General features: G+C 38.7%; 4 protein-coding genes, 3 long non-coding RNA genes and 1 pseudogene across 23 annotated transcripts; 3 read left to right on the top strand and 5 right to left on the bottom strand.

Annotated features, from left to right (window-relative positions):
* Positions 1-7,047: 7,047 nt before the first annotated feature.
* On the bottom strand, positions 7,048-66,444 carry SH2D4A (SH2 domain containing 4A). Of its 7 annotated transcripts, none has more exons than XM_032328770.1 (11): positions 66,319-66,444; positions 60,027-60,407; positions 48,882-49,041; positions 47,104-47,278; positions 33,179-33,307; positions 31,541-31,621; positions 26,948-27,059; positions 25,064-25,271; positions 22,375-22,505; positions 8,865-9,085; positions 7,048-8,376 (listed from the first exon to the last, which is right to left on the bottom strand). In XM_032328770.1, exons 2-11 carry the CDS (start codon positions 60,205-60,207, stop codon positions 8,284-8,286), a joined length of 1,491 nt encoding a protein of 496 aa, XP_032184661.1. In that variant the 5' UTR covers positions 60,208-60,407; positions 66,319-66,444; the 3' UTR covers positions 7,048-8,283. The 7 variants fall into 7 exon arrangements, with proteins under 7 accessions (XP_032184661.1, XP_032184658.1, XP_032184660.1 ...); XM_032328767.1 differs by lacking the exon at positions 66,319-66,444 and adding an exon at positions 65,762-65,850; XM_032328769.1 differs by lacking the exon at positions 66,319-66,444 and adding an exon at positions 65,553-65,696.
* On the top strand, positions 65,494-102,423 carry LOC116582036 (translation initiation factor IF-2-like). Its single transcript, XM_032329411.1, has 5 exons — positions 65,494-65,630; positions 65,698-66,237; positions 66,369-66,488; positions 101,493-101,528; positions 101,922-102,423. The coding sequence occupies exons 1-5, from the start codon at positions 65,494-65,496 to the stop codon at positions 102,082-102,084; spliced, it is 996 nt and encodes a 331-aa protein (XP_032185302.1). The 3' UTR covers positions 102,085-102,423.
* On the top strand, positions 72,552-100,742 carry LOC116581620. Its single transcript, XR_004282139.1, has 4 exons — positions 72,552-72,738; positions 75,476-75,590; positions 96,569-96,707; positions 100,702-100,742. It is a non-coding gene; the product is annotated as an uncharacterized LOC116581620 (long non-coding RNA).
* Positions 102,424-116,055: 13,632 nt separating the features above from the next.
* Positions 116,056-116,836, bottom strand: LOC116581872 (annotated as a pseudogene).
* A 47,343-nt stretch (positions 116,837-164,179) lies between these two features.
* PSD3 (pleckstrin and Sec7 domain containing 3) lies at positions 164,180-891,344 on the top strand. Of its 11 annotated transcripts, XM_032329159.1 has the most exons (19): positions 164,180-164,291; positions 169,392-169,454; positions 233,795-233,843; positions 273,899-274,765; positions 424,216-424,324; positions 469,223-470,303; positions 473,003-473,398; positions 545,214-545,408; positions 545,509-545,589; positions 547,354-547,466; positions 550,202-550,260; positions 583,517-583,606; positions 688,751-688,794; positions 721,082-721,275; positions 788,782-788,852; positions 831,035-831,192; positions 833,729-833,873; positions 844,733-844,876; positions 887,497-891,344. In XM_032329159.1, the coding sequence occupies exons 4-19, from the start codon at positions 274,019-274,021 to the stop codon at positions 887,710-887,712; spliced, it is 3,843 nt and encodes a 1,280-aa protein (XP_032185050.1). In that variant the 5' UTR covers positions 164,180-164,291; positions 169,392-169,454; positions 233,795-233,843; positions 273,899-274,018; the 3' UTR covers positions 887,713-891,344. The 11 variants fall into 11 exon arrangements, with proteins under 11 accessions (XP_032185050.1, XP_032185055.1, XP_032185052.1 ...); XM_032329160.1 differs by lacking the exons at positions 164,180-164,291; positions 169,392-169,454; positions 233,795-233,843; positions 273,899-274,765 and adding exons at positions 414,778-414,823; positions 414,946-415,149; XM_032329164.1 differs by lacking the exons at positions 164,180-164,291; positions 169,392-169,454; positions 233,795-233,843; positions 273,899-274,765 and adding an exon at positions 345,999-346,104.
* On the bottom strand, positions 402,456-416,073 carry LOC116581874. The gene is made up of 3 exons (XR_004282279.1): positions 416,063-416,073; positions 408,311-408,314; positions 402,456-402,585 (listed from the first exon to the last, which is right to left on the bottom strand). It is a non-coding gene; the product is annotated as an uncharacterized LOC116581874 (long non-coding RNA).
* On the bottom strand, positions 455,956-458,726 carry LOC116581873. Its single transcript, XR_004282278.1, has 2 exons — positions 458,584-458,726; positions 455,956-456,884 (listed from the first exon to the last, which is right to left on the bottom strand). It is a non-coding gene; the product is annotated as an uncharacterized LOC116581873 (long non-coding RNA).
* A 98,046-nt stretch (positions 891,345-989,390) lies between the features above and the next one.
* On the bottom strand, positions 989,391-1,047,669 carry LOC116581871 (arylamine N-acetyltransferase 1). Its single transcript, XM_032329170.1, has 2 exons — positions 1,047,588-1,047,669; positions 989,391-990,544 (listed from the first exon to the last, which is right to left on the bottom strand). The coding sequence occupies exon 2, from the start codon at positions 990,536-990,538 to the stop codon at positions 989,666-989,668; it is 873 nt and encodes a 290-aa protein (XP_032185061.1). The 5' UTR covers positions 990,539-990,544; positions 1,047,588-1,047,669; the 3' UTR covers positions 989,391-989,665.
* Positions 1,047,670-1,054,840: the final 7,171 nt, after the last annotated feature.

Below are 1,054,840 nucleotides of genomic sequence, written 5' to 3'. Positions count from 1 at the left end.
CCTAGGCATGTCGTTTTGGAATGTTGGTGAGGTCCAGAGCTGACAGCCAAGCCATCTTTGGTGCAAAAAAGGGTGGTTTTATTAAAGCATGGGAACCCATGGGCAGAAAGAGCTGCTGCCCCAGGATTGTAAGAGGCAACTGATTATATACTTTGGGGTTGGGGGACATAAAGATTAGGGAATTCAATGAAACCTAGTGATGTACTGTATGTTGGTTAATTGAATTTAAGTTAAATTAAAAAAAAGAAAAAGGCTCACAGGATCCCAGAGGACTTGCTATTGTCAAGCCAAGGCCGTTTTTCCCTCTAGCAAGGCATTACCAATAAGACACCTGGGAGCTTCCTGGGGGAATGTTACACTCTGCGAGCCCCCAAGGGTTTGTCAATGAGCTGCAGATTCTAAGGACATTTAATGTGCATTTCCTTCTGCCTTTAGTATGCACATCCCGCAGTTAGGATTCACCACCAGGTCCACACTCACAGCTGTCTGTGATGCTTCCCAGCACACCCAAAACCTCCTGGGCCGAAGTGGGCTGCATATTAGAGATCATGAGCCCAGCACATGGCATGGCTGTCCTTTATTTCTGTCTTTCTGAAAACAAGTTCAGTCTATCTGAATGAGGGTGACTAGGAATGTAAAATATAATGGATAATTTCTTCTTTAAATTCTGTGCTCAGGAATTTGGTGTCAGTGACCCCCTAGGCAGCTGAGGAGCTTTAGAGGTTTCTGAGGTCAGAGGCAGAGCCAGGCACCTTCTGTATGGAACGCCACCCTGCTGAAGCAGATCATATCTTTTTCCAGGTGGGGAAACTGAGGGACTTGCTCAGAGGGCGGGGACAGACAGTGGCTGGCTTCAGGCTCTCCCGTTCTCACCGCCAGCTCAGAAGGGCTTGAAGGTAGAGAAGGGAGTTTGGCCTCCAGCAAGTCCAGAGTCTTCTCTTGTGCCTCGATTTCCCACCGCTGTTCTGCTCTTCAGCCCACCTGAGAATCCCCTGGTGGTGAATGAAAACACCGTGATCCAGGAACTCGGAAAGCATAGAGCAGCCTCCCTCTAGCTGCTCTGTGAGCCCCTGAAGTTTTTCCGGGGCTCTGCAGCTTCAGACGCAGCCCTGCAGCCCTCTACCCTCTGCAGGCCCAAGGCCTTGGACTGAAAGGTTGCCTGGAATGGGACAGGAGAGCAGGTGGGAATACTTGCCTTTTGAAAAAGATTTGACATTGTTTCTGAGAATTGCAGATCAGAGATAAATGCCCTTGGGCGGTCCCTGAAAGGGTGGGTGTGTTTTACTCCCAAGACCCATCAAAGAGCCTGCAGCTTTGTGTGATGCATATTCCGATTAGCCTTCTATTTGAATTCAAAGCTGTTTCTCCAGGCAGGACCCAGTCAGTGCTGCCAGAAACTGTGGTGACTGTGCCAGCTGCTGGGGCAGGAAGGGGTGGGGGTGGTTTTTTCAACACACAGAAAATGTTCTCTCAGCAGAGGTGCCTTTCAGAATGCCTCTGGGATACTATACTGATCCTTTGCGTGTGCCCTCTGCAGTGGTCACCCCCTGTGCCCTGTGGCTGTCTGCCTTGACTGCTCTTCCAAAGGAGGGCACAAGTGACAGCCTAGGGACAGCGGGCATGGCCTCTGGGCTGTCTCTGCCCATCACCCAGTCACCCAGAGGCTCAGGGAGGGCCAGGCCACCTTCAGTGACCTGTGCCCAAGACTCTCCAAATGTCCTTTGGTGGCTGATGGCGCGGCTAGCCTGCCCGCTACATGCAGCACCCACGCGGGACTGGACTGGGCTTACTCCTGGTGGACCTGAGCGGCAAGACCTCAGCTGGCTCCTCCCTCCTCCCCAGCTGTTAATCCCCTGTAAGGACCTATTGAGAAACTGTCCCTGCTCCCCTTCCCCCAGGGGATTTACTTGGAGACAATCCCGGAAACCAGCTTCAGGTAACAAAGCCCAGATACAAAGGTGGGTCAGGCCAGGTGGAGACAGCGATCATTTGGGGGATGCATACTGATTCCCTGGTTTCCAAGGAGTATGGGCCCCTCCCTTTGGGAGCGTTTTTGGCGCCAATCCCAATCAAGGTGTAATCCCAACCAAGGCTGGTTCAAATGTCTACTAGGGTAAATTGTAACTCAGTTGGTCACCTAGCATCACTGTGGAGTTTCCTGGGTGTGTTACAATCTCATTGGTCACCTGTGCGTGGCCAGGCCCGACCGCATGGCCTTTGCCCTTAAAAGCTAGACTGTGGGGGTGCCTGGGTGGCTCAGTTGGTTGGGCAACTGCCTTTGGCTCAGGTCATGATCCCGGAGTCCCTGGATCAAGTCCCGCATCGGGCTCCCAGCTCCATGGATAGTCTGTTTCTCCCTCCAACCTTCTCCCCTCTCATGCTCTCTCACTCTCTCTGTCTCAAATAAATAAATAAAATCTTAAAAAAAAAAAAAAAAAGCTAGACTGTGAAACAGAGAAGGGTCACCCTCTCTTGTAAGAGGTGCGGCCCTGAAGTTTCGGTTAGATTCTTGATGCTTGGCGCGAAATAAAGCTTTGCTTGGCCTTCGCTTTGTATCAGTCTCGCTCTTTTAATCACAGACCCATTATTAGGGCATAACATCCCCCCCACTCCGTTTCAAACCCCACCCCAGTCTGCTCCCAGACAACCCCCCTCCAACCCCAGTGTTGAAAGAACCACAACATTCACCATCGCCTGGACTGCTACATTGCGGAACCCCATTTGAAACAGTTAAGAAAAATAAATAAAATGGAAAACAAACTGCAAAACCCTCAAGTTACATTCAAGGGAAGGCTGAAGAGAGAATGTATTTAAGTACTTGTTCTTTCTTCCAGTCATTAGTTCAAAGAGAACTGGGTAGAAGTCACCCCTACAGCGTGGGGGGCTGTCCCGAACAGCAGAGTGGTGGGTTTGGGAAGCCCTGCCCAGAGCTCCACCACACCACCCAGAGCTCCTGCACGAGATAAGGTACAGCACGTGCTGTTTGGTGTGGTTGTTGAGGGGCCCTGTGGTGTTGCCTTCCAGGATCTTGACCCAGCTGGAAGGAACAGCCTTTTAGCTGAAGGAAAAGAAAAGCTGATTTAGACTGGCCGGAGAGCAGGGGCTAAAGGCCCTCTCCCCCACATAAGTCTGGGTTAGCACTGGCAGGAGCTGACCTATTTGGGAGACAATGCAGTTAATCCCAGAAGGATTTGGGTTTGTGGTAAATCCTCTGGTCAAAAAGGCAGGTGAATACTTGGGGATTTGTGATCAGGAGTTCCCGAACAACTGAATCAATTTGTCAATGACCAATTTTGGGTAAAGACAGGTCACTGCTAACTTTGGGGTTGTCAAAATTCGACATTAAGAGAATGCCCTCCCTCTGCCATTTCTAATCCAGACTAAGGTAGCCGTCTCTCTGCAAGCCATTTCAACTGGCTAATCTACTGTGTGAGTCCCTAGTATAACCTCTACAAGCTTCCCTTCCCCCCTGAAGATTCATCCCAGAAGCTCTGGCAAATGGGCCATTGGCATGCACAGCCCATGGGTTGTACAAGCTGAGCTCATGACGGGAGCACAGAGTGCACGAATCCTGGCTTTGTTGGACCCAAGAGACTTTATGAGTTTCTTTTCTAAGCCTTGGAATCCAATGGGTGACTTGAGTCACTCCTGTTTGAGAGCTGAAGCTCAGACAAGCTTAGTATTGTTCTTCTTTTAAGATTCCACACAGCTAGGGGGCACTGGGTGGCTCAGATAGTTAAACGTCTGCCTTCAGCTCCAGTTATGATCCTGGGGTCCTGGGATGGAGCCCTGCGTGGATAGCCTTGCTCAGGGGGAATCTGCTTCTCCCTCTCCCTCTGACTCGTGCTCTCACTCTCTCAAATGAATAAATAAATAACCTTTTTAAAAAAATAACTACACTGCTGGTTAGTGATATAGGCAGGATCCAAACCCAGATCTGCTAGACTTTCTACTATGCTGAGCTCACTAACAACCCAACAGTGTGTTTTTACCACACACTGTGCTTTAATAAACCACCATTTTGCACCAACGACGTCTTAAGAATTCTTTCTTTAGTCGTCGGCTCCGAACCTCCTCACCCCACCGAACCTGACTTAGGTTCTGGGACTTCATCACTACCACTGCCCCAGACTGAAAATGCTCCGGAGCCTGACAGGACAATAGTGCTTTTTACTGCTCCATCCTCAGCCAGCCTCCTGCTCCCTCATCAGTAGGAAGCATGAGGATGAGGCAGAGGACAGAAGGAAGCATGGCAAGTGCACTGGAAATAGAACGCTCACGTCCACACTGGGGGCCGTGAGAGAAGAATTAACACAGAATGTGGAGTCTGTGATGCGGAAGGGAAGGCGACGAGCAGCTCTCGGAGAACACGGCAGAAAGGGAGGGAGAGAGGAAAAGGATGGGGAGGAGATCACACAAATGGAAAGCAGAGGGGAGATGTGCAACTCAGATTTGTGGCCACTCCTGAGGAAGGGAAAGCGCAAGTCGTCGTGATGAAGTTCTAGAACCTAGGTGAGGTTCAGTGGGGTGAGGTCCGGAGCCGATGACCAAGAAAGAATTCTTGAGACATCTTTGGTGCAAAAATGGTGGTTTGTTAAAGCACGGGGACAGGACCCGTGGGCAGGAAGAGCTGCGGCTGCCCCGGGTTGTGAGGGGTGGCAGGTTATGTACCCCGCGGTTGGGGGAAGGTGAGGGGAAGGGAGGTTTCAACAGAGCTGTCGTGTGCTAAAGAGGGCCTACAAGGTGCTGGATACGGGAGGTCTTGCAGCTTGATCAAGGTTGTCTTTCCTTTTTAGAGCAAGCCATTAACATCAAGATAGTTGGGGGAGTCCTAAAGAATGTCACGTTTGTCCCACCCAGGAGTGGTGCCTACGAAGGGGAGATTGCGAGGTGTCAGCCAGGCTTTGCTCCCTCAGCCAGGCTTCTGCTCCCTCATCAGTGGGACAGGTGTCTTCTTTAAAGACGTAATTGTAGAGACTTGCCTCCTGAAAGGGAGACCCCCAGGGTGCAGTGTGAACATCCTCACCACACTCTGGGCAAGAAGGAAAGCCCAGAGGCTGTATCTAATAGCTGAGCTAGGATGAGAATTCAGGCTTCCTCAACCCCATTTGGTTTTAATCACTTTTCCCTCCCTAAGAATTTCAGGTAGCACTGCTGGCCGTCATATCATCAAACAGTACAGAACTCAGATCTGCTCCCCCTTGTTAATTCAGTCAGGTCTTTTCCCGCTTACTAAGTCATCCCACAGTAGGATGTTACTTAGTGTCATTACGTCTGCATAGCACTGTACTTACTTCCTCCAAAATCGTTTTAGGCAGGGGGAGATGCTGGAATCATATGTCTTCATAACGATGAGTGACTATAAGGTACTTTTCTTTTCTTTTTTTAAGATTTTATTTATTTATTTGCCAGAGAGAGAGAGCAAGCACAGGCAGGCAGAGTGGCAGCAGAGGCAGAGGGAGAAGCAGGCTCCCTGCCGAGCAAGGAGCCCGATGTGGGACTCGATCCCAGGACGCTGGGATCATGACCTGAGCCGAGTTGAGTTGGTTAAGGCAGTCGCTTAACCAACTGAGCCACCCAGGCGTCCCATATAAGGTACTTTTCTATTTATTTTAGAACCTTAAGATTACAGAACTGGATGAAATTAATAAAAATCAGCTAATAAAAGCACCTTCTTTTAATTAAAATAGAACTACCATGTGACCCGGCAACTCTCCTTTCCAAAGAAAACGGAAATACCAATTCGAAGAGATACATGCACCCCTAGGTCCACTGCAGCATTATTTACAGTAGCCAAGATGACGGAAGCCACCTCAGTGTCCATCAGTAGATGAGCGGATAGAAAGAGGCGGTGTGTGTGCATGACAGAATATTACTCGGCCACAGAAAAGAATGAGGTCTTGCCATTGGCAACACAGATGGACCTTGATGGTGTTATGCTAAGTGAAATAAGTCAGAGAGAGGCAAATACCCTATGGTTTCACTTATACGTGCAATCAAAACAACAAATGGATACAGAGAACGGATTGGTGACTGCCAGAGGGAAGGAGGGTTGGGGGGGGGGCTAAGTGGGTGACGGGAGTGAAGAGGTACAGACTTCCAGTTACAAAATCAGTAAGTCATGGGTATGTACAGCGTGATAACTACGGTGGATAATGCTAGAATGCATAGTCAAAAGTTGCTAAGAGAGCAGAGCTTAAAAGTTATCATAAGAAAAAAATCTCATGACTTTGTAAGGTGGTTGGATGATCATTAGACTTACAATGGTGATCACTTGACAGTTCACACTTCAAGTCGGTTATGTTGTACCTGAAACTAATTTAAGGTTAAATGTCAAGGACACCTCAATTAGAAAAAAATACTTTTTTATTAGAAGCGAAAACCTAAGCTTAGAGAGGGAACGGTGGGAAGACGTGGGTCCTGTGTGGTCTCTGCAATTCTAAAATGTCCTGACCGTTGAATCACAGTTAGAAATGACAGCTGAAGACAGGTCCTCTTGGACAAATGTCTCATTGATAGGTGTCTCTCGGACTACAGAAACACACAGGATATTTCAGGAATCACTTCATCATGATAGGTGTTTAAAAACTCTCTCATGGAAGCGCACACACGCACCCAGACACACTCCCACATACACACGTACACCGCCCTCTTCTCCTGTTAACGTTCTACACAGCCTGCGAGGGCTACACAACCAGCAACCTCGTGAACAAACTGCCACAACGCCTGCTTCCTTTGAGAAAGGAAGTTTTTCCTTTGAAAAACCAAGGTGTCAGCTGCGGCAGGGCAGCTGGTCTGCCCACAGGCGACCCCCTGGCTGGGCCGGCCCGAGAGTTGCTGGGAGTTGGCGGCGCAGACGCAGAGGGCAGAGGGCATGGGATTCCTGACCGAGCAAACCTGCATCCCAGAGCGGAGCCGAGCCGGCTTCCTTTACTCTCAGGAGGCCGGCTGTGCAGCCACGCACGGTATGTAGCACCATCAGGTTCTGTAAGGATCCTCTGTGTGTTTCCGAGCGCCGCTGTAACAAATTACCATAAACTCAGTGGCTTAAGACAACAGACATTTATTCTCTTATAGATTTGGAGGCTCAAGGTCTGAAACCAAGGTGTCAGCAAGGCCACATCCCCCTCTGAGGCTCCAGGGAGGATCCTGGCTTGTGGGGGCGGCCAGCACGCCTTGGCTTTCCCTGGCTCGAAGCCGCATCACCTGTCTCTGCCTCTGCGGTCCCACGGCCGCCTCGCCCCTGTGGGTCTCTGGCTCCCGATCCCGCTCTCCTTGTTAAGGACGCCAGATGCCGGAGGAGCGTCCGCCTGACCCAGCAGGAGCTCATCCTCACTTGATCACATCGGCAAAGACCCTATTCCCAGCTAAGGTCACATTCGCAGGTGCCAGGGTTGGGGACTTCAGCCTGTCTTCCCCGGGACACCATCCACCCCAGAACAAGGTGGGCATAGGTGGGAACCTATGGGGGTTAGGTGGCTTCTGAGTCCGGTAGGACCCTTTACAGGTGTCCTGTGCTGGAGCGTGAGCACGGATGGACAGCACCTCAGGTGTGCGCGGCTTCACCTCGCGGTGCGCTCCCCGACGGAGCCAGAGTACATAAGGCCAGCACTGTCCCCGCTCTCCAGAACGAGGAGACTCGAAAACGTGCTCTCTCCCCTAGAGTCCGCAGTACTTCGTGACGCGTGAAGCCTCTCCTCCTACAGTTTTAACTCCTCATTCAATTTGCATTCCCAACTTTTGTTTTTCTATGTCTCTTCCTTACATCCTGGCTCCAACATGCATGATAAGTGAAGTGTGTTTGCAGGCCACCCGTGAAGGCTCTTCTGCCAGCTCCCCAAAGCCAACATGGAACTTAATATAAACACAGTCCTGAGACATTTCGAAATGATGCAAAGAGGGAACGTAGAGGTCATAAGATAGTTCACGGGAGGTATTGGTTTTTGAAGTATGTCTTAATTCCTAAAAGCTTTCCATTTCTCCTTTGTTCATTTTATATACATCATTAAAGTTGTATCCTTCACGTTAGGTAGTTGCTGAAATTGGGGATCGTCTCCCTTTACTTTTGGAGTGAATATGGTGCAGAGTTGATTTTCTCTTAACGTTAAACTCCAGCATCTGCACAGAAGAGAGATTTCCACGGGGCTCCAAGGACACTTGCCCGTTGGTCAGCGCTGGCTCTGCTGCAGGCTGACTTTGGCCTCACACGCACAGGTCTGTTTGAGCAGTGTTAACCCAGAGGAAAGCCCAGCTGGAGGGCGCAGGACACCACGGGGGCCGCTGTCACTTGAAGAGCTCCAGGTAGTCCGGCGGCTCGCCCTGCTGACCACAGGGGTAGAGGAGGAGCTCCTTCCCCAGGGAGGTTATGGGCTCCACCTGTGAATCAGAAGGCAGAGATCAGGCTGCGCTGTGGTGGGCAGGTTGTCGAGACAGTAGAAATAAGGAGGTCATGCCCTTCCCTGCCTCCTCGGAGCACACGACTTCTTGTTTGCCCTTGATTTACGTGAAGCTTTATCAGTTTATGGCAATCTTAGAAGAGATTTTTCTCATCTGCAAATTGCCATGTACCCTCTTTCCCTCCCAGGCTTGAGTTCTAAGTGTGGCCTCAGTTGCAAGCAGCGTGTGCACAGGCTTTTAGCATCTCCTCCATTCTCGGCCCCAGTGCATTCTCCCTGAGTATCTGAGGAAGAGCTAGGTTCAACGATAAAGGAATTGTAATTAAGAATCCTGATTATCCGGAAGAATTATCAGACACTAATCACCCATTACTCGTCTCAATCTCTTTTCTGATAATTGCCTTTCACTGCTAGAGCTGCTGTGGGACAACAATTCACAGAGCAAGTCAAGCCTGTACACCAGGTCACCTTGTGGTAGTCCACCAGCGCAGCCAGGGTGGCGTGCTGCGGCCGGTCCACGCCCAGGAAGCTGTAGGAGTCCGTGGAGGCATCTATGAGGAAATGCTTACAGCCATCCTCGGACAGATAGGACAGGGCGTAGCCTTTGATCCTTTCACTGACGCGGACCAGAAAACTGCCCGGCTCGCAAGTGCTCAGAAGCTCATTTGCTCTCTTTAATGTCAGGATCCCTGCGGGAAAGAAAAGCAGGTATTTTAGCCAAATCATTTCCAGAACTGTCTTCAGTTAATATAGCTGCATGCATAAAGTTTAGGAAAAAGTAAGAGCAACTTCAAGTCCATTTTGGACTTCTTAAGAATATACTACAGTATCATTCATCTCCTAGTACTGGGTAACTGGGCGAGCAGGCGGCTGACAGCGGCCAGTTGATAACATAAATGAGAGCATCAAGATTTAGCCTTCAGAATATGTTCCCACCTATGCCCCCGGTTATAACACCACAGGTGTTAGGTGGCTTCTAAGTCTGGTAGGACCCTTTATAGGTGTCCTAGAAGCATTCCATCTGGAAGGGGACTGGAAAGTGTCTTCCTCGGTTTATTTCTGGGGACTCTGTGGCCTGGAGCATCTTCCTATATGGTCTTAGATGGTGGTTCTCCACCAGGACAACCTCTGGAAATCTGAGAGACATTTTTGGGCAGAGGAGGCTACGGGCAGCCAGAGAGGCCAGAGATGCTGCTAAACATCCAATAGCGCAAGGACAGCTTCACCTACAAAGAATCCTCCAACCCAAATATCAGTTGTGCTAAGCTCAGGGGCTTGGTCTAGGAGTCAGCAAGTTAGTAACAGAACCGGGAGGGACCGAGGTCTACAAGTCTTTCTACTTGGGTTACTTTCTACTGGGTTACTCCTAAATGATGCTTCGGTGGCAGTTAAAGGAATAAAATTATGTACATGTATGTATATATGGATACACATGTGCTCATATATTTATATCTTCATATATGTTTGTCTTCATATATATTCAAAATGAAACTCTTCATTGACATGAAGTTTTTTGTGTGTGTGTGTGTATATACACTTTAGAAGCCTCATGAATTCACACTAATTCAGACCAGCCTTTCCCCCAACTAGTCCAAACTCATGAGGTTTCACTCCTATTCCCAATTTCCCATCTTAGTCCTGTTGCAGTTCCTCAGATGAATCAGTGACGTGGTGAGACCTACAGAGAGTGCACAAACACATCTCGGAGAGATGGTGAAGTCATCCACTTAACCAGCAGGTTCGGATCTGGGAGGAGGAGCAGAATTCTCCCCACCATCCCTTTCACCACGCAGACAGAAGCTCTTACTTCTGTTTCAGGGTTAGCTCCATACTGATGTTCAACTCCAGTGAAACACAGGGATGAGAACTGGGGGGTGTTGCACAGATAGGGAATGTCCCTGAAAGAGAAAAGCCATGGCCTCTCCTCTAGGGCCTCCAGGTCTACCGATCCAAGCCCAGCAAGGCTACCATGATGCCCATGCATTATCTCCATCACCACCTGCTACCTTTCTGTCCTTTCCCTGATGAGACTTGAGCCAGTGGAAACTGCAGGCACCACTGATAGTGAGTGAGTGAGTCTCTTGGGTCAGCTGCTATACCGTCCACTTCAGGTGCTCAAATGATGCCCATCTAAGATCCAACAGATACAGACCACTGCTTCTGTTCGCCCATTTTACCTTTCTAATCACACCTGACCGTATTGATAAATGACAGATGACAACCATAATCTGAAGCAAGGCAACAGGTAAGCAGCCTACCTAGGGACTAAACGTGACTGAAGTTTCAAGACTCTGTATTTGTCTATAAAGGCAGGGATATTTTTCACTGACACTGAAAACTGCCCTTCAGAAATGAGTGAAGGAGCAGGAGCATTCTGGAAGAAAGATTTCTCTCTTCTTCCAGACTTACCGACAGCCTAACTCTGAAATTCCAAGTTACTTCAACAGATGGGGTAGATGTTATAACCTTACCATGTTATCCAGATGGATTTAGATTCCTAAAACGAAAGTTATTCTGGAAAATTATAAACGAACCTGGGTTGTTAGTTTAAATTCTTCCTAAAATTGGATCAGACAGTAGCTGTAAATCAAACTTCCTGAAAGCTTCTCAAACTGTAATTATTACCCATTACACATAGATCTGGGCACTGCGTAATTTCCAGAGACACCAGAACACAATAAAATGATTTTGTGGCAAATCGTAAGTCCTAATGGAGGCTCGAATACTGAGGTTCTGAAGGCAGGTTCAGAGGTGAAGTGCTGTGGAGACCACGCTTCGCTCTTTCTGCTTTACATCAGGATTATCATTCCTGAAGAGAACGCTCGTCTGGCTCATCTGATACTTGTCCACGCACAGTCACGATTCCACTGAAGGAGGGAGGCTTGGCTGTGATTGCTGCCGAACGGTGAGCTCGTCCGCCTGCAAAGAGAGTTCTTGACCGCAAGGCCAAAATCCGGCTGCGGACCTGAGCGGTCTCCTTACCTGACTCTTAAGAATTCTGAAGCAGTGGCCTTCATCCAGCCCCCTAAAGGCAGTGACCCTCCAGGCAACTTCCCTCTGACCAGCTCTCTTCACGCATATTCTAAGAACCAAGCCTCTGTGAGTTCACAGGAGGATTTATGTGCCAGTGATGAAGGGTAAATAAAAAGTTTTCTTTGACTTCATTTCATTTCAATTACTTTGAAAAGACAGATCTTCCCTCAGCACTGCTCCGTTTCAATCTGGGCAGGGGGTGCCAAAACTACCCCAGATGTCACTGAAGAAAGCAGATGTCACTGCGCGAGGTCTTACCGGGCAGCTTCTGACTCTTGAAGAGCCTGGACAGAGCTGCCTACCACCCCTGAGAGCCTGAGCACCAAGCCTGGAGGTTCCCAACAGAGGAGCCGGGGAGGGAGCAGACAGTAATGTCCCATTCCTTTCTCTGTGTGATGCCAGAGCACACTCGCGGACAGTGCTATTCAACAAATTTTTGTGGCAATGCAATGCCTGCGCTGGCCCTGCGGTACTGAGGACCTGAAATGTAGCTAGTATGATAGGGGGACTCAACCCTTAAATTTTATTTAATTTTAATTAATTTTGGTGTAAAGAGCCACATATGTGGAGTGGCTGCCGTGTTGGACAGCAGAGCTTTAAACCCCACTGCAGTGAAGGGAGAGCTGCATGGTAGGCTCTATGTTTTGCACAAAAGAGGGTGAATAGATCCCAAGAGACTTGAATAACTCAGAAACACTACCATGGCCCTTGTTGGAAATCCACGTGGCAGCAACCACCTTACAGAAGGACAGGTCAGTGGGATGCCCTTTCCACAGCCTCCTTCTGGGAAACGCCTACACATTCTCTAAGATGCAACTTAATAGCATGAAGCTTTCTGACTTCCCCCTGAGCAGTAAGTCAAGGTTCCTCTGCACCTGCTGAGCACCTGTTCCCACCTCCACCTGAGACTCCCCTGGTCTATCCAGGCGCCCCCCCAACCATGTGCTATCCACAGCTCCACTGGAGTACTCACAGCACATTCTACTGTCTCTCCCTGCCCCACATCCTTGTGATCTCCTAGAGGCCAACCACCACATCTTATTTTCACACTCTCAGCACCTGCCACTTACAAGATGCCCAGAAACGGTCTAATGAGTAATTCTGTCTTATAATCAGGCCAGAAACGTCTCTCTGGGATGCTTCTATGCAGCCATTGCCTCGAGTCTGATCACTTATGGACAGGGACAAGGGATGCATTTCAGGTTTTTCTGAAGCACTACTAACTTTGTTTATACATCTGTAGCGCCTGTGTCCAGAGTCTGGAAAATGTGTTTAAAAACCAAATGGAAGGTAACCAAATAATAGTAGCATACAGAGTCCTTTACGTCTGCCTGGCGCTCCTCAAATGGTGCCTTACTTCACTTAATCCTTAAAGCAGCCTGACAAACAGGCACTATTCCTTCTCTCAAATCTCAGATGAGCAAAACCTGCACCAGAGAGAGTTCCTAATGTGCTGCAGGTCATGTGGTTAGGCCAGGGGATGCGCTGGTCTTGCACCGGGCAGTCTCAGAGTCCAGGCTCTCACCCAACTAGAATACTCCCCTGAGCTAGCAATTCACATTGCTCAACGTGTCTTCATGGGTTATTTCACTTAATTCCCAAACAACTCAAAACAAACAGAACTGGTATTATTATCATCGCCATACAAAAGGGGAAGCAGAAGGAGAGCAGGTATATGACCAGGGTATAGGATTAGTTAGTGATGGTTTCAGGTCTCTTGTCTCTCACTCAAGTATTTCGCTTTTTAACCCCCTCCGAGCTCGTGAAATTTTCCTGAAATTGGCTGAAAATAAACTATGAATATTTATTTCACAAAGAGGTGTTCATTTCTAAGCTGGGCAACATAGAGTCGGGGGGCACTGGGGGAGAAAGAGAATCCCCAAGCATACTCCCAGTTGAGTGTAGAGCCTGATGCAGGGCTTGATTCTAGGACCCCAAGATCATGACCTGAGCTGAGATCACGACCGGAGATGAAACCAAGAGCCGGATGCTCGACCGACCAAGCCGCCCAGGTGCCCCGACCCAAGCAACGTAAAGAAGATGCATTTATCGTGAAGACTTACGTACAGTCACTTGGGTGTAGAATTGAGGCATTAGTGACCTCTGCCACCTTCCCTAAGCTCAGGATTCCTGTTGCCAGGGGCTGAAAAGGCCCAGAACACGTCAGGCTTTAGCATTCCCCTTGACCCATGTTGGGTCTGCTGAGAGCGGCCTCAGGGCTACCCTTCCCGAGCTCTGCCAAGGAACTCTTACTCCTGCTTTTGTCACCTGTCCTGATTCTCTGCTTCTTGGGCTCCCCAGAATACCCTGAAGGGAGGAGATGGCACCAAGATAACTTTCATGGAGGAACTCATCTCTGCTGTTAAGGTGACCTCAAAGTCCCACACTGCAAAGTGCCTAGATTAGGGGTGAATAAAAGAAAAAACTGAGTTTTAGAAGAACTTCTTCCCACGTAGCAACCGTGCCAAATGCAAACTGCACACGTTACCCATAGGAGGTCTTAAACTTGGACGAGAGCTCTATATTTCCGCACTGTAGCTCCCTTCTACTTTATGCTTTCTTTAACCTGGTCAGTATGTAAAGGAAGTACTTTTGAAGGGGTTCTGGGACCGGCCCTAGATCCTCTATCTAGAGGGACATACACTGTGATACCAAGCTCTCAAACTTCAGGTTTCAGGCCCCTTGGGATAAGGAAGACTAGAGCTCTCAAAATATTATTCTTAATGTTTCCATAATAATTCAAGAATTAATATCACATCATTTGTTCTTTCTTCATTACCATGATGGATAACACTTATTAATTAGGGCTTCCTTTGTGTCACATTCAGCGCTAAGTACTTCACATATAGTAACTAGTGAATCTTTCAAATGACTCTGTGAGACAGGTGATGTCGGTGTCTGCATTATACAGATTAGAGGCAGAAATTCAGAACTCACGGGACCTGCCTAAGGCCACACAGCTTGTTGGTGGAGGCTGGGATTTGGCCCCAGAGACGTGCTCTTAACCACTATACTCTACTGCCTCCTTTGCCAACATAAAGGAGTGTCCAAATTTTATAATCAGACCATGCAATGGCAAAGAAAACTCTGGTGATGAAAGCACAGATTAAAAGTTCTTCTCTAAATATCAAAATCCCTCTTTTCATAAAAAACCTGAAGTCGAACCCCCAAAGCAGGTCACTCTCTTTTGTCCCTCACCCACCCAGGCTCCCCTCACCTTGCCTGCAAGGTCCTTCTAGGTCTCTCCAAGAACACAGTGTAAACTACAAGACTCGAGCCCAGGGCATCAGTAATGGCAATCATGGGGCTCCCGGGCACATGTGGGGCATGACACTCAGTGACTGGCAGCATTAGGGGGAAGACTCAAGTGCATCCACTGAAAAACTCAAGCAAGCAAGGCCTTTGGGGTTAATGGACTACTCCCAACATTAGTGGAAATACATACATTTTTTTGCAGCCAGTTTGCTGCACTGGGTAGTTTATTGGAAAAGTCAGAGTCTTCAAAATAAACCCTATAATAATGCATGGTATGTGCTGCAGAAACACTAGCTCTTTTCAAGATTGAATAGATGGACATAGCTTTACCCTCTTTATGTTTCCTCTTCAGTTACTCTGGCCATCTGAACTAATACTAGGCAGTCAGATGGGAGAACTCCAGAGAATAATTCAAAGTGCTTTGATGCTTAGTGTTGAAGGCTTCATGCCAAAATGCAGGTGAAGTCCCAGGGCTTGGGGCTAATGCTGGGCTAGTCCCTCTTCAAGGTGGGACAGTGACTGCCAGGGGAGGCACTTGTGGTGGTCCTTCCCTGCCACACGCAGATATGACAGATTCTTGCTGCTGGCCACAGCCCACCCCACTCTACCAAGTATATGAATCATATATGTCAATGAGACAGGATGTGCTTAGTAAAGATGGAAGCTTGAAAGTCTCTCTGGGAGAGGGGGGCGGAAGTCTAATGGCCCCACAATGAAGAAATCACCGCTTCTCAGCAAAATAGTTGAAGGGCACATTGTCCCTTCTGAGTGCTGATTCTCAGGTTCATTAAGGTTTTAGCCTGAAAGAAATCTTGGGTGGGCTCCTTGAGACTGTCTGTGGGATCCCTCCCATTGTGGGCATGCAGCCTCAGGGACTGCGGGGCAGGGGCTGTGGGCTGGCACACGCCTGAGGAGTGGGACACAGGATTCTGCCTGGAGGCTCGGCTCTGGGGACCTGGAGTCCCAGGGAACAGCTGCAGACAGAGAAATGGATGGGTCTTGCTCTCCAAGCAGAAGGGAACTTTGGAGGCATGTGTCAAAAATGGAAGCAATCAAAATAGCTGCAGTGTGAACTGTACCGAAATCCCACAGATGTGAAAGGGATTTGCTTTTTAAGTAGCTTAAAATATTGGAACTAAAGCATTGAGAGGCAGGTTCAATTATAAATCATGACAGCAAAAGACAGCCACAAGAAACCGGTCAGGATGGAAACATCTCACCAGCGGGCTAATTATATCCATATTTGAATAAGGACGCGTGCGTTGCATTTCAGAGGCGTAATGATCAGCTCTTGATGCGTAAGCAGATATATGAATTCTCTAACAGAAGCAGTCAGAAAATTCCTAAATCAGAAATTTGTTTATACACTTACTGTTAGCCTTCCCCCCACCTTCCTACTCCCAGGCCCTGCTGAATTCTGAGCTCCTGAACACTGTCACATAGTAACAGGAGACGGGATATGCCAATGGAGAGAATGAAGAGAGGAGTCTGGGGGGTCTGAACAGACTTTCAAACTTCAGTTGTATTTATTTGTTGACCCTCTCTTTGAAGAGGAGTTAGTGAGTAGAGCTAATTATGTATCTACACACTTTGGATACTTAGAATCAGAAACCAGAATAAATAAAATGACTTTGCAGGATATTACATTTACCCAGGAGGGCTCTCCAACACTAATCTCCAACTTTATAAACATTCTAGACCATAGTGTGTGTCTTAAAGACTGCTCTAATGTGGTGACCAGATGCAAGAGAAAATGAATAAAAACAAGGATTGTATTTCAGGGTCAAGACAGTCGGACAGGATGAGAGGAGGGTGATAAAGAGGAAATAAAACCAAACAGAGCTGATAACAGTATTCAGAAGATTCTTTTTTAAAGATTTTATCTATTTATTTGATAGACAGAGATCACAAACAGGCAGAGAGGCAGGCAGAGAAAGAGAGGAGGAAGCAGGTTCTCCACTGAGCAGAGAGCCCGACGCGGGCCTTGATCCCAGGACCCTGAGATCATGACCTGAGCCGAAGGCAGAGGCTTAACCCACTGAGCCACCCAGGTGCCCCCAGAAGATTTTAAATCTAGAAAATAAAATGTTATTTTAGCAAATCTAGGAGTCATTCCCATCTTGCCACACCTTTCCTCCCAACCCCATGCTCAACCTCAACTGGCAATATTCTGCTCAACTTTTCCAAGCAACTTTACTCCCTGTTTTGCCAGTTGTCCTTCTGTCCTTCCAAATTCCTGTTGCCTTCTGGGGTGACCTCCTGGGTTCTGGGATTTTTAAGGACAGACCCTAAATAAATACTTATCAAATCGCATAGGACAGTTTAGTAGTAATTAAGATCTATTTTACTGAAATCCTGCTTATCCCTCATATATGATGCTGTTACAGCAATATTTTGTGGCAAGATTAGGATTATGATGAAGAGAAAGGCAGAGAGAACAGGAACGGCACATTTACTTTTAAGCTCTTCAGTTCTGGTTGGCCATGATAACAGAAACACTGCGTGTCAGGCACTGTTCTAAGTATGTTACATATATTAGATGATACACTTAAAAAAAAAAAAAACAACTACTCTACAGTGTAGATATTATTAAGCCCATTTTATTTTATTTTATTTTTTTTAAAGATTTTATTTATTTATTTATTTGACAGAGATCACAAGTAGGCAGAGAAGCAGGCAGAGAGAGAGAGAGGGAAGCAGGCTCCCTGCTGAGCAGAGAGCCCGATGCGGGGCTCGAACCCAGGACCCCAGGATCATGACCTGAGCCGAAGGCAGAGGCTTTAACCCACTGAGCCACCCAGGTGCCCCTAGCCCATTTTAAAGAGGAAAAGAACATAACTCAAACCTAGGTGATCTGGTCTTGGAGTCTTGTGCCAAGCTTATACTATACAGTTGACCCTCAAACAACACAGGTTTGAACTGTATACGTCCACTTATATGTGGATTTTTTTCAATAAATGTGGTACTACAAATGTATTTTCTCTCTTATGAATTTCTTAATAATGTTTTCTTTTCTCTATTAAAAGATTACAGTATATAATAGATATAACATACAAGATATGCGTTAATCAACTGTTTATATGATCAGTAAGTCTTTGGTCAATAGTTGTCAGTTCATAGTTAAGTTTCTGGGAAGTCCAGATTTATCTATGGATTTTCAACTGTGCAAGGGGTTGGCACCCCAACCCCTGCATTGTTCAAGGGCCAACTGCACTATCTTTCCATGCTAAGACCTAAGAAAACTGTGCTTCTTGGACTTCGCATTTTTTAAAATTCAGCTTGAGATATAATTTACATACAATAAAATTCACCAATTTTAAGTACGCAATTGATTGATTTTGACAAATGTATAGTTAAGTAACCATTACCACAAAAAATATAGATTCCACTTCTATTACTCTAAACTCTTGCAGCCTTGGAGCATTGTATGGGAATGGGGCAAAACTTATGCTGAATGAAGTTTCCTTGACACTTTTACTTCACCACTGGCTGTGAGATTTAGTGAACTCATTCATGTACTGGAGAAACAAATCTCTGTGGTATTACTGTTCACTGATTCAAATTTCCAACTTATATAAAAAGCATGGGTGTTCCCACTTGTATTAGTGCTCAGATATGCTGTGACTTAGAAGTTAAGTAGATCTGGCTCTGAATATTGCCACTGATGGTAGAAGCCTGAAAAGAACTTAACATCTTAGTTCCTAGGTTCTTACTCTATAAAGTGGGAATAAAATTTACTTCCTTTAAAGTGCTCAGTGTAATGCTTGGAACATATTAGACCCTCAAAAAATTACAGCTCCAACAGAATATAATCTGTATCTTATAACATACTGCATCACAGGTAAAACGAATGAGCTAAAGAAAAATCTAGATGACATAATGTTGGGAGAAAACTCAAGCTGCAGAAAAATACCTATAACATGATACCATGTAAATATTAAACACAATATTGCATGTTTGATAGAAGCATATATATACGTGTATAAATATATGTTTTATATATATCTTAATATAGTTAATAAAAATGCACACACATATAAATATATAATGAGAGTATAAAAATATGGATGAAAAGGATAACTTCAAAGAGTGATTTACCTATTGGAGAGAAGTAAATAGAGTCAGTAAGGGAGGAAAAGAGAGGGCCTTTATTCTCTCAGGCTTTATTTCTTAATAAGAGAAACAGATATGAGATAAATATGGCTTCTAACATTCATTGTATCCTAGAAAGTAGATACAACATTTATTACATCATTGGTGTTACTTACAGTTTTCTTTTTTTGTTTGAAATATTTCCTAATTAAAAAAAAGTAATTTTTGAATGAGGGAAGGGAGAAAAATCCTCCGCAATATGGGTGGGCCTCATCCAATCAGTTGAAGGCATCAAAAGAGAAAAGACCTTCCCTGAGCAAGAAGGGATTCTGCCAGTGGACTTTGGACTTAAGCTGCCAGTTTTCCCTGAGTCTCCAGCCTGTTAGTCTACCCAGCAGATCTGGGGGGCCCACCAAGCCTCCAAACAGGTAAGTCAGCTCCTTAAGACGTTGGCCATAGAGGGATCTTCAGGAAGAACAAGTGCAAAGGCCCTAGCAAAGGGGTGAGTGTGGTGTGTCAGGGACGGACGGGAAACATGTGGTGGAAAGTCATGATCAAGGCAGGGTTCTGTGAGGACCGCGGTTTGAGATGGAGCTGGAGTGATATTCAGATCAAGCGTGAAAGTTGAAACCTGATGGCCTCTGTGAGAAGAGCTTGCTGAGAGAGGAGCAGAAGTGGGGAGACTACATATCTACATGTGCTTGAGATCAAGATGCTCACAAAGTAGAGTTTAGTACTGCCTTTCTGGATCTCTCTTGCACTTGGGATTTTCCAAGTTCTTACATCTAGGAGATCAGAGGCAATACCCTACTTGACTGCCCATGGCCAGATACCTGCCTCATCATGACGCTGAGTGGGAAAGGAAACCTGAGACAAAGATGTGGGGCCTCTGCTCCTCTTTGCCATCGCACTGAGTATTGGTACTCCCTGGGGTCTTGTCCTTGGTCTTCTCTTACCTTTCTTCTCACTTCACTCCTGGAAAATGTCATCTCCCCTCCCCTGCTTTTCATTGTGTGCTGAGGGCTCCGATCCATTATCGCTAGCACTGATCTGTTAATCCAATTACCAAATGGATATTTTCACATGACTGCCCCAAAGACATTTCAAGCTCATCATATCCCAAATAAATTCATTTTCACCCCTCTTTTTTAATCCTGGTAATCTCCTGATCCTCCTGTATTCCTTCTCCCAGCTGAGAGCATGAGTTTCCACGCAGCTCCACAAGCCAGAGATCCAGGGGTCTTCATGTCCCTGTCCTCTCCTATCCACTTCCATCCTGTCTAAAGCTAATGAAAAGAAAAGGGCCAAAGTGTGAACTTCTATGGGGAAAAGTTAGCTGACCAAAACAGTAATATAAGAAAGGCAACTTATGGAGTGTATGATAACAAAAGGAAGATGGTAAACCAGTACAGGAGAGCTACCATCCCATTGTTTCCAACAGGGCTCATGATCAATAAACAATTATATTTCAAAAATACAAGATATGATCCATCTTCTCTTTATCATAGAAACGTGAAATTTTGTCTTCTTAAAACAGAAGACTATGGCTTACATTGAGGACATAACTGTGTATTATTTCATTATATTTTATCATATTATTTATTTTTCTTATGACTATCATAAATATCTATATAAGTGAAATTAAATGTATAACAATAGCAACTAATAAGTTATTTATATAAAACTCAAAAACTTATTTTTTTAACCAAAGCTCCAACTGGATTTTTAGTCCCACTTTATCTTCCTAGCTTTTAGCAACTGTTTCAAGTGGAATTGCCTGTTAAAGTACCACGATTTTTAAACATTAACCAACACTTTCAATTTCTTATTTCCTGTTATTAAAATGAACTACCACCCTTGTAATCAGGAATGACACCATCTGCCCAACGACACAGAAACTATAAAGTACTGATTTCATCAGTGCTTATCTTAAAAAGAAAAAAAAAGGCAACATTAAACACTCATCTTTTGATACTGATGTCACTATTTCTTCCAATGTCTTCTGAACAGAATGGAAAGGAAGTAGACTTATGACCCAGTCCTAAGAGGGAGAGGAGATCAGGGAGTGGACAATTGCTAAAGCCTGAATCACCAAAGAATATGTATTTTACAAGGAAAGCTAGATGGTTCCATAATGATCTGACTGTGAAAGCAGCCCTTTAGCAGAAGGCCTACAAAAAAGAAATTTTTTTATTTATATTTTTAAATGTTTAAATTTTTTTAAAGGTTTTATTTATTTGATAGAGATCACAAGTAGGCAGAGAGGCAGGCAGAGAGAGAGGGAGAAGCAGGCTCCCTGCTGAGCAGAGAGCCCGATGTAGGACTCGATCCCAGAACCCTGGGATCATGACCTGAGCCAAAGGCAGAGGCTTTAACCACTGAGCCACCCAGGCGCCCCTAATTTTTTTCTTTTTAGAAGTTCACCATATTATTTGTTTGGGACCCTATTTTTGTGGATATGTTTGTGTGTGACATGATACTAATTAAAAGAGAGAAGCCTTCAGGGCACCTGGGTGGCTCAGTTGGTTAAGCTTCATGATCCCAGGGCCCTGGGATTCAGACTGGCCTTCAGCCTTGCACTGGGCTCCCTGCTCAGCAGGGAGTCTGCTCCTCCCTCTGCCCCTCCCCCCTGCTCGTGCTCATGCACTCTCTCTCTCTCTCTTAAATGAAATCTTTAAAAAAATTTTTAAAATAAAAAAGACTTCAACATGATTCAAACCAAGGTTTAGTCCTTTAGGACAAGCATGCTCTGTGAGAGAACCTTATTTTTTTAAGCGCTTCTGTTGTACATAGAGGCAATTAATCCAGTTCCACCACTGACCCTAAAGAAGCCAAATGAGGCAAGAAACCACTTCTTTTCCTGAAGTTCAAGAAACTGAGAGGACAGTGAAATATGTGCTAGCTACACAGAAGGCTTGAATTAATCAAATTTCTAGGGTCAAATTAAGAAATGGTTTATTAGGTAATATCTGCTTTGGTCTAACAAACCCACCTGGCAGCTTCAACTACTTAATGGAAACACAGATCAAAATAACAGAATTTTTAGGTTAAAGATCATAAAGTTCAACTCTTTCATTAAATAGGTGAGGAAAATGAGGCTCAGATAACTTGACTTGTTGTAGAGAAAGGGTTTGCTCAGTCACTCAACTGGTAATGAAGAGCTGACCATCTGACGGCTGCACCAGTGCCCTGCCCACCACACCCACGGGCATACTGGACTCTCCCCACTGTGCACGGTGGATGAAAGGCATTGCCATTTGAAGGAAGTCGCAATCGAGTGCCTGAGGGTCGGCGAGCAGGAGCCATCGCTTGCCCCGCCCACCCCGCCCACCCAGCGGTGTTTTATTTGTGGTGACATAAGAACTCACGGCACCCGCAGAGACCCCAACTGCTGACTGTTTTCTAAATCCGTCATGAGCCTGCAACTCACGGAGAAACCTTTGAAAAACTGCTGTGTGAAAATAATTTCAAAGACTCTTCTTGGACAGCACAAATAAAAGGAAGCCTTTATTCTTTCTGCCCTCCTGGTGGATTAACAGATGAACACAGCCTCATCTGTCATCTGATGAGGCTCCGTCGAGGGCAGCTGTGTACTCACCGTGGAACCAGGGAGCTATGGTGTCTGAGGTTGTCTGGTAGCCTGCTCGCAGTGGTAGCTGCTCCTCTTTAAACCACCGAATGATGTCCTCCTGGGCAGAGTTGGACGCTGTCCTCGTCACTCCCTGGTTTCTGAGATTTAGAGAACAGTTCCTCAAGTTAGATTGAACTAACTTGAAAACAATGCCTTCGAAAATCATATATATCCTGTATATATAAATCATGTATAAAGGGAGAGAGAATTATATATACTTGGAGATCTAATTACATGGGCTGAGCTAATGCGAAGTTGGACCCCTAATTACTGCCATTATATACCTAACTCCACAAGGGTTAATCAAAAAAATAGGAAGGAACATAAATCTGTCACTTGTCCTTCCAGTCCTTTAGGGCTAGTCATGGATGTGAGCTTCTGCTGTGTTAATACAAAGATTTTAATTCATTTTTAATATGAACAAAAGCTCCATTAACTTCTAATTAAAATTTGAGAAAATAAGCATTAAAAAGTGAAATACACCCCCAACGCTATTTTACTTGGGAGCATGTTTTTGCAAACAAAACAAATGCAATAAAAAAAAAAAATCTCTTTCCTAACATTTTCAGTATTAAATTTTTTCTTCTTTTTGTTTCCAACATCCCTGACTTGCTTTCTTCTCTCCCACACTTTGAAGAGGATTAGTTCTGCTAAAGACAGTCTCAGAAATATGAAGTCAAAGAAAGAAGAGTGTTTGAAGATTGATAAGAAAAAGATACAAGCGGTAGAATCATTTTGAAATACATTCAGTCACAGAACTAAAGTTCTGGGATATAAGTTGATTTCTACTATAAAAAGTAACACTGCAATGTAATAAACACATTTCCAAGTCTCACACAATAACCCACTAATTTTGAGCGGAACTCAGTGTAAAGACAAGGATGAGTTTGGATGAACTGCCAGGACGCCTGTCATGTAAATTAACTTATGACCCTGTGTTCTATGGTAACATGTCCCCACGAGTTACATGTGACATGTATGCCAGATGTACATGTTAAGTATGTACTATTCATGTGCATGCATACATAGAATTTTGGAGAAGACTGACTATAATATTTGACTTTCTTGGGAATCAGATCCTATACACACACGAGATTATATGATGAGTGCTCTTACTAGCTTTCAAATTAGGTTCTTTTTCTTTGGAAAGTCTTTGGAGGTTAAGCAAAAACTCTAAGGACAGCCAGTCTCTGTCTTTTCTTGGGCTGGCTCCTAGCTGACCTTGGTCATACACTGTTGTCCCAGCGCAAAAACCATCCAGTCTGGCTGCCTCACAAGAAGCATTTCATGCAAGTGTGTTACGTTGGAAAAACTTAGCTCACAGCTCGAAACAAAAATTGCCCTTCTTAAGGCCACCTCCACTGCTGTCAATCACATACACCGCGCACTAAAAATAGTGTGGGACAGGCATGTTACACGTCATAGTTACCCCCTTGGAAGAGCCTGGAGAACAGGGGCAGGTACACAAACAGCCCTGCTGGGTATCTGGGGCCAATGCACAGGCCAGCTCAGGCACTGAAGAGGACCCTGGGCAGGAGCTCACACCTTTGTGATGTGTTCACAAAACTGCGAGGATACCTGTTTCTGATTACTTTTCTTGGGTTTTTGTCCGTAAGAAAAAAAATCATTCCCCAAACTGTCACTTTATAGAACATGATCTTTTAGTTCTGGCCCCCACATCCCAAAATGGCAGCTTTCAGTTGAGTAAGTAGAAATAATTATAGTAAAGGAAAAGGTCCACCTTCCTGTTTCCTCTGAGGTCATAAACCCCATTAGGAAAGGCCCTGAAGATCAGTAGTGACTCCAAGCAAAGAAAGATTGGTTTGCTTTCTATTTCTCCGTACGTGTAACAGAGAAGTATTTTTGGTTTTCATTTCAGAAGGCAAGGCTTCTGTTTTGTTTAATGACTATTTGATTCTTCTGGTATATTTTACATAATGTCTTTCTACATATTAGAATATGAAAAAATCCTAATATCCAGGAGAAAATAATTTTATGAACAGTTATCTAACATAAGGGTAAGGGGGTTTCTGCTACGATACCATCATATTTCTCTTCATGGAGTTTACAAAGCAAACTGTTCTACCTAAGTTCCTATAGCTGACAAGGCCAAGGCACCATCATGACCAAAAAAGTGTTCATTCAAAGAAGGAACAGTTCCAGACTCAACATATGAACTTGGCTCTGTGTCCCAGCATGAGGACTGCCATCAAATCTTCAATCCTGAGCAATGAAAACACAACTCGACGATGCTGTCCAAGTCAGCAAGCCCTTAGGTTCCTCCTTTGATATCGTTTCCGACTAACAGCAATACTTAGCGCTGATGAGACCCCTGCCTCTGCTCCTGCCCTCACGGCCCGCTTACCACCACGAGGTGGGGTCGGGGGTGGGTGCACTAGCGGCGCAGGGAGGCACTGAACTCGATGCACACCTTCTCTGAGTTACTGGGAATCTTATTATAACAAACTGTGGGTGTTTTATAGATAAGAAGAGGATGAATCCAGACCAGGTGTCTCCAGAAGACAGGCTGAGGTGGGGCAGAACTGAATCACACAGGCAACCCGCCGGTCTGCCCCGCCCAACGGCCCTCCTGCCATTTGTCTTTAATCAGCCAGTTTCAACCGTTATGTTTAAAGCCATCTGTGTGGCTTCTTACCTAAGAGGCTTTGGAGGGTATCCCGCCCGGTTTAGGAAGTGAGGCTTGGGTGGGAGGGGGGGTCTTTTTGGTTTCTGTAGAACTCCTGGGGGGCTTTGTGGCCCCTCACCGCTTCCTTTCTCAGCCGCAAGTGATAGCCTCTTATAGTCTTCCTGCGCTTGTTTAGCCAAAGAGCGTCTCTTCTCATCAGCGGCTTTGGATTTTCGCACTAGAAAAACAAGGAGGTTTGGGAAAGGCCCTGGTCAGGCCACAGAGATGGTGAGAGGAGTCAGCGGGTGATGAGCGCCGTCTCTCAGGAGACTCTGTCTCCTCTGCTGATACCGAACACTCGCTATCAGCGCCTAGGACGCACATAGCTCAGGCCTGCACATTCACAGCTGCCCAGCGCTCCCTGCAGAATTCCTGCCTTTCTAAGGGGGGTTTTAGGACATCCTAAGAGGGAGAAGGAGGAAAAAGAGGAAGGAAGGAGACAGAAATGGAGAACCACGTGTTTTAGAATTTCCTGCATTTGGCAAGACTAAGTGATGAGTCGCAGCCCGAGTTCGAATTCCATGTGGCCGGGAGCCTCTGAGTAAGAAGAGGTGGTTATCATCCCTCCCGTGCTCAGCTCAGGACATCACTGGCAAAGATCAGGCTCTCAGGAACTCCTCAGTGCAGCGGCTGGGGACGGGGCGAGAGGTCGGCGAGGCTGGCCACAGGTCACACTCAGAGCCCCCGAGAGCTGAACCAAGTGTGAATAGGCCTGCTAGACCAAAACCACAAAATGATTCTCTCCACAATCAGAGAATGTGCTGGTACACATAAAAAGTACGCCAAGGCCACCTTTTAATGTTGCTTTGTAAAACAGAGTGTTTTTTGGTTTTGTTTCATTTTGTTTTTGTTTTAGCAACACAGCAGTAAAGGGCTCTAATGCAGGATGCTAAGACCAATTTTCCTTGAGTGTGTTTGCACTTCAGGTGTTCTCAGTCAAGCCCCGTTATATCTGACTTCAGAGAGAAGCCAAAAATGTTCCATTACATGAGAACGTCACCACATGGAAGTGACTGGGTCTTGCAAATATCTTCGCTTCACAGAACTGTCATGTTAATAGTGTTCGTTGTAATAGAACTGAAGACCAGATTCTCCGCATCCTGCAAACACTGTCACTCCCATTCTCCTGTTTCTCCCTCAAGTGGCCTCAAGCGATAACCTGGCTGGTAAACCTCTTTCGGAGTCAGCTGGAAACCGTCATCAGGTCTCAAACCTGCCATTTCCCCTAGCGTTGCTGAGCACGCTTGGCTCTGGCTTAGCTTGCACTGACCTCTTCCTGAGAGAGTTTATCTCTGGCACTGCTAACTCAAGAAGGAGTCAGGGTCAGGTCATAGGTATGGGAGGGTGCTGATATATCCAATCGGTTATTCCTGGGTTCTTCTATCAAAAAGTTAAGGTGAGTTCACTGTTGAAAATTTAGAAAAGTACAGAATAACAAGAAGAAAAATTCAAATAAAGCTCAAATCCCATCGCTCCAAATAAAAAAAAATAATGTTAACATGTTAATAACCTTCCAGTTTTTTTACTTCTTATACTAAGGCATTTTAAAATAGGAATATTTTTCACACTATTTTATAATTTTTCTTCTTCCAGTGAAAAAACGATATAAGCACATCTCAATGTCATTAAACCCTCTTCCAAAACGTGTTTTTTCAGAGCTGTATACCATTCCATCAAACAGCTATATCACAACTGTGATGGTAGAAAGATGAGTGGAGAACGTTTCTACTCTTCTGCTATTCAAGAAGTGACTCCTAAGCCTCTCAACAACCATTTTAAGTACTTCTTAGATTGACCAAGAGACGGAACTGGCCTGGAGAGTCTAAGGTGTTATGGAGGCCTCTGGGTACTCACGAGATGCCTGCCACTCTGAATCTTCTTTCCAGCTTTTATAAATCTGCTTGGCTTTCTCCTCATCTATTTGTTTTAGTTCTTCATCTTGTGTTTTCTTCACAGGCTCTTTCTTCTGTTAAAAAAAAAAAAAAAACAAAACCCACACACAAAACCAGAAACAAACACTAGTGAGTAACTCTGGCAGTTTTCTGCCAAGAGGAAGAAGAGGAGTGGGGAGGGGAGGAGTCAGGGGCGCGGAGGAGCTGGTTTCTAGGTAAGTCCCTCTGGCCCCCTGGCTAGGGAATTTGTTGTTATGGGAAAAGCTTAGAGCAGGTGAGACCTGAAGCTAACTCTATCATGGCCTAGCTGTGCAACCACGTGGCCCGTTACCGAACCTCTCTTGGGCTATCTCTGCTTAAGTAGAATTAGAAAACTGCAAATATTTCATAGGGTTACAGTCAGGGTTAACCCATATTTAAAAAGTGTCTCCCATAGGGTGCCTGGGTGGCTCAGTGGGTTAAGCCGCTGCCTTCGGCTCAGGTCATGATCTCAGGGTCCTGGGATCGAGTCCCGCATCGGGCTCTCTGCTCAGCAGGGAGCCTGCTTCCCTCTCTCTCTCTCTCTGGCTGCCTCTCCGTCTACTTGTGATTTCTCTCTGTCAAAATTAATAAATAAAATCTTAAAAAAAAAAAAAGTGTCTTCCATAGTCTGTAACACATAGTAAAACTCAATAAATACCCATTTTCCTCAAACATCACTTAACTGTTTTAAAGTGAAATCCCTCAAATAGTGTGTAAACACGGCTTCATGGCACCAGTCTAAACACTGCAGTATCCAATAGGCTCCATAAAAATAAAAGCACATTTCTAGAGCAATCTCAGCCGTACCTCCATGTGCCCTCAAACCAGTGTCTAAAAATGTGGTACTGGGGGCACCTGGGTGGTTCAGTTGGTTAAGGGTCATCATGTCATGATCCCAGGTCCTGGGATCGAGCCCCCACATCAGGCTCTACACTCATCGGGGAGTCTGCATCTCCCTCTGCTTTGCCCCTCCCCACTGCTCATACTCCTGCTCTCTCTCTTTCTCAAATAAATAAAATCTTTATTTATTTATTTTTTAAATATTATTTATTTATTTATTTGACAGAGAGAGATCACAAGTAGGCAGAGAGGCAAGCAGAGAGAGAGGAGGAAGCAGGCTCCCCGCTGAGCAGAGAGCCCAATGCGGGACTCGATCCCAGGACCCTGAGATCATGACCTGAGCCGAAGGCAGCAGCTTAACCCACTGAGCCACCCAGGTGCCCTCAAATAAATAAAATCTTTAAAAGAATTATTTAAAAATGTGGTACTTACACATTTTAGGTGACCCGAAAAGGAATATTTTTTTGTTTTGTTTTTTAAATTTTTACAAAGCATCCTCTTAGAGAAAATATAAAATAAGAAACACAAGTCTTCCTTAAAAAGGGAATTTGTTTTTCAAGTTGTAAATATACAGAACACAAAAATTATCATTTTAACCTTTTTAAACATTGTGGAAGAATACACATAACATAAAAACCATGTTAGCCATTTTGAAGTGAACAGCTCTGTGGCATTAAGTACACTGAAGGGAATTAGTTTTTAACTAAAGAAAAACTCACACCAAATCACTTAGACCTAAAAAAGTACTTTATTTGGGTATTGCCTTCTGAGCGCTTACTAGAAAACTGAATTTAGTACTTGGTGAAGCAGATAAAAGCCGCGGTCACCTATACTAACGAAGGAAGCTGAGAGGGTCAGAAAAGACTGACCGTGCTTCGTTTTGCATCTCAGAATCGACAGGTATTTTTGTGTGTGTGTGTGTTTTCCTATAGAAAGATAAAGACATTATGTTAAATTATCTCACCCCACTAAAATACAAACCTTGATGTTGTGAAACCCATTTTTGACCACTGTGGGAAGTCATAGATCACAATTAATATAGGAGGTGATCATTCACTCACTCTTTCATCTCAGATGTAACTAAACTTTCATGTATTTATTATCTTCATTTTTTTTCTTACTTTCTTTTCCTGCCTAGAGCTAAGCCCCTTTTGTTTCCTCTTATTATAAAAAACAAACAAACAAAAAAACCCACAAAAACCCCACCAAGCTTTTGGTGTTTTAAATGACTGTTAAAATTTGTTATCACCTTACTGAAGCCATGTATAACCCTGAAATACCTAAAAAGTACTGCTAGCAATTTCTAAACTTAAACAGAAAAAAAGCCTTGAAAGTGGGACTCTGTTCATCTTCCACATGCATATTTTAAAATGATTTAAAATGATTAGAAAAGACCTACAACATTAAACCACAATAGCGTATATGGGTGCTTAGGAAAAGCAAAAAGTTTACAAAGTAAGTCTACTTAAGGAGAAATATTCACTAATAATGCAGGTGGTATGTGGTTGAAGACAATCAAATGTTGGGGAGTGCTGTAGCTAGAAAATCACCTTTCTCTTTGACGGGTAGCATCACTATGTTTGGGGCACAGAGGGGAAGGAGACAAATTAACGAGTGTCGCAGAGTAAAGGGTGAGATGAGCCCCGACCACTCTATTCATTCCAAAGCAGCTAGAAAACTTAAGTACTTGTCCTGATTCTCTAAGAATTCCTTCAGAAAATTTACTTTTAGCCAAATCTTTACAGGTTGGTCTTTATGTCCTCTACTTAGGAAACCAAACCATTATTCCATTTTTAGAAGTTTTTGCAAGAAGCATGTAGGTCCAGGATGGGGATGGTAAGCCAAGCACGGGAAAGTCAGGTAGAGACTGAGGGGTGAAGGGGCAACAGGGGTGAGGCTGGACACTGGTCCAAACTCCCACAGGCTGAGGTTTATATACATGAGGGTGGGCAGTTCAGTGTCAAAATATCTCCCACAGAAACCCTCTTATCCCAGCTTGTTAATGGAAATACCACCAGTTTCCTCATTAGACCCTCATTGCCTCCTAAGTCGAAAAGCTCTGTTTTACTATCTTTGTTCTCCAGAGAAGCTGGGTAAGTGATCTATCTGCTCACTCATTCTCTTGAGTTCCCATATAATTTCTTAAGTTAGAGAAGGAATGCATTGGCCCATGGCTTCGCGCATTCTCATGAGAGGGTGTGAAGACTAAAAATCTGGCTGTCTCACATCTAAAAATGCTTGAGAACCTTCTAGGCTATCCTCCTTATTTTGGAGCCAAGAAAGCTTAGCTCTCTCTTTTCCATCTAGACTCACCCTCTAGATGGTCTCATCTTTCATCATGGCTTGATATAACACCAAGATATCAGATTCCTTACAAAGGTCTACATGTTTCTCAACCCTAATCTCCCTTCTCATTCACTTTCCTGCTGTTCTTGACTGTGTCAAGTGTGCTCTTGCTTTTGTGCCTTCATACTCGGTGTTGCCTCTGCCTGGGACATAAGGTCCCCCAGTCTCCACATGGCTCCCTCCCTCATTACGTCGGGTCTCTCTTCCAGTAGTGCCTTCTCAGACCATCTCTATAAAAAGTCAGTCCCCACCCTCCCAGCATTCCTCAGCTCCCTTATCCTGCATTATTTTTCTCCACAGAACTTGTGACTTCATAGATGTGTTTGTTGTCTGTCTCCCTCATCCAGAATATAAGCTTCCTGAGGGCAGGGATTTTATCTGTTCTGCTTACAGTGCTTTCAATGCCTATAACAGAGCCTAGCACACAGAGAAACTCCATGGACATTGGTTAAATAAATACAAAGATCCTTTGTTTTTCTATCATTTAAAATGAAACAACGTAATCCAGGCAGTGTTACTGAAATTTTCCTTCAGATGCTCTATTGCTACTGTTTTAGAAAGGTACATATTATACCAACAAGATTCATACCGGGACTACACTGCAAAAATTCATCATAGTTTCTGGAAGGCTATCCCAGTTCACACATGTCCCTGCAGATCGCACTGTCCACTGGAACGAGGGCCTCCACCATGGCTCCGCCTCAGGCCTGTGGTCACACAGAACCTTCTCTTTACAGCTTCACATCTTACATTACTTTTTCAAACTTTCTGCAGGTCAGAGCTACTATGGTTTCCAACTGCCCATCTATGCTCCATTTTTTGTGAGGAATGTATGCCGGGATACAGTCTAGCACAACGGAGGAAAGAGGCTCTGCCTGGAGGAAGAAGCACATCTGGAAGGGCGTGTGAGAGATCTGAGTGCCCAAAGGAGCTCCTGGCACAGTGGGCATGGATGGTTCATCGAACAGGATCCAGCTCACAGAAACAACGAACACATAAGGAACCTAATTTGAATTCAAGATTTCTGCCAAGTTAAATGCTTCATTTATCGCTCCCTGAGAGCAGTCTTCCCTCAGTGTTTGCTGCAGCCCAAGATGTTGTCTCTGTGTTAGATCTTCCGTGAGGAGTTTAGCAGATATGTCTTGGCATCTATTCTTTCCGTGATACTCAAGACTTTCCCAACTCCACATAAATAGGTAAAAATGAAGAGCTATCTTCACAAGCTTTTAAAGACAGATTTCACATCTGCTGCTTTTATTTCTGCATGAGACTAATATACCAATTTGTGAAACATTAGTGGCAATGGCTATGCATTTAGCCCCCTGAAGACAGAACGTTAAGTCTTTACCTGGTGAAATCCATATGCCTTCATACGATTGATAGAATCTGCCAACATTTGTTGAATATTTCTTGAGGAACTGGAGAGTGACTAAAAATTAAATGAAACACGTTTTTATACCATTTAGAACTACAATGCAATTTCAGCAGATAATCTGTTCATGCTTCCCTTGTTTCAATGTCCCCTAATGTGCTGCACCCCCACAGGTGGATGCACCAAAGCTTCCCACCAGCACCTGAGTTCCTGAGTCATTAGGTGTGCAAAGCTTTAGCCTGCCCACTCAATAGGGCTTAGAAATGAATTATGGCTCGAGATCCTGGAGTTGGTGGTTTACTCATGACAAGTGAGTTTCTGTATTTTGTTCCCAGCTGGCCCCAGGGCCCCTGGGTAACTTCTAGACATCACCATTATTCCTTAATTTAAATTCTCTTCTTCTCTTAATCCCTGCTTGACCTCATCCCCTGTTTTTGGTTAGACCAGAAAAATGCTTAGTCTCTGCCATTTAACTGCACGTGCCTTTCTCTCTCTCTAGGTGGGAGCAGCAGCAGGAATGGAGTATCAGTTCCCTGCCCGGGAGCCCTGCCCACTTGCCCTGCCTGATCGCACTCCCGTCCCTCCTCTCCCAGCCCTGTTACCCAGCCCCGTGTCTGGGTTCATGCCATTCCGGACAGATTTCCCAGGAGGCAGCTCCTGCCAGTGGGGTTCCCAGATCCATTGCCTGGATTCCCTGGTGTATCTCCTGCCTGCCACATGTCAACTGCTCAGGCATCGTGACTGAGCTGGCATGTCACACTGAATGCCTCTTTAGACCAGGTCAGTTATACAGGCCCCTGTCACCGGGTCCCTGGCCTGAATGCAGAGTCTGGACCAAGTCCCAGCGTGAAAAGCCACACATCGTTTACAGCTTAATAGAGCCACCTGCAGCCCATATTACCAGGATTTATGTGTCTTGTGCCTGAGGATTCACTCCTGAATTTTGATATTGATCAGAAACTGTCAGAAAATTTTCAGAAAAATGTTGGTACCAAAATTCAGTGTGGAGCACAGGGGATACTTTGGGGTCATTACTACGCCGTGTAATAAACCAGTGTGGATATTCAATTTTGCCCCCTTCTTAACAGTAGCTACACTGCATTTCCCAGCTGCCCTAGCAGTTAGGTGTGCCCGTGGGAATAAGCCATCTCCACTATAATGCAGGTGATAACTGGTATCTGCCGCTTCTATTCTAGTCCTTAAAGTCTCCTTCCCACATGCCTCTAGGCCACTTCCCCCTTCCTAGGCTTACTGCTAAAAACTGGAGGACCATCAAAAGCCCGAGTCCCTAACTGACTGGGCGGACCTGGGCCCTCCTGAATCAGAACCCATCCTGGATGTTTTAGGAGAGAAAGATGAACTTCTGTTATGTTTTGACCATTGCGTTTTTGGTCTGTTTGTTACAAAAGTTTCATCTATGTTAGTTGATAAAACTGGCCATGGCAGTTGCTGGTGGCACTCTTCAAGCCTTCTGCTGTTTTTTTTTTTTTTTTTTTTTTACTAATCATGGGGAGTGCTATTAGGGCTAATTCCACTGGTGGCTACTAGTCATGGAAGGACCATTACGACCAGGCACGGTGACTTAGTCAGTCTTATTTTTATTACGCACAACACCTCTAATGGATGGGCAACACAATGCCCAATTATCAGAGGAAGAAACTGAGTTGCAGAGGAGTTGTGTATCTTGCTGGCATCACACAGCTGACTTGTGCCAGAGTTTATAGTTTTTCCACTATGTTGACACTGTAACGACAGGAAATAAGCTCTAGGTCAAAAGTTTCTTTATGCCTATTACTTGGCAAAAAATGAATCCTATAGGTTTCAAAATTACTACTTACAATATTCTGTCTTGTTTTTTATTTTAATATTATAAAAGAATACATAGCTTCTTTGCATCCAAAATAGCACAGTAACCAGTTCTTATTTATGAATAGGTTAGGACTATACCAGCAGGTTTTGTGTATGTCTGCTCAAAAGTCCACAGCAATTTTGAAGGGTTTGGGCTTGCAGTCTCTGAATAAATGTCTACCATAAGGAATGTGAGTTTTAAAAACAGGCTCACTCTCCCTTTCTTCAATGCGGTAAGATCTGTGGGGCATCATTTTGCATAAAGGATCAGTTTCTCTATGTTGAAAATTAGGAGGCAGGTAACCACCCTCCCTTGCCTCCTCATGCGCAGTAGATAACTTTCCAGTTTTGGTGTCTACACCCCTGGCCTCCCCACTGGTTTGTCACAGGACCTGGACAGATGCAGCCAGCACAGCTTTGGACCCAGGATTTGTCAGTGGCACCTCCACCGGGCTCAGCCTTTAAGCTCTCCAACAAACTCTCAATTGTTTCCTGAATTAGCATCAGGTTAACAGCCATATGACATGTCTCTTTTAACGTATATTCTACTTTGTCAAATATTTTTCGCCCCATCACTTGCCAATTACTGTTACGGGTATAATGCCTTAAGCATACTGTGTGAGTTATTCTTTATCCCTTAGAATTATTTGTTCAACTGAATGATTCATCTTATATACACATACAACACTATTTTTTCAACACTTGCTTTTTGCTTTATTATCTTAATTTTTTCCCATCATCTATCTATCACCAAAGGCAAACTACCCCGAGATGGACCACTTTGGCATGCAGATTGTTTTTTAACTAAAAGCAATAAAAACACAGCACATTCAGGAAAATCTCTTTACCTCCCCACCTCAACTGCCTAAAAGAATTTAGATAAAGGACCTGCTCCAGGAAGAGAACTATGCTATAGATAACTACATCATACTATGAACTAGATATGGCAAGGCCTGTGTGATCAAAGTCCTCGGTGTCCCATTCTTTCTGAGTGACCAGGCAAACATTTGTTCCCCAGACATTTACTCCTCTTCATCTTCCTGTGAATTACATTCATTCCCTTTAAGTTCCAGGCCCTTAGCCTCTTTCTCCTTAGTTCAGGATGATATATATACCTCATTTTGCTTGACTGTCTTTGGAATTTCCAGGTCTGTGTAGCGTTCCCATACAAATGAAACCAAATTTGATTTTCTCCTGTTAATCTATCTCATGTCAATCTGATTCTTAGTCTGGCCAGAAGGACCTTGACAGGCAGAGGAAATTCTTCCTCCCTGACACCAGCATTTCGACACTCTCACTGCTTTTGTGCTTATCAGAAATGATGAGGTTATTCATGTTCTTAAGATAATTCAAAACTAAGCACAGACACACAAACCAGACAATGGAACGTTTTGTGATGCTGGGGATTGAAGGGACCAGTGTGACCAGCAGCACCACCTGCTGGGGCCAGTCAGAGTTGCCGGCCTTTCTTTGTTGGGAGGTTTAGGTTGTGTCTTCAGCGTACCAAAGCTCAAAGTTGGTTCTTGAGTAGAAGAGTCTGAGCATAAATAATTTTCATTACTTTAACAACCACCCAGTTAACAATCCCATGATACTTCTACTGAAGTACTTCTATATGCCTAAAATATACTGTAAACTCCAAAATTATTCACATATACTAAGAACCACATGTATAAAAATTGTAATTTTCAATGTGAACCAAGATTTGCCACTATTCCAAAGTGCTAAAATAATATGAAGAACTATTCAAGACTTGTGTACAGCATATTCATTCAGATACACTTACATGTTCTACAAATCCATGGAATACAAGGTCAATGTAATAGACTAAAAATAGTATGGTCCAAAAGAGATTTCCTTTATTAAAAAACAAAACCAGATTACTGGCTCAAAGGTGATGATTAATGATGCTAACACCAGATGGACACAATCTGAGGAATACCGCTGCTGCTCTGAGCATTCTCAGAGTGAAGGTAAAGGGGCTTCTTAGAGAGGGAACCACCCCTCTGAAGCTTCCATATGATGCTGTGTTCCAGGGAATATACTCTTTAGTTATTCCTATTTGTAACACAAGAAAGAGATGAAAGCTACCACCTACCTGCATAATTTTTCTTTCAAAGCACTTTCAAGTTCAATACATCATTTGACCTTCATTATCAACCCCAAAAGGGTGTCAAAGCAGGTACTGTCCCCTTTACCAAAGAGGTAAACTGACCTGTTAATAGGTAGGAAAGCAGAGACAGAAACCCATGTCCTCTCGATGACTACAGCTTGCTCCTTCCATGGGGTGTTCCAGAGAGAACATATGTTTGTTCTCATGCATGCAAGGAAGCCTCTGCAGCCCCCTCCCATTTGCTGCATTAAAGATGTGTCTGTAGCTGCTGAAACTATGGGCAGAGTTAAAGCAATCTCATATTTCCTTTATTTTAAAAAAACAACAACACTGCCACTGAATATTTATGCAAAACTCCACAAAATAAAGTGAAAACTTGAAAGCTAGTGACATCAGAAGCTAGACCGAGTCAGAATGGTCCTCTCTAGTCAGTGTAGGCCCGAGTAGATCTGGGAGTGGAGCCCATCTGTACTGACCAAAGGGTGGCATGAATGTGTATGTATATGTATATCTTGACTACCATTAAACTTAAAAGCATGGGAATTCAAATCTATATAATTTGAATTATAGCAATTGGATTATCAATTGCTATATTATCAAAAGATGCTATAGCAACATCAATAGTACATGGTTACAAATTATATTTCCCCCAGAGATTATGTGTCTTATGAGGATTATTCTAATTATATTCACTTTTAAAATGTGATCTGAAAAATAGTTCATTCTGGTTTTTAACCTAACATGCACTCTGTTTAAAAGTAGGGTTATGCAATTTATTAACTCCACATAAACCAGAAAGCTCCAATAAACAGAAAATTTTTAGCATTCAACTTTAATGGTGAAGATGAAAATGACGAGTTAACAGGCTAAAACCTAGAGTTTACTTCTGAAAACAAGCTACTCATTTAAGTCTTTAGCTATCTTGTTCTTACACCTCTTGAATCCACGGTATTCCTCATGGACCACAGGTTAGAATAATAACCTCCATGAAGGCAAAAGACCATATCTGCTTAATTCACTGTTATCTGGGGGCCCAGCAAACAGAACAGTGACTGGCACTTAGTAAAGGCCTCAGTAAGTATTTGGTGCATGAATGAACTCACCATAAATTCTGAAGTACTTTCTTAATCATTAAAAAATATTCCATCTAGTTTTAATATTAATCAAAAGAGACAACCAAAATTCTCTGAAAATTGATGGCCTGTAACTCACCTAGTTTGCTAACCAGGTTACTGGAATAATCAGATCATCCTATTACCAACAATTTTAAATAAAACTTCCCAATGATGACTATAATAGGAAGCATTTGAGCATACTGGGATTTAGCTTTTTTCTTTCTAAAATAATAAGAGAGGCAGAATAATGAAGCTGCCTTGATAAAGTTACAAAGGAGAATAATGTAGGGTGGAGACACCTTCCAAAGGCCAACTAGACTAACAAGATGAAAAATGGGACAACCAATTTTACTCGTGAAAATATGGTACATGGTCCCTATGGGATGATTTTTCTGAAACATGAATTAGGACAACAGAGACCCTAGGGAATCTTTCTCCTACTTTGCTAACATTGTACCTAATAAAATCTATGCAGGGGGACTACTGAATGGCTTTACTTAAAAGTATAGCAAACTCTAATACGGTGTGTAGTTTTATGGCGCATCTTTAAATAACACACTGAGTTTATTTTGCACATATTAGAGCATCAGACTGTCATAGTGGATAAACATCTGTCCATTTCCATTGCACCCTCCTCCGACAACTCTCAAAGCAATGTGCAAACAGCAGAACTGGGCAGGGATATGTTCAGAAAACACAATAATGCAGAACTGGTAAGGGCTGTTAGGGCAAAGCACTTCAGATATGAGAGAGTTCCAAAGGCCACTCTCACCGTCCCACCAAGGACACACATGATATATGTTCCATGAAAAATGAAAAGAAGACAAGCAAGGGAAATAAAGTAATTATTAAATATAAAGTGTAAGGATAAAGTAATAAAGGATAGTTAAGAGAATAGACAGAGTCTTAAAAGTACGATGGCTATGGGAAGTCTTGACACAGTGGAATATAGGAACTGAACTATAAATGATAGAAAACAATATTTATGTCATACATAATACTATAAAAAACATTTCAGTATAAAGGACCTCATGTTTCCAGACTCAGTATTCCATAATTTCTTCCTGGCACACTACTTTTAGTGAGTTAGATAAGCGAATTACTGTAAATATCATGCAAAATAAAGTTATGTTACCGACTTCATAATGTACAATTTTCAAGACTAGAAATGTTTTTCTCTTTTGTCATTTACTTTATAGTAAGCATTTTATACAACAAACTGCTTTTAAAAACACAGCAGCTTAAATGGTTTCTAAAGCCCTAGGATTTTGTAGTTCTACTTTATATAAAATGTTATTCTACAGACTACCATGAAATTCTATTACAGTTACATGGAAACTACCTGGGTAATTGTCTAACTTTCTGATTATGGCTCTACTTTTTAATCAATAAAATGAGAACAAATCCCTTGTCTGTTTTTGCCTAGTTCACCCAACACTTTATCTCTCACAAAAGCAATACTGAAAAGCTTCCTGCAGGTACTAGAAGGGAATATATATCAAGGCAAACAGTTACTGTTTGGGGATTATCCCTCTTTTTATTTCACATCTGTTGAAAAGAAATCTACAGGCCCCAAATGGTGGCACTTAGGTTGAAGCTCCAAATCAGTAAACCAAGACTTAATACCTAACCTAACTGCAGTTCAGCCCCCCAGAAACTGACCTTCCAGCAGTCAACACGGGAATTTCCTGGTCAGCGCTAGGAATTTTACTGATAGACCCCTTCCGTTCCCTTAGGAGGGTGACCTTGCCTAAAACAATGGATTCTTTGCTAATAATTTCCTTTTCTCCACTCTCTCTCTACTTTTCCTTCTCTGTAGCCCTTTGGAGCTCCCCTCTACTCGCTAGACAGATGCTACCCAATTCATGAACCGATTAATAAGCCAGTTAGATCTTTAAAACTTACTCAATTTAATTTTTGTTATTTAACACACTCAATTCAGTCCTCAAAATTCTAGCCTGCATTTCAGGAATACATTTTCCCATTCTGTTGACATTGGGGTTCCTTATTATAAATGTGAACCCAACTCCCTTCAGGGCTTGATGATATAACTGTGTGCAGATAAGAGTCAGGCACCGCCAGCGTGGTTCCGCCACCCCCAGGTACAAGGGCATCTACTCCAGGTGGGGTGCAGACTTCACCCTGCCTACTCACAAAGCTTTAGCACTCCTCTCCAAGGCACCATGATCTAAGACTACTTTACTAATACACTAATTTACACTATTTACAAAAAGTACAAGCCACATATAACCCAAAACTTTGGTTGCTCTACAAGTAGCACCTGGAGAAAAATAAGGGTCCAAAAAACCCAATTCTTTTCTATTCTTTCAAAGAAGTGGTCCTCATCTTAGTATCTTGCTTTGGAATCTCTCCTTTATAGAGGCAAACAACCAAAATGCAGATTTAGACAACTGGTGGTTTCTGAGCAGAGCGCAAGCTTAACTTTTGGTTCGGAAGGGATGTATGGAAGAAGGAAAACCCAAGTGGAAGTTCTTCATCACGTCTGAAAATAGTTTCACAGGGTGCTCCTTCACTGCTGTCTACTGATGGGAACACAAAGCTATGAGTTAGAATAGCACTTAAAAATATAACTGAATACCACCATGGTGTCAAGGTCAAGGTTACAATAAAAATTTACAGTTTAGTAGCTTTTTTTTTTTTTTAAATCATTCTGTTATAGTAAAATGACAGATTTAAAAACATACCAGAGCCTTGGGACAGTGCATGCAAACCCGTGCATGTGCACAAAGTAGGGGTAGAGACGTGTCATCTCTAACTCTCGTTCTTTAAGGATATGAAGAGTAGGACTCTAGTTGAAGGCGTTTTAATCTATGAGCCTCAAGCCTCAAGGTTTTTGTTTGTTTGTTTGTTTGTTTTGTTTTTTTAAGAATGCTTTGAATCCTGGATGTTTGTGTTCTAATTTTTTTAGTCTTCTGTTTTGCAGTATGGTTCACTCTGAAGGCCATTTGTACAAAAATAACAAGTAATTCTCTGGAGATAAAATCTACAAGTGGACGGATCTAGTTTTATTCAAGGTCCCCTTTGGGGCAAGGACAATCAGTCTACTGATTAATGAGTTCCCAGCCTACAGATTACATATAAACAGAGAAACACAAAGGGGCTTAGCTCTGAATTAGCATGCTCTGCTTGTCTCCCAAGCACACTGAGGACCGTTCTGTTCTCCCCCCAATTCTCTGGCACAAGAGTGGGGAAAACTCTGACAGCATGCAGAGGACTGTCTACACCCAGGTCCCTCAGATCTCCACTTAGCTGTGGGAGATACCCAAACACCCAAACTCCCCAGGAGGGGATGCTTCACACAGGGCATCATCTGTCATTTTCTCTGGCTCCTATTAACTCCTCCTTGCACATGCCTTTGCCTGGGAATGGCATCTGCTTTCCGACCCACAGGTCTTAGAACCTGGCTGGGTGACAGCTAAATCCTGGTATTTACTATCACCTCTGGTTCAGTAAGAGCACCCAGGATAACTAAGTGTTCAACCGTGATCCACTGAGAACCACAACATTCCCACTGAATGTTAAGCTGAGCATCATTTCTGTTCTCCATGTACTATCATCACTGCCAAAAACAAGGACAGTAGGTATTTTGCAAAGGGCAATAGCTTTTCAGGATAAGAGTCATACTCTCAGCTCTAATCCAGGCATCGCTTCAGCCTCCTACTCCGACTGCACAAACCATGGAGCATACGCCACCCCCCCACCAGCTCTTCATCTGAACAGTGAAAAGGACCAAGGTTGGGCTCATGATAAAAACAGCATCTTATAACTGAAGAACTTCAGGGAATAATTCTTATGGTTTCTATCAGATGATGCTGGGCAAGCACCCTCATGTTTATAAAATTTCTCAGCTTCCTTTGTAAAGAAACAGAGTTGCTAATTTAATCCCTATATTATAGAAGGAATTGATTCCTTATAGGATACTGCCTGGAGTCACAGAGCTGCCTGGGAGGACTGAAGCCTCCATTCCCAGACAAGAGGTCCTGCCCTGTGTCAATGGTACGGTTTTACAGTATCTGGTACTTAATCGGGGGAGTCTTACCTTTGGCTATCTATTTGTTAAAATGAAAATTTTAAATCACCGTAAGTATATTCTTTAAAAATTTTTTTCATACAGATTATCTTTGTGAAGAAAATTGTTCTGAGACTGGATCCCAAGTTTTCTAAACCCTGAAGTGGGGATCCAACAACTCTTCTCAAAACTCCTCGATTTGCTTCTTATGGCTCTAAGGGTGAAATAGAAATTCTTCAACCTTGGACTCGGGGCAAATCTTTCATTATTCTACAACAGATCTCCTTGGATGAATTCATCTGCTAATGAAGATACAAAATAAATCATTATTATATCAGTATAAAATAATCCAAAGGCAAACCTATAGATTGTGCTATTTAGTGTTCTGGTTCTGTTAGGTGTTAGACAGTTTGGTAGTCAGGGCTGGGGTCCCCAACAAGAAGATATGGAGTCAGGACAGCTAACACAAAACACCACTGATATCCCGTTTTGCAGCTTAGACAGGACCATACTAGCGTTCTGCTTTGGTCTTTGCAAAATTGACTTTTGTAAAATATCCTAAAGTAAAAGAATTAACCACAAAACATTTGTCACCATCATGGGCAAAGGGCAGTTAAGACACAAGCCCCCAGATGTCAGCAAAATAGACCACCCACACATGGACATTAACCTAAATACGTAGACAGATACGTGACCAGAGCCCTGATTGGCAGGACTCTGCACACCCTGATTGCTGAAGATCGTTCTGCAAAACAGCCCCCCCAAATCCCTAAACTTAGAAACTCCAAGGGCATCACTCTTGGGCCCCCTCCCTTTCTGGGAGCTTTATACTCTTGCTCAATAAACTGCTTTGTTGCCCACCACTGTTTGGTCTACCTCTTCATTCTTCAAAGAGGCCAAAGTGACCAAAACCTGCAGGCACTAAAGACAGAAAATCCTGCAATAGTTCTGTGGAGGGAAGGGTACAACTCTCTACATTTTTTATATGTGAGAAGATTAGCTCTTTCCCAGGTGGGCCAAAAGATACAGTTTGGAGTCTGGGGTGAAAGGCTGTGGAAAAAGGCTTGGAACAAGATTAGGAACAGGAAGCCGATTAACTGAGAAAGACAATGTGTACTTTGTCCAGAAATGAGACTGGGGTCACCTCAGTCTTGTACTACTGGCCTTGAACCTCACATCTTTGCCTAAATTCTGCTTGAAGATGAAAGTGCAGACCTCATAGTGAGGCCTATCCATTGAAACTCTACAGAAACTCTCCTTTACAGCTATAGTGATGTGAAAAATATTCGACTTCAGGTCACGCCTATGGATGCTGTTTTAGCGTCATGAATGTTTAGAGCTGGCAAAACGTATGAGCAACCATCCCAGCAAACATCCCATTTCAACAACTGACTGACAGCCAACAATCTGAATAATTGTGAACAGGATTCTTTCCAAAGCTTGCAGGTAAGAACCCTCCTCAGCCTGAACCTTGATTTCTGCCTCCTGAGACCTCAAACAGAGGACCCAGCCAACCCTTGTCAGAATTCTGACCAAAGGAGCTGTCATTATTTGGTCCATTTGGTTTACAATAACTTGCTGTGGCGACAATAGAAAACATACAAGAGACAAGGCCAGCTCTTTGGGTCATGTGGCTTCTCAGCTCCTCAAATGTGCCCCCTCCAGGTCCCAACCAAAGTACGTTCTCCAGTCAGGCTGCTCTCTGCCCTGCACCCCCACACATGACGCTTTCCTTTTTCTCACAGACATTCTGCGGTTCCCTCTGGCCTCGGGCCTTCCCCCGTTCCTTTCTTCCACAAATCCGGGTGAGTCCTGGCCACTCTCCAGCTGGAACTCCTGCCTTAGTACTAAGTGCCTCTCATCTTCTAACTCCTGATGGGTGAAGACCTTGTCTGGTGGCTCCGTTGTGGCTCCATACCACCTCTCACTACACGTATCGGGACCCTGAGGAACACCTGCTCAGAGAAGCACTGATTCAGTCCATCCTGCCAAGCCGTGCAAGATCTTCACACCTGCAGCCTGTGCGCAGGACAGGCTCATATAGAGGAGGCAAGGCTTCAAGCATTTCTAGCTCAAACAACCCCTTGGATTTGTACTAGACTTTGGCTTTTCAAGCATTCCCAAATGTATTATCTCATGTAATTAAAAAAAAAACAAACACCATGAGATAAACAAGGTGGGTATTTTTTAATTCCCCGTTTTTATAGTTGAAAAACAAGAGGCTCCAAAAGGTTCAGAGATTTGCCTAGCTAGGCGGACACACCGCTCTGAAGATCTGGGGGAGATCTGGGAGAGAAACAGCACGACAGAGCCGTGAGCTCTGGGAAGCACCACTGCTGTGAATCAGACTGTCGCCAGGTTTCCAAGCAGTTTGATTTAACCGTGTCTGTTTCTCCACTGCTTCCCCAGTCCTTCTTCTTCCTCTCTCCCCCTGTTTTCTTACAGGAAAAGTTCTTCTGTTTAATTTTAAAGCATTCCTGCTTTAGGGAAAAAATCCCCAAACTCTCATTCCAACAGTAGGATCATTCAGATACTGATGTGAATACCTTCCCTGGGGCTCAGTGAGATGGCCAAGTGCTGGCCCTGAATTAGAGGACCAGGTTTATGGCCCCAGCTCTGCCTCTGATCAGGCTTTGCAAAAACCACTGCCCTTGAGTAGTCTACTCAGAGAGCAAGAGCCTGTTTCACACCTGTGTGTTGTGAGGATGAAGTGAAATGGTAAATCGGTCTTTTGATAGACCACAGGGCTACAGACATTTTAAATGTCAAATTCCTCACCTCCACCACGATCACCCCAATTATTAGCACTAAGGCCAATCACCCTGCTTCACCAAAGAATCTCCTAGGCTCCTGGCTACGTTCTTAGGGTGTACTGATCTCTGATCTCTTCCAGTGAAGCTGGCTGCGGCATTCATTCAGGCTGATTTCATCTTATTCAAAATACTACCGGTAAACAGGGAGGACAGTGAAAGAGTCAGTGTTGAATTTACCCAGAGTCCTACACAGACCCAGTGGGGTTCCTGACTACATTTGCCTTGACCCTTTCATAAGATAATCAGAGCAGAACTGAGAACCGCTGGCTGACACAAATGCAGAAATACAGTCTACGCTGATGCTTCAGTGCAAGTACAAGGGGTCACTGTTCACCGGAAGAATGACTTCCCATAACTAAATGACTCTGCACAAGAGCTTCTACAGGGCTGAATGCACATCAACGTTTGGGTTGAATTTAACTTTCCCCTACTACCCACAGCCCTTCAGAGAACTGAGGTAAGACCAGTAAGGGGTGCTTTCGGGTCTGGAGTTCTCTGATGATGATCTATCATGTGAAACTTATTACAAATCTAGCAAGGCCATTCTACTTTAGTAAATCTATAGTGGGTTTCCCGTGAATATCGTTCATGATTCTGGAAGACTGACTGCTCTTAAACCTGCCCATGGGTATTCAGATAAGCTTCATGATCACTAACTTCAATAAAAACTGCTTAACAATTTTTCTCTTTATAATAAATTTTAGGCCATGTGCAGACAATGAACGTTTAAAGAAAAGACTTCCTTCTAGATATTATACTTTTATACTTATATTATATAATATATATGTTATATATATTATACTTATATTATACTTATTATACTTATATTATACTTAAGATAGATTACGGATGAAATGTGGACCTCTTTACTGTGCAAGCCTGAATTGCAATTTGGAAACATAATCGGATGACTTCCAAAGCTCTAGTCTTGGTTTCTCACCAGAGTTCTCGTCTGAAGGTACAGATAGGGGGAATATGATGAATTCTATTTTAAATACCCCAGGGCTATGATGAGAATGAAAGTAGATAAACAAAAAGGAGAGCTTTCTAACTGATTTTTGGGCAAACCACTTATCTCTTTGAGCATTAGTTTGCATCTGTATAAAATAAATACTTGCATTTTCCATTTCACAGGAATATTATGAAATGAATAACTATATGAGAAAAAGTTTTGCAAACTCTAAGTCAGCTTGTATATAATTTATTATCATATGTAAAATAAACTTATATCTACCACCTAAAGTGGTATGCAGAATCCTTGGTATCTCTAAACTAGACTCTGCTCCTTTAAACCAGCTTCTCCCCTAGAGGCTCCTGTCCGTGCTCACAGCATCCACATCATCCCAGGCATCTCAGCTTAGAAACCTGGGTTGTGCTAGGAAGCTTGCCCCTTCCCCACTCTGATCTATGAATAATCAGCTCAAATTTAAAAATTTCAAAAAATAAATCTGACCAGGTCAAACCTTTGTTCAAAAATCTTTGGCAATAACCAGTTGTTCTTGAAAAAAGAGGCCAAAACACAAAGTTGTCCCCAAGAGCCTGTCCTGTCTGGCCTTGCCCACCCTCTCACTCAATCCTATGCTCTCCTCTGTCCCTTCTGCATTGCAGCCACACAGGCTACTTTGGGCTCTCCAAAGCCCCCTGTTCTTCTAGCTACACAGCCTTTGTCCATGCTGTCCCTTTGTTGGAACCACCGGCCCCAGTCATTCTCTGTCATCATCTCCGGCTCCATGTCCTCTGCAAAGCCACCCTGCACTTCCTGCCATTGCTCAAATTCTAGTGTAATAGGGGTGCACAGAAACATATTCTTTTCTTGAGATCACTCATTATCTTTTGAAATGACGGGTTATATGAAGTCTCTCTCTGCTTTCTAAACTGTAAAGTTCATTCAGCAGTTCTTTCCTTCAACTTATTCTAAGGTTCAGCAGTGATTCTGTCCTTACGCCTCCCTATAATCTCAATGCCTAGCACATAATGGGTACTTCTTGAATGAATGAGTAAATCGGCCAATCTTGAGATCTTCTCCTCTCACTGGGTGTGTGTGTGTGTGTGTGTTATATGTGTGTGTATATAAAATATAATTCCTATAATATTTATGATATAGTAGAACAACAATAACCATGGTATTTAACTTCTATTTTAATCTCTGTCCTGCTTTTGGAAAAAAACTTTTTTCTATGAAACTATTGTAATTCAGGCACAAAGATAAGCATGCATACATAATGCTTTGAGGAAGTGTTTTTTTCTTCTTGCTGTTGTTATTCTTCATTTTAGGGGTGCTAGAAAAGGAGTCTGCTATTTGGAGGGAGTTTGGTATTAAATGTGGAATACAAAACAGCCCTGGGAGGGACTGAATGCTTTACTGCACATGTGGAGAAAGGACCCAGGTCTGACCCTGGTATATTAACTAAATTTTAGAATTTTGTACCTGTAGATATTTTGAGCCTTATATTTGCAGCTCTTTATAAAGCTTCTTTGCATTCCTCATATTAATAAGACAATCAAATGCAATAGTTAAGGAATGACCCAGGGGTCCTACAGATCCCTGTTTCTGTTTGAATCCTGAGTCAGTCTTTTGTCAACTCTAAGTCCTTGGGCAGATCAAATACCCCTATCGAACCTCAGATTCCTTACCTGTAAAATGGACAAATACAGAAACAGTCCCTAGGTCATAAAGTCATTGTAAGAATGATAAGAGACATTCAGCAGTGTGCTTTGCCCCGTCACAACCCCATGAAGCAAGCAGGATAGATAACCATAGCCCCGTGCAGCTGCCTCAAATAGGTCAAGAACACACGCAACTAATGTCACAAAGCTGGGGACCTGAGCCAAAGTCAAACAATTGCAAATCCTCTGTTAATTCTCAGTTTAATTAAATTCCTGGCAGAAGAAGGTACTTCATAATACAGTTTTATTGTCCTTCCAAACTATAATCTAAGCAGCAAATGATGTCTGAGCTCCTTAAACCAACTGAAACATGAGAGAGTGCATACCAATTCTGATTATAAAATTCTATCATGTTGAGGAAATCATGGTCCCTGCAGGCACAGGCAGAATCTATGAAGCCAGAGAGGCATGGAGGTGTAGTCCTCAACAAAACAGGGGAGACTCCACAGAACGTAATCTACTTCACAGATACGCCAGCGTCCTAGGACTGGGGTCAGCGGCAGCCTCGGTGCCAAAGCAGGCTCTGTCTTGGTAAGTAAGGTTTACTGCACCGGAGCCTGTTCATTTGAGTACAGTTGTGACAGTGTGTGGTCCACGAAGCCTCAAGTATTTACCCTCAGGCCCCTCACAAAAACAGTTATCAACCTCTGTTATGGAAGACATATAACAGGGGGAAATAAACCCTGAAAATATCTTAAAATGCACAACTCTGTTCCTAGTTCTTTCTTCACACCTTTGGTCCCATGAAAAAGGAGTGTTTTACCCTTCCTTGTGAAGCAGCAGGTGACCCAAATTCCCCAAAATGAAATGAACATCAGTGCCTTCAAGTTCGGATGGATTTTTCCCAGAAAAGTTTGTGATCCTGATGTTTGACTACATTCATCTCATTGTTCCCAATTCTTTAATTTCCTTAGCTATTAAATTCTGCATACTTATACATATGAAAGACTCACTGGAATTTTCTCTTCTTCAAGGAGTGGTGCTGGTCTAGAGCCCTTCCCCAGTTTTTCCTCTTCTGTTGCTGCTTTCTTGCAGATATTCTGAGTCTCCTGGGTATCTGGTGCTTGCAGATCATAATATTGTGATTTCATTTTCAAGTTATTGGCGAATCCTTTGGACTGGGTTTTTCTGAAGAGAAACAAATGTGGAATTATCAAAAACATTCTCCAACATGGATAGCTTTTCCAAAGCAGATGCCTACATTCAAATCATGTGAAAAACAGTAACAGATACCATTTACCGAGTTCTTACAATATGCTAAGCCCTGTGTGAGTATTTAAAGACATTAGCTTAGGGGCACCTGGGTGGCTCAGTTGGCTAAGCATCTGTCTCTTGGTTTCGACTCCTCTTGTGAGACTGAGCCCAGCGCCGGGCTCTGTGCTCAATGCAGAGTCCGCTTATCCCTCTGCTTGGGCACACTCTCTTGTTCTCGCTCTCAAATTAATAACATCTTAAAAAAAGAAAAGACATTAACTTATTCCTCATCACAACCCCATAAGAAGGGCTTGTTATCCTTGCTTACTTGCAAGAGGCTCAAAATAGTTATATTACTTATCCAAGGCCACACTGTGGCGCAGCTAGGATTTGAATCCGCGTCTGCCCTACTCCCGTCCAGAAGCTAAACTGCTGGGGCATGCTGCCTTCCTAGGATGCGCTGCACACACTTCCTTTACCTCTGTACGCCCGTTTATGGTTTGAGTTACCGGAGGAGGTCACAGGAGCGTCAGCGGCCCTCGGCACCTGAACCCAGGTCTGCTTCTATCTCATCAGCTCAGAGAGGGCTGTCCCTTCTCCCGGGGTGACAGCCTTCACAGAAGTCACCCTGGGCCCCCAACAGAGGGGATCCATCACCTGCCTCACTGCGACCAGCCAAATTACCTTCCTATTTTGGCAGGCGATCATGTCACTTCCTTATTCAAACCTCTAGCGTCCATAGATCAAGGTCCAAAGTCCCAAATCTGGCTTTCAAGGCACTTTAGAGCATGGCCCCCTCTCTGCTGTTACTTGCCCACGCATACCTCAAACATTCAGAAGTCATCATCACCCAAAGAACGAGACGTATTCGAAACTAGGGGTCTTGATCATGCCTCTGCCGGCAATTTCCTTCCTGATATTCTGCAGCTGGAAAACTCTACTTATCTTTCAAGGTTGAATTCAGATTTTACTTCTTTTTTGGATCGGAATATTGGGCTCAGTTAATCCTCTGTTTGTGACTTAGCTGTAGCGTGTATCACAGTCTATATCAGCAGAAGTTAGTTGTGTACCTGCCTGTTTCTCCTCCTCCTCCTAGAAGCTTCTTGTTCATCTTTGAATTCCCACCATCTAGGGCGGTGGAAGTACCTGGAAGGCCTGCTCACTCAGCGTCCCCCTGTGAGCAATCTTGCTGGAAGGCCTAAAGCTTAAACAGTCATTGCATTTCTCACTTACATTCCTGATGCTCTGCTGTGTCAGCTTCGGCACTTTGGCACGACTCTAGGGAAGCCAGGGATCACACAGGAAACCTCATCCAGACCAAATCAGGTGACAAGTAAGGAAGTGAAACAGCTGATCTGATCGCATTGCGGGAAGGAAGGGAACCCCAAAAGTGTAAAGAAACTTGCCGGAGAGATCTACAGTGACTTTTGTAACTCTCAGATCCACCCCACTCTCCCACCAGATACTCTGAAAAAAGAGGCATCTTTGCATCATTTTACAATCCGGCCAGCCTCTCACTGGCTTGCAGATGGCATACCTGAGCTCTTCGGTTTCCCGCTCAGCCTTCAGCTGGGCCCGCTCAGCAATAATCTCATTACAGAGCACATCGTAGGGTTTATCAAGATGGTGTTCGCCCATCACCCAGACCCAGACTTCCTTATCGGCTCCCAGTTTCCAGTGAACAGATTTGCCGTTCTCTGTAAGCGAAACAGAATTTGGGTTGGACAGATATCTTCAGTCATGGGTTATGATGTTTGCCATCATTAAAGTATTTAGGGTCTTCAAGAAAAAAAGATTAGATGAGACAAAGCACTTCCAGTTTCCTCAGGAACCAGCAGCAGTCCCAGGGAGCAATGGAGGTGGGAGCAGAGCATGGCGGCTACAGCAATGTTTGTTTTAAAATATAAATATGAGGGCGCCTGGGTGGCTGAGCGTCTACCTTCAGCTCTAGTCATGATTCCAGGGTCCTGGGATTGAGCCCCTTGTTGGGTTCCCTGTTCAGCGGGGAGTCTGCTTCTCTCTCTCCCTCTCTCTCTGCCCCTCTCCCAAGCTGTGCATTCTATCTCTCTCTCGCTCATGCTCTCTCTCTCTCAAGTAAATAAAATCTTTAAAAAATATGAACATGGTTTTTGAATGTGTCCATTTTATAATTAAAGTAGGAGAGATGGGGAGAAAGCATGCAGTTTATGCTAACATCTGATATCAGAATCTCTAAGGTCTGAGAATCTTCTTGAACCCCAGAAATACACAGCTTCTCCAGGGTTTGGTACTTCCAGTTTAGAATTGGACTGGCTTTAGTTTAAATCCTAGTCCTACCACTTACTAGCTGTGTGACTTAGACAAGTTAATTTTTCTGAGCCTCAGTTTCCTCATCTGCAAAATGGGAATATGATCGACCACCAACAATGCAGGACTGCCATCGGGAGCAGGCTACACCAGCTCTTTCCCCCAGTGCCTGTCACATAATAGGAGTTCATGAGAGGTTAAGTGCTACCATCACCCTATTTAATTCTAGGGCTCCTCAGAGATTCACACCAACTTGTGAGAAGATAATACTACTGGTAGTGTGATACTTAGTGAAGCTACTTAAATGATCCTTGTTTACAGTTGGTCACAGGGTTTGTATTACATTCTAGATCGTGGTCTCCAGAGACAGCCACACAGGTCATACTCCCTGAACCCAACGTTATGTGGAACACATCCAGGAGAAGCCAAGAGGGGCAGTCCCTAAATCTAAAAGCCCCCAGGGCCCAGATCTACCGAGGGCCATTATGGTCCATATTGTGGTCAAGATCCCTGGGCCCTAAAAACCCCAAACTGGCCAGTAGTGTTGAGTGTGGGTAAGAGAGCACCTGATGGAACACATGTGCTTAGAGGTTAGAAATCCACACTGGGATTGTGTCTTGTCTTTGTACATGAAGTAGAAGGTTTCCAATTAAAGCATCTTCTGTCCAGTGAATTGTTAACCTACTTTCTACTGTCGCCCCAAGATACATTAAAAAAGCAGGCTGCTGGGGCACCTGGGTGGCTCAGTGGGTTAAAGCCTCTGTCTTCGGCTCGGGTCATGATCTCAGGGTCCTGGGATCGAGCCCCACATCAGGCTCTCTGCTCAGCAGGGAGCCTGCTTCCTTCTATCTCTCTGCCTGCCTCTCTGTCTACTTGCGATCTCTGGCAAATAAATAAATGAATAAATAATCTTAAAAAAAAAAAAAAAGCAGGCTGCTCAAACCCAGATGTGTTCTTTGGTCTGGCACTTTCCACCCTTCTTGGGGCAATGAAGACTTTGTACAGCATGAAAAAATTCTAACTAGGATACTGGGGCAGCGGGAAGAGGGGGACAGAATCTTCACTCTAAGAGGAGTCAACTGTATCATCCAGAAAGCAGCTGACCTCGCACTGTTTTCCCAAACGGAGAAACAGTGAATGTGGCACCAGGTATGAAGAGAAGATGAATCCCAGCGTGCCCTAGTGGGGCTGGGCCCTGGCCAGCTCTGGCTCGCGTGAGGAGATGCCAAATGGCTCATTAACTGTAGAAAGCTGTCAAATCTCATCAAACTCTCTTTATTACACTCACTCAGGGCAACTAATAGTATTTTTTACTATGCCCATCTCTCAACCTTCACCTAAGTAACTCTCTACCAATATTTTTGATAGCAGGAGACAGTCGCCCTGACAGGAGAGTGGCAGAGGGCCAGGGAGGTGGAGAGGGAAGACCCAGGGAGCCTGCAGCATTGCTCAGTGTGGCAGGACACATTCTCTGGGGAGCCCAGTGGGCTGCAGGCCGGGGTGTCACTCTTAGGGGAAGAAGGTGCTGCCTTGAAGGGTGAGGGGGGGGAGAAACCCCAGGATCGCCTGTGAACAGAGGAGGGGGCTACGAGTAGAAAAGACTGCCAAACAAGAGCCTTGACATTTTAGAAGCAAGGGAGTGGTGAGAATATGGTGGAGGTAAAGAAGCCATGGTTTGGAGGCAAGAAAAAAAGAGAATGTCACATTCAGCCAGATGCCGAAAGAAGGGTTCTTGACAGAATGGCGCTGACAATAACGTCTGTGCTGAGCGCTTCTCACCTTCAGGAGCTCTTCAGTGCACCTGAGAGCAAAGAGGTTGGAGGGCCTTCAGGGGTTCCCCACAATGCCCTAAAACCTTAGTGGAGGCTGCTGGAGAAGTTATTCTAGTAAATGAGTGTTAGCTCTGACACCCTCAATTTTACACCAAGATGGGGGAAGACTATTCAGGCCTGTTTAGTTCACGCCACAAAAACGTACTGAGTTTCTAACTCTGAGCACGATCCGGACGAGCTAAATGCTGCAGGTGCTACGGAGATCAAACAGATGTGGCCATTTTCCTGCAAGTCACCTAGTATCTCAGAGAGAAAGAGCAAGGCATTAGGCTGCTTATTTAATGAATTTTATTGCATATCTACTATGTGTGAGGCACTGAGGTAGACGTGCATAAGCACTTATGAACAAGACAGACCATCTCCTGCCCTCAGGGAACTTATATCCTAGCTGTAGATAGGAATCGAACACGTAATTAATTATAAAAGTAATACAATTTAGGGAAGGGGGTGTGAGAGGGTGCTAAGGGAATGCGTAAGAACTAATCAATTTGAAGGACCAGGGGAACATACACCAAAACCACAACAGATTTTAAGATCAGTGAGGATTTGCAAGATGGAGAAATTGTTTTGGAAGCACACAGAAGGAAAAAGAAGTTCTTTGTATTGAGTTTTGGAACGTGTAAGTTTGGTGACCCGCACAAAGATGGTGTGATCGAAGATCAGAGAAGGAAATCAGGGAAAGGCTATAGGGAGTCAGGGTCTCAGTGAAAGCTGAAGAGAGCTTTGGATGTCGTCTGGCTGTGCACTGAGGATCATGCAGGGGGCGGAGGGCACAGGGCACGAGGCACAATTCCCAGACACCTGGCTAAATGATTTAAGCTTAGGTCCTGCACTGCATAAAGCCAAAAAGTGGTGTTAAAATCCCAGGGTTTCCACCAACTCTTTATGTGACCATGTATAGGATATCTTACCTCTCTGAGCCTGAGCTCCCTCTCTGATAAAACAGAGGTAGTGAGTCGGACCTCACAAGCCTGTCATGTGATAAATGCTCAAAAATATTAGTTCCATGTTTCTTGATTAAATGACCAGTGAAGAGTCCATGATTGTTGCTGTGCAGATGGTGCCAGGGTCAGAAAAGGGATTTAGGAAGTGCTCGGCCACATCAGCATGTGGGGTGGGTCAGGGAAGTAGGAGAGGCTGTCCAGTGGCTGAGCGAGGACAGAACTGGGGAGACGTGCCGGTGAAAGACCAGGAGTGAGGTACCCGGGGCCCGAATGAGGGAAAGGTCGGTTAGATTCAGGTGGCTGGAAAGGAAGGACTCCAAGATGATGCCAATATTAATAATAAGCAGAAACAGTAATATCAAGAAAATAAATTTGTTTGAGCTGTTTTGGAAATGAAGAATAAAATTTTAATTTCACTAACAATCTACATGGAGAGCTTCCATAGATACCTGAACTACGTTCGGCACTGGAGTTCAGAAATATTGTCGAGACGGACAGTGTGAATTTGGGAATTCCTTTATAGTTGCCATTGTTGAAGTCACTGGTGTAGAAAAATTGCAAAGGGAATGAAGCCTGGTGAGAACCTTGGAAAAGCATGTGCTCCATTTGGGAGGCAAAAGGGAAAAAAAAGAACTTCTGATTCCTAAACATGACTTAACATAGGAGCCTGGGGAGAATGCACTGCCATGCGGCCCAGAGAGAGGGCGCTTCCATGCCCTGGAGACACAGAAAGGGGGATGGGGAGCCTTGTGGTGGGTTCTCAGCAGTCTCTGACTTTGGAGAGTATTTTTAGGGAGACAGGTGTGGGACAGGCTACAAAAGCAGGACAGAAAGGATGGTAAAAGGTGGAGGCTGTAAGTATGTGCTCTGGGGAAGTTTATTAGCAAGGAAGTGAAAAAGGATTCAGTTATTTGTTCAACAAATATTTACTGAGCATCTGCTATGTTCCAGGCACTATATTATAGGCCTTTGAGACAGAAAGGGCAGCTTAGGAGTAAGGATGGTTGAAAGATGTCTTTAAATAGAAGAAACAGGGACAAGTTTGACACTTAGGGTTTTGGGAGGGGAGAGCAGAAGGATACCAGGGAACAGGTCAGGGGAATGATGGCAGGAGGAGTGTGCAAAGAACAGGTAAGGAAGAAAATGTTGACAAGAAGAGAAGAAAAGCTCCTGTCTGCCAAGAGCTGAAAACCGATAGACTTACCCACATTTCTGGCCCCAGTGTCCTTCCTCAAAGTAAACGTATACACTGAAGGGATCCTACTGGGGCAGGCACTGCATCTTATTATATAACTTAATGCTATCCACACATTCTGGATTTTTTTTGTCTACTTCACCTTGACATTATGTGCACTCTTTAGTCAGAGGACAGTGAGAGAGGGACCTTTTCATAGCACTTCCATTTAATTATAAGGTTTGCTCCCATAGTACTTGAATCACGTTTGTGTGCTGCAGCACTCTTCATATTTGCTAGCTTAGGGATTCTTGAGAACTTCTAAAACCTAGTTTTCTAGGATAGTAGAGCAGTCCTGCTTCATACCACACCACAAAGCAGTTCTTAAGCAGGTATGGACTCTCATCCATACCTCGTTCACCATATACAGTCTCTGATGAAGCAATGTTGTGAAATATCACATAAAAATGGGGCGACACTTGGCATGGGAATGGCCAGGCTTATCAGCCTTTCATTAGTTAGTGACACTGCTCACATCATCGTGTCTGACTTCTCCTCACATGGTGGGCCCAGCAGATGTGTGGTGGGAGAGACTAGAAGTGTCCATGTGGATCATCTCAGGTTCAGGTCAGTGCAAACCCCAGGGCTCTCCCCAAACTAAGACTCATTCAGAGGGTCGGAAAATGGTCTCCGCTCCAACTAGATCCAGCTCAGAAGGACAGCCATAGTAACAGGCGAGGACGAGAAATGGAGAGAGAAGAAATATATACCATGTCCCTACAAAGAGAAGACCAAAAACTGAACAGAAGTCAGAGCATCAACACCAGGGGCCTCCTAACAAATTTACGTATTAAACAAATTGGGAGTATCATCAGGATTGACAGCAGCACCGACCAATACCCAGGTTGCTGAAATATGATATATTTGCCTAAACTTCCAACCTCTCAACTATTTCCTGCCACTCTGGCCTCTCCTCTAGGGACCCCCACCCCCGCATCCAGAAACCAAAAGATCCAGGCTGGTGGGCACCTCTAGGATGTCCCTTCTAACTGATGGCCATGCCATGTCTGCCATTAAATATTTAGAGTATCACCCAAGGCCATTACTAACCCGATCTTATAATGAGGAAGCTGAGGTTCAGGGAGGGTATTTAACTTGCCCAAGATCACAGAGTTAGTGAAATTGGAACCAGAATTCAAAGCCAGTCTGTGAAATTGCAAAGCCTGTGTTTAAGACAGCCTCATAATGCATCGTCCAAACTGAAATACTTCTGAGAGCAAAAGGGAAACCCACCAGAAGGTACACCGGGACAATGAATGTAGATAGGGCTCTGACACACAAGCTTGGGCGTGGGGCCTCGATCACGTTTCCTCCTGGCCCTGAAGAGCAGGACAGGCCAGGAGAAGGTGAGACCCAGCCCCAGGTGCTCGCAGAGTCCCACAGGGACTTCCTGAAATTACTTACAACTGCTGCTTTCTCCATCGTTTGCTAGACTTGTTAACCTGGGTTCATAATCTTATAGTCGCTAATATTAAAGTCCATCTTTCAAATTTTAAGTAATTGTTATGCTTATATTAGAGACAAAAGGACAGAAAGGAAGCTGGAGAATCTGCATGGTGCTTGGGCTATAGCCCAGGAAAGCAGGTGGTGCTACGGACAAGTGAGAACTTGAGTCAGGAGAGGAGACCAGCTTACAGGGGCTCAGGGAGGTGAACGGGAAGAAGAGATCCATAATTATCCACATGCAGGTGCTCACCAGGGAAGAAGATAAGCCCAGGTAAGCTATCAAGCTCAGAGTTAGGGGAGGGCAGGAGACAAGGCCAGAACCAGTGGTTCAGAACAGACTTGGAGTAGATCTGGACCTGGGTTCAAATAACAGTAACCATATAAGTGACTTTCCCCGTTTGTTTATTTATAAGAAGAAAGGCGACAACACGTACCATCCCAGATTCTTGTGAGGTTTAAATGAAATAGCATAAATATAATGCTTATGTCTGGCACATCCTAACAGACCAGAACCATGGTAAGGGAAAAGCTCTAGGCAAAGGAACAAATGACATAAAATCTATGGGTTCGGTGACTAGCTGTGTGGCTTCCAGGTTTCTGGCTTTAGTGACAAGGGGAAAAAAGCACTGCCACTGATTATAACAGAGAATGAGAGGCAGGGTCAGGCATGGGGGTGGTGAGGAGGACGGAGGTGACACTGACGAGCTTATGGGTCATATGAATGGGAACACTCATTAACGGAATGGACACGGAGGCCGAAGCGGGTGAGAAGCCTGGCTTGGCAGTATGGCTTTGAGCATGGCTGGCATATAGGTGGTGTTTGACCCTAAAAAGTAGAAGCAGAAGTCTCCGGGCTGGCTCAGTTGGTTGGGTGTCTGACTCCTGATTTTGGCTCAGGTGGTGATCTCAGGGTCAGGGTCATAGAATTGTGTTTGGGTCCACACTGAGCACAGAGCTTGCTTGGGATTCTCCCATCCTCTTCCTCTGTCCACTGCAACCCTCATCCCCTGCTGCCCACCACCACTCATGCGCTCTCTCTAAAAACAAAAACAAAAACAAAAAACGTAGAAGTGGTACTGCAGAAAGATAACACAGGGACCTTAACCTAGGATCTGTGAACCTGACAGTCTGTGAACAAGATTTAGGGAGACTGGGAACATTGTGAAACTATACACAAAATGTTGTCAGTGTAGCGTGCATTTTCCCTCATCCAAGCTCTCACTAAATTTTCAAAGGAGTCTCTGAGCCTCTCAACCCCACCTCCAGGTTACAAACCACCACTGCAGAGTGAGGCACCCTGGGGAAATATGGACATTTGGGGGTCAGGCGGAGGTGAAAAAGAGACTCAGAGAGGCCACTCCAGAGTCCGATGATGCTGAGGAACTGACGAGATCAGAGCCGAGTCCTTCCATGGAGTCACTGCCCTGGCTTTAGCAGAGAGGGGAGAAGTGCCACTGCCGGTGGAACACACCTGTGGTCTACGGCCATTTCACGAGAAAGGGAAGGCTCTGCATAAGTTCACCTAGTAGCAACGAGAATGCAGCAAATGAAGTTTCATGAATCCAAGTCCATTTCAAGGGCACACCTAGCCCCTCCTGCACACACACAGCGACCAGATCCCAGCCTCCTGCTTAGGTTTCTGTCAGCTTGCAGGTCCCATGAGACAAGTGCTGGGCTGTCCTCTATGGAGTGAAGGCCTCTACTGTTCGAGTTACCAGAAAGAAATCACGCAGAACAAAGGCAGGGCCCTGAGGCAAGCACACATCTTGGATGTGTGCAAGGCACCTGCAGACAAGAGCAGCGTCTTAAGCTCCAGGTAAGCCGGACATGTAGCAGATTCGTCAACAGCGTCCGCTTTGGGAGAGTCAGACTCAGGGTCTGTTGCAGCTCTGCCCTTACTAGCTGTTGCCCTGGGCAAGCTAGTTAATGTCCCAGCCTCACTTTCTTTCTTCCGTAAAATGTGAATGGTAATTCAGCTTCAGGCGTGGCTGTGATGATTTAATGAGATAATAAATTTAAGACTGAGCTCAGGTCTGATACATCATCAGCTCAGTGGTGCTACCTTTACAGTCTAGAGCAGCACTGTCCAAATGTGAGCTACCTCTGTAATCACACATTTTCTAGCAGCCCCATTACCAGAGCAAAAGAAATAGTACAAAATCATTAATGTGGTTATTTTATATCATTCTTCCAATCGAGTCTTTGAAATCTGGTAATTTACACTTTTGCCAATCCAGACTACTCTCATTTCACTGTGCTCAGTAGCCATACACGGCTAGGGGATGCCCTCCTGGACACCAAGCTCTAGACCTCTGGGTATGTATCCTCCAGCAGCCAGAGGAGATGCAGAATTCTTCCCCTCTCTAAAAATCCCATTTCCCCATTACATTCTGAAATGATTTTTCTGCTCTATTACTAAGTAAAATCCATACTTCTAATTGCTTTTCAGACCTTTCTCCTGTAGCCGTAAGACTGCTAAAAGATTCCTGGTATACATAATATGCAAACATTTTAGTGATGTTCTTTGAAAACTCACCATAGAGGATAGTATAGAGAAGAAAGTGACCAGATGACAATGAAACAACTGCCAAGTGATGAGCTAAAATGGCGCAAAGGAATGAGGGAGAGGGAGGGCACGAGATATATTTAAAGAGCCAAGAAAAGGACAGTCTCTAAAGCTGCGGCCTGGCTAAGAACTGCTATGAAAAAGCAGCACTAAAGTCAGCTGGGTACAAGCTGGGTGGGGTGGGAGAGGCCGGGAGCACAGGCCCGAAAGGAGCAGAAGCACACAGTAGGTCTGCAGTACAGATACACTCCTGGGGAGCACCAGCCGTAACACTCCCTTGTACTGTCTGTGGCTTTATCTTCAAGGGCGGAAGAAGATGAAAGATGGAAAAGTGCTGTCTTTTAGGGAAAGCTGGGAAGGAATCTCAAAACTTTTCTTTTTCTGTAGTCACAAGAGAGAACTAATTTAGTGTAAAATGTATTTTTCCAAGTGTTAAGTTTAAAGGAGTAATAAACTTTTGGCATGAAATTCAGATAGAATGTTCACAGCATATACTAACATAATTTTTTTAAAAAAAGATTTTATTTATTTATTTGACAGAGAGAGATCACAAGTAGGCAGAGAGGCAGGCAGAGAGAGAGAGAGGGAAGCAGGCTCCCTGCTGAGCAGAGAGCCCGATGCGGGGCTCGATACCAGGACCCTGAGATCATGACCTGAGCTGAATGCAGCGGCTTAACCCACTGAGCCACCCAGGTGCCCCTAACATAATTTTTAATTGATCATTTAATAAAGTAATACAGATTTTCTAAGAGGTAGAGTCAAAAAGTCTTCAAAAAGATTATTTAAACAAAGAAATGAAATTGCTGTCTTAAGTAGTCACAAGGAGACCACTTCAGCAAATGTGAGAACCCCAAAGTCTTACAAAGTGTTTGGGCCCCTGACATTAGGGGCAAGAACCCTTCAGCTCTCACCAGCCCCAAAGTTACCCAACACATCAATGTATTCTCTTCACAATGAACAATGGTGCCCAGAAAGGTCAAGCTCTATCCGATAAACTCTGGCTCAACAACGCAGGGAGATGTATAAGCTAGTTAAGAAAGATAAAAGGGCCATGCTTCCATTTGGACATGTTACTTACTGAAATAAAAAGTCTATTTCAGGTCTGTGAAATCCAGTAAATCTGGGTACCTACTGGTGGTGTGACTTTGCATATATTACTTAACTTTTCTAAGTTTCACCACCTATAAAACAGACAATACCAACTTTGCAGACGTTTTGAGAAGAGAAGACCTACTGTATATAAAAGTGCTTTGCGTAGTGTCTGACAAAACACGTTTCTAATAAATAGCTATGCTTGGTAACAATAAATGCAATAGTCATGTTTATTTCTATTTCATTATGAAGGCTTAATTGGAAAGGTTTCAAATAAAGGGAGTATAAGGTAAAGGTCACTAAACTGACTTCCTTTTTGAGTCTGTGTATACCAGCATGCAAGTGAAATTCATTTTCTCCATCTCCGAAACCCTGAATGGTTTTATCACATTTTATTTTTCCTGGCTTAATGAAAAATTAGTCTTGAATGCCTCTGCAAGTGACCTTGAAAAACTGGTTTTTTTTTAAACAACTTAGGTATTCACCCATGACAGAATTTGTGCTAGGGGAGGGCGAAGAGCAGAGGTGGTTACTGTGTGCTTTTCCACGTCTGCATGTGTATATGCTTCAAGTCTTGACGTATAAGAATTCCTCGCTCATGGTCTCAAAAGGATCTCTCAAGCTACCAGGGGTTCCTTGAGTCAGAAGAAAGACAGCTGAAAACTTAACTCACATTAAAAAATGTGTGGTATGGAGGTGCCTGGCTAGCCCAGTCAGTGGAGCCCGTTGACTCCTGACATCGGCGCCACGAGTTTGAGCCCCACGCTGGGCACAGAGATTACTTAAAAAAAATATGTGTAGTATGACTCCCCCTCCCCCCACAGCAGTATTTACATTTTAAGACGGAGTTTTCCTAAGAAAAGATAACGCAAAGAAAAATCTCTGAGAGTCTAAGAAATGTAAACATAATTGCTATATGAATCCTGATATAATGCCTTCGTATGCCGCGTGACCATAAGTGGGAGAGAAGCCCTTCCTTTGGACCCCTCAGATCAAACCGTACAGGTGACTTTTTACTTCAGCTTAAGGTCAGTCTGGTTTCAAGTAGGAGATCTGCTTACAGCTACACAAGTTCATGACAAATGCTGTGCACGTGTGGGTATGTGCATGTAGGTATAAACTTCAAGCTGATAAATTACACTGTTAGAACCTCAACAACATTTAGGGTCCTTCTACCAAACTGGAACTTGCCCCTGACTTGTTTCTGACGAGTGAGAACTGTTAAAACAAGCCAGGAGCCATGTTACTAACACATTCACACAAGAGACTCAGGTAAGTTTACCTTTCTTTGGCCTGGATGTCACTGGCAAGGACTCCTTTTTTTCCATTGCTGCTTCTCTTTCTTTCCATCGGCGGATCTGTTCCTCCCTCATCTTGAAGAACAGGATCTGTTTCTGCTCTTCGCTGAGCTCTGCCAGCAGATCGGGATCTATGTACATCTCTGATAGTATCTGTTTCAGCATCTTTGCAGGCCTGGAGTCTTTTACACCTGTGGCGAAAGTTCTTGAAAATGCCGTCCACGTGTGCCTCCCCTGGCCTGGCACCTGGACGCACCCACGGACCTTCCCAGAGACTTGCAGCAATCCTAGTGACTGGGACAATTCCGAGAACTGGCTCTTGGTTCCTGGCACCAAAGATACCGTTCACAATGGTGTTCGTGAACCTGCAAAGGGGAACCGGCAGAAAGCAGGCAGCGTTAAAATGTGTAGACGCCAGGTAGGGGCGGGCTCGTGAATTAAGCTTGGAGGAAATAGAGAATCGCTTTTCATTTCAGGTGAAGGGAGAAGAAAGCCGAGGCACGCTTTGTTAAGAGTTTGTGTAACCCCATCCCATAATTTCCAGACACTTCATCAACAAAACAAAACAAACCCTAACTTTTACAGGTCAGTCTCAGGGAAACAAAAAAAATTAACAGAGGTTTGGCCTTCTCCCAACTAAGCAAACATATTATTACCTCAGAGCCTAACCACCAACTGTATGGCTGAGAAAAGAATAAAAAAAGAGGCACAGGAAGAAATTAAAAGGTTCTCTCCAAACAACTTATTTCAAAAGAAAATACTGTTTTTGAGATTTCACAGAATTACCTACCCCAAACCTACCCAAAATGGGGCCATCCTCAAGGAAGGAAAAAGAAGAAATAGAAATTAGACCACAAGGCAGTTTTCCCATTTCCCCTTAAAAGCAGCACTAAATAAACACAATCATGTACTTCATTTTCACAGAAGGACAAGGAAATTTCCAGATGACCTACCAGAACCATGAGAACAGTGTAGGTGCAGCAGAAAACATCCGTGTACACTCTGGAAAGTCACCAGGTTTTAAATGTACCTGTTCTATCTAATTTAATAAAAACTAAATTTACATACCAGAAAAACTGGGGGAATAAAGAGGCAACTAGGTTTGTTACAAAAGACCCCTGCTTTACAAAGGAGTTCCTTAGAGGACCCCTTGAATAAGAAGCCACAGACTCGTGCACTCACCAGTGGGTTCACAGTGGTCGGGCGAGGGGGACGATTCCACTGGGGTTTCCTCTAATTTGCACATTTCTGTTTGGTTGATTTGTTTTAAAACTTTTAATTTTTTTTTCAATACACAAAGACGCTTGTATACTGAGACTTTTCAGGATCACCTTTGTTTAAGAAGTTGACTAGTAAACTGGTGCTCACATGCCTCAGATAATCTCACCACCCGGCCATACCTCTCAAATACCTGTTTGGCCAAGCTCAGTGCAAACACTCATAAACTTCAGACTATCACTTAGTCATTCCATGGCTGCTTTTAGTTCCTTCACCCTGTCATTCCCATGGGTCAGATGGTAAAGCTCCCTGGGAGTCAGCTTCCCCTCTTCTTCTCCTTCCTGCAAAGCTGTTCCTTCATTTACACAAGCACGTTGAACAGTTGGGGTCCCCCAGAATGTCTGCATACACAGCGCATAGTTAAACTCACTATCCATCGTGTAGCTGGGACGTTTATTGAGGCTACAACTATTCTTACTAATTGCATCCTATAATCTCCCGCAGCATTCAAATTAATGGAACTCAAATGGAACACAGTATTTAGAGAAAAATTTTAGAGGCGCCTGGGTGGTTCTGTTGGTTAAGTGTTGGACTCTTGATTTCTGCTCAGGTCATGATCTCAGGATTGTGAGACTGAGCCCAACATAGGGCTCCACACTGAAGATGGAGCCTGCTTAAGATTCTCTCTCTCCCTTTCCCTTTGCCCCTCCCCAATCTAAAACAATTAAAAGAAAAAAAGAGAAAAGTTTCAAAAACAATTAAAAGTAGATTTGACTCTAATTCAGTCATGTCCCTCCTACACTCCCTTCCAACTTTTGTATTTGAAAGATGACCCTCAAAGGCTATACCAGCCAAAGAACTGATGTCCTGTAATGCTTTTTTTTGACTCCTGGGTTCCAGCAAGCTTCTTGAGGGGCAGGATTGACTAAATCTACACCAGAGGAGAGTCTGCCAGACTCTTGTCTTCACAGGAACCACAGCGAGGATGTGGTTCCTCTGCACACTAGACTCCAGTGGTCTGAGATGAAGCGGTAAAAAACCAAGGTGAATGACTCCTTGATGTTCCAGTAAATGTCCTTATGTTGGCACATTCCATGCCTCCAGTGATTGACTTGAACAAAAATAAAACATGGTAGAAAAGGAGGAACTCAGTGAAGCCTGAGGCTTTGTGTTCTGTTCCCCATTTTGAGTGGGGTGAATCTTAGCAACAGTGATGGTGTGGCCTAAACACTGAAAGCCCAAGAGTGCCGAATTCCCATGGTTCCCCTTTTCTCCACCCGGAGTACTGACTGTGAGAGCTTACACACGCTGTGCCAGCCGCTACCTTCAGCACCTTGCGTGTTTTAACTCATTTACTTTTCACAATCCCTCTTAGGATTCAGTTCCTCCCTACCCCTGTCTCACAGAAGAAGATGGAAAGTAGCTGAGCTGGGCAGTCTGGCTCTAAGTCGGCTCTCCTGTACTCCACTAGTATAGGGGGGTTTCTTTGTAAGCCCGGAATGAGCACATCGTCAGGATGCCATACCACAGGTGAAATTTCAGAAAGAAGACCTGCACATTTTGGCAGCAACATCAATGCTGACTGGAAGGTGCATGACATAATGCCTCTGAGCGGCAGAAGCCTCATCTAGGGAACTGCAGGAAAGCTGAGGGGAGGCCAGGTCATTGAAAAAACCTCCCCCAGGAAGGGCAGCAGGGAACTGTCATGGCGGCCCAGGCATAGATGTTGTTTGCCCACTTTATTCATCAGGCACTTCGTGTTCTCAGTTTCCCTTCTCAGAGCTGCTAGGAGTTGCATGAACGGTACAGCCTCTCACAGGTGTGAAGGGTTCCATGGCACCTCTGTGATGAGATACTCAAGCTCATTCACAATTTTAATTTGGGTTTGTTTTGCCTTTTCAACAAACATGGATTTTTAGCATTACATTAACTACTAGATCTTGAAGGAAAGACTCTGGCTTCCCTGTGTCCTCAGAGAGTTCCTGGGGGCTCAGCTGGCAACTACTCTGAGGTCAGGTGGCTGAATAGTGTGCATGCCATTCTAAGGCTGTTGATGCCCAGTGGGTGTGAATTAACTCCTTCCTCAGGCTCTCAGACAGAAAACTCAAACAGCACAGGGTGCTGCTCACAGGACACCCAGCAAGGACCCCAGCACGGGCTTCTCAAGAGCTGTATGACTTTCAGTTGTCACTTCACTACTCTGTTTTCTTGTCTATGAAATGAGGGACTGCACTGTACATCTTTGTAATTTGAAGGCTATGTCATATAGTCTTTGTGAAGGTGCAGAGACAAGTGCAGCAAGGGTAGAGGAAATAGAAATAAGGAAACGAACTTGGGTTTTTCCCACTTTCACTCCCTGATAGGACAGCTGCTGACCCTGACTCAAACTTGGAATGACTTTCCCTATCTAACAAACCGAGTGCTGTAAAATTCCAGTTATTCAAGATCCAAAAAAAAAGAGAAAAAAGGAAAAAGAAAAGCTAAGCTAACTCGGTTTTCTTGTTGTATATAGCAGCTTACTCGAAAAAGAGAAATGACAAAAAAGCCCACATCTGCTATTTATTCCAAAAATGAATTTCTAAAGGGTGATAGGATCAGTTGTTTTCCAGGATACCATAGATTTGGCCTCTCACATCTTCCATGGCCCTGTTCAACAAAATAAAAATTGTGCTTTTAGTGATTCTGAGACCCTGGACAGCGGAAGCCAGAGATAAAGCCTAAATCATAGCAGTAACATAATATGGACAGTAAGACTTTATAATGTTAAGAATATAGTTTGGGGATGCTAGGGTGCCTCAGTTGGTTAAGCATCCCACTCTTCATTTGGCTCAGGTCAGGATCTCAAGGTGGTGGGATGGAGCCCTGCCTCTGGCTCCTCACTGACCTTGGAGTCTGCTTGTCCCCCTCCATCTGCTCCTTACCCCCACTGGCTTGCTCTCTCCCAAATAAACGAATAAATAAATAAATAATCTTAAAAGAAAATGAATATAGTTTGTTTGAATCCTACTTCTTTTAAAATGGCCAGCTATTTTCAGACTTTCAATTATCTCGTTCAACTTTACCTTATAAAGTTTATCTGCAAAAGGACTACTTTTGAGGATAAAATGAATTACCAGAAGTGACAGCAATTTGGAACTAAGTTTTGTACATATATACTATTCGTTAGAAATTTGAAGTTACTGCACATTCGGATTTATCTAGAAAACTCCACTCATGTGCCAAATCTATGCCCACATATGACTTTCACTGATTTAAATCCACTAAATGATTATTCCCTTTTAAAAGCTCCAAGTCGCTTCTATTAAGCAGGCCTTTTAGAGGGGTGCCTGGCCGGCCCAGTCCGGTGAGCGCTCAGCTCTTGATCTCTGTCCTGAGTTCGAGCGGACCTGGGGGTAGAGTTTTACTTTAAAAAAACAAAACAGGGGCGCCTGGGTGGCTCAGTGGGTGAAGCAACTGCTTTGGGCTCAGGTCGTGATCCGGGATCGATCCCACGTCGGGCTCCCAGCACCGTGAGGAGTCCGCTTCTCCCTCTGATCTTCTCCCCTCTCATGCTCTCTCTCTCAAAGAAATAAATAAAATCTTTAAAACAAAACAAAACGCTTTAGGAGCCGAGGAGCCCAAGTTTAGAGAGAGGTGCCACTGCTTCTGCCCTGTGACCCCTGAGGAGGGAATGAGAACAAGAAAACCCACGAACTGGCATCTCTACGCCCACCCCTTCCGGCCCCCGCGTGAACCCCGAGGGCAGGGGCGGGAAGGGACGCCCGCTCGGCTGAAGACGACGGTCGCCGGGGGGCCTGGGGCTACCGTCTGTGTCCGCCGTCCCGCTCGCGGGAGGGCGCGACGCGCGGCCCCGAAGCCGGCCCCGCCCGCGGCGCCCGAACCCCACAGGGCAGCCCTGGCGGCCGCGCGCTGGGAAACCGGCTCCTGGGCCTCCCCGGCAGGTCTGGGGCGAGGGAGGTCGGCACGGCCCTACCCCACGTGTGTGCGAGCGCCGGTCCGCGGCTGCCGTCGGGCGGGGCACAGGCCGGGGCGCCCGTCGCGGGCCGGCCAGGGGCGGGCGTGCGGGCTCCGGAGGCCGCGACAGACGCGAGACCCGCGGGGCGCCGGGGCAGTCCTGCCGGAGCTCGGAAGTCCTGGGCCAGCCCAGCCGCCCCACGCGGCCGCCTCCGGCCCGCCCCGGCTCAGCGACGCGCGCGCCCCTCAGGCACACGGGGGCCCGCCCGGCGCCCCACAATGACCCCCGGACCTCCCGAGTGCGCCGCGCCCTCCCTCCGGGGACCCCCGCCGCTCACCCGCCGCGGCTCAGACACCGGACACCGACACCGGACACCGGCCGCCCGCCGGGCTGCGGCGGAGGGGGCCCTGGGGGGGCGCGTGCAGGCCGGGGCGGCCTCCCCCACCCCCCTCACCGCCGCGCCTTCCGCGCGCCCCCTCCAGCACCCCCCGACACCCTGTGTTCTGCCCCCGCTCTCTGTCCCCCGTCCCCTCCCCAGGCACCTACCCGTGCAGGGCCCTGCGCTCCCCTCCGAGGGGGACCGAAGCAGCACCACGTCCACTTGGGCCGCCAGAAGCTGTCGGGGAAGGAGGGGCGGGCGGGCCAGGCAGAGGCGCCGGCGAGCGGCACGGGCCGGCGGACAAACAGCCCGGCCGAGATGTTGGCCAACAGTGTCCCTCAGCCCCGGCCCGCCCGCGCCGCCCCGCCCGCGGCCCGCATGCCGGAGTGGCTGACTGGGCGCTCGCGGCCCCACCCGGGCACCTGGAGACGCTCCAGGGCCAGACGGCGGCGAGGCGGTGCGGCCTGCTGCGTCCCGCCGCGGCCCGGCCGGGCTGTCTGAGCGCCCGCCGCCCCGGGCCTCGGGTGGTCCGAGGCCGCGAGGCCACTGCCTGTCTGCAGTTTGGGAAGGCCTGTCGCGCCATCTCGGGGCCCGCGGAGCTTATTAATATCAGCGGCCCGGCCCCTTCACTTGAGAGCTCCAGGTATCCTGCAAGGGGGGAGCCTGCGCGGGCGGGGAGGCCCTTCTCGGTTACACGGAGTCCCCGCGCGCCGAGGCAGCTCACCTCTCGGGTATCTGGGGCTCACTTTTTTCCTTTTGTTGACATTAATTTAGCAGACACTCAGGCCCTTGTCAGTACAGGTGTGGCTTTGGAGGACAGGGCCTAGGAGGCAACGGGCTGGAAAGATGGAGACTGAGAACAAGAGACCGAGGGAAAAATGAAAAGAAAGGAAGGTAAAGGGATCTTGTGACTTGCAGCAAGAACAGGTTGGGGTGGTGCCTGAAGGGAGGAGCTGACCGAGAAGCAGAGTAGAAACATTGGAGGGTGTTTTCCGTTGTGGAGGAGCATTCAGAATGTGTGCAGAAAAACAGCCTGCTCTGGGGAACCCCCAGGTTGCACATGTTGGGGAGAAATGTAATGAAGAGTGAGCATTCGGTGTTGCTCTCCACAGTCTGCTTCATAAACTCAGGGATCTGATTTGCTTCCTTCAAGAATGAAACTTTCTTATTCTTAACTTCTCCAGACTGCACAAGCAACTCAAAAGTTAGAAAGAGCCTTGGGGGCAGAGATGAGTCCCTGAGACCAAGCTATTTAGGAGCCATTCTGGGGATCTTATCAGGGAGAATTTCTGGTTTAGGTTGTTCCCAGTGCTTATTAAATGAATGGCCTGTGGTACGTTTGGCTGGATTGTCATTTCCCTGGGTAGCTGCTGTGGCCCCCAATAATACTTCCTAACACTGCATGGATTGAGCTCATTGAAGAACTATAAAAGGTGGTTCATCAGCCAGTAAAATTTCCATATGACACTGGTCACAGCCAATTACCTTCCTCCACACTCAAATTCTGTTCATGTCTTGGTAAGTCCTTCTTCATAGCAGTGTTCCCACTTTGCTGCTAACCTCTGGTACTTCAGTTTTCCCTTCTGGATAATAACAATGAAGTTGTTTTGAGGATTAAATGAGATAATACATGTAAAGTGCTGAGAATAATTCTTGGATGTGGTGAGTGTTCAAACATATTAGCTTATATTATTTCACATCACATGCTGTGATTCCCAAGTTACAACTTCACACTCAGACCTTGGGGTTTGCTTTCTATGGCACCTAGACTCCAACTTAACCTCAGTGATTCATCCCTACTCCTCATATGTCACTTCCGAGATTAGGTTATAAAAGACCTGTAAGTTCATGCCAGGCTGGGCCTCCAGCACAGGTCTTGGAGGCGCTACTGGGGGACCACCAGCCTCAGACTTGCAGCATGTGTTGCCTGGGTGACGGCTAAATGTTCTCCAGGTAGGCGGTGGGCAGAGCTGTTGACCGTGTGAGCTAAATGGGAGATGCTGAAGCAGACAAAAAGATCTTTATTTAAAAATGTGCTCAGTGCCACACAGTGGAAAAAAGTAGAAAACAGAGGACTGGTTCAAATCTCTGGGGTCTTTCTGGGTGAAAAATAGGACAAACACCAGGATTTTCTTATCCTATGATAACAAAAACAAAGGTGTTGTCTAGGGAGAGGAAACCAAAGAACTTCTTTTGGGAATTTCCAAAGTAACCAAAGAATTTCTCTCACAGAACCCAAAGAAATATATTCTGGTCTTTGCTGGCCTTAAAAAAAAAAAAAAAAAAAAAGAGTGAGAGAGGGATGCCTGGGTGGCGTAGTCAGTTAATCAACTCCCTTCAGCTCAGGTCATGATCCCAGGTTCCTGGGATCCAGTCCCATCAAGTTCTGAATCTGGCTCCTTGCTCAGCAGGGAGTCTGCAGCTCCCTCTACTTGTGTGTGGCCTCTCTCTCTCTCTCTCTCTCTCTCTCAAATAAACAAATAAAATCTTAAGGAAAAAAAGAGCGAGAGAGAAGATCTTATTCAATATTTGAAATGGTCAACATCTTCATGAAATGTTTTTGCAACTTAAAAAATACTAGTTTTAAGCCAGAATTTTCTAATTTCAAAAATTGCATGTTTAAAGAAATCATACTTGATCTTTCTTGATCAGTCTGTAGTAAGTTTAACATTTAAAAATAAAACTTGATTATGCACCACCACCAGGTTTACCCAACCCCCCACCTCCCTCCTCTCCAAAACCCTCAGTTTGTTTCTCAGAGTCCACAGTCTCTCATGGTTCATCTCCCCCTCCAGTTTTCCCCAACTCACTTCTCCTCTCCATCTCCCAGTGTCTTCTGTGTTATTCCTTATGCTCCACAAGTGAGTGAAACCATATGATAATTGACTCTCTCTGCTTGACTTATTTCACTCAGCATAATCTCTTCCAGTCCTGTCCGCGTTGATATAAAAGTTGGGTATTCATCCTTACTGATGGAGGCATAATACTCCATAGTGTATATGGACCACATCTTCCTTATCCATTCATCCGTTGAAGGGCATCTTGGTTCTTTCCACAGTTTGGTGACTGTGGCCATTGCTGCTATGAACATTGGGGTACAGATGGCCCTTCTTTTCACTACATCAGTATCTTTGGGGTAAATACCCACTAGTGCAATTGCAGGGTCGTAGGGTAGCTCTATTTTTACTTACTTTTTTTTTTTTTAAGATTTTATTTATTTATTTATTTGACAGACAGAGACCACAAGTAGGCAGAGAGGCAGGCAGAAAGAGAGAAAGCAGGCTCCCCGCTGAGCAGAGAGCCCAACGCAAGGCTCGATCCCACGACCTTGGGATCATGACCTGAGCTGAAGGCAGAGGCTTTAACCCACTGAGCACCCAGACACCCTTATTTTTACTTTCTTATGGAATCTCCACACTGTTTTCCAAAGTGACTGCACCAACTTGATTCCCATCAACAGTGTAAGAGGGTTCCCCTTTCTCCACACCCTCTCCAACACTTGTTATTTCTTGCCTTGTTAATTTTGGCCATTCTAACTGGTGTAAGTTGGTATCTCAATGTGGTTTTGATTTGAATCTCTCCAATAGCTAATGATGATGGACATTTTTCCATGTGTCTGTTAGCCATTTGTATGTCTTCTTTGGAGATGTGTCTGTTCATGTCTTCTGTCCATTTTTTGGGCGTGATTATCTTTTTTCTGAGGGTTGAGTTTGAGGAGTTCTTTATAGATCTTGGATATTAGGTCTTTGTCTGTAGTGTCATTTGTGAATATCTTCTCCCATTCTGTGGGTTGCCTCTTTGTTTTGTTGACTGTTTCCTTTGCTGTGCAGAAGCTTTTGATCTTGATTAAGTCCCAAAAGTTCATTTTTGGTTTTGATTCCTTTGCCTTTGGAGACATATCTTGAAAGAAGTTGCTGTGGCCAGTGTCAAAGAGATTACTGCCTGTGTTCTCTCCTAGGATTTTGATAGATTCCTGCCTCGCATTGAGGTCTTTTATCCATTTCAAATGCTGAAACACTGAAAAGAAATAAAATAAAATAAAATGGAAAAAAAAATAAAGTTGAAATTTAAAAAATAAAATGAAATAATAATTTTTCAAAAGACCTTATAGCTTATTTTTGTTTGTCTGTCTTTCTCTCTCTCTCTTTCTCTCTCTCTCTCGGAACTTTCACTCTGAAGGAAGCCAACTGCTACATCATGAGCAAACGTTTGGGGAGGAGCTGAGGACTCCTGCCAACAGGCACAGAATGAATTTGGAAGTGAATCTTCCAGCCCTAGTCAAGCCTTTGGATGACTGCTGCATTGGCTTATAGCTTCAGCGTAAATTCATGCAACCACCTAATTAAGCCACTCTCCAATTTTTGACCTACAACATTGAGATACTAAATGTGTGTTGTATTAAGCTACTAAACTTGAAGAAACCTGTTACATGGCAATGGATAACTAATATACCTCCTCATTGGTCTTGTCTCTAAGCCAGTTTTAGATAGCTTTTGTGTACAGAAAATTTCACGTACTGGATAATTTATTTCATGTTGCTCCAGAACCTCACCCCCGAGCTGGGGAATGTAATGTCCGTGAGGCCCAGGCAGAAAACTCTCCAAGTGATTAGATCAAAGATGGGGTTACAGATCATGCTTTCAGAAATTCTGCTCCAGGCTCTCCAACTCAGACGTTTCTGAATGCAGTTGCCAGATTCATCTATTTTAAACATTAACTCTAATCCTTCATATTTGGTTGCTAAAAATTCTCCTTCTTGTCTCAAGTAAGACTAAACCTCTTGTCAACTTTCAAGGACCAGGACAATCTAGCATTAATCTTCCTCAGCTTTATCATCTTCCTAATACAAACCCTGCATTCAGATAATCTGGCATTTTCCCCGCTTATAAAACTACACAGGCTCTGCAGCTTCACATTGTGGACTTTGTCTAAAATGTCTTGCCCCAGGGGCACCAGAGTGGCTCAGTGGGTTAAGCGTTCGACTCCTGATTTCAGCTTGGGTCTTCATCTCATGGTCATGAGTTCGAGCCTTGTATTGGGTTCCATTGCTGGGTGTGGAGCCTATTTAGATTGATTAATTAAAATGTCTTGCCCTATAACGTGGCTTATAAAAAATCCTACCTATTCTTCGAGCGTGAATCTTTAGGAATGCTTTCCTGTCTACTCTCTTCTCAGCCAGAAGCAATCCCTGCCTCTTCTATGTTTATAGCACTTGTATGACAAGTTAGCATTTAACACATCCAAGAACCAGGTAATGAGCACTTGCTAAGTGCTGGGCCCTGTGGCAGGGGGTTGGGTGATGGCAGAGAGCGACAGCCAGGCCTCCTGTTGCCATCCTTGGCATACATAGCTGTATGTAAGTTTTATGCTTCTTTGAAATCATAAATGTCTTGATTGCAAGGGGTAATCTCATGCAGGTTTGAATCTGACCCAACACCCAGGCACATGATAGGTATTCAGTGTGTGTTAGTGCAAGGATGTTTTGACAGCCCAAATGAATGTTGATTGCACACAAATACTGTAATTGTTCACTCAGTATGGGGCCCGGCATCTCTTCTTTTTTCTCTCCTTGTTTCCCTCCCCTCCCCTCTTGTCCTGTGCCCCTTTCCTGTATTTGTAAATATCTCCCTTCCCCTTCTCTATTACGGTAGTTCTTTTTCCATCTTTACTGTGTCCCCTTATCCTTTAGCACCTTCCTTTTTGTTTCCTCTCTCCTATTTCTCAGTATTTTGTCTTTCAATTGGCATAATCTGAAGCAGAAAATATATTACTTCCCTTAATTTTTTTAATAAAGATTTTATTTATTTGACAGAGCGAGCACACAAACAGGGGGAGCAGCAGGCCGAGGTGGAGGGAGAGGGAGAAGCAGGCTCCCCGCTGAGCAGGAAGCCCACAGCGGGGCTCAGTTCCAGGACCCTGGTCTGATGACCCAAGCCAAAGGCAGACACTTAACTGACTGAGCCACCCAGGTGCCCCCTCTCCTTAATTTCAAAAGTAGACAATTAAAATGTTTCAGATTGCTCTAAAAAACATCATGTGGCTCTGTTATTTACTCATTAGGCCCTCAATTACTTTTACCCTTTTAGACCAGTGCTCTGAATAAATACATTTCCCCCATTCTGTGACCTTGGATGCACTATGGGGAGGACTGCAACCTTCGTGTGCAGGCAACACTCCTGGTAGATGGGAGGTCTGGACAACCAGGCATTGGCAGGGGACTGGTGCTGAGCATCTACTGCTGGCTGGCCATTGGCACATCAGAGACATGCACTGTGTGTGTCCCCAGCACGTGTTCAGGAATGTCCCAAGGCCCATCCATGGCCAGTGTTCCGAGAGACATGCTAAATATCTATTTTCTATATGCTAAATTTTAAAATTTGTCATTTATTTGTAGTAATGGATACAGTGAAACAAAGAGCCTACATTTTAATAGCCATTAACTGGCATTCCTTTTAGAACATTGTTCATGAACCCTGCTACCCAGGCGTGGCACCGTACCCTGGAGGGGTGCCAAGGGTGCCAAGGGGTGCCGAAGTGTGAGGCACCCCTTGGAGATGTGCAACACAGCCTTCCTGTGCTGCCAGAAAGATGAGACGTTTCACTTTCCATAAGTAAAGGTCAATTTAGGTTCCACAGAAATGGAAGTTATCTTCAGATATTTTCTTTGTAAAAATAAAATATGTTAAATACCAATAACCATTTTCCTGTCATATTTTATCATCAATAGCAGAAACCCCAACCACATTTTTTAAAAGATATTTATTTATTTTTTTATTTGACAGAGAAAGAGAGAGCGAGCGTGAGCAGGGAAAGAAGCAGGCAGAGGAAGAGGAAGAGGAAAAATCCAGCTCTTGGCTGAACAGAACCCTGGGATCATGACCCAGATCCAAATCGACTGAGACACTCAGGCACCCCCTTCCCTACCATGTTTTTAATTCTTTTTTTAAATTTAATTTCTTTCCAGTGTAACAGATTTCATTGTCCCATGTTTTTAATTCTTAAAAAAGTTATACATTTGTCCCGTGAAGGGCATGTGAAGTATATGTGAAAGAAAAAGACTAAAATGGCTGAACTTTACTAAAAATTGGTCACATCTCAAAATAAATCTTGGTTAAGTGATCAGTCATAAAGAAATGTATTGAAGGTAAACTGTGATTTCAGTTTTCTGCTAGAAGTTAGGTTTGGTTTTGAACTATTTTCATTTCTTTATGACTTTATGTGGATTTTTTATTTTTTTCATTCTCGTAAATATCAAGATAAATTATTGGTCTTTACACTCATCTTTTTTTTTTTTTTTTTTTTTGACAGAATGAGAGAGATCACAAGTAGGCAGAGAGGCAGGCAGAGAGAGAGGGGGAAGCAGGCTTACTGCTGAGCAGAGAGCCTGATGCAGGGCTCAATCCCAGGACCCTGAGATCATGACCTGAGCTGAAGGCAAAGGCTTAACCCACTGAGCCACCCAGGCACCCCTACATTCATCTTTGAAATATTCTAATTTTAGTGTTTTTCCCTGAATTACCTTTTATGAACGTGTTTCCTCAAAATCCATGTTCTGAGTTGATGATAAGACATTCTGTTTCTTATATTTCTTTTTTTTTTTTTTTTTAAAGATTTTATTTATTTATTTGACAGAGAGAAATCACAAGTAGATGGAGAGGCAGGCAGAGAGAGAGAGAGGGAAGCAGGCTCCCTGCTGAGCAGAGAGCCCGATGCGGGACTCGATCCCAGGACCCTGAGATCATGACCTGAGCCGAAGGCAGCGGCTTAACCCACTGAGCCACCCAGGCGCCCTCTTATATTTCTGTAATGCTGTGTTAAGCAGCCTCATAGTGGCCCAGAGGAACAGCTGATTGGAGGCTTGTGGATGGAATTGAATAACTTCTACCCCAAGTAATATGGGACATCTGTGAACAGTCTATGTTAACCAGAGCTTCCCCCTACCCCCCAGCCCCCCCACAGCTTGAAGCTCTGAGAAAGGAGCAGAAACAAGCTTTTACAAGTACTGTAGCATTCCTGGGCCTTCCCAGGTAGATCTGAGTAGGTCTCTTAATCCTAACAAAACCAAATTCCTCCTTGGAGATCTCCTCCTTGGACCAGATTCAGATCAGATTTTGATTTCCTAACATTTGTCTTCCTGCAATCTTTGCAAAAAGTATATAAATTCGCTTTAGTTTTATAGGGGTTCACTGCCAGTGAGCACAGAAGGAGTCTCAAACACATATGAAAATAACCTGGGGAGATTGATATTTGTCCCTTTGCTGACTCTCCCAAGTGGTTCTTGAGTGATTGGAATGGGATGGCACACAGACATCAACAGTTTTTTCAAAGCATCCCAGGGGACCCTAATGTGTGGCCAAGGTTGAGAACGACTAAAATATATGGAAACAAACTTAATTGGTTATGGATTTTGAAGGATTAGGAATGGCAATCCCTAGACTTTCCTAAAACAAACATGAAGATAGATATTCATCTGTCAGATTCTGATCCTAAAATAAGCCCCACAACTTGTCCGGAAATGGATGGTCCACCAAACCCAGCTTGTTATTTAAATGTGATGCAACAGGTGTCAGAGTCTGGCTCCTTGTGGCTGCCTCAATATATCTAACTTTCACTTCTTTCCTTCCTTTCACTGTTTCCTGGTTATGAAACCCAGATATTGCCTCCTGCCATCTTGTTGAGGAAAGCACTTCCCTCTCTAGTCCAAACACTCCTACCCACACGAGGGCTCCAGGTGTACTCAATCACTTCCTTATCTTTCCTGGAGGGAGCTTGAGTTCTGTCCCCTAGCAAGTCTTGGCCTCTCCACTTAACGATTTCCTCCATTATACTGTTTGCCTGAAGACTGTTCTCTAATTGGAAAGTGGAGCTCATTCTACCCTCGGGTAAGGGGACACACTTTGCCTTTTCCTAAAGGGTATGTTTAGATAAGAGCCAGCTTATGGCCAAAGTGGTGAGTGCCATTGTTTAGTTTATGACCGAAAGTTGGTTTTTATTGGCATGTTAGTATTTTAATGACAAGGAAATTTTTACAACATCTAGCATAGTAGAATATTATGGCCAATAAATGACAGATCATGCTATACAAATAAAGATATGTGAAAGGGGGCAGACTTTCCCTTATGGAGTCTATACCCATATAGAATGTGTATAACCACATTTGCCAACCCTCATTGGGATTTAACACTAAGCCTTTGTAAGTTCTCTTTGAAAGACAATAAATAATACAATGTCCAGAACTAGATGGAATCTGGATATCTGGTCCCCATTCTGCAGCTGAAAGAACTGAGGCAAAAATAAGGTTTAAAAACACAGAGCTAGCTAATCAGTGGCATATTCAGAATTTAAAAATACCATTTCTGACACATAATCTTTAGTTATTAAACCATGTTGAATTACCTAGCTCATTTTCCTAACTAAATTCAGGAAAGCGTGAAGGGAACCACCATCTGTGTTTCTCTCCTAACATAAAGCACCTTTGTGCCTTGATGAAGAGATGTATAGGAACTGCCCTCAAGGCTGTACTACCTTGGGGCCAGCTATTGGTGTAAAGGACACCACTCCAGTCTCTACAGCCCTGGGCTCACAGTACCACATTAAACCTTCAAGCCCTCTCTGGAGGAAATAAAGCTGAGGTTGAGACCCTTTTAAGTATAATAAGGAGGTATTGATGAAACAACAAATCAATTCTGAGGGTTAGGTTCTGACCAAAGGAGGAGGTATAAGGAGAAGGAAGGGAAAAATGAGAAGGAATAAAGGAATCAATACCAAAAGAATAAAGTGAATGTAGATAAATTTAAAAATGAGTACATAATTTATTTCTTAAGTGAGCTTTCCTTTGGTGCTTTCCTGTGGAGCCTCAAATCCACACTCTTTTCTTGTAGGGGAGTGGTGCACACGACAGGGGAAGGAAGAGTGCATCTGGCATCCAGACATGATTTTGAAGAGTGTTTAATGAAGGAAGAAGAACTCTTGGCCAGTACTGGATGACGTGGGCGCGTGCGTGTGTGTGTGTGTGTGTGTGTGTGTGTGTTTATCTGGCATTTATTGAGTGCTTTTCATGGCCTGATTATTTTTTTAATTGAAGTATAATTGACATGTAACATTATGTTTGTTTCAGATACACAACATAATGATTCAACATATGTATACATTATAAAGTAATCCTCATAAATCTAGTTTCCATCCAGCCTTATATAGTTATACAAACTTTTTTTCTTAAGATAGAAACTGTCAGGGTTACTCCTACCAACCTTCAAATATGTGATACAATATTATTGACTAGTCGTCACACTGTACATTCCATCTCCATGACTTTGTTTTATAATTGGAAGTTTGTACTCCTTGATCTCCTTCGGCCATTTTACCTACCTCCCCAAATCTCCTCCCCTCTGGCAACCACCAGTCTGTTTCTCTGTATCTGTGAGTTTTGTTTTAATAGATTACACATATAAGTGAAATCATATGGTATTTAACTATCTCTGTATGACTTGTTTTGCTTAGCATAATACCCTCAAAGTCCTTCCATGTTTCAAAAGGCAAGATTTTAATCTTTTTCATGACTGAGTAGTATTCTACTGTGGATAGACAGAGGGCTGAACACACCAACCACAATTTCTTTATCCATTCATCCATTGGTGGACACTTACATTGTTTTTGTAACTTGGCTATTATAAATAGCACTGCCACGAACCTGGAAGTCCAGATATCTTCTTGATCTAGTGTTTTTATTTTCTTTAGATAAATACCCAGAAGTGGAATTGGTGAATCATATGGCAGTCAATTTTTAAGTTTTTGAGGAAGTTCCATATTGTTTTCCATAGTGATTTCACCAATTCACATTCCCACTGAGAGTACACAAGAGTACCCCCTTTCTCCATGTCCTTGATACTTGTTATTTCTTATCTTTTTGATAATAGGTATTATGACAGGTGTGAGATAGTCATGGTTTCAATTTACATTTCTCTGATAATTAGTGAAGTTGAGCATCTCTTCATGTGCCTGTTGGCCATTTATATATCTTCTTTGGAAAATGTCTATTTGGATCCTCTGCTCATTTATTAGTTGAACTGTTTTTGTTGTTGCTGTTATTGAGTTGTATTTGTTCTTATTATATTTTGGATTTTAACCCTTTGTCAGATACATAATTTATAAGATCTCCCATTCAGTAGATTGTCCTTTAATTTTGTCGATAATTTCTTCCACTGTGCAGAAGTTTTAAATTTGATGTAGTCCCATTTACTTATTTTTGTTTTTGTTGCCATTGTCTTTGGAGTCAGATAAAAAAAAGTGTTGCCAAGAGTCATGTCAGAGAGCTTACTATTTGTTTTCTTCTAGGAGTTTTATGGTTTCTGGTATCTTATTCAGATTTTTTATCTTTATTGAGTGAATTTTTGTGTATGATATAAGAAAGTGATCAATTCTTTTGCATGTGGATGTCCAGTTTTCCCAATGCCATTTATCCAAGAGACTCTCCTTTCCCTCAGTGTGTATTTTTGGCCTCCTATGCATAATTTAATTGACCGTATACATATGGGCTCTCTATATTTCATTGATCTGCTGTGTCTGTTTTTATGTCAATACCATATTGTTTTCATTATTATAGCTTTGTAATACAGTTTGAGATCCAGGAGTGTAATGTCTCATGCTTTGTTCTTCTTTCTCAAGATGACTTGGTTATTCAGGATCTTTTTTTGTTCTATACAAATTTTAGAATTATTCTGTTTCTGTAAAAAATGACATTGGAATTTTATTAGAATTACCAACCAATTTGTAGATTATTTTGCTTAATATGGAGATTTTAACAATATTGATTTAAACATTATTGATTCTTCTAATTCATGGAATACCTATTTATGTCTTCTTCAATTTCTTTCATCAGTGTCTTATATTTTTCAGTGTATAGGTCTTTTGACTTCCTTGGCTAAATTTATCTGTAGGTATTTTATTCTTATGATATAATTGTTAATGAGATTGTTTTCTTAATTTCTCTTTCTGAGGAATGCCTGCGTGGCTCAGTCTAAGTGTCTGCCTTTGGCTCAGGTTATGATCCCAGGGTCATATGATCCCTGGGATAGAGTCCTGCATTGGGCTCCTTGCTCAATGGGTAGGGATTCTGCTTCTCCCTTTGCCTGCCACTCACCTTGCCTGTGCTCTCTTTCTCTTTCTCTCTGACACACAAATAAATAAAATCTAAATTTTTTTTTCTCTTTCTGATAGTTCATTGTTAGTGTATAAAAACACAACATATTTTTATATAAGCATACTTCACAGATATTACAGACCAGTTCCAGACCACCACAATAAAATAAATATCAAATAAAGCAATCCAATTTTTTTTTGTTTTCTAGTGCATATATAAAGTTCTATTTACACTATACTATACTCTTAAGTTTGAAATAACATCATGCTTAAAAAAAGCAATGTACACACCTTAATCAAAAATACTTTATTGATAAAATATGCTATCATTCAAACTTTCAGTGAATTGAAATCTTTTTGATGATAGAAGGTTTTGCCTTGGTGTTGATGGCTCCTGCATGATCAGGGTGGTCGTTGCTAAAGGTTGGGGTGGCGATGCCAATTGAAAATAAGACAATAATGTAGTTTGCCACATGATTGATTCTTCCTTTCACTTGAACATTTAGAGGCCATTCTAGGGTTATTAACTGGCCTAATTTCGGTATTGTTGTGCCTCTGGGAATAGAGGCATAAGGAAAGAGAGAGAGGCAGAACAGTCAGTTGATGAAGCAGTCAAAACACACATTTATTGATTAAGTTTGCTGTTTTATATAGGTGTAGTTCATAGTGCTCCTGAATAATTACAGTAGTAACATCAAATATCACTGATCACAGATCACCACAACAAATATAATAAAAATGATGAAGTTTGGAATATTGTAAGAATTACCAAAGTGTGACAGAGATAGGAAATGAGCAAATGTTGTTAAAAGATGGTGCCAATAGACTTGTTTGATATAGGCCTGCCACAAAACTTAGGTTTGTACAAAACACGATGTATCTGTGAAGTACAATAAAACAAGGTATGCCTGTATATTGATTTTATACTCTGCAAATTTACTGAATTTGTTTGTTAGTTCTAAGAGTGTTTTGGTAAATCTTTAGGATTTTCTCTGTATAAAACCATATCCATGAATAGTGACAGTTTCACTTCTTTCTTCCCAATTTGGATAACTTTTATTTCATTTTCCTGCCTAATTTCTCTGGCTTGGACTTCCAATACTATGTTGAATAAAATTGGCTAGTGTGGGCATCCTTATCTTATTCCTGATCTTACAGAAATGCTTTCAGCTTTTTGCTATTGAATATGATGTTGACTGAAGGCTTCCCCACAGATGGCCTTTATTATGTCGAGGTACATTGTTTTTATACCCACTTTGCTGAGAGTTCTTACACGTGTATGTTGAATTTTGTCAAATGTTTTTCTTGCATATGCTGGGACGGTTATATGATTTTGAATCTTCATTTCATTAATATGGTATATCATGTTGATTGACATATAATGATCTATTTTAAGTTGACAGCAAGTAAAATTTGTAAACATTCTAAAGCTTTGCTCTTTTTTTCTGGGGTGTTATCATGTTTTTTCACTTGGAACATATTCCTCTGTCTCCTTGTTTTGCTGACTATCTGTGCTTGTTTCTATGTATTAAGTGAAACAGCTATCTCTGTTAGTCTTGAAGGAGTAGCCCTGTGTAGGAGATGAACCTTATCTTAACCGTTTCCTAGCTCTTGATTGTCTCTCACACGGTCTCTCTAATTGTTTCAGACCTGCTGAGTCTAGCAGCAGCTACAGGAGCAATAGGCTATGGCAGGGCACCAGCCTGTGGAGGAGCAGGACACTTGCTCAGCAGGTCATACAGTGGGTTGGGGCCAGCTAGGTAGAGATAGAGTGTAAAGATGCTGCCTGCCTTTGTTGGCATAGAAGGTAGAAGGATGGGGGCGCCTGGGTGGCTCAGTGGGTTAAGCCGCTGCCTTCGGCTCAGGTCATGATCTCAGGGTCCTGGGATCGAGTCCCACATCGGGCTCTCTGCTCAGCAGGGAGCCTGCTTCCTTCTCTCTCTCTCTGCCTGCCTCTCAGTGTACTTGTAATTTCTCTCTGTCAAATAAATAAATAAAATCTTTAAAAAAAAAAAAAAAAAAAAAAAAAAGAAGGTAGAAGGAGACTGCCAAAAATAGCATCTACTAGTGCCTTTGTCCCCAGAGAGTCCCTAAAGGCTTTTGGCCTGTTGGCAGATGTCTTAATGTTAGCAAATGAATCTTCCTCACATATGATCTAGGTGCTTTTTAATCTGCTACTTTTGTGCTGGGTCCTGGATCAAAAGAGTCTATGTATGAGCCTTCCAAGAACAGAATTTCCATCTCCTATAACCCTATGTTTCTCTTGGATGTAAGCTTTATTGGTTTTTGGAGGTAGATGTTCTGGGATCTTATCTCTCAGGTTAGGACCCAAGGACTGGGGTGCTGAGTGTGGGGCACAAACCCTTTGCTTCTCAGAGAGAAGCTCTGTGTGTATGAGATCCCTCCCAACTCCTCCTGGTGTGGGTCACATGTTGTGGGTGGGGTTTTTGGAGAGACTGTGTCTCTGTTTTTCTTACCCATCTGGATGTGGCCTTTTAATTCCTGGTTATGGAAGACCTGTTGACCTAGTTCTTAGGGGTTTTTTAGAGGAAACTGTTGTATATGTAGCTACATGTTTGTTTTATCCATGGGAGGAGGTAAGTTTAGGATTTTCCTAAGCTGCCATCTTGAAATGCCTCCTCTAAAAGCATAAAATTTATTGTTTGTTTTGCTACCTGGTGAGCAGCTCTCCTAAATTGGCTGAATAAAAAGTCTAGTTAAATGCTCAGGAACAAAAGACTCAAATCATCTGTTTTTAAAAATAGTATTTCCTAGGTACACTTCAGGAGGTAACACATGCCACTGAAGAGATGACACTTAACAGATAGAAATAGTTTTTAGTCCTCTGTGTGTGCTGTAAATGGTAATGGCATCATAAATCTGTAGAGATTAACATGTCAGAACACTTTCAAACTATTTCATTCAGTGTTCACAACATGTTAGGTGAGACAGGCCTTTGATCTTAATTGACAAATGAAGACACTTAGTTACAGGCCAGTTCAATGACTTGCCTAGTTTACACAGTAAACACAGTTCACTGTACCGTTATATAGTAAACTGGTAGTGGTGGGGCGAAGGCTGGGATTCAGGACTTCTAACATTCAGTCCAAGGCTCTTTCCCCTATGCTCTGCTGTCTCTGTCATTTCCCCTGCATGATGGTAAAGCTGGAACTTTGTCTTCGTATATTTGCATACCCAGAGTCTATCTAGCCCAGTACATGATATGAGGTAGGTCCTTAATACATGTTTGTTGAATAAATGAATGAATCTAAATTTGGGTTTGCCCAGGAAGAATCAGTACCCCTCTGAATAGTCAGGGTAAGCTCAATTTAGGCTTTGTAGCCTGAGAAATTATCAACATATTTTATGGAATTATCTTAATCCCAAGACTGGCTCATTTAACTTGAATGTTTTGAGATGAGATGCTATTCTGTAGGAAAGGAGGGGATAATTTACGGGGATTATATTATTATCTTGCCAGAGAATAATATACCTCTATATTTATTTTCCCTTGAATTTTTACTATTTTTCAAATGATCTTTCATTACATACAATGATATAAATCTTTTATCCTTAGGATGTGAATGACACACATATAAGTAACTAGTGTTTTTAAATACATAGCATTTCTAGGACTCTGGCCCAGAAGGATTATTATTATGCTTGGTATTGCAATTTTAGTCGTGTACCCTCTCAAATTATTATTCAATAGTTTTGTTGTCCTTGGTTATCCAACTAGATTATAAACTCCTTTGGATCAACTCATGCATTTTATTCATTTCATATCTCCCTCCTGCCTAATAAAAGAACTGAAGGCTCAACAAAGTTGGATTTCTGAGCCCACAAATCAGGGCAAAGAATGTAGTACTCTCCTGAGAGAGCTCTTAGTGAGGTCTGAAAACGTTGTGAGAAAATACTTGTTTTGGTTTTTTAAAAATTTTCATCTTGATCCAACTTAACAGATATTGTAGTTAGAATGGAATTCTGTTCTATTAAACTCCTCACAGTATTTCCTAAAAGTATATATTTTTTATAATGAAACTTTTTGTTTCATTATAGGTAGGGCAAAATATATAGACAGAATCAAGAAGGCTACTTCTAGGGTATTTGAAAGAAAAGAAGTCACACATGGGTCTCCTTTTCTTCTTTCTTTTCCTTCTCTTCCTGCTTTTCCTTCTTTTCCTACTCACTCAACATGTTTAAAATCTGCAGGGGTATACTTTCCATTGCTAGAGTGAAAGGGAAATGATTGATTTCTTCTGCTTATCTGTCAAACATGGAGTAAATGCCTATTATTGCTGGGGAGGGAGGTAACAAGAAACAGTCTCTATGGCAATAAGCATGATATCTAAAAAGGAGAAATACTATAAACAAAAACCATTGTAATAACTTTACTAGAGGGGTAGAAAGTATAAATACCATGAAGACCACAGAGACAAAGCCGTGAGCATTCAGAAGACAGATTACCTCAACCTGGAAGGATCTACATCTTGTGTATGGCAAACTGATGGTCATTGATGGGGTAGGGGTCCTCCAAATGTACAACTTTGGCATATTGACTTTTAAAAATTAAAGTTACTTAAGCAACAGCTACTGCAAAAAGACACTTATCCTCCTTTGTATTCCTGAAAGCAGAAAACAAATCTCACATGTGAAAGGCACCCTCCCTGTTCCAGGAAGTAAAGAGAGAATTCAGGGCTGCAAAGACTATCTAAACAAGTCTTGTTACTTCACTAATGTACTATCCTAAGCTCAAAATTCTCTATCCTGTTAATTTTTCACAAATTTATTGTTTCTAAAAGATAGAAAAGCTACCTGCTTTGGTCACTTCTTTGAATATTATGTTTTGATGAGCATATAAATTAAATTTATATTTCTCCTGTTAATCTATCTTCCGTCAATTTAATTATTAGACCATCGAAGAAACCTGAAGTGAAGAAAAGTTATCCTCCTTTACATTATCATAAAGTTTATCTTACATTCCCTCCCTCTTTTTTATAGCTTGTTGGTAAAGGATTGGTAAGAATTCGTGGGGCAGTCACAGAGGCAGTTGGGGTTCTCAGTGAGGCTGAACACATAGTAGGGTTTTAAGGCTCTAGGATTTTAGGAATGTTTCTTAATTAGAAGAATTTATTTCTCTGGTTTGATCTTTCCAGCTTGTATCAGTTATCTTTAATGACAGGCCGGAACCCCTGGACCTATCCCTGCCTGTAGCCTCTTACTTTCAAGGAGTCTTCACGTGGCAGTCGTAGCATTCCCTGGGGCCAAGTCCCCGTGTGTCGGAGCACACGTGCGAACCACACTCTCAGCTGAGGAAAGCTACAGGCCACACCGAGAGTCAACACTGGAGGAGCTACACAAGGGAAGAGACACTGGGAGGTGTGGCTCACTGGAACCATTAGTGTAAGGATCAACCCTGCAGTCTAATACGGAACTCTCTGGAATATGAACAGTATGCCTGAAGAAGCTCAGAGTTGTATAGTGATTTATTCTATGGTGTTCTGGGTTGGTTTATTTGTGCAGATTTCTGATGTAGAGTGACTAGACAACTCATAAATTATAATAAACCCCTGTGGTACTTCCTATAAGGGCCTTTCTTCCTCCTTCCTGCCTCCTACCTCTCTTTCCTTCCCTCCGTCCCTCCCACTCTAGCTTTTCTCCTTCCTCCCAGGAGGGTGATTACTTATGCTTATGCTAAATCAGGGAGCTAAACACTAGATCTCAATCTAATGATCTTAGCACAACCTTCCTCCCCATCTGTCTGCTGTGGATATGTAGTCTTCAGTTTCATTTACTCTAATTATATGTTTAACATTTTATGTGATTTTCAAAGTTTATAATTAATGTATTTGGTATTTCTTTTACTTTTTAATGCCAAGAATGACCCTTATTTACTTCATAATTAATTTATCATTAATTTTGTTTTTATGATGCTTAACATTAACTAGTAGAGCCAGTAAAAAAGGAGTGGCCCCAAACCAGATCTTATAGTACTGAACCCTACATTCCCCAACTATATTTCCTCCTGTTTATTATTAATGTTGATTTAACAGGTAATCTGACTATGAGGCCATGGTCTGATATATGATAACTTGGGTTGCTTTTCAGAAAAGAGGTGATCATTCCACATCAAACAAACTGAGGTTTGTAACTCAGTGAATTCAAAGTATATCTATCTTAAAATAGATTTTAGTTTTCATTAAGCCTAACGATATAATTTAACAAACAATAGAGTCCCAGATTGGAGCAGGATGTTGAGTACTCCTTTCTGTGGTGCCTCTTGTATAAGTCAGAATTTCCCAGTGTGTAAGGCCATTATGTGGGGGATAAGTGAGGCCCCTCTAGAAGCCACGTGACCACTCTGGGCTTGCACTACCTGATTTAAACCAGGAAGTAACCTGGGCATTAGAACTGCAGGTCCTTGAGCAACTCACATTCTTTGTCTTGTATATAAGGTTCAGGTTAAACAAACAAACAAAACAAAACCCATTCATTGCCAACCTCATGAGTGCTAATGTGAGTTCTGTGGGATCTCTATCGCCCATGGATTGCCCTGAGTTTCATCATTTTATCATCACCATTATTATTCATATTGTTCTCCTTACTTGTCATCAATGAGCAAATTTTTGTTCAGGCCTGTGTTCATTTGAAGGACGTGAAGACAGGAAGGGGAGCAACAAAGAAAATGTCAGGGTCTTTCTTTGGCTCAGTGAAGCAATTTTAGGGTGTGCGGAGAAAAGGTTAGATAGTTTCACCCTATTCTCCTTTGTTTAGATCACCTTTAGAATATTTGTTTGGTAGGGGCACCTGGGTGGCCCGATGGGTTAAGCCTCTGTCTTTGGCCCAGGTCATGATCTCAGGGTCCTGGGATCAAGCCCGCATCTGGCTCTCTGCTCGCAGGGGGCCTGCTTCCCTCTCTCTCTCTCTCTGCCTCTCTGCCTACTTGTGATCTCTCTCTCTCTCTGTGTCAAATAAATAAATAAATAAAAACTTAAAAAATTAAAAAAAAAAAAAGAATATTTGTTTGGTATTGAGATAAAATCAATCACAACCAAGTGCAATTCTCCAGAGAAGAATGCATATGTTAAGTGAAGGATAGTTAAAGGAATTGGGGAGAGTTAGCCTGAATAAAAGAAGACTTGGGGAAATATGGAAACATCTTCAAATATCCGAAGAAGTCCCCTGTGGTTTCAGTTGTGGCTTAGTTATTTCTAGTAATAGAAATGCTTTGGATGAAATCAGGGCATTTGAAATTTGAGATCAGCTATTGCTTGCCAGACATCTCATCTGTTCTAATAATCATCATTTATCAAATGAAGGCCAACCAGAACTTACCACCATATTCAACCTCTCCTGGTCCATTTTCTTATGTATTGATACACTGGGTTTCATAATTCTTAGCTCTGGCTCTGACTTCTTTCTAAATATTTTCACCCTCCACTACTGTTTCTAGTTTATCACATTTCTTTTTTTTTTTTTTTATAATTTTATTTATTTATTTGACAGACAGAAATCACAAGTAGGCAGAGAGGCAGAGAGAGAGAGGAAGGGAAGCAGGCTCCCCGCTGAGCAGAGAGCCTGATGCAGGGCTCGATCCCAGGGTCCTGGGATCATGACCAGAGCCGAAGGCAGAGGCTTAACCACTGAGCCACCCAGGCGCCCCTAGTTTATCACATTTCTTATATTAAAACTCATTCCATGGTTTAGAAAACCACAGGCCCAAAATGGCATCACTTAGATTAAGTCCCCAAATTAGTCGACTAAGACTTAATATCTAACTTAACTTCAGTTTCAACCCTGGGGAATATAAACTTTAAGCAGTCAACATATATTTGCTGGTGAAACCAAGGACAATTACTGATAGACCCCTTCCATTCCCCTCAGGAGGGTAACATTTCCTAAACAATCATTCCTTGTTAATGTCTACTTTTCTTTTTCTCTTCACACACTCTCTCTCTCTGTTATTTATTTATTTATTTATTTATTTATTTATTTATTTATGTGAGACAGTGGGGCAGGGTGGGGTGGTGTAGGGGGAGTGACAACCAGAGGAAGAGAGAGAATCCTAAGGTGGCTCCATACCCATTACAGAGCCCTATGCAGGGCTCAATCTAATGACCCTGAGATCACGACTGGAGCTGAAATCAAGAGTTGGACGCTTAACCTACTGAGCCACCCAGGTACCCCACTAATATATTCTTTTCTTCCTTTTTTTAATTTCCCCTTTTGCTTTTGAAAACTTGCTTTGTTTAGCTCAGTGGAGTTTCCTTCTACTTGACAGACAATATGCTGCTTGATTCACAAATCATTTGATAAAACCAATTAGATCTTCAAACTTACTTGGCTGCATTTTGTTTTTTTAACAGATTTGGTGACAGTGTTAGGATCTGAAAAGAACTTCTGATGGCATTTGGGGAAAATGAAAAGCATAGGAATGATGTTCCATGAAGCCCTTTGAGCAGTTTCCTAGGGCTGTTGATAAGTTCCTCTAGTTTTGAGCTTTGCCCTTTTTGTATTTGAGCTACTGACCTTAATTGGCTTTCTAGTCCAGGGTTAATGGGTCAGTCTAGACTAACAGGAGGCTCTGACAGAGTACCAGTTCTCAGTCCTTGGTTCAGTCTGTGATTTCACATGGGAGTCCTTTCCCAATTTGCAGTCCACAGTCCCTGTTTACTGTAGTTTACTGGTTTGGTCCTTCACCCATTTCCCATCCCAGTCTCCATGTACTGGTTTAAATTGTTGAGGGTACACATGGCCTTTTCTTGGCCAGTCCACAGCAACTTCTTTTGTTTACTGCTGGTATGTTAAGGTGCACAGATTCATTTGTCTTATTTTGTGTAAATAAAACTTAGCTAATAGGATGCTTAAAATCCAAAGTAGTAAGAGCATCAACTTCTGGCATACCTGCTTATCTAAAGGCTAAAAACTATGGTGCTAGGAGCTGTGAGTATCTACAGAAATGGCAAAATTCTAGAATTCCAATGGCCACCGTAGGGAATGTTTCAATTAGATAAGATCATTTAAGAAGTGCACTTGACAGTAAGGATTCCTAAATTAAACAGAATGGGAAACAGGCAATTAAAACAGGCAATCAGAAGACTCTGAAAAGATTTCAAAATCTCCAAATAATTTCACTGAAAGGTTCATTGCAAAAACTAAAGAAAAATTGAAGATCTAAGAGGTATCTAAGACAAGAACTTTAAGACTCATATTGAGTCAAGGAAATTAAAGGGATCCTATGAAAAAAAGTGGGTTTTTTTCCTTGCTCCTTCTGCTTCTCTTCTGCTAGGATTTGCACCTCCACCTTACACATACCTTAATGTGTGTCCTCCTCATAAAGATCAAGGAGTTCATGATTTCTTTGGAGTCTTCCAGCTCACTAGATAATACCTAAAGAGTAACTACTGAAGTTGTCATATATGTTTTCCAAGACCACTGACTCATCAACGCCCCTGGCTCCAGGGCATAAGCAATTTAGGCAGAACACCCTACACTTGCTCTTGTCCAACCAGCTCCTAGATGCCTGCAAGGACATGTACACCAGACCACCATCCTCAGTAAAAACTACAGATGCCAAGCAAAGATGAGACTCAGGCTCCTTTTCTTTTCTGAGTCTCCCAGATGCTCTGTCTGTAACTGCTCTCCTCATGTGTCCAATAAACTTTGCTCTTACTTCCTCTCAGCTCCTGTTTAATTTCCATCTTGTACAAAGCCAAGGGCTCCCTTGACTGGTCCTATAGGAACCACTCTGGGTCCTTGGAACCAGCCTGCCTGCATCAGTATCACTCCTACAGCTCCCTTTTATCCTCCTTTGAGTAATCATTCTATTAGTGAAGCCCATCTGAATTGTTTTTCCATTCTGAAAAGATGACACAACCGAAAACAAAAGTCCACCAAGTTAATGGCCTTATAGACACTCCTACACCTATCTTCAAAGGAGGGCTCCCAAATGGGCCCCTCCCAGAGTTGACAAAACTGAGGGATTTTCCGGTAAATTGCTACAATATTCACTTAAACAGCTAAGGGGAAACTCTGATAGCTACCAGATCTGCCGACGGGATCCTATAAAAAATGGCAGAAGAAAGCAAAGGTTAAAAATTCTTACAAGAATAATTTCTTCTAAATCTCTGTCTGTAATGTTCACTTGAGATTGAAAAATAAAATTTCACCTTGCCATTTCCTTTACAAATCCAAACTCGTTTATTGATCCTTCCTCTCCCAGAACTAACCATTTCCTTTTTACTCGTCTCATCTTGCATAACTGGGTTTGGCTTTCTGACTGTCTGGGACATTCAGGTTGTTGCCCCTTTCTTTTGGTTATTTTTGGGAGTGACTCTGGATTTGGGAAAGACAATATTCTTTCACTCTTTTTGGTAGCCCATCTTATACACAAGAGGGGTTATTCAGTACTGCCAGAAATATTTAAGACTATGTACCTAGAGGGAAAGAAGAGTATGTAGAATAATATAGTTTGATATATAGATCAGCCTATGAAGTCATTTAATTTACAGCCTAATTCTTTGAGGAATTGAGAACAACTGTCTTAAAAATCTTTTGCAAAGCAAAAGTCAGCTCTGGAGGCAATTCAAAGTTTACCCATTCCTTTATCAATCTGTTTATCTCAAAAGGCTTGTAAATTTTTGGTTTTAGAAAACCGAAATCCTTCTTGAACAAATTTCCTTTCTTTCTCTGTTTCTTAAAGCTATATATATTAATTATCATGTCTTTGAAAGGTAAACACAGCTTACAGTGTACCTGAGACTAAAGGAAAAAGGGGAAAAGAAGACTTATTAAAATACAAACTGCTAAAAAGACTTTTGTGCCTCAAAAGATTAAATCCAAGGACAAATACGAATCCTAAGGGAAATTAGAAGGGAAGATGAACCATGAGAGACTACGGACTCTAAAAAACAATCTGAGGGTTTTGAAGGGGTGGGGGGGTGGGAGGTTGGGGGAACCAGGTGGTGGATATCAGAGAGGGCACGGATTGCATGGAGCACTGGGTGTGGTGCAAAAACAAGGAATATTGTTACGTTGAAAAGAAATAAAAAATTATAAATAAACAAACAAACAAATAAATAAATAAATAAAAGTGTTTCCTTAAAAAAAAAAAAAATCCTTTCCACAAAGACCCCAAATAGCCAAAGTAATCTTGGGAATGACTGACAAAGCTAGAGGTATCACAATTCTGTGTTTCAAGATATAGTATAAAGCTGTAATAATGAAAACAGAATAGCCCAGGCACAAAAATAGACATAGAGACATAAAGACCAGTAAAAAGGAATAGAAAACCCAGAAACAAGCCCATGCTAGTATGGTCAATTATATGTCATAGAGGAATATCTATGACAAGAAGACAAAAATATACAATGGAAAAGACAGTCACTTCCACAAATGGTGCTGGGAAAACTGGATAGCTATACGCAAAAGAATAAAACTGGAACACTTTCTTATACCATACAATATATAAACTCAAAATTGATTGAAGACTTAAATGTGAGACTTGAAACCATTAAAATCCTAGAAAAAAACATAGACAGTAATTTCTTTGACATTGGCCATAGAAATAGTTTTCTAGATATGTCTCCTAAGGCAAGGGATACAAAAATAAAATTGAACTATTGGGACTACACTGAAATAAAAAAGTGTTTGCATAGTGAAGGAAACCATCAACAAAATGACAAGGCAATCTACTAAATAGGAGAAGTTATTTGTAAATGATATATCCATGAGGACTTAATATCAAAAATATGTGAAGAACTTAGAACAAAATAATCCAATTAAAAAAATAGGCAGAGGACCTGAACAAATATTTTTCTAAAGAAGACATCTAGATGGCCAACAAACACGTGAAAGGATGCTCAACATCACTCATTATCAGGAAAATGCAAATGAAAACCACATTGAGCTAACATCTCACACCTGTCAGAATAGCTAGAATTGAAAGGACAAGAAATAATACATGTTGGTGAAGCTGTGGAGAAATAGGAATCTTTGTGCACTATTGGTGGGAAAGCAAATCGGTGCAGCCACTGTGGAAAACAGTGTGGAGGTTCCTCAAAAAATTAAAAATAGAATTACCATATGATCCAGTATTCCACTAGTGGTTACCTACCCAAAGAAAATGAAAACACTAATTCGAAAAGATACATGTACCCCTATATTTGACAGCACTATTTACAACAGCCAAGATATGGAAATAACCCAAGTGTCCATCAATAGTTGAATAGATAAAGAAGATCGGTACATACATACAGTATATACAGACACACCCACATCATATATGATGGAATATTACTCAGCCATAAACAAGCATGAACTTGCCATTTGTGTCAACATGGGTGGACTAGAGGGTATAAAGCTAAGTGAAATAAGTCAGACAGAGAAAGAGAAATTCCATATAATTTCATTCATATGTGGAAGTGAAGAAACAAAACAAATGTGCAAACAAAGAAAAATTAGATAAACAAAAAAAACAAACCCATATACAGAGAACAAACTGGTGGTTACCAGAAGGAAGGTGAGGGAAGAATGGGTGAGACAGATAAAGGGAACTAAGGACACACTTATGATAAACAATGAGTAATATATAGAATTTTTGAGTCATTATATTATATACCTACAATTAATATAATATTATATGTTAATTATGTTTCCATAAAAAATAAGTGAAAGTGAAATAAAGTATTTTAATAATCTGGATAAGAACTTGGAAACCTCAGTTACTAGTTTCACCATTCAAATACACCTGAAATCCCAGATTGAAGTCATTCTTATAAAAGAACTTTTATTCATTTTTCTGTTCTCGTGATACCCTTCCTCCTTTGAAAAACAAAATAATTTTTTTTGTTTTTTTGTTTAATTCACCAATTTTTTTCAGTCAAAGAAATTTTGTAAGCATGTGCTCAGTTTCAGTTAACATGAAATATCTAATTTTTTGAAGAAAATCCTCTTCACAAATATTAGTAACTATAAAGTCTTTGCATCTATCTATCTACTATATTTTTCCTAACCTCTGGTGGTATTGCTAAAATAATTTGTAAAAGAGCTCAATTGGTTTAAAGGAAGTACTTTTAAGGACTGTGCATTCTACAGCTCTCAGAAAGATAGAAACTAACCCAAATGTTTTTCCAAGTCCATATGACCTGGGAAAATTTCGATATAAAAGTTAGTTTAAAGTTGTTGTTTTAATTAAAATAGACATATCTTAAGAGTTATTGGCAGTAAAATTGAAATTTTTTTTTTCTGCGTGACTTTAAGTCAAATAAATGAATGTTATCTGTCATAAAAATGTTTTTAAGTATCTTGGGAGATTGACTGACTTTGATGTCCCATTAAGTTTTTATGGGCAATCTCAGCATAATTGTTAAGAGCAAATACATTGAATAGATGTCAATAATTTTTTATAATTAGGTAGATTTTAAAAATAGAGTCCCAAAGGGCACCTGGATGACTCAGTCAGTTAGGTGTCCAACTTGATTTTTCAGCTCAGGTCATGATCTCAGAGTCGTGAGACTGATCCCCAGGCTGGGCTCCCCAATGAGTGTAGAGCCTGCTTAGTAGTCTCCTTCTCTCTCTCTCTCTCTCTCTCTCTCCCTCTGCCTCTACCCCTCCACTCTCTCTCTCCAATTAAAGTAATGATTTTAAATAAATAAATAGTCTCCTAAATCTTTCTGATAACCTAAAAACTTAAAGTTTTGCTGAGTTAGGTGAAATGATTAATTCAGTTAAGTTTATTTAAAATGCAGATCATTTCCATGTAAGACAAAATATTAAAACATTACTAAACAGGTTCGTCTACTTTCAGCTTCATGTTACAGAAAAACTAAAAGATATTTAAGTGTGTAAATGCTACACTGGAAAATTTTCAAAGGCATATGTTTCTTAAAACTATGAAATGTATTCATAAATTTGCAAATCTGAAGTATGCTGGGTTGCCTGCGTGGCTCAACCAGTTAATCATCTGGCTCTTGACTTCAGCTCAGGACATGATCTCAGACTTGTGAGAACAAGCCCCAAGTTGGGCTCGCACAGGTGTGGAACCTGCTTCAGATTCTTTCTCTTCTTTTCCCTCTGCCGCTTTCCCGCTTCTCTCTCTCCCTCTCTAAATGAAAAAACAAAACAAACAAGCAAAAATAATGCTGGTGTAACAGTTCACAATTGCTTGCTATTTAATTTTACTTAGTTAAGGTTGCTAAGGATTAAACATTGTACTTAATATGCAACTTAATGCAACTAAAGCTACTGGAAATAGTAAGGGAAAACATATCCATAGGCCAGGAAAGTAGTATGTGTTTTCTATGACAGAAGGGTTAAGAAATGGAGATACATTTTTTTGTTGAAGATAAAGAAAATAATTTTGTCCTAAAGTAAGGCTGTCTGTTTAAAGAAAAACAAACAAATACCAGAATATAAAAAGGAAAGTTATAGAAGGTTTATGAAAAGGGAATCTTAAGCAGGCTCCATGCCCAGTGTGGAGCTTGACTTGGGCTTGATCTCACAACCCTGAGATCATGACCTTAGCTTAAATCAAGAGTTGGATACTGGGATGCCTTGGTGGCTCAGAGGATTAAGCCTCTGCGTTTGACTCAGGTCATGATCTCAGGGTCCTGGGATTGAGTCCCACGTTGGGCTCTTTGCTCAGTGGGGAGTCTGTTTCCCCATCTCTCTCTGCCTACTTGTGATCTCTCTCTCTCTCTATCAAATAAAAAAAGAGAGAGTTGGATACTTTAACCCACTGAGCCACTCAGGTACTCCAAAAAGGGAATCTTTGAAAGCAAATTTTAATGGGTGGCCAAGTTGACTAAGATTAAAATGAATTTATTTAAAAATCAGTTTTAATATCAAAAGTAAGCTGGAGCAAAATTAGAATTTGGTTTTCTCATACTTAAAAGGACTTTTTTTTTTTTTTTTGACTTTTGATCTGCTTAAGTCTTTCTAACTTGGAACATTCCAAAAGATTTGCTAAACTATTAGGCTTATTTGCTCTGTTAAATTATATAGGAAGCATTGTTAAATAAGAAGTAGTACTAAGCCTTCTTTATTTATTTATTTATTTTTAAAAAGATTTTATTTATTTATTTGACAGACAGAGATCACAAGTAGGCAGAGAGGCAGGCAGAGAGAGGAGGAAGCAGGCTCCCTGCAGAGCAGAAAGCCCGATGTGGGGCTCGATCCCAGAACCCTGGGATCATGACCTGAGCTGAAGGCAGAGGCTTAACCCACTGAGCCACCCAGGCGCCCCACTAAGCCTTCTTTATGTTGTAGTTGTAAGACTGTGGTACAGGTGGACAGAGTCCATTCTGTCTCCACAAAAATGGCCCCTCATTGCCAGACTTCTGCTGTCCTGACATCCTTGCAACATGGCCACAGTCTGCTCCTAAATAAAAACATTAACACTGACTGTAAATCAAGCAAATGGGGCTTTAGAAAACCCAAAACAGCTGCTTGGTATTTCCACGCTTCCTGACAAGCCCCATTTTTAAAAAATTTCTGCATTCCTTCATTGACCATAGTGCATTTAAGATGACCCCTAATATTATAGATATTAGTGGGAAAACCTCTATAAAATTACAAAAACAGTCTATTAGCAATGTCTGACTTGTCAGATCCATCGTTCTGGAAAAACTATTTTCGCTGCCCAGAGGCCTCAGGGCTCTTCTCCCTACACTCTTTGAGTACTTGCTGATGGACTTCATTCACCTGCTGCTTAGTATGGATGACCAGTATGTTCCTGTAATTGTATGTATGTTAGAGGAGTTAAAGCCTTTCCTTGCAACATGCAAGACCAATGCCCTCAAAGTAGCAAAGAAACTGTTGGAAAGTGTGTTACCCATTTGAAGTATACCTTCCACAATCTTCAGTGATTAAAGCACCCACTTCTCTGGACCAATCACATGAGCCTTATACAAAAACCTTGCAAACTTCTTGGAATTCTGTTGCATACAATCTTTTGCCAATCCCTTGTTGACTTCATGCTTGTATGACCAGTTAACAGCAACTGCTGTCAGTTGCTTTCAATCTTGTTAGATTAAAAGAGCCTTTCTAGATCCCAATTCAAAGGATACTGCCGGTCACAGTTTACAGCCTGGTGACTAGATATTTTGAAAACACCATCAGAGTAAAACCGCTCTTGAGCCCCGTTTGGAAAAGACTTTAGCAAATGATTCTGACCACTGACATTGCTATAAAACTAAAAGGTATTAAGCCTCAGGTACACATCACACAACTAGAAAAATGGCTCCACACAACCTCTGGTCTTGTGCAGATGTTGGGGACCTCCAAATCAAAGTGACAAGAAGGAGAATGAGCTGATATCAACTAGACTGCGCCCACCCAAGACAACAAATCAAGACTTCATGCTTTAATCGACCATGAGGCCCTTTCTTCTTCCCTTTCCTTTACTCTGGCACACCCTTATCTTTATCTCCCAGACCATTGCTGAGGGGAGTAACCTTTGGAATTTAGAACAAACTTCTGTTTCAGGCTAGGAAAAAAATTTAACTATGCCCTTAATGTTTCATAAATGAAATAAGATATCTCTCAATTCTCGTAAATTCACATTGTGAGGTTAGAAAGGATGTAACAAGAGGCTTTCATGATTCTGGATTTATTCTTTTTGACAGATCCCTATTTCCCTCGTTAGAAATAAATGTAATAAGTCTAACTTCTTTTCTTTCTTTCTTTTTTCCTTTTTTTTTTTTTTTTTTTTTGATACAGAGAAAGAGAAGAGAGAGAGAGAGAGGGAGAGGGATGGGGAGTGGAAAGGGCAAAGGGAGAGGGAGAGAAAGAATCTTAACCTGGCTCCGCACCCTGCACAGAGCCCAGCAGGGGATTTCACAACCTTAGGATCATGACCTCAGCCAAAATCAAGAGTTGGATGCTTAACCTGAGCCATGAGTTAATTAAAAATTAACTTCTTAATTTTTAAAATTATTACAGGATCTGCTGTTAAAGCAATAACTGCACAACAAAGATCCTTAGACTTCCTGGCCAAAGTTTTTCTTGATAATAAAGTAGCTCTTGGTTATCTTTTACGTGGGCAGAGCCATGCCTATGCTATGACTGATACCACCTGCTGTGCCTGGATTAACACGGATGGATTAACACTTGATTACAGAAGATCACAAATCAAGCCCTTGCCTTAAAAAGTGACTCTTTCCATGGGGTGCTTCTTTGATTTACTTGACTTTTATTGGTTTGGGTTTGGGGACCATGGATCGTGAAGTGTGCTCCAAACATTGGGAATTATTCTGTGTATAGTAATCATAGTAACTTCCCTGGTGCATTATATTCATGTGGTGAGTGTGCCATGATGTATAAACTTGTCAAATCCCTAAGCTGTATACCTAACACTAATGTAACTTTGTGTATCAACTATACTCAAAGGTTCTTAAAAAGCTTTAAATGAGTGTTCATTTAGCCACTAATCACCACACAAATGATCTCACTAAGACTCGACTGTCAGAAAAGGAACAGAGGATAACTGACATAAAGAATGTAAAACTACGGTCATAACTTATAAATATCACAGAGATAAAGCAAAAATATCATGACCTGACTGCGTATTAATCCTTAACTCACATGTGGCTTTGACCCTGGAGATGTCTCCTCCTTCTCGAAACTTGCTATTCCTTTGGCTTCTGTGAACGCTCACTCTCCTGGTCTTCCTTGTCTTTGTAATCAACTCTTCTCTTCTTCTTCAAGTGCTGTCCACCTTCCAATTTAAATGTGAAGGTTCCTAAGTCAACAACACCTCTGAATCTAACAACTCTAATGAACTTTGCTTGCATGATTTCATCTACTTACATTTTTTGATCCTCCTCGAAGTGGATGCCTCCTAAATCTGTACCGGAGCCTGGACATCTTTCCTGAAATTTAGACTGGGGTAACACAATGCCTGATGGACATGTCCACTTGAACACCATCCCGGAATGCCAAGTCAATAAAGCACAGACAGAATTAACCTTTTATTCTTTATTTTATTTTATTTTTTTTCAAGATTTTATTTATTTTATTTGACAGATAGAGATCACAAGTAGGCAGAGAGGCAGGCAGAGAGAGAGGGGAGGAAGAAGCAGGCTCCCTGCTGAGTAGAGAGCAGGATGCGGGGCTCGATCCCAGGACCCTGGAATCATGACCTGAGCCGAAGGCAGAGGCTTTAACCCACTGAGCCACCCAGGCACCCCTTCTTCTTTATTTTAATCTCTTTTAGTTGGTTATGTCAATCAGTCCCTGAAGTTATTCTTGGCTTTTCCCTTTTCTTTACTATTCCTCCTCCCATGTTAATTCTGGCTACTATCAATTCTAATGCTTAAATATTTCTCAAATTCATCACAGGCCTTCCAGTTGTGCTATCACTGGCCCAATGTTTCAGCCTATCTTTTTGAATTTCTAACTGATCTAAACTCCTAACCGGTCTCCCTTCTTCCCATTTTGTTCTCTCCAAATCCATTTCCTATACAGCAATAAAAAAGAACATAAATTTTAAACCAACTATATTATTACCTCTTAAAATCCATCACTGAGAGGTAGAGCCAAAGCTTCCTACCCCCAAGGAGGGCTCCTGCCTCCCTCTTTGGGAGGGAGGCAACCCTTACACTGTCTGCCTCACATGTTTGACCTCAACAACACAGTAACTTATCGAGTTTCTTGCACTGCCATGCTATTTTTGGCTTCTCCATCTTTGTATATGCCATCTCCTTTTCTGGAGTGCTCTTCCCTTTCTTCCCTCTATATTGCCTCCAACCTACTCCCCTTCACCCAAACAAAACAAAACAACCCTCCCCCACAAACCTGGTTAACTCCTCCTCATCCTTCTATCTTTATCCTTGCAGGCTCCTCCACAAAGCTTATCCTCACCTCCTTTCTCCTCCACTACAGAGTGAGGGACCCCTTTTGACCTCTGGCTGAGGTGACTCCTTGGTGAGGAAACAAAGACTGGGGAAACCAGCTGAACGGATCTGGCCTGAAAAGGTGAGGGATTTCCCCTATTGCCCTTTGGAGGGATCCTTTCCCCGTCTCCTTTCTCTTTTAGCTTCTCTGCAGCCTAAACTTAGAATTTCCCAGACAACTGAAGATCTCTGACCAGAGCAGCAAACTGGTGTGGTCTGAAGGTCTGAGAGCAAACAGGTCAGACTGTCTGTGCCTGTGAGGATGAAGGACCCTTTTCCTCTGCTTTCTCACTCCATCCCCCAACGTACTGTTCACACCACCCCCCAAGGTGTGGTGCTGCTGGCAGAGGCAGCTCGACCAGGGTGAATCCACACATGTATGGATTTGGTTGGGACCTTTCTTGTTGCTGGCTGACTTTCAGCTGCCTTACTTCTTTTGGCTCCCTTCTCTTTTTCCTTTGTTTCCATAGATCCAGACCCCATCTTCCTATGCATCTGAGTGGTGAGTCCTGCCCCAATTTTTCTGACCTGGTTCAGTTGTCCAGTGCCTGGCTCTCCCTGCTGGAGGGGACACCCAATAGAAAGTACCACCGCTATTTGCTGTGACCCTCTTCTTAGTGACATGCCCTAAAAGAGTTAATCACCCCATATAAAGGCCTTTTTCAGGTCCATGGGATGCCCTGACTGAAATCATGACCACTAATCAGAGCTCCATCACTTTTGGTGGGATTCCCTTTTGGGAATTGGCAGCGAGTCTTCAAACCCCCTCTATGCCTTCGGACTCACTCTTGGGTGGGTGGGTTGTATTCTTAAAAACTGGAACAAATCAACCCTCGAGGCCTGAGGGAAAAATTTCTCATCTTTTTATGTAATGTTTCCTGGCCTCAATACAAACCCCCAGATCAAGAGGTATGGGCTCTCCTCAAGACTCCTTCTTATAATATTATTTTCCAGCTTGACCTCTTTTGCCAGAACTCCTCCAAATGGTCAGAGTTCTTATATGTGCAAGACTTTATGACATTGTCCCAAAACACTGGCCTCCTTAAAAACTATAGAATGAGTCTTGCTCAGTTTCATGGCCCATCTGATCCTGTGAATAGCTATTAAACCTCCAACTCTGAAGTTTTGCTAAGTTAAATGATAGGTTGGATTGAATTCTTTGGATATTGAAGTTTTTTCCAAATAAGATAAAATACTGAAACATAAATGACTAAATATAAGGTTTGTCCGCTTTAAGCTTTTTATTGCAGAGAAACTAAAGATACTTCGGTCTATTGGAAGACATGCTTTATGCTTAATTGATTAATACATTTGTCATCTAAAGAATTCTGGTATAACAGTTCACAATTGGTTACACTTAGTTTTCACTAGAGACTAAGTGTTAAAATGCTGTTAAATGTAACGAAGACTGATGGAAATAAGGAAAGCAGCTCTGTGTGTGGGAAAGCAGGAGATGTGTAAGAAAAATACAAGGAATGGGAATACATTTTTGTTGAAGGAAAAAGAAAGTAATTTTATCCTAAGAGATTGGTTGTTTGGAGAGAAATGTCTTCGAACAAAATCTCAATGTAAAAGAAAATTGTAGAAGATTTGTGAAAACTTTAATGTGGCCAGGATGGACTAAGGTTGAAAGGAATGGTTTTGAAACCACACTGGTATAAGATAGACTCTGTTAAAAGACAAAATTTTCGTGATTTTTGGTCGGTTCTTGATTTAAAAAAAAATGTAAACAAAAGGTTATTTTTCTCTTTTGTCTGTCCAGAAGGCCAAAGTTTCTCTTTTGTTTTTTATCAAGTCTTTGATGATCCCTAATCCTGTTTAGGCACATGCTCCATAACCTCCTGAGGTTTTAACAAAATTATCTGAGATTTGAATTATAAATGAAATCTTTTTGATTAATTAGGGCTTTTTATTTAGTTTGTTCAGTTAGTCTGGAAGCACTGTTTAGCAAATAATGTTATGCCTTAGGTTGTGTTGTTTGGGTAAATGCTATAGCTATTCTAAAGACTATGTGCAATTCCTAAAGTTTTCGTATGTTTTGGTAATGCTCATATCAGATTTTAACCATGTCGATTTTTTTTAGTCTTCTGTCATCTATAGCTATTGTTCTCTTGCAAAATGAGTTTCATCTTCAAGGAGATCCATAAAAAGGACTTTTGACAATTACAGGCATGTGATATCTTTAAGATCATAAAACTAAAATGGGTGAGAACTTCCAGAAGTAACTAAAAGCTGTATTCAAATTGAACAAGAAAATTAGTAACACAGGACTAAATGAATTAAGGAAGATGAGTATAGTTTTTGTGACTCTTCTTTGAAACATTACTGGTTCTCTAATGTATGTCCTTCCAGATTAAGGAAACTTTCTCTTAAGATATCCATGATCTACAGAAATAGGATTAAATATTTCTTTGTGAACAAATTGAAGCATTAATTTTTCTCTCTACCTGAACCCTCCAGAATTCAAAAAGTCTCAGTGACTATTCTTTCCTTCATGGCAATTATAGCTATATGCATAAGTTTAATAAGAATCTGTTTTCCTTATAACAGGACACCATTGGAAACACTGGTTATATTACCAAGGCTTTGACTGGAATGTCATATTTAGAGACTTTCATAGACTCAAGATGTGATGAGACAGCTTATAGGAACTAAGTCTGACTTTATGAAACCTGGAGCCATAAAGCCCCTTGGAAATGCTGGACTGATACTTTGCATACAGCATTACCAGGTGAATAAAGAATGTCACTTCCTGGCAGGTGCAAGAACCTCAGGATACTTTGGGAACCTCAAGAAGAATTTGCCCAAACCTATAGGTATTGCAGGCATATCTGATGGCAGTTACTTGGCTTGGCTTCTGGCCTAAAGATGCTATTAAAAGTTCAACCTAGAGATTCCTTATAAAAAGTTCCAGCAAAGCAGATGCTGAAAGATCTATTTGATCAATCACTATCCTTGTTGAACTTATGTAAACAACTAGGCCAAGTTTTTTAAAAATGGATTTTTAAACAAATTAGTCTTGATTTGGCTATCTTTGATAAAAATGAGGGCAATTATAGAGAAAATGTTTCACTAACAGCTTTGCAGATATTGGATTTTTACACTATTTATCATAAACTAGACTAAATTCTGAATTCTTCTAGTTTCCCCAAATATCTAGCTATGGCTTTCCAAACCAAGGTTTCCAATCTTCTTCCATCTCTCAAAGTCACTGCAAACTAAAACTGCCCTTGTGCCTGGACTGACCATTGTACTTCTATAGAAAATTACCTGAGCTTATTACAATAATTAGAGGTTGTTGATCTTATTTATTTAGCAGATCAGGCAGATGACAGTGGGTTTATTGATAGCAAGAGTTTCATGGAAAGGAGATAAGAAAAGCTGGGTATGTTATAGTCAAACTCAGACTATTTAGGCCACAGACCTCCCAGCAAATATGTCTGCCAAAAGTGGAGTTAATATTCATAAATTTCGAAATAGATATGCAGACCATATTCTCCCTAGACCTTATCTGATAGTTACTAGCAATACACCCCATATAAATCCGGGACACATGGTTTATTTAAAGATATGGAAGTCTAATACAGCAGGGGATTTGATTTAACACCCAAATGGAAGGGCCACCACTGGGTCATATTATGTATTCCCATAGCTATAAGTTTGGGACATTCCTCATGGACTCATATATCAAGAATTGAACTTGTATCTTCCCTACAGGAATCCAGGGTGCCTGTTAATGCATCTTCTTACTCCTGTGAACCTGTGAAAGACCTCAACTTCTTCAAATCACAATGATGGCTGTACATTTCTTTTTCATTCTCTTTTCCCCAATTCATACTGACGATTTCTTCTTACAATGGGCACGACATTATGCTGAACTTCAAAATCTAACAGCTTGCTGGGATTCTACCTGTCTTAAGCACATCTGGTATGCTTTGATGGGTGTCCCTGTTTCGGGGCAGAGTTGGCATTCCTTATGTAACTATGCCTTAGGTATGATCTATGACCCAAATACCGCTCTATTTTGTGATATTCCTTTTTTTTTTTTTTAAAGATTTTATTTATTTATTTGACAGAGAGAGATCACAAGCAGGCAGAGAGAGAGGGGGAAGCAGGCTCCCTGCTGAGCAGAGAGCTTGATGCAGGACTCGATCCCGGGACCCCGGGTTCATGAACTGAGCTGAAGGCAGAGACTTTAACCCACTGAGCCACCCAGGTGCCCCTTTTTTGTGATATTTCTATAACGAAACTAAACCTTACCCTCTGGTCTATGGTTAACACCACCTGGAATCTCTTAGGCCACAGTCAGACCTTTTCATACTCTTAAACCATTAAGGTTCTGACTGAATGCACTCACCCGCAAATAAATGGGGACCAATTCATACTGACTAAGTTGCAAACCCAACTTCTCAGTATACATTGAATGGAATATATTAAATCTAAGATGAATATTTATGGCTTACCCCCCAATGGGACAGTTAAGCCGAAAGGCAATTCTATGCCAGGAATAAAGAAACCATACTTACGATACATGGGCAAATAGCACAGAGTAGTTATATGGCTGTCATCAGAAATACGCTCACAAATCATTGTTCTTCTGGCCACTAATTGGTTGCTACTGACTGGACAAGGAGGCCCAGAATGAGATGGCTGGCTCCTAATGGGACCCAGTGGCTCCGCAGTTCTAACCAACAGCCATGGCTTCCCCCAGGCTGGATAGGCCACCGTTCTCTGGGGTTTGCCTGGATGCACAGATGCATTAAGACCATTACCAACCCAGCCAATCCTTCAAATTTAAAACGACAGTGGACATGTTCCATATTTCATTGCTATGGCCACCTAACACACTTCTTTATTTCCTCGTTAGGACTGGAGGATGTCACTTGGCACATGGACACACTTAGTAAGTACACAGTTGAAGCCCTAAATGACACTCAAAATAATATTTCCTTATTAAATACAGAAGTAACACACAAATGTGTAAAGCAGTTTTACAAAGTAGAATGGCATTGGATGTCTTAACTGCTGCACAAGGTGCAACATGTATTATCACAAAAACAGAGTGCTGTGTATATATTCTAGATTACTACAATTATTTCTGGGTTTTTAACTGACATGAGTACTCAAATTGGTACTCTAAAAGATCTTTCCCTTTCTTTCACTGACTGGTCAAAATCCTAGATAGGGGGAGGGTTTTTGCCAACTATCAAAGGACTCTTATTTGGGCTTCTTTTCCTTCTTGTTATTCTAATCATGTTTTGCTGTTTTCTCCCACGTTTTTCCTCCTGGTGCCAAGCATCCTTCAGCACCACATTGTCAAGCTGACAGGATCCTCTCTGCTCAAGGGAGACTCCCATAGGTCATCAACTCTAGACACAGCTGTCTCGGCCTTCTCTACACCCCTCATTCAGCATGAAGCAGTTACAGAAGACAAGACCTTCTACCTTCCGCAATCTTAAAGATTTCAGGGTCAAAATTGTTCAAGGGGAATGTAAGGGCTGTTTTGGGGCAACCAGCTTGAACAATGGGAAGCTGAGTAAGGTAGAAGGTCCCACGCTGACCTGGCTGAATACCAACAGACCCATCAGACAACCCACCTCAAAATACACATAAGGCCTAGCTGACCAATGGGTTACTTACATCTACCCCAAAAGGAAAATTCCATATGTTCCCATACCTCCTCATACTCCCCTTTAACTATAGTCCCCCCACCCCTGCCTCATAGCAGGCAATCTCTACCTCACTGGCTTGTCTATCCCTCCCTTGCAGTGTATTCAGTAAACTTCTATCTCCTTGGTCTGCCTTGGGTGAATTATTTCACTGCCTGTGCTGCCAGCCTCCACCCACCCAGGTTGCCCCACATTTGGTGGCCTGTACAGAGACCCTTGGTGGCCCCCCACTTAACAGATTACCTTTACAAACCTGGGTCATGTTTTGGTGCCAAGATGCGAACCATCTCATTATTCCCTATTACCACCATGACTGCATATGATAAATGGCTCTACCACCTAACAATCTTATGGTTAAGATTTGCAATTCTACCATAATACACTTCTTTTTTTTTTTTTTAAAGATTCTTATTTATTTATTTGACAGATTGCAAGTAGGCAGAGAGACAGGCAGAGAGAGACGGAGAAGCAGGCTCCCTGCTGAGCAGAGAGCCCGATGCGGGATTCGATCCCAGGACCCTGGGATCATGACCTGAGCCGAAGGCAGAGGCTTTAACCTACTGAGCCACCCAGGTGCCCTACCATAATACACTTCTAATAGCACTTTAAAAGCTAAGTTTACACAGCTCACTCATCCGTATCACAAGTGTGACAGAATCAGGACTATCCTCTGTCTAAAAGTAAGAAAGCAACTCTATGGCCATTGATACATAAATGGATAAAGAAGATGTGGTGTATACACACACACACACACACACACACACACATATACACACACACAATAGAATATTACTCAGCCATTAGAAAAAATGAATATTTATCATTTGCATCCACCTAGATGGAGCTGAAGGGTATTATGCTGAACAAAATAAATCAATCAGAGGAAGACAATTATATCGTTTCACTTATGTGGACTATAGGAAACAGCACAAAGCATCATAGGGGAAGGGAGGGAAAACTGAAAGGGAAGTCCTCAAAGAGGGAGAAAAACTGTGAGAGATTCTTAATGACAGGAAACAAACTGAGGGTTGCTAGAGGGGAGGTGGGTGGGGGGATGGGGTAACTGGGTGATGGGCTTTAAGGAGGGCACGTGATGTAATGAGCACTGGGTTTTATATGCAACTGATAAATTGTTGAACACTACCTCTGACACTAATGATGTACTATATGTTGGCTAATTGAGTTTAAAAAAGAAAAAGGAAAAGAAAAGAAAGGAAAAGAAAAAAGAAAAGAAAGCAACTCTAATACTGACCTGTGGGCTCACTGGATAATCAGAGAATGTCCAAGATAAGAAGGAAGACTAAACCACATGAAAGTGAAGTATCCAACATGTTGCAATCTTTGGGATGAAATTAGAGCAGGTGAGAATGGAAAAGACTGGTTGTTAAACTACAGGATAGATGAGTTGTGGACTAGAAGTACTGCGTGGTAGATATGTCTGGTTTAAACACTCAGAAAAGAAAGGTGTTCTTAACACATGCAATGGCAATGGCTCAACTTTCAAAGGTTTTTTAGGTTTCCTGAAATCATATGCTCCATCCTTAAGTGGTCTAACCCTTATTCAAGGCTATTTTGAAATTCTTCTCAGGGTAATCATGAAGCAGAGATAAAGACCACTTTATATGTTGCCAGAATGCTAGTCTACCAAGTAGGATTCACAGGGTCTCAAATACTCCATCCCTCTCTGTGAAAATGGAACAATAAAAACCACTTCACTTACCAATGTGCAAAATGATGTTGGACCTTTGGAATGGCCAAATACCTAGAAAGAAAAATTTTAGAGACATTTCTTTTCATGTTTCATTTTAATTAAAGAAAATGTTGTATTTTTAATTTTCATTTATTATCTATATTAAAATGGGTCCTTCGAGGAAATACCTCTATTGGTGGAATCTGGGCTCTCAGAACAAATGCGAGCAGATAAAAAGACTTTTTCTCTTTTCTTAATATACAGCTTCCTTCTATGGGTTATATAGCCTGTAAATATTATAGTATAATGAAGATGGCAAAATGTGTTATAGTGTCATAATGTAATGTTTTTAGATATGAATGTTATATTTGAATTGCCAACATATAATTGGCTTTTGCCAAGGTAACTTGAAAAGATTGGTGGGTGGGCATCTGCATGTCTCAGTTGGCTCAGTGTTCTGCCTTCAGCTGGGGTCATGGTCTTGGGGTCCTGGGATCTAGCCAGGGGTTGGGCTCTCTGCTCAGCGGGGAGTCTGTTTGTCCTTCCCCTCCCCGCTACCCCCTGCTCTTGCTCACTCTCTTCCTCTCTCTCTATCAAATAAATAAATAAAAAATACTTTTAAAGATTTTATTTACTTATTTGAGAGAGAGCACGAGCAAGCAAGTGAGAGAGAGTCCAAGCAGGAGGGAGGGGTAGATAAAGCCCAAGTAAATAAAATCTAAAAAAAAAAAGGAAGAAAGAGAGAAAGGACTGGTGGGCTGATTTTATCCGGGAGCTGTATGGCTCATGCTTAATTGGTCATTCTCAATGAGAGCCATGACAATTAGCCTCATGATTGTTGGAGTCCTTTTGTCTTTCTTAGCCTGTGGAATGGCATATACTCTGGTTCCCATTGCTCTGTTAAACTCTGGTATCCCCAACAGAATCACTTCCTTCTGCTCCCTGGGGATATGCCCGCTGTTGGACTTAGGCCACTGTCTCCTCCCTCCTACACTGGCATCAGGTGCTACCCTCTGCCTAGAATGGTGGAAGTTGTATTCATTGCAGTTAGGAGTGTCTCCTTATCCAAATGCCTATCAGCGCGACAATAAATAGCACTGGTTGGCTTAGGTTTTCCCATATCTAAGTGTGTTTACGCTCTTTGGCAGGGAACTACTTTCACTGGAGGACAAAAGGAACTTTTTGCAGTTCCACTTTTGGAAGCAGTGAGTTAGCTATTAGCTAAAACACCTATGGTTCTGGAACTGAGTCCCTACAACCTGAACACTACTCATTTGTAGAAATAGTCTATGGTTGAAAGAGAGATCATAGTTTGGAGTGGAATAAAGACCAAATGAAGAGTGGAAAGAGGAGTGGGGCTATCTGGAGGCTTATCTTGGCTCCTACAGAAGAAATAAGGGGCCCAGGGCTCAGCCACTCCTCCCTCCAAACTCAGTTTTCCCAAGTTTGTAATGAAGGATTGAGAAAGAGAGGACTCTAAAAGTTTAAAATTCTATAGTTTTATAAATCTTAAGAAGTAGACAACTAATGTGAGTTAAATGTAATTAAGGGAATATGCAATCTATTTGCAAGTTTCTATCACTATTCTATACATATTGTCATAAAGAATAAATAGAGAAGATTTTGAAAATGCCAATAGTCTGGTTTTTTTCCCAGCCCATGACAAGATCTCTCCAGTTGTCAATTTCTTTTTCCTTTCAAAAATCAGTCAACTAGTGGTTTGAGCTTTAAATATGGAATGACTCAAGACTAGAAATTCTGGTTGCATCAATAGAAAAAGATGTGTTCCTATAGCCATTCAACTTTTTTTTTTCATTCTTAAAGATTAACGTGAAATCCAAAACTAGGCCAGTTAAATTTAGTGTTGATGGGTCAAACATTTATCAGCAATAGCAGTTTGCTAGAGCTTCTCTGCAAGGGTCTGGGGGTGTATAAATGTCTTCCACTGTTTCTTTTACTGTGCACTTAGACGGATTTCAAAACTACTTTGCCATCTACCAAAGGTCATGTGATGTCAGATTTGGACCCTGTCATATAATGATTAGTGAGTGGCTAGTGACATATAGGGCTTTGGAGACTAGAACCCCTGATAGGTTTCTTTTTTTTTTTTTTTTTTTAAAGATTTTATTTATTTATCAGAGAGAGAGTGGGAGAGAGCGAGCACAGGCAGACAGAATGGCAGGCAGAGGCAGAGGGAGAAGCAGGCTCCCCGCTGAGCAAGGAGCCCGATGTGGGACTCGATCCCAGGACGCTGGGATCATGACCTGAGCCGAAGGCAGCTGCTTAACCAACTGAGCCACCCAGGCGTCCCCCCTGATAGGTTTCTAATGCTTGAATATTTCCCAGCATGTCCCTCTGCACTTGCAAAGGGAGTGGTACAAATGCATGGGCGCCCACGTGGAACTGAACTGTTTGAATTACTCTCAGTGACAAGTTTCCAGGATCTGATCCAATAGTCAGAAAATATGTGCTGAGTGCCAGTATGTTCTAAGCACAGTGCTAGGTGGGAGAGTATGTGGAAAAAAAAAAAAAAAGCAAGATAGATAAGGTTTTTGCCCTCAGGTTTTCAGTCCAGTAGGAAAGGATAACATTCCACAGACTGACGTAATAAAGATTTCAACCAGATTCCTGTGGCAGAAGACCAGGATTATTTGGGCAAAAATACCACTCAAACCAAATAGTCTTGATTACCACCTACACAACTAAAAGGCCCATTGGCCACAGAAAAGTCACAGGACTGATTTAAGTACTTGAAACACTGATGAGGAAGAATCTTTTCTTATCTCTCTAGGAGAATTATCCTGTTCATGATTCTGTGTTCTCTCTTCTCTCTTTGTCTAGCTCTATTTTTGTCCTCTGCCTAATGTATACTTTAGAATGGAAAAATTAATCAAGTGACCTCAGTTTACTACCTCAGTCCTGGAGCCTATTTACCTTGAGAGTTGCATAGTTCTAGATCACATAGCATGAAGAGACAAGAGAATGTAGGCACACATGCAGACATAAATGATATGTAAAGTGGATGCAACAAATTTCCCATGGACTTTGTCATTCCTCACCTCTTCTGTTCCCCAGGTGATTTAACAACAGGATGTTGTCCTAAGGAGAAGCATCCAGAGAACCCTGCCCTCTGTGGACTGGTGTATTGTTTAAGAAATAATTCAAATAGTCTTCAGTTAAAACAAAAAACAAACTTACATTATCTACCGTGTGCCAGGCAGCACGAGTTTTCCATGCTTTAATTCATTTAACCATCACAGTAAACCTTTCGTTACCTCCATGTTACAGATGAGTAAACTGAGGCAGAGAAGTTACTTGTCCAAGTAACAAAGAATGGTAGAGCTGGGATATCAACCCAGACCGTTGGACTCCCAAGTTTGTGTCCGTAACTAGTTCACATTCTGTCGTCCTAGAGTGAAAAACTGATTGGGAATCTTCTCCGTCACATTTCCCTCATTCCTCTTGAATTTGTGTCAACCCAGTGGCATTCGTAAAGTATGCTTGGCATCCACAGAAGCTAATCTATCTTTCGTGCTAGCCTCCACCACCACAAGCCAGCAAGCATGATCCTGAGTCACTCGTGGCGTGAGCATGGGATTGGAGCTTGCGCCTTCTGCACCAGCATGCCTATCTGGAAGTGAAGTTGTCTAGCTGGCTTTTCCACTGACATCACACAGGGAAACACATTATTAAGGCACCTCTGTACCTCTCTAACTTCCTTGGAAATGGTGTTATTTAAGTGGTTATGAAACATGCCTTGAAACGATTCTCTTTGGTTTAAATAGTTAAAGATGTACTTAAGGAAGTATGCCCATTTTTAGAGTCATTGCATAATGTTTTTCCCCTTAAGTGTGCTTCATAATTTTGATGGTTGAGTAGTCAATTGGGTAGAATGCTTTTGAAAGAGAAACTATTCTCTGAAAATCATAAACATATTTATATAATCATCTCCTGCTTTCTGACCTCCATGGGGTGCAAATCTATTCTGGCTTATGATATTATTTAAACTGTTTTATATGTGTAAGACTTGCCTTTACATTTAGCTATTAAACTCCTTAAAGACACATCAAGACATCTGGGGACACAGTAAGTACAATACCTAATAAATATAGCTGCTGAACTGAAGTGAAAATGCATTAGGTATAAAAATCAAGCCATAGATAACAAATAAAACTTCAGAATTAATTTTGAAAACTAAAGGTCTCCTTTATTCCACAAGGGACTGCAAGTCTCCTTTTTCATTTCTGTTTTAAAGTTAAAATTAAATGGCCCATCACTGTGAAGATAATGGAGTAGTTATTGTAAAAAGGCTTTAAAAAAAATCAAAGAATAATGTGAGCTTCTGAAAGATGTTAAATCCCATAATCAAATATGCTAGCTTTTCTCACAGTAGAATTTAAAATTAATAAAACATTCAGATATTCTATTCTATTCTGTTCTGTTTTAATCTTTCCAAGGAGGACAGTTTCTCTTCCCATTCATGTTGCACCCTGGCTTCCCAACCTCCTAAGTATCGGCAGCATTGAAAGTGGCCTGTAAAGGAAGGCTGTCTGAACACGATCCAGTTCCTTGTCCATGGCTTTACAAAGAAGCAGAGTTGAGCTGGTAGTGTCAGCTCTTACCGTCTTTTGTTATGGAAACAAGAATTTGGGTTTTAACTCTTTGGGCTGGTAAAACATGCACATTACTGATGGAGTCTTGTTATTAAATAGTGCTTTTTGCAATACTGGATCTCCACTTAGAAGCTAGTAAACAAATGGCCTTGATAGATGACCAGTGATGGACGACTGTGCAGAGAGGAATGGCAAGAAGTCCCTAAAGACAGCCTCTCAGGAACCACGGCCGTGCAGTTTTGGAGAGGAGAGAGCTGGAACATACTTTGCATATAGTAAGGAGTGCATTTTCCCCTTATGCAAGCACAGGCATGGGACAGGGACAGGCAAGTGGGATATGGGTGTGGAAGGGGACAACAAAAAGGTGAATGACAAGCTAGTGGAAGAAAAAAGAACAGACATGTGCAAAAAGGCCTGAAGGAAGGTATTTCCAGACTTCAACTTTTCTTATCTTTTAAAATGAGAAGATTGAATTTTGTCTTGCTTTGATAGCCATTCGTAGAAGCTAACTCTAGCTGGCTAATGCAAAAGCAAGAATATACTGGAAAGATGCGGGGGTGGTATCCAAAGAAGAGCTAAGACCCAGGCCCCAGAACAACAGGCACCGGAAACCTAGGATTAGTGAATTTTCTTTCTAGAATGTTGCTTTGCACAGGCCCTCTCCCCAACGCCCTCCTCCCCCCGAAAAGCTCTGTGTATTTCAACTCAAAAGTCCCAATTTTTGGAAGAGACCTCCAATTAGCTCAGGTTGAGTCAGTGGTTCACACCTGATTATTCATCTATGACTAGGGAGATGGGATCCTAACAGTACAAACATAGCCATAGGATCCCACTCCAGAGGGAAGTAATTTCTGGAGAATGGCGAATAGATGAGAGCCGAGGGACCATACTATACCCTTCAGTTCCACCTGAAGTTCTACATAAACTACCATAACTCACAAGAATATATAAATAAAATAAATCTTTAATGATGCAATTAAAGCTGGGTAAGATTGATCAGGAAAGAGTTCTTAGAAAGGAGACAGTTCGAATGGTGCTTTCAAAGGGCCTGGTTTGGTGAGGACTATTTCAGAGAGTGAGCAGAGCACACACAGAGGCTCAAGACAAACGTAGACAAGCCATATTTCAGGAAGAAAGAGCTTGGCTAGTCAAAGAAAAATTAAAGACCAAAGTTAAAGGGCATTTAAGCAAATTAGGTTAAAGGTGAGCTGATTTGTCAGGAGCATGGGGTTGGGAGACAGCCTGGAGGAGAGGAAAAGCAACATGTTGTCATGGAAAGAATCAGAGTGGGAGCCTGGGAGCCAGCTTCTGCCACGAATCAGCATTTTCTCCATGGGTAATGAGGTTCTCTTGGCCTTAGTGGACTCACCTACAAAGGGAGTCTACGATTCTATCACTGGCAATTGGGTTTTACTTATTCATTCAAAAAATATTTATTGAGGGGTGCCTGGGTGGCTCAGTGGGTTAAAGCCTCTGCCTTTGGCTCAGGTCATGATCTCATGGTCCTGGGATTGAGCGCTGATCAGGCTCTCTGCTCAGCAGGGAACCCGCTTCCCCCTCTCTATCTGCCTGCCTCTCTGCCTACTTGTGATCTCTGTCTGTCAAATAAATAAATAAAAAGTCTTAAAAAAAAACCCCAACAACTTGTTATTTAAAAAAAAATTTATTGAGGAACTACTGTGTTCTGGGAAGAACTTTAAGTGCTGGCGGTTCAGCAATGAACAAGACAAAGTGTCTTCCCTGATGGAGTTACATACCCAGCTGATAAAGCAACCATCAAAACAGTGTCTGATTCAGACTTGTAATGATGATAAGCCTTGCAGTGTTTCCTTGCTCCTGCATTTCCTGCACATACTTCCTTCCTAGAGCCACTTCTTGGGGTTACATTGTTCCTTTGCTAGCTCTCCCTGCCATATCAGATGGTATTGTCATTATCACAAAATACCTGCCAGACTTATAAATGGAGTGTTTGAAGCGTCCCAATGATAACCCTACTCTTTCCTTTTCCAAGTTGTGAACTGTTTAAGAAATAAGACAAGAGTAAAGCAGATGGGAGTCCTCTGTGATTCCTTAGTTACTGGTAAATGCTAGGTCATGGCTTATATTTGCTGTGAAGAAATCCTTTTGACAATAAGCCCTAGAATTAGACACATTGGGTCAGTTCAGGCCCTCCTCCTGGTGGCCTGCCCTGTGTGGTGCCGTGATGGAGGAGAGAGCAGAATGCATGCTTCTTACTGACAGCCGGTTCCCAGGCAATGGAGAAACCCTGACTTACATACATCCAGTTCCTCTCCCAACTCACAGCCAGTAAGTTGCTCCTCCTCCATGAACTTACTGATTGATATATTGTTACCTATTTTCTGACTTCTCTTCTGTCTGGATAAAGGAAGAAAATTTTATTCCACCTCCCCATCAGAAACAGGGAGAAGACAGGGAGCCCATGAAACATTCCTTGTGTGGCACCGTTACACCCACACCTGACTACAGGTAGTCCTGGTGTCCCCTGTTTAACACTCGTAACTACTATTGCATGTCTCACTTTGGCAAGTTGTCTAGGCTCTTTGTATACTGTTTTTGTAAGGCCTGTGGGACTCTGGTGAGTTTTCTACCAAACACTTAGAAATTAGGAAGATTGCTACCATAAGAGATCAGACACAGGCATATCATTTGAAAGACAAAAAATTACTAAGCCAGCAGTACTTGCTGACTGAGTACTGACTGAGTAAGTGGCTAGGCCTGGGCTTTCAAATATGAGATGACTATATGTGGTGATATCAATTTAAATTAGTGAAAATGAAATAAAATAAACAATTCCATTCCTCAGTCTCATTAGTCACTTTTCAAGTGCTCAACAGACAATGTGGTTAATGGCTATCATGTTGGACAGCGCAGATGGAGGACACTTCATCATCACAGAGAGCTTTACTGCATGGGATTCATCTAGAAAAGCCCCATTAGTTGATTGAAGAGTTAGTCGGTCCTTGATTAACCTTTGAAGTGCAGACAATGGAGAGCTGTCCAGTCGAACTTGGGTGTTGAGATTACATCAATCTGGGTCCTGGGAGAAGACAGATGGCGCACTTAAGGGTTAATTGAAGAGAGTTCAATAAACAGATCTTTTACAAAGTTGTGGATTGGGCTGAGTGAACCAACAAAAGATGGTGAAGCTTCTGGAAGCTTTGCACAGGGAGGAGCCATCAACTGCCCTGGTGATGAAAGGTCTGAGAAGAATGACATCCTTGGACCTGACAGGCACTGCCAAACTGATCGCCCTCCAGTGGACTGCTGGGGAACCACCCTCTTTCTCTTCCTGTTCTTCAGCTGACCTGCAGGTGTCTCCGCTGGCCTCCAACTGGAAGGGCAAAGAGCACTTGGGGATGCAGGCTGCCAAGGCAGACACATGAGACACAGAACAGGACAGACAGAGAAAATGGAAACAGAAAGACAAAGGAGAGGGATCAGTTTACCTTGCAATTGTTGCCCAGCACAGAGGGAGATTTGGTCTAAGAGTGGTGTGAATTTCCCATGTGGCAGTCCTAATGGGGAGATGGATTGCCAGATGGTGGCAGTGATGCTACCCATGGTTTATCTTGGTATCTTCTTGGTTTATCTTCTCTCTAGAAGAATACCCAATGCATGTGGTGCCTGTATCTGTTCATGCGGCAGGTTTCCCTCTCTCTGTAGTGACTGTATTGGTGGTTTTGAACACTTGACCAGGTGTTTCCGAGCCCTGGACCAGATGGGGAGACAGCACATCTCCTTGGCTTGACTTACGAGGAGTGTGTATGCAGTCTGACCTGTACTTTGCAGTGGCCACTTGGAAACATTTGCTGTCATTTAATGAGATTGGTTTCCAAGACATTCCTAAAACATTCAAGAAACTTTTTTTTTTCTTTTTTAGCACTATTTGCACTTAAGAAAAAAAATTAACAAGTGAATAAAGACAAAGGTATCTGAATGGCTCAGTGGGTCAAGAGTCTGACTTGATTTCTGCTCAGGTGGTGATCTCAGGGTCATGGGATTGAGCCCCCCATCAGGCTCTGAACTCAGCAGGGAGCCTCAGCAGCTTGAGATTCTCTCTCACTCTTCCTCTGCCCCTTCCCCTGCACCCACACATACTCTCTCTCTCTCTCAAATAAATAAATAAATAAATCTTTAAAAAAAAAGTGAACAGTGACAGGCCAAAACTTCTTGACATTTAATATGTTTAGTTGAATCACGATAAAGTACACTTTTATAACTCAACTATGCTTTGGCTTTACTTTCCTTTTATTATAGCAGGAAAATTGTAGAACAGTTACTAAGGAGAAAGTCACCTACTATCCTAACTTGAAGAGTGTAATTTTTTTAAACATTTGCTTCTCAACTTTTTACTAGGTGTACCAATAAAGGCTTATATTGTGCTCTGTTCCTTAATGTGATTTCCTGTGCAGTAATTTTACTATCTGCATAATATTCCTTCTATGATATACCATAATCTTTCTCCATTAGTTAGCATCTAATAGCTTCCATTTTTTATCATTGAAATTACTGCAGTGAACATCTATGAGCATGTGGTCCTTTTATATTAGATTATTTCCTTAAAATAGATTCCCAGAGATAGAATTATGGGCCAAAGGGCTTCAATATTTTTATGATTCTTCATACCTATTGCCAAGATGCTTTCCAAAGGATTGATTGTACAGCTTCACAAAGTCACCACTTATAAAGGCGGTAGTCTGATTCCCCAGAGCTCTGCCAGAAGGGAAATTGTATCAACTATACAAATTAACTAGGGGGAAAATTATGTTATTAAATTCAGTCTTGCATTCAAGAAGTATATCTATTAATGGGGCACCTGGGTGGCTCAGTGGGGTAAACCTCTGCTTTTGGCTTAGGTCATGATCTCAGGGTCCTGGGATTGAGCCCCATGTTGGGCTTTCTGCTCAACGGGGAGCATGCTTCCCCCCAACCCTCTGCCTGCCTCTCTGCCTACTTGCGATCTCTGTCAAATAAATAAATAAAATCTTAAAAAAAAGAAGTATATCTATTGTTATGTTTGTTATTGTGCAATATATATATATTATATATTTATAATATTTTGCATACATCTAGCTTGAGGAGAATTGGTAACTCTAGGGGCAGGAAATCTTGGCAGCCCTGTATGCTTTCCAGAAATCCCCACATGTGGCATGGCCTATCCCTACAAGGCCAAGATTTGGGGACCAGCTTCAGAGAGCAAGGATGCTTAGTTTCATGGCCTGTACATGCAAATTCACTCCTATAACCTGCCTAAGGCATCTAAGATCTCCAGACTACCCAACCCCAGCAGGTCAGCTTCCTAGAGCTAGGGATTCCCCCAATTGTAATTCTGCTGCTGAGTGGGGAAGGTCATGTGAGTCAGAGACCTTACAGACCAATGCTGGGAGGATACATGAGCCTTGGTGGAAGTCAGGTCTTATAGGTGTCCCTCAGCAGAATTCCTGGCCATGCCAGGAATGCAAGGCTAACAAGTTCCTTGAAATACGGTTTTTGGGGAAAAAGCAACTGTGTTTTACACTGGGATGGATTTCACACATCACTGTGAGCCCCTAGATGCCCCTATGGGGGTCCAGTCCATCTCCACAAGTCCCAGATATAGAAGACCACCCCAGGATGCCTGCACGTGGAGTCATAGTAAGTTTCCCACATACAGTTTGCTCCAGGTATCAGAACCTCTTGGCCCTTTAGACAGTGCCTGTCCTTGCTGACCAAGCCATCTTCTAGAAACAGTCTTTCTCAGAACTGCACCACTGGTGAAGACACTTGAATTGTTGCTATCTTCAGACCCTTAGGGCCCTTATGGGACCAGGGTCCTGTCTGGCAAATGTATTTCCCAGGTGTCTCCCATACCACATAGCCCTGGTCAGGCCCAGAATGGCTTCTGAGATCCTATGAAATCTGGCATCAGAGGAAAGGGCTACTCTGTTGTAGAATAGAGTGGAGCCTGGCAGCCCAGCAGTCCCTACCTATGGCTCAGCCTGTACCTCCATGGCCTTGAGCCAGGGGCTGATCCTAGAGAGCCTGGCTCTAGGATGGGAGCCACAGGCACATGTGCACTATGATCCCTGCCCGACTCCCACCTCGTGTATCCAGGCCTAAGTGAACAGCTCCGCCACCCCAGCCTTGTAGGCTATCTTCCTAGAGTTGTGGTTCCCTGCACTACACTCCTGATGCAGAGTGGGGAAGGTCTGTGAGTCAGACTCTATTGACCTGTGCTGGCAGGATACATGGGGGGGGGTCAGTTTCCCCAGGTGTCTCTATCAGTAGAATTCCCAGTGGTACCCAGCATGGCAAGGCTAAGGAGTTCCTTGAGATCAGGGTACAGGGAACTGAATTTTGGAGAAGGGTGAACCTTGGCATTGCTGTGAATCCTGCAAAAGTCCCCAGGGGGGGCCAGATCCATCCCTGTTAGTGCTGGATCCAGGGTGCATGGATGCTGAGTCACCAGGTCTGGCATGTGCACAGACACCCCGCCAACCTACCTCCAGGCATCTGGACCCCTTGGTCTTCAGATAGAGCCTTCCCTCACCCACCAGGCCATATTCCTAGGGTAGACTTTCCCATGTGTCATTGATGAGGACATTTGAATTGTAGTCACTATCAGACCCTATATGGCCCTACTGTTCATACAGGGCTAAGCACCGGTCTGGCAGTCATAATTCCCAGATGCTTTGTTTTAGTGGCAAGTTATGTTCAGCGAAGTGTTCATCGTTCCTAGCAATTTATTTAATACAGGTTCACTGTGGGAATTTCACAAACCAGTAACGTACAGGATACTGTCTTTTACTAAGCCAATAAAGAAATGACAAGTCCAAATCAATCACAGATTAATTATACTATTGTTCCAGGCAAAGAAAAACTTAAAGATTAAAGTCCAAATTTAGCAAGGTGTACCTTTATCTGATTTGGGAGAGATAGCTTAGTTAACCAAGGCCTGATGTCCAGGGGCCAACGTCAAAGGAAAAGTCCCTGTTGCAAGAGCATGTTGTTAGCAAATGATGCCACGGGGATTGACAGGAAAGATGATATTCTTCAAAGGGCCACTGTATAGCTTTTGCTGATAAAATAGTTGTCTCTCCTGTTGCAGGAGCCAATTGTCCCAACGTCTCCCCACACCCCACCCTGCTCCTGCAAAAACAAAAACAAAAACAAAACAAAACAAAACAAAACAAGACAAAACAAAACAAAACCCTAAATGTCCCAGATCATTCTCCGGAGTGGATGGAGCCCGGGAGCAGCTTCAATAATCCAAATTCATCTGTTATAGAGTCATCACAAGCATGCCTTGCTTTTAAACAAAAAACAAAACAAAAAAAACAGCAAAATTTTTTTTGAAACAACAAAACAAAAACTAGTACTAATTACTTTTTCTGACAATACACAAGTACTCAAATTAACTAGTACTGAGGGAGAGAAGGGGACCATACCTATGGGCCTTGTCTCACATGAGCGCATGTGGGTAGGTACAGGGCATTTGTCATTATTGCAAAAATGAATTTTAATCTTAAATCTTTAGTTTGATTTAACATTGCTTTTAGTATGACGCTGACACCAGCTGTGTGGAAAGGGCTCTGGAGAGATTTTCATAGCAGCACACACCTGCGGCTGTACTCCGGTCTCGCGGGCTGCAGGGCAGCCAATACTGCTTCGTCAAATACATCCTTGAGGCCTTTCTGTGAGAGTGCAGAACACTCCATGTACTTGACCGCCTTCAGGTCATGGGCTTTTCAGCAGTCTCTGGAATGATAGGCTTCAGTTTGTTCTTGGCAAGTTTCTCAATCATAGAGGGGTCATCTTGGAGATCAGTTTGGGTCCCAACAAACAAGAAAGGAATCTTTGGACAATGATGAGTTATCTCAGCTTCACATTTTCAAATGAGGATGGAGAGACGACTGAAAAACAGACTAGAAATACATCTGTTTGTGGATAACTCAGCGGTTGTAATCTGTCATAATCCTCTTGCCCTGCAGTATCAAAAGGTCCAAGAGTATATGACTCTCCACCAATCAAAACTGTCAATGCATAGTTATCAAAAACAGTCAGTACATAGTCAGATGGAAATTTGTTTGTTGTGTAGGATATCAGGAGACATGTCTTACCAACAGCATCATCGCCCACAACAACACACTTAATTGTCTGCATTGCTGGAACAGTTTTGTTTCCACTTAAAATACTTCAAATTCGATGATGACCTCAGCTTCTCTGCCAGGGCGTTGGCAGCACTCAGTTTTGTGTTTCTTTTTCAAGATTTCCGTCTATTCAGGGTCTTTCATGGTTCCATACAAATTTTAGAATTATTTTTTCTAGTTCTATGAAAAATGCTGTTTGTATTTTGATAGGGATTGCTTTAAATCTGTAGATTGCTTTGGATAGTATGGATAGATTTTAACAATCTTTGTTCTTGCAGTCCATGACCATGGAATATCTTTCCATTTGTTTGTCATCTTCAACTACTTTCATCAGTGTTTTATTGTTTTCAGAGTATGGGTCTTTCCCCTCTCTTGTTAATTCATAGGTATTTATTTTTGGTGCAATTGAAAATGGGATTGTTCTATTAATTTCTCATTCTGCTACTTCATTATTAGTATATAGATATGCAGTAGATGTCTTTGTATTGACTTTGTATCCTCACTGAATCATACTGAATTCATTTATCAGCTCTAATCGTATTTTGGTGGAGTCAGGGTTTTCTATATAAAATATCATGTCATCTGCAAATAGTGAAACTTTTGTTTCTTTCTTACGTATTTGGGTGCATTTTATTTCTTTTTTAAAAAAAAATATTTATTTATTTGACAGAGAGAGAGAGAGAGACAGCAAGAGAGGGAACACAAGCAGGGGGAGTGGGAGAGGGAGAACAGGCTTCCTGCTGAGCAGGGAGCCCGATGCAGGGCTCAATCTCCAGGACCCTGGGATCGTGACCTGAGCTGAAGGCAGAGGCTTTAACCTACTGAGCCTCCAAGTGCCCCCGGGTGAATTTTCTTTCTTTTTCTTGTCTGATTGCTGTGGCTGGGACTTCCAGTTCTATGAGGAATAAAAGTGGTAAGAGTGGACATCCTTGTCTTATTCCTGATCCTAGGGGAAAAGCTCTGTTTTTCCCCTTTGAGTATCATGGTTGCAGTGAATTTTTCATATATGGCCTTATTATGTTGAGGTATGCTTTCTCTAAACTTAATTGGTTGAAGTTTTTTTTTTTTTTTAATCATGAATGGATGTTGTACTTTGTCAGATGCTTTTCTGCATCTAATGAAATGATCATATGGCTTTTATCCTTTCTCTAGCTGATGCAGTGTATCATGTTGAATATTAAACCACACTTGTATCCCAGGAATAAACCCCACTCTACTGTGGAGAATTATTTCTAATATATTTTTGGATTTAATTTTATAATTTTTTGATAATTTTTTCTTCTATATATTTGTCAGGAATATTGGTCTGTTGTTCTCTTTTTTTGTAGTGTCTTTAACTGGCTTTGGTATCGGGGTAATGCTGGCCTCATAAAATGAATTTGGAAGCTTTCCTTCCTCATCTATTTTTTGGAATGGTATGAGAAAACTAGGTATTAACTCTTCTTTGAATGTTTGGTAGAATTGCGGTGCCTGGCTCACTCAGCCCATAGAGCATGAGTCTCTTGATCTCAGGGTCATGAGTTCAAGCCCCACAGCGGACATGGAGACTAGTTGAACAAACAACAAACAAACAAACAAACAAACAAACAAATGTTTGGTTTAATTCACTTGTGAAGCCTTTTGGTCCCAGACTTTGGTTTGTTGATTATTGATTCCATTTCATTGCTGCTTGTCAGTCTGTTCAAATTTTATATTTCTTCCCAAATTAGTTTTGGGAGTTTTTGTTGTTTCTAGGAATTGATTCATTTCTTCTAGATTTTTCAATTTGTTGGCATACAATCTTTCATAATACTCTCCTATAATCCTTTGTGTTTCTGTGGTGTTAGTTGTTTTTGCTCCTCTTTCATTTCTGATTTTGCTTATTTGAGACCCCTCTTCTTTCTTTCTCCATTCTTCCTTCCTTCTTTTTTTTATAAGTCTGACTATAAATTTCTCAATTTTGTTGATTTTTTCAAAGAACTAACTCCTGATTTTATTGATCTGTTCTATTACTTTTTAGTTTTTATTTCATTTATTTCTGCCCTAATCCTGATTATTTTCTTCCTTTTACTGGTTTGAGGTTTTGTTTGGTCTTCTTTTTCTAGCAGCCATTAGGTTGGGTTGTATATTTGAGATTTTTCTTGCTTCCTAGGTAGGCCTATATTGCTATATACATCCCTCTTAGAACAGCTTTGCTACATCAAAGATTTTAGAATATTGCATTTTCATTTTCATCTGTCTCCATATATTTTTAAAAAATTTCCTTTTGATTTCTTGGTTGACCCATTCATTGTTTAGTAGCATGTTATTTAACTTTCATTTGTGTTCTTTCCAGATTTTTTCTTGTGGCTGATTTTTAGTTTCATAGTGTTGTTGTCAGAAAAGATAGATGGTATGACTTAAGTATTTTAGAATTTGTTGAGACTTGTTTTGTGGCCTAACATGTGATCTATTCTGGAGAATGTTTCATGTGCATTTGGAATGAATGTATTTTGCTATTTCAGGATGGAATGTTTTTAATAAATCTGTTAGATCCATGTGGTCCAATGTGTCATTCAGAGCCACTGTTTTCTTGTTGATTTTCTTTTCAGATGATCTATCCATTGATGTAAGGGATGGGGTGTTCATGTCCCCTACTATTATTGTATTTCTATCAATTTATGTTTGTTAATAGCAACTTTATGTATTTGGGTGTTCTCATGTAGGGTGCATAAATAGTTTAATTTTTATATTTCTTGTTGAATTGTTCCTTTTATGATTATGTAGTGTCCTTCTCTGTTCTTCTTACAGCTTTCATTTTATAGTCTATTTTGTCTGATATAAATATTGCTACCCTGTCTTTCTTTTGACTTCTGTTTTAATGATAAATACTTTTCCACCCCTTTATTTTCAATTTATATGTATCTTTAAGTCTGAAATGAGTCTCTTGTAGGCAGCATAGAGATGGGTCTTGCTTGTTTATTTATTCAGTCATCCTTTGTCTTTTGATTGGAGCATTTAGTCTGTTCACATTTGTTGTAATTATTTGGGTCTGCATTTATTGTTATTTTGTTATTTGTTTTATGGTTGCTTTTTGTAGTTCTTCTCTGTTCCTTACTCTCTCTTCTCTGTTCCTTACTTCTCTGTTGCTTGCTCTCCTTTCTCAGGGTTGATTGGCTTTCTTTAGTGATATACTTGGATTCCTTTCTCTTTTTGCAGTACTAGTCCCAGATTTTGATTTGTGGTTACCATTAGGTTTATATGTATCATCTTATGAGTGTAGTAGTCTAAATTAAGTTGATGGTTGCTTAAGTTTGAACCCACTCTAAAAGCTCTAGATGTTGACTTCTCATCCCCCCCATTATATATATGTGTTGTCATACTTTACATCTTTTTATTTTGTGAATACCTTGACTGATTTTTATAGATATTCTTAATTTTACTGCTTTTGTGCTTCCTGCTTTTCTTACTCTTGCTTATGGTCTTTCCTTTCCACTCTAAGAATCCCCTTTAACATTTCCTGGAAGGCTGGTTTAGTGGTGATTAATTCCTTTAATTTTTGTTTATCATAAAAACATTTCCTGGAAGGCTGGTTTAGTGGTGATTAATTCCTTTAATTTTTGTTTATCATAAAAACTTTAATTTTTGTTTATCTTCTTCTATTCTGAAGGATAACCTTGCTGGATAAAATATTCTTGGTTGCAGGTTTTCTTCTTTCAGCACCTTGAATATGTCATGCCATTCCCTTCTGGTCTGCAAAGTTTTGGCTAAAAAATCAACTGATACACTTATGGCATGGCCCTCCTTGCATGTAACTGCTTTCTTTTCCCATGCTGCTTTAAAAATGATCTTTTTATCACTAATTTTTGCCATTTTAATTACTAATTTTTGCCATTTTAATTACTACTAATTTTATGTGTCTTGGTGTGGATCTCCTTGGGTTGATTTTCTTTGGGGCCTTCTGTGCCTCCTGGATCTGGATTTCTGTCCTTCCCCAGATTCAAGAAGTTTTCAGCTATTATTTCTTCAAATAAATGTTCTGCCCCCCCCCCTTTTTCTGTTTTTTTTTTCTGGACTTCCTATAATGCAAATATTATTATGCTTGATCCTGTTGCTGAGGTCCCTTAATCTATTCTCAGTTATTAATATTCTTTTTTTCTTTCTCCTGTTCAGGTTGATTGGTTTCCATTACTCTGTCTCTCAGGTTGCTAATCCATTCTCCTGCTTCCTGTAGTCTATTCTTTATAAATCCTTTGGTTTATTTTTAATAAATAATTTTTATTGACCTCTTCATCTCTGATTGGTTCTTTTTTTTTTTTTTTGTCTTCTATGTCATTGTTGAAGGCCCACTAAATTCTTCCACTCTCTCCTCACATCCAGTGAATAGCTTTATGATCACTTCATTAAATTCTCTATCAGTATGCTACTTATCTCTAGTTCATTTAGCTCTCTTGTTGTGATTTTGTCCTGTTCTTTCATTGGGAGGTATTAACCTCATTTTGTCCAACTCTCCAAGTCTCTTTCTATGTGATAGGAAAGTCAAGTCAGCTGCATACTGCTCTTGAAAGTAGTGGACTTATGAAGAAGAGATTCTGTAGTGCCCTACAGGGCAATGTCTCCTGTTCACGAGAAACTGGTGTTTCAGGGGTATCTCTGATGTGTGTTGCATGCACCCTACAGTTGTGGTAGTGCCACATTTGCCCTCAGTTTAGTCATCCACAATGGTTCACTTTGCCCGTTGTGGACAGGGTTTGGTTCCTCTGTTGTTAGTGGGTCAGTCTGGAGTCACTTTGTGCTTGAGTTGGATCAGACCAGGCACTTGCTAGAGCTGCAGTGGCACCAAACTACAGGGCACTGTCACTCTGTTGTCTCCTGAGAGGCTTTCATTGATGGGTAAAGCCAGTAATCAGACCAGATGCTTTCCTCTCCCCTATCCCAGCACTAGGGTAGCAGTCCAACTGCTGTGTGTGGTTATCTTTCCCTCTCCCTGGGGCAGGAGTCCCTCTAGAGTGTTGGTGGCCCCTGTCAGGGCTGCTTGCACAATTCCATGCTTGTGGTATTTCTTTAAATGGACTCCTGCCTGTGGCAGTTTGAAGGGGACAGGTCTGCAGAACAATGTGGGGAAGGTGTATACTGTTAGCAAGTGAGGTAGACAATGTTTAAGCTGTATTGGTTCCATCAGGTGTCTATGTATCTAGGCTGGGGGACAGGGAAGGGAAATGGCAGCAACCAGCTCTTTTATTCTTGGGGAAGTGTCCTAATGATCCCTGCCCTTCCATCATACATTCTGTAATTATTAAATAAATTTCCTTTCCATACACCCATGATTTTCAAACCACTGCTTATGTTGTTATCAGTGGGACTGTTTCTTGTGTTGACTCTTTAAAGGTGGGGACTCAGTTTCCTATCCCTTCCCACTCTCCTGGAGCCCACTGATTTTTAAAGTTCAGGTATTAAGCCTGACTGATTATAAGAACTCATGAAGTTCAGTCCCTGTGGTTTTCAAAGCCACGTGATATGGGGATTTATCTTCCCAGTGGAGGTCCACGGTGCCTGGGGTGTCTGAGATGGGGCCTGTTTCTCCTCCTTTTCCATGTTGATTTCCCTTCCTCTTGGGGAGAGTCTAGGGTGTCAGTTCACAACCAAATCTCAACTGTTCCTGCTCTTTACGATGTGACCTCTTCTCTGCATGTAGCTATGGTGAGTGTTCTGCCAGGCTTTGGGCTATTTTCTAAATTATTTACACAGATGTGGGTGTTATCTACTTGTATTCATTGGAAGAAGTAAACTTAGGATTCTCCTAGTCTGCCATCTTCCCTGGAAATGCTCAGCTTTTCCTCCATTTTAAAACCTGACAAAAGCTGGAGGCCTCAGAAGTTCCACACAAGCCGTTGTATGGAGCCAACCATGGCCTACTGGTGCCTTACCTGGGAACTGAGCCCATGTAGCTTGGCTGCAAGGTTTGGAGAGCCTGGCACATGTACAATCTGCTTTCTGCCTACCTCCTGCCTTCAGGTTTCCAGCACCTCTAGGCCCGGAAAATAGGGCTGTCTTAGCCCAGAAGGTTGCCTTCCCTTAGCTTGTGCTGCACTAGAGGCACACCTGTTGCCAAGAGGGGAAGCCCATGTGAGTGAGATCTGTTGTGACCCTTTGCCCAAGATGGACTCAAGGTGTCTCTACAGTGTTTGGCAGGGGAGGTAGTCTGGTACTCCCGAAATCTGTTAGGAGCCAATATGACCCCTTGATGATAGAGAGGTTTGAATGGTCATTCTGGCACACCCCATCAGGCCCACCTGTCCTTATTGGACAAGGGGCCTGTTTGGCCATGGTGATTTCCAGGTGTCTACCATCCCACCTAGTACTGCTGGGATCGTGCTTCAGAGGGGCCAACTGTTCTGGCTGGGAGCAGGGTGGATCCTTTTGCCCCCAAGGGAACTCCATAAGCCCTAAATGTGGCCCAAACCATCCCTACCTGGACCTGACAATGGGGCTGAAGCCAGAGAACCTGGCTCCCACCTCAGGATTACCAATGCAAGAGTGATGCCCTCCACATACATTTTCTGGCCTCAGATATCCCAGATGGACTGAGGTCCACACTCAGTTGTGGGCACAGGGGAGAGGACAGCCTTGCATATTACCTTCCCTGGAGCCAGGCATCCTGTTACTGCACTCCTGGGGTTGCTGGGAAAAGGCCATTCGAGTAAGAGCCCTGGTAGCCCAGTGCTGGTGGGGTAGCCAGGACCTCTGAGGGAATCAAGTTTCTTGGGTGTGTCTATCCACATACTTCCTGGCCCCACCTGAGGAAGGCAAGGTTCAGGATTGCCATGCATCTGTCTTGGGTGGAGCACAAAAATGGGTCTCAAAGCAGTGTGGAATTGGACATAGCTATGAGTGCTCTGGAAGTCCCAAGAGGTGACTTAGTTTACCCCATATCCCATAATTAGGGTTGAATACCAGGTGCCAGAATGCTGCTCACAGATGCAGAGTTAGCTTAAGCATGCTTATCTTTCGGCATTAGGCTCTTTTGGCTTATTCAGTAGGACTTGCCTTCCTGCCAAACATCCCCACTGTGGGCTGCATCCCCACTGTAGCCAAAGCTATTCCTACACATCCCTGAGCTGGGGACCAGTCTCAGCATGCGTAGATGCTGAGTCACACTGCCTTTTGCATGGATTATTCCCTTCTGTGCACCTGCCCTCAGATATCCTGTACCTGTTTTCATGGGTAGGGGCTGCCCCTCACCTAGTGAGACCATTCTCACATTTAACTCTTGGTGGGGAAGCTGGAAAAGTCCTTTACCCCCTTGGTCCTTGTGAATGTTTGGGAATAGGGGTCATTCTAAGTAGTCATGCCTCTCTGGTATCTGTTGTGCTACCTTTCTGTCTTGCTGGCATGGCATGGCTCCTGACATCCCACAAGATATGTACGTAGAGTAACTGGCATCTCTGGTTTAGAGCAGGTTGGACTTTGACGGTGTGATGGGTCCCCCAGACCTCTCTGCCGGCTATCTTCCCTATCCCTTCCCATCCTAGACTCAGGGATAGATCCCAGGGAGACTGTGCATGGAGTTGCACCGTATCTCTTTATGGAGTTCATTCTCGGGCACCTATGCTCTGGCTCTTTGACCTGGCCTAAGCTCTCTCACATGGACATACATACATAATCAGATGCAGGAACTAAGAGGGTGCTTGGACCATGCACTGTTTCCTGTCTGCTTGCCTTCCATGTGCTTCCTTACTATTTGCCTCTCTTCTTCCTGCCCAGCACACCCTTATACTTGCTCAGCTCACAAGCCAACATGAAGTCGTAACACTTCACAAAGGCAGATAATTAAAGCTCAATAACCCAATGGCAGAGCTTCCTATTGCGTCCAGGCACGGTGAAGCTTTATGCTAGAGATCGAGTGCCTGGATCATGTGTGTGCTGATTAGGTCACACACACAATGGAATCAGACTGTGGGGAGCCTCAAACTTTCAGCTCAGTGTCTAGTGGTCAGAACTGTGGAACATCCAAAATGAGTGTCACATAGTATGTGAAAAGAATCTTGGTACTTTTGTTGTGTGTGTGTGTGTGTGTGTGTGTGTGTAGGTGTACACACCTGTGCATGTGTAGGTTGTGCATGTGTGTGTGTGTGTGTAGGTGTACACAGACTCACATATCCACATATATTAACTAATAAATGTGAGTTCTAAGCATGTTTACTTAGCATCATTCTCCAGTTTTTGGGGCAAACTGCGTTATTTTTGCAAGATGGTGCTTTGCTGCTCTGGGGCCAAATGAAGGAGTTGGTGTTTGTGATGTTCCACACTTGCCCTTACTTCTGCTTTGCTACTTCCTGACCCTTCTCTCTTGTTCCCAGCCCACGGTTAATGTGCACCTGCACATGGCTCCAAGGTCCTATTTGTAGAATCCCAGAACAAAACAGCACCTTAAAAAATCACTTGGTCCAACCCTTTCCTTTTGAATAGATGAGAAAACTGAGTCCAAGAGAAGTAAAGTGACTTGACCCAGGTTTGTCTAGGGCAAAGCCAGCCCTAGAACCAAGGTGTCCAAGAAGAAAGCTTTTAGATAAAGGGTCAAAAGATAGGGATAAGTCCTAGCTCTTATAGGAGGTGCATGGCTTAGGATAAAAGTCACATGCCCTTACTCATTTCCATAATTGTTTAGCTACTTCTGCTTATCCAAAAGGCTGTTGCAAAGACCAAATTAAAAATGGGTATGAGACAGGGCTTTAGATACTGTTAAACTTCCTATCAATGTATTTTTACTATGTCCAGCCAATGATGTACCAAGGTCAGCCTTGTGTGTAGACAAAAGAAGATATATTTGTCTGTAGAGAATTTTAAAGTAATTATAAAACTGACTAAAAGTTAGGTTGCTTTTTGTTTTTGACATGTTCAGCAATTCTAAATAATGTTGGTAATAAGATATTCTTCCTTGAATTTTTTTTCATTTTGGAGCAGGTTTCTGGCTTATCCTAAGATCAAAACTTTCCTAGTTATAAAATAGCTATGTCTTTACTTGCCAGGCCACCCCTGGGAAATAGAGGCTTTCCTCTTTCCCTCCTCAAAACCTTGTAAGCCCACCATTTTTTGTTTTTATATGGATTAGTTCCTAGAGCAGGATAACGTCCTTGTACTTATTTTAAACAAGACTTATTGATCAGAGATCTTGGCTAAGAGCCTCTTGTTGGCCTACAATATAATATTTATTCATTGTGAAGTGGGCCTGTGGGTTCTATCATCTCACTTTTGCTGTTTCTGTTTAATGGGCATATATTTTCCATAAAATACTTGTACTACTATTCCTAGCTATGTCATAAAGCTGCCTAGCTGTGCACTGGCTTTAGAGATAATATGTGTAGAACAGTTAACATAGTGGTACCTAGATGGAGAGCAATAATCCATTTTCCTGCCTTCCTACCTCCCTCTCTCCACTCCTTTCTTCTTTTGGCAGAATTTTTTTTATAGGCTGACCTCCCATTTGCCTACTATATGTAGGCAAGAGAATGGGGTTGGCCAATGTCTTTTGTATATTTGTTTTTGCAAGGTCACCACATTCAATTTATTAAAGTTGCATAAAATAAAAAGTTCTTCCAGCAGGCGGCACTGTAGGCTTCCAGAGGATCTGGAAGCCACAGGCTCCAGAAATAGGTGCTCATCCTACAGTCAGAAGAGAAGTCTTACTTTCTCGGTCTGTTCGGACAGAGTCACATGCTCAGGATTTCATCCTGGAATCCAACAGCGTTGTCCTGTCAGCCTGTTATAGACAGGACAGTCAGTACCTACAGCCTTCCTGAAGTACTACAATCCTGAAGAAACAGAAGGACAAGTTGGCCGAAGTGTACATGGAAAATAATCCTGGTGAAACACTGTAATGTTAGCTTTATATATTCTGTGTAACAGAAACTGGACTGACTTAAAGGGCAAACAAACACATGAACCAAGGAAACCAAGTAACTTAAGTTTGAATAAAGTGTATGATAATGCACTGGTTCTTAAGCAGAGGTACTCATCAGAATCTCCTCACAGCTTAAAACAAAACAAAACAAAATTCTTTGCTCCCACTCCTGAATGCTCCAACTGGATAAATCTGGGTAAGATCTGGGCCTCTGTGTTTTCTTAAGTTTCATAGATGATTCCAAAGAATGATCCCAGTATTAGTACATGCTACAAAGGTCATCTATATTATTCTTTACCCTTCAGTTAGTGTGATATAATGGGAAGAACATATTACATCTAGTGTGCTTTCAGTTTTCTGAATTAGCTTGCTCATCTGTGAAAAGGGTTAAGTTGCCGAACTGGACTAGCTCCTCAAACTGAATCCAGATATTAGCTATGACTGGGTGCCTAGATCAGATCTCCACATCACTCCTTTCCCCGGAAAAGCCATGGACACACTGCTGAATGGAGAGACGTCACTGTCAAGATTCTTGTTCTCCTTAGTAATCAATTACAATATAGAGATGTCTTTTCCCTAGGGCTGGTAAGTGTTAGGAAATTGAGCCTTTGTCATGATATAGTCTAGGAAGTAGCAAATGAGTCTTAAATCAGTGCTCCTTTCGGTCACTAATTATTTAATGATTTGGGACTCAGAGACCCCTCAAAGAAATAATTAAATCAGCTTACAGCAGGAGGGAAGTAATATATGGTCACTAATGATTTGGTTTACCCTTTTCGAGAGAAGAGTCTAGAAGAAAAACTCCCTGAAAAGACATTGAACCTGAACACTGGGGCAGACAGTCTTCTTGGGAAACTTCCATCTGATATCTGATGAAACAACAGCCAGAACTTCTGTTAAAACTTGTCACCTTGTAAAATCCTCAGCTCCCACCTTTTCTCAACTTCTCCCACTTGACACCCTCGTCTACATCCTTCAAGAGGGAGACAAAGGTGGGCTCCTCTGTGAGGACTTCTGTCTCTCTTGGGCATTTTGGTCCTACTTCCCATGGTCATGTATGTTGTAAATATGTCTGTCCCTTAGACTTCAAGTTCCCTGAGCACAGGAACTCTGAGCCCTTCAAAGTAGAATTAACTAATTGATGATGGAAGATTAATGGATAAGTAAGGTTTTCCTTATGTGCAGGGAATATGGGTGGCAATTTATGGAGTATGTCTGAAATAAACATAACCCCATCACCTCTTACCTCCCAGTATCTTGTGTATCAGCCAAACAGGTATTTAATTTTACCAATGATTTATTTGGGTTAAACATTGCCCATGCCTGATGGTCTCTTAACAAGCTAAGTGTCCTTAGGAAGGATGAGACCACTCACTTGGAGTAAGTGTGATTACCAAATCTTTTTTTTTTTTTTAAATCAGGCAGAAGGTAGGATTCAGGCTGGTTCAGTGACAATGACCTGGGAATGCAGGATTTGAAAGAGAGGTGTCACCTCAGGATTCTGAAAAGGACCAACTCTGGGCAAAAGGATGTGCTACAATGGAGGACATGTTTTGGTACAAGGGAGTATTGCAGCTGGATTATGAACAAGTAGAATGTCCAAGCTGGAAGAGAATCCAATCTTTCATTTCATATAAGCAGCAGCTGAGGCCCAGGGAGAGGAAGAATTTTGCCCAAGGTCAGCAAGAGGACTTCACAATCCACATGCAAAGTATCTTTGGTAGTGATATAAGCAATGCCCTTGTGCAATCCTTGGTGCCACTGGCAAAGCAACATTTTCAATGCCAGAGCTCTGCTCCACCTTCTACCAGCTGCTCATCAGAACTCTCCAGGACTCTTTCTTAAAAACCAAGGGATGATATTTTAACATGAATCTGCATTTTTAACAAATGCTCTCAGGTGAATCCTATGCATAGCAGGTTTTGGAACTACTTGTCTATATTATTAGGACTTTTTATACAGCTAATCGTGGATTTTTTTGTTGTTTGTTTGGTTTTTGGTTTTTTATTTTTTGTTTTTGTGTGTGTGTGTGTGTATGCTTAAAAGAACCTTAGACATAGCATTAATCCTCTTGTTTTTTTCCTTTTAGTTACAGAAAAACTATACATTACTAACCACAGTCCACTTTCATGAAAAGAAATACAGAAATTAAAAAAAAGACAGACTAAGAAGTCAGAGAAAAAGTAAACTTACTAATATAATGTAAATAATGTAATTACTAATGTAATTTCTTTCTTGGCCAACACAAAAAGAAAGAGATTACTATAGAGACAGGTATAATTTACTGTGCTATCATGAAGAGATAGAATGGTAGGTGTGTAATGGGATGGGAAGAAATATTTTTGAAACTCAAGCATTCACTAGGATGCCTCTGGATTCCTATATGTCTAGTGTTCTAAACAAAGAAATAAATGGACAAATGTAACAGCCATTCCCATGGAAAAGGCATGATAGAGTCTCAGATTCCTCACAGATGAAGTTCTGGTTTATCCTATTAGGCAAGCAACCTAGACCAGAGGAATAGTTGGCCAAGGATGAGAGAAGTCTATAGTGGGTGTTAAAGAAAAGATAAAGTATTGCTTTAGCACCAGCCAAACTGCAGAGTCTGTAGCATGTCCAACTAACTCTCTTTGAAAAACATTATATATATGTTTGAATACTATGACTGGCTACCACCTTGAAGAATCAATGATAGAACAGAGTGAACTTAATGTGGGATACAAACGGGTCTGAGTAGGGCAGAAGACACACTGTAATAGATACTGTGGCCATTCCATTCATATCTCCTGGGCATTCATCATCTCAATCCTCAATGACTCAATTGCTTCTAATAGCAAGCACCATGACTTTTTGCCTTAGATGCTTCTGGCTGTTGGAGCATGAATTTAGGCCTAAATGTTGCGGGAATTAATGTCTCCTAGGATCAGCACTGAACAAATATCTGATGGAAGTTAGTGGACACCTGAGTATACAGAGAGTCCTTTCCCTTTTGTTAGGTTATCTGAGGTGGGTTTTTCAGGAATGAGCCCCAATTTCCCACAGCAGTGAATGTCCTGTTAACTTTGTTCACATCCCTCTTTCACCTCCCCTTTCTTGGTATTTCCTGTGATTACCTCCCAGATTAATTATTTACATTCACAACTTTGTCTCAGGTTCTGCCTTTGGAATACCCAATTTAAGAAAAGTTCTTTGATACTCTCCTTTGGGCTTCCAATTACGTGTGTGTGTGTGTGTGTGTGTGTGTGTGTGTTTATCATTATTTGGGTGGATTTCTGTTTCTCACAACAAACAATCCCCATTCAAGCTAGTTTTTGACCTAAATATCACACCATTCAAGAAGCCTCCTCAGATATCCCCAGCAGACCATGTAAGAAACTTTGTAATGCACTTGTATAGACTTTGTAATTTTTGGTTCATAAAACTTAACTGTACCACATGTAATCTCTTATTTGTCTCTGTCTACTACTACACTGATAATCCAATGAGGCCAGGAACAATTGTTTTCTTTTTTTTTATTATTATTATATTCAAGTACCCTAACCCAGCAGAATTTCTCCTAAAATAAGTCTTTAAGAAAGCAATTAAATAAAGGAGAATAAGCCTTGAGTGAGAGAAAAGGATGGCTTTAGTTTAGGACATATAGATATGAAGGGTATGGCAGCTCTTCTTTGAAGACAGAATTGGGTATATGAGTGTGAAACTCAGGTGAGAAGTAAGGACTGAAGGTGCAGATTTTGATTTGTGAGATGTTATCATTTATATGATGGTTGAAAGAATAGAATAGGAACAGTGAAAAAATTGTTGACTTAGCACAAAACCCACAGAACTCTGTCAATTAAGGGATTAATGGAGATAATGGAGATAAAGGGATAATGGAGATTTTTATTTAAAACATACCATGTGCCAAGCACTGGTGTAGGCACAGAGAAAACAGCTAAATTCGGTGAAATGTACTGATGAATAAAATAAAATCCAGACTGCAGTGGTCTGAGGAGAAGCTTTGAGATAAGGAAGTAGAAACAGAGAATGGAGAATTTTTTTTTTTTTTTTGAATTTTGGAAAGGAAGAAGAGAGAGTAAGTAGTCACCATACCATATAATAAAGACTTTCTCTTTACTTATTTTCTTCTCTTGCCTGCTGATCTGTGAGTGATTGGTATTTTTAAAATTTATAATTCATTGTAGTATCTAGAAGGACAGCAGTTTTAATGGTGGTATTTGCCTATTTGGCATTAAAATAGATGTGTTTACAGGAGCGTCTTGTTTGATTTCCATGTATTTGTGGATTTTCCAGGGTTTTTTTTCCTTGTTATTGATTTCTGGTTTCATACCATTTTTGTCAAATAAGATACTTCAACATACAAATGGCTATCAGACACATGAAAAAATGTTCATCATCATTAGCCATCAGGGAGATTCAAATTAAAACCACATTGAGATACCACCTTACACCAGTTAGAATGGCCAAAATTAGCAAGACAGGAAACAACATGTGTTGGAGAGGATGTGGAGAAAGGGGAACCCTCTTATACTGTTGGTAGGAATGCAAGTTAGTGCGGCCAATTTGGAGAATAGTGTGGAGATTCCTTAAGAAATTTAAAATAGAGCTTCCCTATGACCCTGCAATTGCACTACTGCATATTTACCCCAAAGATACAGATGTAGTGAAAAGAAGAGCCATCTGTACCCCAATGTTCATAGCAGCAATGGTCATGGTTGCCAAACTGTGGAAAGAACCAAGATGCCCTTCAACTGATGAATGGATAAAGAAGATGTGGTCTATATACACTATGGAGTATTATGCCTCCATCAGAAAGGATGAATACCCAATTTTTGTATCAACATGGATGGGACTGGAAGAGATTATGCTGAGTGAAATAAGTCAAGCAGAGAGAGTCAATTATCATATGGTTTCACTTATTTGTGGAGCATAAGAAATAACACAGAGGACATGGGGAGATGGAGAGGAGAAGGGAGTTGAGGGAAGTTGGAAGGGGAGATGAATCATGAGAGACTATGGACTCTGAGAAACAATCTGAGAGTTTTGAAGGGGCAGGTGGTGGGAAGTTGGGGGAGCCTGGTGGTGGGTATTAGAGAGGGCATGGATTGCATGGAACACTGGGTGTGGTGCATAAACAATGAATTCTTGTTACACTGAAAAGAAATTAAATTAAAATAAATAAATAAATAAGATAATTCATATGATTTCAGTATTCTTGAATTTACTAAGATTTGTTTTGTGGCCTTAGATATGGTGTATCCTAGAAAATGTTCTGTGTTCACATAAGAACACAGATTATCTTGAGTTTTCTTGATATATATTTGCATTGATCAAATTTCCCAGCTGCAAAAAACAAGGCCAACTCTTTCTAGCAGAAAAGGAATTTTTAAAAACTTGTTACACAGGTATCACAGTCTCTTTCCAAGTGGGCTCAGGTTTGGAAGATATTTAACCATAAATGCTCTTTGACTGTTTAGATGCAAAACTTCACAGACTCTCAACACTGACCCTATTATTGCAGACCTAAGGACTCTACTACCAACATCTTAGCAACTACTTTCTCTGAAATTTGTATATCACTTCACCACACTGTGAAGCTCTTTCCAAAAAGGGCTTCCATGCTGTGCTTGCTTCCTTATAAACATCTATTTCAAATAAAAATATTACACAGGTTCATTTGAAGTTAGAGTTCGAGTCATGTGCCTGTATTATTGCTGCAGTGAAACTAAGGAAATTGAGTTCTAGTTTCTATCTTGAGGAAACAAGACTCAACATTACAGAGTTCCTAAAGATGCAGAGTGATCACAATATGAGAAATAGATATTACAATATCCATATTAATTATGATTAAGAATAATTCTGTATTTTTATTTTAAATATTATGCCATTTATTTTATTTTTTAAAAAATTTTTTATTTTTTATAAACATATATTTTTATCCCCAGGGGTACAGGTCCGTGAATCGCCAGGTCCACACACCCCACAGCACTCACCAAAGCACACCCTCCCCCAATGTCCATAACCCTCCCCCCAACAACCCTCAGTTTGTTTTGTGATATTAAGAGTCACTTATTGTTTGTCTCCCTCCCAATCCCATCTTGTTTCATTTATTCTTCTCCTACCCATTTAAGCCCCCATGTTGCATCACCACTTCCTCATATCAGGGAGATCATATGAAAGTTGTCTTTCTCCGCTTGACTTATTTCACTAAGCATGATACACTCTAGTTCCATCCATGTTGTCGCAAATGGCAAGATTTCATTTCTTTTGATGGCTGCATTGTGTATATATACCACATCTTCTTGATCCATTCATCTGTTGATGGACATCTAGGTTCTTTCCATAGTTTGGCTATTGTGGACATTGCTGCTATAAACATTCGGGTGCACGTGCCCCTTTGGATCACTACGTTTATATCTTTAGGGTAAATACCCAGTAGTGTAATTGCTGGGTAATAGGGCAGTTCTATTTTCAACATTTTGAGGAACCTCCATGCTGTTTTCCAAAGTGGTTGCACCAGCTTGCATTCCCACCAACAGTGTAGGAGGGTTCCCCTTTCTCCACATCCTTGCCAGCATCTGTCATTTCCTGACTTGTTGATTTTAGCCATTCTGACTGGTGTGAGGTGATATCTCATTGTGGTTTTGATTGTATTTCCCTGATGCCGAGTGATATGGAGCACTTTTTCATGTGTCTGTTGGCCATCTGGATGTCTTCTTTGCAGAAATGTCTGTTCATGTCCTCTGCCCATTTCTTGATTGGATTATTTGTTCTTTGGGTGTTGAGTTTGCTAAGTTCTTTATAGATTTTGGACACTAGTCCTTTATCTGATACGTCATTTGCAAATATCTTCTCCCATTCTGTCAGTTGTCTTTGGATTTTGTTAACTATTTCCTTTGCTGTGCAAAAGCTTTTGATCTTGATGAAATCCCAATAGTTCATTTTTGCCCTTGCTTCCCTTGCCTTTGGCAATGTTCCTAGGAAGATGTTGCTGTGCCTGAGGTCGAAGAGGTTGCTGCCTGTGTTCTCCTCAAGGATTTTGATGGATTCCTTTCTCACATTGAGGTCCTTCATCCATTTTGAGTCTATTTTCATGTGTGGTGTAAGGAAATGGTCCAATTTCATTTTTCTGCATGTGGCTGTCCAATTTTCCCAACACCATTTATTGAAGAGGCTGTCTTTTTTCCATTGGACATTCTTTCCTGCTTTGTCGAAGATTAGTTGACCATAGGGTTGAGGGTCTATTTCTGGGCTCTCTATTCTGTTCCATTGATCTATGTGTCTGTTTTTGTGCCAGTACCATGCTGTCTTGATGATGACAGCTTTGGAATAGAGCTGGAAGTCCGGAATTGTGATGCCACCAACTTTGGCTTTCTTTTTCAATATCCCTTTGGCTATTCGAGGTCTTTTCTGGTTCCATATAAATTTTAGAATTATTTGTTCCATTTCTTTGAAGAAGATGGATGGTACTTTGATAGGAATTGCATTAATGTGTAGATTGCTTTAGGTAGCATAGGCATTTTCACAATATTTATTCTTCCAATCCCGGAGCATGGAACATTTTTCCATTTCTTTGTGTCTTCCTCAATTTCTTTCATGAGTACTTTATAGTTTTCTGAGTATAGATTCTGTGCCTCTTTGGTTAGGTTTATTCCTAGGTATCTTATGGTTTGGGGTGCAATTGTAAATGGGATTGACTCTTTAATTTCTCTTTCTTCTCTCTTGTTGTTGGTGTAGAGAAATGCAACTGATTTTTGTGCATTGATTTTATATCCCGACACTTTACTGAATTCCTGTACAAGTTCTAGCAGTTTTGGAGTGGAGTCTTTTGGGTTTTCCACATAGAGTATCATATCATCTGCAAAGAGTGATAATTTGACTTCTTCTTTGCCAATTTGGATGCCTTTAATTTCCTTTTGTTGTCTGATTGCTGAGGCTAGAACTTCTAGTACTGTTGAATAGCAGTGGTGATAATGGACATCCCTGCCATGTTCCTGACCTTAGCGGAAAAGCTTTCAGTTTTTCTCCATTGAGAATGATATTTGCGGTGGGTTTTTCATAGATGGCTTTGATGATATTGAGGTATGTGCCCTCTATTCCTACACTTTGAAGAGTTTTGATCAGGAAGGGATGCTGTACTTTGTCAAATGCTTTTTCAGCATCTATTGAGAGTATCATATGGTTCTGGTTCTTTCTTTTATTGATGTGTTGTATCACATTGACTGATTTGCGGATGTTGAACCAACCTTGCAGCCCTGGAATAAATCCCACTTGGTCGTGGTGAATAATCCTTTTAATGTACTGTTGAATCCTATTGGCTAATATTTTGGTGAGAATTTTCGCATCTGTGTTCATCAAGGATATTGGTCTATAGCTCTCTTTTTTTATGGGATCCTTGTCTAGTTTTGGGATCAAGGTGATGCTGGCCTCATAAAATGAGTTTGGAAGTTTTCCTTCCATTTCTATTTTTTGGAACAGTTTCAGGAGAATAGGAATTAGTTCTTCTTTAAATGTTTGGTAGAATTTCCCCGGGAAGCCGTCTGGTCCTGGGCTTTTGCTTGTTTGGAGATTTTTAATGACTGTTTCAATCTCCTTACTGGTTATGGGTCTGTTCAGGTTTTCTATTTCTTCCTGGTTCAGTTGTGGTAGTTTATATGTTTCTAGGAATGCATCCATTTCTTCCAGATTGTCAAATTTGTTGGCGAAGAGTTGCTCATAGTATGTTCTTATAATAGTTTGTATTTCTTTGGTGTTAGTTGTGATCTCTCCTATTTCATTCATGATTTTATTTATTTGGGTCCTTTCTCTTTTCTTTTTGATAAGTCTGGCCAGGGGTTTATCAATTTTATTAATTCTTTCAAAGAACCAGCTCCTAGTTTCGTTGATTTGTTCTATTGTTTTTTTGGTTCCTATTTCATTGATTTCTGCTCTGATCTTTATGATTTCTCTTCTCCTGCTGGGCTTAGGGTTTCTTTCTTGTTCTTTCTCCAGCTCCTTTAGGTGTAGGGTTAGGTTGTGTACCTGAGACCTTTCTTGTATCTTGAGAAAGCTTTGTACCACTATATTTTCCTCTCAGGACTGCCTTTGTTGTGTCCCACAGATTTTGAACCGTTGTATTTTCATTATCATTTGTTTCCATGATTTTTTTCAATTCTTTTTTAATTTCCTGGTTGACCCATTCATTCTTTAGAAGGATGCTGTTTAGTCTCCATGTATTTGGGTTCTTTCCAAACTTCCTCTTGTGGTTGAGTTCTAGCTTCAGAGCATTGTGGTCTGAAAATATGCAGGGAATGATCCCAATCTTTTGATACCGGCTGAGTCCTGATTTAGGTCCGAGGATGTGATCTATTCTGGAGAATGTTCCATGTGCACTTATTTTATTTTCTTGTCTTATTGCATTAGCTATGACTATCAAACAATGTTTAATAACTCTTGGAGAGAAGGCATTATTCTTTGATTCAGAGTGTATTTACTGAGTGTCAATAAAATCATCAGTGACCTACATAGGAAAAATCCCTACTGTCATGAAAATTATGACCTATTGCTTTCTTAGGGGTTGAGGAGATTATAAATAAAATAAAAGTAAATTTTATATACTTCTATATTAAAAGGAGAGTAGGTTATAGAACATAATAATCCCAAGAGTGGGATGGAAGATATGCAATTCTAAATAGGATGGTTAGTGTTGGCTTTGCTGAGAAAGTGACATTTGAGCAGACTAGAAGTAAGTGAAACAAAAACAAAAACAAAAAACCCCAGTCAATGTAAAGGCTCTGAGACAGGAGTATATTTAATGGACTTCAAGAATGCCTGTGTGGTTGGAACAGAGCACAAAACGGAGAAAGTCGTAGAAGATACAGTCAGAGAGTTAAGAAGGCTCATTACATGGAGAACCAGATCCTCCCTGTGCAGAAGTATGTATGCCATAATAAGAATATGATTTTTACTCTAACCAAAATATGTAACTATTGAAGTTTTTTTAAACTTATATCTTATATGGGTCACTTTGGCTGTTATGTTGAGACTAGACTCTAGAGGGAAAAAATGGAAGCAAGAGCTCAAATTGGAGGTTATTGCAAACATGTAGACCCAGCATGTTGATGGCTTGGACCTGAGCAAAGATAACAGTAGTGTGGGTATCAAAAGTGGTCACATTCTAAGTGACAGCAAACAAGGCAAGATTTGTAGACAGCTTGTGAGGTATAAGAGAAAATGAGGAAGTAAGGATGAATCTAAGGCTTTTGGCTAGAACTGAATAGGTGGAGTTGCCATTCACCGAGATGGAAGAGAACATGGGGAGAGAGATTTGTGGAAAGGAAAAGGTCAGGAGTCTCGTTTTGGACATGTTACATTTGACATATGTCTATATTTGGCATCTAAGTAGAGATGGCCATAGGCAGTTGGACATATTAGTTTGTGACTGAGGGCTGAGGTCTAGCCTATAGATAGAAATATGGCAATAAATAGTGATGATATTGAAAATTATGAATATCAAGTAAATGTGAATATCAAGTAAACTGTGAATATCAAGTAAATGTGCAGAGAGAATAGAATAGAGGTTAAGACCTGAGTCAAATGAGATTCCAAAGTTTAGGACATCAGGAAGAAATAAAAGAGCCAGGAAAGTAGACTAAGGAAAGACCATTGAGTTCAAAGAATCTTTTAAATTCCTGTTCTAGAGCACATGGAGGCTCTAGAGGGATCAAGACTTCTTACAGACATGCTTTATAAGGTACTTCATCTCCAAATCAATTCTGAATACAAAAATGAAAAAATAAAAGGCAACATTTGTTGGAAGTCAAGAGAGGAAAGTATTTATTTTAATAATAATGGCTTTTATATTTCACCCTTATGTACAATGTTTGCTCTTGGTTTTTGATAAGCATATAAATGTTATTTATTTTTCTTTTGTCCCTATTTTACTTAGAGTTTCTGTTTGAAATAGCTACCAAATGCTTTCCTGGAATATGTCAGTGTGGGTTTTGTTTCTTTTTTTTGAAATAATTTTCACATTGATAATTTCCTCATATGAGAATTTTGGAATAAACTTTTCCTGGTCAGAATTTCAAAATACTATTATATTTATTTGTCTAATATTTGTTTATAATTTTTGTACATATATTCTTTTTAAAAAAAGATTTTATTTGTTTATTTGTCATAAAGAGAGAGAGAGAGTGCAAAAGCAGGGGCGTGAGGCAGGCAGAGGAGAAGCAAGGGCCTGAATTCAGGACTCGATCCCAGGATTCTGGAATCAATGATCTGAGCTGAAGACAGAAACTTAACTGAGCCAACCAGGAATCCCTGTACCTATATTCTTAAGTCAATTCCAATTATAGGTTTTTTGTTTTTTTCGTTTTTTTTTTAATTTTATCAGGTTTTGATATGGATTGTTAACTTTTAAAATAAACTAGGAGCTTTCTTTTTTATGAACTGAAATAGTTTCAACAATGTTGGAGTGAGTATTGCAAAACCAACTGAATCAGGTGGCTTTAATTTTGGTGGTATTTGTTTAAGTTTCCTATGACTTTTTCAGTCAATTTTACGACTTCTTATATTCTTATGTTTCCATAAAAATTTTCATTTCTTTGAGGTTTCTATTTATATTACCAGAGAATAGTATACAATAATTTCTCATAATTTTTCTAATTTCTAATCTTCTTTCTCTCTGTGGGTATATTATTTCTCTTTCTTGGTGTTGATACATTTGTATTTGCTCTTTCTGTTTTTTCATCACTCAGGCTTTATGGAAGTTATCTATGTATGCAAATAATGGAGAACTTGATTGTTGTTACATCTGCTATTTTTATTTTTAAAAATTTTTAATTATTTAAAACTCTTATTTTTTTTTAATGGGCTGCACTAACTATATTAATGTTTACCTTTGGGTGTTTTTCACAGTTTTCTCAAGAGGCATTCTTAATTAACTTATTTTTAATTTATTTTATTTAAATTGAAGTTAGTTAGCATGCAGTGTAGTATTGGTTTCAAGAGCAGAATTTAGTGATTCATCCCTTATATATAACACCCAGTGCTCATCCCAACAAGTGCCATCTTTAATTCCTATCACCCATTTAGCACATTGCCCCTACCTACTCCCCTCCAACAACAATCAGTTTCTTCTCTTAACTATAGAATTTCTTATGGTTTGCCTCCCACTCTGTTTTTATCTTATTTTATTTTTCCTTCCCTTCCCCTATGTTCATCTGTTTTGTTTTTAATTTCCACATGTGACTGAAATCATATGGTATTTGTCTTTCTCTGACTGATTTACTTTGCTTCATCTAAAACTCTCTAGATCCATCCATGTTGTTCCATTCATCTGTCGATAGACATCTGGGCTCTTTCCATAGTTTGGCTATTGTGGACATTGCTGCTATGAATTTTGTGGTGTAGGTGTCCCTTAGGATAACTACATTTGTATCTTTGGGGTAAATAACCAGTAATGCAAATGCTGGGTCATAAAGTAGCTCTATTTTCAACTTTTTAAGGAGCTTCCATACTGTTTTCCAGAGTGGCTGCACCAGCTTGCACTCCTACTAACTGTGTAAGAGGAACAGTTCCCCTGTCTTTGCATCCTCATCAACATCTGTCATTTCCTGACTTGTTAATTTTAGTGGTTCTGACTGGTGTGAGGTGGTATTACATTGCGGTTTTGATTTGTATTTCCCTGATGCAGAGTTATGTTGGACATTTTTTCATGTGTCTGTTGGCATTTGTATGCCTTCTTTGGAGAAATGTTTGTCATCTGCCCATATATTGTTTGGATTATTTGTTCTTTGAATGCTGAGTTTGATGAGTTCTTTATAGATTTTGGATATTGTCCCTTTACCTGGTAAGACATTTGCAAGTATCTTCTCACATTCCATGGTTGCCTTCTAGTTTTGTTGACTGTTTCCTTTGCTGTGCAAAAGCTTTTTATCTTGATGAAGTCCCAATAGTTCATTTTTGCCTTTGTTTCCCTTGTCTTTGGAAACATATCTAGCAAGAAATTGCTACAGTCAAAGTCAAAGATGTTGCTGACTGTATTCTCCTCTAGGATTCTGATGGATACCTCTCTCACATTAAGGTCTTTCATCCATTTTGAGTCTATTTTTCTGTGCAGTGTAACGGAATGGTCCAGTTTCTTTCTTCTGCATGTGGCTGTCCAATTTCCCCAACACCATTTGTTGAAGACTCTATCTTTTTCCCATTGTTTATTCTTTCCTGCTTTGGCTAAGATTAGTTGACCATAGAGTTGAGGGTACACTTCTTGGTTCTCTATTCTGTTCCATTGATCTATGTGTCTGTTTTTGTGTTATCACCATACTGTCTTGATGATTACAGCTTTGTAATAGAGCTTGAAGTCCAGAATTGTGATGCCACCAGCTTTGGTTTTCTTTTTCAACATTCCTTTGGCTATTCAGGGTCTTTTCTCCTACCGTACACATTTTTGGATTATTTGTTCCCGCTCTATAAACAAAGTAGATGGTATTTTGACAAGGATTGCATTGAATGTATATATTTCTCCGGGTAGTATAGACATTTTAACAATATTTTTTTTCCAGTCTTTGAGCATGGAACATTTTTACATCTTGCTGTGTCTTCCTCAATTTCTTTAATGAGTGTTTTATAGTTTTCTGAGTTCAGTTACTTTGCCTCTTTGGTTAGGTTTATTCCTAGGTATCTTATGGTTTTGGGTGCAGTCGTAAATGGTATGGATTCCTTGATTTCTCTTTTTTCTGTCCCATTGTTAGTGTATAGAAATGCAACTGACATCTCTCCACTGATTTTGTATCCTGCCACTTTGGTGAATTCCTGTATCAGTTCTAGAAACTTTTGGGTGGAGTCTTCGGGTTTTCTTTGAGTATCATGTCATCTGCGAAGAATTGAAGTTTGACTTCTTCTTTGCCTATTTAGTTGCATTTTATTTCTTTTTGTTATCTGATTGCTGAGGCTGGGACTTCCAGTACTATGTTGAACAACAGTTGTGAGAGTGGACATCCCTGTCATGCTCCTGACCTTAGGGGAAAAGCTCTCAATCTTTCCCCATTGAGGATGATATTCACGGTGGGTCTTTCACACGTGGTTTTTATGATTTAGAGGTATGCTCCCTCTATCCTTACATGTGGAGTTTTTAATCAAGAAAGGATGCTGTATTTTGTCAAATGCTTTCTCTTTGTATCTATTAAGAGGATTGTATGTTCTTGTCTTCTTTTATTAAGATACTGTATCATATTGATTGATTTGCAGATGTTGAACCACCCTTGCAGCCTAGCAATAAATTCTACTTTGTCTTAGTGTATAATCCTTTTAATGTACCATTGGATCCTATTAGCTAAAATCTTGGTGAAAATTTTTGTGTCCATGGTCATCAGGGATAGTAGACTATAATTCTCTTCAGTGGTGTCTTGATCTGGTTGTGGGATCAAGGTAATGCTGGCCTCATAGGATGAGTTTGGTAGTTTTTCCTTCCATTTCTATTTTTTGAAACAGTTTCAGAATAATCAGTATTAATTCATTTTTTAAAAAGATTTTATTTATTTGACAGAGATCATAAGCAGGCAGAGAGGCAGGCAGAGAGAAGGGGGAAGCAGGCTCCCTGCTGAGCAGAGAGCCCAATGCGGGGCTCAATCCCAGGACCCTGGGATCATGACCTGAGCCGAAGGCAGAGAGGCTTTAACCCACTGAGCCACCCAGGCACCCAATTAGTATTAATTCTTTAAATGTTTGGTAACATTCTCCTGGGAAGCCATCCAGCCCTGGACTCTTATTTGTTGGGTGATTTTGATTTCTTCTTCAATTTCCTTGCTAGTTATGGGTCTGTTCATAATGGGCTTTCTAATTCTTCTTGGTTCAGTTTTGTAGTTTATGTATTTTTGGGAATGTATCAATTTTGTCCAGATTGCTTAATTTGTTGGCATATAATTACTCATTATATGTTCTTATATTTTTTATTTCTTCAATGTTGGTGTGATCTTTCCTCTTTCATTTGTGATCTCATTTATTTGGGTCCTTTTTCTTTTCTTTTTGATAAATCTGTTCAGGGGTTTATCAATTTTATGAGTTATTTCAAAAAGCCATCTCCTAGTCTCATTGATATGTTCTACTGTTTTTAAAAATTTCTATATCATTGATTTCTGCTCTAATATTTATTATTTTTTCTTCTCCTGCTAGATTTAAGCTTTATTTGCTCTTCTTTATCCAGCTGGTTTAGGTGTAATCTTAGTTTGTATATTTGAGACTTTTCTTGCTTCTTGAAGAAGGCTTGTATTGCTATATACTTTCCTCTTAAGGTAGTCTGTGTTGCATCCCAAGGATTTTAGACCATCATGTTTTTAGTTTCATTTGCTTTCACATATATATTTTTAAATTATTCTGTAATTTCCTGGTTGACACATTCATTCTTTAATAGAATGTTTTTTAACCTCCATGCATTTGTAGTTCTTCCAAATTTTTTCTTGTGGTTGACTTCCAGTTTTAAAACAGTGTGGTTTGAAAATAAGCATGGTATGATATCAATCTTTTCATATCAGTTGAGTTCTGATTTGTGACCCATTATGTGACCTATTCTGGAGAATGTTCCATGTGCATTTGAGAAGAGTGTGTATTCTGTTGCTTTAGGATGAAATACTTTGAATGCCTTTGTTTCCTTTTGAACTTCTGCTTAGATGATCTGTCTGTTGCTGTGAATAGGATGTTATAGTTCCCTAATATTACTATATTATTATAAATAGGTTTCTTTAATTTTGTTATTAATTGTTTTATATATTTGGCTGGTCTCAAATTAGGAGCACAAATATTTATAATTATTAGCTTTTTTTTTGTTGAATAGACCCTTTTATTATGACAGAATGTCCTTCTTCAACTCTTATTACAATCTTTGGTTTAAAATATAGTTTGTCTGATATAAGGATGGCTACTCCAGCTTTCTTTTGATGTCATTGGCATGATAAATGTTTCTCCACTCCTCATTTTCAGTCTGGAGGTGTATTTGATTCCAAAATAAGTCTCTTGTAAGCAGCGTAACAATGACTCTTGTCTTCTTTCTTTCTTTCTTTCTTTCTTTCTTTCTTTCTTTCTTTATCTATTCTGATACCCTATGTCTTTTTATTCAAGCTTTCCCATTTATTCAGAGTAATTTTTAAAAGATAAGAATTTAGTGCCATTTTATTACTTGTCATGTCACTCTTCCTGTGGAATGTCTCTGTTCCTCTCTGGTCTTTGTTACTTTTGGGCTTTCTCTCCACTCAAAGGATCCCCTTTAATATTTCTTGCAGGGCTGGTTTAGTGTTCAGAAATTCTTTCAGTTTTTGTTTGTCCTGGAAACTCTTTATCTCTACTTTTATTCTGAATGATAGCCTAGCTGGATATATTTAGCATGCTAAATGAATATATCATGCCAGTGCTTTCTGGCTTGCCAGCCTTATGTGTCTATCCTTGTAAGTTAAGGACCTCTTGTCCTGAACTGCTTTCAGGATTTTCTCTTTATCTTTGAAATTTGCAAACTTTACTCTTATATGTCAAGGTGTTGACTTATTTTTACCAACTTTTGAGGGGGATTCTTTGTGCCTCCTGGATGCCTGTTTCCTTCCTTAGATTAGGGAAGTTCTCCCCTATGATTTGTTCAAATAAACCTTCTGCCCCTCTCACACTCCTGGAAGCCTTATTGTCCAGGTATTATTTTACTTTATGGAATCGCTGAATTCTTTAAGTTTCCCTTAGTGATCTAATAGGTTTTTTTTTTTCCAGCTTCCTTATTTTCCATCATTTTATCTTCTATATCATTGACTTGTTCTTCTGCCTCGCTCATACTCTTTTTTTATAGTCTCCATTTGGGACTGTATTTCTGTAATGGCATTTTTTATTTCAACCTGACTAGATTTTAGTTCTTTTACTTCTACAGTAAGGAATTCTCTAGTGACTTCTATGCTTTTTTGAAGCCCAGCTAGTATATTTATAATAATTTTAGGTTCAAGTTCAGACATCTTACTTATATCCATATTGATTAAATACATAGGAGTACTATCTCCTGATCTTTCTTTTGGGGCGAATTTCTCCATCTAGTCATTTTGGTCAGGAAAAAAAAAAAAAAGGAAAAAGAAAAAATAAAACAACAACAACAATGACAAAAACTTCAGGAAGTGTTTCTGGTGTAGGCTGTGTACACTCCTCTGTTGCACTTTGGCTGCTCTTTCCCACTGATCTGTCCTCTACAGAGTTCCTCCTTGCTTATAATGGGGACTGCTTGGACCTTTAACTGGGTGTACTTTGATTTGTTTGTCAAGATAAGCTTGTAAAAGCAAAGAGAAAATAAAAGAAAAGAAGTTAAAAAAAAATAATAAACCTGATCCAATACAAGAAGCATGAAGGGCTAACTCATAAACTGACTTGCCCTTGTAGGGATGTCCCTGCCGGGGGGTGGGGGGTTCAGATTTAGTGTACAGGGCTTCAGCATGCACTGGAGGTACTGTGTTTTTCTCTGAAATCAGATTGTACTATTGGACTAGGGGAGGGGCATAGAAGGGTGACGGAGGAAGAAGAATTTGGTGTCACTTCTCCCTCTTATCCCTGTGGAGTAGAACCCCTGGCCACCACTGTTCAGGAGGTTCTCTGAGAAAAGAGAACAATCTCCTGTGCCCCAGCTTTTCATCAGTTCCTGTCTGTTCCCAGACTGTGGGTGCACATAGAGTCACCAGTTTCCTGTGTTTGATCACTGGCTGGTGGCTGGGATTCAAAACACCAAGTTTTAAAGGGCCTGGCACAGTGTGGGCCCACTCCCCTCCCCCAGAGGAAAGACTTTCTTCAAGCACCATCTAGTCCTGAAAAAGCACAGTGTGCTTGCTGAGGGTAGAGTTTATTATAATGCTCAGCAAAAAGCTGGAATCAGGTTATCCGCCCTCTGCACACGACTCAGCCCCCTACTCTGCTGTGTCCCAGAAAAGTGGTCATACAGAGGCATACAGTGAAAAACAGCAGCCAGCTTAACTGCAGTTTGCCCAGGTCTCTGCTCTCTGGTCAGTTCTGCAGCAGAAAAGCAGCTGCTCTGAGTGCACGCAGAGGTTTAAGACTACTGTGGCTCACAGTGTAAAGTTGTTAAGAGGTTTTTCTGCCCTCTGTGCGTACCTCTGACCCCGCTATTGAGCACCACTCAGTGGCTCCCAGTTGGACTTTTGTCCTTGAAGAGGGCAAATACACTCTTCTAAATGTACTCCAAGAAGGAGAGTGATCTCTTCCTGTGTGACACAGTGGATCTCACACCATGGCTTATTGTGCAATCCCTACCCACTGTGTTCTCTCCCACTTTCTCCCTCTCCCTGACTTTGCTCCTCAAAAAGGGTTCGCTCACCTTCATTGTGGGTGGTTTTCCTGTCCCCCAGTTCATGGCTCCAAAGCTCACAACTGCCACATTCTCTCCCACCAACTGTGTGGATTGTTTTCTTAGCCCTCAGATCACATTCCTAGTTGTTCAAAATGATTGGATGTTGATCTAGCTGTGTTCAAAGGACAAAAGAAGCCCAGAGTCCCCCTATTTTCTCTGCCACCTTAAATTTCTCACTGATGTCATTTATGTTTTTCCCAGATTGATGAATGGATTCATGGTTTTAAATATAAAATGATGTTGTCTACAAAGACAAAAGAATATAGTTACATTTTGCAATGTAACTAACATTTTAAAAATATGTTCTCTGTATTTCCAGTTCTTATATTTCTTCCTTGAATTCCTAACTATCCAAATGACACTTGGATGTATAGTTGTCGTCTCAAACTTAAGTTGGTCAAAATAGAACTACTTATTTCCCCACTTCCATTTTTTATGTTTAACCTATCTCAGAAAATGGCACATTGATCTACTCATTCACTAGGTAAAGCAAATGTGCAACATCTTTGATTCTTCTCTTTTATAGCCCTTATTAGTTTCACTTCCAAAATATGTACAGCCCAAGTCTAAACCACTCTATGTTCCTTGGACTCTTGAAGCAGCCTCTTAACTCGTGTCTGCCAACACTCTTCCCTCTTAGAGCCCATCTGTTCCATCCTCCGCACTTTAACAAGTGACTTTTTAATTTTTTTTTATTTTTTTATTAACATAAAATGTATTATTAGCCCCAGGGGTACAGGTCTGTGACTTGCCAGGTTTACACACTTCACACCATAGCCCATACCTTCCCCAATGTCCATAACCCCACCACCCTCTCCTTACCCCCCTCCCCTGGCAACCCTCAGTTTGTTTTGTGAGATTAAGAGTCTTTGGAGCACCTGGGAGGCTCAGTTGGTTAAGCGGCTGCCTTTGGCTCAGGTCATGATTCCAGGGTCCTGGGATTGAGCCCCGAGTTGGGCTCCCTGCTTAGTGGAGAGCCTGCTTCTCTCTTTCCCTCTGCCTGCCTCTCCACTTACTTGTGCTCTCTCTCTATCTCTCTGTCAAATAAATAAATAAATAAATAAATAAAATCTTTAAAAAAAAAAGAGTCTTTTATGGTTTGTCTCCCTCCCAATCCCATCTTGTTTCACTTATTCCTTTCCTAAACCTCAAACCCCCCACGTTGCCTCTCAACTTTCTCATATCAGGGAGATCATATGATAATTGTCTTTCTTTGATTGACTTATTTCGCTAAGCACAATACCCTCTAGTTCCATCCATGTCATCGCAAATGGCAAGATTTCATTTCTTTTGATGGCTGCATAGTAATACCACATCTTCTTTATCCATTCATCTGTTGATAAACATCTAGGTTCTTTCCATAGTTTGGCTATTGTGGACATCAAACTAGTGACTTTTATTTATTTATTTATTTATTTGACACAGAGAGAGAGAGAGAGAGAGAGAGATCACAAGTAGGCAGAGAGGCAGGCAGAGTGAGGGGGAAGCAGGCTCCCCTCTGAGCAGAGAACCCAATGTGGGGCTTGATCCCAGGACCCTGAGATCATGACCCCGCTGAAGGCAGAGGCTTTAACCCACTGAGCCACCCAGGTGTCCCGAACCAGTGACTTTTTGAAACTTAAATCACATCAGGTCAACTTCGTGCTTAAAACACTGAACTGACTTTCATTACACTTAGAATTAAACCCATCTTGTTTCTTGCCTTTACCTTCACTTCTTCCTGAGAAAGTACTTCACTAGATATTTCTATAGCTTCCTTCTGAATGCCCCTGACACACTCAGTTACTGTACTTTGTTTTCTTCATCATAATTAACAGCACTCATATGAAGCTACTTATTTGTTTCCATATTTGTTGTTTGACTTGCTAACCCCTCCCATGCCCACACATTAAAATGTAAGTTCCTGGAGAGCAGAGACTTTGTTCTCTTCACTAGCATATCCTAGAGGCTTGTATAAGGCCAGACACAGCAGGCATTCAACAAAGGTTTGCTCACCAACTGACTTCCTCTCCATTCTTTTCTCCTCACACATACGGACAAGAGAAACCATACTAACATATACATCATGCTGTTTTTCCTCCTCGGATGTTCTCTTCTTGTTTCTTCTCTTGGTGTTAGGATTTTTCTAGACTCAAATCCTCAAAAATGAGGATTTTTCTATATGCATCTCAACATCCTTACACTAGAGGATTCTCAATTCAGACAGTAGTACCCTTAATGGGCTTATGTTTGCTGAGTTGCATTTATGCAATGTCCTTGGCTTTTATCAATGAACGTTTAATAAAATGCCATATAAAATCTATTACCTTTGTTATAAGAGTGTTGTAGGAGACATGGTTTCTACTATAGTTCTCAGTGACGCTAATAAAATTCCCACTTGAAAACTCTGTTTGAGAAAATAGTTCTAAGACTTGTTTTCCTCTTTATGAACTGGTTTGTATTTTCCTTTGTGACAATAAATATTATGCAATTGACCATGATTTCCTTTTCTCTTTGACCACCAGAGAGCTCATACATGTCAAAGTATGGTGTGACTCAACTCTTACCCTTCTTCTCATTGTTCTTCTCCTTCTCCACCTCCTCCTTTGCTTCCTCTTTGTCTTCTTCTTTCTTCTCCTTCTTCTCTTTCTCCTTCTTCATGTATAGTTAACATTAAGCTGCTATTTTTGGACTAAATTTATTTTTCCTCTGGTCTTGATTTTTCTTACAATATTTACATTTTCCAAACAAAATTCACTAGAGTAAATTTGAAAATCTAATTTGTTTTATTAGGTGATTCATGAATCAGGCACCATCTCATCCAGCAAGTAGAAAGATTCTGCTTAGAGGTAGTGTACAGAATGGAAGATTTTTATACGGAGGATAGGGAGGGGTGTGTGGGTGGCTTAGTTTCTGCTCAGGTCATGATCTTGTGGTTGTGGGAGGGAGACCCATGAAGGGCTCTGAACTCAGCATAGTGTTTGCTTCAGATTCTCTCTCCCGCTGTTCCTCTCTGCATGTGCATACTGTCTCTCTCTTTCAAATAAATAAATAAAAATTTTTAACAAATCTTAAAAATAAAATCCTAAAAAATCTTTAAAAAGTTTTTAAAAAAAGAGGGTGGGGAAAAGAGTGATTAGCAAAAGAAAAGAAAGAATAATTTGGGGCCAGAACATTTTTTCTTGGGTGGGGGGGGAGAAGGGCTAACAGGGTTTTCATCATGCCGATTACCTCACTAGGACTAATCAGAAAATTTTAGATCGACTTAAAAGGTCACATCAGGGGGGGAGGAGTCAATATGGCGGAGAAGTAGCAGGCTGAGACTGCTTCAGCTAGCCGGAGATCAGCTAGATAGCTTATCTAAAGATTGCAAACACCTGAAAATCCATCGGCAGATCGAAGAGAAGAAGAACAGCAATTCTGGAAACAGAAAAACAACCACTTTCTGAAAGGTAGGACCGGCGGAGAAGTGAATCCAAAGCGACGGGAAGATAGACCCCGGGGGGAGGGGCCGGCTCCCGGCAAGCGGCGGAGCAACGGTGCACAAAATCAGGACTTTTAAAAGTCTGTTCCGCTGAGGGACATCGCTCCAGAGGCTAAACCGGGGCGAAGCCCACGCGGGTTCAGCGTGGCCTCAGGTCCCGCAGGGTCACAGAAGGATCAGGGGTGTCTGAGTGTCGCAGACCTTGCGGGTATTGGAACGGGAAAGCCGGCTACAGAGACAGAGCCGACAGTAAGCTCGCAGCTCGGTGTTACCTTGAACTGGTCGCAGGCTCGGAGAGCTCGGAGCGCGGCCGGAGGTCAGGCAGACGGGAGTAACTGGGCGCTGTTCTCTGAGGGCGCACTGAGGAGTGTGGCCCTGGGCTCTCGGCTCCTCCGGGCCGGAGACCAGGAGGCCGCCATTTGTATTCCCGTCCTCCGGAACTCTACGGAAAGCGCTCAGGGAACAAAAGCTCCTGAAAGCAAACCCGAGCGGATTACTCACCCCGGCCCCGGGTAAGGGCGGTGTAATTCCGCCTGGGGCAAAGACACTTGAGAATCACTACAACAGGCCCCTCCCCCAGAAGATCAACAAGAAATCCAGCCGAGACCAAGTTCACCTACCAAGGAGTGCGGTTTCAATACCAAGGAGAGCAGCAGAATTCCAGAGGAGGAGAAAGCCAAGCACGGAACTCATGGCTTTTTCCCTGTGATTTTTTTTTAGTTTTGCAGTTAATTTAATTTTTTTCTTCTTCATTTTTTGTTTTTTTTTTTTTTCTTTTTCTCGCCTTCGGGTAAAAATTTTTTTTTTTTTTAACTGTTACCTTTTTCTTTTTTAACGATTTTTTACTAGTTTATCTAATATATATATTTTTTCTTTTTTACATTTTTCTTAGGTGTTTTCCTTTTTTTTTTTAATTCTTTTCTTTTCTTTTTTCTTTCTTTCTTTCTTTTTTTTTTTTTTCTTTTTTCTTTTTTTCTCTTTCTTCCTTTTTGAACCTCTTTTTATCCCCTTTCTCCCCCCTCACGATTTTGGATCTCTTCTAATTTGGTTAGAGCATTTTTTCCTGGGGTTGTTGCCACCCTTTTAGTATTTTACTTGCCCCTTCATATACTCTTATCTGGACAAAATGACAAGACGGAAAAATTCAACACAAAAAAAAGAACAAGAGGCAGTACCGAAGGCTAGGGACCTAATCAATACAGACATTGGTAATATGTCAGATCTAGAGTTCAGAATGACAATTCTCAAGGTTCTAGCCGGGCTTGAAAAAGGCATGGAAGATATTAGAGAAACCCTCTCGAGAGATATAAAAGCCCTTTCTGGAGAAATAAAAGAACTAAAATCTAACCAAGTTGAAATAAAAAAAGCTATTAATGAAGTGCAATAAAAAATGGAGGCTCTCACTGCTAGGATAAATGAGGCAGAAGAAAGAATTAGTGATATAGAAGACCAAATGACAGAGAATAAAGAAGCTGAGCAAAAGAGGGACAAACAGCTACTGGACCACGAGGGGAGAATTCGAGAGATAAGTGACACCATAAGACAAAACAACATTAGAATAATTGGGATTCCAGAAGAAGAAGAAAGAGAGAGGGGAGCAGAAGGTATACTGGAGAGAATTATTGGGGAGAATTTCCCCAATATGGCAAAGGGAACGAGCATCAAAATTCAGGAGGTTCAGAGAACGCCCCTCAAAATCAATAGGAATAGGCCCACACCCCGTCACCTAATAGTAAAATTTACAAGTCTCAGTGACAAAGAGAAAATCCTGAAAGCAGCCCGGGAAAAGAAGTCTGTAACATACAATGGTAAAAATATTAGATTGGCAGCTGACTTATCCACAGAGACCTGGCAGGCCAGAAAGAGCTGGCATGATATTTTCAGAGCACTAAACGAGAAAAACATGCAGCCAAGAATACTATATCCAGCTAGGCTATCATTGAAAATAGAAGGAGAGATTAAAAGCTTCCAGGACAAACAAAAACTGAAAGAATTTGCAAATACCAAACCAGCTCTACAGGAAATATTGAAAGGGGTCCTCTAAGCAAAGAGAGAGCCTACAAGTGGTAGATCAGAAAGGAACAGAGACCATATACAGTAACAGTCAACTTACAGGCAATACAATGGCACTAAATTCATATCTCTCAATAGTTACCCTGAATGTTAATGGGCTAAATGCCCCTGTCAAAAGACACAGGGTATCAGAATGGATTAAAAAACAAAACCCATCTATATGTTGCCTCCAAGAAACTCATTTTAAGCCCGAAGACACCTCCAGATTTAAAGTGAGGGGGTGGAAAAGAATTTACCATGCTAATGGACATCAGAAGAAAGCAGGAGTGGCAATCCTTATATCAGATCAATTAGATTTTAAGCCAAAGACTATAATAAGAGATGAGGAAGGACACTATATCATACTCAAAGGGTCTGTCCAACAAGAAGATTTAACAATTTTAAATATCTATGCCCCCAACGTGGGAGCAGCCAACTATATAAACCAACTAATAACAAAATCAAAGAAACACATCAACAATAATACAATAATAGTAGGGGACTTTAACACTCCCCTCACTGAAATGGACAGATCATCCAAGCAAAAGATCAGCAAGGAAATAAAGGCCTTAAACGACACACTGGACCAGATGGACATCACAGATATATTCAGAATATTTCATCCCAAAGCAACAGAATACACATTCTTCTCTAGTGCACATGGAACATTCTCCAGAATAGATCACATCCTCGGTCCTAAATCAGGACTCAACCGGTACCAAAAGATTGGGATCATTCCCTGCATATTTTCAGACCACAATGCTCTAAAGCTAGAAATCAACCACAAAAGGAAGTTTGGAAAGAACCCAAATACATGGAGACTAAACAGCATCCTTCTAAAGAATGAATGGGTCAACCGGGAAATTAAAGAAGAATTGAAAAAAATCATGGAAACAAATGATAATGAAAATACAACGGTTCAAAATCTGTGGGACACAACAAAGGCAGTTCTGAGAGGAAAATATATAGCGGTACAAGCCTTTCTCAAGAAACAAGAAAGGTCTCAGGTACACAACTTAACCCTACACCTAAAGGAGCTGGAGAAAGAACAAGAAAGAAACCCTAAGCCCAGCAGGAGAAGAGAAATCATAAAGATCAGAGCAGAAATCAATGAAATAGAAACCAAAAAAACAATAGAACAAATCAACGAAACTAGGAGCTGGTTCTTTGAAAGAATTAATAAAATTGATAAACCCCTGGCCCGACTCATCAAAAAGAAAAGAGAAAGGACCCAAATAAATAAAATCATGAATGAAAGAGGAGAGATCACAACTAACACCAAAGAAATACAAACTATTATAAGAACATACTATGAGCAACTCTACGCCAATAAATTTGACAATCTGGAAGAAATGGATGCATTCCTAGAAACATATAAACTACCACAACTGAACCAGGAAGAAATAGAAAGCCTGAACAGACCCATAACCAGTAAGGAGATTGAAACAGTCATTAAAAATCTCCAAACAAACAAAAGCCCAGGGCCAGACGGCTTCCCGGGGGAATTCTACCAAACATTTAAAGAAGAACTAATTCCTATTCTCCTGAAACTGTTCCAAAAAATAGAAATGGAAGGAAAACTTCCAAACTCATTTTATGAGGCCAGCATCACCTTGATCCTAAAACCAGACAAGGATCCCACCAAAAAAGAGAGCTATAGACCGATATCCTTGATGAACACAGATGCGAAAATACTCAACAAAATACTAGCCAATAGGATTCAACAGTACATTAAAAAGATTATTCACCACGACCAAGTGGGATTTATTCCAGGGCTGCAAGGTTGGTTCAACATCCGCAAATCAGTCAATGTGATACGACACATCAATAAAAGAAAGAACAAGAACCATATGATACTCTCAATAGATGCTGAAAAAGCATTTGACAAAGTACAGCATCCCTTCCTGATCAAAACTCTTCAAAGTGTAGGGATAGAGGGCACATAGCTCAATATCATCAAAGCCATCTATGAAAAACCCACCGCAAATATCATTCTCAATGGAGAAAAACTGAAAGCTTTTCCACTAAGGTCAGGAACACGGCAGGGATGTCCATTATCACCACTGCTATTCAACATAGTACTAGAGGTCCTAGCCTCAGCAATCAGACAACAAAAGGAAATTAAAGGCATCCAAATCGGCAAAGAAGAAGTCAAATTATCACTCTTTGCAGATGATATGATAGTATATGTGGAAAACCCAAAAGACTCCACTCCAAAACTGCTAGAACTTATACAGGAATTCAGTAAAGTGTCAGGATATAAAATCAATGCACAGAAATCAGTTGCATTTCTCTACACCAACAGCAAGACAGAAGAAAGAGAAATTAAGGAGTCAATCCCATTTACAATTGCACCCAAAACCATAAGATACCTAGGAATAAACCTAACCAAAGAGACACAGAATCTATACTCAGAAAACTATAAAGTACTCATGAAAGAAATTGAGGAAGACACAAAGAAATGGAAAAATGTTCCATGCTCCTGGATTGGAAGAATAAATATTGTGAAAATGTCTATGCTACCTAAAGCAATCTACACATTTAATGCAATTCCTATCAAAGTACCATCCATCTTTTTCAAAGAAATGGAACAAATAATGCTAAAATTTATATGGAACCAGAAAAGACCTCGAATAGCCAAAGGGATATTGAAAAAGAAAGCCAACGTTGGTGGCATCACAATTCCAGACTTCAAGCTCTATTACAAAGCTGTCATCATCAAGACAGCATGGTACTGGCACAAAAACAGACACATAGATCAATGGAACAGAATAGAGAGCCCAGAAATAGACCCTCAACTCTATGGTCAACTAATCTTCGACAAAGCAGGAAAGAATGTCCAATGGCAAAAAGACAGCCTCTTCAATAAATGGTGCTGGGAAAATTGGACAGCCACATGTAGAAAAATGAAATTGGACCATTTCCTTACACCACACACAAAAGTAGACTCAAAATGGATGAAGGACCTCAATGTGCGAAAGGAATCCATCAAAATCCTTGAGGAGAACACAGGCAGCAACCTCTTTGACCTCAACCGCAGCAACATCTTCCTAGGAACAACGCAAAAGGCAAGGGAAGCAAGGGCAAAAATGAACTATTGGGATTTCATCAAGATCAAAAGCTTTTGCACAGCAAAGGAAACAGTTAACAAAATCAAAAGACAACTGACAGAATGGGAGAAGATATTTGCAAATGACATATCAGATAAAGGACTAGTGTCCAGAATCTATAAAGAACTTAGCAAACTCAACACCCAAAGAACAAATAATCCAATCAAGAAATGGGCAGAGGACATGAACAGACATTTCTGCAAAGAAGACATCCAGATGGCCAACAGACACATGAAAAAGTGCTCCATATCACTCGGCATCAGGGAAATACAAATCAAAACCACAATGAGATATCACCTCACACCAGTCAGAATGGCTAAAATAAACAAGTCAGGAAATGACAGATGCTGGCGAGGATGCGGAGAAAGGGGAACCCTCCTACACTGTTGGTGGGAATGCAAGCTGGTGCAGCCACTCTGGAAAACAGCATGGAGGTTCCTCAAAATGTTGAAAATAGAACTGCCCTATGACCCAGCAATTGCACTATTGGGTATTTACCCTAAGGATACAAACGTAGTGATCCAAAGGGGCACATGCACCCGAATGTTTATAGCAGCAATGTCCACAATCGCCAAACTATGGAAAGAACCTAGATGTCCATCAACAGATGAATGGATCAAGAAGATGTGGTATATATACACAATGGAATACTATGCAGCCATCAAAAGAAATGAAATCTTGCCATTTGCGACAACATGGATGGAACTAGAGCGTATCATGCTTAGCGAAATAAGTCAAGCAGAGAAAGACAACTATCATACGATCTCCTTGATATGAGGAAGTGGTGATGCAACATGGGGGCTTAAGTGGGTAGGAGAAGAATAAATGAAACAAGATGGGATTGGGAGGGAGACAAACCATAAGTGACTTTTAATCTCACAAAACAAACTGAGGGTTGCTGGGGGGAGGGGGTTTGGGAGAAGGGGGTGGGATTATGGACATTGGGGAGGGTATGTGCTTTGGTGAGTGCTGTGAAGTGTGTAAACCTGGTGATTCACAGACCTGTACCCCTGGGGATAGAGTATTATGCCTCCATCAGAAAGGATGAATACCCAACTTTTGTAGCAACATGGACGGGACTGGAAGAGATTATGCTGAGTGAAATAAGTCAAGCAGAGAGAGTCAATTATCATATGGTTTCACTTATTTGTGGAGCATAACAAATAGCATGGAGGACATGGGGACTTAGAGTGGAGAAGGGAGTTGGGGGAAATTGGAAGGGGAGGTGAACCATGAGAGACTATGGACTCTGAAAAACAATCTGAGGGTTTTGAAGGGACGGGGGGTGGGAGGTTGGGGTACCAGGTGGTGGGTATTATAGAGGGCACGGATTGCATGGAGCACAGGGTGTGGTGCAAAAATAATGAATACTGTTATGCTGGAAATAAAAAAAAAGAAAAAAAAAAAAGGTCACATCAGGGGGAGAGGTTAAAACTGTGATTAAGTCTTGATTGGCTGTTGTGGGGAGTAAATTATTCCATTTGGGGGTTGGTTTTTCTCTTTCAACAGTTGTGAGGATTAGAGGAGTGGATATACAGTAGTTAAAATGATGCCTGGACTATATAAAGTGCTCAGGAAAGTTCGTGATTATTATTATTACTATTGTATTATATTTACTTAATGGGATTGATTCTCCTGATTTGTCCTGAGCTCCATTAAGGCAGAAACTTTGTCTCATTTACTCCTAGTGCATAGTAAAGTGCCTGCAATCAGCTAGGCATTCAATGAATATTATGGAGATTGTTTAGATTAAAATAACAATCTGTTTCATGATCATAGAATATTAGGAAGCAAATTTAGAGAGGCAGGGTGGGATGGATTTTGGAAGGCTTTAAAAGCCAAGTCACATTTTCATTTAATGTCAACTAAGTAAGATTAATAATGGAGTGCAGATCTCATTGTATATGGGGTGGGATAGGGTCACGAGGCTAATGAGCTATATCTCTCTTTGTCAAAGGCCCCACAAGTAATCCCTCCATGTTTCTAAGGCTCTAAGATTTCTGTTGTGTTAAACTTATTCACCAGGACTTGGCTGCAGTGAACTGAAAGTGATGCAAATTCTTTTGCCAGCAGGAGCCAGCAGAGCTTGTCCCAGAGCTGGAAGATGTAAGTCAGGGGCAAGGAAGCGTGAGCAGGGATATGAATAAAGGCAAGACACAAGTCCTCTCCCTCAAGAGAATTGAATGCTTGTGATTAATCAGATTGAAATCATCTCCTATGACAATCCTGAGGATTGGCAGGGGGCGGTGGGGGGGGTGACACACACAAAAAGTTAAACGTCAACCAGTGCTAGTAGAGGACAGTCCCATCCTCTCTGTGGCCATGAAGACTGCTGCCCTGTGGACATGAGCCAAAGTCTTCCTTTAGCACAAGCTGAGACTCTTCTGCCCTGCAACTAGTTTTTTATTACCAGGCCATGAGGGATTTGATTCCTGCACCTAGAAGGTGAGGAGAGATGTGGGCAGAGGAGCCAAGGGGTTATGGATTTAGCAGATTAACTTCTCTGTTCTAGAAAGCTGTTGATGGAGAGGGATTCTCCCTTTTGGTGGTAGACTCCAGACTGTTTAGAGAAGGAAAGGAAGAAGTGAGAGTTAGAACGAGAAGCCCTCCCTCCCTCCTCAGGAGTATAATCTGTTAGCAATCTCTCTGATACAAGGACAAATATTTAAGAAGCATGATTACTGCTAATATCACCCTTTTATTATTTTTTTTTCAGAATGTGAACAGCTGTAACATTTTATAAAGTTTTCTAAAAGTTTATTTTTTAAGTCAATCATTTCATTCATTCATTTTACAATTCATTTAATTCATAATGCAGAAAAATAGTAGCAAATATGTTATATAGTAACCAGAAACAAATAACGACTCTTGGATTTAACTACTCCATACATTATAGCATACCCCATTACATGGTATCTGAAGGTTAGCCATTCTCCAAAACTTGCAAATAGAAGCTCCATTAACACATTAATTTGTTAAAAAATTCACTGATTTAAAAAAAAAATTCACTGATTATTTAAAATGTGTTAATCACAAAAATCAGCAAATGGATTTTTAAAAATCCCTTGATTTTGTATAGAGGCACTCAAATAATCCAGAAAAGAAAATTTTCCTTTTTTTTTTGGTGAAAATACATAAAGGAAACCTCATTTAAAATGGAGTCACGTAGCCCAGAAGGGGGAGCTCTCATGCATGTGCCACACATTGCTGTTGAGCGAACCAGGAGGAAGAAGGAAAACAAGAATCATTTCAACAAAGTAAGAGCACTTTTCTTTTCTTTTTTAAAATATTTTATTTATGTATTTGACAGACAGAGATCACAAGTAGGCAGAGAGGAAGGCAGGGGTTGGGGGAAGCAGGCTCCCTGTTGAGCAGAGAGTCCAAAGCAGGGCTCCATCCCAAGACCCTGAGATGATGACCTGAGCTGAAGGCAGAGGCTTAACCCACTGAGCCACCCAGGAGGACCAGGAGAGAACTTTTCACAAAGAAATTAATCTGTCTTTAAGGAAAGAAGACCCCCTCCCCTGCCTCAGCAACAATGGGTTAGCCACAACCCCCCTCAAACTCCTATTCTCCAATACAGTTTTGTTCAAAGCACCCTTCTCAATTACCTTTTTAAAAAGTCTTTTAAAATATTTTAATTCTAGTATAGTTAACATGCAGAATTATATTAGTTTCAGTTGTACAATATAGTGATTCAACAACTCTGTACATTACTCAGTGCTCCTCGTGATAAGTGTATGCTTAATCCCCTTTACTTATTTCACACACACCCTCACACACACACCCTCACACACACAATTGCTTTTTAAAATGTGATAAAAGCTGACCTACCCTGTGTACATTCAGACTTGCCTAGGATTCATCATGACTTACTTGTTTGGAATTGCAATTCCTCTGTTATTCTCAAATAAACTCATGTCTTTTCTTTTCTTTCTTTTTTAACTTAAAAAAAACTGTCCTTTTTTCTGTTTAAAGGTAAAGTGTCCTAAGTTAAAATCAAAGTGCACAATTTCTTAGGAGCCTTTGCGTTTGGGTTCTACGACTAGACTTGCTTAGATGGTTCTTGTCATGATGTGTCCAAGAATATAAATCACGGCCATCATGATGAGAGGATATTCTATCCTTTGCAGGAAATAGCAATATCCGTTAGTAAAATGCTGGATTTTACAAGGTCAGAAGTAAAATAAGTTTGTTTTAGTTTGGGCCACCTTCATTCTCACAGGATTCTCTGGCACATGTGAGGTCATCAGCTGTGGATTCAGAAGTTCTGTGGGTTCTTTGACATGTAAATTAGCCTTTATTGACCCGTATACATGCTCTGCGAAGTTTGCTTTTTACAGAAGTTGCCGGAAGAAAAGAAGCATTTATCTGTTCTCTGTAACACTTTAAAATATTTAGAACAATGCTGTCCACACTGGGGCTTTTAGCAAATTCTTGATTTACTGAAGAAATCTACATAGATAAGAAGGCAAAGCACTAATAGCGCCAAATTCCTTGACTCCTTGTATTTAGGTAATATGCCCTAGATTTTGATATCATTTCAAATTTGCTATGCAGAACAACCAAACAGAAATGAAAAAAGGGATAGATTCAATTGCTCTCTGGTAGTAGATAATTAAGTGTGAAATTTCTGGGGTTTGGTGACAAACCAGAACATGAAACTCTCTGGTTATAATCTTAAAGTTAACTCAGACAAAGGTGTCTAAAGTAAAAAGTGAAGCAATTTCAGTAATTACATTTATCACATAAGAAAAAGTCAATTGTTTAATTGTTTTCCTTACTTTATTCCCACTAATTGTTTACCTTACCTTACTTCCAGTAATTCTCTTAACCCTGTACTTTGGTTTCTTTACAGGGTTTTGGTCACATTTCAAACACATGGCAAGGACCAGCTACAGTGGTAATTTGGGTCAGATGACAAATAGGGAAAATATTGTTGGCATTTTTAGTTTTTCTACTTTTCTTTAATAACAGTAAAGACGTAACGATAAATACATAATACATAAATTTATGTATGTACATATGGTAAAGACAAAACAATAAATACATAAATACATAAAGTACAAAATACAATACAAAATACAAAAGTACAAATTACTTCAAAGGCCATGACATTAGATTACCACCATCTGTATTTTTAGAAAGCACTCATGTTACCTGTGTTCTTAAAATAATATGTATTGCTTATCTATGGTAAATTAAAAAAAATACACTTTCAAAGAAGATACATGGCTTTTTTGTTTTGTTTCGAGTTTTTTTTTAATTTTTTTTTAATTTCTTTTTTTTATTGTGTTATGTTAGTTACCATAAAATACATTATTAGTTTTTGATGCAGTTTTCCAAGATTCATTGTTTATGTACAACACCCAGTGCTCCATGCAATCAAGTTAGTTTTTTTAAAGATTTATTTTTAAAAGATTATTTATTTATTTATTTAAAGATTCTATTTATTTGTTTGACAGACGGGGATTACAAGTAGGCAGAGAGGCAGGCAGAGAGAGGAGGAAGCTGGCTCCCCACTGAGCAGAGAGCCCGATGAGGGGCTCGATCCAGGACTCTGGGATCATGACCTGAGCCGAAGGCAGAGGCTTTAACCCACTGAGCCACCCAGGCGCCCCTAAGATTTTATTTATTTATTTGAGAGAGAGCAAGAATGAGAGAGAGAGAGAGAGAGCATGAGAAGGGGGAGGGTCGAGAAGCAGACTCCCTGCCGAGCAGGGAGCCCGATGTGGGATTTGATCCTGGGACTCCAGGATCATGACCTGAGCCAAAGGCAGTCAGTCTCTTAACCAACTGAGCCACCCAGGCACCCCGCAATCAAGTTCTTATTTTAATTCCAGTTAGTTAACATATAGTGTCATATTAGTTTCAGGAGTAGAATTTAGCGATTCATTACTTCCATGTAACACCCAGTGCTTACCACAACAGGTGTCCTCCTTGATACCCATCACTCATTTAGCCCATTCCCTGCCCACCTCCCCTCCAGCAACTCTCAGTTTGTTCACTATAGTTAACAGTCTCTTTTGGCTTGCCTACCTCTTTTTTTCCTCTTCCCCATGTTTATCTGTTTTATTTCTTAAATTCCACATATGGTATTTGTCTTTCTCTAATTGACTTATTTTGCTTAGCATAATACACTCTAGCTCCATCCACATTGTTGCAAAAGATAAAATGTTATGCTTTTTGATGACTGAGTAATATTTCATTGTATGTGTATATATCCCACAACTTCTTTATCCATTCATCAGTCAGTAGACATTTGTGCTCTTTCCATAACTGGCTATGGTTGATAATGCTGCTATAAACATTGGAGTGCATGTTCCTCTTCGAATCAGTATTTCTGTATCCTTTGGATAAATACCTAGTAGTGCAACTGCTAGATCATAGGGTAGTTCTATTTTTAACTTTTTGAGGAATCTTCAAACTGTTTTCCAAAGTGGCTTCACCAGTTTGCATTCCCACCAACAAGGTACATGGCCTTTTGAATATGTATTTATTTTGTATAGTATAGAATATGGATTTTTATCTATAAAACATATTCATATATTAATTAATTCATAATTTTGCCCTTGGAACGCTAATAAAAAAATCAAAGGAAGTACAATAGTTAAAATTTCTTAAATCTATGTTTTAGTTATAAATAACTGTCATATTACCTCTCTAAAACATAACTTTGTCTAAAATATTCACCACTCTCAATAGCCTAAAAATGTAGCATTGAGGATAACTCAAATTACATGCTTATTATAAAAACAATATTTTAGAAAAAGGATAAAATGGATCTTTGCTTTTAACTTTAAATTCTGACTCCTGAACTTTGTTAGTAAATTTACTCTTTTCCTTCAATGAATATCTTATAGTAAGCACCACACAATCATTTGAAATTACAATGATGAATTGCACTACACTGGGGTGCCAAGGTGGCTCAGTTGTTAAATGTCTGCCTTTGGCTCAGGTCATGATCCCAGGGTCCTGGGATCAAGCCCCATATTGTGCTTCCCGCTTGGCGGGAAGCCTGCTTCTCCCTCTCCCAGTACTCCTGCTTGTGTTTCCCCCCTTGCTGTGTCTTTCTCTGTTAAATAAATAAACAAAATATATTTAAAAAAAAAAGAGAGAGAGAGAGAATTGTGCTACATTAACACAGGTACTCCTAGAAAAATGCATTGTAACCAGGTGTCTGGACTAAGATTTGTGCAGCTGAACCCTTGTCTCCCATCGCACAATGCAAAATTGTACATGATGCATGGCCCTGACAATTAGGCAAAAGATACTATTACTGAAAGTCTCTCAAATATATTTATTTTTTCATGAAGCTTCCTGGTATTAATTTAATTAAAAAGTTACATCATATAAGTATTAAATATCATTGCATAATAGGGAGGAGGAGGAGCATGTAGGACAATGTTTCTTCCACTATCAAAATTAAAAAAGATTTCACCAACAGAAATGAGACTAAAAGTGACTATGAACTCACCAACTTTGTGATGGAAATGAACAAGACAGATTCCCATTCCACAGGGTTTAAGAAGCAAAGGTGACTCCATAGGCACTTGTGTGCAAAGAAAAGCAAAAGCATCCATTATGAGATGCACCCAAAGATTAAGTACAGCTTCAAGAGGAGGAAGACACATGTTCCTATGAAGGCTACAATTGTGGCTACAACATTGACAGTCAATTAAAATTGAAGGCATATAGAGATGCTGCCATAAACATTCTTCCTCCCACTTGACAACTTTAATTATATTTGTGAGATTGTCATTTTTAAGAATGATATTGGTAGGATATGACATCATCTGTTAAGTGATAGTCCTAGGCTCATTTGATGAACAATGGAAACCTCCATCAGGCAGTTTCAAGGCTGTAGTCATGGATTTCTTCTCTGAGTAGAAGGTATGTACTTTTATAGACTCTCATGTTTGCTTTCCCTGTCCTTCTTTCCTTCCATCCATCCTTCCGTCCTTTCTTTTTTTTCCCTTTCTTTCTCATAGTTCATTTTAAAATGCAGAATAAACCCTAACAACACATATTTTCTTTTATTTCCAGTCTGTTGTGGTAGACCCCTGATATCTTAAAAAAAAAAGTTAGAATTATAAGAAAAACTAACACAATATTTGTTAAAAAGATATTCCAAAATGGGTCTGGAACAGACTTAGATCTAGGAATTGTTTTATAATGATCTCACCAATGTAAGCCTGGACTATCATTCTGTTAATAGTCAATGTTCTTATTTTATCCAAGCAAATGATTACTGCATTTCCTGTGGTTTCAAAAGCTTCCAAGTATCTTAGTAAGTTATCTTTTGTTATTTTCTTTACAGAATAAGCCAAGAAAAGAGGGATTGCAAATGGAAGGTTTTCTAGGATAGCCATGACCAGCACCGTTATTCCAATAGTGAAAAACTGAGCAACATATTCTATGTAAACTGCAGTGCAATCTAAAGTCCATTTGTTCTCCCCAGCTACAAAAGTCCAAGGTACAAAGTTAGTCCTTAGGAAGACAAAGTGAGAAAAGCCATTAGCAAACCGTACTTGCCAGTTGCCTTATGGATAACCTAGAGGCTGTCTTACAGGATCAACTACTCTTTGGTGTTATTAATGTCTCAGCCTGCCGCATTTGTCTTTGCTTTCCTGGATTGTTTTGCCCTCTCTGGTCCTATGAAAATCTGTTTTCTTTACATCATTTTTGTTTTTTGTTTCATAAGTCAGCAAAGACAGGAGGAGGCTACTTTGGAGCTAAGGCCAACTGTGGTCACCTAGGACCCAGAAGCAACATGGGGTCTCAAGTCAGTGTCTTCTTCACCATTTCCTACTGTGTGTTGAGGATGCTCTCCTCCATCTTGAGCTGGTGCTGGAGGATCCACTGCAGACTATTGTTCTAGTGAATCTGCACCATTTCTCCCACTGCTAGGTCCATCATGAGGACCTCCTCCACCTGGAGTCCAGCTGCACAGCAAATCTCTTATGGGCCTTTTTGATGCACTTCTCCGGGCTGCAGAACTGTCCCTCTTTCCTCTCTGGTCATTGTAGATGTCACTGGCCGCACATGCACCACCCTTTTCCACTTCCACGTTCTAGAGTGGCTGGCAAGCACAGCTGTCAACCCAAGCCACTTGCGGCCCATCTTCATGTGCCTGCTCACTGCTGGCCGTTTTTCTTCGGTTCCTTTCCCTTTTCTCCAGTGCACCCTCAGGCCCTGGCTGGAAGGACCCCCTGTGCCCTTTTTCTGCATCCCCAGCTACTTCCAATAAAGTTGAAAGTACCCCTCTTCCAGTTCCAGATCTCACCCCCTCCGCCCCCAACTTCCCCGCCTCCACCTCCACTGCAATGCCAAGTCCTTCTGTCACACATGGCAGGCTCTCAGAATGCTTCAAAGACCACAAATGCCCAAAAGGGAACAAGCAGAGACTGTTGATTCAGAGCTTGCTTTGGCTAGGAAGTTAGTCACTGTCATGCCTAAGACAGACTCAAGGGTAGGCAAGGAGGGGGGAAGACTTTATAGTGGAAAACAAGGAAGGCTTCAGGTGGGCCCCAGTTAGTCTGTTGACCTGGGTAAAGAAGACAAGTGATCAGTTGGGAAGCATATTTGGCTTTCTCTGGTTGGTTCTGAGTTGGAAGCTTTGCACAGACAGGGAAACATTAGGAGAGCTTGCTTTTATTAATCAAATCTTGACCTTTTTGGTCTGGCTGGTGCAGAGATCGTGGGTCAGTGTTCTATTTTTATATGGTCTGACCATGATCCCTTCGAATATTGTCACCCACCAGTCATCCCCTCGCTTCCTTTGGCACCTTCCCAAGTAAAGGCTGTCATTGGGAGTTTCAATAGGAACTCACCTTCCAAGGTGCTGGGGTTTAGCATTTTTTTCTGAGAGAAAAAGCTCCAGATGGTACACCTGGTCCATGTAGCCTGTGCCCAGGGCTGTGTTTTTTAGGCCTTCAGCTCTGTGATGCAGAAGGGTAGTGGACCTCTTTAAGTTTTAGAACTGTGAAACTAGCCCAGCTCTCTTAGTTCTATTGCAGGGCAGTCAGTGCTTACCCCAAACCAAATATTGTCTGTATATGCATTACATTCTCAGGAACAGTAACTAAAAAACTGAGTACGCACCACAGGCAAGATCCACCACATTGGATGAGGTAGGGTGTGGTGGACATTCTGTGGCCACAGCTTTGGTATTTATCCAGTTTCTGTATTCACACAGCTCCAAATTCACTTTTGTTATGGTCTTTTTTCTGTGTCTGAATGACCACCAGGGTATAGGAAAATATGTTACACTTTGTTACCCGGAGCCTTGGAACATCTTACACAACCTTGCATCCTTGAGGAATGATGTTTCGTCTTCATCTTTCCTCTCTCTCCCCGCATCTGGTTAGCAGCAACTGACAGTCCACTGGTGATTCACTGGATGCTATTTCGTTTGTTCAGTCAGCTGTTTATTAATCTGTAACTTCCTGTTAAGATGCAGGGTGTGCTTTTTAAAGAAACCTTACACAGCACAAGTTTTATTTTGGGACTGGCTGTACTAATATAAAAAGAGGATCTGGGAGAGGTACTTAGTCTTGGAAACTTTTTTTTCAGCAAAATTTTATGGGCACTTACCATGTGCCTGGCACTGTTCAGGGCACTGTAGTGCAGGAATGAATGAGATAGCTCAGCTTCCAGAAGTTTACCATTTACTCCAGGGAGACAAGCATAAGAAAGTGTGGTAAGTACAACCATAGACGTGCAAGGTATGGCGTGAGGCAAAGGAGGAACTGGAAAATTCCAGGGAAACAGAAGGGTGAGAAAGTTTTTGTAGTAGAAGCTCTAGAAGGCAATCTAGGAAAAATGTCCAACAAAGATGTTAAAGATGTGACCAAAATGGTGACAGTATAAAAGGACAGATTGGACAAGGAAGAGCTGGAAACTAGGCAAATTATTCGAAGTTTATTTAGATGGCTGTTAAAATGATTTAGGCAAGAGATGATAAGGGCTCAACTGAAGACTGAAAGAGAGGTTGCAGAAAAGATTTGAGAGAATTTTTTACAATGGTGTGGGACAGTGGGAGGTGAGGAAAAAAAGATTTGAGCAACGGTTTTTATTTTGGTATTTCATGTTGCCTTTAAATAGAATGGGAAAGAAGGAGAGCAGGTGAGTTGGGTGATGGCCATGGAAACAATGAGTTCACTTCTGGACCTGTTGATATTCAGGTACCATGTGAGGACATCATTCGTTCATAGCAGATCATCAGCAGACCATCTTTAATAATGTACCAAGATTTCTGTTAAAGATGTCCGAGGGTCTAGCTATTGTTCCTGGATGTCTATAGTACATACTTGTTTCTGCTCTCTGATTTCAGACTGTGTATTTTACATTTACTTAAAAGTTGCTGCAAAAATTTGGTGAATATCTGTGAAAGGCAGGGTCCAAATTAAGAGTACATTTTCATAGACTTCACAAAGGTGTATGCTAACCTTGCTCCCAGTCTTCTAGAACTCCCCAAAGTATAAGACTATCCTACTCCAGAAGACTTACAGAAAGCTGGGGCTCTTTAATTTATATCTAAATCCTGAAGTGACCCATAGCCAGACATGACCAGCTATAACCCATGTATGTTAGACTAGCAGTCATTAAGACAACATGCAGTTTTAGGCTATGGGGATTATAGAAGTAATATATTGTATTCATTCAGAGACTTTATGGCCAAGCTGAGGAAGAAATGATTAACAAAATTAAACAATGAGAGAGTATTATAGGACAGAATATAATTCAGTGCTATATTATGGGTTAGAGAGTTGGATACTGAACAGTTTTAAAGTATGCACAATACCTTCTCTTATCTGTATAACACTCAGCAGCTTACCAAATCTTTGTAACACACATTCAATCTTTCTTAGGATCCTGGGAGGTTGATAGAAGGCGGATAGTAGTATAATTGTTCACATTTCCATATGTAGAAATAGGCTCATAGGAGTTAATTATATTTCCCAATTCTCCCAGCAAAAGCAGCAAAGCAGAGTTTTGAACGCAAGTTGGCCAACCTAAAATCCAGTGGGAGGGCAAGTTCGTCAAATCCAATGGGAAGCTTGTGTTATTTCATGGAGTAAATGAGACTTGAACTGGGCATTGGAGGATTGAATAAAATTTGAAGAAATGGAAAGGAAATGAGAGTATTTTGAATGGGATAAATACTGTAAGGAGAAGACAAGAAGCCAAGAAGGCGATAGTGAAAAAAACAGAGGGGAGTGGGTGAAGTCAGATTGATGGGGCTTTAAGAAAATGGTGCTTTGAGAGCCAGGCCAGGAGTTTATGTTATATGTAGGGTTTCCCTAGAAGTCAGTGAGCTGGATCGTGGCATAAGGGAAGATCCATATAACAGTGTGCGGGTGTACAGGGAGGATTAAAACGAGGAGGTCCCAGAGGTGGGAAGGCCATTTGGGGGGCTTCGTGGTGTGGCTACAAGGAAGGGCCTGGAATGGGGTAGAAAGAGTTCGTGTAAAATGAAAATAAAGGGGTTAAAAAGAGAGTTCAAAAAGATGACATAGTGCTTGTTGAACATGAGAGATGGAGAAAGTGAAAAAAATGGAAGAATTCCAAATTTCAAATAACTAGTTTCGTGGCCTCAGACAAGTCACAGGATCTATCTAAAGACAATGTGACGGCCAAAGGTGACAGCAACCCCTACCTCACAGGTGACTGAAACTTATGTGTGTGTAGAACTATTGGATTAATCAGCTGCTTTAATGATGAGAGGCAATTCTTAAATGTCGAGAAAGATACTCTCAATAATATTACTGAAAATAATGAAAAATTGGGAAGTATTTACATGTTCTACAATGGAGGAAGAAGTAAATAAACTATGACGGTTATGTGGAAATTAAAATCACATTTGTCCAACATGAGGATAAAACTATTTCAAATATAAAGGTAGGTAGAGAAAACAGAACACAATACTATCTGAATATTATTAAAAAATAAGTATTTGGGGCGCCTGGGTGGCTCAGTGGGTTAAAGCCTCTGCCTTCGGCTCAGGTCATGATCCCAGTGTCCTGAGCCCCGCATCAGGCTCTCTGCTCAGCGGGGAGTCTGCTTCGTCCTCTTTCTCTGCCTGCCTCTTTGCCTACTTGTGATCTCTGTCTGTCAAATAAATAAATAAAATCTTTAAAAAAAAGTAAGTATTTAATAGAAAAAAGGACTGAAAGGAAACATTAAGAGTGATTATATTTGGCTAATGGTAATGTGGCTGATTTGTATAATCACTTTTGTACTTTGTACTTTTCTGAAATTTCCAAATTTTGTATAATGAAGCTTTTTCTTTTCTAATAAGAAAAAATATTTAGGAAAAAAGAAAAAAATGAGATCTGCCACTACTGCTTAAAATCTTTAAATGTGTTGTGTCCCTTCTGTTTAAAAATAAAATATAGGGACACCTGGCTGGTTCAGTGGGTTAATCGTCTGCTTTTAGCAGACGATTAGTCATGATCCCAAGGTCCTGGGATCCAGTCCCATATCCGTCTCCTTGCTCAGCAGGGTGCCTGCTTCTGCCTCTGCCTGCTGTTCTCCCTGCTTGTGCTTGATCTCTTGATCTCTCTCTCTGACAAATAAATAAATAAAATCTCTATCTATCTATCTATCTATCTATGTATAGAATAGGTACATCCTTCTCTATCAGACTTGGAAAATATCAGTGGAGTGGAATAGCTTTGAAGGAGGGCCAGAGATAGAGACGTGACCTTCATGGGAAACTGGAAATAGAGCTGAAAAAGATTCTAGTACTCCGCTCACAGAGCAAAGATGTGTGCCTTTAAAGAAAGAATATCAGAATCTCTCTCTGTAAGGTAGTTTGATTTTTGGAAAATGCTTACAGCTCAGATAAATACAAAACCAGCTCCAGAAGTAGAAAAGAACAAGTTATTTCACAATTGCAAACAATGCTTCATCATGCAAAGTATTTCATTATGTTTGCCAACCTGAAGGAGACCTTGGCCAGGACTCCTCTTGGTTTTCCACTAGGACTGCAAAATGTTTTTATTGACTGTGCATTCAGACACAAGTGGAAATTGACTGTCTTGTGCGTTATAGAACACGTGTTAAGAGTTTTTAATACGCATTTGTATAACTAAACAAAATATTTCTAGGAAATAAGACCACAAATGTGCCCTCGAGGAACATAATTGAAGACCAGTAGAATAATTCTTAGAATCTTGATATTGGTAGGAATCCGTGAGAGTTCCTAGCTTCATGTTCAGTAAACAGATAACATGACAGGACAGGGCTACTTATCTGAAGCAATATGAAATGTTACCAGGTTATTTCACATGACCTGGTACTATCGCTTCAGTCAACCCATGGAATTATCTGTGGTAGGCAGAGAAATTTCTGGCAGGTAAGCTCCTGACACTTGGAGCCGTCCTTCGGTTTATCTAGGAATTTACTTCACATTTACCTTTGTGGTATTGTTTTCACTAAATATATGCTAGATCAGGGAACTCTTCTCAAATAGTTTTTTCTCCTTCCTACGTTTCTATTGGCCTTGCTGTGTTTCCCATCGCTGTCTGTTCTGGATGTCTCTCTGCCACGTAAGAGGCAAAGCACACTAAGGTCTGCAGGAAGAGGTCAGAGTTCTCTAAATACAAAGGTCCCTGAACCCCCAAAACGCCAAATCTGAAAAGATTCAGGGTACAACCTGTCTGTCTGGTTTTTCTTTAGGATCAGCTTCTTACTAGACTTCGGGTAGACTCAGCTATGCTAATTTTCTTGGCTGTGCTCACGTGCTCACATTTGTAAAAACGGCATAAAAGAAAAGAAACAAGCGTAGCAAACAGTGGAACAACTTTCCCACTACCACTTGCCATCTCCCAGTGTTTGTGAATTTTGCCTGCATTTTATGCTGCCAAAGTGGACAAAACTGCTTCATGCAGAGTTGGACATTTTTCCCCAGTTGTATGATATTTGTCTATATAGGTTGTCAAGTTAAATACTGTAAGACTGTTTGCTTATGATATCACCGTAGATGATGCCAGAAACCTTAAGAAAACAAAAATTCGCATGTCAATGGTAATTTTTTAAAAGTTAGACCTCAGGAGAGTATATTTGCTCCTTTAAAAATGTCTCATGGGAGGCAATTAAACACTGCTGGGAAGGAAGGGGATGGGTAGCAGAACAGGAACTTTATGGCCTTACTTGCAAAAATAAAATAATTAGGCCTGAGATGGCTTTTCTATTGTCGTCCTGTCACCCTGTAGTTTTATTTGAATGACTGTCAAAATAAATGACAAGTTATCACACTGTATATAATCAGTGTGACATCTGGGGCTCCATAAGAGGCCACTGTTTCTCTAACTTTAGCTAACCAGTGCACTTCCTGTAGCGTACTTTGGCTTAATTGTCAGAGCCAAAGGATCTGATTACCCTTGGATTGTTTTAGAATCTCTCTCTCTTTCTCTCTCACAGCTAGCAGAAGTGTCTCTTGCTGCACTTACCTCATTCCAGCATTGAAAAAGCCTATTCTTTTGACAAATATATACAAGCAAAGAGCTAATGGGGTAGCTCCATCTATTTGAAGAAACGTTTAAATTCTTTTGTAATTGATTCCTAATTTGCTTGGTACGTGTACATTTTACACCTTTTCCTTGACAAGTAAGCCAAGATTGTGTGGTGGTTTTCATCGTGGCCTGAAGTGTAGAAGAGAAGGAGAATGAGGAAGAAAATATTTTTCAGATTTTACAGAGAGAAGGACTGAGATTTTTAATCTGTTGTGGAATCCACTGGAATAAGTGAAGTCACTCACGCCAGGCAGCTTCACTGAACGCATTTTATACTTTAGGTTTCTGACACAACCTCAGAGCAAAGAGGAACCTCTCCAAGGACCTAACCAGATGCAAGCCTGGTAAGTCACTGACTAGCACGGAAATTTTCATGCGGAGCAAAACACAACGAGTAAGAATATGTTTTAGGAGCAAACGTTGGGTCCTTAAAAAAATGCTGTCCTTTTTACAACCAGGAGTGTATAAGAATAGGAATTCTTTCATTGGGATGAGGTGATTTGAGGTATTTTGCAAGGCTACTTTGCACTATGCTTTCCTTGGAAGGAAGGAGACAGAAAAAGATTCTTAGGGTTTTTTTTTGTTTGTTTGTTTTTTGTTTTTTGTTTTTAGATTCTTAGTTTTACCATCAGAATCTGCTCTATCAAATCAGATGGCCAGTGGCTGGGTGTTTGAGGCTCCAGGCAGGTTGATGACCTGTGAATCATGCTTTTATTTCAGTATGCTTTGAAATACTGACTGATTAGATAGAGTTTTCGTGAACAAAAACTGAAGGATAATTTTATTGGAAAACTCAAGTTATATCTTGATTTTAGATCTAGTTCCGTGTGTTTAAAAAACCTTGCTTTCTGTCCTGTATTTAATAATATCTTAGGTGTTGAAGAGGTAAAATCATAACCAAAGCATTGAATTGATGACAAAGAAGTTATAAATAAAACTATAACAGCAAAAATATTAGAATAAGATATGTATTTCCACAGAAAAGCCAGACATTTAAACTTTAAAAAACAGAGGAAAGACAAATTTTTACTTTCCATTTATCCATAGAAATTGCCTTTATTTTTGTAATGAGACCCACTAGGCTGGCCTTCATATGGTCCTTTGCCCTCAAGAAGCAAATACTGATCTGTGAAATGATTGCAGTTCGTTAAATGTCAAAGAGAAACTTGTTAACCAGATAACCAATTGCCATGCCGAGCTGTTGCCCAACACAGGAAGTGTCAGTCTTCCCTTTAAGGACAACTGGTGGCTACACAAAATGCATAGTTTATAAATAATTAGGAAAAAAAGATTACAAAGCATGCCGCTCACGTGGCACTTCTTCTAAAAAGAAGAAATATGACCAGCAGTGTCATTCATACAAATGATTAAGTAACAGTGTGTTAGAAAACTGTGAATGCAGACAATTTCAGCCTAACTCCATAATCTCAGATAGATGCATAGGAGTGAACTTTCAAGGACAAGAGTTGGAGGAGGGGAGTCAAGGTTTGAGATAGTTTTTGAAGGTGTGGATTGAAAAGACCAGTTTTCCAGAAAGAATTCCTGCAGTGACGAGATGGGATTCTTCGCCCCCCGCACCTCCCCCTACCCCGTCTCTGTCCTGGGAATTTCTTTCTCTTCCCTGAGATGAGGGAAGGAATGGAGGCCTCTGTGTCTCTTCTCTGGATGCTCTTTTTCTTTGAAAAGGAGGAAATTAAATTGCCAGACCAAGTTAGAGAAGCCCTTAGGGGTTTTGAAGACTCCAGTGGAAAATCAGAATACTAGAAGACTTGGATCACAGGAAGGGAGGGATGTGGTTCTGATGATCAAGGCAAAGAGAGAAATTGGGAGCTTAAAGTAAAGTCGGTGCTGACTTAAAAGCAGAATGGGCAGCTTGAAAGGAAGGAATCACGAAGGAATCAAGACTCTGAGTTGATGCGCTGTGGGTGCTGGCCATGGCCACGGTGGACTAAAGGTTCTGTAGCAAATCGGACAAACTCTCTTTCCAATACTGCGGGTATGCATACTCTAGCTAAAATATTATGTTGTGGATTAAAAGTTATCTTAAGAAACCTTCTATTCTGACTCCCTTGTTCCATGCACACAGAAAGGAAAGCTTGTGGCACAGTAAACCCAGAACCATACAAGGAAAGAAACTGGAGAAATTAGCTAAATTGACACAGTTCAGAGTCAGCAGAGATGTCTAACGGCCTTGTCACACTTGACATGTCCCAAACTCTATCCCTACATCTTTGTCTGAAACTTTCTCCACTAATGACATCTTCATCTTTCCCGGAACTTCAAGGTCACTCTTGAGTGCTTTTTCTCTCACACCATACATTCAACCCTTCAGGAAGTTTAGTCAGCTCTGCCATCAGAAATATTCTGAACCTGACCATTTGGTTCCAGCCTCTGTAGTTTCCCACCTGGACGATTGTGGTAGGTGCTCTCTCTGCTTATCACATGGCCCCTCCCTGTCTGTTTGCAACACAACAGCCAGAATAACCATGTTGAAGCCCAAGTCAGATCACATTACCCTGCTGCACTCGACAAACAAAAAAACAAAGTGAATGAAAAAAATCTCTCCTTGATTAGTATTAGGAAGGCAAGAGCCATTATTTATGTGATATGTGTCATTCACCTGGGAAAGGGAAGGAGGAAGAGAAGGAAACCGGCATTTTTTGAGAGTCTACAGTGGAATTTGTGTAAAGGAACTTGCATAGTGCTTCTTGCACACCTGGCACTCATTATGAGATAGCTATTTTTATTTTATTTAATTTTTACTGACTTCATGAGGTGGATATTATAGCCCCTTTTTGTCAGGTAAGGAAACTTTGGCTCAGAGAGAGGTAGAGACTGTAGGGTCACTTGACTAGTCGTGGGGGAGCCAGGATTCAATCCCAAGGCCACACCCTTTCCTCAATCCTATTGCTCCTCTGTGATCTTTAGAAAGGACCCCCAGGACCTACAGCAGGTATAAATATGCATACGGGTATGCATTATTCACCACAGACCTGGGTAGGAAGGAAACTGGCAAAAACTCTCCCCGGTGCCTCTTAATGTCTTTTTATAACTCAACTGCCAAGTCCTTTGCCTCACTCCCGGACTCCCATTCAGTGCCTCATATTTTCAGATGTCCTTAACCTCAGTAGTCATCATTCCGCTGTTCAACCTGCCTGAGCGTCAATCTTCTCATCTGTAAAGCTGAAATCATTATATCCCCTCCTGGATTCATTATGAAGATTAATTAAGCAAGAATAAAAGTCAGCATTTATTGAGTGCCTGCTCTATTCCAGACAGTACTATTTTAAGCACCTTTTGTGGATTACTTTATTAATCCTCACAACTACCCTATGAAGTAACTATACTTACTATCGTTGTGATCATTTAATGAGCGAAGAAGCTGAATGTCAGAGATTAAATGACCTGCCCACCCAGCAAAGATTCAGACCAGGGCAGTCTGACTCTGTGGACCTTTTGAGCTATTTCCCCTATGCTTCTTATTCGTAAAACAAAGATAATCTCTAAATCATAAACAATATTAAAATAATCATAAGACAATAATAAAGAATAGCTATAATTTACTAAAGCCAATTGTGTAAAACAGTGTGCTTGCTCCCCTGCACTGGTCCCTCTGTAGGCTTCCTGTATCGCACAGAGTTATTACAAGGATAAATGACATGACAAGTGCTTGCACATTATAGAGGATGAATAAACATTGTCTGCTTTCCACCCAGAGGTAACCAGTATTAATACTTTGACACAGAAACGTCTAGACATTTTTCTATAGTTATTTATAAATAAATAAGTAAGTATGGATTACATTGTACATCCAAAATATGAACATTTTACATGTCAATAAATATCCATCAACAACATGCTTTCTCAGTGAATTTCATATCATCCCAAGTCAGCAAATAGTCTTGGAGGTCTTGGGGCAGGAAAAAAATCTAGATATTGCAATGGTTTGTGACTTTCTAAATATATTTTATTTTTTGTTTTTAAGGAAGGTTCTGCATCATGTGTTGTTAATTTGCAGAGGGTTATTTCATATTTTTCTCTCAAGAACTGAATCTTTTAAAATTTACATGAAGTCTTTAGTTGGTTTCTTTTCAAACACTTGGCATGTACTGAGTAGACCCTCACGGGGGAAAAAATCCCCACTATTAGAGTGACAGACCATAGGCCTGGCCTGGGCTTCTGAAGCTGCTTGGTTTCTTCACAGTGTGCTCCTGGAGTTGGCCCATAGTTTGACTGAAATGTACACTTACTCTATACCATGCCATCCCCACTGATGAAAGCTTTCATTTCCAAGACCTGAATCTCAAGACTGTATAATCAGCACGGTGTGGTAAAATGTTACAGTATTTTACAATTTTTATAAAATGTTGCATTTTGCAACTATTACCAAGAAAGCAGACTGTGACTCACACAGTTTTACTGGAGGCGAGTTCATGAATAATATGATCTCAACAATATTTTGTTGGATGAAGTATCAGCAGAAACTGATAATCTAGAGTTTGAGAAATCTGTTTAGGAGACACTCATAAACATGAAGTCCCTGTACAGTTTATGTCTCGTGTTTAGCCTTGAGGTTTGTTCTATCCCATATACATACATACGTCTGAAGTTTTGATAAGGAGATTTTAGGTCACCACAATCCCTCCTCAGTTTTGTTTTTTTTTTTAAGATTTTATTTATTTATTTGAGAGACAGACAAAGATAATGACAGAGAGCACGAGTGAGAGAGACAAGCAAGCAGGAATGGGGAAGAGAGGAAGAAGCAGGCTCCCTGCCGAGCAGGGACCCCGATGTGGTGCTCCATCCTGGGACCCTGGGATCATCCCTGTTCAGTTTTAAACAGGAGTACATTTTTAACTTTCAAATGACTTCTCAGGAAGCACACACACATACACACACACACACGCACACACACACACTCATAGATTTCTTAGGCAGAAAATACAGACCAACCATCACAACAGATAATCAATATTTTCTTAATCACTCTTGAAATGATAGTAAGAGCAGTTAACATTTTTTTAGTGCTTGTTTACTTATGGTCACTTCTTTAAGGGCTTTATGTTACATGTAATTAATTTATATGAATCCTAGTTTTCACAAATAACTTATGAGGTAGGGACTTGAAATAATGATTGGAAATAAGAAATTTATCTCAAATAAATGCATTTTGAGAAGAATAAAATTGTTTTAATGTACTCATGTGTGAAAATGGGCATAGTCAACAAATCTAATGCAGGGAAAATAATGGAATGGATAACAAAGTAGCTTAAATTATTTTTTCCAAAAATATAATTTAAGAAGTCATTGGATAGCTGAGCTAAAAACATTTTTTGGATATTGTTTGATCTTAAAATTTTCAGGAAAAAAGCTTGGCCCATTTAAGAAGTCTCTTAATCATTTCATGATCTATGTCAGTCAAATTATAATGCTGTATGCCTTAAAGTTCTACAGTATTGTATATCAATTGTTATCTCCATAAAACTGGAAAAGAAAAAAGAAGTCTCTTAGGAGTAAGAGTCTCAAGGTTAAGCAAAGAAATATTTGATGCAGCATAAATTTGAAAATAAAGAAGGAATGCATTCCTAGGAGGTTAGTAACTTAGTTGCCAGGGCAACTCTTTTATGATAAAACAAAGGAAAGACAAAGGAAAATGTAGTGTATGTTATGGGTTTTGTTCTTGTTCCCTACTTTGTTCTGCTAGACATAAGGAAGAGAACACTCAGGGTTTTCAAGCAGAGCGGGGAAAAGTAACTTTCTCCTAGAAAAGAAGATTCAGGGATTTTAGAGTCCTTGAATAATTAAGACTTCGATACAGATAAAGTTCTACTAATTAGAATAAAGAACAATTAGAGGGCTGATAGAGCAATAAGCTTTCTTGTCCAGCAAGATTGTTGCATATATGTAATATACATAACAGACAATTGCCCATGTCTTGGGCAATTTCTGATCTTAAGAAAAGGCTCAGTGAGTCCTTCTTAAAGTCAGAACTAAACTTGAATTCTAGTTCAGAGTACCCAAATATACCTGGATGTTTGAGTTTCTTTAAATCTTGCTCTGTATCAGGTTATGTACTTATGCAAAAGTTAATAAATATTCTCCCCTCGCCCACTCTATTTTCTAGAAAAGAATAATTGTCCGGATTGTAACTAAGTGTACTACTTCTTGGCTGTAAAATCGGTATCGCTCACCTGCGTATCCAGACCTCGTCACTTTTCACCTGGGGCAGCTTGGCTTCCCTTTTGGAAACATAATTAGTGTTCTGTGATAACATGTGTATACTCAAACCTTTTGGGATAGCACACATTTTAGGTATAATATTTTATAAAGGATTGTATACATATTGGGTCAGTGTCTACGTGGTAACCTGAATAATGTCCCATTTCTACTAAAACCCTAGTTTAGCACTTCCTGTTTTCTGAGCTTTGTAGGAAGCAGCCAGAAAGCAGTGTATGTTACCTGAGACGTGTTTGTTTCATTTGGCTTTCAATGTAGTTTGGCATCGTCTTCCTTTTTCCTTGGCAGAAACTGGAAATTAGAGCCTTGAAGGGGATTTAAATGCAGCACTCGGGGCAGGAGCCTGCCTAGCAAGCTGCCATTGACATTGACACCCGAAGTAAGGTTATGACAAGGTTTCTCAACACTTTGGACTGGAAGAGTCCAAGAGTGAAGATAAACATTCACCTTGCTTTGGACTGATGTTACTTTTAGTCCCCTCTGAAACTGAGATGACCATGTCCATGTTCAGATGGTCTCAATTAGCTGTGGTTTCTCTTTCAGGCAAAAGTGGTGCCAATTAACATTATTTCTTCCCCGGCCTGAATAGCTCTTTTTTTCTTTCTTTTAAAGTGCCATTTTACGAGGAGATATAATGAGGGGAGAAAGAAGCTTACATACATAAGCTTTTTCTTTCTTCTTTAAGCTTTGCTCCAGGGCCGAGGCAGGGTGGGGGGGGCAGTGTCCATAACATCTCTATGTAAACTCACTTTATTTCTATTTCATCGCCAATAGCCATGCTTGCTCTTAGAGAGAGATGGCTTCCTAGCTTATTCAGAAAAGAAGCCATGAAGGACCTTCATGCCTTAGTTTCCCTCTTGTCTGCTTCCAATGTAACCATATGTTTACGCATCTTATTCTCCCGCCTATCTTAGAGGAAAAGAAAGCCTTCATTTCCTTCCAAAGCCAATTCTTTTCATCTTTGCTAATGACCTTTCTCTTTTCCCCTCCTTTCCTGGGATTTAATTTCTAATTTTTCTACTCTCTCTTCTAGATTTTCTTTCTCCCTGCCTATAAATGTGTATGAGTCTCAACCTTGCACAAAACCCTTCTCTAAGGTCACACACTCCTACCAGTTATCCCCCCTTTCCTCTGCTTGGTTTCATTGCCTCCTCCTCCTCCTCCTCCTCCCCCTCCTTCTTCCAGAGAGAGAGACAGTGAGAGTGAGAGAGAAGTGAGAGAGAGTAAAAGCACAAGTGAGGTGAGGGGAGAGGGAGAAGCAGACTTCCCACTGAGCAGGGAGCCTGATGCAGGACTCAGTCCCAGTACTCCAGGATCATGACCTGAGATGAAAGCAGGTGCTTACCCAACTGAGCCACCCAGATGCCCCTCATTGCCAACTTCTTCACAGAGTTTTCTACAATCACTACTTTCTCATCTCACAAGTACTTTTCAACTTGGTTTCCATTCTCTTGACTCAATCAAACTTGTCACAGCGAAAGTCATCCCTGGTTTCATATCCAGTGTCCTTCTGAGTTGTCATGTAATTGGACCTCAGCACAACTCTCCCTTCTGACACTCCTCCCCTGGGTTTGTGAAGCAGCTCTCTTCTCCCTATCTAATCTCACCATTAAATGTCCCCCATGGTTCAGTCCTGGCATTGATATTAACTGAGGCTGAGGAGGTGGGCTTGGCAATGGCTCCTACCATGTTCTGTCCAGTGACACTTTAAGGCATAGATTAGTCTTGGGTTCCATTTTCTATTCTTCCTTACAGTATTACAGAAATTAGAATGTTTCAAAAATATTTAACACTTAAATCCCAAAGTTGATCTTTTTGTTTTTCTTCTGTCTCACCCTAAGAAAGGAAGGAAGTTACCTTTGTTGACAAAGGCCTTGGTTATTCTCTTTGTCATATACTGGCTAATTGAAATGGTGAATCAGAACCAAAGAGGGTCTTTATGAAATATGTGAAAACTTAAGATAGTTCTTGCATCTGGGTTCCTTGGATTAAGTAAAAATGACAGTTTGCTCTACATGGTGCTGTGGTGAGTCCATGTACCTCTGAGTCTGATGTCTCAGTGGAAGATATGGCAGCACAGGCCATTCTAATGGAGGGTCAATGAGTCAAGGTTTTTTTTTTTTGTTGTTGTTGTTTTGTTTTTGTTTTTATTTTAAGTTATTATTTGTTTGGGGAACCTGGCTCAGTCAGTTAAGTGGCTGCCTTTAGCTCAGATCATGATCCCAGGGTCTTGGGATCAAGCACCATATCGGACTCCCTGATCAACAGGGAGCCTGCTTCTCCCTCTCTTCCCGGCTCATACTCTCTCTTGCTATCTCTGTCATCTCTGTCTCTCCTTGTCTCAAATAAATAAAATCTTAAAAAAAAAAATCCTGCAAGTGCTGTGGTATATTGTGGATTTAAAAAAAATGTTTTATTTATTTATTTGAGAGAGAGCAAGAGCAAGCTATAGTGGGGGGGGGGGTAGTGAGGAGCAGAGGGAGAGGGAGCAGCAGGCTTCCCACTGAGCAGGGAGCCTGACATGGGGCTCCATTCCAAGACCCTGGGATCATGACCTGAGCTGAAGGCAGAGGCCTAAACCACTGAGCCACCCAGGTGCCCCTGCATAAAGTATTTTTTAAGGATTTTATTTATTTATTTGACACAGAGAGAGAGAGATCACAGGTAGGCAGAGAGGCAGGCAGAGAGAGAGGGGAAAGCAGGCTCCCTGCTGAGCAGAGAGCTCAATTCGGGACTTGATCCCAGGACTGTGAGACCATGACCTGAGCTGAAGGCAGAGGCTTAACCCACTGAGCCACCCAGGTGCCCCTTATGATGAGTAAGTACTATATCTTTTATTTAGAAAATGGTGGTTACTTATTATGCGATATCTCTTTGTCATGGCATTGAGAAATGTCTAGGAAATCACCCAGTGAAGCTTTCCTATAGTTTCTGGGTATATTCCCTTGAAGATTTCTCCAAAGTTAAGGATTCACTTATGCTACAGATTTGTTTGTGGAGGCTGCTGTAGTTACTTGCTTACTTCTCATTTCAACAAAGTCTTTCTTTTCTACTGTTTAAATTTTCTACTCTTCCTTCTTGCTCATGAGAATATTTTGCTGGAAACTATTAATAACCCTCCCAAAACTGCATGTTCAACCTTCTTCTAAAGAACAGAGGAAACAGACAACAGAAGTTGTGCACATACCAAACTGAAAGAGAAAAACACAGAAAGTAGCAAAGAAGCCTGAAATAAAGCGTAAGACATATCTCACAGCAGTATAGGAAGGCGAGCAGAGAAAGATCACAGAAGCTCTAGGAATTTCAAAGACCTTCTCCGGCACTGTGGTACCAGTAAAGAGGGAAACTGATCCCCCCGGATAGGTAGTTGGGAGTTTTAGAGTTTCAAAATTCATTTAATATTGCACCATTCACAGGTAGGTGCAATAAAGCTTATTTCTAGCACTTATTAAAAGCTCAGTGTACTGGAGTTTTTTTTTTGGAGGAACTAAATGTATTGATTTTCTCAGGCTCAAACAGTCCTTCAGTTTTCCTTTTTTTCAGACATAACTTTTAGAGGAATGTGAACACTTCTGATAATTTTCTGAGGAGCATTTATTTACAGTCACCCTTTCAGGTTGTAAAGAATTATCTGGAGACTCTAATCTTTTTTTTTTTTTAAGATTTTACTTATTTGTTTGAGAGAGAGACAGTGAGAGACAACATGAATGAGGAGAAGGTCAGAGGGAGAAGCAGACTCCCCATGGAGCTGGGAGCCTGATGCGGAACTCGATCCTGGGACTCCAGGATCATGACCTGAGCTGAAGGCAGTCACTTAACCAACTGAGCCACCCAGGCGCCCCTGGAGACTCTTATCTTTACCTTACTTTGTAGTTTTATATATTCTAAACAGGCCAAGGGTGTATGCCAGAATAAAACCGCTTGAATTTAGAGTGGAAGTGCTTGGGTGGGAAAGGATTGATCATGCTAATGATATTGTACATTGTTTGTTCTTTTCTTCCAGATCCCAAATATTTCCATCCATCTATACCCAAACAAAAAAGTTGCTTGTTTATTTTTGTTTAGTTTTGCTTCACATTTCTTTTTAATCAGAGTACTCACTAATTACTGTGGGAGTTTAAGTTACTCTTCTAATAAAATATCATCCGGAGTCTGAAACTATGTAACATCCACCCTTTTGAATAATCTACAATGTTTGCAACTCAGAAGCAAAGTTTTTCCAGGATCTAATGTTTCTTCAGAAGTTGAATGGCAAACAGCAGGAGATCTATCATTTCAGAATTCTCTTTCCAGTGGAATGAATCTAGGATTTATGCTTTAGATACATGTGAACACAGTTCCAAAATTATCCAACTCGCTGAAGAGCAGATGAGAGACCAGACAAAAGAATGTGCAGTTCAGTGGTTTCCTTTTGCTCAATTTATAATGATTTCTCTGTAAGCAGTAATAAATAATGACAATGTTTCTCTCAGACTTTGCCTTGAGTCAGAATCAGAGGGCTGGTTGCATACGGATAGCTGAGCCGCACCTCCAAAGTTTCTGATTTAGTGGTCCTGGGGAAGCCGGAAAATTTGCATTCTTAACGAGTTCCCAGGTGACGCTGATGCTACTTGTATAGAGACTGCACTTTGGGAACCACTGCTCTAATTATAATGTTACAGCATGATAATTATACATGGTAATTTAAATGAGTTTCTATTTTCATCTCTGCATATGCAAAAGAACCTGAAAGATTAATGTAGGAATTTCAATTTTTGGTGAAGAATATACACTGAGAAAAATGATATTTTATTCCCTTTATTCCTTCCTTTTATTCCGTATAACCTCAAAAGTATAACGTAATATGTATAAAACATCTGAGACAAACGAAGCCATCTTTTTCTCAGTGATTTGGTGCTATGGAGCAACTCTCTGGTTTTGCCTTTGCAAACAGACCATGAGATTGACGTCAGATGACTCTTGCTGAGGCTGGATGCATTTATATACAAAACCTGTCTCATTAGCAGTCCGGTTTCATTTTCGGTTGGCCTGTTTGATACCACAATATTTAACTAATGGTCATCTGCCCTGGTGACAGGATTAAATCAGTACATACCCCTACAGCCAAAGCAAGTGTCTGTGGAAATTTTACCTTTGGAATTCAAATACAAATCAAATTCCCTGACTCGTTATTCAAAGAATAAGTACAAGCATGCCCCACAATGTGTTTTTATTGGTTTTGCCTCACTTTTTAAACAAGTTTAAGTATTTACGGTTTTTGAAGACAGCCAGTCTTTTCTTTAAATATTCCTTTTGTGATATTTCAACTTTTCTAAAGAGCAAAGAAAGAAGAGCTCGAGGGCTCTGGCAAGCACAACTCACACACTATTAAAAAAGCAAGCGAAGGTGGCATCACCATAATTGAGCCATGGCTGTGGCTGTGGATGCCTGTCCATGGGGGCTGGTAGTCACGTGCCGCAGGAGGAGAAAAAGCCCCATGGTGCAAGAGGACTGTGCTCCTGTGGGACTGTTAGTTCTCACGACTGCTGTACAGATGTTGAGGAAGAGCAAAGGGGCGGCTTCTAGTATTAGATGTGCATGGTAGCAAGGGTGCTTAAATATTTTTCTTTCCAAACAGTTGGTGTCCTACAACACGCAGCCTGAGTCTAAAAGAGCTATGCAATCCACTCTTATTTAGACCCGGGTCTATTTTAGCCAAGTGATCTTAAGGAAAAACACGGGGAAATGTATCAACGACATTGCATTGGGTTATGATTGTCAAGAATGCTCTTTCTTTGGTCTGCTCCATCTGGGTTGCTCCCCTTCACCTTTCGGTGTAACAGCTGCCACCGGGGAGAGGCAAAGAGAGTCAAGGAAGTGCTTGTAGCCTTTGCCTCTTTCATGCTCTTCATTTTTATGCCTTTTGTCGTCCCCTTCTATTGCTCTCCTTTATCCCCTTCCTCTCTAACATAGAAAACGGCTATAAAGTCATAGATGGGTTACCCCACTGCACACGAGAAACAATTCTGTTATTTTATTTTATTTTTAAGGTTTTATTTAATTTGAGAAATAGAACTTGAGCAGGGAGAAGAGCAGAGGGAGACGGACAAGTAGACTCGGTGCTGAGCACGGAGCCCAGCAAGGAGCTCCATCCCTTAACCTTGGGGTCATGACATGAGCTGAAACCAAGTGTCAGATGCTTAGTGGACTGAGCCATGCAGGCACCCCACAGTCCTTTTATTTTATAGGTATGACTAGAATAGATCTAGTCTCAGTTATATTTTCTAGCTTATTCAATCTCACTTTTCTCCATTTCTTTCTTTATTCTTTTTTCTCGGTCTCAAATTTGAAGTGTCCCCTAGTTTTCTCACAGATTCTTAAGTTACTTTCTTTATTACTGAGTGGTGTGTGCTCAATACTAGTTTCTTCAAAATATAACTAAAAAATAGTGATCTGCAAACATCACAGGTAAAAGCCAATAAATACATAATTTTTAATATTATCTGTGATTTTGGATTCTGAGACTGTTCTCCATAACAGATAACACAGTATATTGCCTCATACTTTTAATAAGCATTAGATTATTGACTGATTGATTGTCCTTCTGTCCTGTGAGTTTAATGATGCAAAAACTGAAAGACTGTGAGTGTGGATTTTTATAGTTGTTCTCAACCCAGTGGTTTATTTAGTAAACTGAATTATAGCAAAGTTTCTTAAGCTTGACAAAAGGATAAATTGTTTTTCTTTACAATCTCCTAAGGCTATAGTTTTATCATTATTTTTTAAAAAGATTTTATTTATTTATTTTGACTGAGAGAGAGACATCACAAGTAGACATAGAGGCAGGCAAAGAGAGAGGGAGAGAGCAGAGAGCCCAATGTGGGGCTCAATCCCAGGACCCTGAGATCATGACCCGAGCTGAAGGCAGAGGCTTAACCCACTGAGACACACAGGTGCCCTATAGTTATTACTATTTTTTTTAAAGATTTTATTTATTTGAGAGAGAGAGAGAGCAGGAGCAGGGGATGGGGCAGAAGGAGAGAGAGAAGAAGACGCCCCCACTGAGCAGAGAGCCTCATGGGGTTTGAGTGGAGGATCCTGGGATCATGACCTGAGCTTAGAGCAGATGCTTACCTGAATGATCCACCCAGGAGCCCTTATAGTTATTTTAAAACTATATCTTTTGAGAATACTAAGACTAAAGATCAGTAAGCAAACCAGTAAGTTGACAACTGAAATACATGGATTCAGTCTATTAATGAGTTGTTAACGAATAGCCAGTACAGCCACCAAACTCTTATACTTGAGCTCGAGGTTAAAAAAAAAAAAAAAGTGTTCTCTTTCTTTCCTAAGCATTCATATCTGGAACCACATAAACATCCCATAACAAATTCAACTTGTCTTCACACAATTTGTTACCTTGTTCTGGCTTGACATCATGTCTAAACAGAAACTGAAAAAGTAATGGCACAGAAAAATGACCAGCCATGGAGTTCTATCGTGTTCTGAAACTAAAGCTAAGCAAATCCTGAAGAGTGGAATGTCCCTCCTGAGACACCTTCTCGGGGACTGTTTAGATCTACCTCCCATACTCCCTGCTTGGGAAGGACGTGTCTCATGCCCTTCTGTGGAAAGGAGGCTCTGATTTAGCTACAGAGATTCAGACTAAGACTCTTTTCAGTAAAATCCCGTAAGCCCTAAGAGCTCTCAGAGGTGGAGGAGGGAAGAGTCAGAATAGGCTGGAATTCTAACAGAAAAGATATTTTAGAGAATTGGGCTTCAGGTAAAGACTCAGGGATAATAAGGCCTTTGGGGCCAGGCTTCTCAAGCCAATGTGACTTAATTTGGAAGATAATGCCTATGGTACCAGCCTTTCAGAATTGTGGCTTGGGATCTTCATAACTTTGACTATGACTTGGCAGAATGAGGTAGGATGGCGGTAATATATCAATACATGTTTTCCAGTAGAAAGAGAAGTGAAAGAAACATGAAATCTTGAGTGTTTGGGGTTGGCGGAACACTTAAGACACTCAACAACTCCTTATTGATTGATTAAAGTGTACCTTTTCAATCCAGAAAAAAAAAAATCTGGTCTTCACTGTTAGATGGCCACTCCAGGAAGGGGAAATTAGAAAATCTATCGGTTTTTTCCTCTGGGCTCTAGAATAGGAAAAGACGGGGGCAGGCTGGTGGTGACAGAGAAGGAAAGGAAAGCTTAATCCTTCAAAGCATTTGTATCATATTTTTATTTACTGAAGATGCCGTTAATGACAGCTGAGGAACGGTGAGGGTGGAGAGGAAAGAGCAGGTTGTATAGGTTCGTTATGAGAGAATGCCACCAACACATTGGCTATGTGCCAATCTTACAAAGGAAAGTAGCTGAAGATGCGGATTCTACAGGGAGACAAGTGAGGCACTCTCCTTGGGTACTTAGTTCATTGGGATGCCAAAACCTCAGTCATCAAGATAAATAATGTAGTAGACACAAACTACTTGAATTTTGTGCCTGAAGCAAGTGCCTCACTGCCCTTATCTAGTTCCACTGATAGACTCTCTAAATGCGTTGGACTAATCTGCTGTGAAAAGGGTTATAGAGGTAGGTTTCTCAGGGCAGGGGCCAGGGAGGCAATCTTCAGTTGGCTTTCAACTTGTCATGGGGACATCTTAGATATACATACCATTGTGTCATGTGTAAGGAATTCAACAGGATCTTTGAAAATGGAACCCAGAAATCCCCTACTTTAAAAAAGTATAGTTAGGAAATGTAAGCTTAACTTAATTATGAATGGTAGGGTGAATGGTGGCCCTCAAAAACTTCTGTCCATGTCATAATCCCTGAAACCTATGAATGTGACCTTGTTTGAAAACCAAAAACTAAAAACCAAAAAAAGTCTTTGCAGATGTAATTAAATGAAGAGTTTGGAGATAAAGAGATCATCCTTTGTTATTCTGGTGGAACCTAGATCTAATGACAAATCTCTGCTAAGGGGGAGACACGGGGAGACTATGCAGACAGGAGAGACAACAGGGAAGTGATGAGGCTGCAGTCCAGAAAGGAACCAGGGGAAGCTGAAAGGGGCAAAGCACTGATTCTCCCCTCAAGCCTTCCAGAGAGTGCATCCAGACCTGCACCTTGATTCTGGACTTGTAGCTTCCAGAACTGTGAGGGAGTAAGTGTCTGCTGAGTTAAACCACCAAGTTTGCGGGAATGTGTTACAGCAGCCACAGGAAATTAACACAATACAGCAATGAACTGCCCAAAGATAGCATAGGTATCACAATTGTAGCATTACAGAGGTGCTCCTGGAGGAAGGCTGTCATCTTGAAGATTAGACTGGGGTGGGGGGCTTTAAGTAGCATGAAAACATAATTTATTGGCCAAATGAGAGTGCTTTTGAGAAAGGAAGGGGTACTATTAATTACACCTGGACAATGAGCACAAATCCTGGAACGACCACCCTATGTGACTAAGGGATTACATTGTTAATTTCCAGCCAATCAGTGGTCAATGGTAGTTTGGTATTGGAGCCACAACCTCACTTCATTAATTAGAGATATTCAAGGAGTTCTAGCATATGGTGTTAACTAGATCAATTAGAGAAGTGAGTACTGAGTGGCCTTTAAAGCAAGGTTTTTTGTTTTGTTTTGAGATATTTATTTTGAGAGAGAATGAGAGAGTGGGGGGAGGGGCAGAGGGAAAGCCCCTCAAGCAGACTCCCCACTGACCAGGGAGCTGAAGCGGGTTTGATCTCAGGACCTCGAGATCATGATGTGAGCAGAAATCAAGAGACAGATGCTTAAGGGACTGAGCCCCCCAGGTGACCTTGATGTAAAGGGTTTTATGTTGCAAAAATCACCAAGCAGACATATTTATAAAAGCAGGGAATCTGACTTTGGAAAGCTGGAGGGCCGGGAGTGCCTGTTTTGGAACGCTCATTAGCAGGCACTGCGGAGAGCTCCTGGGCAGGTGCGCCAGTGTCTTCAAGGCAGCGTAACTGATACATTTGTGTGTGTTTATCATTAGCTGCAGCATTTGCCATCAGCCTGAGTTTCATGGTGTTTTAATTATTAAACAGCCAGAGGAGCTTCAGTATTTGGGCAAGAAAAGTAGAACAAAAAAATCTATTTTTCTAATACGAAGGGACATATAAAATCTTTAACTGAATCCACCTAGGGAAGAATTAGAGCTTCAAAATCATGGAACACTATACCTTGACTATGACATTCTTAAACCAACTAGTTTTATGTTTTGGTTTAGGAATTTAATTTCATTATGACAACATAACACTCTAAACTTTGATACTATACAGTTTAAACTCTGTTCAATATGCTATGCAGAGTTAAAAAATGTTTCCTATATTTCTAGGATATATCAATGAGCAATATCTAAGATTCTGAAATTCAAAAAGAAAATTCTGGGCACCAACTATATGCTAGGCACTTTGCCACCTGCTGGGCATGCAAAGATGTGAGCACATTTTCCATCTGTCCCCCTTCCTGCCCTCCCCTCCCATTCTGTGTCCCGGGAGACTGACCCTCACGGACCACGGCTCCCTTGCCTTCTGGCTTCCAGTGGGTGTGGGCCACACCTGTGAGGTGGTGCTCATCTGTCAGCAGCTGTGTCCATATTGTTTTCTCTGGTTCTGACTCCAAAAGGATTCCAGTAACTGGTCTGCGCTAGCGCTGGTAACAAAAAAATAAAGGCAGTAAGGGAGATGGTAAGAGAACGGAAGGGAGGATATTGTATGATTTCTTTCCTTTTTCGAAACCCTATTCACACTTTTGTTAAAAGTCCCTTTGTTAAACTGACTTTGGCTTACTAATTTGAGAGGCCAAGATCCTAACTGATGAAAATATGGACTCAAAGGAGCACACTTCTAGCTGGAGAAACAGACGTATCACAGCTAACTAAAGCATAAGGTAAAAACTTTACAGTGAAGGCCTGTGCAGAGAGATATCAGGGTCCCGAATGAGGACGTGCTCCCCGGAAAGGTAGGGGTGAAGAGAGAAAGAGTCGTTTTCACCCAGAGCATAACATTTGGACTGCGGAGGATTTAGAGGTGGTGGATTTCCTGATATCTTTATGGACCTCAGGTCTCAGAGATCTTGGGTTAGTTAGATAATGATGGTGGCACGGGCTCAGGAAGGAAGAGGAAACTCCTGGAAATCCCGTTATGCTGGGTTTTTCACTATTATTATTTTAGAATAATGATATGTGGTGAGATGAGCAATGAGCCCAAGCCAGAAAACCTTTGGGTCCTAAAGTTGTTGCTAGCTAACTGTATGAACAAAGGAACATTTCCTAACCTTCTCTCTGTCTCAACTGTTTCGTCTACTCAATAAAGACAATAATTCCTGCCCTTTCTCTTACAGGATTTCTGTAAGGCTCATAATGAAGTAGTGTTTGTAAAAATGTTATAGGACTAAAGCACTATACAAAAGTGGAACACATAGGTGTAGGTAAGGATGGAACAAGGTTAGACATGAGTTGGTAATAATTGAAGCCAGATGATAAGCACCTCAGAGTTTATTACAATATTTGTTCTACTTGCGTGTGTGTAAAACACTGTATTTAAAAATAATTGACTTAGGGCGCCTGGGTGGCTCAGTGGGTTAAAGCCTCTGCCTTCGGCTCAGGTCATGATTCCAGGGTCCTGGAATCGAGCCCCGCATAGGGCTCTCTGCTCAGCAGGGAGCCTGCTTCCTCCTCTCTCTCTCTGCCTGCTTCTCTGCCTACTTGTGATTTCTGTCTGTCAAATAAATAAATAAAATCTTTAAAAAAAATAAAAAATAAAAATAATTGACTTAATAAAAAATTGCCAAAATAATACAAAACATTTTTTCATACACTCTACCAGATTCCCCAAATGTTGATAACATACTTCTTGTGCTTTATTGTTTTCTGTATGTGTATGTGGATGAATATATATGTATTTTTTATTTCACCATTTGAGAATAAGTCATAGACATGATGCCATTTATGCCTATGAATGTGTATTTCCTACAAACAAATTCATCCTCTTTCATACCCATACTACAATGATCAAAATCAGGAAATTAATAACTGTCATAAGTATTATAAGTGTATAATGCGTATACATCATTATCTATCTACACTTCATACCTCATTCAAACATCACCAAATGTTCACAAATATCTTTTATAGCTAAAGAAGTATAACTTTTGCTTTCTAGCCTTGCATTTAGCAGGTGTTTGTTTAATATCTTTAGTCTCTTTAAATCTGGATCAGTTTCTGCCTTATCACATTTTTTTAATCACCTCACACTTAAAAAATATATAGGCCCTTTATTTTGTAAAATGTCCCTCAATCTAGGTTTGTCAGATGTTTCCTTATGATTAGGTCAAGTTATACATTTTTGACTGGAAAACCATGTTATGGAAGCCCAAGTTCAGCTGCCCGTTGCTCTAAAGGCCAATACTCAAGAGACAGGTCTTGACTGAAAAGGAATATGAGCTTTATTCAGGAGGCCGGCCACCTGGGGAGAGGGCCTATCCTATCCTCAGTCTCTTCCTGGCCCAGGGATGTTTAAAGGGGTTTAATCAGTTAAGGGAGTACAGTGGTCTGTGACATTTCTTGATTACGGGCAGACTCAATGATGTCAGCTGCAGGATTATCTCCATGCTTGGAGATTTTGCAAGAAGGTCTGGTTCGTTGGTACCCAGGGGTTGTGCAAGAGTACTCTGTTCTTTCTGCAAAGGAGGACAAGGTCTACAGATGTGCAAAGGGAGGCCAGTGAAGTCATTTGTGTGACCTTAAAAAAGAAAAACATTTTTCTAAAAGATTGCTGGGCTAATCAGAAAGCTAAGGGAGCTTTGAACAGACTTGTTGCCCTCTATGGCCTGGGAAACTTCTGGTCCTTCGTTCCCCAAGACCAACGATCTGCAAATCTCAAAGAAAGTAAATTAGCTCTCGTGAAGGGCCTTAAGTCAGCAAGCAAGGGGTGTGTTAATTTGACACAAGATAACCCTTAAGACTGGCTGGAGTACTGTGACAACCACAGAAGTAATATATGCTCTCACAGTGTCCTATCAAGAGTTGCACAATATCCGTTTGTCACATTATTAATGATTAACTTTACTTGATTAAGGTTATTTGTGTCAGTAAAGTTACATTTTCTCTTTGTCATTAATAAACAGCTTCTAAAGAGATAATTAAATTTCATATATTTTTTACATTTTTATAATAAAAATGGGGGTTGTGGGGATCAAGAGTTTGGTTTCAGGTAAGTTAAATTTGAGATATCAACTAGGAAATCAAATATATGAATATGAAGCTCAGAGTACTGTTTTAAGGTAGTGTGGTATAATACAGATGAAACATTGAGTGGACTGAAGAGAAAATAGTAGGTAAGGAAGTCAAGAGCCTTTGTAGAATTTTTTATAAGTTCTGATTGTGAGAAAGAGCAAAAGAATGGGGTTGGTAGCTGATAGGGAATTTAAGGTCAAGGAAGGATTGTTTTTTAATGTTGGGAAATAGAAGAACATTATTATATGCCAATAGAAATGATGCAGCTGGCACGGAGGGGATTGAGGGTGGGGGGTGGGTAAAATGGTGCCACAGGGATATCAGAAGCTGTGGAGTCCCTGAGGATAGTTATCCTCAAGTCGGGAAGCTGGCTTCGCATCCCATCTCTGCCACTCTTGAGCTGTGAAGCTTTGGTAAGTAAACCAAACTCTTAGTACCTCAATTAACCCATTTGAAAAATAGGAAAAATTCTTATTATGAGAATTAAGTAAGATTATATTTATAAAGAACACAGTACAGTGCCTGCTGAGGTAAATGCTATATAAATGTAAAGTTAAACATAATCTTGAACTCACAGTCATTTAATATTTTAGAATTGTTTTATCTCTGAGCTGAAATCTGAGATATTTCCTCAGTTCTTTTTTACTCTTTAATTACATCTGTTTTGTTATTTTAACCCATACTTTGAGTTTTTAACTTCAATAGCTATATCTTGGATTTTTAGTTCTGTATAGATTCTCCTTTATTTAAATAGTGTCTTGATACTTCATATGGTTTCTATTTCCTGTTTTAACTTTTAAATGATTTAAACATAGTTATTATATTTCCCTTTCTAATATTTCAGTTTGGGGGGAGCACATGTTTTCCTGTATATTTCTATCTGCTGACTTTCCCTTATGGTGATTCATTTTCCTTTGTGGTTTGTAACTTCTACTGTGAGTTCATTCTCAACTGTAGTTGTTTGTTTCTCTGGATGTCTCATGAGACTTGTTTTGAGTTTTCTTTTGCCAAATGTTCTATGAGTTTCACTGGTCTGGAAACCACTTTTGTATTAATTTTGCAATTTATTATCCCACAGATTAGGGCTCTATACTTGCAAATGGTGTAGGACTGGGATTCCATTTCTCATAGGAGGATTTGTTGTTGTTCATTTATTTGATTTTTATTTTTTTAAATTGGAACCTTTTCCAGAACAGCTAATACTAGAGTTTTTTTTAAACATTTCTTTCCAGGGACTTAGCTATATAAAACATTTCCCAATTTCAGTTCCCTATTTTGCAGAGGCTTGAGACCACATAAAAATGCCCTCTTTGGGACATTAAAACCTCAGACTTTTGGACCCATATCCAGGTATGATGTGTCCCTAGCCCACCAGAGGAGCTTGTAAGCCTATCACGCTGCCTGAGACGTTTCTTGCTTATTGCCAATAACAGAAGAAAGTCCATTTGTTCTTTCAATCTTCACTATGTGTTTACAAATTTTTGTTATGTTTTATGTTTTTGTAGAAGGGATAGAATTTATTTTAGTCTAAATGATCCTGTTGTAGGAACCAGAACTCTGCCGCTTAATATAGATAGATATAGCTATATAAATGTTATAAAGAGACCCAGCATGAAGATTTTCCTGAAGAATATGCAAGCCATCTTTTTCTCTATACATTCTTTAAACTCATCTCCTAGAGTAAGCTAGATCAAAGATCAAGAGCTGTGTTCCAGGAGTGCATCTCCTCTGCCCTCCTGAAGAACTGCTTTTTTTTTGAATTGTAGTTTGGCATGATACCCTCACCTTATATAGGCAGATTTTTAACAGAAACAGCCTTGTGAAACCCCTCACTGCGTTCACTATAAAGATATTGTTGAAAAGAACACATTATGCCTTTCTGTACTCTTCATGAGGAACTGGATTGTTTTTCTTTTAATGAAAACTCTCAATTGAGTAACTAATAGTGTTCTCCTCTCTGAATGGACTATTAGAAAGCCTAGAGCCAACTTTGTAGCCAACTTCTAATAAGGGTATAAGGTTGTTGGCATGCATTATTGGATCCTAACCTTACTCCTGACTCCATCTTATTTTACTACGCTTATTTTCTCTTTTAGTCTCATATATTTGGAAATGTACTTTACCTCACTATATTTTATTTATCTCTGTAAACTATTTTACATCTTTGATAGGGTGAGGTGAATGATGTGTCTATGAAATAATAATATTAATGTGCAAGGTACGAAGCTAGTTGAATGACACAGTAAATTAACTTCTATGAGTTTCTGTTAAGGGCAGAAAATAATTTATAATCCAAGTGCAAGGGAGTTAAAATACCACAAAATAATAGACAACCATTAAAAATTAAAGTTGAAGAATGTTTAAAGAAATGGGGCACACATAACAACAAAGTATTTAGCTAAGGTCCCCTTCTCATTTATACCAATGGGAGCAATGCAATAATAGGTCAATAATGATTATCTCCTTTAGTAGGATTCTGGTTGGTTTTATTTTATTATTTATGTATTCTTTATTTTCAAAAATTTTGATTATAAACATATATTCCTACTATAATTATAAAATAGAAAAGCAGATAATACCAGTGTATCTATCAGAGCTGTAAGGAAACAGCTTTCACCCCAAATGTTAAACCATTTGAAGAAAATTGAATGCTGGATATTACACAGAGGGGTGTATTGGGCTGAAAGGATGAGCAAAGATTGTTCAGGATCCCCAAAACTAGTAACACAGGGAGATATTACCAACCTCCCAGGGGGATTGGAAGGGTATGAGAGGAAATAAATAGAACAGTAGCCTTGGGGGTGGGAGGTTATTCCACCAGAACTGTAGTCACAGAGAAACACAGACACTTACAGAGACATGGTGCCAAAGCAGGGAGGTAGCAGGAAAGAAATATTCAGGACTTTTTCCCCTTTATCTGCTGTGATGGTCAGTTTTGTGTCAACCACAATGTGCCCAGATATGTGATCAAACATTATTCTGGGTGTTTCTGAGGATGTTTTGGAATAAGAATAACCTTTGAATTGGTGGATGGAGTAGACTATCCTCCATAATGCGGGTGAGCCTCATCCAAACAATTGAAGGTCTGAAGAGAACAAAAAGCTGCTTCTCCCCCAAGTTAAGAGAGAATCTTTCCTGTCTTTGAACTAGAACACTGGCTTCTTCCTACTTCTATTTCCTACTTTTCCTGGGTCTCAAGCATGCCATCTCTTGCAATGGAGCCCTACACCGTTGGTTCTCCTGGGTCTCCAGCTACCGAGCAAGCCTACAGATCTTGGGACTCGGAAGCCTCCATATTCATGTGAGCCAATTCATTAGAATATAAATTACGCACACATGCACACACATCCAGTTGGTTCTGTTTATCTGGAGAACCCCAATACCTGACTAATACATACTCTGATCTCCTGTTGGTGCTTTCCATTGGCCAAATACAGCAGAGGACCTGGGTGATGTCCTAGGGCTCAGAGCAATGCAGCGGATGGTGGGTGATTCCCAGGGTTGTGCATGCTGATGATGTGATGGAGGTTGGAGGTGAGAACAAATGCAGACAAATAAAATGTGGTGGTGGTTCAGAGAAAAGATGGATTGGGACCAATGAGGAAAATTTTATGTAGAGGTAGATTTTACTATTTATCTATGGATAAATGGAATTATGACTGAAAATTATTTAATACCTATGAAGTTCTATAATACTCTAGTTCTTATGAAGATTAAGCTGCATAGTACTACATACCATAGGATGATACTATCTGCATAATAAAAGTTATAATAGCATTGGGGCACCTGGGTGGTTCAGTTGGTTGATTGAGCGTCTGACTCTTTTTCAGCTCAGGTCATGATCTCATGGGTCATGGGATCAGGCCACATGGGGCTCTTTGCTCAGTAGGGTATCTACTTGAAGATTCTCTCCCTCTGTCCCTCCCCTGACTCACCCATATGTTTGTGTGTGTGTGTGTGTGTGTGTGTGTGTGCATGTGGGCGCACATTCTCTCTCCCAAATAAATGAGTAAATATTTTTAAAAAATCGTAATAGCTATGTGCCAGGCACAGGCACTATACTAAATGCTTTACATAAGAAATTGGAATATTTCCATTTTTAATGTTAAATAATGAGGCAGAAATATGAACCCCTTCACAGAGACCTAGATATGTAAAACCAGCAGGTGGTTGGAGGAATTACTGCAGTTTGCTCAGGCACTCTGCAAATAAGAAGTCCCATGGTTTGAAGAGACCATAATACCACTTTGGGTTTCATGTTCATTCAGTGAAGTCCTAGTTACTGCTAGAAAAACACTGACCTTGTGGTCCAGAACCTCACATCAGGAACTGTTTATGTCTTGGCATAAGGAAAGAAAGCTCTTCCTACTCAGATACCCTGCAGGTAATCCCCCCCTGGCTGTGGCACATGACCAATCCTAGAAAGTAATAAAACAAAGAAGAAAACTCAGAAGGGCATATGAGCAAACATGTCAGTTGTGGAAAGGAGTCAGGAGGCACTCAACTTTCTGCTGATACGAAATTTTATTTCCTCTGTTTTGTCTGTGTCTTGCCTACTTTGGAAGAATGAAGCTGGGGGTCATCATGCTGTCAGATAACTGTAGGTCCCTTGATAGAAAGAGAAAAAAACACAAGTGAAAGGAAGCCAAGTGAAATGGGTCAGATCATTCTGGGCAAAGTAATAAGGTCTATGGCAAGGCAGGGTAAGCTTCTCCTCATTGTCCCTAAGACTTTTCTAGGCAGAGCATGTTGAAGGTCAGATAAGGCAGAGTTGACATCAAGTCTGACTTATATCTGCCCTGAGTTGCCTCTTGTCACTAACAGACCAGAAAGGAATGTTGGGACTTGTTCAGGGTTCTGAAAAAGGTTAAAAACAGGTTAAGAACATCCAGTTTCAGGGTGCCTGCATGGTTCAGGTGGTTAAGCATTTGCCTTTAGCTTGGTCATAATCCCAAGGTCCTGGGTTCGAGCCCCACATCAGGCTCCCTGTTCCATGGGTGGTCTGCTTCTCCCTCTCCCTCAGCTGCTTTCCCTGCTTGTGTTCTTTCTCTCAAATAAATAAATAAACTCTGTAAAAAAAATTCAGTTTCATTGCTTACATGATAAAAGACACTGTATTCAAGTCTGAGCTTTTGATATTTTAGGAGCCAAAGTTATTGACATCTCCTGAAGTTAAGTACACAGTGAGTGACTAGATCCTGAAGAACAAGAGGTCAAACCTGTGACACCAAACCTGTGAACAACCTAGGAAGGAAAAGGGTCAACAGTCCAGAGACTGACAAATCCCTCACAGCTTTAAGAGTAATCTATTATGACCAGCCAGGACCTGAGAACAGTGCTGCAGGCTGGCAGTAGGGGAGGGGCCTTCCATTCCCAAAAAACTTCAGTTCACAGGTCTGGGAACCACGGAGTGTGGGTTCTGGTCCTAACCCTGCCTCTGAGTTATCCTATGTCTTATGGTGAAATAGCTTCTCTGGCCTCAGCCTCTTCATAATTAAAATGATATAGTTGTGCAAAAGGCTTCTAAGGACTTTCCCTGGCGGGTGTATAGCTCAATAGTACACCCATGAGTTCCAGAACCTAAGTAGTGGTGCCTAAAACATAGGTTCCTAGTCTTTTTTGCAGTTGCTGATAAACTTCAAAGGAAGATCAATCTCAGTTCCATAACCCTGGTACAGGATATCCACACTGCCAGGGGTATCATGGATTCTGACCTCTGTCTGGGATCTAAGAGGGCTTGGCAAATGGTAGACAAGTTGTCACTAGCTTCTCTTATGCCATGGAAGACTCATTAATGGATCATATTATTTTCCTAAAACCCTTCTCAACTCAGAGCTTCAGGCAACACTACTAACAAACTGGAGTCGGCTTGCTAGGTGAAACTTATTTGCCATCCCCATTCTCATCTTTCTTTCCAGTTTGACATCTTCATCGGATAACATCAAATTAATTGGCTTGCATGGAAAAATCCAGCTATATGAGGTCATGACCACATTTTAATTAGGGCTTTAAGTAATTGAACTCTTTAGGCAACAGTCTTCGTATTTAAGTATTACATTAGTAAAGACATTTGTTCTCATAATTTAGTGGTGTGTAAACAAAGATGCAGTTAGCATAGCATCATGGCATGTGGAGAAAAGAAATAGTAAACATGTGTCTGGACATCCCTTTAGTCTCCTGGAAGAAACACAGTGCAGTTACTCATAACACATTCAGTGATAATATTGTTTTCTCTATGCTGAGTAATAGTATTACTTGTGTCTCCTCTGGGAGATTTTCATAACCTAATGGAGTTTCAGACCATTTGGCCCTAATCATCTTTTACTTAATTTAATTCATTTGATTTAATTTAGATTGCTTTCTACTAAGCTAAGTTTTTCATTCCTTTCCTTGTAAATATACACAGCAATTATTAGAAGGTAGCTAACACATCTGTTCCCAAATGTCACAACTGGGTTACAAATTCTTTTGGTTTTGCATTACATCATCTACTCTGATGTTTGATGCTCTTCCCAGAATCATTTCCAAGGTATCTACAATATGATAAATAACATCATGTGCTTGGGAAATTTTTTCTTCTGTATGTTGTCAACATACAAAGTTGTGTATGTTCTTTGAATTTGTCTGATAAAACTTGTGTCTAACTTTTCATGTTCTTCACTCATTTCAAGATAGTTTCTTCCATAACTCAGAGCAGGCAAGAAGACAAGAAGTAAGGAGCTTAGCTGAGGAAGCCTGAGTTATCAGAACATGCCAGGAGGAGACATGTTTGCATTGAGATGCAACAGACCATCTAGGGGAAATTGAGACCACTAAGACATATGATAGCAGAGCTTCTCCACGCTGATTAACACTTCTTAATAAAAGGGAAGCAAATGGTGCCCATATCTGGAGAAAGAGCTCAGTGGATGAGCATGGAAAGTGCTTTAACCAACCAGAGAGCTGAGGTATCTGTCCATGTCCTGGAACACTGGGTCAAAGCTTACATAGGCGTAGAGGGTGACTTACAGAGAAGCTAATAAAGTTATGCTTTAGGGCCCTGGCTTCCTTTTTTTTTTTTTTTAAAGATTTTATTTATTTATTTGACAGACAGAGATCACAAGTAGGCAGAGAGGCAGGTAGAGAGAGATGAGGAAGCAGGCTCCCTGCTGAGCAGAGATCCCAGGACCCTGGGATCATGACCTGAGCTGAAGGCAGAGGCTTTAACCCATGGAGCCACCCAGGTGCCCTAGGGCCCTGGCTTCTATGGACCACTTCCAAGAACCTCAGGAGGGGCCTTAGCAATGTGTTCACATTGTCAGATATTCTTTTAAAATATGCCTCTGAAAAGGAAAAGAAAAAAGATTTTATTTTTAAAGATTTATTTGAGCGGGGAGGCAGTCAGAGGAAGAAGAGAATCTTAAGCAGACTGTGGGCTGAGCACAGAACCTGATGCATGACCCTGAGATCACATCCTGAGCTGAAACCGAAAGATAGATGCTTAGCTGACTGTGCCATGCAGGGGCCTTAAGAAAAGATATTTTAAACACTGTTGGTCAAGATTTCTGTCTCTGTCCACTTTGTCCTTTTTCTCATATTGAGTGTGTATAAGAGCTCATGAAGTTTTGAGGCTCCATCTAACGGGAAGTTCACTGGGGATACATTTAGCTGGGTTGGTGGGATAGATCCATGAGGTTTACAGTAGCTTCTGTTCAGGTTTTAGTGACTATGAGCTACCCCAGTGTGAGGGGCCTGTGCCCCCATACCTATATATCTGCTGGGATCTGATTGAGACTCTTGATTTAGGCTCAGGTCATGATCTCAGGGTGGTGTGATTGAGCCCCATATTGGTGGAAAAAATTTCAGTGATCCATCCATCATGAGAATCTGGCTGGCCTTTCCCACACTGCATGCATCATTTTGTTTATAAACTATCATTATAAACAGTCATTGCTTCTATCAGGTCAGTTTTAAGACTGGACGAGTATTTTGAAAACCTTCAAAAGTCATATTCTACAGAGCACTAGGAGGTTATGTTTACTTGGATCACATATTGATCAAATAAAAATGTACTATATTTCAAAGAACAAAGAAATAGTATTATTTTGATTGCTAAAAAGAGTTGCATTTATTTTTTAATAGTATTGAAGTATAATTGATACATATATTTGTTTCAGATGTACAACATATTGATTCAACAATTCTATACATTACACATTGCTCACCATGGTAAGTGTAGTCACCATCTGTCATCATACAACATCGTAGAACATTATTACAAATTTATTAAATATATTCCCTGTGTATTTTATAACTGGAAGTTGTACCCCTTGGTCCTCTCTATTTTTCCATTCTACCATGTACCTCTCCTCTGGCAACCACCAGTTTTTTCTCTGTATTTGATTTTGATATTTTGTTTGTTTGTTAATTTATTTTATTTTTTATATTCCACATATAAGTGCATCATATGATATTTGCCCTTTTTTGTCTAAATTATTTCACTTAGCATTATATTCTGTAGGTCCTTCCATAAAGCCACAAGTGGCAAGATCTCATGCTTTTTTATGTTGAGTAATATTTCATGGCATAGCTATGCCATCTTCTTTATTCATTCATCTATCAATAGACACCTGGGTTGCTTCCATATCTGGGCTATTATAAATAATACTGCAGTAAACATAGGGGTGCATATATCCTTTCAAATTAGTGTTTTCATTTTCTTTGGGTAAATACCCAGTGGTGGAATTATTGGATCATATGGTATTTTTATTTTTATTTTTTTTTGAGGAGTCTCCATCCTGGTTCCCACAGTGGTTGCACCAATTTACATTCCCACCAACAGTGTGTGAGCATTCCCTTTCCCCCCGCATCTTCACCAACACTTGTTATTCCTTGTCTTTTTAGTAATAGTCATTTTGACTAGTGTAAGGTGATTTCTCATAGTGGTTTTGATTTGCATGTCCCTGATGATGAATGGTGTTGAACATCTCCTCCTGTGTCTGTTGGCCACCTGTATGTCTTTGGAAAAATGTCTATTCAGGTTTTTCGCCCATTTTTAATCTAATCATTTGGTTTTTGGTGTTGAGTTGTAGAAGTTCTTTATATATTTAGGATATTAATACCTTATCAGATATATCATTTGTAAATATCTTTTCCCACTTGGTAGGTTGACTTTTTGTTTTGTTGATGGTTTCCTTTGTTGTGTAAAAGCTTTTTATTTTGTTTAGTCCCAAGAGTTTATTTTTATTTTTGTTTCCTTTGCCTGAGGAGACATATCAATGAATATGCTATTAAGGCCAATGTCCAAAACATTATTGACTATGTTTTCTTTTAGGAGTTTTATGATTTCAGGTGTTACATTTAGGTCTTCAATCAATTTTGAATTTATTTTTATGTATGGTATAAGAAAGTTATTCAGTTTCATTCTTTTCATGTAGTTGTCCAATTTTTCTGACATCATTTATTGAAAAGACTGTCTTCTCCATTATATATTCTTGCCTCCTTTGTCATAGATTAATTAACATAGGTTTATTTCTGGGTCTTATCCTGTTCTAACGATCTGTTTTTGTGCTAGGACTTTATTGTTTTGTAATATAACTTAAAACCCAGAATTATGAAACCACCAGCTTTGTTCCTTTGGCTATATGGGGTCTTTTGTGGTTCCATATCCATTTTTTTTATTATTTTGTTACAGTTCTGTGAAAAATATTATTGGTATTTTGATGGGGATTGTATTGAATACGTGGTTTGCTTTGGGTAGCATGGACATTTTAACAACATTAAATCTCTCAATCCATGAGCAGAGTATACCTTTTCATTTGTTTGTGTCTTCTTCAATTTCTTTCACTAATGCCTTATAGTTTTCAGAGTATAGGTTAAATTTATTCTGAAGTATCTTAGGCTTTATAGTGTAATTGTAAATGGGGTTGTTTTCCTACTTTCTCCTTCTGCTGCTTCATTATTAGTGTAGAAATGCATCTGATTTCTGTAGATTAATTTTTTATCTTGCAACTAAATTCATTTATTAGTTCTAAACTTTTTGATGGAGTCTTTAATGTTTTCTGCATATAGTATCATGTCATCTGCCAATAGTGACAGTTTTATTTCTTCTTTACCAATTTGGATGCCTTTTATTCCTTTTGCTTGACTAATTGCTGCAGGTAGGACTTCTACCACTTGGGCTGAAGAAAAGTAGTGAGAGTGGACAGCCTTATCTTTTTCCTTATCTTAGAGGAAAAGCTTTCAGGTTTTTACTACTAAGTATTATGTTAACTGTGGGTTTTTCATGAATGGCCTTTATTTTGTTGAAGTGTATTAACTTTGAATCCACTTTGTTGAGTGTTTTTGTCATGAACATATGCTGTATTTTATCAAATGCTTTTTCTTTATCTATTGAGATAATTGTATGTTTTTTAAACTTCCTCTTGTTAATGTGACATATCACATTGATTGATTTGTGAATATTGAACCACCCTTACATCCTTGGAATAAATCCCACTTGATGAATGACCCTGTAATATATTGTTGAATTTGGTTAGCTAATATTTTGTTGAGAATTTTGTGTTTATATGCATTAGAGATGTTTGCCTGTAGTTTCCTATTTTTGTAATGTCTTTGGTTTTGGTATTGGGGTAATGCCTGGCCTCAATGAATGGATTTAGAAGTTTTTCTTCCTCTACTATTTTTTGGAATAGTTTGATAATAGGTATTAACTCTTTTAAAAATATTTGGTAGAATTCACTTGTGAAGCCATCTGGTCCTGGATATTTGTCTTTTGGGGAGTTTTTGATTACCAATTCAACCTCATTACTAGTAATCTGTCTGTTCAAATTTTCTGTTTCTTCCTGATTCAGTTTTGGAAGATTGTATATTTCTAGGAATTTATCCATTTCTTCTAGATTGTCCAATTTATTGGTATATAATTTTCATAATATTTTCTTATAACTATTTGTATTCCTGTGGCATTGGGTATTAATTCTCCTCCCTCAATTCTGGTCATTTTTATTTATTTGAGTGTTCTTTCTTTTTTTCTTTTCTTGAAGATTTTCTTTATGTAGTTGACAGAAAGAAAGAAAGTGAGAGAGTGAGAGAGCACAAGCAAGGGGAGCAGCAGAGGGAGAGGGAGAAGCAGGCTCCTGCTGAGCAGAGATCCCAATGTGGGGTTTGATCCCAGGATTCTGGGGTCAAGGCCTGAGCTGAAGGCAGACATTTAACCAACTAAGCCACCCAGGTGCCCCCTCTCTTTTTTTCTTGATGAGTCTGGCTAAAGGATACCATTTTTGTTTATCTTTCCAAACGTTTAAAAAAAAATAAAAAAGATCTTGGTTTCATTGATAGAAATTGTTATTTTAATTTCTATTTAGTTTCTGCTCTAATCTTTATTATTTCTTTTTTTCTAACAGTTTTGGGATTTATTTATTCTCCTTTTTCTAGCTCTTTTATGTGTAAGTTTAGGTTACTTATTTCAGATTATTCTTATTTCTTAAGGTAGGCTTATGTATCCATAAACTTTTTTCTTAGAACTGCTTTTGCTGTGTCCCAAAGAATTTGGACCATGATGTTTTCATTTTCATTTGTCTCCATGTATTTTTCAATTTCCTCTTTGATTTCTTCACTGGCCCATTTTGTTTATTTTTTTAGGTGAAAAATTATCCTTATGCTGCAATGAGAAGTGGTTTTCTTCAAATACTGGAACTTTCATGGGAATCATTAAGTTGATTGTTGAATTAGATGCATTTTTGTGTGATCAACTGACAGTTTTTGAAAAGCGACTAGCTTATTCAAAATAGTTTACGTTATATTAATCAAAATAACTGGAAATACTTTACAAAATGTGTTAAATGATCAAATAAACAAACCAGGAAACAAATACCTCTCCATAACTGTAAATTCTTCATGGGATATAACAAATGTTTTATCAGTTGGTGATTAAAACTATGCATAATTTTAACTTTTTTATGAAATGAAAACCATGTATCTGTGACTTTATTCTAAAAATTAAGAGAAATGGTAATTGTATGACAGTATATGAAGCGTATGAAGACAGCATATGAAGCATATCATATGACAGTATATAAGGCACCAAACACCCCTTCAAATATTAGTAATTGCATAGGGCATGGGACATACACAACTCATTCCCTAATTACTTTAGAGACAAAGCTGCCCCAATAGTACTGAAGGTGTTGGTTACTGTAATATTTTCACAATAGTTAATAAGTTTGCTTTTCTTGTCTAGTACAGTGCTACCCAATAGGAATATAATCTGAGCCATGTTAAAATTTTCCAGTAATCACATTTAAACAAGTAAAAAGACATAGTTGAAATACATTTTAATGATGTTTTATTTAACCCTATAGATCTTAGCATGCAATCAATAAAAACATATTTAAACATTAAAAAACTTGTGTCCTAAGTCTGAAATCTTTTGTGTACTTTATGTCACACCACCCATATGACTGGCCACATTTCAAGTGTTCCATAGTCACATGTGGCTAGTGGTTACCAAATTGGACAGTGTAGACATACTTGTTGGTTTGTCTATTAGAAAGTGTTCAAGCCTTGCAAGAGGGGTGTAAACCAATAACAAGCTGAAGTTAACTGTGGGGCTAGAACAGATAAGGCTGACTTCTGTGACTGAACCTCTCCCAGGTGATGAACACTTTAAAGTGCACATCAGTCGGGCTCTCTCAAGAGTAGCCAGGCAAGTACAGCAACAGCTGGGCCACCAGTGAGAGCTGGTGACCAAGCAGCTGAGCCACAGGACCTCAGCAGGCTATCTCGAGCAAAGCTTACAGGCTGTGGAAGAGACATCCAAGGCTCAAGGGTGACAGCAGGGTACCCTAGGGAAATAACAGATGAGCAACCTTCTCGAATGCTGGTGCGGGCGTGCCAGGGCCCTGGAACTTTGTATAAATATGACAACAATGAGCCTCAGAACAATCTACAGTTAGGCAATATTACCCTGAATTTACAGGTAACAGCAGTAGGGCTGAGAAAGATGGACAGTTTGACATCACACAGTACTCCAAAAGGAGGAATCAAAAACACAAACATGACTCTTACACCTTGAGGACTTTATCCCCCCTTCTAGCATTGCCTAAGAAGTCCAGAGTTTTCTTACTATTACCACAGTGTCGTTCATCAAAAGTGGCCTGAGAATATAAAGATTACCCCCTGGCCAGATGTAAGCCAGTGCAACAGCAGCTGCTTAGAGGGCTTTCTAAAGATGTCTTTTGTATTGTGGTTTCTAGAAATACTTTATGTTGTAGGAGCAGAGACTGCCTATGTTGTTCAGTATTTCTAAATTCCATTTGAACTGGTACAACTCTTAACTTCCCTCTGACTTTTTGTTTCCCAGAGCTCTTCTTCTGAAAAATTAAATGGATAGAGTTTACACTTTCTTACCTTTTCTCTCTCATAGACGTAACTTTCAAGCAGGAAAATTCTTCTAAAGGAAGAGAGAGTGAAAGCATATGAAGTGAATCTCAGGCTGAATGAACATCCTCCAAGTAATTAAAAGCTGATTGTCTCCTCTTAAACCCGTTAGTTTCTGGTTTCTGCCTAAGGAGTGCAAGGTTTAAGTGTGAATTGAGGGCTAAAATGACTTGAAGAGCAACCTAGATAACTCTTGACTTATTGAGTGTATGTCTGTTGGGAGAGGCATGAATAACCTTGGAGGAGCCTCTTGCTTAAGCACTGATACAAACATTTAAAACTATAGGCGTGGGGCACCTGGGTGGCTCAGTCATTAAGCGTCTGCCTTTGGCTCAGATCATTATCCCAGGATCCTGGGATCGAGCCCTGTATCAGGCTCCTTGCTCAGTGGGAAGCCTGCTTCTTCCTCTCCCATTCCCCCTACTTGTGTTCCTCTCTCCCTGTGTCTCTCTCCATCAAAGAAATAAATAAAATCTTAAAAACAAAACAAAACAAAACACCAACTACAGGCGTTCGTTCTGCCTTAGCTATAAATTTTGAGAAGGTGGGTAACTGCCTAGCCTCGGTTCTTTCTCTGTAAAATGAGAAGAGATCGCTGTCTTGAGGACATTATAAAGGCTCACACACGAGTTGTGTCCTTCTGCAATGTCAGCTTTATTCAAAGTAAAAGCAAAGTAAAATCACAACTAGAAGCAGGTTCAGGATTCCAAACTCAGTGACAGATCACCATGTGATGTGATTCTTACTCAGCACCCACAGCAGGAGAGAAGACAAGCCACGCAAGGAACAAGATAACAGAAGGGCACAGGCAGTGAATGAACCAACTGGAAGTCAGTCTGTGGGCCTGTAGTCGAGATAAGGCCTCGGTCTGCCGGTCAGCTCTCCGCACTCACCGCTTCTTAGGTTTAAGCAGTGAAGGAGCTCGGTTCTGTTCAGAGATCACAGAGATCAAACCCGCAGAGCCTTCAGTGGCAGTTACCATTTTTAGTGGTCAGACATAGAGGGGTCACGTCCAAAGAGTTTGACAGATTGTTGCCAAAATCCTTCCCTTTTTAAAGGGGCTTAATCGGTCCTAGGGTCCATGCAGCCCTCTTCTGGTTCTGCTTGTTATTAGTTCTGGGGTGTCAGCTGACAGGCAATACTTTGTAGATACAGTACCCTTAACTGCTTCCGTCATTGCTTGACACAGGCTCTTGCTTGACATGAGCGACTCCACTTTGCTCTGTACAATTGACCATTTCATGGGACTAGTGGGCAGATTGAATGAGATTGAGACAGTATGTGAAACAAGACAATATGTGAAAGTGACTTGCACAGCTCCTGAGTCATGGTAAATAAAATGTTGATGAATGATCAAATGAACATTTTAAGCTTTTTTAAAAAAATCATTTACAGAATAATTATGCCAATTTATCATAGAAAATATTAAGTCCAATTCTCAGATAGCATTCATTCTTATAATTCGTGGTTTGTTTTCCTCAGTAGACTACACATGACTATACATCTTTTTTATTTAATTAATTTATTTTTTAAAGATTTATTTATTTGAGAGAGAACGTTCATATGGGATTGGGGGCAGGTGGAGGAGAGGCAGAGGGAGAGATTCTTCAGGCAGAGTCCCTGCTGAGCATGGAGACTGCCAAGGGGCTCCAGCCCATGCAACCCATGATATCATGACCCCAGCCCAAACCAAGAGTCAGATACCCAACTGACCAAACCACCCAGGCCCCCCATACATCTTAAACTATAAATTTCACATAACCAAACAACTTCCACCTGGGACGCCTGGGGGGCTCAGTGGGTTAAAACTCTGCCTTTGGCTCAGGTCATGATCCCAGGGTTCTGGGATCAAGCTCTGCATCGGGCTCTCTGCTCAGCAGGGAGCCTGCTTCCCCCTCTGTCTCTGCCTGCCTCTCTGCCTACTTGTGATCTCTGTCAAATAAATAAACAAAATCTTAAAAAAAAAAAAAAACCTTCCACCTTTATTTTCGGTATACATTGATTTTAAAGTTAAGTTAGAAATCTCTACAGCATGGCATGTCATTATCGGCATTGTCCAGAGGTGGAGTCAAAAGGCTCTGAGAGACCCTGCTGTTCGCATAGTCAAGACTTGGGTCTGGACACCTTATTTGACAGTGCTTCTGCTTAGTGCTGCCTGGTTCTCAGTGTACTGAGGGGAATGTGGGGCTCACAGAGAGCTCAGGGATGGCCCTCATTCTAACTGACCCTATTAATGAGAGGAGAACACTTGAATGCCTGCACACTTTCTCTGATGGTAATGAGAATGCATAAGAAAACTAGTGAGCAGTAGTGAGCACTGGGTCCCTTGTTAGTTGTCTGATGTGCATCATCTCACATAATGCTCACACCACCCTATGAGCTAAGTCTCATATTTCCCTCCACTTGCTAAGAACTTGCAAGTGTCACTTTGTTGTAGGAATTCTCTGCCTTCAGGGTCCACGGTTCTTGGTCACAGTGTTTCAAAGAATGAAGAGGTAGACCAAAGAGTGGTGGGCAGAAAAGCAAAGTTTATTGAGTGACAGTATAAAGCTCCCAGAGAGGGAGGGGACCCTAGATGGTTGCCCTCAGAGTTTCTAAGTTTATGGATTTTTATGAGCTGTTTTGCGGAACCATCTTCAGCAATCAGGGTGTGCAGAGTCCTGCCAATCAGGGCTCTGGTCACGTATCTCTCTACCTATTAGGTTAATGTCCATGTGCAGGTGGTCTATTTTGCTGACATCTGGGGGCTTATGTCTTAATTGCCTCTTCTCTGTGATGGTGACAAATGCTTTGTGGTTAACTGTCTTATCTGGGGACGTTTTGCAGAAGTCATTTCTGGAAAGGCTGCAAAGGAAAACGCTAGTGTGGTGCAAAACAGGATGTCAGTGCTGCTTTTTGTTAGCTGTCCTGACTCCATATCTTCTCATTGGGGACCCTGGCCCTGACTACCAAACTCTCCAATGAACCCTTTACAACTTGACTGGTAAGCAGCAGAGCTGGGACCGGAGCTAGTTCTGTAGACAACAAAGCTTTAACGACTGTGCCATACCAGTGAGAGCCGGAAAACACAACATGCTGACCCCACTCTGACCATCTGAAAATGGCAAAGGTGTGTCTGTTACAGACAATGGTGTGTTTGCGGCCCATCACGCCATCTGTAGAGACCTGACTCCTGAACAGAAGTTTTCCCAGGAGGTGATTTTCATGCTTTCGAGTTATTGTTTGGGATAATAAAAATCAACTCTGAGTGCTCCTTAATTAATTGCTACAAAGACTGAAGTTGGAGAACTTGGGTTTAAATCTCAGCCCTGCTACTTACCAGCTGCAGCAAACTGGGCATAATGAATACAATAGCGCATATAAATATTTAGTGTATAGCCAAGCACACAGTAGGTGCTCTATAACCATTAGCTGTTATCCTTTTTTATTATCAGCACATTTTTGATAAGCATCTATTATGGATTGATGTTGTTGTAGTGGTACTAAGTATTGGTTCTAAAATTTTGATGTAGGAGTGATTCAGGGTTAACATTCTGGTTAGGGGAAGAAGAGTAGGCAGAGGACCTATCTTAAAGCTGCTTTACATAACAATTGGCTTCAGAAACATCAGTTTTACATACCAATGATTAAGGAAGGTAGACTGGCAAAAGAGAGGCTAATGCTGCTGGTAAACCACTCCTGTGGCCACAACTGTAGGTTCTATAGAGAATCCATATTCCTGTCTATCTAGCACCATTGTGCTAGAAGAGAATACCTTACGCCACCACCTTTAAGAAAACCATCTTGCTGGAAAAGTGCACATGTAAATAAATCATGTGGTAGGAGACTTTCTGAAGAAGAGACTTTACCAAGCACTGTGGCAGTTTGGAGGGATATAAAAATGCTTTGTGCAGTTGGGTTCAACTTCACAGATATGTTTGAACTGGGTCTTATAGGATAAGTAACAATATGCCAAATAGAGAAACACAAGAGCCAGCTAAGCAAAGAAAACAGCCTGAACAAAGATCCGGTAACATTTAAAGGAGTGGGATAGTCAGGAAAAGGCATCTCGAGGAACGGCATAGGAATTAATGTGCCTACAATTTAGGATATAGGTTGGGTGGCATAAAACCAGGAGATTTACCCCACATGGACAGGTTGGCCAGATAGTCCACCAGAGTGAAGCATTTGTACCTTACCATTTAGGTCACAGATAGACCCTGATAATTTTTAAATAAGGAAATACTGGGACACCTGAGTGGCTCAGTCAGTTAAGCATCTGCCTTTGGCTCCAGTCATGATCCAACGGTCCTGGGCTTGAGCCCCACATTGGGTTCTCTGCTCAGTGGGGAGGCTGCTTCTCTCTCTCCCCCTTTGCTTGTGCTCTCTCTCTCTCTCTCAAATAAAATCTTTTGTAAAAAAAAAAAAAAGGAAATACTATGATCAAATCCTTATTTTAAGGACATAAAAACATCATAGTGTCAACTGAGACTCCAGTTGTTTTAGTGAGAATGTGATAGATTGTGCTATGATAACAAACCCCAAATTTTAAGGTCTTAAAACACATTTATTTTTTGCTCTCACACAGTGTATTCCACATGGGTCAGCAAGGGTTTTGTAACACATGATCCCTCAGTACTCCATTTTGGAGCTGCACCATCTGGATAGAACATGAGTCCGTCTAGTCAGGATGGAAAGAGAGAGTTAATCACTCAGCTTTGCCTCCCTGAAGAAGAGCTAGAATTGTCAATGAGCAAATGGAATGTTTGGTAAGCCTTAACTGTCTCTAATCTGCCAGAAGAAAAAGAATTTTAAAACTATCCGGATATGACAAAATAAGAGTCATTAGAGAGGCGGGGGGTAGGGTTAGATTGCAGCACCTGGAATTTGTAGGTCTCAAGCCAAGCAGCCATGGAACAATTGGTCCTTCTGTAACCTGTCCACATGCTTCCACTCTTCATCTCATCCCTGCTCACATACAGTTATCCACTAACCTCTACTGAGATAGTCGTAGATAATTAAGAAGTAAGCTGATAAATATTCTGTGTCTAGTGGGGGCTGGAAAAACATGGCGTGTGGAGATCTAAGACCATGGTGAGTTATTAACCCCCACAATGTCTCAGGAGTGTGGGTCCCATTGTACCCATTTCCTTTTTCACCTCTCTGCCCTATTTGTGGAAGAAAATAAAGTGGGCAACCTCTGGATGAGATGGGGGAGAACAGAGAAAGGAGCAAAAAAGAATAAAATGTTATATACTGGATGAACACATAACACAATGTTTGCTTGTTTTTAAATTTTTATTTTTTCAGTGTTCTAAGATTCATAGTTTATGCATCACACCCAGTGCTCCATGCAATATGTGCCCTTCTTAATACCCACCATCAGGCTCACCTAAACCCCCACCTCCCTCCCCTCCCAAACCCTCAGTTTCTTTCTCAGTGTCCACAGTCTCTCCTGGTTTGTCTCCCCCTTTGATTTCCCCCTATTCCTTTTTCTTTTCCTTCTCCTAATGACCTCTATATTATTCCTTATGCTCCACAAGTAAGTGAAACCATATGCTAATTAACTCTCTCTGCTTGACTTATTTTACTCAGCACAATCTCCTCCAGTCCCATCCATGTTGATTCAAAAGTTGGGTATTCATCCTTTCTGATGGAGGCATAATATTTCATTGTATATATGGACCATATCTTCTTTATCCATTTGTTGAAGGGTATCTTGGCTCTTCCACAGTTTGGCAACTGTGGCCATTCCTATTATGAACATTGGGGTACAGCTGGCCCTTCTTTTCATTACATCTGTATCTTTGGGGTAAATACCCAGTAGTGCAATTGCAGGGTCATAGGGTAGCTCTATTTTTAATTTCTTAAGGAATCTCCACACTGTTTTCCAAAGTAGCTGCATCAAATTGCATTCCCACCAACAGTGTAAGAGGGTTCCCCTTTCTCCACACCCTCTCCAACACTTGTTGTTTCTTGCCTTGTTAATTTTGGCCATTCTAACTGGTGTAAGGTGGTATTTCAATGTGGTTTTGATTTGAATCTCCCTGATGCCTAATGATGATGAACATTTTTTCATGTGTCTGTTAGGCATTTGTATGTCTTCTTTGGAGCAGTGTCTGTTCATGTCTTCTGCCCATTTTTTTTTTTTGGCGTCACCTGGATATCTAAGATAACTGCCTCATGTTGAGGTCTTTTATCCATTTCAAGTTTATCTTTGATAACACAATGTTAATAATAGTTGTTTGGAGGTAGTAAGATTATTGATTATCTTTTTTCCTTCCTTTCCCTTCTTTCTTTTCTGTATTTTCACATTTCAAAACTAAGTACTATTAGTTTTCATCATTGGGCAACCATGATACAGAAGTTGTAGTGTTTATTCTGCCAACGGCTCTGTGAGATTGACACTTAAAATTTTGATTTGATGTTCTGCATTATGCAATGAAGAATAGAAAAGTTCAGCAAAAAATTCCTCCAACTTCTCGGTGAAACTTGTTTGGGATTCAGTCAAGGATCTGAGGACAGAGCTGGGCTACTGCCTGGAATGAAGATCTCCAGAAAGGAGCTGGAGCCAGGCTTGTGCATGGGGGAGCCACGGTGCACCACTATCCTGAGGCTGAATTGTTAACAATGGAACCAGGTTCTGCACTCCCAGGAACATATTTCTTCAGGCTGGGTCAACCTCTCAGACTTCCATCTGTCTAGAGAAAATTCTCCCTACTCTGCCCATGATTAGATAATGAAAATAATTACTATTGATTGTTAAGAATCTTAAACTGATATGAATATTTTTAAAAACCCCTTTGTAAAGACATAAAGTGTCTTTAATGAGCACATGTGACTGCACGACTGCAGCAGGGAGGCACTGTTAATCTGAAGAGACATAAAGATGAACACTGAAAGGACAAGAAGTTTGGGGTTTGTAGTTCATGCAATGCAAATTGCTTTCCTGTGCGAATAAGGCCGGGACGGTAACTTGCGGTTATGTCACTGTGAGCATTCTTTCCCTCTGCATCATGGGAGAAGTTATGCAGTCATTCTGATTCTCCAGCTGTTTCTAATCAGATTAAATGAAAGCTCAAAAAAAAAACCAAAACAAAAAGACTCTGAACTGAACCCAGACCATCTACGGACAGATCTTGCCTCAAGCAACACTGGGGGAGTGTTCCTATCACCTACTTGCAGCATATTTATTTCATTCCTGACAGAAAAACCTACTAAGAGTCACTCATCAAGCAGAAGATCTATCTCTCTCTGGACCCCTTGTCCTTTGTACGTCCTGCTAGAGAGACTGTCTGCCAGGCCCAGACATTTAGTAGTGTCTTTGAAAGAGGCCACATATGATAACAAAGGCCTCAGAAGACACCAGAGATTCTGAATACCAGGCAGAGCCAACAGGTCGTTTAAGCACCAAGTTTAGGAGATACCTCTGTAAATAAAAAAGCACAACATTCTTTCTTTTGGTGAAACCTCAAAAAAAGAAAAATGCTAGCAAACTGTATTCTATAATGTTGTAAAGAAACAAAATTATATTGTTTCATGTGGATTGGTAACTGAAATGAGTGAGAGCACAGGCGAATCGGTGCCAGGTTTCAGTTCCCATTTACTGTAAGTCTCCGCGCCTGTGCGGAGGTTGCCCCTCAACCTAGCAGTTTTCCCATCAGCATATTTGGGGCAGTACTTCTCTCATTGGAGTTTTGAGTGCCTGGCTCACAGTAAGTGAGGAAACAGAAGGACGGAAAATTCTCACAGCCAGAGAAAGGTAGAATAAGGATTTAGCCTCATCTCCTTTGCATTCAGAATCTGGGCTCCTAACCTGTAAGTTGTAATGGAACCAAAAAGCCAGTGTAAGAAAACACATGGCTATTTTTCTGAACTAGAGTAAGAAAGAATTTTTTAGTAGTATAAACAAATGAATAAACCATAAAGGAAAATGTATAGATTTAATCCCATGACATTTTAAAACTTTTGTATAAAGAGCACTTTCTGAACGTTTAAGAGGTAAATAACCACTGAGCAAAACGTTCACAACATATATCGATTAATATCCTAAGTATATAAAAAAGCCAAGTGTTTAAGAAGATGAATAATCAATTAAAAAAAAGACAAAATACATATACTAAAAATGTACAGAATGAGAAATACAAATGGGCAGTAAACATGTGGGAAAATAGTCTAAGTCAGAAAAATTGTTCAGAACACTTCACAGGTTGAGAGAATGTCCACCTTCCCAGATACCTTCTCTGATTCCCTTTTCTCCTCAGGCTCTCAGCCTGTCATGAGCTCGGAAGGTGAGGGCTCAGGCTCTAGGCGCAGCTCCTAGGCTCCAGCACCCTCTCCTGCCACTCTCCTCCCCGCCGTGTCATCCGGCCTGGGGACACAGTAGACTTACTGCATTCTCAGACTTCATTTTCCTCATGTTGACCATTTGTCAGCTGCTCTGCTGAGCCTTGAATATTCATCATAGCTGGATGATCAGTTAGCCAGTGAGTGAGCCTAACTGACTGCAAAGCATTGAAACAGACCCTGTTAAGTGTTCTTCCCTGAATGTGCCTTGTTTTAGGATTTGGTGCCTTTGCCTTCCTTGTTTTTTACCCTCTTTGCTTCCCTTCTTCTTCACAAGGCCAAGTCCCAGCCCCACTTCCTCTGAGGAACCTGCCCTGCCCATGGGCAGAGTACATCACATCATCTTTGTACTCTCTTCACATTTCATGTATGCAAAGCGTAACATGGAGGTTAAAGGCACAGACTCATGAGCCAGACTGTCTGGGTTCAATCCCAGTTCTGCCACTTAACAGACGGTGTAACCTTGAGTCAGTTACTTCTCTGTGCCTCCATGTCCTTATCTGCAAAATGGGGATAAAAATAGCAACAACTCATGGGAATGTTGAAAGCCTTAAGGTAGTCAACAGGGTGCTTAGAACAGTGCCTGACACATGGTAAGTGCCTTTTTATCATTCTCCTATAAAACTCCCCACATTTAATGGTAGTTAACTATATGCAGAGCAGGATTGAAAAAAAAAAAAAAAAAAGAGGACTACCAAAGCTCAGTTGTGCAGATAAAGTGCAGTTTCTTCAGTTTGTTTATAGATTTTCTAGACTTCCTCTCAAATGACAACTGCTACCTCTACTCCTCTCGCTCTGGGAGATAAAGCCACCAAATATACTCCAGCTTTATTAACCGAATTTGATCCATTGATCAAATTACACCATTGATTGATCAAATAGTATATTGATCAAATACACCATTGATAACGTTGTCTTCAGAATCATTGCTTAGACTCTTACTTGCACTTCTCCAAACCCCACCCAACTCCTCAGGGTTGGGCCTCTGAGTTTTTGGAGGGAGAGATACTGTCCTGCCCTTGATGGGAGAGGTAAATACCTCCTATACACGTAATGCCTTCTGCTCCCCTCTGCTCCCTGCTGACTGGACTGTGCTGGCCTTCCACTGGGGCCTGCTGCTACTAAGCTCACACTCCCCTCTTGCTCGGCTCAGGAAGACCTATTGACCTCTCCTGCTGACTTAGCTCCATCAGCTGTGGCTTCTTCCAAGTCTCTGTCATGTCTTCCATCCTGTCCCCTGTTCCAGGTGGTCCATCCCCAGCTCTCTTGCTGTTAGCTGCCTCTCAGCTTAGTATCCTCACCATGCCAGATGTGCTCAGGAGCACAAACTAGACACTTTCTTGGCCGTAACATACTGCTCTGCCCTGATTTACACCAGAACAACCAGACTCCTAAACTCTCCTCCTGCCTTCAGTATTTCCAAATTCTATCGAACATACAACTACCTCTTTTGATCATCTTATTCCCACTATCCCTGGGAGTAGAATGGGAACTTTCCTCCATTTCTCGTGGATTGGTTGTCTCCCCACCACCCCCACCCCCCGTACATGAAACTAGTCTGGACATCTGGCCTGGAACTCAATATAGCTTTCTTCCCTTCCTATCATATAGGAATACTGCCTGCCTTTCATGCCTATTTTGTAATTGAAAAATCCAATACAAAAATCAGATTCATTAGGGTCTAAATGTTAATGTTTTCTTTTCCCTTTGGCATTTATGCTGCAACAATTTATATTCCCTCAAGGCTGACAAACAAAGGTTAAATAGAGTGAACTACCCCCTAACACACACACACACACAACTGGAAACATCTACCTCACTGTCTGAGATCGTTTCCCAGCCCCCTGAGGACTGCAGAGACAGACTTCATCATATTCATTGAGCTGGGCTCAGTGTCTGTCTCAATTTGAACACTGACCCTACCATCTACTCTGTGACCTTAGGCAAGTTACTTGGCTTGAGTCTGTTTTTTCATCTGTAAAATGCAGATAAGAATATAACTTAAGGGGTGCCTGGGTGACTCAGTGAAGCATCTGCCTTCTGCTCGGGTCAGGCTCCTGGGACCGAGTCTTGCTTTGGGCTCCCTGCTCAGTGGGGAGTCTTCTTCTCCTTCTCTCTCCCTCTGCCCTTTCCCCCCGTTTGTGCTCTCTCACTCACTCTTTCTCAAATAGATAAATAAAATCTTAAAAAAGAAAGAATATAACTTTGTGGGATTGTTTTGAGGGTTAAATAACTTAACACATGGAAAATTTTCAAAATAGTGCCAATTATTGCTCAAAAAATGAGACTCATTGTTGCTATTAGCTCAGCGCTTCTCCGGAGTGGTTTGCTCAATAAATGTTAATTGAAAGATCATACAATGAGCGAGTAACTAAACTTGAGGTATACATCAGGAGTTCTGATCATCAGCACAGAAGTAAGGTTTAATTGCACTGTGTCCTTAAGGAAGCCATTTGTAAGGCAGTTGCAATACTGCATATGTTTTGCAATCGTGTGTCTAATCCTTACTCACGGGGGAAACTGCAATTAGCCTTTCTTTCACCTGATGTCATGCATTTAAATAGTTAAGACTAATTTCCAAAGCTACTTCTAAAAATTGGGCTTAGACAAAGTAAAGAAAAATAATAAAAACACCTGGAAGTGAAAAGAGCAGGGCTCTAAAAATCAAAAGATGGGCATCTCACTTGCAGCTCTGGTTCACAGGAGCCAAATGACCAAGGGTAAGCCGCCATGTTTCCAATCCTCTCCTCTTGCTGTTGCACTGTATGTCTAAGTTCCTTCCAATAAACAATGCTGTTCCTTACTTCTCTGAAGAAAGAGACAAAGCATTATGAACTAGATCTGCAGCACAGAAATTTGCTCACATAGATAGCCCTTTAGTTTGGTTCAGGATTCCATCAAAATTCTCTTGCAAAGAAAGGCATTTGAGTAGTATCCACTGAAAACTCCCCCTGGACTTCGGGAGTCTTGCTTTAAAATGGGTCTCTTGTGGGGTGCCTGGGTGGCTCAGTGGTTTAAGCCTCTGCCTTCTGCTCAGGTCATGATCCCAGGGTTCTGGAATTGAGCCCTGTCTCGGGCTCTCTGCTCAGAGGAGAGCCTGCTTCCCCCTCCCCCGCCCCCCGCTGCTCTGCCTACTTGTGATCTCTCTCTGTGTCAAATAAATAAATAAAATCTTTTAAAAAATGGGTATCTTATAAACCCAGAAAAATTAAAAGGGTCTAGATACATGTACTTTAGATACTTTATCTCAAATTACTTTATCAATTTAAAGATATTGATGAATTTAAATGTAAATTATTTATGAATTAAGAATTAACAGCAAAATTTAAATACTCTTTGAGAAAGAACGTTCTAAGAAAGAAATTAAAGTGGAAAAAATTAAATTAATTCATTATAGTCTTTTTACCCATCATCATGAAGATATTTCTGGTCACACTTGTCAACTTTTCTTCAAAATGTTTAATAAAACCTGGATTTTAATCCTGTAAAAATCCTGGCATAATTTTTGATTATCACTTAAAAATATTTTATAATTGTAAATGCGGATCGCAAATCTTTGATATTATATGCATGTGAATTTATGTTTAATTTGCATATTCTTTTTTTAAAAAAAGATTTTAGTATTTATTTATTGAGAGAGAGAGTAAGGAGATAGAGAACAGAAGTGGGGAGGGACAGAGGGCGAGGGAGAAGCAGACTTCCTGCTGAGCAGGGCGCTGGACAAGGGACTTCAGGATCATGACCTGAGCCAAAGGTAGATGCTTAACCCACTGAGCCCCCCAGGTGCCTCTAATGGGCGTACTCTTTTTGAATGGACCTAAGAAAAATAATATTTGGAGAAAAGTTAAAGAATTGTCTTAGTTCTAGGGCGCCTGGGTGGCTCAGTGGGTTAAGCCGCTGCCTTCGGCTCAGGTCATGATCTCAGGGTCCTGGGATCGAGTCCCGCATCGGGCTCTCTGCTCAGCAGGGAGTCTGCTTCCTCCTCTATCTCTCTGCCTGCCTCTCTGCCTACTTGTGATCTCTCTCTGTCAAATAAATAAAAAAATAATCTTTAAAAAAAAAAAAAAAAAAAAAGAATTGTCTTAGTTCCCCCTCAGTTATCTTAACCTTCTGTTAATTAATATATATGTAGTTTAATTACTACTCACTTATTTATTTAGCTGCCTGAAGTTTAAGAGTATATTAACAAAATACTTAAATACCCTCTAAGAACATAGTTATGGGTTAAAGCACCAAGATGAGAATAAACGCAGTAGTATAGACATACATCAACTATGCTGATGAGAAGGTTATTAGCATTTATGACTTATTTTTACCTTATTTTTCTGTAGTACTAGTTCTTTTCTCAGACTAGTAATTTCTCATTTTCCCCTGTTTACTTTTAGTTCTCCAAATCCATCCTTTTTTATGTTTACTTTTTATTATTTTTTTTCCAGAGAGAGAGAAAAAGATGGAGTTGGAAGATGGTGGGAGGGAAGGGAGCCGGGGAGGGGGAGGGAGAAAGAATCTTAGGTGGGTTACATGCTTGGCAAGGAGCCAAATACAGAGCCGAATCTCACAACCCTGAGATCATGAGCAGAGCTGAAATCAAGAGTTGGATGCTTAATGCACTGAGTCACCCAGGCGCCCCAGTTTACTTGTAATTTTTATATTATATTCTACTGTTAATTGAATAGCTTTCCCCATTCAAATGGTGGATGCTGTTAAACTTCTTTTCTTCCTGATCTTTAAAATTTCTTATTTTTCTTCCTGGTTCTCCCTTTCTTCTCTGTAATCTTGTGGCACTCCTTCCTAGCACGTCATACTTTTTACACAATTACACTGATTGCGATCGTTTCTGAGCTTTATATTTCTGAGCTTTATATTTGGCAAGATTGTGTTTGAAAGCAAACTATCAAGACCGTAAACATACCCAAACTCAATCCTACCCTTGAATCTACCAATAAAGCTGTATGGTAATATAGGGATTAGGCAACAGTTTGTACTGAGCGACCTCTGCTGAGATATAACTGGTTCTCTTCCTAATGGAAAATCATATTCACTTTCTCTTTTTGTGGGGTAGTAATTTTCCTTACTGAGATGTACAATTACTTGCAATCAACAAGGGAGAGTTAATCAATCTGAGATTGAAGGATACATGGGATAGTGCAGTTCCTCCAGCTTTAACACCCCTCCATAGGTGTGAGTATAAAGAAAAAATCTGAATCAATTTTTAGAAAGTTGAATAAAATTAATTCCAATGGACTTTGAATGAAACATATATTACTGGAAGAAAAAAATTAAACTCTAAAGGATTCATTTTTCAATCCATAAGTCTAAAAGTTTCATGAAAAAAGAAGTAGAATCAAAGAAGTTGACAGCTGGAAAAGGCCTGGAGATCATGTTGGGGCCCAACATTTTAAGGTCCACTTCAATGCTCCCACTGGAGTTTGTTGGAGATGCCAGAATCAGTTTTCTGCAATCCATTGCTCAAAGAGATTGTATCCTACTGGAGACCTACTGATTATCCTAAAATTGACTGAAAGATATTGAAGGATATATTTGCCTATTCTTTTGATTGATTTCACAAAAATATACCTAAGTCAAAGTTAACATTCAGACTACCAAAAATGTCTATATGATTTCGCCATGGTTTTGAGTCTTTTTAGTGTATTGATGGTCTGCTCTTTTATAGCATAGTAAGGCTATATTGAAGTTTCTCTTATTATAAATGTATTTTTTTAATGAATTTGGAGTTTCTGAGTAGTGATGGTTTAACAGAAACATTTGGGAGGAAATTCCACATTTCCAAAGCATGCCTTCAGTATAGAAAAACAGCAAATATGTTGATTTTTCTTTCGGGTATGTAGGTTTTGGTTAGGTCTTAGTTATAACACAGTATATGGAAAATTCATAAGACTTTATGTTAGCAAAGGGAATGAAATGAAAGAGTTATATAAAGGAACAAGACATTTGGCCAAGAACCCAGTCACCTGGATATCTAAGATATATAACCTTTCTTAGAATAGTTGTTCCCTTGGGGCGCCGGGGTGGTTCAGTGGGTTAAGGCCTCTGCCTTCGGCTCAGGTTGTGATCTCGGGGTCCTGGGATCAAGCCCCACATCAGGCTCTCTGCTCAGCAGGGAGCCTGCTTCCTCCTCTCTTTCTGCCTGCCTCTCTGCCTGCTTGTGATCTCTGTCTGTCAAATAAATAAATAAAATATTAAAAAAAAGAATAGTTGTTTCCTTCCTGTGTGTATGACTTTCATAGTCACAGATCGAAGTATACATATATAACTGCCTATATGTTTCTATAACTAAACCTAAAGCCTATTTTAAGGTCTCATTCTTCCTAAAGATTAAAAAAAAAAAACCATAGATATTTGCAAATGACTTACCCATAAAGGGTTACCATCCAAAATATATAAAGAGCTTATAAAACTAAACACACCGAAAATTAATAATCCAATTAAAAAATTGACAGAAGACAGGAATAGACATTTCCCCAAAGAAGACATCTAGATGCCAACAGACACATGAAAAGATGCTCAACATAACTTATCATCAGGGAAACGTGAATCAAAACCACAATGAGATATCACCTTACTCCTGTCAGAATGGCTAAAAACAACACAAGAAACAACATGTGTTGGTGAGGATCTGGAAAAAGGGGAACCCTCTTGAACTGTTGATGGGAATGCAAACTGGTGCACCCATTGTGGAAAACAATATGGAGGTTCTTCAAAAAATGAAAAATAATTCCAGTTAGTTAACATAAAGCACAATATTAGTTTCAGCTGTACAATATATGTTTCAACACTTCTATATAACACTTTGGTATTCATTAAAAAGTGTGCTCCTTAAACCCATCACCTATTTAACCCATCCCACCACCCACCTCCCCTCTGGCAACCATTAGTTTGTTCTCTACAGTTATGATTTGGTTTCTTGGTTTGCCTCTCTGTCTCTTTTTTCCCCCTTTGTTCATTTGTTTTCTTTCTTATATTCCACATATAAGTGAAATCATACAATGTTTGCCTCTCTCTTAACTTATTTCACTTAGCATAATACTCTCTAGCTCTATCCATATATATATATGTGTGTGTGTATATAAACACACATGTATATGTACATCCTATACATATGTATACATGTATATACCAATGTATACATATGTACATATATATACCACTCCTTCTTTATCCATTCATCAGTTAATGGACACGTGGGCTGTTTCCATAATTTGGTTTTTGTAGATAATACTGCTATAAACATCAGGGTGCATGTATCCTTTTAAATTAATATTTTTGTATTCTTTGGATAAATATCCAGTAGTGGGATTGCTGAGTCCCAGAGTAGTTCTATTTGTAACTTTTTGAGGGAGTGCCATACTATTTCCACAGTGGCTGCATTCCTATCAACAGTGTTAGACAGTTCCCCTTTCTCGGCATCTTTGCCAACACCTGTTGTTTCCTGTGTTGATTTTAGTATTGATTTGCATTTCCCTGATGATGAGTGATATTGAGCATCTTTTTATGTATCTGTTGGCATATGGATATCTTCTTTGGGGAAATGTCTATTCGTGTCTTCTGCCCATTTGTAATTGGATTATTAATTTTTGGTGTGTTGAGTTCTATAAGTTATTTTATATTTTGGATACTAACCCTTTACCAGACATGTTATTTGCAAATTTCTTATCATATTCCTGTTAGTTTTGTTGATTATTTCCTTCTCTGTTCAGAAGCTTTTTATTTGGTGTAGTGCCAATACTTTATTTTTGCTTTTGTTGCCCTTGTTTCAGGAAACCTATCTAGAAAAATGTTGCTTTGGTCAAATCTAGAGAAATTATTGTGTGTGCTTTTATTCAAGTACTTTTATGTTTTCAGGTCTCACATTTAGGTCTTTTATCCATTTTGAGTTTATTTTTATATATGGTGAGAGAAAATGGGCCAGTTTCATTCTTCTGCATGTGGCTATCCAGTTTTCCCAACACCATATGTTAAAAAGAATTTTTTTTTTCCTATTGGATATTCTTTCATGCTTTGTTGAAGACTAATTGACCATAGAGTTCTGGCTTTATTTGTGGACACTCTATTCTGCTCCATTGATTTATGTGTCTATTTTGGTGCTAGTACCATACTGTTTTGATCACTACAGCTTTGTAACATAATCTGAAGTCCGGAATTTTGACGAATCCAGCTTTGCTTTGCTTTTTCAAAGTTGCTTTGGCTATTTGTGGTCTTTTGGGTTTATTCAAATTTTAGGATTGTTTGTTCTAGCTCTGTGAAAAATGCTGGTGGTATTCTGATGGGGTTGTACTTAATGTGTAGATTCCTTTTGGAAGTATAGATATTTTAACAATATTTCTTCTTCCAATCCATGAACATGGAATGTTTTCCCATTTCTTTGTGTCCTCTTCAATTTCTTTCATCAGTGTTTAATAGTTTTCAAAATATAGATCTTTCACCTCTTTGGTTAAGTTTATTTTTAGGTATCTTAATGTTTTCTGTGCATTTGAAAATGGGATTGAGTCTTTGATTTCTCTTTCTGCTGCTTCATTATTGGTGTATAAGAATGCAACAGATTTCTGTGTATGGATTTTGTATCCTGGAGCTTTACTGAATTCATTTAGTAGCTTTTGATGGAATCTAGGGTTTTCTTTATAGAATATCATGTTATCTGCAAGTAGTATAAGTTCGACTTCTTCCTTACCAATTTTGTATGCCTTTTATTTTTTCTTGTATGATTGCTATGGCTAGGAATTCCAGTATGTGTTAAATAATAGTGGTGAGAATGGACATTTCTGTCTTATTTCTGACTGTAGGGTAAAAGCTCTGTTTTTCCCCATTTGAGGATGTATTAGCCGTGTTTTTTTTTTTTTTAAATAGATGGTTTTTATGGTGTTGAGGTATGTTTCCTCTAACCCTACCTCATTAAGGGTTTTTGTCATGAAGCTATGTTTGTACTTTGTCAAGTGCTTTTCCTGTATTTATTGAAATGATCATATGGCTCTTATCCTTTTTTAGATATTGATATGGTGTATCATGTTGATTGATTTGCCAGTGCTGAACTACTCTTGCAACACAGCAATAAATCCCACATGATCATGGAGAATGATTCTTTTAAAGTATTGCTGAATTTGGTTTGCTAGTATTTTACTGAGGATTTTTGCACCTATGTTCATCAGAGATATTGACCTGTAGTTCTCCATTTTAGTGGTGTCTTTATCTGATTTTGGTATCAGGGTAATCCTGGCCTCAAAGAATGAATTTGGAAGTTTTCCTTCCTTTTCTATTTTTTGGAGTAGTTTGAGAAGAATAGGTATTAACTCTTCTTTAAATGTTTGGTACAATTCTCCTGTAAAGCCATCTGGCCCTGGATTTTTGTTTGTTGGGGATTTTTTGATTACCGATTCAATTCCTTTGCTAGTTATCAGCCTTTTAAATTTTGTTTTTTCCCATTTCAGTTTTGGTAGTTTATATGTTTCTAGGAATTTATCCATTTCATCCAGGTTATCCAATTTGTTGGCATATAGTTTTTCACAATATTCTCTTATAATTGTTTCTATTTCTGTGGTATTGGTTTTTATTTCTCTTCTCTCATATGTGATTTTATTTATTTGGGCCTTTCTCTTTTCTTTTTGATAAGTCTCCCTAGAGGTTTTTCAATTTTATTAATTTTTTCAAAGAACCAATTCCTGGTTTCATTGATCTGTTCTATTGGGTTTTGTTTGCTTGTTTGTTTGTTTATGATTTTTTTCTGTTCTAATCTTTATTATTTCCTTCCTTCTCCTGGCTTTAGGCTTCATTTGTTGTTCTTCTTTTAGCTTCTTTAGGTGTAAAGTTAAGTTGTTTATTTGAGATTTTTCTTGCTTCTTGAGGTAGGCCTGTATTGCTATAAGCCTCCCCATTTACACTGCTTCTGATGCATCCCAAAGGTTCTGGACTGTTGTGTTTTCATTTTCATTTCTTTCCATGTGTTTTTTAGATTTCTTCTTTGATTTCCTGGTTGACCCATTTATCTTTTAGTAACATGTTGTTTAACTTCCATGTATTCATGGTCTTTCTAGATTTTTTCTTGTGGTTGACTTCTAGTTTCATAGTGTTGTGGTCAGAAATGGTGCATGGTAGGGTACCTATGTGGCTCAGTCAGTTGGGTAGCCAGCTCTTGATTTCAGCTCAGGTCATGATCTCAGGGTCATGGGATTGCTTCAGACACCACACTTAGTGTGGAATCTGCTTAAGACTCTCTCTCCCTCTCCCTTTGCCCCTCCCCCATCTTGTTCTCTAAAATAAATAAATAAATCTTTTTAAAAATGATGCATGGTATGACTTCAGTATTTTTGCATTTTTGAGGCCTGTTTTGTGACCTAATATATAATCTATTCTGGAGGATGTTCCATGTGCCCTTGAATGTTTTAGGATGGAATGTTCTGAGTATATCTGTTAAGTCTGTCTAGTCCAGTGTGTCATTCAAACCATTGTTTCCTTGTTGATTTTCTTCTTAAATGAACTGTCCATTGATGGAAGTGGGGTGTTACAGTCCCCTAATATCATTGTATTATTATCAGTGAATTACTGTACTTTTGTTATTAAATTTTTAATATATTTTAGTGCTCCCATGTTGGAGGTATAAATATTTGCAGTTGTTATATCTTCTTGTTGGATTGTCCTTTTTTAATCTCCATTTACAGTCTTTGTTTTAAAATCCAGTTTGTCTGATAGAAATATTGCTGCTCTGGCTTTCTTTTGACATCCATTTACATGATAAATATTTCTCCATTCCCACACCTTTTATCTTCAGTTGTCTTCAGGTCTAAAATGAGTCCTGTAGGCAACATTTAGATGGGTCTTATTTTTTTAACTGATTCTGACAACCTATATCTTTTGATTGGAGCATTTAGTCCATTTATATTCTAAGTAGTTGTTGATAGATATTATTTATTGTCATTTAATTACTTGTTTTGTAATTATTTCTGGAGATTTTCTCTGATCCTTTCTGGTCTTTGTCACTTTTGGTCTCTTTTTTCCCACTCAAAGAATCTCCTTTAATATTTCTTACAAGGCTGATTTAGTGGTTATGAACTCTTTTAAGTTTTGTTTGTGTAAACTCTTTATTTCTCCTTTTATTCTGAATGATAGAATATTCTTGGCTGGATAGAATATTCTTGGCTGCATACTTTTTCTCATTTAACATGTTGAATATATCATGCCACTCCTTTCTGGCCTGCCATGTTTCTATTGAGAAATCTCCAGGTAACCTTATGGGTTTTCTCTCGTAAGTTAAGGACTTCTTTTGTCTTGCTGCTTTTAGAATTTTTTCTTATCATTATATTTTGCAAGTTTAATTACAATATGTCTTGGTGTTGGCCTGCTTCTGTTGATTTTGATAGGAGTTCTCTGTGCCTCCTGGAGCTGAACATCTGTTTCCTTTCCCAGGTTAGGGAAGTTTTCAGCTATTATTAACTCAAATAAATTTTCTGTCCCCTTTTCTTTCTCTTTTTCTGTGACTCTTATAATACAAATGTTATTACATTTGATGGAGTTAACTGAATTCTCTGTCTATTCTTGTGTTGCATAATTCTTTCTTTCTTTTACTCAGCTTCATTTTTTTTCATTATTTTATCTGCTATATCACTAATTAGTTCCTCTGCTTCTTCCAGCCTGCTCTTCATCAAGGGTGTCTTTATCTTGTTTATTATACTCTTCATCTCTTATCAATTCTTTTAAACTCTTTTTTCTCTGTTGTAAGGGTCTCACTGATGTTTTTTATTCCTTTCTCAAGCCTAGTGTGTGTCTTTATGAGGATTGCTTTAAATTACCCATCAGGCATCAGGGTGCCTGGATGGCTCAGTCAGTTGAGCGTCTGATTCTTGATTTTGGCTTAGGTTGTAGTCTCAGTGTGAGACTTACAGTGAGAGTAAGCCCTGTGTTGTTCTGCATTGGGCATGGAGCCTGCTTGGGATTGTCTCTCTCCCTCTCTCTCTGTCCCTCCCTCCCCACTCCCTCCCCAAAAACAAAAATGAAAACAAAACAAAACAAAACAACTCCATTAGGCACATTACTTAGTCTGTTACTTACATCTCTGGCGATGACCTTACCTTGTTCTTTCATTTGGTATAAATTCCTTCATCTTCTCATTTTGTCTAAGTCTCTTCCTTCTTCTTAGAAAAGCCAGTTATGTCACCTGCTTAAAGATAATGGCCTTATGAAGGAAAGGTCATATTGTGCCCAGGGCTTGGCACTTCAGGGAGTGTCTCCAGTGTGTGCTGTATGAGCTGTGGTGTTATGTTTTGGTTACTATATCCTTCTGACCAGTTGTCTGCAGAGGCTTTCCTTGCCTGTAGTGGGCAGTGTTTGGTCCCTGGCCTAAATGTGGTGAGTTTTGACTAGACGTGCTCTGGTTTACTCATGGAATGATGCCTAGTATTCCTTTCAATGGAACTGAAGCCCTGTAGGATGCTTGGTCAGGAGCCATGGTGTGGACAGGGGTTTCTGCTAGTCTTCTGTGGAAGGGGACCACTGCACTGGGATTGCAGCAAGCTATTCTCAGAAGGGAAGTCCGACCAGAGTGCAGAGGTGTGGCACTTGGTGTAAGGAAGTTAGGCAGCCAGTGACAGCCCTGCACTGCTTCGCACAGGTGGCTCTGTGTTTGTGCTGAGAAGCCAGGGAGAGAAATGGCACTGGCCAGCTTCTTTCTCCCTGGAATAGTGTCTCCATGAATGCTGCTCCTAGAAAGAGTAAATAATCTCTCCACTTCATGCCCTAGGTGCTCTTCAGATTGCTATTTCCATGCCGTACAACTGTGGTTGTTTGTCTGCCTTTTCTTTAGGAGATGGGCAGTGCCCTCCATGCTCTATCCAAGCCAATCCCACTGACCTTTAAAACTTCAGGATTTAAGCTCCACTGGTTGCATTAGCTCATATAATTCAGCCCCTCTCATTTTCCAAGCCAATCGCTTTGAGAAAATGTTCTCTTTGTGTGTTCCCCTGTGTGCTCTTCTCTCTCTTGCCCTTCTCTGTGATCATGGCTCTCTCCCCTCTGCAGAGCTCAAGATCCATTTCTCTTCTAAACTATATCTCCACACTTCCTACTTTCTTCAGCATTGCCTCTTCTCTCCCTTTAGTTGTGGAGTTTGTTCTGTCAATCTTCAGGTTGATTTCTGGGTTATTTAGGATGATATGATCATTATCTAGTAGTGTTCATGGGACAAGATAAGTGTAGAGTCCTTCTACTCTTCTACTGCACCTTCCTCTACCTTAACAGACTCTTACCTATAGAGAACAAACTGATGGTTACCAGAGGAGAGGTGGCTGGGGGCATGGGTGAAATAGGTGATAGGGATTGGGGAGTGCACTTGTGATGAACAGAGGCTGTTGTATGAAATTGTTAAATCACTGGAAAGTACATCTGAAACTAATAGAACCCTGTATATTAACTATAGTGGGCTTAAAATAAAAAATCAAATGAGAATATTTTTAAAAAGTGTAGTCAGTTCCAAGTAAACCTATTGCCATAAGTCGTTTTCGAATTTTCCCTACCCACTTCTTCCACTTTGAAAGATGATGTAAATTCCAGAGTCTTGTCTAGCATCACAGTCAGGGCGGACCTAGCATTTGGGGAAAGTACAAGAGCTCTAGCTGTTCTCTGTCCTACAGTGGCACCTAGTGAGAAGAGCAATTTGTTTAGTCCTTGGGTGTGGACTTCTCTGCACCCTGGTGCTTGCATGGGTGAATTCATTGCTATTTCAGTATGGGCTATAGGACCCACACTCCTATCTCAACTAAGAGACACTTTTCATATGCCCTCAAATAAGACCACCGGCTTTTCTTTAAGTGCATGTCCCCATTTCTTTGTTTCTATCTACACTATCCCCTCTATTTGTAAAGGTATTCCCCACTCAATAATCTTGTCTCAGAACATTATCCAATCTTGAAAAAATTCGTAAGTTCTGGCCACAGTGGGCCCTTATGCCTGTATGACTGTGGTCCACCCTTGTGAAGTCACAAGTGTCCTCTTTGGTCCAGGCATATGTAAACTGTCCAGAATCTATAGGTACTTGTGCCCCAAAACTACTTTTACATTCAGTTTTTAGCTTGAACTCACCATAGGCAAGGTAAAAAAAATCTGACTGGGGTTATGACCAATACATATAAGAACAGAATCAAGAATCAAGAGGCCTACTCCCCAGTCCCATGGCTGCCACTTAACAAGCTGTGTGGGTGAATGAGTCTCTCAGCTTTTCTGTACCTGTGTTCCTCACCAGGATAATGATGGAGTGGGATTAAAGTAGTAAAGGCCTCTTCCAATATTAAAATCAGTGGAGACAGCTTTCTAATGGTCCCACCTCTCCTCTGAGCTCTTCCCTCAAGTGAACTTGTAAGTGTTACACTCCATGTAAGTGAACTTGATTTATGTTTTCACTGTGAAGCACATCTGTGCTCAGGGAAAAATAATTACCTCACTCTGGATGTGCTCTGTGGTTTGAGTGTGCTTTAAATAATTGAATGAGAGAGTGAAGAAAGAAAGAAAATGAAAGAGAAATTAGTTTACCTACAAAAAAATTAAAAAGAAAATATTTGTACACAACTGGAAATCTATAGTGTATTAGGGTTCATTCTGTGATATTAAATCAGCATATTAAATTACCTTCACCAATTTATTGGATTGTATATATACAATTGGATATATATGATATAATATATATAATTGTACATATATACAATTTAACATAATATCTTCATAATATCTTTTACTTTCAATCCATATACAATTGGATTTTCATCTTCTAAAATGACTGATTATGGAAATACCACCTCTTGCAAGAAGCTCTGTGATCCGTCTGAGTCAGAAATAATCTCTTTCAGGGGTGCTGGGTGGCTCAGTTGGTTAAGTGTCTGCCTTCAGCTCAGGTCATAGTCCCAGGGTCCTGGGATCAAGCCCCACATCAGGCTTCCTGTTCAACAGAGAGTCTGTTTCTCTCTCTCTCTCTCCCCCTCTGCCTCTCCCCTGCTTGTGCTCTCTCTCTCCAAAAAAACAAAACAAAACAAAACAAAACAAAGCAAAAAAAAACTTTAAAAAAGCAGAAAGAATATCTTTCTGCTCAAAACCTCTTACTATGTTTTATATCTGTCATGTCACTCACTACATATTTTGTATTTTGTTTATTGTGTCCTTTTGTATTTTACCTTCTAGTCTATAAGGGGCTCAACTATGAAAGAGACCAAGTTTTATATATTAGAAAATAACCACAGAATCTAATGCATGGTAGTGCTCAAAATATGTTTTTTCAATGAATAAAATGATAATTGCATTAGTCAGCTTTCACCATGATAAGATGTGTAAAACAAAAGAGCCAGTGGAATACAAACATTTATTTCTCTCTTAAAGGTCGGGGCCTGTCAGGTAATCGTGCTTTGGGCTGATGTTCACTTCAGTTCTGCTCCATGTGACCTTCCTCTGGGACTCACCTGAAAGAGATGCATTTTTTCTGGAATGCTCACTTCTATTGTTGGATAGTTAGAAGAAGGTTGGCAGAAAATCCAGAAGCTTCTTCAAACATCTATTTGGAAGTAGGAGTCACTACTTGCCACGCTACTATGCCAAAGCCAGTCACCCAAGCAAACCCAGCTTCACTGGGAAATACACTTCTCCTAGGTGGGACAGGTTCAGAAGTGACAGAATGTTTACCGAAAAATAATATAATTCACAACAAAGACAGTGAAGGATACAGAATGGAAAATAAGCAGTTGCACAGATCTTCAGTATTATGGCAATAGTATCACCACGCTAAGTAAGTGCATTCAAAAAGCTCTTTCACATTAATTTTCCATCCTTATATACTTTCTAGTTAGGAAGTTGTTGTATATAGCTCTAGCCTGGATGAAAAATATACATAGATGAAGTAAAATTCAGATAAGCTATAGAATAACATGCAGGTTTTCCCCCAGGAGACTAAGAATGAACAGTTCCTTTCTATTTCTGACCTAGGCTTAGAGGAAAAAATGGATAGAGCAGTCTTAATGAAGTTCACTAAGTGAAGAATTAATGAATTAATGAATAATTAATGAAGTCAATTTATAAGGTTTTTTGTCTTTTTGAGATATAATTTTGCATATCATAAAATTCACCTATTTAGAGTATATAATTCAATTCAATGGTTTTAATATATTGAAAGATGTGTGTGACCATCATCACATTCTAAATTTAGAGAATTTTCCTTCTCAAAAAGAAACAGGTACTGATTAGCATTCTCTGCTTATGACCCAACCCCTAACCTTAGGCAACTACTGACCTACTTTCTGTCTCATTAGATTTGCTCACTCTGAACATTTCATAGAAATTGAATCATATGGTATGTTTATACAACGGCTTTCTTTCACCTAGCATCTGTTTTCAAGGTTTATGCATGCTATATCAGTACTTCATCATTTTTCATGGCTGAATAGTATTCCATTGTGTGGCTATACTACATTTTGTTTATCTGTTTATCAGTTAATGAACATTTAGGTTGTTTTTACTTTTTGATTATTATAAACATTTGTGTATAGTTTTTTTTTTTTAAAAAAAGAACTTTTTTCTTTAAAGATTTAATTTATTCATTTGACAGAGAGAGAGGTCACAAGTAGGCAGAGAGGCAGGCAGAGAGAGGGGGAAGCAGGCTCCCTGAAGAGCAGAGAGCCCAGTGCGGGCCTCAATCCCAGGGCCCTGAGACCATGACCTGAGCCAAAGGCAGAGGCTTAACCCACCGAGCCACCCAGGCACTCTGTGTATAGGTTTTTGTGTGGACGTATGTTTTCATTTCTCTTGGGTACATATGAAGGAATAGAGTTGATGGTCAAATGGTAATTACATCAACTTTTTGAAGAACCACCCAAATGTTTTCTAAAGCCACAGCACCATTTTATATTTTAATCAGCAATGTATAGAGTTCCCAATTTTTCCACATCCTCACCAACATTTGTTATATCTGTCTTCTTGATTCTGACATCCTAGTGGTAGCTCATTGTGGTTTTGTTGTGCATTTTCTAAGTGACTAATGATGCTGAATACCTTTTCATGTGTTTATTGTCCATTCATATATCTTTTCTGAAGAAAAATCTACTGAAAGATGTTGCTCATTTTTAATTAGATTATTTGTTTCTTTACTATGGAATTCTTAGAGTTCTTTATATATTCTGGTTTTCAGTCCCTCATCCAATAAGTGATTTGCAAATATTTTCTTCTGTTCTATGGTTGTCTTTTTTTTTTTTTTTTTTTTTTTTTTTTGGCTTTCATGATGGTTTCATAGAATGAAGTGCTTTTGGCCTAGCTCTTAAACTTTACTCCTTTCATGCCAATGCATCTGCACTGCTTTAAGTGTAATAAGATGCTAGACTGAGTGCTGAAGACTATTACTTCACATATCTTGACTTCTCTGTTCATTTTGCCAGCAAAGGAAATTATATTAGCACTGGCTGAGACGACCTTCTTAAACAAACATGAACCCCACTTCCTCTTTTTGCGTACCAGTTACACTTGAATGAGCCTTCAACAACTGGGTGAGCCACGATTCAGTTGTGGCTTGAGTGGAAGCCCCTGGAACAATGTCTGCTCTCACTGAGGTAGAGCTCTTTCTGCCTTAACTGAAATTCAAGGTCATCAATACTTTTCAACTTAAAGAAGAAGCATCACTGCCAATTCTCCTCTGGGTCATATCACCATGAGAATTTGTTTTCTGTTGTATTAAGAATTATTTAACTCTTCACATTTAGTCTCAAATAATTTAATTTGGAAAGGCAGAGTGGACTTTGCATGGACTTTAAATCAAGCATCTCCCTTGGAATGGCACAGAGGTACTCAAGAGAGCTTCATTATTTCCAGTTAATGTTCCATGACCATGCCTGTGTATTCTCAATCCTCTGATCTAAAACTTAAAGATATGAAATAGCCTAATGGAAAATGCTAAACCCATAAATTTCCAAGCATGAATGTGACTTTCTAAACCTGAAATCCCTTGAGAGGCCTTTGTTTCCAATATGCAAGAAGGCTGTTGTGTGCAAAGCCTGCTTTTAGTTTCAGGCAGTCTTTCTGTTAGCAAATTGTAAGCTTGTGTAGAGCTATTACAGGTCAAATGTTCTTAAATTCATTAATAGAACTTACTGGAAGGCCAGAGAATTTAGAACAATTTATGGAGATTTCAGAGCTGTCAGATCTACTGTGGACAAAGTTAAAGATACTAGTTTCATCACCCTTGCTTCCCAATGTCCTCTTTTAATATATTGAAACTTATTTAAAAACATGAAGTTGTATGCAAATAACCAAACCCTGGGATAAGTGACAATCCTTATTGTCTTGGGTAGAATTTCCCAGAAGAGGTCTTGAGATAAAAATGGACTCCCAGGAGGTTTATTGGGTATGCTGTCAGGAACCATTCTCACAGGAAAGGGAAGGATGTGGGCTCACACTCTATTCTCACCATATGGGATGTGATCTTAACCCTACTTATAGGCTGAGGTAAATAGGTGAGGAAGGGTTAGGTTTTGATGGGGATACATACCCTGTGGGTGGAGGTCTCAACACTCTCTTCAAGTAAGGGGGCACACTGCTATTAATAGGGAGGGGGTAGCCCACTTCTATAGCCCCAGAGGGCTCAGAGAGTTAGGAATTTGAAGACTGAAAGAGAAGCTGAAATCAACTCAGATGTCCTTGGCTGGAAGTTTCATCTTTTTTGGAGGTCTGCTGTTCTCACAATTAGTTCCTAAGCCTGGTAACCTCCTTTCTCTATCTTCTCTATCTAGCATTTGAGACCCTATTGTATGGTATGCTTCAAAATGGTCCGCTTGCCTCCACATTTGGCTCTCATTTGCCTGTAAATTGCTTCCAGGTTTCCCTTATCTTTTCCAGAGTGTCAACCTATCTTATTAATAGCTACTGAATTACATTATAGTTACAACTTTCCAAACTGTGGACACATCTGGTACTTTATACCAGCTACTGCATGTCTTTCCATTGGTATACCATTTCAATTTGCTCCTGGTGAAAGTTTTAACAATCAGACCAAATATTAGTTTCCTATGGCTGTCATAATAAACTGGATGGCTTAAACAACAGAAATTTACTCGCTCATAGTTCTGGAGGATGCAAGTCTGAAATCAAGGTATCAGTCAAGCCATGCTTCTTCTGAATGCTTCAGGGGAGAATTCTTCCTTATGTGTCTGGTGGCTCCTGAAATCTCTTGGCTTACAGCTTTATAACTTCATACTTTATGCCTCCAACTTCCTTATTTCTCCCTGTCTTCTTGTTTCCCCTTTTCTCATAAGGATGTCAGTCATTGGATTTAAAGCAATCCTAAATCTAAGATAATTATATCTTGAAATCCTTAGCTAATTACATCTTCAAAGACCCTATTGTCTTTTTAAAAAAATGTTTTAATGTTTCAAGTCTTTATTTAAATTCTCACTAGTTAATTGTTAGGGTAATATTAACATGTAACACCCAGTGCTCATGGTAACAAGTGTACTCCTTAATACCCACACCCATTTAGCCCACTCCACACCCACCTCTCTCCATCGATTCTGTTTGTTCTCTATAGTTACCTGCCTCTCTTAGAGTTTGCCTCCCTCTCCTTTTTTTTCTTTCCCCTGTGTTCATCTGTATTGTTTCTTAAATTGCACATATGAGTGAAATAATATGGTATTTGTTCTTCTCTGACTGACTTATTTCACTTCGCATAATGCACTCTATTTCCATCCATCTCATTGCAAATGACAGGATTTCATTCTTTTCGATGGCTGCATAATATTCCACAGTGTGTGTGTGTGTGTGTGTGTGTGTGTGTGTGTGTGTGTGTATGTGTGTGTGTATGTATGTATATAAGTACATACCACATTTTTATCCATTCATCAGTCAATGAACATCTGGTCTCTTTCTACAATTTGGCTATTCTTGATAATGCTGCTATAAACACTGGACTGCATGTATCTCTTAAAATCAGTATTTTTTTATTGTTTGTTAAATACCTAGAAGTGAAATTGCTGGGTCATAGGGTAGTTTTATTTTTAACTTTTTGAAGAACCTCCATACTATTTTCCAGAGTGGCTGCACCAGCTTGCATTCCCACCAACGATGTAAGAGGGTTCTCTTTTCTCTTCACCAACCTCTGTTGTTTCCCATGTTAATTTTAACCATATTGACAGATGTGAGGTTATATCTCATTGTAACTTTGATTTGTGTTTCCCTGATGATGAGTGATACTGAACACCTTTTCATGTGCCTGTTAGGCATCTGGATGTCTTCTTTGGAAAAAATGTTGATGTCTTCTGCCCATTTCTTAACTGGATTATTTGTTTATTGGTGTTGAGTTTGATAAGTTCTTTATATATTTTGGATACTAACCTCCAATCAGATATGTCATTTACAAATATCTTTTCCCATTCTGTAAGCTGCCTTTTAGTTTTGTTGATTATTTCCTTCACTAGGCAGAAGCTCTTTGTCTTGCTGAAGTCCCAATAGTTCATTTTTGCTTTTGTTTCCCTTGCCTCCAGAGACATGTCTAGTAAGAAGTTGCTATGGATGATATCATAGAGGTTGCTGCTTGTGTTCTTCTCTAGGATTTTGATGGTTTTCTGTCTCACATTTAGGTCTTTCATCCATTTTGAATTTTTTTGTGTGTATGGTGTCAAAAAGTCAAAGACCTTATTTCCAAATAAGGTCACCTTTTGAGGTTCTGGATGGACAGGAACATTGTGATGGGGGAGAACACTATTTAATCCACTATAGGTAGCCAGTTTGGCCAGGGACTTTTTGTGCTTTATTTACCACTGATTAGGAGCTCCTCAGTCCTAGCCAGGTAGCAAGTGATTCATTTCCAAAACCTTGTATTACCTTTGTCATCCCACTCCTGATAACAAACTCATAGGTTGGATTCCCCAGGACACAGACCCTGAGTCAGAGCTCAGCCTGAAGAATGTTAATTAGGGAATGCTCTTGGTACCTGTGGAAGGGAAGAGGAAGTCAAGCTGCATCAGCCTCAACCAGTCACACAGGTTGACCTGTGGTCTGACCTGTCAGAGTCATCTGGGTTTGGGCCAAACTGGTTAGATGTTTATATACCCACCTCTGTTAGTCACTGGATATGAGAAACTATGGGAAAGGCTTGAGCTTGAATGAGGTGGTCCTTTGTAGTCATAAATACAACCAAATTGCTCATCCATATGTTTGAACCAATTTACTTTCTCATTAGCAACATGTGAGTCCCAGTTATATCACATTCTTGTTAAATTTGATGTCAGGCTCTAAAATTTTTGCCACTCTGATGGATATGATCCAGTTTGTTAGTTTAATTTACATTTTGTTTATTACCAGTAAATTTGAGCTCATCTCCTAAGTTGATTAACCATTCAGATTCCCCCCCACCTTTTTAAACTTTTTTTACTTTTTTTTTTTTTTTACCTTTTTTAACTTGCCTTTCATATTCTCCACCCATTTTCTATTTTTCTATTGCTTATATTTTTCTTACTGATTTTTAAGTGTTCTTATGTTCTGGATCCCAACTCTTTTGTATTCTATAGGTTGCAGACATTTTCTCCCAGTCTGTCTTTTATAGTGTCGTCTGTTATACAAGAGTTTTACATTTTAGTATACTCAAAAGTATTTATTGTCACCTTTGTTGATTGTACTTTTCTTTTCCCAAACCTGATGTTATAAAAGATATTTTCATTAATCTACTCTAAGATACAAAATTTTACTTTTTACATTTGTCTTTAATATACTTGAAATGTATTTTTGTGTATGATGTAAAGTTTTTACATGAATAACCCATTTTCATAAAGATAATAAGCAAAATACGTTTGAAGAATATTCTTAATTTTTGACTCAGGAGTTACATGATTAAGATTTATCCCAAAGAAAGGAACAGAGATGTGTGCAAAGATTTACTAGGATGATGACCACATCATTATTTACCATATGGAATAATTGCAGACAATTATGAATTTGATTACAGTTATGTAATGTTATATAGCTATAAAAATAACACATTTGAAGAAAATTAAGTGACTTTGAAATAAATTAATGATAGGGTCTCATGTAGAAAAAGCCAATTAAAACAGTTTATATGTATGGAATAAAAAAATCACAGGGATGGAAGGTACAGTATAGTCAATGTATCATAGTCAATGATACTGTAATAGCATTGTATGGTGACAGATGGTAGCTACACTTGTGGTGAGTATACAATATAGACTTGTCAAATCACTGTGTTGTACACCTGAAACTAATGTAACATTGTGTACCAACTATACCTCAATAAAAAGTCCAGTGTATAAGATCTAATATTATTTTGAAAGGAAAATGTAAATACACACAAAATAAGCTGAAAAATTATTTATTGAACCATTAATGGTTATTGTCTTTGGGTCATGAAATTAGGGATGGATGATTTTACTTAAGTTATTTTTTGACATCTATGTTTTCTACATTTAATATATTTCACTTTTTAATAAAAAATTGGAAGTTATTTTAAAATAATCATTCCAAGAATTAAGGTTGACAAAACATTCTTATGTGATTAATGAAGAATAAATAGTCTTTGTTACCTGGTACAGTGGTTAGAACAATAGAAAGCCCAAAATCTTAATGACAGGACTGAAGTCAAACACCCTGCCCTATGGTATTCCATATTTGTATGACCACATACCTGATCTGGGGTTCAGAAAATGTGATTACATTACACCTCAGGTTATAGGTGCATAGGCTTGTTCAAATGATATACACTTTCAAAGTGATATCATAACCATTTTTAATCCAGATTTATTTTAACACAAGTAGAAATAAATATTGTGATACAACAACTAAAATTTCATGAAGCAAATGTAGGGATTCTGGCAGTTATGAAAGACATTATCTTTTTTGAGAAGAGGCAGGAAGTTTCTTATTGCACAAAGGATGTCATATATGACTTGAAGACACTTTCTCCTGAGATTATGCAAGAAATAGGAAGTCTGGAATTTCTCCCAACACAGATAAACCACGTTTTCTCAAAAGTCAAATAAAACTTGTTTGGTTATAGCTTTCTTAGAGATGCTACTTTTTTTTCATCACCCTGCAAGACATAGATACAGGATGTTTTGTGGACAAAAAATTCTGGAAAAATTAGATTAATTTTTTTTGTATTTTGAAAAATTTAAAAAGCATTAAAAAGTAGTAAGATTAATTAAAAGATACATTGTATCCAGAGGTATAAACAAATGTTAACAACTGACTCTCCAGATGATTTGTAACATTTGCTGATTTCTGTGATGTAAATACTTCCACAGTGGCCAGCTTCATGCCATCATGGTGGTGTCATTGAAAGGGGAGTTGGGGAGAGATGCACAAAATTCACTCTTCCTGATTGTACCCAATAGCCGTAATTAACAAATATTAACGATTTTTGCATGACATTTTCCACAAAAGAAATAAAACATTATGAATAATTTTGAAGTCCTCCGTTTCTCTCCACAGATTCATCTCCATATCTGCCTTCTCCAGAGACACTACTATCAAGAATCTGGTATGTTTTCTTTCAGACTGCATTTTCATACCTTTGTTACAATATATATGCAGTCAAAACAATAACTATGCTTTGCATATTTTGAATTTTACCTAATACTATCATATTGTTCATATCCTTCAGCTTCTTTTTCTCTTACATTATGTTTATGAAGTTTATTCATATTGATTCATATAGATGTGGTTCATTTGTTTTAAATGCTGATTGTGCTCAATTATATGAAAATATCACAACTTATTTATCCATCCTCTTATTAATGGACTTTTAGGCTGTTTCCAATTTTTGTGAATACAAGTGATGTCATAACCACTCTAGATATGTCTCAATATGTAAAGTCACAATGCCTCAAAGTGAAACAAATTAGTTTCAGGGGATGGTTATTTTCTACTTTAGTAATATTGACAAATTGTTCCCTAAGTGGTTGTGTCAATTTATACTCCTGATAGAAATATATGACAATTTCTTTTCCATATTGCCAATTTTTACTATCACAAGATGTTTTTACTTCACAAGATATCGCCAAAACCTTAGAGTATGAAGTGATACCTTGTTTTAAGTTGCATTTCATAGATTATGGGTTAGGTTGAACATTGCATTAGCTAGGATAAAGTCCAAGCTGCTATAACAAATATCCCCTACACCCAAATATAGTAGTTTAAAAAAGAAAGACATTTCTTCCTTGCATAGCAATCTTGTGTTGTATAGTCCGGACTAGTAAGGTGGCTTGCAGCATGCAGTTATTCAGGGACATTTCCATTTGTTATACTGCCATCACTTAGGCTATCATCCTTTTCTTTGTGGTTAGTTAGGTTGTTGCCACATACCAACTTTTGAGGAAAGATTAGAGAATTTTGGGGAAAGCAATTTCTTATAGGCATGTAAGTCAGAAGCTACACACTTTTCTTCCACTCATGTTGCATTAGCACTACTTAGTTTTATAGATGCATCCTTAGGAGGATGCTGGGAAATGTAGTCCTTGGCTGGACAACCATGTGTCTAGTAGGAAGGAAAGACGGTGGGGACTAAACAGATGTTTTTTGAACTTTTAGGCTTTAAACAGATGTTTTTTGAACTTTTAGGGTCACCGTCCATGACCCAGGTGGCAATACATTTTGTCCATTTTTGTGTTGTTTGCTTTTTCTTATTTATCTAAAGGAATTCATTGTATATTCTAGTTTGCCTATTTACAATAAATTTAATCACTTAAAATGTACCAGTATACATACATCAATAAAGATACCTTAAAATATTCTATTATAAATTTAAAGGAACTATTTAAATAAGTCATGTCACATTCTTTTGATAAATTAAGATATCTTTTGTAAAGTGAACAATTCCCACCCATTCTAATTTTCTCTTTTCTGAAAATATGGAATCTTACCTACTCATTTTATTTAAAATGAGGTAGACCTATATACTCCATTGACTTCTTAAAAATCAAAGTTTTATGACAAGTTTTTAGGCTAATATAAGTTTCTCAAAATTAACATTTAGAAAAATGTCATTTCTTAGATTCAATTGAATGTACTAAACCTATAAAGGAACCTGACAACATGTATGATGTTGTGGCAATTTTCCTAACCACACTGAGTTTCAATTATCTCAGTTGAATTAAGGATGATATTATTTGCTCTACCTGCTATATGAGATTGTTATAAGGACCAAGGAAGATAATGTAGGGAAATGCTCTATAGAATCCAAAATTTATTTGTTACAAATAGGATTTGAGTAGCATGCATTAAATTTTATTTGAAGTCTCATAAATCTTGTTTCCAGTTCTACAGACATACTCTATATATTATCTACACATATAATCATACTCCATATCAGGGCCTGGCTTTTGACAGTCACTACCATCTCTGGGTGTGTGTGTAAGGGCAGGCTTACACAGCCATGTGGTTGAGCACATCTATGTGAGATAAGACTCTTTGAAAATTGCTTTTATTCAGAGGTGCTCCTTTTCTAATGGCAACCTAGGAAATGCTTTCCAGATGGTTTTCAAGCTGTTCTCAGCTAAACCACATCATTTCTAGTTGTGCCTTGGATTTTCTTTCTATCACTGACTCAGGTCAACCCAGCTTGTCATTTATCACTGTGTTCACTGAGGAAAATTCTCAGTTTCTTGGAATTTTGTGTCCATCCTGTCACACACAATTAAATCCCGTTGCAGTTAGGTGGAGAGCATGTAAATGGTGTCTCCCTATCTTAGCCTGATCCATCAGCTCCTCCTTCCAGTATCTCTGTGCCACCACAATTCTGCATGGCAGTCCTCAGGTGTGGCCAAGGAAAAAGAGGGCTGGTGGGGACAGAGAGGCAAAGAAACAAGAATGTGCTGAAATGTGAGTTTTGCTTAATTAGTGGTAAACCAATTTTAAAAAGTTGGAAGGAATTATATCAATATGTTGAAAAGGCGAGTATATAGTAGAAGTCTCATTATTTTATTACTATATTTGAATTTCCTTTTAAAATTAGGACAATGGTGTTCTGGTGATGAAATGCAGAACAATTATTTTATGCTCTGTAGCTTACACCTGCAGATGTTAGGTATACTCAGTGGGAAATAAAATGAGAACCTAGGTGATTATGTGGTGGCCAAGATGAGGGAATTAGCCAAGTGATGGTCTCTGCCTTCCTTTCTACCCAAAATGGAGTTAACATTCATTTACTTATTAACCATTTACTGAGGCACTCCTATATATTAAGAGCTATCTTTGGCGCTGGGACATGGCAGAGGTGAAAAAAGTAGAGGTCCTGCTCTCATGAAGCTTGAATGGTAGGGCATGGAGGGGTTTAAAGGGCAAGACTTAGACAAAGAGGCACATGATAATGAAAATAAATAAATAAATACAAGCATATCAGTGGCAAATGCTATGTAAAGATTTTAATGAGTGATGTGGAAGAGATTGGGGTTATCAAAAAAGATCTTTCTGAAAATGTTAATGAGTAAGCTGGGATCTGAATGATAAGAAGCAAATCGTGTAAAATCAGGTGGGAAGAACACATAGCTGGAAGTCTCAGCTAATGCAAAGGACCAAAAGTAGGGCCAAATTTAACAAGTCCCAGTTGGGACAAAGAAGAGGACCAACGGGCATGTAGTGAGATGATGAGGGCAGATAGCAAGGAGGTGGTAGGTACGTAAGTTAGATCATGAAGATCTCTCACAAGTCCAGGGGTTTAGTCCAGATGAGGTCATTTTGGGGAACTTCTGTGGCAACGAATCAGGTATCAGGTAACTGCCACGTCTAGAAAGTTTATCTGGGTTGGTCCAAGGACAGTCTGTAGGGGTAAAGGGCAGACATTGGGAAGATGGAAGTCATTACAGAGACAGTATCAAGCCCTGAAAGAATATTCTAGTAGGTATTGAGTGAATTGGTGGTGGTCTAGGTGATGGAAAGGAAACACCAGAACAAGGTAGGACAGAAATACATCCTCTAGGTAAAGATTTGGTAGGGCTACAATGGCTCTTAACCAATGCAAGCATCCCATAAGTACCAGTTCAGCCCCTCGTATCCCATACTACAGACACAAGGCAGCAAACAGGCTCCCAAACCCACTTGCTTATGTGTGGGAGCTCCAAATGTACTGAAAGGTCTGACTTTGTTGGCTAACATCCACACCAGGTCCAAGCCTAAACTTGGCAGATCATTTTGGTAGGGGCAGGGAAAGTGTAACTTTACAGTACTAGAGCAGACAAAACGACAACCAAGAGGGAAAGAATTTTGCTTTTAAAGATTCAGGATCAAATTCAAGGTTTAGCACCTTTGAGTTTGGGCACCACTCAAGCCAACCAAGGCTTTCAAGATTTTTTTGACACTGTAAGACAACCATCTGGTAAAGGAACAAAGGTAAAATTTCACTGTGAATAAGACTTGATTATGCATCCCGCAGGGAGATATGCCCTGGATTAGGTCAGACACAAGTTGAGGCTTTATATGTCAAGAGATATCTCAGGATAGCAGAAATTGTCCCTGCTTCAAAGGTGGCACACCACATCTAACAACAAGTTCCTTAATTTTTGTAGCCAGGAACATCTCCTGATAGCCTGAAACCCCACACTCTTCTTAGTAGACCATCCTGTCTTCTGAGTAAACACATTCCTAAACTTTCTATTTATTGTAGTAAAATTAGACCATAATCATGAGGAATTGAAATGAAGCATATTTCATAGAGATAATACATAATATTGAATTAAAATGTGTGTGCCTGATAATACACTTGAGTGTAGATAATACACTTGACTATGTACATCACATGAGGATCTTTCTACAAAAAGTTAACAACAAAATCATTTTTTTCCTATTAGAAGCTTTCATTTCTTGGTGCCTGACTATCTTCTAGGCCCTGTGCTGTGTACATTTTACATGATTTCATGTCACCTCTAGTACGCTACTATTTCTAACTAAAAGTATTATATTCAAGGAATCTCAGGGTTTGGAGGGTTGTCTGATCTGACTTATATCATTTGACCTATAGAAGCTTTTCCATTAATGTAATTTTCTTCACCTCATGGGACTTGGGTAATCACTTATTTGTACTTCTCTCACTCTCTTTTTAAAAAATTTTATTTATTTATTTGATGAGACAGTAAGAGAGCACAAGCAGGGGGAGGAGGCAGAGGGAGAGGGAGAAACAGACTCCTCACTGAGCAAGGAGCTCCTCACAGGGCTCAATCCCAGGACCCTAGAATCATGACCTCAGCCAAAGGCAGAAGCTTAACCAACTGGTCACCCAGGTGCCCCTGTACGTCTCTCTTTTTGAGGGGAGGATGAGGTCAACAGTTAATTAACTAAACGAAGTGCTTGTATCATAGATATTAGAGAAAGAAGGACCTTATGAGGCTTGAGCTAGCCTTCTGCCTTCAGATGATTATGCACAGGAAGGCAGGAGAGGTTAAATCATCTTTTAATGCCACACAGCTAAAAAAATGACAGAATGAAAACTACAGTCCTGATCTTCTGGTAAGATCTTGTCACCCGGGTGCCTGGGTGGCTCAGTCAGTTAAGTGTCTGCCTTAGGTGAGTCATGATCACAGGGTCCTGGGATTGAGCCCCATGTGGGGCTCCCTGCTCAGTGGAGAGCTTGTTTCTCCCTCTCCTCTGCCCCTCCCCCACTTGAGCACTCTATCTCAAATACATAAATAAAATCTTAAAAAAAAAAAAAAAAGATCCTCTTACTTATTAAGGTTGCCCTCCTCCAGTCCCGTCCATGGGACTGGAAGAGATTATGCTGAGTGAAATAAGTCAAGCAGAGACAGTCAATTGTCGTATGGCTTCACTTACTCATAGAGCATAAGGAATAACTTGGAGGACACTGGGAGATGGAGAGGAGAAGTGAGCTGGGGGGAAATCAGATGGGGAGACAAACCATGAGAGACCGTGGACTCTGAGAAACAAACTGAGGGTTCTGTAGGGGAAGGGGATGGGGGTTGGATGAGCCTGGTGGTGGGTATTATGGAGGGCACGTATTGCATGGAGCACTGGGTGTGGTGCATAAACAATGAATTCTGGAACCTTGAAAAGAAATAAAACAAAATGGAAAAAAAAGCTGAAAATTAAAAAAAAAAAAAGAAAGAAAAGAAAAAGAAAAAAGAAAAAAAAGATCTTCCTCTCCTAAGCTGAGCTTCCTTGTGAAAACAGAGTTAATGTTTGTTGAGATATGGCACATTTGTGCCATTGGTTCTCCTTGACAAATTGCACTTCCAAAATATAGAGTGAAGAGGTGAGGGTAGAACAAAAAATGGCTACTGCAAATGGTATATTGTACTTCTAACTGGCCAACTTGGAAGAATTTAGGAAAGGCGAAAAACTAAAATCTGTAGCTCAGAATAAGCACTACCCCAAGCAATAAGATCATAACCTTATCCCAGCCCAAGCTGTAACAACATTCTACCCAGAAGATGAAACAAATATGCCTCCCTCCTGCCCACCTCCTCTACTCAAGCATGTCTGTTTCGTTCCATCCCTCCTATCTGCAGATGTCCCAAACCTCAGGAAAGCCAGAGGATGCAGTACAGGATTAAGAAGGGAAGGTGCTAAGGGGAACTTTCTGAAGTGTTTTTTTAAAATGCAGAAATGGTAATTAGCATAAGGAATGCTCCTGTGTGTGTGTGTGTGTGTGTACACATGCTTTGTTGGATGCTAGTGCTCTTCCTGGTGACTGTGCCTGAATGCTGATTTTCTCCAACCCACTAATGAGATTTCCTGCATGGCAGAGAAATAGCCTCTCAGTCCATGAAAGGAGCCAGTCCCAGACAAATCTCTGGAAACACAGAAAGGTCTAAACAAACATAGACCAGACGTTGATGGACTGCAGATGTTGACATTCCCAGGAAAATGAGAAGAAAAAGGAATATTTGGGGAGAAGGAGCAGCATCTTTTGAAAGAGAGGCAAAAGCAAAGTAATACATTAAAAGACCAAGAATTGGCAGGAAAATTATCTTGTAACATACATAACCATGTCAACCAGAACATGTCAAGAAGTGATTCTGGAAGCAATAGCAAAAACATGGAGCTTTAGCAGAGGATAAAGAATCCAATCAAAGCATGAAGCTTGCTCACATCCAAGCTGTGAAACTATAATCTCCCTAGGAAAGAGGGATAGAGGCTCACATTGCACTCACCCTAGCATGATTTGTTTATAGATGAATTATATATCTGTAATCAAGCATATAGATTTAACTGAAATGTTTAGCCACAATATTATACATACCTTGTTTGTTGAATTACACTTGAGTGACCCCTTTGCATTTAAAATGCTGTTAGGGAACTGGGTAGTCAAGGTGTGGTGGGGACAAGAGGAAGAGAGGTGGAGAGGTCTAAGAATAAGCAGTATTTTACATAACAAAAGACAATCCTAGATGGGGGCTCTCTCTACATTTACTTACTTGTTGGAAAGAGGGTTATGTTGGAGTTAATGTTCTCAAGTGGAAGTTTCATCAACAGATTTGAGGGTGTGCTGGTGGACTGAGTCAGTGAGTGAGTCAAATCCCTGCTCCACCCAGGAGCAAAATGACAATAGTGTCTTTCAGGGCATAGGTGTGAGTCATGCTTGAGCATCAACCTCTGCAATGCAACACCATGACATCACCTTTACAACCTACCATTTGGCCCACAGAACAGCTGTGGAAGCAGTGATTGAATCTGAATCAAATTCAACTCTATTAAGTTAACCTTTGCAAGGTCAACATCTGCACTTACTTTTTGGCCAGCCAGCAATCTAGAAAATGAGTGTAGATGACTTGGTTAATGAAGCTTTAATAATAGAAATCTGGGTCCTGATTAAATTTTGTGTAGCATGTCTTTGTGGATGCTAGTAGATCTTGCAGGGTTTCTCAGAGTTGTCAATTATATATCAAAAATTATAACAGCAAATGCTCTTTTAAAAAGCATCCTATAGATAATTAGCATTAAATATGTATATGAACAACTTTGTGTAAATATACATATATATCTATATATACATTTACATACATATACATGTTATAAGTACTTAAAGCTCTTGTATCTGTATATATATATGGATACATAAGCATACCTCTGTGTGTGTGTGTGTGTATATACACAAAGTTCTTCACTGTAGCATTTTTTATTGCAACAATAAATACAATAATAAATGCTCAACAAGAAGATATTTTTAATTAGATTATGGCCCATATATACAGCAGGATGTTATGGAGGTGTTGACAAGAAAAAAAAAGGTGTATTAGTACAAATGATGTTATTACAAGCTATTATGAAAGAAAGATATGTGATAGAAAAAAATATGCAGTAGAGTCCCATTTATGTAAGAAAAAAGGATATATATAAATATAAACGTATATTAAGCCTTAGACAGTCTTTGAAAAAATGGAGCAAAATAGCTATTAAGTGGGTTAGGCTCTGGAAAGAGATTTATGGGCAGATGAAGGTAGAGAGGTGTGAGGGACAATTTTTTTTGTTAAAATGAGTTTATTTCTTAATGTACCTTCTAAAATACAACAAACATTAAAGAAAGACAAAATAATTGCATCCAATATTCAGAGGCCAAGCTGTCATTACTAAGATACTGGCTGCTGAATATATGCTGTAAAAATGGTTCCAAGTTTCCACGCATAAGGATTCAAGTGCTCCCAAAGCAATTTCACTGTTAATGTTTTTATTCTACCATGTTTCTCTTTAGCACCAGTTTCAAGGAAATGGGGCATTCTCTTTCTAGGTATTTTCTCTCTCAATTATTCAGACAATCATTGATCTAATAACAAAAGGAAGCTATCAGTGATACTGTGTGCCAGATATTACTCATACTTGATAAATTGCATGCTCAAGGGAATAGGAAAAGAAGTGCACCAACAAAAATAGAATATAATTCACGTTGATTAAAACAATATGTGCCAAATAGTTCTTTTTGCGGGAGAGGGAAAATAACAACATATATTAAGAAATCTAACCAGTGAACATAGGAGATCATGGCCCTCATAGGTTTTAGTTATTCAGTGGACTTTTCTCAATTGTTTTTTTCACATTAGGCATTATGCTGAGAATGAGTAGTGGGACACTATAGTGAAAGGAACAGACAAGTTAATTTTAGTATATGTGCTGCCGAAGCGAGCACAGGAACAGACAAGTTAAAACAGTAATTACAATGCAATGGAATAAGTGGTAAAGTGGAGGTCAAGGGGAAAATACATTTAGGCAAATGCAAAACAGCATATAGACATGAAAGAATGAGGAATTGAAGGCAAGGCAAGACACTGCTCTTCTTGGGTGTTGAGGACAAATATCTCAAACTGTCTATTCAACATGTCCACTTGGATATCTAATAAGCATCTCAAACTTAATACACCCCAACTGAGCTTCTTATTCCTCCACTCTCCACCTCCACCAGCATCTCCGTGGTCTTCCGCTTCTTAGTTTAGAGCAACCACATCCTTCAGCTGCTCAAGCCAAATGCATGGGAGTCACTGTTGAATCTTCTCTATGCTCCATATACACAGTCTCAGCAAGTCTTTCTGGACCCCCTGAAAGGATCTAGAACCTGATCACAACTTGCCAGCTCTGTTGCTTCCTTCCTGGACCAAGCCCACCATCTCTGGCAGCATTGTGCCACTTCAACATACCTGCATAGCAGACAGAGTGATCTGTTTGTATAGTGAGACAGATCATGTACTTGTCCAGACCAAACCCCACCTTGGTTCTCATCACACTCTGAGTGAAAAGCTAAAGTCCTCACTGTGATTGGTCAAGGTCCTGAATAATCTGACACTTCCCCTCTCATCAGAGAGGCTTGAGAAGGACTTACCTCCCTCACTTTCTCTTGTTGCCCTCCTCTCTCCACCCACAGGAGTCCAGCTCTTTCCCCAGCGTCACCCAGGCATGCCTGTTCTACCCCTCTAGTTTTTATTCAATGACCCTTTTCAGTAAGTCTTTCTAATCCCCCTACATAAATTACAACCTCTACTCTCATACTCAAATCTTTTTTTCAATTTCTCGTATCACATGTACTATCAAACACACCTTATATTCTATGTATTTTGTTTATTATTGGGTTTTTTTCTTTATTATCTACCATCTAAAATCCATCTCCAGAATATAAGTTCCAGATCGATAGAGATTTTTGTTTGTTTGCTTTTGTTCACTGTTGTATCCTTAGAACCTAGAATATATTTGGAATATTATAGACTCTCTATAAATATTTACAAAATTCATGAATGAATGAGTGTGGTGAATGAGGTATGAAATGATCAAAGTTGAGACTGAAGGGATACACAAGCGCCCAGCTCTTAAAGGTGCCAAGGTAAGAACTTTGAAACTCATCAAACAATAAAACACCACAGGAGCAAAAGAGGTTGTTATACCATGTGTGTCTGTGTATGATATATAAATACATATACAGTATAAAGAACGCAATGGGAGGGAGAGAGATAGGAAAAGCGCATCAACAAAGGATTTGACAAAGGATTTGAATAGACATTTCTCCAAAAAGGTATCCAAATGGCCAAAAAGCACGTTAAAATATGCTCAACACTATCAGTCAATGGGGAAATGCAAATCAAAACTGCAATGAACTATCACCTCACTAGGATGACTATAACCAAAAAGAGAAGTAATGACAGGTGTTGATGAGGCTGTGGAAAAATTGGAACTCTCATACATTCCTGCTGAGATTGTAAAATGGTACAGCTAGTGTAGAAAACAGTTTGGCATTTGTTCAAAAAGTTAAGTATATAATTATCATATGACTCAGCAATTGTGGCTTGATAATTCATTTCTTCTTGAAACTGAATAATATTCCATTGTATAGAGGTCTTAAAATTTGCCTATTTACCTATTGAAGAACATCTCTGTTGCTTCCAACTTTTGATAATTATGAATAAAGATTCTATAAACATTCATGTGCAGGTTTTTGTATTGGCATAAGTTTGCAACTCATTTGGGTAAATGTCAAAGAGTGTGATGGCTGGATCATACGGTAGGCTATGTTTAGCTTTGTAAGAAATTGCTAAACTGCCTTCTGAAGTGGTTGTACCATCTTTACAGAATTCTCATCAGCAGTTAATGAGTGTTCCTGCTGTTCTACATCCTCACCAGTATTTGGTGTCAGCAGTGTTTTGGATTTTAACCATTCTAACAGCTGTAGAGTTTGTTTTAATTTGTAATATCCTGGGGCACCTGGATGGCTCAGTTTGTTGGGTGTCTGCCTTTGGCTCAGATCATGAACCCAGGATCCTGGGATTGAGCCCCGAGTCAAGGTCTCTGTTCGGTGGAGAGCCTGCTTCTCCCTCTCTCACAGCCCACCCCCCCTGCTTGTGCCCTCTCTCTCAAATAAATAAATGAAATCATTAAAAAAATAATTTGTAATTTTCCTGATGAAAGCATTGATGAAAAATGTTGGATATTTTGGATGCTTATTTATCATCTTTATATTTATATTAGAGTATTATATAATAAGTTTTCAGTGTCTCCAATCTAAGTATGAATTGCTTTTTTTCTTTTTTTCTTTCTTTCTTTTTTTTTTTTTTTTAGTCTTCTCACATTTCTAACCTTAGATTCCAGTTCATATTGGGAAAAGTGAATTTAAGGAAGTTAAGAACAGACTGTTTCTAGTACAACTGCTATCTGGTATAGGAAATCACTCACTCATGTAACATGTAAAAATTTACTCCTAGCATGAGATTGATTATAAAGCCCAGAAGTCAGTCAGTTTGCATTTTCTCCTGGAAGATAACACTATTGGCTTTTACTACTTTCCTTCCAGGTCATATATTCTAACTTAATTTAATGGTATTTAAACATGACCAAAGACAAAGATTAGAAACTCAGAGCTACCTTTGGGTTTTCCTTCTGTTTCACCTTGCACTTTAATATAGCTATTATACCTTATGAATTCTACTTTAAAATGTTTCTGGAATCAGTGTCATTTTCTTCATCCTCACTGAAAAATATTCCAATAACTTTTAAACTTTTTATTCCCTGCTATAGAGGCCTGATGTGGCAGCCAGAGGCTTCCTATTGTGATCAGAGATCTAAGAGCCCCATTTCTGCTTCACCAGACTACCTTCAATTTTTGTCTGTTTTATATATTGGATTTCACATAGACTTAATTTTTTTTCCAGAGTCCTCCAAGCACAAGCAACCAAAAAAAAATTTTTTTTAAATGAACCTTATCAAAATTAAAACCTTATGTGGATCGAAATACAGAACCATAAAATGAACACAATAGTAGAAAATATTTGCCAATTACGTATTTGATAAGAGTCTTATAACCAGACTATATGAAAAAACTCTTCAACACAATAAAAATAAGACAAATATTCCAATTTTTAAATGGACTCAGCAATTCCACTCCCCGGTATATATCCAAGAGAATTAAAAACATATGTTCACACAAAAACCTGTACATAAATTTTCATAGCAGCAATATTTCAAAATATCCCCAAGTGGAAACAACCCACATGTCCATCATCTGATAATGGATAAACAGAAGATGGCATAACCATACAATGGAATGTTATTCAGCTGTGTAAAGGAATGAAGTACTGATTCATGCTACAACATGGGTGAACCTTGAAAACATCATACTAAGTGAAAAAGCCAGACACAAAAGACCACATATTGTATGATTCATTTATATGAAATACCTAAAGTGGACAAATACGGAGAGAGAGAGTAAAGTAGTGGTTGCTAGTAGATGGCTAGATGGGAGAATAGTGAGTGACTGCTAACAGGTTTGGAGGTTCTTTTTGGAGTCATGAAAATGTTCTGGAATTAGATAGTAGCGACAGTTGCACAACATTGTGGATATACTGAAACCATTGGATGTACTAAAAAAAAAAAAACACTTTAAAATGGTGAATTTCATGTTATATGAATTATATCCCAAATAAACATTGCAAAAAAAAAAAATATGGTGTCTTCTAGAAACTATTATCTGGAGCTTTAGAGACAACTTTGTGATCCAGAAAATAAACAGATGGATAAAGGAGACTCTTGTGGATTTCTGCTGAGGAGGAATTTGTGAAGAATTCTTACTGCCAGACTGAGTGTCCCTCCCAGAGAAGCAGGGCTGGGCTTAGTTCTCAGGTCACCGTACTCGCAGGGTAACTGCTATTGTGTGCAAAGTTTGAAAGCGCAATTGTTCAAACTGAGTGAACACAATGCTGGTGGGGCACATGAAAGCCCACAAGAAATTATACATTGGCCAGTTTAAGGGCTGCTAACCAAATGCCCTTAGCCTGAGGTAGGGTAGAACTTTTATATGTTCTTGTAAAAGTCAGGTAGAAATGCAACTAACTACTAGAAATAAGGAAACAATGACAAAACTAATAACACCGTTATAACTATAAAAGCCCATAGGTTTCATACATCATGGGAAAATAATCTATTGATGCATTGAATGTTTTTTCTCTCATCTCCTGTGGAGTTTAGGATAGGTGATCCAATCAAACCAGCATGCGTTTGAATTCATTTCCAAAAGAAGAACACAGAGGTATAAGATTTGAGTTCAATGGCCAAAGACAAATTTTTTTTTAAACATATGAGCCAATTAAAAGCTCATTACCCAGAAATACATCTGGTGGTATATGTCTTGGGAGGAAATCGTCTAACCAAACTTTTCTTGAAGCCACTCCCAGAACAATAAGAGAGATAGAGAAGCAGTGCAAGACCCAGGCGCCAAGTGGTTGTTGAGGCAAACCTGCCATAAGATAGAAGAACTTGGAGGAAAAGAATTCAAGCGTGGTTCTCAACATACCAGTCTGCTATACATGGAGAAGTCTCCAAGTGTCAACTTCCTTAGGAGACCTGGGATTGTTGAGGCGCCCTGACTGGTAGGTAGCCTTGTCTGGATTTTCAAGTTAAGACCAAGATGACCCAGGCAGGCAGGAGGGATGAAGCGGTCCCAAAGAGACTGACATGTGGAAATTCCCTGTAGTGCACAAGTTTGAAAGATACCTTATATCCTGTGGGTTCTGTAGGCTGACAATACTAGAGTTTTTATTTTAAACTAAAGCAGTAGTATTCAAAAGCAAATAGTAATTTGACAGATATTTGACTGTAATCACTGCATATTGTAAGCTATATATAGAATTACATATTTAACTCCCTCTCAAAGAGAGAGAAATGGATAGAAGGATTTTTTTTTAAGACAAGGAGAGGATGCATCCTTTTGATTAGTTTTCTCATGTTCTGTCATCGTGCAAAATGAAATTTAGGTCCGAAGGGCAGTAAGTAGTCACAAATATGCAACATCCATCTGGAGTGGTACATGAGTAGTCACTAAGGAAACGATTTCAAAAAGGAAACCATAAATGCCTTCACCAAAGCCGGGTAATTAGAAGTGTTAAAGAAACAGTGTAGGATTTTTTTTTTTCCTGGTTAAGGTAAATCAGATCTAATTATATTTTAGTTGTTAATTCCTACCCAAGTTGTTGAAATCTTTCATGAAAATGAATTAAACCAATAATTCTCACTAGGAAATTTGAGAACATTCAAGCTCTCTCAATGTTGTGTAGTTTCTTAAAATAATTTATAATCTTAACAGGAGTATAATATCTTCATATATTATTTTCTTCTCATAACTCATGGGATTCTTTTTCTCTTGATAGTTATACTATATAGATCTTATAGATCCTTTTTCTGTTTTAGTAAGTTTAAAGAAGGCAGATTTAATTACTTCAATTTCATATAGGCTTCCAAACACAGACTGACCCTCATCATAAGGAGACAGCATGCATTTAATCATAGAGTATCTGAATCATATCTGGCAGCCATTAAAATCATCTAAATTACCTTCAAGTTTGCACAGGATTCTGTGAACGAGGGCACACAGGAGGGAGCAGTAACTTTTGGGTGAGAGTCAGAAGAAAAATTGTGTAGGTGGAGAGTTCTGTTGCCTTGCTTCCTGAGCAGTGGTATCCCCCAAATAGTCTCACAGCTCCTTATCTGAAATTCATGGGGTCAGATGTGTTTCAAAATTCCGAATATTTTGGACTTCATGAAGGTAATCTATTTTGAATATGTTGCGTATTCCGTGAGACCCAGGTGGCTGGGGCAGCAGCTCATAACCAAACATATCGGTATGTCTGCAGTTTAATGTATGAACATCACTAAGATCACTAAGTAGAATTTTAAAAATGACAGAAAACAGCCTCTTGTCAATTCCAATCCGGTTTTTACCTTCAAATGAAGTCTGAAAAACTTGGTTTTCAGAGACGATTTTGGAATTGTGGATGAAAGATCATGAACCTGTAATGAAATTAAAGAGATTGGCTTTTTTGTCCTGGTTGTAGCTGGAAGCTCCTCCCGGGTGTCGTTTTCATCCCGTGTCCCCTGACCCTTCCTAAAAGAACTTGAGTAAAGAGCAGCAACGCAGGACCCGAGTGACCCTCACTCTGACAGCTTAGTGCGTTTTGGGAGAGAAATTTGACATTTGGTCAAATACAGAGATCCTTGTTAATTACACCCCCAACTGAAGGATTCTGTGAATTTGGTGAATTTGGTGAATCATGGTGAGTATGTGAATTTCCAACTAATTTTCTTGGGAATCTCTCACCCTCTCATTCACCATTAACTAAATTTTGTGTATCATTTATCCCAGCAGTCCAAGTTTATCTGATGATGAAAAAATGTTTACTTTCCTAGCAAATTTAAATGTATGAGGCATTCCTGCCTATTCTCTTTCTGTTTCTTCTCCCTCCCCACTGAACCCTCTGCCCCCAATCCAAGTTAAATGGATTAAATTATGAGCAAATTCTGAAAAACCTTATTTTTCATAACTGGCATGAACATAACAGCTATAGTCAATGTGAGTCCCTCTGGCTGTGAAACAATTCTCATGCTTGAACTGGCTGAGCTCTTACTTTAGGAACTGAAAATGCCATTTTCTTTGTCTTCAGACCTACTCAGTGGAGGTTCTTAACTGGGAGGACGAAGGACTGTGTCAGAAAGGATGCGTTGTGACTGTACAGACCAGTGCTGTCCAAAAGAAACATGATGGGAGCCATACTTGTCACTTAAAATTTTCTAGTAGACATATTTAAAAAGAAATAAGTGAAATCAATTTTAATAACATGTTTTATGTTATTATGCTCATATATCTAAAACATTAACTTTCTGATATGTAATCAATCTGAAAACTAATGCTAAAATATTCTAGATTTTTTTTCATGCCAAGTCTATAAAATTTTGTGTATATTTTATACTTAAAGAACATCTCAATTTACACAAGTCAAGTTTCAAGTATTCAGGAACCACATGCTATTGGCCACCATATTGGACAGTAAAAGGATTATGAAAGTTTAGAAAGCAGAACTGGGACCCAATCCCTCAAGAGTCTGTGATTCTTCTGGGAAAAGATTACAGATTAATTCTACTGTATATTATAAACAAAAATACATACCATCAACTAGTGAAAATAATGTCTATTACCTCCCATAAACTAATGAAATCTCAGGATTCCACTAAGAATTGTATGTTATTCCTTGTTAAGTAGAAGTCACAGTTTCAATCCAAAACTGGGGTAACAGGGCCATTAGAAAGGTGTTACCCCCGATCTTTTTGCAAAGAAATTTGCAGAACAGGTATCGCTATTGACTTAACCCTGAAATTCTGCCAGTAGCAACTTAAACTGCTCTAAGGATAACATGAACATGGTAAAGGCTAGCAAGTGAATGTTGAAATGATTTAAAAATAAAATTCAAGCATCTTTAGGCAGTTAGACTTCTTCCCTTCTGGAACCAGAGAATTTAGATCTTACAATCTTACTGTACAGTAACGAGTTGCATCTTGATTTTCACAAGAGAATAATGTATCTAGTGTTTATTATAGGCATTCTTCTTAGTATATTACATCTATTTGCTTAGTCTTCACACTAATGTATACAGAAGACACTGTATTTTATTCCCACTTGAAGGATAAAGAAACTGAGACCGAAAAGGTAGTTTATCCAAGATCACACAGTTAAGAAGAAATGAAATAGTATTCAAACTCTTGTTAGTAATCATTATTTTAAAACGTCTTAAATTTATGAGGTGAACATAAAATGAATCCTCATTGCCTTAAATAGAAATTACAGTGTAAGTGCAATATATTAATATTAAAAAATATCTATTAGTGAAATACCGTTGTTAAAGAAAATCCTATTTGGTTTTGTTTTTTAAATATGTGTATTTTTATGTCCTTTTTAAAAATACAAATGTTAGCATAATACGTAGTGTGCTATGAATTTCGCTTTTTTTAAAGCTTAATAACTTAGCCTTGAGATCTTTTCACCTGAACATTGATATAGTACTGAGTAGTATTTCTTTTTTACTCCCAAATTTACTTTATTTTTTTTATCATTTTATTTTGGTTTTTCCTTCATGACAAGTGTACTACTATTTAATTGCTGTTCCTTATTTCCCCCAGTCTCCTCACTCACCTCCCCTCTAGTTTGTTCTCTGGGGTTAAAAGTCTGCTTCTTCATTTTTCTCTCTCTTTTTTTCCTTTGTTCTTTTATTTAGTTCCTTAAATTCCACATATGAGTGAGATCATACAGTATTTGTCTTTCTCTGACTGACTTAGTTCATTTAGTATTATATTCTCTAGCTCTGTCCATGTTGTTTTATGTTTAAATTATACGTAGTCTATCTCATGTTGTACCAAAACAGCTGAAATTTAAACTCATTAATTCATTTATTTTATCCAAATATCATCTATTAGTGAGACTTGCCCCGATCATTTAAAGCAAAATTAAAAAAAATTTTTTCCAGCCCTTGGCAATCTCAGTCTTCCTTAATTTTAAATTTATATGTGTAATTCCTCATTATAAAGATATAAATTATAAATTTATGTATAAATTCATTATTCTAAATTTACTTATGTGTTTGTGCTTTCTCTGCCCTTAATAATGTAAGCTCCACACAGGCTAGATTTTTTTTTTTCTGTTGTTCACTCTTGTGTCCCCAGTACCTGACAAGGATGTTGGGATCTTAGTAAATTCTCAGTAAATATTTATTAATTAAACAAACAATTAACTTTTTATATTTATTCATTTGTTGATGCTGAGACAACATATATAGCAATTCTGTACATAGACTTTGGAACAAAATAGACTTGGATTAGAATCACAGCTGTCATTGACTATTTGTAAAATATTTAAAAAATAATAAATACATTCATCTTGTAAGGTTATTGGGAAGATTAAATAGGAAACTTCTTTCTAAAAGTAGCCTAGAGGCTGGCACAAGGCTATGCTCCATGACTGTTGTTGTTAAATTTTTATTACTTATCCACTCAGTAAATAAACACGGTGCCACACACTGTGCTAGGTGCTGAAGGAGTTTGAGTTAAAACAGACATCTCTTTTGAGATAAATCATTCCTTTTAATACACGGGTGGACTCGTAAGTAAAGGAGCCCTTTAAGGCTTCCATACCCCACAAGCTCCAGCCCACAACCCCCACGTCCTGACCATAAAGTGAGCTTCAGGCAAAGGGGGAGTGTAGTGTTTCCCGATCGGGCTGCTGTCAGGAGCTCAGGCCTCAGCCCAGTATCAGGAGGATAAGGTAAACCTACCAGTCTGACACAAGAAAGGGTCAAAATAGTACCTGTTTCAGTAGTAGCAAAAACAGTCTAGAAGAAATAATGTATGATTTCCATGATTTAAGCTCATGCAAATCTGAGTTCAAAAAGATCACCAAAAACACAAGTAGATGAGCCATCATGTTGCAGAAAAAGGAAATAAACAAGCATAGGCCCCCAAGGATTCCACATTTTAAAATTATTAGATAAACAATACATCATACAGTATTAAAGGATAGGATGATACATTTGATGAAGAAACAAAATGACAGATTTACAAGAGAATCTAACAGAACTCTTTAAATTGAAAAGCATAATTGTTGAAATTAAAAACTCAATGGAGAGGTGAAATAGGGGATGAACAGTAGCTGCCAAGGGAATCTGTGAGGGCAGATGTGGAAACCACTAGAAAGAGACCGAGGCTCGCACAGGAGGGAATGAGAAGCCTGCCATTTGTGCTACCGGGGTCCCAGAAGAAGACGACAGAAATATGGAGAAGAGGTGATGATTGAAGAAAGAAATGGGTTTCTGAGGAGACAAGATTCATCAAATAGGATAAATAAAAATAAAACTACCCTTCGAGAAATCATAGTGAAACTGCCAACTATCCATGCAAAGAGATCTTCTAAGCAGCCAAAGAGAACATGCAAATCACCTACAAAGGTGTGACAATTAAAATTCTAGCAGACACCGTAAAAGCAGCCAGAAACCGTGGACCGATGTCATGAATAGTTGAATGAAAACTTAGAAAAGCTGTTTACAGACTAAGTTTGAAATAACAACCATTTTAGACCATCAAGGCTGGGAGAGTTGCCACCAGCAGATCTTTACCAAAGAAACTTCTACAGAATCCACTTCAAAGTAGAGAAAAGAGATTCCAGAAGGAAGGTTTCAGATGCAGGAAGGAATGGTAAGCAGATAGATTAGAAAACATGTTGTTTGTAATGAAAATTATGTCTAATTGTGAAATAAAGCATTCCAAAAGCTCTTGCATTTTGGAGAGAAGATGAAAATAGTGGATTACGATTAGACTTTGTTTACTCGAGAAAGAGTCCTGAAAAAAATACTAGTAGAATATTTTAATTTGCAAACCAGAAGCAAAAAGAAGATGAGAAAAAATAAGTGACTAGAAGTCATGTTAATATTTTTTAGAGGCAAAGAAGAGGAGGAAAAGACGTGTAGAAAACAAGACAAACAAAAATAATAAAATAAGGGGGAGTAAACAAGTCTAAATTTATCAATAATCACAAGGAATATGAATGTTGTCATCTTAAAAGTTAAAAACAAAGTAAACCAAAGAGAGAGAAAAAAATTCCAGCTATATACTATTTCTGAAATATGTCTAAAACATGAAAACACCAAAACATTGAAGTAAAAGAATAGAAAATGATGGAACAGATAAATACTAATTTGAAGCAATATTTATTATATTAAATAACTTTTTGAATTAAAAAAGACAAAACCTGTCCAAAATCTTAACCACAATTATTTTTCATTTTTGAAAACTCTTCTTTTTGTCCCAAACATCCATATTTGGATATTACTATATTTGTGATGCACATTTAATTTCAATTCAGCTTTTTTCTTTTTAAAATTATAGTATAATATAATTTCCCAAATTTTTAGGTCATTTGTATAATATCTATTTTGAGGGCAATAGTTAACAAATATGTCTGACCTTTTAATAATTCAATTATATTTCCTGCATGACCTTTCCAGTTGTGAATTTTATAAGCTTATTGCCAACTGTGTGAAGTAAAAACTCATTTTATTTGTCCTAAATGCTTAGAATTTTAGAATCTAATTATCATCTGAATAACTCTTGATTTAGGGACTGCCGTGTTCATTTCATGCATGCCACTCAGATTTTATAGATTTTGAACAGAAGCCTACTTGGTCTTTGCAGATTGAAGCATTGCCCTCTTTTGCACGTGCCCACCCATCTTGCCGATCATTTCATCTGACTCTTCTTGTCTCTCTGAAGAGGGCAGAAGGCTGCTTGCTTGGTTGGGGGTTGGAGTTGAGGATAAGGCACCTTTGTACAAAGTCCCAAGATGGAGTACAAGACTGAAATAGAGGTGCTCAGAAATACCAACAGGAGAGGACAACAGTAACAAACGTTATTCATACAGGTCTTCCTATGCGCCACACGCTGTTTAATCATATTCCAGATGTAGTGCTGACTAGTGAGTCCAGGAAGACCTCAAATACCTGTCTGATTCTTCTCTTTCTCCTCCTCCCTTCTTTGTTTCCAAATAAATCAGAGACAAGTGAGTAGGCGTTCAGGCTTCTTGCCTGTTTGCAGAAGCTGTAGTTTGGCATCAATGCTTCCATTCATCTGCCTCTCTTCTGGGTCAAGAGGGTACAAAGACAGTATGGATTATGAAACAAAGGCGTGTGAACTTGGGGGCAGGAGGCCAAAAAAGAAAAAAAGGTCCAAATAAACAAACCATGGAGGTCAATGCTAATGAGCAGAGAAGCAGCTTACAACTAAGACTTTCCAAGCCTTTAAGGAACTCTATAAAATTAGATTATGTTTCAATGACTGACATCACAGCAAAGCTGAATAGTAATAATACAGTAGTGCAGTACATAGAAATTACTTACATACATAATTACGGCTTTACGCAAACTAATGAACCAGAAGATCTTCTCTGTTATCTCTGACACAAACCTCGGTTCTTCTCCTGGGAGTTAGGAAAAAGTCTATGTGTCAGCAATTCATCTATTTCTGCCTGTTGGCTCATCGTGCAGAAATTAAATGAGGTGCATAATGTGAATTTAGATGTCAACATTCTGTTGCATTCTAGAAAGATGTACTAAAATGTTTAGTTTGCATTATAACAAATTTGTGTCATTCTGAGTTTGTTAAATTTGGATTATGGAAAATTGAAGATTTGCATAAATCTAAATTCTACAAAGACCCTGTGTTAATACATTCTTCACATTATTTTTCCAAAGGATAACTTTGGTCTGTTCAATCCAGCCTTTAAAATTTTTATTATATATTTTGGAAAGCAATTCCTTCGACCTCAAATATTCAGCTGTTAATCTTTTGAACAGGTCCTAAAATATTTAGTAGTTTTATCTGACAGTGTAATCATGTGACATTAGCATTATCATGATGTATTAAAAATCAAACAAACCAAAATAAAACAACAAGAAAAGGGGCGCTTCGGTGGCTCAGTGGGTTAAGCCTCTGCCTTCGGCTCAGGTCATGATATCAGGGTCCTGGGATTGAGCCCACATCTGGCTCTCTGCTCAGCGGGGAGCCTCCTCCCCCTCGCTTCTCTCTGCCTGCCTCTCTGCCTACTTGTGATCTCTGTCTGTCGAATAAATAAATAAAATCTTTAAAAACAAAAACAAAACCACAAGAAAAGATTCATGCTGCCAGTCTTTTGGTTGGTCTGAGCTAGAGTCACCCACAGGCCCTCACTGGATCCCCCTGAAAGATGACGCCCATCTGGGAATAGAGGCTGTTCAGGCCCAGAGCTCTGAGCTCAGCCACCGAGCTGAGCACGTCTAAGTGGGCTCTCCTGAACCCTGCCCAACTGATGATGCCAAGAATTATAATTACTAGTTAAACTAAGCAAGTTTTAATATTGTGTGACACAATGTTAAATATAAGCTTATGTAAAGCAACCTGTGGCATACGCTGAATGCGTTTTATCACATTTATGTGATAACTTACCCCAAAACTGGCTCCTCTTAGAGGTAATGGTCTGCTACCATCTTAGATCTCATCAATGTGGATATGAATCTAATCTAAGCCCTCATCACCCAGACTGAGGCCACTGTAACTCTTTCCCCATTTTCTTACCTCAGCCTCATTCCACTTGGACTGCTCTCTACAGTCAAGCTCATTGTCCTCTAATAAAGCTATGTTGTGTTGTACCACGACTAAACAAACTAGAAGGATGTACAAGTGCTCCTCCGTCTGGCTTTACAAACAGTCTTCCCTGTCTGCCTCCTTTCCTTCCTCTCTCCTTTCTTCTTTCCTTTTGACTTCGGACTGAATTGTAACATACATCTAAAAGAGTGCGTGTATCAGTGGATTTTCACACAACTGACTAGCAACCTAGAAACTCCCTCTTGCTCCCTCCCAGGCTCCACCCACATGTCCTGAAGGTAACCGGAATCCCATGTTTTAGGAACAGGAGTTAATTTAGTCAGTTTTTACTTTTATTAACCTCCTACATGCAGGACTCAGGGAAAAGATCTAACTCGGGGTGCAAAAGGATGCTTTGGGCTCCCTGGGTCTTATAACAAATGGTGGCAAGTCTAGTTTGAATCTCTACACTGATGAATCTGAATGTCCTGAGATGTCACTGGCCTTCATCAGAATTTGCCGAGGAGATGCCAGCTGGAGGTGTCCAGGTGACAGCTAATGAGAGATCGGTGGGGAGAGATGGCCAATGGGTAGCATTTGCTGATGACATTCTAAAGCTAAGATATGCGTTTCTCCTCCCTCCTATTTTCTCCATCTCTTGCTCCTTAATCATCTCCTCCGCTTCCTACTCAATTGCATTTCAATCAACAAAGCCACAAAAGGCACCTGCAACCTGTGGCATTGAATCCCTAGTGCCCAAATAATACTCAGGGTCTCTTGCATGTCAAGTGGAATGCCTCTCAGGTGGGAGAGCCTTTGATGCTACGTTGACCTACAGAACATTCTTCCTGTCATCCAGGAGCAAAGATGTGAAACTATTTTTTTATCCATGATTCTTTTTAACAATTCAACAAATGCTACTTGTTGTTGCCTTATTGTGAAGTTGAAATTTTCTTAAGCCTATCTATTGAAAATATAACATAAAAATAGTATTTTAAATATTGAAAAAAAGTCAGTGGTATTACTCACAATGCCAACCTAACTCTACAACTAGCTTAATTTTGCATCTCTTCTCTCAGTTCCTGTCCACAATCAAAATTTGTACAGTTGCTATTGTAGTGCTTCTGTCAGGAGACGACCTATGCATCCAAAAGGAGAGAGTTTTATGGAGTCTCCCTATAAAATAATTTGATTACAGAATCACAAAGCTCTGCCTTTCTTTTCTGATATATTCTCATTGTGTTCACTCAGGGGAGCTGTATGGCTCCGCTAGGACAATGGCAGCTGTGCCAGGACACGAGGAGCCTGGATTCTTGCTCCCACTCTGTCAGTCACCGTTTAAGTAAACATGTGAATGTCTTCGTCACTTTGCTATGCCTCAGAATCTTCAAGAATAAAGTATAGAGGCTAAGACTTATCTTGTCTCCCTCACAGAGTGTTTTATTAACTCAATAAACCTATACCGAGCACCTACTATGCACGCGCGGGGTCCCTGCTGGGTACTGTGGCAAGTAGCAGGGGACAGTGGGCAGTGGACAAGTGAACACTCTGCTTCAGAAGTGGGGACGGTCCCATTCAGGGGGTATGTGAGTCAGGCCTCCGTCTGGGCTCTGGTTCTTGCAGTGCCACTCTCTTCCCCTCGCCCTAGTACTCTATGAGCAGGCTCCCAGGTCTCCAGGATGGTGGCAGGGATTTGACCTCTCTGGATTCCCCCTTGCTCCTTCCTCCCAGCTGCTCAGCTTTCTCCCCAGCTTCCACCACATCTTCCTTAGCCCTTCTTCACCAAAGCCTCATTCTCTGCTTTTTCCTAGGCAGAGGCTCAGGGGTACATCAAACTGGGACCCCAATCTTATGCAACACAAAACTTTTTTTCCCTTCCTGGAAGGGAAGTGTGGGGGCCTTAGAAACCCAAGGGCTTTCCTTTAAGATATATCACCCTCCCTCAAGAATACACAGAATAAAGAATTTCTGCTGAGGAGAGGAAAAAATAGTTTTAAAACATTCCATTTCAAATTCCATATCCCATTCCACTTACCTGAAATCAGAAGCAGGATCTGTTATTTCTGACTGGAGATGTCTTGTAGGATTTTGCAGAGAGTGTGCATTTGGGTCAAGCATTAAAGACAGTTGGGGGCTTAAATAGGGCACCTCAGATGAAGGAGCACTGGAGGCAGAGTTCAGAGGTGGGAGGATCCAGACTGCGTTTGGAGACCTGCAAGGATGCAGAGGCGGATGGGGGACAGCGGTGTGGGGTATCCGAGGAGAACAGCTGCCTGCAATGGCAAGGGCGGGACTATGGCACCAGCCCGCCAGAGCCAGCAGGCCCATTGGCTTGTGCACATCTCCCCATGCCTCATCCCTCCAGAAGTCCCAGTGTCCCCAACATCCACCACCATACTCTCCTTCTCCATTCTCCGTAAGTGCCCTGACCTGTCCAGTCCACCTTCAGTTCCCTCCTGAAACTTCACCATATCATAACCTCCTCTCTGAAATTTGGAGGTTCTCTGAAGACACCTTTCTCATGGCCCTCAGAGACTGTCTTTTCTCTCACATTCCATGTAACCGGGTTCCCAGAGGTAAGGTAGAGATCTTCCTTGCTCCCTCTGCCACCTCCAGATCACTTTTCCCTGCAAAACCCTGCCTTTTAACACTCATGTGATTGGGACACAGTACCTTCCTCATCTCTGTCACCTCCTGGCCATACTTCTTCATTCCCTTGTTCCCAGGCTTCCTTTCCACTCCAAATTCTGTCACTCTTTGTAAATCCAGCATTCCCAGGAAAGACCATTTTACTTCTCTGGCATCTCAGTTTCTTCACCTCTTGGTCTCATATGATCCTTCCTTCCCTCTACTTCAGTTACCTCCACTTATTGCTGCACCCTGGACACCTTGCACCACCTCTGAAATCTCAGATGTCAACATCAAGCTCCCAGACTACCCATATCCTTCTAGTTCAATTATTCATGTATCCTACTAGAAAAGTCCTTTAATCTTATCATGGCTCCCACTCCATTGAGCCTCCCACGTTCTCCCTATCCAACGATATCCTCCTCATGAATGCCTCCCTTGCTGCCTGGGTTCAATTCCATACTCCACCATTTTAATCCCTTTTTACAAATGCCATAAATTCACTTATTGGCCATTGCTTCATGGATGTGTTATGGGCAAGGATCCCTGGTGACAGCATAAGGTATGAATTAAATTAGAAGGAAATTGAAGGCGAAACTGTTGGGAGGATAAAGTGATTCCACAGATACAGATCTATTTTTCGAAAAGGTAAATGGACTATATAAACATATGGTTGTACTAAGTTACATTTAGTAATTTTATTCTTCATGAAGAATTGACAATATTTGACTTGATCAAATGGTTTATCATGCTCAGATTATGGTTTTTGAGTAAATATCCCAGATTATCTCAATATATTTAAGCCCACAAGCTGTAAAACATTTATAGTTTGTGGTTTGGGGGCTAATCAGCCTGAAAGTATCTTTCCACAGTAATTGGAAAAAGCCTCCTATACTCAGCAGGCTATTTTTAAACACAAGCAACCTCTCACTCCTTCCAAATCAGATTGCTTTAAACTTGGAGAACAAGCAGTCTTATTCAGGACATGTGTGTAGCAGGTCTGAAGTTCTAAGGCCCATTTCCTTCAAGTATCGGGATGGAAGGCAGCTATGCTCACTACTATACCACCAACGCAAGTATCGGGATGGAAATGGTGCCTGGAAAAAGTGATACAGTGACAATGAGTTTGAAAACTTCAAAAACAGTCATACAGATTTTAAAGATGTATTTAAAGGTAATTAAACAAAAAGTACTGCCCAAAGTACCTATGAAATGAAGGAGGTTGAGCTCTACTCTATATACCAAAAGAAACGAACAGTGGAGAAAGAAAGGTGTTGAACTGAATGGATGCCAAGAGACCTCTAGCTATAAATGGCTGTTTTATTCATTGTTGTTTCAAAATCCAAAATTCTTTTTTATTGTTGTTGCTGTTTAAGAATTTATTTATTTATTTGACAGAGAGAAAGATCACAAGTAGGCAGAGAGACAGGCAGAGAGAGAGGGGGAAGCAGGCTCCCCGCTGAACAGAGAGCCTGATGCAGGGCTCAATTCCAGGACCCTGAGATCATGACCTGAGCTAAAGGCAGAAGCTTAACCCACTGAGCCTCCCAGGTGCCCCAAAATCCAAAATTCTAAGCGAAGCCAGCACACTCATGTGTTTGGTTCTGTGGTGGTAGTATGTGAGCAGGTCTGGTGATGAAAGCAATTTGCTGCTTACTGAAAAGGAGGTACATCTCAAGCACCCTGTTTCATGGGCTGGGGCATCCTCAACATAGTGGTGACCCAGAGAAAATGATGGAAAAAGGAAAAAAAGAAACAACAAAAAAAATGGAGCCCCTCTGAAAGCATCTGAAAAAAAAATTAGTTTTAGTTTTTATTGTTAGGACAGAAAGCATTATATTGATCCCTGGGTACTTCTAGGACTAGAATGGTTTATTCTAAAAGTGCAGTGGGAAAAAAAGGGAAACTTAAAATAGTTCTAGTTTAAAAAAACAAACCCAAACAAAACTCGATGGATTACTATGAACAGTTATTCACAATGTGACCAGGTAATTTTATGCCAGTATAAACAATGTATTAATGATGTGTATCTGTCATATACTTGGGTCTCTGGGGAGGCATTTGAAAGGCAGCATGGTGGATGGAAAGTGCCCTCACCTGGGCATCAGGAGATGGCTTGGTTCCAGCCAGATCTCTGACTCTTACCACTACTGACTTCAAATAGTCAGCTTGGCAATTCTTTCGTCTTCTTAGACTCAAATGTTGGCAGCCACCTTAGGGAAGAGGAACGACACTCAGAGACTAACCAGGACAGAGTCTCTGGGTGTAGATGTGTTAAAAGAGTGGAGTAAGATGGCTGCCTCCACCTTGAGCCTCATTCTTTCTGTAGAGCAGGAAGTGACTTTATCCACTGGGGGAAAGAGGCAGGGACCCATGTGAAGAGAAAATTTGGAGGAGTGTCTTGGTGAGCAGAAGTAGATCAGAAAAAGCTGGCAAAGTCACAGTAACATTTACAAGCACAGATACATGGTGAACCTGACAAAACAGCTCCTTGCAGTGGCAGAATTTCCCAATGTGCGAAGCTAGAAAATGGAAACCCTTGAGCAGTGGGAGCTGGAGAGAGAGTAGGGATCAAGGGAAGGTCCTGCAGTCAGATCTGAAGAAATATTGCAGAGTGCATTCCCTTATTGAAAATTCATGGGGGCATAATAGCATATTGAAGGCTCTGGGGAGACCTACACTAAAGAAACAGGATTAACTATTTAATCCTAAACTCGCTTGACTACAGAAACTTTTTTATTTTGAGATTTATTCATTTATTTGACAGACAGAGATCACAAGTAGGCAGAGAGGCAGGCAGAGAGAGAGGGAAAAGCAGGTTCCCCGCCGAGCAGAGAGCCCGATGTGGGGCTCGATCCCAGGACCCTGGGATCATGACCCAAGCCAAAAGCAGAGGCTTTAACCCACTGAGCCACCCAGGCGCCCCAAGACTATGGAAACTTTTAAAAATAAATGTCTGTGGTGGTTACCAGAGGGGAGGTAGGTGGGGGATGGGGGAAACAGGGGAGGGGGTTTAAAGAGTACATTTATCATGATGAAAAAATACAATAAAATGAAAAAAAATAATGCTGGAGAAAATATGGTTATTAAAATTTCACCGAACGCAGTAGATAAAACACTGTTCTAGGATATAAAATCCAAGCTTGCTAACAAGGTCTATAACACCCTGAAGGATTGAGCTTCTGGCACCGCCTGCCTCAAAATTAATGTTTAGTGCTACTAAGCCAAACCACCTGGGGCTCATCTCTGCCCATCACCCCCAAGTCGGCACACCCCAGACTGCCTAGCAAACTGCATGCCTCGTGGTTTCTTTACATGTGTTTTACAAATGCTCTTCCACCTTTCAGACTGGCTAGTTCTTATTCACCTTTTAGGATTTGTGTAAGAATTATCCAGGAGTGGGATGCTTGGGTGGCTCAGTTAGTTAAGCATCTGCCTCCAGCTCAGGTCATGATTGGGGTCAGGCCCTTCCCTCCCCCTGCTTCCCGCTCAGCTGGGAGTCTGCTTCTCCCTCTCCCTCTGCCCCTCCCCACCACTTGCTCTCTCTTTCTTTCTCTCTCAAATAAATAAAGAAAATCTTAAAAAAAAAAAATGAAAAGAATTATCCAGGAGGCCATGCTTGTCAGGGATATTTTGTAACTTAAAGGGGAGTAGTACATTCAGAAAATAACTCACCGTGCATAGCAATGTCCATTCTTTCTTTCTTTCTTAGGTACTGTCTCATTCAGTCCTTGCTTCTCTTTTGCATGGGAGACCTTATTAAAAGTTATTAGAAGACCTTATTAGAACTGAGAAAATGAGGTTCAGCAAGCCCCAGTGACTTGCCCACCATTACCCCAATAGGAAATGGCAGAAGCAGGGCATTCCTACTTCAAAGCCAAGGTCTGCCCATAAAGTGGGTATGTGAACCATTAGAAATAGACTCAAAGCATTTAAAGGGCTTCTTGTTAAAAAAATCCTCTGCTTCTCCCTCCTGTCTCTTTCTCTGTGTGTCTCTTTCTCTAACATCATCGCTGCTGGCATCGTAGCATCCGCCTCTTGGATGGGCCCCCAGTGACTGAGAAGGACGGAAAGTCTAGTGGAATAAAACTCATTTGCACCCTGTGCACATGTCTCCTCTCACAGCTGCTGCTGTTCCCAATTTTCTGCTTGGCTGGGTTTTTTAAAGAGCGTTAACTGTGTTTTTCCTATTGCTAAATGCAAAACAAACAAAAAGCAGTCATGTGTGTGTACACATGCTAGTATATTTCTCTTCGAAGCAAATATTTGTAATAACAAGGAACTGGAAGGGATGAAACTTGCCTTTAAAAAATTTTTTTACATTGTTTTCCGTATTTTATTTTTATTTTATTTTATTTTTAATGATTTTATTTATTTATTTGACAGGCAGAGATCACAAGTACGCAGAGAGGCAGGCACAGAGAGAGGAGGAAGCAGGCTCAGGGAGCCTGATGCTGGGCTTGATCCCAAGACCCTGGGATCATGAACCTGAGCCAAAGGCAGAGGCTTTAACCCACTGAAAGTAGAAAGTGACTAAAGGAAAAATTCTCCAACTACAGTTGGAAACACTGAGCCCAAGAGAAACCTGTGCTGTTGTAGGACTTTATCTTCACTAGTTGCACCGCATGCCCTTGACTTTTGTGGAGTTCACTGGGAATAGTGGGTGTAGGTGAGACTCTCTCTGGCCGGCTTAAGGCTCATTCTCCCCGCTGCTGCCCCACTCGCATCTCCAGGAGCTGCTGAACCTGGACAGTGTATAAGGAAGCAGCCTTAGGAAACTGTTTACACCAAGATATTAGTGGTATGGTGGATTTGCTCCTCCAAGAGTAATTAGAATTTTAAAAGAGCATCCAGCCTCATGCCCAGGTGATGAGTGACCCAGAGAAATTAATCTGTAAGGGTAGAGCTTTTGGATCTCTCCCCCTCTAATGAGCATCTCTTTTAGGCAAGGCAGGCCTTCCTGGCATCCTTCGAGTTGTGTCCTATGGAAATGTATTTTCTTCTCCCACTGATAAGGCCGTCCTGACTTCCAGAGCAAAAGAAGTAATGCTAAGTTGAAAAAGAGACCCTAACACATATATGTGTGGAATGGAATAAACAACCATTTTCCATCACTGAAACAGCTACACAGACCTAATGAAAAGCATTCTATTTCAAACAGTTATACTTTTAAGTATTGCTTTCTGCCCTTTACACTTCACTCTTCTTTTTCTCCTTTCAAGATAAATAGGTCTTTTTTCTCCCCTGCTATTAGAAGATTTCCTCTGAAAGGCACAGACTGTGTGTAAGAAGCACATCCATTCATATCCAGCTGAAGTAGTCAATGCTGCCTGGTCTGCCAGGCCCAGGGGAACCGGATCCATGTGCCCCCATCTGTCGGCATCTGCCCACGGGGTATGGCCACGTGCCCACCAAGCTCAGTGCACCATACTGGCTCTGTTCTTCTCCCAGCAGAAAGGGCATTCTATGTCTCCCAGGCAGGGTTTCTCTTTGCTTCCTGACAGGAACTTAGCTTGAGCGTCGCAGAGAAGGACTCGGGTGTCTGGCAGACCACACTAGTTGCTACGGTGGCTGCTTGGCCCAGTTACACTCAGAGCCTCTGTTTACTTATCTAAACCTGGAGGTGCCAGTGTGCATCCTGGGAAGTCGTGAAGTGTGGTCTGTGAAGGGCCTGGCATGCTCACGCCCAGCGTGGTATGGAGAAGTAGCTCTGGCCAGATCCCCAAGAAAGCTTTGTTGCACTGAAGCACCGCACTGTATACACTAACACAACGTCTTTCATAGACTCAAAGTCACTTTCCCCTCAAAAGCCTTAAAAGACCCCCTTAAATATATTTTCAAGGCCTTCCGTGATCTAGAACAACCCCCCCACCATTTCCCATTGTAAACCATGCTTGGCGTAGAAATCCATCATTTTGAGCCACATATCATATGCCCTCAACCTCCTGCATCATGTCCTATTTCGTGTTTTTCCCCTAGTTTCCTCCAGCCTTGAATGGATGACTCCCTCATCTTTACCTATTGTAATGCTGATCAACAAGGCCACCTCAGGTGACTTTCTTCTGGGAGACCTCCCTGACAGCTCTGTCAGAATAATCTCTCTCTGCTTGTACCTCTAGTCAGTATTTATCACATATCACTCTGTCTTGTATTAAAGCTGTGCTTTTCTGTCTTCACCATTAGATTACAAGCTTATTAAAGGTAAGAACTTGTCCATATAGACACCATTTCTTCAGTTAACAAGTATTTATTAGGCTAAGTAGTGTGCTGGGTACTAGTTGTGGGTTGAAGATCAAAATCACGTGGTGCCTGCCTGGTCCTGGAGGACGCAGACCTCAAATAATCAAGCAAATAAATCACTCTGTGATGACATGTGACAATATGTGCTAGGAAACTGATGGCAGAGATGGGTCCATAAGTAAATATTTTCTGAGCTGCCCTCTCTTCCCTACTCTCATCTCATCTTGATCTTCAAAAGTCCTATGTTCATGATGCTTCTAACCTGGCAGGTCGCGCCCATTCCACCACACCCTAAGTTCTCTTCCAAACACATCTCTTTTCATTCAGTGTGCGAATTTTTCAAATCTTCAAGTTCTGGTTCCTTTTGGCTTAATAATTCCATCTTTAAATCATTTCTCTCCTCTCATATTTTACTGTAAGAAGTCAGAAGAAACCAAGTCACTTCTTCAACACTTTGTTTAGAAATCTCCTCAGCAAAGTCCCCAATTTCGTGGGACGCCTGGATGGCTCAGTCAGCTAAGCATTTGCCCTGGGCTCAGGTCATGATCCCAGGGTCCTGGGATCCAGTCCCATGTCAGGCTCCCTGCTCAGCAAAGAGCCTGCTTCTCCCCCTCCCCCTTGCTTGTGCTCTCTCTCACTATCTCTGTTTCTCTCCCTCAAATAAATAAAAAAAATCTATAAAGCATCCAATTTCATCACTGGCAAGTTCTACCTTCCACAAAATACTAGAACACGGACACAGTTCAGTGGCACTCTTTACCATGTTACAACAGGGATGGCCTTTTCTCCATTGTCCAATGACATGCTCCTTACTTCCATCACAGACCTCATCAGAATGGCCTTTATTGTTTGCATTTCTATCAACATTCTCTTCAGGATTATTCACGTATTCTGTAAGATGGAAACCTTCTTTACAGCTCTCCTTTACCTTCTGAGCTCCCACCACAATTGTTTATAAACATTCCTGTATGATAACTTCAGCTTCGTCTAACAGGCAACTAAAACTCTTCCTGCCCTTACCTATAATCTAGCTTCAAAGCTGCTTCTGCATTTTTAGGTATTTGTTGTAGTAGCGTCCCATTTCTTGGTATGAATTTCTGTCTTAGTCAGTTCAAGCTGCTTTCACAAAATACCATAAAGCGGGTGGCGTATCAACAGCAGAAACTTACCTCTCACTCTTCTGTAGTCAAACAAATCAAAGATCAAGGTGCCGGCCAAGTCAGTGTCTGACGAGAGCCTTCATCCCAGTTCACATTGCTGACTTCTTGGTGTGTACCCACGTGACAGGAGGAGAAACAGTTCTCTGGCCTCTTCCTTCAAGGACACAAACCCCACCAAAAAGGCCCACACTCATGACCTGTTACTTCCCAAAGGCTCCATCTGCAAATACCATTATATTGGGATGAGGTTTAAACCTATAAATCCTGGGGGGACCTTAACATTCAGGCCATAATAGCATTCATCCGTTGACTCTCCCCAGTGTCCCCTTCTGAGCCCTGTAGCACTTTGGCCTCACTGCCTCTAAGGACATTTACTTACTTGTGTCTGGATTCAGAGTTTTCCACATAGGCAGCACCCTGCTGGATGGAAGCTGCTTCTGGACACTGATAGTGCATACTTACCTCCGCAGTCCCTACCACACAGGAGATGCTCAGCAATATTTGTTGAAATGGGGAATTTGTGTCCCTTCGTGGCAATGACATATGTGCCACTGATGTTAGAAACCTCAATTGACACAAAACAGAGGCGCATAGAAGAAGGGAAGAAAAATAAAACAAGATAAAAATCAGAGAGGGAGACAAACCTCTTACAAGAGACTCTTAGCATAGGAAACAGAGGGTTGCTGAAGTGAAGTGGGGTGAAGGGATGGGGTCCCTGGGTGACCGGCATTAAGGAGGGTGTGTGATGCAATGAGCACTAGATGTTATATGCAAATGATGAATCACCGACCTCTAGGATATTCACTCTATGTTAATTAATTGAATTTAAATAAGATAAAATTAAAATAAAGCTGCAATTGTTCAATCAATTTGTCTTATCTTAAAAGAAAGCATCTGAGAAGTTTCCAAAAAGATAAGAAAGCATCTTATCTTAAAAGAAAGCATCAGAATTAAAATTCTCCTCTGTAGTCCTAACGTGGTAACTATTCAATAACACTGAGTTAGGGCAGATTTTTTTTTTTTTTTCCACAAATAGAGATAGAATCTGTGCTCCTGGTGAGGTATGGGCTAGACCTGCAAGCTGGTCAGGGCTCTGTTCTTTTTGTTCCTCTTCTCCAAAACAAAACCAGGGCCTATCTCCAGTGACCATCATTCCTTTGACCTGAAGCACCTGTCAAGAATTATAACAGAGGCCCAGAAATGCTAAAAAAACAAAGCAGGGAATCTATTTTGGATAAGTACCCCCAAATATCATCTAGCCTAATTATATTCTAGACTTCTCCCTTCCTATTACTTAAGGGATTACATCATGCCTTTCTTAGGAGAGAAATTGTGTTTAACATTGATCCAGGAGACTGGTTCGATTCCGGATCATTTTGCCCTTGCAGGAATTAGGGAATAGAGCAAAAGATCAGACTCCCGAGGACTGAAGATCACTGTGTTTTCCCATCAGAGCCTTTATGCGGGGGCTTTATTACTGCAGGGTAGAGAGTAGATGCTCAATCAATATGTGTCTAGTAATTGTTTTTATTATTTATTTATAATTTATGTATTTATTATCATAAAACCTCTTTCACTTCCTTTAAACATTGCCTCATTGTGCAAGTTGGTATGCCACACACATACAGTTTTGCAAATTCACTGCTGAATTAGTTATAATTAAATAGTGTTTCAAGTGAACTTATTGTCTGGTATATCTAAAAAATTATCAATATGTGATTCTGATCTAAGTATACAACTAAGCCAAATGTTTTACTTATGGCAGAAGAGTTGTGACACTAAAATATTTTGGATTTTTGAGACTGAGTCAGGAGTTAGCAAAAAGAAAAATTCTAAAGCTTTTTGGAAACTTCTTTCCTTTCTTTTCACTTTCGTTCACCACAGGGAACAATATGTGACTGGCATTAGAATAAATGTTGTTGACAGAAAATGCTAGAAAAGAAAGGATTACTGATGGCTGGAGTGTCTGGCAAAGGTGTCAGAAAGCTGGTAGAATCTATAGAGGACCCCAGAAGGAAGTAGTGTTTGCATAGTTGGAGAAGACAGAACGGGAAGGGGCTCAAGCCAGCATCTCAGTGAAAGCTTTGCATGAGGAACACACCTGCCTGAGGGGGGTCACATGGAAAAGCAGTGGGAGAAAAGTCTGGGAAAAAAGGGGGAAGGCACAGGTAAACCAGTGGTGGAGATTATTTTTATGTTGGGGACTGGTGACCACAGGTCATGGGCATGATTGACTTGGGTTCTTAGAAGACCGATGTGGCAGCAGCTAGTAAAATCTGTTGAATGGGGATGGAGTGAGCACTGAAGGGACTTGGAGTGGTCTTGAATAAGGACAGGGATGCACTGAGAGGCCCTTGACCCCTGTTTGGAGTTAGGACAAAAAGGGCTCAAGTGCTGGCTTTACCTCCTGTTAATGACCTTGGGCAAGGTGCTTCATCTCTCCGGGCCTCAATTTCTTCATCCTATGGCCTCTTGCATACTTACATGGATAGCAAATGGGAAGTCTTTGGCACACGGTGAGACTAGATAAAATTGCAGCTATTATGGAGTTCAGCAGAGATGTGTCTTTTCCTCTAATTAGTTATTAAAAAAAGTACACTTAGACACAATCCCTATTCATCTAATCAAGGTTTTTTGAAGACTGCTACTGGCAAACTCACCACTCCGTAAGGGTGGCTTCACTGAGGAACAATCTGGAACAATTAGAGATGAAGTGAGGGAGGTATAGCCTCTGCCTCTGACCTGGGTCTCAGAACACAAACACCTCAAACCTCACTCCTTATACCACAAACTGTCCATATCCCTCCCTACCGCCTTTGTAAAGTGGAGCCTGCTCCCTACCTTTGACAGTCCAGTGCTTCCACGGTGGAAAAGGCTTCAGAAACCATGAACTAAAAGACAGCCATGCAGGCATGACACAGAGCAGAGCATTTAAATTCGTCATGGCCATCGCTCTCGTCTGTTCAAGAACTTTTTCCATTTACTTCAGAAGCAGTCAGCCTATGTGATCAGATGCTGGGGCAGGCACATACCAACTTAAAACACGAGTCACTCAAAACACATCCGTGTGTGTGGGGTCAAGGTGGCAGACAGTAAAGGAAACAGAAACAGGATGGAAATGGGAAAACTCCATCTGGTTCTTCCAAAAATAATCATCGCAAGGGGGATTGCCTGACATGGTGTCAAGTTTTGAAGAAATGAGCCGAGGTTGCTTTTTGGGGAGAGACAAAACGTGGTCACAGGGGAGTGAGTCTGAAGAAAGTAAGAGGTGCAGGAGTTGAGGGGACCCTGTGCCCTGGTACTTGAAACAAATGTGAGAAAAGTTTTCTTTTCTTTTTTTCTCATCTCTCCAAATCTCAAGTGTTTCTCTGTAAAATAGAATATAAAGTTGGTCCCTAATTAGATGCATTTGGAAGCAACGCGGCAACATGGAAAGAGCACAGACTTTGGAGACTGAAAGACCGGAGTCCGCATCCACTTAATTGCTATGTCACTTTGGGAAAAAAGTTTAACTTCTGCAGACCTCAGTGTCTGCTTTGAGCCAGCGACTCTAATATTTACCTTCTTGTGAAGATTAGATATAAATATATAGGCATATAGTAGACATTCAGTAATGGTAACAGGTAACGTCGGCATTCACACATTCACTATTATGCAAATCTCCTTATATAAGCCACAACTGTGAGGTAAGGTGTATTTCTAACCAACAGAGAGAATAACCTAAAGAATCTTGAAGCCTTATTTGAAATGTCATGAATAGGAATGCTCAGCACTTATGACTGACATTGCTCGGACTCTCCTAGGTGTGTCTTTCAGTTCAGTCCATGTCCCTGCCCTAGGCATACTCTCTCTGGCCTCTTCATGCTTCCTTAGCCATTCAGGTTTTGTTTCTGCCAAACTCTTTCTCAGTCTCATACCCCACCCTTACCTCTGCTTCTCATTCTTTTTTGACTCCAGAATGCATTTTCCAAACACATATAGCAGGAGAGGCTCTAGTTACTACCTTCTTTCCTTCCTGTCAGGCTGTGGATGACCAACAGGTCACAAACACATTGGACACAGTGACCCCAGAAGTTTCCCAGTTTAATTGCAAAGGGTGGACCACTGTGGATGCCACCTTCTGTGAGAATGAATGACTGTGGAGAGGCAGGTTGTGACTCCTTTGACTTAAACTCTGAATAGAATATTTCCAGGAATCCTTGGGATTCCCCGGATTCCCCTCTAACACTCGTTCTCTAGAATCACCATTCCTGGGAGAATTACTTATCTTTAACTCAGACAACAGCTCTTGATTATACCATTTTGTATAATCTTGAATCATTTAAGCTCTTAAAAATACCAGGCAACCTTTAGAGAGTTTCCCTCATCAGCAAATGTAATAATACATGTATGGTGAATAGGTCTTTCCTGGGAATCCAGGCTTTGGAGATGGGAAGTACACATAGGCTGAACAAACTATGTTGATTGGGTCCACCCATCCTAGTGAGGGGAAAGAGCCAGACCTGGATGAAAATCTCAAATTTCTACCTCTCAAACCATGTTGCTCTAAGCAAGTGACTTCATTTCCCTTATTTTCTCTTTTCTGCATTTCTTTTTCAATTTTATTTTATTTGTTTATTTGAGAGAGAGAGAGAAAGCAAGAGCAGGGGGGAGGGGCAGAGGGAGAGAGAGTAGCAGACACCCCGCTGATCAGGGAGCCGCTGACATGGGGCTCAATTGTAAGAGGGGGTCATGACCTGAGCCCAAGGCAGACTCTTAACTCACTGAGCCACTCAGATGCCCCTTTTCTCTGTTTCTAAAAGGGGAGTCATGCTGCCTACTTCCTAAAGTTGTCATAATGCCTAAGTGAGAAAAGCAAGTACTCTGATCTACCTTCCCAGTGCCCACTCCCTACTCCACCCTTGTTAAAATTCTAGAATGTTCTTTTTTCTCTAAATGTAATGAAAAGAAGTCACTACCAGAAATAGACTATAATTTAAGTTCTCTGTTGTTTGCAATCACACCTTATGAATCTTGAAGATAAAGTGGTGTTAGGAGTCAACCTAGAATCCTTTCAGACAAAGAAATCTTGAGTTTTCAGAGAAATCAGAGACAATGACTTAGAGTTATTGGTAATATTATTATAACAAAATCCATGCTGACTTAAAGACCTAATATATTCTTACATAGATTATCCCATTTGACCTTCAAAATAAATCTGTAAGGCAGGAAAGACAGAAATTTATTTTGCTCAGGTAAATGCCCTGAAGTTCAGAAACTTGCTGTGAGTCATAGCTAATAAATGATCACACCAGGACTCAAGCACAAGTGTCCAGACTCCAATTCACTACAGACTCTTCCCTCATCCCAACTAATTTCTTAGCTCTTAAATGCTTACCCATCTATTGTGCTGAGCGAAATAAGTCAATCAGAGAAAGACAATTATCATATGATCTCCCTAATATGAGGAAGTTGAGAGGCAACGTGGGGGACTTAGGGGGTAGGAAAGGAATAAATGAAACAAGATGGGATCGGGAGGGAGACAAACCATAAGACACTCTTAATCTCACAAAACAAACTGAGGGTTGCTGGGGGGAGGGGGCAGGAAGGGGGGGTTTGGGTTATGGACACTGGGGAGGGTATGTGCTATGGTGAGTACTGTGAAGTGTGTAAACCTGGCAATTCACAGACTTGTACTCCTGGGGCTAATAATACATTATATGTTAATAAAAAATAAAAAAATTTTTTTAAAAGATTAAATGAATGAATTAAAAAAAAAATGCTTACCGATCACATGAGAAGTATGAAAATGTGTGTGATTGCCCATCATGACGGAATACAAACATTTAATGCCACAGCTCAAACCATTCCATTGGGTCGACCAGTTTTCTCTAGTAGTGTGTAGCTATAAATTCTAAAAGTTGCTAACATAAATGTTAGACCATTATGTTCCAGCTGCTATGCTAGGTAAGCCCTTTACATACACTTTCACCTAATCCTCTCAGCAACCCTATAAAGTAGGTATTGTTAACTCATCTTAGAGAAGAAGAAACTAATGATCAGAGAGCTTAAGTAACTTGCTCAAGGTCACACAGCCACACAGTGGATTCAGAGAAATATCTGTCTGTCACCAAAGCACATGCTCTCCATCTCAGTGCTATTTACACCACAGCAGAAACCCATGTTTCTCTGGCACTTGTCCCAACTTCTCGTACTCCAGATTCCCTTTAAGGTGCCCCCCAAATACTTAAGAGTGTCCTAGGGAGGTGTCTTACGTGTGTCCTCCAAGTAAGTCCTACCAGCCTTTCTGTCAACTCTATAGCAACATCTGCTATTCCAAGCCTGCACAACCTAGAAATGAAATGAACAATAAATAAATGAAATTAAAAAAATAAAAAGGTGTAAGAGAGAAGTGTGCCGAGCACACCACCACTACCACCAGAGCTCTTTTCTACATAGTTTTCTTTGGAGGTTGGAGTTGAGGTGAGATTTCTCCTCTGCCAGCTCTTTAAAGCCCTGGCCCATCTGTGCTTGTGGGAAACAGGCAGCTGGCAATCATTTCACTTCCCTGAGCTGCACATTCCTCAATTGCAAGATGAAGGTGAGGCCACCTCCTCATGGGACTGTGTTCTGCCTTGAATCACATAAGGCATGCAAAGCACCTGTGGGATCCTTGGCGCCTGTAGAGGCTCAAACAAAATGGTGGTTTCTTCTCACCCAAATCCCTGTCCTGTACAAACACAAAAGTTTTCTGGCCGTCTTAGCAGTAAATCCGTTAACAAACTAATGTGTGCTGAGTGGTTAGTGTCCAAGCGAATACTTTGACAGGAGGGTGAGTAAATTGCATAAGAACACCAGCCAACACTCACACTGGACTTTTATTGAAAATAGTGTGATCACATCAACATGTCATTATTTCAGTGGATGGGAGAACACTGTTTTGCTAAAGCTTTCTCTGTAATGGTGTTTGTTGAAAGGAGTTATGGTGTCCCATGCCTACACAAGACAGCTCTGGCACATTTCTCAGTAGCTGTACACTGAGTCCTTTGTCAACTGTCTGGAAATGTGAGCAGAGCTGCCATCACCTCGGATGTAAAGGTTGTGTGAAGATGTTTAACAATAAAAATAAATGGAGAGACCCCGGCACCCATCCTGAGAACAACCCAAGCTGCGCTGGTCAGCAGTGGTCAGCCAGGGCCATGGCCCTGCATTACTCCAGGGGTGATGCCAGTGGAAGGTAATGGCCGGGTGCCAGGGAGAGGGACAGCTCAGGCTCGTGTGCTGCCAAGCAGCCAACTTTCTGGGCTCTGGCCTCAGTTCGTCTCTTAGCATAATATCCTGGGTCTCTTTCCATCATGTCATCATTGAGAAAGAAAAGACCTTTCCCACCCCCTCCCTCTTCACTCCTCAGGGACAAGGCCACAGGACTCAGAATGTTCTTTTCCACTGTGAGAGGTATTGAGCCTATAGTAACACCCTGCAAGTGAATTACTCAATGAATTTTCAGGTGGATTTCTACGGTTCTCACAAGAGGATGAAGTGTTTCTTTAAAATGAACAAAAGCCCCTTGCATCTGATTTGTCACCAGCTTGTTTTTCTTATTTTCTGGTTTTTTTTTTTTTTCTATCTTTCTGTCTCTCTTTTCCCCTTTCTTTCTTTATTTTTATTTACTTGTGTGTATGATGCCAAGTATTTTGATGTGGGACTGTAGGACTCCTGGGGAACTCCTAAATAACCACAGGATTTAAAGAGGAAATTCATTAAAACATTAAAGTTGTTCACAAGTGTGCATTATCCGTGCAGGCAAGGGAGATTAAAAGGATACTTTGAAGTGTCCTGGAGGTTTCGTCTGTCAATCACAGAGCCTCTCCCATGTCAGACACACGAGAACAGGTGTAGCAAGTATGGAATTCAGGATTCAACGGTGAAACAAGTAACTTCAGCCTCTTCATTTCAAATATAGGGAAGGGGGCATTTAATTAAGACAAAGGGATTCCGTCAGACACACCACGGTGAGAGTGGCAGAGTCTTGACTGTTCCCTCCCAGCCCTCACTCCTAGACTGGGCTCTGTCTGTTTTTGTGATTCTGTGCAGTGAGTGCTGAGTCCAGTCCCAAAGCCAACAGGACCCCTGCTCCTTGAAGACTCCTCCTGGGGGGCTGAAGGTGTGTCCTTTGCTTCCTCAGGCTGTCATTGGAACCATGGGGCCAAGTCACGTCTGCCCGCAGCTGCCAGCATTTGCCTCACTGGGCACCGAGGTCTGAAGCTTGACGCTGGCAAGAGCCAGCCCTACCCTCTTGGAGGAAATGGCGGAACAGCCTGAGCAGCAGCAGATGAGAACTTCCTTCCTCTTCATCCAGCTGCAGGCCCCCCCTGCTGGAGCTCTCCCCTCCCGTTCTACAGCAGCCCCAGGGGGCCCGGAGGAGGGACACATTTTCCCAAGTCCCAGGACTGGCCTCTTGGCAGGCCGGGGCCTCAGGCGCACACAGGGCTTGGCTGCTCCTCCCTTGCGCCTGCTGCAGAAGGGGGGCTCTGGGACTGAGGAACCAGCTGCTTTCAGTTGCTCTGCTCTGAAGGAGGAGGAGAGAGAGGAAAAACCCCAGGATCTGGATGGAAGGAGGGGTGGCGTTTGCAGATCCCCACGTCACAGACCTTCCCTGGCCCCTGCCTCCAGGAAATTTGGACGACTACAGCCCCTGTCATGCAGCCTTCCTAGCCCAGCTCCCGTAATGAGCGATGAAAGCAGCGATTCCTCCATGGGCTGGGAGCACTGGCCAGCCATCTCTGCCCCCCAGGACCTGTGGAGCACGGACCCTTGGTCTTGGGATGCCTTGGGATGTTCAGTTCCACAGGCCAACCTGGCTCACCCTACTGACAGGAGTGAAAGTGTTACGCTGAAGACAGCTGTTGCCACCTGCCAGGTGCTCCCGAAGAGCTATGAGGAGGGCACCGGCACCACAGGGCGAGCCAGGAGAGCAAGGCTCTACAGATACTCTCCGCACATTCAGACCAGCCAGAGCTACCCCGCCCCGCCTGCCACTCTGCCTCTCAAGGTAAGAAAGTGTGTGTGGCTGAATCCCCAGACTCCAGCTGTTCCCCTAGAAGAGGAATCGAGTGGGGACAGATGAGCCCACGAGGGTTCCCAGTTCCTCCATGGAGGGCGTACACCTCAGTAGTGGAGGTAGTCGCCAGCCACAGTCCCCCGGTCCTGGGCCTGTATCTTTCCTCCGTGTTCTGCCACCTTCTCTGCCATTAACAACAACTTGTTTGGAAGGAGAGAGTGAATAACTATTTCCCGAGTTTTCTGCCAAAGATAGGAGAAGTAAAGTTAGGCGAGGAAGTACATACTTTTAGGGGAAGGCCGGAGGAAGGGCAAAGGAGGCATGCAGACCTTTACTGAGCCCTGTGCTGTGCCAGCCATTATGCTAGACGTTTTCTTATATCCCATTTATCCTCACAGCCTCCCAGAGGAATAGAGGCCCATATCCCCAGTCCCAGATGGGGGCACTGAGAAGTGGCTAGGCAAAAATCCTCTTCCTGCCAAAAACAAAAGGGCAAAAGCAAAACCTATTCTCCAGAATAGACTGTGAGGGCTTTGAGGAGGCTTCACTGGATTTTGTGAAGGTTTTCAGAACTGGGGTACAGCTTGGAACTCAGACACAGTTTTACATGCTTGACCTTCTAAGGCCCACATCTACTTCCCATCGCCCTCCCCTGCCCCACTGAGGATATGTAGATCTGGGCACCAGCAGCCTGCCGGCCTCCATTTCCCAGCAGTAAGGGAGCAGTAGGTCATTCTATGTGATCCTCGGGGTATCTTCCAGCTCTTCAGGGCTATACGCCCAATCACAGCCATGCTGACACTTTGTTCTTAGCATCTTATTCTCTGTATCTCTGACCCCACCTCTTCATGGTGCTGGTGCTCTCTCCCCCCAGTTCAGGTGTATGGCTCCCAAAATGGGTGGGCAAAATAAAACCATAAGGTTATGGTTTTATTTTCCTTTTCTTCACAGCATGAACAATTTGCTCTATTTTGCACATACATAGGTGACAGCAGTGAGGGTGAGGAAGAGTCTGTCTGTTGGTGTTGCTGGGATGAGACAGAAGAGTAGGGATTCTTGTTGGGATATGTGGAAGTTTGACATGGAGGGGACTCTCAGGGACCTAACAGGAGAAGTGGATGAAAATCACAACATCAGAAAATGGGTCTTCCATGGACTTAGAAGTGGTGTGGCTTCATCTAGACTCTGTGGCTATCTCCTACATGCTCTGTGGCTATCTCCTACATCTCCTCCACACCATCCTTCCTTTCCCTTTCCCCTTTTAACATGGAGCCTGTACAGTTAAGAATCAGGGAGAAAGGATGAGCGCAAGTTCTATTCAGGGGAACTCTTGGAAGAAGAGAGATGCTAGCATGCTTCCTTAAGAAATAGTTTACATTCCTTCCTAGTTCTTGTATCACTCATTTCCTACAGGGATTTAGAAGGAATGACATACCCATGCGTCAGAGCCCTGTCTCTCTATGTGGGGTCACACAGTAGTTGTTTATGTATTTGAATGCTGGTCTGATAACTTGAAAACTCCATCTTTTCCTACTCTTCCCTCCTGTCTTCTAGATATAAGCCCAAGCCTCAGAACTGTTACCATTTCTCAAGGGAAAGGTACCTTGGGAGTTGGTCCAAGTGGGTAGATTTTTTACCTTGTCTGCCTCATGTAGCCACTTTTGCTAACAGGCTCTGAGATATCTGCCTCCATCTAAAGTAGGGATTGCAAGATTCTGGAACAAAACTTAGATTTGTGTATGAAAGTGTTGAACCAGTAAAAGGGACTGTCAGTAGCTCTGCATTAGGAGAGAGAAGAAGAGAGGCAAATCTGTGGGGCATCAGGGTAGGAGGTCCATGCAGGGTGGGACTTGAGGTGGTTAGGAAGCCTGGCTAAAAAAAAAAAAACCTTGAGTTTGCTGGTCAGATATTGTGATTACCTCCACCATAGGAAGGTAAGTTGGGAAATTAGCACCCTCAGACCACAAGTCCTTTAAATGCCTTATGGCTATTATTAACAAGGTGACCCCTGCCTGGTCTTTTGTGTTAGAGAAAGAGGAAATTAACAGAAATAGATTTTCCATCTGTGTAGTCCTGAGTAGATTAAAGTGTCTGGACTTGATAAATTAGTGCATGAAAATTCTCCAGTCTTCTCATGCTTCTCATAGCTGTATAAGTCACAGCAAAGAGGCAGAAGGGTGATTAAAAACATCTTCTAATCACCTATGAATGGAAAGCCCTTGATTACCCATAATGGGAATTTTGCTTGATATACTCATGAAAAATGTGATCAATTATATTTGTTAAAGTGAAATGCTGGCTATACGGAAGCAAAGCCTACATATACTACATGTGTATGATAGGACTGAGGTTCATATATCAACTTTCCAAGCAGAAAAATCTGGATCAAGTGTAAACTCTCCTCTTCGCAATGCTCCAGATGGCTTAATATATCCTCTCACAGTTGAAACAAATGGGCTCCCATGTGAAAATTATTGACTTAAATCCTTCCAAGTTAGCATAGGGCATAAGCGCAGCAAATCAAATCAAATCAAATCAATTCGTTCCTAATTTATATAAAAAATAATTATAGCACTCTGTGACCAACATAGGGCTTCCAATGCACTATTTCCTCTTATTGAAACCTCAAAACTCTGTGAGGATATATATTATTATTATCTCCCCTTCACGGATAAGAAGACAAGATGCTTAGGAATGGTCAGCAATTTTCTGGGTCCTATGACTAGGACATGGCGGCTCAGGACAGAGCTCAAGTATCCACTCAGACGCCAGAGCTCTTTCAGCCATCTCTCAGTGTCTTCTGAGAGGGGGGGTTTTCTTGGAAGGCAGCCCACTACTTCCTAGAACCTGGGACACTATTCTCCTACTTTCTCTGGTGGGAAGGATGGGAGAAGGACAGTCGGGAATATCAGGTCGAGTGACTAGCCTTGTGTGAATAAGCGCTGTTTTCTAGAAGCAGCGAAGGCCTGGGTTTGGAGGATGTAGAGTTCCAGCTCCTGGCAATGCCAGCTGAGGGCTATAACATTCCTGTGGTGAGTCTGTCAGTGTGAATCAGAAATTGTTCCATGGTCTGAGGCAAGAGGCTGCCCTAACCATTTCTTGGACCCCGTGTTCTGCTGCCTCTCTGTGGGAACGAGAGGAACTGTCAATGTGTGGCTTGAATTTGGGGCTAACTGAAGATACAAAGACCATACAAAGATAACGAAAACAGACACAACACAAGAGAGGGAGAAAAACTTTCTCTATAATGATTTTGTGAAATCTCCAATTTTTAAAAAATTAGGTCTTCATATCTTACGTATTTTATCTTTTGAAATAACAATGACTTTTGGTATATAAATGACAAAATTTCCCCCCAAATACCATTTTTTAAATCCCACAAAATTTTCACCTATAACTTTAAATTTCCCAGAAAGTTTACCTCTCTCCATTGGTCTTCCTTTTTCTCTTCCTCGTCATCTCAAAAGCAATCACATTTTTGAGCTTTTATCACCAGCTTCCAGGAGTGGTCAGGTCTACAAAACAGGATAAAGTGAGCAGGACAGACAAGGAGTCCATGGGAGGTTTATGTGGGAGGGAGGCAGGAATCGGTATTTCTTTTTTAAGGTAGTGGAGGGAAGTGCAGTCCTATTTGTCCTATAGGGAGGCCTTATCAAGCAGACTAGAAAAAAATATTTTTAACTTTCTGTGTCTTGGAGTGTTTTGCATTATAAAAAAGATAAATGTCTGAAATATAAGTCTGTAAAGTGCATTTTTTTAAAAAGAGTATTTATTTATTTATTTATTTATTTGAGAGAGACAGAGTTAGAGAGGGAGAGGCTGCATGCACAGGCAGGGGCGAAGGGAGAGGGAGAAGTGGACTCCCCGCTGAGCAAGGACCCCCCCCCCCAACCCCGCCCCAATGCAGGGCTGGATTCCAGGATCCTGGGATCATGACTTGAGCGCAGGCAGATGCTTAACTGACTGAGGCAGCCAGATGCCCCAAAGTACATTAAATTTTTGATGGGAAGTTTTGATTTAGAGTAAAGTTCTCTGGCACTGGAATTTAAGAGATGAAAAAGGAAGCTCTGGTTCTGGGTACTAACTAGCTAAGTGGCCACTAACAACTCATTGAACAAAGCTAGGTTATCATGTTTATTTTCTGAGGTCTTTCCAGTTCTGACACTCTGTATAAAGTATGAATCTACGAATTGAGAGAGGTAATGAAACTGTGATGAAATGGAAGTATTAAAACAATCAGCTTGTCCCTAAAGATTAATAATTTTGTCAAATGACCTCTCTGCAAGGAAGATACCTAGCAGGCTAGCCTCTCTCGGGGAGATCTGGGACTTCAGTAGACACGAGGGTGTTTATATACATGGTAACATAGTGCCTGGGGCTTAACAGTTAGTTGAATGAGTGAATAAAGGAAGGAATGAAACTTTGCAAGGCTGGTTAACATTCAGTGAAATGAAAGAGTCAGTGCATTTTGAGAACAATAAAACAAATCCCACCATGGAATTTTAAGGACAGAATTCCCAGCTGTCGGTCCCCAAATGACTTATATTTCCTTCTCTGACCAGATTCCAGGTGAATAAATTCCCTTCTGGCATTGAATACTGACCCCTATCCCCTCCTCATATACTTAAGCTGCCCCTGGAAAAGGTCATTTATGTTATCTGGGGTAGAAACTTAATTACCTAAGTCTGTTGACTTTTTCTGGCCTGTCATAAATTTAGAAATGGTTCTGCACATAAAATAGTATTCTGATAATTCTACCTTTAAATTAAACCTTCTTGGTGAGCAATTTAGAATTTTAAAAAAGAAATTAGAACAAAGAGAGAGCTTGCACAAATGCCCATATAGTATTTAAACAGCAATAGAGATAAATGGCAATGGTGTCCCTTTTAAAAGATGTTGGTACTTAGGAGACAGTACTGTTGGGATTGAAAAGCTTATCTTTAGTCCATTTTACACTGCATTGGTTTTGATACAGATGTCTTGATTTATTACTTGAATAAATGAAGTCTGAGATAGCAGAACGGGTTTCAATTCTTTTTTATCTTGTGGTTTGCCTCTGTGTTCCCATGACAACATTTTCTTACTGTTTTTCTTTCCTTACCCTTTCGTTTCACGTTCAAACACAGAAGTCCTGGGGATCATTGTACTACCCTCAATGATCTATATGCTACCCTCCAGTGCTACCCTCAAGGAACTATATGCATTGCGGCATCTTGACCGGGAGAAGAGGGCAGAGAGCACATGGGCCACTTCACGGTTGGGGGTTCCTGCGACATACAGAATAGCAATTGGAATGGGAGCTAGGACATAGAGACTCTGGCCCTCTCTTTGATTTAAGTTAGCTAAGGATGGACAAGTCTCTTCATTCTGGATCTTAACGCCTTGTCTATAATGTGAAAAGAGTAGACTGCTTTCCTCCCATCTAGTTCTATGATTCTAAGTTCTTACCAATCCATGTGTGCCTACTTTAAAAGTCAACCAAAACTAGAGCTTTTGATGACAAATCCTTGAAAGTCCGTCATATTTAGAAGTTACTGTGAGTTGGAAAACATCTTTATTGGTACAATTAAATGTCTCCTCACAGGGTAAGTAAGAACTAAATACTTTCTTTTTAAAAGGTTTATTTACTTTTAGAGAGAGAATGCAAGCAGGGGGAGGGACAGCGGGAGAGGGAGAGAGAGAATCACAAACAGATCCCCTGCTGAGTGCAGAGCCCAATTCCAGACTCTGTCTCATGACCTGAGCTGAAACCATGGGTCAGATGCTAAACAAACTGAGCCAGCCAGGCACCCCAGAACTAAATATATCTTAGAACACTTTACACCAACTGTTAATTGTTTTTTTTTTTTTATAAAATATTAGCTGCATTAGTCAAGTATTAGTTTAGCCTGAGACATTTGGACAAAGAGACTAAAATTTAGTATTTTTTATAGCTCTACAAAAAGTTTTGTTTTGTTTTTCTCTCATATTAAAAAGGAAATAAATGCTGAAAGGAATTGTTCTGTGTTTTGGTCTCTGGAATCAATTATTCAGGAAAGGAATTATTTGGAAATCAATTCTAATCAGAAATTAAGACCCAGAATGGTGAAGAGACTTGTCTCACTTAACTAGTTTGAGTTAGTTCCAACAGATTGCCTCAGTTTAAATTTGAAGGTTTGTTCCCTTGGACAAAAGTGTTCTACTTGTAAGATTTAGTTAAGATTCTTGGTTGTGTATAATTGAAATCCTCAAGGATACTTTATCCCAAATGCAGGGCACTCATTGGAAGAACACATGTGGGTAAGAGTAGAGTCTCATAAAACCCTAGGACTTCAGGACCCTAAGATGTGGAGATGTGGAGATGTGGATGGGCCTCAGGACCAACTGGTGAGGGCTCCTGAGATTTCAGGGCTCTCTCTGTATCTCCTTTCTCTGTTGGTCTCTGAATCATGTTTTCTCTTTCTGCACATCTGCTTCCTCTATTCCCTCTTCTGCAGTGGGGAGGATGACAACCCATAATTCCCAGGTTTGTATCTCCTTTCTTTAGAGACAATTTAGACTAAGACTGGAGCCCTTAGGCCTGCTTCCCAATCCCCCAGGAGGAGGCTCCTTGGTCCAGCACAGGTTGGGTGTCCCCCAGTTTACTATGGTGGGGGCAGGGGCAGGAACAGCTGACGAGACACTATCAGGTCTGCTGAAGCCCAATGATAATGATGTATATGTATATCTTAGAAAGGAACATTTTCTAGAAATTAATGGAACATGGAAAAGAGGGGAGCTAATTTGAATGAACAACCTAAAAAATGACCAAAAACACTTTCATGGAGTTGTCAACTAAATTTATAAAGTGATCACTTTGTGTAAATGTCCTATCTGAGCCTTCTCAAATTTTAAGGAAGCCAGTTTTTATAGCCTTTGGGGAGATTTTTTAAAAAGAGCACAACTGAACTAAGCAATATATTAGAATTAAACTATTACCTGATACGGCTTATGAATAAATAGATTTACTTCTAGAATTTGATACTGGCTATGACGTTGTAAATTTTCTCTTTCAAATATGTTTCTTCTTCATAGACTTTTCGGAGACCATAGGATGCTGGAAGATTACAACAAATCTAAGTACTTAGTGAAAGTGAGATTCTGTACTAGGCAGACTACCATTTCAGATTCTACATGTGATCTCTCCCACTTCATAGCAACTCATTGGGACTCCTGACCCATGTCAGAACAACGAAAATCGTAAAGATAAGCCACATTCCTTGAACTGGGTTATACTGATTCTGTGAACTGAACCATACCAATGAAAACAAAAGGTGGGGGGCACCTGGGTGGCTTAGTCCTTAACCATCCTTCAGCTCAAGTCATGATCCTGGGATCCTGAGATTGAGCCCCTCATGTGGCTCCCTGCTCCGCAGAAAGCCTGCTACTCCCTCTCCCACTCCCTCTGCTTGTGTTCCCTTTCTCGCTATCTCTGTCTCTGTCAAATAAATAAATAAAATCTTTAAAAAAAACAAAAACAAAGCAAAAGGTGGGTGCAAGAAGGAATGATGGTTCCATACAGTTCACATTGTTGGGCTAGTGCGGGGCTACAGGTTTTAGAGGTTCCCTTTCCCTCCTTCTGAAGTCATCAGCAGCTGTGATCCTTTTTTGGCTGCCCTTTGTGTTGTGCATATTTCCTGTGATTATATTTATTCGATTTTAACTTTTTGGAATTTAACTTTCAGTTTTCAGGATGTGTGGTTTTGTATTAACCTTTCAATTACTGGGTCCAGCAGATTATGTGAGCCAAAAATCTTCAGTGCATTACTCAAGCACTTATAGTGTCGTATTATTTGAAGATCCTACTTTATCAGCAAGGAGCTTGGTTTCTTTTTTTTGAATTCTCTAAGTGATTATATGATGAAGGAAAAAGTAAAATGTCACACCATTTATCCCATGCCACAAGAAGAAAGATCTCAGGAGTTTGTTACATTTTTCCATCTTTTTCCATAAAGAATTTCAACTATGGTAGAAATAATAAATAAAAATAATGGTAAAGGTAAATAGTAATAAAGAATCAGGTCTTGGAGGCGCCTGGGTGGCTCAGTGGGTTAAAGTCTCTGCCTTCGGCTCAGGTCACGATCCCAGAGTCCTGGGATCGAGCCTCGCATCGGGCTCTCTGCTCAGCAGGGAGCCTGCTTCCCTTCCTCTCTCTCTGCCTGCCTCTCTGCTTTCTGGTGATCTCTGTCAAATAAATAAATAAAATATTAAAAAAAAAAAAGAATCAGATCTGGGAAATATAAATAAGGATCAAGATGAAGAAGAGATCAAGCGAAAATCAGGAAAAGAACAACGAGAACAACATAAATGTTTACAGAGCTGGTGGTGTTCAGAGTCAGATTGGGATCCGTGTTTTCCAGGCATCCATGCTGTGAAGGACTTGGTTAGCTGCACCTGCCCTTGGTGAGAAGGGAGGGCCGGGAGGGAAGGAGAAGGGGAAATAGGAAGGAGAGAAGAAAGGAAGGAAGGAGGGAAGGAAGTTTTCTTTAACGTGTTCCACAGAAATAATTCTCTCAGAAAACCAAATTCTGTTTGCCCTTTCAAATAGCAATAAAAAATAACATCTTGGGGGCGCCTGGGTGGCTCAGTTGTTAAGCATCTGCATTCGGCTCAGATCATGACCTCAGGGTCCTGGGATCTAGCCCCGCATTGGGCTCCCTGCTCAGTGGGGAGCCTGCTTCTCCCTCTCCCACTCCCCCTGCTTGTGTTCTCTCTCTCTGTCAAATAAATAAAATCTTAAAAAAAAAACAAAACAACTTATAAACCTCAACTTCTTTAATGGAAAGAAGAAGAAATAATAACACCCATCTCATGTAATTAGTGGTTAAGTGCATTAAATAAACTAATGTTTGCAGAGTGCCTCTTATCAGAGGTACTTAATTAATTGCGGCTGGTATAATTCTTAATACTGTGGGCTCAAGTCCTTTCCTTCCACCCCATTTTAAAAGATTAAAAAAATAACATTTTGGATAAAATCTTTTCTAAGAAGCACTTGATATTTACTATTACCTTGTTTCTTTAGATGTATATGCAACATAATTTAACTTTCTTGATAAGTAATTATTATAATAGCAATATTGTTTTCTGGCAACTTTCATCTGTAAGACAATTTGCTTTGTACAAATACTCTGTTCTCTGAGTTCTTACTGTTTTTTAGTCATTTTTCAGTTTCCTTCATGTTGGCCTGTTCCCTCTTACTGCCATTAGCGTGCTGACTTCTAAGAGACCTTTTAAAATCCACCACAGGCCAGAAAACTGACAAATAACTAAACTAACAAATTTGTTAAAATTGTAAAGCAAGTGTGTTAATTATGGAAAGTAAAAGTGAGGGGTTGAGTGGCTCATCTACCAGAAAATCTCATGAGTTTTAATACAGATTTTTGTGTGCGTGTTGTGTGTTCAGACATGATACTTTTGCTCTCTGTAACTATGGTTTCAATCTGGATTAATAATTGCTAAAGAAATAACTTCTGGGTTCATTCATTCAATAACTATTTCTTGATCATTGTTCTAGGCACTGGGGATACAGCAGTGAATAAGACAAGCTCACATACTCTGGTAGGTGCAGCAAATGAAACAAGAAAACAAGACATGAACATACAACTTCTGATTGTGACTGTACCTGGAAGAAAATAAAACAGAAGGAGGTGATGAGATGAGGGGTGTTAGAAAGAATAGTCTAGTTTGTGTGATGAGAACTGTCCTCACGGAGGAGGTGACTTTTGAATTAAGGCTTGAATGACAGGCAGGAAGCAGCCATGGAAGGTCAGGGAGGGGAAGGTTCAAGGCAAGGCTTAGCACAGGAGTCCCACGTACCTGCAGGATCACTAGTGAGCATTAATTACGAGAAAAGTCAAAGCCACAGGAAGGGACAGATCATGTAGAGCTTCACAGACTCAGAAAGAAGTTTGAATTTTATTCTACCTACAATGGAGAGCTGTTGGAGAGTTTTGAACAGGAGAGGAACACTGAAATTAAAGGAAGAGTGGGTGCATTGGTGAAGTAACTTCCCTAGTTAGTCTACAGATTACTCTAGTTGCTACAGGTACCTATAGTTACTGTACAGATTGCAGGATTTAATATTCCTGCCACCCTCTTCCTAATCTTATGGAAAAAATCCTTGAGGCACATAGTTTAACTTCCTCCGGATGATAGGGAACATTCATTTTTCCCTCAAAGTCCTTTAGTTCTGAACTATAGAATCCAAGCAGAGAGAGCAGCAGAGGCAGAAGGAGAAGCAGGCCCTCTGCTGAGCAGGGAAACTGATGCGGGCTTGATCCCAGGACCCCAGGATCATGACCTGAGCCAAAGGCAGACGCTTATCCGACTGAGCCACCCAGGAACCCCTAGTTCTGAGCTCTATAGAGCTATGACGAATTCCTGAAGGAGTAAGTCAGGTAGAGGGGGAGAATACTCCAGTTCCTCAAGCATTCGAGGTTTCCCTGAATGAAACTGCATTCTAATGATAGACAATTGAGCAGACCCTTTCAATATTTGTAACCTTAAAAGGTTTGATTTTGTTTAGGATAATGATGTTTAGGATTTAAACTAATAAAATCTTCTATTATTACAAATGTATTGCACATAATGGGCGCCCCATAAGTATAACCTCTAATTTGTTTATGACATAGTCACTGTAAACAACCTCCTCTTTTACTAATTCCTTCACTTCCTTCCTCATGTCCTTTAGTTCCTCTACTTCACATTTGCAAAGCATTAAACTATGAGGCCTCCAGGCTGGTGACTTGTCAAGCAAGAGGTAGCTGGCACTGTTGGAGTCAATCCAAAGTAGAATAAAATCTCATACTATCTATGGGATCATAACTTTAGCAAAGTGGTATTTTTACAATAATATATTTCTCCTGTGGCTTAGACAGATGTTTAGGGATTTCTTGGGTGGGCCTGTGGCCAAGGAATTACCATAATATTTCTGTTTGGCTCAGCTTGTTGACCTACTTTTCGCAATCTACTTTGCAAATAATCTCTGTGAGTGATGTCCCCTCAATGGTGATAACTATTCTCCTGAAGAATCAGCTTTATTCCATATTTGGAACAACCTACAAAATAAGTATTTTCACCATAAATAATCATTCTTACTTTTCATGCCATCTGAGAAAGCTTAATGGCAAAATTCTTTCTATTTTCATCCTCAATCTGTTTTAGGAAGTGAACTGTTCCTTACAGTTCTCTACAAAGTGCAATTTCACCTTTTTATTCTGTTTTGTGAACCATTTATGGTTGGTTGCCTTCTGTGCATGTACTGGGCTATCTTGTTGTTTGCAGCCTCTGGGGCCCTTTGGGAAAAGAAAAAACATTACAAGAGTCCAACTAGAAGGAATTATACTGTTGACTATTGTAAGTTACTTTAAGCATTGTTAAAAGAATTTTTTAAATGTTTCTGTAGGTTCTTTGGACATAAAACAGGTGGGAGATTCTTCTCCTGCTTTCTATAAGCCTGAAGTTTGAGGCAAATAGACCTATACGCAAAGAGGCATTTTAGACAAATACAAGAAACATCAGCAGAATAAGGACAAAGGCTCGCAACTTTGGGTGATAATAGTGTTGGCCTGAACTCTGGTGATGGCCTCATGATTTGGGGAGAGAAGTCACCACCTCTCTTCCATTTTGTCAGGGGAAGATCCATACTGGAGACGAGCCTCAGGGGCTTTCTGAGTGAAGAAAGGAAAAACATGGCTGACTGATAGACTATAAAGAGGATTTGAGTATGGAGTTTCTCCTGAGTTCACTTGTGAATTTTCTTATTTATTAATAAGGAACATAACAACTAATACAATCATATACACATAGAGTGAATGTTTTCCTAACTGAAAACTAGGATTTCTGTGTTGTAAGTTTACACCTTTTATTCAAAATATAAAAAATAAATTTAAAATAATAGACCACATTTACTGAATAAAAAAAAAATACCATGAAAAGAAGCACATATTTCAGCACAAAAATAAGTATCATTTAATGCAACATTGGAGAATTTGGAGTCAGGAGCAGAAAATCTGGACCTGGGCTGCCATAGTCTGCACTCTCTTTGTGCAATAGAGAGAGGTAGTAGCCTCCCCTGGGTTGGAGATTTCTCCTCACCCTGGAAGATTTCCCTTCCCAGGTGGCAGGCAGTGATGGCAACTGATAAAGGCCACTTTGCAAAGCGTTGCTAAGAGATGGCAGACACACAGGAATGGGTCCTGTAAGCTTGATCAAAGTCAGTGAATCTGAATCTGTTTCCTCGTCAGCATGTGCAGGGAGGTAGGGAGGGGAGGTTGGGCTTGGGATGCCTCTTTGAATGTGTCTCCTTGTGTAAGGACTACAATCTTGTCTATAGCATGTGAAGGATTCTGTCATTTGGACAGCAAACCAAAGCAGGTGATCCAGGCTGGGAGTGAGCAGAATGTGGCCTCTGAAGAAAAATGAGGTTTGGAACTTTGTGGCACTATAACAATATGTCAGTTCACAACAGTAATGTATACATTGGCTTTTCTGCATCTTTCTTCCCAGACAAAATGATTTTGAGACCTCTCAGGCTCCTTAAGCATGAAGACAGGCCAAAGAACCCATAGTGTTAAGATCCCCCCTTTTGCAGGCCTGCCTAGTCTATCCTGCATGTGCAAGAGACTTTGCCTTGTGAAAAAATTAGTTCCTGATTGGTTAAGAACAGGAAAAAGAAGAAAATAAGTTATTCAAGAACTATAACTATAACAGGTATCAAAAGCCATCACCATGTTCATAGAAAGAGCCATTTCATTATTTTTCATAAATCACATTAAAATCTTGCTCCATATCCCCATCTTCCTGCACTAGCAATAAATTCAGTCTGGATATTATCAAAGTTTCCTGTTGACTAAAATTGGGCCAAGGGTCAAAAGATTTCCATGGTATGAAAGCATTCGTGAATTCTTTTTTTTTTTTTTTTAAAGATTTTATTTATTTGTCAGAGAGAGGGAGAGAGAGTGAGCACAGACAGACAGAATGGCAGGCAGAGGCAGAGGGAGAAGCAGGCTCCCTGCCGAGCAAGGAGCCTGATGTGGGACTCGATCCCTGGACACTGGGATCATGACCTGAGCCGAAGGCAGCTGCTTAACCAACTGAGCCACCCAGGCATCCCAGCATTCATGAATTCTTGAAGGAGCATTTACTTGCTCCTTCAGCACATGGTCAGCCATGTTTGAGAGCACAGACCAAGCCAGACTCCACGTATGAGTCTCAGCTCTGCCTACACCTTCCTAGCAGGGTAGGCTTGCTTCGGTGAGTTACTTAATCTTTCTGTACCTCAGTTTCCTCATCTGTGAGTTCCTACCAGATAGGAAAAATGAATTAATTTCTAATTTGTAAGGCACTTGGGCCCATGCCTAGCACAGAATATGCAGATGCTGGGGAACTCCAGCTTCGATCCAACTTCGATGACCAGCTCCGATTTTGATCACCAATACTCCACCCACCCTAACCTTTGCCAGACTGCCTTTCATTCAAGGCTGTGTGCCTTCAGGTCTGGCAGCTCCATTGCTTCTGCGGCCCAGGGCCTGGGGTCTGGACTCCCTCTCTGCTTCTAGAGAAAAGGAACACATAGGAAGTAGACAAGTCAGGAATTGGGTGAGTGGTTGGGGGCGAGCAGTTGAGGTCTCTCTCTACCTGTAGGTTTGAACGATGATTCCTTTCCTTCCCCTCTTCCACCTCCAAGTATAAAGACCAAGGCTATTACTTTCTGTGTCTAATCGTAACTTTTGTGTTATGTAAAACTAGTATGTGAATTCTCCATCAAGTCATCATCTACTGCAGTCCAGAACTGATGGACCTGGAGAAAAGGAAATGCACTGAAGCTCAGGACTACAGGAAAACAAAAGAGAGCTCTCTGTAGTTAGAAGCATGAAGTAATTTGCTTCAGATTCTAAAACAACGTTGGGAATAGGGGGCAGAAATATGAAATCATGCCTGATTTTTTGATAAAATCCTAACTAAGAGCAAGTCATTTCATAAACACACCCACCCTTCCTTTAATTTCTGCCCTCTCCTACTTAAAACTTCCCTGAGGGCACTGCCTCTGAGCAGTCCCCCAAGATTAAACAGGACTCACATTGTACCCCTTGCCAGGCTCAGGCAGCACCCCCTTCTCCCAGAAACTTGTTTTAGGATCTTTAGTGTCTTCTAACAGATGGGAAATGTCTTTAGAGACACTGTGCTTTGACATATAAACTTCTCCAAGGCATGGCAGAAGGCTTGGCTTAAAGGGAAGGGCACTGAAAAAAAAAAAAAAAAGAAAAGAAAATTCACAAATTCATGGCAACAAATTATTCTGCCCATCAAATGGTTTGGAGAGGCTTTTAGTTATTAGACTACCTTCTAAAAACAAAACACTAAGACTGGGTCTGCTTGGCCTAAGTGAAAAGGAAAGAGCTAAAGAAAATTTGGGTTTTACAAAAATTTCTTGATAAACTATGCTGATTCTCTGGATTCAATATCCTAGATTCAAGATTCACGTTGCTTGGTTAGTTCCAGTAGATCCAGTGTCCTTTTTTTTTTTTAATTTTTGGAGGGAAAACCACCCTTTATTTATACTTGTGTTACAGTTCAGAGCCATCTTAAACAGGATAGCAAAGCAGGAGAAAGCACAGATCCTGGGACCAAAGTTTAAATTCAAACATAATTGTATTAACTATGTGACAATTGGAGAGAGCCTCACCCCAGCTTCCAGCAGCTGTTGCAGCTGCCTACCCCCACCCCCACCCCCTCTAGGCCCTCCCTGGGCGCTCTCCCTGCAAGGCATCTTGGCTGAAGGAGCATGGGCTCTGCAAGTCACAGTTCCACTGGTTAGGCTGGGATCGGAAATAGGAACTCTAGAACTGATGCAAGGCCCAAGGGAGAAAAACTGCACATAGGTCTTTGATAAATATTAGTTATCTACAAGTCTTGCCCAGGACAAGATGTGTCCAAAGTGGGCAACGATGTAAAAAGCGGGATGCACAAGACAATTTATTTGGCACCAAAAGAAAGAGATAGTACCCCATTTTATGTTTCTATTATCTCATCTTTTAAACTTTTTATTTTGCGTTTTAAAGTTTACATGATGTATTAAGATGATAGTATTAATTGCAAAGATAATTGGTTCAGGGGAAAAGATTTAAACATTGCTAAGCATAACACACTAAAAATTAATATTAAAAACTTTGTCTAAGTCTTATGCTTTTTGTAGCATCAGGATGCATCTGAAATAGGGCTGGAGTGCCCAGAACTATGATGTACTTCTGTTCCAAATTCCAGTGTGTGGAGCTTTTTCCCACACCACCAAGTGATTCTATACCAGCTGGGTACCATACAATTCAACTCAATTCTAACACTACTGACATGGAGATAGCGTCCGATCCCACAGGTTGAGTGTTTAGTACTACAAGATTGCCCCTTCCTCTAACCCCCCATTTTAGAGGCCAGACCAGATGGTCACCTTTGTTTCTAACCTACTGACTCTAGATTGGAGCTCTCCTTAATCACTCCTTGCATTCAATTAATTTGCTAGAGCTCACAGAATTCAGAAAGACAGTTTACGGTCTCTAGTAGATCTAGTAGATCACCGGTTTATTATAAAAGGATATAACTCAGGAACAGCGAGATGGAAAAGACCATAGGGTGAGGTGTGAGGAAATGGCATGGAGCTTCCTTCCCCTCACTGGGGAGGTGTGCAGCTCTCCCCAAATCTCCATTGTTTGCCTACCCAAAGGCTTTCTGAGTCCCACCTTTTCTGGTTTGATGGTGGCTTAATTGCACAGGTATGATTGATTAAATCATCAACGACTGGTAATTGAATTCAATCTGCTGTCCTCCCCTCCCTTGCAGAAGGGGGAGCTGCACTGTAATTCCAAGACTTATCATAGGTTAATTCCTAAGGGACCAGCTCTCACCCTTCCGGGCTTTGCAAAAGTTACTTCATTAACATAACAAGAGACATCTTTGTGGCCCTCAACACTTAGGACATTCCAAGGGTTTTAGGACCTCTAAGCTGAGGAAGGGACAAAGACCAAATACACATTTCTTACTATAAATCACAAGTTTAACTAGAACTCATACAGCAATTCAGTAACGTGGCAGGATACAAACTCAATGTACAGAAATCAGTGGCTTTATTATACACTAACAATGAAAGTACAGAAAGGGAAATTAGAGAATTGATTCCATTTACTATAGCACAAAGAACCATAAGATACCTGGGAATAAACCTAACCAAAGAGGTAAAGGATCTGTACTCAAGGAACTACAGAACACTCGTGAAAGAAATTGAAGAAGACACAAAAAGACAGAAGACTATTCCATGCTCTTGGATCAGAAGAATAAACATTGTTAAAATGTCTATACTGCCTAGAGCAATCTATACTTTTAAGGCCATTCTGATCAAAATCCCACTGGTATTTTTCAAAGAGCTGGAGCAAATAATCCAAAAATTTGTATGGAATCAGAAGAGACCCCGAATCGCTAAGGAAATGTTGAAAAACAAAAATAAAATTGGCGGCATCACGTTACCTGATTTCAAGCTTTACTACAAAGCTGTGATCACCAAGACAGCATGGTACTGGCATAAAAACAGACACATAGACAGAGTAGAACAGAGTAGAGAGGAACAGAGTAGAGAGCCCCGATATGGACCCTCAACTCTATGGTCAAATAATCTTTGACAAAGCAGGAAAAAATACACAGTGGAAAAAAGACAGTCTCTTCAATAAATGGTGCTGGGAAAATTGGGCAGCTATATGTAGAAGAATGAAACTCGACCATTCTCTTACACTGTACACAAAGATAAACTCGAAATGGATAAAAGACCTCAATGTGAGACAGGAATCTGTCAGAATCCTAGAGGACAACATAGGCAGTAACCTCTTCGATATCAACCACAGCAACTTCTTTCAAGATATGTCTCCAAAGACAAAGGAAACAAAAGCGAAAATGAAATTTTGGGACTTCATCAAGATCAAAAGCTACTGCACAGCAAAGGAAATAGTCAACAATACAAAGAGGCAATCCATGGAATGGGAGAAGATATTTGCAAATGACAGTACAGACAAAAGGTTGATATCCAGGATCTATAAAGAACTCCTCAAACTCAACATACACAAAACAGATAATTGTATCAAAAAAAATGGGCAGAAGATATGAACACACACTTCTCCAATGAAGACATACAAATGTCTAACAGACACATGAAAAAATGTTCATCATCACTAGCCATCAGGGAGATTCAAATTAGAACCACATTGAGATACCACCTTACACCAGTTAGAATGGCCAAAATTAGCAAGACAGGGAACAACATGTGTTGGAGGGGATGTGGAGAAAGGGGAACCCTCCTACACTGTTGGTGGGAATGCAAAGTTGGTGCAGCCACTTTGGACAACAGTGTGGAGATTCCTTAAGAAATTAAAAATAGAGCTTCCCTATGACTCTGCAATTGCACTACTGCATATTTACCCCAAAGACACAGATGTAGTGAAAAGAAGGGCCAATGTTTATAGCAGCAATGGCCATGGTCGCCAAACTGTGGAAAGAACCAAGATGCCCTTCAACAGATGAATGGATAAAGAAAGTGTGGTCCATATACACTATGGAGTATTATGCCTCCATCAGAAAGGATGAATACCCAATTTTTGTATCAGCATGGACGGGACTGGAAGTGATTACGCTGACTGAAATAAGTCAAGCAGAGAGAGTCAATTATCATATGGTTTCACTTATTTGGGAGCATAACAAATAACATGGAGGACATAGGGAGATGGAGAGGAGAAGGGAGTTGAGGGAAATTGGATGATCCATGAGAGACTATGGACTCTGAAAAACAACCTGACGGTTTTGAAGGGGCGGGGGGTGGGAGGTTGGGGGAGCCAGGTGGTGGGCATGTATTGCATGGAGCACTGGGTGTGGTACAAAAACAATGAATTCTGTTAACGCTGAAAAAAAATTTAATAAATAAATAAATAAATAAATCACAAGTTTACATACAGGCAATAGGCTATTTTGTGATACTCCTAACCAAAGGGAATCCCTTCTGGTCCTGAATTCTCTACCACCTAAAAATAGGATCTTATCTTATAGGTTGAGATTTGGAGTAAGGTTCCCAGACTTAGCAAATAAAAACAGCAGTATTTGCAACATACTTTTACTTTTCAGTGTAATTATTTGTTGTTTATCTGAAATTCAAATTTATTGGTGTCCTATATTTTATCTAGCAACACTTGTTTGGAGTCAACTTGTTGCCCTCAGCTAGCTAAGGGATCTTGGACAAATTACTTAACTTCTCTGAGCCTCACTTTCTTTGTGCCCCTGCATTGTTGTGAGCATTCTTTTCATAGAGGATGTCAAGCACTTGCACAGTTCTTGCACATAGCTGATCAAGTCCCTACTAAATTATAGGTGTTATCATAATCACAGATAACCCTGTTACTTGTAGTTTCAATTGTCACCTAGTTTTGCCTAATATTACCTAGTATCACCTAGTTTCAAGTATTTCTATACAAATCTTACTTCTTTTACTGGAAGTTGGGATCCACATCTGCACAGACTTGCACAGAATAAGTACATAATTTGTTGAATCTGAATAAACATAGCCTCTAGCACTTCTGTGAAGACTGGCGGCTTGTGTACTTGGCTGGTCCTTCTTCCCAATCCCCTATTCCCTTCCTTTCTTTCCCTTCCCCCATATGAAGACTAAAGCTTGGTTCCTAAGTTATTTCAAGTAAGCTAGGCCCTTGTGGAAACTGCTTCAGTCACATTTTATGGGCCAAAAGATCCCATAACATGTATAAGATTTATTGTTCATATTAAATTGAAAAGCTCCCTTGTGTAATTCTTTGGAACTACTGATGAAAATGAATGACATTCACTAGAACCGTTGTAAAGATTTAATGACACTTGCGTTCAAGCAGCTGAAAGTAAATAATTATGATGCTGGGTAGCTATTATTCTGCAGAGTTTAGACAGTTTAAAACAACCTGCCCTATTTTAGCTTGACATTAACTCAGGGTGTGTGAAAAATCCCCATCAGAACTGTGGACTTGGGGCACCTGGGTGGCTCAGACAGTTTAAGCGTCTGCCTGCAGCTCAGGTCAGAATTTTAGGGTCCTGGGATGAGCCTTGTGTCTGTCTCCCTGCTCAGCAGGGAGTCTGCTTCTCCCTCCCCCTGCTTTTGGCACTCGATCTCTCTCCCTATCAAATAAATAAATCAATAATCTTAAAAATATTTTTAAAAATAAATTAAATTAAATAAGCAATGTGCCTGAGTGGTACATTTTGAGTGGTTTGCCCTTGGCCCTTACAGCTCCACAGGCAGGCTGCAGAGAAGCCAATATCAGGGGACTGGGTAGTCAGTCTGTATTCCTAGCACATGGACTTGAGCCATGAACAAATGAACTTAAGTGAACTTTTGGGCATGTGGAAGAGCACTGTATTCCATGTGATCATCAGAAAGCATTTCCCAAGTGCCTCGCTAATGGAGGGATTTTCCTTCAGACCCCAGGTGTCCATGTTGAAAGTTAAAGGGAGATCCCTGCAGTTGGCAGAAAAGACAGAATGTGTTGACAGATGCCAGGAGCATTTCTCCAAGCTGGCCAGCAAATGGTACAAAGGGCTGCATTTGATAAACTCAAGGGTCGCCCAGTTGGCTCAAGGGGGAAAATGTGTCACACACAGGCCATCATTGCACCAAGAGTATCTCTCCCGAACAACTCCTAGCAACTCCTGCTTTGCCTAGTTTACCATGCTTCACTTCTCCCTGAGCCTTGTGTGTCACCCCTTGCTACTGGCTTAGGACACACCATGAAACTGTGTCTGGACCACCAAACTGTACTTTCATCTATTTCTGGCTACTCATTTGTGTGGGATTTCCTGTTCTTTCACAGGCTTTTTGAGTATGCTTCAGACTTGTGAGCTCATTGAACGCATTGGTTAGAATCCAAGGGCTTTTCTGAGGTCCTTTCTTTGGGAGGTAGTTTGAAGAATGCAGTGACTCTCGGTGCAATGATGGCTTTCAGTTTCCTTATTTCTCAAGTGAACATTGGATGCGATGTCTCTGGAATGTCTTCCATCTCTAATATTCTGTGAGCCTCTGGTATAGAATGATAGGTATGAACATACCATAAAACACTATAAAGTAGGGTCACTACTCTGTCATGTTTTCCCCTGCATCATATCACAAACTAAGATACCAATTTCTTTCAATAATTTCTTCAAATTGGCCAATTTTTAAAAATGATAACTGAGATAATTGAATGTCTACCCAAAGAATGCCTCAGCCTTATAGCTTCAGCATTAACTTTCACTCATTTAACAAATATGCCTTTACAGGCTCTGTGCTAGACATTAGTTATATTAATAATAATAATAAACCCCAGACTTCTTCTTGAAGTGTATACAATCTAGTTGAGAAAGCAGACGTTGAATATGTAATTAAAAGTATGATAAGGGACGCCTGGGTGGCTCAGTCGATTAAGCTGCTGCCTTTGGCTCGGGTCATGACTCCAGAGTCCTGGGATCGAGTCCCACATCAGGCTCCTTGCTCAGTGGGGAGCCTGCTTCTCTCTCTGCCCCTGCCTGCCACTTGCCTGCTTGTGCTCTCTCTCTCTGACAAATAAATAAATAAAATCTTAAAAAAAAAAAAAAGTATGATAAGTGTTATAAGGAAAGTCAAGATGCTATAGAAATGTAAAATGGGGGTACCCAGCCTGGTTTGAATGTAAGAAAAGCTTCCTGCCAGGAGTAACTATCCAGGTTAATAATAAGAGCTAACATTTTTGAATATTTATTGTATGTCATCATGTTATGTGCATTACTTCATTTAATCTTCACAAGAGCCCCATCAAGTAGGGTCTATTAGTGTTTCTACTTAGAGAGAAAAAGAATCAAAGCACAAGAGGTGAAAAACATGGCCAAGGCTCCCAGCTAACACCTGGATACAAGTGCATGTAGTTGCACATCACATTCTTTCCTGATTCTGGAGTAGAAGAGAAGCTGGACCAGCCCGGAGACAAAGGCTGGGTCAGACACTGCAGAACTGATGGACTGTGTGAAATTGCACTGAAAGAAAGTCAAATGGTTATGTGTGTACTTGAGAGGGAGTTTCTCATTGTCCCTCTGTTCCTTAAGATAATAAGGTGTTTGTGAAAGAAAAACAACCTGCTTTAGAATTCAAGAAAAAAGGAGATGGGATGCTTATATACAGCCAGAGGTATTAGGGTTTGTGAGAAGTAGAGTTTCTCTAAAGTAAAATTTTCTCATAAGTAAGATAGATGGCATAACCTAATTTTCTAATAAGCCTTAAGTAATAAAACTCTATAGTGACCTTAATGAAATTCCACCTGGTATCTATCAGATGACAATAACAGTGGAGGTTGAGTGTTTTAATAATAGAACAACTCTAGCGAAAGTCACAAAGGCATTGACTCTAGCAGGTTCTTTTTCTCAGCACTTGGAATTATTACTATTTAGGGAAGAAGTGGGAATAATAAGGAAATATTACAATGGTGGCACAAATTTAATTTATGACATTTTAAGCATAGCTCTAAAAAGTTTAACTTGAACATTTCTTAGCTAGGAATGACATAACATTCAGGAGATGAATGTGCTGGCCAGCATCTACATTCTTCAGTATTATTATCAGTATTATTAGAATGTTTCCATCTTAACTTCAAAAGAGGCAATTTAACGTGTCCAACATTACTTTATCTAGGTGCATACCAAAAGCATCTTTAATTATTAGGAATCACATGCTACTAAAACCTAAGTAACTAGAATTCAACCTCCTGGACTTCACAATTAACTTGAATTTCTTTTTGTATTATATCTAAGGTTTAAGGGAAATTGCCAGATAATAAGGTGTTAAAAAAAAAAAAAAAACCTGGGGTGCCTGGGTGGCTCAGAGGGTTAAAGTCTCTGCCTTCGGCTCGGGTCATGATCCCAGGGTCCTGGGATCGAGCCCCACGTCGGGATCTCTGCTCAGCGAGGAGCCTGCTTCCTCCTCTCTCTCTCTCTCTGCCTGCTTCTCCGCCAATTTGTGATCTCTGTCTGTCAAATAAATAAATAAAATATTTAAAAAAAAAAAAACAAAAAACACCCAACTCATATATTTTAAGACTAAAGCATGTCATGCTGACTGTGCACCTCAGGCCAGGATCCTGTGCATTCTGATTCTGTTACACTTGGGATTAAAGGCTGAACTTGGAAATCAGATGGACTTATTATACTGCTATTAGTCTCCATGCAAGTTATTTAATTTCTTGATAGCTCAATTCATACATCTGGTCAAAAGGGACAGTACTGTCTTGCTGTAATATGGGAAGAGTTAAAAGGGATTGCCTAAGTAAAGCAGAGAGCCAGATCAGGCATTTGACAGGTGCTCAAGAAACTGAAATCATTTATTACCAAGATTTAGCCATCCCAATATCACAAATAATAATTTTAAAAAGTGACATTACATTTGGTATTCAGTACTCTTATAGAAAACTATGCCTTCATTGTTTCAAAAATAATTTTTAACAATAATGATTAACATTAAAATATTTCCTGGTTAAGCTTACCTTGATAAGCTATAATTAAAATCAAGTATCTAGAATGCCCAATTTAGAAAATACTCAGGTTAATAAAGACTTGATTTTTTTTACATATTCAGAAACTACTGTATTTTATCTACAAAAAAAAAAAAATAGGATGATCTTCTGGAGTCAACAGAATGATCAAGTGTGATTTTAGTGAAGTTTAAAATAGACTGCCAGGTAGGAATTAGTGCTCTGTTTCTCTGCCTCTTTAAGTTAATTCTGAATTTTTAAAGTCTCACTGTCTCATGCATGCCTTCTAATTAATTTCATAGCTTTGTTTTTGCTGAATACCTATTATCACCTTTATTTTGCCAGGGTAATAGACTTTTTTCTTGACTAATGTTCAATGGTTCTGAATTTTCTTTTCTTTTGCATTTGGGGCAAAATAGACAAATCACACAGATATGACTTTGAAAAGACCGATTTTCAAATATAGGTTTTACCATATGTATATAGTAACACCTGTGTAAAAAATACACTAATATATCTGATTTGCCAATATGGTCTGTGGTGTAATGTAATGCCTCCCAAAAATGTAAACTTTAAGTAGTAACACAACTCTTATTATTTTTCTTTTAAAAGTAATTTATTTTAGGGGTACCTGGGTAACTCAGTCAGTTAAGCATCTGCCTTCGACTCAGGTCATGATCCCAGGGTCCTGGGATTGAAATCCACAGTGGGCTCCCTGCTCAGCATGGAGTCTGCTTCTCCCTATATCCCTTGCCCAAGCTCATTCTCTCCCTCTCTCTCTCTCAAATAGATAAATAAATAAATCTTTTAAAAAGTTATGTATTTTAAAGAATACTAGTATATACCTTCTACTTAAAGAAAATAATACTGGTTTGTTATTTATTGATGCTAATTCTAAAGATTCCTCCTTAAATTATTTAAGTAAAAATTGTTGTAGGAATTGAACAGGACTGCTGTAGGAATGAACAGATATTATTCATATGGAACAAAAATTGCACATATGATGTGTGAGGAGGTGAAACTAGGGAAAGAGTGGAATATTGCTTCTCTTAGCTTCACAACTCTGGCAAGTCAACTTCACTTTTTTTTTTTCCACTTCACTTTTCTAAGCTTTGGTTTCCTCATCTACAAAATGGGAATTAGACCTTATGATGACCACATCAACTGTAAGCATCCTGAGCTTATGACTACATTTTACTCATCCTTACCTCCCAACAACAACATAGTGAGAGAAACACTGCTATGTGGCTCAGCGTAGGACTGTGAGATTTAATAAATTAACTGGAACCTCTTCAATTCTACCATTTGAGGTTGTCTCTAAGTCTATGGTAACTAGTATGTCAATTTTCTTTTCAGTTGCTACTCACAGAGATAACACTGTATAACCACAAGCTGAATATCCAAACCTCGTTTTCCTTTCCGTGTGTGTGTGTGTGCACGCGCGTGTGCACACACTCACACACATGTGCCCTGGACATATGAGATGCAATGAATGAAATAAGAAAAATGTCAGAAATAGTGAATGTCCTTGAGAAGTTTACAGGGAAGGCCGTTAGAGGACAAGTTAGGCATGTAAGTGAGCAAATATAATTGGATGTGGCAAATTTCACAGGATGGGGAGGTGAAAATTTTCAGCAAGTTTGAGGAGGAGATGGAACATGACCTGGAAGGAAGAGGAGTTTAAAATAAAGGGTAAGAAGAAGGAGGACATTCTCAGTGGGGTTAGCTGTGTGTATATAGTCTCAGCAGTTATGTTTTTAAATGTATAATTTAACAAATTTGCTAGCAAACAAGCAAAATAGTAGTACCTGTTTACTCCTGCTTCAGGCACAGTATTTGCAAACTGACATGCTTATTGGTTGAGTCATTTGTTAATTTTGTCTTGTCACCAATGATTAGATTATTAACTATGTCCTTTTTAAAATTTTCCAAAATATTCTCTAACTATAAGGATCTTGACCAACTAAATTACTTTATCTCTTTTGCTTGCTTGTTTTGTAAGCATGGTGTGGTTGTGTGTGGGGGGGGTGGCCTTATAAGGACTGTCAACTATGATTTCACTTATTTCTTTTTAAGAAATTCTAAGCTGGTGTAGGAGAATGGGAAGGGATGAAGACAAATGAGGCATGATCAGATGCCCCTGGTGGAGGCTGGCACCTGGCTGATGCCTGCAAATTGTGCCAAGGCTGGATAGGAAAACCTGGCTAATGAATGTGCCCTACTGTGTTTTGGGGCTGATTGAAAGAGGACAAAGAAAGGGCCACTCAGAGGAGGTAGAAGCCAGGAGCCTTCAACAAAGGGCTGTTGTTTCCTTGCCAAAGAAGGTATCTAAATAATCGGGGACAGGCACCTTCCGAGCCACTTGCTTTTATTAAGCTTCATGCCCTTGCATGACCGGCTGCTTCCATTTATCATCTTTCATTTCCTCTTTCCTCCTTTAGTTAACTTCTTAACTAAGGAAATAGTAAAGAAGAATTTCATTCTATCAATAAAAAATAGGCTAACAATGAAACGATGATCAATTTGGCTTCATCAGGGAAGCCTGTTTCACGCTAATAAGATTTATTGACATATATTAATGATAGTCTTGAGCTATGTATAAGATCCACAGATCTCTGTGACTATAGATAAGCGGAAACCAATAATCCTGTAAGTAAAGCTACAGATATTTATGTATTGATAGAAAAAAGGTATAGATAGCAAAATCTCTATATAGATATTTCTAAAGCTGCTTTTTGAAATTCAGTTAAATTTTAAAGTGGTTTTTCTTTTCAGTTTTTCTCTAGTCATCTGAAACCATAGACTCCTTTAATCCCCACGCTTCAAAATGTATTCACTTCCTTCAGCCAACATTATTCACAAATAAGGAGGAAAACAAACCCCAGCTCAAGAAAACCTGATATTTCAGGGAGTTAGGGCCCTCCAAACATCATAATATAAAATAGTTGCTGTCATTTGAAAGGTCATTGAAATTTAGAGCTGTCTTCGGTAAAACCCCTCACCTCAAGCAAGGATTTGCCTGCAGCCCTGGCAGACTTGCTAATCCTTTGGTTCTCAGCACAATTGAGAATGCAGTGCTAAGGCACAGCAGAAAACTAGAAGTTCTCATGGTTATTGGTGACAGAAGGCAGCCTGGGGTGGGTACGCTGGTCCAGAGGCTAGCTATCAGAGCTGAAGAGGAGTCTGGCAGGCTGGAAAAGAAGAAAATGATCCAAGAGAAAGAAAAGCCTTGAACTTCTATGAGTTATTTCTTTTCTATTTCTCTCCTTTTATTGTCTCCATAATCTGTTCTCTAACCTTCCTTCTCTTTGTTGAGGAGTGATTAAAGGTCTCAACTCAACATTCTACAAACATAAAAAATTTTAACTTTTTTAATAACTGATAATATACTTGCTCTCACTGAGGGAGGAGGAAGGGGAATCTATTTGATCTCATCAAAGAAAGTATCCTAATATAATCTGATACTGTTTTAAATCTCAGACTTTTCTAAAAGCTTCTATCTCTCATCCTCCTGCTGAGGCTAGTTCTTCGCTGAAGAGCAGCCACTGCTGCTACTGTTGTGAGAAGTGAGTTGCAGTTTGGCATGCCCTGTATTCCTAGTCCTTCTCATAATTTCCCCATTTTCCCCCCTTGGAGCTGCATCCTTTGCAGGAGCAGCCGCAGAACTGGAGGGGAGTGCACCCATCTTCCCATGAGAAAGAAGGCAGTCTACAGAATCTAGACGCCTGAGTGTGGTCACTCTTTGTTGACCACTGCTGTGGTGCCTGTCCTTAGTCTGATTCCTGGCATGATGATGCAGACTCAGTGACAGCTGGGTCTGTTCGTGTGGAGGGAAGTGCCCATGACTTAGACCTTGATCATTCTGTTTTTCATGGTCTCTGCTAAAATGGGGATTTGCGTAGGTGGCATACAGAATTTGCATGGGCAGCATTCAGCTCCAAAATGTAACCAACCCAAAGGACCACTGGAGGATAGTCAAACTTTCCTGTAGCTCTTGCCAACAGTACATGTTGTATTCCTTCAGGCTGGACAACCTGCTTTGCATAGTGACCACAAAGGCAAGCTATTGGCTTCCCTCCTTCACTTAATCTCATTTGGGTCACAGAAACCAGCTGGGTTCTTTCTTGCCTTGATACCAAATCCCCTGAGAACTGGAACGGCAATCTCCTCACTTTCTCTTTCCTTGGTGTGCTCCATGTATGGTCCGCGCTCATTCTGTTGGCCTAGGTACTGTTGAGCCTCTTGCCATCAAAAATATCCAGATAAATAGCTGGTACCAGTTCTTGATGTCCAGAAACCCTCCAAACTTCAGAGGACTTATGTACAATGTGCTTAGTTACTCCAATTCAGGGAAAAAGAAGGGATACTGGCAGTATTTTAGTTGGGCCTAATTGCTAGTGTAGACAACACTGAGAAAAAGTATCATGAAGAAAAATTAACTTTTGTGTACGTGCATATATATGTGTGCATGTGTACCCAGTTCTATGAGTTTTAACACACACATATATGTAGATAATACATGCATGTGTAAATTTGTGTAACCAACCACCAGTATAATTGGGAAATATAATGGTTACAATCACTTCAAAACACTCACTTGTGCTATTTCTTTATAGTTATACCTCTCCCTCACCCATAATCCCTGGAAATCATGAATCTGATCTGTCTTTTCAAAAATGTCATAAAAATGGGATAACAGGTATGTAACTTATTGAGGCTTGCTCCTTTCACTCAGTTAGTCTCAAGGATTTTGAGGTTCAACCAAGTTCTTAGTTATTGCTTCTATCAATAGTTGTTCCTTTTGAATGCTGAGTATTCCACTGCATGGGTGTTCCACAATTTGTTCATCCATTTACCCTTTGAAAGACATTGGGCTGTTTCCAAGTTTTAGTGATTGTGAATATAGCTGCTATAAACATTCATGTACAGGTCTTGTGTGAACATTAGTTTTCATTTCTCTAGGGAAAATACTCAAGAAAGAGACTGCTAGGTCATATGGTAAGTATATCTTGAACTTCATGAAAAACAAACAAACACCACCAACAACAACCAAAAAAAAAAAAAAAAAAAAACCCTGCCAAGCTGTTTTCCTAGAATAGTTCTACCATTTTGCACTCCCACCAACAACGTAAGAGAGATCTCATTTTTTCCTTTTGCCAGGACTTGGTATTTCTTCTATTTTGTGTTTGTGCCATTCTAATATGGGTGTAGTAGTATCTCCTCCCCGTTTTAGATTGCACTTACTTTCCTAATGCCTAGACTTATAATCTCTTTAGTGAAGTAATTCTTCAAGTCCTTTGCCCATTTTTTCCCTTTAAGCCATTCATTAGGTGAATTTTTTCTTTCTTTTTTTTTTTCTTTTTTGAGTTTTGAATGTTCTTTATATATTCTAGATATAAATCCTTTGTCTTATATGTGGCTTGTAAATATTGTATCAGTCTGTAGCTTATTTTTTCATTTTCTTAACAGTGTCTTCACTAAACAAAATTTGATGGACTACAATTTATCATATTTTTTCTTTTATAGATCAAGCTAATGGAATATGTCAAAAAATTCTTCATTTAATCTTAGATCATAAGATTTTTCAGTTGTTTCTTCTACTAGTTTTATGGCTATAGGTTTTAGATTTAAGCTTATTACCCATTTTAATTTTTGTGTGTGAACTTTAAATTGAGGTGTACTTTTTTTTGTATAAAGATAAACTGTTGCTCCGATATCCTTTGTTGAAAGGACTATACTTTCTCCATTGAATTGCTTTTGCATTATTGTTAAAAATGAAATAGTCATATTTGTGTGGGTCTATTTCTGGACTCTGTTCTGGTCCCTTGAAGTACATGTATTTCTTCATGAATACCACTCTGTCTTATTACTGTAGCTTAAAGTCTTAAGATTGGATGCTGTAATTACTCCAACTTCATTATTCTTCAAAATTGTTTTAGTTATTCTAGCTCCTCTACTGTTCATATACATTTTAGAATCAGCTTGTTTATATCTTCAAAAATATCCTGCTTGGAGCATTCCTCTCAGGTCCCTTCCTTCTTTGGGAGCTTTGTACTCTCACTCAATAAACTTTACTGTTGCTCAATAAACTTTGCTTTGCTGCGCATCAAAAAAGAAAAAAAATCCTGCTTGTAAATAGGTTAGTATTGCATTAAATCTATAGATCAGCTTGGTAAGAATTGGCATCTTTAACATATTGACTCTTCCAATTAATGAACTCAGTATGTCTCGATTTATTTCAGTCTTTTTTGAGTATTTTTAAATGCATATTTCTTAGGTTTGGGATGTAGCCCCAAATATATATATATATTAGACTTTTCCTAACTATTGCCATTTGGGAACTTATTATAGATAGCATATTTTTTGTTTTAGTGGCAACTTTTCTTTCTTATTTATTTACTTAGATTTTATTTATTTATTTGTCAGAGAGAGCGAGCACAAGCAGGCAGAGTGGTAGGCAGAGGCAGAGAGAGATGTAGGCTCCCCACTGAGCAAGGAGCGGGACTCGATCCCAGGACGCTGGGATCTTAACCTGAGCTGAAGGCAGCCGCTTAACCCGCTGAGCCACCCAGGAGCCCAACTTTTCTTTTTTAAATTACAGTAAAACACACATACCATAAATTTTATCATTTAAATTATTTTATTTTATTTAAGTAAATTATTTTTTTTGAAGATTTTATTTATTTGACAGACAGATCACAAGTAGGTAGAGAGGCAGGCAGAGAGAGAGGGGAAGCAGGCTCCCTGCTGAGCAGAGAGCCTGATGCAGGGCTCCATCCCAGGACCCTGGGATCATGACCTGAGCTGAAGGCAGAGGCTTTAACCCACTGAGCCTCCCAGGTGCCCCTAAGAAAACTATTTTCCCAACTTGGGGTTTGAACTCACAATCCTGAGATCAAGAGTCATAATCTCTACCAGCTGAGCCAGCCAAGCACCCCTCATTTTAACCATTTTAAGCCATTTTAAAATGTACAATTCAGTGGCATCAAATACTTTCATAATGTCATACAATTATCACTTCTATCTCATTCCAAAACTTGCTTATTACCCCAAAAGTAAATGGTATTATTTTTTGAAGTTAATTTTCAATTGTACTTTGTTAATATATAGAAATAAGACTCTTGTGTGTTTACTTTGTATTTTGTGACCTTTCTAAATTCACTTACTAGTTCCAGAAGTTTTGTTGTAGATTTCTTGGGATTTTCTATGTAGACAATCATGTAGTCCATAATTGAGGGTAGTTTTATTTATTCCTTTCCAATCCATTGGGTTTTTTATTTAATATTATTTTAAAAATTGCCATTTGGTTCTTCTTTATATCTTCTGATACTTTCTATTTTAATATTTCTGTCAAGTATGTTTCCAATTACTTATTTGAGAGCAGCTATAATAGTTGTTTAAAGTCTTTTGCCAGATATCCAAGTATCTAGTCATCTTATTGGTATCTGCTGATTATCTTTTCCCACATAAGTTAACATTTTCCTGGTTCTTTGTAGACCAAGCAATTTTGGATTGTATCCTGGACTTGAATATTACTTTATGAGGCTCTGAGAACTGTTTAAATCATATGAAGAATATTATTTTTGTTTTAGCAGATAACCAACCTGGTTGAGTTCAGGCAACAGTTCCAACCCTCCTTTTGTGGTTCCAATGCGGCTCAATTTTCAAAGCCTTTGAGGTACTATTTAGATTCATCTCATAGGTGCCCCACTCGGTGATCAGTGGGGGACCTGGGTGGAGTTTACACATTAACTCAATTCTCAAAGTCTTTGACTTGCTAATTAGGATCAAATCCATGCATGGACATGATAGGCTTGAGCTTAGGAGTTCATGAACAATTTTATGTAGTCAGTTTCCCCAGATGCTCCCTTTGCACTATCTCCCCAGTATTTCCCATGTCACTAGTTCCCTCTTTTTGATCCCCTAGCCACAAACTTTCCATTTCCTGCACCGTATCTGTGGCCAAGTGACAGGAGGAGATATGAGAGAGATGAAAGAAAAGGAAAGCCATGAGATTTGATCCCACTTCTGAGAGCTGCAACTCCACTGAACAGAGAAAAATTTCTCTCCTTTTGACTTTTGGGAGTTTGGGCTCCCAAACTTTGCTGTTACCACTGCTATCACCGCTGCCACCATTGCCACAGGATAATCTGGTGGCTGGGAGCTGCAAAATTGGAGAAAATAAAAAAATAAAGAGGTGATTTCCCCCACACTCTCTGAAATTTAGTAGATCCCTTCATTGCTTCTCAAGCCAGAACTAGAGTGCTTCTCCTGGTATCTCTCTATATGCACTTCCGCATTTCCAGCTACCTCAGTTTCAGTTTCAGGGTGCAGCACATAGGAGGGAAAGTAAAATAGTAAACTCACCAATGGGTCAGTGCCTTTGTGAATTAGAGGGTTCTACCTTGATCTGCCGGCTGGTATATATTTCCTTTTTTGGGTCTTCAAATATCTGAACCATGCTTTCTGTCTATGTTTTATACTTGCATTCAGTGAGAGAACGGGTAGCATGTGCTTATGCCATCATACCTAGAAACAGAACTTCTGACAAGCTTTGCACAGCATAATTTTTTTAACCCAGCCAATTTTGATTTGAAGAAGTGTTGTTAATTAAGCCATCATTACATAAAATTAGAATAAAGTATTACTAGATCTATACTCTTTCTATGTTTCAGCTTTCTCTTCTGAAAAGTGAAGATAATAATTTTTACTTTACAGGTTGTTATGACATTTAGATGAGGTAATGTATCCTCAAACATAGTGTTATATAAGCTATAAGCTTTTGGTATGATCATCATGCACCATTAGAAAGACATTAATCATTTTTTTTGTAACATTAGATGTATTTCTGATATTTCAAATGTATGTGCAAATGGAGAGAAAAAGACAAATTTTAAGCAATTTTATGGAATGTAGGGAAAATGTAAGATAAATATAATATCAGTTTTATACTTCTGTGTAAAAGTTAAGCAAGTAAAATACAATGAAATTCAGATCTGAAAATTAAGCAATAAAAAATCTACTGAAGATTCGTTCTTTCTTTCTTTACTATAGATAGATACCAATTTGTAAAAATAAACCATGACTTTCCTTGAAACTTACTGCAAACGTGAGTTTTCTTATTAGGTAAACATATAATTTCTCGTTGTTTCTCTGAAGAACAATTTAGCAAGAATCCAAAACTCATTCCATTCTAAATGCTGGAAAAATTAGGATTCCCTACTAAAGCTACTCCCTCTGTTTGGGAAAGCACTGAGTCTTATTTTTCAAACTAATAACAGATTATATCTGCTGAGTTGAATTTCTCCTGAAAAGTCCTGTCCAAATTGCTTTAGAAGTGTCACTTCCATTCTTGCTGTTGTGTACACAGCAACAGTCACAGTAAAAATTCTGTATATTTTGTCAGGCTTTTTGTTGTTCTCAGACATTCTTGGGGGTTAGTCTTTAAGTCAGGGATGGGACATTCATTTACAGTTCTTCAAAGGAGCATAGCCATAGTTTTAGCTTGGTTGACTGACATCATTCTTTAATTTTGCTCATATCTTCAAAGTGTCAACATAGTCCAACCCTGTTTCTCCTTAGAAATATTTTCTTCAAGTGCAAAGAAAATTAACTTAAAGTCCCCAAATTGTGCCTACTTAAATTACACAATACGCATAGTCCAAATGAAAAAAATGACTATCTCCAAAAGGCAGTCTCACTAAACCTTTCTACTTCTACATTGTATCTTACCTGACACCAGCTCCCTGCTCTCAGTAGCCATCCCCTAACCTGTATACTCCCAAATAAAAGAGAGCAGGTTTTACATCTCCTTATTCTGCCATTATTCCCTATTGCCTGTGGAGCTAGCTCAACAGGAGTCCTACAGAAGACAGAGCAATTTCTGAGTATTGGAATCTATCTTCCCTTATGCCAGAGAGGAAAGGGCACAGAGTGTGTCCTTTATATCACTGACCTCTGAGGAGAAATGACTATTACAATGTGGGCTGGGCTTTCAGGGATTACCTCCAAGACTAGTCTGGAGTCTCCAAATTTCCTTTCCTTCAGACTCCTCTAGAGTCAGCTTTCAGGCCCCTCAACTTTAATTTTTCTTTCCTAGCAACTTATGAGTGTGAGAAATGAGAGGCACAGTACTCTTTTCAGGAAACTTTAGTCACTCATGTATTGTCTTTTGATTTTTTTCCTTAAGTAAATAGCTCTGAAGTCAAGATTTGATGTTCTAATTACATAATTTCTAATATATAAAAATAGATACATCTATCAAAATACATCAGAATCTCTAAGGTAGGACATATGCATCAATATTTCAAAGATCCCCAGGTGATAACAATGTCTGGTCAATGTTGTTGAGACCTCATGCTTTAGAGGTTGTTGTGAAAAGAAAAGGAGATGCTGTGTATGAACCTCCACCCTACTAGGTGGGATGTAAGTGTTGTCTTTCTTATACTTCTACTAACAAAACAGGTATTTCCTTTATACCCTTCCATTGACCAGCAGCTGAAAAATATCAAATTACAAATAAATGTGTTTAATAAGGTGGTGTATTCTAAATATATGCTTTCATTGGCTTCTGTCAGTGAAATCAAGTACCTCCTGATTTCATGACACAGGAGTAAAGGGCTTTTGTTTTGTCAATTGTGGTTACTTGACGCTCTTTTCTGTAGAATGGTATCACCATTAAGCGTATGGCTGAATGGCTAGATGGAAGGTTGGCCATGAAATCCAAAGAAAGTTGTTTTTGTTGTTGTTGTATTGTTTTGTTTGTTTTATGGTTGCATCAAGCTCTTGGTATGTAATTGTGAATAAAAGAGGTATGGTTTTTACCCTCTTTTAGCTTATGGTCTGATGAAGGAGAAAGACCACAAATAAAACAAATAAATGAACAAAGGAACAAACAAACAAACAAACAGAAAATTGAATTACAAATTGAGGAAAGTACTACAAAGAAAAAGAATAGAGAACTGTGGGTGAAAATAATGGGAGGAGGTAGAAGAACATACTTTACATTCAATAGTTAGGAAAGACCTCTCTGAAATAAAAATATTTATGTTAAGACCTAAAGGGTGGGGAGAACTTTACCAAAAGGACAGAAAGAAAGGATTTCAGATTGGGGTGCAAAGTCCTGAGGTTGGATAAAAGCTTGGTAAATTTAAGGAATTGAAAGAAGACCAATGTGATAGGATCCCAGAAAGAAAACAGGAAGTAGCTTGCTGACTTACTTATTATTGATGTATTTTCGTTTATTCCAAATGCTATGGGAAGTCATTGAAGAGTTTGGGCAAAGGGGATACTATAATATATATTTTTAGATCACTCTGACCCAGTCTGGATATAGGCAAGACTGGAAACAGAGAACAAGTTTAGAGGCCATTCAGTGGTACAGGAGAGAAATGATATGAAAGTAGACATGAGATGTATTTTGAAGTAGAATTGACTAATGATGGAAAAGAAATGGAGGGGTTGATTAAGGGTGAAGGAAGACTCCTGAGCAACTTGGGCTATGGACAAGACCCCAGACAAATAATTTGGTGTGTGGGGTTGGGGTGGTAGATTTTAAGAACTCAGTTGGGAAGTATAAAGTTTGAGATGTCTCTGAGTTCATCCAAAAGGAAAGGTTGGGGAAGCAGCTGAACTCTAGGGAGAAGGTGGAGCTGAAGATAAGTTTAGGAATCATCAGCATATTGGTGATATTTAAGTCAACAGATATAGGTGAGGTCACTCACAGAAAGAATGTAGAGGGAAAAGCCCAGAAGTTCAGGACAAAGCATTGGACCTCTAAGTATTTAGAGATGAGGCAGCAGAGGAGTCCAAATGCTCACAAGGGTCAGGCACAGACACTGGCCAATCTGAAGAAATGCTAGTGACATCCCTGTTTTAAGAGGTTCTTGGAAGTCCCCTCCTGTGCTGTATTAAGTAAATGCTTACCAGGGTGCCCAAAAGGGTCCAAGAGAGCAGAAAGCCTGGGGCAGAAGTGGGTCAGGACTATAGCTATTTACAAGTGGCATGAAGTATTTCAATATTTTAGCAACAAGTATAGTCAAAGTGGTACAAACCAATTGAATATCAGTACTGGATCTTGCAAAGTAACACAGAGGAGCAACTAGAGTGGTCGGCAGAGTTTTTGGTGCCTTGGAAGCTCGAAGGGTTAACTGTGTCTAACATTGCTCAGATGAGGCAACATGCAGACCTTGACAAGAGAAATTTCAGCAGAAAGATGGGATGAAGCCAAATTACAGTGAATTGAAGAGTAAATGAAGAACAGTATGCATATGCTGCGTAATTTTTTTTCTCTACTTTGGCTACAAAGTAGAGAAAAAAAATTAAGTAGATGGAGGGTTGTGTAAAGAGATAGTTAAATATAACTGCATGCCAGTGAGAGTGATAGAGGAGAGTAAGTGTTGTGATACAGAGTCCAGGAGAGAACCAAAGTAATACACTCTTGAGAAGCAGAGAGATGAGAAGCAGAGAGTATCAAGAGTTCATCAAAAGCCAGCAAGAGAAATGAGGGCAATGCCAGGCTGGCATGTAGGTTTGGTGAGAGATGAAAGATCACAGCCTTGTCTTAGAGCTTTTATTTTCTTTTTTCAAAATTATTTTTTACTTTTTAGTATTTACTTAAAACAGTGTAATATGAGTTTTAGGTATACAATTTAGTGATTCAACACTTATATAAAACACCTGGTTCTCATCATAACATGTGCATTTCTTAATCCCCATCACCTTTAACCTATCTCCCCTCCTCCTCCCCTCTGGTAACCATCATTTTGTAAGAGCCTGTTTCTTGGTTCACCTCTCTTTTTCTTTTGCTCCCTATATTCCTTTGTTCTGTTTCTTAAATGCTACATATGAGTGAAATCATATGGTATTTGTCTTTTTCTAACTTATTTTGCTTTGCATAATACTCTCCAGCTCCATCCATGTTTTTGTAACTGATGAGGTTTCATTTTTTAATGGCTGAGTAGTATATTTCATTGTATGTATAGACCAACTCTTCCTTATCTGTTCATCAGTTGATGTACATTTGGGCTGTTTCCATAATTTGGCTGTTGTAGATAATGCTGCTATAAACATTGGGGTGCATGTATCCCCTATGAATTAGTATTTTTGTACACCTTGGGTAAATACCTAGTAGTGCAATTGCTGAATTGTAAGGTAGTTCCATTTTTAACTTTTTGAGGAATTTCCATAGTTTTCCACCAAGAGTTCAGGAGGGTTCCCCTTTCTCCACATCCTTGCCAGTACCTGTTGTTTATTATGTTGTTGATTTTAGCCATTCTGACAAGTGTAAGGCAAGGTCTCATTGTGGTTTTGATTTGTATTTCCCTGATGATGAGTGATACCGAGCATCTTTTCATGTGCCTGTTGGCCCTCTGTCTCCTTTGGAAAATATATATTCCTGTCTTCTGACCTTTTTAAAATTGGATTATTCTTTTTGGGGGGTGATGAATTTTATAAGTTCTTTATATATTTTGGATACTAACCCTTTATCAGATATGCCATTTGCAAATACCTTCTTTCATTCTGTCAGTTGCCTTTTAATTTTGTTGATTGTTTCCTCTGTTGTACAGGAGACTTTCATTTTCATGAAGTCCCAGTAGTTTATTTTTGCTTCTGTTCCCCTTGCCTCAGGAGACATATTTAGAAAAAAGTTTCTACATTCATGCCAAAGAGGTTATTGCCTGTGTTCTCCTCTAGGATTTTAATGGTTCCATGCTTCACATTTAGGTCTTTGATCCATTTTGAATTTATTTTTGTGTGTGGCAGAGGACAGTGGTCCAGTTTCATTCTTTTGCATGTTGCCATCTAGTTTTCCCAACACAAGTTGTCCAAGAGACTTTTCCCCATTGGATATTCTTTACCGCTTTGTTGAAGATTAATTGCCTATATAGTTGAGTGGTCATTTCTAGGTTTTCTGTTCTGTTCCATTGATCTATGTATCTATTTTTGTGCCAGTACATACTATCTTGATCACTATAGTTTTGTAATATAACTTGAAGTCCTGAATTGTGATGTCTCCAGCTTTGCTTTGCTTTTTCAAGGTTTCTTTGGCTACTCAGGGTCTTTTCTGTTTCCATACAAATTTTAGGATTATTTGTTCTAGCTCTGAAAAACGCTGATGGTCTTTTGATAGGGATTGCATTGAGTACATAGATTTCTTTGGGTAGTATAGACATTATAACAGTATTTGTTTTTTAGATCCATGAGCATGGAATGTTTTTCTGTTTCTTTATGTCATCTTCAATTTCTTTCATCAGTGTTTTATAGTTCTCAGAGTAGAGGTCTTCCCCTCTTTGGCTAGGTTTATTTCTAGGTATCTTATTGTTTTTTGGTGCAAATGTAAATGGGATTATTTCCTTGATTTCTCTTTCTGCTGTTTCATTATTGGTACAGAAATGCAACAGATTTCTGTTCCTTGATTTTGTATTTTGCAACTTTACCAAATTCATGAATCAGTTCTAGCAAAAAAAAAGTGTTTTGTTTTTTTTTTTTGGAGTCTTTCTGGTTTTCTAGATATAGAATCATGTCATCTGCAAATAGTGCAAGTTTGACTTCTTTCTTGACAATTTTGGGGATTTTATTTCTTTTTGTTGTCTGATTGCTATGGCTAGGACTTCTAGTACTACATTAAATACAGTGGTGAGAGTGGATATCTTTGTCTTATTCCTGACTGTAGAGGAAAAGCTCTTAGTTTTTTCCCATTGAGCATGATATTAGCTGTGGATTTTTTCATAGAAGGCCTTTATTATGTTGAGGTATGTTCCCTCTAAATCTACTTTGTTGAGAATTTTTATCATGAAGGCATGCTTGCACTTTGTCAAGTGCTTTTCCTGCACCTATTGGAGTGATCATATGATTCTTACCCTTTTTTTAATTAACATGGTGTATCAAGTTGTTTGATTTGTGAATACTCTTGCAACCCAGGAATAAATCCCACTTGATCATGGGGAATAATTCCTTTAATGTACTGTTAGATTTGGTTCACTGGTATTTTATTGAGGATTTTGGCACCTATGTTCACCAGGGATATTGGCCTGTAGTTCTCTTTTTCAGTGGTGTCTTTATCTAGTTTTGGTATCAGGGTAATCCTGGCCTCAAAGAATGAATTTGGAAGTTTTCCTTCCTTTTCTATTTTTTGAAATAGTTTGAGAAGAAAAGGTATTAACTCTTCTTTTTTTTTTTTTTAAGATTTTATTTATTTATTTGACAGACAGAAATTACAAGTAGTCAGAAAGGCAGGCAGGGAGAGAGGAGGAAGCAGGCTCCCCGCTGAGCAGAGAGCCGGATGTGGGGCTTGATCCCAGGACCCCGAGAGACTCTTCTTTAAATGTTTGGTAGAATCTCCTGTGAAGCCATCTGGGCCTGGACTTTTGTTTGTTGGGAATTTTTTGATTACTGATTCAATCCTTTGCTGGTTATCAGCTTGTTCAGTTTTCTGTTTCCTCCCATTTTAGTTTTGGTAGTTTATATGTTTCTAGGAATTTATCTATTTCTTCCAGGTTGTCCAATTTGTTGGCATATAGTTTTTCATAATATTCTTTTATTATTGTTTGTGTTTCTGTAGTCTTGTTTGTTATTTCACTTCTTTCATTTGTATTTTTACTAATTTGTGCCCTTTCTCTTTTCTTTTTGATAAGTCTGCCTAGAGATTTATCAATGTTATTAATTTTTTCAAAGAGCCAGTTCCCAGTTCCATTTATCTATCCTATTGGTGTTGGTTTTTTTGTTTTTAGTTGTTATATCAGCTCTAATCTTTATTATTTCTTTCCTTCTGCTGGCTTTAGGTTTTGTTTGTTATTCCTTTTCTAGCTCCTCTAGGTTGTTTATTTGAGATTTTTCTTGCTTCTTGAGGTAGACCTGTACAACTGTATACATCCCTCTTAGGACCACTTTTGCTGTATCCCAAAGGTTTTGGACCATTGTATTTTCATTTCCATTTCCATTTGTTTCCATGTATTTTTAAATTTTTTCTTTTATTTCCTGATTGACTCATTCATTATTTATTAGCATGTTGTTTAACCTCCATGTAGTTGTGGTCTTTCCAAACTCTTTCTTGTGGTTGACTTCTAGTTTCATAGCACTATAGTCAGAAAAGATGCATGGTATCATCATAATCATTTGTATTTGTTAAGGTCTGATTTGTGACCTAATATGTGGTGTCCCATGTGAGGGCTTCTCCTTTCTTAATGAAGAGCAGCAAACTGAGGTGATTGTCAATAGTCCAGGAGATAAGGTGGAATTTGGGGAAGAAAAGAAGCTTCTTCCCCAATTTTTTTTTTGTGTGTGTGTACAAATTTTTACACAGTGAATCCCTTTATTATATGTTTATCCTTCGGTTTCATCTTATTTTTGTCTTTGTATATTTTGATTTGGTGCAACTGAGGAAGAGGTTAGCAAGGAAAACTCAGGTATATTTGCATCAGACAGATACCAGTGTTCACTTAGTTTCAGAATATGAAAACTAGAAAACCAGAGAAGAGGTTTGGAATAGCTGATGAGGAAGTCTGTACAGACACCATATATATTTTGGAGTCTGAGTGGAATGTTTGCTGTCTGTTGAAATTTGAAAATGAAGCAACTGCCTTGCTAACATGGTCTCCACTAAGCCATATCTTGGTTTGTCTAAGCATTTTTCTGTTCTAGTTAGATTGCATGCATGGAGTATATCCAATCTTTCCATCAGGAGCCTTCTCTTTACTTTGTAGTTGTACAATGAATAAAAAATCTGACTCACTTCTCTTCAACTAAGAGTAACAGTTCCAAGACACATTTTAGATTTAATATAAATATTCAAACATCCAGATTCTGCCTAGCCTGATTAATTAAGGTATAAGAGAGTCAAATTTCTTTCTGTATTTGTAAAGCTGCAATATAACAAACTGCCCAGAGGCCACAACAGATTTCTTTTGTGGCTTCTGAGTGTTAAATTTTGCACTGAAATAATATCTCTTGTTCTGTTTGTACTTAAAAAAGATGAAAGGGAAGAAAGTCATCCCAATGATCACAATTGATCACAATTAGATGAGACTAAAACTCAAAGAAGCACAACAAAGGGCCCAGTATTTAACATTAAGGAGGAAAAGAAAATTCAGACCAAGAAACAAATACTTCCGAAATAATAGAATTAAATTTCAGTAGACCATATCTTAATAAGGCACATAGCAGCATTTTTAGTATGAGAGCAAATAATTTTGGGAAGTAATGTGTTCTCTTGCCACATACATCAGCACACAGCATGGAGACTGAAGTTGAATTGTATTGAATTCTGTATCTACCTTCGTTTGGTAGAAAGACTTTCCAGTCACGTTTAAGGTAATCTGAATACAGGAAAGGAACACTGAGAAGATGAAATCTCTGTGGTCACAGGTCACAGAATGGGGTGTGGATTTCAGCAAGCAGGACCTAATTGTGTAATTTTGTTTTGTCAACACACTTTATCTTTAGCATCAATTATATACTCACCCTCTGAGCCCTTTGCCTTTTCTTGCTATCTTGAAGATTGAAATAGTCCTTTTACCCCAGAACTAATGATACAGATCATCGAAGAAGTCTACAAATCATCTAGGAAGTGGACGAGTCATTAGTTATGTATGAACTGCCTCGTCAGTAACCTTCAGCTATTACATTAGACTAGGCTAACCTCTTCCTTGACAACATAGCAACCCCCGAGTCTCAGTGGATTAACACAACAAAGGTTTATTTCTTGCTCATGCAAAATCAAACAAGAGAAGAGAGCTCAAGAAGGTTATGCAAAGGCTTTTGTTGTCACAGTCCAGAAGTAATATATATCTCTTTCACTCACATTAAATAAGGCTAGTCACACTATGTCTCTGCCTGCAAAGGGGATCAACATGTAGTCTTGCATGTGCCCAGGAAGGAGGAAACAGGACAGACAAGCTTCTACCACAAATTTTCTTTCTGTTGGCATTATATATATCATATAACCTATAATATCTATCTATCTATCTATATTATTCTTATTTTCTAAATGACTCAGTTCAAAAGTCCCTCAAGTCTAGAATTGCAGATAAGCCAGAATTAAAAATCGTTGGCATTGTTAGATGCTATCAATGGGAAATTTTATTAGCGTGATTCCTGTTTAAGAGTACGCCTTTTAGGGAAAAAAAATTCCATTTTTATAAAATAGTTTCAGATTCATGTAATTAGCTCACATGTATTATTAAAACTAAGATCACCAAAAATATTAATTCCCTGGACTGCATTTGGCAAATTCCCAAGTGAAGATTCCTTGCTACATTTTTCAGCATAAAGAGAAGTAGGGGAGATGGAAGGGAGAAAACAGAGACATATGGGGCAAAGAAGTTGGATCCATGCAAGATGATTATAGAGTTCTGGAAACACAATTTCCTTGCTCCCTCCCTTCCTCCCTTCCTTTCGCTCTTCTATCTTTCAACAAATATTATTCAATCTCTGCCATATGCCACAAACTGCCAGGCACCAAGGAAACGCTCATAAACAAGGTAGTTATTGTCCCTATATTAGAGTAACACTGGGTGCTTTAACAAACCCCCAAATCTCAGACGCTTAACACAATAGAACTTTGCTTTTAATTCACATAAAGTCCAAAATGTGTGTTTCGGAGAAGTGGGAGGCTGTTTTCAATCAAGTATTTCACTCACATGGCTCCACAAATTTTACATGTGGCTTCCGAAGTGCTTGATGGCAACAAGCCAGCAGAAGGGGAAAGCACATGGATGATCTCATGTCGGAGATTTTTATAGGCCTGGCCTGGGAGGGTCAGAGCAGAAAAGACTTAATGGACCATAGAGAAACAGGCTGAAGGAATCCACTTTTGATTAAGAGAAACAAAAATAAAAATTGTATTTATTATTCACTTGTTCAACAAATAATCATTAGTGCCTTCTCTTTCAGGCATTGTTCTAGGTACAGAAGATACTACAGGGAGCAAGATAGACACAATTCTTCTCTCATTAGACTAATGGTAAAATTTAAAATATTCCTAACCAGAAATTCTACTTTTAAGTCTATACTCTTAAAAAAAACCTTGTACAGAGCGCCTGGGTGACTCAGTAGGTTAAGCATCTGCCTTTGGCTCAGGTCATGATCCCAGGGTCCTGGGACAGAGTCCTGCATCAGGCTCCTTTCTCAGTGGGAAGCCTGCTTCTCCCTCTGTCCGTCCCTGCACTCATGCTCGCTTTCTCTTTCACAAAAATAAATAGATAAAATCTTAAAAAAAGGAAAATCTTCTATATATAAATAAGAAACCATATACAAAATGTTTTACCACATTGTGCAAAAGCAAAAAAATATATAAATGAAAGGAAATAAATGTCCATCATTGGAAAAATAAATTATAATATATTTATTCAAAGAATACTATAAAGCAGATAAACTGAAAATATTTGAGCTACAATTATCAACATGAACAAATCTCAAAGACACAACATTGCATGAAAAAAAAAAGGAAAATGCAGAATGATTACTGGCAGGCCAGGGTTACATTTAAATACGTTTTAGATCCCAGAAAACAATACTGTATACTCTTCATGGATACAAATATATATTAAACATTAAAAACATGCATGAGCATGGTGAACACGGAATTTAGAACAGAGGTTGTTATCTCCAAAAACAAAGCAACAGAGAAATGGATCGGGAAGGGATACACCTAGGTCCTATGTGTATTCATAGATTATGAAACATAATCTCTCTGAGAACAATCTGAAGCATAATGTTTAGATTGGATAAAGCTGGATGTAAGCAGGTGAGTGTTCACCGTAGCATTATCTATTTTTGTTATTACATTTGAACTGTTTTTGGTACCCTCTTTAACTACTCATTTCTTCTATCCTCTTCCCATAATTTCCTTCTACAAATGTCCTACATTCCCCTGGCTAGTATCTCAACTATTGGTCTGCCAAGGGGAGACATTTTCCCTCTCACTTTTGGGTGATGCTTCTGAGGCAGTACAGAAAGACTACTAGCGGGAAGGTGGGAGAGACTGGGTACAGGTGTTATAGGCAACTTTCAAGTGGGGAGGGAGTGGTAGGTAGAAACATGGTCACTGGAGCTCCCTACTTATACTCAGGTCTGTACCTAAACAACTGTCCTCTCCAGTTGGTCTGATTTCCAAGTCCTGGTGCACCCAATGGACCACTCACCATCTCGTAGCCTCAAGTCCTGACCTTTAGCCATCACCAAGATTTCTAGTGACTAAAATCCTCCCACTTTGCATGGGCAATTTGTCCTCTCTTGATATCCCCGGACTCCTTCCCCACCTTGGACTCCCTGAGATTAGCTGTATTAATGCAGATCTTCCACACCATTTTTCAAGCTCTGAATTTAGATACTGAAGCACAGTCAGAGAAATTCCAAGAAATCCATACATATATTTATAGCAAACCAATTCTCAGCTCCTGATACTTGCTTTTATAACTTTCTGGGGTTTGTTTTGTTTTGTTTTGTTTTGCTAACTTCCTGGCTTTATTACTGTAGTAATTTTTCCAGACCACATTTACTCTTTTCAAGACTCCATCTTTTATTCCACCTACCCTTACTCCTACCTGAGGACCTTGTCATGAGAAAGCGGAAACGATGCAAACTGTGGATACCTACCTGGCACAAGTGCTCCATCCCCTTACCTAATTTTATTTCTACATCTGTTCTCTCTTCCTTTGTTGTAGTGTAGAAGGAAGAGATTTTCATATTCCTTCCTGGAGTTTATTTATCAACCTGTGCCCTAAATTTCTTTACATCTAAGCTAAGAGATATTATTTCTGTATCCTGCCATCTTTTTCTAGCATCCTGTGTAGTCTGTCATATTCAGCTAGCTTTTTGTGTGGGCTTTTTTTTTTTTTTTTTTTTAGTGCCTGCACCATGCTAGATGCAGTGAATATAATAAAGAATAAAATGTGGCTCCTGCCTTCAGCTGAGTAGGGGTAGATGGTAACATACTATTTCCCTATTATAATATAGTCAGCATGACACAATGACAAAGAGTTCACCAGGTGTTCACTGGAAGGAGCAATTAATTATTCTGATGGGGGATTTTTATTTCCTCAAGACTTTCAACTGCCCCCAAGCCAATTTTCCCATTCCAGCAGCAAAGTAATAGAGAAGGAGAAAATGCATGCAAATTCATTCATTAATCCATTTAGAAAATATTTATTGAGTGCCTACTATGTGTCAGCACTACTGGGGTGCTGGAGGCTTCCTAATAAGCAAAACCAGACAAGTCCTTGCACTCCAGGAGCTTATAGATAATTAAACAAGAAAAGTCTTAATTACATAAATAAGTATGAGCTATAGTAAGTGCTAAAAGAGACAGTGCTGGATCATGTCAGAGGGCATAATAGAAGATGTGGTCTAATCCCAGGAAGCAAAGAAGTCTTCCCTAGACCTGAGATAGAAGACCCTAGGTCTTCCCAGACCTAGGTCCTGGCCCACAAGAGGTCTTCAGCCCATTTGTTTAATCCTGTACCTTTTTACTTTTCTCTACGCCTCATAGCCAAAATCCATTTGACAGGTAGGGATGTGGGTGAGGGGTATAGACAATGAAGCTCACAGCATTTCTGTGGCTGAAGTTCAAAGAGCTTCAGGCAAACCTCACAGGCCCTGGAGAAGTAGAGTCACTTAAATTAGAATACACTTTTTTCTGATTTCCAAATTACATTCGTCAAAAACTAACTTAGCAGAGCTGAATGGCCTCCTTGACCTACATTGTGAGTAATGAGATCCTGATCTAAGAATTATTGCAATCCCTATCATGAATCGGCTGGCTTGTTTGAGCAGAAGTGTTATTATTATTTTTTTTTTAATCCTGGCTTCTTCAAGACTTCAGCTTTCTCCTAGGTACCAGCTGGAACCAAGAATTTTAATTGTTTCAGTCCTTTCTTTATTGTGATTGTTTTCTACTAATGGGTCAGTCAGATAAGAGGTTAAGCTAATGAGTGGCAGGGATGGGGTCCAAGTGCAGCGAGTCTGGCTTAGGACTTTGGATTTTGCCAGGCCACTCTGCCTCCTCACTAGGCAAAGCAGGCTCAGGGCCCGAGCAGATAAAATACCTAGATTTTTTCCTTCTCATTAAATGAAAGAATAAAGCCATTGTCACCATTACCTTCTCTCACAGATCTTAGAGGCACAGGAAAGTCTGCACACACCTGATTTAGGGTTAAGGGATTCCTGACCTAGGACTCAGGTGTAGGACTACAATGATGGGGGACATTCTCCTCGCTCCTCATTCTCCTCCCTCCTCACTGGAGAAAATCATCTCTTTTTACAGCCCCCGAACCATGCTCCCTTCCCTATCCCCAGTTCATATGCTGAAGTCTCAACTTGCAGTACCTCAGAATGTGACTGTATGTGGAGATAGGGCCTTCAAAAAAGTAATTAAGATGAAATTAGGTCATTTGGTTGAACCCTCATTCAATAGGACGGGTTTCATTATGAGAAGAGATTAGGACACAGGCCACACACAAATCAAGGGGCAATCCTGGGAAGACACGGAGAGAAAGTGGCCATCTGCATGCCAAGGATGACAGGCCTCAGAAGAAACCAAATCTGCTGATGCCTTGATCTTGGACTTCCAGCTTCCAGAAGTGGGAGAAAACAAATTTCTGTTATTCAAGCCTCCTAGTCTGTGGTATACTCTATAGCAGCCCGATCTAATTAATATAGAGCCTCGTGTAGCTCTACCAAATCCACATAAAATGAGAAAACCTGATTAAGTTTCCTTGTTTTCCTGCTCCTATGGAATAAATCAGACTTTGTGACAGTTTTCTATATTGTGTTGAATGAGGCTACCTACAGCTTAAGCAAATTGCCTCTCCATACCTTTCAACTCGACCTCGCACAGGTCTCACATTTATTGACCGTGTTGATGATTTGGAATCTCCTCTCTTTCCTCTCTCTCATTTCTCTCACAAAGATATATAAGCTAGAACATTGGCAGTTAAATACCTTGAGTACACAAAGTATTAATCCAGTAGCTAAGCACCTTTCACTAGTTCATTCATATATCTTTGTAAGCTAAATGTTTTTTGTCATGATCAGTGCTATAAATTGTTTCTCCAGGTATCTTTCAAAGGCGTGGGCTTTGGGGAGACAAAGTACACCCTGCCCTCATAAAAGGATCCCATAAAAGATGTCTCTAGCTGCTTTTGCCTCCAAGGTGATAGGTCTGACAGAACTCTGGCAGCCTATGGGAAAGGGTGGGGCCACTTCTCTTTGAGGAGCCGAAGCCGCTGGCTCCTTTGCCCCACCAGGTTCACTGCTTTTTGAGTTACTTTCAGTCCCTGAGGGCAGCTAGCTATCAAGCCTGGCCTCAGTCTGGCTGCTGTTTCTGACATAGGCTTCAGGAGAATGAATTAGAAACTATTGGCCCTGTTCTTTGAAGTATTTGGATGTGTACATACTGCTTGTTCTAGGTTTAGGCAAGCCAAGGATGCTAACCAGTTTGTCTGGAGCTACTGCATAAGCAAGGATGGAAAGTAGATTTGCAGGAAGATTCACCTGATTTAAAAAAAAATAAGAAAAGAAAAGAAAAAACTAGATCTAACCACAACTAGCCCAACTAGGCTATAAGTAGATGCCACCTCACAGCAGAACCTTCAGAGCAGGAGGCCCACCTGGCCATGGCATTGGTCCCTGGGCAGTGTGGTAACCAACTTCTGCCTGGAGCATGGCACTTTGGGATCCTTATTCTAAGGGGTTCCCAGCCTCAGGAAGGAGAAGGCTGGTTCTCTGCCTTGTTAATTCACATCATTCAACATGTCCCTATTGATGCCTGCCTTGTGCCAGGTATTATGCAAGGTGTGGGAGAACAGTGGTGAATAGACAGACATGGTCCCTGCCCTTTGGGCTCAATAGTATAGTTGTGCAGAAAGCAAAGGTTGTGTTTCCTTTCCCTACCCACACTCTGTATCTCCCTCTTCTTTGTCCTTTCTTCCTTTCATCAGTCCTCTGTACTCCTACTCCCAGAGGTTTGCATCTGAGGAAAACAGCCACAGGAAGAGCGATGCTTATCCCAGGGCAAGAATCCTTAATGGCAATCTTATCATCTGGGTAGAAGATATTTTATGATAAACGAACATCTTGTGGCCCCTCCAGTTAAAAATCCTGAATCCCTTGTTTTATGATGAAGTCTCCACAATGCATTCAATAGTGCTGTAGCCTGGAAGCCTTGTGCAAGTACATGAAGGCTGCTCCAGAGTGCCAAGAGCTATAGAGATATAGAGAGACAACCAGGCTTGCAAATCAGCAGTTCATGTTGCTATTAGCAAATAAACAGCTGAGTGGGACTGCATTTCTCTGCTGAGGCTCTTAAATATTTGTCTACTCAAGCTCCTAGTTTAGTTCCTGCTTCCTGCAAACAGATTTATGTTCCCACATACTCAGGAATGAGAGGTCTGCTGGCAGTGAGCCCCAGAAAGGTAGTGGGATTTACAGAGGATATACTGACAAATATACCTGCTGGCAGCTGTTGGTCCCAAGAATTCCAGCCGTAAGATTTAATTCCTAATTCTCCAGATAGTATGTGAACTGAGGATGGGTAGAGACCACTCTTGATCAAAGATAAGTGTTCACCTGAGGCCCACACCTGAGAATTTTGTTCCTGTTCCTACTAAGTTTGATGTCTTTTCTTCTATTGCAGGACTAACCAATCATTTCACTTGCTAAGAAGTGAATGATAGCAAGCTTCAGTATTACGGTTTAGCAGAGCCAACAACATTTCTTTGAAATACATTTTTTTTTGTTGGCTTCATCAGATCTTACTAAAAAGATTAGCATCTGGAGTTTCTTTGGATAATCCAACACTGGATCAAATTTCGGGAAAAAAGTTCAGCTTGCCTTGAACATTTAAGGCAAGGTTACACTTGGGCATTCCAAGAGGCATAAGGAAATGACAAGACAACTATGCTTAAGTAAGAAGGAGTGGCCATCGCCCTTTGTTAAGTCTGACCTCAATCAGATGGATGGGGCTGGGAACGTAGCTCATATTTATTGAGTAAGTAAGTGATGGCCCAAGAAAAGAAATGGGCCAATGCTAAAATGATGAATAAATCAGGATCCCAATCAGGTCTGAGAAGGTAAGATCTAATTATTTCATCTTTTTCTACACAACGAATTTTTTTTGTCTCTATGGGATAATCCCAGTAAAAGTTTGCTTATGCAAACTAAACTTGAAATTAATTTCAGTTGTCCTTGGTAATCATCTATTGAGGACAGCGTATAAGGGATGATGGTTATGACCTAAAAAGAGTTGTAAAGAAAATTATTTGAGAATCTAGTAATGATTAGATTGATACTAACCCAGAATTCAACTGGGATAAAAATGCCTATGTGGCAGGTTTTTGTGCAAATTAAATGAATTAATGGGTATAAAGCATCTAGCACAATGCTGGCACCTAGGGGATGGCCAATAATTGTTAATAGCCTCTTCTCAGCCCTCTCAACACTAGCTGATTTTTAGTTGAGTCAGATAGCTGGTTTCTTTTACTTCCTTCCTTTTCTAGGATTTCCTTCCCTTTTTAATGGAGATATCACAAAGGTAAGGAAGTACTACCTTTCTGTTGTGTTATAGAGAAACTTCATCTTTGTAAGAGCCAAGAGTTTTCTAACCACTTGGGGGAACTTCTGTAGAGTCAGTCTTAGAGAACAACTACTGAGAACTGCTATGTTCAAGTGCTCTGTGCTATTGCTTAGAAATGCCTATTATTTTTCCAGGAAAGATGCTTGGCCATGTTCGAGGGAGTTTGGCTACTGTCAGTCTCAACTCCCTTAACATTTCTGATATATTTAAGATAAAAGACATATGAAAGGAACATCTAGGCCCTTTGGTCAAGTTTTCCCATGATATTGGAAATCTCTTAGTTTTATATCATCTTCTCCTTAAAATCTTCTTCTGATTGTCTGTGAGAAATGAAGTCCAAATCCCTTATAATGGCATTCAAGGATTTTTGTAATTTAGACCTTACCTTTCTTCAAAGTCTCATCTCCCTCTCTCCTTGGAACATTTATGTCCTTCCCCATCTCTACACCAAACTCTTCTTCATCTTTGGAGAATCTCCCCTGTGAAGCTTTATGGTATTGTGTAGAGCAAGGTTCTTATAGTCCTTTCTTATTTCTTTCAATCCCACAGTACTTTTCATGTTTTTTGTAATTATTTTAATGTGTTTTTGTCCTCACTGAACTACAAAATCCTGGAGACCAAGACCTGGGTATTGAAAGTCATTAGATTAAGGACTATGGAATGAGTTGAAAAGGAACAGTAAATATAGTGAAAAAGAACAGATGAAACTTATATATACTTAATATCTGCTATAAGCTGTAGGGTGCTAGATGCTTTCCAGGATATAATTGATATAATCTTACTTAATCTATTTAACAACTATGCAGGGATTAACCCATTTATAGATTTAGTAAGTGGATTTAAGGATAGAGTGATTTGTTTAGACTAATTAAGGATAGAACCTAGATTTGAGTCCTATCTGATGCTCCAAACAACAACAACAACAAAAAAAACCACACACACACAAAAAACAAAAAAACAGGCTCTTTACATTACACCAGGCTGGCTCGAGAAGGGAAATGCTACAATGGAAGATAAAGGCTGGCATTAGTAAACAGTACAGATTTGATAAGGGAGAAGAAGCAGCTAGGAGACTAGCTAGGGGAGCAATTGAATTGAGGAGTAATGAGGGCCTGGATAAGAGTAATAAATAGAGACGGGGCGTCTAGGTGGCTCAGTGGATTAAGCCTCTGCCTTCGGCTCAGGTCATGGCCGCAGGGTCATGGGATTGAGCCCTGCATCAGGCTCTGCTCAGTGGGGAGCCTGCTTCCCCGTCTCTCTCTGCGTACCTCTCTGCTTACTTACGATCTCTCTTTGTCAAATGAATAAATAAAATCTTTTTTAAAAAAGAGTAATAAATAGAGAATAATTAATGAAAGCGATAGACATTGACAAGGAGTCAAGCTGAGAACCAGGCAAATGAAAAGCAGATTGATAACAATCACCAAAGCAACACAGTACATGGTCTGAATGTGGTTGGGGGCCAGAGGCCCTGTAGTAGGGACAGTACCAGCCCTTAGCCTGGATCCTCAGAGGTAGCGGCTCCTGGCCCTGTGTTGGGATACCGCCCAGCACCATGTGGAGAAGAAAACCAAAAAGACTCAGATTCCACAAAGAAATAATAATCTGTTCAATCATATGTGCATATTTGAGATTTGACATGAGAGGTAGTCAAGGTATTTTCCCCCTAACTATGAGCCTAAGGGTGGCCTGCAAAAATAAAAGGTTGAATCCCATTCTCCCCCAGCTCAGATTCGTCAAGGGGATATTAGCTACTATGAAGAAAGGCCAGTACCTTAGCCTCACAAATGCACTAACAGATGAGAGGGTTATTTGAGTTGTGTTGGGCTGAATATCACAGTATATGGAAAGGTTGACCCTGAACTACCACTAAAACTGTTTGAAATATTGTTTAAGTAGCATGATTCCATACATGATTTTTTTCCTCAGATGTTTTGGCCAAATACGCTATTTGCCAGTCTGTAGTATTTGACAAAATGTGTGGTCTGATGCTGAACACAGAATTGTCCTCCTGGTTCAAGTCTTAGATCTTTGCTCTTTTTTTCTACTCTTTTCTATTCTGCCTGTCTCCCCCTCCCCCACACTTTTTGGAATTTTGTTTCTATAAGGTCAAAGTAGTTTAAGGACAAGAACCAGATAACTGGGAAGAAGAGGTAGGACAAAGTAAAGACCATAATTTTTTGTAATTCCCTTTTATTTGAATTACTGGCCAACTCACTGGTGAAATATTCCTTTATTTGATCTTACCAAGATGGAAATTGTATTTAACTGGAGATGAGAGCAATTATTCTTCTCTTGTAAAGTTGTGCTTTCTTTTTAGGAAGTATGATTCTTTCACAGGCATTTAATTCAATTTAAAAAAGAAAGAAAATAGAAGTTTTGGCAGCAAACTCAAGCATTATGAATGAAATTAAAATGCCCAAGTCTGTGCTCAAGAGCATTTTGTGGATTTATGATACTCCTTTGAGATCTTCATGAATTCAGCTATTTTGAGTTTCAGTGACCCAAGAAAAAGGCACTTTCATGACTGTTTTTTGTTTATATCCTCAACTTTTTTTTTTTTTAAAGAAAACTGTGGAAATTCTGTTAGTGTTCAGACCTGGTCAATTCCATAGACTACCTATTTTTCTGGTATAGAATTGAGGGTTTTTGATATTTCAATCAGTGACATTTGACTGTTACACATGGTTTTTTCACTTTATGCATTATAGAACTAGTTTTATTATGCCTAATATTTTTCTTTTAAATATATGCCGGTTTTGCTTAGAAACACGTTGGGGAATTATATAGGAGCCTCACCCTACATTTCACTAAGCATATGGAAGGGAAATCAGTTTGCAGGATGTAATTCTAGAAGCTAGGTCACCTGCAAAATCACTTTGGAATTTTATATCCTTAGGAAAAAAAAAAAAAGGAGCCCCCAGGGATGAAATACCATATGTTAGGTGCAATGTGGGAATTTGAATCCTTTTCTTCTATTATGTAAGTTTTACAAACCACATGTTCATCCAGCTGCTTCTCATCAGTTTTGTTTTGTTCCCATATAAACACATACACATAAAATAGACAATTTTAATGAAAAGAGAAATTCTCTTTTTCCCTTAAAGTTTCTTTGATGATGGAATTCATATGAAGCTTTGAATTATAAAAATGTACAAGTTAAGATTCCAAAGGAGAATTTAAAATGAAATACATTTTGATTGTCTCTTTGTCTTGTCTCCATTTTTCAAATATGTTCATTCTTTTAACTCTCTAAAACCACATAGGAAAAGTACAATTTTAAAATAATATTAGCAAATAAGGCTTTTGGTTTCTTTTTAATGAAAAAAAGATCAATCAGAACATTTTGCTGACAAGATCAACACAGAGAGGAATACTGGTTGTCCAGAGCCTGTCAGGACATATCCTTACTGTTGTGTCATCTATTCATTTTGTTTTAAATTTTTAAGATTACTTATTTATTTTTGAGAGAGAGAGAGAGAAAAAACATGAGTGGGGGGAGGGACACAGAGAGAAGCAGACTCCTTGCTGAGCAGGGAGCCCAATGTAGGACTCCACCCCAGAATCCCAGGATCCTAATCTGAGCTGAAGGCAGATGTTTAACAGACTGAGCCACCAAGTGCCTGGCCTCAGCTCTTTAAAAGCTGTTTGAGTATATAATCCAGTGTGTTGCTTTGATACATGTTGATGTAAAGCTTTTAGCTGTCTTTGTGTACAGCTTTGGAAAGTTCAAGAGGTACAACATTTCCAGAAGTTACAAAGTAACATAGAAAATATTTGGTTGTACTTTTTATACTGAAATTTACTTAAATAAAGAATAATAACTTAGATATCTATAGAACTTTATAGCTTTATGGTTTTCATATACATTCTCCCATTTAATACAGACAAACATATACTTCTTTTACCATGAATTTAAGGCTCAGGAGACACAGAAAATTAAAATGAGTGTCGAGGGACGCCTGGGTGGCTCAGTTGGTTGGACGACTGCCTTCGGCTCAGGTCATGATCCCGGAGTCCTGGGATCGAGTCCCACATCGGGCTCCCAGCTCCATGTGGAGTCTGCTTCTCCCTCTGACCTTCTCTTTGCTCATGCTCTCACTCACTGTCTCTCTCTCAAATAAATAAATAAAATCTTTAAAAATAAAATAAAATAAAATAAAACGAGTGTCGAGGTCCCTGGGTGGCTCAGTCGGTTAGGTGACCAACTCCTGGTTTCAGCTCAGATCATGATCTCTTAGTCATGAGATTGAGCCCTGCATCAGTCTCCATGCTCAGCACACAGACTGCTTTAGATTCTCTCTCCCTCTCCTTCACCCTCCCCCTCTCTCCCTCTCTCCACTCATGCTCTCTCTCTCTCAAATAAATAAATAAATAAAATCTTTAAAAATAAAATAAATGTGTGTCATACAATGGGGTCCATTCACTTTGGCAGTGTACTCTACCACATTAGGGTCATATGAGCTACTAAAGATAGATTAATTAGTTAGACAGTCCCAAAGAGCCTTGTCCTTCTCTGAGTTAATGCCATTGCCATTTGGCTGGTGACTTATAGGATATAATGGCCATACAAAAATAAATGAGGTAGGTTCTATATAAAATGGGATCAAGTCTCACAATATGTAGAATATTACAGTTAAAGACACTTTATATACCTTGTGGTCTAAGCACTATTCAGACTGCATCCCTAATCCCCATTCCCCCTTCTTTTTGGATACTTCCAATAAGGAGCATAGCACCTCACAAAGTAGCTTATTCAGCAAACTCATCATTTGCATTGATATTCTGGTCTAAGCCACCATAATCTCTTATCTAGTCCACCAAATCTTAGCAGGTCTTCCTGCTATCACCCTTGTCCTATCCCAATCTCCATGATCTCATCTTCATACTGCAACAAGTGAACTTTTAAAAATGTAATCAAGACAAGTTATTCTCAGGTTTTAAATCCTCCAAGGTATTCCCACCATGCTTTAAATCTAAATCTAAACTCTTACTATGGCCTTCAGGCCCAATGACCTGGCTTTCTGCCTACATCTCCTGCCCTCTCCTTCTTAATTGCTCTGTCCTGACCACATGGGTCTTTCTGCTGTTCCCATTTTCATGACATCTGTATGCTGTTTCCTGAGCCTGCTGAGCTTTTCCCATGCATCTGTGTGTGGCCCTCATTCAGTCAGATCAATACTCAAGTATCATCACCTCAGATCACCCTAACTAAAAGAGGTCCCCACAGATCACTCATAAACACTTTACTTGCTTTATTTTTCTCCATAGTTTAATTGCTCTTTTATATTATTTTTAATATTCAATTGTAATTAATATACAGTGTTATATTAGTTTCAATATAATGATTCAGCAATTCTATATGTGTTTATTTGTGTGGATGTTTATTGTCATCTTCCCCAGGGTCCTATAGCTCTATGAAGTAGAGACTTTGTCTCTTTCATTCTCTACTATGTTGTCATATAGTAGGTATTCTGTATATGTTGATGGAATGAATAAATTAATTACTAGAAAAATTTCCTCTCTATTTTAAGACTGAATTTATGTGGAGTGAAAGATGACTCTAAAATTCTATCACTGATTCTTCTCCTACCCACTTAAGCCCCCATGTTGCATCACCACTTCCTCATATCAGGAAGATCATATGATAGTTTTCTTTCTCCGCTTGACTTATTTCGCTAATCAATGAAACAAGATGGGATTGGGAGGGAGACAAACCATAAGTGACTCTTAATCTCACAAAACAAACTGAGGGTTGCTGGGGGGAGGGGGGTTGGGAGAAGGGGGTTGGGGTTATGGACATTGGGGAGGGTATGTGCTTTGGTGAGTGCTGTGAAGTGTGTAAACCTGGCGATTCACAGACCTGTACCCCTGGGGATAAAAATATATGTTTATAAAAAATAAAAAATTAAAAAAAAATTATATCACTGGATAATTGAAAGAAGATGGAAGTGGGACAGCAGGAATTGTAGGACTAAAGAGTTCAGAGTCACCTATTATCATTTAATCTACCCCCTTACCCTAGAGTTAAGTTGAATGATGACCTCTAGACCAGCTAGTACATCATGGACTGGGATCGATATATTGTGTAAATTTCCCTGATTTGTGTTTTTTCTATAACACCACAGCCTCTCATTTAAATCAGCAGAAGTAAGTGATGTTGGGTTATAGCTAAAATGACAAAGGAAGTATGATGAAATTCAGCTTTGGATATGCTGAGTTTGAAGTGTTACTAGATTCAGATGTCATGTACCACATATGTAAAAACTGAAACTCAGAAATGAGCTCAGATACCTGTTTTGATTTAATAATTTCAACTGTGGGAAAGGATGAGATTGCCAAGAGTAGAGAAGGAGGAAAAAAAAATAAAAGAAAAGGTAAAAAAGAGAGGGGGAAAAAAGGCAAAGGCCTGAACCTTTACTTATGGAAGAAGTTTGCAAAGAAAAAAGGATCCACATGGTCTCACACAGTCAAAAAAGAAAGAAAATCAACCCAGGATAAATACTAGGCTGAAGGAGATGCAATTTCAACAGTCTGGGATACAAAGTCAAATTTCTCAGGACTGAGAGAACAAGAGACTGAGGGGCTTAATAGTTATGAGCTCTGGAATTAAACTGTCTGGATTTAAATCCAGAGTTCAGCATTTACTGTATGTCCTCAGGCAAGACTTTAATGTCTCTAAGCCTTATTGCCTCATATATTAAGTAGGGATAAAATTAATATCTACAACATGAAAATGTTATGAGAAATAAATGAAATAATCCCTTTAAATAGTTTAGTCCAGTACATGACACATAGTAACTACTTAATAAATTTAGATATTATTTCTCTTGGTAGAAGTTTAGAATATAAAAGAAGGAGAAAGATAAATTTTGGGAATTAATGGCATCAAGTGAAGACTGCCTTTAAGTGAAAAATCCTGTAAAGAAAGGAAAAAGGATCACAAATTCAGGCTCAGGGCTTAGTTTCAGGGAAGAGAAGATAGATTTTGAAATACAAACACAAAACAGAGTATGAGGATGAGAAGAAATATGGATATTTTGACAAAGAGACGTGTATTCCAATGTCACCTCGATGGATCAGTCCATGGTCTCAGCCTGTTGAGAGCTTTTTAGTCCTTATTTCTTATAATGCTACATGTTAGCTGATAATTCCAACACACTGAAGTGATAAGCTTGATAAGTTTGATAAGCACTGCAAAGAGCTAAGGATAGATTCCTACAACATGCTGTGAGAAAGCCTCTCTAAGCTGCCATTGATCAACATTGAATCAAATGGCTATTGATTTAACACAATCTTTTTAGAATTTCAGGTTGGAAAGCATCTGATAAGGCCATCTGGCCCAATCTCCTCTAAACTCTATGCACATCTCTAGCAGGTTGCTTCATACAATCTGTATTTGAAAAGCATCCTGTTTGATATCTTGCCAGCCAGACCTTTCTTCCTCAGGTTAGATTTTTCAGCATATAAAGTTCTTCCCACTAATTTACCATGGGCCTTGGTAACCTGAACTGGGTACACTTAATCACTCTTTAGGTTTAAGGGACAGAAGGATTATTTTTCTTTTCTTTTTTAAAAAAAGATTTATGTATTTATTTTAGAAAGAGAGAGAGAGAGAAAAGAGTGAGGGGACAGGCAGAGGGAGAATCTCAAGCAGACTCCTCACTGAGCATGGAGTCTAATATAAGGTTCAATCTAAGGACCCTGAGATCTTGAGCTGAGCCAAAACCAGTAGTGTGACGCTGAACAGACTGAGCCATGCAGGTGCCCTGACAGACAGGATTCTTTCAAACAAATACATACCTGGGAATAAAGACACTGATAATGACTGGTATGTAACAGTTCTTTGTGAGTCACAAAGAACAACCTCAAGGATTCTTTTTTATTTGTTTATTTATTTATTTATTAAAATTTTTTGGTAGACAGAGATCACAAGTAGGTGGAGAGTGAGGTTGGGGTCGGGGGGAAGCAGGCTTCCCACGGAGCAAAGAGCCCGACGCGGGGCTCAATTCCAGGACCCTGAGATCACGACCTGAGCTGAAGGCAGAGGCTTTAACCCACTGAGCCACCGAGGTGCCCCAAGGATAGGTGAATTCTGATGTGCAGTAGGAGAGGCTGGAACACAGAAGATGCTTCAGAGCGTAAGATACTGCTAAAAGGGTTGGTCCTAAAGAGTTGCAAAACAAAATCACAAGGTATCAGAGGAAGGGAAATTTTGAAGTCATATTCATCCTTCATCACACCTTTGGCTTGTTCTGACTCTAGGTGGATAATGAGTGCTCTACCATCTAAAGAGGAGCCCAGGCCTGAGCACTTACTCACCACCATCATGTGAAGGAGGACATTTCAATTACTGTCCATGTGATAGCCCATTTAGTCCATTTAAATAGACCAGGGCAGCAGTACATGGATCTGGTCTAAGCTAAGAAAGCTAAAGGTATTCTCAGTCTACTTGTGGATAAGATTTCCAAATCCAGCCACATAATGCCATCCAGCCCCATTCAGCTCAATACTCTTTGAGTTCCGGTAATCTGAACTTTGTGTTTCCTCATTTGTAAATTACCTTACCTACTAGAATTCAGAAAGCTGGTTAAAAGGCATCTGGTCGGTCTTGCCACTTTTAAGTTCCGTGACAGTGGCTCAGCTATAAAATCTCCCTGGAGACTCAAGAAATCATGGCAGGAGGCAAGTAGGCAATGGCAGCTCCAGAATTTCAATCTAGGACACAACGGGGGTCAGTTTTTTGAAGGGGAATGCTGCAGGCTTGTCATGGAGCTGCATCTTCTTGGCAAGTGGCTATTTGTACCTTAACTGCATAAGCACTGGGGGGACTTAGAAGAGGTTATCAAGAATTGGGGGAGGCTAACCTCCCCCACAAACAACCCCTTGTGCCATTTCTGGAAACAGTTCTACATAGATGGTGTGGTAACTCTTCCAGCTCTATACTCCTGGTGATCTCCATAGCCTTTGTTCAGCTTTAAGAAACTGAAAGGTTCAGCAGTGGTATTTGAACATTATACCCACCATCAGAAGATATTCTTTTTTTATCAGGAAAATTTGGTTATCTCTATGTATTAATTTTCTCTTTTGCCCAATCGTGTAATTTGAGTTGGTTAAGATTTGCCTAAGAGAGGTATAAAAGAAAGACTGCACAATTTGTTAAAAAAATAAATAAACAACAATAGCAAAGAAAAGAAGTTTAAACAATTCTCCTTCCTAATTCAACAATGAAATTATGACTGTTAATGAAAAATGAATTGGTCATGGTGCCTGGCTGGCTCAGGTCATGAGTTCAAGCCCCACACAGGGTGTGGAGCCTACTTCAAAGAAAGAAAAAAAGGAAGAAAGGAAGAAAAGAAGAAAGGAAGAAAGGCAGAAAGAAAGAAAAAAAGGAAGGAAGGAAGAAGGAAAGAGAAAAAGAAAGAATGAAAGAGAAAGAAAGAAGGAAAGAAGGAAGAAAGAAGAGAGATGAACTGGTCTGTTTTGGCTGTGAACATTTTACCATTTATGATAATATCACCAGCATCAATACTAAACACTGTAGATCTATTAATAGCAGTTTTCATCTTTATAGTGTTTTACCAATACCTAATTAATTAAACAAACTTATTTTAATTAGTTGCCATGGTAGTAAATAGAGATACACAGAAATAGTTGCCACCATCAAATCTGTTCTTAGTTCCTGAAACATAATTTAGTTTGGGCAATAAATCATCATTATGTAGCACTATAACGTGTTTAGAATGACAATTATGTTGTTACGTTAATTACAAGAAGATTTGCAAGTACACATAAAAACATGCAATAGCAAATATTTATAATTTTTATGTTTGTTACATGTAAAAGTTTTTTTTACTGAATCTGATAGCTAAAACTAAAAATTTCATGTATAATTATTACTCTGTTTATATCTTATCTATTACGTTTCTTTCTGGGTACCCATCCTGAGGATAAGGTCATCAGAATGACAGAGGCTACTAAAAAATATTCTGTTAAATTAACAGTGAGAAGAGGAGTTATGGAGGAAGGGGAAAATGACAGAGTCACCATCTTCCAGTGTCTAATGGTTAGCAGAGGGGAAGAGGAATTGGACTGATGGTTTATCCTCTGAGGTCCAGACCACAGAGCATTGTGGAAGCTACAGGAAGTATGATCTGAAGCATCACAGCATAGTGGTTATGGCAAATGTTCTGGAGTCAGACTGTGCTTAAATCCAGACTCTGTCTCTTCCATAGGTCAGGCTCCCTACTCTCAGCCACAGACCTGTTGCATGGGATCATGTGAGGATTACCAAAGCAGTGTACTGAGAATGCATTCAGGCCCAGGCCTAGTATATATTAAGTAATGCATGAGTGTTACCACTTTATTAGTGGAAGGTTGTTAAAAATGGAATGGGTTGCTTTGTGAGGCAATGACTCACTTCTCTATCACCAGAAGTAATGCTGCAGAAACTGTATGGTCACCTCTTAAAAATATTATATAAGGGCTTCCTGCTTTGAGGATGAGGTTAAAATAGATGATTCCTAGGTCCATATGATTTTTTGGGAAGGGAAAGAGGAAGGACTTCTGCTTTTATTCTACACTGGATTCTTGCTATAATGTAATGCTTGGGGGATTATGTTGGTGACATAGTATTACTGGTTAAATGGTATCGTATGGAGCAAACTTTTCTCTTTCAGACTTTTGCCCTGAAATAGCTTTAATTCTGGGGGGAAAAATCCACTAATTTTGACAATCTATTCTCTGCTGGGTTTTCTTCTGAGACCCCTTAGGTCATTTTCCAAATGGAGATTTTTTTCTAACTGGTTTCCTAAAGTCTGTGGTTCACTGTGTTCTAAAATTACAAAATTACTTCCCTTAATATCCAGAATGCTCTCTGATATAATCACATTTCCCTAAATAATTTATATGAATTCTTACCTTGTTGTTTAACTCTTGAGTCAGTGAGCAAGCAGGGAACCGATCTAGGCTTTAAACACTGGAAACTTCTTTCTCATCATTTTTCTCATTTTTATTTCCTTCTCTCTAACAACACTGTGTGATGACAACTCTGGTCCAGTTGCACAGAACTGCTGAAATCCATAACATTTGGTCTTGTTTGTGGGACATGATGTTGTGTTGGTCCCAACCAGTCATGAGACTGCTACTCCAGGAAGTGTGGCTGTCACTGTGACAAAAGGCTGGGAATAACAGTGAACTGACTAAGAACCTTAAAGAGGGACTGAGACAGAGCCAAGGAAAAGGAAATGAAAAAAAAAAAAAAAAGAAGAATCCTGGAGATGTAACCCAGGCAAGTAAAAGACTGGATATAAACAGTACAGGAAGAGAATGGAAACAGAAGAAAAAGCACAAAGCAGAGAAAGAAAGAAGAGAGGTTTAAAATCTGTTCTTATACTTTTAAACCTTACATCTACATAGATCCTTCAAATGCAACAAAACTATTCTTTTTTAAAATGTATTCAATTAATTAACATATATTATTAGTTTCAAAGGTAGAAGTCAGTGATTCATCAGTCTTATATAATACCCAGTGCTCATTACGTTGTATGCCCTCCTTAACGTCCATCACCCAGTTACCCTATCCCCTTTCCTCCCCTCCCTTCCAGCGACCTTGTTTGTTTCCTATGATTAAGAGTCTCTTATGGTTATCTCCCTCTCTGATTTTGTCTTGTTTTATTTTTTTCCTCTCTTTCCCTATGATCCTCTGTTTTGTTTCTTAAAGTCCACATATGAGTGAGATCATATAATAATTGTCTTTCTTTGATTTATTCCACTTAGCTCAATGCCCTGTAGTTCCATCCCTGTCATTGCAAATGGCAAGATTTCATCTTTTTGATGGCTGAGTAGATATATATATATATCTCACATCTTCTTTATCCATTCATCTGTCAATGGACATCTGGTCTGTTTCCATAGTTTAGCTATTGTGAAAATTGCTGCTATAAACAGTGGGATGTAAGTGCCCCTTATTTTCACTACATTTATATCATGAGGTAAATCCCTAGTAGTACAATTGCTGGGTTGTAGGGTAGTTCTGTTTTCAACTTTTTGAGGAATCTCCACACTGTTTTCCAGAGTGGCTGCACCAGCTTGCATTCCCACCAACAGTGTAGGAGGGTTCCCCTTTCTCCACGTCCTCACCAACATCTGTTGTTTTCTGACTTGTTAATTTTAGCCATTCTGGTGTGAGGTGGTATCTCATTATGGTTTTGATTTGTATTTCCCTGATGATGAGTGAAGCTGAGCATTTTTTCATGCGTTTGTTGGCCATCTGGATGTCTTCTTCAAAGAATGTCTGTTCATGTCTTCTGCCCATTTATTTGTTCTTCAGGTGCTGAGTTTCATAAGTTCTTTATAGATTTTGGATACTAGACCTTTATCTGATACAACATTTGCAAATATCTTCTCCATTCTTTTGTTGTCATTTGGTTTTGTCAACTATTTCCTTTGCTGTGCAAAAGCTTTTTATCTTGATGAAGTTCCAATAGTTCATTTTTGCCGTTGTTTCCCTTACCTTTGGAGACATGTCTAGTAAGAAGTTCCTGTGGTCAAGGTCACAGAGGTTGCTGCCTATATGCTCCTCTAGGATTTTGATGGATTCCCATCTCACATTTAGGTCTTTTACCAATTTTGAGTCTATTTTTTGTGTATGGTGCAACAAAAACTGAGGAGATACAAATAGAAGTTTGAAGGCCAAAATAAGTAGTAAAAGAGAAAAGAAAAATGTCTTTTTATAGATAGCCATTGTAGAATTAATCATTTACTAGAAGCACTATAACTGTGAAGGCAGTATAAACTAGTATGTCCGGTATGGGCACTTTTCATAGTATACCACAAATGAGAAAAGAATTAAAGGAGAAAACAATCTTATATCCAAGAGTAACTAAAACACCACATTAAGTCTTTTTTTCTGAACAAAATGGAATTGAAGTTAAATCCCCATTGTTGTGTGTGTGTGTGTTAAAGAGAGAGACATTTATGCAACATTTTTACAAAAAAAAATTTTAAACATTAAAATTGCCTTCCCTCTTAATGTGTATAGTCTCAGAATTTTTTTGGCAAAAATGTGGGCATATTCACAACAAAATAAGAGGTGAATTCTACACTCTGATATTAATGCTGAATAACCATCAATTACAAATTACTAATAATTTCTTTGGACATATTTTATTACTTGAAAAATCTCCACAGCAAATAAGTATAACTTAAATCATAAAATAAATCAACTTGGCTTTCAATTTTGTCTCTAAATATTATATTTAACATATAACTTAAGGGATAGATAAACTATAACTCATTTTTAGGTGTGTGTGTGTGTGTGTGTGTGCGCACGCGTGTGTGTGTTTGGGGGTAGTGTAAGAGGATAAAATGTTAATTTTTCAAAGATAAAAATTGCTCCACAAATCTTAATGTCTTTTCTATAAGGTACAATCATTTTTATTTGTACTCATTTGACAAATGAAGATGGCGATTAGAATAAAATGCCAGATATGACTCACTGGCTTCAGGTTGGCATCCTCCAGTGGTCCCCTCCTTCCAGGTGTCCAGTGGCCTGAGCATCCCATTCCCAAGTCATGTTGAATGGCAGAAGGGACTCCCCTCAGAAAGTGATCATCTCTCTAAAATAGAGCAGATATTGGATGTATCCAATTATTAAATTTTTATAGTAAAATGTTATGATGATTTGACTCAAACAGTTGTCCTGCAACCTATTCCAAGAGTCTATAAGAGGATTTCCTCATCTGTAAAATAAAGAGATTGAGTTAAATAATCTCTAATGTCCTTTTAGTTTGGTCTATGAAGTCGAGTTCCTTGCTTTTGGTTTTATTATGCCACCACCATTTAGATAACATACAGAAACAAACCTGTCATCAGAATGTCACCCACTTTCTTCACAAGTAACACCTAACTACACTATGGTGAATCTAATATACTTGTTAATGAACTTCATCCTAAGTCTCCTTATTGGAGAGCTTATAAAAAGATCGTTTGTTGGGGAGGCAGGGAATACCTTCACCTACATATATGTTTAGAACTTTTTCAGGTTGTTCTTGACTTTTATTGTGTCAAAAAACAAAGATCAGTTCATCAGGATAGATAATAAAATGAGTTTAAATTTGTTATATACTACCCTGTTCCCTGTTGTGATTTTACTCCTAGAAGTAGTGTGGCAAGTGTGAATGAACTGGTAACTGCTTTCAGGATACATGATTCACTTATCTTCTCTTACAGCTTTCAAAATAATATGCTTATTATTGGTATTTGATTATGTGTATTGGGGCTAGGTATTAATCATGTTCCTGCTCTAAGAGAAAATCCTGTAAATTTCAGTAGCTTAACACAATAGAAGTTTATTTCTCACTTACTTCACAGAATGTATGTTGGTGAATATTCTGATTGATCTGGGCATTGGCAACTTCCTGATAAGGAAGAGAACAAGGAAGTTTTGGGGTGTCGGGCCTTGAAGTGGCATATATTACTTCTGGTGACATTTCATTGACCAAAACTAGTAAAATGGTCTCATTTAGTTACCTTTGGGATAGGAAATGTAGTTCTCCTAACATGCCTAGGAGGAAATTAAAATGGGCTGGTAAACACATGGGATTGTTTCTGCCATAGTATTCCATAGCAATGGGCCATATTTAGAAATGAGTTGAAGAAGGGGAAAGCAGCTTATCCAGGTACATTTTCTATGATCAAAGTTGTGATGGTCCTCAGAGGCTGTAATAATTATTATGTTGAATTTCTCCTATTTGTGTAATTTAAGAATGAAAAAGTGGTAAAATTTTAGGAATTAAGTTGATATGGGACTGGAGAAGATAAATGCTGAGTAGGGAAGAGTGCATTATTCTGCAGTGTGTGTTTGTGTGTATGTATGTATGTGTGTGTGCACATTGGGGGAGTATTTACAGAATCTGAAGATGTGCTCTGTAAGACATTGGCTTCATATTTTTGCCTGGATGCCCCACCTCCTAACCTTTCTACAGTCTATACTTGCTTATAATATATCTTATTTTCTTTGTTGCTGGCTTAAACCTAAGATCTCTCTAAGCTGCAACCTTAAGAAGCTAGAAAAAGAGAAGCAAATTAAATCCAAAGTGAGAAGACAAATGGACACAAAAACAATAAAAACAGAAATCAGTAAAATAGGAAATAGAAAAATATTATAGACTATAAATGAAACAAAAAGTTGATTCTTTGAGAAAATCAATAAAATTGACAAGTTTCTAGCTAAACTGATGAGAAAATAGAGAGAAGACACAAATGACCAATATCAAGAATAAAAGTGTGAACATGACTAGAGATCATAGACATATTAAAAGGATAATAAGGAAATGCAATGAAAAAATTTATTCCAATGGATTTTGACACTGTAGATAAGATGGACAAGTTCTTTAGGAGTTCACTCAAGAACTAGATAGCCTGAAATAGATAGCCATACATATTTTGTATGTTAGTACTACATGTAATTTTGTGTGTGTATATATACACACATACATATACATGCATTTTTTTTAAAGAAATTAACTTTGTAATTAAAAACCTTCTCCAAAAAACCCCTCCAAGTCCAGATGGCATTACAGGTAAGAAATAATACTGATCTACACTTACTCCTTTAGAAAGTAGGAGAGAAAAAAACAACTTCCCAACTGTTTTATGAGGCCAGCATTACTCTGATATTCAAATCAGAAAGATATAGTACAAGAAAGGAGATGTCAGGCCAATATCCTTCAATAACATATCACAATGATAGTATAAATAATTACACTTGAATTCAGAAACATATAAAAATTGAATTCAGAAACATATAAAAGGTATAATTGTTATAAACTAAATTATGTCCCCCCCGCAAAAAAAAAAAAAAAAACCAAATCTAAAGTCCTAAGCCCAATGTGACTGTACTTGGAGAGAGGGATTTTTAAGGTTAAATGAGATCGTAAGTGTGGGGACCTAATCCAATAAGACTGGTGTCCTTATAAGAGAGGAAGAGACTCCAGGAATGTGCAAACACAGAGGAAAGACCATGTGAGGACATAGTAAGAAGGTGGTATCTGCATGCCCAGAAGAGAGATCTCACTAGAAACAAACCCTCCTGGGACCTTAATCTTGGACTTCAGAACTGTGAGAAAATACATTTTTGTTGTTTAAGCCACAACATCTGTATTATTCTGTTATAGCTGTTTTAGCAGATTAATGCAGTAATATATGGTGATCAAAGGAGGTTTATCTCAAATGTAGTGTTGATTTAACATTTGAACATCTGTCAGTGTAATTCTCTGAGATTAGAGCATAAGAAAGAAAAATCATACAAATATCTCAATAGATGCAAAAAAAATTTGACAAAATTCAAAACCCATTCATGATTTAAAAAAAAGAAAAAAGAAAGAAAGAAAAAAATCACAGTAGACTGGGAATAGTAGGAGACTTTCCTCAACCTGATAAAAATCATCTACTAAAAACTTGTAGCTACCATCATACATAATAGGGAAAAACAGATGCTGTCTCCCTAAGATCAGAAATGAAGCAAGAACTCTTACAATTGGATTTAATACTGTACTAAAGTTCCTGATCAATGTAAGAAAGAAAGAAGTAAAACTATCTTTTTTCACAAAAGACATGATCAGCTATGTTGAATACTGTAAGGAATTTATTTAAAAGCTAGTAGAATAAATGAGTTTAGCAAAGTCACAGGACACAAGATCAATATATAAAAACAAAATTTGTTTCTCTGTATTAATAGCAAAATATTTGAAAGTATAATCAAGAAAATAATAACATTTACATACCATGAAAAATCATGTGACAGTTGGGTGTAAACTTAATAAAATATGTGCAAATAGTATACACTAGAAACTACATAACACTGATGAAAGAAATCAAAGGAGATCTTAATAAATGGATGTATATATAACATCTTCACATTTCAGAAGACTAAGTGATGTTGAGATTTTCAATTCTCTCCAAATTGACCTATAGATTCAGTACAATCCCAATCAAAATCTTAAGTAGGCATTTTTAAAGAAACTGACTGGTTGATTTTCAAATTTATATGGAAATACAAAAAACCTAGAGGAGGCAAAGGAAGAACAAAGTTAAAATATTTACACTACCCCATCTCAAGATAATCTTATGAACAGTATTAGAATAATGAACAACTGGCTATCCATATGGGAAGACCCTTAACTTATACCATATATAAAAATTAAGTCATTATGTAAACATAAGAATTAAAACCATAAAACTTCTGGAAACAAACATAGGGGAAATATTTCTGACATTATGTTAGGCAAAGATTTCTTAGGACACTAAAAATATAAATCATAAGAGAAAAAAGTGGTAGATTAGACTTCATTTAGATTAAAAACTTCTGTTCTTCAAAGAAACTTAAGAAAATGAAAAGCCAAGACAGAGGCAGGAAGAAAATATTTACAAAATATGTATCTGACATACAGCTTGTATCCAGGATATATAAGAATTCTTAAATTTCAATAATAATAAAAAAAATAATCCATTTTAAAAAATGGGCAAAAGTTTTAAACACACACTTTAGGAAAGAAGACATAGAAATTGGAAATAAGCACGTAGAAGGATGCTCAATACCATTCATCATTAAGACATGCTAGTCAAACAACAGTGACAGCCTATTAACTACACACACACAAAGCCAAAACTGAAAAAAGAAATTGATAATACCAAATGTTGGCAACAATGTAGAATACTGGGCTCTCAAACCTTGCAAATGGGAATGTAAAATAATATGGCCAATTTGGAAAACTATTTGGTATTTCTTTTTAAATAAATATACATATACCACATAAGCAGCAGTATAATATCTGAGTATCCAAGAAAGAACATACATATACAAAAAATTTGACATATATAGTCATACATTTTCTTTATAATAGCCAAAAACTGGACACAACACAAATGTCCATCAAGGGTAAAGAAACAAGTTATGTATCCATGCAATGGAACACTACTGGGCAATAAAGAGGAATAAACTACAGACCCATAGAGAAACATGCATGGGGGGCAACTGGCTAGCTCAGTGGTAGAGTATGTGACTCTTGATCTCAGGGTCATGAATTTGAGGCCCACACTGGGCATTCTACCAAAAAAAAAAAAAAAAATGCATGAATCTTAAAAGCATTATTCTATGTGAAAGAAGGTAGATAGCAAAAAATGTCTTATTATGTGATTTCATTTATGTGGAATTTTACAAGGGCAAAACAGAAAAGCAGATCAGTAGTTGCTAGGATCCAGGGTTTGGAGGGAGGGATTGACTGCAAAGAGGCTGGAACTTAGGCGGTGGGGGTTGGGAGGGTGGAGGCAAAATATCTTGATTGTAGTAGTGATTTACACAACTCTATACATTTGCCAGAACTCATTGAATTGTATACTTCACAATTCTGATCACCAGTTCCAACATGTATGAGTTTTCCCCCCATATCACCAAGCAATTCTCCCATATCAGCTGGGTATTCTATAATTTAACTCAATTCTTACACTATCTACCTGGAGACAACATCATAAAATATAAAGGACTTAGGCCTTAAGGGATTTATGGCAAGACTGCCCCCTTCCCTTCAGAAACCGTAAGCCCAGGTTGCCATACGGGCTTCTGACCAAACTACTGTAGACTGAAGTTTCTCACCGCCTCCACCTCAGCTTCAGTTAATTTGCTAGAGCAGCTCACATAACTCAGAGAAACAGTTTATTTACTAGATTACCAGTTTATTATTAAAGGATAGGACTGAGTGACAGCCAGGTGGAAGAGATGCAAAGGGCAAAGTATGAGGAAAGGGCACCAAGCCTCCATGTCCTCTCTGAGTAAGCCACTCTCTTGGAATCTCCAAATGTTCATCAATCTGGAAGCTCCTGAACCTGTGCTTTTTGGTTTTTGTGGAGGCTTCATTACATAGGCACAGTTGATTAGTTTATTAGTTTTGGGCAACGATTCAACCTTTAGCCCCTCTCCCCTTCCTACAGGTCAGGAGTTGGTATTGAAATTTCCAACCCTATAGTCACAAGGTTGTTGATTCTCCTGGCAACAAACCAACCAGTCCCATCTTCAGGTGAGGTCCAAAAGTTACCTCAATAACAAACAAAAGACTTTTTTTAGAAAAAAAATTATTTATTTATGTGAGAGGAGTGAGGGACAGAGCACAGATGGGGGAGAGGGGTAGACAGAGAGGGAGAAGCAGACTTCCTGTGAAGCAGGGAGCCAGAGCCTGGGCTCCATGCCATGATCCTGGGATCATGACCTGAGCCAAAGTTAGACGCTTAACTGACTGAGCCACCCAGGTGCCCCAAAAGGCATTTTAATGCTCTAGTCCCTTAGGAAATTTTGAAGGTTTTAGGATGCTCTGTGCCAGGAGCAAGGACAAAGATGAAATACATAATTTCTTATAAATCACAGTGCCATAATACTTAAAATTATTGAACTTTACTGTATGCAAATTGTACCTCAATAAGGCTGATATTAAAGGGAAAGACTCTTTCCTCCAGTATTCCTGGCTGGATTTATATGAATCAATAGATCAAAACAGCTGGTCTCACAGATCTTAGAGATGACGTGACTCAAAAAGAGCTACTCTGATAGAATTCAGCCTCAGGAATGTGTCACTTCTTGCAAGTAATTCAACAGTTGTATCTAGAATGAGAGTCTTTATGGGAAATAGAAAACTGATAGATCTTTCTCCTTTCAGAAACATTTAAATTTACAGAAATTTTTAAGAGTTCATAATGCATGTATTTTGTGAGGAGAGTTCTATTCAAAGTTCTCTTACATCTGTGCTGATAGTGCTTACTAACATTATTCTCTATAGAGTCACTGAAATCAAAGGAATTCTTAAACATGTTTACTCCTTTCCAAAACAAGGAGAGAGGATTCTTTTCTACATTTGTTCATTCAGTGAACATTTGTTGAGTACTTCCTCTGTGCTAGTCAATATGCTCTGTGATGGAGACAAAAAGTAAGTGAATGAATGAATGAATGAATGAGTGAATGAACGAATGAATAAGGTGTTGTTCATACCCTCTGGAAAGTGCTGTCTGCTCTGGATTTCTTGGGGTCACAATTCAGAGCATTCAGCTCCTGGGGTTTGCCACTGTTACTTAAAAGACTTGGCAAAAAGACTGAGGTTCATGAAAATAAAGAATACTTTTAATTGAAAGCTCTTTAAACTCCCAACTGCTACAATTTTTCAAGTGGGAGGGCCAATCTTTCCCAGTCATAGAAAAGGAAATGACAGCCTAAGGATAAGAAGGTCCCATTCCATGGTTAGACAGTGAGTGGGTTGAGAACCTATTGTCTGATTCTTGTTCAATATTCTAGAGGCTCCTGGGGTCATCTTCATTGTCTCCTCTCATCACTGACTGTAGAGCAGCCTGTTACTATCTTATGCTTTCTTCTTGGAGAAATGACTGGTTACTTTTACATTTTGAAGGCACACAGCATTGGCAATTTCCATAGGTCATTTATACAGTGTAAAAAAATCTTATAAGTGAAATGCTTATTTCAGCAAAAAAATGTTTTCTGTGGAATCCCCCTTCAATACAAACACTGCTTTTGAAAGAATTCCTTTTCATTTGTTGAATGATTCTGAAAATAGTGATTTGTTTTATGAGGGAAATAGGGACTTTTTCCAAAACATTTTGAGCAATTATCCTAATGATAAAGCATTTTCTGGTGAAGCTGGAAGAAAAGCAGCTGTAGCTATGTGAGGATTTGGTTTTTGTTTTTAATTGTTGAGCTGGTCCATAGTATTGCAGTAAAAAGTTTTATCTTCTCAGAAAAATAAATCAGTCATATGGTATTCTTGGACTGAACTTTCATTTGTCATTTATTCAGTGTCACCTATGTGCCAAACCCTGTGTGAGTCAGGGCTGTCAACAAAACTCTTATGAAGATGGCTATGTTCTGTCTGCATTGTCTAAATATAGGAGTGATTAGTCGCATTTGAAATATGGCTAAAAACTGAATTTTAATTCGTTTAAATTTAAAAGGCTACATGTGACTAGTAGTTATCAAATTGGACAGGATATGTACGAGGAATACATGAGTTGTCTCAATATGCATAATGTGGTTATGGTAGATTGGGATATATGTAGATATGGGATCTTTTCCAGTGATATCTGTCCACAAGCGTACACAAACTTTCAGAATCATCACCTTCAATGAATCTACAACGAAAACGATTGTCTGTATCCGGAGGTACAATATATAATGTGAATACTTAAATGTCCATGTAAACATATGCGCACACATATTTACAGTGAGAAAACAAAGTGTTAGGACTTTCAAGCTAAGAAGTGTAAGAGGGTGGTAGAATAAGGCTCTGTCTCAGGTTCAGTTGAGGTGTCAAGGCAATAGATACTAAAGGATATCAAAGTGCATGTCAGATAAACCTCTACCCCATATGCAGGTTTTTAAGGAAATGGTCCCGAGATCCTGTTCCACAATATTGGGCCCTACCGTCAGATCAAAGCTATAAAAAGAAGTGAGAGTATGAGGAGAGTGGGAACCTCGCGCTACTCCTCATTAGGTGCTACCCTCTAATTCTAAGCCTGGTGAAGGGACTCCCGGAGGCTCCTCTGAGGTATTTGAAATTGTTCCGTGTAGCTGGAAAATACTGAGGATGGTGGCCTAACTCCTGTCCCAAAAAACGAATTGAGACTGTGGCTTCCCAGGACACTCCGTGTGGGAGACGCGGACCGTGTTTTGGAGGCAGGGCCGGAGAGCTCCCGCCGCGCGGCGGGGGTTAGTTTGCAGTTCCCGCAACAGTGAGGCCGGGGACACCTGTTTCTCGTGAACCCGATGCGGATCACACGCAAGACGGTTGCCCTTGGGACCGCGCTTTTGGGGGTATATCCAACGGGGGGTGGGGGCTGGAGAGAGACTCCGCGGGAACAGGAGGTGTCCGGCTGGGTACCTGGGGCTGCATCATGGGAACAGGGGACGGCGCCCGCCCTCCGCCCCACTGCACACTTCCAGCTGAGCAGAGATTTCACGCCAGGTCCACGGTTTTTAGCCGCTTTCCTTTATTTAGACACCATCTAGCGATTCCAAGAGGTCGGACTGGCCTCCGCGACACGGAGCTGCGGCGCAAACATACGTAAGCACCGGGCCGCTGGCCGCGTGGACGTCCACCTCTAGGTGGACCCGGCGAGAGTCGAAGGGGCGGTGGAGCGCCCCAGCTAGCGACAGACCCGAGACCGGGTGGTTTCCAGCTCTCCGCCTTCCTCGTCCGGAGGAGGCGCCTCTTCAGGCCCCGCCTTCGCCACACACGACCGAGGGAAGAGGGAAACAGCAGGAGACTTCGGCACTTTCAACGGAAAATGCAGTTAAGCGAGCGCCCCTCTTGCGGGCACGTTCGGTGTGGGACGGTCCCGAGACTGGACTGCCCGGAGCCGTGAGCGCCCGCCCAGGCGACACTCTCCTAAGGGGAGCGGACCTCACACGGGGCGGCGGGCGGGGAGGTCGCCGGACTCCGGCGGCGGCTAGTTGCCCTCCGAGCCCCCGAAGAGGCAAACACACCCCAACCCCGATCTGAAGGGTCTCCCTCGGCGCCCCCCGGCCGCCCCGGACCCTAGCGGGGCGCGTGTCCCGGCTGGCTCGCTGCCCGGCGCTCCTCCTCCTCGCCGACCCTTGAGGCGGCCCTTGGCCCCGGAACGCGCCTCTCACTTTCCTCAGGTGGGAAACTGTCGGGGAGGAAGACAAAGCAACAGGCGCGGCTCCGCACTCGGACTGGAGGCGGGGCGGTGGGCTGGCGCGGGGCACCGAGCAACAGGAGGCCCAGGGCACCGCCCCCGCTCGCCCTTGGGGCACCGCCCCCTCCGCCTCCCCTCCCACACCCTCCTACCCTCGGGAAGTTACTCCTTCCCGCTCTCCCGCCCTCTCCCCGCCCCCCGGAGCCTGCCCCGCCCCCCGCCGCTCGCCGCAGCCCACTCTCCGACCTTCTCTGGGGGCCTGAGGCGCGGGCGGGCGAACGGCCTCGGGAGCCTCCGCCAGGGTGCGCACCGCCGCCGCCGCCGCCGCTGGGTTGCTCGCCCGCCGCAACGCGGCGGTCCCGGGAGCCCAACAAAGAGCGCGCGGCGCCGCCCGCCCGCCTGCAGTCGCGCCCGAGGCTCCCTCGCTCGGGAGCGCCCGGCGGCGGTTTCGGCGCGGGCGATGGAAGATGGAAGGAAGAAACGCCGCGGTGAGGCTCGAGGACCGCCGGGGGCTGACGGGCGTGTGGGGCGCGCGCGGGGCTCGCCGTCCGTCGCGGGTTTGATGGGCTTTGTCGCTCCTTAGTCCCTGGGCCACTGGTGTCTGTGCCCTGATGTCAGGTTCTGGTGACTGTTTTCCCTTTTGCTCTTTCTTTGTGGGGGGTTAGGAGCCAGGAAGGGTCAACTTTGTGGTGTGAAGGTTCAGGTTTTAATTCCACCCTCAGCTTTGAAAATCTGACTCGGAAGAAAAGCCGGAGGACTCGTCCTTGCAGATGATCAAAGGAAGAAAGCGCTGAAGAGGACTTAATGTGCCAGTTTTTACTCCGCCCAAGTCATCTCCAGTGTTTAGGGGCGATCGTGTTTCTCTTTCTTCACGAAACAACAGTAGCAGCAGCAACAAAACCCAAAACAAATATGCATTGAGGGAGCAAATGGGAAGCTTATTTGATCTGATATTCTCAGTAGCTTTCAAAAACGTCTCATTCTGTTTTACGCGCATTTAATTTTCATCTGCTGTTTTCAGCTTAAGTTCTAGCAAATGATGTTCTGAGATTTAAAAAAAATTCAGGTTAATACTTGGAGAACGCGGGTTGAGAATGTCGTCGTCGTTGACTTAAATGTTGAGTTCGACTGTTCTCCTCGGGGTTAAAAGGGTGTTAGGCACAGAAAGGGCGCTACGATTATATTTTCCAGAAACTGGTTTGCCTGACAGTGGGATGCAGGGTTTCCTCTCCAGAGTAACTCCTCAGTGGGTCCAGGTGTCGGTCTAGGGAAAAGGCAGGTCTTGAAAATGACACCAAGTGGGATTCTGAGAAAGAATGCATCGTTTCATTAGCTATAATTCAGTACATACAAAGGATTTTGCAAAGCCCAGGAGCCAGGTAAGTAAGACAGCATTTCTGCTGTCAAGGAACTGCTTTCTAGTAGGAGAGACTTCTGTAGAGGTTACCACGGAGGAACCAAGACCGAGGAGAGCTTGAAAGTCCTCGCAAAGGAGGGGCCGTCGAGCTGGACCTTGAAGTGGTGAGGGCTTGGCTGTCTTTCTGTGTGTGGGGGGGGGAAAGGATGTTTCCTTGCTGAAGGAAGAGAAATGCGCTCTCTGTCCTATTCCAAGAAACGTTTTCGACCATCCTTTTTTAGAGTATTTACAAGTCAAGAGATTTTTTTAAAAAGTCCTTAAATTCCTCTTGAAAATTCAGTATGCTCAACAGAACCAGCAAAACAATACAGAATAAATTAACATCTTCCCAACCCATTTTTAGTGGCTGGATACATGTCCTTCTAACAACTTTCTTGTATCCTTTCACAGATCATATCACAGTATCATATCACATATCAAAATATCACATGGTTTGTCTTGCCAGATATTTCATTAACCTATGCTTTTCATACTTAAAGGAGCAGAGTGGTACCGTGGAAGGCACTTGGGTGGGGACACTGGCTTGTAGGTTTTGTTACTGACTGAATTTTTGCTGTTGTCTTGGGCAGATCATTTAACCTCTAGCTAAAATTTCTTCGTTTGTAGGTTGAGGGGATTGGGTAGATGCTTTCCCCGAGCTATCTAACACTAGCATTTTATGGTAACATGCTTAAACATGTATATGCGTTACTTATAAGAGTGATGCACTCTTAACTTCACATTCTGACTGTCTCTCAGTTTGTGTTTGTGAAGGGATCATCACTCTTATCCTGGCCATTGAATATGCAAGAGCAGTTAAGCTGCGAAGCTAAAATAACCTTATTTAAAGGTGAAATTCTACAGTTGAATGTTATTTTTAAAAATGCAAGCATAAGAAGCTTGATTTGCAAATCTCAATTTGTGTTGGCTTTAAAAAAATTTTGTTGACAGTCTTTACTTCATTTGTGAACAAAGAATAATGCATGCTTTATTATGTACATTGTACTTAAGAGGTTCAATTTTGCTTTTAATTAAATAGTAGCAGTTAAAAAATGAGATAACTTGGAAGTCCTTTTAGGCTAGTAAATCTTGGGAACTTGGAAATAAAAATAAGACAAAATCAGTTCATTAGAAAAGGAAAATTCAGAGATACTTTCAGTAAGTGGCTCTATTCACTTTTTTAAAAAAGTTGGTATTTCTGTATTTGTTTGCTAATCCTGATGGAAAATATGAATGGGATTTTAGTCTGACATTACATTTAAAAAAATGTCAAGGTGTTACTACTTTTAGAGGTGATTTTTTTTCCTTTACAAATTCTGGAGTCATCTGTCCTGTCTCATATATAAACTAACATGCCAGTGTGGTAATGGGTTAATCTCAGTCATGGTTAAGCTGTGGGGAAAACCATGTGAACATGAAAATGTGTATGTGCTTTGGCCTCCAGACTGGTTTGTTCGAGGTTTACCTGAGGTATGTTGTCATATGGCAGTTATGAAAAGAGCATTTCTTTGGTCTTGGGTTAGATTAGGAGGAGAGTAATGGATGGTGACCCTTTCCAATTTTTAGAAATGAATTCAGACATGATTGAAGTTTAGGCATCCTGTGAAAAATAATCTGGTGATCAGTAGGTGACCCAAGTTCACTTACCTCAGGCTATGAGCCAGGCTCACAGAATGTTAGGGATCGAGTCTAGCTTTAAATCACTGTTGTTTTGTGGGTTCTCAACAGTTAGGGATTCTTCCCCTGTAGTCTGGGCCAAACACAGAAGTCCTTAGTTTCCCTTTGCTGAGAGTGGAAGTGATTTATCTTGAATACTGCCTTTTAGTTCTTTCTGAGTTCTTTTACAGTTAAACCAGCCTAACCGTATGTTAGAGGAGAACAGGATCCAGATGAATTTCTCCAGATCATTTTTTCAGAGTATCTGTGCCTGGACAGTTTGTGTTGTTTGTGATATTGCGTACTCAGAGGCTTGCTGGAAAGAAGTTTAGTAGTGACATTTTGAGAGTTGTGTCCCTTTGTACTTTTCCTTTGTTTCAGAGTTACAAGGAGACCATCTTCCAAAGACATTTTTCACATGCTGCAAATTAGTGCTGGTTGCAGTGGCTACAGTGGCAATGTCAATCACTGTTGTAGTTTACAGTGGAGAAAAAACATAGTTTACGGCCTGGAGTTATTTAAGTTATTCTTAAATCCAGATTGCCAGATTTCCATGCTTCCTTCAAAAATAAGGTGTAACTCAACTATAATGAATCTTTGCTTACGCTATCTTATTTATATAAAAATAGCACATGTCCCTGCAGTCCTTGTTTTTTTTTGCTGGGCCCAGAAGGTCAATAAACTGGGGCCCAGTTGCTGCCTAATCAGCAGTGACTTTGTTGACAATCCAGGGCACAGAGGTGGTGAAACATTTTTTCTCTTGGGCAAACTTGTGGTGCGAGGGAGTCACTAGCTCCTTGCCTTTTCTTCTGTGTGGGTGTCAGGCCCTGGCCAGGGCCTGCCACTCATTTCTTGGGGCTTGCTTGACTTTGAACAACTGTCTAGTATGAAACTCCCTTTTCTTTGGCCACAAATCAGTGATATGAGTCAGAGCAATTGTACATGTTGATGGATGGTTTTCAAGTTTATTCTTGGAGTTAGGGATTTAGGGTAAGTGGAAAAGTAAGCATTTTGACCCGAGCCTGGGGCTCTTTTCTTACTTACAGAGTATTTTCATGTGGGTTGTCTGAGCAGCAATATTTTCCTTTAAGTTTCATCTTAAGTCCTCACTTCTGGAAAATGCTTATTTTAAGCATTTTAGAAAAGCTAATTCAAGTTTTCAGGAGATGCATTGTTACCACCATTCCTAATGCTGATTGAGATCTCACTGTGTGCTTTGACAGATTACCTCCTCTAGTCCCCATGACAACCCCATGAGGTCAGTACTATCAGTATCTCCACTCTCAAGTCTGGAGAGGTTAAGTAACACAGCTAATAAGTGGCAGAATGAGGTTTGAATTCAACAGTCCAATTTTCTTAACTACTACTGTTCAGCTTTTATGTCCTCAAAGTTAGTATTGTGTGTTGCTGAAACTGAACATTTTGGCTCACATATTTAGATTCTGTAGGTCTTAGAATCTGAAATTAGATGACTTATCAACAGCCATTATTTTATGTATATGTTGGCTTAAGTGGTAGGACCAGGATTGTAGTTTGGCCCAAGAGATGGAAGTTGTGTAATTTTCTTTCAGAATCACTCCTAATTTCTAAAGGAATCACTAAATGGATTATGTAAGGAGTTCTGTATAGTTATAAGCAATTGATTGGAATTCAAAATAAAGCAGATTCACAATTTAAAATTGAATGTAAGGCTCATCTATTTTATCTTATAATTATATCACCTCATAGAAGTAAACTAGACTTTTTTTTTTTTGGTAATTGTGGGTGTTGACACAGAGAGGGCTGTTTTTTTCTTCCCACGAGCTAGGACTTAGGTTGTTGAGAAAAGGAACCTGAAACAATGAAAAGGGGAATGGAGAATGAGCTGAGGCATTAATAAAAAGATCAGGCGGCAGCTGCTCCCTTTTCTCTTAACCTTCTGTTCCCAGACATTTGCTAAGAAATGGAGCAGCTTGGTTCTTCCTGTGGCTATTTGGTCTGTGGACAAGGCAAGTAGAAAAATGTAAATAGAAGCTGTAACTTTTGTTTGGACTTCAGGAGATTATTAGTTAAGGACCAATGGCACCGCTTTTCTCGGTGTGTGAAAACTTATACCATTTTCTGAATTTTTATGTTTTTTTGTAATCCTTTCCAAGAAGTTATTTGATAGACACAGTATAGACTCACTCATAGGACACCGGGGGAAAGAGAAATCTAGGTATAAGAGTGACATTGACAGTGGAGTTAAATGATTGCTGCCTTTCTGATTAATAATATTTCCTAACAAAATTATATTAGGAAAATACTGAAATGACAACAGGCTGTGTGATCTTTTATAGCATCTCTCCTGATCTTTCCTTCATGTCTCTAAAAGTCATGAGTGTTTCAATAAGTGAGATATTTTTGGGGGGCTGAAACTTTTCATTTGAGTATCAAAGTTTGCTCTGGGCAGGTGTTTATTTTCAGCTTTATTTCTAGTGGTTTCAAAGGGTGTATGAGCTGCCTGCCCCACCTGCTGATGCTTATTTCTTCCTATAAAAATCCCCTGTGTTAGAAAAAAATCCCATTGCTTTCCTTGAATTAATATCTGTAAGTAAAATAAGGCAGAAGCCGAAGTACGGACATTAATACGCTACTCATTCATTCAGCAGATGTTAAGTACTTATCATGTGATATGCTAAGATCTATGTTAGGCTCTAAAAAACTTGTCCACTGACCACTAAGAAAACCTGCCAAGAACATTCAGAGGCATTTCAGTACTTCTAAGAGTCAGACCTCACAATCTGTAAATACTGACAATGTACCTAAGAACTCTGAACTTAAAAAACTTTTATAGAATCAATGCAGTTTCTGTCCTATCAATATTGTTAAATAGAATTTTCTGCTATCATGGCAATATTCTTTTTTTTTTTTTAAGATTTTATTTATTTATTTGACAGACAGAGATCGCAAGTAGGCAGAGAGAGAGGCAGAGAGAGAGGAGGAAGCATACTCCCTGCTGAGCAGAGATCCTGACGCGGGGCTCGATCCCAGGACCCTGGGATCGAGAGCCTGATGCGGGGCTCGATCCCAGGACCCTGGGATTTATGACCTGAGCTGAAGGCAGAGACTTTAACCCACGGAGCCACCCAGGCACCCTGGCAATATTCTATATCTGTGCTGTCCAGTATGATAGTCAGCAGCCGCATGTACCTACTGAGAGCAGTTGGAATGTAGCTAGTGAGATTTAGGAATTTTAAATTTTATTTATTTAGGTAAATTTAAATAGCCTCATGTGGATATGACATCCAGTATTTTGGATAACACAGCTCTAGAGCAAAAATACACTAACAGATAGCATTGGCTGTCCTGGGCAGTCATTTCCCTCTTGACCATCTGGTTCCTTATGATGTGTTCACCAAAGAGGCTTTGCTAAGTTCTTAGTTTTGCACATATTCACCTGATCATGTCAGATCATACAAAAGCAGTGAGAGTGTATGGAAGCATGGGATTTTAATGGAAATGAAAGTGGAGGTAAAATCTTTGAAAGTGATGAGAAGGAACAAAAATGTATTTGACAGTAGGAACTAGTCCGGAAAAGAAAAAGAACAAATTGTGTAACAGGTAGCTTGCAGTTGACAGTACTCAGCAAGATGGAAGAAAATCTTTGATAAAATAGAAAAACTTGAGTGTCTTGCTGAGTCTACTATTACATTAATAATGAGTTGTTTGAGAACTTACCTCAATGGTAAGAACACTGCAGTTGACTTTTTTGGTTGCAAGCTGTGGATAGTTCATAATTTCAAGTCCCCTTTGGTCACCCTACCATTGCAGTGAATATCATGGTCTGTCATGCTCAATGTCCAAGTGGCTAAGGTCTTTCCTGGGACCCCTTAAAGCTGTCCTGGAAGTCCAGTGGGTTTTCTGTGTAGATGAAGCTGACTAGGAAAGATGCCCGAATAGCCTAGATGCTGGCAAGGAATGTGCTTGGTTATAAAACTACTTATTAGTAGAGGTGCGTTTGCACTATCGTTAGAGATAGAGAGCACAGTAAGACAGTGGAATGGTGGAAAAAAAAATCTTACTCTTTTCCCCCAAGTACTTTCTAGTGACAAACTGGACAGGTGGACAGCCTGTTTGCAAGCTCCAGGATTTCTCCAGGTAGGTGTACAGGAATAGCCTAGAGTGTAGCATGTGTGAAATCATGAGAGAATTCTGTTGAAATACATTCTAGTTTTTGAGTTTTGTAACTTGTGGTGAAAACACAATGAAATCAAGACATAATGAGGCAAAAATGTGGGGATAGGAAGAGGAGAATGAATAACATATATTCTGTATTTACTATGTGCCAGGCTCTATGTGAAGTGTATATGTGTGTGAACTTACATGTTCTTAAATGTTTTTTACAATATTGTAAGATAGGTGTGTCCCCATTTTCAGAGGATAAAATTGAAGTCATGAAGGTTTAAGTGGGATTCTTAAAAACAACTTTATTATAGACAACAAAATTTAGATACCACACAACTCATCCATTTAAAGTGTACATTCAGTGACTTTTTCAGTATTTTCACAGAGTTGTGCATGTGGCACCATAGTCAACTTTAGAGCATATTCATCACCTCAAAATAAACTTTGGACCTATTAGCTGTCACCCACTCCTGACCCAGGCAAGTGATAATCTGCTTTCTGTGGATTTGTCTATTCTACAGTATGTGGCCTTTTGTGACTGTCTCCTTTAATTTAGTACAGTGTTTTCAGTGCTCATCTGTGTTGTACTTCATTCCTTTTAATTGCTGAATAGTATTCATTTGAACACACAGGGCGCATTTCATTTAGTCATTGATAATGGGTTGTTTCCATTTTTTGTCTATTAGGAATGATGCTGCTTTGAACATGCATGTGTAAGTTTTTGTGGGGACACATGTTTTCATTTCTCTTGGATATATATACATAGGAATGCAATTGCTGGGTCATATTTTAACTCTTTGTTTAGCACTTGGAGGAATTGCCAAACTGTTTTTCACAGGGGCTGCACTATTTTATGTTCCCATCAGCAATGTGTAAGGGCTTCCATTTCTCTACATCCTCATCACACTTGTTATTTTCTCTTTTTTGATTTTAACCATCTTAATGGGTGTGGAGTGTTAATTCATTGTGGTTTTCCCTAATGTAGTTGAGCATCTTTTCATATGCTTGTTGCCCATTTGTATGTCTTCTTTGGAGAGATGTCTCTTTAGATCCGTTTTTGCTCTTGGTAAAATTGGGTATTTGTCTTTTTGTTATTGAACTGCAAAATTTCTTTATTGGATATGGATATAAGGCTATTCTTTATTGGATATGGATATGGATATAAGGCCCTTGTCTGATATATGCTTTGCAGATACCTTCTTTCATGCTGTGGGTAGTCTTTTAATTTTCTTGTCTTATCCTTTGAAGCAAGTGAGGTTCCTTATCTTAAGCAAAGCATAAGAGGGCTTAGCACACTTCACATACATACTGAGGTCAGTCAACAAAATGACTTGTAAAATGGCTTGTGTAATGAATGTCATTTTGTTTGTTTCTGGTTGGAGAAAAAGATAGATTTAACCTTTGCTTAAGCTACTCAGGCAGGGTTGCACAGCTTTCATGTGGATTGAAAGTAAAACTTAGAAGTCGTTTCTCTATGGACTTTTATGTATAGAAAATTGTACTTTCCTCCTGGATTCAACAGAAAACTGTTTAAAAGGAAAAGGATGGGGCTCCTGGGTAGTACAGTCGGCTACGCGTCTGCCTTCGGCTCAGGTCATGGTCCCAGGGTCCTCGGATGGAGCCCCACATTGGGCTCCCTGCCCAGTGGGGAGTCTGCTTCTCACTCTCCCTCTGTCCCTCTCCCCTGCTTTTTTGCTCTCTGTCAAATAATAAAATCTTAAAAAAAAAAATAAAAGGAAAAGGAGACTTTACCTGGAAAAGCCCTCTTTTGAGGCCCTGTAATTTTTATGATCTAAATAGTGTTTCCCATATTTGTCTATCACAGGAGTTACCTGGTTTTAGATTTCTAGGGCCAACTGAAGGTCTGGTTCAGTAGTTCCGAAGTGGCACTTTTCATCAACATTTCACATGATAAGGATCAGGAGTGCTTGAGAAACTCTGATCTAAACTGGTGATAATAATGACCTTTTAGTGGTTGCCCCTAGAACTTAATTAGACCTCTTTAGTGGGTGTGGCCTCCAGGGGACAAGCATCCTTCGCTGAGGGTTATTACAAAGAGCAGATCCAGTCTGACTACTTTGCCTACCACAGCTACTGATCTTGATCCAACAGAACCCAAATTCTTTTACCCTTCCCTCTTTAGAGATAGTTCCATTATGAAAATTTAATCCAGGTTCATAAACATTTTCATGTCATAAGGTTATCACCATCCTCCTGAGAGTATTACTCTCTCTCTTCTTTTCCTCCCCTTTAATATGTGTTCATAATTTTTTTAGCATCATTGAATCTCTGGAGGCCTCCCATAGCCACATAGATCTCCATGTAACTTGGATGGTGGGTTATTTATCTGGGTGGGTGGGAATTATTTGCATTCTTAAAAAGTCACACAGCTATTAATTGGTAAAACTGATCTTTCTTGTACCCTATATTATTATTGCCTGTAGTGCACTGGTTGCTAAGAGGATTGTTTGCTTTGTGTGGTGCTTTGGCACATAGCGGTCACTTAGTAAAGGTCTGTTCGATGAATGAATTGAAGACCACATGATAGCTAAGCCCAGGAACCCTTCCAAAAATGTATGGACAGAGTAGGTGCTCTGACATTTAGCCTTGTGTTATGGTGGAGTAGAATTTCCAGAGTTGGCAGATTTCTGGTCTTATCATGTTATGCTGTTGGCTTCACTGTGGAGTTTTGTTGAGTCTCCTGTTTTAGGGAAGGAATTTTCCCCTACTTTGTAGACAGTGTTGGTGGTCTGCTTTCAGAACTCCAGGTTTGTGGCTTTCCTTACAGCTTTCTTGCAAATGGCAGCCTAGAGCACAAAAGATAAGAGTAATATGTCCCTGTGAATTTCTTCACACAGGTCTTTCCCTTAGGACAGAAGCATCTGATTGAAGTAGATAAAGGTATAGGCTGTGTTTGCCTGGGGTGATGTAACGGTCTTAGAGACCTGTTTCATTTATTCTTTTGATTTCACTATATTTTTCTTTTTTAAAAAATTATTTTTATTAACATATAATGTATTATTTGCCCCAGGGGTACAGGTCTGTGAATCCTTAGGCTTACACACTTCACAGCACTCACCATATCATGTACCCTCCCCAATGTCCATAACCCAACCATCCTCTCCACACACCCCTCCCCCCAGCAACCCTTAGGTTTGTTTTGTGAGATTAAGAATCTCTTATGGTGTCTCCCTCCCAGTCCCTTCTTGTTTCATTTTTTTTCCTTCTCCACCCCCCAAACCCGCCACTCTGCCTCTCAAATTCTTCATATCAGGGAGATCATATGATAATTGTCTTTTTCTGCTTGACTTATTTTGCTCAGCATAATACCCTCTAGTTCCATCCACGTTGTTGCAAATAGTTAAGATTTCATTTCTTTTGATGGCTGCATAGTATTCCATTGTATATATATATATACTACATCTTCTTTATCCATTCATCTGTTGATGGACATCTAGGCTCTTTCTATAATTTAGCTATTGTGGACATTGCTGCTATAAACATTCGGATGACTACATTTGTGTATCTTTAGGGTAAATACCCAGTAGTGTGATTGCTGGGTTGTAGGGTAACTCTGTTTTCAACTTTTTTTTTTTTTTTTTTAAAGATTTTATTTATTTATTTGACAGAGAAAGATCACAAGTAGGCAGAGAGGCAGACAGAGAGAGAGAAGGGGGGAAGCAGGCTCCCTGACAAGCAGAGAGCCCGATGCGGGGCTCGATCGCAGGACCCTGAGATCATGACCTGAGCCGAAGGCAGAGGCTTAACCCACTGAGCCACCCAGGCGCCCTGTTTTCAACTCTTTGAGGAGCCTCCTTGCTGTTTTCCAGAGTGGCTGCACCGGCTTGCATCCCCACCAACAGTGTAGGAGGGTTCCCCTTTGTCCACATCCTCTGCAGCATCTGTAGTTTCCTGACTTGTTAATTTTAGTCATTCTGACTGGTGTGAGATGGTATCTCATTGTGGTTTTTTTTTTTATTTATTTTTATTTTTTTTATTTTTTATTTTTTTAAAGATTTTATTTATTTATTTGACAGAGAGAAATCACAAGTAGATGGAGAGGCAGGCAGAGAGAGAGAGAGAGGGAAGCAGGCTCCCTGCTGAGCAGAGAGCCCAATGCAGGACTCGATCCCAGGACCCCGAGATCATGACCTGAGCCGAAGGCAGCGGCTTAACCCACTGAGCCACCCAGGCACCCCTCATTGTGGTTTTGATTTATATTTCCCTGATGCTGAGTGATGTGGAGCACTTTTTCATTGTATCTGTTGGCCATCTGGATGTCTTCTTTGCAGAAATGTCTGTTCATGTCCTCTGCCCATTTTTTGATTGGATTATTTTTCTTTGGGTGTCGAGTTTGATAAGTTCTTTAAAGATTTTGGATACTAGCCCTTTATCTATCTGATATGTCTTTTGTGGATATGTTCTCCCATTCTGTCAGTTGTCTTTTGGTTATGTTGACTGTTTTCTTTGCTGTGCAAAAGCTTTTGATCTTGATGAAGTCCCAGTAGTTCATTGCTTCCCTTGCCTTTGGTGATGTTCCTAGGAAGAAGTTGCTGCAGCTGAGGTAGAAGAGGTTGCTGCCCGTGTTCTTCTCAAGGATTTTGATGGATTCCTGACTCACATTGAGGTCTTTCATCCATTTTGAGTCTATTTTCCTGTGTGGTGTTAGGAAATGGTCCAGTTTTGTTCTTCTGCATGTGGCTGTCCAATATTCCCAACACCATTTGTTGAAGAGACTGTCTTTTTTCCATTGGACATCTTTCCTGCTTTGTTGAAGATTAGTTGACCATAGATGAGGGTCTTTTACTGGGCTCTTTATTCTGTACCATTGATCTATGTGTCAGTTTTTGTGCCAGTACCATACAGTGTTGATGGTGACAGCTTTGTAATAGAGTTTGAAGTCTGGAATTGTGATCCACCAACTTTGGCTTTCTTTTTCAACATTCCTGTGGCTATTCCAGGTCTTTTCTGGTTCCATATAAATTTTAAGATTGTTTGTTCCATTTCCTTGAAAAATATTGATGTATTTTAATAGGGATTGCATTCAATGTGTAGATTGCTTTAGGTAGCATAGACATTTTCAGAATATTTGTTCTGCCAGTCCATGAGCATGGAACATTTTTCCATTTCTTTGTATATTCCTCCATTTCTTTCATGAGTACTTTATCTGAGTATAGATTCTTTGCCTCTTTGGTTAGGTTTATTCCTAGGTATCTTATGGTTTTGGTGCAATTGTAAATGGGATTGACTCTTTAATTTCTCTATCTTCTGTCTTGCTGTTGGTTAGTAGAAATACAACTGATTTCTGTGCATTGATTTTATATCCTGCCACTTTACTGAATTCCTGTACAAGTTCTAGCAGATTTGGAGTGGAGTCTTTTGGGTTTTCCATGTAAAGTATCACATCATCTGTAAAGAGTGAGAGTTTGGCTTCTTTGCCGATTCAGAAGCCTTTTATTTCTTTTTGTTGTCTGATGGCTGAGACAAGGACTTCCAGTACTATGTTGAATAGCGGTGGTGATAGTGGACATCCCTGCCATGTTCCTGATCTTAGAGGAAAAGTTTTTTCCTATTGAGAATGATACTCGCTGTGGGTTTTTCATAGATAGCTTTGATGATATTGAGGTATATACCATCTATCCCTACACTTTGAAGAGTTTAGATCAAGAAAGGATGCTGTACTTTGTCAAATGCTTTTTCAGCATCTGTTGAGAGTATCATAGGGTTCTTGCTCTTTCTTTTATTAATCTATTGTATCACATTGATTGATTTGTGGATGTTGAACCAAACTTTAGCCCTGGAATAAATCCCACTTGGTGGTGGTGAATAATCCTTTTAATGAACTTTGGATCCTATTGGCTAGTGTTTTGGTGAGAATTTTTGCATCTGTGTTCATCAAGGATATTGGTCTGTAATTCTCTTTTTTGATGGGGTCTTTGTCTGGTTTTGGGATCAAGGTAATGCTGGCCTCATAAAATGAGTTTGGAAGTTTTCCTTCCATTTCTACTTTTTGGTACAGTTTCAGGAGAATAGGTATTAATTCTTCTTGAAATGTTTGGTAGAATTCCCCTGGGAAGCCATCTGGCCCTGGGCTCTTGTTTGTGCGAGATTTTTGATGACTGCTTCAATCTCCTTACTGGTTATAGGTCTGTTCAGGTTTTCTCTTTCTTCCTGGTTCAGTTTTGGTAGTTTATACATCTCTAGGAATGCATCGATTTCCTCCAGATTGTCAAATTTGCTGGTGTATAGTTGCTCGTAACATGTTCTTATAATTGTTTGTATTTCTTTGGTGTTAGTTGTGATCTCTCCACTTTCATTTATGATTATTAATTTCGGTCCTTTCTCTTTTCTTTGTGATGAGTCTGGCCAGGGGTTTATCAATCTTATTAATTCTTTCCAAGAACCAGCTCCCAGTTTCATTGAACTGTTCTACTGTTTTTTTTTTTTTTGTTTGTTTGTTTGTTTCTATTTTATTGATTTCTGCCTTGATCTTCATTATTTCTCTTCTCCTGGCTTTAGGCTTTCTTTGCTGTTCTTTCTCCAGCTCCTTTAGGTGTAGGGTTAGGTTGTGTACTTGAGACCTTTCTTGTTTCTTGAGAAAGACTTGTATTGCGATATACTTTCCTCTCAGGAATGCATTTGCTGTGTCCCACAGATTTTGAACAGTTGTGTTTTCATTTTCATTTGCTTCTTCTTTAATTTCTTCTTCTTTAATTTCCTGGTTGACCCATTCATTCTTTAATAGGATGCTCTTTAGCCTCCATGTATTTGAGTTTTTCCAACTTTCCTCTTGTGATTGAGTTGTAGCTTCAGAGCATTGTGGTCTGAAAATATGTAGGGAATGATCCCAATCTTTTGGTACCAGTTGAGACCTGATTTTGTGACCCAGGATGTGATCTCTTCTGGAGAATGTTCCATGTGCCCTCAAGAAGAATGTGTATTTTCTTGCTTTGGGATGGAATGTTCTGAATATATCTATGATGTCCTTCTGGTCCAGTGCATCATTTAAGGCCTTTATTTCCTTATTGATCTTTTGCTTGGATGATCTGTCCATTTCAGTGAGTGGAGTGTTAAAGTCCCCCATTAATATTGTATTATTGCCAATGTGTTTGTTTGATTTTGTTATTAATTGGTTTATATAGTTGGCTGCTCCCATGTTAGGAGCATAGATATTTAAAATTGTTAGATCTTCTTGTTGGACAGACAGTTTGAGTATGATATAGTGTCCTTCCTTCCTTATCTCTTTTTATAGTCTTTGGCTTAAAATCTAATTTATCTGATACAAGGATTGCCACCCGTTTTCTTTTGATGTCCATTAGCATGGTAAATTGTTTTCTACCCCCTCACTTTAAATCTGGTGGTGTCCTTGGGTCTAAAATGAGTTTCTTGTAGACAGCATACTGATGGGTTTTGTTTTTTTTTTATCCATTCTGATACCCTGTGTCTTTTGATTGGGGCATTTAGCCCATTTACATTCAGGGTAACTATTGAGAGATATGAATTTAGTGCCATTGTATTGCCTGTATGGTGACTGTTACTGTATATTGTATCTGTTCCTTTCTGGTCTACTACTTTTAGGCTCTCTCTTTGCTTAGAGGACCCCTTTCAATATTTCCTGGAGAGCTGGTTTGGTGTTTACAAACTCTTTTAGTTTTTGTTTGTCCTGGAAGCTGCTGCTTCTTTTTTTTTTTTTTTTTTTTTTTAAGATTTTATTTATTTATTTGACAGACAGAGATCACAAGTAGGTGGAGAGAATGGCAGAGAGAGAGAGGAGGAAGCAGCCTCCCTGCCGAGCAGAGAGCCTGATGTGGGGCTCAATCCCAGGACCCTGGGATCATGACCTGAGCTGAAGGCAGAGGCTTAACCCACTGAGCCACCCCGGCAGCCCTGTCCTGGAAGCTTTTTATCTTTCCTTATGTTTTCAGTGATAGCCTAGCTGGATATAGTATTCTTGGCTGCCTGTTTTTCTCATTTGGTGCTCTGAATATATCATGCCCGTTCTTTCTGGTCTGCCAGGTCTTGTGGATAAGTCTGCTGCCAGTCTAATATTTTTACCATTGTATGTTACAGACTTCTTTTCCCAGGCTGCTTTCATGATTTTCTCTTTGTCACTAAGACTTGTAAGTTTTACTATTAGATAATGGGGTGTGGACCTATTCTTACTGATTTTGAGGGTGATTCTCTATGCCTCCTGGATTTTGATTGCTTGTTCCCTTTGCCATATTAGGGAAATTCTTTATAATAATTTGCTTCAGTATACCTTCTCCCTGCCTCTCTCTTTCTTCTTCTGGAATCCCAATTATTCTAATACTGTTTCATCTTATGGTATCACTTATCTCTCGAATTCTCCCCTCACGGTCCAGTAGTTGTTTTTCTCTCTTTTGCTCAGCTTCTTTATTCTCCATCTTTTGGTCTTCTATATCACTAATTCTCTCTTCTGTCTCATTTATCCTAGCAGTAAGAACCTCCGTTTTTGATTGTACCTCATTGATAGTTTTTTTGATTTCAACTTGGTTAGATTTTAGTTCTTTTATTACTCCAGAAAGTGATTTTATTCCTCCAGAATGGGTTTCTCTAATATCTTCCATGCCTTTCTCAAGCCCAGCTAGCACCTTGAGAATCGTTGTTCTGAACTGTAGTTCTGACATATTACCAATGTCCATACTGATTAGGTCCCTAGCCTTTGGTACTGCCTCTTGTTCTTTTTTTGTGGTGAGTTTTTCCGCCTTGTCATTTTGTCCAGATAAGAATATATGAATGAGAGAATAAAATACTAAAAGGGTGACAAAGACCCCAGAAAAATGTATGCTAACCAAATCAGAAGAGATCCAAAACCCTGGGGAGAAGAAAGGAGGGAGAAAGTAATAAAAATTTTTAAAAAATTAAAAAAATGTATATATATATTAGACTGGTGAATAGAACAGAGCCATCCACTTGATTTTGGATGTATTTTGGTCCCTTAGAAGAAACTACCTCCCAATATTTTAAAGAAAGAAAAAAAAAAATATATATAGATATATATACACACAAAAATAGGGTAAACACAATGAAGGGATGGAATATGCCTGTAAAGATGCAAATTTAAAAAATATTCTAAAAAAGCAATTGGTAAGTTGGTTGGAAGAAGAAAGAAAAAATTGGAGGGAATGTGCTTAGGCTGGAGACTAGAATAAAGCCAGCTGCTAGATTAGGGTATTTTTTGAACTATTAGAAGAAATTGTATCCCAGAATTTTTTAGAAAAAAAAATAAGCCTACATGTATACAAAAAATAAGGTCAAATACAGTGAAGAGATAAAATATGACTATAACAATGAAGGTTTAAAAATATATTTTTTTAGATTGTTAAGATAAACTAGTTAAAAAGCATTAAAAAAGGAAAGAGGAAAAGTTAAAAAAAATAGAATAAGAAAAAAATAAAAAAATATTTACTTTTCAAGACTAAAGGATCATGGGGGAAAAAATCTATGAATTCTATGCATTGCTTTTGCCTAGCTCTGGAGTTCCTCTGTTCTCCTTGATGAATGAGCTTGTTCTTGGCTGGATGTTCTTGGTGATCTTCTGCAGGAGGGGCCTGTTGTAGTGATTCTCAAATGTCTTTGCCGGAGGCAGAATTGTACCACCCATGCCAGGGACCAGACTAAGTATTCTGCTCGGGTTCGCTCTGGGAGCTTTTTTTCCCGGAATGCTTTCTGTAGAGCTTTGGAGGACGGGAATGAAAATGTCAGCTTCCCAGTCTCCGGCCTAGAGGAGCTGAGGCCTTGGGTCCCCACTCCTCAGTTCATGCTCAGAGTAAAGCAGTCAATCCCTCCTGTCTTCCTGGTCTCCCGCCGCAGTTCAAGCTCACCCATCCTGTGACCGAGTGTTCTGTCTCTGGCACATGGTCCTGTTTGGAGTCTCCAAACCCAGCAGATTCATGCTGCGCTGCTTCTCCCAGAGGAGAAAGGTGAGTCTCCCTGTTCTGCCACTTGTGGCGTCCCTGCTTGAAGAGCAGTGTCCTGACTGTGCCTTGGATCACAGTTTAAGGTAACCCCGATCTGAAGGCTCACTCTTTGGCTCTGTCTCTGTAGCTGGCTTCCCTGCTTCAGTAACTGGGGGCTCTCCCACACTCAGACACCCCCAATCTTTCTGTGACCCTGTGGGACCTGAGACCACACTGTCCCCGCGAGGGCTCCACCCCTGCTTAGCCTCTGAAGCGATGTCCCTCAGTGGAGCAGACTTCTAAAAGTTCTGATTTTGTGCTCCATTGTCCCGCTGTTTGCTGGGAGCTGGCCCCTCCCACTGTGGTCTATCTTCTCATCGCTTCAGATTCACTTCTCTGCAGTCCTATCTTTCAGAAAGTGGTTGATTTTCTGTTCCTGGAATTGCTGCTCTTCTTCTCTTCTATCTCCTGTTGAGTTTGTAAGTGTTTGGAATGATTTGATACCTATCTAGCTGAACTCCTGGGATCTGATGTCATTTCAGTCTGCTACTCCTCCGCCATCTGGCCTCTCCTCTGATTTTCCTGTATTTTTCATTTTTGGTTCACTTCCTCTTCCCTTCCTTGTGTGACCTGTATGTCAGTTGATTGTCTCATATATTAATGGGTCTGTTTGGGAAAAAAAATCTAATAAAACACAGTAACCATATATATATTTATATCTAAAATAAAACAATCAAATGAACTGACATAAAGGTATATTTATGTTAAAATATATATTTTAATTTTATATATAAAAATATTTATATGTTTCAAAGAACTTGGTAGGCTTAGAGTAATTAAAGCCAACATTTTAGAAGCACTACTAAAATAAATATATCTGTGATTATGTAGTCCATGAGAAGAATGTTTTAATTTATAGTATTATCTATCGAGAAGGTTTACAGGTGAGCTAAAAGAATAATGGTAATTTCTTGGTGTATATAGGGATATTTGCATCATGAATCTTAATATATACAAATACAAGTTTTATTTTGTTTCTATACAGTAAAAAGAATTAAAAATAAACTGTAGTTCGTAGAGTTCTCTTATGGTCCTTTAATGTATTATTTCTAAAACATTCCTTTTAGCTTTCCTGGAAATAACTCTTTCTTATATACCCATATGTAATTGTTTTATATAATACTAATTGAATTAAACAATTTCAGTAGCAAGTATAACTGGCACAAGTCAGTTTGGGAGCAAATACACTTGATTTTTGGTAACCATCAACTCAATGATAGGAGCAGAATTTCATGAGCTTGCCAGAGTCTTGATTACTAGCTATGGGCACTGAATAATAATGGACATCAGCTAGGATGTTTTATAAGGTGAATGTTCACCCTGGAGTTGGCTAATTGGAGGTTGGTTAAGATCTTCTGCTCTGGACCTGACTTCCTATATATAACTTCAGAAATAAGCAAATATATATGTGAATTAATATTATAAGGTAGAGAAATTAAGACACTCCATTTTTAAAAAAGTTAATTTTGGCTTTATCTGCCTCACATCACTTTTGTTTGTGTACAGAGTTACTTTACTCCTGAATAATTTATTTCTGCATATGAATGTTTTTTGAAATTACTGGGGCAACTTGGTGGCTCTGTTGGTGAAGCGTCTGCCTTCGGCTCAGGTCATAATCTCAGAGGCCTGGGATTAAGCCCTGATCAGGCTCCCTGCTTAGCTGTGAATCTGTTTCTCCCTGTCCCTCTGCCCCTCCACCTGCTTGTGAACGCTCTCTCTCCCAAATTAATAAAATCTTAAAAAAAAAAAAGTGAAAACTCAAGGCAGAACCAAAAAAAGAAAAAATTACTTTGCTTTCCTCTTATGTGGAAGAAAAAATTACTTTGCTTTCCTCTTAGTTGAAGTTCTTTTAAAATGTGGTTTATAAAAATATGACCCACCCATGTCTATCTGTTGAGTGAGTACATTACTAAAGTATGAAAAAAACCAATTTTTTTGTCTTACATTTAAATTCAGAGGTTCAGTGAAAATAGGTTACATCCAGATTTTTTATATTATTAAAACATTAAGTGCTTCATACTTTGTGTCATGATTTCTCTTTTTTAGAAATCAAAGCCCATTCTGTTGGCCTGGCAACTTTGACCTGCTTCAGGAAAGGTATACATATCAAGACCATCTTTTCAGTGTGCTCTGGTGAAGCAAGATCTAGGGTTTTAAGAAGTTCTGGTGCCTTTGGAGTGTTTTAGAGTATCTGTCAGTTTGAAGAACTGTTTCTTTATAAATTACTCAGTTTTTAAAATAAGGTTAACTTAATTTTCAAATTGGAGCCTCTTTTTTTCCCCCACCACAATATCTGAATATGTATATACATACGAAGTGACTTATTAAAATATAATCCTTGGGGTGCCTAGGTGGCCCAGTCGTTAAGTAAGCATCTGCCTTTGGCTCAGGTCATGATCCCGGTGTCCTGGGATCGAGCCCCACATTGGGCTCCCTGCTCATTGGGAAGCCTGTTTCTCCTTCTCCCACTCCCCCTGCTTGTGTTCCTGCTCTCACTGTCTCACTCTCTGTCAAATAAATAAAATCTTTAAAATATATATGCATATAATCCTTTAGAAAGGCTGCAAAGTATGCTGTCATAGGTCACATACAGGTCTGTGTCACTGTCCTTTTTCATTCACTCACATATTTATTAAACAATTTATTGTCTCCCATGTACTAGACGTTATTTTAGATACTGGGTATACAGTTGTCAACAAAATAGACAAATTCTTACTTTCGCAAGGTGTGACAGACTGTGTGTATGAAGTACTTTGGGGAAAAATAAAGCAGAGGAGGGAGATGAGGAACGACGTGGTGTTGCAATTATAAATAGGATCGTCTAGGATGACTTCACCGAGGTGACTTGTGGTAAAAGGCCTGAGGAAGGTAAAGCGATTCATGTAGAGAAGAGTGCTTCAGGAAGAGTGGACAGCAAGTGCTAAGTCCTGAGCCTGAGGCACGCTTCCTGCCTTCTAGAAACTATAAAACCAGTGTGACCAGAGTAGAGTGAGCAAGGAGGAGAGCAGACACCAGTTTCTCTGAGGCCTCTGGTCTTGTTTCAGATAAAGAGGTGACATGATCTGGCTTTTGTTTTAAGAAGACACACTGCTGCTGTGTCTCATGAGACTAAACTTAAGTGGGGAAGGGTAGAAATAAGGACACCAGTTAGGAGGCTATTATAGGAACCCAGATGAGTGATGGTGACTAGAGTGGTTGTGTTTTGAAGGTAGAGTGGGAAAGATTTCTGAGTGATAGGATGTGAGATCTGAGTAAGAGAAATCAGTGATGAATTGTAGAGTTTTTAGCTTATGCACTTTGAAGGATGGAGTTGAATTAACTAAGCTAGGAAGACACTGATTTGTGGGGAAAGATCGGGAGCTCAGTTTTGGAGATGCCCAGTCAGCAGTTGGATATATTACCTGGATTTCAGAGCAGAGGTCTGGACTGGAGGTAGACACTTGGGAGTTGTTAGAGTTTAGGGACTGGATGAAATCCGCAAGAGAATGTAGATAGAGAAGCAAAGAGGTTCAGGATTAAGAACTTAGGCTACTCCCACACTGAGACTGGGAGATGGAACCAGTAAAGGAGAATGAGTAGAAGCAGCTAATGGGTAGGAGGAAAACCTGGAGATTGTGGAGTCTTGGGAGCCTAAGTCAGATGCTTCCGGGACAAGGGTCAAGATTTGACTTAGGAATTTAGCAATGGGGAGGTCACTCGTGAGCTTGACAGCAGCAATTTTGCTGGAGTATTAGGGACCAAAATTGGTAAGGATTCAAGAGAGAGCAGGAGTAGAGAAATGGAAATATCAAACGTGGACAAATATTTCAAAGGATTTTTGCTGCAAAGGGAAAGTGAAAAATATAGCTGAAGGGAAAAATGAGGTCAAGAGAGATTTAAATTGGAGAAAATAAAAGTTTTGCTGATAGGAAAGAAAGTAAAGAGGAAAAAAGGAACGAGCCTTCATGTGGTAGCACAATTCTCATTTAGAAGAGCATTGGTTTTGTTTGATACAGCTAAAATCATTTAGCTTAGCATTATAAACATGAATTCTTGTTAATGCAGTTTGTATTTTCAGTATACAAAGTTCTTATCTTCCCATCTCCATCAAAAACCAAAACCTTTTCTTTTTGTCTGAGCCTTTAAATAAATGATGTTTTGGAATGGATAGTTTCTGCTCATCTTTTTCAACCTAATATAGTCCTTAGTTCTGCACCCGTATGCATGGGCCTGAGGTACACTTAATTCACATACTTTCTTCAGTAGCTGATGACGTTTTTTTAAGACTTTATTTTTTTAAGAGCAGTTTTCAGTCCACAGCATAATTGAGAGGAAGGTACAGAGATTTCCCATTTATTCCCTACCTTCACCCATTAATAACATCCCCCATTATCAACATTTCCCATCAGAGTGGTACATTTATTTCAGTTGATAAACCCATACTCACACATCATCATCATCATCACCCGAAGTCCATACTTTACAGTAGTGATTCACTCTTGGTGTTCTGTGTTCTGTGGGTTGGCAAAAATGTATAATGATATGTATCCTTCATTATTATATCATGCAGATTATTTTCACTGCCCTAAAAAGCTCTTTGTGCTCTGCTTGTTCATCCTTCCCTACCGTCCCACCACCTGGCAAGTGATCTTTTTATTGTCTCTACAATTTGGCTTTTTCTAGAATGTCACATAGTTGGAATCATGAAGTGTGCAGCCTTTTCAGATTGACTTCTTTCACTTAGTAATATAACCTAAGCTGCTTCCATCGTTTTTCATGGCTTGATAACATTTCTTTTTAGTGCTGAATAATATTCATTGTCTGAATACACCACAATTTGTCCATTCACCTACTGAAGGGTTTCTTGGTTGTTTGAAGGTTTTGGCAATTATGAATAAAGCTGCCGAAAACATAACATGTGTAGACTTTTGTGTGGCTATAACTCCTTTGGGTAGATACCAAGGAGCATAATTGCTGGATCATTTTGTAAGAGTACGTTTAGTTTTATAAGAAAATGCCAAATTGTCCTCCAAATACCTGTACCATTTTTGCATTCTCCCCAACATTGAATGACAGTTCAGAGGTACTACTTCTGAGCTTATTTTTTTTCTCCTTAGGTTTTGTTTCTGTTTTCTTCCTATTTTCTCTTATTTCCATATTGGGTCCTCTCTAGCAAAAACTATCTGACTCTCAGAATGTGTAGCATTTCAGTATCTTCTGCCATCCAGCCTTTGCATTTTTATTGATGTCTGCGAACATCAATTGTTGGCTCCTGGGTGTGTGTTTAGTAAGTAGGTAGCTGAAGGGACTTGGCACATTCTCATTTGTATGAATGGCCAGACTTTTGGGTCTTATTTAATTCCTGAGGCACCACATACTGACAAAAGCTTCTCAGATGTCTCTAGAATTAGAAAAGGTACTTACCAAAGATATATATATATATATATATATATATATATATATATATATATATATATATATTTATACACACATATATATATATGTGTGTATATATATATACACAATATATATATTTTGGTTGAGGAAGAGTTTTGAGTTAATTACATATAATTACATATAAACTCTGAAAATTCATTTAAGTTTTACATTTAGTTTCTGCTATAATTTAGATCATATATCTTGTCTTGAATTTAATTTTTATGAAGCATATTTTTTAGGATCATCTGTATCAGTACTGTCTAATAGAAATATAAGTCAAGTTTTTTATATAATTTAAAATTCCAGGATCCAGGATTTGAACTCTGGACACTGATTCGAGAGCTTATTTTCTTAAAGTCTTTCCAGATTGCTTCCTTAGCATATCTTAGCAATGCATCTTTAAATTTTATAATTGAGGGGTGAAGAGTGGGGATTGCTTGATTTATGCATTTAATATATTTTGGAAACTTGAGTGTAAATTAACACTTTAAATAAATCAATTGTTTGCCATTAATTTGTTTTAATTTTAGAGTTGCTTTATCTTAATTTCTCACTGATCTCCCATTACAATTGAGCCTCAATACTTCATTACTCTGTCCAACTCTGACTTGGGGGGAAAAAAAAAAAACTACTGATATGTAAGCAAAGGTTCTAGTGTAAGAGAGAAGTGGAGCCCAGAAAGAGCAGCAACTATTTATTGAGTGATTATTGTATGCCAGGCACTGTGCTAATAAGACTTTGCACTTATTGTCTTGTTTAATCATTAAAATGATGCTGTGTCTAGGAAGTGCCAGAAGCTGTGTGGCTTCAGTCCAAAACAATTAGATTGTGTGAGAATTCCTGTCTTCGGTTCTGGGGACCATATTTTAAAAGAGACACAAACCATGAAGGGGAAGTTAGGTGGCTAAGTGGTAGATGAGTGGCCAGAAAATAATGTGATATTAGGAGAGGTTGTAGAAATTGTTATCTTTACCCCAAGGAAAGAAGACTCAGTGGATAGAATGGTTGTCTTTAAGTATTTGGGACAAGGCACATGATCTAAAGAGAGACCCAACTTTGGGAAAGGAATATGCTTTTCTGTCTTTCTCCAAAGAATATAGAAGAGAAGTTTGCAGAATAAAACATTTTCATTTCTGAATAAGAAAGAACTTTCTCAAAGAATTGTTTGGAAAACTAAACCAGCTTTCTGTTTAGATGCATTTGGACAGAGACTAGGTCTTTACCTAGATATTTTAAATTAAACGCTTATATTTGGAAGATTTGTATTATACGAATTGGCCATTAGGTGAGTTGTCCAATTCTTCAAATAAAAGTTCTTTACATTCTTGGGAGTTGGTGATTTTGTCATAAATTGTGTTCTAAAATCAAATGCTTTTGTAATATAAGTAATTGTCTCAGTTTATAAATTAAGCTGGAGATTGTGACTTAATAAGAATGTCAGAGCTAGGGGTGCCTGGGTGGCTCAGTGGGTTAAAGCCTCTGCCTTCGGCTCAGGTCATGATCTCAGGGTCCTGGGATCGAGCCCCACGTTGGGCTCTCTGCTCAGCGGGGACCCTGCTTTCCCTCTTCTCTCTCTGCCTGCCTCTCTGCCTACTTGTGATCTCTGTCTGGCAAATAAATAAATACAAATCTTAAAAAAAAAAGGAATGTCAGAGCTAAGAAGGATGAAATCTTAAAGTCTAGCCTCATTTTACAAATGAGGAAACAAAGTTAGAGATGATAGAGTGAGTCCCTGTTGGACAAATAGTCTGGCATTGACTTCAGCTCCACTGCTTTTTTTTCAATTACCATTACTAGTATGTAGATGAAACAGACTAAGTCACATATAGCACATGTTTAAAGGTCCTTCTTAATCTTATCCAGAGCTAACAGAATGAAGAAGCTGTAATTCTAATTGGGGCACACTGGAGTCCTTTTGTGGTTGTTACCTCATCTGAACTTGGAGCTCAGTGATTTTCCTAAAGACAGATTTTCTCTTTCTTCATGGTGTTTTGGTTTCTTGAAGACATAGGCATCTTCACAATGAAAGTAGAAGAAAGGTACAGTGGCTCTGATAATTTGGTGTTCATTCAGCAAATATTTATTGAAGGTTTCTTGTGTGCCAAACACTTTTCTAAGCGCAATTGTACTTTCACAGGCTTTTACTCTGAGATGGGAAACCATCAAGTAGTTTTGAGCCAAGGATGAGGAGATTTGCTTTTTTTTTTTTTTAGATTTTATTTATTTATTTGACAGAGCACGAGCAGGGGCAGCAGCAGCAGGCAGAGCGAGAGGGAGGAGGAGGCTCCTTGCTGAACAGGAGGAAGCCTGATATGGGACTCCATTCCAGGACCCTGGGGTCATGACCTGAGCCACACGCAGCCGCTTATCCAGCTGAGCCACACAGGTGCGCCTCCCCCACCCCCTGTTTTTTTTTAAAAGTAGGAGTTTGAGTCAGGTGTAGTTGACCTTGATATAGTGAGACACACCTTTTGGCTGCTAGGCACAAGATTGGAATAACAGCAATTAGAGGTTTATATAAGTTGTATATGTAAGTTCACAACAAGTTATTTAAGTAAGTTCACAATAAAACAAGTATAAACCTCTTGAAAATATTTACCATGTACCAGTTTGAAAAACATTATAACTTCTTTTTTTTTTTTTTTTAAACTTTATAACTTCTTGATGGAGGTTTGAATTCCACCTGGGTTTGAATTCCACCTCTCAGTGGTGATCTGATTTTGAAATGTACGAATTCTCTGAGCTTCAGTTTTCTTATTGGTGAAATGGGGGTAAAACCTTTTTCATGGGACTTCTTGATGGTTGTTAAATGATTAAAGTGGGGCCATGCAGGTAAAATGCTCAGTCCAGTGCCTGGCACTTTTTTGTTTTGTTTTGCTTTGTTGTTGTTATTGTTTTAGTTTTATTTATTTGTCAGAGAGAGAGAGAACACACAAGTAGGGGGAGCTGCAGGCAGAGGGAGAGGGCCCCACTGGGCAGGGAGCTGGATGCGTGGCTGTATCCCAGGACCCTGGGATCATGACCTGAACGGAAGGCAGACACTTAACCAACTGAGCTACCCAGGCGCCCCTTGGCATTTTATAAACATTCAGTCAAATTGTTACTGTGATAATTTAGTCAAGGGAATTTTAAGATGGGTAAGTTATTTTAAAGATAGATTTGGGGTGCTAATTCAGAGTGTTAATTTATTTTTAGTTTAGACTAAATGTCTTAAATACCTTTGTCTAGAAATCCTGACATTGACTCAATGCTTAAAATAATACCCTTTCTCAACACTGTTTTACGTGTATATGAATTAATCCTTTTGTATGTCACTAGCTGTTTTTGTGGTGTCACAATGTGGTAAATTCTAGAGCTCTCCTCCACATTCCACAGCCCTTATCAGCTTGGGACTAATTCTGAAGGTTTGGCTATTGATGAAAGCAGGCAGGGAAGAGCCCCGCCCTTAGATCTCAGTTGACCTCTAGCTGAGGACACCCAAGGGACTGGTTCACTGTGAAGCCTACCTGGGTTTTAGGGGTGTGTGATATGTGTGTACTCTGTTATCCAGAATGTTTGTCCTCCTGGAGAGTAAGCATACCATCTTACGGTTCTGTGGACGAGTTCACCTCTGCAGTGTTTTCTGTTTGCCCATTTTTACATCTGGAAATTCAGTCTGGCTTTTAGTTCAGTATTGTTATCTGTGGCTGTGTCTGGTTTAAAAGCATAACAAATTTGACTTGACAGTCTCCAAGTGATACTAGGAGAAAGTTCTTTGTAAAACTGACTTGGAACTCTGTAAAACATGTGTTTAGGGTACTGTCCTTTCCTTTTGCGATGGCTGTCAGCTGCTTCTAGCCTTATTTTCCTGAGGGTTTAGGCATCACCTAGCTGAGCTGATAAATTTATCTGGGTTAATGGGAGAGGGTTAGGGGACATTTTAACCTTTTTGGAGGCATTATTTTGCTTTCCTCTCCCCTCAGTTATTTGAAAGTACTTTGGCAAAACTAAGACCACTGAGTTAATACAACATTTCAGCATTATTTTCAGTTGAGCCATTAGTGAATGTCATGGTCATTAGAATTCTAGATTATGAAAAAGGCAGGTGCCTGGCAGGTCTTTTGTGAAGATATGGGCATGTAGAGCACTTTTTGTTTTCCTTTTGGATTGTGTAATTTTTAAAATTTTACTTTAAAATATAAAATTTTGGGGTGCCTGCGTGGCTCAGTGGGTTAAAGCCTCTGCCTTCAGCTCAGGTCATGATCCCAGGGTTCTGGGATTGAGCCCCACATCGGGCTGTCTGCTCAGCGGGGAGAGAGAGACAGAATGAGTGAGTGCACAAGTGGGGCTGGGGGGCAGAGGCAGAGGGAGAGGAAGAAGCAGACTCCATGCGGAGCAGGGAGCCAGATGCTGGGCTTGATTCCATGGAGCCAACTGCAGATGCTTAGCAGACTGAGACACATAGGCGCCCCATTGTTAACCTTTTTTGAGACATTTCTATTTCCTCTCTTATTCTGAGTATGTGTGTACGTGTGTGTTCATATAGTATACAGTTTTACATGGTGTTTCAGTTTGTTTATTATAATATGAACATTTCCCCATATCATTAACACTATTTGCAAATAACTTTATTATTTATTATTATTATTTTTAAAAGATTTTATTTATTTATTTGACAGAGAGCTCACAAGAAGGCAGAGAGGCAGACAGAGAGAGAGGGAAGCAGGCTCCCCACTGAGCAGAGGGCCCAATGTGGGGCTTGATCCCCAGGACCCCGAGACTATGACCTGAGCCAAAGGCAGAGGCTTTAACCCACTGATCCACCCAGGCACCCCTATTACTATTATTTTTTGATGAACATCTTGTTTTTTAAACTGAAATATAGTTGACATACAGTGTCATATTAGTTTTAGCAAATCTGTGTTTGGCCACCTGCTATTTAATCTTAGGGCTTTTCTGAAACGTACTTAACCAATTCCCTATTACTGAATACTTAGGATGTTTCTGTTTTTTTCATTGTGATGGCATATATCTCTGTCTTTCTGTCTGTCTATCTATCTATCTATCTATACCTTACAAATAAAGGCTTTTTTTTTAAGATTTTATTTATTTATTTGACAGAGATCACAAGTAGGCAGAGGCAGGCAGAGAGAGAGCGAGGAAAGCAGGCTCCCCGCTGAGCAGAGAGCCCGATATGGGGCTCCATCCTGACATCCTGAGATCATGACCTGAGCCGAAGGCAGAGGCTTAACCCACTGAGCCACCCAGGTGCCCCCAAATAAAGACTTTTATATGAACTTTGTGTCTGCGTCTCTGATTATTGCCGTAGAATATTTTTCCAAGAAGAGGAGTTTGAGAGTCAAAAGTGTGAACTTTTTAAGACCCCCAGATCTGTAGTCCTTTCTGGGAAGGTGGTATCATTTACATTTTACCCACCATCATACAGAGGCAGGCAGAAACATGTGGTTTTTAGGGGATACAGGTTAGGTCTGGCTCTGTTTTAGCCATTATCCTAAGTTTACCTCTTTAAAAAAGAGGTGGTGGAATCATAGAGCTAAAATCTTTAGATCTGTATCTGGAAAAGATCTAATCCTACTTTGATACTTTTATAGATGAAAAAACAGAACTACAACAAAAAGTTAATTCATTAACCCAAGATCTTATAGCTGAGAATTGGCTGAGTCAGGATTAGAGACTTGACTAATCCTTTTTGTCCTGTGGCGTTTCTTCTTCAGCTTGAACCAATACATGAGAGATTATTGTCTCTAGGACTGAACTCAAGACAGTTTGATCCCGAGGGGACAGACTTTTTTATTTTTTTTCCCCCTGCTACAGCTTAGCGTCTGTTTGGTGTATAGTACCTTTACCTATCATCTTGCCCCCTGACATGCCTCTTGCCCATATTTCCAGCAAAATCCCCAGGCTTAATTTTGATAGGTTTAGCTTGAGTTACATGTCTCTCTGGCTAGGGGAGTGGAATACCTTGGCTAGGTCTGAGTCACATGGCTGCATGTGTGGCCTTAGGTAAGGATGAAGGGAAGTTCTCAATTTAAGCCTAATACACAGAGTGAGAATAAGGGACAGATGATCAAAAAAAGAAAAGAGGTGTTCTGTTATGAGAGGAGAGAGTGCTGGGCAGGCAAAAACAACAGATGCTCATGGCAGATGAAATGGGGCTGGCCTGAAGGAGCATATGCCGTACAGAAGAATAGCAAGCACAGAGGCCAGGGGTGGGCTAGAGCCTAGCATATGAAGAATGGGAAGAAGTGAGGAGGTGTTAGGATGGGGAGAGCAGGACTGGAGAGAAGGGAATTAGAAAGGTAGGCTGAAGTCTGCAGTGCAGGACCTTATAAAGTAGGCTGCTTGGATTTTATCCTATGAAAACGCGAAGTGATTGAAGTTGTTGAAGCAGTTTGGCATTTTAAAAAGATCCCTCTTGGGGCTCCTGGCTGGCTCCGTTGGTAGAGCAAGCAATTCTTGACCTCATGGATGTGAACAAGCCCTATGTTGGGTGTAGAGATTACTTAAAAATAGAATCTTTAAAAAGATCATTCTTCATTCTATTTTTCATGCTGTAGAAGGGAAGCGGGGCAGTCGGGAGGTGTTTATAGGTAAGAGAGAAAGGTTTCTTGGATGGGAATGGTGGCAGTTGTGATACAAATAGATAAATAAGCCACATTTTGTGTAGATCAGTAGAACCTGATTATTTTTTAAATTAATTATTTTTATTAACATATAATGTATTATTTGCCCCAGGGGTACAGGTCTGTGAATCGCCAGGTTTACACACTTCACAGCACTTCCCCAATGTCCATAACCCAACCACCCTTTCCACCCTCCTCCCACCCCCGCCCCCCCCGCCCAGCAACCTGCAGTCAGTAGAATCTGATTATTAATGGGATGTAAGGAGAGGGGAATGGAATAGATTTTCTGGCTTGATTAACACAATGGATAGAATTGCCATTATTGAGACTTAGCACTCTTGTTGGTATTGTTTTGTGTCACTCAGCTCCTTCCACCTAGACTGTGTACTTCTTGAAAATAGGATTAGACATCATCTCATCACCATTGATGGTAGCACAGTGTCCAGCATGTGATGGGCACTTGGTTCAGCATCTGTTAGATGGGTAATTGGAGAGGAGGCTTACAATAACAACAATAAATCCTATTTGTTAGGACATACCTTGATGCATTTTTAAATTTGTTTAAAATACAAATTCTGTGGGAAGAAGATACCATGAGCTGTATTTTATGGAAAATGTAATCAGACCTCTGAGTTAAAGAAATCTGCTCTGATTTATTGACAGAGCTGTAACATATTCTAATCCTTAGTGTTCTCATTAAATCATCTACCCTATTCTTATTCTAGTGGGTAATTTTTTTTTCTGCCTGAAATTAGTATTTTTTTCTTCCTTTGGCATTCTAATATTAAGAGTCAAACAAAACACTAGGTAACTGGCCATATTGTCTTTGGGCGGTTCCTGCACCTTTGGTAACTGCTTTGATTATCTCAATTCCTTTCAGACTCTTTTTTCTTTTTTACCAAAAACCTTATTCTAAAGTGCCTTCGAAAAAGAGGCCCAGACCAGAAGAAATCAGTCAGTGGCTCAACAACAAGCTCCCCGAGGTTTTAGGGCAAGGTAGACCTCTTCCAGAATGTGCTTCTAACATGTAAGCACTGTGCTAGCTAGGGCTCAGGAGATGCTCACCAATGCTTGTTATTCATCCTTAGCCAGTGCTTTGGTTTATCTTATTCATGGCTGTTGCTCTCTCTTATTTTCTCCCAAGGGAAACCTTAAAACAGGAGGAATTGAATAGAGGCAATCTGAAAGAAATGGGTGCAGAACACAAGCTACCTTTATCAGGTGTCCTCAGTGTACAGGCTCTTGTCCGTGTAGAGTTCTCCTACAGTCCTGTGATTTGCTTGGCCTAGGTTTGCTATTGGTTTTGCAGCCCCAAGGCCAAACGCAGGCTCTATTCCAGTGAGTAAATACCTTACCTTCTGGGGAAAAAAATGTGCATTTTGTTCTGCCATCCCTCCATTTGCCACAGATTTTTAATTTTTAAATATTTTATTTATTTGAGAGAGAGCCAGCATGTGTGAGAGAGCATGCGCAGGGGGGAGGGTCAGAGGAAGAAGCGAACTCCCCACTGAGCAGGGAGCCTGATCAGGACTCATCCCAGGACCCTGGGATCATGACCTGAGCTAAAGGCAGACACTTAAATGACTGAGCCACCCAGGCTCCCTGCTACACATTTTTAAAAGTGATTTATTAATTTCAGAAACCAGAGTTACTTTCCTTATTCTTTTTTGCATATTGCTGAAGGGTTATTAGAACTTTAAGTTCTGTTCCTTAAAAGTTTCTAAGGAAAAAATGTTCCAAAACTTTGGGTTCTCTCACATACTCCCAAATCAGCCCTTGTTTTGTACATGTTGTGTGTCATTAATGTTCTTGTGGAAAAATTGTTCAAGAAAGTAGAGCTGTGAAGGGGCTTGGTATATGGGGGCCGGGTGAAGATTTTGAGTTGGGTAATTAGGCAGCTACAACCATGTGGAACAGAAGCGATGATTAGACTAATTAGTTAAGCCATTTTGTAAGTGCCATGTGGACCCAAGGGTAATGGCCTAGAAATGCAGCCTTTCCTGATTTATTTAATGGATGAAAAGGTTTTACATGTGGGGTTTACTTGCTTTTTTTTTTTTTTTTAATTAGGGATTTCCCTGGTTTTCATCTGTTTCAATTTTAGTTCTCTGGTAAAGGAGAGGCAGATGTATCTGATTTTGGAGATTTGGACTGGGGCTTTCTGTTTCTGTTTCCATCTCCTTCACTGTTGTAGTGGAACAGATTTAAGAGGCCATCTGAAGTCAAGCAAGTCTTTGCCAACAGCTGGAGTGTTATATTTGGGCAGTATATAAGCAGCTTTCTAGTGGCAGGCCTCTTTCTGGTCATTTTTATACACCTAAGTTCTTCATGTGTACATTTATTTATCTACAGTTCTGTGGTGGCTGCTGTGTACCAGACACTCTTAGATGCAAAAGATAGAAAGATATGTAGCAGTTAGAGACTTAATTTTGTTCAGTGTTACTACCCCAGTTGCCCCAACTGCTTGGCGAGGTAAGTATGTATGTTTAGATTGACCTCGTGCAGTTGTAGCTGAGTTTGCAAAACAGATTTTAAAAAAAGTTTCTGTAGACCGAATCCCATTTATTTCCTTGTGGCTTTAAAATTTAAGCTGAATATCTTCAAATGATTTGCCTTCTAAAAAATAGTAAAAAAGTAAATCATTTGAATCTCATCAAATGATTTGCTTACAGGAATGCTGTGGAATCTTTAAAAATAAAAGTACAAAGTGAAAACATTGTGCCAAATTTTAATACGATACTACGTGTAATTTACACATGCTGTGTGGTTTGATCCTGTCGTCAACTCTGAGGCAGGCAGGCAGGCAGGCATTACTGTTCCTGATAGTGGGCACGTTGTGTGGAGTTCAGAGGAGTTAGGTGTTCATAGCTAATACATAACAGGCGCAACAAAAACAGCATTTTTCAAAAATAGCATTTTCAAAACCAGCATTGTAATATGTATATATGCTAATCAGGCTAACTAAATATAGTGCTATTAAAACATGCTTGTGAGACTTTTTTCACACAGTGAACATTTTGTGCTAATTTGTCCACTCGTACCTTAGGTGAGAGTGATGGGCTTTATTAAAATCTGTAGTGAGGTGAAGAGCTAAATAGCCTTGCAGGAGTGTTTTGAGGATTACGTGGTTTCCATATAAGCAAGGTGCTTCTAATGTGAGGTGCTCAATATTTGGTAGCAAAAACGAAGTAAAACAAAAATAGGTAAAATTCTGAACACCAAAGGGGAGATAAAATTATTTTTAAGTGCTTTGTTTACTTTATAATTGAAATTCTAATTATAATTTTTATCTACTTATTAATGTGGTTTCTCCAAAGGCCTATACTATTAACCTAATTTCATTTACTCCCTGTATGTGAAAGGATCAAAATCATTCCTTTTAAAATAAAAACTTCTCAGTATGACCTTTTACAGTTAGTCTGAGTTAATGAGCCTTTATTATATCATTACCACTTGAGGATTTTAAAGACCTATTGCTCTATTGCTCTGCTACCCAGCATCTTGCGGCTTGGGAATGAGACACAGCTGGGATCTTAGTCTTTAAATAGAATTTTGGGTAATAAAATGAGGTGGGTTATCAACAGCAAAGCTTGATTACATATGATTGTAATGTAATGTTATTCAGTCACAAGATATCCATTAAAATAACACTCATTAGGAAATATTTCATTGGCTTCTAGGAAAAAATAGAAAATGTTATAGAGTGAACTGCCACCCAAAATCATGAACAGAGAATTAAAATTGATTCTGAGACCTTTTCATGGTACTGAAATACATCATTCTAATACTTAAATATTTAGAGAAAAAAGAAATCCAAAACAACTGTTTAAAATATTTCATCTGTCTTATGGCATAATAATGAATATTGATCTCATTATTTGGATAATACTTTTGGAAAATGCAGAAATTTAAAAAACTCAAAACTTTTTGTAACTACAATTAAGGAATTATGATAATATTCCAAACTTATTTTATTACCTCATTTAAAAAACTGAAACTTCTTCCTTAAAATGGTCGGGTGGTTCCTGTAGGTCATTTTTTTATGGAATTCCTTAAAAAATACATATTATTATTCCCTTTTCTCTATTTTAATGCATGTACTTAATGCTGCTTAACTTTTTTTTGATGACTCATGTTGACTGTTTTCTAGTATTCAATTATAGTGATGTTGTCTATGGGCTATAAATCTGTATCTTAAAGGCATTAATGGTAAATTATGTGTGATACGTTTTAAAGTAACAGTTTTAGTTAAATTATGCTTTTTAACAACTAGATATTCAGCCCCTATTGTAAACGTACATACAGAATCTTTTTTTTTTTTTTTAGATTTTTATTTTTTTTATTTGACAGAGATCACAAGTAGGCAGAGAGGCAGGTAGAGAGAGAGGAGAAAGTAGGCTCCCGGAAGAGCAGAGAGCCCAATGTGGGGCTCGATCCCAGGACTCTGGGATCATGACCTGAGCCGAAGGCAGAGGCTTTAACCCACTGAGCCACGCAGGTGCCCCTGTACATACAGAATCTTAAGAAAAAATGTTTCAAATACTTTTGAAATAGTAGCTCATTTATTCCTTACAACAACTTAATGAGGTTGTGTTATAATTATCCTCTTTTTAAATTTTTGATTTAATTTTTAAAAAAGATTTTATTTATTTGATGTAGAGAGAGAGAGTACAAGCAGGGGGGACAGCAGGCAAAGGGAGAAGCAGGCTCCTGCTGAGCAGAGAACCTGATGTGAGGCTCGATCCTGGGACCCTGGGATCACCACCTGGGCTGAAGGCAGACATTTAATCGACTGAGCCACTCAAGTGCCCCATATCCTCTTTTTTTAAGGCCACAGGGAAGTTAAGTACCTTGTCAATCTTACCTACTAGTAAGTAGTAGCGTTTAGATTTGAATGCTCTTGTCTGGTACCAGAGCCTTCACTCTTTCTTTCTCTTCTCTTTTTTTTTTTTTTTTAAAGGACTATAATATATTCTTATTTATTTATTTATTTTCAGCATAACAGAATTCATTGTTTATGCACCACGCCCAGTGCTCCATGCAATACGTGCCCTCCATAATACCCACCACCTAGTTCCCCCAACCTCCCACTCCCCGCCCCTTCAGATTGTTTTTCAGAGTCCATAGTCTCTCATGGTTCATCTCCCCTTCCAATTTCCCTTAACTCCCTTCTCCTCTCCATCTCCCCCTGTCCTCCATGCTATTTGTTATGCTCCACCAAAGTAGTCTTTTTGTTGTATAATGAGTGGACCTTTTCATTTTGGGTAATCTGTGGCCTGTTTTGTTTCCATCCTGATTTTTGTATGTTTTGGAACTCAATTTGTTCATCAGCACATATTGATTGAGTACCCATTATGTGGTGCTAAGGGTGCAACAAGTAATCCAGGTAGGCCCTTACCTGTTGGAGTTCAGTGTCTAACAATCCATGACTGTCAGTGCTTGATGTCTAGAGGAAGGAAGACAGATGTAGCAGAGTGCAACTTACTGTGGGGTTAAAAAGAACTGCCTGAGAAAGAAGCAAGGGGCTGAAAGGTGAGCAGGGGTAATCCAGATTGGGACAGAGGTGTGAGGAGAAGAGGGGTGACATTCTAGTTCAGAAGGAGCAGTCAAGCACAAAGGTTTGGATAGAGGCTGTGTAAGTTGCTCAGGGAACGGCCAATAAATCCACTGTGGCTGAAGCTCAGTGTTTTGCTTTGGGAGGGGTGAAAGGTGTAAATAGTGTAAAAGTGTTCTAAAGGTCAGATAGAAGAGTAAAAAAATTAACTTTATATTTCATTGTCATTTCTGGGATAATAAAATTGTAGAAACAGAGTATATGGCTTCCATACTTGTAGGGGGCACAGAATAATAAAAGGAGCAAGAAAGGAGATTAAAATAAAATGGATGGGATAAATAGCATAAAATAAGATGGTACATCTTACAGATGTGTTTGTAATTACATATGTATATGGACTAAATTAAAAGACAGAGATTGTCAGACTGATAAAAAACCAACCAGCCAAAGAAGGTTCTATTTTTACGTCATTGGTTCTCACAATATGAGAAGTAACAGGCAGTGGCTGTGAAATAATATACCCCCATCTCCTCACCTCTCCTTGTACTCTGGAAGCTGTCACCTTCTTGGGAAGGGCACTGGGGTTCCCACTGTTAAGTGCAGTGGTCATACTGGTAGATTAGTTGTATTTAGATTATGAAGGACTGGCTCCATTCCCTACCAGTGAGACCTTTTATGGCAAGTGTAGAGTTTTATTCACATCCCTAGTGACTTATGTAGTGTTTGACTTGTGGTGTTTGGTACACGAAAGTATGAATACCTTACCTAGCATTTATCATGTGTATACATGATCTCTCCATGTGAGACTGTAAACTCTTTGCTGGCAGGAGCTTGTTATAGTTTTCACTTTTCCATAATACCTGCTAAAATATGTATAAATATATAATAAATATTTCTTAATTCAGTCAAGGTTAAATCCGACTTCTGCGTAAGGATGTTCTACCTCTGAATGCTTTGGACGTTTATTTGTATATATAGCATGGAAAACCACTTCTTTACACAATGAAAAACCTAATGACCTACTTTTCCATGAATACATTTTATAGGCAGAAGAGTATTCTTTTGGGGTAGGGGGATGGGTAGAATAGGTGAAGGAAATTAAGAGTACACCTGTCTTGCTGAGTTTAATGTATAGAATTGTTGAATCACTTATATTGTACACCTGAAACTAAAGTAAGACAGTATGTTAACATATTGGAATTAAATTAAAATTTTAAAAAATTGCACTCAAAAAAGGTATTCTTTTGTGTTTTGAAAAGTATGATTTAATATCAAAATTAATAGTTTGCTTATATGAAAGCTGTAATAAGTTAGTATTAAAATAATAAAAACATATTTCTTGGAAGAAGTCTTGTGCAAAACATATCAAAACAGCAATTTCTTTTTCTGGAGTGAAAGATACTTTTGATTCTGAGTCCAAATGCCTAATGTTCTCTTGTTGACTGAGAATATACTGCTTGATATAAAACTCAGTTGACTTTCATGTAAGAGCTCCTCCTAATAAGTGGAAAGAATTAACAGAGTCCAAAGTAAAAGCAAGACATTCTGTTTTTTAATTTAAACGTATAAAAATTAAAACAGGCAGCTAGGGTCTAGTTGGGTATACTTTTTTGCAGTAGGCATTTTGGAAACGTTTACTGAGAAGTAAAGTAAAAACGGGTAAATGCAGCTTCCCCTCAGTGTCTTGGTGGGCCTCCTGTTTAGTGATCTGTTTGCGGTCATGAAATCAGAGTTTTAAACCAAGGAAAGTTTCTTAGAAAGCTCGTAGTGGTGAGAGGACGAGACAGAAGTTATATGGCTAACTCTAGAAGGAACTAGAAAGGGAGATGTTAAGAGTCAGTGTCTGTGAGAGAGATGAGAGGAGAGAGGCTTTTAGAGCACGATAAAGAAAACATGGCCCCCTTTGCTCCTTCTCAGAAGTAGGAAGTCAAGCAGTGATCTGAAGCAGACATGAGGGGAGCAGAGACTGGTAGTAGTGGGATCTAAGAACATTCTGTACCTTCAGTATAAACCACCTCAAGCTAATTGAGGCTTGCTGGCTGAGCTTTAGGCCAGCGACCATAGAGCTAGCTGACTCAGGGAGATAGAGATGTTAAGGAGAGAAGTGGTACATTGAAATTTTTGTGGCTGATAATTTGTCAGATTTCAGATCTTTTATATCTTAGCAGAAGGGTATAACCTCACACTCACTTTTCTACTTTCAGATCTGAGCAAAATTGTTTGACCATCCTCGCTTGGTTAGGGTTTGACTTTTTAAGAAGAGTCCTAATGCAAACTAATTTTCAGAGGTATTTTGAATATTTTAGTTATCCTTTCACAAGTCACACAAGGTGATTTGCTGCTGTGAAACGAGTGTTAAAACAGTGTGTGTGTGTGTGTGTGTGTGTGTGTGTGCCTTGCTGTTTTTTTGTGGTTGCCCACAGTGCCCGCTGGGCTTCTGTCAAGCCTATGGCGTTTACCTGGCACCAGATTTAGGTTCTTAAATTCCCAAGTACCTCCCTGAAGTCAGGTGGAAGCCTGGCCCAATTGAGGCTGACAGTCTTAGCTACTGATTATCAGTTGTTTTCTTTGGTATTACTGTGCTGTCTAGAGATTTAAGGTTCTCAGGAAAGCATGTGCTCATCACTTGTTTGTACTCTAAAGTCCATTTCTGGTGACATCATTGGGAGTCTCTCAGTTTGACCTCTTACTTTGTAGGTTCTGTACATAAATAAATTAAGACAGTTAATTTGTTCCTATTACACAAGTAATATATGTTCATTTTAGGAAAATCAGAAAACAGAGAAAACAAAAAGAAAAAATATATAAATTAATCTGTAACCCCCCCCCCCCAGAGAAACTACTGGTAACATTTTAGTGCGTATTTAAGTGGTTTTCTCTGTACATTTATTTGCATACTACTAACTGTATTTTAATAAAAATGAGTTTGTACTACATACACTGTTTTGTACTAGCATTTCTCATTTGATGTATTCTATACCTGATGTCAATAAATATAGTTTTGTATTTTTCAAAAGACACATCTCTTTGTCTCTATCTTTTAAATATAGGGAAGTACAAGAAAACAAAAAAGTCCCGTAATCACATAACCACTGTTGACATATTTGAGTGGGTAATAATAAAACATCTAACTTTAAGTGGTTGCTTACTATATGCTAGGGGCTGTTGTATCTGTGAATTCCTCTAATCCTCACAAAAGCCGTAAGAAGTAGAAATACTTTTATGTCCATTTTAGCACTCACTCATCCACCATCCATCCATTTCTATATGAAAGGGATCTAAAAAGTTATAATAAATTTGGAGATCCTTACAGCGTGGACAGAGCTATTTCATTCCATATAACAGTTACATAGGCATCCTTTTTGTAACTTGGTTTAATTATCTAGTTCACTACAATAGACAATTTGGTTATTTCCAGATTTTGCAGTTATAAGCAATGTGGCAATAATATACTAATATTTATTAAGTGATAAAATCAGGTGCTATATGTAAAATTCATAAAATAGTGCCTGTTACATAGTAAGATAATTATTGCTATTACTGTTAATACTATGTGGCATACCCTGTGCTGAAATTTTATTTAACCTTCAAAATATCCCTAAGAGATAGTGTTATTATTCCTAGTTAAGGAAACTAAGGCCTAGAGAAGTTAAACAGTTTTCATTGTGTCATATTGTAAAGTAAGTAAAACGTAGGATTTGAACCCGTCATTGTGATTCTGGAGCACATGGTCTTGACTACTCCTATCTCTGTATGCCCAACTTCCAGGGGCCAGGGAGTTGTGATCTCCCAGTACCCAGAATTGGAGGATTGTGGATATTGGTAAATATTTATTTTGGTGAGAAGATTTACGTTCTACTCTCAGCAAATTTCATTCATGCAATACAGTGTTATCAACCATGTTTTCCATTAGGTCCTCATACCTTACTCATCTTATAGCTGAAAGTTTGTACACTTTTCCCAACCTTTGCTTATTTCCATGTAGCTCCTGAAAACCACTTTTCTACTCTGTGTAAATGTTGACTTAAATTTTTTTGTTTTTAGATTTCACATATAAATAATACTATGTAGTAGTTGTCTTTTTCTTTCTGGCTTATTTCACCTAGCCTAATACCCTCAAGATACATCATGTTGTTGGAAACGACAGGATTTCTTTCTTTCTCATGGCTGAATAATATTTCATTATATATACATATAGTGATGTATGTATGTGGTAGATTGATATATTATATAAACCTGTATGTATATTATATGCATATGTGTGTGTGTGTGTGTATATGCCAACCACACACACACACACACACACACACACACACACATATATATATATATATATATATATATATATATACACCAACCACTCAATGTTAGATGTTTTATTATTACCCACTCAAATACGTCAACAGTGGTTATGCGATTACGGGAGTTTTTTGTTTTCTTGTACTTTCCTATATTTAAAAGATAGAGACAAAGAGATGTGTCTTTTGAAAAATACAAAACTATATTTATTTATATCAGGTATAGATTATATATATATATTTATATGTATAAATGTGTATTTTTATATAATATACATTATATGTGTATAAATATACATATATACCATGCCTTCATTGCCCATTCATCCATTGATGGACATTTATTTTGTTTCCATATCTTGGCTATTGTAAATAGTGCTGCAGTGAACATGGGAATGTAGATATCTTTTCTACATATTGTTTACATTTCCTTTGGATATATACGCAGAATTAGGATTGCTGTATCACATGGTAGTTCTCTTTTTAACTTTTTTTTTTTTTTTAAAGATTTTATTTATTTATTTGACAGACAGAGATCACAAGCAGGCAGAGAGGCAGGCCGAGAGAGAGGAGGAAGCAGGTTCCCGGCTGAGCAGAGAGCCCGATGCGGGGCTCCATCCCAGGACCCTGGGATCATGACCTGAGCCAAAGGCAGAGGCTTTAACCCACTGAGCCACTCAGGCGCCCCTCTTTTTAACTTTTTAAGAAATCTCCATACTGTTTCCTGTATTGGCTACAACAATTTACATTCCCACCAACAGTGTGCAAGGGTTTCCTTTTCTCCATACACTTACCAGTGCTTGTTAGCTCTTGTCTTTTCACTTATTTTAAAGATTTTATTATTTATTTGGTGCAAAGAGAGAAATCACAAGTAAGCAGAGAGACAGAGAGAGAGAGGGAAGCAGCCTCCCTGCTGAGCAGAGAGCCCCATGTGGGGCTCGATCCCAGGACCCTGAGACCATGACCTGAGCTGAAGGCAGAGGCTTAACCCTCTGAGCTACCCAGGCACCCCTCTCTTGTCTTTTTTAAAAGCATATTTATTCATTTATTTTAGAGAGGAAGAGAGAGTATGACCAGTGGGAAGGGCAGAGGGAGAGTGAGAAAGTGAGAAAGAATCCCTAAGCAAACTCTCTGCTGAGTGTGGAGCCCAGTCACAGGACTTGATTTCAGGACCCTGAGGTCATGACCTTTGCTGATACCAAGAGTCCAGATGCTTAACCCACTGAAGCACCAGGGCACCTCATCTTTGTCTTTTTGATGGTAGCTGTTCTATAGTTGTGAAGTGATAATCAGAATGTGGTTTTGATTTGCATTTGTTAATGACTAGTAATGTTGAGCATCTTTCACATATTTGTTGGTTGTTTGGATGTCTTTTTTTGGAAACATCTTTTTGCTTCTTGTGCCCAGTTTAAAAACTGTTCCTTTGCTATTGAGTTGTATTTCTTTATATCATTTGGATATTAACTCCTAACATACATGATTAGCAAATAGTTTCTGTTATTCCATACATTGCCTTTTCACTTTGTTGATGGTTCCCTTTTCTTTGCAGATGCTTTTTAATTTGGTGTAGTCACACTTGTTTATTTTTGCCTTTGTTGTTTTAGCTTTTGCTGTCATAACCAAAAAATCATAGCCAAGGTTAATGTCAAAGCCTATGTGTTCTTGTAGGAGTATTATGATTTCAGATCCTATGTTCCAGTCTTTAATCCATTTTGAGGTTTTTTTTTTTTTTATTTGTGGTTTAAGATAGGGGTCCATTTTCATAGGTGGTTCCTTTTTCTTAAAAAAAAAAAAAAAGGTTATTTTGAATTCTCTATAAAATAAATAGCCCTTCAACTTTTATAGCATTGTGAATGTTTTTCTAATATGAGTGTTTTGATTTTAGTTTTTATTGTAGTGCTGTCATGAACATCCACTTCATATTTTATTACGAAATTTTTTAGAAGTAGAAATGGTGGGGGCACGTGGGTGCTTCGTGGGTTAAAGCCTCTGCCTTCGGCTCAGGTCATGATCCCAGGGTCCTGGGATAGAGCCCCACATCCAGCTCTCTGCTCAGCAGGGAGCCTGCTTCTCTCTCTCTCTCTCTGCCTGCCTCTTTGCCTACTTGTGATCTCTATCTGATAAATAAATAAAATCTTTAAAAAAAAAGAGGTATAAATGGTAGATGAAAGGTAATACACATTTTTAAGGGTTTGATTCATATTGTTATATTTCTCTCTAGAAAGAGCATATGTATGTTGGCCAGCAGTGTGTGATACAGTGCCTGTATCCCCATAAACAGTGATATTACTTGGTGTTATTAAATTAAAAAATCTTGGCTAATATGTATTCCTTTGTTTCTGAGTTAAGATTGAGATTTTTTCCATATGTTTATTAGGAGTTGATTTTTTTTTGAGTTTTTTTTTTTTAAGATTTTATTTTTATTTATTTGACAGACAAAGATTAGAAGTAGGCAGAGAGGCAGGCAGAGAGAGGCAGGGAAGCAGGCTCCCTGCAGAGCAGATAGCTCAATGTGGGGGTCGATCCCAGGACCCTGGGATCATGACCTGAGGGGAAGGCAGAGGCTTTAACCCACTGAGCCACCCACATGCCCCAAGGAGTTGATATTTTTTATAAATTGCCTACTCATGTGCAATTTTTCAATTCTGTATTTTTAAAAAAAATTTTCTGCTAACTCTTCCATTAATAACTGTGCTGTATTAGGAGTATAGAAAATGGGTGGGGATTAGGCAAAGATGGTTTCCTGAATAGCTTTGACCTCTTCCCCTTCCCCACTCTTCCAGGGGAGTCATATACCTCTACTTGCCTTTTGTTCTCTCCTCCCTAGTACATTTCTTTTCATTCCCTGGTGTTAGAATGCTGCTTTCTCCATTTCTCAGTGCCATGGCAACAGTACATGGTAACTGCTTCCTTGAGGTCAAGAAAAAAGACTTCTTATTTTTCTTTCTGTTTGACCTATTCTTTGCAATTAGCACTGTAGTCCACCCTTTCATATGATGAAAAGTAAGAAAGCACTGAACAGTAGTCAAGACTACAGGGCCTGCTGGATGTAGTAGCTAGCAGGCCTGCTGCGCTCTGCAGCAGTTTAAACCCAAGCCTCTTATGACCTCGAGTTCTGAAATAGCACCTCTTGAGTCTTCTGCCCCCAGTTCTCTGCCCCTTCACTCTCTGTGCCTTTCTTTTTAAACGTGATGTGTTATGTATTAGAAGTTTATTTGTTTGTTCAGTCTACCCCCAAGTAGCCTATAGAGTTAAGGTGAGTGGGATTCTCTTTTGTTCACTGTTCCACATGTTCCCTGAGACCAACACACCATTTCATAAGTATTTGTCAAATGTGCCACAGGATGTGGTAATGAAAAGTCGAATTTGTGCTCCTTAGATCTCTTCCCCATGAAGGCATGTTTGGATTTTAATTTGGCTCTTCCTGGGAAATTTGGTCAACTCCAGGGGATTTTGAAGTCTGTCAGGTCACAGGGCCTGAGCCAAGTGAGAGCCTGGTAAAGAGGGGGCTATAGTTACGAAAGATTTGCATGAAGAATAGCTCAGACCTTGGTTTGAATCCTGACCCCAGATATTGTTCGTCATTGTATGAATTTCAGGAGAGCTTTCTGGGCCTGTTTGCTCATCTGTAAATGTGCATAATACCTGCCTCCTTGGTGTGCAGTGAAGATGATACTCCTGGTATAGAGGAAGAAAAATAAACAATAATGGTAATGGGGTTGTTAGCATTTTAGTTTTCTTTTGATTGATTTTCTGTTGATAAATGGATTTATTTCCTCAGTTGGATTATACTTACTGTCTTTTACTAATTTAGAGAGGCTGTTCAGTATAATGGTTAAAAAAAGCTCTATAGGTAACTTTGGAGTTTGACTGCCTGGGATCTGGTCCTTTTACCACTTATTAGCACTGTGATATTGAGTAAGAGTGAGTTGTCATTTATAAATGACAACACATGGTTGTAGTACCTCAGAGTGGATATAAAAATTCAATGAAATCTCGCTTAGCACAAAGTTTGGTCCATAAGAAGCACCACAAATGGTAGCTAGGAGAGTTGACAGAAGCTTAGACTTCATACAGTGCAACTCTAGTACTCCCATGTTTCGTTTCTTTTCTTATTTTTTTAAGATTTATTTATTTATTTGAGAGAGAGAGAAAGCACACACTCAAGTGCGTGAGCAGGGGGAGGGGCAGAGGGAAGGAATCTTAAGCACACTCTCTGGTTGATCTCATAACCCTGCGATCATGACCTAAATGGAAATCAAGAGTTGGAAGCTTAACCAACTGAGCCACCCGGGCCCCCCCACTCCTGTGTTTCTGATTTTGCCTCTCCGAGTGATAAACAAATGAGTGTCCTTTTCAGTCACAGTCATTCATGTACTTAAGATCAGATCTTGCAGGCTGATTTATATCCCTTCAGAATTTATATTTTGAAGCCCTAACCCCCACCATCACTAAATTTGGAGATGGAGCTTTTAGGAAAGTAATTAAGGTCATAAAGGTGGGACCCTAATCCTATGGGACAAGTGTTCTTAAAAAAAAAAAAAAAAAGAGTAAGATAACAGATCTCTCTTCCTGAGAGAGAGAGAGAGAGAGAGAGAGAGACTGGCTATCTACAAGTCTGGAGGGGAGGCTTCATTAGTCAACAACCCAGTAGCCTTAGATCTTGGACTTTGGCCACTAGAACTGTGAGAGGGTGGAGGAGGCTGGTTCTTAAGCCATTTAGTCTGTGGTATCTTGTCAGAGCAGAGTAAGCTGATTTGAACAGATCTTTTTTCTTTTCTCAAGTTACCATCCCTATCTTAATTCTGCTCTTGAGACAGTTTTCAGATGCTTTGCGGTCAGGGTCATCACTAGCTAGATGTGTTCAAGTGTGTCCTTATCCTTTTTAAAATGGGAAACCCCAAGAACTCAGGACTCTCTGGTGGTCTGAGTAGATTGAATATTGGACATTACTCTTCTAATGAAATCTAAGATTGTGTTAGGTAGTCCCCCAAATACCCAAGGCTCATGTCTGTGCAGCCCTATATTTGGTAAATATTTTAGTCCAAATTCAGAATTTTATATTGTTAATTTCAGCCTTCCTTTTTCCACCCCCTTCAGAACTCTCTTTGTACCAACTTAGCACTGGCAGTCTTCATGTTGTGTGTTTTGATCAGTCTGAGGGGCTATAACAAATTACTATAGACTGGATTAAACAGTAAACATTTGTCACAGTTCTGGAGGTTGGAAGTCCAAGTTCAGGGTGGTGGCATGGTCATTTTCTAGTGAGAGCCTGGTTTCTGGTTTACAGAGGGATGTCTTATTGCTGTCTTCACATAGTGGAAAGAGAGCTACTCAGCCCTCTGTCCTCTTCTCTCGTGACCTAATTACCTCACAAAGGCCCACCATCAGGTGTGAGTACATTGGGATTAAGAGTTTCAGCATGCAGGTTTTGAGGAGACACAAGCTCATTGCACTGTGTTCCTAATGTTGGCTGCCTAGCCTGCTCCTGTACCTCCAGTGGTGGGGAGCTCACCCTTTTGCTGTAGATGTTATTCCATTGTTTGGATTTCTTGAAGTGTTTGAGGAATTATGTATGTTGAGTCAAAATTTGACTCTGTAACTGTTCTGTAATGTAGCAGAAAATGTCTGTTCTGCCTACACTTGCAAGTTTCTCATAGACTTCCCTTTCCCCTCCTGTTATTTATTCTAAATAATATAATAATATTTTATGTAACATTTATTGGGGAAAAGCAATTCACTTGTTTTCCATTCCAAAAGGTATATAGATAAATAAATCTGTAATACATAAATAAAAGAGGAGCTTAATTGACAGTGAAATTCTGTATTTGGGTTTTTGTTTTTTTTTTTTAAATGAGTAGCTTCCATCAGTTCATTCTCTATGAAAATAGATTGAGGTACTAGGCTATTCATTCCTTATTATTTTCATCAGTAAGATTCATACCTTTCTTCTCTGTTTAGTGTGATAAGCATTAAAGCTTTACTTGAACCCTTCATAGTATTTTAAATCTGGAAGTTACCCTACAATTCTAATTTCTTATAGACCCTTCTGTGGTAGATGTCTGTCTTTTTTGTGCCCAGTTTTCTTTTTGTTGTGGTAGACCAAGGCAAATGGAAAACTGGACTCAGCCTCCCTGTGCTAAAGCCCAAGGGAGACGGATGTACCCAGTCCCACTTCTGGCCATCGGGTAGGGCTCATGATTCTAAGGAGCTCTGAGTTCTGCAGTTTGCCTCTGTTGACTGGTGGAGGCAGCTGGACTGGTTGATGGGCGTCCAGCTGATGGTATGTATGGGCCAGAGCCTAGGTGGATGGAGGTGAGTGTCCACAGCAGTGGTGGAGTCGCAGCTGCAGCAGTGGCCCCAGCAGCATCCCAGCAGGTAAGGCTGTTCTGTTGTAGGACCTTGGCAATGCTTTGCCCTGCCTGGTCCTGGTCTGAGCCTGCATCTGCAGGACAGTGAGCTCCCCGAAACCTTGCCAACAACTAGCACCTCTTCTGCCTAAGCTAACCTGAGTCATTTTCTTGTTTTTCACCAGAAACCTAGACAGGAATATCCTTATTTGAGTATTTTCAAGTTGTGGTACCGGATTTTGGTTTTGAATCATCTCTGCCTCAGCACATCTGAGGTTTGAATGTACTAGTTAAGGAATGTACTCCCTAGGGTGTATAATTGCTATTTATGTGGCAATTAGGAGCTATATCTTCTCATCCTTAACTGATTAATTTTCAGAGTTCTTTTGTAGGGAAGATTTGTTTGTTTTTTTAATTAAGTTCTACGCCCAACATGTGGCTTGAACTCAAAACACTGAGATCCACAGTTGTGTGCTCTACTGACTGAGCCAATCAGACATCTGAGAGAGGTTTATTTTTTGACCCTTTCAAAGCAGGTATTGATAGAATAGGCAGTTAGACATGACCTGGAGGCAAAAGTGGTGATAAATAGGTGACACTTAGAAGCCTGAGGGCACAATATCCTGATTTTGTGGCTTTTAACATCTTGGCCTTGCTGCTTCCAGCACCCTGGGGCTGACGGACTGATGGAGAGCCACAGGTGCAGAATCTGCCCTCTCCTCTTCAATGGCTGTCCCAGGGTATCGTGTGGCTTCATTATAATATATTGTTATTGTGGTTTTGACCTCCCCCTCCACCCCCTACAGGGGAAGATGGCTCTGACAGTTCCGTTTGTATTTGTACTTTGTAGGGCCAGAAACTACACCCCCCCCCCCCCCCAGCCCTTAGGAGGAGTCCCTTAGATGATTGGAAACAATCTCAGTTGGACACTGCCCTAGCAATAACCTTCTGCAAACATAAAAAGACACCCCTGGCAAGTGTGGTTGCCACCTCTGGGTCTGCCTGCTTTCCCATCTTGAGAGTGTACTGTCCTTAATGAACTGCTTTGTGCTTGCTACTTTCTTTCTGGCTGTCTATATTTGAGTGTGGATCCTCACATAAATCTTTCATGGGGAATCCAAGAACTGAGACCTCCATTCACACAACACAGACTCTCCCGCTGGTAATAGTACTTTTATTTATTTTACTTTGTTTTTTTAAGTAGGTTCCAGCCTTATTGTGGGGCTTGAACTCATGACTGAGATCAAGAGTCGCATGCTACTGAGCCAGCCAGGTGCCCCAGTAATTGTATTTTTTAAAAGAAGGTGATCAGGCAGGAAACATGTCAGGATGTTGAAATTTAGAATGTGGAGGGGCGCCTGGGTGGCCCAGTGGGTTAAAGCCTCTGCCTTCGGCTCAGGTCACGATCTCAGGGTCCTCGGATTGAGCCCCGCCTCAGGCTCTATGCTCAGCAGAGAGCCTGCTTCCACCTATCTCTCTTCCTGCCTCTCTGCCTACTTGTGACCTCTGCCTGTCAAATAAATAAATAAAATCTTTGAAATTTCGAATATGGAAAGTGTTGTAAAATGGCAAAGCTATGTCTGATTGGCTGGTAGGAAGGTTACAGTCAATTATGAACACTGAAGTTTTTACCAAGCTCCATGGAAGGGCTCAAATTGCAAATAAATTTAAGAAAATGAGGTAAGTTGGTTTATTGGTGTTTATATATATTAGAGTAAATAAGATTTTTTCCCCCTCTTTTGCCGAGCATGTTATTGCTTCCTTTCAAAAACCAGATAGTTAAGAAATAATTAATGTTACCTTGCATACTTGTATATATTTGTATTATAATATATAATATAAAATAATTATAAATAAATAATAAATTATAAATAAAAATAAAATAAAATAATAAATAAAAATAAAAATAAAATAAAAGTACTAGTATTATTATATTATTAGCAGAAGTAAACTTTTTAAATTATTAAAGCTACATGTAATTTGGAGGGGTTTTAAAAACCCTTGTGGGCCATTCATATGGAGACCATGTGTCTGTGGTGTCTACAAATGCATAATAATAATAATTCATCCTTTCAGAATATTTACTCCTTATGATTAGTATTTTCAGATTTCTGAAGCTCCTTAGGTTTACTTTAAATTACACCCATTTACATTAAGTTATAGGTAAGTTAACAGGAATTCAGGTCTGTGAAGTATGATAGACAAGGCTACTATTATTAACATGAATATTAATGATACCAATAGCATAACGATTTGGATATTGTATTTTCCTACAGATGAACATTAAAAATTATCAAGGGCATTGAATTAATTTAATCTTATACTATCTTGTTGAAATTTGTCTTGCTTATTAGTCCATTTCTGTGAATACCATACCTTGAACAAATAAGGTATAGTGTTAGCTCATTTTAGAAATGGACACAATAAGCTGTAAGTACAGAATAATTTTTTTTTTTTTAAAGATTTTGTTTATTTATTTGACAGACAGACCTTACATGTAGGCAGAGAGGCAGGCAGAGAGAGAGGAGGAAGCAGGCTCCCTCCTGAGCAGAGAGCCCGATGCAGGGCTCGATCCCAGGACCCTGAGATCATGACCTGAGCCAAAGGCAGAGGCTTAACCCACTGAGCCACCCAGGCGCCCCCAACATAATTTTTAATAGGACCTAAACCATGGATACTTAGTATTTCATTATTGACCCCTCCCCCCGAAATTTATATTGTTTTCTGGTCATTCCATAAATTCACATTGTACTGTGGATTTCAAAATCTAAATTTGGCTGTTTTGTTTTCAGGATTTCATTAAGGTAGTTTACTTTGTCAGGCACTTGAACAAAGAATGTTTGTGGGAAAGGGATTTTTAAAAGAATATATGAGTATGATATAACTTTTTACTCAGGACCTTAAAGCTGTTATTAAAATGGATCTCAGTAAGAGAAGGCATTTTGGAAAGCAAACTGAATATTAGCTCCCCCCGCCCCGCCACCTGACATGTTTATTAAATAAATAAATTTTATATCAAAACAGTAAGATTTTAAAGAATGTTATTCTTTTCAGAGTAGACTTTACTTATTTTTGTGATTTTACAGTAGCTTAACACATTGTTGGATCTTTTTACTTTGGAATTACATTTACATCCTCCATTGCGTTTTAAAAAAATTACCCACAGCAATGATGGAACTATTTTTTTGTGGGTGGATTTTATTTTTGAATGAGGCTACAACTTTGAAAGTTTGCTATGTAGGCCAGGTGATAGCAAGCTGGGACACAGTCTTTCTTTAGTGAGACATGAGGTGTGTCTGTAAGGAATCCCCCTGTGTATGTGAGGTGAAAACTGGTTTTGGAAGTTACTTCAGAACAGGAATTCTCAATGATTTGCTCAGGATTTCCTGAAATAACAAGTGTGGTTTCCTAGGGAGACTCTTTGAATGAGGACAGTCCATTTAGACATACAAGTTCTATTTTTAAAAATAAAGTTCAAATACTTTATGATCTGCTTGTGAAATCTTCCTCAGTGTCTTAATATCCTAATTAGGCAGAGTTGGACTTGGGAGCAGTTTTTTGGAGTTGGGAATTTTCAGTTACTGGGTAAAAATATAGGATGGTCTTAACTGAGGGCAGTGGCTATCCTGAAGTAGTATATAGTATTTTCTGTGGATGTGTGTAGATATATTTGTTTCCCTTCAGGAAAGGGTATGGTGTATTCACCACCTTCTCCAAGGGTTCTGGAACCCCAAAACAATTGAAAACCAAGAGTATCTTCTTTCTGTGGCAGTTTCAGGAATTATAGGGAAATGGATATGCATTTCTACACCCTGTTGCATTGTAAATCTAGCTGTCCTGAGGAGCTGAAGTCTTCCATGGGTGTAGTTGCTCATTTAGCTCTTTAGAGGGGTCACCAGTTTAGTTTCGGTGGTTTAGATTAGATCTTTCACCAGCCTCTTGTTGAACTTCTTGGATGTTGGAAGCAATTCCTTTCACAGCATCTGGGAATATATGAGTGGGCCTGCAATACTTAATCCTAACTGTGCATTTGGAAGCAAGTTAAGTGTGAGAGAATACTGTTTTTATCCACCCAGTCAGTTGATTTTCCGGATTACCTGGTAACTTGGTAATCTTTGTGTGCTTTTTACCTTTGGTTACTAAATTAATCATGTGACTCTTTTGGCAGTTAGTGATATTTTTTCTTTCTTTCTTTTTTTAAAGATTTTATTTATTTGAGAGAGAGCAGGAGTGGTGGGGAGGGGCAGAGGGAAAGGGAGACCAGACTTCCTGCTTAGCAGGGAGCCCAACTCAGGCTGGATCCCAAGACTCTGGGGTCATGACCTGAGCTGAAGGCAGATACTTAACTGACTGAGCCACCCAGGCACCCCAGTTTGTGTATATTTTTAGTAAGTGTAAAGGAATCACTCCTGTCAATATACATGGTCATATGCCTTTTCTTTATTATTATTATTATTATTATTATTATTTTAAAGATTTATTTGAGAGAGAGAAAGCAGGAGGGGGGGAGGGGCAGAGGGAGAGGGACAAACAGACTCCCCACTGAGCAGGGAGCCTGAGTTGGGCTGCATCCCAGGACCTGGGCTGAAGGCAAATGCATAACTGACTGAGCCACTTAGGCACCTTTATTGTTTAACTTTCTGGTTGAAATACTGAAGAGAACACTGTTGTTCTAAAAGTCAAAGGCGTTCAGGCACCTATGGACCAGCTCATAGTTAAGAGACTTTAGCAAGGTAAATTTGGTATGTGTTAGGTATTCTGAAAATAGTTAAGTGTATGAATAAGAAGAGCTAAGCATTGTCTGCGTTTAGTGTGGTTACAGCATTTTACTGCTAGTAATCTGAAGATAATTTTATAGAAGATTTGAAATAGAATCCCAGTTTGATAGGTCTTAGAACCTACATGAAAAGAAAGTCAAGTAAAAGACTTTATGGAACAATGTGTTCCCATTTGCCGGGAATAGTTTGGGCCAGACAAGAAGGTTGGAATAAGTTTTTTTCTAAATCTCTTAGTTTTGTTTATCAGAACTTCTGAAACATTTCCCTTGAATTGCCCCTAAAATGCAAGTAACATTCCTTCTGTTCCTCTCCCAGCCTTGCTTGAGTGGACATAATCCTTGGTGCGTGAACAGAAATTTTATAACCATTTTTGCATTACATGTTAAAAATATATTTATTTTAATATAAAAATCAGGTTTTAAATGACTGTCTATTCAAACTGAACTCCAATAAAATGTACCCATTGGTCCTGAGACTTTGTGTACCCCTTGGCATACTGCTGAGTAACGCTGATGATTTGAAGATACCCATGTTTGAGAAGCATGGTTGTAAGGTATATTGGAAGCTAAGAGTTTTGGAGAAGTATGCATTTTAAAAAACTTCTTTGTTTGACATTGTTGTATAGATTGTAGAACTTACTGAGAAGTGGAATGGCAGTCTCTTTTGCAAAGTATATAGTGTGAAAACTATAAAGGGAAACCCAACAAAAATGGAGTTGAGAGGTCAGAAGGGAGAGCCTTCACTTGTCAGTCGCAGAACTGACAGAGAGAGAGGTACTTTGCAAGTCCCTTCTACTTTACTATCCCAGCAGGAGAGAGAAGGGTTTCTCCTTATTCTATAATAGCCCAGCCAACGAAAAGTCCCTACACTTGGAACTCCCAATTTACTCCCATAGACTTTTTGTTTTTAACAGCCCCTTGCAACTCCCTCCTTTTCTCTATAAAAGAACGTTCCTCTCCTCTGTTCCCCAGACTTAGCTTTGGTTTTGCTATAGCTTGGTAGTTTGTGTGTCCTGAATTGCACTTTTCTGCAAAAAAATAATAAACCATTTTTGCTGGTAGGATAATTGGAACTTTTATATTTAAGGTTAATAGTGTACAGTTGCCTGAGAAATCTGTCTTATCCCAGTGAGAAGCATTTCCTTTAAAATAGCCCAGTGTAGTCCACCATTTACTGAGAGTCAGGCCAAGTGTTTGTTTCCCTGACTGTAGGACTGTGTGCCAGCTGTAATCCTGGGAAAAGTTATACATCACATTTTTTTTTTTCCATTTTAAAAAGGGAGATTAAAATACTTGTTGCCTGCTCCTCTCATAAGGTGTTGTAAGAAGGATTAATGAGATCTTGCTAGTAATGTACCTTAAACTCTCTGGAAAAAATGGACAGGGAAAATACCAAGTGTTATATTACCAGGAATTTAACCCAGCTGTGGCTTTTACTCTGCCATTAAACTTCTGCTTATTTTGTTTACTTGTTGCTTTAAACAAAAAAGTAAGTACTGTATTAAGCTTGACGCCTTTCCAGTAGGTGTGTCAAAATGAGGGGTAAGCCTTTTGGCTTCACATGTTTTAACTTGCTATCTATTTCAAGAATCCTACAAGCTTGACTGTTGCATGTTGGATTGGATACTTTTTCCGCAGACCTCTTACTATATTTTGCAGCTATAAGTCTGTTTGTGGGACTCACGTCTTTAATAACTCTAGGCTGTCATTTTAAAAGAATATAAACTAATTTCCCTGCTTGAATAATAAATTGTCATTCTGGCAACCTGGTGTGTGTTCTCACCAGGGTAGATTGGGTGCATGCTAAGGAGAGGGCTGAAGAGAGGAGAGAGAACAAGGCCTTGCCAGTGAATCCTCTGGTCCTTTTGTGAATGGCCCAGTAGGGGTGCTGATACCCTCTCTGTGTAGATCTACCCCTGATTTCATTTGGGGAAACCTTTTGGGCTTGGCAGGATGTGCTCATACATCTATATGTAGCCAAAACCTGACTGATAGAATAACTGAGTTTAAAAGTCAGATGCCAGAGTGTTCAGAAGCATTACTTCTGAATTATCAATGAATGAAGCTACTGTATGTAATAGAAGACAGCAAAGTTTAAAATAATGTTGATATTCAGGATGGCAGAATTGGGGGAGTTGGGAAGGAGATGGGAGAAATATAATTTTAAACTTTTAAGATTCCACTGAAGTATAATGCTTAATTGTTAGTGATTCTAAGCAATGAGTTAGGCACATTTAAAAATAGCTTTTAACATGAATGAACCTATTTATGAGTTGAACGTCAATGAGTAATAAGTTGGTCATGCAAATTGTTTTTAGTGGTCTGTTTTAAACATTTCAGGGCTGAGATTTAAAAAGAAAAACATTTTTAGGTTGTTAAAGCAAAACATCTGACCTAAAAACCACATTAATTACAATAATAGTCTGTTGTGTAGCTCAATGAAGTAATATGTGTCACTTTTTTTTTTATAATGTTATGTTTTCTTAGAGTTTCAAAATATGCAAAAGGGGTGTCTTGGGTGTAAAATGGAGACCAGTGAGTTGAGTGAATTGAGAATAGTTATAGACACAGGGGTCTTTTGTGCCTCTCTGGGTAAAAACATCCAGTGCAGAGCCACTCTGCTCTCCAGCAGCTTTGGAAATCAAGGGAGGCCTTGCAAAGAGAGAAGTTAAGAGTAGTTGGTTGCTCATGAAGTAGCAGTGTAAGGAGGAAATCATTGCTTGTGCTCTGAATTGGTTCTGAGGCCACTGAGTCCTTGAAATAAGAAAGTAAGTACTCCAGGATTTTAAGGAGTAAAACATTATTTTGATTAAGTATAACAAGAGATGTTGATTAGAATTAGAGAATAATATTTCTTAGAACTGAATTGAGATATTTTGTCTGTAAATCTAGGCAAATACAGGTGGAAACTATACTATAAATGTGCTGTCTTCTTAATGAGGTATTATATTTTTGGTAGAAAGTACTGAAATGTGTAAATTTCATTATTTTTATAACTCTTCTTTACTCTGTACATGAAGAAGGCCTACTTCTTTTGACTAAACTACTGAAAGCAGGACCAACATTCCTAGAGGGATAGCAAGCAAATCATACAAGTATGGAATACCCAAGATGGAAGGACCCAGCCTATGAGGCCAGCTTGATAACTCCTACTCTTTTCAGTGATGTATTTGCTTCATGTTGTAATAATGTGGCCTCTATGAATATTGCTGTTTCATTAAATTTGTCCTTCTGAGTAATTTTTTTAAATTAACATGTAATGTATTATTAGTCCCAGGGGTACAGGTCTGTGAATTGTCAGGCTTAAATACTTCATAGCACTCACCAAAGCAAATACTCTACCCAATGTCCATAACTCAACCACCCTCTCCCCACTCCCCAGGCAGCCCTCAGTTTGTTTTGTGAGATTAAGAGTCTCTTATGGTTTGTCTTCCTCCTGATCCCATTTTGTTTCATTTTTTCCTTCCCTACCCCCAAGCCCCTACTTTACCTCTCAAATTCCTCATATCAGGGAGATCATATGATAATTGTCTTTCTCTGATTAACTTATTTTGCTCAGCATAATACCCTCTAGTTCCATCCATGTTATTGCAAAAGGCAAGATATCATTTCTTTTGATGACTGCATAGTATTCCATTGTGTGTGTGTGTGTGTGTGTGTGTCCCACATCTTCTTGATCCATTCATCTGTTGATGGACATCTAGGCTCTTTCCGTAGTTTGGCTATTGTGGACATTGCTGCTATAAATATTCGGGTGCACATGCTCCATCGGATCACTACATTGGTGTATCTTTAGGGTAAATATCTTTAGGGTAAAAATCTTTAGGGTAAAACAGTAGTATGATTGCTGTGTTGTAGGGTAACTCTATTTTCAACTTTTTGAGGAACCTCCTTGCTGTTTTCCAGAGTGGCTGCACTGGCTTGCATTCCCACCAACAGTGTAGGAGGGTTCCCCTTTCTCCGCATCCTCTGCAGCATCTGTCGTTTCCTGACTTGTTAATTTTAGCCATTCTGACTGGTGTGAGGTGGTATCTCATTGTGGTTTTGATTAGTATTTCCCCAATGCCGAGTGATGTGGAGCACTTTTTCATGTGTCTGTTGGCCTTCTGGATGTCTTCTTTGCAGAAATGTCTGTTCATGTCCTCTGCCTATTTCTTCTTCCTTTCTTTTTCTTAAAGATTTTGTTTCTTTATTTGACAGATAGAGATCACAAGTAGGCAGAGAGGCAGATGGAGAGAGAGAGAGAGGAGGAAGCAGGCTCCTTGCCGAGCAGAGAGCCCAGTGCGGGGCTCGATCCCAATCATGACCTGAGCCGAAGGAAGAGGCTTTAACCCACTGAGCCACCCAGGCACTCCACCCCCTCTTTTTTTTTTTTTTTTTTAATTAAGATTTTATTCCTCTGCACATTTATTGATTGGATTATTTGTTCTTTGGGTGTCGAGTTTGCTAAGCTCTTTATAGATATTGGATACTAGCCCTTTATCTGATATGTTGTTTGCAAATATCTTCTCCCATTCTGTCAGTTGTCTTTTGGTTTTGTTAACTGTTTCCTTTGCTGTGCAAAAGCTTTTGATCTTGATGAAGTCCCAATAGTTCATTTGTGCCCTTGCTTCGCTTACCTTTGACGACGTTCCTAGGAAGAAGTTGAGCTGAGGTCGAAGAGGTTGCTGCCCGTGTTCTCCTCAAGGATTTTGATGGATTCCTTTCTCATATTGAGGTCCTTCATCCATTTGGAGTCTATTTTTGTGTGTGGTGTAAGGAAATGGTCCCGTTTCATTCTTCTGCATGTGGCTGTCCAATATTCCCAACATCATTTGTTGAAGAGACTGTCTTTTTTCCATTGGACATTCTTTCCTGCTTTGTCAAAGATTGGTTGACCATAGAGGAGGGTCTATTTCTGAGTTCTCTATTCTGTTCCATTGATCTGTGTGTCAGTTTTTTGCCGGTAGCATACTGTCTTGATGATGACAGCTTTGTAATAGAGCTTGAAGTCCGGAATTATGATGCCACCAACTTTGGCTTTCTTTTTCAACATTCCTGTGGCTATTCCAGGTCTTTTCTGGTTCCATATAAATGTTAGTATTATTCGTTCCATTTCAAAAAATTGATTTTTTGATATGGATTGTATTAAACATGTAGATTTCTTTAGGTAGCAAAGACATTTTTCAGAATATTTGTTTTTCCAGGCAATGAGCATGGTACATTTTTCCATTTCTTTGTGTCTTCCTCCATTTCTTTCATGAGTACTTTATAGTTTTCTGAGTACAGATTCTTTGCTGTTTGGTTAAGTTTCTCTAATATCTTCCATGCCTTTCTCGAGCCCAGCTAGCATGTTGTGAATCATCATTCTGAACTCTAGGTCTGACAAATTACTAATGTCCATATTGATTAGGTCCCTAGCCTTCGGTACAGCCTCTTGTTCTTTTTTTTTTTTTTTTGGTGGTGAATTTTCTGCCTTATCATTTTATCCAGATAAGAATATATGAATGAGAGAGTAAAATACTTAAAGGGAGGCAAAGCCCCCAGAAAAATCAGAAGAGACCCCAAATTGGGGGGAGAAAAAAGGGGGTAAGAAGTTTAAAAAATATTTTTTTAAATTAAATATATATATACTTATATATATATATATATACACGTACTAGACAGGTGAATAGAACAGAGCCACCCACTTGATTTTGGGTGTATTTTGGTCTCTTAGAAGAAACTACCTCCCAAAATTTTTTAAGGAATGAAAAACATGTATATACAAAAATAAGGGTTAACATGATGAAGGGATGGAATATGACTGTAAGGACGAAAATTTAAAAACAGTTGTTAAAAAAAAAGGAATTGATAAGATAAGTTGGTTGGAAAATGAAAGAAAAGAAAATGGAGAGAATTTGCTCAGGCTGGAGACTAGAACAAAGCCCTGTGCAAGATTTAGGGTATGTTTTGATCTATTAGAAGAAATTGTATCCCAGAAATTTTTTATAAGGAAAAACCCTATATGTATCCAAAAAATAAAGTTAGATACAATGAAGGAATAAATATGACTATATTAATGAAAGATTAAAAATATTTTTTTAAGAAGGGTATTAAGTTAAACTAGTTAAAAAATGTTGGAAGAGGAAAGAGGAAAAGTTAAAAAAGTTAGAATCAGAAAAAATAAAATTTGAAAAAATGTAATTGACTTTTCAAGACTAAGGAAACATGGGGAGAAAGACATGAATTCCATGCTTTGCTTTCCCCTCCTCTGAAATCCCCCTGTTCTCCTTGATCAGTGAGCTTGGTCTTGGCTGGATGTTCTTGGTGATCTTCAGGAGGGGCCTGTTGTAGTGATTCTCAAATGTCTTTGCCCAGGAGGAATTGCACCGCTCTTGCCAGGGGCCAGGCTAAGTAATCTGCTTGGGTTTGCTCTGGAGCTTTTGTTCCCTGAATGCTTTCTGTAGAACTCTGGAGAACGGGAATGAAAATGGCGGCCTCCTAGTCTCCAGCCTCGTGGAGCCGAGAGCTCTGCACCCCACTCCTCTCGAGCACCCTCGAAAAAAGTGCTCAATCACTCCTGTCTCCCTGGTCTCTGGCCATGCTCCAAACTCACCCGGCCTGTGACTGAGCATTTCTGTCTCTGGCACACAGTCCTGTTTGGAGCCTCCAAGCCCAGCAGATTCCTGCCTCCAGAAAAGGAAGTGGAGTCTCGCCAGATCTGCTACTTGTGGGGTCTCTGCTCTAAGAGCAGTGGTCCGACTGTGCCACAAATCACAGTTTAAGGTTACCCCTAGCTGAGAGCTCACTCTTTGGCTCTGTTTCTGTAGGCTCCTTCCCTTCTTGGATACCTGTGAGCACTGCTACACTCAAACACTCCCAATCCTTCCATGATGCCATGGGACCTGAGACCACACTGTCCCTGCAAGGGCTCCACCCCCGTTTGGCCTCTGGAGTAATGTCCCTTGGAGGAGCACACTTCTAAAAGTTCAGATTTTGTGCTCCGTTGCTCCACCGCTTACTGGGAGTCAGCCCCTCCCGCCACAGGCTATCTTCCTGTCGCTTTGGATTCACTTCTCCGCACATCCTACCTTTCAGAAAGTGGTTGATTTTCTGTTTCTAGAATTGCTGCTCTTCTGCTCTTCAGTCTTCTGTTGGGTTTGTAGGTGTCCAGAATGGTTTGATAACTATCTAGCTGAACTCCTTTGACCTGATGTCATCTCAGTCTGCTACCCCTCTGCCACCTTGACTCATCTCTCTTTCTGAGTAATTTTGAAAAAGAATTGAATTTGTTTTGTTTATGCTTTGCATTTCAGTCGTTGCTAGTTGTGTATGTATAAAATAAGCAAAGCAAAGCAAAACAAAACCCTGAGGTTCATAAACTGAGAATCCATGGTGCACAGAAAATTTCAAGAACCTGGTATGTGCATGAGAAAAGTTTTGAAGGAATTTTTTAGCTTTAGAAGCAGAAATTAAGGGGGTCAAGTTCTTTGTGGGTTGTAATGTGTGGTAATGTATATGGTCTAAACAGAACTCTTCCAAAGATTATGGCAAATCTTGGCCTCCCCTGTGACCTGATGTGATCTGTAGCCCTTCTAGCTCTTCTTTGAGATAGGACTGACAGTGGAAACTAGATCTCAAGTGCTAGTAAGGATTAAGGTGATACAATATATGAAGTTATTTAGCCAGGCACTTGTGGCTCATAGTTTGTAATCGTACATATCTTTTTTTTTTTTTTTTCAAATAAAAGAAGTGTCTTTTTTTTTTTTTTTAAACTAAACAGTAAGAGCTGTCTAGGCTAGTCAGTTCTTCAGCAGTTGGAGGTATTCAAACTTCAGTGTGCTGTGGAAGGATTCAAGCATAAACTTGAGAGTCAAACTGAAATAACTCCAGGTCCCATCTAAGAATGATCTTTTTACCCAGTTAAAAAAAGACATCTTACTTGCATATTGCATTTGCAATATGGTTTGCCATTTTTTCCAAAACGGTATTTTCTTTTTCTCTACAAAAAATCCCTTTCGCTGTATGTTTGTATTGTCATATCTTGCCAACTTTAAAGAAAACCAAAGACTTTTAATTTTTTTTTAATGTTGGGCAAAGTGTTGAAGGAAGTTTCTAATAGGCACAACAAGGTTTTAAATTGACTTCTCTTCATTTTGAGACTAATACAAAATTTTTCCAGAATGAAAGCCAGTGTTGTAGATTTTATAGTTTTATCAGGAAAGCTGGTAATGTCTGTTATGTACTTGAAGGAATGAGCTATGGGCAGTGGAGGAAGCACATATATTGTCGACTGGGATTTAGAAATATTTTCGTCAGACAGGTACCTGATTTATCTGCTGTTTGACTCAGGACAAACAAAATACCTTAATGACAATTTTAAAGCTCTCTCTAGAGGAATATTTGCTCTACAAATAGTGTGTGTGTATATTTATTTTTTATGACTTGTTTTTTTTATCTTCTGTTGCTTTTAGATAGCTTAAATTGTAGCAACATGTTCTGTGTGACTGTGTTCTGTATTACTGTCCCATTTTGTTGACAACTATGTGGACTACCAAGTATTGAGATGACTAAAAAAGATCATATTGTTTCTACGTCTGCTTCATTAACAATGCTTGTGTTTAGAGTTTCTCCTGTGTATTTAGATAGGATTTCTCTGTTGCTGAATTTCATCATTTTTCAGTGGAGCTGTAAAATGTCTACTTGCTATATTCTCTTTAACTTCTAGTCTTCAAGAGTATGATTATGCCTTCGAGTTTTTTTGTATTTGTCCAGAGCGTTTTTACTCTTTGCAGAACTTTCATTTTTCAGCTCCTTAAATCATCTTCATTATTCTTTTCAGTTAGGCTTGGCACTCTAATAAGGATCTAATTGGGACCTGTTGGTTATATGTAAAGAGAGTATAAAATGACTTAGTTACCCCTTCGATTTTTGGCAACTCTGTTATGTGAGCAATATCACAGAGGCAGCAAGCAGTTCAGGATCAGCTGATGACCTATAGTGAAGTGACCCTTAGTATATTTATGCATTTCCTAATTTGTTTTCACGAATTGTTTTGTTCAGTTCTTTGTTGGACAACTTTCCATTTTATGATTTCCGCTTTATTACTCTGACATTCAAAGGAGCCTTTTCCAGATCACCTCTAAATAACTGTAGTTCCCTCTCTCGCTTCTTTCTTGCCTGTCTGTTCTCTTGGCTTTTGTTTTTTCTTTGTATTTTGTATTTTGTCTTCTAACCAGGCATGCCACTGACTCTTCAGAGTGGTCATTTAATTATGTTTCCCCTTTATTTAGCATTCCTTCTGAACTATGGAATACTCCACTTTCTGACATTAATAATTGTTCAAAATCAGTAAATAGTTGAGTTTTGATTTTGTTAGGACATGCATCTAAGTGATTCAAAGTCAGAGAGATAAGATAGAGTCCCAGGATCAGGAGACTTATTGTTTATATTATCTTGATAGACTTCTCATCAGTACAACAGATATTACTGTAAATGAAAAGAGTAGCACAGTATTAAGTGCTATAGAAATTCCAAGGAAAGGATAGCATGATAAATGGTACCTGGGATGGGGTGGTTTTCAGGTCAGAGGTGGGACTTGCACTGCGTCTTGAAGAAAGAGTTGAGTATTAGTGAGACAGTTTATCTTTACTTGGCCTCATGTTTCTAGTTAAAGGAAAAAAGGAGTGACTTAATGACTGGTGAGTTGGGGAGAATGAAGATTTTCAATGCAGCAGCTGCTAGGCCTCTCTGTTCAGAGTCAGCTGCATTTGGCTTTTTCTGCCTTACAAGACCTGGCCCTGCTGGGATGGTTTGGAGTTGTCTAGCTGTGCCCATGGCTAGCTAGAGAAATCTGGCTAATTCTTATAATAGATTATACTCATTTTCTCTAGTCATCTTTATCAGTAGTAAAGATGATGTCTTGACTCATCTTGACTTGTTTTTCGCTTCGTTGGGTGTGATGGAGAGAGGGTGGCAGGACAAGGTTGGTGGAGGCATAAGGCATTAAATGCTGAGTGTATGAATAGCGTTGGTTACTGCAGTGGATCATTGAGAGATAAAAGATGGAGGAGATGGAGCCAGATTGTGCAGGGCTGCAGAGCACAGACTTTATTTTGTCGTCTGAGGACACATTTAAGTTTTTTGAACACTTGAGTGTATAGAGTCTTGTTTCAGTACTGTATATCAGATGGTGCCATAGAATACATTCTTATTTTTATACCTTTTTTTTTTTTAAAGCCTTCAAGGATTTTTCATTTGGAATTCATGGACCTTCTGGCTTTGGAAGTTATGACATAAGATGTTATAAAATATGCTGAAAGCATACGTAGGATATTTTGAAGGGATTATCTTCCAAAAAGGGTTTAAGGTCCACCAATGAATACCTTTGTGTTGTTTGCTTATAGGACAGGTAGGAAGAGAATTTCATGATTAAGTATGGTGTTTACTCTGGATTGTTTCTAATGCCTTTGCCAGTTTACAGAACTTCTTTTCTATACTTACTTTGCTAAGGATTCTTTTTAAAATAATAAATGGATGTTGAATTTTATCAAATATTTTTAGGCATGTATTCTGATGATCAGATTGGTTTTTTTGCTCCTTTAATTTGTCAGTATGGTACATTACATTAATGGAGTTCTAAATTAAAACAACTTTGCTTTCTTGGGATAAATCCAGATCAGTTGTGATGGATTATTTAATTTTATTTTTTTAATATATATTGTTGAATTCACTTAGCTAATTTGTTGTTTAGTATTTTTACATTTAGTTTTGTAAGATTGACCTGCAATTTTCCTTTACAGGAAAATGTGTAAATGTTTTATGTAACTCCTTGAATGCTCAGAAGGAATCCATAGATTGGAGAACCTTGAAAAAAAAAACAGCCAACCAACAAACAAATCCCAAATTGGAAATAATAATTATTCTACCCAGATTTCTACTTTACTGTGTTTACTTAATGTACTTTGGAGATAGCTTTAGAGTAGCACATAAAGTCTTCCTTATTCTTTTCTTAAATCTTTATGTATTTCATTGCATTCTAGAATAGTTCATTAGACCTCTATTGATAGTCATGTAAATTATTTCTTGTGTTTTGCTGAAACAAGTATCATTTTACTGCCCTCTTTGACATGTTGGTTTTTGTGACTAAATTCCTACAAGCGGAGTTGATAAAGGCACGTGTCCATCTCAGATTTTGACAGAAATAGCCAAATTATCAGGGCACCTGGGGGTGGCTCAGTGGGTTAAAGCCTCTGCCTTCGGCTCAGGTCATGATCCCAGGGTAATGGGATCGAGCCCCGCATCAGGCTGTCTGCTCAGCAGGGAGCCTGCTCCCTCCTCTCTCTGCCTGCCTCTCTGCCTACTTGTAATCTCTGCCTGTGAAATAAATAAATAAATAAATAAATAAATAAATAAATAAATAAATAAATAAAAAGAAAGAAAGAAAGAAAGAAAGAAATAGCCAAATTATCTTCCAAATAGGTTACATCTCTTTATGCTTCAGTGGTTTATGAGCATGTCATGACAAATGTCTGAAGGATCCTGACCTAAGACTCATTTACTACTGCACAGGTCACTGAGTTTCTTGGTCATGCTAGTTGCAGCCACACTTCACCCCACCTGTAAGTGCATTCATTTTTGACTTGGTGATCTCATAAGCTTTGGCAAGCAGTGATTTCCTGCTTAAGAGCCTTTTTTTTTTTTTTTTTCCTCCAAAATATATGTATTTTATTAAACATTACTTTTAATTTTGCCATCAATACATCAATAAAGAATGTTAATAATGGATTGACAAGCTCACTATTTTGCACATTAAAAATAGCTGCAAGTCACTTTTTTTTAATACCATGATTCTTTTTTTTTTTTTTAATTAATTTTTTATTTTTTATAAACATATATTTTTATCCCCAGGGGTACAGGTCTGTGAATCACCAGGTTTACACACTTCACAGCACTCACCAAAGCACATACCCTCCCCAATGTCCATAATCCCACCCCCTTCTCCCAAACCCCCTCCCCCCAGCAACCCTCAGGAATCCATCAAAATCCTTGAGGAGAACACAGGCAGCAACCTCTTTGACCTCTGCCGCAGCAACATCTTCCTAGGAACAACGCAAAAGGCAAGGGAAGCAAGGGCAAAAATGAACTATTGGGATTTCATCAAGATCAAAAGCTTTTGCACAGCAAAGGAAACAGTTAACAAAATCAAAAGACAACTGACAGAATGGGAGAAGATATTTGCAAACGACATATCAGATAAAGGACTAGTGTCCAGAATCTATAAAGAACTTAACAAACTCAACACCCAAAGAACAAATAATCCAATCAAGAAATGGGCAGAGGACATGAACAGACATTTCTGCAAAGAAGACATCCAGATGGCCAACAGACACATGAAAAAGTGCTCCATATCACTCGGCATCAGGGAAATACAAATCAAAACCACAATGAGATATCACCTCACACCAGTCAGAATGGCTAAAATCATCAAGTCAGGAAATGGCAGATGCTGGCGAGGATGCGGAGAAAGGGGAACCCTCCTACACTGTTGGTGGGAATGCAAGCTGGTGCAGCCACTCTGGAAAACAGCATGGAGGTTCCTCAAAATGTTGAAAATAGAACTGCCCTATGACCCAGCAATTGCACTATTGGGTATTTACCCTTAAGAGCCTTTTGAGAGCCTTGGAAGTGGCTATGTTCTAATGTTTACCTGATCTCAACCTGCCTAACTTATTCCTTTCTCTTCTCTACATCCCTCCTTTTCCAGGTTGCAATGGGAGAGTGGAAATAAATTCAGCAAATGCTGGCCTCTGTCTCAGTAGGCTTTCCAGTGTTCATGCTGAATGGAGAGGACAGGGATTGATGGGATGACATGGAATTAGTTCTTGGAGAGTTGGACTCTGTCTGGCCTGTTCTTACCTTTGATTTTGTTGCTCGAGTTAGATTAATTTCTCAAGTTGTGTGCAGTCACCCTTCTTTCCTGAGGGAGTATTTATTCTGAAGCCTACGTGTATTGAGGTGATTGATATGTACCCCTAGAACTGGCCATCATCTCTTACTGAATTGTGAGTCCTTATAGCTGTAGTCATGGAGGGGGAGGGAATGTATGGCAGGGGAGACTTAACACTTGGTTACTCCTCTCCCTAATAAACTGTTGGGAGTCTTACTGACTTAGAAAATAACAATATTTCCCCCACTTGTTCATATGCAAGAACCCTCAAGTGTTCTCCTGATTAATGTATATATATTTAATTTCATGGATTTTTGAACATGTATACTCTGAAAATCTATTTTCTGTTGTCGTGATATGTGTTTGTTGCATTATTATGTTCCAGATAAAAGAAGTGTTAAACAAATAATATCACCCTCTCTTTATATTTTTAACTGATGTGCTCTTGTACAAAAGATGATTTGTTTTCAGCTCCCTCAACCAAAATTAGGGATCTGTAATCACTCACATAGGTCGTCTTTATTGGTAAATTTATATAAGCTACCAATCTCGGTTAACCAGATTTTACTATGTCTAAGTAAAATGTAGACAATCTCTGAGTTTCATATGTGAATCCCAGAAGTTTATCTATCATTATTTGGAACTATACTTTTATTTTTCCACAGAAACAAGTCAGTTTCTAGGTTTCCAGCAAGCCCAATCAAGCGTTCTTAAAATTAACTCTCAATACTTAATAAAACACTCAGTTTTATTTGAGCTCAACCAAAAAGATATAGTTTATCACTTGACTTTTATATTCCAATTATAGATGTAAAAATAGAACAAGCCTCTAATCCTCAGAAGCTTTGATGATCAGAGACTGTGGGTAGGTTGGGGGTGTAGGGTATGTGTAGATGTCTTTAAAACTATAAAAGTTAAGACTTACCTCAGTGAATCATTTATTCTCCAGTGTTCTGTATTTAAGAACAAAGGTAATTTGCATTCACTTCTTATTCTTTAGCTCATGCATTGTCTGTTGAAAATTCAGTGTTTGTGAGGATGACTTGGCTTTTGTAGTAATAGACATTACTCCATACTGTACTTCTTGCATTGCTTGGGTCCAAAAACAACTTCATGGCTAATAGCATTGTTCTCACTTACTGTTCTGATTTAAAGCCATTGATAATAGCAGCTAACATCTTTAACACCAAGGTGTAAAATACCCATAATAAACCAGAAATCCTAAGAGTACATTTTTCCCAGGTATCTCATGGTTGTAGTTTTGCTGTACAAATGATGAAGGTAGCCTAAGAGAAACAGCCTTTGTTCCTTTCTGTGAGCTGTCCTGCTGTTTCTTAGTATTTATTGAGGGCTCAGTTGTATACTCCATGGAGCTCTGATAGCTCTCCAACTTCAGCATGCCTAAGAATCAGCTGGAGGAATACAGTAAAAATTTAGGTTCTCCAAGATGAGGTTCCAAGAATCTGATCCAGTGTGCCTGAGTAGTTCAGCAATCTGCAGCTTATCACAGATGTTCCCTGGGCCAGCACAAATAGTACTCTAGAATGTTTCTCTCTCCTAATGTTATCTTTCTTGGGTATGAGTCTGAGCAAGACTGTTCCTAGATCACCTGCTTCTGTGGTTGAGGCTGATGAACTCTGTCAGAGACCAGTGTACAACTTGATGTCCCTGAAGAGGTAACTGACCAAATGGGACATAAAAGTCCTGAAATAATTACTTTCTTCTATCGTCTTTATGTAAGCAGTTTGTTTCTGAGAAGTTTACTCATTTTGGATTACACATGTGTGTCTTTGCAAAATCTAAACATGTGCAATTGGAATTTTTTAGTATTGAAGGTCCATTGAGTATCCTGACAGTGCTTAAGTTTAAAAACAGAGATCTTCTGAAATAAAAATCCGAATTATTTTGTCAGTTTGTGTAGTGTCTTTTACCTATTAACTGCCCATCATAACTTTCCTGAAGCTGGGATGCTGAGAAGTTATCAGTCGAAAGTTTGGCAATTAATGTATATTGGTTTGTCAGGACTTTTTGGAAAAAAAAAAAAAAAAAAGAAAAAAGACTTTATTGGTGATTAACCAGGGGTATTAAGCACCCACATAAATATTTCACTTTTGTGTTTGATTTTAAATTAAAATTAAAAATCTGGTGAAAAAATTTATCAAGACCATTGATAATTAGAGTTATTTGTCTGAGAATTGACTTAGAATTTTTTGTTAAATTTCTGTTATCAGGACCTAGTGTTCTATTTGGTGTCCTTCTGTACCTTGCCTTGACAGATGTGTATTTTATAAAACATTGTATCTTAGCTCATGCACATTTCTTTATAATAGGCATTTGTTAGCAGCTAGGGATGTGATGTTTGGTATTGTCTGGTCTGGATTTATGTCCTGTAGGACTAACCAGCTCCAGGGTGGTTGACCTGATCCTTAGAGTTTTCTCTATACAAATTTCATGATCATTCATTGTTTTTCAAGAGGAGTTTGGAGACACTTTGCTTTGGACTGCATATTTTCTTATAGAAATTAATGCACTGATTGCATTACTCCCTAAGATTTCATGTGTCGTTTCAGCTTAAATTACAACCTGAATTTTATGACTTTTAGAATGCTTGTATTTGCCCAGAAGCACTTTTTTCTCTGTACATATGGGTCTGGTAAATGACTTGGACTTCAAAAGTAGGAAAGAATGTTGCTTTATTTGATCCCTCACATGCTTCCTTGAGAGGAAAATTGTGGCTGCTTTCCTTACCTTAAACAGGAACCATCTTTAGCATGTCTTATTTGTAAGATCCACTCCTGGGTATGACGTGTTTCACTAAAATACATAGCTGCCACCCAAGAGGTCACTTTTAAGTTAAGGGAAATAAAGATGTATTAAACTAAGGTGAGAATACACTTAGTTCTCATGGTTTCCATCTTGGTCACATTTGGCTCTTATTTTTCCTTCCTGTAAAAGTGCCAAATGACATACTTTTTAAACATGAGAGTGGTTGTAATTTTTTTCAGAATTTGGTGGAACCTTTGAAGTAATTAAAGACACATTTATATTTTGCAAAGCTTAGATTTAAGTGAGTAGGCAGATAGTTTTCATTTATGTAGTTTTTTGGTGGTGTTCTGCCAAGCCTTCCAGAGTTTTTGAGGTTGCTGAATTTATAAGGACTTAGCAAAACATTTTGGAACACTTATTATAAGCCTGTAGTCTGTCTGCTTTGTGTGATACTGGTTTTGATTGTTCTCAGTACCTAGTCTTCCTGCACCCCCACCCTTTTTTTTTTTTTTTTTTTTTTTTTTGTACAGAGAGGAGCATTTGTCAATGCTATTATTCGAAGTCTGATTTCCTTGGAGGGATGTTGATTTTGCTGGGCTGACTTCTAAAGTTCTGTGTGGCTTTGCGGTACTCCCTTATGTTGCTATAGTCATACAGTGCTCTGCCTATGTGGAAAGCTCTGGCCTCCTGAGTAAGGACCTGAAATAGGTAGGGAGATGTGTTCAAAGGCTTAAAAATGTGTGTCTTTCTCTTTAAAATCTGGATCTTTATATTGTCTGCTTCACTTAGGAGATTTAAACCTGAAGCGCACAGGTCAGAGCGTTGGAAGTGGTAGGTAGTAGGTGGATAGGGAAGCAAGAAAGGCAAAATGAAATCCTGTCACTGGGTCTGTATGTTTGCTGCCAAAGGTCCCACCCTCTAGTCATTACTGACTATGAAATAGTGGGAAAGGCAGAGGATATATTATGAATTGATAATATTTGGTTGCTAATTTTCTTTTTAATTCTTTCTTTGACGCTCTCCAGCACTTCATTTAGTTGGTGACTTAGTGAAGGAGCTGTGAGGAAAATTTGATCCCTATGTCTTGCATTTGTTTTATGGAGGTTTTGTTACAAATGAGTGTTTATCATCTAGTTTCCTAGCCACTGACTTTCTCCATTGCCCTCCCTTCAAAATAAAAGATTCTGTCATTCTTTGTAATAAGTCATAATGTTTTATGAATGCAGAGTCTTGCCCAGTATGGGCACAGTTCCAAGAAGGGAGATAGAATCTTCCCATTTGCTCAGAAGGCAACTAAAATGGGTCCAAGATGCAGATTATCAAGGGAGGAGTCCTTTGATTGGCCCAAAGCCTCCTTATCCTTCCCTTTGACTTCACATGTGGTAGGTAGAAGGCAGCAGGGTGACTCTGCCTGGTCTGGAGCACCGGCCACCCTCTCCCCCATTAGTCTTGGTTCCTGACTCCATGCCTGGAGGAGCAGCAGAACCCCCACTTGCCCTGCCCCAGGGGACTGAGCTTTCAGGAAATTGGCTGAGTGAGTAGACAGCAGCTGGTAGGAAAATGAGAATGGACCCCCAGGGGCTTTTAAAAAAGCCATGAATTCAGCTCTTGTTTTTGTGCTTACACAGTAAAAAACTGGCTTGGCAGCAGGGCTCCTTAGTGACTAGATGAGGAGCTGAGGTGTCCTTTTTCTACTGTCTTCCCTTTGGTCTTGTAGCTTGTTTCCTGCTTTGCTCTTTGGTTTTGAAGCTGTTTTCAACCTTTAGAAGTCAAAAGATTTAGCCTTTCTTCTACCTGTTTGTCTCCTGGCTGTTTTTGGCCTCTCTCTACTCTTTTTTTTTTTTTTTTTAAATTTATTTATTTGAGAGAGAGAGAATGAGAGAGCACATGAGAGGGGAGAGGTCAGAGGGAGAAACAGACTCCCTGCCGAGCAGGGAGCCCGACATGGGGTTTGATCCCGGAACTCCAGGATCATGACCTGAGCCGAGGGCAGTCACCTAACCAACTGAGCCACCCCTAGCCCCTCTCTACTCTTGAGAGGCCCTCTGTCCCAATTTTACTTGGTTTTGGAATATCTGTTCATTTAGCCTGTCAAGGTAGTAGGAGCTGGTTGTAGGGAAATTCTAAATTCCCCACTGCTAAATTGGGCCACCCTCTTCTCAGACATCAGTGTTTTTTCTGCTTGTTGATATGCAGGCATGTGTCAGATATCTTTTTAAAGGGAAAAATGCTGCACATGATAAGATTTGAATATCTCTCTTTATAACCATGGCAATGGAAGAAATGGATGGTTTTTGTTTTTGGCTTTTCAGCAATACAAATTTCTTAGCTATAGTGGAATAGTGAGTGTATTTCGATAAACTGCAATCAGGAGGAACACTATTAGTGGAGTAACAATTCCTTGATAAGTCTTGTGATTATTTCATTAACAATTCATTTATACTTGAAAGCAGCGAAAATATTCTTACAGAAAGAACATGAATGTGAACTCTTGCTTTTTTAATTGCATAGATATGGAAATACAGACTAAAAAGTGTACACTTGTATATATATTTCTCTGTGTGTTTGTATTTGTTTCCTATGGATGATGAAACAAAGTACTACAGCATGGTAGCTCAACATGGCAGAAATGTATTCTCTTATAGTTCTGAGGCCAAATGTCTGAACGAGTCTTAGGGGCTAAAATGAAGGTGCGAGAAAGGCAGTGCTTCCTCTGGAGACTAGGGAGGATCAGCTTCTTTGCTGTTTCTAGCCTCTGAAACATTCCTTACGGGGGGGCATTTGGCCCCTTCATCCATCTAATTGCATAGCACTGTTTTACTCTGCTTTCCTCTGACTTTTTTTTTTTTTTTTTTTTTAATGTATCATCTTGGCTCACCTGTGTAATCCAGAATAGTCTCCTCATATCAAGAAACTTAATCATGTCTTCAAAGTCTTTGCCATATAAGGCAGCATTCACAGATAGCAGGGATTAGAATGTTGATGCTGGGGTCCTCTTATTCAGCCTGTTGCTGTGAGCACACTTGCTTGTGTGTATCTGTTTAAAATTCTGTGTGTCCTCTGAGCTGGTCTATAAGCACTTACACTCCAGTAGCAATGAGCATACCCTACCACCCGAAGTCCAGTTCTTCCATCTAAATACTAGATAATATTCTTTATTAAAAGGACTGTTTTTTTTTGTGCCCCCACCCCTCCTTTAAAAAAGAAATGGGTGATTCTAGGGAGAAGCCTGGAACATCCCATTGTACCAGAAAGTAAAGTGGTCCTCATAAAGTAATGGAGACAACTCGAGAAAAACAGAGACCAGTTAGAATGTCTACTGGTCAAAACCAGGTAATCTGAACTTGGAAATAAATAATGAAAGTAGATTACAACCCACTGAATAAAATAGTAAATTCATAGGTTGAAAGTTTCATAATACCTTATGTACTTAGTTTCTAAGTATTTTTCTACAGCATGCTGATGAATTGCAATGAGAAAAAGTAGCAGTTGACAGTGGAGAAGCCTAGCAGATCAAAATGAATATGATTAAGTAGCAGACAGGTTAAACCTGTGCCGCTGGAGGGTGCAAAGAGCAGAAGAGCATCACTTCAATGATCTTCATGTCAAAGATGCATAATCGGAACTTAATCACGAGGAAATGTAAAGATAAACCCAAGGTGAAGAACATTCTACAAAATAAGTGTATGGTAATTTGCATGAAGTGTCACAGTTGTGAAAATTAAGGAATATGGTGTAATGTAATAGTGGGTCCCAACAGCCAGTTGGTAGTTCTAAACTTCCCTGTATGAGGCCACTTATTAGTGGACCCCTGATTTAATTATCTAGGTCTTTCTTGGACTGGTTACATTCTACAGAGAAAACTCTTCACATCTGCCTGCCTGCAGGGAAAAGTCTAGGGTGCCAGCATTTACAGACTAGGTGGCATCCTAACATTTAGCAAACAAATCCCCATTTCCACTGTGGTGTTTTGTATCATTTGTGCCTGGTATCCCTCAGCCAGAGGTGTTCTTCAAAAAGTCTCTCCAGTGAATACAGCTTCATTGTTTTGCCTAGGTTGGAGAGGGACACTAGCCCATTGAAGCAGAGGTAGGGAGCTGAGGATCTAACTTTTTGATAACCATTCTTTTTTACTAATCTTCTTGTTTGAGTACTGTATGGTGTGGCTTCCATCGGTTCTGTTCTCTTTTAATAGGACATAAAGTACTTGTCATCCTAAATAACTTCCTTTTTGCTCTTAGCTGTTGCCGCCTTCCGTAATGTAATAGTTGTCTAGGCTGCTATATAAGGTACCTCAGGTAGGTGGTTTAGACAGCCAGAGACAAAATTATTTTATCACAGATTTGGAGTCTAGAATTCTGAGATTAAGGTGTCAGCAGGGTTGGCTTCTTTGGAAAGCCTCTTTCCTTGGCTTGCAGATGGCTGACCTCTCCTTGTGTCTTCACATGGTTTTCTTCCTGTGTGTGTCTGTCCTTATGTCTTCTTATAAGGATACTAGTCATACTTAATTAGAGTCCACCCAAATGACCTTATTTTAACTTAATTACTTCTTTAAAGACTGTCTCCAGGTACAATCCCATCTCAGGTACTGGAGTTAGGACTTGAGCATAGGAATTTTGGAGGACATAGTTCAGCCTGTAACAGCCATGTAACTGTCACCTTTTGCAACATTAATACTAAGGCCTGCCTGCTCTTGAGAGGGCATCCTCAGTGTTCTGCTTCCACAGGCCTGCCTTCTGCGGGGCTATGGGAGTGGATGGGACTCAACAGGTGCAAATGTAAAGTGTGAATGTTGGAACCAAGTATTTGTTCTTAATGAGTTCTGAAATACTGTCTTTATGGCCTTTTATTTAGCATTTAATCATCTCTGGCTTAAAGCATTTGGTAATACTCAGCTCTGACTGATGAGGAGGCTCTCACATACCCTGGACACCACACTGAAATGGAAATGATGAGCATACACCACCTGCCACAGACTCTACTCTCAGTCCCTGTTCAACCCTTCCCATCCTCTGGCCCCATCCTTCCCCTCCCAAATCAAATTACTTTTACTTGGAAAATTTGCTTACCACTATCTGCTTTCTTCTCTTGATATTTTGCAGCTAGACAATTAGAACAATTATTTTTACATCAGTAGTGTTTCTTGTATGTCTGAGGTTGGTAATTATAGTCAGTAACGTGCTGAGAGTTGGATAATGCCAGTGCAAATTCCTTGAAAATTTGAAAAACTATGTAAAATGTAAGATTGAGATTTTATTTGTCCTGTCCATGTAATAGTGGACTTGCGTCTTTAGATGCAGGGGCAAGTTTTGATAATCCTGTCACTGTAATGTTGTGTTCTTCCTCCTTAATGTAATATCTGTGAAGGTGATTCAGAACTGTGAAGTATCTTTGTGCTTCAGAATTTGAAGGGACCTTAGAGATAAGTTTGAATAACACTCTTTCTCAGTATGGAAGCCAACATCCAAAGCCTAAGTGTTAGAATGAGATTGGGTGGTAATTCCAGGTAGGATTAAAGTGGAGATCATCTGGCAGTCCGTTTGCTAATGTTACTTCATATCAAATACTTCTTAATGCAATCTATCGTTCTTAAATGACTCTGACAAAATAAAAAAATATATTTTGTTCAATTAGTAATACAGAAGGCAAAAGTAGTACTGAATTATATGGGTCTTTGGTCAAGTTGCTTGTTTCAAATACTGTTTTTCAAAGACCTACAAAAATTATTGGACAGATAGGTGCTGGTACAATACTTGGCATGGGAAGAGGATATATATGTGTATATATGTAACCTCTGTGTGTGTGTGTGTGTGTGTGTGTGTGTGTATATAGGTTTAGAATAGTTAATGTAGGTAGAATGGATTTTATTTCATTAGGCAAGGTGGAGGAATGTTAATGATTTGATTCGGGTCTGAATGAGAGGTTTTAGGACCCCTCATAATTATCATAGCATGGAGTGCTTTATCAGAGTGGAATCTTTTGGTGTATTTAATTCCTGGGTAAAACATCCCTTTAAAAAATGCTTCTCTTCTCTGTAGTCCGAATATGATTTGAACACTGCTTTACTTTTAAACATTAGCACAGATGCTCTTTGTGAACCCGTGTCATCATCCGTCTGGGAACTTCTTAGGAATTTAGAGTCTCAGGCATCTCAGGCACCACCCTAGACCTGCTACTCTTTATTTGAACAAGATTCCCATGTGATTCATACATACAAGTAGGATGAAAAACACTGATCTAGGCAGTTCACAACATTCAGCCCCTAGAACACCGGCATTAACATTACCTGCAACATTGTTAGAAAATGCAAATTCTCAGATCAAACATCCAGACCTACTAAAACAGACACTCTGGGTGAATGAATCCAAGGTACGAGTCTTAACAAACCCTGTAGATGATGCCAATTCATGCTGAAGTTTGAGAGCCATTCCAGAACAATGCATTTCCAATAGTTCATAAAATAGTACATTTTACATTGTGATCTCTTTGTCACACAGGCACACACACACACACACACACACACATGCATGTGCTCATGCACACAAGTAACTTAGGAGTTTTATAAAAACGATGTTTATCTTAGTGCATAGTAAGACATCATACTCTGGTATTTTCAGTTTCATTCTTTTAAATATATATATGTATGTCTGTATAAACATAAAATTCTGCTCAGGTCACTAATGTGTCATGAGATGCATGTTAAGGAACAATGTTCTTAAGCAGGGTCTCTTCTTTTTTGTTTGTTTTCTTTTTTAAATTATTTTATTTTATTTCATCATGAACAGCATACTCTTTAATCGCCATCATGTATTTCCTCCACCCCACTGCCCACCTCCCCTGTGGTAGCCATTTTGTGCCAGGGCCCCTTTGGCAGTTGGGTAATGCTCTGGATCTCTTGTCAGAATAGTGCTTTCTAAGTATATACAGTAATACACATGGAGCCACAGGAAAATCAGTTACTGTGTTTAACACATATGTTTAAAAAAATATTAAACACCTTTTTGATAGGGCAATACAATTCTATTCTTTTCTTTCTTTCTTTCTTTTTTTTTTTAGGATTTTATTTATTCATTGGTGAGAGAGAGACAGAGGGGCAGAGGGAGAAGGAGGCTCTCCACAGAGCAGGGAGCCTGATGTGGGACTCGATCCCAGGACTCTCAGATCACAGTCTGAGCTGAAGGCAGATGCTTAATTGACTGAGCCACCCAGGCGCCCCTCTTTATTCATGATTAAATTTAGTGGTGGGCCTAGTAACTACAATAATTTCAAAGTAGGTAAGAGTATAAATTATATTTTAGAATATCTGCAGTAACTGTTAGGTATTGTGAAAATGGTTGTGATTTCTATTAACAAAGTTGCAGCTACTGATAATAATACTTCATCACATACATTCATACTTGAAAAAAGGCTTAAGGTAAGTGAAAATAAAGATGGATTTTTTTTTTTCACCATCTAACTTCAGATTTCCAGAATTTTACTGACAGACCCCTTCGGAACTGAGGTTAAGAACCCTTGCTCAGGAGGAATGTTCCTTTGGAGAACAGTTTTCAGACTTCAAATAGAAACTATGCCAAAAAAATTATCTTTCTGCAATTTCTTAAAACTGGTGCTTCATAGATTGCAGCTTTTCTTTCTTTCTTTTTTTTTTTTTTTAAAGCATCATTGTAATGGATTTTGACTTTAGAATTTTCTTTTCTGTTTGTTTTACTGAGACCTTGAGAGGTCACCTTGGAAGCCCAAATCCAAGCTGTTGATAATGTTCCTTCTCTAGTCTCTTTTGTCTCAATACATGCACCCAGTTGCTTAGGCCACATTTCTGGGAGTCATTTTTTGGGCCATGGGATCTGGATTCAGGATTTGAATCCATAATTTTCTAGCTTTATAACGCTGGACAAGTTACTTACCCGCTCATCGCTTCTTTCTCTACATATGAGACTGGGATGATAGTAGTGCCCACCTCACATGATTGTTCTGAGTGTTATATGAGATATCCCGTGTATTGCATAAGTGTGACTGAGTCCAAGCTTGTCCTGCTGGCCACACAATAGAGCAGTAAGTCAAGGGCATGATGCTGGGGCAAGGAGAGCAATTTTATTCAGAAAGCCAGCAAACTGATGGTGGACTTGGACTATTGATCCAAAGACCATCTCCCTAGGCATGAGATTTGAGATTCTTTTATGTTAGGAAGAGGGGAAGTAGGAGAGGGTTGGAGTCAAAAGATGACTGATATCTGTAGAGATCTGAAGAAGGTTGTGTAACTTCTTTGTCCTTGGTCAGTTGATTGTTGGATGTATGAATCTAGTCATCCCATTCTGTAAATCTTGAACATAGCAGAGTCATTTTTGTACATATTTCCTTATTTCCCTGGGTGAGTTATATTTTGGATGGAATACAGTTTTTGTGAATCTTAGCTGTATGTGCAGGTGCAGGGGTGAGCAGGAGTTTCCAAGCTATAAGTCACAGTACCAAGGGAAGTAGAAGCAATATGGAGTCAGGCATGATAAGTTTCTCTCTGCTGTGTTAGAGCAATGATTTGCTGGAACCGAGTGGTTAGTAAATGTTGTTCATTATAATTACCCCTGATTTCTCCCTGTCTCTCATTCCTTAAACCCAATTTATCAAAAAATTTATGTAGATCCTCCCTACAAAATGTTTAAAATCCATTGACTTCTGCCTATTTCTATTGCCATCGTTCTACTCTAACTTTTATTCTCTGGACCCCTAACAGGTGTCTGCTTCTTCTTAACTAATTTAAATCCATTTTCTTATAATAATCATATGCTATTTTAAAAAAGTTTAAATGAATGATCTTTAAAAAAAGTTAGTGAATTTCCACATATTTCAATCCCTTTACTAGCTTCCCATTAAACCTTTCCTTGACCTACAACACCTTGTGTGTTTGGCCCCTGTCTTTTTTGCCCCAGTTTTACTTTCTGCTGTGTTATTTTCCTGGTTGGTCTCTCTAGTTTACCATTTACCCACTATTCTTGGCCACACTGGCCTTTCAATCATTTGAGTAGCCTTTTCCTTTCATGCTTTAGCTGTTGTGTCTGACTCTCCCTCTGCTTAGATGATGGGGCTTTCTCATCCTTCTCATCTTTGCAAACATTAGTTCCTCAGAGAGACTTCCCTAACCACTCAACCTAAATTAGGGTACCACATTCCTTTTCTACCAGTCTGAAGCTCCCTAAACACACCAAAATGTTGATATTTCCTCTGTGCTGGAGAAAAGGTTGGTTAACAGCCTGTGATTATCAAGCATGTAACTCCAAGAGGAGTGTGCACCTTTACCATAAAGATAAATTTTACACATAATGAACATTAAGTGATTGTAGAGATATTTTAAGAAATAAATTGTTACCTCAAAATTGTACTAGCTAGCTCTTTGATATTGGTATTAAAGAGCAAAAAGAAGCCTGCCCATTGAACTGTTCTGCAGCAGGATGATGGAATCAATCATAACCCCATCATTACTGTCAGTCATTTCTGCTCCAAAGAATATAATAGAAATCATAAAATCTCCCTCTTTGAAGTAGTTGCCTGGTTGCCGATAAAACCTTTTGTGTTTCTCTCTCTTAAAGTGAATGGTCAAGTCTGCTACGCAGATATGAGAAAAGATGTCTCACAGTTAGAGGGTGGAAACAGTGGGGCAGTCAGTGGCTGGATCCTGGCTGATTTTTGAATTCAGGGTCAAGTGGCAGAAAAATGGCTGCTTGAATGAACTAGGTCAGATTTCTCTGTGTTTTCCAGTTTCTGCCTTGTTACTTATTTTTAATCAATCCTAGACCAGAGAAGGGAGGCATTCCTGATTTTTGGCAGTTGCCTAAAGCAGCCAGGAAGAAGGTTATAGGAATTCAGAATCATGATGTGAACCACTTTCACAATTACCTTTGTAGCTTTTCTTTCAAATAGGGGACTTTAAGGAATTCCAGAGAGTGTTGGGACAGATGCTTTAATTTAGGACAATTAGTATAAGTGAGATGACAGTTAGTTTAAGTGGGATTAGTACAAACGGGATCACTTCTACTCTGTGCCTCCTCTTTGGCTGAATGGTGTTCCTGATTATATAAAAAGTATGGTCTCTTTTGGGGAAAGACCACTTTTTGTTGGTATATTTTAGTAGAACCTATGCACAGATATTCTTGCTCTGAGGTGTGGGGTAATGATAATCATTTGGAAAATAATGCATCTAAAAATAAAATACAGTTTTCTAATTACAGAAAAGTAACAAATTTAATTTTAAAAATTCTGCCAACCCACCGTTAATACCATACTCAATGGTGAAAAATCAGAAGTTTTTTCTCTGAGACTAGGAACAAACAGGGATGTCAACTCTCGCCACTTTTATTCAACTGGAAGTCTTAGCTGAAGCAGTCAGTTAAGAAAAAGAAATAAAAGACATCCAGATTCGTAAGGAAGAAGTAGAACTGTCAGTGTTTGCAGATGACGTGGTATTATATAGAGAAAGCCTAAAGAGTCCACTAAAAATTATTAGAACTGATAAATGAATTCAGTAAAGTGGCAAGGATGCAAAATTAATATACAAAATCCTGTTGGGTTTCTATACAGTAATAATGAACTAGCAGAAATAGAAATTAGGAAGATAGTCCCATTTTCAGTAACATCAGAAAAAGAATAAAATACTTAGGAATAAATTTAACCAAGGTGGTGAAAGTCTTGTACTCTGAAAACTTTTAAGATGTTGATGAAGGAAATTGAAGATGACACAAATAAGTGGAACGATAGACCACACTTACAGACTAGAAGAATTAATATTGTTAAAATGTCCATACTAACCCCAGACAGTCTATAGATTCAGTGCAGTCCCTATCAAAATACCAATAGTACTTTTCACAGAACTAGAACAAACAATCGTAAAATTTATATGGAACCATAAAGGACCCTGAATGTCCAAAACGATTTTGAGAATGAAGCACAAAGTTGGAGGTATCACAATTCCAGACTTCAGAATATACTGCAGAGCTATAGTACTCAAAACAGTATGGTCCTGGCACAAAAATAGGCACGTAGATCAGTTGCACAGGAAAGATAGTCCCAAAATAAACCTACACGTATATGGTCAATAAATTTATGATGGAGGCAAAATATACACTGGGGAAAAGACCATCTCTTTAGTAAACAGTGTTGGGAAGACTGGACAGCAACATGCAAAAGAATGAAACCAGACCGCTTTCTTACACCATACACAAAAATAAACTCAAAATGGATAGAAGGCCAAAATGTATGACGTGGAACCAAAAAACTCCTAAAAGAAGACAAAAGAAGAAAAACCAAATAATTGATTAAAAATTGGGCAAAGCACCTGAATAGACATTTCTCCAAAAGAAGACAGATGGCCAAGAGACATGTGAAAAGATGTTTAACATCACTCATCATCAGAGAAATGTAAAATAAAATCACAATGAGACATCCCCTCCCACAGACAGAATGGCTAATGACTATTATAAAAAAGACAAGAAATAACAGTGTTAGTGAGGATGTGAAGAAAAGGGAAACCTCATGCACTGTTGGTGGGAACATAAATTGGTGCAGCGACTATGGAAAACAGTAGGGAGGCACCTCAAAAATCTAAAAATAGAAGTACTATGTAATCCAGGAACCCTGCTCTGGAAGAAGAAAACAAAAACGTTAATTTGAGGGGCACCTGTGTGGCTCAGTGGGTTAAAGCCTCTGCCTTCAGCTCGGGTCATGTTTCCAGGGTCCTGGGATCGAACCCCGCATCGGCCTCTCTGCTCAGCGGGGAGCATGCTTCCTCCTCTCTCTCTTTGCCTGCCTCTCCGTCTACTTGTGATCTCTGTCAAATAAATAAAATTTAAAAAACAAAACAAAACAAAACAAGTTAATTTGAAAAGGTATATGCACCTATGTATTTATTGCAGTTTTATTTCTAATAGCCAAGATACGGAAGCAACCCAAGTACCCATCCACAAATGAATGGATTAATAAGATGTGGTATATATGTACAATGGAATAATACGCAGCCATAAAAAGGACGGAAAGCTTGCCATTTACCATGACGTGAATGGACCTAGAGTATATTATGCTAAGTGAAGTAAGTCAGACAGAGGCAAATGCCATATGATTTCACTTATATGTAGAATCTAAAAAACAAAATCCGTGAACAGACAAACATAAAAATAGTCAGAAATAGAGATAAGTGCAGAAAACATAAATGTAGAGAGCAAACTGGTGGTTGCTAGAGGGGTAGGAGGATGGGCTAAATAGGGAAAGGGGATTTGGAGGTCAAACTTCCAGTTATAACATGTCATGGGGTTGAAAGTTACAGTATAGGGAATGTGGTCAATACTGTTGGAATGACTTTGTATGATGACAGGTGGTAACTGTATTTATTGTGGTGAACATTTTATATCACTATGTTTTATACCTGAAACTTATACTTTAATTAAAAAAAGATATTGTACCACAGTTCTGCCCTCCCATCAAGGCAAAATTTTCATATTTATCTTATTCCCAATTGATGTGTATTTATTTTTCAATATAATTGTAATCTTGCAGTGATCATCTTGTATTTTGTTTTTTGTTGTGTTATGTTTTTTCATGTTTCATTTTTAATGGCTTACTGTATCATTCTGTCAAGTAGATATGTCATTATTGCCTAACCATTATCTTGTGGTTGGTTTGCTTTATAATGTATTTTTATGATATATTTTAAATGATGTCTTTGTTATGTTTTAATTTTGCAGGCAGAGACATTTGTTTGGGTTAACAATGCATCAGCGCATTCCCAGAGTGTTGCCAAGGCCAAATACGAGTTCTTATTTGGCAGATCTGAAGAGAAACCTCCAGATACTAGTAAGTGTTTCCTGACCCTCCTCCTGCAGGTAACAGATGTGAAGTGCTATTGAACTTTGCTATCTCAGAAGCTGAAAATTCTTCAGACCAAGAACTGATTTGAAAGTACCCAGAACAGGCTACAAGAATCACATCCAGTATTTCTTAGAAAGTTTGTTTTAAAGAATAATTAAAGTGAGCGGGTTTCTAAGAGGTAGGAAGGTAGGGATGAGGGTGGAGAAACTCACTCAGTAATGATAAAAGGGATATTAATGTGTCTGGGGAGTTAGCTAGGAAAGGGATCCTGCCTGTGCTTAGGAATCTGGGCTCTGGAGCTAGAGTTCCTGTGTTTGAATTCTGGCCTTGTAGCTTATGAAGTTTGTGACCTTGAGTAGGCTAACCTCTCTGTGCCTCAGTGCTGTCATCTGTAAAATGAGATTCTATAGGTTATAGATAAAATAGTTATATATGTCTCAGAATTCTCTTAAGGTTTTAAGTAAATTGACCTATATAAAGATCTAAGAGCCACATGTAGCATGTAATAAGTGCTATGAAAGTGTTTGCTGATGTTATTATTTACTGTAATCATCATCGTCAATACCATGTCCCTGACCTTTGAAGTACAGTCTTGACTTTCCTCAATTCTGTCACTGTCTGACATTGATTTTTGTTTTGGGTAGACAAGGAATCTGACCCAATAATAGTTGTTGTCCAGTTGAAAAAAAATCAAATAATAACTGCATTTTGGACTTCTGTGTTGGATAGGATTATGTGATAGACCTCTTAATATTGGGGGATAGCAAGAATGTAGTGCATTTGCATTCATTTAAGAATTTCTTTTACCTTAATAATGAATACTTATTAGATTTCATTAGCTGCAAACTCTTAAGGAAGTATAAACCAGCTTGATTATTTAAAAAAAAAATCATTCTGCTTTTATTAGAATGCCCCAATTTGCTGTTTATCATTCAGCATAAATATCTAACTATTCTGGGCTTGAGGTTTGGGGCACTTAATCATCTGTTCACTATTTCTCAGGTAGGGAATACTGATTCGTCCAAGACTATTTAAAACTCCTTCTTAAAACACACACACACACACACACACACACAATTCCTTCTTGACATAGCTTTACCTTTGCATGTCACATTGTGATTTTGTGCTGTTATTTTTGACTTTGATAAAAAATGATTTTTGCTTCACTAATTTGATATTAGAGATAATATCAAAAGTCTTCATAGTTCTCTGACTTGGTGGATGAGTTTGGCTCTTCTTATGTATAGGTTTTGAGTATACCTGTATACCTGGGGCAAATCAGAATGACATTTTAATGACATTTTAAACCTGTTTTTATTTGCCTTGGTAAAGATGGTTAGTATTATTTTTTTCTAGTGGTGATGTATTCTGCAGGTATGAAAGTATACATGCATTTATTCAATAAATATGTTTAAAGAACACTTAGTAGTGTAGTCACCTGTACTGGGCACTGTGAGGAAGCAAAGAAGTACAGATAGAGTTCTTCCTTTTAGGAACTTATTCTTTGGTCAGGGAGAAACAGATGTGTAAGTGACCAGGGGGAGAGAATAATCATTTCTAGCTCTGACTTCATGGAGAGGTAGAAGTTGAACTTTTTTGTAAAGAAACAACTAGTGTTCTGATTAGGAGGATTTGGGGGGAGGGCATTTCAGATTGGAGGGAATGGTATGAGCAAGGGTATGGTGGCAGAAAATAAAAATTGCTTGAAGGACAGGAAGGAGACTAGCCTGATTGGCTAACAAAGTATATGAAGAGAGATAAGTTTAGCAAGATAATCATTTTAAAAGGGGCAAATCATGGAGGGCCTTCTAAGGCAAGGTAAAGAGTTTGCACAGTATCCAGATGTGTAGAAGGAAGTGGAAAATCAAGATGGATTGATCTTGAATTTGGAATAGAGCAGCAGAAGCTGTTGCTTACCACAGGAGGGTTGTAAGATACCTTTTTCATTTCTTTTTCTTTTTCTTTTCATATATTTACATATCTTTTCATATCTTTACAAAAAATTATGGCTTTTTTTTTTCCCCATTTCAAAACACTGTTGAAATTTCTTTACATAGACTAGTCATCTGTCATCACAACACTGCCCGGATTCAGAATACTGCAAGGTAAAGTAAGAGAATAGGACAGTGTTTTATTTGAATTTGATAAACATACTTCTTCCCACAAATGTTTTTTTTTCTTTTAAAAAAAAAAGTGATTAAATAAGTGACTTAAACTAGGTGCTCCAGAAACATACTGCTGGAGAAATGGATGCATCCCCAGTAATACTCACATGCCATCACCTGAGGGGTGATACCCTAGTAATGACATATTCAGACCAGGTAAAGTCACTTGGTTCGTGATCCCCAGTTAGGCCCAAGGAAAGTGTCGCCGCTACAGGGAGAGAAGACTTAGACTTTGCCATTGAGCAGGGACTTAACAGGAGTTGTAGGTGGGAGGTTCTAGGGAAAACAAGTCAAGATTATTTGCAAACTATAGCTTATTGCAGGGATTTTGGAATCACTGACAAGGCTTAGGGTGTTGGATGGGGTACAGGAGAACATGTGAGTTGTGGGACGATGGCTTGGAATTAAGATCTAGATTCTCATTATCTGTTCATCAGTGTAGTGAAAGGAAAGCGATGACTGTACTTCACTGGGTTTCTTTGTTCGCCTGCTTTCTGGGAGCTGCAGCGTTCAGGAACTTCTCAAGGGCGAGAACAGTAGTTGGTGATTGTTGAAAGGCTCTTGCTATGTGTGACATCACTTGTGCTGTGACTTAATGAGGCTGTGAGTCACCAGAGGTAGGCTCTCCTCTTCCATTCCAGTCAGCTGTTGGAATACAAATGGAGTTGCATTGAACTTCAGAGAGATGGAAAGAGGTATCATAGGAGACTCATCTGGAGCTAACCATAAGGCCTGTATTAATTAATTAGTGTTTGGCTGATGATCAGACTTCCACTTACCACACTTTTCCTCTTTAGGTTGCCTCACATAGATGACCAGCATGGCTTTTCTAAACTAGTCAGATAAAATATACTTTAACAGAAGGGTGGCTTCATTTTAGGAAAGTGTGTTTTTTGAAGTGTTTGTAAGGCAGTATCAGATAACCACTGTCGGTTGGTCTCTCTTTTATCAAAATCAGGAAGGAAGAAATAATTGAGAAAGGCTTTGAAGAAGAGTAAAACTCTGGTTCTCAACTTACAGGGAGAACACAAGTGAGTTATGGAAGTGTGTGAGGAAGTAAAAGGGCCTGTGGGATGCTAAGAAGATCAAGTTCTTATATTAACTCTTAGAAGTTAACAGAATCTTACTCTTGTATTCTTTACTGATCCATTTATTCAGGAACAGCAGAGGAATTGCAATTTGAGACATGCAAAGTATGGCAAAATGTAGGAGTCCAAAGATAAAAGGAAAGGAGCCGTACTTTTATAGAAAGAAAGGAAGATGGGAGGAGCTGCTTTGAACAGAAGTCCATTGGAAGAAAGAGTTTAGGTTGGTGGACAGTTTCTCATTGGTTGAGTTGTGGTATTATTGGTTGAGTTTATTGCTGGCCAGTGAGAAATTCTTCCTTTCTCCTGCGGAACTCATAAAGTAGGCTTCTTCCTGTTGGGAAAGCACAATACCTCCCTTCCTGTTGGCATCTGCAGTTGACAGTAGTAGGGCATGAGAGCTCCCCTTCTGGCCTCCCCACTCTATTTTAAATGAGGTACCCTTTAGTTTTCAGTTTCACAGACTAGCGAAAACCCACAAATTATTGTCAAAAGTAAATGCAAAACCACTGAGGGATCGTTTCATAGCTCAGGACACAGAAAACTCTCATATTAATAAATAAACCAGTAATCCATAACATTAATCAACTCACATTAAAATGGTATAAATTGCAAAAAGGAAGGAACTTGCATGGAAGGAGGGGAAGTCCATATTCACAAAAACAGGGAATCAAGATTCAAAGTACCAGAGATGGAGTATTGTGAAACTGTAAAATTGGTTGTTTAAAAGATAAAAGAAGGAAGAGACACCATTATGATGAAAGAGGAAAATGTGAAATTAGACATACATATTTGAACAAGAACCAAATATAAGTTATAGAAAATAAAAAAAATACAGATTATCAATGTCTCTTAATTTTTCCCTTCTGTTTTAAAATATTACCTTCCATTCTCTCTAATAGAAGTTTCACTTTGATAATTCTATTTTATAATTTCAAAAGCTCTTTCCCAATCTCTGATCACTCAGTTTTCATTTTATCTGTTCTTTTATGTATGCATTATTATTTCTAATCTCTCTAAAGAATTCATTAGAATTGTTTTTCTAAGATTACCTTCTGTTTCTGTAATTTCTACTTCATCCAGGGTCAGTTCTATTTTATTCAATCTTGGAGCTTCTCTTGGAAGCCACATTTTCCTTAAATGTGTGTTGGAGTTGTTTTTTTTCCCCCCATTCATACGCATGAGTAAAAGACTGAGTTCCCAAATATGACAGCTAGAACTTCTTTGTGTGTGTGGAACACATCCCCAACAGGCCTCTTCCTTGTGTATAGAGAAGGGCTGAGAAGAATCTTGGTGCATTGAGATTTGTGGACGGGTACAGGGGTAGGTGGGTGTGCTGCCTGTTATATTCAGGCTAAGTCTTTGATGCCAGCAAGCCTCTAGGTAGGGAGGGTGGTGGGAGAGGGACCAACATAGGAAGCCGTTCTGTAGTTAATTCTTCAGTTAATCACAGTGACATCTATTCTGCTTCCCATTCTCATTCTGCTTATCCATACCTATATGGACATCTGTCAACCCTGGGCTTTTAGCTTCTCTGAGGCATTACCATTAGGATATCTGAAGCCTTCTGGATTGGGTCTTGGTTGTGATTTCTGCTTTATTTTGTAGTTATAACCCCATCCATCCCTTTCAGTCTGATAAACTCATTAAAATTTCTGGCTTAGTAATATTCCTCTTTTTCTCAGCATCGTTAACATTATTTTCTTTTGAAATTTGCTTTTATTTTAATAGGATTTAGAAAAGGAGGGACACCTGGGTAGCTCAGTGGGTTAAAGCCTCTGCCTTCAGTTCAGGTCATGATCTCAGGATCCTGGGATCGAGCCCCACATTGGGCTCTCTGCTCAGTGGGGAGCCTGCTTCCCCCTCTCTCTCTCTGCCTGCTTCTCTACCTGCTTGTGATCCCTGTCAAATAAATAGATAAAATCTTAAAAAAAAAAAAAAAAAAGGAGAAGAGGCAAACTTGTGTCCTTGTCTATCATGGTAACCCAGAAGCCCAAAGAATTCTTTTTTTCTCCAGCTTTATGACATTTAATTGTCAGATTAACACTGTGTAACTTTAATATTTACAGTGTGATGACTTAATATATGTATATATTGTGAAGTGATTACCACATTTAGTTAGCATACCTATATCTCACAGTTACTATTTCTTTCTCTCTTTTGTTTGTTTGTTTGTTTGTTTGGTGGTGGTGATTGCATTTAAGATCTACTCTTTAAGCATATTTCAGGTATGCAATACAGTATTGTTAACTGTGGTCACCATATTGTACTTTAAATCTCCACAATTTACTTGATTTTTTAGCTGGAAGTTTTACCCTTTGACCAACATCTCCCCATTTCCCACCCCTTAGTCCTGTCTACTCTGTTTCTAGGAGGTGACTTTTTTAGATTCTCCATAAAAGTGAGATCATGTGCTTGTCCTGTCTCACTTAGCATAATGCCATTAAGGTCCATCCATGTTGTTGCAAATGACAGATCTCCTTCCTTTCATTATATATACCACATTATACCACATTTTCTTTATCCATTTATCTGTTGATGAGCACTTCAGTTCTTTCCATGTTTTGGCTACTGTAAATACTGCAGTGAGCATGGAGTTGCAGATATCACTTTGAGATACTTATTTCATTTCCTTTGGATATATACCCAGAAATGGTACTGCCTTTTAATAGCTTTATTGAGATATATATATAATACCACATAAGTAACCCGCTTAACATGTGAAGTTAAGTGGTTTTTTGTTTGTTCTAGAGTTGTGCATATATCACACCAATTAATTTAGAATATTTTCATCATCCTAATAAGAAAAGACTACATGAACTAGCAGTCACTCTGTATCCCCTCCCCACTGCAGTAGGCAACCAACTAAAACCTAGTTTTTTTTTGTCTCTAGCTTATTCTAATCGCTTCATATAACTGAAATCATTATGTGGTCTTTTGTGATTAGTTTTTTTCACTTACTGTGTTGTTTTCATCCATGCATGTATCACTACTTTGTTCCATAATAAGAAATTGCAGAATAATATTTTATTGTATGATAAGACTACGTTTTATTTATCTGTTCATTGTTTGATAGATACTTGGGTTGCTTGAACTTTTTGGCCAGTAGGAATAACGGTTTTATAAACATGTGGGTATAGGTTTTTATGTGGATGTATGCTTTCATTTCTCTTGGGTATGTACTTAGAAATAGAATTGTTGGATAATGTGGTGATTCTATGTTAAACCTTTTGAGGAACTTCTAAATTTTTTTGCACGGCGATTATATTATTTTATATTCCCATCAGCTATGTATAAGAGTTCTAATTTCTTCACATTCTTGTCAACACTTATTATTATCCTTTTTTATTATAACCATTCTTAGAGGATGTAAAGTAGAATCTCATTGTGTTTTGTTTTGCATTTCATTAATGATTAATGATGTTGATCATCTTTTCATATGCTTATTGGCTTATTTATATCTTCCTTGGGGAAATGTCTATTCAGATCCTTTGCCTAGTTTTTAGTTGGTTTGTCTTTTTATGTTTGAGTTTTAAGGGTTCTATGTGTATTTTATATACAGGTACATTATATGGGTTGGTGTAGAAAACCACAGATATACAAAGTAACAAATGACAAATCCACTAATTCTAGGGTCTTCTGTTCTATTATTTTCTTGTCTTCTTCACAGATACAAGTTGGTTTATAATTTTATGCCAAGTCCTTTGGTAAATCCTCTGTCTTTGGCACATTTTATTTAGTTTCCACTTCCAACCTCCTTCCAACCCATGATGGGAAGCAGAAAAGTGATTTTACACTATGATACACAAGTATATGTTGGATTAGCTTGCCAATCCTTGGCCCTTATTAAATTGGCCAGATATCCAGATGTCCTCTGTTTTTTCAGCTATTTTGCAGACCCTGCTTGGTAGGCAGTAGTTTCTAGTAATCTGTTTTGGCTAGGTGAAGTGGGCCAGGAAGGGACTGTGAACTTTCTCTTTGGCTGGGGTTTTGGGTGATGATAGTCTAGCGCTTCCATCTTCTCCCTGTTTGGTCCACACATGTGCACATAGCACTGATAGCCTCAGCTGTCTCCTCAGAACTGCCTGGCATCTCTTAGACTGAGATAGCTAAGGAGTATTGCAAAAAACATTGAGCAGCGTGTGCTGAAAAGCTTATTCCTACCTTCTACTCAGTACAGTATTTTAGTTTTGCCTAGGAGATCCACTTTTTTTGAACCAGTGTTCATTGTATTTTTTTAAAGCACCTGTTGAAAAGCTGAACAGGATTTGACTCTTTCTGAGAGTATGGTATGATCAACTTTCGAACAGTACATCTCAACTGGAAAAGAGAGGCTTGTTTGTTTTTTTAACTGTAGTTGGCACGTAATGTTACATTATTTTCAGTTGTACAACACAGTCATTTAGGAAAGCGCTTTTACCTTGATAAACATAAGGCACCAAATGTCGTCGAGGTCAGACTTTTTTCATGCACTTAGGAGCCATTAAGGATTCATTTTTAGCGATTCATTTTTAAGGATATTCCTCTCTGTGTGTATTATATTAGAGAAAGAGTCTTTTCTTGACTTAAGGAACTCGTTGAGTGCTGTTAGGATGTTTTAGAGTAAATTTAGATCCTTGAGATGGATCCAAGTATGCCTTTAGCAGCATCTCCCTGCATCTTCCTTAAATCAACTGTCCAGTCTTAAGTTTCCTTTTATTTTTATTTTATTATTTTATTTTTAAAAAGATTTTATTTATTTATTTGACAGAGATCACAAGTAGGCAGAGAGGCAGGCAGAGAGAGAGAGGGTGGGGGAAGCAGGCTCCCTGCTGAGCAGAGAGCCCCATGCGATGCGGGGCTCCATCCCTGGGATCATGACCTGAGCAGAAGGCAGAGCATTTAACCCACTAAGCCACCCAGGCGCCCCCTCCTTTTATTTTTAGATAGGAGTTGTCTTTTCCCTTTTATTTTGTAAAGCAGAGGTTATATACTGCCATCTTTCACTCATGTTTATTTAGGTTAGCCAATGTTTTATTTAAAACTTGAGCTAACTTTTAAAATTTGAGAGATTTCCTATAAAAACCCAGATTTCAGTCTTCTGTTAAAAATCCGAGAGTGCAACACTGAGTGGGCCCTGATGCCAAACAGCAGCTGGCCCCTCTGGAGCTCCAGTCAGCAGCCCTCTTGTGTTATCTCCTACTTTGCCTGCTGTCCGTTTGTTATCTCCTGAAGCTTGTAGGCATTTTGGGCTTATGGTCTCTGCTTTAAGAGAGCATAAAGACTTACTTACTACACTTACTGTGAGACTTGACAGGTTCAGTCATGTATTGTGATAATGATTCATTATGTGGTAGTTTGCAAGCATGATTAGCATCAGCAGTGGTAAACCATGAAGCTCATGCACAGGACTTTTCCAAGGGCTTGAGAGACGTAGCGGTTCTTTCTTCTTCTCTTAAAGAGAGCACCTCAGGTTGTGTAAGTTTCAGGAGGCACAAAACTGGAACTGGGCCTGCTGGCATGAAAATCACCTGTGGACCTTCCAAAGAGAACAAAGATTCCTGGGCCCCACCTTCTCCTGTCCTCTGCAGTCAAACGCGTGGGCAAGGCACTCAGGCATCTCTAAATTTTTAAACAGCTCCCCAGGTGATGATTATGATACACAGGCTTAAGAACTATGGCATTATAAATACTAATTCAGGAGCCTGAATGGCTCAGTTAAGTGTCTGCTTTTGGCTCTTGTCATGATACCAGGATCTTCCCTGCTCGTCAGGGAGCCTGCTTCTCCCTCTGCCTCTCCCCCGGCTTTGCTCTCTCTCTCATTCACTCTCTCTCTCTCTCTCTCAAATAAATAAATAAAATATTAAAACACACACACACACAAATTTGAAGGGATACGTGCACCCCCATGTTTATAGCAGCATTATGTGTAGTAGCCAAATTATAAAACAGCCCGAGTGTCCATTGACTGATGAATGGATAAAGAAGAAGTGGTATCTTTATACAGTGGAATATGATTCAGCCATTAAAAAAAAGAATTCCTGCCATTTACAATGATGTGGATGAAGCTAGAGAGTCTTATGGTCAGCCGGATAAGTAAGAGAAAGACAAATACCATTCATATGTGAAATTTGAGAAATAAAACAGATGAGCAAAGGGGGAAACCAGGGTGGGGGCAAGCTAAGAAACAGTCTTAACTATAAAGAACAAACTGATAGTTACAAGAGGGGAGGTCGATGGGATTGTGGGTTAAATAGGTGATGGGGATTCAGGAGGGCACCTGTGATGGGCACCCGGTGATGTAGGGAAGTGTTGAATCACGATATTGTACACCTGACACTAATCTTACACTGTATGTTAACTAACTGGAATTTAAATAAAAACTTAAAAGAATTGCTGTATTTAAAAAGGTAATTACTTGAGCTATATATAAACCCAAAGCTGTAGGGCTTAGGAATCACTGCCAGTTTGAAGATCATCAGATAAATGAGAGGACAGCTCTGAAATTAAAAAGTAATGTCAATAGGAAACATGACTAGATTATTAAAAAATAGTGTGCATTAGTTTTTAAAGATTTTATGAAGTTTTCTCATGTCCGTGATAGTTGTTCATTCATGAGGAATTTCATCAGCAATTCCTGTTTTGCTAGTATTTATGGAAATATTTGCTTTGGGAAATGTATGGGTGGAATGAGGTAGAGATTCTGGAGTTACTATAATGTAAGACGGGAGCACGAGGGAAAATTACATTGCGGCCTGATACAACTGCCTCTGTTCTTGCTGCTTGAAGAGGTTGAATGGTTATGTTCAGGAAGTGGTTTTGGAAACATGTGGGGATGATTTTAACTGTCTCAGTGATTGGGGTGAGGGTTGGCTCATGAAATTTAATGGGGAACACCAGGGATGGTAGGCATCTTATAATCGAATGTGGGATAGTACTGCAGGAGGAAGAATTGTTCCACTTGCTGCCTGACTGTGAATGTCCTACTGGACGTTCATGTTGGGGAAAAACACGTTTCTAATGATCTGGACTTAGCACATGGTTTTTTTTTTTTTTTAAACATTTTATTTATTTATTTATTTATTTATTTATTAAAGATTTTATTTATTTATTTGACAGACAGAGATCACAAGCAGGCAGAGAGGCAGGCAGAGAGAAAGGGGAGGAAGCAGGCTCCCTGCGGAGCAGAGAGCCCGATGCGGGGCTCGATCCCAGGACCCTGGGATCATGACCTGAGCCGAAGGCAGAGGCTTTAACCCACTGAGCCACCCAGGTGCCCCTTATTTATTTGTTTTTAAACAAATAAATTTTAAAGATTTTATTTATTTGACAGAGTGAGTGAGCATAAGTAGGCAGAGCAGCAGGCAGATGGAGAGGGAGTAGACGGCTCCCCAGTATGAGGCTCGATCCCAGGCCCCCAGGATCATGACCTGAGCTGAAGGCAGATGCTTAACCCACTGAGCCACCCAGACACGCCTGGACTTGTGACATATAAACAAAATGTTTTTTGCATTATTTTAAATATCACTGAATTTTCTAGCGCTGTTACTATCATGTGAACCAAGGAAAGATTTTACTTAGTTTGGAAGTTTACTAAAACTTACTGTTTCAAAATACCATGTCTCACAGGTGGTGTTCATGGCTGTTGAGTCATCAGTTCCACACACCTGTTATCTGCTTGAGCCTTCCCATCCGGGTGACTCTGTGTTTAGAAGCAAGCAAGCATTTGCCTAACCTATGCATTTACATAATGAAAGTCATGAATGTACCACATTCCATAAATTATTGATTAGTTTGAATTTTATATTTAGGCAGGTTTTGCTATTTTTGAATGTCACTTCATAATAATAAAGGAGGCATTGTAAAATATTTGTTATAAAGTTAAAGGCATTTTTGATCTTATGAAGTTGAGAATTGCTTTTTTAAATTTTTCTAAAGATTTTATTTATTTGAGAAAGAACATCAGGCAAGTATGGGGAGGGGCAGGGGGAGATGAAGAAGAAGATGGAGAGGGAGAGAATCTAAAGCAGACTCTGCACTGAGTTCAGAGCTGCCTGCAGGGCTTGATCTCATGACCCTGCGACTGTGACCTGAGCCAAAATCAGGAGTGGTATCCTTCACTGACTGAGCCACACAGTCTCTCTGAGAATTGCTGTTTTAAAGCAATGCTTCTTAAGTGCATCAGATTGCCCAGTGGAAGTTTTGAAAATGGTCATTGTGAATCTCCCCTAGAAATACTGATTTAATAGTTCTCTACAAATTCTAGGAACCCTGCAAACCTTTCCCACTTCATGACATACTTAGATGATATTCTTTGTGTTATACACTTAGGATGAACGAAGGGAGCTGCTTCAGGCTTCATGTGACAGTTTCTGGGGATTCTGTGGCCCCTGTTTTGTCCAGCCCTGCCCTGCCTTGTTAGCAGAGGTATATTGACAACCTTGGATGCTTGGAATGCTTGTTAAAAACTCAAGTACTGGGGCTCCTGGGTGGCTTAGTTGTTAAAGCGTCTGTCTTTGGCTGAGGTCATGATCCTAGGGTCCTGGGATCGAGCCCCGCTTCGGGTTCCCTGCTCAGAGGGAAGCCTGCTTCTCCCTCTCCCATTTCCCTGCTTGTGTTCCCTCTCTCGCTGTATCCCTCTCTGTCAAATAAATAAAATCATAAAAAATAAAACCTCAAATACTTCCTTTCACAGTGCATACATATATCAAATATCACCTTGTACGCTTTAAAATCTTACAATTTTACTATCTGTTATATCTCAGTAAAGCTGAAAAAAACAGTTTGGATTCTTGAACTTCCCCGCCCAGTAATTCTGATTTTGGTGCGTGACCTGAACACCTAGTACTGTAATGAATGCCCTGGGAGACTGATACTCTGGTGTTATCAGATTGCACGGTGAGCCGTCCTGCTCTTGAGGGGTGAGTACAGTAACGATAGGGTGTCTGATGAGAGGGGAAGGGAGGGTTACACTCCTTCCTAAGGGTGTAGGAGGTCATGTTAAGAGATTTCTGAGATAGAGTATAGATACAAAACTCCTGCCGGGTTGGGTTTTTCCTATCACTGAGAGCAGTTGCCTTTTTGGAAATGGTAGAGCCAACAGTGCTGAGAAGCAAAAGCCCAGGAAGAGCTCAACTTACTCTTTGTAGCTGAATTTCAGCTGTGAGGGATTGTGTCCTGAGAGGCTGAGCAGATTTACAGATAAAGTACAGTTCCACTCTAGGTAATCTTGGAAAAACAGAAAGAAAGGGCAAGTGCTCAAAAATTCTGAGAGGCGAGGGGTGCCTGGGTGGCTCAGTGGGTTAAAGCCTCTGCCTTCGGCTTGGGTCATGATCTCAGGGTCCTGGGATCAAGCCCCGCATTGGGCTCTCTGCTCAGCAGGGAGCCTGCTTCCCTTCCTCTCTCTCTCTGCCTGCCTCTCTGCTTGTGATCTCTCTCTGTCAAAAAAATAAAAAATTCTGGGAGGCGAAAACTCTATTTTTAGAAAGAATAAAGAAAATTGTAGAGATTTGTGAGTTTCAGGATACAGTTAAGCTGAAGTTTAGAGGATTGTTAAAAAAGTACTGGGAGAGTAGAGTCCTACCTGGGTTGGGGCTGGTGGCTCTTGGATGGAGAATGGGACCCTGACTGAGGGAGAGGCTGAGGGAGAAGAGCTTCTGGGTGGAAAGTAGCCAGCAGGGTGGGGAGACAGGGTGGAAGGACTTTGACAGGTTAGTGGATCTGAAAGTCATGTGGAGTGACTGGAAACCCACATGCTATTAACATTATTAACTTCCCTTCATGGGTGTTATTGGAATACAGTTGGGGAAAGGCTGATGCACTGGAAACAGGCCTGGGTGAAGAATCAGGAAGTCTGGATTTTCATTTGTGTTAGGTACCAGATGCCAGAAACTTCCTTCAAGGCAAGTAAAGGCACTTCTGGGTTTTTACTTCTTCAACATATAATAAGTATCTGTAGTTGCTAGGCTGGAGATACAGAAATAAAGCATAGAGTCTGACTGAAGTCCCATGGGGGATAGACAAATAATATGATTCCAACACAGTGTGCTACTTGCTATAGTGGAAGGAAGAACAGAGAGGTTTGGGAGGCGATTGGAAGCACACTTAAGATTGACTGGAGGGAAGGCTTCTCGGGAGGTGATTATCCAAGCAGGGTTTTTGAGGGTCAGGTGGAGTGGGTGCTCAGAAGAAAGACGTTTCCAACAGGAAGGAGCAAATGCAAAGATGTGTCACTGTGAACACTGCGGACTGTTGAGAGCAGCTGGCGTCAGCACAGCAGGAATGAGGGAGAAGGCCTGTGGAAGGCAAGGGCCAGGTTGTGAACTGTTTCACATACCATGCTAAGGAGTTTATATAGAATGGATTTTTTAAAATAATGGACTAATTTTTCACATTTGGGATTTACAGGAAGTAGCCTAGAGATTGGATTGCAGTTATGGAAAGGTGAGATTGTTGGCTGTGTACCATGTTAGGAAGGTGCATGCGCACACACACACACATACACACACACACACACACACACACACACTAGTGACATAGACAAAAGTTTACTCTTCTCTCTCATGGAAGGAATCTACACTGATGATTTAGAGCTCAGATGTTGATGCTGCAGTCAGATGATCCTGACTCCTTTGGACTCTCTGGTTTGGTAGCCTTTGAACATTTCTCACCGTCTGATGTGGTTGCTTGAGCTCGGCCATATTCCTTGAGAGATGGAAGGTGCAGGAGGAGCACTGGAATGGTAGAGGGGCATGTGCTATATGTAATTCAAAGATATTTGGGGGACAGGACCACAAAACATTTTCAGTTAGAGCTCGTCGTTTATAACGTGGTGTTGTAGCTACAGGGGAAGTCAAAAGTGTAATCTTCATTCCAAGTGGCCATGTGCCCAGCTAAAAATTGGGAGTTCTGTTAGTAAGGGAGGAGGATGAATGGGCCAGGGGGTTAAGCCACCAGTGCCTCTGCTGCAGAGTCACGTGGGAATGCAAGGGCTCTGTGAGGAGGAAGGGACTAAGGCAGTGGAGAATGAAGAGCAGAGGTTTCCTGCAGAGGGAGGGGCTCCTGCTGAGTGGATGTGGAAAGGAAGAGGAGGGAGGCCCTGAGTGGCATCTGCTTGGGTGGCTGCGGAGATGGTTGTGCCTTTCAACAACGCAGGTTCGAAGGAGAAGGTGTGGGCGGCAAGAAAAGAATGGTGACATTTGGATGTGTTGAGTTTGAGATGCCTATGGCACACTCACATGGAGAGATCTGGTGGGCAGGTGGGCATACAGGTCTGGGCCAGAGAGAAGAGGTTTTGGAAGTGCATAGGATTGCCTGGGAAGCATGTACAAAATGAAAAGATGGCACTTTGAAGAGAAAAAAAATTAAAGGTCAGGGTGAGAGAGTGGTGTTTAAAGGAAAATCAGAACGGAAAGGTATTTCGCAAATGACGGAAAGGATTTTAATAAGGGAGTAATTCATGCCATAGATGAATCTAGTAAGATCAAGACTGAAGTGTCTAGAAATGAGGAGTTAACTGTGCGTGTGTCTAGACAACTCTGTGTATCACATAGTATATATATATATGTATGTGTAAAGTTGTTTAGATTAAACCTCATGATCCTGTGACTTGTTAAAATCACTCAGGGTAGTTGGTTGCTATTTTCCTAAAAAGACCTCTAGAAGTGGTCTTGCATATTCCGTGCCCCTAAACCCTTGGCAGCCCTCATTGGGCTTTTGTCACTGAGACAGGATAGAGACTGAATCTCTCAAGCTAAAATTATGGATATATTTACTGCGAAGTGAAGAGTATTTTTATGGGTATGGTGGGGTAGATGTTTAATAACAAGGACCAGTATGCCCTAAGCATCATGAAATGGTTTAAAATATTTGATAAACGTTATTCTACCTGCCACTGCCCTCCACCTTCTTGAGCTTTATAGTGTCAGGCTGAGTGAGGATTAAGGACTAGTCAGAACTGCAGCAAGCTTGGCTAGGTGGAACTGGACATTGTGAGTCTTCGTTCCTTTTAGGATAATCCTATACCTAGAGGTTTGATTAATTCATAGGCACAAAATAATTTTGAAAACTGGAACCATCTTTTATGATATAATTTTAACCTAATTGCATATATCTAGTGTTAGATTTCCAGGTTTTCCTCATTAGGAAACCTTTTTCCCCAAAAGCTTGGAAAGAATTTTTTGAAAATAGGATTTTATCCCTGGGGCACACAGTTCTATTAATAGTGAGACAACACTGCCCTCTGGTGGACAAAATTTGTAACACTTTCAGCAGAGGGTCACAAGTGCTGTTTTGCTTTTTCTGCAGGCAGATTTCTTGCAGATTCATTTTGAAGGTCAGTTAGTATGCTTTTGTTCTTTCTGCCTAATCTAATCTGGAGGTTTATAAAAATTCCAGTGGTGTACAAATACACATTAAATCTTTGTGTCTTAATCTCATTTTGATGTTATGAAATTAAAGGTTTTGGAATTTTTATGGCAAAAAACAAACTTCAGTTTTTGAAATAGAAATGTTAATCAGCTACACCCTCAGATGGACATTTTGGTAGGCTGTTGATAATAATATTGCCTGAATATAAGATGCATTTAAATAATGTATGAAACCCAGTCTGGAATGCTGTTTTTTCCCCTTGTATATAAATTTTGCAAAAACTTCCAAAGAAGTCAATATTATTGGATATGTAATAATTGAAAGACTAGGGGCGCCTGGGTGGCTCAGTGGGTTAAGCCGCTGCCTTCAGCTCGAGTCATGATCTCAGGGTCCTGGGATCCAGCCCCCCCCACCCCCCCCCGGGGGGGGGGGCCCCCCCGCTCTGCTCAGCAGGGAGCCTGCTTCCTCCTCTCTCTCTGCCTGCCTCTCTGCCTATTTGTGATCTCTCTCTGTCAAATTAATAAATAAAATCTTTAAAAAAAAAATAATTGAAAGACTAATGTGGAACGTCCTAAACTGTTCCTTAATGGATGGGTTTTTGGTTGCTGCACTTGTTTTGCTCTGTATTAAATTATGATATAGGCTGATAACATGAGTAGGATATTTTTCTTATTTGGGGGGGTTCCATCCTGAGTGAACATTTTTACACACTTATTATGTAACAGATACTCTACTAGAAAATTGTGTATTAGTTTAAACCTCAAACGACTCCTCTGATATTACTGTGCCTCCCCTGCACTCCAAGTTTATTTCATAGATGAGATTCACTGAGGTTTAAATAATTTAACCTTAGGTTCCACAACAAGGAACGATGGGACTGGTATGCCAACCTGAGTTCAAAGCCTGAGTCTTCCCACAATACCCTACACTTCTGTGGAGAACAGAGTCAGGTGCCACCATACCCCCTGAATGCCATTCTGTATGAAAGTGGGTAGGGGTGCCCAGGTGGCTCAGTGGATTAAAGCCTCTGCCTTCGGCTCTGGTCATGATCCCAGGGTCCTGGGATCGAGCCCCACATTGGGCTCTCTGCTCAGCAGGGAGCCTCCTTCCTCCTCTCTCTCTGCTTGCCTCTGCCTACCTGTGATCTTTGTCAAATAAGTAAAATTAAAAAAAAAAAAAGAAAGTGGGCTGTAATTCTGACTCTGTCATCAATGGGTGGTATGATACTGGATAAACTAACTTTTTTGGTTCACTTTTTTTTTTCTTTTTAATCTGGAAACCAAAATCTTTATGTCTCCCTAAGGTTTTGGGGAATAGGAGATTGTGGTTATATAAGTCCATGCCCCATCCCAGTCAGCCAAAGGCATCCCCTCTTTTATCTGTCTCACCTGTTGGGCTATTGTGTGAAATATAATTTGAAGGCATAATTTTTCCTCTTAAAATATTTTTATGTTGTTGGTCTGTAGGATTTCTTTCTTAGGTCTCATAGAGCTCATTATTTTTTGAAAGGTGTTGATGCAGTGCAATACCTTCTTATATTTTCCTTTGGGAGGGAAAGAAGATATGGCCTAAGGCATCACATTATTTAATGCATGTTCCTTTCTGTTGGCAGCATTAGGGTGCTGATGACAGGGCCATTAAATTAGGAAGAAAGCAAATTCTTACTGGGGCAGTCTTCTGTGTCTCAGGATACCTAAATGTCTAAATTCTTTATCCACTATGATTGGAGCATCTAGCCTGCCCCTTTTTCCTTGCATTCAGTTCCTTGATTCAGCAGCCCAACCCAACCTTTCTCATCCAGAGGGAGATTATAATGCCAGGAATGTGATAGAAGTAAAAAATACATAAAAACACTGTTCTCTTTGCTTTCAACACTATAGAATTAGAGATTTCTTGGCAAGGTACAGAGTAGCAGTGAGTAAAACTAAGCACCTTTTCATCCATGGCTTAGTTTTGTTTCCCCCCAACAGTTTTTTTCCCTCGTTATGTCTGTACTTTTCATATGTTGTAGTATATAGTCTGTATTCATTGACTTGATAAAATAGTGGTGCTAACAAGGCCAGGGGCAAATCTTAAGGAATAGATTGTTTATTTCAGTGTGTCAGGAGACCTGCAAACAATTTTACAAAAAGATTCCTGTTGTGAGGTTGTGAGGGCAGTCCTAGCAAATGAACAAGGATGGCTCAATGTAAAATCCAGCTAACTATATTAGTAAAAGCAGTTTAGAGAGCTTGCCCTTTTGATGACAGATTGTTGAATATTTAAAATACGTTCTCTTCATTTGTCCTTGGAACAGCTGATATGGTGAACTTTGAGTTAGTCTTGATGAAAGTAAAGAGAATTTTTAAAAGAAGTGTGAGACCCCGTTCTTTTAAAGGAAGAATGATTAGAGTTTCTTTGTGGTGGCAAGTTCCCTAAAATGTGCTGGGAACTGAGATTTGTGTAGCTTTGGTTCTTATATCGAGGTAATTAAAAGTAAGAAAAGAAAATAGGGGCAGGAAATAAGTTTCTCTTGTTTAATACATTTAAATAATCTCTGCAAATATTTATTGAGTGTTTGCTATATACCCAGTACTGCTAATCAGTGTTTATAAAAAACTGATGAACTTACAAGCAAGATGATATTCATGCTCAGAGTCATTAAATAGAAGATGATGTATTTAAGTGCCAGATAATTGGCTTAAATCTCATGAACAGATGACTAATTCCATGTTAAAGATCCTGCTAGAGACAGGCATACACTCCTAAAAGGAGACAGACTGTCGAGATCAGGAGCAGTGTGGGAAATCAGGGATATGGGGTCATCATATTATATACAGGAGAGGAGAGATAGAGTGGGGAATGAAGGAGTCATCAGAGGCTTCTTGGAGGGATGCAGATGTGTTCTGTGTCTTAGAGGACAGGTAGGATTTGAGTATGTGGAAAGAATGGGGAGAACATTTTGTTGTGGGAGAAGATGAGAGTGATGTTATGGAGGACAGTAGAATACTGCCTCAAGTGGAAGGGTGAATGAGGGTCTGATCATGGCCTTTAATATCAGTTTAGAAAGTTGTGATTTGAAGTCTGTGTCCTGAGAAGCTTTATTTAATCCCTTTGAGTTTGTCTGTTTCTTTGAGGGTCCACTCTGTACCTTATAGCCTGCCTCGGCTTTTGAATCAGTCATTCTGAAAGGCACGCATTTATGTACAAGTTTTTCTTTCATTAAATGAGACTTACACTACACCTTGTTACCTTGACTGGAATGTGACTATTTTTGAAATTCCATAGTCATCAATTTACCTGTTATATTCAAGGTGAATTACTTCTACGAATAGTTTGATTTTAATTATTTTATGCTTGAATTTTAAAATTTACATTTTTGCGATATTTTGCGCTCATTCTCTTGTGCCGAGTGCTAAAGACATAAAAGTTAAATCCTATCTAGCAATATATTTAATGAATTTATCTTATAAAAGAAGACAAAGTGAAAGAAAATTATAATTCAGCCACTATGTGTCATGAATATTATTATATGTTTTATTTATCTGCTATTGTATTCACAGTGTGTTATTACACTGATACTTAGGAACTCATTTTTATCTCTGAATTTGAGTTTTAAAGAGATATTTTACAATTAGTTGCTAATGGCAGTTTTTCTTGAGTTGCTGTTTTAGGACATAAAACTGCCACTTCTGATGTTTGAGGTTTAGCAGTAATATGTGTTGGCCGGAGGAAACCTGGGTGTGGTGGACGTGTCTCCAGGCCGTCTGAGCTTTCCTAGCAGGCAGTGAAATGAGTTTGAAATCTGCAAGTCATTGCTGGTATTCTCCTCTCCCCTCTCATCCATTTGCTTGTAACTATATATTTTTCCATTTCCATTGTTTATGATCTTTGACGTCTTCTGATTTGGATATAATAGTTTGTTCTTTGACAATGTAAAAAAAAAATATTGCCAAATCCTTTGGTGCATTGAAAATTCTTTGAATGACTTGAACTAAAAGGAAAGTTTCTTAGGTCAGTGAGTAAGAGCTGTGAATGTCTAACATGAAACTCTCTAAGGGAGGATTTCTTAACTGTAGGGGGTCTGTGAGCCCTCCAGACATTTTATACAGAGTTTATATAAATGTCCATTTGAATGTTTCTTTTTGGGAGAGGGTCCATAGCTTTCTCTAAGAGGTCCACGATAGCAAATAATTAAGAACTGCTTCTCTGAGACTTGGGGAACAGAAAAACAAGTTTAAGGATTATATTTTCTGGTGCTACAAATATAACTATTATCCTAAATCAACAACACTAATAAGATATTTATTGGTAAAATAACTTCTTTTAAGTAGAACAGTTACTGAATCAATATTGTCATGGTTTTTTGTAAGATGTACTTTGTACTGGAAAGGCCAAAAGGGTCAATTTATACTTCCTTTTTTCCATTTAAAAAATTTCTTTATTTACTGTATAGGGCTCACTTGCTGTAATTGTTAAAAATAAGGGGACTGGTCCCCTTTTGGGTCCATATATCCATGGATTGCCGTGTAACTTAACATTGTCATCATCTTGGTAAAGAATTAACGAATACCTTTTAACTTTTACAGTATGGTAGTTATCTAGGATATAGAAAATTTGAGATGAAAAGTAGGGAAAGCAGTATGAAATAATGAAAATATAAGGATCCAATGAAAAGTACAGGCAGTATATGTTTTAAGAGTAAAAGGGAGGGGATGATCATGGAGTTGGGTTAGGCATGGAGGAGCTCAGTGAATAGAATTTGAGTGGGGCCATGAGTAATGAGGAAGACATAGTTGGAAAAGAGGGAATAACTGGATACTGGTTTTATGGGAATATAGCCATGGGTTAGTTTACCATCGTTTGTGGTTGTTTTTGCTACTAGGGCAGAGTCACCTATTTGTGTAGAGATGTTATGGCCCATGGAACTTAAAATATTTACTATTTAGTCCTTTACAGAAAAGGTTTGCAGACTCCTGGGTTAAAGAATTACAGCCTTTAATTTAGTCACACTGGGAACTTGTTTAAGATTTGTTTTGTTTTGTTTGGGGGAAGGGGAGGGCATATAATGGGACGGTAGTGACAACAGTGCTATCAGAAGAGTGCTTTAGGAAGATAAATACGGCAAAATTACTTGGAGTCTGTTAGAGGATATGAGTTCCTGTTGAGGTGGGTAGGCTGTTCAGGACCAGTAGCTAATTCCTAAAGCAATCATACCTGCTCTAGAGAAGTGATAGTAATAATAGAAAGGAAGGGATAGATGCATAAGACTTTAAGAACCTTGTTATAGTCTTGGAGACTAAAGATACGGGACATGTGAGGACTCTAAAGTGACAGGAGAGATTAATATTACATCAAAGTAGGAATTCTCTCTCAAAAGCTAGCTTTTCAGGGAAGGTATTCACTATGATTCTGACATGTTGAATGTGTAAAATGAGACATCTGTCAGACAGTTAGAAATTGTTGACTCTTCTCTGCTTCTCTGGGCAGACTCAGCTTTCCAGGGACGGTAGGCACAGTTCCCAGAGGAGGCTGCTCTGAGATCCCATACAGGATCCTAGGAAAGAGAGAATCTATTTCCTCAGTCCAGGTTTCCTTCTTCCTGGTAGTGCCTTTCAGAATGAGAAGGCAGGGGGTTCACATGGTGAAATATTGTGGATGTGTAATTCATGGTTTGTTATTGTAGTGACGTGGCCACTGTCTGCGGAGAAGCATAGGGCAGAGCGTCTCAAGTTAGCCCATCATCCAGAACTCTTCCTTTGCATTCTTGACATGAGACATACATCTCTTCTAGACTCCTCCTGAGACACCTCCTCACCCTTCCCCCTATGCCAGCTAGCTAGATTATATGCGAACTGCTTCTAGCTGTGGTTTATTTTGTATTTGTTTTCTCGTTATGTTGTCATTAACCAAAGTTTCTCATATGTTGTCATCATAGGCTGGCAGATAGGAATGTAGCCTCGAGACTTTTAATTCTCCTTGGCAAGATTTCTTCTGTATTTGGCCTCCTTCATGCTTGTAATTAAGAGGATACAGACTGGTCTAGAGTTTTCTGTTTTCTCCCCTTTTTCTGTTACCACAATCCGATGTCTGGTCTGGCTGATTGGCAGTTTCTTCTTTTTTTTTTTTAAAGTTATTTATTTATTTATTTATTTATTTGTCAGAGAGAGAGAGCGAGCGAGAGCGAGCACAGGCAGACAGAGTGGAAGGCAGAGTCAGAGGGAGAAGCAGGCTCCCCGCGGAGCAAGGAGCCCGATGTGGGACTCGATTCCAGGACGCTGGGATCATGACCTGAGCCGAAGGCAGCTGCCTAAAACCAACTGAGCCACCCAGGCGTCCCTGGCAGTTTCTTCTGAATTGACTAAATCATTGACATCTTTCTCCTTTTATTAATGGTGGTCTCTATGTGACTAGTACTTCCCACTCAACAGAAGTGTGAGGTGGACTGAAGCTCTGGAGAGATGTCAGGTCTGGCCACCTGGAATTATCAGTGTAGAGCCCCACTTTCAAATACCATCTTATAGTTTTCAGCTACTTTTTCATGTAGTCTTTCTAATTTTAATCTTTTCTTTTTTTTCCCCAATTATTTTTTTTGGTCCAATTATTTTTATTGATGATCAGTGCTATAATTTTAAAAATGTGAAACACATAGTTTTTACACATATACACAATAAGGATGTATCAAAATCTTATCTCATTAATAAGAGAACAGGAAGATGAAATAGATGATCAACAACAGTATGAAAAACTATTTTATTTAGATATAGATATAGCTAAAGATATAGACATATATGAATACTATACTGAAATTATCAACTTAAATCTAAAACAAAATAACCACAAAGTTGTTTTTTTTTTTTTTAAAGATTCTATTTATTTATTTGAGAGAGAGAGAGAGAGAACACAGACATGAGAGTTCAAGAGCATGAGCAGGGGAGGGGCAAATGGAGAGGGAGAAGCAGGCTACCTGCAGAACAGGAGGAAGCCTTACATGGGGCTTGATCCCAGGACCCCGGGATCATGACCTGAGCCGAAGATAGGCACTTAACCAACTGAACCACCTAGGTGCCCCTCTGATTTTAATCTTATAGCAACCTTGGGAGGTAAACATCTTGTTTACCTACATTATTGTTTGAATTGTGAATCCAAATTAATTACAAATTTTTATTTTAGTACAAAAACTGGGAAAAAAAGTTGACTTTTAATCAGTTTTTCTAAAGTAATAGGTGAAAGCTGAGGCTCGGAGACATAATTATTTGCCAAATTATATAGTAAGTAAGAGCAAAGATTGATTCCTAATAGTAATAGTAATATCATCTAGTTTGTACTAAATATTTCCTATGTGCTGGGTGCCATTTTAAGCACTTTATGTGTATTAACTCATTTAGGATGCTTTTGCCACCGTACCAGTTTGTCTTTTGGAACACTATTTATTCCAAGCTCTTGCATTTTATTTATTTTTTTAAAGATTTTATTTATTTATTTGAGAGAGAGAACGGGGAGAGAGAAGGAGTAGGGGTCAGTGCAGAGGGAGAAGGAGAAGCAGACCTGGGACTCAATCCTAGGACTCGGAATCATGACCTGAGCTGAAGGCAGATGCTAGCCATCTGAGCCACCCAGGCGCCCCAAGCTCTTACATTTTAGAAGGCAGAGAATGCTAAGGGAGAAGAGCAGTGAGCTGAGAACTAATCGATTCTTAATACTATCTATAATTCAAGGGTAGAGGAAGAAGTGTAACAAGCCATGGAGAGAGAAGCAGGGCAGAAGAGGTAGAATCACAACCTCGATGGCTTATTACTACATAAGCAGATGCATACAGGTTCTAAAAGAAATTCTGTTTCCTTCCATCCTTTGGCTGAGCAGATGTGCGCCGTTGTTGAGGCTGGGTCTAGAGTTGTTCTGGTCCTGATTCCCTGCCATCTAGCTCATGGATGCCCTTACTGATTCCTAAAGAGAGGTGAAATTACATTTTACATTAATGTAGTTAATACGAGAATTTTTGAACAGAATCTCTTACTGAAAGAGGGAGAGGAAATAGAAACAGCAAATAAAGGAGCTTATAGGATAGAGAATTATGTGTAAGTATGGCTTACTGAGCCCTTTGGCTAGCTTGTTTGCCCCTTCGAATGCCATTTGGATACTTACCAACTTTTCTATGTTAGGGGACTTTCACTTCCTCATAGTATTTGCTTTCAAGTTTTACTTTTGTGTATGGGTAAGGACCCCCTCAGGTCACTCCTTTAGCTCCAGACCATACTTTCCTTCAACTCTAATGCTGTCCTGGCACTCTTAGGTTCTGATTCCATCCTGGGCCCCATACATGAGGAAGGCAGTTTCCTGACTGTAAAGCTTCTCCTTGCTTATTACATGCACCTGAGTTTATGCCCTCTTGAACTGGCCTTGCAGTTCGATATTTGTGCTTCCTGAGTGTCTCAGAGGCATGGAAATACAGCAGTGAACAAAATGGAAAAAAACCCAGAGACTTCATGGAACTTTTCTTTGGGTCTGTGTGGAGGCTTATATTTTGATTATGTCCAAATAATATATATTTGATTACATTCTGAATAATTAGCCAGTTGTCAGTGCAAGAATCTACTTGGAATAATAGTGGAAATAACCAGACTATTCAATAGTAACTAAGTTATATTACTACTAAAAATGATACTTACATAGTTTATATTAACAATAACATGAAATAAGTATTATTGTAAATAAGTTAATATAAGCAGTCAACAAGAAAAAAAGGTCCAGATCCCCAAACTGTGCTAGATTAAAAGACGGGAATGAAGTATAATCCATGTGAGATAATGATTTTGTTTTGTTTCCTTCTCCTGTTCTGTATATTCATATTTGGGCTGGCAACTAAACTGCCTTTTTTTTTTTTCCCCATACTTTGGTCTGAGGGTTGTTTCTTGCTCTCCTGATCTTCTAAGCTTGAGTCAGCCAGGTTTTCTTCAGCTTTACACTCTTGATCTGTAAAAAAGCAGTTACTATCCCATATTATCCTATATAGCCCAAATTAGGGTAAGGATGTTTTCCTTAAAAACTTACCAGAATCCACCATGACCAGGTGGGATTTATCCCTGGGTTACAAGGATGGCTCAACATTCGCAAATCAATCAATGTGATAGAACAAATCAATAAGAGAAGAGAGAAGAACCACATGGTCCTCTCAATTGATGCAGAAAAAGCATTCAACAAAATCCAGCATCCGTTCCTGATTAAAACGCTTCAAAGTATAGGGATAGAGGGAACATTCCTGAACTTCATAAAATCTATCTATGAAAGACCCACAGCAAATATCATCCTCAATGGGAAAAAGCTTGTAGCCTTCCCGTTGAGATCAGGAACATGACAAGGATGCCCACTCTCACCACTCTTGTTCAGCATAGTATTAGAAGTCCTAGCAACAGCAATCAGACAACAAAGAGAAATAAAAGGTATCCAAATTGTCAGTGAAGAAGTCAAACTCTCTCTTCGCAGATGACATGATTCTTTATGTGGAAAACCTAAAAGACTCCACCCCTAAACTACTGGAACTCATATGGCAATTCAGTAATGTGGCAGGATACAAAGTCAGTGAACAGAAATCAGTAGCTTTCTTATACACTAAAAATGAAAATACAGAAAGGAAAATTAGAGAATCGATTCCATTTATTATAGCACCAAGAACCATAAGATATCTGGGAATAAACCTAACCAAAGAGGTAAAGGATCTATACTCGAGGAACTACAGAACACTCATGAAAGAAATTGAAGAAGACACAAAAAGATGGAAGACCATTCTGTGTTCTTGGATCAGAAGAATAAACATTGTTAAATTGTCTATACTGCGTAGAGCAATCTATACTTTTAATGCCATTCTGATCAAAATCCCACCGGTATTTTTCAAAGAGCTGGAGCAAATAATCCAAAAATTTGTATGGAATCAGAAGAGACCCCAAATTGCTAAGGAAATGTTGAAAAACAAAACAAAACTGTCGGCATCACGTTACCTGATTTGAAGCTTTACTACAAAGCTGTGATCACCAAGACAGCATGGTACTGGCATAAAAACGGACACATAGACCAGTGGAACAGAGTAAAGAGCCCAGATATGGACCCTCAACTCTATGGTCAAATAATCTTCGACAAAACAGGAAAAAATATACAGTGGAAAAAAGACAGTCTCTTCAATAAATGGTGCTGGGAAAGCTGGGCAACTATATGTAGAAGAATGAAACTCGACTATTCTCTTACACCATACACAAAGATAAACTAGAAATGGATAAAAGACCTCAACGTGAGACAGGAATCCATCAGAAAGAACATAGGCAGTAACCTCTTCAATATCAGCCACAGCAATATATCTTTCAATATATCTTTCAATATATATCTTTCAAGATATATCTCCAAAGGCAAAGGAAACAAAAGCAAAAATGAACTTTTGGGACTTCATCAAGATCAAAAGCTTCTGCACAGCCAAGGAAACAGTCAAGAAAACAAAGAGGCAACCCACGGAATGGGAGAAGATATTTGCAAATGACAGTACAGACAAAAGATTGATATCCAGGATCTATAAAGAACTCCTCAAACTCAACACACACAAACCAGATAATCATATAAAAAAATGGGCAGAAGGTATGAACAGACACTTCTCCAATGAAGACATACAAATGGGTATCAGACACATGAGAAAATGTTCATCATCACTAATTCAAATTAAAATGGCATTGAGATACCACCTCACACCAGTTAGAATGGCCAAAATTAGCAAGACAGGAAACAACATGTGTTGGAGAGGATGTGGAGAAAGGGGAACCCTCTTACATTGTTGGTGGGAATGCAAGTTGGTGCAGCCACTTTGGAGAACAGTGTGGAGATTCCTCAAGAAATTAAAAATAGAGCTTCCCTGTGACCCTGCAATTGCACTGCTGGGTATTTACCCCAAAGATACAGATGTAGTGAAAAGAAGGGCCATCTGTGCCCCAGTGTTTATAGTAGCAATGGCCATGGTCGCCAAACTGTGGAAAGAACCAAGATGTCCTTCAAATGACGAATGGATAAGGAAGATGTGGTCCATATACACAATGGAGTATTATGCGTCCTTCAGAAAGGATGAATACCCAACTTTTGTAGCAACATGGTTGGGACTGGAAGAGATTATGCTGAGTGAAATAAGTCAAGAGGAAGAGTCAATTATCATATGGTTTCATTTATTTGTAGAGCATAACAAATAACATGGAGGACATGGGGAGATGGAGAGGAGAAGGGAGTTGAGGGCAATTGGAAGGGGAGAGGAACCATGAGAGACTATGGACTCTGAAAAACAACCTGAGGGTTTTGAAGGGATGGGGGGGTGGGAGGTTGGGTGAACCTGGTGGTGGGTATTCAGGAGGGCATGTATTGCATGGAGCACTGCGTGTGATGCAAAAACTATGAATACAGTTATGCTGAAAAGAAATTAAAAAAAAAAAAAAAAAAGAACTTACCAGAAAGGGGCACCTGGCTTTAACAATGGATTAAAGCCTCTGGCTTCAGCTCAAGTCGTGATCCCAGGGTCCTGGGTAGGCTCTCTGCTCAGCAGGGAACTTGCTTCCCTCTCTTGTCTCTGCCTGTCTCTCTGCCTGCTTGTGATCTCTGTCTATCAAATAAATTAAAAAAAAAAAAATTTAAAAAAAGAAAAACAAAAAACTTACCAGAAAAAAAGGAGTGGTCTTATACTCAAGTTGTTAACTGTTTCTGTATTAAAGATGTTTTAGTTATTTTGAATAACAAAGAACTTTTTGGAGAAAACACATTAGCTTGAAACAAGTATAGATAATGCTAGTTGGGATGTTTACAGAAATCACTAAAACAGATTTTATATTACTTTTATTTTTTTAATGTTTTTATTTATTTTATTTGACAGAAAGCGAGAGAGATCACAAGTAGGGCAGAGAGGGGGGAAGCAGGCTCCCTGCCGAGCAGAGAGCCCGATGTGGGACTTGATCCCAGGACCCTGAGATCATGACCTGAGCCGAAGGCAGAGGCTTAACCCACTGAACCACCTAGGCGCCCCAACTAAAACAGATTTTAAAAAGGAGAATACATACTTATCCAGGTTTAGTAATTATTCCTGGGGAAATGATTCTGGAGTTGTGTAAAAAGTCACCGTAATCTAGCTTTTTAAAAGATGACTTCCAAAGGACGTGCAGTAAGTGGTTACGTTGTATGGATCACTTAAAGTGAATGGATACTGTAGATTAGGATAGAATTTCCAGTTACAGTATCAGACAGATTTAAATATTGCTGTATCTCAATTTAAGGCAGGACTGAAGATGTAATACAACTCAAAATAAGAGTCCATGGTAGCAAAGATCCTAATGACAAGTTGCATGCAAAAAGCTTGAATAAAATAATTCTCTGAAATATTAATTAATAAAAGGCAGTTTATTTTTAATTGCTTTATGTGATATGTTGTTAAATATATACAAAATTAACATAAAGATAAAATACACACAAAATTAGCATGAATTCTGTGCAGATTTATATGAATATGGACAGATTAACAGTAGAAGTGCTAATAGAGAAACAGATCTATTAATTTTTTTTTGAAGAGAGGGAAAGAGAGAGAGAGAGAGAGAGAGGAAGGGCAGAGGGAGAGGGAGAGAATCTTAAGCCCAACATGGAGCCTGAAGTGGGGCTTTGATCTAATAAATCTGAGAACGTGATCTGAGCCAAAATTAAGAGTTGGATGCTTAACCAACCGAGCTACCCAGGCACCCCAGGTCTATTAAAATTTTTAAGAGTTTATTTAAGCAAAAATTGACTTAAATCAGACAGCATCAAATATAGGAGATAGAAAGGAGTTCCAACTTGAATAAAATGAAAAGACTTATTGGCAAAAGGGAATGGGAACAAGGAGGTTGTAGTAGGCAACAAAATGGGCTAGTTATTACAAAGTTCCCTTCCTATTCCTGGCTGGGGTCTGTCAGGCATATTACCTAACTAGTACCAATTAGGTGATTCATTCCTGATTGACTGGTTCAACATTACATTTCTGGGAGAGCCAAAACTGTAATTAAGTTATGTCTCAGTTTGGTAATGTGGAGCTTAGAAATAAGAGACTCCATTTGGCACCTTATTGTCTTGTTTTTTTAATCTTTTATTTTTTATTTTGTGTTGTCTGTTTTTCAGTGTAAGTTACATTTCACCTTAGAGTGATTTTTTTTTTTTTAACAGTATTTTGGAGTATAAAGCTCTGGCATCATATCAATCTTGGTATTGCCCACCCCTCCTCTCTGCTTGGATTTATGTCATGCTACATCTTCCTAGATTCTATTTATCTCTATGTGACGCTTAAACTTTCAGATGTACCTTATAATAGAGACAAGAAACTAATACAGAAAAACTAAATTTTTATAACTCTGAAATTGGCATTGAGTTTTTTGTTTTTTGTTTTTAAGATCTAAGAACCAGACTTAAAAAATAAACTAGAAACTGCCTCCTTATTTATTGGAATTTGCTCGGTGAAGAAAGTTATTTCAAATAAGGAATTATTGTTATCAGTTCTTCCACATGGGTTTAAGAATTAATAAAAGCTAACAATAAAATATCCTGGTGATAAGAATTGGCATCACAGTCTTGATTTGTGAAAAAGGTTTAATTTTAAAATCTCATACTAAATTGGATGAGTTTGCTTCCTGTCTGAAGATTTTGAGAAATAACATATTATCAAATAATAATTTATTACCTACAGCTTGTCATTTCTGAACTAAAGGGACAGTGCCAGTGACATGAAAATGGAGAAATACATTACTGATTTGAAATTTTGTTCTTCAGGAATGCATAGTTGTTCATTTCTTTTAAAACTTTGTTAGAAGATTTCGACCTGGCATTTATGTTTGTATACATTTATGTATCAGGTGTGGTAAGACACACAGACATGAAAATAACTGTCATGAAGAAAGAAATTTATACGCACAGATTTCTAGTAAAAGGAGGCACAGTAGGTGTGCAAGGGCACATGGGGAAAGAGGCAGAGAGAGTCAGGGAGAACACGGCCTGGCTTTTAACGAGATTTTTGCAGGAAGGAATTGGCAAATAGGTTAGGTCCCTGAGTATGTTTAGGATTGGATAGTTGTTTTTTATTATTATTATTATTTTTGTTGTTGTTATTAATTTCATGGGTTCTGGTAGTTCCTAATTGTCCAGTACAAGCCCCTGATATGATTAAGGACAGGAGATTATTGGTTTAAGAGTGTGAGAGATTTATGTAGGAAATGGGGTGTGGCTGGTAGATTGGTTTGTATATCAAAACTACACTCCCATAGGAGCCCATTGCTGTCTCCAGGAAATAGCTAATGGGGTGCGGGAGGGGTAATGTGCCTCCTCAAGATGGAAGCTCCAAATGCCAGAGCATCAATACAGCAAATAAGAAGATATAGTTAATATAAAGTTTGTTAATGTTCAAAATAATTTATAATTTAAATTTCATACTTTATTAAAAACATTGGTTGTAGTTAGTTGGCAAGTATATTTTTACTTACAAAATATTCCTTTAAATTTTAATAAAAAATAAATCTAGCTTTTTTAAATTCACTGTGTCAGTGATATTTCTAGAAAAATAATTATGTTTTAAAAAAGAGGTATAAACAGAATATTGGTTTGGATTTTTTAATGGTTCTCTCCTCTGAATGTTTTGGTACTATGTTTCCTTTCAGAATAATGGCAGTGTTATTAAATTACATTTCAGATACAAAACAAAATATTTTCAGGATGGCACTGCTATTGGGCTAAATAAAGATGTAAACTGAGGCAAGCTGGAATTACCAGAAATTGAGTTTATTTAGGGACAGCAGAGCAATTGCAATTTGGGAAATGCATCCTGTAGCAAACAATAGGTGGGGCCATTGAGGGTTTGGCTCAGGCTTTATCCATGGCCAAGGAGTCCAGAGCGGGAGGGCCAGGCAGAGTTCAAGCAGGGAAATTCATTGGCTTGTGAATGGAGAGAGAGTTGTGGCAGATGTTCACTGGTCAGGAGATAAGTCTTGGTCTTCTGTAAATCAGGCATTTATAGGAATCAGTCTCTTAGTTATTAAGTTCTGTTTTTTTGTGGGTGCCTGTGTGAATTTCTCCATTTCATATCCCCTGATTCCAATTTAGATTGAAAAATCCTTTCATGTAATCTAGTTATGGACTCACGCTGTTTTTGAACATAGTTTTTAGAATGGTGCCCATGAGATACGAGAGAATATGTAACAAATTTATTTTTGAGCTTTATTTTTTGAAATAGAAGGTTTTAGATGATCAGTCTAAGATAGTATTATAGTTAAAGCCTAATGTGAAATGCTAGATATTTGAAATTGGGACATTTGTGAGTGGGAGACATTTTTCTTCAGGTCCGTGGTAGTTGGAGTTGTGGAGCCTTTGTAATAGCAGTAACTTTATCAACCATCCTCATTCCTGCATTTGAGTTTTTTTGTTTTTCTCCTTTAGCGTTAGCCTAATAGCATGTAAACTGGATATATGGATCCGGAGACTGGAAGAAAATAAGCTGGAGGAGGGACATTTCACATGCCCTCCAATCCTTTGTTCTGTTTGTAATAAGGCAACATAGCTACTAAGTATTGGGAAGTAGTATGGTTTGCTGTTTCTTTCCCATGGGTTCATCCATTGACTTTGACTTGGCACTGAAGAGGTTGCAGGCTCAGGATGTAACTAAAAAGCCATGATAAATAGCCCAGCCCTCCAGTTAGCCCTTGAAACTACCAGGAACCTTTGGCCTTTAACTGTGTTTCATAGGATCATGGAGAGTTGCATATAATAGAAAACTTGAACTAAGTTCTTGAAGTAAAGGTTTATTTCTCTCCAATGTGAAAGAAGATGGGGGTGGGAGATCTATGGTGGATTTCACCTCCCTAACTAATAGGATGCCTGTTGTTAGGGAAGGCTGCTTTGACTCTGGCCCCCTTCCATATTCCCCGCAGGGGAAGAAGTTGGGGAGGGCAAAATGGTAAATGCTCCTATTTTTTCCCTATTTATTGTTGTTGTTGTTGTTGTTGTTATTATTTCCCTATTTTTTTTATTAGGCATGCCTTTCAAAAAAGCTCTTTTTTTGAAAGGCATGCCTGATAACCTCCATCTTCCATCTCATAGGGAGTTGGTGATTCATTGATTTGATAATGTTTATATGAAACCAGCAGAGGTTGCCTTTGCTTTTTCCAATCAACTCAGGAAAAATAGCAGCTCTTCTTGGAGAGGTTTTTGAAAAGTTGGCAGTTTTAGTAAAAAAAAAACCGTGATATTAATACTAAAAGTCATGATGATTATGAAAAACAATAATAATTAACCTTGAGCTTTTATTATACACTGGTTGTAACTCTGAGTGCTTTATATATTTATATGCATAGTTCATTAGTCCTCAGAATAACTCCATTGTTTTCCTCATTTTTTTTGGAGGAGGAAGTTGAGCCTCTCAGAGGTTAAATAATTTGCTTAAATTGACATAGTTGGAAAATAATGGAACCCAGATTACAAGTCTGGATCGTGTATTTTAACCACATTTTAATATGGATTTATAATTAAAAAATCTGCAGCTGAGAAGTAAGGAAGCTAAAGCTGGAAGATTTTAAGGCATTGTTTCCAGGTGAATTGAGTAGTCAGCACTAAATTACTGGGCATTATTTCCACTGTTTCTGTGTGCTCTGTCTTGGTGCACTCTCCAACCTTTATCCTCTTGTATTTGGGCCAGTCTTCTGGAGAGGTGGCTATTTTTGGCTTGCTGTGGTTCTAAATCTTGCAAATTATGTTCTTCCTTCAGAATTCTTTTACTTGGCAAGAAGTTCTCAGGAGGCGATGCAGTTTAGTGATCAGGAGGGTGGACTTCGTAGCCTTAGTGCCTGTGTTTGAATCCTGCTCTTGCCAGTTTTCGCCACGTGATTTCAGACAAATTACATACTTGTTTGTGTTTCAGTAGTCGTATATGAGTGGCTATCCCAAGGGCTGCTGGTAGGAATAGAGGAGTTAATACAGTAAACCTGCCTACTGCAGTGCCTGGTACATAGTAAGCATTGTATACATATTTTCTGTTCTGATTTTATTATTTAGCAGAAATGTACACTCCAAAGTAGAACTTCGCACATTTTCTTGAACTTGTTAGCCTCTCAGTAAATGTAAATGGAATGAATGAAAATAACTGTCAATTGCTTTGTATTGTTGGCCTCTGCTTTTTATACTGATTGGAATATTAAGGTTATAGAAGATGAGTTCTTTTTAATATTTGTATCAACCTCCATTACCAAGACTAAGGACCAGTGTTACATTATGTTATTCATCTTGTGCTGTTTTTCACCTCACTTTTCTCATCTGTTAATGTAAAAAACTGTTAGTTTTTACATTTAATATGTTTACGGAGATTGTGTTGAAAGGTACTGCATAGATCCAAGGTAGTAGTAGTGATGTAAAAGTTTATGCCATCATATTTAAAACTAGATGTGAATGTCTTTGAATTTTTTAGATCACATTTCCAAAGTAATATCAATTACCTATTAAATATTAATTTAATCACAGGAATGATAATGTAATCATCAGTAAAATGACTTGAGATGGCAGCGTCATTTAGCAATTCGGTAAGGACTGGCAAAGCAGGATTTGTATCTTCCTACAGCAGTTTTTCAACATTGTATTTGCTTTTGCCTTTTCTGTTTAAATAGCATAAGAATTAAACCCTTTTAAAGGGAACCCATGCATTTCCTTTCACATGTGTCATTCCCTTATCAGAGAAAATGCTGCATAATACTGAGATGACAGCCCCACCTCTGATGTCACTGAGGATGGTACAATCCTCTCGGAGCCTTTGCTGGGGTTTCTGCTGCCGCACTGGGGAAATGGTTACATTAAAGCTAACTCCCGTCATCTCAATTATCTCCTTGGAAGTAGTTTTCACAAATATAGAAAAGCCCTACGGTGGTTGTTTTCGGTAAGCTACCAAGGTAGAGAGAGACAGGCAGAAAGAGGGTGAGTGAGTGAGCGAGAGAACAGGCAGCTTAGCCTTTGTGAGAAAGGGACTGAGGCGGCAGCTCCTCTCAGCTGAGGTTTCCAGCGCTCAAAGTGCTTCCATTGACATCACCGTGTGCGGTGCAGGGCAAAAGGGGCTGCCAGGAAATTTGAAACTAATTTGCTTCCAGTTGACTAGAACAGCAGATTTTGAATTAGCTGGCTTTTTTTCTAGCTAACTTTTCTCAAGCATTAAGCAGATGAACTGGGCATTTTCTATGATCAATGGGTAACTGCTGGAGCTACAGTAATCTCTGTGAGTAACCTCTATTTGTAGGTCTGTGCAGGCAAATATATTTTTATATCTCTATCTCTTGTAAAATGCTGCTGTAAAATGATCCATCTGTATTATTGACTGCTTTTGCTTACTAGTCTTGTCTTTTGACTGTCCCAGTAGGAGACTCCTGGGGTGAGACCAGGTTGTGCTGAATCCTGACATAGGGCAGAGCATACTGCATTATTTAGGGATGCCCGTGTCAATATTTTTTAAATTCCCCAGTCATCAGATAAATGCCACCCACCCTCGGAATGCTTTTGCCCAGTACCTTACCTGGCTTTACCCTGGAATGTTTTTTTTTTTTTTTTTTTTTAGCATCTGACATTGGGTTTTCCAAAATTTTTATTTTTAAATAGAAAGCAATATTCTTACCTGTGATTATATTTCCTTTCATTGTTTTTTGTTGTTGTTGTTTGTGTTCACCCAGCTTTCCTGAGAATACAGTTCTCTCAGCCAATTTCTCTACTCTCTGTTTGTGATGTATTATATAGAAAGAAGGAGGAAAACGGGCTACCCCTGTAGTTTTAGAAAGACATAATATTGTGGCGTTGGATGGGAATAGGGGAGGAGTTTCTCTTAAAGAGCTCAAACCCCTTTCCATCTGCATGCCTAAGGTATGGCTCTGAGTAGCCTGGAAGAGAACCAAGGTTGGCCACAGCGTAGCACCAAAAATGTTCTGTGAACACTCTAGTTAGGCTGAAATTGTATGCCCTGCAGGTTTATAATCGGTATTTTAACTCCTCAGTTAATACACAGGGCTGTGTTTCTTATTTCTGTTGAAAGTGTCACTTTTAGAGTAATACAAGGTTTATTTTTCTCTCACCAGGTACTTGACTTTCTGTAAAATTTGCATTTCAGATATACTTGGAATTATTGCTCATGTTAGTTTGCATCTGAATCCTTAGCAAAACTATGGGTCTCTTTTTGAGCATGAAAATCACTGAATGCAAATATAAATCAGCTGAGGCTTGATTCCGTTCAGACTGGAGGCTGAACGAGGTTGTTTACCATTGCACCTAACATCTGCCTTGAGACACAGCAGTGTAGGAAAGTCCACAGCTGTACTCGATCTTCAGCTGCTTGGCATTCATGATTTAAAAAAAAAGAAGACAGCAACTTGAATTTTGAAACATCAGTTTCAGTTTCTTAAATATTGAAATATTTCAGAGAATATTTTATGTAAGGATTTATATTAACTACCACATTCATAATAACTTTAGCAGAAGAGAGCCTGCTGTAAACCAAATTGTGTAATTATTTAAAAGTTTTAAACTTTTTTTGCTTTTCAGAATAAAATAACAAAAAGTAAGGGTCAATTGTTCAAATTGGGTTTTTCAGAGAATAGAATGGTGGTTATGAGGTGCTGGGGGGTGGAGGAAATGGGAAGATGTTGATCAAAGGGTATAAACTTCCAGTTATAAGATGAGTGAGTTCTGGGAATCTAATATATAGCACAGTGACTGTAGTTAATAATAATGGTGTTATACACTTTGAAGCTGCTAAAGAGAGTAGATCTTGAATGTTTTCACTATAAAAAAAAGAGATGGTAATTATGTCACATGATGGAGATGTTAGCTTAAACTATGGTGGTAATCATTTTGCAGTCTATAAGTATCAAATTAGCACATATGCCTTAAACTTACACAATGTTGTATGTTAGTTGTCGCTCAATAAAGCTGGAAAAAAATTAAAAAATAAAACTGGATTTTTAAAAGTGTGAATTCCTAGACAGGAAGAAGTAGTGGAGAATGGATAGAATGGATGGAATCAGAGGAGCAGCTGTAATCAGAGTAAGGCTGAAAGGAGAAGCACGAGGTGTGGCTGTGAAAAGAAACAAAAGTTACCAGAAGTGGATGACGGTGGAGGACCTTATTGTTTGACAAAAGGAAACCAGCTTTAAAAAGCAATGATTTTAAAGCTTAAATTCCACTATGACAGCGTAGTATTTCTTCTCCGTGGCAAGAACTGTGTTCTGCACACTTGCAGAGACTTTGGTTTAAAATTAATGGGCTGTTCCTTATCACACTCATTTTCCCTTCTGTATGCTGAATGCAGTGCCACTCCTCAGCTTGCAGAGCTTCCTCGGAAATTGACTGGGATGGTAAGCTAGGATCATTTCCCCAGGGATCAGAACTGAATGGGAAAAAATGGGTTCTGAGTCATTAGTATGTGAAATATCGCTTGTGGTAAGCACAGCTGTAACTATTAATCACTCGGGAAAAGAGTGTTCAATTAATGCAACAGTCTCTATTTGTATGCACATGCTAATAGCTTGTGTAGTAGTTGGCAGGCCTTTTCCTGGTTTTTGCAGCATATAAATAAATACCTGAAATATGCGTGTTTTTAGACTTACTAGTGACCAGACAGTAGCCAGCGTTCTCTGTGAATTTTATTAGGGTAAAGGGTGTGTACCAAAATACAGTGTGCTTAGATTACTCATTTAGTAAATTCTCATTACTCATACTCATTTTCTGTTATTTTTATCATACTAAATATATTTTCTATTGCTTAGGGAAAACAGACTAGATTATTTTTTTAAAGGCAACTTTTTCTGTTGCATTGCAAATCTGAACAATGTGTACATGCATCACTATTACTGGAGGGGTTGTTGATTATTAGACCTAAAAACATTGATCACTGTTATTCACAGTTAAGGATTATAGTTACTTATAGGTGAAATGTATTTGAGATTTTTTTTTTTAAGCTCTGTGTGGCTTTTTGTATTTGCTTTGTAAACTGGACCTTTGTCTTCCAATTTTTTTTTTATTGGTTTATGAAATTTCAGGCTAACGGGTACAATGTGGTCACCCTCCTGTCTATGGGACTGAATTCCTGTTTGACAAGTCAGGGGACTTTAAGCTTATTTCTGTAAAATTTCCAGTGTTAAAATAAATTAGGAATATATAGTTCTTTTGTCACACTAACTCATGATATAAGTCTTAAGGTGTTTGCTAACTGATATTCATTAAGGAACAGAGAGTACCAATGACATTAGTGCATTTTATTTTTATTTTTAAATTTAATTAGTTAATTAATTTTTGCATTTTGAAAAAATATTTTATTTATTTGAGAGAGAGAGAAAATAATCAGGGGGATGGGCAGAGGGAGAGGAAGAAGCAGATTTCCTGGGGCACCTGGGTGGCTCAGTGGGTTAAGCCACTGCCTTCGGCTCAGGTCATGATCCCAGGGTCCTAGGATCGAGCCCCGTATCCAGCTCTCTGCTCAGCAGGGAGCCTGCTTCCCTGTCACTCTCTCTGCCTGCCTCTTTGCCTACTTGTGATCTCTCTCTATCAAATAAATAAATAAAATCTTAAAAAAAAATTACGAAGCAGATTTCCTGCTGAGCAGGGAGCCCAGTGGGGGGCTCAACCCCAGGACACCCCCCCCCATGGCCTGAGCCAAAGGCAGATGCTTTACTGACTAAGCCACCTAGGCGCCCCAACATTATTGCATTTATGAACAAAGTACATGGAAAGGAGAGAAAATAGATTTTTAGTGGCTAAGTTAGCTGCAATTTATAAAGGAATGAAAATCTGTTGATTTGTACTCATAAAAAATAGATTACAGACCCCCTAGTGTACTCTTGAAAGTACCTCATCAGAGTGAATTTGTCCATGCATTTTTATTTTACAAGTAATATATCCAATGACATATACATTAAAAGTCTTGGGAGGGACGCCTGGGTGGCTGACTTGGTTAAGCCTCTGCCTTCGGCTCAGGTCATGAACTTGGGTTCCTGGGATCGAGTCCCGCGTCAGTCTCTTTGCTTGGAGAGAGCCTGCTTCCCCCTCTCTCTCTGCTTGTGATTTCTCTCTGTGTGTGTCAAATAAATAAAATCTTAAAAAAAAAAATGTCTTGGGAAAATAACCCTGTTTTAAAAAATTGAAAAATCTTACCCTTCCCTCAGCTCTTTTCCTTTAAGCTCTAATGTTATTTCTTTAAGGCTGTTTACAGATGTTTACAGTGCTCAAGTTTACATTTGCATTATTTTAGGATTTTATTTTATTTATTTATTTTTTTTGGCATAAATAGAGTTGTCATTGACCATTCACTGTGAGAGAAATTTATTATGAGATGTAGAATTAAGAAGAGATTATAACACAGTAAAAGCGATTCTCTTCCTCTCTTAAGGCTTCCAGGATAATTGAAGAGCAAACCTAGACCAGAGTGAGCAAACCCTTCTCTTGTAGGAATGAGAGACTGTATGCGTCTTTAGTTGTTGTCTGTTTGATTAAACAGTTGGACCTTTCAGTTAGGAGGTAGGAACTCTTGGGATTATCTTTTAGAATAAAAAAGTGGCCATTTAAATATAGTCAGAACAACTAGATATTGTAGTAGATAATACTGTAGTTCTATGGAGAAGTACTTCTCATACTTTAATGTGTATACAAGTAGCCTTGGTTTCTTTTTAGAAATACAGATTCTGATTAGGATGGCACCAGATTCCGCATTTTTTGCAAACTTCTGGGTGGTATTTGTGCTAATGTCCCGAGGCCACACTCTTGAGTAGGAAGATTCTAGGACAGTACTTGCAAGTAGAATTTTCTGTGATTACAGAAAAATGTTCTATATCTGTGTGGTGCAATATGGTAGCCCCTAACTACATATGGTATTGAGCAATGGATTTTCAATTTTATTTTATTCTAATTAATTTAAATTTAAGTAGCCATATGTGGCTGTACGTAACATATTGGACAGCATAGCATTTAGAGTAAGATAATCAGTTGAGAAATTTATTCTTAATGGTAATAGCCTCTGTAGGGTCATGTTGAAATCTGGAACTGTGGACAAGATTGTCTCTTAATTTTTACCATTGCCTGAGCTTTGTCTGCAATAGACAAGTGCATATAAATGGAATTATTGGACTGTAAGCTCCCTGATGGCAAGAGCCACATTGGCCTTGTTTGTTGCTTTGTTTTCCAGTGTTCAACACATACTTGGCTCACAGTAATAAATGTTGGCTGAGCAATTGGAAAAATTAGCTAGCTGTAACATGAGGAAGAACCCTTATGTTTCCAGTAGTCTATTCAAGCCTATACTTGGGACTAGGGGACAGAAGGCTGATGGCAATGACATGTAGTATTTTGCTTGTGTTTTGTTTCTGTTTTGAGGTTCTATTAAATGGTATCCGGATGGTTAAAGACACTCTTCATTTATTCTTTGATCCAACAAATATATCCATTTTGCTAGGTACTGGGTTCTGGGGATATAATGATAAAGAAAGCAAAGTTCCAGACTTTTGCAGTTTATATTCTCATGGCAACAAAACAAAACAGTACAAAACAAAAACAAAAAACCTCTTTCTAAAAATGACTAGGTCCAATTTCTAGGCAATATGTTTGTGTAGAATTCATAATTATGGTTCTTCTGGGGCTCTAGGCATAGATATGACAGTCATATTCTCTTGGGAAACTGACATCCTGTTGCTCAAAATCCCTCATGATAAACCGTTTTACTTGCTTCACATTTCAGCTTCCCATGTCCTTAGTCTGCAGTAGACTTGCCAAATAGTTCTTTCTTTTTTCCTTCAACCATTTTCTCTCAAGGAGTTTGCAACCCAGAATGGAAGAAAATCCGTTTCATTTACTGGTCCTCAGACAGGATTATTCTTAGAAGACCACAGTCTTTCTGAAGCCCATCTTATGGAGCAGGCTCATTTCCTCAGGATTTGAAGAACAACAGGTTTTTAAAATTGAGATGTAATTGACACATAACATTATATTGGTTTCAAGTGCATAATGATTTGATATCTGTGTATGTTGCAGAATATTTGCAACATAGAAAATCATAGATCTGCAGCATGGAAAATCTAGTTAACATCCGTCACCATATATAGTTAAAAATTTTTTTTCTTGTGATGAAGGCTTTTAAGATCTACTCTCTTAGCAACTTGGAAATAGTATGATACAATATCGTTAATTATAGTCACTCTGTAGCACATTACATCTCCATGACTTATTTATTTTGTAACTGGAAATTTTGTGCCTTTTGATCCCTTTCACCCATTTCACCTAACCCCCACCTGCCGCCTCTGGTAACCATCAGTCTGTCCTCTGTGAACTTGGATGTTGTTGCTGTTTTTAGATATCCACATGTAAATGAGATCATACAGTATTTCTCTGTCTGACTTATTTCACTTAGCATAATGCTCTAGGGTCTATCCATGTTCTTGCAGATGGCAGGATTTCCTTCTTTTTTATGACTGGATAGTATTTCAGTATTTCAGTGTGTGTGTCTGTGCATGCATGCTTGATTTTCTTTATTCTTTCATCCGTTGGTGTGTACTTGGGCTGTTTGCCTATCTTAGCTATTATAAATAAAGCTGCACTGAATGTGGGGGTGCTTGTCTTTTCGAATTAGTGTGTTTTCATTTTCTTTGATTAAATACAGAAGTAGAATTGCTGGATCATATGATAGTACTACTTCTAATTTTTTGAGGTTCTGCCGTACTGTTTTCCATAGTGGCTGCACCAATTTGCATTTCCACCAACAGTGCCCAGGGTTCCCTTTCTAACATATCCTCTCTAACATTTGTTATTCTTGTGTTTTTGATGCTGGCCATTTTAAGAGGTATGAGGTTTTATCTCACTGTTGTTTGATTTGCATTTCCCTGATGACTAATGACGTTAGACATCTTTTCAGGTACCTGTATGTATATCTGTATATCTTTGGGAAAAAAAGATGTCTTTTCAGAACTTCTCCCCATTTTTAAGTTGGATTTTTTTCTGCTGTTATGTGAGTTCTTTATATGCTTTGGATATTAACTCTTACCAGATATATGATTTTCAGGTATTTTTCTCCCAATGAGTAGGGTGCCTTTTCATTTTATTGATGGTTTCCTTTGCCAAACAAGAAGGTTTTTAGTTTTATGTAAAAGGTTTTTTTTTTTTTTTTCATTCCCTTTTGTTTTATTTCAGTCCTGTTCCTGTTTCCCAGAAGTGGATGGCTGTTCAATATACAACCCAAAGCACTCTTGAAATTGATTTGTTAGCATTCAAAAGTACCCCATTTCTTTTTCAATATATTAAGTTAAAAAAATTATTAGGTTTAGTTCATCACAGGCAAAGCACCTTTAGTAAACAACAGGAAACAATTTGTTAGGGAGCTGAGCAAATACACAAAGTGGCAGATTCCTATTAGAAAAAGATGATTCCTAAAGGAATATAAATAGATATCCCCCCAATGTATATATATTTCACATGAGTGTGAACAGCTCTTCTCTCCTCCCTCCCCTCCCTCCTACACACTTGACACTACATTTTGATTCCTTTAAGGGGAAGAATAAATGCAGAAAAGCTATGAACTTTTATTAATTCAGATTCTACTAGTGTGTGGTTTATATTTAGGTAAGTGCTAAAGTTCTTTTTTTATACTTCACAAATCCCTTTGTCACAGATATGAAACCAAATTTGGGCAATACTAATTCAGTAAAACTTTCTGGAAGAGAAATAGCTATTTCAGTATTCGCTTGGATTCTTACATTAGATAGAGACTGACAAAGGTGAAGGAAAAGCTTTAACAAGTGAGGTGTAAGAGCCCACAGCAGTTGGCATAGGCTGAACAGCAGCTTTGTGGAAGCATGTTGAAGTTAGAGGGGGGTGGGCAGAGGGCATGAGGTGATACTGGGTGTGGAGACTGGCTGGAATGGGAGCTGCAGGAGCTCCTGCATCTTTGTTCTGTCCCTTCCACCCTTGCCCAGGCTCAAGCATGCATCACCTCACCTGTGCTATTGCCAGTAGCCTGGGCTGTTACTCCCGAGTCTGTTTATGTTCGTTCTTCGTCCTCTGTATATCCCTTCAAATGCTACTGGAATAAACTCTTCTAACATGCTAACCAGACTTTTCATGCTTTGGCAGTATTCACTTTTGAATCCCCTATGTTTAGTATACTGCAGGTAATTAATAAAAGTTTATTGAATTTGAAGGAATTTTGGAAATGATAGGCATTTAAATGGGAAGTATCTATGGTCCTGTTTCAAAAGGGGACAGAAAAAAAATCTTGAAGTAAAAGAAGAATTTGGTCTTAAAAAAAAAAGAAAAATCACCCTAATAACTAGTCCTGATTTTTAAAAACAAGGAATAAGTCAGAAATTCTAAATAAAAAGGTCAGGATTAATATCTTATGAAGTTTTGTTTATTGTTAAATACAATTAAGTGGTGACCTGAAATGCAAGCAGCAGAAATAACTGCTCTTGCATTCTAACAAAGAAATGCCTTATAGGAAAGGAGGGATTTGATACTGTGCTGAGTCCTGTGATGAGCACACCAACCAAGAGCCATATGATGTTCAAGGCTGTTTTTGCTCAGAAGCTACAACTGGAAGATTTTTTACTCTTTATTGTGTCTGGTAATATTACTGGTATTAGAAATAGAGATCTAACAACTCAGAAACCTCTTAGTTTTTCCCAGGAATTTACTCCTGAGAAACAAAAGACTAGGAATCTAGTCCCAACTTGTAACTCTTGCATAACACGTGGTTGAACATCGTCCCGTTTACCTTGGTCAGGTCAGTTTGTCTCTCAGAACATTGATTTCTCTTGGTCTGCACTTGTTATTAGTAAAGTAAACCTAGAACAGGAGAATTGACTGGAATAGTAAAGCAAGCTATTTGTCGTGCAGGATTTTGATTTTGTTCTTATCCCTTTTGTCTCACTTTCTTGACCAGTTCCCAAGTTGTTATATCAAGATATCACAAGTTGTTGCCCACAACTGAGGCATTTTCCATCCTCCTTTATGTGGTACAATTTAATGAAAAGTAGTAAAAATAGGGCGGAGATATTATTTAATTCCTTTGAGGCCTCTTTTCTTGATTTTTTTTTAGTGGTCACTCCTCTTTGGGCTGGTGTTCCAGTGTTTATTTTAGTGGTGGTTTTATAGGTGGCAGTTTAAAATGTTAGAGTGAAGTGGACTCCTGAATGATAAAGAGTATCTTTTCTTCCTTTTGTTGAATGGATTTCCCTGTAATCTGTTAAATATATGTATGGCTTCAATGGTCACTATGGGCAGTTTTGTTAAAGCACTTCAGACAGGTTAAAGATGTCCATTAACTGATGAATGGACAAAGAAACTATGGTATATCCATACAGTGAAATATTGTTTGGCAGTAAAAAGGAATGAAGTTCTGATACATGCCACAGTGTGGATAAACCTTGAAAACACTGTGTTCAGTGAAAAAAGCCAGATACCGAATGCCACATTTTATATAATTCCATTTTTATGACATGTCTGGAATACACAAATCTATAGAGACAAAGAATGTAGATTGGTTGGTTACCTGGAACTGAGGAGCGACAGCTGATGAATATGGTTTTTTTGTTGTTTGTTTGTTTGTTTGTTTTTTGGAGTGGGTGGTGAAATGCTTTGGAATTAGAGAGTGGTAATGGTATAATTTAGTGAGCATATTACAAACCACTGAATCTTCAAAGAGGAAAAGATACCAATATGCCACCCTAGTAAGAGGGATCTTACTGTTTTTAACTGTCTTGGTTTCAAAATCAGGATTTGAAGAAATGCTCCCTCTTCAGATTTCAGCAAGCCACATTCTCTTAGTCCTGTCTTATGAAGGTATTTTAAGTATAGCCATCACAGAGAAGTGCATTTGGATTCCATCTTCACCTTACTCAAATTTAATTTAAAAATATATATATTTTAAATTCTTTAGAAAATGGAATATTAGATAGTATACACTCTCAGATGTATTACTATTCATCATATTTTGCATACTGTGGGATACTATACGTTAATTCATGTTTCCAAGTTAACTTCTTTTTGTGTATGCCTTGGAATCAAGTCTTTTATGTCATTTTAGTACATATATTCAGATATTTATCTAATATTTCACTAAGTAGAAAGGTTGTAGTTCACAGGGCTTTAAAAATAATAACACAGCAACACCTGTCCTCTTTCATAAAGTTGTCAAAGTGGTATACTACATTTCTAGTGTACATGAGGATTTTCTTGATATAAAGTAACCAAGACCAAGTTCAGAAGGAGATTGGATTATCAGAGCTGATATAACTGTACCTGTTACCCATAAACTTCCAATTTAAAATTTTCCTCATCAGAACATTTATGTTGTTCTCACTGACTGCCATTTTAATAAGAAAATGTTGTAAATTTGGTTTGTTGCAGTAAATATATACTATTTACTATTTTTACTTCTTCACATATTGGGGTTCTGCATCACACACCATTTAAGTTATGCAGCTGGGATCCTGGAAATTTGTCTTAACACATTAAGTATCCTATTCCATTTTGACTTTACTCTCATTGTCCAAGGATGTTCTGAAAGCCTTTTCCCCCATAGACATCCAGTAGTGAAGGGGAGGCTTCCAAGCTGAAAAAGTATTTACTGACTCTAAGTAGATTGTATCTGTCTCAGAGATTGCACTACACAAATGCTGTTGGCTAGATCATAAGGTATTTGTTTTCATGCCCAATATAAATATTTGAGTTACTATTTCCTGAGTGGTATATGGAAAGTGATATGTATTTTATTTTATTCTCTTACTGCATATGCAGCAACTGAGTTACATGTGTGAGACTTTATCAAAAGCAGGGTGAGGGGTGCCTGGGTGGCTCAGTGGGTTAAGCCTCTGCTTAGGCAGAGGTCATGATCCCAGGGTTCCTGGATCGAGCCCCACATCAGGCTCTCTGCTCTGCAGGGAGCATGCTTCCTTCTCTCTCTCTGCTTGCCTCTCTGCCTACTTGTGAGTTCTGTCTGTCAAATAAATAAATAAAATCTTAAAAAAAAAAAAAAAGGCAGGGTGAAACATGGCATGTGTCATTAGATGCCTCCTTCTGTACTGAAACCTTTATCCTCATGTTAGCTGAGTGGAAGGGACCACTGGTAAAGTTATGAGAAGAATGTGTGGCAGGGTGGCTGAGGGGCAGGAGACAGTGAAAGTATCAAATAAGGATTATTGAGTACCTAATCTGTGTGGATATTTATTAATACACATTGGAACCTATTGTTCAAAATAATTTATATCTCCATTCTCTTCTCTTTGTAGGTGATCATGGAGGAAGCACTTTACTCCCACCCAATGTCACAAATGAATTTCCAGAATATGGGACCATGGAGGAAAGTGGAGAAGGCCTAAGAACTTCTCTTGGGTTTGATACAGAGTCTCTGCCAGGCGGCCCACAAGGGCAGCAGGGGGTCCAGCTTTTTGATGACCATCACTCTGGGCCTGACAGTGTTGCAGAAGGACCAAAAGATGTCAGAGAGTCCCTCTCTCAGAGCCACCTCAAGGAACAAAGTTTACAACCCATTGACTCTTTGATATCAACTCTGAAAGCCACAGAAGCCAGAATAGCTTCAGGAACATTACAGGCTACAAAGGTACTGGACAAAGATGCTACTTCTAGTTTTTCAGTTCAGGTGGACAAGGAGCTGGACACTGCCCCTCATAAAACAAAGAGACAGAGAGCCAACAAATCGTTTCCTTCTGGCCATGAAAAAGGACCAGATATACCTCTTTCGGCTGAAGTTACGACTGAGGAGAATTCTTACTTGAGCATCCAGAAGGATCTGACTGTGCTATTAACTGGAGAAACTCAGGCAGAGCTTTCCAAGGTAACTGATGATGGTAGAAAAGGGGCTCTTCGTGTGCAGGAACCAGCTTGTCCAGTATCCTCCCTGGGGAGCCCAGCAGTGACCCATACCTCGGCGGGCAGTGTTCGTTTTTTGAGGGAAAGGAGGTCTGATCAAGGTAGCTCCACAGGACGCCATGGCCGGGTCAAACATGTGGAATTTCAAGGGGTGGAAATATTGTGGACAGGAGGGGAGAAAAGAGAGACACAGCAGCCTGTGGATTTTGAGATTCCATTGGAAAGGACGACCTCTCCAGAAAGCAGAGAGTTTTCCAAAGTGCCAAGCCATCTCATCTCATCTGCTGGTTTGTATAATTCCGTTGGTTTAACTGAGAGTGTTTGGGATGAAACCTGGAACGCTTCCTCAGAAAATCCAGGCACTGGCTCAGGGACATTTTCCCCTCTGCCTTTTGTTGACAGTGGAGAGGATGAAGTCTTCCTCAAGGACAACAAAGAACATCTTGAGAAGAAACCTGAACTGGAGAGAGACAAGGAAAGGTGAGCTCCCATAGTCTTCCTACTGTCTGTGATGCCTGGTACACATCATAGGAAACTGTTAGCCTGTTCTTGGCCAAGAGAGCTCAACACAGTATCCTGGGGCCTTGTTTTCATAGAGTGGAAGAGATGTTACCATAGGCTGGATTCCTTCCAAGTCCTAAGATATTAAAGTGATCTTTTTATAAAGCTGTCCATTAGGCATAGATTAGGGAGGCAGAAGTCTGGGGAAACTGTGAACTTGTCCATTTCTGACATTTTTTATATTTGATATGTTTCAAGTTTTCCAGCATCAGCACAGCTACATAACAGTACCCCACAGTTATCTTTAATAATATGAAAGGATCTGGAGTCTTGACATATCCTGTAGTCATTGTATCTTTCCTTAGGCACTTCTTCCGGATGCAACACCAGTGCCTGCACACAAGCTGCAGACATGTGTGAACACAGAGGTGTTGGGTGTGGGCTGCCTCAACTTTCTAAGTTTAGAAAGGAAGTCGGAGGTCAGAAGTAGACTGAATTTATAATTCAGTTCTTCCATGGCATTCACATGAGAATCCCTTCTTACAAGTAGCACATGTTTTGATTTGGGGCCTGATAAGCTTATACATATTGTATTTCCTGCTCTTTCATTTTTGACATCCATTTCTGACATCTCCAGCTTAGAGCCTGGATAAATGGAAGACAGGACCTATCTTTCATTACTTCTCTTGATTGCAGTCTTGACCATACAGTGTACCTTTTGGCGGAGTCATTTGTTGTATACTCTAATTTACAGTTAGTACCATCTTTTCTTCCGTTGGTCCTCAGAACACCACATTTTACAGCCTATGTGGGAGAACATGTATGTCAAGGCTGAAGGGTTTTTGTGTTTGTTTGGTGTAAGGAAATGCCTTTTTCTGTGCAGTTAATTAACAAATTCACCTAGAGTGATGCTCCTTTAGGATGGTAATCAGGGACTTCCTCCTTTCTACTCCTTCCTTCCCAACCTCCCAACACATAAACATCTCTAGACGTCTCTCAAAAGCAGCCTTGGTGTGTGGCACGGCTCAGTAATTATACCCACTGGAATATGCACTTTTGCATATTATTAATTCTTTCTTCCTTTCCTTTCTCTCTTCTTCCACAAGTAGTATTTGATTGTCTATGATATTCTTGACCCTCCTAGATACTAGGCATAAAAGAACATTCAAAATAGGTAATGGCCTGTGGTCACTGCCTTCATAGAGTTTTCTGCTGAAGATAAACACTGACCATATAATATATTAATAATTATAGGATCTTAAATAGTGGTAGGTTCTGTGAAGGAGAGGAAGAGAGACATATTAGAAAAAAGTAATTTAAATTCAGGTGATGGCCCTGAGAAGGCCTTTCTGTGGAAATGATAAGTAGGCTGAGACTTGAAAAATTAATATGAGTTAACCAGGCAGAGTACGGGGAGGAAGAATGTTCCAGGGAATGAGGGAACAGCGTGTGCAAAGGAACAACATGCAAGGAGGGCTGCTGAATTGTCTGACTACGTGTGCTTCCTAGAGTTGTGTGAAACAAAGGCTTTATGTCAAGTACGACAGCAGTGTGGCTGGAGTGCAAGGAGGCTGGGGCAGGGGTGGGAAATGAGTGTGGAGGGCTAAGGAGGAGCTTCCTCATAGGAACTTCCCGTTTTATTTCCTAAGCAGCAAGAAGCTATTTAGAGATATAAACCCAGAGTACTATTTGGTACATAGTAGACCTTTGTAATTTAAAAACAACAGAGACAACTGTATTATTGATTGAGTCCTCATAATATCTTAGGAATATAGATACTTAGGAGGTAGTTTTCTTTCAGTTGTTACTGTATATATTCCTATTTATAGCAATCTGAGACTCAGGGGTTAAGGGAAGATTTTTAAAGTGACATAGCTGGTAATTGGCACCTCCAGCCTTCAGCTCCAGGTTCTTCTAACTCTTGACCTCTTGCTCTTACCGAGTTTTAAAATTTTTTAGTTATCCCAATGTTCATTTTTAATATTTGAACAAAATGCTGCGTATTGATTAGTTGGTGCTCCATCCACCCATGTATATTAAATTGTAAGTTGTTTATAGGTTTTCACTGTTTTGTTTAGCCTTGAAATTAACATGTTTGCTGGCTTTAAAAAAAACTTTAAAGGTCTTTCACTGGCTAATTTTGGGCCTTGAAATCTCTCTGCAGTGCTGCCTCATTGTCAGCAGGGGGCGGCCTTTGGATTCTAATGTAGTCATCCTCTTGAGGGCGAGTCCTCTTGTTTAAACCAGAAAGTATTAATAGACTCATGAAAGTTTAGTGTATTTTTACTCCATTAAGTTTACACTATATTTATCTGTGTCCATTAAAATTGAGGATGACAGTAGCTGTTAATAATTTAAATTTGTGGAGATTAGTTGGTTAAAATGAGAATTTAATATTTTATTCAAATATTCAATAGACCAGATACAGTCCCATCCTAGGAAACTAGTTTGAAACTATGTAAATTATTTAGAGGGTAGAGTAGCACATGTATGCCAAGAGGTTTGTCAACCTGAATATGATTCTGTGATACCTTCCTTTCCGAATATATTAAAATACAAGCCCAAAGAATATAATTGTTGGCTTTACAGAATCTTATCTTTTTTATATGGGTGATGGGAAAAAAATAAAAAGAATATTAACCTAATTTTGAAATTCTTCATTCTTATTTCCTGTCCAGGACTCATGAGCAAGAGGAGCACTTAAGGGGAGGAGATGATGATATCCTTGGGCCTGGGTATACAGAAGACTCCACTGATGTGTACAGCTCCCAGTTTGAAACCATTTTGGACAACACTTCCTTATACTACAGTGCGGAGTCCTTAGAGACGTTATATTCAGAACCTGATAGCTATTTTAGCTTTGAAATGCCCCTCACACCAATGATACAGCAGCGCATTAAAGAAGGCAGTCAGTTCCTGGAGAGGACGTCGGTGGCAGGACAACAGGATGTCCTGAGTGTCTCAGCAGATGGTGGAATAGTGATGGGCTATTCTAGTGGGATCACCAATGGGCTGACTGACACCAGTGACTCCATCTACATGAAAGGCATGCCAGAGATTGCTTTCTGGGGAAGGTACTAGCTCTATTCTTATTAATTTCATGCGTTGGTTTTTGTATCATTTTCTATTTGGGAGATCTGAACTTGGAATATATCTAAGTAGCATTAGGCCAGTTTCTGTGGATGTAAGTGAATGATGGGAGTAGAAAGAAATTTGGGTTTTAGAGGTAGGCAGAGTACACCTTAGCAGTTTTGCCAAATTGGCAAGCTGTGGTTATTTGGTGATATTTCCTGGATTACCATATGTAAATTGGTATGTAAAATAAAAAAATATATGTGGGTGAGGAGTAGGTGTTAGCTCCCATGGTGCAGCTTTGGTAGCAGTGGTATGGTGCTGTGAAAAGAACACTGGGAGGTGTCGACTTTTGTTTTGGCATTGATACTGGTTGATGACTTGAAGCGGGTTGCTTGAATAGGCCAGGAATTCCTTTATTTAAATTGAGGGTGCTGGGTTAGATGGTGACCAAAGTCTCTTCCAGGCCTTTCCTCTCTGAGGTCCTGCTCTGTTAGGCATTTTTCCTGTTCCTGAGATGGTGGGGGAAGGATCTGATTATGTGAATGCTTGATAGAGCCGATACTTGGTCAAGGCTGTGAGTATTTCCTCTCTCTACTTTAGGGTTTAAGTCTACCTGGGAAATAAGATGACACATTACATTGTTTATATGTGCCATACATGTCATTTAGTCATTCCCTGTCTGTTTATGGATTATCCAGCATTTCATTACTTCTTGCTCATCATTCTCAGGTCATTTACCTGTCCTTTAGCATCTTTATCAATGGACAGGGAATACTAAACTTCAAATGATCTTATGAATTTAGTTTTGATATAATTTTCCTGAAGTAAAGTGTGTTGGTGTGTGTGTTTTGGGAGAGGTGGATGGGAGGTTAAATGGGGATAAACTATTTTAAAGCTGTATGAAGAAGTGTCAGTGCTTTTTTTAAGTCAGTATTCATGTTACAGGTTTCCAGTAAACTTGTGAGCAGTCCATCTTATGTTGAGCATTTTCTAGATTTCATTAGATGAACACATCCAAGACTGGCACGTTAGAGCACTGAAGTTATGCATTTCCATATGAAATGGACCACGGATGTTGATTGTCTTCTTGGGTCCATGGTGAGATAATTAACACTAGTCTCAAAAGCAGAAGACCTTGGTCTGAAATACTTGGGCAAGCCACTTAGCTTTCTCTGATACCCACTTGATTTACTGGCAGAATAGGGTTAATGATTTCCAGTATGCTCTGTGGCTGTATTAAAGAGTTAATCTAGATTAAGCAACTAGCACAGTGCCTGGTACAAAGTAGGAGCTTGAATAAAGGTGTTGTGAATCAGAATTGATTTGGCTGCTAAGTCCACATTTAGACTTCCTGTGTCTCTGAGAGAGGTGGCATCCCTGAGACGGAGGGTGTCTCTGGAGGGGATCTTTGAGGGAAACATGTTCCTGAGGAGGGCAGTCCTCCCCTCAGAGAGGGGATCTTTTTGCTTCACTCATTTGTCCTTTTGTTTCACCGTCATCTCTGATAACTAAGTTGGATAAAGTGCAATAGTATAGGCATGCAGATAATTTTATTAAAATTTCAGTCTAACTTTCTGGGGTGAGTTGAAGTTATTTATATTTCAGACCCCCAAAATATGTTGGGGAAGCTGAGCGATTTTGTGGCTGAGAAGCTTTCTTGTAGAAGCTACAGGGAGGGTAAGTAAATAAAAAGAAGAAAAGAACATCAGTGAGTCAGATCAGGAAGGAATTAGGTGAGACCTTTACAAATGTATGGTCTGCTTACTTGGAATAGGAAGTAGTCATTATTGGGGCCAGCATGGCTGCCAGTCATTTTTGGTAAGGCAGAGTTAGATAATTAAGAAAGAGTATTAGGGTTACGGTATTTTAGCATCTCGCATTTAGACAGCAGTATACTTTAGGCCATCTCAAGTCCAAGCTTCATTAAATGCATTGTAAAACCATGAGATCTTGGCCAGTAGTAAGACAAACCAAGAAACAGACTCTTAACAATAGAGAACAATCTGATGGTTACCCAGGGGAGATGGGTCAGGGGATGGGTGAGATGGGGAATAAGGAATGCAACAGCATTTTCATAGCAACTCCCTTTCCACCCCCAAATACTGTGTGAATACCAGCTACATGAATTCAAGAAGGACCACCCTTTTGTCTTTTGCATACAATTTATTTAACAATATGATTAATGAAAGAAATGAGTTGGTACTTTACCATTCTATATAGTGATTGAATCTTCTTGGGTTTTCTTATATATAGTAATTATAATGCTTGCATGCATGATTTACACTAGAATTGCTTTTCCTCATTTCAGGTTTCATACAGAAGAAAAGAATACCTTTTCTCTGTTAACATTAGCATGATCTAAGAGAGTGATTAACCCTGTTTCTTGTCTAAAACCAGTTTTCTTTTTTTTCTAAAGATTTTATTTATTTATTTGACAGACAGGGATCACAAGTAGGCAGAGAGGCAGGGAGAGAGAGAGGGGAAAGCAGGCTCCCCGCTGAACAGAGAGCCCCATGTGGGGCTCTATCCCAGGACCCTGAGATCATGACCTGAGCCGAAGGCTGAGGCTTAACCCACTGAGCCACCCAGGCGCCCCAAGTCTAAAACCAGTTTTATCAGAGAAAGCAGCAATTTCTACATCTGCAAGACAAGGGTTTGGCTTAAGCCAGTATGTATAGATAGATGTATGTGTGTGCGTGTGTGCATGCAGGAGCCAATTCCTGTCTTCCAAGGGTAATACTTGGAGAAAGTGCGCAGAGTTCACTATAGACAGAATCTTCTTACCATGTCAGAAAGTTATTGGGCTACAAGCTTGCATTGTTTCAAGAATCAGTTTCAAATACTATTTTTCTTCTCACTTTTAAACATAAATGTTTAAAGTCTTGAAAATAGAAATAAAAAATATGAATATAATGAACTTGTTTTTTCCACTTAAAAAAGTCACGAGTCACCAACGACAACAAAACAGAATCCAAAACACCCCTCCCCGCAAAACAAAAACAAAGAGAGAGAGAGAACAGATACTTAAATCAACTGTCTTTTTTAACAAAAAATATACATTATTTGTATTATATGGGTGAAATGGGGATTAAGGAACACCCTTATGATGAGCACCCAGGATTGTATGGAAGTGTTCAGCACCTGAAACTAGTATTACACTGTGTGTTAATTAACTAGAATTTAAGTTAAAACTTTTAAAAAAAATAAGATGGAATTCTAGTACTGAATGAGAAGCATCTTAGAGATGTGCCAACCAAACTTCTCTCTCAGCTCTGGCACTCTTCCTCATGATTCCTAACTAGTGATCATTCTTCCCCTCTTTGTGACTTGGATGAATCTATTTGTGCTCTTTAAGTTGGCATAAGATAATAAATGGTTATAGGTAGAAGCGGTTTGTTTCATGATATATGTCTTTATTCAGGGTTAAAAAATAGAATGGGCTCAGTCATCCTAAGAAATTTTAAAGAAACAGGAATAACTGTTAGGTTTTTATTTACCCTCTCTGCCTTATTGGTGCTTTCAAGTTGCAGCACCAGAAGAATTATAAGTTGAAGAATTATGACATTTTTCAGCTCGAAGGGGCCTTAGGTAATATTTCCTGTTTTTATGGTAAAGAATCAGAGTCCCAGTTTGGTGGGATGGATTTACCTGGTGAGAGATCCTGTACCAGAATTCAACTTGTCTGACTCCTAGACCAGATACATTCATTGTTCTAGGCTGCCTGGTTTTATATCTTTATTCTTTTTCTAAATGTAATTTCTCTCATTCATAAGTCTATAGAACCAGGAGTCTGAGTTGGTAATTGTAGAACTTCTTGTTGGTGGTGTGTGTTATGTTTAATTTGAGAAAAAATTTATCAAGTTGATAATGAACATGTCTCCATAAATTTTTAAAGCAATCAATGAGCAGGGCTTTTAAAACATTTCTTCTACATTAAAACATTCTTCTGCAGATGTAAGGAAGTAGGCTATTGAGCCTGTTAAGGAAATCCAAACTAGAATGCTGACTGTACAATTGTGAACCTGATTGACTTCCCTCAACCAAGCACCAGGGGTCAAAGTGTTAGGATTCAAGGGAAAATTTTTTTTCCAATTTATTAATAATGTTGTGACATTTACATAAAGAAAGCGCTAAATAAAACAAGTGCCTATGCCTTGTATTTTGTCTCTATCCACCAGCCTCGCTGTTCTGTTAGCAGTGGACTAAGGGGGTTTGACCATATTAAAGGAATCTGAAGAAAGCTCAGAGGAAAGGGGAATGATATGACTAATGATATGACTGTCTCCCTGATAATGCTTCTTTGATTCTAACTAAAACTGAACCAAGAAATTAAGTCCATCTCTGTTGAAGTATTGATTTTAATGTATAAAATGTCAGCTCTCAACCAGTAGAAAAGATTATAAGATTACTTAGGCTGTCTCTGAGCACAATTTTATATCAAAGGCATCCTATAGGTTTTATTAATAAACACATGGTATGTAACTCTCATAAGAAATCAGGAGAAAGAAGCTAATAATTTTCACATTTTCCAGATAAGGAAACAGAAGCATAGCACAGTTGAGTAACTTGCTTAAAGTCACACAGGTGGTAAGTGGCGCACCCAGGATTTGAACCCAGGTAATCAGGCTCCAGAGTCCATTTATTATTGGTTTCAAAACAAAAATATATTTGGCACTGCCTAGGTATGTTTTTAAATCTTTTTCTCCTTCAGTATGTGTCTTTACTCTGTCATTAATGATGATTTCAGTGGCAGTATTTGACAGTGATTTCCTTTGAATGCTGGATAACATGTTCTCTATTGTGTTCCTTCTTTAAAGATAGTGCAGGTGTTTGGGAAAGGTGATGAGGATGTTGTATCACTTCAGCAAGACTTAGTTCTCCCTCTTAGCAACACCTCACAGTCTTAGAGTTAGCCATGAACTGGTGGCCAAAGGGGACTGTTCTTGCCCGGTACTCTTTCTCTCCACTTAAGTCAAAGAAGAAAACATTTCAAATCTGTAATATTCTAGTATTAGGTCTGAAAGGACATTTTGAAAGAGTACATGTGCTCACGGTTTGTCTTTTAAAGGATTATATACCTTTTTGATATCAAATAGATCATTCTTTATAAGGTGAAAAAAATTCTTAAGACCCTGGACTAACCCTGGATAGGAAGAGTTAAATTCTCTCAGGTGCTCTGAGTGCTCTGAGCACTGAATATTGGCGAGGAAGCTGCAGTCAGTCAGGAAATAGCTCACCCTATGATTGTAACACAATATTTTAATGAAGGAGCAAAGAAGAGCATCTCCTCCCATTGTGGTCCGCTACATAGCACTCGGGCTGACAGGGTCAGCAGTGCTGTGTGAAGTCCAGTCACATGGCTCCAAAATTAGAAAGGATAATTAGAGACTTACAGTTGTACATGTTCCAATGGGTTCCTTTGTGTCTGGGTGCTTCTCCCTCGCTGGCTTATCATCTGATGATTGCAACTCCAATCAGTAAGTTCTGACCTGAAGACCGAAAGGCACAAATGTTGTCACTGTGACCATTAACAGAGTTGAATGTTGTTCATGTCTATTGAGCTTAGGTTTGGACAGATAGGAAAAGAGAGATACCAAATACAGTAATATGGCAGGAGCTTTGTTTTGGTTCTCTGAAATACATAAAACTGCTTTTTAAAATCACCTGTTTAGTGTAATGGATATATTTTATGCCTCAGCTTCCTAGTTTTTCTTTCAGACACCGCTCAGAATATGCATTACCACAGAAGAGGTGAATTACATCTGTGTGCAACTGGTATGCCTGAGGAGGGTGCTCCGGCCACTCCTGGGTCCACTCTGGATTTGATAGTTTTGTTTTTTTGCCTTCTTCTTGTTCTTCCCCTCCCATTCTCAAATGGAATGCTGGCATTTAACATTTTCCCCTCTCCTCAGTTTTTCTTTCTCCTTAGTTTCTTTCTGTCTAGGAAAAAGTCACATGAAGTAGGATTAATACAGAGATTTATGAAGTATGATTTCAAAAAATATTTTGATGTTCCAACTTAAAACCTGCAGGCATTTTAATATAATGTATAAGTATTAAAATAAGAAATTAAACTAACGTGGTATTAGTTAAGCTGGTGACTGAGGAAAAGATTTGATCTTGTGAAGTCATCTTTAGAGACCTGGCTGGCCACTGAGTACCCAGCTTTTCTTGTAACATTAGAAACAGGAAGCTCTGCTGTCTTCTAGGTTCATTATTGGGTAGCTGTTGCTCTAGTAATCTTTTTAGTCCTTTTCTTTTATGTTTTAAAACTAGTTCTGCAGAAAATGGGTTCTCATGTTTTGTCTTTCTAGAGTCTTCCATCTGCTTTTCTAGAAGCTATAATAGTTTTTTTTTTGTTGTTTTTTTTTGTTTTTTTTTTTTAATTTACCCAAAGGAGTTCTTGCTCATTGATGCATGATGTGGCTTACCTGGGTTTGAATCCTGCTGTAGTTACTCACTAGATGTGTGATCTTGAGTAATTATAGAAAATCTAGGAGTCTTTCTAAGTGCAAAATGCAATGAGTAATACCTATCTGGTAAAGGAAGGAGAAACATATGAAATTAATCAGGTGGCCGGAAATAAGAAAAGAAAATCAAGTGGTGTAACAGTGCCTGGTATACTTAGTAGGAGATAAATGAATCAAAATTTATGTCCATGCCTCTACCATGTCCTGTATCAGCCTCTGAGCTGCCAGCACTGTCCTCCTATCTCTATACTGCCTGGCACACTTATTATTGGACTTCCTAAAATATCACTTCTTTTCATAAAGTACAACACACTGTGGTCAGGTGGCATAAATATTTAGATTTGGGATCAGAAGATCGGGAGGTCTGGTCAGCCTTTTTACTAGCTGCCTTTTTACTAACTGATGTTGGGTAGGTTGTTTGACTTAAGAGAGTCTCTGATTTCTTATTGGTAAAATGGAAATAAGCTTACCACTTTATTTATAGTCTTGTAAGAATTTGCTAAGTTCTAGTTTGTGGATATTTATTTTAAACCTATTGTGAGTTTTATAGTATTCTGAGTAATAGTCTAAGGGATACAAGAAAATAGGTAAGAAAATCCTAGTAAAGAAAAAAAAAAGATGTAAGGATTTGGCGAATGTTTGAATACAGGACATGAAGGCTGGGTCAAAGTCACTGTGAGACTTCAAGCTTAGATGACTTACTGAATCCAGAAGTAATAGGAATTGGGTAGATCAGCAAGGTTTGTGAGAGAATAACTGGTGGTGGGATCAGTTTAAACAAGTAAAATTTGAGGAGAGTGATGGTGCTTTATGTAGAAATGCTGGTGGAAATATGAGGTTGAAGGTTGGCTGCAGAGAGTTCAGAGTCACCATTCAGAGGTGAGGCCAGCAGCTGTGACATGAGTGAACTCTTGGAGGGTGAGCACCGCACCGAGACACGCTGCAGAGATGGGCACACAACAGCGCTACAGTGCCGCTCGTGTGTCTTCTGATTCCATATCTGTAGAAAATAGCTCCTAAGGTGAGTTTCCTGGCTGCTCTTCTCTGCTGGCTTCATTAGGGAGCCCTTGTAAAAGCTACTTGCTCTGGTCATTGATGTTCTTTTGGTTCCTCCCAGACAGTCCTGGCCGTGGCTGGCTCTCGTGGTTTTGGGCTCTTTCTGTTTGTTGAGTGCCTCTTGTATAAATTGGTGATGACTTCAGGAAATGGTGCCAGATTTGACATAGAGCTTCCTAGAAATGTTCTAATTCTATAGTTTACAGCTTCAAGTAATGTACCCTGGATAATGGTGGATGTTACCCTTGAGGAGTGCTGTGGGATGCTTACTGAAGTGGATCATCTTTTATCAAAAACCATATTAAAAGACTTCAAATGGGGGCGCCTGGGTGGCTCAGTGGGTTAAGCCGCTGCCTTCGGCTCAGGTCATGATCTCAGGGTCCTGGGATCGAGTCCCGCATCGGGCTCTCTGCTCAGCGGGGAGCCTGCTTCCTCCTCTCTCTCTCTCTCTGCCTGCCTCTCTGCCTACTTGTGATCTCTCTCTGTCAAATAACCAAATAAAATCTTAAAAAAAAAAAAAGACTTCAAATGATTAAAGACGTTGGGCATATATATTATAATACAAGGACATACATATAATTACAAGGACAGTCACAGGTCTAAATAAAAAACTGGATTGGCAGTTAATATTGTAACTGGTTGGGATGATATAGCAATCTTCTTATTCATGTATCAGTGCAATATTTAACTTTTAAAGGAAGCAGTAGCATTTCCTCTCAGCAGCGGTCACTAAACACAAGATTTGCAGTACTGGATGAGAAACATTATCCACTGATTTGTGGTTTGGGGAAAAAAAAAGAAATAAAGTTCTTTGAGGGTATTTTACATAGGAATACCAGTTTATCAGAATGCAAAATGGGTACATTTCCAGTGCTTTCATCTTTTTTTTTTTCCTACTGTGTATCTCATAAGCTTTCTATAAACTGATACAGGAGTCTGTATTAAATTAGCTCAAGCTCCTAGCAGAGCCTTAACACTCAGCACCCAAGTGACCATGATGTGAGGTATGTTCAATATAATCTTGAATGCTAATGAGGATTAATATTAAACTACATCTGAGCCAATGTTAGATGAATGATTTACCTTTATAATCCCTGCACCCCATATGCTATTTCATATGCCTGCACCTAAACCTCCATTTGCAGGATTCTCCTGAATTAAGAATTACAAAAGGAAAGCCTTACAAATCACATGCACTGCACTACTGAGGTTTTTAATCTTCCTACTTACCACCTTGCTTCCCAGCAGTATTCACCTCAGAGCTTGTTAGAAGAAGTCAGACTCTCAAGCCCCACCTCTGACCCACTGTTAGGATCTGCATTTGAAGATGTCCAGATGGTTCACATATATAATGGAGTTTGAGAAGCACAGGGCTAGGACAGTGGTCGATGGACCAAGCTCAAGTAGAGAAGCTCTAAAACAGGGTTTTTGACCTGACTTCACATTAGAGTTAGGAAGGGAGCTTTTTAAAATTCCGACTTCCCACGCTTCACCTCCAGAGATTCTGATGTTTAGGGTGACATCTCAAACGTGTGGCTTTTAGAGATTCCCAGGTGATTCTGCTCTTCAGCTTGGGCTGTCAACCCCTCAGAGTTTGTTGGAAATGTGTACCACACACCTACCCCTGACCTACTCCATCAAAGTGTGTGTTCTAACGAATTCTGAGGTGATTCGTAAGTACTTTAAAGTTTGAGATGTGGTGAAAAGTGTTTAGAGGCAGAATACAAAGCTCAGTGAGGCAGTCCCTGTTCTCAGGTAAGCAGGGTCACTGTGCTAGTGGCAGAGGCTTGTAAAAGTGAGTGGTCCTGGCTGTGAACCTTTATAGGATTCTTTTTCATCTTTGGTGTAGTGATCATAGGGTTCCCATCCTTACTCTTGAAACATAGGGATTGATCCATCTTCCTGCTAGGAAATGGTATGTGTGGTGGGTTTTTTTTGTTTTGTTTTGTTTTGTTTTTTGTAAAGTGTTTGTTTTTGTTTTGTTTTGTTTTTTTATAGTATGTTTTGTTTATGTTTTTTGTGGGTTCTGAAGTCAGCATGCTTTGGTTCAAATTTTGGTGAATTTTCTCCCTAAACCTCAATTTTCTTATCTGGGAAGAGGGATAATAATTTACTTCCACTTGATGAATACTCAAAATATGTTGTCTATTATTATCAGCAATAATACTGCTTAAACAAAGAGTTTTCTTTAAAACTTTTTCAAAGTCACCTGACATGAATGGGCTGTGGTCAGATCGATGAAGGTATTATATATTTGTAATAATAGTTCTAAGAGTGTTGGGTTACTTGAAGGTGAGGATTTTTAATGACAGTTTGTTTTACTGTCTTTGTAATTATCTATTTAGCAGCTCCACCTCAACACAAAGAAGGTGACATTTTTTAGTTGAGTAGTAATATAAAATTTTTAGTACTGAGAAAATAAGAGGTACTGAGTGATTATTGCAAAACAAAATCAGAGTTCTTTATTCACACTCAGCGTTCATTTAAGAGTAGTTTTAGGGTTCATCCTGTAATATACTCAGACAGTGATCTTTTTTTTTTTTTCTTTAAAGATTTTATTTATGTATTTGATAGAGATAGCGAGAGAGGGAACACAAGCATGGGGAGTGAGAGAGGGAGGAGCAGGCCTCTCTCTGAGCAGGGAGCCCCATGTGGGGTTTGATCCTAGGACATGACCCTAGCCAAAGGCAGACACTTAACGACTGAGCCACCCAGGCGCCCTGGCAGTGATCTTCTCAAGTCTTTAGTTTCGAGACTCAGAGAACCTCTGTTACAGGGTCCAGCACACCCTCCAGACACTCACTGTTTACTTAATGAAGAAGTTAATTACCAGCTGCTCTCTACTAGGTGCTAGGTGTCTCCCGGAGAGGAGGCCGATTAGATCACTTCACATAGTTCTAGTACAGGCGTAATGAGCCAGACATAAGGTTCTGAGACTGGGGCTACTTCTAGCATGAGGGGTTGTGGAGGCACTTGGAAGTGTTGCTTTTTGTGGCAGGTTTTGAAAGGAGGGTTAGGTCATGGGGTGAGTGGACAGGGTGACTGTCCAGATGGGGCCAAACTGAGGCAGAATTAGTAACAGGTGCTCAGATTTGGGCACTTGAGAGTTAGGAGTTGAGGGAACTGTGAACCTCTTTGCCCCTTCTGTTAATTTTTTAGACTGAACAGGTGCTGCTGCACTCAAGGCAGCTATTATGAGTTGACTTTTTACAACTTGTGAAACATTTTGCATGTCAAAAAGTGTAGAAAATAATAAACACATGTGATCTCATAGCCAATTAAAAAAATAAACATCGCAGATAAATTGCCAACTCCTGTGAATGCCTCTGTGGTCCCATTACTTTCTTTCTTTCCTTAAGGCAGCCATGACCTGTGGGTGTTGTCATTCCTATGTAAGCGTGCGTCTGTCAACACTAGATAGTATTTTTTAAAGATAGTATATTTTCATGTTTTTAAACCTTGTATAAAATGCTACCTTCATCTCTCCTTTTGTAACTCACCTTTTTTCTCAATATTTCAGATTTATTCTTAACTGATTCATAAAGTCCTAATTGATCATTTATTTGTTTATAGTATTCATTACATGAATGTATACTAGAATTTATTTTTCCATTTCCCTATTTATGGATACTTTGGCTGTCTTGTGTTTTTGTTATCTCAAATGGCATGGCAGTGAACATTCTAATTTGTGGCTTCTTGTGCACTTATGGGAGAGTTCTGTAGGCTAGGTGTATATTTAGGAATCCAATTGCTGGACAGTAAGTTTTTATCATTTTCTGGGTGAACCAAGGCATTCTTGAAAGGGCATATTACATTTTCTTTGAGAGGATGTAATTTTATCTGCTTTTATTTATAAAGTAATTTTTAGTTGTTTTACCTTCTGATCCTTATAATTCCGATATCCCAACAAAAACAGCTGGTGCCCGAAGAAGAAGCATAGGAAAGACCCTGACACTGCTGTCCTTTCCCTTGAGGGGCACTGAATGTGGACTCTGCTATCCATTAGTTGGGTCTGGTGGCTGTGCTTTCTGTCGAATGCCTGTAGCTCCTGGTTTCCGAGACTTCTCTGTGGCAGTTGCTGCCTGTGTCTGACAGCTGAGAGTGTTGGCTGTCCACTTCTGGTTGTCTGAAGCAGGACTCCAGTGATAGGGCAGACGAACATTTCACGTTAACAGTAGTAGAAGACCAGAATCAAAACTGGGAATGAAAATAGTAAAACACAAATCACATAAGATTAAGTGTGAATTTTATCTAATGTTAATGAATTTGATCCCCCCCCCCATTTCAGTCATTCTTTTAGGTATAGAACGTGTGTGCTGCAAGAAATTATAGTCTTCAAAAACAGTACTTCAGAAACTTTAGTTCTATTATGGAAGATGAATGCTGAAATTACTTTCTTTTTAAAAATGATGTTGGACAAACTTCTCTTTTCTTCGTTAAGAACAACCACTCCAAAATCAGCTAAGACAGTTGCCCTTTCTCCCTGTTGTCAGTTCGCCGTCTGGCTTCTAAAGAGTTAAGTTGGAGGTTTGTGAGGTCATGTGTGACTTTACTGGGTCTGGACTTTTGAAGCTGATCTCTTGGAGGGAAGCTGCCTGTTGAGAGGGGAGTCTAGGCAGAGGGGGAGGAGGGAGTGCTCCTTTCACTTCTTTCAAGTTCTTATCCCTCAGCCCCTGAGGGACATAGTGGCATTCTGGGAGAATGTCACTGCAGAGTCAGTGTGTAGCGGTTTGTACTCACAACAGAAGCAGCCGTATAAGTACATTAAAAGAGGCCTTGCTGAAGATGAAGGTTTGCTGAACAGATGGAACAGGAGAATGTTCTTTGTATTCCTGATAAGATTATGGGCAAATTGCTGACGGAGGTAACTGGAATTCAGTTTATTTTCTTTGGTTCTAGGCAGTACTGAATTATATATAATTGAAGTTACAGAAAATTCCTTGGATTTTAAACTTTTTTTTAAAATGGAAAACATCGTAAGAAGGTTTTAGAAACTTAGGAAAATGATAACTCATATATATTGTTTTCTAAATAAGGTTGACAAAAATGAAAAGGGTGTATTTGTTATAGGGTCTGTAATGTTTGGACAGGATGAGATTTTTTTCCTTAATAGAGTTGTGCTGCTTCTTGAGTGTTCAGACATAGCTTGGTGTTCTTAGAATAAAGTGTGCTTTCAGCTACCTTTTCTGAAACTGCATCCAGGCATTGGAAGGTTACCAGTTTGAGCTTGGTCATTTACTGGGGTCTGTTCTGACTGCTCTAAAGGGAGAGTTGGCTGCGCTGTTAGAGTAGAAACATGATTGTCTTAGAAGTTAGCATTAGGTTTGAAACCTTAAAGGCTAGCTGATTATCTAAAGAAAAAAGGCATAGGGAATATTTTTTTTCTGGAACTGAGGGAATTTCAGCTCCACAATTTATTAATGAGAAGTTCTCTCTCATTTTGTATTCATAAATAAGGTCAGTGATGGTAAAGGGGGGAACTTGAACCCAGAGTGTTGTTATTTGTGGAGGGGTCCATTCTTGAAATGCTTGGGGTTAAAGGATTCCTGAATACCTGGGAGCCTGTGAGAACCCAGGCGTATAAATGCCTAGGACAGTCAGCTGATTCTAACAGATGTATTTGTAGGTATGTATTGGTATGTATTGGGTAAGTTGAAGTTTCTTGCTTTGATAACAGTGTTTAAGTTCATAGTTTTAAATTCATATATCTAATATTTTATAATGTTATTTATCTTACCTGGCCATCGGTATAAAAAAAGCCTCTTTCTATTTGGATATTTTGTTTCATAGCTTTAATAACAAAGGACAAAGCGAATGCTTGATAAAAGGATGTGAAACATAGTTTGTGAGAGACATAGTAGTTATGAGCCTGGACTTGGGAATTACAGGCCCATTGACTGAATTTTATCTCTATTTCTTACAGTTTGACCTCTGGTAAGTTGCTTAACCACTCTTCATTTGCGGTTTCTTCGTATGGGACCTAGAGATGGTCATAGCACCTAACCTGAGAGGTGGTTGCTGTGAAGATAAACTGAGGTGCAATACATGGGCAGCACTTAGCAGAATTTCTCCTGCATTAATAAAAGCTCAATAAATGTTGGTAAACTGGCTGCTGTTATGTTTAAATTGCCCTTCCTTACATTAGGCACGTGAGAGGGCTTGGACCTTAGAGAGCGGCAGTCATGAACTTGGAGTTTGGGTTTGCCCTCACTGTAAGCACAGCAGGGTTCCAGGTGGTGCCCTGTGCCTCATGCCAGGCAGTCTTCCCTGCCGCTAGCCCAGCAGTCATCGCTGCAGTGGAGCCTTAGGGGTCAAGGAGGGCTGAGAGAAAAAAAGGGTAGGTTAGTGCCAGCTAGCAACACTTTGTGAAAACTTCTTTATGCTCATGTCCTGTTGATAGTGTGTCCTGTCAGTTCCATCGTCTTTGAATATGGAGCACAGGACTGCACACACGTGTACCTCAGGCGGAATGTGACCCACACTAGGAGTAAAACTGAAGCGATTGTCAGAACCAGGCCATTCTTTCTGTGTTCTTTCTGTAGGTGTAGACTGTCCTTTTCCATGAAGTGGTGGCTCTTTTTAGAGGGTTTATCTGTATTTCCAGCTTGGCCCTTTCTATCTTAATGCTCCAGGAGTTAGTAGCTGTGCAGCAGTTTGAAGCTGCTTAACTTAAATTTCCCGGACTATGACTTGTGGATAATATATTTTCTTCCGTGGTTTGAGATTACATAAGATAAAACATGGGGCACCTGGGTGGCTCAATTGATTCAGGGTCTTGCTTTCGGCTTAGGTCACGATCTTGGAGTCCTGGGATGGGGCCCCATGTAAGGCTCCCTACTCAGTGGGGCGTCTGCTTCTCCCTCTGTCCCTCCCCCAACCTGAGCATGTGTGTGTTTTCGGTCTCAAATAATTAAATAGAATCTTTAAAAAAGTAAGATAAAATATGTGGAAACACCTGGCAAAAGTCCCAAATACTAACAAATTTTTTGCTCTTCCAAAAATTTCTCTATTCTTCTATTACTGTGAAAGGAAAATTCAGTTTGTATATGAGACTCTGCCCATTTTGCTTTATAAAGGTCTCATGTCTAGATCAGTGTTTCTTAAGCTTTTGTTTACAATGATTTTCTTCTGTGTTACTAGTTTACCTTGTCTAGTGTCAGTTTCTGTTTGTCACCCTGACTTTCCCAGGAAGTCATTATAGCTTTTAAATTTCATTTTGAACTAGTTTTCAAAAATATGAAAGGAATATGTGCCAATGGTAAGAACTGAAATTGAAGTTCTCTCTTCTCCCCATTTTGCTCCCTCTTCTCAGAAGGAACCTCCTGATGGTTTTAGTGTATTCTTTTTTTTTTTTTTAAAAGATTGTATTTATTTATTTGAGAGAGAATGATCACAAGTAGGCAGAGAGGCAGACAGAGTGTGGGGGGGCAGGCACCCCGCTGAGCAGAGAGCACGATGCAGGGCTCAATCCCAGGACCCTGGGATCATGACCTGAGCTGAAGGCAGAGGCTTTAACCCACTGAGTTAAACCCCCAGCGCTCCGGTTTTAATGTATTCTTTAAGGCATGATCCCTGACACTCTTTGGGAACCAGTTTTAAACTACCTTAATGGTGCAAAAGTACAGAAGTGGAATGGAAAGTTCTGTCACATTTGCCAGCTCCCTTTATAGCTCAGTTCCTCCCTCTTCTGCAGCACAATGTTTGGAATGTTTGGGAGTACCCTTGTAAGGAACCTGCCTGCACAGCTGGGTTGTGTCTCTAAGAGCCCAATGCATTTGGCAGGTCCAGCTGTAGCTACACTGTTGTGATTCATGTGATCAGGCCAGAGTTCATAGAGGATAGCGAGGCATGCCTGGTCTGAACCTACTGTGAAAATGCTCAGTCCTGAAATTCTGGGGAGGCAGAGCCTGGGTTGGGTTCCAGCAAGGATTTTAGTCATTGTTTAGCTGACTAGAGGGTGTGGTTCAGTTAGCCCTTTGAGCGACTGTTGTGTTTGGCTTTTTGTCAGGAATAACATTGGGTGGAGGGAGGATACAAGTAGGTGCACTGAATGTGGAGTTGGAAGAAAGGGGCTCAGCTGCCAGCCTTGCTGCTTACCAGCTGTGAGCCAGAGGCGAGACTTCAGTTTGGTTCTCTGTTTCTTGGAAAATGGGACTGTTGTGAGTGTGAGATACTATAATGCGTATGAAAGTACTAGGTAGACTGCAAAGTGCCCTTTGGGTTTTTAAATTTGTTTTTCTTAGTGGATATTGAAAGGACTAGCTTATTCCTTCTGATTGGCTTAGGTACATTAAACTATTTGTGCTTTGGAGAGGGAGGAACCATGTAGCTGTCTATCTAGAGTTGGTGTCTTTGGACTTCATCCCACCACTTTGTGAAGGTTGTTTGTCCCATCTGCTGTTGAATGCTCCTGGCATACCTAGAAGCCTGCATTTCGAAGGGGCTAGGGCAGTATAATTTCTGTGCTCAGAATGTTCTCAAAGAAGCCACTCCCTTTTGTTGATTCAGCTGGTCCTTTACTGAGACTGTACCTTTTAGCAGAGGAAGCATTAAGTGAGGCCCTGAGCATCTCCATTGGCCCAACTCTGCTACTCATTGTGAGACCTGGGAGGAATAACTTCCTCTCTTGATCTCTGACTTTTCTCCTCTGTAAAACAAAGGCCGCTGGACAGAAGACTTTTTTGTATGTGGGGGTGGAGATGTTAGACTGGATATCTTCCTTTTTCTGTTTTTACCTTATTATATTCATCATCTTGGTGACCAATTCTTTCTTCTCCTTTTAAATAACTTAGGACATGGGGCACCTGGGTGGCTCAGTGGCTCATGACCTGCCTTCTGCTTGGGTCATGGTCACAGGGTCCTGGAATCGAGGCCCGAGTTGGGTTCTCTGCTCGGCAGGGAGCCTGCTTCCTCCTCTCTCTCTCTGCCTGCCTCTCTGCCGACTTGTGATCTCTGTCTGTCAAATAGATAAATAAATCTTTTTAAAAATAAATAAATAAAAAGTAACTTAGGGCAGTTATCTTCAAAAGCATAAAACAAGTGAGTAATGGGGTTAAACATCATTTGAGGGATGCTGTGGTGACTTGTGGGACCTAAATATAAGGAAAATCCTTTAAGGGTGACAGGGTGTTAAGAGTTAGGTATCATATTCTCCTGCCTATAATCCACTGACCTTGGCATGCTTTGTTTTGTAGTCGTCTAGAACTAATCATCTTTACTTAGGGTTTCCGTGTCTCAGATCTGTTGTTAGAGGAACTATGCATACCTGAAAGGGGGGAGAGAAAAAAAGGATGCCATGGTAGGTGGTAGCTGAAATAGAGATGCCACCATGAGAAGAAATGGAGTATGAATATTCTTTTCACTGGAGGCAGTAATCCCTTTAGGGCAGAGGAGGGGGCTTTTGCCAGGCTCTGTGTAAGATGTTTGCATTGCTGTGGCTTGGTTCTCAGTACTGTTCATCCATCCTGGTTCTTAAGTTCTTAATCTAAATCTTATTCACTAGAGGAACACATTTATCAAGTATAGACATTCAAGTCTGGCTTTCCCAGGAGAAGACTCCATTTCTAGGTGACAGAATGATAGGGAAGCATTTGTATTTCTTCAGTATTTTGCTGCTGAAAGATAAAAAGTTAAAAGCTGTCTCTGCAACTTACGAATCAGAAGGCATAGAACTGGCCCAAGTAGTGTGAGATAGTCATTGCCTTCTATAACTTGTGTGTGTAGTGTTCCTTGGGTCAACTGAGCCAACTGTTAGAGACCCATGGAAAGTGTCATTCTCGTTGAAATAATTCAGCTAAAGAATTCCAGGATTCATGACTTCAAAAGTCAAGGGTTGGTAAGAGAAACACCGATTTTTTATGTGATTGCCTGAGTATCCCAAGTGTATTACCATGTTTTAGAGGGATAGGCTCTGTTGTAGAGCCTCCAGTCTCAATTTAAGTAGAGATTCTGTTGGTCAAGATTTCATACTTCTTCCTAATTCCAAAGGTGAGGTCTCATATATTTATCTTGCTTAAACTTTGGGACAAGTAGATCAATAGGGGCTTAAATGTCAAACATGTAAGTACAGCTTCAGGATTGGAGGTGGGGATATGGCCAATCGGTTTAGTAGGTGATGAAGAATAAACCTAAGGACTAAATCAATATAAGATGAGTTTGGTTTTGCATTTTCTGGCATCTTGACCTTGGGAAGCTGGTGTGTCCCATCCTTGACTATAATTTTGAATTCATCATGGAAATTGCTGGGCATTTTCTTAAGCTTGAAAATGAGGGAACCAAACTATCCACCTGAAGCATAGCAAAAAACATGTTGGCATGTTTTAATTTAATAAGAAACTGCCTGTTCCCTGGGATCCACCTTCTCATTAGGGTCCTGGTAAATTTACTGGTCATTCTGGGGCTCCTCATTGGTAAGCAGTACGGATTTCACATCCCAATCCTTTGAATTATAACTTTTTAAAAAAAGATTATTTATTTATTTGACAGAGAGAGAGAGAGAGAGAGAGAGCACAAGCAGGGGGAGTGGCAGGCAGAGGGAGAAAGAGAAGCAGGCTCCCCACAGAGCAGGGGCAGCCCGATACAGGGCTTGATCCCAGGACCCAGGGATCATGACCTGAGCTGAATTACCTTGCTTAACCAGCTGAGCTACCCAGGCACCCTTTTTTTTTCTTTTCTTCTTTTTAAAGGAGAAAAACATTTTTATTAACAAAATATTTCACTGGGAAATTTAGGTTGAACAAAACAGGCACCCACTATCCTTCCACATGTGCACGCGCGTGTGCGCACACACACACACGGCTATTCCCAGAAATATCCCAGCTTGAGAGAGAACATACGGCACTTATATTTGAGCCATAGTCAGTAGATGTTTGAAATGTCAGCACTGATTATTAGCTCCATGTCTGGATTCATTTGGTTGCTGCAGAGGGAGAGCTGGCCATCTCCTGAGTCATCAGTGTCTCTTCCTGTGGCACTGAGGTCTTTTTGGGAGGTCTCCGAGCCACACAGCCATGGGGCCAGCTCTGGCAGTAGGCTGAGAGATCCAACTACAGAAGCTAGGCTGTGAGTCAAGGGTGGGGTTGCCCTATCCAATATGTGTGAAGTATTAAAATCCACCCATGGTTGGCTAGTGTAGAAGTAATATTTATCTTGTTTTATGAAACCATACTCAAAGACAGCAGTCTCCTGTAACTGTACACCAAGTTGATTAAAAATTGAATTAGATATACCTTCTTAAAGTACTTAAAAAGGAAGTTTCATTGTGAAAACAAGATTTAGGTATTTTTCCCCTCAAAATATTGTATATTATATGGATACCAGCTATCCTTCCTGTGCTCTTATGCCATTCTTTTTACTCATTGTTTTTAAAGATTTTTATTCATTTATTTGACAGAATGATAGAGCCAGAGAGCACAAGTGAGGGGAATGGCAGAGGGAGAGGGAGAAGCAGGCTCCCTACTAAGCAGGGAGCCTGATGCCAGGCTCGATTCCAGGCCCCTGGGATCATGACCTGAGCTGAAGGCAGATGCTTAACTATATGAGCCACTCAGCACACACACCCCCTTTTTTAAAGATATTTATTTATTTATTTGACAGAATATTTGCTTTTTTGGTAGCATCTTTTCTCTATTTTGTTTTCTTTCTTCTGCCTTTCCTGTCTCCTCTGTCCTCAGAATTCAAATTGTCATGGGATTTTTTTTTCCTTTCCCTGAATATTTAACCACGCTTATGTCTTCCCAGTTGTTTCTCCATTCCACATTCTTATCTTGCTGAGCCTCAGTAGCCACTGACAGACATGGACTTTAAGTTGCTATATTGATGTGGCCATTGCACATCAACCAGGGAGATTCTGGTAAGCCCAAGTTGCTTCCAGACCTGTCTATGGAAGGTAGACATCTACAATAGTCTTGTGTCTGCTGGTGATGCAAGTAGTAGTTGGAGGAATGCTGTCCTGGGAGCTGGAAGATGTGGGCTCTGGCTCTTGTTCTGTCTCTATCTAAATTCCTAACCTGTCTCCCCATTCACTCATACGGAAAATAAGATTAGATTAAATAATTTACAACATACATTTTCAGCTCCAAAAAACCCATTACTTGACTCCATGAAATCTTACTAATTGGCTTCTTGCATTAGCTCTTTGTGATCAATTAGAATCTTCTTTACAAAAACAAATTGAAAAATAGTGAGCAGACTGTGGAACTGGAGCAGGTAGAATAACACTGAAATTAGCAGCAGTGCTCACAGCACTGACAAGATGGAGAGCAAGTGGAAGGAGAGGCCATTTTCCATTCCTCCATGGTCTTTTTTTAGGCTGTGTACACAGGTTGACTTTTGTATTGTTCTTCCAGGAAAGTAACATCTACCAATTACCCCTTTTCAGTCTGAGTCTTCTTTATCCCTTCTTAAAGTCCTTTCTCACATGAAAGCAGAAGTGTGACCCAAAGCAGCTGAAATGAAACCAAAATGTAGGAGTTTAGAGTCCATGTAATTCTCTCCTGATTCTTAGTTATCCAGTGGATATTATAATATCCACTGGATATTGTATCCCCTGCACTTAGGAGAGCTATTCTTTCCTTTTTAACCCGAAGAAGTGTATAATTGGCAGTCGGGAACCTGCGGTTTTTCTAGTCCTTTACATTAGCTCTGTGGTTCTGGACATGTCACTTACCCATTTCTGAGCTGATTTTGTCTTTAAAATGAAGGAGTTGGGCTACGCAATACTTAGATTTTTTTCCAGAGCCAGCATGCCATGACCCTGTAGTTTTCCTCTTCATTTGTGAGACCATGAGAAAGCAGTGGCGGTGAGGGAAAAGGAGAGGGACGACAGTCAGATTCTTCTGATGGCTTGTATAGAGCTTACAGCCTCCTTGAAGGCAGAGGCTGTCTTTTATTTTTTTGTATAGCACTAAGTCCAGGTTACCACGATGTTTTAAAATTGATTCTTTTTTTCAGTTAGTGTATTGATTTTAGCATTTATGAAGGCATCAGCTGTCTGAGGCTCTCTCTGTGAAGGCAACCTCCTTGAAACATGAGAGGATTCTAGACTGAATTTTTCTTGTAGCGATGGCACAAGTTTGAACTATCTATACTTTCATGAGGAAATTATCTCCTTTCGCAGGATGGTAGAAACTATTATGTTGATCTCCCTTTCTGTTTGTTTTTTCTTCAACAAAAGCCTCAAGGACATTCATTGTTCCCCAAGCTTGTAGTAAGTGTCTGTTGGCATCCAGGCTGAAGGACCTGCTTGTGTTTTTGAAGCCTAAGTGAGGTTTAGCAAGGGAACATCAGTGTTTCTTCAGGGAATTCTTTGCCTTTGCTTTCTTGATAATGATAGTGCCAATCAAAACATTGGTATTCTGATTGATAAAGCTGAGTACATGCACTGAGTGGCTTATCAAGAATATTTTCTGGTCATGAGGAGATCTGAAAATCTCCTTTCCCTATTTTTATTTTTTTTCAGTACCACAGACAACTTCGGAGTTGGCACATTGCCCTGAGTTTAAAATACATCCCATCACAGTGAGGGATGCCACTCTTTCCAGTCCTGGAGAATGCTTTGATTTAGGCTCATACCACTGACTTAAGGCAAAGGTATCAGTAGGAGTGGAGAGTTAATCTGTGCTATTGGTTAGCAAAAATAGAAAGGATTTATTTGATTTATATATGCTTATTTTATTCAAAACATTAGTTGCAGTATTCTCTCCTGTCAGACTCTTAGACTGGGTTATAGTTTGATTTATTTGTGATTCTCTTTTCTGCTGTGTCCTAACTGATGTAGTAATGAGGTCTGTGAAGCTTCTTCACCTGAGGGAGAAGAGGGACTCAGAGGGCTCAAGTAGCCCTGATTTTGTGCGACTGACATAACTAAGAGAGGGGTTGATGTGGTGGTTCCAGACCTCTCTTAGTTGGAAGTAACCTGTCTCCTGAAGCCCTGCCCTGTACCCTGGAAGTGATGCCTGAGGATGGAGTTGCCACCTTGCCTATGTCACTAATTCTGGGACCACAGACAGGGCCACGTCATTGGGATGGCACAGATTCCAAAGGCCCAGGGGGCAACTACTCCAGCAAGTTGGAGGATTTCTCCAGCTTACTGCTGATATGACAGCCTCTCCTCTCCCTGTCCTCCTCAAGATAATATCTGTATAGATGTGCCAAGCGTCTATGAGTAATATAATCTCAAATCAGAATGGTAATAGTGAAAGATGCTGTTAACTTTTGAAGAAAAAATTCTAATTTACTAAATATAATTTTATCTCCTGATTTTTTTCTTCTAAGAATAAACTTACCTTCAAGTTAAAACTTTGTTCTATTTAAATAACAAGACTTTAGACAATCTAGACTAGTTTGTGAACTCCCCTGACATACTTTGAACCATCCAAGGCTGTACATTCCTGGATTTGAATACAAAGCTTTTCCCACCAATTTGGAATGAACTGGTCATTGTAACCAGTTTTGTATGGGACAGTTGTTTCGGATCCTAAACCCTATAATGACATCATTTTCTTTATACCCAAAATAAATGCTGTGCAGACTAGATTATTCTGGAATTTGACTGCTCTATTTTTCTCCCAATTAAAATCTGTTGCAAAGGAACCCTGCTAGTGAACAGTTTCCCTTATAAGTTATTGTTTTTGTGCTTCTAACTTTGCTAGTAATAAATCTTATTTTTCCATGAGAAAGCAGCCCTTTCTATTTAAGGTGGAGTAGGAGTTGTGGTTGAAATTGCAAGCACATCCAGTGTGTTCTATTTTGATTTTCTAGCTTCAGAGTATTCAGTGAAAATGGTTTAATCACAATGTGGTTTGGGTTTAAGGGTATAGAAGAGTAAGAGTGGGATGCCTGGGTGGCTCAGTAGGGTACTAAGCCTCTGCCTTTGGCTCAGGTCATGATCTCAGGGTCTGGGGATAGAGAGCCTGGCGCCAAGTTGTCTGCTTCTCCCTCTCCCTGTGCCTGCCTCTCTGCCTACTTGTGATCTCTGTCAAACAAACAAACAAACAAACAAATAAATAAATAAATAAAATCTTTTAAAAAAAAAGAGCTATAAATGGTGAATGGAAGGAGGATCATTATTCTATTTAGCTGAACACTAAATTGTTCATACATAAGGCCTTGAATTATAGAAACTAGCAATCAGTAATAGAGTTCTCATGTTTTTGTTGGGACATATGCATGTCTACCTCCCATCATTTATATGAAAAAGAATAGAGGAGAGATCACCTTGTAGTAAATCCCACCTTCTTTAGAACTCTCTGAGGATTGAAGGGGACCTTCCTTTACTTTCTTTTTATGACATCTTTGTATTTGATGAATAATTACCAGAACTCATAGTTTATCCTTGGGAAGCTACAGCTCTTATGTAATTATGGATATATTTATATGATTTAAAGAGTATTAATGCAAGTGTTGCTCTAAATATTTTATGCATTCCCATCGAGCTAACTGCTGGATCTCTTTGAGGGCTAGAATTCTAAAGTATGCGATGGCTTAGAATCACTTGTAGGGGTAAGAATCTGTTTCTTTATTTCAGGAGATTCATTTTCATAGCCCAAGCTGGCCATTTCCTGACAGTATTGCCCTGGGGGGAAAAACCCTCCCTTTTGTCCTTTGTAAAAGGACAGTAATACAGTAATACTTCCAGAGGTGTTTCAGCTAAGGTAATGCTCATGAAGTGCTTAACACAGTGTGCAAGGAAATGTCAGTTATCACCACCACCTTCACTGTCGTCCTCCTCAAGTCATTCTGTATACTTGAAAATGCCTGTATTTTCACTGTGCTTTTAATACTATTCCATTAAGCATAAAGCTTAAATTAGCAGCAAGGGACATTATTGCATACTCATTTCCTTTTTACTCTTCTCTATGCTTTGTACCTCTTGGTGTCCTTCAGTCAGGGGTGCTGGCTGAGGCTTAAAGCTTTATCCCAAAGCTATTATTAGAAGAGGAGAAAAATCCAGAATACAGAGTTCTTTGCATACATCTTTCAGGGAGAGGGAATTTCCTAATGCCTCTCACAGCACTTCATTGCATAAAGGGTAAAAAAAAAATAGAAAAATTTAAATAATGTCTGACTCCTTTGCTTACATTTTTAAATATGGTGAGTTTAATTCCTCATGCTGATATTTGGCTGTCTAGAACAATAACTTCCAGTTATGGGTCCCCATAATTCTTCTGATGATTTCAGTTTTTATTAACACCACAGCAGAGACAGCTAGAGTGTAGCATTAACAGTGGAAAAAACAACTTAGAAACTGAATATGTTCTTTTTAAAAGTTAGAGTAATATGAAAATTTATGGGTCTCTGCCCAAGGAAAGTCCCATGCCTAATTTCATAATGTTCTGACATATGGAACATAAGAGGAAGACCTCTGTACCTTAACATTTTACCAGGCTTTCTTTAGTGAATGCACTCATTCTTCGATACATATTTATGTCTAAAACCTTTGCTGCAGAGCTCTCATTGACTGAACATGAGCAAAGACTGTATATTAGTAAAACTGTAAATTATTGTGGATATAATTCATCTTAAAACTAAAGAAAAGGTTTTATTTTTTTGAGGTTTTATTTTTAAGTAATCTCTATTCCTAATGTGGGGCTTGAACTTACAACCCTAAGATCAAGAGTCATGTACTCTACCTGCCGAGCCAGCTAGGGACCCATAAAGAAAACATTTAGATTGCTATGAAGATATCAAAAAAAGATTTTTTTATTTAAGCCCATGGTGGGAGCATTTTTATGTCAAAAATAAACTACCTCTGATAACCTACCTCTAAGTAGTCTCTGCAACACAGAGGGGTTGTAAAGTCATGTGAACTTTGGAACTGTACAGTCTTGAGCTCCTTTGGGATAATGGCATGCTCTACAGAGTAGTTGTGGTTTTTGTTCAAGGAGCACTGGTTATGGGTTGAATGCTAGTTGGTGTGATCCTCAGTCTCATTGCGTATCCAGTGGTAAGCTGCAGGTACTGCTTCCTGGGATTGTAAGACACTTGAAATACTGACTAAAATGGGAGGATGGTGAAGTCCATCAGATTGTTGGCGCTGGAAACAGCAGAGAAGGGGCTCTTCACTGCCTTTCTGCTCCTCCAGCTAGTAGCTAGGGTGCCTTTATCAGCTGTATACCTCCATTGGCCTTGAGCATTCTACTTGCAAATAGAATAGGTTATAATTAAACAAAGGAAGGGGCCAGGGGCCCTTTGTTACTTTATGCTTTTAAATTCATTTTGTCACCTTCATATACTGAGTCATAGGGGATTTTTCTATGGGTGGTGTGGCTCAGTGTAGAAGACTCTTCCTTCCCTGATCCTTCTGAGACTTCCTGAGAATGGTTCATGCCTGTTAACAGCAAACAACTATCTCTTGAAAAACTCTATAGAATTTGTCCATCACCATCATGGTTGAGTCACCAGGCATGACTGGTTGATACCACCTGACTGGGTGTAATCCAGAAAAGCCCACCTGCTCAACAGCATCCTTTTTTTTACCTAGTTCAAACAGTGCCTGCCCTTCTGTTCTCCATTTCTGTGTGGGATCCAGGGAGCCCTTTCTCTTCATGGCAAGTAAGGGTGACTGATTCCTCCATGCTAGTGGGTTTTAAAACCGTGTGTGTGTGTGTGAGTGAGAGAGTGAGTTTAAAATAGACATTTTCAAAAACAGAGTATAATAAAGAACTCCCAGGTTTATCAGATAGTTGAAAGTGGAACTTGCTTTGTCTGAAGCTTAAACTGCGTGATACTGAATTCTACTTCAGGCATCGCCAGCACTCCTCTAGGGGCTGCTTTCCTGAGTTGTCCTTGCTAAAAATACATAACATATTTCTCCCTGCCCTTCTGTGCTGTAGACAAACATGCATACACACAGGAGCACATATGAGCAAGCCGTAACAAGTAGGACGGTTTACTAAGCCACCATAAAGTTAGGTACTACCTAACTGCCTTAAGCATGAATTGTCACTCCTGGCTAGGTTTACCAGACAGTTTAGGTTATAAACTTGATTTTTATCCAACAGAAATTATGAGACTTCTTTTACTTTGCATCCTCTACTTAGGTTCTTGTTTTAGTACCTTTTAAGGAGTACATAGTACTCTAGTAACCTTACCAAGTATAGTAGGAAAGTCCCATGCCTGATTTCATAATGTTCTGAGAGAACATAAGAGGAAGACCTCTGTACCTTAACATTGTACCAGGCTTTCTTTAGTCAATGCACTCATTCTTCGATACATATTTATGTCTAAATATGCTGCAGAGCTCTCATTGACTGAATATTAACGAACTCTGTATATTAGTAAAAACTATAAATTATTGTGAGATATAACTCATCTTAAAACTAAAGAAAATATTTTATTTTTTTGAAGTTTTATTTTTAAGTAATTTCTGTGCCTAATGTGGGGCTTGATCTTACAACCTTGAGATCAGAGTTTGAGATCAGAGACTAATGCCTGTTGTAGAATTTTAGAGGGAGAAGGGACATTCATCCAGTCTCCCTTACACACACACACACACACACATACACACACACACACACAGACGCACGCGCACACACACATACAGACACACACACACAGAGTTGTACAGATGAATGAATATACTAAGGTTAAGGAAGTGACGCAGCTTGCCCCAAATTTCACTGCTAATGATGAGATGGAAAGAATAATTCAACTCTCCTGCTGTTTCAGAACATCTTCAACATGTCTCTCATATCTGACTGCTGTTTGTAAATTGGCCTTACCACACTGGCATCATAACCCTGTCTGAGGGAGGCAGGATAAGCAGTGTGTTCTCTTACGTCAGCCTGTCTGGATACACATCCCAGCTCTGGCATACTGCTCACTTGTGCCTCAGTTTTCCCGTCTGTCTAGTAGACATACTAATGATACCTACTTCATAGAGTTGATACGAAAATTAAATATGCTAATGCCTGTAAAAGTCTCAGAACAATGCCTAGAACTGTGAAAGTGCTTAATACACATTAACTGTCATTTTTATCTGAATGCAGATAAGCATTGAATGGCAGTGGAGAGAAATTGAGTGCAGTCTGTTATGGATCACACTGAAATGTTTACCACAGCCTGGGCAGACCAACTAGGGTTCATTTAGTTCATTTAGCATTAGCAAAATATATACCAACCACCCAGGTCATCTGTGGAAGGCCCACATGTTTGTCCTTAGTGTTTTGAGACATTTTGGATTAGCCTTCCTTCCAGTACACACCTCCCCACCCCACCCTGTATCACAGGATTGATTGGGGGCCTGACGCTTAGCTGCTGGGCATGAGATGGCAGGATGTTTTCAGACAGAGGTAGTTCTTGCTCTAAGCTCTTTAGGCTTATTTACTTGGCAGTTGCATTCCTTTGAATTAATGCAGAGTGGTTTAGTTTGAGACCCAGGGGACAAAAGGATGAGCAGTAGGATCCTTAAAGGCTCATGGGATGGTTACTTTTTACAAAGCATGAGCCATTATTTTGTTTGTTCATGTAATAATGTAAATTATTATGTGGAACAGTATGTGGGAGGAGAGAGAAGAGTTTTTATGGAACGATGGCACTGCATTGTCTGTCTATGTGAATGATGTGGGTGAAATAACCACAAAGTATTGCTAAGTAACTACCACATCTGTCAGTCCACTGCCGTAGGCTGTGTGGGAGGCAGAGAGATACTGTGTGGAGCTAATTGTGTCATCACTGTGTCATGGGAGAGCCACAGTCAAGCCCAAGTCTTGCTTTGTGTGCTAAAATACTTGGAGGATAACCCCATTGGTACTTTGAGCTCAGTGTTAAGTTGACTTACAGTGGGTGATCCTGTGGTGAGTGGTGTGTTCTAGAACTACTGGAGCTGCAAAGCCTTCTTAGGAAACTTGTTTTTCTTTGGGTGAGTAATCCTGATTCCAACTTACATTTGCAGAAGTGTTTCTTTTCCAAGTAGGCCTCCTCTGTGACTGGCCATAGCCTGTCTGTTACTCCCTTCTCCTTGTTGTAGCAAACAGGCTCCACCTTGAAGGGCCATGAGTTGTATGAGGAAAAACAAACTAAAGGTGCTTTGGTGGAGAGAGAATTCTGTGAGGAAGGTGTACCTAGAGGAGCCAAGGAAGTTTGCCTTTTGACAAAGGAACTTTTAAAGGGAAACTTTAGTCTGCTGTTCTTTGGTCATGGAAAATTTTTCCTCTGAAAGTAAGTTAGATTTGTGTCTCAAAGATCAATGGAGAAAATGTGTTTGCACTAGGGATGTCTTTTCTTTCTGTTCTCTGGTGAGATAATAATGCAGGAAACCAATGAATTCACCAATTTGGACCACTTGTAAATGGTGTGCTCTTGAGTTAGGATGCTGGCATGCTTCCGTGGCTGCTCTTCTGGTAAAAATGAGGAGCAGTACCTTGGCTGCTTTTGAGAGAGCTTAGTACAAGAAGTGGTGTTTTGAGATTTAGTTCCCTTTTCAAAGACCTCTTCCTTCTGTTTGTTTTACAGTTGGTTTTTCTTTCTTTCTTTTTTTTTTTTTTTTTTGAGTTATCTGCCATTCTGATTTGTATGGTAAGCCCATTTCCTTTGGGTCATTTGTAGAATGTATAGAGACTGGCTGAGATTACTGCGAAACAAGGTCAAAGTTATATTTTTGAAATGATTTTAGCCAAAATAGGTTGTCAGCCACTGAAAGCTTATATTTGTTTTATCGAACATTAATATTTTAAAGAAGTTGAACTTTGGTTTGCATGTATTAAAAAAGTTTCCCTAACTCCTTGTAGTTTTGTTGTTGTTGTTGTTGTTGTTTTTAAAGATTTTATTTATTTATTTGACAGAGATCACAAGTAGGCAGAGAGAGAGGAAGGCAGAGAGAGAGGAGGAAGCAGGAGCCCCGAGAAGTGGAGAGCCTGATGCGGGGCTCCATCCCAGGACTCTGGGATCATGACCTGAGCTGAAGGCAGAGGCTTTAACCCACTGAGCCACCCAGGTGCCCCTTGTTGTTGTTGTTTTAAAGAGAAAGGACACATTTAGTGAATAATGGTGCTTAGCTTTCCTAATCACAGAAGTACTTTTGGAGAGCAGACGCAGACTATTTCCTTTCCAGGAAACCCATCTTCTAACATTAGACAATGAAGTCCTTTGGATAATACTTTAGACTTAATGTTTCTTGATCACATCATGAAGCCATAGCTCTACATGAAATCAAAACTTAAAACTCTATAATTATTGGCAGAAGATTGTTCAGAATCTAAAAGCCCTGCTCAGGGCTGCCAGAGGAATACAGGTGTGAGTGTGAGCTTTGTCAGATGGCATTGTGTGATAACTGGTTAAGCCATATGATTCATTTGATAAGTGAGATAACTGAAAGCCATTCATAATTATGCTCTTTATTAGAGAGATTAGAGAGCTTTGTCTATACAGGGCAGGCGTCTAGAACAGTCCTCTATCATTTCATTCTCAGACTGACCCTCCCTTACCCAGTGGCTGTCTGTCTGATGTACAATGTGATATTTTGAAGATAAAAATGAGTTGTTGATCTGATTGAGGCTAGAAGAGAGTCATCCTAATTCTTAACCAAGCTGGAGTACTTGAAAACCTTAGAGCTGACCAGAATGTTGTAGAGTTTCATCTCTCATTTCATTTAATATGCATATTTTATGGTCTTTTGGCAGTTAGTAATAAAGTGTTAAGAACAGTGATATCTTGGTAACCTAACTAAGTGGCATGAAATTAGGCCATTAGGATGGGGAGGGAAAGCATAGGCTGTTTCTTCCAGAGCCCACTCTGACTTTCATTGAACTTGCTCTTATTCCTCTTGAGCTCTATGTAGACAAACCTGGGTGTATTTTACCTGGGTAATGTTTTTCTTTTAAGGTTTTATTTATTTATTAGAGAGAGAGCGAGAGAGCGAGCGAGCACACAAGCCAGAGGAGGAGCAGAGGGAGAGGGAGAATCAGACTTCCCACTGAGCAAGGAGCCTGATGTGTGTCTCCATCCTAGGACTCCAGGATCATGACCTGATCCACCCAGGTGCCCCCTGGGTAATTTAGATGACATAATGTGGAAGCATCTGCACAGTTCATTAAAATATGGTATTATGGTATTGGCATATGTCGAGGAGACTTGTTTACCACAAAGCAGTGAAGAAGCTCTTGGTAGAGAGCTGGTCCCTGGTCTAACCAGTGCCCAAGAACTTGTTCATGGCTGATTAAAGAGCATCTTGCATTTGCTGTCTGTCTTCTACTTTCTGGACCTCGATTTTTGCATGTGGAATGCTGTCCACTGGAGTTTTAAGATCATGTATACTATCTGTGTCTGCTACTGGTAGTATTATGTATACTACTATCTGGGCCTGTGTTTTTTGTTTCTGAGCATAATTCTACACCCCCACTTTGAAGGTCTATATCCTAGTTCCTTTCTGTCCTGGATATGTAGCTAAAAGCCTTACCCATCAGATCAAACCAGGAACAAAGAACTTAATTTTTTTTATTAGTTTCAGAGGTAGAATTTAGTGATTCATCAGTTGCATAAAACACCCAGTGTTGATTTGCCTCTCTCTCTGTTTTTGTTTTATTTTACTTTTCCTTCCCTTTCCCTATGTTGATCTGTTTTGTTTCTTAAATTCCACATATGAGTGAAATCATATGGTATTTGTCTTTCTCTGACTTATTTAGTTTAGCATAATACCCTCTGGTTCCATCCATGTTGCTGTGAATGACAAGAGTTCATTCTTTTTGATGGCTGAGTAATATTCCATTGCATATATGCATACACATATGTGCATGCGCACACACACACACACATATATACACCACATTTTCATTATCCATTCATCTGTTGATGGATATCTGGGCTCTTTTTATAGTTGGGCTATTATGGATATTGCTGCTATAAACAGCAAATCACTTCAAATCACTGTGTTTGTATCCTGTGGATAAATACTAGTATATTTATAAATACATATAGTGTGTGTGTGTGTGTGTGTGTATATATATATATATATATATATATATATATATATATATAGTATACTAGTAGTATAATGGCTGGGTCATAGGGTAGCTCTATTTTTCACTTTTTGAGGAACTTCCATACTGTTTTGAGGAGTGACTGCACCAATTTGTATTCCTACCAATGCTTTCTCCACATCCTTGTTAAATCTGTTGTTTCCTAGGTCATTCATTTTAGCAGTTCTGACTGGTGTGCGGTGGTATCTCACTGTGGTTTTGATTTGTATTTCCCTGATGCCAAGTGATGTGGAGCATTTTTTTCTTGTGTCTGTTGGCCATTTGTATGTCTTCTTTAAAGAAATGTCTTTTCATGTCTTCTGCCCATTTTTTGAATTTTTTTGTTTTGTTTTTTTGGTGTTGAGTTTAATAAGTCATAGAACTTCATTTGGATGAAATGCACATGTATATTGGGAACCTAATTCTAAAAGGAAAGTATTTATCATTGAAGATAATTTCAAAAGTAAAGTATATATTCATTGAAGACAACTTGAAAAGCACAGAGAAGAAAACAAACTATTCTACCAACAAGGAATTGGTACTATTTCTGTATTGGCGTATGCATTTTCATCGTGTGTGTGTGTGTGTGTGTGTGCATGTGTGTGTGTGTATGTGTGCATGCACACACGTGCATAGAATGTATCAAGTTTATTTAGATAGCATTTCCCCAAGTTTGGTACAAACACTATTCATGGTATATGAGATATTATAGAAAATATGTGAATGAGCATGTTTCATTAATAGGTGTATATTCTAATATGTATTGTAAAATTATAACTAGCGCATCAAACCTGTGATTTCATTGTTACAGTTACTGGGAAGACCTTTAGTTGTTGGGAGTCGTGAGCATCTCTTCATTGCGTCACTCCTTAGGTGATTTCACTAGGCCTTTAATCTAGCACATCAGCAATCTTGTCAGCTCTACCTTCAAAATATATTAATAATTCAGTTCTTTCACCATACCAAATGCTGTCATGATCCAAATGGTTCAAGTCACAATGGTTTATTACAATATCCTTTTATCTAGTGTTCCGCGTTTTTTTTTTCAATCTCTGTTGGCTTTTCATCTCAGAGCATTAGCCAGAGTCCGTACCATGATGTATAAGTCCCTACAAAATATACCCCATACCTTTATGATCTCATCTCCTTTCACCCTTCTTACTTGCTTTGCTTCACTCACATTGGCTTCTTCTCCCTTCTTTGAACACACCAGACAGGTTTCCACCTCTTCCTTTGCCCTTGTTATTTCATCTTCTTGGAATGCTATCTCTCAGTCTCATGGTAAGTCCCTTCACTTTGATCTTTCTAGTGAACATTTACCTGGCTACCTTCTCTCTAAAATTCTAACCCTTTTCCCCACAGAGCCTCATATTCCCCTTGCCTGCTTTACTTTTTTCTCCCTAACCATGTCACTAACATACTGTATATGTTACTTATTTTAGTTACTATCACCTATCTCCTCACTAAAATGTAAGCTCCTCCACTAGGGAAGGGATTTTTGTCTGCTTTAGTCATTGTTGAATTTCCAGCACTAAGAACAGTGCCTAGCATATAGTATGCACTCAGTAAAACCTTGTCGAAAGAGTAGGTTAAATAAAAATTATGAGCTGACTTAAGGAGTAATGTTAAGTGAACCAGTACATGTGGTGAAGGGATATATAAAAGTCATTGAAAGTGATGAATGATACTTGAAAAACACTGGTTTAAGTAATCTTTAAGTTAGTTTTTTGTATGTTATTGTAAGATAGTACTGTAGTAGATGTTTTTAAGTAATTTTTTGTGCACGTTTATGATTATTTCCTTAAACTAAATGCTTAAAAGTATAATTTCTGGTTGTTAGGATATACAGTTTTTAAGGCTTACCGAAACTAGAAACTTTACAGTTTACATTCCTCCCTCCTGTATGAGTTGTTTTTATTTTCTCCCATATCCTGCTGTGCATTTGTCTCAGTACTTTCTTATCTTTTCCAGTTGAATAGCTAAAAAAGCTATCTGAGCTTTAAGCTTAACCTATACTTCTTTCATAACTTATATGTGTGAGCATTTTTTCACATGTTTATTTTTGATCTTTTTATCCTTTTTTGGGAATTGTTTGCCCTTGTCTGTTTTGTCCTGGGCTCTGGGTATAGTGGACTGAAAACCTACATGAACTGGTTTTATTGGACTGTTATCACAGGCACTCGTGTTTATCTCGAGGAATAGAATACAAAGGACAGTCATCCCTCCCAGAGACAAGAACTGGAGAGTCAACCTCCCTCCCTCATCCTCACTCTCCTGCTTTTCTTTACATCCTACATTTCCCTTTCCTCTGGGCCTCTTTACCCCCATAACTCTTTATTCCATCTGGCTTTGGCTTGTCATGTCACTTAGTTCAGCCCCTATTTTAACACGACCCTTCAGTTCAGGTACCCATCATCATCTAAGTGCCATGGGTATCTGTGTCCCAGATTTCTAGGTGTGAGCAGTTGATTGGCTCAGTTTCACTCCATGTTCAATCAGCTGAGATCAGGATAGGGGATTGAGGTATTGGGCTCTGTTCTTCCAGGCACTGTAGATGAAGCAGCTTCTCTAGGAAAGACACAGCAACTAGAATATTCAGCACAGTGTCTTTTACCCATTTTTAAAATTTTTTGTATTCACTTTTCTCTTTTGGGTCCACAGAAGTCATTTACATATATAGGCTAGTGGTCTTTATTTTATGGGTGTTTTTCTGTCTATTTATCATTTTTCTTTTGCTTGGTGTTTTTGCCATGTAATTGACTTTGTCAGTTAAAACATGATTTCTGCTGGTGTAATGTTGAGAAATACCTTCTCTATGAGGAATTATACATTTAGCTCTGTTTTCTTCTAGTTCTCGATGGCTTTATTTTTTATGTGCCCTCTGAATTGTGTTTAAATTTTAGACGAGTTTGAGAAATGAGTGTCTTTGCCATATTCATTCCAAGAGTATAGTCTTTATTTTGTACTCATTTTTTTTCTCTTAGCAAAATGTTGTAGCTTTGTTTTAATTCTGTGCTTTTAAGTTCATCCCTAGCTACTTTATAAATTTTTATTCTTATTATGGGTAGGATTTTTTCAGTTATATTTTTTAATTGCTCATTCGTAGTTTATGAAAGCTATTTAAAAAATATTTTTGTTTTATAATCGACCACCTCAAGTAGGCTGGCTCATACTTTACTTGATACTTTTGGGTTTTACATGTGGAGATTTTAATATATAAGTAATTATCACTTTACTTCTACCTTCATCTCTTCCTTTCTTCTCTTGTGGTAGATCTTTCAGGATGCATAGGTTCAGATCCAGGTACAATGAAATGTTTCCAACATAGGCATATTCCAACATTATATATAAATGTATAATAATACAACTATTATTATACTGAAATGTGGGGCATGTCTTTTTTTTTTATTTAAAGATTTTATTTGCTTAATAAATAAAGACAGAGAGACACAGGGTGAGAGAGGGAATGCAAGCAGGGGGAGTGAGAAAGGGAGAAGCAGGCTTCCCGCTGAGCAGGGAGCCCAACATGGGGCTCAATCCCATGACCCTGGGATCATGACCTGAGCCGAAGGCAGGTGCTTAAGTACTGAGCCACCCAGGTGCCCCTGGGGCATGTCTTATACTGTTGTGCTTTGTTGGGGATAATTCTGATTAGAATGCCCTGGGAACGTGTGAGTAAATGAAATTAGTGGAAAATGGGTCTTGCCCCCCAGTTTTTTCCTGCTGCCTTGTCTTAGAGCCTGAACATTTCACTTGCTGCACTGTTTCTGGTCCAACCACTGCCTCTAGAAAATCCCTGTTAAAATGAACATATGATCACTGTCATTAACATATTATATTGTACTTGCTAATATAGCATGTCATGGATTTAGTTTTCTGATTGATTTAGTTTTTGGTTTCTGGTTTACTTTTATTACAGAAAATTGAGAAATACACCTTAAATGGAATAGAAGGTGCCTTGATGCTGATGTCAGCAGGAAACCTTCATAATGTAGCAGTTGCATGCCTCTCTAGCTTCCTCTTTTGCGGGCTCTGTATTCTGCATATCTCCCACTTCTACCCGGTAACTTCAACGGTAGTGAAGTTTAGCTATATTTTGTTCTTGTGCATTGGCCTTTCCTATTCTCCTCCCCGCCCCGCCCCCGCTTAGCATCCTTGTCCTCAGGGTCAGTATCACTTTCTCCAGGAAGGCTGGTTTCCTTAGACTGAGTTATGTCCCACTATGTATTCCTAATGCAAGTGGTATTTCCTTTAAAATAACAAGTAGTTTTTAGGGGCACCTGGTGGCTCAGTCAGTTAAGTGTCTGCCTTCACCTCAGGTCATGATACCAGGGTCCTCGGATCAAGTCGTACATTGGGCTCCCTACTCAGCAGAGAGCCTGTTTCTCCCTCTCCTCTGCTGCTCCCCTTGCTTATGGGCTCTCTTTCTCTCTCTCTCTGTCAAATAAATAAATAAAATCTTCAAAATAATTGTAATTTTTAAAATAATGCCTTTTAAAAATTGTTGTAGCTATTCAACTGTAACCTCATACTGCAATGCCAGAGAGTATATCTTTTATCTGCCTTATTGAACACTGTATCTGACATATAAAAGTTCTCACCTGATAAATGCTTCCTAAATTAATGATTAAAAGGGGAATGGAGGATTGTGCTTGGCATGCTTATCAGAGAGTTTATCAAGTGAGATAATGCCTAGATTAGCAACAGTAGTAGCAAGAGGGAAGTTGGTGGAGTTGAAAGAGGGTAGGGGCAGCATATGCCTATGTTGGAAACATTCCGTTGTACCCGAATCTGAACCTGTGCAGAGCTGAAGGGAAGGCCTGTCTTCTGTTACTGCAGTCTGAGCAAAGAGTTTTGAGGAATTTGGAAGGCTGTTTCATATGCGGATGAATTCTGTATACCCTTGTGTACCCTTGACATGAAAGAAAATATAACCCTGTACTTTATGCTTTTACCCTTTAATTTCTTTGCTCTCCAGGGCTGAAGTAGTGCAGCTACTGGATTTTTACATCCTCTAAAATGACAGACTACCTCATAAAGTTCAGAAACCGCACCTACAAGAAAGACCATAGTGAAGAAGCCAGAGTGAAGAAAGGCAACAGGAAAAACAGGAATGCCTATAAAGATGTAGTATTTGGTGCTCTTTTGTTGTCAAATGAAAGGAAAGTTTGCTTTTGTGAGCCTGGATGGTACCAGTTTATGAAAATATTTCTAGCAGTGAGTAAAAAATTATCATATGGTTTCAGTGTTCTTCAAGTTAAACTTGTCTTCCTATGCTGCTTTTTTGTATATTATCATATTCTACTATGAATTATGAACTGTGGGGTGCCTGGGTGGCTCAGTTGGTTAGGTTGTGATCTTGGGGTCCTGGGATCGATTCTCACTCTGGGCTCCCTGCTTGGCAGGGAGCCTATTCCTCCCTCTCCTCTCTCTCTCTCTGCCCTGGTTTCTCATGCTCTCTTTCTCAAATAAATAAATCTTTAAAAAAAATAAATTATAAACTGTGAACTCAGAACTGAATATAAACAGGAAGACCCAATACATTTTTGGTTTTTATTTTCTGTATCTCATTTATTTATTTGTACTATGTCTTTCTTAGGCAATCTACTGTTTGACATAATGTTGAACTGGTATTAAAAACGAACACATTGAGCTGATTTTATGTGAAATTACTATATGACTAATAAGCAAGTTGAGGCTGCATATTTTGGCAGTTTAAGTTGTGGTTCTTTATTTCCGCTCAGAGTAATTCTAGAGCTGAACACTGGCTCAGATTTAATTAACCCTTTCACTTTATAGACAAGGTAGCTGAGATCCTAAGTGACTTACCTGAGGTCATGTGGCTTTCCAGCTTGAAGGCCAGACTAGTAATAGTAGCCACACTATTGTATGCACTTGAGGATGGTAACACTCTTACCTATTTTACAGAAGAGGAAACTGAGGTGCAGAGAAGGATGAGCTGTTGCTTGTGAAGCCAGGATGTGAACCAAGGTCTGGGTCTCACATTCCTGCTTTTAACCACTGCGTTGTTTTGCTTTTCCACTCCAGTTTTCTGTGCTGGTCACCATGCTGCCACGTAGCATTTTTTCAGCATTGCTATTTCTCTAGTATTTGGTTTTTCATACCTGAAAGTGGTATCAGCTTTTCCTCAAGACATGCTCTGTCCTCAGAGCTAGTTGAGGTTGAATGGATCTAGTCTGTGATTAAGGAACCCTGAGACAGGAAATAGGTGTGCAAGCAGTAGGGCCAGTTCCTCGAAAAGATAAATACAGCTTCTTCAGGGACTTTAGCTCTGGTTATGCTGTAGTCCTTTTATTTCCTTTCTCAACCATGGAATTCTTTAGTTAACTAATTTCTTTTTCCTCAAAAGCCAACAGATGAAATTTGTTAATGCTATAATAGCCAAGGGTGCACCGATTCTTATCGAATATTTATCTACCATAGGTCACAGCAGGTAATTTCTACTGGTATTCTTTGAAATGAATTGTAGTATGCATCAGTTCCATGTCCTCTTGGGAAATAGGTAAAAGAAAGGAGCTTTGGTGCATAAAATTTGCTGCAGAGCTAGGCTTGCCTCCAAATGGATCTGTGTTAGATGTGGGCCACAGGGATTTATCATCAGGAAGACCAAGTAGAACCTGAACACATTTTACTGAGCTTGTGGAATCCAGAGTCCACAGAGCCCAGAGGGCTTATTCATTCAGTAGCAAATCATGAAGGTTTGGTGTTTCTGGAGCTTTTTTGAGGGAAAAATGGTTGTGCTTTTTGCCAGTCAGGTCATGTAAGATGGTAACCTTTTAAAAATTTCTGTTTATAAAATTATGATTTATATTAAAAATTTTCTTTCAAACTTTAGAGCATCTTTTCATTCATATCCTATATGTTATTTTATTTCAGACAGAACTAAAGAAGTACCCTTTTAGAGGTGGGGCAAAAATGCCGTGAGATTACAAAGTCAAGTCATTTGAGGGCTTGGATCAGCAGTATTGAGGCATTTGTGTTGAGCCTGGAGGAATGAGTAGATTTCCATGTGCTAGAGAGGATGAAGCACATGCTTGGGGCTAAGGGAGCACTAACCTGAGCAAAGGGTCTGCATAGTGTACAGGGAAAGATGCAGTGGAAACTGAGGCTAGATGCTTGACCAGCTGATACCGAGAATACTGTGCTAGGAATAGTGCAATGAACATCATGCTGAGGAGCTAGGAGGATATTCTGTAGGCTTTGGAAATTTTTTTAAGAGAATAATACCCATCCTATGATAGTAGAAGACCTCTGGATGAATGGAGGTTGGATTAGAAAGAAAAGGCCATGGTGACTGAATGTGTCTAAAGATTCCTTCTTTAGATACATTCTAAATTTTTTTCCCTCTGTCTTTTAAAATGAATTTTTATTTTTCCACATGTAGTTATTAAATTAAATATTAAATGTATTCTGGGACGCCTGGGTGGCTCAGTTGGTTAAGCAGCTGCCTTCGGCTCAGGTCATGATCCCGGCGTCCTGGGATCGAGTCCCGCATCGAGCTCCTTGCTCCGCGGGGAGCCTGCTTCTCCCTCTGACTCTGCCTTCCACTCTGTCTGCCTGTGCTCGCTCTCGCTCGCTCTCTCTCTGACCAAAAAAAAAAAAAAGATTTAAAAATAAATAAATAAATAAATATTAAATGTATTCTAATTAAATATTAAATTAATATTAAATTTAAATATTAATTTAAAATTAAAATTTAAAAAATTTTAGATGTTAGGTAGTTTGCCTTTTCATTATAAAGAAAAGTGCTTTTGTCGGGGAATTAAAAAAATAAAAAGAATCATGGATAAGACTATATTCTTCTGTTATAAAAATTTGGATGTGGTAACTTGGTTGTTTCTGTAACTTGTAAGTAGACTTGAATCTTCCGTATTATTAGGTGTTTGGGCATTTCTCATTACTAAATACATAAAACAAAGCATTCAGTGGAAAAATCAGCAACTGTAAGACTAGTTTATAGTTAGAAAGAACTAGTTACTTTGGTAACTTAGGATACTTCCTATAATTAGTTAAGGGAAAAGTGGAAAATTAGAGTATGAGGATGGTATGTTTCCTCTGGTGAAATTTTGAAGTAGAAATAACCCTGAACCAAGGAGCTAGCGGGTTTCGCTTATAGTTCTGCTCCCTGTAACTTTTAAATTAGGCAGCTCAGGGAATTTTGCTAACTTCTCAGAGTCTTTTCTTGTAAAATAAAAATATTACACCTTACAAGGAGTTTATGAGACTCAAGTAATTTAAGAATGAAAAATAATCAGATTTTATTGCTGATTAAAGAAAAAAAAATGACGTGCATTATCCCTGCCCTTCCTAAAGCAGTCTAACTTGTGTTTCTTACCTTGGCTTAAAGTTCGTTAAATTCACTGTTATTCACCCAGCATCCTTATGTTGTACAAAGCCAAAAGCTCGAAGTCTACCTTGATTTGTCTCCTTCCTTCATTTCCCAAGTATAATTGGCTGAAACATTTTGCCACTTCTACTACTTTTCTTACAGTTCTGCTCATTAGCTTCATGTTCATTACCTTGTATTGAATCTTCTGTGTTTTTTGCCTGGACTTTTGCAGTAGTTCAGTAATTGGAAGCCCCCATCTTCAGTTTCTTTTCCTAACAAACATTGAGTGGCACTACTTTCCGCTGCCATTTTAAGCACTTTATAAATTCCAGCTCATTTAATCCATCTGTGAAATCCAGTTACCATCTATAATGCCACCTAGTGATCTCTCTCAAATCTGGCCATTTTTCTTACCTTCTTAGGTCTTTCTCTGTCTTCCTTGCTCAAGTATTCATGCTTCTCCTTCTCCTTCTCCTACCCTGTAATCTGCTGACATTGGCCTCTTGTAGTTCTCTGGACAAGCCATGCAGGTTTACTCCTCCCGTAACTTGGATGGAGCCATTCCTGGTGCCGGGATAGCCTTTCTTTACCACTACCTACCTGGTGAATGCCTTCTTTTGGTTGAGCACTAACTGCTCCATAATTTCTATTATGTTTGTAGTTATTTGTATAAAGTTTGTTTTCACTCCCTAGACTGAAATCCTGGGTGTTGAGAGCTGTATTTTGCTCTTTATTCATCTCTGTATACTCTATACGTACCGTGAGGTCTGGATGCTTAGTAATTGATGTCAGTGAGGGAACTTTGTAGATGGTTAGGCATTCTCTTAAGCCTGTGCTCTTAATTGTGACATTAATTTTGCACAAAGCAATGTCAAAAAATCATACTATTCATACTCATACTCATACTATTTGGTATGAGCTGATGTTAGTTAGCTCCTTGTTAGTTATAGCTGATGTTAGTTATGTTACAGCACTTAAGGCTTAGAACTTACGGTATACTTGAAAGATAGATATACTTTTTCTGGCTATAGAAATATTCATATCACTTTTGTAAGTGTGAGATGGAAGTGACGCTGGGTACGTATAGACATAATTAAATTTTTAAAAAACCAAAAACCAAACCTTCAAAAATTTTCCAAACAGCCTCTGCCAAGACTGATACAAATTCCCAAACATCAGGGATAATACAGTAGATGTTAGTGGAATCAGTTGTATGTAATAGAGCTTTTTCTCCTTAATGATAACAGTTTTATTTTCCAAACAAAAAAGTACCAAAGAACTCTTTTACATGACAAGGAGTATAAGGTAATATGACATTATACCATCTGATGAGAACTGTAGGAAGTTAGACTTAGTTTAGAAATTGCTGTTAATACTATCCTGTTTGGATCCCAAAGTTGTACCAATTCATGTAGAATGTAGTATACTTGTACTAGTTAGGGTTTTTCAAAAAAAACAGAATCCATAGGAGATATATAAAATAAAATTTATTTTAAGGAGTTGGCTTATGTGCTAATGGAGGCTGAGAAGTTCCATAGTCTGCCATCTGCAAGCTTGAGACCCAGAAAAACTGATGGTATCATCCAAAGACCTCGGAGCCAGAGAGGTATAGATTCTGAGTTTGAAGCCCTGAAAACCAGAAGTGATCGGTGCAGGAAAAGATGGGTGTCCTAGTTCAAATAGTCAGGCAGAGGTCAAACTCAGCTTTTCTCCCCCTTTTTCTTCTATTCAGGCTCTCCGTGGATTGGATGATGCCCCCCCGCATTGACGAGGGGTATCCACTTTACTGAGTTCACTAAATAGATGTTAATTTCTTCCAGAAACACCCTCACAGACACACCCAGAAATAATGTTTAACCATGTATTTGGGCATCTGGGCCTCAGTCCAGTTGATGGATAAAATTAACTAGTCATCATGATTTTTTTGTTTTAAGAAGGGAACATGCAGAAGAACTCCAGCATCTGAGCAGAGGAAGTGGCTATGAACCAAGTACACAGATCCTGCTGGGTGTTCTGTCTTCCCATACTTTTAAAGCCATCAGTGTGGAAGCAGTGGAAGAGATTAGATTTTCACAGGTCATTCTCAGTCCATGAAAGATAGTGATCAGTTAAAGCAGTAATGTTTAGAGTATCAATCAGTGAATTATAGTTCCTTTTTTTTTTTTAAGATTTTATTTATTTATTTGACAGAGAGAGAGAGAGATCACAAGTAGGCAGAGAGTCAGGCAGAGAGAGGGGAAGGGAAGCAGGCTCCCTTCCGAGCAGAGAGCCTGATGTGGGGCTCGATCCCAGGACCCCAGGATCATGACCTGAGCCGAAGGCAGAGGCTTTAACCCACTGAGCCACCCAGGTGCTCCTATAGGTCCTTATCTTAAAGCAGATACTGAAAGCATCTTCATTCAAAATTATATAGAAATGCTTTGAGCTACTATTTACCAATGAACAAGGTTCCCTTCCCCCTTAGCATTCATATCCTAATTGTTACTTACTATTTTATAAAATGTAATGATTAGGATGAAGACACTTATAGTCAGGAGACATTTTAGTCATACCTACTATAGGTGTGATTCTCAAAGTGGCCTGCACCCTGTAAATCTGAGTTTTTTAGGGGTGACTCAGTAATGTGCCTTCTTTCCTTCCTTTTTTTTTTTTTTTTTTTTAAAGATTTTATTTATTACTTTACAGAAAGAGTGAGAGAGACCATGAGCAGGAGGGAGGAGGAGGCAGAGGGAGAGGGAGAAGCAGACTCCTCACTGAGCAGGGATCCCCATGTGGGGTTCAATCCCTGGACCCCGAGACATGACCTGAGCTGAAGGCAGATGCCTAACTGACTCGAGCCACCCAGGTGCCCCAGTAATGTGCTTTTTTAAAAACAAGCTTCCAGGTGACTCTTAAAGACATAGAACTTTGAGAGGTACTGGTGGTAATTACATTTAACTCACCCATTGGTTCTCAAACTTTGGGTCTTGAGTGGGACCAGAGAAGTTACCTTCGACACAATTTCCAGGTGCTTCCAATGTAAAGATAAGTTCATGAAGCTTCTCTGGTATATGACAGCACTGTGGTAAGTCAGGGTTTTCCAAATTGTATTTCTCTAGGTGTCAAATAGAGATGTTCTTAGCACAAATGGACTTATGTCAAATAAACTTGAGAAATGTTAGAAAGTTAAAAAGGTTTTGTTTTTGTTTTTGTTTCTAATAGCTCCACTTCTCAGAGCCTGGAGGATACTCTTTTGGAGGACATATAGAAAAAGGTGGCTCTTGCCCTCTGGTTTGTTCTAAGACATGGCTGTAGAGGTGGTGTTGGACACAGTGGTGCACACTGTGTGTTATTAGTACTCTGAGTTGGGGGTTAGTTGGGTGTCTTTTAGGTATCTGTATTGTAGTCAGGTATTGAACACAGCCATCTTGGTTCTTTTTTTTTTTATACTGCTGCTCCCAAACACTGCAAATTTCTTTGGAGCATTTATCATGGATAATGAAGTGTGTGCTTTAGACATTGGTATGTGGCCCCTGGATTTATTTTGGGGAGTTGTGGGGAACTTTTTTTTTTTTCATGTCTATTCTGTAAAATTAAGAATTCTGGGAAAGAGAAAACAAAATCTTTTAAAAAAACTTTAATAGTTAACCACTATTTTTGAGTGACTAATTTTATTCAGTCTTCACTGTAACTCTTTAATGGAGGTCTTATGATCTTCATTATTTCTAAGTAAGAAGTCAAGGCTAGGACAGGTGATAATAGCTTGGTGAGGCTGAGCTCTGAGCCTAAGTCTGTTTTAATCTCCAAACACCTAATTTTTTTTTTCTTAGTGATTTTGCCTTTCAGTTTTATTTAAGATCTTTTTTTTTTTTAAGATTTTATTAATTTGACAGAGAGAGAGAGAGAGGAGGAAGCAGGCTCCCTGCTGAGCAGAGAGCCTGATGTGGGGCTCGATCCCAGGACCCTGAGATCATGACCCGAGCTGGAGGCAGAGGCTTAACCCACTGAGCCACCCAGGCACCCTTATTTAAGATCTTTATTAGTGCATTGGATTGTTTACTGTGGAAAATACTCTAAGAATGAAGATAGATGTGATTTAATTTCAGTTTCGTGACTAAGTAGCTTTGTCTTTTTGGGAAAGTCAGTAATCTCTCTGGGCCTCACTTTTTCCCTCCATTAAGTTTATAGTGTTTTTCAGACCTAATCCCCAGAGTATTGGGAAGATTTGTGAGTGTATGTGTGTGCATTTAGTATAAAGTACCATCTGTAACTGTAAGGAAAGGGAGCAGGTAATTGGTATTCTCATTTATAATAATGAGCTTTCCCCAAACTTTGGCAAGTTTAAAATGGTATCAATGGGAGTTACTTCTGCAAGTATTTTAGTTGCTGTGAAGTGACTAGCATGTGACAACGGTGTGACAGGGTGCAGAAACGTCATCTCTTGGGTGACTTGGAGCTTAGGGCATTGCAGCAAATTGCGGAATTTAGGATCTTCTGTGGCAGGGCCAAAAAGCTAGCCTGATCTCTAGTAGGACAGGACTTTTAACACCTCAGGTGAATAAAGGGGAAGGGAGAATTCACACCTTTGCAATTATTGCCACTTGACTTAAACTTTCTTCTTTTTATTTTAAGTGGTTGGGGTAAAAATTTTCTGGTAGGATTGGCAAGATTGACTTCAAGTATGTTTAGATCTTATTTTATCAGCCCTCGTTCCAAGGATAGGAATTCAGAATGTGAAAGTAAGACTGTCTAGGTGATCCGACTCTGGTTGAAGGAGAAATTAAAAATGAATTTTAAGAATGGTGCCACAGTAAATTCTGTTTCCTACAGACCCCAAAGGAAGGAGTGTATCCTTCGAGTAGAAGTGCCAGACAGGTAGGTTGTTTTGTGTGTGTGTGTGTTTGTGTTTTAATTTTGTTCTTGGGTGTTTTTCTAGGTATTGACTTAGTTTTTTCTTTTGTCTTCCTTCCCTCCCTCACTCCTTCCCTCTATACTGCTTTATAAAACTGGAGTTTTTATATCTCAGAATAAAATACTTACAATATACCTCAAAAAGGAAATTAAAGAGTAAATCTTAAGTAAAAACTTCATAGAGCTGATTGACAGATGGATTGATCATTTTTGAGTGAGTATATATGCTGGGCTTGGAGTTGTGGTGCCTGAATCTAGAAGGGTGGGCAAACAAATGTTCTTGTTCTCTAAACTTTAAAATACTTACAGATATCTGACACGTATTTTTTATTAGAAGACGAGATAGTATATAGAGTTAATGTAGTAGTGAGGACCATGTATTTTATTTTCTATTTTGCATCTATTCTGAAATGTCAGAATATTCTCTGAAAGTGAAAGTCACAATGTATGTGAAAGCTGTTTTCTGGGTTAGTCTCTTATATGCAGCTTTGTGTAGCAAGTATTTGGGAATTTCTTAAGTTATTCACATTGACAACTATGGCATTTAAGTCAGGAAGTAGACAGACTGGTCATTAAGGGGATACTACTGGCTTATGGATAGACAAATTGTACCCAAAACATCACAACTAGGTCATTCATTCTAGCTCTTTTAAAGGTTGAGTTTGAGGATACTTCTACTTTATTCTTGCACTATGGTGTGAGGTGTTGCTCATGAGTGTGTATGTCCAGCTTGGGATGGAGTGAAGGGATATTGGGAACACACTTCAGGGAGTGAACTGTAGTATTGAAGAAGCGACCCAGGTTTGCCCTCCTGCTCTCAAGTGAGTGACGCTGAGGGTCTGGGCTGGAGAGACAACAGGTGCGGTCTGGTGTTCTGCATGGAAGGCAAATGTGACCAGATGTCCCTCTGTTGCTTTTCTCTGAAGTCTAAAGACTCAGCCTGGGCTATCTGTTGGATTCAGACTACCTGAAACCCTCTATGGCCCCTCCCCACCTGAAAAGGTTTCTGTGGTACAAAAAGCATCTAACTCTGTAGCTCTAATAACGTAGTGAAAGTTGGAATGTTTGTGTTCACTGAGTATGTGTTCCATGTAGAATAGATAGGAAGTAAATGGTAGTAAACAAAACCAAAACCAAATAACAAAAAAAGATTTTATCACGGTTAAAGTAAAACTTTTTCTGAAGAACCTTTATACCAAGAGGACTCAAGTCCAGTGTCAATCAGCAGGGGAGAAGGGGGGTTACAAGTAAATTCTCTGTTTACTTCCCCTGTTCCTCTTTTGTATGGTATGGAGGGTATTTATTCCATAGAGAATTTTCTCCTCTTGCCATTCCTTTCTCAAAATACAGTTTGAAGTGATAGAATTGATTATGGTTCAAGATTTAAAAATTATATATATATATATATATCTGTGTGTGTGTGTGTGTGTGTGTTTGTGTGTGTGCATGTCAAAAGTCCACAACTTGGGTATTATAGCAATATGGATATTTAATATTATCTATAACAGTGTTTGAGGTAGCTGGGGAAATATTCTTCATTTCTACAGAAACTGGCCAAAAAATGAGAAAAGTAATTTTTTTCAGAAAAAGCACAAGGATTTGCATTTGCTTTTGTTAGGCCTTAAGTAGTTCACATAAACTCTACTTTATCATTTTTCTTAGGAGGAATAGTTAACCCATAATCTTAAGAGTTTAGCATTTTAGAAAGTGGTACATTGGTTTTTTTGAAATTGGAGGAGCAAAATTTTAATACTAAAATGTGTTCTTTGTACACATTGTCTTGGAGATAATAGCAGTGCTTTAAAAATACCATTCTCATTTATCTGTGCTGAAAAATAGTATTTTAAAAAGCACTGATTGGAGAGTATGTCTGTGTTCTTTTGAGGGATGATTTTTGAGAAGTGGGCCATACACTTCTAGAATTAAATGTAAATAGTAGAACTTCTAAATGTCTTATCTTTTCTAGAACAGAGGGAACAGAAACCAAAGAATTTCATACCATCATTATTTTACTCTCATGACCCATAAATGAGCAAATCAAGAAACAGAACATAATCTTCCTATTAAAAAGTTAAATGTTGGGGTGTCTTGATGGCTCAGTGGGTTAAGCCTCTGCCTTCGGCTCAGGTCATGGTCTCAAGTTCCTGGGATCGAGTCCCGCATTGGGCTCTCTGCTGAGCAGGGAGCCTGCTTCCTCCCCTCTCTTTCCCTGCGTGCCTCTCTGCCTACTTGTGGTCTCTCTCTCTGTCAAATAAATAAATAAAATCTTTAAAAAAATTAAATGTTATTGAAATTTAAGATAAATGTAAAGTAATAAAACAATTTTTAAAATCTAAGATGCTGTTGATTCTGAGGCAAATTATTATTTTAAGTATCACCAGAAAATAATATGCCACTAATTAACTATGACACAATGCTTTTTAATACGTAGAATTTTTTTTCATTCTCTGACTTATTTCACTTCGCATAGTATTCTTTAGGTCCATCTGTGTTGTTGCAAATAGCAAGGTCTTATTCTTTTTATGGCTGAGTAATGTTCTACTGTATATTCATATACCACATCTTCTTTATCCATTCAGCAGTTGATGGATACTTGAGTTGCTTCCAGATCTTGGCTATTGTAAATAATGCCACAGTAAACATAAGGGTGCATGTATCTCTTCAAATTTGTTTTTGTTTTCTTCTGGTAAATATCCAGTAATGGAATTACTGGGTCATATGGTATTTTTATTTAACTGTACAGATTTTTACATAAAACTAAGAATCTTAGTTGCTTGTTCTCATTGCCTTCTCCATACACAGTACTTTGGTTTCAATACCAATTAATAGCATAATTTTTTTAGAGACCTTGTACACATCAGTTAAGACTAAATCAACAATGCATAATTTTCCTTTGAACACAGGTAACAAACACCTGTCTGGCCAACAGGGGTTGTACTATATAAGAAACCATCCAAATTTCAGAGACTATGAAATTTAGAAAAAAATTGTCTAAGAATCAATGGAATATATTATGATATGTACTTGTCTTTATATAGTTTTGTCAAAATTAGTACCACTTTTGCCTTATCTCTCTGGAGATGTTTAATGGAGAAAAAAAGAAGGGGGAGAGGACTTCTAGTTTTAGTTCAGGAGCATCCCTATCTCTTCCTGGTATCACCCCGCCTCCCTTTATGGGAAGGCTCATGATCAAGTTCTGGAGGATTAGTTTTAGCATTTCAAGCTGGCCTGTACTGCCTCTGACATCATCCTCTCCGTTACTAGTTTTCTGGACTTTCAGAAGTACTCCTCCCCCAGTGCCCTTTCCCTTGACCAAGAAACTTGTCATTTTCAGTTTACTTGAAAAAATATTTTCAGAAGCATTTGCAGAGACTGAGCCTACCCTTTGGGAAGGTCAGCTTTGTCACCAGTTATTTAAATTGTCATTTTTGCTCTGGATAATTATGTACTGAACAAAAAATTTTGGAATTGGAGTTGGAAGACATGACTCTAAGGGCAAGTCACACTTCTGGATATCAGTTGTTGTCATGTGAACAGTGAGTAGTTAGGTGATCTATTATTTGAAAGTTCAGCAGGTGCTTTCCTAAGTCCATGTGGTCTAATGGTTGGTGATTGTCCTAATTATGCTATAATTTCTTTGGACCACAGCAAGGATCTCAGATGTGAAAAGTGGTTATATGACCTGAATTCTGTTTGCTCAGCTATTAGGCTTAGTAGTGTTCCTTTATCTAAAACGTATACCAAAATGGATGCCTTATTGTATTTCATTTGTACGTAAGGATACCTTTCTAAAAGACTTAAAAAAACTGCACTAGGAGGTTTTGACTATTGTTAAAAATGAGATGATATATGTAAAGGGCTATGTCAGAAAATGTGATTTCCTTTCTTCTCAACTGATTTTAAAGACTGTCTTTCTCTCTTTTTCTTTTTGTGGAGGGGGAGGTATTCACTAAATTTATTGTTTACTGTGTCCCTTTAATTCTCAGCTTATTTGCAGAGCAGATTGTCTTGTCTTGTGTCCAAGAACTGAATCTGTTCCAGCTCTTGTTACTAAACTACCTCTGAAATCCCACAATTTCAATTTTAAAATACCAAAATACTTGAGAAAAGTTAGATGGTAGATAGCTGATGTCATTTACATTAAGGAGCCCTGGGCTCACTCCCCTCGCATTGCGTGTGGTTTGATTTTAGGAGTTGATAGTGTGAAATCAAAGGCCAATTAAGATGATCTACAGCTCCCTAAAGTTTGGTAACTCTTTTTGCATGGGAAAAGTAGTTTATTTCTAAATTATACTTATACATGGTTCAGATGATTTATTCATTAAGCGAACACTTTGGTAAGAAACAACTGTGTGCCAACTGTCTGGTAGGCACTGTTCTCCTGGTTTTCTTGCTTATTACCTCATTTGTTTAAAAATACATATTTTTAAAATCAAAGATGGTTTCAAGAAACATGTAACTTTCTAAAACGTATTCCTTGGGAAGGAAGGCACCCCTTTTCTGAGCACCACCTCCTCTCTTATGTGACTCAGTGATCCGGGGAAATTGTCTTAAGCATCATCTCATCTATTTTTAACAGATGATAAATGAAGATAGGAAGAACCTGGTTTAAGCATCATGCCTGGGAACATACAAAGTTGGCAATTGGCAATGCTGCTTTCCTTTTTAAGATAATGCATATGATGTTTTTATTTAGCAGTGATGGTTTTACTTCTCAAAGTTATTAAGAATTGATGTTCCCCTTGGATTCTGTCTTCTTTGCCATTTTTTCGTATTTGCTCCCCACTGTGCAATATTAAGGAGCAGGTAATGTTTAAAAATATATATACCTTGGGGAAAAATATCTAGAGAGAGCTCACTGGTAAGTGTTTTGTACTGGTCAGAGCTTCTAGACTTCACAGTGAGGGAAGTATTTGAAATTATTGAAGTAATTCTAATTGGTGGATATAAGTAACCAAAACTTCATGGTGGAGACTTCTAACTTTTTATGTAGGTTATAAGAGGAAGCATCCTAATTACTATTTTCAGGCATCTTCTAGTCAGGTTGCTTGGTGTGTTTAGACTAGAACATAGTAATTGACTTTCCTTTTTAAATTTTTCACAATTGGTTTTTAGGTTCTTTTAGAGAGTTTCTGTGCCAGTCCTTGTACTAGGCACTGAGACAGAAATGTGATGAAGATCTGGATTCAGCCCTAGAAACTTTACAGACCAGCTAGGGGACAGTAGTGAAGACATGATGCACAGTACGCAGTGGACATTTGTGCTCTGGGATGACTTAGGGGATTGCTGGAGTAGGCCTTGGATGACGCTGAGGGTCACGGAAACATTCTCCGAATTAGGGGAGGAACTGAAAAACAGTCTACTAACTTTGGAAGCTAATGTGTGTCTAAGATACTAACAATCCATTTTGTTGTTGCTGTTTTATTGGTTTTCTTTTTAATTGTTGTGCTGTTTCTGACCATAGGTGTTTTGAGAATTGGAGTTGATTTGGGCGCTTTTGAGTGAGTGACTGCTTTGGATGTACAAGTGAGTTCAGGCCTCACCACTTCTCTTGCTCACTTTTGTCTAGCCTTAGTGTCCTCTCTATGCTGTTTTTTGGACTTGCCAAACACAGACCTATACAGGCCTTAGTATTTGTTTGGAGCGCTCTTCCTGAAGATGATTTGCGAGGACACATCCTTTATTTTCCTTCAGTTTTCCACTCAGGTGGCACTTTCCTGGTGCCATGAATAAATCAGAAGTTCTAGCCTCCCCTCTTTCCTTACCTGGCTGTATTTATTTCCAAGGCATTTATCACCATCACTGTCTGAATGTTAGCTCCATGAGAGCAAGGACTTTTGCTCTTCAATGCTTTATTGACCCTTTAATATTTATCTAGAACAGTGTCTTCTTACTCATAACAGATATTCAGCAGATATTTGTGGAAAGGTAAAAGGGCGGGACACAGAGAGGAGGACCTTCATTTGGCTTATTGTCTGTCTTTTATTTGAAGTTTAAACTACAAAGGTAGGGCTTTGTTACAGTCATTCTGTACTCCTAGCACCTAAAGTATGTCCAGCACATATTAATGCTTCAATAAGTTACTGCAGAGAGAATTATGCAAATTGATGTGTACACCTAATTAACTATACTAAGGACATTTAATCATATGGATGTCCCTTAAGAAGTAGACATTTTTGTTCTTATATGCCAGTGGTATACCTGAAGTGTAACTATTACCGCAGAAGGAAGGCCAGACAGCATATTGTTTAAGACCTTGATCTTTGCAGATCAAACTGCCTAGCTTGAGCTCCTATCCAGCTTTGCCATTGATTAGGATTGTGACCATGTGAAATTACTTTCCGTCTCCCTGTCTTAGTTTATTCCTCTGTTAAGTGGTGACGATAGTACCTATCATAGAACTGTTAAAAGGGTTAGGTGAGTTAATATAAAGTGGTTAGAATAATGTACAGAGAACAGTAAGCATTATGGATGTGCTTACAAAATATATTAAAGACAAAAATGTATATGGATATTCTTGCTAACTCATTCATCATAGGCAATACAGAGTGGAAAAATCCCTTTTTATTCCCATAGCCCCAGAGGAGGATGATCCCGTTGATCTGTCTTCAGATGAGCTGGAATAATGTAAAGAGATGAAAGCAGGAAGTGACTGAGATAAGATTTTATTTCCTTGGGGGATGATCTTCCTGCTTTCTTTGCGCTGATCTTCCTACACTCTTGTTAGGGAGCTCATTTTTTCTCTTTAAAATTATACGCAAAATTTATTAAGCAAATCTGAGAAACCTCTGTCAAATATGGCAGCTTTCAGGGTACTTGCAGTAGGTAGCACTCAGGGAAAACTCCGTATAGAGAGGATATGCTGACAGGCCACGGTAGTAAGAATTGCATGGACTTTGTGAAAACGAAGAAGCAAAAACTTGCATTGACTGGATCATGCCCCCAGAGGAGTGTGAAGGGTGAAGAGTAAAATTATTTATTGAAAATTAATGCCTCTAAGGTAAATGCAGGCTATTTCATTCACTTGGTGTTTGGGCAGTTTCTGTACCCCTTTGCATGTTGGTGCCCTCTCCTGGAAGACTGCAGAAGGTGTTTGCAAGATGAGACTGAGGGGCCCTGCATTGGCCCCGTCAGACACTGAGGGGCACCGCAGGTCAGCTGTGTAGTTATGAGAGCACTGAAGAAGTGTAGCAAAACTGTGATGTGGGGCCGTGAAAACAGGTGATTATAAAAATTTGAAGAGAGGGCAGGAAACATGAAGAGTGATGATAAAAATTAGATATAACCAACTATGGAAAGTATTCATAAAGCCTCTTGTTCTTCTGAAGATGGAAGTTAGAAGAGGAAGAGAGAGGAAAGTATAGAACTGAGTTAATGTTCCCTAGCTAGATAATATTATTTAGTACCTGGACCTGCAAAGGTGCGTGTTGGGGAGGGTATGATCAGGCTAAATTTGTACTTACACGTATACTTTTGAGTGGTTGTAATATTTAGTTTTAGGAATGGGGTACTTATAATTGTAACTTATTTATCCGCAATGGTTATTATTCTCAAGGAAATTACATTAAAAAGAAGTTAAGTTCTAAGTTGAGACCTCTAGCAGAGATTGATTTAAAAAAAAAATTGACTTGAATTTGTATACATCATCTAACTCTAGCCACTGCTGACAAGATAGATCTATGCCTGACTTGCTTTAGGTACCACTTGACCTGTGTGCTTAGTGGCAAACAGGGATTCACAGGATTGGTTTAGATGCAAAGCCTTTTTTATTTTCTTTTAAATTCCAGTATAATTAACATAGTGTTATATTAGTTTCAGGTATATAATATAGTAATTCAACACTTCCCCACATCACTGTGTGCTCACCATGCCAAGAACACTCCTTTGTCCCCATCACTTACTTCACTCATCCCTTCCCCCTTCCAGAGTGGCTGCAGCAGCATGCATATCCACCAACAGTGAATAGGGTTGCTTTTTTTTTCATATCCCTGCCAACACTTGTTGTTTCTTGTGTTTTTGATTTCAGTCATTCTGACAAGTACGAGGTGTTATTCACTGTAGTTTTGATTTGCATTTCCCTGATAGTGAGTGATGCTGAGCATCTTTTCATATGTCTCTTGGCCATCTGGATGTCTTTGGAGAAATGTCTATTCATGTATTCTGCCCATTTTTAATTAGATTGCTTTTGGGGTGTTGAGTTTATTTTTGTTTTTGTTCTTGTTTTTTAAGATTTTATTTATTTATTTGACAGTGAGAGATCACAAGTAGGCAGAGAGGCAGGCCCAGACAGGGGGGGAGCAGGCTTTCTGCTAAGCAGAGAGCCTGATGCGGGGCTTGATTCCAGGACCCTGAGATTATGACCTGAGCCGAAGGCAGAGGCTTACCCCACTGAGCCACCCAGGCACCCCTGGGTTTTGAGTTTTGTAAGTTCTTCATATATTTTGGATACTAACCCTTCATCGGGTATGTCATTTGCAAATATCTTCTCTCATTCTGTAGGTTGTCTTTTAGTTTTGTTGATTGTTTCCTTTGCTGTACAGAAGTCTTTTATTTTGAGGTAATTCCAATAATTTAGTTTTGCTTTTATTTCCCTTGTCTCAGGAGACATAACTAGAAGAATGTTGTTATAGCCAAAGTCAGAGAAATTACTGCCTGTGCTCTCTTCTAAGATTTTTATGGTTTCAGGTTTCACATTTAGGTCTTTAATCCATTTTGAGTATATTATTGTGTATGGTATAAGAAAGTGGTCCAGTTTCATTCTTTTGCATGTAGCTGTCCAGTTTTCCCAATAACTTTTCTTGAAAAGCCTGTCTTTTCTTACTGATTATTCTTTCCTTCCTTCACAAAGTTTAATTGGCCATATAGTTGTAGGTTTATTTCTGGGTTTTCTGTTATGTTCCACTGAACTATGTGTCTATTGTTGTACCAGTACCATACTGTTGGGATCACTGCAGCTTTGTGTAATGCGACTTGAAGTTTGAAATTGTAATACCTCCAGCTTTGCTTTTGTTTTTCAAGATTGCTTTGGGTTATTTGAGGTCTTTTGTGTTTCCATACAAATTTTAGGATTGTGTATTCCAGTTCTGTGAACAATGCTGTTGGTGTTTTGATAGGGATTACGTTACATTTGTAGATTTCTTTGGATAATAGAGATATTTTAGAAATATTTGTTCTTTGGATTCGTGAGCATGGAATATCTTTCTATTTGTTTGTGTCATCTTTAGTTTATTTCGTCAGTGTTTTAAGTTTTCAGAGTACAGGTCTTTTATTTCTTTGGTTATGTTTATTCCCTAGGTATCTTATTATTTTTAGTACAATTATAAATGGGACTTACTTTCTTTCTTTCTTTCTTTCTTTCTTTCTTTCTTTCTTTCTTTCTTTCTTTCTTTCTTTCTTTCTTTCTTTTTTCCCTAAGTTTTTATTTAAATTCCAGTTAGTTGTGGGGTGCCTGGATGGCTCCTTTGGGTAAGTGTCTGACTCTTGGTTTAGGCTCAGGTCATCATTTCAGGGTCATGAGATCAAGTCCTGCATTGGGCTTTGGGTTCAGCATGGAGTCTCTTGTTCCTCTTCCTCTGCCCCTCCCCCTGCTCACATGTGCACACACTCTGTCTAATTAGTTGGGATTGTTTATCTAATTTCTCTTTCTGCTGTTTCATTATTGGTGTATAAAATGCAAGAGATAGCTCCACGTTGATTTTTGTACCCTGGGACTCTATTGAATTTATCATTTCTGGAAGTTTTTTGTGAAGTCTTACAGTTTTTCTGTATAGAGTATCTTGTCATCTGCAAATAGTGAAAATTTGACTTCTTCTTTGCCAGTTTGGATGCCTTTTATTTCTTTTTGTTGTCTAATTGCTGAGGCTAGGACATCTAGTACTAATTTGAATAAAACTGGTGAGAGTGAACATCCTTGTTGTGTTCTTGACCTTAGAGAGAAGTCTCAGTTTTTCCCTTTTGAGTTTGATATTCACTGTGGGTTTTTCATAGATGGCCTTTATTATGTTAAGGTATGTTCCCTCTAAACCTACTTTAATGAAGATTTTTAAAAATCATGAATGGATGTTCTTCTTTGTCTAGTGTTTTTAGTGCATGTATTGAGATGATCATATGGCTTTTATCCTTTTGTTGATGGGTACACCAACTCTTGATATGACACTATTTAACAAACTGTTCACAATAGTAAAAATGTAGTAATTATCCATATAAGGATTATCCACTTAGTGGAGTATCTGTTGCCAGTTGTGTTGGTCAGAGTTCCTGCATACCCTCATTGGCAAAATCCTTGCTCACTTTCTGTTGCCCAGTGATTGTATAGTAATACTAATTCAGTGCAGTAAAAGTATAGACAGAAGATAAATTTTTGCTTAAAAATTATTTATTGTGTTCTAAAATGTGTGGAACAGCTATTAATATGAATAATTAGAAGATGGTTTAAGATCCCATTGAAAGGTAATTCAGTGCTTCATATTTTTTAAATTAACATTGAGGATCCCCCCACCCCGGTATGAAGGGGCAGAATATAGCACTTTTAAAACATTATTTTTCAGTCATAACTTTTCCTCAATAATATAACCATAGTGATAGAAAACTGATCATTTTTAAGTATCAGATAAATTTAAAAAACCAGAAACAATTTCAGATAATTATGATTGAACTAATAATAAAACATATCTTGAGTTATCAGGTGGTTATTTGGGAATGCTTTTGCATTGATGTCTTTTGTTTAATGATAGATTGTGTCATTGAATGGTCCTCAATAGGGGGAAGTACTAAGAAATAGTCTGGTAAGTGCTACAGAAAAGCAGCCATTGTCATTAGTTTTCTTGTTATATAGAATTGTATGTGACTGTTATTTGTTGTCTGTCTTATTTTAGTTGGTAGGGATTTCAGAGAGAAAAAGCAAAGATGTGCTAGTTCAGTCAATTCTTGGCTTCTAAAAATTTGACATTCCTTCTTATAAATTGTCTTTGGAAGGATAGACTTGATCTCATTCTGTGTTACTGTAAATATTCTCTCCAAGGGTATTAAGTTTTCTTCCTTATCATTGTATTGCATTTGGCAGTAATAGCATCCTTGACTAAATCCCAGGTGTGATGTAGTGGACTCTAGCAGTTTAGTTAGTCCCTTTTACAAGTCTTTCTTTTCTCATGTGTCATAGGGCCAAGTAATACCTCCTCCTCCAGGTCAAAGGAGGGTGTGTTTTGATGAGTTTATGCTTTATTTGTGTATGTATGCATTCATTTATTTAGAGTGTTGATGCCTTCATTTCAAATAAATGAAAATTTATTAAATTAGAAAATTTGACTTTGGAGAAACATGAAGGGATGTAATATCTTGGCATGGGGATAAGCTTGTGTTTTTCTGTGTAGAAGTGTTTGCATATTGTCTAAATTCAGACCACCCCATTTCCCCTGAGTGTGTAGTGCATAAACACAGTCACTAACCGATATGGTCAGCTTCAGACTGTCTACTTATGAATTTACAGGGATATGGAATGCAGTTGCCCCTTTTATTTCCTTTTGTCAGGGTAGAGAGTGATATAGTGTAAAGGTAGTGAGGTAACATGGCCAAAGGCTGTATCTCATGAAAGATGTAAACTCAGAATATGCAGTGGCATTTTAATAGCATTCCAGGAGAACAAGTTAGTCCATTTGTGAATGATTCACTCTTCCTTTCTTGCCCACTGGAATTGGGATTCACTGATTTGTTCACGGAAGCTTCTGTGCAAATAATAGCTTGTAAATGTTTTTGTATCACTTTCCTCCTTATTTATTATCAAGCCAGGCATCTAGTAATAGTTGCTTTGCAGATGATTCATCTCAAAGTTTTATAATGTAGTTGTATTAAAATTGACTTGATACTATTACAGCAAAATTACATCCTCGTTTGAAGCCAGGCCAGAAAATCTCCAGTTTAATATGAAAAATCAAAACAAAATAAAAAAACTCAAAAAGCAAAAAAGCAAAAAGAAAAGAAATAACCCTGCATAATCTGTGTTAGGCCCCTAGAGGAGTATGAAGCTCTAGAAGAGTAAAGATTCTAGTTACTGCAAATAAATGCTTCCAAGGCAAATTGGTAAGTTTGGTCAGCTTCTGTACCACTGCCTTGCACGTTGGTGCCCCTTTCTGTAATACTGAATGCAGGACTAAGTAAAATAAATGGGCTTTAAAAAATATCCTGAGTTAGAACCTCCAGGTGACACTTACTACAATTCTTCATTTGTAAAGACTGAATTACGTTTTCCATGCCAAACAGAACTAGCCATTAGTAGTTTCTATGGTTAGATTTTGTCAATGGTTCTCTAAAATTATAAAGTCCCTGAAATCATTTATAAGTAAAATGCAGTCCCATCTAGAGAGATGTATTCTATGTAAATGTCAAAAGTGGGTTCATTTGAGGCAGTTTTCTTTAGAGAAAAGTATTAATTTCTACTGAGAGCCAGTTAACATTTGTGTACAGTACAAATAACATTTACATTTAATAAAATACTGCCTGAGGTAATTATTTCATGTGATCATCTAAATAACCAAGTAATAATCTTAAAGATATAGGGAGTAGTAGCTGTGAAGAAAATGGGTCTGGTGATGGCAGCTAACACTTACTGTTCACTATGTGCCAAACACTAGTAGGTAAGCATTTATGTGGATCTTCTCATTTAATCTGCACAACATCTTGGGAAGTTGGTACTGCTCTCTCCATTTTGTAGATGAAAAAACTGAGGCTCACAAAGAAAATAATGAATTTACCCATTCTGGTGACTGATAGAACCAGTGTTTGAACCTTGGTGGTCTAACTGGAACTTTTTGGCAGATACTTGCTTTTAGCATCTTATAAACTAATAATTGTTACTGGCAAACTAAGCACTTGCATGTGGAATCTCATTAATACATGAAAGGAGACCTCCTAATTCTTCTGTCATAATGAATTTGTGTTGAGATGAATATAGATGTATTTCTTTGTCACACATTTCTGGGCTCCTTGGTCATATTGGATATTACAGCCCCTTACCAGGTGATCTATCCTCATTAGTGGAGGGGACTGCTATGCCTGTACTGAGTTCCTACTGTAGTGGCATAGCTGCTGTGGCTACTACACAACTCTGCCTAAATATTCTGTAGACCCCTTATGCTATTACATCTTCGAATCAAATTCATGATCTTTTCTCTTTCTGTCTCTTGTTGCTGTATGTGCGCGTGCTCGTGTGCCCCTCACACACTGTGACACGCCCCATCTTCTTCCTCTTTATTTGTTATCTTGGTTGGTGACAACATATTCTTCCCAGCTTCTAAGTCAGAGTTAGCCTTCTGCTCTCCCTTTGAACACAGCTTCACACACATTCCAAATCACTCAATATGTGCTTTCAGTTTACTTTCTAAATCCCTTTCAGAACAGGTTATTATTACTTTTTAAAGATTTGTTTATTTGAGGGAAAGAGCATGCACAGGGGGAGGGGTGGAGGGAGAAGGAAAGAGTCTCAAGTAGACTATGTGCTGAGTGTGGAGCCCGAGGCAGGCCAGTCTCTTGACTCCGAGATTGTGACTTGCGTGGAAATTGAGAGGTTCATCACTTTACCAACTGCCCCTCGGAGCAGGTATTTTTTTGTTGTTGTTGTTGTTTAATATTCGCATGAATTATCTTTCAATTCAGGTTCTTATCGCCTAGCCTGAGTATTTTGATAGCTTTCCTAGCTGATTTCCTTGCCCTCCATTTTGTCTCCCTATAGTTTTTCCCTCATGGTACAAAGGAAAGTGATCTCATAAAAATCCAAGTCTGGTGGGGTGCCTGGGTGGCTTAACCATCTGACTCTTGGTTTCTGCTCATGTCATGATCTTAGGGTTTTGAGATTGAGCCCTGAGCCCAGCTCTGCCCTTGAAAATGGAGCCTGCTTAAAACTGTCTTTTCCTCTCTCTTAAAAAAAAAAAAAAAAAAAATCCAAGTCTGATAATTACCATTTCTCCTCTTTGGACCTATAGTGAGTCTCCATGGGTTACGGTTGTGGCTTAAAATCCTGATAACATCAGAATCTTCTTGGAGCTTAAAAAAGAAAAAGAAAATGTGAAGGCCCACCTCAGGCCAACAGTCTGAGAATTCCCTGGAGTAGGCCCCAGGCATATTGTCTTTTATTCTTGTATCTCCTTGGATGTCTAATGGAAATATCAAAGTCAGTGTATCAAAAATGGAACTTCTGGGGGTGCCTGGTTGGCTGAGTCGTTAAGTATCTGCCTTTGGCTCAGGTCCTGATCCCAGGGTCCTGGGATTGAGCCCTACTTCCTGTTCGGTGGGAATCCTGCTTCTCCCTCTCCCACTCCCTGTGTTTTCTCTCTCACTGTGTCGCTCTCTGTCAAATAAATAAAATATTTAAAAAAGTAAAGTGGAACTTCTTTCTCTTAAAACCTGTGCCAACTTTGGTTTCCTTATATTAAGTGCTGACAGCTCTACCCTTCAAGTTGCTGGGACCTCCCATGACCATTTTATAAATAAAAATATATCTACCTCTCTCCCCAGACTGAGATTCTTGATCTCTATTTTTTGTCCTATTTTTTTCCATAGCAGTTATTACCTTCTAACATACTACACACACACACACACACACACACACACACACACACACGCGCGCGCGCGCACACACACACATGCACACACACACACACACATATTTTTTTTTTCTTTTATTATGTTTGTTGTTTATTTTCAGCTCTCCTGGGGTAGAAGTGTTTTCTTTCGTTTGCTGAAGTATTCCTAAGTAGGAAGCACCTAAACACATTGTCTGACACATGGTAAGGAATTTGTTAATATTTGTAGAATCAGCAAAAACAACCATACCAGAAAATGACTGCCAGTAGCAAAATTAGTAGTAGTAGAGGGTATAAAGGACTTGGGCACTGAAGTACCATTGTCCATGTCCAGCTCTGTGCCTCAGTTTCCATCTATGAAATGGGTATACAACTATCTACTTTATAAGACTGCTGAGGGTTAGATGAGACAATCTCTAGGAAGCACTTATCTGGCACAAAGTAAGTGCTTAACCAGGGTGAGATGCTGTTAGGTGAATGGGTACCTCTGGGGGTACTGTAGCTGTTCTGAATAATTTCTCATTTATATTTCCTCCAAGATTAGATGATATGCTCTCTGCAGTGCCTGAGACATAAATGCTTGATGGCCAGTAAGATTCCTTTCTTTTCTCAAAGGCAATTTTATACTTCAGAATTTAAATGTATCTTGCTTATGATATACTTAAAACTCTTTTTTGACTGACATTCATTCTTGCCATGAAAGCTAATGCATTTGTACTGGTTTCCCTAAATCTGTTGGTTCCAGACTTTTGTGTCTGTATTTGCAGCATGAAAAATGGTGACAGGGTCATATTGTACCCTCTGGTCCTTTCATTCCACTTGCAACTCTTCAACTCCTTGGGATTCTTCTGACTGGCCTTTACCTAGCCTGTACAGTATAAAATTGGACTAGGTGCTGTTTGTTGTTGTTTTCTATGTACAACTCCCCAATATACTTTATAAATGGTGGGATATGGGAAGCTTAGACACTTTAACCTAGTTCACTTTTTATCCTAGTTTTATTACCTCAATTCAATACAAATTTAAAGAACTTTTTAAAATTAATATTCAAAGTAAATACGACACCAGAAAATCTAACTGGTACCCTCTGCTGATGTCAGTCTCTTCTAGAACATTCCAGGATTGGTCATAATGAACTAGAAAGTTCGTGCCATGTGTCATTGATAGTATAGCAGAGAAGACAGTGGAGACAGTGGATACAGCCAGTTGCTCAGTTCTTGCATCGTTTTAGCAGGTGGCTATTGAATAACTGGCCTACTGTCATGATGTACATAACAGAGCGAAATTCAAGATTTTGGTAGGTGAGAGAGGAGACTTTTAAAAGAAGAGCTAGAATAAAGGTAATTTATCAAGTGCTCTGAGAATGCAGGTGGAAGGAGTTGGGGTATGATTCTTTGTAAAGTTATCTCACTTGGGGTCTTGTAGGGTCAAAAGAATTTGCAAAATTTGGGGCACCCCAGAATTTTAGCATAGGTGTAACAAGAGGGGCAAAAGGAACAAGATGGAAAAGCACAGTAATATCCCCGTAGGGCCCAAGCATGAGGAAAATGGTAGATGATAAATCTAAATGAGCAGTTGGGATCAGCTTGTGAATGGTCTTATCTGACATGCTACAGATACGGATTTTTATCATTTTTTATAGTTTTTTTAAAATTAATATATAATGTATTATATTGCCCAGGGGTACAAGTCTGTGAATTTTTAGGCTTACATACTTTACAGCACTCACCATAGCATATACCCTCCCCAATGTCCATAACCCAACCACCCTCTCCATACCTCAGTTTGTTTTGTGAGATTAAGAATCTCTTATGGTCTGTCTCCCTCCCAATCCCATCTTGTTTCATTTTTTCCTCCTACCCCCCAAACCCCCCACTTTGCCTCTCAACTTCTCATATCAGGGAGATCATATGATAATTGTCTTTCTCTGATTGACTTATTTTGCTCAGCATAATACCCTCTAGTTCCATCCACTTGGTTGCAAATGGCAAGATTTTATTTCTTTTGATGGCTGCATAGTATTCCATTGTGTATATATACCCCTTCTTCTTTATCCATTCATCTGTTGATGGACATCTAGGTTCTTTCCATAGTTTGGCTTTTGTGGAAATTGCTGCTATAAACATTCGGGGACTTGTGCCCCTTCGGATCGCTACACTTGTATCTTTAGGGTAAGTACCCAGTAGTGCGATTACAGTAGTGCAATTGCAGGGTTATAGGGTAGCTCTATTTTCAACTTTTTGAGTAACCTTCTTGCTGTTTTCCAGAGTGGCTGCACCAGCTTGCATTCCCACAAACAGTGTAGGAGGGTTCCCCTTTTTCCGCATCCTCGCCAGCTTCTGTCATTTCCTGACTGGTTAATTTTAGCCATTCTTCCTAGTGTGAGGTGGTATCTCATTGTGGTTTTGATTTGTATTTCCCTGATGCTGAGTGATGTGTACTCAGTGATGAGCATTTTTTCATGTGTCTGTTGGCCATCTGGATATCTTCTTTGCAGAAATGTCTGTTCATGTCCCTGCCCATTTCTTGATTGGATAATTTATTCTTTGGGTGTTGAGTTTAATGAGTTCTTTAAAGATTCTGGATACTAGCCCTTTATCTATCTGATATGTCATTTGCGGATATGTTCTCCCATTCTGTCAGTTGTCTTTTGGTTGTGTTGACTGTTTCCTTTGCTGTGCAAAAGCTTTTGATCTTGATGAAGTCCCAGTAGTTCATTTTTGCCCTTGCTTCCCTTGCCTTTGGCGATGTTTCTAGGAAGAAGTTGCTGCAGCTGAGGTCAAAGAGGTTGCTGCCTGTGTTCTTCTTAAGGAATTTGATGGATTCCTGTCTCACATTGAGGTCTTTCATCCATTTGGAGTTTATTTTTGTTTGTGGTATAAGGAAATGGTCCAGTTTCATTTTTCTGCATGTGGCTATTCAATTTTCCCAACACCATTTGTTGAAGAGACTGTCTTTTTTCCGGTGGACATTCTTTCCATTCTTTGTCAAAGATTAGTTGAACATAGAGTTGAGGGTCTATTTCTGGGCTCTCTCTTCTGTTCCATTGATCTATGTGTCTGTTTTTGTGCCAGTACCATACTGTCTTGGTGATGATAGCTTTGTAATAGAGCTTGAAGTCTGGAATTGTGATGCCACCAGACTTTGGCTTTCTTTTTCAACATTCCTGTGGCTATTTGAGGTCTTTTCTGGTTCCATATAAATTTTAGGATTATTTGTTCCATTTCCTTAAAAAAATTGATGGTATTTTGATAGGGATTACATTAATGTGCAGATTGCTTTAGGTAACATAGACATTTTCATAGTATTCGTTCTTCCTATCCATGAACATGGAACATTTTTCCATTTCTTTGTGTCTCCCTCAGTTTCTTTCATGAGTACCTTATAGTTTTGAGTATAAATTCTTTGCCTCTTTGGTTAGGTTTATTCATAGGTATTATGGTTTGGGATGCAATTTATCTTTCTTCTGTCTTATTGTTGGTGTAAAGAAATGCAACTGATTTCTGTGCATTGATTTTATATCCTGACACTTTACTGAATTCCTACACAAGTTCTAGCAGATTTGGAGTGGAGTCTTTTGGGTTTTACACATAAAGTATCATACCATCTGCAAAGAGTGAGAGTTTGACTTCTTCTTTGCCCATTTGGATGCATTTAATTTCTTTTTGTTGTCTGAGGGCTGAGGCTAGGACTTCTAGTACTATGTTGAATAGCAGTGGTGATAATGGACATCCCTGCCATGTTCCTGACCTTAGCGGAAATGCTCTAAGTTTTTCTCCATTGAGAATGATATTTGCAGTGGGTTTTTCATAAATGGCTTTGAGGATATTAAGGTATGTACCCTCTACCCCTACACTGTGAAGAGTTTTGATCAAGAAAGGATGCTGTACTTTGTCAAATGCTATACTTTGTCAAATGGTTTTTCAGCATCTATTGAGAGTATCATATGGTTCTTGTTCTTTCTTTTATTAATGTATTGTATCACATTGATTGATTTGCAGATGTTGAACCAAACTTGCAGCCCTGGAATAAATCCCCCTTGGTCGTGGGGAATAATCCTTTTAATGTACTGTTGGATCCTATTGGCTGGTATTTTGGTGAGAATTTTTGCATCAGTGTTCATCAAGGATATTGGTCTGTAATTCTCTTTTTTGATGGCATCCTTGTCTGGTTTTGGGATCAAGGTAATGCTGGCTTCATAAAATGAGTTTGGAAGTTTTCCTTCCATTTCCATTTTTTGGAACAGTTTCAGGAGAATAGGTATTAATTCTTCTTGAAATGTGTGGTAGAATTCCCCCGGGAAGCCCCCTGGCCCTGGGTTCTTGTTTGTTGGGAGATTTTTGGTGACTGCTTTAGTCTCCTTACTGATTATGGGTCTGTTCAGGTTTTCTGTTTCTTCCTGGTTCAGTTGTGGTAGTTTATAGTCTCTAGGAATGCATACATTTCTTCCAAATTTTCAAATTTGCTGGCGTATAGTTGCTCATAGCATGTTTTTATAATTGTTTGTATTTCTTTGGTGTTGGTTGTGATCTCTTCTCTTTCATTCATGATTTTTATTTATTTGGGTCCTTTTCTCTTTTCTTTTTGTAAGTCTGGCCAAGGGTTTATCAATTTTATTAATTCTTTCCAAGAACCAGCTCCTAGTTTCCTGTTTCTCTTCTCCTTCTGGGTTTAGGCTTTCTTTGCTGTTCTTTGTCCAGCTCCTTTAGGTGTAGGGTTAGGTTGTGTATTTGAGACCTTTCTTGTTTCTTGAGAAAGGCATGTATTGCTATATATTTTCCTGTTAGGACTGCCTTTGCTGTGTCCCACAGATTTTGAACTGTTGTATTTTCATTGTCATTTGTTTCCATGGATTTCTTCAATTCTTCTTTAATTTTCTGGTTGACCCCTTCATTCTTTAGCCTCCATGTATTTGGGTTCTTTTTAACTTTCCTCTTGCAACTGAGTTCTAGCTTCAGAGCATTGTGGTCTGCAAATATGCAGGGAATGATCCCAGTCTTTTGATACTGGTTGAGACCTGATTTGTGACCCAGGATGTGATCTGTTCTGGAAAATGTTCCATGTGCACTTGAGCAGAATGTGTATTCTGTTGCTTTGGGATGGAATGTTCTGAATATATCTGTGATGTCCATCTGGTCCACTGTGTCATTTAAGGCCTTTATTTTCTTATTGATCTTTTGCTTGGATGATCTGTCCATTTCAGTGAGGGGGATGTTAAAGTCCCCTACTATTACTGTATTATTATAGATGTGTTTCTTCGATTTTGTTATTAATTGGTTTATATAGTTGGCTGCTCCCATGTTAGGGGCATAGATATTTAAAATTGTTAGATCTTCTTGTTGGACAGACCCTTTGAGTATGATATAGTGTCCTTCCTTTCTCATCTCTTGTTACAGTTTTTGGCTTAAAATCTAATTTATCTGATATAAGGATTGCCACCCCAGCTTTCTTTTGATGTCCATTAGCATGGTAAATTGTTTTCCACCCTCTCAGTTTAAATCTGCAGGTTTCTTTGAGTCTAAAATGAGTTTATTGTAGACAGTGTATTGATGGGTTTTGTTTTTTTATCCATTCTGATACCCTGTGTCTTTTGATTGGGACATTTAGCCCATTTACATTCAGGGTAACTCTTGAAAGATATGAATTTAGTGCCATTATATTGCCTGTAAGGGGACTGTTGCTGTATATTGTCTCTGTTCCTTTCTGGTCTACTAATTTTAGGTTCTCTTTTTGCTTAGAGGACTCCTTTCAATATTTCCTGTAGAGCTGGTTTACTGTTTATAAATTCTTTTAGTTTTTGTTTTTCCTGGAAGCTTTTTTTAATCTCCCCTTCTATTTTCAATGATAATCTAGCTGGATATCATATTCTTGGCTGCATGTTTTTCTCATTTAGTACTCTGAATATATCATGCCAGTTCTTTCTGGCCTGCCAGGTCTCTGTGGATAAGTCTGCTGCCAATCTAATATTTTTACCATTGTATGTTACAGACTTCTTGTACCGAGCTGCTTTCAGGATTTTCTCTTTGTCTCTAAGATTTGTTAGTTTCAGTATTAGATGACAGGTTGTGGACCTATTTTTATTTAATTGTGAGGGGGGTTTTCTGTGCCTTCTGGATTGATGCTTGTTCCCTTTGCCATATTAAGGAAAATCTCTACTATAACTTGCTCCAATATACCTTCTGTCCCCCCCACCCCTTCTTCTTCTGGAATCCCATTTATTCTAATATTCTTTTGTCTTATGGTATCACTTATGTCTTGAATTCTCCCCTCATGGTCCAGTAGTTGTTTGTCTCTCTTTTGGTCAGTTTCTTTATTCTCTGTCATTTGGTCTTCTATACCACTAATTCTCTCTTCTGCCTCATTTGTCCTAGCAGTAAGAAACTCCATTTTTTGATTGCATATCATTAATAGCTTTTTTGATTTCAGCTTGGTTAGATTTTAGTTTTTTTTTTTAAATTTTTCCAGAAAGGGCTTTTATTTTTCTTGTCAGGGTTTCTCTAATATCTTCCATGTCTTTTTCGAGCCCAGCTAGCACCTTGAGAATTGTCATTCTGAAGTTATTATTACCAATGTCCGTATTGATTAGGTCCTTAGCCTTCAGTACTGCCTCTTGTTCTTCTTCTTCTTTTTTTTTTTTTTTTTTTTTTTGTGGTGAGTTTTTCTGTGTTATCATTTTATCCAGATAAGAATATATGAACGAAGGGCACCTGGGTGGCTCAGTTGCTTAAGCAACTGCCTTCAGCTCAGGTTACGGTCCTGGAGAGCTGGGATCGAGTCCCACATCGGACTTCCAGCTCCATGGGGAGTCTGCTTCTCTCTCTGACCTTCCCTCTCATGCTCTCTCTCACTGTCTCTCTCTCTCAGATAATAAATAAAATCTTTAAAAAAATATATATGAATGAGAGAATAAAATACTAAAAGGGTGGCAAAGAATCTAGAAAAATGTATGCTAACTAAATCAGAAGATACCCTAAATTGGGGGTAGAAGAAAGGGGGTAAAAAGGATTATATATATATATATATATATAAAATACTGGTGAATAGAATGGAGCCACCCACTTGATTTTGGGTGTTAGAAGAAACTACCTCCCAAAATTTTAAAGAAGAGAAGAATATATATACAAAAACAAGGGTAAACATGATGAAAGGATGGAATATGACTGTAAAGATGAAAAATTTTTAAAAAGTCTAAAAAAGGAATTGGTAAGTTGGTTGGAAAAAGAAAGAAAAAGTGAAGAGGATTTGCTCAGGCTGGAAACTAGAACAAAGCCGTGTGCTAGATTTGGGATATATTTTGATCTATTAGAAGATACTGTATCCCAAAATTTTTTAGATGAAAAAACCCTATATGTATACAAAAAATAAAGTTAGATACAATGAAGGATAAAATATGACTATAATAATGAAGATTTAAAAGATTTTTTTTAAAGAAAGGTATTGTTAAGATAAATTAGTTAATAAACACTAAAAGAAGAAAGAGGAAAAGTTAAAAAATAGAATAAGAAAAAAAAATTAAAAACATTTAATTAGCTTTGCAAGATTAAAGAATCATGGGGAGAAAGCCATGAATTCCATGCTTTGCTTTCCCTTCCTCTGGAATTCCACTGTTCTCCTTGATCAGTGAGCTTGGTTTTGGCTGGATATTCTTGCTGATCTTTTGGGAGAGGGGCCTGTTGCCATGGTTCTTAAATGTCTTTGCCCGAGGCAGAATTGTACCACCCTTGCCAGGGGCTGGGCTACGTAATCTGCTAGGGTTCATTCTTGGGAGCTTTTGTTCCCTGAATGCTTTCCACAGAGCTCTGAAGTCTCTAGGCAAGAGGAGCCAAGAGCTCGTGGCCCCACTTCTCAGTGTGCTCTCAGAGAAAAGCGCCCAATCATTCCCATCTCCCTGGTCTCCAGCCCCACTCCGAGCTCACCCAGCCTGTGACCGAGCATTTCTGTCTCTGGCACATGGTCCCCTTTGGAGTCTCCAAACCCAGCAGATTCTTGCTGCACGGTTCTGGTGGAGGAAGGTGGGTCTCCCTGGATCTGACACTTGTGGGGTATCTGCTCAAAGAGCAGTGGCCCAGCTGTGCCGCAGATCACAGTTTAAAGTAAGCCCACGCTGGGAGTTCACTACTTGGCTCGGTCTCTGTTGTTGGCTTCCTCACTCTGACACCTGTGAACTCTGCTACCCTCAGACATCCCTGATCCTTCTGTGACCCCGCGGGACCTGAGACCACACTGTCCCCGCAAGGGCTCCACCCCCACTTAGCCTCTAGAGCTGTGTCCCTCAGTGGAGCAGACTTCTAAAAGTTTGGATTTTGTGCTCCATTACTCCCCCACTTGCTGGGAGCTGGCCCCTCCCCCATCAGCCAGAATCTGTCACTTCAGATTCACTTCTCTGCAAGTCCTACCTTTCAGAAAGTGGTTGATTTTCTGTTTCTAGAATTGCTGTTCTTCTTCTCTTTGATCTCCTGCTGGGTTTGTAGGTGTTTGGATTGTTTTGATAACTACCTAGCTGAACTCCTGTGACCTGATGTCATCTCAGTCTGCTACTCCTCCACCATCTTGACTCTCCCCCTGGATTTTTATCTTGTGTAAGATTTTTATGAAGGAGGCATATTATTACATCTGTGGTAGCGGTATGTAGGCTTGGAAAGAACAGTGACTATATAGAGAAAAGAGAGTTTTTCCTTTATATTTAGAGGAGGTTAGAGAAGAATCAGTAGGTCATAGGCAAATGAGAGAAGGTCTTGATGAAACTATAGAAAAGTAGTTTAATAAGGAATAAAAATTACATAAGTAAGTCACAATAAACCCATGGTATGGGCTGTGAAACACATTACCTGTTGGCAGTTAGGGAACACCATTATTGGAATTCTTCAAATAAGTTTAGAACAAACATTTTAAGAGGTTGTGTTATCAGGAGAACCTAGGTAAAGTGTAAGAAGACCAGTTAAAAAATTTGAATTTCAGATAAACGTTGAGTGATTTGTGTGTGTATATATGTTCTGTACTAAAAACTATTTTTTGTTTATCTGAAGTTCAGATTTTTTGTATATTTGAAATTTAATTAGGTATCCTATTATTTTTATTTAGAAAAACTGGCAATCCTATCATTAAAAAAGGTTATGGGAATGCCCGGTGATCAGACTCAATAATTTGATCTTTCTTTTGATATTAGTGTTACCATATTTGTTTGCAGGTGTGAGGTACAGGCCCCAGTGAAGCATTATCTAGAACACAGGGAGAATCTTTTGGGAGTCTTTCTATATTTAAGTGGCTAGTAGGAATTTCACCTTAGGAAATTGTGAAAGTACTTGATCAAGAAGAGGGACTAGGAAAAAAAAAAAAGGAAAAAATCAAACTACTGAAAGCATCTAATATTCAGCAGACTAGATGAACAATTTCTTGTGTATTCCAGGAAACAAAATGGGGTGTCATCTCTCCTGAGAGGGATTATCCAGTTTGCTTTATCAAGTGTGAGCGAGGCTAGGCTACCATTGTTGTTTATGCTCCTTATATACAGTGGCTCTTGTGTTCGGGCTCCTATTTTTATTGTGATTGTAAAAACATTACAAAAACCCCAACAGTAAGCCCTCTGCCAAGTTGGTGAGGTCATAGTAATATGACTTCACAGGGAGCTAGATCCTTAGAAGCTCTAGTGGACCAACAAACACTGGACTTGTGGGGCAAAGAGTGCTGAGAAGGGGCTTATAAGAGGATGTATGTATGGCCCAGTCACCCTATGCTCTGGGATGAGTTCTCTTTGGTGTCTTCCTTATTGCTGGTGAGTTTGTATTGCCATCATATTGTGACGCTTTCTGATTTGAAAAGAGCAGTCTCTGTTCTTGTTCAAGTAATCTCATAAATCATGAAATGGGACAGAATGAAGCCATCTAGGAATGGAGGTATTTATCCCCACTATATTTCTTTTTCATTGAAGGTTTTTTCAAGAAGATCCAGAGAAATCTGATTTGAACAGATTTTAAAATTACCTCCTTTTGAAGAATGTAGGGAGAATGAGGTGATATAGACTGGACTGGGCAAGCGAGTAGAAAGAGGGGGCAAACATGAGGAATGAGGAACAGGAGTGACTATCACCACTACACTTATAAAATGTATATGCTCTTTAGGATAAGTCTCTTGTATTTGAACAAAATCTTTGCAGTACTGAATGTGTGGTGCAATTATACTATTTACATGGAATGATTAAATATATGCCATAAATTTGTCTTGAAAAACGAGCGGTAAGTAACAGTTTAATTGAAAAGAAACTGCTTTCTTTGGCATTTGTTTTTTCTCCATGATAGCTACTACATAGAGTAAGAGAATGCATGCAGACACAACTGCAGGGGTTTTCTTTTATAATTATAAAAATTACTTGATTTTAACTAAAATAGTTCTTCAAATAAATATTTTACATTTCCACCACAAAGTGTGAGTTGCCCTTTAAAAGAATTTTCTACTACGAGTTTATATATTATAGGTTTGCTGTATATAATGACTAAATACTCAGTTTTCTGATAGGATAGATTTCATAAAACTGGCTGGTAACTCTGTAGAGGAAGGTTTAGGATGAAAAAATATTTAAATGTATTTGCATGAAGATCTCATAATGAAGTAATATATTTTAATTGGTATCTATTTCTGTTGGAAATTTGTTTAAGGTGGCTAACTGTTTAAAGAAGGTTTAGCAAATATCTTAGTTTGCCTGGGGCAGTTCCACTTTATGTTTGTTGTCCTGGCATCAGTTATGGTTTAATATTTGACTGACTTTAAAAAATGAAGTATTGTCATTAATAGCTGCAGTAAAATCAAGTCAGCCTGGGTTTGATAAGCCCCCACTTGGTACGTCTAGCTTCTCCACAGTGTCCTGTGGGATGTGTGAGTTGACCTATGCATTGAGCAAAATAATTGAGTGTAAAAGACACTATGGGATAACCTCTCTCTATTCCTTCCCCATATAGCTCTCTTTCAAGGATAGCATGTGGCATACTTGCTAATAAAATTGAGTTTGGAGAGGAGTTGTGAGGGATGGTTATCTCCCTCAAGTCTAGCATGGTTGGGGAAGTATGGAGCAGTGCAGTTCCTAGGAGCTACCTGGTGTACTGGCTGGGCCTAGTGGCTGGAACTGCATTTGAGTGGTAGTGTACCTGCCAGGCTGTCACTTATTGGTGATAGGAAACGGAAAATCATAAGGTACAGTAAGTGACAAAAATAGATACTGAATAGTTCTTCTTAAAAAAAATATTTTTTGTTACAATGATTTTTGTCATTTATTGTAAGTTTACAACTATTTTTATTGTTTTTTAAAAAACTTTGTAAATGGGGTGCCGGGGTGGCTCAGTGGGTGAAGCCTCTGCATTCGGCTCAGGTCATGATCCCAGGGTCCTGGGAGCACCGAGCCCTGTATTGGGCTCTCTGCTCAGCAGGGAGCCTGCTTCCTCCCCTCTCTCTGCCTGCCTCTCTGCCTACTTGTGATCTCTCTCTCTCAAATAAATAAATTAATAAAAATCTTAAAACCCTTTGTAACAATTATAATTACATATTTAATTTTATCATCCTGTTCCCTCTTCAGAGTATCTTGGGTTGGACGTAAATGGATACTCCACTTTAATTCAGGTCAAGTTAAAGAACTATATAGAGCAAAGACATGGCAAGAGTAGGCTTGTGGGCCTGCCTGTTCAGCCTAGCCTGGAATGGTTTTTAAGTTTTAAAAAGTTGGGAAAAACAAAGAAAAACAACAACAACAAAAAAAATAGAGGCATGTGTGACAGAGACCTAATGTGACCTTGCCTGAAATATTTAGTGTCTGGTTCATTATAGAAAAATTCTGTGTCCGGTTTGGAGTCTGTGGTAAGTATGTTGGAAGGCTATTTAAATGTCATAGTTTATCATAAATGTATCTTTCTTTAGTTATAAAGTTAAAATGAGGATTTGGAAATTTGCATTATTGGTTATGTTACAAATGGAGGATGCAGCATTCCATAGCCAGCCACAGGCTATAGCTTGTGACTCCTTTCAAGGGCAGAGGTGCTCACTTTGTGGTTTGTGGGGCTTACTGAAACCCTTTCAGGAGGTTTATGAGTTCAAAATTATTTTATAATAACAGTACAGTATTATTTTCCTTTTTCACTGTATTGATATTTACACTGATGATGCAGAAGCAATGGTTTGCAGACTTTAGCACAAATCAAGGTAGTGACTCCAAACTGTCCTAGTTGTTACTTTGTTCTTCACTATCATGCACTCAAAAGAAAAACAAAAGTCAGTCTCACCTAAAAATTCTTTGATGAAGCAGTACAGAATAAATACATTTTAACCTTTGAGTATATACGATTTTAATTTCATGTGTGATGAAATGGGAAATATGCATTAAAGCCCTTCTCCTGATGGTTTTCTTTGGGACAGTCTTGTATGTAATTTGATTTATGAGTTATAAACTTGTTGCTTTTTATGAAATGCCATTTTTCCTTCGAAGTGTAACTGACAAATTATGGTTATTGACAGCCATTTTCTCAAAAATTATTAGAGCAAACCTATTAATACTCTAAGAAAACTGACAATATATTTTGCCGGCAATGCAACTTGAGCTTTCAGTTAAAACTTAGAAATTTGGAAAACTTTTATCTGTCACCAGGAGTTTGGTAGCTTTTCCATAATTAAAGATTTTTCTGAAGATAATAGTGGTGATGTAATAAATATGATTTTAAAAAGTATTGTATAATGAAATGTGTCAACAGATATTTTGCAAATTGCCAATGTATGGTACAGAATCTTGCCTGGGTAAAAGATTGATTTAAAGTAGAAGACAAATTTTAATACGAGTACAAAAAATTCTTTGATACTATATTGCCACTAACCTTTGGGAACCTACCACTTATCTTATTTTAGTGCCACATTGAAAAAAAAAGAATATCTACAATTATATGGAAAGGATATTAAGTTACTTTTTTTTTTTTTAACTGAATATCTGTGTGAGGTTGGGTTTTCTTAATATATTTTAACCAAAACAGAGTATTGGTTAGTGGCAGTGAGAACCCAGCTATCTTCATTAAGCCAACCATTATTCTAAATATGTAAATAATTGTTGCCTTTCCCACTAAATTTTATGTTGTTTTAGAAACTTATTTTTAATAAAATATATTATTTATATTCATGAAATGGGTTTGTTATTTTTAAGTGAGTTAACATTTAAAATTTTTCTTTTTAAATTACCAATGCTGTGAATATCAATAGATGTAACCCACATAAACACAGAGGTGTTTGGTGTCCTCCGTATTTTTAAAAATGTAAAGGTCCTGAGACTAAAAGTTTTGAGAACTGTACCTCAAGGGTTTAAGGAATCACTTCTTCAGTACATTGAAATATGGTAGCTGGAAATACTTTTAGGACTAATTAAGGATAAAACTATCTCATTTAAAAGTTTTTTCATTTAGTTTTTACAATAGCATGGTAATTTCATCAGCTATTTTTCCTTTTTGTCACATTAAAAAAAAACCTTTTCTTTTTTTCTTCTTTATCAATTCTCACAGCAATGCTGGGGTAAAAACAACACTGCTAGAGGCTCATTCTGATATGGGGAGCACTGAAATTCTGGAAAAGGAGACCTCAGAAAGTCTCAGTAATGGTACCAGCAGCAACACAGAAGCAGCCAAAAGGTTGGCCAAACGCCTTTATCAACTAGACAGATTCAAAAGATCGGATGTCGCAAAGCACCTAGGCAAGAAGTACGTTGTGTACCAAGGTGGTGTCTGAGTGTGTCTTTGTGTGTGTGTCTTTTTAAATAGCTTGGATTTTAATAACAAAGTCTATCCTGTTTTCTTATAGCAATGAATTTAGCAAACTAGTGGCAGAAGAATATCTGAAGTTTTTTGATTTTACAGGGATGACACTGGATCAGTCTCTCAGGTATGATTAAATACCACTTCTGTTCTTTTTTGCTTCCAAATAATTCTGAGAAGAGAAAGTAATGCTGAAACTAAAATCCAAGTTTTAATTCTTTTAGCCCACAGTGACTTTGTGATCTTAGTTCAGATTATACAATAGTTTATTAGACATAATAGAAAGAAAATAATTTTTTTATGAAATCACACATGAAATCATATTTTCCATCTAGTAGATGACATAGTAAAAAATAGTAAGTCTTGAGAAGTGGAATCTCAAAAGTAGGTCTTGACAAGTGGAATCTGTGGAAATCTGGTTTTTGGATGATCAATTTAAAAAGGCACAGATTTACAGACTGTAGAATTACAGGCTTCCCTCCTGCCCAAACATTTATTTATAATAGCCAAATAGCCTTTAAGATGATGCTTGGAATTAATTCATGAATGGAATAAAAATGAACATCAACATATAATTGGCAGAAGGTATCTGTAAACTGTTTCAGATAGTAGCACTTTTTGCTGATCTGTTCAAATGAAGGTTTAAACACACTGATCCTCACTTTTCACACCATAGTGTACTGTAAATTTCTAAAAGCCATGAAGGTAAAACCCAGTCAGCATTTACCTCTTATTAATCTTATAACATGTCAGAGCCTGGAGGAATTTTGAGATCATCTGTATAACCCTCTAGATTTATAAATGAGGAAACTGTGTTTTGGGAGGTAGCGTGAGGATATTTAGGTTAGAATACACAATAATGACTTATTCAGTGGTACTTTGTGTGAATTGAGGGCATACATAGGTTTTTCCACTGAAAACAAGGGTAGAGAAAAGATTGATGTTTATGCATTATTCTCTGATACGGTTTATAAAAGACAGTTATGAAAAATTCCACTTTGATTGTTATAAGTTAACACGCTAAGAAAGCAACACTTTCATCATAGAAATAATAATGTTGTATGTTTCTTCTAATTGTGAGATTTCTTAGAACATTTTAAAGGATTTTTTTTTCCTTCCTAACTCATGTTTAGGGAAGCACATCCACTTTGTCAAGTGAGGGTCATTGGAATTCATCATTAATAGACGGTACTCTTAGTGACTCTGATTTAGATTGGTGTGTGGTTCTGGGCATATTTTTGTTTTTCAAAGAATTTTTATACATTAATTAGTTGGGTTTTAGCTCCCAATTTTCTTCTCATATAAAAAGTTAATATAATGTGATAATAGGCAAAATAAAATTAACAAAACTTGTACACAAGATAATATAATTGTAATTTTTTTCTTTTTTTTAAATTTTATTTTATTTATATTCACTTAATTAATGTATAATGATTATTAGTTTCAGAGGTAGAGTTTAGTGATTCATTTGTTTTATATAACAATGTGTCAGTGGCAAGTACAATCATATAAACAAAATGACAAACTGTTATAGTTTTAAAACATAGCCTCCATGGTTATGGGTTTGATATTTAAGTGTTCTTTGGTTTTTATCTGATTGATCTTTTAAATGGGTACTTGTCATTTCAGTCATACGGCGAAGTTACTACCTTCCCAGGGCTTTATTTTAATGTATTAGCTACCATGTTACTGTTACTATTCTGTCATCTTTCATATTAACATTTTATAGAATTAAATTTATATCGAATGGCTATCTCTAGCAAGTTTTTTTTAATAACTAGAATATCTTTGTATAATTAATTTTATATTATATATGAATTAACTTTATCAAACATAAAGAGTATGGTAATGTTTTCTAGTTTCACTTTTTTTCTCTTAATTCTTTCTTTAGGTATTTCTTTAAAGCATTTTCTCTTGTGGGAGAAACTCAAGAACGAGAGAGAGTTTTAATACACTTCTCCAATAGATACTTTTATTGTAACCCAAATACCATTGCTTCACAAGGTAATGTGATGGAAATGTTTGTATTTCAAGAAACAAGGGTTATTTTTCTCATAAAAGTTAAATTTTATTGGGGCGCCTGGGTGGCTCAGTGGGTTAAGCCGCTGCCTTCGGCTTGGGTCATGATCTCAGGGTCCTGGGATCGAGTCCCGCATCGGGCTCTCTGCTCAGCGGGGAGCCTGCTTCCTCCTCTCTCTCTGCGCCTGCCTCTCTGCCTACTTGTGATTTATCTCTGTCAAATAAATAAATCTTAAAAAAAAAAAGTTAAATTTTATTGTGGAAAATATGGAAAATTATACAGAAGAAAATGAAAATCATCTAGGGCTCTCTAATTATCTGGAGATAACTTTTAACAACTGTTTGATTTATTTCCTTCTCTATTTGTATAATATTTAATTTCAAATTTGAATCATTACAGAGTTGTGTTTTCTGTTCTTTCCCTTTCAGTTGTGAGCATTTTCTTGTGTCATATTTAATGGCGGCATGACATTTTTTTCTTTTTATTATTTTTACTTTGTTTTCCAGTTCTATAGTATGATAAGATGCTTTAAATCACTCTGAAATTTTACATGCAAAGCACATTGTAATAAATGAAATGCAGGTTTTATTTCTTCTTTCTATCCCTCTGATTAATCTAAAGTTCTTGAAGAGCATGTATACTTAGTTTTGGAAACGTTTACAAATCTCACTGGTGTTTGTAGTGTGTCTCCAGTGCTTTGGTTTGCTAATTCGTTGTAGCAATACTGATCACTGACTTTGACTTGTGATTTTAATGAACTATGAGTTTATGTTTATTGTACTATTTTTAAAAAGCAACTTCGAACTATTTCATTGTTGATGCACCCTATCAAGAGGTTTTTCTTCCATGTCAATTCCTGCAATAAAGTAAAATTTTCAAGGTTTGAAGGCAGGCGCATTCATTTGCGATTGGAGAATTTTTCATAAACACGAATTCTGGAATAGATCACTAGGATTAGAGGCACCAGAAATAACCATTTTCTCTAGCTTCAGTCTTGCCAGTTAACTGGGATAAGTGTAGATGTTGACTAAAGTGATTAATTCCCAGCCTCTGCCCTGCAGGCTATAGCTAAATTAACTAACAATCTCATCATTAGAGTCACATTCATCTCCATAAAATGGGAATTTAATTTTCTTCTGTCCTTTCTTTGATTATACTTAGACTATTTACTCACTGTTTCTATCACGAATCAGTATTGTGTAGCGAATGAAAGGGATAGAAGGGAATTGTTTTTATTAAAAGCCTCCTCTAAATCTAATAAAATATTGACATTCCTGAATGAAATAAGGAATTTGGATATGTGCACTTATCTGGCTGTTGATAAGGGTATTGGAGAGTTGGGTGCTGAGAGTTTTACAAATGCTTTCAAGGAATTTATTTTAAATGTACTTAAAATTTAATAATAATAATCTGGAACTGGAATAAATACACTTTTGGGCATTCAGTAGCATCTCCTTTGAGATATTAATAATAGAAATCACCTACTCTACTCAAAGGCATACTTCTGAGAAATAAGCTGTCTCTAATTCATGAATTCAGTAATTAGGAAGGCCTGCCTTTCGCACATTTGGCATACACAATAGGATTTTTCTGCATCTGCAGCTACCATTGTGTACTATCCTTGGGTTGAGAATTGCAGGAAAAGAATGAGGAGAAGTAATTCTAAGGTTTGGAAATGAGAAGCTTCTAATTTTTAGTGCTTTTTCTTTTCCTTTATCAAGGAATAAAGTGATGTTTCCACCTAAATGGGACATGGTCCATCTGGTTGGAGCAGCATCTTTCCCCTGAATATTTAATTTTTTAATCTTTACAAGATTATTGCAGTATTTTACTTTTGGCTGATCCATAGTATCCTGGACCAGTGGCCTTTAGTGAATTGTCAAGAAAGAGGATAACTGTTGCTGCCCATATATATTTTTAGCCAGAGAACTAATACCCGGACAGTACATAGACCCAAATCTTGGTTTCCTGTAACTTTTGCTTCTTCTTAATTTGCATTCCTCCCAGAAAGTTAAAAAAAAAAAGAAGGAACGGTAGCAAATAATTTATTTTCATTTCTGCATCTTTTATTACATAAGATTAGGAAAATATAAATAAAAAGATAAAAATTATCTCATTACCCAGAGACAGTAATGTTTTAATATAATGCTATATATTATTCTAGATGTATTTATATTTAAATGGGATCATACTGCATTTTGTGCTTTTCATAGAATATGTGCTTTTCACATAATAATGTGCTTTTCATATAATAGTTTATTGTGAAATATCTTTTTGTTTCAACACTCAGCATACTTCGACAACATTTTTAATGTCTTAAACATAACAGGATTGTGGTTTTGGAGGGTTTTATTTCCTTGTTCCCCATTATAAGTGATATTTCTTTGGATACCCTTGTATCTTGTCTAGATCCTATTTCCTTAGTGTAAAGTCTTATAAATGGATTTGCTGTGTCAAAAGATACTGTTCAAAGCTTAAGATATGTACTCTCAAACTACACTCCAGAGAGTTAAGAATAATATACTTTATCACCAGCAGAGCCCTACTGTCTGCACTGAGGCCCTTTTAATAATTTTTGTTTGTTTCCCCAAACAAACATGATTGTGCTTAGCCACATTATTGTGTTTTCAGAGGTTCTTAACGTATGCCACTTTGATGATTATAAGTAGTTCAACGGGAAATGGTGAATTAATGCTTTCTTTCCTGTCACTTCCCTTAGATGGAGTCCATTGTCTTACCTGTGCAATGATGCTTCTTAACACGGATCTCCACGGCCATGTAAGTGTAGGTGTGTGAAGCCGTTACTTAGAGAAATTAAAATATTTTGAGCTTATCTTTGCTTTTGTGTTCATACACACTTATTCTCTCCCCTTCCCTTCTCTCATTCTCTACGTGGCAGGTAGGTAAATGTAAACCCTTGGGAAAAAAAAAACTTACTTTACATGCTAACATGAATACGATATGTTCTGCATGTCTGCAGTTGACTTACCTGTAGTGAGTGTGTTCTGTATCTTTTCTCCAGTAGATGGCAGAGACAGAGCATTTGTTTTTGGGTTAGCTATTTGGGTTGATAATATGATGGAAAGAGGAAATAAGTTAGAGCTGAAGATGATGACCATGTTTTTACTAAATCTAGTAGCCAGTTTTAAGAACACAGCCTTTTCTTTGCTTCTCAGCTGACATGGTCTTTTTTACTAGTTGAAATATCAAAATATTCTAATTACCATCTCATCTGCTGTTGAAAAATCTAGAGAAAACTTAACCAGGGTGAGATGCTTTATAATTATATATAAAATTTTACCTTCCATAGGTGTGAAATTTTAGCATTTACTTAAACTGTTTATCTTAGAGAAAATGAAAATCTTTTAGTTTAATATAGGCCAGTATGTACTCACTTAGCACAAAAATTATTTCATAGTCCCAGGTCCATTTATTCTGAAGAGAAAACCAAGTTTCTTATAATTAAAGAATCTAGGTCATCCCTTGATTTGCTATATGATTTATCTTAAAATTTTAAAAAATCACACTGAAAGAATAAAGCTGAGGTATCTGTACAAATTCATTTTCATATTCCAAAAGGACACATCATTTCCTTAAGAAAGGCAAAATGGTGCAGTTTGGGACGATTAAAGTGGACTGAAGGGGAAAAGAAATGTTCTGTCAGAAAAATGAAGAGGAGATACAGTGATAGCTAACACTGTCTTCACACACCTCCCAACTCAACTAGGAAACTAGGAAGTTCCTTTTTCAATTTCCATGAGTTGTATTTAGAATAGCGAAGTGACTTGTAGACATATGTAACGTGTCCAGTGATGATACAGAATAAAATTAGTAGATATGCTCAGGGACATTTTGGGGCCATAGCACCATAATACATCCTGGGGATATAAAGGTGCTAGGATTCCCGCAACGTGAGCCTTGATATGAGGATCAGAATCTAAACTCACTGGTTTGTTATGGGGATGACAACTCATTGTACCGTCCTGACCCCTGTTTTTCTGTTACCAGCAAAGCAAGTTTTCCTTGCTTTTTTCTCTGCCTGTCTTATGATGATGACAGTTACAATTTTGTCCTCCTCTTTTCCTCCCACTTAAGAGAGAATTTTTGAATACTTGTCCACATAATAACTTTGATCCGAGTTAGTGAGCCCAATATAAGGTAGCTTTGTCACGTGAGATATTTTAAGGTCTCATTCACATATGATGGGTGTGCATTTAGTGTCTGTTGACTGAGAAAATTTATGATGACAAAAAAAATCCAGTAACACGTTCAATTCTTATTTAAAATTTAAGGATCTCATAGAACTTCTGTAGAAGTTGCTAGATGGGGGATTAATTTCTATTAAAAGCTGAATTACTTTTTAGAAAACTAATAATGCCTTAATACTTTCAAATAAGTGTTTATCTTATTAATCACAATAATTTTAAATATGGCAGTAAATAAAGGTGTGAGGTTTTTTACATATTCAGATAACTCAGCTTGTTTGATATCCAGACTAACCATGAGCACCCCAGTGTTTATAGTCCATAAGTTCAGAACCACAGATCTCGGATTTGCACTTGCTCTGTTTTCAGACCACTTTTATATAATTGAAAAGAGACTAAATGAAGAGTAACGTTTCTTTTTGCAACTAGAATGTAAGAGTTTATAGGTAAGAGGCAGTATACGAATAAACAGTTTAATATTATCCTGAGTTGTGCCAATTGTACATAATTAACAACTGGCTATAGTGACAGAACTACATGTAAGAGGGAGAATAAGTACAATATTACCAACATATTTTTATTAATTATTAATTTTATTATTAATTTTTATTAATAATTTATTAATAATTTTTTGATTATTCTTAGCTTTGTTCTTGAAAATGTGTGCTATATACTTAGGATTGTCTGTGGTTAGGTTTTGTATATTAGAGGTTTTTTAAATCCTTATTTACAATGCATGCTGTTGAAAGTCTGTTGAATATATAGTTGTTTCATAAGAACTAACCATATGAAAATGTGTTTTCTTATCTTCCAACTCTGGATTCATTTTAAAAATAAATTTTCCTTCTAGGTGGTAAGTTTTTATCCATAATAAAATGTAGTTTTATGGATGTAGTTTCTGTTGCATCATGATTGCCTGATGTATTGTTACAGTTTCTCTTTGACTTACTAGCATGACCCCTTTGAAGGTGAATCATTCAAAATATAAAGTGAATTATTTCTAATATCTGCCCCTTTTCACCTCCTCCCTAGGCTGTACTGCCTAGGCCATCACCTCTCATTACTTAGTCCAATGCTAGAATAGTCTTCTTGGGAAGTGAACTAGTAAGCCATTTTCCTTTTCTTCTTTACCATTGTGCCCTGATAGCAATACACCAGCATGATCTTTCTAAGAAGTACTGCAGTAAGCTTGTCCTCATGCTCTCAGTGGGGGAGGCATAACTTGGGAATTAGCTTCTTTTGGCTTTTCTTTGTGATGAATCCTCCTTGTGGATTTTATTTACTCTGAGGAATGATACATTGGAAATGCACTGGTATGGGCCTTTGTTCATTCTGCTAACTTTTCTTACTAATAAAATCATTGAATGTATACTAATGTAATAAATCTAATATAGTGTTATATGTTGGAATGCCTTTCTGTTTTTCTTTTTATAATTTATTCTAACATTCAACAAACACTTACAGTATGTCTACTCTATCCAAATTCTGTGCCATCTGGGTAAGGATTGGAAATGAATGAGACATTCGTGGAAGTCAAAAATCATTTCTGATAGTGTTGGCTAGGCTGACTTCCATTAGTCCTTTTAACTTAGAATATAGCAGGTAACTGAGGTGCTGTAGTGGAAAAGTACTGGGGAGATATTTTAATTATACCTTGGATAATTGAATTTCACATGGAAAAAAAACAATCCGAAGTATATGCAATATTTTTGGGAGAAGTTCATTCAAATGTCATAATTTCAGTGGAGCTAAAAATGCTGATTCCCTTTTGTACCTATTTTTAAAAAAATACAAATGATGCATTATTATTTTAGCAACAGTATTGACTTGCTTTTATTTGCGTGTAGTTTATTCTCTTAGAAAAAATTTTTATAATTGTGGTCACATAGCTAATGTGCTGAGTAATCTCTTATTTTTAAAATGACTCTTCATCGATGAAATATGTATGTAAATTAAACTTTTGCATATACAGATAACTTTCTATTAAAACAAACTCTAGAGTTTATTTTTCTCTTACAATATGGGAACTAAGTTGTATTGATGTTATTTGAGCTATCAACAAGGAAAAAATTGAAAATATGAAAATCTTTTTCGTTAAAGCCTTGTGTTTTATTGGAAAAAGTATGAATAAAGGATTTTATAAAGTTAGAATAAATTCTATACTATTTCTTTTCTGGACTGATCTTCACTTGTGCTTTGTTGACTGTAACTCGCTCTCAGGTCCTTGGATCATAACAGAGATTCAGCTATCTACCAGGATTATCACTGGAACTGAAGACAGGTGTCAGGGGCAGGACAATAGGCAGAAACTTCGCACCAGTGTTGGACCCTGAAGTGGGAAGAAGTTTTAGATGTAGACTGAGTTGTAATGAAGACTGGGATGGATAAATATAGAATCAGTTGGTCATTTTCACAGCTAAAATTCAAAGGAGATCTGTTAAGACAATGGCTGCCCAGGGTCAGGCCTTGGTTAGAGGCAGTAGCAAGGACATTTATTTGTAATCAAGGTATTGTGGCAGAATCTATCCTTTGACACTGTGGCTTGGGATTTTTAATAAGAATTTTACCGAAGGCATCTCTGTGTTTTTCAGTAATGGCAGGAGCTAGCCCACTCTGCAACAGGTGTAAAGGAATTGGGGGTGTGGTTCTTCTGGAGTGGTGGCTCAGTCTAGTCATCCTGTAGATAACTTTGGGATACTCTGGGTATGTTGAATACATCCTCAGTGGTCTGAATTTAATTATGAGGCAGGACCTTACTGTTTTTTTGTTTTTGTTTTTCTTTTTGTTTTTGTTGGTGTTAGATTATAGGTTGAATAAGGATAAAACGACAGTTAGTATACCATACTGGTAGAAGGGCAGAAAGGAGTCAAGTATAGGTTATGTAATAGAATAATGTTAGCAGTTCATTATTTTTCAGTGTGTAAACTGCATTGGTAATTTTTTTTTTAATTCCTAGATTGGCTCTGTAGGATCGTAGAATTTTAAATTGGCGGGCAAAATATTTTATTTATTATCAGAAGTAGAAAATGACTATTATAAGAATTGTTTAATGCTTTTACTTTTCATAGTGTGCTGTTTTACCTTTCTACCCTCAAAAGCACCATAGGCCTTTAACATCCTTAGGAAATTTCTGTTTCTGTGATAATCATTATTGTAATTGGCCAGCTGCCTGAAGTGCTTTTTGCCTGCTGCTCTCCCTCCTGTCTAGCTGTCTTCTCTCTGGGCTCCTCTTCCTGTCTCTGTCGCCCCACATCCTAGATGCCCTCTGCCAGGAAAGCCGTCTTTGGCATTCATTTATTTTCCTATCTGAGTTTTACCCTACTGTAGATTCTAGCCTTGTTCTTAATTTCCTTTTAGTCAACAAGCCTTCTTCCCCTTGGAGGCCTCTTTTCCATGTCCTTGGTTCCAAGTCTTTCCCTTCATCTCTTTGGGAGCTTCCCAGCTACAGTGACTTCCAGGCTCTCATCCCTGGGGCTTCTCAGTGATAATGATAGTTCACGGAAGGATCAGGTCTGGATCAGCATTGCCAAGGATTTCTGGTGGGGCATTGGATTCAGTTTTTCTGTTACTGTTTCTCTTACCATAAGGAGCATTTTGGGGATTGCTTGAGAACCTTTACCATCAGCTGTGGAAGTGTTTTTATCGAAAAATGTCTTATAGATTGTTCTATTTTTTTTAAAGATTTTCTTTATTAGAGAGAGAGCAAGAGAGAGCACAAGTTGGCAGGGAGGGTCCTAGGGAGAGGGAGAAGCAGTCTCCTTCTGAGCAGAGAGCCTGACTCAGCTCAATCCCAGGACCCCAAGTTCATGACCTGAGCTGAAAGCAGATGCTTAGCTGACTGAGCTATTCAGGTGCCCCTCAGATTTTTCAATTTTAAAATGACCTTTAAGATACTGTCACATTGACAATGATGTGTGGATTATTTTTTTTTTTAAGATTTTATTTATTTATTTGACAGAGAGAGATCACAGTAGGAGAGAGGAAGGGAAGAGATCACAGAGAGAGAGAGGAAGGGAAGCAGGCCCCCTGCTGAGCAGAGAGCCCAATGTGGGACTTGATCCCAGGACCCTGAGATCATGACCTGAGCCGAAGGCAGCGGCTCAACCCACTGAGCCACCCAGGTGCCCCTGATGTGTGGATTTTAATAGGAATGCTTTTCTCTGCTTCTGTGACTTCTCAAAATGAAAGCCTCCTTTCCCCCATTTCTTTTTTTTTTTTAAATTTATTTTTTATTTATTTTCAGCATAACAGTATTCATTATTTTTGCACCACACCCAGTGCTCCATGCAATCCGTGCCTTCTATAATACCCACCACTTGGTACCCCAACCTCCCACCCCCCCGCCACTTCAAACCCCTCAGATTGTTTTTCAGAGTCCATAGTCATGGTTCACCTCCCCTGTTTCTTCCTCCTCTAGCCATCTCCCCCACTTCTCTTCCTTTCTTCACTTTTTTTTTTTTTTTTTTTTTTTTTTGCTAGTTCTCCTTTTTTAAGAATAGTTTCATACATGGAAAATACAATATGGAGACATCAGTTGGGTCAGTGGGGCTCATTTAGGGACTTCGGGTTATCGAATTTGTACGTTATTCAGTAGCTGCTTTCCTTTTCCTTCTTACCATTAAGAGTTTTTCACATTCGCACAGGTCTTTAGTAGAAAATGATAAAGCAGATCAAACTCTGTCTCAAGTCTGTTTTTGCTCTTTCTTCCTGCACATGGTTTGAGGAGGGAAGGAGTGAGGGTGAGGAAGGTGACTGAAACAAACCTCTTACCTCTAATCCCATTACTTAAGTTAACATCTGTCATTCTATGACAAGTTAAAAGTAGATTTAGTCTTTGTAATTTGATAATGAGGTCAGTGTCTTCTATCTTCTCAAATTTCAAGGAAATACTTTCTGTGAAGTTGTTACAGAATCCGCTACTACAGTACTTCTTAAACTTTTTAGTATCATATTCCCTTTATACTCTTAAATTTTTTTGAGGACCCCAAAGAGCTTTTATGAATATCCATTAATATTTTACCATGTTAGAAACTAACATGGATAAGATTTAAAAAATATTTAGTATTTTAAAATAGCAATAATAAACCCATTAAATGAATAACATACTTTTTTCTTTTAAAATGAGTGAATTTTATTTTTTAGTTTATTTTTAGGTATATAACATAATGATTCATTACTTACATATAATTACAAAATGATCACAGTAAGTCTAGTTAACATCTTTCACCATCCATAGTTACAGTTTTCTTTCCTTGTGATAAGAACTTTCAAGCTGCTCTTCAGTTTCAGACATTGAGTACTGTAGTCACCATGATGTACATTATATCCCCATGCAGTACTTCCTTTACAAAAGGAATATTGTACCTTTTTTTAAATTAATTGAAGAACAGTTGACACACAATGTTACGTTAGTTTCAAGTATACAACCTCGTGATTTGACAAGTCTGTTTGTTATGCTATGCTTACCACAACTGTAGCTACCATCTGTCACCATACAACACTATTACAATACTATTGACTGTTTTTCCTGTGCTGTACTTTTTCTCCTGTGACTTACTCATTCCATAACTGGAAGCCTGTGTCTCCTACTCCCCTTCACATGTTTTGTCCAACCCCCAATCCCCGCTCCACTCTGGCAGCAGTTGTTCCTCTATATTTATGGGTCTGCTTCTGCTTTTCCTTTTTTTTTTTTTTTAAACTTTACACACATTATGTATTTTTTAAGTTTTTAATTTAAATTCCAGTTAGTTAACATACAGTATAATACCAGTTTTAGGTGTACAATTCAGTGATTCAACACTTACAAAGAACACGTGATGCTTATCACAAGTGCACTCCTTAATCCGCATCACTTATTTGTTCATTTGTTTGTTTTTCAGATTCCACATACAAGTGAAATCCTATAGGAATACCATTCATTTTTTATGAATAATAATTAGACTTAGCAAAACAAAAAAAAGTCAGTGGAAAGTATAGCATTGAAAATTTTTTGCAAGACTCTTTCCTATTTGGCTTAATAGAAGACAGCTGAATTCTCTGCTTCTGTATTTAATTAGTTGCTATATGTCACAAGTAATGTAGGTTCTAGAAAACTCCACTCTAACTTATGAGTGAGAGTGAAAAAATGTTCTGAGTATTATTATAATACTAAGTGTGACCTCATGGACTCCCTGGACAGGATCCCTGAGTCATACTTTGAGAACCACTGTCTTAGAATGTTATTATCAGTTGCCATATTTTTTTCTTTAAACCATGTCTACTTCCTTTTTTAATGGCAGTGTATTATATAAGTGGCAGGGAAGTCCAAGTAATATTTCAGGTATACCTAAAAGTTGAACTTCTAATACTTACATTAACCTATGATTGGGGTTTATGAAAGAATACTTTGAATATCACAGCCACAGCTTCTTGGTTGGTTTGGAAATTTATGAAGGATCTTGCTTTGCCTGCTAATCATACATATAAAAAAATAGACACCTGAGGGCAGCATAATACAATTAAACTTACTTGAGAGAGAAGAATACAAAACAAAAGCAAAATAGCTTATAGCAGATCTATAGAACTGAAGTAATTACCAAATCTGTAGTATGCTTTTTCTCCCCCCAATTATTGTAACATGTTGGAGGAGGTGGAATTATCATGTGGGAGGGTATGCCTGCTGTGGTTTTAAAATCCCAAGACTTATGAGGCCAGATTTTACCAATGGATCATGAAAGCTTTTAGTTTCTCTGAAATTTTTTTTTTCCCCACAATGCCAGATTCTACATTATTAAAAAAAAAATTTTAGGATTATTTTGCCTAATTCTGCAACCTGTAAGTCAGAGTATATGCTGTGATCTGTTTTCCTGGTGAATACTTGAGATAGCTGTCCTTGCTAGCTGCTCTCTTAGATCTGAGTTTAGGTTAGGTCTTGTCTGGAGCTTTGAAGAAGGTTTCATTCCTCCAGTTGTCAGGGAAAGCATACTCAAAGCAAAGACTTGGTCACTCTTGTGCTGAATTTCAGACAGTAGCTTGTATGGTTTCTAGGTGACTCTAAAGAAGGAATCTCTTCATCTTAACTTTTTCCTTTTATTCTCATTGTTACCATTAAAGCTGGGAGCTGATTATCAACTGAGTGGGGAAAAAGGCCATAACTTTAACAGTAAGGCACAGAATACATCTGAATACATACTCTAATACATAATTCTAATCTATTTACATGCTCACTCATGATGTTGTCTTGAATACAAATGCCATTTCCTTCCAGTTTTCTTTTAGTTCAGGGGTCAACTAGGCACCTGGCTGGCTCATTGGTGGAGCATGTGACTTTTGATCTTAGGATTGTGATTTCCAGGCCCACACTGGGTATAGGGAGGACTTAAAAATAAAATCTTAAAGGAAAAAAAAAAAAGATCAGGGGTCAGCAAAGTATGACCCACAGGTAAAATCCAGCCGAAGGTCTGATTTTGTAAGTGAAGGTTTATGGAACACAGCCACACCCATTTCTTTTACATCTTCACACTAAAATGATAAGGTGATGAGTAGTTATAACAGAGACCTCATGACCTGTAAAGCCTAAAATATTTCCTATCTAGTTCTTTTCACAAATTTATAGAACTTTTCTACACCCCCTGCCCTTAGTACATGAATCCTCCTTCTCTCTCTCCCAGACATAGTAGAGTAAGGTTAAAGATGATCCTTTTACTTAACATTCTGAATGACAACATGTTAAAAAACGTATCTATGTTCAGTTTTTGAGAAATGATAAATTCATCAAATCATTTCTAAAAGTCATTTAATGTATTTTTTTTAAAAAAATGGAGACAAGAACTCTTTCTTGTATTCTAAGATAATAGTTTAATATATTTGAAAATGGCAGTATAATCCTTTTGGAGAAAAGCCTTAAATCTTTGGGGGGATATGAACCACCAGTCTTGGGTTTTTCATCTTTTTGCTTAATATTCTTTCTCATTAAGGATTGTGCCTTAATTGGCCAACTATTCAAAATTTGGTCCTGTTATTTTGGGGTTTCAAACGGAATTCTTACTTTTTGTGGATTTTCCATTCTGTATGTTAAATTTTAGATTTGATTAAAGATGCCTCTTGATTTTAGTTAATGATCCAGAGATTCATATTCATCAAACAGCTCAGATTTGACTGGAAATGTTGCATTGATTTCAGGAAACAATTTCTTCGACTCTCAATTCATCAAGAGGCTTTTTCACATCTCCATGCTTTTATTCATTTAATGGAAAGGAATCCAGAATATAAAAAGGTACTACAAAATTACTGCCTTGGCATGTAACTGGCCAGCATTTGTTTCAGAGCAAGCCTACTTTTTTCCAGAGTTATGAATCAATTTGGGAAGAAAATAGAATCATGGCAGTGTGTGAGTTTCTCTGTGATAGCTATGAATGGTTGAGATACAAAATCAGTGATTACAGTTAGCTTTGTTCAGTGGACAGTATTTGAATAATAATATTTCAAAATAATGGATACAGTTTGGTATAAGAAGAAGGAAAAATCCAGGTATTATATGAAGGAGTATTTCTCAATTACAAAGACTTCATTTCATTTTACTTTTACTCCATGATAAAAATGGTACAAAAACTCAGGAAGGTTTAGCCATATATGTAAGTAAGGCACAAATGGACTAACGAGACCCTTCGCCTTTCCTCCTGGGCCTTACCTAGAACTGCCAGTGAGTCAGAGAAGGACAATAAATGGCAGATATAACCACCTCAACTAATCAAATATTAGTAAGTTGTTGAGCATCTTTGATTAGTAGAGAGCCATTTATCTTGGTTATTTTCCTGCATTAGTCAGGCAGATTGAGGCACCAGTTCTTGGGTGTTTGTACTAATTCTTCTTTACTCTGGAGGACCCAAAGTGTATGAATTGTTATTGTTAGCTTGAATTTACATATCCATTTTCTCCCTAATTGCTATTTTCCTAATTGTTATTTCAAAATTCATGTAAGTCAAAATGGTATCTTTACACTAATGTAGGCTGTGAAAGTATACAAAAAGCAATGCTAAATAAGCAAGTAAATAAAATAAGTCTGAATTTAGAATGAAGTATGACTTTATAAACCAAAATAATGCCAGGAACTCTATCATTGTTTTTCAGTGTTACAAAACATAACTATTAATTAAATGATGAAAGTTTTATTTATACCATATAATAAAAATTCATAATGTCCTCAAGTTTTGTGACTTAGTGATCTTTAAACATATTGCTCATTAGTCTTTCAAAAGAATTTTGAACAAAAAATAGTACCCTTCTTCCAGTTTAAAGGTGTCCTCTAAATTTTTTCATTACAAGTTTAAGTAACTAAAACTTACAAAATTAATTTTTGATATGGACATTATTGACATTAAAACTATTCTTTCATTAGTGTCTAAAGGTTAGATGGAGCGAATAGTACTTCCAAGTGACAGTAAGTACTCTGAAAATCTGTTCCTCCAAAGAACAATGAGAACACTTGCAAAAAATGGTCAGAATGTTTTTAGAACTCTGGAGATTAATGAAAGGCTTGCAACAATCTGTAGAGTATTTATTGAAGAAAACAAAACAGAACAAAAAGCTGAATATCCATAAGAACAGTAAGATTTTGTGGTGTTTTCACTCGCTTTTTTATCATTCCCCTCTCCTCAGTTCCACAGTAATCTTAAAAACCATTAGTCTCTCACAGTCATATTAGCTGTGAAAACCAGAATCATTGACAGGAATAGGCAGTTAGGAGCTCCCTCAAAAGCTCCATTCCCAGGGAATTGTCATTATTTGACTTGTCTGGCAGCTGCCTGGAAAAGCCTCACTTGCAGAGCTCGTTTCTTTTTTTTTTTTGATCTGACTGTGCGCTCATTCAGTAAAAACAATCTTTTCCCTAAGCATTTGACCATTGTTCAACATTACTGTTGCATCTGGTTCCAATAGCAGTTGGGCAAACATAAGGTTGACCAAAAAACTTAAAAGGAAAAGCTGGGAAATACAGCATACTGGTGAACTTTGACATATTCTTGGGAATCTATGTCCACCTGCCTTGGAAAAACCTGAGAAGGCTTGAAGCTCTTACCTCTGACGACCCTTGAGATTCTGCATAAGCAAAAAGTGAAGACTATGACAGACTTAAAAATATCTTTAAAAAAAAAAATCCTAAAAGAAAAAAAACCTGTCTCCTGGAGCACTGAAATTATACCTTAACATGCATGCAGAACCCAATGACAAAGGCTGGGATGCTTACTCATTCAAGGCATTTCAGGAAATCTCTATCCAATAATAAAATCAGCTAACTGAGACTTCAGGGATCACATACAACAAAGAATTAGTTCAGGAAAAGTCACTAAACAAACAATACAGTAACAACAAACAGTTGGGGAAGGGGAGGAATCTGATTTACAGATTTGCCATATTATTTAAAATCTTTAGTTTGCAACAAGTAGTTCTTGCAAAGAAAGAAGAATGTATGGGTCATACGCACTAAAGGAAAGTAGTCAATAGAAACTGCCTCGAGGAGAGCCAGACATCGGACTTAAAATATTAGAAAAATGGACTAAAAACATTCAGCTATGTGTTGTCTAGAAGAGGCACATTTTAGATTCAGAGGCAAATATGTTTAAAGTTAAAGAATGAAAAAAGTACCATTTAAGCAGTAATTGGAAGAGAGCTGGAGTTTCTGTGTTAATATCAACAAAATGTACTTTATGACCAGAATTAGTAGAAACAAAGACATTTTATAATGATGAAAGGGTCAATATACCAAGTGGATACAACAATTCTAAGTTTAGGAACGTAATAATAGCCCTGTAGGGACTCCTGGGTGGCTCACTTGGTTAAGTATCTGCCTTTGGCTCAGGTCATGATCCCAGGGTCCTGGGATTGATCCCTGCATCAGGCTTCCTGCTCAGTGGGGAGCCCGCTTCTCCTTCTGCCTGCCTCTCCCCCCGCTTGTACTCTCTTTTTCTCTGTCAAATAAATAAATAAAATCTTCAAAACTAATAATATAGCCCTGTAATAAATGGATAAACAGGGGTACCTGGGTGGCTCTGTGGGTTAAGCCTCTGCCTTCAGCTTGAGTCATGATCTCAGGGTCCTGGGATCCAGTCCCCCTCCCTTCCTTTGCTGCTCCCCCTGTTGTGCTCTCTTTCTTCTCACTCTCTGTCAACTAAATTCTTAAAAAAATAAATAAATGGATAAACAACTGGCAAGTAGAAGGTAGATAATACACTGAAAATCAGAGCACCAAAATATAGAAGTAAATACAGAACTAAAAGGAGCAATAAACAGCAGTACAGTAATAGTTGGGGGCTTTAATATCCACTGTTACCAGTGGATAGATCACTTAGAGAATCATTAAGGGAACAGTGGATTTGAACAATAGTATAGGCCTGATGGATCTAGGAGACGTATACATTCTGACATATACATTCCATCTAGCAGTAGTAGAATACATGTTATTTGAAAGCACACATAAATCATATGAGGATAAATCATTTTAGGCTACAAAATAAGTCTCAAGAAACAGAATATGAGAAAAATTAGGTCAAGTACCTTTTCTGACCAAAAAGGTTAGAAAATGAAAATAGAAATCAATAACAGGAGGAAAGCTGGAAAACTCACAAATATGTAGAAATAACCACTGGATCAAAGAAGAAATCAAAAAGGAAATGAAAAATTGTCTTGAGACAATTAAAAATGGAAACGCAATATACTAAAACTTATAGGATGCAGCATAAATGGTTTTAAAAGGAAACTATAGGTGGAAGCACATATGTCAAGAAAAAAGAAACATATCTTAACCTAACCGTATACCTCAAGGAACTAAAAAAAGAACAAACTAAGCGCAATGTTAGCAAAAGAAAGGAAATCATAAAAATAAGAGCAGAAATAAATGGAATAGAAGATAGAAAAGCAATAGAAAACATTAACAAACTGAGTGGGTTCTTTGAAATGATAGCAAAGTTGAAAAACTATCAGGTAGACTACACAAGAGTAAAAGAGAGGATTCCTAAATGAATAAAATTATAAATAAAAGAGGAGATGTTACAGTAGACACCACAGAAATAAAAAGAATGATGAGAAACTACTATTAACTGTTATACTCCAACCTATTGGACAACCTAGAGTAAATGGATGAATTTCTAGAAACATGGAGTCCACCAAGGAAATAGAAAACCTGAACAGACCAATGATTAGTAAGGAGACTGATTCAGTATCAAAAGCTTCCTAACAAAGATAAGCCCAGCACCAGATGGTTTCACTGGTGAATTCAAACATTTAAAGAAGGATTAATGCTAGTCCTTGTCAAACTCTTAGAAAAAATTCAAGAGGAGGGGGAAGCACTTCCAAACTCATTTACAAGAACAGTATTACCTTTATACAAAAGCCAGATAAGGTCAGTATAAGAAAAGAATATTACAGGTCACTGATGAAGACATGCAGAATTTCTCCAAATACTAGCAAACCACATTAAAAGCATGTTAGAAGGAACATACACTGTTATCAGGTGGGAATAATTCCGATCGTACACATCAATAAATTGATGTATTACATTAATAAAATGAAAGATAAAAATTATATAATCATCTTAATATACACAGAAAAGACATTTAACAAAACTTAATATCCTTTCATCATAAAAACTCTTAATACATTGGGTATGGAAGCATGTATGCCTCAGCAAGGCCATACCACTGCTAACAGCATACTACATGGTGAAATGTGAAAATTTTTCCTTTAAGAATGAGGCGAGTGTTTCTATTCTCACTATGCCTTTTCAACTTAGTGATGCAAATCCTAGCCATAGTAATCAAACAAGGAAAAGAAATTAAAAGAATCCAAATGGCAAAGAAAGAAGTAAAGTCATCTATTTGCAAATGATGTTCTTAAATGTAGAAGAATAAAGGCTAAAGACTCCACATACACAAAAGTTAGAACTAATAAAGGAAATCAGTAAAGATTGAAGATAAAAAGTTAATATGCAAAAAAATCATTTGGGTTGGGTTTGCAGTAATGAGAGATTATCTGAAAAAGAAAACCGTCCCAGTCACAATATTATCAAGAACAATGAAATACTTAGAAATAAAAGGAGGTGAAAGATCTGTACACTGAAAACTAGAAGACATTGACAAAAATTGAAGACACAAATACATGGAAAGATGTGCCATATTCATGATTGGAATAATTAATGTTGTTAAGATGTCCATAGTACCTAAAGTCATCTATAGATCCAATGCAATCCCTACTCAAATTTCAATGGAATTTTTACAGAAAAGGAAGAATAACCCTAAAATTTGTATGGTACCACAAAAATCCCAAGGAGCCAAAGCAGTTTTGAGAAAGAGGAATAAAGCCAGATATATGAAATTTCCGGATTTCAAGCTACATTATAAGGTTACAGTAATTAAAACATGATACTGGCATAAAAACAGACACATAAACCAATGGAACAGAATTCAAACTCCAGAAATAAACTCACATATGTACAATCACATATATATAATCACTATATATATATACATATATATAGAATATATTCAATATATTCTATATATATGTATTCAACTTATATAAGTTGATTGTGTGTGTGTTTGTATATGAATATGAATATATATATACCAATGGAATAGAATTGTACAATATAATTATATAATATAATTATATATATTGGTGTGTGTATATATATCTACCAATGGAACAGAATTATATAAGTTGATGTGTATGTGTGTGTGTATGTATTCAACTTATATAAGTTGTGTGTGTGTGTGTGTATGTGTGTGTATAATTTTTTTAGACAGCATGAGCAGGTGTAGGGGGTAGTCAAGGAAAGGGAATGAGAATCTTAAGCAGACTTTACACTGTGCACAGAGCCTGGCATAGGGTGTAATCTTGCAGCCCTGAGATCGTGACTTGAGCTGAAATCAAACATTGGACACTTAACTGAGCCACCCAGATGCCCCACAATCAACTAATATTTGACAGGGGAGCCAAGAATACTCTATGGGGTAATGATTGTCTCTGCAATAAATGGTATTGGGAAAACTGTATGTGCATGTGAAAGAAAAAAACTGGACCTCTATCTTACACCACTCACAAAATTAACCCAGAGTGGATTAAAGAATTATATGTAAGGCCTGAAACCATAAAATCCTGGAAGGAAACATCAGAAAAAAGCTCCTTGATACTGTTTTTGGAAATTATTTTTTTAATCTGACACCAAAGCAAAAGGAACAGAAATAAAAATAGGTAAGTGGGACTACATCAGACTAAAAAAGTTTGCACAGCAAAGGAAACCACCAACAAAATGAAAAGGCAGCCTATTAAATGAGAGGAAATATTTATGTATCACATATCTGATAAGATATTAATACCCTGAAATATAAGGAACTCCTACAACTCAATAGCAAGAAAAAAATTTAAAATTGGGAAAGGAACTGAACTTTTCCAAGGAAGATCTGTACAGGTTGTCAACAGGTACATTAAAAGATGCTCACCATCACCATCAGGAAATGCATATCAAACCACAATCAGATGTTACCTCACAGCTGTTAAGATGGCTGTTATCAAAAAGACAAGAAGTTACAAGCACTGGTGAAGACTTGTAGAAAAGGGAACCCTTGTGCATTGTTGATAGGAATGTAAATTGGTTCCTCTTGTCACTTCTGTGTACCATATTGAAGGTTTTAACTAGTGGAATTAGACAAGGAAAAAAAACCATACCAGGATTAGAAAGGAATAAGTAAAATTATCTGCTTGCAGAAGACTTGATCTTGTATATAGAAAATCTTAAGGAATCTACAAAAATAATCTTAAAAACCAGTTCAGCATGGCTGCAGAACAAAAGTTGAATGTACAAAGATCAATTATATTTCTATATATCAGTAATGAATAATGCAAAATTTATTTCATTTATAGTAGTATCAGAAATAATAAGATACTTAAGAATAAACTTGAAATAAGATTAATACATTGATGTTGAAAAGTATAAAACGTTGTTCAAAGAAATCAAGTGTAAATTTATCCCATGGGGATTGGAACACTTAAGGTGGCATATTCTCCAGAGTGATCTTAAGAGTCAGTACAATCACTGTCAAAATGCCAGATGTCCTTTTTTTCGGCTGGGGGGTGGTGGAGGTGGGGGGTGGTCAATCTTGAAGTTCATGTAGAAATACCAAAAAAATCAAGAGCACAGAAATAACTTGGAGGACTTACACATTTTTTTTTTTAAGATTTTATTTATTCATTTGACAGACAGAGATCACAAGTAGGCAGAGAAGCAGGCAGAGAGAGGAGGAAGGAAGCTCCCTGCTGAGCAGAGATCCTGATGTGGAGCTCGATCCCAGGACCCTGGGATCATGACCTGAGCCAAAGGCAGAGGCTTAACCCACTGAGCTAACCAGGTGCCCCAGGACTTACACTTTTTGATTGCAAAACTTACTGCAAAACATTGCTAAAAAAAAGAAGACACAAATAAGTGGAGAAACTTCCCATATTCTTGGATTGGAAGACAATATTGTTAAGATGTCCATACCTCCCAAAGTGATCTGTAGATTCAGTACAGTTTGTATCAAAATCCCAATGGCATATTTTGCAGAAATAGAAAAAAAAATCCTAAAATTCATATGGATTCTCAAGATACAACTTTGGAAAAAAATGATTGATTCCAAAATACAGTGTAAGGCTACAATAATCATAAGAGTGTGATAGTGACATAGGCAAATAAATCACAGTGCATAGATAGACCCTTGCATATTTGGTCTAATGATCTTGAACAAGGATGCCAGGACCACTCAATGGGAAAGGACAATCTTTTCAAATGGTGTTGGGAATAAAGGATATCCAAGGCAGAAAAATGAAGTTGGACCTTCATACCATATAAAAAAATTAACTCAAAATGGTTTAACAATCTTAATATAAGACCTAAAACTGTAAGACTATTAGAAGAAAACATGATGTTGGACCTAACAACGATTTCTTGGCTTATGATACCTAAAGCACAGGCAACAAAAGCAAAAACAGACAAACAGGGTTACATCAAACTTAACTCTTGTGAATGAAAGGACACAGTGGAGTTAAATGGCTGCCAGTGGATTGGGAGAAAATATTTGCAAATTGTATATAATAAGTATATGCTTATCAGTAGTTACTTTAAATGCAAATTGACTGAATTCACCAATAGAAGACATGGTGTGGCTGAATGGTTAGGAAAACAAGAGTCATCTAGATGTTGCCTGTAGGTGACTCACTCCAGAAGTAAGGACACACACAGAAAGTGAGGGGATGGAAAAAGAGATTCCATGGAAATGAATATGAAATGAAAGCCAGAGTAAGTAAACTCTTATCAGACAGAGTAGACTTTTTAATTTTTTTAATTTTTTATTTTTTATAAACATATATTTTTATCCCCAGGGGTACAGGTCTGTGAATCACCAGGTTTACACACTTCACAGCACTCACCAAAGCACATACCCTCCCCAATGTCCATAATCCCACCCCCTTCTCCCAAAGTCCCTCCCCCCAGCAACCCTCAGTTTGTTTTGTGAGATTAAGAGTCACTTATGGTTTGTCTCCCTCCCAATCCCATCTTGTTTCATTTATTCTTCTCCTACCCACTTAAGCCCCCATGTTGCATCACCACTTCCTCATATCAGGGAGATCATATGATAGTTGTCTTTCTCTGCTTGACTTATTTCACTAAGCATGATGCGCTCTAGTTCCATCCATGTTGTCGCAAATGGCAAGATTTCATTTCTTTTGATGGCTGCATAGTATTCCATTGTGTATATATACCACATCTTCTTGATCCATTCATCTGTTGATGGACATCTAGGTTCTTTCCATAGTTTGGCTATTGTGGACATTGCTGCTATAAACATTCGGGTGCATGTGCCCCTTTGGATCACTATGTTTGTATCTTTACGGTAAATACCCAATAGTGCAATTGCTGGGTCATAGGGCAGTTCTATTTTCAAAATTTTGAGGAACCTCCATGCTGTTTTCCAGAGTGGCTGCACCAGCTTGCATTCCCACCAACAGTGTAGGAGGGTTCCCCTTTCTCCGCATCCTCGCCAGCATCTGTCATTTCCTGATTTGTTTATTTTAGCCATTCTGACTGGTGTGAGGTGATATCTCATTGTGGTTTTGATTTGTATTTCCCTGATGCCGAGTGATATGGAGCACTTTTTCATGTGTCTGTTGGCCATCTGGATGTGTTCTTTGCAGAAATGTCTGTTCATGTCCTCTGCCCATTTCTTGATTGGATTATTTGTTCTTTGGGTGTTGAGTTTGCTAAGTTCTTTATAGATTCCGGACACTAGTCCTTTATCTGATATGTCGTTTGCAAATATATTCCCCCATTCTGTCAGTTGTCTTTTGATTTTGTTAACTGTTTCCTTTGCTGTGCAAAAGCTTTTGATCTTGATGAAATCCCAGTAGTTCATTTTTGCCCTTGCTTCCCTTGCCTTTGGCGTTGTTCCTAGGAAGATGTTGCTGCGGCTGAGGTCGAAGAGGTTGCTGCCTGTGTTCTCCTCAAGGATTTTAATGGATTCCTTTCGCACATTGAGGTCCTTTATCCATTTTGAGTCTATTTTTGTGTGTGGTGTAAGGAAATGGTCCAATTTCATTTTTCTGCATGTGGCTGTCCAATTTTCCCAGCACCATTTATTGAAGAGGCTGTCTTTTTTCCATTGGACATTCTTTCCTGCTTTGTCGAAGATTAGTTGACTGTAGAGTTGAGGGTCTTTCTGGGCTCTCTATTCTGTTCCATTGATTTATGTGTCTGTTTTTGTGCCAGTACCATGCTGTCTTGATGATGACAGCTTTGTAATAGAGCTTGAAGTCCGGAATTGTGATGCCACCAACGTTGGCTTTCTTTTTCAGTATCCCTTTGGCTATTCGAGGTCTTTTCTGGTTCCATATAAATTTTAGAATTATTTGTTCCATTTCTTTGAAAAAGATGGATGGTACTTTGATAGGAATTGCATTAAATGTGTAGATTGCTTTAGGCAGCATAGACATTTTCACAATATTTATTCTTCCAATCTAGGAGCATGGAACATTTTTCCATTTCTTTGTGTCTTCCTCAATTTCTTTCATGAGTACTTTATAGTTTTCTGAGTATAGATTCTGTGCCTCTTTGTTTAGGTTTATTCCTAGGTATCTTATGGTTTTGGGTGCAATTGTAAATGGGATTGACTCCTAAATTTCTCTTTCTTCTGTCTTGCTGTTGGTGTAGAGAAATGCAGCTGATTTCTGTGCATTGATTTTATATCCTGACACTTTACTGAATTCCTGTATAAGTTCTAGCAGTTTTGGAGTGGAGTCTTTTGGGTTTTCCACATATAGTATTATATCAGCTGCGAAGAGTGATAATTTGACTTCTTCTTTGCCAATTTGGATGCCTTTAATTTCCTTTTGTTGTCTGATTGCTGAGGCTAGGACCTCTAGTACTATGTTGAATAGCAGTGGTGATAATGGACATCCCTGCCGTGTTCCTGACCTTAGCGGAAAAGCTTTCAGTTTTTCTCCATTGAGAATGATATTAGCGGTGGGTTTTTCATAGATGGCTTTGATGATATTGAGGTATGTGCCCTCTATCCCTACACTTTGAAGAGTTTTGATCAGGAAGGGATGCTGTACTTTGTCAAATACTTTTTCAGCATCTATTGAGAGTATCATATGGTTCTTGTTCTTTCTTTTATTGATGTGTTGTATCACATTGACCGATTTGCGGATGTTGAACCAACCTTGCAGCCCTGGAATAAATCCCACTTGGTCGTGGTGAATAATCCTTTTAATGTACTGTTGAATCCTATTGGCTAGTATTTTGTTGAGTATTTTCGCATCTGTGTTCATCAAGGATATTGGTCTATAGCTCTCTTTTTTGATGGGATCCTTGTCTGGTTTTGGGATCAAGGTGATGCTGGCCTCATAAAATGAGTTTGGAAGTTTTCCTTCCATTTCTATTTTTTGGAACAGTTTCAGGAGAATAGGAATTAGTTCTTCTTTAAATGTTTGGTAGAATTCCCCTGGGAAGCCGTCTGGCCCTGGGCTTTTGTTTGTTTGGAGATTTTTAATGACTGTTTCAATCTCCTTACTGGTTATGGGTCTGTTTAGGCTTTCTACTTCTTCCTGGTTCAGTTGTGGTAGTTTATATGTTTCTAGGAATGCATCCATTTCTTCCAGATTGTCAAATTTGTTGGCGTAGAGTTGCTCATAGTATGTTCTTATAATAGTTTGTATTTTTTTGGTGTTGGTTGTGATCTCTCCTCTTTCATTCATGATTTTATTTATTTGGGTCCTTTCTCTTTTCTTTTTGATAAGTCTAGCCAGGGGTTTATCAATTTTATTAATTCTTTCAAAGAACCAGCTCCTAGTTTCGTTGATTTGTTCTATTGTCTTTTTGGTTTCTATTTCATTGATTTCTGCTCTGATCTTCATGATTTCTCTTCTCCTGCTTGGCTTAGGGTTTCTTTCTTGTTCTTTCTCCAGCTCCTTTAGGTGTAGGGTTAGGTTGTGTACCTGAGACCTTTCTTGCTTCTTGAGAAAGGCTTGTACCGCTATATATTTTCCGCTCAGGACTGCCTTTGTTGTGTCCCACAGATTTTGAACCGTTGTATTTTCATTGTCATTTGTTTCCATGATTTTTTTCAATTCTTCTTTAATTTCCCGGTTGACCCATTCATTCTTTAGAAGGATGCTGTTTAGTCTCCATGTATTTGGGTTCTTTTCAAACTTCCTTTTGTGGTTGAGTTCTAGCTTCAGAGCATTGTGGTCTGAAAATATGCAGGGAATGATCCCAATCTTTTGATACCGGTTGAGTCCTGTTTTAGGACCGAGGATGTGATCTATTCTGGAGAATGTTCCATGTGCACTAGAGAAGAATGTGTATTCTGTCACTTTGGGATGAAATGTTCTGAATATATCTGTGATGTCCATCTGGTCCAGTGTGTCGTTTAAGGCCTTTATTTCCTTGCTGATCTTTTGCTTGGATGATCTGTCCATTTCAGTGAGGGGAGTGTTAAAGTCCCCTCCTATTATTGTATTATTGTTGATGTGTTTCTTTGATTTTGTTATTAATTGGTTTATATAGTTAGCTGCTCCCACGTTGGGGGCATAGATATTTAAAATTGTTAAATCTTCTTGTTGGACAGACCCTTTGAGTATGATATAGTGTCCTTCCTCATATCTTATTATAGTCTTTGGCTTAAAATCTAATTGATCTGATATAAGGATTGCCACTCCTGCTTTCTTCTGATGTCCATTAGCATGGTAAATTCTTTTCCACCCCCTCACTTTAAATCTGGAGGTGTCTTCGGGCTTAAAATGAGTTTCTTGGAGGCAACATATAGATGGGTTTTGTTTTTTTATCCATTCTGATACCCTGTGTCTTTTGACAGGGGCATTTAGCCCATTAACATTCAGGGTAACTATTGAGAGATATGAATTTAGTGCCATTGTATTGCCTGTAAGGTGACTGTTACTGTATATGGTCTCTGTTCCTTTCTGATCTACCACTTATAGGCTCTCTCTTTGCTTAGAGGACCCCTTTCAATATTTCCTGTAGAGCTGGTTTGGTGTTTGCAAATTCTTTCAGTTTTAGTTTGTCCTGGAAGCTTTTAATCTCTCCTTCTATTTTCAATGATAGCCTAGCTGGATATAGTATTCTGGGCTGCATGTTTTTCTCATTTAGTGCTCTGAAAATATCATGCCAGCTCTTTCTGGCCTGCCAGATCTCTGTGGATACGTGAGCTGCCAATGTAATATTTTGACCATTGTATGTTACAGACTTCTTTTCCCGGGCTGCTTTCAGGATTTTCTCTTTGTCACTGAGACTTGTAAATTTTACTATTAGGTGACGGGGTGTGGGCCTATTCTTATTGATTTTGAGGGGCGTTCTCTGAACCTCCTGAATTTTGATGCTCGTTCCCTTTGCCATATTGGGGAAATTCTCCCCAATAATTCTCTCCAGTATACCTTCTGCTCCCCTCTCTCTTTCTTCTTCTTCTGGAATCCCAATTATTCCAATGTTGTTTCGTCTTATGGTGTCACTTATCTCTCGAATTCTCCCCTCGTGGTCCTGTCGCTGTTTGTCCCTCTTTTGCTCAGCTTCTTTATTCTCTGTCATTTGGTCTTCTATATCGCTAATTCTTTCTTCTGCCTCATTTATCCTAGCAGTGAGAGCCTCCATTTTTGATTGCACCTCATTAATAGCTTTTTTGATTTCAACTTGGTTAGATTTTAGTTCTTTTATTTCTCCAGAAAGGGCTTTTATATCTCTCGAGAGGGTTTCTCTCATATCTTCCATGCCTTTTTCGAGCCCGGCTAGAACCTTGAGAATTGTCATTCTGAACTCTAGATCTGACATATTACCAATGTCTGTATTGATTAGGTCCCTAGCCTTCGGTACTGCCTCTTGTTCTTTTTTTTGTGTTGAATTCTTCCGTCTTGTCATTTTGTCCAGATAAGAGTATATGAAGGAGCAAGGAAAATACTAAAAGGGTGGCAACAACCCCAGGAAAATATGCTTTAACCAAATTAGAAGAGATCCCAAATCGTGAGGGGGGAGATAGGGGATAAAAAGAGGTTTAAAAAGGAAGAAAGAAAAAAAAAGAAAAGAAAAGAATTAAAAAAAAGAAAACAAAATAGAAAAATTAAAAAAAAATATATATATATATATATATTGGATAAACTAGTTAAAAAACGTTAAAAAAGAAAAAGGTAAAAGTTAAAAAAAAATTTACCAGAAGGCGAGAAAAAAACAAAAAATGAAAAAGAAAAAAATTAAATTAACTGCAAGACTAAAAAAAATCACGAGGAAAAAGCCATGAGTTCCGTGCTTTGCTTTCTCCTCCTCTGGAATTCTGCTGCTCTCCTAGTTATTGAAACCTCACGCCTTGGTAGGTGAACTTGGTCGCGGCTGGATTTCTTGTTGATCTTCTGGGGGAGGGGCCTGTTGTAGTGATTCTCAAGTGTCTTTGCCCCAGGCGGAATTGCACTGCCCTTATCAGGAGCCAGGGTGAGTAATCCGCTCCGGTTTGCTTTCAGGAGCTTTTGTTCCCTGAGCGCTTTCCGTAGAGTTCCGGAGGACGGGGAATACAAATGGCGGCCTCCTGGTCTCCGGCCCAGAGGAGCCGAGAGCCCAGGGCCCCACTCCTCAGTGCGCCCCCAGAGAACAGCGCCCAGTTACTCCCGTCCGCCTGACCTCCGGCCGCCCTCCGAGCTCACCGAGCCTGCGACCGGTTCAAGTTAACACCGAGCTGTGAGTTTACTGTCGGCTCTGTCTCTGTAGCCGGCTTTCCCGTTCCAGTACCCGCAAGCTCTGCGACACTCAGACACCCCAGATCCTTCTGTGACCCTGTGGAACCTGAGGCCACACTGACCCCGCGTGGGCTTCGCCCCGGTTTAGCCTCTGGGCGATGTCCCTCAGTGGAACAGACTTTTAAAAGTCCTGATTTTGTGCGCTGTTGCTCCGCCGCTTGCCGGGAGCCGGCCCCTCCCCCCGGGGTCTATCTTCCCGTCGCTTTGGATGCACTTCTCCGCCGGTCCTACCTTTCAGAAAGTGGTTGTTTTTCTGTTTCCAGAATTGCTGTTCTTCTTCTCTTCGATCTGCCGATGGATTTGCAGGTGTTTGCAATCTTTAGATAAGCTATCTAGCTGATCTCCGGCTAGCTGAAGTAGTCTCAGCCTGCTACTTCTCCGCCATCTTGACTCCTCCTCCCAGAGTAGACTTTTTAAAAGACTATAATATAAGTAGGTATACTTATGTCAGACAGAGTAGACTTTAAAAGACTTTAATAAAAGTAGAGAAGGGCATTGCACTGTCTTAAAAGGGGTCAATACAATAGGAAGATAAAATACTTAGAAATGTATATGCCCTCAACATAGGAGGACCAAGATTTATAAAGCAAATATTACAAGACTTGGAAAAACTGAAAGCAATGCAATAACAGTAATGTTTCATAAATGGACAGACCATTCAGACAAAAGATCAAGACGGAAACATCAGGCATAAATGACACATTAGACCAGATGGATTTAATTGCTATATACAGAACATTTCATCCAAAAGCAGCAGAATACACAAACTTCTCAAGTGCACATGGAACATTCTTCAAGAATAGATCACATGTTGAGTCACAAAACAAATGCAAGAAAACTGAAACTATATCAAACATTTTTTGCAATCATAATGATGTGAAACTAGAAATCATTTACAAGCAGAAAATGAGGAAAAAACTCAACAAAACTTGGAGATTAAACAGTAAGTACTGAACATCCAGGAGTCATTAAATGAATCAAAAGAGAGAGGAAAAAAATACCTAGAGATACATAAAGAGAAATATGACATATCAAAATTATGGAATACAGCAGTCCCAAATATATGACACATAATAAAAAATGGTTCTAAGAAGGAAGTTCATAGTAATATAGACCTACCTCAAGAAACAAGAAAAACCTCAAATAAACAATCTAACTTTATACCTCAGAGAACTAGGGAAAGAAGAGCAAAGCCCAATATTAGTAGAAAGAAGAAAACAGGATCAGAGAGGAAATAAATAGAGACTAAAAAAAAAAAAAAAATAGACTAAATAAATAGACTAAAAAAACAATCAGCGAAACTAAACTGGTTCTTTGAAAATGTAAACAAAATCAATAAACTCTTAAGTTTGACTAACCAAGAAAAAAAGATAGAGTACACAAACAAAGTAAGAAATGAAAGGGAAGTTACAGCTGATACCACAGAAATACAAAAGATCATAAGGGACTATAATGAACAATTATTTGCCAACAAGGTGGACAACCTAGAAGAAATGGATACATTTCTATAATCAGGGGCATCTGGGTTGACTCTGTCAGTTAAGTGGCTGCCTTCAGTTCAGGTCATTATCCCAGAGTCCTGGGATAAGTCTCCCTGCTCAGTGAAGAGCCTCTTTGCTTAGCATGGAGCCTGCTTCTCTCTCTCCCTCTGCCTGCTGCTGTGTCTACTTGTGCTCTCTCTGTCAAGTAAATAAAAATCTTTTAAAAAAATTTCTAGGAACATAAAATCTTCCAAGACTGAATATGAAGAAATATAAAGTTTAATAGACTTTGGTAGGGAGATTAAAACAGTAATCAGAAATCTCTCAACAAATGAAAGTTCAGGATCAGATGGCTTCTTTGGCAAATTCTATCAAACATTCAAAGAAGATTTAATATTCTTCTCAAATTCTTCCAAAAAGTTGAAGAGGAGGGAACTTTTTCCAACACATTTTACAAATCTAGCATTATCCTGATATCAAACCGAGAAAGGGAAACCACAAAAAAAGGAAAATTATAGGCTAGTATCCTTGATGAGCATAGTAGAAAAAATCCTCAAGAAAGTATTAGTAAACTGACCCAGTAATATGCTAAAAAGATCATACATCAGGATCAAGTGGCATTTATTTTAGAGATGCAAGGGTGGTTCAACATCTGTAAATCAATGTGATCTTTTTTAATTTAATTTTTTCAGTGTTCCAAGATTTATTGTTTATGCACCACACCCAATGCTCCATGCAATATGCGCCCTCCTTAATACCCGCCACCAGGCTTACCCAACTCCCCACTCTCCTCCCCTCCAAAACCCTCAGTTTGTTTCTCAGAGTCCACAGTCTCTTATGGTTTGTTTTCCCCTCCGATTTTGCCCAACTTACTTTTCCTCTCCGTCTCCCAATGTCCTCTGTATGATTCCTTATGCTCCACAAGTAAGTGAAACCATATGATAATTGACTCTCTTTGCTTGATTTATTTCACTCAGCATAATCTCCTCCAGTCTTGTCAATGTTGATACAAAAGTTGGGTATTCATTCTTTCTGATGGAGGCATAATATTCCTCAATGTGATCTGTTAACAAAATGTATGATAAAAATCACATGACATCGCAGTAGACACAGAAAAAGCATTTGATAAAATGTAACATTTATTTATGAGAAAACCTCAACAAAGTGGATATAGAGGGAACATACTAATGGCCACATAACACAATCCTAGAGCTAGCATCATACTCAACAGTAATGTGCTGAAAGCTTTTCCTCTAAGAACAAGACAGGGCTGCCCATTCATATCACTTCAAGTCAATGTAGTATTAGAAGTTCTAGGAACAGTGGTTAGACAAGAAAAAGAAATAAAAGATATCCAAATCAGAAAGGCAGAAGTAGAACTGTTTCCATAGATGACATGCTACTACATATAGAAAACCCTGAAAAATCCACCAAAGTCTTACCAGTTGGAACTGATAAATGAATTCAGTAAAGCTGTAGGACACAAAATCAATATACAGATATCCATGGCATTTCTATATGTTAATAACAAAACATCAGAAAGATAAATTAAGAAAACAATCCCGTTTATAATTGCAAAGAATCCCATTTGTAATTGCATATAATCACAAAGAATAATATACCCAGGAATGAATTTAACTACAAGGGTGAAAGACCTATATATACTCTGAGAACTATAAGACACTGATAAAATTAAAGATGACCCAAATAAATGGAAAGATAGTTCATGCTCAGGGATTGAAAGAATTACTATTGTTTAAATGTCCATACTACTCAAAATAACCGACCAGCTCAATTCAATATCCATTAAAATCCTAATGGCATACTTCACAGAACTAGAACAAATAATTATAAAATTTGTATGGAACTGCAGAAGTTTCTCAAGACCAAAGTGATCCTGAGAAAGAGCAAAATTGGAGGTATGCTGACTTCAAACTGTAATGCAAAGCTGTAATAATCAAAAATACATTATCAGTATAAAAATAGACACACGGATCAGTGGAATGAAAGAGCCCCAAAATAAATCCACATATATATGGACAATTAAACTACACAGGAGGAACCAAGAACGTACAATGGAGAAAGGAGAGTCTCTTCAATAAAGAGTGCTGGGAAAACTGGACAGCCACATGCAAGATAACAAAACTGTACTCACTGTCTTATACCATACACAAAAATTAAGTCAAAATGGATTAAAGACATGAATGTAAGACCTGAAACCATGAAGTTCCTAGTAGAAAATATAGACAGGAAACTCCTGGACATCAGTCCTAATGATGTCTTTTTTGGACCTGACTCCCAAGATGAGAAACAAAAGCAAAAATACACCAAAATGAGAGCATATGAAACTAAAAAGCTTCTGGAAAGGAAAACCATCATCAAAACATAAAGGCAACCTACTGAATGCAAGAATATACTTGCAAACCGTATATCTGATAAGGGGTTAAATATATATATGAATATAGATCTATCTATCTATATATCTCCTATAACTCAGCAAAACCCAAAAAACCTCATTAAAAAGTGGATAGAGGATCTGAATAGACATTATACCAGATGACATACAGATTGCAAAAGGCACATGAGATGATGTTCAGCATCACTAATTATTAGGGAGACGCAAAAGTTCTGCAAGTCTGTTTTACAACCATGTGACTATACTTACACTGCTGAACTGTATACTTAAATATGGTTAAGAAGGTAAATTTTTTTGCTGTGTATTTTTTTGCCACAATAAATACAAAGGCAAAAATAACTTTTAATATAAAGCTAACGAATCAAGAGTCTTATACTGGCATCCAGTCACTTGTCTAGGTCAATAAAATAGAATTGAGAATTTGAAGTAAACCCTTACATTTATGGTCAGTTGATTTTCAACAGGGATCCCAAGATTATTCGGTGGGAGAAAGAATGGCCTTTTCAACAAATGGTGCTGGGATAGACACATGGAAAAGAATGAACTTGGATTTGTTTTTCCTGCCCTGTACAAAAATTATTGCAGATCAAATATCTAAATGTGAGAGCTAACAGTGTATCATTTTTCGGAAACATAGGAACAGATCTTTCTGACCTTGGATTAGGCAATAATTTGTTAATTTGACACAGGCAGCATATATGGAAAGTTAGAAAACAAATGAGCAAATGAAACAAAACAAACTCATAAATATAGAAAACAAAGTAGAAGTTACCAGAGTGTAAGGGAATTGGGGAATAGGTGAAATGGAATAAAGGAGATCATTTGTATGGGGGTGGATGGTAACTGGACTTGGTGGTGGTGGTCATTTGGTAGTGTATGCAGATGTCAAGTTACAGAGCTGTGCACTTGAAATATTTATTTATATTATATATATATTTATGAAACACGCATACACACATTTATACATACATATATGTGTGTATACACACACACACACACGCATACACACATTTATACATACATATATGTGTGTATACACACACACACACACACACGCATACACACACACACACAAGAAAGTATTCTATGATTCCACTTATGTGAAATATCAAAAGCAGTCAAATTCAGAGAAAGAGAGTAGAATGATTGTTACCAGAGACTCAGGGGAGTTGTTTTTTCATGGGTATAGAGTTAAAGCATTTCCAGCAAAAAAAAAAAAAAAAAAATGGATTTCATCGAGATTGAAACTTTCTGTGCTCCAGACAGCACCATCAAGAAAAGGTAACCCGCAGAATAGGAGAAAACATTTTCAAAGTATATATCTGATAAGGACTCAAAACTCCTTATATATCCAGGGTATATAAATATCTCCTACAACTTAACAATAAAAGACAAATGACTCAATAAGGGCAAAGGATTTGAGTAGGCATTTCTTCTAAGAATATATACAAATGGCCAATATGTGCATTTTTGAAAGGGTGCTGAACATCATTAGTCATTAGGGAATTGCAAATCAGAGCCACAAGATGGCAATTCATGTCTACTAGAAATGGCTGAAATGAAAAAGACAGATAAATGCTGGTAAGGATGTGGAGAAATTGAAACTCACACCTTTAGTAGGGATGTAAACTGGTGTGGTCTGTTTGGAAAAAATTCTGACAGTTCCTCAAATGATTAAACATAGAGTTACCGTAAGACCTAGCAATCCCACTCCTGAATTATATATATAGGAGGAATGAAAACATATGTCTACACAAAAACTTTACACAAATATTTATAGCAACATTATTCATAATAACCAAACTGTGGGAACAGTCCAAGAAGCCATCAACTTCTGAATGGAAAGTTTGGCATATTCATACGATGGAGTGTTATTCTGCAATAAAATACTGATGGATGCTAAAATATGGATGTACTTTGAAAAGTATATGGTAGATGAAAGAAGCCAGTTTAAAAAGGCCACATTTTATATAATTACATTTATGTGAAATGTTCCTGCACAGGAAAATCCATACAAATAAGGGGATTAGTGGTTGCCAGGAGATGGTATTGGGGGTGGGAGGAGAGATATGAAAACTGACTGCTAATGGATTGGGATGTCTTTTGGAGTGATGAAAATGTTTTGAATTTAGATAGTGGTAATGGCTGCAGAACTCTGTCAACATATTAAGAATTACTGAACTGTAGGAGCAGCTGGGTGGCTCAGTTAGATGAATGGTGGAGTCTTGACTTTAGCTCAGGTCACGATCTCAGGATGGTGAGATCAAGCCCTTAGTTGGGTTCTGTGCTCAGCGCAGAGTCTGCTCTTACCTCTCCCTGCCCCCTGTCCTCCCTCCTGCTCACCCTTGTCCTCTCGCAAGTAAATAAATAAATACATAAGAATTACTGAATTGTATAATTCGGAAGGGTGAATGTTATGTGCGTTATATTTCAGTAAAGCTGGTATTTGTAAAAACTTACAGCAGATTTGTAAAAACTTATAGGATGGAGCGGACCCTCCATCATATAAAAAAGCCAACTCTTTATTTCACTTTTTTTCTCCTAATAGTCATAACTGTTTAGTTTTCAAGAGTTTTTTTAATGTAATGTGTTTTTATACTTGGGAGTCTTTTATTATTATTTGATACCTATTTATAACAAAATATCTCATGACTATAATACAACAAATGTTTAAATATAAATCATTCTTCAAGAAATTTTTGTTTTGAACAATACAAAATTGATTAAAAAAGATAATGTTACAAATACTTGAATTCACCAGGTCACATGTTAAAGAAAATTTTGGTTTTTAACTGATAGTTAAATCATATCCTGTTTTGATTTTGAGAATTGGAAACTGTCTGACTTGGAAAAGAATTTTTTATGCATTTTCTCAGATGCTCAGAACATAACCAGAAAGACCTTGTCAAGTCATATGAAAATGACTATTGAATGTACTTGTTACTTTTTACCTTAAGATACCTTTTGTTTTTTAATTATTAGGTGTTCAGTTAGCCAGCATTTAGTACATGTACCTTTTTTGATCTGATATACTTGGTAAGGATTGGAAAAGGTAATTTTCAAGGATTGGAAAAGGTTGAGGTAATGGTGTTTTTCAATTAATGTGAGACGGTATTTTTTTTTTTTATTAAAGTTCCTGTGCTTTAAATAAATTTTCATCAGAACTTAGGGCTGCAGATTTAACTTAAAATCATTGGCAAAGCCAGTTCTCATTGTTAAAACATTCATCCAGTCTTGCATGTAAAGTCTGACTATGCCCTCTTTGCTTATGGAAAAGGCAAGGTTTTTAACAAGTTATTTAGCACTTTCACCATAATTAATTAGATAGGGTGGGTTGGATGATTTGTTTCATGTTGTAAAGTAGAAGAGCAGTTGTGAGGGGGAGTGGGAAGTGATTACTTTTTTTTTTTTAAATTAACATATAATGCCCCAGGGGTACAGGTCTGTGAATTGCCAGGTTTACACACTTCACAGCACATACTCTCCCCAATGTCCACAACCCCACCGCCCTCTCCCTCCCCCCTCCCCCCTGGCAACCCTCAGTTTGTTTTGTGAGATTAAGAGTCTCTTATGGTTTGTCTCCCTCCTGATCCCATCTTGTTTCATTTATTCTTTTCCTACCCCTCAAGCCCCCTACGTTCCTTCTCAACTTCCTCATATCAGGGAGCTCATATGATAGTTGTCTTTCTCCGATTATTTTACAAAGCATAATACTCTCTAGTTCCATCCAAGTTGTCACAAATGATAAAATTTCATTCCTTTTGATGGCTGCATAGTATTCCATTATATATCTATATCTATATCTATATCTATATCTATATCTATCTATCTATCTATCTATCTATCTATCTATCTCACATCTTCTTTATCCATTCATCTGTTGACGGACATCTAGGTTCTTTCTAGTTTGGCTATTGTAGACATTGCTGCTATAAACATTTGGGTACATGTTCCTCTTCGGATCACTATGTTTGTATCTTTAGGGTAAATACCCAGTAGTGCAATTGCTGGCTCATAGGGTAGCTCTATTTTCAATCTTTTGAGGAGCCTCCATGCTGTTTTCCAGAGTGTCTACACCAGCTTGCGTCCCATTAACAGTGTAGGAGGGTTCCCCTTTCTCCTAATCCTTGCCAGCATCTGTCATTTCCTGACTTGTTAATTTTAGCCATTCTGATTGGTGTGAGGTGGTATCTCCTTGTGGTTTTTATTTGCAGGGAAGTGATTACTTTTAAAACACATAGGTGTATATGTTCCCAGGCAGATCTGTATTTTTGAAGTTAATGTTTTGTATACATACTCTATTAAAACTATCCATGGCTTTCCAACCCTTTTAAAGTCTTAATATTTTTCCTCAACTTGAGGACTAATATTCTAGCCCTTGTTCTTTTCTGAAAAATAACCTCATAGAACATACATATTCTGTACAAGGATATTAATACATTGGTACACTTCACGTTCACTTGAACCACATATTCCCAGAGATCCCATACTGGTGCGTATGTGTTCCATATCCCTCTTCTACCCTCATGACAGATTTCTGCTGGTGTCCAGATTGAGCCTCTGAATCCTTCTGAATCCTGGCAGCTCTTACTAGTTGACTGAAACTGGCCTAGGAGTTTTATTAGTTTTCTAGGTCTAATATATTTGTATTTTCTCTTTTTTTTGTTAGTTTAGATTTTCTAATTTTTTTATTTTATTAATGTGATTTATGTTGTTGTTAAACTTACTCTTAAATCTTAAACTTTTTCTTAAACTCAAATATGTTAGGAGACAATTTTCCTTGGGTTTCTTACATTTCTGTACATTTTATGAACAGAAATTTTGTTCTGGTGTAATTTTTCCAAAACTGTTTCTATACTGAGCAGCTTTGGAAAATATAGTGACTTCAGAGCAGTGGATAGATTTGCTTATAGCCTTGCATGAGAAGACTTGGTTTCTTCATTTAGAGCAAAAGCAGTAGGCATGCTTAATGTTCATTACAATTACTCAGATTCCCAGATCTCCTGGCAGGGCTCCTTTCCTGTATCACAACCCACTGCTTGTGCATATCAGCTGGCCCTGTTCAGGTTCTGTGAGAACTGGGACCCAGGAAACTGGAGCAAGAAAATGCTGGTATTTTGGCTGCTCCTATTATAAAAGAAATTACTGAGCCTCTGACTCAGGAATCATACTTTATCTGCCAACATGTGAGATCGTGGTAGACTAGTTTGTTAGCTTGAAAGTGGGCTAAAATCTCAGATCCTTCACAGCTCTTGACAATATGTAGGACATAAAAATAAACAAGTAAATAAAGAGCTATCAGAGGCCTGCTCAGAAATGTCATTTTATCCATGTTTTTATTAAAAGCTACCTTACATGTATATAAATGTAGCATAAATTTCTCATGTTTTTGTAGGTTAAAAAAAAGGTTTGGCATAATTTTGCTATTTATATTTAATGACTATTTTGAAAGCATAATAAGCCATCTGTTTCTCATGTATATAAGTTTGTATTATATGTATGTGTGGATATATGCACATATAGGGGCATGTGTATTCATGTATTGAAAAGCCAAACCAGTCTTGCTTTGCTTAATCACAGTTTTAGGAATTCCATGTATGTATGCCATTATGATGTATTATTTGCCTCTCTTCCAGAATATTGGAAAGAAGATGACCTGCCAAGAGTTCATTGCAAACCTCCAAGGCATAAATGAGGGTGGTGATTTCTCCAAGGATCTACTAAAAGTAAGCATTGAAATAATTGGCTTTTAAAATATATTTATTTTTATCTTTTCTGCTTATTTTTTAATCTAAAATAAATAGGCCAAGGATCACTTAAGTATTTTGATTTTTGCTTTTGGTTTTGTTGGTGATATTTCTATTGGAACTCATCCTTGATGTGTCAGACTGCAGATACCCTTCAATGAATAAATGATAAAAGTTCACATGGTAACCAATAATACTGAGACAGTAAGTAGATTTGGAATAATTGGTGATTCAGATAGTGGGCAGTTTTTGTTTGATTTGTGAGCATATGTCAGAACTTGAGAAAGATCACAAAGGTATATTCACTATGGAAACAAAAAAGCCTTTACATACTGTAATAAAAGCTGTATTCAGTCCCTAGTTGTAGAGCCATTTAGGTTGTCTCTGGAAATCTGAGTAATTGTAGAATGTTTGAATGATTTGTGGTTGGTTTCATTATTGGTAACCGTCAGCATGCTTTTCTGTATCAGATTGTTTCCAAGGAGACAACAAAATAAGCTTTAGAATTCGTAACTTTCTACAGCAGTATAAATGAGAAATGCATTTGTTTAAATAGAAAATAGTGATTGATAATGGATGTGAATATTTTAGCAGTTCAGGATAAGATATGTATGTTGACAATATGATGTTTACAGAATTCTGTTAGATTCTAGCCTTTTTAAAAACTTTGTACATATGTAGATTTCTTTGGCAGTTCCTTTGAATTTGCTAAGGGCAACACATATGAATCATGGTATGATCTGGAAATGTACCAGTTGAGAATAAGTCCTTTATTATGTTTTATGTAACTTTTAAACCATATAAGACATATACAGTAGAGTCCTAGATTTTGAAAGACACACACACACACACATATATATGTAGAAAGTGAAAAAAGGCATAAGATATGATATTATGAGATTCTCTTACTGACTTTAATTGCAATTCAGTGAATAATTACCTTATGGAAAAAGCAAGAAGAAAAGTAGCTTCAGGTTACTATATAAAGAAGGTATTTTTTAAGATTGTTTCCTTATAGGATAAATGCTGCCATGGCTGAACCTACAATTCTTTTTTTTTTTTTTTAATTTAATTTAATTTTTTCAGTGTTCCAAGATTCACCCCGTGCTCTATACAATTTGTGCCCTCCTTAATACCACCACCAGACTCACCCAACCTCTCACCACCACCCCCCTTCCAAAACCCTTAGTTTGTTTCTCAGAGTCCACAATCTCTCATGGTTTGTCTCTCCCTCTGATTTACCCCAATCCACTTTTCCTTTCCTTCTCCTAATGTCCTCCGTGTTATTCCTTATGCTCCACAAGTAAGTGAAACCATGATAACTGACTCTCTCTGCTTGACTTACTTCACTCAGCATAATCTCCTCCAGTCCTGTCCATGTTGATAAAAAAGTTGGGTATTCATCCTTTCTGGTGGAGGAGTAATACATTGGGTATATGAACCATATCTTCTTTATCCATTCGTTTGTTGAAAGGCATCTTGGCTCTTTCCACAGTTTGGTGATTGTGGCCATTGCTTTAAGCTACAGTTCTGAATGGGAAATAAAATGTGTTGGATTGTGACATGGTAAATACATTCTCTACATCCATTGAAGATGTACTGTAGATGTATGTTAACAAGTGTTTTCAGTTTAGTGTTATTAACATGGAAAATAATGCAGTCTTTCTAAGAGAAGGATTGGAGAAGCTTTTATCAAGTTATGTCAGAAGTGGAAATTGGCAAGAAAAATTTTTGTAGTGAAGCTTTCAGTTTTTTTTTTTTTTTAAAGATTTTATTTATTTGACAGAGATCACAAGTAGGCAGAGAGGCAGGTAGAAAGAGAGAGAGGAGGAAGCAGGCTCTCCGCGGAGCAGACAGCCCGATGCGGGGCTCGATCCCAGGACCCTGGGACCATGACCTGAGCCGACGGCAGAGGCTTTAACCCACTGAGCCACCCAGGCGCCCCGAAGCTTTCAGATTTTATTGGTAGGCTTATGGTAACATGCATGACTGTGGATGAATTATTGGGCAGTTTTAAAGCATATTTGATGAGCTGTCTGAAACCAAACGTAGTTAACATAAGTCCAGTGGCTGCCGTTCACCTTGGATAAACATATGTTCTTTGGTTTACTCTGCCAAGAATTTTCTGGATGATTTGTTAAAGTCGTACTGTTGAGATCATGTTTTTAAACCTCAGGGGGGAAAATATTTATTATACTGTTTTATTTACTGTAGGAAGATGACAGTGAAATGACACTGAAAGTGACAGTGGCATTTAGCATGGAAATTGTCAAGTAAAATACTGATTCTCTTTCATAGAAAAAAGCCCAGCCACTCACCCACCAAACGCGGAGTTTTCCATTTCAGCAAGAATCTGGATTTTACTGAAAATTTCACCAAGAAAAGGTTTTTTTCAAACCATTTTTGTTTCATTTCTCTTTTCCATGTGGCTATTCTTTTTCCCTTCCATGCCCTCCTGCTCTTCCTTCCTTCCTCCTTTTCCTCACTTACTTCCTCTGTTTCTATTCATCTGTGTTTTTTCTTTTCTCTTGTTCTCTCTCTCTCTTTTTTTTTTTTTACTTTTATTATATCTTATTTCTTTTCAGTTTTGTCTCTTCTTTCTCCTCTTTCTTCACTCCTTCTCAAACACTCTCCCTCATTTTCTTTCTCAATGGTTATCTCTTGATTCTCTTCAGAGATTAATTCCTGGGTAGAATGTTAATTTGAACTTTCATGGACAATGATTATATACCTGTCACACAGAAAGACAAACACAAAACATTTGGTATTATGTTACAGGTTCTGAGTAACCTGACCCCTTTTCTGTCCTCTTCTGTCCTCTCTCCAACTTGAAAATTGCAGGTACTGACAACATTCAGTTTAATTTATTAAGTAAGATGCCTAGAGTTACATGGATTAAGTTGAGGCTTTCATTGCTACATATTAATCTGATTACTTTTAGATTTCTTTGGTTCAAAAATAGCATTTCATCCATGTCTGTTCAGCTATCTTTGGACCAGCAGTAACATTTTATCTTATGTCTGTTATTCAGTGTGGTTGGGTAGTAGGGAATATTTCTTGATGGCCTTTTGTGTGTTCACTGGGTATTGTGGACTTGGAGAACATGCTAGAACTAAATGGGCCCCTGTCCTCACAGACTACTGAGAAAGATGGGTGGTTCTTTTTCCCTTAAAGTAGATAATTGTTCCATATTGAAATTAAAATATAAACTGATTCTCCTTGTTCTCAACAGAAATGGTTATCAAAAAGATAAACCTTAATGTATTTAAATATATGAAAAATGAGAAATTTATTTCAAGCCTTTAATTCAGAGACTTCAGTTAATACTTTGCTTTAATTTTGCCCTAGACTACATGAAAGGGATAGGTAATTGAGCCCTTTTTTATAATTTACAGTTCCACTGCTGTGTCCCTTTTGACCTGATGACCTAACAGAGAAATGAGTGCTTTGTGCAAATAAGCAAGTTTTCCCACAAGCTACTTTGAGTTTTAATTCTAGATACCTATAGTATAAAGCATAGTTAGTTGGATAGCAAATGACAACCAGTGATAGAAGATTATTTAGGTTCTTTAACGTTGAAGTCTGGCTAGAAGGATGTGATGTTTGAGAGAGGCCTTTGAAGTATAGGTACCATTTTAGTAGTTGAGTTCCTATGGTTTTTAGTTAGATGATTATTCTATTTCATTTCCCATCACCTTTCCCACCCATAAACATTAATGTTCTCTGTCATACGTACCTTTCCCTATTATTTCACCAAATCAGTAGAGAAGTTCATTTAACAAAATACGACAGACCATCTGGCAAGTTTCAAGGCTGTATAGGGACTGCCCATCCCACTTGGATGTGCATCCTTGAGGGAAAATGTGGGAAAGAGGAGGAAAGGGAGGTTCTTTTTATAAACTTAATAAGACATTTCTAAGATTCTGTAACAATGCAACTCTTAAGTACATGAATAGAGAGGGTTGAGAATGTAAAACATGGGCTAGCTCTGGCTTAGAGGCTGAGAGACACTATAGTGCGCTGATTATGATTATAGACGTGAGAGCTATACTGATTGGGTTCTAATCCCAGCTCCCCTCTCTTAGTAGCTGAGGGATTGTAAGTAAATTCACTGAAACTTGGTCTCTTGATTTCTGGGAGATCTTATTAGTATCCACCTCATCAGTTTTATTAATTGAATGAGTTAACCTATAAAGCCTTTAGAGTCCTAGCATGTAATAAATGCAATATCTGTTAGCTGTTGTAACTTTTTAAAATTTTTAATAATATTCTATTCTTTACCTAGCTTGAAGTGGACTGCAAAGGGCCTCCATCCCTTCCTACAGGGTTTGGGTCTAAAGTGTTTTATAAGTACTAGGGCCAAGTGGGATTAACTTTAATTCATAAGACCTCTATTGCCCGTCCTTTTTTCAGACTAACCATGCACATTCTCTTTCTCTTTTCAATGGACCGTCTGTGATCTTGAACTTGTGCGTTTCTTCCTTTTGTGGCAAGATTTTTAAACCTCATCATTTATGGCTTCCTTTTTTCCCAAAGACTGTTGATTCCAAAGAACAGGCATCATAATTTTCCACAAGAAGCATTTGTTCCGTAAAGTCTGTGTTAGCATCATGGGGGCACTTGAAAATTCATGAACCTTGGTTAGCCTATGTTTTCTTTGCCTTTTTACATTGTTAACAACAGGCCATTTCTCCTGGACCATATCCCTCTTGCCATGCTTTTATATCTTATATTTGGTTTGTATCTTTGAAATCGCATGATTGGAGGTCCTGAGCCTTCTTACCTAGGACCATTTGGAGAAAATATAAAAGAGCAGGTGGACATCTAGCAATCTTTCTTTTTTTCCCTTGGATTTTAACCACTTCAAATAATTCACATCTCCATTAATATCCCAGGATTATTTGGGGATCTTTAAAGAGCACAAGAACTAATTTGCTTCCTCGATGGTTCTTCAAGATTCCAGGACCAGTTTAAGTTTGGTCTTAAACTGCTCTGAAAGTTTTATTTCTTCTGAGTTTCCTATGAATCTCTATTCTTGGTTTTAAAAGAAAAACCACAGTTTTATCTTCAGTCCATTCTGTGTTCTATTTCTAACCTCAGTTGTTGATAATCCTTCATTTCTCATTATGTATAGAGGGAATACACAGGAACTTTGGGTGATGGTCACCAGTAAAAATTAAAAGAAAAATTTAGAGGGGAAGTAGCCATTTCAAAATATATTTCCATGAAAACAGGAAAGAAGCAATGGGAAATAAAGCAAAAGGAGCCAATGAAAGTGTCATTGAAACATATAGGGTGGAAGGTTAGTTATTGCTGCATAATAATTTCATTTTGGGGAGTTCCAGACTGAAGATTGTGACAATGAAACATGAAACACTGGTTGGTTTCTATCTCAGCATTCTTATTGCCACCTACCATTTGATACTCAAATAACATTCTTAATATTTTTATTTTTGTCATAGTTAGGTCTTTAAGTTTCTTTATTTTTTTGTTGAGCAGCAATTGAATTCAATAGGTGCCAGTGGGGATTAGAAAAAATCTCTAATAATTTTTATGTCTGCTAGCCATTTGTGTGTCTTGATTGGAGAAGTGTCTGTTCATATCTTCTGCCCATTGTTTGATATGTTTGCCTGTTTCATGTGTGTTGAGTTTGAATTTGTGGAGCATAACAAATATCATGGAGGACAAGGGGTGTTAGAGAGGAGAAGGGAGTTGGGGTAAATTGGAAGGGAAGGTGAATCATGAGAGACTATGGACTCTGAAAAACAATCTGAGGGGTTTGAAGTGGGGGGGGGAGGTTGGGGGTACCAGGTGGTGGGTATTATAGAGGGCACGGATTGCATGGAGCACTGGGTGTGATGAAAAAATAATGAATACTGTTTTTCTGAAAATTAATTAATAAAAAAAAGTGGTTTTAAAAAAAAAAAGAATTTTTATGTCATCTTAATAAGAGAGAGGGTGGAAACAACAAACCACCCAAGTCTTTCAAAATGATTCTCATGTAACTAAAAAACAAAACTGAATATAATTTGCAGAGTGTTTTGGAACCTGTCTCCTTTTAAATCTGCTTAAATACACAGATAGCTTTAATAATACCTCTAGTTATAAGGCAGTGTCACTGGAAATCGTTAAAACGCAAGGTAAATAAATCTTGCTTGGGCAAGTCAATAACATCCCATCCTTTCAGGCTATTGCTTATAATTAGATGTTTGACTTTAAGATATTCTGAAATTTAATTTTTGGGTAGAAATTACTTGCACATATCTCCTTTACTTGGGAATTTATTAACCTTGAAATTAACTTGCAGTCTCTGGAGGGAAGACCAAAAGTTTTTACTCTCTCAGATGTTAGTGGTGAAGAGAGAGGTAGTTAATGGTGAAGAGAGAGAGAGAGAAAGAGAGAGAATGTGTGTGTGTGTAGATTATGGGATGGGGGGAAGTTACAGTTAAACTGACAAAATGTAAATCAATATGCCTGGCTTAGTGGAATTCATATGCATTATTCTATTAATGGAATGGTAAATAACGTAGTGAATTAAATTGTTACATACTACATTGGTCAGAATTCCGGTGAAAGTTCTTATTCAGATGTGCTTGTTTTTCCTTAGCTCTCACAAAAGAATTTAGGGGGGGTTTTTTAAAAGAAGTTTCTAAGAACATAAGACTACCTGTATTCAATCCTTAACATATGTATATGGCTGAAAGCATTATGTTGCATTCTAACTGCATTTTTCTCATTTGGCATTATTAGGGAAAAATAATTTGTGAGAATGATGGAGAATTTAGCTGGAAGGGTAATGTTTAAACAGATAGACTCTAAAAGTCAGCAAATAATAATAATAATAATATTATACAGTTATTTCTTTTCAAGTTTTTGAATTCCAGTTAACATACAGTATAACATTATTTGCAGGTGTAGAGTCTAGTGATTCATCACTTACAGGCAATAATACCCAGTGCTTATCACAAGTGCCCTCCTTAATAACCTTCTCCCATGGGCCCATTCCCCTTGCCCCTCTTTCCAGTAATGCTCAGTCTGTTTGTTCTCTAAAGAGTCTGTTTTTTGGGGCGCCTGGGTGGCTCAGTGGGTTAAAGCATCTGCCTTCGGCTCAGGTCATGATCCCAGGGTCCTGGGATCGAGCCCCACATTGGGCTCTCTGCTCAGCAGGGAGCCTCCTTCCTCCTCCCTCTCTCTCTCTTTCTCTCTCTCTGCTTGCCTCTCTGCCTAGTTGTGATTTGTCTGTCAAATAAATAAGTAAAAATCTTTTAAGAGTCTGTTTTTGGTTTACCTCTCTTTTTCCTCCCCCCAGGTTCATGTTTTGTTTCTTTAATTCAACATATGTGTGAAGTCATATGGTATTTGTCTTTCTCTATCTTATTTCACTTAGCATAATATACTCTAGGTCTGTCCATGTTGTTGCAACTGGTTGAGATTTAATTTTTGATGGCTGAATAATATTCTATCGTGTGTGTGTGTATGTGTGTGTGTGTGTGTGTGTACCATATCTTTATCCATTCACCTGTCAATGCAGATTTGGGCTCTTCCCATATTTTGGCAACTGTGGACATTGCTGCTATAAACATTGGAGTACATGTGCCCCTTTGAATCACTGTGTTGTATTCTTTGGCTAAATACCTAGTAGTGCAGTTGCTGGGTCATAGGGTAGCTCTGTTTTTCACTTTTTGAGGAACCTCCATAGTGTTTTGAGGAGTGGTTGCACCCGTTTGCATTCCCATCATCAGTGTGGAGGGTTCCCCTATCTCCACATCCTTGCCAACATCTTTTGTTTCCAGAATTGTTCATTTTAGCCATTCTGACAGGTGTGAGGTGATAGCTCTTTGCAGTTTTGAGCATCTTTTCATGTGTTTATTAGCCATCTTTAAGTCTTCTTTGGAAAAATGTCTGTTCATGTCCTCTGCCCATTTTTTAACTGGATTATTTGTTTTTTGAGTGTTGAGTTTGAGAAGTTCTTTATAAATTTTAAATACTAACCCTTCATCAGATAAGTCATTTGCAGATATCTTCTCCTATTCCATAGACTGCCTTTCCTTTTTTTTTTGGTGATTCCTTCACTGTGCAGAAGCTTTTTATCTTGATGAAGTCCTGTCCCAATAATTCATTTTTGCTTTTGTTTCCCTTGCCTCAGGAGGCATATCTGGTAAGAAGTTGCTATGGTCTATCCCAAAGATGTTTTTGCCTGCGTTCTCCTCTCGGATTTTGATGGTTTCCTACCTCACATTTAGGCCTCATTCGTTTTGAATTTATTTTTGTGTATGGTATAGGAAAGTGGTCCAGTCATTCTTCTGCTATTGCCATCCAGTTTTCCTAACTTCATTTGTTGAGGAAACTGTCTTTTTTTTCCACTGGATATGTTTTCCTGCCCTTTTTTTTTTTTTTTTAAGATTTTTATTTATTTATTTGAAAGACCGAGATTACAAGTAGACAGGGTGGCAGGCAGACAGAGAGGAGGAAGCAGGCTCCCTGCCGAGCAGAGAGCCCGATGTGGGGCTCGATCCCAGGACCCCAGTATCATGACCTGAGCTGAAGGCAGAGGCTTTAACCCACTGAGCCACCCAGGCACCCCTCTTTCCTGCTTTGTTGAATATTAGTTTCCCATATAGTTGTGCATTCCATTTCTGGGTTTTCTATTTTCCATTGGTTTATGTGTCTATTTTTATGCCATGACCATACTGTCTTGATCACTACAGCTTTGTAATATAACTTGAAGTCTGTATTTGTGATGCCTCCAGCTTTGCTTTTCTTTTTTGAGATTGCTTTGACTCTTTTGGCTGAAAAATACATTTTAAATGAAGATTAACGTATTTTATTGGACGAGGAAGAAACATGACTAGGAAATATAAAATACTGTGAAGGTTCATAACCATTAGGCTTTTCAGTCAATTACAGTTACACTTAAGGGTAAATAAACAAAAATCAATCAGCAATCAGACTTAGAGATAAGCAATTTTTTCTGTGATCTCAGTCACTGAAAAGGACCTGTTTCACACAGTGTGACATGAAGAGCTGTAAGGATTCTTCTTAAAAAGAGAGAGAGCAGAGCCAGCCCTCTTCACTTCTAGAGTTTATCTAATTTGACCCTTTCAGCCAGGGAGAAGGTTGAAAATTTAACACTGAAAATTCCCTCCCTTCTTTATCACAGAAGGCTAGCCTTAAGCAACATCCCACACTCCCTGCACATACCATTTTTGTTCACTACTCTTTCATCTTTACTTCCAGTGTTATCACTGAGGACAAGTGTAACTAGAGAAACCTGAATAAGATCAGGTGTTATTATGTCAGGTTGTGGTATTATACTATAGTTTTGCAGATGTTACCTTTGGAGGAAACTGGGTAAAAGATATAAGAAATCTATTATTTCTTACAATTACATGCAGATCTGTAATTATTTCAGTTATAACTTTTAATGAAGAAAAGGCCCACTTAAAAAGGGGGGGAGGCATTTTCTCCATTTAGGCAGAGATTTAGGCATCGTATATAAATTAATGAAATTTTACTTCTTGTAGGTCCTTCTTTTAAATTACCAAATATCATGATCAACAGGTTAGGTATAAGTGTAGTAGTGTTAAAAACAATGGTGTATTAAGAAAAAGGCAATAGGAATTGTTTTCAAGAGTTGAAAGCTGGAAAGTCACATAAATCTGTTTTTATGATCTCGGGATACTGTGGAGATTTGTTTGGAAAGATGTGGGAGTAGAATTGGAAAAGATGGTAATGAAATTGTCTGTCCACAAGAGAAGGAATAGTGGTATGGATGTGGGTAGTGACAGTATTGAGAAAAATATTCACTGTTGAATTATTTTGAGTTTGTTATTAGAGTTTCTGTTGCTAAATTGTTACCCTGAATTGCCCATGCACCCCCTGCTATATCACCTGCATTCTAATCTGCATGGAATGGAAGAGCAGTAAAAGGTAGAACAACCATAATCTTTTTCCTGAGGTATGTTTGATCTCTTCGGCTGAATGTAATGGTAGGCTTTGTGGCCATGTGAAGTGAATAGTGTCACATCTGGAAAGGAAGCCCAGTATTTTACCTTAGCCAGATAATTAACTTTTTTTTAGTTTCCTCATATATAACACGGGTAATAATACTTTCCTCCAAGAGTGATTATGAAAATTAAATAAGATGATGTGTGTTTAGTAGCTAGCATTGTGTCATCTAAAATGCATTAAAGTATTCATAAATGTTAGCTTGTTTTTCCTACTGCTCTAGTTTTTGTTTGTTTGTTTTTTAAAGATTTTATTTGTTTATTTGACAGAGAGGGACACAGTGAGAGAGGGAACACAAGCAGGGGGAGTAGAAGAGGAAGAAAAAGACTTCCCACTGAGCAGAGAGCCAGATGCTGGGCTCAGTCCCAGGACTCTGGCTCATGACTTGAGCCAAAAGCAGACGCTTAACGACTGAGCCACCCAGGCGCCTCTACTATTCTAGTTTTTGTGAATGGGTTCTGTAGGTCACTGGGGCTCTGTGCCTGTCTTAATGCTGCCAGTGACTAGTGATGGAGCATCAGCATGATCATTTCACCTCTTTGTGCCTTAGTTTCTTCATTTATAAAATAAGATAGTTGGGCTATACCCATAATCTGTTCAGGCTCCGATAGCCCACAGTGTCTAGGGCCCATTCCTGTTCTGTCACCACCACTTGCTACGTGGACCAGAACTTCTTGCTCTGTTTTTCTGCTGTGCTCATATTTTTTGAGCTAAATATTCAATGGCAGAGACATTGGAAAAATCCTACAGATGATGTTTGAGGTATCTTTCAACCTAAGTACTGGAAGCATTCTTTATTTGTAATTTAATTTAAATATGATTTGTAAGCTCAAATTGTATCAAGTTTTATCTTTTATATTATATTTATTGGTTTAGACAAATGAGTGTATACCTAATAGTGAAAGTTCAGATTTAAATCCAGGGAAATTACCTTTGTCATTGCAGCATTCTCAAAGGTTTAGTCCTAAAGAATCACATGAGAGGAAGAAGCAAGCTGCAGGTAGAAAAAAGTCTGAACGTTTTATAAATGAAAAGCTTGAAGTGAATTCTCAAAAATACTTGATCTGAGTTATATTCGGAGTATGTAGTTGAAAATAGGAACTTATGGGTGGTATTTAAGTGTAGCTAAAAAAAGAGCATCAACTGTTGCCTAGAGTAGGTGAGTTCTCTCAGAGAGAAGGTCATGGAAACCTGGTAGCAACAGTATCTATGGAGGAAAAGGGCTTAGATGCTTATCCTGATATAAACAGGATAACTTTTAAAGAGAAAAGCTATGTTGGCAAGCTTTTTAAGAGAAAAGCTCTAAAGGTTCTTATTTAAAATATGGAATATTGCTTTTTTCAGTTAAATGAATCAAGCTGAGTTGTGATGAAAGGTTTGTGGGTGTTTCTGCTTCTGCTTTCCCCATGGAGATCTAGAAGCATGCTTGGCTTCCAGTCATGTGCTCATCATGGACTGAATAATGATGCTGCTTTTCGTATGGTTCCTTGAATGAAAGATGGTTGACTGTAATGAGGATAATACTTAGAAGTAGCTGAAAATCCACAAATCATGTTCATGCTTTAAAAAAAAAAATCTATCAAAAAGAATTCTGGTAGAACATTTTGGCAGAACAGATGCTACTCAAAGAGTACAAACAGATTTTTAACCAAAAAAAAAAAAAAAGAAGAAGAAGAAGAAAGAAAAGAAAGAAGAGTTTGAGTAGCGAGGTAGTAATCCTTAAGGGTATTTAATAGAATACTAATGATTCCCAGAGAGATTTTATTTTTAATTTGATCCTGAAGGAATGCTACGGAATTTCCTATTCAGATGGCTCTATGGAAGTTAGATTGTATGTTTGGAGATTTTTTAAAACATAATCAATCCAAGTATAGATTCTGTGCCTCTTTGGTTAGGTTTATTCCTAGGTATCTTATGGTTTGGGGTGCAATTGTAAATGGGATTGACTTCTTAATTTCTCTTTCCTCTGTCTTGTTGTTGGTGTAGAGAAATGCAACTGATTTCTGTGCATTGATTTTATATCCTGACACTTTACTGAATTCCTGTACAAGTTCTAGCAGTTTTGGAGTGGAGCCTTTTGGGTTTTCCACATATAGTATCATATCATCTGCGAAGAGTGATAATTTGACTTCTTCTTTGTCGATTTGGATGCCTTTAATTTCCTTTTGTTGTCTGATTGCTGAGGCTAGGACTTCTAGTACTATGTTGAATAGCAGTGGTGATAACGGACATCCCTGCCGTGTTCCTGACTTAGCGGAAAAGCTTTCAGTTTTTCTCCATTGAGAATGATATTTGTGGTGGGTTTTTCATAGATGGCTTTGATGTCTCTGCACTTTGAAGAGTTTTGATCAGGAAGGGATGCTGTACTTTGTCAAATGCTTTTTCAGCATCTATTGAGAGTATCATATGGTTCTTCTTCTTTCTTTTATTGATGTGTTGTAGCACATTGATTTGTGGATGTTGAACCAGCCTTGCAGCCTTGGAATAAATCCCACTTGGTCATGGTGAATAATCCTTTTAATGTACTGTTGAATCCTATTGGCTAGTATTTTGGTGAGAATTTTTGCATCTGTGTTCATCAAGGATATTGGTCTGTAGTTCTCTTTTTTGATGGGATCCTTGTCTGGTTTTGGGATCAAGGTGATGCTGGCCTCATAAAATGAGTTTGGAAGTTTTCCTTCCATTTCTATTTTTTGGAACAGTTTCAGGAGAATAGGAACTAGTTCTTCTTTAAATGTTTGGTAGAATTCCCCCGGGAAGCTGTCTGGCCCTGGGCTTTTGTTTGTTTGGAGATTTTTAATGACTGTTTCAATCTCCTTACTGGTTATGGGTCTGTTCAGGCTTTCTATTTCTTCCTGGTTCAGTTGTGGTAGTTTATATGTTTCTAGGAATGCATCCATTTCTTCCAGATTGTCAAATTTGTTGGCGTAGAGTTGCTCATAGTATGTTCTTATAATAGTTTGTATTTCTTTGGTGTTAGTTGTGATCTCTCCTCTTTCATTCATGATTTTATTTATTTGGGTCCTTTCTCTTTTCTTTTTGATAAGTCTAGCCAGGGGTTTATCAATTTTATTAATTCTTTCAAAGAACCAGCTTCTAGTTTTGTTGATTTGTTCTATTGTTTTTTTGGTTTCTATTTCATTGATTTCTGCTCTGATCTTCATGATTTCTCTTCTCCTGCTGGGCTTAGGGTTTCTATCTTGTTCTTTCTCCAGTTCCTTTAGGTGTAGGGTTAGGTTGTGTACCTGAGACCTTTCTTGTTTCTTGAGAAAGGCTTGTACCGCTATATATTTTCCTCTCAGGACTGCCTTTGTTGTGTCCCACAGATTTTGAACCGTTGTATTTTCATTATCATTTGTTTCCATGATTTTTTTCAATTCTTCTTTAATTTCCCGGTTGACCCATTCATTCTTTAGAAGGATGCTGTTTCGTCTCCATATATTTGGGTTCTTTCCAAACTTCCTCTTGTGGTTGAGTTCTAGCTTCAGAGCATTGTGGTCTGAAAATATGCAGGGAATGATTCCAATCTTTTGATACCGGCTGAGACCTGATTTATGACCCAGGATGTGATCTATTCTGGAGAATGTTCCATGTGCACTAGAGAAGAATGTGTATTCTGTCACTTTGGGATGAAATGTTCTGAATATATCTGTGATGTCCATCTGGTCCAATGTGTCCTTTAAGGCCTTTATTTCCTTGGTGATCTTGTGCTTGGATGATCTGTCCATTTCAGTGAGGGGAGTGTTAAAGTCCCCTACTATTATTGTATTATTGTTGTGCGTTTCTTTGATTTTGTTATTAATTGGTTTATATAGTTGGCTGCTCCCATGTTAGGAGCATAGATATTTAAAATTGTTAGATCTTCTTGTTGGACAGACCCTTTGAGTATGATATAGTGTCCTTCCTCATCTCTTATTATAGTCTATGGCTTAAAATCTAATTGATCTGATATAAGGATTGGCACTCCTGCTTTCTTCTGATGTCCATTAGCATGGTAAATTCTTTTCCACCCCCTCACTTTAAATCTGGAAGTGTCTTCGGGCTTAAAATGAGTTTCTTGGAGGCAACATATAGATGGGTTTTGGTTTTTTTTATCCATTCTGGTACCCTTTGTCTTTTGATTGGGGCATTTAGCCCATTAACATTCAGGGTAACTATTGAGAGATATGAATTTAGTGCCATTGTATTGCCTGTAAGGTGACTGTTACTGTATATGGTCTCTGTTCCTTTCTGATCTACCACTTGTAGGCTCTCTCTTTGCTTAGAGGACCCCTTTCAATATTTCCTGTAGAGCTGGTTTGGTGTTTGCAAATTCTTTCAGTTTTAGTTTGTCCTGGAAGCTTTTAATCTCTCCTTCTATTTTCAATGATAGCCTAGCTGGATATAGTATTCTTGGCTGCATGTTTTTCTCATTTAATGCTCTGAATATATCATGCCAGCTCTTTCTGGCCTGGCAGGTCTCTGTGGATACGTCAGCTGCCAATCTAATATTTTGACCATTGTATGTTACAGACTTCTTTTCCCGGGCTGCTTTCAGGATTTTCTCTTTGTCACTAAGACTTGTAAATTTTACTATTACGTGATGGGGTGTGGGCCTATTCTTATTGAATTTGAGGGGCGTTCTCTGCACCTCCTGAATTTTGATGCTCGTTCCCTTTGCCATATTGGGGAAATTCTCCCCAATAATTCTCTCCAGTATACCTTCTGCTCCCTTCTCTCTTTCTTCTTCTTCTGGAATCCCAATTATTCTAATGTTTTTTGTCTTATGGTGTCACTTATCTCTCGAATTCTCCCCTCGTGGTCCAGTAGCTGCTTGTCCCTCTTTTGCTCAGCATCTTTATTCTCTGTCATTTGTTCTTCTATATCACTAATTCTTTCTTCTGCCTCATTTATCCTAGCAGTGAGAGCCTCCATTTTTGATTGCACCTCTTGAATAGCTTTTTTGATTTCAACTTGGTTAGATTTTAGTTCTTTTATTTCTCCAGAAAGGGCTTTTATATCTTTTTATATCTCCCGAGAGAGTTTCTCTAATATTCCATGCCTTTTTCGAGCCTGGCTAGAACCCTGAGAACACTCATTCTGGACTCTAGATCTGACATGTTACCAATGTCTGTATTGAGTAGGTCCCTAGCCTTCGGTACTGCCTCTTGTTCTTTTTTTTTGTGCTGAATTTTTCTGCCTTGTCATTTTGTCCAGATAAGAGTATATGAAGGAGCAAGTAAACTACTAAAAGGGTGGCAACAACTCCAGGAAAATATGCTTTAACCAAATCAGAAGAGATCCCAAATCGTGAGGGGGGAGAAAGGGGATAAAAAGAGGTTCAAAAAGACAGAAAGAAAAAAAAAACAATTAAAAAAGAAAACGAATAAGGAAAGTATAATAAAGAAAAAAAATAGGGGCGCTTGGGTGGCCCAGTTGGTTAAGCGGCTGCCTTCGGCCTGGGTCATGATTCCAGGGTCCTGGGATCGAGCCCCACATCAGGCTCCCTGCTCAGCAGAGAGTCTGCTTCTCTCTCTCCCCCTCTCCCTGCCGCTCTGCTTACTTGTGCTCTCTCTCTAGCTCTCTGTCAACTAAACAAATAAAATATATTAAAAAAAAAAAAAAGAAAAAAGAAAAAAATATATATATTCGATAAACTAGTTAAAAAACGTTAAAAAGAAAAGGGTAAAAGTTAAAAATTTTAGCAGAAGAAGAGAAAAAAAATGAAAAAGAAAAAAATTAAATTAACTGCAAGACTAAAAAATCACAGGGAGAAAGCCGTGAGTTCCATGCTTTGCTTTCTCCTCCTCTAGAATTCTGCTGCTCTCCTTGGTGTTGAAATCGCACTCCTTGGTAGGTGAGCTTGGTCTTGGCTGGATTTCTTGTTGATCTTCTGGGGGCGGGGCCTGGTGTAGTGATTCTCAAGTGTCTTTGGTCCAGGCTGAATTGCACCACCCTTACCAGGGGCCAGGCTGAGTAATCCGCTCAGGTTTGCTTTCAGGAGCTTTAGTTCCCTGAGCGCTTTCCGTAGAGTTCCAGAGGACGGGAATACAAATGGCGGCCTCCTGGTCTCTGGTCCGGAGGAGCCGAGAGCCCAGGGCCCCACTTCTCAGTGCGCCCTCAGAGAGCAGCGCCCAGTTGCTCCTGTCTGCCTGACCTCCGGCCGTGCTCCGAGCTCACTGAGCCTGCGACCAGTTCAAGGTAACCCCGATTTGTGAGTTTATTGTCGGCTCTGTCTCTGTAGCCGGCTTTCCCGTTACAATACCCGCAAGCTATGCGACACTCAGACACCCCTGATCCTTCTGTGACCCTGCGAGACCTGAGGCCACTCTGACCCCGCGTGGGCTTCGACCTGGTTCAGCCTCTGGAGCGATGTCCCTCAGCGGAACAGACTTTTAAAAGTCCTGATTTTGTGCTCCGTTGCTCCGCCACTTGCCGGGAGCCGGCCCCTCCCCCCAGGATCTATCTTCCCGTCCTTTGGATTCACTTCTCCGCCAGTCCTACCTTTCAGAAAGTGGTTGTTTTTCTGTTTCTAGAATTGCTGTTCTTCTTCTCTTCGATCTGCTGATGGATTTGCAGGTGTTTTCAATATTTAGATGAGCTATCTAGCTGATCTCCTGCTAGCTGAAGTAGTCTCAGCCTGCTACTTCTCCGCCATCTTGACTCCTCCCCCAGTCCATATGCATTTTTTAGAAAAGATTTATTTATTTGACAGACAGAGAACACAAGTAGGTGGAGAGGCAGGCAGAGAGAGGAGGAAGCAAGCTCCCTGCTGAGCAGAGAGCCTGATGTGGGACTCGATCCCAGGACCCTGAGACCATGGCCTGAGCCGAAGGCAGAGGCTTAACCCACTGAGCCACCCAGGTGCCCTCCATATGCATTTTTAAAAGCTCCTCAGATGTTTCTGATATCCACTGAAATATGAAGGATTACTGAGTAGGATGAAGTCCAAAGGAAACATTACTGTTATGTTGCTTTTGTAACAAATTACCCTAAATTCAGCAGTTTAAAACAACACAGATTAATTCATACTGTTTTGTATGTCACAGGTTTGGGTAGACCTAAATTTTTCTGCTCTGGGTCTCTCAAAACCAAAGTCAAGGTATAGACAGGCTTACCTCTCATTCTGAAAGCTCTGAGGGTGAATCGATTTCCAAACTCATTCAGGCTGTTGGCAGAAATCAGTTCTATGTGGTTGTAACACTAAGGTCCTCATTTCCTTGTGTGGCTAGTGGTCAGTCTCATCTTTTAGAAGCCAGCCACATTCCTTGGCTTATGGTCCCCTTTCTCTAGCTTTATATCCAGCACTGATGGTTCAAATCTCCTCTCGCCTCAAATCCCTTTGACCTCCCTTCTGCTTCAATTCTCCTCTGCACCGTTTTTTTTTGGTGGGGGGGCACATCTCCCGAGTGACTGTTCTGCCTTTCTCTTATGTTTTGGAGGGCTTATAGAATTAAATTGGGCCCACCCAGATCATCCAGAATAATCTTCCTGCATTAAGGTCAGTTAATTAGTAACTTCAATTCTATCTGCAGAGTTTTTTTTCACAGTAGCACCTAGGGAATGAGAATTTTGGGGAGGGGAGGGCAAGCATGTTTAGAATTCTGCCTATAGTGGGGTGCCTGGGTGGCTCAATGGGTTAATCCTCTGCCTTTGGCTCGGGTCATGGTCTCAGGGTCCTGGGATCGAGCCCCGAGTCGGGCTCTCTGCTCAGCCGGGAGTCTGCTTCCTCTTCTCTCTCTGCCTGCCTCTCTGCCTATTTATAATCTCTCTGTCAAATAAATAATAAATTTTAAAAATCTTAAAAAAAAAAAAGAATTTTGCCTACAGTAGAAAATTACCTATAAAATGCTGTGGGTTTTCAGAATAAAGAAATGACTTCCAACTAGGGAGCACTGAGAAACCTCCTTTTTGGAAGTAGAATTTAGTTGTCATTTAAATGGTGGTTCTTATGGATTTTCTGGAACTAGAACAGGAGAGAGAACTCTGGATGGGGTAATAGTTTTAGTGCAGTATGGGGAAAGGAAAGGTGACAATGTGTGATGCACTTATAAACAGCCCTTATCCCATGAAAGCATTCCATGTGTATTGGTTATTTACACTGAGCTATTTGAACCACTGTCGCATAAAATCACATTTTTTTAGATTAAAGAATAGGAGGAATGTCAAAAAGTTACACATCTAATGGGTAGAAGTATCATTTTTTAAAAGGACTGGGCAATTTTGTAATGTGACTTTTGTGTCAACTTCTCTTCAGCTGTTAGAACCCAGTAGAATTATATATGAAAGTTTAAAAAGTTACTTACATATTTCTAAATTTTTCAGAACTCCAAATCTGCTGATGAGAACCTAGAGATTGTGGCCTTCCATAAAAGTATACCACTCTTCCTTTATATTTCCCCACAATACTTAACTCTTGACCATTTTTAGTAGACTTTATCCTGCTATAGGTGGGTGATAAAACACGAGTATAATCGTAGCTTCTGTGTAGAGAGGCTGTGGCTGTGTGGCATCAATCTAAAAACTATAGCGTTATTCACTAATTTTTTTAATAGTAATTTCATATAAAGGGAAAATCCTTTTGATAAGCACTAAGTTCTTGGTACCAGTTATCTTCTTTTTATCTAATTCATTTATAAGCATTTATTTATTAATTCATTTATTTATAAAGGGCTGTGAGTGGCAGAGGGAGAGAGAGAGAGAGAGAATCATAGGCAGACTTCATTCCCAGCATGGAGCCCGACTAGGGGCTCGATCTCACAACCCTGAGGTCATGACCTGATCTGAAATCGAGTTGGACACTTCAACTGGGCCACCCAGGTGCCCCTATTTATGTTTTTAAAAAAAGATTGTATATACATTTTTGTTTTGAAGCACATCTATATAAAAAGTCTTAGAGTACTTCCTGCCAACCTTTTAAAAATACAAAGACTATAACTGCCTATAGTCATTTTTATTCAGCCTTCTAAAGGGTATGTACATAAAAGCTAGAATGATAGGACCAGCACAGCTAGCTCTGTGAACTTCTGGTGCATACTAAGCATTCTGGAATCTCTCCAGACTTTTCTTCTTAGCTCTTTCCAGTGTCTGCCTTCTTTCCTTCTCTTCCTAGCCTCTGCCCAAACCTAATATGGTGGTCCTGATAACTGGAGTGCTGTCCTTTAGCATTCTTCTTCTGTGTCTTTGAGAGGAGAAATGCCTTTTTGAGAGGAGAAATGCCTTTTTCTTGGAGTTGCTTTCTTCATTCTGAGTAAATAGTACATTAGTTATTCATATGGTAGTTTATTTAGCTATTTAGCACCTGCTTTCTTCACCGTGTTGTAGTCTTTTTATTGCCACCATCCTGCCAGGATCTCTACTGGTGTTTTGATGAAAACTTCATGCTTTCATATTCAGAATTACTGGGAACTCTCCTCATTTCGTCTTTTTTCATTCATTTTCCCACTTTTATATGTTAAGATATATATTCCAATAGTTCTAAGAGATTGCAGTTTCTTTCACTTATTTCTTCATATTTCCATAATGCTACTGACTTTGAGAATATAGTTTTTTGCCTGTCTACTACATTAGTTACATTTTTTTTTTTAATAGGAAAAAATTAATTAAGGATACCTGAAAACTAAACCTTTAGAAACTCTCTTAGGTAACTTCTTCAAGTTATTGTGTTCTTACATTTTCCTTGTTTATAATACTTTTAATTAAGCTCACTGTAAGGATTTTACCAGTGCTTTTAACCTCCAGTAAATAGTGTCAATACTTTGCAGGTACCCACATATATTTTTATGAAAAGGCCAAACTCTGATTTATGATATGTTTTACATTATTATTATTATTAAGGAATGGAGAATTATTTGGCAGCATTTGCATTTGAGAAGCCCTGTTTAACATTAAAAGATCGGTATGTTTCTAAACTTCACATTATTTTGTATGAGCAGAGAAGGCCATGAGCTAGCAATTCTGAAACCATTACTAGGATTAAACAAATAAATGAATAAATTATAGATGATAAGAGCCAGGTTTCTCTCTATAGGACAAAGACATTACAAATTAGGGAAAGGGGTAAAGTTAAACCCTTTGGTGTTAGATTGGAATTGAAGTTACTTGTATAAATTTATAATTTTTAATGTACAGACACAGAAATGTAGCTGGGTGTGTATGTGCTGGGTTAGGATGCATACAGGTATTTCCTAGTTCTGCCTGCTGAGAGGATCTAGAAGCAGTGACCTTCCTAGCATTCAGACCTTGGTTTCTTGGTATTAGTCACCAATAAAAGGAACCAAGGCTTCTTGGAGAAGTGTTTGGTTCTAGACCTGGGACAGGGAAAATACAAGGGGAGCCTAGAACATCTTGGGATGGAGAAAGTTAAGGAAGTGCTCTGCAGAGGAGCGGGGCATACTAAAAGAATAACTGGGCCAACCTGGAGAGACTCCCAAGGTCAAAGCTAGAATAATTTGAGCAAGGAATAATATTAGATTCTACCCCATAGAACAAAGTAAATATCCATTGAAAAAATGCCTAACCTCAATGCAAACATGAGAAAATATCAAGCATGCTCAAACTTAGTCCTATCCCATAGAACAGCCAGTTCTCTTCAGAAGTGTCAAGGTCATGAAAGATTGAACTATCACAGATTAGGGGAGACAAAGAAAACACAACTACCAAGTGGATCATAGGATCCTGGATAGTGTCCTGGAGTAGAAAAAAAGACAGTAATGGAAAAACCAGTGAAATTCAAATAAGGTCTATAGTTTAGTTAATAATGCCATACCAGTGTTAATGTCCTGGTTTTGGTCATTGTAGTATAGTTTTATAAGTTAACATTATGAGAAGGCTGGGTGAAGGGTATACAGGAACTCTCTGTACTATTTGTACAACTTTTTTAAAATCTAGAATTATTTCAAAAGAAGAAGAGATGATGATGGGTACTTAAATGTACAAAGTTATTTGTACAAGGACATTAGTTGTAGCATTGTTCACAAAAGCGAGAAATTAAAAATAATGCAGATGTCCACTGGTAAGAGATTAAATTATGTTATACTCATATAATTAATATAGCTGTTACAAAGGCATTATGTGTACTGATGTGTATATCATGCTGAAGGGTTGATAGTATACAGTTTCATTCAGGCTGCATGGATTTTCATCCCCTCCTCAATACCTAAAATTGATTCTGTGACATTAGCCAGATTATTTCTCTTCTCTCAGTTTACCAGTTTCATCATTAGCAAATTGGAAATAATAATAGTATGTATATAAGTACATGGACTGGCTATGAAGAATAAATGTGAAAATCCATGCAAAGCTTATGCTAATAATATTTAGCACAAATAAATGGAGGGGAAAAGACCAAAATAACATTAAGTAACGAATGATGCCATTTCTGTTAAAAAAAAAAAAAATTGTAGAGCACCTGAGTGGTTCAGTTGGTAAGCATCTGACTTTTTGTTTTTTTTTTTTCCAGTCCAGGTCATGGTCTTGAGGTCATGCGTTGAGCCCTATGTCAGACTCTGCATTCACTACCAAGTCTGCTTGAGATTATGTCTCTCCCTCTGCCCCTCCCCCTTGCTCATGTACACACTCTGTCTCTCTCTAAATAAGTAAATAAAATCTTTAAAGAAAAAATAAAGTCTATTAAAAAAACATATGTATGAATCTTAAAGATCAGATAGTAATATCTTAATGGTGGTGGTGGTAGAGGAGGTTGGCAGATTAGGGAACTTGCACTTTCTTTTTTTTTGAACTTGCACTTTCTAAGTTAAACTTTAAAAATGTATTTTCCATAAAGTATACAATTAGGCAAGCATAGAAGCCTACTTCAATAATTATTAAATAAAAATTATTATTATTATTTTTTAAAGATTTTTTATTTATTTATTTGACACAGAGAGAGATCACAAGTAGGCAGAGAGGCAGGCAGAGAGAGAGGAAGGGAAGCAGGCTCCCTGCTGAGCAGAGAGCTGGATGTGGGACTCAATCCCAGGACCCTGAGATCATGACCTGTGCCGAAGGCAGCGGCTTAACCCACTGAGCCTCCCAGGCACCCAAAAAAATTATTAAATAGAAATAATTATTAATAGAAATGAGAACTCTATGGCTAATGGGATTGGTTAGTCATTCTGGAAGAGTCTTCAAGATCATATGACTTGTGTTCTCTTATAGTGGAAAGTAGAAGAGGTTTGGCTCTGCTCTTGGCCATGCAAAGCTAGTCAGTATCAAATACTGTGCAACATGGTTCTCGACTTGGAAAATGAGGAACTTAATGGCTCTAGCTGATTATTCTAAGCTGTGGAAGGTTATTGTTAGGATAAATGTGACCAGCTTTTTGTCTTCACGGGATCTAACCCAAAAGGCTTAAATTATAGAGGTTAGCCAGAAATAAGTAGTTTTGGAAATCTTTATTAGAATGTTTAGACTTTGGAGAAGAGCACCAAAATGATACAATCTCTAGGCTTATGTTAAAAATAGGATAGATATCCATTGCTTTTTGATCCTTAGGTAGTGGTGACCCATCTGAGTTACGGTGTAAGCCAGAATTCACTGAAATGATAACAAAAGCCGTTTGTATTTGTCTACAGCATAGATAGAATCTACATGTGCAGATACCTGTAAGTAACTACACATTTTTGAAGAATATCCTTAATTCATATTTTGGATATGATATCAACTTGTTTGTGTTTCTTGTTGGGTTTTTAAATTTAATTTTTTTTCTTCATACTTGCTTCAGTACCTGTGATGTTCTAAAGTTCTTTATAGTCCTAGGGCTCTGTGCTCAACTACTCTGAACTGTACAGGTCTATGAGGCAGATTTAGATACATTTCTCTTTGTAGTTTTAGACTATACTAGGTTTCTAAAAGGATCACAGGGTAGAACTGGATGAAATCTTAAAAATAAGTATATTCCAGGGATATAGGAGGACTATTTCTAGAAATTGGAATAAAAGGTAAAATGCTCTTCTGTTCTTTTGCATTTGTAATTCCTTTTTAATATCTTCCCTATAATAGGCCTCTCAAATTTGAATCGCTAAAGCTTTCCAAAGAAAAAAAAGCAAAAATGTTGAAAGCATATTTTCCTCATTTAAATCTTTGTAATATTTTTACACTCTTTCCTCCTGGTTTTGTTAAACATTTTTGTTCAAATATACAATATTGGTTGACCTGCTATTTTAAAATCATTTAGATTTTGTTTGTGTTTCACTTTTCCTTCAGGATTCCACCTGTTTTTTTTCTTCTCTTTGCAACAGTCACTGTTTCATCCATGGTAACAGAATGGCAGAGAATTTTTCTTTTATGATAAAATTAGATGCAGTGCATCGAAGCCCATATATTATATTGCAATCTCTGAGGAGCTTAATGTAAGTAAGAGAGGGCATCCCCAAATGCAGTGTGCTTGTAGATAAGGTACTGGTAGATCATCTTAGCTCAAGATTGGGTTATACAATATTACATTTTAAAGGTACTGGTGTATATAGCTAGTGGCCACATGTAAGTGTAGAGTCTGTACATGAATAGCACAGCTGGAATATCAGTAAGAATTTTTACTTTCTCCTAAATACTTTGGTTTCTTAAATTCTAGAATTGTCATATGAGATCAAATTGGCTAGCTGTAGTGGGCACAGCTCATGTGAGCCAGTGCTATGAAGGTGAGAATAACAAGTCTAGGGAAAGAGCAATGGACTTTTGGAGTCACATCATCTTGAGTGTAGTTCTGTCTCTGCTTCTTACTGGCTTGGTGACATTGGGCACATTATTGAAGTTTTCTGAGGATTCTTTCTCTAACTGTGAAGTGGAGATAATATTAAATCCTCTTAAACAGTTGTTATAAGGATTAAATTAGATCATGTTTATCAGAACGTTCAGCACATCCTCTGGCTCATAACTAGTACCTTGCTACCCTACCCCACTTGTTTTAATCTACCTCTTGCCCAGTGCTTTGTTTTCTAATATTTAAAAAACAGACAACAGAAAATATCACTTAAGTCAAATTTTAAAAATAAGAAAAATTTTTTCTAAAATATATTGCTTAAGTCCCTTTCATATATTTGGGCCTGAAAATTCTTATTACAAGTTATCTTCTTTTCATTCTTTCATTCATTGTTAGTCAGTGAGTGTGCTAGAACATCTCTCTGGAAGACGAGATAAACCCTTAGGAAGTCACCCAAGCTCACACTCAGCAAAATATTCAAAGACAAAGCCTTGAAGCAGATATACTGAACCTTGGGGGAGCTAGAAGGTGTGGGAGGGTTAAGGTTGGCTCCACAAAGGAGGTTGAAGCAATGCTGAAGCAAAATTAGGAGGAATAGGAGACAAAGTAGCAGGAATAGAGGGAATAATTTATTCATTTGGATCTGGGGATGAGTGAGAGAGAGGATTTCTGGATGCCAGTGGTGCCATTTCACTAAGATTACAAATACATGGGCAATTTTATTAGAGCTGGAGGTGGTTTAAAAGGTTTCCTACTCTGATGTCCTGAAATTTTAGATGAGGGAACTGAGGAACTATTAAAGGTAGGCTCAAAGAGGAATTGAGATTTTTTCCAGCTCACTCAGACTGCTTTCCCTGCTTTATTAGGAGTGTAATAATTTGATTACTCAAAGAGTCCCTAAAGAATGGGACCTAAGGTATGATGTGTTTTACTTGAGAATTTCACACATGAAACACCAAGGCATTTCTGTCTTTGTAGCAAGAGAAGGTCACTGCAAGCTGTCAGAATTGAAGAGGAGGAGTAAAGTGGAAAAGAAAAAGGGTAGAGCTGAGGTCAGATTCTGAGGAGTGAGTAGGTTGCCAACACCCATTGCTAGTAAAAGCAGTGTGGGAGGGATCGGGGGTGAGTTAACACAGCAGGAGCTGTCAGCCTGGAGCTGGGGTCAGTGTCTGGTTCAGCAGGCCAGTTGGAGATCAGACAAGGGCACAACAGACAAGGAAGCAAGGCCATGTTACGTGAATATGGAGTTGGTGCCGAAAAGTAGCTTGGGGAGCTTCTGTGGAAGTGGCCTGAGGACCTCTCCCACAGACCAGCCTTGCCACTGTGGCTCTTCGGTGTTTGGCTGACATCTAACATTTTGTAGTTTTGTTTCTCTGATCTTTTTCATGAAATAGAAAGTTACCAAGTAGTCTCCTAGCCCGGATTTGATGTTACATTATTTGTGGTATCTTGAAAATTTCTTTTTGGATAGAACCCATGTTCAAAAAATAGTTTCTGCCTTTGGCTCAGGTCCTAGGATTGAGCCTTACATTTCCCCTATCCCTCTGTCCCTCCTCCTGCTTGTGTTTGCTCTCTTTCTCTCTCTCTGTCAAGTAAATAAAATCTTTAAAAACAAATAAAAATAGGGGCACCTGGGTGGCTCAGTGGGTTAAAGCCTCTGCCTTCGACTCAGGTCATGATCCCAGGGTCCTGGGATCGAGCCCCTCATCGGGCTCTCTGCTCAGTGAGGAGCCTGCTTCCCTTCCTCTCTCTGCCTGCCTCTCTGCCTACTTGTGATCTCTGTCTGTCAAATAAATAAATAAAATTTTAAAAAATAAAATAAAAACTGCTAATAGTGTTAATTTCAACTAGTCTTATAGAATTAAAAAATAATTTGGTTTTTATTATTTGCTACTAAAAGATAGAATAGGTTAGAAATCTGTGACTATGTTTATCAGTAAGTAAAAAGTAGACAGTATTTATAAAATGATCCTCTTATCTATAACTACTAGACACATGAAAAATGGAAGTTTAAAAAATAAATTTTAGAGTACATAATCCTGTTCTTCATTTCCAACTGTCTAATAAAACACAGATGTTTTAGGAAATTTTATGGTTCACCATGGAGTTCAAACAAATGTATTTATATTTGATGTTTCCCAGGTTTGCCCAGCCCTCTGTTTCTTTAAATACTGATGGTATTTCAGCAGTGAGCCTGTAACTAATAATTAAGCATAGGAACACCCATTTTTTCCCCTTATATATCCTAGTCTTTCTTGCACAAAGATTTGTTTATTGCCTAAAGTCTATTTCTGCTGGGAGAATCATATGTTTCCTTGTTACTGATTATAGCTGAGCATAGTTTTCAATCTAAATGAGTTTTTCAATTGCTTAGTATTTTCTTTTTTAAGGATATTTATCAATAGATTCTTATCCACTTGAATTTTTCCTGCTTTTCCATATATGCTTTCCAAAATTATTATTATTATTATTTTTTTAAAGATTTTATTTATTCATTTGTCGTAGAGAGAGAAGCGAGAGCAAACACAGGCAGACAGAGTGGCAGGCAGAGGGAGAAGCAGGCTCCCCGCCAAGCAAGGAGCCCGATGTGGGACTCGATCCCAGGACGCCGGGATCATGACCTGAGCCGAAGGCAGCTGCTTAACCAACTGAGCCACCCAGGCGTCCCCCAAAATTATTTTTTAACATTGAACTTACTTATTAACTAAATCACTAAGTAAAAGTCAGCCTCTTGTCCGAATTGTTATGAGCAATCTGTGACACCTAGGGGCCAGAGATTCTTCTCAAAAGGAAAAGAAAAATCATTCTTTTTTCCTGTTTTTGTCTTGTAAATATATTAAGACAATTTTAGAAAAAAAATCACTAGAATTTCTTAAAGAACACTTTTTTTTTTTTGAGAGAGAGGAGGTGGTTAGAAAGCTTACCTTTGTCTGCTTTTTAGCAATCCAAGAAGACCACTTCTGGAACATGATCAGTTCATTAAAGGCATAATCAACCCTTCTACCTGTTTGATGTTTATATCTCTTTCCTTCAGCCATTGTTCTGGTAACTGGTATGAGTTTTCATTTTGATGCTGAGAGTCAGGTGCCAGTTTGGCATTCAGACTTACTCTTGTTATGGTTTAACCTGTGATGGAATTGAGATATCCAGTAATGAGTAGAGTTTTCAAAATTTAATGTGCAGTATGTATGGTAGACCCCCTTTTTAGGATGTTGACTGTGTGGATTCATATGTACCTCCTGGTGGATTGTGTCCCTGGAAAAAAACAGCTACATATAGTAAAACATATTGGTCCTGACAACATGGATGTTATTTAGTCTTAGGTCATTAGGGTTAGAAGTCACTCCTGACATGATTCTGATGAACCCTCTCTGTTCACAAATGGGTTTCAGGGAGATAGTGACTTACTCAAGCTTAGTCAGTAAGGTTAGGCAAAGACAGAATAGAGAGGAGTAAAGCTAGCTAATTCTCTTTCTTACTGCCATGGTTTTCCTACCTGCCAGGATGCCCTCTTGAATTTGAAATGACATGCAAAACTGATTATTGGCAAGTCATGATAATAGTCTGTGATGCAGATGCTAAGGTCTGGAATTAACACTCAGTTCTGGCTTTTTGCCAGTGCCCCATGTCAGGGATTCAGCTTTCCTGATTTACACTGCATTGTTCTTCTCCCAACCTCGCATTGAAGGACTTTTAAGATCAAGCAAAGATAGTGTAACACAACAGAATTCCTGGATTCAAATGATAGTTTTGTTCTAACAGTGAGCCCTAATTTTCTTCTTATATTGTCTTGTCTTGTCTTTTCTTTTCTTGTCTTGTCTTGTCTTGTCTTTTCTTTTCTTTTCCAAGATTTTATTTATTTGTCACAGATAGAATGAGAACGAGAGCACAAGCAGGGCGAGTGTCAGGCAGAAGGAGAGGGAGCCCGATGTGGGACTTGATCCCAGACGCTCAAGGCAGATGCTTAACTGACTGAGCCACCCAGGCATCCCACATAATTTTGTCATTTGTGAACTAATGCCCTGTTTCTCAGCTGTGGCTGTGTTAGGATCATCTGGGAGAAAATACAAAGCAAACAAAATAGTGCCAGCCTTTACCCTGAGAAAGCCTTGATTTTAAGCGATCCTGGATGGGGTTAGTATTGTTTTTAAAACTCTTCAGGTGAATCTAATGGACAGCTAAGCCATTAGACCTGATAACTTTGAAGATCCTTTTAAGTTCTAATATTCCACAATTCTTAGGTTTTTTTAAATGTCATCTAGTCCAACTCCTAACTCAGCATAATCATCCCTTAGTATTTGAAAAGTGGCATCTTATTTTTGTGTTAACATGTTGAAAAAATGCTCATTACTATCAGAAATCTTAAATTCTTAAAACTTTTTTTTCTGATAAGCAGCCATATTTGCCTTTGGAGAAACAGATAATAACTCTAATTCCTTATTTATTTGATGACTTTTCTAGTATTTGAAGACTATCTTATGATTCTGCAAAGTTACCTCTTAAAGCAGAATACTCCCAACTTTCCATCTCTATTGATAGTGACAATTTGTCTATATCCTAACATCCTGCTTGTCTTGCTCTAGAGATAACCTGGGTGGCTATCATCTCTGTGATGTGTGTTTCCTAGAAGTGAACACAGCCACTTGATGAGCACAGGAGAGAGACTAAGGGGTTTTATTGATTGTCATCCTCTGAAATTCTTGTTGAACATAGGGTTAATGAAAGTCCCTAGTTTCAGTAAATAATTATTTATTTTCAGTAAAAAATTATTTTCAGTAAGTAATTATTATTTATTCAGTAAATAATTATTTACTGGTTTACAAATATATTCACTAATAAATACCATGGATTATATAATCCCCAGCATTTTTGAATTCGTACATACCAGTCATGGTTCTAGTGTTTAAATATATTAATACATTTGATTCTTGGAATAACTCTATCAGGTAGATACCATTATCTTAATTTTATAGATAAAAAGAAGAAATAAGACAAGGAGCACGACAAGTGAGTATCTTGCCTCTGATTTCACAGTGGGTGGCAGAGCTAGAATATGAATAATATAAGGCATCTTACTGCAGAACCTGTAATCCTTTAGCCTTTCAGTAGAGGTCTCCTCATCTGTAATGTAAGAATCTTGATTTCTAAGTACCTTGACAACTCCAAGTTCTTATGCTTCTATGTAAATTAACAATAGTATATTGATACTAATCAATTTAACATAGTATATAAAAAGAAAAGTCTTCAGCTCCTTAGGCCCATTTCTAAAGCCAAGAGTTTTTCATTTATTTTATTATAAATCACAGACACATTGCCTAAATTTGCACAAGAACTTAATCTTTTTATTTTATAGTAATACAGACATGCATACACATATAAAATAAAGGAATTTAAATTCTGTTCATTCATCCCTCATCTAAAAGTCTGAAGAGAGTTTGACCTGAATCTTGTTGTATTTCATAGAATTCTAGAACTCTGGAATTTAAAGCATTGTGACTCATGATATGTATTATCCTTAGTGTGTAAGTGTAGAAGTTGGAAGTTAAAGAAGTTATATGGAAGGCATAAGGTTTATGCTTATACCTAAATAGGCAAACTAAATTATAGGAGATGTGTTCACATTTGTTATAATTACATGCTGTTTTAAGAAACTTCAAGCACTTCAGAGGCTACTTAACATAAAAACAATTTATATGCTAATTATGTTTTTATTTATTCTTTAAAGTATATTTTTAATGAATTCTGCTACATAATCTTTCTTCAATTTGCCAAATAAATTTTCTAAAACATAATTTTATTATTCAAATGAGTGTTTTTTCAATTGCTAAAAAGTTTCTGACTAACTCATAGAAAAATCATTTAAAGAACCCTTGTTGATATCCAAAAATCCTTTGTATTGTCACAGTTTCACCAGTCTGAGAAATTTCTGTTGATTCTTTTTATGAATATTGTTTCTTAGTCCTTGTCTGATTCATTCTGAAAGCCCAGTCTTTCTATGTAAGGTTTATATCCTCAAGGTTGCCAGTAAAAACCATGCTCCTGGGGAATAGAAACATTTCAGAGAAAAATTCACGTTGTAGAACTTACTTTTCATCTGATTATTTTAGCAGATATTTTTTGCTTAAGATTTTATTTATTAATTTGACAAAGAGAGAGAGATCACAAGCAGGGAGAGTGGAAGAAGGAGAAGCAGGCTCCCTCCTGAGCAGGGAGCCTAATGAGGGACTGTATCCCAGGATGCTGGGATCATGCCCTGAGCTAAAGGCAGTTTCTTAACTGAATGAGCCACCCAGGCACCCCTAGCAGAAGTGTTTTTATGGCTGGTAACAGAACATAAAGTATAAAAGCTGCAAGTAAAACATTTCTGTTCAGTGTGACTCTTAACCTGCAGGGTAGTATGTCTGCTTGTGCTCATTTGCATTCCATGTCCCGGCTCAGCAGATTTTTCTGAACTAGTATTGTGAGCATCTCAGTCATCAGTTGGATTGTTTATGCTAAGGCCTTGGTGGTCTTGTGAATATGTGCTGGTATTACCCTCTAAATTATTGGCTTTAGGAGTATATGGAAAAGCAGTCTTTCATGTGAAGATCTGACTTTCCCTTTTAACAGCAGAATTTTAAGTTTTCATCTTAGATGAGGACTGTTGCTTTTGTAGTACAGAAAAGCTTTGTAATGATGCTGCATTTCTTTGGAAGCCTTTGATTTTATAGAAAGAATGATTTAACATCTTATAAAACATCAGAATGAGAAATTGTGTTCTTCCTTTTTGTTGACTTTGATATTTATAGTCATGAGCTCATAGACTTCAATGAGGGTGTGGTGGGGCTTAAAGATACTCTCGCCCAGTCACTTCATATATAGGCAATGGTGCCTGGCACTATGTGTTTGTTCCTTTTATGTCTCCCAATGACACAAAGAGCTCCATGAGGGAAAGGAGTTGATTTGCCTTATTCACTGTTGTGTCCCCAGTGCCCCAGTAGGTGAAGAACCTAAGATTTAGGGAGAGTCTACCCAACACTTGGCAGCCCAGTAAGTTTCAAAATATGACCTAAACACTTCATCTTCTGACTGCAAACTTTGTGCCTTTATGTCATTAAATAAATAAACAGAATTTACTTGGGAGTCATAATTATTTGGGGCCTTAATCTGTGTAAAAAGGCAGAATCATATGCAGTTTACATTTATTGGATACTGTTTTTCAGGCATATAAACTACTTATTTCATTGAACCCATAGAGGAAAACTTATTGATTGAGTGTATTTTTATCCATATTTTTATAGGGGAAGAAATTTGGACTTTAAAAGATTAATTTACTAGGGGTTCTGTACAGAGTTAGAGAGCCAGGATTCAAATCTGATTTTCCCTCCTCCCAAATTTAGTGATCTTTCTACTTTTGCCTTTTATGTGGGGGCCAATGTTTGTCAGAATAAAGAATTATCCAGGCCCAAAGTTACAGTAACTGAAATTATTTAGCCTTATATGTTGCAGATCTTAATACCTGTAAAATTTGTTAAGTGAGTGCTGGCTTAGCGTAGAGGTCTCTGTTTAAAAGATAGCAAAAGAAGCATCACTTCCCAATTTCTTTCATCTGTGGTAGTCAGTGTTGGCCTCCTGTGTGGTCTAACGTGAAGGGCTTTTCTGCTCCCTTATTGTTTTCTCATTTTCCTATTATTACAGTTGGATTTCCTCATTTTGGTCTTATATAATTTGCAGGCTTCAGAGCTTTCCTGCTAAAATGCAGATAACCTTCAGGGGTGCCGAGGTGGCTCAGTCAGTTAAGTGTCTGCTTTCACCTCAGGTCATGATCCCAGGGACCTGGGATCAAGCCCCTGTTTTGCAGTGTTGCAGGACTCCATGCTTAGCAGGGAGTCTTCTTTTCCCTCTCCCTCTGACCTTCCCACTGCTTGTGGTTTCACTGGCTCTCTAATGATTAAATGAAGGATCTTTAAAAAAAAAAAATATATAGATACCCCTGAGATGGTATGGTATTGGATTAGTTGAAGACAAACATACACAGCTGGCAGAAAAATATTAACCTTTTTATTATGGAAAATGGAGAGGAACAGTGACAAACTGGGAAATGAGTGGAAGCCACTGTAACAGGCATATTTATCCACATTCTTTGCAAATGATAAACCTCTTACAATGAAATGTTGTCCAGGCTCAATTGCACTAGTTTCTTGGGACTCAGGATAATCGCTTTACATCTCCACTTTGGTATATAAACCCATCTGCCAACCACTTTTTGGAAAAAGCCATGCATGAATACTACTACTGTTTCCTATACATAGGCATTGGAGATGTCAAGAGTGGTTGGTGTTCTGCAGCATTGCATGTTGGTGCAGGAAGGGCAGCCGCCTATTCGCAGAGCTGCTATGTTACTACCTCCATTTATCACTTTGATTTTTCAACTGTGGGTATTCCAGTATTTACTTCTTCTAAGAAAGATGTTAGAAACATTGATCTTTTAAAATCATGATCCTAAGAAGTAGAAATTTTTGAAAGGAACTTTACATCTCTTCCCTTAACAATTTATGTATTCTTTACCTGGTACCAAACCTTGTATATTTTGTTTACAACATACATTTAGTTCAAAGGACTAAGAGACTCAGGGGTGGTTCTATAAACTCATTATTTTGTTTTCTATTTCTATATTTAAAAAAAATTCTAATTAGATGTTATCTTTAAGGTTGCTTTCTGTAAAGATACCATCTACACTGCATCCTCCGTTTTATTCTTTTCTAGTCTTCATTGGGTAAGGAGTCAAGGGTAGGAAATAGGGTATATTGGCAAGAAAGGCCCTTGATTTTGGCCATTTTTCATTTTTTCTCTTGATTTCCTTTATGTTACAATGGTTTCCAATAGTGGGGCTTATAACAGATTGTTTACAAAGATGGTCACCTGTAGTTCTTCCCATCCCTGTTTGCACGTGCTGTTCCACCCATCAAGAGGGAGGCATCTCTTTCCCCTCCCCTGAAGTCTGGGCTGGCCTAGTGGGACAGAATGTGGCAGAAGCAGTGCTGTGAGAATTATAGACCTTAGAAGGGGCAGTTCCTGAGTGACTGTGTAAGGAGGGAATCAAGCTATCCTGCTGGAAATGGGAAGCATTTGTAGTAGGAACTCCAAAGCTCTGCATCCTGCAGCCAGCACAATTTTCAGACATGGGAGTAAGGTACCTTATCCAGCTCCAGGTAAGCCTAGCAAACACCATATGGAGATAGAGATAGACAGTCTCCGTAGAGCAGTGTCCAGACTGCACATCCACAGATTCATGAGCAAGTAAAACAGTAGATGTTATATAATACTGGCTTTTGGGGTAGCTTGTTGTAGAGCAATAGGTAATCAAGACAGGATTTTTATTTCTTCCAGATCTTTCTTCTTTTCTCATAGCTGGTTACTAATTGTCTAAGTACATCTATGAACTTATATTCTTGAGGGGTCTGCTGACTGATCAGTATTTTGTTATGGTAAAATTTGTTAACATTCTTAACAGCTGTTTTCATTTTGTTCTTTACCAACTTTATATTTGTCTTCACTTAGAGCAGATTCTGTGTATCCTGAAATGCCCCTGAGAGGTCATTTCTCTGGAGCACATAGAGAGATCAATTTCTCATAGTGCGTAGAAGACAAAAAATTACTCCTCTCTTGCAAAAGAAAAAAATAAAATAAAAAAAGATAACTTATTTTCTCTAAAGATCATTTTCTTGCTACTACATTAGACCATACTCACCTCTCAGACTCCACGAGTAGCTGAACATTGTGCCCATTGGTGGACGGAGAATGTGCAATGTACATTTCCTATTGAAATTGTAAGTATTCCCAGAAAAACTTAGAAAACGATTATTTTGTCTTACTTTAAATTTTCTGGAAGGATCTGAAACCATTTTTATGAGTATGACTTTTAATTTCTTGAGAAGAATGAATGCTTATTCTGAGGTCCTTGTATCAGCTTCTATAAGCAATTTCCTTTGAAAATTCAAGATAGTATTTTTCTCATTTTGCTGTTAGTTTTTTATACTTTAATTAAAGATTTATCATTTTTTTCTGTTGTCTTTCTGTCTAGCAATTTCTTACCTCAAACTCTCCCAAACAGTTGACTAAAAAGAATTACTAGAGTTATGTTTGATCAGGCAGTAAAGTTTTAATATCAAATAGATAGAAAAGTCTGGGTTTAGAGGATCTGAGTTGTCTTTTTTTTTTTTTTTTAAAGATTTTGTTTATTTATTTATTTGACAGAGAGAGAGAGATCACAAGTAGACAGAGAGAGAGGCAGGCAGAGAGAGAGAGAGAGAGGGAAGCAGGCTCCCTGCTGAGCAGAGAGCCCAATATGGGACTCGATCCCAGGACCCTGAGATCATGACCTGAGCCGAAGGCAGCGGCTTAACCCGCTGAGCCACCCAGGCGCCCCTGAGTTGTCTTTCTTAATAGAGAGCATCATATCAGGCCCACCTTAATGATTTATTTACTGATTCACCTACTTCTAGTCATTATGGACTAACACAATTCCATGAGTTCAGTAGTCAGTAGTTAGAATAAATGTTTTGCTCTATGATGAAGAAGGTCATTTAGGGTGGTAGGGGAGGAGACAGCTTTCTCAGCCTTTTCTGGCTGAGGGGAATGATTTTTAGGATCAAATTCTCTTTTCTTCCTTTTATTTAAAAATACTTTCCACTTTACCTAGGTACATGTGAATTTCTGCTTGGTTACCAGCTCTCCAACCCTAAAATGCTATTACATACTCTTAACAAGCTGTAATGTTCCCGCTGGACATTTGGCAGTGTGCAGAGACATTTTTGGTTTTTACAAGTTGAGGTGGGTAGGCGCTAGTCATATTTAATGCACAGAGGCTAAAGATGCCACTGAACATTTTCCAGTATGTGATATCTGACACACAGGAGGTGATAATTAAATGAATATTAAACGGAGAGATGGGAGGTCAGTGAGTGTAACAGTGGATACATTGTGTCTTCCTTCTCTTTCCTCAAAGGTACTGAAGGTAGGCTTTGTTAAAGGTCACATTGCTTTTTCAGGTATAATCGAAGGTTTTCTTGTTAATATGCATAGATTAAAGGTTGTTGCATTTCTTACACATGACAGAGATGAAGACTAAATAATTTTTTTAGTTATAATAGTTGTGTGTATGCATGCACATATGTATGTTTGTATTAGGGATACTTGCCACTTATCAACTAGAGATCAACAGATTAAGGTATTAATAGATGAGAATTAATGTCAAGGTTGACACACCATGGTACCTTCATCCTTAAAATCTCAGGTCCTCATTTTGTTGTCTTCGGGTTGTGGAATGCATGTGATTTTTTAGAGCTGTTCCTAAGTAACATTCCCCTTAAAGAACATCTCAAAAGAAGTGGTATATTGGGAATAATACAGTGTACTATTTGTAATTAGTAAAAAACAGTATTTTAGTGTATTTCTTACTTTTGAAAGTCAAGAACTAGGATGCCAAATAATGCCCCTATATTAGGAAAGGGGCAGCTTTTTTGTTTTATGATGCCTGCTTTTCTAGTCTCTGGAATTGTGGCTTCACTATTTTAATGAAACAGGAAATAAATGAATATGATAAGTAACGAGGGTTTTTACAGGGTGGAAACATTGTTTAATGCACTGGGGGGATATTATTTTAAAATTTTGAATTAGTAACTTTCTCAGAAGGAAGAAAGTTTAGCAGGGGATTTATTTCCCTCTCCTCTGTAGTAGGTTAGAAACAGCGATATGAGGGATTTTCCCCCAGAATAGCACTTATATTTTTTCATGGTGTCCTCATTTCATTCATGGCCCAGACCAAGTGCTAGCTGTTTTGAGGAAGAGCAGTATTTAAAGATAATGTATGAGACAGATGCTGGGTAGTTTTTAATACACAGTTACTAAAAATTTTCCACTTAAAATCCATACCTTTTCTAATTCATATTTTAAAAACTGTATCTTTTTTGTCTTGGGAGCTCTTTATCCCTTTTATCTTTGTTGCACACTTCTTTTCTTTAATGTAATGGCATATTCTCAGGAATACTATGTGAGGCTAGATTTAGCCCTCTGTCTTAAATAATTTTAGGTGACAGTCCCAAACAAGATACCATAGTTGGACAGAACTCCATATTGAATATGGACTAATGTTAAGAACTGGTGGTGGATTAAAGGGAGCTAGTAAATGCGAAGCAAGAAATAAAACGGAAAGCAGAACCAGTTTAAACTGTTTCCTTAGCTCATTGTTTAAACTTCTTTGCCTAGTAATTATGGGAATTTATAGGATTACAGATTCTGAGAGGAATCCAGCTGAGAAATCTGTGCTGACTAGCAAAGGAAGTTCAGAGTCCCAAAGTGGGGGGGAAAAAATTAGATACTTAAGGTTCATATAGTTGATGGAGTCTGCATTTGCATTTAACATTGCTTTTAGTTCAGTTACTACATTAAAAAAATTTTTTTTTCTTGTTTGTTTATTTGGATGGGAAAGGAGCCAGAAGGACAAAAATTTTCAATCAGTGTTTTCATCACTGCATTTTTTGAACAGACATTTCAGGATACAGAGGAAAATGTAAGACCGCAAGGATTTTATTCTGTGTTTTTCTTACAAAGAATTTATTCTCTAAACTGAGAGTTAGAGCTGACACATAAGGCCTCTCCCTTTCTTTTGCTCCTTCTCAGCTTCCCTCTCATACACACTTTGATAGCCCATACTCTTTTTTTCCTTTGGATGGGAAAGGACAACTGAAGATGATTTCCAGGCCCTTCAAACTCTGATCCTTGTCAACCCTGAAGCTTCAGCTCTTTTCCTGTCCTCTTTGTGCTCTGAACTCTTGACCTATTGAACTTCTTTCAGTTCCTGAACACTTTCTATTCTGTCTTGCTTCTCGGTCTTCATTCATGCTGTCCCCTCTGCCTCAAACACACCTCCCCACTTTTTCTCTGGTTAACTCATACTCATCCTTCAGGTCTTCTTTTGCATGTCCCTCTAAGAAATCTTCCCTGTTGTTGACTTCCAGGTTAAATGTCCTTTTTGTTTTGTCCAGAGTACATGGTATTTAATTGACTTTAATGTTTACACTAGGCTATAAATTTGGAGAAGATAAAGACCATGTCTGTTGTGTTCATTGGTGTATCACTAGTGCCTGACACAGAGTTTGATGCATAGCAGTCTTGGAATGAGTATTTAAGTGCTAAGTTGTCTGAAGAGAAGAAAACACTGAAGATAAAAGTGATTTGTAAAAATGGGAATTTGACCTGAATTATAAGCTTCTTCATCGGGAGAGTTTGGCACATTTTTTCTCCTACTTCCCTTTCTCTCTTCCTTCCATTTTTTTCTTATGCTTACAACAACTCATTCATTTATCCAGCAGATATTTTTTGAGGTCCTAACATGTTTTCAGCATTATTCTAGGTGCTGAAGATATAAAAGTGAAAGATCCCTGATTTGGTCAAGTTTATATTCTGATGGACTAAATGGATAAAAATGAGTTAAATCTGAGTATAGAAATTAGCAGACTGGTAGGGCAACGAGGAGGGCCATTTTGATGAGTAAGTTATATTGCAAGCTGGACTTTGAATGGCTCCCCTTACGAGCATAATTTTACTTTGGAAAGTAGGTGGGTAATGGAGAAGTATATATAGCTTTTGAGTAAAGGAGACTTTTAATTAGTATGCAGCAACTGAAAGTAAAAAGGCCAACTTAGACAAGATTGCCAAAACAGGGGTAAAGATACCCAACTTGGAATAGTGTAGTGGCAGAGAGGTAAAGATTTTTAGAAGAAATTTTGTGTGTGTGTATGGGGGGAGTGTTTGTATAAGTCAAATCAGATTTCATCAGACTTAGGTTCATTCAGTTGCTGCTTATTAAGCTCCTCCCAATCTTTATCATTCTCCGGAGGTCATACAGCTACATAAGACCAATGAGGCCTGTGCTGCCATAAAGTTTACATTTTAGTGGATACCCAGATGAGAGGATGGAATTGTAGATCGGGGTTTGGCAGCCTTCTGTAACAAATAGGAGTTGAAGTGATGGGATAGCTAGGTAGCAGATAATCTTGTAGTTTATTTAAATTTTTATATTAATCAGTTATATGGCAATTGAAATGAAAATAAAGAAAAAAAGATAAAAGGAAATCAGGGAATTACTGTGAATCTTAACCAGCTATACTCCTTTTCCATATGTGAAAAAAATATGGAAATAAAGACATTTCTTTTGTCTTTAAATTTTGAACTGTCATTTTATTAAAGTTCAGTAACTTAATGTCTGTCTCTGCTTTTTACTTGACAGTATCTCACTAGCTCAACGGTGTCAATTCAGGCTTGTCTCCAAAAAATGCATGAAAGAAATAGAGGCCAGTAATTCATGTGATTTTTAAATAGATTTAGCACATGAGTGCCTTTCTGGGTTTAGGAAGTGGAGTAAGGAGAGACCCACAGTCATAGCTTCTGTTGTCTTTGTCTTCTTTCTTTCAGTAATGGCCCTGAACTGTGAGGTTAGTGTCTTGGCTCAGAGATAAGGATGGTTTGGCATTGATTCTTCTGTTGCTATCTCAAGCTGTTTTTCTCGTCCCCAAGAACAGCACTCTCAGTGGGTGTGGAAGTGGGTGGGACGTGAAGCAATGGTTCGTTGCATTGCCTGGCTACAGCTTGGCATTTCTTCTCTTTTTCTTTCTCTCTGCGTCATTGCCACTAGTGCCACTAATTTTACTTACCCCAGCCACCCTTGTTTCTTTGGGAGTAGCCCAGTGTCTCAGCATTTTATTTCCTTTGGAGGTGTGGCAATGTTCTCAAGAAATAATCTAGGAGATGTTACCCCTCCCATCTTCCAAGGGTAAGGCTAGAGGACTTCATGAAAGAAATAGAGTGGGAGAGAGTGAAAGTCCCTCTCACTTGATCTTCTACTTTTCTCTCTGATAATCTTTTACTTGGGACATATCCTAAATGAATATATATGAGATGCCTCAGTTGCCAAAAGGACAGGATTTAAAATGGGGCATAACGTTGAAGGGTTGTAAAAAAGAGTACCAATCCCACTCCTTCCAGTGATTCTAGAAATCAAAAGGAAGCCTCCTTGAAGGAAGTACAAAAGATTTTTACCCCGTTAGGACAAAGTGTGATTGAGAGACCTGGTTTTCATCTTTTTTTTTTTTTTTTTTCCAGATCCCAACCAAAGAAGTCTGTAATATTAGTTTCTTCCAAGCTCAGATCCTACTTACATCTCCTCCTTTATCTATTTCTGTCCCTATCTGTTTGTAGCCTCTCTTCTCAAAGCTAGCTATTTTCTAAGTTTCCTAAAGAAGAAAGAATTCTTAGGGCTTGTATTGAGTTAGAACTTAAAGGATGAATAGGATTGGGGTAGGGTGATGTGGGGTGGAGACTTATTACAGACATGGGTTACAAAAGAAATAACATGATTGGGAACCGATAAATAGAACATGTTTTCTACATTGAAAGCCTAATGAAAGGTTATTTGGCAGTAAAGAACTAAGAAATTAGAATTTGCTCAATGATCTCCATGGAAAAAGTCAATTCACTTTATCTATGACTTAAAATCTTTTTACATAAGGGTTTTTTTCCCCTGATTGGTAACTTTGCTCCAAGCTCACTGGCCCACTTCACATCATCCAGGTCTAGTGATTAGGATTGTTCCTTGTCCATTATCTATTTACTTCCCCCATATCCAGGAGTAGATAATTTATCTCACACTCCTTGTTCTATTCTTGCATTCATTTATTCCTTCCTCTGTTTATTAATATGTTCATATGTTCTAGAATCATTTGTTAAGCAGTATTTACCTTTCTCATATTAACCATTACATGTTCACATTAAATTTTATAGTCACGCTGTAAAGAATTACAAAGAGGTGTCTAGTTGTAATAGCACTGCTATTTGTTTTGTCTACTTAGTATGTTGTTGCCTCATTTTTCTTCTTCTGGTGATAGATCCCTTGATAATAATGCCTGAAAGCCAAGATCTCCACTCTGTATAATGTTTCTACTCTCATGTGTGGACCCAAGCCTTAAGCTTATATTTTTATCTTCTTTTTAGTATATCCATTTTTAATGTCTGTTATTGTTTACTTTTGAAGAAATAATTTTCTATGTAACTTTCTTTATACATGTAGGCTTACAGTCCTTTACTTAGATTAATATGGCTGTGATAGCAAATCACTGTTGTGGCAACAGCAGGCTTCCAGAGGTATTCTGAAATGTACAGCTACAGAAGTTGCCTCTTAAATTAATTTCTGCTTCAGGGAACATGAGATTTAAAATCAATAAATGGTTTTTGCAGTGACAGTGTGTGGGAGAATAAACTCTTCTCTAAAAATTAAGTCAGAAGAAAAAAAACATGTCCTTAAAATATATTATTTTTATGTACTTGGCTTTCATAGGATTGTTTATTTATAAAGTGCTGCTGTGCTTTTCTGTGTTTATACCTACAAACTTCATTATTTCATAAACAATGCAGTGCCACTGACACACGCTTTGAGTTATTACTATATATGCAGCATTGGGAGAAATGGTGATGGAAATGCAGAAGGAATAAGTTTCTGTTCCTTTCCTTGAGAACTCTGTGTGTGTATATGTGTGTCTAGGTGTGTTTGTGTGTGTGCTTTTTATATTTGAGAATTAACAAAATAGAAAAGGAACTCGGTCATATGTCTTTCTGTATTTATTTCAGGATGTTGTTTGGTGCTGGGCATTTAACAGATCTTCAGAAGAGAAGTGCCTATGTGACTAATTTGGATTACATTAAAATAGTTGACTGAAGGATCCTTTTAATGACTTGCTGTAAAATGAAAAAAAAAATGCACTAGATGAAATCCAAAAATGAAAGAAAAATTACATCCATATTGGCACAAAGATTTGAGGAATTTTCATACCTAAGTGTTATTAATAGCATTTTGCTTTCTTGAAGATGAATAACAACAATAATAATGATGATTATGTCTAGTCTTTCCAGAGGAGCTAGATCACTGCTGTGATTTATAGCCGTACACCCTTCAGTTGCATCTGAGTTCATGTACAGCCAAAGGAAGAAATACTGTGTCACTCCTGAGAGGCATGAGTTTGATGATGCTAAGTCTGTGTGGCAGGACTTTTTCCCTAGGCACCTATTTGTCCACTTACATGCTAGTGCTGTGGAACATATTTTGAAAGTATAAATTCTGGTATTTGTCCTTGATTTTACAGTGTAAGTGGGGAAACAAACTGGATAATGTATATGCAACAACTAGCAAAGGACATGACATTCTATAGTTGGTAACAAATTTTGGGTTTTGCAGAAGAGTGCTGTAAAGAGTTCAGAAAATGAGAGCTTGGTGAATATGTGGTACTCCAGGGAAGCTCTATTTGGGTGATGAATTTTGAATGAGCCTAACAGATAGATGAGATTTAGACAGATGGGAAGGGTGCTTATGGTGAGGGGGAAGGGCATTCTGGGGTTAGAGAAGAGCAGGATTTGGGAGGGGAAAGGAAGCACAGTTTTAGTGTTCAATAGCAGTAAAGATGGCCAACCTGAGGTCCAACTGCACAGGTTAAGTGGTTACTGAGAGGATGTGACAGTAATGGGAGACAGTGGAAGAGCAACCTGGGTGGCTAAAAGAGGGTAAACATGCTTACCTTCCCCCATACACTGTTGCTGACACTGCCATGTGCCCTCTGGAGATAGGACTGAAGGAGAGAGGATGGAGAGAAAGATTATCTGTCCTTTTCTTTAAAAATTAAATTTATTCTTAGTGTAGATCATTTATTACTTAGCTGAAGGGAAACCTTTTATAAGGCCATCTAGGTAGAAATCTCAAGACTATCACCTGTGGTTAGTGTTTATCCTGTGCTGAAAAGAGAACATTATAAAAACATGTACATTTTTAGATTCTGGTTTAAGTTTGTCCTTGTGTTTGTTAGCTCTATAAAGTAGACCCAGCAAAGGAAGGCTGAGTGTTGCTTCTTTAAAAAAGGGAACAACCTGCTCCTTGTCGAATTAGGGAATCTCTAAGACTTTGTCACATACTTTTTAGTCCCACTGACATATTACTCCCACATCCTTGTGGGTAGTAAAGTTAAAATTTTTTAAATGTTCTTTGATCTTCCGCCCACTGATCTAGTAGACATTTAAGTTCAATACTGCAGCTGGGAGAAAGGGGAGTTGAAATATAATTTATACCATTAAAAAAGGCCTCAGAAATCATAGTCTCTATGTCTGCACTAGTTTAGAAATTATAACAATAAATTGACTTCTGTTTTAGAATGTGTTGTTAGTCATCACACTTTAAATTACATGGGATTACTATTTGTGACCTACTTAAAACAGTTGTCCTTGTACTGGGAACAATATGCGTATAGCCATTGTTTGACTTGTAGGCCTTTTACAAAGCTATTCTTTAATTGCAGCCATATTTTGATCTTCAAGAGGTTAAATGAATACTGACTGATTCTCAATGGACTGGATTTTATTGGGTGAAGAAGTGCAATGATTCAGGGAACTACTTAGTAAATAGTTAATAGCAAAAATGCCTCCCTTTTGCTCTGTATTAAGATAGGACATTTTCCAGAGTGATCATTTGTTTATGTAGAGTGATTCCTGGAGCAGGAGTTGAGAGACCCAGGCCCTCCTGAGCCATAAATGTACACTGTTATGTGGCCTTGGGCAAGTTACACACAGCTTCACTTTCTTCATGTATAAACTGTGACATTGCATTATCATCTCCCTAAATGTCTATCTTTTTAACTTTGAGGTTTTATATGGTCCTAGCCATACTACAGAACTCTGGAGGAATATAAAAGGATCAATCCAGTGTTCCTTGGTCTCAGGTGGCTCCAGTACTTGGTCCTGGTTACCTGGGACATGGTTGACTCATCCAGGTAGACTTTTGTAGACATAATCTCAAAATGAATCTTACGTCAATAGCACTTTGCCTCCCCCAGCCCTTTGGAGCCTCTCCTAGAAATTTCATAGATTTTATTCAGAAATAATAAATCCTTAAACGGAAACTATTAAGATTATTTTTGGGGAAAAAAAAATACCAGAAGTTGCATACATCTTGTTCTGCTAGCCAGAAGTGAGTGCTTGGGGGTGAGGGTGAGGTGAGAAGGGCTTCGTTCTCAGAGGGACATAGACAGTGGGCAAAGTGGGCAAAGGCTTCTTTCACCAAGAAAGCTGGTAAAATGTTCATGATTTAATCTCTTTGTTCACATTGGCTGATGAGGCTTATGCCTCAGTACAAATATTTTTATCTTCATACTTGCTTTTAAAATAAAGGCTCATTTTGGCTTCCCCCAAATTCTGAGGAAGAATGGTATAAAACAGGAAAAATTAGAGGTGCCTCGGCGGCTCAGTCAGTAAAGCATAGGACTCTTGATTTAGGTGCAGATCATGATCTCAGGGTCGTGAAGTCAAGCCCCAAGTAGGGCTCCATGCTGGGCATGGAGCCTGCTTAAGATTTTCTCTGTGCCCTTCCTCCACCCAACCCCCCCACTTGTGTACACACACTCTCCCTCAAAAAGAAAAAAAGGTAGAAACAATTAAAACCTTTAAAATATCACCACTGCTGATAAATCACTGTTTTTGAAAATGACCTTTGAACCTTCTTTGCTTTTCTTTAAGACTTGAGTTGTTGTAATTATGTGTATATTTAAAGCGTGTTACATGAGTGCATCTGCATCCCTGCTTATGGGTATTGTATGCCATCTGCAGAGCACTGTGGGGGTGGTCAGGCAGGGAGGAGGGTTTCATACTAGATCGGATTTTTCTTTCAGTTTTTCTGGCAGATTTCAATACAAACTTCTTTAAGAATCTGTCATTTTTCGGGACGCCTGGGTGGCTCAGTTGGTTAAGCGGCTGCCTTCGGCTCAGGTCATGATCCCAGCGTCCTGGGATCGAGTCCCACATCGGGCTCCTTGCTTGGCAGGGAGCCTGCTTCTCCCTCTGCCTCTGCCTGCCACTCTGTCTGCCTGTGTTTGCTCTCGCTTCTCTATGACAAATAAATAAATAAAATCTTTAAAAAAAAAAAAAAGAATCTGTCATTTTTCTTTTCTTCTGGTCAGTTTGCATATAATGATTTGTTTCTATTCCATCAAGGGCTTCTCATTCTTGCTGCTTTTTGCCAACCCTAAAGAGCTATAAAAACATATAATTCCAGGTATTTTGAAGACATGGTTACAGGTGTGTTTGTTTTTTTTTTAAGTTTTGTTTGTTTTACTCAACAAAATTATACTGTTTTCCCAGATTTATATTAAAATATGTTGTCAATTCAAAGGGTCTTAAGAGGTTCAGAGTGCAGGTCTGCCAAAAGTGTAATCCAGTAAACATCTGGTGGTTCAGATAGGTAGGAATGATTGGAATGTGCCTATGTGCTTTATTAATAAGGGTTATGTTTTTGTATCCAAGCTCTGAGCTTCTTTTTATTTACCAATGTACCCCTCTACACTATGGACAAAATTTGACACTATGGACAAAATTTACATATCCTTTTCTGTATTACAGTGAGAGAAATAACAATATATCACTCTGAACAGAGTAGATATTTCTGTTTTTAAAATTTGAGTATAGTTGCCACGAAGTGTTATATTAGTTCCAGGTATATAACATGGTGACTTGACAAGCTTATATATTATGCTGTGCTCAACACAATTGTAGGTACCATCTGTCACCATACAATGCTATTACAATGTCATTGACTATATCCCTTATGGTATGCCATTACTTATTCATTCCATAAGTGGAAGCCTGTATCTCCTGCTCCCCTTCACCCATTTTGACCATCCAGCCCCTACCCTCTCTCCTCTGGCACCTATTGAGTTTGTTCTCTGTATTTATAGGTCTGATTCTGCTTTTTGTTTGTTTTTTCATTTGTTTATTTTTTATTTATTTATTTTTTTTTAGATTCCACATTTGAGTGAAATCATATAGTATTTGTTTTTCTCTGACTGACTTTTTTCACTTATACCCCTCTAGGTCTATCTATGTTGTAACAAATGTCATAATCTCATCATTTTTATGGCTGCATAGTATTCCATTGTATGTTTTATACATATATAGGTTTATATAGTCATAGCTTCCTTACCTGTTTTCTTCTCTATGGACACTTAGATTGCTTCCATTTCCTGGCTAGTGTAAATAACACTGCAGTAAACACGGGCTGGCATATATACTTTTGAATTAGTGTCTTCATATTCTTTGGGCATTTACCCAATTGGGTAAATCTGGATAAATGCTCAAAGAATATGAAACTGTCTTCACAGTGACTGAACCAGTTTGTATTTCTACCAACAGTGCACAAGGGTTCTTTTTTCTCCACATCCTCACCAAAACTTGTTGTTTCTTGAGCTTTTTGATTGTAGCCATTCTGATAGGTATAAGGTGATAACTCATTGTAGTTTTGATTTGCATTTCCCTGAAGATGAGTGAAGTTGAGCATCTTTTCATATGTCTGCTGGCCATCTGTAGAAGACTGCTGGCCAGTCTTCTTTGGAGAAATTTTTCATGTCTTCTGCCCATTTTTTATTAGATAATTTGTTTTGGGTTTTTTCTTTCTTTCTTTCTTTCTTCTTTTTTTTTTTTTTTTTGGTTATTTAGTGGTATTGAATTATATACATTCCTTATATATTTTGGATATTAACTCTTTATCAGATATGTCATTTACAAATATCTTTTCCCATTCAGTAGGTTGTCTTTTAGTTTTCTTGATTGTTTCCTTCACTGTACAAAAGCTTTTAATTTTGGTGTAGTCCTAATAGTTTATTTTTGCCTTCCCTTGCCTTAGGAGACTTATCTAGGAAAATGTTGCTGTGGCCATTGTCAGAGAAATTATTGTCTGTGTTCTGTTCTAGGATTTTATGTTTTCAGATCATTCATCCATTTTGTTTATTTTTGTTTTAGTCCATGTAGTTGTCCAGTTTTCCCAGCACCATTTATTGAAGAGACTATCTTTTCTCCATTGTATTTTCTTGCCTCTTTTGTCATAGATTAACTGACCAGATAAGTGTGGGCTTATTTCTGGGTTTTCTGTTCAGTTCCATTAATCTATGTATCTGCTTTTGTGCCAGTATCACATTATTTTGATTTCTACGGCTTTGTGATAGAGCTTGAAATGTGGAGCTTTGTTGTTCTTCCTCAGGATCACTTTGACTATTCAGGGACTTTTATGGTTCCATACAAATTTTAAGATTCATTTTTCTAGTTCTGTGAAAAATGGGATTGCATAGAATCTGTAGATTGTTTTGGATAGTATGGACATTTTAACAATACTAAATCTTCCAATCTGTGAGCATGGAATAGCTTTCCATTTTTTGTGTCATCTTCAATTCCTTTCATCAGTGTTTTAAACTTTTCAGAGCATGGGTTTATTCCTAGGTATTTTATTCTTTTTGGTGCAATCATAAATGGGATTGTTTTCTTAATTTCTCTTTCTGCTACTTTGTTATTTATGTATAGAAATGCTGCTGATTTCTGTGTATTAATTTTGTATACTACAACTTTACTGAATTCATTACTTCTAGCAGTTTTTTAGTGGAGTGTTTAGGATTTTGTGTATAGCATTATGTTATCTGCAAATAGTGATGGTTTACTTCTTTCTTTTTTAAGATATTTATTTATTTATTTATTTGAGAGATAGTGAGAGAGAGCATGAATGAGGAGAAAGTCAGAGGGAGAAGCAGACTCCCCATGGAGCTGGGAGCCCGATGTGGGACTCGATCCCGGGACTCTGGGATCATGACCTGGGCCGAAGGCAGTTGTCCAACCAACTGAGCCACCCAGGCGTCCTGGTTTAACTACTTCTTTACCAATATGGATGCCTCAGATTTCTTTTTCTTGTTTGATTGCTGTGGCTAGGACTTGTAGTATTGTGTTGAATAAAAGTAGCAGGAGTAGACATTGTTGTCTTATTTCTGATTTAGAGGAAAAGCTTTTAGTTTTTCACCATTGAATATGAAGTTAGCAGTGTTTTTCATATATAACCTTTATTATGTTGAGGTATGTGCCCTCTATACTCACTTTGTTGAGAGTTTTTATCATGAATGGATATTGAATTTTGTCAAGTGCTCTTTTTGCATCTGTTGAGATAATCATATGATCTTTGTCCTGTTTAGTTGATGTGATATGTCATGTTGATTGATACTGAACCATCTTTGCATCCCCATGGTAAATCCTACTTTGGTCATGGTGAATGATCCTTTTAAAATATTGTTGAATGTCGTTCGGCAGTATTTTGTTGAGGATTTTTGCATATATCTTTCTCATGAATATTGGCTTATAGTTTTCTTTCCTTGTGATTTTGTCTGGTTTTGATATCAGGGTAATGCTGGTGACTTCTACTTTTTAGTTACATGTGTTAGTATATGCTTTCTTACCTATTACCTCAAAATCTTTGGCAAAACAAAATATAAAATACTGAGTTTGCTATATATATATGTTATCTTCCTACAAAGCTATTTGGTTAAAATGAAACTACTTGATCATAAAAGAGGAGATGTAAGCAGTTTTAAGAATAAAAATAAAATATCCTAGAACAAGCAAGTCAGTCTTTCTCAGAGTTGGAGTTGTTCACAGATAAAATGTACTGCCCCTGTAAATGTGGTTTCCTTGACCTGAAAGTGTTCAAGCATTGTTTGGGCACTTAGCTGGGTTCTGAAGGAGAGGTATATCTAAAAGAATAGTTGGACTAAATGACTTAAAACTCTTTCTCAAATAAGATCCTATGGTATATAGTTCATTACAGTTTAATACAGATATGAATGTTGTTCTAAGCAAGATGACTAGTGATACATAATAAAGAAAATGCCTTTAAAGATGTCTTCTGCTTCTGCCAGTGCTGCTTATGTGGCTTGAGAATTGTTGTTGTTGTTGTTTTCCTTAAGAGTCTTCTAAAACATGGGATAAGGTAAAAGCCTGGATTTAGTTATTTCCTCAGGCTGAACAATGTCACATTTTAAAATTTTTTTCTAAGGACTTTATCTTTTGTCAGATAATCCAGTACAGCCTGATTAGGAGGAACTTTATAATTAATATCATCCTCATGTTACATGTAGATAAGGCAGTTGAGGTGTTTAAGTGAGGAACATTTCTGAATTCCTGAAGTCTGACTCCAGAGTATTAACCTTGATTTTATATTTTATACTGTCCTTTTATTTTATTTTTTTAAAGATTGTGTTTATTTATTTGAGAGAGAGAGAGTAGAGAGCACAACCAGGGATTGGGGGAGATGGGCAGAGGGAGAGGAAGAAACAGACTCCTCACTGAGCGGGGAACCCAATATTGGTTTGATCCCACCACCCTGAGATCATGACCTGAGCTGAAAGCAGATGCTTAACTGCCTGAGCCACCAAGGCATCCCTATACTACCTTTTTAGGAACAGGATAAATCTCATAAAGAATCTGGCAGTTTTGTTAAAGATGATTCCTTAGTGATCTTGGTGATACTAATCTACTAATCATCTCACTTGACATCTTTAAAAAAAAAAAAAAGAACTTTGGGGCGCCTGGGTGGCTCAGTGGCTTGGGCTGCTGCCTTCGGCTTGGGTCATGATCTCAGGGTCCTGGGATCGAGCCCCGCATCGGGCTCTCTGCTCCGCAGGAAGCCTGCTTCCCTCTTTCTCTCTCTCTCTCTCTCTCTCTCTGCCTGCCTCTCTGCCTACTTGTGATCTCTGTCTGTCAAATAAATAAATAAAATCTTTAAAAAAAAAAAAAAGAACTTTATATATGTTACCCACCAAACATATTACTTGGAAAGTCTCAGTAGAATCTAGTCTATCCCTCTCCCAAGGCGCCTCCTAGAAACTTGTTTATTAGCTGAACAGGGCAGAGTGCTTCTGAAGCAGGCTGCATGCCTATCAGTAGTCCTAGACACCTAATTTTCAATCTCTGTCTTCATTCTTTCCTATTAGCCTCTTTCTCCTGATCTAAGATAACTGTTATCACTTATATTCCTTAATCCTCTGTTCTCACAAGTTCTCTGCATCAGCTGACTGACAGTTTTACAGATGTCTGTGTCAGTTGGGTAGAGTCTGAAGTTCTGTGATGTCTGTTTTTGTACATTGTCTAGGCATTTGTGCTAAACTCTGCTCTCCTTTTTTGCCTCTTTTTTTTTTTAACCTGTTTTTCCCATTTTAGTTTTTTTTTTAATTTTTTTTTCACATCAAATTCCTTTACCTTCAAACTCATTATATCTCTGTTAGAAAATCTCCCTCACTTCCTACTTTCTTCTTCCGTCATTTCCTGTTTTTCTCCTACCTGTTTTTTTAATCTCCTAGGGGCTTTTAAGGTTTTTACTTCAGATTGTATGACCATTCAGGTCTTAGAAGACCTTATACTGAAGAACACAGCTGAGACATGACAATATGTAGTATTGATGTGTTTTCTTTTTACTAATATTTTTACTGACTATAAAATTTATTAAACACTTGTTATAGGAGATATTTAAACTATTAAAGCTTGTTAAAAAAAAAAAATGCTGTCAGAGTACCTGGGTGGCTCAGTTGATTAAGCAACTGCCTTTGGCTCAGTTCATGATCCTGGAGTCCCACATCAGGCTCCCAGCTCCATGGGGAGTCTGCTTCTCCCTCTGACCTTCTCCCCGCTCATGCTCTCTCTCACTGTCTCTGTCTCAAATAAATAAGTAAAAATCTTTTTTTAAAATAACAGCCTGGGTGGCTCAGTGAATTAAAGCCTCTGCCTTCGGCTCAGGTCATGATCCCAGGGTTCTAGGATCGAGCCCTGCATCGGGCTCTCTGCTCGGCGGGGAGCCTGCTTCCCCCCTCTCTCCCTGCTTGTGATCTCTGTCTGTCAAATAAATAAATAAAGTCTTTAAAAAAAAAATGCCTTCAGTATTCCTATAGCCCAGAGATAATATTTTTGAATATGTCCTTCTAGTCCTTTTTATCTGTGAAGCTGAATGATTTAACCTCTTAGTAATCCCTGCCTTTGCCTACCTTCTTAGAAAAAGGAAAACCCAAAAAAACATCTAACAGTATGCTTAAGTTACAAGTCTTTTATAATTTCTTATGAGAAAAAAAGGTATATGTGAGAATCTAATGGATAACATGGGAAAACAGATAAATGTTGCTGGATGATTCTAGAGAAATGAAGATGAATGAATAAATGGATGAAAGGAAAAAATAAAGAGTGTGAATGTAAAAGAATGTCATTTACACTGCAGTGCTTTGTAAGGGTGGTCTTTCAGGAGATGGAGGTGGGTTGTGAGTGTGGGAGCAGAAGCAGGACGTAAGAAACAATCAAAGCCAGCTGACAACAGAAGGTTCATCAAGGGCTTACTGGAGCCAATGTGAAACATATCCCCTCCCTACCAAATATTTTTGAAAAACATTATATTAAATCCAGGTACAAAAGTAGAAAGGGATGCACAGGAGTGTGACTTCCAGAGGCAGGACATACTGGGTGCCTCCTTAGACACCCAAAAGTTTGGCTACCGCAAAACTTTCTGAGCCATTTTGGAAACTTAGTCTGAACCCTATGGAACATTTTCTCTGTTCTTTATTTACCAGGTCTCACCTTGTCTACTTTAGTGTATGTAGGGGAGCTGGCATAGGCAGAAGTTTGCTAAATGGAAAGGATGATTCAACATGTGTGGAAAAAAAAACACCAAAACAGGCTGTATGGGGGGAAGAAAAGCCAAATAGTGTTTTTGTTTTTGTTTTTGTTTTTGTTTTTGACTCTGTCAAAATGACAAGAATTCATCAAAGCCAGTATTATGGTAGCTTTGGAGAAAAGGTAAAAGAAATTATATAAATAACTAATAAACACGTGAAATAGATAATATATCAAAGGGTATTTAAAACTGACTCCCTTTCTGCAGTTTTGCTCTATGTTTTCTTTTTAATTGGAGCAAAATATGTTTAGGCTCAAAAGGTTAAGATATTATAATTGTAAAAATAAAAGCAAATTAGAATGTTTTGACCAAAATATGTTTAGGCTCAAAAGGTTAAGATATTATAATTGTAAAAATAAAAGCAAATTAGAATGTTTTGACCACAGTTAAGATGTGTCATCTCACACCAGTAACAGATATTCCTGGTAGAAGCATGACAATTACTAAACTAGGTATATACTTAAGGAAAGTTCCCCTAATCCCCATTCTGGAACATTTTTTAAATAGACATTTTCTTCTAAATGGCTTCACTCCTTATGAAAAAAAAAAATAGGTCTCTTGTAAATGGAACAGTAGGGTGAAATGCTTACTACCTGAAAAAAAAAAATTGAGAAACAGGATTTACTTTAATTGTTTATTTATTTTTATTTAATCCAGTTGTTTTGCTTTTGATTTGTGTACTGGAGAAGAAAACAAAAAACCTTTAATGATATTGAAACTCCTTTTAAAAAGGCTGATTTCATTTCTGCTAGCTAATTTTCATTTTCTTTTCTAACTGCTGTTTTTTCATGTTTGGAGAACTTCAGGTTTCTAAGTCTAGAGGTTTAATTTTTTTTTTTTTTTAAGGATTTTATTTATTTATTTGTCAGAGAGAGAGCGTGAGCGAGAGCAAGCACAGGCAGACAGAGTGGAAAACAGAGTCAGAGGGAAAAGCAGGCTCCCTGCGGAGCAAGGAGCCCGATGTGGGACTCGATCCCAGGACGCTGGGATCATGACCTGAGCCGAAGGCAGCTGCTTAACCAACTGAGCCACCCAGGCGTCCCGGTTTAATTTTTTTTTTTTTAATTTTATTTATTGCTTTTGAAGTAGGTGCATCCTTATTAACTACATGTCTTCGGAGTCTGGCAGGAGACTATGGCCAGGGTTGGGCTGCCCTTGTGACTCCCCTCTGTGTCCTGGGGAAAGTGGAGATGATCATATTAACACCTCTGTCTCTGTGACATAGATATAAATTGAAAGATACTACCTTGTAGTCCTTTCTTTTGAGTTCTAATATTCTTATTCTGTATGAGATCAAATTAGCCATTTTTAAACCATGTGTGTTTTTAAACCATTGACTTAAATCAGATATAGGGAATAGTTTATAGAACTATAAATTGGTCTAATATAAAGGTTAATCAGATCATGTTACTCCCTGGTTAAAACCCTTCGTTGTATAACTTCCCTCCACACTTAGAAAAATAGATTTAGACTCCTTATCAAGGTCTGCAAGGCTCACATGACCAGACTCCTGATACTGATCCCCTAACCTTACCCCCACCTCATCTCTTGCCGATTTTTTCTTACCACACGAACTTCAGCCACACAGGATTTCTTGCCCCTCTGTGAATACACTAAGCACCTTCCCACTCTCAGCTGTTTCATTGTTTCACAGACTTGGAACATTCTTCCTTTCACTGGCTCCTCCTCGTTGATCAGCAGCCTGCTCAAAAATTGGATTCTCTGGCATCTGTGCCTCCTCAGTGCCTGGAAAGGGAAAAATTGTATTTCCTTTAGTCCTTGCTACCCAGATTCTGATCTGTGATTTAGGTTTGGCCCTCAGAACTCCAAGTGAGATGAACATGAGGCATAAAGAGGCTGAGTCTGCTTGTAATCATGGTGTTCTCTCTGCTACAGTTTCGTTTTTGTAGCTTCTGCGGCCGGTGTCCAAGTGTCTACTGCTTGTCTACCTCCCCAGAGTCAGGATGTGGGTGCCAGTCATGGTGGAGGTCAGGGGGTTCTGGTGGCAGCACTGTCCTCATCCTGGTTGGGGCCGTGGCTCCTCTATTGGTACAGGTCTGTGGGATGGCCCAGACTATAGCCTGGACACTCAGCCTGGATTTTTTCATTAGCCCTTCTAGCAATCTGTAAACTGTTTAATATTTGATAAATCACAGTCTTAAACTTCCTAAGTAGATTCCTTTCTCTGCACTTGCACCCTGACCACTATTTGTTCTGGGCCTACCCTCTCAAGTAGCACATACTCACCCCCACCGTTACATTCTGTTCTTTTACCCTACTCCGTGTTCTCCATAATGCTTCAGCAACCTGGAATGATTCATGTTTTCGCTTATTCATAACATTAACTGCTTTCCTCACTGAAATCTATGTTCTGTGAGGGTAATTGCTTTGTATTTTCCTTGTGCCCATCTATACCTAGAATAATGCCTGACACATAGTAGAGTCTCAGTACGTGCTTATTGAATGAATTTCTGTGCCACCTCCAGTTTTGGGGTAACTTCTGAGAGAATTGAGAGAGAGAAACTGAAGACTGGAATGGGATTTGTAAAAATAAAAAAGAAAGAAAGAAAAAGAAAAGAAAAGAAAACAAGCATTACTAGTAAGTGATACTCGTCATGGGCTGTAGAGCAGCAAGGCCTATGTTTGCCATGCTTGCCATAGATTTTCACAGCTGACATAGAGCGTTGATACCTGTGTTTGGAAAGCATTTTCAATATTTTTAAATAATCTTAAATCGTATTTTTAAAAGTCTGTTCTGTTTAGGGACACTTGGGTAGCTCAGTTGTTAAGTGTCTGCCTTTGGCTCAGTTCATGATCCCAGGGTCCTGGCATCCTGCCCTGCATTGGGCTCCCTGCTCAGCAGGGAGTCTGCTTCTCCCTCTCCCACTTCCCCTACTTGTGTTCCCCCTCTCTCTGTCTCTTTCTCTGTCAAATCAATTAATTAATTAATTAATTATTTTTTTAAAATGTTACATTTAGCAAACATTACAGATAAGTCTTTAGACTAGTCTCTAGAAACATATTTTAAAATTACTGTTAATTTTTAAGCTAGGTAATTTAGAGTTTGTAGAGTGCTTACCTTTCCTGAACAATCTAAATTAGGATAATTTAAAGAATAGCAAAATATTCTTTTCTTAAAGTGTTTCATAATTTGTAGATGGACAGTAAGTACATACATGAATACACTGATAAAATAAATGGCCTAAAATTGGATTTTCAGATCTGCTTAGACTTTTGCTTTTTAAATTACAGGTTAGCAGATCATTAAATCAATCTAGTGTTTTTTGACTATCACTTCTTTCATTAAAATGGAATCAAAAAGAATATAATACATATAGAAAAGTGTTAGTTTCTGAAATTTTTGTTTCAGATATATATATGTGTGTCTTGTATGTGCTGGATCATGAGGAAAGTGTTGTTACTGAATATTAGAGTAAAAACTTCCTGAAAAAACATGGAGAGACAGCTATATTCTCCACAACTCATCAGTTATGGCTCTGAAGTACTGCTAAGATTAAAAGTTAGAAATTTGTCTATGGATAAACTTCCTGTTTTTTAAAGCCCCCAACTATCACACCCTACTCGACCAAACAGAAAACTGCACTCTCTGCCCTCCAGAGAAGACAGATTGGTATTTATCTGTTTCTATTCAAGCACTCTTTTGGGGGGCTCTTACTTCCCATTCCAAACTTTCCAATCTCCATGAAGAGTGTAATAATTTTTCTCTATCTTGTTTCATTTCCAGTGAGACTTACCTTAGTATAAGAAGCTGAAATTAGCAGAAGGTAATAGACATAAGACCAAGCTAATGGACTGTGAATCCCAGTTCTACTACTACTGCCCCGGGAATGTTACTAAATGTCTTGAGTCTTGCTGTATCTATGGAATATGGGAATAATGACAGTATCCATCTCATAGTCTTAACATTTTTTTTCCCCAGTAATTTTTTAAAACAGGTGCTCAGGACTGTGCCTTGCAATAGTACTAAGTGGGTTTGCTGCAGAGCGGCCGCCCATAAATCCTAAGCCTCCCTGCCCTGAAACTATGAAGTGAATGTGGTCAGAAATCAATTGCACAGATATTTTTTGAGAATCCCCTGCTCACTTGTTGCTGTGGGGAATACGGGAGAAGGTTTCAAGGAGTTTGTAGTTCCTACAGAGGAAAAGTCTCATATACTTGAGGTGTGAGTGGAACAGAATAACTGGTATTGCTGCTGTGAATTAGAAAGGAAGGAATAGGGTTCCTGAAAAGAGAGGAAGGTGAGCTTTGAGGTGTTTTTTTAATGATTCCTTGCCGCTCTCTATCCTAAAAATGAAATCTGAATCCCAGTTTGTTAATTTACTGACTTAAGTAGCTATCAGAGCTATTTTAGTAGCAGATTGTTTTCCATTGGTTAAAACTATGAAACTATATAATATTCAGTAGATTGTTTGACTGGGGTGGCATCAGAACAGAGAGGGTTAGATGAATTGAATGTTTAATGTCACTGAGCTAATAAGGCAGCTTGATAGAGGTATTTCCAATAGGGATGGGTGTGCACTGGACCACAAACCTCAGAGTTCCTTAGCTGCGGCTTCTGTATCCATCTCTATGCTTGGAGATTGCCATTTGGACCAAAAATATATCTAAGCTCACTAGCTGAGGCTTCTTTTCTAGACTGTACATGGATGGGCACTGCTAGTGCTTTTGTGTATGGCTCTTTTGCTCTTCTTTCTTGGCTAACAAATAGCTGACAGGGAGTATTTCTTTAGATATTGTAATATATGCAGTCAAGGTGAATCCTTCTAGCTTGTTGAGCTAACATTTTTGAACTACTGTGTGATTATGTAATACATAGTTGTAATAGAAAAATTAGGAAATAAAGATAAGCAAAACAAGAGAAAAATTCTCCCCTAATGACATTTTGCAGAATAGCACTACACTATATATTTTTAAAATACTTTTGCTACATAACAACCCCAAAATCTTGATGACTTAAATCCAATTCATTTCTTTCTCTTACTACATATTGGTGGCTGTGGGGTGGCTATGACGGAACTCTGCTCTGCTCCAAGTGTCTTCTCATTTGGAGATCAAGCCTAAACAAGGTGTTCCTCTGTGGACAGGCCCATTCTTACAGTAGAAGGAAGACGAGAGGCTGAGCTCAACCACAATGAACTTAAAGCTTTTACTGGTGTTTGGCATAGATCATATTTAAATACTCATACGCTATTGGCCAAAGCAAGTTATATGTCTGTGGCCAACATCAATGGCATAGGTAGTTTTTCTTGGGAAACCTTGGGAGTAGGGTATATATAAGTACTTGTGAAAAACAGTACAATTTATGATAGTTTTGATCACAAATATTCCCTTTCATCACATCCAAAATATACATGTATCCAATAATACAGCAACCACATTCTACTTTTCTGTTTATGAATACTCACTTCCTTCCACAGGCAAAATACACTCACCCCCTCTCCAAAGAGGAGACGTCCAAGAACAGCCTGTGTTGTAGTCTTTAGGAGTTGTATAATATAGCCATAAATGAACACAAATATAAGTGGTATGATTGGCCTTTTTCAATTCATATATTTTAAAAATCTTTACATATCAATATATATTTTAATAAAATTTTAATGTTTGCACTGTATTTCATTATTTATGCTATTTTTTTTACCAGCTCTCTGTTAGTAGACATTTTGATTGTTTTTAGCTTCAGATATTATAATATATACATATATATAGTAATATATGCCATTTTAAACAACTATTTAAACTTTTTTTTTTTGATTCTTCAGTTATTTACTTAGGAATTGCTGAGTCAAAGGATAAATCCATATTTTTAGTGCTTTTTCTTTATATTGCAAAATTATACTCCAGAAACGCTGTTCTGTGCTATTTCTGAACCAGTTTGACAGGTGAAAATTTTATCTCATGTATTTTTTAAAATATCAATTTCATTATGTTTATTGAATAGTTTACTATTTCTTCATTTTTGAATTATCTGCTTATTACTTTTTTCCATTTTTTTTAAATTGATAATGTCATCTTTTTTCCTAATTGATCTCTAAATTTGTATTTAATGATTTTTTTAACTTTGTCTCTCACATATGCTCTGTATGTTTTTCTAGCATGTCTTTTAACTTTATGTTATTTTTTAAACTTTCAGTTTTTAAATATTAGGCAGGACAAAGACATTATGGATGGTATGTTGCATGAAGGTAGAGTAGGGAAGAATACAGGAAATGGCCACACTGAGCCTGTGTAGCAGGTCTCTCGGTAACTGGACAGGCCCGAGATGAAACTCAGAGTAGGAAGCACAGGGATTCTCTCCCTTTTCCTCTACGCTCCGTGTTTAAGGTTTCCCACTGTGAAAGTGTATCCTCCCAGAACTGGTCCTCTGATAAAGGGACATTCTCCATTTATAGTCCAGTAAGAGAAACAATGTTTGGTATAAAGGAAATGATCTTTACTTTACTGGCAGTAAAGTTAGTGTTTGAAGACAGAAATGTATGTTTTCAGTTGGGAAGCAATACTTTGATACATCATGCCTTGCTTTGATTTTTGCTTTTTCATCCTCTTGGCATCTTTGTTTTAGGTCTTATCTGCCAGGAAGTTCATTTTTGATTAATCAGCTTCCTCCTTCCTTCCTTCCTTCCTTCCTTCCTTCCTTTCTCTCTTTCTCTCTCTCTCTCTTTCTTTCTTTCCTTCTTCCCTCCCTCCCTTATTTCTTCCTTTCCTTTCCTTCCTCTCTTTATTTCTTTCTTTCGAAATTATAATTTGTAATTTATAATTTTAGAACAAACCAGTGCTGTTGCAGTATTTTTGGAGTAAAAAGCACTTTGAGGGGCACCCTGGGTGGCTCAGTCCTTAAGTGGCTTAGATCATGATCCCAGGATCCTGGGATCGAGCCCCTCATCGGGCACCCTGCTTATGTTCCATCACTCTCTGTGTCTCTCTCTATCAAGTAAATAAATAAAATTTAAATTTTTTTAAAGGCACTTTGATTAATCTGAAATTCATGGGCAATATACTTCAGGCCAAATTTTGAAAATGATTACTTTGAGATTCAATGAAGTTCATTTCTCTTGATTTTAAAATGCAAGGTTTACTTACTAATTTTCAGGCTTAGTGCTATATATTCTTATTAGAAACACATTCATGTTATTTAACTTTAAAAAAAAGAGAGAGAGAGAGAGAATCCTAAAGATTGGCTGGTCTTTTAGAAATAGCATGTGTTGCAGTGAATGTATATCATCCGGTCTTCTGTGGAAGTTATTTGTATGTTATTTATTTTAACTAACAGTTCCACTTCCAGGGGAATTCTCTACGTGGGAGTGTGTTTTCTGTGGGTGATTATTTACACCAACAAAAGTGGCACATTGTTAATTGTTTATATTCTAAAAATTTGTTTTGAATTTATCCTTGGAAAGTAAATGCTTGATCTCCTTAGAGTTCAGATAATCTCATGATAGTGAAGAATTGAAGTAGAGCGATTTTGATTTCCACCTCTTGTAAGTCTGATTAAGCACCTTGAGGTATCTTGGAGGGGACAGGAACTCAGTATAACCCTGGGTAAGCCGTTCCTGAGCTTGGTGGGAGCTCGACAGCAGTAGGCTTCAGCTGCATATTGGTCAGTGAGCTTCACTCTCACAGCCACAGAAAGCACATCAGAAAAACCTCTGTCACGGTTCATAGACTACAAATTCAGCCTGAAAAGTCCCGCTAAAACCAGGAAAACAGTGAGAAAGCTCAGGGACTGTCGGTGGTGCCTTCTTTTTAGTGGAGTTCTAGCAGCAAAGAATTAAAGGACACTTTATGCAGCTCTTGACACTGACAAATAAGAGTTTTCTCTTGCTAGAATATCTCCCAGTTCTTGTTCTCACAAAAGCACAAAAACAGAGACAGTATCAGAAAAGAGATGAAAGGGAGACATTTTAGGAGAACATGAAAATGGCCCTGGCAAGCAGTACACAAAACAATAAAGTGCCTCTTGTAAAGGGTAAATTTTAATAACTTAAAAACATGATCTGATTTACCTTGTAAATTAAGGTATAGACATTTTACAATAAGCTAACATTTTAAGTCATTTCCATCTCATAACTCTGAGAACAATCCATAAGTAGGTGCTATGTGTGTGTGTGTGTGTGTGTGTATACATACACACACACATATGTGTATATGTTTCCACATACATAAGATTTCTGTTTTATAGAATTGAAAACTGAAGCTTAACATATAGCACAGTTCCCCTCCAGTAAATGGTATATTTCGCCCACCCCCATCTTTCTTAACCACTGTACTCTGTTTGTTTGTACCTTTGTATAATTTACTTAATTATATCAGATCATGTTTTTAAGTTATTAGGGAGAATGTGGATCTTAGAGATAGAGTTACAAACAGCTCCACCTATTTCAAGGTGATCTTAAACATGTGGAAACCACTGTTGGTTACAAATTAGTGGTTTCAGCCTCCTCTACAGATGGATGAGCTACCAGTGTAATACCTGCAGGAGTAACTGTCACTCAAAGCATCCAAAGACAACACCACAATTGCTGAGAAACACTCTGTCTTGAGAAGTACAGTGTTAAAACTTGATCTTGAAGAGTTTTTTGGTTTTGCTTTTATTTTCAGTCCTTTTACATAATTTTCAAATAATGTGTAGGCAAAAAGTCCCAAGAGCCATAAAGGTCCTATGAACATAGTATTTCACGCGGAGACATTTTCATTATTTTTTTGTGTACGTCAGATTGAAAAAGATTGAAATGAAGTATTGTCCATTAAGTTTCTTTTTTTTTTTTTTTAAGTAGGTTTTTACATCCTTGGGAAAGCTTATGGCTTTGCTACTTTAAAGCTTATTTCAAGTGTGACTAATTCCATGTTAAAAATAAATATTCACTTAAAGAGAAACACTAAGCATTATCAAATAAACTCAGTGCATTTGAGGAAAATTCACCTTGACAAGATATGTGTGTGCATCTTGGAATATGTTCTTTTAGGAAACCACCTTTTCTTTCTTTCTACAATGAAGGACTTAACTCATATGCTTGGTTTAACTGGATTTTATAATATAAATGATCAACTATGTTCTTTTGATAATCATTTTGATTCTGTTTTGTTCTGTATGAGAGGCCCCTTGCCATATGCTAGGTTTTAAGTTCTGCAGTCTTCATGTGGGGCATGTTAAAGTAGTATATTATATATGGGTTTGAAATTTGTAGCAAGCTAAATGAAACTTGTTTTGTCATTGAAATTATATCAAGTCAAAATATCCAACTCCAGCTTTGAGTTATACCAACTCAAAGTATCATTTCCTGTGACCAGTTTTTTTTTTTTTTTTTTTTAGTTATAATATTTAAGATGTTACTTTATGAAATTGTGGAACTTTAAATCTGCAAGGGCCTTAGAGGTCATACCTTCTATACAGATGAGTAAACCGAGACCTTAATGTGTGAAGGGACTCTTCCAAGGTTGCTTCAGTTTCACTTAGGGTTGAAACTCAGTCCAGAACCCTTTCTAGTCCACTGCCTTTTTAGACCTGGCTGAGGTAAAGAAATTAAAAAGAAAAAAAAAAAAAGGACAAAAGGAAAGGAGGGCTCAATATTCTGTGGATTGGTCTATAGCATGATGTGAAATTGATTAGTCTTGGAATATAGCAGTTTAGAGGTTTGGCTTCTTTTTTTGCCTTTACTAATTTTGGTCTTGTTTTCCTCTTGAATAAAAATGATTTCTGCAGTGTTTTATGTACCTCGCCTATTTCTGTGTTTTGTTTCTGATGGGAAAATGAAGCTTATTTTTAAATCTTTATTCTCCAGAGTTCAGATCATTATAAACAGGTAGCTGTGTTTAATGATAAAATTGTAGATCCCTACACAGCTGCCTAGAAGCCATTATTCCATACTGCAGGCCTGCTACATGATGAAGCTGTGCTTCTGCTTAGTCTTAGGTCCCAAAGCAAACTGTTGATTTTCTCAAGCATGGTTTTCAGGTTACTAGAAGTTATAGATAGCAGAAAAACTCAAGATGATAGGTATGGGATATAGCCTGTAAGCAACGTTCATACTGTTTAAGTGGTGTTTTATATCTTTAAGAACTCGATCCAAGAAGAAACAACCATACTTTAGAAAATACATCATATTTCCAATTACTAATATGAAAATATATACCTTTTCGATGACTCATTCATTATAATTTATATAATAATATTCTAACAGTCTATATAATAAACTCGTGGGCTTTGCGTTATCTTTTTAAATTATATTTAAGTGATTAAATTAAGAAATCTGTTTTCAGAGGGAAACAGGGAGAGCTACTGCATTATTTTCTGGTCTTTGTTTTTAAAAGTTATGTTTAATGTTACCATGAGAGCCAAGAAGTGGTGGTTAATTTCTTAGGTCCCATTTCTTTAAATCTTGACTTAGGAAAAAGATAACAAGGTTTGACTGAAATAAGGTGCTATCAAATCCTCTTGCAAAGAAGGAAACCTCACCTCATTAAAATTTTCCAGGACTTTTGTCATTGGTTAACTAACTGCCTATGGGAAAATGTTTATTCTTGGAAAGAAGTTCAAAAGTTAATCATTCACCAGTGGTTAGTAAAGAAAGAAATAAGAGCAGAATCTATAGCTTGCTTTTTGTTTTCTTAGGGCCTCTTCACAATTTGTACAATGTGTAGTACTAGGAAGAACCCTAATAAACTTTGTTTAAATAATGTAAGTAATTAAAATGCTTCACATTTTACATTTTTTTCTGTCTCAAAACACTCATTCTGGGGGTTCCTGGCTGGCTTAGTTGGTGGAGTATACAGCTCTTGATGTCAAGGGTCCAGAGTTGGACTTAGAACTTACTTACAAAATAAAATAAATAAAATAACATACCCATTCTGTGTCTCAGTATGCCTACCCCAAAGTTTCTTATGATTAATTTATCTGTCATACTACTTGAATTCCTTTTGTTTTTCTCTTATCATACATTGCCCAGGAGTCCTTACACTGCCTGAAATCTTTACCAATAATTATAAGCATCCTAGCAAACATTTTCTGAGGAAGCCCTTCTTCATGTAGAATAATTGACCAAATGAGTTTAGCCAGCTCACTAAATAAAGAGCTACAATTTTTACCACATACCACATTGTCACCATGAAAGTAAATTCAAAAATCAAATGTTGGGTCCTCTTTCTCTTGTAACTAGTTGTATCAATTTAGGTAGGCTAAATTGCAATAGTAAATGATCCCAAATTATATGATGGCTAAACACGATAGATGTTTATTTTCCTTCTTACCCAGTTGTCCAAGGCAGATATTCCTGGTGAGCAAGTTGCTTTTCTCTATGAAGAAAAATAGTAGCCTATTTCCATTTTGTGACTTTAACAAACCCATGGATACCTTGATTTTCTGTATGTGGCTTATAAAAGGAGAAAAGGAACTTGGTGGGCATGGGGGAGAGGGAGCTTCAAAAGCTTGATGAGGAAATGGCGTACATTCTTTCCCCTCACATTCAGTTGGCATCTAGCTGCAAGTGGGGCTGAGAAACAGTGTCTGGCTATTTCCAGCAACACCCCGGTTAACCCTAAGTTAATGCCACCTGTTTTCTCTTTACTCATTTTGATGAGGTTACTAGAAATAAAAGTATGTACGTAATTTTCTTATATTTCTGTTGGACAGTACCCACCCCAAACTTTTCCCTCAAACTAATGATGGTATGACTGAAGTCTGAACACCCTTACCCTATCCTAGTCAGAATGGATAAAAGTGGTCGGGCCAGATTTGTTAGAACTAATTGAATAAAAACTATTTCCTCTTAAACTTACATGGATGAACATGAGTTGATGAGTGATTGTGATACTATATATAGCAAAGCCTTGGTAATTCTCAAGGGAAACTATAATTAGTACCTGAATTAAAGAATGTTTTAAAAGAAATGCATTTTATTTGCTTCCAGGAATATAAACTAATACAAACTCAGCAAGATGCTGCTCAGTAAAATAGGTCACACAGTATTAGAAAGAGAATAAGTTTTAGGGTCTTAGTGGATTTAACATTAAATTCAAGTCCCTATTTTAGCTGAATGACTCTCTTCAGTTTAGCTAACTTCTCTAAAACCCATCTCTAAAATGAGATTAATAATGTCCACCTACTAAGGTATGTCATAGGGTTATGTGAAATAATGTAAGTGAAGTTTCTGGCCTATATACAGTTCCCTGGGATACATACTTTGAGGCAGACATTAACTTGTAGGAAGTTTACTAGGGAGTAGAATCCAGATCATACCAGGGAGGTGGGGGGTGGTGGCGGGTATTGAGGGCATGCTGGGGAAGAGAGAGGAAGAGAAGTTGGACTGTGATGCCATCTCACAAAGGCCTCCGTGGACCCTTGAGGGAGCTCTGAAACCGAGAGGTGGCTGTTCAGGACTGTCCTGCAGTGGGGTGAAGGAGCCAGGCCGCCATAGACTCATCATCAGATCCAGGTCATCCCTTCCTCGGGGCAGTTCTCAATGAGGGCTAACAGGTGAGGCTGGATGTGTCCTTCCTTCCTGAAAGGGTGTTTGGGCAGCCTAGCACCGTTTCCATTCAGGAATGTTCATTACCTCTTCCCTCCTGTTACAAAGCTTGCTTTACAATAGAAAAATATGCTATTGTGTTGTATGAAGTTACTATAATTAATTTAACCATTTGAGTTTTTTCCTATGCCTTCCCCTTACAATAACATTTTTTAGTTCATCTCCTGGAGCGTATGTGTAAGAGCTTTTCTAGAGTATAGTCCTGGGAGAAGAATTGCCAGGTCATAAGGTAGTCAGACTCAGTTTTGTAAGCTAATGCCACATTTTCCAGATTGTATATATATGGAGGGAAGAGCTAGACACATAGGATGGGGCCCCAGAAAATTTTAACAGTGATTATTATATTTCACATAATGGAGTAGAGGGCTAATGCGTGTTTCATTGTTATTTTTATTTTGCAAACTATTGCATGTATTATTTTCTGTCTATCAATTATTACATAATAAAAATGCCCCCTAAATGGGAGTGGGTAGTTTTTCACAGTTCTATGAAAGTATATGGAAGAGGTCCTGCAGTTTGTTTCTAAGGTACTTGGTACCTTAACCACTTCAGTTTCTAACATATTATGGAGGGAGGCATTAAAGACGTTATCTTGTTACTCTTTTACCTCATGCTTGCACTTTCCTTTCTGCGAGGCTGATTTGGTGCTGTCAGGTATCAATGTTGTTGTGTCTTCAGCTTCCTCTAAGAGTTACTAAGATTTAATTTAGATTGTCAGCCTTCACCTAGTCAGCCCAAGTTGTGATCTCATTATCACTGTAGTATTAGCTCTTATCAGCCTTTGTTGCTGCTTTTTGTAAAGAAGCTTTTTCCTTCTACTGGAGATCTTTACTCTTCTTAGGTGTAGTCTTATCCCTAGAAAACTTGAGAATTGCAAATCATAGCTCTGGTCCTTTTTTCATGCTATTTGTCTTAGATTCTCTGTTTCCATTTATTGGTTCACTTTAACATTAAAATGTGTATTGGATTGTTTTTCGTGCACCTTGGTGGCTCAGTCAGTTAAGTGTCTGCCTTCTTGAGCCACTAGGAGGTGGTCTTGCTTGGCTTAGGAGTCTACTTCTCCCTCTGCTCCTCACCTACCACTTGTGCTTGTATGGGCACATGCACTCTTCCCTCTCTCTCAAATGAGTACATTCTTATAAATAAATAAATAAAATGTGTATTGGATTTTTTTTTAATTTTTAAATATTTTTTATAAACATATAATATATTTTTGGATTGTTTTTAATATCTAAGAGTTAGTAGTATTTTGGGAGGGGGTGGTATAGATTTCCACATACTTGGCCAGCTCTAAGGATCCCTTGAATATTTACTGCTGACCTGAAAACCATTTCATTTATCAGAATAATTTGAATTTATTATCTAAGAAGAAGTGAAAGAGCTTTCATCTGGAAAAGTAGACTCACTTTTTAATTATTTTGAGCTCTGTAGCATATTTTCCCAAGAGACTTCACTATAGTGGTGGGAACAGGTGAGCTGAGTTGGCTGGTGGGGTGGGAAGTGTGGGTAGCTGTTTAAGGCTTGGGAACAAGAATGTTTTATTAATGATTATTTACTATTTGTGGCCCAGGCTTGAATAGGTGCCAGAATCTTTTTAATCTTTGTTACTGAAAAGAAACTCTGGATTGAGCTGCTTTATTGTTTGTTTCATGAAACTCCAACAGGAGTATTTTTAGATTTAAAAAATCAAGTCTTTCAGAGCATCAGGATCTAGCTTCACTACTCAGTTATCACAAATATATCTTTTACATATCAGGTGCTATGCTATGTCCTTCATCTGTGTTTCTACTCTACCATCTTTCATAGTGCCGTTGTAAAAACCATGATTGTTTGTTGACCACCACCACCACCCCCCAAAAAAAGAAAAAGGAAACTGATCCTTGACAAGGATAAAAGAACTTTTTGGAAGGTCATCAGGTAACTCACAAAATGGAGGGGGGAGATTATTTGAGAATTGTGGAAAGTAGACTCTATCCAAGGAAGGTTGACAGCAGAAAAAAATGCCAAGTTGCTTCCATGATAAAAGTGCTGTCAGGACCCTGCAGCTGCCACGAGGAGTATGACACTGATGCTCTTTCATTGCCACTGTGTCTTTATGTCAATCCCTTGGGAGCACCAGGTGGTCAAACTTAGGTCACATGGTCTTTGCTACCAGCTTACAGCGACAGAGACTGCCTGTAACCCTACTTCTGGGCCACAGTAGGGGTTTCCCCTAAATGAGTGATGTTGATGAGTAGCCTAAAATCAGCAAATGTATATTGAGTTGTTTGCCCTGTTATTCACTGATACTTAGAGAATTCTAGTAACTTACCCAAAGTCCTATATATCAGTCAGTGATGAAGCCAAGGCATAGACTGCAGTCTGTTTTGGCTCATATCTTTATACCTTACTGCTATTAACTGTGTAGAAGCCACATGTATAGTCTTGTCCACACTTTGAATGAAGCAGAGTAGAAATCTGTTGGTTTGTTTAGTTGGTTGTTTCGCTTTGGTTTTTGAAGGTTGTACATTTCCAGCTGATCTGGTTCTATTAGAAGAATCTGGTTCAGTTTGAGAAGTTGATCATTGGCTACTCTATGATATGGATAGTCTAGCCTTTACCTACTCCTGAATTTGCTCAGAGATTTCTCTAAACCCTTCAGGCATTCACTTGAGGGTAAACTCATACCAGTCCTCTGTCCCACCTGAACCTCCCACCCCTAGAAATGACTTTCTGAAGCTCCAGAGCTCAACTTGGGTTTTATGGGACTTTGAATATTCCTAACACTCTGTGTTCCATTCTGTTGTTTGATTGGAATTGCTGATTGAAACATTAAAATAATATCCATGTAGTCTGAGCAGTTTGGCTTACTGTTCTTTTGGGAAAATAAAAGCCACAGATAGATTTGGAAACAGAAAATGTTAATAGTTAACATTTTCAATGTTAATTGAAATTAATAATTTTTGCAGTTCCTTTTTTGACTGATATAACTAGGCTCCTGCTATTATGCTACAGTTACTTAGACTGTTAGTCCCTCTCCTTCCTCTTTATCCTTTAGATTCCATTTCATCATCAGCTTTCTCAGGGAAGCCATCCTAGACTTCTTAAGACCAGCTCAGAACGTGATGGAAACTTTCAGAGAACCTTGTGCTTCTCCTCAAGTCAGTGGCACAGTTACTGTTTCCCATTTGCTTGTGGGGTTATTTGATTATTTACTAGTTAATGATTCTGGGGGTAGTATCTAGCTCCGTGTGGACTCAGTAGGAGCAGGAACCTGTCTGGTTGTGTTAATATTCTGTTCCTAGTGCCTAACGTAGTGAATGAAGGAAATTATAGTGGTGAATAGAATTAAACAAGGTCTTTTGTCTTTCGCATGATAGAGCTTACAGTTATTCTTATGTAACACCATTCTGATGAAATAATATAACTTGAAATTATTAAAGACTGATAGAAACTGATAATGTGACCCAAACTACCAAGCAAACTAATCAAATGGGAAATGAAATTCTGTGGTTTGTAAGGATTTTCTGAAAGAGGCAACAAAAAGTGATGCTCTCTCTAGACAAATCCTGTTAGTTGTTGGTTTGGTTTTTTGTTTGTTTTGTTTTGGGAAAAAAAAAAAAGAAAGTAAAGTCATGTACTTAGCATGTAATTAACATTATTTTTTACTCAGAGAATAGTTTGTCTTTGGTGTGAAGCTCTGCAAGGGCAGTGAACCTGTTTTCTTTTCTCTCAGACCCTGTGCCTGGCATGTGTAAGGCATTTAGGGAATATTTTTTGAATTAATACTAAGTGTTATAAAGAGATTAATGTGGGTGGGCTTACTGGATTAGCTTCTAGAACAGAATATTTTCTCAGCACTTAAACTATCTCATCTATAATTATTGGTTTAATTCCATTTTTTAGGACTCTAAAATCATAACCATTTCAGCACTTGGTTTTTGTGTGTATTTTGGGGCAGAATGAAGACTACTGTCTTGTAGCACAGAAAGAAGAATTTATAGTGTCTCAGGTACACATGATAGGCTTTTCTGGCATCCTAGAAGGCCTGAGCTGAACATACAAAATTATGTCTTATGAACACATGGATGAAGTCTTCCTTCTATATTTTCCTATTCCTCTAAGGAACAAATCTAATATTTGACCCTGTCTTAAATGTCTTATATCACTGGATTTGGTTTTATGAGGGAAAAATGATGTTTTTTTCAAGTTTGGAACTATTTCACGCTTACAGGGTGTTTCCCCCCCCCTCAAGAATGTTATTTAATTTTAAATGTAAGAAGGTTCTATTTAAAGATTTTTTTTCCCCATCCTGTTGCTTTGTATGAGGAACAGATGGAACTAAAGCATGTGATAATAGAGGCAAGATTGAGGGCTGCTACAGTGAGGTAATATGTCTCCATAGGTTGAACAAGTCATAGGAATTTTGACTTCCAACTGCCGATTACTGAAGACAGTGGCTATTCACTAAAATTAAACTGATTTTACTTTTTAAATAATGAATTATTGACCCAAAGAAATATGTAGCCCCAGTGATAGACAAAACTTCTCACTTTTGTGCATAACTGAGATGTGTAAAGATAAGCATTATCAGATCTTTAGGAAAAGGGACAGTGGACAAAGGGAAGGGGCTGTGAAACTTGCTGAGAGTGAAGAGGTAAAGGGAGCAGAGTGCAGATTCAGTGTCTATTTGTGGAGAAATTGTCTGGGTCCCAATTTGGAAAATAGTCTTGAGGTATGTCCAGTCCATTAAAGTACTAGCCTGGTGACACATGGCAACAGAATTCCAGTTCAGACTGTCGGCACAGATGTCAGGCAGGTGAGCCTGCATGAGGCTTCATGTGTTTGGACCACCTGTGGATCAGGACTTAGTCTGGTGTGGAGCACTAGAAGAATCCAGGCTAATCGCCCTTTGCTAGGGTTCAAAATGGGTCCTCAGATTGGAACAGTATCAAAATTATGGGAAGGCCTGAAAGAAGACAGGAAAATAAAGCAGGAATATCAAATGTATCTTTTTATCAAATGTATCTTTTATTATTTGAAATCATTTGTTGTTTTTATGTATTCTCAATGACTACATTGTCCTCTAGGAAGTTATTTGCAATCATGTGGTTATATAGAAAGGAATAGCACCCAGAGAATGGGAGGATACATACCTTACTCCTGCCACATGAGGAGCAGGAAGCTGTCACTCATTTTCTGGGACCCTAGGAGTAGTTCCTAAACTATTGGCAGAGTTGATTTTTTCAAGTCTTCCCTATAGTTATTATAAGAGTGGCTGGCTTCCATTTCATTTCTGGAGTCAGTCTTCTTGTAGTGAGTTTTCCATTTCAAGGTAACCATTTTAAGCCTTATTGCAGTCTGAAAAAAGGAATGTGTGGCCGTGGAATCTTTAGCTTTCAAGATGCAAACAGCATTGGGCACCTAGGTGGCTCAGTGGGTTAAGCCTCTGCCTTTAGCTCAGGTCATAGTCTCGGGATCCTAGGATCGAGCCCTGCATTGGGCTCTCTGCTCAGCAGGGAGCCTGCTTCCCCATCTCTCTCTGTCTGCCTCTCTGCCTACTTGTGATTTCTCTCTTTGTCAAAGAAATAAATAATTTTTTTAAGATTTTATTTATTTTTTTGACAGACAGAGATCACAAGTAGGCAGAGAGGCAGGCAGAGAGAGAGAGGAAGGGAAGCAGGCTCCCTGCCGAGCAGAGAGCCCAATGTGGGGCTCGATCCCAGGACCCCGGGATCATGACCTGAGCCGAAGGCAGAGGCTTTAACCCACTGAGCCACCCAGGCGCCCCAAAGAAATAAATAATTCTTAAAAAAAAAAAAGAAAAGAAACTAACAGCAAAACAGCTTCTTTTAGATATTAGGAAACCTGGACACAAGTCTCAGTTCTGTCACTTAGCAGTTATGAGAACCTGGACAAGTCACTTCATGTTTCTGGGTCTCAGAAATCTCCACCTGTGAATGAAGAGATTGAGGTGATTTTTTTCCTAAGGTCCCTTCCAGCTTTATCAATGAGATTATATCCAAAATGGCCTAGAAGAAAACCACTCATTAGCACCTTTATGACAATAGCACTAGCACCGATATTGAAGATGTGGGGCCACGTGACAATCATGGCCAGAGAGTCTCAGTGAGCACCTGACCTCGACTCCCAGATCAGCATTCTGTCACTTTACTCTCTTTTATACAAAACCCTGTGTTCTAAAGAACCTAGGGAAAGCCATGAGATCTTTTTATATTAGTGAATGTTACATCCACCATTCTGTTCTGAAAATAAAGTGAGCTGGTTTCCTCTTGCCATCTCTCCCCTCTCCTAGCCCTCTGTCTATCATGTTGTTAATTGTACCTCTGGGCAGTTGGTATTTATTTATTTATTTTAATTTTTTTTTTTTTAAGATTTCATTTATTTATTTGACAGAGAGAGAAATCACAAGTAGGCAAAGAGACAGGCAGAGAGAGAGGAGGAAGCAGGCTCCCTGCTGAGCAGAGAGCCTGGATGCGGGGCTTGATCCCAGGACCCTGAGATCATGACCTGAGCTGAAGGCAGAGGCTTAACCCACTGAGCCACCCAGGTGCCCTTGGGCAGTTGGTATTTAGAATTCATTACCACTTTGGCTTCTCTCCAGAGCTCATCACTCAGTCTTTACCTTTCTCTGCTTGTGGTTCCATGACATTTTCTTAGAAGGGAAAGAAGCATCTGCCTGGATACCATTGGTCTTCTCTATCTCATTTGGGGTCTACAGTCTTCAGTTCATTGATTTTTCGAAGGTATTCACCATTATAAAGATGGTAAAAGAATTTCCTGTTTTTTCTAACCCTTACCCACAACTGACTGTGAGCTGCCTAAAGTTAGGGGACTCATGCTGATGTTGTGTTTATATATCCCCAGCACCTGGTAGGCACACATGAACAAAATATTAAATTGGATTAGTTTCTCTGGGACTCTGCCTGTGGGAAGGCTTAGAGAGTTTTCCTGCTAACCATTAATTGGGACACTTTTTTAGCAGCCTTTTAGGGTTTATGTACTAAATAGTATCCTAAGTCAGAGAAAGCATCAGAGGGTGAAGTATCAATTTGCAGACTTTTAGTTAATTAATTTGCATAATTAAATTTCCCTTACAATTTCTGTTTCATATGAAAGTCACCTTTATTTTCTGTGAAAGCTTTTATGGAAAGTTATTTTGAACTTCTAAATAGCTGCTGCTCTCCAGGAGGCCTGCCTTTATATTATAGCAAGCAGGCTCTCTGTGCATGGGCTGGCTGAAGTCTAAGGACAGTCAAGCCCACTCAGAGCAGGATGCGGCAGCACAGGATGTTCTGTTAAGTCTTTGAAGTGATTCATATTGAATCTACTTGTGACCCCACAAATACCTAACATGATGACTGTGAGAGATATGAAATAAATGTAGGAAAAGGAAAATAAGACTTGTTCAGAAAACAGTTGGAAAATTATATTGTTTAAATACTATTTAAGATGTGGAATATGACAGGCACATTCACTGCATCTTGATTTATGGTAGCAAAGACTGTAAACTAAATGTCCAATAATAAGAACCTGATAACATATGATACTTCACCACACTGGAATACTATGTAGCTGTTAACAAGAGTGAGGTAGCTTTGTGCTGATGTAGAAAGATCTTGAAAAGAGAAAAAAGCAGGAAACAAAAAGAATATGTATCAATCCCATAAGATAGAAAAGGAAACAAGATACACACACTCACACATATAGTGTATATGGATGGATGATCTCTGGAAGGATGCATGGGAAGCTGTCAGTAGTGCTTTTTTCTGGGCAGAGGACTGGGAAACTGGATGGGAGGGAACTTAAATTTCACTGCATACTCTTTTGTACCATTAGGAAAGAAATTAAGTGTGTATTAACTGTATTCATTTTTCAGAAAAAAATTGTGAATTTTCTTTGGAAGTTTAACAACATGAAATGCAGTAGAGAAGGGAAGCTTACTATATATTAAGGAGTTCAGTTATTTAACAAATAGTCATTGAGCTCCTGCTCTCTACCAGCGCTGTTGTAAGCTCTGAGGGGCAGATGACTTCAGATAGCAGTGAGCACCATAAAGATCAGGAAGATAGCAGTTATGATACAGAATGAATGGGGGTGGAGAGTAGGGGCTCTTTTAGGAAAGTGACAGAGAAATTCTCTGGGAACAAGTAGCACCTGAGCTGAACTCTGAATGATGAGAAGAAGCCAGCTCTGTAGAGGATCATGGTAGAGCAACAGAGTTTCAGGTGGGAGGACAGCAAATAGGAAGTAATTCAGGAGAGCTACAGTAAGGAGCTGAGCTTGTGTTTTATATATGGGTTGAATGAAAGCTACAGTCCACTGTATTACAGTGGAATGGAGAGACAGGGCTGACTGAAGGAAAGAGTGGTATTGGGAAGTGGTGAGAATTAAGTTTAGGTAAATAGGATGAGGCCACACCACTGATCCTGAATGCTAGGGGTCCTGCCAGCTTCTCCATGTATCTCTTGGTGGATGTGCTCAGATATGTTATAGGCATTGTCTGTTGTTAATTCTTAGAGTACTAGAAGTGTTGCAGTGGTTCTGTTCACTCTGTCCAGATACAGGCTTCGAACAGAAAATATAAGGGAGGCACAGGAGGAGATTTTTCTTTCTCTAACTTGCAGAAAGATTTATTCTAGGTTTATAAAGGAAACAGCCAATGTAAACAGCCATAGTTTGTGGAAGATAGTGTGATTAGTGGTATGGTTTAAAGTGAGGATTTGAATGCTGTCTCTGTGCTAGCTTCCTGAACTGACCTCGCTCATCTGTATGTAAAGTAATAGGGATTGTAGTGTCACTTCAACCCACTTCACAAAATTGTCAAGTTGAGAATCAAAATGAGGTAACGAATGTTGCTTCTACAAAGTAGAAGGTGGTAAACAGATGAAAATTACTTAGAATGACATTATAGGAGTAGTAGTGTCAGTTGGGCAGTCTGTGGGTAAAGATAGAATATTTCTGCTAAAAAGAAATCAAGTTATGTATCAGAGTCCATTTCTATACGTACTAGCACATGGTTTTCATTCTTTTATGGAACCTTTTTGGTGGAGAAAAGGAAATTCAGTTCATCAGGTGACATATTCTAACTCCTTATTTATGGTGACCAGCAAATATCCAAAAAACATGTTTCTTTTAAATTAGTGCTTTGTATTTCTAACCATGCTGAGGTGGGGGCTCTGTCTTTTACACAGTACTTTATGAATTTTTACCTTTCCCCTGCTAGTAGTTCCTTCATGGGTTCTTCTACCTCAGGCTTACTTGTGTTAAGTGAAGAAATTTGCCTGTATAATCATCATACTTAAATTTGAATTGTGTATATTTAAATGGTTAACTTTATCATAATACTATAACACTTCTTTTTATGCCTTTGGAACATGGCTTTGTAATATGTAATGTCACTACTTTTTTTTTTTCTCTCTTTAATTTTGCTTTAAAGAACAGTTACGCAATAGCTTCAAATTACCTAGGAAGAGAGGAAAATTTACCACAAAGTAGCCAAAATGATGTTATAAACTCTAAAATCAATTAATTCTTATTAATTGCTCTCATCTATTATTATTTTAGACAATAGTCTATCAAAAATTAATTTCTCTTTCCATTTATAATAGTTGAAGTATCAAATACTTCAGGGATAAGAGGTGGAAAGTAAAGAAGTCTCCAGGAGGCTGGGAGGAAGCCTCTGACCTGAGGGTGAAACAAAGCCCCAAGTCCAAATATCACTTGACAATGAACAAAACAATACAGCCTGAACACCTTCTTTTTTTTTTTTTAAAGATTTTTATTTATTTATTTGACAGAGAGAGAGATCACAAGTAGCCAATAGGCAGGCAGAGAGAGAGGCAGGCAGAGATAGAGGAAGGCAAGCAGGCTCCCTGCCAAGCAGAGAGCCCGATGCAGGGCTCAATCCCAGGACCCCAGGATCATGACCTGAGCCGAAGGCAGAGGCTTAACCCACTGAGCCACCCAGGCGCCCTGCCTGAACACCTTCTTAAGCAGTTCTCAGGCACATCAGTATTTTGCTATATACTGTATAAAATTTGTAATCCTGAGTCATCAAGGAAAAATTCTGACTTGAGGATTAGATCAGTTGAGGCACCACTCTCTTCCTAGATTATCATTTTATAAACTATTTTAAAATTTTGTTTTTTGTATTAGCGCAAAACTACTTTTATCTAGAGGTTATCTGGCTGACCCTCTCTCCACCCCTGAGGTGCCAGATACTCTCCACCCCTGAGATGCCAGATAAATGAGGCATTGCAATCAGGAGTATTATACTTAAAACTGACTCTGTATGTCAGGAACTAAAACTATCTGGTCTTTTAATAATCTCCAGTTTGTAATTCAAACTCAAAAGGTTGCATGTGTTCTTGTTCACTGATAGCATTTACAGCTCTTGGAAAATCTTATTGCTTTTTATTGATTGGAATTGGTTTTATTGGTCTTACTCTAGGCCATACGCAAAATCAGCATGTGCTAACTGGCCAATTTTTTTTCTAACTTTTTAGCATGAAAGGAAGGTAGCATAATCTCTTTTTTATTCTGAATTTTTCATACAACCTGACACAATTCCTGTCAAAATATCTGACTAAGTACTGAGTACTAACTAAGTACTAAGGTGATTTTAAACATTTAATTCATCTGAAGGCAATTCAGTTTAAATTACTGTTAAACAATGTGTGACCTGGAACAGGAAAGAGAGGAAAATAAATGATCTTTGGAGATGCCTTTGTGGCTGCCATCCTTTTTACTGGCCTGTAATTGATGAACCTTTTGATTTCCATCCTCCTCCCCCCCTTTGGAGATTTATCTGTTCCCACCCCACATGGTGCCTCACAGATTACTTGAGACTTTTATTTGTGGTACCTCTATTTTGTTGTTGACATTAATGAGCTTGCTGCACAATATCACAAGAGAAATGGTGTTGCTATTTGGAATGTTAATGAATAGCTTGCCTGGCCAATTGCCATTTGTTCCAGTGTGTGAATATGGAGAGAGAGAGAGAGGGAGAGGAAGAAGGAGGGAGTGTGTGTGTGTGTGTGTGTGTAAAAGAGAGACGAGTAGCAGGGGTGGGATTGCATTTTTTTCCTCTTCCCAGCCAGTGACGTGAGCCGTGCCTGGAACAATCAGGCTCGCTGCAAACAGGGTAGTTGAAGATGCTGGGGGAGGCAGCCTGGTGTTTCTTAAGCTAACGCGGATCTCGGCTCTCTGAGCTGCTCAGGCACAACCCGACAGTTCCTTCAGCATTAGAATCTTTCAGTGGTTGGAAAGTGCCTTTTTATTTCTCCAAACCTCTTCCCCTGTCAACCTGCAAAATGATTGGAGTGAATAGTGTTCAGAGTACCAGCAAGGTGCGGGTGAGGACCTCAGGTTCCGTGAAATACTCCCGGGAGGATTCTATCCGGCGGCAGTCCCACCGGTCAAAGTCTATGAAAATTTCTAACTCCTCAGAGTTTTCTGCTAAGGATACCAAGGTAAAGAAATACTATATTAAACTGTATTAAAAATTTGATACAGTCTTTGCCAGTGTCTAACGTGCAGTGACAGAATGAGAAGGTAAGATATATAAAATGGCTCTAAGATAATCAGGTGAGATCTGATGAAAGAGATGGTATCTGAACTCCAGATTTAAAGATTGCTGTGGCATGGGTCAGTTTTATAAAGAGCCCGTTTATGGAAGAGAAGGGTGAGGCAATGTTCATAATGAGATGGTTGTGGAAAAATGTTGGTTGGCACATTGATCTTGTTTTTAGTCTCAGAAAGGTTGCTTTGACAAATGATTTGTCAGTGCAGTGTATTTTTAGAACATCAGGAATACAGAGACATTGTGTATGATTTTATCATTCGGTTAGTTCTCTTGCCTCTCCACCCCTGCTGTGCCCACAATAGATGAAACTGCTGTGCAACAGTGACCTGGTCTTATTTAGCTACATTCTTGCCTTGTACAGAGTCAATAGTCTCAGGTATATGTAATTGGGAAGATTATCTTCTTTCATGTTTCTTATACATATGTGTGCTGGCTGTGCTGCCATTAATCGCTTGTCTTTTTGCGACATCTGTAGGATAATATTATCTCTGTTCATATGAAATGTGAAGGGAGTGATTACGTAGTGAAATGGGCATTTTACTACATGCAACATATTCTTGAGATTCTTCCCACCACCATCTGTGTGAGCAGGGTACTCAGAAACACTCCCACTCCACAGGTTTAAAAATGGAATAATAGAATCATAGGATCACAGAACTCTTAAGGCTGGAGATGTAGATGATTATGGTGGAGATTTCAGAGGTTTGATAATGCACAGAAAAAGCTTCAGGAGGTAGATCTCAGTGTCCTTTCTGTCTTCTCACAAGTTACACATCCAGACCCAATGAGAGTGACATTAGGCTCTCACCCTCCCACCTTTCACCTTCCCAGTCCCCTTCTATGGCATTTACACTGTGGAAAGACTTTGGCAGTAACAGGTTCCCTTAAAAGTATGGCAGGGGTGGGGATGGAGGGGGCAAAATACCTTAATGTCACTTTAAGGAACATGTTTGCTTTCTATCCACCCCCTTAGATTATGACACAGTGGGATCTAACCCCTTCCATCATTAGCAGATTTCCTAGCTAGAATGTCCTCAGATGTAGCTCTTTCCCCTTCAGTATTTTTTCTGTAGCTTTGGGGAGAAACATGTGTCTTCACATGTCCTGTTCACATGTCATCTTCACAGTCCTGTCACTGTGACCTGGATGGTGATGTATTGGTCTCTATTGAAATTGCCATGAGACCTCCTGTAGTGTGCCGACTACTGTCTCCCTGCTGTGATAGACCAGGATGGCTTATTATATTGTTAAATACTAAATGTATGCAAGCATGTATGTAATTCTCAACATGGCTCTAAAATTGGCTTCTATTAGGAGAGCTAAGAAGCATTTTTAGGTTTTGTTTTAACATGGATTTTACCTACACTATGCTGTCAAAGACTTTGGGAAATAAACAGATCATCATCATATACCACCGGTCCTGAAGGATACAACCAGAATTATGGTTTTATACTGTAATTAAGGTTGGAATTTAGCATAGATGTGAAATGAAAAGATTTGTACTATTTTCTGTTTGTTACACAGTATAGGTTATCTTATTTGATGTTGCATCTATACAAGAGAAAGCCAAGCATTATTTTTTTTAATATCACAAACATTACAAGGAGTGGACAGTATAAAAGACCCCTGGTAGAATTGTAATCAATAGGCCATGATATGGTGCTCTGGAAATTATAGTCAAATTTTTAAAATTATATATTTTTAAGCATATGTGATCTCTGAGTTCCGGAGTGTGTATTTTAAGAATGTATCCAAGTCCCCAATATCTCACAAGAGATATTTTTGTAGGATTATGTAGTCTTTTAAAATTGAACACCAGAAGGAGCTCACAGAAAATCATTAGAATACAAAATTATATAGATTGAACTTAATCTTTCACTTGCCATTTTTGTTCCCTAAATGAAGTTAGCTTAATAACACTATAGACTTGTACCCTAAATATAGGGGACTGAATTATATTATAGATGCATAAATATGTATCAACACATATTTCTATCCATAGTGTATACATTTTATTCCAGGGATTAATAATCAGAATTCTTATTCACCGGCAGTACTTTTTTAGCACTTAATGTTTCTTCCCGCTAATCATGTAAATAACACTTTCTAATTATCTGACTCTTTATCCAAAATGAAAGGTATCTAATCCAATGATTAGTAAAAAATTCCTCCCTTCATCCCCTCCAAAAAGGTAAGGTGCTTGTGATATATGCTTGAGATTTAATTTTGTCTCTCTGGAACTCTTGTTCTTCCTAGAATAGGTGCATTAATTGTCCTTTGTCAAAGAGTTGGAGTTATAACATGATTTGTATTCCTTGAACGCTTTCATTTTCAAGTTTCTAACTTCTGTTTTATTGTTTATTGAAAACATAATGGTTTAAATTTTATTCATCTGTTGTCCTAACTTTTTAACTAGTTTATTCATACTTGTTCTTCATTCGAAGCAGGTATTAAAGGACTTCTGAAGGGATTAGGTACTGTTGCCTTTGATTTTAGCAAAATATCTTAAAAGCTTCCTTTGATCTAATAATTTTAAATTAAGAAAATTGTATTTTCTAATCCTTTGTGGTTCATTTTGACATAGTTTAAAGAATGTTATTTGAACTACCAAAGTGCAGTCTATATGTTATTTTCTTTAAGACTCCATTTTCTGTATGGTCCTTTTTTTTTCTTTTTCCTTTAAGGTATTTTAAGTTATATTCTTTAGACCTCTAGATGGAATGTGGCTTTGTCCTTTTCTAGATAACATTGTTAATATCAATTTCTGAAGCAGATAAAATGGTGGGACATATGTCAATATGTTTTAGAAGAATATGCATTTTGTGGAGAACACATTCACTGTTCAAATGTACTAATTCTTACTTTGACTTAAGCTATTTATCAGTTAAAGGCTCTGTTATTGGAAGAGTTACCACTGAGGCTCCTGGCCATGAGGGGGCAGTGCAGACTTTCCTGCTGTCAGGCCCAGCTGATTGCTCTGCCTTTGACAGAAGTTAACATTTTGGAATTAATTTGTTAAAATACAAATACTCCAAATTTTGGTGTGTGTAGTATAAGAAATGTTGATTAGGCCTCAGTACTGCCTAGAATTTCCATATGTCTCCCATGGATTTAGTTAAACCTCAGATATAAATTATTTCAGTATTCCTTAGTTTTTAACTTGAGTAAGTCAATTATAGGTTTAAAAAATAAATCTGGGGGCGCCTGGGTGGCTCAGTGGGTTAAGCCGCTGCCTTCGGCTCAGGTCATGATCTCAGGGTCCTGGGATCGAGTCCTGCATCGGGCTCTCTGCTCAGCAGGGAGCCTGCTTCCTTCTCTCTCTCTCTGCTTGCCTCTCAGTGTACTTGTAATTTCTGTCAAATAAATAAATAAAATCTTTAAAAAAAAATCTGTAAAAGTTCATGTTGATAATATAATTCATTTCCTTCTTTATCTCTTGTCAGACTACATTATTTATTACAGATCAGGAAGATCTCAACTGATGCTTTTGTTTCATGGTGTTTTGGGTGAATATAACCAGCATGGTTGAACCTTTGAGGCCTTTTTTTTGAGGACTAGTAAGAGGCTAAGATAAACCAACATTTTTCTAGTTGATTATTATATGGATTCAAGCAAATTGTTTAAACCTATTATTTAATAATGTGGTAAAGAAATCAATTTCTCCAGCACTGACATTTCAGAGGGAAATTGGTACTTTGGGTAGGTAGTACAAAATGAAAAAAGTTTGCTGTTTGCTCTCTGCGCCAGGGTGCTGATTCCTGGTGGCCTACCCTGGGTTTTGCTCCCTATAATAAGCAGTATGTGCCTAGACAGTCACTTCTTCCTGGGATTCATCCATAAAATGCAGGGGTTGATAGAATGATAGCTTTGTTCTGAGCAATGTTAATTTTAGAAATCTGCGGGGGTTGGTGGGGGTTATTTCCTCTGTAAAAGGAATCTAAAGACTGAGCTAGATTCAGGGAAGTTGAGTTTTATATGTATTTGGAATAAAACTCTTCCTGTGCTAGGAGATGTTAACACAAACATGTTAAAGGGAAATGTAATGCCTAATTCATTCTTTTGTAAAACATGTTGCAGCTATCGGTGAAAGGCCCCATCAACTCTCTTCTTAGTATCCTGCATAAGCTTGCTTGTTATTTCTTTAGCATTGTTAAGTAAATGTTACTCATTTCCCCTTCGGTGAATCAAATCTATACACAAAGGAACCTTAAAGATACCATTACAATGCCACTGCAACCTAAGGTTTTTCCTGAGAGATTTGCAGATTGTTGTTATTCTTAACTGAATCCCTTTAGATTAAGGCTAGAGCCTGGGAAGGAGATTCTGGTCAAATGGATTCTTTATATATGCATATACAAAAAGGTGTATCTCGTATATTATGGGAAAAATCCTTAGTCATAATTTTGGAAAAATTCCTGCAAATGTCTATTTGTATATATTTTTTTCTTAAATTGAAGCAGAACATTTTTTAATCTTGTAAATTCATCCTGACTGGGATCCTTTCAGAAGGACAGTAGATTTTCAAGAACATCTCTCTGCACATCTTATTACCCTGGTACATGAGAGAATTAGGGAGGAAGTGTCTTTCACAAAGCAAATGTGATAGTGTAAAGATAAAAATAATTTTATCTCCAAAACTCTGTTTTTCTTACATTGGCTCTACTGTCTTCCCACTGGAGTCACTGCTTGTGTTCCAAGAAGTTATACTTTTCCCTCAGGTGTGATTCTGCCAGACTAACAAATTTTGATGTTTTAATATGGTCTTTACCCAAAGGAGGGCTCCTGGATCCTTCTGGAAAGTATTTCTGCAGAGTACATTATTATCAGTAGCTGTTTAACTTCCTTAAGACTTTAGTCAACCTTGTGTCAAAAATAGAAGCTTGTACTACCTTTGGATTTATTTTTAAATTATAAAGTTAGCAAAGTGATACTGGTTTTCATTGTTGGGTTTGGGTTTCTTTTAATTCTCCTTCAGGCCCTAACCACCCTGCAGAACCACCACATGCTTGTTTCTGAATTTCTCAGATCCTGCCAGTAATTTCATGTAAATTAATACATTTTCCCCCCCTTAGATTATACAGATTTTGAGATGTTGAGCAAACTGTGCTCCTGAAGAAATGACCCTTTTTGACCCTTGAATATAATTAAAAGCAGATCTTCATCATTTACCTATTTTCACTTGATTAAAGTGCCAGTAGGGTTGTTCTTGGCTTGAGTGTCTCTAAAATAACTCCCAGTGTCATACTGTGTTCTTGATCTGCTTCCCCATGCCTTTCTCTTTGAACACATTCTTCCAGTGATGTTGTTCTATGCTGGTGGTTCAGAGCTTCCATGCAGTATTTGAACATTGTAAAGAAATTGCTGGCCCATGCCATCATTCTTGGCAAGCTAGTATAATACCCTTGTCAGAATCAAAGAAAAGGGGAAAAAATTATGAAATATTAAGATGAGAATTCAGGAGAAAAAAGAATCCCCGCATTTTTAAGAGTCTTTGTTGAAGCTTGAGGGAGATTAGTACCATCATGATAACCTGAATTTAACCATCTGGGAGCTCTTGTGTGGGAATATGCTTGGTGACCAGATGTCCTGATTTTCCAGGATGATGACTTTCCTTTATTGTATCCTGTTGTTAGATCATGACTGACTGCCTGGTTTATAATTCAGGATTGTATTCAGTTTAGGGACTAATAGATTTTTGGAGAATGTTTTTATTTACTCATTCATGGTGATGCAAAAATCATGAGAATCAGGGCAGGGTGGCTCTTCCTCAGCCATTTATCATGGGAGTTTCTCTTTTATATTTGATTTTAACTAAGATTTTGGAGCATTATCTTATCCTTCAATCGGATCACTTTTCATTGCTTTTTAAAATCCAATCTTTGACATTCGATAGTACAACATTTGATTGTTATTTGTCCTATAGATCATTTGATCTTTGTGGAATTTGTTTTTCTAGGTAGATTACTGGGAGTGTTTCGTGTCAAAATTTTTAAGAAAGTACTAGCTGAGACTCAATTTTTATGGCCTGACTCATAATACTGGTTGTAGCCTGCAGTTAAGTGTTAGAAGGCAGAATGATACCCAAGGCACTAGAGACATTAATATACTTACTCATTATTACCAGATTCAAATCTGGTAAGCCAAGTTTTTGTTTGATTCTGGCAAATCAAAGAAGATTATATAGCTGTTCCATGGGGTGCCTGGGTGCCTCAGTCTGTTTATCATCTGCCTTCAGCCCAGGTCATGATCCCAACATCCTGGGATCGAGCCCTACATTGGGCTTCTTGCTCATCAGGAGCCTACTTCTCCCTCTCCCTGTGCCTCTGGCTGCTGCTCCCCCTGCTAGTTTTCTCTTTCTCTCTCTCTCAGATACATAAATAAAATCTTAAAAAAAAAAAAAGATTATATAGTTATTCCAGACACAATAATCGCCTTGCATCCAGCTGTAATTTAAGTGGGGTCAGCTTCAGCTCTATAACTGAGAAATCCACTGGATCATGCCAAGGTATTTATAGCAAGCAGTAGGACCTTCTCTAGATTCTGGAGGTTCTGGCAGCCTGTGACAAGGGAACTCATTCCCATTGGGCTTTTTTATTTAAGTTTTCTTATAAGATTTCCCAGTGTGGTAAACTAGGAGGGTTGGGGTCTAGTTAATTGAGTAGACTGAATAGACAGACAGATATAGGAGAGTGCTTTGAGAGAAAAAGCTCTTTACTGTCACTTAGAAGGACGGCTAAAGTACCAGCAGTGCACTCATTTATGATAGTTTTCCCCAGAGCACTTTTTAAAGAATAGATAAAATCGAAAAGTCTCTCCAGAATACTTTAATTATGATTGGGCAGTATTTTGAGGGGATTTTTGTATGTTTCATTAACTCCTTGCTGTGACCTCTTAAGACTCTGGACTAAGTGGTATTTATATACTCCAAAAGCATAATTCTTAAAATTAAAGGTAACAATGTGCTTTTCTCTCCATGGATATGTAAAATCTCACTAAAAAGACAGTAGAACTCATAGATCTTGAAGGACATAGGATGAGACCTGATGCCTTCAATATATCAAAAAAAAAAATTGAAAGATGGAAAGTTTACAGACTTGTTAACTATTTACCACCCCTGAGAAAGCTGAAACCCAGGTGCTTGCAGACAAGGAAGCCAAGGAAAGATGACTGATTTTCCCCATAGAACACAAGAAAGGTCTAAGAATTAGAAACACTGATTACATCTAAGGGCACTAGGTCAAAACAAAAACATCTCTTTAAAGGTTCTAAATTAGTAACTAAACATTCTCAGTGCCCTCCCTACTTTGTAGAGCCAAGTGCTCCTCATCTGTAACTCCTGTCTCGGAAGATTAACCCAAAACTTTGGAGTTTGGAAATCATGTCAGATGAGGCTAGTAGTGAGATTCCCACACTGAAAAGAGCAAAATTAAGTGAAAAGTACATACATTTCACAATGGGCGGAACTTTCTCCTCACCCATGTATTTTTTCTTAGTTACTTAAAGAAAAGGAAGCTTGGTATCCAATAAACAGGAAATCTAATAGCAGAGAGACAGAGGGACGCCTCGGGATGATGATAAAGGGAAGCCCTAGGAAATCAGCTATGCAGAAGATAGAAACCAGGCAGTTTAGATTAGAGTGGGAGAACAGAGGATTCCAAGGATGCTTCCAACAGTGTCATTGAGAGAATATGTGAACTGTTAGACCATATGGAGAGTCATGGTTCTTTTGGAAAATGTGGCAATGAATTAGAGATTGGCTTTTGAAAATGAAGTAAACAAGAACAAAATGAGGAATAACTCCAGAGAAGACCAAAAGCAAATGAAACAGAGTGCATGCATAGCTCAGGGGTAAATTATATCTACATAGTCATAGTAACTTAAGCAATTGACATAATGTTAAATTGTGATTGTGATATAATTTTAGAGGAAGGATTTGGGTGCAAGAGGGGAGAGGGAGAGTGAGTCAGCTGTTGGTATGTGTGAGTGAAAAAAAAGAGAGAGAAAGAGAAGTACTGTTTTCCAGAGGTCCATAGGTAAAAGTCAGTAGGTCATTCTGAAAATACAAAAAAACGAAGAGTTAAGAGAGATTACTTCTGGGCAGCAAGAATCAGAGTAAATCAAGGTATTGTTATATTAATTATATCCTTTTAGTAACTTCTTATTATAAAAAGTATATACATGTATTACATTTTTAAGCTTTTAAAAATGAATAGAAAATAGTATATATATGTGCATATGAGACTGGAAAAATTTTCAGTGACTAGAATGGTTTATGTAGAAAAGCAGGCCAGAGGAGTTGGTGGCAGAGGAGAATGACACTAGGCTTGCCTCATCCCATGAATATAGCTAGATAACTATCAAATTATCCTAAATGCTCCAGAAATCAATCTGAATACTAGCAGAACAAACCTCACTGCTAAACATAGAGTAGAGGCCACATCAAAGAAGGTAAGAAGTACAGATACAGGCTTTGGAAGAGAAATGAAGTGTGGCTGCTATGGTAGGGATGGAGCTGTGATCATGGAGAAGAGCTAGAGGCAGACAAGCACACAGGAGAGCTCACAGGGAAAATGAATCCCCATAGTAATTAGCTTGGAAAGTAAGAGGTCCCAAATTTTGTGAGTTCTTGGAAACAGTGAGACTTAAAGCCTAGAGTTTTAAAGGTCAGCATGTATGGCTCTGGGAAAGCTCAGAGGGCATTGGGACTGCTCTTGGGCAGAGAGCAAGCAAACAGACTACAGACTTGCAGTGTGGAAATAGCAATCTGAAGGGCACCTGGGGCATACAGTGGGGAGGTGATTTGCTCATCTCCTGGAGCTCATCCCAGAGAGAGAGGATTCACAGAGACCCATCCAGGAAAAAGGAACTGGCAGTCATTATTTCCCTCCCTTCACTGTAAGCACAGGGCTACCTGGGAGAACCAGCACAGCAATACTTGACTCCCTAACTTGCTTACACCAAGCCCACCCTCATGCTGTGGTAGAACAGCCCCTCCCAGTCTTGCCTCAGTCCTAGCATGTCACCCCTTCCCCCAGAAGACAGGTCCAAGCCCCTACTTACCTCACATCTCCCGATGTGGGAGTTTTGTGGAGCCTTGGTTCTAGTGACAGTGGTTATAGGTCTCATTTCACAAGCAGACCAGAACACACCTAGTTAAACGATGCCGCATTTAGGCCAGAGAATAAACACTGCCCACAACAGTCAAAGAGAGACTCCACAGACAACTGACCTCAAAGATAAAGCCATCAGGACACAAAATCAGAGCAAAAGCAACAGATATTAGAGACATTTCCAGAAGCGCTAGGGTCTAAGCAACAGGGGACACTACCTAGCAAGGCACTACAGGATCTCTTCTTCATAAGGCCATTACCTTCAAGAAAAGGAGATACAGGTGACTTTCATAACACATAGAAACAGCCACAGAGATTTAAGCAAAATCAGAAGACAGAGAAATTTATCCCAAATAAAAGAAAGGACAAGGCCACAGCCAGGGATCTAAGTGGAATAGATATAAATAACATGCCTGATAGAAAATTTGAAGTAATGATCATAAGCTACTCACCAGACTTGAGGAAAGTGTGGAAGATGTGTGAGACCCTTAACACAGAGATAAGGAATAATGCAAAATAAATAAAAAGCTTAATAAATGAAATAAGAATCACACTTGATTCAAAAAACAGCACAATGGAAGAAGCAGAGGAACAAATTAGTAACTTAGAAGATGGAGTAATGAAAAGTTAGCCAACCACAAGGGAAAAAAAGAATTATGCAAAATAAAAATAGACTTAGGGTACTCAGTGAGTCCATTTGCAACAGCATTTGTATTTTAAGAGTCCTGGAAAAAGAGACAAAAAGGAGCAGGAAATTTATTTGAAGAAATAATAGCTGAAAACTTCCTTCATTTAGGGAGGGGAAACAGACTCCAGATCCAGGAGGCACAGAGAACTCTCATCAAAATCAACAACAGCAGATCCGCACCAAAACATATTGTAATCAAATTGGCAAAATACAGTGATAAAAAAAATTCTAAAAGCAGCAAGTCAAAAGAAGACAGTAGCTATAAAGGAAAACACATTGGGCTAGCAGGGAATTTTTCAGGAGAAACTGTAAAAGCCAGAAGGGAATGACCTAACATTTGAAGTGCTAAATGGGAAAAATCTGCAGCCAAGAATACTCTATCCAGCAAGGCTATCATACAGAATAGAAGGAGAGATAGAGAGTTTCCCAGACAGATGAAAACTAAAAGAGCTTGTGACCAGTGAATCAGCTATGCAAGAAATATTTATTTTATTTTATTTTAATTTAAGATTGTTCATATAGTGTAGTATTGGTTTCAGGAGTAGAATTTAGTGATTCATCACTAACATATAATACCCACTGCTCATCCCAACAAATGCTCTTTAATACCCATCACCCATTTAGCCCATTCCCTCCACCAAACTCTCCTCCAGCAAACCTCAGTTTGTTCTCTTAACTATAGAATCTCTTATGGTTTACCGCCCTCTCTGTTTTTATCTTACTTTATTTTTTTGTCCCTTTCCTTATGGTCATCTGCTTTGTTTCCAAGATTCCACATATGAGTGAAGTCATATGGTGTTTGTCTTTCTCTGTCTTATTTTCCTTATACATCCATAATACACTCTATTTCCATCCAGCCATGCAAGAAATATTAAAGGGGACTCTGAGTGAAAGGGGGAGACATAAAGTGACAATATAAAGGTAGGACACACAAAAGCAGTAAAAATAAATACTCTGTAAAAAATCAGTCCTGGAACTCACAGAATAAAAGTACCTAAAGTATTAAAAACATAAACCTTAAATAAATACTAAATATATTTATTTATATATTTTATAATATATTTATTTATTTCTATAATTTATTATATATTTATTTATAATAAATACTAAATGTAAATAAATAAATAAATAACATAGATACTTCTGTAAAAAATCAATCATGGAACTCACAGAATAAAAGTACATAAAGTATAAAAACATAAACCTAAATTGCAGAGTGGAGTAAAGATGAGTTCAAACCTAAACGACCACCAACTTTATAAATAGATTGCTATATGCAGAAGAGATTATATACAAACCTAATGATAACCATACATCAAAACCCACTAATAAACATGCAAAGAATAAAGAGAAAGAGATACAAATATATCACTAAGGAAAATAAGTAACCTGTGAAAGAGAGAAAGAAAAAAGGATCAGAAAAAATATTAACAACCACAAAACACATAATAAAACAACAGTAAATACATATCTATCAGTAATTACTTTGAATGTAAATGCACTAAATTCTCAAATCAAAGACAGTGGCTAAGAAACAATACCCATCTATATGCTGCTTACAAAAGACTCATTGCAATCTTAAGGACACCTGCAGATTAAAAGTGAGGGGTTGGAGAAACATCTATCATGTAAATAGATTTCAAAAGAAAACTGGAGTAGCAATACTTATAATAGACCAAATAGACTTCAAAACAAAGATTGTAACAAGAGACAAAGAAGGACACTATATAATTTTAACAGGACAATCCAGCAGATGATACGACAGTTGTAAATATTTACACACCCAATACGGGAGCACCCAAATACATAAAATAGCTAATAATACACATAAAGGAACTAATTGATAATATAATAGTAGGAGACTTTAACACCCCACTTACATCAAAGTACAAATCATCTAAACAAAATCAAGAAGAAAACAATGCAATGGCTTTAAATGATGCACTGAAACAGGTGGATTTAACAGATATATTCAGAACATTCCATCCTAAAGCAGCAGAATACACATTATTTTCAAGTGCACATGGAACATTTGCTAGAATAGATAACATATTAACCCACAAATCAAACCTCAACAAATTCAAGATGGAAGACATGCTGTATATGTTTTCTGACACCAGGGTTATGATATTAGATTTCAAACACAAGAAAAAAAATCTAGAAAGACCACAAATACATGGAGTTTAAATAATGTGCTAATAAACAGCCAGGAAATAAACAATAAACAATTTAAAAACACATGAAAACAAATAAAAATGAAAACACCATGGTCCAGAACCTATGGGATACAGTAAAAGTTGTTCCAAGAGGGAATTTTATAGAAATATAGGCCCACCTCAAGCAGCAAGAAAGGTGGGGGTACCTGGGTGGCTCAGTGGATTAAGCCTCTGCCTTCAGTTCAGGTTATGATCTCAGTGTCCTGGGATCGAGGCCTGTATCGGGTTCTCTGCTTGCCTCCCTGCCTGCTTGTGATCTCTCTCTGTGTGTCAAATAAATAAAATCTTAAAAAAAAAAAAAAAAAGCGAGAACGGTCTCAAATAAACAACCTAACCTAACCTTGTACCTGAAGAAGCTAGAAAAAGAAGAACAAAACCTAAAACTAGCATAAGGAAAGAAATAGTAAAGATTAGAGCAGAAACCAATGAAATAGAAAGTAAAATGTCAAAGGACAGATCAAAGGAACTGTAACCAAAGGAACTGGTTAAAGAATCATAAAATTGATAAACCTCTAGCCAGATCAAGAAGGAAGGAGAAAAGACTCACATAATAAAATCACAAGAGAGGAGAAACAACAACCAACACCCCAGAAATGCAAATAATTAGAATATTATAAAAATTATATGTCAAAAAACTGAATGACCTAGAAGAAATGGATACATTTTTAGAAATGTATAAATTACCAAAACTGAACAAGAAGAAATAGAAAATTTGAACAGACTGATAATTAGCAAAGAAACTGAGTTAGCAATCAAAAAATTGCCAACAAACAGAAATCTAGGACCAGATGGCTTCATAGGCAAATTCTAACAAACATTTAAAGAAGATTTAATACCTAGTCTTCTGAAACTATTTCAAAAAATAGAAAAGGATGGAAAACATCCAAATTCTGTGAGGCCAGCATTATCCCAGTAGCAAAACCAGATAAAGATACCACTAAAAAAGAGAAGTACAGGCCAGTATGCTTGATATAAATAGATGCAGAAATCCTCAGCAGAATACTAGCAAACCAAATTCAACAATATATTTAAAAGATCATTCACCACAATCACGTTGGATTTATTCCTGGGTCACAGGTGTGGTTCACTGTTTGCAAACATGGTACATCACTTCACTAAGAGAAAGGCTAAGAACCACATGATTGTTTAAATATCTGCATAAAAGCATTTGACAAAGTACAACATTCATTCATGATAAAATCCCTCAACAAAGTAGGGATAGAGGAGCATACCTCAACATAGTAAAAGCCTGATATGAAACCCCACAGTCAGCATCATCCTAAATGGAGAAAAACTAAGAGATTTCCCCTAAGAAACAGAACAAGAATGTCCACTCTTACCAATTTTATTCAACATTATACTAAAAGTTCTAGCCACAGCAATCAGACAACAAAAAGAAAGAAAAGGCATCCAAGTTGATAAGGAAGAAGTAAAACTTGGTATTTACAGTTAACATCATACTCTAGATAGAAAACCCAAAGGACTCTACCAGAAAACTTCTAGAATCGATACACAAATTAAGTAGTCACAGGGTACAAAATTAACATATAGAGATACATTGCCTTTCTCTGCACTAATAATGAAGTAGCAGAAAACGAAATTAAGAAAACGATCCCATTTACAGTTGTGCCAAAAGCACCTAGGAATAAACCTAACCTAACCAAAGAGGTAAAAGATCTATACTCTGAAAGAAATTCAAGACAATGCAAAGAAATGAAAAGGTATTCCGTGCTCATGGATCAGAAGAACAAATAATTGTTAAAATGTTTATACTGCTCAAAGCAATCTGCAGATTTAATGCAATCTCTATGAAAATACCAAGAGCATTTTTCACAGAACTAGAACAAAGAATTATAAAATTTGTGTGGAACCACCAAGGACCTCAAATAGCCAAAAGAGTCTTGGAAAAAAAAAAAGCAAAGCTGATAGCATCCCAATTCTGGACTTATACACCTAGATTAATGGAACAGAATAGAAAACCCAGAAATAAACCCACAACTATATGGTCAGTTAATCTTTGACAGCACAGGAAAGAGTAGCCAGTGGGAAAAAGTCTCTTTAACAAATGGTGTTGGGAAAACTGGACAGCTACATACAAAAGAAAGAAATTGGACCTCTTTCTTACACCATACACAAAAATAAATTTAAAATGGGCTAAAGACTTAAATGTGTGACCTGAAACCATGAACATCCCAGAAGAGAACACAGGAAGTAACCTCTTTGACATTGGCTGTAGCAACTTCTTTCTAGATATGTTTTCTGAGTCAAGGGAAACAAAAGCAAAAATAAAGTATTAGAACTACATCAAAATAATAGCTTCTGAGCAGTGGTCGACAAAACTGGAAAGCAGCCTATGGAATGGGAAAAGATATTTGCAAATGACATATCTGATAAAAGATTAGTATCCAAAATATAAAGAACTTATATAACTCAACACCTGAGAAACAAGTAATCTATTTAAAAATGGGCAGAAGACCTGAACAGCCTAACAGATACATGGAAAGATGCTTAACATCACTAATCATCAGCGAAATGCACATGGAAAACTACGAGATATCACCTCACACCTGTCAGAATGGCTAAAATCAACCACATAGGAAACAACAGATGTTGGTGAGGATATGGAGAAAAACGAATGTTCGTGCAATGTTGTTTGGAATGCAAACTGGTGCAGCCGCTGTGGAAGACAGTATGGACATTTCTCGAAAAGTTAAAATAGATCTGCCCTTTGATCCAGCAGTCCCACTACTGGCTATTTACCCAAAGAATAAGAAAACACTAACACAAAGGAGTACATGCACCCCTATGTTTGTAGCAGCATTATTTATGATAGGGAAGATAAGGAAGTAGCCCAAGTGTCCATCTACTGATGTTCAAGAAGCTGTGGTATACACACCCCCACACACACAGTGGAATGTTATTCGCCCTAAAAAAGAATGAAATCTTGCCATTTGCAACGACATAAATGGAAATAGAGTGTATAATTCTAAGTAAAATAAATCAAAGAAAGATAAATACCATATGATTTCACTGATAAACAAAACAAATGAACAAAGGGAAAAAGAGAAAGAGCAAGAAGGAATTAAGAAACTGATTCTTAATTATAGAGAACAAACTGATGCTTACCAGAGGGTGGGGGGATGGGTTAAATAAGTGATGGGGATTAAGGTTGTACACTCATTGTGTTGAGTACTAGTGATGTATGGATTGTTCAAACTATATTTTACACCCGAAACTAATGCAACACGACTGGAATAATTATGTTAATTAACTGGAATTAAAAAGTTAAAATTTTTAAAAATTTAGGAAAGCATAAAAATTCAAAGAATAAAATGGTTTGTGTATCTTTTTTTTTTAATATTTTATTTATTTATTTGACAGAGAGAGATCACAAGTAGGCAGAGAGGCAGGCAGAGAGAGAGAGAGAGGGAAGCAGGCTCTCTGCTGAGCAGAGAGCCTGATGCGGGACTCGATCCCAGGACCCTGAGATCATGACCTGAGCCGAAGGCAGCAGCTTTACCCACTGAGCCACCCAGGTGCCCCTGGTTTGTGTATCTTAACTTGTTGTTTAGCAAATACTGAAAAACATAAACTACTTTTTTAAAAGTTATATCTTTCCCAAGACTACATTTTAGCAGTTATGGGGCTAACTTGTGTTTTGCTGCTGTGTGCTGTCAGAATTTTCTGTCTGTAGTAAAAATGGTCATGAAAGACTGGTCCTCTCTTGGGAAACATTCCTTTATTTGAGATTGTCCTTGTTACTTATTTTTATGGAATGATGATGGTAGTAGATAGTGTTGTGCTTTAGTTTGTTTTTAAAAAATTTGTTTCCTCACTTGGCAGAATTTAAAACTTGGCAATTCCATGTGGGTTCCCAAAACCTCTTTAGAATATTTTCCTGTTTATGAAACCCAAAAACCTGGTAGTCACTGGATTAGATCATTTAATTTGGCTGTATTGATTGTTTTAGATGAAATCTAGTTCCATTTGGTTTGTCTTTCCTTGCTTTGTCTAGTCCATGGAAATGACAGAGAACAAATGCCATGCCTGGTGTTCTCCCTAAATGTCAGAGTCCCCTAATGATCATTTTTTACAAGCCTTTTGTAAAAAGAAATCTGCATGTTACCCACCGGTTTTTTAACAGCACACATTAACTTTGCCATCATATCCATAATCATTAAATAGTTGATCCACTTTTCTTAGGTATTTAAACAATACTGCATGCATTTTATAAAGACAGTTAGAATTTGTTTTCCTTATGTTCTAAAATTATGAAGCATCTTTATTATGGTACAAGCCTGGTAGTTCTTAACAAGTAAGGTTTACCCACAGGAAGGTCTAACAACTGATTATAGCAAGTATACTTCAGTTTTTGAATTCAATAATTGAAGTTATTGGTATATTTCTTCAAAAGAATGGCTTAGCTATCTAAATCCAAACAAGTTTTTGATAAATAAGTTATACTGCAAGAAGATTAAGTTATAAGAATTAAAAGCAAAATCGAGATAATTATAAATGCGATGAGTCTGAAAATCATGAATAGTCCGAATCAGGTCAGAGGATAGTTAGACATTTGCTGAAGAATATTTTGGATGTTCATCGTAACTCACATGGAAGAATGTGGTGATTCACTAAGAACATAGCTACATTAACTTTTCCCAAGCTGTCTGGCTCTAAAGATTGCTATATTAAGTTACAGCTGTATAATGTTTTTGTATACTAGTTTTTAATGCCCACATTGGTTTGAAACATGGAGGGTACTTATAAAATATGTGTTGCAGTCTTTCTATCTTTCATGAGAATCTCACTTAATGAGAGTACCTCTTCTGCCTGGAATCCATACCGCTTCTTAAGAGTGTTTTGACAGGGTCATGGCAAGGTCATTTAGGGAAGGACAAAGAAGAAAGTGTAAAGTAGTGAATAAAAATATGGGTTCTGGAGTCAGTCTTATGTTTGAGTTCCAGTTTTGCCACTTACTAATAACTTCGTCACTGGAATAAGGTTGCCAGACTTAGCAAATAAAAATACAGAAAACCCAGCTAAATGTGAAGTGCAGATAAATTATAATATTTAGCATAAATATCTCTCATGCCAAGTTTGGGGACATATTTAAGTCATTCATTGTTTATCTGAACTTAACATTTAACTTGGCATCCTGAATTTGATCTGACAGCCTACAGCATTCAGCAAGTAACAGTCCACCTTATTCCCAGCCTTAAGATCAATGGAGTAAATTATACTTGTAGAGGGTTAAGTTAAATAATGTACAGAAGTGCTCAGTTCACAGTCCAGTGCACAGTAGCACTCAATAAATGTCAAATATATAGAAGACCTTCTTCCATTTGTCACACATCTAACGTGGCATCCTAAAACAGATAGGGCTCTAGCGCTAAAATGTTGTTAGACATTCATTTGGAGTTCTGTGCCAAATTCTAAGATCCTTGAGTGAAGAGTATACTAGTCTGAGTGGTCAGAAACTTTGTACTCTTGTGTTTTAAAATTTGGGGAGGAAGAATTATATAGCCCAGGCTAGTTTGGATACACAGGTGGAAATAGGAAGTGAACGCCTATATTTTTTAAAGAAATCAACGGTCAAGGAAAAAATTATAAAGGCTTTAGAGTCAAACTGCCTATGATTCCATTTTGAGATCTGCCACTTAATAGCACTTAAAGTCTATGCACTCTATTTCCCTTCTCTGTAAAATGGGAATAATACCTGTGGGTAGTGGTAAATGATGATGTAGGTTATTTATAACCCTAGGAACAGGTCTTGGCACTTGTTAACCACTCAGTAAATCTTAGTTTGTTGGCATAATTTGTCCATGATGCCAAACTGCCTGTTTGTTTCAGAATAAGTGATTCTCCCAATGCCCAGCGTATGTTTGCCATGGGATATTGATTGGCTAAGGGGCATGGAATGGATAGATTTGGATATCTAAATTCAGATGTTCTATAAAATCTGAGGAGGGCAGGAGTAGACTGCATGTAAGAAAAGTAGTTCTTTTTATTTACGTGTCACTTAGCCAGTGTACAAATGGTTTCATATCATCTCCACAATTCTGTGAGGTAGGTGTTTTACTGTCTGCAGATGAAGAAAGCAGAGGGTTAGTGTTAGTGGCCAAAAGTCATAACAGGTGATCCAAGAGGCAGGTTTGGTACGAGTCTACTGGTTTCTAGTTCATTGTTCTTTTTTCTACATTTACTGATTCCTATCATAATTGCTGTATTAGGATTATCAGCATTGAGGTCTTTGTCTTCTCAATTTTTTTTTTTTTAACGTTTGCTGTGGTTGAGACAATTTATGAGGCACTGTGAAGACAAAAGAGAGGCAGTAGACTTGATTACATGTGCAAGAAGTTTAAAATTTATTATCATCTAGTTTTCAGTTGAAATGATGCATACATGCTATGGTAAACATTCAAATAGTGTAGGTTATCCATTGAAAATTCTCTCTCTGTCCGCATTTCCCCAGTCGCCCTCTCCAGAGGCAATCACCGTCAGTGGTTTCTTCTGTATTTCATAAAGGTTCTGTGTAAACATTATGTTTATATATTTATATTTATATACATGTACACTGCTTTATACCTTTATTCTTTTAACGATATATTGTAATGTATCTACTTCATTTTTAGTTTAAATGACTTTAAATACTAATGGGTGACAGTATATCTCTGGTTCTATTGTTAAAACTGTCTTATCCAATTTTTTATTTGTGTTTGAGGCATGTAAAAATGGGCCACCCTTCTCCCGTAATTTAGGAAGATAGCCTGATACATCCCAGATCTGCCACTGCCATTACCTCAGTCTCCAGGTCACATCATCTCTAACCAGACGCCACCAGTCTTTCTGCTACTTCCCTTGCTCTCTTCTAGTTCTTTCTCCACACAGAAACCAGGATCACCTGTAAGAACATGAACTAGAGCAGGTCCCTCCTCCATGGTTGCCCAGCACACATAGAAGTTCTTTGTTTTCTGGTCAAAAAACCCTATGTGACCTGTCTACCTATTTGCCCTTGCAACAGGCCTTCAGACTCACCATGCTCAGTTACACCAAGGAGCTACTTACCAATCTTCCCTTCATCTTTGTGAAGCTGCTCTTTGTCACTCATTAAATTTCCTTGCATAAAAGTTTTCTTGTCCATCCTGTTGAAAGCTAGTCTTTTAACTTACCTTATATTGAATATCTTATGGTAATTATCTAGAAGTGTACCAGAAAATGACAGAATCATCTTGCTGTTTGTGTTTTCTTATTCCTTTATTGTCTGTTTCCACCCCACTCTATCTAAGTTCTTTGCTTGTGTTTTTCACCACTGAACTTTCAGTGCCTATGTTAATATCTGACAACCTGATAGGTAGTAGAGACTCAGTAAATATTTGACTGAATATATGAATGAATGAGTGAATAGTTTTAAGAGATTTGTTTAGACTATATTGTTACAAGTGTTGCAACTGTTTACTGTACTATTGATGTTACATAGGAATTAACGTGTTCTGGTAGTGAAGAAGGAAACTATACTATTTTGTATACTTATACTGTATATTATACTATTATAGAAAAAAATTATCGGTAGTTATAAAAAATAGTTTTAAAAAGTTACTTAAAAATTTCCTCTGACATATTAGCATATGTTATGATAAAATATTTGTTGTAGGGGCGCCTGGGTGGCTCAGTGGTTAAGCTGCTGCCTTCGGCTCAGGTCATGATCTCGGAGTCCTGGGATCGAGCCCCGCATCGGGCTCTCTGCTCAGCAGGGAGCCTGCTTCCTCCTCTCTCTCTGCCTGCCTCTCTGCCTACTTGTGATCTTTGTCTGTCAAATAAATAAATAAAAATCTTTAAAAAAAAAATAAATAAAATATTTGTTGTAGTTATTGTACAATAGAGTGATACAATAAATATGAATTATGTGACCTGTGCCATTTGAAACAGTTTATGAAGATTCAGTGATGTTGAAGATAATTTGAACTACCATCAATTCATGTTGTCTGTGATAAGTTTTAGGTGTACAACATAATGATTTGATATTTCTATATATTATAAAATGATCACCTTACATAGTTATAGAACATTTTTTTTCCTTGTGATGGTGAATTTTAACTTAATCCACTCTCTTAACAATTTTCAAATATGCAGTAGAGTATGAACTATATTCACCATGCTGCACATTACATCCCCATAACTTATTTTTGTAACTGGAAGTTAGTACCTTTTGACCCCTTCACCCATTTTATTCACCTCTCAATCTGGCAACCATCAGTCTATTCTATGTATCTACAAACTTGCATTTTTGGTTTGTTGTTTTTGTTTTAGATTCCACATATATGTGATATCATACAGTATTTGCCCTTCTCTGTTTGACTTGTTTCATCTAGCATAATGCCCTCGAGGTCCATCCATATTGTATCAGATAGCAAGATTTCACTCTTTTATGGCTGAATAATATTCCATCATATATACGCCACACCTTATCCATTCATCTGTCAGTGGATACCTAGGTTGTTTCCGTATCTTAGTGATTGTAAATAATGCTGCAGTAATCATGGGGCTGTGTATATCTTTTTGAATTAGTACTTTTTATTTTCTTTGGATAAATGCCAGGAACTGGAATTATAGGATCATATGATATCTCTAGTTTTAATATTTTTGAGGAACCTCTCTGATGTTCTCCATAGTGACTGCACCGATATACATTCCCACCAACAATGCACTAGGGTTCCTTTTACTCTGCATCCTTGCAAGCATTTGTTCTCTCTTGTCTTTTTGATACTAGCCATTTTAACAGGTGTGAGGTGATAATTCATTGTGGTTTTTATTTACATTTCCCTGATGATTAGTGCTGTTGAGCATCTTTTCATGTACCTGCTGGCCATCTCTTTGGTAGGGGGATGTCTATTCAGGTCCTCTTTGGAAAAATGCCTATTTAGATCCTCTGCCCATATTTTAATTGGGTTTTTTTCTGCTGTTGAGTTATGTATATTATATTTTACATATTAAACCCTAATCACATATATGATTTGCAAATTTTTTTTCCCATTCAGTAGGTTGCCTTTTTATTTTGTTGATGATTCCTTTGCTCTGCAGAAGCTTTTTAGTTTGATACAGTCCCACTTAACTAATTGCAACTCTTTGCTCCTTTGCAAAGGCAAAACCATCATTACCAATACTGGCATAAAAGAACTTACTCTCTATGTCTTCTTCTAGGAGTTTTATGATTTTAGGCCTTACATTCAAGTTTGTAATCCTTTTTGTGTTAAAATTTATGTATGGTATAAGATAGTGGTCCAGTTTCATTCCTTTGCATGTAGCAGTCCAATTTTCCTAACACAATTTATTGATTAGACTGTACTTTCTCCATTTCAGATTCTTGGCTTCTTTGTCATAAATTAATAGATCATATATATGTGGATTTTTTCCTGGGCTTTCTATTCCATTGATCTGTGAAATCTGTTTTCATGCCAGGATCATGCTGCTTAGTTATTGTAGTTAGTTATTGTAATATAGTTTGAAATCAGAGAGTATGATGCCTCCAACTTTGTTCTTCTTTCTCGATTGTTTTGGCTGAGGTCTTTTGCGGTTCTTTCCATCTTTTAGAATTGTTTGTTCTATTTCTTTAAAAATGCCATTGGAATTTTTATTCGGATTGCACTAAAGTGGAAGACTGCTTTGGATACAATGGACATTTTAATGGTATTCTTCCAGTCCCTGAACACATAATATCTTAACATTTATTTGTATCGTCTATAGTTTCTTTCATTAATATCTTACAGTTTTCACTGTATAGGTCTTTTACCTTCTTGGTGAAATTTACTCCTAGGTATTATATTCTTTTTGATGTAATTATAAAGTAGAATTATTTTAATTTCTCTTTCTGATTCTTTGTTATTAGTGTTAGAAACACTACATATTTTCATATATTGACTTTGTATCCTGCAGCTTTATTGAACCCTTTTATTAGATCCACTACTTTTTTTGATGGAGTCTTCAGGGTTTTTTATATGTAATACCATGTCATCTGCAAATAATGATCATTTTACTTACTTTTTTATTTCCCCAACTTGAATGCCTTTTATTTCTTTTTCTTACCTAATTGCTCTAGCTGGGACTTCCAGTACTGTGGTCAATAAAAATGGCAAGTTTAAGTATCTTTGTCTTGTTCCTGACTTGAGGAAAAGTTTTGAGCCTTTTCACTGCTGAGTAGTATGTTAGTTGTGCACTTGTCATATATGGCCTTTATTATGTTAGGGGATCTATTTACAGTTTTAGAAAGTGAGAAAAAAATTCTAGTTAAAATTGTTGCTTAAAAAGGAACTTAGTGGGGCACCTGGGTGGCTCAGTGTAATCTTAAGCCGCTACCTTTGGCTCAGGTCATGATCTCAGTGTCCTGGGATCGAGCCCCGCATCGGGCCCTCTGCTCAGCAGGGAGCCTGCTTCCCCCTCTGTCTCTGCCTGCCTCTCTGCCTACTTGTGATCTCTCTCTCTGTCAAATAAAATAAATAAAATCTTTTAAAAAAAAAAAAGGAACTTAGTACAGATATTGAACCATTATATTGTGTACCTAAAACTAATCTAATGTTATATGACAATTATACCTCTATTTTTAATAAAGAAACTTAATGGCTATATACTATTTGAATTTTTGCATTTGCAATAGTGTCATTCATACTAGCATATTTAAGAACTTTTCCCTAAGACATAGTAGCTAATCAAATGGAAAGCAATTGTAAGGTGTAGTAAAGGCTCTTTAGGGGAAATGTGCTCTGTGTAAATTCTCATAACACCTTACTGACCAACCCATCCCTCAAAATGAATGAATGAAAATACGTGTGTGTGTGTATTTGTTTGGAGTATTGCATTAGTAGAAATGTTAATTGGGAATTATAGTTTTATTTATTTTCATGTTTGGTTTAGTGGTACCTCCAGAACTGCTCACCAAATCTTTTGTGTGCCTGTTTGGTATTATCTTTGGCTACATTTCTTTTCCCTTCAGTAAAAATGAAGGAATGGTGGTTTCTATTTTAGCTCATAAAGATACATTTGACAACAGGCAATCATGCAAGCCCCATGTTCCCCTCTACCCCCTTAGAGAATCAACTCTCTCTCTCTCTGTCAAATAAATAAGTAAAATCTTTAAAAAGTTAATGTCAGTCAGATATATGCTCACCCCCACACTTTAAATCCTTAGATCCAGAGATTGGAGCTGTTTTCCTTCTATAAAATTTTTACTTAAAGAAAATACATTCAATATCACATCAGATTATTAGATACTGTGTGTGTAAAAGCATCTTGCACATTGTAAATAGGAAGCAAAGTTAGACTGTCTTAGCTGACTAATTCTCCATTAGGTAAAGCTCAGTGAGGTTTAGCATCACATTTTGTCACCCTCACATAAGAGGCCCCTGAAGGCAGAATGTATTTGTCTGCACCTAGCATAATGTCACTCCAGCCAACACAATGCTCTAAAAAATGTTTATGTGATGAATTACACATATTATACCTCTGAGGTATACACATAGTATACCTCAGATTCTCTTTCAATAACAAAAGCATTTTTAAATTAGTTTTCTGTTGTCTGTTTTGGGTTTTTGCTGGCACATCTACCCAATTGAGTCAGACAGATAATGGTTTGGTATTTCTGCCATTGCTGGCTGGGTTTGTTAAGTGCACCACAACAGAAGGTTCAAGTTAATTGTCCAAGACATAGATTTCGATTCTGTTTACATGGTGGCTGGATTCAAAAAACAGATCTAACTATAGATATGGGGAAAAAAACAAAATAAGTTACTTTATATTGAGCATGCTTCTGTCACCCTGAGTAAGAACTAGAGATGAATGTTTATGATGTTGCTTGTAAATATATGTTCTTTAATGCAGTACTCTTTAAAACTTTGGTAAATGAAAATTGTCTAGTGGGTTCAGGAACACAGTGACTTAAAGGGGATCAATCTTGAGAAACTCATCTTTAGTACTTCTCCCTAAGACGGATCTGCCCTATGAATGCTCTGTGGTCCAAGCTTCAGGCTGTTTATTCTGTGCCTCTACTTGACAGTTGCCACTTAAAAAAAGGAGGGGGGTATAGCTCTTACCATAATCTTATTTGGTACATTGAATACACGTAGAATCCTGCAGGAACAGAAGGGGCAAACAAAAAATCCATTCGAAAGACTGATTTTAGGGAAACCTCTAATGTGGAGGGTAATGCAGTTTTTCAGTATTATTCTAAGGCATAGAAAAGAAAATAAAAATAGAACACCATTGCTTTGACCTATTTTTTGAGTTTCTCTAAACAATTTGAAATTCATTTAATTACGAGTTTTATCATTCATTTTAAAATAACGTCTTTTCAAACATAGTCTCTCTTTGATAATAACATCCAGAGTAGTGCATATTTAATTTTGTACTTAAAAGTCTGCTTAATCTGAATATCTGCATGATATTTGTCTTGGAAAAGATAGCCCTAGTGTTAATGGTGTTAATGGTGTCATAATTCTTCCTGGGTACAAATTTCGCTGTGGTTACTGTCTCACTAAAGGAAATTGGAAGCAATCCAATTTATCTTTTGTACTTTTTATAATAATTGAAAGAACACATAGAGGAAAAAAATCATTGGAGTTTAGAGATGATTGAACTAAAATACATGAATATCGTAGATTGCAAAATGTGCCTCTCTGTGAGGAGGGGTGGCAGGAAGGGAGAAGGAGGAAGAGAGAGAGAGAGAGAAAAACTCAGGTTACACAACGCATGGTAATGGGAAAACTTCAGAGAACCATGTGTGGGCTGTCAGCAATGGTGTTGAGCCGTGAATAAAATTGCATTTTATCATCTCAATGAGAAGCAATCAAAAGTTAGGAACAAAGACTTAAAAGTAAATTTAGACCAAGAAACCTTAATCTCTGTAATTTAAGCAATTTACTTTTGCTTTCTCAGTCTTAAAATTTAATGAACTTCAAATTTGAAGAATCATTCTGTCCTGTTTAATCTCAGTGGAGGCATTTGACTGTTGTCTAGCTCCTGGGTTAAACTGCAGGAATTTCACTTAAATAAATATTTGGTAAGAACACCTGCGTGGCTCAGTCAGGTAAGTGCCTGCCTTCGCCCTGGTCAAGGGGGTCCTGGGATCCTTGCTCCACAGGGAGCCTGCTTCTCCCCCTCCTTGTGTATGCTCTCTCTTTCTCACTCCGACAAATAAATAATAAGGTCTTTAGAAAAAATTAAATGGTTGGTAAATTTGCAAAGCGGTTTTTAACAAGTTCATATAAAAGTCAGGAATAGAGCATTTAGAAGTATTTATATATTTTCTCTACTGGGAATCTGATTCAGTAGATATGGGATGAGAATATCTGGGATGGAGATCAATAATCAATATTTTTTTTTAAATTCTTTGACCGATTTTGTCAGCCACTTAGGTAAGAGATTATGTTTTATCTAGGGACCGACTCTGGAAATATTTCTGAAAATCAGCCTTTCTTTACTTAGATATCTGTCTTACATTTGTACGTTTGTACATTAGTTTCCTAGGGCTGCTATAACGAAGTACCACAAACTTGGTGTCTTAAAACAACAGAAATTTATCTTCTCATAACTTTGGAAGCCAGAAGTCTGAAATCAAGTTGTCAACATGCTGTACTCCTCCTGGAATGTCTAGGAGAGAGTCACTGCCTCTTCTAGCTGACGGTGCTGGTTAGCATTCCTTCCCTTGTGCCTGTGTCCATTTGCTGTGTCCATCTTCACATTGCCCTCGCTGCTTCTGTCTTTCTGAAATCTCCCTCTTCCATCTTCTACAGACACCACCCAGCGCAGATCCCCTCCCCATCTCAAGATCATTAACTCAATCACATTTTCAGTCTTTCTGCTAGATGCAGAAATGTTTATAGGTTCCAGGGATTAGGACCTGGACATCATCTGAGGGTCCATTACTTAGCCCACCACAATTGTTTATCACCTCACTGCGTATAATACGTATGGGTCACTGTGGTCTTTGAAGGTTGATTTATCCCTAGCTGTCAGTTCATAGCCACTGGGATCTAACAGCCTTTCATGACAATGTTTGCCTACAGACTTTGCTTTCTTGGAGCTAGGTCAAATAACCCCTCACATAACCAGGGATAAATTATTTTCCCAAGCTATAGTCTACATCTCCAGTTTCAGCCATTTATATGGCAGATAGCTTTACTTTTAAGTGGACTGAGACTATAGGATCAGTGGCAAACCAGTCAGTCATGGTCACCAAACAAAGGCATTTCAAGCCTGTGTCCTAGCAACAGTGACTTTTGTTGAAAGCTCATCCTTTAGAATATTAGAGTGACCACCATTATTGAATGTATTCTGAGAGAGGCCTTGTTACCTTTTCACATGGGTCTTGACAAGCCAGGCATTTACGGTACTATAAAGTTTGGTCTTAGGAGGAGAGAATGTAGTTAGTTTTAGTTAGTTGATAAGAGAGAATATAGTTAGTTGAATGAATTTAGTCAATTGATTGCTGAGAAATGTGATTTCTGAGTCAGAGTTTGTGGAAAATAACTATAGGACCTTGAAAGAAGTTAATTACACTGGACTTCATTTTCCTTAATTTATAAAAGGAAGAATTTGTTTGATGATCTCTAAGGCCTCTGTCAGCTCTGAAATCTCATTTTGTTGTTTCTTGAGTGGAAATTTGAGAGTTTTACAAATCATCCCAAAAACATTATTACTAAGAGACTTATCCTTATGCCATTAGTAGGTAGATACAAATATGACTTTGACTTGGAACTTTCTCGATTGTGTAATAGGAATATAATGGTATTTGGATGAAATAGTTGATAGAAGAATTCTGCTAGTCCCAGGATTCTGACTTGGCTATATTTTATATTACTGTAAATCACTTTTATATAGGCTTTATGTATGGTGTTTCCACACTCAAAAAATTACTTCATACTGATACAGTTTACTAAGATTGAGAATACATCCCCACTTTTAGGTCTTCATGCCTTAGTTCCTTTTTACTGAGTTTGTGGTGCTTTGAAAACATCCAAGTGTGTCTGACATGTGGATCTAATGTTCACGAGAGTTCACACGAGCTGAAGATAAACCCTCAGGCTCACCCGCATTTAAGTGAAGATAAGGAAGGTGTGAGTAACAGGTATTATGCAGAGAGGAGAAAATGCAGGGGACTGTATTGTGTCACAGAAAATAAGGAAGAACATATTTGAGAGTATCCAGTGCTGCAGATGGGCAAAGTGACACAGGAACACTGAAAAGTGGCCTTGAATATAACATGAAAGAAGCAGGTGCACTTATTGTGATCAGTTTTTAATGGAGGAACAGCAAGGAAAGCAGGATTGCCTGAGTTGAAGAGAAGACATTAAATGGAAATATTATAGAAACTTCTCTCAGAATATGGCTAAAATAAGGGCTGAGGACAAAGGGTGATAACAAAATTACAGAAGTGGGGTTTAGGGAGACTTGTACATGTTTGACAGCTGATAGAAAGGAGCTAATAAAAGAGGAGACGTCACCACAGAAAGGGAAGGTATCAGGACCAATTTTAGAGGTTTAGCCTGGTAGAGTCATGATACCCCTTCCCATACCATCAGAAAGGCAGAGAAAATAGATGCCCTTGCCAGATATATTTTAGGAAAGATGGCAAAAAATTAAATGAGACTCATGAATGAAGTCTCTCCTGAAGTTTGAGATGCTAAATATTCAGTGACAATAATTTATGCTCTTGTTTAATTTAGTTTTCACTATCAGTGCTGAACGAGTCACATTTAAATAGGGGAGACTGTAAAGCTCAGGAGGATTACACTAGTGACTAGGGCGGTGCTACCCCTTCTTTAATACATACCCCAACTTCCTTGACTTCAGGGCTGGGCCCAGTCATTATACCTCATCTTCCAGCCACATGGATTAGTCCATGGGGAGGACAGGTGATCTAAATCACACCAATTAGAATCTTTTCAAATTGGAGTTAGGGAAAAGAATTGTTTTCTCTTGTTGAGAGACATAAATGATGTAATGGGTATTGCTTGTTATAGAAATGTTTCTTGTGTAGTAAAGGAACAAGGAGTGGAGATGTTTGGGATGGAAAGAGGAGAATAGTTGAGAAGCAAGGAGGAGAGTTTTAAGTGCCTGTGTCCCTGAGGCCAGCTCCATTCATGTTTTTAGGATTTGGCTGCATAAACTGTTAGGTGCCCCTTATGCGTAAGATAGCTAGAGTTAGGTATTTGTATTTGAAATACTAAAGAAACCTTAACTAATACAGGGAATATAAATGTGGAGAAGGCAGAGTAGGATTGTTCAAGAGTTTCAATGTTTCTTTTTTAGGTACAACAGAGAGGCAGTGGGATAAAGAAGTTGAAGATACTAATAATAATAAGACTTTTTGATGTGATAAAGCATGGACGAGAATGAAAGGGATGACTGTGGGCTTAAAGACAAATCAGTTCTTAACTAAGCTGAGTGGATAGAAGGATAGGAAATTGTGATGAAGGATATATAAGTTTTAGTTGCATTTCCAATACCCATTTTCCTTTTTTTTTTTTTTAAGAAAAACAGTGTGTCATTATAAAGCACCAGAAAGATTCAAGAAAATCCCTTTGTAATTTTGCAATTGAAAATGATAAGGATAACATCTACTTTTTAGATTTGTCGTGTTATAATATATACATTGGGAGAGGATTACAGTATGGCAAGTTTGTTGAATTTTACAGAATACTTTTATTTACTTTTATATACTTTTTAATATACTTTTACTTTTATATACTTTATAAAAGTTTTTTATTGCATGATAGGCATCTGAGCAAGAATTTTCTATTTTGGAACTCAGTACCTTGTTAAGTAAAATATTCTCATGGGCAAAAAAATTTGAAAAACTTGTTCTAGGACAGAATTGAATGTATTAGAAAATATTTAGATGCTTAGCTATCACTGTCAAGTATATCTACTTTATGAATACATTTTTAAAATTTTACTACATCATTAAATTATTCTAGGTAATTTTGAGTATGGTAGTATATAAAGAACCTTTAATGATCTCTTTTCAACTGCAGTTTCTCACTTAACTGTTACTTGTGGGTTTAAAATGCTCATACAAATCATGGAGCCCATTAAAAAGACATTTATCCAGCAAGAGTCTCCCGAGGCTTGTTAGATGTCTGCTCTCTCTGCATTTCTAAATAAGTGCAGCCTCATGAGACATTTAAACAATAGGTTGTTGTAGTTCTTCAGTAAATCTGAGTTCCTCAAAAAAGAACATTTAATTTACAGCATGGTCTTTGTGCCTCAGTTTACCCCTTATTTTAATTTGATGTTCTATCAGTTTTTGTATTTGAGGATACATTTTACCATGTCCTGTTAATTATGAAATGCCTCCTAATTTTTATTCGTTTCATAATTATCTGGTATTTAAATTTACTATTGTAGGGGCCCCTGGGTGGCTCACTGGGTTAAACTTACTATTGTAGCCACCCTGCATAATTCCCACAGAGTTTGTGAAAATACTGGCTAAGGGTACATGAATTAAATCTTAAGTAATATAAAATCAGTAACCTAAATATATTTGTACTGAATCTTTGGTGACTTGAATTTCTCCAAGTCCTTCTTTGAAGGAAAACATTCCAACATCATTATAATGTTAAGATGCACATATCCTTTTCTTCAGTTTGTGTTGTGTTGGTTTTATAGCTTAGAGATACGTTTGTGTTTTCTTTTACATCTTACACAAAATTAAGAAAGCACAGATGGGAGTAGCATTTTCTTGGGTGGTTGTCATAGTGGAACAACTTGATTACAAGGATCTGATCTTATCTGGGAGAATCAGAGAATCATGCTGACTGTCATTATCATTACCAAAGCTCTAAAGAAGTTTTCTGTCTTCCCTCCCCACCACTTCAAGCGTACCAGGGTAACACTCACTAATGTAAAGCACGATTATGAAGTTAGACTGATAAAAACTCCATAAGTCGTTGGTATAGAAACTCTGAAATTATTCTGAGACACTTTTCCATACCCTAGGTTCAGTCCCTCTCATGTGTATCTTGTTCATTAAAATGTTATGAAAACAGTTACATCAATGAAAAAAGTTGGCATACTTCAGTACCCAAACTAGTGAAACTATAAGACCATATTTTGAATAAGAAAAATAAGAGTACATGGTCTAATTTTAATCATATCCTAATATTTTACTGTGGTAAAATGTAACAGTATTGTGTGTCTTACTTATAAATGCCATTTTTTACTTTGTGCAAAATCTGTTTCACCAAATGCTGTTTACCCTGGGCTTATTTGCTTCACCTGTGTGTTCCTTACTTTCAGAGCCAACAGGGTGACTAACAAGGGGCTTATGAATTGGTTGCTAACTCGGTCTAGCCTTTTGGCTTTGGTCATTTGCTGAATTAAAAATACTGAACAGAGGGGCACCTGGGTGGTTCAGTGGGTTAAAGCCTCGGGCCTTAGGCTTGGGTCATGATCTCAGGGTCCTGGGTTCGAGCCCTGCATCAGGCTCCCTGCTCAGCAGGGAACCTACTCCTCCCGCCTCCACCTGCCTCCCTGCCTACTTGTGATCTCTCTCTCTGTCAAATAAATAAATAAAATCTTTAAAAAAATAAATAAATGCTGGAAATAAAAATAAATAAATAAATAAAATAAAAATAAATGGCAATAAATAAATAAATAAATAAATAAAAATATTGAACAGAATGAAAAGAATAATTCCATCTTGTTTTCTCTCTTTACAGGCGCTGTACAACTCTATTAAGAATGAGAAGCTAGAATGGGCAGTGTGAGTATGCTGGCTGTCAGCTTTTTAATACATGATTTACTTGTTCTTTTCTTACTGTCTTTCTTTATGCTTTAGAGGTGATCTTAGAGAAGGATTAAATATGCATGGCCAGTTCTCATTTCAGACCAGTATCTAACATTGTATAAAACCTTAAGTAAACCCTGAGTATCCCATGTCTTTTTCTGTTTGCTTTTAGTCTAGTTGCCTTGCCTAGAGACAATTATCTTTTTAATGTATCCTTTTAAAAAATAGCTTTCAAAAAGAAAAGCTGATAAATCACCTATAATCCAGAATCTAATACAAATGATTTTGGTACCATCTACTTGTTTTAATTCCCTCTTGCCTATCATCGTAGATCAAGGTTTTCCAAATTTGTATCCAATGACCCTAATTATACTAAGATACTGAAAAACTTGAGAAATGATAGATTAAATAACCTAAAAAAATATTTTTAACTGCAAAACTTTCAGGAGTTTGTACAATGCCAATATCCAAGAAAGGAATCAAATTCACAATGTTTTCTGAACCTTTTCAACAGTATAATGTAGTGTGTTTCAAGGTACATACTTTGGGAGATAATATTACGGATAAATTATATCTAACCCTATGTAGACCAACAGTACTACTCATGCTGAACTTTCTCTGATCTTTCTTTCACTGCAGCAGTTAGGAATTTAACTTAAAATTATTGTTAACTAAAGTTATCTATAAATTAGGTCAAAATGTTTTTTAAATAAAACTACATGTGAATTTTATTTTTGGTTTCCACTGATAATAAGCATTCATAAATATTTTTCCACCATGTGACCTTACATAGCAGTCTGCATGAACTTAGGTTTATATAATCAGAACTTAGGGGATAAATCTTATTCTTTCATAAGTACACTGGAAAAAAGAGGTTTAGCAATTGACTGCATATATCTCACAGATAACAGGTTAGAATGAATTATTTAAAAAGTACTACTAAACTGTTTCCAGTAACTGTTAGCTCATATAGTACTGTTTTAAATTAGGGATTCAGAGTTTAATTTGGAACTAATAATTGCAAGTATATGTGATGTGTCTATATTTATATACATCATGAGACTCAAAGTATATCATTTCAAGGAAAACTTGTTAAGATAATAAGAATTCATGGCCTACCCAAAGTAATCACTTTTGGACTTCTCTCTAATGAATGAAAGTGGGTTTCCTAGGAAAATTTCATAAATAATATACTTAGAATCTTGCTAAAATATTAAAGGCATATCCTGGCCTAAGTAGAGTAACTCCTGTAGTAAAATTTAATAAAAATGAAGTATAAATACATTCATACTAAGGGAGAGAATATTTTTCTTTTATTAAGCTATTTTAAAAACCAAATAAATGTACCCTTGAGGATATGTTTTGTAAATCCAAATTCTTTTTTTTTTTCTGTTTTTTTTTTTCTGGTTGTTAATTTTTTATTTTTTATAAGCATATATTTTTATCCCCAGGGGTACAGGTCTGTGAATCACCAGGTTTACACACTTCACAGCACTCAGCAAAGCACATACCCTCCCCAATGTCCATAACCCCACCCCCCTTTCCCAACCCCCCTCCCCCCAGCAACGCTCAGTTTGTTTTGTGAGATTAAGAGTCACTTATGGTTTGTCTCCCTCCCAATCCCATCTTGTTTCATTGATTCATCTCCTACCCACTTAAGCCCCCATGTTGCATCACCACTTCCTCATATCAGGGAGAGCATATGATAGTTGTCTTTCTCCCCTTGACTTATTTCGCTAAGCAGGATACGCTCTACTTCCATCCACGTTGTCGCAAATGGCAAGATTTCATTTCTTTTGATGGCTGCATAGTATTCCATTGTGTATATATACCACATCTTCTTTATCCATTCATCTGTTGATGGACATCTAGGTTCTTTCCATAGTTTGGCTATTGTGGACATTGCTGCTATAAACATTCGGGTGCATGTACCCCTTCGGATCACTACGTTTGTATCTTTAGGGTAAATACCCAGTAGTGCAATTGCTGGGTCATAGGGCAGTTCTATTTTCAACATATTGAGGAACCTCCATGCTGTTTTCCAGAGTGGTTGCACCAGCTTGCATTCCCACCAACAGTGTAGGAGGGTTCCCCTTTCTCTGCATGCTCGCCAGCATCTGTCATTTCCTGACTTGTTGATTTAAGCCATTCAGACTGGTGTGAGGTGATATCTCATTGTGGTTTTGATTTGTATTTCCCTGATACCTAGTGATATGGTGCACTTTTTCATGTGTCTGTTGGCCATCTGGATGTGTTCTTTGCAGAAATGTCTGTTCATATCCTCTGCCCATTTTTTGATTGGATTATTTGTTCTTTGGGTGTTGAGTTTGCTAAGTTCTTTGTAGATTTTGGACACTAACCTTTATCTGATATGTCGTTTGCAAATATCTTCTCCCATTCTGTCAGTTGTCTTTTGATTTTGTTAACTGTTTCCTTTGCTGTGCAAAAGCTTTTGATCTTGATGAAATCCCAATAGTTCATTTTTGCCCTTGCTTCCCTTGCCTTTGGCGATGTTTCTAGGAAGATGTTGCTGCGGCTGAGGTCGAAGAGGTTGCTGCCTGTGTTCTCCTCAAGGATTTTGATGGGATTCCTTTCACACATTGAGGTCCTTCATCCATTTTGAGCCTATTTTTGTGTGTGGTGTAAGGAAATGGTCCAATTTCATTATTCTGCATGTGGCTGTCAAATTTCCCCAACACCATTTATTGAAGAGGCTGTCTTTTTTCCACTGGACATTCTTTCCTGCTTTGTCGAAGATAAGTTGACTATAGAGTTGAGGGTCTATTTCTGGGCTCTCTATTCTGTTACATTGATCTATGTGTCTGTTTTTGTGCCAGTACCATGCTGTCTTGATGATGACAGCTTTGAAATAGAACTTGAAGTCCGGAATTGTGATGCCACCAACTTTGGCTTTCTTTTTCAATATTCCTTTGGCTCTTCGAGGTATTTTCTGGTTCCATACAAATTTTAGGATTATTTGTTCCATTTCTTTGAAAAAGATGGATGGTACTTTGATAGGAATTGCATTAAATGTGTAGATTGCTTTAGGTAGCATAGACATTTTCACAATATTTATTCTTCCAATCCAGGAGCATGGAACATTTTTCCATTTCTTTGTGTCTTCCTCAATTTCTTTCATGAGTACTTTATAGTTTTCTGAGTATAGATTCTGTGCCTCTTTGGTTAGGTTTATACCTAGGTATCTTATGGTTTGGGGTGCAATTGTAAATGGGATTGACTCCTTAATTTCTCTTTCTTCTGTCTTGTTGTTGGTGTAGAGAAATGCAACTGATTTCTGTGCATTGATTTTATATCCTGACACTTCACTGAATTCCTGACAAGTTCTAGCAGTTTTGGAGTGGAGTCTTTTGGGTTTTCCACATATAGTATCATATCATCTGCGAAGAGTGATAATTTGACGACTTCTTTGCCGAGTTGGATGCCTTTAATTTCCTTTTGTTGTCTGATTGCTGAGGCTAGGACTTCTAGTACTATGTTGAATAACAGTGGTGATAATGGACATCCCTGCCGTGTTCCTGACCTTAGCGGAAAAGCTTTCAGTTTTTCTTCATTGAGAATGATATTTGCAGTGGGTTTTTCATAGAGGGCTTTGATAATGTTGAGGTATGTGACCGCTATCCCTACACTTTGAAGAGTTTTGATCAGGAAGGGATGCTGTACTTTGTCAAATGCTTTTTCAGCATCTATTGAGAGTCATATGGTTCTTGTTCTTTCTTTTATTAATGTATTGTATCACATTGATTGCTTTATGGATGTTGAACTAACCTTGCAGTCCTAGAATAAATCCCACTTGGTCGTGATGAATAATACTTTCAATGTACTGTTGGATCCTATTGGCTAGTATTTTGGTGAGAATTTTCGCATCTTTGTTCATCAAGGATATTGGTCTGTAGTTCTCTTTTTGATGGGATCCTTGTCTGGTTTTGGGATCAAGGTGATGCTGGCCTCATAAAATGAGTTTGGAAGTTTTCCTTCCATTTCTATTTTTTGGAACAGTTTCAGGAGAATAGGAATTAGTTCTTCTTTAAATGTTTGGTAGAATTCCCCCGGGAAGCCGTCTGGCCCTGGGCTTTTGTTTGTTTGGAGATTTTTAATGACTGTTTCAATCTCCTTACTGGTTATGGGTCTGTTCAGGCTTTCTATTTCTTCCTGGTTCAGTTGTGGTAGTTTATATGTTTCTAGGAATGCATCCATTTCTTCCAGATTGTCAAATTTATTGGCGTAGAGTTGCTCATAGTATGTTCTTATAATAGTTTGTATTTCTTTGGTGTTAGTTGTGATCTCTCCTCTTTCATTCATGATTTTATTTATTTGGGTCCTTTCTCTTTTCTTTTTGATAAGTCGGGCCAGGGGTTTATCAATTTTATTAATTCTTTCAAAGAACCAGCTCCTAGTTTCGTTGATTTGTTCTATTGTTTTTTTGGTTTCTATTTCATTGATTTCTGCTCTGATCTTTATGATTTCTCTCCTCCTGCTGGGCTTAGGGTTTCTTTCTTGTTCTTTCTCCAGCTCCTTTAGGTGTAGGGTTAGGTTGTGTACCTGAGACCTTTCTTGTTTCTTGAGAAAGGCTTGTACCGCTATATATTTTCCTCTCAAGACTGCCTTTGTTGTGTCCCAGAGATTTTGAACCGTTGTATTTTCATTATCATTTGTTTCCATGATTTTTTTCAATTCTTCTTTAATTTCCCGGTTGACCCATTCATTCTTTAGAAGGATGCTGTTTCGTCTCCATGTATCTGGGTTCTTTCCAAACTTCCTCTTGTGGTTGAGTTCTAGCTTTAGAGCATTGTGGTCTGAAAATATGCAGGGAATGATCCCAATCTTTTGATACCGGCTGAGACCTGATTTATGACCCAGGATGTGATCTATTCTGGAGAATGTTCCATGTGCACTAGAGAAGAATGTTTATTCTGTTGCTTTGGGATGAAATGTTCTGAATATATCTGTGATGTCCATCTGGTCCAGTGTGTCGTTTAAGACCTTTATCTCCTTGTTGATCTTTTTCTGGGATGATCTGTCCATTTTAGTGAGGGGAGTGTTAAAGTCCCCTACTATTATTGTATTATTGTTGATGTGTTTCTTTGATTTTGTTATTAATTGGATTATATAGTTGGCTGCTCCCACGTTGGGGGCATAGATATTTAAAATTGTTAGATCTTCTTGTTGGACAGACCTTTGAGTATGATATAATGTCCTTCCTCATCTCTTATTATAGTCTTTGGCTTAAAATCTAATTGATCTGATATAAGGATTGCCACTCCTGCTTTCTTCTGATGTCCATTAGCATGGTAAATTCTTTTCCACCCCCTCACTTTAAATCTGGAAGTGTCTTCAGGCTTAAAATAAGTTTCTTGGAGGCAACATATAGATGGGTTTTGTTTTTTTATCCATTCTGATACCCTTTGTCTTTTGATTGGGGCATTTAGCCCATTAACATTCAGGGCAACTATTGAGAGATGTGAATTTAATGCCATTGTATTGCCTGTAAGGTGACTGTTACTGTATATTGTCTCTGTTCCTTTCTGATCTACCACTTGTAGGTTCTCTCTTTGCTTAGAGGACCCCTTTCAATATTTCCTGTAGAGCTGGTTTGGTGTTTGCAAATTCTTTCAGTTTTTGTTTGTCCTGGAAGCTTTTAATCTCTCCTTCTATTTTCAATGATAGCCTAGCTGGATATAGTATTCTGGGCTGCATGTTTTTCTTGCTTAGTGCTCTGAAAATATCATGCCAGCTCTTTCTGGCCTGGCAGGTCTCTGTGGATACGTCAGCTGCCAATCTAATATTTTGACCATTGTATGTTACAGACTTCTTTTCCTGGGCTGCTTTCAGGATTTTCTCTTTGTCACTAAGACTTGTAAATTTTACTGTTAGGTGACGGGGTGTGGGCCTATTCTTATTGATTTTGAGGGGCATTCTCTGCACCTCCTGAATTTTGATGCTCGTTCCCTTTGCCATATTGGGGAAATTCTCCCCAATAATTCTTTCCAGTATACCTTCAGCTCCCCTTTCTCTTTCTTCTTCTTCTGGAATACCAATTATTCTAATGTTGTTTCGTCTTATGGTGTCACTTATCTCTCGAATTCTCCCCTTGTGGTCCAGTAGCTGTTTATCCCTCTTTTGCTCAGCTTCTTTATTCTCTGTCATTTGGTCTTCTATATTGCTAATTCTTTCTTCTGCCTCATTTATCCTGGCACGGAGAGCCTCCATTTTTGATTGCACCTCATTAATAGCTTTTTTGATTTCAACTTGGTTACATTTTAGTTCTTTTATTTCTCCAGAAAGGGCTTTTATATCTCCCAAGAGGGTTTCTCTAATATCTTCCATGCCTTTTTCGAGCCCGGCTAGAGCCTTGAGAATTGTCATTCTGAACTCTAGATCTGACATATTACCAATGTCTGTATTGAGTAGGTCCCTAACCTTTGGTACTGCCTCTTGTTTTTTAATTTGTGGTGAATTTTTCCGCTTTGTTATTTTGTCCAGATAAGAGTATATGAAGGAGCAAGTAAAATACTAAAAGGGTGGCAACAACCCCAGGAAAATATGCTTTAACCAAATCAGAAGAGATCCCAAATCGTGAGGCGTGAGAAAGTGGATAAAAAGAGGTTCAAAAAGAAAGAAAAAAAGGAAAAAAAAAAGAAATAAAAAAAGAAAACGAATAAAGAAAAGTATAAAAAAGAAAAAATATATATATTAGATAAACTAGTTAAAAAACGTTAAAAAGGGGTAAAAGTTAAAAAAAATTTAGCTGAAGAAGAGAAAAAAAAAATAAAAAAGAAAAAAATTAACTGCAAGACTGAAAAATCACATGGAGAAAGCCATGAGTTCCGTGCTTTGCTTTCTCCTCCTCTGGAATTCTGCTGCTCTCCTTGGTGTTGAAACCGCACTCCTTGGTAGGTGAACTTGGTCTTGGCTGGATTTCTTGTTGATCTTCTGGGGGAGGGGCCTGGTGTAGTGATTCTCAAGTGTCTTTGCCCCAGGCGGAATTGCACCGCCCTTACCAGGGCCCGGGCTGAGTAATCCGCTCGGGTTTGCTTTCAGGAGCTTTTGTTCCCTGAGCGCTTTCCTTAGAGTCCTGGAGGATGGGAATGAACATGGAGGCCTTCCAGTCTCTGGCCCAGAGGAGTTGAGAGCTCAGGGCCCCACTCCTCAGTGCACCCTCAGAGAACAGTGCCCAGTAACTCCCGTCTGCCTGACCTCCAGCCGCGGTCCGAGCTCACTGAGCCTGCAGCTGATTCAAGGTAACCCCGTGCTGTGAGCTTACTGTCGGCTCTGTCTCTGTAGCTGGTTTTCCTTTCCAATACCCGCAAGCTCTGCGACAAAGAGCTCCCCGATCCTTCTGTGATCCTGTGGGACCTGAGGCCATGCTGACCCCACATGTGCTTCGCCCCGGTTTAGCCTCTGGAGTGATGTCCCTCAGCGGAACAGACTTTTAAAAGTCCTGATTTTGTGCTCCGTTGTTCTGCCGCTTGCCGGGAGCCGGCCCCTCCCCCCGGGTCTATCTTCCCGTCGCTTTGGATTCACTTCTCTGCCCGTCCTACCTTTCAAAAAGTGGTTGTTTTTCTGTTTCTAGAATTGCTGTTCTTCTTCTCTTCGATCTGCCGATGGATTTGCAGGTGTTTTCAATCTTTAGATAAGCTATCTAGCTGATCTCCTGCTAGCTGAAGTAGTCTCAGCCTGCTACTTCTCCGCCATCTTGACTCCTCCCCCCTGGAAATCCAAATTCTTGATATATTACAATTTGTTACACAGTAGGTTTTATATATATATTATGCATAATGGAAATTTGTGTAAGAAAGTATCTCTTTCTTAATGTCAGTATAATTAACATAGAATGTTATATTAGTTTCAGGTGTACAATATAGTGATTCAGCAATTCTGTGTTACCCAGTGCTCTTCATGATAAGTGTAGTCTTAATCCCCTTCACCTATTGCCCATTCCCCCAACTCACCTCCACTCTGTGAACCACCAGTTTGTCCTCTGTAGTTTAGTCTTGGTTTTGGCTCTTTTTTTTCTTTGTCCATTTGTTTTATTTCTTAAATTCCATACATGAGTGAAAGCATATGGTATTTGACTTTCTTTGACTGCCTTATTTCACTCAACATTGTAGTTGAGTAGTTCCATCCATGTCATCACAAGAAGAAGACTTTGTTTTTTATGTCTGAGGACTATATATACCACATCTTCTTTATCTTTCATCTATCGATGGATGCTGGGGCTGCTTCCTTATCTTAGCTATTGTAAATAATGGTGCAATAAACATAGGAATGCACATACCTTTTTGATTTAGTGTTTTTTGTATTCTTTGGGTAAATACCCAGTAGTAGAATTAGTAGATCATATGGTAATTCTGTATTTAAGTTTTTGAGGAACCGCCATACCATTCTCCACAGTGACTGCATCAGTTTGCATTTCCACCAACAGTGCACAAGGATTCTGTTATCTCCACAACCTCTCTGAAATTTGTTTCTTGAGTTTTTTATTTTAGCCGTTCTGACAGGTGGGAGGTGATATCTCATTGCAGTTTTGATTTGCATTTCCCTGATGATAGGAAAGTGTCTTATCTTGAGCCCAGTCCATGGATGAGCATGGAAGTCTACCCAAGAACTGAATTCTTCTGTGTGCCTCTTGTCAATCTAGAGAGCATTGTGTTCAGGAGCCCAAAATCCAGAATCAGGTAGATTTGGGTTTGAATTCCATCTCTTCCATGTACTAGCTGGGTCACTGGTCATGCCTCTTTGCAGTTTCCTCTTTTATATGGGGAACGATTACTGAATCTCTTATAATCCTCAGGATGACACTATAAAATGTTCTAGAACATTAAATATAAAGCAGTAGTGAAAGCCATATCTACAGCAGTGAAAAGCATGAGAGGAGTCAAAGATAAGGTAGAAGCCAAAACCTAAATAAGTAGGGAAATACTGGTGTTGCTACTAGAAATGGAGAGTATATGACAAAGTTTAGAGACAGATGATAAAGGCTAAATGGAGTGGAAAGGTCCTGTAGGAAAGTGAAAATGTTGAATTGAAACTTGGGAAAGAGGTCAGAGCTATATAAGTACTTGGGAAAATCTTTTACAGATATGGCAGATGAAGTTTTTTTTTTTTTTAAAGATTTTATTTATTAACAGAGAGAGATCACAAGTAGGCAGAGAGAGAGGAAGGGAAGCAGGCTCCCTGCTGAGCAGAGAGCCCGATGCGGGACTCGATCCCAGGACCCTGAGATCATGACCTGAGCCGAAGGCAGCGGCTTAACCCACTGAGCCACCCAGGCACCCCGGCAGATGACGTTTTAAGAATGAATAAAGATTGCTGAGAAAAGGACCTTAGTGGAAGAAAGCAATTCTAAGTGCTATCTCTGAGAAGTACCAACATTAATAAATAACGGGACAAAAATAAGTTAGAGAAAATATGATTGCAGTGGCACACAAAGAATTGGCTGAGAACAGTGTTCTATATAATTATATACATGTACATACTCATTTATCAAGGAAAAGTCTTACATTCTTTATCTGCAGAATCCTATAAATTGATATATAGCTGAATTTTCTAAAGTGTGTTCTAAGGAACATTAGTTTTAGTAGCTGTTAAAAGGTACTTTATGATCAAAACAGGACTGAGTAACCCCATTTTTTAACTGGATTATTTGTTTTTTGGTTTTTGGGTGTGAGTTTTATAAATTCTTAATATATTTTAGAGACTAGCTGTTTATTAGAAATGTCAGTTGCAAATATCTTGCCCATTCTGTCGGTTTTTATTTAGTTTCTTAGTTGTTTCTTTGCTATGCTGAAGCTTTTTGTTTTGATGTAGTTCCAATGGACTATATTTGCTTTTGTCGCATCAGGAGACATATCTAGACAGATGTTGCTATAGCCAGTGTCAGAGAAATTACTACCTATGTTCTCTTCTAGGGCTTTTATGGAGTCAGATCTCACATTTAACTCTTAATCCATTTTGAATTTATTTCTGTGTATGGTTTAGAAAAGTGGTCTAGTTTCATTCTTTCACATATTGCTGTCAAGTTTTCTCTACACCATTTGTTGAAGAGGCTGTCTTTTTCAAAAACATCATGCTTTGTTGAAGATTCATTGATCATATGATTGTGGGCTTATTTCTGGGATTATTCTATTCCATTGTTCTATGTGTCTGTTTTTATGCCAGTGCCATACTGTTCTGATCACTACAGCTTTGTAATATAACCTGAAGTCCAGAATTGTGATGCCTCCTGCTTTGCTTTGCTTTGCTTTTTTAAGGTTGCTTTGGCTATCTGGAGTCTTTTGTGGTTCCATACAAATTTTAAGATCACTGAAGTTCTATGAAAAATGCTTTTGGTATTTTGATGGAATTGCATTAAATGTATAATTTGCTGTGGATAGTATAGGCATTTTAACAACATCAGTTCTTCAGATCCAATGGAAGAGAGAGCATGGATTCTCTTTCTGTTTCTTTGCATCAACCTGAATTTCTTTCATCGGTGTGTTACAGTTTCAATGTACAGGTCTTCTTCACATTTTTGGTTAGGTTTATTCCGAGGTATCTCCTTATTTTTCATGCTATGTAAGTGGGATTGTTTTCTTAATTTTACTTTCTATTACTTTGTTATTGGTGCACAGAAATGCAATAGATTTCGTGTTGATTTTGTATCTTATGAATTTACTGAATTCGTTTTATCAATTCTAGAAGTTTTTGGTGGAGCCTTTTGGGTTTTCTATCTAGAGTATGACATCTACAAATAGCCAAAGTTTATTTCTTCCTTACCAATTTGGATGCCTTTTATTTCTTTTTGTTGTGTGATTGCTGTGGCTACAGCTTGGGAGTACCATTTTAAATAAAAGCAGTGAGAGAAGACATCCTTTTCTTATTCTTGACATTAGGGGAAAAGCTCTCAATTTTTCCCCATTTAGGATGACTGCAGGTGCTTCATATCAGGCCTTTATTATTTTGAGGTATGTTCCCTCTAACCCTACTTTGTTGAGAGTTTTTATCATGAATTGCACTTTAGTTCAAATGCTTTTTCTGCAGATATTGAAAGGTTCTTATCCTTTCTCTTATTGATGTGATGTATTACATTGATTTGTCAATAATTAACCACTTTTCATCCCAATATTAAATCCCACTTAACATTTATGAATGATTTTTGTTGGATGTGGTTTACCAGCATTTTGTTGAGGATTTTTGCATGTATGTTCATCAGAGATATTGGACTGTAGTTCTCTTTTTTTATTGTGTCTTTATCTGGTTTTGGTATGAGGGTAATGCTGTCCTCATAGAATGAATATGGAAGTTTTCTTTCCTCTTGTATTTCTTGGGAGCATTTGAGAAAATAGGTATTAACTCTTCCATTAATGTTGGTAAAATTCAGCAGTGAAGCTTGGGTCCTAGACTTTTGTTTATTGGGTGTTTATTGATTACTGATTCAGTTACATAGCTGGTAATAGATTTGGTCAAATTTTCTTTCTCCTGCTTTAGTTCTGATAGGTAATATGTGTCTAGGAATTTATCCATTTCTTCTAGGTTGTCCAATGTGTTGACATAATAGTTTTTCATAATTTTCTCTTATAGTTGTTTGTATTTCTCTGGTGTTGGTTATTATTTCTCCTCTTTCATTTCTGGTTTTGTTTGAGCCCTCTCATCCTCTTTCTCTCTTTTGATTATTTTGGATAGAGTTTCATCAATTCTTTGATTATTTGGAAGAACCAGCTTCTTCTTCATTGATCTGTTCTGTTGGCTTTTTTTTAGTTGCTATATCATTTATTTCTGCCATAATCTTTATTATGTCCTTCCTTCTGCTTGTTCTGGGTTTAGTTTATTGTTTTTTTTCTCTACCCAATTAGGTATAAGGTTAGGTTTTTTATTTGAGATTTTTCTTGCTTTTTGAGATAGACTGTATTACTATAAATTTCTCTCTTAGAACTGCTTTTGCTGCATTCCAGTGATTGTATATCATTATGTTTTTATTTCTGTTTTTCTCCACCTAATTTTTAATTTTTTTCTGATTTCATGGTTGACCCATTCATTGTTTAATAGCATGATAATTAACCTCCATGTATTTGTGCTCTTTGGAGATTTTTTTTTCTTGTAGTTGATATCTAATTTCATAGCATTATAATTAAATTTCTTGACACTAGCTTTTTGGCCTAATATGTGGTCTATCTTGAGAATGTTCCATGTACACTTGAAAAGAATGTGTTCTGTTGTTTTAGGATGGAATATTCTGAATATATCTTTTATATCCATCTGGTCCAGTTTGTCCTCCAAAGCCACTGTTGCCTTGTTTGCTTTCTGTTTCTATGATCTGTCCATTGATGTAAATGTAGAGTTAAAAATCCTCTGCTATTATATCAATATTGATTTGTTTCTTCATGTTTGTTATTAACTATCTTATGTATATTATGTATAGTATTTACAATTGTTATATCTTATTGTTGGATTGTCCTCTTATGATTGTCTTTGTTTTGAAGTCTGCTTTGTCCGATTTAAGTATTGCTACCCCAGTTTTCTTTTGACATCTATTTGCATGATAAGTGTTTCTCCATCCCCTTACTTTCAATTTGCAGGTGGCTTTAAAAATGAGTCTCTTACAGGGCATATAAATGGGTCATGTATTTTTGTCTATTCCACGACCCTTTATCTTTTGATTGGAGCATTCACCCCATTTACATTCAGAGTAATATCAATAAGATATGTATTTATTGCTGTTTTGTTACTTGATTTGTGTTTGTTTTCTACTTCTCCTCAGACTCTTTCTTCTCGTGCTCTCTACTCTCATGATTTTCTGACTTTCTTTACCGGTGTTCTTGGATTTCTTTCTTTTCATTTTTGATTTGTGGTTAACAGGGGGTTTATATATAACATCTGAATATAGCTGTCTATGTTAAGTTGGTGATCACTTAAATTTGAACCCATTCTTTACTCTCCCCCCTACCTATGTTTTAGATATATGGTGTAATACTTCATACCCACTTGATGCCCTTTGACTGACTTTTTTTTTTTTTAAAGATTTTATTTATTTATTCGACAGAGAGAAATCACAAGTAGTGGGAGAGGCAGGCAGAGAGAGAGAGAGAGAGGGAAGCAGGCTCCCCACTGAGCAGAGAGCCCAATGCGGGACTCGATCCCAGGACCCCGAGATCATGACCCGAGCCGAAGGCAGCGGCTTAACCCACTGAGCCACCCAGGTGCCCCCCTTTGACTGACTTTTACATTTATACTTATTGTTACTGTTTTTCCTTCTTTTCTTACTCCTACTTTCAGTCTTTCTTTTCCAATCAAAGAGTCCTTTTTAACATTTCCAGTAGGGCTGGTTTGGTGGTCATGAACTCCTTTACCTTTTGTTTGAGAAACTGTTTATCTCTCCTTCTGTTCTGCATGATACCCTTTCTGGAAAGAGTGTTCCTGGCTGCAGAGTTTTTCCTTTGAACATATCATGCCACTGTCTTCTGGCCTGCCAAGTTTCTGCTGAAAAACCCACTAATAGTCTTATGGGGTTTCCCTTCTATATAACTGTTTTCTTTTCTCTTGTTGATTTTAAAATTCTCTCTTTATCACTACTTTTTGTCAGTTGATTACTCTGTGTCTTGGTGTGGACCTCCATAGGCTGGTTTTGTTGAGGGATCTCTGTGCCTATTAGATATTGATAGTTCCTTCCCCAGATTCAGGAAGTTGTCAACTATTTCATCAGGTAAGTTTTCTGATCCCCTTTCTCTTCTGGGATCCATATAATGAGAATGTTATTATGCTTGATGGAGTAACTGAGTTTCCTAAAACTATTCTCATTTTGCATATTTTTTTCTCTCAGTTTTTCAGCTCGATTACTTTCCATTATTCTGTTCTCCAGGTTGCTGATTCATTCCTCTGATTCCTTTAGCCCACTATTTATTTCATCTAGTGTATTTTTAATTTCATTTATTGTGTTTTTCATCTCTGATGTGTTCTTTTTCATGTTCTTTATCTCTTTGATAAGGTTCTCACTGTTGTCTTCCACTCTTGTCAAGTTCAGTGAGTATCTTTTTGATCATTAAATTCCTTATCAGGCAGGCATATTATTTATATCCATTTTGCTTAGGTCTCTTGCTATGGTTTTGTCCTGTTCTTTCATTTGGGACATGTTCCTCTGTCTCCTTATTTTGTCTAACTCTTGTGTTTCTCTGTGTTAGGAAAGTCAGCTACATCTTCTTCTCTTAGAGGTAATGGCCTTATGAAGAGGTTTTATATTGCCCCAATGTGCAGTGACCCCTCTTCACCAGAAACTGGTACTTCACAGGTGTTTCCTATATGTTTTGTGCAACTTGTTATTATGTCTTGGCTTCTTTTTCCTTTAGTCCAGTCATGTGCAATGGCTTTCTTTGCCTGTTGTAGGCAGTATTTTGCCCCTTTGGGGCTGCCTTGGGCTTGAATTGAGTGAGATCAGGCATTTTCCAGAGGTGGAGTAGGACCAAACTGCAGTGTATTTTCCTGGTGTTGTTTAGTGAGAAGGTTTTATTGGTAGGTATGGCCTGCAGTCAAACCAACTATCTGTTGGCAGCCCACTGCTGGGGCTGCCATCTAACTGGTGTGTGTGGTTATCTTCCCCTCACCCCAGAGAAGGAGTCACTTTGGAGTGACTGGCCTCTGTTGGAGCTGCTTGCATATTATCAGTGGCTTTGGATGGGCTATAGTCAGGGGCATATTGAAGGGGACATCATGCTGCTGCTGGGACTAGCTGGTGTGGGGCATGCAGTTTTAGCATAGTGAGCACTAGTCTGCTTTTGAAATGAGACCTTTCATCAAAGCTACAAGAACTGGGTAGTCTGGGCAAATCTGCACAGTGTTTGTGGGAGGGATGCACAATTTTAACAAAGAATGCATTGGTCTTCTGTTGGACCACCTCTGCTGCCATGAGGACCAAGGCCCCACAGAGTAGCTGGGTTGGAAGACACAGTGTTGGTAAGGTTGTTCCAGTCTCCTGAGAAAGTAGACTCACAGCTCTGGGACTGAGGAAGATGTGACTAGAAAGGGTCAATTTGTAAAAGTGTAGGGACTGTGCTTGGTGTGAGCAAGTTAGGTAGTGAGTGCAGGCACTGTGTTGGTTCCCACAAGTGGTTCTGTGTTTCTGCTGAGCAGTGAGGAAGGAGATGGTGCCAGCCAACTCCTTTGTTTCTTCAGTAGTAGTAGTTTCTTACTCTAACACTCCTGGACAGGCTCTGAGATTAGTAAGTAACTCTCCCTCCCTTTTGCCTCAGGTGTTTTTCACCTGATAGTTTTACATGGTATCTCCTTGGGCTATTCCTTGTGCTGTCTCTTTAGGTGGGGGAACTCAACTTCCTATCACCCTCCAGGGTCACCTAGATTCAAGCCTGCTGACTTTTAAAACTCTATAGATTTTAAGTACAACTATTGTAAGAACTCCAAATATTCAGCCCCTCTCCTTTCACAGCCAAATGTTATGGGGATTTATTTTCCCCAAGGGAGTTCCTTGGTGTGATAGTTTAATTCTACCCTTCCTCCAGTCTGGCTTTCTCCCCACCTTGGAGGCTGGAGTCTTTTAGGTCCTCACCACATCTACACCTTTTCTACCACCTTTGATGTGGCTTTTTCTCTACATCTGGTTGTGGAGTTTGGTCTTCTAGTCTTTGGGTCATCTTCTGGGTTATTTATGCTGAATATAACTGTTACCTGGTTGTATTTGTGGGATGAGGTGAGCTTATGGTCTTCCTGCTCTGCCGTCTTCCCAGGCTCCCTACAGCAATTCTCTTTTAAAACTTCCAGGTAACCACCCAAATTTTATATTATTACTGTTGAGAGAACTGAGGCAAATAAAAGTTGCAATATGTTGTACAGTGTTTGTAGATACCACAAATATATTTAGTGTTAAAAAAAAATTGAGTGTATCAGAAAAAAAGTTTGGGGAAGTTGGCATTAAGAGTTTTTTGGTACAGAAAGAAGTAACCAAGGGAAGATTAATAAAACTATTTTGTGTGAAACATTGGATAATAAGTTCTCCATTTTGGGTGTTCATACTAATGAATGTTCGCTAAGTATGTATTGTGCCTCATTAAAATAATAGACTAGAATAAGAAGTAAGATTCTTACCATCATTACAATTAGATTATTGCTTTCCTCACATTCCTAACATGGAGAATGCTACATCATATTTTTAGTAAAATAGCAATTCTAATATTAATGTTACATGGAATTGACAAATTTAGAAGGTAATCTACATGAACATTAAATAAGGGTAAGTCTGAATATATAGATGGATATGTAAAGAATATTATTAATTTGATTATTCTAATGTAAATTCAGTGAGAATACATTGAATATAAGATAAAGAAGAAAAACTAGAAATAAGATAGTTATGAAAAAGTCATTAATTTGAAAGGAGATTTTTGAGCTGAAGAATTAATATCACTTAAAAATTTCTCAGTAAATATGATACTGAATGTGGTTCAGTCTCCCTGATTTTGGGGTTTAAAGGAGGAAAAACTTCAGGATATAGAATTAGGGAAAATTCTCTTATAGCTCTGTAAAGTATAATTTATTAATCCAAATCATATCTCACAATGTTTAATCTGTAAAGACCTGTTTTTCTCTGTCATTTCAAGTATGCTGAACTCAGATATGGGAAACTAGAAGAATTTGCTGTTCAGTTCTTAGCTTTAAAGGGCAAGTTAAAAACAAAAATGTCTGCTTTCTGTTTAAGTAGCATCTCTCTCAATGCTGAGGAGATGGATACTTAGAATATTTAAGGATTTATTGTCATAACAGTTTTAATATCCATTAAGATGATGATGAAAGTGATGTAATTTACAAATACTGTTATCTTCGCTTTACATTATCTTTAATTTCAGAATATGCTGAACAGACAGTTGGTGAGCAGATGGAATGTGATTATAATGTTAGTATCCTACTTGTACCAGAGCAATTTTAGAATCACTGAGGTACAAAGAATTATGGAAGCTGGTCTATAAGGAAATTATTCTTCCTAATATGTTGGTGATTTAGAATTTTATGCCATTTATATTAATCGCTAACCTTTTGATTTTTGTTAATGATATGAGGAAAATATTATAATGAATATAATTTCTAAGTGAAGCATATTATGCATGCAGCAGCTAATATAGTGCTTTGAATATTGTAGGCAATAGTCTGGTTTTCATTAAGCATTTTGTATGTGTACATTTTAATATACATGCATACATACATTTTTGGGGATGCAGCAAATTTAACCAGATCAGTAGTGTTAAAGTTGCCCATTAAAGTAAAGTAAGTTGCCCATTAAAAATTTCATAGTAGATCTTTTGGAAACACCTTGTTTGACCCTAGTAAACTTCCAACAACTTTTTAAAAAACATCTTATCATTTATACTTAGTTTGAAAAGCATGCTGCAATCTGTACATATAGTTAATTTACCAGCCTGCATCTTCCTCACATCTGGCAGTATTCTTATTGGTGTTAAAGTACTAAAGAAGGAGCTTGATATTTTTAATAGAAAGGTTGGCTCTTTATAGTTCAGATGTCTGTGTCCGAATAAGATATTTTTAGAAAATAAAAATATTTTTCCTGGTTTAACTGAATTTTTAAATTTACATACCTTTTTTATTTAAACTGTCGGTAAATGACAAAGACAGATTCATTTTAAACTGATTCTGCTTTGTGCCATTATACCATCTGGTATCATAGAAATTTCTTGACATGTCAGCAAATTTTTAAAATAAGTTTATTATTTATTTTCCAACAATTACCTGATCACAATATTCAGATAACATTTAACTTAGTATTTAATTTTTTTAAAAGATTTTATTTATTTATTCGACAGAGAGATCACAAGTAGATAAAGAGGTAGGCAGAGAGAGAGGGGGAAGCAGGCTCCCTGCTGAGCAGAGAGCCCCATGTGGGGCTCCATCCCAGAACCCTGAGATCGTGACCTGAGCTGAAGGCAGAGGCTTAACCCATTGAGCCACCCAGTCACCCCTAAGGTATAATCTATATACCATAAAACTCACTCATTTAATTGCACAATTTCATGATTTTATGTATACTTATATATAACAATCACCTGAATTTATCACCCCCTTGTTAACCACTTCATAAAGATTCCTTGTACATGTCATTCAGTATATTTGCTGTGAACTCTTCCCTCCTCTCTGGTCCTGCACTGTCTTGTGCACAACTCTATTGAGGTTTATAATAAAATGTATAACCCATTATTATATGTATCTATTTCCCCTGCTGGACTATTCATCCCTCAATGCTCTTAGTCATTTTGATAGCCCATTCCCTACCACACTGCCAGTTAGAAGCTCCTTTTAATTTATTACTGAGCTGGTACTCACTCCCTCTTAGAGACCAAAAGGGACTTGGCCTCTTGCTGTCTACCATGCTTCACAGACATTCCTGTGCATGATGTGGTGACTTTAAAAAAAAATTTTTTTTAAGATTTTATTCATTTATCATTCATTTTAGTCAGAGAGACAGAGAGAATGTGAGCAGGGAGAAGAACATAGGGGGAAAGTATCCCAAGCAGACTCTGCACTGATCATAGAGCCCAATGTGGAGGCTGTTCTCATGACCCTGAGATCATGACCTGAGCCAGAACCAAGGGTTGGACTCCTCCCTAACTGATTGAGCCACCCAGGCAACCCAAATAGACACCACATCCAAGAGGCCCATTGATCCCCAAATAGGTTGAAGCCAAATAGGGCTACACTGAAACATATTGTTATGAAATTGTCAAAAGTAAAGATAAAAAACGAATTTTAAAAGCAACAAGAGAAAAAGGAGAAGGATATAAAAGGGAGCCCTCATAAAAACGTAGGTAACTATCCCAACAGAAAATTTTCAGGCCAGGGGAGAATGGCATAACACATTCAAAATATTGAAATAAAAAACTGTCAACCAAGAACACTATATCCAAAGAAGCTGTCCTTCAGAAATGGAGGAGAGATAAAAAACATTCTGAAATTAAAAAAAAAAAAACAAGAGAATTTATTACCACTAGACTTGCCTTAGAAGAAATTCTAAAGGGATTTATTTAAGTGGAAATAAAGGGACACTAATTAACATCATAAAAACATATAAGAGGGGTGCCTGGGTGGCTCAGTCAGTTAAACGTCTGCCTTTGGCTCAGGTCATGATCCTGGGGTTCTTGGATCAAGCCCCACATCAGGCTTCCTGCTCCATGATGAACCTGCTTCTGTCACTCCCTCTGCCTGCTTCTCTGCAGGGATATATATCCTGCAGGATATATGATCTATACATAAAATATCTTAGAATTATAACACACATAAAAAATATAACATACATAAAATATCTTAGAATTATAACACACTAATTTAAACTAATAACATCAATAAAATTCCTAAGTTTTATACTTTTCCTTCTCTTCTTCCACATATTTTAAATTACTGATGCTATAATTTATATATTCTATAATTGATAGCAGGTTTTATATACATAAAATATATAAATATATATGTATATGTATATACATATATATTTTATGTATATATTTGTATACATAAAATATACAAATATATCAAATATATATTTTAATATATATTATATATATAATATGCACATATATATGTATATATATATATAAAAGAAAGTAGTGTAAAACTCACTAGAATGGTAAATTTATAGTCAAAGTTTGATTCTGAAATAGGGTAATAGTGGTGATTAATTCACTTACAACTCTCGTTACTTAAACTTAAAAAAAAACTTAAAAATAGGAAAAAAATACTTAACTGCAATAACCTGCTATTAATTACAGAATATAAGAATATGTAAATTATAGCATCAGTAATTTAAAATATGTGGAAAAAGAGAAGGAAAAGTATAAAACTTAGGAATTTTATTGACGTTATTAGTTTAAATTAGTGTGTTATAATTCTAAGATATTTTATGTACAGCTCATGGTAACCACAAAAGAAATACCTATATAAGTACACAAAAGAACATGGTAAAACAGTCAAAGCATGCTGATAACCAGAAGACATCAAGACACATAACAACCAGAAAACAATTAACAAAGGCAGTTGTTAAGTTCTTAGCAATAACTACTCTAAAAATAAATGGATTAAATTTGTCAGCAAAAAAATATGGAATGGCTGATAGATTTAAAAACCAAGCAAAACAAAAAAGGTTCAGCTATATGCTGCCTACAAGAGACTCACCTGGCCATTAAGACAAGCAGACCAAGAGTAAAAGGATGGAAAAAGATATTTGAAGTAAATGGTAACCAAAAACAGAACAACAGAGATAGCTATACTTACATCAGACTAAGAAGACTTTAAACTAAAATGATAAAAAGAGGTAAGGCCATTATGTTATGATAAAGGGGCTGATACATCAAGAAGATATAACTTGTAAGTATATATGTGACCAACATGGATCACATAAATATATAAAGCAAAAATTAACAGAAACTAAAAGAAGAAATAAACACTGATACAGTGACAGTTAAGGACTTTAATACCTCAATGGATTCAGAGAATCAATAAGGAAACAGCAAATTTAAATAACATTTTAGATTAAGTGGACCTAAAAGACATATGCAAAACATTGTTTCCTAAATAGCAGAATATGTTTGTATCAAGTGCACATGTAACATTTTCTAGGATAGATTATGTATTAGGTAACAGAACAAGCCTTAGTGAATTCAAGATTAAAATCATACCAGATATCTTTTCTGAGCACAATGATATGAAACTAGAAGTCCATAACAAGAGGAAAACTGGAAATCCACAAGTATGTAGAAATTAAATAACACTCTTTCGAATAACCAATGAATCAAGGAAATTAAATATTTTCTTGAGACAAACTAAAATATACAACATACCAAAACATATGGGATACAGCAAAAGAAGTTCTAGTAAGAGAGTCAATAGCAATAAACACCTATTTTAAGAAGCAAGAAAAATCACAAATAAACAACCTAACTCTGTACCCTTAGGAACTAGAAAAAGAACAGAGCCTAAAGTTAACAGAAGGAAGGAAATAGTAAAGATTAGAGCAGAAACAAATTAAATAGGAAAAGGAATAAAAAGAAATAAATGAAAAAGGAAAACAGAAAAGATTAACCAAACCAAGAGTTCCTTTTTTGAAAAGATTAACAAAATTGACAAACCTTTACCAAGACCAGCCAAGAAAAAGAAAGGAAACGCAAGTCAGCAAAATTATAAATGAAATAGGAGATACTATAGCTGATATACAGAAATACAAAGAATCATAAAAAGCTACTATGAACAATTAAATACCAACAGGCGGGACAATCTAGAAAAAAAAAACCCGAAAACTTCTTAGAAATACACAAAAAAACTTTTGATGAATCAGGAAGAAGTAGAAAGTCTGAATAAGTCAATTAGTAAAGAGATTGAATCAGTAATCAAAAATCTCCTGACAAATAAAAGCCCAGGACCATATGGCTTTATTGGTAAATTTTGCCTAACATTTAAGGAATTAATGACAGTCCTTCTCAAACTCTACTGTAAAATTAAAAAAGAGGGGACACTCACAAATTTATTTTACAAGGCCAGTATCATCCTGATACCAAAGCCAGAAAAATATTAGAAAACTGCAGACCAATATTCCTGATGAATATAGATTCAAAAGTTCTCAATAAAATAGTGACAAACCAAATTTAGCAGCACATTAAGAAGATCATTCACTGGGGCGCTTGGGTAACTTTAGTGGGTTAAAGCCTCTGCCTTCTGCTCAGATCATGATCTCACAGTCCTGGGATCGAGCCCCGCATCGGGCTCTCTGCTTTAGGGGAAGCCTGCTTCCCTCTCTCTCTCTGCCTGCCTCTCTGCCTACTTGTGATCTCTGTCTGTCAAATAAATAAATAAAATCTTAAAAAAAAAAAAGATAATTTACTGTGATCAAGTAGGATTTATATTTGGATGTAAGGATGGTTTAATATATGCAAATCCATCAATAGAATTAATAGAATCAAAGAAAAAAAAATCACATGACCATTTTGGTAGATCCATAAAAACTATGAAATTCAACATTCATGATAAAAACACTTAACCAATTAGATATAGAAGCAACATGCCTCTACATGATAAAGGACATAGATGATAAGTCCATAACTAATATCATATCAGTGGTGAAATGTTGAAAGCTTTTCTGTATGATCAGAAGTAAGACAAAGGTGCCCACTCTGACCACTTCTATTTAAGTAGTACTGGAAACCCTTGCCAGAACAGTCAGGCAAGAAGGAGAAATAAAAGGCATCAGAATTAGGAAGATGTAAAATTATGTCTGTTTGCAGATGACTTGATTTTACATATAAAAAATCCTAAGGAATAAAAAAAAAACTATTAGGCCTAATCAAATTCAGTAAAGTTGCAGGATACAAAGTTAGCATATAAAAGAATTATCTGAAAAAAGAATTAAAGAAAATGATCTATTACTATAGCTTTAAGAACAATAAAATACTTTGGAGTAAACTTAACCAAGGAGGTGAACGATCATTACTCTGAAAACTGCAAGACATGAATGAAAGCAATTGAAGAGGGCACAAATAGAAAAGTATTCTATGTTCATGGATTGGAAGAAATAATGTTGTTTGAATGTCCATATTACCAAAAGCCTTCAGTAGATTCAGTAATCCTAATTAAAATTCCAATTGCATATTTTGCAGAAGTAGGAAAAACATTCCTAAAATTTATATGGAATAACCAAATAGCCAAAGCAATACTGAGAAAGAACTAAGCAGGAGGCACACACTTCCTGATTTCAAGCTATACTATTAAATCTTTAGTAGTCAAAACAGTATGATACTGGCATAAAAACAGAGATCAGTGCAGCAGAACTGACAGCCCAGAAATAAACCCTAGCATATATGGTCAACCTAATATTAGATAAGGGAATCAATAATTCCCAATGGAGAAAAGACAGTCTCAAATAAGTGGTTCTGGGAGAATTGGATATTCATGTTTAAAAAAGTGAATTTTTAAAAATTTTTAATATTATTGTTTTATTTCACACCACTCGTGAAAACTAAGTTGGTATGGATTGAAGACTTGAATGTTAGATCTGAAACCATGAAACCACCAGAAGAAGCATAAGACTAAAGATCCTTGGCATGGATCTTGCCAATGATTTTTTTTTTTTCCTTTTTGACACCAAAAGCACCAGCAACAAAATAAAAAATAAACAAGTGGAACTGCATCAAACTGGAAAGCTTCTGCAAAGCAAAAGAAACAAGTGAAAGGGTAACCTGCAGAATGAGAAAAATGTTTCAAGCCATGTTTCTGATTAGAGGCTAACAGCCAAAATATATAAAGGACTTTACAACTCAATAACCAGAAAACTGCCAAAATAAACCAAAACAACAACAACAACAACAACAAACCTAATTAAAATGGGCAAAAGACCTGAAGAGACATTTTTCCAAAGATACACAAAACACCAACAGGTACATGAAAAATGCTGATCACTAGTCATTATGGAAATAGAAATCAAACCACTTTGAGATATCACTTCATTCCTCTTAGGATAGCCATGATAAAAGACAAAAAATAAGAAATGCTGGCAAGAATGTGGTAAAAAGGGAATCCTTACACACTATTAGTGGAATTGTAAACTGGCACAGCCAATCTGGAAAACAGTATGGAGGATCCTCAAAAAATGGAAAATAGAACTGTTACATAATTCAGCAGTTTCACTTCTGGAAATATATACAAAGTAAAAAGACTAACTTGAAAAGATATCAGCACCCCACCCCCATGTTTGCTGCAGCTTTATTTGCAATACACAAGAAGTAGAAAGTAACCTAAGTGTTCATCAATAAATGAATAGAAAGAAACTGTGATACACATAAATAATGGAATATTATTCAGCCATTTAAAAAAACGAGGAAATCATGCCATTTGTGACGACATGGATGGACCTTGGAGGCAATTATGCCAAGTGAAATAAGTCAGAGAATAAAACAAATACTATATGATTTCATTTATATGTTGAATCTTTAAAAAAAAAAAAATCAAACTCAGAGAAGAGATCAGATTTGTAGTTACCAGCCAGAGGTGAGGGTGGGGGTGGGTGGGTGGAAGGGAATTGGAGATTGGTGGTCAAAGATAAAAACTTACAGTTACAAGATAAGTAAGTATTTAGGGATTTAATATATTGCATAATGAGTGTAGTTAACCCTGCTATATGATGTATGTGAAAATTGTTAGAAAAGTAAATCCTGGGGTGTCTGGGTGGCTCAGTTAGTTAAACATCTGCCTTGGGTTCAGGTCATGATCCCGGGGCTATGGGATCGAGCCTGCTTTGGGCTCCCTGTTAAGTGAAAAGTCTGCTTCTTCCTCCCCCATCTCCTGCTTGTGTTGCTTGTGTTGTGTCTCTGTCTCTGTCAAATAAATAAAATCTTAAAAAAAAAAAAAAGGTAAATACTAAGTTCTCATAAGAAGAAAATTCTTTTATTTTCCTTTTTTTTTGCTTTCTCTTTTTATAAGATGATGGTTGCTAACTTAAGCTTGTGGTTATCATCTTAAACTATATGTAAGCCAAATTATTACACTATATTTCTTGAACTTACGCAGTGATATATGTCAGTTATATTTCAGTAGAGCATAGGGAAAACAGTAAAGGAGAAGTATGTTTTCATACGAATATTGAGGAAATTTTCCAGTAGAACTGCCTTATAAGAATTGTTAAAAGAAGTTCTTGAGGGAGAAGGAAAATGATATAGGTCAGAATCTCAGCTCTACATAAAGAAGGGAAGTGTATCATAGGAGGAATAAGTCAATGTAAAGTTTTTTGTTTTGTTTTGTTTTTTTGCTTATTTATTTGACAGACAGAGATTACAAGTAGGCAGAGAGAGGTGGGAGCAGGCTCCTCGCTGAGCAGAGAGCCCGATGCGGGACTTGATCCCAGGACCCCGGGATCCTGACCTGAGCCAAAGGCAGAGGCTTTAACCCACTGAGCCACCCAGGTGCTCCTCAATGTAAAATTAAAAAAAAAAAAAAAAAACTTTTTCTTATTAACATTTTTGATGAGTTTGTTCAAAATATTAGGAACAATTACTTGACTATGTATTTTGCATATATGCATATTTATTCATGTATACATGTATACTTGTATGTAAGTGATATGAATTATAGCAATGTTACAAAGAACAGGAGACTGGAATTTGATGGTTTCTGTTTTTTTGTAAAATATTTGCCCTACCTTTGAAATGTTATTTGAATGTACATTTGGATTAGTTGTAAAAGTACATTACAAACTTTAGGGCAACTACTAGAAAACATTCAAAAATATAATATACTAAGAAATGAGGAAAATGGAACTGTATAAACTGCTCAGTTAAAATCACCAAAAGATGGGAAAAGGGAGAAGACAAAAACAGGAATTAATAACAAGAACAATGAATAGAAAACAGTAACAAACATGGTAGCTATTCATCCAACTGTACCATTAAATGTCAGTGGCCTAAATACACAGAAGACAAATTGTCAGAGTGGATCAAACAGAGAGAAATTTATAGCATAAATGCTTATATTAAAAAAGAAGAAAGTTCTCAATTCAAAACCTAGTTTTATATCTTAAAGAACTAGTAAAAAGAAACCAGCAGAAAGAATTAAGATACTTTACTGCAGAGATATAAAATAGGAAATACCAAAATATTAGAAAAAAGTCAATGAAATCAGGAGTCTTTTGAAAAGTTTAACAAAATTGACAAATCTCTAGCTAGGTTGAGGGAAATGGAGAAGACTTAGATAATTAAAATTAGAAATGAAAGGGGATTTTACTACGTTTAACTGAAATAAAAAGGTTTATAAAAAGAATACTGTGAACAACTGTACACCAACAAATTGAAATAACCTGTACAACAAATGAACAATTTTTAGAAACAAACAACCTGCCAAGACTGAATCATCACGCAGAAATACAAAGTCTGACAGATTGATAGGAGACTTAATCAGTAATAATAAACCTCCCAGTGAAGAAAACCCCAAATTCTTTCAAAATTTAAAAAAGAATTAAGGCCAGTCCTGCTAAGGCAAAACTGAGGTGGAGAGAACACTTCCAAACTCATTCTGAGGCTAGTAATACACCAGTACCAAAGCCAAACTAAGATACTCTCGCAAAATTACAGAACAGTATCTCTTAGGAATATTGATGCAGAAATCCTCCACAAAACACTAGCAAAGCAAATTTGTTATGTCTCATTAACAGAACAAAGAAGCTAATCCACATGAATATTTCAATTGATGCAGAAAAATCATTTGAAAAACTGAAAAACTCTCAGGTTAGACGCACTCACCAAATCAGGGATAGAAGGAAAATACCTCAACATTTATGTTTGAAAGACTTAGAGCTAACATCATACTCAATGGTAAAAGACTGAAAGCTTTTCCTCTAATATCAGGAACAAAGAAAAGATGCTTACTCTCACCACTTCTTTTCAACATAGTACTAGAAGTCATAGTCAGAGTGTTATGGACTAAATTGTGTTCCCTTTATAGTCATATGTTGACGCCCTAATCCTTAATGTGACTGTATTTGGAAATAGGGCCTTTAAAAATGTTACTAAAGTTAAATGAAATCATAAGGGTAGATCCTAATCCAATATGACTGATATCCTTAGAAGAAGAGACACCAGAGTTGCACACACACTGAGAAAAGGCCATGTGAGGACACTAATAAAGCCACTATCTACAAACCATGGAGAGATGCCTCAGCTGAGACAAACTGGCCAGCATTTTGACCGTGGATTTTAACCCTCCAGAACTGTGAGAGAAACTGTTTAATTTTTAAGATATTATCTACTATATAATTTTCTAAAGCAGTTTGAATAGTGAAAATGTTTCAGCACTGAAAATGGTGGTTGAAAGTAACAAAGACAAATAAATGGAAGAACATCTTGCTTTCCTGGGTTGGGAGACTTAAATTATTGTTAAGGCATCAGTTCTGCCTACAGCAACTGCAGGTTCAGTGTGGTTCTCAGAACATTCCTAAGTGACTTTTTTGTTATTGTTTTGCAAAAACAGAAACCTATTCTAAAATGCATAGGGAATCTGAAGGAACCCCAAATAGCCAAAACATTTTTTTAAAGATTTATTTATTTATTTGACACATAGAGAGAGATATAGAGGGAGCTGCATGCAGAGGAAGAGGGAGAAGCAGGCTCTCCGCCAAGCAAGGAGCCCAGCTCGAGACTCAATCCCCAGGACCCTGGATTCATGACGTGAGCTGAAGGCAGATGCTTAACTGACTGTGCCACTCAGGTGCCCCTAGCCAAAACAATCTGGGGGGAAAAAAATTGGAATAAAAAATACTAAAAAAAAGAAAAAAATATTTGGGGTGACTGGGTGTCTCAGTCGGTTAAGTGGCTGCCTTTGGCTCTGGTCATGATGTCAGAATCCTAGGATTAAGCCCGGCATCAGGCTCTCTGCTCAGTAGGGAGTCTTTTCCCTCTCCCTCCAACTGTCCCTCCTCCTCAGGCTCTCACTGGCTCTCTCTCTGTTTCTCAAATAAATAAATAAATAATTTTTAAAAAAATAAATAAAGAGGGCACCTGGTTAGCTCAGTTGATTGGCGTCTTGCCTTTAGCTTGGTTCATGGTCTTGGGGTCCACGTTGGACCCCCTACAGGGAGTCTGTTTCTCCCTCTCACCTACTGTGCTCTCTCTCTCAAGAACAAAGTTGGAGGCCACACACTTAATGATTTCAAAACTTTCAAAACTTAACTACAAAGACATAGTAATCAAAATGGTAGAGTCAGTACTAACAGAAAAATACAAAGACCAGTGGAATAGAATGGAGAGCCAGAAATAAACCATTCCATATAGTGGTCAGATGATTTTTAGAAAGTTGCCATGACTATTCAAATGAGGAAAGGACACTTTTCAACAATTGGTATTTGGAAAACTGGATTCACACATGAGGAAAAAAATGAAGTTGAACCCTATCTTACACCATATATGGTAATTACCTTAAAGTGAATCAAAGTCCTAAATGTTCGAGCTAAAAATATAAAACTTTTAGAAGAAACATGAGGGGAAGAACTTCATACATTGAATTTGGCAATGATTTTTTGGATATAACACCTAAAATACAGGAAACAAAAGAATTGTTAGATAGTTGGGTTTCATCAAAATTAAAAAATTTTGTGCATCAAAGGAATTATCAGCAGTGAAAATGTAACCCATGGAATGGACAAATTATATGCAAATCACATATTTGATGGGGGATTAGCATCCAGAATACATGAAGGATGATACTTCAATAGTTAACAAAAACAAAACATTTACTTGAATAGATAATTTTCCAAAGAAGATAAGCAAATGAACCATAAACATATGAAAAGATGTTCAACATCACTAATCAGTTAGGAAATACAAATCAAAATCACAGTGAGATACCACCTTCTACCTGTTAAGATGGCAATTATCCAGTCAAAACAAGTGTTAGCAAACATGTGGAGTACATGTGTGTACCATCTGAGAGAATGTAAAATGGCATAGCCATCTATGGCAAGCAATTCCTCAAAAAGTTTTAGTATATGTGCTGCCGAAGCGAGCATGCTCAAAAAGTTTTAAAAGACAAAACAAAAAACAAAAAACAAAAACCACAACTATATGTTCCAGCAATTGTACTTCTGAGCATATCCCCCAAAGTAATTTTTTTTAATTCTTTGTTTAATTTCAATTTAGTTAACATACACTGTTATGCCCCAATAATGGATCCGTGATTAAAGGAGCGAGACTGCTATAAAGCGAAGGTCAAGCAAAGCTTTATTTCGCGCCAGGCATTAAGAATCAGACTGAACGTTCAGGGACGCACCTCTTACAAGAGAGGGCGACCCTTCTCTGTTTCACAGACTAACTTTTAAGGACAAAGGCCATGCGGTCGGGCCTGGCCACGCACAGGTGGCCAATGAGATTGTAACACACACAAGAAAGTCTACAGTGATGCTAGGTGACCAATTGAGTTACAATTTCCCCTAGTAGACATTTGAACCAGTCTGTTACACCTTGATTAGGATTGGCACCAAAAAGGCTCCCAAAGGGCGGGGGCCCATACTTCTTGGTAACTAGGAGACAGTATGCATCCCTGCAATGATCGGACGTCTCCACCTGGCCTGACCCATCCTTGTATCTGGGCTTTGTTACCTGGAGCTGGTTTCCAGGACTTGTTTTTAAGTGAATCCCCTGGGGGAAGGGGAGCAGGGACAGTTTAAGGGTTAAACAACAAGGTTTTTGTTTAACCTCAATTAAAGCCTCTTGCTAAATATAAAATGGGTCCTTACAATACTATATTATTACTTTCTGGGATAAAATTTAGTGATTCATCAGTTGCATGTAACACCCAGTGCTCTTTACATCAAGTGCCTTCCTTAATGTCCATCACCTAATTACTCCTTCCCCCACCCATCTCCCCTCCAGCAACCTTCAATTTGTTTCCTAGAATTAAGGGTCTCTTATGGTTTGCCTCCCTCTTTATCATCATCATCTTATTTTGTTTTTCTTCCCCTTACTCTATGTTCATCTGTTTCATTTCTTAAATTGCCACATATGAGTGAAGTCCTATGGCATTTGTCTCTCTCGGACTGACTTATTTCACTTAGCGTAATACTCTAGCTGTATCCACATTGTTGCAAATCACAAGATTTTATCCTTTCTGATGGCTGAGTGATATTCCATTGTTTATCTATACCCCTTCTTTATTCATTCTTCTGTCAGTGGACATTTGGACTCTTTCCATGTTTTGGCTGTTGTGGATATTCCTGCTATATGAACATTGGGGTGCATGTGCCCCTTTGAATCACTGTGTTGTATCCTTTGGATAAATACCTAGATGTGCAATTGCTGGGTCATAGTGTAGCTCTGTTTTCCCCAAAGTAATTGAAAGCAAAGACTTAAGATATTTTTACATCTTTGTTCTTAGCAATATTATTCAGAGTTGCCAAAGTTTGGAATCAACATAAGTGACCCAAGTGAATGCTTAAACAAAATGGATAAACACATACACACACAGTGGAATATTAGTCTTTAAAAGGAAGAACATTCTGAAACATGGTCCAACATGGATGAACCTTTAGGAAATTGATGATTTACAGTTGAGCTTTAGAAAGAACATAGAAGTTAGAAAGGTTATCTGCTCTCAGCACAAGAGCTTTCATCATTCCTTTTTTTTTTTTTTCTTTTTAGAACTTTTCTCATTCTTGAAATGAACTGCACCAAGTAGTGGACTTAGACCACCTGATTAGTTTATATACTTGATTACTGAGAGAATAGATCATGTGAAGAATGGGGGGATTTTATGGGTTGTTAGGTTTTGAGATGTCTGGGATCTTAGTAGAAAATACCACACCATGAGTCTTTTTAAAAATCCTCAGGTTTGAATTTAAAAATTCTTTTCACAATTAAGATGGAGAGCCTTGTTCTGTCTCCTCCATTTTACTTTGAAAGTATCATTGTCCCGAAAATTTCTCATTGGTTCAGGATACACAAAAAAGTCTTAGTTAGATGGGCTATTTTCTGTAGACATGAGCTAACTTTATTTATAGAATTATTTTTATCAAAATGTTAATTTGTATCTGTTCCCGTATACAGTGGAAATAATTTCCATTATGGGGAAGTGCTGGCATTTATGATAAACTATAAAAACAATGAAACCCTACAGTGATGCAGTCAGGAATCCGGGTATAAAGTGATTGGTTCCTGTTCTATGCCAATTCCATGTCTCAAATGAAGCCTGGCACAGGTTCTTCTGGGGACTAGGGAGATAGGGAAAGAACGGTAGGAATAACAGAGAAAGAGGTATACTGCATGGGTGGAGGGGTGGCTTGTAGGGAAGGAGAAGGTCCTCACATTATTATCTGGCAGAGATTCCATCCCAGAAGTCCCAGCCCCAACAGACCCATGTATATTTAAGCCCCCAAAATAACCTCCACCAGATGGAGCCAGTCTGCATCTCAGACTAAAGTAGGTTTTTACTTTCAGAGCTTGACAAGATCATTAATTTAAAATGCCAAGAATACTTGTTTTGCAAGATTGAATATTTTCAGCTTTCATTTTCAGGGTTTTACATTTCTTTATTATTGTCCTATTGTTGTTTTTAATATTCAAATATCATAAAATATTTAAGCTGCTCTAACAACAGACCTGCCTAAAAGAAATCTAATAGATGCCACATATGTAATTTACTAATCAATATCTAATAAGCAATATAACCAGAGATGATTGAGGAAATTGAACAGGTGAACTAAGACAAATGCTCTTAATTTGGTGCTGTGTTTTTTAGCAGTATATCAGCGTTTGTTCATTTTCTTCTATTCATTCCTCTTTATTGAATGTAACCATCCATTTTTTGCCTCCTTCATACTTAATGTACATAAGAATTTCAGATTTAAATTTACCCTCCTTGAAGGAACAGATTTTTTTTTTTAAGATTTTTTATTTATTTGGGGGGTAGTAAGAGAGTAGAGGACTGGAGAGGAGCAGTGAGAGGGAGAAGCAGACTTCCTGCTGAGCAGAAAGCCCGATGAGGGGCTCAATCCCAGAACCTTGAGATTATGACCTGAGCTGAATGCAGATGCTTAACCTCCTGAGCCACCCAGGCACCCTGGAACAGAGACTTAAAATAGACTGGGCAATTACAGGTTTTGTCAGTGGCTGTTAGAGTGTCTCATACTTTTATGGCAGTTGAGAAAGTAGTACCTATAAGATGCCAAAGCACTGTGGATGACACCACCATCCTACCTCATTATTAGCTTTACTGGGGTTTCAGTATAAGAGAATTACCTGTTACATGCCAGATTTAGTTTAGTATTATTCACTGGACTGAATCTGTAATGATTCGTTGTATTCTGTATACTTGGCAATGTGCTAAACCATGTAGAAATCAAAAATCAAAATCAAAATCGTGATCTCTGCTAAAGAATCCCCACTCTTTTTGAAAGAAGACAGACATGAAGACACTGTAGTGGGTAGAAAGAGCAAAGACTTTAGAGATTTTGCAGTCATATCCTTACTATCTCTTTCTTTGATTACTAGATCTGTGGCCTTGGGAAACTTTCTTGAGTTTGTTTCGTTATCTGAAATATGGGATACTAATGTCGATCTTAGAAAACTGTTATGATCATTAATACCTGGCACATAAACACTTAGTAAATGATACCTGTTTTTACAGTTTTTGTTATCATGACTGATAGACTATTGAAAACATTGTAGTTTATTACACTAAATAACTTTGTTTGTTTACTGATTGTTGTTAAGTGCTCAATCTGTGTTTTCTTCTTTAGAGATGATGAAGAGAAAAAAAAATCTCCATCTGAAGGTACTGATGAGAAGGCTAATGGAACACATCCAAAGACCATTAGTCGCATTGGGAGCACTACCAACCCATTCTTAGACATTCCTCATGACCCAAATGCTGCTGTGTACAAAAGTGGATTCTTGGCTCGGAAGATCCATGCAGATATGGATGGAAAGAAGAGTAAGCACAATTTGTTGTCATTGTCTATTTCATTTATTTCATCTTGAGGCTTAAAATTTAAAATGAATTTATCTGAAGTAAAGTCAAGGGTGAAGAAAAATTATATTAGGTTTATCTAGAGAAATATTAACTGAAGTTTGATGAAGCCTGTTACCCTACGTCAGACAACCATTGTGGCACCTGCTCTTCTCTGAGTAGAATTATAGAGCTTCAGAAATGGATACCTCTTGATAATTCATTTCCAACCTTCTATTCATTTATTCACTCTTGATTTCAGCAAATAATTCTGGATACGTAACTATGTACTAGACATCAAAAATATAGCAGCCAATGGGATGGGCAAGGTCCATGTCTTCATGGAGTTTACATCTCTGGTGGTTGAGGGGAAGAGTGAATTTATAACACATAAAATAATCAATAATGTAGGATCCTACAGACAAGGAAGGGAAAGAATTATGGTCTGTACACTTGAAGGGATTGGCCTTTATGGGAGGTAGATAGGTATGTCATAAGCAAGCATGGTATGATTAGTACTTGAAAATTAAAGGAGTCCCATATGATGGCTCTGTGAAGTATGAGACATCACTATCTAGTAACAGGTAATAGTGTTAGAAATTGAAAGAAACTAAGTATGTTTCTGTGCTTGAGTAACCTATGCAGAGGGTGAAATAGCAATTTGATATAGTTGAACAAGCTAAGGTAAGCTAGTATGTATGCTCAAAATTAGTGGGTTAAACCTTTAGGGTGTTCCTACCTATCTACAAACACAAATAAGCACTGCTTGGATGGACAGTACCACTATTTACATCTGTGGCTGGGTACTTTTTCTTAATGTGTTAGCACATTTTATTGGGTTATGGTCAAGAGAAATATTGGAACAGAGTGGCTTTGACACTGACTTACAATGCTGAGTAAGTTTCTCAGTTTTTCCAAGTTCCTTAGGAGCACCTCTACCATATATCCTATACACTCTATAAACTAGCCTATTAGACTACTTAATTTTCTGGAAGAGAATTATTTCAGGACTCATAGTTGCAAGTGACAGCGACTGGCTTAGGAAAAAAAGGGCAAGGACACTCTTAAAATGAGGAGTGTTGCCAGGATACTTTGTCCATTTTTGTCTCTGCATTATATTGCATGTCACCTTTACTCTTGGAAACAGTCTCTCTTACATGGCTAGATACATGATTATTAGCAGCATTTTAGATCATGTGTTCAGTTTTGTCAACAAAAAGTATTCTTCTTCTTTCCTAATTTTGAATTTACTATATTCTGGGAAGAACTCTGATTTGTATGACTGAGAGATGGAATACTATAATTGTCAGCACTCACTGGGTTGAAGTGCAGAAAAAGGGAAAGTTCCCTCAAGAACGAATAAGATACAGTTTTCATAGAAAAGGGCTTTGTTTTTGGGAGACAAAGCAATAGATATTCATCTCTTTGTTGCCAACATACATGCATACCTTTTCTCCAGCCAGTTCAAGCAAAGCTTTTGGAGAACATAGTACCGTCTTCCATTTATAACCACAGATATACTCATCTCTGACCCACATGTCATGCCTAGGAGTGGCTCCCATCTCCAAGGTTTAAATTTGCTGGTCAGTGTCCATTTTCCCTAGGTAGGGATGTAAATTCACGCTGTAGTCTAAATAAAACTACAGAAATATCTGACATAGTTTATATGAAGTACTAGAAACAAAAAGTAGAACAATTGCAGTTTAAAATACCAGTTCAGGAAAGGCAAAAAAGGAAGCAATACCAATCATTGATTTAGTGTATTTTACTACATTCTGCAGAGTTAACCTACTTGAACATCTTTTCATTGATTCATTTCCGTAGCAATGGATTGACATAATTGATTAATTTATTCCAGAGAGTCCCCAGATTTGGCCTACCGGTGAAATTTTCTGTCTTGTTTTCCTGGGACACTTCTAAGGATTATTGGAGAGAATTACCTTGCTGGAAGCTCTGCTCCCTTAGCAGCCCAGTGTATATGAGTATAGGTACAAAACCTGGGAGTTGCTTAATAGGTGAGCCATCCTAGACATTTTAGATCATGCTAGATTTTCCTGCCAATATAACGCCTTTAAAGCCTTAGTTAACTCCTCTGAGAACTTGAGGTTCATTAGGTCAGTTTTAAGTGTCATGGGACTTTTATCTTTTTAGCAACTTAAGAATTTCTGCCTAGGTGAAACACTCCCCGCAAAGACCAGCACAAGCCCCTGCCCTCATCATGTCCCTAAATCCTAAAGTTTTAAAAGTCAGCAGGCTTGGCTGGGATACAGCTCAGAGGGCATGGCACTATACCTGGAGAGAAGTCAGACAAACAACCCAGAGGCAGATTGTACAAATAAACAGTGGGGAGATTATTTGCTCTTCTTAGCCTGCCTCCCAGAGAGGCAGCATGCATAGTACTCCTTTCCAGGAACAGAGAAACTGGGTAGGGCCAGTTCCTCCACCACCCCTCAATATAAACACAGAGCCACCTGGGGTAAGCAGCAAAGTGCCTACCCTGGCTGTCTAACCTGCTTACACCCACTCACATCCCTGCAGTCTGGTAGTACTGCCCTTCTCCATAAAGCTTGCCTCAGTCCCAGTGCTGAAGGCCATTTCCACAGAAGATCAGCAGAAGCCCCTGCCCACACCACAGCTCCTGACCAGAGTTCTTTATGGCTTCAGTTCAAGTGGAAATATCAAGTTTCATTTAACATGCAGACCAAAGTTCACCCAGTTAAAACATGCTGCATTCTAGCCAAGGACCAAACATTTCTCACTTCAGGCAAGGAGAACCCCTGCAGAAACTGAACTGAAGGATACAGCAGCCAAAACACAGTAGTAGAGGGCACGCAGCACACACCAAAGACCCTGTCTGATGTACCAGGTCCTGGACCTATATGATCTCTTCTTGATAAAGCCATGATTATCAGGAGCAGAAAACATACAGGCTTTTCTAACACAGAGAGGAAGAGAGATTTAAACAAAAGCCAAAGACATAAAAATTTGTCCCAAATGAAAGAACAAGATAGGATCACAGCCAGAGAGCTAAGCAGAACAGATACAAGTAATATGACTGATGGGGAATCCAAAGCAACAATCATAAGGATACTTGCTAGCTTAAGAAAAGAATGGAAGACCAGGGAGACCCTTATTATAGAGATAAAAGAGTAAAAAAACAATTAGAAATGAAAAATTCAGTAACTGAGATTCAAAACAGGCTTGATACAATGAACACAAGGATGGAAGAAGCAGAGGCACAAAGAAGTGACATACAAGATAAAATAATGAAACATAAGCTGAACAAAAAAAGAATTTTGCAATATGAGAATATATTTAGGGAACTCAGTGACTCCATCAAATGTAATAAAATTCATATTATAGGTGTACTAGAAGAAGAAGACAGAGAAAAGAGGACAGGGAATTTATTTGAGAAAATAATATATGAAAAGAGAAAAGTCTTAAAAGCAGCAAGACAAAAAGAAGTCCCTTACTTACAGGGAAGACCCATGAGGCTAGCTTCAGATCTCTGAACATAAATTTGGCAGGCTAGGTGGTAGTGACATGATATGTTTATAGTACTGAATGGGAAAAATCTGCAACCAAGAATAGCAAGGCTATAATTCAGAATAAAAAAGATAAAAAGAGTTTCTCAGACAAAGAAAACTAAAGGAGTCCATAGCCTTTAAACCAACCTGCAGGAAATACTAAAATATTAAAAGGGAAAATATTAAAAGGGGGAAAAAATATTAAAAGGAAAAACCAAAGTGATAAAGATAAGAATATAATAGAGAAAATCTCCCAAAACAACAAGCCAAGTAATAAAATGGCACTAAATACAAATCTATGAGTAATTACTCTAAATGTAAATAGATTAAAGCACTCCAATCAGAATACACAGTGTCAGAATATATTAAAAAAAAAGAAGGCCCATTTATCTGCCTACCAGAAATTGATTTTAGACCTAAAGACACCCATGCATTGAAATTGATGGAATGGAGAAATACTTATCATATAACTGGACATCAAAATAAAACCAGATTAGCGGTACTTCTATACAACAAACTAGACTTTAAACCAAACACTTTAAGAAGAGATGAAGGGCATTATATCCAAGGGGAAAATCTAAAAATAAGTGTAATTGGAAGTATTTATACATGCAGCATGGAGTCACCTCAATATATAAAACAATAACAAACATAAAGGAACTCATTAATAATAATACAATAATAGTAGGGGAGTTTATCTTCCCACTTACATCAATGAACAGATATCTAAGCAGAAAACTGACAAAGAAACAATAGCTTAATAACTTTGGATGATGCACTGGACCAAATGGACTTCACAGATATATTCAGAATATCTCATCCTAAAGTGGCAGAATGCACTTTAATGCAGGTTCTTTTTGAGTGCACATGGAACAATGTCCAGAATAGATTATATACTAGGTCACAAATCGGGCCACAAGTACAAAAAGATTGATATCATGCCATGCATCTTTTCTTTTTTTTTTATATTTTTTTTTATTTAATTTCTTTTCAGTGTAACAGAATTCATTGTTTATGCACCACACCCAGTGCTCCATGCAATACCTGCCCTCGGTAATACCCACCACCTGGCTCCCCCAACCTCCCACCCCCCGCCCCTTCAAAACCCTCAGATTGTTTTTCAGAGCCCATAGTCTCTCTTGGTTCATCTCCCCTTCCAATTTCCCTCAACTTCCTTCTCCTCTCCATCCCCCTATGTCCTCCATGTTATTTGTTATGCTCCTCAAATAAGTGAAACCATATGATAATTGACTCTTTCTGCTTGACTTACTTCACTCAGCATAATCTCTTCCAGTCCCATCCATGTTGCTACAAAAGTTGGGTATTCATCCTTTCTGATGGAAGCATAATACTCCATAGTGCATATGGACCACATTTTCCTTATCCATTCGTCTGTTGAAGGGCATCTTGGTTCTTTCCACAGTTTGGCACCGTGGCCATTGCTGCTATAAACAATGGGGTACAGGTGACCCTTCTTTTCACTACATCTGATCTTTGGGGTAAATACCCTTGCATCTTTTCTGACCAGAGTGCCATGACTTGAAGTCAACCACAAAAAAATTTTTTTTTTTTAAATTTTGGAAAGACCACAAACATATGGTAGTTAAACAGCATGCTACTAAACAATGAATGGATCAACCAGGAAATCAAGGAAGAAATAGAGATGTATATGGAAACAAATAAAAATGAACACAACAGTCCAAAGCCTTTGGGATGCAAGCAGAAGCAGTCCTAACAGGGAAATATATAGCTATATAGGCTTAACAAGAAAGGAAAATCTTTAACAACCTAACCTTATTTCTAAAGAAGCTAGAAGAAGAACAATAAATGAAGCCTAAATCCAGTATAAAGAAGAAAATACTAAAGATTAGAGCAGAAATGAATGATACAGAAACTAAAAAAAAAAAAAAAAAAAATAGAACAAGTCAATGAAACCAGGAGGTGGTTCATTGAAAAAATGAATAAAATTGTTAAGTCCCAAGCCAGACTTACCAAAAAGAAAAGAGAAAGGAACCAAATAAGTAAAATCAAAACAGGAGGCAAAAAATAACCACCAATACCACATAAATAAAATTATAAGAAAATATTATGAAAACCTATATATGCACAAATGGGACAAACTGAAAGAAATGGATGTATTCCTACAAACATGTGAACCACCAAAACTGAAACAGGAAGAAATAGAAAACTTGAAGAGACCAATAACTAACAAAGAAATCCAGGGCTAAGTGGCTTCATGGGTCAATTCTACCAAACATTTAAAGAACAGTGATTACCTGTTCTTCTCAAACTATTTCAAAAAATAGAAGAGGTAGGAAAACATCTACATTTATTCTATAGGCCCAGAATTACCCTGAATTCAAAATAAAGATTCCACTGAAAAAGAGAACTAGAGGCCAATATCCCTGATGCTTGTGGGATGTACAAGTTCTCAATAAAATAGTAGCAAACCAATCAAACAGTCCATTAAAGAAGCATTCACCACTATCAACTGGATTTATGCCTGGCCTGTAAGGGTGGTTCAATATTAGAAAAACAATCAAAATGATACACCACATTAATAAAGGAAAAGATAAGAACCACATGATACTTTCAAGAGATGCAAAAAAAACATTTGAAAAAAATATGTGACATCCATTCACGATTAAAAAACAAAAACAAAAACAAAAAACCTTCAACAAAGTAGAGTTAGAGAGAATGTACCTCAACATATAATAAAGGCCATATTGAAAAGCCCACAACTAATATTCTCTTCAATTGGGAAGACCTGGGAACTTTTCCTCTATGGTCAGGAATAAGACAGGGATGTCTGCTCTCACCACTGTTACTTAACATAGTACTGGAAATCTTAAGCATCAGCTCTCAGACAACAAAAAGAAATAAAAGGCATCCAAATTGGCAAGGAGGAAGCCAAACTTTCACACTGCACAGACAACATTATACTCTACATAGAAAATCCAATGGATTCCACCAAAACTCATACATTCCACTAAAACTCATACATGAATTCAGCAAAGTCACAGGATATCAAATCAATGTATAGAAATCTATTGTATTTCTCTATGCCAGTAGTGAAGCAGCAGAAATCAAGAAATTGATCCCATTTACAATTACACCAGAACCTCTAAGATTACCTAGGAACAAACCTAACTAGAGAGGTACTATGGAAACTATAGAACACTTATGAAAGAAATCGAAGTTTGAGACCCTTATAATCGGTTACTTCCTTTTGTGTTTTCCTAGCATTTGTGCTATTGTCATCTCTTTTCCTTGTGTATAAAACTCAGAGTACATTGTGATTATTTTTGCTTTAAATAGAAATGTAGTTTTTATTTTTACCCACACATTGACTATTTCTGGCATACCGAGTTTCCTTTTTCATTTCCAGATTTCCATTCAGTATCTTTTCTTTTTCTGCTTAAATAATTTCCTTGAATATGTCTTGTAGTAAAGTCCTGCTAGCAAGAAATGTTCTCATGTTTTATTGGTTTAAAAGAAAAAAGGTACACTGCATCTTAATTTTAGGAATTTTTGATTACTGGTTGTAGAATTATTTGGCAGTGTTTTCCTTTTCCCTCAGTAATTTAAAAATGTTCTATTTTGCAATGCCCTATGTGGTTTCAGGCAAAAAAACCTGCTGACATCATTTATTTCTCTGTGTTTATAATGGTTTTATTTTTTCTTTCTGCCTGCTTTAAAATTTTTTCTTTTTATTTTTGATTTTCAGCAATTTTATTATGAGCTGTTTTAGTGGGGTTTTCTTTTTGTTTTTCTTGTCTGGTGTTGATTGAATTTCTTGTACTTGCCAGGCTATATTTTTCACCAATTATGGAAATCTTATAGCCATTATTTTTAAAGCACCCACTCCTTTTTCTAGGATTCTCCTTTCCTATATATTCAACTACTTGATTCTACACAAAAAGTTTATTAAGGCTCTGTTCACTTTTTTTTCCAAATCTTTTTTATGCTTTTTTATTGTGTGTCTTCAGTTTTACTATAGTATTCGTCATTGCATATGTAGCATACTTTTTATATTTATATATATAAATATATATAATATATATAAATATATATTTATGTATATAAATATTTATATTTATATTTATATTAAAAATATTTTTTAATATTTACCAAAGCTGTATTAACACCCTTCTCTTTGATTCTTTTCTCCCTGGTATTTCCAGGACTGTTACTTTGATTAATTTTCCTGCTACCTCTAGGTTATAGTTTTCTTTTTCTTTGCATTCCTAGTAATTTTTATTTGAATGCCAGATATGACATTTTGGGAGACAACTTAGTTATGTGCCATTAAAGAATGTTGGATTTTATCCTATTGCATAGATAAGTAACTTATGAATTAACTGAATTCTCAGAGGTTTGCCTTTACTCTTTGTTAGGGTATAACCAAATCAACCTTTATTCTGGAACTTATTTAGCTTTATACCGGGAACTATTATTACTCTTTAGCCTCCAGTGCCCTAGTATAACAAAATCTTTCCCTCCTCTGCCTGATGAAGACATAGACTATTTCTATCCCCACATGGGCTTTTAAAATTATTTATTCCACAACTGTTTGGTTATTCTTTTCACATGTGACCACATCTTGCTATAGCCAAGACCTGGGAATTCCTCTGCGGATCTCCAGAGCTATCCTCTTGTGTACCTTTCCTCTCTCTTGTACTCTGATGAACAAATTCCAGCCACCTCAGCCTCACAAAAGTCAGCACAAGTTCCTAATGCTATTTTGGCACCCTCTTTCACTATTGGATCTTAAGTACTTCCTTCAAGCAGGTATTTGGGCTTACCTCTTTTGTTCCTTTCTCTTTAGAATCAATTTAAAGCTTCTTATTGCACAACATCTGGAAACTTTTGGTTTCTAATTGTTTTCTAATTGTTATGAAAGGAAATAATTTTTTGTAGCAGTTAACCTTTTGTTCTGTAGCCATTAACCTTTCGTGGACATAAGGAGAACTAAACTGATTACTGATCACTTTTGTTAAGACATTTTTTTCTAGTTGCCTCAGGCCTCAAGACTTAATATTTACTGAGCTATGAAAGTGAAATGGAATTTATTAGAATTTATTAGAATTTATTAGAATTCCATCAAGCTCAGTGGCAAGGAGGAAGCCAAACTTTCACACTGCGCAGACATTATACTCTACGTAGAAAACCCAACAGATTCCACCAAAAAATTGCTAAAATTCATACATGAATTCATCAGAGTCGCAGGTTATAAAATCAATGTACAGAAATCTATTGCATTTCTCTATGCCAAAAATAAGGCAGCAGAAATCAAGGAATCAATCCCATTTACAATTGCACCAAAACCTGTAAGAATAAACTTAACCACAGAGGTAAAAGTTATACTCTGGAAACTATAAAACACTTGTGAAAAAATTGAAGAGGAAACAAAGAAATGGAAAAACATTCCATGCTCATGGATTAGAAACATTGTAAAAATGTCTATACATTCAGTGCAATCCCTATCAAAATACCACCAGCATTTTTCACAGAGCTCGAACAAATTCTAAAATCTGTATGGAACCACAAAAGACCCTGGATAGCCAAAGCATTCCTGAAAAAGAAAAGAAAAGCTGGAGCCATTACAATTCTGGACTTCAACCTGTGTTACAGCTCTGTAATGATTATAGCAATATGGTACTGGCACAAAAACAGACACATTGATCAATGTAACAGAAGAGAAAACCCAGAAATGAACCCGCAACTGTATGGACAACTACTCTTCAATACAGCAAGAATGAATATCATGAGAAAAAAATCTCTTCAACAAATGGTGCTGGGAAACTGGATGGCAACATACAAAAGAATGAAACTAGATCAGTTTCTTATACTATACACAAAATAAATTCAAAATGGATGAAAGACCTAAATTGTGTTGGGAAACCATCAAAAGCCTAGTGAACACAGACAGCAAACTCTTTGGTCTTGGCCAGGCAACTTCTTACTCATACCGTCAGAGGGAAGGGAATCAAAAACAAAAATAAACCATTGTGATTTCTTCAATTTAAAAAGCCAATGCACAGCAAAGGAAACAACAAAACTAAAAGACAGCCTAGGGAATGGGAGAAAATATTTGCAAATGTCATATCTGATAAAAGATTAGTATCCAAAATATATAAAGAACTTGTCAAACTCAACACCTCAAAAACAAATAATTTAAGAAAAAGAACACATGAATAGATGTTTTTCCAAAGAAGACAGCCAGATGACTAACAAAACATGAAAAGATGCTCAACATCACTCATCATTAGGGAAATACAAATCAAAACCACAATGAAATACCACGTCACACCGTCAGAATGGCTAAAATGAACAATACAGGAAACAATAGATCTTTGCACATATGTGGAGAAAGGAGAACCCTCTTTCACTCTCTTGGTGGGAATGCAAACTGGGACTGCCACTGTAGTAAACAGTATGAATGTTCTTCAGAAAGTTAAAACTGTGACCAGCAATTGCACTACTAGGTGTTTATCCAAAGGTTACAGAAATATTGATTCAGAGGGGCACCTGCACCCCTATTTATTAACAGCATTTTCAACAACAGCCAAATTATAGAAGGAGCCCAAATATCCATTGAGTGATAACTGGATAAATAAATTGTGGCATAGGTGTGGAGAGTTAAGATGGCAGAGTAGTAGGGGTACCCTTGTCCTGCCTCATCCCTTGAACACAGCTAAAGTAATATCCAATCATTAAACACCTAGGAAATTGTTCTGAGGATTAATGGAACAATCTGCACAGTTAAAGAGAGAAAGTGGCATGTACAAGGTGCAGTGATGTGAATTGGAGGACAGAAAAGCCATGGTGCCATGAAGAGGAGGAGCACTTTGTGTTGTGAAAAGAAAGAGAGAAAATGAGAGGAGGACAGAGAGCAGCGCATTGGTTCACAAAGGAGAAACACTTCCCCAAAACCATTGACTGGAGAATCCAGAGGAACCGGGCTATTTCTAGTTCTTATAAACAGAAGAGTTCAAAGGTTGAAGTTTTAGAAGACCATGCCATTCACAGGATTCCAGTGGGGTGGGCAACATTTTTCCCAGAGAGAAAGAGGGCAGAGACCTGAAAGCAGAAAACATTGTGTAGGGATCCCCTGAGTCACCCTGGGACAGAATATTCTCCTTCCTAGGGTACATCTGGAAGAGGGTATATTGCCTCTCCAGGGGAAAAGAAATACCCTCTAGGCACCATTAAGCAACTATTCATTAGCAAGGGACAGAAGAATGCACAGAAGGCAGATAAAACCTGTTCACAGCTTCTCATTGTGCTTTACCATAAACTCCAAGCACCTACACTGCCATGTGACTGCTTTCCTGGGACAGAACAGCACCAGACACAATGTGGTGAGGTTCTGCTCCAGAGGAGAGGAGTGGGTCTGTGCCATAGCAGGTCCTTTAAGATTTGGAGTTTTGTGCTCCAGTAGAACTGTGGCACTGGATGTGCCCATGACTCAGGTACAGACATATTGAAGGCAGGAATCAGCCTGGGACACCAAAGGGAGATTGCTCACTTTTTTCTTAGGGCTTTCTGAACAGTATCAGTCTGAGCTCCCCTCTTTGGGGATGAGAGATTGGGGTGATGCCATATTTCCCTCTCCCAACAACATGATTGGACCTCAGTGAGCAACTTAGCACCCCTAGTGGAGTCTTGAGCCACTTACACCAAACCCTGCCCACTGCTCCCTGCAGGTGCATATTTACTCAGCAAGTTGGACACTGAGCCAGCACAGTAGGTATCTTCCACAGAGGAATAGTATAAGCCCCCCACATGCATCAAGTCTACTGGATCATAGAGTGCTCCAAAGTGTCACCTTCAGTTCTGGTGGAAACAGGACCAGGATTACTTTTTTCTTTTTCCTGTAGAATCAGGTTTATAGTTTATAGTTTGTTTGTTTGTTTGTTCATTTCCTTTTCTCTTTTTTAGTATCAGGCTTTTTTTTTTTTTCTTTCTTTGGAATCAGACTTATCGCTTTTAGTATTTGTGTATTTGTATTTAGTATTTGTGTATTTGTGGGGCTTTTGTCCTTTTCTCTTTTTTTGGATCAGGTTTCTTAAAAAGGGGAGGGGTACCCAGATGGCTCAGTTGGTTAAGTGATTGCCTTTAGCTCAGGTCATGATCCTGGACTCCCAGGATCGAGTCCCGCATCAGGCTCCCAGCTCCACAGGGAGTCTGCTTCTCCCTCTGACCTTCTCCCCTCTCATGTTCTCTCTCACTGCCTCTCAAATAAATAAATAAAATCTTTAAAACTAAATAAGTGAATAACTTAAAAGTTTAAAAAAAATAAACAGGCTTATTGTATCAAACAAATCAAAAGCATACATGGTTAGATGTCTAAACACTCCCCACTGCAAGCAAAGAAGAACTCTGCAGAGGACTGACCAGTGGGAAAGGGAAGCCAAAACACAACAATGGAGAGCATATAGCATATACCAGGAAGACTTCCTGAAGTGCCAAGCCCTGGACAGTGTATTACCCCTTCCTGATACAGCATTACTCTTAGAAGCAGGAAATATAACAAGCTTTTATAACCCACAAAAGACAGAAACCTAGAAAAAATGACAGGATGGAGGAATTCTCCCCAAAAGAAAGATCAAGAAGAAATCACATCCACGGATTTACTCAAAACAGATATAAGCAATATATCTGAACAAGAATTTAGAACAGCATTCATAAGAATATAGTTGGACTTGAAGGAAGGATAGAAGGCACCAGAGATACATTTGCTGGAGAGAGAAAAAACGTAAAAAGTAGTGAGACGGAAAGAAAAAAATGCTTTAACTGAGATGCAAAACTGAATGGATAAAATCGTAATGAGGATGGAAGAATCAGAGGAGACAATAGGTGATAGAAAAGATAAGATTATGGAACATAATGAAGATGAAAAGAAGAGAGGAAGAAAACTATTCAAAAAATTAGACTTAAAGAACACAGCAACTCCATAAAGTGCAATAATACCCATATCATATGAATCCCAGAAGAGCAGCAGGTTATTGGGGCAGAAGGTTGAAAAAATCATAGCTGAGAACTTTCCTAATCTGGGAAAAGAAACAGGTGTTGAAGTCCAAGAGGCACAGAAAACTCCCCTGAAAATCGACAAAAACAGATCAAGACCATGACATATTATTGGGTCCATAATCAAATGAGCTTGACTGATAGAAAGCGAAGGTCAAGCAAAGCTTTATTTCGTGCCAAGCATCGAGAATCAAACCAACCATTCGGGGCTGTGCCTCTTACAGAGAGGGCGACCTCTCTCTGCCTTACAGACTAGCTTTTAAGGGCAAAGGCCATGTGGTTGGGGCTGGCCATGCACAGGTAGCCAATGAGATTGTAACACACAGAGAAAGCTGCACAGTCATGCTAGGTCACACATAAGTGACCAACTGAATTACAGTTTATCCTATAGTAGATATTTGAACTAGCCTATCACCTTCATCAGAATTGGCGCCCAAAGGGCACTCAAATGGTGGGGCCCATACTCCTTGGTAGCTAGGGAGACAGTATGCACCCCCACTGATTGAATACCTACACCTGGCCTGACCCACCTTTGTATTTGGGCTTTGTTACCTGGGACTGGTTTCCAAGACTTGTTTTTAAGTCAGTCCCCTGGGGTAAGGGGCAGGGGGCAGGGACAGTTTAAGTTTCACTGTATAAACAACAAAGTCATTGTTTAACCAGATGAAATCGCTCTGGCTAAATAGGCCCTTACAATATCATGGTGAAACTTGTAAAATATAAAGAGAATTCTGAAAGCAGCTACGGACAAAAAAAGTACTGTACCTGCAAGGGTAGATGCATAAAGTTAGCAGCAGACCTGGCCACTGAAACTTACAAGGCCAGAAGAGAGGGCAGGAAATATTCAACATGCTAAGTGGGGAAAATATGTAGCCAAGAATACTTTATCCAGGGGCGCCTGGGTGGCTCAGTTGGTTAAGCGTTTGCCTTTGGCTCAGGTCATGATCTCAGGGTCCTGGGCTCAGCAGGGGAGTCTGCTTCTCACTCTACCCCTGCTTGTGTTCTCTCTCTCTCAAATGAATAAATAAAATCTTAAAAAACAAAAAAAAACAAAAAAAAACCACTTTATCCTGCAAGGCTGTCATTCAGAATAGAAGGAGAGATAGAGTTTCTAAGACAAGCAAAAACTATAGGAGTTCATGAATTCTAAACCACCTTGCAAGAAATATTAAAGGAAACCCTTTACGCAGGATAAAGAGACCAAAACAACAAAGACTAGAAAGGAACAGAGACAATCTATAGGAAGAGCAACTTGACAGGAAATACAGTGGCTCTAAATTCATATCTGTCAATATTATTCTGAATGTACATGGACTCAGTGCTCCAAAACAAAGACATAGGGTTTCATAATGGATTAAAAAAAAACGACTTATTGATACACTGCTTATACAAGATGATTTTTTTTAAACAAAACCATTTATAATTCCATTGAAGATCCTTTACAAGTTTCCAAAGTGTGAGGATTTATTGTCCTCTTTAAAATAATTTAATGATCTCACCACAACAAAATGCGTGTTTATACATTCAATTTGTAAACAACTGGCAGAAATCTTCTCTAAAACTATTGATGATACTGCTGCACAACTGCATTCCAACAACAGTAACTAAACAGATGCATCGAGGTGGTCTTCAGACCCATAGACATCTCCAGATTCAAAGTGAGGGGATGGAGAACCATTTATCACTTTAGTAACATCAAAAGAAAGCTGGAGCAGCCATACTGATGTCAGGCAAACAACACTTAAAACTAAAGACTATAATAAGAGATGTAGTGGGAAAGTGTATCATAATTAAAGGGTCTATCCAAAAAGAAGATCTAACAGTTGTAAATATTTATGCCCCAACTTCTGAGCAGGCAAATATATAAATCAATTAATGACAAGGAAGCTCAACTGATAACAGTCAATGACAGTAGGGAGTTTTAACACCCCACTCACAGCAATTGAACAAATTACCTAAGCAGAAAATCAACCAGGACAAGGGGCTTTGAATGACACACTGGACCAGATGGACTTCACAGATATATTCAGATTCATACTAACGCAGCAGAATACAGGTTCTTTCCAAGTACACAAGGAACATTCTCCAGAATAGGTCATATACTCGGTCACAAATCAGGCCTCAACCAATACAAAAAGATTGAGATTATACCATACATATTTTCAGACCACAATGCTGTGAAACTTGAAGTCAGCCACAAGAAAAATTTGGAAAGACCACAAATACATGGAGGCTAAAGAATATTCTACTAAAGAATGAATGAGCTAACCAAGAAATTAAAGAAATTTAAAAATACATGGAAGAATGAAAATGAATACATGACAGTCCCAAACTTTTGGGATGCATCTAAAGTAGTCATAGTTGAAAAAGAAAACCGCACCTGGTAGCATCACAATACTGAACTTCAAGCTATATTACAAAGCTATAATCATCAAGACAGTATGGTACTGGCACAAAAACAGAAACAGAGAAATGGTATAGAATAGAGAACCCAGAAATGTACCCTCAACTCTGTGGTCAACTAATCTTCAACAAAGCAGGAAAGAATATCCAATGGAAAAAAAGACAGTCTCTTCAGTAATGGTTTTGGGAAGATTGGACAATAACATGCAAAAGTATGAAACTGGACCACTGCCTTACACCACACATAAGAACAAATTCAAAGTGGATGAAAGACCTAAATGTGAGACACAGGAAACCCTCAAAATCTTACAGGAGAACACAGATAGAAACCTCTTTGACCTTGACTCTAGTAACTTCTTACTAGACACTATTTGTTGGGGCGCCTGAGTGACTCTGTAGCTTAAGCATCTGCCTTTGGCTCAGGTCATGATCTCAGAGTCCTGGGATCAAGCCCTGCATCAGACTCCCTGCTCAGTGCGGCATCTGCCTCTCCCTGCCCCTCTGCCCCGCCCCCTGCTCATGTGCATGCTTTCTCTCTCAATAAATAAATAAAATCTTCTAAAAAAAAGGTAAAAATTTCTGCACAGCTAAGTTAACAATCAACAGAACTATAGAATAGCCTACGGAATGGGAGAAGATACTTGCAAATGATATATCTGATAAAGGATTAATACCCAAAATCTATTAAGAACTTGTTAAACTCAAACACCCAAAACAACCCAGTTAAGAAATGGGCTGAAGACATGAATAGACATTTTCTAAAGATGACATCCAGATGGCTAACAGACACATGAAAAGATGCTCAATATCACTCATCATCAGGGAAATACAAATCAAAACCACAATGAAATATCACTTCACACCTGTCAGAATAGCTAAAATTAACAACACAGGAAACAAAAGATGTTAGTGAGAATGCAGATAAGACCCCTCTTGGACTATATGGGGAATGCAAACTGGTTCAGCCAATTGGGAAAATAGTATGGAAGGTCCTCAAAATGTTAAAAATGGAATTATCCTATGACCCAGCAATTGCACTACTAGGTATTTACCCAAAGGGTACAAAAGTACAGATTCGAAGGGGTGCATGCACCCCTATGTTTGGGGAAGAATTATGAACAATAGCCAAACTATGAAAGTGCCAAGTATCCGTAGACTGATGAATGGATAAAGAATATGTGTATATGCATACAAAGGAGTATTACTCAGCCATCAGAATGAATGAAACCTTGCCTTTTGTAATGATGTGGATGGAACTAGAGTGTATTCTGCTAAGTGGTTTCAGTCAGTCAGAGAAAGACAAATAACATGTGATTTCACTCATGTGGAATTTAAGAAGCTATGCAAATGAACAGAATGGATGGATAGGAAAAATACAGTAAGATTAAAATAGAGAGGCAGGCAAACCATAAGAGACTCTTAATTATAGAAAACAGGTTTGCTGGACGGGGGGTCGTGGGTAGGGAATGGGCAAAATGGGTGATAGGAACTAAGGAGGGCCCTTGTTGTGATGAGCAGTGGGTATTATATGTAAGTGACAAATCACTAAATACTACTGAAATCAATGCTATACTCTATATTAACTAACTTGAATTTAAATAAAACTTGGAAGAATAAAAAAATGAATGACCTGGAGATCAAAAGCAAAGTATTACGAAATAGACGCAGTATTGTATTATAGTCCTCAAACTTGCTAAGAGACTAGATCTTTTATTTGCACCACAAAAAGGAAATGACAGTGATTGACATGATAGCGGTGCTGTTGCTACAGTGGCAATCATATCACAATATATAAATATATCAAGTCAACATGTTGTATTCCTAAAATTTACATAATGTTACATGTCAAATATATTTCATTTTTAACTATAGCTGAACAAAAGAAGACTCCTGTTAATAATAGGATTACCTGAAGTTGGTAAAGAACATATACCAAAATCCTATTTCCAGCATCATACATACTAATGAAGGACTGAATGCTTTCCCCCTGAGATTGGGAAGGGACTGATATGCTTACCACTTTTACTCAACATAATACTGCAATTCTGCCAGTGCAGTAAGGCAAGATAAAGGAAAAAATTAGAAAATTAGTTGGAAAAATAAAACTGTCTCTGTTCACAGATGACATGATTGTCATATATATGTCTATATATAAACTTCCAAAGGAACCTACCAAAAAGTGCAAAAGAAAAGTCATAGTATTTAGTGTGAGTTCAGCCTTGTTGCAGATTAAAAGATCTACACAATAAAATATATCCATTTCTACATACTAACAATATGTGGAAACCAAATTAAAAATGCAATTCCATTTATAATTACTTTTTAAAAATGTATTACTTAGTGAGATGGATTGAATTGTATCCCCCCGCAACAAAATTCACACATTGAAGCCCTTATCCCAAATGTGACTCTAGGAGATAAGGCTTTTAGGAATTGAGGTTAAATGACATTATAAAGTTAGAATCCTAGTCCAGTAGGATTGGTGGTCTTAAAAGAAGAGGAAGATGTCTTTCTTTCAGTCTCCACATGCATGCACTGAAGAAATGCCATGTGAGTACTTGAAAAGAGCTCTTAGTAGAACCCAACCATGTTGAACACTGATCTCACACTTCCAGGCTTTGGAACTGTGAGAAAATAAATTCCTGTTCTTTAAGCCACACAGTCTGTGATAATTTGTTAAGGCAACCCAAGCGGACCAAGCCACTTAGGTATGCACTTAAAACATGTACAGTATTTGTGTGCTGAATATTACAATATTGTGATGAAAATAATCAAATAACTAAGTAAATGGAGAGGCATACTATGTTCAGAGGTAGGGAAATTCAACATAGTAAAGATGTGCCCAAAAGAAAATAATGCCTATGAAACATTTAAGTTCTGCATTTTTTGTGTTGTTGGGGACAGTCTGTCACTAAGTAGCATGTATTTAAATGACAAGAGCTCTCAAACTGGAGCCTGTGCAGGCTGAGCATTTCTATTCCTTGGCCAACACAGTCGTTTTGTATATTTTGAATTGGATGAATTTTGTTAGGCATTTCCTTGTTGACCATAGTTTCACAATAATTGCTACTTTACTGGCCCCATATTCTTTGGAGATTGTGACCCCAATCCCTGTCCTCCATTTATACTAAGGTAAGGTAGCACACAAGAGATGGGAGCAGGCAGATGAATAAGATCATACTTACTGCTGTCTTTGTATTTTAGTGGTATCAATGTGGAAAGAAGTAAAGTGGTTGTCTAGTTTTTATTACCACAGTCTACATAAGGTGAGGTGCAAGTAATGATTTTTTTTTCCCTACATGAATTAAGCACTCCTTGAGTACCTAAGACCGTGAATGTATAAAGATTTATGTTAAACACAGCTTCTCTCCTAAGTAGCTTGCATCCAGGTATAATTTGTAGGGAGTAATTACAATCTATCATTTATAGTACAAATTTTTAAATACATAGTTAGCTAAGGTACCATACATGATGTTCAAAGTCAAGTGGAAGAAGTGCTATTGAGACTGTGCTTACATTTTCTCAGATAACAAGACATTGATAGGAACAGTGAAATTGAAGAGAGCCCAGGAGCAGCAGTATCCATGGTTTATAACTTGGAAGATGTCATAAGAACTATTTCAGATAATTAGGGACATCAGAAATGCTTCAGTAAATGATCCAGAGTATGGGGGTTCAAGTATGTGGATGTGATATGTAGGGGGCTATGGTGTGTGTGGTAAGAGGATATGTGATATGTGTTCATGTGGGGTATGGTAGGGTGTGTGTGTGTGTGTGTGTGTGTGTGTGTATTCTCCACATCAGTCCCACCAGGAAAATCAGTTCCAGTAAATTAAAAGTAAAAACGAGACAAAATCTAAAATTTTTAGGAGAAAACTGTGGAATAATGTCTTTTATTATCTTTGGGTAGAGAAAGATTTCTTAAGATTTAGAAAAGCAAAAACAGTGAAATAGGTTGATACATGTGATTACATTAAAAGTAGACTTTTTGTATTAAAATCCTTTTTTAAAAACTTAAGACAGTCCACAGATTGGGAGAAGATACTTGTAGCACATTGGCAGGATTGCCATCCATAATACACATTTAAAGAAATCTTTAATTAGTTAGAAAAGGCAGCCCAATAGAATAATGAGCAACAATATAAACATACATCATCCACAGAAAGAGAAATTCAGATGATCAAAAAATATATGAAGAGCTACCCAACTTCAGCAGTAATCAGTGATATTCATATTAAACACATAATGTTACATTATTTCACATATTTCACATACCAATGTCATTGGCAAGAATTTGAAAGAATGATAACAAATGTTGGCACACATTTAGAGCAAGGAGCTCTCTCCTACCCTGTGAGTGTATCAGTGGTATCACTCATTTGGAAGACAGTTGGCAATCATCAGTAGAGTTGAAAATACTTCAACCACTCAGTCCAGTCCTACTTAGGGACGCATCTACAAAAACTCTGGCAGGTTGGTTTTTTTTTTAAATACTTTATTTATTTGACAGAGAGAATGAGAGCACAAGTGGGGGAGCAGCAGGCAGAGGCAAGGTGAGGAGAAGAGAGAGGAAGAGGCAGGCTCAAGCAGGCTCCCTGGTAAATCCCTGGGAAGGCAGTTGCCTAACTGACTGAGCCACCCAGGCACCCCAAAAACTGTTGCAGTTTTATGAGGGAAAATTTCTTGGCAACATTATAATAGTTGAGAATGAAATAACCAAAATAGACCTTAATAAGGGATTAGATGGGCTTAATGAATTCATATAACAAAAAAACTATGTAGCAGTGAAAAGGAAGGAACAAAAATTCCATGTATTAACATCATGGCTCTCACAAGCATGATGTGAAATGAAAAAAAGTTCTTTTTAAATTGAATTTAATTGTATTTAAATTCAGTTAATTAACATATAGTGCATTCTTAGTTTCAGAGGTAGAGTTCAGTGGTTGCTCAGTTGTATGTAATACCCAGTCCTCATTACATCACATGCTCTCCTTAATGTCCATCACACCGTTACCCCATCTCTCTCCCCTCCAGTAACCCTTAGTTTGTTTCCTATAGTTAAGAGTCTCTTATGGTAGGGCATCTGGTTATCTCAGTAAGTTAACTGTCTACCTTTGGCCCAGGTCATGATAGCAGGGTCCTGGGATGGAGCCCTGCATTGGGCTCCCTGCTCAGTGGGGAGTCTGCTTCTCCCTTTCCTTCTGTCTCTCCACCCTGCTGGTGCTCTCTCTCGCACACTCTCTCACTCTCTCAAATAAATAAATCTTTTTTTAAAAAAACTCTTATGGTTTGTCTCTCTCTGATTTAATCTTATTTTATTTTTTCTCTCCCTTCCCCTAAGATTCTAAAGCATGTAAAACAACACTGTTTTTAGTAGAAATACATTCATACATAGAAATAATTACATATGGAATAGTGGTTACCTCTGGCAGAGGGGAAAGTCAGTGAGAAGTACACGTAGCAGTTCAATTATTTTGATCATTTTTTTTTTTTTTTTAAATTAGGTGATGGGTGTCTGGGTGGCTCAGTCGCTTAAGCAGCTGCCTTTGCCTCAGGTTATGATCCGAGGGTCCTGGGATCAAGCCCCATATCAGGCTTCCTGCTCAGTGGAGGGCCTGCTTCTCCTCCTCCCTCTGCCTGCCGCTCTGCCTACTTGTGATCTCTATCTCTCTGTCAAATAAATAAACAAAATCTTAAAAAAAAAAAAAATTAAGTGATGGTGTATGTTTGTTTGCTTTATTGCTCTTGATGAAGTTTAGATGCATAAATGTTTTATAGTTTTTAAAAACTTGATAGAACACATGATTGTATGGGAACTTTAGAAAGAGTGGAAGGTATTTTTTCTTGAAATCTGTGAGAAAAAGAAGAGTTGGAAAAGCAAAAAAAAAAAAAACAAAACAAAAACAAAACCCCTAAAGTTAGTAATTCCCATCACTACAATATAACATTTTAGAACTTCACCACAATAATAGAATTTTGGTTGTCCTTTACATCTAGAAATGGAAAAGAGTTAATTATGGTTGCATAGTAGATGTAATGTAAATATTGTCCACCTTGATTCTGTAAGAGTACACATGAAAGAAGGTGGGGTAAAAGTAGAGAGGAGAGCCAAAGGAAACCAGGGAGAGCCATTATTTTGTTCTTATAGAAAATTGAAAGAGACTGCCTATATTGAGGAAACAGAAAATAATCAAAGCATGTGCTTTTAAACTACTAAGGTGCAAATAAAAACCATACAAAATATATAGAGAAGATGGGATGAAGTGGTTAATTTTGCTAAACCCTCATCTTGCAGCAAAAAAATAAATGGAGCATTTTACAGTCTGTTTATTATGACAGCACGTTGTTTAGGAATATAATAGAAATTAACTACCCAGAGAAATAGTTCAAATGTTAAAAAGTGGTTTGTTTCGGAAAATGGGATTGGAAGACTTGTGAAGAAATGAACCAAGGTGGCTAATTGTTTGGGCGTATTACTTTAATAATACTTTTTTTTTTTTTTTTAAGATTTTATTTATTTATTTGACAGACAGAGATCACAGGCAGGCAGAGAGAGAGGGGAGGAAGCAGGCTCCCTGCTGAGCAGAGAGCCTGATGTGGGACTCCATCCCGGGACCCTGGGATCATGACCTGAGCCGAAGGCAGAGGCTTAACCCACTGAGCCACCCAGGCGCCCCACTTTAATAATACTTCAATTGCATTGCATTTCTAGAATCAATTCTTTAGTGACTTTACCCACCTAGATTTGTTTCTAATTTCAAATATGAGATGTGGATTGCTTTGTAAGGAGGTAAGAGCCACACTGGGTTCATATTTTTAATCTCCTTTTAAATACTTTGTATATAAGAAGTATTCAGTAGCATCTTGAGAAGGTTAGTGAGGTTCACTCACTTCAAAGAGGTTTACACACTTGCCTGTCAGTAAAAGTTTTGAAAATTTAGTCCCACAGATCAAATTTGAGAGAGTAGATGTTATTCTGAGTCACACATACTGAAAATAGAGTTTATAATGGCCATGCAGGCAGAATTCTTTGCTATTGTGTAACATTGCGAACAGTCACACTATAATTAAAAGATAATAAAATTGAAACAGTTTTCTTATTTCCATAAGCCAGTTGTTTCATCTTATAAGAGAAAGACCCCCCCTTTTTTTTTAAGATTTTATTTATTTATTTGACAGACAGAGATCACAAGCAGGCAGAGAGGCAGGCAGAGAGAGAGAGGAGGAAGCAGGCTCCCTGCTGAGCAGAGAGCCCGAGGCGGGGCTCTATCCCAGGACCCTGAGATCATGACCTGAGCCAAAGGCAGAGGCTTTAACCCACTGAGCCATCCAGGCACCCCAAGAAAGACTCTTTTAGTGGCTCAAAGCAAAGCAATTATTTCAAAAGTATGCTAAGATACTTTCCTCCTCCTTTCCACTTTACTGTGCTATGGGCTTGCTCTTGATACAAGGTTAAGGAGCACCACCTTGAGGGCAGTCCTTTGAGTTCTCATTTAGTAGTTTGACATGTGACAGTCTAGTTTTGGTAGCATTTTATCTGTTTTTGACGGGGAATCCCTCTTCACAGTTCTACATTTAGATTAAAAAATAATAAATTTTAAGTTTTTAAGTTCCATTTTGATGGCTAATGTCTTCAATTTAAAATCCTTTCCTGAAGTGGACTAAAGTTGTTTTTCTGAAAGAGACAATCCACCATTCTGAACAGCTCTTGACAAGGGCCCATGGAATAAGAACTGCAGTTTTTTAGCACCAAACAATCTTTGTTCATAATTTCTGACATACTTCTTTCTGGAAGAGGAATGTACTGTTTTCACTGTATCTAATTTTTAGATACTATTCTATTTGAATTATTGACTCCAAATATTTTTGATGTAGTTAACATTTGTGGGGAAAAAAAAGAAAATAATGTTGATGTCTCTAATTTGGTTATTTAATGCAGTATGAAATTCTTCAGTAATTTGGTATAAAAATTTAAAATGAAAATACTGTTTTTTAAAGGAAATAATTACAGTGACAAATTTATTTACAAAAGTTTTATCACTGGATAGTACAGACTTAATTTGAGTTTTGAAACTAGTAATCAGTCTTATTCAGATTTTCTATTTCTTCCTGATTCAATCTTGGGAAATTATATGTTTCTAGGAATTTATCAATTTCTCCTAGGTTCTCCAGTTGTGTATAAGTTTTATAGTAGTCTCTTAAAATCCTTTGTATTTGAATCATGAATCTTGAATCCATCAGGAAATCTTCTTAGATCAATAACAAAAACGAAAGTTGAACTAGGGGTCAGAAGTCTCCTAGCAAAGAAAATAGCCCAAGACCACATAGTTTCATTGATAAAGTCTACCAAACATTTTAAAAGATAATCACAGTCATTATCAAATCTTAACAAATAATGGAATAGAGTGAACACATTCAAAATCATTATTACCCTGATACCAAAGCCGGATAAAAACAATACAAGAACAAAAAATTCTAGTTTGTCAAATATAAGTATTGCTACTCTTGCTTTATTTTGACCTCCATTTCTGTGATAAATGTTTCTCCATTCCCTCACTTTCAAGCTATAGGTGTTTTGGTGTCTAAAATGAATCTTTTCTAAGCAGCACATGGATGTGTCTTGTTTTTTTTTAATCCCTCCTGACACCCTGTGTCTTTTGGTGGGAGCATTTAGTTCACTTACATTTAGAGTAGTTATTGATAGATACATACTTAGTGCCATTTTTACTACTTGTTTTGTTGTTTGTGGAAATTTTCCCTGTTCCTTTCTCATCTTTGTCACTTTGGTCTTTACTTTTCACTCAAAGAATCCCCTTTAATATTTCTTTCAGGGCTAGTTCAGTGGTCACAGACTCCTTTAGTTTTTCTCTGGGAAACTCTATCTTTCCCTCTAATCTGGATAGAGTATCTTTGGCTACAAATTTTTTCCCTTTCAGAACTTTGAATATATCATGCCATTCCCTTCTGGCTTCCGATTTGGAGGAAAAATCTGCAGGTAGCTTTATGGGTTTTCCATTGGAAGTTAAGAACTTCTTTTGTCTTGCTGCTTTTAATATTTTTTCTTTATCACTACATTTTGCTTCCTGAATGTGGCTCTGTGTTTATCCTCAGGGACAGGGGAGGCCTATGGCACTGGTCAGCTCCCCTGTTCCTGGAAAGATGTCTCTGTGAATGCTGCCTCTTAGGGACACTCTAAGATTAGTGAATAATCTCCCTACTATGTGCACCAGGCATTGTTGAGATTGCTGTTTCCATGCCATCTGCTCCTGGGTTGTTTGCTTGCTTTCTCTCCCAGAGCAGGGCAGTGCCCTCCAGTCTCTGTCCCAGCCAAACCCTCTAACCTTTAAAACTCCAGGCTTTAAGACCTGCTAGTTGCAAGAATGCACTAAATTCAGCCCCTCTTATTTTCCAAGCCAGTGTTTTTGGATGTTCTTCTTGTGCATTCCCCTGTGTGTTCCCTCTCTCTTGCCCTTCTCCAGGGCCATGGCTCCCTCCCTTCCATAGAGGGGAGGGAGCCCTAAACCACATCTCCACCCTTCCTGCCTTCTCCGTGTGGCCTCTTCTCTCCATTTAGTTGTGGAGTTTTTTTCTGTCCGTCTTCAGGCTGATTTCAGTGGTATTTAGTGTGATTTGATAGTTTTCTAGTTGTGTTTCTAAGACTTCACAAGCCTAAGGTCTCCTACTGTGCTGCCACCTTGGGGAATCTCTACCCTATTCTTTGGATGGAAGCATTTAGTGCCTTTATATTTCAAGAAATATAGCTGTGTTTTTACTGCCATTTTATTAACTTTTTTGATTGTTATTGTCATTCTTTTATTTTATTTTATTTATATATCCAACAGAGATCACAAGTAGGCAGAGAGAGAGGGAGAAGCAGGCTCCCCACTGAGCAGAGAACCCCGATGCGATGTGGGGCTCAATCCCAGGACCCTGGGATCATGACCTGAGGCGAAGGCAGAGGCTTTAACCCACTGAGCCACCCAGGCACCCCTGTTATTGTCATTCTTCTGTATTCCTTTTTTCTTCTTCTATACTTTCTTTAGTGTTACATTTCTATTCCTTTCCTTTTATTTTTCGTTTACCTAACATAGCCTTTTGATTTGTAGTTACCATGTGACTCATATACAAGTCTATTTTAAGTTGATGTTTGCTTAAATTGAAATTTATTCTAAAAGTACTATGTTGTTGTTCTGCTGCCCACGTTTTATGTTTTGATATGTTATTTTATATCTTTTTATTTTGTGTATCATTTAACCAATTAATATAGATGTAATTTATTGTACCAGTTTCCTTTTAACCTTCATAGTAGTTTGCAAGTAGTTTATTCACTGCCTTTACTATTTGTTTGCTTTTACCACTGAGATTTTTTTCTCTTATAATTTTTTACTGCTAGTTATGGCTTTTACTTTTCCAATTAAAAAAGTCCCTTTAGATTATATTGAGGGAGGAGTCAAGATGGCAGAGAAGTAGCAGGCTGAGGCTACATCAGGTAGCAGGAGATCAGCTAGATAGCTTATCAAACCATTGTGAACACCCACATATCCAATGGGAGATCGAAGAGAAGAAGAACAGCAATTTTAGAAACAGAAAATCAACCACTTTCTGAAAGGTAGGACTGGCAGAGAAGTAAATACAAAGTGCTAGGAAGATAGACCACGGGGGGAGGGGCCGGCTCCCAGCAAGAGGCGGAGCAACAGAGCACAAAATCGGGACTTTTAAAATTCTGTTCTGCTGAGGTACATTGCTCCAGAGGCTAAACCGGAGTGAAGCCCACTCGGGGTCAGCATGGACCCAGGTCCCACAGGGTCGCAGAAGGATCGGGGGTGTCTGAGTGTCGCAGAGCTTGCAGGTATTAGAACGGGGAAGCCGGCTACAGAGACAGAGCCGAGGAGTGAGCTCTCAGCTCGGGGTTACCTTGAACCGGTCGCAGGCTGGGTGAGCTTGGAGTGTGGCTTGGAGTGCAGGGAGACGGGAGTTATTGGGCGCTGTTCTCTGAGGGCGCACTGAGGAGTAGGGCCCCAAGCTCTCAGCTCCTCTGGGCCAGAGACTGGGAGGCCACCATTTTCATTCCCGTTCTCCAGAACTCTATGAAAAGCGTTCAGGGAACAAAAGCGAACGCGAGCAGATTACTCAGCCCGGCCCCTGGTAAGGGCGGTGCAATTCTGCTTGCGGCAAAGACACTTGAGAATCACTACAACAAGCCCCTCCCCCAGAAGATCAACAAGAAATCCAGCTGGATCAAGTTCACCTACCAAGGAGTACAGTTTCAATACCAAGGAGAGCAGTGGAATTCCAGAGGAGAAGAAAGCAAAGCACGGAACTCATGGCATTCTCCCCATGATTCATTAGTGTTGCAATTTATTTAATTTGGTGTTTTTTTTTTTCAATTTCTGTTGTCTTCTTCGGCTAAATTTTTCTTTCTTAATTTTTTTAAAATTTTTTATAAAGATATATTTTTATTTTTATCCCCAGGGGTACAGATCTGTAAATCGCCAGGTTTACACACTTCACAGCACTCACCAAGCACATACCCTCCCCAATGTCCATAACCCCACCCCCCTCCCCCCAGCAACCCTGAGTTTGTTTTGTGAGATTAAGAGTCACTTAGGGTTTGTCTCCCTCCAAATCCCATCTTGTTTCATTTATTGTTCTCCTACCCCCTTAAGCCCCCATGGTGCATCACACTTCCTCATATCAGGGAGATCATATGATAGTTGTCTTTCTCTGCTTGACTTATTTCGCTAAGCATGATGCGCTCTAGTTCCATCCATGTTGTCGCAAATGGCAAGATTTCATTTCTTTTGATGGCTGCATAGTATTCCATTGTGTATATATACCACATCTTCTTGATCCATTCATCTGTTGATGGACATCTAGGTTCTTTCCATAGTTTGGCTATTGTGGACATAGCTGCTATAAACATTCGGGTGCACGTGCCCCTTTGGATCACTACGTTTGTATCTTTAGGGTAAATGCCCAATAGTGCAATTGCTGGGTCATAGGGCAGTTCTATTTTCAACATATTGAGGAACCTCCATGCTGTTTTCCAGAGTGGTTGCACCAGCTTGCATTCCCACCAACGGTGTAGGGGGGTTCCCCTTTCTCCGCATCCTCGCCGGCATCTGTCATTTCCTAACTTGTTGATTTTAGCCATTCTGACTTATGTGAGTGATATCTCATTGTGGTTTTGATTTGTATTTCCCTGATGCCGAGTGATACGGAGCACTTTTTCATGTGTCTGTTGGCCATCTGGATGTCTTCTTTGCAGAAGTGTCTGTTCATGTCTTCTGCCCATTTCTTGATTGGATTATTTGTTCTTTGGGTATTGAGTTTGATAAGTTCTTTAATAGATTTTGGACACTAGTCCTTTATCTGCTATGTCATTTGCAAATATCTTCTCCCATTCTGTCAGTTGTCTTTTGGTTTTGTTAACTGTTTCCTTTGCTGTGCAAAAGCTTTTGATCTTGATGAAATCCCAATAGTTCATTTTTGCCCTTGCTTCCCTTGCCTTTGGCGTTGTTCCTAGGAAGATGTTGCTGCGGCTGAGGTTGAAGAGATTGCTGCCTATGTTCTCCTCAAGGATTTTGATGGATTCTTTTCTCACATTGAGGTCCTTCATCCATTTTGAGTCTATTTTCATGTGTGGTGTAAGGAAATGGTCCAATTTCATTTTTCTGCATGTGGCTGTCCAAATTTCCCAACACCATTTATTGAAGAGGCTGTCTTTATTCCACTGGACATTCTTTCCTGCTTTGTTGAAGATTAGTTGGCCATAGAGTTGAGCTGTCTTGATGATGACAGCTTTGAAATAGAGCTTGAAGTCCGGAATTGTAATGCCACCAACTTTGGCTTTCTTTTTCAATATTCCTTTGGTTCTTCGAGGTCCTTTCTGGTTCCATACAAATTTTAGGATTATTTGTTCCCTTTCTTTGAAAAAGATGGATTGTACTTTGATAGGAAATGCATTTAATATGTAGATTGCTTTAGGTAGCATAGACATTTTCACAGTATTTATTCTTCCAAGCCAGGAGCATGGAACATTTTTACATTTCTTTGTGTCTTCCTCAATTTCTTTCATGAGTACTTTATACTTTTCTGAGTATAGATTCTTAGCCTCTTTGGTTAGGTTTATTCCTAGGTATCTTATGGTTTGGGGTGCAATTGTAAATGGGATTGACTCCTTAATTTCTCTTTCTTCTGTCTTGTTGTTGGTGTAGAGAAATGCAACTGATTTCTGTGCATTGATTTTATATCCTGACACCTTACTGAATTCCTGTACAAGTTCTAGCAGTTTTGGAGTGGAGTCTTTTGGGTTTTCCACATGTAGTATCATATGATCTGCGAAGAGTGATAGTTTGACTTCTTCTTTGCCGATTTGGATGCCTTTAATTTCCTTTTGTTGTCTGATTGCTGAGGCTAGGACTTCTAGTACTATGTTGAATAACAGTGGTGATCATGGACATCCCTGACGTGTTCCTGACCTTAGCGGAAAAGCGTTCAGTTTTTCTTCATTGAGAATGGTATTTACGGTGGGTTTTTCATAAATGGCTTTGATAATATTGAGGTATGTGCCCTCTATCCCTACACGTTGAAGAGTTTTGATCAGGAAGGGATGCTGTACTTTGTCAAATGCTTTTTCAGCATCTATTGAGAGTATTATATGGATCTTGTTCTTTCTTTTATTAATATGTTATATCACATTGATTGATTTGTGGATGTTGAACCACCTTGCAGCCCTGAAATAAATCCCACTTGGTCGTGGTGAATAATCCTTTTAATGTACTGTTGAATCCTATTGGCTAGTATTTTGGTGAGAATTTTCGCATCTTTGTTCATCAAGGATATTGGTCTGTAGTTCTCTTTTTTGATGGGATCCTTGTCTGGTTTTGGGATCAAGGTGATGCTGGCCTCATAAAATGAGTTTGGAAGTTTTCCTTCCATTTCTTTTTGGAACAGTTTCAGGAGAATAGGAATTAGTTCTTCTTTAAACGTTTGGTAGAATTCTCCTAGGAAGCCGTCTGGCCCTGGGCTTTTGTTTGTTTGGAGATTTTTTTTTTTTAAAAGATTTTATTTATTTGACAGAGAGAAATCACAAGTAGATGGAGAGGCAGGCAGAGAGAGAGAGGGAAGCAGGCTCTCTGCTGAGCAGAGAGCCCAATGCGGGACTCGATCCCAGGACTCTGAGATCATGACCTGAGCCGAAGGCAGCGGCTTAACCCACTGAGCAACCCAGGCGCCCCTGTTTGGAGATTTTTGATGACTGCTTCAATCTCCTTGGTTATGGGTCTGTTCAGGTTTTCTATTTCTTCCTGGTTCAGTTGTTGTAGTTTATATGTCTCTAGAAATGCATCCATTTCTTCCAGATTGTCAAATTTGTTTGCGTAGAGTAGCTCACAGTATGTTCTTATAATTGTTTGTATTTCTAAGGTGTTAGTTGTGATCTCTCCTCTTTCATTCATGATTTTTTTTTTGGAGGGGGGGGGTCCTTTCTCTTTTCTTTTTGATAAGTCCGGCCAGGGATTTATTAATCTTATTAATTCTTTCAAAGAACCAGCTCCTAGTTTCATTGATTTGTTCTATTGTTTTTTTTGGTTTCTATTTCATTGATTTCGGCTCTGATCTTTATGATTTCTCTCTCCTGCTGGGTTTAGGGATTCTTTATTGTTCTTTCTCCAGCTCCTTTAGGTGTAGGATTAGGTTGTGTACCTGAGACCTTTCTTATTTCTTCAGAAAGGCTTGTACCACTATATATTTTCCTCTCAGGACTACCTATGCTGTGTCCCACAGATTTTGAACCGTTGTATTTTCATTATCATTTGTTTCCATAAACTTTTTCAATTCTTCTTTAATTTCCTGGCTGACCCATTCATTCTTTAGAAGGATGGTGTTTAGTCTCCATGTATTTGGGTTCTTTCCAAACTTCCTCTTGTGGTTGAGTTCTAGCTTCAGAGCATTGTGGTCTGAAAATATGCAGGGAATGATCCCAATCTTTTGATACCGGCTGAGACCTGATTTATGACCCAGGATGTGATCTATTCTGGAGAATGTTCCATGTGCACTACAGAAGAATGTGTATTCTGTCGCTTGGGATGAAATGTTCTGAATATATCTGTGACGTCCCTCTGGTCCAGTGTGTCATTTGAGGCCTTTATTTCCTTGGTGATCTTGTGCTTGTATGATCTGTCCATTTCAGTGAGGGGAGTGTTAAAGTCCCCTACTATTATTGTATTATTGCTTATGTGTTTCTTTGATTTTGTTATTAATTGGTTTATATAGTTGGCTGCTCCCACGTTAGGGGCATAGATATTTAAAATTGTTAGATCTTCTTGTTGGACAGATCCTTTGAGTATGATATAGTGTTTTTCCTCGTCTCTTAGTATAGTCTTTGGCTTAAAATCTAATTGTTCTGATATGAGGATTGTCACTCCTGCTTTCTTCTGATGTCCATTAGCATGGTAAATTCTTTTCCACCCCCTCACTTTAAATCTGGAGGTGTCTTTGGGTCTGACATGAGTTTCTTGTAGGCAACATATAGATGGGTTTTGTTTTATCCATTCTGATACCCTGTGTCTTTTGATTGGGGCATTTAGCCCATTAACATTCAGGGTAACTATTGAGAGAGATGAATTTAGTGCCATTGTCTTGCCTGTAAGGTGACTGTTACTGTATATTGTCTCTGTTCCTTTCAGATCTACTACTTTTAGGCTCTCTCTTTGCTTAGAGGACCCCTTTCAATATTTCCTGTAGAGCTGGTTTGGTGTTTGCAAATTCTTTCAGTTTTTGTTTGTCCTGGAAGCTTTTAATCTCTCCTTCTATTTTCAATGATAGCCTAGCTGGATATAGTATTCTTGGCTGCATGTTTTTCTCGTTTAATGCTCTGAATATATCATGCCAGCTCTTTCTGGCCTGCCAGGTCTCTGTGGATAAGTCTGCTGCCAATCTGATATTTTTACCATTGTATGTTACAGACTTGTTTTCCCGAGCTGCTTTCAGGATTTGCTCTTTGTCACTAAGACTTGTAAATTTTACTGTTAGGTGACGGGGTGTGGGCCTATTCTTACTGATTTTGAGGGGCGTTCTCTGCACCTCCTGAATTTTGATGCTCGTTCCCTTTGCGATATTGGGGAAATTCTCCCCAATAATTCTCTCCAGTATACCTTCTGCTCCCCTCTCTCTTTCTTCTTCTTCTGGAATCCCAATTATTCTAATATTGTTTCGTCTTATGGCGTCACTTATCTCTCGAATTCTCCCCTCGTGGTCCAGTAGCTGTTTGTCCCTCTTTAGCTCAGCTTCTTTATTCTCTGTCATTTGGTCTTCTATACCACTAATTCTTTCTCCCCTTTCTCCCCCCTCATGATTTGGGATCTCTTCTGATTTGGTTAAAACATATTTTCCAGGGGTTGTTGCCACCCTTTTAGTATTTTAGTATTTTACTTGCTCCTTCATATACTCTTATCTGGACAAAATGACAAGGCGGAAAAATTCAACACAAAAAAAAGAACAAGAGGCAGTACTGAAAACTAGGGACCTACTCAATACAGACATTGGTAATATGTCAGAAACAGAGTTCAGAATGACTATTCTCAGGATTCTAGCCGGGGTCAAAAAAGGCATGGAGATATTAGAGAAACCCTCTTGGGAGATATAAAAGCCCTTTCTGGAGAAATAAAAGAACTAAAATCTAACCAAGTTGAAATCATAACTATTAATGAGGTGCAATAAAAAATGGAGGCTCTCACAGCTAGGATAAATTAGGCAGAAAAAAGAATTAGTGATATAGAAGAACAAATGACAGAGAATAAAGATGCTGAGCAAAAGAGCGACAAGCAGCTACTGGACCACGAGGGGAGAATTCGAGAGATAAGTGACACCATAAGACAAAAAACATTAGAATAATTGGGATTCCAGAAGAAGAAGAAAGAGAGAGGGGAGCAGAAGGTATTCAACATAGTACTAGAAGTCCTAGCCTCAGCAATCAGACAACAAAAGGAAATTAAAGGCATCCAAATCGGCAGAGAAAAAGTCAAACTACCACTCTTCGCAGATGATATGATACTATATATGGAAAACCCAAAAGACTCCACTCCAAAACTATTAGAACTTGTACAGGAATTCAGTAAAGTGTCAGGATATAAAATCAATGCACAGAAATCAGTTGTATTTCTCTACACCAACAACAAGACAGAAGAAAGAGAAATTAAGGAGTCAATCTCATTTACAATTGCACCCTAAACTATAAGATACCTAGGAATAAACCTAACCAAAGAGGCTAAGAATCTATACTCAGAAAAGTATAAAGTACTCATGAAAGAAATTGAGGAAGACAGAAAGAAATGGAAAAATGTTCCATACTCCTCGGTTGGAAGAACAAATATTGTGTAAATGTCTGTATGACCTAAAGCAATCTACATATTTAATGCAGTTCCTATCAAAATCCCATCCATTTTTTTTCATTGAAATGGAATAAATAACCCTCAAATTTATATGGAACCAGAAAAGACCTCGAATAGCCAAGGAATATTGAAAAAGAAAGCCAAAGTTGGTGGCATCACAATTCTGGACTTCCAGCTCTATTATAAAGCTGTCATAATCCAGACAGCATGGTACTGGCATAAAAACAGACACATAGGTCAGTGGAACAGAATAGAGAGCCCAGAAATAGACCCTCAACTCTATGGTCACCTAATCTTTGACAAAGCAGGAAAGAACGTCCAATGGAAAAAAGACTGCCTCTTCAATAAATGGTGTTGGGAAAATTGGTAGCCACATGTAGGAAAAATGAAATTGGACCATTTCCTTATACCACACACGAAAATAGACTCAAAATGCTTAAAGGGACCTCAATGTGAGAAAGGAATCCATCGAAATCCTTGAGGAGAACACAGGCAACAACCTCTTCGACCTCAGCCGCAGCAACATCTTCCTAGGAACATCACCAAAGGCAAGGGAAGCAAGGGCAAAAATGAACTATTGGGATTTCATCAAGATCAAAAGCTTTTGCACAGCAAAGGAAACAGTTAACAAAATCAAAAGACAACTGACAGAATGGGAGAAGATATTTGCAAACGACATATCCGATAAAGGGCTAGTGTCCAAAATCTATAAAGAACTTAGCAAACTCAACACCCAAAGAACAAATAATCCAATCAAGAAATGGGCAGAAGACATGAACAGACACTTCTGCAAAGAAGACATCCAGGTGGCCAACAGACACATGAAAAAGTGCTCCGTATCACTCGGCATCAGGGAAATACAAATCAAAACCACAATGAGATATCACCTCACACCAGTCAGAATGACTAAAATTAACATCGCAGGAAATGTCAGATGCTGGCGAGGATGTGGAGAAAGGGGAACCCTCCTACACTGTTGGTGGAATGCAAGCTGGTGCAACCACTCTGGAAAACAGCTTGAAGGTTCCTCAAAATGTTGAAAATAGAACTACCCTTGATCCAGCAATTGCACTACTGGGTATTTACCCTAAAGATACAAACGTAGCGATCCGAAGGGCACGTGCACCCGAATGTTTATAGCAGCAATGTCTATAATAGCCATACTATGGAAAGAACCTAGATGTCCATCAACAGATGAATGGATCAAGAAGATGTGGTATATATACACAATGGAATACTATGCAGCTATCAAAAGAAATGAACTCTTTCCATTTGCGTTGACCTGGTTGGAACTAGAGGGTATCATGCTTAGCGAAATAAAGTGGAGAAAGACAACTATCATATGATCTCCCTGATATGAGGAAGTGGTGATGAAGTGGGTAGGAGAAGAATGAATGAAACGAGATGGGATTGGGAGGGAGACAAAGTATAAGTGACTCTTAATCTCACAAAACAAACAGAGGGTTGCTGGTGGGAGGGGGCTTGGGAGAGGGGGTTAGGGTTATAGACATTGGCGAGGGTATGTGCTATGGCGAGTGCTGTGAACTGTGTAAACCTGGCGATTTACAGACCTGTATCCCTTGGGATAAAAATACATTATATGTTTATAAAAAATCAAAATAAATAAATAATAAATAAATAAATCCCTTAAGGGGCGCCTGGGTGGCTCAGTGGGTTAAAGCCTCTGTCTTCGGCTCAGGTCATGATCCCAGGGTCCTAGGATCGCACCCGGCATTTGGCTCTCTGCTTAGCGGGGAGCCTGCTTCCCCCCTCTCTGTGTCTCTGCCTGCTCTCTGCCTACTTGTGATCTGTCAAATAAATAAATAAATAAATAAATAAATAAAATCAATCTTTTAAAAATACTTTAAAAGTCACTTTAAAGTTTTTATAAGTCCAGTGTGGTTTCAATGAGCTCCTTTATTTGTCTGCGAAACTCTTACCCTCATTTCTGAATGACAACTTTTTTGGGTAGATTTATTCTTGGTTGTAGGTATTTGTTTTTTGTTTTTTGTTTTTCCCTTTTAACAATTTAAATATATGATGCCACCCCCTTTTGGCTTATAAAGTTTGTGTCCTTCAAGAATGATAGTCTTATTAGTGTCACCTTATGTATAACGATCTGGCTTTATCTTGCCACTTTAAAAATTCTGTTTATCTTTAATTTGTGACTTTTGAACTATAATCTGTTTTTGTGTGACCCTCTTTGTGTTTGTCTTGTTTGGGGTTCCCTATTCTTGCTGAATCTGAATGTCTATCCTTCCCCTGGTTGGGGAAGTTTGCCACTATTTTTTCCTTAAATACGTTTTCTGTCCCTTTTGTCTCTCTCTTCTCCCTTCTGGGACCTTTATAATGTGAATGTTTTATGCTCGAAATTGTTCCTGCAGGCCCTTAAGCTGATTCCATGTAGTGTGTTTTTCATTTCTGCTGTATTCTTCAGGCTGAGTCATTCTGTATGGGTGTTCTATCACTTTTTAAAATTTTCATTGGTCATCTATTCTTATCCTGAGTTCACTTAGCATCTTTATGACCATTGCCATGAACTCCTTTTCAGGTAGATTGCTTATCTCCATTTTGTTTAGTTGTTTTTCTACGGGTTTTCCTTGTTCTGCTGTTTAGAACATATTTCTCTGCCTCCTCATTTTGTCTGACTTTCTGTGTTTGTTTTTATGTATTAGGTAGGTCAGCTGTGTTTTCTGATCTTGAAGATATTGGCCTATATAGAATGGTGCTGTGTGGTGGCCTTTGGTGTTATCCCTCCTGGTCACCAGAACCATCCATTATGGGGGAGTCTACTGTATTCATTGCATATACTCTTCTGTTGTGTTTGGGCAGTGACTTTTGTGGGCACACTAATGGGCAGGGTAGCCCCTAGTTTTGCTCGCTGCCAGGCCCAGCAACTGTCAGCCTGGTCCCTCTAAACCCGCCTTTCAGATGTGGTAGGGTGGGAGCTGTTTTAAATGGGGGACACAGGTTCTGACTAAGGCTCCTTGCTAGGTATTGTGAGACAGTCAGTTTGGGGGTGGGAGGATTGCTTTCCAGACAAGGCTGCCTGATGCTTGTGGCAATATTGGACCCAACTTGTAGGGGTACTGGCCTGAATGGGCAGGTTGGGTGGGGCAGGTCTATAGAGGAACGCCCAGGCAGGGAAAGTATTGCTAGCAATACTTTTGATGGAAGTGTTTAAATGGTGCTCGCCTTTGCCTAGTCAGCAGCATAGGAGAGTAATAAAAACTGGTACCTTCCTCCAGGCCCAGAGAAAGTTCCTAGAGATCCCTCCTACTTTGGCAGACACCCAAAATGGGTTAAGTACCCCCTTTACTTAAGACTTCATATGACCTCAGTGTTTCTCAAACTGCTGCCTTTCTGCTGGGTCTCAGAACAAGAACAAATGAGTTTGTATATAAGCCCTTTAAGAACAGAATCTTGGTTTTTTATATCTGTCCTGTTCTGCAGTTAAGACACTGGTTTTCAAAGCCAGATATTATGGCAACTCGACTTCTGGTGCAAGTTCCCAGGCATGCAACCAATGTGGGGCCAGAACTCCTTTGCTCCTCGGATGGGATCTTCTCATTTGTGATATCTTTCCTGCTTGTGGGTCACTACACTGGAATTGTTCATCCTCACTAGACAACAGCTCTGCCCCTTCAACTTGTTTTAAATGGCTTTTTCTTTATATCTTTGGTTGTGAAAGAACTGTTCTCCTAGTGTCAGGTCATTCTCAAAGAAAGTTCTTATGTGTTTGTAGATTTAGTGTGTCTGTGTGGAGGTGAGCTCAGAATCTTCCTACTCTGCTGTTTTTATTTCTCCTTTTTCATTAATTCATTTAAAAAAATAACTTCTGAGCACCAGCTGTGTGCCAGTACACTTACTCTTGATGGGAATAAGGAGAAGGAGTGGATATACCTGTATGGGTGTCTTTCAACTAGGAGCTGAATCATAAAAGGAAGTCCATAAAATCTTTGCACACAAAGATCATGGATACAAATATTCTAGCAAGGAAGTAGGTCATACAAAGCCTAAAGGTGAAAAGGAGCAAATGAAGCTAATGCCTGTTAGGTGCTTTGCACATGGAAGGAACCTAACTTATTTTAAGAACCTAATTGCTGGGGCACCTGGGAGGCTCAGTGGGTTAAGCCGCTGCCTTCGGCTCAGGTCATGATCTTAGGGTCCTGGGATTGAGTCCCGCATCAGGCTCTCTGCTCAGCAGGGAGCCTGCTTCCCTCTCTCTCTCTCTGCCTACCTCTCTGTCTACTTGTGATCTCTGTCTGTCAAATAAACAAATAAAATCTTTTAAAAAAAAAAAAAGAACCTAATTGCTAATTTTGCTACTGAATAACATGAATAACATCTTCATCATCATCTCTGAAATTCCATGGCCAATGAAAGAATCATTGGGTAAAATAAGAAGAATAGTACTATGTCTTTCTTTAATGTCATTTTTTTAAACAACGTATGTAGTCTTAGCAGAAGTGTTTTAAAAAATAAGTGTAATATCCCAATTGTGTGACACATGTGTGCATGATAAAATTATTAGAAAGTAATATACCAAAATGTCAATAATGGTAATCTCAGGTTAGATTGGTGGTTTTATAGTTTTTTTGTGTGCTTTTTCCTTTTTTTCCCCTTATTTTTTACTTACTCTTGTATTTTTGCTATTGATAATAGACAAGCATGACTTAGATTTTCAGGGGAAATCATTATTTTATGTTAAAACATTTATTTAAAACGTGACATTATGGGCTGCCTGGGTGCTGCAGTTGTTTTAAGCATCTGTCTGACTCTTGGTTTCAGGTCAGTTCATGATCTCAGAGTCCTGGGATCGAGCTCCGCATTGGGCTCCACCCTCAGTGTGGAGTCTGCTTGAGAGTCTCTCTCTCCTTCTGCCCCTCCTGCTCTCTCTCTCTAAAATAAAATCATAAAAAAATAAATGTGGCATTAATATAATGGCATGTTAATGTTCTAATGAAGTATAATTATATCTAAAATTATAGAAAAACATTTGCAAATAATGGTAAATGGAAAAGGGTATAACAAACATTTATCATACATGGTTAACAATTAAAAAATGACTTAATGGAAGGATGGGTCTGTATTTTCCCTCTTCTAAAACTTCACTTAATGGTTGTTGTGATACTGTTCTTATCATAAATAAATTAGGGGCTAGGAGATGATTGTGTATTTGACAAAGGTGGTTTTGTGTTGTTTTAGCAGCACTAAGTAATTTGTATAAAGGATGATTGTTGCCTTACTCCTGGGAATGCATTCCTATTTGCCTTTTTACAAAGTGGAAAGCACTTTAGAGCAACAGAAGTTTAAATAAATGGAAGACATTTGAATTGGAAAAGCCAAGAGTTAAGCACACAGTGGCACCAATTCAGATGCAGTCTATGACACCTCCCTCCCTGTGAGCAGCCTTGTAGTGTGAGGGTCCGGAGTCATATTTCAGAAGAGGGAGCTGTAAGTCTATCCTGAAGCTTCTAAATTTGGGGAAGAACAGACAGACTTCTGTTACATGCCCTGGAGAACAGATTCTGTCTGGAAGCTGCTCATCCTTGTCACTAGAAATTATTTTTATTGACCTGCAGTAGCTTTTGCCTAGGGGCAGTCCAAAGATGCCAGGAGCCTTGGGCTGTTTTACAATTACAATAGCTTATTTGAATTGCTATTTGTAGAAATGCATGTTCAGCAGGGCCTTTGACTCTGACCTTTCTCAGTCATAATGTTCTTGTGAAGTGACACCTGATTTGGTATCACTTGATAAGCCTAATTGCCCGATTCAGCAGTTACCTACACTGCTCAGATGGACTATAATGATTTAACCTTACATTTTATTTTAGCACTTAGCTCTCTACAAGTTTTATAATGAGTTCTATAAATTATTGAAGAAATTATTAAAAAACATTAGTATGCTTGATTTTCTATAATGAAGTTACTGAACTTCAGTAACATTTAGCTATGTCCAACTTTTTAAGATGGTTATTAAAAACAGTAAGTTCTCCTGCATCCTCCTTCAGTTTATTAGAATTAGGATCATGTTGATTGTAGCTAATAATATTGTATCTCACATTTGCATGTTGCCAAGAGAAAAGATAGTAAACATCTTCATCATAAGAAAAAAAATTGCCACCATGTATGGTGACAGATATTAGCTAGCCTTACTGTGGTGATCAATTTCATTATATATACAAATATCTAATCATTATATTATATACCTGAAATTAGCATAATGTTATGTCAATTATACCTCAATTTAAAAAAATGAATATTGAGGTGGCATTTCTTTCCTAGAATTTTTAAGTCCTTTACCACAAATGTTCTGTAAATCCTTGAAAACCAATAGTACTTTGACAAGCTCTATTTGTTCCTTATGAGCCTAGTCTTCGTTAAAAATCTTATTTTCATATGTAACATCATTTTACTGATATAATCTGCATCAAAATTTTATCCTGGCCCCCTCTGTTCTCTTGAAGCAACATCAGTTTTGTAACATGTTTCATCTAAATGATGGAGAAAATCAACTTTTTTTTTTAAGATTGTATTTATTTATTTGAAAGACAGCATGAGAGGGGAGAGGTCAGAAGGAGAAGCAGACTTCCTACTAAGCAGGGAGCCCAGTGTGGGACTCAATCACGAGATTTCAGGATCATGACCTGAGCCGAAGGCAGTTGCTTGACCAACTGAGCCACCCAGGTGTCCCAAGAAAATGAACTTTTAAAAAATTCCCTTTAACGTTTGTTCAGTCACATCATTTCCATGCCTATTTGGGAAATCTGATTTTTTTCCATTTTCTTCCAAGTTTTTAACCTGCTCTCTGGTCATATCAACAAATCAAAGTATATACTCGGAGGTTCCATTCTAGTATAGTGGGAGCTCAATAATTCAGAGAGGTGTTAAGTGATCCGGAGAAGAACAAAGCTAAGGTGAGGAGAAGTTATTAAATAACAAAAATTCAGCTAAGTAAATTGAAGATCTAGGTGGCTTTGTAAACATTTGGGCAGCATCCCATCTAACAAAGAAAAAGGAATTTCATTGAGCTGTAGAAAATAAAAGGTTTTTATTTTTTTTTTTTTTAAGATTTTATTTATTTGACAGAGAGAGAGAGAGATCACAAGTAGGCAGAGAGGCAGGCAGAAAGAGAGGAGGAAGCAGGCGCCGTGCCTAGCAGAGAGCCCAATGCCGGGCTCGATCCCAGGACCCTGAGATCATGACCGGAGCCAGAGGCAGAGGCTAAACTCACTGAGCCACCCATGTGCCCCGAAAAATGAAAGGTTTTTAAAGGCAGAACAGAAAAAAGGAAATTATTAATAAAGAATATATTGTTTTAGGTATGATCCCCTCCTAAGAGGAACTGAAGGGGCCTATCAGTTGAATTTTGTAGTGCTGACCAAGAAATTCCATGTTGACTGGTTAAAGGTTATATCCCTGGCAGGGGTGGGTAGGATTGAAACTGTAATTTGTTCAAGCATTGAGCCTTGGTTTGCTGACTTGTAGCCTTAACGTACATGATAACACTTCAGACAGAGAGTCTAAGGATCTTTGTTGGGCAGGTATTGTCTTAGCAATGGATTCTGTTAAATCTGTGAGTTAAGGAGAGGCTGCTGATCATATTCTGATTTATATTTACTCCTAATCAGGGTAGTATAGCCCCACCAAAGGTAGCAAATCCTGAATCATGAACACTTCCTATAGTTCCTTTCTACCTTGATGATGTAAATTCAGCAGAGTCGAACCATGAGATGTAACTATATAGAGCACAGTTAGAAAACCTGGTTATGCACAGCCATGTTGGTATTCACAGGCCCAAGGAGAAGATAACCATCACAGACAACAATAAATCCTGTCAGAGTACAAACTATTTCCACTAAGCTGGCTCTGTTAAAAGACAGGTTTTTGATGACAGATCCAACATCTGAAAGGCAAACTTTTTCTCATTAGCAATGGCCTGGGAGACATGGATGATGGCATTATCTTTTGAGACCAGCGCCAGAATAAAGGACAGAAAGGAAAGAAGAACTCACCTGTTTAGGTAAATGGAACTCTTGATCTGGCATCTTGGGAGGAAGCAAGAGCCACTTCATTTCCTCATCAGTTTGATTTGGAGTTTCCAACATCTGTACAGGACCGCATGTCAGGTGGAGACTTCTTTAGTAGTGAGATGCATATCCAAGATTTAAGTCTCTGAAATGTGACTCTTATCTGAGTAGTGAGAAGGACCTAGTATAGGGGCAGATTTAAGGGCAGTCTTTTTTCTTAATGATTCCCAATCAGAAGAACATCTATTCTACTTTTTTTTTTTTTGCATATAGAGATGGTCTAGTACCTTTAATCACATATATTTATTTGAATTCTTAATCCCCAGAAACCTTAACTAAGGAGTAAACAACTGTGAACTGTCTTTTTCATTAGCATTCTGTGAATTTGGCAGATTTATACTTTTTATGATTTCTAGATATGTGCTTTTTTTCTTAGAAAATTTCTTAGCATGGCATAAAACATGTTTACTGATAGATACAAATGTCTTTAGTTCCTATGTAAGAGGGAGCAAAAAGTGGGTAGGCTTATGTTTAGTGATTAATACTATTTTATCTTAAGATTAATGTTATTTTATCTGAAAATGATCTAGATATTTGATATCTTTCCTTTATTTAACTTCACTTAGCAAAACTTAAAAATTTCAAGTTACCAAATATTTCAGAAGCTATTTTTAAGTACATTATGCTTTATAAAACATAATTATTGCTAAAAGCTCACTTAAAAACTTTATCATCCACATCTATTTAATTTACTTATTCTCAGTAATTATTTTGAGATTACCCATGAAGACTAAAGAGGCATTAGACAAAGTCAGCCATTATTCTGTTATCTTTTGCTGACAAATTTTGCAACAGAGATAACATTAATTTATTTGACTAATAAACCCAGAAAGAGTAAGAAGTTATGTCTGCATTATATTCAGTTTTTGTAACTTTAAAACATGTATTTTAATCAAACCAGGAAACTTAAACTAGCTTCAGTACCAAATATCTTATAATCACATGAACCTGAAAAGTATTTGTGTTAGTTTCTGTTATATTTCTGAGATTTAAAAATAATTTATAAGTGCTTATTTTTAAGCCAATTAAATAGAGCTATTTACAAGTCTCAGCAATACCATCCTGAGTTGGAAAATGCTGCACATAAACAGAGATCTTACTGTTTTCAAATTTTTTAGCCGTAGGACTGGTATTACAGTAATGTCACTAGTCAATATTGACTAGTCTATAAAAGCACAGTTGGACCCAAACTGTTTACCTGGCAGATAGAATAAGTTAAGGTTACCTACTCGGATAGCCCAAATTTTTTCTGCTAATATTTGTGGAAAAGACACATGATTTTTCGTTTACCTGAATTTAATTTCCTCTTTTTCATTCTACTTCTGATAAGAATTTCTTCTCTGAGGTTTTTACTTCTAATATTTTCATCTCAAAGCCACAGGAAAGAGTGCAAGTTCCTCCAAGAAGGACTTTGTTTTCCCAAGACAAGTAATTTAAAAGCTGTTGAGATAAATGGGAGGTTTGGAGATCAATGAAAGGAATAGGTGTACTTTGAATTGCCTCTTGTGCTACATTTTTAGTTTTGGAAAAAAAACTTGTAAGATAAGGATACTTTCTTTTAACCTTAATTTTCCCTTGGCTGTTTAAGCATATAATGTCACAGTTCACCCGAAAAACCCTCAGAGTTGACTCGTAAGAGGTACATATGGCCCTCCTTTGAAGATATATATGGGGGAGTCTATAAGGCCATTAACTTGGTGGGCTTTTGGTTACATTCATGTATTCAAATTTTCAGAGAAGGAAAATTATTCAGAGGGGCACTAGAATGAGTATTCACAGGCGGACAGAGGGGATCAGCAGGATATCATCAGTCTTGCAGTCTTTGTAGTCTTTCCTATCAGGTACCTCTTGTCTTTAATTTGTAACCAGCCTTTTACAGTGAAACTTTTAATAAAGTTATTTTTGGAATTTTGAAGATTTTTGCTTTTTACTTTCACTTCTTAAATAATCTGATCTAATTAGAATGTTCCTCATAATGGCCATTGTAATTCTAGATTGTAGTTCCGCCTGAAGCCTGGCAGATCAGTAAGACCCAAACTGCAAGTGGAGTGCAAGTCACATTTCTGTCCAGCCTTAACTTGAGGACCCCAGCCTGACAGTTACCAAGTGAAGTTCTTTAGGACACAAAACAAACTTAGTAAGATTTTGCCATTTTTGTAGATATTTATAGCTTCTGGGACCATGGTTCTTAGATAGAAAATAAGCACGTGTGCTAGAAGGTGATGCACTTAACTCTGGATTTTAAGGATCCCATTTTATTGTTATTCATTCATTCATCCATTTATCTATCTATCTATCTATCTATCTATTTTTGTTTTTAGCTAAGCCTTTGGGTCTCTTGGAGCCAGATTAACACCAAAGAGGGATATGCTACAGGGTTGGGATTGTGTGGTGTCTCACAGTACCCTGTTACACAGAAATATTCTTGAGGTTGGTAGCTGACTTAGTGTCAATCTAATCCCCTCTGTGACCAGCTCTTGCTAACACAGGAGTCTTTGGGTTAAGAGATGAACACTCTACCAGCTCTTAAATGCTCAACAAGTACCCACCAATTTTTGTGGTCTTTTGGCCTTTGAGATCCCTGTTAGCAATAGCTTTTACCTACACCAAAGAAGACAAACATGCACTTAATCTATCAGCAGTAACCAGGAGATGCTACTGTGTCTTGGCCAAGAGAAGGCCCTGTGCACACCACCAATTCCCGTGGAACCTTGGACTGGAGAAACCAGCAAACCCAAGGAATGGGGACTGCAGACTGATTCCAAACAAAGTTCAGAACTACAGTTGCCTCCAACAGTTCCCAGTGTTGGATTCCTAGAAAGGACTCCACAAACAACTGGGGAGCTACAGACTAAACTGCCAGCAGTTCCCTGCATGGAATCTGGAGATAGAATTGAGGACTGGAGTTTTCCATTAAAAAACTTGGGGCTTAGCTTTGGGCAGAATCATCTGCCAGTTCAACTGGGCTGAAGGCAGAACTGCTACATTAACTGGGCTCCATCTGCCAGCTAAAACTGATGTGCCCTGTAAAGGAAAGCCAATTAGATTGGGAGGTCAAAGCAGAACAGAACTCAGAACCCAGAAGGAACTTACCCATAGCCCTTGGAAACAGCAAGAAAGAAAGTGAACTCAAAGGGTTTGTGGGTCCCACACATTTTTTCATGGTTCCTCAAGCCATCAGAAGTCTCCTTTGGCCCCAACTACTGTCACCAAATCTGTTTAATTAACAAATACTCAACTGAGTAAATTTGAAGATCTAATTGGCTTTATTAAAAGATTCATTAATCAGGCAGCAGCATCCCTTTCAGCAAATAGAAAGGAGCTCTGTTCAGCTGTAAAAAAGGAAAAGTTTTTAAAAGTAGGGAAGGAACAGAAAAAAAATAAATTATTCACAAAGAATGCATTATTTTAGATAAGATATCCCTCCTAAAGGCAACAGAAGTTGTCTACCAGTAAATTTCTTTGCCGACCAGAAAATTCGATGTTGATTGGTTAAAGGTTACATTCTTGGGGTGTGGATGAAACTGCAGTTAGGTTAAGTATTAAGTCTTGGTTTGGTGACATGGGGCCTAAACATAAATGAGTTCATTTGGGGCCTGTTGGGTGGGGGGGTTTAGCAGGGTGAAGCGAGTGAGTAAGTGCTATATTGCATAGTGACTAAAGTGGACCTGTGGATGAGGTAGTATTTCAGCACGTACCTAGTTGAAGTGAAGGGACAAGCTGTGATATTTGGGGAAGGAACATTTTAGCTGGAGAAAGTAAGGTATATTTCCTTTGCAAAAATTATTTTTTAAAAAGTTACATGACTACTATTTCTGTTTTTCCTGAAAATATATTCAGAGTCATTTTTGTATTTCTTGCTCCCTGCATGCTTTTCCTGTAACCTTTAGCTTACGATGATATATTCTTCTTGTGTTCTGCCCTCTTTTTCAACCTCAGCATACATCGTTTAAATTCTTCCTGTGCTTCAGTAATGGCTGCCAGTGAAGTTATCTCCTATCTAAGTGGAGAGAGATCATTGTTTATACGTTAGGTTTGTAGATTTTTGTAGCTTATTACTTGGGTAAAAAGTTCTCTATCAGCTTTTGTCCCTTGTAATCATATTTGGTATCTTTAATATTAAGACAGGGTCTGAAACAAACAAAAACAAATATGTTAATATTTGTGTTGCATTTCCCCTAGTTAAATTAAGAATGAAAGATGTACCCTCTTTCTTGTAAAAATTTATCAATAATGTCAGCAGGAGTCCTTAAAATAATTAACTCTAACAAAGAAAAAATTCTGAATACATGAATGAACTTTTAAAAATAAGTTCTTGTGTTTTATCATGGAAATTGGATGCATTTTTCCTTTAGCAGACAGTATCCTTAAAGAAGAATGCACTTCAGAAAGATTCATATATATTAATTTTCAGAAGTAGGTACTGTTTTATTCCTATTTTACAGAGAAAGGAAGTAAAGCCTGAAGAGGTTAAGTGACTTGCCCAGGGTCACTCTGGTAAAGATCAAAATTTCAAACCTGGTGCTTTCTATAAAAAATAATGTGTTGACTTTTGTCCAGAGGCCATCTTGTTAAAGGATGGTGTTTTTTAACAATGTTATGAGACTTCCATAATTGAGATCCACATTTTGATTTAGTGTCTTAGTCCAGACATACTCTAGAGAATATAAAGGTCAAAAGAAAATCTTTTTTTTTCCCCCTTCTAAGTCTTGCTGAAAACTAAACGCTTATTTAAAATCTTCTCTGACTTCTCTGACTCATCAGTAGAATTAATGACTTCTGTCTTTAACAACTTGAAAATCCATTGTGATTTTCTTAGGTTGGTGTCATGCTACCATTTGTTTACACAGCTTGGTATGTTGTATTAAGTTTTATTATTAATGTGATGCCTCTATATACAAACTTTTTTTGAAAATTTTTTTATATGTTATGTTAGTCACCATACAGTACATCATTAGTTTTTGATGTAGCATTCCATGATTCACTATTTGCTTATAACACCCAGTGCTCCAGACAAACTCTTTATGGGTAGGATCTGTGGCCTGTTCATCTTTAAGTAATTCCAACAATATTGTAATTATATTAGAGTGTAGCGTATTCATTTTATAGATTTAAAACCAGAGATGTTAGGTGACTTGTCCAAAATCAGAGAATAGTGGATATAAAGGTATAAATAAAAATCCAGGTTTCTTGTCAACAAGTTCACAAGGTAACAAGGTAGACAAGGTTCACAAGGTTCAACAAGAAACAAGGTAGTTTCTGCCTTTCCAAAAAAGACCAATTTAGGTAAGAGTCTTGCTTTCTTAAAGGCATATCCAGAATGATCAGGGGACATTCTTATGTGGGATAGTCTCCCAACTCCCTCTTTTGTTTCATGGTTTCATGTTCTCTTCTCTATCAATAAAATAAACTTAATCCTATATATAAAAGAAGGAAAATTTTTCGGATAAAGCAGTAAGTATACATTATACTTCTGGTTTCACTGAGGCTGCCACATTTTTTCCTTTTATAAAATATAGTTGAGTACAAATAACAGCTTCCAGTGTTGAGAAAAATTATAAAGATTAACTGACTTCAAACATGAGCAAACTGCCTTAAATGTTTCAAATATAAATGATATAGAAATGCAAGATGGTAATAGTACTATTTTATTTCAGCTACTCTGTTATAACCGTAGGATAAATACTGTCAGTAGCTTAATATTATGTAACTCATCTCCCAGATGTAACTTCTGTTACGTAGAGCTTCCATTCCAGTGCTCAAGTAGTAGTCTAAAAGTGTCTGAGTTACTCTTATAAAGGAGAAAGAAATTTTTCTTCTGCCTTTCAGGGTCCTTCTAACTGAACTAAGAAATTGACATGAGACAGATTAAAAGGGAGGAGGAAAAAAACCAAAATTTTATTACATGCACACAGAAGCCCAGTAATGGAATTGAGACCTAAAGAAATGATCGAGGCAGGCAAGTTTTATGTTTTAGACAAAGAGACAATAAACCTCTGAGGAATTAATAGGATGGAGAAAACATAACTTTGGGAGTTTCAGTTAGTAAGGAATTCTAAACAGAATTTGGGCTGGAAGAGTAAATTAGTAAAAAAGTAACAAGGGTTGTTTATACAGTTTTCATGTCTTTAAATTTCCTGTCTCTGGTGATAAGAATGTCTCTACCTCATGGTACAGAGAGGGTACCTTTCACATGAAAGTTTTCTTTCTTGTTTCTGTAGACAAAGTGTATATGGTGGGGTGATCAGCATGTTCTTTTTGCAATGGTTGTTTCTTATAACTTTTATTGAAAATAATATGCCAAAGTGGCACATTTTGGGCATCCTTCCCTTGACACCTAAAGTTCCCTGGAAGTTTCACACATTAAAAGTTGAGCTGGTGGATTGTTCTGTCTCCTTGAACCAGTCTTCTAGTTCTGATAATAGGTCAGTGCAGTTAAACTCTTTGAGGAAGTGGTGATGTGGGTGAGTTCTCAAACATAAGCCTATGGCTAAAATAATCAGGTAATAAGTAAGAGGCATGGAAAAAAGAGAAAAACAATGGTTAATGATTAGATCAAGTTATAAAGTAGTTTTTTAGTTTTGAGAGTAGCTAGTCAAGAGGATTTCCAGATGTCAGGCTTAAAGCGTCTTTAGATAGAGTGAGGGTAAGTAGTAGCCATCTAACAGATTTTCTTGTTTTGTTGTTCAAGTGTCTTTGGTGACATATTTGAGTGGCCCACTGGGCAATAAGCATGAAGAATATACAGGAGATATTGTGCTGATTGCTGTGAAGTTTAAATCAAGTTGTTCATAATCAGTTTGTAGGGCCTTGGGGAAAGGGTACTTTTAGTTATCAAATGATTCCAAATCAAAAGGTTGGAGGAAATGTTGAAAACATTATTTTGGAGCGTTGTAGCCTAGACTTTGTATGAAACTAGAAGAAATTGGGATCTGGTCCAGTTTATAACTAACTGTATTAGAGTCTAATATCCACAAAGGTTTGTTATTGAAATACCATTTTTTCCTTCTGTAATCACCCTTACCTTACCAGAGATAGCCAAATTAATACTAATTTGTTTGCAAAATAAGTCAAGTTAAAAAACAAACAAAAAACTTGTCCTGGTTATTTACTTCAGTGAAGCAGGAAGAACAACTGTTTGTATACGCTCCTTTAAATCTGGTCTGCTAGATAACTTTTTGTAAGGAATCTCCAGATTGAACTTTTAGCAGCCTCTTTAGACCAGAGGTCAAACAAAATACTTGCATTCAGATTAGCCTGTCACACTGTGTAAATGTGGGTAAATAATTCTCTTCTTAAAGACCCCAAAATATCTTGAGGTTCTTATACCTGCCAGGAAGTAACTTTTACTCACCTGGTAAGACTGCTTAAGAACCCTATAAATGAGGTAGCACGCTATTTTTTCCACAGGGCTTTATTGGCTCCATGAAATCAACTTTAGTTCCTTAAAGTTGTCTGATCATATCTTGAGTTTATACATTATTTCCCTCAAATATGACATTCCCTGCAAGTCCTAGATAATATAACCAATATTTCAGGGGTGCTTGGATGGCACAGTTGGTTGAATGTCCAGCTCTTGGTTTCAGCTCAGGTTGTGATCTCCGGGTTGTAAGATCAAGCCCTGCATCAGGCTCTGTGCTCAGCTTGGTGTCTGCTTGAGATTCTCTCTCCCTCTCCCTCTGCCCCTCCTGCTTGTGTTCTTGCTCTCTCTCAAGTAAATAAATACATCTTAAATGTGTGTGTGTGTGTGTGTGTGTGTGTGTGTGTGTGGTGTGTGTCAGTGTTTCCAATTGTGTCTTGTTACAAAGAAAACACATTCCTATTGAACTTGGGCAAATAAATATGTTATCTGTAAATATAAGAATACTAAATTTTTGAATTCTGGAGGGATCTGTTAGGGAGAAAAAGATAAATGTTTCCATTTGTTCTCAAAGGTATATTTTATCAAACTGCTCTAAGCCATAGTTACTTCAAGAGAAGAACTTTACTTAAATCTGGGAAAACTAAACATTAAGAAAATTAACAGTGTTTCAAACAAAAATGTCATAAAAATTATAACCATGTTTTTCAGTTCATTCAGTCCATGTTATTAATGGTACTTTGGCTTGAATCCAGTTCTTCCACTAGTTCTAGAAATTCTTAGCCAGTGTCTGTTTTTGATCTTAAGGTTATCAGAAACCTTATACTCAGAGTTCTTTCCTTGAATCTCACTGAAAATGAAGCATATTTGCAGGAAGCTTTTTAAACACATCTGAGTTAAGACTTAACTTGTGAATGATGAAAGACTTTAAATGGCTATGGTTAAAGAGCAGATTGGGGTTCATTACAATGCAGTTGACAAGGAAATTTGGTTATTTCTGTGATGTACAATAATACTTCAAGACAATAATATACCAGGGTGTATCATATTTTTAATAACATCTATCTATACAAATACAATCTAAGTAAGTTTAGTATCACTTATTTGACAATGCTTCCCATGTAATTTAGCATAACAAATAAGCCTAATTAGTTTAATACCTCTCTTTTTGTTTTTAAGATTTTTTATTTTATTTATTTGACAGAGAGACATCACAAGTAGGCAGAGAGGCAGGCAGAGAGAGAGAGAGAGAGGAGGAAGCAGGCTCCCCACCGAGCAGAGAGCCCGATGTGGGACTCGATCCAAGGACCCTGAGATCATGACCAGAGCCGAAGGCAGCAGCTTAAACCACTGAGCCACCCAGGTGCCCTAATACCTCTCTTTTATGAAGAGAGTACATCCTTCGAAATATTCCAGGGGCCCTCTTGAAATCACTTCAGATTGTGACCAAAAGACTTCATTTTAGAGTTAGATTTTGGGAAGTTTGTTAAAAAAATATCTAAAGGATGAACATTTTATTAAATAGGGTCACAGATTTTTTATAAAAAACAATAATTCCCTCTTTAAAGTTATACTAACGGCTTCTTAAAGACAGATACAGAATGTTGCATATAGCTGTGAGCAAATTTTAGCTCTTTTAATAATACAAATATTCTATTTTCTTGAAGCATCAAAGACCTGATAAAAACAAAACATTCGTCTCTGTTTTCTGAGGCAGATTACATTTAAAGAAAATTTTGTTTACAATTTTTTTTTTAAGATTTTATTTATTTATTTGACAGAGAGAGTTCACAGTAGACAGAGAGGCAGGCAGAGAGAGAGAGGGAAGCAGGCTCCCTGCTGAGCAGAGAGCCCGATGCGGGACTCGATCCCAGGATCCTGAGATCATGACCTGAGCCGAAGGCAGCGGCTTAACCCACTGAGCCACCCAGGTGCCCTTGTTTACAATTTTTTATAAAAAGGAAACTATAATCTAAGAAAACTTTTTCCTTTGTTCACAGAAAAACAAATTCTAATTCAGCATCGGTATATTTTTGGTATTAAACCTCGTTCTTTTTTTTTTTTTTTAAGTTTCAGAGGTAGAATTTAGTGATTCATCAGTCTTATATAATACCCAGTGCTCATTATATCCAGTGCCCTCCTTCATACCCAGTCACCCCATCCCCCTTCACCTCCCCTACAGCAACCCTCAGTTTGTTCCCTATAGTTAAGAGGTTTCTGATGATTTACTTCCTTCTCTGTTTTTAACTTATTTTATTTTTCCTTCCCTTCCCCTATGTTCATTTGTTTGGTTTCTTAAATTCTATATTATAGATATCTCAGATATCTCAGATTCTATATTATATATATCTCAGAAACTATCTTTCTCTGACTGACTTATTTTGCTTAGCATAATATTCTCTAGTTCCATCCATGATGTTTCAAATTGCAAGATTTCATTCTCAAAACGAATTCTTAAATAAATTTCTTTGAAACTTAGTTTGTATTGACAGCATATAAAAATTTCTTTCCAGAGGTTCCTTTTCTATAAATCTTCTACAACTTCTTTTTTACATTCAGATTTTGTCCTGAGAGTTCTCTCTTTAAAACTAGCCTCACTTTAGGACAAAATTCCCTTTTCCTCAACAAAAAATGTATTTCCATTCCTCATACCTTTTCCTACCAAAAGCATACATTTTACTTTCCTTTCTTTTCTTTTTTTCTTTTTTTTTTTTTTAGCTTTCCTTTTTTATGGAGTTGTTTTTCTTACTATTTTTGGTAGCTTTGGCACAGGCAGGCTGGGTTTGTGGACCCAGAGATGGTCCCCACAGGACCAGAAGGTCCTTGGCTTCTCACGGCATAGAAATCAAATGTGAGAGACGCCTGGGTGGCTCAGTTGGTTAAGTGGCTGCCTTCAGCTCGGGTCATGGTCCCAGCGTCCTTCTCCCTCTGCCTCTGCCTGCCATTCTGTCTGCCTGTGCTCGCTCTCTCCCCCTCTCTCTCTCTGATAAATAAATAAAATCTTTAAAAAAAAAAATCAAATGTGAACTGAAGAAAGTGAAAGTGAAAACAGAATTTATTAAATAGTATGAGTAACAGAGAATAGCAGACAGATTGGGAGATTCAGAAAGGAAATCACTTGGGGTTAGGGATTCATATTGGAAAGGAGTCTAGGGTATGTGTTCCTTCAGGAATTCATGGTGAGATCCCATCAAAGGTGAGGGTCAGATGAACAATAGGTGCTATTCTGTAAATTACCAAAGGAAGGTGTACTGATGCCAGCATCAGCCGAGGTTTGTTTGAGACTAGTGCTAGAATATGTTCAGGATCTGGCTCTTCTTAGATGTTTTTAGGTGTTTGGAGCCTAGTACAGAATTTAGAGAATGGTTAACTTTCTTGTTCCCCCTTGAAGTAGCTTACAGAACATGAATTAGTGGGGCCTAGCAGAAAAACAGCAGAGACAGAATTCCTTCTAGATGGAGTCATTTCAGCTTCCCTGCCTCAGCTTTAACCCATATGCATTAACTCTCAGAAACTTTAATTTCTAGTGAAAGCTAAATGATAGGTAAGTGTGAAATGTTGTACCAGCATTGTTTTAGATTGGTAAATTTATGAATACAGTTTCTAAAAGATGTGTTTTTTTTTCATAGTACAATCTTTTAGTAAAAAAAAAAAACAAACAAAAAAAACCTGTTTACTAACAGACCCACATTTATTTTTAGTTTCACTGTAATTAAGAAACAAGAAGAGGGCTGCCTGCATGGCTCTGTCAGTTAAGCATCTGCCTTCCGCTCGGGTCATGATCCCAGAGTCCTGGGATGGAGCCCCACATTAGGGTCGCTGCTCAGGGGAGAGTCTGCTTCTCCCTCTATTTCTACTTCTCCTGCTTGTGTACTCTCTCTCTCACTCTGACAAATAAATATATAAAATAAATGAAGGAAAAGAAAGAAAAAGAAAAAGGAAGAAATCAAAGTATATAAACTGATGCTTTGCACTTAATGTTTATTATTTTCTTATTTGGAAATGACCTGGATAATTCAGTGAATTAAACCTAATTCATCATTTAACTTAGCAAAACTTAAAGGTTTCAGGTTACCAAAAAGATTGGGGGAAAGTAAAAATTTACCTTAAAAAAATTGTTTTTAATTTACTATGAAATTTACATGTTCTTTACAGTTATGCTTCGAATACCTGTGGAAACTTCGAGAGACATCAAAGTCAGTTATCTTCCAACAGTGTTGTTGTTATTTTTTAAAACATTTCTAACAGATAACACCAACTTCAGTTTGAATAAACACAGGTAGAATAAAAGTTAGTGTTAATGCTAATAACTCTGAAGATATACCTGCTTTAATTAAAGTAACAACCTTGAATTAGCTTTAATATTGAACATTTTCCCCAGATCACATGAACTTGAAAAACATTTAGGTTAGTTTCTGCCTTTTGGAAAATTGTAGAATGCCCAATCCTTAAAAGCACTTGTCTTTAGACCAACTAGATAGAGCTCTTTTACAAATTGATTTGGTAATACCAATTGGAGGCAAAAAAATTACCTCACATTTATAACATATATATGGGCCATACATAAGCATATAAACAGATATCAACAAAAATCTCACAGCTTTTGTTTTTACTAATATTAGTGGAACGTATATTATAGGCTTTCTTCCGAATATCTTTTTTCCTTCTTAAGAGAAACTTCTCCTTAAAGTTTGTATTTTAAGGAGTGGCTTTTAGATACTAGAGGTGATGGGGCAGAAAATTTGTACCACAAAAGCATTAAATATTTCCAAGTTTTCTCCAAGGTGGACTTTTTAGAACATAATGGACTTTTATCAGAGGTGCTACAGCCTCTGGACACAAGAGCTCCTTCAGTTTTTATTTTAAAAGTGTTTCTTCTCTCCCAGACTCCCCATTATTTCCTTCCGTCTCAGGTAATTGTGGGTTGTGTTTAAATTTCAGTAACTTTAAGAGAAAAAGAATGTTAAGTTTTATGTTTTCTTTCCTCCAAAGTTTTACAGTAATTGCTATTTAAAATCTGTTTTCCTTTTTTTTTTTTTTTAAGATTTATTTATTTATTTGAAAGAGAGAGAGAAAGAGTAAGAAAGAGGGAGAGAGAAACCTAAGCAGACTCTGGGCTGAACATGGAGCCCAACATGGAGCTCTATCTCCGCATCCTGAGATCATGACCTGAACTGAAACCAAGAGTTGGCCACTTAAGCCCCTCTTTCTCCTTCTCCTTCTCCTTCTCCTTCTCCTTCTGCTTCTCTTCTCCTCCTTCTTCTTCTCCTTTTCCTTCTCCTCCTTTCTTCTTCTCTTTCTTCTTTCTTCTTCTAGTATAGGACAATTTTGTCCCAATATTCTGATTTTTATAATATTTATAACTATTCTGAGAGTAATAGGGGAAGTTTAAGGACGGGTAAAGATAGGTGGGCTTAACCTGTTTTTAGATTTGTGTTACTGGTTTTGTAGAGATTTGTAAGACAAAGACAGTTGTTTCCATTTCCCCCAAAGAACAGAATTATAGCCTTAATATCAAGGGATTGACCTGACCTGCCTTTCTAAATTTAACTTGTTTATTTGTTTTTTTATATCAGGGAAATTTTTAACTAAAATGGGAATCAAAAGATTTATAGCTTTGTAAATTCTGTATAAAGCATTTTACCAAAAATCTTCTTTCTGAATATACAGTTTAATCTTGTCTTCTGTCAGTCCCTAAGTACTGGCCTTTCCCATATCATCTATAGGAGGACCTGTTAGAAATTATGATCATTCCTTTCCTTTGTGAAGGACTGGTGGCAGGGAATAGGGGGGATGTGCACTGTCTGGCCTGCCTCATGACCATAATATAATCATGGGCTGGAAGAACTACCATTAGCAGCCTACCTAGTTGTCTGTGAATGGGGTTGTAAATAGTCATTAATCTCTCTAATTTTTCTCTAAATTTGGTAGAATCTTTTGAAAGTAAAGGGAAAAGGACTTTATAATTTAAAAGATATGCTGCTGTTTACGGGACATGAATTCTTTGCAAAGGTGAGAGCAGTCCTAGGATACATTTGCAAAGGTTATTGCATAGGAATGTCTGAAAGTTGTAGAGCTTAATTATAGTAAACCAAGCCCTGCTGCCTGTCCCACATGCTTCTAATAAAATTCACTTTCTGGCTTTCAGCATTTATAAGAATAGCCTATATAGTTTGACCCTATAGGTTAGACCAGAGTACTCTGGTTAGGAAAGGGAACTCTTGTAGGTACTCTTGCAGGGAAAGGAAAGTTAAGACAGACAGATATAGAGCCAGATTTTAACATGGGAAATTTACATTGGATGTGGGCATTAATTTTTATCTTAAGTCTAATTTCTGAGGGGGTTTTTGTTTGTTTTCATCTTTTCCAGTGAGTCCCTAAGGATAGCCATTATACTAATAAGACAGTTAAGAGCTCTCTATAAAGAATTTTTTTTTCCTCCAAATATAGCCAATTCAAAAGATCCATTATGTGACCACTGATGAATAGGGTTTTTTTTTTTTTATTAATTTCAATGACTCAAACCAGTAAGCCTTTTTTTTTTTTTTTTAAGATTTTATTTCATTTATTTGACAGAGGGCAGGCAGAGGGAGAGGGAGAAGCAGACTCGCCACTGAGCAAGGAGCATGATGTGAGGCTTGATCCCAGGACTCCAGGGTCATGACCTGAGCCATGATGCTTAACTGACTTAGCCACCCAGGTGTCCCCCAATAAGCCTTTTTATGGAAAGACACAGAAGCAACTTTCCATGCTTTCCATGGGTTTCCATGGTCTCCATGGACCCAAGAGGCAGCCCTGGAGAAGGCATAGGTGATACAGCGCCCATTATCCCAAAGTTTGTTCCCAAAAATAGTCTAAGAAAGCAAAGACCTTTGTTGTATAGGTGGTAAAAATCATGTAGTGTATATAGTGTCTCCAGTCTCCCACAAACGTGAGAAGCCTCAAGTCATTGACCCAAGTCAATCACCAGGCAAGTGCTACTGGAATACGATTTGTTGTTGTTGTTCTTCTTGTTGTTGTTATTTTAGCACTAACAAGCAACCGTGGTGGAAACAACAAAAATACCTCTCATGACAAATTCCCTGACAGCTGACATAGCCCCACAGACAGTACAGATTATAGCCAGGTGAAAGGAATAACCTCTTTCAGGTTTTTTTTATATGCATATTAGCAGCTTTAGCTAAGCCTTGGGTCTCTCAAGAGTTAAACTAATACCTGGAAGGAATGTGCCATTGGGTTGGGGATTGTGTGTCCTTTTAACAGTGTACCTCATTGCATGGAAGTTTTCTTGAGGTTGATCAGTGACCTAGCGTTAATTTAACTTGTTCTGTGACCAACTTATCCTAACATAGGAGTCTCTGAGTGAGGTGGCAAGGGCCCTAACAGCATTTAAGTGCTTAACTCATTCCCACCAGTTTTGTGGGTTTGGCTTCCAAGATCTCTTAACAATAGCCTTTAACTCATATACACATTAACCCTCAACAAAGCTTGTCTTAAACTGATGCTGGTCTGATAACCATAAAATATTCCAAAGTGGCTGCACTAACTTGCATTCCCACCAACAGTGTAAGAGGGTTCTCCATTCTCTACATCCTCTCCAATACTTGTTGTTTACTGCCTTGTTAATTTTGGCCATTCTAACTGGTGTAAGAAACTGCTATAAGGTGGTATCTCAGTGTGGTTTTCATTTGAATCTCCCTGGTGGCTAATGGCGATGGACATTTTTTTCATGCATCTGTTAGTCATTTGTACGTTCATTGGAGAAGTGTCTGTTCATGTCTTCTGCACATTTTTTGACGTGATTATGGTTTTTGAGTGCTGAGTTTGAGGAGTTCTTTATAGATCTTGGATATCAGCCCTTTGTCTGTAGTGTCATTTGTGATTATCTTCTCCCATTCCATGGGTTGTTTCTTTGCATTGGTTGTTTCTTAAGTAACATGGGTTGTTTCTTTGCATTGGTTGTTTCTTAAGTAACTTTTATTGAAAATAACTGATATGCCAAAGTGGCACATTTTGGGTGGCCTGCCCTTGGCCTTTACGCTCCATGAAGATATAATAGTAGTTATAGTAGTGCCCAAGGATATTTATGAAAGAAAATCAAGGATAACTATACAAGGATTACCCTTAACTTGACTTAATGATTTGTAGGGCTGTCATTTATGAATCTGTCCAAATCCTTTATAAACCAGTCACAGAAAGCAAACTCTGCCTGCCTGTGTTGTATCTTCAGCCACCTTAGGGATGCCAGTGATGAAGTTTTAGAATATAGGTGAGGTTCAGTGGGGTGGAGTCTGGAGCGGATGACCAAGAAAGAATTCTTGAGACATCTTTGGTGCAAAATAGTGGTTTATTAAAGCACGGGGACAGGACCTGTGGGCAGAGACCTGCTGCCCCAGGGTTGTGAGGGGTGGCAGGTTACATGTGATGGGGTTGGGAGGTAAGGAAAAGGGAGGTTTCAATAGAACTTTCATATGCTAAAGAGGCCTTGAGGCCTTGACATTGTCAAGGTCATTTTTCGCTCTAGCAATGTATTAACATTAAGATAGGTGGGAGAGGGATGCCTGGGTGGCTCAGTTGGTTAAGCAGCTGCCTTCGGCTCAGGTCCTGATCCCAGCATCCTGGGATTGAATCCCACATCGGGCTCCTTGCTCAGCAGGGAGCCTGCTTCTCCCTCTGCCTTTGCCTGCCATCCTGTCTGCCTGTGCTCTCTTCCTCTCTCTCTCTGATAAATAAATAAAATCTTAAAAAAAAGAAAAAAAGATAGGTGGGAGATTCTTAAAGAATGTCACATATGTCCCACTCAGGAGTGGGAGTGGGGGAAGGTTGCAGGGTGTCAGTTTCTGCTTTGTCCTCAGCCAGCCTTCTGTTCCCTCATCACCAAGGTGGCTCAGTCAGCTGAGCATCCAACGATTGCTTTTGGTTCAGGCCGTGACCCTAGGCCCCTGGGATGGAGCCATCTGTTGGACTTCCCACTCAGCCAGAAATCTGCTTGTCTCCCATCCTCCCTCTTCTCCTCCCCCTGCAATACATGCTCACTCATTCTCTCTCTCTCTAATAAATAAATCTTTAAAAGAAAAAAAAAAACACACACACACACACACCTACCTCAGTGATGTAGAATTTAAGTTTGCCTTCTACCAAGCAAGGTAGGATACCTCTTCATCCTGTAAGGAAGATAATTTAAGGATTTTGCCAAATTTTCAGATGCGTCACTAGAGAAATAAAGCAGCTTTAAAAATGTCTTATGCCAGGGCACCTGGGTGGCTCAGTGGTTTAAAGCCTCTGCCGGCTCAGGTCATGATCCCAGGGTCCTGGGATCCAGTCCCGCATCGGGCTCTCTGCTCAGCAGGGAGCCTGCTTCCTCCTCTCTCTCTGCCTCTCTGCCTACTTGTGATCTCTGTCTGTCAAATAAATAAATAAGATTTTAAAAAAAAAATGTCTTATGCCTTTTACAAATATGTCATAAATGTATCCCAATTGTACTAGTATAGAAGAGCTTTTGCTGAGCACATCTTTGTTTCCAAGTTCAGGGAGGGTTTATTTTGGAATGCCCTCACTGGTATCGCATTATATTTTAAACGTCTTTGCCCAGTAACAAGGAAATTGAAGGTTCTATGCAAAATTCTCATAGTCCCTTTGGTTCCAAACCTGGTAGGGCCTGCAGTGTTAGCCTTCAGGCCATAACTCAAGAATTCTTTCTCATTAGTATGGATATGGCTTACTGACCTCTACTCTTTTGGGGGGAAGGGGGTGGATGGTATTTTTGTCATTTTACTGGGGCAGTGGAAAAATGCTTTTCAAGCCAATATACAGGAGAGATTAGTGTATTAAAAGAAAAAATAGACAATGTACATACTGTGTCTTTCTATACATATTAAGTCTTTCTCATATTAAACTTGAATAAAATCCAAAAGTTGATGATCAGAGAATCCAAAGCAAGTAGTGGCCAAAAACAGGATGAATCAGTTTTGATGTAGGAAAAAATTCTCTGCTTTATGAATAAAATAGAAAAATTGGAATAGTAAGATCTTAGCCACAATTTGTTCCCAGTTTAATTCAGAAGAAATTAAAGTTGAAGAGTATAGCATGCAAATACAAACTTTTACATGAAGCCTATACCTTTTGGTGGATTAAAAAATGTATAATTTATTTTTTGGCATATATCCAGCAATACTCTTTACTTAATATTTTATTGCTCAGCAATATTTTCTGATTCCTTCCTCTCTATGAAAAAATGGTAACCATCTGTGCTTTTGGTCCTAGTTATGTATTTAACTGTTTTACGAAGATCAGTGGCAGTAATTGAAGCCAAGATATTGTTATTTTGTATTTCCAAAAAGCCTTCTTCAAATGTTTAATGAAGATGAGACGAGAACATTAATAAGAACTGTTTTGTAATACTGAAGATTTAATGATAGTTCCGTTATCACCCATCTTTGGAACAACTGCCAGTTTCTCTTTTGCAGAAATGTATATTCTGTGTGTGTCTGTGTGTATGTGTGTGTGTGTCTGAGAGAGAGAGAGAGGGAGCAAGGGGGAGAGAGAAAGATAGAATAATAAACATAAAAATTTGTTTGGCTTTTTTTGTTCCTTATTTTAACCTACAGTGGTCAGGAAACAGTCCCCTAGCCAGGGCTGATAGTTAAGGAATGTGGACTGGTTCAGTTGAACAGACTGTTTACCATGGCTGTCCCTTCAGTCCTTATTGGGCTGTATTTTCCCTGATCAGTCAGAGTCCATGCTAAGTCAGCTCTTAAATAGCTCGAATGTAACTTATATCTCAGAGTTAACCAGGGCACTGGTCTTGGTCTTTCCCTGGTCTTTCCATGCATTTCCCAACTGGTCTTCCCCTGCATACAAAGCAGAGCAAAAGTGTCCAGTACTGTGGGGAGAAAGTACTGAAGGTTAGATGGGATCTCAGATTCCATATCAGTAGAGATTATAATAATTGCTTCCTCTTAAAGTTGTAGGCTTTATTAATACACATTAAGTTTTGAAACAGTGCTTAAAACAGTATGTGGTGTTACTTCTGCTATAATTAGTGCTGCTATTAGCATTGGTACCATGCAAAAACATTGGGTTGGTCACATCTGAGAGGGCAGACAGAGGGGTCATGACTCAGCTCTGAATTTCATGGCCAGGAGCAAGGATACCTTTGAAAGTTCTAGAATTCAGTGAAATTAGAGAAACATACCTAACTTGCATTCCTCTCCTATCCCAAAGAAGAAACAAATGAACAAACAAACAAAAAAACCTCCAGAGAACAAAAGCCTGAAAAACCGGTTTCCTCAGAGCCCACCCCCTTGATGGGGACAGGAGTACTTAACTCAGGAAACAATGCCTGAAAAACCATGCGGCAGGCCCCTCCCCCAGAAAACCACCAACAACAAAAAAGACAAGAGAACAACCACCACTACTTCATAGATACAACTTTTATTTTTAATTCATTCCCACTATTCTGGGTTTTTTTTATAGATAATTTTTTAACCTATTTACCATCACAGTGAGATGTCCAGTACATCAGATTCCATAATAACCTTTAAACCTGAAATTTTTGATACATATACCTGTGTTATTCTTTTGCTTTTCTATTTTTAAATTTTTTTAATTTAATTTTATTTTAGTTTAGTTTATTCTTTTTTTTATTTTTATTTTTATTTTTAAATATTCATATAGAGTTAAACTTCAAGGTAATCCCCTTTCCCCAATCTGTGCTACCCCTATAGGTAAACCAGTTTTTAATCCCCCTTTATCTTAGGAAAGTTGAGTCCTTTAACAAAGATATCAAGATACATCCAGGAAGAATCAAAATAACCTTCCTCACCCACAGTGAGAATTTATAACCACCCTCCCATCTTTTGACACCGAACTTGCTTACACCAAGCCCCTTCTCCCTACACTATGGTGGATCTGCCCTTGCCCATCATGCTTGCCTCAGTCCTGGGCTACAGTACCCCTCCCCCAGAAGAATGGTGCAAATCAAGCCAACACCACATCTCCTGATCTAGCCTCAGTTCTGATGATAGTGGCAGGTCTCCTTGTGCAAGCAGACCCATGCACACCTCTTAAAATGTGCACCACTTGGCTGAGGACCAAACACTGCCCACAAAAGGCAAAGAAGCCTCTGCAACCAGCCACACTGAAGGATAAAGCAGCCAGGACACAGGACACAACAGCAGGGCACACACAACACACACAGGAGATGCTCCTTAAGGTGTCAAGTCCTGTAGAGGAGGGTCACTGCACTGTAGGACATTGTAAGACCTCTTCTTCATAAGGCCATTACCTTAAAGAGCAGGAAATGAACTAACTTCCTAACACATGGAAAAGATAGATAAAAATGAAGAGACAGAAGAGTATGTCCCAAATGAAACAACAGGATAAAACCACAGCAAGAGACCTAAGCAAAATGGAGGTAAGTGATATGTCTGATAGAAAACTTCAAGTAATGATCATAAGTATACTCACTGGACTTGAGAAAAGAATAGGACATCAGTGATTCCCTGAACAAAGATTTAAAAAGAAGCAGCAAGACAATAAGTGAAATTAAAGTACACTTGATAGAATAAATAGCAAATTAGAGGACTCAGAGGAACAAATTAATAACCTGGAAGACAGAGAAATGGGAAGTAATCAAGCTGAACTAAGAGAGGGGAAAAATTATGAAAAATGAGAATAGATTTAGGGAACTCAGCAGTTATATCAAGCATAATAACATTTACATTTTAGGGATCACAGAAGAAGAGAAAGAGAAGGGGACAGAAAATTTATTTGAATTTATTATTTATTTATTTGAAGAAATAGCTGAGAACTCCCCTAATCTGAAGAAGAGATCCATATCCAGGAGGCACAGAGGTTACCCCAACAAAATCAATGCAAGGAGGTCCACACCAAGACACATAGTAATTAAAATGGCAAATAGTGGTAGAGGAAAAAAAAAAAAAAACTTTTAAAGCACCAAGAGAAAAGAAGACATTTCTTATAAGGGAAATCTGCTAAGCAATCAGTTGTTTTTCAGCAGAAACTTTACAGGCCAGAAGACAGTGGCATGATTTATTCAAAGTGCTGTAAGGGAAAAATCTTCAGCCAAGAATATTCTATCCAACAAGACTGTCATTCAGAACAAAGTGACCGATGAATGGATAAAGAAGATGTAGAGTATATGTATATATGCAATGGAATACTACTCAGCCATCAATGATTTCATCAAAATGAAATCTTGTCATTTGCAATGACATGGATGGACTAAAGAAGACTATGCTAAGCAAAAGAAGTCAATCACAGAAAGACAGTTATCATATTATCTCATGTGGAATTTAAGAAACAAAACAGGATCATAGTGGAAGGGAGGGAAGACGAAATCATAGAGGGAGACAAACTATAAGAGACTCAACTATAGGAAATAAACAGGGTTGCTGGAGGGTAGGGAGATGAGGGGATGGGGTAACTGGGGGATGGACCTTCAGGGGGGCGCAAGATATAGTGAGCCCTGGGTATTATATAAGACTGGTGAATCACTGAACTCTGTGTCTGAAATTAATAATACATTATATGTTAATTGAATTTAAAATTTTTTAAAAAGAACAGAATGACAGATAAATTTTCTCAGAAAAATGAAAAAATAAAGTAGTTCATCACAACTAAACCAACCCTATAAGAAGTATTAGAAGGGATCCTTTGAGTGGAAAGGAAAGGAAAGGCCATAGTAAGAGTAGGAGAAGTAGGAAACACAAAAGGTATAAGTAAGTATATCTGTAAAAACCAGCCAAGGGATTCACAAAATGATGTAAAATACGATACCATATACCTAAAACATGAGGATGAGAGAAGTAAAGAATGGGTTCCAACTTAAGCAACCGTCAGCATAGCATGGACTGCTATATGCAGAAGATATTACATATAAATCAATGGTAGCCACAAATAAAAAACCAGTAAAAATAAGCAAAGAATAACAAGAAAGAGATACAAGTATTTCACTAAAGAAAGCCAGCAAACCAGGAAAGAGAACAATAGAAGAAAGATAGGAGAAAAACTACAAGAATAACCACAAAGTAAGTAACTAAATGGCAATAACACATCTATCAGTAATTATTTTCAATATAAATGTACTAAACATCTAATGAGTAGGACATAGGGTGTAAAACTATAATATGATAGCACCTCACACCTGTCAAAATGGCTAAAATCAACAACATAAGAAACAACAGGTGTTGGCAAGGATGTGGAGAAAAAGGAACCTTTCTGCACTGCACAGAATGCAGACAGGTGCTCCCATTGTGAAAAATAGTATGGAGCTTCCTCTAAAAATAAAAGACAGAACTACCCTATAATCTAATGAACACAGTAGTGGGTATTTACCCAAAACACATAACAACACTGATTCAATGAGATACATGTCCCCTATATTGATTGCAGCATTATTTACAATAGCCAAACTACAGAAGCAGCCCAAGTGTTCCATCAACAGATTAGTTGGTAGAGAAGATGTGGTATATATACGCAATGAAGTATTACTCAGCCATAAAAAGAATTAAATCCTGCGATATGCAACAACATGGGTGGAGGTAGAGTGTATAATGCTAAGCAAAATAAACCAGTCAGAGAAAGACAAATACCGCATGATTTCACTCATATGTGCCATTTAAGAAACAAAACAATTATTAAAGGAAAAAAGACAAACCAAGGAACTAAGCAATTATTAAAGGAAAAAAGAGAGACAAACCAAGGAACAATATTCTTAACTCTAGAGAACAAACTGATGAATACTAGACAGGGGTGGGGTGGTTCAATAGGGGAAACATGGCAAGGGGATTAAAGAGTGTTTATAATGATATGTGAAGAAGCTTTAACACCTGTTTTTTTCAGACTATTCCCCAAAATATAGATGAAGAAGGAAAGCTTCCAGATTCATTCTTTGAGACCAGTATTAGCATAAGAAAACCAGATGAAGACACCACAAAAAACAAAAACAAAAACAAAAAAAACAAAACTACTGGCCAGTATCTCTGATGAACATAGATGCAGAAATCCTCAAGAGAATAGTTGTAAACCAAGTCCAACAGTACATTAAAAAAATCATTCAACAAGATCAAGTAGGATTTATTCCCAGGATGGAAGGATGGTTCAATATTTGCAAGTCAATCAATGAGATATATCATTAGCAATTAGAGAAAGGATAAAATTCATATCATCATTTAAATAGATGCATCAAAAAGATTTGACAAAGTATAACATCCATTCATGATTTTTTTAAAAAGGCTCTCAACAAGATAAGTTTAGAGGGAACATACCTCAATATAAAAGACCTTATATGAAAATCCTACCTCATACTCAGTGGGAAAAAAGCAGAACATTTCTCCTATGTGAGGAACAAGACGAGGATGTCCACTCTCACCAATTTTATTCAACAAAGGCTGAAAGTCCTAGCCACAGCAGTCCGACAACGAAAAGAAATAAAAGGCTTTCAGTATTTGCAGACGACATAATACTAAATAGAAAACCCTGAAGACCCAAAAGCTACTAGAACTGATAAATTCAGTATAGTTGCAGGATACAAAAATCAGTGTACAGAAATCTGTTGCATTTCTATATACTGTTGATAAAGCAGCAGAAAGTAATTAACAATGCCATTTACAACTGCACCAAAAATAATAAAACACCTAGGAATAAATGTAACTAAAGAAGTAAATCAAAGACCACACAAAGAAATGGAAAGACCTTCCATGCTCTTGGATTGAAATAACAAATATTGCTAAAATGTCTTATACTACCCAAAGCAATCTACAGATTTAATGCAAATCCCTATCAAAATACCAACAACATTTTTCACAGAACCGGATCAGACAATCCTAAAGTTGGTATGGAACCACAAAAGACCCTGAATAGCTAAAGCAATCTTAAAAAGAAAAGGTGGAGGCATCACAATTCCAGACTTCAGGTTACGTTGCGGAACCTGAAATATCCTCGTCTTGTTCCTCACATAGGAGAGATGTTCTGCTTTTTTCCCATTGAGTATGAGGTAGGATTTTCATATGAAAACAGTATGGTACTGGCATAAAAATGGACAGACACATAGATTAATAGAAATGAATAGAATACACAGAAATAAACACACAACTACATGGTCAATTAATCTCTGAAAAAGGAGGAAAGAATGTGTAATGGGAAAAAGTCTATTCAACTGGTGTTGGGAAAACTGGACAGCGACATGCAAAAGAATGAAACTGGACCATTTTTTTTTTTCACTACACACAAAAATAAAGGCAAAATTGCTTGAAGACCTAAATGTGAGACCTGAAACCATAAAAATCCTAGCTAGGGTACAGGCAGTAACTTCTTTGGCCATCTATAAAATTTTTCTAGATACTTCTCCTGAGGCAAGGGAAATAAAAGGAAAAATGGATTCACAGACCTCTACCCCTGGGGATAAAAATATATTATATGTTTATAAAAAATAAAAAATAATAAAAATAAAAATAAAAAATTTAAAAAAATACAAAAATTTTAAAAAAAGGAAAAATGAACAATTGGGACTACTAAATTAAAAGTATCCGCACAGCGAAGAAAACTCTCAACAAAACTAAAAGGCAGTGTATTGAATGGGAGAAGAAATTTGCAAATGACCTGATAAAGGGTTAGTATCCAAAATACACAAAGAAATTAACACCCAAAACACAAATAGCCCAATTTTAAAATGGGCAAAAGATATGAACAGACATTTCTCCCAAGGACATCCAGATGGCCAATAGACACATGAAAAGATGCTCAACATCAGTTATCATCAGGGAAGTACAAATCAAAACCACCATGAGGTATCACCTCACACCTGTTGGAATGGCTAAAGTCAAAAATTCAAGAACAAGTGTTGGCAAGTATGTGGAGAGAGAAAGGGACCCTCATGCACTGTTGGTGAGAATGCAAACTGGTGCAGCCACTGTGAAAACAGTATGGGGGTTTCTTTAAAAACTAAAAATAGAACTACTCTAAATACCCAGTAATTGCACCGCTGGATATTTACCCCCCAAATACAAAAACACTAAGAGGCACATATGCATCCCCATGTATATTGCAGCATTATTTACAATTTCCAAATTATGGAAGCAGCCCAGGTGTCCTTCAGTAGAGGAAGGGATAAAGAAATGGGGCACGTGCGTGCGCGCGCGTGTGTATGTGTGTGTACACAAGGGAATATTACTCATCCATGAAAAAAGAATGAAACCTTGACATTTGCAACAACATGGATGGATCAGAGAATGTGACGCTAAGCAAAATAAGTCAGAGAAAGAGAAAAAACCATATGATTTTACTCACACATGGAATTTAAGAAACAAATGAGCAAAGGAAAAAAGGAAGAAATGAAGAAACAGACTCTTAAATATAGGGAATTAACTGATGGTTTCCAGAGATGATTTGGGTGGGGGCAATGGGTAAAATAGGTGATGGGAATTAAAGGTGATGGGAAAAAGCAAAAACTAAATAAATAAATAAAATAAGAGAAAAACAAGAAAGAAAAGGGATTTCTCTAAATTACTTTCCACCATTAGCTAGTGATTTGCCTTAACTTAGGTAAATTATCCATATTTTTAAATAAAGCATCTGAAGTTTTGAAAAGTTGGTGGATTGGCCAGGAGTTACTCAGGGGTTTTGGGTACATGGGGACTTAGAGTGGAGAAGGGAGTTGGGGGAAATTGGAAGGGGAGGTGAACCATGAGAGACTATGGACTCTGAAAAACAATCTGAGGGTTTTGAAGGGACGGGGGATGGGAGGTTGGGGTACCAGGTGGTGGGTATTATAGAGGGCACGGATTGCATGGAGCACGGGGTGTGGTGCAAAAATAATGAATACTGTTATGCTGGAAATAAATAAATAAAAAAAAAAGAAAAAAAAATAAATAAAACAAGACTAGAAACCAGCCGGTCTGTTTCTAGTCAGGTACCTTCAGCACACCATGCTGCCTTTGGTCCTGCTCTGCCATGGCTTGTGCAGCCTGTGGTCACTTCTGTGTGCACCATTCTCACATCAACCATATCGATTTTGACACATATTGAAAAGTACAGTCAACATTTATGTTACACACACACACACACAATGATCTGTGGCTCTCTTTATAAAGGAGATGACGATGTACTGTTGTTGATCAATTATTTTTGAGTAAATACTTTTAAACCTTGCATAGTGAAAACAGATGGGATGATTTTCTTTTCTTTTCTTTCTTTCTTTTTTTTTTTTTTTTTTTTTTTAATTTCCCCTGGAAACCTGCAGAGCGGATGTTTTGAGTCCTTTTTTGACAGGTGGATATATCAGTATGGTGTTGGCAGGGGCACCTGTGTTCTCTAGGTGGATATTCACACAATTCCCAACCCTAAGAATTTTTGAGTCTTCAGTCAAAGGAGATTTAAAGGATTTTCTTAAGAAAATACATTTCCTAATTTAATTAGGTATCCAAGTTAAGACAACATAAAGGCAGCCAAATGGTTGATGGAGGAATAAGAATAAGTGGTCCTCTCTACCTATTTGGATAGACATGTTTAGAAAAATGGCATTCAGGGGTTCCTGGGTGGCTCAGTCATTAAGCATCTGTCTTCACCTCAGGTCATGATCTCAGGGTCCTGGAATCGAGCCCCGCATTGGGCTCCCTGCTCAGCAGGAAGCCTGCTTCTCCCTCTCCCACTTCCCCTGCTTGTGTTCCCTCTTGCTGTCTCTCTCTCTCTCTCTGTCAAATAGGTAAATAAAATCTTTAAAGAAAAAGAAAAATGACATTCAGGTAATAACATTTTCCAGTTACATTATTTTAATTAGGATTAAGATTGGATAGTAAAATGTGTTCGCTAATCTGTGATTTGTTTTAGGATAGTCTATAAAAGTATACATAAGTCAGTTGAGAAATTCTACTTTTTACTCCAAGAAAATATAAACAAAAATAATATAAGGACTTCTGGAAGAAAATTAATTTGGAGAATTTTTATGAGGGTACCTAATGTCTGCCTTACACATTGCCAGGTACTGTGAATTATAGAAATGAAGGGTACCTGCTCTCACTTCATTCATAATCCCCTGAAAAGTGACACTTTAACAAAAATACTGTTACAGTGTGGCAAGATCTGCAATGAGTTATCACAGGTTGCCATAGGAATAATAATATCTAAAGTTATAATCCAGTTGGTGAGTATTGAGGGGAAATGCCAAGAGGAGTTCTTTTATATTCTGAGATTTTAATGATTTCTAGAAACTTTGAAAAGCTTAGATGATCTGTTACATGAGCTTTCTAAGCTTTCTCTTAAATTAATATATACTTCCAAAATGCCTCTTTGCTTTCCCAGTCCTTAAGTCATGTCTATAGAGCCATGCTTCCTGGCTTCCAGATTCTTGTTCTCTTCTCTTTCTAGTTGTGTGACCATTAGTGGATTACTTTCTGTGCTTCAGTTTTATAAAAAGACAAGAGTCATAGTACCTGTCTCGCAGGATTATTGGGAGGATTAAGAGAGATAGTACATGGAGGACATTTTTGGAATATTGCCTGTTTTTGTTAAAGTCTCAAGAAAATTTTAGTTCTCATTATTACTAATTTTGGAAGTTAATAAACCGGGAACATTGAAACACAATCACCATGTTGATCATTTTGACTCTTTCTAAAATGCTGTTTTCTGTCAAATAAAATTTTCCATTTTTTTCCCCTTTCTAGCTCCAAGAGGAAAGCGAGGATGGAAAACTTTTTATGCTGTACTAAAAGGAACAGTCCTTTACTTGCAAAAGGTAAACATAAATTAAAAATGAAGCCCATAAAACTTTATGAAATAATTTGACAAGGTACCCACAAAATATTTACTTTGTACAAAGAGCCTACATTGAACACCCAAAAAATTACTTAATTGATGTCTAAATTCCTTGTTCATTTTTTTGTTGTTGTTTCTGGTTAAAAATTATTCTAGAAATTATATGTGTATAATTATATATATTATATAAAGTATACACAAAATATTTGATGATATATATGTTATAGTATATATTAAATATAAATATAAATGTGTGTGATCAGAGCTGTGTTCCATTTGTGTTCCGTTAGAAATTTTGAATATAGGTTAGACTGCAAATGGTCTGTGTAGGTACGGTCCTGTGGCAGCACTTGTTTCTTGGTTATTTATACTATAGATTAGTTAGATCCTTCATTTATCTCTTTGACTAACACTATGTAATAGAATATCTTTATTTAATTATTTGCCTTCATTTAAATCTTACCTAAATCTAGAAACACACCTCAGTCAAGTCCTGAAGCGTTGGTACTTATATAATCCAAATTATCTGGGGAAGTTTTTAACTGGACCATTTCCTACCTGGATCCTTTCTTCTAAATCCCAGAATCTGGAAATCTGTTTAGGATCAAGTTTTTATGTTCTGCCTTTGAAAAGTAATCCCTGGAGCTTCTACTTCCCTAGCTCTGTGTGTGTAAACATGAGAAATTTGTGTGTTGACTGGAATGAGGTCCACCCCTTCCCAGGGCCAAACAGGATTCCAGCTCTAACTGTGAAGGGCTGCTTGGAATTCAGGCAAACAGACAGCAAGGCAATAACAACACTGCCCTCAATGATGACTGATAGGAAAAGTCATTTTTTTTTTAAAGATTTTATTTATTTATTTGACAGACAGAGATCACAAGCAGGCAGAGAGGCAGACAGAGAGAAAGGAGGAAGCAGGCTCCCTTCTGAGCAGAGAGCCCAATGTGGGGCTCCATCCCAGGACTCTGGGATCATGACCTGAGCCGAAGGCAGAGGCTTTAACCCACTGAGCCACCCTGGTGCCCCGAAAAGTCATTTTTTTAATGGTGATAAAAAACACATAACCCTCAATTTTTAAGTGCACAGTAGATAGTATTAACTGTCAACACAGTGTTGTACAATAGATCTCTAGAAATTTTCCATCTTGCATGACAAATACCAGGTAAACAGCAATTCTCCCACTACCCCTCTCCCCAACCCCTGGCAACCACTATTCTACCTTCTGTTTCTGAGTTTGGCTATTTCATGTAAGTGAAAACGCATAGTATATTTGTCTTTCAGTGACTGGCTGATTTCATTTAACATAATATGATGAAGGTTCATCCATTTTGTAGTCTATGACAGAATTCCTTTCTTTTTTTAATGGCTAAATAATAGTCTATTTTTTACTTCATTTTCTTTCTTCATTCATTCATGCATAGATCTTTATGTTGTTTCCACCTCTTGGTCATTGTAAATAATGCTGAAGTAAACAGGGAGTGCAAATCTTTTTTTTGATATCCTGATTCAGTTACCATTGACAAAGGTAACACAGAAGTGGGATCACTGGATCATACCGTAGTTCTATTTATTTTGTAAAGAACATCTGTACTATTTTCCATAGTGGCTGAATTATTTTCAGTTCCCACCAACAATGCACAAGAGTTCTAATTTCTCCACATGCATGTTAGCATTTCTTATCCTCTGTTTTTTTGTTTTGTTTTGTTTTTAATAATGGTCTTCCTAATAGGTCTGAGGCGATATCTCATTGTAGTTTTGATTTATATTTTCCTGATGATTTGTGATGTCAAGCATCTTTTTACATACCAGTTGGCCATATGAATGCTGTCTTTGTAGAAATGTCTCTCCAAGTCCTTCGCCCATAATTTATTCAGATGATTTGTTGTTTTTCTTTTGTTTTGTTTTTTTGCTATTGAGTTTTAGGACTTTCTTACATATTTTGATGTTAACCCCTTATCGTATATATGGTTTTCAGATACTTTCTCCCATTCTATAGGTAGCCTTTTCAATCCCTTGTTTCCTTTGCTGTACAGAAGATTTTTATTTTTGTGTAGTCACACTTGTTTATTTTTGCTTCTGTTGCCTGTGCTTTTGGAATCATATTCAAGAAATCATTGCCAGTGTCAATGCCAACAAACTTTTCAGCTGTTTTCTTCTAGTTTTATAGTGTCAGGTCTACATTTGAGCCTTTAATTTATTCTGAGTTAACTTTTGTTTAGGGTATAAGGATGAAATGTCATTCTTTCATATGCGGATACCCATTTTCCTAGTAATATTTGTTAAAGGAATTATCTTTTCCCCCTTGTATACTGTTGGCACTCTGTTGGAAATCAGTTTACTGTATACACATAGGATTATTTTGGGGTTCTCTTCTCTGTTAAGTTTGTCTGTATGTCTGTCCTTATGCCCATACTATAATGTTTTATTTATTTTTTTTTAATTTTTTTTTTAAGATTTTATTTATTTATTTAATTGACAGAGAGAGATCACAAATAGGCAGAGAGGCAGGCAGAGAGAGAGGAAGGGAAGCAGGCTCCCTGCTGAGCAGAGAGCCCGATGTGGGGCTCGATCCCAGGACCCTGAGATCATGACCTGAGCCGAAGGCAGAGGCTTTAACCCACTCAGCCACCCAGGCGCCCCGATACTATAATGTTTTAATTACTGTAGCTTTGTAATATATTTTGAAATCAGGAAATGTGAGGCCTCTAAATTTGTTCTTTCTCAAGATTGTTTTGACTATTCAGGATCCTTTCTAGTTCCATATGAATCTTAGGGTGGGTTTTCTATTTCTATAAAAAATGCCATTGGTATTTTGGTAAGTGTATTGAATCTGTAGGTGACTTTGAGGAATATGAACATTTTTAAAATTTTTTTTTATTTTTTAATTTTTTAAAAACATATATTATTAACCCCAGGGGTACAGATCTGTAAATCACCAGGTTTGCACACTTCACAGCACCCACCATAGCACATACCCTCCCCAATGTCATAGCCCTACCACCCTCTCTGTACCCCCCTACACCGGGCCCCCCTGTTTGTTTTGTGACATTAAGAGTCTCTTATGGTTTGTCTCCCCCCCAATCCCATCTTGTTTCATTTACTCTTTTCCTACCCCCCAAACCCCCCACCTTGCCTCTTGACTTCCTCATATCAGGGAGATCATATGATAGTTGTCTTTCTCCGATTGACTTATTTTGATAAGCATAATACCCTCTAGGTTCCATCCATGTTGTCGCAAATGGCAGGATTTTATTTCTTTTGATGGCTCATAGTATTCCATTCTATATATACACCACATCTTCTTTATCCATTCGTCTGTTGATGGACATCTAGATTCTTTCCATAGTTTGACTATTGGAATTCGGGTGCACATGCCCCATCGGATCACTACGTTTGTATCTTTAGGGTAAATACATGCAATTGCTGGGTCATAAGGTAGTTCTATTTTCAACTTTTTGAGGAACCTCCATGCTGTTTTCCAGAGTGGTTGCACCAGCTTGCATTTCCAACAACAGTATAGGAGGGTTCCCTTTCTCTGCATCCTCACCAATGTCTGTCATTTTCTGACTTGTTAATTTCAGCTATTCTGACTGGTGTGAAGTGGTATCTCATTGTGGTTTTGATTTGTATTTCCCTGATGCCGAGTGATGTGGAGCACTTTTTCATGTGTCTTTTGTCATTCTGGATGTCTTCTTTGCAGAAAATATCTATTCATGCCCTCAGCCCATTTCTTGATTGGATTGTTTGTTCTTTAGGTGTTGAGTTTGATAAGTTCTTTATAAATTTTGTATACTAGCCTTTTATCTGATACCTTGTTTGCACATATCTTCTCCCATTCTGTCAGTTTTGGTTTTGTTAACTGTTTCCTTTGCTGTGCAAAAGCTTTTGATCTTGATGAAGTCCCAATAGTTCATTTTTGCCCTTGCTTCCCTTGCCTTTGGCGATATTCCTAGGAAGAAGTTGCTGCAGCTGAGGGCGAAGAGGTTGCTGCCTGTGTTCTCCTCAAGGATTTTGATGGATTCCTTTCTCACATTGAGGTCCTTCATCCATTTCGAGTCTATTTTTGTGTGTGGTGTAAGGAAATGGTCCAGTTTCATTTTCTGCATGTGGCTATCTAATTTTCCCAACACCATTTGTTGAAGAGGCTGTCTTTATTCCATTGGATATTCTTTCCTGCTTTGTCAAAGATTAGTTGACCATAGAATTGAGGATCTATTTCTGGGCTCTCTATTCTGTTCCATTGATCTATGTGTCTGTTTTTGTGCCAGTACCATACTGTCTTGATGATGACAGCTTTGTAATAGAGCTTGAAGTCCAGAATTGTGATGCCACCAACTTTGGCTTTCTTTTTCAATATTTCTCTGGCTATTCAAGGTCTTTTCTGGTTCCATACAAATTTTAGGATTCTTTGTTCCATTTCTTTGAAAAAAATGGATGGGATTTTGATAGGAATTGCATTAAATGCATAAAATTAGATTGATTTAGGTAGCATGGACATTTTCACAATACTTGTGCTTCCAATCCAGGAGCATGGAACATTTTTCCATTTCTTTGTGTCTTCCTCAATTTCTTTCATGAGTACTTATAGTTTTCTGAGTACAGATTCTTTGCCTCTTTGGTTAGGTTTATTCCTAGGTGTCTTATGGTTTGAGGTACAATTGTAAATGGGATTGACTCCTTAATTTCTCTTTCTTCTGTCTTGTTGTTGGTGTAAAGAAATGCAACTGATTTGTGTGCATTGATTTTATATCCTGACACTTTACTGAATTCCTGTACAAGTTCTAGCAGATTTGGAGTGGAGTCTTTTGGGCTTTCCACATAAAGTATCATACCATCTGCAAAGAGTGAGAGTTTGACTTCTTTGCCTATTTGGATGCCTTTAATTTCTTTTTGTGGTCTGATGCCTGAGGCTAGGACTTCTGGTACTATGTTAAATAACAGTGGTGATAATGGACATCCCTGCCATGTTCCTGACCTTAGCGGAAATGCTCAGTTTTTCTCCATTAAGAATGATATTTGGGTTTTTCATAGATGGCTTTGATGATACTGAGGTATGTACCTTCTATCCCCACACTTTGCAGAGTTTTGATCAGGAAAGAATACTGTACTTTGTCAAATGCTTTTTCAGCATCTATTGAGAGTATCATATGGTTCTTCTTCTTTCTTTTATTTATGTATTGTATCACATTGATTGATTTGCAGATGTTGATCCAACCTTGCAGCCCTAGAATAAATCCTACTTGGTCTAGGTGAATAATCCTTTCAATGTACTGTTGGATCCTATTGGCTAGTATTTTGGTGAGAATTTTAGCATCTGTGTTCATCAAGGATATTGGTCTGTAATTCTCTTTTTTGATGGCATCCTTCTCTGGTTTTGGGATTGTCGCGGCCGGTGCGACAAATCGACCAGTAATGTGAGGGTAAGAGGATGGTGAAAAGAACTTGAGAAAAAGATGGGGGCAGGAGGAGCACTGAGGAGGATGTCCAACAGTGCCAAGTTTATTCAAAGCACGAAGGCCATATATATAGTGAGAAGAGAAGCAATAAAACTGTGCCTAGTTAAACAACCCTGAGTTCCCCTAAGTTTCACATTTAACTAGAAGCAGACCTCGTGACGCCAAACGGCTGATGCTAGTACAATTGTTCTGTATTGATACAGCAAACCTGAAAGTAATTTATGAGCAGTACTAGGATAGCAAGGACCAGCAATAAACTTTTTTTTTTTTTAAAGATTTTATTTATTTGTTAGAGAGAGAGATACAGAGCGCAAGCACAGGCAGACAGAGTGGCAGGCTAGAGGCAGAGGGAGAAGCAGGCTCCCTGCCGAGCAAGGAGCCCGATGTAGGACTCGATCCCAGAACGCTGGGATCATGACCTGAGCCGAAGGCAGCTGCTTAACCAACTGAGCCACCCAGGCGTCCCCCAGCAATAAACTTTTGACCCCAACCGAATTGTTCTCATTTGTTTAGCAAGCATGTGGGAAGTCATGTAGGCAAGCGCACAACACATAGCACAGACCCTTTCTCAGTGCTTCTCAACTTTTCCCGTCCTAAACCTTTTTTTAGGTTATTCGGACTTTAAAGGAGGCACAAGTCAGGGCCTGTTTGGTCCTTGTCTCAAGCCTAATTGTGGCATCCCACATCACCCCCTTCGTTTTTTAAATAAGTCAAGTATATGAATTTGAGCCTGAGCATGCAGTCATTGCTGTCCTAGTACAAATCTGTACAATGCACCATATTAAAACAAAAGCAGGTAATATAACAAGGAGTCTAGTAAACAACCAGAATGAGTGTTACTAGTGCTGCTATTCCTGCTATCAATAGACCCAGAAAACGTTTGACTCATTTGAGCTGCAACTGCAATTCAAAGGCAAACTGATAACTATAATTAGCATACCAAGGTACTTCCACTTCCACAGGTAATAACATATATGGAGGTTGCACAGTTACAAACACTATAATGGGATCTGTGCCTGACGAAGGAAGGGACACAGGTAGACAATTTGTTGTCATTAATATTTATTGTTATTGTTGTCATATAATACTCATTGTGACCATTGTCACAATGGTCACAATGAGTATTATACAATAGATGACCCCCTTGGAAAGAGGTGAGAACTATTGATCCCAAGCCCACTACCAGTAAAAAAGGTCTAGGAACACAGGCCCGCAAAGTCAGATTGAAGTCTTTTGTGGCAGTATAACCATTTCTGGCTGTTTGCACTCTGATTGGTCCCAGGGCAGCAACCAGTTTCCAGAGTTCTGCACGAAACATCCCTCCGGCTGTAAGGGGGGAGACGTCTTCTTCTCCTTATGTTCTAGCCGTTCAACGTGAGGCAAGCCATCCTCTGTTGGAGATGTGAGGATTCGGCACCATCTCTCTGGCATCCAGCATGGGGTGTCCTCATCCTGTGGAAAAATACAAACAAACCCTCGCCCCTTATTGAGCACTGGGTCTGGACCTTTCCATACTCCGGTCAAAGGATCTTTCCACTGGGCGAATGGAAGTGGAGAAAAATCAGGATGCCAAAAGCGCTCAGCCACTATCTGACCAATATCATCCACATTTTAAAAATTTAAAACATACAGGGTTAAAGTTAAATGGATATGTGGGGAATATTTCACTTTCCCTGTCATAGCTCCCCCTCTTTTAATTTTTTAAGGTAAGATTTAAGAGTGCTATTTGCATGTTCGACAATGGCTTGACCCTGAGAATTATATGGGATACCTATAGAATGTGCTATGTCAAAAATGGCCCAAAAGGTTTGAAAAGCTTGAGATGTATAGGCAGTCCCATTATCCATCTTTATTACTTTTGGGGTGCCCAGAGTGGCAAATGCTGAAAGCAAATGATTTTGAAAGTCAGTAAAGGATTCCCCAGAGTGTGCTGTAGCATGTAAAAATCCAGAAAAGGTATCAATAGAAATATGGAGATACTTAAGTCTTCCAAAAGGGGGAAAAATAGTTACATCCATTTGCCACAAGCATTAAGCCTTGAGGATTCACAGCATAAGTTGGTTGGGGATCATGAATAGGGCAAGTGGAGCAGCTCTTAACTATTTGTCGAGCTGCTTCTCCGGTTAATCGAAATTGTTTACACAGAGCCGCTGCATTTTGATGAAATCGAGTGTGACTTTGAGCGGCTTGCTCAAACTTAGTGGTTAACACCAATTGTATGTGAGTTAATGCATCTGCAATAGCATTGCCCTCAGTTAAAGGTCCAGGTAAGTTAGTATGTGACCGAATAGGAGTGATATAAATAGGATTAACTCTTTTTTGCAGCAAACATTGAATACTTGTAAAGAGATGAAAAAGTTCATCATTAGTAAGACTATAAGCAGTTGGTAACAATGGAACGGCATGTGCTACGTAATGGCTATCACTGTATAAGTTACATGGTTCAGAAAATTTCTCCAGGGCTAAATGTACTGCTTTTAAATCAGCTCTCTGTACAGACTTAGTGGCATAAAATGCTCGAAAACACTCATGACCCGAATGAGAAGATTTATAAATGCCAATATGTCCTTTTATCAGCATCTACAAAAACATTAATAGCAGAAGCGAGGGGACTTCCTGAATAGGATCATTTATTACAATAGAAATGGTAGAAAAGAAATGTAATAACTTATCTGCTAGTAAATGATATCGAAGTTGTCCTGGGTAATTAGAAAGAGCTATCTGCCAATCAAGGTTAAATTTGAATAATGTCTGCACACGATCAACAGTTAACATTGGTAAAATTAAAAAATCAGGTTCTTTACCTGTGATATGAACAATTCGTTGGCGACCCCTAGTGATCAGTTGTGTTAACAATTCTATTTGTCCCGTAATAATATGCAGTTGATGTAGTGCTAAATGGATCCATTCCAGGGGCTCTTTCAAAGAATTGTGTTCCATAAAAGATAATTTCCCCCTGACAAACATGCCTGTGCTATGACTTTCCAGTCTCCAGGGCACAAGGCTTTTAAACCTACGCTATCCAGTAGGGACAAGGTATATGGAGCAGTAGGCCCATATTGTGAAGTGGCCGCCTTAATTTCTTTTAGTATTTTAAAATTTACAGTATTATAAGCCCTTTGGCCATCAGGCAGTTGTGTCACAGGGTAAGCGGAAAATGCAGAAGTATCTTCTCCCGCTTGTTGGGCTTGATAAAGTGTCCGCTGTAGCGGTGTAGTTTTTAGCAGTTCAGCTCCTTCAGGAAGTTGTCTTGGACTCACGGGAAACATACTTTTAGGCATAGGCTCCCCATCTCTGTAGGGTTTGCCAGATTGAGGATGCTGCATTACTGGAAACCCTACACTCGAGTCCTTAGGTGTAGAAATCTTAAGGGATTCAGTCTGAGTTCGTCTATGTGTCATCAAGGCTGTTTGAACCCCAATAGACTCGAAACTTTTTCCAAAGTGGGGATACTCTGGCTGACAAACAGAATGGCTTGGGCCTACAGGGGCAGAGGCAAGGAATACTTCTTTATCGTAGTTCAGAGGCACTCCATCTCCAGGAGTATCAAAAGAATCAGAATGAGAATCGGTGAGGCCAGCAACTAACTCAGGAGAAATACCTGCACCGAGATGTTCATACTCATTCTCCAATTCATCTATGGCCAAGTTACAAAGAGAATCATGAGAAGCTATAGAGGTTAATTCTATAGAATGTTGCAGATCTAAAGCCTCTCGAATATCTTCCCAAACTTTCATGGTTCCTTCAGGGCAAGCACATGGTCCTCTAATTCTCAACTGATTTTTAATCTCTTGCCCTTTCTGCCAAATTTGTAAATTTACTGTTCCTCCTTTAGGGAACCAAGGACAAAGATCAGACACCACACCAAAAAATTGCTGTAAAGCCTTCTTTAGTGCTTAGACTCCTTCTGCTTTAAAAGGGCCTGCAATGCCATAACAAAAGGATCCTGTTCTGCTGTAAGGCCTTCTTTGAGTGCTTAGACCCTTTCTGCTTTAAAAGGGCCTACAATGCCATAACAAAAAGATCCTGTTCCATAGACTGCAATTGCCCCATATTATTTTACTCCTGCTGTCGCCCGTCAACCTGGGCTCCTCTTACCTGATTGCTGGCAACTAGTTGCCTGTACATGCGCGCTCCCTTGAAATGTGCTCAGGTCCCTGTTTGGGCACCACTTGTCGCAACCGGCACGACAAATTGACCAGGAACGTGAGGGTAAGAGGATGGTGAAAAGAACTTAAGAGACAAAGAGATAGGAACAGGAGGAGCACTGAGGAGGATGTCCAACAGTGCCAAGTTTATTCAAAGCACTAAGGCCATATATATAGTGATAGGAGAAGCAGTACATCTGTGCCTAGTTAAACAACCCTGAGTTCCCATAATAAGTAGACCTCATGACACCAAACGGCTGATGCTAGTACAATTGTTCTGTATTGATACAGCAAACCTGAAAGTAATTTATGAGTAGTACTAGGGCAGCAAGGACCAGCAACGAACTTTTGACCCCAACGAAATTGTTCTCATTTGTTTAGCAAGCATGTGGGAAGTCACGTAGGCGAGCGCACAACACATAGCACAGACCCTTTCTCAGTGCTACTCAACTTTTCCTGTCCTAAACCTTTTTTTTAGCTTATTCAGACTTTAAAGAAGGCACAGGTCAGGGCCTGGTTTGGTCCTCATCTCAAGCCTTATTGCAGCTTCCCACATGGGATCAAGGTGATGCTGGCCTCACAAAATGGGTTTGGAAGTTTTCCTTCCATTTCTATTTTTTGGAACAGTTTCAGGAGAATAGGAATTAATTTTTCTTTATATGTTTGGTAGAATTCCCCCGGGAAGCCATCTGGCCCTGGGCTTTCGTTTGTTTGGAGATTTTTGATGACTGTTTCAATCTCCTTAATGGTTATGGATCTGTTCAGGTTTTCTATGTCTTCATGGTTCAGTTGTGGTAGTTTATATGTCTCTAGGAATGCATCCATTTCTTCCAGATTGTCAAATTTGTTTGCGTAGAGTAGCTCACAGTATGTTCTTATAATTGTTTGTATTTCTTTGGTGTTAGTTGTGATCTCTCCTCTTTCATTCATGATTTTATTTATCTGGGTCCTTTCTCTTTTCTTTTTGATAAGTCCGGCCAGGGGTTTATCAATCTTATTAATTCTTTCAAAGAACCAGCTCCTAGTTTCATTGATTTCTATGGTTTTGTTTTGTTTTTGTTGTGTTTTTTGGGGGGCTTCTATTTCATTGATTTCTGTTCTGATCTTTATTATTTCACTTCTCCTGCTGAGTTTAGGCTTTTTCTGTTGTTCTTTCTCCAGCTCCTTTAGGTGTAGGGTTAGGTTGTGTATTTGAGACCTTTATTGTTTCTTGAGAAAGGCTTGTATTGCTGTATATTTTCCTCTCAGGACTGCCATGCTGTGTCCCACAGATTTTGAACCATTGTGTTTTCATTACCATTTGTTTCCATGAATTTTTTTCAATTCTTCTTTAATTTTCTGGTTTACCCATTCATTCTTTAGAAGAATGCTATTTAGTCTCCATGTATTTGGGTTCTTTCCAAATTTCCTCTTGTGATTGAGTTCTGGCTTCAGAGCATTGTGGTCTGAAAATACACAGGGAATGATCCCAGTCTTTTGATACCGGTTGAGACCTGATTTATGACCCAGGATGTGGTCTATTCTGGAGAATGTTCCATGTGCACTAGAGAAGAATGTGTATTCTGTCACTTTGGGATGAAATGTTCTGAATATGTCTGTGATGTCCATCTGGTCCAGTGTGTCATTTAAGGCCTTTATTTCCTTGTTGATCTTTTGCTTGGATGATCTGTCCATTTCAGTGAGGGGAGTGTTAAAGTCCCCTACTATTATTGTATTATTCTTGATGTGTATCTTTGATTTTGTTATTAATTGGTTTATATAGTTGGCTGCTCCCATGTTAGGAGCATAGATATTTAAAATTGTTAGATCTTCTTGTTGGACAGACCCTTTGAGTATGCTATAGTGTCCTTCCTTATCTCTTATTATAGTCTTTGGTTTAAAATGTAATTGATCTGATATAAGGATTGCTATCTCAGCTTTCTTTTGATGTCCATTAGCAAAGTAAATTATTTTCCACCCCCTCATTTTAAATCTGGAGGTGGCTTTGGGTCTAAAATGAGTTTCTTGTAGGCAGCATATTGATGGGTTTTGTTTTTTTATCCATTCTGATACCCTGTGTCTTTTGATTGGGGCATTTAGCCCATTAACATTCAGGGTTAACTGTTGAGAGGTTAGAACTTAGTGCCCTTGTATTGCCTGTAAGGTGACTGTTACTGTATGTTGTCTCTGTTCCTTTCTGATCTACTACTTTTAGGGTCTCTTTTTGCTTAGAGGACCCCTTTCAATATTTCCTGTAGAGCTGATTTGGTGTTTGCAAATTCTTTCAGTTTTTATTTGTCCTGGAAACTTTTTAATCTCTCCTTCTATTTTCAATAATAGCCTAGCTGGATATAGTATTCTTGGCTGCATTTTTTTCTCATTTAGTGCTCTGGATATATCATGCCAGTTCTTTCTGACCTGCCAGGTCTCTGTAGATACGTCCGCTGCCAATCTAATATTTTTACCATTGTATGTTACAGACTTCTTGTCCCAGGCTGCTTTCAGGATTTTCTCTTTGCCGCTAAGACTTGTAAATTTTACTGTTAGATGATGGGGTGTGGACCTATTCTTAATGATTTTGAGGGGGGTTTTCTGTGCCTCCTGGATTTGGATGCTTGTTCCCTTTGCCATATTAGGGAAATTCTCTACAATAATTGTCTCCAGTGTACCTTCTGCTCCCCTCTCTCTTTCTTCTTCTTCTGGAATCCCAATTATGCTAATGTTGTTTCATCTTATGGTGTCACTTATCTCTCGAATTCTCCCCTCGTGGTCCAATAATTGTTTGTCTCTCTTTTGCTCAGCTTCTTTATTCTCTGTCATTTGGTCTTCTATATCATTAATTCTTTCTTCTGCCTCATTTATCCTAGAAGTAAGAGCCTCCATTTTTATTGCACCTCATTAATAGCTTTTTTGATTTTAACTTGGTTAGATTTCAGTTGTTTTATTTCTCCAGAAAGGGCTTTTATTTCTCCAGACAGGTTTCTCTTATATCTTCCATGCCTTTTTCGAGCCCGGCTAGCACCTTGAGAATCGTCATTCTGAACTCTAGATCTGACATATTAGCAATGTCTGTATTGATTAGGTCCCTAGCCTTCAGTACTGCCTCTTGTTCTTTTTTTTTTTTTTTTTTTTTGTGGTGTGTTTTCCTGCTTTGTCATTTTGTCCAGATAAGAATATATGAAGGAGCAAATAAAATAGTAAAAGGGTGGCAAAGACCTCAGGAAAATGTGCTTTAATCAAATCAGAAGACACCCCAAATTGTGGGGGGGAGAAAGGGGGTAAAAGGAAGTTCAGAAAAAAAGAATTAAAATAAGAAAGCAATTAAAGAAAAATTTAAAAAGGAAAAAGATATATATATATATATATTAGACTGGTGACTAGAACAGGGTCACCCACTTAATTTTTGGATTATTTTGGTCTCTTAGAAGAAACTGCCTCACAAAATTTTAAAGAATGAAAAACATATATAAGGGTAAACACAATGAAGAGATGGAATATGACTATAAAGATGAAAAAAATTTTAATTTCTAAAAAAGGAATTGATAAGGTAAGTTGGTTGGGAGAATAAAGGAAACGAAAGTGGAGGGAATTTGCTCAGGCTGGAGACTAGAAAAAGCCCGGGGCTAGATTTAAAGTGTATTTTGATCTATTAGAAGAAGTTATTCCCCCAAATTTTTTAGAAAAATAAATCCTATGTGTATACAAAAAATAAAGTTAGATACAATGAAGGTTAAAATATGATTATAACAATGAAGTTTTTAAAAAGATTATTTTTTAATGAAAGGTATTGTTGAGATAAAGTAGTTAAAAAACATTAAAAGAGGAAAGGGTAAAAGTTAGAAAAAAATTAGCAGAAGAAAAAAAATAAAATAAAAAAAAATCAACTTTGCAAGACTAAAGAATCATGGGGAGAAAGCCATGAATTCCATGCTTTTCTTTCTCCTCCTCTGGAATTCTGCCGTTCTCCTTGGTAGGTGAACTTGGTCTTGGCTGGATTTCTTGTTGATCTTCTGGGGGAGGGGCCTGTTGTAGTGATTCTCAAGTGTCTTTGCCCGAGGCAGAAGTGCACCATCCTTACCAGGGGCCAGGTTAAGTAATCCGCTTGGGTTCACTTTCAGGAGCTTTTGTTCCCTGAACGCTTTCTGTAGAGTTCTGGAGGACGGGAATGAATATGGAGGCCTCCCAATCTCTGGCCCGGAGTAGCTGAGAGCTCAGGGCCCCACTGCTCAGTGCGCCCTCAGAGAAGAGCGCTCAATCACTCCCATCTCCCTGGTCTCCAGTTACACTCTGAGCTCACCCAGCCTGTGACCAAGCATCTCTGTCTCTGGCACACAGCCCCGCCTGGAGCCTCTTGACCCCACAGATCCCTGAGCTCTTTCAGGGGGTGGTCTCCCCGGATCTTGTGGGGACCCCACTCAAAAGCAGTGGCCTGTGCCATGGATTACAGTTCAAGGTTAACCCCGAGTTGAGAGCTCACTCCTCGGCTCTGTCTCTGTAGCCGGCTTCCCTGCTCTAATACCTACGAGTTCTATAACAATCAGACACCCCCGATCCTTCTGTGACCCCACGGGACCTCGGGCCACGATGTTCCCGCGTGGGCTTCACCCTGGTTTAGCCTCTGGAGCGATGTCCCTTAGTGGAGCAGACTTTTAAAAGTCCTGATTTTGTGCTCCGTTATTCTGCCGCTTGTCGGGAGCCAGCCCCTCCCCCTGCAGTCTCTCTTCCCGTCACTTTGGATTCACTTCTCTGCCGGTCCTACCTTTCAGAAAGTGGTCGATTTTCTGTTTCTAGAATTGTTGCTCTTCTTTTTGATCTCCTGTTGGTTTTGTAGGTGTTCGCAATAGTTTAATAAGCTATCTAGCTGATCTCCTGCTACCTGATGTAGTCTCAGCCTGCTACTTCTCTGCCATCTTGACTTCTCCCCTCTGGAATAGGAACATTTTAACAGTATTGTCTTCAAATCCATGAACATGAGATGTCTTCCATTTATTTGTGTCTTGAATTTCTTTTAGCAATGTTTTCTTTTTTCAGTGTATAAGGTTTTCCCCTCCATTAAGTTTAGTCTTCCTAAGTATTTTATTTATTTATTATTTATTTATTTATTTTTGATGCTATTGTAAGTGAAAGTGTTTTCTTAATTTCCTTTCAGGATTGTTCATTATTGGTATATAGAAATGCAACTGATTTTTACATGTCAATTTTGTATCCTGCAATGTTGCTAAATAGGTTTCTTAGTTCTAACAGGTGTTTGTTTTGTTTTGTTTTGTGGAATCTTTAGAGTTTCCTGTTTATAAGGTCATGAAATCTGTGAACAGATAGTGTTACTTTTTCCTTTCCAGTTTGGAAGCCTTTTAGTTCTTTTTCTCACCCATTCCAGGTAGGACTTCAGTACTGTATTGAATAGAAGAGGTAAAAATGAGCTTCTAATTTCTGTTCTTAGAAGAAAAACATTCAGTTTTTCACCATTGAATATGATGTAAGCTGTGAGTTTTTCATATATGACTTTTATTATAGTAAGGTAATTTCCTTTTATTCTTTATTTAATATTATCACACAAAAGTCTTGAATGTTTATTAAATGCTTTTTCTGCATCTATTGAGATAATCATCTGGCTTATATCCTTTTTCTGTTAATATGATTATCACATTAATTGACTTTCATATATGGAATTATCTTTACATCCTAGGACTAGATCTCACGTGGTCACAGTGTGTACTCCTTTTGATGAAATACTGGATTTGGTTTGCTGGTATTCTGTTGAGGATTTTTGCATCTCTACTCTTCAGGAATATCAACCTATAGTTTTCCTATGTATCTTTTTCTGGTTTTGGTATCAGTTTAATGCTGGTCTCGTAAATGAGTTAAAATTATTCCCTCCTGGGGCGCCTGGGTGACTCAGTGGGTTAAAGCTTCTGCCTTCGGCTCAGGTCATGATCCCAGGGTCCTGGGATCGAGCCCCACATCGGGCTCTCTGCTCAGGGAGTGTCCTTCCCCCCTCTCTCTCTGTCTGCCTCTCTGCCTGCTTGTCATCTCTGTCTGTCAAATAAATAAATAAAATCTTAAAAAACAAAAACAAAAACTGTTCCCTCCTCTTCAATTTTTGGGAAGAACTTGAGAAGAATTGATTAATTCTTCTTTAAAACTCTTCTTTAGGGTACCTTAGTGGTTCAGTTGGTTAAGCATCTGCCTTCAGCTCAGGCTAAATCCAGGGTCCTAGGAACAAGTTCTGCATCAAGGTCCCTGCTCAGTAGGGAGTCTACTTCTCCCTCTCTTGCCTCTCCACCATGGTCGTGCTTGGTCTCTGGCTCACACTCTCTCTATTGCGCACACACACACACAAATAAATAAATAAAATCTTTTTAAAAAAATAAATCTTGCCTTTAATTATGGGTAAGCCATGCAGTCCTAGGCTTTTTTTCCATTGGGGAGGGTCTTTTGTTTGCTTGTTTTTATTGGTTTTTTTTTTTAATGTAAACTTTATTTTATTTTTTCAGTGTATCAAGATTCATTGTTTCTGCATCATGGGGAGGGTTTTGATTACTGATTTACTCTAGTTATAGATCTGTTTTGATTTTCTATAATTAAATAATTCAGTCTTGGCAGATTGTATTTCTCTAGGAATTTACCTCTTTCTTCTAGGTTGTCCAACTTGTTCATAGTTATTTCTTATAATGCTTTTAGTTTTGTGGCATCAGTTGTATTCTGTCTGCTTTCATTTCTGATTTTATTTATTTATAGTGTAGTTAAAGGACTGTCCATTTTATTAATCTTTTCAAAAAACAAATTCTTGGGGTGCCTGGGTAGTTCAGTTGGTTAAGCATCCCACTCTTGATCTCAGGCTCATGGGTTCAAGCCCCATGTTGGGCTCCACACTGAGCATGGAGCCTACTTTAAATAAAAACAATCAATTCTTAGTTTTGTTGATTTTTTTTTTTTGCTATTTTTCTGGTTTCTATTTCATTTATTTCTACTCTAAACAGAAATACACCTTTAAATATAAAGTTAGCCTCTTATAGACAGCTTATAGTTGGGTGTTGTTTTAATATCCATTGAGACGCTCTGTATTTTGGTGGGAGAGTCTAATCCATTTACATTTAATTATTAGTAGTGAAGGACTTAATATTAGCATTTTGTAAATTGTTGTCTTTTTTGTAGCCTTTTGACACTTTTTTCCTCTATCAGTGTCTTCCTGTGCTTGTTTTTTTTGTTGCTGTTTTTTGTGGGTTTTTTTTGTTTGTTTGTTTGTTTAAAGATTTTATTTATTTATTGGACAGACAGAGATGACAAGTAGGCAGGCAGAGAGAGGAGGAAGCAGGCTCCTTGCTGACCAGAGAGCCCGATGCGGGGCTCAATCCCAGGACCCTGGGATCACAACCCCAGCCAAAAGCAGAGGCTTTAACCCACTGAGCCACCCAGGCTTCCCTGTGGGGTTTTTTGTTTGTTTGTTTGTTTTGTTGTTGTTGTTGTTGTTTTGTTTTGTTTTGGCACAGAGAGAGCAGTGAGAGAGGGAACACAAGCAGAGGGAGCAGAAGAGGGAGGAGCGGGTTTCCTGCAGAGCTGGGAGCCTAATGCGGTGCTTGATCCCAGGACACTGGGATCATGACCTGACTCAAAGGCAGATGCTTAAGGACTGAGCCATCCAGGTGCCCTCTTCCTGTGCATTTTATTGATATTTTGTAGAAACATATTTTTATTGCTTTCTCATTGTCTTTTGTGTATCTTTTATACATATTTTCTTTGTGGTTACCATGAGGCTTACATAAAATATTTTATATATATAGTTCTTACAGTCTCTTTTAAGCTGACAACAACTTAACATTTTCAATCACATACAAAAACACTTAACACTTACACTGCCTACCACAACATGCACAATTTATTATACTGTTGTCAGCATTCTTTTAACAAATTTTTGTGTTTATAGTTATTCTTGATCTATTTCTCTTTCAACTGTAATATAGTTATATGTGATTTGCATGCCACTACTACAGTATTTCATTACTCTGTATTTGTCTATATATATGTCTTTACCAGTGAGATCTATACTTCATATGCTTTCATGTTGCAGTTTCCTTTCATTTCAGATTCTTATTTTGTTTTAATTACACTTCAAGTATGGCAGGTCTAGGTGTAACAAATTCCTTCAGTTTTTGTTTATGAGGGAAAATCTTTCTCTCTCCTTAATTTTTTAAAGGACTAATTTGTTGTATATAGTACCTTTGGTTTGTAGGTTGTTTGTTTCCCCTCATTCTGGATATATCATCCTATTTTCTTATGACCTGCAAGGTTTTTCTTAGAAATCCTTTGAGAGTCTTAAAGGATCCATGTAAATTACAAGTCACTCTTGTTACTTACACAAGTCTCTTCATCTTTGACTTTTGAAAGTTTGATTATAATGTGTCTTGTTGTCAGTGAGTTCATCTAGATTTGAGACTTTGGGGCTTCTTGGATCTAGATGTCCATTTCTTTTTTGATTTGAGATGTTTTGGGCCATTATTACTCTCTGTAAGCTTTCTACCCCTATTTCTCTTCTCCTTCTGGGATTCTGATGATATGTGTTTTGGTCCAGTGGATGGTGTCCTATTGGTCTATTAGGCTTTCTTTACTCTTTTTCATTCTTTTTTTTTTTTCCTTTGTGTTTCTTTGACTGAATAATTTCAAGTTGCCTGTTTTCAAGTTTGCTTATCCTTTCTTCTTGCTCAAGTCTGCTGTTGAACCCATCTAGTGATTTTTTTGTAGTTCAATTATCCTATTATTTAGCTCCAAAATTTCTGTTTAGTTCCTTTTTATATTTTTTATCTCTTTGTTAATATTCTCATGTTGTGCACACATCATTTTCTTGAGCACATTGAGCATCTTTATAATGGTTACTTCGAAATTTTTATCAGATAACTTATATACCTCTCCTTATTTGGGGTCAGTTTCTGGAGGTTTATTTTGATTTTCTGATCAGGCCTTATCTACTTGTTTCTTCATTTGTCTGATAACTTTGTACTGGGATCTGCACATTTAAAGTTACCCCTCTCAGTCTTTACGGACCATTTTCATATAGGGAAGACCCTTGCCATTCCCTTGCCAATCTGCTTGGCTAATTTTCGAAGATCTTTGAAACTTTTTTTGAGTGATGGAACTTCTCTATGCCTCTGAATGCAGTTTCTCAGGTAGACAATCTTGCATTCTTCTTTTTCAAGATCTTGTAATTTTTGCTCTCTCATGTTTATTTGTAGCAGTGCAACTACTTTGGTTTTACAGTAGGAAGCCACAGCTCTCTCTTCTTCTTAGTGACAACCAGGCATCCAGAGTATGTCAGTTCCAACCATTTCCCTTGGGCAACCCTCTGATAAGAATGCCAAATACACACTCCATCCTTGTATCTCTCTCTTTAGAGAGAAGCCTTAGGTTTTGCACTTTTCTCCCAATCTTACCAAGCTGTGCCGGCTGCAGCAAGCCATGCACCACTTTCCTTTAATTTCAGCAACCTCCAGGTATCTAATCTATGCTGATTCACTCAGAATTCTGAGTGAGGCGTGACAGAAACCATTCCTTCAGCAACCTTCCAAAAAGCCAGAACGTTAGAGGCATTCTCCACTCTTACCTTTACCCTGAGGGAGTAGTTAAGGGGTAGAGTATTTTCTTGTGGTGCTGACCTGTGGCAGTTTCAGTGAGGTGATAACACATAAAGTGAAATTATTGTTCTTATCCATATCAATGTGGTTCTTCTTGGCTTTTTTTATCATAGTACTGCAGCCTCTTAACTGCATTCTGACATTTTCATAAAGGCATTTTGATGCATGTATTATGGCTAAATTGTGTTTCTTTGGGGGAACAGGAACTGAGACTTTTTATTTTGCCATCTTGCTGGCATCACTCCTAGGAAAATATTTTTAAATCTATTTGGACTATGATAAATAGTTTTGGCATCTTTTTCTTTTCACTTTATTTAGTATCATAAGCATTCAGTTATTTATGACAATATCTGTCTCATCACAGCCTCTTCTCACCAGATTACTTATTGGTGTTTGGATATTTGAAGAGAAAGTTCCCATTCATTTTGAACATTTTGTTTTTAGTGTATAAATACATGCCCTTACACGTTTAATATTCTTCTATAGCTGTTGTTTCACAAGGGTGTTTCTCTGGGAAAGAGTCTTTCCTTTGATATGCCATCTACAGTACTGAATGAGATAGCATCCCCTATATCGTGGCACCCACACTTGCACCATTGATATAATAAAATGCTTTGGAATCGAGATGCCACTAATGGGAAATATATTTAACTTATTTTTATTTTAAACATTTTAAGTGTTATAATAATGCTCTATATTATAAAATAGAAAGAACAATTTGCTTTAAAAACCACCCATCCTTAGGAGTCTTCCCAGTCCAAAGAAGGACTTTGAGTGCATTTTATTATATTCTGTATCAGCATTTTACATATTACAAGAGCAGCTTTGTAAGGAACACTTTTATAATTCTCTTCTGTTCTATTCTTTATTGGAGATTTTTTCTGGATGTCTACATTGAGAAGGACCATATTTTACACAAACCCTTTTATTTTCTTCCTTTTGTAATAGGTTAGGTAAGGAATATTAGAGCTTGGAATGCTTCACCTTGGACCAGAGTTCTCTTTGTCAATAAGTCACCTTTGCAGAAAAAGTTGTAGAGTTAGCTGAAATCGAAAGATTACAAAGAATTTGCAGTATCCTCTTAAAATTTACACATTACTTTGAGTCAGAAAACAACAGGAGAAATGGAGACTGTCATTGATAATAGATTATCCATGCTCTTACATGGTCAGATACCTTGTATTGTCTTTATTTCTCTATGGAGCCAGCACAGCTTCTAATTTATAAGTCAACCATTTTGGCCCCTGCCAAAGCAGCATGTGTGTACATGCTAGGCCCACATTGGTCCTTTCAGTTAGCTTTGTCTCTGCAGGAAACAACCCGTTGAAATTAAATTTCACATAGCACAGCTGTTTCCCCAGCAGAAATCCTATTCTCTTGGCTTACTTTTTCATTTTCTCTAAAATCTCTGTAAAGGGCATAGCTGTCTTTGGCAAAACCATTTCATTGAATACCAAGCCACAGGATTTCCACCCACTCCATCCCAGAGTGAACCTGGGAAGAGAGAAAAATGCTCTTGCAGTCAGCATTTGACAGAGGCAATGCAAAGAAAGATGCTTTTCCGAGTTACCAGCTTTTCCTATCTTGTTGCCCTCTCCCTCAGTTAAGTGAATTGGATTGAGTTTGACTTATCCAGCTACCAAAGAAAAAGGGCTAAATATTGACTAGGGAATGACTTTGTGAACTTTGAATTTTTAGCAGCAGTTTGTATTAGAGCTCCAAAGTTAGATTGCCCATGATTCTCTTTTTTCATGCCTTTCACTCCATATAAATTTCTCAGCATTAAAGATTCTGTCCAAAGCCTTCCAGTAATTGTTCTATACTGGGTTCCTTCTATTTTTCTCAGGTGGGCAAATCCTCTATCGCTGCTCCCTACCACAAAATGACTTCTAGTATCTTGACTCCTAAAGGGGCAGCAAGGGGCTGACGGGGGTTGTGGGTGGGGGGACGGGGATAGTATTCCCTAAGATGGGACACAGGACCTTTACTCCCTTGATAAATTAATCAAGTAAATCTTCTAAAGAGATCATAATGATTGGCAACTCACTCCTTTAAGCCCACCTTCCCTTTATTATAAACACATACACACCATACACACACAAAACCCCTCTCTCTTTTAAATAACATAATATTTAGGTGCTCATTCCATTATCAGATGCTTATCATTTATGTTTAAGCTTTTCATCAACACCTCAACTATGAAATAACCTAATGATTTTTACCCATGTGGAACAATTCAGTTAGTATTTCCTCATTAATAGTGAAAAAAAAAGTCATTAGAGGCATAGCTTAAATTATACTGAGAAAGAGCTCTGAATCCTCAGTTTCCATTCATTCAGCCTCCTTCCCCACATCCATCCCAACCAAAGAGGCTTATCCGATAACAAAGGTTTTCAGTGACTGCTATAAGAAATTGAAGAGTTAATACATATCTGGTGCCTCTAAAGTTTGTAATCCTGCCTGTGTGTTTATAACCCTCTCATGACTATTCCTCTATTAAAAAACATGTCGTTACAAAGCATTGCTTTTTTATCTAATATTGAAGAGAATAATCATTTCTCAATCCAAGCATCACACATCAAAGAGGTAGGAAATTGGTTAGCTAACATACTAAGCCAGCTTGCTTCAGTGATCATTCAGCCAGAAATGACTAGTTAACTTTACATCCTCAACCAGATTCAGCTTACTTCTGGCTACTACATAGCAACTATGCAATAGCTTATTCTCTTTTTCTTTAACCTCCTGCTATGTTAAGAACTAATGGTTACTTTCTCTCTCTTACTGTACTTCCCTGGCTCTAGCTACTGTTTTACTGAAATTTCTCTAATCATCTTCTTTAATTAGAGTAACTAACTTTTTGAGATTTTCTAACATGGACTCATTTTCCATTATTCTTCCTTATTATTCCCATAAACCTTGAAAAACCATGAATATGTCAACATTCCAACCATTTCATGATTCCTGGATAGACACTTAAAAGTAACCCATGCATCTATTATCAGTTGAACTTTGGCAAAGAAACTACCATTCCAAAACAGAGGGCTGTACTAGGAAGAAAATCCATAGTGAATACTTCTATTAGATTAGGACTATGCCGGTTCTTCAAAGTGCTATACACTAGTGACATGATTGTGAGCAAGATAGAGTCCCTAAAGAAGCGTATACTCTGTCTGAAGACAGAGGGAAAAAAAGAAAACAAAACAAAACAAAACAAAAATCTGAATGCAATTTGATATGTGCTACTAAAGGTGTGGTATAGAAACACTTAACTAAACCTTGGGAAGAGAAAGGAAGATTGTGGAAGAATTCATGAAGTAAGTGATATTTAAGCCTACATTTGAAGACAAATATAACTTCATCATACAGAGGATTGGGACAGGGAGAAACCTGTGTGGACGCCTAACTGTGTGAGACTACAACACATTTGAGAAGCTACAGGTTCAGCGGAGTATAAAGAGTATCCAAGGCATACGAAATAGCCTAGAAAATTGTGTTTCATAGTTGAGATTTTATCTTAGAGCAATGTGGAGCTATCAGAAGGTATAAATGGGGGATACCTGTGTGGCTCAGACCGTTAAGCCTCTGTCTTTGGCTCAGGTCATGATCCCAGGTCCTGGGATCGAGTCCAACGGGGCTCCATGCTCAGGGGAGAAGCAGGGGAGCCTGCTTCTCTCCCTGCCTCTGCCGGCCACTCTGCCTATTTGTGCTTTCTCTCTCTCTCTCTGACAAATACATAAATACATAAATAAATAAAACCTTCAAAAAATGTGTAAATAGGATGTGACATGATCAGATATATATTTTAGAAAGATCAGTCTGACTATAGGATAGGGAGGACTTGAGTAAGATTCGATCATCGAGAGAGGTCAGATGAGCTTGAACTACAGTAGGTATAACTATAGGGATTATAGGGATAACAGAAAGAGGGAAATATAATCTAAATAGAAGTGTTGAATTCAAGGTGTCTTTGGAATAATAAATAGATACATCCAGTAAACAGTTATGGATATTCAGATCTGGAGCTGAGGAGGAAACCTAGAAATACACATCTGGAGAGCCATCAAAAAATAGTTAATGTAATAAACTTAAACTTATTATTATTGGAATATAAAATACTCATTACAGAAGAGTCTAATATTATCACTTAAACATAGTTTATATATGCTTTAAAATTTTGAAATTGCTATGAAGTTATAAAATGAGTAAAATCTTGTTGATCTTGATGACCCATCATTGTCAATATTCAGGTATTAACTTCATATCTATTGCTAACTGAGAATAAGTCATCTGCTAGCTAAAGGCTTAGACAAGCCTTTGCTATTATAGAGCTTCAAAAGCTCCCTGTTAGTTTCTATCATGGGCTTTGTGCCTGACCTTGCTAGTCTGTGCCTTTTTCTCGAAAGTATTTTTTTGTAAGCTTTATGACGGTATTTCTATTATGGGTCTGGTGGTGACAAAACTGAACTATGTTACTCTTAAAATAAATTGTCAGGTGGTTGATGGAATGGTTAAGAGAAATGGGTATAGGTTGCTGGTTCATACATGGCATTAATTACTTGAATTGCATTCTCCAAACCAGGCTCTTCAGAGTCTTCTAATGTCCTGTGAATCACCAGGTTTACACACTTCACAGCACTCACCAAAGCACATACCTTCCCCAATGTCCATAATCCCACCCCCTTCTCCCAAACCCCCTCCCCCCAGCAACCCTCAGTTTGTTTTGTGAGATTAAGAGTCACTTATGGTTTGTCTCCCTCCCAATCCCATCTTGTTTCATTTATTCTTCTCCTACCCACTTAAGCCCCCATGTTGCATCACCACTTCCTCATATCAGGGAGATCATATGATAGTTGTCTTTCTCTGCTTGACTTATTTCGCTAAGCATGATGCGCTCTAGTTCCATCCATGTTGTCGCAAATGGCAAGATTTCATTTCTTTTGATGGCTGCATAGTATTCCATTGTGTATATATACCACATTTTCTTGATCCATTCATCTGTTGATGGACATCTAGGTTCTTTCCATAGTTTGGCTATTGTGGACATTGCTGCTATAAACATTTGGGTGCACGTGCCCCTTTGGATCACTACGTTTGTATCTTTAGGGTAAATACCCAGTAGTGCAATTGCTGGGTCATAGGGCAGTTCTATTTTCAACATTTTGAGGAACCTCCATGCTGTTTTCCAGAGTGGCTGCACCAGCTTGCATTCCCACCAACAGTGTAGGAGGGTTCCCCTTTCTCCGCATCCTCGCCAGCATCTGTCATTTCCTGACTTGTTTATTTTAGCCATTCTGACTGGTGTGAGGTGATATCTCATTGTGGTTTTGATTTGTATTTCCCTGATGCCGAGTGATATGGAGCACTTTTTCATGTGTCTGTTGGCCATCTGGATGTGTTCTTTGCAGAAATGTCTGTTCATGTCCTCTGCCCATTTCTTGATTGGATTATTTGTTCTTTGGGTGTTGAGTTTGCTAAGTTCTTTATAGATTCCAGACACTAGTCCTTTATCTGATATGTCGTTTGCAAATATCTTCTCCCATTCTGTCAGTTGTCTTTTGATTTTGTTAACTGTTTCCTTTGCTGTGCAAAAGCTTTTGATCTTGATGAAATCCCAACAGTTCATTTTTGCCCTTGCTTCCCTTGCCTTTGGCGTTGTTCCTAGGAAGGTGTTGCTGCGGCTGAGGTCGAAGAGGTTGCTGCCTGTGTTCTCCTCAAGGACTTTGATGGATTCCTTTCGCACATTGAGGTCTTTCATCCATTTTGAGTCTACTTTTGTGTGTGTAAGGAAATGGTCCAATTTCATTTTTCTGCATGTGGCTGTCCAATTTTCCCAGCACCATTTATTGAAGAGGCTGTCTTTTTGCCATTGGACATTCTTTCCTGCTTTGTCGAAGATTAGTTGACCGTAGAGTTGAGGGTCTATTTCTGGGCTCTCTATTCTGTTCCATTGATCTATGTGTCTGTTTTTGTGCCAGTACCATGCTGTCTTGATGACGACAGCTTTGTAATAGAGCTTGAAGTCCGGAATTGTGATGCCACCAACGTTGGCTTTCTTTTTCAATATCCCTTTGGCTATTCGAGGTCTTTTCTGGTTCCATATAAATTTTAGCATTATTTGTTCCATTTCTTTGAAAAAGATGGATGGTACTTTGATAGGAATTGCATTAAATGTGTAGATTGCTTTAGGTAGCATAGACATTTTCACAATATTTATTCTTCCAATCCAGGAGCATGGAACATTTTTCCATTTCTTTGTGTCTTCCTCAATTTCTTTCATGAGTACTTTATAGTTTTCTGAGTATAGATTCTGTGTCTCTTTGGTTAGGTTTATTCCTAGGTATCTTATGGTTTTGGGTGCAATTGTAAATGGGATTGACTCCTTAATTTCTCTTTCTTCTGTCTTGCTGTTGGTGTAGAGAAATGCAACTGATTTCTGTGCATTGATTTTATATCCTGACACTTTACTGAATTCCTGTATAAGTTCTAGCAGTTTTGGAGTGGAGTCTTTTGGGTTTTCCACATATAGTATCATATCATCTGCGAAGAGTGATAATTTGACTTCTTCTTTGCCAATTTGGATGCCTTTAATTTCCTTTTGTTGTCTGATTGCTGAGGCTAGGCTCTCTACTACTATGTTGAATAGCAGTGGTGATAATGGACATCCCTGCCGTGTTCCTGACCTTAGCGGAAAAGCTTTCAGTTTTTCTCCATTGAGAATGATATTAGCGGTGGGTTTTTCATAGATGGCTTTGATGATATTGAGGTATGTGCCCTCTATCCCTACACTTTGAAGAGTTTTGATCAGGAAGGGATGCTGTACTTTGTCAAATGCTTTTTCAGCATCTATTGAGAGTATCATATGGTTCTTGTTCTTTCTTTTATTGATGTGTTGTATCACATTGATTGATTTGCGGGGGTGAACCAACCTTGCAGCCCTGGAATAAATCCCACTTGGTCGTGGTGAATAATCCTTTTAATGTACTGTTGAATCCTACTGGCTAGTATTTTGTTGAGTATTTTCGCATCTGTGTTCATCAAGGATATTGGTCTATACCTCTCTTTTTTGATGGGATCCTTGTCTGGTTTTGGGATCAAGGTGATGCTGGCCTCATAAAATGAGTTTGGAAGTTTTCCTTCCATTTCTATTTTTTGGAACAGTTTCAGGAGAATAGGAATTAGTTCTTCTTTAAATGTTTGGTAGAATTCCCCCGGGACACCGTCTGGCCCTGGGCTTTTGTTTGTTTGAAGATTTTTAATGACTGTTTCAATCTCCTTACTGGTTATGGGTCTGTTCAGGCTTTCTATTTCTTCCTGGTTCAGTTGTGGTAGTGTATATGTTTCTAGGAATGCATCCATTTCTTCCAGATTGTCAAATTTGTTGGTGTAGAGTTGCTCATAGTATGTTCTTATAATAGTTTGTATTTCTTTGGTGTTAGTTGTGATCTCTCCTCTTTCATTCATGATTTTATTTATTTGGGTCCTTTCTCTTTTCTTTTTGATAAGTCTGGCCAGGGGTTTATCAATTTTATTAATTCTTTCAAAGAACCAGCTCCTAGTTTTGTTGATTTGTTCTATTGTTTTTTTGGTTTCTATTTCATTGATTTCTGCTCTGATCTTTATGATTTCTCTTCTCCTGCTGGGCTTAGGGTTTCTTTCTTGTTCTTTCTCCAGCTCCTTTAGGTGTAGGGTTAGGTTGTGAGACCTTTCTTGTTTCTTGAGAAAGGCTTGTACCGCTATATATTTTCCTCTCAGGACTGCCTTTGTTGTGTCCCAGAGATTTTGAACCATTGTATTTTCATTATCATTTGTTTCCATGATTTTTTTCAATTCTTCTTTAATTTCCCGGTTGACCCATTCATTCTTTAGAAGGATGGTGTTTAGTCTCCATGTATCTAGGTTCTTTCCAAACTTCCTTTTGTGATTGAGTTCTAGCTTTAGAGCATTGTGGTCTGAAAATATGCAGGGAATGATCCCAATCTTTTGATACCGGTTGAGTCCTGATTTAGGACTGAGGATGTGATCTATTCTGGAGAATGTTCCATGTGCACTAGAGAAGAATGTGTATTCTGTTGCTTTGGGATCAAATGTTCTGAATATATCTGTGATGTCCATCTGGTCCAATGTGTCATTTAAGGCCTTTATTTCCTTGCTGATCTTTTGCTTGGATGATCTGTCCATTTCAGTGAGGGGAGTGTTAAAGTCCCCTACTATTATTGTATTATTGTTTATGTGTTTCTTTGATTTTGTTATTAATTGGTTTATATAGTTGGCTGCTCCCACGTTGGGGGCATAGATATTTAAAATTGTTAAATCTTCTTGTTGGACAGACCCTTTGAGTATGATATAGTGTCCTTCCTCATCTCTTATTATAGTCTTTGGCTTAAAATCTAATTGATCTGATATAAGGATTGCCACTCCTGCTTTCTTCTGATGTCCATTAGCATGGTAAATTCTTTTCCACCCCCTCACTTTAAATCTGGAGGTGTCTTCGGGCTTAAAATGAGTTTCTTGGAGGCAACATATAGATGAGTTTTGTTTTTTTATCCATTCTGATACCCTGTGTCTTTTGACAGGGGCATTTAGCCCATTAACATTCAGGGTAACTATTGAGAGAGATGAATTTAGTGCCATTGTATTGCCTGTAAGGTGACTGTTACTGTATATGGTCTCTGTTCCTTTCTGATCTACCACTTGTAGGCTCTCTCTTTGCTTAGAGGACCCCTTTCAATATTTCCTGTAGAGCTGGTTTGGTGTTTGCAAATTCTTTCAGTTTTTGTTTGTCCTGGAAGCTTTTAATCTCTCCTTCTATTTTCAATGATAGCCTAGCTGGATATAGTATTCTTGGTTGCATGTTTTTCTCGTTTAGTGCTCTGAAAATATCATGCCAGCTCTTTCTGGCCTGCCAGGTCTCTGTGGATAAGTCAGCTGCCAATCTAATATTTTTACCATTGTATGTTACAGAATTCTTTTCCCGGGCTGCTTTCAGGATTTTCTCTTTGTCACTGAGACTTGTAAATTTTACTATTAGGTGACGGGGTGTGGGCCTATTCTTATTGATTTTGAGGGGCGTTCTCTTAACCTCCTGAATTTTGATGCTCGTTCCCTTTGCCATATTGGGGAAATTCTCCCCAGTAATTCTCTCCAGTATACCTTCTGCTCTCCTCTCTCTTTCTTCTTCTTCTGGAATCCCAATTATTCTAATGTTGTTTCGTCTTATGGTGTCATTTATCTCTCGAATTCTCCCCTCGTGGTCCAGTAGCTGTTTGTCCCTCTTTTGCTCAGCTTCTTTATTCTCTGTCATTTGGTCTTCTATATCACTAATTCTTTCTTCTTCCTCATTTATCCTAGCAGTGAGAGCCTCCATTTTTGATTGCACCTCATTAATAGCTTTTTTGATTTCAACTTGGTTAGATTTTAGTTCTTTTATTTCTCCAGAAAGGGCTTTTATATCTCTCGAGAGGGTTTCTCTCATATCTTCCATGCCTTTTTCGAGCCCGGCTAGAACCTTGAGAATTGTCATTCTGAACTCTAGATCTGACATATTACCAATGTCTGTATTGATTAGGTCCCTAGCCTTCGGTACTGCCTCTTGTTCTTTTTTTTGTGTTGAATTTTTTCGTCTTGTCATTTTGTCCAGATAAGAGTATATGAAGGAGCAAGTAAAATACTAAAAGGGTGGCAACAACCCCAGGAACATATGCTTTAACCAAATTAGAAGAGATCCCAAATCGTGAGGGGGGAGAAAGGGGATAAAAAGAGGTTCAAAAAGGAAGAAAGAAAAAAAAAAGAAAAAAGAAAAAAAAGAAAATAAAAGAATTTTAAAAAAAGAAAACAAATAAGAAAAATATAAAAAAGAAAATATATATATTAGATAAGCTAGTTAAAAAACGTTAAAAAAGAAAAAGGTAAAAGTTAAAAAAAAATTTAACCAGAAGGTGAGAAAAAAAACAAAAAATGAAAAAGAAAAAAATTATATAACTGCAAGACTAAAAAAAATCACAGGGAAAAAGCCATGAGTTCCGTGCTTTGCTTTCTCCTCCTCTGGAATTCTGCTGCTCTCCTTGGTATTGAAACCGCACTCCTTGGTAGGTGAACTTGGTCTCGGCTGGATTTCTTGTTGATCTTCTGGGGAAGGGGCCTGTTGTAGTGATTCTCAAGTGTCTGCCCCAGGCGGAATTGCACCGCCCTTATCAGGGGCCGGGGTGAGTAATCTGCTCGGGTTTGCTTTCAGGAGCTTTTGTTCCCTGAGCGCTTTCCGTAGAGTTCCGGAGGACGGGGAATACAAATGGCGGCCTCCTGGTCTCCGGCCCAGAGGAGCCGAGAGCCCAGGGCCCCACTCCTCAGTGCGCCCTCAGAGAACAGCGCCCAGTTACTCCCGTCTGCCTGACCTCCGGCCGCGCTCCAAGCTCACCGAGCCTGCGACCAGTTCAAGGTAACACCGAGCTGTGAGCTTACTGTTGGCTCTGTCTCTGTAGCCGGCTTTCCCGTTCCAATACCCGCAAGCTCTGCGACACTCAGACACCCCCGATCCTTCTGTGACCCTGCGGGACCTGAGGCCACACTGACCCCGCGTGGGCTTTGTCCCGGTTTAGCCTCTGGAGCGATGTCCCTCAGCGGAACAGACTTTTAAAAGTCCTGATTTTGTGGGCCGTTGCTCCGCCGCTTGCCGGGAGCCGGCCCCTCCCCCCGGGGTCTATCTTCCAGTAGCTTTGAATTCACTTCTCCGCCGGTCCTACCTTTCAGAAAGTGGTTGTTTTTCTGTTTCCAGAATTGCTGTTCTTCTTCTCTTCGATCTGCCGATGGATTTTCAGGTGTTCGCAATCTTTAGATAAGCTATCTAGCTGATCTCCGGCTAGCTGAAGCAGTCTCAGCCTGCTACTTCTCCGCCATCTTGACTCCTCCCTCTTCTAATGTCTCTTATCTCAAGGGTCTAGAAAACAGCTATTCAAACCTGACTATATTTGTCTTCACCAGGTCTTTCAAAGGTGGAAAATCAGTTCATTATCTAAAAATTTAGTTTTCTGTCATAATATCTTCAGAACTCTCTGTGCTCGTAGCAAAATGTTCTCTTCATTCCTTGGATTACTTGGAAGAGAGGTTTGTTCCAACTGCTAATAAGGTTTTTAAAATCTGATTGGGAAGAGAGTTGTTTGTTTTTGTTTTTGCAGTGTTTGAAGTAGAGGTGGCATCAGGAGTGAGCCAGGACCAGGCAGAAGAAAGGCACTGATGATTTAAGTCTTCTGACTGTGATGATAACAGACGGTCTGGGGCTGATATGACAGATACCTTAGTGCCAGAAGCCGGTTTGTCCCTGAGAGCAAAAAGGTTTCCTGTATGCTCAGGGCGTTTTTATTTCCTTTCATGAAACTGCTGGCTCTGTGCTCTATCACCCTTTGGAAAGGGTGTCCTGACTTCTCTCATTCTCTAAAACAATGGACTGTGCGTAAAAGAAAAAGTTAACTAGGCTTTGAAGCCTAGTGTTTCCTTGGAGAATGATGATAATATCCAAGTTTTCACTAGTTATAATTTAGTTGAATGACATAGTCCAGCAGAGAAATGTGACCATTATATAAGAGATATTCTGGAAATAATAGCAATTCTAAAAGACTGTAAATTTATAAAAAGACACTATAGCTAGAAATACACCTGGTTTCTTGGGCTTAAGACTTATAAGCTGTTCTCTGAAGATTTCTGTTTAAAAACACAATTCTGGGACACCTGGGTGGCTCAGTTGGTTAAGCGGACTGCCTTTGGCTTTGGTCGTGATCCCAGAGTGCCTGGATCAAGTCCCGCATTGGGCTCCCAGCTCTGCAGGGAGTCTGCTTCTCTCTCTGACCTTCTCCACTCTCATACTCTCTCTCACTCCCTCTCTCTAAAATGGATAAATTAAATCTTTAAAAATAATAATAATAAAATAAAATAAATAATAAGAAAAATAAAACACAATTCTCATTCAGATGCCCAGTAAATAGAAACTAGTTTATTCCTGAAGAATTGTTTTGTCCCCACATGAAAAGATGATGCAGTGCTTTGTGGTTTCTTCCAAGTTATTCAAGTCTGAGATAGGTCCAGAACACAAACTTCATTCCCCATTTGCTACTCAGCTCCCTAGGTAGTGCTTCTCTCTCCTTCTTTGTCTTCCTCCCTCTCACTTTCCCTCTCTTTCTTCTTTTCAATAAATATTATACCCCCATAAGTCATGCGAAAGTTGTAAAGGGAAACATGAATTAGACACTAACTTGATCTCACAGGGCTCTGAACTGAGTGACAGTAGGGTGGATGATACACACATCAATGTGGTCACATCATAACAAGCACATGCTAGTGATGCTTAGAACTGTGAAGAAAGCAGAAAACAGCCTCCAACTGATAAAAATAGAAAAATGGAAGAAGTATGAAGGGTGCTTGACATACTTTTCTTTTCTGCTTATAAACTTAGACACTTCTTAAGTCTAAATTAAGTCTTTTCATATGTTAAGTCAGGGAATCCTATTAGATTTTTCAAAGGCCATTGATAGTTATCACCTCTATCTAACTTTTTTTTTTAAGATTTTATTTATTTATTTATTTATTTGATAGAGAGAAATCACAAGTAGGCAGAGAGGCAGGCAGAAAGAAAGGAAGGGAAGCAGGCCCCCTGCTGAGCAGAGAGCCCAATGCAGGGCTCAATCCCAGGACCCTGAGATCATGACCTGATCCGAAGGCAGCAGCTTATCCCACTGAGCCACCCAGGCGCCCCACCTCTATCTAACTCTTAAGTTCAGTTGTGGAATCATTAAAAATATAGATCCTAAATTCCTAATTCAGTCACCAGTCTGATCCTAGAAAATTCCTGGGCTTCACAGAAGTCCAAGGCCTTACTGAGAAAGCATTTCAAGTCCTTCATAGTCTCCTGTGTTTGTACATGCTCGCTCTCTATGTAGACTAAGGAGAGTTATAGGGCAAAATGATTCAGTACATAATGAACTTCTCCTACTACAGGCCACTACAGGCCAGTACCTCCACATTATTGTAGCGTATAATGGAAACATCTTGAACGCTTTGACTTTAACTTGTTTATTCTCTTTTAATTCTCTATATTACTATAATATAGGTTATAGTTTTCTGACACTAAAATTGCTTACCTAACAGAAAATTAGATGAAAAGATCCCTCAGTCTCCTTTTAATTTTTAAAATTCTACAAATAACCAGTTGTCAAATGTGTAATTAGTTGAGTGATGACCTAAAACATGCCTTCATTTCATATGCTTTTACTCCTCACTTCCCACGTTTGTGGAAGCATAGCACTTTATTTGCTCCCTGGGAGAAAAAAAAGACACTGAATGATTTTTAGAAAGCGACCTAACCAGAAATATTTAGAATTTTTTAAAAAAGATAGTCATCAAGTTATTAAATAACTTTTAATGCCTTTTTAAAAATGAAGGATTTATAGACTGTCTAGGATCCAGTTTGCTTTAATTATTAACATTTTTATTAATATCATCAGAGTTTCAAACAAGAATTTGTTCTCAATTTTTTCTGTCTTTATTGTCTCAGTGGATATCAAGACCATTTCAACATTGCTTTAAATTGTTTTAATTAGGTATACCAATTTTACCTATTTAATAAGGTATGAAGTGAGTATTATTTTGAAAACTGGAATCTGAGAATCTTTTCAGTTGATATTGAAGAATTTCTGTTGAGATTTGGTCACTTCCAAATGGGACTTTATATTTACCTGAGAATACAAGGTTTCAGACTGATACCAGTTTTTTGTATATATGCAGATGATTTCTGTGTTAGTGTATTATGATTCAACTTTGTAAGATGTTTAATTAACAAGGCTCTTGGGGGGAAAAAATAGAAAGCTTTTCATTCCATACTTTAAAAAAATTTTTTTTAAATATTTTATTTATTCATTTGACAGAGAGAGAGAAATCACAAGTCGGCAGAGAGGCAGGCAGAGAGAGAGAGGGGGAAGCAGAGAGCCCTATGCGGGGCTCGATCCCAAGACCCTGAGATCATGACCTGAGCCAAAGGCAGAGGCTTAACCCACTGAGCCACCCAGATGCCCCTCATTCCATACTTTAAATGAATTTAAAATAACATAAAATCAACATTATTGGTGCTTAATAGGGTGGTGGGATGCTCTAATGAGTCACACTAGATAAAAAAGTTGTATTTTGCAGCTGAACACGGAAGAAGAGGAACATGTTTTTAGGCATCACTGTCACCTTTCATTTGTTTGAAAAAATGGATAGTAGCTAAATGTTGTGGAATATTTTCTTTTCTTACAGAAACTTTCTTGATTGCATTTATTTTGCTGTTTCATATTACAGTTTGCATAGCAAAGACTCTTAAGTTTGAAATAGTTTGATGATAATTTATCCCATGTTTCTTCTTTCCCAGTTCCATCACTTAAACACTCTCTTCTACTTTAAGTGATGAAAAATAAAGATGTCAGAATAAATCTGTAGGATAAAGTCATTTCTTTTTATCCAGTTGTCAATCCTGGTGTTTCCATTCTCACTATGGAATTTGCTCATGTTTTATGAACTGGGAGCTTCAATTTCTAGTGGGAGTTCAGAATGCCAAGCATACTTTGTTTTTTTATTAGGTTTTTTTTTTTAATTGGAATGTAGTTGACATACAATATTATATTCATTTCAGGTGTACAACACAATCATTCAACATTTGTATACATTAGGAACTGATTACCAACATAAATCCGCTACCATCTATCACCATACAAAATGAAAAGGCAACATACTGAATGGAGAAGATATTTGCAAATTATACCACTTGTATGGGATTATCCTAACTATGTAATGAACTCACACAACTCAGTATCAAGAGGTAAAAAATCCAATTAAAAAATGGGCAGAGGACATGGGTAGACATTTCTCCAAAGAAGACATATAGATGGCCAATAGACACATGAAAAGATGCTCATCACTTATCATCAGGGAAGTGGTAATCAAAGTAACAATGAGTTTTTACACCTGTCAGAATGACTATTACCAAAAAGAGAGGAAATAGCAATTGTTGGCAAGGGTGCAGATAAAAGGGAATTCTTGTGCCCTGCTGGGTGGGAATGCAAAAAGTTGATGTTACTATGGAAAACAGTATAGAGAGTCCTCAAAAAATTAAAAATAGAATCATCATATGAGCTAGCAGTTCTACTCCTGGGTATTTATAGAAAACAAAAACACTAATTTGAATAGATATATACACCCCAAGTTCATTGCAACATTTTTTTACTACAGCCAAGATATGTAAGCAACCTAAGTGCTCATCAGTAGATGAATGGATAAAGATGTGTGGTGTGTGTTTGTGTGTCTGCGTGCCTGTGTGTATCCATACATATAATTGACTATTACTTAGGACATACAAAATAATGAAATACTATAATTTGCAGCAACATGAATGGACTCAGAGGATATGATGCTAAGTCAAATTAGTCAGAGAAATACAAATAGCATATGATTTCACTTACATGTGGAATCTAAAAAAAAAAAAAAAACAAAAAAAATCAACAAATAAAACAGAAATAGACTCATAGATACTGATAAAAATCTGATGGTTACCAAAGTAGAGGGGGTTGGAGGGATGGACAAGCCAGGGGAATGGGGGTGAAAAGTACATACCTCTGGTTATAAAATAAATAAGACAGGCAGATACAATGGATAACATAGGGAATATAGTGCATAATACTGTAAAACTTTGTATGGTGATAGATGGAAGCAGATTTATTTTGATAATCTTATATATGGCAGACTGTTTTAAATTGCTAGTGGCTGAAGTTCCAGTACATTGTAAAAGGACTACATCTCCCCATCCCCCCCACCATGTTTTTATTTTTGATGTCTCATTTTACATCTTATTGTTATGTCCCTTGGCTAATTATTTTAGGTCTAGATGATTTTACTGCTTTTGCTTCTAACCTTCATACTAGCTATGTTAGTACTTGATCAACTACTTTTACTGTATGTTTACCTTTAACACTAAAATTATTTCTTTCATATTTATTTTTCTGGTTATGGCCTTTTCTTTTGTGCTAAAGAAGTCCCTTTAACATTCTTGTAAGACCAGTTTGATGTTGATGCACCTCTTTAGCTTTTGATTTTCTTGGAAACTCCTTATCTCTCCAGTTCTGAGTGATAACCTTGCCAGATGAAGTATTCTTGGTTGTAGGGTTTTTTTCCTTTCAGTACTTTGAATATATTGTGCCACTTCCTTCTGGACTGTAAAGTTACTCCCGAAAAACCACCTGGTCATTGTGTGGGGGTTCCCTTGTATATAACTAGTTGCTTTTATCTTACTGCTTTTAAGATTCTCTTTAACTGTTAACACTTTGTTTATTGTATGTCTTGGCATGAGCCTTTTTGGGTTCATCTTGTTTGAAGCTCTCCATGCTTCCTGGATTTGGTCTGTTTCTTCCAGGTTAGGGAAGTTTCACCCATTATTTCTTCAAATAGAGTTTCTTTTCCTTTTTCTCTTCTCCTCCTGGGATGCTTTTTTTTTTTTTTTTTTTTTTTTAAATTTTATTTATTTATTTGACAGAGAGAGATCACAAGTAGGCAGAGAGAGAGAGAGGAGGAAGCAGGCTCCCCGCTGAGCAGAGAGCCCGATGCGGGACTCGATCCCAGGACCCTGAGATCACGACCTGAGCCGAAGGCAGCGGCTTAACCCACTGAGCCACCCAGGCGCCCCTGGGATGCTTTTAATATGAATATTAGTATATTTGATGTTGTTCCATGGGTCTTTTAAATAATCCTCATATTTTTAAAATTCTTTTTTCTTTTTGCTGTCATAGGTGATTTCCACTGTTTGTCTCCCAGATCACTGACCCATTCTTCTGCTTCATTTAATCTGCTGCTGTTGATTCCCTCTTGTGTATTTTTCATTTTAGTTATTGTATCCTTTAGCTCTGATGATTCTTTTTTATACTTTCTTTGTTGAAGTCCTTATTGTGTTTATCCATTCTCCTCCTGATTTCAGTGAGCCTCTTTATGACCATCACTTTAAACTCTTTATCTGATAGATTGGTTATGTCTGTTTCATTTAGTTCTTCTTGGGTTTTGTCTTGTTCTTTCATTTGGAATATATTCCTTTATCTCTTCATTTTGTGTTAACTTTCTGTGTTTGTTTCTGTGTATTAGGTAGATCAGTTACATCTCCCAGTTTTGAAGGAGTGGGTTTATGCAGAAGGTGTCCTGTGGGGCCCAGTAGTGTAAACTTTAGTCATTCAAGCCCTTGTGTTGGCAGTGTGAACTCTTCTCTTGTAGCTGGGTCAGGATTGGCAGACTCACTAGTTTATAGGACTGTCTCAACATGGTTGTCTGTGAGGCTTGGCTATGACCACTGTAGACATGCTGGTGAGTGGGGTTGGCCCCTAACCCATCTTGCCAAGCATTCTGGCTGTGACTGCTGCAGGCATTCTGGTGTGCTGGGTTGGCTCCCCATATAGCTAGCTGAGAGGCCTGGCTATGACAACTGTAGGAGTGCTGATGGGTGGGATAGATTTCTGATGCAGCTGGCTGTGAGGTACGGCTATGATTGTTGCAGATGCTCTAGTGTGCAGGGGTGGCTCCCTAGGTTGGGGTCACTAATGCCAGCCGAGGCCACCAGCATGTTTTGTGGGGCAGGGAGCCACTTGGGAGGGAATGCTGGTTTGGGGTAAGCAGTTTGGCAGTTTAAGTCCACAGGCAAATGTTAACATTAGGTGAATGGTGCTAGCCCAGTAGATAGAGAGTGTCAGAAATGGTTCCTGCCAGCACCCCCCATCCCCAAAGAACATTCCAACAGATTCCTCTCTCTCTAATACCTACCGTAAGATTAGTTGATGTATCTCCTTCTCTGTTAACCCAGGCACTTTTGAAACTGCTGTATCTGTGCTGGAACTTGGAGCAACTGAGTTATGTGTGTGCCCCTTAAGTCCTCCCAGATCCAAGCCCCACTGATTTTCAAAGCCAGACTTCATGGGTGCTTATCTTTCTGATGCAGATCCCCTGAGCTGTGGAGCCTAATGTGTGTCCTGGAACCCTCCATCCTCAGGGAAGGCCCTCATTGGTTTAGAAATCCCTTTTTCTGTGGCTCAATGAACCAGGAGTGTAGTTCTTAACTAAACAACATCCTGCCCCTCCTACCAGCTCTTTATGGATTTTTTTTTATATCCTTAGTTGTGTATAATCTGTTCTTCTATTCTTCAGTTTGTTCTCAGAGATGGTTGTCTATAAGTAGTTGTAGCTTTGGTGTATTCATGGGAGGGGATGAGCTCAGGATCTTCCTTTTCCAGTATCTTGATCCTCTCCTATTTTGCCTTTTTTTTTTTCATGGTAAAGTGATATTACTATTAACTACAAAATCAGAAGTTTGTGAGACTTAAAATTTCTAGACTTCGGTTCCATCCTAACTATATAGATCTTGTCTACCATTTCTGTCCTGTGCAGTATTTTCCTTCCAATATAAGGTAAACTGGCAGTGTATCATACTTTTGGAGACTGCTGTAGAATGGAGTCTTCTTCTGCAACAATGGTACAATTCTCCCAAGTTTGATAATTACTGTTTGCTTTTACTTAGGGCTATAATAAATGTTATATTTTAAAATCCTTTGCACTTTTAGAGCAGTCTAAGAATGTCATCCTTTAGGCTTGGTTTTAAATGAAAATATCAGCAGATAGAGGATATGTTCTAAGAATATTTATATTTCTCCAAGCTCAAAGGCTTAAATCTTTCATTATTAATAGCTATCAGCTGGTCTCATGTTTCTTATTCTACCTATAGCAGTTTGTTAGACATCATGATATAGGTAGGAGTTTAATAGATAAGAGCAATTGTAATAATCCCAAGAGGTATTTGGGGAATGAAAAAAGATGAAAAACAATGACAGAACTAACATCTGAAGGTTTGTCTAAAGAGGAGATAACGAAGAAATGCTCAGCAAGGTAGGAGAGAAACCAGGGATGTATTTTAATAGAAGCAAAGGAAGAATTTCAAAAAGATTGTTGACTTCTTTGGGTGCCGTATGATGAGAACAGACAATAATTTATTGAATTTTTCAATTAAGAGGCCATGATCTTTGCCAGAGGATTTTCAGTGAAGCATAGAAATGAATTCCAGTTTGCAATGGGTTAACAGGTAAACAAGAAATCAGTATATAAAAACAGCTAAGATGGACTTGTAACTCATCTAAAAGAAAAGAGATGATACCAGAGAAGGGAGCAATATTCAGAAGAAGCTATGATTTTACAAAGATAAGAGACTTGGAGTGTACTTTTAGGCTTTGGGGAAGAAGCCAGAAGATAGTGGATAATTAAAAATAGAGAAGAATGATAATAATGAAATAAGCTCATAGGAAAGGTCAATGGAGGGTTAGCCTTGAGCAGGATTCTTCTGTTTTAGGAAGAAAGAAAACAAAGGTGGTCACCAAATATTGGTATGTAAGCAGGAAGTTTTATATTTACAAGTTTGACCTTATAAAATACAAGGTCAAACTATAGGTTACTAAGAAATTATTATTGGAAAATAGACCAGCTAGCATTTGAGTGGTTACTATATGCTGTGAACATTGAGTTTTAGAAACAGTACCTCATTTAATTTCATCATACAGTTCTATGAGGAAAGTATTATCACTGCTTCTCAATCTTAGAAAGTGAAGCTTAATAAGTTTAATTAACCTATGGTCATGAAAACATTAAGTATTATATTAGAACTAGTCATTTGAACCTAGAGAGTTCTAACAGGGACCTAAACTCTTAACTACGGTTGTGCTGAGTCAGGGGGTGTTGAAAAAACTGCAGAATATTTGGCAGAATGCAACAAAGAAATTATCATGGATATGTGAAAGAATTGTTAGTTGGAAATGTGTACAACCATAGCTGTAGACCATAAATCAATGCTGGCACACATCTGTGCATCTGAGTTGAGTATTTCTAGTAGCAGTTAGCAGCCCAAGTGAATAATCATATTAGGGTAGGAATTTTTTTCATTCCGAACTGGACAGATGAGAATATTAAGGGATAGCCTAGAAAAATTTCCTAAATTCTGAGAATAAAAAGAAATCTCTGTAAGACTCCTAACAGAAAATACAGTAATAAAGGGAAAAAAGAATCAGACTAGCATTGGACATTTATAAAGCTGGAAGGTAGAAGGCAATAGAATAGCATCTATAGGTTACTGAGTAGAAGAGAACTGCAACGAAGAGTTCTATACCTGTCAAAGAAAATGGAAGACATTTGGAAATAAAAACTAGAGTGTATCATTCACCTGAAAAAAAATAGTTGAAACCTAAAGATAGAAGAAAGATAGAAAGTAAGTGAGCAATTAATAAGGAGAGACTCAGTAAACATGTAAGTGCGAAGTAAGTTTTCCTGAAACAGAAAATACATAACACAAGGTAATTTTAATAAGATTGCAGAACAAACATAATAAAGTATTTCAGCAAAGTTTAGGATTAATGAGAAGGAGGGAAATTAAATGATTCTAAAAATCTTATTCATGTGGACTGTTAGTAGAGAATTAGAACATTTTTATGGGAGAGAGAACCTTTTAAGTTTTTATGTTATATAACTAAGCACTACTGGATAAAGAACATTTTAGAGTAATAAATAGCACATCATGTAAGAAAGGTAACGGTCATAAGCCTAAATACCTCAAACAGCATAGCAGCTAAAATGTGGAACAAAAACTATTAGAAATGCGAGGAGAGCTTAAAATACAATGTAGTGAACGAGGTCAGTATATTTGCCTCAAGAGGATGAACTTGTAGAAAAAATGATGTAAGGACATAGAGGGATTGAATCAATAAATATAAAACACACATCCCTCAGAGAATAATATTTTTCTATATTCCAGGGAACATCAACAAAAATCAAAGGTTTGAAAACCTTAACAAATTTTGAAAAAATAACAGATTTTACAGAGTGCTATAAAATCTCTGGTCAGAAGCCAATAAAATTAGAAATATATAATGATAAATAACTAAAACCTTAGGTATCTTAAACTTAAGAAACATTCTGTTTGACATGACTAAAATCAAAGAAGAGATCAAAAAATAAAACTGCAAACTAGGGAACAATGAAAAATACTTGTTTTTCTCAAATTATTTGCAACCTGTACTCAGAGGAAAAATTCTAGCCTTAAATCCTTTCTTAATTAAAGAGGAAATCAGAAAAGCATAAGAACTAAGTAGTCCTCTTATTTTTTTTTAAGTAGTCCTCTTAAATTAAAAAAAAAAATTAAAAGAAACTAGTGAGAAGGAATTAAGATAAAAGGCTACATCATAGACCTAGACATCAAAAATGATACACAGAAATTTCTAAGGTGATCCCTATGCAAATTCCAATATCCAGGGTGTTAGAGATGAGTATGTATGCAAATGGAGGTAGCATATAAATTCTCTGAAGATAATTTTGGCCCTGGTCTTTTACACCCACTCCCCGTTATTTATCTGCTTCAGATTCCTATATGGAGGTAAGTGGTTAACATGAGTGGATGTTCAGCTATATAGGGTTCTGTTGTAGCACAATCATGAGGTTGAAAGGGAGCTTTACCTCTAATTGATACTCCGTCCTATAATGACAGTTCCCCTGGGAGGAGATTTGTGAATCTTTGGAATGCTAAGTCACTAAGAAAAAAATCTCATTTAGAGAAGACACGACCCCAAAACGTAGCTAGATTATACCTTTATGCAGTAATGGGAATTGTAGAACAGATAGGTATAAGTATATTGTATTTATTTTAAGATTATTTTTTATTTTCTTTCTTCATCATGCCACTCTGGATAACTGTCATTGTCAACAGCAGTTCTTAATCTCTGAGGCTTAAAAAAATAGATTTGTTGCAATTTAAAGTAGTAATTTCATCATTTAATATTATAAATTTGGGTAATCTTTATATTCCTATTGGTATTCACTGTGTATTTTAGGTTTTCCTTACCTTTGTCTCTCAGAACTGTCACTGACCGATCATTATAGGATCATTTGTTTCTATTGATTTCTCCCTCCGTTTGAATTAATAGCAATAGTATGTTTGAATTGCTTGATTTGTGGAGGGTTTGGGAGAAGGAAGTAGGAGGTATGACAAAGTGTCATTGTTTTTATGGAAATTTATAAAACCAGACTGTGATAAGAGAATAGATAATGTCTTCCTTTTAGGATTTTTTTTTTTTAACTAATTAGAAGGTAAGAAGAGGAGTGTGTGCTTATGTATCTTTTCTTCACAGAAATATAGGTTTATTTAGCATCATGTCTGACAGATTACAGGAAAGGGAAAGAAGCGACCTTACACACTAGAAAACATCTCCTAAAACAGTTCATAATGCCTACTGTATTTAATTGCTTTCTTTGAAGTCTTTTTTTATTCTAAGGGACCTAGGGAAACTACTAAATATAAATGTATGATAATAATAATCAAATTTGCTTTAAATTCTCATTATTGTACTAGTTGGAATTTTTGTTGTTGTTATTTTGGAGGGAAGCCATACAGAAAACCTTTATAAATTCTGTGAATTGTGTGTAATTCATTCCTAAAGATAAAAGTGCATCTGCACTGGACACCTTCTGTTTTATAAAATTTTATCCATTTTCCCAATTTATTATAATATAGCTAAGCTTCTCCTGAATAGTAATCTGATTTTCCTCTTCTCTTTCAAAGAACAGCTAGAGGAATCATTTTATTTTACTGTTCATTTTCCTTTGATAATATTGGACTCAAAAGAAAGTATCAAGAAAATACAATATCTTTAGAATAAAGAAAACAACGGCATGGTTTACACCATCAGTGTAATTCTGTTGATGGGTATCTGAAGTAGCAAAGAGTTGTTTTTATACCATGTCACTTTCTTCATGCACTTTCATGGATTTTCTCATTTCTTTTCTTTTAGTTTTAGAGGGGTTTTTTCCCTTATCATAAAAAGAGGGGGTGAAATCTGAACATGATCTTGTCTTGGTTTTCTTTGTATCCATCTATAGGATGAATATAAACCAGAAAAGGCCCTGTCTGAAGAGGATTTGAAAAACGCCGTGAGTGTGCATCACGCGCTGGCATCCAAGGCCACAGACTATGAGAAGAAGCCGAATGTGCTTAAACTTAAAACTGCTGACTGGAGGGTCTTGCTTTTTCAAGCCCAGTATGTTTCACTGGTTTGGTTTCATTTCTTAATTTGCGTAGCATCACCTTATACCAAGGCATAGAATCAGAGTCTACAGGGGAAATTGAGTTGGATTCAAAGTCATTAACTGGTTCCCCTAGAGAGACAACTAAGAAACTGGAATCAAAAATAGAAACCATGGGTTCCAGTTTTTTGTTAGCTACAAAGTAGCCCTGTGACTTTCAGTCAGCCATTTATACCATATCTAGAACTTAATCTTAATCTAGAACTTAACTTAAAGGTTGTGGTGTACAAATTTTATCACACAATAAGTAAAATAGACCTAAATTCAAACCACCATTTCCTAGCTCTTTGTCCTGACATGTAATTTAACCTAACCCTGAACCTTAGCTTGTCACTAATGCAGATGATAATGTTTTATCTCACAAGGTTCTTGTGAGAATTAAACGAAATCAAGTATATAAGTACTTCCTACAGTGCCTGGCACATAGAAATTGTTCAGTAAGTATAGATTTCCACTTTGTTCCCTCTCTGGCTTTTCTCTCTCCTTCTGAGCTCTAATAGTCTGTGATAAAACTAGAAGAAAAAGATAAAATTATGTTGTGGGCAAGGAAATGGAATAGATTGCCAGTTTAATAAGGGGCCCATGACAACCTTCAGATTAGAAGTGGACTTCTTCACATGGAGAATTCTGGATTTGTGAAGTGAGAAACTGGATTTTCAGAACGGAGCCTCTAGAACGGGAATTTTTATAGGAGCACATAGCATCAGTGTTAATTTTGTGGCAGTGTTAATTCTTCATGGGATGCTTTCCACAACCTACCTGTACTTGACTTCAGAATCACTCTCAACAGAACCCCACCAATTGATCACAGTTGGCACTGGTCTTAAAATTGGACATCAAGATAGTGAGCACAAGTATCTGCATGCTTGTTGATCATAGCAATGTAAGATCAAGAAAAGAAATAAGAACAACAGCAGATACTCTGGTGGTTTATGAATGTTGAATTTGCCGAGGTATGAAATTGCTGACATCAGGTGAGGAGGAAGATGTAAGGAAATCCAAGTTACACAGGATTTTTTTTAGTGTGGGAGTAAGACAGCTTTAACACCACAGAGGGAATCATAGCCAGATGTATAATTACAGCTATTAGTCATCAGAGTCCTTCAAATTATTCTATTCCCCATTTTTTTTTACTAAAATACCAAATATGATAACCAAAAATCTCTAATTACTTCAGACAGAATTGAATCAACAGAGCCAGAGAAATCAGATTAGAGAAGCATATGGGGTGCAACGAGGAGCTGATTTCTAGAGTGGTCTCTCAGAGTCATCAGTAAAGGAAAGGATTTTATGTGGACTGACGTTTTGTCCTTTTTCTGTTTACTGATTATATACATGGTGGATCAACTATCCTGGCTCACAACTATTTCTCCTATTCAATTTATGAATTCACAAATATTTATTAAGTGCTATTCGTGCTGGTCTCTGCAAATATATGACATTCAAGTTAAAAGTATATTAATGACATCAGATGATTTTCACATCCTGTCAGGTAGATTTTTAACATCTGATTAATCTCACCTGGGTTAAGTGTACAATTCAGTTATTTTTTAAAAAGCATATTTACAGAATTGTGCAACCATCACCAAAATCCAGTTTTGGAACACTTCTGTCACCCCAAAGAGATCCTCCATGACCATTTTGTAGTCACTCTGTGTTTCTACCCCAGCCCTAGACACCACTAATCCCCTTTCTGTCTCTATAGTATTGCCTTTACTGGACTTCTCATATACATGGAATCTTATAATGATATATGTTTGGCTTTCTTCACTTACCACAAAGTTTTGGGGTTCACCATGTTGTAACATATATCTCCACTTCATGCCTTTAGTGCTGAGTAGTGTTCCACTGTATGGATGTATACCACATTTTTTAAAATTCATTCACTACTTGATAGACATTTAGACTGTTTTCCCTTTTGGACTCTTATGCTTTCAGATACAAATCTTTTTGTGCCTATATGTTTTTATTTCTCTTGGGTGTATACTTAGAAGTAGAATTGCTGGGTTATATGATAAACCTATAGTTAACTTTTCAGGAAACTCAAAGCTGCTTTCCAAGTGGGTGTTGCCTTTTTACATTCCTTTTAAATTCTATCAATTTGTCCCTCAGTTGGATTTTAAAATTGAATTATGTGATTGGAAGAGATGAGTTAAATTTTTTATTTTTGACTCAACTAGTATCAAAGTAAGGGGTTATATTTAATATCAAGTTATTTCGCTTCTTTCCCCCTTTTGTATCCTTGAGGAATAATCACTTACACTATAATCACTATACTATAATGATCATGGGTTCCAGGGCCTCTTATTTCCATGGTGATTGCTGTTGAAAATGTTAAATCTCAATGAAATTTTGTCAGGAATTAATTATACCAAGAAAAATAAATAAATGATTTTATGTGCCATTTTAAATTGGTAATAAGAAATGGGCTAGGTGTGATGTATTTAAGATAGAGAAATAACCTGATGTAAATTTATCTGTTTCTCATAGGAGTCCAGAGGAAATGCAAGGGTGGATAAACAAAATTAACTGTGTTGCAGCTGTATTTTCTGCACCACCATTTCCAGCAGCCATTGGATCTCAGAAAAAGTTTAGTCGTCCACTTCTGCCTGCTACTACAACAAAATTGTCTCAGGTTAGTCATTTTGATAGTGCTTTGACTTTGGGAAAAAGTACTTTATAAAATAATCTTATTAACATTTGATTGGAATAATACTACACATTTTGACAGCAAGGCTAAGCCCTTGCCTTGGAAGGTGTATTGTAAAAATGGGGCAAAATGTAGTGAACTGGGTTTTAAACTTCGTATTGGAAGCTGACACAACTGAGTCATGGTGGGTAAAACACATCGTTGGAATATGTTTCAAATGTTTGCTACTCAGTCATAGGGGATTAGTTTACTGTGGTTTTATTTTTTTTAATTGAAGTATAGTTGACACACCACATTACATTAGTTTCAGATGTGCAGCATAGTGATTTAACAACTCTCTGAGTTATGCTCTGCTCACCGCAAGTGTAGCTCCCATCTGTCCTCATACACACTATTACAATTCCATTGACTCTGCGATCTATGCTGTACTTTTCATCCCCGTGACTTACTCATTCCATATCTGGAAACCTACTCCTCCTATTTTCCTTCATCCGTTTTGCCCATCTTCCACCCCTCCTCCCCTCTAGGAACCATTAGTCTGCTTTCTGTATTTATGGGTCTCGCTCTGCTTTTTGCTTATTTGTTTATTCATTTGTTTTGTTCTTTAGATTCCACATATAAGAGGAATTATATGGTATTTGTCTTTTTCTGTCTGACTTGTTTCATTTAGCATTATACCCCTCTTAGGTCCATCCATGTTGTTATAAATGGTGGGCTTAGGTTTTTTATTTTGTTTGTACTAACAGCTCAGATTTTTTAAATAACTGGCTGGGGTTCGACATCCTGGCTTGAAAACCAGCTTTTTTGAAATTTGTTTATTCATTCATTTATTCGTTCACTCATTTTATTGAACTTTTCCCATATCCCAGGCTGTATTTGATGCTGGGTATTATAAGAATATTCCCAGGGATCCACTATCCACAATACAAAGGGGAAGAGACTTTCCTACCTTCAGGGAGGAGCTAAATGGACCATGTGGGTTTCCTAGGTAATCCAGACAACGTACAGTAGAACAGTATTCCAAATGTAGTCATCTAAGTTTCTCTTCTATTGTCAGATTGATCTCTCTCAAGATCATATTTTATGTCCCTCTCCTCCTTAAAACTCTATTTTGAGGACACTGTAAACAGGCCAGTTTTGCCAATTTTAAACCTGTCTGCAGTTCCCCAATTGCCATTGACTAGTTAAGGATTTTGGAAGGTAGTTTGATGTCCTTGTGAATTTCTTTTTGGTGCAGTAATAGCAATAGTTTCATTTGGCTCTAGTCAACCAGGTGTTGATGTTAACGGACTCCTCTACCTACCTGATATCATGGATTATCAACATATTTTGTGCCTGTTACACTTGAGAGACTATTTTAGGCTCTGGAGACAGAAAGATAAATGAAACCCAGATATTCTCTGAATACAAAACATGCAAGTAAGTATAATACAGTTTGATTAGAGCACAGGAAGGTGCCATGTATACTGGAAGAGGAAGTATGGTGTCTTATATGAAACTTAAAGGATGAGTAGCAGTTAGATGTGGTGTGGCAAGAGAAAATGATGCAATAGAGGGTCAAAAAGGCCCAGAGGAGAAAGTACTGAGATGTGAGAACCACATAAAAGTTATCAAATGTGACTTGAGCACAAAATATTGAGAAAAGGCAAGATACATTCCTCTGTAGAAGTATGGCCAAATGATGAAAGGTCTTTTATGTCATGTGTAGGATTTTGGATGCTTCACTGGTTCCCCAACATCTTTAGGGTACAGTTTAAGCAGGAAAGTAATGTGACCAAATCTGTGCTTCAAAAATTATTTATGTTATGGGGCGCCTGGGTGGCTCAGTGGGTTAAAGCCTCTGCCTTTGGCTCTGGTCATGATCCCAGGGTCCTGGGATCGAGCCCCACATCGGGCTCTCTGCTCAGCAGGGAGCCTGCTTCCTCTTCTCTCTGACTGCCTCTCTGCCTACTTGTAATCTCTGACTGTCAAATAAATAAATAAAATCTTTTTTAAAAATTATTTGTTACAATAGGAAGAAAGTATTAGAGGAAGAAGCTAGTAGAAGCAGAAAGCCTAATTTTAATGGTATGGGAGGGGAGCCTGGGTGACTCAGCCACTTAAGCATCTGCCTTCAGCTCAGGTCATGATCCCAGGGTCATGGGATCTAGTCCCCCTCCCCCATCCCCCAACCCCCCCCTCCCCCGCAGCATTGGGCTACCCTGTGCAGCAGGGAGCCTGCATCTCTCCTCTTCCTCTGCCTGCCATTCCCCCTGCTTGTTCTCTCTCTCTCTTTCCCCCAAATAAATAAATAAATCCTTAAATAAAATAAAAATAAAGGCAGGGGAAATAATGAGAGGAAAAATAAAGTTATTTGTAGAAGAGATGGATAGAAGTGGAAGTATTTGAGACATCTTGAGAGTGTGGAATGAGTGTTCCCAGTGGCTCATTGAAGTAAAAGAATAAGGACTATCATCTAGACTTCAGCACCTGGGGATTGTACTGTCTTGCTGACTTGGCTTTTGTGACCTCACCATCTGGTTTTCATCCTGTTGCTTCTTCCTAGGGTTCTTTCCTGGGTCCTTTTCCTCTTTCTGCTTCCAAATGTTGAAATGCTCAGTGCTCAGAAGGAGACCAAAATGGACATTTGAGAAACAATTTTTCTGTTGTCAAGAAAAAACAGGGAGAATGTTGTGCCAGGAAAGGGGAGAAAGAGGAGAGAGGTCAGGTTTTTAGTACAAAAAAATATCTCCTATGAAGTGGCAGGAGCTCATCGGGTCCCTTGGTGAGAGCAGTTTGTGGAGTGATGGGAAGAGAACCACGTTAGTCTTCTTTGAGAAAGGATTGGAAAGTAGGAAGGAAACGGAGGAAGGGAATACATACAAGTCTTGCTGTGAGTTCATAAGAAGTAGACTGGTGGTAAGAAGAGAGGAGACATGGTTTAATGAAAAATTCTTTTGGTTTTGTTAATTTATAATTATTATTAACATGAATTGGATACTCCCATGTAAGCATTACTGTTGCTATGTTGTTCACAGACTACAAAAACAAAAACAAAAACAAAAAACTGTTAAGAATAGAAAGGACCAGGCCAGTTCACTTTACAAGGCAGAATGGCATTTAATTTTCAAGTCTAACCAAATGATAAGAGAACAGGTCATCTTATTGATGACCAAAAAGTTTATTAGCAGAATTCTCCATCTACCCACCTAAACTATGACCTCTTAAAGCAAATGCGTTCCCCCACTTTAATTTCGGGTACTTGAAATAGACAGTAAGCCATATTATATAAGGTATGAGAAGAAAAAGACAATTGAACAACTAACCAGAGGCAACAAATACCTTCAGAAGTTGGGTTTTGTTCTGTTAATTTCACGAGGGATTTTCCAGTACTTACTTTTCAATAGATTGGTCTTTCTCACAATCATTCTTATAAAACATCCAGGAAAAAGATGAGTTGAAGTTTAGAAGGAGCATTAATGAGCATAGAGCAACTTACACGTTTTAACTTGTTCTTTCCTTATTATGGTTCTACAGTTCTATTTACTTTCTACTTTGAAAATGTACTTGTGTTCTATATTTGTATGGGCTATATTTTAGTAAGTCACTGGCACATGAAAATGAATGTGTTTCTCTATTTGTGTATTTTTTTTTTTTACCATGAGACCAGGTAAGCAAGCACCTTTTCCAAGGCAAAAAAATCTCTCATTTTAAACAAATGTTTTACACTGGAACTAAAAATAGAGTGCATAAAATTTTTAATATTTTTCCTCATTTTGAACATAAATCCATAGAGATACAAAAAAAAAAACCCTGCTTATGTAATGTTATCAAATGATGTATTTAGGATTTTAAATAAGGTAATAACCAAGAAGAGACATGCTTCTTTATTACTTATGACAAGATGACCAAGTACTTTCAGGAATTTAATTACCTTGTTATAAAAAATAATAATAAAAGAAGATGTTTTCCTCCTCCACAAATAAATCACCAAGCCTTTGTGGGCCTCAGTTTTCCAACTGGAAAATTGAGAAGACTGTTCTAGAGTGTTTTTAAGGTTCTTTCATTAGCTCTGTATTTTTTGCCCAGGTCACCGTGTTTTTTTTACTTAAAAATGAAGATGTTTTGCCTTTGAGAGTAATAGGACAATTTAGAAATAAATGTGTAAAATGAAGCATGTGATAAAGAATAGCTTAGAAAAGGGAGAGAAGAGTTAGGCTACACGCAACCTGTTCAGAATTTGGTGTACCCTCCACATCAAATAGAGACTTTGTGGGGATATCTTTGGAAGAGTTATCATAGTGCACCTTCAGTGAATCCTGGAATACTTATCTAGATGCACCCACTAGTTTTCCAGTACCTTGAAGACTACTAGTCCCCGTGATTTAGTCCTGGCATTACCAACCTCACCACAAGTGCCATTTTAGCCTAGATAGTTCTTTGTTGTGGGGGTTGTCCTTTGAATTGTAGGATGTTTAGCAATATCCCCAGCGCTACCCACTAGATACCAGTATCATCCCCCTAGCTGTGACAACCAAAAATGTCTGCAGACATTGCCAAATATCCTGTGGGGTCAAAACACACCCCACTGCTACCTGCTGCTATTGAGAACCACTGAATTAGCCCAGCCATCTTTCCTTTCTCCATACACCCACAGCCTAGCTATGACTCCCCTAAATGCCAGTACTACTTGGATAATTTTAGTTTATAAAATTCATGTATAACAATGTGAGTACCCTACTGGAAAAAAACTTAATAGTGTTAGGAAAAAACTAAACAGGCAATTAAAAGATTGTTTGGTGCTTTTAAAGACATACTGTTCATCATCACCCTGTCATTTGCAAGCTTTAATTTATTCTTGTCTTCCATCCAAAACATATTAGCCTTCATTATTAAAATTGATTATTATCAGTGCAGTGTGGTTCTTACTGAACAACTCTGCTGTGTAGGAGTCATCATCTTAGTTGTTTTCATGCAGGGTTGCCAAAGCACATTTTTCTTCTTTGGGGGATATTGAAAATTTAAGTTTTGTTTCTCCTTCTTGTACATTACTCTAAACTTAGGATTTCATGGTTGGCCCTCTTCAGGATCTATTCAGGACCTCCCTTTCTACTACTCATCAAAGCAGTCATTTTCAGTTTTAGTGTGTACAGAAATGATCTGGAGACTTGTTGAAAGTGCACGTGTCCCAGCATCGCCATACAAGGTTAATGAGGTCCAGGTCAGGGGCCAAGGACCATGAATGTTTTAAGACAGATCAGGTATCCAGCCTGCAAGCCGTGCAGATCATACTTAAAGGGACTGCACTGTAATCCTTACAACCCCTACTGTGTCTTTCCCTACTTTTTTAGAGATGTGTGAAACTGAAGTGGGCTCTTGGGCTAGCTCAGCAATAGAAATTGACAAGAAGCCAAACGGAGTTTCAAGCAAGGCTTTAGTGGGACAGGGGAGTCAACACAAAGGAAAGCTCTGCAGGCTGACTCCCCTGAGGCAAGGTTAGGGAGAGTTTTTAAAAGAAAGTTGGGTGGAAAGGGGTACTTTGTAAGCTTGTAGAGGTGGGGGTTTATTAGCACCTATGCATTTAAAATTCATGCTTCTTCATATATCACATGTCAAAATAACGTGAAATCTCCACCTGGGTGGGATTTTTAGTATTATTATGAGGGAACAAGTCCATGAAACTCCAGCACTGGGGTCCAATTTGGTGCAGATTGGTTTGGTCTGGTCTTTACCAGTCCTTGTAGTAAGGACTTGTCAGTAAGCATCCTCCCTCTGCATCCATGCAAGATGTGCTACTCAAGAGGCAAAGAGTTTTATCTTTTTTTTTTCCTCCTTGTGGAAAAGGCAAGGAATACTGGATTTCACAGTCAGGGTTAGGAGACCCAAGTCTAATCCCTGCTCTGTCTCATTTGCATCTTACGGAGTTACCATTTCCTGATATCTAGTCCTGTTTTCTTCTTTGAATCCGCCCTTTCCTGTAAAGTTCTGAATCAATGGTCAATGATTATTTGAATCACTAACCAGTGATTAGTTTGATCACTAAATGCTAATTGTGGAAGGCCAGGCCTTGTGATAAACACTGATTTGAAACAAAGGAAAGCCTTCTGCTTGCTTCTCACCTCTCTTTTTATCCTGTGTTTTGACCATCAAGGCAGTTATGGCCAAGGGCCAGATGAGTGTGGCAGGGTTCTTTCATAATCTGGCCCCTGTACACTGAGGGCAAGGAGAGAAGAAAGAAGGAGACCACTTCAAATTGGTAGGTAGCAGTTTTAATAAGCAAGGGAACTTACTTAAGAGGCCTGTCTTGGGTGGCCACAAGGTGAGTAGATCTTTGCACCCACCTGCCAGAATCATGAATTAATTGAGTTCAGTCTTGTATACCATACAGGTGGTCTCAAAAACATACTACTATTTTGAGGCTGTGTCCTTAGGGAAGCTTCTAGCTTGGGAAGGGGAGGCAAATGCACATTTCATGGACGGGGTGGAGGTGAGGAGCCTCCAGTTGCTCAGGTCCAGCTTGCCATTCAGCTAATGCATCTCAATGACCTCCTCCGACAGGCAGGCATCTGGAATTTCAGAGTAGGAAGTCATTCTTGTAACTGTGTCCCTCACTGGCCAAAACCACACGCTTCCTGCCTGACTCCATTTTATACTTTTAGTCACAAATCCTGTCACCTCTGCTTCTTAAATATCTTTCATATCCTACCCACATTCCTTAATTCAGACTTTTGTCATCTTTCACCTATATCACTGGTCTCCTTTTTTGATCATTCACCTTATTAATAGTAAATATTTGAGCAGATATCCTCCAACATATGTATATATTTTTATAAAATATACTACATGTCCTGTTATCAACAAAATGGAAAAATATTAGCGTTAATCATTAGGAATGTTAATCATTAGGAAAATATAAATCAAAATCAGGAGATAATCACTTTATACTCATTACAGTAGCTATAATTTAAAAAAAACTTCAAGGAAAAGAATGTGTTGGTGAGGATGTGGAGAAATCACAACTTCAGTATGTTGCTGGTGGGAACATAGAATAATGTAGCTACTTTGGAAAATAATTTGGTGGTTCATCAAATGATTAAACATAGAATTAAAATGTGACACAGCAATTCCACTCTTACTTAGATAGCAGGAGAATGAAAACATAAACCCACACAAAAACTTTTACACAAATGTTCATTGTAGCCAAGGGTGGAAATGGCCATCAGCTGGTGAAGAGATGAATGAAATATGATATATACATACAATGGAATATTATTCAGTTGTAAAAAAGCCACAACGAAGTACTGATACATCCTGCAAAGTGGATGAACCTTGAAAATATTCCACTAAGTGAAAGAAGGCAGTCACAGAAAGAAACATTGTGTGATACCATTCCAAAAGGAATGGGAAGCTAAAATGTCATAAAATTGTAGTGATGGTTGCACACCCCTGTGACTATACTAAAACTTAACTAAATTATACACTTTAAATGGGTAAATTATGTGGTATGTGAATTATATCTCAAGGCTGATTTTTTCCTAGTGGATCATCTTGCCTGGGTTGCAAACAGCCCACTTTGAAAAACTCTGACAGATTATTTGCATAACCACTTGAGATCTCTTTTCCTCCAGTCTTGCTTTTCTCTAATCCATCCTTCACAGTTGTGGCTAAAATATGACTCAAGTACTATTTAAACCTAATGGGCTCACTTTCGCCAAAAAGATGCAGTCCACCCCTTGGCATTGTCTTAAATGGTTCACTACACTTCTCCAGAATAGATAGATTTTATATTCATTTCTTAGACATCTGTATTTAACATATATTGAGTACTCAATAAACAGTGAAATCATGTTGAAGTTAATGCAGAAGCTCACTAAACTGTTTATAAAAATCTTTAAATCTCTTAAACATAAAATCTTTCCAATGGCGCCTTCAAACTGAGTTAAAGCAGTTGTTCTTTATTCTAAATTCCATATAGCTTGGGTTCATAAGGCTGTAGTATTTAGCAATTTGTCTTATAAGTTTCCCAGAAGATTTTTAGAGATGTCATTACCTTCTAACTCACTTACCTATTTTAAAGTAGCACAAAGGAAACAGTCTGAGCCCTCCCTTCTTTACCTCTCCTCCCCACTGGAATAACACTGGTTTTCAGGGAATATCAAATTTTGGCAAAGATACAGAACAATGTGAATTTTTAAGCCTACTGTAGAAATGTAAACTGGTGGAAACACTTTAAAAAGCATGTTAGTGTCCTCTTAAAGATAGACATATTCTAAAACCCCAAAATTCTCCATCTTAGTGATTACACTGTAGGACAATTCTTGCTCATATTCACTAAGCAGCATGTTCAATGTAGCATCATTTATAATAGCCTAAAGACACCTGAAAACAGCCTAAACATCCTTCAGTGAAATTATAGTATGTCATACAGTATCCTATAGTTAAAAGGAAGAAACCAGGACATATATGTGAGTAAATCTCAAAAACATGCTGAATGAGAAAACAAGTCACCAAAGGAAATCTGTGAGGTATAAAAACCTATAGAACATAATTTTCTATTTTTATGGATCTTTGTATTTATAAAGGAGTAGCATAGAACAAGAATTAGATAGGGTGCCTGTGTTGCTCGGTCGATTGAGGGGCAGATTCTTGATTTGAGCTTTGGTCATGAACTTAGGGTTGTGAGATCAAACACAAGTCAGGCTCTGTGCTTAGCGGGAAGTCTGCTTGCAATTCTGTCCCTTTGCCCCTCCCCCTGTTCTCTCTTTGTCTCTAAAATAAATAAGGGGGCACCAGGATGGTTCAGTCTATTAAGCATCTTCCTTTGGCTCAGGTCATAATCCAGGGTCCTGGGATCGAGCCCCATGTCCGGCTCTCTGCTCAGTGGAAAAACCCGTTTCTCCTCCCTCTGTCCCTCTCCTCCCCTGCCTCTGCCCAGTCCCTGCTTGTGCTCTCAATCCCAACACTCCAGCATCATGACCTGAATGAATTCATAATGTAAATTCATTCACATTATGAATTTGACCTGAGCTCAAATTCATAATGTGGCATGTTTATATAGATAGATAGTTACATATACCCTCACATCATAAATTAAAATTATTAGGATTTTTCACCTCTAAATTGTTCTTCTAGATTTGAATTACAGGCTTAAATTGACAGATTTATTACACAGTTGCTTTATGATTTAAATTCTTCCTCTGACAATTATGTATGCTGATCTTGGATTTAAATAGTAATTTTAATTTATAAAAATACCATATGGAAAAAATTCAACTGGGAATTGTGGTGATGATGTATTGTACATGTTAATTTTTTACCTTTAACTCTGCTTGTGATTATCTAGGTGCCATGAGTTTGAGAAACAGAAGGGGAAAACTCATCTTGTTTGATTTTTTGTTTGTTTGTTTTTTAATGCCATGCCTTTTATGAGGAGTACAAATTGATACCTCCTCAAATATGAACTTAATAAAGGACGGAAATCCCTTCTGTCTGCTATTTTAAATAAATAAATAATGTTGCTATTATACAAAATATATTTATCACCTAGTTTAATCAGTTCCTCTTCATTCACTTTCATCCGTTTATATCTTATTGTACATGTAAAGTTTATATTCAGCATGAATTTGGATACTATATATGTGAAAGTGGAATAGTAAAAAAGCAGTCATACAATTACAGGAATGCAAGAAAATTCCAGTCTCTTTGTTTCATTTTTTTTTAATTTTTTTACATTTTTTTTTAATTTATTTATTTGACAGAGATCACAAGTAGGCATAGAGGCATAGAGGCATAGAGGCAGGCAGAGAGAGAGGAGGACGCAGGCTCCCCGCCAAGCAGAGAGCCCGATGCGGGACTCGATCCCAGGACCCTGAGATCATGACCTGAGCCGAAGGCAGCGGCTTAACCCACTAAGCCACCCAGGCACCCCATCTTTGTTTCATTTTTAAAATGTTCCCAGGGAGGTTGATAGTATCATAAGGCAATAAAAATGGTGCCCCTCGAATGGAAGTTCTTTGACATAGCATCAAACATTGCATTGGTGCATGGTGCCTATAGTAACACATTTTAGGCAAGAATTGCTCTATAGGTCATTCAGTTTGGGTCAATAAGATTTTGAAGGAAGTCAGAACCTCTACTACTTTGGAGGGAAAAATCATAGGTTGCTGCATTTTTTAGAATATCATCTGAAAGGGATGCCTGGGTGGTTCCTTTGGTTAAGCATCTGCCTTTGGCTCAGGTCACGATCCCAGCAGGGTCCTGGGATCAAATCCCATGTCCAGCTCCTTGCTCCACAGGAAGCCTGCTTCTCCCTCTGCCTCTGCCACTCCCCCTGCTTGTGCTTGCTCATGCGTGCACTCTCTCTATGACAAATAAATAATAAATCTGTTTTTAAAAATGTATCATCTGATGGCTTACAGAGAATTATTTCTTGGTGGCATTGCTTTCTTAAAAAGGGGGAGGGAACTAAGCAGAGAGACTCTAAATTCACTGTGACAGATGGGGAAATAACAGCATTGCTGAGTGGACAGGAAATGGAAAAGCCAAATTATGCAGGATTCTGAGGATGGGTGCTTAACTGGTGCCTTGCCTTTTGAAGTATTTCTTAGGAAGTCTGTTCTCAAGTTCATGACAGCTACACTTGAAAGTATTTGGTTTGAAAGTATTTGATTCTGAAAGTATTTGGTTTTGTATCAAGGGGACCGGTTGTCATTTTGCAAAGGTACATGTGAATACTAGTGGAGGTACATTGGACTGTTTTGATGAATTGAAGTCATTCATCATAAGGGATGTTAAAAAGTACTCTGTGATTTTTTTTCTTATTGATTTGCTTTCCGGATGCTAAATAGCTTAATAATTTCCTGCAGGAGGAACAGTTGAAATCTCATGAAAGCAAGCTGAAGCAGATTACCACTGAGCTGGCTGAGCACCGCTCATATCCCCCAGACAAGAAAGTTAAAGCCAAGGAGATAGATGAATACAGACTGAAAGATCACTATCTGGAGTTTGAGGTATGTTGAACCTAAATGTAATAAATGCCTATATCTAAGTTATTTTATGATTTTTCCATGAGGCAGGGTTTTTTTTTCAGCTGCCATGCTATAGGAAGCGTACCTCAACCCTGACTCTAAGTTGGAAGCTGCAGGCATGGTCTAGATCATGGCAGCCCTCCTCGTGTTCAGGATCCTATATAAGTATCCAACAAACGTAAAAAAAAAAAATAACTGTCAGTTTATGTGCTTAAAAGCAAATAGCCTGCCTGGTTAGGCTAATGTGTGCCCTGCTGTGAGAAAAAACAACAGTAGATGGACACACCAGAATGGGTGGCTGCTTTCCCTGTGTCTGTGTCTCTTCCAGCAGAGTTTGAGTCAAAAAAAAAAAAAAAAAAAAACCCACAAAAAACAAAACTATAGTGAAGGGAATGAGCTACAGGGCGACATGAAACATTAGCTTCTTCATGCCTATTCTTGCTGTTCAGCAACACTGATGCATTTTTCCTCTATCCACCTGTATCCTTCAGAAGGAGATTAATAAATTGTGGCACATCCATCCATGTACTATATATAACAAGTGTGGTTATTAAAAAGAATGGGGAGGATCTATAATCTCTGGAAAGGTGAGAAATGTAAAAGCAAGTTGAAAGCAGTATATATAGCAAATGTTAGCTTTCCTTACATTTTTTCCCCAGTTAGACAGTGTTGTTGTAGGAAAGAACTTTAGGGTTCAAAGCCAACGACCAAGAAAGAATTCTTGAGACATCTTTGTTGCAAAACAGTGGTTTTATTAAAGCACAGGGATAGGACCCATGGGCAGAAAAAGCTGCACTGGGGTCATGAGGAGTGGTCCATCATATACTTTCAAGTTGTGAGGGTTTTAGGATACTGTAAGTCTCTAAGGAGTGTTGGAGGCAAAGTTTCCAGGACCTTGAGAGGCTACCTATTGTTGGGAAAAGGTCACTTATTACCATCTAGTAAAACCTGAGACATGAGACCCTTTAGATGTATATCGGTGGGCCATATGCTTGGGGGATGGTTGCCAACACGTATCTTGATGGGTAGAGATGAAGTTTCAAAAGGAATTTTTATAGCATTTTTTTTTTTAAGATTTTATTTATTTATCAGAGAGAGAGGGGGAGAGAGTGAGCACAGGCAGGCAGAATGGCAGGCAGAGGTAGAGGGAGAAGCACGCTCCCCGCTGAGCAAGGAGCCCGATGTGGGACTCGATCCCAGGACGCTGGGATCATGACCTGAGCCGAAGGCAGCTGCTTAACCAACTGAGCCACCCAGGCATCCCTCAAAAGGAATTTTTACATGTTAAAGTAGATTTGCAGGATCCTGGGGGTTGGGCTAAGATTACCTGTTGCCCTTAGCAAAATATTAACATTGAGGCAGTTAGAGAAATGTCACTCTGCCTTTTTCAAGGACCTGTAAATTGACTGTAGGTAGTAAGGAAATTTAATAAAAATTTAATAATTTTTCTACTGCCTTTGTTTCCCACATCAAGTGGCATTCCTCTCTTCAGCAGCTGCCTTGATTTTCCCCTACAACTACCCCCCACAATTTGTCTCATTAATAAAGTCCTAATCCTTAACTTAAGAGGATTTGAGTTCTTTCTATGTACTACCACACTGGTCTTTCCACAACAGCCTCCATGTATCTTAGTCACATTTCTACCCACTGTCTCTATTTTCAAGCTAAGGTTGTTTTTCCCTCCAGCAAAGCATTAAAATTAAGACAGTTGGGAGTTTCTTGGAGGAATGTCATTCTCTGTTTGTCTCAAGTCTTGTCAATGGGCTGCAGGTTACAAGGAAGTTTAATTTTATCTACATTTCTTTTCCCCTTTTTCTCCACATCAGCCTCACCAACAAAAGACTTGAAAAACATTTTTTAAAAAACAAACAAAAAACCTAAGCAGCTCGTCTCTCTTTCCCCAGGCTTGTTCATTCTTGAGAAATGGGAGTATCTCAAAAAGCAATCATAATTCTTCACACTTCTAGAGTGGCTTTCAGCTATAGACCCTTTTATTTTCACACATGCTAATTAAATTTCCCAACACCTCAGTCCCCTGTTTCCAGCATTCAACAACTTACTTTGAGCCCTTGACTTGGAAGTCTAAGATCCTGTTCCAGGAGGTAGGGGTGACTCCAAGACCATGGAAAGGTTGTTACTGCTAAAAGCACTCCTTAATTTTTAACATACTGTGGTACCTGTTTTCCAAAAATGTAACCTAACAAGAGCAGCATTTTCATTTAATGACATAGAACCTAAACCAAGCTTTGTGGGGATAAGTCTTGCTTCATCACATTATCACCTCAAAGAACCTAAAGATTGTATCCCACAGCCCCTGGTTCATTAAAATAATACTCCTGTGTCAGGCATATTGGATTGTCTCTCAGGCTGCATTAACCTGTGTCTATCAGGAATGTAGAAGGGTAGATGCTATCTAAAGAGGTTTCCTTTTTTCAAAAATGAATTATTATTTTTCATTAACTTAAAATTGAAGTAGTATAACTTGTGGAGTCCACTTTGCTATTCTTTCAGCTACCAGAATTTGTCTTGAGTGTACTTACAGAGAGCTTTTGTACAGCATGAAGTCCTCTGCTTTATCAGCAGCATTCCCTGAGCAGACTGCTTCATTCCCTCATTCAATCTAAACTCATTCCCTGAATAGGGAGTATAAGAGTGATTGATGATTTTTTTTAAGATTTTATTTATTTAATTGACAGACTGAGATCACAAGTAGACAGAGAGGCAGGTAGAGAGAAAGGAGGAAGCAGGCTCCCTGCTGAGCAGAGAGCCTGATGCGGAACTTGATCCCAGGACCCTGGGAACATGACCTGAGCCCAGGGCAGAGGCTTTAACCCACTGAGCCACCCAGTTGCCCCTGATCATATTTTTATATTTTGTTTACTGCTCTGTCCTCACTTTCTGAAGCATGCAACTGAGTGCTCAGTACATATTTGTTGAATGAATAAATGAAATTTTATTATTGTGTGTAAAAGATAAACATCAAAGAAAGTAGTTCGCTAAGACAGCTTAGTAGGTCCCCTGATATCAGATCTGATAGGCAGGTGAGAACAGACAGCACCTTCTGTAATTCAGTATGAACCTCAAATGAGCAGTGACAGGAAGGGGAGTTTTAAATCCCATCTGCATCCTCTCACCAAGAATCACAGTCAGAAATGAGCTTTCACCTATTTCTGCAAAAAGAGCCTCCCTTCAGTTTCAGAACACAGAAAATTCTTAAAATTTTTCACATCTTGATAAAGAAAAATGCTTTTATTTTGTTAGAATATTAAGCTTTTAGTAATTACACTGGAAGTTGTTCCTAAGTTTATACATTTCAGTTGTTTATATACCAAATTGCTTTCAATACAACAGTTCTTCGTGGTAGGCCAAATTCACAGCTCTTTCTGTGACTGAGAAATATTCTCTTATAAGCAATAGCCAAATTATGGAAAGAGCCCAAATGTCCATTGACAATGGATAAAGAAGATAGGGTATATGTATACACACACACACACACATATACACATACTGTGGAATATTACTCAGCCATCAAAAAGAATGAAGTCTTGCCCTTTGCAACACTGTGGATGGAGCTAGAGTGTATTATGCTAAGTGAAATTAGTCAGAGAAAAACAAGTACCATATGATTTCACTCATATGTGGAATTAAACAAAACAGATGAACATGGGGTGAAGGGAGAGAAGAAAACCAGAAAATAGGCTCTTAACTATGGAAAACAAACTGAGATTTGCTGGAGGGGAGTGGGCAGGGGAATTCGCTAAGTGGCTGATGGGTATTAAGAAGGCCACTTGTGATGAGCACCAGGCATTATATGTAAATGGTGAATCACTAAGTTCTACTCACGAAACTAATATTATACTATATGTTAACTAGAATTTAAGTAAAAACTTCAAAGAAAAAAGAAAAAAAACACTACTTACTATTGCCTCCTAATTTTTCTAGAAGTGTTTATCCCTGACTGCTACCAATAAGTGCCAAAAAGAAAGGAAGAGAAAAGAGAAAGAAAGAAAGAAAGAAAGAAAGAAAGAAAGAAAGAAAGAAAGAAGAAAAACTTTCCAAACTCTTACTGACAATAAATTACTAGAAATTGTACTAAGTAAAGTAGGTTCAGGGTTTGTTTCATTGTTTTTGTTTTTTGTTTTAAAGTCTATAAAAAGTCAGGGCATCTGGGTGGCTCAGTGGGTTAAGCCTCTACCTTCGGCTCAGGTCATGATCCCAGGGTCCTGGGATCAAGCCCCACATTGGGCTCTCTGCTCAGCAGCGAGCCTGCTTCCTTTCCTCTCTCTCTGTCTGCCTCTCTGCCTACTTGTGATCTCTCTCTCTCTATCAAATAAATAAATAAAAATCTTTAAAGTCTACAGTGAGCAAGGAAATTGGAAGTTCTATTTATCCTACTAGCCTTAGCCTCTAAGAAAAATAGATTCTCATTTATGTAAAGCAATAAATGTCACTCAGAATGGGCTATAATTGAATAAATCCATACCTGTCTCTCTGTTGACGTTAGGGAGGGAAGGGCAGATATTTTGTTTTTTATTGAATTGGTATCCCCAAATTGTGGCTGTTAATTCTTAGAAAGAGTTCACTTGGAACCTAAACATACTTTTGATAGAGCTATTAGACATCACAAGTCTCTGTTAAGAAACTGTCTAGCTTAATTAACTGTCTAGCTTAACTCTTAAGAAACTCAGCATCATTTTCCAATTTTAAAAAATAAATATCAGAAATAGCCTCACTTCTTTATAAATTATTTCTACTTTATTCAGTTCCCACTTCACTTAAAAATGTCTAAATTGATCTCCAGGTTCCAGTGCATTTGGAGATTTTTCAAGATATTAGTGAGATGGATGACTTGTATTGAATATAAAAACTTACAGAACCCCAGCCAGTGAAAGCATAGTAGGCTGAGCTGTGCCAAGAAACTCCTGGGATGTTTAAAAAACAACCCTCTTAAAGAGATTCCTTTGATAGCATGGTAGCCTTATAAATTTGGATTTGTTTCTTCAGCTTTAAAGACAATAGCAAGTAGAACTGAGTGAGGATGCTATTTACACCAAGATGTTTTTCATGTAAATTAGAGTGTTTTCGGAGGAGAAGTTAAGATGGCAGAGGAGTAGGGGATCTTATTTTCGTCTGGTCCCTGGAATTAAGCTAGACAGTTATCAGATCTTTCTGAGCACCTGTGAAATCAACCAAAGATCTGAGAAAAGACTTGCTGCAATTCTGTAAATAAAAATGTGACCACTCTTTGCAAGGTAGGAGGTGCGCACATGTGAACACAAGATGACAGATATATCAGAAGGTAAACCACAGGGGGAGGGAGCCTCCATAAACTGGATACCGGAAAGTGTTATAAGCAGCAGATAATAAAATCAGAACTTTGAGAAGTCTGCCTGAAAGGTGCTAGGAGCCAAAGGGGGGAGGAATCCCAGATGGGACAGCATGGACTCAGGATCCCCAGAATCACAAAAAGAAGGTGGGGGGGCAGTGCCTGAGTGTGGCAGACTACCCAAGCATCGGAACAGGGAAACTGGCTGCAAACAGCAAGTCACAGGTGCGAGCTTTCTGCACACTGTTGCCATAAAGCACAAACAACTATACTGATCTGGTGATCGCTCTCCAAGCAGGGGCCCAGCAAGGGGTGGAACTGTGGGGATAGCCCCCTCTATCCCCTGGGAGGAGTGGCATGAGGGCAGGTCATAGGAATCCATAAATTTTGGAGACCTGAAACAGAGTCCTGTGCCTGAGATTAAAACAATTGGTCATGGGTTAGGTAAACACAGGATGGAAACCAGGAACACAAGAGTGATTGACTGCGTTTCTGAAGAGTAGAGGGTGCAGACTTTCAGCTCTAGGGCTAAAGATCCAGGGCACTGCCATTTTCACCTCCCACATCAGTGCAGAAACCCTCAGGCAACAAATCAACCACATAGAGCAATCCAGAGCCTCACACTGAGTGCAGCCCACTGTCAATGGTGGTCCAATTCTGCCTGGGGAAAGACACCTGAGAATCAGCCCAACAGGCCTGTCCCTGGAAGACCAGCAGGAATATCCTGTTATTACCAAGTTTACTGATCATGGAGGACTGCAAAACTTCAGCTTTTGGAAAAGCAGTATTTAGAATTTGTGTTTTTTTCCTCTTATTCTTTAGTCTTTCAGTTTTATATATTTTTCCTTTTCAGCTATTTTCTTATTATATCAATTCTTTTAAGTCTTTTAATTTTCATTTTTACATGTACATTTTATATGTACATTTTTCATTTATGGCTTCCTTTCAAATTGTATTCAATTTTATTTTTGTGTGTCTATGTTTTTCTTTCTTTCCTATTTTGAGATCTGGTTTCTTCTAGCAACAGACCAAAATATATCCAGGATCTAGTTTATTGGTCTGTTCAGCTTCTTTCATTTTATTCTCTTCTTTTGTTTGCTTGTTTCTGTTCCCTTCTGATTTGTTTAGTGTATTTTTTTCTGTTGTCATTGTTGCTATTTTCCTATTTTCTTTCTCTTTCATCTGGTCTTTTCTGGACATAATGACAAGATGGAAGACTCGCCCCAGAAGAGAGAACTCATTGCCAGGGATTTAATCGATAGGGACATAAGTAAGATGTTGGAACAAGAATTCAAAACAATGATTATAAAGGTAGCAGCTGGGCTTGGAAAAAAACTATAGAAGACAATAACTGATTACTTACTAGAGAAATAAAAGAACTAAAATCTAATCCGGTTGAACTAAAAAATTCTCTTACTGAAACACAATAAAAAAATGGAGGCTCTAACTGCTAGGATAAACAAGGAAGAAGAGAGAGTCTTGGAGAAGACAAAGTGATGGAGATTAAGGAAGCTGAGAAACAGATATGAACGGCAAAACAGTATTAGAATAATTGGGGCCCAGAGGAAGAGTAGTGAGAGAGAGGAGCAGAAGATTTATTTGAAGAAATTTTAACTGAGAACTTTCCTGATCTGGGGAAGGAAACAGGCATTCAAGTCCAGGAAGCACAGAAAATGCCCCTCAAAGTAAATAAAAGTACATCAAACCTTAACATAATGAAGTTTGCAGATTTCAGAGGTAAAGAGAAAATCCTAAAAGCAGCTTAACTGACTTAACTGTCAGTCATTAACTGACAAGAATAAAAACATAAGGCTGGCAACAGAGCTGTCCATAAAGACCTGGCAGGCCAGAAAGGGCTGACATGATATAGTCGAGGTGCGAAATGAGGAAAATATGCAGCTAAGAATACTGTATTCAACAAGGGCGTCACTCAAACTAGGAGGAGAGATAAAGAGCTTTCAGGACAAACAGAAATTAAAAGAATTTATGATCATGAACTAGCCCTGCAAGAAATATTAAAGGGGATCCTTTGAATGAAGAGAGAGCCCAGGGAGACAAGATGGTGGGAAAGTAGGAGGAGGCACCGTTTCAACCTATACCCTAAAGTGAGCTGATTACCTACCAAAGAACTCGGATCACCCATGATCAGCCTGAGATTAGAATTATACACGTCTGGATCTCTACAGGGGCAGAAGACACCAGTGGGCAGATAAAGCGGAGTGGGAACGTCGGACTGATATCAGAAGATAAACAAAAGGGGGAGGGAGCCACCAGAAGTGACCCATTGGAAATTAATGCCCCGATACAAGAGTGTTCTGCAACTAGGGACCAACACTAACTTGGAGTCTGGTTGAAAGCACTCAAAAAGAGCAAAGGATCACAGGGGGAGGAAATTGTAGAAATCAGGGCAGTTAGTGACAGCGGCTTAAGTCCCTGGTCCCAGGACAGCCACCCCTGGCGCTGAGCCAGAGAGAGTGTGGTGAAGAAACCAGGTCTTGGTCCCTGAGCCGGGAGCGCGTCTGAGAGCGCATGGGGTTCGGCTCCCAAAGGGGCTGGGAGCCTCTCCAGCCAGCAGAAGCACAGCCTTTTTGCAGTCCCTCTGCAAGTGCAGTGTGGTGCTATCAAAGCTTGAGTCACACCCCACACCATCCCCTGAGAGAGGTACACACAGGCGCCAGCCTGGCGCTCTCAACCCAGAAAGTCTAGGTGCTCCCAGCCCGGGCCAGCGGGAGAATCTCAGTGTACGATCACTGCTTGGAACCTCTCTGGTAGTCTGGAGCTGCCCAGACAACAGCTGCTGTTGTAGTTTGGGTACAAGTAGGAGTTCCTGTGTCCCCAGGGACCGTGACTCCGAACCTGCACTGCCAGCGGCCAAGGGGAAACTTACCTGCTCTGGAGCACCCAGAGGGGAGCAGACTGAGGCTTCTCTCTTGAGAGGGAGGTCTGGGTGCAGTTTGCTTTCCTCTAAACCTCCAAAAACCATCAAAAGCTGTCAAGGTGAGAGAAAACAAATGAACAAACAAACATAAAAACCTCCAGAGAACAAAAGCCTGAAAAACCGGTTTCCTCAGAGCCCACTCCCTTGAGGGGGGCAGGAGGATTTAACTCAGGGAACACTACCTGAAAACCCATGTGGCAGACCCGTCCCCCAGAGGCCACGCAGGAGAGGTGGAGACAAAAGAACAACCACCATTACTTCATAGATAACTTTTATTTTTAATTCGTTCCCACTATTCTGGTTCATTTTTTTTAATTTATTTTTTATTTTCAGCATAACAGTATTCATTATTTTTGCACCACACCCAGTGCTCCATGCAATCCGTGCCCACTATAATACCCACCACCTGGTACCCTGACCTCCCACCCCCCGCCCCTTCAAAACCCTCAGATTGTTTTTCAGAGTCCATAGTCTCTCTTGGTTCACCTCCCCTTCCAATTTCCCCCAACTCCCTTCTCCTCTCTATCTCCCCATGTCCTCCATGCTATTTGTTATGCTCCACACATAAGTGAAACCATATGATAATTGACTGTCTCTGCTTGACTTATTTCACTCAGCATAATCTCTTCCAGTCCCATCCATATTGCTACAAAAGTTGGGTATTTGTCCTTTCTGATGGAGGCACAATACTCCATAGTGTATTGAAGGGCATCTTGGGTCTTTCCACAGTTTGGCGACCGTGGCCATTGCTGCTATAAACATTGGGGTACAGATGGCCCTTCTTTTCACTACATCTGTATCGTTGGGGCAAATACCCAGGAGTGCAATAGCAGGGTCATAGGGAAGCTCTATTTTTAATTTCTTGAGGAATCTCCACACTGTTCTCCAAAGAGGCTGCACCAACTTGCATTCCCACCAGCAGTGTAAGAGGGTTCCCCTTTCCCCACATCCCCTCCAACACATGTTGTTTCCTGTCTTGCTAATTTTGGCCATTCTAACTGGTGTAAGGTGATATCTCAATGGGGTTTTAATTTGAATCTCCCTGAGGGCTAGTGATGATGAACATTTTTTCATGTGTCTGATAGCCATTTGTATGTCTTCATTGAAGAAGTATCTATCCATATCTTCTGCCCATTTTTTGATATGATTGTCAGTTTTGTGTGTGTTGAGTTTGAGGAGTTCATTATAGATAACCTCTGGATATCAACCTTTTGTCTGTACTGTCATTTGCAAATATCTTCTCCCATTCCGTGGGTTGCCTCTTTGTTTTGTTGACTGTTTTCCTTTGCTGTGCAGAAGCTTTTGATTTTGATGAAGTCCCAAAAGTTCATCTTCACTTTTGTTTCCTTTGCCTTTGGAGACATATCTTGAAAGAAGTTCCTGTGGCTGATATCGAAGAGATTACTGCCTATGTTCTCCTCTAGGATTCTGATGGATTCCTGTCTCACATTGAGGTCTTTTATCCATTTTGAGTTTATCTTTGTGTACGGTGTAAGAGAATGGTCGAGTTTCATTCTTCTACATATAGCTGCCCAGTTTTCCCAGCACCATTTATTGAAGAGACTGTCTTTTTTCCACTGTATATTTTTTCCTGTTTTGTTGAAGATTATTTGACCATAGAGTTGAGGGTCCATATCTGGGCTCTCTACTCTGTTCCACTGGTCTATGTGTCTGTTTTTATGCAGTACCATGCTGTCTTGGTGATCACAGCTTTGTAGTAAAGCTTGAAATCAGGTAATGTGATGCCCCCCATTTTATTTTTGTTTTTCAACATTTCCTTAGCAATTCGGGGGTCTCTTCTGATTCCATACAAATTTTAGGATTATTTGCTCCAGCTCTTTGAAGAATACCGGTGGAATTTTGATTGGAATAGCCTTAAAAGTATAGATTGCTCTAGGCAGTATAGACATTTTAACAATGTTTATTCTTCCGATCCAAGAACATGGAATGGTCTTCCATCTATTTGTGTCTTCTTCAATTTCTTTCATGAGTGTTCTGTAGTTCCTTGAGTACAGATCCTTTACCTCTTTGATTAGGTTTATTCCCAGGTATCTTATGGTTCTTGGTGCTATAGTAAATGGAATGGATTCCCTAATTTCTCTTTCTGTATTTTCATTGTTAGTGTATAAGAAAGGCACTGATTTCTGTACATTGACTTTGTATCCTGCCACGTTGCTGAATTATGGTATGAGTTCTAGTAGTTTAGGGATGGAGTCTTTTGGGTTTTCCATATAAAGAATCATGTCATCTACAAAGAGAGAGAGTTTGACTTCTCATTGCCAATTTGGATACCTTTTATTTCCCTTTGTTGTCTGATTGCTGTTGCTAGGACTTCTAATCCTATGTTGAACAAGAGTGGTGAGAGTGGGAATCCTTGTCGTGTTCCTGATCTCAACGGGAAGGCTGCAAGCTTTTTCCCATTGATATTTGTTGTGGGTCTTTCATAGATAGATTTTATGAAGTTCAGGAATGTTCCCTCTGTCCCTATACTTTGAAGTGTTTTAATCAGGAACGGATGCTGGATTTTGTCAAGTGCTTTTTCTGCATCAGTTGAGAGGACCAGGTGGTTCTTCTCTCTTCTCTTATTGATTTGTTCTATCACACTGATTGATTTGCGAATGTTGAACCATCCTTGTAGCCCAGGGATGAATCCCACCTGGTCATGGTAGATAATCTTTTTAATGTGCTATTGTATCCTGTTTGCTAGGATCTTGTTGAGAATATTAGCATCCATATTCATCGGTGATATTGGTCTGAAATTCTCCTTTTTGGTAGGGTCTTTGCCTGGTTTGGGGATCAGGGTAATGCTGGCTTCATAGAGTCAGGAAGTTTTCCTTCTGCTTCAATTTTTTGAAACAGCTTCAGGAGAATAGGTGTTATTTCTTCTTTGAAAATTTGGTAGAATTCCACAGGTAATCCATCAGGTCCTGGGCTCTTGTTTTTTGGGAGATTTTTGATCACCGCTTCAATCTCGTTACTAGATATTGGTCTATTCAGGTTGTTAGTTTCTTCCTGATTCAATTTTGGGAGTTTATAGTTTTCCAGGAATGCATCCATTTCATCTAGGTTGCTTAGCTTATTGGCATATAACTGTTAATAATAACTTCTGATGATTGTTTCTACTTCCTTGGTATTAGTTGTGATCTCTCCCTTTTCATTCATAATTTTATGTATTTGAGCTTTCTCTTTTTTCTTTTGGATTAGTGTCACCAATGGTTTATCAATCTTATTGATCTTTAAAAAAACCAGCTTCAAGTTTCATTGATACGTTCTACTGTATCTCTGGTTTCTACCTCATTGGTCTCAGCTCTAATCTTGATTATTTCCCTTCTTATATGAGGAGTTGGTTTGATTTGTTGTTGATTATCCAGTTCTTTAAGGTGTAGAGACAGCTGCTGTGTTCTGGATTTTTCATTTTTTTTGAGAGAGGCTTGGATGGCTATGTATTTACCCTTAGGACCGCCTTTGCTGTATCCCATAGGTTTTGGATCAAAGTGTCTTCATTCTCACTGGTTTCCATGAATTATTTCAGTTCTTCTTTGATGTGCTGGTTGATCCAAGCATTCTTAAGCAAGGTGGTCTTTAGCTTCCAGGTGTTTGAATTCCTTCTGAACTTTTCCTTGTCATTGAGCTCCAGTTTCAAAGCATTGTGATCTGAGAATATGCAGAGAATCATCTCAGTCTTTTGGTATCGTTTGAGTCCTGATTTGTGATCCAGTATGTGGTCTATTCTGAAGAAGGTTCCATGTACACTTGAGAAGTATGAGTATTCTGTTTTTTTAGGGTGGAATGTTCTGTATATATCTATGAGGTCCATCTGGTCCAATGTGTCATTCAATGCTCTTGTTTCTTTATTGATTTTCTGCTTCGATGATCTGTCTATTTCTGAGAGAGGCGTGTTAAGATCTCCAACGATTAGTGTATTCATATCAATATGACTCTTTATCTTGATTAACAGTTTTCTTATGTAATTGCTGCTCCCATATTGGGAGCATAGATATTTACAATTGTTAGATCATCTTGGTGGATAGTCCCTTTAAGAATGATGTAGTGTCCTTCTGGATCTCTGACTACAGTCTTTAGTTTAAAATCTAATTTGTCTGATATGAGAATCGCTACCCCAGCCTTCTTTTGAGGCCCATTGGCATGAAAGATGCTTCTCCATTTCTTCACTTTCAGTCTGGGTGTATCTTTAGGTTCAAAATGGGTCTCTTGTAGACAACATATGGATGGGTCCTGTCATTTTATCCAGTCTGCAACCCTATGCTGTTTTATGGGCACATTTAGGCCATTCACATTGAGGGTGATTATTGATAGATACGTTTTTATTGACATCGTGTTACCTTTGAAGTCTTTCTTTCTGTAGATTGTCTCTATATTTCTGTTCAATGCTATTCTTGGGCTTTTTCCCCCTTTAAAGAAGCTCCCTTAATATTTCCTGCAGTGTCGGCTTGGTGGTTGCATAGTCTTTTAAGCCTTGCTGGTCTTGGAAACTCTTTATCTCTCCATCCATTTTGAATATCAGTCTTGCTGGATAAAGTATTCTTGGCTGCATGTTCTTCTCATTTAGTGCCCAGAATATATCTTGCCAGCCCTTTCTGGCTTGCCAGGTCTCTGTGGACAGGTCTGACATTATTCTGATGGGCTTTCCTCTGTACGTAAGGATCTTCTTTGTCCTAGCTGCTTTCAAGAGGTTCTGCCTACGATTATAATTCTTCATTCTTACTATTAGGTGTCTCGAGGACTTTCGAGAATCTGTAATCTTGGAGGGGAACCTTTCGGCCTCTAGTACATGAACACTAGTTCCGTTCACAAGATTTGGAAAATTTTCATGAAGAACTTGTTCCACTATATCTTCTGGACTTCTTTCTTTCTCCTCCCCTTTAGGGATTCCAATAGTTCTGACTTTGGAACATATTATGGGATCATTTATTTCCCTGATTCTGTTTTCATGGCTTCTAAGCTGTTTGTTCCAGCCTTCCTCCTGATCCTTTCTATCTGTTTGTCCTCCAGATCACTAATTCTGTCTTCTGTCTCAGTTACTGTAGTGTTGAGAGAATTTAGATTAGATTGGAACTCATTGAGAGCATTGTGAAGCTCATCCCTGGTAGATTTCAGCTCTTCCCTAATATTGAAAACATGATCTTTGGTCGTTTTCAGTTCGGCCCTAATCAATTCCATTTGGTCACCCATGACTTTCTCCAACTTAGCTATTGCTTGGATAATTGTTAGCCTGAATTCTCTTTCCGACATATTGTCTATGTTGATAGCCATTAGCTCTGTTGCAGAAGGTCCATCCTCTGTATTTTTCTTCTGTTGGGCATTCCTCCTCCTAGTCATTTTGGTGAGAGATGGCTGAACAGGTGTAGCTGGATGTATCGACTGTGGTGCAGTCTAGGTGCACCCTGGAATGCTTCTGAGCAATCAGAGTTCCCCACCCAAATGAGAGAAAAAAGAAAAGGAAAAGAAAAAGAGAGGGAGAGAGACAGGAATGAAGGGTGAGATAAAAGAGAAGGTTCAGCCCAAATGGGCCCCAAGGTAAGATTAATGAAGTATACAAACAAACACAGACCGACAAAAAGACTGATAAAAGTATATGACAAGAGAGAAAAAATTATATATATATATATTTATATATATATATTTGCATATATATATATGCAAATAAAGGAAGAACCTCGTCAAAAAGAACCCCAAGTGTAAGATTTATATACTATTAGGACAAACACAAAAACACAGAAACACTGGTGGAAGAAAAAGATGGGAGAGTGGTTGTAAATTCTCAGTGTGGGTGAGGAAGGTTGTTTTGATTCTTCCTGGATGTATCTTGATATCTTTGTTAAAGGACTCAACTTTCCTAAGATAAAGGGGGATTAGGAATTGGTTTACCTATAGGGATGGCATTGATTGGGGAAAGGGGATTACCTTGAAGTTTAATTCTATATGAATATTAGAAAATAAAAATGAAAAAAAAGGAATAAACTAGACTAAACTAAACTAAAAATTTAAAAACAAGAAATTTAAAAAATAGAAATGCAAAAGGAAAATAGGTGTATGTATTAAAAAGTTCAGGTTAGAAGGTTATTTTGGAATTTGATGTACTGGACATCTCACTGTGACGGTAAATGGGTTAAAATATTATCTATATAATAATAAAAAATTATCTATGTAAAAATAATGATCCAGAATAGTGGGATCGAATTAATAATAAAAATTGTTCTATGAAGTAGTGGTGGTTGTTCTCTTGTCGTCTTTTTTTTTTTTTTTCCTTTCCTGCTTGGTTTTCTGGGGGAGGGTCCTGCCATGTGGGTTTTCAGTCAATGAGGTTCTCTGAGTTAAGTCCTCCCGCCCGGCTCAAGGGGGTGGGCTCTGAGAAAACTGGTTTTTTCAGGCTTTTGTTCTCTGGAGGTTTTTATATTTGTTCACTTTTGTTTTTCTCTCTCGCCTTGACCGCTTTTGATGGTTTTTGTAGGTTTAGAGGAAAGCAAACTGCACCCTGACCCCCCCTCTTCTCTCTGGCTGCAGAGCCCAAATAAATCCCCCCTTGGCCGCTGGCAGAGCAGGTTCCCAGTCGCGGTCCCTGGGTTCTCGGGATTTTTTGCTTGTACACAAAACCATGGCAGCGGCAGCTGTCTGGGCAGGTCCAGACTGCCAGAGAAGTTCCAAGCAGCAATCACACACTGAGATTTTCCCATTGGCCCGGGCTGGGAGTGCCTGGTCTTTCCGGTCCGAGAGCACCTGGCTGGCGCCTGTGTGCACCTCTCTCAGGGGAGGGCACGGGGCACGACTCGGACTCTGATGGCATGGCAGGGCACTCGCGTGGGGACTGCAAAAGGCTGTGCTTCTGTTGGCTGGCGAGGCTCCCAGCCCCTCACGGGAGTCAGGTGCCACGCACTCTCAGGCACGCTGGTGGTTCAGGGACCGAGACCTGGTTTCTCTGCCGCATTCTCTCTGGCTCTCTGCCAGGGGTGGCTCTCCTGGGTCTGGGGACTTAAGCCCCTGACCCTAACACCCCAATTCCCGCAATTTCCCCCTGGTGATCCTTTGCTCTTTTTGAGTGCTTTCTACCAGACTCCTGAATTAATGCTGGTCCCCAGGCGCAGGGCACTCTCATATTGGGATATTACTTTCCAGTGGGTTGCCTCTGGTGGCTCCTTCCCCCTTTTGTTTATCTTCCGATATCAGTCCGACTTTCCCACTCCGCTTTACCTACCCACTGGCGTCTTCTGCTCCGGTAGAGATCCAGACGTGTATAATTCTGATCTCAGGCTGATTTCATGGGTGATTGGAGTTCTTTGGAGGGTAATCAGCTCACTTTAGGGTACAGGTTGAAAGGGCACCTCCTCCTACTTTCCCACCATCTTGTCACAACCTGGTTCATTTTTTTTAAATATATAGATAAATTTTTAACCTATTTACTATCACAGTGAGATGTCCAGTACATCAAACTCCATAATAACCTTTTAACCTGAACTTTTTGATACATATACCTGTGTGGTTTTTTTTTTGCTTTTCTATTTTTAAATTTTATTTTTGTTTAGTTTATTCTTTTTTTAATTTTTATTTTTTAATATTCATATAGAGTTAAACTTTAAGGTAGTCCCATTTCCCCAATCAATGCTACCCCTATCGGTTAACCAATTTTTAATCCCCCTTTATCTTAGGAAAGTTGAGTCTTTTAACAAAGATATCAAGATACATCCAGGAGGAATCAAAATAACCTTCCTCACCCACATTGAGAATTCATAACCAGTCTCCCATCTTTTTCTTCCACCAGTGTTTCTGTGTATTTGTGTTTGTCCTGAGTGTATATATCTTATACTTGGGATTCATTTTGACAAGGTTCTTTGTTTTGTTTTGCTTATATATATATATATTTTTTTTCTCTTGTCATATACTTTTATCAGTCTTCTTGTTTGTCTTTTTTTTTTTGTTGTATACTTCATAAATCTTACCTTGGGGCCCATTTGTGCTGAGCCTTCTCTTATATCTTTCTTTTTTTTTTTCCCTGTCTCTCTCTCTCTCTCTCTCTCTTCTTTTTTCTCTTTCTTTTTTCTTTAATTTGGGTGGGGACTCTTGATTGCTCAGAATTGTTCCAGGGTGCACCTTGACTGCACCACAGTCGATATATCCAGCTATATCGGCTCAGCCATCTCTCACAAAAATGACTAGGAAGAGGAATGCCCAACAGAAGAAAAATTCAGAGGATGGGCCTTCTGCAACAGAGCTAATGGCTATTGACACAGACAATATGTCGGAAAGGGAATTCAGGCTAACAATTATCCAGGCAATAGCTTGGTTGGAGAAAGCCATGGATGACAAAACGGAATTGATTAGGGCAGAACTGAAAGCCACCAGGGATGATGATTACAATGCTCTCAATGAGTTCCAATCTAATCTAAATTCTCTGAAAACTAGAGTAACTGAGACAGAAGATAGAATTAGTGATCTGGAGGACAAACAGAGAGAAAGGATCAGGAGGAAGCCTGGGATAAACAGCTTAGAAGCCCTGAAAACAGAATTAGGGAAATAAATGATGCCATGAAACATTCCAACATCAGAATTATTGGAATTCCTGATTCGGGGAAGAGAAAGAAAGAAGTCTAGAAGATATAGTGGAACAAGTTCTCCATGAAAATTTACCCAGTCTTGCAATTGGAACCAGCATTCATATACTAAAGGCAGAATGGTCTCCCCCCAAGATTATAGATTCTCAAAAGTCCTCGAGACACCTGATAGTAAGAATGAGGGATTATAATTGTAGACAGGCCCTCTTGAAGGCAGCTAGAACAAAAAGAAGCTCCTCACATACAGAAGAAAGACCATCGGAATAACATCAGACCTGTCCAGAGAAACCTGGCAAGCCAGAAAGGGATGGCAAGATATTCAGGACACTAGATGAGAAGAACATGCAGCCAAGAATACTTTATCCAGCAAGACTGACATTCAAAATGGATGGACTGATAAAGAGTTTCCAAGATCAGCAAGGCTTAAAAGAGTATGCAACCACCAAGCTGACACTGCAGGAAATATTAAGGGGGGTTCTATAAAAGAGGAAAAATCCTAGGAATATCATTGAACAGAAATATAGAGACAGTCTACAGGAAGAAAGACTTCAAAGGTAACACGATGTCAATAAAAATGTATCTATCAATAATCACTCTCAATATGAATGGCCTAAATGCGCCCATAAAATGGCACAGGGTTGCAGATTGGATAAAACAACAGGACCATCCATATGTTGTCTACTAGAGACCCATTTTTTTTTTTTTAGTTTGTTTGTTTTTACTTATTTATTTTACAGAGAGAGATCACAAGTAGGCGGAGAGGCAGGCAGAGAGAGAAGGGAAAGCAGGTTCCCCAGCAAGCAGAGAGCCAATTCGGGGCTCGATCCCAGGACCCCGGGACCATGACCTGAGCCGAAGGCAGAAGCCCTAACCCACCAAGTCACTCAGGCGCCCCATACAAGAGACCCATTTTGAACCTAAGGATACACCCAGACTGAAAGTGAAGGGATGGAGAAGCATCTTTCATGCCAATGGGCCTCAAAAGAAGGCCAGGGTAGCAATTCTCTTATCAGATAAATTAGATTTTAAACTAAAGACTATAGTCAGAGATCCAGAAGGACACTACATCATTCTTAAAGGGACTATGCACCAAGATGATCTAACAATTGTAAATATCTATGCCCCCAATATGGGAGCAGCCGATTACATAAGACAACTATTAATCAAGATAAAGAGTCATATTGATACGACTACATTAATAGTAGGAGATCTTAACACTCCTCTCTCAGAAATAAACAGATCACCCAAGCAGAAAATCAATAAAGAAGAGCATGGAATGACACATTGGACCAGATGGACCTCATAGATATATACAGAACATTCCACCCTAAAAAAACAGAATACTCATACTTCTCAAGTACACATGGAACCTTCTTCAGAATAGACCACATATTGGGTCACAAATCAGGACTCAACTGATACCAAAAGACTGAGATGATTCCCTGCATATTCTCAGATCACAATGCCTTGAAACTGGAGCTCAGTCACAAGGAAAAGTTTGGAAGGAACTCAAACACCTGGAAGCTAAAGACCACCCTGCTTAAGATTGCTTGGATCAACCAGGAGATCAAAGAAGAGCTTAAGCAATTCATGGAAACCAATGAGAATGAAGACACTTCGGTCCAAATCCTATGGGATACAGCAATGGCGGTCCTAAGGGAGAATACATAGCCATCTAAGCCTCCCTCAAAAAAGTTGAAAAGCCCAGAATACACCAGTTGTCTCTACACCTTAAAGAACTGGAGAACCAACAACAAATTAAACCAACTCCATACAAAAGAAGGGAAGTAATCAAGATTAGAGCAGAGATCAATGAGGTAGAAACTAGAGATACAGTAGAATGTATCAATGAAACTAGAAGCTGGTTTTTTGAAAGAATCAGTAAGATCGATAAACGACTGGCCACACTAATCCAAAAGAAAAGAGAAAGCTCAAATACATAAAATTATGAATGAAAAGGGAGAGATCACAACTAATACCAAGGAAGTAGAAACAATCACCAGAAATTATTACCAACAGTTATATGCCAATAAGTTAAGCAACCTAGATGAAATGGATGCATTCCTGGAAAACTATAAACTCCCAAAATTGAGCCAGGAAGAAATTGACAACCTGAATAGACCGATATCTAATAACGAGATTGAAGCAGTGATCAAAAACCTCCCAAAAAACAAGAGCCCAGGACCTGACGGATTCCCTGGGGAATTCTACCAAACTTTCAAAGAAGAAATAACACCTATTCTCCTGAAGCTGTTTCAGAACACTGAAGCAGAAGGAAAACTTCCTGACTCTTTTTATGAAGCCAGCATCACCCTGATCCAAAACCAGGCAAATACCCCACCAAAAAGGAGAATTTCAGACCAATATCACTGATGAATATGGATGCTAAGATTCTCAACAAGATCCTAGCAAACAGGATACAATAGCACATTAAAAAGATTATTCACCATGGTCAGGTGGGATTCATCCCTGCATTACAAGGATGGTTCAACTTTTGCAAATCAATCAGTGTGATAGAACAAGTCAATAACAGGTGGTGGGTATTTAGGAGGGCGTGTATTGAATGGAGCACCGGGTGTGATGCAAAAACAATGAATTCTGTTACGCTGAAAAGAATTTTAAAAAATAATAAATTAAAAAAATAAATTAAAAAAAGAGAGAGAGAGAGCCCCAAAATAACAAAGGCCAGAAAGGAACAGAGACAATCTACAAAAACAGTGACTTTACCCATAACAATGGCACTAAATCTTTCAGTAATTAATCTGAATGTAAATGGACTAAATACTCTAAACAAAATATACAGGGTATCAGATTCGATGAAAAAAGAGGACCCATCCATATGCTGTCCACAAGAGACTCATTTTCGACCAAAAGATACCTCCATATTGAAAGTAAGGATGGACATTAAAAGAAAGCTAAAAGGGTAGCAATCCCTCTATTAGACAAATTAGATTTTAAACCAAAGACTGTACTGAGAAATGAAAAAGACACTATGTCATCTGTGTCTATCCAACAAGATCTAACAACTAAATATTTATGCCCCTAATTTGGGAGCAGCCAATTATATAAATCAATAACAAAATTAAAGAAACACATTGGTAATAGTATGATAACATTAGGGGACTTCAGCATCCCACTCAAAGCGGTGGACAGATCATCCCAGCAGGAGATCAACAAGAGCTTTGAATGACACACAGAGCCAAATGGACTTCAAAGCTATATTCAGAGCATTTCATCCTAAAGCAGCAGAATATACATTCTTCTGAAGTGCACACAGAACATTCTCCAGTGTAGATCACATACAGGGTCACAATGAGGTCTCAGCCAGTACCAAAAGATTAGAAATATTCCCTGCATATTTTCAGACCACAGTGCTTCAAAACTTGAACTCAGTCACAAGAGAAAATTTGGAAGGAACACAAAGACATGGAAGTTAAAGAGCATCCTGCTAAAGAATGAATGGGTTTTGGAAAAAAAATGAATGAATGGGTTAATCAGGAAAGTAAAGAAAAATTTTAAAAAATTCATGGAAACATGATACCTCAAAACCTTTGAAATGTGACAAAGGTGTTCCTAAAGGAGACATATATAGCAGTACAGACCTTCCTCAACAAACAAGAAAAGTCTTAATACACAAGATACCTTACACCTAAGGAGATGGAGAAAGAACAGCAAATAAAGCCTAAACACAGCAGAAGAGAAATAATAAAGATTAGACTAGAAATCAATGAAATAGAAACCAAAGAACACTGAAACAGATCAATGAAACTAGGAGCTGGTTCTCTGAAATAGTTAATAAAATCAATAAATTCCTAGCCAGATTTACCAAAAGGAAAAGAGAAAGGACCCAAATTAAAAAAAATAAAAAATTGCAAAGGTAAGAAGAAAGATCACAATAACACCAAAGAAATACAAACAATTATAAGAACATATTATGAATATTATATGCCAACAATTGGTCAAACAATAAGGAATGGATGCATTCCTAGAAACATCTAAACTACCAGACCAATTACCAGCAAGGAAATTGAAGCAGTAATCAAAACTCTCCCAACAAACAAGAGTCCAGGACCAGATGGTTTCCCTAGGGAATTCTATCACACATTTAAAGAACAAATAATACCTATTTTTCTGAACCTTTAAAAAAAAATAGGAATGGAAGGAAAACTTCCAGACTCATTCTATGAGCCAGCATTACCTTGATCCCAACACTAAAGACCCCACCAAAAAGGATTACAGACCAGTATCCCTGATGAACATGGATACCCAGATTCTCACCAAGATACTTGCCAGTAGGATCCAGCAGTACCTTAAAAGGATTATTCACCACGACCAAGTGAGATTTATTCCTGGCCTGAAGGTTGGTTCAATATTTGTGAATCAACCAATGTGATATACCACATTCATGAAAGAAAGTACAAGACCATATGATCCTCCTAATAGATGCAGAAAAATTATTTGACAGAATATAACATCCTTTCTTGATTAAAACTATCTCCAGTGTAGGGATGAAAGGAACATACCTCAATATCATAAAACCCATGTACCAAAAGCCCACAGTGAGTATCGTCCTCAATGGGGAAAAATTGAGAGCCTTTTCCTCTCAGGTCAGGAACAAGACAGGGGTGCTCACTTCCACCACTGTCATTTGACATAGTACTAGAAGTCCTAGCTTCAGCAACCAGACAACAAAAAGAAATAAAAGGCATTCAAATTGGCAAGGAAGTCAAAATATCACTCTTTGAAGATGACATAATACTCTATGCAGAAAAGCCATAAGTCTCAGCACCAGAGTTGCTAAAACTCATACAGGAATTCAGTAAAATCAAAGGGTTAAAAAATCAATGCACAGAAGTCAGTAGTATTTCTGTTCACTACAAATGAGGTAGAAGAAAGAGAAATCAAAGAATTGATCCCATTTAAAATTGCTCCAAAAACCATAAGGTATATGGTTTTTGATATAAGAATATACCTAGCCAAAGAGGTATAATATCTTCTGAGAACTATATAACACTTATGGAAGAAATTAAGGAAGACACAAGAAATGGAAAGACAGCCCATGCTCATGGATTAAAGGAACAAATATTGTTAAAAATATCTATGTTACCCAAAGCAATCTACAAATTCAGTGTAATCCCTATCAAAATACTGTCAGCATTTTTCATAGAGGTAGACAAACAATCCTAAAGTATTTATGGGACAAGAAAAGACCCTGAATAGCCAAAGGAATGTTGAAAAAGAAAACCAAAGCTGGTGACATCACAATTCCAGACTTCAAGCTATATTACAAAGCTTTAATCATCAGGACAGCATGGTACTGGCAGAAAAACTAATACATAGATCAATGGGACAGAATAGAGAACCCAAAAATAGACCCTCAACTCTACAGTCAACTAATCTTCAACAAAACAGTAAATAATATCCACTGGAAAAGACCATCTCCTCTACAATCAGTGTTGGGGAAATTGGACAGCCACATCCAGAAGAATGAAACTGGATATTTTCTTATACCATACACAAAAATAAACTCAAAATGGATGAAAGACTTCAATGGGAAACAGGAATCCATCAAAATCCTAGAGGAGAACATAGTCAGCAACTACTTCAACCTCAGCCATAGCAACTTCTTGCTAGACACATCTTCAAAGGCAAGGAAAACAAAAGCAAAAATGAAATATTGGGACTTATCATAAAAAGCTTTTGCACAGCAAAGGAAACAGTCAACAAAACCAAAAGACAACCTGCTGAATGGGAGCTAATATTTCCAAGTGTCTTATCAGATAAAGGGCTATCCAAAATCTATAAAGAACTTATCAAAATCAACACCCAAAAAACAAATAATTCCATCAAAAAATGGAAAGAAGACATGAACAGACATTTCTCTGAAGATGATATGCACATGACCATCAGACATAAAAAAATGCTCGATATCACTTGACATCAGGGAGATACAAATCAAAACCACAATGAGTTACTACTACCTCACTGGCTATCAGACCAGTCAGAACAGCTAAGACTAACAAGTCAGGAAACAAATATTGGCAAGGATGTGGAAAAGGGGAACCCTCTTACAGTGCCAGTGGGAATGCAAGTTGGTGTAGGCACTCTGGAAGACAATATGGTGGTTCCTCAAAAAGTTAAAAATAGAGCTCACCTATGACCCAGCAATTGCACTACTAGGTATTTACCCAAAGGATAGAAACATAGTGATTCAAAGGGGCACCTGAACTCCAATGTTTATAGCAGCAATGTCCACAGTATCTTTCCAAATATGGAAAGAACGCAGATGTTCATCAACAGACGAATGGATAAGGAAGATGTGGTATATATATACAATGGAATATTACTCAGTCATTAAAAAATGAAATCCTAGCATTTGCAGTGATGTGGATGGAACTAGAGGGTATTATGCCAAGCAAAGTAAGTCAATTGGAGAAAGACAATTATCATATGATCTCATTCATATGTGGAAATTAAAAAAACAAAACAGAGGATCATAGGGAAAAGGAGCAGTAAATAAAATAAGACAAAATCAGATGGGAATCAAACCATAAGAGACTGATAACTCTAGAAGTCAAACTGAGGATTGCTTGAGGGGAGATGTGAGAAGGGATGGGTAACAGACAGGATGGACATTAAGGAGGGCACGTGATATAATGATCATTGGGTGTTATATACAGTTGATAAATCACTAAACTCTACCTTGAAACTAGTATTACACTATATGTTAATTTAATTGAAATTAAAGAAAGTCAATTAGGACATTTTCAGTGGGCATGTATAATTAATCCTTAGACCTAAGTAGTGAAAAGGACACAGTGTAACAGCCCAAACTGATTAAAAACATGACTGAGTTGTCAGAGATTTAATGAAGAGGATTGCTTAGGGTCAGGATAATAAAGGGAGGCTTCTGAGGTAACTTCTAGAGCCAGATGGAAACCTGCCCACCAACACAATGCCAATGAATTTTATGTATCAGACCTAATGACAAAATTTTTGTTTGGCCAGCACAGTGCTATATTTGTTTTCACTGTAATTTATATGCCCCCAGAGAAGACTAGCAGTCTTTTCTCTACCTCCTTGTTATACCATGTCTGGTAGGTTTCCACATATATGTGTTGGCCTGGCCCCTGAAGGCTTATGAGTTTGCCATCCCTAGATAAAGGCTGCAGCCAGTTGTATATGCTTTGTGTGTTAGTTAGATCTTTCAATATGTGCTTTGCAATCAACTGTTCCCTTCATGTTTAGAAAGTGGATACTTACTGGGTATGTGTTTTCAGGTCCTAATCTAGCATGAAAAAAGTCCACTTCCCTGATGGCTCAAGCCAGATGCAGAATAATATTTCCTTTCGCTGCATGGACTAGACTTCAATGAGTTCTCACTCCTGAATTGCAACCTAGAGTAGCATATGCTTATGGCTTAAGACCATTAGGACCCACACCAGCCACAAGGCTAGAAAACTCAATTTTAGAAACAACACATGTTCACTATAACAAGACATATAAGAGTTTTGGGATAGAGTATTTTGAATCTAGAAAATCTAGGACATTCTTGAGATATGATGCATTTTTTTCTGAATTTGTAGTTTTTCTTGACATGTAAAATAGCATAATTCTTTCAGAAATTGGCATATTTGAGAATAAGAGTAAGTAATTTTAACATTACAGACCACTTTTCCTCTCACAGGAGGAGTGCAAGGGCATATCTCAATACAGTGCCAGCTATCACAAGGCAAAATCCACCTCTGAAACAAAATGATCAATCTGTTAATTTGTAAGTGGCCTTAATCATAAAAGTACAATGAAAGCATTTACTTTTTTACTCCCTAGTGAAAGCAAGGGAGAAACTCCATTCACTTACTTACAGAAGATTAGTAGCAAGTCTCAGTCTTAGTAACTAAGTCTAGCCTGGAATCTAATGATATCTCCTTCACAGAAAACATCACAGAGGTGTTATGTCTGGGTCTGAGAAGCTATATTGCAGGTTGATAGAATTATTGAGGAGATTTAAGAATTCTGTTTTTTGGGGGGATACTGTTCTGAGTCAAAGGCTAGAGACCTGAGATCAGCAGTTTTTTAAGAAATTAATAACAGAGACATCATTCTTGCCATGCCATTTGGAATTGCATTTTTATAACATGATGAAAGAGGGCTAAGAATTTTACTTTGTAAATGATGATATATGCTTTTGAAGGGAGGAACTAAGCAATAGGATCCTTTGAATCACCTTTTTTTTTTTCATTTAAATTCAATTAGCCAAAGTATAGTATATCATTAGTTTTTGATATAATGTTCTGTGATTCATTAGTTGACTATAACACCCAATGCTCATCATGTCACATGCCCTCCCATCACCCAGTTACCCCATCCCCCCACCCACCTCCATTTTAAATAGATGATTGAAAAGAACTAGGGCCATTCCTGAGAAGGCAGAATAAATAGCCAGCTATATGACTTGAAATGACTCTCTGTCCCTATATTTCTCCTTATGCCTGAAATAGTCTGCTCTCATGAGGGTCACTGCTTTGGGTAAGGTATTATCTGCAGGAAAAGGGCAGATGCAGTGATAAAATAGTAAAATTGGAGAATGGACTGGACTCGGAGTTAGGAAGCTGTTTTAATCTTATCCTTGATGTGTTTGTTACACATTTATTCTCTCTGGGCCTGTTTCCCAGATATTAAAAATGAGGTGGTATTGGGTGAACTAGCGTAAAAGCCCTAAAGAACTGAAGGTCCCCCAAACTGTTTTTGAGTAGAGTGACATATTAACACCAATTAGTTTGTTAGATTATCTCACTCTCAAGAAGACTGTTTTGATTTGGTGAGGTTGCTTGGCTGGCTCACTCAGTAGAGCACATGACTCTTGATCCTGGGGTTGTGAGTTTAAGTCCCATGTTGGGTGTAGAAATTACTTTTTAAAAAATTTTAAATTTAAAAAAAAAAGAATATTTCAATTTGGGGATTTCAGATCTAAACCAATACCATCCAGTAGAGATATAATGCAAACCATGTATCTAATCTTAAATTTTCTAATAGCTACATTTAAAAATTAAAGGAAACATGTGGAATTTATTATAATAATTTTAAATTTAACAGTGTATCCAAAATATTATCATTGTAACATGTAATCAATATAAAATATTAAGATATTTTATGTTCTTTTTTCTCACTGAGTCCTCAGACTTTAGTGCTTATTTTCTTTATTTCTTTTTTTAAAGATTTTATTTAAGAGCACACAAGCAGGGAGAATGGCAAGCAGAGGGAGAAGTAGGCTACCCACTGAGCAAGGAACCCAGTGCAGGACTCAATCCCAGGACCCTGGGATCATGACCTGAATGGAGATAGACACTTAACCAACTGAGCCACCCTGGCATCCCTAGTATTTATTTTCCACTTATGACATATGTCAAGGCAGACTGGCCACATTTCACATGTTCTGTAGCTACCTAAGGCTAATGGCTATTGTAGAGGCTTACACATCAATAAAACTGTGCAATTTGCTTAAAAGTCAGGGAAGGATTAGGAGGTCAGATAACAGGCCTGGATAGACTTTATGGTTAATTAAAGAGGTGGAAAGTGAGCTGATAGGCAGCTGTTGTGTATCTGTAAAGCTTTAGGATGGTTTACAAGTGATTTCCATTCTGATTTAGCACTGTCTATTGCTGTACAGTAGTTTAATATTTTGATTATTACATTTGGTTGGGAATACAATAAAGAGGGGGCCTTTCTGGTGTGAATTATGTTGCCTATAACCTTTTAGTGTTCTTTTTCATATCAGTAACTTTTGAAATAGGAGAAAACCAAGTATGTTTCCCTCACAAACAAAGTTCCCATGCAAACAATATGAATCACCTCCTTGCTGGTTTCTGTAGACTTTTTGGCAAATGCCCCTCCCAATCTCATCTGTTAGTTTGCTGACTGCTGGTGCTGAATACTTTTCCTGGGCTAATCTCTGAAATCAGAACAGTGAAAAGACGTTGTATATTTTTGTTTTGCTTTTTTATTTTTACCTGGAGTACTTTATCTCTGTCTAATAACTACATTAGATTTTTTCCTATTATATTCTAGAAGAATCTTTTGCTTTTGCTTTTGAGTTTTAAAAACTTTAGCACCTGATCTGTGGTGCTTTGGGGTGGGGTGCTGGAACAGTCTGTTGAGATTCCTTAGGTGTATCTAGTTTAAAATGACTCAATAGACTTAAAATGGAAATGTAAAATGTTTTTTAAAATTTTATTTCTGGAACTATTAGGAAAAAAGCATATGCAAACCAAGAGATGTTTGCTATAAGAATTTTCAGCACAGCATTATTTGGAAGACTAGAAATTGGTTCTACTCATGTATTAGGCTTCTTTTAGGAGTACTCAGTAATTTGTCCACTTGTGTTCTTCCTTGAGGTATGGCTCATACACACCAAGGAATGTATAAGGTGCTTTCTTTTTCTTTAATGATTTTATTTGTTTATTTATTTATTTATTTATTGACTGAGAGAAGGAGAAGCAGGCTTCCTGCTTAGCAGTGAGCCCAATGCAAGGCCCTACCCCAGGACCCTGGGATCATACCTGAGCCGAAGGCAGACACTTCACAACTGAGCCACTCAGGCACCCCTACAAGGTGCTTGCAAAGCAGGTATTTTTCCCTGACGAGATCTGGCCTTTGGCAAAATTGTGAAATAATGGCTTGTTTTCCCATTTCCCTTCAGTGCCCTATGTGGAACTTGAGACCTGCAGGAATCAAGGGACATAGCCAAGATCCTATAGCTCAGTATTTTGACTCCACTGTTTGGAAGATGCTTTAAAGACAGGCTCAAAACTGGGCACAAAACTAGTAAGATGGTAACTTATGGTACTTCCCTTAAAGCGACATTGGAACTGAGAATACACAAAGTGTAAAAATGCTTTTAACTCAAAGCAATTAATAAATCTCAGGAATGAAATGTCATGGAAGACTAGTGGGGAAGGTAGTTTAAAGCCAAGGATTTTCAAAACCTCCTCAAATCCTACTTTTTATTTTTTTTATTAAAGATTTTTATTTATTTATTTGATATTTATTTATTTATTTATTTACTTATTTCATTACTTCATTCATTCATTCATTCATTTTATATATTTAAATATTTATTTATTTATTTTTATTTGACATTAATATTTGATATTTATTTTTTATTAAAGATTTTGTTTATTTATTTGATATTTATTTGTTTGTTTATGAATTTTTATTTATTTATTTATTATTTATTTGATATTTATTTATTTGATCACAAGTAGGCAGAGAGGCAGGCAGAGAGAGAAGGAAAAGCAGTCTCCCCGCTGAGCAGAGAGCCCGATGTGACAAGCTGTAGTGAAGACTTGGTAATGTGCTGCTGAGGGATACCTTGTATGACTTTAGGGAATTGCAGTATAATCAGAAGCATTAACAAGATAATAAACCAAAAGACTAAGAGCATGGCTTTTATAAAAATGTTGTCATAACAAACTAAAATTTTGTTTTAGATGAGTTCCATAAGGAAAATTCTAGTGAGAGACAAATTTCTGTTCCACAAGAGTTAAATTTAGTCATTTGTCCAGATAAGTAGTATTTCTCTAGCTCAAATTACTTAGCTTGGGTATGTAGAAACTTGACTTCACATCCCTCTGTTTTAAAGGACAGTATCTTTTCCATTTTTTTAATAGCAAACTTTTTAATCTTATTATCCAGAATGAATTTTCTTCTGTAGTTAACTTTAGCCTTGGCTGCTGTCAAAACCCTTACACAAGGCCAAACTGTGTGAGGCCATTGGGAATAGGCATAACTGGGGTTCCAGAGCCAGAAGCATTGTGGATGCCAGTTCTCTGTAAGATTGCCGCTTTGGTGGGTTGGAACTAAACAATTCATTTCTTGAAATTTTCCACCGAGAAAGCAAAATGCATACTTTACGGACTTTTAAATTAAAAATCTTGAGTTTAATTTTTTTAAAGAGATAGAAGTCTGTATACTAATACAGACTGGGTTTATAGAAAGGGTTTTGAGAGCTAAGAAAACAAAGTTAAAGAATGAGAGAGGTAGCAGTGTTTTAAAAATTATTTCTTACCAGGAATCAGGAATATTCTCCTTAACAACCCAAATATTTTCCTTTTCCACAAAGATGGAGAAGTTTACCACACAGATAAAAAGCATTGCAGGGAATCTGCCTCCCCAGTGCTGGCAGCCAGGCAGGCCCTGAGGAGAGCAGTAGCAGGACCAGGATTTGTTGGGTGGGGGTCCAGGTCCACTGATGGCCATTCAGCTCTCCTTTCTCTCTAAAAGGCCCCCAGAAGAGCTGTTCAGGGGCAGGGAAAGAGGGTTGAGTTGCCACCTGGCAAAGATCAAATGCCATAGGAATATTTGGGTTGGGAAGGCCAAAGGCAAAACAATGGAAACAGTAAAGCTCTGTACAAATCGAGTCCTTTTTATATATAGTAGAGCATTTTGATCCTTCTCTTATATTATTATACAAAAGCAAGCTTTTTAAAGTTGTTTTGTTTTGTTTTGCTTTTTAGATTTTATTTATTTGGCAGACGGAGATCACAAGTGGGCAGAGAGGCAGGCGGGAGGCAGGGGGAGAGTTGATAGGGAGGAGGCTCCCCACTGAACAGAGAGCCCAATTCTGGGCTAGATCCCAGGACCCTGAGATCATGACCTGAGCCGAATACAGAGGCCCAACCCTCTGAGCCACCCATTTTAAAGTGTTTAAAATAGAAGCCACAGAGTTTATTTAAAGAGTGATAGAGCTGAGAGGTAGACTGAAATGAAAAAATGGAATTCACATTTCCTCGGATTTTCCCAGAAAGCTGCAAATACAAATATACAGACTGAAATGTATGTATTTGCAAGTTGCTTGGGTGGATCAGTCATTAAGTGTCTGCCTTCTGCTCAGGTCCTGATCCCAGGGTCCTGGGATCGAGCCCTGCAATGGGCTCCCTGGTCAGCAGGAAGCCTGCTTCTTCCTTTCCCACTCCTCCTGCTTGTGTGCCCTCTCTCACTGTGTCTCTCTCTGTCAAATAAATAAATAAAACCTTAAAAAATGTATATATGCTATATTTAGGCAGTGGGTTATTATGCAGAAGCCTAATATTGGAGTAGCATAAGGGGAAAAATTTCCTTTAAATTTTTCTTTTCTTTTTTTTTTTTTTTAAAGATTTTATTTATTTATTTGACAGAGAGAGACCACAAGCAGGCAGAGAGGTAGGCAGAGAGAGAGAGAGAGGAGGAAGCAGGCTCCCTGCTGAGCAGAGAGCCCGATGCGGGACTCGATCCCAGGACCCTGAGATCATGACCTGAGCCGAAGGCAGCGGCTTAACTCACTGAGCCACCCAGGCGCCCCTAAAATTTTCTTTTTAAAAATGTAAATCCTAAGGGGTGCATGGGTGGCTCAGTGGGTTAAAGCCTCTGCCTTCAGCTCAGGTCATACTCCCAAGGTCCTGGGATTGAGCCCTGAATCGGGCTCTTTGCTCGGCAGCGAGCCTGCTTCCCTTCCTCTCTCTCTGCCTGCCTCTCTGCCTGCCTCTCTGCTTGCTTGTGATCTCTGTCTGTCAAATAAATAATAAATAAAATCTTTTTAAAAAAATGTAAATCCTAGCATAGCTTTTAGGTAAGAACTTCCAGAAAGCTGCGTTGGATGTAATTGCTTCTTCAACTTACTAGGTAGTGGTAGATGAGCCAGCTTGTCAAGGAGAAAGTCTACAGATCAATTCTGCCGCCATTCCATACAACGCAAAATGGAGACGAACAGTCTTTACTTGAATAAGCAGTTACTTCAAGACTTCCTTCCTGTATTGATTGCTTCTTTTTATTTTTTAGTTTGTATCCCAGTGTAGAAATCTAAGAGCAAAAGCATTTTACTCTGTACATGACATTATTGGTTTCTTCTCATTTCATTTTGAAATGACCTTTTACCCTTCCTGCATGAGAAAGGGAAATGTCAGGAGGAAATGTATTCAGGATCTTATTGCTAGAGCAGTAAGGTCTGAATGCAAATGGCAATACCAAATTAAAATTGTCTGCACAATGTTATTTTCATTCAAGGTGTTACTATTGTATTCACATATCAGAAATCAAAAAGAGATAGTGTACTCTTAGCTGAAATAAATGGTATGCAGGGCTCAAGAAAAGAAGCTATTCAGTCAGATGCATGTATATTTATATGTGGATGTGATAAAACTTCTTTTCAAATAATAGCAGTAGTTAGATTGTTTTTTCCTTTTTCTGGTTTTGTTTTTGTTTCTTTTAGTAGGTAGTTAACATTCAACCTAAGCAATACCTTGCTTGCCTTAGACATGGGGTTTTCCATTCCTCCCTAGCAGGCATTGCTACTAGTGAAAAGGGATATTTTTTTTTACATATTGAGAAGCACTGTTAAGGGTAATTAAGGACCAACTTTTTAATAAATGAATATGGCAAAACAAAAAGATAGTCAAGAGGTTACAGACTGAAGAAGGAATTTTATTTTAGCAGAAAAAGCCTTTTATCATTTGAATTTTCTTTGGCTCTTGATGGTCACAGAAGGTTTCATGAAAATAGCAAATCTTAAAATGAAATTAAAGGAGAAACCTTGCTGAATGGACAAAGCCACTAAAACAATGTTTTGACACTTTTCTGTAGGGAGTAACTATTGGACTTGGATTTGGTAAAATCCCATCTCAAATTGTTTTGATAGTGGCATAAGATTACACAGTTACACTGCTAGAAATCTATTGACACTGTTGGAGAATTCCTAATGAAGGAAGCTAAGCATACAACTACCAAATTTTCTAGAATTGATTTGAGAATGAATCAACAGAGACTAAGACAAAATTTTTTTTTAAGATTTTTATTTATTTGACAGACAGTGATCACAAGCAGGCAGAGAGGCAGGCAGAGAGAAAGGAAGGGAAGCAGGCTCCCTGCTGAGCAGAGAGCCCGTTGCGGGGCTCGATCCCAGGACCCTGGGATCATGACCTGAGCTGAAGGCAGAGGCTTTAACCTGCTGAGCCACCCAGGCACCCCTAAGATAAGATTTTTTTTTTAAAGATTTTTTATTTATTTATTTGACAGAGAGAGATCACAAGTAGGCAGAGACGCAGGCAGAGAGAGAGAGAGGAGGAAGCAGGCTCCCTGCTGAGCAGAGAGCCCGATGCGGGACTCGATCCCAGGACCCTGAAATCATGACCTGAGCCGAAGGCAGCGGCTTAACCCACTGAGCCACCCAGGCGCCCCTAAGACAAGATTTTTAATAACTTGGCCAAAGACAGCAAACTGAGGTACATCTTATTCTCAAATTTTCTTTGGTCTTCTTAATGAAAGAAACATACCTGAAAGTGCTACATAACAAAGAATGAATCACAATTTAGGAAATAAACAAATGCCACACTTACACTGGCAGTGTCAGCAGCAGGCCACCTGACCTCAAGACCATAATACTTTTCACTCATTTTTCATATTCCATATCAATTTTAACTTGCCCTACCTGGAGTATGTTAATTATGTTAATTCTTGAGTAGTGATTACTTTGTGGCATGAAATTATATTAACTAACACATTCATTTTTTTGTTGTTTCTTCTTCCCTTTGTTAACAATCTGGTTATGAACATTATTGTCAGAGCAAAGGTATAATATTTTAATATTGTTATTTGTTTACTATCAATAGCAGATTCCTTCCTGTATTAATAGTGATAAGGCTACTACACTCAGACCCAGGGAGTCCAGTTTCTTCAGTTAGTATTGAAGTATTCACCGAAGAGTAAATGTGATCCTGATACATTACATGTAAGTTACATGTAGGAATGATCAGGCAGAGAAATGCAGATATAAATACCATTGAAAAATTATTATCTTTACAATGGATGCTTTTGTTGGAAGGTAAATGTAGAAGCTCCTCCTCATGTCAAAATGAGATCTAGTAACTATCCAAATAAAGAACCACCATAGTCTGTGTACAGCGATCCCATTTCTTAATTTATTTTAAGCTCAAAGTGGGTAGTAGAAATTGGGTCTTCATTTACTGCTATATGAGATGCTCAGAAATATGTCTATGTTTTAGGAACCTCAAAAATGTGATATAAACTACTTTTCTTTCTCTGCAGATAGAGAGAACCCCTGTTCTGTTTTGTTTTTAGTTTTTAAATTTTATTTATTTTTAAAGAGAGGGCACATGTGTGCACAAGCTGGTGGGGAGGGGCAAAGGGAGAGAAAGAGAATCTCAAGCAGGCTTCACACTCAGTGTGAGCCCCAAGCAAGACTCAGTCCCACAGCCCTGAGATCATGACTTGAGCTGAAATCAGGAGTCAGATGCTTAATAGACTGAGCCACCCAGGCACCTCAAGGGAACCTGTGTTTTAAGCACAGCAGCCTGCCTGTCATTGTACTGTGCTGGGTTTGCCCTGCATGTCATCACAATGATCGTGGTCAAGTAGATATAAACATGGGAAGAATATGAACAAGTCTTTGATGAGTAGAGGCTCATGTGCCTCAGTATTGCTCCACAGGGTCAGCCCTCCGTGTTGTTCTGGAAAACATGGGAATGGTAGAACACTGAAGATTTAAGTGTGTCCCATGGGTCACTGACTTAGGACTTCATCAGGCATCTACTTCTGTGTTTATATATGTGTTATTTTAATTTTCTACAATTTTCCATATTGAGAGTTCAAAATACATGAAGTTTTATTGAGAAATTTTATTTTTTCATGTTTGTTCCCTCTTTCCACTCATACATTCAACATTTATTCAGTGTTTTCTCTGTGCAAAAAGCAAAGTCCTTAACCTCATGTGATTACATTCTAGTATTATCAAGGGAAAGAGAAAGAGAATTTTTTATAAGGAAAATTTAACTCTGATAGAAGTACTAAGGAGAAAAATAAAGCAGTGAACAGCAGTAAAAGTGGGCACTGCAATTTCTAGGCCATTTTAAGGAGTTGAGGTTGGGAAGGATTTCTAAGAACGAGAAACCACTGAAGAATTTTGAGCAGAGCTGACATGCTCTAACTTATTTTAATATCCATTCATGATAAAAACTTGGAACAAAGTAGCTATGTAGGAAATATACTTCAACTTAATAAAGACCATATATGATAAACACACACCTGACATGATACTCAGTGATGAGAAACTGAAAGCTTTTCCTCTAAGATCAGGAATAAGACAAGGATTCTAAGTCTTGCCACATTATTCTACACAGAAGTTCTAACTACATCAGTCAAAGAAAAGAAATAAAAGGCTTCTAAGTTGGTAAAAAAGAAGTGAAACTGTCACTATTTGCAGATGACATGATACTATATATAGAAAACCATAAAAATGCTACTGAAACAATACTGGATCCAATAAATGATTTCAGTAAAGTTTTGGGTACAAAATTAATACACAAAAAATCCATTGTGCTTACCAGAAAGAGAATTAAAAAAAAAAAAAAACTCCCAGTTGCCCAGATTACATCAAAAAGACTAATATAAAATAACTAAGAATAAATTTAACCAAGGACAGGAAAGATCTGTACTCTGAAAGCTATAATACATCTATGAAAGAAATTGATGCAAATAAGATATGGAATGCTCATGGATTGGAAGAATTGTTAAAGAATTGTTAAAATGTCTGTATTACCCAATGCAGTCTACAGATACAATGAATTCCTTACTGGAATACCAACAACATTTTTCACAGGACTAGAACAAATAATAATGAAATCTTATAAGGTACCAGAAAAGACCCCAAATGGCCAAAGCAATCTTGAGAAATAACAAAGCTTGGAGGTATTACAGTCCCAGATTTCAGGTATTATAGTCCCAGATTTCCCAGCTTACTACAAAGCTGTAGTAAGCAAAATAGTGTGGTACTGACACAAAATAGACACGTAGATCAATGAAGAGAATAGAGAGCCCATAAATAAACCCATGCTTGCATGATCAATTAATCTTCAACAAAGGAGGCAAGAGTATACAATGGGGAAAAGACTGTCCTTTCAATAAATGAATTTGGAAAAACTGGACAAGTACATACAAAAAAATGAAGCTGGACCAGTTTCTTACACTGTATACAAAATGAAAACCTAAATGTAGTAACTGAAATCATAAAGCTCCCAAAAGAAAACACAGGATTTAGCAACATTTTTTTAATGTTTACTCAGGCAAGGAAAACTAAAGCAAAAATACCTTTACCAAAATAAAAAGCTTTTGCACAGCCAAAGGAAATCATCAACAAAATGAAAAGAATGGGAGAAGATATTCGCAAATGATATATCCAATAAGTGGTTAAAGTCCAAAATATGTAAGAACACATACAACTTAACACACACACACACACACACACACACACACACACACACAATTTTTTTTCTTTTAAACAGTGGGCAGAAGACCTGAATAGACATTTTTCCAAAGAAGACGTATACATGCCAATGGACACATGAAAGTGTTCCACATCATTAATCATCAGGGAAATACTAATAGAAACCACAAAGAGGTATTACCTACACATCAGTCAGAATAGCTAGTATCAAAAAGATGAGAAATAACAGGTATTGGTGAGGATGTAGAGAGAAGGGAACCCACCTATACTGCTGGCTAATGGGAATGAAAACTGGTGCAGCCACTATGGAAAACAGTATGGAGTTTCCTAAGAAAACAAAAGCACTATTTGAAGATATATGCACCCCTATGTTTATTGGAGCATTATTTACAATAGCCAAGGTGTGGAATCAACCTAAGTGCCCACTAACTAATGAGTGGATAAAGAAGATGTATATACAATGGAATATCACTCAGCCATAAAAAAAAGATTGAGATCTTGCCATTTGTGACAATATAGATGGACCTAGAGGGTATTATGTTAAGTAAAATAAGTCAGAGACACCATCATTTTTATGTGGAATTTAAGAAGCAAAACAAAAGAACAAACAACAGAAAAAGAATCCTAAATACAGAGAAAAACTGGTGGTTGCCTGATGGATAAGGGGTGCAGGGATGGGCGATATAGGTGAAAGGGATTAGGAGGTACAAACAAGTTATAAAATCATAAGTCATTAGAATACAAAGTACAACAGAGGGAATATAGTCAATAAGATGATGTAACTTTGGTGACAGATGTTAACAATACTGAAATTACAGTGAGCATTTAGTAATATATATAAGTATCAAATTGTTATGTTGTACAACTGAAACTAATATTGTATGTCAGCTATACTTTAAAAATAAATTTTAAAAAGCTAAGCTAAAGCTAGTGTATAAGCCAAGCAGAGAATCAACAGGGAGTATATTTATAAATTGCTTTTAAACTATCTGATACCCGTTTAGAGAAAAAATAGTTATGATCATGTTCAAATGGTAAATGTTGGCCAAAGAATTGGTATATGGTATTGTGTAGTCACTGTTGCTGCTTCCCTAGTGGGGCCTTCTTTCTTGCTAACAGAACTGTGATTTTCATTAAAGAGGTCAATATGCCTAGCCCCAGGAAGGGAATCCTGGTTTAAACCAGACCTGATAATAGTTGCTCATGTTGCAAGTCATCCTGGCCCACGAGGTTCTGATGAAAAATCAGGTGAGATCATATGGGTGTTCCCTAGCATGTAACTAGTTGCTTTTGTCTTGTTACTTTAAATATCCCTTTTTATCTTTAATTTTTGACATTTTAATTATTGTATGTCTTGGTGTGGACCGCTTTCAGTTCATCATGTTTGGATATCTTTTCTCCTCCTGGACTTAGATGTTTGTTTCTTTCCCCATGTAAAGGAAGTTTTCAGCTATTATTTCTCCAAATAAGTTTTCTGCCACTTTATCTCCTCTCCTTCTGGGGCCCCTATAATGTGAAGGTTGGTACATTTGATACTGTCCCAGAGATCACTTAACTTATCCTCATTTTAAGTTCTTTTTTCTTTTTGCTGTATAGTTTAGATTATTTCCATTACCTTGTCTTCGAGATCTCTGATCCATTCTTCTGTGTCTTCTAACCTACTGTTCATTCCCTGTAGCATATTTTTCATTTCTGTTACTGTACTCTTCAGTTTGATTTGTTTCTTCTCAGTATTTCCCATCTCTTAGTTGAGATGCACACCATCTCTTAGTTGAGGATCTCACTGAATTCATCCACTCTTCTCCCAAGTCTGATGAGCATTTTTATCAGGTAGATTGCTTTTCTTCATTTCATTTAGTTCTTTTTCTGAGGTTTTATGTTGTTCTTTCATTTGGAGCATATTCCTCTGTCTCTTTAGTCTGTCTACTCACTGTGTTTATTTCTATGTTTTAGGTAGGTCAGTTATGTTTCCTGGTCTTGGGAGTTGTGGCCTTATATAGAAGGTATCCTGTGGGACCAGCATTTCTCCCTGATAACCAGAACCAGGGGTGTCCCCTATGTGGGCTGCATGTGCTCTCCTGTTGTGGCTGGGCCACACTGCTTCAGGAGTGCTCATAGGTGGAGGTAGCCCCTTGCCATGCTGGCTGCAATGTGGGTCATGACTACTGCAGATATACTGGTGTGTAGGACTGGCTGAAAGGTCCAGCTGCAGCTGCTATAGGCATGCTGGTAGGTGGGGATAGCCCGTTATAGCTTGCTGTGAGGCCTGGTGTGACCCCTCAGTTACAAGCGTACTGGGGGTGGAAGTAATACTGGTTACAAGGCTTAAGTGACCATTGCAGGGGTTTTGGTAGGCAGGGCTGGTCCCCCTCCGTGGACCAGTAGTTGCTTTCGAGGGACACTGATCTTGGCTGATGCAACCTGCCAGGTATTGCAGGGTTTATGGAAAGCTGCTTTGGAGTATCACCTGCCAGGGAAGGAAGATTGGACAAGGTGGGGCAAGAGGCTAGCAAGGTAGATGGAGAATGTCAGAACTGGCACCTGCCAACCAGGCCTGCTAGGCTAAAGGAGGACAAGAAAAATGGCACCTGGCCACACTTCCATTCCTAGAGAAAGTTCCTGTAAATCTTTGAACCTCTGGCACATGCCCTAAACTTATTCAATAAATGTCCTTTGTGTATAGCTCAAGTGCTTTCAAGTGTGTAAAGCTAAACTGCTGCTTCTGTGCTGGGTCTCGGAGCAAATGATATTGTGCATAGGCCCTTTAAGAGTGGAGTCTCCATTTCTGACTCTCCCAGAGTTAAGATTCACTTGATTTTCAAAGCCAGATGTTATAGGGGTTCATCTTCCCAGTGTACACCTCCAGGGGGAAGTGCACAATGTAGGGGCTAAATCCCACAATTCTCGGGGAGGGGGGACCTCCATTCCTTAATAGTCCTGCCACTGTGGGTCACCATGTCAGGAGTTTAGTTCCTGACCATATCTCTACCCATACTGACCTTCTCTATTTGGCTTTTTCTTCCTGTCTTAAGCTCTGAAGAGTTGTGCTAGTTTTTAGATCTTTCTCAGAGTACATGTATTTGTACCCTTTATGTGTTTATGTGTTTTTGAGAGGGGAGTGAGCTCAGGATAGTCCTGAGCTTTAACTTCAGACTTAAATTTCATAGTTGGTTTTAGAAAAAGAGATAAGAATCATGTCTTCTCCAAAAGAAAGAAAGGAAATAAACCCTTCCAAAGATACCACATGGTTGTATAGTTAGGAAGAAGGGTGATATTCTCACCCAGAAAAAAGGAGAGTAAAAGGAGATATCAATGAAAAGACTTTAAAAAACTTTTATTTAAATTCAATTTAGTTAACATATAGTGTATTATTAGTCGCAGGAGTAGAATTTAGTGATTCATCAGCTGCATGCCTTCCTTAATGTCCGTTACCCCATTACCCCACCCACCTGCCCTCCAGGAACCCTCAATTTGTTCCCTGCAGTTAAGAGTCCTTAGGGTTCTTGGGTGGCTGAGTCAGTTAAGCAGCTGACTCTTGATTTCAGCTCAAGTCATAATCTCAGAGTTCTGTGATCCAGCTCTACATCAGGCTCTGCATTCATTGGGGAGACTGCTTCAGGATTCTTTCTCCTTTGCCCCTTCCCCTACTCTCTCTCTCAAATAAATAAATAATCTTTAAAAAGACAAAGAGTCTCTTATGGTTTGCCTCTCTCTCCGTTTTTATCTTATTTTTATTTTTCCTTCATTGGAGAAGAGACTTCATTTTTTTAAGTTTTTTTTTTAATTTTTAAGATTTTTTTAAAGATTTTATTTATTTATTTGACATGGAAATAGGGAGAGGCAGAGAACAGAGCTGGGGGAATGGGAGAGGGAGAGGGTAAAGGTGGTTTCTACCAAACAGGGAGCCCAATATGGGGATTGATCCCAGGCCTGAGCTGAAGGCAGGCAGATGTTTAGCCGACTGAGCTACCCAGGTGCCTGAAGAAGAGACTTTTTAAAGTTATTCTCATTTCCATTGCTCTTCAGGGCCTCACACAGAGCTGTTTTTTACTCAGAGACAATCTGTTCTTAGCCCTAAGCCTCAAAGTTAGAGATTTACATATTTAGATGATCTATAATCTCAGAAGAATATGGCTGAAACCAATAATTCTAAGATTAAAGATGTCCTAAAATATTTTGAAGATGCATTTAGTTTAATTTTAGAGAAGACTGAAAAGCAAAGCTCCATCACTGGGTTTAGTAGCCTCTTTCCCTATAAACCTCTTTAACACAGAAACAGTACAGCCATTTGGAAGTTTATAAACACCCATCGGTTTCCTTTTCCTTAGTTCTCTTAACAACAACTGAACACTTCACTTTCTGGTCCCCTTTCATTCTTTGCTTTGCTTTGTCTTTTCTTTTCATCTGATGACTAATATTCTTCCACTCTTCAGTGCTATTCCTTTTGTTTGTTGACTGACACACTGATGTAATTTATTTGAGACAATAGCTTTATAGCTAAAGCTATAGAATGAGTGTTTGAAATGGTATTTTTCAGGTGAATTTTCCCAATAGTATCAGTTTCTTCAAAGACAAGTAGGAAATTGGCCCTATCACCTTCCTTTTGTCTCCTTTCAAATCATCTCAAGAATTTGTCTTTCCTACCCCTTTTATTGTATAAATGCCCCAGCGTCATGAAATACTTATGCTGGCGTTCTGAATCTATTTTTAAACTGTCTTTGGATCATTTTACTAAAGGTGGTTCATACTGAGAGTAATTCTTCCTGTACTTCAGTCTTGCCACCAAGGCAGTATAGAGACAGATTAAAATAATTAATTTTTAGAACAAATAGGACTTTAGAACTAGTATACCCTTTGGGTATTGTTTAGTTCAGTCCCCTGATTTTACTGATGCATTGACTAATGTGTAATGTTGATGACATGACATTTTTTATTAGGAAATGCCCTTATTAAGCCCTTCGATTACTATGAGATAAGCTTAGTATTTTGTTGTTTTACTTTATTACTTGATTAAAATTGGAATGTATATCAGTTAGTAATGCTTTCAGCTGCATTTGACAGTGCCTGATGAACAGTGGCTTAAACCCTACAAATATTTATTATTCATACTAAAAAGATATTCAGAGATAGTAAGGAATCTTAGAGTTGGATCCAGCCCATTGTATCATCAAGAACCCACTTTTTCTGTCTTTCCATTTTTCTTGAAGTTAGCATCTGGTCCTTCTGTCTTTCTGCCTGCAGCTCTGACTATGTCATGGCCTGCAGTTCAACCAGTCATATCCATGTCAAGGAAGAAATAGAAGTGAAAGAGGGCTTGTACCAGTAATTTCTCCTCTAAAGCCTGGCCTCTTTACCAGAAAGCAAAATCACTTTCCCAGAAGCTCCCCAATAGATTTCTCCTTACATCTCATTGGCAAGACTATCACATGGCCCATCATAGCTGCAAGAGGGGCTGGAAAATGACAGATGTTGGTGAAGATGCGAAGAAAAGGAAACCCTCCTACTATTGGTGGGGATGCAAGCTGGTATAGCCACTCTGGAAAACAATATGGAGGTTCCTCAAAAAGTAGAAAATAGAGCTAACGCTATGACCCAGCAATCACACTACTGGATATTTATCTCAGAGATACAAATGTAGTGATCCAAAGGGGCATGTGCACCCAAATGTTTATAGCAGCAATGTCCACAATAACCAAACTATGGAAAGAACCTAGATGTCCATCAACAGATGAATTGATAAAAAGGAAGTGGTATATGGAATACTATGCAGTCATTAAAAAATGAAATCTTGCCATTTGCCATGATATGGATGGAACTAGAGGGTATTATGCCAAGCGAAATAAGTCAGTCAGAGAAAGACAATTATCATATGATCTCTCTGATATGAGGAATTTGATAGGCAGGGCAGGGGGCCATGGGGAGCAGAAGGGGAAAAAATGAAACGATGGGACTGGGGAGGGAGACAAACCCTAAGAGACTTTTACACTGAGGGGTGCTGGGGGTGGGGGTGGGGTAGGGATAGGGTGGCTGGGTTATGGACATTGGGGAGGGTATGTGCTATGGTAAGTGCTATGAATTGTGTAAGACTGATGATTCACAGACCTGTACCCCTGAAGCAAATAATGTTTATATGTTAATTTTAAAAAAAAGAGGGGCTGGAAAAGTATTCATGTTTTACAGTGGGAGGAACATTTGTAGTGGGAGGACACAGGAATGGGAGGATTGAGAATGCCTTATTTAAATGACTAAACAAACTATAAGAGTAGTCATCCTAAAATATACATGCCTATATTTTCATATCCAGTGAGGAGATATATCTTAAGACAGTGGGTTCTGGAGTCAGATTTCCTGACTTTAAATCCCATCTTCTTTGCAAACTCTGACTTTGGACTTCTCATTGCCTCTATCTCCTTTACTGTAAAATAGGGAAAGTAATGTACTGATTAGGTACATGATTATTGTATTAATGACCTGAAATTAGCCTATGAGCACTTCATGTAAATGTCATTATCATTATCAAGCAAAACTTGGCATCTCCACATAGATACTGACCAGACCCAGAGCAAGCTTAATTACTAGCCACTTTTTCCCATTTTTTAACAAAACAACTAAAAGAGTAACTTCCAATAACTTCAACATCATAATTATTAACTTAAAATCTCAGTCTAACTTGGAAAAGCCTTAAAATATTTATAGTCAGAGAATCTGCCTGCCTTCGTTGGGATAATTATAACTGACACTTCATTTTGTTTAAAAATAAAAAATACTTTATGCTTTCTATAAATGCTTCATATGTCAAAGCAGTACAGTAAAAGGCTTATTTTGACTAGAATCTATCAAATCAAGAATCTGAGGCCCATCTGTAATTTGCAAGATATATATACATATATTCTGTAGTGACCCAGATAAAAACAAATAAACAAACAAATATCAGTTAGAGTTAGAGAAAAAAAATTTCTGCAGTGTGCTTGTCAGTTATTTTTATACAAAGATACACAGAGATAGAATCAAGGAGCCATTTAAAACATAATCAATACTAAGGAAATAATTGATGATGAAAAAAATTTCATAGTATGAGGAAAATATCAGAATATAATTTGAAGTTTTCTGAGAAACTACAGTATTCTGAGAAATTGGTAATTCTAACAGAAAAGCAATGGTGGGAAACCCAGAGCAGCTTCTAGAAAGTGTTGTGATCTTGTAGGGAACTGGAGAGTAGATTTCACCGTAGACTGATTCCTCAAGTTGAGTCTTTGTAGAATTACAGGGGGTAGGAAAGGGAGTAAACAACCATATCCAAGCTAGGTTCAAGTGAAGGCCTTGGTCATTGGAGGGAAGCTCAGGTGACTGTACCATAGGAGCCATCTAATTGCCCACAACCAGAGGTCATAGCTCCTCACGCTTCTACCATTCTTGTGCCTGGATGTTGAAGAAGCATGATTTTTCCATGCATTTATGAACAGTATACTGACTACCATTCTTCTCTGAATTTCCCTCCAGAAAACCCGTTATGAAATTTATGTCAGCATTCTAAAAGGAGGAGGCAAGGAGCTCCTGAGTAACAATGAAAATGAGGCTGCCGGACTGAAGAAGTCACATTCAAGTCCTTCACTGAATCCGGATTCATCCCCAGTCACAGCCAAGGTTAAGCGAAACGTGTCAGAGAGAAAAGATCACCGACCTGAAACACCAAGCATTAAGCAAAAAGTTACTTAGAATCCATCTGTGACCAGGAAGTACTGGTCATGGAGCAAAATAGAGTTTTTCAAGATCTTTCTGGTAAACCCGTGAATATATTTTTAAACAGTCTGTGACTAAACGGTGCATTAGTAACCTTTTCTATTGTATAGTTTTGTTAGTTTCTGTTCTGATTGTCTCTTTGCTCTTAATTTCTTCGCTTTGGTGATTTTTTTGCTACTTGATGACTAATGCACCTTTTTCGTGAGGGGGAGGGGATCATGATTTCAGAATTAATTGTGTGTCACTTTTCCTTTGGTTTTTTTATTTGCCCTCTGCTCAGTCATTTTATGTATTCTTGAATCAGCTATTACACTTTTTGAAGGTTAAAAAATTTAATTCATTGTGAAACATTTAACTGGACGAACTTGGTAGTTAGCAAATTCTAGCCAGAGTTCATATAAGCCTTTATATGTGAAATCTTGCTCAGTCACAGAAGTGAAATTGAGCACTCACAGAAATTCAGTTAAGAATTACAGTTCTGGGACTCAAGATGTTCCACTGTGATGCAGGTGTGCATACATCTTCGCACTTACTGTTGAGTTGTGACCCTGCTGAAAGCAGGGATAGGAAGTGTGAAGGTCAGAGGACTTGGAGAACCTAAGAAGTGCATTAGCTTCCTTGAAGTGTTGATTACATTTCAGCCAAAGAAGGAAGGAGGGAGTGAAATCTTTTGCCATTGAAGGTTGTGGAAAGACAACACCAAGTTCATTTTGTTTCCTAAAGGGTAGTGGCAATAATCGACTCTTGGGGAGCTGTAGCAGTAGGCATGTGTTTGGTGTGTAGGAAATTGTTACCTCACTCCCAGGGTCTAGACTAGGAATCCAGAATCATCTCTATCATCAATACCCTGTCATTCAGGAATTAGGTTATTCAGTCATGGTGTTATTTCCTGTTTATGAAATACTGGGGTCTTCCTAACAAAGTAATGTTGCAAATGGGACCCCTTTTGTTCTTTTTTTAATCAAGACAAAATAAGACAGGAAAAAGTAGCTGAAGTTCAGCAATGCAATGAATACTGATTCTTTAAAATAAATCTGAAAGTAATAAATTGAATGAATTGTGGCTGGAAAACTGAAGAATCTACTGGCTGCCTATGCAAGGTTACTTACTTTATTCTTATCTCAGTCTTTTTGATAGCCAATTCACTCCGCTACTATTGAACTTTTTCCTATAAATAAGTACTTTATTTTAGATCATTATTTTCTACCTACGCAAAATAGTTCTATTAACCTTATAGTAATGAGTCTGTTCCAGTGATGGTACCTTTGCAGTTTAGGATGAGAAACAGCACATTCTCTTATAGAGGAAGAGAAAGTGGAAAATGAGCCCTCTATGAGTTAGAAGTTTCTGATTTTGAAATCCTGAAACTTTGTGATCCTGAGAGCTATAATCTCCATGACTTCAGATCTATTGGAATCACTTTGAATACTCTTTTCCTTCCCATACATATTTGCTCTAGTTCTACTCAGTTTATTAGTTAAAGGTACTATGACCAAAGAATCAGGGACTCTGCATGAATATCATGGTTCTGGTAAATTAGAGAAAACCTGCTGTTAAACCGTGGTGGTTTCTAGTGGCATATTGTTCTGGTATGCCAGCATTATGTATTAACATTTATTTCCTTTACCTCTATAAATGCCCATATTTGCTAGTGCCCAGAAAAGAGAAACCCCATGCTATGGTTGTAGCTGCTTGCTTTGTGATAAATATTTTGCCACCCCTTTGAAAAACTTACTCTAACCCTCTATCTTGTTTACATAAAGGCAATTACTAAATTTATGTTTCAGAACCATAAAACAAACAAGGTAGTTACCAATATGGCCCTGTGTTCCTGATTCATTTCTGTAGCTTCTGACCAAATCCAAGATTTCCACGAGGGAATCATCTTTCTTCCTTAAATCTGAATAATTAACCTGTTTGTTTTCTGCCTAGATATTCATACCAAGCAGAGAGAAATACCTAGACTATATCATCTCTGAACTTCAATAACTAAAGAAAAGTAAACATCCCTGATTGGCTTGAATGTGTTTGTCCACAGTTTGGCTGTGTCTGTGTATATAGAATGTCTCTGTGTATTTTACTTACAGTATATAATAGACATGAAATGGTACCTTGTTGCAGTGTTTCTGACGTTTAGAGTAGTTCTGAAGTGCTCAGTTGGCATCAGCACCACTACAGCATTATGCGTAGTGTATGATTCACTAATGTTAGCCACAGGAACTGCTGTATATGCTAATAGATAAATGAATGAGAAGGACACTTGGAAGCGGCCATATACTATGTTTGCATAGTTTCTTTTTAAAAACAACTGCAAAAGGTTTTTCTGTTAGCCAGGATCCCAGATTGCCCTGACATGATGTTGCCCATCTGCAGGGATGCATTGAGGATACCTCTACCCAGTCTGTTGTCAGTGCACCTAGAAGGCCAAGAGTGTATCCAGTAGGAGGAAAGGGCCCCTGATTTGACTAGATTCTGAATCTTGCCCATAGCCAACCACAATTTCCTTCATGATCATTTCTTTCATGTGGTATCTAGTCAGAAGAAACTGAAGACATTTCCTTTCACAGCTATCCCAAGCCTGCTGCCTTGTTCACAGTACAGGGGACCTCTCCTCCTTTCCCTTTGAAGGTACTCCCCCTCTTCCCATCCCCACTCCTCACCCATACCTCAGCACCAGGAGCCTTGGGATTTCTCTCCATGTGATAAATCATTATTCTCCTTCACATAAATACACTTAATATTATTTTTTGTACAGAAAATCTTGATAGCCATCAGAACACCTTGGTGATAGTCTTGTTGCAAAATTGACCATAGAAGTGGCCCATGTATAAAATCTTTTGAGTGCTTTCAAGATTTGTTCCCCCACCCCGCATGTTGACCTTTCAAGAGATGTCAGAAATCCATTGTTAGCAATCAAACTTAACTACTAGCATGCAGAGTCTTCATTTTATTGCCAGGCTATAGCCATTGTTTGAAGTGAGTTTTTAAGAAACATTTTGGTAACTCTTAGCAACGCCTAAATAAACCAAGCAATACTTCATGTGTTTTAATTAATCATAAGTAAAACCAATATGTAGGAGACTCCTCTGGTAGAACTGTAGTTCCTATTGATCTTAGGTAAAGAAGGTAGAAAGCAACTGTGCAAGACCCTCTAGGCTTCTTTGTTATCCTAATTCAGAAGATGAGGACTGTGTCCTGTCAAGAGCAGTATGAGGGAATTAATTCTGGAAGAGCAAAATTGGCTGGCTTTCTAACACCAAGCTAGAGGTGGTCTCTAGAGTTTGTATTTCACCCTGTGGCCAAACCACAGAACTTCTGAGGTTGCAGAAGAATTTATATAACCAGCAGTGAAGGAGAGTTTTCTCCTGGCCCTAGCCTGCTACTCCTTCTGATGTAAAGAGCTTGAAAAGCTGTTCTTAGGTAAGGCAGGGCCTGATTTGGTATGAGCTTTAACTCTGCTCTGCCTTTATCCCTAATCATAGACACTGGAAAGAAACTTTACCTTTTAGAAGTTGTCTTACTATCAAGACTTTCTTGGTATAGTTACTTGTTCTTAAGAGTTTGAATTCCTTTGGCATCTTTCCTTGTAGTCATCAGTTAGGCTTTTTAAAGCCAGAATTCACAGGGAGTTTCAGAGCGTTGTAGGTCCAAGTTTCGGTACCTTAGCTCATGGACCCAGTCAAGTTTTCAGCACATTGGTAGCTACCTTCCTTAATTTTAGCAGCGAACAATCTCTTCACTTTTTGAATGACAATTTTTCCAGTTGTAACAGTAACACTGTTAAGCAAAGAACCAAAGTGGCATCCTAGGACTTATTCAAAGTTTAGTTAATGAATAATAATAATAGTGTAACTTTGGGTTTAAATCTGTTTTTCTCAGTCTCTGGGTCTACCTTGCTTGAAATCTTTCTTGCTGTCTCTTCTCCCAGGCCAGGTCAGGCTACTAATTGGCCTCAAGTCAACAGGTATTTCCATCAGCCTTTAACATCTTATACTATCAAGTCACATAGAGGACTTTACAGGTCAGTAGTTCACTACAAAATAATTCCAACAAGGGATAGGGAGGTGCTTTGTCCTCTCAGATTCCTTTTCAGTGTCTCACTGTTAAAAGGGGGACTAAAGTCCAAAGCCATTGTCATTCTCCTTTTGTACCTGTAGTATCCAAAACCCAAGTGGGCAGTATTCTGCTTCAGACAATAATACCCATTGCATGCAAAGAGAATATCTTCATAGAGAGAATGTCAGTACATACTTGAATCTGCATGATAGTTTGTTGACTTGAATGCAACAGCAAGAAAATATTGCAATTAAGTTAAGTAATTGTATATACAGTTTCCTTAAATCTCCCTGGCTCATTCTTTGTAATTTATGTGTGTATCTGTAGTATTGCAGGCTTTTGGAGAATATTCGTAGAGCTAGTACGTCAGACATCAAAGAAAATGCTTTCTGTCACTGCCAATGTTGTATTGTGGGTATTTATATTGTATGTGTGTATATGTATATGTATCAATGTGTAGACTGTGTATCAGTGTATGGTATATGCATATCAAATTTATTTTTATCTTTAATAACCAGTGTGATATGAAAAGCAAGTAAAAACCTCATAGGATTGATTATATAATACAGTTATTGAGAGTATATATAGTGGTACTGTTTTATTGAACTTAAAATGATATTTTGATTAGATTTTTAATAAGATTGTATGTTTAAAAATTTCATCTAAGATCTTTGAATCACCAGGGCAAAAATGACTCTGAACTAACTTTGTGAAACTATTTCAGTGTACTGTGTATAATACTAATGGGATAGCTCATTATAATTTGCGATATACAGAAGAAAAAAAACAGGCATCCTATGCAGTCTTAACAACTTCAGTATCCTGAGCACTTAACCATAAAATCAAACTGACAGTTTGGGGCTTATTACAAAATGTGATGCTTTAAAGCACACGTTCTTTATTGTTGTAATTGGTCCAGAAAAATCGAGCTTTCAGAAGAATTGAGTAAGTGCCCACCATATCATTTTTGTGCCTGTGTCTGTTTTACAGTAGTTCAAACCACTCTTCTAGCACCACCTCCTTACCCTCTTTACTTTAAAGAAATATTACAATGTTCAAGTGTATCAGGGCTTCCCAAGATCAGGTACTATATTCTAGGTTTGCAGTTGTACAAATTAGCATCTAGTATCACAAGTAAAAGAATTTTAGGGCAGGCTATGGACCAGGTTAAAACTTTATTTAATATTTTTATACTTAGGTCTCTTCCTGCCTCTCCCCAAAGAAGAGCCACTGGCCTTAGTTGTTTGAGCTTACTGCTTATCTTACAGTGTGTAAATAGATAATTAGAGATTAAATGTGTATTAACCAGCATGTTTGGTGTATTTAAAGCCGCAACTGAGTATGTTTGAGTGAGTGATTGAGTGCAGTATATTTTTAAACATACTGTCTCCTATTCTTTGCATCTGGTTCAGAGAATTGGAGTTGTGGGATGGGAGACTAATCTTCAGCTCCAGTCTGCAGTAGTGTGTTGGTAGTTACATTGGAGTTTTTATTCATTCTACAGTCTCAAACTATCTTCGCAAATATATTTCCTAATTTGTTCTTGACGTGCAGTGAACTGGCTCTGTGACTTATCAGCAGGGTCTTTGTTCTGCAAGAGTGTGTTTCTTTCTAAAAATTATAGTGATTTGCAAAAGCATACGTTTGATTCAGAAAGTATATACAAAAGGAGTAGCAAAAATAAAGATTCATTTTGGGCCTTAATCTTTTGAAATGTTTGGACTTTTAATACAAAGCCATGTAGGTTATAAAGCCAAGTAACCATTTGGTGTGGATAATAATATTCACTGTATAGAGAGTATATATGCACATTGATTTTTAATGCTGTTAGAATACTTTTTTAAGTTATAGGAATGAGACTAATTAGACCAAATTGAAGTTAGGGGGCTTGTTAGGGGAAGTGTGTGAGCTGGTTGCCTTCCATTTAAGGTAGACATACATGTGGTCAGTCCTCTGCTCCTGAGAGATTCAGAACCAGTTTACTGTCCCCTTAGGTGTGTAAGGGGAAAGTCTTACACATCTGGGCCTCTCACACGTGTACATACACTAGCACACATGTGCACATAGTGAATGTTTTAAGTTGTAGAAACTTAAAACACAAAGGGCCAGAGTGTAAATGAGGTGATGAACCAGAGTGGTGGAAGCTGCATCACAGGAATGTTTTCTAAGGGCTAGGGAGGAGTTTGAGCTCTAGTGTCTGACTTTGAGAAGCATTGGATTTTTAACAAATACGTGAGGACATACTGTCACATCCACCAAATTGAAATCTTTCTTATAATTCACAAGCAGGAGGTCTCCCAAAACCCTGCAGTAGCATGGGGACATTCCAGAAGGCTGATTGATGTTCACTCTTTTCCAGGGTGGCATTGCTGCTTGCCCTGGAGATCATTCCTTTGAGATAGGAACATAAATGGAGCAGCAACGAAGTACTTACCATAGGAGCATTGATGTGAATTGTACACACTCCCTTTTGAGCTGTACTGGTGAGAAGCTCAGATTGAAGTATGCTGAACAGTTAAGCAATGACAGTGAAGATGGAGATTAAAAGAAACTTAGCTAAAATGTATTTTCCTTTGCAGGGTAAAGAGCTAAACTCTCACTAATTGTGTTATAAAAAGCACCTTCTCTTCAATTCCTGAAAATGTTGGTTAGTGGAGAGAAATTTAGGGTTTCACTTGCCATTTCCCTGTGAGCTTGTGTAGATAAGACTTTAGACACTCCCAGGAGAATCCTATTCAGAAAGCTCAGTTAAGGACAGTACTGTAGGTCTGAGGCTCCTTGCTCTGACCCCTGAATACTGGGGCAATACAGAGGGTGATAATATATTCTCTCTGCAAAGCGGAGCTTCTCTTCTGGCCTCCCACTCCACTAGGGCTTCTGCTGAGCAGCAAGCACATCCTGGATTTCAGTGCTATTTCCCTAGCTTTGGGAATCAAGCTGTTCTAAGAGGTTGACCCTTCTGAGGAAAGAGATCCATTCAGAGTGACTGAGTCACTGGTGGTGACACATGACAAAGGTATTTTAAAAATTCTTTACCTGAAGCCAAGACCATATATTTTGTCTTTGCAAGAAACAAACTGGCACATTGAACTCTAACCAGGGAGGGATGATATCTTGCCTTTGCACCCAGATTTCTGGAAATGGATGTTTCAGTTCTGTGCGATGGGTCAAGAAACACTAAGCTTATTGCTTTGCATTTCTACTCAGTTCAGATGAGAGCAATTGGGCAAAGGCCTAAATGCCTCCCTGCATTCTCTTTTACCTCAGTTTTAGGAGCCCGTTTCTAGAACAGAAATTTATACAAGTGGAGAACCAATACTGTCAGCCTTGATTACTGTAGGATGGGTATAAGGGTGGTAGGTAGTATGTATCCTTTAATACAGAACAAGCTTCTTAACTTTTCCAGTCTAGTAACGGAGTTATATTTGCTGTGATTCAGATTAATTGGCAGTGTGGACCATTCCTTTATCTTCAAAGTTTTCTCCACCAATCATTGCAGTTTGACTGCAGTCCTGGTGCCATATCTCCCTGCAAACTGTGAAGGTAGTGACAAAAGAGCAGACTACTCCTTTTCAGTGGCCAGTCTGTCAGCATTAGCAGACCTAGGTAAGCTAGTGGGACTGAATTCTGTACTGGAAACCTGTTCCTTATTATCACCCACCAGATTGAAGAAATGCCATCTCCTAGAAAATTACGGCATTTATGGTGGTCATCTTTTTAATGGAACAGTAATTTATGTGGGTATTGTTAAAGTGTTTAGAGAATATTTTGAAAATTAAGTTTACATTTTACAATTGCTTTATTTTTTATTAAAATAGTTGTATATAAATATTACCCCATTTCACTGTTGTTGAAGTAAACCTAAACCATGTAGACAAGTGAGTCACCTGATGTGTATAGAACCTGTGACATATACACAGTACTTTTCTCTATTGTGTAAATGTTTATGAATATAACTGTTCCTGTGTTTTTATAAGTTGGGGATAATTTGTTGTTTTACAACAACAAAATCTATTGAATTTAAGTGGATTTTATGTAATAGAAGTCATGCAAAATAGCAAAGGATTTAAAATATGTATATGATATATGTAAATGTACAAACTTTAGAAAAATAAATTAACAAATTTCAATCATTTAGGGGAATATTTTTATTTGCTTATTTAAGCAACTGTATAATACCTTTAAAAATCAAAACAACACAATACACCCCCCTGCATTAAAAAGATAGCCAAAAGCCTACAGTGAGAGATTTGACCAGGGTAATCGATTAAGGGTATTAAGAAAGTCAAACTGTTAGCTCTTACTCACCTCCATTAATTTCTGTAAAACTTGCATTTGCATAAAGGTTGATGAGACTTAGGAGACATACTGTCGTCATCAGGAGACTTTAAGCAAGGAAAGAACAAAAGTTTTAAAGTAATCTCAAAAATTAATTTGCATTCCTATACTCCTAACACTTTCCATCAAGGTAAGAGGACTGAAGAGTTAATTATTGCCCTAAAATGCAAATGCTCATCACTGCTTTATGGTGCCTAGTGTATACATCTGTATTCTCATAACCAAATTTAATGTTAAAAATAACATCTGTTGATTTGGAAAGTTAAAAAATAAAATTCCATCCTAATCACCTTAACTTCAGAATATTTGAGAAAATATTTTATGTTTGGGGATATGGGACTTTTTTTTTTAGTGTTCCAAGATTCACTGTTTATAACACCACACCCAGGGCTCCATGCAACACGTGCCCTCCTTAGCACCCAACACCAGGTTCACCTAACCCCCTACACCTCCATTCAAAACCCTCAGTTTGTTTCTTAGAGTCCACACCCTTTCATGGTTCATCTCCCCCCGATTTACCCTAATTCACTTTTCCTTTCCTTTCCCCTAATGTCTTCCATGTTATTCCTTATGCACCACAAGTAAGTGAAACCATATAATTGACTTTCTCTCCTTGACTTATTTCACTCAGCATAATCTCCTCCAGTCCTGTTCATGTCAATAAAAGTAGGGTATCCGTCCTTTCTGATGGAGACATAATACTCCATTGTATATATGGACCAGATCCTATTTATCCATTCATCCACTGAAAGGTATCTTGGCTCTTTCCACAGTTTGGCAATTCTGGCCATTGCTGCTATGAACATTGGAATACAGATGGCCCTTCTTTTCACTACATCTGTATCTTTGGGGTAAATACCCAGTAGTGCAATTGCAGGGTCATAGGGAAGCTCTATTTTTAATTTCTTATGGAATCTCCACACTGTATTCCAAAGTGGCTGCACCAACTTGCATTCCCACCAACAGTGTTAGAGGGTTCCCCTTTCTCCACATCCTCTCCACACTTGCTGATTCCTGTCTTGTTACTTCTGGCCATTCTAACTGGTGTTAATGTGGTATCTCAGCGTGGTTTTGATTTGAATTTCCCTGATGGCTAGTGATGATGAACATTTTTTCATGTGTTAGCCATTTGTATGTCTTCATTGGAGAAGTTTCTGTTCATGTCTTCTGCCTATTTTTTGCCATGATTATCTGATTTGTGGGTGTTGAGTTTGAGGTGTCCTTTATAGATCTTGGATATCAGCCCTTTGTCTGTACTGTCATTTTCAAGTATCTTCTCCCATTGTGTGGGTTGCCTCTTTGTTTCATTGACTGTTTCCTTTGCTGTGCAGAAGCTTTTGATTTTGATGAAGTCCCGAAAGTTTATTTTTGCTGTGGTTCCATTGCCTTTGGAGACATACCTTGAAAGAAGTTGCTGTGGCCAATGTCAAAGAGGTTATTGCCTATGTTCTCTTCTAGGATTTCGATATATTCCTGCCTCACATTGAGATTCTTTATCGATTTTGAGCTTATCTTTGTGTATGGTATAAGAGAATGGTAGAGTTTCATTCTTCTATACATAGCTCTCCAGTTTTTGCAGCACCATTTACTGAAGAGGCTGTCTTTTTTCCACTGGATATTTTTTCCTGCTTTCTCAAAGATTATTTGACCATAGACTTGCAGGTCCATATCTGGGTTCTCTACTCTGTTCCACTGGTCTACCTGTCTGTTTTTGTGCCAGTACCAGGCTCTCTTGGTGATCACAGCTTTGTAGTAAAGCTTGAAATCATGCAACATGATGCCCCCAGCTTTGTTTTTCTTTTTCAACATTTCCTTAGCAATTCTGGGTCTTTTCTGGTTCCATATAAATTTTAGGATTATTTGTTCCAGCACTTTGAAAAATGCTGGTGGAATTTTGATCGGGATGGCATTGAAAGTATAGATTGCTCTGGGCAGCATAGACATTTTAACAGTGTTTATTCTTCCAATCCTTGAGCATGGAATATTTTTCCATCTTCTTATGTCTTCTTCAATTTTTTTCCTGAGTGTGCTGTAGTTCCTCAAGTACAGAACCTTTGCCTCTTTTGTTAGGTTTATTCCCAGGTATGTTATGGTTCTTGGTGCTAGAGTAAATGGAATCGATTCTCTAATTACCCTTTCTATAGTTTCATTGTTACTGTATAAGAAAGCAACTGATTTCTGTACATTGATTTTGTATCCTGCCACATTACTGAATTCTGTATGAGTTCTAGTAGTTTGGGGGTGGAGTCTTTTGGGTTTTCCATATAAAGTGTCACGTGATTTGTGAAGAGCGTTTGACTTCTCTTTGCCAATTTGAATATCTATTTTTTGTTGTTGTTGCTGTTGTTGTTGTTGTTGTTGTCTGATTGCTGTTGCTAGGACTTCTAGTACTATGTCAAACAACAGTGATGAGAGTGGGCCTTTCCCCATTGAGAATGATATTTGCTGTGGAATTTTTGCAGATAGATTTTATGACATTGAGGAATGTTTCCTCTATCCCTGTACTTTGGAGAGTTTTATTGAGGAAAGCATTCTGTATTTTGTCAAATGCTTCTTCTGCATCAATTGGGAGGACAAATCTCTTATTGATTTGTTCTGTCACATTCATTGATTTGCAAATGTTGAACCACAGTTGCATCCCAGGGATAAATCCTACCTGGTCATGGTGGATAATCGTTTTAATGTATTGTTGGATCCTATCAGCTAGGATCTTGTTGAGAATCTTGGCATCCGTATTCATCAGGGATATTGATCTGAAATTCTCCTCTTTGATGGGGTCTTTGCCAGTTTGGGGATCAGGGTAATGCTGGTTTCATAGAAAGAGTCTGAAAGTTTTCCTTCTGTTTCTATTTTTTGAAACAGCTATAAGAGAATGGGTAGTATTTCTTCTTTGAAAGTTTGGTAGAATTCCCCAGGGAGTCCATTAGGTCCCCGGCTCTTGTTCTTTGGGAGGTTTTTGATCACTGCTTCAATCTCATTACTAGAGATTTGTCTCTTCAGGTTGTCAATTTCTTCCTGATGCAATCTTGGAAGTTTACAGTTTTCAAGGAATGCATCCATTTCATCTAGGTTGCTTAACTTATTGGCATATAACCGTTGACAATAGTTTCTGATGATTATTTCTATTTCCTTGGTGTTAGTTGTGATCTCTCCCTTTTCGTTCATAATTTTATTAATTTAGCCTTCTCTCTTTTCTTTTGGATTCGTTTGGCCAATGGTTTATCGGTCTTATTGATTCTTTCAAAAAACTAGCTTCTAGTTTCATTGATGCGTTATACTGTATTTCTAGTTTCTAACTCATTGATCTCTGCTCTGATCTTAATTATTTCACATCGTGTGTACAGGGTTGGCTTAATTTGTTGTTGATTCTCCAGTTCTTTAAGGTGTCAGAGAGTTGGTATATTTGGGATTTTTTTTTTTAATGTTTTTGAGTGAGCCTTGGATAGCTATGTATTTCCCCTTATATGGTCTTTGCCATATCCCATAGGTTTTGGACTGATGTTTCTTCATTGTCAATGGTTTCCATGAATTAAGTTCTTCCTTGATTTCCTGGTTGTACCAAACATTCTTGTGCTTCCAAGTGTTTGTAGTCTTTACCTTCCAAGTGTTTGTAGTCCTTCCAAAGTCTTTAGCTTCCAAGTGTTTGAATTCCTTCCAAACTTTTTCTTTTAGTTGAGTTTCAGTTGTAAAGCATTGTGGTCTGAGAATACGCAGGGAATAATCTGAAATTTTTGACATCAGTTGAGCCCTGATTTGTGACCCAGTGTGTGGTCTATTCTGGAGAAGGTCCATGTGTGCTTGAGTAGAATGAGTATTCTGTTGTTTTAGGGTAGAATGTTCTGAAGATATCTGTGAGGTCCATGTGGTTGAGTGTGTCATTCACTGCTCTTGTTTCTTTGTTGATTTTCTGCTTGGATGATCTGTCTATTACTGAGAGTGGCATGTTACAATCCCCTATGATTAATGTATTCATATCAATATGACTATTTTGTTTAACAGTTGGGTTATGTAGTTGGCTGCTCCAGAAAAACCCAATATGGGGGCATAAATATTTACAATTGTTAGATCTTCTTGGTGGATAGTCCCTTAATGAATGATGTATTGTCCTTCTGTATCTCTGAACACAGTAAGTCTAATTTATCTGATATGAGAATTGCTACCCCAGCTTTTTTTTTTTTTTTTTTTTTTTTTTTGAGGCCTTTTGGCATGAAAGATGCTTCTCCGGCCTTCACTTTCAGTCTGGATATATCTTTAGGTTCCAAATGTGTCTCTTGTAGACAGCATTTGAATGGGTCCCATTGTTTTAGCCAGTCTACAACCCTGTGCTATTTTATGCATTTAGGTCATTCACACTGAGAGCAATTATTGAAAGATATGTTTTTATGGACATCATGTTGCCTGTGAAGTCCTTGTTTCTAAAGATTGTCTCTGTAAATTTCTGTTTTATGTCACTCTTAGGTTCTTTCTTCTTTTATAGAACTCCCCCAACCCCCTTAGTATTTCTTGTAGTGCCAGCTTGGTGGCCACATACTCTTTTAAACCTTGATGGTCTTGGAAGCTATCTCTCCATCCATTTTGAATGTCAACCTTTCTGGATAAAGTATTCTTGGCTGCATGTTCTTCTCATTTAATGCCCTGAGTATGTCTTGCCAGCCCTTTCTGATTTGCCAGGTTTTTGTTGACGGGTCTGATATTATTCTGATGGACAGTCCTATGTGCATAAGTAATCTCTCTCCCCTAGCTGCCCTTAATACCTCCTGTCTGAAATTATGATTTGTGAATTTCACAATTAAGTGTCTGGAGGTCTTTCTAGACTCGTTGATCTTGGGGAATGTCCTTTCTGCCTCTAGAACATGAACACTTGTTCCATTCTCCAGATTAGGGAAATTTTCATCCAAGATTTGTTCAACTCTATTTTCTAGTCTTCTGTCTTTCTCCACCCACTCAGGGATCCCAATAATTCTGACACTGCAACATTTCATGGCTCCATTTATTTCCCTAATTCTGTTTTCATGGCCTCTAAGCTGTTTGTTTCAGCCCCCCCCCCAATTCTTCTGTTCTATCAGTTTGTCTTCTAGATCACTAATTTGATCTGCCTCTGTTATACCCTAACTCTCCATTGATGATCTCCTTCCCCTGTAGAGATCCAGAAGTGTATACATCTCAGGCTGATTTCATGGGCGTTCAGAGTGTTCTGGTAGATATTTGGCTCATTTCAGGGGACCAGTTGAAACAAGGTCTCCTACTTCTCCATCGACTTGCCCCCACATCAGATTTGGGATTTTTGAAGCAAGATAGCTGGTAAATGAATGAAACTGCTGCCTGACAGAGATGAAAACTGCTGCATATGTATTTCACAGAGAAATAAATAGTTTGGGGTAGGGAAATAGGAGGAGATAGGTCCTTTGGCACCCCTTGCCTTCCACTAAAATTTCCTGTGTGACTCTCAAACATGAATCCTCTTACATAAAAATTGAATCATATTGTACACTGGAAACTAATGTTATAAAGTCAATTATATCTCAGTTTTAAAAAGAAACAAACATGAATTCTCATTGCCTGGTTGTCTGTCCTCTAGAGCTAGGAGTTTTATATATCTTACCATATTCTGTTTGTTGCACAGATTAATATTAAAAGATGAGTCACTCATGAGAAGAAACTAAAACTCAGGGCAAATTAAGACATAATGAATAATTATCAAGTCTAAATAATGTTGAACCTCTACACTGATTCTATTCCACAGTACTATGACATTTACCAATGAGACTGCCAAATTACCCAATTTTTACTGAAAAATTATAAGCCATATTGGAAATATTGGAGACAGGCATATATTTTTCTAACATCAGAAGAGTGTAAGTTCTCGATGCTGTAGACTAATGAGCTTCATATTAATTCTAGGCATAGTTACAGAGTGAATGATAAGGATGCAACAATTACTACAAGCCTTCATGGATTCTCATGAACAAACCATTTCAGACTACATATATTTCCTATTTTGTAAGAATAAGTAGATTTGAAAAATTCAATAGACAAAATGAGCACTAACAATTTAATGTGGTTTTATTTATGTCTAGGCAAAATGGTTAAATACTGATGTTATACAATTGGTGGGTGTGTAATCACTTGAATGGTGCTTATTAAAGGATACCTATCAACCTGGAAGAGCTTACTTTTGGCTCCATCTATCCAACAGTTCAATTAATAACTTGACTAAAACTACAAAAAATGCGTTTATTAAAAATGTATATGTCATAAAGCTGTGAGAGAATGATCTTTTTTCATTTTCAAAGCTAATTTTTCTTTTATTTATTTATTTTCAGCATAACAGTATTCATTGTTTTTGTACCACACCCAGTGCTCTGTGCAATCCGTGCCCTCTCCAATACCCACCACCTGGTTCCCCCCAACCTCCCACCCCCCACCTCTTCAAAACCCTCAGGTTGTTTTTCAGAGTCCACAGTCTCTCATGGTTCACCTCCCCTTCCAATTTCCCCCCACTCGCTTCTCCTAACTCCCCATGTCCTCCATGCTATTTGTTATGCTCCACAAATAAGTGAAACCATATGATAATTGACTCTCTCTGCTTGACTGATTTCACTCAGCATAATCTCTTTGAGTCCCGTCCATGTTGCTACAAAAGTTGGGTATTCATCCTTTCTGATGGAGGCATACTACTCCATAGTGTATATGGACCACATTTTCCTTACCCATTCGTCCGTTGAAGGGCATCTTGATTCTTTCCACAGTTTGGCGACCGTGGCCATTGCTGCTATAAACATTGGGGTACAGATGGCCCTTCTTTTCACTACATCTGTATCTCTGGGGTAAATACCCAGTAGTGCAATTGCAGGGCCATAGAGAAGCTCTATTTTTAATTTCTTGAGGAATCTCCACACTGTTCTCCAAAGAGGCTGCACCAACTTGCATTCCCACCAACAGTGTAAAAGGGTTCCCCTTTCTCCACATCCCCTCCAACACATGCTGTTTCTTGTCTTGCTAATTTTGACCATTCTACCTGGTGTAAGGTGGTATCTCAATGTGGTTTTAATTTGAATCTCCCTGATGGCTAATGATGATAAACATTTTTTCAGGTGTCTGATAGCCATTTGTATGTCTTCATTGAAGAAGTGTCTGTTCATGTCATCTCCCATTTTTTGACATGATTTTCTGTTTTGTGTGTGTTGAGTTTGAGAAGTTCTTTATAGATCCTGGATATCAAACTTTTGTCTGTACTGTCATTTGCAAATATCTTCTCCCATTCCGTGGGTTGCCTCTTTGTTTTGTTGACTGTTCCCTTTGCTGTGCAGAAGCTTTGATCTTGATGAAGTCCCAAAAGTTCATTTTTGCTTTTGTTTCCTTTGCCTTTGGAGACATACCTTGAAAGAAGTTGCTGTGGCTGATATCAAAGAGGTTACTGCCTGTGTTCTCCTTTATGATTCTGATGGATTCCTGCCTCACGTTTAGGTCTTTTATCCATTTCGAGTTTATCTTTGTGTATGGTGTAAGAGAATGGTCAAATTTCATTCTTCTATACATAGTTGTCCAGTTTCCCCAGCACCATTTATTGAAGAGACTGTCTTTTTTCCACTGTATATTTTTTCCTGTTTTGTCGAAGATTAATTGACCATAGAGTTGACGGTCCATATCTGGGCTCTCTACTCTGTTCCACTGGTCTGTGTGTCTGTTTTTATGCCAGTACCATGATGTCTTGGTGATCACAGCTTTATAATAAAGCTTGAAATCAGGGATGTGATGCCCCCAGTTTTTTCTTTTTCAACATTTCCTTAGTAACTCGGGGTCTTTTCTGGTTCCATATAAGTATTTCAATTGTTTGTTCCAGCACTTTGAAAAATGCTGGTGGAATTTTGATCAGGATGACATTGAAAGTATAGATTGCTCTGGACAGTATAGACATTTTAACAATGTTTATTCTTCAAATCCATGAGCATGGAATGTTTTCCCATCTTTCTGTGTCTTCAATTTTTTTTCATGAGTGTTCTATAGTTCCGTGTGTATCCATTCTTACCTCTTCATTTAGGTTTATCACAAGGTATCTTATGGCTGTTGGTGCTATTTTCCATTCTGAAGGGAATCAAGTCTCTATTTTCCCTTTATACAGTTTCATTGTTAGTGTATAAGAAAGCAACTGATTTCTGTGCATTGAGTTTGTATCCTGCCACATTACTGAATTGCTGAATGAGTCCTAGCAATTTAGGGGTAGAGTCTTTTGGGTTTTCCACATGAAGTTTCATGTCATCTGCAAAGAGAGAGTTTGACTTCTTCATTGCCAATTTGAATACCTTTTATTTCTCTTTGTTGTCTGATTGCTGTTGCTAGGACTTCTAATATTATGTTGAACAAGAGTGGTGAGAGTGGGCACTCTTGTGTTCTTGATCTCAACGGGAAGGCTGTGAGCTTTTCCCCATTGAGGATGATATTGCTTTGGGTTTTTCATAGATAGATTTTGTGAAGTTGAGGAATCTTCCCTCTATTCCAATACTTTGAAGTGTTTTGATCAGGAACAGATGCAGTATTCTGTCAAAGCCTTCTTCTGCATCAATTGAGAGGACCATGTAGTTTTTCTCTCTTCTCTTATTGATTTGTTCTATCACACTCATTGATTTGCCAATGTTGAACCACTCATGTTGAACCAACCATCCCAGGGATGAATCCTACCTGGTCAATGGTGGATAATCTTTTTAACATACTGTTGGATCCTATCAGCTAGAATCTTGTTGAGAATATTGGCATTCATATATATCTGGGATATTGGTCTGAAATTCTCCTTTTTAATGGGGTCTATGTCTAGTTTAGGGATCAAGATGATGCTAGCATCATAGAGTCTGGACGTTTTCCTCCTGTTCCTATTTTTTGAAACAGCTTCAGGAGTATAGGTAGTATTCTTTGAATATGATTGGTAGAATTCCCCAGTGAATCCATCAGGTCCTGGACTCTTGTTTTGGGGGAGGTTTTTGATCACCATTTCAATCTCATTATTAGGGATTGGTCTATTCAGGTTGTCAATTTCTTCCTGATGCAGTCTTGGAAGTTTATAGGTTTCCAGGAATGTATCCATTTCTTCTAGGTTGCTTAAGAAATGAAAGTCATTTCTATATTGGTGTATGGCTGTTGATAATAATTTCTGATGATTGTTTCTATTTCCTTGGTGTTAGTCATGATCTATCTGCTTTCTTTCATAATTTTATTAATTAGGGTCCTTTTTCTTTTCTCTTGGATTAGTCTGACCAGTTTTTTATCAATCTTATTTATTCTTTCAAAGAACCGGCTTCCAGTTTTGTTGATGTGCTCTACCTTATCTCTGGTTCCTAATTCATTGATTTCTGCTCTAATCTTAATTATTTCCCTTCTTGTGCATGGGGTAGGCTTAGTTTTTTGTTGATTCTCCAGTTCTTTAAGGTATAAGGAGAGTTTATATATTCGGGAGTTTTCTATTTCTTTGAGTGAGCCTTGAATGGCTATGTATTTCCCCTTAGGACGGCCCTTGACACATCCCATAGCTTTTGGACTGATGTGTCTTCATTCTCATTGGTTTCTCAATTGGTTTCTCATTTTGATTCCCTGGTTGATGCATACATTCCTGAGTGGAATGGTCTTTAGGTTCCAGGTGTTTGAATTCCTTCCAAATATTTTCTTGTGATTGAGTTCCAGTTTCAAAGCATTGTGGCTGAATGCTTAGGGAATAATCTCAATCTTTTGGTTGAGACCTGATATGTGACCTAGTATGTGATCTATTCTGGGGAAAGTTTCATGTGTGCTCAAGAAGAATGAGTACTCTGTTGTTGTCAGGTGGAATGTTCTGCATATATCTATGAGGTCCATGTGGTCGAGTATGTCATTCAATGCTCTTGTTTCTTTGTTGATTTTCTGCTTAGATGTTCTGTGTGTTGCTGAGAATTGAGTGTTAAAGTCTCCTACAATTAACCTATTATTATTAATATGTGTCTTTTTTTTTTTTTTTTTTTTTTTTTTTGTTAACAGTTGGTCTATGTAGTTGGCTGCTCCCATGTTGAGGGCATAGATATTTACAATTGTTAAATCTTCTTGTTGGATAGACCTTTTAAGAATGGTATAGTGTCCTTGTGTATCTTTGACTACAGTCTTTAACTTAAAATCAAGGTTTTTTGATATGCGAATTGCTACCCCAGCTTTCTTTTGGGGTTCATTGGAATGAAAGATGGTACTCCATCCCTCCACATTCAGTCCAGATATATCTTGAGGTTCAAAATGAGTCTCATGTATACAACATATGGGCGGGTCCTGTTTTTTTATCCAGTCTGCTCTCCTGTGCCATTTTATGGGAGCATTTAGGCAGTTGACATTGAGAATGATTATTGAAAGAGATGTTTTTATTGTCATCATGTTGCCTGGGAGGTCCTTGTTTCTATATATGGTCTCTGTAAATTTCTGTTCTTTATTACTCTTGGGGTCTTTCTTTTAGGGAATCCTCCTTAATATTTCTTGCAGGGCCGGCTTAGTGGATACATATTCTTTTAGTCTTTGCTGGTCTTGAAAGCTCTTTATCTCTCCATCCATTCTAAATGACTGCCTTGCTGGATAAAGTACTCTTGGCTGCATGTTCTTCTCATTTAGTGTCCTGAATATGTCTTGCCAGCCCTTTCTGGCTTGCCAGGTTTCTGTGGACAGGCTGACATTATTCTGATGTTCTGTCCACTGTATATAAAGAATCTCTTTGCCCTGGCTACTCTCAAGATATTTTCTCTGATTTTAGAGTCGTGAGTTTCACAATCATATATCTGGGGGTCACTCTTCCCTCGTCGATCTTCAGGGGTGTCCTCTCTGCCTCTAGGACATGAACGTTTGTTTCCTTTCCCAAATTAGGGAAATTTTCAGCTATGATTTGCTCAGCTATATCTTCTAGTCCTCTCTCTCTCTTCACCCCCCTCAGTGATCCCAATAATTCTGATGCTGGAATGTTCCATGGTGTCTTTTATTTCTATAATTCTGTTTTCATGGCTTCTAACCTGTTTGCTCCAGGCCTCCTGCTGATCATTCTTTTCTATCAGTTTGTCTTCTAGATCACTAATTAGATCTTCTGCCTCATTTACTCTAGCTGTTAGAGTATCTAGATTAGATTGAATCTCACTGATAGCATTTTTAAGTTCTGCCAGATCACCTCTTACTTCTACCCTTAGAGAATCTATGTTGCCATTAATGGTTTTCTCCAACCTAGCTGTTGTCTGCATAACTGTTACCCTAAAGTTTATTTCTGACATCTTAAGTCCATATCCATTAGTTCTGAGGCAGAGGTTACAGTCTCTGAATTTTTCCTCGGTTGAGGGTTCCTCCTCCTAGTCATTCTGGTGAGAGGTGGTTGAGGGAATGTAAAATGTCCACAGACCAAGAAAGATGCACGTGTTTTATAGGGACTTTAAGGTTCTTGGCTTCTTGTTCTTTCAGTCTGTCTTCTGCGGGGAGGTGCGTGCAACCCTGTTACTCAGGCAACCCTGTTTGGGCAGAATTCCTTGCCCCCTGTAAGGGGGTATAGGCTCAATGAAAACTGTTTTTGGGGGGTTTTTATTCTTTGGTGGCTTTCTGTGTTGGGTTTCTCTGTCCCTTCCAAGAGTCAGAGCAGAAGTGACTGTGTCCAAACTTCTATCTCAGAACAGAGAGATCACAGACTTCTTCAGAAAGGCCTCTAGGCCACAATGACTCCATTTTTGTCTGTGCTGCTAAAAAACACAGAAACCTGGTTCTGTTCTCTCCACAGTAATACTCCCAAACCTCACTTCTAGACCAAGCGCATCTCTACCCTTTGTGCTTCTAAAACTGCCAGCCACCCCCAGTTCATATGTGTGCCCACACAGCTCCAGGTTTCAGCCAGGGAGTCTGTCCTAAAGTCCTTTCCTAGTGGCTACCAGTCTGCGAGTCTGTCCCAGCCCCAGTGTGGGACAATTTTGCATTCCTGTGTTATTTCACCTTCCCAGCACCAGCACCAGCGCTTATGGCAGCTCCATCTCCTTTCTATCTTCTGATATCTGCCCGCAGAATTGCTGCTCCCTGCTTCATACTCAAAATAGGCTGCTGGAGATATTCTGTTGGTATAGGTCCTGATATTTCTTCTTACATGTCAGGCTGATTTCATGGGTGTTCAGGGTGGTCTGGCAGATATTCAGCTGAATTCAGGGGACCAGTTGAAATAGGGTTCCTTAAGTCCATTGCCATCTTGCCCCTCCCCTCAGATTTCTAGGTTTTCAGATAAGTTCTAAAATTCCCCAGCTCATGACTTCACACCATAGTAAGAATATTTCCAAAGTTGTTTGAGAAATTCTTCTTCAAAAAACAGTATCATATTATTTGGGGGGCACCTGGGTGGCTCAATGGGTTGAGCCTCCACCTTCAGCTCATGTCATGCTCTCGGGATCCTGGAATAAGCCCCACATTGGGCTCTCCACTTGGTGGGGAGCCTGCTTCCCCCTCCCTCTCTGCCTTCCTCTCTGCCTTCTTGTGATCTATTAAATAAATAAATAAAATCTTTTTAAAAATACCATATTATTTGAACAAATAATAACCTTTTTATAAACCAATCTATAAAATAAGTTTTTTAAAATAAACCCTTGAAAGGCTTGACAATATTAGAAAAGGAGGCCAGATTCCCTACAGCTCAGGTCAACAGGAATACATGACAAGATTCAAATTCACAGAGGAAAGCTTTATACACTCATGCTTAAATAAAAAGCTTCAGTTGGGAACTCTAGAAATTATTTTCTTCAAATTTTTATATTTATAAAATGTACATTCACACTAAAAACACAGACACACTGAACAGTTAGCATCAAGAGCCAAACTGAGATCAGCAGCTATTTTTATTGATGATAACTCTTTGATGACCACCGAAATGTGCTAGAGGCCTCAGGGAAGAGTTTTAAAGGAGAAGACACATAGGTTATAGAGAAAAATGGGAAAACGAATTCTTCATAATTATTTACCTAGACACCAGGAATAGCATTCACATTAATCTTTGACTAGGACTCAGATTTGAGGTCTAGCCTCTGCAAGTTCTGTGGCTTCCTCCCAAAATCATAAAAGCAGTATGGTAACACAGTCTGGAGACATATGAGCCTTGGGTTGGAAGTCAGGAGATAAGGGTCCTAATACCCTAACACTTGGAACAGTACTGGTTTATATCTGTTTTCTTGATGTAATTCTTAAAAGCATACCCTTTCATTCTCAGAAGTGATCCAACTTAAGATATAAGTTATATGATGGAGTACATTGCAAAATCAATCACTTCTTCCTTCATCAACATCCTTTCCAATATGAATTTCAGCTTCTCCATCAAAAAAAGAGGAGTCTATTTCCCCTCCTTGAATCTGGACTTACTTATGACTTGGCTTTGGCCAGTTAAAATATAATGGAAGTGATGTGCCAGTTTCAAGCCCAGGCCCCAGTGTATCTTGCATATTTTCATTATTTCTTTTGGAGCTCTGTCCAGCTGCCATGAGAACATGCCTGAGTGAACGTGCTAGAGACTGATAAGATCATGTGGAGCAAAAACAAATCCTAACCAGATGAGGCCATCACAGATCAGCCAGTCCCCAGATAACTTGGTAACTGACTGCAGATGCATGAATGTGCTCAGTAAACATCAGAAAAACTACCCAGGTGAACCTAGCTTTAATTTGTGATCTGTAAAATTGTTAACTAAATCAATGTTCATTGTTTCAAACCACTAAGTTCAGGTTTATTTGTTATGCATCAAGTTAGCTGATACATAGTCATTCTATTCTAATAAAAACTTTGCCTATAACCATCCTTGTGAATTTGGACAAGTCCTTTAAGTCTGCTGAATTTGAATGTTATGTGAAGAGTAAATACATTTTTTAAAAAGTTAACATTGCCTGTATTAGTTTCTTGGTGGTGCTGTGAGAAATTACCAAAAATTTGTAGTTTAAAACCACAAAAATTTATTCTCTTACAGTTTGGGGACCTCAAAAAACCCAAATCAATTTCAAAGGACTTGGGTTAAGGAATTGGCAGGGCTCTTTCCTTCTGGAAGCTTTTGGGGGAAGAATCTGTCTTCTTTCTTTCTTGAGCTTCTGGAGGTTACTTGCATTTCCCGGCTTGTGACCCTTTCTTCACATCAGCTCCAACCCTTTAGCTTCCATTGACACATCTTGACCCCTTGACACTTTCTTCCTTCTTTTCTTACACAGATCTCCTGCCTCCCTCTTACACAGATCCCAGTTACTATAGTAGATCCATCCAGATATTCCAGTTATAATCTCCCATCTACAGATCCTTAAACTTGATCACATCTGAGACTCCCTTTTTGATATGTAAAGAAACATTCACCAGTTCCAGGGATTAAGACCTAGATATCTTCGGGGGGCCATTATTCAGCATTCTACATTACCTAAGAACTCTATGCATGTTGGGTTCTCTCTTGAGTAGTGGGAAAGTAGAGATGCAAAGAACAGTTCTTATTCTAAAGTCAGGAAGTTAGACTGGAATGGTTTCCAAGAATTCCTAGGCAATAATAATTGAGCATTCTGTATTTTTGTCTGGTGCCCCTTGCATAAGATATGTCTTTATTTATGGGGTGATCTAAGAACCAGCTTTTTCACTAAAGTCTTGAGGTTCAAGGGCAACTGTTTTATCAGTGCCCCATCCCAAGTCAGTCATTTACCCAGAATGCATTACATATTATATAGTCTATACCTTAGGCAGTGACGGCTTAGTAAATTCAGTTGGAAAAAGAAGTGGAAACTGAATGAGTGGGTGTATGTTAATTCTAATTTGGGTGGAGGGATATTCTAAATATAAATTGTTTGTTTATATTTATATTAGTGACACTCTGGAGAGCAATCACCTAGTTGTGATTGAGGATGCAAGAGAGGGTAGAGGGTATGTTGGGAAAAAGAGAGAGCAATAAGGATGGGAAGCTTCAGAAAAAGGAAGAGGAAAAACGTAAAGTGAAAGAAAGATTAAACAGCTCAGTTTGAAAAAGTAAGTCTTATAAATACCAGATGGCACAGGAACCAATGCAGGCAGTTCAGGCAGAGTGAGAGGCAAAGCCAACATTCCAGCCCTCCTGCTGGGACCCACAAAGCATTTGTATTCATTACCAGTCCATCTGCTTTTATTTTTTATTATTTTTTAAAATTTTTTATTTTTTATAAACATATAATGTATTTTTAACCCCTGGGGTACAGGTATGTGTCCATCTGTTTTTATGATTATTTGTTTTTGAAGAAGCATTTATCCTCAATGGAAAAATAACAGAATTTTTTTTTTTCGAATTCTAGAAATGGCAAAAATGACTATTTGTCAAACTCAAGTTGAATTTGGGAAGGAAAACAGTGTTAGCACATATTTCTAAGAGAAGATCTAGAGCTATAAATCAGTGTCTCCCTCCCTGGGTATTCTTGATGCCTGAGGATCCAGTAAAAGTATCCAATGGGCAGAAGACTCACAGTGTGCATCAGAATAACAACATAACAACTAAAATTTGTTGAACACTTACTTTGTGCCATATATTAGGAGTTCTATATGTGTTACCTTATTTAATTCTGAAAATAAAATGGAGAGGTAAATTTCAGACATCTTATTTTAATGTAAAGGATCTGACATTAAAAAAAAAGATGAAGCATTGGAGGTACAGAGACTTCCTGGTTCCATGACATAATGACAGAAGTCTGAATTAGAATATAACACACATCCTACAAAAACCATACAAATCCCAAGGAAATTCAAGTAAAACTACCCTTAAAAAATTCCTACAGTATGTTTCTCTCTATGGGATAAAGAATACTATAACTTTAATTTGCATGTAAATAGGTAAAGAAATATTTGAAACAAATTGAGACAGCTCTAGAGTTCATACAGAAGTAGAGAATCAGAGAGAAACCACACAGAAAAGGAAAGAGAACAGTGGGAGACTGACAGGTATAGATAAGAATCATGCCCAGGGAGATGGAATCCCACTCTAATAGAAGAAATTCTGAGAACAGTTCTGAGACCTGGTAGAGCAGAGAAGTGGCTAAAAGGACTTGGAAAGAAACTGTTGAAACTGTTCAGAATTTGAGATGGCAATTGAGGGGAAATATCACTTCTGGGAGAAGAGCATACAACTTAGAAGTGAAGGATTTTCTGTGAAGGGATAGGATGAAGGATGTGGTAGTAATTAAGGATTGTATAGAAGCAAAAAGAAATCACAAAATCAGTTAAGACCCTCTTCTCCAAAAGAGATTATTTATTAAAGAAACTGAACCCTCTACTCCAAGAAAAGACAGTAAACTTGAGTTAAGAAAACTAATAAGCAATGCAAACACCTTATTCTTGGCTTTAAAAAAAAATAATCTTATATTGCTGGTCTAGAAAAAAAATGCATTTCAAACAACCGAAACTGGCAGTTTTTATATATGCATGCAAAAAGAAAACAAAACATGAGAATCTGATAAAAATTGTCCAGTCCCTTCTACACCTGTCAAAATAGCAGGACCTCTCAACCAATATCAAATGTCACAGATATTCTTGAAAGATTTTTTGAATACATGTTAAAAAAATCCCAATATGTTCCAACAAACTTGAAAATCAAAAAAAAAAAAAAAAACTTTCCTCAAAATAGGAAGGAATGAGTTGACCAAACTCAGGAAAGAAATTGAAAATCATCTCAAAAATTAAGATTAGGGGGTGAAGACAAGATGGCAGAGAAGTAAGAGATGCTCTTTCAACCAGTCCCCTAAAATGAGCTGATTATCTACCAAAGAATTCTGGTCACCCACGAAATCAGCCTGAGATTAGAATTATACACTTCTGGATCTCTACATGGGCAGAAGACACCAGTGGACAGGTAAAGTGGAGTGGGATCATCAGACTGATATTAGAAGATACAAAAGGGGAGGGAGCCACCAGAAGTGACTCATTGGAAAATAATACCTCAACACGAGAGTGCCCTGTGATTGGGGACCAGCATTAACTTGGAGTCTGGTTGAAAGCATTGAAAAAGAGCAAAAGATCTGGGGTGTCTGGGTGGCTCAGTGGTTTAAAGCCTTTGCCTTTGGCTCAGGTAATGATTCCAGGGTCTTAGAATCAAGTCCTGCATTGGACTGTCTGCTCAGCATGGAGCCTACATTGGCCGGCTTGTCTGCTTCTCTGCCTACTTGTGATCTCTGTCTGTCAAATTAAAAAAAATCTTTAAAAAAAAATAAAAAGAAAAGAGCAAAAGATCTTAAGGGGAAATTGGTGGAATTGGGCCATTAGAGACAGGGACTTAACCCCACGGACCCAGGACAGCCACCGCTAGCACTGAGCCAGAGTGTGCAGTGAAGAAGCTAGCTAGGCCTTGGTCCCTGTAATAGAATGTAATAGCATCTGGATGGTGGCGCGCCTGAGAGTCTGGTGTGGATACCAACCTGTGCTCTCTAGAAACACAGCCTTTTTCACTCTGCATGCGTGCTCCAAACTCTCCCCTGAGAGAGGTCCCTGCAGGCACTAGCTGGTGCTCTCTAGGACTGGGAGATTCTGAACACTCCCAGCCCAGGCCAGCATGAAAATCTCAGTGTGTATCTCTGGTTGGGACCGTTCCCGCAGTCTGGAACTGCTGCCCAGAGAGCTGTGGAGGAGGCAGCCACTGGAAGCCAGCTCTCTGGACTAGTACTTCTCATGGTTTTGGGTAAAAGTGGGAGTTCCTGTGACCACAGAGACCCTGACTGGGGATGTGCTCTGTGGGCAGCATAGGGGGAATTTATGTGCTCTGGAGCACCCAGAGGGGAACAGACTGAGGCTTCTCTCTGAGATGGAGGTCTGGGTGCATTTTGCTTTCCTCTAAACCTCCAAAGAACCACCAAAAGTCGCCAAGGGGAGGGAAAAAAAAAAAAACCCTTTAGAGAACAAAAGCCTGTAAAACCAGTTTCCTCAGAGCCCAGCCTCTTGATAGTGAGCAGAAGGTCTCAACTCTAGATAGATTACCTGAAACACCACACAGCAGGCCCCTCCCCACAGAGAGCCAGCCAAAAAAACCGAAAACAAAAAAACCAAAACCAAACAAACAAAAAACAAGAGCACAGCCACCACTAGATACAACTTCTATTTTTAATTTGTTCCCACTATTCTCATTCTTTTCAATTTTTTAAATAATTTTAAACCTATTTACCATCACAATGAGATGTTAAGTACAACAAATTCCATAATAACCTTTTAACTTGAACTTTTTAAAAAGATTTTTATTTATTTGACAGACAGATCACAAGTAAGCAGAGAGAGAGGAGGAAGCAGACTCCCTGCTGAGTAGAAAGCCCAATGTGGGGCTCGATCCCATGACTCTGGGATCATGACCCTCAGGTCAAGCTGAAAGCAGAGGCTTTAACCCACTTAGCCACCCAGGTGCCCCTTGAACTTTTTTGATACATATGCTTGTGTTTTTCTTTTGCTTTTCTATTTTTTTCTATTTTTATTATTTTATTTTTTTTTAATATTTATATAGAGATGAGCTTCAAGGTAATCCCCTTTCCCCAATCAATGCTACCCCAATATACAAACCAGTTTTAAACCCCCTTTATCTCAGAAAAGTTGAGTCCTTTAACAAAGATATCAAGACACATCCAGGAAGAATCAAAATAACCTTCCTTGCCCACACTGAAAATTTATAACCACCATCTCATCTTTTTCTTCTGTCAGTATTTCTGTGTATTTATTTTTGTTCTGGCAGTATATAAATCTACCAGATTTATTCAGATTAATTACCAGTTCATTTTGGCTAGGTTTTTCTTTTTCGTTTTTCCTTGTCATTTACTTTGGTCAATCTTTTTGTTTGTCTGTTTTTGTTTTTATACTTCATATATCTTACCTTTGGGGCCCATTTGGGCTGGGTCTTCTCTTTTCTTTTTTCTTTATCCCCCTCCCCCCGCCTCTTTCTTTCTTTTTGGTGGGGAATCCCGATTGCTCAGAGGCGTTTCAGAGTGTACCTTGCCTGCACAACAGTTGATACATTCAGCTACACATCCCTTCAGCCATCTCTCACCAAAGTGACTAGGAGGATAAATGCCCAATAGAGGAAAAATTCAGAGACTGGGCCCTCTCCATCAGAGCTATTGGATATGGACATAAACAGTATGTTGGAAGGGGAATTCAGGCTAACAATTATCCAGGCAATGGCTAAGTTGGAGAAAGCCTTTAATGACAAAATGGAATTGGTTAGGGAAGAAGTGAAAACCAACAGGGATGATATTAACAATGCTCTCAATGAGTTCCAATATAATCTAAATTCTTGAAAAGCTAGTGTAACTGAGGCAGAAGATAGAGTTAGTGATCTGGAGGACAAACTGATAGAGAAAAATGATAAGGAGGAGGCCTGGAACAAACACTCCGAAGCTATGAAAACAGAATTAGGGAAATAAATGATGCCATGAAATGTTCCAACGTCAGAATTATTGGAATCCCTGAGGGAGATGAGAAAGAAAGAAGACTAGAGGATACACTTGAACAAATTCTCCATGAAAAATTTTCCAATCTGGCAAATTGAACCAGCATTCGTGTCCTAGAGGCAGAAAGTTATGCCCCCAAGATCATAGACTCTAGAAAGACCTCAAGACCCATGATTGTGAAAATGATGAATCATAATTTTAGACAGGAGCTCTTGAAAGCAGCTAGGGGGAAGAGATTCCTTACGTACAGAGGAAAGCCTATCAAAATAATTTCAGACCTGTCCGCAGAAACCTCGCAAACCAGAAAGGGCTGGCAAGATGTATTCAGGGCACTAAATGAGAAGAGTATGCAGCCAAGAATACTTTATCCAGCAAGGCTGCCATTCAGAATGGATGGAGAGATAACAAGTTTCCAAGATGGGCAAGTTTTAAGAGTACGTGACCACCAAGCCTACAAGAAACATTAAGGGGGGGTTCTATAAAATAGGGGAAAAAAAGAAAAAGAATATCATTGAGCAGAAATATATGGAGACAAACTATAGAAACAAAGACTTCACAGGTAACACAATGTCAATAAAAACGTATCTCTCAATAATCACTCTCAATGTGAATGGCCTAAATGCACTCATAAAATGGCACAGGGTTGCAGAATGGATAAAATGACAGGATCCATCCATATATTGTCTACAAGAGACCCATTTTGGACCTAAGGATACATCCAGACTGAAAGTGAAGGGAGAAGCATCTTTTATGCCAGTGGGCCTCAAAAGAAGGCTGGGGTAGAGATTCTTATATCAAATAAATTAGATTTTAAACTACAGACTGTAGTCAGAGGTACACAAGGACACTACACCATTATTACAGAACCTATCCACCAAGAAGATCTAACAATTGTAAATATTTATGCCCCCAATATGGGAGCAGCCAATTACATAGAGAACTGTTAAGATAAAGAGTCATATTGATATGACTACATTAATAGTAGGGGATCTTAACATGCCACTCTCAGTAATAGACAGATCATCCAAGCAGAAAATCAATAAAGAAACAAGAGTATTGAATGACACATTGGACCAGAGGGACCTCATAGATATATACATAGCATTCCACCCTAAAACAACAGAATACTCATTCTCAAGTGCACATGGAACCTTCTCCAGAATAGATCACATACTGGGTCACAAATCAGGGCTCAAGCGATACCAAAAGATTGATATTATTCCCTGCATATTCTCAGATCACAATGCTTTGAAACTGGAGCTCAACCACAAGAAAAAGTTTGGAAGGAATTCAAACACCTGGAAGCTAAAGACCACCTTGCCTAAGAAAGCTTGGATCAACCAGGAAATCAAAGAAGAACACAGAAACCAATGAGAATGAGACACTTCGGTCCAAAATCTATGGGATACAGCAAAGACGGTCCTGAGGGGGAAATACATAGTCATCCAAGCCTCCTTCAAAAAAACAGAAAAATCCAGAATACACAAAATAACTAGAGAATCAACAACAAATTAAGCCAACTCCACATACAAGAAGGGAAATAATCAAGATTAGAGCAGAGATCAATGAGATAAAATCTAGAGATACAGTAGAACGCATCAATGAAACTAGCTGCTGGTTTTTGGAAAGAATAAGACCAATAAACCATTGGCCACACTAATCCAAAAGAAAAGAGAGAAAGCCCAAATTAATAAAATTATGAATGAAAAGGGAGAGGTCACAACTAACACCACGGAAATAGAAAAAATCATTAGAAATTATTATCAATAGGTATATGCCAATAAGTTAAGCAACCTAGACAAAATGGATGCATTCTTGGAAACCTATAAACTTCCAAAACTGAATCAGGAAGAAATTGACAACGTGAAGAGACCAATATCTAGTAACGAGATTGAAACAGTGATCAAAAACCTCCAAAAAAACAAGAGCCCGGGACCTGACGGATTCCCTGGGGAATTCTACCAAACTTTCAAAGAAGAAATAATAGCTATTCTCCTGAAGCTATCTCAAAAAATAGAAACAGAAGGGAAACTTCCAGACTCTTTTTATAAAGCCAGCATTACCCTGATCCCCAAACCAGGCAAAGACCCCACCAAAAAGGAGAATTTCAGACCAATATCCGTGATGAATAAGGAAGCTAAGATTATCAACAAGATCCTAGATAATAGGATCAAACATCATATTAAAAAAATTATCCACCATGACCAGGTGGGATTTATCCCTGGATTGCAAGCGTGGTTTAACATTCATAAATCAATCAATTGACAGAACATATCAATAAGAGAAGAGAGAAGATCCGTATGGTCCTCTCGATGCAGAAAAAGCATTTGACATAATCCAGCATCCATTTCTGATAAAAATACTTCAAAGTATAGGGATAAAGGAAACATTCCTGAACTTCATAAAATATATCTATAAAAAACCCACAGCAAATATCATCCTCAATGGGGAAAAGCTCACAGCCTTCCCGAGATCAGGAACACGACAAGGATGCCCACTCTCACCACTCTTGTTCAACATAGTATTAGAAGTCCTAGCAACAGCAATCAGACAACAAAGAGAAATAAAACATATTCAAATTGGCAATGAAGAAGTCAAACTCTCTCTCTTCACAGACGACATGATACTTTGTATGGAAAACCCAAAAGACTCCACCCCCAAACTACTAGAACTCATACAGGAATTCAGTAATGTGGCAGGATACAAAATCAATGTACAGAAATCAGTTTGCTTTCTTATACACTAACAATGAAAATACAGAAAGGGAAATTAGAGAATCAATTCCATTTACTATAGCAACAAGAATCATAAGATACCTGGGAATAAACCTAACCAAAGAGGTAAAGGGTCTGTACTTGAGGAACTACAGAACACTCATGAAAGAAATTGAAGAAGACACAAAATGATTTAAGACCATCCCATGCTCATGGGTTGGAAGAATAAACATTGTTAAAATGTCTATATTGCCTAGAGCAATCTATACTTTCAATGCCATTCTGATCAAAATTCCCCAGCATTTTTCAAGGAGCTAGAGCAAACAATCCTAAAATTTCTGTGGAATCAGAAGAGACCCTGAATTGCTAAGGAAATATTGAAAAAGAAAAACAAAACTGGAAGCATCATGTTGCCTAATTTCAAGATTTACTACAAAGCTGTGATCACCAAGACAGCATGGCACTGGCATAGAAACAGACACATAAACCAGTGGAGCAGAGTAGAGAGCCCAGATATGAACCCTCAACTTTATGGTCAAATAATCTTTGATAAAGTAGGAAAAAATATACAGTGGAGAAAAGACAATCTCTTCAAAAAATGGTGCTGGGAAAATTGAACAGCTGTGTGTAGAAGAATGAAACTCGACCATTTTCTTATACCGTACACAAAGATAAACTCAAAATGGATAAACGACCTCAGTGTTCAGGTTCCTGCGTGGCTCAGTGGGTTAAATCCTCTGCCTTCAGCTCAGGTCATGATCCCAGGGTCCTGGGATCGAGTCCCGCATCGGGCTCTCTGCTCAGTAGGGAGCTTGCTTCCTCCTCTCTCTCTGTCTGCCTCTCTGCCTACTTGTAATCTCTGTCAAATAAATACATAAAGTCTAAAAAAAAAAAAAAGACCTCAACGTGAGGCAGCAATCCATCAGAATCCTAGAGGAGAACATAGGCAGTAAGCTCTTCAACATCAGGCACAGCAACTTCTTTCGAGACGTGTCTCCAAAGCCAAAGGAAACACAAATGAAAATGAACTTTTGGGACGTCATCAAGATCAAAAGCTTCTGCACAGCAAAGGAAACAGTGAACCAAACACAGAGGCAACCCAGGGAATGGGAGAAGATACTCACAAATGACAATACAGAAAAAGGGCTGATATCCAGGATCTATAAAAATCTCCTCAAACTCAACACACACAAAACAGATAATTTTTGTAAAAAAATGGGCAGAAGATATGAACAGACACTTCTCCAATGAAGACACACAAATGGCTAACAGACACATGAAAAAAATGTTCATTATCACTAGCCATCAGGGAGATTAAAATCAAAACCACATTGAGACACCACCTTAAACCAGTTAGAATGGCCAAAATTAGCAAGACAGTAAACCACATGTATTTGAGAGGATGTGAGAAAGGGGAACCTTCTTACACTGTTGGTGGGAATGCAAGTTGGTGCAACCACTTTGGAAAACAGAGTGGAGATGCCTTAAGAAATTGAAAATGGAGCTTCCCCATGACCCTGCAATTTCACTACTGGGTATTTACCCGAAAGGTACAGATGTAGTGAAAAGAAGGCTCTCTGTACCCCAATGTTCATAGTGCAGCAATGGGCACAGTCGCCAAACTGTGGAAAGAACCAAGACACCATTCATTGGACAAATGGATAAGGAAGATGTGGTCCATATATACTACAGAGTATTATGCCTCCATCAGAAAGGATGAATACCCAACTTTTGTATCAACATGTACGGGACCGGAAGAGATTATGCTGAGTGAAATAATTCAAGTAGAGAAAGCCAAGTATTATAGGAGTTCACTTACTTGTGGGACATATGGAGAACATTATAAGAAGGAAGGAAAATAGAAGGGGGGCGGGGATCGGAGCAGGAGATGAACCATGAGAGACTAGGAACTCTGAGAAACAAGCTGAGAATTTTAGAGGGTAGTGGGGTTAGGGGATAGATTGGCCTGATGATGGGTATTAAGGAGGGCATGTATTCCATGGAGCACTGGGTGTTATATGTAAACAATGACTCTTGAACATTGCATCAAAAAGTAATGACAGGGACACCTCGGTGGCTCAGTTGGTTAAGCAGCTGCCTTCGGCTCAGGTCATGATCCCAGCGTCCTGGGATAGAGTCCCACATCGGGCTCCTTGCTCAGCAGGGAGCCTGCTTCTCCCTCTGCCTCTGCCTGCCATTCTGTCTGCCTGTGCTCGCTCTCTCTCCCTCTCTCTCTGATAAATAAATAAAATCTTAAAAAAAAAAAGTAATGACGTTCTGTCTGGTGACTAGCATAACACTGAACAAACAAACAAAGAAGCAAACCAACCATAGAAACCCTAATGGATAAATGGTGGCCTTGCAATAAACTCTGAGCTAGCAGGCTATTTTCAGAAAGTTCATTCAGCTAATAGTAGCTGATTGGCCTGGTTCCACCACTTTCATCATAATATTCTTAGGTCAGATTTTGTGGTAGCACCCATTTTTTTTTTGCTTTGATTAAGACTAAAGTCCTCTACTTGGCTTTGCAATCATGACCAGCCTGATCCTTGTAGCTCTGAAACAACTAATTTGTCAGTCTCTGATATGATTCTCTTACTTTCTCTTAGGTAACAATTTCTGAGAAATACATCTCATCTCTCCTCATTGGTAGAAGGCAGAGAAGAGTGCAGATGATAATGACAAGGGTTACTACTACCAGTAATCACTGGGTGGGATGGGGTGGGCAGTGTTTGTATTCACACAAAACTGCCTATTGTTCCCTTTCAAAACATCTACCCTGGGAGACCAACTCTGCATTAAGAAAGGACCTCAACTCTGCCCAACCTGCCCTCTCTCAGATTGTGACTAACCTTCCACATGCTATGCTTACCCTTAATTATATCTGTGGCCCATCAGTTCTTTTTTTATTTTTTAAATTCAATTAAGTTAAATTTTATCATTATGCTCAGTTAGCCAACATTCATATTACTAGTTTTTGATGTAGTGCTCAGTGATTTATTTGTTGCATATAACACCCAGCGCTCATCACAATACATGACCTCTTTAACACCCACCACCTGGTTACTCCTCTCTCAACCCCCTTCCCTACTTTAACTCTCAGCTTGTTTCCCAGAGTCCAGAGTCTCTCATGGATTGTCTCCCTCTCTGATCTCCTCCCATTCAAATTTCCCTCCCTTCCCCTATAGTCCTCTGAACTATTCCATATTTTCCACATATAAGTGAAACCATATGGTAATTGTCTTTCTCAGATTGATTTATTTCACTTAGGATAATCCCCTCCAGTTTCATCCATGTCAATGTACATGGTAGATATTCATCCTTTCTGATGGCTGAGTAATATTCCATTGTGTATATGGGCAACATCTTCTTTATCCATCCAACTGTGGAAGGACTGTGGCTCCTTCCACATTTTGGCTATTGTGGACATTGCTGCCTTGAACACTGGGGTGCATGTGCTCCTTCTTTTCACTACATTTGTATCTTTGGGGTAAATATCTTGTAGTGAAATTGCTGGGACATAGGTTTGCTCTATTTTTAACTTCCTGAGGAACATCCATGCTATTTTCCAGAGTGGCTGTACCAGCTTGCATTCCCACCAACAGTGTAAGAGGATTCTCCTTTCTCCATATCCTTGCCAACATCTATTCTTTCCTGTTTTGTTAATTTTAGCCATTCTAACTGGTGTGAGTTGGTATCTCATTGTGGTTTTGATTTGTATTTTCTGGCAACAAGTGATGTGGAGCATTTTTTCATAAGTCTGTTGACCATTTTTATGTCTACTTTGGAGAAGTGTCTGTTCATATCTTCTGCCCATTTCTTGACTGGGTTATTTCTTTTTTGGGTGTTGAGTTTGATAAGTTCTTTGTATATCTTGAATAGTCCTTTATCTGATATGTCATTTATCCTATATTTCATTCCCATTCTATAGGATGACAGTTTTGTTGACTATTGCTGTACAGAAGCTTTTTATCTTGATGAAGTCCCAATAGTTCATTTTTCCTTTTGTTTCCCTGGCATTTGCAGACATGCCTTGTGAGAAGTTGCTGTGGCTGACATCAAAGATATTGCTGCCTGTGTCCTCCTCTAGGATGTTGGTGGATTCCTGTCTCACACTGAGGTCTTTCAACCATTTAGAATTTATCTTTGTGTATTGTGTAAGAGAGTGGTCCAATTCCATTCTTTTGCATGTGTCTAATTTTTCCAACACCATTTTTTTTGGTGTGTTTTTAAAATTTGATTTTTTTCATTGTTTATGCCCCACACCAATACCATTTGTTGAAGAGACTTTTTATTTATTGGATATTCTTTCCTGATTTATCAAAGATTAGCAATCATAGGTTGAGTGTCCATTTCTGGGATCTCTATTCTATTCATTGATCTATGTGTTTGTTTTTGTTCCAATACCATACTATCTTGATAACTACAGATTTGTAATATAGCTTGAAGTCAGTCATTGTGATGCCTGCAGCTTTGGTTTTCTTTTTCAACATTCTCCTGGCAACTTTGGGTCCTTTTTAGTTCCATAAAAATTTTAGGATTATTTGTTCCAGGTCTTTGAAAAATGTTGATGGTATTTTGATTGGGATGGCATTGAAAGTGTAGATGGCTCTGGGAAACATAGACATTTTCACAATGTTTATTCTTCTGATCCATGAGTATGGAACATTTTTCCATCTCTTTCTGTCTTCCTCAATTTCTTTCATAAGTGTTCTGTAGTTTTCTAGAATATAGATCCTTTACCGTTTTGGTTAGATTTATTCCTTTTTTTTTGTACAATTTTTTTGTTGTTTTTACACAGTTGTAAATGGAATCAATTCTCTAATTTTCCCTTCTACAGTTTCATTGTTAGTGTATAAGAAAGCAATTGATTTCTGTGCATTGAGTTTGTATCCTGCCACATTACTGCATTGCTGTGTGAGTCCTAGCAATTTAGGGGTGGAGTCTTTGGGTTTTCCACATGAAGTTTCATGTCATCTGCAAAGAGAAAGAGTTTGATGTCACGGCCAGCATGACAAATTGACCAGGAACGTGAGGGTAAGAGGATGAAGAAAAGAACTCAAGAAGCAGAGAGATGGGGCAGGAGGAGCACTGAGGAGGATGTCTAGCAGTGCTAAGTTTATTCAAAGCATTAAGGCCATATATATAGTGATAATAGGAGAAGCAATACATCTGTGTCTAGTTAAATAACCACGAGTTCCCATAATAAGTTTCACATTTAACTATAAGCAGACCTCGTGACGCCAAATGGCTGATGCCAGTACAATTGTTCTGTATTGATACAGCAAACCCTGAAAGTAATTTATGGGCTGTACTAGGGCAGCAAGGACCAACAATGAATTTATGACCCCAACCGAATTGTTTAGCAATTCTCATTTGTTTAGCAAGCGTGTGGGAAGTCACGTAGGCAAGCACACAACACATGGCACAGACCCTTTCTCAGTGCTACTCAACTTTTCTCGTCTTAAACCTTTTGTTAGGTTATTTGGACTTTAAAGGGGGCACAAGTCAGGGCCTGGTTTTGTTCTCGTCTCAAGCCTTATTGCAGCCTCCCACAGTTTGACTTGTTCTTTGTCAATTCGAATACATCTTATTTCTTTTTGTTGTCTGATTGCTGTTGCTAGGACTTCTAGTACTATGTTGAACAATAGTGGTGAGAGTGGGCCTCCTTGTCGTGTTCTTAATCTTAAGGGAAAGGATCTCAGCTTTTCCCCATTGAGAATGATATTCCCTGTGGGTTTTTCATTGATTGATTTTGGAAAGTTGAGGAATGTTCCCGTTCTGTATACTCTGAAGAGTTTTAATCAGGAAAGGGTGCTGCATCAAATGCTTTCTCTCCATCAATTGAGAGGACCATGTGCTTTCCTCTCTTCTCTTATTTATTTCTTCTATCACTTTGATGATTTGCAAATGTTGAACCTCCCTTACATCCCAGGGATAAATCCCACCTGGTCATGGTGGATAATCTTTTTAATGTACTGTTGGATCCTATTGGCTAGGATCTTGTTGAGAATCTTGGCATCCATACTCATCAGGGATATTTGTCTGAAATTCTCCTTTTTGATGGTTTTTTTTTTTTTTTCCTCGTTTGGGGATCAAGGTGATGCTGGTGTCATAGAAAGAGTCTGGAAAATTTGGAACAGCTTTAGGAGAATAGGTAGTGTATTTTCTTTGAATGTTTGGTAGAATTTCCCAGGGAACCCACCAGGTCCTGGACTCTTGTTTTGGGGGAAGTTTTTGATCAGTGCTTCAATCTTTTTATTAGGGATTGGTCTATTCAGCTTGTCAGTTTTTTCCTGTTTCAGTATTGGAAGTTTATAGGTTTCCAGGAATGCATCCATTTCTTCTAGGTTTTTTAAGGTATTGGAATATAGCTGTTGATAATACTTTCTGATGATTATTTCTATTTCCTTGGTGTTAGTTGTGATCTCTCCCCTCTCATTCATAATTTTATTAGTTGGTGTCCTTTCTCTTTTGGATTAGTCTGGCCAGTGGTTTATCAATATTATTAATTCTTTCAATGAATAAGCTTCCAGTTTTGTTACATCAATGAAATTACTTTACTTCTGGTTTCTAATTTATTGATTTCTGCTCTAATCCTAATTATTTCCCTTCTTGTGCATGGGGTAGGCTTAATTTATTGTGGATTCTCCAGTTCTTTAAGGTATAGAGTTTGTGTTCAGGATTTTTATATTTTTTTGAGTGAGCCTTGGATCATTATGTATTTCCCCCATTTAGAACCACGTTTGCCATAACCAATAGCTTTTGGATTATGTGTCTTTGTTCTCACTGGTTTCCATAAATTGTTAAGTTCTTTGATTTTCTGGTTGATGCAACATTCTTTAGCAAGGTGGTCCTTAGCTTCCAAGTGTTTGAATTCCTTCCAAACTTTTTCTTGTGCTTGAGCTCCAGTTTCAAAGCATTGTGGTCTAGGAGGTCTATGCAGGGAATAAACTCAATCTTTTGGTATCAGCTGAACCCTGATTTGAGACCCAGTATGTGATATGTTCTGGAGAATGTTCCATGTGTGTTTGAGAAGAATGAGTATTCTGTTGTTATCAGGTAGAATGTTCTGTATTTATCTATGAGGTCCATGTGGTCTAGTGTGTCATTTAAAGCTCTTGTTTCTTTGTTGATTTTCTGCTTTGACGTTCTGTCTGCTGCTGAGAGTGGAGTGTCAAGGCCTCCAACAATTCTCATATTATTATCCATATGTCTCTTTATTTTGATTAACAGTTGGCTTATGTAGTTGGTTGTTCCCATGTTGGGGGGATAGATATGTACAATTGTTATATCTTCTTGTTAGATAGACCCTTTAAGAATGATGTAGTGTTAATAGCCAAACTATGGAAAGAACCCAGATGTCCATCAACAGATGAATGGATAAAGAAGATGTGGTATATATACACAATGGAATACTATGCAGCCATCAAAAGAAATGAAATCTTGCCATTTGCAGTGATGTGGATGGAACTAGAGAGTATTACGCTGGGTGAAATAAGACAATCAGTGAAAGAAAATTATCATATGATCCCCCTGATATGAGGAATTTGAGACACAGGGTGGGGGGTTTGGGGGGTAGAAAAGAAAAAATGAAATGGGAGGGAGACAAACCATAGGAGACTTTTTATCTCATAAAACAAACTGAGGGATGCTGGGGGAGGTGGGGTATAGGGAGGGTTCTTGGGTTATGAACATTGGGGAGGGTATGTGATATGGTGAAGGCTGTGAAATGTGTAAACCTGACGATTCACAGATCTTTGCCACTGGGGCAAATAATACATATGTTAATAAAAATGATTAATAATAAAAAAAGAATCATGTAGTGTTGGGGTGCCTGGGTGGCTCAGTCAGTTAAGCAGCCTCCTTCAGCTAAGGGCATAATCCCAGAGTCCTGGGATTGAGCCCTGCATTGGGCTCCCTGCTCAGCAGAGAACATGCTTTTCCCTCTCCCTCTGCCTGCTGCTCTGCTTACTTCTGCTCTCTCTCTCTCTTTCAAATAAATAAATAAATAAATAAATAAATTAATAATAAAATCTCTTTTAAAAAAATGACGTAGTGTCTTTCTTTATCTCTGAATACAGTCTTTAGCCTAAAATCTAATTTGTCTGATATGAGAATTGTTATCTCAGCTTTCTTTTGAGGTCCATTGGCATGCAAGATAGTTCTCCATCCCTCCACTTTCATTCTGGATTTATCTTTCCATTCAAAATTATTCTCTTACAGAAAGTATATGGATGGATCCCGTCTTTTTATCCAATCTGCAGCCATGTGCTGTTTTATGGGAGCATTTAGGCCATTCCCATTGAGAGTGATTATTAACAGATAAGATTTTATTGTCATCATTTTGTCTGTGAGGTCCTTGTTTCTATGGTTTGTCTCTGTATATGTCTGTTCTGTGTCAATCTTGGTGACTTATTTCTTTCTTTCTTTCTTCTTCTTTTTTTTAAATAGAACCCCCTTAATATTTCTTGCAGGGCTGACTTAGTGGTCATATATTCTTTCAATGTTTGCTGGTCCTGGAAGCTTCTTATCACTCTATCCATTCTGATTGACAGCCTTGTCGGATAAAGAATGCTTGACTGCATATTATTCTCATTTAGTACCCTGTATATGTCTTGCCAGCCCTTTATGGCTTGCCAGTTCTCCATGGACAAGTCTGATGTTATTCTGATGTTCCTTCTTCTATACATAAGAAATCTCTTCCCCCCAAGTACCCCTAAAATGTTTTCCTTGGTTCTAAGATTTACACATTTTAGTATTACATGTCTGGGTTTTGGTCTGCCCTCATGATCTTGGGGGTGCTTCTCTCCCTCTAGGACATGATTGTTTCATTCTGCAGATTAGGGAAGTTCTCAACTAAAAGTTGGTCAAATATATCTTCTAGACTTCTCTGTCTCTCTCCAGCCCCTCAGGGATCACAGTAAGTCTGACATTGGAATGGTTCATGGTGTCATTTATATCTCTAATTCTGTTTTCTTGGATTTTAAGCTGTTTGTTCTAGGCCTCCTCCTGATCCTTCTTTCTGTCAGTTTGTCTTCAAGATCACTAATTCGTTCTTCTGCCTCATTTATCCAGTTAGAGTATCTAGATTAGATAGTATCTCATTGATAGATTTTTACTTTCTACTAAATCCACTCTCACTTTTGCCCTTAGGAAATCTATGTTGTCATTAACAGTTTTATCCATCCTATTGTCTTCTTAACTGCTACCCTGAAGTCTATTTCTGACATCTTGCTTAGATCCGTATCAGTTAGAACTTCTGGAGAGGCCATTTTCTCAGTCTTTTCTTTGTTGGGGGGTTCCTCCTCCTAGTCATTCTGTTGAATTTTGGTTGAGGGGAGGTATGACCGAAAATGTCAACCACTATCCAAGCAAGATGCACCCTGGGAAGTTTCAGAGCAATCAAGTCACCACCAAAAAGAAAAAAAAAAAGAGGGAAAAAAACAAAAACTGGTATGCCTGGGTTGCTCATTTGGTTAAGCAAATGCCTTAGCTCAGGTCATGATCCCAGGGTCCTGGGATCAAGTCCTGTTTTGGAATCCTTGCTCAGCAGGGAGCCTGCTTCCCCCTCTCCCTCTGCCTTCTACTCCATCTGCTTGTGCTCTCTCTCTCTCTGTGTCAAATAAATAAATAATGTTTTTTAAAAAAAGGAAAAGGAAACCCAGCCAAAATGAACCCCAAGAGTAATATTTATAAAGTACAAAAGAAAAACAAACAAAAAGACTGACAATTAATACATAAATACATACATATATACATAAATTGGGGGGTGATCAGAAGGTGGTTATAGTCCTTCAGTTTGGGTGAAGAAGGGTATTTCAGTTCTTCTTCTGTATATTTTGTTATCTTTGTTAGGGTACTCAACTTCCCAGAGAAACAGGGAAATTAAAACTGGTATATATCTAAAGGCAGTATTGAATAGGGCAAAAAAGGACGACATTGGAGCTTATGTCCACATATATAAGAACAAAGAAAGAGTTTATAAAAGTACATGAAAAATTCAAGTTAAAAAGTTACTATGGTGGGCCACCTGGGTGGCTCAGTCATTAAGCATCTGCCTTCGGCTCAGGTCATGATCCTGTGGGTCCCGGGATTGAGCCCCACATTGGGCTCCCTGCTTGGTGGGGAGCCTGCTTCTCCCACTCCTACTCCCCCTGCTTGTGTTCCCTCTCTCTCTGTGTCAAATAAATAAATGTGATCTTTAAAAAAAGTTACTTGGCATATGTTATATTAAACATCTAGTGGAAATGATAAGCAGGTGAAACAATAACAAAGAAAAAGTCGTGAGAAAGAACTTTAAAAAGATGAATGAAAGTTGTATCTCAGAAATATATAGCCTGTGAGGCAATACCAGGGGCTTAATATACTGTTTTTCCCTGGTGTTGGGGTTTTACAGTTTTATGGGGACCCTGTGGTTTTTGTAGTCTTGTTCTTTTAGCTTGTCTTCTGGGGAAGGGGCCTGCCACATGATTTTCAGTCAGTCTTGCTTGGGCGGAGTTACTCTGCCCCCTACCAAGGGGCTGAGCTCCTTGGAAACCAGTTTTTAGGTTTTTTGTTCTCTGGCAGCTCTTTGAAGGGTCAAAGCAAAGTAACCTTTGCTTTGGAGGTTCAGAGGACCTTGGAAGGTCCTTTTTGGAGGGCCAGAGCAAAGTAAACTGTCTGCAGGGAGACTCAGAGATAAGCCATAGTCTGCTCTTCTCTGAATCATCCAGAACACACAGAATCCCCCTTTCAAGCTCCATTGAATACCACAGCCTCCCACAGGCGGTATGCACCTCTAGTGACCCTCTCAGTTGTTGGTCAAGGCCCCTGATTGTCTCTGTACCCATCTACCACCCAAACCATGAGTTGTACCAGTCCTGGTGAGCCTGTCCTCAGCGCCTGCTGTACCTGGGGCCATGGGCTTCAGACCAAGCTGCAGCTGCAGAGACAGAGGTGGCAGTGGTGGCTGTAGTGGCTGCAGCTGGCAGCCCCAGGGATTGCTGACTCAAGTATTTCCTGGGTCCTCTCGGGCGTGCACAGTGGATGATTATGGCTGGTCCACAGTTCCATACCTGTGGCTCTCCAGTCCCAGAGATTGTTCCTTAAGCCCCTTTGCCTTGTTTGAGTGTTGTTATCAGTCCCTTCCCATCTCACAGCCACTGGTCTCCAAGCTATTGCTGGTCCCCAAACACAGGGTGTATTTGAACTGGGGTATTACTTTCCAGTGGCTAGCTTCTGGTGGCTCCCTCCCCCTTCTGTTTTTCATCTGATATTTGTCTGTGCAAACCCAGCTCTTTCTTTTGTTCCTCTCAACTGATAATTTTCTGCTCCCATAGAGATCCAAACATGTATAATCTTACATCTCAGGTTGATTTCATGGATGTTCAGAGTGGCTTGGAAGATTTCTAGCTAAATTCAGGGGATGGTTAAATGGAGTACCCGCTCTTCTGCCATCTTGGTAGAACCCCTACCAGTGGGCCTTAAAGCCTGGAGTTTTAAAGGTCAGCAGGCTTGACTGGGATAGAGCCTTGAAAGCACTGCTCTGTTCCTGGAGAAGGCAAGCACACAACCCAGGGGTAGATAGCATGGTAACATTGATTGAAGAATGCCTGGAACACATAGAGGGGAAATTATTCTCTTTTTGGAACACATCCCTGAGTGAGTAGCAGTCATGGAAACATCTTTCCAGGTACAAAGGAGCTGGCTTTGTCCCAGGTGTGGTGGGGATACTTTGGATGGATGATGAGGAATAAGGAATGCGCATATTGTGGTGAGTACCAGGTGTTGTATGGAAGTGTTGAATCATTAAATTGTATACCTGAAACTAATATTACACTGCACATTAACTGTAATTTATTTTTTATTTTATTTTTAGAAGATTTTATTTATTTTTGAGAGAGAGATAGAGAGAAAGAGAGAGCACGAGTGGGAGGAGGGGCAGAAGGAAAGGGAGATGCAGACTCCCTGCTGAACAGGGAGCCCAATGTGCAACTCGACCCCAGAACCCTGGGATCATGACCCGAGCCAAAGGCAGATGCTTACCTGACAGAGCTGCCCAGGCACCCAAGTAACTCTAATTTAAATTAAAAAAAAATTTAAGACATAAAGATAGTCATTTAAGTTCCTAAAATTTTCAGATAAAATGATAAAAAGTAACTACTGCTAAGACATATTCATACAAATGTCCAATTCATACATTTTATTTACATTAGTCAATGTGAGCAAAACAGGCATTCTGGTATCTCTGCAGCCATTGCCCAAGTATGTTCTCTTTTACAAGTCCTTTTATGTTGAAAGTTTCTAAATCTTTGCTAGGTTTGCTACCCAGAGTAGTATGGTAAGACATACCCTTTTGAAAATGCTTAAATGCTTAAGACAAGGCATTTACTTTACTTTACAATGTTGTTTTTATGGAAGGAACTTCATCCCTTCAGATTTTAAAAAGTTTTCTTTAAGACAATGGCAAATATATATATATATATATATATATATATATATATATATATATAGAGAGAGAGAGAGAGAGAGAGAGAGAGAAAGAGAGAGAGAATATATTTAACCTTTAAAAATGTCTTACAGAATTTCACATCAAGGGCTTTTTAAACATTAACATTCAGAGAATTTGCAAGTTTTATCAAGAATGAGGAAATCAGTGGTTGGAAAATTCAGGTCAGATCAGCCTGCAGGTATTTTAGTTTGAGCTACACAAAACCTCCCAATTTTATTTATGTATTTTATTATGTTATATATAGTACATTATTAGTTTTTGGTGTGGTTTTCCATGATTCATTGTTTGTGTATAACACCCAGTGCTTCAAGCAATCTGTGCCCTCCTTAATACTCACACCAGGCTCACTCATCCTCCTGCACCCCTTCCCTTCTAAAACCCTCAGTTTGCTTCCTGGAGTCCATAGTCTGTCATGGTTCATCTCTCACTCTGATTTCCCCCTTCATTTTACCCTTCCTTCTCCTAATGTCCTCCATGATATACCTCATGATCCACAAGTAAGTGAAACCATATGATAATTGACTTTCTCTGCTTGACTTATTTCACTTAGCATAATCCCCTCCAGTCCTATCCATGTTGATGCAAAAGTTTGGGTATTCATCTTTTCTGATGGCTGAGTAATATCCCATTGTGTAAATGGACCGTATTGTCTTTATCCATTCATCTGTTGAAGGACATCTTGGCTCTTTTTACAATTTGGCTATTGTGGACATTGCTGCTATGAACATTGGGGTACATATGGCCCTTCTTTTAACAAGAGCTGTATCTTAAAACCCTCAATTTAAAAAATTATATTTAAGATACTGAATTTGTCAAAGATTATTTGACCATAAAGTTGAAGGTCCACATTTGAGCTCTCTACCCTCTTCTACTGGTCTGTATATCTCTTTTTGTGCCAGTACCATGCTGTCTTGGTGATCACAGCTTTGTAGTAAAACTTGAAATCAGGCAACGTGATGCTCCCAGTTTTGTTTTTCTTTTTCAACATTTCCTTAGCAATTCGGGTCTCTTCTAATTCCATACAAATTTTAGGATTGTTTGCTCCAGCTCTTAGAAAAATGCCAGGGGATTTTTGATCGGAATTTTAGCCACAGGTGTTTTGGGGGGGAAGGGGAGATAACAGAAAGATGAAGCAGGCAGATTTCCACCCTGAGTGGGCCAGGCACCCCTAGCTGCTCAGCTTTAAGGATGTATACTGTCCTCTTCTTCCAAGGCCTGTTATCAATATATGTTTTTCTTAAGGTGATATCTTTTTTTAAAATTTTTTCAACTTGTTTATTTTCAGAAAAACAGTATTTATTATTTTTTCACCACACCCAGTGCTCTATGCAATCCGTGCCCTCTATAATACCCACCACCTGGTACCCCAACCTCCCACCCCCCCACCACTTCAAACCCCTCAGATTGTTTTTCAGAGTCCATAGTCTCTTATGATTCACCTCCCCTTCCAATTTACCCCAACTCCCTTCTCCTCTCTAACACCCCTTGTCCTCCATGATATTTGTTATGCTCCACAAATAAGTGAAACCATATGATAATTGACTCTCTCTGCTTGACTGATTTCACTCAGCATAATCTCTTCAAGTCCCGTCCATGTTGCTACAAAAGCTGGGTATTCATCCTTTCTGATGGAGGCATAATACTCCATAGTGTATATGGACCACATCTTCCTTATCCATTCGTCCATTGAAGGGCATCTTGGTTCTTTCCACAGTTTGGTGACCGTGGCCATTGCTGCTATAAACATTGGGGTACAGATGGCCCTTCTTTTCACGACATCTGTATCCTTGGGGTAAATACCCAGGAGTGCAATTGCAGGGTCATAGGGGAGCTCTATTTTTAATTTCTTGAGGAATCTTCACACTGTTCTCCAAAGTGGCTACACCAACTTGCATTCCCACCAACACATGTTGTTTCCTGTTTTGTTATTTTGGCCATTCTAACTGGTGTAAGGTGATATCTCAATGTGGTTTTAATTTGAATCTCCCTGAGGGCTAATGATGATGAACATTTTTTCATGTGTCTGATAGCCATTTGTATGTCTTGATTGGAGAAGTGTCTGTTCATATCTTCTGCCCATTTTTTGATATGTTTGCCTGTTTCGTGTGTGTTGAGTTTGAGGAGTTCATTATAGATCCTGGATATCAACCTTTTTTCTGTACTGTCACTTGCAAATATCTTCTCCCATTCCGTGGGTTGCCTCTTCATTTTGTTGACTGTTTCCTTTGCTGTGCAGAAGCTTTTGATTTTGATGAAGTCCCAAAAGTTTATTTTCGCTTTTGTTTCCTTTGCCTTTGGAGACATATCTTGAAAGAAGTTGCTGTGGCTGATATCGAAGAGATTACTGCCTATGTTCTCCTCTAGGATTCTGGTGGATTCCTGTCTCACGTTAGGGTCTTTTATCCATTTTGAGTTTATATTTGTGTATGGTGTAAGAGAATGGTTGAGTTTCATTCTTCTACATATAGCTGCCCAGTTTTCCCAGCACCATTTTTTGAAGAGACTGTCTTTTTTCCACTGTATATTTTTTCCTGTTTTGTCGAAGATTTTTGACCACAGAGTTGAGGGTCCATATCTGGGCTCTCTACTCTGTTCCACCGGTCTATGTGTCTGTTTTTATGCCAGTACCATGCTGTCTTGGTGATCACAGCTTTGTAATAAAACTTGAAATCAGGTAACGTGATGCCCCCAGCTTTATTTTTGTTTTTCAACATTTCCTTAGTGATTCGGGGTCTCTTCTGATTCTATACAAATTTTAGAATTATTTGCTCCAGCTTTTTGAAGAATACTGGTGGAATTTTGATCGGAATGGCATTAAAAGTATAGATTGCTCTAGGCAGTATAGACATTTTAATAATGTTTATTCTTCCGATCCAAGAGCATGGAATGGTCTTCCATCTATTTGTGTCTTCTTCAATTTCTTTCATGAGTGTTCTGTAGTTCCTCGAGTACAGATCCTTTACCTCTTTGGTTAGGTTTATTCCCAGGTATCTCATGGTTCTTGGTGCTATAGTAAATGGAATCGATTCTCTCATTTCCCTTTCTGTATTTTCATTGTTAGTGTATAAGAATGCCACTGATTTCTGCACATTGACTTTGTATCCTGCCACGTTGCTGAATTGCTGTATGAGTTCTAGTAGTTTGGGGGTGGAGTCTTTTGGGTTTTCCATATAAAGAATCATGTCATCTGCGAAGAGAGAGAGTTTGACTTCTTCATTGCCAATTTGAATATGTTTTATTTCTCTTTGTTGTCTGATTGCTGTTTTTAGGACTTCTAATACTATGTTGAACAAGAGTGGTGAAAGTGGGCATCCTTGTCTTGTTCCTGATCTCAATGGGAAGGCTGCAAGCTTTTTCCCATTGAGGATGATATTTGCTGTGGGTCTTTCATAGATAGATTTGATGAGGTTCAGGAATGTTCCCTCTATCCCTATACTTTGAAGCGTTTTAATCAGGAACGGATGCTGGATTTTGTCAAATGCATTTTCTGCATCAATTGAGAGGACCATGTGGTTCTTTTCTCTTCTCATATTAATTTGTTGTATCACATGATTGATTTGCGAATGTTGAACCATCCTTGTAGCGCAGGGATGAATCCCACCTGATCATGGTGGATAATCTTTTTAATGTGCTGTTGGATCCTATTGGCTATGATCTTGTTGAGAATTTTAGCATCCATATTCATCAGTGATATTGGTCTGAAATTCTCCTTTTTGGTAGGGTCTTTGCCTGGTTTGGGGATCAGGGTAATGCTGGCTTCATAGAAAGAGTCTGGAAGTTTTCCTTCTGCTTCAATTTTTTGAAACAGCTTCAGGAGAATAGGTGTTATTTCTTCTTTGAAGGTTTGGTAGAATTCCCCAGGGAATCCGTCAGGTCCTGGGCTCTTGTTTTTTTGGAGGTTTTTGATCACTGCTTCAATCTCGTTATTAGATATTGGTCTATTCAGGTTGTCGATTTCTTCCTGGTTCAATTTTGGTAGTTTATATTTTTCCAGGAATGCATCCATTTCATCTAGGTTGCTAAGATTATTGGCATATAACTGTTGATAATAACTTCTGATGATTGTTTCTAGTTCCTTGGTGTTAGTTGTGATCTCTCCCTTTTCATTCATAATTTTACGAATTTGGGCTTTCTCTCTTTTCTTTTGGATTAATGTGGCCAATGGTTTATTGATCTTATTGATTCTTTCAAAAAACCAGCTTCTAGTTTCATTGATACGTTCTACTCTATCTCTGGTTTCTACCTCATTGATCTCAGCTCTAATCTTGATTATTTCCCTTCTTATGTGTGGAGCTGGTTTGATTTGTTGTTGATTCTTCAGTTCTTTAAGGTGTAGAGACAGCTGCTGTGTTCTGGATTTTTCAGTTTTTTTGAGGGAGGCTTGAATGGCTATGTATCCCCCCTTAGGACCACCTTTGCTGTATCCCATAGGTTTAGGATCGAAGTGTCCTCATTGTCCTTGGTTTCCATGAATTGTTTCAGTTCTTCTTTGATGTACTGGTTGATCCAAGCATTCTTAAGCAAGGTGGTCTTTAGCTTCCAGGTGTTTGAGTTCCTTCTGAACTTTTCCTTGTGATTGAGCTCCAGTTTCAAAGCATTGTGATCTGAGAATGTGCAGGGAATAATCTCAGTCTTTGGGTATTGGTTGAGTCCTGATTTGTGATCCAGTATGTGGTCTATTCTGGAGAAAGTTCCATGTGCACTTGAGAAGAATGAGTATTCTGTTGTTTTAGGGTGGAATGTTCTGTATATATCTATGAGGTCCATCTGGTCCAATGTGTCATTCAATGCTCTTGTTTCTTTATTGATTTTCTGCTTCGATGATCTGTCTATTTCTGAGAGAGGTGTGTTAAGATCTCCAACGATTAGTGTATTCATATCAATATGACTCTTTATCTTGATTAACAGTTTTCTTATGTAATTGGCTGCTCCCATATTGGGAGCATAGATATTTACAATTGTTAGATCATCTTGGTGGATAGTCCCTTTAAGAATGATGTAGTGTCCTTCTGGATCTCTGACTACAGTCTTTTGTTTAGAATCTAATTTGTCTGATATGAGAATCGCTACCCCAGCCTTCTTTTGAGGCCCATTGGCATGAAAGATGCTTCTCCATTTCTTCACTTTCAGTCTGGGTGTATCTTTAGGTTCAAAATGGGTCTCTTGTAGACAACATATGGATGGGTCCTGTCATTTTATCCAGTCTGCAACCCTGTGCTGTTTTATGGGCACATTTAGGCCATTCACATTGAGGGTGATTATTGATAGATACGTTTTTATTGACATCGTGTTACCTTTGAAGTCTTTCTTTCTGTAGATTGTCTCTATATTTCTGTTCAATGCTATTCTTGGGCTTTTTCCCCCTTTAAAGAAGCCCCCTTAATATTTCCTGCAGTGTCGGCTTGGTGGTTGCATAGTCTTTTTTTTTTTTTTATAAACATATATTTTTATCCCCAGGGGTACAGGTCTGTGAATCACCAGGTTTACACACTTCACAGCACTCACCAAAGCACATACCCTCCCCAATATCCATAATCCCACCCCCTTCTCCCAAACCCCCTCCCCCCAGCAACCCTCAGTTTGTTTTGTGAGATTAAGAGTCACTTATGGTTTGTCTCCCTCCCAATCCCATCTTGTTTCATTTATTCTTCTCCTACCCACTTAAGCCCCCATGTTGCATCACCACTTCCTCATATCAGGGAGATCATATGATAGTTGTCTTTCTCTGCTTGACTTATTTCGCTAAGCATGATACGCTCTAGTTCCATCCATGTTGTCGCAAATGGCAAGATTTCATTTCTTTTGATGGCTGCATAGTATTCCATTGTGTATATATACCACATCTTCTTGATCCATTCATCTGTTGATGGACATCTAGGTTCTTTCCATAGTTTGGCTATTGTGGACATTGCTGCTATAAACATTCGGGTGCATGTGCCCCTTTGGATCACTACGTTTGTATCCTTAGGGTAAATACCCAATAGTGCAATTGCTGGGTCATAGGGCAGTTCTATTTTCAACATTTTGAGGAACCGAGGTTGCATAGTCTTTTAAGCCTTGCCGGTCTTGGAAACTCTTTATCTCTCCATCCATTTTGAATATCAGTCTTGCTGGATAAAGTATTCTTGGCTGCATGTTCTTCTCATTTAGTGCCCAGAATATATCTTGCCAGCCCTTTCTGGCTTGCCAGGTCTCTGTGGACAGGTCTGACGTTATTCTGATGGGCTTTCCTCTGTACATAAGGATCTTCTTTGTCCTAGCTGCTTTCAGGAGGTTCTGCCTACAATTATAATTCTTCATTCTTACTATTAGGTGTCTCGAGGACTTTCGAGAATCTGCAATCTTGGGGTGAAACCTTTCGGCCTCTAGTACATAAACACTGGTTCCATTCACGAGATTTGGAAAATTTTCATGAAGAACTTGTTCCACTATATCTTCTAGACTTCTTTCTTTCTCCTCCCCTTCAGGGATTCCAATAATTCTGACGTTGGAACGTTTCATGGCATCATTTATTTCCCTGATTCTGTTTTCGTGGCTTCTAAGCTGTTTGTTCCAGGCTTCCTCCTGATCCTTTCTCTCGATCTGTTTGTCCTCCAGATCACTAATTCTATCTTCTGTCTCAGTTACTCTAGCGTTGAGAGAATTTAGATTAGATTGGAACTCATTGAGAGCATTGTGACGCTCATCCCTGGTAGTTTTCAGCTCTTCCCTAATATTGAAAACATGATCTCTGGTCGTATTCAGTTCGGCCCTAATCAATTCCATTTGGTCACCCATGGCTTTCTCCAACCTAGCTATTGCTTGGATAATTGTTAGCCTGAATTCTCTTTCCGACATATTGTCTATGTTGATAGCCATTAGCTCTGTTGCAGAAGGCCCATCCTCTGTATTTTTCTTCTGTTGGGCATTCCACCTCCTAGTCATTTTGGTGAGAGATGGCTGAACGGGTGTAGCTGGGTGTATCGACTGTGGTGCAGTCAAGGTGCACCCTGGAATGCTTCTGAGCAATCAGGGTTCCCCACTCAAATGAGTGGAAAAATAAAAGGAAAAGAAAAAAAAAGAGAGAGGGAGAGAGACAGGAAAGAAAGGTGAGATAAAAGAGAAGGTTCAGCCCAAATGGGCCCCAAGGTAAGATTTATGAAGTGTACAAACAGACACAGACAAACAAAAAGACTGATAAAAGTATATGACAAGAGAAAAAAATATATATATATGCAAATAAAGGAAGAACCTCATCAAAAAGAACCCTGAGTGTAAGATTTATATACTATCAGGACAAACACAAAAACACAGAAATACTGGTGTTAGAAAAGGATGGAAGAGTGGTTGTAAATTCTCAGTGTGGGTGAGGAAGGTTGTTTTGATTCTTCCTGGATGTATCTTGATATCTTTGTTAAAGGACTCATCTTTCCTAAATAAGGGGGGATTAGGAATTGGTTTACCTATAGGGGTGGCATTGATTGGTTTACCTATAGGGGTGGCATTGATTGGGGAAACTTACCTTGAAGTTTAACTCTATATGAATATTAGAAAATAAAAATTTAAAAAAAGGAATAAACTAAACTAAAATTAAAAAAAAAGAAATTTAAAAAATAGAAATGCAAAAGGAAAACACAGGTGTATGTATCAAATAGTTCAGGTTAGAAGGTTATTATGGAATTTGATGTACTGGACATCTCACTGTGATGGTAAATAGGTTAAAAAATTATCTATATAATAATAAAAAATTAACTATATAAAAAAAAGAGACAGAATAGTGTGATCGAATTAATAATAAAAATTGTCCTATGAAGTAGTGGTGGTTGTTCTCTTGTCGCCTTTTTTTTTTTTTTTTTTCCTTTCCTGGTGGTTTTCTGGGGGAGGGGCCTGCCACGTGGGTTTTCAGTCCCTGAAGTTCTCTCAGCTAAGTCCTCCCGCCCCCCTCAAGGGGGTGGGCTCTGAGGAAACTGGTTTTTTCAAGCTTTTGTTCTCTGAAGGTTTTTATATTTGTTCACTTTTGTTTTTCTCTCTCATTTTGACCGCTTTTGATGGTTTTTGTAGGTTTAGAGAAAAGCAAACTGCACCCTGACCTCCCTCTCAGAGAGAAGCCTCAGTCCGGTTGCAGAGCCCATATAAATCCCCCGTTGGCCGCTGGCAGAGCAGGTTCCCAGTCGCGGTCCCTGGGGACTCAGGACTTTTTGCTTGTACCCAAAACCATGGCAGTGGCGGCTGTCTGGGCAGCTCCAGACTGCCAGAGAAGTTCCAAGCAGCAATCACACACTGAGATTTTCCCATTGGCCCAGGCTGGGAGTGCCTGGTCTTTCCGGTCGGAGAGCACCTGGCTGGCGCCTGTGTGCACCTCTCTCAGGGGAGGGCACGGGGCACGACTCGGACTCTGATGGCACAGCAGGGCACTTGCGTGGGGACTGCAAAAAGGCTGTGCTTCTGTTGGCTGGCGAGGCTCCCAGCCCCTCATGGGAGCCGGGCGCCACGCACTCTCAGGCGCGCTGGTGGTTCAGGGACCAAGACTTGGTTTCTCTGCCACACTCTCTCTGGCTCTGCACCAGGGGTGGCTGTCCTGGGTCTGGGGACTTAAGCCCCGACCCTAACACCCTGATTCCCACAATTTTCCCCCAGGTGATCCTTTGCTCTTTTTGAGTGCTTTCTACCAGACTCCTGAGTTAATGCTGGTCCCCAGGCGCAGGGCACTCTCATATTGGGATATTACTTTCCAAAGGGTCGCCTCTGGTGGCTCCCTCCCCCTTTTGTTTATCTTCCATTATCAGTCCGACTTTCCCACTCCGCTTTACCTGCCCACTGGCGTCTTCTGCTCCAGTAGAGATCCAGACGTGTATAATTCTGATCTCAGGCTGATTTCGTGGGTGATTGGAGATCTTTGGAAGGTAATCAGCTCACTTTAGGGTGCGGATTGGAAGGGCACCTCCTCCTACTTCCCTGCCATCTTGTCTTTCCCCAGTCATATTATTTCTGTGTAGAGTTGCAACCAACTTCTGTGTATTGATTTTGTATCCTGACACATTGCTGAACTGCTGTATGAGTTCTAGCAATTTAGATGTGGAGTCTTTTGGCCTTTGCACATAAAGTATCATGTCATCTGTGAAGAGAGAGTTTGTCTTCTTCTTTGTCAGTTTCAATGTCTTTTATTTCTTTTTGTTGTCTGATTGCCAAGAGTAGGACTTCTCATACTATGTTGAACAAACCCAGTAAAAGTGGACATCCCTGTCATATTTCTGACCCTGAGGGAAAAGCCCTCAGTTTTTCCCTGTTGAGGGCGATAGTTGTAGGTTTTTTTTTTTTTTTTGGGCATATGGCTTTTATGATATGTAGGTGTGTTCCTTCTATCCCTACACTGCAGCAAGTTTTAATCAAGAAAGGATGCTGTATTTTGTCACATGTCTTTTCTGCATCTATTGAAAGTATCATATGGTTCTTGTCCTTTATTTTATGAATATGGTGGATCACACTCATTGATTTGTGGATGCTGAACCACCCTTGCATCCCAGGATAAATCCCACTTGGTCATGGTGAATAATCCTTTTAATGCACTGTTGGATCCTGTTGGCTAGTATCTTGGTGAGAATTTTTGCATCCATGTTCATCAGGGATATTGGTCTATAATTCTCACTTTGCTGTGGTCTTTGGTTTAGGGATCAAGGTAATGCTGGCCTCATAGAATGAGTTTGGATGTTTTCCTTCCACTTCTATTTCTTTAAGATTTTATTTATTTATTTGACAGAGGGAGAGCACAACTAGGGGGAATAGCAGGCAGAGGAAGAGGGAGAAAAAGGTGCCTTTATGTGTGCAGTTAGGTTTTGTATTTGAGGATTTCTTGTTTCTTGAGCATGGCTTGTATTTGTATGTACTTCCCTTTTAGGAGAGTCTTTGCTGCATCCCAGATGTTCTGAACTGTTGTGTTTTCTTTTGTTTCCATTTCTTTAAAAAAATTCCTCTTTAATATTCTGGTTGATCCATTCATTCTTTTTAAGTAGCTCTTTAACCTCCATGTATTTGCTTTCCAAATTTTCCCTTGTGATTGAGTTCAAGTTTAAAGTTTTGTGGTCTGAAAATATGCAGGGAACAATCTGTCTTTTTGTAGTAGTTGAGACATGATTTATGGAGACTATTGCAAACGCACTTAGAAGCATGTGTGTTCTGTTGCTTTAGGATGAAATGCTCCACTTTGTGAAGCTCATCTGGTCCAGTGTGTTATTCAAAGCCCTTGTTTCCTTGTTGATTTCCTTTTAGATGATCTGTCCATTGCTCTGAGTGGGGTGTTAAAGTCCTCTACTATTTTTGTGTTATTAGCAATATGTTTATTTAATTTTGTTATTAATTGGTTTATTTAATTGGCTGCTCCCCATGTTGAGGGCATAGATATTTACAACTGTTAGATCTCCCTGTTGTATAGACCCTTTAAGTATGATAGAGTGTCCCTCTTCATCCCTTACTGCAGTCTTTGGTTTAAAATAATTTCTCTAGGGATGCCTGGACTTCTCGGTCAATTAAGCATCTGCCCTTGGCTCAGGTCATGATCCTAGCATCCTGGAATCGAGTCCTGCATCAGGCTCCTTGTTCAGCGGATAGCCTGCTTCTCCCTCTGCCTGTTACTCTCCCTGCTTGTGGTCTCTCTTTCTGACAAGTAAATAAATAAATAGTCTTTAAAAAATAAAATAAAATACTTTGTCTAATATAAGGCTTGCTACCAGAACTTTCTTTTGATTTCCATTAGGTTCTCCATCCCCTCACTTTCAATCTGGAAGTGTCTTTGGTTCACAAATGAGTCTCTTATAGACTGCCTCTGGTTGGGTCTTGCCTTTTTACCTAATCTGTTGCCCTGCATCCTTTGTTTGGAACATTTAGCCATTTAAATTCAGAGTAACTACTGAAAGATATGAATTTAGTGCTATTGTATTACCTGTAAATGTGCTGTTTCTGTAGATTGTCTCTGTTCCTCTCTGGTTTTATTACTTTTGAACTCTCTATTTGCTCAAAGGATCCCCTTTAATATTTCTTGCAGGGCTGATTTAGTGTTCATGAATTCCTTTACTTTTTGTTTTTCCTAAAACTTTAAAAAAAATCTCTTCTTTTGTTCTGAATGACAGCCTTGCTGGATCAAGTATTCTTAGCTGAGTATTTTTCCCTTTTACTACATTGAATATATCATGCCAGCCCTTTCTGGTCTGTTTAGTCTCTGTGGACAGGTCTACCACCAGTCTCATGCTTCTACCCTTGAGGTTAAGGACTTCATCCCCAGCTGCTTTCAGTATTTTCTCTTTATCTCTGAAATTTCCTAGATTTAGTTATATATCAAGGTGTTGACCTATTGATTTTAGGCAGGTTTTCTGTGCCTCCTGGACTTGAATGCCTGGTTCCCTCCTCAGATTAGGGAAGTTCTGAGCTATAATTAGTTAAAAGAAACCTTCTGCTCCCCCTTCATCTTCTGGGACCACTAGTATTCAAAAATTATTTTACATTATGGTATTACTGATTTCTCAAATTCTCCCCCTTGTGGTCCAGATGTTTTTCTCTCTTTTCTCAGCTTCATTATTCTCCATAATTTTTTATTCTATATCACTGAGTCTCTCTTCTGCCTCATTTATTCAATTGTTAGAACCTCCATCTTTGACCACATCTCAATAATATCTATTTTAATTTGGGCCTGATTAAATTTTAGTTCTTTTATTTCTACTGTAAAGTATTCTCTAGTGTCTTTTTAAAATTATTATTACATTCAATTAGTCAACATATGGTACCTCATTAGTTTTTGATGTAGTGTTCAAAGCGTCATTAGCTCTATATAACACCCAGTGCTCATCCCAATGTGTGCCTTCCTTAATACCCATCACCTTGTTACCCCATTTCCCACTCTTCCCTTCTTTAAACCTTAATTTGTGTCCCAGAGTCAAGAGTCTGTTTCAAGAATCTCTCATGGGGCACCTTGCTGGCTCAGTGGGTTATTTGGCTCAGGTCATGATCCCAGGGTCCTGGGATCTAGCCCCACATCGGGCTCTCTGCTCAGCAGGGAGCCTGCTTCCTCCTCTCTCTCTGCCTCCCTCTCTGCCTACTTGTGATCTTTGTCAAATAAATAAATAAGATCTTTAAAAATTAAAAAAAAATTCTCTCATGGTTTGTGTCCCTCTCTGACTTCTTCCCATTCATGTTTCCCTCCTTTCCCCTGTGGTCCATTGTGCTGTTCCTTGTATAAGTGAAAACATATAATTGTCTTTCTTTGCTTGATGTATTTCACTTAGCATAATCCCCTCCAGTTCCAACCATGCTGATGCTAATGGTAGGTATTCGTACTTTCTGAGGGCTGAGAAATATTCCGTTGTATATATGAACCACATTCTTCTTTATCCATTCATCTGTTGAAGGATATCTTGTCTTGGCTATTGTGGATATTGCTGTTCTGAACATTGGGGTACAGGGGCTCCTTCTTTTTACTACATCTGTATCTTTGGGTAAATACCTAGCAGTGCAATTGCTGGGTTGATTGTGATATTGCTGTGTAGCTCTATTTTTGATAGTGATATGCTGGTAGCTCTATTTTTGATGACTTGAGAAACCTTCACACTGTTTTCCAGAGTGTCTGTACCAGCTTACATCGTCACCAACAGTGTAAGAGGGTTCTCTTTTCTCTACAGCCTCACCAACTTTGTTTTTCACTGTCTTGCTAATTTTAGCCATTCTAACTAGTGTAAAGTGGTATCTCATTGTGGTTTTGATTTGTATTTGAAGAATTTTTTTCATGTGGCAGACTTCTAAAGTTTGATTTTGCACTCAACTGCTTATAATACTTTGTGGTAAACTCCTTAAGCAAACTCCTAACCTACTCCATATCTTCTGAATATATCACCCCAGGTTCACATCTCTGCACTTCCTATCTTCCAAAAAGTAGTCTCTCTTCATTCTGTAGAAGTGTAACAATTATTTTCTCAGAACGTTGATTGATTTAGCTGGTGTTCAGAATGATTTGATAACTGTCTAACTGAATTCCAGCGAGCAGATGAAATTATGGTCCCCTACTTCACTTTAACTCCTTTCCACCTTTTACCATATTCTATTGATTAGAAGCAAGTCAGAAGTCACATCCACATTCAAGGTGAGGAGACTACACCAGGGAATGAATGAGGAGAGGATTATAGGAAGCCAATTTTTAAAGCAACCTAAACAAATGACTTCTCTTTTGTTTTCATATAAACCAAGGTATTAATGTTCACATTTAAGACCATGTCCTTTAAGAAAACTCCAGGAATGTATTGCATAATAAAGTAGGATGTGATAACCAGTTCCTATATCTTCTTTCACTGGGCATCTTTCAAGATAATTATGTCTAGGAGAGAACTGAGACAGTGGAGAGCAATCAGGATCATTTAAGAGATTGGGTTGGGTAATATACCATATTTGCCTGTTGTTTTTGCCTGTCCTGTCCATTTCATCTTTGGTTAATGTCTCCCTAATTTTTTTTTTTTTACAGATAATCCTTACCTATTCTCAATCCATATAATTCAAATTGAAAAGACCTCAACCCACAGCCCAAGACTACCCAACTAGAGCTATAGTAAAAGTTTGGTAATGGGCATGTACCCTAAACCTAGATCATCAGAATGAGATGTGCAACTTTATAGGTATTCCTGTGAAAGATTCTCTCAGTTCTCTGGGATAGTCGAGTTGGTAGAATAAAAGAGTAGTCCTGCTAGCAACTATCCATCATACCAGTTGTGTGAGGGAGTGAAAAAGAGCTAGAGGTGGAAAGAGGAGTACTCCTAATAACATCATTTTAATATCTGGTTCCATCTGCATCTGAACTTAGTGCACACCCAGCCTTATAAATTTCATAAACTAACAAACCCACTGCCACTTTGCTTGAGCTAATTTAATTTAGGTTTCTGTCATTTGCCACTGATATAGGGAAGAGATACCTTTCTTCAGATAAAATGGAGATTCCAAGGGACACGGAGATAATGCTCATTTCTCACTATTTTCTTTGCTTATTGTAGTCTGAACCACATTTTGTCTATTTATGGTGAAACCTAAGTGGCTGGCTAGGTGATATTTTTCTAGGAGCTTATTACTACAGTTATTGGTGCCAGGTATTATCCCTTGCCTGAAAAGCATCTGTAAGTTAAAAAAAAAAATGGACAAAAAATTCAATTAGGTAGGAAATGATTGCAAAACCATGAAGTTAAAAAAAAAAAGTATGCTGAACAGTGTGAAGTGCTTCAAACAGCATAAGAGTGGAAATGAAATCACTTCATCAATGATGATTAAGAGGATGTTTGGCAACTTTGAGGGAGTATTTTTCAAAAGAATGTCATGGAGAATTTAGCAAGAATAAAGGAGTCAATGAATAGTAGCAAGTGTATGTTTTGCTTCACTTTGCTTTTTGCTTTGGCAAAGAGAGGAACATCAGAGAATGGTAGCTCAAAGAGAAGCCTGCTAGATGAAAATATTTTTTCCTGGGAGGATAGGAGAGGCAGCTAGAATGTCAGAAGGAACAAAATCTTTAATGAACTGATGTCCAGGGGAAAAGTGGAAAGCCCTCCCCAAACTGGTGTTCTCAACCTGATTGTACATAGAAACACCCAGGGAGGTTATAAAAAATATCAGTGTCTAAGTCTCATTCCAGTCAATGTAATCAGATTCTCTGTGGGATGTGAAAAAGACATTGGGATATTTTCATGTGAATTGGGCTTGGAACCACTGCTTTAGACAAATACTTTGGTCCCTGGATCAGTAGGAATGGATAAAGTTTGAGAAATTTAGCAACAGGGAGATTTCAAGACAGATGGCATTGATCTCTTCAATGAAGAAGAAAACAAGGTCATCTGTTAAGAACAAGTGGGATAATGGCTGTCTTGGAAAAAAAAAAGAAGGAAAAGAAAAAAATATATTTAGAACAGCCATCGAGTTAAAAATAAATGTCTAAGGAAATAAATGTCTCCATAGTGCTCCTGCTTATGTGAAATTAGGCCATGTAATGAATAGTGTCAAAAATGAAATAGAGCTACTGCAACTGGAAAGCAATTCAATAACTCATCAAGTTTGCAAAAATAAGGAAAATAAAATTGTTAAATCAACTTTGGGATGTAAATCTTACAGAAGGTACCACTAGCTGTAAGGATTAAACAGTAGGAACACTAATGTGTGATCAAGTGGTGATTTAAATATAATACTAGTTTCTTTAAAGGAGATCAGAAGATGAAATTACATTTCTGCTACATTGTTATGAGAAGGAAGGCTTTAATAGACTTCTTTTCATGTTTATGAAGAGATTTAGGGATGAAGGATGTATGGGTGCAAAAAATATTTTTTAATTTGCCCAGGCTCCAAGGAAAAACAAATTTATAAATTCAACTAAAAAATGATTGCAACTTAAGAAAAGGAAGATGAGAAGAAGCTATAGCACTTGACCATAAAAAGTGTTTAACTCAGTAGAGGGTTTAAAATATACCTAGAACATAAGAAAAGCCATAAAACAGGTACAAAGTGCTATGAAACCATGAAAACAAACAACTGAAATGACCAGTTTATTAGAGACAGTTTCACATGAATGATGAAAATTTACCTCAGCCTTGAAATATGGGTAAGCATCCATAAACAAATGCTAGTGGATATGTGGAGTGTGAAGGGAGGAAAAAGAGGGAGCTATGGATACAAAGTATGTGAAAGGGGAATTAATTTAAGGAGGATCTAGAAAGCCATGTCAAGGACTCTGAGCAATGAAGTCACCAAAGACAGATGAATAGTGAAGTCCTGATATTAGAATTATGTCTTTCAAAGAGTATATATGTAAGAATGCTAATTGGGAAGCAATTACGTCTGAGTAAGAAATGAAGAAGAAAATGGGTGTGTGCATTGGTGGCTCAGTCAGTTAAGTGTCTGCCTTCAGCTCAAGTCATTATCTTAGGTCCTGAGCTCAAGCCCAGCAGTGGGCTCCCTGCTAAGTGGGAAACCTGCTTTTCCCTCTCTCTCTCTGCCCCTCCCCACCCCGCTCCTTTTTTATCTCTCTCTCAAAAAAATAAAACAAAACAAAAAACCTTAAAAGAGAAGAAATGGGTAATTCATATATATATATATACACACACATATACATACATATATGTATATATGTATATATATATGTATATATACATGTATATATATATGTATATATATGTATGTATATGTATGTATATATAAAATTATATATACATACATAACTTTTAAATGGAGTCTTACAAATATAAATAAAAGTACACAAACCCTAAGTGTACAACTCAATGAACACAACCGTGTATCTATCACTGAGACTAAGAAATAGAATAGTAGCATTTTGGAAGTCCTTCCAACCTTCCCCATCAAGCAATCTCCCAATTACTACACTCTCCATTAATTACTACCCTGGCATCAACAATTACATTTCAGTTGCATATGAATAGAATCATAGAATATCATTCTTTTTTTTCTCGTGTTTTTTTAATTTCAAGACTTTATTTAAATTCTAGTTAGTTAATACATATGGTAAAATTGGTTTCAGGTGTAGAATTTAGTGATTCATCACTTACTTAACACCCAGTGCTCATTGATTGCTACAATGCCCTCTTTAACACCCATCCCACATTTGGCCCAACCCACACCTCCCTCCATTCATTCAGTCTCAGTTTGTTCTCTATAGTTGACAGTCTATTATGGTTTGCTTCCCTCTATTTTTTTCTCCTTCCCTTATGTTCATTTATTCATTTCTTAAATTCCACATGAGTGATATCATATATTTGTTTTTGTCTGATTTATTTCATGTGGCATAATACACTCTAGCTCCATCCACACCATTGTAAATGACAAGATTTCATTCTTTTCTGATGGCTGAGTAGTATCACTTCTTTATCCATTTATCTGTTGATGGACATCTGAGCTCTCTAACAGTTTGGCTATTGCTGATAATGTTGCTTATAAATAGTGGGGAGCATGTGCCACTTTGAACCAGTATTTCTGTATCCTTTGGGTAAATACCTAGTAGTGCAATAGTTCTAATATTAATTAATAGTGTGTTCCTTTCTCAAATTTAGGTCTATTTAATCCATTTTGAATCTATGTTTGTGTATGGTACAAGAAAATGGTTCAGTTTCATTCTTTTGCATATTACTCTCTAATTTTCCCAACAGCATTTGTGAAAGCAATTTTCTTTTTACCATTGAATATTCTTTCCTGCTTTGTCAAACATTAGTTGACTATATAGTTGTGGGTACATTTCTGGGTTTTCTGTGCTGTTTCTTTGATCTATGTGTCTGTTTCTGCCAATATAATATTATCTTCATGACTACAACTTTGTAATACAGCTTGAAGTTCAGAATTGTGATGCCCCCAGCTTTGATTTTGTTTTTCAAGAGTCCTCTGGCTATTCCAGGTATTTTCTGGTTCCATATAAATTTTATGATCATTAGTTATAGTTCTGTGAAGAATGCTGGTGGTATTTTGATAGGGGTTACATTAAATGTGTAGGTAGCTTTGGGTAGTTACAGACATTTTAACAATGTTCTTCAGTCCCTGAGCATGGAAAGCTTTTCCATTTCTTTGCATACTCTTTAATTTCTTTCATAAGTGTTTTATAGTTTTCAGAGTACAGATCTTTTACCTGTGGTTAGGTTTTTGCTATGTATCTTAAGGTTTTGGTGTAATTGTAAATGGGATTGATTCCTTGGTTTCTCTTTCAGCAGTTTCATTTTGGGTTTATAGGGTTGGAACAAACTATTGTACCTTGGGTTGATATCCTGCAATTTGTAGAATTTGTGTCTCTGTTCTAATAATTTTGAGAGGAGTCTTTCGGGTTTTCTATCATGTCATGTGCAAATTGTGAAAGTTTGACTATTTATATTTATGCTTTTTATTTTCGTGTATAGTTGATAAAACTAGGATTTCCACTACAATCTTAAATAACAATGGTGAGAGTGGATATACATGTTAGGATCCTGACTACAGAGAAAAGGTTTCAGTGTTCCCTATCGAGGATGATATTAGCTATGGGTCTTTTGTATGTGGCCTTTATGGTGTTGGGGTATGTTCCATCTATCCCTACTTTGTTGAGAGTTTTTTTTTTTTTTAATCAAGAAAGGATGCTGTATAAGAAAGTAACTGATTTCTGTACATTGATTTTGTATCCTGCCACTGAATTGCTGAATGAGTTCTAGTGGTTTGGGGTGGAGTCTTTTGGGTTTTCCATATAAAGTATCATGTCATCTGTGAAGAGAGAGAGTTTGACTTCTTCATTGCCAATTTGAATACATTTTATTTTTATTTGTTGTCTGATTGCTGTTGCTAGGATTTCTAATACTATGTTGAGCAACAGTGGTGAGAGTGGTCATCCTTGTCATGTTGATGATCTTAAGGGAAAGGCTCTCAGCTTTTCCCCATTGAGAATGATATTCCCTGTGGGTTTTTCATAGATGGATTTTGGAAAGTTGAGGAATGTTCCCTCTATTCCTATAATCTGCAGAGTTTTAATCAGGAAAGTATCCTGTACTTGTCAAATGCTTTCTCTCCATCAATTCAGAGGGCCATGTGGTTCTCCTCTCTTCTTTTATTGATTTTTTTCTATCACTTTGATGATTTGCGAATGTTGAACCATGCTTGCACCCCAGGGATAAATTCCACCTCATCATGGTGAATAATCTTTTTTTTTTTTTAAGATTTATTTATTTATTTATTTGACAGAGAGATCACAAGTAGACAGAGAGGCAGGCAGAGAGAGAGAGAGAGAGAGAGAGAAGCAGACTCCCTGCTGAGCAGAGAGCCCGACGCGGAACTCGATCCCAGGACCCCGAGATCATGACCCGAGCCGAAGGCAGCGGCTTAACCCACTGAGCCACCCAGGAGCCCTGGTGAATAATCTTTTTAGTGTGCTGTTGAATCCTATTAACTAGGATCTTGTTTTGATGGGGTCTTTGCCTGGTTTAGGGATCAAGGTGATGCTGGCATCATAGAAAGAGTCTGTAAGTTTTCCTTCTGTTTCTCTTTTTTGAAACAGCTTCAGAAGAATAAGTAGTATATCTTCTTTGAATGTTTGGCTGAATTGCCTAGGGAATCCATCAGGTCCTGGACTCTTGTTTTTAGGGAGGTTTTTGATCACTGCTTCAATCTCATTATTAGGGATTGGTCTATGCAGCTTGTCAGTTACTTCCTGTTTCAGTCTTGGAAGTTTATAGGTTTCCAGGAATGCATCCATTTCTTCAAGGTTGTTTAAGGTACTGGCATATAGCTCCTGATAATACTTTCTGATGATTATTTCTATTTCCTTGGTGTTAGTCATGATCTCTCCCCTTTCATTTTTAATTTTATTAGTTGTGGTCTTTTCTCTTTTGTTTTGGATTAGTCTGGCCAGTAGTTTATTGATCTTATTAATTCTTTCAATGAACCAGTTTCCAGTTTTTTACATCAATGAAAGTACTCTATTTCTAGTTTCTAATTCATTGATTTCTGCTCTAATCTAATTATTTCCCTTCCTGTGCATGGGGTAGGCTTAATTTATTGTTGATTCTCCAGTTCTTTAAGGTAAAAAGAGAGTTTGTGTTCAGGATTTTTGTATTTTTGTGAGCAAGCCTTGGATGGCTATGTATTTCCTCCTTAGGACTGCCTTTGCCATAATCCATAGGTTTTGGACTGATGTATCTTCATTCTCATTAAACAATTCTCATGAATTGCTTAAGTTCTTTGATTTCCTCATGATGCAAACTTTCTTATGCAGGATGGCCTTTAGCTTCCAGGTGTTTGAATTCCTTCCAAACTTTTTTTGTGGTCGAGTTCCATTTTCAAAGCATTGTGGTTTGAGAATATTCAGGGAATAATCTCAGTCTTTTGGTATCAGTTGGGCTCTGATTTGTAACCCAGTAGGTGGTCTGTTCTGGAGAACGTTCCATGTGTGCTTGAGAAGAATGTGTATTCTGTTGATTTAGGGTGGAATGTTCTTTATGTATCTATGAGGTCCATCTGGTCCAATGTGTCATTTACAACTCTTGTTTCTATCTTCTTGTTGGATAGACTCTTTAAGAATGATGTCCTTCTGTATCTCCTACTACAGTCTTTCACTTAAAATCTAATTTGTCTGATGTGAGAATCACTACCCCAGCTTTCTTTTGAGGTCTGTTGGCATGAATTATGGTTCTCCATCAATTCACTTTCAGTTTGGATGTATCTTTAGGTTCAAAATTAGTCTCTTGTAGACAACATATGGATGGGTGCTGTCTTGTTATCCAATCTGCAACCGTCTGCTGTTTTATGGGAATATTTAGGCAGTTCACATTGGTTATTGAAAGAGATGTCTTATTGTCATCATTTAGCCTAGGATGTCCTTGTTTCTATACCTTGTTTCTGTAAATTTCTGTTCTATATCACTCTTGGGGTCTTTCTTCTTTTATAGTATCCCCCTTAATATTTCTTGAAGGGCCAGCTTAGTGGTCACATATTCTTTCAGTCTTTGCCAGACTTGGAAGCTCTTTATCTCTCCATCCATTTTGAATGTCAACCTTGCTGGATAAAGTATTCTTGGCTTTATTTTCTTCTCATTTATTGTCCTTAATACATCTTGCCAGCCCTTTCTGGCTTGCCAAGTCTCTGTGGACTGGTCTCCCTTTATTATGATGTTTCTATATCTGTAAGTAAGGAATCTCTTCCCCCTAATTGTCCTTAAGATGCTTTCCCTGCTTTTAAGATTCATGAGTTTCACTCTTACATGCCTTGGGGTCAGTCTCCCTTCCTTGATCTTGGGGGGTGTCTTCTATGCCTCTAGGACATAAACAATTATTCCATTCCCCATATTAGAGAAAATTTTAGCTGTGATTTGCTCAGCTATATCTTCTAGTCCTCTCTCTCTCCACCACCTTAGCAGTCCCAATAATTCTGACATTGGAATGTTTCATGGAGTCATTTATTTCTCTAATTTTGTTTTCATGGCTTCTAAGCTGTTTGCTCCAGGCCTCCTGCTGATCCTTCTTTTCTATCAGTTTATTTTCTAGATCACGAATTTGCTCTGCCTCATTTACCCTAGTTGTTAGAGTATTTAGATTAGATTGGATCTCATTGATACCATTTTTAAAAAGATTTTATTTATTTATTTATTTGACACAGAGAGAGAGAGAGATCACAAGTAGGCAGAAAGGCAGGCAGAGAGAGAGAAGGGGAAGCAGGCTCCCTGCCAAGCAGAGAGCCCAATGTGGGACTTGATCCCAGGACCCTGGGATCATGACCTGAGCTGAAGGCAGGGGCTTTAACCCACTGAGCCACCCAGGCACCCCCATTGATAGCCTTTTTAAGTTCTTCCAGATCAGTTCTCACTTCTGCTCTTAAGGAATCTATGTTGCCATTAATGGTTTTCTCCAATCTAGCTGTTGTCTGCATAACTGTTACCCTGAAGTCTATTTCTGACATCTTGCTTATATCCATATTCATTAGTTCTGTGGCAGAGGTCATAGTTTCTGAATTTTTCCTCTTTTGGGGGTTCCTCGTCCTAGTCATTCTGCTAAGAGATGGTTGAGGGAAAGTACAGAGTCCAAACTATTGACCACAACCCAAGTAAAAGCCTTGTTAACCTCTTGCTCTTTCAGTTTGTCTTCTTGGAAAGGTCTTGCTGTGCTGTTACTCAGGCTACTCTGTTTGGGGAGAGTTGCCCTGCCCCCTGTGGGGGGGGTATGGGCTCAGTTAAAACCAGCTTTTGGGGGCCTTTTATTCTCTGGTGGTTTTCCCTGATGGCTTTCTATGTCTCTTCTAAGAGTCACAGTACAAGTGATCATATACAAACATCTGTCTCAGAACAGAGTCTGCAGTCTGTCCTCCAGGCCACAGTCAGTCCATTTTTATCTGTGCTGCTAATAATGACAGTGTCCAAGCTTGTGCATCCCACAGCAGCGCTCCTAGCACTCATTTCCAGGTTCAGGCATGTCTTTGATCTTTTTGCTTCTAAAACTGCCAGTTGCCCCCATTCACACACGTGCCCCTGCAACTCCAGGTTTCAGTCTGGGGGCTGTCCTAAATTCTTTTCCCCTCCACTACTGGTCTGAGAGTCTGTCCCCAGTCTCTAGTGCAGGAGGCTTTTTTGCTCTGGCCATGCAGGATCCCAAAGAGTCCCTCCCCCTTCCATTTATCTTCTGATATCTACCCACAGAATTACAGCTCTGCATTCCATATGTCAAAAACAACCACTGGAGGTATTCTGTCTGTAGAGTTCAGGATATATCTTCTTCCATCTCAGGTTGATTTCATGGGTGTTTAGAGGGTTCTTGTAGATATTCAGTGCAATTCAAGGGACCAGTGGAAAGAGGTTCCCCTACTCCTCTGCCATCTTTTCCCACCTCCCAGAAATGGAAAATTGTACACTAAGAGTTAAACAAATCAGAGAAAAAAACCCCTCAAGCTCAATAAGTTATTTTCCTCTGGCACTGGAGTCATATTCTTGTGATACCCATAAACTAGTTGTCCACCTGTTCTTCTGCAGGACGGGCTTGCTGTGCTGCTTTTCAGGTGGCTTTGCCTGGATGGAGTTTCACTGCCCCTTGCTAGGGACCTGGGCTCAGTGTAGGCTGGTCTTCTGTGTGGCTTTTGTTCCTTGGATAGTCAAAATAAAAATATCCATGCCCCAATCTCTGGCCACAAAGCTGAAAGATCTCAGTTCCCCCTCTTCAATAAACCCTTAGGGACAGTCTTTACTTTTGTGCCTGCCAAACTTTGCATAGTCCTGTGGTGTGTGCCTCTGCAATCCTCCTGGGGAGATCTTCCTAGGATCTGGCATTACTGCCCACTGTTGTCCCCAGGGCTGAGAGTGGTAGTCAGATCATGCACCTACCCACTCCCCTGCTTCCAGGGGATGGCTGAGTGTCTCCTTATTGTCCTTTCCAAGGCCACTGCCCTGAGAATTGTTGCCTGTCATGGGTGCACCCATTTCTCCCTTACTGGGGATGGCAAATGGCCCATGTGTTCCAGTCCTTTTCAGGGTGCTTTGACAGAGAGTGGTCCCCTAACCATTTGGCTTGCAATTTATGGTGACCCAAGCTTAGAGCCTCCTCCTGGGCTCATTGACTGTAACCAGTTTCCCCACTCTTGGGTGGGGAAAACTTGGGTGGGGAAACTGCTTGAGTGCCATACTGGATCAGGTATTGCCCCATTCATTCTGTGATTCCTGGAATCCTGAGGCCATGCTGACTCATGTAGAATTCTTCTCTTTTCATCCCCTGAGCCCCTTTCAGACAGGGATGTCTCTCACTGGAGCATATTTCTAAAGGTTCTGATTTAGCTCTCTGGCAATGTATCACTTTTCAGTAGCTGGCTTATGGAGGATTTATCCCCCCTATCTTTTTCATCTAATATCTCCCCACAGATTCAATTCTCCACACCTACTACCTTGCAAAAAGCAGTCACTTTTCTACTTGTAGAGTTGCAGATGTATTTTCTTACATCTCAGGATGAATTCATGAGTGTTCAGAATGGTTTGATAGGTACCTGATAAATTCAAGGAACCAGATAAAAAGAGGTCCCTTACTCTTCCACCATCTTGCCTATTGTTTCTACCTTCATAGGGAAGGACCTCTTGTCTGAAACTCCTTTATCTTTTGCTTTTTCTAATTTTTTTCCTTTTTAAAAAAATTATGTTCAGTTAGCCACTGTATAGTACATAATTTATCCTTGATATAGTGTTCAGTGATTTATTAGTTAAATATCATCACAGCATGTGCCCTCAACACCCTTCTCCCTGTTACCCTCTCCCCCTCTGTTCTCCCCTTTGAAACCCCCAGATTCGTTTTCCAGCTCCATAGTTTCTCATGGTCCTCTCCCTTTCTGATTTCTACCCGCTTTGGATTTACCTCCCTTTTCCAAGCTCCCTCCTTCTCCATAGTCCTCCATGCTATTGCATATGTTCCATATATTAGTGAAACCATATGAAATTGTCTTTCTCTGTTTCACTTGCATCATTTAATATAATCATCTCCAGTTCCATCCATGTTGATGCAAAAGTTGGGTATTCATTGTTATTGATGGCTGAATAATATCCCTTTGTGTATATGTACCACATCGTCTTTATCCATTCATCTGCTGAAAGGCATCTCGGCTCCTTCCACAGGTTGGCTATAATGGTCATTGCCACTGTGAGCATTGGGATGCATGTGCTCCTTCTTTTCACTACTTCTGTATCATTTTTTTTAACATTTTTTATTTTTTGTAAACATATATTTTTATCCCCAGGGGTACAGGTCTGTGAATCGCCAGGTTTACACACTTCACAGCACTCACCATAGCACATACCCTCCCCAATGTCCATAACCCTACCCCACTTCTCCTAAGCTCCCTGCCCCCAGCAACGCTCAGTTTGTTTTGTGAGATTAAGAGTCACTTAGGGTTTGTCTCCCTCCCAATCCCACCTTGCTTCATTTATTCTTCTCCTACCCCCTTAACCCCCCATGTTGCATCTTCACTTCCTCATATCAAGGAGATCATATGATAGTTGTCTTTCTCTGCGTGACTTATTTCGCTAAGCATGATACCCTCTAGGTCCATACAAGTTGTCACAAATGGCAAGATTTCATTTCTTTTGATGGCTGCATAGTATTCCATTGTGTATCTATACCACATCTTTATCCATTCATCTGTTGATGGACATCTAGGTTCTTTCCATAGTTTGGCTATTGTGGACATTGCTGCTATAAACATTCGGGTGCACGTGCCCCTTCGGATCACTACGTTTTTATCTTTAGGGTAAATACCCAGTAGTGCAATTGCTGGGTCATAGGGTAGTTCTATTTTCAACATTTTGAGGAACCTCCATGTTGTTTTCCAGAGTGGTTGCACCAGCTTGCATTCCCACCAACAGTGTAGGAGGGTTCCCCTTTCTCCACATCCTCGCCAGCATCTGTCATTTCCTGACTTGTTGATTTTAGCCATTCAGACTGGTGTGAGGTGATATCTCATTGTGGTTTTGAATTGTATTTCCCAGATGCCAAGTGATACGGAGCACTTTTTCATGTGACTCTTGGCCATCTGGATGTGTTCTTTGCAGAAATGTTTGTTCATGTCTTCTGCCCATTTCTTGATTGGATTATTTGTTCTTTGGGTGTTGAGTTTGTTAAGTTCTTTATAGATTTTGGACACTAGCCCTTTATCTGATATGTTATTTGCAAATATCTTCTCCCATTCTGTCAGTTGTCTTTTGGTTTTGTTAACTGTCTCCTTTGCTGTGCAAAAGCTTTTGATCTTGATAAAATCCCAGTAGTTCATTTTTGCCCTTGCTTCCCTTGCCTTTGGCGATGTTCCTAGGAAGATGTTGCTGCGGCTGAGGTAGAAGAGGTTGCTGCCTGTGCTCTCCTCAAGGATTTTGATGGATTCCTTTCTCACATTGAGGTCCTTCATCCATTTTGAGTCTATTTTTGTGTGTGGTGTAAGGAAATGGTCCAATTTCATTTTTCTGCATGTGGCTGTCCAATTTTCCCAACACCATTTATTGAAGAGGCAGTCTTTTTTCCATTGGACATTCTTTACTGCTTTGTCAAAGATTAGTTGACCATAGAGTTGAGGGTCTATTTCTGGGCTCTCTATTCTGTTCCATTGATCTATGTGTCTGTTCTTGTGCCAGTACCATGCTGTCTTGACGATGACAGCTTTGTAATAGAGCTTGAAGTCCAGAATTGTGATGCCACCAACTTTGACTTTCTTTTTCAATATTTCTTGGCTATTCGAGGTCTTTTCTGGTTCCATATAAATTTTAGGATTATTTGTTCCATTTCTTTGAAAAAGATGGATGGTACTTTGATAGGAATTGCATTAAATGTGTAGATTGCTTTAGGTAGCATAGACATTTTCACAATACTTGTGCTTCCAATCCAGGAGCATGGAACATTTTTCCATTTCTTTGTGTCTTCCTCAATTTCTTTCATGAGTACTTTATAGTTTTCTGAGTATAGATTCTTAGCCTCTTTGGTTAGGTTTATACCTAGGTATCTTATGGTTTTGGGTGCAATTGTAAATGGGATTGACTCCCTAATTTCTCTTTCTTCTGTCTTGCTGTTGGTGTAGAGAAATGCAACTGATTTCTGTGTATTGGTTTTATATCCAGACACTTTACTAAATTCCTGTACAAGTTATAGTAGTTTTGGAGTGGAGTCTTTTGGGTTTTCCACATAGAGTATCATATCATTTACGAAGAGTGATAGTTTGACTTCTTCTTTGTTGAGTTGGATGCCTTTAATTTCCTTTTGTTGTCTGATTGCTGAGGGTAGGACTTCTAGTACTATGTTGAATAGCAGTGGTGATAACGGACATCCCTGCCGTGTTCCTGACCTTAGCGGAAAAGCTTTCAGTTTTTCTCCATTGAGGAGGTTTTTCATAGATGGCTTTGATAATATTGAGGTATGTGCCCTCTATCCCTACACGTTGAAGAGTTTTGATCAGGAAGGGATGCTGTACTTTGTCAAATGCTTTTTCAGCATCTATTGAGAGTATCATATGGTTCTTGTTCTTTCTTATTGATGTGTTGTATCACATTGATTGATTTGTGAATGCTGAACCAATCTTGCAGCCCTGGAATAAATCCCACTTGGTCGTGGTGAATAATCCTTTTAATGTACTGTTGAATCCTATTGGCTAGTATTTTGGTGAGAATTTTCGCATCTTTGTTCATCAAGGATATTGGTCTGTAGTTCTCTTTTTTGATGGGATCCTTGTCTGCTTTTGGGATCAAGGTGACACTGGCCTCATAAAATGAGTTTGGAAGTTTTCCTTCCATTTCTATTTTTTGGAAGAGTTTCAGGAGAATAGGAATTAGTTCTTCTTTAAATGTTTGGTAGAATTCCCCCAGGAAGACATCTGGCCCTGGGCTTTTGTTTGTTTGGAGACTTTTTGATGAGTGTTTAAATCTCCTTACTGATTATGGGTCTGTTCAGGCTTTCTATTTCTTCCTGGTTCAGTTGTGGTAGTTTATATGTCTCTAGGAATGCATCCATTTCTTCCAGATTGTCATATTTGTTGGTGTAGAGTTTCTCATAGTATGTTCTTATAATTGTCTGTATTTCTTTGTTGTTAGTTGTGATTTCTCCTCTTTCACTCATGATTTTATTTATTTGGGTCCTTTCTCTTTTCTTTTTTTTTTTAAGATTTTATTTATTTATTTGACAGACAGAGATCACAAGTAGGCAGAGAGAGAGAGGAGGAAGCAGGCTCTCCACGGAGCAGAGAGCCCGATGTGGGGCTCGATCCCAGGACCCTGGGATCATGACCTGAGCCGAAGGCAGAGGCTTTAACCCACTGAGCAACCCAGGCGCCCCGGTCTTTTCTTTTTGATAAGTCTGGCCAGGGATTTATCAATCTTATTAATTCTTTCAAAGAACAAGCTCCTAATTTCGTTGATTTGTTCTATTGTTATTTTTGGTTTTTATTTCATTGATTTCTGCTCTGATCTTTGTGATTTCTCTTCTCTTGCTGGGTTTAGGGTTTCTATCTTGTTCTTTCTCCAGCTCCTTTAGGTGTAAGGTTAGGTTGTGTACCTGAGACCTTTCTTGTTTCCTGAGAAAGCCTTGTACTGCTATATATTTTCCTCTCAGGACTGCCTTTGTTGTGTCCCACAGATTTTGAACCATTGTGTTTTCATTATCATTTGTTTCCATGAATTTTTTCAATTCTTCTTTAATTTCCTGCTTTGCCCATTCATTCTTTAGAAGGATGCTGTTTAGTCTCCATGTATTTGGGTTCTTTCCAAATTTCCTTTTGTGATTGAGTTCTAGCTTCAGAGCATTGTGGTCTGAAAATATGCAGGGAATTATCCCAATCTTTTGATACCAGTTGAGTCCTGATTTAGGACCGAGGATGTGATCTATTCTGGAGAATGTTCCATGTGCACTAGAGAAGAATGTGTATTCTGTTGCTTTGGGATGAAATGTTCTGAATATATCTGTGATGTCCATCTGGTCCAGTGTATCATTTAAGGCCTTTATTTTACTGTTGATCTTTTGCTTGGATGATCTGTCCATTTCAGTAGGGGCGTGTTAAAGTCCCCTACTATTATTGTATTATTGTTGATGTGTTTCTTTGATTTTGTTATTAATTGGTTTATATAGTTGGCTGCTCCCACATTGGGGGCATAGATGTTTAAAAGTGTTATATATTCTTGTTGGGCAGATCCTTTGAGTATGATATAGTGTCCTTCCTCATCTCTTATTATAGCCTTTGGCTTAAAATCTAATTGATCTGATATAAGGATTGCCACTCCTGCTTTCTTCTGATGTCCATTAGCATGGTAAATTCTTTTCCACCCCCTCACTTTAAATCTGGAGGTGTCTTCGGGTTTAAAATGAGTTTCTTGTAGGCAACATGTAGGTGGTTTTTTTTTTAATTTATTTGACAGAGATCACAGGTAGACAGGGAGGCAGGCAGAGAGAGAGGAAGGAAAGGAGGCTCCCTGCTGAGCAGAGAGCTGAATGCGGGGCTCGATCCCAGGACCCTGGGATCATGACCTGATCCAAAAGCAGAGGCTTTAACCCTCTGAGCCACCCAGGCGTCCCTGGGTTTTGTTTTTTTATCCATTCTGATATCCTGTGTCTTTTGATTGGGGGCATTTAGCCCATTACCATTCAGGGTAAGTATTGAGAGATATGAATTTAATGCCATTGTATTGCCTGTAACTTGACTGTTACTGTATATTGTCTCTGTTCCTTTCTGATCTACTACTTTTAGGCTCTCTCTTTGCTTAGAGGACCCCTTTCAATATTTCCTGTAGAGCTGGTTTGGTGTTTGCAAATTCTTTCAGTTGTTGTTTGTCCTGGAAGGTTTTAATCTCTCTTATTCTCAGTGATAGCCTAGCTGGATATAGTATTCTTGACTACATATTTTTCTCATTTAGTGCTCTGGATATATCATGCCAGTTCTTTCTGGCCTGCCAGGTCTCTGTAGATAAGTCTGCTGCCAATCTAATATTTTTACCATTAATGTTACAGACTTCTTTTTCTGGCTGCTTTCAGGATTTTCTCTTTGTCATGAAGACTTGTAAATTTTACTATTAGGTGACGGGGTGTGGACCTATTCTTATTGATTTTGAGGGGGGTTCTCTGCACCTCCTGGATTTTGATGTTTGTTCCCTTTGCCATATTAGGGAAATTCTCTCCAATAATTCTCTCCAGTATACCTTCTGCTCCCCTTTCTCTTTCTTCATCTTCTGGCATCCCAATTATTGTTTTATGGTGTCACTTATCTCTCGAATTCTCCCCTCGTGGTCCAGTAGCTTTTTGTCCCTCTTTTGCTCAGCTTCTTTATTCTCTGTCATTTGGTCTTCTATATTGCTAATTCTTTCTTCTGCCTCATTTATCCTAGCAGTAAGAGACTCCATTTTTATTGCACCTCATTAATAGCTTTTTTGATTTCAACTTGGTTAGATTTTAGTTCTTTTATTTCTCCAGAAAGGGCTTTTATATCATTCGAGAGGATTCCTCTAATATCTTCCATGCCTTTTTCGAGCCCCTCTAGAACCTTGAGAATCGTCATTCTGAACTCTAGTTCTGACATATTACCAATGTCTGTATTGATTAGGTCCCTAGCCTTCAGTACTGCCTCTTGTTCTTTTTTTTGTGGTGAATTTTTCCGCCTTGTCATTTTGTCCAGATAAGAGTATATGAAGGAGCAAGTAAAATACTAAAAGGGTGGCAACAACCCCAGGGAAATATGCTTTAACCAAGTCAGAAGAGATTCCAAATCGTGAAGGGAGAAAGGGGATAAAAAGAGGTTAAGAAAGAAAGAAAAGAAACAATTAAAAAAATAAAACGAAAAAAAGAAAAAGTATAAAAAAATATATATTAGATAAACTAGTTAAAAAACGTTGAAAAAGAAAAGGGTAAAAGTTAAAAAAATTTTAGCAGAAGAAGAGAAAACAATTGAAAAAGAAAAAATATTTAAATTAACTGCAAAACTAAAGAATCATGGGGAGAAAGCCATGAGTTCCGTGCTTTGCTTTCTCCTCCTGTGGAAGTCCGCTGCTCTCCTTGGTATTGAACCTGCACTCCTTGGTAAGTGAACTTGGTCCTGGCTGGATTTCTTGTTGATCTTCTGGGGGAGGGGCCTGTTGTAGTGATTCTCAAGTGTCTTTGCCGCAGGCAGAATTGCACTGCCCTTACCAGGGGCCGGGCTGAGTAATCCACTCGGGTTTGCTTTCGGGAGTTTTTGTTCCCTGAGCGCTTTTTGTAGAGTTCCGGAGGACAGGAATGAAAATGGCAGCCTCCTGGTCTCCAGCCCAGAGGAGCTGAGAGTCCGGGGCCCCACTCATCAGTGCACTCTCAGAGAACAGCACCCAATTACTCCCTTTTCCCTGGCCTCCAGCGGTGCTCCAAGCTCACCCAGGTTGTGACCGGTTCAAGGTAACCCCGAGCTGGGAGCTCACGCCTCGGCTCTATCTCTGTAGCAGGCTTCCCTGTTCTAATACCTGTAAGCTCTAAAACACTCAGATGCCCCCGATCCTTCTGTGACCCTGCAGGCCCTGAGGCCACGCTGGCCCCGCGTGGGCTTCACCCCGGTTTCGCCTCTGGAGCAATGTCCCTCAGCAGAACAGACTTTTAAAAGTCCTGATTTTGTGCTCCATTGTTCCGCCACTTGCCAGGAGGCAGCCCCTCACCCCGTGGTCTATCTTCCCATCACTTTGGATTCACTTCTCTGCCAGTCCTACCTTTCAGAAAGTGGTTGATTTTCTGTTTCTAGAATTGCTGTTCTTCTTCTCTTCTATCTGCTGTTGGATTTGTAGGTGTTTGCAATCTTTAGATAAGCTATCTAGCTGATCTCCTGCTACCTGAAGTAGTCTCAGCCTGCTACTTCTCTGCCATCTTGACTCCTCCTCTACATCTGTATCTTTAAGGTAACTATCCAGTAGTGCAATTGCTGTGTCATAGGTTAGCTCTATTCTTTAATATCTTGAGGAACCTCCATACTGTTTTTCAGAATGGCCATACCAACTTGCATTCCCACCAACAATGTAAGAGGGTTCCTCTTTCTCCACCTACTCACCAATATTTGTCTTTTCTTGTTTTGTTAATTTTTGCTGTTCTAACGTGGTGTAAGGTGACTTGCTCATTTGCAGCTTTGATTTGTAGTTTCCTGATGGCCAGGTATGTTGAACATATTTTCTTTGTGACTGTTCATCATTTGTATGTCTTTTTCAGATAAGTGTCTGTTTATGTCCTCTTGCCGCCCCCCTCCCTTTTACAGGATTCTTAGTGTTTGGGGTGTTGAGTTTGAGGAGTTCTTTATAGATCTTGGATATCAACCCTTTAATTGTAATGTCATTTCCAAATATCTTCTTCCATTCCATCGGTTGGCTCTTAGTTTTGTTGACTGCTTCCTTTGCTGTGCAAAAGCTTTTGATCTTGATGAAGTCCCAATAGTTCATTTTTGCTTTTGTTTCACTTGCCTTTGGAGATGTGTCTTCAAAGAAGTTATTGTGGCTAATGCTGAAGAGGGAACTGCCTATGGTCTTCTCTAGGATTTTGATAGATTCCTGTCTGACATTGAGGTCTTTCATCCATTTTGAGTTTATCTTTATGTTTGGTGTTAAGGAATGGTTGAGTTTCATTCTTCTGTATATAACTGTCCAACTTTACCAGCAACATTTATTGAAGAGACAGTTTCGCCCCCTGGGATATTTTTTCCTGCTTTATCGAAGATGATTTGACCATAGAGTTGAGGGTCCATTTCTGGGGTCTCTATTCTGTTCCATTGATCTATGTATCTGCTTTTGTTCCAATATCATGCTGATATAGCTTGCAGTCAGACAAAATGATCCTCCCAGCTTTGTTTTTCTTTGTTTTTTATTTTCTTTCTATTTTTTCTTTATCTCTGAAATTTTCAAGTTTCACTATTATATGTTGGGGTGTTGATCTATTTTTATTGATTTTGAGGGGGGTTCTCTGTGCCTCCTGGACTTGAATTCTTGTTTCCTTCCCCCAGATTAGGGAAGTTTTCAGCTATAATTTTTTCAAATAATCCTTCTCTCTCTCTCTTGCTCTTTCCTCATCTCCTGGGACACCTATTATGCAAATATTATTGTGTTTATGGTGTTACTGATTTCTTAAATACTCCTCTCATAATTCAGTGGCTGCTTTTCTCTTTTTCTTAACTTCCTTACTTTACATCATTTTGTCTTCTATATCACTGACCCTCTCTTCTGCCTCATTTACCTTAGCAGTTAGATCCTCCATTTTTTACTTCATCTCCATAATAACATTTTTAATTTCAGCCCAATTATATTTTAGTTCTTTTATTTCTTCACTAAGAAATTTGCTAGCGCTTTCCTTTGACTCCAGCTAGTATCTTCGTAATCATTATTTTGAATTCTAGTTCCAACATCTTACTTATATCCATGTCGATTAAATCTATAGTAGAAAGCATTAGTATTACTATAGTAGAAAGTATTACCTTTGGTTGTTTCTTTCGTTATGAATTTCTCCTTCCACCGATTTTTACAGAAAAGAAAGGAGAAATGAAAGACAAATAAAAAGAAAGGAAAAGAAAAGAATAAGTATGAGTAAAAACAGCAGCAATAATAAAAACAAGAACAACAACAATATCTTCAGGATGGGATCCTTGTGTATGCTGTGTACTCTCTGCTATTGTGTTTTGACTACTCTTTCCCACCGGTCCTTCCTCTACAGAGTTACTCCTTGCTTGTAGTGAGGAGTGTTTGTTCATTTAAGTAGGTATGCTTTGATTTGTTTATGAAGTTTAACCCGAAGCTGATGTTTTAGAGGTTTCTATAATCAGTAGATTTGGTGTATGTGTGGGGTTGTGTCTGTCTTCTAAGGGAGAGGCCTGCTGGTGTGGCTCACAAGCTGACTTACCTTCAGAAAGATGCTCCTGCCAGGTCAGAGTGTTGAGTTTAGTGTAGGGACCTCCACTAGAGGCCCTGTGCTTCTCTCTGGAGCTGGCTGTGTTGGTGGGCAGAGGAGTGGTGGTAGAAGAGATAGAATATGACATAATCTCTTCCCTTTATCCCTGGGTGGTGGAACTCCTAGCAGCCACTTCTCAGGAGGCCCTCTCAGAAAAGTGATCAATCTTCTGAGGCCCAGGACCTTATCAATTCCCTGGCCTAACCTGTCCATTTTTGGTCAATAACATGCCCAGTAGCACAGATCTCCTGTATTTTATTTCTGACCAGTGACTTTGGATTCAAAACTCCAAGTTTTAAAGAACCTGGTAATGTGTGTACCCACTCCCATCCCCAGGCAGGGAGGTTCAGGACATGCCCAGTACTGTTCCATCTCCAAAAGCCTTTGCAGAGTACACACAGAAGCTAGAGTTTATTGTAATGCTTAGTAAAAAGCTAAAGCCAGGCTATCAGCTATCTACACTTGACTTAGTTCCCCACTCCTCTTTGTCCCCAAAAAGTCATGGCAGAAGCTTGAATCTATTGTGATAGACAACAAAAAGCAGGGGCCATATTATCAATGATCTGCTCCCAGTATTTGCACTGCACTCAATCAGTTCTAGAAAATCAACAATTGGCATGCACTCACAGGTTCAACTCTATTGTGGTTCAGAGCAAAAAGCAGTAGTCAGGTTATCCCTGATCTCCTCCATCTCTGCACTGCGCTCAGCCAGTCCCAGAAAAGCTGCTGTGAAGGCACGCACAGAAGTTCAAGCCTGTTGTAGCTCAGAACAAACAGTGGCAGCCAGGTTATCTGAGATATTCTCCAGTCTCTGCCCTCTACTTGCTCGGTCCCAGAAAAGCATATGTAAGGTATGCACACAGAGGTTCAAGTCCACTGTGGCTCACACCAAAAAGTCAAGGGGTTTTATTCCCTCTGTGTGCCCCTCCAACCCCGCTTTGGAGCTTCTATCAGTGGGTCCCTAGCTGTACCTCTGTCTCCAGAGAGGACAAATATTTTCCTCAAATGCCCTCCAGAAAGGGGAGCAAACTTTCCTTGAGCAACCCAGGGATCGTATTGCCACACCTTATTGTGCGTGTGTGTGTGGGTCACGAAGAGCTACAATCTTTCTGCTTTTCTCCCTATTCCTGGATTTGTTCTGTCAACCAGACTTCCTACCCTTCCCTGCCCCATGCCTTCTCAGTCCACATATTCAAGGCTTCAAACCTTGCTTCTGCCAAATTCACTCGCTCCAATGTGCACATTTTTTTTGTGTGTATGATTCTCTGTTTCATAGTTGTTCAAAACAACTGAAGGTTGGAGTAGAGGGGCAAGATGGCAGAGAAGTAGGAGACCCTGTTTCAACTGGTCCCCTAAAGTGAGATAAGTATCTACCAGAACACTTTGAATACCCACGAAGTCAGCTTGAGATGCAAGATTATACACTGCTGGATCTCTACAGAGGCAGAATACACCAGTGGAGAGGTAAAGCGGAGTGGGAACGCTTGAAATGATACCGGAGGATAAGAAGAAGGGTGGAAGAGACCACCAGAAGCAACCCATTGGAAAATACTATCCCAGTATGAAAGTGCCCTGTGCTTGGGGACCAGCATTAACTTGGAGTCTGTTTAAAAGCACTCAGAAAGAGCAAAAGATCTTAAGGGTCAACTGGTGGAATTGGGTGGTCATAGGCACGGGCCTAATCCCCCAGACCCAAGATGGCCACCACTGGTGACCACCAGTGCTGGAAAGTGTACATTGGAGCCTCCAGTTCCTGGTCCCTGAGCACTCAGTTGTGCACTGCTTGGATCACTGCTTGGTTGGGTCCACTCACTCCCATGCAAGAGGGTGTCTGGTGGGTGGTCTCTAGAACCATACTATTTTTCACTCTGCATGCACTGCACAGCCAGGGTCTAACCGCATTCGCCGCCCATATCTGTGGGCATGAGCTGGCAGTCTCTAGGACTTGTTGAGGGTCTGGACGCTCCCAGCCTGCGCCTGAAGGAACTTGGCATGATCTCTGGTTTGGATCCCTCAGCGGCGGCAGCCGTACCACTGAGCACACCTTGCAGCATGGGCCTGCTTCCCAGACAGCAATCCTGTCAAAGATTGCCACTGGAAGAGGGTTCGCTGGACAAATATCTCTCATGATTTTAGTGGCAGGGGGATGCAGAGAAAAGCAGGCACTTTGGGTGACCCCTGAGACAGTGGTGGGGGTGAACGCACAGCCTGTGGGATCTTGTGGTGTTCAGCAGAGTTGGCAGAGGGAGAGTCTGTGTGTTCTGGACCACCCAGAGGGGAACAGGATGAGGCTTCTCTCTGAGGCAGAGGTCTGTGTGCAGTTTGCTTTCCACTAAACTTCCGAAAAGCCACAAAAAGCCACCAAAAACAAAACAAAAGTAAAAACCTCCAGAGAACAAAAGCCTGAAAAAATGGTTTTCACAGAGCCCAGCCCCTTGATAGGGGGCAGGATAACTCCAAGCAAGACTGACTGAGAAACAATAGAGCAGGTCCTTCCCCCAGAAGGCAAGCCAAAAGAATGAGAGCACAACAACCACAGGGTCCCCATAAAACAGTAAAATCCCAACATCAGGAGAAAACAATATATTAAGCTCCCAGTATTGTCCTTAAACCTATATTTTTTATTGATACATTCTTTTAATTCATTATCATGATTCATGTTCTTTTAATTTCTTTAACTTACCTACCTACCATTCCAACTAGTGGTTCAATACAACATATTCCATAATAACCTTTTAACTTGAACTTTTTTCATACATATACCTGTATTTTCCTTTCTCTTTTCTTTTTTCTTTTTTTAAAATACATACAGATATGAGCTTCAAAGTGTTCCTTTTTGTTGGTCTTTTTGTCCATTTTTTTAAATACCTTTTAAATCTTACTTTTGGGGCTCACTCTGCCTGGGTTTCCTTTTTTTTTCCTCCTCTCTCTCTTCCTCTCTCTCTCTCTTTTTCTATTTTCTCTCTTTTTGGTGGTGACTTCTGATTGCTCTGAAGTGTTCCAGGGTGCACCTTGCCTGGATCATGATTGATATATTCAGCTATAAATCCCCTCACTCACCTCTCACCAAAACACTGGGAGAAGGAACACCCAACAGAGGAAAAATTCAGAGACTGAGACCTCTCCATCAGAACGATTGGATATAGACATTAACAGTATGTTGGAAAGGGAATTCAGGGTAACAATCATCTAGGCAATGACTAGGTTGGAGAAAACCATTAGTGACAACATAGAATGGGCAAAAGTGAGAGCCAACAGGGCATAAAGTGAGAGCCAACAGGGCATAAATTAAAATGTTTTCAATGAAATCCAATCTAATTTAAATACTCTAACAACCAGGGTAAGATAGGCAGAAGATAGAAATAGTGATTTAGAGGATAAGCTGATAGAAAAAAGGATCAGGAGGAGGCATGGAACAAACAGCTTAGAAGCCATGAAAACAGAATTAGGGAAATAAATGATGCCATGAAGTGTTCCAACATCAGAATTATTGGGATCCTTGAGGGGGTGGAAAAAGACAGAAGATTAAAAGATATAGTTGAACAAATTCTGGATGAAATTTTTCCCAGTCTGGGGACTGGAATGAGCGTTCATGTCCTAGAGGCAGAAAGAGCACCCCCAATATCAACAAATCTAGAAAAACTTCGAGGCACTTCATTGTGAAATTGACGAATCATAATTTTAGACAAAACTTCTGAGGGCAGCTATGGTGAAGAGTTTCCTTACATACAGAGGAATGTCCATCAGAATAATGTCAGAACTGTCCACAGAAATCTGGCAAGCCAGAACGGGATGGCAAGATATATTCAGGACACTAAATGAAAAGAACATGCAGCCAAGAATACTTTATCTAACAAGGCTGACATTCAAAATGGATGAAGAGATAGCTTCCAAGACTAGCAAGGTTTAAAAGAGTATGTGACCACCAAGCCGGCACTACAAGAAATACTGAGGGGGGTTCTATAAAAGAAAAAAGAACTCAAGAACAAAATAGAACAGAAACTTACAGAGACAATCTATAGAAACAAGGACTTCACAGGCAACATGATGTCAATAAAAACGTGTCTTTCAATAATCACTCTTCATGTGAATGACCTAAATGCTCTCATAAAATGGCACAGGGTTGCAGACTGGCTAAAACAATGGGACCTGTCCATATGCTGTCTACAAGAGACACACTTGGAACCTAAAGATAGTTCCAGACTGAAAGAAGTGAAGGGAAGGAAAAGCATCTTTCACGCCCACAGGCCTCAAAAAAAAGCTGCAGTAGCAATTCTCATATCAGATAAATTAGATTTTAAGCTAAAGACTGTGGTCAGAGATACAGGACAATACATCATTCATTAAGGGACTATCCACCAAGAATATATAACAATTGCAAATATTTATGCTGCCAACATGGGAGCAGCCAACTACATAAGAAAACTGTTAATCAAAATAGTCATATTGATATGAATAAATTAATAGTAGGATATCTTAATGTGCTACTCTCAGTAATAGACAGATCAAGCAGCAATTCAATAAAGAAACAAGAGCTTTGAATGACACATTGGACCAGAAAGACCTCATAGATATATACAGAACATTCCACTCTAAAACAACAGAGTACTCATTCTTCTCAAATGCCCTTGGAGCTTTCTTCAGAATAGACCACATACTGGGTCACATATCAGGGCTCAACCGATACCAAAAGATGAAGATTATTACCTGCATATTCTTAGATGACAGTACTTTACAACTGGAATTCAACCACAAGAAAAAGTTTGGAAAGAATTCAAACACCTGGAAGCTAAAGACTACCCTGCTTAAGAATGTTTGGATCAATCAGCAAATCAAAGAAGAACTTAAACCATTCATGGAAACCAATGAGAATGAAGACACTTCGGTCAAAAACCTATGGGATAAGGCAAAGGCTGTCTTAGGGGGAAATACATAGGCTTCCAAGCCTCACTTAAAAAAAAATCCCCAATACACCAGCTCTCTTTATACCTTAAAGAACTGGAAAATCAACAACAAAGTTGGCCAACCCCATGCACAAGAAAGGAAATAATCAAGATTAGAGCAGAGATCAGTGAGCTAGAAACTAGAGATACAGTAGAACACATCAACGAAACTAGAAGCTGGTATTTTGAAGGAATCAATAAGATCGATAAGCCACGGCCAAACTTATCCAAAAGAAATGAGAGAGGATCTCACTTAATAAAATTATGAATGAAAAGGGAGAGAACACGACTAACACTAAGGAAATAGAAGCAATCATCAGAAATTATTATCAACAGCTATATGCCAATAAGTTAAGCAACCTAGAAGAAATTGATGCATTCCTGGAAACCTGTAAACTTCCATAACTGAATCAGGAAGAAACTGACAACCTGAATCCACCAAAAAGGAGAATTTCAGACCAATATCCCTGATAAATATGGATGCCAAGAATCTCAACCAGATCCTAGCTAGTAGGATCCAACAGTACATTAAAGTGATTATCCATATATCCAGGTGGAATTTATCCCTGGGTTGCAAGCATGGTTCAACATTCATAAATCAATCAATGTGATAGAACAAATCAATAAGAGAAGAAAGAAGAACCACATGGTCCATTCAATTGATGCAGAAAAAGCATTTGATAAGATTCAGCATCTGTTTCTGATTAAAATGCTTCAGAGTATAGGGATAGAGGGAACACTCCTCAACTTCATAAAATCTATTTATGAAAAACCCACAGCAAATATCATTCTCAATAAGGGAAAGCTGATAGCCTTCCCTTTGAGATCAGGAACATGACAAGGATGCCCACTCTCACGACTCTTGTTCAACATAGTATTAGACAGGAAGAGGAGTCAAGATGGCGGAGAAGTAGCAGGCTGAGACTGCTTCAGCTAGCCGGAGATCAGCTAGATAGCTTATCTAAAGATTGCAAACACCTGAAAATCCATCGGCAGATCGAAGAGAAGAAGAACAGCAATTCTGGAAACAGAAAAACAACCACTTTCTGAAAGGTAGGACCGGCGGAGAAGTGAATCCAAAGCGACGGGAAGATAGACCCCGGGGGGAGGGACGGCTCCCGGCAAGCGGCGGAGCAACGGCGCACAAAATCAGGACTTTTAAAAGTCTGTTCCGCTGAGGGACATCGCTCCAGAGGCTAAACCGGGGCGAAGCCCACGCGGGGTCAGATGGCCTCAGGTCCCGCAGGGTCACAGAAGGATCAGGGGTGTCTGAGTGTCGCAGACCTTGCGGGTATTGGAACGGGAAAGCCGGCTACAGAGACAGAGCCGACAGTAAGCTCACAGCTCGGTGTTACCTTGAACTGGTCGCAGGCTCGGAGAGCTCGGAGCGCGGCCGGAGGTCAGGCAGACGGGAGTAACTGGGCGCTGTTCTCTGAGGGCGCACTGAGGAGTGGGGCCCTGGGCTCTCGGCTCCTCCAGGCCGGAGACCAGGAGGCCGCCATTTGTATTCCCGTCCTCCGGAACTCTACGGAAAGCGCTCAGGGAACAAAAGCTCCTGAAAGCAAACCCGAGCGGATTACTCACCCCGGCCCCGGGTAAGGGCGGTGTAATTCCGCCTGGGGCAAAGACACTTGAGAATCACTACAACAGGCCCCTCCCCCAGAAGATCAACAAGAAATCCAGCCAAGACCAAGTTCACCTACCAAGGAGGGCGGTTTCAATACCAAGGAGAGCAGCAGAATTCCAGAGGAGGAGAAAGCCAAGCACGGAACTCATGGCTTTTTCCCTGTGATATTTTTTTTAGTCTTGCAGTTAATTTAATTTTTTTCTTTTTCATTTTTTGTTTTTTTTTTTTCTCGCCTTCGGGTAAAATTTTTTTTTTTTCTTTTTTAACGATTTTTTACTAGTTTATCTAATATATATATTTTTTCTTTTTTACATTTTTCTTAGGTGTTTTCCTTTTTTTTTTTAATTCTTTTCTTTTCTTTTTTCTTTTTTTTTTCTTTTTTCTTTTCTTTTCTTTCTTCCTTTTTGAACCTCTTTTTATCCCCTTTCTCCCCCCTCACGAATTGGATCTCTTCTAATTTGGTTAAAGCATTTTTTCCTGGGGTTATTGCCACCCTTTTAGTATTTTACTTGCCCCTTCATATACTCTTATCTGGACAAAATGACAAGACGGAAAAATTCAACACAAAAAAAAGAACAAGAGGCAGTACCAAAGGCTAGGGACCTAATCAATACAGACATTGGTAATATGTCAGATCTAGAGTTCAGAATGACAATTCTCAAGGTTCTAGCCGGGCTCGAAAAAGGCATGGAAGATATTAGAGAAACCCTCTCGAGAGATATAAAAGCCCTTTCTGGAGAAATAAAAGAACTAAAATCTAACCAAGTTGAAATCAAAAAAGCTATTAATGAGGTGCAATCAAAAATGGAGGCTCTCACTGCTAGGATAAATGAGGAAGAAGAAAGAATTAGTGATATAGAAGACCAAATGACAGAGAATAAAGAAGCTGAGCAAAAGAGGGACAAACAGCTACTGGACCACGAGGGGAGAATTCGAGAGATAAATGACACCATAAGACGAAACAACATTAGAATAATTGGGATTCCAGAAGAAGAAGAAAGAGAGAGGGGAGCAGAAGGTATACTGGAGAGAATTACTGGGGAGAATTTCCCCAATATGGCAAAGGGAACGAGCATCAAAATTCAGGAGGTTCAGAGAATGCCCCTCAAAATCAATAGGAATAGGCCCACACCCCGTCACCTAATAGTAAAATTTACAAGTCTCAGTGACAAAGAGAAAATCCTGAAAGCAGCCCGGGAAAAGAGGTCTGTAACATACAATGGTCAAAATATTAGATTGGCAGCTGACTTATCCACAGAGACCTGGCAGGCCAGAAAGAGCTGGCATGATATTTTCAGAGCACTAAACGAGAAAAACATGCAGCCAAGAATACTATATCCAGCTAGGCTATCATTGAAAATAGAAGGAGAGATTAAAAGCTTCCAGGACAAACAAAAACTGAAAGAATTTGCAAATACCAAACCAGCTCTACAGGAAATATTGAAAGGGGTCCTCTAAGCAAAGAGAGAGCCTACAAATGGTAGATCAGAAAGGAACAGAGACCATATACAGTAACAGTCACCTTACAGGCAATACAATGGCACTAAATTCATCTCTCTCAATAGTTACCCTGAATGTTAATGGGCTAAATGCCCCTGTCAAAAGACACAGGGTATCAGAATGGATAAGAAAACAAAACCCATCTATATGTTGCCTCCAAGAAACTCATTTTAAGCCCGAAGACACCTCCAGATTTAAAGTGAGGGGGTGGAAAAGAATTTACCATGCTAATGGACATCAGAAGAAAGCAGGAGTGGCAATCCTTATATCAGATCAATTAGATTTTAAGCCAAAGACTATAATAAGAGATGAGGAAGGACACTATATCATACTCAAAGGGTCTGTCCAACAAGAAGATTTAACAATTTTAAATATCTATGCCCCCAACGTGGGAGCAGCCAACTATATAAACCAATTAATAACAAAATCAAGGAAACACATCAACAATAATACAATAATAGTAGGGGACTTTAACACTCCCCTCACTGAAATGGACAGATCATCCAAGCAAAAGATCACCAAGGAAATAAAGGCCTTAAACGATACACTGGACCAGATGGACATCACAGATATATTCAGAATATTTCATCCCAAAGCAACAGAATACACATTCTTCTCTAGTGCACATGGAACATTCTCCAGAATAGATCACATCCTCGGTCCTAAATCAGGACTCAACCGGTATCAAAAGATTGGGATCATTCCCTGCATATTTTCAGACCACAATGCTCTAAAGCTAGAACTCAACCACAAAAGGAAGTTTGGAAAGAACCCAAATACATGGAGACTAAACAGCATCCTTCTAAAGAATGAATGGGTCAACCGGGAAATTAAAGAAGAATTGAAAAAAATCATGGAAACAAATGATAATGAAAATACAACGGTTCAAAATCTGTGGGACACAACAAAGGCAGTCCTGAGAGGAAAATATATAGCAGTACAAGCCTTTCTCAAGAAACAAGAAAGGTCTCAGGTACACAACCTAACCCTACACCTAAAGGAGCTGGAGAAAGAACAAGAAAGAAACCCTAAGCCCAGCAGGAGAAGAGAAATCATAAAGATCAGAGCAGAAATCAATGAAATAGAAACCAAAAAAACAATAGAACAAATCAACGAAACTAGGAGCTGGTTCTTTGAAAGAATTAATAAAATGGATAAACCCCTGGCCCGACTTATCAAAAAGAAAAGAGAAAGGACCCAAATAAATAAAATCATGAATGAAAGAGGAGAGATCACAACTAACACCAAAGAAATACAAACTATTATAAGAACATACTATGAGCAACTCTACGCCAATAAATTTGACAATCTGGAAGAAATGGATGCATTCCTAGAAACATATAAACTACCACAACTGAACCAGGAAGAAATAGAAAGCCTGAACAGACCCATAACCAGTAAGGAGATTGAAACAGTCATTAAAAATCTCCAAACAAACAAAAGCCCAGGGCCAGACGGCTTCCCGGGGGAATTCTACCAAACATTTAAAGAAGAACTAATTCCTATTCTCCTGAAACTGTTCCAAAAAATAGAAATGGAAGGAAAACTTCCAAACTCATTTTATGAGGCCAGCATCACCTTGATCCTAAAACCAGACAAGGATCCCACCAAAAAAGAGAGCTATAGACCGATATCCTTGATGAACACAGATGCGAAAATACTCAACAAAATACTAGCCAATAGGATTCAACAGTACATTAAAAAGATTATTCACCACGACCCAGTGGGATTTATTCCAGGGCTGCAAGGTTGGTTCAACATCCGCAAATCAGTCAATGTGATACAACACATCAATAAAAGAAAGAACAAGAACCATATGATACTCTCAATAGATGCTGAAAAAGCATTTGACAAAGTACAGCATCCCTTCCTGATCAAAACTCTTCAAAGTGTAGGGATAGAGGGCACATACCTCAATATCATCAAAGCCATCTATGAAAAACCCACCGCAAATATCATTCTCAATGGAGAAAAACTGAAAGCTTTTCCACTAAGGTCAGGAACACGGCAGGGATGCCCATTATCACCACTGCTATTCAACATAGTACTAGAGGTCCTAGCCTCAGCAATCAGACAACAAAAGGAAATTAAAGGCATCCAAATCGGCAAAGAAGAAGTCAAATTATCACTCTTCGCAGATGATATGATACTATATGTGGAAAACCCAAAAGACTCCACTCCAAAACTGCTAGAACTTATACAGGAATTCAGTAAAGTGTCAGGATATAAAATCAATGCACAGAAATCAGTTGCATTTCTCTACACCAACAGCAAGACAGAAGAAAGAGAAATTAAGGAGTCAATCCCATTTACAATTGCACCCCAAACCATAAGATACCTAGGAATAAACCTAACCAAAGAGACACAGAATCTATACTCAGAAAACTATAAAGTACTCATGAAAGAAATTGAGGAAGACACAAAGAAATGGAAAAATGTTCCATGCTCCTGGATTGGAAGAATAAATATTGTGAAAATGTCTATGCTACCTAAAGCAATCTACACATTTAATGCAATTCCTATCAAAGTACCATCCATCTTTTTCAAAGAAATGGAACAAATAATGGTAAAATTTATATGGAACCAGAAAAGACCTCGAATAGCCAAAGGGATATTGAAAAAGAAAGCCAACGTTGGTGGCATCACAATTCCGGACTTCAAGCTCTATTACAAAGCTGTCGTCATCAAGACAGCATGGTACTGGCACAAAAACAGACACATAGATCAATGGAACAGAATAGAGAGCCCAGAAATAGACCCTCAACTCTATGGTCAACTAATCTTCGACAAAGCAGGAAAGAATGTCCAATGGCAAAAAGACAGCCTCTTCAATAAATGGTGCTGGGAAAATTGGACAGCCACATGTAGAAAAATGAAATTGGACCATTTCCTTACACCACACACAAAAATAGACTCAAAATGGATGAAGGACCTCAATGTGCGAAAGGAATCCATGAAAATCCTTGAGGAGAACACAGGCAGCAACCTCTTTGACCTCAACCGCAGCAACATCTTCCTAGGAACAACGCAAAAGGCAAGGGAAGCAAGGGCAAAAATGAACTATTGGGATTTCATCAAGATCAAAAGCTTTTGCACAGCAAAGGAAACAGTTAACAAAATCAAAAGACAACTGACAGAATGGGAGAAGATATTTGCAAATGACATATCAGATAAAGGACTAGTGTCCAGAATCTATAAAGAACTTAGCAAACTCAACACCCAAAGAACAAATAATCCAATCAAGAAATGGGCAGAGGACATGAACAGACATTTCTGCAAAGAAGACATCCAGATGGCCAACAAACACATGAAAAAGTGCTCCATATCACTCGGCATCAGGGAAATACAAATCAAAACCACAATGAGATATCACCTCAACCAGTCAGAATGGCTAAAATCAACAAGTCAGGAAATGACAGATGCTGGCGAGGATGCGGAGAAAGGGGAACCCTCCTACACTGTTGGTGGGAATGCAAGCTGGTGCAGCCACTCTGGAAAACAGCATGGAGGTTCCTCAAAATGTTGAAAATAGAACTGCCCTATGACCCAGCAATTGCACTATTGGGTATTTACCCTAAGGATACAAATGTAGTGATCCAAAGGGGCACGTGCACCCGAATGTTTATAGCAGCAATGTCCACAATAGCCAAACTATGGAAAGAACCTAGATGTCCATCAACAGATGAATGGATCAAGAAGATGTGGTATATATACACAATGGAATACTATGCAACCATCAAAAGAAATGAAATCTTGCCATTTGCGACAACATGGATGGAACTAGAGCGTATCATGCTTAGCGAAATAAGTCAAGCAGAGAAAGACAACTATCATATGATCTCCTTGATATGAGGAAGTGGTGATGCAACATGGGGGCTTAAGTGGGTAGGAGAAGAATAAATGAAACAAGATGGGATTGGGAGGGAGACAAACCATAAGTGACTTTTAATCTCACAAAACAAACTGAGGGTTGCTGGGGGGAGGGGGTTTGGGAGAAGGGGGTGGGATTATGGACATTGGGGAGGGTATGTGCTTTGGTGAGTGCTGTGAAGTGTGTAAACCTGGTGATTCACAGACCTGTACCCCTGGGGATAGAGTATTATGCCTCCATCAGAAAGGATGAATACCCAACTTTTGTAGCAACATGGACGGGACTGGAAGAGATTATGCTGAGTGAAATAAGTCAAGCAGAGAGAGTCAATTATCATATGGTTTCACTTATTTGTGGAGCATAACAAATAGCATGGAGGACATGGGGACTTAGAGTGGAGAAGGGAGTTGGGGGAAATTGGAAGGGGAGCTGAACCATGAGAGACTATGGACTCTGAAAAACAATCTGAGGGTTTTGAAGGGACGGGGGGTGGGAGGTTGGGGTACCAGGTGGTGGGTATTATAGAGGGCACGGATTGCATGGAGCACGGGGTGTGGTGCAAAAATAATGAATACTGTTATGCTGGAAATAAAAAAAAAAAAAAGGAACATAGTATTAGACATCCTAGCAACAGTAATCAGACAACAAAGAGAAATAAAACATATTCAAATTGGCAATGAAGAAGTCAATCTCTCTCTCTTTGTAGACTACATGATATTTTACATGGAGAATCCAAAAGACTCCACCCTAAACTAGTAGAACTCATACAGCAAGGTACTAAATTGGCAGGGTACAAAATCAATGCACAGAAATCAGTTGCTTTTTTATACATTAACAGTGAAAATATATGAAGGGAAATGAGAGAATCAATTCCATTTACCATAGCTCCAAATACCATAAGACATCTGGGATTAAACCTAACCAAAGAGGTAAAGGATCTGTACTCCTGGAACTACAAAACACTCATGAAAGAAATTGAAGAAGACACAAAAATATGGAAAACCATCCCATGCTTATGGATTAGAAGAATAAACATTGTTAAAATGTCTATACTGCCTAGAGCAATCTCTACTTTCAGTGCTATTTCAACCAAATTTCCACTGGCACTTTTCAAAGAGCTGGAGCAAACTATTCTAAAATTTGTATGGAACCAGATGAGATCCCAAATTGCTAAGAAAATGTTAAAAAATAAAAACAAAACTGGGGACATCACTTTGCCTGATTTTAAGCTTTACTACAAAGCTGTGATCTCCAAGACAGCATGGTACTGGCCCCAGAACAGACACAGACCAGTGGAATAGAGTAGAGAGTCCAGATATGGACCCACAACTCTATGGTCAAATAATCTTTGAGAAAGCAGGAAAAAAATATACAGTGGAAAAAAGATAGTCTCTTCAATAAATGGTGCTGGGAAAATTGGATAGCTATGTATAGAAGAATGAAACTAGACCACTGTCTTATACATACACTCTCTTATACACAAAGGTAAACTCAAAATGGATAAAAGACCTCAATGTGAGGCAAAAATCTATCAAAATCCTGTAGGAGAACATAGGCAGTAAGCTCTTCAACATTGGCCACAGCAACTTCTTTCAAGACATGTCTCCAAAGCCAAAGGAAACAAAAATGAAAATAAACTTTTGGGACTTCATCAAGATCAAAAGCTTCTGCACAGCAAAGGAAACAGTGAACCAAACAAAGAGGCAGCTCATGGAATGGGAGAAGATATTAGCAAATGACAATACAGACAAAAGGCTGCTATCTGAGCTCTATAAAGAACTCCTCAAATTCAGTACACACAACACAGAAAATCATGTCAAAAAATGGGTAGAAGACATGAACAGACAATTCTCCAAAGAAGACATACAAATGGCTAACAGACAACTGAAAAAATGTTCATCATCATCAGTCATCGTGGAGATTCAAATCAAAACCACACTGAGATACCAGCTTACACCAGTTAGAATGGCCAAAGGTAACAAGACAGGAAACAAAATGTTGGAGAGGATGTGGAGAAAGGGGAACCCTCTAACACTGTTGGTGTGAATGTGAGTTGGTGCAGCCACTTTGGAATACAGTGTGGAGACTCCTTAAGAAATTAGGAAATAGAACTACCCTATAACCCTCCAATTGCACTACTGTGTATTTACCCCAAAGATAATGATGTAGTGAAAAGAAGGGCCAGCTGTACCCCAATGTTCATAGAAGCAATGGCTAAAATCGCCAAACTGTGGAGAGAGCCAAGATGCCCTTCAACACATGAATGAATAAAGAAGAAGTGGTCCATATATACAATGGAATATTATGCCTCCATCAGAAAGGCTGAATTCCCAACTTTTGTATCAACATGAATGGGACTAAAGGAGACTGTGCTGAGTGAAATTAGTCAAGCAGAGAGAGTCAATTATTATGTAGTTTCACTTACTTACAGTGCATAAAGAATAACATGGAGGGCATTGGGAGTTGGAGAGAAGAAGTAAGTTAGGGGAAATCAGAGGGGAGACAAAACATGAGAGACTGTCAACTCTGAGAAACAATCTGAAGATTTGGGAGGGGAAAGGGTTGGGGGTTTGGGTGAGCCTGGTGGTGGTTATTAAGGAAGGCACATATTGCATGGAGCACTGGGTGTGGTGCATAAACATCAAATCTTGGAACACTTGAAAAAAATTAAATTTTAAAAAAATAACTGAAAGTTGACCCATCTGCATTTGAAGGGTGAGGCAAGTTCAAGATCCCCCTGTCATCTTGGAACCTCCATGATAAGTTCTTTATAGATCTGGAATACTAGTGCTTTCTCTGATTAGACATTTGCAAATACCTTCTCCCATTCCATAGGTTGTCTTGGTTTTCTCAACTGTTTCTTTTGTTGTACACAAGCTTTTTATCTTGATGCAGTCCTAATAGTTCATTTTTGCTTTTGTTTCCCCTGCCTTTGGATACATGTCTATCAAGAAGTTGTGTGGCTTATGTTGAAGAGGTTACTACCTATGCCTTCCTCTAGGATTTTGATGGATTTCTGTCTCACTTCGAGGTCTTTCATCCATTTTGAGTTTATCTTTGTGTATGATGTAAGACAATGGTCCAGGTTTATTCTTTTGCACGTGGCTGTCCAATTTTTCTAGCACCATTTATTGAAGGGACTGTACTTTTCCACTGAATATTCTTTCTTGCTTTGTTAACAGCTAACCAGAGAGTTGGGGTTCCACTTCTGGACTCTCTATTGTGTTCCATTGGTCTATGTGTCAGTTTTTGTACCAGAACCATGCTGTTTTGATGATCACCACTGTGTAATACAGCTTGAAGTTAGGCATTGTGATGCCCAAACTTTGTATTTCTTTTTCAACATTCCCCTGGCAATTAGGGGTCTTTTCTATTTCCATACACATTTTAGGATTGTTTTAACCCTGTGAATAATGTTGATGGTATTTTGATCATGAGTGCATTGAATATGTAGATTACTTTGGGAAGCAGAGAGATTTTAAAATTTAACTTTATTTTATTTTTTCAGTGTTCCAAGAGTCATTATTTAGCATAGACATTTTAACATTTATTCTTCCAATCCATGAGCATGGAATATTTTTCCATCTTTTGTGTCTTCTTCAATTTCTTTCATGAGTGTTCTGTAGTTCCTTGATCCTTTATCTCTTTGGTTAGGTTTATTCCTATGATTTTTGGTGCTGTAAAGGAATCAATTCTCTAATTTCTCTTTCTACAGTTTCTTCTGGGTTTTCCATAAAGTATCATGTCATCTCTGAAGAGAGAGAGTTTGACTTCTTTGCTAATTTGAATGCCTTTTATTTCTTTTTGTTATATGATTCTGAGGTTAGGATTTCTAGTACTGTGTTGAATAATAGTATTGATAGTGGATATCCCAGTCATGTTCTTGACCTTAAGGGAAAGGTTCTCAGGTTTTCCCCATTCAGAATATTTGCTGTGGGCTTTCATGGATGGTTTTTAATGTCTTGAGGTATGTTTCCTCTATCCTTATATTCTGAAGAGTTTTATCAAGAAAGGACTCTGTATTTCATCAAAATATTTTTCTGCATCAACTCAGAGGATCATGTGGTTCTTGCCTTTTCTTTTGTTAATGTTTTCTATCATATTGATTGATTTCTGAATGTTGAACCAGAATCCCCCTTAATAATTCTTGCAGGGTTGGTTTGATGATCACATATTCTTTCAGTTTCTGTCTGTCCTGTTTTGTCTGTCTTTCCATCCATTATGAATGAGAGTCTTGCCAGATAATGTATTTTTTATTTTAATGTATTTTTTATTGACTTAATATATATATATATTATATATTATTTCTTTTCAGCATAACAGTATTCATTGTTTTTTCACCACACCCAGTGCTCCATGCAATACGTGCCCTCTCTAATACCCACCAACTGGTTCCCCCAACCTCTCACCCCCTGCCTCTTCAAACCCCTCAGATTGTTTTTCAGAGTCCATAGTCTCTCATGGTTCATCTCCCCTTCCAATTTCCCTCAGCTCCCTTCTCCTCTCCATCTCCCCTTGTCCTCCGTGCTATTTGTTATGCTCCACAAATAAGTGAAACCATATGATAATTGACTCTCTCTGCTTGACTTATTTCACTCAGCATAATCTCTTCCAGTCCTGTCCATGTTGCTACAAAAGTTGGGTATTCATCCTTTCTGATGGAGGCATAATACTCCATAGTGTATATGGACAATGAATTCTGGAACACTGAAAAGAAATTTAAAAAATATATATTTTTTATTATAAGGAGTAGAATGGGGCATAAATCTGTAAAATGTTGATGTGAAAAAAATAAAAATTAAAAAATATATTTTTAAAATATCTTTTAAGTGTTACAGAATTTATTGTTTATGCACCACACCCAGTGCTCCACGTGTACATGCCGTCCATTAATATCCACCACCAGGCTCACCCAACATTCCACACCCCTCTCCTCCAAAACCCTCAGTTTGTTTCTCAGAGTCCACAGTCTCTCATGGTTCAGATAAAGTATTTTTAGTTGCATTTTCTTCTCACTTAGTACCATGAATATGTCTTGTCACCCTAAACCTGGCTTGCCATATTTCTGTGGTTAGGTCTGATGTTATTCTGATGCTCCTCCCTCCATATCTAAGGAACATTCTCTCCCTAGCTGTTGTCAGGATATTTTCTTTGGCTGTAAGATTACAAACATCACTGTTACATGTTAGAGTGTTGATGTATTTTTATTGATTTGGGGAGGGGTCTTCTCCATCTCTTGGGATGTGAATGCTTGTTTCTTTCCCAAGATTAAGGAAGTTCTCAGCCATGATTTGCTCAAATATACTTTCTAGCCCTGTCTCTCTTATTCTCTCAGCCTCTCCTCATTCTCTGTTATTTGTTCATCTCTCTTTTCTTCAACTTCCTTCCTTTCCATCTCCCTGTCCTATATATCATTTATTCTTTCTTCTGTTCATTGACTGTAGCTGTTACAGTATCAAATTTAGATTGCATCTCATTCATAACATTTTTGAGTTTGTCTGGATTTGATCTCATTCCCACTGCTAGAGGTTCTGTGTTGTCATGTATCCTTTTTCCAAGTCTAGCTTTTATCCCTATAATTGCTACCCTGAATTCTATCTCTGACAACATGCTTATATCCATAACCATTAGCTCTGTGGCAGAGGACATTGCCTCTGGTTCTTTTCTCTGTTGTGAGTTCCTCCTCCTAATAATTCTGTCCAGTGAAGGATGGGTGAGCAAATCAACAGAGTCCAAAATATAAAGGACAGCCAAAGCAAAATACACCCTAGAATAAATCTGAAGTGGTCAGAAGCTACCATAGACATGTAAAGCCAAAAAGATCCTAAACAATTAAAAAACAAAACAAAAAAAAAATGGGGGGGGCAGGGAGTATAATTTCTCAGTGTGGACAAAGCAGGGTGATCTGTTTGTTCCTGATTGAAATTTGATCTCTATGTTAGAAGCTAGTATATTGGGACACCTGGGTGGCTAAGTTGTTAAACAGCTGCCTTCTGCTCAGGTCCTGCAATCAAGTCTCACGTCAGTCTCCCTGATCTGTTGGGAAGTCTACTTCTCCCTTTCCCTCTCCCCCTGCTTGTGTTGCCTCTCTTGACCCCCTCCCCCTCTCTCTCTGACAAATAAATAAATAAATAAATAGACAAATAAAATCTTTTTTAAAAGATGGCATATCCCCAAAATGCAAAGAAATAAGAACTTAGATATATTTCAAAATAAAATTGAATAGAGTGAAAAAAGGAGTAGAATGGGGGCATAAATCTATAAAATATTGATGTGAAAAAAATAAAAATTAAAAAGCAACTTAAAAACATGTTTCAAAATAAGAATCTATTTGAAATGGGAAAAAGTTAATGAAAGAAAGAAAGGAAAGAAAGAAGGAAAGATAGAAAGAAAGGAAAGAAAGAAGGAAAAAAAAATGTAAAATTTAGCCTGAAGGATAAACAAGTCATGAGGAAACATCTGGAGCTCATTATATTATTTCCCCCTGGTGCTGGAGTTTTCTTGCCCTTTGGGATCCATGAGCTTGTCATCCACTTGTTCTTCCTGTTTTCTAGGGCAGGGGCTGTAGCTTGGCTTCTCAAGTGTGTTTTCCTGGGTGGAGTCGCCCCTACTCCTGTAGGGAGATGGGCTTAAAGTGAGCTGGTCGTAAGTGTGGATTCTTTGTGTAATTTGTGTAATTTGGTGGGATGTGTCTCACTGGGGCAGATTTCTAAGGGTTCTGATTGTGTGCTCCAGTGTTATATTACTTTCCTGCAGCTGGCTTATGGAAGTTCCCATCCCTCTCCATTTGTCTTCTGATATTTCCCCACAGTTCACAATTCTGCACCTCCTACTGTGCAAAAAGGAGTTTTTTCTCTGCTTTTAGAGGTCCAAATATACTTCTTTTACATCTCAGGTTGACTTCATGTGGTTAAATTCAAGGGATCAGATGAAATGAGGTCTCCTATTGTGCTACTATCTTGTCTCCTCTTGGCTATGCAGGGCATTTTCTGGTTCCATACAAATTTTAGGATTGCTTGTTCCAGCTCTGTGAAAAATGTCAATGGTATTTTGCATTAAATGTGTAGATAGCTCTGGGTAGCATAGACAATTTAACAATATTCTTTCAATCTATGAGTATGGAATGTTTTCCCATTTCTTTATGTCTTCCTCAATTTCTTTCATACGTGTTCCGTCATTTGTAGAGTACAGGTCCTTTACCTCTTGGGTTAGATTTATTCCTAAGGATCTTATGGTTTTTGGTGTAATTTTAAATGGAATATATTTCCTAATTTCTCTTTCTTCTGGCTCATTTTTAGTGTATAGAAACACAAATGGTTTCTCTGCACTGATTTTATATCCTGCTATGTTGCTGAATTCTTGTATTAGTTCTAGCAATTTGGGGGTAGAATCTTTTGGGTTTTCCACACAAAGTATCATGTCATCTGCAGAGAAAGTTTGAATTCTTTGCCAATTTGAATGCAGTTTGCTTCTTTTTGTTGTCTGATTGCTGAGACTTCCAGTACTACTTTGAACAATAATGATGACAGTGAGCCTCCCTATCGTGTTCCTGACCTTAGGGGAAAAGTTCTGTTTTTCCCCATTGAAAATGATATTCGCTGTGGGCTCTTCACGGGTGGCTTTTATGATACTCTACTACGTTCCTTCTATTCCTACACTCAAGACTTTTAATCAAGAAATAATGTTGTATTTTATCAAAATCTTTTTCTGCAATTGATAGGATCATATAGTTCTGGTCCTTTCTTTTTATTAATGTGATCTATCATGTTGATTGGTTTGTGAATGTTGAACCACACTTGCAGCCCAGCACCACTTGGTCATGGTGAATAATCCTTTTAATGTACTGTTGGATCCAGTGGCTTGTACTTGGTGAGTATTTTGACATCCCTGTTCATCAGAGATATGTGTCTGTAATTCTCCTTTTTATGGGATCTCCTTTGTCTGGGATCAAGGTAATGCTGGCATCATAGAATGAGTTTGAAAGTTTTCTTTCGTTTTTTTATTTTTTGAAACTTCTTCAGTAGAATAGATATTATTTCTTCTTTAAATGTTTGGTAGAATTCCCCTGGGTAACCATCCAGCACTGGACTCTAGTCTTTTGTGAGAGTTTGGATTACTGCTTCAATTTCCTTTCTGGTTATGGGCCTGTTCAGATTTTCTACTACTTCCTTTTTCAGGTGGTTTTTTTTTTTTCAAGCTTCTAAGAATGCATCCATTTCTTCCAGATTGCCTAATTTGTAGACATATGGTTGCTCAAAATATGTTCTAAAAATTATTTTTATTTCCTTGGTGTTAGTCATGATCTCTCTTGTTTCATTCATGATTTTATTAATTTGGGTCATTTTTTTCTTTTTGATAATTCTTTCAGAGGTTTATTGCTCTTATTCTTTTAAGGAATCAGTATTGATCTGTTCTCCTATTCTTCTGGCTTCTATTTCATTGATTTCTGCTTAATCTTTATTATTTTCCTTCTCTTGCTTTGCTTAGGCTTTATTTGCTGTTCTTTCTCCAGGTCCTTTAGGTATAAAGTTAGTTTATGTATTCAATATTTTTGGAGTTATTAGAGAAAGACTTGTATTGCAATGTATTTCCCTCTTAGGACCACCTTTGCTGTATCTCAAAGGTTTTGTACAGCTGTTTTTTCATTTTCATTTCCTTCCATAAATTTTTAAAAATCTTTATTTTCCTGGTTATCCATTCTTTCTTTAGCAGGATGCTCACTAACTTCCAAGTATTTGAGTCCCTTCCAAATTTCCTCTTGTGATTCAAGTTTCAAACCCTTGTGGTCTGAAACATGCAGGGAATAACCTCAGTTTTTTGGTACTAGTGGAGACCTGCTTTGTGACCTGTATGTGATTTATTCTGGAAATAGTTCCATATACACTTGAGAAGAATATGTATTCTGTTGCTTTAGGTTGGAATACTCTGTGTATATTTGTTTTTTTGTTTTGTTTTGTTTTTAAACTTATTTTTTATTTTCAGCATAACAGTATTCATTATTTTTGCACCACACCCTGTGCTCCATGCAATCTGTGCCCTCTGTTTGGAGAGCACCTGGTACCACCAACCTCCCACACCCTGCCCCTTCAAAACCCTCAGATTGTTTTTCATCCATCTGATCCACTATGTCATTCAAAGCCCTCATTTCCCTGTTGATCTTCTGCTTAGCTGACCTATACATTGCTGTGAGTGGGGTGCTGAATTTCCTTACTATTATTGTATTGTTATCAATGTGTTTCTTTAATTGTGTTATTACTTGGTTGATATATTTGGTTGCTCCCAAGTTAGAGGCATACATATTTGCCATTATTAGATCTTTTGGGGATAGACACTTTAAGTATATGATATAGTGTCCCTCTTTATCTCTTTGGCTTGAAATGTAATTTGTCTGATACAAGGATTGCTACCTCAGCTTTCTTTTATGTCCATTAGCATTATAAATAATTCTCCACCTCCCCCTTTCAATCTGGATGCATCTTTGGGTCTAAAGTGAGTGTCTTGTAGACAGCATATGGATGGGTTTTGCTTTTTTATCCAATCTGATACCCTGTGTCTTTTGATTGGAGCATTTAGCAAACTTACATTCAGAGTAACCATTAAAAGATATGAATTTAGTGCCATTATAATATCTTTAAGTTCTTTTTTCTGTAGATCGTCTCTATTTCTTTCTGTTTTATGTTAATCTTGGTCTCTCTTTGCTTACAGGATCCCCTTAATATTTCTTGTGGTGCTTTCCTGGTGGTCACATATTTTTAAATTTCTGCCTGTCCTGGAAGCTCTTTATCTCTCCTTCCATTCTTAATTACAGCCTTGCTGGATAAAGTATTTTTGGCTGTATGTTTTTCTCATTTATACCCTAAGTATATCATGACAGCCTTTTCCAGTCTGTCAGGTCTCTGTGGATTAAGTCTGATGTCAGTCTAATATTCCTACCCCAGAGGTTGAGAATGTCTTGTCTCCAGGTGCTTTCAGGATTTTTTTCTTTATCTCTGAAATTTGCAAGTTTCCTTAGTATATGTCAGGATATTGATCTATTTTCATTGATTTTGGGACGTGTCTTCCCCATGAATGCCTTTTTCCTTCTCCAGATTAGGGATGTTCTCAGATCCCTCAAATATACTTTCTGGCCCTCTTTCTTTTCTCTCCCTTAGGCAGTCTAGTAGTACTGACTTTTTTTTAATGGCATTACTGATTTCTCAACGCCTCCCTTCATGGTCTATTAGTTGTTTTTCTCTTTTCCTCAGCTTTCTTCATCTCCATTAACTTGTCTTCTATGTCACTTACCATCTCTTCTGCCTCTATCTCTTCTTCCTCTTCTGGCTATTAGAGCATCCAATTTAGACTGCATCTCAGTTAGAGCATTTTAAATTTAGGCCTGATTAGATCTCATTTCTGCAATAAGACATTCTTTAGTGTCTTCATGCTTTCTTCAAGCCCAGATAGTAACTTAATAAATTGCTATCCTGAATTCCATCTCTGACATTTTACTTATATCCACATCCATTAGATCTGTGGCAGAGAGTATTACCTCTGGATCTTTCTTTTGTTTTGAATTCCTCCTTTTAGTCATTTTGCCTAAAGAGGTATGGATGAATGGATGGGAAAAAAAAAAACCCACAAATATCAACCCCAGGTCAAGGGAAATACACATAGCTAAATCTAAAGTATCAGAAACCCCAAAGAAATAAGGGAAGGGGAAGAGAGAATAAAATCCTCCAGGTGAACAAAACAGGGTGATCCACTTGGTCCTGGGTATATTTTGGTCTCTGTGTTAGAAGACACTAAATCCCAAAATCGTAAAGAAAACAAAACTTATATATACACAAAAATAAAATTGAATACAGTGAAAGGAAGCCAAAGCTGAAAAATATGTCTAGAAATGTAAATATTAAAAAAATGAAAGTTTAAAAAGACTTAAAAACAAAGATTTGATAAAATAAGAAATTCATTGAAAAAGGAAAAAAAGAGAAAATTTTAAACTGAAATATAAAGGAATCATGAAGAACAACCTCAAATTCTACATACTATTTTTCCCTTAGAGCTGCAAGTTTGCAGCACTGTGTGCTCTGTAAGTTTGGTGTTCCCTGTTTTTCCAGCTGGTCTCTGGGGCAGGGGCCTGCTGCATTGATTCTCAGTTGTGTTTGTCTTGGCTGAGTTGCACCAACACTTGTGGGGTGGGGCAGGGGCTCAGTGTAAGGTGTTTCTGGTTTTTCTATGTGGCTTTTGTTCCCTAAAGGCTTTCCAGGCATCTTTAGATGAAAGTAAAAATGGCTGTGCCCCGATCTATAGCCCCCAAGCCAAAAGACTCTAGCCCCTTTCTTCCGTAAACCCTTAGGGATAAGCAGTTTTCACTTTGTGTGTGTCACACTCTACAGAGTCCTATGGTATGTGCCTGCACTGATCCTCCTGGGGGAAGAGGGAGGGTCGCACATTTCTGTCTTTTTCAGCAACCCCCTCCCCCAACCAGAACTCATTCACCTAGTCGTGTGTTCACCCACACACCTTCCCTACTGGGGTAAGGTGGGGGTCACCCACCTCTATCCTTGAAGGGGCCCTGCAAGGACAGCATTCACCCAGTGGTGCACATGTCCCCATTGCCCCTCCTGGGGGAAGGCAGAAGGCCACAGCTTTAATTGAATTTTGCAATCCCCCCCCCCCCCCACAATGAGAGGTGTCGCCAGACTCTGCAGGGTTCATGGCTTATGGTGAACCAAGCTAAGAGTCTCCTCCTGGGATTGCAGATGGTAACCAGTTTACCCACTCCAATGCTGGGGAACTCTGTTGGCTCAGGGATCCCCATGCTCTCTGTGACACCAGGGAACCCGAGACCACACTGTTCCACCTAGGATTCTGCCCCACTTCACCAAACAACACCTTTCATGCAGGGATGTCTCTCACTGGAGCAGATTTCTAAGGGTTCAGATTTTGTGCTCTGGGGCTTTATCACTTTCTGGTAGCTGGTTTACAGAGGCTCCCTCCCCTCCACCTTTTATCCTCTGATATATCCCCTCCATTTCACTTCACAATGTTACCTTGCAAAAAGCGTTTGCTTTCTATTTGTAGAATTCCAGCATTTAAAAAAAAAATTCTCAGGTTGAATTCATAGGTTATCAGAGTGATTTGATAGTTATCTAGCTAAATTCAGGGGGCCAGATGAAATGAGTTTCCCTACTCTTCCAACAGCTTGTCTCTCTTTCACGTTTTTTATCCCCTACATTCTGATTTTATCCTATTTCTTAATTTAGGTGGTTAACATATTGTGTATTGGTTTCTGGAATAGAATTCAGTAATTCATCACTTACACACAATACCCAGTGCTCATCACAAGTGTCTTATTTTTACTTCTAAAGATTCTATTTATTTATTTATTTATTTATTTATTTTTTATTATGATAGATTGTGAGATAGAGCATGAGCAGGGGCAGGGGAAGAGGGTGAGAGAGAAGGAGACTCCCCACTTAGCAGGGAGCCCAATGTGGGACTTGGTCCCAGGACCCTGGGATCATAATCTGAGCTGAAGGCAGACACTTAACTGAGTAAGCCACACAGGTGCCTCAACAAAGGTGCCTTCTTTAATACCGATCATCCATCTGGCCCATCCACCACCCACCTCTCTCCATCAACCCTGTTTGTTCTCTATTGTTAAGAGTCACTTATGACTTGTTTCCCTCTCCCCTTTTCTTCTTTTCCCATGTCCCATATGTTCATCTATTTTCTTTCTTAAATTCCACACACGAGTGAGACCATATGGTATTTGTCTTTCTCTGATTTATTTCATGTGGCATAATACAATCTAGTTGGGTTGACATTATTGCAAATGGAAGATTTCATTCTTTTTGATGGCTGAATAATATTCCATTATATATATTGTATGCAATGGAGGTGGCACATATATGTATATAAAACCTCTTTATCCATTCATCAGTTGATGGACATTTGGTCTCTCTCCATAGTTTGGCTATTGTTGATAATGTTGCTGTAACATCAGGGTGCATGTACCCCCCTTGAATCTATATTTTGTATCTTTTTGTTAAGTACCTAAGAAAGCAATTTTTGGATCGTAGGGAGTTCTATTTTTAGCTTTTTGAGGAACCTCTAAACTGTTCTCCAGAGATTTCATTCCCACCAACAGTGCAAGAGGGTTCCCCTTTCTCCATACCCTCTCTGACACCTGTTTTTTTTTTTTTTTTTTACTAACCATTATGATTGGTTAGGTGATATCCCACTGTAGTTTTGATTTTTATTTCCCTGCTGATGAGTGATGTTAAGCATTTTTGATTTGTCTGTTAGACATTTGTATGTCTTTCTTTGGAGAAGTGTCTATTCATGTCTTCCATGTATTTCTTAACTGGATTATTTGTTTTTTGGGGATATTGAGTTTTATAAATTCTTTATAGATCTTGATACTAACCCTGTATCTGTAAGGTCATTTGCAAATATCTTCTCCCATTCCGTGGGCTGCATTTTAGTTTTATTGATTTTCTCCTTCATTATGAAGAAGGTTTTTATTTTGATGAAGTCCCAGTTGTTCATTTTTGCTTTTGTTTTCCTTGCCTCTGGTGTTGGGTCTCGCAAGAAGTTGCTGCAGCCCAGGTCAAAGAGGTTTATGTCTGCATTCTTCTCTAGGATTTTGGTGGTTTCCTGTCTTACATTGAGTCTTTTGAATTTATTTTTTGTGTATGGTTTAAGAAAATGGTCCAGTTTCATTTTGTGCATGTAGCTGTCCAGTTTTCCCAACACTATTGTTGAAGGTGATGTCTTTTTTTCCACTGGATATTCTTTCCAGCTCTATTGAAGATTAGTTGACCATACAGTTGTGGATCCATTTCTGGGTTCTCTATTCTGTTCCATTGAGCTTTGTGTCCGTTTTTGTGCCAGTACCATACTGTTTTGATGACTACAACTTTGTAATGTTAAATGCTGATATTTTTAAGGGTAAAATTTTCTTTGGTATAATGTGTGAACATTGAAGAAATATGGTAGTTAATAATTGATAAATTGGGTGATACAGACATTTAGTATTTTATTTTCTCTAGTATATGTTTAAAATTTTTTATAATAAAAAGTTTCAGGACATGAAGTAATACCAAAGGCCATTTTTGCTCCTTATACTAAATGGTAAAAAATTGATCACCATGTTTAGGCACAAGCTTTCTGTCCAAGGTAATATTAAATATATTTTTAAGCTTTTTTTCTACTTCTTCCTCACTCAGTATCTTAAACTCTACCAAATCCATATTGTCTTTAAAATTGAATTTTCTATAGGAAAGGGTGCAGCCCACTAAACAGTGAACCCCTTCAGAGGTCTGCAAGGAACAGAATGACTTGCTTGTAAACACAGATGTTGGAGATTTCTGAAGGTATGTATTCACAGACTCAAAATCTTCAATTGTTCGAGGTTCAAGAGTAAAGGAGTATATTTTTCGGTATTTGTTCTTTTCCAGAAGATCAGAATCAAGAAATTCTTGATTTGAAATGTACTGTTCTCTTCTGATTTGGTCCAAGTACCAGATTCCTTTGTCTTCTCTTAACTGGAAGATGCAAGGCACCTGAGGCTGATCCTTCCCAGAAATTAACTCCAGAGGCTGCCAAATCTGGTAAGAGCGTCCAAACCCAGCATCCACTATGTAATTCCTGCCGTCAGTAGTCACCTTCAGCAGAAGGTGAATCATAGCATTGCTATATTTGTTGGCTGGAGTACTGTAAACATACCCTCCCAACATTGTGGTCTCAAAACCGATTGTGGTCAGAGCCCAATACAGAAGATGATTGACCTGGAGACACCACCCACCACGGTTCCTCCTCACAATTTGATCAAATATGGCCTCCAAGCCCAGTTCCATGGCTTCCCCACAATGGATGTTAAGGTTCTCAAAAGGAACGGTTCGGATCTGGTGCTGAAGAATGTCAGTTAATGTTTCCAAGTCCAGTTTCTTCCTAGAATTCCTATAACCAATTCTTTCAAAATATGCTTCAATGTCCATGATCCCCTGAGGGAAGTACAACAAAAACAGAAATAATACATTACTTTTGCACTGGATTTCTTTGATTAGCCTAATTATAACTAATGTATTTTAAATATATAAATGCAGTCAGTGGTTATAAGTATCCATAATGATAAGTCTTTTGTTTAGTGCTTTTATTGTATAAATTACTTTTGTACATATAAACCCACTTAGTAGACTTAGTAACCCTGTAGGAAAACTATTATCACTTCTTTCATATTTTAAGCATGAGAATTTGGAAATCCATCATAAGTGAGGAGTGAAACTATAAAAACAGTTTACATGTGGTTTTCTTCATGATGAACAAATGTTCAAATTGGTATCAAAATAAGGTTTACAAATAGTTTCTAATATAAACAGAATTATATAAAGGAGTCTATTGATTTCACGGTACCTGATCCACTCAATTTCCCCTTTAGATAAGATAAAATTATCTGGTCAAACATTCCCACTCAAAGATTATATTTATTTGTGCACTGATTTATTAATCCATTCAAAGTATTTTCTGAATACCTACTATTTATTTGCTACTGATCTCCTTGCTTGCCCTCAGAAATCTTACACTTAGTGATAGTTGGATGACATAGATTGTAAATTGGATAAACTAATAAAACATTAAATTTCTTAGATTCTAATAAGTATCTTGTGGAAGACTAAAGCAAAGAAAGTAGACACGTTATGCACTGAGAAAACTAATTTCTAATAAAGTGATCAAAGAAAGCATCATTGTGACCTTAAGGATGTGAAAGAATGAGCCATGTCTACATGTGTGGGGAATATATCGCTTCTTGGCCTTTTGGCTAAGATTAAGTGTACATGTGTGGGGAATACCATTCAGGCAGAAGAAACAAAGCAAAAAAAAAAAAAAAGTCTCAAAGTAGAACCTGCCTAGAGTGCTCAGAGAACTTATAGGAGGCCAGAGTGATTGAAGCAGAGTGAGTGGGAGAGAATGTGAACTGAGATAAGACAACTAACATACCCTCTAAAAAATACCAGCCTTTTGGCTTGAATCAGAATCATAGTGAGAAGGTCAGTGGAGGAAGGTTGCAGTTTAGGCAAAGTGTATCAAAATAAATTTGATGTTTCTGGCTATTACATGAAGAATGAGCTGTATACATTCAGCTAAATAGACTGGTGACCCAGGTGGGCCAATTGAAAACATATACGTTCTAGGACCAGTACTCTCCTCATGAATGGTATGTTATCCAAATCAAGTCAATAAGACTCTATTGAAGGGATACTTCAGAAACCTAAACAGATACGTTCTGCTGCAGGGCTAAGAACTGGTAGGGTATTTTCTCAAAGCTACTAGGAGAACTTGCTGAAAAATAATATCAATAAAAATTTATGGAGTTGAGGAATGAAAATAGGAGGAAAAAAAAGATGAGAAAAGACCTGAACCAAATTTTAAATTATCTCTTGACTTTCTGTTAAGGTGAGGTAGCAGAAAAAAAAATTCCTTATTTTTGTTAAATCCCATGAAGAAAATGTTCTGCCCCTGCTGGTAAAGAGTCCTAATCCCATGTAGACGCTAATTTTAACAGTAGTGCACTACCATTGTTAGTATGACATAGTCTGAGGTGACATGATACAAAAGGCCCTGTTCCCTAGGCTAGTGGTGATAAGCTATGTGTTTCTATTGTCCTTTTTATTCTTATTTCTCTTGCATTGTGTTTTTCTTTCTTAGTCAGCTCTTCCTATTTTGCTAGGGTTTTTAACTTTATTTTTTTTTTAATGTCTGCAACATTATTTTCTCTAAATCTATTGTTTATTTCATCTCTTCTCATCTTATTTGCATTGATGTCCTTTATCAACATGTACACGGGCTCTAAAACTACCACTCAGATATGGAGAAACTATTGTAAAAAACCCTCTCTGATTCTATATCCAGAAGCACTGCTGAATAAGTAAGGAGGACAGTGATATGGCACAAAAGAAATATGGTTTAGACATGCTTGAGCTTTAAAAAAAATTAGTTAACAGAATTTTCCCTTTTTATTTTAGTTAACATAAATTATATTATTAGTTTCAGAGGTAGAATTTAGTGATTCATCACTTACATAAAACACCTAGTGCTCATGACATTAAGTGCCCACTCAATTACCTTACACCCCTACCTACCTCCCTTCCAGCAACCCTCAGTTTCTTTCCTATAGCTAAGACTCTTACGGTTTTCCTTCCTCTCTGTTTTTATTTTGCTTTGTTTATCCTTCCCTTCCTCTATTTTCATCTGTTTTGTTTCTTAAATTCCACATATGAGTAAAATTATATGATATTTCTCTTTCTTTGACATTATTTCTCTTAGCATAATACTATATGGTTATATCCACATCATTGTAAATGGCAAGATCTCATTTTTTTGATGGCTGAGTAACATTCCATTATATATATCAATCACATCTTTGTCCATTCATCCTCCATACACATGTGGACTCTTCTATATTTTGGCTCTTGTGGACATTGTTGCATAAACATTGAAGTGCATGTGCCTCTCTGAATCACTATGTTTGTATCCTTTGGATAATGTCTAGTGTAATTGCTGGGTCATAGGGTAGGTCTATTTTTAACTTTTTGAAGAAACTCCATACAGTTTTCCAGAGTGGCTGCACCAGTTTACATTTCAACCAACAGAGTAAGAGGTTTTCTCTTTCTCCACATCTTTGCCAACATTTGCTGTTCCTGAGTTTTCAATTTTAGCCATTCTGACTGATGTGAGGTGGTGTATCATTTTTTGACTTATATTTCTTTGATATTGAGTGACATTGAACATTTTTTCATGTGTCTTTTGGCCATTTGCATGTCTTCCTGTAGAAAAATGTCTGTACATGTCTTCCATCCATTTCTTGACCAGATTATTACTATTTTTTTTTTTTTTGGTGTTGAGCTTGGTAAATTCTTTATAGATTTTGGATATTAACCTTTTACCTGATATGTCATTAGTGAATATCTTCTTCCATTCTGTAGGTTGTCTTTTAGTTTTGTTGACTATTTCCTTTGCTGTGCATAAGCTTTGTATTTTGACAAAGTACTGATAGTTCATTTTTGCTTTTGTTTCCCTTGCCTTGAAGATGTATGTGGCCAGAAGTTACCGGCAATGAGGTTAAAGAGGTTGACGCTTGTGTTCTTCTCTAGGATTTTGATAGTTTACTGTCTCACATTTAGGAATTTCATCCATTTTGAATTTATTTTTGTGTATGGGGCAACAAAATGGTCCAGTTTCATTCTTCTACATGTGGCTGTCCAGTTTTCTTAACACCATTTGGTTTTTTTTATTAATTTATTTATTTTCAGCATAAGAGTATTCATTGTTTTTTCACCACACCCAGTGCTCCATGCAATCCGTGCCCTCTATAATACCCACCACCTGGTACCCCAACCTCCCACCCCCCCCGCCACTTCAAACCCCTCAGACTGTTTTTCAGAGTCCATAGTCTCTCATGATTCACCTCTCCTTCCAATTTACCCCAACTCCCTTCTCCTCTCTAACTCCCCATGTCCTCCATGCTTTTTGTTATGCTCCACAAATAAGTGAAACCATATGATAATTGACTCTCTCTGCTTGACTTATTTCACTCAGCATAATCTCTTTGAGTCCCGTCCATGTTGCTACAAAAGTTGGGTATTCATCCTTTCTGATGGACGCACAATACTCTAGAGTGTATATGGACCACATTTTCCTTATCCATTCGTCCGTTGAAGGGCATCTTGGTTCTTTCCATAGTTTGGCGACCGTGGCCATTGCTGCTATAAACATTGGGGTACAGATGGCCCTTCTTTTCACTACATCTGTATCTTTGGGGTAAATACCCAGGAGTGCAATTGCAGGGTCATAGGGAAGTTCTATTTTTAATTTCTTGAGGAATCTCCACACTGTTCTCCAAGGAGGCTGCACCAACTTGCATTCCCACCAACAGTGTAAGATCCCCTTTCTCCACATCCCCTCTAACATATGTTGTTTCCTGTCTTGTTAATTTTGGCCATTCTAACTGGTGTAAGGTGGTATCTCAATGTGGTTTTAATTTGAATCTCCCTGAGGGCTAGTGATGATGAACATTTTTTCATGTGTCTGATAGCCATTTGTATGTTTTCATTGGAGAAGTTCTGTTCATATCTTCTGCCCATTTTTTGATATGATTGTCAGTTTTGTGTGTGTTGAGTTTGAGGTGTTCATTATAGATCCTGGATATCAGACTTTTGTCTCTACTGTCATTTGCAAATATCTTCTCCCATTCCGTGGGTTGCCTCTTTGTTTTCTTGACTGTTTCCTTTGCTGTGAAGAAGCTTTTGATCTTGATGAAGTCCCAAAAGTTTATTTTCGCTTTTGTTTCCTTTGCCTTTGGAGACATATCTTGAAAGAAGTTGCTGTGGCTGATATCGAAGAGGTTACTGCCTATGTTCTCCTCTAGGATTCTGATGGATTCCTGTCTCACGTTGAGGTCTTTTATCCATTTTGAGTTTATCTTTGTGTACAGTCCTAACACCATTTGTTAAAGAGATTGTTTTGTTTTTTGTTTTTCCCCATTGGGTATTCTTTCCTGCCTTGTTGAAGATTAGTTGCCTATAGAGTTGAAGTTCTATTTCTGGGTTTACTATTCCAGTCCATGGTGACTGTTTTGTGCCAGTATCATATTGTCTTGATGGTTATAGATTTGTAATACAGATTGAAGTCTAGAATTGTGATGTCACCAGCTTCGTATTTTTTCATTATCCTTTCCTTCCTTCTTTTCTTTTCAGTTTTTTCTTTCTTTTCTTTTTCTTTTGCACTTTCATTCTTCCTTTCAAGATTTTATTTATTTGACAGAAAGAAAGTATAAGCAGGGAGAGCAGCAGAGGGATAGGGAGCCTGATGTGAGGCTCAATCCCAGGACCCTGAGATCATAACCTGAGCTGAAGGCAAATGTTTAACCAACTGAGCCACCTGGCACCCCTGGTGTTCTTTCTTTTCTTTTTTTTTTTTTTTTAACATTCCTTCTGTTTTTCAAGGTCATTTCTTGCTTCATACAAATTTTAGGATTGTTCGTTCCAACTTTGAAAATGCTGGTGATATTTTGAAAGGGACTGCTTTAAATGAAAAGATTGCTTTGGGAAGAATAGACAATTTAACAATATTTGTTCCTCTAGTCCATGAACATGGAATGTCTTTTCATTTCTTTGTGTCTTTCTCAATTTCTTTCATAAGTGTTCTGTATTTTACAGAGTACAGATATTTTACCTCTTTGGTTAGGTTTATTCCTAGGTATCTTATGGATTTTTGCAAAATTGTAAATGGAATAGTTTTTTTATTTCTTTCTGCTGTTTCATTGTTAGAGTATAGAAATGCAACAGACTTCTGTGTGTTGATCTTACATCCTGCGACTTTGTTGAATTTATGTATTACTTCTAGCAATTTTTGGGTGGAGTCTTTTGGATTTCCAACATAGAGTATCATGTCATTGTGCAGAGTGAAATTTTGCCTTCTTTTTTGCTGATTTGGAAGCCTTTTATTTATTTTTGTTGTTTTATTGCTAAGGCCAGAACTTCCAGTACTATCTTGAACAACCGTGATGAGAGTGGACATCCCTGTCATTTTCCTGACCTTAGGAAAAATTTCTGTTTTTCCCCATGGAGGATATTAGCTGTGTGTCTTTTATAACAGTTGTTAGATCTTCTTGTTGGATACACCCCTTTATTATGATGTAGTGTCCTTTTCATCTCTTACTACAGTCTTTGGTTTAAAATCTAGTTTGCCTAATATAAGGATGGCTACTCCGCTTTTTTAAAATATCTGTTAGCATGATATATGGTTCTCCACCCCTTCACTTTCAATCTGGAGGCTTATTTGGGTCTAAAATGAGTCTGTTTTAAGTAGCATATCAATGGTTCCTCTTTTTTTTTTTTAAATATATATCCATTACACTCTTTCTTTCTTTCTTTCTTTCTTTCTTTCTTTCTTTTTTTTTTTTTTTTGAACATTTAGCCCATCTACATTCACAGTAATAACTGAAAGACATGAATTTAGTCCCATTTTATTACATGTAAACTCACTGTTCTGGTAGATTGTCTCTGTTCCTTTCTGATCTTTGTTATCCTTGACCCCTCATCATTAATAGGGTCCCCTTTAATGTTTCTTGCAGGTCTGGTTTAGTGGTCATGAATGCCTTTCATGTTAGTTCTCTTGGAAACTCTCTCTCTTTTTCTAATCTGAATGATAGCTTTGCTGGATAAAGTATTCTTGTTTATGTATTTTTCCCACTTAGCATATTGAATATATCATGCCAGTCCTTTCTGGCTTTGCCAGGTCTCTATGGCCAGGTCTGCTGCCAACCTTATGTTTCTACATTTGTAGCTTAAAGGCCTCTTCTTCAAAGTTGTTTTAAGGATTTTCTCTTTATATTTGCAATATGGAAGTTATAGGTCATGCTGTTAACCTATTTTTGTTGCTTTTGAGGGGAATTCTCTGTGCCTCTTAGACTTAACTGTTTCCTTCCTCAAATTAGGGAAGTTCTCTCCTATAATTCATTCAAATAAATCTTCTGCTTCTCTTTCCCCATTCTTTGTCTTCTGGGATTCCTATAATATGGATATTAATTTGCTGTATGAAATCGCTGAGTTCCTTAAGTCTACCTTTGTGATTTAATAGTTTTCTTTCCCTCTTCTTTTCAGCTTCCTTTTTACCCATCATTTCATCTTCTATATCACTGATTTGCTCTTCTGCATCGTTCATTGTTGTTTTTATGGCCTGCACTAGTGACTGCATCTTGGTAATAGCATTTTTAATTTCAGCCTGACTAGATTTTAGTTCTTTTATCTCTACAGTAGGGATTCTTTAGGGTGTTCTATACTTTTTTCAAGCCAAGCTAGTATCTTTATAATCCTTGTTTTAAATCTAGTTCAGAAATCTTATTTATATCTGTAGTGATTAAATTCCTGGGAGTACTCTCTTCTGTTCTTTCTTCTGGGGTGTTTTTCTCAGTCACTTATTTTTGTCCAGCAAAGAAAAGAAGAAAGAGAAAAACAACAACAAAAACAACAATAATAACAAGAAAAAAAAACAAAATGAAAAAAACTAGATCCTATATGTATTTTGGTCTGTTTGTTAAAAGAAACTAGGTTCAAATATAAGGAAGAAAGAAAAAGATATATATTTAAAATAAAATAAAATACAATGAAAGGAAACAAAAAAATAAAATGAGTCATTGAACATTATATCAAAAACTAATGATGTACTATACCTTGGCTAACTGAATTTAATAAAAAATGTATCCTACTTTGTTCAAATGGCAAAAAAAAAGTGTATATAAAATTAGAAATTAAGAAAGAGTAAAAAAGAATTGAAGAAGAAAGAAAATTACTGAAAAAATAATACTAAAATTCTAAGGAATGAAAATACAAAGAATACTGTTTTCCCCAACAACTGAAGGTTTGCAGCTTTCTATGAACAGTATCCTTGGTGACACTTCTGTGGGAAGAGCCTGTTGTGCTGATTCTTAGGTGGACCTGTCCTAGGGTAAATGCACAGTGCAGAGAAGGGCGGGGCTCAAAGTAAGTGGCTCCATAGCCCTTTAGGTGGCACTCTTGCTTTTTGAAGGCTTTCAGCACTGATGGGCTGGATGAATATAGCTGCACCCTGCTCTCTAGCCCTGGAGCTGAAAATACATGCTCCCCACCCACCCCTCGCTTTTCAGTGAGCTGTCACAGAAAAGCAATCAGAACTCTGTGTTCACTCAGCCTTTGAACAATCATTCTTAGTTTCAAAACTAAACTTTAGGCCCATGGCCCAGACCCACAGTGTTCCTCCCAGGGAAGGGGGTTGAAAGTGGAGTCCCACCGACTTGCTTTTTTGCTAGACTTGTTCCTGGAAAGCAATTGCATGACTGTGCAGTGATTCACAGTTTATGACAACACAGAGTAGAAAAAGCTATCATCTAGACTCCTTGTTCTCAGTCAGCTTCTCTGCTCCAATGCCTGGAAACTGTCACACTGAGGGACCACCTGTTCTTCTTATGACCCTGGGGATTCTCAGACTATGCTGTCACACCTGGGATTTGGTCCCACTTCACTTGAGCCTTGAGCACCTTTAAGTCAGGCATATCTCCTGTAGCAGACTCCTCAAAGTTCTGATTTTGCATTCCACTGCTTATAATGCTTTGTGGTAGCCTCCTTTTTTTTTTAAAAAAAAAAAAAATCTTATATTCCTTTATCAATTTCAATGAGCAATTCATTTTTACAGAGTATATAAATATTCATCTTTGGTTAGTTTTTGGTTGAATAAAATTATTTGTAATTGTATTAATACAAATAATACAGTATTGTTGTTCCAGAGTTTCATCTTGGAACTCTGTGTTTTTAATCTAGCATGTCAAACTTCTGTAATACCACATCTACTTCCATCATTTTCCTCCTAACTGGTGTTCCTGGGCTGGAAGCCTTCCACATCTGGATCTCCGTTCCCTTCTGCTTTCTCTACACAACCGCCCTCTCAGGAAACAGCCTGATCCTCTTTGCCATTGTCACCCAGCCCAGCCTCCATAAACCCATGTACTATTTCCTCTCCATGCTGTCCATGAGAGACTATGGACTCTGAAAAACAATCTGTGGTAGCTTCCTTAAGTAGGATCCCTCCTCTCTGCCATATCCTCTGCTCTATCACACTGGATTCAAGTCTCCTTAACCTCCTACCTTCTTTTCTACCTGTAGGCTTGCAGCATTTGTTTTCTTAGATTTCTGATTTTTTTTCTTGCATGTTCAGAACGAATTGATAACTATCTAGGTGTATTTGATGGGCAAGACAAACTTGGGGGCCTCCTGCTTTGCCACCTTAGCTCCTCCCCTTTAGTCAATAATCTTAATCTATTGAGACTCAAATTGCAACCATTTTACATACCAAGGCTAACCCCTTCACAGTGTGGGGCAGCCTAAGATAGCATGATACAAAGGGCCTGGTTCCTTAATTTCTTTCAGATGTTCTTATTTCTCTTTTTTAACCCAACTATCACTCCCATATTGCCAATGCTTCCAACTTTCTCTGTTCATGGTGTCTGAAGTATTGTTTCCTTTAAATCTATTAGATTCATTACACTTCCTTTCATCTCACCAGCATATTTCCCAATATTTAGAGAAGTTATAATACTCTACTCCTTAGTCACAAAGAGAACAACTGGTATTTAGCCAGATCTCCCCATATCCTCTCTGACACTAATCCAGAATTTGTAAATGTGTATGGAAAGAACAGAAGTGAAGGGTAATGGAAAAGGAATCAACTGGTTTCCAGCTTGGCCATTTGATTCATGGTTAAATCATTATTCCTTCTACTTGAAAATTATTTTGTACTTATTTTGAATTGTCATAATTTGTTTTCAAGTGTTTGTTTTCCTTTTCATTTTTTTCTGTTTTTTTTTTCTTTTTTTTAAGATATAATTTTAGGGACGCCTGGGTGGCTCAGTTGGTTAAGCTGCTGCCTTTGGCTTGGCTCATGATCCCAGGGTCCTAGGATTGAGTCCCACATCAGGCTCCTTGCTCATTGGGGAGCCTGCTTCTCTCTCTGCCTCTGCCTGCTGCTCTGCCTGCTTGTGTTCTCCCTCTCTCTCTCTGACAAATAAACAAGTAAATAAAATCTTAAAAAAAAAAGACATAATTTTAAATTAGAATTTAGTAATGGTGGTGAGGGGGGCAAGATGGCAGAGAAGTAGGAGACACTGTTTCAACTGGTCCCCTAAAGTGAGCTGATTATCTATCAGAATGCTCTGAACACTCATGAAATCAGCCTGAAATATAAGATTATACACTTCTGGATCTCTTCATGGACAGAAGACTCCAGTGGACAGGTAAAGCAGAGTGGGAATGATGGAACTGACATCGGAAGATAAACAGAATGGGGAGAGAGCCACCAGAAGTGACCCACTGGAAAGTAATACCCCAATATGAGAGTGCCCTGTGATTGGGGACCAGCATTAATTTGGAGTCTGGTTAAAAGCACTCAAAAAGAGCAAATGATCTTACGGGGAAACTGGTGGAATCAGGCAGTCATGGGCATGGGCTCAAGCCCACAACCCAGGGCAGCCTCTGCTGGCGACTACCCATGCCAGAGAGAGTGTGGCGAAGCCTCCAGACTGTGGTCCCTGAGATGCAGGCAGTCATGAGAGCGTCTGGGTGGTGATAGCTGGGAGCTCTCTAGAATCACAGCCTTTTGCACTTTGTAGGCGTGTTGTGTGACTGGTACCTGAGCTGCGCTCCACACCCTCCACTCACCCTCCCCTGAGATAGGTCCATGCAGGTGCTAGCTAGTGCTCTATAGGACCAGCGAGAGTCTGAACACTTCCAGCCTGGGCAGGCAGGAAATCTCAGTATGCTATCTCTGGTTGGGATCTCTCTGGTTGTCTGGACCTGCCCAGAGAGCCGAGGCAAAGGCAGCCACTGGAAGCGGGCTCTCTGGACCAATATTGCTCATGGTTTTAGTAGCACCAGGGTATAGAGACAGGTGGGAGCTCATGCGATCCCTCAAACTATGGCTAGGGACGTGCTTTGCCAGTGGGGAGTGCCAGAGGGGGAGTCTGTATGCTCTGGACCACCCAGAGAGGGCCAAACTGAGGCTTCTCTGAGACGGAGGTCTGGGTGCAGTTTGCTTTCCTCTAAACCTCCAAAGAACCACCAAAAGCCGCCAAGGGAGAAAAAAAAAAAAGAAAAGAAAAAAAATACCTCCAGAGAACAAAAGCCTGAAAAACCTATTTCCTCAGAGCTGAGCCTATTGATAGGAAGAAGGAGGACTCAACCCAAGCAAGATTTCTTGAAAAACAATGCATCAGGCCCCTCCCCCAGAGAGCCAACCTAAAAAATGAGAGGACAACCACCACAGTGTTTCCATAAAACTGTAAAACCCCAATATCAGGGGAAAAGAAGATATTAAGCTGCTGATATTGCTCTAAAACCTGTATATTTCATAGATACAACTTTTATTTTTAATTCGTTCCCATTATTCTTATTCTTTTTAATTTTTAAAATTTTTTTGTAGCCTATTTACCATCACAATAAGAGGTTCAGTACAACAAACTCCATAATAACCTTTTAACTTGAGCTTTTTTGATATATATATCTGTGTTTTCCTTTTCCTTTTATATATTTTTTAATATTCATATAGAGATAAGCTTCAAGGTAACCCTCTTTCCCCAATGAATACTACCTCTATATATAAACCAGTTTTAATCCCCTTTTATCTCGGGAAAGTTGAATCCTTTAACAAAGATATCAAGATAACCGAGGAAGAATCAAAATAAGCTTCCTCACCCACACTGAGGATTTATAACCACTACCCATCTTTTTCTTCTGTCAGTGTTTCTGTGTATTTGTTTTTGTTCTGGTAGTATATAAATCTTATATTTGGAATTCATTTTGGCTGGGTTCCTTTTTTTCTTGTCATTTGTTTTTATCGGTCTTTTTGTTTGTCCATTTTTGTTTGTATAGTTTATAAATCGTACCATTGGGGCCCATTCAGGCTGGGTCTTTTTTTTCCCCGTCTCCCTCTTTCTCTCTTTTTTTTCCTTTTTGGTGGGGACTTCTGATTGCTCAGAAGCATTCTAGGGTGCACCTTGCCTGGATCATGGCTGATATATTTAACTACACATCCCCTCAGCCATCTTTCACCAAAATGACTAGGAGGAGGAATGCCCAGCAGGAAAAAAATTCAGAGACTGTGCCCTCTCCATCAGAGTTATTGGATATGGACATATACCCTATGCTATCCAATGACAAAATGGAATCAAGTAGGGCATAAGTGAAAGCCACTGGGGAAGATGTTAAAAAAGCTATTGATGAGTTCCAATCTAATCTAAATTCTCAAAAAACTGGGGTAAGTGAGGCAGAAGATAGAATTAGTGATCTAGAGGACAAACTGATAGGGAAAAAAGATAAAAAGGAGGCCTGGAACAAAAAGCTTAGAAGCCATGAACACAGAATTAGGGAAATAAATGACCCCATGAAACATTCCAACATCAGAATTATTGGAATCCCTGGGGTGGGGGGAGAAAGAAAGAAGACTAATGGATATAGTTGAACAAATTCTCCATGAAAATTTTCCCAATCTGGGTAATGGAACCAGCATTCATATCCTAGAGGCAGAATGGTCTCCCCTGAAGATCACAGAGTCTAGAAAGACTTTGAGACACCTGGTTGTGAAAATAATGAATCATAATTTTAGACAGGAGTTCTTGAGAGAAGCTAGGGGATGAGATTCCTTATATACAGAGGGAGGCTCATCAGATTAACATCAGACCTGTCCACAGAAACCTGACAAGCCAGAAGGGGCTGGCAAGACATATTCAAGGCACTAAATGAGAAGAACATGAAGCCAAGAATACATTATCTAGCAAGGCTGACATTCAAAATGCATGGAGAGATAAAGAGCTTCCAAGACTGGCAAGGTTTAATACAGTATGTGACCACCAAGCTGGCACTACAAGAAATATTAAGGGGGATTCTATAAAAGAAGAAAGAACTCAAGAGTGTCATTGAACAAAAATTAATGGAGACAATCTATAGAAACAAGGGCTTCACAAGCAACACGGTGTCAATAAAAACGTATCTCTCAGTAATTGCTCTCAACATGAAGAGCCTAAGTGCTCCCATAAAATGGCACATGGTAGCAGACTGGATAAAACGACAGGACCCATCCACATGTTGTCTACAAGAGACCCATTTTAAACCTAAGGATACATCCAGACTGAAAGTGAAGGAATGGAGAAGCATCTTTTATACCAGTGGGCCTCAAAAGAAGGCTGGGGTAGAGAATCTCATATCAGATAAACTAGATTTTAAACTAAACACTGCAGTCAGAGATAAAGAAGGACACTACATCATACTTAAAGGGTCTATCCACCAAGAAGATCTAACAATTGTAAACATTTATTCTCCCATATTCAATACATAAGACAACCGTTAATCAAGAGAAGGAGACATATTGATATGAATACATTAACAGTAGGGAGTCACAACATGCCACTCTCAGTAATAAATCATCCAAGTAGAAAATCAATAAAGAAATGAGCATTGAATGACACATTGGACAAGATGGACCTCATAGATACTCATAGAACATTCCACCTTAAAACAACAGAATACTCATTTTTCTCAAGGGCATATGGAACCTTCTCCAGAATAGACCACATACTGGGTCACAAATCAGGGCTCAACTGATAACAAAAGACTGAGATCATTCCCTGCATATTCTCAGACCACAATGCTTTACAACCAGAGCTCAACCACAAGAAAAAGTTTGGAGGGAATTCAAACACTTGAAAGCTAAAGACCACCTTGCTTAAGAATGTTTGGATCAACCAGGAAATCAAAGAATAACTTAAATAATTCATGGGAACAATGAGAATGAAGACACTTCAGTCCAAAATCTATGGGATACGGCAAAGGCAGTCCTAAAGGGGAAATACATAGCCATCCAAGCCTCCCTCAAAAAAAATTTAAAAATACAGAATACACAAACTGTCTTTACACTTTAAAGAGCTGGAGAAGCAACAACAAATTAAGCCAACCCCACACACAAGAAGGGAAATAATCAAGATTAGAGCAGAAATCAATGAGATAGAAACTAGAGCTACAGTAGAATACATCAATGAAACCAGAAGCTGGGGTTTTGAAAGAATCAAGAAGATCGATAAACCCTTGGCCAAACAAATTGAAAAGAAAAGAGAGAGGACCCAAATAAATAAAAATTATGAATGAAAAGGGAGAGGCCACAACTAACACCAAGGGAATAGAAAAAAATCATCAGAAATTATTATCAATAGGTATATACCAATAAGTTAAGCAATCTAGACGAAACAGATGCATTCGTAGAAACCTATAAACTTCCAAAACTGAATCAGGAAGAAACTGACAACCTGAAGAGACCAATATCTAGTAACAAAATTGAAGCAGTGATCAAAAACCTCCCAAAAAAACAAGAGCCCAGGACCTGACAGATTCCCTGGGGAATTCTACCAAACTTTCAAAGGAGAAATAATACCCATCCTCCTGAAGTGGTCTCGAAAAATAGAAACAGAAGGAAAACTTTCAGACTCTTTTTATAAAGCCAACATTACCCTGATCCCCAAACCAGGCAAGGACCCCACCAAAAAGGAGAATTCAGACCAATATCCCTTGTATCTATCCCTCAGAATAATGTATTACTTAAAATATAAGTCATGGGACATTTTACTAGTTATCAAGGACGTTTAAATATAGCCTTGAGAAAAACACATACTGGCAACAGGCCTCTGGAGGAGAGGACGATATACAGCCTTGAAGTCGAGAAGCTGGCTATGCCTGGCTAGTTCAAAGCAGAACACTGCCTGCTTCATGGAAGCTGAGCAGCTGATAATGTCCAGCCCGCTCAGGGTGAAACGCTGCCTGCTTCATTTTTCCATTATCTCCCCTTTCCCCTTTGAGAGCACCTATGGCTAATTAGATAAGTCCTTTGAATGTGTTTGCTCAACTATAAACTTTATACTGCTTGACCAGACATATTTTGCCTTCCTACTTTTTTATCTACAGGGCATATGATTAATGTTTGGCCTTCTTTGGCTCTTCTGTTGATTACTGTCTATATCTAATAAAAGCGGGACTGAAGAGTTGTTCAGGGCAGCAGTCTTTTCTACTATTGTCCCCTGCTCCATTTCTCTTGTAGCTGACTTGTTTATGCCTCATTTATCTCCTATGCATGGTCAGGAAGTGGCAATCCCTGATGACCATGAATGCTAAGATTCTCAACAAGATCTTAGCTAAAAGGATCCAATAGTACATTAAAAAGATTATCCACCATGACCAGGTGGGATTTATCCAAGGGATGCAGGGGTGGTTCAGCATTCACAAATCAGTCAATGTGATAGAAAAAATAAATAAGAGAAGGAAGAATAACCACATGGTCCTCTCAACTGATGCAGAAAAAGCATTTGACAAGATACAGCATCCATTCCTGATTAAAATGCTTCAAAGTGTAGGGATAGAGGGAAGATTCCTCAACTTCACAAAATCTATCTATGAAAAACCCAGAGCAAATATCATTTTCAAAGGGGAAAAGCTGACAGCCTTCCCTTTGAGATCAAGAACATGACAAGGATGCCCACTCTCACCACTCTTGTTCAACAGAATATTAGAAGTCTTAGCAACAGCAATCTGACAACAAAAGGAAATAAAATGTATTCAAATTGGCAAGAAACAAGTTGCACTCTCTTCACAGATGACATGATACTTAATATGGAAAACCCAAAAGACTCCACCCCCAAACTACTAGAACTCATACAGCAATTCAGTAATGTAGCAGGATACAAAATTAATATACAGAAATCAGTGGCTTTCTTATACAATAACAATGAAAATATAGAAAGTGAAATTAGAGAATTGATTCCTTTTACTACAGCACCAAGAACCATAAGATACCGGGGAATAAACCTAACCAAAGAGGTAAAGGATCTGTACTCGAGGAACTACAGAACACTCATGAAAGAAATCAAAGAAGACAAAAAAAGATGGAAGACTATTCCATGCCCATGGATCAGAAAAATAAACATTGTTAAAATGTCTATACTGCCTAGAGCAATCCATACTTTCAGTGTCATTCTGATCATAATTCCACCAGCATTTTTCAAAGCGCTAAAACAAAGAATCCAAAAATTTGGAAGCAGAAGAGACCCCAAATTGCTAAGGAAATGTTGAAAATGAAAAACAAAGCTAGGGCATCACTTTGTCTGATTTGAAGCTTTACTACAAAGCTGTGATCACCAAGACAGCATGGTACTGGCATAAAAACAGACACATAGACCAGTGGAACAGAGTAGAGAGACCAGATATGGGCCCTCAACTATATGGTCAAATAATCTTCGACGAAGCAGGAAAAAATATCTATTAGAAAAAAGACTGTCTCTTCAATAAATGGTGCTGGAAAAATTGGACAGCTATGTGTAGAAGAATGAAACTCAACCATTTTCTTATACCATACACAAAGATAAACTTGAAATGGATGAAAGACCTCAACGAAAGGCAGGAATCTATCAGAATCTGAGATGAGAAAGAACATAGGCAATAACCTCTTCAACATTGGCCACAGCAACTTCTTTCAAGATATGTCTCCAAAGCTAAAGGAAACAAAAGTGAAAATGAACTTTTGGGACTTCATCAAGATCAAAAGTTTCTGCACAGTAAGGGAAACAGTCAACAAAACAAAGAGGCAACACACGGAATGGGAAGATATTTGCAAATGACAATACAGACAAAGGCTGATATCCAAGATCTGTAAAGAACTCCTCAAACTCAACAGACACAAAACAGATAACCCCGTTAAAAAAATGGCCAGAAGATATGAACAGACACTTCTCCAAAGAAGTCATACAAATGGCTAACAGAACCATGAAAAAATGTTCATCATTAGCCATCAGGGAGATTCAAATCAAAACCACATTGAGATGCCACCTGACACCAGTTAGAATGGCCAAACATAACAAGACAGTAAACAACATGTGTTGGAGAGGATGTGGAGAAAGGGGAACCCTCTAACACTGTTGGTGGGAATGCAAGTTGGTGCAGCCACTTTGGAAAGCAGTGTGGAGATTCTTAAGAAATTAAAAAAATAGAGCTACCCTATGACCCTGGAATTGCACTACTGGGTATTTACCCCAAAGATACAGATGTAGTGAAAAGAAGGGCCATCTGTACCCCAATATTCATAGGAGCAACGGCCACAGTGTTCAAACTGCGGAAAGAACCAAAATGTCCTTCAACTGACAAATGGATAAAGAAGATGTGGTCCATATATGCTATGGAGTATTAGGCCTCCATTAGAAAGGATGAATACCCAACTTTTGTATCAACATGGATGGGACTGTAAGAGATTATGCTGAATGAAATAAGTCAAGCAGAGAGAGTCAAGTATCATATGGTTTCACTTTACTTGTGGAGCATAAGGAAGAACACAGAGGACATTGGGAAATGGAGAGGAGAAGTGAGCTGGGGGAAATTGGAGGGGGAGACAAACCATGAGAGACTGTGGACTTTGAGAAACAAACTGAGGGTTTTGGAGGGGAGGGTGTTGGAAGTTAGGTGAGCCTGGTGGTGGTACTGAGGAGTGCACGTATTGCATGCAGCACTGGGTGTGGTGGATAAACAATGAATTCTGGTACACTGAAAAAAAATAAAATAAATTAAAAAAAAATTAACTAGTCAAGCATCAGGTAGAGAAAACAAATAATTCATAATTTGTGAAACATTACACTGGCATCAGAATATTCCACAGAAATGTCCACAAGTTCACCTTAGTTCAGTAATGGAATTATGCTTACAAAGTTTTGAAAAAAAGTATGACCCTCAAACATGATTCTGTTAGTGTTTCACTGAATCATGAAGGGAAAATGAATAAAGACAATCTCAAACATGAAAAAATTGAGAAATGCAACAATGATGAGCTACCCTGAATAAATGTTACTTTCCATCAGTTAGTGAAGATGTAAATCAAAATTTAGAAAAAAAAAAAAAAAGTAAAAGACCACAATTCAAGGAAATCTGGACAGAATTAACTCCTTTTTTAATAGAGCAAAGAGAAGAAAGATTATGAGAATTGTGGCTGAAGTAATTTAAAAACATTTTTAAAAATGTGACTCAAATGAAACCTATTACTCCAGCACATGTAAGGGTTAAAGAACAGAGCAAGCATGTTTAGTGTACCTAGAGAGGGTACATGAGGTTGATGAGGAGTTAGAAGTAAGGGTGGTGTGGGGGAAAGCTCTCTGGAAGCCATTCATATCACTTCAGATCTCTTACCTTTTGCTATGCCTGGTCTGGCTTTTGTGCTCTTACACTTAAGGACACCAGAAAGCAGCAAGTGCCAGGGAATTCGTATCCTACCAGGGTTTCTCTGGGTCAGTGACTTATTGGTGAGAGGTTTTGAAAGCCCAGCACTCTGTCTTGTGTCTGGACAAACTTATAGTTTACATCCAGGCTGAAATTTGGTTTCTACCAGGAGTACTTACTTAATATGTCACTTGCACATGGATCCTTGTCTCTCTCTGATTCTGGGAACCTGATTTAAGTTACTTTGATGTTTATTTTGGCAAGCTGTGTGAAGGAAAGGTAGGATACATTGGATGAGGTGAATTCCAGAAGGCTTTGAATATCAGATAAAACAGATTTATTTTTTCTGCAGATCACATGGATGGTTGTTTTCTTTAATGGTCAATATTCAATAGTCGAATAGACTTACCTTTAAACAACGTGTTACTTCAATTCATTTTTATTTTTTTGACTAAAGAAATTCTTATTCTCTCCCCAAATGAAGTTATAAACAAGAGCCTAAAAACTTTTAAATAGATTGATTTGGAGATAGACCACATGGGGTGCTATTCTCCCAAGACTACAAGCAGCACAAATACATTATTTGACTAAAATGGAATCTTTACCTAATGCTTATATTTCTGCCATTACTGAACAGAATTTAAGAGTGCTAGTGAATTACTTTTCTTTCTTTGTATGCCTCCCAATCCCTTTAATTCTCTTTTCATTGTCCTAGTGAAGGTCATAGTACCTCACTGGATTGACATTGTAATCCAGCCCTCTCTCCCAAAAGTATATGACAGCTACTTGACTTTCTGGATTAAAAAAAAGAAAAAGTTGCTAGGCCAGCTATGTTCACAGACCATTGGTCAATAAGCCTGTATCTCAGCTACAGCCCTAAGTTAATGCCTATAGAGATCAGGCAGGTACGTGGCATCCATAGAGCAGTCCCAGAAAGTCCATCTAAAATGAAACATCTGCTCACCCAAAGATGGCAAAGGCCAAACAATATAAGTCTCTGAGACAGATGTAGCTAGGAAATTGAGAGTTAAAAGTTTTCTTTTGTGGGAAGGAGTTAAGTCCATCACTTTATGCTTGAGGTGTTAAAATGAGGGTCCTGGGGAAGGAAACAATGCTGCCATCACACTCAAGGCTACAGGTGGCACACGTAAACTTTTGGGCTGATGTGGAATCTCCAACTCCTACTGCCAGGATTTCTGGCATTACTAAATAGATTTTTTTTAATGTTATAACATTCACTTAACAAAATTAACTATTTTAAAATGGCAATTCAGTGCCATTTATACATTCACAATTTTGTGAAACTATCACCTCAGTCTAGCTTGAAAATATATTATTGCCATGAAATAAAATCTCATACCCAAATCAGAGTTAAAATGGCAAAGGAGTATGGGACCCTAAGTTTCTGTAGTCCATATATATATATATATATATATATATATATATATATATATATGATTTGAAAACCATTCAAATCATTCTGAACACCTGTGAAATCAGTCAGAGGTCTGAGAAAAGAAATTATACAAATAGAATTCTGCAATTCTACGAATAGAAAAGTGATCCCTTTTTGAAATGGTGGAGGTGAGGAGACTTGAATATGGGATGATATATCAGAGGACGTGATGGAAGGGAGGGACACTGCTTAAGCAGGCTACCACAAAGTATTATAAGCAATGGAATATAAAATTAGAACTTTTAGAAATCTGCAACAGTACAGGATGTGCTTGGTCCAAGGTGGTCAGGTGTCAAAGTGGGGCAGAATCCCAGGTGGCACAGTATTGTATCAGGATCCCTAGGGTCACAGGAGGAATGGAGTGCCTAAAGTGCAGCAGAGATCCCAGGCATAGAAGCAAGGAAGCCAGCTGAGAACAGGCAGTATAGGCTCTGACTTTCTGCTCTCTGTTGCCATTAATTGTAAACCACTGCATGGTCATGTGACCCTTCTCCTGACAGGGATACAGGAAAAGGTAGGAGCCTGGCAAGACCTCCCCCTGCCCTCTCCCTGGGAGGAACAGCATGGATCTGCACCACAAGCGTCTGCAAAATTTGGAGTTTTAAAACTCAGTTACATGTCTAAGATAAAAATGCTTGGTCATAGGCTGGGAGAACACAGAGATCAGACAAAAACCAGGGGGACAAGACTGATTGACTGCTACTCAATGAGAGCTCACTGAAAAGTAGAGGATGTGAATTTTCAACTCCAGGGCTAGAGATTGGGGTGCTAACATTTTCATCCCACCCATCTATGCTGAAGTTTTCAGGGAGCAAAAGAGAACCACATAGTGGAATTGAAGCTGCTTACACTGAGCCCAGGTCTCTGGTAAGGGAGGTGCACTTCCACAAGGGCAAGGCACCTGAGAATCATTGCAATAGGTCTTTCACCCAGAAGACCAGCTGGAACATCTGGCTCACACCAACTTTACTGTCATAGACAGCTGAAAGCTTCAGCTCTTGGGAAAAACAGTATATAGCATCTGAGGGTGTTTTTTTTTTTTAAAATTCTTAAGCCTTTTAGTATTATTTTTTGTTATTCTTATTTTCAATTCTTTTTAAAAATTTTATGTATATGTTTTACACATATTTTTAAAAATTTTTTGTTTCCTTTCATTTTGTTTTATTTTTATTTTCATTTTTTGGGTTTTTATTTTATTTATTTATTTTTTCATTATGTTATGTTAGTCACCATACAGTAGTACATCCTTAGTTTTTGATGTAATATTCCATGATTCATTGTTTGCATATAACACCCAGTGCTCCATGCAATACAAGGCCTTCTTAATACCCATTACCAGGCTAACCTATACCCCCACCCCCACCATTCTAAAACTCTCAGTTTGATTCCCAATGTCCATAGTTTCTCATGGTTTGTCTCCCCCTCTGAATCACCCCATTCATTTTCCCCTTCCTTCTCTTAATGTCCTCCATGCTATTCCTCATGTTCCACAAGGAAGTGAAGCCATATGGTAACTGACTTTCTCTGCTTGGCTTATTTCACTTAACATGATCTCCTCCAGTTCCATCCATGTCGATGCAAAAGCTGGGTATTCACCCTTTCTGAAGGCTGTGTTATATTCCATTGTATATATGTGCCACATCTTTATCCATTCATCTATTTAATGCCATTAAACTCTCTCCACAGTTTGGTTATTGTGAACACTGCTGCTATGAACATTGGGGCACATGCAGCCATTCTTTTCACTACATCTGTATCTTTGGGGTAAATACCCAGGAAGTGCAATTGCTAGGTCATAAGGTACCTCTATTTTTAATTTTTTGGGGGAAACCCCATACTGTTTTCCAGAATGGCTGCACCAACTTGCATTCTCATCAACAGTGTAAGAGGGTGCCCCTTTCTCCATATCTTCTGCAACATTTGTCGTCTCTTGCCTTGTCAATTTTTGCCATTCTAACTGATGTAAGATGGTATCTCAATGTGGTTTTGATTTGAATTTCCCTGATGGCTAATGATGGATAACATTTCCATGGGTCTGTTAGCCATTTGTATTTCTGCTTTGGAGACATGTCTGTTCATGTCTTCTACCCATTTTTTGACATGATTATTTGTTTTTTGGTTGTTGAGTTTGAGAAGTTCTTTATAGACCTTGGATATCAGCCCATTGTAGTGTCATTCGTATCTCCTCACGAATCAACCAACTCCGTAGGTTGCCTCTTTGTTTTGTTGACTGTTTCCTTTGCTGTGCAGAAGCTTTTGATCTTGATGAAGTCCCAAAAGTTCATTTTACTTTTGTTTCCCTTGCCTTTTGAGGTGTGTCTTGAAAGAAGTTGCTGTGGCTGATTTCAAAGATGTTACTGCCTATGTTCTCCTCTAAGCTTTTGACAGATACTGGTCTCACACTGACGTCTTTCATCCATATACAAAGATAAACTCATTATATTTTTTAATTATTGTATATACTTGGGTTTTCCTTTCTTTCTTATTTTGGGATTCAGTTTCTTTAAACAAGCAGACCAAACACACACACAGAATATAGTTTTCTGTTTTGTTCTGTTTCTTGTTTGTTATTTTCTTGTTTTTTTTTAAAAAAATTTTCTTTGTTTTTATTTCTGTTATTATTGTGGTTATTCTTTTTCTCCCCTTCTTCTACTATTTTCTAAACAAAAATGAAGATATGGAGAAATTTACTCCAAAGGAATGCCGCACAGTTTATAAGGATAAAACCTGGGCTTGAAAAGAGCATAGAAGTCCCTAGGGCACCCTTTACCATGGAAATAAAAGAACTAAAATCTACTTAGGCAAAAATTAAAAATGTTATTATCAAGATGCAGTCCCAAATGGAGGCTCTAAAGACAAGTATAAACAAGGCAGAAGAGTCAGTGATATTAAAAAAAAAAAAAAGATGGATGACATGGGAGCTGATAATAGGAGAGAAATACAAATACCAGATAACTAAGGGAAACTAATAGGACTCAGTGATTCCTTAAAGCAAAATAGTGTTCGAATATTAGGCGACCCAGAAGATGAAGAGAGGAAGAGATGGACAGAAGGTTTATTTGAACAAATTATAGCTGAGAACCTCCTTAAACTAGAGAAGGAAACAGGCATACAAATCCCGGAGGCATCATGTGTCCTCTTTATTGCCCATCACCAAGCAGTGTAATGAGCACTGGGTGTTATACACAACTAATGAAGCATTGAATGTTATATCAAAAAACTAGGGGAGGAAGGGCAAGGTGGCAGAGAAGTAGGAGTCCCTCTTTCTACCAGTCCCCTGAATTGAACTAAATATCTACCAGAACACTCTGAACAGCCATGAAGTCAGCCTGAGATGTAAGATTATACACTTCTGGATCTCTGTGGGGGCAGAACATCAGTGGAGAGGTACAATGGAGGGGATGCACTTGGACTTATATCAGAGAATAAACAGAAAGGAGAGGGAGTCATCAGAAGCAACCCATTGGAAAGTAATACCCCGATGTGTAAGTGTCCTGTGCTTAGGGACCAGCATTAACTTGGAATCTGGTTAAAAGCACTCAAGAAGAACAAAGGATCTTAAGTGACAATTGGTGGAATCAGATGACAATAGGCATGGACCTAACCCCAAGGGTGCAGGGAGGTCACAGTCAGTGCCCACCCATTCCTGAGAGACCCCAGCATGGGCTCCAACCAGAGGTCCCTGGGCCTGCAGCCTTCTACAACCTGCACAGCCACCAGGTCTGAACATCCCCAGTGTGGGAGTGGGCTGAAGACAGTAGTCCAGCAACAGCAGCCATGGGGATCAGGCTCACCCATACCAGTATTCCTCATGGTTCCAGTGGCATGGGGGTGCAAAAACAAGTGGGGACATCAGGCAACCACTGAGATGGTGGCTGGGGGTGCCCACCACCTGTGGGAGTTTGATGTGTTCAGTGGAATTTGCAGAGGGTGAGTCTGTCTGTTCTGGACCACCCAGAGGGCAGCAGACTGAGGCTTCTCTTTGAGGGGGAGGTCTGGGTGAGGACAGTTTATTTTGCACTAACCCTCTGGAAAGCTGCAAAATGCACCAAAGAACAAAAACCTTCAGAGAACAAAAGCCTGAAAAACCAGTTTCCACAAAGCATGGCCCCTTGATAGGGGGCAGAAGGACCAGCTCAAGCAAAACTGATGGAAAAACAATGTGGCAGGTCCCTCCCCAGAAGACAAGCCAAAAGAACAAGAGGACAATAACCACAGGGTCCCCATATCAAAACTGTAAAACCCTGACATCAAGAAAAACAATATATTAATCTCCTGGTATTTCCCCCAAACCTATATACATCATAGATACAACTTTTCTTTTCTTTTTTTAAAAAATTCGTTCTCAAGATTCTTGTTCTTTTATTTTTTTAACCTACTTACCTTTACAATTAGATGTTTAATACATCATATTCCATAATAACTTTCTAACTTGAACTTTTTTCATACATATACTTGTTTCTTTTTCTTCTTTTTAAAAAATTATATATAGATATAAGCTTCAAAGTAATCCTTTTTCCCTATTCAATACTACCCCTATATATAAACCAGTTTTAATTTCCTTGTATCTCTGGAAAGTTGAGTTCTTTGGCAAAGATAACAAGATACCCAGGAAGAACTGAAATAAACTTCCTTGCCCACATCAAGGGTTTGTAATCACCTTCCCATCTTGCTTCTCAGTCAGTGTTTCTGTGTATGTACATTTTTTTTTGTTTTTGTTTTTGTACTATATAAATCTTGTTCTTGGGGTTCATTTTGGCTAGGGTTTTCTTTTCTTTTAGTTTGTCAGTCCTTTTGTTTGTTCATTTTTGTCTATGTACTTTATAAATCTTACCTTTGGGGCTCATTTTGGCTGGGTATTTCTTTTTTTTTTCTTTTTTTCTCTCTCTCTTTTTTTAATTCTTTCTTTTTCATGGTGATTTATGATTGCTCTGAAACTTTCCAAAGTGTACCTTGACTGGATCATGGTTGATATATTCAGCTATGCATCCCCTCAAACACCTCACACTAAAAATGACTAGGAGGAGGAACACTTAACAGAACAAAAAGTCAGATATTGTGACCTTTGTCACAGAATTATTGGATATGGACATAAACAATATGTTGGAAAGGGAATTCAGGGTAACAATTATCCATGCAATGGCTAGGTTGGAGAAGATCATTAGTGGCAACATAGAGTCTCTAAGGGCAGAAGTGAGAGCTGATCTGGTAGAAGTTAAAAATACTATCAATGAGATCCAATCTAATCTAAGTACCCTAACAGCTAGGGTAAATGGGGCAGAACATTGAATTAGTGATTTGAAACACAAACCAATAGAAAAGAAGGATCAGGAGGAGGCCTGGAACAAACAGCTTAGAACTCATTAAAACAGAATTAAGGAAATAAATGACCCCATGAAACATTCATATGTCAGAATTATTGGGATCACTGCGGGAGGGGAGAGAGAGAGAAGACAAGAAGATAATGTTGATTATTATCCTGGATGAAATATCCCTATTCTGGGGAATGGAACAAGTGTTTGTGTCCTAGAGACAGAAAGGATCAACGAGTCTAGAAAGACCTCCAGACACTTAACTGTGAAATCAAAAATCATGATTTCACACAGGAGGTATTAAGGGCAGCTAGGGGTAAGAGATTCCTTATGTACATAGGATGGCCCATAAGAATAATATAGACCTGTCCACAAAAACCTGGCAAGCCAGAAAGGGCTGGCAAGACATATTCAGGGCACTAAATGAGAAGAACATGCATCCAAGAATACTTTATCCAGCAAGGTTGACATTCAAAATGGATGGAGAGATAAAGAGCTTCCAAGACCAGCAAGGTTTAAAAGAGTATGTGACCACCACGCTGGCACTACAAGAAATCCTAAGGTGGGGGGGGGCTCTATAAAAGAAGAAAGAACCCAAGAGTGACATAGGACAGAAATTTACAGAGACAAACTATAGAAACAAGGACTTCACAGGCAACATGATGTCCATAAAAATGTATCTTTCAATAATCACTCTGAGTGTGAATGACCTAAATGCATAAAATAGGACAGGGTTGCAGACTGGCTAAAACAATGGGACCCATCCATATGCTGTCTACAAGAGACATATTTGGAACCTAAAGATATATCCAGACTGAAAGTGAAGGATGGAGAAGCATCTTTCATGCCAAAAGGCCTCAAAAAAAAAAAAGCTGGGGTAGCAATTCTCATATCAGATAAATTAGACTTTAAGCTAAAGACTGTGGTCAGAGATACAGAAGGACAATATATCATTCATTAAGGGACTATTCACCAAGAAGATCTAACAATTGGAAATATTTATACTCCCATATTGGGTTTTTCTAGAGCAGCCAACTACATAACCCAACTGCTAAACAAAATAGTCATATTGATATGAATACATTAATCATAGGGGATCGTAACATGCCACTCTCAGTAACAGACAGATCGTCCAAGTAGAAAATCAACAAAGAAACAAGAGCAGTGAGTGACACACTCAACCACATGGACCTCACAGATATCTACAGAACATTCCACCCTAAAAAAACAGAATACTCATTCTACTCAAGCATAGATGGACCTTCTCCAGAATAGAACACACACTGGGTCACAAATCAGGGCTCAAATGATGTCAAAAATTTCAGATTATTCTCTGTGTATTCCCAGACCGCAATGCTTTTACAACTGAAACTCAACTAAAAGAAAAAGTTTGGAAGAAATTCAAACACTTGGAAGCTAAAGAGTATTCTGCTCAAGAGTGTTTGGACCAACCAGGAAATAGAAGAAGAACTTAAATAATTCATGGAAACCAATGAGAATGAAGACACATCAGTCCAAAATATTTGGGATACAGCAATGGCAGTCCTAAGGGGGAAATACATAGCCATCCAAGCGTTGCTAAAAAAAAATTGAAAAAACCCAAATACACCAACTCTCTTTACACCTTAAAGAACTGGAAAATCGAGGCTGCCTGGGTGGCTCAGTGGGTTAAGCCTCTGCCTTCAGCTCAGGTCATGATCTCAGGGTCCTGGGATCGAGTCCCGCATCGGGCTGTCTGCTAGACATGGAGTCTGCTTCCTCCTCTCTCTCTCTCTGCTTGCCTCTCTGCCTACTTGTGATCTCTCTCTGTCAAATAAATAAAATCTTAAAAAAAAAAAGAAAAAAAAACTGGAAAATCAACAACAAATGAAGCCAACCCCATGCACAAGAAGGGAAATAATCAAGATTAGAGCAGAAACCATTGAGTTAGAAAGTAGAGACACAGTAGAACACATCAAAGAAACTGGAAGCTGGTATTTTGAAATAATCAATAAGATTGATAAACCCCTGGCCAAACTAATTCAAAAAGGAAAGAGAGGGGACCCAAATTAAAAGTTATAAATGAAAAGGAAGAGATCATGACTAACACCAGGGAAATAGAAACAATCATCAGAAATTACTATCAACAGTTATATGTCATTAAGTTAAGAAACCTGGAAGAAATGAATACATTCCTGGAAACCCATAAACTTCCAAAGAGGAAGAAATTGACAACCTGAATAAACCAATATCTAGTAACGAGACTGAAGCAGTGACAAAAATCTCCCCAAAACACAAGAGTCCAGGACCTGACTGATTCCTTGGCAATTAGACCAAACATTTAAAGAAGAAATAATATCTATTCTCCTCAAGCTGTGTCAAAAAATAGAAACAGAAGAAAAACTTCCAGACACTTTCTATGAAGCCAGAATTACCTTGATCCCCAAATCAGGCAAAGACTCCCTCAAAAAGGAGAATTTCAGAACAATATCCATGATGAATATGAATGTTAAGATTCTCAAAGAGATCCTAGCTAATAGGATCCAACTGTCTATCTACCATGACCAGGTGGGAATTATCCCTGGGATGCAAGTGTTGTTCAATATTCCCAAATCATCAAACTGACAAAACAAATCAATAAGAGAAGAGAGAAGAACCAAATAGTCATCTCAATTGATGCAGAAAAAGCATCTGACAGGATACAGCATCTGTTCCTCATTAAAATGCTTCAAAGTATAGGGATAGAGGGAACATGCCTCAACTTCATAAAATCTATGAGAAACCCACAGTGAATATCCTTCTCAATGGGGAATAGCTGACAGCCTTCCCCTTGAGGTTAGGAACACAACAACAGTGTCCACTCTCCACTGTTGTTCAACATAATACTAGAAGTCCTAGCAACAGCAATCAGACAACAAAGAGAAATAAAAGGTATCAAATTCACAAAGAAGAAGTCAAACTCTCTTTCTTCCCAGATGACATGATACTTTATGTGGAAAAACCAAAAGACTCCACCCCTAAACTACTAGAAATCATACACAATTCAGTAATGTGGGAGGATACAAAATCAATGCACAGAAACCAGTGGCTTTCTTATACACTAACAATGAAACAGTAGAAAGGGAAATTAGAGAATTGATTCCATTTACTATAGCTCCAAGAGCCATAATATACCTGGGATTAAACCTAACCAAAGAGGTAAAAGGATCTGTACTCGAGGGACTACAGACACTCATGAAAGAAATTGAAGAAGACACAAAAAGATGGAAGACCATTCCATACTCATGGATCGGAAAAATGAACATTGTTAAAATGTCTATACTGCCTAGAGCAATCTATCCTTTCAATGCCATTCTGATCATAATTCCACCAGCATTTTTCAAAGTGCTGGAACAAACAATCCTAAAATTTATATGGAACCAGAAAAGACCGCAAGTTGCTAAGGAAATATAGAAAAAGAAAAAAAAACCTGGGGGAATCACATTGTCTGATTTTAAGCTTTACTACAAAGCTGTTATAACCAAGACAGCATGGTACTGGCACAAAAACAGACACATAGACCAGTGGAACAAAGTAGAGAGACCAGATATGGACCCTCAATTCTATGGTCAAATAATCTTCGACAAAGCAGGAATAAAATATACAGTGGAAAGAAGACAGTCTTTCAATAAATCATGCTGGGAAAATTGGACAGCTATGTGTAGAAAAATGAAACTTGACCACTCTCTTACACCATATACAAAGATAAACTCGAAATGAATGAAAGACCTCAAGGTGAGGCAGGAATCCATCAGAATCCGAGAGGAACATATAGGCAGTAAGCTCTTCAACATCAGCCACAGCAACTTCTTTCAAGATATGTCTCCAAAAGCAAATGAAACAAAAGTGAAAATGAACTTTTGGGACTTCATCAAGATCAAAAGTTTCTGCACAGCAAAGGAAGCAGTCAATGAAACAAAGAAGCAACCCATGGATTGGGAGAAGATATTAGCAAATGACAATAAAGACAAAAGGCTGATATCCAAGATCTATAAAGAACTTCTCAAACTCAACACACACAAAACAGATAACCCCATCAAAAAAATGGGCAGAAGATATTAACAGACAATTCTCTAGTGAAGACATACAAATGGCTAACAGACACCTGAAAAAATGTTCATCATCATTAGCCATCAGGGAGATTCAAATCAAAACCACTTTGAGATTGAGATGTGAGATGGCCAAAATTAACAAGACAGTAAACAACATGTGTTGGAAAGGATGTGGAGAAAGGGGAACCCTCTAACACTGTTGGTGGGAATGTATGTGAGTTGGTGCAGCTACTTTGGAATACAGTGTGGAGATTCCTTAAAAAATTAAGAAATAGAGCTACCCTATGACCCTGCAGTTGCACTACTGATTTTTTATCCCAAAGATACCGATGTAATGAAAAGAAGGGCCAACTGTACCCCAATGTTCATAGAAGCAATGGCTAAAATTGCTAAACTGTGGAGAGAGCCAAGATGCCCTTCAACAGATGAATGGATAAAGAAGATATGGTCCATATATTCAATGGAATATTATGCTCCATCAGAAAGGCTGAATTCCCAACTTTTGTATCAACATGGATGGGACTAGAGGAGATTGTGCTGAGTGAAATCATTCAAGTGGAGAGAGTCAATTATCATGTGGTTTCACTTACTTACAGAGCCTAAGGAATAACACAGAGGACATGGGGAGATGGAGAGAAGTGAGTTGGCAGAAATTGGAAGGGGAGATGAACCATGAGAGACTGGACTCTGAGGGTTTTGGTGGGGAGGCAGTGGGGGGTTCTGTGAGCCTGGTGGTGGGTATTATGGAGGGCACATATTGCATGGAGCACTGGATGTGGTGCATAAACAATGAATTCTGGAACACTGAAAAGAAATAAAAACAAAAAAAGAGCAGCTGGAACTAAAGATTGAATGGGTCAACCAGGAAATTAAAGAAGAATTTAAAAATTTTCATGGAAGCAAATGAAAATGAAAACACAACAGTTTTTAACCTTTGGGATTCAGCAAAGAGGATCCTAAGAGGGAAGTATATACAATACCGGGCTTTCTCCAAAAACAATAAAATTCTCAAATATATAGCCTAACCTTACTCTTAAAGAGCTGGAAAAAGAACAGTAAATAAAGCTTAAACTCAGCAGGAGAAGAGAGATTAATAAAGATTAGAGTAGAAATCAATGATAAAGAAATTTAAAAAAAAAAAAAAGAAAGAAAACAGTAACCCAGATCAACAAAAGTAGGATCTGGTTCTTTGAAACTATCAATTAAAATCAATAAACCTCTAAACAGACTGATCAAAAGAAAAGAGAAAGGACCCAAATAAATGAAAGAGAAAAGATCAGAACCAATACTACAGAAATACAAACCATTTTGAGTATATTATAAGCAATTTTATGCCAACTTATTAGGCAATTGGAAGAACTGGATGCCTTCCTAGAAATATATAAACTACTGAAACTGAAACCAGAAGAAACAGAAATGTAGAAAGACCTATAACCTGCAAAGAAATTGAAGCAGTAATCAAAAATCTCCCAACAAACAAAAGTCCAGTGCCAGATGGCTTCCTAGGGGAATTTTCCCAAACATTTAAAGAAGAATTAATACTTTTTCTTCTAAACCTCCTTCAAAAAACATTAATAAAAGACAACTTCCAAATTCAATGTGGCCAGTACTGTCTTGCTCTCAATGCCAGACAAAGACCCCACTAAAAAGGAAAATCATAGACCAATATCCTTGATGAGTATGGATGCAAAAATTCTCACCAAGATACTAGCTAATTGTATCCAATAGTGCATTAAAAGGATTATTCACCATGACCAAAAATAAATTTCATTTCGTCATGGTGCAAGTCTGGTTCAACATGTGCAAGTCAATCAATGTGATACACCACATTAATAAAAGAAAGGACAAGAAACTTACGGTCTTCTCAATAGATGCAGAAAAAGTATTTGACAATATACACCATCCTTTCTTTATGAAAACTCTCTGCAATGTAGGGATAGCAGGAACATACCTCAATATCATAAAAGCTGTATATGAAAACCCATAGTGAATATTATCTTAATCAGGGAAAAGCTGAAAGATTTCCCCTAAGTTCAGGAACCTGACAGGGATGTCCACTCTCACTATTGTTGTTAAAGGTAGTACTAGAGGTCCTAGCCTCAGCAATCAAACAAAAAGAAATAAAAGACATCCAAACTGGCAAAGAAGAAGTCGTATTTTCACTCTTGCTAGATGACATAATACTCTATTTAGAATCCCCCCTCCCAAAATACCAAAAAATTGCTAGAACTGATAAAGGAAATCAGCAAATTTGCAGGATAAAAAAAAATCAATGCACAGAAATCAGTAGTACCTCTATTTATTACAAATGAGGTAGAAGAAAGAAAAGTCAAGGAATTGATCCCATTTACAGTTGCTCCAAAAAACTTAAGATATCTAGGAATATACCCAGCCAAAGAGGTAAGATATCTGTGTTCTGAAAACTATATAAAAGTTATGAAGGAAATTAAGGAAGACACAAAGGAGTGGAAAAACATTCCATGCTCATGCATAAGAGGAAAAAATATCGTTAAAATATCTATGTTACCCAAAGCAATCTACACACTCAATGTAATTCCTATCAAAACTGTCAGCATTTTTTATAGAGGTGGGACAAACAATCCTAAAATATTTATGGAACCAGAAAAGAACCTGAATAGCCAAAGGAATGTTGAAAATGAAAACCAAAACTGGTGACATTACAACTCCAGATTTCAAGCTCTATTACAAAGCTGTAATCATCAAAACAGTATGATTACAGTTTGTAATCTGTGTTTGTATGGTACAGATTGTATAGAAAGACTATCCAATGGAATAAAGGAAATTTCTTCAACAAATGGTGTTGGGAAAATTGGAAAGCCACATGCACAAAATGAAACTAGACCACTTTCTTACACCATATACAAAAATAAACTCAAAATGGATTAGAGACCTAAATGTGACATGGGAAACCATCAAAACTTAGAGGAGAACACAAGCAGCAACATCTTTGACCTTGGCCACAACAACTTCTTGCTAGACAGTTCTCCAAAGACAAGGGAGACAAAAGCGAAAATGACCTATTGGGACTTCATTGAGATAAAAAGGTATTGCACAGCAAAGGAAACAATCAACAAAACTAAAAGGCAATCTACACAATGGGAGAAGATACTTGCAAATGACATTACAGATAAAGGGCTGGTATCCAAAATATATAAAGAACTCCTCTAACTCAACATCCAAAAAACAAATAATCTGGTCAAGAAATGGGAAGAAGACATAAACAGATATTAGAACAAATAAGACATACAGACACATGAAAAATTGCTCAACATCATTTGGCATAAGGAAATATAAATAAAAACCATAATGAAATACCACCTCGCACCAATGAGAATGACTAAAATAAACAAGTCAGGAAACAACACATGTTGGTGAGGATTTTGTGAAAGGGGAACCCTCTTACACTGTTGGTGGGAATGCAAACTTGTGTACTCACTCTGGAAAACAAGATGGAGATTCCTCAAAAAACTAAAAGTAGATCTGCCCCATCCAGCAATTACATTAATAGGTATTTTTCCAAAGGATACAAACATAGTGATTCAAAGGGGCACATGCATCCCCATGTTTATAACAGCAATGTCCATAGTAGTTAAACTATGGAAAGAGTCCAGATGTCCATTGGCAGATGAATGGGTAAAGAAAATGTGGTTTAGTGGAAATCACACAACTGGAATAGCAAAAAGAAAAAGGAACAAAAAACAAGGGTATTTTATGGACTCTAGAACAAAATCAAGCATGTGAACATACACATTACAAATGTTCCAAAAGGAGAATAGAAAAAAAAAAAGGGACAGAAATCCTATTTGAAAAAAATAATGGCTATAAACTTCCCTAACATGGCAAAGGAAACAGACTTCCAAGTCCAGGAATTGTAGAGAGTCCAAAGTGAGATGACACAATGGGATATTTATCAAGATACATTAATAACCAAAATGTCAACAGTTAAAGAGAGAATCTTAAAAGCAGGAAGAGAAAAATAACTAGCTATGTACAAGGGAAAACTCCATAAGAATATTAGCTGATTTTTCAGTAGAAAATGCAGGCCAGAGGGAACTATACAATATATTCAAAGGGCTGACCAGCAAAACTTACAACCAATAATACTCTCCTTGGCAAAGTTATCACTTTGAATTAAAGGAGAGACAAGAAATTACCAATCAGGAAAAAGAAAGAAAGATTACCCAGACAAGCAAAAGCTAAAGGAGCTCAATACCAAACAAACCTTATGAGCAATGTTAAGAAAAAAAGAAAATGTCGTACATAAATTAAAAAAAAAAATCATGAAAGAAAAAAAAATTCCCTGCTAAAGATAAATATATAGTAAAGTTAATGAACCAGCCATGTACATTGCTACCATGTAATCTAAAAGACAAAATAAAATAATCTAGAGCTGTAATAATTAGTAAAACAAAACAATAACAAAATTAATAATAATAACAACAAAATAATAACATGTAGAATATGATATTAAAAACATAAAATGTAGGTGGTGTAAGGGTCTGCTTAGCCAGAGCGAGTCATTTTGTTTTTTATGCAGTAAACTTAGATTGACCCTTCCCCCCAAGAGGAAAGCACTTAGAAACAGAACTGGTGAAATACAGTCAAATAGCCCCAATAACGGAGCACAGATACCAGGACATGTCAGGCTGGGCAAAAATAACGGAGCCTAGATACAAGGACGTGTCCGGCCAGGTGGAAATGTTCAATCAGTGAAAGTGCACGTATCACCTCCCTACCCACCAAGGATGAGCCAAGCTAGGTGGAGACATCCAATCAGGAAAGCACCTCCCTAACCACCCAAGAATGTGGGCCCTGCCTTTTGGGCTCCAATTCTGACTAGAGTGATAGGCTAATTCAAATAACTACTATAGGGTGAATTGTAATTCAGTTGGCCACCTGTGTGTGGCCAGGCTCAACCACATGGCCTTTGCTCTATAAAAGTTAGTCTGTGAGGCTGGGAGGGGTCGCCTCTTTGCAAGAGACGGCCCTGTCCAGTCAGTTTGATTCTCGATGCTTGGCACGAGATAAAGCTTTGCTTGACCTTCGCTTTGTATCAGTCTCGTCCTTTTGTCCACAGACCCTTTCAGTGGTAGTAAAATGTACTTTTAGGATGCAGTTGAACTTAAGCAACCATCAATTTAAAATTTAAAATAGTCTGTTATATATATACATATAAACCTCATGGTAACCACAAAACCAAATATCTATAAAAGATACACAAAAGAGAGCCTTGTCCTCCGACCAAGGCTCTCAGAAGTTCCTTCTGGCTGGCAATTCCTGTGCCTCCTCCGGCGCTTGAAATGATTGGGGGAGACAAGATGGCGGGGAAGTAGGAGGAGGCGCCTTTTCAACCTGTACCCTAAAGTGAGCTGATTACATACCAAAGAAATCTGATCACCCATGAAATCAGCCCAAGATCAGAATTTTACACGTCTGGATCACTACAGGGGCAGAAGACGCCAGTGGGCAGGTAAAGCGGAGTCAGACTGATATCAGAAGATAAACAAAAAGGGGAGGGAGCCACCAGATGCGACCGATTGGAAAGTAATATCCCTAATAGGAGCGTGCCCTGCATCTGGGGACCAGCATTAACTTGGAGACTGGTTGAAAGAACTCAGAAAGAGCAAAGGATTGCAGCGGGGGGGGGGGGGGGAATTTTGGGAATCGGGGCAGCTAGGGACAGGGGCTTAAGTCCCCAGACCCAGGACAACCTCCCCTGGCGCTGAGCCAGAGAGAGTGTGGTGGAGAAACCAGGTCTTGGTCCCTGAGCCGCCAGCATGCCCGAGAACACATGGGGTCCGGCTCCTGTGAGGGGCTGGGAGCCTCGCCAGATGGCAGAATGCTGAGCTGTGCTACAGAGCCTGAGACGCATGCACCGTTCACCCTCCCCTGAGAGAGGTGCGTGAAGGCCAAGCCTTGTGCTCTTGGACCCGCGCCCTGCTCTCAGAGCCTGAGATGCACGCACGACTCACAGCCTCCCCTGAGAGAGGTGCGTGCAAGCCCGGTGCTCTTAGACCGGAAAGACCAGGCACTCCCAGCCCAGGCCAGTGGGAAAATCTCAGTGTGCGAATCACTGCTTGGAACATCTCTGGTGGTCTGGAGCTGCCCAGACAGCCGCCACTGCCATGGTTTTGGGTACAAGCAGAAGATCCTGCGCCCCCAGTGACCGTGACTCGGAACTTGCACTGCCAGTGGCCAAGGGGGAATTTATATGGATTCTGCAACACCCACAGGGGACCAGACTGAGGCTTCTTTCTGAGAAGGAGGTCAAGGTGCAGTTTTCTTTCCTCTAAACCTCCAAAAACCAGCAAAAGCAGTCAAGGTGAGAGAAAAAAAAAAGTGAACAAACATAAAAACCTCCAGAGAACAAAAGCCTGAAAAAAACCGGTTTCCTCAGAGCCCACCCCCTTGAGGGGGGCGGGATGACTTAGCTCAGGGAACATCATTGACTGAAAACCTACGTGGCATGCCCCTCCCCCAGAAAACCAACCAGGAAAGAAAAAGAAAAAGAAAAAAAAACTACAAGAGAACAACCACCACTACTTCATAGGACAACTTTTATTTTTAACTAGTTCCCACTATTCTGGTTCATATTTTTTTTAATATAGATAATTTTTTAACCTATTTACCATAACAGTGAGATGTACAGTACATCAAATTCCATAATAACCTTCTAACCTGAACTTTTTGATACATACACCTGTGGTTTTCTTTTACATATCTATTTTTTAAATTTTTTTTTTCTAAATTTTAGTTTAGTTTAGTCTAGTTTATTCCTTTTTAATTTTTATTTTCTAATATTCATATAGAGTTAAGCTTCAAGGTAATCACCTTTCCCAAGTCAATGCTACCCCTATAGGTAAACCAATTTTTAATCCCCCTTTATCTTAGGAAAGTTGAGTCCTTTAACAAAGATATCAAGATACATCCAGGAAGAATCAAAACAAACTTCCTCGCCCACACTGAGAATTTATAACCACTCTCCCATCTTTTTCTTCCACCAGTGTTTCGGTATTTTTGTTTTTGTCCTGATAGTATATAAATCTCATACTTGGGGTTCTTTTTGACGAGGTTCTTCTTTTATTTGCATATATATATATATATATATATATATATATATATTCTCTGTCATATACTTTCATCAGTCTTTTTGTTTGACTGTTTTTGTTTGTATACTTCATCAATCTTACCTTGGGGCCCATTTGGGCTGAACCTTCTCTTTTATCTTCCCTTTTTTTCCTGTCTCTCTCTCTCTTTATTTTTTTTCTTTTTCTTTTCTTTTTTCTCTCACTTGGGTGGGGAACCCTGATTGCTCAGAAGCATTTCAGGGTGCACATTGACTGCACCACAGTTGATACATCCAGCTACATCTGTTCAGTCATCTCTCACCAAAATGGCTAGGAGGAGGAATGCCCAACAGAAGAAAAATACAGAGGATGGACTTCCTGCAACAGAGCTAATGGCTATCAACATGGACAACATGTCGGAAAGAGAATTCTGGCTAACAATTATCCAGGCAATAGCTAGGTTGGAGAAAGCCACGGATGACCAAACAGAATTGATTAGGGCCAAACTGAAGGCGACCAGGGATGATGTTCACAATGATAGGACAGAGCTGAAAGCTACCAGGGATGAGCGTCACAATGCTCTCAATGAGTTCTAATCTAATCTAAATTCTCTAAAAGCTAGGGTAACTGATACAGAAGATAGAATTAGTGACCTGGAGGACAAACAGATAGAGAGAAAGGATCAGGAGGAAGCCTGGAACAAACAGCTTAGAAGCCACAAAAACAGAATCAGGGAAATAAATGATGCCATGAAACATTCCAATGTCCAAATTATTAGAATCCCTGAAGGGGACGAGAAAGAAAGAAGTCTAGAAGATATAGTGGAACAAGTTCTTCATGAAAATTTTCCCAATCTCGTGAATGGAACCAGCGTTCATGTACTAGAGGCCGAAAGCTCTCCACCCAAGATTATAGATTCCAGAAAAACATCAAGGCACCTGATAGTCAAATTGTGGAATCATAACTGTAGATATAATTTGCTGAAAGCCGCTAGGACAAAGAGGCTCCTTACTTACAGAAGAAAGCCCATCAGAATAACATCAGACCTGTCCACAGAGACCTGGCAAGCCAGAAAGGGCTGGCAAGATATATTCAGGGCACTAAATGAGAAGAACATAGAGTCAAGAATACTTTATCCAGCAAGGCTGACATTCAAAATGGATGGAGAGATAAAGAGTTTCCAAGACCGGCAAGGCTTAAAAGACTATGCAACCACCAAGCCACTCATTCTTCTCAAGTCCAACAAGCCGACACTGCAGGAAATATTAAGGGGGGTACTATATAAGAGGAAAAATCCTAAGAATAGCATTGAACAGAACTATAGAGACAATCTACAGAAAGAAAGATTTCAAAGGTAATACGATGTCAATAAAAACATATCTATCAATAATCACTCTCAATGTGAATGGCCTAAATGTGCCCATAAAATGACACAGGGTTGCAGATTGGATAAAACGACAGGACCCATCCATATGCTATCTACAAGAGACCCATTTTGAACCTAAAGATACACCCAGACCAAAAGTGAAGGGATGGAGAAGCATCTTTCATGCCAATGGGCCTCAAAAGAAGGCCAGGGAAGCAATTATCATATCAGATAAATTAGATTTTAAACTAAAGACTGTGGCCAGAGATCCAGAAGGACACTACATCATTCTTAAAGGGACTATCCACCAAGATGATCTAACAATTATAAATATCTATGCCCCCAATATGGGAGCAGCCAATTACATAAGAAAACTGTTAATCAAGATAAAGAGTCATATTGATATGAATACATTAATAGTAGGAGAACTTAACACGCCTCTCTCAGAAATAGACAGATCATCGAAGCAGAAAACCAATAAAGAAACAAGAGCATGGAATGACACATTGGACCAGATGGACCTCAAAAATATATAAAGAACATTCCACCCTGAAACAACAGAATATTCATTCTTCTCAAGTGCACATGGAACCTCCTCCAGAATAGACCACATACTGGGTCACAAATCAGGACTCAACCAATACCAAAAGACTGAGATTATTCCCTGCACATTCTCAGATCACAGTGCTTTGAAACGAGCTCAATCACAAGGAAAAGTTCGGAAGGAACTCAAACACCTGGAAGCTAAAGACCACCTTGCTTAAGAATGCTTGGATCAACCAGGAGATCAAAGAAGAACTGAAACAATTCATGGAAACCAATGAGAATAAAGACTTTGATCCAAAACCTATGGGATACAGCAAAGGCGGTCCTAAAGGGAAAATACATAGCCATCCAAGCATCCCTCAAAAAAACTGAAAAATCCAGAATACACCAGCTGTCTCTACACCTTAAAGAACTGGAGAATCAACAACAAATCAAACCAACTCCACAAATAAGAAGGGAAATAATCGAGATTAGAACAGAGATTAATGACGTAGAAACCAGAGATACAGTAGAACGTATTAATGAAACTAGTATCCAAAAGAAAAGAGAAAGCCCAAATTAATAAAATTATGAATGAAAAGGGAGAGATCACAACTAACACCAAGGAAGTAGAAACAATCACCAGAAATTATTATCAACAGTTATATGCCAATAAGCTAAGCAACCTAGATGAAATGGATGCATTCCTGGAAACCTATAAACTCCCAAAACTGAACCAGAAAGAAATTGACAACCTGAATAGACTGATATCTAGTAATGAGATTGAAGCAGTGATCAAAAACCTCTCAAAATACTGGGGCACAGGACCTGACGGATTTCCTGGGGAATTCTACCAAACTTTCAAAGAAGAAATAACACCTATTCTCCTGAAGTTGTTTCAAAAAATTGAAGCAGAAGGAAAACTTCCAGAATCTTTCTATGAAGCCAGTATTACCCTGATCTCCAAACCAGGCAAAGACCCTACCAAATAGGAAAATTTCAGACCACTATCACTGATGAATATGGATGCTAATATTCTCAACAAGATAGTAGCAAACAGGATCCAACATCACATTAAAAAGATTATCCACCATGATGAGGTGGGATTTATCCCTAGGCTACAAGGATGGTTCAACATTTGCAAATCAATCAGTGTGATAGAACAAATCAATAAGAGAAGAGAGAAGAACCACATGGTCTTCTCAATGGATGCAGAAAAAGCATTTAACAAAATCCAGCATCCGTTCCTGATTAAAACACTTCAAAGTATAGGGATAGAGGGAATATTCCTGAACATCATAAAATCTATTGATGAAAGACCCACAGCAAATATCATCCTCAATGGGAAAAAGCTTGCAAACTTCCCGTTGAGATTAGGAACACGACAAGGATGCCCACTCTCACCCTCTTGTTCAACATAGTATTAGAAGTCCTAGCAACAGCAATCAAACAACAAAGAGAAATAAAAGGGATCCAAATTGGCAATGAAGAAGTCAAACTCTCTCTCTTCACAGATGACATGATTCTTTATATGGAAAACCCAAAAGACTCCACCCCCAAAGTACTAGAACTCATACAGCAATTCAGTAATGTGGCAGGACACAAAGTCAATATACAGAAATCAGGGGCTTTCTTATACACTAACAATGAAAATACAGAAAGGGAAAAAATACAGAAAGAAAGAGAATCAATTCCATTTACTATAGCACCAAGAACCATAAGATACCTGGGAATAAACCTAACCAAAGAGGTAAATGAACTGTATTCGAGGAACTACAAAACACTCATGAAAGAAATTGAAGAAGACACAAAAAGATGGAAGACCATACCATGCTCTTGGATCGGAAGAATAAACATTGTTAAAATGTCTATACTGCCTAGAGCAATCTATACTTTTAATGCCATTCCGATCAAAATTCCACCAGTATTCTTCAAAGAGCTGGAGCAAATAATCCAAAAATTTGTATGGAATCAGAAGAGACCCCTAATCACTAAGGAAACGTTGAAAACCAATAATAAAACTGGGGGCATCATGTTACCTGATTTCAAGCTTTACTACAAAGCTGTGATCACCAAGAGAGCCTGGGACTGGCACAAAAACAGACACATAGACCAGTGGAACAGAGTAGAGAGCCCAGATATGGACCCTCAACTCTATGGTCAAATAATCTTCGACAAAACAGGAAAAAATATACAGCGGAAAAAAGACAGTCTCTTCAATAAATGGTACCGGGAAAACTGGACAGTTATATGCAGAAGAATGAAACTCGACCATTCTCTTACCCCATACACAAAGATAAACTCAAAATGGATAAAAGACCTCAATGTGAGACAGGAATCCATCAGAATCCTAGAGGAGAACATAGGTAGTAACCTCGATATCAGCCACAGCAACTTCTTTCAAGATATGTCTTCAAAGGCAAAAAAAACAAAAAAACAAAAAAACAAAAGCGAAAATGAACTTTTGGGACTTCATCAAGATAAAAAGCTTCTGCACAGCAAAGGAAACAGTCAAGAAAACAAAGAGGCAACCCACGGAATAGGAGAAGATATTTGCAAATGACAGTACAGACAAAAGGTTGATATCCAGGATCTATAATGAACTCCTCAAACTCAACACACACGAAACAGGCAAACATATCAAAAAATGGGCAGAAGATATGAACAGACACTTCTCCAATCAAGACATACAAATGGCTATCAGACACATGAAGAATGTTCATCATCATTAGCTATCAGGGAGATTCAATTTAAAACCGCATTGAGATACCACCTCACACCAGTTAGAATGGCCAAAATTAGCAAGACAGGAAACAACATGTGTTGTAGAGGTTGTGGAGAAAGGGGAACCCTCTTACACTGTTGGTGGGAATGTAAGTTGGTGTAGCCACTTTGGAGAACAGTGTGGCGATTCCTCAAGATATTAAAAAAAGAGATTCCCTATGACTCTGCAATTGTAATACTGGGTATTTACCCTGAAGATACAGATGTAGTGAAAAGAAGGGCCATCTTTACCCCAATGTTTATAGCAGCAATGGCTACGGTCGCCAAACTGTGGAAAGAACCAAGATGCCCTTCAATGGACGAATGGATAAGGAAGATGTGGTCCATATACACTATGGAGTATTATGCGTCCATCAGAAATGATGAATACCCAACTTTTGTAGCAACATGGACGGGACTCAAAGAGATTATACTGAGTGAAATAAGTCAAGCAGAGAGAGTCAATTATCACATGGTTTCACTTATTTGTGGAGCATAACAAATAACATGGAGGACAAGGAGAGATGGAAAAGAGAAGGGAGCTGAGGGAAATTGGAAGGGGAGGTGAACCATGAGAGACTATGGACTCTGAAATACAATCTGAGGGTTTTGAAGGGGCAGGGAATGGAAGGTTGGGGGAACCAGGTGGTGGGTATTGGAGAGGGCACGGATTGCATGGAGCACTGAGTGTGGTGCAAAAACAATGAATACTGTTACGCTGAAACAATAAATAAATAAATAAATAAATAAATAAATAAATAAATAAGATACACAATAGAGAAATAAAGGCAAACATGGTACTGGGGAAAGTCAGCAACTAGAAGAGAAGAGACCAAGAGAAGAAAAAAAGAACAAAGTACTATAAAAACAACCAGAAAACAATCGATAAAATGGCAATAAGTACATACTTAACAATAACTATTTTAAATGTAAGTGAAGAAAATGTTCATTCAAAATACTCAGGATGGCTATATGAATAAAAATAACAAGACACATATACATACTTCATAGAAGAGACTCTCTTTGCTATAAAAACGTGAAAACATACTTAAAAGAAGATGGTGGAGGAGTAGGGGACCCCATTTCAATTGTTCCCCTCAATTTAGCTGGATAAATCAAACCATTCTGAACACCCATGAAATCAGCCTGAGTTGTAAGAATATACATCTGGATCTTTACAAGCAGAAAAACACCAGCTGTCATGAGGTAGAAAGGGCAGAGTTGTGAATCTGCAGGGAGATATCTGAAGATAAACAAGGAGGAGTGAGCCTCCATAAGCTGGCTCCTGGAATGTGATGTAACACTGGAAAGCAAAAGCGTCCTGCACTGGGAACCAGGCAAAAATTCACAGAACAGTAGCAGCTGGGAAAAACTTTAGAGCATTGCTCAGACAGGATCCAGGATCTGTGGCTTCTTGTGGTTTTAGAAGCACAAAGGGCAGGGACATACCTGGGTCTGGGATGACCTCTGAGAGAGTTTCTGTGGCTTGTGGGTGCACATTTTGGGAGATAGTGGTTTTCTCCTTTACAGAAAAGGAGACTGTGTCCTGGAGGGTTTATTGAAGGGAACAGACTGAGATTTCTCTTTTCTGGGACAGAGATTTTGTTCCAGCCAGTTTTTGCTCTAACCCTCAAAAGAGGCACAAAAACCCATCAGAGAACAAAAGCTCAAAAAAACTGTTTTCCATGGAGACCATCCCCTCCCCCACAGGGGGCAGGGCAACTCTGCTTGGGCATTGTCACAGTACCACAGTGTGGCAGGACCCTCCCCCAGAAAACAATTTGGAAGAACAAAAGGAAGACAACCCTATGGTCCCCATAAAACTGTAAAATCCCAACACCAGGAGAAAATAGTATATTGAGCTCGCATGGTCTCACAGCTTGTTTATTTTTCAGCTACAACTGTCATTTTCTTTTTATTCTTTGTCTTATGGTTCTTCTCTGTTTTTTCTTTTTACCTTTCTCTCATTTCAACTAGAAGTTTAATATATTAATGTATATTTCATAGTAACTTTTTAACTTATACTTGTAACTTTTTAACTTTTATAACTTTACACCTATATTTTTAATAGGTATATGCTTCAATGTAGTCCTTTTTTTCCTAATCAACATTACCTTTATATATATACAAGTTTTCATTTCCCTGTAACTTTGGGAAATAGTGTCCTCTAACAAACAGAATAAAAGACACCTAAAACAACTGAACCATCCCACATTATCCACACTGAGAAATTATAGCTCCTCTTCCTCTCACTCCCTTTTTTTAAATTTTAATTTTTTCAAATTGTTTTAAATTTTATAAATTATATTCTTTTGTTTCATTTAGCTTTGTTTCTTCAGAGATGGCTTCTGACCACTCCAAATTTTCCTAGGCTGCATCTTGCTTGGGTCATGTTGATATTTTGGATGCTGTACAATTCCTTCAAACATCCCTCAAAAGAATGACTAGGAGGAACTATCAACAAAGAAAAGAACCAGAGACAGTGGCCTCTGCCACAGACTTAATGATATGGATATAAGAAAGATGTCAGAGATAGATTTCAGGGTAGCAATATGACATCAACAGCTAGGCTTAAGAAAACTATTAGTGACAATATAGAATCTCTAAGGGCAGAAGTGAGATCTAATCATGCCAAACTTAAAAATGCTATGAATGAGATACAGTCTAAACTGGATATGCTAACAGCAAGGGTAAATGAGGCAGAAGAATGAATTTACTTAGAAGATAAGCTGATAGAAAAGAAGAAAGCTGAGGATGATAGGGATAAACAGCTATAAGCTCTTGAGATCAGACTTAGAGAGATCAATGATGCAATGAAACACTCCAATGTCAGAATTACTGGGATCTCAAGGGGGTGACGAGAGAGAAAGAGAGAGAGAGAGAGAGAGAGAGAGAGAGAGAGAGAGGACTAGAGGGTATATTTGAGCAAATCATAGTTGAGAACTTTCCGAATCTGGGAAAGGAAACAGCATTCCTGTCTATGAGGCAGAGAGGACTCCTCCCAAGATCAATAAAAATAGACCAACATCCCAGCATATAAAAATAAAACTTGCAAATCTTGGAACCAAGGAAGCTGTCCTGAGAGCAGCTATGGGAAAGAGGTTTCTCACATACACTAGGAGAAACATCAGAGAAACCTCAGACCTGTCCGTAGAGACATGGCAAGCCAGAAAGGGCTGGCAAGACATTTTCAGGGTACTAAACGAGAAGAACATGCAGTCAAGAATACTTTATTCAGCAAGGCTATCTTTCAGAATGGACAGAGAGACAAAGAGCTTCCAGGACTGGCAGAAACTGAAAGAATATATGACCACCAAGCCAACCCTGCAAGAAATATTAAGAGGGATTCTATAAAAGAAGAAAGATCCCAACAGTGATATAAACCAGAAATTTACAGAGATCACCTATGGAAACAGGGACCTTACAGGCAATATGATGGCACTAAGTTCATATCTTTAATAGTTACCGTCAATATAAATGGCCTAAGAGCTCCCATGAAATGGCACAAGGTTGCAGATTGGATAAAAAGACAGGATCCACCCATATGCTGTCTATTAGGGACTCATTTTGAACCTAAAAGTACATCCAAACTGAAAGTGAAGGGATGGTGCACAATTTTTAATGCCAACAGACCTCAAAAGAAAGCTGGGGTAGCAATTCTCATATCAGACAAATTAGATTTTAAACCAAAGACTGCAGTAAGAGAGATCATATTTATAGGGCCTATACCACAAGTAAATCGAACAATTTTAAATATCTGTACCCCCAACATGGGAACAGCCAACTACATAAGCCAGCTGTTAACCAAAATAAAGGATCATATTAATAATAATATATTAAGAGTAGAAGACCTCAACACTCCACTCACAAAAATGGACAGATCATCTAAGCAGATCAATAAAGAAACAAGAGCTTTGATGACACGTTGGACCAGATGGACGTCACAAATATGTACAAAATATTCTACCCTAAAACAACAGAACAATCATTCTTCTCAAGTACATGAAGTACTTTCTCCAGAATAGATCACATAAGGGGTCACAAATCAGGTGTCAACTGATATCAAAAGATTGAGACTATTCCCTGGATGTTATCAGACAAAATTGTTATAAACTGGAACTCAGTCACAAGAATAACAAAATGGAAGGAATTCAAAGATTGGAAATTAAAAACCATCCTTCTAAAGAATGATTGGGTCAACCAGAAAATCAAAGAAGAACTTAATTAATGGAAACCAATGAGAACAAAAACACATCAGTCCAAAACCCAAGGATACTGCAAAGGCAGTCCTAAGGGGGAAATATTTAGCCATCCAAGCCTCTCTAGAGGCTAGAACTAGAAAAATCCGAAATGCACAACCTAACCTTATACTTAAAGGACCTAGAGGAAGAACAGCAGGGGCGCCTGGGTGGCTCAGTGGGTTAAGGCCTCTGCCTTCTGCTCGGGTCAGGATCTCAGGTCCTGGGATCAAGCCTCACGTCAGGCTCTGTGCTCAGCGGGGAGCCTGCTTCCTCCTCTCTCTCTCTGCCTTCCTTTCTGCCCACTTGTGATCTCTGTTTGTCAAATAAATAAATAAAATCTTAAAAAAAATTTTTTAAAAAAGGACCTAGAGGAAGAACAGCAAATAAAGCCTTAACGAAGCAGGAGAGGAGAAATAACAAAGATTAGAGCAGAAAAATAGTAGAACAGCTCAAAGAAACTAGAAGCTGGTTCTTTGAAAGAATTTATAAGATAATAAACCTCTGGCCAGACTTACCCAAAAGAAAAGAAAACTAAACCCCAAATTAATAAAATCATGAAAGAAAGGGTTGAGATCTCAACTAACACCAAGAACATAGAAACAATTCTTAGAAATTATTGCCAGCAACTATATGTCAACAAATTAAGCAGCCTGGAAGAAATGGATACCTTCTTGGAAACTATGAAGATTGAAACAGGAAGAAACACACAATCTATATAGAACAATAACCAGTAATGAAATTGAAGCAGTAATTAAAAGCCTTCAAAAAACGAGTCTGGGGCCAGATGGCTTCCCAGTAGAATTCTACCTAACATTTAAAGAAGAAATAATACCTATTCTACTGAAGCTGCTTCAAAAAATAGAAACAGAAGGAAAACTTCCAGTATCTATGAGGCCAGCATTACCCTGATCTCAAAACAAAGACCCATCAAAAAGGAGAATTGCAGAAAAATAACCCTGATGAAAACAGGTGCCAAAATACTCACCAAGACCCTAGCCAATAGAATCCAATAGTACATTAAAAGGGTTATCCAACATGACTAGGTGGGATTTATTCTTGGCAAGCAAGCATGGTTCAACATTCACAAATCAATCAACGTGAAAGATCACATTAATAAAAGACAAGAACCATATGATCCTCTCAATTGATCCAGAAAAAACATTTGACAAAATACCACATCCCTTCCTGAGTAAACATCTTCAGAGTATAGAGATAGAGGGAACATTATTTAATATCATAAAAGCTATCTATGAAAAGCCCACAGTGAATATCATTCTCAATGCAGAAAAGCTGAAAGCTTTTTCCTTAAGGTCAAGACCATGACAGGGAGGCCCACTCTCAGCACTATTGTTCAACATAGTATTGGAAGTCCTAGAAACAGATATCAGACAACAAAAGGAAAAATAAAATGTATTCAAATTGGCAAAGAAGAAATCAAACTCTCTCTCTTCAGATGAAATGATACTTTATGTGGAAAACTCAAAGGACTCCACCCCCAAACTACTAGAACTCAGCAATTCAGTAATGTGACAGGATACAGAACCAATGCACAGAAATCAATTGCTTTTTTTATATAGCAAGAATTAAGCTGTAGAAAGAGAAATTAAGGAATCAATTACATCTACAACAGCACCGAAACCATAAGATTCCCTAGGAATAAACCTAACAAAACAGCTAAAGGATCTAGAAACTACAAAACCCTTATGAAAGATATTGAGGAAGACACAAAAAGATGGAAAAACATTCCATGCTCATGGATCAGAAGAATAAACATTGTTAAAATGTCGATGCTCTCCAGGACAATTTACACTTTCAATGCCATTCCTATTAAAATACCACTGATATTTTTCAATGAGCTGAAACAATCCTAAAATGTGTATGGAACCAGAAAGAACCCTAATTGCCAGGGGAATGTTGAAAAAGAAAAACAAAGCTGGGGGAATCATGTTGCTTGATTTCAAGCTTTATTACAAAGCTATGATCACCAAGACAGCATGGTACTGGCATGAAAACAGACACATAGACCAATGGAACAGAGTAGAGAACCTAGAAATGGATCCTCAACTGTCTGGTCAACTAACTGTCAACAAAGCAGAAAAGAACATCCAATGGAAAAAACAATCTCTTCCATAAATGGTGATAGGAAAATTGGGTGGCCACATGCAGAAGAATGGAACTAGACTACTCTCTTATACCATACACAAAGATAAACTCAAAATGGATTAAAGACCTCAAAGTGAGACAGGACTCCATCATAATCCTAGAGGAGAACATAGACAGTAACCTCTTCAATATCAGCCACAGCAACTTCTTTCAAGACAAGGGAAGCAAAAGCAAAAATGAACTTTTGGGATTTCAACAAGCGAAAAAGCTTCTGCACAGCAAAGGAAGCAGTGAACAAAACTAAGAGGCAACCCACGGAATGGGAGAAGACATTTGCAAATAACATTACAGTTAAGGGTTGGTATCCAAGATCTATAAAGAACTTTTCATATTCAACACCCCAAAAAACAAATAATCCAGTTAATAAATGGGCAGAAGATGTGAACAGATACAATCATCATTAGCCATCAGGGAAATACAAATCAAAACCACAATGAAATATCACCTTATGCCAGGTAGAATGGCTAAAATCAATAATGCAGGAATCAACAAATGTTGGCCAGGATGAGGAGAAAGGGACACCCTCCTTACGTTGTAGGTGGGAATCCAAGCTGATACAGCCACTGTGGAAAACAGTATGGAGATTTCTCAAAAAAATTAAAAATAGAGTTCCCTATGACCTAGCAATTGCACTACTGGGTATTTATCCCCGATACAGATGTAGTAAAAAGAAGGGGCAGAGGCGCCCCAATATGCATTATTCCACCATAGCCAAACTGTGGAAGGAGCCGAGATGCCCTTCAACAGATGGATGGATAAAGAAGATGTGTTACATATATACAGTGGAATATTTCTCAGTCACCAGAAAAGATAAGTACACAACATTTCCATCGACATGGATGTAACTGGAGGGGATTCTGCCAAGTGAAATAAGTCAATCAGAGAAAGACAATTATCATATGGTTTCATTTGACCATAGGGGAAGGGAGGGAAAACAGAAGGTGGCTGGGTCAATCAGAGAGGGAAACAAACTGTGAGAGACTATGGACTCCAGGAAACAAACTGAGGGTTTCAGAGGAGAAGGGCATGGGAGGATTGGGTAACCAGGTTATGGGTATTAAGGAGGGCATGTGTTGTGATGAGCACTGGGTGTTATATGGAACTAATAAACCAGTGAACACTACATCAAAAACTAATGATGCTAACGTTGGCTAACTGAATATGATTAAAAAAAAAAAGAATAAATTCTTAGAAAAAACACACAAAATTATGGGGCACCTTGGTGGGCACAGTCAGTTAAGCACCCAAATCTTGGTTTCAGTTCATGTCACGTTCTCAAGGCAGTGAGATCTAGCCCCACATTAGGCTCTGGCTCCCCATAGAATCAGCTTAAGACTCTCCCCACACCTTGCCCCTCCCCCCTGCTTTCTTTTCCTCTCTCTAAAATGAATAAATAAATCTTTAAAAAGAACAAAAAAGTCTAAAAGTAATGGGACATAAAAAGATATTACATGTAAAGGGAAATAAAAAGGAAATTGGGCTACCAATAATTGTATCAGAAAAATTAGATCTTAAAACGAGTGTAATGAGACCAAAAAAGTGCATTACATAATGATAAAGGGATCGATACAACAAGAGGCTATAAAATGAGTATCTACACACTGGACTTAGAAGCACCTAACTACATAAAACAATACTGACAGACATAAAGTGAGGAACTGACAGTCATGCAATAATAACAGGAGATTTTAAACATTTCACTAACATCAATGAATCAACCATCTAGAGAGAAAATCAATAAGGAAACTTCGGCCTTAAATGACATATTAGCTGGAGCACTTAGATACAGATAGAATATTCCATCAAAAACAGCAGAATACATATTTTTCAAGTGCACAAAGAACATTCACAAGGACAGATTGCATTTTAGGCTGCAAATAACTCTCAGTAAGTTTAAGAAGACTGAAGTCATATCAACTATCTTTCCTGACCACAAGAGTTTGAAACTTGAAATCAATTACAAGAAGAAACCTTGAAAAAAAAATTGCAAACGTGAGGTTAAACAATATGGGTCCACAAAAAAAAAAAAAAAAGAAAGAAAGAAAGAAAGAAAGAAAGAAAGAAAGAAGAAATCATATTAAAACTCAAGACAAATGAAAATGGAAACAAAATATTGCAAAACCTCTGAGATGCAACAAAAACAGTTCTATTAGGGAAGTTTACTGCAATATAGGCCTATCCTGAGATTTAAAAAAAAAAAAAAACCTCAAATAAACAATCAACCTTACATCTGAAGGAACTAGAAAAAGGACAAAGTCCAAAGTTAGTATAAGGAAGGAAATAAAAATTAGCAAGAAAATAAATAAAATAGAGACTAAAAAATTTCTTTAAAAATCAGTGAAAGTAGGAGTTGTTTTACTGAAAAGATAAACAAAATTACAAACATTTAGCCAGATTTAATAAAAAAAAAAAAGAGGGAGAGAGAGAGAGAGAGAGAGAGAGAGAGAGCCCAAATAAGTAAAATCAGAAATGGGAGAGAAGTTACAACGGATAAATAAACAAAGGGTAATAAGAGACTACTTTGAGCAATTGCCTGCCAACCAGTGGGACAAGCTAGAAGAAATGGATGAATTCCTAGAAACACACTCTCTTCCAGGACTGAGTCAGCTGAAATGGAAAATCTGAGTAGACATATTACTATCAATAAAATTGAATAATAAAAAAAAAACTCCAAATAAACAGTTCAGGACCAGATGGCTTCAAAGATAAATGCTACCAAATATTTAAAGAAGAGGGTTTCAGCGGGAGGGGGTAGATGGGATAACAGGGTGATGGGTATTAAAAAAGGCATGTGATAGAGTGAGCACTGAGTGTTATGCAGAACTGATGAAGCACTGAACATTACATCAAAAACTAATGATGTGTTATATGTTGGCTAATTGAACTTAATAAAAAAAATTAATGTCAAAAAAGAAATTTGTTTTGATGTAGGATTGAAGGTGAGACCCTAAATTTCCTATGAGTAAAAACATTCACAAAATATTTCTCTTGAAAACAATTTTATTGGGCTCCTGGGTGGCTCAGTGGGTTAAGCCGCTGCCTTCGGCTCAGGTCATGATCTCAGGGTCCTGGGATCGAGTCCCGCATCGGGTTCTCTGCTCCGCGGGGAGCCTGCTTCCTCCTCTCTCTCTCTTTGCCTGCCTCTCTGCCTACTTGTGATCTCTCTGTGTCAAATGAATAAATAAAATCTTTAAAAAAAAAAGAAAACAATTTTATTAATCTTTAATTGGTTTTATCTAAGAAAGCTTAATTTTTACTGATTTTCTTTCTTTTTACGAAATACAATGAGATCTTCTAATCCTAAATTATGATTAATTTTTTTGTCTGTTTTATTTTAGTCAAGGGAAATTTATAATATCTTTTTTTATTGATTCTGTTCCCCACAATAATAGACAATGCTTACAAAAATATATATAAGAAAATAAAGAGGGGCGCCTGGGTGGCTCAGTGGGTTAAGCCACTGCCTTCGGCTCAGGTCATGATCTCAAGGTCCTGGGATCGAGTCCCGCATCGGGCTCTCTGCTCGGCAGGGGGCCTGCTTCCCTTCCTCTCTCTCTGCCTGCCTCTCTGCCTGCTTGTGATCTCTCTCTGTCAAATAAATAAATAAATCTTTAAAAAAAAAAAAAGAAAAGAAAGAAAGGTTAATACCTATCCTGGTGGAAATATTCCAAAAGAATGAAGAGGAATGCTTCCAAAATCATTAAAGGACACCAATATTACCCTGATCCCAAGACCAGGGAAAGACACCACAAAAAACAGAAAACTATAGGCCAGTATTCCTGATGAATGAAAATGCAAAAATCCTCAAAAACTATCAGCAAAACAAACTCAATTATACATTCAAAGGATCATAACCATGATCGACTGGGATTTATTCCAGAGATGAAAGGATTGTTCAACATTCACAAATGAGTCATAGTAATGCACCATATTAACAAAAAGGATAAAAACCACATTTTCATCTTAATAGATACAGAAAAAAGCATTTGATAAAATTCAACTGTCATTTATGACAAAAACTCTCAACAACCTGAGTATAGAAGGAACATATCTCAACATAATATAGAACATGTATGACCAAGCAACAGCTAACATCATACTCCATGGGGAAAAGATGAAAGCTTTTCCTCTAAGATCAGGAGTAAGACAAGGATGCCCACAGTTGCCACTTTATTTATTTTTTTTAGCATTTTTTTTTAATTTATTTTTTATTTTCAGCATAACAGTACTCATTATTTTTGCACTACACCCAGTGCTCCATGGAATCCATGCCCTCTATAATACCCACCACGTGGTACCCCAACCTCCCACCCCCGCCCCTTCAAAACCCTCCGATTGTTTTTCAGAGTCCATAGTCTCTCATGGTTCACCTCCCCTTCCAATTTCCCCAACTCCTTTCTCCTCTCTATCTCCCCATGTCCTCCGTGCTATTTGTTATGCTCCACAAATAAGTGAAACCATATGATAATTGACTCTGCTTGACTTATTTCACTCAGCATAATCTCTTCCAGTCCCATCCATGTTGCTACAAAAGTTATGTATTCATCCTATCTGATGGAGGCACAATACTCCGTAGTGTATATGGACCACATCTTTCTTATCCATTTGTCCACTGAAGGGCATCTTGGTTCTTTCCACAGTTTGGCGACCGTGGCCATAAGTCGCCATCTGGGGTACAGATGGCCCTTCTTTTCACTACATCTGTATCTTCAGGGTAAATACCCAGTAGTGCAATTGCAGGGTCACAGGGAAGTTCTATTTTTAATTTCTTGAGGAATCTCCACACTGTTCTCCAAAGAGGCTGCACCAACTTGCATTCCCACCAACAGTGTAAGAGGGTTCCCCTTTCTCCACATCCCCTCCAACAAATGTTGTTTCCTGTCTTGCTAATTTTGGCCATTCTGACTGGTGTAAGGTGATATCTCAATGTGGTTTTAATTTGAATCTCCCTGATGGCTAGTGATGATGAACATTTCTTCATATGCCTGATCGCCATTTGTTTGTCTTCATTGGAGGAGTGTCTGTCCATATCTTCTGCCCATTTTTTGATATGATTGTCAGTTTTGTGTGTGTTGAGTTTGAGGAGTTCATTATAGATCCTGGATATCAACCTTTTGTCTGTACTGTCATTTGCAAATATCTTCTCCAATTCTGTGGGTTGCCTTTTTGTTTTCTTGACTGTTTCCTTTGCTGTGCAGAAGCTTTTGATTTTGATGAAGTCCCAAAAGTTCATTTTCACTTTTGTTTCCTTTGCCTTTGGAGATATATCTTGAAAGAAGTTGCTGTGGCTGATATCGAAGAGATTACTGCCTATGTTCTCTAGGATTCTGATGGATTCCTGTCTCACATTGAGGTCTTTTATCCATTTTGAGTTTATCTTTGTGTACGGTGTAAGAAAATTGTTGAGTTTCATTCTTCTACATATAGCTGCCCAGTTTTCCCAGCACCATTTATTGAAGAGACTGTCTTTTTTCCGCTGTATATTTTTTCCTGTTTTGTCGAAGATTATTTGACCATAGAGTTGAGGGTCCATATCTGGGCTCTCTACTCTGTTCCACTGGTCTATGTGTCTGTTTTTATGCCAGTACCATGCTGTCTTGGTGATCACAGCTTTGTAGTAAAGCTTGAAATCAGGTAACGTGATGCCCCCAGTTTTATTATTGGTTTTCAACATTTCCTTAGTGATTTGGGGTCTCTTCTGATTCTATACAAATTTTAGGATTATTTGCTCCAGCTCTTTGAAGAATACTGGTGGAATTTTGATCGGAATGGCATTAAAAGTATAGATTGCTCTAGGCAGTATAGACATTTTAACAATGTTTATTCTTCCGATCCAAGAGCATGGTATGGTCTTCCATCTTTTTGTGTCTTCTTCAATTTCTTTCATGAGTGTTCTGTAGTTCCTCGAATACAGTTCATTTACCTCTTTGGTTAGGTTTATTCCCAGGTATCTTATGGTTCTTGGTGCTATAGTAAATGGAATCGATTCTCTAATTTCCCTTTCTGTATTTTCATTGTTAGTGTATAAGAAAGCCACTGATTTCTGTACATTGACTTTGTATCCTGCCACATTGCTGAACTGTTCTATGAGTTCTAGTACTTTGGGGTGGAGTCTTTTGGGTTTTCCATATAAAGAATCATGTCATTTGCGAAGAGAGAGAGTTTGACTTCTTCATTACCAATTTGGATACATTTTATTTCTCTTTGTTGTCTGATTGCTGTTGCTAGGACTTCTAATACTATATTGAACAAGAGTGGTGAGAGTGGGCATCCTTGTCGTGTTCCTGATCTCAACGGGAAGGTTGCAAACTTTTTCCCATTGAGGATGATATTTGCTGTGGGTCTTTCATAGAAAGTATAGGGATGGAGGGAACATTCCTGAACTTCATAAAATCTATCTATGAAAGACCCACAGTTGCCACTTTAATTCAACATAGCATTGTAAGTTCTAGCAATAGTGTCAGAGAAGAAAAATAAATGAAAAAAAGAATCTAAGTGGAAATAACGAATAAAATGTTACTATTTGCAGAAAACATGATATTTATACACAAAACTCTACAGACTCCACCAAATAAACCCCTATTAGAATTAATAAATGAATTAAGTAGGGTTGTAATATACAAAATTAATATACATAAATCTATGGAAATTCAGTCAGCTCTTGGACATCAGTAACTGATACGGGTTAGTGTACAAAATATGTAAAGAACTCACAAGCTCATTATCAAAAACAAATAAAAAAATATCCAGTTAAAAAGTAGACATAGGACCTAAATAGACATGTTTCCAAAGAAGACATAAAGATGCCCAACAGACACATGAAAAACACACAACATCACTAGTATCAGGGAAGTGTAGATCAAAACAGCAATGAGATATTACCTCACACCTGTTAGAATGGCTAAAATAAAAAATAAAAGAAATAATGAGAGTTACCAAGGATGTGGAGAAAAAGAACCCTCTTGCACTGTTGGTCAGAAAGTAAGCTAGAATAGCCACTGTGGAAAACAATGAGGATTTGAGGTGTCTCAAAAAATTCAAAATAGAATTATGATGGGATCCAGTAATTCCACTACTCAGTATTTACCCAAAGAAAACAAAAACGCTACTTGAAACAATCAGCGTTTTGAATGGGCGGGGGATGGGAGGTTGGGGTACCAGGTGGTGGGTATTATAGAGGGCACGGATTGCATGGAGCACTGGGTGTGGTGCAAAAATAATGAATACTGTTATGCTGAAAAAATAAAAAGCATATTGTCATATGCAAAGAAAAAAAAAGAAAAGATACATACATGTTTATGTTTACTGCAGAATTATTTATAATAGCCACATGCAAAAGAATGATACTGGACCACTTTCTTATAATATACATAAAAATCATCTTAAAATGGACTTAAATGTGGGACCCCAAACCATAAAACTACTATAAGAAACCATTCACAGTCAGTTCTTAGCCATTGGTTTGCACAATATTTTTTTTTATCTGTTTCTTCAGGCATTGGCAACAAAAGCAAAAATAAACAAATGAGACTACATCAGCCAAAAAAAATTTTTTTCTTAGATTTTATTTATTTGTCAGAGAGACAGGGAGTACACACAAACAGGCAGAGTCCCAGGCAGAGGCAGCAAGAGAAGCAGGCTCTCTGCTGAGCAAGGAGCCCAATGGGAGACTCAATCTCAGCACCCTGGAATCATGACCTGAGCTGAAAGCAGCAGCTTAACCAACTGAGCCACCCAGGCATCCCAGCCAAAAATTTTTAACAGCAAAGAATGCTATCAACAAAATTAAGTCAACCTACTGAATAAGAGAAGATATTTGCAAATGATATAGCTACTAAGGGGTTAATATATATAATACATAAAGAACTCACAAGCTCACCATCAAATACAAATGAACAAACAGCCCAATTAAAAAATAGGCAGAGGCTCTGAATAGATATGTTTACAAAGACACACAGATGGTCAACAGACACATGAAAAGATGCTTAACATCACTATTCATCAGGGAAATACAAATCAAAACCACAATGAGATATCACCTCACACCTGTCAGAATAGCTAGTATCAAAAAAAGGGGGGGGCAAGAAATAGCAAGTGTTGGGGCACATGGCTGTCTCAGTCAGTAGAACATGTGACTCTTGATCTTGTTGGGGTCATGTGTTCAAGCTGCACATTGGGCATAGAGCTTACTTTAAAAAAAAGAAAGCAAGCATAGATTAAGATGTGAAGCATAGAGACCCTTGTGCAGTTTTGATACAATATAGTAGTTCTTCAAAAAAATTAATAATAGAATTGCAATGCAATCCAGCAATTCCATTTCTGGGTATTTATGTGAAGAAAATGAAAACATTAATTCAAAATTTATTGAAGTTAATTGCAGTTATTTATAACAGCCAAAATATAGAAGCAATCTAACTTTCCATTAATAGATGAATGGATCAAATAAATTTAAATTTATACAGTGGAATATTACAATGTACAGGACAGGGAATATAGATAATATATGTAACAATTTTGTATGGTGACATATAGCAGCTGGGTTTATCTTGGTGATCATTTCACAATGTACATATAAATTTTGAATCACTGTGTTGTACACCTGAAACTAATATAAAATTGTATGTCAATTTACTCAGTAAAAGAGAAAATTTAAAAAATTAAATAAAAAGCCTCCAGGTAAATTCAAAGTACAATCAAATTTGAAAATTATTGTGCAGAGACAGAATTCTCACTCTTTCCCATATGAGCTACATAATCTCAGACAACAACTCTTGCCACACTGTTCCTCAGATTATTCCTGTATGTATTTGTGCTCAAGTACATTTTTCAGTATCTGCTTTCAATTCTTTTGAATATGTACCCAGGAATAGAATTGCTGAGTTGAATACTAGAATTTTAGGGAGTGCTCTTGAGTGATTTTTCTTTCTATATGCTTTTCTTTTCTTTTCCCATCCTATCCATTCTGCTTTGGCTCTGAAGACCACCACAAGAACACTACAGCCCAGCCCACTCCCATGGGCAAGTGGCCAGCACAGCAATGTGCCAGATGGAAAACAAGAAGTTGCCAGGCAAGCCATTCCCACAGACCATCGTTGATCTGTCACTGGAAATCCTCATACAGGAAAAACAATTGGTACAGTCAAATACAGTTGGAATGAGCTGCAGGAAGTAGGAAGTTCTGAGAGGTTTTTTTTTTTTTGTTGTGGTGGTGGTTTGTTTGTTTGTTTTGCCCTCCTCAGGAGGAGAAATTCAGACTTGAAGGTAAAATCTGCCTATTTTTAAAGTTGGATCTGAACTTTTTAAACTTACAAAGGGCAAACAAAATAAGTCTCTGTATAGAATACAGCCTATAGTTGACGGTTAATTTCTTTTGGAGTGTGAGAGGGCCAGCTATTTTGTGATTGAGAAACTAAAACGAGGGCCTTGTGAAGGGAAAGAGAAGTTTATTTAAAAAGAGCCAACAGATATGTTGTGGAAATCATGCCAAAGTCTGGAAGCAATGTCCAGAGTAGATAGCTCAATGGGCCCCTTCCTCCTGGGGCTGTCTGCTTCATCAGGTTCCTCTCTCTGAAGGAATTCTGTACCTCTGTGCTCAGTGCCAACAGTGAAGGTTATTCCTGTCATTATGGCTCCTGAGAACCTCCCCTCTAATCTTTCCAACAAGATGGACCTTTCTTCAGGAATCCCCTTAAACATTGCAGACAATGCAACCTATTAGATTATTAGATTATTAGAGAATTTGTGACCAGCTAATGCAGGAGGAGCAGGAAATATGAATTTGCTGCTTAATAGGGCTGAGCTCTTTGGGACAGAGCAAGTTGCAAACAGAGGAGGTGGACATCACTCTTTCAATTATCCAAGAGAGAAATCCCTGAGCAGTCACTATACATATTAGCTTTTATACACTTCTTTAATCCACACAACAATCCTAAGTAAACTCTCGTTATCTCCATTTTACTGATGTACCAACTGACTTTTAGAGATGCAGAGTGACCTGCCCACGTCCTCACAGCTAGTTTGTGGCTGTGACTATAACCCCTATAACCAAGACAGTTTAAATCAAGTGTCTGTTATTTTATAGGCTGTATAGTCGGTATAGCATAAGGATTCAAAGTATGTGTTAACCAAACTTTCTGAACCACCATAGGACCTGAAATTCAGGAGAATATCATGTCTAGTCCTCTAGACTCACATTTAAGACAGGATTAAACCCCAATTTCAAAACATAAACAAGTCACTTACCGATCTCCACTAGGACTAATAACAAGGAACCAGGCTGACTGCAGTCTTACCACATCCAGCACCAGTACAGGAAGTAGTCAGGAAAGCCCTTCCTGGTTTTCTAAAATGTTCCGCCCCCAGAATTGAGTTAAATTCCCCTAGAGATCTCTGGGAAATGTAGTTTGGGGCCTTACATTGTGTTTGTGTGCCGCTTATTCAAATCCATTTATTGGAAAAGAGTGGGGAGCTGTACTATCTGATGAACTTTAGCCACAGTCTGTAAGGTTGTACTTGACAGAGTTTCTGCTCTTATGGAGCCCAAAACCAGATGTCCTATGTGTAATGTGGGAGGTGAGAGTTTTGATGGGGTCCAGAAAAAACAGATCTATTAACCGAGAGGAGGCAGAAGATGAAAATTTTAAACCACTCTCCTCAGTTTATGACACCTTTTTTCATCAAGTTCTGTGAGGCCCCTCAGTTTCTATATTTCTTTATCCCCCATCTTTCAGTCTCGTTACTCACTGTGAAGGAGCAGAAGGCTGGCTGAGGACAAAGCAAAAGCTGGCGCCTTGCACCCCCCCCCCTTCACCCGCTCCCCTCCATATGTGTAGCATTCCTCAGGCACCCCTGACTGCCATAAAACGATAAATAGTTAACTTGCAGAGATCACAGTCCTGCAAGGTAGGAGTCTCCCTTGGTTTGCAAATGTCCTTGAGATTTACAACAAAGAAGTTACCTTATCAATAGCCCTAATGTCACCCTCCCCTCCATGAAAAACCGAAGGAGGCGGAGGTAGAAGGAAAAGTAAATAAAGTTAAATTTCTTCTAAACCTAAATCTCATTAACAAGGATGCTTGATAGCAGGAATGTAACATCCCACCAGGAGACTCCCAATTGTCTTTACTTGATAGTAACCAGGCCTTCAATATCCTGATAGTGCTTTTTTCGCATGCGTGGGCTAACCGGCCAGTTCTGCTTCTGTAAGATTGCTTTGTCTGCTTTCGCGCGGGGTCCCCTGACCCAATCCACTGACGCCAAGTATGCCTGTTCAAACTATCAATCAATCAGCTCAGCCCCACCCGAAACTTCTTTGTATCTGTCTATAGAAATCCTGCACCGACCCAGCTCCGGACCTGTCGGCGTTATCGGCAACGGCGACAGAGGTCCAGGTTCGAACCTGCAATAAACGACCCTTGCTGATTGGCTTTGACTCACGTCTCTGGTGGTCTTTTAAGGTGGGGGTAATACTCTATTGGCATTTCAACTGCAGCTCAAGGCACTGTATAGTGTTTCTGAAATGTGTCCACATATGTGTATGAATGTGATATATGTAATGTGGTTTCTTTTCTGCTTGTGTTTTAAATTTACATTAATGGGAAAGGAGGGGCAAGATGATGGAGAAGAAGGAGACCCTGTTTCAACCAGTCCCCTGTATTGGGTCAGCGGGCTCCAGGAGTGCAGGAGGAACAATAGAAATGACCGCTGGGGGCTGCTGTCTTCCAGCCTCCTCCGCCCCCCTTTTCTTAACCCTTGACTCTCCCACAAAAAGGCCTAGGTCAGATCTCTATAGGTAACCTGGTACCTATGCAGGAAACAGAAGTATCAGGACCCCCCCACCTCATACCCTCTGATCACCAAACACACTACCATATATGGATGTGAGCACATGCCCTACCTTGGCCCAAAAAAAGACCCCTGCCAACTCCCTCCCAGTGCTACTTCCCTGAGTCTGCTTTCCAGAGTTGGGGAATCTCACCCAAGGGTGCCCACCCCCCTGGTGAGACTTTCCTGGCTCCCCTTCTTCTGAGCCCTGAAATTTCACCAGAGAGTGCCTTTAATAAATCTTGCCTTGTGCCTGCCTCATCTGGTGTTTTGTTTACCTCACCTGCAAAACTTTACACTCTGAATTGAGCTAAATATCTATCAGAACACTCTGAGTGATGAAGTTCTAGAACCTAGGTGAGGTTCGGTGGGCTGAGGTCCGGAGCTGATGACCAAGAAAGAATTCTTGAGACATCTTTGGTGCAAAATGGTGGTTTATTAAAGCACGGGGACAGGACCCATGGGCAGGAAGAGCTGCGGCTGCCCCGGGTTGTGAGGGATGGCAGGTTAGGTACCCTGCGGTTGGGGGAAGGTGAGGGGAAGGGAGGTTTCAGTGGAGTTTTCATATGCTAAAGAGGGCCTATAAGGTACCAGGATGTCCCAGGCCTGCCAGAGGCCTTGCCCTTGCGGCTGGATCAATGTTGTCTTTAGACCAGCCATTAACATTAAGATAGTTGGGAGACTTTTTGGTGGGGTGTCACAATTCTGCTATCAATCGTCTTTGTTAGTGAGATTTAGGACGTTTGTAAGCCTAGGGAGTCTCCTGTCTAGCAGGATTGTGAGCCCTGCAAGTTAACTATTTGCTTATTGTTCGTGGCAGTCAGGGCTGCCTGAGGGATGCTACACAAATGACAGAGGGGAAGCAGATGGGGGGGGTACAAGGTGCCAGCTTTTGCTTTGTCTTCAGCCAGCCTCGTGCTCCCTCATCATGAGCACCCATGAAATAAGTCTGAGATATTAGATTATACACTTCTGAATCTCTGGGGGGGCAGGAGATCATCAGTGAAGAGGTAAAGGGAAGTGGGAGCACTCAGACCCATATCAGAGGATAAAGAGAAGGCAGAGGGAGCCACCAGAAGCAACCCATTGGAAAGTAGTACCCCAATATGAAAGTGTCCTGGGCTTGGGGACCAGCATTAACTTGGAGTCTGGTTAAAAGTTCTCAAAAAGAGGAGCACCTGGGTGGCTCAGTGGGTTAAAGCCTCTGCCTTCTGCTCAGATCATGATCCCAGGGTTCTGGGATCAAGCCCCGCACTGGGCTCTCTGCTCCATGGGGAGCCTGCTTCCTCCTCTCTCTCTGCCTGCCTCTCTGCCTACTTGTGATCTCTGTCAAATAAATAAATAAAATCTTAAAAAAAAAAGATTTTAAAAAGTTCTCAAAAAGAATATAGGATCTTAAGGGGAAGTTGTGGAATTGGGTGGCCACAAGCACGGACCTAAGCCCACGGTCCCATGGTGGTCACACTCAGCACCCATCCATGCATGAGAGAGCCTGGTGGGGGCTCCTGGCAGTGGTCCCTGAGATCATGGATTTCTGTTGTTTGCACCACCACTGGGGCCACACACCCCTGTCTGCACCTGAGAGTGCCCAGTGCAGGCTCTTGCCCAAGGTGCCTATACTTGCAGCCTTCCACAACCTGTGCCACTGCCAGGACTGAACGAATGCACCTGGCATGGGTGTGGTCTCCAGAAAGCAGTCCCGGCAATGGCAGCCACCAGGATTGTCTTGCCCCAATGAATGTCACTCAGGGTTTTAGTGGCACAGGGTTACAGAGAAAAGTGGGGTCCATGGGTGACCATTGAGACTGTGACTGGGAATGCACACCACCTGAGGGAGGTTGCAGTGTTCAGTGGAGTTTGTAGAGGGGGAGTTTGTGTGTTCTGGACCATACAGAGAGGAGCAGACTGAGGTTTCTCTCTGAGGCAGGGCTCCGGGTGCAGACAGTTAACTTTGCGTTAACCCTCCAAAAATCTGCAAAAACTACCAAAGAACAAAAACCTCCAGAGAACAAAAGCCTGAAAAACCGGTTTCTACAGAGCCAAACCCCTTAATAGGGGCCAGGGCAATGCAGTCCAAGCAAGATTAACTGAAAAACAATGTGGCAGGCCCCTTCCCCAGAGGCAAACCAAAAGAAGAAGAGTACAATAGCCACAAGAGCCCCATAAAACTGTAAAACCCCAACATCAGGGGAAAACAATATATTAATCTCCCGGTATTGCCCCCAAACCTATATATTTCATAGATACAACTTTTTAAAAAATTGTTCTCACAATAATTCTTCTTTTCTTTTTTTATCCTACTTCCCATTACAAATAGATGTTTAATACAACATATGACATAATAACTTTTTAACTTGAACTTTTTTCATACATATACTTGTGTTTCTTTTTCTTTTTAATATATACAGATATAAGCTTCAAGGTAATCCTTTTTCCCTATTCAATACTGCTCCTATATATAAACCAGTATTAATTTCTCTGGAAAGTTGAGTCCTTTGACAAAGATAACAAGATATAAAAAGGAAGAACTGAAATAAACTTCCTCACCCACATGGAGCGTTTCTAACTACCTTCCCATCTTATTCTTCTGTTAGTGTTTCTGTGTATTTGTCTTTGTTTTTGTACTATATAAATCTTATTCTTTGGCTGGGCTTTTCTTTTCTTTTCCCTTTTTCTCTTCTTTTGCTTTTGTCAGTATTTCTTTAAAAAAATATTTTATTTATTTATTTGACATAGAGAGAGATCACAAGTAAGCAGAGAGGCAGGAAAAAGTGGGAGAAGCAGGTCCCCACTGAGCAGAGAGCTCTATGCAGGCCTCTATCCCAGGACCCTGAGACTATGACCTGAGCTGAAGGCCAAGACTGAACCCTCTGAGGCACCCAAGCGCCCATACTTTTGTCAGTCTTTTATTGGTTCGTTTTGTCTATGTACTTTATAAACCTTACCTTTTGGGCTCATTTTGGCTGTTTTTTTTTTCTTTTTTTTCTCTTTCTCAACGAGGATAGAAAGACCTCCAGACACTTAATTGTGAAATTCACAAGTCATATATCCAGAGATGTCTTAAGAGCAGCTAGGGAGAAAAGAATCCTTATGTACAAAGGGAGGACCATCAGAATAACATCAGACTTAGGGGCGCCTGGTGGCTCAGTGAGTTAAGCCTCTGCCTTCAGCTCAGGTCATGATCTCAGGGTCCTGGGATTGAGTCCCTCATTGGGCTCTCTGCTTGGCAAGGAGCCTGCTTCTTCCTCTCTCTCTGCCTGCCTCTTGGCCTACTTGTGATCTTTTTCTGTCAAATAAATAAATAAATAATCTTATAAGAAAAAAAAAGAATAACATCAGACCTCTACACAGAAAGCTGACAAGCCAGAAAGGGCTGGCAAGACATATTCAGGGCACCAAATGAGAAGAACATGCAGTCAATAATATTTTATCCAGCAAGGATAACATTCAGAATGGAGGGAGAGATAAAGAGCTTCCAAGACTGGCAAGGTTTAAAAGAGTATGTAACCACCAGGCCTGCACAACAAGAAACATTAAGGCCGGGGGTTCTATAAAAGAAGAAAGAATCCAAGAGTGACATATAAAGGAAATTAAGAGAGACAATCTAGTGTAGAAACAAGGGCTTCACAAGCAACATGATGTCAATAAAAACTTATCTTTCAATAATCACTCAACATGAATGGCTTAAATGTTCCCATAAACTGGCACAGGGTTGTAGATTGAATAAAATGATAGGATTCATCCATATGATGTCTACAAGAGACATACTTTGAACCTAAAGATGCATCCAGACTTAGAGTGAAGTGATGGAGAACCATCTTTCATACCAATGGGCCTCAAAAGAAAGCTGGGTAGTGATTCTCATACAAGATAAATTGGGGGGCGCCTGGGTGGCTCAGCGGGTTAAGCCGCTGCCTTCGGCTCAGGTCATGATCTCAGGGTCCTAGGATCGAGTCCCGCATCGGGCTCTCTGCTCAGCAGGAAGCCTGCTTCCTTCTCTCTCTCTCTGCCTGCCTCTCAGTGTACTTGTAATTTCTCTCTGTCAAATAAATAAATAAAATCTTTAAAAAAAAAGATAAATTGGATTTTAAGCTAAAGACTATAGTGAGAGATACAGAAGGACACTGCATCATTCTTAAAGGGTCTATCCACCAAGAAGATCTAACAATTTTAAATGTTTATGCCCCCAACATGGTAGCAGCCAATTACATAAGCCAACTGTTAATCAAAATAAAGAGTCATATTGATATGAATGCATTAATTGTAGGGGATCTTAACAGGCCACTTTCAGCCTGTTCATAGACTGGTCATATAAGCAGAAAATCAAAAAAGAAACAAGAGCAGTGAATGATACACTTGACCGCATGGACTTCCTAGATATATACAGAACATTCCACAGTAAAACAGCAGAATACTCATTCTTCTCAAGCGTGCATGTAACTTTCTCCAGAATAGATCACATACTGGGTCACAAATCAGGGCTCAACCAACACCAAAACATTGAGATTATTCCCTGCATATTCTTAGACTACAGTGCTTTGCAAGTGGAACTCAACCACAAGAAAAAGTTTGGAAGGAATTCAAACACTTGGAAGCTAAAGACCATACTGCTCAAGAATGTTTGGATCAACTAGGAAATTAAAGAAGAGCTTAAACAATTCATGGAAACCAATGAGAATGAAGACACTTTGGTCCCAAACCAATTGGATACAGCAAAGGCGGTCCTAAGAGGGAAATACATAGCTATCCTAGCATGATTCCAGGGTCCTGGGATCGAGTCCCACATCGGGCTCCTTGCTCGGCGGGGAGCCTGCTTCTCTCGTCGCTGCCTCTGCCTGCCTCTCTGCCTGCTTGTGTGTACTCTCTCTCTATCTCTGGCAAATAAATAAAATCTTTAAAAAAAATTTCAAAAAATCAAGAATACACCAACTCTCTTTATACTTTGAAGAACTGGAGAATCAACAACAAATTAAGTCAACCTTGTGCATAAGAAGGGAAATTATCAAGATTAGAGCAGAGATCAATGAGATAGAAACTAGAGATATTGTAAACACATCAATGAAACCGGAAGCTGGTTCTTCAAAAGAATTTTAAGATCTATAAAACACTGGCCAAACTAACCCAAAAGAAAAGAGAGAGGACCCCAATTAATAAATGATGAATGAACGGGGAGGGATCATGACTAACACCAAAGAAATGGAAAAAGTCCCCAGAAATTATTAACAGCTATACGCCAATACGTTAAGCAACCTGGAAGAAATGGATGCATTCTTGGAAACCTATAAACTTCCAAAACTGAATCAGGAAGAAACTGACAACATGATTAGACCAGTATCTAGTAATGAGATTGAAGCAGTGATCAAAAACCTCTCCCCTAAAAAAACAAGAGCCCAGGACTCTTGGATTCCCTGGGGAATTCTACCAAACTTTCAAAGAAGAAATAATACCTATTCTCCTGAAGTTGTTTCAAAACATTGATGCAGAAGGAAAATTTCCAGACTCTTTTTATAAAGCCAGAATTACCCTGGTCCCCAAACCAGGCAATGACCTCACCAAAAAGGAGAACTTCAGACCAATATCCCTGATGAATATGGATGCTAAGATTCTCAATAAGATCCTATCTAATATGATCCAACAGTATATTAAAAGGTTATCTACCATGACCAGGTGGG

Source organism: Mustela erminea, chromosome 21 (genome assembly GCF_009829155.1).
Source record: "Mustela erminea isolate mMusErm1 chromosome 21, mMusErm1.Pri, whole genome shotgun sequence".
Taxonomy (NCBI): domain Eukaryota; kingdom Metazoa; phylum Chordata; class Mammalia; order Carnivora; family Mustelidae; genus Mustela; species Mustela erminea.
Note: the sequence above shows the minus strand (reverse complement) of the source record. Positions and strands in the feature narration are given on the sequence as shown.

What these genes read in the sequence shown, in the direction of transcription:
- PSD3 (XM_032329159.1), top strand. Translation starts at nt 274,019, where the DNA reads ATGGCGGAACAGCCTGAGCAGCAGCAGATGAGAACTTCCTTCCTCTTC. An exon ending in TCTCCAAGGATCTACTAAAA is followed by an intron (nt 583,607 to 688,750) that starts GTAAGCATTGAA and finishes CTCTCTTTACAG; the next exon opens with GCGCTGTACAACTCTATTAA. An exon ending in AGATATGGATGGAAAGAAGA is followed by an intron (nt 721,276 to 788,781) that starts GTAAGCACAATT and finishes TCCCCTTTCTAG; the next exon opens with CTCCAAGAGGAAAGCGAGGA.
- SH2D4A (XM_032328770.1), bottom strand. Translation starts at nt 60,207, where the DNA reads ATGCTGAAACAGATACTATCAGAGATGTACATAGATCCCGATCTGCTG. An exon ending in TACCCTCCAAAGCCTCTTAG is followed by an intron (nt 22,506 to 25,063) that starts GTAAGAAGCCAC and finishes TCTAAATCTCAG; the next exon opens with AAACCAGGGAGTGACGAGGA. An exon ending in CGCTGGTGGACTACCACAAG is followed by an intron (nt 8,377 to 8,864) that starts GTGACCTGGTGT and finishes TCTGATTCACAG; the next exon opens with GTGGAGCCCATAACCTCCCT.
- LOC116581871 (XM_032329170.1), bottom strand. Translation starts at nt 990,538, where the DNA reads ATGGACATTGAAGCATATTTTGAAAGAATTGGTTATAGGAATTCTAGG.
- LOC116582036 (XM_032329411.1), top strand. Translation starts at nt 65,494, where the DNA reads ATGACCCCCGGACCTCCCGAGTGCGCCGCGCCCTCCCTCCGGGGACCC. An exon ending in CCTTCACTTGAGAGCTCCAG is followed by an intron (nt 66,238 to 66,368) that starts GTATCCTGCAAG and finishes ACATTAATTTAG; the next exon opens with CAGACACTCAGGCCCTTGTC. An exon ending in AAAAATGAAAAGAAAGGAAG is followed by an intron (nt 66,489 to 101,492) that starts GTAAAGGGATCT and finishes TTTCCTCGTTAG; the next exon opens with GACTGGAGGATGTCACTTGG.